The sequence below is a fragment of the Macrotis lagotis genome, chromosome 4 (genome assembly GCF_037893015.1).
Source record: "Macrotis lagotis isolate mMagLag1 chromosome 4, bilby.v1.9.chrom.fasta, whole genome shotgun sequence".
Classification (NCBI taxonomy): domain Eukaryota; kingdom Metazoa; phylum Chordata; class Mammalia; order Peramelemorphia; family Peramelidae; genus Macrotis; species Macrotis lagotis.
The window spans coordinates 173,795,539-174,743,243 of NC_133661.1; the positions used below are offsets into that span (position 1 = coordinate 173,795,539).

Genomic DNA, 947,705 nt, shown 5'->3' on the forward strand with positions numbered 1-947,705 from the left:
AAGCAATATCTGTTTCTTCTCCTCTCATTCTCTTAATATTTTGCAGTTTGGATTCCTATCCCAGCACTCAACTGAAACTATTCTTTATTAGCAGTGATCATGTTGCAAAATGAATGGTCTTTTCTCAGAATTCATTCCACTTGACCTTTTACATTGCTGATCACTCTGTTCTTCTAGACACTTCCTCCTCTAGGTTTTTATGGCATTGCTCTCTCTCTGGGTTCGCCCACTACCTAACTTGATTCTTCATTTTTTGCTAGATCTTTATCTAGGTCACAACCAGTAACTATGGATGTCTCCTAAGGGTCTGTCCTAGGTCCCTTCTCTTCTCCCGCTACATTTGATGATTTCATCAGTTCCTATGGGTTCAATTTTCATCTCTATGCAGGTGATTCCTAGACCTAAAAAGGGTTTGTCTTATTGAAGTTTAAATTACATATCTAAATTAGTAAGAATTTATCAAATTAAACATTTATGATATTAAAGCTTAAAGCTGCACTAAGGCTTTTGGGACACCTAGCACATCCAGTTCTTTGTCCTGACCATTAGTTTGACATCACCATTTGTTGCTCATGGATATCCCTAACAGAATGCTCCATAGACATATCAAACTCAATATCAAGGTGAACTCATTATATTTATACTTTGTTTAAAAATTCAATTTTATTTTTATTTCTGAATTCTTTTTTCTCTCCTCCCTTTCCCTCATCTACTGAATTAAGAAAATCAAAACCCATTATAAATACAGTCATGCAAAACAAATTTATGTGTTAACCATGTCAAAAAAAAAAGACTTTGGTCTACATTCTGGGTCCACCAGTTCTCTCTCTGGAAAAGAAGACCATGTTTCATCTGGAGTACCCTGAAATTGCTGTGGAGTTGTTGTGGGGTTGTTGTGGGTGATCAGGGTAACTAATTCCTTTACAGCTGATTTATCTTTACAATATTACCCTTTGTATTTGTTCATACAAGTCTTCCCAGATTTTCTGAAACCATTCCCTTCATTACAGTACAATTATATTGCAAAAAATTTACATTTTATAACGTTTAGCCACTCAATAGATAGGTTATTCCCTTTAGTGTACAATCCTTTGCCACCCCCCCAAATTTTTTTTGTATATATACTTTTTCTGTTGCGTCTCTGTGGGGCATTAACCTAGTAATGATATTTCTGGGTAAAAGGGTATGTACTTTCCAAATTGCTTTCCAGAATGGTTGAACAAATTCATACCTCCACCAATAGTACATTAATGTACCTGTTTTTCTTGTAGTCATTCATCATTGCCTTTCCTCCAAAACATTCCACTCTTCCTGACTTGCCTATCATTGTCAAAGGGCACTACCATTTTCCTAGTCACCCAACTTTGCAACCTTAGCATCCCATTCATCTCACATATCCAATGTATCGTCAAGTGCTGTTTTTTCCTACCTTTACAACATCCATTATACACATCCCCTTCTCTCTACTCACACATTCACTGGGATGATGCAGGATCTCATATCACATCTGGACTAATGCAGTTCAACATACTCTGATGCAAAGCACTAGACTTTTATCTAATACTCATACATGAGATGCCATCTCCAGACTCCATGTCTTTTTACCTGTCTGGAATGTCTCCACACCTCTCCTTAACCTCTTAATTTCTTTGGGATATTCAGCTTAAATCCTGCCTTCTCCAAGAGACTCTTCCTGTTCTCACCTTCCAGTCTTGTCCTCTCAGCTCAACCCTGTATAAAAGTCATCTTCTTCTGAGATTACTTCTCATCTGTGCTGGAGCATATCCTGTATGTTCAAAGCTGTTTGCGTATTTGTCTCATTAAGAGAATGCAAGTTTCTTGTAAGCAGGGATGATACAATATATCCTAAAGATTTTAATGCAGTTATAAACTAATAAGGCTAAAAACTACACTAAGATTGGGGGAGGGGGTTTGCAAGGCAATGGGGTTAAGTGACTTGCCCAAGATCACACAGCTAGGTAATTCTTAAGTGTCTGAGGTCAAATTTGAATTCAGGTACTCCTGACTCCAGGGCTGGTGCTCTATCCACTGCCCCGGATTAAGATTTTTGAGATGCCTTGTATCATGCTTTTATTTCTAGAGCTTAGTGCAGAGCCTGGCTTTTAATAGGTACTTAATAAATGATTCGTGACTGAATGATATTCACTGACTTTATTTCCAGAGAAAATAATTCCCCTGATGAATAAGTCACTCTATCCATAATGATCCTCTGATCACATTTATAAATCATGCTTTAAGATTAGCAGGGCATTTTACATATATATTATTTTCCTTGATTCTTTAAAATAAACCAGGTGAGATGTTGTTGTTATTATTATTATTATTACCATTTTTGTGGATCATTCCAGGAAAGTGAGTCTGAGAGAAATGAAGTGATTTGTCCAGAGTCACTTGGCTATTAAGGTTTTGAGGTAGGATTTCAACTTTGGTCCAGTGCACTAAGCTGCATATGAAGCTGCCTCACTTGTAAAACTTGATTACAATGTACTTTATGATGCAATGCTCATCCTTTAGTTTTTTTCACATTTCACTTCTGAAACATTCTAGAAAAAGGTCTTAATTCTAAGTTAATATACTTGACTTTGTCTACTGACTTAGAGACAAATAACTGTTTTATTCATTGCTTTTTTCAGTTAAGACCGGCTATTACAGTGTCAAACTCAAAAGGTACATAAGGATCCCTGCAGGTGGCATGGTGATTTTAGTTTTAAAATGTACTATCTATGTGCTATTGTATTTTCATTTATTTTGTTAAATATTTCCCAATTACATTTAGCTCTGGTTCAGGCTGTACTCAGGAGTTGTGGGGTGCATATTTGACACCTCTGGTTTAAACAACCTATTAGTTGAGTGAAGGCAGTAGGATAAAACATAAATTGAAGTTGGCGTTTATGGTTCTTCTGTGTTACATCAGACAACAGAAAACTTCAATCAAGACAGAACACTTAACAGCATTTTGGGATTTAAAATAATTTCCTCATTGGGATTTTAATGCAGGTGTACATGAAATTTATATATTAAAAAATTAAAGAAAAGTTTCATTTCTTTTTTAGAATAAAGTTTAAGTGCACAAATACATCCCAAAGCCAACATAAAAATAGCTTTGCTTTGTTGTGTTTCTAAAAAGCATTTTAGTTATTTAGAACAGGCAAAGAAAAAGCAATCCTCTGAGTTCTAGGCTTCACGAAAGGATTTTTTTTTAAATTATATACATAGGTCTGATGTGCAAGTATGCAATAAATATATACACATACATTCCTACCTGCTTTACATCATTCTAGAGTATTCACAGTAGAATCAAGCTGAGGGTTAGAAATGTGAAAAGGCCATAACAGTGAAAAGAAAAATAAAGTATACAATGAGGTTTAGGCCAGGATAAGAATGCTTAAATGAACTGCAAATAATGAGTTATAATTTAATTTGGGAGTAGACTAAAAAAGTTGTTTTTGAAATAAGTAGAATCTATAAAGGATGCTTACTGTAATATTTATTAGATGTTGTCAGCTTCCTGATAAAGTAGTAGCACTGACCTGAAATATTTAGTTTCAGTAACACAGCTCTCACTCTTATGTCTCTTAAATTGTTGTGTATAACTACTCTGCTTCTTACTATGCATTTCTAGAGTTGTGCTGCAGTGCCTTAAAAAAGAGCTAGCTTTCTACATACTCTTCTTATGTGGCTACGTCTGTTACTCGTTGTTCCAATGATGTGTAAAAGAGGATGTATGCTGCTGAGGATCTCACAGAGGACACTGAGATATCCGATACTTCATGATCATCAAATTTAAACCATCGTTGTCTTGCAGCATTTTTACAGTAGGCAGTGTAGTGTCCTCCATCCAGTCCGCCATAATGATTCTATAATCAAATAGACATGAAACCAGTTAGGAAAATTCAGTTAAAAGTCTTAAAAGAGTTTTCTCACAGAGGTAAGAATGAATGCTTCTGGCCACCACCATTAAAAACAAAGTTTTTTGGTTTTGTTTTATATCAAAGGTCTAAATTTAAACTTAATGAGGTACTTACTGAAACTGAAAACAGATTGTATCTCTTCAAATTATTCTTTGGACCAATAACATATTGTGATAAATCAAGATTTTCTAATGGAAAATCTACAGATGTTTGTAGCTTTTGCTTCCATCTTCCATCATAGGAAAAACTGTGGAACATAATGTTAATATAATTAAACAGAGTACCTAAAGTTCATAGAAACACTGCTTTAAGTCTTTCTATAAACTTTCCATATCATAATTATCTATACATGCATCTTATTATGGTCTTTGTCATAGCCTAATTAACTCTTTTTCCTAATATTCAGTACCCTGCATGCAACAAGCACTTAATATCTATCTAAACTGAATTCTATTACAAGCCGGACTTAGTCATATTGCAAAGATCTATAGATCATTTTGAAAATTACATTTCCTATATTTTCAGCCACTGCAAGAACAGAAAGGGACAATATTATGAAACTCTGATCTCTTGGAACTGAAGGGCTGCCTACTGCCTATTATTGAAGCTTCCTTCTGCAGGATAACAGTGTTCAAAACTATCGGCAGAAGAAGTAAGGCCAGATAACTTTAAATAAGTCTTCCTCTTGTTCACTTTACTCAATGACTCCTCCTCAGGCAAACTGTCTTGCAAAGCATACTATAAATGCTGGGAACTCAAGAGAGCAAGCCATTCAGGCAAGTTCAAATACTGTAAATTTTTCAGATAAACAAAAAATAGTAGACGTTCCCCAAAATTCTTTTCTTATAATAAGGGCTGTTTATTCAGCATCTATAAAGTATTCTTTTTTTTTTTTGCAAGACAATGGGGTTAAGTGGCTTGCCCAAGGCCACACAGCTAGGTAATTATTAAGTGTCTGAGACCAGATTTGAACCCAGGTACTCCTGACTTCAGGGCCGGTGCTTTATCCACTGTGCCACCTAGCTGCCCCCTAAAGTATTCTTTATGGAACAAAACACTATGGTGTGGGAGTCAGAGGCCAAACAATAATTCTGATAGGATTTCATTTTGTGAAAACATTGTTCACACATGTACATTTGTGCCAACACTGAACATCTGACCAAATAAAACAAGACTGAGTGAATTTCACCACCTTTTGTTCTCTGTCAAGTGATGGCTGAATTTTATGCCATACACAAGTGGTTCATTACTCTCTTCTATAGGTGTTTTTAATTCTGTAGTTTCTAGGAATATATATGATTTCAAGGAAACGTAAAAAGCGGTAGCTCTTTAAAAACACATGTCAATTCTTACAGATACTGCAGGGATTACTGGTGTGAGGAAGTCAAGTGTTTTAAGGTTTATTCAAGGCCACAATGAAATGGTACTGGTCACATCAAAGGATAAAGGTAAAAACAAAAAAACAATGTCAAAGACTGACTATTGATGTTAATGATTAGTCTACAGTTCAGCAGAGGCTTCCTGAACTTGGAAAAACAGACTGGTTAAGGGGAGAGGGGAAATTTGCTAAACATGCTAAGAAGTGGTTTTCTTTCTTTTCTCTTAGGTCTAATTCCTCAAACACAAAATGACTAACATGAAAATATGTTAAACACAAAAGTACTCATACAACCTTTACCAGATTCTTCACTGCTAAGGGAAGAGGGGTTAGAAGGGGAGGTGGTAGAAAAAATGTGTAATTTATAAATTAGCAAGTAGATGAATGTTGAAAAAATTCCATAAAGTGAAAAAGTAAATATCGATAAAAGAAAGCAACTCCTCCCCAATACTGTGAAGGAAAAAGTTTGTCATAAGATAATCCAAAGCTTGGAATGCTGAAGATTGGAAAAGTAATTTTTACTTATGAAACTCATTTTTAAAAATAAGACTGGTTCTATTTCTCAGAGGCTGAAAGTGTAAGGAATTATTCACAATTCTTAATCTACGACTGGCACAGGAGGTTTTGTTTCCAAACTGGGTCAATTCATCCCTTCTTAGATAGTCCACTGGGCTCTGTTCTTGGGACTACTTACCATTTAAATATCAAACTTGGTGCATATACTCAACTGATATAGCCCCCTGAACTCAGGAGGACTGTTAGCTTCAGACATCTAAGATGAATGCCACCCCAATCAGGTGGAAACTTTTTGTTTCCATTAAGACTTCATTTATCGACAAAGTCTGAGTTTCTAAAATCTGGGATTCTTAATTAAATTGTAACCCCACCCCAGGGATTTTTTAACGTTCAGTGTCCCCCATTAAGAGTAGTGATGAATTAATAAACATAGACAGATAATAGATTTAGATGATAGATGGATACAGATAACAAGAAGCAAAAATAATAATCTCCCAACAGAAATGGAATACTTTATTATGAAGCTGTACCAGGCTCCATGTCATAAAAAAATAAAAAAAAATAGATTCATGGTAAATAAACATGAAGTGGACAAAATCAGGAGAATATTGTACACAGTAATAGTAGTATTGCACAATGATCAATTATAAATAATTTGGCTATTTCAGAAATAGAATGATCTAAGATAATTTCCAAGAATTCACAATGAAAAATATTTGTCTTCATAGAAAAAATTGGTGGAAGTCTGAATGCACAATGAAGATTACTTTTTAAACTTTCTTTTCCTGTCTTTTCTTTTTACAACATAACTGTTAGGCAATTTTTTTTTTTGCTTAACTACATTTGTAACCTATATCAAATTGTTTGCCTTCTCATTGAGGTGAGGAGGGAAGGAAAGTAGGGAGAGAATTTGAAACTAAAAATTTTTTAAAAAGCAAATATTAAAAATTTTTACATGTAACTGGAATTTTTTTTTTAATTTACATTCTATGTTCATACTTCTTTGATCCAGCAATACCACTATGGGGTCCATACCCAGAAGAGATCATGAAAAAGGATAAAAACATCACTTGTACAAAAATATACATAGATCTTTTTGTGGGGGTAAAGAACTGGAAATTGAGTAAATGTCCATCAACTGGGGAATGGCCAAACAAATTGTAATATATGTACATCATGGAACACTATTGTTCTATTAGAAACCAGGAGGGATGGGAATTCAGGGAAGAAGGATTTGCATGAGCTAATGTTGAGCGAGATGAAGAGAACCAGAAGAACATTGATCACCATAACAGCAACATTGGGGGTGATGATCAATCAATGGACTTGCTCATCTTACATAAGGGACTATTTTGAGGTATCTGAGATGGAGAATACCATCTGTATCCAGAGAAAGAATTGGGGAGTTTGAATAAAGACCAAAGACTATTACCTTTAATTAAAAAAAAAAATCTTATTATGTAATTTTGCTATCATATTTTAGTTTATTTTTCCTTAAGGATGTGATTTCTCAACACATTCAGTTTATAGCATGGAAACAATGTAAAGACTAACAGACTATTTCTGTGTGAGGGGTGGGGGGAGGGAAGCAAGATTAGGGGAAACAATGTAAAATTAAAAATAAACTTTTTTTTAAGGTTTTTGCAAGGTAAATGGGTTTAAGTGGTTTGCCCAAGGCCACACAGCTAGGTAATTATTAAGTATCTGAGACCAGATTTGAACCCAGGTACTCTTGACTCCAGGGCCGGTGCTTTATCTACTGCACCACCTAGCCGGCCCCAATAAATAAACTTTTAAAAAAAGAATAAAGTAGATGCTATATACCTAAAAAAATTTATATTCTAGATTCAAGGTTAGACTTGGAAAAATGGTCTGATCATTTAAGAAGAAAATATATCATAGATGTATTATTTTTATGATGAAAATTTAAAATATGTTAAAATCTTGAAAACTCATTGCCAAACCATGTAAAACAAGTGATTGTAGAAAAAGGACATATGTACTGCACATAAGCTTTTTGAAGATAGAAAAAAGTTGTAAAGTTTATTAGATAAGTAAACAACTATTTTATATTGCCCCATTAATTTGCACAACTGTGAACACAGAGAATATTTCAAGTAAAAATAATACTAATAAACATTTACACAGAACTTTTTTGTCAGGTACCTGCTAAACATTTTACAAATATTTCATTTGATCCTCTCAACCACCCTTTTTGGTAGGTACTACAATCATCCTCATTTTGCAATTCAAACAACTAAAGCAAACATAGGTTAAATGACTTGCCCAAGATTATAGACCTAGTAAATGTTCTAAAGTTGGATCTGAACACAGGTCTTCCTAACCACAGGCCTGGTGCTCTAACCACTTTACCATCTGGCTGCCTCAAGTCATCACAGGAGAAGCATTTTTACTCTTCTGGTCACACTATCTTCCCAATAAAACAAAAACTTATCAATGTTCAATCTGTATCTCTGGCTGATTTCAAGGATAAACTTGCTCTCGTTTTCTTACCGTTTCAGATGTACTAGAAGAACAGGTGGCAACTTCCAGATTTCTATTTTTTTCATTGAGTCCCTTCTAGTTTTGCAATGACTACAGTAAAATCTGTTGTTATCTGTGAGTTTTTCCTCTTTGGAAAATAATCTAAGGCAATCCTAGAAGAAAAAAAGTCACCTCAAAGACTTAAGATAATAAACATCATTAAAAAATTCCCTCCATTTTGGCTAACTAGGTCACAAATCAGATATCAGAGTGTGCTACTTCTGCCTCAAAATTACTGAATGTAAAATCACTGTGGATTTTACAATCAAAATTGTATGTATAGATGGTATATGTGTGTGTGTGTGTGTGAACACATACACACATATTCATAAAAAACCATAACATTTTGGCAGATTTAAGCAGTTTTTTCAGAAATTAATGAGACAAATATATAAAAGAAGCATTTTAGATAATAAAACATCTTTTAATCTGAAGCTTACCTGTAATGTACATTTACTTGTAGATGCTAGTGGTAATGACAAATACATAAAAGCCTCAAATGTCCTAGATTTTTTGTGACAGGTGAGGCACTGTACTGTGGATTTGAACTGGCCCTGAAAAAGTGCAACGATAATTGACTCATTGAGTTGTTTGTGCTTCTGCCAGGCATGTTCAGCTGCTTTGAAATCATCAAGATGATCATTATTTTCTTCTTTATATCTCTTTCGGTTATCAGCCTAGAAATGAAATGAATGCTCATTAACCTAAGAATACCTATTACCTAAATACATAGACTTAATATTTATAAATCCTACTGAACACATTGACCAGGAGTTCTCAAAGATTCTTGCTAATATTTCTCAAGTGACAGAAGAGGCTGACACTGGATGATTAGCTATGGAAAACTTAGTGAGAAGCTAATCCTTCAGTGTTTGAAATGAGGGGACTGGACAAGTTCTCTAAGGATCCCTTCAATTTTATAATCCTATGGCCTGTTTATATTATTTAAAAAGTATATTTAGGGGGTGGCTAGGTGGCGCAGTGGATAAAGCACCGGCCCTGGAGTCAGGAGGACCTGGGTTCAAATCCAGTCTCAGACACTTAATAATTGCCTAGCTGTGTAGCCTTGGGCAAGCCACTTAACTCCATTGCAAAAAAACCTAAAAAAAAAAAGTATATTTAAGTAATAGCTTTAGCAAAGATTTTTCCTGTTGAATCTAAAATGTCTGGTGAAAAGAGTTCTTTTATCAAGCAACTGGATTTATCTGTTGCAGAAATTAGTGAAAGTTGTTTTTTTTTAAAAAGATACTGATGATGGTAATAGTGAAGGAGATCCTCTTTGTGTGGAACCGACAAGCTTCATGCTAAAGTCACAACATACAAATTTATATTGCCTTCTGTTGGGGTATGGAGTAGGGAGGGGAAAAGGGAGGGAGGGTAAGAGAAAAAAACTAAAACTCAAAACCCTGCAAAGAAGATGATTGGTAGAAACCACCACTGTATGTAACTGGAAAACAAAATATATAATGGGGGAAAAAAATCTATATATAGTATAAAGGACATAAATATTGTAACACAATACAAGGTTATATAAAGTCAGAAAAACAAAACTGAACTCAAGTAATTTTGCAGGCAAAGAGTATAATTGCTTTTAGGAAAAAAATAAAGGAGGTAGGAGATAAAAATATTCAATTTAAAGTCAATTATGGGGGCAGCTAGGTGGTGCAGTGGATAGAGCACTGGCTCTGGAGTCAGGAGTACCTGAGTTCAAATCCGACCTTAGACACTTAATAATTACCTAGCGCTGTGGCCTTGGGCAAGCCACTTAACCCCATTGCCTTGCAAAAAAAAAAAAAAAAAAAAAAAACACAAAAAAACCCCTAAAGTCAATTATGATCAAGATTTTGGGGTAAAAATTTCTGCATTTGGATTTTAAAATATTCCTCTACACAAATTGATTTTTCCTCTAACTTGCAATATCATTGGTATAGGGAATTCCTTAAAAAGTCCTACCAATGCATTTTCAGTTCACTGTTCTGGAACTTACAGTCTTAGGGATTTAATAGGGCAATGAGAGATTAAGGGACCTCCAGGGTTTCAGAAGTAAGTCTTGAACACAGGTCTTTTAGACTCTGTAGACAGTCTTCTAACCATTCCACATGAATGCCTACAGATACAGTGCTACATGGATAGACAACTCTCCTACCAGATAAAAAGTAAACCCAACACTATGACAACTGAAATAGCAAATTTAACATACAAAGATTACTACTAAGTGATCCAAATGAGCACCTTGAAATATTCAAAAATAAAATTCCTTACTTTATTCAAGTCTTCATGGAGTCCATCCATTAGGAACAGAAGCAACTCTTGTGAGTCTTGCTGGCTGTATCCTGAGAACTGGTCATTGATCTTCCCAATTGTAATTTTAAAATCCTTTGGACTGATATACCTATACTGTCCTGTCCACAGAGCCTTCATGATTATCCCAAACTCCTCAGCCACTTCCCCTTTATGCCCCAATAAATTCGACCTTTGCAAATAAAATAAAAATTATTATAAGCAACAAAATAATATGCAAAGATAAAACATGTTACTTTAAATATCAAAATTATTAACATACTTTTAAATATTCCAGATAAATTTAGTTAACATTTTTAAAGCATTTACTATGTAAGGATAAATAATTAAAATAAAAAATTTATATGTATAAATAGCATATTTACTATGTACCAGTCACCATACTAGGCATCTTACAAATTTTTTCTCATTTGATCCTCACCAAAAGCCCTGGGAAGTAGGTACTATTAGAACAATTTACAGATAAGGAAATTGAGACAACAGAGGTTAAGTGACTTGCCAAAGTCACACCAATAAGTATCTAAGGACACATTTGTACTCAGGTCTTCTTGACTCCAGAAGTGGCTCTCTATCCATGGATCCTCTAGCTCAAGGCTGTCCAACCTTTTTTTTTTTAATTTAAGGCAATGGGGTTAAGTGACTTGCCCAAGGTCATACAGCTAGGAAATAGTGTCTGAGACATGATTTGAACTCAGGTCTTCCAGGTCAATGCACCACCTAGATGACCCACAACCTTACTTTTTAAAGTATTTAAAAAGTTACTGAAACAATAGACAATATTTTTTGATTTGCCATTTTAGAGCTCTGTGGTAGCTTGGCTTCATTTACCAAAGCATTTAGAAAACCTAAAGGGGGCCACATTTTGGACAGCCCTGCTCTAGCTGACTACTAGGTGCTGGGTGAGATGGAATTTTCAACCTAATATTCTAATAGCTTGAGATTAAGGTCAGAGAGGTTGTTTAGCTCCAGATAGTGGAGGACTTTGAATGATATGTAAACTAATTCGAATTATACTCAGTAGGTATTAGAGACCTTTACACATTGCCATGTACTGTCTGATCCAGTAACACCTGCTGACATGACCAAGACACTCCCATCTCTTGGCTCTGGCATTTTCTCTTACCATCCCATTTCTGAAATATTATTCTTCCTCATCTTCACCTATTGCCTTTCTTGGCTTTACATCACAACTAAAATTCTATCTTCTATAGGAAACTTTTCCCAACCCTTCTTGATGTTGGTGCTTGGCCTCTCATTTCCTTTTCTCTTGTATATAGGTTGCTTGTACATATTTGTTTCCTTGTCTCCCCCATCAGACTGGGAGGTCCTTAAGGGCAGGAGCTTTTGCTTCTTTTTTGTATCTCCAGAGTTTAGCAGTGTCTGGCACATGGTGACCAAAGGCCCCTGTGGGATAATGGAGGGGGCAGGTATTGAAGTCAGGGGACCTGGGTTCAAATCCCATTCCCTGCTGACAGCCTCTGGGTGGCTACTTCTGGGGGCTTTGGTTTTCTCACTTTTAAAATGAGATGACCAAACTTTTCAATTCTTGCAGTCCCTTTCAACTCTAAATTCTAATTCTGCCTTAATCTCCATGTGAGGAAGATAGATAGGGTGGTACTGAAACATCTAAGCAAGTGGTCAACATCAGTATGGATGAATTTTAGAACAAAAAAAATTTAAAGGGAAAAATTCCTAATATATTTTTTCCATGCTGATCTTTAACAAAAGTTTTATTTTAACCCCAATCTGACACAGATTTAGTGTGTCAAATGTTATAATTAACTCTAACTTAGGCCCCAAGTCTCCTCCCTTCTTCCTGAGGAATAAGAGACAGGCTCACTATCTGTGTAGGTCAAACTCTTCCTCTCTTCTGTATTCCTCTATATTTATCTTCCACATTTCAAAAGGGAAAAAATGAAGTTCACAATATATCATTAAACCTGTCAAAAGTCTGAGATTATTTCTACTTTTTTTCTCTTTAAGAAGAATGTTCTCTAATGTGACTTATCCAGATCTGTATGAAATTCAGTTTCATTGATAAAAAGTGGTAGTATGCCTTACCAACAGAATAGCAAACAAATTGTACAACAAACACAATAATTTCATTCCAGACCAAAGACAGTAAAAGAAGCTGTTTTAGTATTACCTATTAATGTCATCCTGATAAAAGTTTCTATTGAAATAATCAGCCAAATGAGGAGCATTACATAGGCACTGTAATATTGAATTCATGTAGCAAGTGTTTCCTAAATTACGAAGTCCAGTAAGAGCTGGTCCTGATCCTCCAAACACAGGATTGAGATTACGAATCTGAGAAGCAGAGAGTCTTGAGATTTCAGCTTTGGGGTAGCATACTGGCCTAGGAAGGAAAAATAAAGTCACTGAAATTTTGTAAAGCTATATATAAATCAGTGGTGATGCTAAATCTTATGTAAATTCACTGTTAATGAGTCAAGTGGCAGTATCTTTGGCAACTGAGCAGTGAGTTAAACATTTACAAGGCAAGAGTCCCCCATGGCAGGACTTTTCTATTATCTAGTTGCATCCTGGGCACTACCCCCTACCCACCCCACAACAGAAAAAACTAAACTACAACCTGGGACTACTAATGTCAAAGAATCTCTGAGGACTTTTAGGAAAGGCAATATATACTCAAAGAAGAGAGAGAGAGAGAGAGAGAGAGAGAGAGAGAGAGAGAGAGAGAGAGAGAGAGAGAGAGAATGTTTAACATTAGAAGTTTGCCTTCAAAATCCCTTAGTCCTAAAAAGAAGGTTGAATTTTAAAAACATCCACTGCCCAATAGTTGAATTCAGTGAAAAACTTGGAAATATCTCTTGGGCAGTTATAAAAAAAAAGAAAGAAATGACACATATATCTATGTGGTTAGGGCAACAAAGACAAGTCTTGGAAGAGAATCTTCACTATTATGGTCTAGTTACTGAACTTTTTCTTTCACATTTTTTTATATGTAATTGGGGTGACCTTCACAAATGACACAATCTTTTGCCACTATCAATTTAACAGAGTCAAGTCAGAATATGTAACACAAAAGGACCAATTTATAATTTTCATAAATTCATTTGCCAAGTGAGAATTTCAAACTATTTAACTGGGCTTTGTCACCAAAAAATCCCCAACAGAAACCAAAAAAAAGTCACTTAGTTAAATAAATATTTCTTAAGTATAGATTTTTTTATTTGGGTGAAAAATACTAACCACAAAGCTCTCCTCATATGTGCCTGAAAAGAGTCACTGAAGAAAAACTAGTTCTTTTCTTTTTTTCAGGTGTTTTTTTTTTTTTGCAAGGCAAATGGGGTTAAGTGGCTTGCCCAAGGCCACACAGCTAGGTAATTACTAAGTGTCTGAGGCCGGATTTGAACTCAGGTACTCCTGACTCCAGGGCCAGTGCTCTATCCACTGTGCCACCTAGCTGACCTGCTATTACTTTTTATACAGTACTGATTAATTTTAAATGTAAATTAAAGCATTCCTTTTATGACTTTTTTTTGCAACATTGCTAGTATGGAAATATATTTTTCATTTCTTCATATAAATAATATCAAACTGCTTGTCTTAAGGGGAGGCAGGAGGGAGAAAATGAATATTAAAATATAATAAAATAAATAAAACAATAAATTTCTATATATGATTGGGAAATAATGCAATAAATAAAAAATAAATTGCAATTTTTTAAAAGCACTGTTTTCTGAGAAAGTGATCCTCAAAGTAGAAAAAAAATGATAAAAATTTTGTAAGATAGTGATTCTCAAAAAGTGATCTGGGAGCCAGAGTTTGCCTGTAAAGACCACGAGTCTGAAGGCTAATATATTCTTGTATTAATATTGAGAATAGTGATAATGATAATAATAACAGTTTTATTTCTGGTATGAAAAATTTTTATCACAGTGCTCAATAATATTAAGATCAACATTCTTTTGACTCTAACATACTTTTCATTGTAAATGAGACATTTAACAAAAACTTTTGATTCCCATTAGGCTTGGGAATCACCGCCATAAAATCTAATGATGATCCTAGCTTTTGTTATTTGATAGACTTACTTGTTTTCCCGATTGACTGCTGGAGTTACTGTTGGTTTCTTTTTTTCCTCTTCCTGAATGGCTTGAGTTATATCTGGGGAGGAGTAGGAGCGCTTCAGTTTGGAAGGTTCCCTATCCCGCTCAATAGGAATCTGTGGCTTGGCTTTATGAGTTGGAGGGGTAGAAGTAGGAGCAGATGAAGGAGTCATTTCCGGTGGATACATATGAACACTGTTGGTGGGTGAATGGTAATAACGAAAGGTTCCAGTGATTGGGTCAAGGAACTTAGATGGAAAGAAAAAAAAAGGTCAAACAAGCCAAACTACCATTATATAAAGCTATTCCATTATTAAAGACATTTTTTGGCTTTGAATAATCTAAGTATGGTAACTGCAGAACTTCAGTAACTAGCTAAATAAAACTTACTTAGCACAGGCCATTCAGATTTCTAGATCATAAATTTTTTGTAATGACAAATGACAAAATTGTCTATGCATCCCCATGAATCTTTCATGTCACATTATTAGAAGTCCAATTAACATTAGGGAAAAGAGTTGTGAAATTTTATATATAGTGAAATTATATATATATATATATATATATATATATATATATATATATATATATATGAAAATAATTGAATTAGGGAAAAAAGGATTAACTATCTGAATATTTCTAAGTTTGGAAACAGTAACACATTAATTTATAAAGAATACAAAAAATAAAATAATATTTGAGTAACCCTCTTGTTTTCCTTTGTAGTAATTTTGACTTTTACCTTGGCCCAGCCTGAAGGCAATCCTGGTACTATCCTTCCCATTTCTTCACTTCGAGCTCTTGTCAGAGGCTCTCGCTGAGACTAATGAAGAAAAAGAAACTTAATGCTTATATATGAAGATATGAATTAAGACATATGCAATAGAGTACAAGAATATTCTCTTTGCCTTCTGTCTTTAAAACTTTCTGAGAACTAAATTCCTAAGTTTTCTGATAGGCTATTTTTCTTTATTTAAGGCATTACAATTTTTATCTAGTTGGAAGTTTCTGACAGTGAAAACTATGATGTGAATATGGGTGGTAAAGTAGCAGGAACTAGTGGGAGAATAACCAGAAACACTTCAATTTCAATAAGCAGACTGCATATGAACTGTGGGAGACCTCTGCTACTAAGTCTTCTTTTTAAGTAATCTTCCTTTTCTCCTATCCCTATTCTTAGCATACTTCAGAAATATCCCCTCTTCTATAACTGTTTATAGTCTCTTCATAAAGTATCCTTCTTGGGACAGAGAAGCTTTGTCATTAGTACTCTTTATAATAACCAATTTCCTTAAACAATGAATACTCAAGTATCCAAATCGAGTTCATTACAAATATAGTCAACAAAAGTTGCATGCTAGTAAATGATCTTTTAAAATGAAAAGCTTGGGGATAAATTACAAAAGACAAAAGGGCTAAAAGTTGATTAAAAAAATAATCTACTTATAAATTATTTATTTACACTTTAATATTTTAATAAATAAAAAATTATTACTTAAGTTAACAATTGGAAATTGAGGGAAAGTTCATCAATTGGGGAATGGCTGGACAAGCTATAGTATGTGTTTGTGAAAGAAAGAAATTACACAAAATACTTTTAGTAGAAGGTTGAAAAGACACTTTGCAATGTATTAGTCATATATTGATGCTGTAGATGGAATAATACTGCTCTCTCTCCTAGAAAGGAAAACTTAAAAATCAATAGAAATGATTTAAGACAATCAATGTTGGGTGCTACAGATTTGTAGTCCTTTTCACTTCTTTCCAAAGACTTTACTTACTTTAGGTCTTTCATTATCTTCAGTACTTTCACTAAAAGTTCCTGCCTTTGGAGCTCCAATTTCTGGTTGTCCTTTAACATTAACAGGCTGGAAAATAGTTAAAATTTTATAAGTGAAAAAAATATTTATTTTCTTTCAACATAAAAATGTATTTGACTGAAAGGTAACATTCTACATTCACATGAAGAAGATACATATGGCACTGGGATTTAGCTGCCAGAACTATGAAAGACTATCAACCCAAAGGCACTTATATCAGTTTGAGATTTTATAGGGCTCTAAATATGAGAACAAAAATAAAAATGAATTGTTAAACATTCGATCATGGTAGGGTGACTGTGTCATATTATATAGGTACCAAAACTTGCTATACCTGAATGCTTCTTTTGGCAAAGTCTCTTGCGAGTTTTCAAGTTCTTAAGGACAGTCACTATGAGAAAATGAGTTTCAGTGGGATACTGGATCATGGCAGTCACATTTTTCACTTGGAATTACTTAAAATATTTTAGTGAAACTGTTATATCCTTTTACTGGTGGAAGTCAAAAGACTTAGCATAATGCTAAGGTGAGTATGCTGCAACCCTATATTTCAAGTACTTTAAAAACTAGTAGGATTAAATATCATACATTTTAATGTCACAGGTTTCTATCAAAATCTACTTTTTCTATCTCACTTAAAAATTTCTACAATAATGCTTCATTTCTCTGGCAAGATTAAGAAATAAAATGCTCCACAGAAGTAAATTTTCCAGGTATCTGAAGCTTCTTTAAGGGTCAAATGAAAAAAAGTTTAACCATTTTTGATGGAATTCATTGAAAAATATTAATATAATTACTTACATTTTTAAATGGTCAAGGTATATGACAATTTATTCTTGATGAGTCAAGGTTAGAAGGTCAAATGGTCCAAAGTTACCCCTTATACTAAATGATGGTTAACCAGGTCTTTTTATTTTATCTCTTCTAAAACTATGGTTTTCAAGTAGCAATCCTTATTGCTATCAGAAATGGTTTCTATCTAACTTGTTATAAGGGTAATCATATATAAGCAATGTCTACAAGATTCTTACATACTATTACTCCCCCTCCATTATATCCAATCCCTCTCTTAGTATTTTAGTATTCTATCCAATGGATGGGAATGGATAAAGTTAGTTTAGGTGATCACTACACACACACACACACACACACACACACACACACTCTAATGGAAGGCAAGAATTCCAAAGAAAAATGGAGTAACTTTTCACACCAATAAAGTCAGATCTATATACAACTGGAAAAGGATTTAAATGCTCATGGGTAGGCGGCTGAGCCAATATAATAAAAATGACAATTCCATAATCAGTGCCATTGGCAAACTACCAAAGAATTATAGAGGTAAAAAAAATAATAAAATTTATCTGAGGGGTGGCTAGGTGGCATAGTGGATAAAGCACCAGTCTTGCAGTCAGGAGTACCTTGGTTCAAATCTGGTCTCAGACACTTAATAATTACCTAGCTGTGTGGCCTTGGGCAAGCCACTTAACCCCATTTGCCTTGCAAAAACCTAAAAAAAAAAATTTATCTGAACAAAAGGTAAAGAAAACCAAAGGGAAATCAATGAGGAAAAAAGTGAAGGAAGGTGGCCTAGCCATACCAGATCTAAACTGTATTATAAAGTGGTAATCCATTAAAATAGTCTGGTATTAGCTAAGAAATGGGTGGATCAGTGGAATAAATCAAGCACACACTATCAAGCACTAAATGACAATAATTTAGTATTTGATAAACCCAAAGATCCAAGCTTTCTGGACAAGAAATCACTATTTGACAAAACCTGCTAGGAAAATCAGAAAACAGTAGGGTAGAAACTAGGTTTATTTAGACTGATGAGACCTATATAGATCAATACCAAGACAAGGTCAAAGTGGGTATATAATTTAGACATAAAAGGTAATACCATAAGCAAATTTGGGGATAGTTTACCTATCATATCTGTGGATAAGGGGAAGAATTTAGAACCAAAGAAGAAACAAAGAGCATTACAAAATGGATAATTCTGATTATATTAAAAAAGGTTTTGTACTAACAAATTAATGCAGTCAAGATTAGAAGGAAATCAGAAAGCTGGGAAAAAATTTTATAGCAGGCATCTTGGATAAAGGCTTATTTCTCAAACATAGAAAACTGAGTCAAATTTATAAGAATACAAGTCTTTCCCCAAGTGATAAATGGCCAAAGGAGATGAACATTTTTTCAGAGAAAGAAATCAAAGCAATCTACAGTAAGATTAAAAAATACTCTAAATCACAAATGATTAGAGAAATATAAACTAAAACAACTCTGAGGGACCACATACCTATCAGACTGGCCAACATGACAAAAGTTGAAGGGGATGAGGGAAAATTGAGATATTAATTTACTGGAGTTGAGAACTGATTCAACCATTCTGAAGAACAATTTGGAACTATGCCCAAAGAGTTTACCATTTGATCCAGTAATACCACTACCATTAGAGCAAAAGGGTGGGGGGTGGGGGTGGAGAAAGAGACCTATTTGTACAGAAATATTGATAGCAGCTATTTTTTGTGGTAGCAAAGAACTGGAAATTAAGGGAAAGCTTATCAACAGGGGAATAGGTGAACAAGTTGTGATATCTATTTGTATTGAAATACTTTTGTGCTATAAGAAATGATGAATGGAATGATTTCAGAAAAACCTGGAATGGCTTAATTGAACTGTTGCAGAATGAGGTAAGCAGAACCAGAACACATCACTTAGTAACAGTAATATTGAATGATAAAACTGTGAATGACTTATTCTTAGCAATAAAATGATCCAAGAAAATTCCAATGAAATAATGAAATAATGAAAAATGATTTGCCTCCAGAGAAAGAAACTGATGGAGTCTGAATGCAGACTGAACCATACTATTTTTCACTTTTTTTGGTTGTGTTTTCTTCTACAATATGACTAATAGAGAAATATGTTTTACATGCTTGTACATGCATAACATATCAGACAGCTTACTTCTTCGAAGAGGAGAAAAGGGAGGAAAAGAGGGAGAGAATTTGGAATTCAAAATTTAAAAAAGTAAATGCTGAAAATCTTTTACATATAAAAAGAGAAGCATATTATTTTAAAAAGAAGAAGAAAAAGAAGTAATGGAGTAGCCCTCATAGTCAATAAAAAGTCAGAAAAGTTGTATTGGGGTACAATTTCAAAAATGATATATCTGTTTGAATTAAGGCAAACTATTCAGCATCACAATAGTACAAGTCTATGCTCCAACCACTGATGATGAAGAGGCCAAAACCAATCAGTTTGATGAAGACCTACAATATCTTTCCAGAAATAGCCCCCCAAAAAGACGTCTTTCATCAAAGGAGACTGAAATGCTAAAGTAGGCAATCAAAAGATAATTGGAATAACTGGCAAATTTGGCCTGGGAGTATAAAATGAAGGAGAGCAAAGACTAGTAGAATTTTGTCAAAATGACTCTTTGCTCATAGAAAATAATCTTCAATGACTCAAGAGATGGCTCTACATGTGGTCATCACCAGATGGACAAGAATGAAAACAGAAATATATATTTTACAGTCAAAGTCAATTAAAACAAGTTGGAGTTGACTGTGGTTCTGATCATGAGCTTCTTAATGCAACCTCAGACTTAAATTAAAGAAAGTAGGGAAAATCATAAGATCAAGTAGGTGTGATCTAAATAACATCCCTTATGAATATGAAGTAGAAATGATGAATTGTTTTAAGGAATTAAATCTGATAAAGATTTTGTACAGGAAGCAGCAAAAAAAAAATTCCAAAGAAAAAGAATATCAAGATAGAAAAATAAGATGACTGATGAGGCTTTGCAAACAGCTGTAGAAAGTGAAAGGTATAGGAGAAATAGAAAGATATAGCCAACTGGTGGCATAATTCCAGAGACTATCAAAAAAAGATAAATGTTTTCTTAAATGAGCAATGCAAAGAAATAGAGAAAACAATAGAATGGGAATGATAAGATCTCTTCAAGGAAACTTTAATGCAAAAATGGGCATGATAAAAGACAAAAATGATAGGGACTTAAGCAGAAAATATTAAGACATGACAAGAATACATAAAAAAACTAACTTCACAAGATCTTAATATCATGATGGTAATTACTAATCTAGCTGATTATTTCAAATGGTTAAATTTATTGCCAATAAGGTACTCACTAAAACTAATTTTCAAAGGCCTATTCCCAAAAAGTGGTTTTACAAAGGACTAGACAACAGAGAATAGAACTATCAACATATCTATCTCCAGGAGCACCACCTCTTCTGGAAAATACATTATCAGTATCAACAGCATTTCTATAGCACCATCTCATTTGATCTTTACAATGACCCTTAGAAGATGATGGAAAATTGGATGACTGAAATAAAGTGGCCTGCCCAGGGTCACATAGCAAGATTCTGGGCCTAATGCTCTCTGACTGATGGTCTGTTCTGAGCTTTTCTGAGTTACTTACCTTGCTGGGTCCTGGCTCAGCCAGCCCAGATGCATGGAAGACATCTGCTACTGGTTTCTTCTGAATTTCTGGTGTTTGACATCCTTTCTCTCGGTCTTCTAGGGGCTTTGTAGGCTCTACTGTTTCACGCTCCATTTTAGTTGGCATTTTTGTTCCTCCCACATCCTTAGCCTCCTTCTTGTCACTTCCCTCATCCTCTTGTGGTGGCATGGCTCCCTCCTTTCTCTCCTCAGTTTCCACATTCTCTCTGGCTTTATGTTCCTGCTCTTCCCTCTTTAGTTTCTCTTTCTGTTCTTCTTGCCGCCTTTCCCGAAGTTCTTTCTCTCGTTTGCTCTTCTCAATCAGAAGTGTAGTTTCTGCATGAATACGGACCTTTTCCTCCTCTGTTAAAGCATCTACCACTGGGGCATATAGTGGCTTTGTGGAACGATCAGGAACAATTTTCCCATTCTGTGGAGACTGATGATCAAGGTCTGTTGCTTCAGATTTTAGTGTATGATCATCAGGCAATTTGGTTGGTGGCTTTTTACTGCGATCAATCTGGAATAATAAAAACAAAGTATAATATACATAGTCCTGCTATCAAAATTTCAGGATATTTAATTTTAATTCTATGAAACTATGTCTTCATAAAATAAAGGTAGCTCCACAAAGAGATAATTATCTATAGGTGTCACTGGGACACCCTGTAAAAGTTTAGAAAGTTTAGAAAGAAAAAAACTTAAAACCTCAAATAAGGATGTAATCCATTAATTTAATATAATGTATGGATAAGAATTGCTGTCTTCTGACCAAAATAAAAGCATGGAAAGTATGTAGTCATTAAATATAAAAAAAATTTATTCTTTTTTTAATGTTATTTTACTTTTTCAATTACATGCAGATATAGTTTTCAACATTCATCTTTTTTTTTTTAGATTTTTTTTTTTGCAAGGCAAATGGAGTTAAGCAGCTTGCGCAAGGCCACACAGCTACGTAATTATTAAGTGTCTGAGGCTGGATTTGAACTCAGCTACTCCTGACTCCAGGGCCGGTGCTCTATCTACTGTGCCACCTAGCCGCCCCAACATTCATCTTTTTGTAAACTTTTGAGTTCCATATTTTTCTACCTCCCACCCCTTCCCATGACAATAATCTGAAATAAATTATACATGTACAATAATTTTAACATATTTCCACATTAGTCATACAATCTCCTTTTTTTTTCTTTTGATTTTTGCAAGATAATGCGGTTAAGTGACTTGCCCAAAGTCACACAAAAAATAATAAGTATCTGAGGCTGCATTTGAACTCAGGTCCTCCTGACTCCAGGGCTGATGCTCTATCGACTGTGCCACCTAGCTGCCCCCAACTTTGTTTTTTTTTAATGAATTGAGCTATTTAACAGAGAATTCAAGTCAAATAATTACTACAAGTAAATGGTCTAAATTCCTTATTCATGTTTCTTATCAATTTTTAATTAGAACAAAAGATATAAATTATAGGGAATAGAGGAAACAACTCCCTTCATCAAACAGCCCTATTCACCCTTAGCTGCATTTTGTTTCCAGGTTTCTCCTGCCTTTATACATTCCTCAGTCCAAACAAGTTGGTACACTAAAGGGTCAGAGTTAAAATAATTTTGTTTTTGGAACTAAAAAATTGCTAATTTCCAATCCATATAACTGAATAACAAATCTAGAGTTTAATATTCATTTCTGAAAAATAATAAATTACCATCATGCCTATTTTGCCTGACTTATTAAAGGAAAAAAGATCTTACACAATAAAGAACCTTCAATTTTTATCAAAATGAAACTGCCACAGTTGGAGATATAGTCTTGGAGTCAGGAAAAACCTAAGTTAACATTCTGCCTCAAGACACTCCTTAGCCATGTGACTATAGGCAAGTCACTTCTATCTCTCAGACTGAATTTGCTCATCTATAAAATGAGGAATATAGCTCACAGCATGTTTTAAGATTCAAATGAAATAATATATATGAAGAGCTTTATTAAAATGAAATACTATATAAAAGTCAGCTATTATTAAACCAAATGTTTTTTAATCAAAACCTTAACTATAAGTCATCAATACTTGAGAAAAGAAATATGAAATGTTACTGTTGAAAAATGAAACTTCAATTGGGTGAGAAGTCCAAAATGGAACCAATTTTAACTTTCATCTTAAAAACAAAGGTCTAATGAATAGAGGAAAATGTTGGGATCTTTTACTCTTTTTTTTTTTTTTTTTTTTTTTTAGGTTTTTGCAAGGCAATGGGGTTAAGTAGCTTGCCCAAGACCACAAGGCTAGGTAATTATTAAGTGTCTGAGACCGGATTTGAACCCAGGTACTCCTGACTCCAGGGCTGGTGCTTTATCTACTGCGCCACCTAGCCACCCTGGATCTTTTACTTTTTAGGTATTTTTTGTAAAGGACTTTAAATTAAAATTTCCAAAATATACTTGCTGTTTGCATGTGGAAATTTTTTTTTGGGAAATTTATCAGTTGTAAATCATAATCAAATACCAACAACAGAAAGCCTATATCTATTCTATGAAATCATTAAGAAACTGGACCTGTCATTTCCTTGATGTAAGGATTCCCTTTACCAATGGAGGGTAGCAACTTCTTTGAAATATCAGCTTAGAGAAGGAATATCTACTGTACTGGTCACAAAGCTAGGATGTGTCAGAATCAGGAGTAAAATCCATTTCTCCTCACCTTCAAAACTAGCTCTCTAGTCTTGGATATATGCTCTCTCTATTATAGTATACCTCTGTTGTAAACAGTATTCAGGAAAATACCAGAAAGATAATTATTATGAGAATGAATTCCAAGGGATTGTTAAATTGTTTATAATTTTTTTTGTTTTATTGCATAATATATTTGATTGAGTTCTAAAACTGAAATTGCAAAGATTTAAGTTCAAATTTCATCTTTGACCCTAGCCATGGTTTCCTTATCACAGGACCCTGGATTTAGAGATGGAAGTGACTTTAAATGTCATCAAATTAATTTCCTGATTTTATAGTTAAAGAAACTGAGGAACAAAGAATATTAGTGTCTTGTCCAAGACCATACAAAGTTGTAAGTAGCAACATCAGGATTTGAGAGCAAGTTATATAACATTAAATCCAATACTTTATTCCACAACATCACAATGGGTATTGCTGTAAAGATCAAATGATCTTGAAGTGTAATTCTGAAGGTGTCAGGCACGGACTGTCACTATTGTTGTTGCTGTTATTATTAAGCAAACCTTTAAATGAAGTTTAGTCTAACAGCTTTGATAGACTTTTATAGTCTTTTGTAGACTTTCATAGCATTTGTAGTAAATGGATTTGAATTATAAGAATTTCATCTAAATTTAACTACAAAGTCAAAGATATCTAAATTACTATACATATATTGTTTTAGCAGTTTTATTTTGTATAGGAAAAGATATCTATTAATCACTGGAAGAAGACAGTTACAGGCTTAAATGGATTATTAAAAGCATACCTGAGGAACATTTTTCACAATACATGTTGGATTAGGTACAGATGAACCATCACATTTAGAAGCAGTAGCAACTGGTCCAGCTGGAACTAATATACTAAGTGATCCCATCCTCTCTTGAGTATTTCCCAATTCTGCATTTTCATTAACAACTACAGAAGAAGGTTGTATCTGGGCTGCAGGGTGAGTGATAATTGGCTCTTCTAGTGAAGGATATGTAAAATCCACTAGAAAACACAAAAATAGTGTCTGAATTTAATTAAAAAAAGAAACTTTTTTCATAAACCAAACACAACATAAATAACAGCAAGTACATTACTCATGTAAATACTATACTCAATCTAAAATCAAGAGCCAACATTGTGTGTAATTAAGCTAAACCAGAAGTCATTCCAGTAAGATCATGGAAAACACGAGGATTGTTCACTGTCACCTTTAACTGTACTAGATATTTTCTTAGCAAAAGGCAAGGAAAAAAGTTGAGAGAATAAGCATAGAAGAAACAAATGATTACTTTTTTGCAAATGAAACAGAATATCCTAGAGATTACTTAAAATTAAATGAAATAATAACTTCATCAAAGTTGCATTTATAAACTAAAATCCATGTAAATCATCATCATCCTAATAAATTCCAGCAAAAGGGAGAGATTCAATTTTAAAACTATAAAATGTATAAAATATTCAGACTACCCACCAAGATATATACAGAAACTATATAAATATAACAAAACACACAACTTATCAAAATATTAACTGCTCAGGCACAGACTGATTCAATATAATTAAGATGACAATGCTAGCTAAATTAGTTTGTTAATTTAAAGTCATTCTAATCAAACTACCAAAAGATTATGTAACTAAAAAAACCCAAAACAATATAAAACTCATTTGGAGGTCATAAAATTCAAAGAAATTAATTGGGGGGAGTAGGGAGAAAGGAGTCCCACAGTACCAGATCTGACTAGATTAGTATCGAAAATACCCTTCAAAACTATTTGATATTGGTTAAAAAAAATAAAGATCCAGAAATAGTATAGATTAGGTAAACAACATATTACAGTAAACAAACTTAATAGTTTTGTGGTCTAAAAAACCCCAAAAACTTGTTACTGAAATAAGGACTCATTATTAGACAAAAACTACTGGGAAAATTGGACAATAAGCCAAAGCAATAATCCAAAGTTAGGTTAAAAAACATTGTATGCCAAATACCAAGATCAGTTCCAAACATCATGATTTACCATAAAAAGTCACATGATAAATTAAAGAAATACTGAATTTCCTTTCAGATCTGTGGACAGGGGAAGACTTCCTGATTAAAAGAGCAACAAAGAGTATCACAGAAAATAAAATGGACAATCCTGATCATATAATAATAATAAGAAATTTTGCACAAACATACTGAATACAGGTAAGATTAGAAGGGAAACAGTTAACTGGGGGAAAAACCTTTGAGGCAAATCTTATTCCTATGCTATATAAGGAACTGATTTAAATTTATAAGAGCAATTCCCCAATTAGTAAAATGTCAAAGAATACAAACAGCAGTTCAGAAGGGATATGAAAATTAAGCAACCCTAAGGTTCCACCTTGTATTGATCAAACTGACAAAACTGAAAGAAAAGGAAGGATATGGCAGGGATAAGAGAAAAATGACACTTTGGTGCACTGTTAGTGGAGTTGTGAATTGGTCTAGCCATTTTGCAAACCAATCAAAAGGTTACTAAACTGTGTATATCCTTTGATTCAGCCAGAGATGACAAAGAAGAAAAGATTTTCTACATCAGAAACATTTATAACAATTCTTTTTGTGATGTTACAAATCAGAAACTAAGAAGGTGCCTATCAAATGGAAGAACAGCTAAATAAATTATGGTATATGAATATAATGGAATCCTACTGCACATCTAGTCAGGTACTAATGAAAGAATCTATTTTGCTTACAAATGAAAATATAATCAAGAATACAATCTTGCACTATTCAAAGGTAAAAAAAACTAATTTTAAAACATTTTAAAATATGCAGTTTTTAAAAATGTACGTACATGAGATAGACACTTCTTCAGTCTTGCTACGGGCAGGTGGAGTTACCTTAGCATTTGTTGTAAACTGGGGATAGCAAAGGAGCCAGTTTTCATAACCTCCTTCTAAAACTAAAGGTTCATTCTTTAAGATAGTTTTACTTTCCCACTACAAAACAAAATAAACATTTATTTTTTTTAAAATAGAAGCAATTTCATGGAATGTTAAAATATTCTAAAAGCTAAATTTTTAAACCATCTTTATTTGAAACTCGTCAAGAGTAATTTCTACATTTACTAATCTACAAAAAGCAGCTCTTTCCCATTAGCACTCAACTAAACCAGAACGCATATAAATGCATCCAGTATCTGCAAAGGATTCAGCAAAATAATAAGTATTGAAGCCACAATGCTTAGATAAAAATGCCATGTCCCACAACAGAATATATTGGATAATTTCTGTTGCTCCATCTTATAGTTGACTAAGATGTATTGAACTATGTAAAGAAATTAAAGAGTGTTTTGTATTTGTTAGGAAAAGACATTATTAGAATATGAGTTCATTCTTTAATCACCCTATACAGTTTAAAATGTAAGTGAAACTATATGTGGGAAATCTTCCAGAAGTCTACATACAAGACTCATTTTTGAGGATTCATCATATGTCCTGCCAGTCCATAAGTAACTCAACTGTCTTCTGTTGAAACCTCTGCTCTGGATGCCTAGAAAAACCCTAAGGCACAAGTTCTTGGTATAAAAGAGAACTTAGCAGACCCCCCCTTTTTTTTTAGGTTTTTGCAAGGCAAATGGGGTTAAGTGGCTTGCCCAAGGCCACAAAGCTAGGTAAACATTAAGTGTCTGAGGTCAGATTTGAACCCAGGTACTCCTGACTCCAGGGCGGGTGTTTTATCCACTGTGCCACCTAACCACCCCTAGCAGACTTTTTAGTTGGAGAAAAGTAGAAGCTTGGATTTTTTTCCCTGAAAAAAAAAAATGGGTTGTTAACCACAAAAAAAGAAAATGAAGGATGAACCAAAAAATGGGTTGTTAGTAGACAACTCAAGAACAAGAAAGTAATGAAGAGAAAAGCTATGGTAAATATTTTTCTTTAAATTGAAATTTTAAAAAATATGGCTATTTTGTATATTTTTGATGTATGCTTCTAGAAGCATTTTCTTTTAAAAAGATTACTCTGTCTACTATAAAAAGAATTCAAAGAACTTTGAAAAGTATGAAAGCTAGACAACTATTTAAAACATTCCATGATAGGAACAAATAGCACTGCTGCAAATTACTTCTTTTAAAATGGAAAAGGTTTGGGCAGTTAGGTGGCACAGTATATAGAGAACCGGCCCTGAAGTCAGAACCTGAGTTCAAATCTAATTTCAGACACTTAATAATCACCTAGCTGTGTGAACTTGGGCAAGTCACAACCCACTGCCCTGCAAAAAACAAACAAAAAGAATGAAAAACATATCTTACAACAAGGTATTCATAAAACTTGAATTTAATCATAAAGCTATTAAAATTAAATTTATTAATGTAATAAATTTATGATTAAATTTACTATTTGTTTATTTTAATAAATTCAAATTATTAAAATTAAACTTATTAAAAATAAAGGTACTGATGAACATTTTGACTGTTGTTCAGTTTGTCACTCATGTCTGACATGTTTGACCTCATTTGGTTTTCTTGGCAAAGAAATCAGGTTTGTGGAATGGTTTGCCATTTCTGTCTCCAGCTTATTGTAAAATGAGGAAACTGAGGAAAATAGGGTTATGTGAAATTTTCAGGGTCACACAGCTAGTGTTTTAAGACCAGATTTGAACTCAGGAAAATCAGACTTCTTGACTCCAGATCTAATGCTCTATTATACTGTGCCACCTATCTGCCCCAATGAAGATTTTATTTACTAAGAAATTTGATGCAGATGATCTTGTGCTTAAGCTCTCTGGCATAAGGAATGGAATCAAAACAGAATGGCATGTGGGGTGGCTAGGTGGCGCAGTGGATAAAGCACCAGCCCTGGAGTCAGAAGTACCTGGGTTCAATCCGGTCTAAGACACTTAATAATTACCTAGCTGTGTGGCCTTGGGCAAGCCACTTAACTCCATTGCCTTGCAAAAACCTAAAAACAAAAACAAAAAAAAACCTGAATGGCATAAAATTAAAATGACCTAACTTGGACTCAGGAAAAAAATACAAAAAGATATCTCTTCCTATACCTAGCTTCCTTGCAGGAATAAGTAACCACTTGTGAGATATACCATATTATATCATACTTTTGAAATGATGATGCATTTTCCCCTTTATTCCCCTTTATTTCTCTAAGAGTGGTTATCTTAGTGGTGTGTGATCCGACTGACAAGACCTCCACCATAGGAGTGAATTACCTTTGGTGAACACACCTCTCTGTGTCTTGCCTGATAGTAAACAGAGGGCCACTGAACTTTCTCACTCATTAAAGCAGCACTTTTATCCTGAAAAGATTGTGTTTATGATTTTAAAAACATCTCTTAAGTAGTATATGACCAACAGTCACTGGATATTATCATATATGATTTAAGTTTGACGATCCTGTTAAGTACTGTCACAAGATAGCCAGCAAACTTCAAAATGATACAAAATAATTACATGGTCATTATTTCATTTGAATTAACTGTGAAGATTTTTACAATTTAAATTTTGTTATTATAATAAAGTTAACGACATCAGTGACAAAAAAAAATGGTTATCTTAGAAGGAATAAGAGTGAGATACAGTGGGAAATATAGAAAAACCAGAAATCAATAAAATGTTTTTGATTGAAAAAAAATATTTTTTAAAAGGAGAAGTTGAACTAAGATAATCTTCTATGGTACCTTTTTTAAATTTATTTTTTAATTTTTTCATATGTACTTAAAGATTTTATTTATTTTGAGTTTTCCAATTTCCCCCCTAATCTTGCTTTCCTCACCCCACCTGCCATAGAAGGCAGTCTGTTAGTCTTTACATTGTTTCCATGGTATACATTGATCCAAACTGAATGTTATGAGAGAGAAATCATATCCCTAAGGAAGAAACAAAGTATAAGAGATAGGAAGATCAGACAATAAGATATCAGTTTTTTTTTCTAAATTAAAAGTACTAGTCCTTGGTCTTTGTTCAAACTCCACAGTTCTTTCTTTGGATTCAGATGGTATTCTCCATCACAGACAGCCCCAAATTGTCCCTGATTGTTGCACAGATGGAATGAGTGAGTCTATCAAGGTTGATCATCACCCCCATGTTGTTGTTAGGGTGTACAGTGTTTTTCTGGTTCTGCTCATCTCACTCAGCATCAGTTCATGCAAATCCCTCCAGGTGTCCCTGAATTCCCATCCTTCCTGGTGTCTAATAGAACAATAGTGTTTTCTATGGCACCTTTCACTTCTAAATCTACTATGATTCTTTAACTGAATGAATTTTCAAAGGAAAATATCTCCTATCTAGGATCTGTTGAAAGCCTCTACATTGCTCTCAAAAAGCACCCTTGAAGGCTCTATTCAAAACTAGCAAAGCCTACTATTACTAACGATAACAAAAAATTATTGCAAAATACTTAAGAATATGGAAGATTCCATTTCGAAGTAGGAGAAGTTTAACACCAAATATCACACAACTTTCTAGCCACATTCACTCCTGTTCTCATGCTATCTCCCCACAGTTGAGGAAAGAGCTAGGGATTTGGGGAAGGGAAGAAGATAAAAGAAGGAATAATATTAAGAAAGCTGGGTTATACTTTAGAAGTATACATCTAAACATCTATCAGGGAATATAAAACAAAGCCTGGAAGAGGATGGCATGGGACTGGAGCAAGCTCTAATAAAATCTAGGGTCCTGAGTATACAGAGGAAAGTAGGAGGAAGAGATAGATCATAAAGGAAAGTGATAGGACACAAAGAAAAGAAAGAAGTCATTTAATAGGTATTGAGGACACTAGTTTATCAGCAATTACAATGTCTATTATCAATCAAATAGTCCTTGATTTATTGCTATTTGCTGGTAGAATCCCTGAAATTTTATGCTACAATGATGTTCAGAGCTTTAAATCACAATTTCTAAGGTTAAGTTTTTCTACGTACTTAAAAAAATGACATATTATTAATAAAACCATTGGTAAAAGACCCAATTCTTTGAAATAGAAAAATGTCAAAATATTTTCCTCCAACAATTTAAACTTCTGAGATACTGATTTATTTGGATTTGTTTTGAACAAAGTACATTGCTTTGCTGGGACTAAATAAATCAATAATAAATGTTTAAATTTGTAGGAAGTGAAGAAAAGAAACTAAACCCCTAAAAGCACCTCACTGTCTTGTTCTTCAAGATATTAGTGAAAAATTTTCCTTTTTAACTTTATAGGGTGGAAATAAAAAGGAATCTTGCTAACCTTAAAAAGTGCATCTTTCAGACTCTGCAGAGTTGTTCCAAGCTGTAAATCTTTGGCAGAACTAAACCAGTCAAGAAGAACAACATAGTCAACGCACCCCCGCTTCTTCCATGCATCTTTAGAATTATCTGGAAGTTTTGCTTCAATTGAATTAGCAGTGACTCTGAAATGTAGCAACATAGGCATTGAGACAAAAGGACATCAGACGTTCTAATACATTGTATTGGTATAGATCTTAATGCAAACTTTATAATGAAAGCTTGTATCTAACTCCTTTACTAGAGTATAAAATTAGAATACAATTTCAGGGATAATTAGAAAAGGAAATTAACTACAAATAACTATCTTTATCCCTTTTAGAAATTATTCACAGGGAAAGAATCGTACCATTCCGTAGCTTAGTTAAAACATATGCCAACTTTATGAACTATTTTGTTAATTATGCTTCTTTACATTACTATCATAATAAAGACAATTTAATCATTAGATCTATAGTTCAATATTATATATATATTTTCAGACTCAAATGATGTACAAGTTTGTTTGGATGAACTGCTTGCTTTCCTTCTGCTATATTTATACTCTATGTAAGGAGTGGCTCTCCCTGATAAGATGAAAGGGAAAGAGCCTTCTGGTCAAGATGGTTACCTGAACAGAGACAGTCTAGTTCTCAAACCCTTAGTTCAAGAAATCAAATATAAATCAATAAAAAAATCAGTCCAAGGAATTAAGTACAGTAAATGATTTCTTTCACTCTAGAATGACATAGAAAGTAAGTCAAAGTCCATGGGAATTAGGAAAACGGGTCTTCCAGAAAAGTAAATACCTGGGCTCAGATGACTACGCTGGTAGCATTCCACTACCACCAGAGACAGTCTGGAAAAACCTTCAACTTGAAGGTTCTATATCAGACAAAAAAAACAAACAAACAAAAAAAAAAAAAACAAGACAAGTTCTGAGAGAGCAAGAGGACTCTACCAAGAAAGTCCTAGAATGGACCTTGGGAGCAACTGAGAGAAGCAGCTACCAATAAGGTGCCTACAGGAGTGGCAGAACTTATTCCTAGACACCACAGGCCCTTAAATTCTGAGGTCATACTGTGTCCTGAAACTCCATTATAGGACCTGAAGATTTAGAACTCTTTAAAACTGTACAATCCAGGAGTGGATCTCAAAGTGAAGTCAGTTCAGGAACTATATGAACCAAGTGAGATCAAGTAATGCTACTACTTGTGCAAAAGCACAGCAGAAAGCAGGCTCACACAAAGTTTCAGGTAAGGCACTTAGGTTGGAGAGATAATTAAACATAAGAATAACTAAACCATGATAAAGAATTATAATTGATATAAAGAAACTCCAATTTCCAACCTAAAAGGATAAAGTAAATTTCTAAAAGCAAGCACAGGCTAAAAGAGAAAATAATGCATTTTCCACAAAGACTACTCAATACCTAGAGAAGAATGAAGTGATTTGAAAAATGAAATAAAAGTTCTAAAAAACAAATGGAAAAATCAAAGTTTAAAACAAAACTGGCAAGTATTATCCAAGTAAAGAACTCCTTGAAAACTAGAATAGGCCATATAGAAACCAATGACTCAATTAAAGAACATAGATACCTCAGACACTTAATAATTGCTTAGCTGTGTGACCTTGGGCAAGTCTCTTAACCCCATTGCCTGGCAAAAACCAAAAAAAAAAAAAAGAACATAGGTTATTAAAATAAAACCACAAGACTGAAAAAAAATAGAAGAAAATATATAATCTGCTATAAGAAACCACATGCCCAGAAAATATTTAAAAATCAGGTCTCCCTTAAAAAACATGACTTCTTTAAAAGTCTGGAAATTTTATTTCCAAAAATAAACAAAAAATTGTTCAAGCCTATTAGAACCAAAGAATAAAGTGAAAGTAAAAAGGATCTGTCATTCACTGCCTGAAGAAAATCTCAAAAGAAAATACAAATGTCATAGCTAAATGACACAGCAAATGCAACAACTAAAAAATCAGAGTTTCTATATCAAAGGAAAAATACTGCAATGGTTAAAAAAGAATTCAAAGACTAATGAATCCCAATCAGGATCACAAAAGACATGGCAAAAAACCAAATCAATGTTCAACTATCTCTCCAGAATGTCTATGACAAAGCATGTTACCCCATTTCCTGACAGAGATGAACTCAAGTTGTGAGTGAAAACACATTTTTGGATATGGTTTTAGAATTAGTTTATTTTGCTTGACTATACTGGTTTGTTACAAAATTTTTTTCTTTTTAATTGGGGATGATGGGGCAGGGAGAAAGTAACATTTAAAAAAGTATATAGAAGAAAAAAGAAGGTTCAGAGTGAAGCAAGACAACTTTGAAAAGAAATGTGTAGAATTTATTATATATTTTTAAACCATCAAGAGATATGGAAAAGAGATTCATTATTTCAATATAACCCTCTTTTTGTGTTCCACTTTGCACCTGTAAATGCTTTTTTATGTTAAATTCAGAAAAAAAAAACTAAAAAAGAAAATGGAAGTGATATAAAAACAAGGGATATCAAGGAAAAAAAATTTAGCATAGCTCTAATATTATAAAATGGTCCACAGGGATAGTTGAAGAGCAATGGAATTTTTCTGGCAAAGTAAGTACTTTCCAAACACTAAATTTGATGTTGCTTCCAAGAGTCAGGTAAGGACGGCTGATGAAAATGGACACTTGTGAAGACTAAATATGGGTCACCTAGAACTTTGGTTACTGATGAGATATTTTAGTAATTTTCTGTTAAATCTTTTTTTAATGACACTGTGAACTTGAGCGGAGTTGGTGAATTTTTTCATGTAAATAAAATTTTTAGCATACTTAACAGGTTAAAGGACATGACCTAAGATTATAGAAAAATAGTTCTTTTACATAAAGTCCAAATAATCTCTAGATACTCAGGTTAAAAATAATCAGTTAATTCAACTACAGAGTGAGAAGGAAATTAAAATAATGGGTTGGATCATAAGGGGAATGTTGCTGAGCTAGGCTAACAAAATAAGAATAATGGAAGGGACTTTAAGAGATTACCTAGTCCCAAAGCCTTAATTTACAAGTGAGGACTCAGACCCAGGGAAACTGAAGGCCCTGTTCTAGGTCACACAGCTAATTAGTGATAGTATAGAGATTAAACTTGCCTGCTACCTATGTGTATGGCAACGTATCACTTGTAGCATCTGGCAAGAAACATCAAATCATGAGGAAAAAATAATGAAAAAAACTAAAAGAGGATTAAACTTAGAAATTATTGAATAGCAACATTCACTATTTTCAATCTGCCATATACTGAATATAACAGCCTACCCTGGATTGATGGCCTCTTCAGGAACACTTAGAGAATTAATAATACAGGAATCTTGATAATCTTGTATACTTCGAGCATCCATTATAATCAAACTGATGTTTTTATCTGTCATCATTGTGAACAATTCCTCAGCGGTGATTGCACCTTGGGATAGAAAGATGATAAATAGAAGAAACAAAAAAGTTGTTTTTTACATATCACCAAATAGAAGAAACATGAATTTTTCCTGTAATAGTTCTATATTCTTATAAATTTTGAGGTTAAGGAAAATATAATGCTGAAAATTTGTTCTATGTGTTTTATGCTATATTTCATGTTCTGGCTTTTGGTGAAACACATTTGAGTTTATTCAAAAACCTTGTTAAATTTTTATTCAAAATACTCTTCATGGGATAAAGTTTTTGAAGACTCCTTTTAATGAGGAAGTTTATAAATATTGGGGTTTCCTAAGTATTATCAGTGATACTGAGTTGAGAGCCGATTACCTAATTAATGAATCACCATGTGAAATAACTAAGATTGCTCTCAGTCTCAGAGAGGGGAAGGTTTTTTGACTCTAACCTGAAACACTTAGAAAGCTTCATGTGACTGAAAGGAAACCAGGAGGAAGAAACAGGAGTAAGAAAATGTTAGAGAAGGTAATCTGCTCTCAAGTATGTTTTATAAATGTATTTTTTCTTCCTGCTTCTAGAAGACAAAGAGGTTTAAAAATTGATGAATCAATTTGGCAGCAGGATAAGAAAGGTTTGTCACAAAAGTAATTAATTATCTAAAATACCCCTTAACTGTTCCTTGAGAATTTAAAGGTTGAACTGAAAATTTTTTTAACCTTGATTTAAAGAAGCCAAGTAAACTGCCAAAGAATATAAGGAGCAACATATAAAATTTTATTTAGAATAAATTGATAACAGTGAAAGTTGTTCTAGAGTAATCCTCAAAGAAACAGCTTTATTTACTAAGCTCAGTTATTTTATCAGAAATTTTTTGCTTTGTTTTTTTTTTTAATTTTTAAAAGGAGGTATTGTACTTCAGGAAAAAAATACATACAGTAGGACAATATTTAAAGTATTACTGTGGGGTGGCTAGGTGGCGTAGTAGATATGCACTGGCCCTGGAGTCAGGAGTACCTGGGTTCAAATCCAGTCTCAGACGCTTAATAATTATCTAGCTGTGTGGCCTTGGGCAAGCCACTTAACCCCACTGCCTAGCAAAAAAAAACCTAATAAAATAAAATAAAATAAAATATTACCGTGTCAGCACTCTCAAACTGTATATTCAAAATTTCTGTTTAATGAATACAAATTTTTAAAAAGGCTGAACCCACAAGCCTCAAGTTGGAAAGTGACTTCAAGCATCAGAATGGGTTTCAATTCTTTATATTTTTTTTTGGTTTTTGCAAGGCAAGGGGGGGTGTGTGTGGTTTAAGTGACTTGCCCAAGATCACACAGCTAGGTAAGTATTAAGCGTCTGAGGCTGAATTTGAACTCAGGTCTCCTGACTCTAGGGCCAGTGCTCTATCCACTGCGCAACCTAACTGTCCTGGTTTCAATTCTTTAAAGAAAATTAACTATTATGCATTATCATTTCAGATAATTTATAAGTATGTATTGATTGAGGAATACAATTATTTTATGTGAGTTTCTTCAGACTAAAAAAAAAAGCAATAGTTGATATATTTCAAAAAGTATTCTCACCTTTACATAATGCCTTAAGGTTTATTAGGCACTTTACACAGGTTATCTCATTTTATTCTCTTAACAACTCTGTGAGGTAGATACTAATATTATTTTAATTTATAGATAAGGAAACTGAGACTAAAAGGAATTAAGTGACTTGTCCATGGTTACAGATAATTAGTATCTGAACAAGAATTTAAACTACGGTCTTTCTAATTTTAAGTCCAACACTAACTGCGCCACCTAGCTGTTAAATTTTCAAAATATCTGGGGAAAAAGATGAATGTTTAAAAAATAAAGAAATAAAAGAAATAAAATAAGAGTATTCAAAACCTAATGGGTAGTGTATTGGTTTTTTAAATAGAAAAATCTCAATAATAACTTGGTAAAGCAGACAATTAGCAAAGAATAGTGATTTCTGAGACAAACAAGTCAAGCTAAATATTGCTGCAAACACTTACCTTTCTTACCTTTCTCATTCTTATCCTTCTTTTCACCATTAATCTATTTTATAAAAACAAAATGATTTTATTTATGAAATTCAAGTTTCAGACCAATAAAATTTAAAGGTATAAAAGTCTACATGAATATTAAAAAATAAGAACAAAAAAATTAAAAAATAATAAGAACTATTCAGAGGATTAGGTATTGAAGAATGAAAGAGATCTTAGAAATCATCTAATCCCAACCGCTTCTTTTTACAGATATGGAAACTAATCCCAATGAAATTAAAATTTGTCCAATATCCATATATACTTGGTATAATAAAACAACAAGCAAAATTGTCATTAAGCTCAATATCTATAGATGTTTGGTTTAATTACAAGAAAAATAATCAATATCAAAATACCTTAAATAAAATTTGAATGAATTAATGAATAAAAGGCACTTACTAAATATTTTTTTTTTGTATAAAGCACAGACAGCTCAGCACTGAAGAGAGAAGAACAAAGTGAAACAAACCCTGACCTCCAGGAACTTATGTTTTAATACAGGAAACATGGAGGAAGTGGTGAGTGTTTAGGAAAGGGAGTTATAAAAAATTAAAAGGATAGTGAGTTGATCCATAGTGTGGAGGAAAAAGGAAAGTTACCTTGTTATATTCCCTCTCCGGGTAAAATTGACTCCATCTATACACCAGCCTCTCTATTTTAGCAGAAAATGTGTAAAATTTCACCTAGTTTTCATTTTCTAGAGAGCACAGTGTTATACTCACAGGATACTATGATAAAAATACTAAGTCTAATTTACATTACTTTTTTACTACTGGTCTGTACATCATATGAAAACTGAATGAAATTAAGAAATTAAAATATGAATAACCATCCAACTAATCTGACCCTATATATTAGGATCATAGATTCAGATCTCACAAGACATTTAGCTCAGTTCTCCCACTTCATAGATGAAGAAGCTGAAGTTCAGTTAAATTCTTTGCCTAAGGTTAGTTATAATTGTAATATGTAACAGAGTCAATATGTGAACCCAAGTCTTCTACACAAAAGTCAGCAACTTTACAGTCTACTACAACACTTATTATTCACTTCATTTTGAGTGTCAACTCATAAACAAAGCTAATAAAAAATTTTGAAAGACAAAGCACTCAGTTCTAATTAAGTATAATTTAATGTGATTAAAAATAATTACATGAATAAATTTTCTTGGTTTTGGTTTTTCAAACTATTGAATAATTATTGCTGAACAAAAATTAATTTTCCTCTTTAGAAAAAAATGAAATTCATGTCATTTTCAGGCCACTGTAATTCCTTGCTGCTATGTTTGTACCAAATCTTTTCTCCTTATTTTCAACTCAAGCTCTAAGAATATTAATAATATCCACTTTATCATTTCTGGTAAAAGTATGTCAATGGCCCTATGATGCTAATCATTATTCATTCTGACTTCCTGTCAGAAATACTCCTCATCTTGGCTTCTCCTACTGAAATGTTAGCTCCTTGAGATCAGGATCTGTCTTGTATTCCTTTTTTTTTTTTTTAGTAAGGCAATGGAGTTAAGTGACTTGCCCAAGGTCACACAACTAGGTAATTATTAAAGCATCTGAGGCTGGATTTTAACTCAGGTCCTCTTGACTCCAGTGCTGATGCTCTATCCACTGCGCCACCTAGCTGCCCATTATTTCTTGTATTCCAAGCATTTATATAAGCACATAATGAATGATTTTCCTTTCTTTTATTCCTTTATGGCTACTCACTTGACTTTATTAACCCCCAATTAAAGCATGGACAAATCCATATGTGGTCATTGTATTTCAACTGTTTCAATACCATCCAACTCTTTGTGACCCCATTTGGGGTTTTCTTGGCAAAGACAGTGGAGTGGTTTGTCATTTCCTTTACCAGCTCATTTTACATGAGGAAATAGAGAAAAACAAGTTTAAGTAATTTGACATACATAATGTCCAAGACCAGATTTGAAATCGGATTCAGCACCCTATCCATTGAGTCATCTAGCTAACCTCCCAAATGGGGATGGTACTATTCAACTTGGATGGGAGGCATCCAAGAAAGATAATAAGTCTATTATTTCCCTTTATAAAGGTACTTGGCACACTATCACACAAAGTTCAAATATTCTTTTCTGGTGAGTGGTGGAAATGAGAGCAACAAAAACTTAGCATATACAAAAATGCTTAGCACTATACTAAGTATATGAAACCCCAGAAGGAGAAAATCTAACCCAGGGTCCTGGTATTAGAAAAAAAGCAGACAGAAGTTAAAGTGGATATCTCTAGAAAAATTAATCAATGAGGTACTTTAAAAAAGATACTGATAAGAAAAGAGACAAAGAAGAGAGTCTTGAAATTTGAGACAAGAGAAAAAACGAATAGCTGGGTTAAAAGTAAACCCAAAAAAGTGGAAGATGCTGAAAAGACAAATGGATAAAAGGCACTTACTAAATATTTTTTTTTGTATAAAGCACAGACAGCTCAGCACTGAAGAGAGAAGAACAAAGTGAAACAAACCCTGACCTCCAGGAACTTATGTTTTAATACAGGAAACATGGAGGAAGTGGTGAGTGTTTAGGAAAGGGAGTTATAAAAAATTAAAAGGATAGTGAGTTGATCCATAGTGTGGAGGAAAAAGGAAAGTTACCTTGTTATATTCCCTCTCCGGGTAAAACTGACTCCATCTATACACCAGCCTCTCTATTTTAGCAGAAAATGTGTAAAATTTCACCTAGTTTTCATTTTCTAGAGAGCACAGTGTTATACTCACAGGATACTATGATAAAAATACTAAGTCTAATTTACATTACTTTTTTACTACTGGTCTGTACATCATATGAAAACTGAATGAAATTAAGAAATTAAAATATGAATAACCATCCAACTAATCTGACCCTATATATTAGGATCATAGATTCAGATCTCACAAGACATTTAGCTCAGTTCTCCCACTTCATAGATGAAGAAGCTGAAGTTCAGTTAAATTCTTTGCCTAAGGTTAGTTATAATTGTAATACGTAATATGTAACAGAGTACCATCCCCATTTAGGAGGTTAGCTAGATGACTCAATGGATAGGGCGCTGAATCCGATTTCAAATCTGGTCTTGGACATTATGTGTGTCAAATTACTTAAACTTGTTTTTCTCTATTTCCTCATGTAAAATGAGCTGGTAAAGGAAATGACAAACCACTCCACTATCTTTGCCTTTGACAGTATAAGAGACTTATAAGAGCAACCTTTTCCCTGAGTAATTTGCTAGAGTATAGTAAGTTAGACTTAAAATATTCTGAGGTAGCTAGTAATGTGAAACATAGAGCCCTTAAAAGTAAAGTAGACCACTGAGTGTTTGGAGGTAACAGTAGCTGGATTCAGAGGCAGATATGTCTTAATATAGCCTTAAGGAACTAGTCAAGTTTCTCAAAGCTATAATGGCAAGGCTAGAACTACAATTCTGGGCCAGTGATCTTTCCACTATACCAACTTAAGAAATAAATAACAGCACATCCTATTTTCTGTCTATTAGTATTAAAAAACATAGGAGCTCCTTCATATCTAATTGAAACTAGAGTATGTCTAGATTTGGAGGGGACCTCAGAAATCATGGATTCCAACTTTCCCCTTCATACCTTTTTGGTTTTGTCTTTAGAGTCTACCACATTTTCTAAAGAGCTCTTAGCTGAGACTCTTCCATCCTCTTGTCCCACTTCCTTCTTCTGCTGCAGCTGCTGTTCCTCTCTTCTGTCCTTTTCTTCAAGTTTTTTCCGAACTTCAGCTTCCTCATATCTAAATGAAAAGCAAAATTAAATAATCTATTGCACAGCACAATCATAGTATTAAAAATATATGGGGGGGGGGGCGGCTAGGTGGCGCAGTGGATAAAACCAGCCCCGGAGTCAGGACTACCTGGGTTCAAATCTGACCTCAGACACTTAATAATTACCTAGCTGTGTGGCCTTGGGCAAGCCACTTAACCCCATTTGCCTTGCAAAAAAACCTAAAAAAAATCAATCAATCTATCTATCTGTCTGTCTGTCTATCTATCTATCTATCTATCTATCTATCTATCTATCTATCTATCCATCTATCTATCCATCCATCCATCCATCCATCCATCCATCCATCCATCCATCCATCCATCCATCCATCCATCTATATAGTGGGGTGGCTAGGTGGTGCAGTGAATGGAACGCTGGCCTTGGAGTCAGGAGTACCTGGGTTCAGGTCCGACCTCAGTGATTGCCTAGCCATGTGGCCTTGGGCAGGCCACTTAACCCCATTGCCTTGAAAAAAATCTAAAATATATATATATATATATATATATATATATGTATATAGTGTTCTTGAAAAAAGATGTGAAGCTACAAACCTCAGAAGATATGAGGTCTGTATCCCAAAAGAGATTGAAAACAAAAAGGAAAAGGACCTACATGTATAAAAATATTTATGGAAACTTTTTTCTGGTGGCAAAGAAATGGAAATGGAGGGGATGCCCATCAAGTGGGGAATGGTTAAAGAAGTTGTAGTATATGAATGTACTAGAATACCTTGGTGCTATAAGAAATGATGAGGAGGATTCTCACAGAAAAACCTGGACTTTCCATGAGCTGATGCAAAGTGAAATATAGAGGCTGCAAAATAACAGCAATATTTTAACATGATCAGCTAGCTGTGAATGACTTAGTTAATCTCAGCAATACAATGATTCAAGCCAACTCTGAAGGACTTAAAATGAAAAATGCTATAAATCCCCAAAGAACTAATGATGGCATCTGAAAACAGCCCAAAGTATACTTACTTTTTTTTACTTTATTTTAATTGAGGCTTTTTTGTCTTTCAAAACATGACTTATGGAAATGTTTTGCTTGATTATACATGTATAATCACTTACCTTCTCAATGGGGAAGGAGTGAATTTGAAACTCAAAGTTTAAAAATGAATGTTAAAAATTGTTTTTCATGTAACTGGGGAAAAATAAAACACTAAATTAAAAAAGAAAAAAAAAGACATGGGGGGCAGCTAGGAGATATAGTGGATGAAGCACCAGCCCTGGAGTCCAGAAGATTTGAGTTCAAATCCAACACCAGACACTTGACACATACTAGCTGACTCTGGGCACTCACTTAAAACTGAGTGCCTTGCAAAAAAAAGAAAAAAGAAAAGAAAAAAAGAAGTGGCCTGAATCCACCTTTCCCCTGTTTAAATCACATGTACTTTCTGACAATACTGTTCAAACTTTTCTTGAAGGGAAAGGAGACAGAGGCTTAATTACAATTTCCCAACTACCTTGAGGGGAAATCAGAGCTTTCCCATCTACTATTTAAGGTTCTTCTAGCTCTTTTCCTGAATAATTTCCACATTGAAGTGTGTGGTTCTTTGAAGTTTGATTCTATTTCTATTCTCTGAAAAAGGATGATAAAGGACTATCCATTTTGGGGATTATTCCTCAGTCACTGAAAATTAAATGATATGCAATAATAATTATAACAATTCATATTTATATAATATTGGTTATTGTAAGGCATAACAGCATTCTGTCTTTCTATATCCAAGAATTTGAATCCATTCTTAACTTAAACTTGTTAACTATTTGCTTATTGCAATCAAATGAAATTGTTATCAGAGGGTTTCCATCCCATCATTTTAGTTCTAAGTGCTAGCTGGCAAGTCAAACCATGCTTATGATAAAACATGGACAACGGTATAAGAAGATTTATTAAAGGAAAAAGGAAAAAGGAAAGAAAAAAAAGGAATTTATTTGAGAGGTGTTAATATCATCAACAACCTGTCAACTATGCCACAGATTAGCTACCCAAATGTGAAGCAATCACAAGCAAATGAAGCAAAACCCTACAGCAAAGCTTTAGTGATTACTGAAAAGTGATTAAGTAGAGAAATGATAACTTTCCAGAGATTGGTCATACATACAATTTTAAAACAACTATGAGGAGCACCTAAGTGGCACAGTGGATAGAGCATGGGCCCTGGAGTCAGGAGTACCTGAGTTCAAATCTGGCCTCAGACACTTAATAATTACCGCGCTGTGTGGCCTTGGGCAAGCCACTTAACCCCATTGCCTTGCAAAACAACAACAACAACTACATGGTTCTTTATCTATTTATGGTATGGTTTTTAGTATTCAGGTTACATATCCATTTTGAATATACTATGGTCTATGAAATAAGAACTGACCAAAATCTAATATCTATCCACAGACAGATCCACAGAACCTGCTTTCCAGGTTCCTCATGAAGTCTTGTCAAACATTAAGTTCTTTCTCAGGTAATTTAAACTTTTAGACTTAATGAATCCTGGGATTCCTGAATAACATTTTTTATGATTCTTCCTTGTCTTTCTCTTCCATTGTTTTACTTTCTATTTTGTAATCAGGACTAAATATATTTTGATAATTACAATTAATATTATTTGCTTAGCATATTTCCTAATACATATAGTAATAGTTTTACCTACCTATCTATCTGAGATATGGAGTGCTAGTCCTGTTTCATTCCTACTTCTTTCCATTTTTCCCTTTTTTCTAGACCTTTTGTTCCGCCAAATAAAATTTGTTATTATTTGTCTAGTTCTGTACACATGTCTTTGGGAGTTTGAGAGGTATAAAACAAAATCTTCAAATTAATTTCAGTAGGTTTGCCATTTTTCTCGTATTAGCACAACTCAAGCATGAATACTTTTTTACCCCTCCAGGTACTTATACCATTCTTTACTTCTTTGAGGAATATGTTCTAATTATATTTATTACAGATTTTGAATGGGCTTTGGTGAACTGATTACCAAATACATGATGTTGCAGTTATTTGAATGAGAGTTCCCTTTCTATAATTTACTCTCAGATTCTGTTATGGCTCTGTTGAAATACTGTTGATTTTTTGTGTATATTTTATATGCTGCTGCAATGTGAGTTATAATATAATACATTTTAAGCAATTTTGAGTTTGTCTTTATATTTTTATGTTTTTCCCATGTTTATTTTTCTCCACATCTAAAAAAATCCTATGTAAAAATCTTTAGCATATCAATGATGATTACTCCTCCCTTTCTACTGCTTGGATCTCATCAATCTTTTCTACTCTTGAAGGACACACAAACAATTTCTCTTGAGGCATCTGAATGTTGCATGAATAGAGCACTGGGCCTGGAGTCAAAAAGATCTGAGTTCAAATCCTACTTCAGACAGTTAATAGCTATGTGACCTCAGACAAATCACTTGATTTCTAGCTGCCTCAATTTAATCAATTGTAAAATGGGGGTATAGCACCTACCTCCCATGGCTGTTGTGAGGACAAAATGAGACAGATTAATATTTGTAAAGCACTTAGCAAACTCTCTGACCTACAGTGGGTAGAATGCTAAGTGTTTTACAAATAGGACATTCACTTTCATGTTTAATACAACAGCACAATCATAACCCAGAGATTCCTGAAATGGAATCCAGCCTTTCACTATTAATGTTTTAATGAGCATAGAACTCTTTATGTCAAAGAGAAAGTCTAGAAGAAGCAATCTCCTTAGAGAACTTGCAAAATACTATACTTAATTCTATTTAGAAGACTAACAGGTGGAAGTAAAAGTTGAAGTGTTTAAAGGAGAAGGGGCAACTACAAAGGAGACTAAAGCTACAGATAACAAACTCTGGGCTATTCTCAAATTGCAATTAGTTCAACCACTAAACAAGTTTGTGGAGGATTGGGGAAAAAAAACCAAAACAAACCCAGTCACAGACTAATTAAGAAGCCTAAATTTCTTAATAACAAGTCATTAAATTAGAATTGTATTTTACAAATTTGCCTTTGTATTTGACTCTTTATTAAATTATGTCAAAGGATGTTTATGAGAAGGGTAGTATATAAAATAACATAAAATATAAGATAAATAATAATAATAATAATAACAAATAACATTAAAAAAACATAAAATTTTATCAATAATTTAGGTCTCTAGCATGGTAGAATGGAGAGAGAGCTGGCTTTGGAGTTTGGAGATCTCATTTAACCTAACTAAGCTTCAGTTTTCTCATCTATACAATGAAGGAGTTAAGATTAAATGAAGTTCCTTCAAGCTCTATGATCTCTGTACTCCAATGCTATTTCTTCCAGTTCAGAGTCTGAATTAATTTATCTGGAAAGCATATGTATCATCTCTACTACCTAATGAGGCAAAAGAAAACAAAATGATTGAATTATCTCCCTCTTTCCCAAAGAGAAAAAATTTAGTCCCCATTTCCACCTCCTCCCAAACACATAGTAAAAAGGTGGATAAAAAGGACAAAACTTTAAGACTCTGCAGTCAAAGAAAGAGTACACAATGCCTAAAGGTACAATATCATTATGGACCTTAAGTCAACATTAAAAAAAAAAGTAACAGAGCTTTCCCCAAACTGTTAACATTTAAGAAGGGTATCTAATTATATCTCATGAGAAAAAACTTGGCCCTCAGCCAAGTTGCAAAACAGAAATTGTGGAGAGAGATTTAAGCTAAGGCAGTAATAATAGATTGCCTCCTTTCTAATGAAACAACATTCTCTAAGCTGAAACATGAAATAAGGAAGAAAAACTCTTTACTTCTCCATTTCTTTCACAGAAAAGCAGGGTGAAACTATAAATTCCAGGAAATTTTCAAAGCTTCTTTTCTTCATCCTCCCAGAGAAAGCTAGGATTCCCTCAGAATGTTCCTGGATAAAAAGACTCAAAAGCTCTGAAAGACAAATAACCTAGTGAAGAGACCCTGATACAATGAACATGAATGAAGCCCTGCCACAAGCACCCAGAGAGAGAAAGGAAAGGAATCAGAAATAAAGCTCTGGAACAAGGCTTGGGGGCCTCTCACTTTCTATTGAATATTTTGATAACTGTGATTCAATGATTAATTTCTTTTAAAATCCTCTCCTTTCTCTTCCTCCCAGTATTTTCCTTCATCACCCATTGACTCCATCTTTTTACTGTATTATACCATTATATTCAGCTCTTTCCTGTGCCTTGTCTATATATGCTCCTTCTAACAGCTTTCATAAATGAGAAAGTTCATATGCAAATAAAATATTTTGCAAAAGATGAACAGGAAGGGTCCATGACACACACACACAAAAGTAAAAAATCCTTCAGAATACAGCAGAAGAGGAGGATGAAAAGAGTGAAGGTCTTAAGAGCAAAACTGTTATCTAACTGTTCCCAACAGAATTAGGCAACAAATTCATATGTAAAGATCCTAACATGCTTTGGGCATATTTTATTTCTCTTGTATCAAATTGCTATGTAGGTAGAAGGTCACTTAAACTTTCAAGTATTAGCCAGGAAGAATTCCCAATTAATGGGCTTTACTATGCCACACTGCACTATGTGTGTACTTATAAGGCTACAAATAAATCCAGTTGTACATTGTGCTAAGATGACAATATATTTCTTGCTTTGTTAAAGAATTAAACACTTTTACTAAACAATGATCCTAAGTGGATGAACGTTAAAAAATTTTCATAATATGTAATTGAAAAAGTAAAGTAAAATATCAATCTGGAAAAAAAGTAAAGTTAGGAAAGCTTTCACTGACAAATAATAAGGTTTATTAAAAATATCTGACGGGGGGTGACTAGGTGGCACAATGGATAGAGCACTGGCCCTGGAGTCAGGAGTACCTGAGTTCAAATCCGGCCTCAGACACTTAATAATTACCTAGCTGTGTGGCCTTGGGCAAGCCACTTAACCCCATTTGCCTCGCAAAAAAAAAAAAAAAATGACAGGACAGCTAGGTGGCACAGTGGATATAGCACTGGCCCTGGAGTCAGGAAGATCTGAGTTCAAATCCTATCTCAGACATTTAATATTTAACTTAGATGGATGATCTTGAGCAAGTCACTTAACTCCATTGCTTGCAAAAAATTAAAAAAAAATTTAAAAGTCAGATAATCCTTGAAGAAAATATTAGATTCTCAAGTGGGTTCATTTTTTCTGAAATCTCACATATTTGGAATTAGATATCAATGGTAAAATGGCTATCCAACTATTTTCTTTAGAGAAAACTTGAAAAACTTAAAAGTATAAATCTGAGTTCAATCTGTATTGTGAAAGAAAATTAAGCACTCAATTTTTTATCTGAAAAATAACATTATTTTGTTTTAATAAACTGATCTTTATTCACATATTAAAACTTTGTTTTATAAAAGTTAGTATTCCTAAATTTTGAAAAAAATGAATAAAGTCATAATATATTTTCATATTAATTTAATCCAAACAAGTAAATAAATTATTAAGTATAAAAACACTAATGTGAAAACAAAAAAGCTATCGCTTCTACATCACAACTTTCTCCAAGGTTGGCATAAGAAATTAAATGGGAACTTTTGGGAAGTTTCGCAGAAGCTGCAGAAAGCACTTCAAGTACATACAGCACATGACATAGAAAAAAATTTAGAAATTCAGAAATACACAAAACATATATAGAATTATATAATATCAATACTTTTAATGCCATAAATATAGCCTGTGATGAAATACTTAACCCAAATTTTAAATAAGGTAATACCCACAAAAGAAAAAGAAAAAATTCAGACTTCTCTGGTACAAAGGATAGTCAAAAAATTTTATGTGGATTTTCTAGACTGCAGGGAGGAGGGGAGCAATAATAACTAAAAAATGCTCCCTGCTCTTAGAAGCTTATATTCTACAGAAGGATACAACAGATATATAAATAGTAAATACATGAGGAAGAAAGAGCTCAAGGTCACTGGCATTAGGAAAGGTCTATGACTGAAGGTAGCACTTGAGTTAAGATCTCAAACTAAAAATTCTAAATGCTAGAGATTAGAAGTGAGTACATTCCTGGCTTGAATGACCACTTGTTTTGTTTTTTAAATTTGATTTTTTTGGTTTGTTTATTTTATATTACAATAATCTTCTTGTGAGAGTAAACGTAGACTCCCCCACAAAAAAAAGATGAGAAACCTCAAGAATAGTGAGAGAGAAAAAAAGCTGACTTCAGTCTATGTTCAGATTCCAACCCCTCTGTCTCTGTGATGAGTTGCCTTCTTTATCGTAAATCCACAAGAGAAGTTCTTCAATATTTTTCCCAAAGTTGCTATTACTAGCTGTATTTCCCTCCACTCTACTCCTCCCCACTCTCCTTTATTCCATTCTCTCTCTCTCTCTCCTTTCATCCTGGCCCTGTTCAGAAATGTGTTGTATCAGAGTACCCTTTCCCTCGATCTTCCCTCTTCTATCATCTATTTCACCCTTCCCTCCCCCCCATTCCTTTCCTCTCATTTTTCTCTAGGGTAAAAGAGATTTCTAAACCCTATTAAGTGTATATGTCATTTTGTCTCTGAGTCATTTCTGATGAAAATGAAGGCTCACTCATTCCCCTTGCCTTCCCCCCCAGTTCCACGCCATTGTAAAAGCTTTTTCTTGACTCTTATGTGAAATATCTCAGCCTCTTCTTCCTCTCCTTTCTCTTCCTCCCAGTACTTTCCTGTATCACCCATTGACTCCATCTTTTTACTATATTATACCATTATATTCAGCTCTTTCCTGTGCTTTGTCTATATATGCTCCTTCTAACAGCTTTTATAAAATGAGAAAGTTCATGTGAGTTATCAATATCTTCTTCCCATGCAGGAATACAAATAGTTCAATATCATTAAGTTCTTCATAATGAGTCCTTCTTGTTCACCCCCTCTATGGTTCACCAGAGTCCTGTACTTGAAGATCAAACTTTCTGTTCAGCTCTAGTTGTTTCAATAGGGAAGTTTGAAAGTCCCCTGTTTCATTGAAAGTCCATCTTTTCTCCTGAAAGAGGATATTCAGTTTTGCTGGGTAGCTGATTCCCAGTTGTAAATCAAAATCTTTTGCCTTCCGGACTATCATATTCCAAGCCCTAAGAGCCCTTAATGTTGATGCTACAAGATCCTGCATAATCCTGAGAGTTTCACAGTAGTCAAATTGCTTGTTTCTGGCAGCTTTTAGTATTTTCTCTTTGACTTGGGAGTTTTGGAATTTGGCTATAATATTCCAGGAAGTTTTTCTTTTGGGAGGTGATCAGTGAATTCTCACAATTTCTATTTTACCTTCTGCTTCTAGGATCTCAGGGCAATTTTGCTGTAGTATTTCTTGAAAAATGAAGTCTAGGCTCTTTTCCTACCTTTCAGGTATACCAATAATTTTAAAATGATCTCTCCTGGATCTATTTTCAAGGTCAGTTGTTTTTCCAATAAGATATTTCACATTTTCTTCTAATTTTTCTTTTTGGTACAGTTTTCTTTCTAAGTTCTTGCAAAGTCATAGACTTCCATTCTTCATTTGAAGGAGTTATTTTCTTCAGAGAGCTTTTTTATCTCCTTTTCCAGCTGGCCAATTCTGCTTTTTAAAGCATTCTTCCCCTCATTTGCCTTTTGGATTGCTTCTTTCATTTGGCCTAAACTGGTTTTTCACATATTATTTTCTTCAATATTTTTTGTATTTCTTTCACCAAGCTGCTGACTTGGTTTTCATGATTTATTTGAGGTTAAGTGACTTGCCTAAGGTGAGAAAGTATCTGAATTCCAGTCCTTCCTAACTTCAGCTTCTACATTCTCCATCCACTACACCATCCTGCCTCTCTCTCTCTCTCTCTCTCTCTCTCTCTCTCTCTCTCTCTAAGATTAGAGCCAGATTAGGGAGAGCCTTGAACACCACACTAAAGGGGATTGCTGAAGGTTTCTGAGCAGGGCAGTAACTAATGAGAAGTTTTTATACCCAGGGTGAGTGACACAGGTGGGGAAGCAGAGTGAGAGTGAGGAGGAATTTAGGTAGTTTCCTATTTTTCATTAGTTATTCTTGCTAAGGAGGGTGCTAAGTCATCTAAATTCAGCAGAACAATACAGTAAATACAACCAACAATAATTTGAAGTGATCTCACAATTTACCATTTTCCTTTTTTTAAAATTTTATTTATTTAAAGCAATGGGGTTAAGTGACTTGCCCAAGGTCACAGAGCTAGGTAATTCTTAAGTGTCTCAGGTCAAATTTGAAATCAGGTCCTCCTGACTCCTGGGTCAGTTCTCTATCCACTGCTGCCCCCCTAATCCACCATTTTTCAATTACAACATGGTTTTAATTTCAGTAAAGAACACAAAATGATAGTATAGAATGTAATAGAACATAATAGAATAAATGTGACCAGAATTTCTGTATTTCATAAATTATTTCTTTCTGCTAGAGATAGTCAAGATCCATTCATTCTAAATATTATTTTCATCTATTTTAGTTGCATTATTTTATAGATTTCATAATATATGTACCTGAGTTTAAGGCTTTCAGAGAGTCTTTCAGCTTCTTCAATAGCTTTTTTGATGTTCGCAGGTCCAAGCATTGAATGAAAGTAGTCCTAAAATTGTAGGAAAACCACCCCATAATGTTAGTTCTGGTCAATAATACCCAGAAGAGAATGGGTCTACAAGCAGTATAATAATGAAAAAAACAATTGCATTTTATGATCATGGACCTTAAGACTAAATCATTTAATCTAGAGTATGTTTCAAAGATAACTCCTTCATCTCTTCCTATCGTTAAAAAAAAAATTCCTTTGAATATTGAATGCTAAATCTTTTCTATATGTAATGCTCCTTTTAGAACTTTGTTTGAATTATCTGTGAGTATTCTAATTTATCTCCTTTTAGCATTTTGTTTATATCATGCATGAGAAATTTTTGTGAATTATTTTATGTTATGTTTTCTGTAACAGAAATCTGACACATTTTGTAGCTGCTCTTCCATCCCATCTCTAATTCCTAGGACTAGAAAACTAGTTTATGTCTAGTTACAAAGCATATTTTGTTTAAAAAAATGACAAAATTTCTACCTATAATCAATTTTACATCTATTTCCTAAAAGAAGGAAAAAAACTTAGCTAAAGGAAAAAAATCTTAGTTTTAGAAATAAGCTTTGCATATGTGAATTTTTTAATCACAAAATAATTATTATATTCACCTAAAAGAATGAAAAGCTATTGACTCCTATTTTCTAGTTAATAAGCACAAAGACACTTAAAAAAGTAACTATCAGAATAGGAAATTGATTAGAACCTAAATGTTAAAGATAACTTTATATAAGTACTGAAGAGCTGGATGCAATCAAAATGTATTCATCTGTTAGAGTTTCTCAACAAAACTGTAAAGAGCACAGTGCTTTGTAAATAATAGGTACATAATATATACATAATAGGTACAGAGTGGCAAAAAAGTAGTAACTTTAATAAATGTTTATCAAATATTTAAGTAATTTAATCAAATACCTAGAATTCTATAAATATCAATCTCAACTGCTCATCAAGCAATCTTCCTAAGTTAAAAAGCTTCATCCTGAGGCCACTGTTCAGTTGTTTGACATTTAAGAGATTTTCATGGATCTATAATAAGAATAAATATTGTTGCTAGAAAAATAAATAAATTTATTAAAAAAAAAGAAAATTAATGATTGATCACTGTTTTATCAACGGTCATATGGCTAATGGGATCCTGAACTAATAAAACTAGGGGAAAAAATTTTGTTCATTGATACAAAGTTCAATGTTTCATAAAGGAAAATTATAAAAACTTTTCAGTTTATGATTTCCATAGCAAAATATGATTGTGAGAACTACTGATTTACTTGATTAAAAGTGATTCAAGAAAAATGAATCTGTTGATATGTTATATAGCTCATATTTAGAAAATTACGTGTATGCAAAAGAGAAAACCTGTCTGTGAAAACAGTCAGTTTAGGCTTTCTGGGAAAATTCTTCTCTATCTACTTGGGCATGCTAGTTGCAAATTAATAATATTGAGGATAACTACAATTTTAAGCTAGTTTTCAAATATTTAATAAGGAATTTGCTTATTTTGGTAAAGATTTTGAAATATTTTCAAGTTTTTAAAAAACTTACAAAAAGAGAGGTACTAGAATTAATATATCTTACCAATATTCTCAATTCCTACCCAGACTAAAAGTATGCACAACTCTACTAATAATCTTTTCACTCCAAATAGATAAGTTTCTCTGGTCCCTCCTCCCAAAATTTTAAAGATATGAGCATGCCCATTTCATTCTGTAATAATGAAAATGCTATGAGATTTCTACTTCATACACATACACACACACACACACAAACACCACACACACACACATATATTTCCCCCCACAAAATATAAGAAAAATGCCAGTAAATTAATTAAAAATGTAGACAGCACATTCTTTATAAATTTGTAAAAAACCATGTTATATTCTGTTTCTCTCTGGTAGCCAAAATTAACACATTAGTCAAACTTTATTTTCCACAAAGACAGTTACATAGTTTATGGATGTTACTGGACAAATCTAATCATACTCTCATTCCATATTTTATTTAAAGGGGGAAAATACCCACAAAGTAAGAGAAGCATAATCACACAAGACAGTTAACAGAACAAGTACTCAAAACCAAATTTCTGATTCTAATCTAGCAATCTTACACCATATTACTTTTTCTAGTTCTAGTCTTCTAGGATAGGCAAAACTGTCTGGAAAAATTATAAATATCTCAAATCTTCTTTTAAAAAAAATGAAGGGGGAAATAAGAATGATGGATGAATGGGATAGATTAGGTGCAAAAGAGACAGCAGTAAACGACTAGAGTTATTTACTGTTTGATAAACCAAATGATTCCCTCTTCTAGGATAAGAATGTACTCTTTAATTAAAAATGAGAAAACTGGAATATAGTATGGCAGAAACTAGGAATAGAACAACATCTCCTACTCTATAACAAGATAAGGTCAAAATGGATGCAGGATTTAGTCAGAAAAAATAATATTATAAGTGAATTAGGAAAATAAGGAATAGTTTACCTGTCAGTTCTATGGAAAGAGAAGCCATTTATGACCAAAGAAGAAATGGAGAACATTATAAAAAACAAATTGGATAATTCTGATTTCATTAAAGATTTTGCACAAACAAAATCACTGCAACCAAGATTAAAAGGAATATGGTAAATTGCAAAACAATTTTTACAATTAGCTTTTCTGACAAAGGCCTCATTTCTAAAATATATAGAGAACTGAATCAATTTTTTTAAGAAACAAGTCATTCCACAATTGATAAACGGTCAAAGGGTATATATATAGAAAGGCAATTCACAGACAAAGAAATCAAAGTTACCTATAGTCATATTAAAAACTGCTCTAAATCATTATTGATTAGAGAAATGCAAATTAAAATATCTCTGAGGTACATACCTCATACCTCTCAGATTGGTTAATATGACTACAAAGGATAATGATCAATGTTGGAGAGGATGTGGGAAATCTGGGACACTAATGTATTGTTCGAGGAGTTCTCAACTAATCTAACCTTTCTGAAGAGCAATTTGGAATTATGCCCAAAGGGCAATAAAAATGTGAATACCCTTTGATTCAGCAATATCACTACTGGGTCTGTATCCTTAAGAGATCATGAAAAAGGGCAAACATCCCACACGTATAAAAATATTCATAGCAGCTCTGTCTGTGGTGGCAAAGAACTGGAAATTGAAGGGGTGACCATCAATTAGGGAATGGCTGAACAAACTGTAGTAAATATATATGATGGAACATTATTATTCTATAATAAATCATGGGACAGAATTTCAGAAAAGCCTGGAAAGACTTGCATGAATTGAAACTGAGTGAGATGAGCAGAATCAGGAGAACATTATACACATTAACAACAACATGGGGTGATGATCAACCATGATGAACTTGTTCATTTCAGTAGCATAAAAATCAAAGACAATTCTAAAAGATTTGTGATGGAAAACAGCATCCATATCCAGAGAAGGAACTATGGAGTTTAAATGAAGACCAAAGTTTATTATCTTCAATTTTTAAAAGCTGCCTTATGTATTATGTAATTTTGTTATCTCTAATATTTTCTTTCTTCCTTTTGGATCTGATTCTTCTCTCACAACACATTCAATTTCAATTTATGCTTAGCATTGTTGCAAATGTAAAGCCTATATTTATTTGCTTTCGGTTGGGGGGAGGGGGGAAGAAAAGGAGGGAAGGAGAAAAACTGTAAAACTCAAAACCTTGCCAGAAAAATGACTGGTAAAAACTAACATCGCATGTAGTTGGAAAAACAAATAAAATATTTATAAAATAAGAAAATAAATAAATAAACAAGCAAGCAAGCAAATAAATAAATAAGTGGATAGATAAGATAAAGATACTGGGATGAACCTAAAAAAAATGAAGGGAAGAGGGAAGAAAATGATAATGGAATCAAATCTTTTCTTGTTAAGCCAATTTCATAGTAATATATATCTCAAAACCATTAACATAGAGACTACAAAAACTAGTTTGAATTTGGGCAATCTCTTCTATACCTTTAACAAATATGCAATGAGGTATCTTGAACCATTTGTAGATTGACATGCATTAAATGAAAATGAGTTCCACTAGAAAATTGGAGTATTTAGTCTATCTTAGTATGAATTTTAGATAACTTTAATCATAAAGAAAAATCTATAAAAAAGATTCACAGTCAAGAAGGAAACATTCAAAAATAGTGATCTTAATGATTAATTACACTATTTTAATATTCTATGCAGACAAGGATAGAGGAAGAAAAAATTGATGTTATTTCTCAAAGTCTTTTAAACTAAATCAACTAGATGTTATACAGAGAGAATATTATCATCTCAATGTACCCCTTAAACAACCTTCCTTTCAGTTGGTGTAATAATCTCTATTATCTTAAGATTTCCCCAACATGCTTCCTATTTCCTTAATTTATTATCTATTGTTTTCTTCTTATTTTCAACTAACCAATCCAATTTCAGCATCACTTTAGTCTGCTTTTCTTCTTATTCATCTACATTCCCAAAATGAAGAAACCCCACTGAATAAATCAATCAGCACCCTTTTGTTAAGAACCTGTGTGCCAGATACTGCATTAGGTTCAAGAAAATATAAAAACAATCTTTAGAACGGTTTACAACATAATGTGAACAATGAGAAACAACTAATTCCTCTGATTAAATTTGGATTTCATGATAGTAATGACACATACATTTTTATTATAGTATTACTTACTTGATAAGAAAAAAATTCAACTCCACCCATAAAAATCTAATATGATTTCATTAAAACAGTAACAAAAGAGAAAGTCTGTATCTTGTTGTTAACTCGGATTAAACCAAAGCAAAACTTTTGCAAATAATGAAATTAAACTGACACGTAAATTGTCTTCTCCTATCCTACATATTCATTGAATTAATGCTGAGTTCTGAAATTTATTATTATACATGTGCTCAAAAATTAATAACTAGTTAAAGGTATTTGATAACCCCTATTAATAAAAATTGATAGTCAAAGTAAATAGGGAAAAAAATACCAAAACTACATACCTGCTGTTGTTTGAAATCAGGTCTTTTTTTGATAAGATTATAAACAGCTACATATTTCATATACAGTACATAGGCTTTTTCCTCATCACGGTCCAATCTGCTTTCTTCTGCTGTCCTGAAGATCTTCAAGGCACTCTGCACATAACTGGAATTGGAGCATAAATAATTAAGCTGACATTGCCTGTGGCATTAAAAGAACTGGCAAGTGAAATTCAGAAATATCTAAATACAGAAAAACCTCATTATTTGGGGTTCTACTAGTTTAGAACTAAATGAATACTAGATAATACTTTTTAAGATACTCCTATCATAAAATGCATGGGAAGTTCAAGTTCCTTTCCAAAAAGGTATTATTGGGAATATACATGTATTATCAATTAACATAACAAAATAGAAAATGAAATCTTAAAAAGTAGAGCTCTAAGTATAAGTTAGCAAATAGACTACTCCCCTCCAAATCTGACTGTGGGATAGATCCTTATTCTATATTTTCCAATCTCTACCTTCAATAAATTTTTTGACAATGTTTTCTGATAAATAATAAATATACTTCTGGATATGTATATCTAACCTTTATTATATAATCCTTCATTTCTAAGTCAAAGTTAGTACATATATTAGAGGTAGTAAATTATTACTACTAATAATGACAATTCTATGACTAATAGAATGCAATCTATGCATTTATATTTATTGATATTAACCCCTGACATAAATGTGACAAATCTTTTATAATATTTTTAATATATAAGATAGTAAGATTCTATAAGACACTTTAGATTCTATAATCTAATACCATCATTTTAAAGAGGAAACTGAGACCTAAAGGTCCTGGCCTGATCAAGTCAGAAAGGTAGCAGAGCTGGAATTTGAATCCTGTGTTAATGATTCTAAACCATGGTTTTTCCTACCATGTGAGATTGTTTCTCATGTAAATGTTAAATAAATAGGTTGGTTCCAGATAAAACTATAACTTTGTGGTTGGTGTGCAGAGCTCCTCTTAAAATTTCTCTCTACCTCATTTCAACAGTTTAGTGCCCTTATGAGCTTCCTCTCTCTCCCCACATTAAAACCTCTATTTGGTTGGATAAACAGAGAACTTTCCTTCTTTATCTCTCTTTCCAACTCTCTTCAAAGTTAGTCTGAGTAGAGGATAAGCCAGCCAGCAGGAACATAACACTGCACCAGTGAGTTCTTCTTGTGGGAAATTCCCAGTATGGAAACTTTTTATTGATTTAGATTGTCAATTGCAGTTTCTTGTGATTGTGAGATATTAGAGACTTGCCCCTAGTCAATAACTCATGGAGCTTGTCAGAAGAAGCTCTTGTACCCATACAATAAACAGATTAAACATGTCATTTCTACAATAATTGGTTTATACTGATTTATGGTGTTACTTCTTCACATATGTGCATTCTAATAGAGATCAAAACCTTAAATTAAAGGAAGTTCTAAAGTTGGAATTTCAGGCACAACTCAAAATGTAGGAGATATGATTTTGATATATTTAACAAGTTCCATTTTGTCTAATGTTTCTGTTTGTCTAATCTACAACTTACTATCCTTGGTCCAATAGTATTAATTAATTTTACTGAAAATTTCTGACTTCCTTAGAGGGCTGATCATCAAAATGGTGTTTGTTGAGTCTGACAAAGTGATAAACTATGCTTTAGTTTCTCTTATAAACTACTCTTAGTGGTGAGGCAGAGTGGATAAGATCAAGATTGCATGGGTTCAAGAGCTTCTTTTGACAAGTTTCATAATACTGACTTAGGGGCAAGTCTCTAATATCTCACAATCACAAGAAAGTGCAATTGACAATCTAAATCAAAAGAGAATTTCCATACTGGGAATTTTCCACAAGAACTCACTGGTACAATGTTATGTTCCTGCTGGCTGGCTTATCCTCTACTCAGACTAACTTTGAAGAGGCAGAGACAAACATGGAAAGAGAGACAATCCCCATGCATTCTCTAATTACAAGTCAAACAATGCCAGTGCTTGCAGACAGCAGGTGTTAAAAGTTTATTTCAGTCCCTTACAAATCCCCCTTTTTTGTTTTTGAGGCAAATTTACTGTAAGCCATCCGCAAGAGAGCAGATTATTTTCAGAGTCAGCATGATCAGGAGGAAGATCTTGTATTGAAGCATTATCAATTTCACTTGCTATTTTTCCCAAAATCAATTAAATTAAAAAACCCAAATCAAAAAGTGTAAAATATAACATAACTATTTGACAATTATATCAATTTAACATCAAAACAAGTCAGATAGTACAAATATCGCTTTCCCAAAAGACATCATTAAATGATTCAATATTCCCAAACTCCTAGAAATACAATTTATCCTAATATAATTTCCTTCTGAATCATACACACACACACACACACACACACACACACACACACAACAGAAACAACTCTCTTGAAACATTTACCAAGCTGAGATTGATACCCTGGACAGTACCAGATCTCAGAATATAGAAACATTTCCCACCTTTCCAGGCCAGTAGAGAGATGTGAAAATGTCCTATTGATGATTAAATACACATATACACACATAATGTATCAATTAAGACCAGTAAAGAAAAGTAACTTATTCCATTACAGAAATATAAGCCACAGGTACAGGTTTCATTTGCAAGATAAAAAACCTAAATTCCCCAATCCCAGAAAAAAAGTCTTCACCTTTTTTCTTGACTAATTGACCATGAAGCTTCCCAATCAACAGCCTAAGAAAGACGTGGTCATTGCCCAACCCCCACCCCCAACCAGGAAGAAGGCATAGGGGTCCCTTGATTTCTAAAATAAGTTTTTTGGGGGAGGTCTTGCCCTTCTTGCAGCAAAGCATGCATACCTTTTGAGACATAGGCTTGAATTTCAAAGTTCTAAAAGGGAAGATTTCCCTGCTCCCTCCCTCTGCAGAAGGTGGGGGAGGCAGAGAATGAGAGAGAGCATTTGAAATTACTTGAGTTGTTAACAGTACAATTTGAAGTTGTTGCATTTTCTGAACAGAAGCCAGCACCATTACAAACTGTCCAATAGCATGTGACATTTTTGCTCTCAACAGAGGAAATGCAGTTAGTGTGTGTACTTTACGGCTTTCTGGTGCCAGAGCAATGGTCATGGTGTGCTTGGTTGTGGGCTGGAGAGTGGAATTCATTGTGGCTTCAGGAACAGAATTTGTCATGGACACAAGAGTGGACATCAGGGTCAGTGGCACCAACGAGGAGTCTCTGAAGTTGACATAGGTTTGTGTTGTGCTTAGCATGCATAGCACAGACAGGCAGACAGCATTGGCCAAAAGGAGCAACCAGAAGATCCCCTGCATCCCGTTCATGGTGCTGGTGCTCAGGCGATGGACTGCCACTGAGGAAGAAGCTCCGTCTACCTGCAGCGCCACCTAGGAGACTTCACTTCCCAACAGCAGCTTGTTTAGGCCAAGCTTATGGCCAGTTCTGTATGGGGAACACAGTTCAATCTGCCCGAGTGTCAATCAAGCCTAGGAAAGCAATTCCTTCCACTTGAATAACACAAAGAGGTTTTTCTGAAGAAATCATAGTTGTAAACATAATTTCATTGTAGTTTCTAAGTTTTGGCTCCTTTTTCAACTCACTTTCCTTTCTATTTATACCAGATCTTGAGAAAACACGAAACTGAGCTATGCATTGGTTCTCATTTATGTAGCTATCATCATTAGCATTCACTACTGTAATAGAGAAAATTTCCCCACTCACATGCTTTACTAAAGGTATAATGTGAATTTCGTCTAGATTTGGTAGAGCCAAAATGATTGCAAATTCCTTATCTGTTAATTGTAAAGGGTGAATAGGTACTTCAGTAGAAGCATGAGAAGGCATCCTAAATTTCCCAGAACTTTTGACAATCAATAGTTTGACATGGGTCGGTCTGCTGCCAAAGCTGCATACTGGTTTTTCCATTCCATTCTCCTGCTAATCCTGAACTGTCATACACCATGATTGTTTTTGAGGGACCCCCTGGGAGAGGGCCCCTTTCTCTGTTTAAATTTCCTTGTTTACATTCTGATGTCCAGTGTCCTGTCTTTTTTTATACTTTGGGCACAGTTTTAGGATGGTGTGCCCTGACCTTTCTGGGTTTAGCTGAGCACTCCACCAATCTTTCTTTAAATGTTCAGGTTTTCCACAAACAAAGCAAGTCTGTTTCTCTTTATTTTCCATGTGCATATTAGCAAGTGCCTTTGCCATTAATTCTGTGTGATACACCTGAGACCCTACTCTGTAACATCTTTGAATCATTTCCTCAATGGTGGCATACTTTTTTTAAGCCAATCATTGCTTTCTGACAATCAGCATTTGCATTAGCCTATGCTAATTGTTTTATTAATACATCTACTAAAGTTCTTCCTAGTGCCTCCTGTAATTGGGCAAAAAAAACCTCTAAAAGCCTCATCTTTTCTATGTCTCATAAGTGCAAATGGTTCTCTGTCTTTTCATATTGGAATACGTCCCCAAGCATTCTTTACACAGGTAGCAATTCTTTCATGTTTCCAATCTATAATTTAGTTTGGGTCTGCATTGTTGAGAAATTGACCTGTGCCACTTAATTGTTCATAATATGCGGTGGCACTGGGACCTTGTGCATGCCTCAAAGCCAACTGTCTACATTGTTCTATAAACTACATCATCCAAAAGACAGATTGTCCAGGTGATAAACATGCTCTATCTGCTTCCAATTTTTAGGCGCTAATGCGGAGTATGAAAAAGCATCCAATTGTAGCTGGACAAAAGGTGATCTTGGCCCATATTCCCCCACTGACTTCTTTAAATCTCTGACTGCTTTTATATCTACTGACTTATGTCTTCTCCTAAGATTTCCTGAATTAAAAGGATCTGGCCTTTCAATAACAGGGTAAGACTGAAATTCAGCTTCTAAATCCACCAAACTTTCTCCCTGATCTCTTGCCCTTTCAAAAGTCTTCTGTAATGTTGAAGTTTCTTCACTAGGTGCTGTATGGTTGATCCTAGGCTTTTCTTGATAATACTTATTTATTTCTTCTGCCTCAGGCCATGGATGTGAATACACTTTCCCTTTATCTTCCCTTTCTTCCACACCTCCTTGTTCCAACTTCCTTAAATACCTGACCCATATCCAGGACTGCGTCCAGATAGCCCCCAAAATCAATTTTTTTTCCATGCCTTCCTGTCCCTGTTTGGGCACTATTTGTTATGTTCCTGCCAGCTAGCTTATCCTTTACTCAGACACTGAAGAGGGAGAGACAAAGATGGAAAGTTCTCCATTTATTCAACCAAATCAAGTGCTTAAATACCCTTTTTCCACTCCTAATCCTGAGGCATTCTCTAATTACAAGTCAAACAATTCCAGGTGCTCCAGGACAGCTGGTGTTAAAAGTTTACTTAGTACTCCCTTACAATCCAGAAGAAAAAAAATTACTGCTTGAATAGTTTTATATTAAGTTTTCAGGAAGCTCTTAATAGGGGGGAAAAAAGGCACAGAATCATAAAATTGGAAGACTTTAAAGGGCATGGTAAAATGCCCTTAAATTCCCTCCCCAATCGAGGTGGCTAGGTGGCACAGTGGATAAAGCACCTGCCCTGGAATCAAGAGTACCTGGGTTCAAATCCAGTCTCAGACACTTAATAATTACCTAGCTGTGTGGCCTTGGGCAAGCCACTTTTAACCCCATTTGCCTTGCAAAAACCTCAAAAAAAAAATTCCCTCCCCAAAAAGCAATTCTCTAAAACAATAACTGAAAAAGAGTGCAAATTTCCATTTGAATATCTGAAACCATAGGAAGTTATTTTTCAAGGAAGTCCATTCCATTTTTGGACAACTCTAATTGCAGGGAAATTCTTTGTAATGTGCTAAAAATCTAACTCCTTAATCACGCTTCCTCTTCTAGATGGAAAGTATTTCTGTTACTTGGAGGCAGCCATCATGTGGAGAGCAGTAAGTCAAATGTTAAATCACAAACATTCTAATTATATGATGTCTGATTCAAATTAATTTTAGGTGAAATTTATCCTTAATATGGAAATGGTGAACTCATTTAAAATGAATTAATATTACATAAAAAATTTTTTAATGTACATACCTTTTAGTACTTATTTTCTCTGCTTTAACTTCTGTCTTCTTGTTAAGTTCTTTCAATGAGGAACCAAGGTAGAGATCTTTAGGTACCGAAGCCACAGCAGGCATGGTGAACAGTATTAATTTTCACCCTTTCACAATGGGTAGAATGTCTTAAAAAGCAGCTCTTTTCTGAAAGAAACAAAAAGTTTCAGAATATCAGCTATTTTCACTACTAAAATAATTCAAGAGTACCTAAAGATAGTGAAGTGAACAAAACCAGGAGAATATTGTACACAGTAACAGCAATATTGTCTAAAGAACTGTGACTTGGTTATTCTCAACATTACAATGATCTAAGATAGTAACAAAGGATTAATGATGAAATTATCCACCTCCAAAAAAAAAGAATTAATATTCTTTGAATACAAACTGAAGCATGCTACTTTTCACTTTCATTCTGTGTTATTTGAGAATTATTGTAAAAAATGACCAATATGGGGGCAGGGGGGTGGCTCAATGGATAGAGCCCCAGTCCTCAAGACAGGAGGACCTGAGTTCAAATATGATCTCAGATAATTAATGAATTACCTAGCTGTGTGACCTTGGGCAAGTCACTTAACCTCATTGCCATGCCAAAAAAAACCAAACCAACGACAACAAAATGATTAGTAGGGCAATATTTTACATGATTGCAATGTATAATGTATATCTCATTACTTACTGTCTCAGGGAGGGTGAAGGGAAATTTGGAACTCAACATTTTTTAAAATGTTAAAAATTTATCTTAATGGGGAAAAAATTAAAATATTTTAAATAAGAAAAAAAGTTCCCTGAAAGCAGAGATTTTTCACTTTTCTATGTTTCACTATACTTTGTCTATTTTTGCTTGCTTTTTCATTCAGATGTAAAATTAATCTGTCCCACTGAATTATTTTTTTTTATTGTAGCAACTTACAGTCTTTACAAATGACTCTTACAATACATTTTAAATTTTAGCAGGATATCTGAAATACTCTTTTTTCCATTTGAGGGAGATGTTTTCACATTTCCCTCAACAATCTTGCCCATTTGTTTTTCTATGGCCAATTGGTTCTAAGCTACCCTAATGATCATGAGGTTATGGCACTAACTCATTATATTTTAATTTGAATGCATTAGCATTCTAACTATATTTTTATCAATTATGCAATTGGTTAGATTGTCCTTGATTTCTTCAAGAAAGGCAGTTTGGGGGTAGGTGGTGCAGTGGATAGAGCACCGGCCAGGAGTACCTGAGTTCAAATCCCACCTCAGACATTTAATAATTACCTAGCTGTGTGACCTTGGGCAAGCCACTGAACCCCATTTGCCTTGCAAAAACGAAAGAAAGGAAGGAAGGAAAAGAGTGTGTGAGAGAGAGAGAGAGAGAGAGAGAGAGAGAAGAGCAGAAGGAAGGGAGAAGGAAGGGCAGAAGGAAGGAAGGAAGGAAGGAAGGAAGGAAGGAAGGAAGGAAGGAAGGAAGGAAGGAAGTTTGCCACAGCAGTTCTTCAAGATGGAGAACAGAGGAAATTTGGAATTGCTTACATAGAATATGCTATGCTTTTATTCTCTAACTACCAACTTGTGCTTCTTGTGCACAAAGAGCAAACTGTTCTCCCTTGTAGAAAAGAGGAAAGGGATTCAAGGAAGGCTTCTCTTCTCCACAGGATAGTAGAGAAAATTAAGTATTATTTATAAAAATGGGAGGGATTATGTACAAACATTAAAACATTATGTCCAGTAGTAGGAAGATAGAAGAATATGACACAAAGAAGCGAAGAGAAAACAAACAACACTTGGCACAAAAAGACAAATTTGAAGGGCTTCCTGATAATGGGGTATTGGATTCTTTGAAGGAAAAAGCAGTTGCTTATCTAAGAAAGATGAAATCAACAGAGGTGCTGTCAGTCTAGGGTTCATTTAGTAAACTTCAGAGAAAGAAAATACAATTTGGTGGTTGGTACCTCTCTGCTAAGATTGCTATTTGTTAAGCTGATAACAATGACAGATAAGTGCTGTCTTTAAAGGACAGTACACAAGATGTGAGAGGACTGCCCACCTCCCACTTTTAGTGATTCACTTGGGTACAAATGATATTATATTACCAGGAGGATGGAAAACATTCCCAAAGTTTTAAATAAGACATTAGAGCCATTGGGAGCACACTGAGACTCATCAAAGGAAAATGTTTCAGCAAAGAATCTGAGAAATAATATGATAGTTGAGAAGCAAAATGAAAGTGGTATTGGGATTTTAGGATCATAATTGAAAATATAAAAGACAGACTCCTTGAACAACATATAGTACAATTCTAACATTTTCTTAATCTCTTCTGCTGTTTTATCTGAGTTTTAATTCTGCTAATTTATTTTTCTCTTAGCTTTTTGTGCTATGTTAACTTTACTGAACATTAAATAAAAATCTCTTGGCTTATTTAAATTGTTCTTGTAAGCTTACATTTTCTTAATTTCTGCTGTCATCTTAAAATTAGATTTCCTTCAATTTACCAATTTGTTCTTTTTTTTTTACTGATGTCTCTTTTGTTTTTATACAATATTCAGGTACAAATATAATTTGTTCCTTTTCTAATTATTCAAACATAGTCTAATTTTTCTTTTACTCTAATTTGATTACAGGTATTCAGTGGCATTTATTTCCCTAAGAATTACTTTAGCTACATCCCACACCTTCTACTATAGTGTATTTGTGTTCTCTTTGCCACTTAAATATGCTAGTTATGGCTATGATTTCTTCCAAAAAGGGAATGGATTGCCTTGCTAGGAAATGGTTCTCCTTTGGAGGGACACAAGAAAAAGCAGAATGAATGTTCAGATACATTCAGAGGGGAATACTTCTTCCTTTATACATTAGACTAAATGTCACTGAAGTCCCTTCCAACTCTTTATCTTCAATATATTTTCTGAAGCTGTCATGTAACATGTACATTTTAACCATAATTTTAAAATTGATTTCTAGTTTGCAGCTACACACCTGTGGTTTTGAACGAAATATATATGTGTATGTATATGTATATGTATATGTATATGTATATGTATATGTATATGTATATGTATATATATTTTTTTTAATCATTTAAATGCTTTTGTTTTTCCAACAATGGATGGCAGGTTTTAGCCATCATTTTTTGAAAGGTTTTTGAGTTTTTTCTTTTTCTTCCTCTCTTCCTTCTCTCCTTGAGAGAAAGCAATCTAATATATACCCTACATGTATAATTATGCTAAACTTAGATTGGTAACAATCATGTTGTAAAAGAAGAATCAAATCTAAACAAAAAAAATTTAGAGAAATAAACCAACCTAATACATAAGACAACTTTTAAAAATATATAATTTTTTGCAAATTCTCTGTTGAATACTTGAAGAGAAAGTGTATTTATTGCTTTTTCCCATTTTTTTTTCCCTCTATAAAATTGTCTATACAGTAATTATACTAAGACTTTTAGGTCATTTTCTATATTTAGTTGCTCATTAATCTACTCAGATCTAATTTATTATATTTTTGATTCATTTTTCATATTAATGGGACTTTAAAAAGCTTATTAATTTAAGGCCTATTTCTTTTAATAGAACTTAGTTTTTCATTTTGGAATTTATAATTACTTATTACAGAATTATTAAAAACTGATTTTAATGTTTTTTACTATTGTGTAACGTAACTTTTCTTAATATATTCTAATCATAATTTAACTATCAGATTATTGTTAGGTTTTGGGTTTTTTTTTGCAAGGCAAACGGGGTTAAGTGGCTTGCCCAAGGCCACACAGCTAGGTAATTATTAAGTGTCTGAGACCGGATTTGAAGCCAGGTACTCCTGACTCCAGGGCCGGTGCTTTGTCCACTACGCCACCTAGCCGCCCCTAACTATCAGATTATTATGACTAATTTTCCTTGAGTTAGCTCTTGTAGAGATACAATTTAGGAATGTCTTTTAAACTGGATCAAAGTTTAAAAAATCTTTGAGATTATCAGTATAGTTCTCTCAACATTAAAAATGAAGGATGAGTCCAGAAAGTTTAAATGACTTACTGTTTCAAAGATTTATTAAAAACAGTTAAAATTTAAACCCAAGTCCTCTGATTTCAAATTCAGTAGTCCATTAAATTTTGATTATATAAATATTTACATTTATTTCCTAAAGACAAATATTGTTTATCTTTTAAAATATACTCTATGAAATAATCAGATTATTCACTTGAGGAGGGGGAGGCAGAGAGGAAAATAGAAAATATGGAACTCAAAAGCTCAAAGGATGAATGCTGAAAAACTATCTTTCCCATAATTGAGAAGTGCTGTAACTGATGTTGCTATTGTTAGAATGGAATTAATAGCTTTTTTCCTCTGCTATTCTGTTAATTATATTGTTGCTTTGATGTTTTTTAGACATTTTTCAGTCAAGTCCAACTCTTCATGACCCATTTAGGTCTGGCAAAGTTGCTGGGCATTTCTTTCTCCAACTCATTTTACAGATGAGAAAATGAGGTAAATAGGATGTGTCGGGGCGCTAGGTGGCATAGTGGACAAAGCACCAGCCCTGGAGTCAGGAGTACCTGGGTACAAATCCGGTCTCAGACACTTAATAATTACCTAGCTGTGTGGCCTTGAGCAAGCCACTTAACCCCATTTGCCTTGCAAAAACCTAAAAAAAAAAAAAAGAAAAAAAGATTGAATATGATAAGTGTCTTGCCCAGGGTCATACATCAATAAGTGTCAAGATCACATTTAAACTCAGAAGATGAGTCTTCCTGACTCCAAGCCTGGCACTCTATCCACTGGACTAGATTGTTCCTAGGAGTATTACTGGGTGGGAATATAAATGTCTCATTTCATGATAACTACTACTATAACTTAACTAACAAAATTCCTTTTTTAATATGGTGTCTATTAATTTCCTTAAAAACAATTTCTACTTTGATAAAGATGAATTTTTCTTAGTAATCACCAATTCTCCCTTTCTCCAACTTCTCTTACTACCTCTACATCTTTCCTTGCTAAACTGAAATTCTTTATCATTGTGTACATGTTTTTAAATTTTTTTAATGATGCTTATAAGTTTTTTGTCTTTTTCAAATAAAACATTAAATATTTTTCCATTATAGCATTCTTTTTGCTTGTGAGGGTAGCAATCAGCTGAGAATTAGTTGAACAAATGAAAGCATAAAAATTTTATGGAATACTATTATACTATAAAAAATAATAAAATAGTTGTTGTTGGGGAAATCATGAAGATATGTATGAACTGATGCAGAATGAAGTGAGCAGATCTAAGAAAACAATTTATTTTCTAGCAATAATGTAAAAATGACCAAATTTGAAAAACTGAAAAACTCAATACAATGATCAAGCATGATTCCAGAGGACCAGTGAAGGATCTACTTCCTCACAGAGAAGTGAATGGCCTAAATCTGTAGAATGAGACACCTCTTGAATTGATCAATGTAAAAATTAATACATATTTATTACAAAGATTTTTTACTTATTTTCTGTGGGAGAGAAAATAAATGCTTGTTAAAAAAGTTTAATTTAAAAAAACCCATCCAGTTTTAAGTCTCCATTTTTCTTTTCTTTTTTAAGTTTTTGCAAGGCAATGGGGTTAAGTGGCTTGCTCAAGGCCACACAGCTAGGTAATTAAATGTCTGAGGCCATATTTGAACTCAGGTACTCCTGACTCCAGGGCCAGTGCTCTGTCCACTACACCACCTAGCTGCCCCTAAGTCTCCATTTTTCTGTATAAAGGTCAACTATTTATCTCTGGGGGTACATTTCAGCTTGAATTGAAACGAACTTTGCAAGTATGAAATTTCCTCATTAATTCTAAAATATACTAGGTTTTAAAAAGTCTTTTTTACTTGGTAACTGATTCTGGAATGGAAGTTCAAATTTTTAAAACTGCATTCTAAATCTTTCAATATCTCTTTTATAGAAGAAAAAACTACCATTGTTGAAGAATTTCTTCTAAAATGGCAAAAAACCTAGGCATAATTAAGTCAAATGTTTGAAGTGAATATAAAAAAAGCATAGGAAGATTTGCAAGATTATCGCTAAAAGTGACAAACCACATCATAACAATTGCCAAATATTCAAAAGTGAAAGAAACTCGAATTTTGGGACCCCTACTTCTAAGGAACTCTGTGAGCTTAGAGTTACTATCTATTACATCAACTCTTATTCCCTAAATCTTATTATTTTTCAGTCATTTTTCAAGTTTGCCCAGCTCTTCATGACTCCATTTGGGATTTTGATGGCAAAGATATTGGAGTAGTTTACTATTTCCTTCTCCAGATCATTTTACATACGAGGAAATGCAGGCAAACAGAGTTAAGTGATTTGCCCAAGGATAACACAGATAATAAGTATCTAATTCCTAATTTGTTCATATTTCACTTTTAGTGACTATCATAATAGTGGTAGGCTGACTGAAAATGCCATGTGAGAATAAAGGGAGGCTTTGCTCACTCACTGAGCAAATAATTTGTGAAATGTTATGCTTAGATGGATAATCCACTCTGATTTTACAGTCATTTCATTGAGGAAATCACAGAACTGGTCTGACTTCATTCAGGAAATCACAGACCTGGAACAAAAACTTATTGACCACATTTTGCTAACTACCTATGGAATTTTCTTCATTCAACTAGCCATCCCAACCCGCACTTTTCATTCATCAATCAATAATCTTCTCATACTACTTTTTTCCTTTTTAAGAAAAACTCATCATTTTCCCATTATTTATGTACATCTAATAATCATGTTTAGTTAAACAGCATTTGGCAATATATTAAAGACAACTTCTGACTTACATATTTAATAACTAAAACAGGGATCTAATTTTAATATCTGCCCTGACAAGTACAATTAGAAGATGGGGTAGCAACAGCAGTGATTTCTGATCTAACTACTTCCAGCTAGCTATCATAACAATTCACTGTACCACAGCAAGACAAAGACCATAGTTCCAAGAAGAGAAATCCCTAAACAGTTTCAATGTTTCACAGTTGCAAAATGATAGCACTAAGGAAAGCCCCAGATTTCTGAGACTCTTTGGCACTACTCCAACCACACTGCCCATTTTTTACCAAATTTTTGTTTCACATGGGCCACAGAGAAGACTAATCTAAGCTACTGGACATATGCCTGAATTGAAATAATTATGGGCAAACTGACCTTGATTTCTAAGGGGGGGGAAAAAAGATGTATAACTTCATGACAAGTAAGTTTCTTGGATGAAGAAAGGTAACAATTTGAAATTTACTCTCTAATTTCATTAGAAAATAGTTAACACTATAAGATTATTCTTGCATAGTCTACTTTTTGTTGACTCATGACTGTACTGAAGACTTTGATTAGGAAAATACCAAAGACTTAGGATGCTTAGGTCACTTAACTTAATGAATTAAGCATCAATTTGTATTAAATTCCAAATTTAAATAAGTTTATATATTCTGTTCTTTGTTAATGGCTAAGAGCAGTCTCAAATGAACAACACCTTCCTCAGACTACTTCCGTCCCTGAAAAGACAATGTTCTCTTCTATTTCTATGGTCGTATAGCATGATTATATTTTTAAAGCTGAGTTGACAAGCAATGTTACTTGGTGCTAAAATGTATTTTAAGCATTGCAGAAAGTGAAGTTGCAATTAAAATAAATGCATTAATTTCTACTAAAGTCAAAGCACAAGGTAAAAGGTGTTTGATAAAAAGAGAAAGTCAAAAAGGGGTGTAAGCAGATCTTTAATTGCTAGTGAAATTTAACAGCATTTCCAAATATCTAACCATATATATGAATAGGAATCTCTCCAAAATCTCCTATGTTCATCAAGCTTGGAGATCACCACTGAATTCTAAGGAAATATCTAGTACTTCATCTAAATGATCTTAAATTCATTTATGGATAGCCTTGGAATCCAATTAATACACTTATGGTAATTTGTTCTGTTATATTTAGATATGATTTAAATATTAAAATATCTTGATTAAAAATGAATTAATGACAGGAAAAACTGACTGAACCCTCAATTTCACTGTTATAATTACTGTAAGAAAAATACCCCAAACCAACAATAATTGTCGAAGAAAATGTTACGGGAGAAGAAATCTCTAATAATTTCAACACATATTATGTGTCTAGCAGGCACAGAACTTATATTCCACTATAACAATATTGTATTAAAGACTTATGAACACTATGGGTACAATAATCCATCACAATTTCAGAGGGATAATGATGAAACAAATTCACCAGTTCCTGGTTAGAGGTAATGGACTCAGAATAGTATTGGAGACTTTTTTCTGGACAAGGTCAATGTCGGAATTTGCTTTACTTGATTGTAAATGTTTTGAATAGGTTTTGTTTTCCTTATTTTCTCAGTGGGGATGGAGGTTAGTAGGTGATAAATGTAAATGTGAAAATGAAATAGGGGCGTCTAGGTGGGCAGTGGATAAAGCACCGGCCCTGAAGTCAGGAGTACCTAAGTTCAAATCTGGTCTCAAGACACTTAATAATTACCTAGCTGTGTGGCCTTGGGCAAGCCACTGAACCTCATTTGCCTTATAAAAACCTAAAACAAAAAAACAAAAAAAAAAAGAGAAAATGAAATAAAACTGAATTTTTAAAAAATGCTCCAAATCACTAAAAGCAAGAAAAACACAAATTAAAACCACTGAGGTTTTGCTTCATACCATATAAATTATCAAAGATGAAAAAAAGATGTGAAGACCCCTTGGAGAGGGGTTATGTGAAAACAGGTACTCGTACATCCTTCTGATACAATTGTTAAGCGGACCAACCATTTTAGGTTTAAATTCGGAATTATTCAAGAAAAGCAATCATACTTTTGGACCCAATGAACTTATATACCAACTTAGTCAAAGAGAGACATAAAGGCTAATACTCAGCAACTTTCAAATAAGAGTAGAAACAAACTGGGTGCTCATCAACTGGGGAATGGCTGAAAACCTAAGATATATATAAATGTAATTCCTGGGAAAAGAATAAAAGTCCTTCCTAATATAGTTGATAACTATACCTTGTATCATTACAACCGGGAAACTCTAAGAATCTCTAAAGAAAATATTAAACTACAGAATGATAATAGCTGGCAAAGACATAATACTTTAAGGCTTACAACGGGCTTTATATATTTATTTGATCCTTTTAACACCCATTTAGGAGAAAATTGCTCAGTATGATTATGTGCATAATTATGGAAACCAGTTGCAACAGATTAAGTGAATTTCCAATGGTCAAATATCCAGTAAGCACCAGAGGCAGGTCTCAAACCCAGTATTCTCCTTCAAAAAATTTATTTTATACATAAAATTGGATCTTCCTAATTATCCCAGACTAGAGGAACAGTAGCCATTCAAGGGCTAGATTTCTCTACTGACTGGATAGGGGTTTTGACCTATTTTATTTCTTTCCTGGGCCAATTTACTCCTCCTTGGACAATGTGGTGGTTCCCAACTCCAAGAGCTCAACATATAGGCATAAACTACCACACCCCTCTCCTGAATGAGTCTAATATCCTTTCCATTAAAACATACTGCCTATCAGGGACAACTAGGTGGCACAGTGGATAGAGCACTGGTCACGGAGTCAGGAGGAGCTGAGTTCAAATCCAACCTCAGACACTTAATAATTACCTACCTGTGTGACTTTGGGCAAGTCACTCAACCCCATTGCCTTACAAAAAGAAAAAAAACATACTGCCTATCAATACTGAATCCATAGTAAAGAAAAGGTAGGGAACTGATTATCTTCATTTATTTCTTTTTCTTCCAATGCAGAAGAGCTGAGAATTGGACCAGAAGATGCAGCATTCACCTGTCAAAGCTGGACTGGAATTTTTTTTTTAAACAATGACATTGGTATTTTTTTGTACTTTATGATTATTCTCTTATGTGGTTCTCACAACAGTCTTGTGAAGGTGGTGCTGTTATTTCCTCCCTTTTATATATGAGGAAACTAAAGCAAACAGGAGGAGAAGTGACTTGCCCAGGGTCAAATTGCTAAGCAGGGGCTAAGGCCAGATTTGAAATCAGGTGTTTCTCCAGGCCTTGCATTAGTTGCCTAACTCTATGAACCTTTAATTCTGGTATACATTACTGTCCAAGTCCTAGTCACAACTACAAAGCAGGCAACGCTCTTTCTTAACCTCCCAGAGAGCCACTCTTGCTACACTTCAGCTGTTCAAAGTTCTGGGTTTCCTTCCCTACCCCAACAAACTTTTCATTCCAAGTCTTGTTAAATGATAATCTAATAATCCCCATAGTCTATAAATTTCTACATTATGTTTATCTTTGCATAATCAATCTCTGGGATAATACTTTACCCTAAAGCATGCAAGTCACTTAAATGTTTTCTGCTTGCTCTCCTCAGGAACGTCAACGTGTAAAACTTTCTTGAATACAGGCTAGGTGCCAGTTCCTCTGGCAGATAAAGATATATAAAATGGTCCTCTGGGAACTTGAAATCTATTTAAAACCAAACTAATATATAGTGAGAATAAAGACATGTTTCTCTATATAGTTCCTAATCTAAGCAGGAACTAAATTCAGAAAAAATAGAGATCATTGTGGCCTGGAATATTAAGAGAAAGCCTCTTTCCCTAACCACCTGCAGCCACATATCTCAGCCATCTTCCCCCCACCCCCAATCCATTTTACCTTTTTCTTTGACAATTCTATTCTTCTCTTCAAGGATAATTTCAAAGCCAATCTTCTCTATATTACTTTCCTGATAGCAGTAGCTCTTAAGAGTTTATTCCCTTATTTGAAATCCTTAAATACTTATTTCCTATACCATTCACTTGATCTATTTGCCTTCTTTATACTGCCTTCCCTAAACTGTAAGCCAATTGGTGGCAGGAACCATATTTTCCATCTTTAACTCCTCAAGTACCAGACATATTAGTAGATATTTAAATGTTTAGTGACAACAAAGAGGGATTTGAAAATAGTCTTAAAATATTCACAGAATTTAAGCAGAGAGGGGAGGCTAAGTGGCACGGTGGGTAGAGTACCAGCCCTGGAGTCAGGAGTACTTGAGTTCAAATATGACCTCAGACACTTAATAATTACCTAATTGTGTGACCTTGGGCAAGTCATTTAATCCCATTGCCTAGCCAAAAAAAACCCCCACTTCAAAACAAATAATTAAAATAGGAAGCTACAAGATCATTGAAGCAAATCCTCTATCTATAAATCACTATAGTAATTCCCTCTCCTAATTAATGCCTAATCAACTCTGTCTACAAAGTTGACCTGAGGGTGCTTTTCAAGCTTCTTCCCCACCCCCAGAATGGGAGAGGTGAACAGAGGATGGTAGACAGGGGAAGGGAAGGGAAGGAAAGAAAGATTTTCAGGGGGAAGGGAAAAGTGAAAAGACAGACAACTAGAACAAAGAACAGAAAGAGGACAGATCTTGGGAGCAAACTCCAGTCAGGTGGAAGGAAAAAGGAGCAGTAAGTACAGGTCACACAGGTCACCAAATAATCTGAAAAGCAGGAGGAAAACCAGAAAAGTATAGTTACAGAAATGAAGGGAAGAGAAAGTTCCAAAGAGGGGGGTAGTACCACAGTGAGGTCAAAGAGTAGAAGGGCTGAGAAAAGTACACTGTATTCCTTAAGGAGGTCATTGGTATCAATTTTGCTACAGTACAATGGAAAGAACCTAAACTAGATTAAAAAGGGAATGGGTTAATAGGAAATAGAACTACCTAGTTAGTATAACCCTATTTGCTTTTAACAATTTTCTAACTTTGGTGAACTTTTAGAAAATTATGTAATGGTCTTACACATAAAAAATGTAAACTGTTCAGTCTGGTATATGTGGCATCAAAACACAAACTGGTCAGCACCTCATGTCTATAATGAGGAACTATGGCTAGAAATAAAAAAGAACTATTGGTTTCAAATACAGGAGTCTGCTCACATGACTTCTGTTCAGAAGTGCTGGGTAGTTCATTTACTCAGTTGACAGAGTTCAACTATTAGCAATCTGACTCATTTTTGTGAAGTACTTTATAAAAAAAGGTGCTAAACAAATACATCTAGTAAGAAGCAAATGAATAATATGAAGATGGCAAAGAATTTTAATGTGCATTCAAATTGATAGCTTGATTAACTTGTAAATAAGATACTTAAGCACAATGGGGGTGGGGAAGAGGACAGAATCTGTAATTTAATTCCTTTATGTAACATCTAGTGAGCAAACTGCACATCAGTACAAGCTAGACCTCTAATATTTAGAGAGCTACCTGGGGCACTGAGAGATTAAAGACTTACCCAAAGACACAAAGTCAGGTCTTGAACCCAGGTCTCTTCCTGACTCGTTTTCTATCCTCTACTTACTTCAAGGCCACCTTAAACTTATCAAATGTATTAACTGAATTATAATTCATTTTCAACCAAAAATTATTTTAATGTCAGGAAACACCTTTCTAAAAACCCACCATATATGAAGATTTAAAATAATACACTAAGTTTTGGTTCATAACACTTTTTGAAAAGGATTAATTTGTCATTAAAATTTTAACTTTCTTTGTAAGGGATCTTAATCATGTAAAATTATGACTCATTCCACAAAATTAGAAAGCGATGGCCCATTACTATTAGAAAGGTTTAGGAAGCTTATCTTTTTCAAGTGATAATAATTTGGAAATCAAAAGTAGAATATGCTGCCTATAATGACAACAGTGATAGATAAATGCTTGAAGTTAAATTGAGAGACAACCAATTACCTTGTGATTGTATCTTTTCATATTAGTGAACAATGAATCACATAAAATTAGATATGGTATTTTGTAAACATATTGTACAGAATGTGCATGCAGTTGGAAAGTAGGCTATATAAGCCAATACCATCATTAGAATGTTCTTTTTTTATGAAAATAATCTTAGACATAAAACTATTCAGTAACTCTACTTAACTTCTGTTGTGACTAAATTACCTTAAAATCCATAATTGAAATGAGATATTCTACAGCTAATATAGATGCTAACATCTCTGGAAAAGAAAAAAACTAAAGCTGTATTGGCTCTCCTTTGTGTTAAGAAAATAAAAGTTAAAAAACTTAAGAAGTTTAAATAGTCCTATTTCCTCACATCACCAAATTTTCATTAATAGTTGTTACAGTAGTAAAAAATAGCTTACATTATCATTAACTGAAATTACACTAAAATTATAGTTAAGACATTAGAGTAAGAAATTTTGTTCTGCAACTAAAACACACACAAAAATCCTGAATCATATAAAATGCTCCTCAGACAAACTCAGATCATGAAAGATGTTTCCTTAATTGTATTTATAGTTTTAATAGTAATGCCTCTTCATGTTTCAATGAATGGTTTGTTTGCTCCTGCAATAGTTTTGTCTAGCACATTTAGTGAAAAAAAGTGATGAATATAAAACTTATTTGAAGTGATCTAAGCTTTATCTTCCAATGTCAAGTATATACCTATCATTTATTTGGATGCTAAAGATGATCCTTTTTAGCAGGGAGACACAATATTATCCCTTTCTTTAGTCTTATGATTCCTTAAGGATCTGTTAATATAAAAATATCTTAAAACATTTTTCCATAGCAAGAAGTCCTTATTAAATTTGAAAGATATATAATTTGTAATATTTATTCAAGTATATCCTAACGAATTGACATTTCCAGAAACTAATACCAGTAAACCCTGGCATCACATTCTCTTCCAGTTTATTGGAATACATTGGAATATTCCAAAATATTTCCAATCATCAATCTGTGAGGAGCTATCTAAAACAAGGAATCTTAGGTAGGTTTCACAGAAAAAGAAAATCTTGTTATTTTGGGGGGAAAAATCACTAGTAAGCTTTGCATATTAACATTTATTTAACAACTACCACTTGACATTTTTAAATGGCTGCAGCATGACAGTCATAAAGCTAAGAGTGCATGCAGATTCAGAAAGGGGCATCTTTGACTTATGTAGTGGCTTTTATCCAAGAATTTCAGAGCTCTTTACAAACATTTAAGTACCTCCATCTTTTCAATAATTATTGGAGGCAGATAAATGTCTTATTAGTGGTGAAGTGACTTGTTCAAGGTCAGAGAATGAACTGGAGATGAGAAATAAAACTCAGATGTCTGTCCGGCCTCTTGTACTGCATCTTTACTCAAAAAAAAAAACCCCAAATAACCATACGACCACAACACAGGGTTCTGGAGAGCATCCAAGTAAGAGCATCCACTAAAAAGCTGACTGTGGCCAATAACTGTGTCCGGAATGCTCGTTTTAATGCTGGGTGGGGGTCCACGGTGGCAGCCACGGTTACCTGATCTACATCTCGGAGCGGAGCTAAACTAAGGTAGGTCGCCGGCTTCCCCGCCCCTTCCGAGCTGTCTTTGGGAGAAGCCCAGAGAGGAGGAGGCTGAGGTCGGCTGTCCAGGCCGGGGAGGCCGGCGCGACCGGGCCGGCTTCTCCGCACCGGCCCGAGGGCTGAATGCTCCGCGGCCGGCGGGCCAGGCTCCGAGCTAACGCCGCCCATGCCGGTCCCGGCTCCAAGGTGTCCCCGCCCCGCCCGCCCGCCCCGCAGGACGCCCCCGGAGGGGGCTCGTCTTCAGGCGACGACGGGCGCAGCGGACGCCCATCACGGCGGCTCTCCCGAGACAAGAGGCCGAGGCCGGCGCTTACCGTGGGGGAGGGAGGCCCCGCTTCACCAGCGCCTTTTCGCTCGCCAGAGGCCCTTCTCCCGGGAACCCGCGGAATCAGCCATCGCCGTCCAGGCGGAAGCCAGCCCGGCTCCTCCCCCTTTTCCCAAAATGCACCGCGCCGCGTCGCGTCGCGAAACGTCATCCTGAGGGGCGGGGCTTCCGCTGAGCCTGGGCCCGGCCCCGGGGCTGGGAGAGGATCCCGCTGGCCGGCTGGGAGCGCCGAGCCGGAGACGCCCCTCCCCCACCCGCCCCCTCGCATGCGCGTGCGCGTGATCCCAGCCCCGCGCGCCGCGGCCACCCGCAGCATCGCTTTCCTTCTGCCCCTTCCCACGGGCCCCGCGGCCCATCACGGCCACGCAGCCGACCTTTCCCCCTTCTCCCGATTTTTTTTTTCTTTTTGGCTGGAAAGGACGTCAACTCAGCTTATTTCAATTTAATAAAGATGTATCAGGAAATTTAAAAAAAACAAACCAAAAAACCCCCCAAAATACCAATAACCCTGTCCTTAGGGTGCTTTTGTTCTGCTCCGCAGATAACCTACCTCTTAATCTGCAAACCTAGTCAGGGAGGAAATTCATTCCTGAAGGTGTAAGCGCCTTCTAGGCTAAAGTTACCAGTATTGATTCACTAGGTGGAATTTAATTCATTTCCCTCTTAAAAGCATTAAATTGGGGAACTGTTGTGAACAATGAAATTCTACTTTGATATACTGAGATGCTCTGGTGTCTTGCGGCTTCATCAGCTTAGAGGTTGCCCCCTTTGACTTCTCCTGGACGCTTAGCCCATGCCAGGTGCTTCTTGCCGGCATGCGGGCATCCCAAATCCCTTCGTTATCGCTGACGCACCTTTGCCACATGACTTATCTGTTCATACAAAAGGAATGTAACCAATGTAAGCTTCTGAAGCTCCTAATTGCAACTCCTACTCTCACAGATGAGTTGGGTTCCCAGAGCTTGACTACATATATACTCAGGTTTCTAGGGGGTAAACCATGAGGAATGAGGGGAAAGGGGGGGGGGGGAGGAAAGGTGAATCTCTAAAGCCCCTCTAAGACCCCAACTGGCGTGCATCCCTTTCTCCAAGAGGATAGTTGGGGTGGCTAAGTGGCACAGTGGATAAAGCGCTGGCCCTGGCGTCAGGAGTACCTGGGTTCAAATCTGGTCTCAAACACTTAATAATTACCTGTGTGGCTTTGAGCAAGTCACTTAACCCCATTTGCCTTGCAAAAAAACTAAACAAAAAACTTAAAAAAAAGAGGATAGTTTAAGAATCTAGACAGCCAGCTTTAAGTAGCTTTTAAAATATTTAACATCCCCCCAAAAGTCTGACACACTCTCTCATAAGCGCATGTAGAATCTAGAGGAAAGAGGGACTCAGGCTTAGAAAGCTTTTTCTCAGTCCTCGTTTTTTTTTTACCTCTCTGTGGCATCTGATACTACTCACCCACTTCAATCCATACCTCTCTTCTGCACCCCTTTATTTCTGCTGAGAGCCTCACCTCTCAAACTCTTACTCCCCATATCCTACTCACTCAAGACAGACTCAAGTCCTAATCATTCCAGCTCAGAAACTCATCATTCAACAGGGAGAATCAAAGAGACAGAAAGAAGGTCCAGAGAAAGCAACATGTTGTCATCACCAGAAGATGTCACCTGTTCTGGGAGATTTGAGTTGTCCCTGTGTCTGCCTTGACCATAGTTGTTCCTCATTTGATCCCTATGTGTTCCACTCTTTCCATTAATGTTAAGTATATATTGAGGGGAGAGTAGGTCCCAGATTTATAAGAGAAATTGCTTAGACCAGAAGCTGGATGCATTCCTTACATTTCATCACCCCATTCTGACTATCAGTCCAGGCACAAAGATCCCCCCCATGCAAAGAACCCTGAGGATATAATCTATTCAACATTGAACTGAGTCCTGAGGCTTACCTAATGTGGTTGTGGGTAAGTAGCTTAGAATTATTCAATCACAAAGTGATAATTTTAGAGGTGTAAGAAAATTTAGATGTCAAGATGTAGTCCAACACTTTCATTTTATAGATGAGGAAACTGAGGTCTGAGATGTGAAGTGACTGATCCAAAATCGTATGTGTCATAAGTGGCAGAACTAGGATCTAAACCCAGGTCTTCTGAATATAAATACTATGTCCTTTCCACTTTATATCCTATAATCATTCTGACTCAAGGATTCCACTAACTCATATTTTGCCTGTTAACCAGGATCAGGGACAAAACTCTAATCCCTTTTCCTTTTGTTTCACGAGGATTGACAATCAATATTACCTTTGCTTGTATGAAGTGCAAGACAGACTACTGTTCTAAAGCTCACCTAGGAATTAATTTTTCTTGTTTACCAAGCTCTATCATAACTATCCATATCAGATTGTCTCCTTCCTATTCTTCCCTACCTCCCATTGTTCCCTCTGAAACTCGGGTTCTATTGTTAAATTTCCCTTTGTATTATACTAGTTATATTTATTTATCTATGCTGTTTTTCCCCAATAGAATGTAATGTTTGTCCTTTATTCGTGAAGAAGAATGACATCAGGGATAGATGCCATGACAAGCACATGAATTGGATTTGAGTTGAGGGGGCGCTATACTGTCACCAGCCTTATTTCCTCTTCCAGAGTCATCTAAGATCCAGCGGCCAGATATGAATCAGAATGACTAGAGAGGCCCTGGATGGGAGACAATCAGGGTTAAGTGACTTGCCTGAGGTCACATAGCTAATTTGTGTCAAGCATTTGAGGTCACATTAAAACTCCCATCCTTCAGATTCCAAAGTCAGTGCTCTTTCCATTGAGTCACCTAGCTGCCCTCAATAGAATGTAAGCTTCTTGTGGGAGGAGACTATTTTATCTTTGTACCAATCTCTAGCACAAGTTTGTGGACAGATTCATGGCCACTTGGTAATGGATTCCCTTCTACAAGTCAAGCAGAGTATACTCAGTTTAAAGTAAAGGCATTTAACCTCATTCAATTGATACAAATACAAAAGTGGAATGTCCCCTGACTTAAAGATTTATTTTTATTAGAAGAATGTAACATATTTACTGTTAAGTATTTTATATGTATTCTTACATACACACACAAATACAGAATGATAGGAAGGGCACAAACAACTGCAAAAATCAGGAAAGAACTCCTGACAGACATAATATTTGAGGAAAGCTTGAAGAAGGTACTTGTTCCAAAAAGCAAGAGACAAGAAGAGTTAGTATTCCAGGTGGGAGGGTATCATAGGATACCAAGAGGAAGGGTACAGTTGGATGGGCATCTAGAAAAGATAGAAATAACATGAATGAGTATGAGGAAGTAAGAAGTTGGTCAGGGAAGGGAGCTTCGGTCTAACTGTTCTGTATTTCAGAATCATAGAGATTCTAGGTAGAACATAGACTAAAAGAGAATGGGGGGGGGGGCAGCTAGGTGGCACAGTGGATAGAGCACCAGCCCTGGAGTCAGGAGGACCTGAGTTCAAATATGACCTCAGACATTTAATAATAGCCTAGCTGTATGGCCTTGAGCAAGTCACTCTTAACCCCATTGCCTTAAATAAAATTAAAAAATTTTTTCTTCCTGATTTCTTGCAAAGTCATCAGTTTCCTTTAGTTCCATTCTGCATTTGAAAGTTATTTTCTTCAGAGAGCTTTTTTTAATCTCCTTCTCCAGCTGACCAATTCTGCTTTTTAAGGCATTCTTCTCCTCATTTGCCTTTTTTTTTTTTTTGCTTTTTCCATTAGGCCTAAACTGGTTTTTAGCATATTATTTTCTTCAGTATTTTTTTTGTATTTCTTTCACCAAGCTGTTGATTTGGTTTTCATGATTTTTCTGCATTGCTCTCATTTCTCCTCCCAATTTTTCCCCCATCTCCCTTAATTGCTTTTCAAAATCTTTTTTTTGAGCTCATCCACTTCCCTCTGCCCTGGGCTATAAGCAGAGATCCTGCTATCTTAGTATGGAAGCCCAAACTGAGTGTAGACAAACAGCAGAGTCCTACCCCAGGGAGAGCAGAGAAATCTCTGCAGACTTCCCTTACTGTCTCTGGGAGTGCAGGCTGCTTTCTCTAGTGCTCCTCACTCCACACTCATTCTGGTATAGTAGAGTTCTCTCCCCACCCCTTCAAGCTGTTGCTGGTGATCTTTGGGCTCCCCAGGTCCTGGTGAAACAAGCCTTTCCCGCATAACTTCTAAATTATCTTGGACTGGGAAAATATATCATTCAGTCTTTTTGTGGGTTCTGCCCCTCTAAATTTTGGCTAGAGTCATAATTTTGGCTTTTGGAGTTTGGGGGGAAGGAGTTCCCAGGAAATGCTGCCTTCATGCCACCATCTTGGCTCCGCCCCCCAAAACTTAAAATGTATTTATTTTTTTTTGCAAGGCAGTGGAGTTAAGTGGCTTGCCCAAGGCCACACAGCTAGGTAATTATTAAGTGTCTGAGGCTGGTTTGGAACTCAGGTACTCTTGACTCCAGGGCCGGTGCTGTACCCACTGTACCACCTAGCCGTCCCCTTAAAAATTTTAAAAAATTAAAAAAAGAAAATTAGATTGTCTTGACTTTTCTAGTAGCAAAAGGAATGTTGACTTGATTATTATTCTCTGCCAAAATGCTAGAAAGGGAGGAAAAGAGTAAACAAATATATCATCAGGGTAGTAGGCAAGATATTCAAGCTCACTGGACCATGATGCCTGTTGGGATAAGTTGCATGACTTAATGTTTAGGCTGGGGCAGACCATATATGAATGGCTCAGGTGAAATGTCATTTACTTCTCTATAAATCACAAGTGTAGCCTTTTCCCAAGTGAGTAACAAAGTTGAGTGGATTAACCCCCTCCCTTGAGTTATCAGATAGCATTTCTGGAAGACTGGATGGTTACTGATGAGGAACAGAGGTTGGCAGGAAAGTTGGAAAGGTGATCCAGTTGATCAGATGCCCCATAGTATATTAGATGGAATGAAGATGAGGATGGTTAGGAAAAAAACTGATGTACCATAGTTTTGAGTGAATGTGGACAAGGACATCTTCAAACTTAGGCAGTTTTTCTGAGTGATCCATATAAGAGGAGTATGCTTTAGATGCTACATTGACACTCCAAGTTACAATTCTCTTTTTTATAACCTTGTTAATAAATGTTGTTCTGGTCCTGTACTTCAGGAGGACAATAAAGGGATTGGGTTAAATAGATTTCTATGGATTGGCCTCAGTCAACACTTATCCTTATCCTATTGTTTCCAAGGGGAAAGTGTTTTTTAAATGACCTGTTAGAACACAACTATTTAATGAATTTCACATTGTCTTTATTCAGATCATCATAGCTAACTAGAAGATACCTGCCAGGGATAATAAGTCTGAATGTAAACATAACTGCAATTTGGCTGTTCAATTATCACCCCACCAGTAAAGCAGTGACCAATTCATAACTCTTAAAACTCTGATGAACCATCAAGAAAAGTAAATAACAAGAAATATTATCTAAGAAGTGATTCACTGCAAATATTTTTTATGATTGGAATTTAGGCTCAATAAATCATCAATAGCAATTCTTCATTCCTGAATTATAAAAGGAAGTGAGAGATATGCTGCATCTACCACACTTTGCAAACTGGAAAGGACTATGTAGATATCAATTATTATCAGTAGTACTGTAACAGATGGACAGTCTTTATGCTATATTGATATCAGGAATGTGCCAACTGGAGTCAGATTGAACTGGCTCAAGAGAGCTGATTATTAGATTTTTGTGTGTGTGTGTGAGCATTTACACCTTGGAAATTGACAATTTACACTTGTCTGATATCTATAAAATGTTAAAAGACCTAGGTAAGATCCCAAGCATATTGGGGTACATAGCAGAAAATGGATTAGAATTACACAGGATAAAAGGGCAATAAAATTGTGCATATCCTTTGATCCAGCAATTCCATCCCTAGGTCTCTATTCCAAAGAAATCATAAAAAAAGGAAAAGTCTAACATGTTCAAAAATATTTATAGAAGCTCTTTTTGTAATAGCAAAGAATTAGAAATTAAGGGGATGCCTATCAATTGGGGAATGACTGAGCAAGTTATGGTATATGAATGTCATGGATTACTGTTGTTCTATGAGAAACTATGAATGGTCAGATTTTAGAGAAGCATGTAAAGGATTATATGAGTTGATGCTGAAGGAAGTGTGCAGCACCAAGAGAACATTTTGCACATTCACAAACAACTTTGTGAGCTGATCAACTATGTTGGATTACAGCTCCTCTCAACAGTTATTTGCTACCTATGACCATGGGAAAGAGATCTAAGATTCAAAAAGTTTTCTTTATTATAATACCAGTAGTACCAGAAATACTATCAGTGGTGGAACAATAGCACCAGAGATTCAGAAAGGTTCCTTCTCTGTTAAATAGAAGTAATACCAGTAGTATCTAGGTTGTCAAAAAGATCAGATGAGTTAAAATGCTTTTCAAACCTGGAAGTACTATATGAATGAACTTCTTATAATAGGAAATATAATAATAATTATTATTATAATAATTTATTTAATATAAACAAATTATAAGTCATTTACACAAGGCACTTTAATTATTATTATAATAATTTATTTAATAAAACAAATTATAAGTCATTTACACAAGGTACTTTATTTTTTTTGTAATTTTACTTCTCAATTATAGCAAAAGTAATAGCATTTTCAAATTAGCCATAAAATATTCTCCTTCCCTTCTAATCTGGGATCTCAATGTTCTTTATTGGAAATTCTATGAATAATAGGGAAGTAAGGGTTATTTTAAGTTAGAATCTTTAAGGGAACAATGTGATTGCAATAAACATACGTAGCACTTTAATATATAAATGTACTATCATCTCTAATAGCACTTTATGTAGATTTTTATGGTACTCTTATACTTCCAAAATATTTTACATGTATTTGATCTCATTTGGTTGTCAGGACACTCTATAAGTCAGTTAGTTAACATTTATTAAGCACCTACTATGTGCTAAATACTGTTCTAAGCTTAAGATAGATTCTATAGGAATTATTTTGCCTATTTTATAGATAAGGAAACTTAAGTCTTAGAGATATTAAATGGCTTGCGTAGCTTGTAAATCTCTCTCCTAAGTCCAAATCAAACCTTTTTTTTCCTGTAACATCAGTGTCTAACACATAGCAAACATTTAATTAATGTTGGCTAATTAATTCATGTTTATGATTAATTGATACCACCATTATTACCACCATCACCCATAACACCTTATCACCAATATGCCTATAGGACTATTCTTCCCAGGGTACTCATCCCCTCTCAAATACAGCATGTCTAAAACAAAATTCATTTCCACCTTCCAAAATCCAACCTTCTAATAAATTTCTCTGGTTTTTTTTTTCACACACACACCACATATTTTCAGTCTTCCAGGTTTGTAATGTTGATATTATCCACAATTCCTCACACTTCTTCACTCTGTAGCCCATACATTTGCCTAATCTTGCTATTTATACACCCACAGTATCTCTCCCATCCCGCTCCTTCTCTCAACTTACACATCTACCACCTTTGTTCAGGTCTTCAATATCTCTTAGCTGGACTACTGTATGGACCTCCTAATTGATCTGTTTGTCTGGTCTTTCCTCACTTTAATTCATGCTACACATAATGGTCAAAATGATTTTCTTTTATGGCACATTTGACAGTGTGATTCCTCTACTCAATATAAACTCCAGTGGTATCCTGTTGCCTCTAGTATAAAATGAACTCCTCTCTTTAGCTTTTAAAACCCTTGATGACATTGCCCCAACCTATCTTTCTAGCCTCATTATTCATCATCTCAGATTTTTAAGGTGCAGCCCAATCTGGCTTTCTTTTGAGAGACTGTGCCTTTGCCCCAGTAGTTCATCCTTGGAATGCACTCTTCTCTCACTTCTGCTTCATAGAATCCCTCACTGTTTTGAAATGTAACTTTAAGATCTGCTAACATACAAAGACCTCCCTGATCCCTTCAGGGTTTTTAAAAATATAACACCTTGTATCATTCTATATATAATTATAAATGTACATATCTCTCTGAATAAAATAAAATCTCTGTTACTTCATTTTTTGTTTTAGTATCCCCCCAGTGCCTACTGGAATGTTAGTATTTAATAATGATAGGTGCTTAATAAATACTTGTTGATTGTTAGATGAGCTTTTAAGAATATCACAACCAGGGGTGGCTAGGTGGTGCAGTGGATAAAGTACCGGCCCTGGAGTCAGGAGTACCTGGGTTCAAATCCGAACTCAGACACTTAATGATTACCTAGCTGTGTGGCCTCGGGCAAGCCACTTAACCCCACTGCCTTGCAAAAAAAAAAACCTAAAAAAAAAGAATATCACAACCAAAAAATTCATCATTCTGTGGTAAATCTGTGTTGAGTCTCTCTAAACTCAAGGAAGCTGGTCCTTGGATAATGGATATACAATCCATTCCTAGTCCCATATTCTTTTCGGTTTAGTAGGATCTGCCAGAGTTCATAGTCTGCTGGCATTAGCTTTTAAGATCCAAGGTACACTTACCACCTCATAATGAGTCAATGAAATCGTCATTTTCTGGAAATCTTTGTTAAGACTGAGAAATGATGTGGTTATAGAGAGAGATGGTCTTGGAACCAAGAAGAATTGGGTTCAAGTCCTGTCTCTGACATATACTGACTGTGTCAGCCTGGACAAGTTACTTATTAAATGAGATAACACATGTACAGTGCCTTGTAAACTTATGTGATGAATGAAAAAACTCCTCTGGAATTTCTGGATAATTAATAATCAAGTTATTAAGATGGCTAATAATCTATAAATCGATGATGAGTTTTCTCTCAGAAAACCAAAGACAAAACCATGGAGAAGTTGAAAGCATGAATTTTTCTTTTGAGAAAGGGGATGCCTTTGACAAATGAACATCAACCCTGATTGGTGGACATCTAATGAGGAGGTGGGCTAGAAGTCTTCAGCTCCTCCTACTGAGAATGTGACTTGATCTTTAAATTCAACTGCTTCCAGCAATCCAGAAAGGAAAATCCATATCCATTTAGACTATTCTGACTGTTTTTTTCCTTCATGAACTGGGTCACCCTAAATTCCAATGGAGGGATACAAGGCCAGGGGTTGTTTTCCTTGGGGCAAGAATTCTCCCAGTCTGGATTCTGTTTATACTCTAAACAGAAGTGGGGAGCAACACAAGATAAGTATGTTCCCTGAGGTCTAGGGCAAAATCATCAATCAGCCATGTCCTTCTGAGATTTATTTTTTTATAGGGGCTGGGTTTTAATTGAGGAAATAAAAGGAGAAAAGCCTGGATCCTAATTTAATAATTGGTTATTAATATAATAGCAAAAATAAATTATGTCACTTTAAAATGCCATATAAATGGGTTTTGGTTTTTTTTTTTAGATTTTGCAAGGCAATGGGGTTAAGTGGCTTGCCGGAGGCCACACAGCTAGGTAATCATTAAGTGTCTGAGGTTGGATTTGAACTCAGGTACTCCTGACTCCAAGGCCAGTGTTCTACCCACTGCACCACCTAGCCACCCCCTATAAATGTTATTGTTAATTATTATTACTTATAGTGCTCTAGGCACTTTTTAGGATTATAAATTGCAGAAATATACATATAACAGTAGTTTCCCCAACTGGGAGTCCCTGTATCAAAGAAATAATAGGTCTAATTAATAAAAGACAATTCTAAAGGACCTGTGATGGAAAACACCATCCACATCCAGAGCAAAAACTATAGAGTCTGAATGCATACCAAAGGATAATACCCTCCATTTTAAAATTTATTTTGTTGTTTTTTTACCCTCTCATGGTTTTTATTCTTTTTTGTTCTGATTTTTCATGATGTGACCAATGAGGAAATATGTTTAACATAGTTATGCATATATATCCTATATCAGATTACTTGCAGTTAAGGGGAGAGGGGAGGAAAAGGAGGAAGAAAATGTGGAACTAAAATCTTACTAAAAATGAATGTTGAAAACTACCTTTACATGTAGTCTGAAATTTATTCCTAAATTTATTTGTAAAACATTTATTAAACACCTACTATGTGAAGAGAACACTGTGCTAACCTTGAAAAAAGATGCACAGAGCAGAAGAGACATAGGCCTTGCTTTCATGCCACTTACAGGCTAGAAGGCAATTAGACATATACATGTAAATTTGAAATAATGCAAGGTAAGAGCCAGAGAGATATAAAGCTCTATATAAAATTCAAAGATGAGAAGGCTTCATGAAAGAGGTAAAATTTTGGTGATTTTAAAGGACTGGTAGGATTGCATTAAGTACATGGTAGGAGGGCATTAAATGAATAAAAAAAAACAGTTTGAGTAAAGAGAGGATAGAAAACATTCCCAGTGTGTTGGAGGAATATATGGTAGTTTCAGATTAAAAGTGCAAAGTTAGGAGGGAGAAGTAATTTGAGATAAGACTAGAAAGATAGTGTTGGTACTAGATTGTGGAGGGTCTTGAATGTCACTAAAAGTGTCTGAAATTTATTTGGCAGGCAAATGGAAGCTATTGAAAAGGTTTGGGTGTAAGAAAGATGTTGTTCAACTGTGTCCAGTTCTTTCTGATTCCATTTAGAGTTTTCTTGGTAAAGATACTACAGTGGGGGGGGGGGGCTTGGCCAGGGCCCGGGGAGGTCCCCAACTGGGCCTCCGTGGGGGAAGTCTCGCGGACCTGCTGCTGGGGCCTCCGGGCCCTTCCCCTTCCCCGCCCCTTCCCCCTCTCCGGGGCCGCGCCAACCCCCTGCTCCGGCTTGCCACCCCCGGGACCGGCCATGGGGGCCGCGGTGTTTTTCGGATGCGCTTTTGTGGCCTTCGGCCCGGCCTTCTCACTCTTTCTGGTCACGGTGGCCGGGGACCCCCTGCGGGTCATCATCCTGGTGGCCGGGGCCTTCTTTTGGCTGGTCTCTCTACTTTTGGCCTCTGTGGTCTGGTTCATCCTGGTCCATGTGACTGATCAGTCGGACAGCCGGCTCCAATATGGCCTCCTCATCTTCGGCGCTGCCATTTCTGTCCTGCTTCAGGAGGTTTTCAGATTTGCCTACTACAAGCTACTTAAGAAGGCAGATGAGGGGTTAGCATCGCTGAGTGAGGACGGAAGATCTCCCATCTCCATCCGACAAATGGCCTATGTTTCTGGTCTATCTTTCGGCATCATCAGCGGAGTCTTTTCTGTTATCAACATCCTGGCTGATGCACTTGGTCCAGGTGTGGTTGGTATTCATGGAGATTCACCCTATTACTTCTTAACCTCAGCATTTTTGACAGCAGCCATCATCTTACTTCATACCTTTTGGGGGATTGTGTTTTTTGATGCCTGTGAGAGGAGACTATACTGGGCCTTGGGCTTGGTTGTTGGTAGTCACCTACTGACATCGGGACTGACATTTCTGAATCCTTGGTATGAAGCCAGCCTGTTGCCCATCTATGCAGTTACTCTTTCCATGGGGATCTGGGCATTCATCACAGCTGGAGGCTCCCTCCAAAGTATCCAGCGCAGCCTCTCGTGTAAGGACTGACCACTTGGACTGATCGCCTGCCTGACTACCACCTGCCTGCCCACTAGCCAAGACTGAGCCCTGCCCTGCCCCACCCCCCACCTTAGCGTCCCTGCTACTCTTCTCTGTATAATCCATCTACGTCCCCTTCCCTATCCTTAGGGGCTTCACTCTCCACTCTTGACCTTTGCTCTCTAGGCCACAGTGGTCGGTGCCAGGGGACAGCCAATCAGTGGTTAGAGGGTTTGAAACTCCATCTGTCCCTGCCCTGTGAGGACCCCCCTGTTGCCCTGGGTCCTTCCACTTTCCCATCCTGTCCAAGACTCACATCCCTTCCCCTCTGCAGGCCCACGGCAGGAGGACAGTCGGGTGATGGTGTATTCTGCCCTGCCCATCCCACCCGAGGACTGAGGGGACCTGGGGGAAACCCTGAGGGCCAGGGGCACCCTCTTTGTCTCCTGTATTTCTCTCCATCTCCAACTATGGACAGCTGCTAAGGGAGGTGGCATAGTTAGTCATTGCACAGGAGATAAAACTGGGGTACAGAGGTTACTGAAGTTTGCAGGGATCTGAGCAGTTCCCTGTCATCTATCCCCTCTGCCCACTTCCCTCTCTCCCTCTCGCCCCACCCCCAATTGGATATCTCTTTTTCTCAGGTCTGAGGGAAATCATTTTCAATTTGACAAAGACTTCAAACTGCCTTTTGGAGGGGAGGGAAGTTTGGAGCTGCTTCCTCCAAAATTTGTTTTCCCAGCTCTTCTCCTTCTGTCTACCATTTTTTCCCTTTTCTCCCATTGGCCAGAGATCCTAAGGAATAGACTGAGGAGTATGTTAGGGAGATAGTAATCTCTGCTCCTCATTTCAGCTCCCCTCCCCTCTCTCTTTTTCTCTGTTCCCAGCAACTGGGATGACTGGAACTTAAAAATTTTTATTCTACGGTGAGAGAGCTGAGGGGACTGAGGAACACTATGGGGTCATAGTGCCACTTAGGGTTATGGCCTGTAAGGATTTGGGGAGGGCAGCAGGAATTTTTTTCTACTTTTTAATGGGGAGGGAAGGGTAATGGGGGAGGGAGAAAAGAGGGAATGATTTTTCTATAAAATGTATTATTTTCTGCTGAGGATGGAATATCCCATCCTTTTAATCAAAGTAAGTGTGATTTTTGACTAATAAAAGGATTTTATAACTATGAAAAAAAAAGATACTAGAGTGGGGCGGCTAGGTGGCACAGTGGATAGAGCACTGGCCTTGGAGTCAGGAGTACCTGAGTTCAAATTTGGCCTCAGACACTTATTACCTAGCTGTGTGGCCTTGGGCAAGCCACTTAACCCCATTGCCTAGCAAAAACTAAAACTAAAAAATAAAAAATAAATATACTAGAGTGGTATGCCATTTCCTTCTCCAGGTCATTTTACAGATGGGGAAACTGAGACAAACAGTGTTAACAGACTTGCCAAGGCTCACACAGCTACTGTCTGAGATCAACTTGAATTCATATTTTCCTGACTCCAGGTCCAACAGGCTACTTACTACAATACCTAGCTTTCCCTAGGAAGATTAATACAGTAATAGGTAAAAGAGAGAATAAGAATGGAGACAGAAAGACTTGTTAGTAGGTCATTTGGATTAGTCTAAGAACAGTAATGAGGGCTAGGGGAGTTGAATTAAAGAGGACAGATGTGGAAAGATATTGTGGAGGTAATATTAGAATAGGGTTGAACAAGCCACAAGGACTCAGGCAAGTCAATCTGTCCTTCAGTTGCTTCATCTGCAAAATGATAATAGCAATACTTTTTTTTTTGGTCTTTTTTTTAGGTGTTTTTTTTTTTGCAAGGCAAATGGGGTTAAGTGGCTTGTCCAAGGCCACACAGCTAGGTAATTATTAAGTGTCTGAGACTGGATTTGAACCCAGGTACTCCTGACTCCAGGGCCGGTGCTTTATCCACTACGCCACCTAGCCCCCCCAATAATAGCAATACTTTGACTGCTTTAACTCAGGTAAATTAAATCACTTCCAGCTCTAGGATTTTTAAGACAGAATGTTGGGGAATAGAGGGAATATCATGTTCATAGTGGTTGAATGATTATGGGGGTTACTTTCCAAAGAGAGAAAGCCTGGCAGGCCAAAAATGGACTTGGTTTTGTTATCCTTGATCCTTGGATAGGGAGCCATACCTTCTTTAAGAAGCTGGAATGGATACAGCAGCTCTGCTTTATTTTGTGGCAACTCCACTAGGTAGTGACCCATCTTTCCAGTTCCTGATTTTCATCACTGGATCTTGGCCTAGGCCTCCTTTGGTTCTCTACTCCCCTTCACACTGGGCTTAGTAAAAACAGGTATCACACTGCAGTTTGATGCAACTTGGTATTTCTGATATGGATGTGCTTATGTTTGGTTTTAGGATTTAACACCTTAATTACTGCTATCTCCTAGGAATCTGCTCTGTGCTTAGCCAGATCTCTCAGTGATGACACCTACTGCAAATGTAGCTACTCCACAAAGCAACCGATTTGCCTTAATTGCTCCTGCCCTCCCAGTCAGTGAATGCCAAATAGCCATAGCTCAGCTGCCCTCTGCTGTTCTTTAATTTGGTTGCTAGGCAGCTTTAACCCCCTGTTTCCTGTTGCTGTCATATTAGGCTCAACTTTGAGCTTCAGTTTCTTCATCCATAAAATAGGTACTCATATTTCCTCACAAATTACTGTGAGAGTCAAATAAGATAATACCAGTAAGCACTAACTGGTAAAGGATCATATAAATATTAGCTATTATTACTGAAAATCCCTCTGACAATGAAATCACAGGTCCAATACCTATCATTATCTCTGACCAGGGTTGAGTGAATGTGGGAAAATAACTCAAGTTAAAACTCTGTGGTCTGGATCCCAAAACCCAATTTGAGTCTTTAACTGTCACATGATAGATATCTTCTTATGTTTGAAAGGCTCTTATTTGGAAAAGGGATTAGAGTTATGAGTTCAATCACAATTACTCCAAACTTCCCAGTTAAGAACATTCCAATATTTAGGAAGAGGTTAGGATCTCTGCCTAACTTATACAAGTGTGTGTTTGTGTGTGTGTATATAAAAAAATAGAGAAATATATATATATATATATATATATATATATATATATATATATAAACTTCTTGCTTCTTTGGAGTTGAAGCAAAATTTAGTTTATTGGAAATATTTGGGTTACTGAAGCATAAATATTTTGTTATCCAAAAGATTTTATTATTATAATATCTGTGGTTAGATAGGCATTGAGGAGAAATTGGGGAAAAAGTCAAATCTTAAGATTTCTTTCAACCCAGGGATTATATTTGTAGTAATTCTTCACTTAGACAGTTATAAAATGACGCATGCTTATGCACAATTCTTAATAAAAATCAGCTTGGGGCTGAACACTCAGACTGGCACTAGAAAAGATTCCTTTCTCTTGTGTGGCTTCCATTGAAATTTCATACCACAAAAAAGGAATACCAAACAACAATAAAGGCAAAGTTGACCACAGGTAGTTATAAGTAACAATTTTACCTGGAAAAACTATACAAACTGATGCAAAGTGAAATTAGCAGAAACAAGAGAACATTCTACACAGTAATAGATACTCTATGATGATCAACTGTGAATGTCTTAGCTATTCTCCTCAGCAATACAGTGATCCTAGAAAATTCCAAAGGGCTCATGATGAACGATGCTATCTATTTTCAGAGATAGAAACTGAATTCAGATTGAAGCATACTATTTTTCACTTTGTTTTTTTTTCCTTTGGGTCTGTGTTTTCTTACACAACATGGCTAACATGATAATATGTTTTGTATGATTGAGCATGTATAACTTATACCAAAGTGCTTGCTGTCTCAGGGAGGGGGAAGTTGAGTGAGGGAAGGAGAAAATTTGAAACTCAAAACTTTTTTAAAAATAAAAATTAAAAATTGTCTTTACATGTAAGTGGGAAAAATGAAATATTGTTAAAGAAATAAAAAAATAAAATTTTTTTCAATAGAAAACCTGCATAGTGTAAGGTAGAGCCTTTCTCTTCCTCTCAGTTAGCTTGTTCCCCTCAGGTGAGCAGCTAAGATGAGACACACACAATCACACATACCTCCTAACCCGTCCATTTATAAAGAGGTAATTTCTTATGGTCTTAAAGGAGCAATGCTCAGATGAGGCAAACATAGGTCTGCTCCCTGTTCTCTCCAGGTTGTTTCCAAGTCAGTTTCTCCTTTCTTCCCAAACTGGGAAGAAAAATCTCTTCCAATCTCTTACAAGGGGTTGTGACATTCATATTATTACAATAACATAGGTTACATGAAGAGGGCTAGTAAATAGATATAACACACAGACTCAACTATCATTCAACAATAGTTAAAGAATGGTGCATTTGAGGCAAATGTACCAAGGAAGTTATGAGCTAGCAAGATGAAATTGCAAGAAACAGACTTTGTGGCTAAAATCATATATCAACACAATCTTCAGTTATATTAAGGGTATGAAAAGATTGATTGTTTTAGGGTCTTATAGGAACACTGTAATAGCAACATCTTCTAATATGAAAAACCATGATAAAATAAATTCCTGAGGCTACTGAATCATAGAATGATAGAAATGGAAGGGAGTTTGTAGATCATCTACTCAAGAGACTTCATTTGACAGACGAGAAAAACTGAGTCAAAATTTACTAGTAAATGGTAGAGGCAAAAATTGAATCTTCTGATACCTAGAACATGGCTTTTTCCATGATACTATGCTTCTTCCTTGAAATTATTGTGTCTGAGAATATGAAAATTCAGAATATATTACTTTCATAAATTATTAAAATATTAAGTAATTTAGAGAATCTTTATTGCTTAATTTAAATATTGGTGATTTGAACACTTTACCTGAATCTGCCCTAAATTTGTGCCTCTAAGTATGAGAATTAAAAATTATAAAATGTTCTTTTTCCATAGTTTTAAATTTTATACCATGTATTATATCCACAGTAATAGCAAATTGTAAGATGATCAGCTATGAATGTCTTAGCTATTCTCAGCAATACAGTGACCCAAGACAACTTTGAAGGTCATATGATGAAAAATGCTATCCATTTGCAGAAAAAGAACTAATGGTGTTTGAATACAGATTGAGGCATATTTTTATTTTTTTTGAGGGGTTCTATGTTGGGGTTTTTTTTAGGTTTTTGCAAGGCAAATGGGGTTCAGTGGCTTGGCCAAGGCCACACAGCTAGGAAATTATTAAGTGTCTGAGGCTGGATTTGAACTCAGGTACTCCTGACTCCAGGGCCGGTGCTCTATCCACTGTGCCACCTAGCTGTCCTGGGTCTATGTTTTCTTTCACAAAATGACTATTACAGAAATATTTTGCATGACTAGACTACACGTGGATAACCTATATCAAACTAATTGCCTTCTCAGTGGGGTAGGAGAAGAGAGAAGAAGAGAGAGAATTTGGAACTCAAAAGTTTTAAAAATAAACATTAAAAATTGTTTTTACATGTAAGTGTGGGAAAATAAAATACTAAATAAATAAATGAAAATTTCATCCAAGTTTTATCTATCATGCAGGTGGGATAGAGATCTTTTCTGTATAATTAGCAAAAGCTAAGGTAAGAATTGAATTCTGAATTGGGGAAGAGAAGAGGATGTCAGTGTATCAGATTTCTAGTGGCATCATTGGAAGTGATTTGTGTAAAAAGAAACAAGAATATACAAATAAAGATTTAGAGCTGGAAAAAACTTTAGAAATAATCTAGTTGGGGTGGCTAGGTGGCACAGTGGATACAGCACCGGCCCTGGAGTCAGGAGTACCTGAGTTCAAATCCAGCCTCAGACATTTAATAATTACTTAGCTGTGTGGCCTTAGGCAAGTCACTGAACCCCATTTACTTTGCAAAAACTTAAGAAAAAGAAATAATTTACCCCACCCCCCTCATTTTATGGATGAGGAAACTGAGGTACAGGGAAGTTAAGGGGACTTGTCCAAGGGCATACAAGTACTAAATAACAGAGCTGTGTTTCAAACCCAAATTCCCACTCCAAAGCCTTTAACTATACTTCACTGCTTTTCTACTGAAAAGAAGGGAAGAAAAGGAGGGAAGAAGTATTTGTATGTGACAGGCATTAAATACTTTGCAAGTATTATTCTGTAACAACCCTAAGAAGAAAGTATTATCATCCCCATCTTATAGTTGAGAAAACTGAGACAAACAGAAGTGAAATGACATGCCTACAGTCATACAATTAGTTTTGATTTGAGGCTAGATTTGAATTCAGGTCTTTCTGATGGTTTCTACTCTCTGGGTCAATTTATATTCACATTCTAAAATTTATATTTTGTGAAATTTATATTCACATTCTTCTTTCTTGTGTAGAGTTGACCAGGAGTGAAGGGAGAACAAAGTTGGCATTTTTTTTCAAGCCTTGCCCAAACATGTGGTTGACTTATTGAAAAATAACATTTTCAACAAACATCTGGTATCCTGCTTGAGGTCTTTCATTCAAATAAGATATCACATCTGTTTCTTTTCTCAACACATTCAATTTTGATCTGTGCATATCATGGAAGCAAATTAAACACTATATCAGATTGGCTTCTATTGGGGAAGGGGGGAAGGGAAGGGAGGGAAGGAGAAAAATTGTAAGATTCAAAACCTTACCAAAAATGATTGGTAGAACTACCTTTGCATATAATTGGAAAACAAATAAAATATTTATATAATCTTTAAAAATACAAATAAAGAAATTTAAAAATAAGACATCACAGCACCTACCCCAGGGCTTTATATATAATAAAAATTAAAATAACATCTCCTGGATGTCTTCCCACATAAGTAGGGACAGTTTTATACTTCCAAATTTCCTGGAGAAGTTAAATATATCAAGATTATCTGATATCATCAGTAAGGGGACCTCCTGATATTAGAATTTATTCCTTCAGTACAGATCTAATTCCCTCTTTGTTAAGTCATTTCAGGCTTGTACAACTCTTTGTGACCCCATTTAGGATTTTCTTGGCAAAGATGCTGGGATAGTTTGCCCTTTCCTTGTCCAGATCCTTTTACAGATGAGCAAACAGGGTTAAATGACTTTCCGAGATCACACAGATAGTGTTTGAGGTCAAATTTGAACTTGGATCTTCCTGACTCCAGTTCTACTGCTCTATCCACTGTGCCACTGAGCTACTGAGCTGCCAATTCCCTCTCTGACCTGAATGAAGTTCTTCCTGACTCCAAGCCTTTGCTAAAAAAATAATTACCTAATTTACTCTATATCTCTCACTCACCACATTATCTACTCCAAACTTCTTATCCATCCTGAAGTCTCCCACAATACCCCCCCTCCCTCCTATTTTCAAACTGAGGATCTCATTTCCTTCTGCACAAAAAAAGGTGACTATTTGATGAGGGATCTCTCTTCTCCCTTCCTTCTTTTCTTAATATCACTCACATAACTTTCTCACTACCTCCTCCTTCCTTCTGTCTCCAATCAAGAAAAAGCTTTTCTCCTTGCTAAGACAAATCCTTCTATAGCTACTCTTAATTCCATCCCTTCCTATTTCCTCCAGCAGCTTTTCCCAATTGCCATCTTTACATCCTTAGTCTCTCCCTATCTCCTGACTTCCTCCTTCCTACTAACAAATATACTCATGTCTCTAGCGATTCATCCTATATCACTATTCCTCTTTTTAGCTAACTGATTAAGGAAGCTGTTCACACTAACTACCTTTATTTCTTCTTCTCTCAATTCTAAATTCTTTATAATCTGGCTTCCAATTACATTATTTAAATGAAACTGTCCTCTACAAAGATAGCATTGATTTCTTAATTGCTAAAACTATTGATCTTTGCTCAGTCTTCATCCTTCTTCTCTCCAAAGCATTTGGAACTGTCCATCACTTTCTTCTCTTTGATATTCTCTTCTCTCCAGGTTTTTGTGACAATATTTTCTTTTTGTCTATTCAGTCTCAGAATCCTTTGAAGCATCTTTGTCCAGGTGACCCTGAGGGTTTGTCCTGGGCTCCCTATTCTTCTCTCATTCTGACATCTTTTCACCTCACAGGTTTTCTACTATCATCTTCATGTATGTCAATCCCAGATATATATATATATATATATATATATATATATATATGTACACACACACACACACACACACACACACACACACAGAGTCCTAATCTCTCTCTCCAGAGCTCCAGCCCTGGAATTACCAAGTGCCTTTTAGACATCTCAAACTGATGTCCTATAGACATCCAAAACTCAATACAGGAAAAAACTGATCTTATTTTCCTCCCAAATATTGCCCTCTTCCTAACTTTTCTCTTTTTTTCATTGACACTGCCATCTTTCCAGTCACCCAACTTCAGTGGCATCTTTGACTCCTCACTACCAGTCATCTTAGCATGTCTAATCTGTGGTCAAATCTTGTCCTTTTTACCTTCACATCATCTCTCTTGTAATTCCCTTTTCCCCATTCATATAGCAACAACCTTATTACAAGCTCATATTGCCATCTTTCCTAGATCACTACTCTGTTCTTCTATCTAGTCTTTCTGTCTCAAGTCTCTCTCTATTCCAATCCACCTTCCACTCAGCTGCCAAAGTGATTTTTCTTTGTTTTCTTTTTTTGAGAGAAAATGATACATTTTATTCATGAACATTGAAAGATACACCTTACAAGGTACAGTTACCTCACACCTAGGCATGAAGCAAGAATTAGTCTTGGAAGTTAGGTAATTTATGGTCTTCAGAAACTCTTTCCCCTCCCTCTTGGATGTTCATAGGCTCTCAGAGTTTGAGTTACAATCTAAGAGGTCCACCCATTCCATGACATGTCCCTAATATGATCCCCCCCACATCATATGACACATGATATGCTGATGAACCCCAATCATCACGGGGGGTGTGTGGGTTAATATTCAATTACCTAATTGTGCAAACTCAATAGCTTTAGGTCAAGATCATTGAGCATCTTTACAAGAGATCCAGGTACCATCATTAATCTCACATGAGTCTGAGGCCACCTATCTCTAAGTTGTACAGTCCTGAATATATGCACCCTGCTTCTGGACATGTCCAGACATTTGCTATTGCCCAGGCAAATATCCTGGCCAGTCACTTAAACAATAGTCACCCTGAACTGACTCAGTCACATGCTACTGGTATCTCCTCTGGATCAGAATCCTGTGCCACTGTGCACCTCTGACCAAGGACTGAGACTCTAGGCCAGACCCAGGGGTACCCAAGGTCAATTCTCAAGCAGCTGTGAACTATGGCAAGTCCAACAGCCACACCAAAAGACTGGGCATTGACTTCTGCCAGCTAGACTCTCCTTCCACCTTTACTAACACCCTGTTGTCTAAATCAAAGATAGGACTCATTCCCTGTTGGGAGCCAGGGTCTCTAAGCTGTTTGACACAGTCTCAGCAAGAAGACTCAAGGCAGTCACACTGCCTGATGGAACAACATTTCCTTCTTCAATATATATAGGGATTCCATGTATACCCATATTTATAGGTCTATTATTGATTGCAAAACTTACTCATCCTAATAGTAGAATGACTATAAAGGAAGGATTTCAGAGAAATTCCTTGAATAAAACAGATTGTGAACTCTGTCCAAATTTAACAGGACTGCCTCTCCCTGAGACATACAAAAGGCTTCAACATTATAAAATCTTTGGAAAATAGCACTGGGAGTTCCAGGGAGACTTCAGAATATATATACAGGGAAACCAGATACAAGATGGGTCAGATAGAATTCCAGGGAAATTAACAGTTTTGCCCCCCTTATCATACACAGGAATATATGATAAAGATGGTGAGAGAATAGTTAGTATAGGTAACCAATATGTGAACTCTAACAGCCTTAGTTTATTGAGAACGAATAAAAAGTCATAGAAACCATAGTGTCTACCAACAAGGGCTGAAAGGAAAATTGGTTATTGAAGGAGTCAACAGATGGGTGGACAAGCATAATTACCCTCACCATAGGTTGTCAAGGGGACATATCGAAAAACATTACATATGTGGCACAAAAACATAAAAGCATTCCATTAAACAAATTATACCAAAGACTATTATAAGGAAAATTCTGTTTAATTAATAACTTTACTATGCAGCAACAAACTAGTCAGCAGGCAGGTTGAGGTCATCATGGTCTGAGCAGGGACAAGAAAATTAACTACATGATTGATAATCCCACTTGTAACCACTACATGATCAAACTTGTAACCATATGAACTATATGATTAATGAGGAAAATTGTACACTTTTGTAACCAAGGAAATGATTTTAGTTTGCTTGTTTGATATGATTCTGAGACTATAAAAATAAATCTAAGCAGCTGAGTTAGTCAACCTGCTCCTGCCTTTACCCACTTGACTCAACTCATTTCGCAGACTCTATCCCTCCTGTCAGGTTCCAAGGACCCCGCGGAGGCTGGACCCCCACAATTCCCTATACAGACTCACATAGCTATAATAATGCCACCTAATAATCTCCTTTCTCTCTCAATGGAGAACATTTTCACCCTGCTTCCCCTCCAAAGTGATTTTTCTAAAGTGCAGTTCCCCTTTCTCCTAACTCAGTAAATTGTATTGACTCCCTATTATATCCAGGTTCAAATGTAAAATCCTTTGGGTTTTAAAATCTTTCACAACCTAGCTCTTTCCTACTTTTCCAGTATTCTTAAACTTAATTCTCTTCATGAACTCCATAAGGAGGGAAGAATATTCCAGGCATTGAAGATAAACATTGGAAAAGGCATGAAGTCCAGGATGGACAGTAATGTTCAAGAAATAGCAAATAAGACAATGTAGGTAGATGAAGTTTGTGGAGGCGACTGAAGGGCCTCAAATTTACTCTATTCCCTGTAGCCATATTGGGAAATGTTCTCCCTCTTTAACTTCTACCCCTAGTTTTCCTAGCTTCCTTTCAAAACTCAATTCAAATCTCACCTTCTGCAGGAGACCCTTTTCTGTCTCTTCTCCCCACCCACCCCAGTTCTTTCTCTATGAGATTACATTTGATTTACATTATAGATTTGGATGATTTTTTCCCCTAATAAAATGTGTGCACTTTCAGAGCTCATATCTGCTATTGAAGAATCATTTTTTGAGCTTTTAAAAAGTGTTCCTACCTTTTGTTTTTGCTAGTCATTTCCTGACAAGTATCTCCTTCCCCCAACCCCCATTGAGCTCTCCCCTTAAAACAAAAGGAAACAATTAAGCAAAACCCTACAGACCCAGTTAGAAGTCTTTTTGGAAAGGATTATATTGGCAATTAAGCAATTCGATGAGCTCACTCTGCTGCTTTAATTCATATTTAGAAACTGGCTGATTATTCATCTTCATGATCTAGCAAAAAAGCTGTGCACAAGGTCTTAAGACTTGATTTTAAGGGGTAATTATACGGACTGGGTGGTCTACTGGTTAGAAAGTGGGGAGGTCTCAAAATCAGGAAGATGTGAGTTCAAGTTCTGTACTGGATACATACTTTAAAAAAATTTTATTTAAGTCAACGGGGTTTTTAAGTGACTTGCCAAAGGTCACACAGCTAGGCAATTAAGTATCCAAAATCAATTTTGAACTCAGGTCCTCCTGACTCCAACTGTGCCACCTAGCTGCCCCATACATACTCATGTCTTAACTAGTTCTAATCACTTTCTTACCTATCATTGAATAGGCAAATGCCTCAGCAAACAACTTAAAAAGGTCAAGGTCTCCTATTGCATCTGGGACCATCTCCATGCATCCTAGTCTATATCTTGTCACTGGACCCAGATAGCTCAGGGGGAGAGAGAATGAGCCTGATAACTTTGCCCCACCCTCCTTCATTTAAATGCATTTTTTTAAAAATTTATTTTCATCCATTTGTACATGTATATTTCCAAGTTACAAAGTTTCCCTCTACCCTCCCTTCCCACCCCCCTCCACTCAGTTGGGAATGATCTGGTTAGCATTTTACATGCATATTTTGTTAAACATATTTACAAATTAGTTTTTGGAATGAGGAATTAGGGTTAAGGGAAAGAGATACACAAGAGATAATTTTTATAAAGTGTTCATCAGATTTAGTAGGGTGTTTTTTTTTTCCCTGTGTGCTTTGTTTTGTTTTTCTTCCTCTGGTTGGGGATACTATAGTTCATAATCTGTCAAATATGGTTGTCCTAGTTCTCTGGACTGCTGAGAGGTCCCTCTCTGAAATCCAATTCACTTGCAAATCATGGCATCACCTTCCTGATGTCATAGCCCTCTTTGGGAATGAAGGACGAACAAAAAGAATTTATAAGACCTTGGATGATCTAATACTATGCTGTTGAGCAGCTATTTGAGTAGAGGAAATTTCATCATTTGGGGCTCTCTATACTAATGAAATCACAGATCCACTATACTTCCTGCTTTCACCTCAATCCATCCCCCCCCCCCCAAAAAAAAGAAAACTACAGGACTGTGGATAGTAATTCTTCCTCTGCTATTGCTTTACTCTTTCCTTGGAAAGTTCTAATCACAACACAATAGGTGGTGGGGAATGGATGCTGGATAGCCGATCTAGGCTTAATTCAGGCTGCTTCAGTAACCAAGCTGCGTGACTGGTTACAGCACTGTCCTTCTTTGGACCTCATTCAGAAGTAGAATGAATGCTACCTACCTCTGGTTGAGACAGAACTGGAAAGAAATCTCTTTAAGAATCAGATTGAGGGCAGCTAGGTGGTGCACTGGATAGAGCACCGGCCCTGGAGTCAGGAGAACCTGAGTTCAAATCCTGCCTCAAACAATAATTGTGTACTGGTGTGACAAAAAGTAGATTGAGCTCAGTTGTGGCCATAGGAATTAGAGTTGTCTTTGGGGCATCCCATTTTCTTTTTTTAAAAGGCCCTATAGGTATATGTTAAAAAGTTGACAAAGTAATGACCCAAGTGTTCCATTTCTTTGGATTTTGACACATGCCTTGGGACATTTAAATGTTGTACTTTTCTAATAGTTTACTCTTGCTGCTTAATAGAAGGACCCCTGCACCTTTGTGATCTTTGATGCTCTTGTTAATTCCACAGTTTTTTGCATTCTTTTGTAATGCAGATACAGAGAAATAAATAAGGAGAATTATCTTACCTTTGTTTACAATAAACATGAACTATGGAATCCCTTAACTATCTGAATAAAATGCTTCTTGATGGAGGGAATAGGAATAACTAAAATAAAAGCTGTGTAATCCCCCCCCCCTTTTTTTGACACAGTTGACTTGCTTTAATTACAAGCCTTTTGTCAAATCTGTTCTTCCCAACCTGCTTCACGGGCAGGCTTTTAGTTACATTTAACTTTGTTTTGAGAGGCCATGGCTAAAACTAAAACATTGGAGATTGTTTCAATTGCCAAATACAGCTAAATTTTGCAGAAGCTGCTATTTTCAAAAATGGAATTAAAATATTTCTGACCTATTTTTCTGATCAAAAGCTGTTCTATCAGCCTCTAATTGAGATCTGTAAGTTTGGAATGTTCACCTTCTGTCTCTCTCAAGGTTAGTTATAAATCTGAAAGGAGGTTCTTTCTGTGTGAAATAGCCTAATGCCCCTCTAATTGCATCTGCAAGTTTTACTGCAGAAGCTGTGTAAACAATCAGTTAAAGACCATCCTGAGAAGGCAGGAATCTGCTTTGGTTATCCAAATAACTTGAACAAATTCTTATACTTATGATATTTTGGAAAGGAAGAAACTCCAACTTTATAATGTCTATATTATATTTAATAATCTGTAAAACAGTGTCAGAAGAAGAGACTGTTGTCCTGGTCTAATTGTATCCTCGTCATTTCTGACATGGGAGAGACCTCATGGACAGGTTAGAGAATCATAAAGTAATCAATAACACCTTTATGTACAAATATGTAATCTGATTGGTTGATTGCCAAAATTTTATGTTCCTTTGTCCAAATTCTATAAAAAATGGATTATTCAGCTGGTTGATGGCATTTATAAGGTTGCCAAACACCCATGGGTTTTTGGTAATATCCTAGAGAATTAAACTTCTTTTATAAAACTAACTTTGTTGTTTTGCTTTAGCCAAAGGGAAATAATGGTTAACAGTTTACAAGGTCCTAGAGGATGAGGGAAAGCAATGATTTTGTTGATAGGGTATCAGTATTGAGTACTTATTGAAATTTTGAGAATGAGATATGAATACCATACAATGTGGTTAGGCACAGGATTTATCTGTCTTTCTGCTGGCAACTGAAAATAGGGTCACCACTGCCTTCAAGAACTCCTTCACTTCATCACCATTTCTCCAAAATACATATATATGTATATAAGTGTGTGTGTGTGTGTTTATACATGTGTGTATATGTATATATATGGAAAGAGAGGCCTTTTAAAAAATTATTTTTCCAACTACTTGAAAAAGTTTTCAACAATTATTTTTGTAGGGTTTTGAGTTTTGTATTTTTCTCCCTCCCTCCCCTTCCCTCCCCTCCCCCTGACAAGCTAATATAGATTATACATGTACAACTATGTTAAACATTTTTAAACATATTGTGCAAGAACAGAATAAAAAAGTAAAAAACTCATGAAAAGAAAAAAAAATAATCTTTCAAATTCTATAGTTCCTTCTCTGGATGTCTGGATGGTATTTTCCATCACAAGTCCTTTTTTTTTTTAGGTTTTTTGCAAGGCAGTGGTGTTAAGTGGCTTGCCCAAGGTCACACAGGTTGGTAATTATGAAGTGATTGAGGCTGGATTTGAACTCAGGTACTCCTAACTCCAGGGCTTGTGTTCTACCCATTGCTCCACCTAGGCACTCCCTTACAAGTCCTTTTGAATTGTATTTGATTATTATACTGCTGTAATGAGCAAGTCCATCAGAGTTAATCATCACACAATGTTGCTGTTGATGTATACAATGTTCTTCTGGTTCTGCTCACTTCACAATCAATTTAGATGAGACTTTTTAGGCTTTTCTGAAGTCCCCTCCCTCATGATTTGTTACAAAACAGTAGTACTATATCACATTCATATACTGCAACTTATTCCGTCATTTCCCAAATGATGGACATCCTCTCAATTTCCAGTTCTTTGACACTACAAAAAAATCTTCTATAAATATTTTTCTATGGGGCAGCTAGGTGGTGCAGTGATAGAGCACTAGCTCTGGAGTCAGGAGAACCTGAGTTCAAATGTGACCTCAGACACTTATCTAGCTGTGTGACCTTGGGCAAGTCACTTAATCCCATTGCCTTGCCAAAATCTAACAAAAAATATTTTTGTATATGTGTACTTTTTACCTTTTCTTGTAATCTTTCAGGGATGGAGACCTAGTAGTGGTATTGCTGAATCAAAGGGTATGCACAGTTTTATTGTCCTTTGGCATAGTTCCAAATGGCTCCTTAGAAAGTTTGGATCAGTTCACAACTCCACACTGTATTAAATGTTCCAATTTTCCACATCCCCTCCAACACTAATCATTTTCCATTTCTGTCATATTGACCAATTTGATAGGTGTGAGATAGTACTTCTGAGTTGTTTAAATGTACATTTCTCTAATCAATGTTTTAGAGCATTTTTTCATATGACTACAGATAACTTAATTTCTTCCAGAATTTCCTGTTCATATCCTTTGACCATTTATCATAGGGTAATAACTTGTATTCTTATAAATTTGACAATTCTCTGTAAATTTTAGAAATGAGTACTTTATCAGAAATATTAGTTATAAAAAATTTCTCAACTTACATTCCTTTTAATTTTGGTTGCACTAGTTTTGTGCAAAAACAATGTAATCAAAATTATCCATTTTACATTTTGTAATGCTATCTCATTTGATCATAAACTCCCATTTCCATAAATCCGACAGATAAACTATTCTTTGTTCTGGTCTTGGGTTTCTTCTATGTATGATCAGATCTTCATTCAAGGAAAAATGTCAAGTTATGTGAGGTGAGCAGAACAAGACACAGTAACAACAACACTATAGGATGATCAGCTGTGAATGACAGCTATTCTCAGCAATATAAAGATCTAAGATAATTCTGAAGGATTTAGGATGAAAAAATGCTACATAGAAGAACTGATGGAGTATGAATACAGATCAAAATCTACTTTTTTTGTTTTCATAGCTAATATGGAAATATGTTTTGCATTACTGTACATGTGTGGTCTATTACAAACTGCTTGCCTTCTCAAGGGAAGAGGTGGGACAGGAGGAAGAGAATTTAAAACTCAAAATTTAAAAAAGGAATAAAAAAGTTATTCTTATAATTGGAAAAAAATTAAAAATAAAAATTTTCACTTGAAAAGCCAAGTCAATTACCATTTATTAAATGTTGTCGCTGTTCCAGGTACTATGTCATACATGCATTGGGGATACAGACAGAAGGTAAAATGAAGTCAATTTTTTTCATCAAGGAAAATGTTTAGAAGAGACATCACATAAAAGCTTGCTGAAAAAGGTGGGAGTAGCTGTGTCTGGAGAGTTAAGAGGAGGGTCTAGAGAGGAATAGATTATTATTAGTCTAGGGGCTCTTTCTTCAATTGAATATTCTGGGGGAAAAAATGACCAATCCCTTTGATTCCCTTGAATCTTCCAGTGAAGGAAAGCTTCAGGGAAGGATCTTCCAGGTTGAGAAGAGAGAAATGTGGAGTGTCAGGTCTAGAGAACAATGAAGGAGTGAACATAACTGGACTTCCTTTAAAATGGTCATATCCATTCCCATTGCTCTTCTTCCTTCAAAACTAAGGTTTTCTCCTTTATATTGTGGTTGTGTTCCTTGCAGCTCATTGGCTCTTGACTCTTCCTTGCTTGGTTCAAGAGCACTTAGTTCTGAAACATTCTCCAAGACTCCTCTTGATCAAGGCATTCTCACCATTCTGCTGATATTTTTGACTACTGTTACATCAATATATCTTTCAGAAATTGATTCCCTAGATGCAGGTTCTGAGAGTGAGGTCCTCTGTAGATATCCACCTGCCCCATTATAGCAACATACAGAATAGATACAAGTCAATTTGGGATGGAAGAAATTACAATGATGGTAGAAGATGGTCCTTGAGCAGCTTCTTGAATAGACATTCTATGAGCAAAGGTGAGGAAGGAGAACATTTCAGGCAGGAGAGAATAGACAGTGTAAAGGTAGAGAATAAGGAATCAGTTTTATGTGTGATGTAAACAGAACCAGATTAAATGGACCATAAGAGTTTGGTCAAGGGAATAATGTGTCAGAGGCTGGTCTAGCAACTTTCTGTTGGACAGCTTCATCAAAATGTTCCATAGGTATTCCAAATTACATTAAAAAAGGAACTTATTATATATCCCCATGCCCTAAGTCTGCCACTGTAACAAACTCCACTATTTCTATTAATATCACCCTCCTTCTGGTGGGCATCCTTGATTTTTTATCTTTCTTAACTCTACCTATCTAATTACTTGCTTGGGCTTTTGTCAGTTTTACTATCACATCTATATTATTCTCCTCCGTTCCCTAGCATTTAGGCAGTCACCATTATCACCTCTCCTCTCCCCTTCTTGTGGACTATTATAATAGCTTCCCAATTGGTCTACCTGCCTCTAGTCTCTCCTATCTCCAATCTGATCTCCATCTAGCTGACAGGCCTTAAAATGTTATCCCCCTGCTCAAAAAGTTTCAATGACTTTCTGATTTTTCTAGAATAAAAGACTATTAAAGCCTTTTATAGTGGTTCAATTATAGCTATATCCTCTTACCAGACTGCTTTCATATTACTACATTCCCCCAGCCACATTTTCCAGGTAAGTTGGTTGTACTGTACACTATAGGCAGTTTTTCATCATTTCTAGAATGTTCATCTTCTGAACAGCTAAATTTTTATAGGTTCAGCTTAATCATCACTTACTGCACCAAGTCTTCTAGGAACTCCCCAATCATTAGTGCTCTCTACCCCTCCACCAGGTAATTTTGTATTTACTTTGTATCTATTTTGTATCTACTTATCTCTGTACATGTTTCCACAGTGGAAAGTAACCTTCTTGAGAATAAACACTGTTTTTATTTTTGTATTTGTATACCCAGCCCATAATACAGTGCTCGGCACATGGTATTCAATAACTCTTATTGAATTTAGCCTATGAAAATTACTAAGGTAAAATTGAGTAGGTTGAATTGGAAAAGGGAAAGAATAGAAGCAAAGGAACTATATTAGGCTACAGAAAAACCCTAAGTATGAGGTAATGAGGGTCAGAATTAAGAGGCAATTTAATAGAAAGTCCAAACAGAACATTTAAACAATAATAGCTATACTGGTTTAAGAATGACTAATTCATTTAGCCTCTTATATACAAATTAAAAATAAATGGGGTGGCTAGGTGGCGCAGTGGATAGAGCACTGGCCCTGGATTTAGGAGTACCCAAGTTCAAATCCGGCCTCATACACTTAATAATTACCTAGCTCTGTGGCCTTAGGCACGTAACCCCATTTTTCTTGCAAAAAAAAAACCTAAAAAAAATAAATGGTAGGTGGGTATAGTGGTTAGAACACTGGCTCTGGAGTCAGAAGGACCTGAGTTCAAATCCAGTTCAGACACCAGATACTAGCTTTGTGACCTTGGGCAAGTCACTTAACCCCACTGCCTTAAATTTAAAAAAAGAAAAGAATAAATAAGATTACTAAAGGAGAGTGAAAAGGAAGGAAAAGGTTACTCAGAAAGAAACTTATAGAATATCCATCTTAATTGTCAAAAAATATATACAGATTTAGAACTGGAAAAGGCCTTAAATGTCATCTAGTCCAATCCCCTTATTGTATTGTTGAGGAACTAAAATCTAGTAAGGTTAGATATTTGTCCAGAGCCTAGCAGATTACTAAGATCAGAACTCAGTTCTTCTAACTCCTATTATTCTTTGCTGACTTTAGGGTGATGAGATACTTTACCATTATATGAAATGTTAAAATATTAAACATAGAAAAAATTTAAATGCTATTTCCTTTAGTCATTAGGTACAATGATAATCTTAGTTCCTTAGGAATATCTCTAGGGCTGGACAAAAATTTAAATGATAATATAGTAGTCATCAACATACCTCATACTGACACATTCTAATTCCTCTTCTCTCCCTTATTTTAAGATACTTTAAAATTTCATGTATTTGTATTTATATTTTTATATCATCTTTGGCAAAGCCAACCCATTAATGAAAATATTTAATTTCCCCTCTCCCAAGACATAGATAACAAATTCACATTTTTTTTGCAAGGCAAATGGGGTTAAGTGGCTTGCCCAAAGCCACACAGCTAGGTAATTATTAAGTGTCTGAGACAGGATTTGAACCCAGGCACTCCTGACTCCAGGGCCGGTACTTTATCCACTGTACCACCTAGCCGCCTCACAAATTCACATTACAAAAGATTTCTTTTACGGAAATATTCACAATAGAATTTCCAACTAGTTTCTTGATATATTTAAAATAATTCATTTTAGACAGGACTTTTCAGGAATACATCAATTTATATATACTCATATGATCTAACATTTTCTCAACCTCGGTCTTCTTCTTTAGCCTTTGTATTCTATTATTTTTATTTCATCTTTTTCCACTTTTCCCCACCACTTGCCTCTCCCAAGGGGAGATGCCAAGGAGCAACTCAGTGGCACAAAAGATAGAGTGTGTTGGGGCTTAAATCAAAAAGATTCATTTTCCCCAGTTCAAATCTGGCCTTAGATACTTCCTAGCTGTGTGATTCTGAGCAAATCACTTAAACCTGTTTGCCTCATTCCTTATCTGAAAAATGAACTGTAGTAAGAAATGGCAAACTTATCCAGAATCTTTGCCAAGAAAACCCCAAATGGGGTCAGGCAGAGTCTGACACATCTAAAAGAGACCAGTCCTTTAGTCAATTCTTTAAAAAAAAAAAGGCAATCTAGAGTACATGTACCTGGGATAAAGTTAAGAGACTTGAGGGGTGGCTAGGTGGCTCAGTGGATAAAGCAGCGGCCCTGGAGTCAGGAGTACCTGGGTTCAAATCTGGACTCAGACACTTAGTAATTACCTAGCTGTGTGGCCTTGGGCAAGCCACTTAACTTAACCCCATTTGCCTTGCAAAATCCTAAAAAAAAAATAATGAGACTTGAACCCTATTTCCAGGTTAGTTGTAGAGGTAATTCTTTCCCAGGGTCATACAGCTAGTCATTGTCTTGAGGCTGAGTTTGAACTCAGGTCTTCTTAATTTCTGGACTTCATCTGTATTGTACCTCCCTTGATTAATGAGAGGTTTTTTTTGATGGAATCAAGCAATTAAAAGATTGGAGTCATTTGAAAGCCATCTATGATTTCTATCAGCCCTTTTGGCTCCTTATCTTCCAACTCAGTTCTGTTGGTGTGAGAAACTGTGCAGTAAGGGGGAAGAGATCATATTATAGGGGAAAGGACCCTGAGGCTTCTTCTCACCCCCCAACCCCCCAGACCATTTGGTCCACAAGAAGCAGGCCTTAGTCCTTAACCTGTTTGTTTTCCCTTATAAATAGAAAATGGAGTTTCCAATCTTAGAAGTTTTGAAAGCTAGAGAGAGAGAGAGAGAGAGAGAGAGAGAGAGAGAGAGAGAGAGAGAGAGAAAACCATGGGATTCTGGGAGTTGGAATCAAGGGCAGACTTGTGACTAGCACAGCAATGAAGCCCCAAGGAACAAGGTTCAGTCTTTTATCTCCTAAAGGACGTTTGAGATCTGCAGGATGTTGGAGGTAGCCAAAGGACAGGACAGTAGCAAGAACTTGGCTGTAGCAGCATAAGAAAAAGTAGTAGTTGCTGCAGACAACTGAGCATCAAAGTTAAAAGAATCAGGGTTTGTAGGAAGTTGCTCTGAAGCCTATGGATTCTTCATTCCAGTTCTCTCTTTCAATTTTAGCTTTGAGTTTCAATGATACAAACAGTATTCCCTCATCACATGGTGGTTCCTCTTTAGACTATTACTTCTAACCTTTTCTCTCCTAAGATAAAAAACAACTAGTTGAAGTCACAAAAGAATTGGAGGGACAGAACAATAGGAAACCGGCAACCATGAACTACTGCTCCTGTTAATTGTGGTCTGAAACCCATAATTAGGAATCACCACTATATCAAGTGAGATGAACCTCTCAGTTACCATCTTGAAGTGGAAACATTAATTCCTGGTTACATTATTTGGTTTTCTCTCAATTCAAAGAGGTAGTGTGGCACGGTGAATAGAGAACTGGGTTGGGTGACAGGAAGAACTGATTTCAAATCCTGTTTCTGGCACAGAGCAAGACAGTTATCCTCTTTGTGTGCTAAGTATCTCTATGAAGACTTCTGAGAGTTGACCTGTATTGACTTCTTCATTTGGGAGGAATCATTTGGTTTAGTACTTGTCACTTCACAAGGTTATCAAAAAAAACTAGGCAATCCCTTAAAAATACTTTCCAGGGGTCAATTTCTTTGATAATTTTGTTCAATGTTTTTGGTTTTTTGAGAGAAGGCCTCTGCTCAAGACCTGTCAGGTGATGTTAGGTTCCAGAAGAGTTATCTGCCTAATGCTATTATCATCTCTAAGCTTTCTGCATAAGATGTTAATTCTTGCTAACTAGAAAACTACAGCAGCTCAAGTGTGTGCCTGTTGTTTTTCCAATAACATTGTTAGAGCTCCATTTTTCACTCAAACTATTAACAGGAACTAATCTATCCATAGGTGCAATAATTGCTTGCCTTTCCTCTCTGATCTTCTAAGGAAAAGGTATTCTTTAGAAAGAGGGAGCTTTCAGGAGAAATTTCTGAGTTTATTTTTTCTAAAATTTTAACTTTAACTATTGAATCACCTGAGTTTTATATGTGTTCAGAGTTCATTGCTCTTAAATCCTATATTAGAGGCATGTAAATGTGTAAGGTTATTAGCAGGTAATGGTAATAGCATTTTTATAAAACTTTGAAAAATTAAGGCTTTTTTGTTATTTTTCTGTTTCTTACATCACTAGTTATCCTAAGTATCTCTTTCCTTTCCTCTTCCAGAGCTCTCATATGACAAAAAAGTAATAATAATCAACATAACTGATCAACACATTGAAAAAGTCTGAAAACATGTACAATGGATAATACCTGTGGACCTCCTCTGTCCACGAAGTCCATGAAAGAGTAAGCTGGGAGTGATGTCTCACATCTTTTCAATTGATTCTTGCTTGATCATGTTAATTTCGTTACATTTACATTTTTTTTGGTGTTATTTTTTCCATTTCCATTGTTATAGTTAATGTGTACATTGCTTTCTTGACCCACTTATTTCATTCTGCAGTGGTTCCTATGGATCTTTCTGTGATTCTGTATTTCTCACAAAAATTATTTCTAACAGCATAATATTCCATTACATTCATGTGCCAAAATTAATTTAGCAATTTTTTTTTTACAAGGCAATAGGGTTAAATAACTTGCCCAAGGACACATAGCTAAGTAAATATTAAGTGTCTGAATTCTAGAGCCGATGTTCTACCTACTGCGCCACCTAGTGGCCCAGTTTATCAATTTCTTTAGAGATGAATATTTACTTTGTTTTCAATTCTTTGCTATTCCAAAAAGTTCTTCTGGGTATAAACCCATTAATGTGGTCTTTGGCTCAGAGGGATGGACATTTTAGTTATATTTGAGTTATTGGTTTTAAGATTTTAAAAATAGTTTATCCAGGGTATCTCAAGTCTTTAGTAGCTTAAAATTACATTAAGACTATTGGGACATGCTGTATTTATTCACTCTTACTTGCACCTCACACCTGTGGACAGTGGGACTAATTTAAGGTAAGGGTTTGGCAAGGCCAGGGTCTTTGGATTATTACCATTAGATCATAAACTCCTTGAGGACAGGATCTGGCTTTTGCTTATTTTTGTATTTCCAGCTAGGTGGTGGTAGGAAATTGAACATGTTAGCCCTGGAGTCAGGAGGACATGAGTTCAAATTTGACTGTAGACATTTGAAATTTATTGCTGCCCCTATTCTATAAATTAAAAAATGAAAACAAAAATCTCAAATGGAGAGAAACATCTAAGATAGAAAAAGAGGTTAACACCTTCATATTACTAGATGAAATGCAGCTCTTTGTTCCTTGGTACCAAATTCTTGAGTAAGTCACTTAACTCTGGTTGCCTCACATCCAAGGTTATCAGTCATCCTGATCTGGTCAGTGAACCCAGATGGCTCCAGAGGAGAAAGTGAGGCTGATAACTTGGTGCAGAACCCCCCCCCCCCATCCAATTTACTTGCTTGTCATAGAATCACTTTCCTGACATCATGGTCTTCTTTGAGAATGAAGGACAGAACATCCTCTTCCTCCTCCTCATTCCCAGAACTCAGTAAGTTGCCTAGAAGATTAGCAGGTAATGAATAAATGTTTGTTGATTTGGATCAATGGATCCAAGTATTGATGGAAGGTGGAGATTGGTTAGAGAGCAGATCAAGATCAGTGCAAGAGTTATAGCCTGGAAAAGACTTGAGGGGTAGAAGGATTAAAGGGGATTAAAGGTCATGGGCAGACAAAGAATAGTGTTATAGGTTGTGTGGTATAAGGATAGAATGATAAAGATTATGATCATGTAAATGAATTTCAGAGTTCAAGAAGATAGAGGTAGGACACTTATAGGTGATAGCAAGATCAAGGGTATAATCATCTTCATAGCTGAAGTGGGGTGATAATAGGAAATGAGTAAATTGAAGAAATTAGTTAGGTTTGTTTAAGGTAGCATTTTTGTTTAAACACTCTAGTATGAGGGTAGGAGATTAAGAACTCACTGAGAAAGGAAGAATAAGGATGTCTTGGGGTTACTAGGTAAGAATAATCAAAATATTGACTGGATCATAAATAAAGATTGAATGAATCTCACAGGAGCTGTTGGGGGATGGTGGTGGAGCAATCTATAAATGATAACAGAGGCAGGGGATGGGGGAAGTCTTACAATTACCCCAGCACAACCTGTTCAGGGATATTGGATGAAGTACAACCAATACTGGAGAGGGAGAACCAGAAGTCCATGAATGGCAGTCTAATACTGGGGCTAAAGCAATAGTCAAGAAAGTTCCTGTTTGCAAGAGAAGGTGGCTAAAGTTCTGAACTTCAACCCAGGGAGACCTAGGACTCATTTATTTACTATGGTTCATCTACAGGATGTTTTGTAGGAACTCTTTTGTTTGAATTTATCCTTGCTAGGAAGAAGTACTAGAGAGACATATCCCATCCTATCCAATCTCCAAAGTTAGGGGGGGAAATGTTTGTGTTTCTGCCAGTACTTCAAATTATAATATAGAGCATAGTATTTTGTATATTATAATATAGAATAATTCTATGTTTTGTGAATTTATATCTTGTAAATACTTTCTTAGCAAATATCCCTAAATGATGGCTAAATGATACCAGGACACTAATCATTAGTGACTGTTATCAGAAGAGAATACATTAGAATGGAAGTTTGTATTGGAGAAAGAAACTCAGCAACTCCTCATGCTGCTTCCTAGAAATAACCCTGAAAGGGAGAAGAGTCTTTTTTTTTCTAAAATACAACCCTGCTAATATTAGTCTGGAGAATATGTTTAGAACCAAGCTACATGCACCAAATTATATAAACTCTTTGGGAGGTGGACTTTTGACTGTGTTTCCAGTGCCCAACACAGTTCCTGGAAGGGTAGAGGTTAGCCATGTTGACTGAAGAAGTATACTTAGAAGTCATTTGGGCAAGGAGAAGCCAAGTTGTGCATAAATAAATAGCCAGTCCTGGAGTCAATAAGACGAGTTCAAATTTAACCTTAGATATGTCTTAGCTAGTATAATCCTGGGCAAATCATAGCAGATAGATCACTGGGAAGTCAGACACTCCATTGCCTATTGAATAATATATACTTAATTCTAGTTTTCAAAGTCAGCCAACACTTATCGAGCACTTTTATCCCAGTGCAGGGGATAGACTGGTTGCTGTTCTTTGTTCCTCAAGAAGATTCCTGGGGATACAGTAATAGTCAAGAAAGTTCCTGTTTGCAAGAAGCCAATATGCAAGAGTCAACATGCAAATATATAAATCAAGTTATGGATAGGATAATTAGGAAATAATTAAGAGGGAAAACTCTGGAATGAAGGTGGGATTTTAGATGAGATTTAAAAGAAAACCAAGGTGGTCACCAGAAAAGGAGAAGGAAAGTATTCCAGGTATGATTAGAGAGGAAGATTATTTCTAGGAATCACAATTTAAGAAATCATTGCTGTATTGAGTATCCCGCAGGAGCTGAAAAACCTGGGGATGTTTAGCAGGGAGAGAAGACTTGGGAAAATATTTTAGCTATGTGAAAAGGAGATTCAACTTGTTCTATATTTCCAAAAGGCATTATCAGAAGCAATGGACAGAAGTTGCAAAAAGGAAGATTTAGGCTTAGTGAAGAAACTGAGTTCCAAGAAGGTTAGGAAACTTGCCCTAAATCACCCAGAAAATAAGTTAGAAGCAGGACTCGATTCCTCTTCCTCTAATTCCAGAGCCTTGTCACTTTTCACAGTACCACAAAGATCAAGAGACTTTGATTATACAAAGCAAAGATGTCATTTTTGAAGTAGTCAGGCAAACAAACTAAATTGAAACAGAACTACTAGGAGGCAGAAAGTTTCATTAAGTCAAAGAGAAACTCAAAAGGACAGAAAAAAAGGGAAAAAATTTACATGATAGTTTTTGTTGTATATTTGAAAGGAACAGCAAGTTGTGCATAGCAGATTGGCAGTTTCATGTATAGTCATCTTTTTAAAACAATTGTACTGTTATGGAAATGCTTGTTTTATTCATAACATTTTTTTGGGGGCAAGGCAATGGGGTTAAGTGACTTGCCCAAAGTCACACAGCTAGGGGATTATTTAGTGTCTGATTTGAACTCAGGTCCTCCTGACTTCTGGGTGGTCCTTTATCCATTGTGCCACCTAGCTGCCCCATTCCATAAATTGAAAAATGAAAACAAAAACCTCAAATGCACAGAAATATTTAAGACAGAAAAAAAAGACTAAAATACTGACTTACATCTTCATATTACTAGATGAAATGCAGCTCTTTGTTACTTGGTACCAAATTCACCTGTTTTTTTTTTCTTTTGGGTTTAGATTTGAAGTTTACAAGGTTTAATGAGATACTGTGGAAAGTAGATTTCAGTCTATCAATAAACATTAAGTATCTACTATGAGCTTGGAGCTCACAATTTAATGGGGAAAGACAACCCACAAAAGGAAGTTAAAAAGGAATTGGTGGGAGGCAATGTATCTGTCAAGAGAACCATGGAGACCAGTGAGAAATGAAAGGATGACTGGCTGAGGACTTTCCTTCAATGGAAGTTTGGGACTCTATCCTTCTTTCAGAAGGGCTGCTGGGCAAGTATTAATGAGGTAAGTATAGTACAATTAGAACAAATATTAAGAGTCCACTCTGTCCTAGAGGATATAAAGGAAACTCACTACTACAAAGTTTACAATGTAACAGGGGAGATAACAAATACACATCTAAGTACTACAAAGGTCTCAAGTTTCCTCATCTCTTTATATAATAAATACAAAGTAAATTAATTACAAGTCTTTTAGGAGTTGGTGGGGGGGGGAGGGAGGTAAGGAAATCAGGAAAGGTTATTAAATAATTGAAATCCTTGAATTTCATCTTGGAGGGATTCTCTAAGGTAGAAGGATGGCCAGGACAAAGAAACACTGATATCAATAGAGCAGTTAATAATAGCAATTCACTTCTCACCTCTGAGTCTTTCCCATTGGCCATCCCCCTTCTTAAGACTTCCCTCTCTCCCCACTTCTGGCTCTGAGTCTCCAGTGCCCTTCTACACAAGGCCTTGACCTCCATAGGTGCTTGGGTCCTTCCTCCCAAATCACCTAATCACCGTTTTTTATCTCTCTCTCTCTCTCTCTCTCTCTCTCTCTCTATATATATATATACACACACATCTCCCTCAATACAATGTAATGTAGAGGTAGACTCTTTAGCAGGCATATAAAAGCACAGAGGCATTATTGGGAGGAGCCCTTGCATTGGAGCTGAGTTCAAATCCTGTCTGTCACTAAATACTTTTGTGACCTTGGGTCTTGAGAGAGCATTAAGACTTGGAATCAGACCTGCCTCTAGACACAAGATGTATAAATCTTCAGCAAGTTACTCAGTCTCTCCATACTGACAGTTGGACTAGATGGTCTGAGGTCCCTTCCAGTTTTAAGTCTAGGATCCTTGAGGATAGGAATTGTTTCACTTGTCTTTGCTTAACATTTATCAAAGTGCTTCGCACAAGGTAGGTACCTAATAAATGCTTATTTTCTCTATCTTTAATAGAAGTAAAAGTAGGTGCTAACATTTTTTTCACACTACCTGATGATGTATTCTGACACCTACTTGTCATAGAACTTCACCCTCTCTCCAATCCTATAGACCACTTAGTTCCTGATTAGCACCCAACCAGTTACTGTTAGCAGTTTACTTTCACATTATATGCTCAACTAAGCCTGAAATCACAAACACATAAAATGTGATCTTATCATTTCATTTGGTCAATTTCTGAATTTTTAGCATTTGATGTTTTAGTTCAGAAAAATCTTTCATGGATTTTAAAAAATGTTTCCAGGAAGGCAGCCACACCCAAGTTGCAAAATTGTGGTTACTCACTACTCCATTTTCTTTAAAACTTTTTCATTCAATTGTCAATTAAATTTTTTTTTCACTGTTTCCTATGAACACTGAATTTTCTTTACACAAATATTATTCTCAGTTCTGGTACTAACTTTTGTTCCTGTCTTCTTGCCCCTTCAGATTTTTAAATGAAAAAAGTCTGTTAGCACTTTCTCATAAACCAAGTAACAAAAAAATGAATGTTAATGAGTGAACCTGCCAAGTCTCTCATTAGCTGTAAAATCTCAAATGGTGGAGGTAAAAATAGAACTCAACATTCATAATTTAAATTACAATTTCTTTTTGGGTATGTTAATTCAAAAAAAAATTAAACAAGAACTTTATAGGTCTACATTACACAAATTTTGTAAAAGGAGAAATAAGCAGATTTTGGAGTAGAAAGTAAACTACTTAAGGGCAGTGGTGACTGGGGGTTTATTTTTTTGGTCTATGCTTGAATGATTAATTAGCATATAAAGCTTTCCAGTCTTAGATTTTTCTCCTCTGCATAAACACTGTGAACCAGTTACATTGGCCTACAAGCAGTTCTTCAAGTAGGACATCCTGCCTTAGTGCATATATGCAAGGATTGCCCATGCCAAAATTCAGTTCAAACTTCAACTTTTGCAGGTAGCCTTTCTTGGTCCTTCAGTTTGTTAGGGTTTTCATTTTCTGAGTAATCCTCCATGTAGTCTGGATATAATATTATATGTATCTAATTATTTGCAAGTAGTCTCATCACTCAGAAGGTATGATATGAGGTTAGAGACTTTTTTTGTCTATGTAGTCCATGTGGATGCTTGTCCTGTGCTTAGCACAGCAAAAGCCTAAGCATTTAATAAATGCTCACTTACTGACAAAGTTGCCTGGGGTCATAAATATTCAGGTGGATGAAGAGGAACACAAATTTTGTAAACATGTATATTTTAATGTCAGTTAGCTAGGTGGCATAGTGGATAGAGTGCTGTGATTGGCATCAGGGAAATGAATCTTCCCGAGTTCAAATCTAGTCTCTGGATCTTGGACAAGTTCCTTAAATCTACTTTCCCCAGTTCATCATGGGTAAAATGACTTGGAAAAGAAGATAGCAAACCACTTTAATATCTTTTCCAAGAAAACCCCAAATGGGATCAAGAATGAACAACAAATTTTAATGCCAGAAAATTCAGGCCTTGATGAGGAGTATTTAAATTATCTATGATGTATTACCTTTGATCAAAAAGGTCAAAGTTTTTGGTCCAAAGGACAGAGGCAGTCGATTTTCAAATGTTGTACTCCTGTATCATTGCTCAAATTTTCCCTAGAGCGTTGAAACAATTTAGGGGATTTGAAAGCCAAAAAACAAAATACTCGAGAATCCAATTTCTCAGAATAGCAGGCTGAAAATACAAAACGACTAGAAAACTGAAGGCTGGTGAGAAAATTCCCCAACCAATTTTGATTGGCAATCGATCGTTGATTTAGGAGTCTGGAGGCATCTTAAGGTATTAAGTGAATAGTCCAGGGTTTCACACATACAGTCAGTCTGTTATAAATTCGTATTGAGTTGCTGAACACCCAAGAGGCCAAATGACTCGACCAGGGTCACACAGCCAGTTTGAACTAGGTCACCTTGACCTTAAGGGTACATTTGCGAACAATTAAGTGAAGCCGTAAAAGTCAAACCCCCTTTCCATTGGGTTTAGGCAAAAAAAAAAAAAAAATCTCGATAAAGGCTTCAAAGCCACGTTAAACTAAAAAAACAAAAGCTGCCTCTTCCATCCCAGAGGCCGAGGTGACGGCTTAGGAGCCCAGGCTGGGAGCCGCGCAGCCCATACCTTTCTCTATCTCGTCCTCCAGCCAGTGAGAACTGTGGCGGCTTTAAGTAAAGCCCCCTAAGGTAGTTCGCAGTAACACGACACCCCTCCTCCCTGCCCCCCAAGCCTCCCAGAATTCTACTAGGCACAGTTGGCCAGCTTTATGAAGCCGATGTGCACGTTTCCCTCCCAACCCCGCAGGACGTGGGGGCATAAGCGGATCGCGGCTTCCATCAAAGGCAAATAAAGGTCAGAGAAGCTCCGCTATAAGTCGTTCGCTTTTTTTTTTTTTCAATAGAAAAATAAAAACAGGCGGGAAGGCGGCAGGAACTGCCTGCGCTCGGGACCAGCGTCCACATGGACACAGAGCCGCCTCCCCCTCAAGGCGCGCAGGCGCAGTGTCAGCCGGGACTCGCACGCATCACGAGCAGATCATTCCGCGGTTTCTTTGTGTCGCCGGAAAAAAAAAACCTCCAAATGGCATAATTTCCTTTCCTCGGTTCCATCTGAGAGCCGCCGTCCCCCTCTCTCTCCCGCGGGGCCAGGGGCTGGGGGCTCTGGGAAGGTAGCTCTCGTGGAAAGGAAAAAAAAAAACCCCAAAGGGGAGGGGGAAGCGAGGCCGGGCTCGGCGAGGGCAGGGAGGAGGGAGGGATGCTGGGAGCTCGACTCACTCGCGCACCATGTGTCCCTCCGCGAGGAGCACGGGGGACTTTTCGGTGGGGCTTTTGGGCGCCGACCAGACGCGGCATTTTCGGAAAATAGCGCCCCGTGGCTCCGAAGCGCTCGGTCGATAGCGGGGCCGCGTCAGCCGGGCCGGGTAGCAGGCGCCTCGGGGCCCCGCGACATCTCCCGCCGCTCCCCCGCCGCCGCTCCCGAAGCTTTTCCAGGTCAGTGCGGGTCTGTGCAGGGCCCTGTTACCACCGGATGTGGAAGTTGATCTCTTCGCTGGTAAAAAATAATTCCACTTCCCCCGGAACCCAGATCATCCCCGCGATTTCCTGTTTATTGCATTAAGGCGCCGGGTTTCCGGGGCTCCCGGCCCCGCTTATTCCGCGGGGGTCGGTGGGGGGCGGGGGGCGGTCGGGGCCCCGCGCCGCCGCGCTTTGTCCGCCCGCCCGGCACCCTGCTTCTGGGGAGGGGCGGGCAGACATGGTGGCGGCCGCCGCCCCCCTCCCCAGCCCGCTCTCTCCTTCCTCGGCCTCCCCTTCCCGCCCCGTCCGGCGGGGGCGCCGCGGGGCGCGGCCTCGGCTCGGCTCGGCGCTCCGGGGCCTCTTTGTTTGCACCCCTCCCCCTCCCGACGGCTCCCCGACACCCCCGATCCCTCGGCGGGGAGGGGGTGGGGGACGGACGGGGGTCGGCGGGCCGCGGGGGAGAAGGGTCCTGTGATTACAAATGAGGACGTGGGGAGAGAATGCAGAAAAAAAGCGGCCCAGCCGGAGGGCTCCGGGAGGACCCCCTCCCCATTCCCCCCGAAAACTTGCTCCGGCCCCGCTCGGCCTGAGTGGGCAGGGGGCGCGGAGGCCGGGATGCCCGCTCCTCTCCGAGGATTTGCCGTCTCGTAACTCGACGTGACTTAATTTTTCCCCCCCTCTCCCGGAAAATGGCGCAGTAACTGTCAGTAATTTCTGTAAAAAAAAGGACTTTGGGATCCAAGAATAGAAGATGCCAGACTGGAGACTCTTCAGATAAACTTGAAGGGGATTCTTCCGAACGCCGCAGTTGAATTATTATTAATTATTGTTTTATTCCTGCAGTTCTAAAGTTTTTCTTTCCCCCTTTAGAGACATTTTGCAGGAGACTCGAGTGTTTTAAAACGATTTTAGTTGTTGCCGTTCTGTCTGTGTATGACCGTTTGTTTGTCTGCGACCCACCTGGGCGCTTCTATTTTTAGTCCTTTCATTTAAATGAAAGGGAAAGTTATTCGTCTCCGCTATCTTTCTGCTTGTGTTTCCCGTCCTCTGATCTGGTTTTGCAAATGTCAGTTGACCTTCACTATTTACCTTGTTCCTTCCCTGGCGCCAGACCCATTTCAAAAAGATGAATAAGAAAAACATTCAAATACTTTTCTTGAACTTCAGGAGTTGTCTTATTAAAGTTTTCAGGCGAAATGCATAACTTTACATTGTGTAAGTAATATCGTTTAGCATGATTTATACTAAACCAAGACAGGGTTTTTCAGATGAATTGACTTAATAATTAGCTGGAAGACTACCTTTAATTAACTTGTGCAAGATTTCCATTGTAGATTCGTAATAAAAACGTGGTAAATGGAATTTTTGTAAATTAAATGCTTGTCTGTATACTACAGAAGTTTTAAGCAAGACTATTCCTATCCTGCTCATGTACTGTATTTCATCAAATTCCATGGCCAGTTCTGTTATGATTTATCTGAATTGTGAATTGTCTTTTTTTCAAGAATATAGAAGGTATTTTGTGTTGGGTCAGCGGGTTAGCCAATCTCAAGTTGTTTGATCGTGACATTGAAATACTTTGTGAGAGAATACTGTCAAAAGGTTTTATTTGCATCTCTAAATTTTTTTATCTTTTGAAACTGCAGTAATTTATCTAAATCTCCCTTATACCTGTGTTATATGTCTTAAATTTGTTTATGTTATGTTGATATAGAACACAATAATGTGCATAGATGGGGACTTGATAGACTAATCTATGCTACTTCTGTTTCAGTGGTGATTAGTTCAAGCAAAATCAATAGTTGGTATTTTAATGTCTCTTTCAGTAAGAGGGACTATATTGGAAATTGACTGAGGATCTCAGAGGGTATCAAAGGCAACTTCCAACTGTTCTATCATCCTTCCCCACACTTCTGTTCTGTGGTGAATACTTTAATCTTAATGAGGTGAACAGTTGCTTTCTGGAAAGGAGAATGATCTCAATTGCAAGCAGGGGGAGGGAAAATAGAATTATTTTGTGGCCCACAATAGATTTTGGAGTAGCTCTACTCTTTGAAACTGGGTTCTTATTAACTTATGGTTTTCTTTAGAGTTAAGTAGAAAAAACAATGAACTATTGTATAAAATTTATGATACTAGACTTTAAGAATTTTTATCTTCTTTGAGAAGGTTACTAAATGAGTTCTCTGTTCTATGAGTTCTAACACGAAAAAATTCTGTACTAGTCTATTCAATTTAGCAAGCTTATATTAAGCATCTTGGAGATAATAAGATAGGGATAGTGTCTTAGGAAACAAAACCAAAAAAGGTCCCACTCTTGAGTCTTCTACTTTTGTGTCAATAGGAATCATTTGACTTCTTTTAAATTACGTAAAATAATGCCAGGAAATTACTTTTTAAAATATTTTATTTTTTCTCAAGCATAAATTTTTTTTTTTTAACATTTGCCCTCTATCCCCCCCCCCAGAAGGCAAACCATTTGATATGTTATATGGGTATAGTCATGCAGCATATTAGCCATGTTATTAAAGAAAACAGATTTTAAAAAAACTCCACAAAAAATAAAGTTAGAAAAGTATGCTTCAATCTGCATTCTGGTGCCAGTTATTTCTTCAGATACATAGCATTTTTCATCATAAGTCCTTTGAAATTGTCTTGGATCATTGTATTGCTATAAATAGTTAAGCTATTCACACTTGGTCATCTTGCAATATTGCCATTGTTGTATACAATGTTCTCTTGATTCTTCTCTTTTCACTTTTTATAAGTTCATATAAACCTTCCCAGCTTTTTCTGAAATCTGCCTACTCATCATTTCTTTTAGCACAATAGTATTCTATTACATTCGTATGCCACAACTTGTTCAGGCATTCCCCAATTGATGAGTATCTTCTCAGTTTCCAATTCTTTGCCACATAAAAGGAGATGCTTTAAATATTTTTATACACATAAGTCCTTTTTCTTTTCTTTTGATCTAGTGGTGATATTGCTGGGTCAAAGGGAATGCACAATTTTATAGGGTCATACAAATTCTTAATGTTCGAAGTATAAATTTAGATTTCAAAATTTCATTTTGATTGACCTGAACTTATTTTAAAGCCTGTTTAGTTCTATGTGGAATCTCATTAATATCCATTTGAATTACCTTGAAGTCTACAGAAAGAATGGTTTTGCTTTTGAATAAAAGTGGTTTAATCACAGTCTAGTCTAAATAAGAACAGTGTTTGCCACTTATTTGTTTGTTTGTTTGTTTGTTTTGCAAGGCAAATGGGGTTAAGTGGCTTGCCCAAGGCCACACAGCTAGGTAATTATTAAGTGTCTGAGACAGGATTTGAACCCAGGTACTCCTGACTCCAGGGCCAGTGCTTTATCCACTGCGCCGCCTAGCTGCCCCCAGTGTTTGTTTTTTAAAGGTAAATTTAAAAATCTAAAAGTAATTCAATGTGCAGGAAGTTGTTTCTAGCCATGATTTAGAGCATGAAGTGCCATGAGAACCGTGAAAGAGGTGTGGTATGATCATAAAGCAATACTGTAGTTATCCCTACTCTATGAACAGTCTTAAGTATTTATTTGATATCCCTATAATATTAAAAAAAAAAAGACCTAGGGAAGACTTGTATCTATTGGACAAGATGGCTAAAAATTGCATTGTGTTGAGAATGTATGGATAGATGGGTTATGGAGGAAATTACATATGTGATGAAAGATCCATTGAAGTACTATGAGTGCTTAGCTCAAAACCCTTTTGGTCAGTTTCACCATTTTAGCTCAGTACTCTCTGTTTAGCTCATAACACACTTAAAAAAAAATTCACTTGCAAAGTTTTAAGTTCATTACCCTTAATTCCACAGAACTTTTTAAGGCTTTATGCAGATACCTTGTACTTAGGGGACTCTGAAAAAAGGAGAAGACTTGGAAAAGGAGTAAGGAAGCCAGAAATGTGATAATGACTTGTGGGTGAAACCTATGCTTTTTCAAAGGGGAAAATTTCTTCCAATGTTGTTACACCCCTGAGTGTATATGGCATTGTACATAATTAACATTGTATTTCATGTTTTTTAGAAGTTATTGATTTCTTCACATCATACCCTTTAGATTTTAAGTTCTTTAAAATGAAACATTTATGGTGCTGAAACATTGAAACAGTGGGTATCTAATAAATATTACTGATAAAACTTAAGATTCACGTCCTAGTTCGGTGATTGATGGGCCAGGGTGTACATTTTCTTAGGCTCACTGATTTTTGCTTTGAGAAAGTTTCTTTTCCTAAAATTATAGAGTTTGAAGATCTTAGCACTAGAAGTAAGTTAGAGAAATTTAATTCAACCACTTAAATAAAAAGAAATTGATGCATAGAGAGTTGGACTCAGTTCAACAAGAATTTATTAAACCATCACTTTGTGTAAGATACTGTAATACAACATCGGGGACCCCAATGTCCTCAAGTACCCTTCATTCTTCTGTCTGCCTTATTTCACATAGCATTAATATATGCTAGAAGACTAGAATTTAGACCTTCTGATTACTAGCTTAATGGATAGCCGTAGGTAATTTTAAAAATATAAAATCTAAGCTTATTCCAGTTTTACTTAGAGTACAAATATCAAGAGGACTAATAACTTTATCTTTTTGCCTATATCACTACATTTGTTTTTTTATACCTAATGGGATGAATAATCTAATAAACTCGGGATTGATAAATACTTTTATATGTTAGGATAATATGCTTAATTGGTGGATTTTAGTTATATTCCTTTTATTTTGAAATTTTACTGCATTAGGTCAGCATAATTTTTCCTTAGCACATTTCTTTGAGATAGGCATTGAACCCAATATAGTCATTATAGTAAAACCTTAATTAATCAGCAGATTCTCAGAAAAAAATATTGAATTTTCATTTTAGTTGAGGACTAACTAGAGAGCCCTTTTAAAAGTTTGATCATGTGTTGGAAATCTTTCCAAAATACATTCCTTTATTTTCATACATATGAATCTTTGATTCTGACTTCTTTATTATATTGGGGAAATCTTTTGGAATATAATGATTATTGTATAATAAATAGGAAGTGGAGTTTGTTGTCTCCTTAAAGTTGGGTTTGTTGTTTTGCTTGTTTTTTTTGGCTTTAAGATCTTGGAGTGAACTTATTTTCTGTTGAATTGATACTTTTCCTTAAAAATAATTTTCAACCAAGATTATAGTTAACTGATGTTTGATTATGCTGTGATGTTTTGTTTATAATTATTGTAATTTTCTAGTAATTTTAAATTTCATGGATCTATAGATTAGGCAGGGAAAAAACTTTTAACATTTTGGAAAGAGGGCAAAATTTTAGTCAGAAGAACTGGATTCAAATCTTATTCCCCCCCCCCCCCCCTTCTCTCATATGATATTGTACAAGTAGCCTAGGCTCTTCTTGGTCTCATTTGTGAAATGAGAGGATCAGATTACTTGGTTGTCAGAAGCTTGTCCATCCCTTAGATGCCTATTTTGAGAGCATTTTATCATCAATCCTACTTTGAGGTGATAGTTGTAACTTTTATCTAATTTGTGGACCAAAAGATTGTGGTCAGCAAAGGCTTTTTTCTAATCTACTCTTCTACTTTCTATAATTTCCCTTTAGAAAAGAAGAAAATTAAGAATTTTGTTGATGTCATATTTTGTATGGGAATTTAGCAAGACAGCAATGTGACCTGTTATTTTAAAGACACGGAAAATTGGAATGCCGTTAACCTCATCCATTTTACAAAGATCCTGACCCTCTTAACATGCTTGAATTTTTACTATAATCATGCTTTTTGTTTATTTGTTCTTTTTTTTTTGCAAGGTAGTGGGGTTAAGTGGCTTGCCCAAAGCTACACAGTATAATCATCCTTTTAAAAAAATTTATTGTACTTTGTTTCCTGTATTAGTTTGTAAATATCTTAAAGACAGGGACTTGATTATTTTTAAAATATTTCAGTTCAATTAAAAAAACACTAAGTTGGAACTAGCATAAAATAACTCTCCCAGGGTTTAGCCCAGATATTTGGTTTGCTAATGGTAAGTCTTGTTCTCTCACATAATGCTACATCTCTTAAGGTATTTAATATCTTCTTTTTGACTCTAATGTTCTATAACCCCAAATAAAATTTTTTGATTTTGTTGGTAACTAAAAATCAATTACAAAAAATAAAGACTATGATATATGCTTTTTTCTCCTTAGAATTCACTTAATACATTATATTCCATTGTATAATTTGAAAGATAAGACAAAGGATATAAAAGTACAGCTTATATTCCATTATATTGTACAGTGAATTTAAGGAGGGTATTCTTATAATCTGAATCTGAAGACTTGTATTAAATTATTCCATCATCAACTCAATCTTCCCTTTAGTGTAGGTTTCATTTATATCATTGTAGTCAATGTGTATATTGTTTTTATTCTGCTTTCATCATGGTACATAAATTCATATGAATTTTCCTATTCTCTCAATTCTTCATATTTGTCTTTTTTTTTACAGTACAATAGTTTTGTGTTATATTCATAAACCACAATTTTTTTCAACCTTTTTCAGTTAATATAAATCCTACTTTCTTAGGTTATTTTTTCAACCATGAACTACTAATCAATTTTGAGATAGCTGAGATTCTTCTTTCAGTCTTTGACTTTCATGGGACTTATGAATAGTAGGGGACTTCGAATCTTTTTTTTTTTTTGTTACTGTTTTTGAGGGGCAATGGGGTTAAATGACCTGCCCAAGGTCCCACATCTCGTATCAAATGTCTGAGGACACATTTAGACTCAGGTCCTCCTAACTTCATGGTTGGTGCTTTATCCACTGCCACCTAGCTACTCCAGGCTTTGAATCCTTGAATAAATTTTCTCACTTAACCAGAAATATATCATTTATGACTGGATCTTGAACTGACCCTTTAAAAATGGGTGAAAATATCTTGAGAAGACACTGAAGAGTTGCAATCATCATTTCAACATCAAATTAGTTGTTGATGTCTCAAAGTAGAAAAAGGGGAGCTGCCAAAGCCATTGTCCTTCATTGTCATTATTGCCTATTGGCTAGGTGGCGCAGTGGATAGAGCACTGGCCCTGGAGTCAGGAGTACCTGAGTTCAAATCTGACCTCAGACACTTAATAATTACCTAGCTGTGTGGCCTTGGACAAGCCACTTAACCCCATTTGCCTTGCAAAAATCTGAAAAAAAAACTTAACAGATTTAAAACCATCATTAATAGGAGGTGTCTAAAGAATTCAGAATACCCTGATTGCAAGCAATACTTGATTTCTTCAGTTATAGAGTGATGGTAAGCTGCAAGGATAACATTGCTTTAGAATTGACTCATTTGTAAAACACTGGAGGAAGATGGTGAATTATTACAATAAGCATTATTTTATGAAGCAGTGGAAAGCAATGAAAGTGAAAACATATCTAAAGTGAACTTAGAATGAGACTCAAAATGAACTGTCATTCTAAGAGCATTTAGAGATGAATCATAGAATTTCAGTATTATAAAAGGTCTTCAAGGGACATAGATCAAATCTTATTCCAAAAACGAATCCCTTCTACAAGAGTAAGTGATAACCTAGTGTAAATGTTAATTTTTCTTGGTGTATGGGTCCCTTTTGCAGTCTGATGAATCCAGTAGATTCCTTCTTAAAAGATGTTTTAAAATGCATAAAATAAAATACATAAATGTACTTCAACCTTGGCTTCCTTTTGTAATATTGTCAATAAAAATTTTTTAAAAAACAAATTAATGGACTGCAGGTTAAGAACTTCTGCTACAGGGTTTGCTTAAAATTCTCCAATAAGGGAGAATATACAGGGAGGTAACTAGTGCAACCCCTTGAGTTTTTGGAAACTTTTCCAAGTTGGACTCTTCAACTTCTGCCCATTGCCCTTTTTTTCACTCTGGGACTAAGGCAAATAAGTCTCATCATTCAGAATGATTTCCCTTCATGTTCTTTTTATTTCCTTTATTACTTGGCATTCTCTTTATCACCTTTTTTGAGGCTATGAATATTTTATCTTTACAGTAAGTTTTTCTTTGTTCACATTTCACTTCTGCCAAGAACCTTTCCCTGTAACAAAGAAGAAACAACAATCAGTTAAACAAAAATAGCTGACATCAAGTCTGACCTCTGACAGAATATATAACACTCCACAGAGCAAAAGGGACAAACCACCAAAAAAAAGTGAAAATAATATATTTAGATCTATTTTCACACTCCTTAAGTTTTCTTTCTCTGGATATGGGATAGCATTTTTTTGTGATGAGTCTTTTGGAGCTGTCTTATTTCTTCTCAGTGACCCAAGTCAGTCATATTAATCATCTCAGTGGTACTGTGTACAATGTTCTCTTAGTTTTGCTCATTTTATTCGGCATCAATTCATGTAAGTCCCAAGATTTTCTGAAATCTACCTGCTCATCATTTCTTGTAGCACAGTAGTACTTTATACATTCATAGATCACAATTTGTTCAGCAAATTTCCAATTGATGGACATTCCTTCATTTCCGATTCTTTTTTTTTTTTTTTAAGTTTTTGCTAGGCAATGGGGTTAAGTGGCTTGCCCAAGGCCACATAGCTAGGTAATTATGAAGTGTCTGAATCTGGATTTGAGCTCATGTACTCCTGACTCTAGGGCCAGTGCTCTATCCACTGCGCCCACCTAGCCGTCCCCCATTTCTAATTCTTTATCATATGTTGTATATGCTAGTCTTACCCCCCCTCCACCTTTTTTTGGATAGCTTTGGAATACAGACCTAGTAATGGTATTGCTGGATCAAAGGATTTTATAACTTAAGTTTCAAATTGCTCTCCTGAACACAATTCCCATTCTACCAATAATGCGTGAGCATCCTTAGTTTTCCCACATCTCCAACATTTACTATTTTCCTTTAGCCAATCTGATAGTATGAAGTGGTACCACAGAGTTGTTTTAATTTGTATTTCTCTGATCAATAGTTTATATATAATTTAGTTTTTTCAAGGAAAGTAGCTTGCCCAAGGCCACACAGCTAGGTAATTATTAAGTGTCTGAGGTCGGATTTGAACTCAGGTACTCCTGACTCCAGGGCCAATGCTCTATCCACTGCACCACCTAGCTGCCCTCTGCTTTCCTTCTAATCTTCATTGTGTTCATTTTGTTTGTGCAAAACCTTTTTATTATAATGTAATCAAAAATTATCATTTTGCATTTCATAATATTCTCTATCCCTTGTTTGGACATAAATTCTCCCCTTTTCTATAGAACTGAACCTTAAGCTATTCCTTGCTCTCCTAACTTGCTTATGGTATCACTCTTTATGACTAAATCATGTCCCCATTTTGACTTGTTAGTTATATGGTCTGAGATATTGATCCATAATCTAGTTTCTGCCATACTTTTTTCTAGTTTTCCCAGCAGTTTTTGACAAAATGATCTTATCCCAGATGTGGAGCATTTGAGTTTATCAAACAGTAAATTTACTATTGTGTTTTGTGTACTTAAATCTGTTCCACTGTACCAAAAAGTTTTGATGATTAATGCTTTAAGATGTAGTTTTAGATCTGTTATGACTAGGCCAGGGAGGTAATTCTTTTTTTTTTTTTTTTTGCTCAATTGATATTTTGTTTTAGTTTTCTCATGCATGTTATAAAAGTTTTTCAACATTCATCCACGTGCATATTTATAGCTTACATAATTTCCTTTCACCCTCCCTTCCCACCTCCCTCCCTTAAGTGGCCAACAGTCCAATGAATATTGGGCATTTACATTTGTGTTTAACATGTTTACAAATTAGTCATTTTCTTTATGAGGAATTAAGACTAAGGGAAAAGAAAGAAAACCATGAGATAGGAAGGAAAAAAACATAAGAGTTTTAAATAAGTAAATGTAGTATTCAGATTCTGTAGGTTTTTTTAAATTTGATTTTATTTTTCTTCTTGTGGATATGGATAGCATTGTCTATAATAGATCTCCCAGGGTTGTCCAAGCTCTCTGAACTGCTGAGAGGAGTTGCGTCCATCAAGGTTGGTCAACTCACAATGTTAGTGTTAATGTGTACAGTGTTCTCTTGGTTCTACTCCCTTCACTCAGCATCCGTTCCTGTAATTCATTCCATGCTTCTTTAGAATCTGATCATTCATAGTTTCTGACAGAACAGTAGTACTTCATAACATTAATTCATTCAGCTTCTCCCCTAAGAACCTGGACACCATACCACTAGGTGCTACTCCATAATATTAATTCATTCAGCTTCTTCCCCTAAGAATCTGGACATCATACCACTAGGTGCATACATGTGTAATAATGATATTGTCTTTTAAGAAGATAGTTTCCTTCCTTATCCCTTTTAATGAGATTTATTTTTTCTTTTGCTTTGCTTCCCCTGATTTTTTTTAAACTTTCACTGAAGCATAATACATTTTGCTCCAGTCTTTTACCTTTATCCTATGTATATCTCTCTACCTCAGATGTGTTTCTTGTAAACAATATATTATAGGATTCTGGTTTTTATTTCATTCTGCTACCTGCTTCCATTTTATGGAAGAGTTCATCTCATTCACATTTACAGTTAAGATTACTAATTATTTCCCTCCATGTTATCTTTCCCCTTTTGTACTTTTTCCTTTCCTCTTATTCCTCCTCACCAATGTTTTGCTCTTACCCTTTTAACTTATCTTTTAAATTTTCACTTTCAGTTCACTTTCACTTATACCTTTACCTCCCCTTTTATCAGTTCCTTCTTCCCGTTTCTTTCCCAGAACCTCCTTTTCCCCCACTACCCTGTAGGGTAAGATAGATTTTTTTTTTGCAAGTCAGTGGGGTTAAGTGACTTGCCCAAGGTTACACAGCTAAGTAATTATTAAGTATCTGAGGCTGGATTTGAATTCATGTCCTCCTGATTCCAAGGCCAGTGCTCTATCTACTATGCCACCTATCTGCTCTGGTAAGATAGATTTTTAAATCCATTTGGGAATGTATGTTGTTCCCTCTCTTTGGTCAAATCTATTGAATAGGATTTACTCAGTGTTCACAACCTTTCTCTCTACTATTTTTGGTCTTTGTGCTTCTTTGTCTGGTGTTATTTATCCATTAATGAATGGTCAGACTCTGAATAAGCATGGAATGAATTCCAGGAACTGATGCTGAACCAAGGGAGTAGAACCAAGAAGACATTGTATACATTAACAACAACATTGTGAATTGATCAATATTGATGGATGTAGCTTCACTCAGCAGTTCAGAGTACTAGGACAACCCTGGGAAAACTTTGTTTTTATGCTTTTATTGTTTTAATCCTTTCTTATACTTACATCTGTTTTGTCAAATTATATTCATTTTACCTGACCTGACTGTACTGTTATCAAAGTACTATCAATCAAAGCACAATCAAAGGTTGATTGACTGATTGCTTGGATAAACAGCATTACCTCATAGTCACTAAGTACTTTCCCCTGGGAGGTACAATTCTTTTTTTTCTTAAATTTAAAAAAAAATTTAAGGCAGTGGGGTTAAGTGACTTGCCCAAGGTCATACAGCTAGACAGTTATTAAGTGTCTGGGGCCAGGTCCTCCTGACTCCAGGGCTAGTGCTTTATCCACTGCGCCACCTAGTTGCCCTGGGAGGTACAATTCTTTTAAAAAAATTTTTTTAGTTTTTTTTTTTTTGCAATGCAAATGGAGTTAAATGGCTTGCCCAAGGCCACACAGCTAGGTAATTATCAAGTGTCTGAGACCGGATTTGAACCCAGGTACTCCTGACTCCAGGGCCGGTGCTTTATCCACTGTGCCACCTAGCTGCCCCTGGAGGTATAATTCTTAATCTCTTCTGCTTGTTATGATTACATAGCATTCTGTTTCATTTTTTTCTCTCATGTTGTAATCATTCTACAGTATATACATTGCTCTTTTGGCTCTGCTTTTCCTTCATATACTTGAGTCAGTATCTTCCCTACACCTTCCTTCCCACCTGGTTTTCTTTTTTTTTTCACCCTCTCAAACAATCTCCATTTTCTTCAGTTGTTCCTCATGTAGCATAGACTCAAGATTTTTTTTTTTACCATCTTTGTTACCCTTTCTCTGCATATTCTCCTATTTATCAATATCCTTCCTAGTGTGATTTCGAGATATGAACATTGTATTCCATATAGGTATAGTAGGACTGTCACTTCTTATTATTGTAAACAGTTCCTTTCAGTGAGAGGATGTATGTGATATTAGTTTTTTTGACTGTCATCTCACCCTATTGACATATTGACCTTGTAGTCCATTAAGGTCTCACCCTATCTTCCATGCTAGAACAACAGACATAACATAGAAGCAAATTTGTCACTTTATAGTACTACCACATTTAACACCTCAAGCACCAAAATGCCAAAGGAAGAAGTAGAATTGATGCTTAAGAAGGCAGATTAAGAAAAGGTGGTTTGGGGATGGCTAGGTGGCATAGGGGATAAAGCACCGGCCCTGGAGTCAGGAGTACCTGGGTTCAAATCCGGTCTCAGACACTTGATAATTACCTAGCTGTGTGGCCTTGGGCAAGCCACTTAACTCCATTTGCCTTGCAAAAATCTAAAAAAAAAAAGTGGTTCAATAAGACCAGCTACATAGAGGAAATCTGTACTAGAGGCGACAGTCTGGAAAGTACTGAAGTATTGCTTTGCAAGATATCTCAGAGAAGATAGGATGATAAAATATTGGTGAAAAATTATGGATAAAATAATTAGTTTCCCCCATATACATACCTAAATGTTCATGCTCCCCCCAAAGGATCAAGTGAATATCAATTAACATCTTACATGCCTATTTTTTCATTTGTATGAAATCTTGACAAGGTAATTTTTTGTGTGTGTGTGTATATATCTAAGATATTCTCAATGGAAACATGAGAAGTGTGTTTTGCTAAAGAAACCACACTTTTGCAGTTAAACAGTTTACTGTAAGGTCTAGAGTATACAAGATCCTGCTTTGCTTATTGTTTGAATATTTTTAAAAAAATATTTAAGGCTCAGTAGAGCAAAGTAAGTCTTTTAAGTCAAGGAGTCTTTGAGACCTGGACCTGTTGAGAACATACAAGATTCTTTGTAGAATACAACCACAGAGATAATTAACCATTCAATGACTTAGTATTTTCAAGTGAGGAACAAAGCAGCTGGGTGTTCATAGTTTTTCCTTATGAGTTTTGTCCAGCTACTAGTTTCTTAGTCTTCCCAAATACTATTTCTACCTTTTCATTTAGGTGTTTGCTAATGTACCAGAAAATGACATGATCATGGTCCAAATGGAAAAGAAATTCATTATAGACTATTCTTTTACATAATCCCTTTTGGTGAATGATATTATGTTGCCACATAATCTCTTTTTTTGCAGATGATATTCTACTGATTATGAATTCTGAAGATTGACTTCTTTCCAATGTGATACATGATTGATACTCAATAATAATAAGGAAAATAATCAGTAAAGAATATTTAATAAGAAGAACTAAATAGACAAAAAATCTAATGACTTGAAGTTGAATTTTCTAATAGGCTACATACAGATATATAAGACAAAGTGAAGTAAGAAGCATTTATTAAGTAAACATTTAGTATGAATCAGGCACTGGGGATACAAATACAAGGAAAAAGAATGCCAGTTCCTGCCCTTAAGGAGCTTATAGTCTAACGGGGGAAACAAGATATAAAAAGAAGCTGAACAGTGGGGAGGGGTGAGGAAAAAAGGTACTCAGAACAGGGGACATTTTATTAGGAGAATCATAAACTCTTTGTGGAGGAGATTGAAACTCTGACTCCTCCCCAAAATGGATGCCCTCTAAAGGAACTTATTAATTGGGAAAAGGAGGCTGATTTTCAAAGGGATATTCCAGAGCGATAAATCAATTGAGTTATTGTGAAATCCAGAGAGAATCAGAATAGCCAGGAAGGGAATAAGATATGGCCAGCCTGGGCTCATCTTGAAGATATACATGAATTAGATTAAAAATCTCTCAACACCACAAATTCTAAAGACTCAGTTGTAGATGTTTTTAAAGGAAAATGTAAAAAGACACGGTGGACTCTAGTCTACCCTATACATTTATATGCCAAACTAATCTTCCTAAATTCAGGTCTTAACTTGGCAACCCTTTCCCAATAAAATCCTTTGCCTCCCAAATTACCTCTAGGATTAAATATTCAGTCCTCTGTCTTTTAAAGCCTCTCAAAATCTTGTACTTTTTTACCTTCACAGTCTTCATATGCATTACCTCCTATACTCTTCCAATCCAGGAACACTTGTATTCTTGTTCCTTGCATGAGCCAAATCCTGAAAGAAAAACACAGCTTGGGAACAGATTCAGTTGGAATTCTTGAAGAAAATGGAGTAAGAGTTGGTGGTTTTTTTTTTTAGTTTAACAAGTTTTTCTTTATTCAAATTAAACAATTAGTATTTTATTATTAATTTTTTTTGTGGGGCAGTGGGATTAAGTGACTTGCCCAAGGCCACACAGCAGTAAGCATCAAACAAGTGTCTGAGGTTGGATTTGAACTCAGGTGCTCCTGACTATCCAGTACCACCCAGCTGTCTCTTGATTTTATTTTTTTAATGATATTTTTCTTAATTTTTTTCCAATTACATGTAAAGAGAGTTTTCACAATTCATTTTTTTGGGTAACATTTTGAGTTCCATATTTTTCTCCCTCCTTTCCTTCCTCCCTCCCTTTGATAGTAATCTGAAAAAAAATTACACACGTACAACTATTAACATGTTTTTAGAAATGAAGTGTTTTAGAGGATAATGAAAAAGAAATGGATTATGACAGAAAGAAATGGAAATAAAATCAACAGCTTGACATGAGGTACAAAGCCTTGCTCTTTGCAGCAAAATCCCTCAAAATTAAAATGAATAGCCCAATGTCTCCATGAAACAAACAAATTATTAAAATGAAGTCAAAGCCGGGGGGGGGGGGATAGAAGAAAATGTTAAGTATATGCTATGAAGTCATAAAAACAACAGACCTGGAAAACAGATCAAGGAGAAAAAAATAATTGCTTGACTACCTGAATGCTATGGCTAAAAAATGAGCCTAGACATTTTAATAAATTGTAACATTGTCCAGATCTCTTAGAATCAGAGGGAAAAATAGAAATAGAAAGAATCTTATCAGTCATCACGTGAAAGAAATTCCAGATTGAACCTTACCCCCTCCCCCCAAAAAATTATAGCTGAATTTCAGAGCTTTCAAGTCAAAGGAAAAATAAAGTACATCAAGTGGAAAGGAAAGTATTCAAATACTAAGGAACTACAATCAGGATCCCTCGTGATTTAGCACCATTATTAAAGAGCAGAGAGCTTGAATATTATATTCTAGAAGCCAAAAGATTATATTACCCTGGAAATTTGTATATAAAGGAGGAAGAGAAAAAATGGTTCTTTAATGAAATGGAAGAGATACAAGTATTTCTGATGAAAAGATCAGAGCTTGGAAGAAATTTTGAAGTTCAAATATTAAGAGAAATATAAAAAGTAAATTCTTGGGTTTTTAAATTTTTTTTTAGGGGTTTTTTTTTTTGCAAGTCAAATGGGGTTAAAGTGGCTTGCCCAAGGCCACACAACTAGGTAATTATTGTCTGAGGCCGAATTTGCCCTCAGGTACTCCTGACTCCAGAGCCAGTGCTCTATCCATTGCACCACCTAACCTCCCCTAAAAAGTAAATCTGACTGAACAATCATAGGGAAATAAAGATAACTTGCTTACCTTTTTTCCCCCCCAAAATATTTTATTTTATACATAAGTGCAAAGGTAGTTTTCAGCATTCATCCTTTTGCAAACTTTCTGAGTTCTGACACTCACCCTCCCTTACCTTCCCCCTTCCCATGACAAAGATTATACGTGTTTAACATATTTCTGTATTAGTCATGTTATGAAAGGGGGAAAAAGACATGAGAAAGAAAAAATATGGAGTTTTAAAAAGTGAACATAGTATCTCTGTTGTGCACTCAGAATCCATGGTTTCTTCTCTTGATGTGGATGACTAAATTGCTTATATTCTAATGGGAAAAGATGATAAAAGTATCAGAGGAAATCTAATTAGAAGACCCTTGTATCTTAATGATCTTAAGAGAAGAGGAATACATTGGGGATGGGTAAGGGGAAGGGAAATTAGGGAAGATTAACTCACATAATCAGGATGTACAAGTAGATATCTGTACAAAAAAGGAGCAGAGGGTGGAAGGGAGTATTCCTGATACTTAAATCTCACTCTCATCCTAACTGGTATATGCAAACACACACACACACACACACACACACTGTTCTACAGGAAAATTTTTTTGAGGTGGTAAAGAATGGAATCCAAGGGGGGAATTAGGGAATAGTTGAACAAGTTCTGACATATAAATATAATGAAACACTATTATGCTGTAAGACACATAAAAGGGATGGTTTCAGGGATTCCTGGGAAGACTTATGAGTCAATAAAACCAGGAAAATAGTATATAGTATATTAAGACAACAATATGATAAAAACAAGCAACATTGAAAGAAAGGAACTCCTGATTACTGTAATGATCCGAACATGATACTAGATGACTAATCTTGAAACAAACCACCTACTTCCTGATAGAGAGGTAAAGGACGCAGAACCAAGACATGTTTTTTTAGATGTAGTCAGTGTGGAAATTTGTTTTGCTTGTCTGTGCATGTTTGCAATGGCAATTTTTTTTCTTCCATTTTCTTGTGTATGTCTGTGTGTTCTCATGACTCCTCTGTTTTGTTGTACCCAGCAAACTATGTTTTATGGCATATGATTTATCTCCCCAGGGCTATAAGTGGAGCAAATGTAATATTTTGGGTTTAACTCAGGAACTTGTAGCTATCCCAGATTTATTGTGGGATGTTTTGAATAATCTTAATTATGTACAGTCCTACTATAACTTGACATGTTTATTCACAAGAAGCATAGCACTAGGCAAAATGTTGGAATAAAAAAACTCAGAGCTTATGGGAAATAAGGTTGGGATCACAAAAGCTTTAGTTAGTTACTTAAAACAAGATAGTAATAAAATTAGTAATCAGTTTTATATGTATTAGATGGTTAAAAATGCATAAATAATACATTAAATAATAGTCCTTGGAGTATTGCTTGCCTGTGCCCCAATTCCTTCAGGGCTAGGCTGGCAAAGTCTTTTATAAGTTGAGCAAACTACAACTGTTGGCAGAAAATGTATATGTATGTAGGGTAGATCAGCCCTTTTCTTCCCACAGTTCCTACTATACCAGAATATTATATAATAAATGTGGCACTTTACCTTGTTGAAGATCTGAAGTTTACTTATGGAATTTGACATTGGAAGAGTTGCAGCTTGTGAGTTTTTGTGAAGTGATTCAGTTTTTTTGTATTCTTCTAGTTTCTTTTTTTTTTTCTTTTTAGTTTTTTGCAAGGCAATGGGGTTAAGTGGCTTGCCCAAGGCCACACAGCTAGGTAATTATTAAGTGTCTGAAGCCGGATTTGAACTCAGGGACTACTGACTCCAGGGCCGGTGTGCTATTCACTGAGCCACCTAGCTGCCCCTATTCCTCTAGTTTCTTGAGGAAGAAATTGCATTGAAACAAAATTGAAATTCCCTCTATGCTTAAAATATTCCCTTATATGTCAGTCACATTGGAACAAATTCATGTTTTTGAAACAAATATTATAGCAAAACTGACTAAAGCTTAAGTTATCATTCAGGGTATTCTCTTCCAATAGACCAGGAAGGAAGTAGAGATTAATTGCAAAACACTTAATTGGTATAGGACAGCAAAGTAAATCACAGGGGATGATGGCAGGCTATCAGATTATCCTCAGTCCCCTAAAATGCGTTTAGGGGTAGAATCTCCTACATATTCCTCTGCCAGAAGGGAAGGGAACACTTCAGTCCTCACAGGAGAGTTGTGTAATGACTAGAACCTTGCTTCTGTCGCCATCTCCAGACAACTGTTTGTGCTTCCCAGATTCTTCTCCTAGAAATTCTTTGCTATCCTCTTTCCTTACTCTTTAGCCATCATATACTGAGACGTTCCCTTCTGCCATTGCTCTTTCTCTCTCTGGAGCTGTTGTCTGCTGCTTCAGTCTGGCAATGTCCTCTGCTTGTTGCAGCTTTTACCTTAGTCAGTGTTATTACTTCTTTTTAACAGTTCCCCACCCCTTAATCCCTCCTGGTGATTAAGCAGACATCCCAACAGGATTTCTTGTCTCCTCTTCTAGATTGCTGTATATTGTATTACGTTTGCAGTACTACTGGTTATCCGTGAAGAAGGAGGAGAAAGGAGAGAGGAACAGATTTAGGTTTTTGCAAGGCTATGGGGTTAAGTGGCTTGCCCAAGGCCACACAGCTCGGTAATTATTAAGTGTCTGAGGCCCGCATTTGAACTCAGGAACTCCTGACTCCATGGCTTGTGCTCTATCCATTGCACCACCTAGCCGCCCCCGATCTTTTTTTTAAAGTAATTTTTATTAGAGAACCCTATATCACACTCAGTTAATATACAAAAGGAGAATCTAGATTTTTTTTAAAAACCTTTTCTTAAAAAAAATCCATTCTAGTGTAAAAATGGTTAGCTCTACGCATATTCTATAGTCTCCACTAAGTCTTTTTGAGGTTAAGGATAAACAGAGGCACTGCTTTTCACTTCTTATTCTCCTGACTAGAGAGTGATCTTTACTCTGCAGTCCTGTCATCAAGTCAGATATTTCCTCTTCCATCTTTCTTGCTTTCTTGCCGCTTGCTGAAACTTTTTCTTGTTATTATAGTACTAGATTTTTAACTATATTTAGTCTTGGATTCTCCTCAGTTAGAATCCTGTATATTCTTTCTATTTGCTTATTATCACTTTTCTTTGTTAATTCTGTAGAGTTTCTTGGAACGATTTCTTTTTATTAATTTTTATTAAAGATATTATTTGAGTTTTACAATTTTACCCCCCAATCTTACTCCCTCCCCACAGAAAGCAATCTTTCAGTCTTTATTTAATTTCCATGTTGTACCTTGATCCAAATTGGGTGTTATGAGAGAGAGAAATCATATCCTTAGAGAAGAGACAAGAATATTCTAAGAGGTGACAAGATCAGACAATAAGATATCTTGTTTTTTTCTAAATTAAAGGGAATAGTCCTTGAACTTTGTTCAAACTCCACAGCTCCTTAACTGGATACAGATGGCACTCTCCTTTACAGACAGCCCAAAATTGTTTCCGATTGTTGCACTGATGGAATGAGCAAGTCCTTCAAGGTTGACCATCACTCCCATGTTGCTGTTAGGGTATACAATGTTTTTCTGGTTCTGCTCATCTCACTCAGCATCAGTTCATGCAGGGATTCCTCCAGGCTTCCCTGAGTTCCCATCCCTCCTGCTTTCTAATAGAACAGTAGTATTCCATGACATACATATACCACAGTTTGCTAAGCCATTACCCAATTGAAGGACATTTACTTGATTTCCAATTCTTTGCCACCACAAACAGGGCTGCTATGAATATTTTTGTACAAGTGATGTTTTTACCCTTTTCATCTCTTCAGGATATAGACCCAGTAGTGGTATTGCTGGGTCAAAGGGTATGCACATTTTTATTGCCCTTTGGGTGTAGTTCCAAATAGCTCTCCAGAAGGCTTGGATGAGTTCACAGCTCCACCAACAGTGTAATAGTGTCCTCTTGGAACAATTTCTTAAAGATAATGTTCAGATTTTTTTTACTTAATTTTTTTATCTTTAGGTTATTGCATTTTTGGGGGTAAAAATTCATGTTTTTTCATTTGAATTTGTGTTGCCAAAATCTTTCTTAACAATTCATTTATTTTCAGAACTTGTTTTTCTGGTTTTTCATTGTAGGCAGTTTTGTTTCCTACTTCAGTAAGTATGGTTGTATTTTATAATACTGTTTTTTTTTTACTTTTACATTTTCCATAGTGGTCATTCATTTTCCCCTTTTTAATCATTTTTACTGTCTTTAAATTTGTTTTTTTTTTGCTACTTAAAAAAATTCTCTACAAGATCTTTTTTATTTGCACTTGTGATTTTTTTCTTACCCATTTTAATTCTTCCTCAGTTAATCTATTTGAGAAAAATCTCTTAGGAAATATTGTGTTGCTTTTTTCCCCATCTGTCTGTTTCAGTGGCCTCATCTTTTTAAAAATAATATTTATTGTACTTCATCTTGCTTATTTTATATTTTTGTTTCTTTTTCATATTATCTTTGGTTTTTAGCATTTTCTTCCCTTCAATGTTATGGTTTTTTTTTTGTTTGTTTTTCTTCAATGTTAATGTTTGATGTTTTTTTTTTGGAGGGATTTTTGAAGTGCCTGACTAATCTTGAACCTCTGACTTCACTGTCTTGATTGAAAGCCCCCTAAACCACTTTAAATTAAGGGAGGTTTATATTACCTGTCACTATGCTTTTTGGTACTGAAGAAATATCTGAGCTGGATGGTCTCATAAGAATATTATTTAAGCAATCTTGATTAATAAATATTTTATGTCTACAGGATACATAGACACTAAAGGTATATTAGGTATTAAAGAGTTAACAAAATATTTTTGATTGGATGGGATCATAATCTTAAATTGATGAATAAACTGATTTGTTTACTCAGACTTTAAATAGAAACTGTAAAACGCATATATATCAAGTTCACTAGTAGTGTGTATGATTAGGGTGAAATATTTTGTGAAATAGGAACTTTTAGCCAATATATTTGCACAGTTTTAGTTTACAACATTTGGCATCAGATTTTCAAAGAAACCAAAGTTAAGGATGGAAAAGAAAATAACTTTTCAATATCAAACAGAGAACATGGAAGTTACAATCAGAATTAATACATTACTTTAGACTAAGAATTGTTTTGGCATTATTTCTGAAAATATAGTAGTGGGTAAACCTAAATTTTTCTAGTAGTTTCATATTAACATCAGGGCGAACTGATTTAGGAGAAATCCCAATGTGTTAGTTTTTTTGTTATATCGACTGCTACCTATAGTGAGTTGTTATTTCCTCAGACTTAAAATACAAGCTAATTCTATGATGTTTATAGTTTTGGTTTTTTGGTTGTTCTTGAATTTCTTTGTAAAATTGGAATTTTTGTTCTTTGTTAATCCAGCCACATTGTTGTCATAGGGTTTCTAGCCTGTGAAAAAACTCAAGGAACTTATTATAATATGTAGAAAGATTGACTTGTGCTTGCATGTTAGAATTTATAAATGAATTTATTTTTTTTAGTGTTTTTTTTGCAAGGCAATGGGGTTAAGTGGCTTGCCCAAGGCCATACAGCTAGGTAATTATTAAGTGTCTGAGGCTGAATTTGAACTCAGGTACTCCTGACTCCAGGGCCAGTGCTCTATCCACTGCGCCACCTAGCCACCCCATTATAAATGAATTTAACCATTCATTTTCTGAAGTTAGATAAATAGGAATTGAGTGTTAAGGCACCACATATGGAGCCAGAGAACTGAGTTCATTTTCTAACTCTGCCAGTCTGGCTGACCTTGAAAAAAAATCCTAATTAGATCTCAGTTTCTTCTACTATTAAGTGAGGGTGGATTGTTTTGCCTGACTTCTGAAAACACTTTTTGCTTTAAATACATTATCTCTTTAGGTATACTTTTATGCAAAATGTTAAAGTTTGAAGTATTCATTTGTCATTTCATTTATTGTCTTTTGCTTGGCTCAGTCAGTCAGGAAACATTTATTATTAAACATTTATTAAACATTTGATATATGTCAAAGACTTTGGTAAGTGCTAGGGATGTAAAATATATTTAAAAAGATTGTCTTTGCCCTCAAGGAGTTAACAGTCTAAATTGGGAAGAGAGCACACAAAAAAAAGCCAAAAAGAGAAGACCAGAGAGAAAGGAAGATAGAAGGGGGACCAATTTGAGTGTATAGCGGAGAAGTCAGAAGTCCCAGACATGAAATAAGGATTTATTTTTGTGTCTTGAAAGACTGCTGATTAGACTTTGCTATCCATCTTTTACCCATGTGGTGAATATATAATCATAGTATACAAAAAAATTATAAAACAACCCTAACAAATATTTATAATGCATATCCAACAGTTTGCCTTGATTCAGACAAGGCATTTTGAATGTATGAAAAAAGTAAATGAATGTAAAATTTTTAAAATTCAATTTTGTTTTATTTTTAGTTTTGAATTCACTGTCTTCTAACTTCTCTTCCCTACCTACTGAGAAGACAAGAAAAATCAAATTCATTAAAGATACATGTACTCAAGCAAAAACCAATTCCTGCTTTAAGAAGGAGGAGAGGACGGGGTGACTAGGTGGTGCAGTAGATGGAGCTCCGGCTCTGGAGTCAGGAGTACCTGAGTTCAAATCCAAGCCCTCAGACATTTAATAATTACCTAAGTCACTTAATCCCATTTGCCTTGCTAAAACCTTAAAAAAAAAAGGAGGAGGAGGAGGAGGAGGAAAGAAAGAATACAATACTCTCTGAGGATCTTATGTTTTATGATGAGTCCTTTGAAATTGTGGTTTGTCTTTGTATTGATTATAGTTTAAGGAATAGAAATTTAAAGGGAGAGATTATTGTGGGGTAGAAATGATGTAGGGTAGGCTTTCTGTTTAAAACAAGGATCTTGAAATGGATTTTGAATTAAAGAAAGGATTTGGGCTCATGGAGGGTGTAAGGACTTAATTAGGAGATTTTCCTTACTGGAAAGAAGTCAGAGTAGATGTTGAATAGGCAAAGAGGGTTCTATTTACAGAAGCCTTTGGTTGCCTTTGTATTTAGTTTACATGAAGGAAGGAATATCAGTGCAGTCCTAAGCAGTATAGTAATGTGAAAAATCTTTAAGAATTATTTTGGAAGTCATGATCAAGATGGAATTGAGGGAATCCAGATGGGTTTCACAGAGGCCGTATTGACTTCAAATGTTGAAATTTTCCAGACATTAAATCAGTGTCTTTAACTAGCCATGCTAGACTATATATATCTAATTAAAGGATGACAATAGTCAAGCATTTCTTTAAATTTTTACTATGTGCCAAGTCATGGTAATTTTATTGTGCTGAGTAAGCTTATATTTTAGATAATCCTAGAATTTCAGAATTGGGATAGATTTGAGAATTCATCCAGCGGAGTGATTTTAAAACTTAAAACATGCATGTTAGTCTTTAACTAAAATAAATGAATAGTTTTGCCTTTATATTGACTTCTCACTCAAGGCAAAGCTTAAACTGCTTGCTTTGGAGGTGGCTTAAAATTAAAGTTTGGATTAGTTCTGATGCTACCTCAATGCAATTTTCTTTCCCACAATACAATTTCTGGGCCATTCACTGAAGAGCCTTAGCTAAGTGGCTGCTTTTAGGTTTCCTTTTAATTATTCCCATTTAACAATTCTCTTCCCTCTACTTTTCCACATGGCTTATTTCTGCCATGTTCTCTGGGCAGTTAGGTGGTACAGTGGATAGTGGTGGGCTTGTAGTCAGGAAGAGCTGAATTCAAATTGAGCCTTAGAAGCTTACTAGCTGTTTTACCCTGAACAAGTAAACATCAGTTTCTTCATCTGTAAAAGGGGATTAATATGAGCACCTGCTTTTTAGGGTTGTAGGATCAAATGAGAACTTTGTAAAGTACTTGGCACAGGGCCTGTTACATATTAGGCACTTTAAAATTGCATTTCTTCTCTCCTCCATTTGTCCCAGCTCTCTCCTATTCCCTTTCTTCCTACTTTTGTTTTCTTTTATCCCATACTTCTTATTTTTATGTCTTGGTTTTCCAAACTGATATTTTACAATGCCTTTTCAAGTTATTAGAGCATATTGTAGATTATAAGTTTTAGGATAGAAGTTATTAACTTCTTTACCACCCTGAGTCTGGGGCATCCCAACCATATTTCTTGTCTCCTGTTCTAGGTTGCCCTATATTGTATTACACTTGTAGTACTACTGGTTATCCATGAAGGAGGAAGAGAGAGGAGCAGATCTTTTTTTTTTTTAGACAAAAATATTGTGACTATTGGGTCTGTAGTATTCTTGGGTGGGTTCCATGTATGTGCCCTTGTTTGTATTCTCTTATGTCATGTTATCCTTGGAGAAGACTTGTTTGCTGGATTGTGCAAATTCTAAAGAGTTTGATAATGATGGATTGTTCCACAAGGTCATTGTCAGCTCTATTATTGAAAATACCCTCTGATTAATTTTTTTCAAGCATTCCTGTGAGAGTTCACAGGACTTGATCCAAGGGGTTTTTGGAAACTAAGTATTTGGTTTTTTTTTCTGCTTTAGTGTATTAACTTTTATCGACATTATATTTGGTGAGGCTATTAGAGGGAAACTGACAGCCTTTTACAAATGCTATTACACAGTAGTACACATCTTTACCAAAATGTATTTTACTGAAAGATGTAGACATTATAAGATCCCATTGTGCTTACTTGTTTGTTGGCTCTAAAAAAGGTTTATTTTATTTGATACAGTAAAGCCTTTTCTTCTTCTCCTCAAGGCTTTTCTTTAAGAAATGTTTCAAGATTCTTTGAAAGATATAACAGAAATAGTCTTATGGAAATCTTTGATTATTAATATCAAACAAGACATAAAATAGGGGAAATAATATATGGCCACTAGATAAACACTAAAGGTGTTTACTACCCCTCCTTCATGACAGTAGTAAAGAGGAATTCTTAACTTTGATGGGATCCTAACATTATAGGCCTGCCTATTTGAGATCTACAATGGTTTATCCAAATAAACAGTCTTCCCTGAAAAACCAAGGATTTGAAGAATTCTTATCCAAATAATGATTTATAGTTGAGTGGATAATAAGTAGAGCCTCCCATCAATGTATGTGTTTCAGACATATGCTGACCATTGACAGTGTGTTGGACTCACAGATGCACTAGAAGAGAGTAGTTTGGTTTGCCTCAGGCAGGTTATTAACTTCTTTTAATGCCCCTCAAGCTTTTTCCTGTCACAAATATTTGTAACAACAATATTTTTCCAGTGATGATGTATATATGGCTGCAAATTATGTAACTATAGTTTTTGAAGAACTGAAACTGAGAATCACTCAGAAGATAATAGAAAATTGTATGGTGGACAGGAGCAGGATTCAGCACATTATGAAAAGGAATCTATATGATTATATAAAGGGAGAAGACAACAGAGAGAATGAGGGATGGCAGCTTAAGAATTCTTGGTATCCTTTTGACAAGAGAGGGAAACCCTAATAGAATGAGGGATAGCAACTTAAAAGTTCTTGGTATCCTTTTGACAAGAGAACTTGAGGAAAACCCTAATAAAAATGTATAAACCTAGCATAGTTAAAGTTACAAAATCTTTTCTGGTTTCAGTTTTTTTTTCTTTTTTGCAAGGCAATGGGGTTTAAGTTGCTTGCCCAAGGCCACACAGCTAGGTAATTATTAAGTGTCTGAGACTGGTTTTGAACTCAGGTCCTCCTGACTCCAGGTCTGGTGCTCTATCCACTGAGCCACCTGGTCAATTCTTTTTTTTTGGGAGGGGGGGATTTTGCAAGGCAAATGGGGTTAAGTGGCTTGCCCAAGGCCACACAGCTAGGTAATTATTAAGTGTCTGAGACCGGATTTGAACTCAGGTACTCCTGACTCCAAGGCCAGTGCTCTATCCACTGCGCCATCCAGCCGCCCCCCTGGTTTCAGTTTAAAAAAATTTACACAACTCTTATCTCCTGATCTTCAAAAAACTATATTGTAAAACTATGCAGAAATGCCTCTTTTTTTCATAAAAATTCCTCTCATATGGTTCAACACCTTTAAAATTCAGATTATTATTTTTTTTTTGTTTAAGTCATTCCCATCAATGGTATCCTTGAATATACCATATTCCAAGGCCCTGGTTTGAGTTCTGTTTTGGCAATCAACTTGCAATCATTTATTAAGTGCCTACTATGGGCCAGACACTGTAGATTAAGCACGAGGAATACAAAGACAGGCAAAAACAGTCCCTGCTCTTCAGAAGCTCAAAAATCTAATGAAGGAGACAACATGAAGACAACCAAATACAAGTAATATGCAGATTTAATTATAAAAAATCACAGAAAGAAGTTATTACATCATTAATGGTGGCTGGGAAAGGCTTCATATGGAAGAGGAGATTTTAGCTAAAACTTCAGGGAAACCAGGAAGTAGAAATGAGGAGGAAGGAAATGCCAAGCATGTGGAACAGTCAGTGGAAATACTAAGTCTGGAGATGGAGTTTCATGTGGAAAGAACTACAAAATTAGTATCACTGGATAGTAGAGTATGTGGTGGTGAGGATTGAATCCATGGAACCTGATGAGAGCTGTAATTGAAATACAAAGAGAGTCCATCACAGAGCCCTGGGGGACATCCATGGACAGTGGATATGACCTGCATGGATATCCAGCAAAGGAGACTGAAAAGGAGCAACCGGATAGGTAGGAAAACTAGGAGAGAGAGTAGGGTTAAGAAAACCAAAAGAGAAAGTTTCAAAAAGAGGATGATTGACAAAGGCTACAAAAGAGCCTTTGAGAATTGAGAAATTCTCAGATGAGAATTTGAATGAGAATTGAGAAAAGGCTTTTCAATTTGGTAATGAAGAGATCATTGGTAACTTTAGGGAGAACAGTTTTAGTTGAATAACAAGCCTAGTTTGTAGAGAATTTAGAACATAGTGAGAAGGCATAAAGTGCAGGTACCTATTGAAGGTAGTCTTCTCAAGGAGTTCAGCACAAAAGAGAGGATAGGTAGAAGATAATATCAATCAGGGATGCTTAGATTAAGTAAGGAGTTTTATTTGAGAAAAAAATTAAAGCATAGGTGTGCTTGTAGTCAGCAAAGAAGGAGCCAGTAGATAGTAAGAACCTGAAGATGAGAGAATAGGAATGATAGAAAGTCAGTCTGTTAGAGAAGGTAACAGATGTGATTAAGTGTGCAAGTAGAAGGATTTCCTTTTGCAAGGAGCAGTTTGACCTTGTCAAGGGTAAATGGTGTAGTTGGTGGAGGAAGACGTGAATGGGGTAAAAATAGAAGAGGGCCAAAAAGGTTTAATTTTTTTTATCTGTGAAATATCTAGCAAGGTTGTCATCTTGCTTACAGGGTAGAGGTTTGAAGAGGGATAAAAAAATTTGAAACAGTTGCTCTGATGAATGACATAGTGAGTCAGAGAAATGTAAAAGGATTGCCTTGCTACAGTGAAGGCCCAGCTAAGATTGAGTAGCAAATTTGTAATAAATCTAGTCAGCACGGTTTTATGATTTTTCTCCACCTTCACTGAACAGGACATGAGTAGAGCAAAGGATCTAGATAGTGGGAACAATGTAACACTAAAGGTTGACAGATCAAGATCATTGATAGACTAAAGGAGCAAGGAATTCAAGACAAGAAGATAGTGTAGAATTTAATTGGTTCCTTGAGGGTTCAGGATTGGAAAGGGAAGAAAATATAATCACTGTAGGAGTGATGGATGAAAAGATGGAGTAGAAGCACTGGGGGCTGTGCTCATGATGAAAAATAAGATTAGAGAAAGCAAGGCAGAGGAGAATTGACCACAGATAGTTAATAGATAATGGAATTTCAGAATTCTTGAATTTAGAAGTGGAACATTTGTAGAGGATGGCAAGATCAAATATGTGACCTGTGTGTAACTGAAGTTGGAGGGAGAATTAGATCTTAGGAAATGACTTAAATTGCAGAAATATGAGATTAAGTTATTTGAGAGGTTTATTAGTGTGTATATTGATTGGAATGCTATAATATGAAGGCAGGAGTTGGAGAGGAGACTGGGAGCCAGGTACTAAACTTGTTGAAGAAAGAAGAGAATCCTGAAGTTTAATCCATTGAAGTTATCCAGGGCTTGATTGGGTCATAAATGTAGAGTGAACCTCAAAGAAAGAGATGCTGCTGATTGATGGTGATAGAGGGAGAGTTTGGAAGTAGTTATGGGGAGTAAGGAGTATTCAAACTCACCTTGACCTGTGAGTCATGGTATAAATGAAAATGCAATCAAGGCTAAAAAAATGGTAGCCAGGACTATGTCATTAGAAGGAAATCAGGTCTGTTTGAGTATAAAATATGGAAAGAGTGAAAAACAGAAAAAAAAGATTCAGAATGAAAACAAATTTGTTACTCATAGAATAGACATCCTAAGGGCACAGTGCCAAGTAGTGCTTAGCTTTAGAACGGTCAGTTGTTACAGTTGATTGAGGCAGATAGGAATGAGGGAGCCCTCAGTGGGGGAAGGAGAAAGCCCAGATTTCTGAATCACTGGGATAGGGAGGGGATGGCAAGTTCACAAGCAGTTTTTATAATCCTGGACCATACTGGACTTCCTTGTCCTACAGAATTGTGCATTGTTCATAATTTTCTCCTTGGTTAGAGGAAACCCCAGAATTGACAAGAAATTTTCTTGGTCCATTGAAACTGATGATGAGAGTAGATAACCTCAGATATTTCTGATCTGATACAAACTGGAAATCATTGATCAGTGAATTTAGAACCAGAACAGATCTTAGAAGCATTCAGCCTCATTCCTTCATTTTAGAGATGAAGAAACTGAGGAGACACACAGAATGTGAGAAGTTGTATATGAAAATAAAGTTTTCAAAGATAGTAATGTAATGGAGCATAAAATCATAGAGTTGAATTTAATTCAGTTTTTGCTTTTTTGAATATTGTTACAGAGTGATAAGTTATTTACAAATATTAATTTCCTAAAATAGATTATCAAAGCTTTCTGACATGTTCTGAAAAATCAAGAAATCACATTTTAAAAATTCATTAGTTAACATAATAGCACATGTATTGTGATTGCTTAAAAGAAACTTGTTGATTGATCATTAAAATCCTAAAGCATTAACAACTTGACTAGGATTTACTATCAGCTTAAAAGTATTTTCTAAAAAGAAATTATGCTGAGAATGATAGAGTTTTGGAGTAACTTGGGGTTCATATTTCCAATTATCAGAATGAAAAAGATCACAGCAGATATTGAATCATATTCCTGATTCTCATCCATATAGTGTTCAGTCCTTTCAACAGTGTTATGTTTGATGAAAACATGAGAGGGAAACAGAATTTTACATAATTTCTATAGTCAATCTTCATAGTCATAGTTCATAATTGACTGAGATATACAGAACATAAGATGGTATGGTATTGAAAAACAATATTAGATTTGTTACAACAAAGTCAAGCCTTCAGGACTCACTTCTAACAAGATGGCTCCCATGTCTGTGTTAAGACCTTAAAGGAGACTGTGACAGAAATAAATTCATCAAACTAAATTACAGACTCAAATATTAGATTGAATTGAAAGGAGGCAAGTGTGGGTTGGTGGAAAGAGTCCTCACCTTGGAAGTAGGACCATTAGATTAGAACCTTGAGGCCATGGAATTTATTTTGTAACTAAATAATCTTTCTGAAGTTATTTGTAATATGGGATAAGGCAGATGGTCTAAAAATGACAAAAAAAAGGAAATGATTAATGTTGAAGAGGATATGGAAAAATTGGGATATTTGATCCTACAGTGCCACTCTATTAGATATCTATCCCAAAGAATTGAACAAAAATATTTATAGCAGCTCTTTTTATAGTGGCAGAGAATTGGAAATTGAGGGGATGCCCATCAGTTGGAGAATGGTGAAGAAATTGTAGTATATGAATGTGCTGAAAAAGCATTGTTGGAAAGATTTGCATGAACTGATGTTAAGTGAATTGAGCAGAACCCATAGAACATTATATGCAATAACAGTAGCATTGTGAGATGATCAACTATGATAGATATGACCCCTCTCAGCAGTTTAGTGATCATGGACAGTTCTTTTTTTTAATTTTATTTATTTAAGGCATTGGGGTTAAGTGACTTGCCCAAGGTCACACAACTAGGCGATTATTAAGTATCTGAGGTTGGATTTGAACTCAGATCCTCCTGACTTCAGGACTGGTGCTCTGTACCACCTAGCTGCCCCCAATCAAGGGCAATTCTTTTTTTTAAATTAATTTTTATTAAAGATATTATTTGAGTTTTACAATTTCTCCCCCAATCTTTCTTCCTGAAAGCAATCTGTCAGTCTTTACTTTGTTTCCATGTTGTACCTTGATCCAAAATGGGTGTTATGAGAGAGAGAAATCATATCCTTAGAGGAGAGACAATAATTCTAAGAGGTAACAAGATCAGACAATAAGATGTCTATTTTTTTTCTAAATTAAAGGGAATAGTCCTTGAACTTTGTTCAAACTCCACAGCTCCTTAACTGGATACAGATGGCACTCTCCTTTACAGACAGCCCAAAATTGTTTCTGATTGTTGCACTGATAGAAAGAGCAAGTCCTTCAAGGTTGACCATCACTCCCATGTTGCTGTTAGGGTATACAATGTTTTTCTGGTTCTGTTCATCTCACTCAGCATCAGTTCATGCAAATCCCTCCAGGCTTCCCTGAAATCCTGTCCCTTCTGGTTTCTAATAGAACAATAGTATTCCATGACATACATATACCACAGTTTGCTAAACCATTCCTCAACTGAAGGACATTTACTTGATTTCCAATTCTTTGCCACCACAAACAGGGCTGCTATAAATATTTTTGTGCATGTAATGGTTTTACCCTTTTTCTTCATCTCTTCAGGATATAGACTCAGTAGTTGTATTGCTGGGTCAAAGGGTATGCATATTTTTGTTGCCCTTTGGGTGTAGTTCCAAATAGCTCTCCAGAAAGGTTGGATGAGTTCACAGCTCCACCAACAGTGTAATAGTGTCCCAGATTTCCTACATCCCTTCCAACAATGATCATTATCCTTTCTGGTCATATTGGCCAATCTGAGAGGTGTGAGGTGGTACCTCAGAGAAGCTTTAATTTGCGTTTCTCTAATAATTAATGATTTAGAGCATTTTTTCATATGGCTATGAATTGCTTTGATCTCCTCATTTGTAAATTGCCTTTGCATATCCATTGACCATTTGTCAATTGGGGAATGGCTTTTTGTTTTAAAAATATGACTCAGTTCTCTGTATATTTTAGAAATGAGTCCTATGTCAGAATCATTAGTTGTAAAGATTGTTTCCCAATTTACTACATTTCTTTTGATCTTGGGTACAGTGGTTTTATCTGTGCAAAAGCTTTTTAATTTAATGTAATTGAAATCATCTGATTGGTTTTTGGTGATGTTCTCCAACTCATCCTTAGTCATAAACTGCTCCCCTTTCCATAGATCTGACAGGTAAACTAGTCCTTGATCTTCTAATTTGCTTATAGTATTGTTTTTTATGTCTAAGTCCTGTAACCATTTGGATTTTATCTTGGTAAAGGGTGTTAGGTATTGGTCTAATCTAAGTTTAATCAAGGGCAATTCTAAAAGGCTTGTGATGGAAAATGCCATTCATATTCAGAGAAAAACCTGGGGAGTCTGTATACAGATCAAAATAAACTAACTAAAAATTTAAAAACTTATTCTATGTTATTTCCTTCTTAAGGGTTTTTCCCCCCTTTATTTCTGGTTCTTCTTTCACAACATGACTATATGAAAATATGTTAAACATAATTGTACATGTATAACCTATATCAGATTATTCGCTATCATGGGAATTAATGTTGAAAACTATCTCTGCATATAATTGAAAAAATAAAATAAAATGTATTCCAAAAATTTGGGAATAATAATACCTGTACTACTTAACTCAGTGGATAGTTTTGAAAAAAAAAAAGAATTTTACAAATTTTTTTAATTTATTTTTATTTTTTATTGAAATTTTATTTTGTTTTTAAAATTACATACAAAAGTAGTTTTTTTTTTTTAGGTTTTTTCAAGGCAAATGGGGTTAAGTGGCTTGCCCAAGGCCACACAGCTAGGTAATTTTAAGTGTCTGAGACCGGATTTGAACCCTGGTACTCCTGACCCCAAGGCCAGTGCTTTATCCATTACGCCACCTAGCCGCCCCTAAAAGTAGTTTTTAACATTTATCCATTTGCAAGTTTGAGTTTCACATTTTTCTGCCACTTTTTTCCTCCTACCTTTTCCCCGTGGTGATGAACAGTCTGGTAAAAGTTGTAAATGTACAATCATGCTTAACATATTTTTGTGTTAGTCATATTGTAAAAGAGGAATTAGAACTAAGGGAAAAGAAAAAACCATGCAAGTGAAAGGAAAAAGATAAATGAAGTTTTTAAAAATGACCATAATTGACTTTGCTCTTCATTTAGACTCCATAATTTTTTTCTCTGGATGTGGATAACTTTATTAATGCTAGGTCTCAGGATTGTCCTTGACCTCTGAACTGTTGAGAGGAACAATATTCATCAGTTGATCATCTCACAATATTGTAGTTAATGGTCACAATGGTTCTTTTTGTTCTGCTCACTTCACTCACCATCAGCTCATGCAAGTCTTTCTAACCTTCTATAAAAGTCTGGCTGCTTTTCTTTAGAACAATGATTCATTTGCCATAATTTGTTCAGTTATTCCCCTTAATTTCAATTCTTTGCCAATATAAAAAGAGCTGCTATAAATATTTTTGGACATGTGAGACTTTTCCTGGTTTTTTTTTTTTTAAATGATCTCTTTGGGATATAGATCTAGTAGTGGTTTTGCTGGATCAAAGTGGTATTGCTGGATCAATGCACAGTTTATTTCCCTGTGGGCATAGTTCCAAATTTTTCTCAATATTGGATGGATCAGTTCACAACTACATCAGCAAACTGACATTGTGTCTCAGTTTTCCTATATTCTCTCCAACATTGATGACTTCCTTTTTTTTTTTCTTCTTAGCCAATCTGATTGATGATATGGGGTGGTGCCTTAGAGTTGTTTATATTTTTATTTTATCAAATGTGACTTGAAGCATTTTTTTATATGACTATGAACAGCTTTAATTTCTTCATCTGAAAATTGCCTGTTCATTTCCTTTTATCACTTGGGGAATGACTTGTAATCTTGTAAATTTGCTCCAATTCTCTATATACTTTAGAAATGAGTCCTTTATCAGAAATACTATCTGTGAAAATTGTTTTCTAGTTTTCTTCATTTCTTTTAATCTTGACTGCATTGGTTTTATTCATGCAAAAATTTTTTTATTTTTATATAGTCAAAATCCATTTTACAATTTACAATTTCTATTTTTTGTTTGGTCATAAAATTTCCCCCCTCTCCCATAGATCCAATAGAGTATTTCTTGATCTCTTAATTGGTCTATGCTATCATCCTTTATGTCTAAATCCTTTACCCATTTTGATCTTATTTTGATCTAGGGCGTTAGATATGGGTCTATTTTTGCCTAGTTTTTGCCATATTATTTTCCAACATTTATCCCAGCAGAAGTTGAATAATGAGTTCTTATCCCAGAAGCTGTGTTTATCAAACAGTAAATTGCTGTAATCACTTATTACTGTTTCTTTTGCATTTATTCTAATCCATTGGTTCTTAACCAATACCAGGATAATTTGATGACTGCCATTTTATAATATAGTTTTTTTTTAAGGTTTTGGCAAGGCAAATGGGGTTAAGTGGCTTGCCCAAGGCCACACAGCTAGGTAATTATTAAATGTCTGAGACCCGATTTGAACCCAGGTACTCCTGACTCCAAGGCCGGTACTTTATCCACTACGCCACCTAGCCGCCCCTATAATATAGTTTTAGATCTGGTACAGCTAGGCTACCTTCTGAAATGAATATTTTTAAATCAATTCCCTTGATATTCTTGACCTTATGTTGCTCCAGATGAATTTTGTTACTATTTTTTTCTGTCTCTCTAAAATAGTTTTTTTAGCAGTTTGATATGGCACTGAGTAAGGGATTTAATTTGAGCAGAATTGTCATTATATTATTAGCTCAGCCTAACCATGAGCAATGGACATTTTTCCAGGTGTTTAGATCTGACTTTGTGAGGTACAAGTATTAGTTGTAATATTACAAGTAATTACCAGCATTACAGGTACAAGTACTATTGTAGTATTACAGCACAATAAAAATATTAAAGTATCATGTAAATATGAGTTTTTATTTTATTTTGAAGACCCTGGGGAACTACTAGAAGGTTTTTGAATGAGGGATTATATTTGTGAATCATAAGATTACCAGTCAAGTGATGAATTGACTAGAGAAGAGAGACTCATGAGAAACTATTGGGGTAGTCTAGGTGAGAAGTAATGAGATGGACTAGCATAGTGGTGATGTGAGTAGAAAGAAGAGACTTAGGATGAGAGATACTTTGGAGGGGTAAATCAAGAGATGTGGCCTGTGTCTGGGCTAAAAGAGAGGGGATGACTAAGATTTCCAGTCAAGGAGAATGGGAAAATAGTGAGGTTGAGTTATGCAAGAAAGTTGTTTAGGTTTTTTCCACTTATGTTTGATACTTTGTGATCCCAATAACTATTTTCTTAGTACAGATACTGGAGTGGTTTGCCCTTTCCTTCTCCAACTCATTTTACCAATGAGGAAGCTGAGGGAATTGATTAAATGACTTACCCAGGATCATACAACTACTAAGTGTGTGAGGCTAGATTTGAACTTGGGAAGAAGAATCAAAGAAATAGGAGTAATTAGAGAAATAAAATAATATATGGTATTCTCGGGGAGGGGAGAATATTAAGGAGAGAGTTTTTATGTTAAGTGCTATAGAAATAGAAAATTAGCATGGACAGGGGAATAAAAATCTTTTGCATTTGATCAGGAAGAGGTGATTAGTAATTCTTAGTTGCTGAATTTCAATAATATATATAAAAATCCAAATTGTAATTGGTTAAGGAATAAAGTGTACGATAAAGAAGTAGTCAGCAAATGCAAACTACTTTTGCTAGAAGTTTGCCAGTGAAGGGAAGGCAAAAGAATAATAGTTGGAGTATGTAGGAGGAAGAAGTGAAAGAATTTTACTTTTTCCCCCCAAAACTATTAGTACAACCTGAGCAAAATTGTTGAGTATGAGGAGCCAGTCATTGGATGGGGAGAAAATGACTACAGCATGGTCGCAGAAGGAGTAGGATCCAAGGACAAAGTAAAAGGGTTCACCTTGGCATGGTAATCCTTTTATGCCAGAGGGAAAGAAAAGACGATGAATGAAGATGAGTTTTGAAGGGAGCTTAAACTTATTCATGTGCTTTGACCTTGTTATTTTTCCCATTTAATAATTTTTATATTTTTATTATTTTTTTTGCAAGGCAATGGGGGTTAAGTGATTTTCCCAAGGTCACACAACTAAGTTAAGTGTTAAAAGTATCTGAGGTCAAATTTCAACTTAGGCTGTTCCAATTCCAGGACTGGTGCTCTATCCACTGTGCTAACTACCTAGCTGTCCCTACTCTGCTGTATCCATATAATTTCCCCATATTTCTCTAGATTCCTTATAATTTTGTTTTGTCTTGCTCCTGCTAATAACATTGCTATTATTATAATTAGCCACTATATTTTTGTTTGAATATCTTTCTTCTTGTTTTACATTTCCTTGCAGGTAGATGCCCTGAAGTTTGATGGCTGAGTCAAAAAGTACAAAGTTCAGGAACTTTGCAAAATTCTAAATTGTTTTTCAGTCTAGTTGGATGAACTCATAGCAACCCCAGTAATTTATTGGTGTGCCTGTTTCCTCATAGTTTCTCCAATATTTACTCTTTCCATCTTTTTTTTTTAAATATGTACCATTAAGATGGGCATGAGAGAAATCTCAGAATTGCTTGAATTTTCATTCTCTTATTATTAGTGATAAATATTTTTTTTAATAGATTTTTCGAGGCAATAGGGCTAAGTGGCTTGCCCAAGGCCACAAGGCTAGGTAATTATTAAGTGTCTGAGGTCGGATTTGAACCCAGGTACTCCTGACTACAAGGCCAGTGCTCTATTCATTGCGCCACCTAGCCGCCCCCAGTGATAAATCTTTTATATAGTTTTTGATAGTTTGCATTTCTTTTTATTATTTTATTTTATTTTCAAATTACATACAAAGGTAGTTTTCTCCATTTATTCATTTGCTGATTTATGAGTTCCACATTTTTCTACCACCCTCCTTTCTCTCCCCCCCCTCCTCATGGCAGGAAGCATTCTAATAAAAGTTGAACATGTTCAGTTGTGTTTAACATATTTCCACATTTGTCATGTTGTGAAAGAGGAATTAGAACTCAGGGGGAAAATATAAGAAAGAACAAAACATAAAAGGAAATTTTATAAATGACATGATAGACTTTGCCCTGAATTCATATTCATAATGTTGTTTTCCTTTTTTTCTGGATGAGAATGTCATTTTCCTTAACAGATCTCTCAGGATGGTCTTTGATCCCTGAACTGCTGAGAGGAGCTGCTCATAGTTGATTCATCTCACAATGATGCCGTTAAATGTGCACAATTTTTCCTGGTTGTGCTGACTTCATTCAGCAAGTCTTTTCGTGCTTTTTTAAAGTTTGTTCCCTCATGATTTTGTTCAGAACCATAGTACTTTAACATTCATATACCATAACTTCTTCAGCCATTTCCCCAGTTGATGGGTATCTTCTCAATTTCCAATTCTTGTCAATACAAAAAGGACTGCTATAAATATTTTTGTATATGTGAGGCATTTCTTCTTTTGAAACTGTTCATGTCTTCTGGCAGAAACAAACTTATCTTGGATAATTGGCCTTAAACTTTTCAGGAAACTAGGAAGCAAGGTCATCCGATGCATGTGACAGGTTAGAGATGAGGATAGAGTTGAAGCCACCAGACAACAAGCTTTTATTAAGTAATTGTTCAATGACAGACTCTATAGTAAGTGCTGGGAATATTAATGCAAGTTAAGAGAAAAACCATCCTTGCCCTCAAGGAACTTAATGGTAGAAGACAACACTTTATTCATTCATTTATTTATTTTTTAGATTTTTCAAGGCAATAGGGTTCAGTGGCTTGCCCAAGGCCACACAGCTAGGTAATTATTAAGTGTCTGAGGTCGGATTTGAACCCAGGTACTCCTGACTCCAAGGCTGGTGCTCTATTCACTGCACCACCTAGCTGCCCCCTGAAGACAACACTTTAAAAGGAAATTGACTTAGGGAGGGGGAAGGGAAGGGAGAGAGGTAGAAAAATGTGGAGCTTGAATGCTTACAAAAAAATGAATGTTGAAAGCTATCCTTGCATACATTTGAAAAAATAAAATTAAATAACATTAAAAAGGGGGGGGGGACTGAAAAGGTTGTGATGGTGGGGAGTGATAGAAGGTAACTTTTCTGCCTGGTTATGGTAGTAAAGTCTGGGGAATCAGAGGTTCAACCTAAAAAGGGAAATGGAGCATTGCTGACCTGGGCCTGTCCCCTAAAAGTTGATGACTTGAGGAAAATGGAGAAGGGATAGATTTACTATGATAATTATGTCAGAGTCTAGAAGAGATGAATAGAATTCCATGTGACAGAGAAGACCTGATTGGGGTTACCTAGCATAAATTTCTATTGGGCCTAGGTTCAAAGAAAGTTAAATTTGGCTGAACATATACTGTATGTAGGAAAGAGTAGTGTGCCCAGTTATGGATGACCTTGAATGTCAGTTCAGAGTAGGAAATGAGTAGCTCTTAAGGTTTTTTGAGTAAAAACAATATGATAGGGGAAGCTAGGGGGCACAGTGGGTACAGCACCGGTCCTGGAGTCAGGAGGACTGAGTTCAAATTAGCCTGACACTTAATAATTACCTAGCTTTGTGACCCCAGGCAATTCACTTAATCCCATTGCCTTAAATATATAAAATAAAAAAAAGACAACATGACAGTAGTACATTAGGTAGACTCTTCTAATTATGCTGTTTAGGATGTATTAAAAAGGATAGATTAGAGCATGGGTTCTTCACTATTTTGTGTCAGTTTGTTGAAGTCTAAAGACCCCTTCTCAGTACTGTATTAATAAATACATAAAATAAAATACAAAGGAAGTCAATGATGTTGAAATGTAGTTGTCAAAATGTTTTTAAAATAAGAAAGGGAAACATAAAAGTTGGAATTATTCTCTATTAAGATCATACCAAGGGCAAAATCATAAAGGGAGGCACTGAGAAAGATAAAAAGTTTAATTAAGATATCATCCATGCCCCCAAAGTACACCTAAAGGAGTGAGACCATGGCATAGATTACTGTAATATAAAGTATTACTGGACAAATAAATTAGAGAATTAAAGATAAAGTGTTAAGTGAGGCTTGGGAAGTGATAAAATTACTGATAATGGGGGTAGTAAAAAATTATTGCTCAGAGTAGTGGTTGTGGATGAGATAGCATTGAGTTGACCTTTTAAGGTCTGAACTTAATGAGGTTGTAATTTAGAGAACTAGAAGTTTTTTGAGGGTAGAAAAGACATGATGAAAGTTGCATTTAAGGAAGATAAATGCTGGTATTTTTCCTATTCTCTTAACTCCAGTGCTATTTATTCCAGGTAAGTTATTTTATACCATCTATTGCTCTGTTAAGTCATTTGCTCCAGGTCATGGACCCTGACTAGCTAAGTTCCAGAACTGTCCCTACCCTAGCAGGATATGATTTTATGTGAAACAATACCAGAGCTTATACCTTCATATGACTGTTGCCTCCTTACAGAAGTTATTTAGAGGAACTATATAGAAATTTACCCTCAGAATCTTCCCAGTATTATTTGCCGACTACTTTCTTATTCAGAATGCAAGGGAGTGACTAACCTAGAGAGAAAGAAACTCTATTCCTGTGTATTATAAGATATCTTATAAGAATATGTTGTTGTTGATGATGATGATGATGTCCTTTGTTCTCTAAGTAGACCATGATATCAGGGAGGTGCTGTTATGACATAGACATGAATTGGATTTGAGTGAGGAGGTGCAAAGTGACTAGTCTTACTTTCTTTTTGGGAGCTACCTGGATCCAGTGACTAGATATGAATCATGACGACTGGGGATGGCCCCTAAGTTCCTGGTGCCTAGGAATATCTCTGCACTGTACTCTTAAGTATCAGAGCTATTGCTGTAGAATCCAAGGGTTTCCATTTCCCTGTATATGTGTGGGTAGAATATTTCTGGCATCTTGAATTGGAATTTATAATACAGTTTCTTAAAAATATCTAAATTTAAAAAATTTTACAAAAGAAAAACAAACTGTATTATGAATTCAAATTTGAGGGAAGTTACCTTAGATACAGGTCAGCTAGGTGGTACAGTGAATAGAGTACCAGGCATAAGGAAGGTCTAGAGTACCAGGAATAAGGAAGGTCTTAGTTCAACTCCGGCCTCAGACATTACAAGTGGGTGACACTTAGTCTATATTTGCCTCAGTGCCTCATCTGTAAAATGGGGATTCACTGGAGAAGGAAATGGCAAACCATTCCAGTATCTTTGCTAAGGACAAAGTCACGGGATCACATAGAACCATGCCTCAACAGTAACCAGCACCACGACCTCAGGTACATCTTGTTTTGACATGTCAGATGCTTCACAAACAATAATCAAATAAAACTTACAAAGTTTAGTTCCTGAAAAAACAACTGATTGTTTACGGAAAGGTGTAATGAGCTTTTATAATGGCACTAACAGTTGTTTTTACTAGAGTTTGTCCTCTTTATTTTGGCATTGTTTTCCTTTTTTTTTTTTTTAACGTTTTTGCTAGGCAATTGGGGTTAAGTGGCTTGCCCAAGGCCACACAGCTAGGTAATTATTAAGTGTCTGAGACCGGATTTGAACCCAGGTACTCCTGACTCCAAGGCCAGTGCTTTATCCACTGCACCACCTAGCAGCCCCTTTTGTCTGCTTTCTTCCCTGTATTACTTTATACCAATCTTCCCATGTTTCTTTGGAGTTCTTTGTAGTTTGGTGATTGTCTGTTACATTCATATTGCTATAATTTATTCAGTCATTACCCAACTATTTGACACACGTTTTGTTCCCAGATGTTTATTCTTATCAATCACACTACTATGAACATTTCTTTTTTGTACTTGTGGACCTTTGCTTGTTGTTAGTACTACCTTTGATCTAGAAGTTAGGTGGCCCCTGTTAAAAGCAATTTAATAATTTCTCTGTAATACACTTTCTTTTAGAAATTACATTTTAACAAGTAGGTAGATTTGAAAGGGCACTGTTAGAGAGCTACACTGTTAAGTAAATAGACTTTTTAGTTGACTTAGGAACTTATGGACTTGGGAATTCATTTTTGTGTCTGTTGATTTAGGGCAACATAGAAAGCTAAATTTGAAGAGGTTTAACTTCAGGTTTGCAACAGTGTAATAAATGTTTTGACCACAGTAACTCTTGAAGAGCTTTTAACAAAATCTCAAGGTTATTTGCTTGCTTGGTAGCATTTCTCATGCCAAGTTTTAAGCCCTTATTAAAATTCCATTTCTACTATAAACCTTTCCCAAACCTTTAGACTTCTAGTGTCTTCCACCTTTTTATTATTTCCCATTTAACCTACATTTAGCTTGTTTGTTATGTATTTGTTGGCCTGTTCTTTCCCCCATCAGTTTGTGAGCTCTCTTAATGTCAGGGACTGTCTTTTGCCTCATTTTACATCCCCAGCCTTAGCATGGTGTCTGGTACATGATAAACACTTAATAAATGTTTATTGATTAGACTGGCTTTGTGCTGCCTTTTCTCAGCATATAGTACCTGATGCAGAATAGGTGCTTAATAAATGTTTGGAAGACCTGACTGCTTGACATCCCTTCTCAGCCCCTCACAGAACTTTGCATAAAATGGTAACTCTCAGTAGATATTGTTTGAATGACATTGTAAAAATAACCTGTTTTCATATGGATATGCATATAAATTCAGGTATTTTATTCTGTTTTATCATCTATGAGAAGCTACATTTTACACTTAAGATTTAGTTGACAGTTATTTCAGTTTCCACCAGATGGCCCTCTTAGTATGTATGGAGCTACTAAGCAAAATTAGATTGTTATATTGACAGGTCATTTGAACAATTGTTGAATAATATCAGAATTCAGCCCATAACTCAAAAGGTAATTGAATTCTAAAAAATTAAAATATTTTTAAAAATTCATTTATGACAAGATTCAGTAGAATTCATGCAGTACTAAGTAACAATGATTTTTTTTACTTGAAGCTAGTAATATTAATATTTATGCACAGGTGAGATTTGACATTGAACAATTATGATTGTAGTAGAAATCTACTTTTGGAGTAAACTTGGGTCCCTGGTCACATTTAATAATTGACTTTTTTTAAACAATAGAAATTATAGCTGATTAGGGTTACCTAATAGATTATGAATGGTTAGGATAATGAATTCTACTATTGTCAAATGAGTTTGCTTTTTCAAAGAGGCAGAAAACTAGATTGACCCTATACAGATACCCTTTTTATAGTTATTTTTCTGATTATGAGATAATCTGAATTTGTTTCAAAATTATAACTTCCATTTTTCTATCTGCAGCAACATTAACTTAATTTACATGTCATGGCATTTTTAAAGACAAAGCTGAAAGAATTGATTTAAATGCTCAATATGTGGACTTTCTGACTTTATAGGCTGCTCGGAGACTGGTAAGAATGCTAAATTTGCTCAGATAGCTCCATGTAGATATAAGAGGACACATTTATATGAAGCATGTATTTGTTAATAATGTGGCCTAACATCTCAAGATTCCTTTACTCCTTCCCTTTATCTTTTCAGACAAGAGCATATGTAAGCCATTACTAGTATGGTTCACCTAATTGAGAGTCACATGATATAAATCAACTCCCAAATATGTTGTTGCTGTTGTTGAGTCATTTCCTGACTCTTTTTTTTTTTAAGGTTTTTGGAAGGCAAATGGGGTTAAGTGGCTTGCCCAAGGCCACACAACTAGGTAATTATTAAGTGTCTAAGGTCGGATTTGAACCCAGGTACTCCTGACTCCAAGGCTGGTGCTTTATCCACCTAGCCACCCCCATTTCCTGACTCTTGGTTGACTCATTTGAAGTTTTTCTTGGCAGAGATATTGGAGTGGTTTAGCAATTTCCTTCTGCCCATTTTTGTAGGTCAGGAACTGAGCCAAACAAGGTTAAGTGACTTAACCAGGGTCACATAGCTAATAAGTGATTGAGGCTGGATTTGAACTCAGGAAGAGTGTTCCTGACTCTAGACCTGGCATTCTATTCCCTGCACTACCTAGCTGCCCATCTCAAGTATGTATAGATTACTAATTTTTTGTGGTTTATTGGTTAGAAGTTTTAAATTTCAAAGTGGTTACTCCTCACTACTCAGTCCTTTTCCTCTTCCATTTGTCTGTGATTAGGAAATACAAACCAATTTTGTATTATCTAGTCCAAAAAATAATTAGGAGATAGTAAATATCAAATTCCCAGCTCACATTCCTGTTTATTGATGACTATCTATTTGGGACTAATTTTCCCTTGTCCAGTTACTCCTCTAGAAATATGTTTCTAGGCCAAATTCAAGTCTATAGTTACTTTTTTTCTTCTACAAATAATAAAGTTCCTTTGGTCTCTCTTCCCTTAATGATTTTTCAGGTTTAACCATAACTGAGAGAAACTTCCTTGAATCTTCTCTACTTTTCTCTCACTTAAGAAAGGCATGTCTTAAACTTGGAAACTATTTTGAATAATATCTCATTTCTATTTTCTCCTACCTATGGACTATATGTAACTTTATTTAAAAATTCTTATGGTATCCTCTTTCATTTGTGGATAATCATCACTTAATTACACACATATACATTCATGTATGTGTACCGTATAGGGTCTGGGACTTTAATCTCTTTCCCATCACTTTTCTTGATACTTGTATTCCAAGATAGTCTTTTTTTTTTTTTTTTTGCCCTGGAGTAATGTCTTCAAACAGGTTACATGTTTTTGTTAGAATATCATCTGCAAATTACAAAGGAATTGGTTACTTTATAGAAGTAGACAAAAAATTACAAAATAGATTTTTTGGGGGGGTTGATTCTATAAAATTAGTTTTCTCAGGAATAAAACAAAAGTAATTAGAGTAAGAAGAAAAGTTTTCAAGGGAAGTCTTCAAATCATTTATTTCTGAGAGAATTTTGATATCCATGATTTTTAGGGAATTGACACTAATACATAAATCTAAGAGCCAATAGACAAAGACTACAAATAGTTTAAACATGCCCCAATTCACTAACAATAAAGGCAAATTAAATAATTTTTTAAAATTAATTTTTATGTAAGATATTTGATTTTTACAATTTTCCCCCATCTTGCTCCCCCCCCCCCCCCAGAAAGCACTCTGTCAGTCTTTACTTTGTTTCCATGTTGTACCTTGAATCAAATTGGGTGTGATGAGAGAGAAATCATATCCTTAAAGAAGAGAAGAGAAATTAAATAATTTTAAAGGTTTCATTTCTTTACCCATTAAATTGACGAAGTTGAAGGACAAAAGTCAATATGGGAGGAACTGTTGAGGATAAATGGTCTCACTAATACCTTGTGGGTGGAGCTGTGAGTTGGATAACAGTTTAATCATTAAAAGAATCAAACCCTTTAGCTCCACCATCCTACTAGAAATTGTAAATTTTATTGGATTTGTAAGAGGGTCCAGGGCATGACTGTATTGCATGTAATCTTGTCTTATCTTTCATTATTTGTTGATTTTTTTGAAATATCTATTATGCAATTAGTGAATTTTAGAGAAAATAATTATAATAAGAATTCTGTCAGTTATCAGCCAATTAGACTATGATTTAGTACAGAATTACTAATTATATTAAGAATTATATATTTGAATATAGTTCTTAAAAATCTATATATGTATTTCATGATGAATGCATGCACAGTTCTAAATAATAGTTTACAAACCTGTACCAGAAATTAAGCATTTCTGAGTATTTGTGATTATATAAACATTCACTTCTGCAGTTTGATAGTCTGAAAGTAAAGTTACAACTTTTTAAAATCAGTTGCTTGAAAAAAAAGTAGCTTTTTTACAAAATAAAGTTGCATTTTAGTGTGCAGTTTTATATAATAAACTGTACCCAGGAGTATTTACAGTTGTCCTGATCTTTATCTTACCAATGGACTCAGATAACTCTGGAGGAGAACGTGAGAATAGTGACTTTGCCTTCCATCTCTTAAATCCAATTCACTTGCATGTCACAGCATCCTCCTTCATGTCATGGTAGTCTTTGAGAACAAAGGAAAAAAGCAGCAATAAGAAAGTATATATTTTAACTTTTTAGTTATGCTTTAATTATAAGAGACTAAATGACATATGTATTTTACCAAATTTTTAAAAAAAATTACTTTTATATTTTGTTTCTAGATAGCTGGGGGCAAAAGTGGGATAGAATACCAAACTGGGAGTCAGGAAGACCTTGTGTTCTAATGAACTCAGACACATTCTAGCTGTGTGATCTATGCATGTCAATTAACTACTATCTATCTCAGTTTTACATCTATAAAATGGAAATAAATAGCACCTACCTCCTGGGGTTATTATGAAGATAACATGAAATAATCATTGTATAGCTATTGGCACAGGGTCCATAATAAGTACTATATAATTATTAGTTGCTGATTGTTATTGTTAATAATAATAATTTTATTTTTCAAATAAACAAAATTTCATGTAAAATTATAAAAAATTAAACTGTCAAAAAACAAAAGGCTGATTTTAGTGAGCACTTAATTTTAAATATATATACCAGTGTTGCAGTTTGCAATGAATTTCAGTTTGTGAGTTTGCAGTTTGCTAATATTTATAGCAGTGTGACATGATTTTGATTTATTTTTTATGTTCTTTAATTTTTAATGTATTCAGAATAAATGTCATGTTTCATGTATATACCTGACAGGGTATTATTTTTCTTACATCAATACAGTTAGTCAATTAGTCCTATTTATTGAATATAAGAGAACTAGGAATACAAGTGCAAAGATTGAAACAATTCCAGCTCATAAGGAACTTGCATTCTAATGGAGACAATTAGTACATACATATGCAAATGTGTGTGTGTGTGTGTGTGTATATGTTTATATACAAATGTATAGAAAGTAGGTAAATATAAAATACTTGGATGGTACTAATAATTGGGAAAATGAAGAAAAACTTCATTCAGAAGATGGAGGGGTGGCTAAAGGCAGCATATCAAAGCAGGAGTGGGGAATCTTTTTGCTGCCAAGGTCCATTTGGATATTTAGAACATCATTTGCCTGCTATATTTAGTTAAACAATTAATTTGCCCCTAAAAAGCTCTTAGATTTATTGAATTTTGAGTGCCTCCTGTGGTTACAGTGACAGCACAAGACCAAATGACCCACATGCTGGACATTCCCTGCCCCTATCTGAAGGGAAGGAGAGAGATTATGAGGGTGTGGATGGAATTAAGGAAGAAATGCTTTCAAGGATGGGAGGTGGGGTGTCCAGTGGAATAAACGGAGAGCAGGCCAATTTGACTGAATCATAGAGTATGGGAAGGTGGACCAGGGCTAGATTTTGCTTGGCTTTAAAACCTAAACAGAGCAGTTAATATTTTATCCTAGAGGTACTTGGAAAGCCATTAGAATTTGAGCAGAGGAGTAACATGATCAGACCTAGACTTAACTAAAATGACCTAAAATTGACTGGAAAGGGGATAGACTTGAGAGACAGTAATTTAGATGAGATGTAATGAGGGACTGAACAAATGTGAGAGGTGTTTGAAGGTTGGGATAACCAGATTTGACAGCTGATTGGGTATGTGGGGAGAGGAAAAATGAGCAGTCTAGGATGATTGCCTAGGTTACAAACATAGGAGGCTGAAAGAGGGTGATATCTTTCACAGAAATAGAGAAGTTTGAAAGAAGAGGAAGGTTGGGGAAAAAGACAATGGATTTAGTTTTGGACACATTCTGTTACTGAGCTCAATGTCTAGCACAAAGTCAAACACTTAATAAATGTTTTTTGATTGACAGAGAGAGAGGAAAGAGAAGGGGAAGAGAGGGGAGAGTGGAGAAATAGAAGGGAGAGAGAGGGGGGGGGAGGCTTATAGAAGGAATGAAAGTTTTAGAATAGTTTCTGGAGAGAATTGGAAAACTGAAAGGACTCTTGCTCAAGTGAGGGCATGTAGGACTTCTTCAGTTTTGTCTCATGGAGGAGCTGGATCTAGGGGAAAGGAATGAATGAATGAATGAATGAATGAATTTTTGGTTTTTGCAAGGCAATGGGATTAAGTGACTTGCCCAAGGTCACCCAACTAGGTGATTATTAAGTGTCTGAGGCCAGACTTGAACTCATATCATCCTGACTCCAGGGCTGGTGCTTTATGCACTGTACCTAGCTGCCTTTAAGAGGAAGGGAACTTATTTATTTTTCTTTTTTTTAAAATAAATTTTATTTTTGAATTTTACTATTTTTCCCCCTAATCTCGCTTCCCTCACCCCATTCCCCACAGAAGGCAGTTTGATAGTTTTAACATGGTTTCCATGCTATATATACACATTGATCTAAATTGAATGGGTTGAGAGAGAAATCGTATTCTTAAGGAAAAAAATATAAGAGATAGCAAGATCATATAATAATATAATATATATATATATTTATATTTTAAATTAAAGGTCTTTGGTCTTTGTTCAAACTCCACAATGATTTCTCTGCATACAGATGGTATTCTCTATCACAGATACCCCAAATTGTCCCTGATTGTTGCAGTGTTGGAATGAGCAAGTCCATTAAGATTGATCATCACCCCCATGTTGCTCTTGTGGTGTACAATGTTCTTCTGGTTCTGCTTATCTCACTCAGCATCAGTTCATGCAAATCCTTCCAGGCTTCCCTGAATTTCCATCCCTCCTAGTTTCTAACAGAACAGTAGTGTTCCGTAACGTACATATACCACAATTTGTTCAGTCATTCCCGAATTGATGGACATTCACTCAATTTCCAATTCCTTGCTACTACAGACAGGGCTGCTATGAATATTTTTGTACAAGTGATGTTTTTACCCTTTTTCATGATCTCTTTAGGGTACAGACCTAGTAATGGTATTGCTGGATCAGAGGGTATGCACATTTTTATTGCTCTTCAAGCATAAAGGAAAAGAATTTAAAAGCAGAGGGTAGAGATGTCAGATCAGGGGTAATGGTCTCGGAAAGTACTGATGGTTTAAAGTAAGTTTCAGTGAGTAGGAAAAAAAAGGATTTAGGAGGAATGAGACATAGGGAGAAGTCAAATGAGAAGAAGATGTGCATGAATTACAACTAATTTTAATATCCTAAACTTTGGCATAATTAGGAGGATGAATATGTCCTCATCTGAATATATTTTAGAGCTAAATATTAATCGATTTTTTTCTTTAATTCACTTCTCATCAACTATTATATAATCATAGAAGAAGAAAGCAAAAAAAATGCTGATGTTCATGAATTTTAAATTTAAAGTTAAAATTTAGCATTGAACTATTTTTTTCCCCTTTGATTTTTGTTTAGATGTCCCTGGTAGATTTGGGAAAGAAGCTTTTAGAAGCAGCACGAGCAGGTCAGGATGATGAAGTTCGGATTTTGATGGCAAATGGAGCTCCTTTTACAACAGATTGGGTAAATAAAAAGTCTTGTGTGGATTTTCCTCTCACTTATTTTTAAATAGAAATTTAATCAATTTGATTAATTGATTTAACTTATGAACTTACTCATATATTATTTATACCATCAAAAATGTGTGATAGAAAAAGATTGAGCAGGTTATGAATATGGCATAAACAAGTGATAACAGTATGTTTGCATGCTTCATTAATTATTCTGACAATTTTGAGAGTTATTGAGGAGAGAAGAACCTAGCCTATTAATGTGTCCTTGGTCCCTGCCTTCCCCATCACCTCCAAACTTGTAGGATGACAGGATGGATTATGATTTCTTTTGTTGGACAGAAATTCCACATGAGATCACAAATTTATTTGAGTATTCATAAGATAAAAAGTTAATCATTTTTTTGGTTGAATAAGTTTTATAAGTTAAATATGATAAATTTCAGTTTTATGAATGTCTGCTTGAATTTGAGCCTGTGGGAGTCATGAGCATTATGTTATTGGAATGACCTATTTATCTAAAGATTTTTCTTTTAAATTTCCAAGCTTTTTCTCAACTTTTTTTTTTGCTGTTTTGTGAATCAGTACTGCTTGTGATCTTGTGTCCTTCTTCATGCTGCTTTCTACATGAACATCTATCTACCCTAAATTGATCTTGACAAATTCCCTTAAAGTATCACTTCCAGTTTGTACCCTTTAAATTTTGCCTGTGTTAATAAAACTGTTTACTAGGTTAAAACTTCATACTGTATTTTGTGAAGTAACTAGAGGTTTAGTGAGTAGATCAAATGGAATAGAAGTCAAGATTATTTCTGCCTCTCACTGACTGAAATCATAATTAGCCTTAGTTTTTTCTTTTGTAAAATGAGAATATCGATTATTGAATTTTCTTACAGGATTAATAAGACGTCTGTTAAGAAAGATAAAATTAAATGCAAAATAGGTATAAAATATATACTAGAAAATCAGAGTTTAAATATTGCATTTATTTTAAATTTTAGTTGGGTACATCTCCACTTCATCTAGCAGCACAATATGGGCACTATTCTACTACAGAAGTATTACTCCGAGCTGGAGTAAGTCGAGATGCCAGAACTAAAGTGGACCGGACTCCATTACACATGGCAGCATCTGAAGGCCATGCAAGCATAGTAGAAGTTTTACTTAAGGTTTGTCTTTTATTTCCAAATTTTAAAAGTAAACCTAAACTTGAAATAACAATATTTTTTGTAAAGAAAAACTGCCTGTTAGAGTTAACCTTTTCTGGAACAATTTTCTCTACTGGGTCCTTAGATTCTTGAACTTCCCTCCTAATGAAATCTCTGGAAAGTAGTGTTTTATGTGAAAGTAGTATTTTCAATGTTTTCTTACTTAAAAAAAGATCAATAAAAACATTTTTAAAAATCACATTAGTTTATCACAGTTTTTCTCCTTTTCCCCTCCCAAAGAGCCATACCACAGCATAACTAATCAGTATTTCAAAAAAAGTCTCAAAATATTTGCAGCATTTATGAACCTCCCATCTTTACAGAGGGATGGGCTGGAAGTATCTTCTCATATCTTTTGATCCATGCTTGTCCTTTATAATTTTGCAATATTCACTTTTGATTTTTTGTGTATATGACTTTTCTTTCTGTTATATTGGTGCAGTTACTGTATATGTTATTTTCTTGGGTATGCTTACTTTACTCTGCATCAGTTCATAAAAATCTTTCTATACTTTTTTTTTTTAGATTTTTTAAGGCAGTAGGGTTAAGTGGCTTGCCCAAGGTCACACGGCTAGGTATTTATTAAGTGTCTGAGGTCGGATTTGAACCCAGGTACTCCTGACTCAAAGGCTGGTGCTTTATTTACTGCACCACCTAGCTGCCCCTTCTATACTTCTTTATTGCATTCCTCATTTCTTATGGCATAGTAGTATTCCATTATACTCATGCACCATAATGTTTTGAGCCATTCCCCAATCTATGAACATCCTTTTTGATTCCAATTCTTGGCTTTCATAAAAAGTGCTTCTATAAATATTTAAAAATATATGGGGACTTTATAATTATAGGCCAAGTAATGGAATTTCTGAGTCAAAGGGTATGAAGATTTTGATCACCTTATTTGCATAATTGAAAGTTGCTTTCCAAAATGATTACTGATTCTCAATACTACTGGCAGTATACCAGTGTCTTCTTCTTCCCAAGATTGTCAATCCCCAATATTGATAGCTCTCATCTTTTGTCATGATTGCTAATTTTCTGGTTATGAAGAGACATCCCAGACTTGTTTTGATTTGCAGTACTTTTATTATTTGTTATTTGGAGTATTTTTCATGTGATTGTTAGTAATTTACAATACTTATTTCGAGAACTGTTTTTATCTATAAATATATATGTGTGTATGTATATGTATTTAACATTCTTTTAAGACTGGTAATTGAAAGGGTAGCTAGGTGGCACAGTTTACAGAACCCCAGCCCTGGAGTCAGGAGGACCTGAGTTCAATTCTGGCCTCAGACACTTAATAATTCCTAGCTGTGTGACCTTGGGCAAATCACTTAACCCTCCATTACCTTGAACAAAACAAAACAAAACAAAAGACTGGTAATTGAAAATAGCATTAGCATGGGTGAGATTATTGTTTTTTAATTTAAAGAATGAAATAATTTGCAAAGGAATTGTTCTTTCTGAGTATCTAGGAGCTCCTTGGAGAGATTTAGAGAACTGAGAAAGAACTTTCTAAACAGTTCAGTAAAATTGAAAGTGATGGATTAAAAAAATGATGTTCCTTTGTCTTTGATATTTTCTTCTAAATGACCCACACTAAATGATTTCTCTATTAAGTGTGTAAATGTAAAAATAAAAACCATAGTTCTTAGACCTATTAGGAACATTAAAAGAGATTTGTAGGAGTACTTGAAGAATTTTACTCCCTTTCCTTGCACTTTTTCCCTTTCCCAAACTTTCATGCCCATACTGATAGATAATGCAGAAACAAAAACTACAAAGTGCAACAGAATAATTTGAGTTCTTTGAGGTATCAGAAGAAAAGCAGTCAGAAAAAAAAGCAGTCAGCCTATCACAAGAATAACTGACTGGTAGGACATTTGGATGATTTGAACATTTTAAAATGAAGATTGATTATATATCTCTTTTATAGATTCTTGATTACAGATATGTACAGTGATTATAATTTCATTTTATTTAAAAATAGCATTTATATTTTAAATAATCTTTGGATTTGGAATATTTTTGTAGCATGGAGCTGATGTCAATGCAAAAGACATGTTAAAGATGACAGCATTACACTGGGCTACAGAACATAATCATCAAGAGGTGGTAGAACTTTTAATTAAATATGGTGCTGATGTCCACACACAAAGTAAATTTTGTAAAACTGCTTTGGATATTTCAATAGACAACGGAAATGAAGATTTGGCAGAAATATTACAGGTAATTTTTTTACTTTTTAGTTTTAAAACTTATGAAAGAATACCTATTTTTTTCATGATATGTGAATTATTAGCTAGTTAGTTAACTTTGAGATGTTTTGGATGAGGCTTTTTTCTTTCTCTTGTTTTCCTCTTATTTTTTTCTCAATTAGATTCCCCCTTTTCATTTTTTTTATATCTCAGGGATTCTCAAATCTTTTAATATCTAAATAAGGACAAATAAATCATTAATTTATTTGATATTAAATTATTTCTGAACTCTTTTTAGTCTTTGGATTCCCTTGGGCATTTCTTTTAATTGCTTTTACAATTCGGGTACTCTTGTGGTTTATTCTCCAGATTGCAATGCAGAACCAAATAAATACAAACCCAGAGAGCCCTGACACTGTGACGATCCATGCGGCAACACCACAGTTTATCATTGGACCTGGAGGGGTGGTGAACCTAACAGGTCTGGTATCCTCAGAAAATTCATCCAAGGCAACAGGTATTGAGATGCATGTAGGGTAGCTGTTGGGATTTTGTGCTTTAGTAGGTATTCACCATTTTAAGGAAGGACTATTGGCGAATAAGGGTAAGATCCTAGTAGTTGCATTTTCCTTTTTTGGTATATTTAACATGACAAATGTTTGGGCAGATAAAATAATTCAAAGAAAGATGATTTTGGACAAAGCATTAGCATTTTAGTTTTTGATAAAATTGTTTATACCAGTTGATCCAAAAGGAGGGAGTAGGTCAAAGCTGTAAATTTAATTAAAGTTTTTTTAAGAACTAATCTACCCTATTTTTTATCCTCTTTAATAGATGAAACAGGAGTATCTGCTGTTCAGTTTGGAAACTCATCTACATCAGTATTAGCTACATTAGCTGCTTTAGCGGAAGCTTCTGCTCCATTGTCCAATTCTTCAGAAACCCCAGGTTAGAAAAATAATTTATGGATTTTAAATAAAGGAGATATAATTTGTGTCAGTTGTTAACTATATAGAACTTTTAACACTTGAAGAGCTAGGGAATTGCACCAAAATTATGAAAGATGAGAGCAGCTCTCTAGCAGTTGATGTTATTATTCTTGTGAATGGAGAGTACACAGTTCAGACCTATGATATCATCAGTGTAAGAACTCTCATTGAGGAAACACCTTTTCCCAATGCAAATCAGTAACTATTCTTCAATTTTGAGAGTTTTCTGAACACTTGAGAATTTAATTGTCTAGGATCATATTTTCGATTTGTGTCATAGCATTGAACTCCTGATATCTCTTTGACTTTGAGGCCAGTTATTTTTTTACATCAAACTACTCTGTATCTTCTACTTAAAGATAGAAAATAGTAGCTTATTCTACTTGATATAATAACTGTTAGAATACTCACTGAAGTTCTGCTCTAATGCTTCATCATGATGTGGTTATTATTGCTAGTTAAAGGCTTTACTAGGAGAATATAAGCAATTTGTATTCTATATATCTTTCTGCTGAGGATTAATGCTAGCTAAATATGGGAGTGGGAGGCTTGTCATCAAAAGATTGGCCAATAGCTGATGAATTATTTTCAGACTCAATAACACATGAAGACTATCTTCTTTCTACTAAGGAGTAGTGGGGTTTGCTACTACCTACATTACTAGGGTTCATTATTTAGGTGCTATGGTGAATACATAAGCCGATGAAATAATGAGCCTGTGATTTTCCTTTTTTTTTAGATGATATCTTTTCATTCTATTTTATTTCACTTTTTGCTTTTGATCCTCCTATCCTTTACTATTTCTCACCTTGTTTTTTTCCCTCCTTGATTAGCCCATATTTCCCAAGGTGGAAAAAGAGTAAAAAGATCTCTTTGAAATTTCATCCTGAGAGTTTACTGCTACATTACTTGAACTAAGGTCAATGACTTATCTTTTTTTTTGATTTGTATTTTGTTTTTCTAATTACATATTATAAAAGTTTTTCAGCATTCATTCATTTGCATATTTATAAGTTGCACATTTTTCTACCAATCTCCCTTCCACCCCCTCCCCTCAGTGACAAATAGTCTGGTAAAAGTTATCAATGTATATTTTTGTTTAAAATAGTAACATATTAGTCATTTTGTATATGACAAATTAGGACTGAGGAAAAAGAAAGAAAACCATGGGATAGGAAGGAAAACCTAAAAAGAAATTTTTAATAAGTGAACATGGTATCTCTTCAGATTCTGTGGATTTTTGTTTTTTTTTGCTTTCCTCTGGAAGTGGATGGTGTTGCCCATAACAGGTCTCCCAGGGTTTTCCTGGCTTTCTGTATTGCTGAGAGGAGCTGCTTCCATCAAGGTTGATCATCTCACAATGTTGTTAATGTGAACAGTGTTCTCTTGGTTCTTCCGCCTTTGCTCAGCATCATTTCATATAATTTTTTACATGTTTCTCTAAAGTTCAACCATTCATGGTTTCTTAACAAAGCAATGGTACTCCATGACAATTATATACACCATAACTTTGTTCAGTCATTTTCCAATTCTTTGCCACTAAATAAAGATCTGCTATAACTATTTTTGAACATGTGGGACTTTTCCCATTTTTTATGATTTCTTTTGACTATAGGCCTAGTACCAATGTATTGCTGGATCAAAGGATATGATCAGTTTTATTGCTTTTTTGGGCATAGTTCCATATTGCTCTCCGGAATGGTTAGATTAATTCACAACTCCACCAGTAGTACATGAATGTCCCAGTCTTCTCACAATCTCTCTGGCATTGACCATTACCCTTTTTATCATCTTAGCCAATCTGATAGGTGTGTGAAGTGATACTGCAGAGTTGTTTTAATTTGCATTTCTCCAATCAATAATTATTTAAAACATTTTTTCATATGATTTTATATATATAGACACACACACACACACACACACACCCCCCTTTAATTTCTTCATTTGAAACTGCCTGTTCATATCCTTTGACTGTTTATCAATTGGGGAATGACTTATAACTTTATAATTTTGAGTCAATTTTCTATATATTTTAGAAATGAGGGGAAAGTTAGGTGGTGCAGTAGATAGAGCACTGGCCCTGGAGTCAGGAGGACCTGAGTTCAATCTGGTCTCAGACACTTAAATGTAACTGTGTGACTGCAATGGGCAAGTCACATTAACCCCCCATTGCCTTACAAATATTCCAAAAAAAAAAAATGAGACCTTTATCAGAACTCCTATCTATGAAAATTGTTTCCAGCTTTCTGTTTTTCTTCTAATTTTTGTAGCACAGGTGTTATTTGTGCAAAAAAATTTAATTTTATATAGTCAAAAACATCCATGTTTGCAGTTTAAAATATACTCTATTTCTTGTTTTGGTCTTATTTCCATAGATCCAACAGAGTATTTCTTGATCTGTTAATTGGTCTGTGCTATAACCCTTTATGTCTAAATCCTGAACCCATTTTGACCCTATTTTAGTATAGAATGTGAGATGTTAGTTTATGCCTAGTTTTTGCCATAGTATTTTCCAGTTTTCTCGGCAGTTTTGGTCAAATAGTGAGTTCTTATCCCAGAAACTAATGTCTTTGGGTTTGTCAAACAATAGATTGATATAGTCATTTATTACTGTTTCTTTTATGCCTATTGTAATTCACTTTTACTTTACTCATTTCTTAACCAATATCAGGCACTTTTGCTGATTGCTAGTTTATGGTATAATCTTAGATCTGTTACAACTAGACCACCTTCCTTCGCATTTTTTTTTATCAATTCCCTTTGATAATATTGATCCTTTGTTGCTCCACATGAATTTTGTTACTATTTTTCTGCCTCTGTAAAATAGTTTTTGGGTAGTTTGTTTGCTATGGCATTGAACAAGTAATTTAATTTGGATAGATTAACATTTTTTATTATATTGGCTCAGCCTAACCATGAACAATTGAATTTTTTCCAGTTGTTTAGATCTGACTTTATTTGTGTGAAAAGTATTTGTAATTGTGTTCATTCAGTTTCTGGGTTTGTCTTGGGAGCTAGATTCCCAAGTATTTTACATCAATTTTTTTTTTTTTAGATTTTTTTTCAAGGCAAATGGGGTTAAGTGGCTTGCCCAAGGCCACACAGTTAGGTAATTATTAAGTGTCTGAGACCGGATTTGAACCCAGGTACTCCTGACTCCAGGGCTGGTGCTTTATCCACTGTGCCACCTAGCCGCCCCAATTCCCAAGTATTTTATATTTTCTATAGTTATTTCAATGAAATTTCTCTTGCCCTTGGGCTTTGTTGTTCATAAATAAGAAATGCTGATGATTTTTGTGGGTGTATTTTATATCCTGCTACTTTGCTGAAGTTGTTGTTTCAAGCAGATTTTTAGTTGATTTCCTAGGGTTCTCTAAGAATACCAACTTACCATTTGCACAGAATAAAAATTTTGTTACCTTTTTGCCAATTTCATTTCTTTTTCTTCCTTATTGCTAAAGCCAATTATTTCTAATACTATATTGAATAATAGTGGTGATATTGAAAAGTAGAGGGCATCCTTTGTTTCACCCCCTGATCTTAATGGAAATGCTCTTAGTTTATCTCCATTACATATAATGTTTGTTGATGATTTTAGATAGGTAACTGCATATTATTATCATCCCCCCCCCTTTTTTTTTTAGGTTTTGCAAGGCAAATGGGGTTTTAAGTGGCTTGCCCAAGGCCACACGGCTAGGTAATTATTAAGTGTCTGAGACCGGATTTAAACCCAGGTACTCCTGACTCCAGGGCCGGTGCTTTATCCGCTGTGCCACCTAGCCGCCCACTGCATATTATTTTAAGGAAAACTCCATTTATTCCTATATTCTCTAGAGTTTTTGATATGAATGAATGAATGTTTGTCAAAGGCTTTTTCAGAATCTGTTGATAATGATATGATTTCTGTTGCTTTTTGTTATTGTTATGTTCTATTATGTTGAGTATTTTCCTAATAATGAACCATCCCTGCCTACCTGGTATAAATCCCTTCTGATCAGTTTGTATTATCCCTAGTAATAGCTTGTAATTAGTCTGTGCTGAAATTTCATTTAAGTTTTTTGTATTATGTTCATTTGGGAGATTGGTCTATAATTTTCTTTGTTTTGACTCTGGATTGGTGTCATAAAAGGAATTTGGGAGAACTCCTATTTTTAAAAATAGTTTATGTAGGATTGGAATTAATTGTTGCTTAAATGTTTGGTAAAATTCACTTGTAAATCCATCTGGACCTGGAGACTTTCTCTTAGGGAGTTTATTGATGATTTCTTCAGTTTCCTTTTCTGAAATAGGACTATTTTAACTATTTTATTTCTTCTTCTGTTTATCTGGGTAGTTTATATTTTTGTAAATATTCATCAATTTCATTTAGGTTGTTGAATTTCTTGGCATACTGTTGGCCAAATTAGCTTTGAATTATCTCTTTATTTTCTTCTTCATTGGTGATGAGTTCACCATTTTTGATACTAGTAATTTGTTATTCTTAATTAAAATCAGGTTAACCAAAGGTTTATGTTTTATTTTTTCATAAAACCAACTCTTTTTTTGATGATGACCTTTTATTTTTTTTGTTTTTGTTTTTAGAAAGATTTTATTTATTTTGAGTTTTGCAATTTTCCCCACATTCTTGCTTCCCTCCCCCCACCCCCCACAGAAGGCATTCTGTTAGTCTTACATTGTTTTCATGGTATACATTGAACTCATTTGAATGTGATGAGAGAGAAATCATATTCTTAAGGAAAAAATAAAGTGTAAGAGATAGCAAGATTACATAAGATTTTTTTTTTCTGAATTAAAGGTAATAGTCATTGGACCTTGTTCAAACCCCACAATTCTTTCTCTGGATACAGATGGTATTCTCTATCATAGCCCCAAATTGTCCCTGATTGTTTCACTGACGGAATGAGTAAGTCCATCAAGGTTGATCATCACCCCCATGTTCCTGTTAAGGTGTACAATGTTTTTCTGGTTCTGCTCATCTCACTCAGCATCAGTTCATGCAAATCCTTCCAGGCTTCCCTGAATTCCCATCCTTCCTGGTTTTCAATAGAACAATAGTGTTTCATGACATATACATATACATACACACACACACACACACACACACACACACACACATATACCTCACAGTTTGTTAAGCCATTCCCCAATTGAAGGACGTTCACTTAATTTCCAATTCTCTGCCACCTCAAACGGGGCTGCTATGAATATTTTTGTACAAGTGATGTTTTTACCCTTTTTCATCATCTCTTCAGGGTATAGGCCCAGTAGTGGTATTGCTGGATCAAAGGGTACGCAAATTTTTGTTGCCCTTTGGGTGCAATTCCAAATTGTTCTCCAGAAAGGTTAGATGAGTTTACAGCTCAACCAACAATGTATTAGTGTCCCAGATGTCCCACATCCCTTCCAACATTGATTATTGTCCTTTCTGGTCATATTGGCCAGTCTGAGAGGTGTGCTTTAATTTGCATTTCTCTAATAAGTAATGATTTGGAGTGGTTTTTCATATGACTATGGATCACTTTGATTTCCTCAGCTGTAAATTGCCTTTGCATATCCTTTGACCATTTGTCAATTGGGAAATGGCTTGTTATTTTGAAAATTTGACTCAGTTCTCTGTATATTTTAGAAATGAGTCCTTTGTCAGAAATACTAATTGAAAAAATTGTTTTCCTGTTTACTACATTTCTTTTGATCTTGGTTACAGTGATTTTGTCTGTGCAAAAGCTTTTTAATGTAATCAAAATTATCTAGTTTGTTTTTTAATGATGTTCTCCATCTATTCCTTGATCATAAACTGTTTCCCTTTCCATAGATTTGACAGGTAAACTACTTCCTGATCTTGTAGTTTGCTTATAATATTGTTTTTTATGTCTCAATCCTGTATCCATTTGGATCTTATCTTGGTATAGGGTGTGAGGTGTTGGTCTCATCTAAGTTTCTTCCATACTAACTTCCAATTTTCCTAACAGTTTTTATCGAAGAGAGAGTATTTATCCCAATAGCTGGACTCTTTGGGTTTATCAAAGAACAGATTACTATAATCATTTCCTGTTATTGTACCTAGTCTATCCACTGATCCACCACTCTATTTCTAAGGCAATACCAGACAGTTTTGATGACTGATGCTTTATAATATAATTTTAGATCTGGTAAGTCTGAGTCTCCTTCTTTTGCACTCTATTTCATTGAATCCCAGGAAATTCTTGACTTTTTATTTCTCCATATAAATTTACTTACAACTTTTTCTAACTCATTAAAGTAATATTTTGGAATTTTGATTGGTAGGGCACTAAACCACTAGTTTAGTTTTGCTAGAATTGTTATTTTTATTATATTAGTTTGACCTATCCATGGACAGTTGATGTTTGCCTAGTTATTTAAATCTGATTTTATTTGTGCGAGATGTGTTTTGTAATTGATTTCAAAAAGATTATGGGTCTGCCTTGGCAGGTAGACTGTAGACTCCCAGGTATTTTATATTGTCTGAGGTTACTTTGAATGGGATTTCTCTTTCTAGCTCTTTCTGCTGTATCTTGCTAGTCATATATAGAAATATTGAGGATTTATGAGAGTTTATTTTATATCTTGCTATTTTGCTAAAGTTGCTAATTATTTCTAGTAGGTTTTTTTTGGATGAATTCTTGGGATTCTCTAGGTATACCATCATGTCATCTTCAAAGAGTGAGAATTTTGTCTCTTCCTTCCCAATTCTAATTCCTTCAATTTCTTTTTCTTCTCTAAAATTGCTGAAGCTAACATTTCTAATATGATATTGAATAGTAGTGGTGATAATGAGCATCCTTGTTTCACCCTTGTTCTTATTGGGAATGCCTCAAGCCTATCCCCATTGCATAAAATTCTTGTTGATGATTTCAGATAGATATTGTTTATTATTCTAAGCAACAAACCACTTATTCCTACACTCTCTAGTGTTTTTAGTAGGAATGGGTTCTGTATTTTGTCAAAAGCTTTTTCAGCATCTAGTGATATGATCATATGATTTCTGATAGGTATGTTATTGAAACAATTAATTATCCTAACAGTTTTCCCAATATTGAACCAACCCTGCATTCCTAGGATAAATCCTGCTTGATCATAATGTATTATCCTAGTGATAACTTGTTGTAATCATTTTGCTAAGATTTTATTTAAGATTTTCGCATTTATATTCATCAGGGAGATAGGTCTATAATTTTCTTTCTCTGTTTTAACTCTTCCTGGTTTAGGTATCAGCACCATATTGGTATCATAGAAAGAGTTAGGCAGAGTTCTGCCTTCCCCTATTTTTCCAAAGAGTTTATATAGAATTGGAACCAATTATTCCTTAAATGTATGATAGAATTCACTTGTGAAATCCATCTGGCCCTGGAGATTTTTTTCTTAGGGAGTTCAGTAATGGCTTGCTGAATTTCTTTTTCTGAGATAGGGTTATTTAGGTTTTTTAATTTCCTCTTCATATAATCTGTGTAACTTATATTTTTGTAAATATTCATTCATTTCTCTTAGATTGTCAAATTTATTGGCATAGTATTGGGCAAAATAATTTTGAATTATTACTTTAATTTCCTCTTCATTGGTGGTGAGTACACCTTTTTCATTTATGATACTGGCAATTTAGTTTTCTTCTTTCCTTTTTTAAATTAAATTGACCAGAGGTTTATCAATTTTATATTTATTTTATTTTTTCTGAAAACCAGTGGTTTCTGAAAACCTTGGTTTTATTTATTATTTCAATAGTTTTCTTGCTTTTGATTTTACTAATTTCTCCTTTAATTTTTAGAATTTCTAATTTGTAAAAATGAAGTCTTAGTGTTATATATTAGATCAATGATTTTCTTGCTTTCAGTTTTATTAATCTCCTTTGATTTTCAAAATTTCTAATTTGTTATTTAATTGGGCATCTTTAATTTGTTCTTTTTTTTTAGGTTTTTTTTTTTTTCAAGGCAATGGGGTTAAGTGGCTTGCCCAATACCACACAGGTAATTATTAACTGTCTGAGGTTAGATTTGAACTCAGGTACTCTTGACCCCAGGGCCGTGCTCTGTCCACCTAGCCACCCCTTTTCTACGTTTTTTAATTGCATACCCATTTCATTGATCTCCTCTTTCTCTAATTTATTCCTTTAAGCATTTAGAGATATAAAATTTCCTCTAAAAATTACTTTGGCTGTATCCCTGAAATTTTAGTATGATATCTCATTGTTGTCATTTTCTCTGATGAAATGTTTGATTATTTCTGTGAATTATTGTTTGATCCACTCATTCTTTAAAATTAACTCCATTCAGTTTTCTCCACAGTCCTATTGTAAAAACAAAACAAACTTTATTTAGTATAGAAAATAGAGTGCTGAATGACTGAAAAGGAACAGTTTATTAACAACTTTTTTGTATGTGAAAACCTGTGTAGGTGGTAATAATGGTAATATTCCATGAGGAGACAGGACAAAATAGAGCACTCATAATTTGTGGTTGAATTTGAATGAGAAATCACATCAAAAAGTAATCATAAACTGAAAGACTCATAAGAAAGAATACATTCATTTAGAAATCCTATAAACCAAGAAAGTTTACAAGTGTTCCCTTCCCCATGTATATCAAGGAAAACTCAGTTGAACAGTATAAAATTTAAACACTGAAGTTATAATAAAAGAATACTAAAAAAAAGTTTAAAATTTTGTGCACTAAGGTTGTTTTTACAATTAGGATTTTTATTAATGTCTTCTTTTAGGTTTTTGTAAGGCAAATGGGGTTAAGTGGCTTGCCCAAGGCCACACAGCTAGGTAATTATTAAGTGTCTGACACCGGATTTGAACCCAGGTACTCCTAACTCCAAGGCCGGTGCTTTATCAACTGCGCCACCTAGCTGCCCCAATTTCTTCTTTTTTCTTAAGTCAACTTAGTTATCTCAAGTATCCCTCCCCCTCCCTCTCACAGAGAGATATCCTATTTAAAGAATAGTACTTTTTGAAGGGGACAATAAAATTAGCACACTGTTCAGTTTATCAATACTTCTCACTCCACAAAGGGGCAGACTGAGTTTATCCTTTTACATTTTGTCATTGGGAGTTCTGCTTGGTCTTTATAATTTTATTGCATTCACTTTTGTACTTTTGATGTGTTATTCTTTCCATTTTCACTGTTGTAATTATATTTTGTGTATTATTTTCTTAGTTGTGCTTACTTTACTTTGCAAGTTCATGTTGTTCTTTCCATGTTTTTATTTATTCATAAGCATCATTTCTTTCAATACTGTAATATTCCATTATATTCATATGCCAAATTTGTTTATCCATTCCTCAATTGATGGACATGTACTTTTATTTCAATTCATGGCTGTCACAAATAGTGCTGCTATAAACATTTTGATATATTAAAGAATTCCTCAATGGCAAGATACATTTATTCTGAGAACAAAAAAAGTCTAGTTCAGTTTGGAAAGACTGCGTAAATGCCCTGAACCTGGACAGAGCTCTGTCTGTTTAGTTTTGAGCAGTTTCTTTTTGTGGCTTATTTTTTCTCCTACATTAACTCTACTCTGTGTGTGTGTAAATTGTAATCGTTTTAGGTAGAAAATGCTCTTCTGGGTTCAGTTGTGTGAAATTATATGGCCTTCCACATAGTTTAATATGAGCTTTCTTCACCCACTTCTATTTTTATTTTTACATTTCTTTCTTTGGAGTATAATTTTTTTGATGTTTAAAATTATTTATGTGATGGGGCGGCTAGGTGGCCTAGTGGATAAAGCACCGGCCTTGGAGTTAGGAGTACCTGGGTTCAAATCCGGTGTCAGACACTTAATAATTACCTAGCTGTGTGGCCTTGGGCAAGCCACTTAACCCCATTTGCCTTGCAAAAACCTAAAAAAAAAAAACAAAACCAAAATTAATTATGTGAAAATCTGACCTGCATTTTTAATACTATTCAGAACATACATAATATATCCCCCCCATATTTGTGATTTAAATAGTTAAGTATTGATGGAAGAGTGGACCTATAGGTAAGTAGTTATTGATGTTCTTTCAGGCACATTTTTCAGTATTAATAAGGTCCTGGATTCCCCCCTTCCCCCCACAATATCTTCCTCTTCTTTTTTTATATTCTTTTTTCATTTTCATTTTTTTTAATTTAATATTTATTCTCATTTTGTACAAATAATGTTTTTTATACCTTAATAAAATATTCTTGTTTAAGAGTAAACAAAATACCCCCTCCCTCAAAAACATATAGACTCGCTTGAATGATAAAGTAAAAGGGAGAGGGGAAAAAAATTAAAATTAAAATAAAAAAAATAATAGTAATTATTTTAGGTATGGCAGGTGGCTCAGTGGACGGAGCACCAGCCCTGAAGCCAGGAGTACCTAAGCCCATATCCGGCCCGGTACACCAATCACCCAGCTGTGTGACATGCAAGCCATCCCAACCCCACTGCCCTGCAAAAAACAAAAAAAGAACAAAAAAAGACCCAAAATATAATAAAATAGTAGGGGCAGCTGGGTGGAAGAGAGAGCACTGGCCCTTGAGCCAGGGGCACCTAGGTTCAAATCCGGCCTCAGACACCCAACGATCACCCTGCTATGCGGCCCCGGGCAGGCCACCCAGCCCCATTTGCCCTGCCCCCCAATAATAATAATAAGAATAAGAATAAGAATAAGAATAAGAATAAATGTGTTTCAGTCTGTGTATCAACACCACCACCAGCTCTGTCACGGGTGGATCACATTCTTTATGATAAGTCCATTACAAAAGTTACTTCCATATTTTGCCAATGTTGCCATTGCTGATCACAACTCCCTCCTTTCGTATTTCTCCACTACCACGTACTATATTTTCTCTCTCCTTTCACTGACTCTGCTGTAGGGTAGCTGAGTGGCACAGCAGACAGATCCCTGGCCCTGGGGCCAAGAGGCCCTGAGCCCCCATACCACCCCTTAGGCCCAGCATCCACCTGGCCCTATGGTCCCAGACAGGCCATCCAATCCCAGCCCCTTGCAAGAAGTAAAAAAGAAAATGTGTTATATCTGACCACTCTACCCCCAAGGTCCATCCTCTCCTTTATTCACATCCCCACCCCTTCCCCTGTCCCCCCTTCTTACTCCAGATGCCTATACCCCATTGAGTATATATGTTGTTTCCTCTCCTAGTCACCTCTGATGAGAGCAAAGATACCCTCATTCCCCCTTGCCTCCCCCCCCCCTTCCATGTCATTGCAATAGCTCATTGTAATAAAGAAAAATCTTATATGAAATATCTTGGCCTATTCCCCCTCTCCATTTTCTTTCTCCTATTACATTTCCCTTTTTCTATTGACTCCATTTTTACACCATATTTTTTCTTCAAATTCAGCTTTCTCCTGTGCTTCATCTATAAAATCTTCTACCTGCTCTGTTAATTGAGAAGATTCATATGAGTATTATCAGTGTCATTTTTCTATGCAGGAATACATGCAGTTCATCATTATTAAGTCCCTCATATTTTCCCCTTCTCCAATCTCCATGCTTCACCTGAGTCCTGTATCTGAAGATCAAACCTTCTGTTTAGCTCTGGCCATTCCAACAGGAACATTTGAAATTCCCCTGGTTCATTGAAAGTCCATTTTTTTCCCTGGAAGAGGACATTCAGTTTTGCTGGGTGGTTGATTCTCGGTTGCATTCTAAGCTCTTTTGCCTTCCAGAACATTATGTTTCAAGTCCTACAAGCTTTTAATGTAGTTGCTGCTAAGTCCTGTGAGATCCTGACTGCAGCTCCATGGTATTTGAATTGTGTCCTTCTGGCTGTTTGTAATATTTTCTCTTTGACTTGGGAATTCTGGAACTTGGCTATAACATTTCTAGGGGTTGGTTTTTTGGGATCTCTTTCTCGGGGGGATTGGTGGATTCTCTCCATTTCTATTTTGCCCTCTAATTCTAGGATATCAGGGCAATTTTCCGGTAGTAATGCTTTGAAAATGATGTCAAGGCTCTTTTCCTGATTGACTTTCAGGTATTCCAGTAATTTTTAAATTATCTTTCCCAAATTTGTTTTCCATATCAATTGTTTTTCCAGTGAGATGTTTCACATTTTCTTCTAATTTTTCATTCTTTTGGTTTTGAAGTATTGAGTCCTGATTTCTAGTAAATTCATCATTCTCCCTGAGTTCTATTCTTTGTCTGAAGGATTTGTTTTCCTCAGAGAGCTTTCTTAACTCTTTTTCCATCTGGCCAATTCTGCTTTTTAAAGCATTCTTCTCCATACCTTTTTGAATTGTTTTATCCATTTGACTTAAGCTGGTTTTTAGCATGCTATTTTCTTCAGCATTTTTTTGGATTTCCTTGACTAGGCTGCTGACTTCATTTTCATGTTTTTCCTGCATCTCTCTTCTTTTCCCAGTTTTTCTTCTAACTCCCTAATTTGATTTTCAAAGTTTTTTTTGAGCTCTGTCATAGCCTGAGCCCAATTTCTGTTTTTCTTGGAGTCTTTATATGCAGGAGCTTGTGCTTCCTCATCTTCAGATTGAATGTTTTGATCCTCCTTGGGCTCACAGGCAAAATATTTCTCAATGGCATTCCTCTTGTTTCTCTGCTTGCTCATTTTCCCAGCCTTAGCCTATTTTTGGAGTGCTTCCTGAGCTTTTGGGACACTCCCACAAGGTCTCAGTGTGTGAGTCTCTGTCCTCCCTCCTGGTCTGTGAATGACCGTAAGTGCCCCCCTCTGCCTCGGGACTGAGGTGGGGGGGGCTGCTGTTCTATGGGGGGGCCTAGATTGTGATCAGGATCTGAATGTGGTCAGAACCCCAGAGTCCTGTTCCAGGGGCAGAGGACAGCGCTCAGCAGTCTCTCTTCACTCCCCTCCCTAGGTTCAATGGGCTTATGCCCTGGGGGCTCCTGCTTATCAGCTCCACCTGCTTCTGTTTCCTGGATCTGGACTGCCTTGGCCACACTGCTAGCTGTGTGCCCTGAGGTCTGGACTTCATGTGCTCACTCTGGCAGAGGTGTTCCCCTCACCCAGCTGTTCCCTCAGTTTGTGCCGGGTGCTCCCCCGGGTGTAGGTCAGGAAACTCCCCTGTGGCTGTGAGCTGCGGGGCTGCCTCCAGGAGGCTGAAGTTCTTTTGCTCTGGCGGGCCACCCCTCCGGCGGGCCACCCCTCCAACCCTGGGGAGCAGAGCCTTTCTGCTATTTTCCAGGTTACCTTGAGTAGGAGAACTGCCTCACTGGGTCCCTGTGTGGGTTCTGTCTCGAAAATTTAGTTAGAGTACTTATAAGTTTTGTGAGAGAGCTCCTAAGAGAGGATCCTTTCTTGTCACCATCTTGGCTCCACCCTCCATCTTGGCTCTGCCCTCTCCTCTTCTTTAAATACATTCATTACATACCTTGCATATGACAATCACAGCCTCATATTTCTCAAAGCCCTCTCAATTGGATCATATATCTCTCTCATACATACATACATGCATGCATACATGTATATGTGTGTATATATATTATATATATAATATAATATATATATACATGTATATACATGTGTACTTACACTTTGTCTGATATGGTTGTTTTTCATATCTTTGTTCTTTTTAGTGACATTTCTACTGCTTTTATGAGCACATTCTAGGATTGTGATATTAGGTCCAGGTTTAGTGGTTCCATCATCTTTGCTATAGAAAACATTTTGTTAAAATTCTGTTTTGCAAATCTTTTCCTTTCCCCTTCTATTTGTACTCATTTTCATCCTTGAATGCTCTTGAGAAGACTTTGCATAGTTGGATACCTTTCTGAGTTTTTTTAAACTTGCTTTACCCTCTACTCCTTTCCTCTGCTTTATTAAAGATGCTATTCATATACTTCTGTCATCCTTCAAAAGATTTTATAAACAAGTTTATATTCTAACCCATTATTGCTTCAACTGGCAAGTAGATCAAATGTCTCCTGAATTTTAAGATCCTTTTAAACCTTTTTTTTTTGTCTCCTTGCAGTTCCAGTTATGGTTTACATTAAAGTTGTAAATGAAATTATTATAGTAAGTCTCAGTGTCACTTCTCCTTTTCTGATTTTTTTTAATTACTTGTTTAAATAATTCAGGGTTAAGTAATTCAGTTGTATGCCATTGGTTTTTTTTTTTTATTATTTTTATCATTTTCTACTAATTCCACCACCCATAATTCCAACTTAGTGTTCTGGATATACATAAATAGTTGGATTCAGGAATAACTCCCACATCAATGACAAATCTTTTCCCTTCTATTAGTTAGTTTCTGGAGTTTCACTATGTCTAGTACCTATCGGTTTTTTTTACTTTTTATAAGAAAGTGTTCATGGTGTATGTAACTGTAATCTACAGATATTTGTATCTCTCATTCTTTTTCTTTCTTTTTTTTTTTTGCAAGGCAAATGGGGTTACGAGGCTTGCCCAAGGCCACACAGCTAGGTAATTATTAAGTGTCTGAGACAGCATTTGAACCCAGGTACTCCTGACTCCAGGGCCGGTGCTTTACCCACTGTGCCACCTAACCGCCCCCCCCCCCCATTCTTCTTGAGCCGTGTTTTCCAATATAATTCACTCCATCTCTACCTTTTCTCACGTTTTCATTGAAATCATTTAGTACCAGAATATATGTCGTTTTAATTTCAAAGGGTTTTATTAAGTTCTTTTTAGGATTTCTCTTCCAATTCATTCTTACTGAATTTTGATAGATAAAAACCAACAATTACTTTCATAGTTGTCTTTTTTGCAAATGTTTTCCATTAAATACTTTGATATGTGATGACAAGATATCCCACAAAATAATAGTTCTTCTTTCTTGTTGTACAGTAAAACCCATCTAGCCAGTTCCTTTCTTTGTTTCTCCAAGAAGTGAGCTCTTGTTCCACTTAGCTTTTGATTTACTTCATAGTAAAAATATAAAGCTTGTATGATCTCCAGCACTGAGTCCATTCAATATTTATTGGATCTCACATTTAGAATATCACTTCAAATATGTAGCACAATATGTAGAAAGTAGAGTGCCAGGCCTGGAATCAGGAAGACTCATCTTCATGTATTTCAAGTCTGATCTCAGACACTTGCTAGCTATGACACTGGGTAAGTCAGTTAACCCTTCAATTTCCTCATCTGCAGATATATAGATGGATGGATGGATGGATGGATGCATAATTAGATGAATGAGGAGGAAATGAACAAATCATTCCACTGTTTTTGCCACGAAAACAGCAAATGGGATCACAAAGAGTCAGATGGCTTGAAACAACTGAACAATGACAACCAAAGTCAAATTGAAGTTTGATGTTTTTTTAGGTTTTGTTTTTTTTGTTTTCATTGTTTCTATGACCAAAAATGTTTGTTACCAGTTGGTCGACTTACTCTCTTCATAGTTAAATGCTTTGGTCTTGGGAAAATAGATTCTTTCTGGAGCCCTTCTTGAAAATTTTTCATTATGGTAGAACTTGTCAAAGCTAAGGTATATCCTTGGAGAGTTCAGTTTCATTTACACCACAAAATGAAGTATCAGAGTAGAACTTTGAGAGATTTAGCTGTTTATGAATTCAGGACAAACTTGAAGGCGTTAGAGAGGAACAATAGATTCTTCAAGCATTATTTGAGAATGGATCACATCCCTACCAATTTACAGTTAAATTTAAGATATAGAGAACATAAGATCTGGTTGTATTTATTGTTTGTTGATTATAAAAATGCTACTCTACAGACCCCTTTATAATAGGATTCTTCCCACATATACATCAATATTATTTGAGATTCTTTGAAAATATAATATTGAACCCTATTCAGTGATCCTTAGATAATGAATATTAGGTGAGGCATAAACAGGATGAGGTATACTTATCAAAAATATTTATTAGTGTGATGGGGGAGACTTAGGACAGAATTCAGGTCAAAGATTATTGATGGTGACTTTCATCAAATGGCCTTGTTTGTGAATGACAACATGCTGATTACATTAAGTCCCAGAACACTGCAGAGACACCTGGAAGAAACTAGTGGTCACTTATAGGACTGGCCTTGTGTGTTCACACTGGAAATAACTTAATAAAGAATATCTATTGCTGGGGCAGCTAGGTGGCGCAGTGGATAGTGCACCGGCCCTGGAGTCAGGAGTACCTGAGTTCAAATTTGACCTCAGACACTTAATAATTACCTAGCTGTGTGGCTTTGGGCAAGCCACTTAACCCCATTGCCTTACAAAAACCTAAAAGAATATCTCTTGCTAAGATTTAATAAATAATTTATGTGTACATATATACATATATAAGTAATGTCTATTGCTTAGATTTCAGTGTACACACACACACACACACACACACACACACACACACACACATACACATGTCTCTGGTTGACCATGAAAGCAAAGACCAGTTTTTTCAGTACTTATATTTTGCTGTGTTACTTTATAGCGCAGAATTCCATGGTTTCCATAGAGCTAAAAGTAACCATCAAAGAGAGACATGGAAGGATCCAGATCTGATCCTTTACTATGTTGACGATGTATTCATAAGCATTTCAGAATACTCTTGAGAACAGTTAATCAGCATTAGATTTTTCTGCTTCACTTTCATAATTTTCCAGTTTCGTATCTCAGTTTTTTAAGGTCTGTTTAGTTTGAACTTTCAATTGCTTGACAAATGCTTCTTTGTTTTCTTGGAATTCACTTTATTTTCTTTATTTGGATTTTCCTAAGGCTATTTTTATAATTGTATTCATAATGTCTATTCCTATAGTTTTTAGTTAATACCAAGTAAATATAATCATTCCATTTGGCCTGCAAAATTAAGAAGATTCTGCTGCTTTTCTTTTTCTAGCTATCCCATACACCTTAAATTGCTTTCCCTTTTTCAGTAGAGTGAGTTTTACACAAATGAACAGCTTCAGCATTTCAATGGAACTTTCATGTTGTTCCTCATATACAATATTCCACCTGTCTGCACACCTTTGCATGAGCTCCCTCCTCAATTTAAACTCTTAGAATTCCTAGTTTTGTTGACATTTTGTCAGTTCAAATGGCTCTTAGACATTTGTGAAGATTTTCTTGATTTCCTCCAATTGCTAGTGCTTCCTTCTCCCCCCACTTCAAATTGTCTTTTATGTTTTTTATACTTATACATGTGTATGCTATCTCTTCTAATAGAAGAAAAGCTCTAGGAGACCACAGGCTATTTCATTTTTATTTTTGTATACTGAGTGCTTGGCGCAGAATAGATGTTTAATGAAAGTTTTTTGTTTGCTTGATCCATGGCCTCATCAATGTGGGTTTTCTTTTGTAGCTTGCAATCCATTCAATTCTCACATCCTTTGAGTTTCTTAATGTCTTTCTGTAAATTTTCCATGGAGAATCTGCCTTATGTTCTTGAAATGTTCCTTTGAGTCTTTTAATATTTTGCCACAGACACCAGCTTATGAAATTTGATTTTCTGTTGTCCATTGCTCTCATTCCATTACTAGCCCATTTCCTTTTCTATCCATGCCTCTCCTTATTGATTTTTTTTATACTACTTCTCAAATACAGGTCATTGTTTCGTATTGTAACTTGCTTGTTCTTGGTTTGTTCTTTTATAAAGATGACAAAATCACACACACACACACACACATATCAGTAGTTGCTGGTGGCTTTTTAATTATTTTTTTGGGGAGAGGGTAATAAATGCTAGCTACTATTAATACCATCCATAACTTTTTATTTCTTTAAAATCTTTTCCGTCTCTGAATGCTCTTGAAGAGTAATGTCTGAGTACCTTTAAAATTTTATTATCTCCATCATGAATTTCTTTTTGCATATATTTGGTTTTGTGTAGCTATTTTTAATAAATCACAGGATCATAGGTACATAGAGTATCTAAGAGATAGTCTAGTCCAACCCCTTTGCTTTACAAATGAGAAAATCGAATCCCAGAGTGGTGAAGTAACTTTCTGTAGTCACACATATAGTAAGTAGTAAACAGACTATCTTCATCTTCTCAAATGCCATTGGTACTTGATGGTGGAGTACAATTGCAGTGGTTCCATTTTCATTGTTGATGAGACTAGATCGCCATAGAAATGCCAGCAGATCTGTTCCATTTCATCTCTATTTGTTGTCCTTCTTCCAGTGTCATCTACACATGTTCTCCGGATGATCTGGCTTAGCTGGGTCTTATGCCAAGCTCCCTACAGGCCCGTTTCCTCCTCAACTGTCTTTCGCTGTTTTGTGAGGCAACACTGGTCGTCATCTTCCGTCATTTTGCAAATGAGCTTGTACTCTAACCTGGTATTGCCCTTGGCTTCCATGTCTCTGCTCTTGGCAAGGAGATCAAGTGTTTCCTGGGTAAGGTGGTTTCTGGGCTCTTTTGACCTCCTCATTGTGGCAGTTGTTTTGCATCAGTTAAGCTTCTTAAGGAAATGATGTTGCAGTCATTGTCTTTACTTTTTTTCCATTTCCCATTTTTTAGAAGGCTACAATTTATTGAAAATAGGTCATGTTGGGGCTTCTGTAGTTGTTTAACATGTCTTCATTTTTATCTTTTCTTTAATTTTGACCTTTGTTATTTCATACACTTTTTCCTGCATGATCCCTCCATTCCAGTTTATTAGATGTTCCTTGAACTCAGTACTTGATCTCTTATTTTTGTGCATTCTTATAAGCCATTGTCCATGCCTGAATTGCCCTCCAACTACATCTCCACCCATTAGAATCTTTGTCTTGCTTTAAGGTTCAGCTTAGGTGAATCTACCTCTTCCATGGAATCTTTTTGTTCTCCCAGGTGCCTTAATTTTCCTTGTACTATACTTATTTGTGTGCATATTATAACCCCTTGATAGGAATCTCATTGTGGGGAGGGGCTTTTTCATTTTTGTGACTTTGTGTTATCAAATACCTTGCACATTTTAGGTACTTAAAAACAATTCATTTCAGAGATCTTATTCTTATATAACTCCTATATTGATAACCAGTTATTTACATTTATCAAGACTTAGTCAGATTGGGTTTGTTTTTTGACTTTTTCTTTTGGTGATATTGAATGTTTACTAAACCCAATGCCTTTTGGTTCACTTTTTGAAGAAATTATCCCATCATTCAGATAAACAGACATGAAGATTCTTAACTAGCCTACAAACCTTTGGCCTCTTTTATTTATTATAAATAGGACCCACCTACTGTATGTCCACCTTTGCATTTTAATCCTCCAGTGTCAAAGTTAACATTGACTTCATTTGAAGGATCTTAAGTTCTGAAAAGAATTTCTCAACTTCTTCATCTCTTGTTGTTGTAGATTTTGGCATGTGAGCTATGAATACCTTCATGGTAGAATTTTATCTATACACATTGTGAGCACTGCAAGGTGAGATGGTCAAGTATCTGTTCTTTTTTGGGTGTATGATGTGATTTGCTCCTTTATCTGCTTCTTGAAAGAGATCCTTTTTGCTATTCTTTCATTTAGCTATAAGAGCTTTGTTTTTCTAGCTTCATTTACAGTAAGAAAGCCTTTATGGTTGGTGGACAAACAGCAGATTTAGTATAGAATTTATTAAATTGGTATTCTTAATCAGTTGACAAAATTGAATTATCTTTACCCTATCCCATCTCACTACTTTGCTCTTCATCACTGTGGAATAGAAGGTAGGGATTAGAATTGAAGTAATTACACTTCAGGGTTTCCTCCAGAATAAGATTATTGTGAAATATAAACACAGCTGGTCTCCAAGAGAGGAGCATATATTACACTTGTCATAACCATCATGGTTTGATTTTCTTTTTATTCCATCCTATTCTTTTAGGCTCTAGGAATATATGCTTTTCAACTCTAGAAAGGTACTGAAATTTCAAAACTAAAATTTAAATTTAAATTCTGTTTTGTGCCATTTGGTTGGTATGGTACAATGTTTGGTGTCATTGAATAGCACTTAATCTACTTGCCAGTACTCATTTGTCACTTTCTCACTTAGTTTGGGGCTCAAAACCAGTGTATGCTCCTGCTATGCTGTGGTCTTCTCTCAACATCACTCTTCCATTGACATTCCTGTTTGTCATTAGGATTGTAGTATTTCCTTCTTATTGGTTTTATACAATTGAAGAAACTCAGTCCTGACCTATTCAAACAAGTTATTGAAAATAAAAAAATGGATAATGGACAGTGACATGGATATTAACAATGATTAAAACAATTATTTTTCTTTTTTAAATTTATTTTGTTTTATTTAAGGTAATGGGCTTTAGTAGCTTGCCCAAAGTCACACAGCTGGACAATTATTAAGTGTCTGGGGCTGAATTTGAACTCGGGTCCTCCTGATGCCCAGGGCTGGTGGTCTTTCCACTGTACCACCTAACTGCCCCAATAATAGCAATTTTTTTATGGAATTTTAACTGGTAAAAGTAAATTGCAGTATGCAGGAGAATGAAAGAGCCTAAAAGGCATTTTAGTCAGAAGACATTTGAGTTGCCAAATGGAGAGAAATGATATCCAGAGGAAATTCTTTTTTAGAATATAAACTCCTTTCTAAAAACCTTGTAAAGAAGGATGATGGAAGATTATGAATGGTTTTGTTGTATAATACCAGGAAGCAATGGAAAATAAAACCAAGTTTAGAAAAACTTGGTTAGAAAAATCATTTAAGCTAAGTATATCCAAGGACATTTAAGGATGAAAATGAAGAATACTGAACAGAGGAAAAAGGGAAAAGTAATAGAGCTTCTGCACCTGGACTGTAAAATCATAGTTCCAAATGTAGTATTGAAAAGGTAAAAACTGGATTAGGAGAATAAATATAGGAAAAGCAGCTTGTTTAGATCCATAGTACAGAGTAGAGGTCTGTGTTAAAGGTAATATAATGTGTCTGAAGAAAGTGAAGCTATCAAAAGAGTGAACATTTTTAATAATACTGAAAAAAAAGTTGCCTAATTGAACATTGATACTGACTTGTGTACTTTTGTATAAAATTTTTGTGTATGTTTTCTACACCTCTTTTGAGAGCACAGTATTCTTAGTTGAGGATATTAATAAAAAAATTGGATATTTTTTTACAAGCAGTATTCTTATTAATTTTTTTAATTTACTTAAGCTAATGGGGTTAAGTGACTTGAGTTAGGCAGTTATTAAGTGTCTGAGGCTGGATTTGAACTCAGGTCTTCCTCACTCCAGGGTCTGTGTTCTATCCACTGCCCAAACTAGCTGTCTCCAAACAATATTCTTTAGTGAATCATATCTTTGCTATCACATAGTTGAGACTGAAAGATATTTTAAGATACAAAATCCTGCTATGCTAATTATTTGTTGATTGTTAAAAAAAATTTCAATAGAGTAAAGCATAAGTATAAAGACTTTTTCCAACAGAATTTCTCCTATCTATCAAAATTATTATCTCTTTCTAGCAATGTATAAAAAACTTGTTCAGTGCCTTTCTGATCATAAACATCATGCCAGGCATTAAATGTATGCCCACTAAAAGGCTTTGCCTTTATGATAGAGAAGATCCAGAGTAGAGTCCAGGTTGGAAAGGAATTCCCTAGAGATGGTCACAAGATCATAGATTTAGAGGTAGAAGATAGCAAAAAAGTTCATTGCGTTCAATTCTGTTACTTTATAGATAAGGAAGATGAGGTACAGATGAAAAAAAAATTGGCACAAAATTAAACAGGGAAAGAGCAGGATAAATTGCCTTCAGGAAATGTCAGAACTCTTTAATGACTTCAGACTCCCCCAGGAAGAGAAACCCATCTTTTTATTATCAATAGACTGTCTATTCATTTATAAGGAAACATGGAACATATGGATGAAATATGGAACACAGTAGTCTCCCATAAAGTCAAAATGAGTTTTATATAGAGGAAAATCATAGAGAAACAGGTGTGAATGTGAGGAAGCTGCAACTTATGCTAAATCCGAAAAAGAAGTACTGAAGAAAAGGAAATGTATGCTTGATTGAAAAAGAAGTCCGACTGATCATTTGATAAGAGTCTTAAGTATGGCACTGTCATCCTCTTTATTTTAGGAGAAAGTGAGGAAGGCCACCAATATATTAAATAATTCCCCTGTTGTATACTTGTAGGAGGATATGGGTAAGAGTTGTCTAATATAGATAACAGAGGAGTCTAAGATGGTTATAATAGTATCCATTATTGAAGGGATCATCCAAATAAATGAGCTCAGGGGCGGCTAGGTGGTGCAGTGGATTGAACACTGCCCTTGGAGTCAGGTGTACCTGAGTTCAAATCCCACCTCAGACACCTAGCTGTGTGGCCTTGGGCAAGCCACTTAAACCTATTGCCTTAACCCCTAAAAAATCCCCCAAAAAACAAAAAACAAAAACAAACAAACAAATAAATGAGCTCATAGATCATTTGAGTTATTTGCATTCTTGTTTTTTAATACTCATGAGTAATTCTAAGAATGAAGTTGGAGATATTAGAGAAAATACCATAGGATGGTACATTTCAGTTACAGCTATACCACAAACCCAAAAGATTAATTATAGAGTGATTCGTAGGTCAGGTTGGTTGTTCTATTATAAACTTGTGGTGGTCTTTTAACAGTCAAAATATACTTGCATCTCCAAGGATAGGATTAGAGTTAAAGTGTTTCCTTTGTGAATAATGGTCCTTGTCTGCTTTACCTAGATCATATTATCTAGGCTTTTGGGAAGTAAAATAGTATTACAGAGCTCATATTGGGGTAGCTAGTAGATGTCAGGCAAGATTGGATAGGAAAGGAGATACTAACTAGTTGAGTCAATATGAGGTATTGCTGAAATTTGGAGTGATGTGCCTATTAGCTGGCATTGATTTTAAGATCTATATATTTTTTTCAGATAGTCAGGAAGCATTTAGGTGTCTTCTATGAACTAGGCATAGTGAGAGTCTCTGGAGGTATCAAAGACCAAAGGAAAACTGTTAATTTCAAGGAATTTATAATCTAGCCCAAGAACATACATGTACATAGTTATATACTAAATAGATAAAAGGTATTTTTTGAGGAAATCAAGAATAGCTTCAGGGGGTGGCTAGGTGGCCCAGTGAATAAAGTGCCGGCCCTGGAATCAGGAGTACCTGGGTTCAAATCCAGTCTCAGACACTTAATAATTACCTAGCTGTGTGGCCTTGGGCAAGCCACTTAACTCCATTTGCCTTGCAAAAACCTAAAAAAAAGCAACAACAACAGCAAAAAAAAAATAGCTTCATGGAGAAGGTGGTTCTTGAGCTTAACTTTGAAGGAAACTAGAAATTCTAAGAGGTAGAACTAATGAAGCGTATATTTTGTTATGTAGAATAACTAATGCAAAGTCACAGAGACAGAAGATGGAGTGTAATGTGTGGGAAAAATTAGATCAGAGTTTACTAGATGGAAGAGTATGTGTAAGGGACTAAAACGGAGAAGAGTGGAAAGGTAGGAAGGAGCCGATTTATAAAGGGCTTTTGTAAAAAGCCAAACAGAGGATTTTAGATTTGTTCCTTGAAGTAATAGAGAACCACTAGAGTTTATTGAATAGTGATATGGTCAGCTCTACACTATTAGAAAAATTGCTGGTACTGAGTAGTAGATTAGGCAGTAGAGAGATTTGATACTGGAATATCAGTAAGAAGCATAGATAGCTGAGAGGTGTTAATATCTGAACTAGAAGATTAGCTGTGTAAATGGAGAAAAGGATGGATGTGAAAGATATTTTGAAGTTGGAAACAACAAAATTTGACAATTGATTAAATATTTGGGATGAGAATGACACCCAAGTATGTGAACAAAGGTGACTGGAAATTATGGTACCTACCCATGGCAGAAATAAGGAAGTTTGGAGAGAGATGGTTTTGATGGAAAGAAGTTGAATTCTATTTTGGATTGAGGATATCTAGTTACAAATATCAAAAAGGAAGTTGGTGATATGCCTCCAAAGAGAGACTAGAATTGGATGGATAGGTTTGAGAGTCATCAAGATAAAGTGTAATGATTAATTGATGGCATAAAATAAAAATTTCTTCTATTTGTAGTTTTGGGCTGAAAGATAACTGATAACACTCTTAATTAGAAATTTTCTCTCATAATTTTTCTTAAAAAAAGATAGATTATGAAGTTGTTAAAATATGCCTTGATCCAGTGGCATCTCAGCAACTCTAATCTTGTCAGTTATCAGAATGATTAGTTAAAGAAGAGTGATTACTGGCCAAGTTAACTGTAATGGAAACCTCATATGTCTTACTGATTCTGAGAAGTACTACTTAGAAAGACTTATAAGATTTTAAGACTGTATTTGTGAAAGAGGAAGGCGATTTTTGAATGACTAAAAGGTGAAGGATAAGGATTTTCTAGTTATGCCTTTGGTGGATCCCTCTCTCAACCCATAACAGGATTAAATGTACACTGGGAGCTTTAAAGCCATCTATCTTAATCTAGGATTTGAAGATGTATGAGGGAAACAGAGAGAAAAGTTAGAGGTATTTGGGGAGAGTGAGGAGTTTGTTGCCTCTCGTAGTGTCAGTGGTGAGCAGCTAGCAACTCTTGTCTGGGATGAAACTTGTCATACTGATGGGAAAACCTCATTTAGCAACAAGTTACTTGTTCAAACCAAGGGAAATGTGTGTGAGTATGTGCATGGTGCCTGCGTGTGTGAGCATGTATCTGTGTGTGTATGTGTATATATGCAAGAAAAATGTTTTTATTCACTTCTCAAAACATAGGAAAAGTACAAAGTATGTTCCAGAGACAATGACTAGATTAATTTGACTGAGGAGAGGGTTCAGGAAGATAAGTGGAAAGTAGCAATTCTGTTTCTGTTAGAGTTGAAATGAATAAAGAATGGAACACAAATAATTTTTTAAGTTTAGCAAAAATTTTAATACTATGAAATCAGTTCTCAATTGGACACTCTAAATTATGTTTATCTCCTAACAAACCTTGCTTTCTCTAATGATTGATATTGTTATCTACTGCATTTATTTTAAACTGTTTGATACAACTGGCATCTTTGTTATAATTTGAAAAAGAGGACCTTTTAAAATGATGAATACTTTTATTATCATCACACCCTAGAAGCCTTATGACATTTAATATTAATATGCTTTGTTAAAGTGTGAGAGGTAATGCTCTCTATTTCTAATTGGAATAAAAAGTTTTGAACATGAATAGGAGCAATGTAGAGAAAGCTAGAAAGTCTTTCAGTTCTAGACTTGTATTTGTGTGGTTTTATCTAATTTGAAGTGTCTTAAATTTTCATTTTATTAAGTAATTAGTATTAAATTTCAATTCCCAAATGCATTCCAAAGACAGTGTACATAAATTTTTGAATTGCCAAGCCATTTTTTTTTTTTTTGGTTTTGTTTTTAGGTTTTGCAAGGCAATGGGGTTAAGTGGCTTGCCCAAGGCCACGCGGCTAGGTAATTATTAAGTGTCTGAGGCCCGATTTGAACTCAGGTACTCCTGACTCCAGGGCCAGTGCTCTTATCCACTGGGCCACCTAGCCGCCCCATGCCAAACCATTTTGTTTCAAATTCTCTTTTATTGAGAGTTGACTTTTATCAGTTATTTCAAAAGTGACTACAGACAGTTCTTACTCTTCCCTGCCTTTTAAGTTCAGAGAATTAACTTGGAACTTTTATTAGAAAATATTACTTAATGTTGAATTTTTCTTGATAGATTCCTTAATATACTTTCAAATGTATTTTTTATTTTTTAATTTATTTTTATTAAAGATATTATTTGAGTTTTACAATTCCCCCCAATCTTATCCCCCCCCCCCCAGAAAGCAATCTGTCAGTCTACTTTGTTTCCATGTTGTGAAATTTATTTTTTTCTTAACAATCATGTCGCTAATACTTTATTGTGGAAAGGTAGTTTTGTGGTATTTTTCATCTTTGGTAGTATTTTAAAGACAGAGTTTTCCTTTTTTTCTTGGTAATGATTATTTTAGTTTTATGGCTTTTATTTCAAATCCTTTATCAGGTAGATAATCAATTAATCAGGAAGCATTTATCAATGACCTGCTAGTGCTGAAGATATGGTACAAGGAATAAAGCAATCTTCTCTCGTGGAACTTAAATTCTAATAAGTGATACCAGACTTCATATATATAGATCTTGATCAGTCTGCTTAGTTTTTGAAGCTTAGTTCTGGGCTTATTTTCAGCTTTATATACTCATATTTTTTGTTACTGAATCAGACTAATGAATATTTTTGTTCTTACACTTTTTATTTTGAAACTCAAAAAAACCCAAAACAAAACAACAAACCAATAGCCACAAAAGGGCTCTCTAATCTATCCATTTATTTTTTTCTTATTTTATTTCTTGATTACATGTAAAGATATTTATTTTTTTAAAAGAAAGATTTTATGTATTTTGAGTTGTACAGTTTTTCCCCTATTCTTGCTTCCCTCCCCTCCACCCCCCACAGAAGGCAGTCTGTTAGTCTTTACATTGTTTCCATGGTATACATTGATATAAGTTGAATGTGATGAGAGAGAAATCATATCCTAAAAGAAGAAAAGTAAAGTATAAGAGATAACAAAATTACATAATGAGATAACAGGGTTTTTTTTTTCTAAATTGAAGGTTATAGTCTTTGGTCTTTGATCAAACTCCACAATTCTTTCTCTGGATACAGATGGTATTCGCATATAGCCCAAAATTGTCCCTGATTGTTGCACTGATGGAATGAGCAAGTCCATCAAGGTTGATCATTCATGTTGCTGTTGAATGTTTTTCTGGTTCTGCTCATCTTGCTCAGCATCAGTTCATGCAAATCCTTCCAGGCTTCCCTGAATTCCCATCCCTCCTGGTTTCTAATAGAACAATAGTGTTCCATGACATCATGTAAAGATATAATATTAATTTTTAAAAATTTTGATTTTCAATCTCTGTCCTTGAGAAGGCAAGCAATTTGATATTGATTATACAATGCAGTTGTGTAAAATACATTTCCATATTGCAATTTAAATATTCCCTCCCCCAAAAAAGAAAACCCAAAGAAAATTGAAGTAAATAAAAGATATTCTATGATGTGCATTCAAATTCTATCAGTTGTTTTCCTGAAAGTAGATTTTTCATCATAAGTTCTTTAGAGTTGTCTTGGATCATTACATTACTCAGTATAGCTAAATCATTTACAGTTGATCATCTTTTAATATTACTGTTACTGTATACAATGTTCTGTTGCTTCTACTCACTTTATTTTGCATCAGTTCATTTAAGTCTTTCCGGGTTTCTCTCAAAGCATCATGCTTGACATTTCTTATTGCACAATAATATTCACATTCATATACAACACTTGTTCAACTATTTCCCTGTGAGTCTCCCCTCAATTTTCAATTCTAATTTATTTATCGACTTTTAAAAAATATTTTTCCTAGTTTTGTTTTATTATTCTTCGTTTTTTTTCCCCAATCTCTTTTAGTGAAATTTGCAAAGGAACAAAGATCTTTAGATGAAAGGCAATAATTGTATCCATTTTAATGACAATCATTAAAAATAGTGGTATAGCTAATTCAAAGATGAAAGCTTATGACTTCTTCCTTGTGTGTTTTCTGATCTCAGAAATGTCTTATGTAAGACTATATTCTAAAATATTTCCTTCCTATAACCAGTTGAAGTGGACATTCCTTTTTCATATACATGTAAAAGAAATCAAACCATGAATAAATGCATTTGAAAACACAGTTAGTAGCTTTATGACTGGCCACTCATACCTTGTATTTCATTAATTTATTTTTAAAAGATTTTCCTCCTGAAATTTCTTAAGTGCTTTGTGATATAGCTTAATTATAGTCTAAAGGACAAATAAGAATAATTAGAGAAATCAAAAAGACTCTCAATATTTTGAGTTTTATCTTTTGGGGGTTAAATCTTTATAATCGTCAAATTCTACAGTAGCAGGTTTGAGGCTAAGCCTGTTGCCATAGATATGCCTTTGAACACCAAGATTGAAATGTACCTTGCTTTTTTCTTTTTTTGAAATGCATATAAGGTAACTCCTTCTGAAGCAAGTTCTTTAGCCAGTATTACCCAAGCTATAAACAATAGCTACATGGAGTTTATATTGCAGAACAGTTTTGTATCACAGGATTTTGTCTCATAGTTGGAAAAGATACTAGGAAAATAAAGAGCTGATATAAGAAATGAGGAAAATAAGGAATTAAAAGAAATGAGAATACATAACACTAAGTAATGCAGAGTAAGTAAAGCAGAACTAAGAGCTTATACAATGAATATAATAATGTAAATGAGAGGACTAGGGCTCGGTTCAGAGATTTCAATGTTATATAGGGGGCATCCAGTAGATAATAGCTGCCTACCAATACAGGTCAGTACCTTTTGGGTAATTTATTATCTTACAAAGTTGTCTATAACACTGAGAAATTAAATGAATTGCCCAGGATCAGAGCTAGTATTTAGACCCAACTCTTGTAGACTCTTTGCTGTATCCTACATTGTCACTCTGTAAATAACAACACTAGAAAGTGGTTGAACTATGATAAATTATAATGAATTATTCTCATTCCTACAGGACTGAAAGTGAAGCATAAAAGCCTCTGAGCAGAGGCAAAGAATACAGATGTGGAATAGGGTACACACTATCAAGGATGGTTACTGTTGGTTTTGGTTAACAGTTGTGTTATTATTTTTGAAGGAAGGAAGGAAAAAGGGAAGGAGGAAAATAAGGAAGAAAAAGGGAAAGAGGGAAAGAAGAAAGGAAGGAAGGAAGGAAGCAAACAAGCAAGCAAAATGAGCCAAACCAGGAGAATATTGTATACAGTAATAGCAATATTGTTTTAAGAACAACCCTGAGTGACTAAGTCATTTTAACTATTATAAATACACAAATTTAACTACAAAGCACCTATGAAAGAAGACCCTATCTACATCCAGAGAAAGAACTGATAAATAGAAGTATGTATAGATGATTTTATATATATGCATGTCTGTTTGTCTCTAATGACAGCCATCTCTAGGATAAGGACTGGGGAGGGAAGAAAAATGAACAAGAAAGCAACCTAAGAATTTTATTATTTATTTTTTTAATTTTTTAAAAATTTTATAATATTTTAAAAGAAATATCAAGTTGCATATAATAGACTTTCAGTTTCATGTGCAATCATCATTTTTGTCCTATTTCTACTACATTATGGAAATGTTTATTTTATTTCTCATGTAAGTTCAGAATAAAATAAAGAAGTGACGAGTATATGCTGGGAGGAGCATCTTAGTTTGTGGGTTTGAAACCAAGCCAAGCAGCAGATGCAAATGGATTCCATCTTCTCCTATCATACATTTGCCTAATGATACCTTTCACTCTTTTTTGTTCAGAATTCACATTGCTTATTTGTTGCAACTTGTCCATTGTGTGCCAATCAGTGATTCAACATTCATTTATTAAATATGTGCTATATTTCAGGAGTTATATTAAAAATATTTTGTCTCATAAAATCTTATCCCATGACACTTAAAACGAAAATCCACTTGGAAACAGGTTTATTTATTGATTCTTTTAAGTAAAACTGGTAGCAACTGGTTTTTGTTGTTGTTGTTATTTGTTGGTTTTTACATTTATAGCATTCTTTTGGAAGTAAATGACCAAATTGATCATGAGGTTCTAAGTTTTTGGAAATTGTTTATATTAATAATACAGTTGCTTTATTTCTACTATTTTTCATTTACCTAAAATAAAAATTCCTATTTGTGTTTCTGAAATGATATCATCAAAAACTAAAGAATGTTAAACTCCATATATTAGAGAACAGTTTGGCATGGTGGGTAGACAATTGACCTCAAAGCCAGGAAGACCTGGGTTCAAGCCTTGCATCTACCTCATGCCTTAGCTCTTTGATTGACTTCAGTACTCTTAAGTTCCATTGTTCCATTCATCTGGATATTCCTTCCACTGATGAAATTCATAATTCTTTCCTGAGTTTTTGATAGTCTAGTAATAAGCCTCTGTACTTAGCAAGGCTGCTTCTCAGATGACAAACAGTCTGCCATGGACTTTTGTATACTTTATTTGAATCTGCATCTCCCACAGTGGTGGGAGGCACAGCCTTTATCTGCTGGAGATCATATTGTTAATGAGCAAGAAAATAGTTTAGTGCTAGTGATAAGGAAGGCTCTAGGGTAAAAAGTATTGAGCCTTTGTCAGAGAGATTAGGGGAAGCTTTTTAACTTTATTTTATTCTTTAAATTGCAGTGATGGTGTTTTCTGAAAAAGCATAATCTGATTTCAGCTATAACACTTAAAAAATAGGATTTATTTGTATCTTTTGACTTTGGGAACAAATATTTGTTAATGATGTGCAACATATAAATTTAAAGAAAAAGAAGAACACAGAATTTGAAAAAAGTTTATTTTTTTTTAAACTTAAATTTTTTGTTGTTTAGATGTTTATTGACATACTTTTGAATTCTTTTTCCAGTAGTGGCTACTGAGGAGGTGGTGACGGCAGAATCGGTAGATGGTGCAATCCAGCAAGTTGTTAGCTCTGGGGGTCAGCAAGTCATAACAATAGTTACAGATGGAATTCAACTTGGTAACTTGCACTCCATTCCAACCAGTGGAATAGGGCAGCCCATCATTGTAACTATGCCAGATGGACAACAAGGTAAGTTAATTTTCTGTTGTCTTTATTAATTAAGAGGGAAATTGTGGTACAGCTCTAAAAATCAAATCTTGCATTCTATTTTTTTGAACATTGGATTTAATAATTGTTAATATTTATATATAGCTTTTTAAGGTTTTCAAGGTGCTTCACAAATATTATCTCATTTAATCCTAACAACCCTAGGAAGTAGGCACTAATATTATCATCCTCATTTTACAGAAGAAGAAACCAAGGCAGATAGAGGATAAATGACCTGCCCAGGATCACTCAGCTAGTGAAAAGTATCTTGAGGCCAGATTAGGTCTTCTTGAATCTAAGTCCAGGACTCTATCTGCTACTTTAACTTTTCTAATTACATCTTCTGTATGTAATATTAAAATTTCCCTGCTTTCATTGAATATGTGGGGGAAAAGTCAATCCAGAAGTGTTCCATTCATTAGTTTAGAGTACCCATACCAGGTGTTCACATGGACTATTTGTGCCCAACCTGTAGTGGAGCATTGCAAGCTTATTGGACAGAGCTGGATACAGAGTTAGATACAGAGTTAGATACAGAGGACACACATTTGTCTCAAATGTGATGACATTTTGTTCTTATTTGATAACGAAGGACATGAACCAACCACCCAACCAGTTAACTGAGAATTAGCTGTAGCTGAATTTTATGAAATAGTCTCCAACAGAATTAACTGATTCTAGATATAGAAGATTGATTTATTTAGGCCAGACTTGTGATTTCATTGGCATAATATTGGCAATTGTGACTTTTTTCCTTTAACTTAAAGTTTTTGAGAATTGTCAGACACACTGAGGTTAAGTGACTTGCCCTGGATCTAGTCTGATGAAAGTAGGGACTGTCTTTTGTTTTGTGTCCCCAACATGTATTATATGCTTAATAAATATTTATTCACTGACAAGTGGGACATGGACCCACATTTTCCTGACTCTGGGACTAATTCTCCTCCTTCCTCTTTCAACAAAAAAAAAACCTTGTATTTTTAGTAAGTACAATGTAGTAAATTAAAACAAGAAAGTTTATCAAGTAAAAGACTGAAGTCAGTAATCCAGGTTTTGAAACACATTTCAGTATAGGCTGGAATATGTGAATAAATATTTGTTACTTACATGTGTCAGTAATTTTAAGGGAAATTTTATTTTTATTAATATTTACTATTAATAAACATGCCCTAAAATAACAAATATGTACTATCGTTTCAGTATTAACAGTACCAGCAACAGATATAGCTGAAGAAACTGTTATAAGTGAAGAGCCACCAGTCAAGAGACAATGTATTGAAATTATAGAAAATCGGGTGGAATCTGCAGAAATAGAAGTAAGGAGTCTTTTACCCGGTGTGTTTTTACTAGGGTGTTACAAGTAAACTCAGTCTTTTTTTCTTAACATTTTATTTTATCATTGGATGTTTTCTATTGCTATGGAGTGAATAGGGATGTCATTCTGTCTGTACTGTACTTTTAGCCTTTGCTTTTTGCAACAGAATTTGTTTATGATAGTTAATTAGGATCTTTTGTTTGGTCTTTGGTTTCTGCGGTTCCTCCCTTTGTTAATTCCCTAATAATCTCAAATATATTCATCATTACAGGTATGAACAAGAGATGATGTCTCTCCCTATCACAAAGAGGATATTTTCCTGTCTTCTTTTAACAGTCCCATGCTGGGTCATCACATTGTTTTGGAGAAATTCTGAAGAGAACAGCCAAAGTAGTTTGAGTTTTGTCAGATCAGTCCATTTATTTTGAAAGCAACTGGTTATTCACTAGTCATTTAATTTACCCAAATATTTAATTGAATTGAATCAGTTCCTCTTGAATAGAAGTTTATTCAATAGAACTCATCCATAGAATATTGAATTTAGAGCAGGAAGAGACCTTAGAGGTCATCTGGTCCAATCTCCTCAGTTTGCAGATGAGGAAACAGGCCTAGAGAAGGTAATTGAACTGCCACAAATAGGAGACTATTTTATTTCTTCAAAATAGAAATTGTTAGTCAAGGTGTAGGCATGGAAGGGTCCTGGTTATTAAAATAATTATTTTCTTCACTTTTACTGTATAGTATGTATCAGAATATTTTTGCTTTTGTAACTAGCGCATATCAATTATCTTTATAAAATAGTGACTTCATAAGGAGTTTTCATAGGTACAATTATAAAAATTGCCAATTTATATGACCTACCTTTATCTTTAATAAAAAAACAACTTTTTTTTAAACTGATTGAATCTCTTATTTAACACAATTCCATTCACTTCAACAAGCTACCTTTCCTGGAGGAATTTTAGAATCAAATGTAATATTTTATAGATTTTCTTTTCTAGATGAATATAATCAATCTGATCAGAATTTTATAAAATTCCCTTTGAATTCAGAAAGGAGGCATTGTAGCTTAGTGTATATAAAATATTGAATAGAACATTGGTAATGAAGCATTGTCTTTGTCACTAAATTAATGACTTTGGGAAATTATTTGCTTTCTTCATGTTTCAAATTCCTCCATTTTGAAGTTAATATCTTTGCCCTAAATAGTATTTAGAAATGATATGAAGTAACATGAGGTCTATGAGTAAACTTTTACAAGCTTTTAAAAAATTGATTTCTATTAAAGAAAATTTTCATGCCAGCAGAATTAAATCAAGGTGATATGAGTACCATGGAATAAGTTTTAAGATTTTGGTCTGGTTGGTATTACTTTCACATTTAGTTTTAATTCTTTATACACACACACACACACACACACACACACACACACAGTCATACATACCCACACACAATTTTATTCATGGAATTCAAGAGTTGGAAGAGTCCTTTATGACCATTTAGCTGAAACCCATACCCAAAAGGAATCCTTCAGTGTAACATCTTCCAGATGGTTCTCCACCCTCTGTTTGAAGGCCTCTAATGAGTCGGGGGGAAATTCATCACTTGTCTCAGCACCCACTCCAATTTTGATCTGTTTCTAATCATTAGGAACCTTTTTCTGACATTAAGCCTAAATTTGTACTCTGTCAGCTTCTGCCCATAACTCCTGGTTCTGCCCTCTGGTGCCAAATAGAACAAATTTACTTCCCTTTCTGTATCACAGACCTTAGTACTCGAACACACTTCTATGTCCCAGATGATACTTTGCCACGTAAAACAAGTCTAGTTCTTCAACTACTGGAACATGAACTCAAGACCTTTCATCATCCTGATTGCCTTATTCTGAATGCTCTTCAGTTTATTAATGACCTTTTAATATTGTGGCATTCAGAACTGACCATAGTCCTGTAGATGTGCTCTGAATAGACCAGGGTTCAACATGGACAGTCTCTTCCTTGTTTCTAGAAGCCATGACTTTTCAAGGTGTCATTAACTTCTTTGGCTACTAAATCACACTGTGATTCACAGCAAGTTTGCAACTTACTGAAATCCCCAAGTCTTTTAGGCAAATTGCCTTTTAAGCATGCCTCCCCTATCTTGTACTTTTGAAGTCAATTATTAATACAAGCTTCTTGACTTTATGTTAATCCCTATTAAATTTCATGGGATTTGAATCGGCTCAGTGTTCTTACGTGTCAGATTTCTTTTTGGATCCTGACCCTGTCATCCAATGTGTCAGCTTATCCTTCCTAGCTTTGTACCTTCTGAAAACTTGATGAGCATGCCATCTATGCCTATATCCAAGGCACTGGTGTGTCAGATAGAACAGGAACAAACACAAATCCCTGAAACATTCCATTGAAGTCTTCCTGTCAAATGGACTTTGAACTATTAACCACTATTCTTTGAATCAAACCATTCAACCAATTCTGAATCCATCTAATTTATTATACTGTATTCTACAGTTTTCCATCTTTTCCATGAAAATAGTATGAGTTAATATATTCAGATGTTTTCCTAGTATGTGAGTGAATTATATTTATAATATACCCTTCACCTACAAGTTTAGTGGCTTTATCAGAAAATGAAATTAATTGATCTTGAGCTTGTATTGGTTCTTTGTAATTATTGGTTCCTTATTTAGATATTCATTAATCATTTCCTTAATGATCTATACAAGAGTTTTCTTCTAAATAAAAGTCCAGTTCACTGACAAAAGTTCTCTTCCTTTTTTTGAAAACTGGCACATTTGAAAATTGCCATGTTCTCTAGTATTAGTAGTGCCTCTCCCATTTTCTAAGATCTTCCAATAATACTGCCATTGGCTTAGCAATCACATCTGTCATTTCTTTTATTACCCAAGGATGTAGTTCATCTTGACCAGGAGACTTAAATTTATCAAGGACAGGTAGCTGCTGTCTTACCATCTACTTATCTTTGGATATTAACTTTCAACCATTTCTAATTGAATTAAAAATTTGTTATGCATTTATTTTATATTAGGCAATGTGCTAAATGCTTTGGAACACCAAATAATCAAAGTAATACCTGTCCTTTGATTCCAAATTCTGAGCTTTTTTTTCCCCCTCCACTACACCACTTAAACTTATAGTACTGAAAAATTAAGCTCTCAAGAAATTGGTAGAGCTGTGTGTGTGTGTTTTTATACATGCTTGAATCATCATAAAGAAATACTCATTTTAAAAAGTCACAGAGTAATTGGAAAGAACAATTGAGATAATATACCTACAAAGTGCTTTTTGCTACCTTAAAGAGTGATACAAATGACAACTGTTAACTTTTTTCCTTCTGTGAATTCCCTTATCTGACTTTAATACCTATCAAAATTGCACTCATTCTATGTAGAGTAGACCTAGTGCAGATCCTCCAACTCCATGAAGCCACACCAGTTAGCTTTTTGTATACTACCCTTCTCAATTGTTTCATCTATGATAGTTTTGTCTCCCTAACTAAAGTCTAAGCACTTTGTGTGCAGGGAGAATGTCTGATATTATTTTGTGTCTTCTGCAAGGTCTGGAACAATATGGAATCTACAGTAAGTGCTCAGTAAATATTTGTTGATTGAGATGGAAAAGACAAGTATTCCAGGATTTACGTTTGTTTATGGGTCAGATAAGTTTACCCCCCCACCCCCACCCCCATCCTTTTGTGTGAAGGTATACTTGGTACTGTATTCACTCATGATTAAGTAGTTTAGATTTATTTATTTCTGGTACTTTGGATCTTTTGCATTTTCAAGTTAAACATTTGCACAAAGATTGATGAACCCTTTTTTTTTTTAAGGAGCGAGAAGCACTTCAGAAACAACTGGATGAAGCAAATCGAGAAGCACAAAAATATCGGCAGCAACTTCTAAAGAAAGAACAGGAAGCAGAAGCCTATAGGCAGAAATTAGAGGCCATGACCCGTCTCCAGACTAACAAAGAAGCAGTGTAATTGAAATGGACAATATAGTTTGATTTTACCTTGAGTCAAGAAAAGAATTACAATCTTGAACTGTATACCCCATATAAATACAGTCATGGGAATCCAGCATAGAGAAAAGAGACTTACAGGTTGATAATTGGACTTAAGCCATGAGCTCTGAATTTTCTTGTAACATAAACTATGAATTTAGAAGTTGTGTGAAAAGTATTTAAAACTGAATTCTGTAAATAGTTGGTTTGTTTTTTTTTACAGTTCAAAAATGAGTTGATAAAAGATGGTTGAAGAAATCCAGAAACATAATCCACTGTTTTTGTGAATTCCTTTTGATTTTAGTATGAATCTTAATTTCTCAGAAGCAGAACAGTTTTAAGGGTGATCCTTGTTGATTAGACCAAATATTTGCATAATAATTATGTGGTGGAACTGATTCTGGAATTATTTCTCTAGGTATCAACCAGGCCTCTACCTAAAGAGTAGATTTCTCTAAGGAAATCTTTGTATAGCTTTAAGTAGTTGTCTCAGATTATCTGAAAACATTTTTTAGAAAGTGAAACTTTTATATTTGTTTAACTTCAGCTATATCTGAGTAGATTTACCTGTATATGAAGCAAATATTTTTAAAATTTTCAGTTTGTACATATTCTGCATGTTTTTATAATTTCAAAGTGCATCACTTGCATAGGTTTTTTTTTTTTTGCAAAGATGATGAAAGTTATTCAGAAGAAAAACTTTTAGTCCATAGGTCTTTGAAATTAAGTAAGCTAGCAGCTGGTTCTATTGGAATGACAGTGTTCTTGGAAGTAGCAGTTTGCAATGTAATTTAAACTTGCAAACCCTGTGCTCTTTTAAAATTTCACATAGGGAGCTTGAAAACTTTGTACTCAGTGCCTTCTATCATGACTTCCACATGAAAACATTTCCAGGCACTGGATTGTAGGATAATGTTTTTGGAAAACTCAACACAAGTGGGTTTCTGAAATGTTCTCAAGGATCCCCCCCCCCCCCCCCCCCCCCGCCCCCAGGAGACTAGAAGACCCAGATGTTGTCTTGGCCATTCTTATGAAAAACATATTCTCTTGGATGTAGGACAAGAACTTTTCATACTTCATTGATGCCACTGTTGTCTAGCATTATTGCTTTTCACTATAAAAGCAGACTTGTATGTGCTGTGACTTGCTCTATCATAAAATTGTTAAATTCTATGTTAGGCAAATGATTAGATCTTGACTTTTTTGTTCACTTTTGGGTTTTTTCCCCCCAGTAAACCATAAGTTCAGGCCTTTTTCCCCCCTTGCTTTGCTTTTTTGTTTCACTGCTTTATGAAATGTTTATCTAAACCTGAAAATCTTCTAGATAACCTATACTGTATAAGAAAGAAATTACCCTTAAAACTGTACTCTGGTCTACTTTTCTATTTTACAATTAAATATCTTTTTCCACATATGTTCAGTGTAGACTTAATTCTCTTTGAGCTAACTTCATACATTAATAGCTGTTTGTTATTGTATATTTGAACCATAATCCATTCAATTAAAACATTGTATAATTTTCACATCGTGTCTTAAAAGAATTTCCAGCCTAAAAAATGCCAGGTATGTAACTTTTAGGGGTTTGTCCATTCCTCAGGAGTTGTGGTTCCTTTTATGGAATTACAGTATATTTATTAATATAATAAAAATTTGTGAGATGAATAAAAAAGAAGCATTTTTAAAAGGTCTTAGATTGGAGTGAATTTTAGAGGCCTTCAAATCTTATGAATGAGACTTTGCAGTTTTTGTCCTGTCTGATTTACAATATCTAAAATCTTCTATAGTATTTCCTCAAGTATTGGCTCAAGATGTGGGGCAGTCAGGGTTAAGTGACATTCCAAGGTCATACAATTAATAAATGTCAAGTGTCTCTGAGATGGATTTGAATTCCAGTCCTCTTGACTCCATGGCCAGTACTCCATCTACTGTGTCACCTAGGTGCCCTAGTGTGCCAGACCTGGACTCAGGAAGACCTGAATTCAAATTTTACCTCAGAAACATTTTAGCTGTGTGACCATGGGCAAATCACTTAACCCCATTTGTCTCAGTTGCTCATCTGTAAAATGAGCTGGAGAAGAAAATGGCAAATCACTCCAGTATCTTTGCTAAGTAAATCACAAATGGAGTCATGAAGAGTTGGACACAACTGAAATGACTGAACTATTTTCAGTAGCGTCAAGTCTACCTGAATAGTGAAAAGTCAATTGCGAACATTTTTAGTTATTATTATTTAGTTATTATTCAGTTATTTGTCATGGTAAAATAAAGCCATGGCATAACAAAGTGTTTTAGAATATGTACTTATAAGACAAACTTTGTGAGAGCACCTATATCAAAGATTGAAACCTTGGTATTCTATTATAATGATACCCATTTATCTTTCATATAGTAACTTACAGTTTACTAGGGTCAGCTAAGTAGCACAGAGGGTGGAGTCTGGGTCTGAAGTCAGGAAGACATCTTCCTGAGTTCAAATCTGCCCTCGGATACTTACTAAATGTGTGACCCTGGGAAAAAAAGTTAGTCCTGTTTGCATCAGTTTCCTCATCTATAAAATGAGCTGGAGAAGAAAGTGGCAAACTGTTCCACGATCTTTGCCAAGAAAATCCCAGATGGAGTCATGAAAAGCTGGACATAACTGAACAAAAATGGACAGTTTATTAAGCATCTTCACAACTCTGTAAGGTGTAGGTAATGCCAATATTCTTTTAGACATGAAGAAAGTAGGACTCAGAAATTTCAAGTGATTTAGTGTTCATAGTCAGTTGGTGGGTAGCAAAGTCTACCCAAGTCATTCCAATTACATCATCTAGTTATTCCTGCTTATTTAGTTTTAGCATTTATGAAGGAATTTGAGGGATGGAGAAATAAATTCAGGCTTATAAATTTACTTTTTTTCCTTAAGTCTTTTTCACACTCCCTATATCATAGTAGTCATTAGGAAGAGAATGGCAGTCAACAGTGACGTAGTCACTTTTCCTAAACACCTCTGAAGAATTCTAGTTTTCTATTTAGAGTCTGATTGTATGAGTGTGTTTTTTTCATAGAGAATTCCATGTGTGGCTTGTTTGTATTTTTTTTTTCATAGCTATCATTGCTATAGGCTTGATAAAATCAAATTCTAAAACAAAACTTTGGGTGGTAGCATCTGGGAAAGGTTTTTAACACTTGGAACTCAATGCCAAGAAGTTCTACTTAAATTCCTTCACATGTTGCCATAGGCTGGCCTCTAAAAGCCTTACCTGATAACCAGGACTCAAGACGACTATATCTCTGACTTTTGTCAGAACTATCCACAAAAGAGAACAAATGCTAATGGTGTATGAAATTCCCATACTTCCAATTTTTTCCCTCTGGTACCTGATAGGGTTTATGACTTGTTGGTTGAGCCATCTTCTCCCAATTGAGAGGTCAACAGTAAGTAGCAATCACCTTCAGGTAAGAAAGCACTTTTTGGATTCTGATTTTAATGATTTCTGAATTTACTTCTTAAGAATTGAGTTCAGATTCTTAACATTTCCTGATATTGGGCAGGCATTGGGATTGTGGCATCATTGTTTAGTCTTTTCTAGCTGACCAAGATTTCAGATATTCATTCTTTTTCTAAATAATAATAGATTGTTTTCTGTGTATGTAGTTTGAGAAACATTTATGGGATCACAATGTACACAGGTATGCAGACATTATGCCTTCTTAGTAAATAATAGTCCTAAGTAAACAATTTATGACAGGAGTTCATATATATATGCACTTCTTGGGCTTGAATAACAGAAGAATAGTATCATGTTTCCTTCCAGAACTTTTCCATTGCTATTAAGCTGTTAATTTTTTTTTTTTTAGTTTTTTTGCAAGGCAAATGGGGTTAAGTGGCTTGCCCAAGGCCACACAGCTAGGTCATTATTAGGTGTCTGAGACCGGATTTGAACCCAGGTACTCCTGACTCCAAGGCCGGTGCTTTATCCACTGCGCCACCTAGCCGCCCCTATAATCATCTTTTAATCTAGCTCCCTTTCTGCTACGTATAGGAAGAAATTGATATAAATAAATAAATAAACAGGGGCGGCTAGGTGGCATAGTGGATAAAGCACCGGCCTTGGAGTCAGGAGTACCTGGGTTCAAATCCGGCCTCAGACACCTAATAATGACCTAGCTGTGTGGCCTTGGGCAAGCCACTTAACCCCATTGCCTTGCAAAAAAAAAAAATCTAAAAACTAAAAAAGATGATTATAGAATTTCTGAGTTGGAAGAGATCTCAGAGGTCATTTAGTCTAACTTGTACTTGAAAACAAATTCTTTCTACAATGTCTCTGCAATTGATCATCTAAACTCTGCTGGAATACCTCCACTGATGGTGAACTTACACCACCTGAGATAAGTATTCTGTTTCTGATTATTGAGAATTGTTTTTCTTTATATTGGTCTGCTTTCCCATCCCTAAGACCATGGTGGGGAGCTAAGAGGAACAACTCTAAATGATGTTCCACCAAACAACCCTTTAAATACTTAAAAAAGATATATCCTCCCATCCTCATTACTCTTTTTCAACCAAACATTCCAATTCTTTTAACTGATCAAAAAGATACAATAACAAGGAAATTAACCAAAACTATAAACAGATTTAAATATCCAGTAATAATCACTTATTGCATTGATACAACTTTTAAAATCTTTCCAAAGAACTTGTATGCATGTTCTTTTCAGTCTTGCTATAAATTTGAGGATAAGTCATTTCTTTTTTTCCAGAGAGGTAAACCAATGATGAGAGATATTCAGTGAATTTTCCAAGGTCATATAGCAAGGGAAAGGAACAACCAGGACTCAAATCCTATTTCTACACTCTGCTTCCTACTGAACTGTACAAGACTTGCTCTCCTCCACCTCAGAGAGCAAAACTTAGATGCAATGGATACATGTAACACAGAGGCAAATTCAAGGCAGAAGCCAACTATGGGAAAGCCAACAAGTACCAAAACCATCTGAAAGTATAATGGGTTGTTTGGGACGTCATGGGTTTCCTACTGTTGGAAGTCTTCAAGTATGGAGATAAGGAACCCATCACCTCCCAAGCAACTTACTACATTTTCAGAGAGTTTGGGGTAATTGTTGTGAGACTTTTTCATATGTTGATTCTGCCTTGAATATGTCCCACTTATCAGTTATGCTATGGAAAGAGTTTCTTTTCAGGATGGCTTGGACAAGGTGGTTTCTAAAGGCTTTTCTGATTGAGATATAATAAGGTGGAAATGGATAGAGCTATAATATAGAGTTATAAAATAAGAATATAATGGCATTTAACATACAGAGTTGTTATGAAAATTAAATGATTTGATAAATGTAAAGCACATTCTAAAACTTAAGATCCTATATAAATAATGGTTGTTATTATTATTATTAATCATTATTGTTGTCATAGGAAAATAAACTAGTTCTGAAAAGCTAGAAAATCCATATAATGATCTCTGTGGATATTTAGTTATGATGAATTTTTAGTGGGAAGTTTTTGATAGTTGGTATACACTTACCAGCTGTGTGACCCTGGGCAAGTCACTTAATCCAAATTGCCTCAGGTTCCTCATCTGTAAAATGAGGTTAATAATGGAATATTTCCCAGAATGCTTATGAATATCAAGTGAGGTAATACTATAAAACATAGCATGGTGCCTAGAATATAGTGCTACATAAATGTTAGCCATTATTATCATTATTATTATAATATTTCTGTCTCAAAATGAGCACCTGTCTCTTAGCTATTGAAAATCAAAAGTGGCCCCTGCTCAGGTGGAAAGGAGATGCACTGATAGAAGTATCTTTTATTGTAATAGCTAAAGTTTCCTGGATGAATGTCCTAAAGCTCCTGAAAAATAGTGCCATGAACATCCCTGACCCTGCATGAAGCCATACACAAAGATAGACTTTTTTCCATTACAACCTTAAATGTGCTTTGGAAACCTTTGATTTCCATATGGATAGTTTCCCAAGGCAGTAGGCCTTAGGCTCATATAGCAAACAATAGCAAAAAAAATTTTCTGTTCATACAATTTCCAGTGAGTAAATATTCCTTCCATCAGGACAGATGAATTAAGGAATGACCTAACCTGATAGATTTGTTATTTTGGTAAGTAATGTTTGTTCTTTGTGAATTTCATTATAGATAGTTAATACCTGTTGTCTCTGAAGGAGAGTCATATTTACTCTTGCCACATTCGATAGGAGAACACCTTGCTACTCATGTATTCAATTTACATCAGGTATATAAATTAATCAAGTTGATAATTTTCTATAGTGAAGTTAGAAAAGACTTTGACCTCACTTGTAGCACAAAACCAGAATTCTAGCTCCTGTGTGGAGAAGACTTCTCTTGTTTATTTTTCCCAGTTCGTGTTGAGTCCATAATGTATCTTGAAAAGGTCATATAAAATTAACAGTGTTAATAGTCTTGAGAGGCATAGTATATTGAGGAGAGTCAAGGCAACTGTATTTGATTATAAGTTAAAAATTAGTTGCTGGTATGCCTTGGTGAAAGTAATTCCTAAGTTATGCCAATCAATTCACAGGTTTGGATCATTTCTTCCTTTATTATTCAACCACTTCCCCAAGAAAGAATCTTAATATTTGATGTGTGGCTCTTCCTTTAAAATTATTTAATGTAGTAAAAGACAGATAATTTCACTGAATGTGGCTTGGGTTCAAATTTTAACCCATTTTGAATTATTCTTGGTAAGACTATATATGAGTTAAAGTAAAGGGAAGACAAGTGTATTTTTCCTAGTAATTTAAACCCCAAAAACATTAAAAGAAAAGGTGAAAAATAACAGGTGGTTTGATGATCTACATTAATCTAATTTCCTGGATATTTGCTCATTTCTTCACTTTCTTTTGTTTGTATAAATGTTTATTTTTTACTAAAAAATTCTTTTGTATGAATTCTAGAAAAAATTTTTACCTAATCATTAAGAATCTGCCTTACTGAGGTCAATTTCTTGTTTAAATAGTTTTGATCTACTCTGTATATTAGGTGCCTATGAAAAGTGCTACATAATAAAATAATAAAACTTAACTCATTTAGAGTAGAGTCAAGGAAATGTCTGAATTACCATTTCAACTTGCCTCTTGACCTTTTAAAAGAAAAATAATTTACTTTATAAGTTTCATGTTTGTATGCCAATTTTAAGACAATTAGGGAAGTTATTTTATGTATCCGTTTTCTCTCATCTCATGTCTAAAATTATGCTCATGTCATATCATCTCTGTATCTGAGTATTACTGTTCCAAATTTGAAACTGCTTTTACTTATCAAAATTGCAATCACGAAATGGCAATTATCTTATGAAAGCCACATGCCTAAAATGTAAGATTTTTTTTAGCCTTGCAGAAAGATCTCTTCTGTAAGAACTGACTCTATTTCCTTCTGATAAAAGAAAGTTCTGGCCACTGTCATTTAACTCTCAGTAGGGTAAATGACTTTGAGCTCAACTAAATACCAAAGCTTTTCTGTATTCAGTGTTTATTGCCCCACTAGCTTAAAAAAAAAATCAACCAATATTTGAGTGCCTAGCACAATATGACTTCGATGATTTTTCTCTTTTTGCTTGCAAAATGCTTTACATATATTGTCTTGTTGAAACCTCAATGCAGACCTAATTACAGATATTACACCAATTTTACAGTTGTGGAAACTGAGGCTCCGAGAGCCTAGGGAAACAGATATTTTAAGTATCTGAAATAGGATTTGAATCCCAAGTGTAACTGAACTTATGGTCCTATACCTAAGGCTATAGAAAATGTACTCCTTTTATTTTCTTTGGTTGAAAAATGCATTCTTGCTTCCTTTTCTTTCTCCTTCCTGTCCCATGTCGGAGGAAAGGAGGAATGTCAGATAAATAATAGGAATTCTGTTTAGGTTGAATGAAAAGATAATAATGACAGAGAAGATGGGACTACACAGAGAAGATGGGACTACACAATTCTTAGTTTGCTGCTTCTCTATGAATAAGAATGATCTTCAAATTGAGGATAGAACAAAAATGGTTAATTAGGATCTTAAACCTAAGATAAGTCAGGCTAGACTACCTAGCTATTCGCTTTAGCCTAGGGTGCTAAAAGAACTTGAAATTGTGTTTGTTATTAACTTTTTTTCAAAAAATTATTTTCCTTTAACAAAAATCATCCTTCTTTTACTCCCATACCAAGGTGGGAATGGATGGACTACCTTGTAATAAATATGCATATTTAATCAAAAAGTAGCTTCACTTTGTCCATGTTCCAAAACATGTCTTACTGTGATTATCTAATCCATTATTTCTCTATGATGTGTTGAGTAGTATTTTTAAATCCTCAGTTTTCTAGAATTATGGTTGACATTACATTGATCAGAATTCTCAAATCTTTCAAGAAATAAGTGACACAGTACATAAGAGCACTAGGCCTAGAGTCAGGAAAACGTAATTTAAAATCTGTCCTGAGACTAGCTAGCAGTGTTATCTTGAGCAAGTAGACAATTAGCCTTCATATATCTCAGTTTCCTCAACAATAAAATGGATATCATAATAGCATCTACTACTTCCTAGGGTTGTTGAGAGGATCAAATGAGACGATATGTGAAACACATTGCACAGTAGAGGAGAGAGAATTTGCCGTCCTTTACCATCTCCTCAGTAGAGGATTTAATTAATGCTTGTTTCCTTACATTCCCTCCTTTCAAATTGTTCTTTTTTTTTTATGATATTGTTGCTTTAGTATAAATTGTTCTCTTGGTTCTGCTCATTTCATTCTCTATCATCTCAAACTCCTACTCCTTCATTTGCATGAACTTCTATTTGTACTAGTGATCATGTGCAAACTGTTAACCCCCCCTCATTCCGTTATTTTCTTTTTCTTCCCTAGTTTATCATTTTCACTCTTTTTCAAGATCATAACATTAAAAAAAAATCAGTCCCAGACCTTTTATCTATTTGACTCATTCTTTGATCTCTGCTGATACTATGTTTCTCAGGTATGTTTGTACAATCTTTTTGGATTGCTCACTTGTATTTACATCTATATGTTCCTCACTAATGAAGTCTGCATTTCAGTATTTCTTAGTATTTCTACTCAATCTTTTCACCAGGAATATTTGGAGATGCTTTATTTAATTAGAGGTCCACTTTTCTCACTGTAGGATTATGTTTAATTTTGCTGAGAAATTTATTTTTGATTTTTAAACCTATGTCTTCTGCCTTTTAGAATGTCATATTCCCCAGCTCTCTTGTCATTTGTGATAGAAGCTGCTAAATCTTGTATCATCCTCAATTGTGGTTCTTTGATATTTGAACTCTGTTTTTCTGACTTGTTGCAGCATAGTTTCTTTGACTTGGAAGCTCTGGGTTTGACTATGACAATCCTGGGCTTTCATTGATGAGGTGATTACTGGATTCTTTCTAGTTTCACTTTATTCTCTGAATCTGAGATACCTGGCAAATTTTCTTTTATGATTTTTGAAATTTCATCTAGAATCTTTTATGTCCTGGTTTTCAGGTAGTTCAATTTTCTTTTATTATCTCCCCTTGATCTTTTTTCCAAATCATTTGTTTTTGCTCTGAGGTACCTTACATTTTCTTCTTTTTTTTTCTTTGATATTATTCACTTTATTGTTTCCCATTTCATGGAGTCATTATCTCTCCCCACTCCATACTCCAGTTATCAAAGTGATTCTACTGAAGCAATGGTCTGTGTCACCCTCCCTTTTCACTCAACAAATTCCAGTGACTCCTTCCATCCTCCAGGATAAAATACAAAAATTCCTGTTTGGCATTACTTAGCCCACTTTTACCTTATCTGTCTTCTTGTTACTCTACAGAACGTTCTGGCATTATGGTTGACATTACATTGATCAGAATTCTCAAATCTTTCAAGAAATATGTGACACAGTGCATAGAGCACTAGGCCTAGAGTCAGGAAAACGTAATTTAAAATCCATCCTGAGACACTAGCAGAGTTAGCTTGAGCAAGTAGATCAATTAGCTTTCATCTGTCTCAGTTTCCTCAACAATAAAATGGACACACCAATGGTTTTCATTGGCAGTGACACTACCTCTGTGTTCTTCCTTAAATAAGACATTCCCATCTCTCAGTTGTAGGAATTTCATGCCTGTAATGTTTTCTTTATGTCTTCATTCATGTAGACCCTCCTGACTTCCTTCAAATCCCTTCTGGAAACCTTTTCCAATCCTTAATTCTAGGGACTTCTCTGTGAATTATTATTTCTCTTTTATATAATTTGTTTGCTAGTAGTCTCCTCCATTAGCTTGTGAGTTCCTTGAGGGCAGGGGCAGTCTTTTGTCTTTTTTTTTTTTGTATTCCTAGCTGACAGCACAGTGTCTGTCAGATAGTGGTGGTTGTACTGCATTCTCAGAGGACCAAAGCAGCATCACTATGAGTCTTATAGTGTGTGATTGTGACTGATCAGACCAATAAGCTGCAAATGTTCTACCATAGTCCAATGTGATCACATGGGGCAGTTATGTTAAAGTTGCACATCTCGCATTTCCACTGAGCTACTTCCATTCTGACTTGCTTATAGAGTACAGCCCCCTTTTTGATGAGCACACACTGTGTTGGGTGGTCCTGTGCCAATATCTCCCATGCTGCATAGTCAGTTGTAGAGTTCTTAAGTAAGACCTTGAGAATGTCCTTGTATTGCTTTTTTCTGATCCCCAGTGTGAGCACATGTCCTATGTGAATTCTCCATTGGCATTAGGTCAATATGACCAGCCCTTTGGAGTTATGCTCTCTTTAATAGTTTGAATGTTCATCATTTTAGATCTAGAAAGGATCTCAGTGTCTGCTATTTTGTTCTGTCAGGTGATCTTCAGAGTCTTCTAAGACAATTTAAATGTAAACAATTCAATTTTCTGGCAGGGCAGTGGTATACTGTGCAGATTTCACAGGTATACATGATGATGTTTGTCCTTCATTTTCGAAGACTACAACACCAGGGAGATGATGCCATGACAAGCACTTGAATTGAATTTGAGTAAGGGGGGGGTGATGTTGCTATGTCCCCAGACTTAGTGAGCCATCTGAATCCAGCAGACAGATTTGGATTGAGACAACTGGAGATAGCCCTAGATGGGAGGCAATCAGAGTTCAGTGACCTGCCCAAGGTCACACCTCAGGTAAGTGTCTGAAGAAATCCAAACTTCAGGGCCAGTTCTTTACCCATTGCTCTATCTTGCTGACCTGTGACTCTTTTAAGGTAGCCAAATGTCTCATCGGCTAATTAGTGGCTCACATGAGCCACTGTCCCCCCTTACTAGCCAAATCACAGGCAAGGGATGGTCGTGGTAGAAACATTGAGGGAAGAAGATCCTGTTGAACTTGACACAGGCATGCAACAATGAAGTTGGCACAATGATTCTGTAGACCTTTGGTCTGGGAGTCAGTCCAATACCTTTTCTTTCCTTTAGAGTCTTCTCAAACACTGAGCTAGCTCTAGCAATGTGTGTGCAAGCCTTATTATTTATGTATTCATCTTTAGAAATTATATTCCCAAGGTATTATATTATCCTCAGCATTCACTACTTCTGCATTAGCTGTAACTGATGGTTCCACATATGGATGGTGTGGTGCTGGCTGATGGAGCACCTGTGTTACCTTGGTGTTAATTTGTGGGCCAAAATTAGCACGAACAGCAGACAATCGATCCCTATTTTGTTGCATCTCAGCTTCAGAGGCTGCATTGATGGCACAGTCATCTGCAAACAGAAGACCATGCACTCATACTCCCTCCACTTTGGTCTTGTCCTTTTCAAGTAGAAGAATTTACTCTGTTGTTGACCTTGATGGAGTGCTTGTCCTCATGGAAGATTTTTGTTAGTCTGGTTGAAGACACCTTGCTAAAAAGCATGGGAGCAAGCCCACAGCCTTGTTCCACTCTTTTGGTGACCAGGAAATCACGAGAGCATCATCCACTCTCCAGAAATCAGGCAAGCATGTGTCATTGAACTGACATAGGAGCCTGAGGAACTCCTCTGGGCAACCAAATTTTGACATAATTTTCCATAAGTCCTCATGACTGACAGTATCAAAGTCTTTGGTGAGATCTACAAATGTGGGGTACAGATCTCTGTTTTGCTTCTGGTATTTCTGGAGTTGCTGGGCTGCAAACACCATATAGACTGTTCCCTGGTCCTTTCTGAAGCCACATGGCTCTCAGGGGAAGGATCATCTTCCAGGTGAAGGATCAGCCTGTTAAGGAGGACTCTAGCCAAAGCTTGCCAGCAATGACTAGAGAGAATCACTCCTGTGATTGCCACAGGACAATGTATTCCCTCTTCCTTTATAGAAATGGACAATGGAGACATCATTGAACCCCTGAGGAATTACCTCATGTAAATAACAGAAAAATTTCAGTCAGCTTTTGTATGATCAATTGACCCCCCCCCCCCATCTTATAAATCTCACCTGGAATAGAATCAACACCAATTGCTTTATCATATAAAAGGAGCCTAATGGCATTCAACACCTCTTCTCAGTTGGAACATTAGTGAAAAAGGGATTGGTTTCAATCTGAAGTGAATGGTAGGCACTTAATAAATGCTTATTGAGTTGAATTGAATTACAAACTGTCTGACTATTTGATCTAATTTGCTCTAGTTTTCAGGGAATCTATTACTTGAACCTCTTTTACCCCCCCCCCTTTACACTCTCCCTTGATGACCTAATATCAACTCCTATGAGTATATATCTTTATCTATCTATCTGTCTATCTATCTATCTATCTATCTATCTATCTATCTATCTATCTATCTTTTATGTACTTCAACCTGAGGTAAATGGTAGGCACTTAATAGATTTACCTAATATATTTACACAATGCATGTATATATTCCTAATGCAGGTAGGTGCCATAGCTGATAGAGAGTCAGGGCAGGACTGAAGTCAGAAAGATCATCCTTGGTTCCAATCTGACCTTAAGCCCTTATTAGCTGTGAGACCTTGTGCAAGTCACTTAACCTTGTTTCTCTCAGTTTCCTCATATGTAAAACATGCTAGAACAATTCCAGTATTTTTGCCAGGAAAATCTCCAAGGGGGTCACAAAGAGTCTGACAAGACTAAAATGACTGAAGTTTTTATATTATGTATGTGTGTGTCTTTACATATTGGTATGAATTCATACATATATGTATATAATATATATATATATATATATATATATATATATATATATCCCTATGTCTCTTCTAGCCTCTTCTAAAATCACCAAAGAACTCATTTTTCCTCAGTTCACTATTTCACCATTATCCTTAATCACTCAGATTCCCAACCTCAGCCATCCTAAATTCTTGTCCTTCCTTTACCTCATATATGCATTCGGTTATTAAAGTTTTTGACTTGACCTTATAATATATCTCTTGCATCTATTACCTTTCTCAAGTCGTCCAGTAACAATAGTTCAGAGCCTTATTATCACTTATCTGCATTATTGGAATAGCTTCTTAATTGGTCTCCCTGCCTCATCTTCCTCTTTATCCAGTGTGCTCTCTACTCAACTACCAGTGACATTCCTAAAATATGAGGTTTGACCTTGTCTCTCCTCAATAAACTGCAGGAATTCTATACTACACCTAGAATAAAATACACACTCCTTGCCCAAACCCTCCTTTGGATTTCAAGCTTTTCAAAACAAATCTCTTATCTCCTTGCAAGTCTTATACATTTGCCCCTTTTGCACACTGCTTATTTCAGTCAAACTGCCCTTCTCACGGTTTCTCATACATAGAATTCTCTCTTATCTCCAGGTCTTTGCATAAACTTTTCTCTGCCTGGAATGCATTTCTCCCTTACCTTTGAATCTTAGAACCACTCGTTTATTTATTTTTCAATTGATATTTTACTTTATTTTTCAGTTACATGAAAGTTTTTCAATATTTATCCATATCCATATGCATATGCATATTTTTATGTTATATAATTTCCTTTCATTCTCCCTTCCCATCCCTCTCTCCTCAGGAGCAAACAGTCATGTGAATATTGAACAAACACATTTATGTTCAACATGTATACAAATCAGTCATTTTTGGTATGAGGAATTAGGGTTAAGAGAAAAGGGGAAAGAAACATGAGATAAGAAAGAAATACATAAGTGAAATGTTTAAAAAAATGAATGTTCACTAGTTCATTTCAAAGCTCAGTTCAAACATCACCTCCTAATAAAGACTTCCTTCCTTTCCCAGCCCCAGTCCCAGCATGGGAGATGCCTTCCCTCTAATGTATCTTGAATTTGTGTATATATCATATATCTATATAATACATGATGTCTGCCCTTATAAAATGTAAGCTGCTTAAAGACAGGGATTGTTTCATTTTTATCTTTGTATCAGAGTTCCGAGCATATAGATAGTGGGTGCTTTTTTTCTAATATTCTTTTCTTAAAAAAAATAGTTTCAAGAGCAGAACTGTATGTAGATGTAGGTAGAGAGCAGTGAGTTACCTGTCATGAAAATTCTTAAAGCAAAGCCTGTAGTCACTTGTCAGGAATGTTTTAGAGATGATTCATTATTATTATTTCCATGAAGGTTGGAATAGAAGCTCTCTGAATTTTACCCATTCCACAAGTCCTGCAGTTCTATAATTTTGGAATTTCCCATCTAGCTTCTCTGTACACGTCTTTCTGCCTTTTTCTTGGAAGCAGCCATATAGTTCATTCCTTTCCTGGAATAAACTGACACAGAGTAGGCACCTAATATGTACATATTGTTGATTGATTTCTTTTATGTCACTTCTGTATTCTTTGGGAAAGTTTGCTCAATGTTCTTTTGACAGGAAGCTTCTTAGTGATGTGCCTAGGAACAGATCTTCATTTCTATTAAGATGACTTCCTTTTCCCCCCTTTCACCTCCTATTTATATCTCTTAAATTCAATTTTTAGCAAAAATTGTCATTCTTCTCATACTCTATTGTTTCTTTTTTAAGGTTTTTGCAAGGCAAATGGGGTTAAGTGACTTGCCCAAGGCCACACAGCTAGGTAATTATTAAGTGTCTGAGGCCAGATTTGAACTCGGGTACTCCTGACTCCAGGGCTGGTGCTATATCTACTGTGCCATCTAGCTACCCCATAATCTATTGTTTCAAGAGATTTCTTATCCTCAGAACTTTCCAGATTCTTGGAACCTATCAATTGTGTCTACTTAATCACAGATTCCTACTCAGAAAAACTACATCTGTCCTTTCTCCTTTGTCTATCATGATTTCAGACAGGATTTGATTCTATCCTATTTTTGATCCAATTCTTCAAATATTAAGTACAAAATTAAAATTGAATCAGTCTTTGTCTTCTGAAAATTTGCTGGTTGTTTACTCAGGTAAATAAATATAATTTCTGAAGTGAAAGGACCCTGATAACTAAATGATCAGGAAAGACTTCATATAAGAGATGACTTACGAGATGGGTTGTGCAGGAAGCTAGGATTCTAAGAGGTAAAAATGAAAGGTGAGTATTCTAGGCAAGGGGGTAGCCTGTGTGAAGACATGGAGATGACATGTCAAGTTTGGAGACTTCTGAACTTTCCAATTTGACTTCTTTCTAGTCATTCCATCTAATCTGTCTCCCTCTCTGAGCCCTGATGATGTTAGTGTCCTAAAGATATACAGGTATTATCTTTCCATGTTAGATGATAAGCAATTTATCCTTTTTTACCCCTTTATAATTGCTTTCCCCTAATTGCTTTCTCTTGTTTATCTTGACTCATGTTTATATTTCTAAATGTCCATTCAGTTCTGATCTTTTAATCAGGAATGCTTGAAAGTCTTCTAATTCATTGAAATTAATTTTCTTCTCTGTTGGATTATATTCAGTATTACTAGATAAGATATTCTTGATTGTAAGCTTACATATTTTGTCTTTTGGAATAATATATTTTTAGCTATTCACTCCCTTACGACTTCTAAAACTTGTATGATCCTGATTGTGGCTCCTTACTTCTTTTTCTTTTTTTAGTTTTTCTTTTTGCAAGGCAAATGGGGTTAAGAGGCTTGCCCAAGGCCACACAGCTAGGTAATTATTAAGTGTCTGAGACTGGATTTGAATCCAGGTACTCCTGACTCCAGGGCCGGTGCTTTATCCACTGCACCATCTAGCCGCCCCACTCCTTACTTCTTAAATTGTTTCTTTTACTTTAATATTTTTTCCTTTGACCTGGATACTCTGGATTTTGTTTGTTAATGTTCTCAGAAACTTTAATTTTAAGGTCTCAGGATGCAATCAGGAATTTTCTTCTTTTTTTTGTCTGGTCCTAAGTGATCTGGATGATTTTCTTTTATGATTTCTTGAAATATGATGTCCAGTTTTTTTCTTTGGTCATGGCTTTCAGGTAGTCCATTGACTGTTAAATTTTCTATCCTCAATTTTTTCCATTTCAATTGGTTTTGTTATGAGGTACCTTAATTTTTCTTCTTTTCAATCTTTTGATTTAAATATATTTCTTGCTGTCTCATGGAGACATTGAATTCAATGAGGTCCATTCTGATTTTCAGGGAATTTGTTTTTTGAGTAATATTTTGTATCCCTTGTCCATACTGTTAGTTCTCCTTCCCATTCTTATTTTCATAGTTCTCATTTCTTCTCCAGTTCTCTCCTCTAGTGCTCTCATTTTGTTTATAAAACATTTTTTTTAGTTTTTTTTGCAAGGCAAATGGGGTTAAGTGGCTTGCCTAAGGCCACACAGCTAGGTAATTATTTAGTATCTGAGACCAGATTTGAACCCAGGTACTCCTGACTCCAGGGCTGGTGCTTTATCCACTGCGCCATCTAGCCGCTCCTATAAAATATTTTATAAACATTTTTCAAAAACCAACTATTGCTTTGTTTCTCTTAGAATTTTTAGTATAACTTGTGCCTGAGTTGTATTTTTCTTTGAGGCTTTAACTGTACATGTTTTGAAGTCATTCTCTTCTTCTGTGTTTGTGTTTTGAGCATCCCTATCGCTATAATAGTTTTTAATAGTGGGATTCTTTTTTGTTTGCTCATTTTCCCATTATAATTTGTGATTTGGGTCTCCATGTTAGGTTTACATTATATCTATTCTGTCCAGTTTAGTCCTCCTGTTACTCCTTTCTTGAAGCTATTGAGTGCTGTGTTATTCCAGGAACTCAAGATAACTCTGACTGGGAAATTACAAGCTTTCAGTTTACCTAAGTGGTCTGATCCAGGACAAGATTCTATTACTGTCCTCCTGGTCTAAGTTCTAGAAGTTACTGAGTTGGATTTGGGTCTGAGCAAATACACCTGTGAACTTATTATTGGGGAAAGCCATTACACTGTTTTTGGACACAGCCACTTTCAGCAAACTGGAAAACTGTATTGGTTCAGAGTTATAGAACTGGAGGCTCTTCTTTGGTCTTGATATCATATCCCATCTATTCTTCCAACTTCAGACTGGACTGGAGACTGGAACTAAGACCCTCTTTCAGTTTTGAGGGTCAGAGCTACACAACTCCTGCTTATTTCTAAAGTTACTTCTTGTTCTATATGTAATCTAGGACCTTCATGTTCCTCACCCTGAAATGTTATCTCTTGGTTCAGTTCCCCTCTTCAAAATCTGTTCTGGATCTGTAACTTAGTGCTTGGTGGTAAACAACAGAGGAACTTCTTATATCTTACAGAAGGTCAGACCTTTTTGTGTACTCCTGAGAACAGTCTTGACCCTTTTCAGTCCCAGTACTGAATTATTCCCACCTAGATCCTGTCCCCAGTGTTGAAAGTCTTCTGTGCATCAATCTATGTCTTTTAATTCTGGAAAAAATGACTCACTCTGACTCAATCTGGTATGGTTTTGGTTTGTTTTATTTTTGAACTTTGCAAAGAGTTTACAGGAGAGAGTTTATTTGTGCTTCTTGATACTCTACCATGTTGGCTCCTCTCTCATCACTGATCTCTTAATTGAAAAATTTAATGACCTTTCTCAATCTTCATACTTTTGAGCCCTCTCCATTCTTTTACACTATTACTATCTGGATAGTCTCTTTTGTTTAGGTTTTTTTGTGACACTATTCTCTACTGTTTTGCCTCCTCCCTTTCTAATTGTACCTTCTCAGTATCCTATGATGGAGCTTCATCCACTACATCAAGTATACTAACCATGTGTAGCCCACAAAAAATTGTCCTGGCTCCTTTTCTCTTCTTCCTTTTTACTATCTAACTTGGTGACCTCATTAGCTACCTGTGTTCAACTATTAATTTATTCAGATGAATGAATAGAATAGCATTTCAGTATTTATTATGGAGATACAAGTAGAAAAAGCAAGATGGCAAGACCCAGAGGTCCTAAGAATATAGCAGTAACTAGAATGACTTTGTTCACAGGTCCTTAGGTTACATCAATAAATCATAGACAAGTACTATAGCATTTAAAGGTAGGACATACAGTAACTCCTGTAGGAATTTATGAGGAAGTGGCAAGACAGATGATAAAACTGACTGGTTCTCCATTGCTTTGGATGATATATAGAGAGAGACCGAGAGAGTTCTTTACTGTTTTCTTTCCCAGTGGATTGTTAACTCCGTGAGGGTAGGGAAAGCATTTTCTTTTTTCTTTGTTTTTTCCAGTGCTTAACACAATTCTTGGTACATGGTGCTTAATAAATACTTGTTGACTGATTATTTGTGAAAAGAACTAGAACATTCTTTAATCCCTGCTGACATGTTTCGCAGGTATGTTTGTATCATTACACCCCACACCCACATTGGAAGCCAAACACTTTATCCTTATGCAATCTTTTCCGATTACTCACTTGTATTTATATTTATATATTTCTCTTTAATGATGTTTGTATTTCAGTATTTCTCAGTATTTCTACTTGGTCTTTTCATCAGGATCCTTTATTTAATTAGAGGTCCATTTTTCTCCCATAGGATTATGCTTAGTTTTTCTGAGTAATTTATTCTTGATTTTTAAACTTATGTCTTCTGCCTTCTAGAATGCCATATTCCCCAGTTCTCTTGTCTTTTGTGATAGTTGCTGCTAAATCTTATGTCATCCTCAACTGCGGTATTTGAACTCTTCTTTTCTGACTTGTTGCAGCAAAGTTTCTTTGACCTGGAAGCTCTGGATTTTGGTTATGACAATCCTGGGGTTTCACTGATGAGTTGATTGCTGGATTCTTTCTCTTTTCACTTTATTTTCTGACTCTGAGATATTTGGGCAATTTTCTTTCATGACTTTTGAAATTTGTCTAGAATCTTTTAGTGTTCTGTTTTTGTAGGTAGTACAATTATCATTTATTATCTCCCTTTGATCTCTTTTCCAGATCAATTGTTCTTTTTTCTCTGAGATACTTTACATTTTCTTTTTTTCTTTGATATTTTCATTTTAATATTTCTCATTTCATGGAGTCATTATCTCTCCCCTTTCCATCTTCCATTCAATCATCAAAGTGATTCTACTGAAGCAATGGTCTAACCATGTCACCTTCCTTCCTCACTCAACAAAATCCAGTGACTCCTTACAATTTCCAGAATCAAATGCAAAAATCTTTTCTTTGGCATGTAAAGACCTCCATAACCTAGTCCACTTCTTCCATGTTACTCCACAGTACATTCTTTTTGGTGGAGTGACATTGACCTCTGTGTTCTTCCTTAAATAACACATTCCTGTCTCTCAGCTGTAGGAATTTCATCCCTGTAATGTTTTCTTTACTCATGTAGACCCTCCTGACTTCCTTCAAATCCCTTCTGGAAACTTCTTCCAATCCTTAATTCTACTGCCTTCCTCTGTGAATTATTATTTATCTTTTATATAACTTTGTACATAGTTGTTTGCTAGTTGTCTCTTGTATTAGATTGTGAACTCCTTGAAAGCAGAGATAGTCTTTTGCCTTTTTTAGTATTCCTGGTCCACAGCACAGTGTCTGGCAGATAGTGGTTGTTGTTCTTCATTAGAGTCTTACAGTGTGTGATTGTGATTGATAAGAGTAGTAACAACTGGGAATGTTCTACCATAGGACGGGCACAAATAGTCCATATGAACACTTGAGGTGGTTACTCTAAACTTGCACATCTCACATTTGCATTGAGCTACTTCCATTCTGACTTGCTTATTGAGTACAGCACCCTTTCTGATGAGGACATGCCATGTTGGGTGGTCTTGTGCCAGTGTCTCCCATGCTGCACAGTCGATTGCAGAGTTCTTTTCATCTTTTTAACATTTAAAAAAATTATTTAATACAATGGGGGTGAAGTGACTTGCCCAAGGTCACACAGGTAATTATCAAGTGCCTGGGGTCAGATTTGAACTCAGGTCCTCCTGACTTCAGGGCTGGTGCTCTATCAACTGTGCCACCTAGCTGCCCTCGATTGCAGAGTTCTTAGGTGAGATCTAGAGAGTATCCTTGTATGGCTTTTTCTGACCCCACTGTGAGCACATGTCCTGTGTGAGTTCTTTATTGTTAAGCTTACATTTGGCATTCAGTCAATATGACCAGCCCTTTGGAGTTGTGCTCTCTTTAATAGAGTTTGAATGTTCATCAATTTAGATCTAGAAAGGATCTCAGTATCTGCTATTTTATTCTGTCAGGTGATCTTCAGAGTCTTATAAGACAATTTAAATGGAAGTAATTCAATTTTCTGGCAGGGCAGTGGTATACTGTGCAGATTTCACAGGTATACATGATGATATTTGTCCTTCATTTTTGAAGAAGAGTACAATATTAGGGAAATGATGCCATGACAAGCACTTGAATTGAATTTGAGTAAGGGGGGGGGTGATGTTGCTATGTCCCCAGACTTAGTGAGCCATCTGAATCCAGCAGACAGATTTGGATTGAGACAACTGGAGATAGCCCTAGATGGGAGGCAATCAGGGTTCAGTGACCTGCCCAAGGTCACACCTCAGGTAAGTGTCTGAAGAAATCCAAACTTCAGGGCCAGTTCTTTACCCATTGCTCTATCTTGCTGACCTGTGACTCTTTTAAGGTAGCCAAATGTCTCATCGGCTAATTAGTGGCTCACATGAGCCACTGTCCCCCCTTACTAGCCAAATCACAGGCAAGGGATGGTCGTGGTAGAAACATTGAGGGAAGAAGATCCTGTTGAACTTGACACAGGCATGCAACAATGAAGTTGGCACAATGATTCTGTAGACCTTTGGTCTGGGAGTCAGTCTAATACCTTTTCTTTCCTTTAGAGCCTTCTCAAACACTGAGCTAGCTCTAGCAATGTGTGTGCAAGCCTTATTATTTATGTATTCATCTTTAGAAATTATATTCCCAAGGTATTATATTATCCTCAGCATTCACTACTTCTGCATTAGCTGTAACTGATGGTTCCACATATGGATGGTGTGGTGCTGGCTGATGGAGCACCTGTGTTACCTTGGTGTTAATTTGTGGGCCAAAATTAGCACGAACAGCAGACAATCGATCCCTATTTTGTTGCATCTCAGCTTCAGAGGCTGCATTGATGGCACAGTCATCTGCAAACAGAAGACCATGCACTCATACTCCCTCCACTTTGGTCTTGTCTTTTTCAAGTAGAAGAATTTACTCTGTTGTTGACTTTGATGGAGTGCTTGTCCTCATGGAAGATTTTTGCTAGTCTGGTTGAAGACACCTTGCTAAAAAGCATGGGAGCAAGCCCACAGCCTTGTTCCACTCTTTTGGTGACCAGGAAATCACGAGAGCATCATCCACTCTCCAGAAATCAGGCAAGCATGTGTCATTGAACTGACATAGGAGCCTGAGGAACTCCTCTGGGCAACCAAATTTTGACATAATTTTCCATAAGTCCTCATGACTGACAGTATCAAAGTCCTTGGTGAGATCTACAAATGTGGGGTACAGATCTCTGTTCTGCTTCTGGCATTTCTGGAGTTGCTGGGCTGCAAACACCATATAGACTGTTCCCTGGTCCTTTCTGAAGCCACATGGCTCTCAGGGGAAGGATCATCTTCCAGGTGAAGGTTCAGCCTATTAAGGAGAACTCTTAGCCAAAAGCTTGCCAGCAATGACTAGAGAGAATCACTCCTGTGATTGCCACAGGATAATGTATTCCCTCTGCCTTTATAGAAATGAATGATGTGGGGGGCAGTCAAATGTGGCCTCAGACACTTAATTGCCTAGCTGTGTGACCTTCGGTAAATCACTTTCTTTTTTTTTAGTTTTTGCAAGGCAATAGGGTTAAGTGGCTTGCCCAAGGCCACACAGCTAGGTAATTATTAAGCGTCAGAGGCCAGATTTGAACTCAGGTACTCCTGACTCCAGGGCCAGTGCTTTATCCACTGCACCACCTAGCCACCCCGGGTAAGTCACTCTTAACCCCATTGTCTTAAAAAAAATAAAAAATAAAAAGAAAAAGAAATGGACAATAGAGATATCCTTGAACCCCTGACAGATAACCTTGTGTCAAATAACACAGAAAAATTTCAGTCAGCTTTTGTATGGTCAATGGACCCCCCACCTTATAAATCTTAGCTGGAATAGAATCAGCACCAGGTGCTTTGTCATATAGGGAGTGAATTCAACCTGAGGTGAATAGTAGGCACTTAATAGATGCTTATTGAGTTGAATCAAATTATAGATTGTCTTCCTTTTTTTTTGTCTAATTTACTCTAGTTTTCAGGGAGTCTGTTATTTAGCCCTTTTTTTTCCTTTACAATGTTATTTGTTGACCATATCAATACCATGTGTTTAATTATGTCTTTGCAGGTGGTAAGCATATAATTATCCATGCATGTATATGTGTGTGTAAGAATATATACATCTACATATAGATGTACATATAAGTATATATGAATATCTATATACCATATAAACACACTTAAATATTTATACAGTATATGTATATGTTCATGTGTTTATGTTTATTCCTAAGGCAACTAGGTGGAATAGTAGATAAGGGTGTCAGAGCAGGGCTTTAGTCAGGAAAACTCATCATTCTGAGTTCAAATGTTACCTCAGACACATGCTTGTATAACCTTGGGGAAGTCACTTAACCCTATTTGCCACAGTTTCCTCATCTGTAAAATGAGCTGGAAAAGCAATTGGTAGACCATCTCAGTATCTTTGCCAAGAAAACCCCCATTATGGAGTCACAAAGAGTCTGAAATGTTCAAAATGACTGAACAATCTCTCTCTCTCTCTGTCTCCCTCCCTCTATATATATGTATGTGTGTGTGTATATTTGTTTATATTCACGGACATAGGCACATATATTCCTATGTCTTTGGCTCTTGTTCCAAATCACCAATTGTCTATTGGACTTTTCCAATTGTATAGTTATATAGTTTATAGTCTAAAATTGGAACTCATTTCCCCCATTTCTCTATTTCTGCAGTAAAGCACCATTATCTTCATCCTCAATTCTTTTTATTAAAATTTTACTTATTTAAGGAAATGGGGTTAAGAGTGACTCCCTAAGGTCCCATAGATATTATTAAGTGTCTGAGAGCAAATTTGAACTCAGGTCCTCCTGATTCCAGGGACAACGCTCCATTCACTGTGCCACCTAACTGCCCCCTCATCCTCAATTCTTGACCTTCCTTTACCTCACATTACATTCAGTTATCAGTTTTTGACTTTACCTTACAATATCTCTTGCATCTTTTACCTTTTCTCAACTCACCCAGTCACCACACTTGTTCAGATGTCATTACACTTAACTGCATTATTGGAATAGTTTTTTAATTAGTCTCCCTACCTCATTTTCCTCCTTTCCTATGTGCTCTCTATTCAACCAATTACATTCTTAAGCACCAGATCGGATCATGTTTCTCCTCTGCTTAATAAACTCCAATAGTTCTATACTACATCTAGAATAAAGTACACACTAATCGCTCAAACCCTCCTTTGGATTTCAAGCTCTTCAAAACATAGTTCTAATCTCCTTGCAAGTCTTAGCTGTACATTAGCCCCTTTTACACACTGGTTATTTCAGTCAAACTGCCCTTCTCACTGTTTCTCATACATAGAATTCTACCTCTTATCTCTAGGTCTTCGCATAAACAGTTCTTCTATGTCTGGAGTGCATTTCTCCCTTACCTTTGAATCTCAGAACCATTAGTCTATCTATCTATCTATCTATCTATCTATCTATCTATCTATCTATCTATCTATCATATATCTATCTATCTTTCTATCTATTTATTTTTCAATTGATATTTTACTTTATTTTCCCAGTTACATGTTATGAAAGTTTTTCGATATTCATCCATATGCATAATGCATATTTTTATATTATATAATTTCCTTCCATTCTCCCTTCCCACCCTTCTCCCCTTAGGAGCAAACAGTCATGTGAATATTGAACAAACGCATTTGTGCTAAACATATTTACAGTTCAGTCATTTTTGGTATGAGGAATTAGGATTAAGGGAAAAGGAAAAAAATGAGACAGGAAATATATAAGTGAAATTAAAAAAAAATTAATGTTCACTAGTTTATTTCAAAGCTCAGGTCAAGCACCATCTCCTAATGAAGAATTTCATCTTCCTTCCCCAGTCCCAGTTTGAGCATCAGCAGATGCTTCCCCTCTAAATTATTTGTACACATCTCATGTCCACCCAATACATGTTATCTGCTCTACTTAAAGATAGGGATTGTTTCATTTTTATTTTTGTAGCACAGTACCAAGCATAATACATAGTAGGTGTTTTTTTCTAATATTCTTTTCTTAAAAATATATAAAATAAAGAGTTACTAGAGTAGAACTACAGAATACTCTAGATGTAGGTACCCCAGGGAGAAGTAAGTTCCCTGTCATGGAAATTCTTAAAGCAAAGCTTGGATGATCACTTGTCAGAAATGTTTTTTAAAGATGATTAATTATCATTATTTCTATGAAGGTTGGAATAGAAGCTCTCTGAAATTGCCTCCATCCACCACGATTTCTGCAGTTCTATGATTTTGGAATTCCCTTTTTTCTTGGAAGCAGCCATGGTTCATTCATTTCCTGGAATGAACTGATACAGAGTAGGCATCTAATATGTGCATGTTTTTCACTTGTTTCTTTTATGTTACTTCTGTATTCTTTAGGAAAGGTTGCTCAATATTTTTAGACAGGAAGCTTCTTAGTGATGTTGGAGTGCTAGGCAAGAGAACAGTTCTTCATTTCTATTAATTAAGATGATTTCATTTTTATCCTTTCACCTCCTAGTTATGCCTCTTAATTGTTGCAAAGTTGCCATTCTTTTCATACGCTATTGTTTCAAGAGAGCTCCTAGAAAAGAGATTTCTCATCCTCAGAGCTTACCAGGTTCTTGGAACCTATCTATTGAGTCTACTTAATCCCAGATCCCTAGTTATACAGATTACACCTATCTTTTATCCTTTGTGCATTATGATTTCAGGCTGGTTCTGATTCTATCCTGTTTTTGATTCAGTTCTGCTAAGTGTTACAAAGTTAATGCATCCTCAGGAAATTTGCTGACTGATGAACTCAAAGTTTACACAAGTAAATATATATATTTCTGAAGAGAAAGGCCCCCTGACAATAAGTGATCAGAAAAGGTTTCATATAGGAGATGGTTTATGAGATGAGTTGTGGAGGAAACTAGAAATTTTTAGAGTTAGAAGTGAAGAGTGAGTATTCTAGGCTTGGGGGAAACCTGTGTAACATGGAGATTGGATATGGCATGTCCAGGTTGGAAACTTCTAAACTTTGCAATTTGACTTCTTTCTAGTCCTTACATCTAATCTGTCTCCCTCTGTGAGCCCTGATGATGTTAGCGCTCCAATGGGATACATGTATCATCTTCCATATTAGATAATAAACAGTTTGTCCTTATTTATCCCTTATAATTGCTTTCTCCTGTTCATCTTTATATATTTTTCTTGACTCATTTTTATATTTCTAAGTGTCTATTCAGTTCTGGTCTTTTAGTTAGGAGTGCTTGGAAGTCTTCTATTTCATTAAATCAATTTTCTTCCATGTTGGATTATACTCAATATTGCTAGATAAGATATTCTTGATTGTAAGCTCTTATATTTTATCTTTTGTAATATTAAATTCTGAGTTATTCACTCCTCTATTGCTTCTAATTCTTGTGTGATCTTTTTTTTTCTTGGCAAAGCAATGGGGTTAAGTGGCTTGCCCAAGGCCACACAGCTAGGTAATTATTAAGTATCTGATGCTGGATTTGAACTCAGGTACTCCTGACTCCAGGACCAGTGCTTTATCCACTGCACCACCTAGCTGCCCCTCTTGTATGATCTTGACTGTGGCTTCGTACTATTTGAATTGTTTGACTGTGATTTTTTTTTGGCAAGGCAATGGGGTTACGTGAGTTGCCCAAGGTCACATAGCTAGGTATTAAGTGTCTGAAGAAGGATTTGAACTCTGGTCCTCCTGATTTCAGGCTGATGCTCTATCCGCTGTGCCACCTACCAACTCCTGTTTGTGATTTTTTTCTTTAATATGGATGCTCTGGATTTTGTCTTTAATGCTCTCAGAAATTTTTATTTTGGGGTCCCCAGGAGACAATCAGTGGACTTTTTCTATTTCCACTTTACCTTCTGGTTCTAAGAGATCTGGATTGTTTTTCTTTTATGATTTCTTGAAATATGTCCAGTTTTTTCCTTTGGTCATGGCTTTCAGGTAGTCCATTGATTTTTTCCATTTCAGTTGTTTTTGCTATGAAGTACCTTATTTTTCTTCTGTCTTTTCAATCTTTTGACTTAAATTTATTTCCTGTTGTCTCATGGAGACATTGAATTCAATATGGTCTATTCTGATTTTCAGGGAATTTGTTTTTTGAGTAATATTTTGTTACCTTTGTCAATACTGATAATTCTACTACCCATTTTACTTTGATAGTTCTCATTTATTTTCCAATTCTCTCCTTTAGTGATCTCATTTTTTTATAAAATCATTTTAGAAGCATTTAAGAAACCCCAATTATTGCTTTATTTCTCTAAGGATTTTTAGAATAACTTGTGACTGAGTTGTATTTTTCTTTGAGGTTTTAACTGTACATGTTTTGAAGTCATTCTCTTCTGTGTTTGTGTTTTGAGTATCTCTATCACTATAATAGTTTTTTATAGTGGGATTCTTTTTTGTTTGCTCCTTTTCCCATTATAATTTGTGATTTGGGTCCTCATATTAGGTTTGGGTTATATCTATTCTGTCTAGTTTAGTCCTCCTGTTGCTCCTTTCTTGAGGCTATTGAGGATCTCAAGGTAACTCTGACAGGGAAGTTGCAAGCTTTCAGTTCTCCCTAAGTGGTCTGATCCAGGACAAGATTCTATTACTGTCCTCCTGATTTAAGTTCCAGAAGTTACTGAGTTGGACTTGGGTCTGAGCAAATACACCTGTGGATTTACCATTGGGGAGAGCCATTACACTGTTTTTGGACACAGCCACTTTTCAACAAACTGGAAAACTATGTTGGTTCAGAGTGAAAGACCTGGAGGCTCTTCTTTGGTCTTGATTTTTATTCCGGTTTTTACAAGGCAAATGGGGTTAAGTGGCTTGCCCAAGGCCACACAGCTAGGTAATTATTAAGTGTCTGAGACCGGATTTGAACCCAGGTACTCCTGACTCCAGGGCCGGTGCTTTATTCACTGCGCCACCTAGCCACCCTCCTGCTTATTTCTAAAGTTACTTCTTGTTCTATTTGTAACTTAGGACCTTCATGTTCCTCATCCTGGAATGCTACCTCTTGATTCAGTTCTCCTCTTTCAAAATCTGGATTTGTGTCCCAGAACTAAGTAGTAAACAACAGGAATTAGATGAAATTTAAGTCACAAAAAATTGTCCTGGCTCTTTTGCTCTTCTTCCTTTTTACTATCTAACTTGGTGACCTCATTAGCTACCTGTGTTCAACTATTTATTTATTCAGATGAATAAATAGAATAGCATTTCAGTGTTTATTATGTGCTTGTAATGGAGATACAAGAAGAAAAAACAAGGTGGCAAATGCAGAGGTCTAGGAATATATCAGAAACAAGAATGACAGTTTTGGGGGGTCCTTAGGTTACATCAGTAGAACATAGGCCAATTCTGGGGGACTACAGGACAGAAACATTAAAGGGAGTACATATAATAAAGCTTGCAGGACTTTAGAAGAAGTTGGAAAGACATGATAGTGTTATCTGGTTCTCTATCACTTTGGAAGGCATAGAGTTGTTGACTTATATTTCATCTAATTCCTGTGGCATTAGGTAGCCAGCGAAGATTTCTGAGCAAAGGTCTGATATGGTTCAATAATCTCCTTGGAAATCTAGGAAACTATGTTTTTGACTTTTGGAGTTTTTCTATTACTATTAAAAATGAGAATTGGACTATATGATCTTTAAAGGGCTTTCTTACATATAAATCTTACACTCCTAATAACTTAGGAGTTCAGTGATTATTTGACTTAATATGAATGAATTGTTTTGAAGTAAAAATTCAAAAGGTGACTGAGAATGAATCTTTATTAGCCTGGAGAAATATATATATATATCCCTTACTACCAGCACTCATTATAGGTCATATAGGTCACTTACTTGGACTATTATAGTAGTTTCCTAATGAGTTTTCCTGCTTCTGCTTTCTCCCTTCTCTAATCTTGTTTTTAATAGCCCTGCCAGATACTGACATCTGTACATATTATTTCTTTGCTCAGAATTCTTCAATGGCTCTTTTTTTTCTATAGCTATTCAAATTAAAATTCAGATTTCTTTCTCTGGTGTTCAAAGTTCTGTACAATCTGATGTCAGTCTGCCTTTCCACTCTTTTTTCTTTTTACTTTTATACAACCCAACACATTTTATTTTCTAGCTCAATGGTGTCTACTCATCTCCCTATGGTTCATTTTCCTCAACCCCAACCTAGTTAATTTCCATAAATTTTTTAGAATCCAACTCAGTTGACAATCCCCTTAGGAAGTCTCCTATTATTTTTTCTTTCATTTCTATCTTGAAGTTCATTTAATGTTTTGTTCATAGTTCTCTTATTCACTTAATTCAGTTAAAAGTTTTTTAATGCATATCATGTCCACTGTATTAAACACTAGAGATAAAAAGGCAACAAAAACTAGAACAAGTTCACATTCTGCTAGTTATTTGTGCAAAGTTTGCATGAGGATGGGGAGAGAGCATGGATGGTTTGGATGATTTGTACCATTAAAGAGAACACTGGGGGGAGCTAAGAGGTGCAATGGATAGAGTGTCAAGTCATCAGGATGACTTGAATTCAAATCGGGATGCTGACACTTGACTTATTAGCTGTGTGACCCTGGGCGAGTCACCTTACACCAGTTGCCTTGTAAAGAGAAAGCGAGAGAAAGGAAGATTTAGAGAGAAACTATATCAAAGTAGCAAACTATTAAACTTCTCTACTTGACTATAAACTACATAAACTTAAGGATATTAAGGACTGTGAGCTCCTAGAGAGCAAAGATGGGGAAGGGGAGGGGAGGGGAGGGGAGGGGAGGAAAGGGAATTTTGGTTCTTTTTCAGTGTGAAGTATATGCCACAATTGCTTCAAAATAAATCTTGAAAAGATGGAAAAAACAACAACCACAAAGTAGAAAAACAGTGGTATTGGGGGGGTACAATGTATTTCACTCAAGGATCAAAACATGGTAAAACAAAAAAGAATGAAAAAAGACTGGATAGAAATGGGTGCAAAATTAAAAAAAAGGACTTTGGGGTATTTTGAGAAAGAGTATCTTCCGATTGCCAAAATTTGAGCATGAGAAAGCAATACAGACATGATTGAAATAACAATAACAAGAAGCATAATATGAACTCCCCCAATGAGATACTGCATTAAAAAGGGAAGAACATATATGAAACAAATCCTTCTCTGCTCCTTTTTAATCAGATCATGAGGGTGGGAAATCGGATGTGGGGACAGTAAGCAGACTATTTTAGTTGGGTTAGAGGATGTGATAAAGAATTAACAGAAACAGCTTGTAGGGATGTGGTAGTGATGGTAGTGGTGGGCTGGGAGCGACCAGTTGAAAGAGATTCTTAAACATCAGAGTGATGTGTGTATGCTGATTTGACATAATAGTACAGCTCTACATGCTCTTACAGTAAAAACTATTTTGTAGGATGGATGAAAAATGGGAAGATAGGCAACTATTGAAGACATTCAGGGAAAAGATTGATTAGAAAGGGATTAATGAAGAGACATGAAAAAGGAAGAATCAGGAGGATTTGGGTAATTGGATTTAAGGGGTAAAGTACTAGAGAATCAAAAAGTAACTGGAAGGTTGTGAGACTACTGTGTTACTAGAATGGTGATAGGATTACTAACTCCTTGATTGTAAACTGGTAGGGTTTGTATCCTGCTATTTTCTCTAGGGCCTAACAGTTCCTTGCTCATTCTTGGCACAACATAAATATTTATTGAATGACAATAGGAAAGTTGAGGCAAATGCAAGTTTTTTGGGAAAGACCTCAGCTATCACCCCAATATCAAATGGAGATGAGGACTCAATAGTTCCAACTTGCTTATTTTTCCTGAACTTTTTTTTGAAACTTGTGTTTAAGCTATTATAATATCTATAGCACTCTCAAACATACAACATATATAAATATATATATATATATTTTGTATGCATATACAATGGTTTCTAAATTAATCCTAGATAACATACTTCAAAAATCAGTTTGAGTTTTGAGCAAAATTGAGAAATGATTGTTCCTTTATTATCACAATTTTGCTAGCAGAAATATATGATGCTAAACTGTTTTCATGTCACAAATAGGAGGGTATAGAATGAATGAAATCAACATGTTCTGGTACAATTTATGATAAAATTAATGATCAGATGACTGTTTATCAGGTTGTATGATGTTTTGTCAGCTGAAGACTTCATTGATCATAAGAATCATGTTCAAGAATGATCTGGAAGGCTGTCCACCCACATTGACCAGGAAACAGTTCCCATATTTCTTCTTTAATCATATTATTTAATTCAGAAACTCCTTTTTATTTTACCAAGCCAGGATCCTGATCATTACTCACAAAAAGAGAGTGGAAGTGGGAAGTGGAGTGGAGTGGGGCAAGAACTTATTTAGTGTCAGAGGAAAAGATTGCTGAAAAGGGAAAAAATCTGTACCCAGAAGCATCAAAGGTCTAGAAGTAGACACAAATAGAAACTGAATGGGGATAAAGGGGTGGGGTTTGATACAGAGCAGAAATGTTGCTTCCTTGTGACGTGAGTTCTTTAGATAAAGGAGGAATAAAAGCTGCCTGGAAAATGAGGAACCTGGAGAGTCCCTTGAGGAAGCTGTGCTACTCTACCTGCTCAAAGCCTCCTGTAAGGGATCCTGTTAATCATCAGGTCAAAACCAACTTCTCTGTAAAAGGAGCAGGAGATTCAGGGACACATCATGGACCTGAGGGAATACCGAGAGAGAGGTAAATGATTTTATATATTGCTGTATATGGCTTTTCCCCCAGAATCATCTGCTGGACAAAACAAATTCCTGGTGGTCAGCAATGAAGTTTGGGAGTAAAATTAAACTGTACAATTTTTTTGACTAATTAATGTGGGATTGGATTGACTCTCTCTCTCTCTCTCTCTCTCTCTCTCTCTCTCTCTCTCTCTCTCTCTCTCCTTTCATTATATTCCTCATGGAGGTAAATAAATATGATGGACTCTCCAGCTTCTAAAGAGAATTGAAGATATAGATTCTAAATCAACTAAATACAAATTTATTTGTTCAGTATTCTAAAAAGTGTAATGTTCCTGACCCCAAGGATTTTATATTTTTTCGGGGAGACAGCATATACACAAATCAATACAAGGTAGTTTTGGGAGGGAAGGTGTAAAGCAACTAGGGGGCTGGTGGTGGTGGTGGTGGTGGTTATAGTGATCAGGAAAAAACTTCTTGTAAAATAGTTCTTTCTTAAAGAAAAACCAGGATTTTCCAGTGGTGGAGGTGAGGGAGGAGTGAATTCTAGGCATGGAAACCAGCTAGTATAAAGATGTAGAGATTTGGGGTATATTATGATTGTAACAATATATATCTAGATCATAGACTTCCAGAGAAGTATAATGTGTACAAAAGTCTAGAAAGGGAGAAATGAACTAGTTGTGAATAGCTTTGAATACTAATCATTGAGTTTATATTTTATCACAGAGGCTCTAAAAATGGAAGAAGTTTATACACATATATCTACATATCTTTAAACACACACATATATATATATACATATCTCATGTAAAATATTTTTTCTTCCTTCTAGTCTACATATAAGCACATTATCAGGACCAATCTTACTGTCTCCTCTCCTCAAAGCATAGTCTTGTCTCAAGTTTAGTTCTTCACCCTTCTTGTGTCAGTGATCCCTTTGGCAGTCTGGTGAAGCCTATGGACTCTGCAGAACAATGTTTTAAAATTAATAACATTACAAAGCAATCTAATTACATTGCAATATAGTTATATGTGTATTTATATGTGCTATATATGTATATACATGTGCATATACATAGGTATATGTGCAATATAATGTGGATGTGTGTATATATTCACACACATCTATCTATTTATTTAATGGACCCTAGGTTAAGAATCCCTACATAGGGGAATGATATAAAACTTCTTGTTTTGCATAATTTCTGAGTCTCTAAAAAGCCTTTCTTAGTACCCACAACATGTTTCCTCTCCTGATCTGCCTTATTGTCTGATTTTCTACTTTTAGAATCTACTTTGGATCAAAGGAATCTTTTCTTAACTAACTCATAGGATTAGAAATATATTAATTTGGTCTAAACTTATTTTAACAGGTTTCTTCCAGGAAAAAAAGACAATTCCCCCATAGCATTCTTCTCTGTGAGCCTTTGTTCTGGAAAAAAAAAGAATACATAGGAGATTTTGGGAGACTAAAGGGATCAGTCCAGATGTCAAAAGAGTATAGAAGTGATGTTGAACTGGAGGGAACTCTCAGGAGACTGGAGCAACCATCAAAAGTGCCTATAAGAAGAAACTGAGGGAAAGTGGAGGTGGTGAAGATACCTAGACCAAATTTTGTCTGTTTCACAGTTTTGCCTGTTTCACAGAATTTTGCTTGGACATTATATCAATGAGAACTTATTTGCAAGTAAAAAAGTTAGGGATAGACCTGAGAAATAAAGTGGGAGTAAAGAGGAAAAACTCAACTTTGGGGAATTCCTTCCCTGTCTCACCAGAATGCTAAATAAATAAATATACCCTATTCCCCTCCTAGTTAATAGAGATTTAAAATCTTCTGTCTTCTGGGGGCTCAGAGAAATAGCTATAATTGCTTTGTTTTTTCCTTTTAATTTTTTAATTTTGTCTTAAAACTAACAATAATTTATTTTCTTACCTTTTTGTCCCACTCTCCCAATTTCAAAGAAAAAAAGAAAAGAAAAACAAATGTTGTGTCAAGAAAAACAAATTCCCAAATTGATCACATACAAAAATGTATGTCTCAATCTGCATTTTGAATCCATTTCTGTCAAGAGATGGGCAATATGTTCCATCATCAGTCCTTCTGGATTCATGGTTAGGCATCGCATCCATCAGAGTTCTCAAGTCTTTCAAAATTGATTTTCTTTACCATATTGTTATTGTATAAATTGTTCTTCTGGTTCTTATTTTTATTGCATAAATTGTTTTTATTTTATTGTGCCATCAGATTCTTTTTCCCTTAGGAGCAATAAATGGTTCCAAATTAATGAGAAGCTTTGTGACCTGACACACAGTAAATATTTCCTCAAGGGAGAAAGGCATGTGGACTGAACCTGTCAAAAAAAATTATACACATTGCCACCTGAATGTAAAGATTAAGACATACATTTTCGAACAAAGTCAATGAAGAAGTTTGTTTTGATTCACTGTGCATATTTGTTATGAAATTTGTTTTTCTACTTTTTAAATTTCCCCTTGGTGGAGGGTAGGAAGACAATGAGGAATAAGAATAAAGTTTTTTAAAAAAGAAGGAAGAATAGACAGTCATCTTTTTTTTTTAAATTCAGAGAAAATAGGAAGCAGGCCAAAAAGAATCACAGAAAAAGAATCATAGTAGGATAACATTGAAAATTACAGGTTAACCTTACTATATATATTTAAAAAGGAAAGAAAGCATATACAGTAGAGATCTGAAGTTTCATGTACCAATGTTCTTTCTGTTCTATTGAGTATATGAAAGTGCCCATTTTATCTGGTACTCCTAAAATGTGTTAAAAAATAGGGAAAAAATTGTCAGATGAAAATAGATCTCTTCTGTCCCACTGGAATTTTTTTTATTTTTTTTTCCCACTGGAATTTGAAGAGTTGTTCCATCTTTTTTTTTTTTTTTTTTCTGTCTGCTTCTCTAACATGTCCCTTAGCATAATTCTTAAGAGTGTAATAAAGCATGATGAGGTCTGGATGATGATTTAAAAATACTGTTTAGATCACAAGGGGGTAACATCTCCTGTTCTCTTTTCAGGAAAAGAGATGGTGGATTACATTTTCCAGTATCTGAGCACTGTGAGGGAGAGACGGGTTACACCTGATGTGCAGCCAGGTTACCTGAGGAGCCAGCTGCCTGACAATGCCCCTGTGGAACCAGAAAGCTGGGACACTATCTTTGGAGATATTGAGAAGATCATTATGCCTGGGGTAAGGAATGGGCAAAATATCAAAGGGAAAAGGGCAGACAATTTTATTGTATCGATTTAAGGATAGGAGCAGATGGTGGTGTGAAATGATGCCTAACTTGGATTTTCTAGAGATTCAAGATGTACAATATATATATACATAATTTCCGTACTTCAGATGTGGTGACAGTGACTTCAATGCTTCATTTGCCTTGTTGAGTTGGGTGATTCTGAGTCCTGGATTTCAGGAATGAACTGGACCTATTGTTAACAGTTCAATAATCTTTGTCATCTTTAATCATAGATTTGGAGCTGGAAGGAGCCTTAAGGCTCATCTAGTCCAAACTCCTGATTTTGTAGAGGAGGGAAATGAAGCCTTGAAAAGTTAAACAGCTTTCCTAAGGTCACACAGCCAGTAAGTAGCAGAGTTGGGATTTGAACCCCCATCGAGTATTCTTTCTAATTACTATATTGATTTGTTTCTCTCTTTTCCTCAAATGTCAAGTGTCAGCTATGCCCTTTGTTGTAAAACTCCTCTCAGTCTGCCTGCCCACCACCAATATGTAGAGTATATACACTCAGTTACTTTAAAATTTTAGGGGATTACTTTCATAGAAACAAAAAATATTGAGGCAAGAAGAAACTTTACAACATATTAAAACAGAATGTTGGAATTTGGAGGGATTTTGGAGTTAATTTTGTCCAACTCCATCATTTTACAGGTGGAAACAAGTCAAAGAGATAAAGTAATTTGTCCTGAGTTGGATTGCCAGCTGAAGTAATTTATTGTATATTCTCTTACTTGTTTCCCTTGGGTCCAAGAGTTCATATTAAATTTTTTTAAAAATACACATTTTTATGATAGAACCTGGGTTAGGTGATAGAACCCTCAAACTTGTTTATGGGTGATAGACCCACAGATTTTTCACTTCATTCAAGCAGTAATCTCCAAACGTTTTTGACTTTATATCACTATCAATAAAACAAATTTTGAGCAACCCCCCAATATGTACATATTTACTTATATATAAATTATATACATGTACTTCTATACTAATAATTATAAAACAAATACAAAAAAGGAATGTCAAAATAATATTTGATCATAGAATCAGACTTTATTCAATAGGGTGATATAATCAAACCTATGCTTTAGAAAAATTTGACATCTGAGTGGAAGATGGATTGGAAAGCAGAAAGACTAGAAGCAGGGAGATCAATTAATAGGTTACTGCAATAGTCCAAGTAAGAGGTGATAAGGCTGACTGAGTAGAGAGGAGACAAGTGGTGAGGTAAAACCAATAAGATTGTTAACTAATTAAATAAGAAAGACATGGTCAAGGGAAAATTAGAAATTGAAGATGATACCTAGGTGAACTTGGATAGTGGGTAGGATGGTGATATTCTTCACAATAAGAGGAAAGTATGGAAGAGGTAGGTTTAGAGAGAATGATAATGTAATGATAGATACAATCCATCCATGCCTACTTAACCTGCATGACCTACACTGTACCATCCAAAATAATAAGGGAAGAGGTAGGAATCTAATTCACTGGTCACCATCTCTAAAGCAGGGCCAAGTAGGAAGTGAGCTGACAATAGTGGGTAGTAGTATATACAATTTTCCCAAAGGCATCTGAAAAGTTGTTGTGGGTAACTTATAGGAGAGGCAGAGAGAAATAGGGGATTGTTGAGCAAAAAGAATAGGTGTGATTGTTTGGAGGCAAGTTTCAAGGACTATCATAGTGAAGGTAGAATGAGATCTCTCTTCCCACCCTCCAATTGGTTAATAACACACTTTTGAGGTCAGTTCTACAGCTTCTCAAGGGAGCCTAGCCCCAACTTTGGAAACCATTTTGATCTCAGCAATCACAAGGGGGTATGGAATTGGGATTAGGAGCCAAGAACAAAGGAGAAGAGTATTGTGCCAGTGAGCAAGTACTACAGTGAACTATTTCTTTTTTCTTTTTTGAGAGAGGCACTGTGGGATGGTGAATGTAGTGCTACACCTGGAGTTATTAAGATATTGATTTAAATTCTGCCTCAGACACTTACTTGCTATAAAAATCACTTGGGCTTTCTTTTCCTCAGTTTCATCATCTGTAAAATGGGAATTACTTTATAGCATCTACCTCAAAGGAGGTATTGTGAGAGATAAATGAAAAATAATATATGATAAATTGCTTTGCCAACCTTAAAAATACAAGCTATTTAGTATTCTTTCCTGTTATTATTATTGTTATTACTATTATTTCCTGCTAAAATGCTTCAGGAACTAATACTTTCAACATATGACAACTGTAGAAATGGAGACATAATTGTGGTAAGTCATTCATAAGTGAGTGATTTTTCTGAACCCAGGCTACAGGCATGCACTCTTACTCCATCTTCTAGAATTTAGCTAAAATGCAGAATTTTTTTTTTTTTTTGGACTAAAGGATCTTAGCCTTAGAAAGCAACTTAGTGGTCACATAATTCAACTCTTATCATTGAATGTGACTTTCAATACATTATTCACAATTACTGTTATTTATTGTGAGATCATTTCCTAAACTGCATGGTCTACCTCTTGTAGTGGGAAGTGTGTTAGATTAGGAGTCAGCAGCAGTTAAGTCACTGAGTGATCTTGGCCTTATTATTTCACTTCCCTCTGGATTTCAGTTTCCTCATCTGTGAAACAAAGTTTCTTCTGGTGTTAATATTCTGTGATTCTATGACTTTATCAACATGAAATGCTTGAATCCAAGTATCCGATGTGGTTCAGGAAAACTATTCAATGTCATAAACATTTATTAAAATTCTATTATATTCAAGGTATTGAAGATAGAAAAAATGCCTACTATGTATAAGAACTAGAAATAGAGAACCCCCAAAATCTCTTCTTTATGTAAATCATTGAAAGTGGATTAAAAAATGTACTTGTTGGGGCAGCCAGGTGGTGCAGTAGGTAGAGTACCATCCCTGGAGTCAGGAAGACCTGAGTTCAAATGTGATCTCATTAACTTAATAATTACCTAGTTGTGTGACCTTGGGCAAGTCACTTAATCCCATTGCCTTAAATAAATACACTTTTTTAGTTTTTTTTGTAAGGCAATGGGGTTCAGTGGCTTGCCCAAGGCCACACAGCTAGGTAATTATTAAGTGTCTGAGGCCAGATTTAAACTCAGGTACTCCTGACCCCAGGGCTGGTGCTCTATCCACTGTGCTACCTAGCCACCCCCTAAATAAAATTTTTTAAAAATGTAGCTGTCCTCAGAGTAGGATGGGGAAGGAGAATGTCTATTCAGATAATAGAATATACAAAGTATATAGAAAGTAATTACAAGTACTAATAACTGGAGTCAGTGGTGGAGTGGAGATTAGTAAAAACCACATAAGGGGTGACAATTGAGCTGTCCTGTGAAGGGAGTTCAGTTGGAGGTAATTCAAGTTCAATTGGAGCTAGACTACCTTCCAGATTTGGGGAACTTCCTGTATAAAAGTAGGGTGATAGCATGTTTACTGGGAACAGAAGGTGGCCCACTATGACTAGAAGGGAGGGTGAATCATAACAAAATAAAACTGAGTCATGGCAATGAAATAAGGGAAGATGCTTCTAATAATCCTAGTGCTTTTTAATGATTCAACAAATTTCAAAATACCATTAAAAACACAAGTGAAACTTTATCAAAAGGAGCTGTTACCTCAATGAGATGATCAGTGATTCCATTCTGTGGGATGACCCCTTCTTAACTTTAATCTGGCAGCTGCCATCTCTTGCCTCCTTGCCTAAAAGGAAGCAAGCAAAGTAACGGTCAAAAAGTGATGGGGAAACAGCTGATTCACTTGAAGCAATGAAATCCAGTGGTTGTTGCCAAGTGGAGCAAAGGATGCTTATCTTAGGAAATAGGTATCTGTTTGCTTTTGATAAAGTCTCATCAGGATTAGATACCTTATCTGGTGAGAGCAGGTGATTAACTCTTGATATAGCCACTAAATGGTAGCAGTTAGAGGGGGCAGTCATTGACAGTTAACTGTTGAAGATTGATAATAGAGCATAATCTTGAATCCCTAAGATTGAACCAACCTCCTGAAGTCTAACTAGAGCAATGGTTCCTTGATTTCTTGGCTATCCTAGAGACATATCTTTGGTTAGCATCATCATCCATCCATCCATCCATCCATCCAACAGAAATATATTAAATGCCAGCTAAGTTGCTGTACTGTTATGGACACCTGTAAAGAATAGAAATGAGCAAGATACATTCCTTCTCCACAATGAGTTTATGGATTAGTAGAGGAGACAAGATCTGTGTGAAGTACAGGGAAACAAATTATGCCAATGGAGTCAAAGGAACCAGTGTCAAATCCCCTCTGGTACATAGTACCTCTGTGACCCTGAGCACATTTCTGAGGCAAGTTTCAAACTGAGGTTTTCCTGATTGCAATGTACAAAGCACTATACTATTTGCTGGGTTTTAGAAGCCTCTATAAATGTTAGTTATTACTGTTATTCTTATTTTAAAACCTATAAAGAAAAGTAACTATACATACTGAGGGTTAATTTATCAAAATTAAGAGATTCAATTCAATAAATGTTTATTAATTCCATAATTTTTCATCAAGCACCTAATATTTGCTATGCACTGGGAATAAAAAGGTAAAAGTAAGAAGAGCTCTAGGAGATAATATTCTATTGCATAAATACAAGGTGTATATAGATAAATTAAAAATTACATAAAAAATAATTTGAAGAGGGAGAGAGTGCTAACTGTTGGGGGCAACAGCAAAGGAAGTGTGTGGGAAATGGCCCTTAAGCTGTCCTTTTTAGAAAGTTAGTGTAGTTTTAAGCTCTTAGAACTCACAAATTGAGACTATCTCCAGCAAAGATATAGGAGCAGAAAGAGAGGGTCAGGCTTGCTGACAAGATCAAACTGGACTGGAGCAAAAGACTTGGGGAGGGGACAGCGTAGAGGAGTAGTAGAAGAGAAGAAAGGAGAGAAAGAATGAAGGAGCAAAAAAAAAACATGGTAGAAAACTGCTTTCTCTTTGGTCTTGTCCAACTCCTTTCTTGGTAAACTTGGAATGAGAAGATTTCATTTTAGTCATTGGCTCTTCTACATGCTAGTTGTGAATTTAGGTGAGTTGCTTAACTTCTCTGAAAAATGGGAATAATTATATTTGTACAACCTAAGACACCGAGCAACTAAAGCACAAAGATATACAAAGATAATGCCACTCTGCCTGTGTGTCAAAGGAGGCCCCTTTCACAGGAATTGCATTGCATACAGGAATCCCCAAAGCCTCCATGAGCCCACTTAAATGTCCATTCTTGGGAATTGGGTGATAGTTAAGCATTTTTTTCACATCCCCATGTTGCTGCTATAATCAATCAATCAATCAAAGAATATTTAATAAATGCCTACTATGTGTCAGGCATGTGCTGAGTTCTTGGGCTATAGAGGAAGGTGTAATGGTTCCCATACCCAAGGAATTTACATTTTTATCAGGGGATTCAACATATACACAAATAAATGTAAGGTAGTTTTGGAAGGGAGCATGCCAGCAGTGGAGTAGTCAGGGAAAACTTGTAAAAGGTAATCTTGAAGCAATCTAGATGTGGAGGAGAGGGATGGGTACCAGATTGTGCAAAGATGTGGAGACATGGGAAATATCATGGTTGGAACAGTATATGTTTAGATTATAGAATGTATGGACAAGTGTAATGTGGACAAAAGACTGGAAAGGGAAAAATGGGCCAGTGAATAGCTTTGAATGCTATTCAGAAGATTTTTATTTTATCCCAGAGGCTTTAAAATATTCCATAATGAGTTGTGAAGACAAATAATAGGTCACAGTTCAAAAGATATATATCTTACAAATGAAAAACATCAGGATTGTAAATAGACTGGTTATATATATACACAACTAATAATTTCTTTGGTGTGGAAACTCCACATCTATGAACTTTAACCTGTCTATAACTTAGTTTCCTAAAGTTCAGAGAGGTTAATTGATTTGTCTGTGATCACCCAGCTTGTGTCAACTTCCCAGGTCTCAAGTTTGCCAAACTGCCTCTCACGTATACACATGTATATTTGTCTCTTTCTGAATTAGATAGCATGGGATTATTTTATCATAGACTTTCCTGGGACATGAAGAGTTTCAGCTGATTTTGGAATTGATGGAGGGAAAATGTTCTTTGGATTTTGCTTAGAGTACATGACCCCTGCTCAGGTCCTTTCACTGTACTGTAGAAGGAACCTGGACCTCAGTGCTCCTCTGATATCCTCTGCATGTTCTCTCCCAGGTGGTCCACTGGCAGAGTCCTCACATGCATGCCTACTTTCCAGCTCTGACCTCCTGGCCATCTCTATTAGGAGATATGTTAGCAGACGCTATTAACTGCTTAGGATTCACCTGGGTAAGTAGCAGGAGCAGGGAAACAATCTGGTATTGGGATAGGCAATAAGAACAAGAATCAAGACATCTTCCTTCAATGGTCTGTTTTCCTGTTTCCTTTCTGACAACAAAGAATGTTTTGTGAGTGAACAATAGTTATCCTTCTTGATATAGAGATAAAGATCACATTTGATATGGAGATGCATGCACCACCTCCAACTTCCCTCCTGTCATCATCCCAAAATGTATCCTAATACCCCTTGAACCTATTTATAGTTTTAGTCTAGATTAACTCTATTGCAAGGGTTCTTAACCCTGAGGTTCACAGTCTGTGGACAAATTTCAAGGAGTCCATGAAGAACAAAATGACATCTTTATTTTTAATATAATTGATTTGCCTTGTAGTCCTATGTATTTTATTTCATGTCTTTTAAAAATTATTCTAAGAAGGGATTCACAACAAAAAGTGTTAATTATTAATTAATATCTTCTCTAAAGTAATAATATCATATTTTTCTACCTTCTACATAAATTAATACTTTATTTCATATCCTAAAATTTTAAGCTTTAAGCTATATTAATCCCCCCCCCCACTTCTTGCTGGGAAAATTCATATTGTTTTAAATCTTTCCCAAGGTGTTGTCTATGTAATAAGAACAGATGAAATTCGTGACCCCTGGTCAGCATTGTTAAAGAATTAGCTGATTTCCAACAGTTGCCAGGAAGCTCCCTACCTTGTTTCTCTTAGCATGTCTGTGAGCAGCAGGGTAAGGGGTGGGAGAAAGCCAAGGTTCTTGCCTGTCATTCACTGATCTCTTACCCAGGAAGATCTTTGCTTCCCACTGGCAAGAGACAGTGGTTTGATCAGGGGTCATGCAGAGAAGCAGTTTATTCAAGGGTTAGAGATGGGTGGGTGGGAATATTCCTTACATTTTGGATAGTGGTCCTGACTTTTCCTGTCTCTATTCCAGGCCTCCAGTCCAGCATGCACTGAGCTCGAGATGAATGTTATGGATTGGTTGGCAAAAATGTTGGGCCTCCCAGAGCACTTCCTACACCATCACCCAAGCAGCCAGGGAGGAGGCGTCTTACAGGTACTATAGAGGATGCCATGTTTTTGCATTTAGGACTGAAAAAAGTGCTGGTTTAGGAAGTGAATGATAAATCTGCCTTCCTAGCTGTATAGAACTCCTGTTTACAAGTTTCCCTTTTTTTGTTTCACTCACACTATAATAAGTCATTTTCATTTTCTTTTCCTTAACTACTTTCTCCTTTCTTTTTCTTCAGAGATCTCCTTTTTTCCTTTGTCCTTTTCTGTACATTCTCTTTCCCCTTGATCCATCTTTTTTCTCTTTCATTTTTTCCTATTCTTCCCTTTTTTCTTTCATCCTTCCCTCTTCCCTTTATTATTTCCACTTTCTGCCTTTCCCCTCTTCTTGATTAACTTCCCTCTCTCTTTTATCCCTGTTGGCTTTTCTTTTTCCTATCTTCTTTCCTTAAAAGAAAATCAATAAATCATTATATTGCTATGATAATTCCAATCTTGACATTTTTCATTTATGAACCTGACTTCCCCTATTTCCCTCCCCCATTTCCCTCAAACCACATATAGATACAACCCCCTTCCTGCCCATATGGTGAAACTGGATAAGGGGGGATGGTAGATTACAAGATTTAGGAAATATAATGCATAGCTTCTAGAAAACTGAAGAGAAAGGAGAAATGAGCAAGAAAAGTTTGTGGTCTTTATATTCTTTTTCTATGTTTCTATCTCCTAAGATTCACAGAATTCCTTAAATGGTTTAGTTTGTTCTATAATCTGAAAATAATGGAGCCAGAGTCTGGGTGTTAAATTGCTGACTGTTGGAAGTATCTGGAGATAGGATAACCTTTCAAGATATCAGGGTAGGGGTAGCTAGGTGGTGCAATAGGAAAAGCACCATCCCTGGAGTCAGGAGGACCTGGGTTCAGAACTGGTCTCACACTTAATACTTAGTGCAAGTCAGTTAACCCCATTGCCCTGCCAAAAAAAAAAGACATCAGACTACAAGTTAGTGTTTTGATACAGTTCAGTGGAAAAGTATCAGGATCTAGCCATGTTGTCCTCCACAAGTCTGAAGGTCTATATGTGTTGTGGGACATGAAACAACTAGTGTTCACTTGAGGATTTTAATAAATAGCTCTGAAAACAAGAATTAAATGAGGAAATATATGAAAATTCCAAAATGAAACATATGGGACATCATTTATTTCCATAGTTAAGTCCTTCCTTTTTAATTTCTATTAAGTTAACACATGCTTTGACCTAGGAAGGAGAGAAGAAATACATTTTACAGATAGAGAGATTGAACCCCTGAGAGGGGAGGATGAATCATGAGACAGAACATTAGCTGAGCTGGGAACCTCTGTCTCTCTCTTTTTTTAAAGTTTTTACTGTTTCCTTGCATCATCATGTATCTCTTGTTCCTCTCCTATACGCTTTCCCCTTACCCTCTAATATTGGAAACTTTATCATTACTTAACAGACACTGATCATTCTCTTCTCATTTTCTGTGCCTTCTAGGATGATCCTTTTGGCATTGTTTTTTTTTTTTTTTTTTTTGCTTTTTGCATTTAGCAAATTTGTGAGAGAGATATCCAAGTTCAGAACATGTCTTGGTACACTGTGGACATGGACAAATAGAAAAAAGATGACAGTGGGCAATAATAAAGTGAAGGAACTGTATTCTTTCTTGGGGATGGTTGTAGAAAACTAAACCAAAACCAAATTTTGAAATATTTGGAAGGGGGGGGGATAAAGGGGCTGTCACTTATGACTTCTCTCCCTTCACAGAGTACAGTCAGTGAATCCACCTTGGTAGCTTTGCTAGCAGCAAGAAAAAACAAAATCCTGGACCTGAAAGTGTCAGAGCCAGATGTGGATGAATCTTCCCTGAACTCTCGGCTCATTGCTTATGCCTCAGATCAGGTAAGATCTCCTATACTGAGAGAAGTAACTAATATAAAGTGAAAAGTACTTTGAAAAGTAACTTTTCCTTTTGAATATTATGAATGTGACAGATATCAATAAGCATAATTATTTTCATACAAAAAAGAATACCAAGGAATAAGGATTGTGCATAAAACTTTGCATTTATATTAGGTTGTTTTATATTTGAAACTATATTAAGTTATTTAAAAATTTATATTAAATATACCTGATAGCAAATTATTGAATTACTTGTCTATATCCTCTTAGAAATTTTCTTTTGTTTTCTTCTGTGTATTTTGAAAAGTTTCATTATGCTTTTTAATAATCACTATCGCTACCCTCCCTCTTCCCCCCATAACTTTCTTCCTCTGTCCTCCCCCCCCCCCCAAAAAAAAAACCCTTTCTTGAAATAAATGAATACCATCAAGCAAAAAGAAAATGCACATGCTGGTCATGGTTGAAGATGAATGTTTAATTCAGCACCTTTAGTCTAATTTAAAATCAGTCTTTCAGAGTCTTGGTTATTAAGCTGATCACAACTTATAAGCTTTACAAAATCATTTCCTTTACAGTGTTGTAGTCACTGTTTAAATTATTCTGCTTCTGTTCATTTTATTCTCCATAATTCATGTACATCTTCCTTGGTTTCTTTGAATCATGAATGACATTATCATTTGTCTCGTTTTATTATTTGTAACATTTTATCATATGGCACAATAGTATTCCATTACATTCAGGTTCTATAATTTGTTCAGCTATTCCCCAGTTAATGGGTACACTCTTAGTTTCTGGTTCTTTCTACAACAGAAAGAGTTCCTATAAATATTTTTGTTCATTTGAATTATTTCCTTCTTTTTCTGACATCATTGTGTTATATAGGCCATGAGACAAGTATTGTTGGGGTTTTGCACTTGGTTGCCAACATCTAGAGGAGAGGATGAATTCTTCCTTCTCACCGTGACTATCATCTTTTTACTTTATTCCATGGTCTTTTCTGGACCTGGACTGATAACTTCTAGGGCCAAGGGTCAGCAAACTACAACCTGAGGACTATATCTGGTCAGCTGCCTGTTTTTGTTGTTATCTAAAGATGGTTTTTACATTTTAAAATATGTATTAAAACAGGTAGTGGGCAAGATTTAGATTGGGCCATAGTTTGTTGACCTTTGCTCTAAGGTGCATCTCTACTTTATTATTATTATTATTATTATTATTTTAATCAAAAGCCTCCATGGAGATGAAAGCTGGACTTTCAGAGGGTTGGACTCTCTCATCTCCTGGTTTGTTTATATATATGATTTGCCAATTCCTCCTCTCTACCTCTATTTGCCTCCCCAACCCCCACATCCTTTATTCAACTGAATTGCCATGTTATTATCACTCTGTATTCACAAGATGAATTCTCAAGCCAATTTTGACATTTCACTGAGTTATAAAGTAGCCTTTAATCCTCTGAATCCTGTCTCAGATTTTCCTTAGTATGACTCGACAAAAGTCATTTGCCCTGCACAGGCAGGTCTCAGTTTCCTCATCTGTAAAACAGGGATGATAATAATACCATTATCATTATTATTGCAATTCTGCTATGACTTGGTCCTAAGAAAGGACCTAATTTAAATTTGGTTCAAATTCTGCTGTAGACATTTAAACTCAAATTTTCTTGCTCCATTTCTCTATCTATTAAGTGGGTACAATAATAGTTAAAAACAGTTACCTCAGAATGTGTGGCTCAAATGAGATAAAATATATAAAGTGCTTTGCAGGAAAATGTAAAGTTTTCCACTGGAACTACTTCATGTATAAATAAATAAATATACTATATATATAACTCTATACAAGTAATATATGAAATAAACAAAGTGATTTTGTGGAACCATTTTACATATAAATAAATATATAAAATATATAAAGTAATTCAGTATGTAAAATATATTAAAGTAATGGCTATGAAGTTAGAAGATCTGGGTTCTGCACCTGCTACTTTAGCTGTGTGATCTCAGAAAGATCTCTCCTTCATTTTGGCCTTTATTTCTTCAATTATAAAATGGTTGGGAGGGGAGAAGGGATTTGGACAAAATGATTCCCTATAATTCTAAATCTATGATTTTATATAAATATCAAATATCATGAGTTGGTGATAAATTCTCTTGTTTGTTTAGGCCCATTCCTCAGTTGAAAAAGCTGGTCTGATTTCACTTGTGAAGATGAAATTCCTGCCTGTAGATAAAAATTTCTCCCTTCGAGGTGAAACCCTTCAGAAAGCAATTGAAGAGGACAGGAAACAGGGCCTTGTGCCTATTTTTGTAAGTTGGAATGAATGAATGCACTTCATGAGAATTGAAGGGAAATAAGTTTATGGGATTTTGAATGATGGGAAAGGGATGTGGGGAAGAGGATTTGGTTGAGAGAAGATGGAATGGAATGGAAATAATACTTTAATGTTGTGGGTGATGATAGAGTAGCTGGTAGATTAATGACTGTGGTTGGAGCTTTATTTTTAAGAAAATCAGATCCGTAAGTTGAGCCCACTTACTGTGGTAACTTAAGTTTTTTTTTTTTCAGGTGTGTGCTACCTTAGGAACCACTGGTGTCTGTGCATTTGACTGCTTGGCAGAACTGGGGCCTATTTGTAAGCACATGCTCGTCTTGTCTGATTAAGATGACTTATCCGATGATTTTTCTACATATATTAACCAGTTGTTAGGGTAATAGGGTCTTCAGTAATCAAGGTTCCAGTTGAGATCAATGGGAGAAGCGGGTAAGAAGAGAAAATGGAAAGGAACAAAATGATAGAAATTCTAAACATAACTGTTTGGACTTAAAAGTCAAATAATCTGAGAGAAGAATAACATTTTTCCTGTAACTTAAGCAAGGGTCTGTTAGATTTATGGACAATCCTCTCATTAAAATGAAAGAACAGATAATTTCAATAACAAAAATTATATTGAAAATGCTTTGAGTTGGATAGGAAGGTCCTTACCGAGGTTAGGAGTCTCTTGTGGGTTTATCTTCCAAATGAGAGAAGATAGCAAATGACATAGTTTATGGATTTTTTCAAATGAAAAAAAAATAGGGATGTAAGCTCTTATTCCTGGGATTCAAGAGAGGTTGATTTTAGGTTCTTGAAAGAAGAATAAGGATATAATCATGTCTCATCATCTTATTTCCATCCATTATCCTTTTTTTTTGTTTCGTTTCATTTTGTTTTTTGTTTCAGACCCAAATTTAAGATGCCTTGATCCACACATATGTAGGACTCCATTTTCCACTTTGGACCATGATCAAATTTCAGCCAAGTCCAAACTTCAGAGGAAAAAATCCTTGAACTCCTCTACGAATCTAAGACTCTAATGACTTTCAAGATCTCAACTCTAATCTGTGATTCTATCACCCTCTGCCCTAGTGAATTAGAGAAACTAGACACTCAGGTTTCTATCTAGTATTAAGCTGCTATTCCTAAATCAGGGCAAAATACTGCCATTTTCTTTACCTCTCACCATAGGTGATTTCATTACTGTCTTGCCCTGAGTCCTGACCTATATGTTCCTTTTAAATTCAGACGGTTGAACTGAAGCTATAAATAGATATGAACAGACTCAGATAGCATTGACTTTCATTACCCATGGTAACTTATTTCAAGAATTCTTGGTATCATGTAAGTTTTTGCTTCAACAGGTGCTCGTGAGGACCTGTGGCTCCATGTTGATGCTGCATATGCAGGAACTGCTTTCCTCTGCCCTGAATTCCGAGTGTTTTTGAAGGGTATTGAGTATGCTGATTCATTTACTTTCAATCCTTCCAAGTGGATGATGGTTCACTTTGACTGTACAGCTTTCTGGTGAGTGCAGCTGCCAAGCCCCACATGCAACATCATCAGCTACCTCTGAAGAGGCCTCAACCAACAATGTCTATTTTACTACCTATAGGGTCAAAGACAAGTTCAAGTTGCAGCAGACCTTCAGTGTGAACCCTGTCTACCTCAGACATGCCAACTCTGGAGCAGCCACAGACTTTATGGTAAGAATTTCGGAACTCTCACTTTTTTTTTTTGCAAGGGTTAAGTAACTTACTCAGGGTTACACAGCTAGGTACTTACTACTATCTGAGGTCGGATTTGAACTTAGATCCTCCTGACTCCAGGGTTGGTGAACTCTCACTTTTCACATGAGGGAATTTAGACCCTATATTTGTTATATGCTTCAAGACATTTATTCATTCATTTACATATGCTTGTCTACATTGAATTTTTTAATTATCATTTATACAGGCTGCTAATATCTCCATGTAGTTTATTTCCAAAGACTTGAACTACTATAATCAGAAAATTGGGGATTTTTTTCAATGTGCTCCTTTCACATCATTTATGTATATATTTAAAAATATTAGGTAATACTTGCCCCAGGACTAGACCTGATTTTTTTTAATTGCTTACACATCTTCGTCTAGAAAGCTATTGATTTTTCCCTACTCTTTGTTTCATATCTTAATTTCCTATTTATTAAAAAATATTCCCTTCAATCCCACAGTGACTCAATTTGAAAAAGTTTGCTGAAAATGAATTTATTAAAGTCTTTAATAAATAGATTAGGTCAACTCTTCTTTATCTAAACATAGTCTGTGTCCATAGGGCCAGTATGCTGCCCCTGTGTTGAGGCAGTTAGCTGAACCTAAAGTCAATAAGTCAATGAACATTTACTAAGAGCCAGACACTGTGCTAACTTCTGGGGATACAATAAGAAAAAGAAAGATAATCCCTGCCCTTGAGGAGTTTATAATTGAATGAGAAAAGACAATATACAAAAGGAGGCTGAAAAGGAGAGAAGGGGATGTTATTGGTGGGGTTGAAACAAGCAGAGCTGAGATGAGAAATTAAGTTAACTGGAAAATTCTGAATCTTCCATTAAGGGAAACTCTGGGAGGAGATTATTGCTTTGCCCTGCAGCCTTTCAATAAGAGTGGAGAATAAAGTGAGGGTTCTGAGGAAGCTTTGAGAATCATAGCTGAATATGTATGTAGGGTCAGAAAGACCTGAAATTAATTTTTGCCTCAGGCACTTTAGTTGTTAGATCCTGGACAAGTAATCTAACCTCTGTGGGCCCATTTCCTACTCGTTGAAACCAGGGATTTGGACTCTGATGTCTTCCAAGATCCCAAGTTTCTATCCTCTACCCTAGTGAATTGAAGAATTTGGACCCTCAGCTTCTTTCTAGGATGATACTCCTATTTTCAGATCAGGGCAAAATATTGTTTTCTTGACTACTGTAGGGATTTTCATCATGACCTGACCTGAACTCTGAGTGATGTTTTTTAAATTCCAAGGGTTGTACTAAAGTTAAAAATAGATTGATAAGGACAGGCTCAGAGCAGCATCTTATATCAGTACTCTGATGAGCTTGCTTCTTTGGGACCACAAAGAGTATCTTATCTCCCTAAGATTGATGCTGATCATCCTGCCATTAATAAAACCTTGCAACTCACCATGGAACCATGGAACAGGGCAGTAGTGAATTGGAGACACCATCATTGAGCCCTTGAGGGATGGTTTGTACCTAAAAGAACTGTCATAGGTCAATGACCTTTGGTATAAGAGTGTTTGAGGTTCTCAAGGGATCTAGAAAATCTTGTAACAATTCAAACCAAAGAAGAGTTAGACTTCAGATAGATAGCCTTGATAAAACCAAACCCTCCATGCTCCAGGTTCCAAGATTCCATCCTGTTGAATCAGAATGGGCTAATTTTCGATAAAAAACCAACAAATTCATCATGTTGGGCAAAATTCTAATTAGAAATATTTGTTCCAAGGGTAGGCAGCTTGAAATGACATTTAGGTCAAACAGTCCTATGCATACCCTCTGATCAGCTTTGTACTTCATGATGTCAGAATAACAAAAAATAATTGAAGCAAATTCAACTGAGGAGAGAAAGTTCAGGGTCGGACTCTGGGGATGGAACCGGGTCAGTGTCCCTTGTTCTTTGTTGGGAGATACCCCAGATAGAAAAGATTTTTTTTTAAACAAGACGCAAAAAACATAATATGGGTTAGGGAACTCCCTTAATCCATAGATGAGAATACTCAGTAACATAGATCATTAGTTACTCAAAATTTCAACTTGAGTTCCTTGTCTCCAAGTTAATTATCTATCTATTCCCTTGCATCATGCTCTAGGCCACTCCACAGAAGAGGGAGTGGGGGGAGCTCCTTCCTCTATATCAGAGGCTGTGATAAAGTCCCTTGCTATCCTGTTTTAGTTATGGATCTGACTCTGTAATAAGGTTGGTCTTAGGGAAATTTCCATCTGTGGAAGGGCAGTGTAGGGCCAGGTCAGGTGGGATCTTGCCTGGTATGTATGTATCCACTTAGGAAAGCAAACCACTATCCAGTAGATTCCTAGTTTAAGTAATTTTTCTTGTTATCTAGGTTCTAGTTTAGAGAGACAACATATTGCATTGGATACAGACTCTGCTTTGGATTCAGGAGGATCTAGGCTCAAACATATATTGGCTATGTGACCCTAAGCAGACCAGACAATTCTCTGAGTCTATAATGCAGAGTACGTGCCAATGTGCATTGAAAGAGGGAGTTTCTTCATTGGAAATTCCCTGTGCCAGCTAAACTCCCAATGATGTCCTTTCAAACTATGTACTAACCTTATTAGTTTTCATGTTACTGAAAGATTGAAGGTTATATCTAAATATACACTTGACACAGTTGCAAAATGCAGAATCTTTAAAAATTAATTTTTATTTTAGTATCCTAGGAAAAGCTTCTCAACTTGCCCTCGTTATAGCTCTAATAGTTCTTGGAGCAGAACATATTGGGAAGAAAGCAAACTCAACATCTTTTATATCTATGTACCTATGAAAATGAAAGCAACACAGTAAACTATAACCATTTGGAACTTATGTTCCTATCATCCCTGCACAAACTTGAGGAATCAACTTGTTAGAAAAGGCTAGTCTTTAGTTTAGTTTTATTCTCTGTCTCCCTCTGCTGGCCTGCTGGCCCTAGAAAGAGAATGGTTCCTGAAGTTTATTTAGAAACCCAATATTGACTGTCTCTTGATAAGCACATTCTAAAACAAAGTAGAGATGTCATAATCATATGCCTGTTAGGAAACTAGGAAACAGGCCCAGAGGGTGAGGAAGCTGGGTTAGGATTGAATAGTTTTATTTGCAGACTTCCAGTGTTATTTGACAGGACAAATATTTATTGGAAGTAATAGGGTTTGTTCAAGCTAGGGACGGTAGATTGGATAATTGTTTGGAAGGGGCTTCCTGGATTTATGAATAGACACTTTGTTACTTATCAAAGGATCTAAAAATGTTTTTCAAAGTCTTCAGAATTCTTAGGGAATTAGCTTGCAATATCTTCTTTGTTAAAGCCCTCTTAGCTTAGAAGTACTAACCTTGAACTTTTAGCCATGTTGATTTTAGTCATTGCAAGGACAATGTACTGTGTTAATTGTAAACTCTAAAACAAAATACTAAATCACAGAGGAATAAAGTCCTAATGATCTGAAAGCCTTTAGAAAAGTTAATTTGAGGTCAAAAGGCAAATTGTAATGGGGCAATAAGTTGAGCAATCAATCAGAATTCCTTGTTCAGTCACATTAGAGTTTCTGTGGTTTTCATGTCAAAGCTACTAGAGTGGTTTGCCATTAGTGTGTTGCCATTTTAAAGATGAGGAAATGAGATAAATAGGAGGTTACCTGACTTGCCCAGTGTCACACAACTAGTAAGGGTCTAAGGCTGGATCTGAACTTAGATTTTTCTTACTCGAGGTCAGTGTTCTATTCATTGTGCCACCTAGGTGCCCAATCAACATTTATTTCTCCACTATTTTATGTTCATCACTGTGCTAGGGGCTGAGGATACAAAGAAATTATACTATTTCTGTTCTTGAGGAGCACGGTTCTCAGATGACAACCCCAGAAACAGAATTTTAAATATTGTTATTTGATCTTGGAGGCAGTGTAGAGTGAATGGCTTCAGAGACAGAAGAGCTAGGTTCAAGCATCACTTCCATCACATGCTAGTTAGGTGCCCCGGGCAAGTTATTTAATCTTTAGGGCTCCAGATAACTAAGATGCCATTCTGTACCCAGGATAGTTCTCATCTGGAAGTTCCCTATATCACTTAAATGATGGATCCAATATAATGTTTGTTGTTTTGTTGTGTTCAATCATTTTTTCAGTCATGTTTGATTATTTGTGACTCCATTTGAGATTTTCTTGGCTAAGATACTGGGTAATTTGCCATTTCCTTCTCCAGCACATTTTACAGATAAGTCAGAGTAAAATGACTTGCCCTTAAAATGACACATAGCTTGTGTATGAGATCATATTTGAACTCAAGAAGATGAGTCTTCCTGATTCCAGGTCTGGCTCTCTAGCCACTGAACTGCTAGTTGCTCTATTTAATGTAACCTTATTTAGTCTTGTATTTAAATAGCATTTTCAACATGTTTTCTCCCCACATATATTTTCTTACATAATAAAATGTTAGACTATGACTTTTGAGCTTCATTCCTTGATATTCACTTGTTTAGGGACTTTTAAGCAAAAGCCCCACCACTCCAGAGGCTCTAAGAAAATTATGGGACCAGGTCTTCTTATTTAAAATAAGATGACATTCAGAGAAGAAGTCTTAATGACCACCTATCTCCACCTGACTCCTAGGCCTGACTTCCTAGGCCTTGAGGGATTCAGTCTCACAGTCCTCTGAGAGAAGTTGTTTGGTCTCACTTTGTGGATGAATATGCCTCTTCTCCTCCCTGGAGGCAGCAGCCTCTGGTGTCATGGTGACGGTGAAGGTCCCAGGAGGACAGGGAACCAGCTGATGCCAGGCTGTGCCCACCTTTGTTTCTGACCTATGGACTTGTTCTTTTGTTCTTAGCACTGGCAGATTCCTCTGAGTCGGCGGTTTCGTTCTATCAAGCTCTGGTTTGTGATTCGTTCCTTTGGGGTGAAGAATCTCCAAGCCCACGTCAGACATGTATGTTGACCATAAATACTGTTTATTGCATGATTTTCTAAAATGGAAGTAAATCAGGGTTGACCACAGGTCAATGTGATCAGTAAAACTATAGTAGTTATTCTGTCACTCAGACCTCTGGTAGATGTTTTTGATAAACTGATAAACAAGAACCAAGGGAATGTTGGAAGACCCTTGTGATGTGTTTATTCAATGTAGTTCTCTCTTTCTCTTCTCTTTCTCTTTCCCCCCTTCTCCTCTCTCCGTCTTTCCTTCTTTCCTTTCTCTTGACTTTTTTCTTTTCCTCCTCCTCCTTCTCCTTCTTCCTTCTTCTCATTCTTCTTTCTTCTTCTTCTCTCCTTGTTTCTTCTTTTACTTCTTCTTCTTCCTCCTTTCCTTCCTTCTCCCCTTCTTCTTCCACTCCTCCCCCTCCTCTTCCTCTTCTTCTTCCTCCTCTTCTTCTTCCTCCCCCTCCTCCCCTCCCTCTTCTCTTCTTCCCCTCTTTCTTTTCTTCCCCTCCCTCTTCTCTTCTTTCCCTCCCCCTCCCCCTCTTTCTCCTCCTCCCTTTTAACTTGGAAACCCAGTAGTTAAACAAACCATACCCCCAACAATTTTATCATTAAGTTTTTCAAATTAAATAAACAGTAACAAAATTAAAATGTAGATTGTAGGCTACTTTCTATAGTTTAAGAATTCCAGCATTATGGTATAGACAGAGAAATTTCTACATTATCTTTAATGTCAATATCTGTGATTTCATGAGATCTTCTAGTGTGGGAGTATCACAGTCAAGCAATAAGCATTTATTAGGCTCTCACCATAAGCCAGAAACTGTTCTAAGTACTAGAGATACAAATAAAAATAAAAATAATGTCCCTGCCTTCCACTGGTGCAGGGCCACTCCCTATGCTTTAGAAAGTCCCAGGAAGTTAATTGAATCCCAGAGAGGTTGGTCCTGGGTCTTGCAGTAATGTATCAGAGGGAGGATTCCTGATTTCAAATCTAGGCTTTCTCCAGAATACTACATTCCCACTTCTGTTTCCAACTTCTTGTTTGTTCTTCAGTACATTAAAAAAGTTAACATTTCATCCATGCCAGTGGTCCTGCCATGGATACAGTGCCTCAGCAAACAATTTTTATCAATTGTTATAGCCTACATTCTGACAATGAGCCTCTTTAATCTTAGCTAGATTGGTTCTTGGAAAACAAACATTTAGAAGTATTCAAAGATTTTCCAGTCTGAAAGAACCCTTCCAACCCTGTCTGGGTTGGGGTAATTTGTTATGCTTGTTATAAAGCTCTCCCAGATAAACTTGCCTTCCAGTTCTAGATTTATGGTCCTATGATCCTATGACCTACCAAGTTTGAAATAATATTTGCACCCAGCAATATTGCACAAGACTCTATTGAAAGAATACCTAATGATGAATGCAGCAAGTTTAGACCTTATCAAGCTAAAATGAAGTATACTTTTCATTTCCTTCTCATTGTTTTCTCTTGCACCACTTCCCCCACCTCTAAAACAAATCAAGACAATATATCACAAACCCTTCAAATGGTAATAGCTATTAGTTTTACAGAGTAGTGATTTAGAATGGAAAATTATATTACTAAGGGAACACTTTCATTGACCTATAGGTAAATATTCTGAATAATTTTTGGAAGACAAGGGAGAAATAATAAGAGGAGGAGGAGAAAGTTAATGGTTCAAGAGTTAGGAAAATGATAGCTACCTAATATGTAGTGTTTGGTGGGGGCCAGGGAGATGGTAAGTTTCTGAGCCTGGAAATCAAATGAGCTAAATAGGGTTTGAGAAAGATGATTTTAATGTAAAAGAGGGACATCAGACTGATTAGTGTCTACCAGAACAGTTATTACTGTTGAAAGTTGATGAAGAGTATAATGTGTCCCTGAAATATTTATCTTGTAATTTGTCTTCTCTGTTTGTTATTCCAGGGTACTGAGATGGCCAAATACTTTGAGTCTTTGGTCAGAAATGACCCTCTCTTTGAAATTCCTGCCAAAAGGAACCTTGGTTTAGTGGTGTTTCGCTTAAAGGTAAAATTATCTTTAGGATTCCCACTGAGAGGTTCAGCTTTCTAGAAATACAATTTTATTTCACTGGGTATACTTAGAATCATAGATATGAACCTGGAAGCAACTTCAAAGGTCATTTGATTCAACCTCCACATTTTATAGAGTCAATCACTCATCCAAAATATTCACATAATATGGTTCAGACTAAGCTCAGAAAGATACAAAAAAAGGCAAAAGGCAACCCCTGCCCTCAAGGAATTTATAATTTAATGGAGGAGACAATGGGCAAACAAACACATCAAAGCAAGATATATACAGGATAACAAAGCAATGGAATTAAAAGAAATTAGGAAAGGCTTCCTATAAAAGGTGAAATTTTATTTGAGACTTAAAGAAAGCCAAGGCAGGTAGGTGGTGTAGCAAATAAAATGCTGGCACTGGAGTCAAGAAAACTCATCTTAAGACATTAAAACTATCAATAGTCTTAAGAAAAAAATGCTCTGAATCATTATTGATCAGAGAAAAGCAAATTAAAATGCCTCTGAGATACCATCTCACACCTATAAGAATGACTAAAATGACAAAAAGGAAAATGATTAAGTTTGGAGAAGATGTAGGAAAACTGGGATGCTAATGCACTGTTGGTGGAGTTGTGAACTGATTTAATCATTCTAGAGACAATTTGGAACTATGCCCAAAGGGCTATAAAACTGAGAGGAAAAATAAAGAAGATTCATTTTCCTAGGTTCAAATGTAGCCTTAAATTTGTACTAGCTGTGTGATTATGGGCAAATTACTTAGCCCTGTTTGCTTCAGTTTCCTCATCTGTAAAATGAGCTGAAGAAGGAAATGTCAAACCACTTTAGTATCTTTGCCCAAAAAACTCCAAATAGGGCCATGAAAAGTTGGACACCACTGAAAAATGACTGAATAAAAGAAGCCAGGGAGGTCAGTAGTTGGAATGGAGGAGAGAGAACAGGAGGATAGCAGGAAAAAAATGCCTGGAACAGAGAGATAGAGTGTCTTTGAATATATTAGGATGTAGGAAAGTTAAATGACTTACCTCAGGTCACACAGGTAGTAATCAAGACAGGATTTGACCCCAGCTCTTAGTTCAGACTTTGTACTCTTTTTATTTCACCCCATTGCCTTACAGGGGTTACAGAAATGCCTCTTGGAATGTCAATCCATTGATATTGATTTTATTTTTCTTTATCCATCTAACAGGGTCCTAATTGTCTAACGGAAAAGTTGTTAAAAGAACTTGTCAAATCTGGATGCCTTTTCCTCATCCCATCTGTCATCCAGGACAAGTTTATTATCCGCTTCACTGTGACCTCTCAGTTTACCACCCAGGAGGACATCCTGCGAGATTGGAATCTCATCCGAGATGCTGCCACCCACATTCTGAGCCAACATTGCACATCTCAGCCTACCCCTCAGGATGGAAACACCATCCCAGGTGCCAGTGGCCTTAGGGTTGTGACCAATGGCATGTTCCTTCAAGCCCAGGGGAATGGGGGGGAAGATCCATCAGGGCCCAGAAAGATTGTGGTACAGCCTCAGTATATGGGAGTGAGGTCCATGAGAAAAGAAGTTAGCCAGCCTCTTGACAATCAGATGGATCCCCTTGATGACTGCTTTTTGGAGGAGAGTCCTGAGATTCCCAAGCATAAGTTATCCTCCTTCTTGTTCAACTATTTATCTGTTCAAAATAAGAAGAAGACCGTCCGTTCTCTCAGCTGCAACAGTGTGCCACTAGGTCAGAAGCAAGGGCAGGCTGAAGCCCCTGGGAAGAGTGGGGGCTCTGCCCGGGTTAGGCTCCTTTCAAGGTTTCCTGAAGAGATGATGATGCTGAAGAAAAGTGCTTTCAAAAGGCTGATCAAGTTTTACAGTGTCCCCAGCTTTCCAGAATGCAACATCCAGTGTGGGATCCAACTGCCATGCTGCCCCTTGCAAGCCATTGTTTAAAGCCAGTTCAGTGGGCAGTCTCTTCCAGTCAGCATGGCAGAGGGAGGAGGGCCAAGGGGAGTTTTTTTAAGGCAGTCTTCCCCAGCTTCTGTGATTCAGCTTGTGATAGGAGATCTAATTTAGAAATAAACTGTGCTTGTCCCTGAAGTAGAGCAGTTTCATTTATGACTTTATTGATGATCTAAGTCCATGGAAACACTTGTTTCCAGGCTCTTTTGGGTTATATTTCCCTTTCAGAAAATGTATAAGTGGCACACTTACTCCAGCATGGCCTTTCCAGATTTCTTTCTAGATCTAGATGTGAATTGGATATCTTAATAGACATCTTAAACTCAACATGTACAAAAAAAACTAATTTTCTTTTATTAATAGTATTTTTCTAATTACATAAAGACCAATTTATTTTTATTTTTTGGCAAGTCAATTGGGGCTAAGTGACTAACTAGCTCACGGTATTGCAGCCAGTAAATGTCAAATGTCTGAGGGTCATATTTGAAGTCTGATCCTTTTGACTTCAGAACTAGTGCTCTATCCACTGGACTATCTACTTGCCCCATGTTCATTTTTAAAATTTTTTTATTTATTTAAGACTTGCTCAAAGTCACACAGCTAGGCAATTATTAAGTGTCTGAGGCCAGATTTGAACTCAGATACTCCTGACTGCAGGCCCAGTGCTCTATCCACTGCGCCACCTAGCTGCCCCTTTATGTTCATTTTTAAAATAAAATTTTGAGTTCCAAATTTTCTCTCTTCTTCCTCCCTAAGACAGCAAACAATTTGATATAGGTTATATATGTGCAATCATTTAACATTCTTTTTTCAAAATATTGAGTTCCAAATTTTCTTCTTCCCTCCCTCCTCTCCCAGTTCCTTAAAAAGCTGAGAATTTTAAATAGGATATATATATATATATATATATATATATATATATATATATATATATATACAATCATGTAAAACAATTTCCATATCAGTCATGTCGTGAAAGAAGAAACAGAGCAAAAAAAAGTACAAAAAAGGATTAAGGAAAAGAATATGTTTTGATCTGCATTCAGACTCCATCAGTAGAACTAATTTTCTTCTTTCCACCCCTCAAACCCTCTCCTCTTCTGAGAATTCCTTATTATTGTTAAAAGTGCCATTCCCAAGACTCAAAATCTAGGAGTAATCCTTGCCATCTTACTCTCTTTCACCCTCCTATATATATATATATATATATATATATATATATATATATATATATATCCAGTTTATTGCCAAATCCCATGTTTCTCCCTTTGCAACATCCTATATATTCTCTTCTTCCTCTGTTGCGGCTGCCATCTTGGAATGGTCCCTCATCATTTTATGCATAAATTATTGCACTATTGCTTGTTGGATGGCCTCCCTGACTCAAGTCTCTGCCCATCCCAGTTATCCTCCATTCAGCTGCCAAAGTGATCTTAAAGTGCAGATTTGACCTTTTTCACTTTCTTGCTCAATAAATTCCAATGGTTTCCTATTATCTCCAGGATCAAATTAAAATTATCTAAATGTAAAATTTGGCTTTCAAAGCCCTTCCTACCTGCTGAATCTTCTACATTTTACTCCTTTCCATGTAGTTCTAGGATCTAGCAACTCTGACTTTCTTGCCTTTTCTCAGTTGTGAAACTCCATCTTCCAAGTCTCCATCTTTCCCTTCATATCTAGAAAGTGCTCCCTTGTGGCCTCTTGGCTTCCTTTAATCTTCCTTAAATCTCACATTCTTCAGGAGGCCTTTCCTGGTTTCCTCCCAGTGCCTTTCCTCTGACCTCCAATTTTCCCTGTATGTATCTTGTATGCACAAAATGGTTTGCATGTTGTCTTTCCTGTTGGCATATCAGCTCCTTGAGAGTAAGAACTATTTTTACCTTTCTTTGTATCCCTGATGATTAGTAACATGACTGATACAAAGTGTTTAATAAATGATTGTTGACTGATGTATTATCTGTATGATCCTGGTTAAGTCACTTAACATTTATATTATACTTGTTTCCTCATTTATAAAGGGGCTAGATTTAATAGCCCCTAGGTTTCCCTCTAAAATCTGTAATTTTACTCTTAGGGTTATCTTGCTAACAAGCTCTCCCAGTGGGAGGGTTTTTTCCCCCTATAGGAGAGGTATGCAGGTGTAGTACTGAGTCAGAGTGGGAGGGGACTGGGAGAGCAAAATGGTAGGAAGCCAGATGGCTGAGGAGGAAGAACTGGAGGGAGGGGAACTGTTTGGAAGAGTACAATACTATATAGCAATTAAAATAAACACAATACTAAGTATTTGCCAAACAACCTCCAGTAAACAGCACTAAAAATATATAGCATTCAGGTATGACATAGTCTTTATCCTCCAGGAGTTTATGGTGGAGAAGTGACACTTGGCAAGGACTAAAGTCTGGGGAGTCCCTCATGGTTTCCTGGCTTCTTCAACACTCAGTTTAAATCTCACATTGTTCAGGAGGTCTGAAGAGGAGACCTCTACAAAAGAGGAAGAGAGAGGAGCCAGAGCATAGCCAGGGTTCAAAATCCCTCAGCGTATGAGTCCTGAAGCACTCTCCTAAGTTGGACCTTTTGGTGTCTCAACTAAAAGGTCCCCATTGTGATGACTGGGCTGCTATATGACCATGTGGTATAAACCATTCCTGCTTAAGACTCCATTCAATTTGACTCGATTCCCAGTGATGCAGTTGCATATAATGATATGCTCAATAAACTAAGAGCCAGGTTATTTCTTTGGTTTGAGTTTAGCTCCTCCTTGAGATACCAACAGACCACAGGCAAAACTTGCAAAATTGTTAAATGCTAATCTAGTGGTGGGCAGAGGGGCAGTCAAGGGATCTGGTTCTAATTCTACCTCTGATGCTTACTTCCAGTATGACCTTGGCCAAGCCACTGTCCTTAAGCCTCACTTTCCTTATCTGTAAAACAAAATGATGAATGATAGAGCCCTTTCCAGCCCTAGATGAGAGGGGTTGAGTTTCAAGGGATGCCAAAGACACCCAGGCTTTCTTGCACTTTCTCCCATAGTGTCTTGCAATATCAGTTATTACAAAATTGCTACTGCTAACATTGAGCTGAAGCTTTCCAGTATTCACAAGGAGTAGAGTTGAAAGTAGGATCCAAGGATCCATTGAATCATAAAACTAGAGCTGGAAAGAACCTCATAGGTGGTCTGGTCCATCATTTTAGAGATGAGGAAACTGGGGCTCTTGAGAAGTGAAATGACATACCCAAGGTCAAACAGGTAGCAAGTGACAGAAGTATAATTTGATAGAAATTTTCCTTGTCTAAATCCAGTGCTCTTTGCTCTCTATACCACACTCCCTCTGATCATTCTTAGGACCATGCTTAGTATTCAAGTACAGACTGGTATGGAGTTAATTGTTCCTCTGGCAACATCTCCTTGATAACCTCCGGTCATTTTCCCTTGCCTGATCAATGCCTCATGTGAATGAGGTAGGAAACAAGGCAACTTCTCAGTACTCTGGAAAAGGGACATCCCACTCAGACTCTACAAAGCATGACATTAATGGTGATGACCCTTTCCAAGCCAAGATAGCAATGAAGCTCCAGAACATGAGAGGATGCAAAGAAATTGCTTTGTAATGTTGGGTGTGGCTACCATAAATTATTTTTGGAACCAAGAATCTTTCTCAGACAGGGGAATTGAGTAGGATAGGGTTTCTTTTTGTTTGTTTTTTGTTTTTGAGAGTTGGTAGTCCAACATTTCCCAGCACATCCTTGGCTCAAAGAGACCTTGAAGCCAGTCTTCCTCCTCAACTAAAATTTCATGGTAGAACTCAGGTCCAACTCTTTCATTTTACAAGGGAAGAAACTGAGAGCAAGATCATCATTCAGTTTGAGGCAGTGAATAATGTTGGAATTATTACCATCTGAGTTCCAATCCTGCATCAGAGGATTACTAGTAGTTTTCCCTTAAATTGTTTACACTCAGTTTCCTCATCTGTATAATGAGAATAATAATAGCATCTACTTCCCAGAATTAAATGAGGTGACACTTTGTAAGCGTTAAAATGCTATATAAATACAATAAATATAGAAATTGTATTCTTAGCTTTATTATTAAATTGAGGCTGAACTGTCAGAGTTAAAAGGTAACCAGACCTCCTTAGAATCAGAGTAACAGAGATGGAAAGGTCCTTGGAAACTAACTTATTCACCCCTTTTATTTTAGACACAGAAACAGAGAACCAGAGTTTGTGTTAGGATCCCAATATTACTCCATCATTGAGGTGGTTAAATTTGATCTTTCATTGGAGAACTGAGACATTGGCCCTCCTAGAACAGTGTTTTTGATTTAGCAGAGTCAAAGTTGGAAAGATGGTAGTGGTAGTGAAGAGCTTCAGTCTTCTCAAGAGTACCATGGACTGAAACTCCTCCACCCTGAGTTCTTTGCTAGAGAAATTTTGAACAGCTTCAAAGGAAAAGTTTCAAGTCCCCATAATGATTGCAGAATTGTCCCAAGAAAGGCAAGGTCCCAGGGCCAGTTAGGCTGCATAGTGGATAGAGCACTGGCCCTAGAATCAGGAGAATCTGAGTTCAAATTCAACCTCAGACACTTAATACTTATTTAGCTGTGTCACTTAACCCCATTGCTTTGCAAAAACCAAAAAAAAAAAAAAAGGCAAGCTCCTACAAGGGTTGAAGTACTTCCCTGGTCTTACCTTTCCTGAAGGATAACCTTTCCCAGAGTTTAATTATGAATAGCATCTGAAAGGCAGGATACTCTGCTTTCTTGTGTGCTGATGGTTTCCAGGTAGTCCACCATGCTATTTTTTGGATGGTATGATAAGTGTAAGACAGCCCCTGAAGATACATTGTTGGTAGTGAGAGATTGGGCCGAGGTCTTCCTCCTCACCCAAAAGCTAAGTCAGGGCTTAGGTCCTGCCTGGTTCCCAAAGGTAGGGAGCATAGGGGCTATAAAATTCTGGAGTCAAGAAGACATAAGTTTGAGTACTGTTTTAGCTATTTACTAGCTATGTGATCATGGACAAGTCACGTTATCTTATTTTGACCTCAATTTGCTCACCTATAAGATATAGGTGATAATAATAATACCTATCTTACAGGGTTGTTGGGGGAGACCAAATGCTTTCCAAATCTCAAATCCCCATATAAATTTTTGTAGTTGTTCAGTTATTTTTTTAGGCAAGTCCAAATTCTTCATTACCCAGTTTGGGGTTTTATTGGCAAAGTTGTGGTTTGCAATTCCCTTTTCCAACTAATTTTGCAGAAGAGGAAACTGAGGCAAATTAGGTTTGACTTGCCCAAGGTCACACAGTTAGTGAGTATCTGAGGTCAGAGCTGAACTCAGGAAATTGCATCTCCCTGACTCCAAACCCAGCACTTTATCCATTGTGCCTACCTAGGTGCTACTAATAAATAATTAATTAATTATCTCCCTGGCCCAAAGATTTTTGAGTTGCTTTTTCCTATGTGGAAGACAACATTTCAGAGTAAATGGAGCACTGGACTTTGAGCTAGGAGACCAGATTTCAAATTCCAGTTCTGTCCACTTATTATCTGAGAATGGGCAGGTTTCTCTCTGAGGTTCAGTTTCTTCGTCTGTGAAAAGGTGACAAGACAGCAAATATTTATTAAGGACCTATTTTGTATGTGCCAGGCACTTTGTTAGTCCCTAAGCTCTAATGGGGTAGGCACCATGTTTATCATATACACATACACATAATACTATGTTGCATGTATAAATTATTATATTACTATATCTATGTAAAGTATATTTAAACATAATGTATGTATATATGTGTATAAACTAACTACAAAATACATGCAAAACAGATATCATGTGTAACTTTGGGAATGGTGAAAAAGATAGCTGAAAGGTACTAGAAAAGATCTCACATAGAAGATATTGTTTGAACTGAGTCTTATAGGAAATCAGAGGTTCTAAGAGATAGAAGTGAGGATGGAGTACATTTCAGAAATGAGAGGAGGGGCAGAGGGAGTAGAAGAGATAGGGCAGTCATTATAAATGCAGGTGCCATGTTTTAAATGAAGTCCAATATAAAATTGACTCTCATTCAGAATTAAGGAAATTGGCAACTGGCAAGTGTTATAGCATCCCCATGCTTCTCCCTGGAGCTTTGTGGAGATTTCTTTTAAAAAAATTCTTTTTTCTTATTATTGTGAACTTGGCAAATAGCAACAAATATTATTTTCATATATAAAGAGGAAGCTATGAATCTATCACATGAAATTTTTAATATATACTTTTATATAAATATATAAACATCTATATATGCAATGTATATAAATGTATAAATATTTATGTATAGATTTTTTATATTTATACATAGATATTTATGCTATAATAATGCTGTAGTTCCCAGACTCCCTTTGTCAATTTTTCTAAACTCTTTTCTGATCTTCTCTGCATTTAAAAATATTTCATTGACACTTTTTTTTAACATCACTACTCTCTCTCACAGCTAGAATTTTCTTCCTGTGCTCCCCTGCAAAGTCTTTCCTTATAACAAATTAATATAGTCAAACAAAACAAATTTGTACTGTATTGGCAGTATCTGAAAAATGTATACTTTGTTCTGCTCCTTTAGTCCATCAATTAGATTAGATAGATAGTTTTTGAGCTCCTTTCTAATTCTATGACCCCATGATCCTATTATTTACAGAGAGAGATGGGAAGTATGAGTCATTCATGGGCTTCTGGAATCATTGCATTGATCATATTTATTAAATTTTCTTTTATAATATTGTAGACTTTATATTTCTCTTACTACTAGTTATTTGGAGCAATTTAAAAACCATGATGATTAATGGGCTCTTCTATGACTCTACCAATAGTCTTGATGTTGTCTTGGCTTTCCTTGGATATCATATGATTGGGGATTCATGATTACCTCTCAGCAGTACAGGTCACCTCCACTTGTTCATAAAAATATCCTAACTTCTTCTTGTGCTATTCCCAATATATCTACTAATCCTTAATGCAAAAATCAATCCTGTCTGCAGGCTTTTAAAAGTTCATACTGTTGAGGCGGCAAAAACCTTAAAAAAAAGTTCATACTATTGACCAAGGGTGTTTTTGAACCCTTGTATAAGGATTATTTGTGAAAGAAAAAGGGAAAACAGGATCCCACCCTGATAAAATGGAAATTTCTTTTTAAATGCCCTCATGTTTTTAATCAATAAGAAGAGAAGGGAAGAAAAGTAACCAGCCACACAGCTAGGTAATTATTAAGTGTCTGAGGTCACATTTGAACTCAGGTACTCCTGACTCCAGGGCTGGTACTCTCTCCACTGCACCACCTAGCCACCCCTGTGTTAAACACTTTACAAATATTAAGGTAGAAAGCATGACCCTTCCCATTAATACTGCTGTTTCTTAGTGACTGTCTCAGCTGCTGATAACTATTCATCTTAGTTTCTCTTTTCTTTTCTTCCTTTGCATGAAAGCAGTAGGTATCCTTGATGCAGTTGAATCTCCCTTGATGCAGTCAGATACTGGTATAGTTGCCCTCAGGTCCTGAAAGATTTCTCACTGTTCTTGTGACTGCTGAAACTTTGTCTCTTCCCTTAGGAGGCAGTGTGGTATAGTAGAAAGAATGTTGTATACCTATGTTCTTCCACAAATTTAATTTGACCTAAGTTTAATCATTTCACCTTTGGATCTAAGTTTACTTATCTACAAAATGGGAGGGTGATTCTGATCAGATTTTCTCTAATATCACTTTCAACTGTAAACCTCTGATGCTACTGGGTTAGAAACTGCCAGGACTGAATAAGCCAGGTGAAACTACCTGAAGGAGCTTGGATAGGGAGGATTGGATTTCACTTTCATTGTTATAGGAAGCACATGTCTTTAAGTTGAAATCTTTTTTTTTTTTTTAGGTTTTTTTTGCAAGGCAAACAGGGTTAAGCAGCTTGCCCAAGGCCACACAGCTAGGTAATTATTAAGTGTCTGAGACCGGATTTGAACCCAGGTACTCCTGACTCCAAGGCCGGTGTTTTATCCACTAAGCCACCTAGCTGCCAAAGCTGCAATCTTGTTGTTATTGTTGGTTGTCCTTTCTTGAGGAAGACCCATGACATCAGGAAGGTGATACCTTAACTTTCAAGTAAATTGAACTTAAGTGAGGTAGGGCTGTGCAAAGGTACCAACCTCACTCTCTCTCCTCTAGAGCTGTCTGGGTCCAGGTACAAAATATATAGATTAGGATGACTGGAGATGGCTCAACTTTTAATTTGTCTGAGGTAGCACCCATGCAATGATTAAGACTAGGTAAGAAATGAGGTAAAAGATACCTTTTACCTTAGTCCAAAAGAATAAAAATCAGGCTGGGAGGGGAAGACCATTAGGATTTTTGTCCAGACAGAACCAATTGCTATATACACTCATTCTAAGCCATCAAAACCCAATGATCAGCAGATGTCTAGGGTACTGAGAAGTGACTTGCCTAGGGTTACTGGTCAAGCTTGAACCTAGGTCTTCTTGATTTGGAGACCTTGGCATGCTACAAACATTGCTAGCTCTTTTCCAGGGGAGACTACTTTGTTTCATCTGGCTTCCCTCTAACTGGAGTCTATACAATTTTGTACTCTCTGACTCTAAAATAACTCCCAAGGATGTAACTTGGGGATCATTAAGAGCATTTCTCTTGAAAAAATTTTTAGTATTCTAGTGGCAACTCAGTCTTTACCCATAAATATTGTGACAGCTCTGGTATCCCTAACAAATTGTCCTTAGCCTCTGTATGAATTGCTCTCTTCAGTCACAGAAACTCTTTAATAAGGCAGTTCATTCCATGGTCCCATAAAGGAATCTGAAGTCAGGTGGGAACAGGATCACCATGTTGGCAGCTAAACATAAGGGAAAAGAACTGCCCAAAGGCACTAATCTCTAGGTTGACTTTGGAGAAGTTCCAAATCTACTCAGTGAAAATACCAAGGGGTTTTATTACCAGTCAATGGAACTTTGCCAGCTAACATCGCTGGAGCAAGGTTGCCAGGAAAGATCCTGGCCAATATGAGACATTATGGGAACAGGTGAAATGGCACAATTAAGGGATGAAGAATATATACTATCTACTGCCTTACTGTGCATGAACTGCAACTTTCCAAAGACTGAATCAGAACTGCAAATGACAATAGGACATGGAAATGATACTGGGAAATGTTCATTGTTAGGCCCTGGATACCTGTGACTGATCCATTTGCACAATACCCCAGTTACTGTAGATGTGTGAAGCTTAATTTTACCAATGAGGAAGAACTTCCTGGGACATCCAGGACAGCAATTTTCCCAGGTTTTTGGCTTGGAGATCAAATCATTCCAAAGATAAGCCCTTGAATATTAACCTGAGTCCTTAGTGTTAAACACCTGACACGAGGGTTACATTTGTAATAAACCTCATCAAGAACCTAAAATAAATAGCATCATCATACACTTTAATGTTGATCTGTTTTATTATGATTTTTTAAAAAAAGAAACACAGCCCCTCCCCTCAATAAATCCAGTTTGCAAATACAAACAGTAGGTGTAAATTTAAAAACAAATTAACTCTATATCTTTGCATTTGCAAAAATTCAGATAAATTAAAAAAAAACACAAGACAACAACAAAAACCCCTCTTCCCTTATGGTATGCATCAGTTCATAGAAAATTATATTTTACAATCTTCAATCAAATTAAAATTAGATTATAACAAATGCTGAAACGAGTATATTCATATTTCGTGTTCTAGTTGCTTCCTGGAAACATTCAGAGTTTCAGACTTTTGTTACTTATGGAGTTATAAATGTCCTCAGTCATAGGAATGTACATTTTTTCCATGTCATCCAAGAAATACAAGGTGTCTTTGATAACAGCAGGATTGAATCCCTCTTCCACAAGGGTTACTTTACGGTGTTTAAAAGTTCCAGTGATTTCAATGGTATCCTGAAAAACACCCAGCAATTTCTTTATTCATTTAATAAATATTTATTAAATCCCTATTACATGCCTGAAACTTGTATTATATATATATATATGGAGTAGAGACTCTTTAAATCATAATTTCCTGGAGCATTGAGGTTAATAGACTTGCCAAGATCATATAGATAGCCTATATAAGAGACAGGAAAAACAATCCATCTCTCTAACTCTGAGGATGGCTTTTTAGGCTTTGTATCTACTACTTTCTAGTGTCTTCTTTTTTCTTCCTTCCTGCAATCAGATTAAATGATTTGCCCAGGGTCACACGGTTAGTAAATGTCTGAGGCTGAATTTGAACTCAAGTCCTCCTGACTCCAATGTCTATCCTTTATCCACTATGCCCCTCCATCAGTGCCTTCCATCAATCAATAGAAAAAATCAATTATAGGACTTCAGACTCAAGGAGCTATAATTTTCTGAGAGTTGGTACTACATTCACCAGTACAGATACAAACTCTCTAAAACTTAGTAAATGGCCTTTAAGAGCTGCTGATTGGACCTCTCTGAATATTTTTAGCTTGGTCCTCAGTAAAAAGAATAGAATCTGCCAACCTGACCATATTCTTCCAGCTTGGGAAGAGTTGCCAAGGTTTGCTTTCCATACCAGTGGATATTCAAGGCTTACCTCTGGCTTAAGGTAAGATAAAGGAGAAGCAGTTAAGTGATGGTCCTCTTCTTTGGACAAAGAAACATATGGTACTTTGCGGGTTTAAAATGTTCCTTTTTCCTCCCTCAGGTCTCCATGGCAAATGAGTCAGGAAAACTCAAATTTTGTCTATGATATAAACTAACAGTGTGATGTTGAAGAAAATGACCTCCCCTTCTTAGAGGTCATATATCTTGTTAGGATCATCAGATCCTAGATTCAGAGATGGAAAAAAAACCCTGAGAAACCTCTAACAACTCCTTTCTCTTACAGATAAGGAAACTGAGACATGGAGAATTTAAGTAACTTGCCTATAGTCCTATCTACCTACACTATTGAATAGTTTTCATTTTGAAATCATAGATCTTCAATTCTTCTGTATATAGAATTTTTTGAATAAGTAATTTTGGAACTTTAGACAAAACAATCTCTCAATCTCCTCATCTATAGAGTGAGAGAGTTAGAATAGATAAGTTTTGAGGTTGCTTCCATCTCTAAATGTAAAAACCTAGGTACAAATGATTCCAGGACATTAACTTGTCTTTTTCTTACTTTTTTTTCTTTAATGGCCTTAACTAATCCAGCTAATCCAGAATCAACCTTCGTTCCCATTATTGATGTTAAGTCTGGAATGGTTCCAAATGATTGAATTTGTACAATTAAATTTCCAATTGTATGAAATCAAAAGATCTAGTCAGATGTTTCATTCCTTTGTGCTTGAAGCAAAAACTACTAAACTTCCAGTGAACTGTTTAAGTCAGGTGTTCTCAAGCTGGAGGTCTATAAACTTATTTTAAAAAATTTTTGATTTCAGGGTGGCTAGGTAGCACAGTGGATAAAGCACTTGGGTTCAAATCTGGTCTCGGATACTTAATAATTACCTAGCTTTGTGGCCTTGGGCAAGCCACTTAACCCCATTGCCTTGCAAAAACCTGAAAAAAATTTTTTTTGATTTCTTTGTTAATTTATGCATTTAATGTATTTAAAGTCATTCTGAGAAGAGATACATAAGTTTTATCAGACCGTCCAATAGTCCAAAAAAAAGGTTATGAACTCTAGCTTAATAAATACCTATTAAATTGAATTGATCTAGCACGGTAAGCCTTTGGGTAAGCCTTTCTCTAACATAGATTTCCAAATGAATGAGCTATTGTCTGATATTTAGTGTCATTAGCTTGGGGAGACAGTCTCTGGAATCTATGTTTCAGAAATACTTATTTAGAGACACACATAATCTATTGTTTCACTTTCCTTGCAAAGCCAATGCATTTTCTGATTCAATGGGAAGGAATAATCCATTCCTCTGATCTTATTCAGGACATGTAGGCACTTTGAAAAGATGGGTCAGTGTCTTACTGTGAGTTTTCTTAGGAAAAGTAATGGTTCGCTGTCCTCTTAGGCATGGTATTCATTCATACATACCTGAAGTCGGATGAATCTAGGCCTTGCATAGCTAGGCAGGTAGTCAACAACGTGTCTATAGAGCTTCTTCCCATCAAATTCATGGTTCTCCTTCATCCGGATGGATGCCATTCCTATTCGACCCTCATGACCTGGAGAAAAAGTGATCAGGAATAGAACAATGCTTGTTGACATTTGATGGGAAAGCATTTGAATGACCAAAAGAATGGTCCTTTAAACCAGCATTCATTGAACACTTTACTAACTTTCATGGATCTTTCCTTTGCCACATGCAATTTGGGGGCCTAGTTCCAGAGGGGGTGCTACATTTTTTTTTTTAGCATACTAAGTAACTCAGCAACCTGATTATCTGCCCAGTTGTGGGGTTGGCTGGGACTTTAGCATCTGTTCTCTCTTTCAGTTTTTTTTTTGTCTGATCTCATTAGGTTTTCTGCTATCATTGGCCAGAGGAAAGAAACAAGTACAAACCAGACAAATTGGCTCTTTATTAGCAACTCTTTTTTTTTTTAGGTTTTTGCAAGGCAAATGGGGTTAAGTGGCTTGCCCAAGGCCACACAGCTAGGTAATTATTAAGTGTCTGAGACTGGATTTGAACCCAGGTACTCCTGACTCCAAGGCCAGTGCCTTATCCACTACACCACCTAGCCACCCCTATTAGCAACTCTTATGGAAGATTTGGTAAGGGAAAATATTCCAATCATTGAATAAAATGAAGCATTGGGATTACTTGGGAATTAGTTATTATTACTGACATACTCCAATTGTTATGGATAACTGATAGGTTGCTATATTTGAAATTTTATTGTCAATACTAATGTAAGACATTCTGAGACTGTGCTGTTGAAAAAAAATAAGCTAAAATATTGTGGAAAATGTGCAAACTTACTTTTTGCCTACATTATTGTTATTTTATTTATTTTTTTGGCAAGGCAATGGGGTTAAGTGGCTTGCCCAAGGCCACACAGCTAGGTAATTATTAAGTGTCTGAGGCCGGATTTGAACTCAGGTACTCCTGACTCCACGACTGGTGCTCTATCTACTGCCCCACTTAGCTGCCCCACTTTTTGCCTACATTAAAAGGAAATTGATTTAAAGTTATTTGACTATTACTCATTAAAAATTATTAATATATAGCATAAAGGAAGCTTTGAATTAGTCTAATAGTTCTAGAAATGAGCCTTGGATTATGTAAGAATTATGTAGGGGCATCTAGGTGGTGTAGTGTAAAGAATGCTAGTCTGAAGTCAGGAGGTCTGAGTTTAAATCTTAGATTTAAGGCCTTAGGCTTTAGATACTAACTGTGTGATCCTGAGAAAGTCCCTCGATTTGCCTCAGTTTCCTCATCTGTAACATGAGCTAGAGAAGAAAATGGCATACCATTTTAGTATCCTTGCCAAGAAAACCAAGAACACCAACCATAGATATGGAGATTTTAATTAGAACCTGAAGGAGGCAGGAAAGACAGTAGGCAGAAATAATAAGGGAAAACTTTCCAGGCCTGGGAGACAGAGAAAATCCCTGGAGCCAAGAGATGGAGTGTTGTTCAAGGAAATGGCAAAAAAAGACTGGTGCCACTGGATTGTAGAGAGCTTGGTGGGGAGTAAGATAAAAGAAGACTATGAAAAGTAGGGAAGGGGATGAGGAAAAAAAAGTTATAAAGTAGGATAGCAAGGGTTTCGCATGTCAGAGGGTTTTGTATTTGCTTTTGGAGGCAATGGGGACTTACTAAAGTGTATTGAATCCAATAAGCATTTATTAACACCTATGATGTTCCAGGGACATAAAAAAGGCAAATTATTTGAACTCAGGAAGATGAGTCTTCCTGACTCTTGGATAGGCAGGCACTCTGTGCTCTTTGGTGTTACCTAGCCAGCCCCCTTGCCCCACCAAATTTCATTTCTACAAGAAATCCTTCCTAATTCTCTTATTTTTATTACCTTCTCTCTTTTAATTCTTTCCTATTTGTACCTTCCCTCCTGTTAATTCTTTCTTGTTTGTCTCGATTGTACATATTTGTTTGCTTATTATTTTTCCCATTAGATTGTGAGCTCCTTGAGGGCAGATATTGTCTTTTTGCTTCTTTTTGAATCCCCAGTACAGGGTAGGCATTTAATAAATATTAAGCATGTGTTTCAAAGAAGTTAAAGACAGATGGACAGATCCTCTAAGTATCTTATATACAGCATTTCCATGGATACCTTCAAATATTATTGTTCTGAAATCTATGATGAATATGAAGAATTCAGAGAACTCTGGGAATACTTTATGTGAATTGCTAAGTGAAGGAATAAGAATCAAAACTGGTATAAAAATAACCATATTAAAATAAGGGGAAAAACAACACTAAAAGGAGTCTAAATTCAGATTAATGGGAATAATCTTGACTTTACTCCAGAGGGTCAATAGTAATTGTCCTACAGCAAGGTGCCATCTAAAGGATAATGAACCTGGAGTCCAGGACTCCAGATTTGAAACCTAGCTCTGTTACTCACTACCTCGGTGACATGGGTCATAGGAACACAGATCACAGGGTAATCATTTATGAGCTAGAAAGGATTTCTTAACCCCCCTCATTTTACAGATGAGGAAACTCAGAACCAGAGAAATTAAGGGATTTATTCAAGCTCACACAGATGGAGAGTGACACAGTTGAGATCTGAACCTAGGTAGGTCCTCTGACTCCAAAATCAACACTTTTCCCACTGTAGTTTCTAAGAGGAGAGGGTCTGAGTTATATTCTCTCAAGCTCTAGATCTGTGACCCTATGAAGAACATGTGGACAAGGGATGCATCTGCCATCAGATAGGATCAATGTATTAGGTTGCTTCACCTACTTTTCTGTCCTATGCTGTCAAGGGAAGCAGCTAGGTGGTGTCACAGTGCCCAGAGAATTAGGCCTGCAGTCAGGGAGACCTGAGTTCAAATTTGGCTTCAGATACTTGCTAGTTGTGTGATCCTGGATAAGTTATTTATCTGACTGCTTTAGCTTTAAATTGAGGTTGTTTTGAAGATTTAATGAGGCAACATTTGTAAACAGTGTCTGGCATGTAGTAGGGAGGCTATATAAATGCTTATTTTCTTCCTTTGCCTTCATCTGCAAGAGAAGGTTATATGGGGGTAGGGCTAGAAGGGATGAGGGAAGGGTGGCTAACCAACACAAAATCGTGATTCAAAAAAACAAAAGTCACCAATAGAACATTTTTTAAAATTGAGGTTAAGTCTGAGACCACCTTCAGAAGAGAATGACAAAAATTTGTATTTACTCAAGTCATATCAGTAGTGGTTTCCAGCATTTGAGAATAACTAGTGGAGAGTGGGGGCAGCTAGGTGACCCAGGAGATGGAGTGTTGGGCCTGAAGTCAGGAAAATGAGTTGAAATTTGGCTTTGGACACATACTAGTTGTGTGACTCTGGGAAAGTTATTTAACCTTGCTTGCCTCAGTTTCCTCATCTGTAAAATGAAATGAAGAAGGAAATAGCAAACAACTCCAGTATTTTTGCCAAGAAAATACCAAATAGGGTCACGATGAGCCAGACACCACTGAACAGCTGCAACAAAAGTGAGAGGGGGATGATGATGATGATGATGATAATATTTGCCCTTTGTTCTCTAAGAAGACCTTCACATCAGGTAGGTGATGCCATGACAAGCATGTAAATTAGATTTGAATGACTGTGCTAAGTCACCAGAACCACCTGGGTCCAGTGGCCAGATATGAATCAGGATGATTGGAGAGGGCCCTGGATATGAGGCAGTCAGGTTTGTGACTTGCCCAGTGAATAAAGATAAAGTAGAAGGTGATTATTTTATGCCTTTACAATAAACAAGTTATACAATAAGGTGAACATTCCCTTGGAGAAAACCAGTCCTAAGAGCAAAGATTTATCTTTATCAAGTCAGGCAGGATATGGAAAAGTATTTGGGACAATTACCATAACTGATCCTAATAGCATTTATTTCCTTTTGACCAGGTAAGGCAGTAAAAGGGAGAAGTGTTTTTAGAACAATTATCATTGTTTTTTGTTTTTGTTTTTGTGATACCCAGTAATTGGGCAATAATATCACTTCTACTCAGTCTTACAGTTCCAGGGGGAGGCTGGCTTTACTTCCCTGAACTACTTATATGTAATCAGAGAGAAGGGGAAGCAAGCTTATTTTGGTCACGAGGGCCCCTAGCTTTTGAAACCTCTCCCAAGGCAATTATGTGTTTATCTTTCTCTCTAATGAAGGTAGAAAACAAAAGGGAAACACCAGAAATGAGGAAAGCTACGCTTAACACACTCTTTCCCCATCTCTTTTTTGTTTCTACCTGTAGTTAGTTGCCTTAACTTTTTTTTAGTTGCCTTAACTCTAACAACCTCCCAAATATCCCAGTTTATTAATTGAAAAAGAAAAGAAAGAAAAAATGAAGGACATTAAATGTAGAGAGAGTATATCAGTATAGTTCCCTTTGCTCCTCTAGCATGGTAATAGTAGAAAGTGTTGGACAGAGTCAAGAAGACCTGTGTCCAAATGTCACCTGACCCCATGTAATTTTGGGTAAATCACTTAACCTCTCTGAGTTAATCAATCAATCAATCAATCAAAACAACATGCAATCAAATATATACAAATTATCAACAGGATAAATAGGAAACAATTAATCGAGGGAATGTGCTGAAATTAAGAAAGGTTGTTGCTGTTCTTCATCCTTCGTTTTCAAAGAGGGGGAAGACAAGTTTAGTAGAGGCTTAAAAGAACTAAGAAGGTCGGTAGGTAGAGAAGGGGAGGGAGGGTACTATAGATATGGGGACAGTCAGAGATAATGCTGAAAGATGGAATGTCTTGTTTGTGGAACAGTGAGAAATTCAACATCACTGAATCAGTGAGTATGTATTGAGGAATAAGCTATAAAAAGAGTGGAAAGGGAACTAGGTTATGAAGGATTTTGAATTTGGAGTATTCTGTATTTGATTCAGGAGAAAACAGGGAGCCATTAGAGTTTATTGAATGTGTATGAGTGTGTGTGTGTGTGTGTGTGTGTGTGTGATGATTGCCCCTTTACTTTAGGAAAATCATTTTAGTGGCTGAATAGAAGAGGGATTAGAGTGGGAAGAGGCTTGAGTCAGGCACACTTCCCTATCTATAAAAAGAGTAATACTTCATAGGATTATTGAGTTCTGAAAACCTTCAAGTACCCTATAAATGTAAATTATTATTCTCTAATAAAAAGGGATATATTTATTAATAACTCCCCAGGAGACAATCTTATTCTGGTTCAGGCCAAATGATCTTTCACCGTCCAGAGAGATGATTTCATTGGTAATAGCTCTGACATCACTCCTAATTCAAATCTGTTCTAGGGATAGAATCAAAGAAGTTCTGATAAGTTTACTCTAATGCAGGTAAGAAGTGGGCTTTTGACTTAATGAGGTTTCTTAATCATGACTTGAGATGGGGTGAAATGCCATGGTCCAGACCTCTACTGGATCGAATTCTAGGAAATTGGAGATCATGTCCTGATATTTGGAAGATTAAAATTAGAAGAGGCTTTCTAAATCATTCAGTCTCACCTCCCTTTTCCAAAGAAGAAATCCCTACCTTTAAATTCCTAATGGATGGTTAATCTGCTTCTACTAAAATACTTCCAGTGATGGAGATCACTCCTCAATAAGGCAGATGACTCATGCTAAAGAAATACTCTTAGTTGTTTTAAAGTTATTATGTAATTTTATTTTTGAGGTAAAATAACCTTTTGATTTGCTGCCATTTGTTCTAGATCTGTTCTTCTAAACAAGACAACTGCTTCATCCATGTGGGCCCTTCAAATAATGAAGATAAAAATGTCTCCCCAAAATTATCTCCTCCAGGCTAAACAAACTTAGAAAGTTGAATCTCACATGGTATAGTTTCTGAGAACTTCACTATTCTCATCATATTCTTCTGGACATATTCTAAGTTCGCAACTTTCCTAATACTTTAAGAGAGCAGTTGTTTCATTGATGTGGATGCTTTCTCCCTCATAAAAGGATACTACAACCCCTCTGTATAGAGTTCTTATGGCCAAAGAAGTCTTTCCTGGTGGGCTAACCATCTTGGAATAGGCCTTGAATTCTGAATAAATAGGCTTGACCTCACATGATAGTCTTTATCAAAAGGCTTGCATTTGAAGTTTTTCAAGGAACTGCTAGAACTTGTAATTTATTGGAATGATCTACAAAAATCTAGAGTCACCTCAAGATACTGTGACCCAGCCTAGAGCATGGTAGTCTAGAAAGGTATAGTATAAATAATATTGGGTTTGGAAGAAGAAGAGATAATATGCCAATTTGCTATCTATGGGGACATGGGAAAAGCACTGAGCCTCAGTTTCATCTGTTAAGTGAAGGGGTTGGACTAGTTTATCTTCAGGGCTCTTTCCATCCCTAAATCTATGACCAAGAGCTGACAATGAGGCCGACCCCCCCACTTTTCCCAGATGAGAAATTGAGGCCCAGAGAAATTTAGTGCTCAAGGTCACACAGGTACTAAATAGTAGATCTCTCATCTCCATCTCAACAATCAATCCCTTTTTCTATGCCACCTATGAGAATAAAATGGGATTATTAATTTCCATGGGCCTTAAGGTGGCACAATGGATAAAGGGCTAGGCTTGTAGTCAAGAAGATTAATTTTCTTGAGTTCAAATCTAGCCATAGACACTTACCTACTGGGTGCCTCACTGTAAAATGAGCTGGAAAAGAAAATGACAAACCACTCCAATATATTTGCCAAGAAAATCTCAAATTGAATCACAGAGTCGAACATGACTGAAAACAACTGAGCACTATATTTCAATTAACACCTATATGGGCTAAGATTTAATTAGCTCCCTAAGTACTTCTATGTTAAGATTCTTTTTTTTCCTAGTTACTTGAAATACAGTTATAATTCCTACCATGAAACAAGGATTTGGTAGATAATGGCAACTCTAGGACATCTTTTCTTTCTTTCTTTCTTTCTTTCTTTCTTTCTTTCTTTCTTTCTTTCTTTCTTTCTTTCTTTCTTTCTTTCTTTCTTTCTTTCTTTCTTTCTTTCTTTCTTTCTTTCTTTCTTTCTTTCTTTCTTTCTTTCTTTCTTTCTTTCTTTCTGTCTTTCCTTCCTTCCTTCCTTCCTTCCTTCCTTCCTTCCTTCCTTCCTTCCTTCCTTCCTTCCTTCCTTCCTTCCTCCTTCTTTCTTTTCTTCCTTCCTTCCTTCCTTCCTTCCTTCCTTCCTTCCTTCCTTCCTTCCTTCCTTCCTCTTCTTTTCTTCTTTGTTTGTTTGTTTATTTATTTATTTATTTTTGAGAAGCAAAAAAGCAGACTCTCCTATTAGATTTGGAGACAGAAGAGAGACCTCTTTGGGAACCCTGCTTCAGATGTATGGGATCTTAGGTCAGTCATTTAATCTTTTAAGACTTCAGGTTCCCCCAGGTAAAATGGTTGTAGTAATAGTTAATAACATTTGCACCTCTCACCTCTCTGATCTTGAGGAACCTTAAATCTTACATTAAGTGTTAACCATTGGCATATCAATCTTATTCCAACTCTAGGAGAAAAGAGAACTTTGGATTTTTGCTTACAAAATAAGTAAGAATTGTAAGACTGCTCTGAGGGAGGTCCTAGTGTAATAGCTTGGGGGTGGTGAATCATGTGATTGAGGGATCCGCTGGAAAGGAGATGGGGCTTTTTTTTACATTTTTTCCTTAGGAACCTTACTTGTTTAGATCCAAAGTTAAAGGAAATATTCCTTGATTTTTTTTTCCTTCCAGATTTCTCTACTGTTTTAGAGTCATGGAGTTAGAGCTGCCAGGGACCTTGGAGGTAATCTATGTCAACTCTGCTCCAACGGAGAGAGGTTAAGTGACTTGCTCAAGGTCACATAGTAATTTAGTGACAGAATTAGGATTTAAACTCCTCACATCACTAATTCCAAGTTCAGCATTATTGTCACTAAATCATGGTATTCATTAGTGAAGCTGAAAAATGTTGATGTACAATCCAACCCATCTTGTCTAGAGATTTGCCACACAATGATCAAGAAAGTTTACCTCTGAGAGAGCTACTTGTTCCCTTGATCATTAAAGGCAGAGATGTGGATGAACTTTAGTAGTACTTAATTTAAAAAAATTGATCTTGTGTTCATAGAAACATAATTTTTAACATAACTCTTTCTGGATGATAGTGATAATAATGATAAATATTTTGTTGTTGTTCTATAATTTTTCAGTCATATCTGAATCTTTGTGACCCCATTTGGGGCTTTCTTTGGTGAAAGGGTTTGCCATTTACCTCTCTAGCTCATTTTACAGATGAGGAAACTGAGGCAAATATGGTTAAGTGTCTTGCCCAGGGTCATACAGCTATTACTTCAATAGTGTCTAAAATTTTGTAGAATACTTTATGGATATTATCCTATTTGAATCTAAGAGAAACTCAACCCCATGAAGTATTTTTTAGATGGAGGCTCAGAAAAGTTAAGACATACTAAATGCAAGCCTTTCTGACCCTAAATCTAGCACTATACAATGTTCAAAGGAAAGAACTTCTCTTCATTGGATAAATTTTAGGGAATGGATGGCAAATTTTGTCAGTGTTAAAACTATGCTCCACTAGTCTAGAAATTTAATTTAAGTCTTTGTTTTTGTATGTACCTGGTACAGGCACGCCATAAACATTAACTTCTTGGACAAAGTCAACCAGCCCCACGATATCTGCAACTTCCGTTGTTGCCACATTTTCCCCTTTCCACCTGGATTTGGGAAAGAAAGAGGGTGGGTTAATTTCTGCTAAATTTTGTAGTAATACATTTGTTACACATCTCCATTATATAGTCTGGTTGGCTTGATCTTATTTCAGTAATGGTTGTTGGAAACTTATGGACCCTATCATGTCCTGATTCTATGATGGTCAAACAGACCTTCCTGAAGTGTCCCACGGGATACTTTATCTCCCTTCTATGTGTCTTTGTCTCCCATGCCTGAAAAGCACATCAGCCTCCTCCCCCTCAATCTTTTTGAACTCCAAGGTCCTTTAAAGCTCAACTTCAGTTCAGCTTACCTTCTTTGTAAGGAACCTCTCCCAATCCCTCCAGGTGCTAGTGCTTTCCCTTCAAAAAAAATCACCATCAACTGATTTTTGCCCATAATTTATATAGACAACTGTACTAATGGATTTTCTCTCCAAATAGAATGTCAATTTCTTGACCTTTACTTCTGCCTTTGTACTCAATACTCTAGTACTCATAATAACAAATGTTTGTTGACTATGTTGTTTGTTAACAGATGAGCAGTAGCAACTAAAATTTCTGTCATTGTAGAACAATATTTACTCATTGCTGAAAATTTGGCAAAGGCACAAACTTGGGGTGAAAGTTGATGCTGTGGGGCAGGTAGATGGCATGGTGAATGAAGCACCAGTCCTGGAGTCAGGAGGACCTGAGTTCAAATGAGGTCTCAGACACTTGACACTTACTAACTGTGAGACCCTGGACAAATTGCTTAACTCCAAATGCCTTGCAGAAAAAAGGAAAGAAAAAAAAGTTGTTGAATAATTTTCTCTTTTTTTTCTGTTTGAATCTTGTCAGATTCTTGTGATTCCATTTGGGGTGTTCTTTGCAGAGATACTGGAGTGACTTGTCATTTTCTTTTCCAGCTCATTTTACAGATGAGAAAACTGAGGAAAATAGAATTAAGGAACTTGTCCAGGGTCACACAGCTAGTAAGTGTCTGAGGCTAAATTTGAACTCATCTAGATGAGTCTTCCTAACTCCAGGGCCAGCACACTATCCCCTATACTACCAAGCTGCTAGGTGAAAGCTATCTGACAGAACTATAGCATGGAGTAATGGTAGTTCCATTTCTAAAATACAATCTTAATCTAAGAGAGAGAGGCCTAGGATCATAAATTTTCTCCCTTCACTTACCAATACTTCTCACTTCACTCACCAACACAATTTTAATTAAAATTAATTAAATTATTATTTTAACAATATTTTAATATTTATTAATTATAGTAATATTATATTTTAATTTAGATTAAAATCATTCCTTTAAAATTTAATTTTATGTGCATACCATTTGATCCAGCAATACCACTACTGGGTCTATACCCTGAAGTGATGATAAAGAAGGGTAAAAACATCACTTGTACAAAAATATTCATAGCAGCCCTGTTTGTTGTGGCAAAGAATTGGAAATCAAGTAAATGTCCTTCAATTGGGTAATGGTTTAGCAAACTGTGGTATATGTATGTCATGGAACACTATTGTTCTATTAGAAACCAGGAGGAATGGGAATTCAGGGAAGCCTGGAGGGATTTGCATGAACTGATGCCGAGCAGAACCAGAAAACCATTGTACACTCTAATAGCAACATGGGGGCGATGATCAGCCTTGATGGACTTGCTCATTCCATCAGTGCAACAATCAGAGACAATTTGGGGCTCTCTGCCATGGAGAATACCATCTGTATCCAGAGAAAGAATTGTGGAGTTTGAACAAAGACCAAGGACTGTTACCTTTAATTTAGAAACAAAACTGATATCTTATTGTCTGATCTTGCTATCTCTTATACTTTGTTTCTTCCTTAAGGATGTAATTTCTCTCTCATCACATTCAATTTGGATCAATGTATACCATGGACACAATGTAAAGACTGGCAAATTGCCTTTGGGGGGGGAGGGAAGTAAGATTAGGGGAAAAATTGCAAAACTCAAAATAAATAAAATCTTTAAAACATTAATTTTAATGGAATTTTAGTTTTTATTTCATTCAACTAGTAAATTTCAGAATTATATTTAAATTTATATTTTTTTAGGGTAGCTTTAGTTTCCACATCTGTAAAAATGAGCTAGAGAAGGAAATGGCAAACTCCAATATCTTTGCTAAGAAAACCCCAAATAGGGGTCACACAAAGTCAGATATGACTGAAAAAAAGACAGCTATAACAACAGCACTATACATATTTTGTTTTGTGCCTACAGACATAGCTTTGGTGTCAGTTCTTAAATTCCCCTCTTAACTTTAGGTCAGTGTTCTTTCTACTATACTATGCTGCCTCTGTTTCTTGACTCTGATCCTCTCTCTAGAGACATGATCAGACACATTAAATTTGTAGAAGTAACTTTTCCAATGTGTGTTACCAAAATAAAAAAGCAGCACAACAAAGCTGGTCTCTAAGTCAGGAAAACTTGGGTTCAAGACTGACCTCTGACACATACAGGGTTTATGACCCTGGCATGTCATTGTCTGTAAGGTATCTTCTCTATGGCAATTCTCAAATACTAGAAAAGTTGCAGAGCTAACCTGCATTGGTGAATGGAACCCCCCCCCCCCCACTAAGAGTTCCATACACCAATGAAACAATGAATCATATTTCCAAACTTTTTCCCTTGCATCCAAATACCAATTTTGGTTAAAGTTTATAATTCCAATTTCACAGTGTTTTTTGTTTGTTTTTTTTTTTTTGCAAGGCAATGGGGTTGAGTGGCTTGCCCAAGGCCACACAACTAGGTAATTATTAAATGTCTGAGTCTAGATTTGAACTCAGGTACTCTTGACTCCACGACTGGTGCTCTATCAGCTGAGCCACCTAGCTGCCCCCGTAGTTTTTTCTTAATTTTTTTTGTCCAATAACAAACAGAAACAAACCTGAAAGTATCTCCAATTCGGTCATGGAAGTAGATGAAGTTTTCATGATCAATTAATAAGAGGTCACCGCTGTTAAAATAGAGATCTCCTTTCTTAAAGACATCTCTTAACTTTTTCTTCTCTGTTTGAGCCTTTCCTCCAGCATAGCCACTGAATGGTGTAAGTTGTGTGATTTTGCAAACTAACAAGCCAACTTCCCCTAAGACAGAAGAAGGAGAAAAATAGATTTTATTTTTCAGATTTTTTTTTAATGTCACCAGGTTTCACTATCAACTGGCCCTTTGGCTAACTAAGGTCAAATGAAGAGTGTGGCACCAGGCTTGACTCTATAAACAATGAACACAACAATGGCTGACATTTCTATTGTGTTTTAAGCTTTACAAAGCACCTTACTGCCATTACAGCAGGTGATCCTCCTGACAATTCTGAGAAGTCAGTGTTATTATAGTAAAGTCTTATTTAGTGAAAATAATGAATCTCCTGAAGAGGGCACGAATATATTTGGATGCATACCATTTGAATTTGTAATTATATAAGGTATGATAGCTGGTTCCAACCCAATGTAAATGCTACAGGACAAATTCAAATCCTGTTACCATTTAAGGGAATTCACAATTTGTCCTAATGGGGACTCTCACAGATAAGGTAAAAGTTTGAAGCAGGTGAGATATGAATCTGTGTGGAGGGAAAGGTATAGCTAGAATAGTAGACATCTCTCTTATTATAAAAATATCAGTTTATATACATTATTAATAATATAAGATAGCTTGAGATTAAAAGTTAAAATCACCAATAAGCTCACCATATTTTCTCAGTTTGGATATATATGTTTATACACATTCATACATATGGGGTAAATAAATAAGGGGTAAAAGAATAACTTAATATACCTGGTAGTTTTTGGCATTTCATTAATGGTTCCTTAAAAGTTATATGAAACCCTTATTTCCAAAGTGATATTGCTACATTTATTCTAGCTTGATGCTCCTTAAAAACATCTGACAAAAAAGAGAACTACAGATTATTTAATTTAATAAAAGTCAGTGGTACCTTTTGGAACTTTTATGCAGAATCCATTTCCATCTCGAACTGGTTCATCTTTTTCTACATCATATTTAATCAGCTCATATGAAATAGCTTTCTAGCAAAAGTAAAATTAATCATCATTTTGAGCAAGATATCTATCACAGGTAGAATTTTTTGAATCTTGAACAGAACTGTGTTGACATTCTGACATCCAGAGTTTGGCATTGTCAGGAATGAGTCCCCCTCCCTTAAAGTGAGCATCACTTAATTCCCCACCATTCCCTTCATGCATTCAATATTCCCATTAAGCGTACTCACTGTCCCATCCCACACCCCACACCCCCATGCCATAATTTTTGTTCCTATGCTCATATCAGAACCTCTCCTTAGCATATCCTTCTTCCCAATCTTGTATTGACAAAGTTCTACTTATCTTTTGATGCCCAAGAACATAAAGAGAGCTCTAGGGAGATAGATGGGAAAGATGGTGTGGTAGAATACAAGCAATGGCACTGGAGTAAAAAAAATCTGGAATCAAATCCTGCCTTTGACACTTAGAACCTGTGTTACTTGGGACTCTGTTTCTTCATTTGAAAAGTAAGGAGGTTGTACTGCATGACCTCATATCTCTTCTAACTCTAGATCTATGATCCTAGTACAAAATAATTTTAGGGGAAGAAAGTTCTGATATTAGAGACTAGGTAGGCAAAAACCAACACTTTTCAGTCTAAGGAGATGATGACTTAAAGGGGAGGGAGATACAATTACAGACTATAGATTTAATGATGGAGTACACACTTGTTCACCAAATCCCTGGACACCAAAACTAGAGATAAAGTCACCTTGAAGCTGGAAGGAGGTATACTTAGCATCAGTAAGAATTACTTAGTAGAGAAAGTAATGAACCTATTTTTTTTACCTTAAGAAATGGGTTTTTTGTTTGTTTGTTTTTGGTCTGACCCTGTAATTTATTGATATGGGAAACTTCTGGCAGGGAAAAAATCCATCCACCATTGTAGAGTGGCAAGTCTTCTCCAATTTATCTTAGAAAGCTACTTTGGGCCACTAAGAAGATGAATTGGTCCTGGTTATATAGATTGAATATGTTAAAGGAAGGACTTCAATCTTAACCTTTATGACTATATCTACCACACTATACCACCTCTCAAGAGGTATTAAGGAATCTTATAGTATGGAAATGCAAATAGTAATTTAGTAATGTTTTAGATCAATTTATGGATGATACATCCATTGTTTTATTTTATTTTAATTTTATTTATTTAAGGCAATAGGGTTGCTCAAGGTCACACAGCTAGGCATTTATTAAGTGTCTGAAGCTGGATTTGAACTAAGGCACTCCTGACTCCAGGGCCAGTGCTCTATCCATTGTGTCACCTTGCTGCTTTTATACATCTATTATTAATTATGAATGGATATTAAGATAGGGCACACAATGGGAAAGAAGCATATCCTTAACTTTTCAAGCTTGATATGATGATGGAAAACATCTAGGATCTTTTACTCAGAGACAGGCTACTGCCTGGGTCTGATTCAGTATGGCAACTTTCATCTTCTGAGGATAAAGTGATTCTGAAATTGTTCCTAAGAAATATCTGAAAGTTAGCTTTTAACCACAGAGGCTTGAAATAATTTTTCCACCTTATGTAAGGTTTGAAAAAAAGTATTATGGTACAAGATCTTTTTTACAAACTTTTCTCTTCCAGATACCCCTGAATATGCTTTATCTTCCTCCCTCTTTCCTTTTCTTCCTTCCTTCTCACCCTTCTTCCCTTGTTTTCCCTTCCTTTCTTCCCCTTCCTTCTTTCTTCCTTCCCTAATTGTCTCCTCCCTTCCTTCTCTCCTCCCTCCCTGCCTCTCTCCCACCTTCCTTCCCTCCCTCCCTCCTCCCTCCCTCCCTCCCTCCTCCTTCCTTCCTTCCTTCTTCCTTCCTTCCTTCCTTCCTTCCTTCCTTCCTTCCTTCCTTTTCTTCCCTTCCTAAATTTTTAGACTAGAAGTACAGCTGTCACTCACAGACCTGAATTTCACTATTGATAAGAAACAGAACCTCTGCTATGCTCCACTTGGGTGACCTGTAGCCCCTTGCTGCTGGAGGTTCACCATATGGGTACCACTGTGCTGTAGACAATGGAGCTCAGATCATTAGTGCTCAGGTGATCCATTAGCCTCAGCCTTCTCAGGAGAAGAGACCATACCTGACCTCTACTTGTCTTTCAATAAATATTGCATTATGATAGTCTAGTTCTATTAATAAGCCCCTTGATATTTTTGTTGGAATTGCAAGAAATATAAATTAAATTGAGGGATCATTGTCATTTTTACTACATTAAATCTAGGTTCTATAGCTTGATAGTAAAAGGGATTTTTTTTTTTGTGTATGTGTTTTCTTGATCTTTATTACTGGAAAATAAGAAAACATGTTATTTTAGGATTCAGTCAGACCCTGGGTTAAAATTTAAAAAGTGACATAGTCTTTGCCCTTAAGGAAAGAATATTTTAGGCATGAGGGGTGACCTGTGCAAATCAGACTCAGGAGATGAAATGTCACATAAAGAAAATAATTGGAGGTAAAGTATGACATGTGTGAGGGGAACTAATGTATAATAAGCCTAGGAAGATAGACTTGGAGGCAGATGGTATCTTCTGAGGATAAAGTGATTCTGAAATTGTTCCTAAGAAATATCTGAAAGTTAGCTTTTAACCACAGAGGCTTGAAATAATTTTTCCACCTTATGTAAGGTTTGAAAAAAAGTATTATGGTACAAGATCTTTTTTACAAACTTTTCTCTTCCAGATACCCCTGAATATGCTTTATCTTCCTCCCTCTTTCCTTTTCTTCCTTCCTTCTCACCCTTCTTCCCTTGTTTTCCCTTCCTTTCTTCCCCTTCCTTCTTTCTTCCTTCCCTAATTGTCTCCTCCCTTCCTTCTCTCCTCCCTCCCTGCCTCTCTCCCACCTTCCTTCCCTCCCTCCCTCCCTCCCTCCCTCCCTTCCCTTCCTTCCTTCCTTCCTTCCTTCCTTCCTTCCTTCCTTCCTTCCTTCCTTCCTTCCTTCCTTTTCTTCCAGATTGGATCTTCCTAAATTTTATAGACTAGAAGTACAGCTGTCACTCACAGACCTGAATTTCACTATTGATAAGAAACAGAACCTCTGCTATGCTCCACTTGGGTGACCTGTAGCCCCTTGCTTCTGGAGGTTCACCATATGGGTACCACTGTGCTGTAGACAATGGAGCTCAGATCATTAGTGCTCAGGTGATCCATTAGCCTCAGCCTTCTCAGGAGAAGAGACCATACCTGACCTCTACTTGTCTTTCAATAAATATTGCATTATGATAGTTTAGTTCTATTAATAAGCCCCTTGATATTTTTGTTGGAATTGCAAGAAATATAAATTAAATTGAGGGATCATTGTCATTTTTACTACATTAAATCAATCCATCCATGAACTTTAATTATTTGTCCAATTATTCCGGTCTTCCTTTATTTTGAACATTATGAATGGATTAAGTTTTATACTTGTCTTTAAAGAAGTCATGTATTTCTAGATAAGTTAATGATAAAATATTTAATAGGTTCTATAGCTTGATAGTAAAAGGGATTTTTTTTTTTGTGTATGTGTTTTCTTGATCTTTATTACTGGAAAATAAGAAAACATGTTATTTTGGGGCTCAATCTTACAACCTACAATTTTACTGAATTTATTGATCATTTCCTTTATTTTTTCTTCTTACCTTCTGCAAAAAGTTTTGTCTCCCCACAGCACCTATTTTTCTTGGGTAGTTAAAAAACCCTATATTTCCTTCAGTAGCAGCATAGAACTCATAAATATGAATATCTCCAAATCGTCGGATGAATTCCCTCCAAACATCTCCTCGCAAGCCATTACCAATTGCCATTCTTACTCTGTGATCACGATCATTGGGTTTCTGTGGGGAAAAAGAGGTAGAGGTCATGGAATGATGATATTTCTGGGATCAGAGACAAAAATCAGATCAATTTTTATGTGGTATGTTTGTGATGACTTGAATCTGCCATTCAATCCTTTAATTTGCAGTTAGAGTGGCCTGAAATGATAAGGGACTTCAAATCCAGACCACAAGGGAAGTCACCTGAATGCCTGTTATAAAGGCTGTGTCTGATAAAGAAAAAACCTACTGTTAGTTGAGGTGGAAATGCAAAGTAAGAACCACAGAGCTCTGTTTCCTCTGCAAATGTTTTACATCTCAGTCAAAAAGGACTAGTTGTTCTCTGAGCTCCTCTTTACTTTTTTTTCCCCCTCCAAACAACCAACAAATTATTAAATATTTGCTCATTTCCCAGGATTCAGTCAGACCCTGGGTTAAAATTTAAAAAGTGACATAGTCTTTGCCCTTAAGGATTAATTATACATTCTTTCTACTGAGGAGATATAGCATGTTCAAAGATAAGTAATAAAAGGATATAAACAAAACCATATAGTGATGGGGGGGCACAGTAACAACTGAAGAATTCAGGAAAGATCTCCTGAAAGAAGTGTCCATGGGCTGATTGAACCCCACAGGAGCTTGGTATTCCAAGAGACAGAGGTGAAGAGGAAGAATATTTTAGGCATGAGGGGTGACCTGTGCAAATCAGACTCAGGAGATGAAATGTCACATAAAGAAAATAAATGGAGGTAAAGTATGACATGTGTGAGGGGAACTAATGTATAATAAGCCTAGGAAGATAGACTTGGAGGCAGATGGTGAAGGGCTTTAAAGGTTCAACATGGATGCTTCTAGTTTATCTTAAAAGCAATGAGATGGCATGAAACTTCTTGAGCATGAAATGACATGGTCAAATGTGTATTTAGGTATAACGATTTGACAACTAGGTAGATTAAATGTATAGTAGATGTTAAATTTTTAGTGTGAATATTTACTCTGAAAGGAACCAGCCTCACAAATCAGGGCTTGATTGGTTGCCTTTTTAATTATTTAGACTTAAGAAGGTGATGGAAAAAGATGTTAATAGTGCAGCTTAAATTTAAAAGTGTGTTGTATTCACTTTTCTAGAGAGTGGGTCAAAAATGTGTGCCAGTACATTCCTGCATATTACAGATGTTGAGAAGGAGGCCTTGATAGGAGTTAGTACTTGATGGATAGTGAATAAAAGTAAAGAGTTGAGGATAAACCTTGGTCACTGAAAAAATGGTCAAACTAGACAGAAACAGGAAAATAAGAGAGGAGATAGCACAATGAATAGAGTGCCAGGTCTGTAGTCAGGCCTCCCCTCCCTGAATTCAAATCTAGCCTCAAACACTTACTAGCTGTGTGACCTTGGGCAAGTCACTCAACCCTGTTTGTTTCAGTTTCCTCATCTGTAAAATGAGCTGGAGAAGGTAATGGCCAATCACTCCAGTATGTTTGCCAAGAAAACCAAAAATGGGGTCACAAGGTTGGACACAAATGAAACAAACTCAACAACAAGGAGAAAGGATGGGAAAAGGGAAAAAGATAAGTAGCTTTGGACATGTTGAGTTTGAAGTACTTAAAGAATATTCAGGTGGAAATATTAAATAGACAAATTACTGGGGTGGGAGTAGATGGCAGGAGGGAGATAAAGACTGATCATGTAAATGTGGGAATTACCTGCCTGATGCAAGGTAGCTTATGGGATCACCAAAAGAAAGTGTTGACTGAGAAGAGAAGACAGCTCAGAAAAGAATGTTGGGGTATATCTACCTATAGGGGATAAGTGTGACAAATAATCCATGTAAAAGGTAGACTAAGGGGTAGGAATCACAATATGGCAGCATCACAAAAAACCAAGGAGGAGATAGTATTCAGATGGTGGAAGTGGTCAACAGCATCAAATGCTGGAGAGAGAGAGAGAGAGAGAGAGAGAGAGAGAGAGAGAGAGAGAGAGAGAGAGAGAGAGAGAGATATTAAGAAAGAAGACTAAAAAATAGAAAATTTTGGCTATTTTAATTGCTATTGGATTTAGCAATTAAGAAATCAATGGTAACTTTGAAGAGAGTAGTTTTGATTGAATGGTGGGTATGGAAACCAGATTACAAATGAGAAGTGAGTAAAAGGTGAAAAAGTAGAGGTGATGATATAGAAAACTTCTTCTAGAAGTTTGACTTGTGTAAAAATGGATATATATATATATATATATATATTTATATGTTTATAGCATGAGAAGATGGGGAAATTAAATGAAGGTTTTTCCCCATCTTTGTGGATTTTCACATGCTGTTCCCTATTCCCAGAACATTTCTTCTTTGTTTCTATCTGTTGAAATCTTTCAGGCAGGGTCCAACTCAGATGTCACCTCTTCATAGGTCAAAGTGACCTCTTCAAATTTTCTCAGATCATTTTATCTGGATCTATAATACATATGTTACTATGTATTATATCTATTTGTATAGGTCACATGCCCTAATTGTAATGTAAATGTAAAGTGTTAAGCAAGTAGCTAGACCACACAATTCCTAAGTGCATCTGAAACTAGAATATAATGTCATTGGGAAATATTTAACAAAATAAGTAAAAATACAATAGAATATAATGTGAATGTATAGTTTTTCTATGTCAATAGGCAACCCACAGGAATCCTTATGTAAGGTTTTTATTTGAGATTTATAACACTGGTGTAAACCATGGGAATACATGGAGAAGAGCTGTAAGACAATATGGGCAATCATGGATAAGTAGGGAGGTCACAGAGCCACAGGAGTACATATATATGCAGCTTATTTCACATGTATAATTGATATCATATTGCTTGCCTTCTCAATAGGTAAGGGGGCACCTGGAGAGAGGAAGAGAATTTGAAACTCAAAATTAAAAAGAAAACTAAAATGAAAAAATAAACTGAATTTTTTTTTAAAATATACATGCAGCTTTTGGAAGCAAGCAGCTCTTTGAGGGCATAGTCTGGGTTACACTTTCAATATCATATTCTTAATACCTGGCAAAGGATCAAACACAAAGTAGGTACTCAATAAATATTTGTGGAATTAAAGTGAAGGGCAATAAAATATGGAAACCCTTCTGTGAAATCTTTTTCTAAAGGGCAGAATCCTACCCTACCATACTTTTAAGTTGCAGAACAATGACTAGTAAGTCTGTACAGCTAATTCCTCTTAGCTTTAAAACCAAAGTAGCTACTTTGGCAATGGGCAGTCAATCAATCAATACATATTATTTAAACATTTAAATATGTTTCAGACACTCTGTTAAACAGTGGGGATACAAACAGAGTTTACAATCTCATGGAGGTGAATGCGCTCAGGAAGTTCATAATCTTGTAGGGTGACAAACATGCAAACAAAATATATGCAAACAAGCTATATACTGGATATATGCTGTTCAGTTGTGTCCAACTCTTCACAAGTCTATTTGGAATTTTCTTGGCAAAACTACGGGAATGGTTTACCATTTCCTTTTCCAGCTCATTTTGCCATTTCCTTCTCCAGTTCATTTGACAGATGAGAAGACTGAGGCAAACAGGGTTATGTTGGCTTGTCCAGCGTCACAACTAGTGAGTATCTGAGGATAGGTCCTCTTAATTTCAGGGCAGGTGCTTTATCCTCTGTGTCACCTAGCAGCCCATTTGGGATAAATGGAAATTGATTAATAGAGGGAAGGGATTGGATTTAAGAGGCGTTGGAAAAGTTTTTCTTTAAAAGTCAATAAAACAAAACAAAGTAAAAAGTCCATAAAATATTTAATAAATAGCAACTGTATGTCAAAGACTCTGCTAAGATCTGGAGACCATAGCCCTAAGGGAGAGATATTCAACTAGTGTAGAGTTAACTAAAAATAGAATCAAAGACTATTAAAACTTCAAAGGACCTGAGAGATCAGCAAGCTCAACCCTTTCACTTTACCAAGAGGTTAAGTGACTTGAACCAAGGTCACCCAGCTCATTAGAAGCAAAACCAGGACTTTAATACTGCCCCAATGGAACAGGATGGGAAGAATGAGAGGAAGCCATCTCCCAGTTGTCTCAGATGTCCTAGGAGGAATATGCTTTGCTATAAATAAGCTCTAGGAAAAGACTCTTTTAAACATTACAGGCTGAAAGGAATATTTATTTAACAAGTGTTTGTATATGGCGTGGCAAGTTGTAAAGTTGAAAAGTTTGCTTTCATTCTTTCTCTTGAATCAGTCAGTCAGCAACATCGATCAAACATTGACTATGGGCCACCAGGCACAGTGGAAAGCACAGGGCATATCAAACCAAGAACAGTAAAAACACACAGTCCGTATCCTCAAGGAGCTCATATTTTAATGAGGGAGACAATATGCAAATAACTATATACTACATAGTTTCATATGCATCACCTTTTGAAATTATACTATATGAGAGAAATGCACGTTTTAGCCCAAAAATTAAAAATAAAATAAATTTTAAAAATAAATATTTATGTTATATATATATATATATATATATATATATATATATATATATATGGAGAGAGAGAGAGAGAGAGAGAGTATATGGAAAGTTAATTTTATAGGGGAATGATTAGCAGAATGTCCCCTTATTCATTCATTCAATTAATTGACTGCATTGTATTAGATTATTAGATTTTTGGAGCTATAGAGCACAAAACAAAATAGCCCTGTCTTCAGAGTACTTGTATTCTATTGAGGGAAAACAAGTACATATATTAGAAATACTTTTTCTTTGCATCATAGGAACTGCCATATTTCAGTATATATTTAAGTCATGGTTACTTCTATTATATATTTTTATTCTTTTTCTTTAATTGTGACATGAGAAGCATGATGATTTTTGTCCTTTGTTCTCAAAGTAAATGATGACATTTGGGGCAGCTAGGTGGTGCAGTGGATAGAGCAACGGCCTTTCAGTCAGGAGGACCTGAGTTCAAATCCAACTCAGACACTTAATGCTTAGCTGTATGACCTTGGGCAAGTCACTTAACCCCATTGCCTTGCGAAAGTCAAATAAATAACTAACCAACTAAGAAACCAATAGTAATGATGCCATGATATAAACATGAATTGGATTTGAGTGAGGAGATGCTGTGCTAAGTTACCAGTTTCACTTTCTCTTCCAGAGCCATCTGGGTCCAGTGGCCAGATACAGATTAGAATGATTGGAGATGGTCCTGAATTTTGTGCAATCAGGGTTAAGTGACTTGTCCAAGGTCACACAGTTACTAACTATCAAGTATCTGAGTCTGAATTTGAACTCAGGTCCTCCTGACTCCAGGCACTCTATCCACTGTACCACCAGGCATAATCTTTGATCTGAGGTGAAAGACAGTGATGGGTAGGAGGTCATTTTGGGCAGGAAGGCCATGACAGTCTGAACAACAGTCCTACTGAGAGGAAGGAGAGACTGTCACTATAGGTTTAGAGAAAAAGAGCATGGAAACTAAATCAATTCCTTAATGAAGAACAATCAATCAATTAATAGATAGTGGAGTGGCATGAGGAGTGAAAAAAGTCTGATGATGGCAAGTGTAAGCTTAGGTGGGAACCAGGCAAGGGAGAAGGGCACAGGTTCCCCAGAAGTAGACATCTGTACATATTTTCCACTTAGATTCCTAATCCTCTATAAGCATGTAAAACGATCCCTGTGTTACAGGATGAAAACTGAGCCTGTACTATTGTGATTCTAAGCTCTTGCTCACTCCCAACCACAAATAAGCTCTGCACCTGTGAGGCACTGCCTGCTTCCCACGCACCCAGAACACCTGCTCTGTACATTGCAACTTCTCACTTCTCTTAGTGGAACTGCAGATTTCTTAACTGAGGCAATGACATTGCTAGGTCAGAGAGGATGGTGCCTAGGTTTCTTTTTGCTTACTTGTAGGATTATTTTTTGTGGGAGGGGAAGAGGTGTTAAGCATGTCTTCTGAATTTATTAGTATGCATTTTTTCAGTGTATTTATTTTAGAGGGAAATTGGCTTTATTTAGGCAATCTTGGAAAAGCAGCAAGGAATGGTAGATAGAAAGTCAAGGAAGATTGAGAAATTGAAAGATGGGAAGAGGGGTGGCTAGGTGGCACAGGAGTACCTGATTTCAAATCCAGCCTCAGACACTTAATAATTACCTAGCTGTGTGGCCTTGGGCAAGTCACTTAACCCCATTGCCTTGCAAAAACCTGAAAAAAAAGATGGGAAGAGAAACAGAGAAAAGGTAACAGGAAGAAAAGAGAATGAGATGGAAATGGAGAAGGGATATAGAAAGAAAAAATAAAGAAAAAGGCTAAAAATTGGGATAAGAAAAAGGGAGTCAGTTTCAGAGAGAAGAACTTGGGTTCTGACATATATTGGTGATATGACCCAATAAGAAACTCTCTAAGGCTGTAAGTTGCAGAGTAGTTGTGTTCCACTGGTAGGCGCAATTTCCTTACCAGAAGTTTCCTGTATCAATAAAATGAGAAGTCTGGTATAACTTCCTTTTCCCCATTAAACAAACAAAAAAACCTGACTAACTAGAAACCTTTCAACCAATAACATTGGTATTGGTATGTACTAAGAGTTCTTGGTAGTTCTAATGAAAGTATTTGGTAACATAAACATGAGTTAGTTCCAAATGGGAACACATCAGATTAACTGTTACCAGATTACCCACTTTTTCTAAGCTACTTCTTAGAGACTGTTAAGAATCCAGAAAATTCAACTGCAGAAGGGTTTTCAGGGAAGATGGCAGGGAAGGTGAGAAATTTCCAGGTTCTCTCAATTTTTTCCACAGTCAGAACACAACTGAAAAATGAACATAGAACAGAAACAATGAAGTAGTAAAACAGTGTCTTCCGAGAGGACCTCAGGAAAGACAGGACATCCAGGACTGAGGTTTGACTTGAGTGAAGTGAAAACAGTGACTGTGATGAGATACATAGTGAGCATGTGAGAAGTTATCCAAGCCTTCAGTTCTTTTGGACTGTGTCCATTTTATATCTCTATCTCTATCTCTATCTCTATCTCTCCCTTCCTCACCAAACTTATGACCAAAGATCATTCTAGTAGAAATCTCAGGTTCACACAGACTCAGAGGTAGAAGGGACCTTATAGGTCATTTGGTCTAATTCCCCTTATTTTACAGATGAGACAATTACCTAGGGTCACAAAGGTAGTAATTAAGTTTTGATTTGAACCTAGGTCCTCTAGTTCCAAATCAACATCATATGTTCTACTTAAGCATAATAATAGATGGAGTTCTTTATGTTTTAGTATGAGTTCTTTAAGATTTTCAAATCACTTTACCATTTGCTGATGAATCAATTGCTCATTTAATCACTCCACAAGATGAGTGCTGTAGACATTATTTTCTAAGGCTCAAATGGATGAAATAATTTGCCTAAGATCACATGACAATTGAGATTTGAACTTAAAATTTAGACTTCATTACACTAAATAGAAAATAGTGACACAGCACATGAAAGGGAGAGGCAGGTTTCAAAAAGTGTTTTTTTCTGACTTCTAATTTTTTGGCAAAATGAAGCTGTGTTGACAAAATTTGTCAACATTTTTGACATTTTCCTGTTTCTGAAGTTTGTTAAAATGTAAGAAAGTTCCTTGAAGCAAGAGATTCATTCATCCTTTTTATTTGTATCTCTAGCACCTTGCAAGGAACTTGGCCCATAATGGTGCTTAGTAATAGGTTTTTGATTAGATAACAGCCTGGTTATGAAGTCAACCTGATGTTGAGGTTGTTTTATTTCCACATCTGCAACATTTTCTCATTTTCATTTATAGCAGCTACCTAATTTTCTTCTTGGAATAAGTTCTTCAAAAGCAAAACCTTTATTTCTAAACTAATTTGTATTGTAGCAAATCTGGGGGGGGGACCTTTGGGGAAAACAGATTGCTAAAAGATGAAAGAAATGTTTGGAAGGTATTAGGTCATTTGCTTGTCATCTGCCACTACAGTGTTTTCCTTATTCTCCCTCACCCCACATATGCAATCAGCTGTTAAATCTCCACAAAGTCTTTTACATTTGACATCACATAGCTAACACCCTAATTCAGACCCTCATCTCTTGCTTAAATTTTTGCAATGGTCTATAGTGCAATGGATAGAGTGCTGGCCCTGAAGTCAGGAAGACTTGAATTCTAATCTAATTTCAGACACTTAAGAGCTGTGTCATCCTGGGCAAGTCACTTTACCTCTATTTGTCTCAGTTTCCTCATCTGTAAAATTCGAATAATAATATCTACTATCCTCCAGGGCTGTTGTGAGGACCAAACAAGATAATAATTGTAAAGTACCTGTATATAGTAAGCACTATATTAATGTTAGATAGCATCATCATCATCATCATAATCTTCATCTTCATCCTCCTCCTCCTCATCCATTAGCCTGGCTTTAATCTTTCATCACTCCAGTCCAACTGGGAAAGTGATGCCATGACATGCACGATTGTATTTGAGGGAGGGAGTACTGTGCTAAGTCACCAGCCTCACTTTCTCCTCTAGAGCCATCTGGCCCAGTGACCAGATATGAATCAGGACAACTGGAGTTGACTGGTCGTGAGGAAATTAGGGTTAAGAAAGAAGATTGAATCAAGAGTGGGAGCCTCCTACAATTGTGATTCATAAACTTATTGACATCATTTTGGGAGAAGAGGAAAGGGGTAAAGGGGCAACCTCTTGGATGAGAGGAGGGGATGAAATCAGGTTAAGTGCCTGAGGCCATATCTGAACACAGATCCTCCTGACTTCAGGGCTGGCACTCTAGCCACTAGCTATATGACTCTGGGCAAGTCACTTAATCCCAATTGCTTCCAAAAAATAAAAACAAAGACATTTGCTCCCTGCCTCAATCTATCTCTCCAGGCTTATAGGATATGACTCTTCCTCTAGTATTTGGAAATCCAGTCAAACTGGTCCTCTCTCACATATTCCAGTGTTCTTCACATGGGACATTCTGTCTTTGTGTTTCCCACACGTCTCTGCCTCACAGAATTCCTTTCTTCCTTTTTAGATGTAGCTAGAGCAACATCTTCTCCATGAAACCTTTCTTGATCTTCCCATCTGTTAGAGCCCTCTCTCCTAAACTATTCTGTATCTGGTTATGTTGTATTTATTTCTTAATACTGAATATATACACTGAATACATACATGTATACATACATATACATACATGTATTTATCTTTTTCCTTATTAGAATGTAATCTCTTTGGGCAAAGGGATTTTTTCATTTTTTGCTTGTGGGCCAGCAGCTAGCATTATGTCTTGTATATAGTAGAGCACCTAATAAGTTATTTGTATCTATAGGTGTCATCCCTTGGAACAGAGGTATTAAATTTGCTTTCCAAATTAGATTAAAATATAACTGAGAAATGTTTAACAAAATAAAAATACAATACAATGTAGCCATGTCACTATGAAGCCAACAGGGGTTCCTTTCTATTTGAATTTGATGAATAGATATTTTTGGCTTACTATGTAGCATTCTGGAACTGGCTTCTGTGTCAGAATATTTAAAGGGTTCATAATTTGAAGCAATGAAAAGTCCTCTAATTGGTTACTGAACCAGAAGAGCAGATGACTCAGTGGGCCATTTAAAAGCGGAGACAACTTCTGTTTGAACTCTCTTGGCTATGCCTCCTCAGCTGACATCATATGAAGGGTGAGGAAGGATAGAGCCTTCTCTACTTCGGTATTATTTTTGGTAACCTCACTGCTGTTGTCAGTGTAAAATGTGGAATGTGGATTTCATTAGGCAAATTTGCACTGAGGGGTTCTGTCCAACTCTACCCTTTATGTATTTTTTCTCCTAATTTTAGACAAACAAGCATCCCAGTGTATCCAAGACTGATGGTCACTTGTAACTTTTGAGTTTCAAAAAGGCCTTTGAGCCTCCAATATCCCTGAAATGGCATTACCTAATGGCAAGAGAGGCTTTAACACTGGAAAAATCCATAAGAATGAAGACTGAATCAAGAGTGGGAGCCTCCTACAATTGTGATTCATAAACTTATTGACTTATCATTTTGGGAGAAGAGGAAAGGGGTAAAGGGGCAACCTCTTGGATGAGAGGAGGGAATGAAAGGTGTAAGTAGAGAGAGGTTAACCTTGGCAAAGAGAAGGGTCACCAATTTGTCTAAAGGCACAAAGAGTGGGGGATTATGTAATAGATTCTGCAGGTGTAGAATAGAGAAGGAGGAGGAAGAGGAAGAAGAAGAGGAAAGGAAAGCTAGGTGGTTTAGTAGATGTAGTGCTGGGCTTAGAGTCAGGAAGACTTTTCTTCCTGAGCTCAAATGTGGTCTGAGACACTTCTAAGGTATGTGACCCTGCACAAGTCATTTAACCCCATTTACTTCAGCTTCCTCATTTGCAAAATGAGCAGGAGAAAGGAAATGGCAGTCCATTCCAGTGTCTTTGTTAAGAAAATCCCAAAGAGGGTGCTTGGAACAACTCAACAACATTAGGGAAAGCTACCAAATATTAGAGATTTTGGAACAGTAATTCAAACATGGGTGGGAGGTTTGACTAAACCCAAGGTCTCAAACTCAAATAGACATTTGTTTGAATTAAACCAATCACTTCCATCTATACATTTTTTCTTTTCACAAAGATTTGTTAATATGATTATATATAACATATATATGTATATTTATCTATCTATATCTATATCTATATCTATATCTATATCTATATCTATATCTATATCTATATCTATATCTATATCTATATGTATCGTTCTGAGCAAAGGGATAAAGGATTGCATGTTATTATTTGGAGGGGAAGGAGTGGTACTAACCAGAGGTCTGAGCTGGACATCTTTAAACCAGATAAAGATTCTGAGACCAAAGTTTCTTATTTGGATGAGAATTATGACCCAGTTCTGTTCAAGTTTTAAAAGTGTTTTCCTGGGATTGTGAGAAGCTAAAGGCTTCTCATACAGAAACCAGTAAAAGACAAGGAAAATCTCTTCTCAGACTGGTATGCTCTCTTTTCATCTAGGTGGATAAATGGATTGATAGAGAGATTAGATAGAACATTTATGAAGGCTTTTTATGTACAAGCACTGGAGCAAGTAAGATGATTCATTCCTTAAGAAGTTAACATTCTACAGCAGGAAGACAACCTAGGTCTATTCTGGGACAGTCTATTCTGGGGCAGTGGATAGCAGAAGGTTTGACCACTAAATAGAATTGTTCTAGAGACATAAACTATCAATCATTTTGTCCTAATTTTTCAGCAGGTTTGAGATGCCGCACACTAACGTTTGCATAAAACCTGGAGATAACCAAGCATAAACAAGTTTATTATGCTGAAGTACAGAGAGACTCCCATTAGACCTAATAAGAACAACATAGACACTCCCCTAAGACTGGTAGCTGACAGACTGGTGCATTACGGGTAGAAAAGAAATGATCAACAGATGGAGACCATATGGCTTACTATATTTTAATCAAGAAAAATATGACCTTGTAGGCCAAGTGGGATACTAATGTGAAAGAAAATCAATCATGAAATAAGCAGACACTGAGAGGTTGGAGTCTTTTTCGCCAAGGATGCTGTCCTAGGGCAATTACTGAAATGATGCTTGGCAAACCTGCTGAACAATCAGGACGAAAACAACTGGTATTTTACACTTTTACGACATTCATTGATTTGGTGCCTCAACTTCAAGGACATTAGTTCTCTTTTTAAAGGACCTAGTTTTACCACTTACTTCTTATTCATAGGATCACAGGATCAAAGGATCACTGGGAGGTAGAATAGTGGAGAGAATGACTGGATTGGAGTCAGAAGAATTGAGTTCAAATCCAGCTTCAGATAGACCTTTAGTCATGTGACCCTGGGCAGCTAGGTGACTCAGTGGATAGAATACCCAACTTGGAGTGAGGAAGAGTTGAGTTCAAATCCAGCCTCAGATAGATATTTACTAGCTGTGTGACCCTGGGTTTAGTAGATAGAGTGTAAGCTCAGAGTCAGGAAGACCTGAGTTTAAATATGGCCTCAGACACATACTAGACCCTGGGTAAATAATACAACCTGTATACTTCAGTTTCCTCAGCTGTAAAAGAGAGAGTATAATAGCACCTACCTCACCAGGGCTGTTGTGAGCATTAAATGAGAAAAAAGTCTTACAGTACTTACTCAGTGCTTGATGTATAGTATTAGGCAAATGTTAGATTATTATTATTAATATTATTATTATTATTATTATTACCTAATCTAACCCCCTCATTTTATTGGTGAGGAAACAAGTTTACACAGGGGCATGACTTATCTAAGGAAAGAATATGGATTATGGATACCAGGACCTGGGCTTGAATCCTGGTCCTATCACAACTCTTTATTACATTGAGTAAATCATTTTTATCTTCCTGGTCCACAGTTTCCTAATTTATACAGTTTAAGAGTTTCCTTAGGAATTTCTAAGGTCCATCTCAGAAACCTATAAGTTTATAGTCTGTTGCTTAGAGACAAAATAAATACATTAAGTCTTGAACTGATCACAAATCATAACCAGAGAACAAATGGTTATATTCATGAACCCAAGAAGGGTTTCCAGGGACTAGAAACCTTGAAAAACAAAATTTTAATCTGGATCAAGCAGTTCATCTGCAACCAAGAGGGCACAATAATGTTTTTGGGAAGAGTTGTGCTGTTTCCCTCTCATACTCTTGTTTCTTCTTCCCTTCCCATAGCAAACAATCAAAATTTATTAAGCATCTATATCATCTTGATGTAGCCTTGTTTCATTCTTTGCCTGTTAAAAGTGGCCATCATGAGCTTAATAAGTCTACACAAAGTGCAGTTTTAACATTAGATACAACCTTTATGGAAAAAATAATTCTTTCAATCCGTATACTGGTGAATTAGTAGCCAATACTGTGACAAAGGTTCTTATTTTTTTTCCTATTATAGACCCCCTGGTGAAGCCTAGAGATCCCTTCTTGGAATGAGTTAGTAAAAAACAAAGATGTATACTTTCTCTCCTTGCTAGTTCACAGACCCTTTGAAATATATCCAAGTTAAGAATTCCTTGCTTATGAAGACCTTAAGTCCCAGTTGGATAGAAGATGCCAGTAGCTTTCTTGGAATCAAACTTTCATTTTGATAGGAATTCCAAAGATAATGCCAATATAGAATAAAGAGATATATGCATGTGTACAGAGAGAGAGAGAGAGAGAGAGAGAGAGAGAGAGAGAGAGAGATTATGCATTGTTAAATTATTTCCTTGGAGAGTCATATTTTACCTAATATCATTAGATGAATTTATGATAGATGAAATAATAATAATAATAATAACAATAATGGCAGTTAATACCAAAAAGCAATGTTATAGATGTGAAGTGTATTCCTAAGTTACTAAAATTTAACTAGAAGAGCTAAACAAAATGAAACAAAGGTGATTCTGCCCAGTTGAAGAAAGGGAAAGAAAGGAACAGAAATTGTACTAGGGTGAGGTAAGCAAAATTTATTTTTGGCTTCTTGATTTGATCTCTCAGTCATATGGCAGATAGATGATCTATTCTTCAGATTTTCACCAAGTATCCATTGCTGTGCTATGCCTGAGTATGTTATGCTATAAGCAAACAAGACAGTCCCTGCCATCAAGAAGCTAACATTATGACTCATTGCTTTTTTTCTCCACAAATCAAAAGTTCCTTGGGTGATGGGGAGGATTGACAACAATCTTGGAATCAAATTACAGTTTGGGCTGAGTTTTCACACACAGTTTGGGTTACAATATGTTTACAAGGTAACTGCAAAACAATCTTAGTTGGAGCAACATGATGTGAAGTATCTCTGCATTTAAAAATACAATCTATTCTTCTCATTTGCTGTACTAAAAAGTCCTTGTGAACACTGAATTAGTAAATACTGAAGCATTGCTCCCAGGGGAAATACAGGGTTAGGTTCCTATAAGCCTTGGTTCCCAACATTTACTCCAATACTTTCTGGAGCAGTCTCACATACAAGACTGGTTATTTTCCTCTTCCTTTTTCTTAATGTAACATATTGTTGGTTCATTAATATCACTCTAACTCATACCTTAGTGAAGCTTCTCTAATACATATTTTCTCTATAAGGTACATCCCAGCCTTCCAGACAGAATTTCATCATTCTGCTTGGAAACCATTTTAAACAACAGAAATCATCAACACACAAAAAACATAAAATGCAATGGAAACAAGAAGGCAGAGAATTGCTTTGTTTGACCTCAGCTGGGAACATGAGGGTTATGGACTTAAATTTTTTCTTTGAAAGTGAGCATTAATTTCGGGATTACAAATAAATTTTCAGTAGTGGATAAGTTCACAGATATGGAATCCATTAATAATGATTGATTTCTACATTAACATTTATATAGAGCTTTAAGGTTTGCCTAGTACTTTATATGTTAACTCATAATGTATGCTAATTGAGGAAACTGAGGCATATAGAGGTTAAATAACTTGCCTAGTATCTCACAGCTAGTATTTGAAGCAGGATTTAAACTAAATCTTCCTGTACCCTACTCTAGCCACAGTACCACATAGCTGTCTCTTATTTGGTAAACATATTTTTTGATCATCTGATAGACCTGGACCAAACTACATTCTGTTTCCCCCTTATATCCCCAAAGATTTAATTTTTAAGGATTTTTCCCCCAGTTACTCCACCTAAGAACCTTCAATTACTTCCTTATGGTTCTAGATAGAGTTCTAGCCCTGGACCTGGCATGAGATAGCCACCAAGATCTGATCCAGTCTACATTTCTAATTTTATTTCTTTACTCCCTAAACAAATCCTTTTGTAAAAAATTGTATTTTACTCATGATATTGTTTATCCCTGTGGCTTTGAATTTTTTTTTCTTTTACTCATCCTACATGGACCTGCTTAAGTCCCAGATCCTCTAAAGCTCTGGAACTAAGCCAGATTATATTGACCTTTGCCTAAAAGATCTTAAGATCATAGGTCTGAAGCTAGAATAAAGGTCACTGAATCGAATACCCTAATACTGAAACCCAGAGAGGGTGTTTTGCCAGGGGTCACCCAGCAAAGTGTCTGAGCTGGGATTCACAATTATATTTTCCTGTCTTCAAATCCAGTGCTCAATCAGCTATACTCAATCAATTATATCTTCTAAACTCCTATAACATTAAGAAGTCAGGAACAAGAAACTACAGACCATAAGGATATAGAGGTGGTGTTTTCATCACTTTTGCTGGTCAAAAGCAAGGACTACAGAAGAGAAAGGTAGACATGGACAGCTAAGAAATAGACAGCTAAGAAATTGCTTCCTAAGAACTGGATTTGGATTTTTGAGTCATAATTTATAAGGTAGGAATGATGGAAACTTAGCAAATCTAATAAGGTAAAATTTAATAAGAATAAATATAAAATCTTATGGACAGCTAGGTAGTACATTGAATAGAGCATGGGGCCTTGAGTCAGGAAGAATTATCTTTGTGAATTCAAAGCTGATTTCATATACTTATTAGTTGCGTGACCCTGGGCAAGTTATGTAACTGTTTGCCTCAATTTCCTCATCTGTAAAAGGAGCTGGAGAAGGAAATAGCAAACCACTCAAGTATCTTTCCCAAGTAAATCTCAACTGGGGTCATGAAAAGTTTGACATTACTGAAACAATGGAACAACAACAACAATAATCACTGATCATATACTACCTTGTATTGCTACTATTCCAAATTTATATTTCACATCTCCATTAGACAATAAATCTATAAAGGGAAGGTATTATGTATTATATGTCCCTATATTATTCCACAGCACTTAGTACAGGAGACAATAAATTTGATTGTTTTATTTTTCTCCTTTAAAATATGTATGTGGGGGCGGCTAGGTGGCGCAGTGGATAAAGCACTGGCCCTGGAGTCAGGAGTACCTGGGTTCAAATCCAGTCTCAGACACTTAATAATTACCTAGCTGTGTGGCCTTGGGCAAGCCACTTAACCCCATTTGCCTTACAAAAACCTAAAAAAAAAAGATAAAATATGTATGTGAATAACTACTTTACAAAGTGGTTCTTCTTCAGTCTTGAAAAGGACCAATAGAATTCTGAAGATTATATCCTGAACTGGATTTAAATGAGGCAGAGTTGGGCAAAGATCAGCATCCCTCTCTCCTCCAGAGACAAAGATCAAGCCACTGGCAATGGCTCAGGATGCAGTGGGTAGCCTTGGTCTTTAAGATTTTTCTCAGGTTTTACTTAGGCTGAGACCATTCCCATTCAGTTACTAAGACCACTTAGGTGAAGAACTGAGACAAAAGATGCTCCTATGGTATTATAATAAATGATAGTGGTACAAAGTGTTAGCAGAAACTCACAGGAGGGAGTTTCTGGCTTAAGTGATTATAAGAAGCTTCATGAAAGAAATAAGTTGAATTCAAAGAATGGGTGGCATTTTATAGGTAGTGATGGCATTTTCAGGTGAAAAGAATGACATGAACAAAGACCCAGATGGTGGGAAAGGGAAAAAGATTCATTTGGAGAGCATTGAAAGACTAATAACTGAAGGGGAAAGCATCATGAGAAAGTCATTAAAGGGTTCCTGAATATAACCTACTCTGAAATGCCCACCTGAGAATTCAGGTCTTAGAGTGAGTAACTTGAATACATTTCTTTTTGCCCTGGTCCAAATGTGGCTCCCAACCTTATATCTCCCTAGCTGATTGAACATATCAATAAACTGGAAGTTCTGTTGGTTCAGCCATAAAAAAGAAGATCTTATTATCAATGCTAATTTTAGCTCAAATTGCCAACATGTACAACAATCTTCTGACATTGAGCAAAATACAATGTGATGAACTTTCAAGCCATATCAGGATTTGCCGACATTTTAAGCCAAATCAGGGTATGGGTTTACCTCAGGCACATTGCACAAATACCGCAGCAGCTCACCGATGTACTGTATGACTGTCACTTTGTATTTTCTGCAGTCTTCCCAAAATTGGCTGGCTGAAAATTTGGTGCGCAAAGCTAAGGTAGCACCTACAAACCACAGAAAAGATGAAGAGTTGTCACATAAGTGAACAGTAAAGAAATTCAAAGGTTTTCCTTTTTTTTAAATTTTAAATTTTTTATTATTTTATTTGATAAGTGAAAACTGAAATATTAGCCTCTTTCTATGACTATGTATCATGGTAAAACTGGAATCTTAGCAAAAAAGAAAGATGATGCCAAGAAAAGCATTTCTATTTATTGTTTGATTTTTAATCCTTTATGATAAAATAAAATTCCAAGGCTTAAAGAGAATCTTCACAGAAAAGCCTCACTAAAATTCTACTATAAATCTTGTTATGGTATGGAGGTGATCTTCGGCATTCAAAGGCTTTGCCAGTTCCTCCATTAAGCTGGAAAGGCTCTATCTAAGTCTGGCTCAACCATGGCCTGTTCGTCATTTAAGATTTAACTAATTTCTAGGAGGCTCACTGCTAGCTAGAAGTTTTCACTTGGTAATGAATGTTTGGCTAATGTTTGACAATTCAGGGAATCTGTCTACCAAGTTGTCCATAAGTTGAATTTGTACTGGTGGAAGGATGAAGTTTTTAAAGGGAATACATTAAATTCAGAAACAAAACAAAACTGCGCTATTATTTCTTGCAAAGTAGCCTGTATGTAGTAAGAAGAGGCCTTGCTGGGGCAGTAGATTGGTGCAAGGGATGGAACACTGGCCCTGGAGTCAGGAAGACCTGAGATCAAATTTGCCTTCAGACACTTAACACTTACTTAGCTGTGAGACCTTGGACAAGTCACTTAATCCCATTGCCTTACCAAAAAAAAAAACCCAATCCAAACAAAAAAAGAGGCTCTGGACAGGAATTTCAATTTGTTTTCTTAGCTTATATATTAACTAGGTTATTTAAATTTAGCAAAGAACCTTGGGCATATCACTTAACTACTCTAGATTTGTTTTTTTCATCTTTCAAATTTCAGAGTTGAAATTGGAGATCTTGAAAGTTCCTTCTCTGGGTAGCGCAATAGATAGAGCACCAGCCCTGGAGTCAGGAGTACTTGAGTTTCAAATCTGGCCTCAGACACTTAATAATTACCTAGCTGTGTGGCCTTGGGCAAGCCACTTAACCCCACTGCCTTGAAAAAATCTAAAAAAAAAATAGTTCCTTTTGGATCTGGAATACTATTCTGTGCTACTTTGACACAACTAGGTCTGGCTGTTATATAAACAAGAAGGAAATTTTAGTCCTGTGTTTATAGGAGGCTTAGACGAACACATGAATTCTAACCCTTATCAGAAACTGCATATATATTTTGAGGGTTGAGAGTTGGCACAACTGCCAAGGTATATAATTTGCAACTGTTCTCTATATGCTCATATCTGAATTCTAGTTTTATGACTTATTTAAGCAAAAGATTGGAAAGTGAAGCTTTGTGTGAATCTAGAAATCTTTAAAAGAATGACAAGCAATTTTAACTGTATCTACATACAGGAAATAGAATTTCTGTTTCAGGCTGGGAAAACACTATTTATGTGAATGGCTTAAAAAGCAGAAACATATATTTCTACTTATTGTTTGATCTTTAACCTCCCTGACATATAAAATTCCAAGGTCTGAGGATAGGATCTTTGCAAAAAGATCTCCACTAAAGTTCCACTATGGAGCTTCATCATGGTATAGACTTAGAGGATGGGCTTGGCTTAACTTCTCAGGAAAGAGTGGGAATGCTCTACCTTGGCAAATGTTTTTATCCCTTTGACAGATAGAAAATAAGATTATAAACCTTTACTCAATTTAGTGTAACCATTTGAAAATGACTTGTGACTAAAGTGAGATAATAGGTGTAATGTGCTTTACAACTCATTAAGTGCTCTATAAATGTTTGCCATAATAACTGACTGAATAGCCTTTTAAGGTTGCTATGTCATCTCATTAGAGGCTCACAATAATCCAGTGAGGAAAATATGATAGATACTGTTATCTCCATTTTACAAATAAGAAATGTGAAGAGGGGGTTGATGATTTGTCCATAGTTACTTAACTGGTAAGCCTAAGAGGTGGAAATTGGAGAGGTCTGATTCTAAATCCCAGCATTCTGCCCAAATATACTTCTAAAACAAGATGACTGACCACCTTTGATGAGATGACCACCTAGCATACAGGAATAAGAAATCTGTTCTCCAAGGTCATCTTGGATCATAACTTTCTTGATGGTGAAACCTTGAAACCATGGAATACTATGAGTAAGGTCAACCATGATTAATTAGGAAAATGTGCATGAGATCAGACTGTAAACTCAATGAGGGCAGGGACTATCTTTTTGCCTCTTTTTGTATCACAAGTGCTTAACACAGGGACTAGAACATAGAACATGTTTAATTGATATAAATGATTATTGGTAGTCAAAGTTGCAACTTTAATAATGTCTGAACTAAGGTAAAAGAAACTATTGCTGTTTATTTATTTATTTTTGTAGGGGAAGGTGGGGGAAGGTCTATCATGCCCCAGGAATCTTATTATTGGGATAACCTTGTCATCCTGCAAGATCTCATCACTTTAAACTCTCTGATTGGAGGGCGGGGGTCATAAACTACAAGCTCAGCCACTCTCATTTCTCACCTGGCAACAGTATTTTGGGGTCTTCCTTTGACTTCACCACACCCTCCAGATACATCCTCCTTCCTTTTCCACACCCTTTTCCCACTTATTTTACAGCTTTTTTTGTTTTGTTCTCTTTCATTAGATTATAAGCTCCTTGAGGGACTTTTACTTAGAACAGGTGCTTAATAAATTGCTATTGACAGGGCAGCTAGTGGATATAGTGACAGGAATGAAGTCAAGGAGACTCATCTTCCTGGGTTCAGATCTGGCCTCAGATACTTACTAGCTGTTTTGTGGCCCTGTTTGCCTCAGTTTCTTCATCTGTAAAATTAGTTGGAGAAGGAAATGACAAATCACCCCAGGATCTTTGCCAAGAATGTGACTGAAAATGACTGAACAGCAACAACAAAAGCAGCCAGGTGGTACACCCAACTTGGAGTCAGGAAGCTCTAAGTTCAAATCTAGCCTCAGACTCCTACTAGTTGAGTCAACCTGGGCAAGTCACTTAACTCCTATTTGCCTCATTTCCTTTACTGCAAAATGGGAACACAATGGAGTAGTAAATGGCAAACCACTCCAGCATCTTTGCCAAGGAAACCCCAAAGGGGTTACATAGAGACACATGACTGAACAATAACCACAAAGCAATCCAAAGCTACTTCTTTAGAAGACTAACAAAAGATATGAGAACCAATGCTGTATGCTTCACATCTTAGAATATTTTACCTTACTCAAATAATTATCTATATAAAGTATATCACATCTGAAAAGAACTTAAGCTCCCTTTTCTAATCAATCAATCAATCAATCAAACACTAAACAAGCATTTATTAAAATCCTCTTTATGTGCAAGGCTCTGTATTAGTTACCAGGGATACAAAGACTTAAGGAAACAGTTCCTGCCCTCAAGAAGCTTCCTATCTATGGAAGAAGAGTCAAGGAAGGCTCCCTGGACAGAATGGATATTTTGGACTAAACTTGAATGTATGAAGGAAAGTAATTTGACAAAATTTTTGTTTTCATATTAAAGTAAAAGCCTAGTGCCAACTTCCTTGATTTACACTGTGCTTCTTTATCTAGGTGAGAGGTGAGAGAGTAAGGGACAAAAGGCTGGCCTTAAAGTCAACCTGATCTCTGAGACATCCTGGCCATTTGACTCTGGGCAGGGTACTTAATTACTCTGTGCTTTCAGAAAACTCTCTTAAGAGTATAAAACTACATTCAGATCATGCCGATTACTACTTTGCATTGGCAGAAGGAGTTTCCTCATTGGGAGTTTTCTCTTCCAATAAAACAATAGCAAATTGCCAGGGGTACATGCTTCATTCTTCAGTAGACTGTCAGCCACTTGAGGACAGTCCTCACTTTTCACTGTAACCCCAGAATAAATAAATACCATGAGACTGGAAGTACTTTAAAAGAAGCAACCACCTTCTGTATTTCTTGGTATCTCAAGAGTTTTGTACATGGACTGTGCTTAAGAAACATCTATTGAATGACTGAATGACCTCGTATGCATTCAGTACAAGCTTGCTGAATTGTATTGCCCTGAAATGGAAAGAAGCCTTGGAAAAGGAAACAGTAACAAGGGTGAGAAGGGCACCCTCACTACACTTGGGATTTCTTTAGAAAAATTGTAGTAGGCATTCTGTTGTTACAAAGTAGAATGGAATATGATGAGGGAAAAATCTGATTCTGATGTGAAATGGGGAAAAGTAAGATCTCCTGGAAGTGGGCATATATGGAGTTTATAAATTTTTAAACGTAGAAAAGACCCTAAAGCTTTTCAGAGTTCTACCTTAAAACATAATGCAACTCTCTTAAAATGTTTTAAGGAGCTATACACTAAAACCAGTGCATTTAGGTAGCATGGTGGATAGAGTGCTGGCCCTGGAGTCATGTGGATCTGAGTTATGGCCTCAGATACCTACTAGCTGTGTGACCTTAGGCAAGTTGTTTAACCTTGTTTGCCTCAGTTTTCTCATCTGTAAAATGAACTGGAAAAGGAAATGGTAAACCATTCCAGTATCTTTGCCAAGAAAACCCCAATTGGAGTCACAGAGAGGTAGAAATGACTGAACAGAAACAATATTAAAAATAGAAGATTAGGAAAAATTGAGAACCTTTTGTTTTTGTTTCAGAAGAGTACAAAAGACTTGATTAGCCAATTTCTCCTATCAGAGACAATAGGGGACAATGCCAATAGCAGGAGTACAAGATTTGTGAAGAACCTTACAATTTACAAAGCTCTTTCTCCTTAATGACCCTATAAAGTAGGTAACATGTGTACTATTGTTCCCAATTTATAGTTTTGTAAATGGAGCCTTAGGAAGGTAAAGAGACTTGTCCCAAGGTCATGTATCTAATAAGCAACAGAACTAGGCTCAAACCAAGAACACTGAACTGGAAGTCAGCTATTTAACAACATTGGTCAAATCTTTTCCTTCCTGCTTCTTGGTTTCTGTCTTTGTAAAATGGAAAGGTGGGACTATATGATTACTCTCATTCTTTCCAATTCTTGATCTTTATGATGGTGGTTTTCAAATTTCCTTTTGCTCATAGTCCAATATTTCTTGCCATGAGGAGCTCTCACACAATGGATCTTTAAGTTGGTACAAAGATGGGTATCTAGGTAGTTGGGACTCCAGACCCCTTCTTGACCAGACCTTGGGATTTCTCCACCTTTTCTTTCCTGTCTTCCATTTTGTCAACTTCTTTATTTCTCTAGAACCTGGATAGTGAACATAACTTTGAGTCTTCAAGGTTAGAGTCATTATTATGACCACCTCAACACCAATCCAAGGGGGAAGATGACTGACAAACTATGGTTGGGGGGTGGAGACTAGGAAATGTTGAAAATCTTAGGGTTTAGGGTAATTTTCCCCAGGTACATTAAAATGAAACTGATAGCACACACTTTGAGAATAATTTTTTTTTATTTCTGATTTCTGATCTGACATGTGACTCTAATCTTTCCATTAAACTACAAAGCCTTTTATTTTAGTTCTTTTGAGGAGCAAGTATTGACTGAACCTAAGATTTTTTGAAAAGAGCAAGCTTACCTTTTACAATGCATCCATGTAATCCAATCATGAGAGCAGCACTGTGATACAAAGGAAGAGAAGTATAGATCACATCCTCTGAAGTGACATTGGCTGTCTGGATGATGCCAGTGCCATACCATAAGCGCCGATGATTGATCACTGCAGCTTTAGGGAGACCTTTGCAAAGACACAATAGAAATAAATACTGAATAAATACTGTTATTGTTGTCATTTTCCAGTCATGTCTACTTCTTTGTGACCCCATTTGACTTTTTTTTTTGACAAAGATACTGGAGTGGTTTGTCATTTCCCTCACTAGTTCATTTTGTAGAGATGAGGAAACTGAAGCACACAGGGTGAAATGACTTGCCCTGGGTCACACAATTATTAAGTGTCTGAGACTAGATTTGAACTCAGAAAGATATTTCTTCCTGACTTCAGAACCTGAATTCTACCAACTGCACCACTTAGTTGTTCTGGTTCTCAAGCTATCTGCAGCATTTGATACTGATACTGATGAATGGATGATACTGATGACCTATAGTTTTCTCATGGATATTCCCCTTCTCTTGATTTTTGTGATGGTTCTTTTCCAACTTGTCTGACTGCTTCTTCCCAGTTATTTTCTGATTCATAATCCAAATCATGTCTGCTAGCTACATAAAGTTCTGACCCTCTACTTTTCTCTACAGTCTTTCTCTTGGTGACCTCACTTATTCCTATGTGTTTAATTATCATCTCTAAGACCATGATTTCCAGGCCTAGTGCCTCCTTTGAGATACAATACTCCATCATTAGTTTTCTATTGAATATGTCATACCAGATGAACCAGAAACACCTCAAACTCAATATGTCCCTATTCAATAAACCCAAGTGTATTCCTATTGCCTTCAGAATCAAATATAAATTCTACTACTTAGTTTTTCTTTCCAGCCTCAGTGAGCATTACTCTCCTCCCACACTAGGCAATCCAGCCAGACCAGCTTCTTGGATCCTCACACACAAAGAACACCACAACTCTGTGCTTCAAAACTGGCTCTCTCCCATTCCTGGAAATGCTCTCCCTTCCCACCTCTATAAAGTCTCTTTTTCTTAAGACATGCTCAAGTACCACCTTCCACAGGAAGTTCTAACAATCAAGGAATTATCCCAAGATAAGTGGGGCACGATAGGAATGAATGAGTCCCACCCAACCCCACCTTCTTGGAGGTCTTTTAGAAGGAGTTAAATGAGCACTTGTTAAGCAGTGTGTGTGTGTGTGTGTGTGTGTGTGTGTGTGTAGAGGAGGGGAAATTCCTGTTTAAGTATTGGTTGGATTATATGGTCTGTGAGATTCTATTTTGCAGTGAAGTTCAGTCTTTTGTGCACCTTACCTGCAGTTTTCCATACAATGTCCAAGTAATGAAAAGATAGGATAGAGAGGATTTATCATCAAGGGAAAAAACACAACAGTACTAATTCTAGGAGCCAGAAAAGAAAAGGAAGGGGAAAATGATGAGACTGAGGAGCCTGTCTAGAAGCAGGAAAATGCTTTGTGGGTTGATATAGTCCATAGGTTCTACTGAATCACACTAATGGCTTAGTGATAGAGAGAGTGGTTGAGGAGACAGTTCCAAACCAGAACTCTAATGATTAAAAATGTATTTTCAAATAGAAATTTGCTCACACAGGGAGGTTTGGTTCCATAGTACAATACTACATTTCAGATACATTATCACTTAAACAGACTGTTTTAGGCTGACTTAGAAACCTAACCGGTTTTATGTTTTTATGGGAAAACAACTTACATAAAAACTTTTGCTGAGTAAAGGTTGAATGAGCATTCATTAGGTGTGTTTGTGGAAAGGAAAGGAATTCCTATTTAGGTATGGGTTTGTAGGTTGAGAACAAAATGTACTTCAAAAACAACTCAAAGTTCAAATCCTTCCTGACAGAGTCAATTGTCTCATCTTAGTGCATCTCACTTGTCAACTGGGTCCCTGGCATGATTGATAGATTTTTTTTTTAAAGTAGTAATGGTGGCAAGGAGGAAAAAGGGAAACATTTCATAAGATTTTTCTGGTGCTTGTCTCCACTCATGGAAAACACCGAAACTTCAGTCAGCATCTGGGCTTGTTTTCCTCTCTCCGAAAGAGTTTTCCTTGTAAGCACTAGTCTAGGCTAGCAAGACATCAAATATAGTATTGGTTTTATTTAACCTAGCCAAAAAAGACAGAATAGGCTTGTACTGAAACCCCTTGTAAATTAGAAAAACTCTTTCTTCCTTTTTTAACAGGGACTTATCTAATTCTTTTCTACTTTTGGTACTAAGTTGGCTAGCTTGGGATCACAAAATGGGTTCATCTTTCTACTTATACTTGAATAGTTGACATTAAGAGGTAAATTCAAATTGTTCCATAAAGGTGTTCTAAAATTCTTGATGAAATTTAATCTATTTAAGTTTTAAAGGGTGTGTGTGTGTGTGTCTGTATGTGTCTGTATACTTACTTAACCTATGCTAGAACCTTCTAAGTTTGTATTGTCTGATTAGCCACAGTTAGATACACTGTACCTTGACCTCAACACAATGTCATTTTGGTCCTCCTCCAATACTTATTATCTCTATCGATATATGTTTGTGTGTGTGTGTGTGTGTGTGTGCGTGTGTGTGTGTGTGTGTGTGTGAATTTCTGTCTGACTGCCTGGCTGCCTATCTATCTGTGTATCTTTCTATCTTATCTATCATCCATCTATCTAGCCACCCATACATACATACATACATACATACATATTTGGTAAACTGGTAGAGAGCAAGTAGTAGGATCAGTAAACAAACAAAGGGACTGAGAAGCAAGTGAGTGGTGAGGAAAAAGGCAGGTAGAGGGTGACAATTATTTTAAGATTTTTGATAGTAAAAAAAGAATGAGGAGATCTAGGACAAAGGATTGAGAGGATGAAAGGCTTCAGAGGTTTTTTTTATTGTTATTATTATTATTACAAGGCAATGGGATAAAATGATTTGCCCAAAGTCACACAGCTAAGTATTATATCTGATTCTGGATTTGAACTCAGGTCCTTCTGACTCCAGGGCCAGTACTCTAATATCCACTATCTACAATCAGCTAGGTGGTAACCTAGATGCCTCTCAGAGGCTTTATTTTTTTTTAAAGATGAAGCAGAACTTAGGATGGTTGTAGACAGCAGAGGACACATCAGTCAATAGAAAGGGTTTGAAGATGTGGCTGAAGAGGCAACATTAATCTTTCTCCTGGGTTCTAATCTTGTATCACTTCTATTGGACATTTCAAAGTGGATGTCTCAAAGAGGGCTCAAACTCACCATGTCTAAAACACAACTTGTTATCTTCCCTACATTTTCTCTTCTTCCAAACTTCCCTATTACTACTGAGGGCATTACCCCATTCCTAGTCAACTCAGGTTCAACTCAGGTTCTTATTGTGATTCTCCCTCAGAATGTCTATTGAGACAAATCTTTTTTTGGGGGGGGTGGCCAATGCAGAAATTTGTTTTGTTTGGCTATAAATTTTTGTAATGGGGATTTTGTTTTGTTTTGTTTTTCTCAAGGGTATGGTGGTGATGAGAGGAATGTGAGGTCATTTTGACCTTCACACTATCTTTTCACTTTTGATTCCTTCTCTCTAGGCCACTTCCTTAATTCAGTCTCTTTTAATGTCTTGCTAAGACTATGGCACTAGCCTTCCTAAGGGTCTCCCCACCTCAAATCGCTCCTCAGTTACTTTGTACACAATACTGTCCTTTGGAATAGGGACCTGAATGCCCTCTCTCCTACCTTCCATCTCTTTTATTCTCTTGCTTCATTTTAAGATCAACTCAAACGACCTTCTGCAGGAGTCTTTTACTAATTTAATCTTTCCCTTTCCTTTAGCTGCTTTAGCTCTCATCTCTGAGATTATATTCCATTTAATCTGTATGTCTGGAATGCATCTAGTTATTTGTGTGTTATTTCCCTCATTAGAAAGTAAGCTCCTTTCAAGAAAGAAATTATCTCTTAGATCTGTGAATAGCAAAAGTGTTTATGACCAAGCCATATAAGGTAAAATGGACAATTTTGATTACACACAATGTTAAAAGATTTATACAAACAAAAACAATGCAACTAAAATTAGGAGAAAAGCAAATAAATGTGGAAAAAACTTATGTGGCAAGTTTCTCTGATAAATGTCTCACTTTTAAGATATATAGGGAACTGATTCAAACTTATAAGAGCAAAACTTATGAGTTGCTAAGCACTCAAGGGATTATGACTAGGTATTTTTCTGTGGGGGAAATCCATCCTTGCTTTTCAGTCCCTTTGTTTGTCTACTGACCCTATTATTTGCTCTCTCCAAGTGCACCAAATATGTGTGTTTCTACATAGATAGGCAGATAGATAGATAGATACATAGGTTGATGGATAAACAGTCAGACTTTAATCATGCTCTGAAAAATGCTCTGAATCACTAATATTTAGAAAAATGAAAGTTAAATCAATCCTGAGGCTTTTTTCTCACACTAAACAGATTGTTAAATTGACATAAGAGGAAAAGTTGAAATAGTGGATAGACTGTGAGAAAAGAGAAATATATTAATGCATGGTTGTGGGAATTTGTGAACTGGTTTAGCCATTCTGGAAAGGCATTTGGAACTATGCATAAGAGTTATTAAATTGTGATTTTTTTGTCCCAGTGATCAGATTCTAGATTTATAAACCCAAAGGAAACAAAGGGAAAGGACTCATATGTACAAAAATGTTACTATAACACCTTTATTGTGGCAGCAAAGAATTAGAAACTGAGGGAGCAGTTTTAGAGAAAGCTTTGAAGTCTCACATGAACTAATATGAGTAGAACTAAGATAACAATTCAAACAGTAACTTTGTCATGAAATCAAACAATTTTGAAAGACTTATTAGGTACTCTGCATGATTCCATGAGGATCCATGATGAAACATGCTATTTACCTCCTGACAAAGGGATGATAGATTCAGAATGCATATTAAGATATATCTTTTTGGAGGATATGACAAATACAGAAGTTTGTATTGTTTGGTTAGAAATTTTTGTAATGGAGGTTTTATTTTTCTTTCTTATGGGTATGGTAGTGATAAAAGAAGGAGAGAAGGCAGATTCTTGTTGACTATCAAAAATAAAATTTAATTAAAGATAAAGTCATAAGTTCTTTGGGATCAAGGACTGTTTTGCTTTTCTTTGTGTCTCCCAGAACTTAGCATAGTGTTTAGCATATAGTAAATGCATAATAAATGCTTATTAACTAACTGGTGAATTTAGGCAACAGGAAGGGAGAGGCTTAAGGGTATTAGTAAAGGAATTGACTTTGGCAACAAAGGGTCTCCTTTTCTTTAGATATAAGAATAAGTGAGAAGAAGATTCATAAAGCTATGGAGTTGGGGAGTTTTGAGAGTTAGCTCTCAAAAGGTATAGTAAGCAGACAAATAAGCCATAACTCCATTTAATTTTTGTCATATTCCCTCTTATTGATATAAAAGTAGGAAGAGATCTGCTTCCAGAAGTGAGGGGACACAATGTCTCTTGAGGAGGATAGAGTTTCCAAGATACATGTAGACAAGTATACTTTGCAAATATCCACTATTCCCACAGAGCACCAAAGAATTAGAACCAGAAGAAGATGCTTAAAATGGTGACAGAATTCTAATGGGGAGGGCCAGATATGAAGATATTTGTGTAGCAGAGAAAAGCTATGACCCCAGACCTAGGGCAACTCTGTCCAGATGTTAGATACCAGATTGTATAATAAACTGCTTAGGATTTCAGATACCAAGTGTATTGTATGGTCTATTCTTGTTCTGTTCTTGTTCTTCTGGGTGTATTTTGTCACTTGCTTTTCTGGGATGTAATTACTGAGTTGGTACCATTTGTTAATTCAGTCCAGTCCCTGGGAAAACTATTGACTTTAACTACCTGCCTGAGTACAGTGGTTAATAACAGTACATGGCTAATAAATATTTGATGTTGTTTGTCCTTCATAGATAATAGATATTGTTTATCCTTCATTCTTGAAGATGACCATGACATCAGGGAGGTCATACCATGACAAACACATGAATTAGATTTTAATGAAGTCACCAACTTCACTTTCTCCTACAGAGCCATCTGGGTCCAATGGCCATATATGAATCAGGATGACCAGAGATGGCCCTGGATGCTAGGCAATCAGGGTTAAATGACTTGTTCAAGGTCTAACAGCTAGTAAGCATCTGAGGTCAAATTTAGAGGTCCTCCTGACTTCAGGGTCAGCACTCTATCCACTATACTATCTAGCTACCCTTCCTTCAACATTGGAGGACAAACAACAACTGTATCCACAGTGCTTAGAATAGGACCTGGTACAAATCAAGAGTTTAATAAATGCTCTATTGATCTATCGATTGAACAATCTGCCATTCGATCTACTGACTACTTCATTTCATACTCTTGTCCTCATCCTGCTCAATCTTTCTACAATCTTTTCTTCTTTCTTCTAATGTTTCCTGAAGAACTGGTGTGTGATAGTTAACAAACTTCCCTTCACCCTCAAAATTTTCTTTTATATATATCTTTCAACAACCTTCCAGTATTCACAAAAGCCAGGAAATACTATCACTTTGGCTATTCTCACTCTGCAATGCTGATTATTTTTTTCTCTCATGCCCCTTGATCTTCTGTACCAGGAAGAGGTGCCATACTTCTTGTTGCCTGCTGTCATTTCCAGACCTTCCCTCTGTTGCCATAATTTAGCAACTTCTTTTCCTATAAGAGTTCAATCCATCAATCTATATCTGTGATTTCCTGGCTTCAAGATAACTTTTTTCTCTTTTCTTTCTTTCTTTCTTTCTTTCTTTCTTTCTTTCTTTCTTTCTTTCTTTCTTTCGGCAATTAGGGTCAACTAATTTGGCCAGGGTCCTACAGCTAACTTCCTTTTCCCTCCTTTCTGGAAGGGTTTAATAACTGGCTCACAATCTTTCTGTCTAACTGATCCCTTTCTATACATTAGAGGACTTCAATATAAATACTGGTGTCCTTCAAACACACTAGTATTCCAGTGTTTTAGTCTTCTGGGGGGGAGGAGAGAAAGAAAAGAAACAAAAATTTAATTAATCACCAGGCACCACTCTGAGAGCTTTGCAAATCTGATCTCACTGCATTTTCACAAATAACCCTGGGAGGAAAGTGTTATTATCATCTTTATTTTGAAGAAACTGAAGCAAACAGAAGCTAAGTGACTTTCCTAGGACCTCACAGCCGAAAATATCTAATGTTAAATCTGAACTCGTGGCTTCTGGTCTCCAGGTCCAATGCGCAATAATGTGCCATCACTGTATCACCCAGCAGCCTAGGACTTTTACCTGAGACTCCATCTCAGCCATTCACAGAGTTGGTCATGTTGTAGGTATATCATCACAAGAAACTTTATTACTTTCATGATTTTTGGAACACTGAATTGACCATTCTGATCATAATTTCCTGGTATTTTCATTTCTCTGTCTCATAACATAGAAACCTATTCTTTCTTACCAACAGAGGCTGCCTCCATCTCTCACTGTACTCCTGGTTAATGACCCTTGCTCTGACCTTAATTTCTTGTTTTTGTCAGTTTTCACCCTATAAGTTAACCAGAGTACAACACACTGTGCTGTCCTGTAGACCTTTTGATCTCAAATCATTCAAATTTTGCCACTCTTCATTTAGTTTTTATATTTGTCAAGGGCTTTTCAATTCAATTCAGTTCAAAAATATTTTGAGGCACAAGTCAAGACATGACTCAAACCCCAACATCATGGTGCCATTGATCCTCTTTGAAAAATGAAGGAGGAACAATACTAATTATCAGGTGTTTATTATGCCAGGCATTACCCTATGCACAGGCCACATAAAGACAGAAAAGGAGCAGTTCTTACTCTGGGACCCATAAACCTTTTAAGAGTCCATGAACTTGGATAAAATTGTGTCTTCTTTTTCACTAACCTTTCTTAGAGAAACTCTGTTTTAGAGAGTTTTAAAACAAAACATTTTGAAAAAACGACATTACACTCCTTTTAAATATGTGGAAATAAATACATACAGAAATGATACATATGGGAAAACACACACACACACACTATATTATATACTGTATAGGTGACCACTTCGATGAAAATAAGGTTGAATTTTGTTTGATTAATATCAATATAAAAATTAGTGAATAACCAAAAACCACATTGGAGTCTTGTATTCTCTGCATGTTTTAGTTGGTTGTGTGTCTGGTGCTCATGATATTTCATGTTGTGAATCACAGGATACTACAATCTCTGGGAAGAAAAGGCTTGCAACAGATGTTTACCTGTGCACAAGAAATGGGATGATTTATTTTCTAGGAAACAGATTTGACAAATCATGTTTTCAGACCTGAATGCTAAACTTGTATCTATACAGTGTTGGAAGATCTAAAGAAAGGTTGCCACAGTGCATTGGTAAAGAATATATAGACAGGGCTCTAACAGGATACAAAGATGTAGGTGGAAATGGTTTGCAATATGCACTTTTGAGCACAGTGCCTATATTCATGAAGTCATGGTTCCATTATTGAAATGTTAAAGTACTTAGTATAGACTGTCTTATCCCTGTAATTAACACCCCTCTCACCTTTATCTCTTATAATTTCTAGTTTTCTTCAGAATTTAGCTCAACACTAACTCCTACAGGAGATCTTTCTTGATTCCTTCCTCTTCTAATTTCTAGAGCTTCCCCACTGAAATTACCTTGAACTTATTTTAGGTACTTGAATATACACGATACTTCTCCCTACAGAATGCACAGAAAGCTCCTTGGGGGCAGACTGTAACTCCTGAGAGAATGTTTAGTACACATTGCCTGGCAGATAAGTGCTTGTTAATTGTTCATAGATAAATTATAGAGAGTTACTGGAGGCATATATGGAAATCAATAAACATTTATTAAGTGGCTACTATATGCCATCTTAAGAAACTTGCCCAGGATCACACAACTGGTAAACAAGGGTGGCATCTGAATATAGGTCTTCATAACTGGAAGTCTAGCAAAATATTCATTATGTTAGACTCCTTCTACAAATATGGAATCAAATATGTATGGAAATAGTATATATGGAAAACACATAAACTAAACTACATACATAATACAAATCCATATGATCATTTAAAAAATTCAGAAGCAAACAATATATTTGATCAACATTTGAAGGGTGAAGGTTAAAGTGAGAGCTTCCCTATTAGCTGTCATGGTCTAAGAAAAAAGGAACTTTGTGAGCCTACTGAACCAAACCATGTTGATCAAAGTATCTTCTAGGGCAAAGAGTGCTGGGAAATATTTCTTGTAAACATATTTTGGGGTTCACACTAGGGACTTAGCCCTTCCCTGGGTGTTTATCTAAAGACATCTGGAGAATGTAAGTACTGTACTCAGAATCTGAAGGTGTTTTGGTTGAAACTTGTGGATCATTGAGTTCAGTCCTGTAAACTCTTGGACCTGTGCCACTTTTGTGAAAGCACTATCTTACTTGGGAAAGGGGCTTTTGGAATTCTCCCCCCCTCCAGAGAGGATACTCTGCTGAAGGAACTTTCCTGAGATCCTTGGGTTATATAAGTATATCTCTTGTGTTAAAAGTATATTAGCATTAAAGTCTCATTTAAAGAGTGAGCATAGGGGTGGCTAGGTGGCAAAGTGAATAGAGCACTGTCCCTGGAGTCAGGAGAACTAGAGTTTAAATCCAGCTTCAGATACTCAATAATTACCTAACTGTGTGACCTTGTATAAATCACTTAATCCCATTGACTTTCCAAAAAAAAAAAAAGAGTGAGCATGTCATTGTGGAGACAGATCCGAACAGATCAGACAAAAAATCTGTACAATCCATAAGCTTTCTGTTACATTTAAAATTATTAAACCTACTAGGTCAAATATTCTGATAATCTAATTTTTTTTGGGGGGGAAGGTAACATGCCAATATTAAGTTCCTACTTTGTGCTAGTCACTATTCTTTATAAATATCATCTCGTTGTATGTTCACAACCATTCTGGGAAGTGGGTACCATTATCATCCTTATTTTAAAGAAACTGATGCAGATAAAGTTATAACAATACAACAAGAAGTACAACCTTAATATGATACTTTGGGGTGGAGGATTGATTTTTTTAAAAATTCAAAATTGAAGGAAATGCTAAATTTCAGTGAAAGATCAGTGAAAATAAAGACAAAATTTTATCCAAACTCATAGATCTCGTTATGGATCCTAGGTTAAAAAGGTCTGTTTTAGAGAAAATTTTACCAGAGTAAAACATTTTGCAAAAATGATAAGTTGCCAACATTCCAATGTGAGTATAAGATGAGTTCAAAGAGAGGGAATAGCTCTGACTAGACATAAAAAGTTAGAATTATAATTCTAAAGGAAGCAGAAAAATTTCTGATGTCCTTTTTTTTTTTAACGAGTGAAAACAGTTTGAACTATTAAAATGCAGCATATTCAGGGAATACTTTTTATTCTGCTGAGCCTTTTTCAGGGCTGCTTTCCACCTTTACTGTCCATTCGTTCACTCAACTTTCACCTGTATTTCCAAGAAACTGTAGCAAACACAGTGGCCATACTCCAGTAATCTGTTTCAGCAGATGTACCAAACAAAATTGAGGGTCTCATGCCCATTGGTGAGTTAAAGGGACATCTACTTCAAGTAAGTAGCAACTTGTCCTAGTGAAATGGGCAAATGAGAATAATTTGTTCTAGTGATGTCCTTACTTTTGTTGCCCTTTAAAGAAAACTTCTTAGGGTCCATGACTGGCACATGTGACCTGAAGGTTGATACTATGAACTCTTTAGGAACAGGAAAAGGGAAGGGATCAAAAGTCTCTAAGACTTTATGAACCAGGGCCATTCTCAGATTTGAGTCTAGATCAGAGCAGACTCAGAAAGCAAGTCACTTTTACTCTAGGCTCTAAGAGGATTCTAAGAAGATGAATGGAATAAACACAATTACATAGTGTTGTTTACCTCAGGTCCTAAATTCCCACAAAGATGGTCCCATTCTCAGAGACTTCCAAAGTGACCTTAGATTCCAAGGCAATTCTAAAGAAGCCAATGGGCAAGAAAAATAGAAATGTTTAGATTTAGAAAGGAAGGCTATTGAACTCTCACAATTTTAGGAGGTAATTTTACAATTTTAAACCAAGAAGCTTTTTTTAATACAATTTTTTAATCTAACCCAAGTTTTTCTAGCTTTACTATTATTTTGTTTGTCTACATTATTATTTGTCTTTTCTGGATGCAGGACTTGTATAGTCACTAAAATAAACTCACAAAACCCTGTCGACTATTAATTTATTCCATAACTTATCTTATTCACCATCATTTAATTAAAAAAATAAATATTTTTATAGTTATCAGCTAACTCTTAATCTGTACTATTCCAGGAAGGGTAATGAAATATGTGGTGTGGGTGAAGCAAACTTTTCTTTTGCAGGAAGCTAAATGGGATCAGGTTATGAAATAAGATCTGTTATAGGAAAAGCATTCATTGTCTCATCAGTGTTTCCAAAGACGGAGAAAAACATTTTAACCCCATATTCAACTCCCACTAGAGAGGGTGTTGCTTTCAAAACTTGTTAGCTATGATTATTATGACCATCAATCTTTATTTACCTGTGGTCCCAGAAGTATAGATGTATAAGGCAGGAGTAGTAAAGTCGACATCTGACCTCCAAGATTCGGGGATAGGTTCATCAGAAGTTTCATCCAGTTTGTCAAGCAGGGAGTCAACACCATCTGTGGTAGAAGTTCTACTCATATAATAGATAGAGACATCATCTTTCTTCACACTTGGCAATACCTCTTCAATGGCTGCTTGTAGATCTTTATTAAGTAAGAGAAAGAAGTAAATTAGTTGATGAAGGTCTTATGAGCATAAAAAGTTATTAGGTAGTTTTGCTCCAGATTTAAATTTTGCTAAATGTAAAAATTAATAATATAATGTATGCAATTTTGACCTTGGGATAAGTAATGTCCTATATTTCCACTTTATCTAAAGAGTCCATTATTTGTGGATTAGTGACTTTGAATGTTAGTGTTGAAAAACACAACAGATGGCCAGGCTGGTTGAAATTTGCATTTTTTCACAGAGAGTAACAAGTAGACCTAGGGATGAGTGCCAAGGGGAAAAAAGTGGTTGGCACATTTTTTTATAACCAATGGGAATTTGAAATGTTCTGAAAAAATGATCTAGTTATTCCTAGGTATTCCACTGCAACAAAGGTGTATTCTGCCCAAATGAAAATAAAATCCTAAAGAAGGAGAAGAGGGGGGAAAAATTCATTATTTGAGATGGCAGAAAAAAAGGAAAAGTTTCTTATCAATAGCTACAACCATACAAATCCATAAAGCAATACTAACATTTATGAAGATGATTTTTTAACCGAACATGTGATAATTCTTTCATTTCTGGAACTTAAGCTCAGCATTATGTCACCTTGTTTGGTGAGTGCTTCTCATGGCCCACTATAAACTGGCTATCTTCTCCTTCTGTCCTGATGTCCAAAGGTAACTACCTCCACCTTATCCCTTTTAAACTCTGAAGCCAATCAAATTAATATTGCAATCTCCTTTATTTTCTTTTCTATCATAGGCAGTATGGTGTAATGAGTAGAGTTAGGCTTTGAAGGCTCAAATCCCTCTTTAGAAACTATCTTTGTGACCCAGGGCAAGTCACTTAACTTCAGACTCAAAGACCTCTAAAGTTTCTTCTAGCTTTAAATCTAATATTATATTTTAATTGTATTTATTGAATTATTCTATCATCTGTCATATCTATAACATTATCAAAGCAATGAATCCATTTACCAACCTGTCTGGCATTTAGTACAGATTATCTCTTCCCTGTTTGGAAAAAACTCCTTCCTTACTTCTGCCTCTAAAAATTCTTAGCTTCCTTTAAATTTCAACTCAAATACCAAATCTCATATGAGGCTTCTCTGGATGCCCTAGACTATTAATTCTTTCCTCACTGAAACCAACCACTGGGAATTTGAAAATGTTCTGAAAAACAATCGAGATATAGGCATGGCAGATGAATGTCTTCCAAATGGAAAGAAAATCCTAAGGAAGATAAAAGGAGAAAAATTTGTTATTTGAGGTGGCAGAAAAAAGTAAAGGTTGCTTTCAGATGACACTACAAGTCCAATAACCCTCAGAAATAGATGCTAACATTTATGAATGGTGTTTTTTTTAGGAAAGAGAAAAGATGGGGGAAGAACAAGACCTATGATAATAATCTACACTCTGGAACTCCTGCCCTGAGGTCAGTTCTACGATATAGTAGTATCATATACACAATGTTCCTCACCACCACCACCACCAATTACTTATTGTCACCAACAAATAGGTAAACCCCCAAACTCTGAGGATAAAAGTTACTTTAGATACTATGTTCCCTGCTTCTAGGCAGGGAGTTTCCCAACTCCACCCAAGACATCTTCTAGGAGGAGCAACACTTGAAATGCAAAAGCAACCTGGAAACTGCGGCTGTAAGGGGTTCCCTTAGTTTCTTATCAGTCACAGCTACTGAAGACCCAGAAAAGAAAGTTCTTACTGTCGAAGTCTTTGGCACCTTTAAATAGTTGAAAGGATGTGGTTTTATCAATGAAAGTGCTAGTAAACAAGATGCTTTACCATCTGTTATAAAACTGCACTCTAAAGACAATGGGGGGCGCTTTCTATCTGATTTACAGCTGTTATCTCCTATTAAAATATGAGCAATTTCAGAGTGGGAATTATGTTCCTTTTTATTTGTAGCTCAATGTTAATCATATTACTTTGCATCCAGTAAATGATTAATAAATGTTTTTTCTTGCCTGACCAGATACCACTCCCCCATAAGGGTTGTCTCCCCATATTAGTTTATAAATTTCCAAAGCAAAGACTTCTCAGGTTTGTATTTGGATTCCTGTACTCAATACATACTATAGTATATGCTTAATAAATATTTTTTAATTCATACTTTCATTTATTGGGATAGGGAATTCTTGGTGAGAAAATTTCTTTGATTAGTGTGAATTAAAACTATAGTGTAAGAAAAAAGTGTTATTGATATTGGGGCACTGAAGGGTTCAATGATTTGTCTACAGTTGCACAGACTTAAAATTAGCTTTGCCTGACTCTGAAGCTAATTTTCTATACATTATGCCACTTTAACTCCCTATTTAGTTTTCTGTAGTCTGACCAAAAACAGTTGATTAATTTAGGAAGTCAATCTGCAAGCTACCACTGTATGTTTGATGTGTGGACTTTTGGCTCTGTTTTTGCAATATAAAGGTTACTTCTATGCTTAGTTATCTTGTGTTGCATTAATGCAAATGAACAAATCTATTCTCAGAGGGAAGATGATTCAATAGCCCAGAGAGATTAGTGCTATTCTTTCTGATTTTTTTCTTTATGTTTTGTTTCTCCAATTTTTCATGCATGGTGAATAAAATTTAATTGGGAAATGTCACCTGTAAAACTAATTTTTATTGTAGTTGAGAAAAACAGGCAATTTATTTCACAAAAAATGAATGTATTGCTTAGAATAAGCTATTTTGTAGAATTGCTTTGGTGCAAAATATAGGTGTGTGTGAAAAAGAAAACAAATGAGAGAAAATGACAAAGCAACAACATGTAATATTTTAATGTAATTTTCATCTCAACTTAGTGGAAGGAGGATGATTCTTAGTTTATATAGGACTGCCATGCTATAAACTCTCTAGGAAAGTTTTGTTGTTGTTATTTTCAGTCATGCCCAACTCTCTGTGACCCCAATTGGGGTTTTCTTGGCAAAAATACTGGAGTGGTTTGCATTTCCTTCTCCAGTTCATTTTATAGATGAGGAAACTGAGCCAAGCAGAGGTAAATGATTTGCCTAGGGTCATACAGTTAGTAAATATGTGTCTGAGGTCAGATTTCAACTCAGGTCTTTCTGATTCTAGGTCTGGCACTCTTATCTACTGTGTCAATCTGTCAAGTAAGTTAGGATCAGAGAAATAAGGAGATGAGGGTAAAATATTATATGTGAGAGGAATAATAAAAGGTAATGCAAATGGTGTAAGTAATAGACTAGGGACATTCCATGAAATCTCTGTAGCTTAGAATTCCACACTTAATAAAAATATGTGATACAAACAAAGCTATACTATAACCATGACATCAGGATAAAGAGACTGAGCTCAGTATATGAAATAAGACTGGGCAATAATAGATAATTAGACCAGGTTATAATAGTGAAGAATTAAAATTATTTATACTTTTCTAATAACTCACATAAAATTATGTTTTAGGAGGGCTCAAATGACTGCTTCCTAATACAGTTTTAGAAGCTAAGTATAAAGGTAACACAATGGATTTGATCTTCTATTAGTAAATAGGAACAAATGTAGAAAGTATCTCTAGATTAGTAAATATTATCAATCACAGAAGAGTAAAGTTCATCATTCTAGCAAGATGGAAAAATGAAGAAATTCAACCAGAGAAAAGAGAGTAATGACAAATGTCGTGAGAAGAAATGGTTAGGAATCAAAAAAATCACAGACAGGAAGAATTTGCATGAACTGATGCTGATCGAGATGAGCAGAACCAGAAGAACATTGTATGCCCTAACAGCTACATGGGGGATGATGGTCAACCTTAATGGACTTGCTCATTTCATCAGTACAACAATCAGGGACAATTTTAGGGTATCTGCCATGGAGAATGCCATCTGTATCCAAAGAAAGAATTGTAGAGCTTAAACAAAGACCAAAAACTATTACCTTTAATTTAAATTTTTTTAAAAGGTATCTTATATAATTTTGCTATTTCATATATATATATATATATATTTTTTTTTCCTTAAGGATATGATGTTTCTCTCAATACATTTAATTTTGATCAATGTATAGCATGGAAGCAATGTAAAGTCTATCAGACTGCCTTCTATGGGGGGGTGGGGGGGAAGGAAGCAAGATTGGGGGAAAATTGTAAAATTCAAAAAAAAATTAAAAAATCTCAAAAAAATAAGACCTTAAAAAACCAGACTCTAAAAATTTAGGGATTATTTGGAAAAACAATAACCAACCCCTTACTGAGAGCTCAGTATAAATCAGTTGTTTATTCTTTGTTCTCAAAGAAGTCCATGATATCAGAGAGGTGATGCCTTAATAGGTCACCAACCTTACTTTTCCCCCAGAGTCCTTTGGGTCCAGTGGCCAGATATGAAACAAAATGACTGGAGATGACCCTGGATGCCAGGTCAGGATTAAATGACTTGTCCAGGGTTGCACAGCTAATAAGTATCAAATGTCTGAGGTTGAATTTGAATTCAGGTCCCACTGACTCCAAGGTTGGTGCTCTATCCACTGTACCATTTAGCTGTTCTGTATAAATCAGTAGATATAATCAGTATATATAAATATAAATTACTTAAGTCTCAATCTGAGGAGATTAAGTGGTACAGTGGTTAGAGTACTAGACTTAGAGTAGGGAGGATCTGAGTTGAAATCTGGCCTCAGGCATTAATTTACTAGCTGTGGGCAAATCATTTAACCCTATTTGCCTCAGTTTCCTCACCTGTAAAATGAGCTGGAGAAGAAAATGACAAGCCATTCCCATCTTTGATAAGAAAATCCTAAACTGGGTCATGATGAGTTGTACATGACTGAAACAACTGAATAACTAGTCCCAAGCACAGTAGACTTTGGATGTTCCCATAAAAATGAATAAACACTCTCCATATCTAAGTAGTAAAATTAAAGAGATAGGTAAAATAGCATTTTTCAAGATAATAATAACATTTAACAATATACAGCATCATGAGGACAACTTAGCCATGTTCTAAAATTTCAAGGGATAGAGGAGATAGAAATAGTTAATGAATTTGCTCTCATCTCAGTTTTTATTAAAGAACATGAATAGAGTTTTATTTCTAAACTCAAGATAGTGAGATGCAATGGGAAGAGCACTTAACTTGAGGATCCAGTGGACTTGGGTAGGAGTTCCAATACTCCCTATCATTTGCTAGTTGTTTGACTCTGAACTACACCAACTGCCTAGAAATTAGAGAAAAAGAAAAAGCCTTAACCTAAACATGTATAAAACCATAATCTATTTTTTCAAACTGCATATGATGTTGGTTGCTGAATATCAGCAAGCACATGGGGCTAGAGAAAACTCAGAAGGGCAAAAGATTGTCTTTTGTCCAAAGGATTATGTTCTCTTAAATGTTCAGTGATATTGCACTACTAATTTGCCCGATGTCAAAGGGGAATGAATGTGCTATTGTATAAGGATAGAATAAAAATGAGGACTCCACTGTTTTTAAGAAAGGCTATGATTGAAGCTTATGCAAAAATTTTAAATGTCACAAAGAAAAAATACACAGGCAATACAATGATCTGTAGACATCAGGAACTTAATGTTTTCTGAGTGAATGAACCAGAAAGGGTTACCACATACTAGAACATCAGACTGAAGATGTACTCCTTGAAACTTGAAAAGTAGAGTGATAATTAACTTATGGAAATAATTTCTCCAAGAGGCAGTTCAGGCATATTAAGAAACTTTGGACAAATTCATGGATGAGACCATTATGATAAATTATGAATGAAAGCTATGATGGGCATTCTCAGGCAAAATTTTCTCCTGTGTAGCAATTCTTGAGATTACTGTTAAATGACAGTGATGCAGTATATAGAGAACCAGCCCTAGACTCATGAAGACCTGAGTTCAAAACTAGCCTTTAGATACTTATGAGATGTGTGACCCTGGACAAATCACTTAGCCCTATTTGCCTCAGTTTCCTAATATGTAAAATGAGTTGGAGAAGGAAATGACAAAATGTTCTAGTACCTTTGCCAAGAAAATTGCAAATGGGATCACAGAGTCACACCTTATGGCAACAACTTCAACAACAAAAATAGCAACTACACACCAATTCTGTAGAAACCAAAGTTACTTTTTTTCAACTGTAAAATCTCTTTTGTACTGAAAGACAACAATTTGTGGAATTGGGTCAAAGAATCTTCCTTTTGCAGACTCTTTAATGCTCACATCAGAGGTTTTTTCAGGCAGTCTGGGAACCAACAAGCATAAGGCCAAGAAGTTAAAATGTCCCATACCATCCACAGGGTTTTCCCCTTTAGGACTGATTTTTTTGGACTATGCAAAAGAAACTATTCTTTGTTTCTTTGCTTTCTTATCTTAATCACAAAGAAACCTGAGTGTCTTACTCTCCCAGTTTAATTTTTTTTTTCATTGAGTAAAAGTGTTCCTTCTTGGCCTATTAAAGATGTTAGTTCAAAAAGGCCAATTTCTCCCACTGCATCCGGACCATCTCCAGTTATCCTGATCCACATCTGGTCCCTGGACTGGATGCCTCCTGAGGGGGAAAGTGAGGTTGGTGGACTTTGCACAGCACCCTCTCATTTAAATTCAATTCACTTGCATGCCATAGCATCACATCTCTGATGTCAATGTCCTCATCCAGAACATAGTACAAACAACAGCAACCTTTGGTCTATGTAAAAACATCTAGACAGTAGCTCAACCAGTTTTATTTAGAGAGGTTAAGTAAGGAAGATTTTTATCGAACTCTTAATATTCACCCTACCTTTAGAGAGTTGACAAATCAATAAAAGATTCAATAGCACTATGATGCTTCAAGAAAATTATTAAATAATAAATAACTTACTATAGTGATTTAATTTTGCAAAGCATCTTACATATTTTATATTCTTTGACCCTCATAATAACCCTGTGAAGTAATTTTTTTTCAATCAGACCTATGATTTATTGGTTGTAAAGAAAACCCATTTATGAAACTCTCTCTATTCATCAAGTTTGGCATCTACTTTTCAATGTATAGGGTTAGACAGTTGCCTGGGTACACTGATTCTCTAGGTAGGTACTATTTCTTATTCACATTTTTGAGGTAAGAAACCAGGGAAGGTTTAGTGATTTGCCCGTGATCCTAAAGCAAGTGAAGAACTGGAATGAGAATCTAGGACCTCAGAAGCCTTCTAACCCAACCTCCATATTTTAAAGATGAGAGAGCTAAGATCAGAACAAAATATTTTGTCTAAGGTCGGGTGTTAGTAAACGACTGAGATGAGATTTGAATGAGAAGCTCTCACTCTTAATATCTGCTGTACTTTAACCACAAAAACCTAACTGTCCCTCAATTTCACTGTATTTTAGATTAATTGTTTAATTCAAACCCATTCTTATCCATGTCTCATTTCTTCCCCACACCTATAGAGTGTTGCTCCACAGCTTTTCAAATTTTGAAAAGAAAATCAAGAAAAATGAATTTGTCCTCTTCCCTCCTACCATGAAGTCAGTTGAGGTTCCTGGGAACCTGAGTCCATTAATTAGTTCCACAACTGTTATTTCTATGAGGCAATACTTTGCTTAAAGTAGATTGTACTTTGGTCTTCATTAGGACTGGACAAAGGTTAGGTTAGATTCTATAGAGGCAGAAGAAGGAGCAGCAGTATGGCGGGGGGAGGAAGAAAGGAGAACAAATTGAACTTTCCCCCATTGGCAGCCTCTCCTCCCTGTCCCTACAAAGTTTTGTCAGATACTGTTGCAGGAGTTGTGGATAGGGCACCAAGAGTTAACTGGTTGGCCGAGTATTGAGAGGCTAAGTAGTGAAGTCCTACATAGGCATGGGAACAAGTTTTTCCTTTCATGAATGCTTCTATTTCTTTACTGCCTATTAGTATTCCACCTCTCCTAAAATATTATCTTTCAATCTTTGAATCTATGTTCCTACCACTCCTCAAACTCCTATTGACTCTGACCTCAAATTTTCCTCATCTTAGTTGGTAACTGGACTCTGATTTCCTAGTAACAGGTCTAGAGATTAGACTTGTTATTTGATTTCTGCGACTTGAGGTAATCTGTGGTGAGTTTACCTCCACTGAAATTGCCTAAAAGGTAAATACATTACTCTCCTAATGATAATTTCTATCTTTTGGGGGGTGCCCAATTTGACCAGAAGAGTTTAGTCACTTGTTTGAGGTGCCTACAAGGGGATACTATGACAACCAGTTGAGGTTGGAGAAACTTTTTGTCATCCTTTCCCATGTCTCCTATTCAAGAAAGAAGAGAAAAGCCTGAATTACAGCCCCCTTTTAAAATTTAAATTTACTGATACTGCATCTTTTGCTTTTATATCACTTTCATTTTGGAATATATCTCCCCTCCCTTATTCAGTGAATCATCCCTTGTAGCTAAAGAAAAAAGCAATTCAGAAAGACTAAACAATAAGACAATATGACAGCATGCATAATATTCTATAATAATTTTCTACCCAAAGAAGAAAGGGAGAAATATTTTCTCAACTATTCTTTTAGAATAAGCTTGGACATTATAATTACACAGTGTTCATTTAGTTGTTTCTTTTTTTTTTTGTTCTTTCCATTTACATTACTGAAATAATTATGTATTTGTTTATCTGATTCCACTTATTTTGGTCCTATGTTAGTTCATACATATTTTCCAGTGCTTCTCTGAATTCTTCATATATATCATTTCTTGTGGAATAGTAATATTCCATTATATCCATGGATCACAATTTGTTTAGCTATTAATTGATGAATATCTACTCTATTTCCAATAGACAAACATCTACTCTATTTCCTTTGTCCTTATTACCATAAAATGTTCTGATATGAATACTTTTTTTAGGTTTTTGCAAGGCGAATGGGGTTAAGTGGCTTGCCCAAGGCCACACAGCTAGGTAATTATTAAATGTTTGAGACTGGATTCGAACCCAGGTACTCCCGACTCCAGGGGCGGTGCTTTATCCACTGCGCCACCTAGCTACCCCGATATGAATATTTTGATGTGTATGAGAACTTTTGGGGTTTGACCGTGGTGGAGTATATGCCTAGCAGTAGGTCTATGGGTCAAAAGGGGACATCTTAGGGACATTTTTGCCTTATTTCAAATAGCTTTCTAGAATGAGTGGACAAATTCACAGCTTCAATAAGTCAAATATCAATTTTCAGTGAACCAATCTGTACTTGTTTTCTAAACTGACCTCTTTCTTTCACTCACATAAAATATGCATAGTTAGGCATTCTCAGTGGAGCTCTCATTGTGATTTCCCTCAGAGGCTTTTTTCTACTAAACTAAGTATGTCAGTGAATCAGAATTTACATGCTTAAATGATCTTCCTCTCCCACTCTCTTTTTTACAAAGAGAAAAAAAAAAGATTTCCCAAAATAGGGTGGGAGAAAATTTTGTGATTATTTCCAAACTATAAAAGATCCACAGTTCCACTAATACAAATACTCCTTCTAATGATGCTGACAGCAAACTCAGTGACCACACCCTGTGTAATTCTTGTCCACGTCCTCCTATAAATCCTTCATGAAAAGAAATAGCCAAATGAGCTAGTTCTTTTGGCATTTTGTAGGTATCTGTGAATAACTTGAACTATCCCTCTGTTATCCCATATGCCCCCAAATGACTGCCCATCTCCTTTTCCAATCTTGCATTTCTGAATGACATACTTTACACCATTTCTTGTAACCAAGTCATGATGCAATGTACTCATATATACCATATCTCTTTCCATTGTCCTTTGCCATACTCATTATTTTGATTCTTTGGGGGCTGATACTGATTCCAAGGTGTGTATGTGTGTGTGTGTGTGTGTGTGTGTGTGTGTGTGTGTGTGTGTGAGAGAGAGAGAGAGAGAGAGAGAGAGAGAGAGATAAGTGTGAGAGACAGAGAGAGTAAGAATAATAGGATAAAGATCATTCTTTTCCCCCATTCAATTCTCAGACATACTGTTCATGTCCAGTGCCTATACAAACAAGATTAATATGCTAATGGACTTTCCATCAAACTGCATGTCAGTTTTAGAAATGGACATTTTCCTGTGTTTGTTATAAAGTTAATCTCTTCTGAATGGTCTTGAACCTCAAAGGGACAGCACTGAAATACTCTGGGCTTGAGCAATAAGGTGTCCATCAATTCTGGCAGCTTCTTGACTTATCCTATATAATCTGTCAGGTACAGATGAATCTGTGTCATCCAAAAACAAGGGTATTTGTTTCTATAGGACTGCTTCCATTTGGACTCTGTAGGTTTCTGTGTTTTATAGCTTTTTTATATTGACAATCATAGAATCATTATCTCTGTGGTTATATTCAACAAGGTATTTTGTATAATCTTGACCCATACTTGAGAGACCGCTAACTAGGAGAAAGCTTTCTAGACTCCAGGTTATCATACCAAGTCAAATGCTTCTTTTAGGACAATCAATAAATGCAGAATGGTCTTGTATTTTCTATATCTGAAGTCAACTATATCTATGAAGATGTAGTCTGCTATAGAAAATTGTCTACAAAAGTTTATTTCCTTCTCATATTTTCATTTAGCTTACCCTTGATATGGATGTAGGTCATTCTCATAAAAATTTTAAAGAGATGAGAAAGAAAGCATATGGTTCAAAGTTGATGTTTTTCTCAGTTGCTTTTTAAAAAGATAACTATAACTTTTTCCAATTTCTTGATATCTTCCCCTAAAAATCTATCCTTCAATATATTATAAGATGACATTACTTCCAAGATAGAATGCTTTTCCCTAGTGTAGACTTGATTTATTTCAACCATACTTCTCAACTTCTTAAGTATCAATTTCATTTCTTCATACAGCACATTGAGCACTGAGGTGTTAGAATCCAAATGTGGTGGTTTCATGATTATTGATGGTGTAATTAGATCGCTACAGAAATTCTGGAAAATTATTTCTATTTTCCATCAAATTCCTATTCTCCCAAATCACAGGCCAGTGTAGCACATTTCATTAGGGTGTGCACCCAGAGAATTTAATTTAAAATCTTTAAAAGGTGAATATTTAGATGTTAAAGACATTATTTTCATTCATCACACTAAAGAAATTAAAGCCTTATTTTAAAAAATTAATAGCTAAACTTAATTTTAAAAATAAAAATTTTGCAAAAGTTTCTTTTTAATCAAGTTCTTCCTATACTAAAATGCAGAAAAATCTTTTCAACCTTATCCTCTTAGCTGAAGTAGCAACTTTCCAACTCTGCTCCCCCAACCCCTCACTTTGCCATGAAGGACTGAGGGTGAAGTTTAATAAGTGGTGACCAGAGGCACAAACATACTTTAAAAATTTAAATTTTTTTTGCCTTACTTGAATATATTAACCAGAGCCCCAGAGTATCTGGACCACAGAAAAGAAAATGGCAAAAGCAATCAAAGGGAGAAAAATGTCTAAAATAAAAATGATTCTTCTCTGTCTAGATGCAGCTGGCTGAAGTCCTTGGGCAAGAGTAAGGGACTCCTACAGGCAGAAAGGAAGAGAGCAGACCACTTATTTGACTACAGAGTCTGGAATAATATCATAGAAGGACTCTAGACTATGAGATAGCCATGTCATTAGAAACTTCTTTGGAGTAAGGGAGAGTAGTGGAAGGGGTATTATAACAGCTAGGGGTCCAGCGGAAGGAATATTATAGCAACTGGGAGAGCTGCCTCAACATTAATGGGCTCTGAGATCCCAGGCAATCCCAGGTTACTATCATAGGCAATTAATTTTAGGAATGTGTCCTTGGACAACCTGGTACACCCCATACATAAATGGCTTGTGCATTTTTCCTAATACCTTGGGGTGATGTGGCTAAGTTTTGTCTCATACAAGGTTTTCTGCAGACTTTTTTATCTATTATTTTATAAAGTGATAATAATACATGGGATCATGTGCCATCCTTTCTAATGATTTATAAATGACTCAGTACTCTGGACTTTTACTGTGCTTGGGATTCTCCACAAAGGTCCTACCCTAAGGCTGCATTGGTTCTTTTTCAATGATATACCAGATTTTAGGCTCTGGAGAGTTCTATTAAACTGCAAGTCATCCAGTACAATGCTGGTAATAGACTCTTAAGATTAAGCTGTCTAGGGAACAGCCTAGCCAAGAAGGTAAAGATTGATTCATCCATAGGTTGATGATGAAAGATTAGTCACTACCTGATGAAATCTTTGACCATAGCAAGCCATAAAATAAAGAAAAGAAAGACCTTTTCTCATTTCCATTTCTTCAGTGATAGAGATAAACTAATAAAAAAGGAAACAGAGGATGTGAAAAACTACAGTTTTTATCCTGTTTATAAAAATTAAGTGTTGCTATTATAAATGCAAGATATTTGTTCAATGACCAGAGCAGAGGTTGCTAATAGTTAGAATTTTTAGACTATCTATATCATCTATCATCTATCATCTATCTATCTATCTATTTATCTATCTATCTATCTATCTATCCATCCCCTCTCTCTCTCTCTCTCTCTCTCTCTCTCTCTCTTTTTCTTAAATACAGGATATCCCCAAAGTCTTAGTAATGTGGCTTAATACAATGTTAAACCTTTTGGAACACCAGTAGAGGCAGAGGCAGCAAGGTATTGCAGTGAATAGAATGTCAGACCTTGAATTAAGAAGACCTAAAGACAAATCTGACCTCAGATAAGTGTTAGTTATATGAACCTGGGTAAGTCACTTAATCACTGTCTGCCTCAGTTTCCTCATCTGTAACCTGGTATAATCACAGCATCTACCTCCCAGGTTGTAAGAATAAAATGAGATAATATTTATAAAGTATCTTAGATATTTATTAAATATATACACATAAATATGTACTTGTAAAACATTAAGATATATTATATATAACAATATATTAATATATATTAAATATAAACATAAAATGTAATAGTATATATGAATACATGTAACATAATATATAACAATAATATAGTAACATAGAAATGCTACTTCTAGGTGTGATCATGAATGTATTATTTTTTCAGTGGCATAGCATATAAGAAATAAGAAGGTAATTTATTGGTTCGTGATTGTCAAACCTGTATATCACAACATGAGATACATGCTAGAAGAATACAATTCACCCCAATGCTCCTTCAAAAGCAAAATATTTTAAAAAAACCGATTCATTACTACACCAAGTTGTACTTTTGATTAGGTTAATAAAAGTTGAATTCCACTTGGATAAGTAAATCTTGAACACAGGGAAAAACATAGGAAAATCTCATAGTGAGGCTTCATATATGTGAACTCTTCATAAAATTACCCTAACCAACTTCTTTCTCGACAATATACATAAACAGTATGAATGCAATGTCACAAACATCTTCTGAAACCCACCTGGTCCAATTCATTTCATGCCCAATGGCTTCACTCTATTTAATTCAGTATCAGTGCTTGGTCACTAATCATTAATACTATTAATCCCATTGTTTCTAAGGAACTGACTGCACCCTAGCCTAATTGAATAGCCATGGGTGGGGATAGACATACCTTTATAAAGAATTGCTATCATTTATATTCATTGCATTACTTGCTTTTAGTTTAAGATCTGGATTATTATTGGACTCTATCCCTTAAGACTAATATTAGTGAGACAAAAATATTTGTCAGTCTCCTTATTTTACAGATGAATAATGGAAGCCCTAACTTAAGGAATGTGCACAGGGTCACCCAGAAAACCAAATATTTTATAAACATATAATCACTGATTCAAGGGATTTGATTTCAGTGTTGAAACTAGGGAAAGGCAAAAAGGACTTTGATTCCAATGCACCAAAATTTATAAGGCAATGACAGTAGTTAGAGTTTTTTTTTAATAGATGAGGTTTACCACTTATTTAGAAAGAATTGGTAAAATAGGAAGCCACCAGGTGATCTCATGCAGACAATCAATCTTCTGACCTGGCTGATCTTGCTTCTTTCTACAGTGGAAGTTTCCCTAGCTGTTGTCTGGGATGTCTCTTCTCCCACAGGGTCTTGTGTTCTGATGTCCAAGGTCCTTCCTCTGTCCAAGTAAATTTGTCTTAAAAATTTGGGGATACATTTCCTATTATGTGAGCATGAGTATTTTTTTGGGGGGGATTTGTTGTGGCCAGGGCATTGTGGCTAACTCTTCATATAGCCAATGAAGGCAACCATCCATATTATAACCATTTAATTGTGTTTCCCGTGGATTTTTTTGTCCAACTTTGTCTTTCTTTGCTTTGAGTCATAGAAAGATATCATTTTCTTTAATGATAATGTGCATGTTCATTCAAAATAAAAACAAATTTGCTAGTCTTAGTAGGATCTACTAAAACTCAAATGTGTAGCTCTTATTGCTTGTACTTTCTTGTTTTTTTCCCCTGGTAAAATAGCTTCTTGGGGGATGATCTCACTACCCTTAATCATCAACAGCATTAATATAAACAAAATTATATAAAATAATAATTATCATTGCTATCTATATAATTATTATCATTAAGAGGATGTTCCTAAATTTAGTTGATTCTTTCAGATAAGACACATATCATAGTATTTTATTAATATCCTTGAGTCTTCATAACAGTTACTATGATGTAGCTCATTCCATCCTGTATATCTCTCCCATTGAACTAGTAGTTCAAGGGGAGAGCTATACAAGAGAAACTTAGCTATCAGGTTTGTCATTTAGAATTCATAGATACAGAGCTGGAAGAATCAAATTTGCTCATTTTTTCCTGGTATTGGAACCATCGAGAAAGACTACACTTGAGATCTTAGGTGGTAGGAAGGACTAGGACTAGATAGGATGATCTAGGAATGTGGTTGGTCCTAGTAAAGGAACTGAGCACTCACTGTCTCAGGGAGTAAATGTCTCAAATAGGATGACAAGAGTTCTCAATGAGGTATACTATAGCCAATCCAGAGGCAGCAGAAGAGAGGAGAGGCCTCTCTGGTCTGATTTTGAATGGGTCTACATAGGATAAAGATCACTCACTAAGAAAGGGGGAGATAATCATTGTTGCCCATCTCTTGGTTTTCTGGGTTAGGGTTATCCCATAGGCTGGAAAAGACATTTGAGGCCATTGAGTTCAACCCCTTCATTTTAAAAATAAAGAAAATGAGGTTCACAAAGGGTGTGGTATCATTAAGGACTGCGATGGTAAGAAGGAAAGTGAAGGTTAATAATTGGAATATTGGCTCTGGGGACCTGAACCCAAGAGCCCAGTTTTGTCTTCCTTTGCTGTGAATCATAGAAAGATATTATTTTTCTTTTAATGTGCATGCTCATTCAAAATAAAACCCCCACCCCTAAACTAAACCCAAACTAACCACTATGATGCTTTATGTTATACCATCAACACCAGTAGGCTATAATTCGTCTTTCTTTGCTATGACTCATACAGATTATTTTTCTTTAATGATAATCTTGTGTAAGCTCATTTAAAACCAATGCAAACCCTCCTATCCCCAAAACAAAACTAAAACCAACCACTACGATGCTCTATGTTATACCATCAACATAAGTAGACTAAGGTCAAGTCATTTGCTTCAACAAGCACAAAGTGAGACATTCATCTCTCCCACTATAATGCCATAGTATTATAATTATAAGGAAGTTCTAGTGTACTAGGATGAGTAACTTTAGTCAGAAAGATCTGGATTCAAATTCTGCCTCTGATACCTACCACCTCCATGACTCCTTAACCTCTCAATACCTCTCCTCAGAGATAAGTGCAGGTTCTGATCTGCATTGGTAGCTGGAGTTTCTTCACTAGAAGTGCCTGTGTCAATGAAATCACAGGTCTAGCTAAAAAAATTGTCCTAGAATTTTCAATAATATATTTCTGTTGAGTTATGGAAATTATTTTGATTTGTCACAATGCTTTAATCTAGGGTAGTATATTTTTAAAAATAGTTTCCTCCTAGTCTGGTCAAAACTTGAGTGGAAGGGACTTCAGTTAATAATTAGTGTGTGGTCATAGTGTACTCGATACGTGAATTTTAATCTTCCTTGTAATATGTTCTCAAAGATATGTTCCAACTTTATCTGTGTCTCTTCAACCACTGGATTCCATTATACCTGAGAAAGGCTCTAAGTTTACCAAGTATTGACCAATTTATCTACTACCTTAGAGTTGTTGCTAAGTGCTTTGAAAGAGCTCTCTACAGAATTGAAAGCTACTTACTATACTTATTTTATCATCATCATCATTTTATGGAGGGGACAATAGTACATCACAGTCCATATGATATGACTGAATGATACTTTATTATCAATCCTAACCTGCAGAGGTTAAATGATAGAGTGGACTTAGTGCTTGACTTGGGTCCAGGGATTGGGGTTGATTTTTGTTTATTTTTTGGGGGGGGAACTTTTTTGTATCTCTAGCCCTAAACCTAGGAAATTAACAATAGTAAATTAACAAATTCTTGGTGTTACTGAAATCCAAGATATGAAAGGAATAACAATTCCACTTAATTGTCAGTTTCTTCAAATTTAATTCAATTTTATAACTATTAAGTACCTACTATGTGCCAGTCCAGTTTACTTTAAAAAAATCACTCTTCTTATTTCTCACAATATAGGCTGAGGGCAGTTCACACTAGTGAAAAGAGTACTAGATTAAGAAGTAGGAAATCTAATCCCAGTCTTATCATTGTACTAATTTGCTTAGGGACTATGGGTAAGTCGATACACCTTTTCAGGCCTCAGTTTTCTCATCTGTAAATTGAGACAATTGGATTCAGAAATAGATTATACAATTGTTTCACTGGTAATGTGCCTACACTCCTTCAGAAGAATCGAAATTAGCTTGGAAATCTTGCTATACAGTTCAAGTTTCAAATAGTATACCATGGCCTGCTTTAAGTGCTCATTTATTATTATTATTATTATTATTATTATTATTATTATTACATTCTGAAACTGCAGGTAATGAAGTATTCTTAATAAAAATCCTCAAATCATGGGAATCTAGTTGAAGGGTATTGGAATATTTAAAGCCCATGAGTGAGCAAGTCTTCTTTGCATTCCCTAACTCAAGTGGAAAACTATCTCACCGATCCAATTGAAAACTTCTTTCCTGATGTCAAGTCATGGCCTTCTTAAGACACTTATCTGTTGATACTGGCTTTCTAAACCTTCTTTGATGAGTCATTTTTGTTTTAACTGATCTTGTTGGGTCACTCCTGGTCAGTGATTAGATCATCTTTGGTCTATTTCTAGTTTAATCTCTCTTTTTTGAGGGCTCTGACAATTAAAGAGGTTAAAAGGAATAAAGAAGACAAAAAGGGAATATTAAATATTTGTAATAATTAAAAAATTATTTTATTCTTAATTTATTTAGGATGCCTGGTCATGTAAATCATGTAAATTTTAATTCTAAGCTATTAAAGCTTATACACATATTATATAAAAGCTTATATACACATGCTAAAAGGGAGAGTAGGTGGTGCAGTAGATAAAGTTCTGGATCTAGAAACAGTCAGGAAGACCTGAGTTCAAAATTCATCCTCACTTACTATAGGGTGGCTAGACTCATCTGACCTCAGACCCTTAACTAGCTATGTAATTCTGAACTGGAGAAGAAAATGGCAAACCACTCCAGTATCTTTGCCAAGAAAACCTGTCACAAAAAGTTGGATATGACTGTAACAACTAAACAACTACATCAATAATTCATGTCATATCATATACATACACATACATACACACATGGAAGCTAGATAGACAATGGATAGAGGGTTGAATTGGGGAGTCTAAAAGACCTGAGTATGAATCCTGCATTAGAAACTTATTAGCTTTGTGATCCTAAGAAATATATCTAACTTCTCTCATCATCAGTTTCCTCATCTGTATAATGGAGATAATAACTGTTCTTGTGAGACTCAATGAGATAACATATGTAAAATGCTTTGCAAATCTTAAAGTGTTTTTATATAAATGCTAGCTATTACTATTATTATGTTTTTATAGAAAAATAAATAATATATATGCATGAGTTTTAATATTTTAATTTTAGAACACACATTCAAATATTGAAACTAATTATAACTAAAATGATAGGCCATTCTGTTTTCTATTTAAAAAAAAGTTTTTCTTCAGTAACACAGGGGCTGCTTTTTCACCCTTAAATGGAATAAACAGTGATGAACTACTACTTGGAATTCTACTGCTTTAGATAATCTCTAAAGTCCTTTCTCTTCTAATATTCTTTTATTTTTCTGAAGTTAAGTAACCTTTACTCTCTCATATCAGTCACTCCTTGGTTACTAATTCTTTTGAGTGAGTAGCAGAACAATTTAAGTTATAGAAAGGTAGTAATGGAAGTGAACTTCAATGTTAATTTCCACAAACATTATTTATTAGACACCTACCATTTGTTCAAGACCTTGGGGTTATTAAGATGAAACTGTCCTGGCTTCCAAGGAGACTAATAGATCATGGAGTCTAAATTGTCCATCTAGAAGCAGGTACTATTATTATTCCCATTTTAGAGATGAGAAAGAAGAGATTAGGAGAGGTTAAGGGACATGTTTAAACTCAGGTCTTTCTGATTCTGACTCTATCATTCCAACTACCATGAACACCTAGCAGGCTCCTTGTGAGGGCAGGAGTTGAAAAAGGAAAAAAGGAGAACCAAATAAAAGTGCTATGAGAAATATTAGAAAAGAGTCAGTGGAGTGTAGTAGTGAGTTCAAATCAGCTCTGAAGAACTGATTGTTAAATTTATGTTGTAAGCTTATCAGGCAAATCATGGATAAATTTGTTGTTTTGTTGATTATATCTAGAGTCTTTGGTTTCAAAGTGATGGAGAAAATAATAATAATGCAGATTAGACAGATATGTCAAGCATGCAAATTTTTTGAGAGCTGATTATTAAACATTTCTCAAAAAAACACTGTATAGAGTTTACTTTCACCTGAGAGAGGTGAGAGACAGTCAATAGAACCTAATAGGATAACTGTACTCCAAATCAAAGCAATTGCTTATTTTCATTCCAACCTAAAGAGCAGAAAAGAATGGGAAAATTTAAGGGGCCATTGCTCTGTCAGTCCAAACCATTCAACCAGAGAAGCTTTTCATCATAAAAGGAGTAAAAGAATCAGCATGAATACATAACTAAAGATGAAAGTATAATTAAATGAATGAATAAAAATGCATGACCTGAGTATGAATTCAATCAAATGAATGTGAGGAGTCACTCAAGACAAAGGGGGAAGAAGTCCATATAACAAAATTTATGCTTTAGCTGACCAACTCCTCTCAAAGATGTCATTAAAATTAGGAAAATAGAACAAAAGGAAAAGCCTGCTATACTAAGGAGTAAGTACTAAAGGAGTTTGCTAGCTTAGCCTAATACAGTTGGCTATCTAGATTCTAACAACCTCCTAGGATTAATGAAAGTGAATGAATGTAGCAACTCTTTTTGTGGTGGCAAAGAATTGGAAACTGGGGTGATGTCAGTCAATTGGGGAATGGCTGAACAAGTTGTTGCATAAGACTATAATGGTATATTATTGCTCTGTAAGAAATGATGAGCAGGCAGATTTCATCAAAACCTGGAAAGACTGACATGAACTGATGCTGAGTGAAATGAGCAAAACCAGAAGAACAATATACACAGTAACAGCAACATTGTACTATGATCAACTATCGTAGACCTAGCTTTTCTCAGCAATACAGCAATCAAAAACAATTCTAAAAGACTTGTGGTGGAAAATTCCATCCACATCCAGAAAAAAGAACAATGGAGTCTGAATGCAGACCTAAACATACTATTTTCACCTTTTTAAATTTGTTTTGTGCTTTTTTTATCCTTGTGATTTTTCCCTTTATCTTCTTTCACAGTGTGACTAATATATGTAACATAATTGTACAAGTATAACAGATTATATCACTTAATATTCCTAGGGTGAGGAGTAGGGAAAGGTGAGAGGGAGAAAACTTTTTTTTTAAATGGTGAAAATTGGGTGGAGCCAAGATGGCAGTGTAAAGGCAAGAATTCTGGGAAACTCATTCCTCCCAAAAGCTCTAAAAGCCGTCAAATTATGACTCTAGCCAAAATTTAGAAGGGCAAAACCCACAGAAAGACTGAGTGATACAACTTCCCAATCCAAGACAACTTAGAAGTTCATCAGAAAATGTCTGTTTCATCGGAACTGGCAATTGGAAAGAGCTGCAGCCTAAGCATAGTTGCAGCTCAGTGCAGTCTGGCTGGGAGCCTGGGTCCCATAGCAGAGGGGGGGTGGTTTCCAGACCTCTTGGCCCAGGGATCACAGGGGACAGATGGAAGGGGAGGTGAGAAAACTCTGTCATACTAGAGTGGAGCACCAGCCTCAGAGAAGCCTTGCAGTGAGAACCTGCAGCAGGAAATCAGCAGAGCCACCCAAGCACTTCCAGAGCTCTCAGCCCACAAATGGTAAGGGGGTCAGAGGAGACTGCAGAGGTCTCTCTCTCTGCTCTCACTGGAGCAGGGCTCTGCTGTTTTCCCACAATTAGATCCAGGTTGCAGTTTGGGCTCTCATACCACCATAGCCAAACAGGGCCTCTCCTCACAGCTCCAGGGCAGAGGGAAGGGCCTGCGGTCATCCACATCCCAAAGCACAGGCAAGAGAGTAGTCAGAGCCTCTCTTAAGACCTTGGAGGAATTAAGGTCCCTGTGGATTGTCTCTGAAACCTCCCAAAGCCTTGGAAATGCAGTAAATCAGTCACAGGCTAAGGAAATAAGAAAAGAAGAATCTGACCATAGAAAATTGCTTTGGTACCATGGACAAAGTTGAGGCTTCTGTATCCAAAACCTCCAAGAGAAATAGAAAATGGGCTCAGGCTATGGATGAACTCAAAAAAGACTTTTAAAAACAATTAATGGAGGTAGGGGAAAAATTGGGAGGAGAAATGAGAGCCATACAGATAAATCATGAAAACCAAGTCAACAGCTTGGTGAAAGAAATACAAAAAGTACTGAAGAAAATAATATTTGAAAAACCAGTTTAGGCCAAATGGAAAAAGCAACCCACAAGGGAAATGAGGAGAAAAAGCAGAATTGGCCAGCTGGAAAAGGAGATAAAAAAGCTCTCTGAAGAAAATAACACCTTCAAATGAAGAATGGAATTAAAGGAAGTTGATGACTTTGTGAGATCTCAGCAAGAAATAAAACTACCAAAAAAAAAAGAAAAATTAGAAGAAAATGTGAAATATCTTATTGGAAAAACAACTGACCTTGAAAATAGATCCAGAAGAGATAATTTAAAAATTATTGGCCTACCTGAAGGTCACAACTAGGAAAAGAGCCTAGCCTTCATTTTTTTCAAGAAATAGTACAGCAAAATTGCCCTGAGATCCTAGAAGCAGAGCGTAAAATAGATATAGAGGGAATTCACTGATCACCTCCTGAAAAAGATTCCATTTGTATCCATTGTCCCCTATGCCTGAAATGTATTTCTTACTCAAACACACTTTTTTGGAATCCCTGATTTCTTTCAAGACTTGACTTGAGAACTACCTCCTATATGAAGCTCTTCCTGACACACCCTTCCAGGCTCAAGCTCCTGGATGCCATGTATTCATTTTATGTATCCATATTTTTGTTGTTGAGTTGTAATCAGTTGACTCTTTGTGACCATATTTAAAGGTTCTCTTGGCAGAGGTACTGGAGTAGTTTGACATTTCCTTCTCCAGCTCATTTTACAAATGAGGAAACTGAGACAAACAGGGTTAAATGACTTGCCCAGGGTCACATAGCAAGTAAATAAGAATCTGAGGCCAGATTTGAACTCATGAAGAGGAGTCTTCCTGAGTCCAAGCCCAGTACTTTATCCACTGTGACACCTAACTGCCCTATATATTCTGTATATGCTTTTATAAACTTAGATATGTACATGTCTCCCCATTAAACTATAAGCTCCTTGAAGGCAGGACTGTATCACTTCTGTCTTTATCTTAACACAATGCCAGGTACATAATGTTTGGGCGGGGGGAGATGTCCTTCATTACTGAAGAAGGCCATGACATCAGGGTGGTGATACCATGACAAGCACATGAATTGGATTTGAGTGAGGGAGTTCTGTGCTGTCACCAGTCTCACTTTCTCCTCCAGAGTCATCTGGATCCAGTGGTCAGATATGAATCAAGAATATTATAGCCGAATTCTCAAACTTCCCGGTCAAAGAGAAAATTTAAAAGCAGCCAGAAACAAATAATTCAACTACCATGGCTCTATGGTCAGGATTATACAGGATTTGTAGTGTCTATATTAAGGGCTCATAGGGCTTGGAATATGATATTCCAGAAGGCAAAAGATCTTGATTTAAAACCGAAAATCAATTAAACAGCAAAATTGAACATCCTTTTTCAGGGGAAAAGATGGACTTTCAATGAAACAGGGGACTTTTAAACTTTCTTATTGAAACCACCAGAGCTGAACAGAAAGTTTGATCTCCAAGTACAGGACTCTGGTGAACCATAGAGGAAGTGGATGAGAAGGACTAATTATGAGGAACTTAATGATGTTGAATTGTTTGTATTCCTGTATGGGAAGAAGATACTGATAACTCATATGAACTTTCTTTCCTCATAAGAGCAGTTAGAAGGAGCATATATAGATAAGGCACAGGAAGGCACTGAATGTAATGGTATACTATAGTAAAAAGATGGAGACAATGGGTGATAAAGGAAAGTACTGGGAGGAAGAGAAAGGAGAGGAAGAAGGGGCTAAGAAAAAGCTTTTACAATGGAGTGGAAAGGGGGGAAGGTGAGGGGGGGAATGAGTGAGCCTTCATTCTTATCAGAAATGGCTTAGAGAGGAAATAACATACTCATTTAATAGGGTATAGAAATCTATCTTACCCCAGAGAAAAATGAGAGGAAAGGGATGGGAGAATGGGGAATGGGGGAAGAAAAGGGTGGCATAGATGACAGAAGAGAGGGAAGATCCCCAAACAGGGGCAGGATGAAAGGAGAGAGAGCATAGAATAAATGAGAGTGGGTAGGAATAGAGTGAAGGGAAATAAACTAGTAATACCAAATGTGGGAAAAATATTGAAGCAACTTCTCTGGATAAAGAAGGCAACTCATCCCAGATATAGAACCATTGGAATCCTAATACAGACTGAAGTAATTTTTTTCTCTCTCACTATTCTTGAGGTTTCTCACCTTTCTGGGGGGGGGGTAGGGACTTTATGTTTGCTCACAGAACAAGATTATTATAATAATATAAAATAAAATAAATTAACAAAAAGAAAAAGTGGGGAAAATTATCTTGGAAAAATAAATAATTTTTAAAAGAGAGCAAAAAAGTGGATGAATGTGGACGTAAAATGAAAACCAGAATCACCCTTGGGACCAGATCTCATGTGGAAGTTGCCACCAGTACATTTCAGTATGCCTCAACTATTTCTGGAACCTCATTAGCACACAATTTCTCTACTCAGTCCTGATTGTAAGATTCAATAAAATCTCTGACTAAACATAAAATTTCAATAGTTCTGCATGTCCAAATGCTTCTTCCACTTCTTTACCTGAAAGTCCATCTGGCACATTGAAACAACTCATCCAAAACAGAATTTGACCCCCAAACTGTTCCTCTTCCTTTCATCTCTCTTATTTCTGTTAGTGGAACAAGAATTCTTTAAGGTTTGCTTCTTTCCTCTCTCCTTTCCCCTACATACAGTTAATTAGTTGCTAAGTTTATCCCCACATCTCTTCTATGGGTCCTCTTCTCTTCCCTAATACCACTTTGACCACCCAGGGAAGATAAACTTTGAAACACTATATAAATATAAGCTATAATTATTATTATTATTAATATAAATATATTTTTCTAACTACATACAATGATAGTTTTCAGCAATCTTTTTTTTTGTTAAGATTTTGAGTTCTACTTTTTTCCCTCTCCTTGATAGCAAGTAATCTGATATAGGTTATATATGGATAACTATGTTAAATATATTTCCATACTAGTCATATTATCATTGTTCTTATTGATTAACTATAAACTCTATTTGCCATTTAAAATCTGCTTCCTTCTTTATCAACTGCTCAACATAATGACCTCCTTATTGATATTCACATTATTCTCCATCTCCTGCACTACGCCTTTGTATCCATTGTCCCCTATGCCTGAAATGTATTTCTTACTCAAACACACTTTTTTTGGAATCCCTGATTTCTTTCAAGACTTGACTTGAGAACTACCTCCTATATGAAGCTCTTCCTGATACACCCTTCCAGCCTCAAGCTCCTGGATGCCATGTATTCATTTTATATATCCATATTTTTTGTTGTTGAGTTGTAATCAGTTGACTCTTTGTGACCATATTTGAAGGTTCTCTTGGCAGAGGTACTGGAGTAGTTTGCCATTTCTTTCTCCAGCTCATTTTACAGATGAGGAAACTGAGACAAATAGGGTTAAATGACTTGCCCAGGGTCACATAGCAAGTAAATAAGAATCTGAGGCCAGATCTGAACTCATGAAGAGGAGTCTTCCTGAGTCCAAGCCCAGTACTTTATCCACTGTGACACCTAACTGCCCTATATATTCTGTATATGCTTTTATAAACTTAGATATGTACATGTCTCCCCATTAAACTATAAGCTCCTTGAAGGCAGGACTGTATCACTTCTGTCTTTATCTTAACACAATGCCAGGTACATAATGTTTGGGCGGGGGGAGATGTCCTTCATTACTGAAGAAGGCCATGACATCAGGGTGGTGATACCATGACAAGCACATGAATTGGATTTGAGTGAGGGAGTTCTGTGCTGTCACCAGTCTCACTTTCTCCTCCAGAGTCATCTGGATCCAGTGGTCAGATATGAATCAAAATGACTGGAAATGACCCTGGATACAAGGCAATCAGGCCCAAGGTCACATAGCTAGTAAATGTCTGAGGCTGGATTTGTACTCTTGTCCATAGCGAGTGTTCTTAGAATCCTAGAGTTTAGAACTAGAAGGGATCTTAGAGGTAATTAAGTCCAACCTTCTAATTTTACAGATGAGAAAACTGAAATCAAAGTTTGGTATGACATAACCATGGTCACACAGCTAGTAAATATTTGAGGTAAGATTTGAACCCAGTTCTTCTTGAATTCAACCATCACACCATAGTACACAGCCTCTTTTGTTTATTGTTGTTTGTAAGTTCATGTCTGCAACTCTACTTGACTAGACTATCATTATCAACTCCTAATTGGTCTCTACTTCTGGGATCTCTGTGCCATCCTTTACACAACTGTCAAAATAATATTTCTATAGTACAAACTCGCTCATGTCAGTCCCCTGTTTAAAAAGAATTTGTAACTTTTTTTTATTAGCAACAGGAAATTTCCCTAGTTATCTGTGCCTTCCCTCCTTCTCCCAATTAGTTTATATTTATTCTACATATATTTTCTATTTCCTTATCAGTTTCCTTCCATTAGAACATAAACTTCATGGGGGCAGCTAGGTGGTACAGTGGATAGAGCACCAGCCCTGGAGTCAGGAGTACCTGAGTTCAAATCCAGCCTCAGATACTTAATGCTTACTTAGCTATGTGATCTTGGACAAATCTTTTAACCCCATTGCCTTGCCCTATCTCCCCCCCCCCATATATGTAAACTAATTGAAAGCAGATGCTATTTTATTTTGTTTTTGTTGGTGTCTAACAGGCAGTGGATGTTTGATAGATTCTTGTTGAATTAAATTAGAATAGTCTGTTATTAAGGCCCACCATAATGTTACTCTAACTTACCTTATTTCATATTGTTCCTTTTTGTGCATTGTAGATTCCTGACAAAACCAAGCAATTTCTGGAATTTGATATGTGCTATTTCCTGCCTCCAGCTTTTTGTATACACTGTGGTCTCTGTGACTACTCTACTCCCTTCTTTCTGCCTAAAAGAATATTTATCTTCCTTCATGATTCCACTCAGGTGCCACCCCTTCTTTGTTGGAGGGTCCCTTAGTTTTCTAAAGTGAAAGTGTTTTCTCCCTCTTTGAATATTTCCATGGTATAGAGTCTCAGTCGCTCTTAGCATATTATTCATAGCTGTCCACAAGCCATATGGTCTCCCCTCCCAGCTAGCTCCATGATACCCAGGATAAGCAATTGTTTTGTCTTTGCTTGCATCCCTAATATCTAGCACAATGCCAACAGGAAGCAAGCGCTCAATATTGCATTGTGGAATTGTCCAAAGGTTCAATTGGATCTGTGATCTTGCTGCTTTGGAAATTTCCCCTGAACAATATGAATTACAACCCTTCTATGCCTTCCCATCCTAGGTTGCCTATTCATGTCCTACCCAAAACGCCTTACCGGGACGGATTGGGAGGGCTTCTTGGATTCCTCCTGCTATATGGAGTACCAGTCAAGTGCTCGGATTTTCATCCACTAGGATAATATAAAAACTCTGCTGTTTGGGTTTTTAAAGTTCTTGACAACCTGAATCTTTCCTCTTTCTAGTTTTCTTGCACTCACTTTCTGTACTTTATAATGCAGGGACACTGGTTTATTTGCCACCTCTTCTTGCACGTAATACACATCTCCAATCTCTGTATTTTTTTTTACTGCTTGTTCCATCCTGGAATGCTATTCCTCCTCACCTTTGCCCCTGAATATCTGTTTTCCTTTAAGACTCAGCTCAAATCCCGACTCGTGCACAAAGGTCTTTTTTCCCCTTGTCGTCCTCTTAGCTTTAGATGCCTGGTCCTCTGTGATTACTTCCCATCTACAACCTTGCTCATGTCATTCCCCTGTTTAAAAAGAATTCGTGACTTTTTTTTTATTAGCAACAGGAAATTTCCCTAGTTATCTGTGCCTTCCCCCTCCCCCTGTACAGTTTTTCTATGGATGGCGTTATTCGAATGTTATCTCCTCAATAGAACCCTGCCAGCAGAAACTTTTTGCCTTTGTGTCTCCAACGCCTAGCAAGAGCACGATGATCATCATCACGACCTGTCTACCTCAGATGAATATGCAGAGGAAAGTGTGTGGCCTGCCACTCTTTCCCCACAGACACTGTCTCATACACAATCCATTATAAAAGTCTGGATCCCAGCCCTAAAGTCTGTAATTCATTCATTCAACGAATATTAATAAGCACTCAGAATTTTGCCAAGCCATTGTGGGAGGCCATGAAAATACAGAGGACAAAAACAGTCTCTGTCTTCAAGGCAGAAAGAAATGATACCAACAAAGATAAGAAACTACAAAATATACACAAGTGATTTAGGGAGGAGGAAGACAGCAGCTAGAGAAATCTGGCTAGCTTTTGTTGTAGGGATGGTACGGAGAATCTAAAAGGCAAATTCTGCCACCCTTTTCGATTCCAAAGGAGACGCTTTTATATACACTTGACCGGGAAACAGGTTCGCGGGAGGAAGAGGGGGTCATGTGGGAAAGACGGGACTCACCGGGAGAGGACAGCAGCACTTTGGCCCCGCTGCACTGGAAGCAATGGACAAGGGACTTGGCTCGGATGTTGTAGTTGAGACAGGCCATGGCGCAGCCCAGCTTGGCCATCCCCAGCCACAGCCAGACATAGGCCGGCTCGTTGCCCATGAAGAGGGCGACGCAGTCTCCCTGCCGGAGCCCGAGGCGATCGTGGAGCAAACGAGCCACCTGGTTGCTCCTCCTATCCACCTGCCGGTAGGAGAGCACTTCATCTCGGAAGAGTAAGAAAGGCTTGTTGGGGGTCTGGCGCGCCCGGTCCAAGAAGGCGCTCAAGATGGTGCGCACCGGCCGGCGCCTGGAGTAGCTGCGGACCCTTCGGGCCACGCCGACCACCTTCAGGAAGTAGCCGGTGTCCTGGAAGAAGTAGGGGCAGCAGAAGTTGAGCAGCAGCGGGAGCAGCAGCAGCCCGGCCGCGGCCGCGTAGAGGACCGGGAGCATGACGCCGGCGATGCCCCCTGTCCCCGAGAGGGCGGCGGGCGAGCTCCGGGCGTGCAGCGCGGCGCTGGGGGCGGGCGGGCTCCGGGAGCTGGGCGGCGGGGGCGCGGGAGGGCGCCGGGAGCAAGCTCCGGGGGAGAGCGGGGAGACCAGCCCCAGGGAGCCGGGGGCTGCAACTCCGGCGGGGAGGCGGAGGACCAGACCTGCGGGCGGAGGAGCGGACGGTGCGGAGCGGAGGCGCCGGCTGCGTTTTAGGCAGACTCGGGGGGGAGGGCGGGGTGGAGCTCCGTGGTCCTCCCCGAGTCTGATGAAAGCCCCGCCCCCTCGGGAGGCCACCTGAGCTCCAGCTCCGCGCTGCAGCGGGCTGCCCAGCACCCTCCGGCCCAGAGCCGGGAGGGGGAGGTCGGCCTCCTCCCCCGAGAGCCCCCGCCTCCTCTCCCGTTGCTACCATGATCTTGTACCAGCGTCTACCCCGCGAGCAAAGTGTTTCAGCTTCTTTGTCTCCGACCTCCCTTTTTATTGGAAGCTCGTTCTTTTTCTCTTCTGGTTCCCCGATTCCTGGTAGCCGGAGTGATGTCTCATAATGCCAGGCAGCTTCAGACAGTAACAGGGTGTGCCAGGCCTCTGTTGCTAAGATGCGAAACGGGCAACTCAAGCAGCAAACGTAGGCAGAGACTGGGCACCGTCCTGATACAGGTACAGCTAAGCCACCCGAAATGCTTACTCTTTATTTCGCATCAATACCAAGCTCCAGGGCTCGGCGTATCGGGTCGCTGGGATGCTGCTAAACCTGCGGGATCTTTGTTCAGAATCTGCAACGACTGTGCTTTGCAAACTGCTCCTCTTCAGTTACTTTTGGGATACTTTTCGCATCCCCCAAGTCTAGAGCCCAGTTTGTTCCCGATGGCTATTCAGGAAATTCTCTTTACTGACTACAGCTACTCAAAAACAATCACGGGGGGGTGTTGTTGGGACTTCAGAAGCCTCAAGGAAGTTATTTCTCTCTTCTTTTGACTTCGCTTTTGTATCTAATAATACCTTACATTCAAAGTTTACCAAACGTTTTACTCCCAGAAACACAGTGAGATTTAGTATTATAATTAATTAACAACGCAATAATGCAATTAAAGTAGATAATAAATGTTTTTCAAATTTTATGGGCCAAAAAGCTAAAACACGAAAAGGGGGGATCTCAGAATCTCAACTATCTAAAAAGCCGAATTGAATTTAATAAAAGATATTTAATAGAAATTAATGAGGCAACTAGGTGGCCCAGTGGATAGAGCACCCACCCTGGAGTCAGGAGTACCTGAATTCAAATCCAGCCTCAGACACTTAATAATTACCTAGCTGGGTAGCCTTGGGCAAGCCACTTAATCCCATTGCCTTGCAAAAAACCTAAAAAAAAAAAAGAAATTAATGGAAAATACTATTGTCGAAAAAAGATGCTTCACACATTTGATGTGTGGGAAACTGGCTAATCATCAGTCTGAAAAAGATTCAGATCGAAACTTAACGAACTTCAAGTTCAATATGAATCAACAGTGTGGAATGGCAGCCCAGAAATCTACCATTAAAATGACAGATCTACTCTGCTCTGGTCAGATAACATCTGGAATATTGTATTGTTTTCTTTTTTTAGGAAGGCCATAGTAACTTGGAGAATTTTCAAGGTGAGGTCAAGGATAACTGACATTTATAACTTAAAGGGGCTATTTTATTGGATCCTCACAACAATTGTGTGTGCAAATATTAGATATTTACTCCCATTTTACAAATGAAGAAATTGAGACTTTGAGATATATACCTCTATGGGGATAAGTGGGGAAAGTAGTCCAGTGTACTTCCCCCATGCCACAGTGTCTCTCTTATTTTATTCTTATCTTCTCTAAGGAAGGAAATAAGCATTTATTAAATCTTTATTTTGTGCCAGACATTTAAAAATTATCTCATTTGACCTCCCCAACAACTCTGAGAGATAGGTACTATTATTATACCCATTTTACAATTGAGGAAACTGAGACAAAAAGAGGTTAAGTGACTTGCTCAGGGTCACTCAAACTAACAAGTATCTGAGAACTGATTTGAAACTTAGATCTATCTGACTCTAGGCCCAGAACTCAATCTAATATACTACTTAGCTGCCTCTAAGGATGATGAAGGGTCTTAAAAGCATGTCAAATGCGAATTAATTGAATGTTTAGCTGGAGAACACTGGGGGGGGGGGGGAGAGAAGGAGGTAAGAAAGGTCCAGTTTAATGATAACTGTCTTGGACTACAAGAAAAGATATCATTGAACAGATATAGAACTGATTCTTCTTGACCACAAACACCAGAACTCATAGCAGCAGGTGGAAATGAGCTAGATATAAATGTCCTAACAGGTTTATCTGAAAGTACAATGGATTTTCTTGGAAGGTATTAGGGTTTTCAAACAAAGGTTGCTTAACTCCTTTTTGGGTATGTTGCTGAAGGGTTTTTTGTTCAGATACAGATTGTACTGGGTGATGTCCCTTCCAAATTGAACTTTCTGTGATATCATGTAAACATTATTTCTATTTAACAGAAAAGGCAATTGGATTAGATGAATGGAATAATTTGCTTCCTGTTAGGTCAGGCCTTCTATCTGAGTCTTCAGACCCTGGGTCCTGTTCTTTGTCCATGATACAATATTGTCTCCATAGAGCATCAACTCAATGCATTGCTCTTGTCAAACTCTTCACACTAATCTTCATTCTTCATAACTCCAAATTTCATTGTCCTATCTTTCTCCATTATTCTGTTACCTTTCACATTCAACTTCTGGTCCTCCTTTCCCAGTGAAAGAGACTTTGTAGAATATCTGAAATTAGGAGTCTGTGACCAAATTCCTTTTTATTTTATTCTGAGAAATATTTAGTGATAACTTTTGTTTTTATATCATCTAAATTTCCTACTTTCTCCTTTCCCCCATCCCCTCCCAGAGAGTCATCCAATATATTAATTTTTTTTAAAAAGAGAGGAAAATATTCAGTAACTACCAAACAAATAAAAAAAGCTTGATGTTATATTCAGTGCTCCATAATCATAGTCTTCCACCTCTACAGAAAAGCATTTCTCATTCTTGGGATTTCTTCTTTCCTTCCTTCCTTCCTTCTTTCCTTCCTTCCTTCCTTCCTTCCTTCCTTCCTTCCTTCCTTCCTTCCTTCCTTCCTTCCTTCCTTCCTTCCTTCCTTCCTTCCTTCCTTCCTGCTTCTTTCTGTCTGCCTTTGTCTCTGTCTCTCTTTGCTCTCTGTCTCTTTGTCTCTCTGTCTCTGTCTCTGTCTCTCTTTGCTATCTATCTCTGTCTCTCTGTCTATGTCTCTGTCTCTTAATCTCTCTCTCTCTCTCTCTCTCTCTCTCTCTCTCTCTCTCTCTCTCTCTCTCTCTCTCTCTCTCTCTCTCTCTCTCCTGTCAGTACCCCCCCTGCCCCTTTCACTTGGGAGTTTGTCAGCTACATTTCATAATTTGGCCCTTATTGGCTCAGAGTGAAAGTAAATAGAAATTGTTTCTGTTTTGACCAGAAACCCTGAGATACTTCCCCTCTCTGATGAATTTTTTTTTAATTAGGTAAAAAAGGTTATTCATTCCCTCTTTTCTTCCTTACCTAGTCTTAAGCATTGAAGAATACTGCCTCAGGCAAAATGAGATCACAACCTGTTAAGCCTTTCCCCAAATGATGGGAATCCTCTCAATTTCTAATTCTTTGCCACCACAAAAAGAGCTATTATAAATATTTTGTCTATCTGGATCCTTTTCCTTTTCCTTTGCTCTCTCTAGGATATAGACATAGTAGTGGTATTCTGGATCAAAGAGAATACAGTTTTGTAGCTTTTTGGGCATAGTTTTAAATTGTTCTTCAAATTGACCAGTGGACCTGTTCACAACTTCATCACAATTTATTATTGTACCTATTTCCCCTTATTCTGTTCATCATTTATCATTTCTGATAGGTGTGAAGTAGTACTTCAAAGTTGTTTTAATTTGCATTTCTCTAAAAAATAGTGATTTAGAGCATTTTTCACATGACTACAGATAGCATTGTTTCTTCTTCTGAAACCTGCCAGTTCATATTCTTTGACCATTTATCATTGGTGCTTATTTTTATACATTTGATTTAGTTTCATTTATATGAGAAATGAGAAGTTCCTTTTATCAGAGAAATTTGCTATAAAATTTTTTGATATTACCTTATGGTCTATGGTACCTTTTGGCAAAGGGTGATTTCACTGACTATATTGTTTTGTTAGGTCTATTTTTATTTTTGCTTTGTCTGAGATTATGATTGCTACCCTTGCCTTTTTTATTTCAGTCAAAGCATAATAGATTCAGCTATAGTCTTTTGTTAACTATGTGTGTCTTATTGTTTGAAATATTTTTGGATCCTGGTTTCTAATTTATTCTTCTATCCACTTCCCTTTTATGAGTAAACTCATCCCATTCACTTTCACAGTTATGATTACTAAATGTGCATTTTCTTCCATACTATTTTCTGTTTTTTCTTTATTTTCTTTTTTATCCTGTCCTTCATCAAAAATTAATTTTGCATCTTACTACTACTTCTCTTAATGTTTCCCCTTTTATCCCCACCCTTCTTTTCTCTTATCCTCTTTCCCTCCTACTTCTCTATTCAGTGACTTGTGGTGGAGTCCATGATTGGGGAGTCATGAACAATATTGGTGTCAGGATTTGAACTTATGAGCCTAATAGTGGCAGCACATGCACATCCCCTTCAATGGGGCAGATACACTGACTGCCTTACCCACTAGTTTTTGGTTGATTAAATTAAAGATCAGCAATATCAAATATCTTATCCATATATGTGAAATGCATCATCTAGATTATGGAAAATAAGCATCTCCAAATATTGCACTGATGATATTTAGAGAAATAGAAACAGGTATGTGCTTATTGTACACACTCAACGCAGTTTGTGAGGATTGTGCGATATGAGGTGAGACAGAGCTCATTGCTGCCTCATCTTGCCTCTTTCTCTTTTTTTGAGGCTAAAATATACTAATTCAACTGTTTTTGACTATGAAAATTACTTAAATCACACCAATTACAAATATGGCATAGATCAGAGAGCTAGTATTTTTTATTTTATTTTGTCATTATTATAAGCCAGAGGAGCCTCTGGCTTCTCTGTCTCCCCTGATTGCATATCCCTGTCACTTTTTTTTAGGTTTTTGCAAGGCAAATGGGGTTAAGTGGCTTGCCCAAGGCCACACAGCTAGGTAATTATTAGATGTTTGAGACCGGATTTGAACCCAGGTACTCCTGACTCCAGGGCTGGTGCTTTATCCACTATGCCACCTAGCCACCCTCCCTGTCACTTTTGATTAAAATAGATTTCTATACCCAACTGAGTGTGTGTGAATGTATACATGTACATTTATATATATAATATATATAAATGTATACAATATGTTCTCTCTTTGAAGGGAATTCTAATGAGAGTGAGGTTCAATCATGTCTGCCACCACATATTTTCCTCTCCAGTATATATAAAAGCTTTCATATGTGAGAAAAATTTCCCTATTCTATCTCTCCCTTCCTCCTTCTCCCAGTCAATCCCTTATTCTTACTCCTTCATTTTTTTTTCTTTTGAGGGGGAAATCATCCCAACATAATTGATTCACACCCATGTCCTCTGTCTACATAGACTCTTTTTAACTGCCCTAACAATGATAAAGTTCTTAGTAGTTTCATGTAACATTTTCCCATATAGGATTATAAACAATATCATTTTATTCAATCCTTTATGACTACTTTTTATGTTACATTTTTATACTTTTATGAGTCTTGTATTTTTATGTCCTATTTTTCCATTCAACTCTGGTCTTTTTTTTATCAGGATATTTGAGAGTCCTTTATTTCACTAAATATTCATTCCTCCCCCCCTCCCTGAAGTATTACTTGCAGTTTTGCTGAGGAGGTTATTCTTGGTTGTGATCCTAGCTCCTTTGCCTTTTGGAAATATATCCATAACTAGGTAAGCTTTCTTGGAATTTAGGACCCCAAATTACTCTGCCTCTCGTTAATTGACCAAAAATGGATCTCAGCCTCAGTCTACTTGGTTATTTTGGGGGCTTGATTGGTTCAGAAATGCTTGTAAATAGCATAGCAATTTTTTTGTTTTGACCAGACACCCTGAGGGTTTTACCCTTTCAGACTGACTATGCAAAAGAGGTTCTTTTTGCTTCTTTTCTTTCTTACTCTTCTTGATCATTAAGAAGCCCCAAGGTTCTTACCCTCCCAGCTTAATTTTTTTGGAAATGATCATTCTTGGCCTCTTTTCCTTATCTCTCTCTTATAACTGCATGAGAGGGATTCAGGCAGTTTGCTCTGAGTTCTGCAGAACTGTTACCTAATTTTGTGATGAGTTTGGCTAACCTATTGTTAAAAATGGCACTTGTAATCAGGGTTCTCTTTGTCTGAGCAATTGCTCAATGTGAAAAACCACACATTTACTATCCTTGCTCTTTTTTTTTAACATTCATTTATGCAACAGCATTTTCGAAGTTCCTGTAGTAATGTTCATTCTGTCCATAGGTGAAAAAAAATTGATGAAACTATGCTTGTAATATTTATTTATACATTTCTTAAAATTCATTATAACTTTGATGAAATATTACATTTTAGTTCCCTCATTTTTGTTCCTTCAGTAAACATGTAACATAAAGAGAAAAAAGTGACAAACAGCCTGGGTTGACAAGCTGTCATTTGTTTCTGCTTTGTGTTAATGCCCCAAATTCCCTTGAGATAATGTGAATATTATTGTTCCCTGAACAGTGAAACCAAAAGGAAGCTGGGACATAATAAACCAATAGAAATATATATATATATATTATATATATATATATATATATATATTTCTATATCTTATTGCCCATTTTGGAAGCTATGGAAGTAGAAGGAAAAAAAAGAGTTAGAATAGGTAGAATGAGTTTTGGTTCTGCATATGTCACGTGGTTACGTGGCTGCTTTTGCTTCATAAGAATACATTTGCTTTATACATTACATGAGTAATATAACATAATCTAGTTTTGTGTGTATTTTTTATTGTTCTTATTTGAGTGTTAAATGCGTGAAATATTAAACTACCTTCAGTACATCTTTTTGTATACGTAAAACAGTCGTTAACTTATTTGAATTCCACCATTGCTCTTACCTAACCTTAATCATTGGATGGGCATTGTCTCAGTCAAGCTGTTACATGGGGAAAAATCTATCTTTAAAGGCCAATGTCTCCCACTCAGGGTCATTTCCAGTCTTCTTAATTCATTTCTGGTCAACATCAGTCAATCAATCATATCCATATGCTCCATTATTGGATAGCTGTTAAATATTGTATAATTTTTTTTGCAAGGCAATGGGGTTAAGTGACTTGCCCAAGGTCACACAGCTAAGTAAGTATGTCTGAGCCTGGAATTGAACTCGGGTCCTCCTGACTCCAGGACTGTGCCATCTAGCTGCCCCCTTGTGTGATTTTTAATGGAATATACCTCAGCCCCAATTTCTTGACTCCCTCTTAGGGCTCCCTTAGAATAGAATAGTAAGCAAATCTTGACTTAATTGATGTTTAGGCCAGCTAATATGAAAGATGTACCAACAGGCTGCTAATCTGAACCCTGGACCATAAACCACAGAAGGGACTTTCTTTAGAACAGTGCCTATGCTCTACTCTACTTTACTGTCCTTTGCTGTCCTACATTGTCATAGCCTCCAAAAATAGTCAAGTTAATTATATTACACATTAATACTATCCACTCCTGCATCCCATCAGTGGGTTTTTATGTATGCATTCTGGGTAATTGCATGTACAATTTCACCAAGGCTTTCGAAACCTATCCTAACCTATCTATTGAAAGCAAAGGCTCATTGACCCTTTAAAAATTCTTGTCTTGCTTCACTAGGGAGCTAACTCCTCTAGCAAAGAGTCTAACAAGCTGAATGCATGATCATTAATAAAAATCATTGCTTGGTTTTAGAGATGGCTTGGGTCATATGATTTTTTAGAGATACCTCAGGAAAATCTCTCAAACTTCATAAATTCCAAACAATATTTGAATTGTTTCTTTCCAGATGCTTTCAAGCTTTCTCCTTGACTCAAGTACTCTGAAATTTGACTATAATATTTCTGGAGGTTTCCATTTTGGGATCTCTTTCATAAAGTGATTAGCAAATTCTTTCAATTTCTCTCTTTCTCTCTCTGGATCTGTGCTCCAATAGGAGCAGTTTTCTTTGATAATTTCTTGCAGTATTATGTCTAAACTCTTTTTGATCATAACTTTTAGGTAGTCCAATAATTCTTAAATTATCTTCCTCAATCTATTTCTTAGGTCAGTTGTTTTCCTGATAAGTTATTTTACATTTTCTTCTTTTCTTTCATTCTTTTGACTCTTTATTCTTAGTTTTCAATATCTTCTTGCCCCTATTATTGGTTTTATACATCATGAGGAAATACTTACCAATATTACCCAGATGGTTGATGATCTGGCTATGGAGACCACTCAGATGCTTCTTGAACTTCAGAAATCACTTAATTCCCTGGTCAATATAGTTCTTGATCATCAAATAGTTTTAGATTATCTTTTGGCTTCTGAGGGAGGAGCCTTTGCTGTCACCAATGCATCCTGTTGTATATACATCTATAAAATCGAACTCTGAACTGTATAAATGTGTGAGAAGGCAGGATGAATGAAAACTAGTATTTATTAAGCAGGTATTATATCACAGATGTTGGTGCATAAGATGCAATTATTTGTTTTGGGCTTTTGTGTAAATATTTAGCAATCAGCTTGTTGCTGTTGTTTGTCCTTGGTTCTCAAAGAGGACCAAAACATCAGGGAAGTGATGTCATGACAGAGATGAATTGGACTTGAGTGAGGAAGAACTGTACAAAGTCACTAGCCTCATTTTCTCTTTCAGAGAGAAACTTTCTGAAAACTAGTGGCAGGTCAAAGATCAGAATGACTGGAGTTGGGCCTGGATGCAATGCAAGACTTTTTTTTAAGCTAAGGTCTATTTTTTTAGGAGAGGAAAACAAAGTCAACACAATTTAATGGATGAATTGAAAAAAAACCTCAAAACGCATATAGTGTGCAATGCCTATGGACATCCCACCTTTATAAAGGGGTGGGATGAGGTGTCACCTCATTTCTTTACTTGAGTTGTGCTTTGATATTTATAATTTGGTTATACTTACTTTTGACAGTTTTGGGGTATGGCTGCTATTTCCATTTCTTTTGTATTATTTTAGTGTATATTATTTTCTTGCATTATGTTATATAGACCTTTCCTTATTTCTCTATATCCATCATAGTCATCATTTCTTTCAGTAAACTAATATTCTATTATATTCATATGCCACAGTTCATTTAATCATTTCCCAGTTGATAAGCATCTTTATGTATCCAATTCTTGGCTATTACAAAAAGTGCTGTAGTAAATATTTTAGTGTATTATGAGAAATTTTTTCTTTTCAATAGCTTCCTTGAAGTATAAGTAAAGAAGTCACTGGTTCAAAGGACTTGGGTGTTTTAGTCACTTTATTTGCATAATTTCAAGTTGTTTTCCAAATTGATACTACCATTTGACAGCTCCACCAACAATGTATTAGTATGTCTATCATTCCACAACTCTTCCAATATTGATTCCTGTCACTTTTTGTCAACTATGTGATTCCTATTATATTCTACTCCCATTCCTATCACTCTGTCACTAGCACTACAGAGGACTGAAGACTATTCTGTACTTTAATTTTTTCCATGAATTGCCATGGACTAAGAATTCAACTTATAGTGGCTAGCCTACTAATGATGAGCCTCTCTGTCCATGGCTTGCCCTTGGAAAGCAGATGTAGTCCTGTTGCCAAGCCTGTTCTTGAAGTCTCTCCAACATGGTAGAATCTGTCAGAGTTTGTTCTACATTGTCATAACCTCCAAAAATCCAGGATCACCTCCATGCCACAATAAAGCTTTAGAGTAGAACTTTGTGGAGATGGCACTACAGTACCATAAAGTACTATATTAACATCACATTATTATTTGCTGCTTCCTATTCTTCCGGTCCACCACCCCATACTGCCACACTAATATCCCTAAAATACAACCCTAATCCTGTCACTCTATTCAAAAAATTTTCAGTGGCTTTTTAACCTGGCATTTGAAGCCCTTCATACTAAGGCCCCCTACTTAACTATTTAGTCTTATTTCATATTTCTACCTTTCCTTTCCTCCTTCCACCTCTGCCCATATACTCTCTGTTCCAATCAAACAGATCTGCCAGATATTTCCCATGCATATTTGTAGACATGGTCCCTTGTATTTACAATGGACTCTTCCTTTGCCTTTTACCTAGGAAGCTTAGTGACACAGTAACAGGAGGTTAGTGACAGCACTGGACTTGGACACAGGAAGTCATGAGTTCAAACTTGGCCTCAGACACTTAATTGAGCAAATTGATTAATTTTGGTTTGTCTCAGTTTCTAAAATAAGGTTAATAATATCACTTACCTCACAGGGTTGTTAATGATCAAATGAGATTATATTTTTAGTGTTTGGCAAGTGTCTGACCTATAATACTACAATAATATATAAATGATAGCCATTATTTTATGATACCTATTTCCTTCAAAACACAGTTCAGGAACCATCTCTGGAGGTGTTTCTTCATTCCATCTCAACACCATTCATTAATACTCTTACCTTCTTTAAGTTACTACTATATCTTTGTATATACTTTTCTGTTTACTTATTTGTATATGTATTATATGCCTCTCCTCTGTAGAAGAGAAAGTGCTTAAAGACAGGAATTGTTTTATTTTTGATTTTGCTTTCTCAGAGCATACCCTGGTGCTTTGACTAATTGTTGTTGAGTCATTTCAGTCATGTCCAATTCATTGTAACCCCATTTGAGGTTTTCTTTTTTTATTTTTCTTTTTAGGTTTTTGCAAGGCAATGGGGTTAGGTGACTTGCCCAAGGCCACACAGTGAGGTAATTATTAAGTGTCTGAGGCTGGATTTGAACTCAGGTACTCCTGACTCCAGGGCCGGTGCTCTATCCACTGCGCCACCTAGCCACCCCTCAAGTTTTCTTGACAAAGATACTGGAGTAGTTTGCTATTTCCTTCTCTAGCTTATTTTACAGATGAGAAAAATATGACAAAGAGGAAGAAACGACTTGTTCAGGGTCACAGATAGGAAGTATTTTAGGTCAGATTTGGAATTAATAAGACCCCAGACCTGATGCTTTATTCCTTGTACCACCTAACTAGCCCACTTTGAGGACTGTAAATATTTGATAGACTGAATTAAATTTTTCCTATATCTTCTCATTCTCTGATTTTCTATGCCTTTTCCTATCTTCCTCTTTCATTTATAATTTTGGTACCTTTTCATTCCACTGTTTTCTCCATTCTCATATATTAGGCTGACTGACAAAATGGGGGGGCTCTCTGAAAATCAAAGAGAATCATATCCTCTTAGAAAAAGAAGAAAACTTAGAAGTAATATAGTACAACTTCCTAACGTCCTCCTTTTGAAGGTAACAGAGAGGCCAAGTACACTTGCCTAAGGTAAAACTTGGTTATGTACAGTACTGGTGACAGGGCTAGAATTATAGCTTAGGTAGGCTGGCTTCCATTCCAATGCTCCTTCTCTATCTCTAGCCAAAGCTAACTTAAGATGGTACTGATCACTGAACCTGTCCTCTCAAATCTTGAACTTATTTTCCACACTTTACCTTTCTTTCTAGGCCCATGGCTACCACTTCAATTTTGGCCTTATCATTTCCAGAAATGACCATAGAAACGTCTTAAGTAATATTCCCCCCTCCAGGAATAGGTGACTTTTGCATCGAGAGAAGCTTCTTGGGCAAGAACTACGTTAAAGAAAGATTCATTTGTCTCCTCATTTTTCCTGCCACAGCTTGCTAAAGATTCTGAGCATTGTATTGAGCCATTTGTTGGGTCACATTTTTGATTTTCATCACAATTACACATGGATAGAAGCAATCATCCAAAGGTATCTGATCTATTGTTTGTTTTTTCAATCTCTTGTCCAAATTCTAATTCATTATAATTAACAACATCCTAAATTTCCTGGTTGTTCCTGTACATGAAATCTTGATCAATATTCTTTTCTCCTTTCTTAATTTAATTTTGCACCTGCCTGCAACTTAATCTTTCAAAAACTGGACTCCTTTTGAGTCATTCCCTTCTTCACAAATCCTAAGCAGTGTCCCAATGCCTTTGAAAGGAGGTCAAGACTCTTAAACTTGGCATTCAAGGTTTTTCACAATCTGTCCCTAATTTGTCCTTCCAGACGTCTCCCCTATTACTCATCAAAACAATTTGGTGCTCCAGTCCATCTGGGTTACTTGTTGTAATATATATATATATAATTACAATGTAGTCTCTTGTGCAATGCATTTAAATTATGCCCCTTCCCCAACATTTGCACATTCTTCAAAGTCCGGCTTGGATTCCAGCTCTCTAACATATAAGAAAGAAATAAACTTTTTTAAAGAATGTATCAAATGCAAACCCTTTACAAATAGGATTTCATTTGATTCTCACAAAACCCTGAGACAATTGAGGAGCCTGAGGCAGACAGATGGAGTGGAGGATGGAGCCCTGAGCTTGGAATCAGAAAGACTCATCTTCATGAGTTCAGATTCAGCCTCAGACACTTATTAGCTGTGTGATCTCAGTCAATTTACTTACCTCTGTTTACCTCAGCTCCTCATTTGTAAAATGAGCTGGAGAAAGAAATGGTAAACCAATCCAGTATCTTTGCCAAGAAAACAGGTTCACAAACATTTTGGGAACAATAGCAACAAGAGGCAGATAGAGGTTAAATAATTTGTCCCGGGTCATACAGTTAATATGTGTCTTGAACTGAGGTCTTATTCACTCCAAACCCATTGCACTAACCACTGCATCACCTAGTTTGCTTATATATGAACTTATTTCTTAAAAATATTTTGATAATTGTATTTTAATAAATTTTTTGCTTTGTAATCATATATTTTTAATTTTATACTTTTAAAATCATTATGTTGAGAAGGGTCTATAGACTTTACCAGCTGCCAAATGGGTCATGACACTAAAAAAGTTAGGGACTCATGTACTGTGCTATGTAGTTTCCATCACTTAGTATTAATTATTTATATGATAAATATTTGTAGTCAACTCATTATTTGACAGGAACCACATCTTAAAGGCAGGAAACACAATTTGCTCAACTTTATACACTGAATATTTCTCAGTACAATTGTTTATTCTTACTAGATGCTCAATGAATATTTCTGAAGTAAATGTTGAATTATAATCACATGTAAGTAGCCATCTTCAATAGCATTTGAAAGAATATAACCTAAATTTAAACAGTTATTATGGTTTCTCCATAGTTAATATTTCAAAAGGATGTATTCTGGGTAGCCATTTATAACATACATACACAGTCTCTTGCTCTCTCTCTAGCTCTGTCTCTCTCTCTCATACACACACAGCAACACATTGACTGTATTGGTGAATATTGGAATTAATAATGAATGGAGTATGGAGGAAATAACCTTAAAACTTTTTTAGAAAAGGTTCTAAGAATTGATACTACAAATATGTAATTGGGAATTACTCTCTATATTACAAAATGTTATTGTGTTTTGACACAATAGCTTAAATGACAGCTATTGATGTAATTTAGACTTGCATGAAAAGCATTTTGACAAAAAAATCTGATTAAAGTTTTTAGAACTGATTTTTAAAATATTTAACCACTGTTCATGTTCACCCTAATTTAGATTTCAATTTACAATCCTGATGCACACGATGCATGCTTGGTTTATTCTCAACAGTTAATATATTTACATGTATATAAAATACATTTTCAACCTAGTAGCTATAAATCTCTATTTTTTCATACCACAGTTTTAACTAATTCATATTAAAACAGAGATGGGTATTGATAATTTGAGCAGGCCTGCATTTGTCCTTTTTTATTTCCTAATGTCTGTTTTTGTGCCTTTGTTGTTTCTTCCCAATGTGGGTGGAGAGAAGATCAAATGAGCAGAGGGAACCTGAGGGAAAGATAGATGCAAGACTCCCAACTCAGAATTATCTCTTTTCAGACAAATGGGATTTTGAATAGATTGGCACTGGGGCATGACTGGGATTTGGTACTTAGATCTGACTGTATAGCAGAGGATAGCATCTGTTGTCATTGAATCACTGTTGAATTTGCAAAGTAGCTCTTCTCTTCCTTTCCTGCCAAAGATTATATTTTTAGTTATTTTATTAAATGTTTCCATCATTAACTTTTTAAAATAATTCTAAACATTTTCCCCAATTACATGCAAAGATAAAAACATTCATCCTTTTGCAAGCTTTTGAGTTCCACATTTTTCTACTATCCTCCCTTCCCACTCTCCTCTTCATGGCAGTAAACAATCTGATATAGATTGTACAAGTACAATCATGTTTGATGTATTTCCAAAAATATTCATGTTGTGAAACTAAGAACTATGGGACTAAAAACAACAACAAAAACCAAAACCATGAAAAAAAAGTGAAAACAGAGAAGTTTTAAAAAGTGAACATAGTTTGCTTTGCTCTGCATTAAGAATCTACAATTTTTTTCTCTGAATGTGGATGGCATTTTCCTTAATAGGTGTCTCAGGATTGTCCTTGATCACTGAACTGCTGAAAGGAGCTGCATCCATCATAGTTGAATATCTCACAATGTTGCTATTAGTGTGTACAGCATTCTCCTGGTTCTGTTCACTTCACTCAGCATCAGTTCATACAAGTCTTTTCATGCCTTTTTGAAGTCAGGCTGCTTATGATTTCTTTTTTTTTAAGGTTTTTGCAAGCCAATGGGGTTAAGTGGCTTCCCCAAGGCCACACAGCTAGGTAATTATTAAGTGTCTGAGGCCGGATTTGAACTCAGGTACTCCTGACTCCAGGGCTGGTGCTCTATCCACTGTGCCGCCTAGCCTCCCCTGCTTATGATTTCTTACAGAACAATAGTACTCCATAATATTCATATACCATAACTTGTTTAGTCATTCCCGAATTGATGGCTATCCCCTCAATTTCCAAATTTTTGCTACTACAAAAAGAGCGGCTTTAAATACCTTTGTTCATATAGGTCTCCCCCCCTCCCCCATTTTTAATGATCTCTTTGGGATGTAGACCTAGAAGTGGTATTGCTGGATCAAAGGATATGCATAGTTTTATTGCCCTTTTGGGCATAGTTCCAATAACTTCCCAGAATGGTTGGAACAGTGCACTAATCCTTTCAATATTGATCATTTTTGTTTTTTGTTATATTAGACAACCTGATAAGTGTGAGATGGTACTTCAGAAAAGTTTTAATGCACATTTTTTCTAATCAATAATGATTTGGAGCATTTTTTCATATGACTATAGATAGTTTTAATTTATTCATCTGAAACCTGCCTGTTCATATCCTTTGACCATCTATCAATTGGAGAACGACTTGTATTTTAATAAATTTGACTGTTTCTCTATATATTTTAGAAGTGAGTCCTTTATCAGAAACTCTAGCTGTGAAAATTGTTTCCCACCTTTCAGCATTTTTTCGAATCTTGGCTGCATTGATTTTATTTATGTAAAACTTTTAAAATTTAATGTGGTCAAAATTATCCATTTTGCAATTTATTATATACTCAATTTCCTGTTTGATCATAAATTCTTATCCTTTCTATAGATTTGACAGGTAAGCAATTCCTTGCTCTTCTAATTAGCTTATGATATCACTCTTTAGGTCTAAATCATTGACCCATTGCAAACTTAACTTTGTATAGGGTGTGAGATATTGGTCTATGCCTACCTATTTCTAGTTTTCCTAGGAGTTTTTATAAAATAGTGAGTTCTTCTCCTAGTTCTTATTTTTTTGATTTATCAAACAGTAGATCACCATAGTTATAGTTATTTAATAGTTGTTGGGTTTTTTGGTACCTAATCTATTCCACTGATCCACTTCTCTGTTTCTTAGCCAGTACCAGTCAGTTTTAATAACTACTGCTTTATAATATAGTTTTAAATCTGGTATGGCTAGGCCATATTCCTTCATAATTTTTCCCATTTATTCTCTTGATATTTTTAACCTTTTGTTTCTTCAGGTGAATTTGGTTACAATTTTTCCTAGTTCTGTAAAAAATTTTTTGGGAGTTTAACTAGTATTTATTTATATAAGTAATTTAATTTAGGTAGAATGTTATTTTATTATATTAGTGCAGTCTAACCATGAGCAATTGAAATTTTTCCAAATTATAGATCTGACTTTATTTGCATGAAAAGTGTTTTGTAATTGTGTTCCTATAGTTTCTGGATTTGTCTTGAAAGGTAGATTCCCAAGTATTTTGTGCTGTCAAATGTTAATTTAGATGGAATTTCATATATATATATATATATATATATATATATATATGATTTATTTATACAGGTTTATTTTATATCCTGCAACTTTTTTTGATAGTTGCTAATTGTTTCAAGTAGTTTTTTAGTTGATTTTCTAGGATTCTCTAAGTAGACTATTATATCATCTTAAAGAGAAAGAGTTTTGTTTCCTCATTGACTATTCTAATTCCTTCAATTCTTTTCCTTTTTTTTAATTGCTAGAGCTAGCATTTCTAATGCAATATTGAATAATAATTGTGATAATGGGCATTCTTGTTTCACCCTGACCTTTTTGGGAATGCCTCTGGTTTATCTCATGATATTTTATGCTTTTTGATAGTTTTAAATAGATACTGTTTATCATTTTAAGCATAAACATTTATTCCTACACTCTCTAGTGTTTTTAATCTGAAAAGGTGCTTTGCCAAAGGCTTTTCAGCATCCATTGATATAATCATATGATTGTTGTTAATTTTGTTGATATGGTAAATTATGCTGATTGTTTTTCTAATACTGAACCATTCCTGCATAACTGGTATAAATCCTACCTGATCATAGTCTATATTATACTGGTGATAACTTGCTATGATCTCTTTTGCTAAAATTTTTATTTTAAAAATTTGCATCAATATTCATAAGGAAGATTGGTCTTTAATTTTCTTTGTCTTTTTTGGCTCTTCTGGGTTTAGATATCAGCACCATCTTGGTATTGTAAAAATAATTTGGCAGGACTCCATCTTTTTTTTTTTTTTCAAATGGTTTATATAGAATTGGAGACAATTTTTCTCTAAATGTTTGGTAGAATTCTCTTGTAAATACAGCTGACCCTGGAGATTTTTTCTTAGAACATTTATTGATGAATTGTTCAATTTCTTTTTTCTGAAATGGCATTATTTAAGGATTTTATTTCCTCTTTTGTTAATCTGGGTAATTTATATTTTTGTAAAAATTCATCTGTTTCACTTAGATTATCAAATTTATTGGCATAGTTAGGTAAAAGAGTTCTGAATTATTATTTGAATTTCCTCCTCATTGGTGGTGAGTTCATCTTTTTTATTTTTGATACTGGTAACATGGCTTTCTTTTTTTTTGTAGTTAGATTAACCAAAGGCTTATATATTTTATTAGTATTGAGTATTATTTTTGTTTCAGGGAGAAACAAAACCTGTAAGGACACAAAACTGTAAAAGAATAGTGGTCAGATTTTTGGTAAGTGTAAATAAGCTTCAGTAAGTCACCATTGAGAATTTCTTCCTAAGAAGTATTGTGGAAGATATTCCAGAAAGGTATGATTGGAAAAGGAAATGAGTTAATAACATAATCACCATGAGGGATGGCATATGGACAGCCTAGTCACTCCATTACTCAAGAATAATATGAGACTTAAAAGAGACCTTCACCAAATTGAATGAAAGCTTGTAGATAAGAGTAGAACAAGATGAGAAGGTTGAGTTTTAATCTATACCTGGAGGACATATTCACCCTGTTGAGATCACAGATCTCCATAGATCCAGCTGCAGAAATAATGTTTTGCTCTTTGGGTAACTAACATTTTATAGATCAAGCTTTCTTTTTTTTTAAGGTTTTTGCAAGGCAAATGGGGTTAAGTGGCTTGTCTAAGGTCACACAGCAAGGTAATTATTAAGTGTCCCAGACTGGATTTGAACCCAGGTACTCCTGACTCCAGGGCCAATGCTTTATCCACTGTGCCACCTAGCCACCCCTAGATCAAGCATTCTTTTTTTGTTAGATTTTTCAAGGCAATGGGGTTAAGTGGCTTGCCCAAGGCCACACAGCTAGGTAATTATTAAGTGTCTGAGGTCAGATTTGAACTCAGGTACTCCTGACTCCAAGGCCGGTGCTCTATTCACTGTGCCACCTAGCCGCCCCTAAGATCAAGCATTCTTAAAAGGGGTCTGTGAACTTTGTTTTTATATAAAAATGACTATATTTCAGTAGAGTTTCCTCTACAGTTTATTTTATGGTTTTAAAAACATTTTCCTGGGGAGTCCATAGGCTTTGCCAGAAAAATTATTTCTCTTAAACTTGATAAAGACTATGATACAGAAATGACTAGACTTGATCTTTTAAAGAGTGCAGAGGTAAAGAGGCACAGTGAGATCACCAAATAGTCAAATCCATCTATCATACTCTAGAGGGTGGGTGTCTTTGAAAACTTCTATGTTGTCAATTGGAAGCAAGAAAATAATATCTGTGTATTGGGGTTAGGGATGGGAATCTTTATTAGGAGAGTATCAGGAGTGCTTGTCTCTTTCTATATTCCACACAATTCATCACAGCTGTGAAGGAATTAACTCAATCCAAAGTGGCAGAGTCAAGATAGTAAAGGAAAAAGCAGGGAATCACCTGAGTTTTCCCCAAAGTCTCCTTAAACACTTCTAAATAATGCCCTAAAATCCTGGAGTGGTAGGACCATCAAAAGGATGGGGTAAAACAATTTTCCAGTCCAAGGCAACTTAGAAGGTTAGCAGGAAAAGTGTCACACTGGGATGAAAGTAGAGTGCAGTCTAGAACAGATCTAGCCCTTGCAAACCAGGTGCAGATCTTGGAAGTTACTGAATTAGGAGTGGCAGCAGCTGCTTCTGGAGCTCTCTGCCCTCAGAAGCTAAGGAGGTGAAACAGCTGTTCAGAAGATTACAGGAGTCTCTTTGTTGGCACTGGAAACAAGACTGTTGTTTTGTCCATACTCTGATTTAGTCACAGTCTTGGGTGGTAGTCCCAGGGTGACGAGGAACAGTGGCATGCCAGAACTTGTAATTATGAGGAACCTTCTTCACAGTTCCAGGGTAGAAAAGAGTCCTTGTGGTCACCCACATGGCATAGGCCAGGAGGGTAGTAAACATATCTCTCCTTAGATCATTTTACCTTCAAAGAACTAAAAACTTACAGGTCCCTGGAAGGATTTTTGAAAATAGCTATACAAAACTCTTGATGCTTGGGAAAGTGAACTTTCCACTTTGGAAGCAGAGTCTTACTTCAGTATAGAGTTAACAAGAAAACAAATATGCTGGAAAAATGAGCAAACAACAGAAAAAATTCTGATTATAGAAAGTTACAATGATGACCAAGAAAACAAAAACACATAATCAGGAGACCATAAAGTCCAAAATCCTACATCCAAAGTTTCAAAGAAAATATGAATTGGTCTCAGGCTATGGAAGAACTCAAAAGAGATTTTTAAAAATCAAATAATCAAATAAGAGAGGTAGAGGAAAAAAATTGGAAAGAAAAATGAGAGTAAGGCAAGAAAATAATAAAAAAATGCTTGGTAAAGGAGACACAAAAAATAATGAAGAAAATAACACCTTTAAAAGCAGACTAGCCAAACAGTAAAAGAGACAAAAAGCCAGTGAGGAGAAGAATAACTTGAAAAGCAGATTTGGCCAAGTGGGAAAAGATATACAAAAATGCACTGAAGGGAAGAACTCCTTAAAAAGCAGAATTAACCAAATGGAAAAATAGGTACAAAAGGTTACTTAAAAAACAATTCTATAAAAATTAAAATTGCACAAGTGAAAGTTAATTACTCTATGAAACATGAAGAAATAATCATTCAAGATCAAAAGAATGAAAAAAAATAGAAGACTATGAAATATTTTATTAGAAAAGCAACTCTGGAAAATAGATCCAGAAGAGATAATTTAAAAATTATTAGACTTCCTGAAAACCATGATCAAAAAAAGAGCCAAGACATTATCTTTCAAGAAATTATCAAGGAAAAATGCCCTGATATTCTAGAATTAGAGGATAAAGTAAAACTGAAAAAATCCAAAGATCAGCTCCTGAAAGATATTTCCAAATGAAAACTCTCAGAAATATTATAGCCAAATTTCAGACCTACCAGGTGAAGGAGAAAATATTGCAAACAGCCTTAAAGAACAATTCAAGTATTGTGGAGTCACAGTCAGACTAACCCAAGATTTAGCAGCTTCTTTGTTAAAGTATCAGAGGGCTTAGATTATGCTATTTCAGAGTGTAAAGGAGCTAGAATTATAACCAAGAATCACCTTCTCACAAAAACTAAGTATAATCCTTCAGGGTAAAAATAGATATTCAATGGAATAGAGGACTTTCAAGCATTCCTGATGAAAAGACTAAAGCTAAATAGAAAATTTGACTTCCAAATGCAAGACTCAAGAGAAACATAAAAAGGAAAGGGAAATCATAAGGGACTTAAAGTTAATTATTTACTTTCCTACATAAGAAAATGATACTGGTAACACAAGAACTTTCACATTATTAGAGCAGTTAGAAGGAGTATATATAGACAGAAGGCATAGCTTTGAGTTGAATATGATGGGGTGATATCTAAAAAATAAAATTAAGAGGTAAGAAAAGAGGAATGCACTGGGAGAAAGGAAAAGGAAAGAGTAGAATGGGATAAATTATTTCACATGAAAGAAGCATGGAAGAACTTTCATAGTGAGGAGGTGGACTATGCTTGAATCTTTCTGCAGAATTGTCTCAAAGATAGTAAAACACAATTGGGTGGAGAAATCTATCTTACTGTACAGGAAAGTAGGATGGAAATGGGATAAGAGAAGGGGTGAGGTGCTCATAGAAAAGAGGGAAGATTTGGGGGAGTGGTAGTCAACCATAAAACATTTTTGAGGAGGGATGGGATAAAAGAAAAGAGAATAGAATAAATGGGGGGATAGGATGGAGGGAAATACAGTTAGCAACCATAACTGTGAAAAAATTTCATAGTGTTTCTCTTATAGAGGACTCATTCCTCCAATACATAGAGAAACAAGCCAAATAAACAATCACAAGAGCCTTTCTCCAACTGATAAAGGATAAAAAATAAAGATCAGTCAGTTTCCAGTTTAAGTAATCAAAACTATATCTATTGAATGTAGAAAAGAAAATTAAAATATCACCTCACACCTGTTAGATTGAGTAATAGGAAAAGGAAAATGACAAATGTTGGAGGGGATATGGGGAAATTGAGACACTAATGCATTGTTGATGGAGTTGTGAACTGATTCAACCAATATGCAGAGCAATTTTGGAACTATGCCCAAAAGCCTATCACTGTTATAACTATACCCCAAAGAGATAAATAACTAAAAAGGGAAAGGACCAATCTGTACAAAATATTTATAGCAGCTCTTTTATGGTGGCAAAGAATTGAAAATTGAGGCATGTCCATCAATTAGGAATGACTGAACAAGTTGTGTCATATATTGTGATGGAATACTAATTGTGCTATAAGAAATGATGAGTCATGGGGTGGTTAGGTGGCGCAGTGGATAAAACACTGGCCCTGGAGTCAGGAGTACCTGGGTTCAAATACGGTCTCAGACACTTAATAATTACCTAGCTGTGTGGCCTTGGGCAAGCCACTTAACCCCATTTGCCTTGCAAAAACCTATAAAAAAAAAGAAATGATGAATCAGATGCTCTCAGGAGAACCTGTTGAGACTTACATGAAATGAATAGAACCAGGAGATATTGTACACAGTAACAGCAATATTGTATGATGATGATCAATTGTGAATGATTTAACTATTCTCAGCAATTCAACAATTCAAAACAACTCTGAAGGACATGATAAAAATGCTATCCATCCCCAGAGACAGAATTAATGAATCATAGTATATTTTTTAAACTTTATTTTTCTTGGGTTTTTATTTTGTTTATTTGTTTCAACTTTTCGTATCTGGAACCTCAAAGCCTTCTTAGTTCTTAGACAGTTTGTCCTTTATACAAATTCCTTAGGGACCACCCTTAGATTTAAATGACAAATAAAGCTTATTTTCTATCCAAGAGGCAATAGAGAGCCACATGAGTTTATTGAGTAGGAAGGTGACAAACACATATTTATGCATATGTATGACATGCATGTATGTATATGAAGTACTATTGGGGCATGAAAAAAAGTTTTTTAAAATAGAAGATTATAAAACTAGCATGGATTAAGCAATTTCATATATACATGAAAAGTTTAGGCTGAAAAGCAGTTTTAGTTCTTTAAATTTTGCTCTATATCATATGTTCATTCAAATTGAAAATAAACTGATTAATTCAATAATAGTTATCATTGCAATAGAGTTGTATTGTTTTTGTTTTTGTTTTTTTAGAGTTGAATTTCTTAAAGTAAAAAACAATTGAAAGTCTTATATACTAATCTATAGACTTAGTCACAGGTCAGTTAAGTAAAGTAGGGATAAAGTGTTAGGCTTGGAGTAAGACCAAAGTTCAAATCTGAACTGACACTTAACAAGTTGTATATGTCACTAAACCTCTGTCTGCTTCATTTTCCTCAGGTGTAAAATAAGGAAAATAACAGCACCTACCTGAAAGGGGTTTAAGAAGATCAAAGAAGATATTTTTAAAATGTTTAGCACAGTGCCTAATCCATAGCAGGCACTCAATAAATATTTATTCCCTATCCCCCCCCCCCCCCCCTTCAACAGGAACTATATAGCAAAAGGAAGAAATTAAGAGGGAGGTCCCTTGGCACTGTTAAAATTGAATACAGATGAACCAAGCATACCAAAATGTATAAGCCATGGAGTTAAGATAGTCTTTGAAGAAAGGTTTTGCACAAGAAACTATACTTACACTACTGCATTTCTGATAGTTGGTAGCTCCAAAGAGGATGGCAGGTGCCACCTGCTGGGAATTGTGAATTGCTGCAGGAAAAATGATGGTAGATGCTACTGACAGAACTATAGAAAAGTCTCAGGTATAATCTATGAGGAACTATGGAGACCTGCAGTTGCGGGGCATACCTGGGAAATCACGGTATGCAATACCTGTTGGAAGGCTCTACTTATATATAACTGTAGTGTTTGGGGCTGTTCATATCTCCAGGTAATAGTTTTTCAAGGCTCATCTTTTCCCTGAGATCTGTTGTAACATCTATTTTTATTGTGATTTTGCAGATTGCTTTCTGTGAGTTTTTTTGAGCTAAGTGCTTGCAAAGGGATCTGGGGAGTATACAGTGGGCTGTGTCAAATTGTCTGAGTTAAAGCAATGAGCCAGAGATATAAGAAACCTCCAAAAAGTATATGTGTCCTTTATAATATGGCAAAACTTCTAATACAAAGATTACATGTACATCATTTATCTAATAAATGAGTTCCATTCCAAATTAAAAAAAAAACCCAAAATGTGTTCCTTATGTAATATGGTCACATAGCACAGTTCAGTAGTGAATTTAATTCACAAAAGACTTCTGCAAATGAAAATAATCTCATTGATTTTTGTGATTTCATTTTGCTCATTTGCTAGCTTGTTGAGTCAATTTTCTGTCCTCTTCCTTTATAATCATGTTTGTTAAGAGTTTATGAATTTTATTGATCTTTTTAAAAATCTTTTCAAAGAATGAGGTTTTAGTTTATTTGTGATTTCTTAAACCTGTTTGATCTCCAGTTTGTCTGTTCCTGTTGTAATTTTCACTATTTTCACACATATATTTTTGAGCTTATTTGTTGCCTTTCTAATTTTTAGTGCATATTAATTTCATTAATGTTTACATTTCTCTTTTGTTAATCTATACTTGAGGTTATAATTTGTTCTAATAATGCTGCTTTAGTCATATTCCAGAAATGTTTTATTTCTTATCATTGTAAGTAATTTTCTTTCATATAATTAGGTTGTTTCTAGCATTAGATTTTCTTTTATGCCTGTGTTTTTGTTTTGTACTGTTTTTCTTTTGTTAAAGTCCTTAAAGGATATGTTTACTATTTTTTTTTTTTTTTGCCTTTTTACTTTGATTTTTTTAAAGGTTTTTTTTTTTTTGCAAGACAATGGGGTTAAGTGGTTTGCCCAAGGCCACACAACTAGGTAATTATTAAGGTCTGAGGCCACATTTGAACTCAGGTACTCCTGACTCCAGGGCAACCCCATCTAGTTGCCCCTTTACTTTGATTTTTAATGTGATCGTGTCTCTATGCTTTAACACATATTCAGTTTTTGCAAAAAAGTTCCATATGGTTCTTAGTCATATATAGATACATAAATATATCTATATACCCCCCCACATATATGTAATCAATCCCATTTAGAAGATGCCACAATTCTTTTTGCTCTAGTTTCATCATCAATATACTCAAATATATATGTTTCTCTTTCTGTTGGAGTTGTCCCAAACTGCGAGGACCTTAAAGTCTCCTATCAATATTATTGTATTATTATTCATTTATTATAATTCAGTGTATTTTCCATTTATAATTAGTGGGAACAACATTGGAGCATATGTTTAATATTGATATTGGTTTCTTATCTTTCAGCATAATGTAGTGGTATTCCTTTGAGTGTAATGAAGTTACTTTGTTTATCTATTTTGTGAAATTTTGTTTTTATCTTAAAGTATGATTTTATTTTCCTTTTGGATTCATATAATGAATAATTTCATTCTAATTCCTCATTTTTATTCTGGGTTTGTCTTTGCTTTTTAGGTGTGTTTCTTGTTTTTCTATTTTAAATTTTTTTCCCCAATTACATGTTAAGATAGCTTTTGCAAGATTTTGAATTTACATTTTTCTTCCTCCCTCCATTCTCTTTCCCTCCCCAAGTCAGCAATAATCTGATATAACATGTACTTTTATACATATAAAAGTTAGAAAAATTTCCTTATTAGATATGTTGTGAAAGAAGAATCAGAATAAAAGGGAAAAGCCTATAAGAAAGAAAAAAAACAAAACCACATTTTATTATATTTTATTTTTTGTACAAATGATGTCTTTTTTATACATTAATAGAATATTCTTGTTTAATATCAAACATAATACCCCTCCCCCACAAAATATGAGCAATAAAGTAAAGGAAAGAGAAAAAAAAAAGAAATGATAATAGGGGCAGCTAGGTGGTCCAGTGGATGGAGCACCAGCCCTGGAGTCAGGAGCACCCGAACTCAAATCCGGCCCCAGACACCCAATAATCACCCAACTGTGTGACCATGGGCAAACCACCCCAACCCCATTGCCCTGCAAAACAAAAAAACCCCCAAAATAATAATAATAATAATAATAATAATAAAAAAATGTGCTTTGGTCTGAGTTCCAACACCACCACCTCTTTAGGATAAATCCATCACAAAAGCTACTTCCATATTTTTCCACTGTTGCCATTGCTGATCACAACTCCCTCCATTTGTTCTTCTCCACTACCATACACTCTATTTTCTCTTTCCTTTCACTCTGTCCCTCTTCTTAAATATTCTGTAGGATAGCTGAGTGGCACAGCAGACTGATCACTGACCCTGGGGCCAAGAGGCCCTGAGCCCACATACCACCCCTAAGGCCCAGCAACCATCCAGCCCTGTGGTCCCAGACAGGCATTCCAATTCCAGCCCCTTGAAAGAAGTAAAAAAAAATGTGCTATATCTGACCACTCTCCCCCACTGTCCACCCTCTCCTCTATCATTCACATCCCCCCTTCCCCCATCCCCCTTCTCTCCTTCTTACTCTAGATGCCTATACCCCATTGAGTATATATGCTGTTTCCTCTCCAAGCCACCTCTGATGAGAGCAAAGGTTTTTGCAAAAAGTTTCATATGGTTCTTAGACATATATAAATATATTGTATATAGATACATAAATGTGTATTTACCACACACTTATATGTAATCAATCCCATTTAGAAGATGCCACAATTCTTTTTGCTCTAGTTTCACCATCAATATACTCAAATATATATGTTTCTCTGTCTGTTGGAGTTGTCCCAAACTGAGAGGACCTTAAAGTCTCCTATCAATATTATTGTATTATTATTCATTTTCATATCATTGCAATAGCTCATTGTAATAAAAAAAACTTATATGAAATATCTTAGCCTATTCCACCTCTCCTTTCTCTTACTCCCATTACATTTCTCTTTTAGCCATTGACTCCATTTTTAACAATATAGTATATCTCCAAATTCAGCTTTCTCCTGTGCTTCATCTATAAAAGCTCCTTTTAAATGCACTATTAAAAGAGAAGTTTCTTATGAGTATTATCAGTATCAGTTTTCTATGCAGGAATACATGTAGTTCATCATCATTAAGTCCCACATATTTTACCCTTCTCCTCCACTCTCTGTGCTTCACCTGAGTCCTGTATTTGGAGATCAAACTTTCTGTTCAGCTCTGGCCATTTTAACAGGAACATTTGAAATTCCCCTGGTTCATTGAAAGTCCATCTTTTCCCCTGGAAGAGGATGTTCTGTTGTGTCATATGTATTCCAGGCTAAGAGCTATGAAGGGTTAACACAGAAATAGTTATGTGCTTTAACAAGCAAGATGTGCTTCAGAGCTTAGACAAGGGAGTAGCTGCATGTCTGAGCTAAGGAGGTGTATTCCCAGGCTCAGATAGATAGCGCATTCTGAGAAAATTACCTTCTGCATTCTGTTTATCAAATCACTGTTTGGTTCTCAAAACAATCTTCTCTCTGTTTATCAGAACACTGTTTGGTTCTCAAAACAATCACCTAAGACATACACAAGGTATGCATGTGAAAAAATGCTTGCTAAAACGCTTATGTAATTGGTTACGTAAATGTAGAGTATAAAAGTATGTATCCTGTGATCAATAAATGAACCAGCTTATGCATCATATTGATGTCGGCCTGGGTTCCCTCCTCTGGACTCGACATATTGCTTAGCCTGGAATACATATGGCACAACAATGTTCAGTTTTTCTGGGTAGTTGATTTTCAGTTGCATTCCAAGCTCTTTTGCCTTCTGGAATATTATATTCCAAGCCCTATGAGCTTTTAATGTAGTTGCTGCTAAGTCCTGTGGAATCCTGACTGCAGTTCCATATTTGAATTGTGTCCTTCTGTCTGCTTATAATATTTTCTCTTCGACTTGGGAGTTCTGGAACTTGGCTATAATATTCCTGGGGGTTGTTTTTTTAGGATCTCTTTCCATGGGAGATGGGTAGATTCTCTCAATTTCTATTTTACCCTCTTCTTCTAGGATATCTGGGCAATTTTCCTGTAGGAATTCTTTAAAAATGATGCCAAGGCTCTCTTTTTTTTTTTCCCAAGGCCACACAGCTAGGTAATTATTAAGTGTTTGAGACCATATTTGAACCCAGGTACCCCTGACTCCAGGGCTGGTGCTTTATCCACTGTGCCACCTAGCCACCCCCAAGGCTCTTTTCCTGATCATGACTTCCAGGTATCCCAATAATTTTTAAATTATCTTTCCTGAATCTGTTTTCCAAATCAGTTGTTTTTTTCAATGAGATGCTTCACATTTTCTTCTAATTTTTCATTCTTTTGGATTTGAAGTATTGTATCTTGACTTCTTGTAAAGTCAGCAGCTTCCTTTAGTTCCATTCTACATCAGAAATATTTTTTTTCCTCAGAGAGCTTTCTTATCTCTTTTTTCCATCTGTCCAATTCTGTTTTTTAAAGCATTCTCCTCAATAACTTTTTGAACTGTTTTATCCATTTGACCTATGCTAGTTTTTAACATGCTATTTTTTTCCAGCATTTTTTTGGATCTCCTTGACTAAGCTGCTGACTTCTTCTTCATGTTTTTCTTGCATCTTTCTCATTTCTTTTCCCAATTTTTCTTCTGTCTCCTTCACTTGATTTTCAAAATCTTTTTTGAGCTCTGTCATAGCCTGAACCCAATTGCTACTTTTTCTTGCAGGAACTTGTACTTCTTCAGATTGAGTATTTTGATCCTTCTTGGGATCCTAGACAATGCATTTCTCAATGGTGTTCCTCTTTTTTTCTGTTTACTCATTTCCCCAGCCTGTGCCTGATTTTGGGGTGCTTCCTGAGCTTTTGAGTATTGTTGGGACACTCCCTCCCCCCACAAGGATCTCTGTGTATGAGACTCTGTCTTCCCTCCTGGTCTGTGAATGACCACAAGGGCTGCCACAGGGCTGAGATAGGGGGGCCCTGCTGTTCTATGGGGGGGCCTAGACTGTGATCAGGATCTGAATGTGGTCAGAGCCCCAGAGTCCTGTTCCAAATACAAAGGACAAATCTTGGAAGTCTCTCTCCACTTCCCTACCCTTGGTAGGCTGAACACTCAAGGCTCGGTTGTCTTGGGGCTCCTGCTTAACAGCTCCGCCTGCTTCCATTCCCTGGATCTGGGCTGCTGCAGCCATGCTACTCACTGAGTGTCCTGAGGGCTGGGTTTCATGTGCTTGCTCTGGCAGAGGTCCCCCTGCTGATCTTCCAAGTTGTGCCTGGTGCTCCCTGGGGTGAAGGTCAGGAAACTGCCCCCGCTGCCATGAGCCGCACCTCCTAGGCACCCTGGGGTTGCCTACTGGAGGCTAAAGTTCCTTCACTGTGGTGGACTTCCCCTCTAAACCTGTGGAGCGGAGCCTTTCCACTGTTTTCTAGGTTACCTTGGACAGGAGAATTGCCTCATTGGATCCCTCTGTGGTTTCTGTCTCTTGAAAATTTAGTTAGAGTCCTTATTTTATAAGTTTTGAAATATTATATAGAGAGAGCACCTAAGAGAGGCTCTTCTCCTGTAGCCATCTTGGCTCTGCCCCCAAAAACACATTTTAAAAATTGTGAAAATAGTGTGCTTTGATCTGCATTTAAACTCCTTAGTAGGTGTGTTTCTTGTAAGGAAAAGATCATTGGGTTATTTGTAATTTTTTTCCATTTTTATGGGACTGTTTAATCCATTTACATTAAAAGTTATGAGTTAGGTTTATAGTTTCCTCTATTTCTAAAATTGCTTCCCCTGCCCCATACTGGGATTCTGTTGCGGTCCACTCTGGGCAGCCGGGTCTCAGTTTATTTCACACAACTCTTCGGGGAGCTCCACTGGACATGTCCCGCATGTTCAATAATGAAAGTCAGCCAGTGAGAGATAAGCAAGGAGTTTATTGCAGGTATATGCTACATCTCTGGCTCACATAGTTGAAATAAGGGTATATATAAGCCTAGTCCCCTTGTATCAGCATCCCTCATCTCCAGGCCTGTGGAAGTGTAACGGGCTTGCCACAAAAGGTCTGTATCCTGGAAAAATGTGGAATCTTTAACAAGATAAAGATGAAAGGTAGAGAGATAAGTACCAGAACTCCTTCCTGGGACAGTTGAACAATATGAGGATGAAAGGCAGAGGGATAAGGACAAAAGGTCCTTCCTGAGAATATTCAACAAGATAAGGATGAAAGGCAGGAGAACAAAGAGAGAGAAGGGCCAGAGCTCCTTCCTGAGTTCAGAGCACTCTGGTATGGACCTTCCTGTTGTCCCAGGTCTCAATGACTCTCAGGATGAACTCCTCATGGCCACATACTCTATTATCCCCTTACAGGATTCCCCCCCCCCCCCTTTAAAGAGAGTACTTTGTTTCTTTATTGCTTTTACTAATATACTTTAATATTACCTTATTTCCACTAACTAATTCCCCTCACTCTTAAGCCTTTCCTCCTATTTGTCATAGGTGTGAGATAGTTTTGGATTTTTATTTAATTTATTAACTCTATTCCTTTTTTTTTTCAGTTTTTGCAAGGTAATGGGGTTAAGTGGCTTGCCCAAGGCCACACAGCTAGGTAATTATTAAGTGTCTGAGGCTGGATTTGAACTCAGGTACTCCTGACTCCAGGCCAGTGCTCTATCCACTGTGCCACCTAGCAGCCCCCTATTTATCAAATTCTTAAACTTTTCCCCCTTTTCAATTGAGTAAAGTAAATATCTCCTTTTTCCATTCAATTTTTTGTTAGTTTTTTTGAATTTTTTTTTAAAAATAATTTCTATCCTCTATTCTGTTACCTTTCTTTCTATTCTGATCTTTTAGTCTTTGAATTCCTTTTCCTTATACTTATTTATTCCTTCTTTAGTTTCTTTGTTCCTGATTGAACTAAAGCTTCTATTTTTAACTTTTTTTCCCTAAAGTTTCTATGTTATTGCCTTGCTAATTTGGTCCTATTCCCTTTTTTCCCCCTGTTGCACTACTCTCTTAGAAGTATTAATTCCTGTAGTAAATAGAGAGATGAGAAGTATTTCTCCATTTTGGGTATCCCTGATTATGATTCAGTATTGAAGCATGGTACAGGGAAATGCCTATGTTGGATTTGAAGATCATGCTCTTTGGGAACAGGAAAGATTAGTGTGCAGAATGTCATCCATGGCCAGTGAATACTGTTTTAGCCACCCCTTGGAGGGCTACTCCTGAGGTATAGGTATTGGAGAATACCTGGAGCCAGGTGCTAAACAACTCCCCAAGTACCACCCTTGTCCAACCCACTATGGAAATGTATTTAAGCAAGGTCTTCCAGAGTGGAACTCTCTCTTTTTCCTCTCTTTTGTGCAGGACTGCCACTTTCTATCTCTAAGCTATAACCATATATCCCCAGCTTTTGGAGAGTTGCTGGAGAAATATAGCTTCAGCTCCTGTGGTCAGGCTCACTGGAGTTTAAGCCCAGTCAGCCTGACTGCTTTCTTTTCTCTCTTTCCATCAGGCATTCTTCTAGTCCTTTGTTATTCAGCCTGTCTTCAAACAGTTTATTGTCTCTCCAAAAAAGGTTTAATCTGTGAACTTTGAAGGCTTGTGAAATAAAAATCCTGAACTTTTCCAGTTCCACAGCTAATCAATGAGTTTTTCACTTTCAAAAGAATTCTTATCTTTATGACAGCACCACCAATTTCCCCATCATCAATATTACCTACTGCTCTCCCTATGATAATTTCTGTGGGAAAGAATCAAGTGTTTTGTTTTCACAAGGATGAGAGAGGGTAATGCTAGAATCTCACAGTTGTCTGTGAGGATAAATACATTGCAAAAGCTAAGATACCTGGTCTTTGTGGAAAACTGAAAAATGCCAGCCTATTTACAGGAAGGGAAGAGTTAGTTAAAAGGAAAGATGATTCAAGAAATTAAAGAAATCACTTTGCAGAAGTTAAATGAGGGTCTGTGCTATTGTCCTTTGTTCATTAGTATTAATGAGCAGGGTGGGGATAAACACATGGAGGTGATTGCATGTTAGACTGTGACCCTGGCCAATGATTGGCATAAAGGGGGAGGAACAAGCCTTTCAGACTACATATAAGACCCAGCCTTGCCTGGAGAGAAAGGTAGCTCTTTTATTAACATGTCTTAATAGAAGCCACTTTAATCACTCTGGATTAAGTATTTATAATTACTAGCCATTTATAACAATTTCCCTCCATTTTTCATGACATCTTCCTGGGTCTATGTCTTCACATCCTTCTATGTGTCAGTTGGCATCAGAAAATCTGAATCTTGTTCAGAGGTAGGATGTTATTTATTCATGGAGGTATAATACTCTCTCAGAGGTAGTGGCTTCTCTGAGTACCAAATCCTATATATTATATCTATTAAAGTATTCTATGTTTTCTCTCTTCAAATGGGACTGTTATTTAGTGTGATCTTCTTCCATCATTGAAATGAGATTTCTCTCTTTTCCCTTTCCATTTCAGTTTTTTCCTTTTCTATCTCACTCATTCTCCTATAGATTGTCTTCTTTCTGAGACACTACAGGTGTTATTTGTTGTTCTTATTTAACCTTTTAGGCATCTTTCCTTTTCTCCTTCCTTCATTTTTTCTGGGTACAATTTATCTATTTATTTACTTATTGATGTCTTGGTTGCTGTATTTGGTCACTTTTCTGTTTCTATTGTCTGGAGTGTTTGTACAGTAAATAATCTGCTCAGATGCATTTCAATTTATGCATTTAAAAACATTATTCCAAGGAGTCCATAGGTTTTTCTAGGTTGCCAAGGACTTCTAACTGAATTTTCTTCCTTTCCCTTTTAGCTTTGTTAGTCTACTATAGCTTCAAGTAGCTGGGAATAGATTATAGATCAGAATTGGGACCAGGGCAACAGGGGAACAAAATAAACCTAACTCCACCTTCTCCATCTCCCCACCCCTCCACTAGTAGCTGATAGTCAATAAATAATAATAATTTAATCTCAGTTTTATAGGTAGAAAATGTGTAATTTTATTAGAACCTGCAGCCAGGAAGTGGCCATAGCCAAGGGTATACTGGTAAATGCTTTTTAAAAAATTTAATATTTATTTATTATCATTTTGTACAAATAATTTTTTTATACATTAATAAAATATTCTTAAGAGTAAACAAAATGCTCCCTCCCCCCAAAAATATAGACTCACTTGAGCAATAAAGTAAAGGGGAGAGAACAAAATTAAAATTAAAATTAAAAAAATAATAGTAACAATTGTAGGTATGAATAGGTGGTGCAGTGGACAGAACACCAGCCCTGGAACCAGGAGCACCAGAGCCCATATCTGGCACCGTATACCCAACAATTACCCAGCTGTGTGACATGCAAGCCACCCTAACCCCATTGCCCTGCAAAAAACCAAAAAGAAAAAAAGAAAAAAGACCCAAAATAAAATAAAACAGTAATAATAGTAGGGGAGGCTGGGTGGAAGACAGAGCACTGGCCCTTGAGCCAGGAGCACCTGGGTCCAAATCTGGCCTCAGACACCCAACGATCACTCTGCTATGTGGCCCCAGGCAGGCCATCCAGTCCCATTTGCCCTGCACCCTCCAATAATAATAATAATAATAATAATAATAATAATAATAATAATAATAATAATAATTGTGCTTTAATCTGTGTTCCAACAACACCAGTTCTGTCATGGGTGGATCACATTCTTTATGATGAGTCTATCACAAAAGTTACTTCCATTTTTTCCACCGTTGCCATTGCTGATCGCAATTCCCTCCTTTGGTATTTCTCCACTACCATGTACTATATTTCTCTCCTTTCACTGACTCTGCTGTAGGGTAGCTGAGCGGTGCAGCAGACAGATCACTGGCCCAGGGGCCAAGAGGCCCCGAGCCCCCCAGCATCCACCTGGCCCTATGGTCCCAGACAGGCCATCCAATCCCAGCCCCTTGCAAGAAGTAAAAAAGAAAATGTGTTATATCTGATCACTCTCCCCCCATAGTCCATTCTCTCCTTCATTCACCTCCCCACCCCTTCCTCCATCTTTTTCCCTGGAAGAGGACATTCAGTTTTGCTGGGTAGTTGATTCTTGGTGGCATTCTAAACTCTTTCGCCTTCCGGTATATTATATTCCAAGCCCTATGAGCTTTTAATGTAGTTGCTGTTAAGTCCTGTGTGATCCTGACTGCAGCTCCATGGTATTTGAATTGTGTCCTTCTTTCTGCTTGTAATATTTTCTCTTTGACTTGGGAGTTCTTGAATTTGGCTATAATATTCCTGGGGGTTGGCTTTTTGGGATCTCTTTCTTGGGGGGATCGGTGGATTCTCTCCATTTCTATTTTGCCCTCTGCTTCTAGGATATCAGGGCAATTTTCCTGTAGTAATTCTTTGAAAACGATGTCAAGGCTCTTTTCCTGATCATGACTTTCAGGTATTCCAATAAATGTTAAATTATCTTTCCTAAATCTGTTTTCCAAATCAGTTGTTTTTTCAATGAGATGTTTCACATTTTCTTCTAATTTTTCATTCTTTTGGTTTTGAAGTATTGGATCTTGACTTCTCATAAAGTCAGCAGCTTCCTTTAGTTCCATTCTACATCAAAAAGATTTTTTTTTTTCCTCAGAGAGCTTTCTTATCTCTTTTTCCATCTGGCCAATTTTGCTTTTTAAAGCATTCTTCTCCTCCATAACTTTTTGAACTATTTTATCCATTTGACCTAAGCTGGTTTTTAGCATGCTATTTTCTTCAGCATTTTTTGGATTTCCTTGACTAAGCTGCTGACTTCATTTTCATGTTTTTCCTGCATTTCTCTCCTTTCTTTTCCCAGTTTTTTTCTAACTCCCTCATTTGTTTTTCAAAGTCTTTTTTGAGCTCTGTCATAGCCTAAGCCCAATTTCTGTTTTTCTTGGAGTCTTTAGATACAGGAGCTTGTGCTTCCTCATTTTCAGACTGAATGTTTTGATCCTTCTTGGGCTCACAGGCAAAATATTTCTCAATGGTGTTCCTCTTGTTTCTCTGCTTGCTCATTTTCCTGGCCTAAGTCTATTTTTGGGGTACTTCCTGAGCTTTTGGGGTACTCCCACAAGGATCTCAGTGTGTGAGGCTCTGTTCTCCCTCCTGGTCTGTGAATGACCATAAGCTCCCCCCTCTGCCACAGGGCTGAGGTGGGGGGGGCCCTGCTGTTCTATGGGGGGCCTAGACTGTGATCGGGATCTGAATGTGGTCAGAACCCCAGTGTCCTGTTCCAGTGGCAGAGCTCAGCAGTCTCTCTCTACTTCCCTCCCTAGGTTCAATGGGCTCATGCCCTGGGGGCTCCTGCTTACATGCTTCGCCTACTTCTGTTTCCTGGCTATGGACTGCCTTGGCCAACTGCTCACTGTGTGCCCTGAGGGCTGGGCTTCACATGCTTGCTCTGGCAGAGCCCCCACCCTGTTCCCCCCAGTTGTGCCTGGAGGTGTAGGTCAGGAAACTCCCCTTCTGCTGTGAGCCATGGCTCCCAGCGCCCTGGGGCTGCCTCCGTGAGGCTGAATTTCTTTCATGCTGGCGGGTCACCCCTCTGGCTGGCAGCCCCTCCAACCCCGGGGAGCAGAGCCTTTCTGCTCTTTTCCAGGTTACTTGGGGTTGAAGAACTGCCTCGCTGGATCCCTCTGTGGGTTCTGTCTCTCAAAAATTTAGAGTCCTTAGTTTGTAAGTTTTATGAGAGAGTGCCTAAGAGATAAGATCCTCTCTTGTCGCCATCTTTGCTCCACCCCTCCTGGTAAATGCTTAACACCCAGTTCCCTGCCCTCTGCCTATGCACTTAGGACACAGTTTAAAGTTTAAACATATTCTACATTACTTTTTCAAGTCTAAATAATTAACAAGAATAAGTTGTAAACTGTAGTTTAAATCCCCTCCCCTTCCCAATTTCTGAGATATAAATGCTTATGAAAATTTAACAATCAGTTTTTGGGTTAGGGCTATCAGCATATTCCCTGCCACAGCAATCAAAATGAGGCACTGAATAATTTAAAAAGACCATCTAGGACAAAGCACAAATTCATCTCTTAGCCAGAACACCAGAGAATGTACCAATAGAGGTCACAGGTTGCAGTATGGATAAATAGCAAACCTCTTTCATTTCAGCAAAGTGGACGAATTAATGTTTCACCCAGGTTGTGTAAGCTTTGGGAAGACAAGATAAGACCAGGTACACAAACAATTCAAAGTTTGCAAAAGAATGATATTCTGTGGGAAACAGTTTAGAAACAGCCTTCTGTGTTCTAGTTGGGTAGGTTCCTCTGGACCAGTGCTTTGGCTGCTGGGGCTTATAGCGAGGGAGTTTATAGCGGTAGTAACGATCTACCAGGTAGGTCTGTGAGATTTATTACTAAATCTTGATACATGAGTTGGGGAGTCTTGGGCTAAACAGGTAGAACTTTAAATGCTCCAGTACATGAATGTGCAAACAGGTAAAGGAGTTCCAATACCCTCGATTTATGATATGAGAACTCCTTTTATCAAAATTGATCAATTATCTGTGTGTGAGTAGCTAACGCCTAGATGAGTTGCCTAAGGTTCATAGAAGTTGACTTGCCCCAGGTTACACAGCTAATTATCAGAGGTAAAATTTGAACCCAATCTGAGTCCAGTTTGCACAGTGGAAAATTTGAACTGACTGGGAAAAAGCCCCTGGGATGTCTTTAGGTATAGGCATCAAGTCATCAATGCCATCTTAATGCCATCTTTAATTTATAGCAGCTCTTTCTTTTCTTTCTGGTGATTTCTAGGATAAAAAGGGATGATTAAAGTGTACTGGAGGAGATATTGATTTTGGCTGAGATTGTGTATAATATATATGTACATAGTTATTTGCATGTTGTACTCCATTACAATAGGAGCTCCTTGAGGGCAGGGAACAAACTTTTGCTTTCCTTGATATCCCTAGCACTTAGTACTATGACTGCCTGGTATGCATTAGGGGCTTCAGAAATGCTTGTTGATTGAATGATTGCTTTTACCATAAATGCCTTAAATAATTAAGTTCCTGCCATAACTAACTTCCATGGATCTGAATACAGAAACAGCTGAGGGGTTGAATTAATGGTGTCAAGACATTAGAATTAAGAGGGGCTTGGGAAAGACTTCTATAGAAGGTGGGATTTTATTTAGGATTTAAAGGAAGCCAAGGGGTTCAGTCATCAGAGCAGAGGAAGGAGAGCATTACAGACATGGAGGACCATTAGATAAAATACCTAGAGCTGGACATGGAACATTTTGTTTTTGGAACAGCAAGAAGATCAGTGACATTGAGTTGAAGAGTATAAGTTGGGCAGTAAGGTGTAAGATTAGAAAGGAGGTGGCTAGGTCATGAAGAGCTTTGAATACCAAACAGAGCATTTTGGATTTGATCCTGGAGTCAATATGGAGCCACTGGAGTTTATTGATTGGATCTATTAGTCACTTTTGAAAAATCATGAACAGACTAATGATATAAACAGAAAATAATAAGTTTGCCTTACAACATATCTGCAAGATAGATGGTGTTTAATTGCCCCAATTTTATAGAGGAATCTCAGAATGGTTAAATAACTTTTCCATGGCCACATTACTATAGCCAGGGCTCAACACAGTGCCTGGAACATGGCAAACACTTCTTATTGACTAAAGTCAAAATTCAAATCCATGTTTCCTGATGTTCTTTTCAGTAGTTTTTTCATGTAATCTGGTGTTCAAGCCTAAGCATTTGCACAAGACTCTTCCCATTGGTGGAGATAATAATTATTTGATGCTCTATGCCTCAGGAGGATTTGTGTATTGGTGGTGTATTCTAATTTGTGTCACTTCTTTTATTTCTGTTTACTGTGGACTTGGATAACTGAATAACTGAATCAATCAAATATTAGAGTGAGAACGCATATCTGGTCTTTTTGCTCTGGAATATCCTTCTACTACTGATGCAGAGAATTTCGTATGTGGAAAATTTATAATAAGAAACAAATTCTGTAATCTTTAATGCTGTTAAATTTTGTCAATTGGGGAAGGCTCTTTGCCCCTGAGAGGTAAACTGACCCCTGTTGTTTGTATCCTGACCTTGTCTATTGATGCTAGTGTGACAAGAAATGACATGTTGAACTTAGAGGAAGGACTATTACTTTCCTTTCCATTGACAAATACCTCTTCCAGGTGCTAAACCACACCCCAAATGTCACCCTTCTCCAACTTACTATAGAAGTATATTTAAGAGAAAGAGCTGCCCCCTTCTTGCTTCTTTTTGACTCTACCTTCCACTTGGCAGGATGTCTGCATCTCTCTTTCCTTCCTAGGCCATGTGCTCCATGCTAGGCCCTGGTGGTTCACCATGGGCCCCCTGCCGCTGTGTAGCTAGAGTGTTTTCTCTCTCTCTCTCTCTCTCTCTCTCTCTCTCTCTCTCTCTCTCTCTCTATCTATCTCTATCTCTATCTCTATCTCTATCTCTCTCTAGGATGCTAGGACTCTGGTTTTGCTGGATTTGTTCCTATATCCCTGACTTCTCCTAAGGTTCTTCACTCATACCATATGCCCAACTCTTCCCCAAGATTCTGTCCTGGGTCTTTTTCTTTTCTCTCTTCATAAAAGCACCAGACCCCATTAGTTTAATAATCATCTTTATGCAGATAATTCATAGATCTGCATACCTAACCCTCCTCTTTCCCTTGGTACAGTGGATAGAGCAATGACCTTGGAATCAAGAGGACAGAAGTTCGAATCCAATCTCTGACACTTGCTAGTTATGTGACCTTGGGCAAGTTACCTAACTCTGATTGCCTTACATCCAGCACGATCTCCAGACATCCTGATTCAGATCTGGCCACTGGACCCAGATGCTCTGGAGGAGAAAATGAGTCTGGTGACTTAGCACAGCACCTCTCACTCAAATACAATTCATGTCTTTGTTGTGGCATCACCTCCCTGATGTCATGGTCTTCTTCAAACATGAAGGACAAACATTATTTCCTTGAACTTCAGTCTCACATCACTGTTTGTGAAGTGTCATTTTCTTCAGCTGTCTCCCATGCCTGAACTCCTCTCCCTTCCCATCTCTGTCTACTGACTTTTTTCTGTCATTTTTCAGTTGTGTCTGATTCTCTGTGATCCCATTTGGGGTTTCCTTGGCAAAGATACTGGAGTGATTTACCATTTCCTTTTTTCAGTTAAAATCCCATTTTTCTACTAGAAGCCTTTCCTAACTTCTCCTAATTCTAAGAGTCTTCCTGCTCCTGATTATTTCCTATTTATCTTGAATATACCTTCTTCCTACAAAAAAAATTTTCACTGTCTCCTCCATTATAAACTCCCTGAGGGCAAAGACTGGGTTTTTTTTGCCTCTTAATGAATTTCCAATGCTTAGCACAAAGCCTAAATTTTAATACTTATTTAATAAATGTTTATTGAGTAACTTTCTTCTGGACTCAGCTCAATCACTACTTCTTTTTAGGTTTTTTGCAAGGCAAATGGGGTTAAGTGTCTTGCCCAAGGCCACACATTTAGGTAATTATTAAGTGTCTGAGGCAGGATTTGAACCCAGGTACTCCTGACCCCAGGGCCGGTGCTTTATCCACTGAGCCACCCAGTTGCCCCCCAATCACTACTTTTTACATTAAGCCTTTCCTAATTCCCTCCAAACTCCCACTACTTGTCTCCTCCCTCTCAATTATCTCATATTTAACTATTTTGTATTTACCTAAGTTTTATTTATTTATTGTTCTAGATACTTAGATATGTATTTGTACATTCCAAATTAGAATCTAAATTCCTTGAAAATAGGCATGGTACCTGGATCATAGAAGCTCAGGTTTAATGAATGCTTATTGATTGATTGATAAATTGATTCACTTTTAGGAGTCTAACTAAACTGTCTTCTTTGCCATCCCCAAACTCAGTATTCCATCTCCCATTTTTGCACAGGCTCTCTGTCCTCTGGGTCTAGATTATGTTCCCTTTTCACCTCTACCTCTTAGAATTCCTAGTTTCCTTTTCTTCATGTTTTCTTTAATGTTCAGTGCATGTCCTATCTTCAACGGAAATTCATTTTTCATATCCCCCCTTTGTGCTCTTTCCCTCCTCAAATTATCATATTTATACTCCAGTAGGGTATAAACTCCTTGAGAGCAGAGGCTGTTTCTCATTTTCTCTTTGTATCTGCAGGACAGAGTCTTTGCATACAAGCAATAACTTGTTGGACCCGGATAGAATGGACAAAAGGTGAAAAACATTAATTCTTTGGGTCATTTCTTAGAGAAATTTAACTGATGCAAAATGGCTACCCCAGTGAAGATGCTGGAGGAAAAAACAGCCTCAGCCAGGAAATGTTTGGTCACTCACCAAGAAAGAGACATGGCAGTCAAGGTGATTCAGAATATAAATACATGTGCAAAAAATTAGAGGAGGATGACAGACGATTAAAAACAGCATTGCCTCACAAAATAATGAAAAGTAGAACTCCACCTGGAGTATGAAAAGGACTACACCTGGAAAGGATCCATTGTTCTTATCAAATCCTACCCTGCTTAAGAAGCTGAGAAAATTGTAGCAAAAAAAGTCCCTGAAGGTGGAGTCCGGAATAGCATGCCATAAATAAACAGAAGCAATTCTTTGAACAGTCTACTAAATGCAAAGGGTTTGAGGCGGGAGGAGAGAGAGAAAAAGAAGGGACACACCAGAAATTCACAAAGTCCAATGGAAAAACAGATTACAAGTTTTGGTTCTCAGACTCTAAGAGTTCGAGGTTAGGCAATAATAGAAAGTTTACTGTATCTCTATCCCTTTTATGGGTCTTGATATATGGTCATGAATATTCTCACAATCCAGTCTAGGAATGAGGTGATTCAAAGATCTGTGGAGAGATGCATGATGGATACAAGTAGACTGGAGTATGATATTTCCAATGTTGTCTTCACAAATAGGATATTATTGAAGAAACATACAATTGGTAAAGGAAATTGTTTGTCCTGTGGTGAGAGTGGAAGATGGCTTAGGACAAGTAGAAAGGACAATGGATAAGAATTCTGAGCCTGAAGTCAGGAAGATCCTAGTTCAAATCCAGTCTTATTTACTAGCTAGGTGACCCTGGACAAGTCATTTAACCCTGTTTCTCTCAGTTTCCTATTCTGGAAAATGATCTGAAGAAGGAAATGGCAAATAAGTCTAGTATCTTTGCCAAGAGAATACCAAGTGAGACATGACTATAACAACCGAATAGTAACAACAAACAACAACCTAAGTGCTTCAGTGATGTCCTCTGGAAAGACCTAAAGGAAGACCAGTATATTGATTGAACTGTTGTGGAGGATTTAAGGAGAAAATCAGAGAAAAATTGGCCAATATAAGAAGACATGGATATATGTCTTTCCAAGAATATTCACATCATTGAGCTCATGATTCCATTGAAGTATTTAGGGATCTCCAAGACCAAAAGTATTCTTCTAGTGATGAGCTTCTATATATTTGTCTAGGATGGTTCTTATATATCAATCATTCTCTTACAAGATACAAAATGGTACAAAAAACTTTCTATTTTGCTAGAATTTGTTGGAGCTTAAAAACTATGCCAGTAGAACACAAGAACCCAAATTCATGATATCATAAATTTAGAGCAAAAAAAACCTTAAAGGTCATTGAATATACTCTCCTCATTTTCTAGATGAAGAAACTGAGGCACAGATAGTTTAAATAACCGGTCCTTGATCAAATATTTTTATCAGAGTCTGAGGTGGAATTTAATGTAAATACAACATTCTATCTATGATATCACTTTACCTACCAACTTCAAGTCATAATAAGACACCAATGTAGGACTTTTACACTTTGTGAAATGCATAAATAAGCAAAAAAGTAGAAGGAGATTGGAAAAATTACTCTATTCCACCTGTCATCTCTATGCCCTTTACACATATTTTTCTCCATGCTTGTAATCCTCCCCTTCTTTATTTCTGTTTCTTAGAACCCTAGTTGTTCTTCAAGCTCAAGTGTTCCTTCAAGGAGGTCTTTCTTGTTTCTCTCAGTTGCTGGTATCCCCCTTCTAATACTATCTATCTATCTATCTATCTATCTATCTATCTATCTATCTATCTATCTATCTGTTTATTTATTTATTTGTTTATTTATTTATTTCTGTGCTCATCATTTTCCCACAGTAGAAAGAAAGCTCCTTGAGAGCAGGGAACTGCCTCATTTTTGTCTTTGATTAATAATTGCTTACTGAATTGAATTGAATTTGAATTCTGCTTTCCAGACCCTTGGCAAGAGTTGGTGTTTGATAAATATTTACTGAATTGCACTGGTTCTGTGATCTAATCTCACTATAACTGGTTTTTAGTGAAGTATTACTATTAAAGTCAAGGATAGAAGTGTGTAGACACATAGCTTGTATCAGGACAATTTGATGTATGCTAAGGGACATTACAGGTGAACAGAGAGATTGGTAAATACAAAGAGCAGAAGTAGAAGTGTCTAGGAATCAGCGACAGAATCAGTGACCAGGTAGTAGGAAATTAGAAAGTTAAATAAGAAAGGTTTTGAAGTTCAAGACAAGTAGCTGGAGACTGAGGGTAGAGAGAATGAAAGTAGAGCAATAGTCAAAATTCACACTAACATCAGTGAAAATCTATCCCTAAAGCAGTTTCATCCTTCTATTTCTGGATTTTAAAATTTCTCCTATGGTTCAGGAGATGATCTGTCTTCTGGGTGTGAATTATTGATGTGGGCCTAATCTGATTCATCTAAAAAGGAGATAGCTGTGTCAGGGCTTGAACAACAGGTTATAGGAAGCAAATTCTGTCACTTTGCAGAAGTAGGGATGGGAATCACTGTTGCAGGATGTTTGTGAGTTTTTTCTGGAATGAAGAGCATGATCCTTAGGGATCATAAATCCAGAGCTTGATAGGATGTTAGCAGTTATCTAGTCTAAGTTTATAAATGAGAAAGCAGAGACCTGGGAGTTTAAGTTATTTATCTGTGTTCACACAAGTGCAGCATTCCTCTATTTCCCCATCCCCATGGCACTATTTTGCTCTTTATCATTAAAGGTTTATTTTTTATAGTCTTATTTGATGAACTAGGTTCTTATTTTGAAAACTGACTTCATATGCTTCAGCTATTATAGGGGAATAACTCTTGGGGAATAACTTTTGTTCTTATATAGTTGTACCAATTCCTTGTATAAATTAGATAATAGATATTTATCAGAAAAATATCCTTAAATTTTTTCTCTCAGTTAACTGTTTCCCATCTAATTTCAGCTGCATTGATTTTGTTTGTGCAAGAATTTTTCATTTCGTAATAAGAAATGTCCATTTTGTCTTTCATGATTATCTTCATCTCCTCAAAAACACCCCTCCCTCCCTCCCGACACACACACACACACACACACACACACACACACACACACACAAGTTATTAAATTTATTTCTTTTGATTCTCCACTGATTTGTTTCATAATTACATCATGTATCCATATGGAACCTGTTGAAGCATATAGTGTGAGATGTTAGTCTAATCTGAATTTGTACCAGACTGCTTTACAACATTAAAGAAAAATCAGATGGTGAGTTTTAACCAAGTAGCTGATATCCATAGATTTATTAGGTTTCCCTATCTTAAGCCTCTTCTCACTATAAGCAACCCTCTAAAATACTGCCAAAGTGATTTTCCTAAAGTGAAAATGTGATTATGTCACTATCCTATTCAATAAACTCCATTAGTTTCCTATTGCCTCTAGGATCAAATATAAATTCAGTTTGGCATTTAAATCTCTTCACACTTGGCCCCATTCTGCCTTTCCAGTCTTCTTATACATCACTTCTCTCCATGAGTCTTTGAACCGGCCATACATTTGCTTTACTGTGTATATTCCCTTTTTGCTGAGTGCCTCGGCACTGGATGAACTCCATGTCTGTAATACATTCCATTCTCATCTCCACTTCAGGTTTTCGTTCAAGATGAAGCTCAAGAGCCACTTTCAACCAAAAAAAAAAACCCAACCTTTCTCCATCTCTTTAGTTTCTAGGGACCCCCTCTTAAAACTACTTTGTATTCATTATATATATATTTTATAGTATATTCATTTATATATACACACATTGTTTCCCTGTTAGAATGGAGTGCCTTGAAGGAGGAAATTATTTCACTTTTTTCTTTGTTCTTCTGACTTTTTCTGATACAAAGGAGGTGGTTACTTATTGACCTATTATCCCCTTCTTACCCTCAAAGAACTTACATTCAACTGGGGAACAAAAGTGTAAATAGGTAGGTATATATGTGCAATGTTATTTAAAGGGGATTAGGAAAGGCTTCCAATAGGAAGCTCAGCATTTGACCTGGAGGGGGAGAAAGACAGAGAGACAGAGAGACAGGGAGAGAGGGGAGAGGGGAGAGGGGAGAGGGGAGAAGGGAGAGGGGAGAGAGAGAGAGAGAGAGAGAGAGAGAGAGAGAGAGAGAGAGAGAGAGAGAGAGAGAGAGGCAGGCCACTTGGTAAGATAGAAACATAGAGATAAACAGAAAAAGAGAAATGAAAAATGAAGAAACATTCAGACAGAGTGAAAGAGACAGAGATAGAAGACAGAAATTGGGGGGGAGGGAAGTGAGGGGAAAAGAGGAGAAAAAGGAGGAGGAGAAGAAGGGAGTGGAGAAGGAGGAAGAGGGGGGAGAGAGACAGAGCCAGAGCCAGAAAAGAGAATGAATTTCAATGTTCCTGTCCAATAGCATCTATTAGTGAATGTTGAATTAATGTCCACTAGATGGCATTTCAATTCCAGTAATGTCTGACTTTTCATGGGGGCCTCCATAAAGTTCTGGGAATAATCTATTTTGGCATTGGAAAAACTAAATCTGATCCCAAATCAACCTCAGTGCCTTTCTATAGCTGGCCTATCTAATCAAAGAAGAAATGGCATACAATGAAGCATTCAAATCATTTTCAGATAACAGTAGTACTGAAAGATTTTGTGTGGAGATTATATTTTACTATGTAGTAAAAGAGAAATTTTCTATTCATCTTTTACTTCCTATTTGACTGACTGTGATCTTCATTTAAAAGAGGAACAAAAAAGATATTTAAATCAAGGGGATATCATTCTTATTGAAATTACTATAGCAATTTTAATAATCTCTTAGTGTTTCCCACAGAACAAAATTATTTTGAGTCTACTGTGAATTGGAGACTAAGATGGAAGAAGAATTAGATGGTTTATTTTGTCTTCCATAGTACGATGGAAAATATCTATATTTGCAAAATAATACAGAAAAAGTTAGGTCTGTAAATGAAGGGCTGGAGGGAGGGAGTGAATTTGGAACTCAGAATAAATAAATAAAATATAATAAACATTTTAAAATTCTTATTATCTAGTCAATTTGTGTTATATTAACTTGTCCTTGTTTCTAGGTAAAAATATCCTTGTAAATTTTGGATTTCATCACTTTGCTCATTCAAAGTGCTCCAATGAACATTTTAATCATATTTCTTGACTACCCCTTTCCCTCATTTAACCATCCTGTGTAATAGTTCCTGTAGAAAGACTGCCCTCTACTGAGTATTAGACAGCGATGCGGGAAAACAATGCTTTGGACATGTCACAGGATGGTATACGGGGTTCACTTTCTATTTTTTCTTATCTTTTACTTATTCATTCAATAATTCATTTGATCTTTCTCTCTCTCTCTCTCTCTCTCTCTCTCTCTCTCTCTCTCTCTCTCTCCCTCCCTCCCTCCCTCCCTCTCTTTCTATTTAGTTACATTTTGAGCTCTGAGCTGTCTTTTGCACTAGAGAAGGTCAGCATTTGACACAGATATATCCATAGACATAATTTACACGGTATGTGTGTATATACAAAAGCATGCATATATATATACATATATATGTACATGAATATGAAACCATCCAACACATGAATTCATATATCAGTTCTTTCTTTGGAGATTAATAGCATCTTTCTTCCTAGATATTTGATAATGAATTTGAATCTTCATATTTCTCAGAATATCTTAGTTATTCACAGTTACTCTTTGAACAATATTGTTGTCACTGTAAAAAATGTTCTCTTGGTTCTCATTTCATGCCTGATTATTTCATGCAAATCTTTCTATGTTTTTCCTAAAATCAACCTACTCCATCTTAGCATACCATAGCATAGTAGTATTCCATCTCATATAACACAACTTATTCAGTCATTTCCAATGGATGGACATTCTCTCATTTCCAGTTTTTTGCTACCACAAAGAGAGCTGCTATAACATTTTAGCACAGATAGATTTTTATGTAACCTACTACTAATTAGACTGTCTTATTTCTATAATTGAGTAGCTCTTCTAGAGTTCTATCCATGTAGAAGAACAAAGTGCCAGCCCAGCCCATCAGCTTGATCACAGAAGGCATTGCACCTGATATCTATTTCATCCTGGAATGATTCTAATTTGGTTGTAGAGCTGCAACGCTATACCCAAGGGGCAAGATTTCCAGCACTGTGTGGCCACATCCAGTATTTGTAGGAGTAAGGAAATTCCAATAACTGCAATGACCTGACAAGATGGAACAAGGATTAATGGATACCTTCCTATTTCTTTCCATTTTTTATTTTCTTTTAGCTTTTCTCACCATTGGGACTTATTTGAGTTTGAACTAGGCCAGTTGACCTTCCCTATGATATGTCAACACTAAAGCTTCACTACAAAAGTTTACTATTTACAGTTGCTCCAAAACACAATTCCAGGAAACCAGGGGTGTCTATATGCCTCCCTAGACAGGCTTCCTTGCAAATATTTTTTGTAATATGTATCTTTTCTGACTCTGAGACAAATTAATGTGAACAATTTATTTGCTTTTCCATAATAGCACACTTTGCACCAAAGAATTGGTTATTGAAAACTCTTTTTCAGATTTTGACATTGTCTATTATGTGAGAAAAGAAACCAGGCTAGGGAAACTTATTGATAATATAATGGTGCCTAAATTAGAGCCTAAGTGATATGACCTTTCTAGAGCTTAACCATTCGATACATCTTGATATTTTTGTGTATTTTATCTTTTTTTGAAGCAGCACTTGCTGATGGTCAAACTTGCTGATAAGATATTGTGTAAAAGCTTTTATCTCATTTTATGAAGTATAATGGAAAGAATATTAAGTTGGGAGAGAGAGCATTTAGATTTTCACCTAGTTATGCTAAAATATGTGATGACTTTGTGTAACTTATCTCTCTATCTCATTTTCCTTATCTGTAAAGTACTAGGAAAGTGGTTGAATATATGATTTAATTGGTTTAGAAAACTAGATGAGCAAACTTAATCCATTGATAGAGTGGCATCTTCTCTGCAACTTTTAATCTTAGAAAGTTATCTAGGGATTAAATGACTTTCCCACAGTCACAGCCACTCTAAGCCAATTAATAGGCACTTACTGCATGCTAGGTATCATTCTAAGTGTTGCCTACCCTCAAAGAACTCACATTATTATGGGGAGACAATATGCAAAACATTATACATTATATATATATATATATATACATACATATACACAATATAAGTAAATGTTATCTCAGAGGAAAGGCATTGGATTGGGGAGGTATAAAGTGAGTGTGGGGTGGGAAGGAGACCTACAGAAGGAGGGATTTAAGTTGGATCTTGAAAGAAACTAGAGAAGCTCAAAGTTGGAGGTGAGGGGGAATATTCCAGGCATAGGGACAGATTACAAAGGCAATGAATTGGGAGATGAAATGTTATATGTGGCAATAATGGCAAGAAAGTCAATGTAGCAGTAGGCATATGTAGGAATAAAGAATAAGAAGACTGACCATGTAGACAGGGACAAGGTTATGAAAGCCTTTAAAAGTCAAATGTGATTTTATATTTGATCCTGAAAGTATTATGAAGCCACTATGGAAATGTATGTTGTGTTACAGAAAAATTGATTGTAATTGTCCTTGTCCTATCTGCTACTAGACTTATATTGAGGATGCTTTCAGTGAACTTAAAGAACATGAGTTTATATTCTAAAACTTTTATTCTACTCAAAAGCTATTGTTTTGTTGTTGTTTATCCTGCATAGACAAATGACATCACAAGGGTGATGCCTAGACATGTAAATGAACTGGAATTAAGTGATACAGAGTTGAACAAAGTCATCAGCCTTACTCTGTCCTCCGGAGTCATTTGAGTACAGTGGCAAGACATAAGTCAAGATAATTGGCAATGGTTGAAGATATAGTGGAAGATCTTGGCCTTTTAAAGTTAAAGTCTTGGGGGGTGGCTAGGTGGTGCAGTGGATAAAGCACTGGCCCTGGAGTCAGGAGTACCTGGGTTCAAATCTGGTCTCAGACACTTAATAATTACCTAGCTGTGTGGCCTTGGGCAAGCCACTTAACCCCATTTGCCTTGCAAAAACCTAAAAAAAAAAGTTAAGTCTTTCCTAGGTTTTAGTATGTCTGAAGTAACACCCATTCTGTGATTAAGTGCTATATTTGTCCTTCATTTTCAAAGAAGACTGTGACATCAAGAGAGGTAATGCCATGACTTCTAAATAAATTGGATATGAGTGAGGGTTATGCTATGTTAAGTTATCAGCCTCACTTTCTCCTCTGGAGTCATCTGGGTCTAGAGGCCAGATATGAATCAGGATGCCTGGAGATAACTATGAATGTGAGGCAATCAAGGTAAAGTGACTTACCAAGATTGCATAGCTAATAAGTGTTTGAGGGTAGATTTGAACTCAGGTCCTCTTGATTTCAGGGCCAGTGCTTTACCCAATGCACCATCTAGCGGCACACAAAATGTTGGATAAGAATTGAGATAAGGATGGCCTAGTTTGTCATCACCAAAGAATCAATATGAGAGGGGAAGATGCTCAGAGTTTCTGGTTAGAGCATAAAACAATTTCTATTTACACTCACCCTGAGCCTTCAAAAACCAAATAATGAATAAGAGAGTCTAGCTATTTTTGGCCAGTCAATGAAAGCCAGTATGGTTTGGGTTTAAAGGCATAATTAAATAGCTCCATCTGAATCACAATTGTATTTTCAAGGCCTGTTTTTTCAGAGCTATATTTCAGGAAATCATAAATAAAAACTATATTAGAAAGAGTTAATTGTTCCAGCTTTTTGGAAAAAAAGATAAAATGAATAGGGGGGGAAAATCTGGCTCCTAAATCCCAAGATACCTTATGAAGTATGTGATAAAAAATTTTATTCCCTTTAACAGAGCACCCATATGTTAAGGATATGACTCTCCATGTGAACAGAGAAAGACACAAAGAGGAGGAAAAGAACGAGAAACTGGAGCATTTCCAAATTTGAACTTACTTTTATTTAGTATATAATAGTCTGCAGAATATTGACTATAAAGGAGTAATAATATCAAGATAATGACTGATTCCAGAGCCATTTCTATCTGTAGCCATTGAAAGGCAACATGGCATAGTGGATAGGGCACTGGATTTAGAGTTAAGAAGACCTGAATTAAAATCCTAATTCAGCCTCTTACTAGTTGTGTAACCCTGAACAAATCGCTTAACCTTTCTGTTCTAGATTTTCTTCAACAATAAAAAGAAGAGGTTGACAGCAATTATGAAAATAATCTGATATTGGCTAAGAAATAGAGAGTTGTACCAGATAAAATAGATTAGGTATATAATACACATTAATAAATGACCTTAGTAGTCTAGAATTGATAAAGATCCAAGCTTTGGATCATTGTTTGATAAAAAAAAAAACCTGCTAGAAAACTGGAAAATAGTAAGGTGGAAACTGGATATAAACCAACATCTCACACTATATACCAAAATGACTTCAAAATGATCACATGATTTAGACATAAAGAGTTAATGTATAAGCACATGTGGGAAGTATGGAATAGTTACCTGTCAGTTCTACAAAGAAAGGAAAAATTTGTGACCAAACAAGAGATAGAAGGATGGGATATAAAAGGTTACTTTTTTATTACATTACAAGGTTGTGTACAAACAAAAATAATGCAACCAAAATCAAAAAGAAAATAGAAGACTGGGGAAAATTTTTTTTATAACAAGTATCTCTAGACCTCATTTCTCAGATATATAAAGAACTAAGTCAAATTTATAAGAACACAAGTCATTCCTCAATTGATAAATGGTCAAAGGATATATTTTTAGAAGATGAAATCAAATCTCTAGTCATACAAAAATGTTCTAAATCACTATTGATTAAATAAATGCAAATTAAAACAACTGAGATATTACTTCACACCTATCAAATTGACTAATACTATAGAAAAGGAAAATGACAAATGTTGGAGGGAATGTGGAAAAAATAGGGACACTAATACATAATGGTGGAGTTGTAAACTGATTGAACCATTCTGGAAAGCAATTTGGATCTCTGCCAGTAATATCACTACTAGGCTTGTATCATAAAAAGTTCACAAGAAAAAAGGAAAGGACCTTTATGTACAAAAGTATTTACAATAGCTCTTTTTTGTGTCAAAGAATTGGAAATTGAGAGGATACCTATCAATTGGTAAATGAACAAGTTGTGATATATAACTATGATGGAATATATTGTGATATAAGAACTGAGGAGTGGGATGTTTTCAGGAAAACCTGGGACTGCATTTGCTGATGATAAGTGAAGTAAACAGGAGAACATTGTACATAGTAATAGTAAATTGCAAATGATTTAGCTATTCTTAGTAATACAAAAAGCTAAGATAATTCTGAAAGTCTCATAATGAAAAATGCTTTCCATTCCCAGAGAAACAACTGATAGGAGTCTGAGTGCAAATCAAAGTGTACTTTTTTTTAACAACATGACAAATATGAAAATAAGTTATACATAACTTCACATAACCTTTATAAATTTGTTTGCCTTCTCAATGAGAGAGGAGGAGCAAAGGAAGAAAATCTGGAACTCAAAAATTTAAAAAGTTAATGTTAAAAATTGTTTTTACTTCTAACTGGGAAAAAAACCCTATTATTTACAAAATAAAAAGAAGGGGTTGACCTCATTAGCCTCTTAAGTTCCTTTAAGTTTTAAATTTATAATTCTATGAAAAGAGAGGAGATATTATAATGATGAAGATGATGATTGTCACAAGACCATCTTTATCTGAACCTCATCAAAAAAGGTGAGAAAATAATATAATGAATAAATGCAAGAAAAAAGCATTTATTTGACACTTACTATGTGTAGAGCACTTTGATAAGTGCTGTGCATACAAAGAGAAATGCAAAACAGTTCCTGCTCTTAAGTATCCCAAATTCTAATAGGGAAAGAAAACATATAGTGGAGGGTTCAGCTATGGGACAACATGGAAAAGTCCAATAAGCAGGTCAGTAAAAAAATATGGAAATGAATTTGCTTTGATGTCATTCTGATGTTGAATTACTTTATAATGTGGTGGTATAAATTTTCTTTTTTGGGTCTTTAGTAGCTAAAGTTGCTGAGGACGTAGGGGTTGGCACCTGCAGAATTATTTGATGGGATGTATCTCCATAAGGGTTATTCCCTTATATGATAAATTGCTAATCTATTAAAGTTTTTCAAAGAACTTTTCTCATAGTAATCTTGTGATGGATATCCCTTCTATTTCTAATTCTTTGCTACCACAAAAAAGAACTGCTGTATTATTTTACATATATGTCCTTTTCTTTTTTTCTTTTTAATCTCCTTGGGATATAGACCTAGTAATAATATTGCTGGTAGAGTTCCAAATTACTTCCAAATGAGAATAATAAGTACAAATATTATTATTCCCATTTTACAGATGAGGAAGCTGAGTTGCAGAAATGTTCAATGACTTTCTTATGATTTCATTGTGAGTAAAATGGGGGGGGGATTGAGACAGAATTACCTTCTGAGTTGATTTTGACTCCATGATCTTTCTATAAAGATTTTGTTATTCCTTTTAAAATGGAACTGCTTTTTGGTAACATAACATTCCATAGAGATATTCATGAATGCCTATTTTTTTCAGAAAGGTGACAAATATGCATGTATATGTCATCTCCATACCATTGGAGAAGGAATATAAAAATAATGATAACAACTATGCACATTTATATAGAACTGAAAGATTTCTGAAGAATTTACCCTATGAGGTAGATTGTGCAAATATTATTTCTACTTTATAGATGAGAAGACTGAAATGCAGAGAGTTTTTGGTCTGCATTTTCTTTCACAACATGACTAATATAGAAATATGTTTTCGACTATACATGTATAACCTATATCAAAACTCTTGCCTTTTTTAATGAGGATGAGAAGGGAGGAAGAATATTTGCTACTCAAAATTCTAAAGAACTAATGTTAAAAATGGTTTTTATATTTAGTTGGAAAAATTATTAAAAAAAACAAAATGAAGAAGTTGGATTCATTGGCCCAAATGACTATGATCAAAAGGCAAAGATTTTGTAGAAGTATTCCCCTCAGATTTTAATCTCATTTATAGTTTAGTAGATAAATCTTAAATCTTGCCTCATTCTTCTTATCAAACACAACATAGAGCATTACTCGGGGGGAAAAAGGCAAGGGCAAATATTGATTTTATATTATTAATCCTGTAGATACAGAGAATGACCCTGAATTTGTAAACCATGCTGAGTTTCCTTCATAGAGTAAATGAATGATCAAAGATTCAAAATGTTCAATTTGAAAGGATTTTAAGAGATCATCTAGTTCAACTCTTCCATTTTATAGGTGAAAACACTGATGCCCACACAGGGGAAATGACTGTTTCAAGGTTACAATTCATTAGAGGCAGAATGCAGGTTTGTGCTTGGTCTCTTAACTCCTTGAATATTATTTCTAATATTTTTCCCAGTAGGTCACAAAATATCTCAGGAACTAATCTTCTCTAGAATTTTCTACATGCCAACTAAATTATCAAAGCAACTGATATGGTTAATTTGGAATGTACTTTACCAACACTCTTCCTCACCCAGTGTTGTTTTCTGTATTTCTTCTTAGTCCATTTAAAGGAGAGCATAAATATCAACATTTTTCAATTCATAGGAAAATGGCATTAATTTTTTAAGTAAGGTGCCTTCATCAATGTCATGGTACTTATTGGTTTGGCACATTTCAAAATGATTTCTTTCTCATGGTGGAATGAAATGCCCAGGTGGCTATCATTGCATGTATCTTAAAACCCTGTTGACTATGCTCCTTCTAAATATGGCTATATAATTACAGCAATTCCTATGAGCTATTGTTCAATGTTTGTCTATTTTCATAGGGACTCAATCAGTACTAGACCCTTTCTCCAGTGAGAATTTGGTGCAGGCAAAATTTCAGGCAGTCTTGGTTATTGTTGAGTCAGGCTATCTACTAATTTTAGATGCTAGTCAGCAAGAAATCCTTTTAAGGGGTGGCTAGGTGATGCAGTGGATAGAACACTGGCCCTGGAGTCAGGAGTACCTGAGTTCAAATCTGGCATCAGACACTTAATGACTACCTAGCTGTGTGGCCTTGTGCAAGCCATTTAACCCCATTGCCTTGCAAAAAAAAAAAGAAAGAAATCCTTTTAGTAGAAGTTAGGATGCTATAGATGAAAATTCTTCAGTAGATACTAAGGTCTGGTCCTAGTAGGATGGAAAGTTCTCAAGAATACCTCTTCCTCACTTTCTTCATTTGTATATTCTCACTTCCTTATCTTAGTCCCATTTTCTTCCTTATCTTCTGAGAAAGAAGGCTGCTAATCTGTCTCACTGTCTCACTGGCTTTTGGGGTAGGATTGTCTAGAAACTTTACCAGGTTGCATAGGGAAAGATGTTAATAGCTCCCTTTTGTGCTTTCTGGTACAACACATTCTTCATTTTTGAATATCAATTCACTAAAAAAAATCCCTCAAACAAATCAAATAATCATTATCTTATACTGCTCTGTATACAGAATGTCCCCTCCATCATCCTCCCTTTATCACTGATTTTCAATTTCTCTCTCTTGGCTTATTGCCTACTGCCTACAAACATGCTCATGTCTCCCCCCATCTTGAAAAAAAAACAGTCACTTGATCTTCTCATCTTCACTATCATCCTTTGGCAACCTTCACTTTCCCTTTTATTTTTTTAAAAAAACCTCTATATTATAACTTCCAATCTTATTATTCCATCAAAACTACTCTCTTCAAAGTTATTAATGATCTCTTAGTTAACAAATCCAAAGACCTTTTCTCAATCCTTATTCTCCTCAACCTCTCTTGATCATCCTCTCCTCTTTGATACTCTCTCTCTCTCTTGGTTCTCCTCCTACCTATCTGACTACTGCTTTTTAGTCTCCTTTGCTGAATCTTCATCCAGATTATGCCCTCTAAATGTATGTGTCCCACAGGGTTTTGTCCTAGATCTTCTCTCTGTATACTACATCACTTGCTGATTTCATCACGTCCCATGGCTTTAATTAAACTCATGATTCTCATATCTACTTATCTAGTCCCATATGCCAGTCTCCAGTCTTGCATCTCCAACTGCCTTTAAGGCGTCTCAAACTGGATGTCCAGGAGACATCCAAAAGTGAAATCAAATTCACTATCTTTCTCCCTTGATACCCTTTTCATCCTCTCTTCCCTATTACAATAGAGGGCAACATTATTTTCCCAGTCTCTCAGTCAGTCAGCCTAGGATTTATTATAGATTTATTATCTCTTTTTGTTTATATTTAATCTATTGGCAAGGCCTGTCGACTCCACTTTTGTAGCATTCCTTGAACACATCTTTTCTCTTCTGATGCTTCCATTACTTTGGTCCCCATCACCCCATATTTGTATTATTGCAATAATGGTTGGGTTTTATGCCCCAAGTCTTTCCTCTCCAATCTATCCTCCATTCAGTCACTAAAATGATTTTCCTAAAGCACTTGTTACACTTCCATGTACCTTAATAAACTTCAGTGATTCCCTAGGATAAAATACAAAATCAAATAAAAATATCAAACATCAAATAGCTTTGATATTCAAAGCCATTCATAACCTGATCCTCTCCTGTCTTTTTACTCTTCTTTAACCTTTCTTCTCATGATTTATACAAGTCACAGGTACACCAGCCCTTCAGTCAGGAAAACCTGAGTTCAAATTTGATCTCAGATATTTGACCCTTACTAGCTATATGACTTTGGACAAGTCACAACCCTGATGGCCTTGCTTTCAGGGCCATCTCCAGTCATCCTGATTCATGTCTGGCCACTGGACCCAGATGGCTCTGCAGGAGAAAGCAAGGCTGATGACTTAGCACAGCATGCCCTCACTCAAATCCAATTTACTTGTTTGTTATGGCATCACCTCCTTGAAGCCCTGGTCTTCTTCAACAATGAAAGACTAACATCAATCATCAATCAATCATATGCACTCTTCAATCTAATGACCCATAAGTGTAATATACAATAATAATAGGACCTACCTCCCAGGGTTGTTGTGAAGATCAAATGAGATAATACTTATTTGCACATCTTAACATGCTATAAAAAAGCTAGCTGTTACATATGCAAAATACTTTGTAGACCTTAAATATTAGCTTAAAATTTTTTCTCCCACACACTTTCATTATAATTCCAACAACTTACCCTTATTTTTGAAAGGTCCTTGAAGCTGGCAGGGGCTTCTAAATTTAAAATTCTTCTCTCAACTTATCAATATTATTATTTTTTTCATTTATATTATTATAGCCACTTTATCTGTGGCTTCCTTGATCCTGTTAACATCACTCTGCATCATTTCAAACAAGTCTTCCCATATTTCTCTAATTCCTCACACTTACCATTTATTTATTTATTTATTTATTTGCTTATTTATTTATTTAGGTTTTTGCAAGGCATTGGGGTTAAGTGGCTTGCCCAAGGCCACACAGCTAGGCAATTATTAAGTGTCTGAGGCTGGATTTGAACTCTGGTACTCTTGACTCCAGGGTCCGTGCTCTATCCACTGTGCCACCTAGCCACCCTACACTTATAATTTCTTATCATTCCTTTACATTCATATAACACAATTTACTTAGCCATTGATTGATTTGTTGATGGACACCCACTTTGTTTTCAGTTTTTGACTGACATAAAAAGTATTGCTATGAATATTTTGGGGTATATGAAATCATCATTTCTTTGGAAGTTCCTTCTGTTGATCCTCCCTATGTGTGACCTCCTAAGTGGGATCAAATGGTTTGAACAGTTTAGTCACTTTCCTTGCATAATTCCCAATTCTTTTCTAGAAGGGTTGGAATAGTTTACAGTTCCACCAAAAAAAAATTGTTTCCTCCTGAAGGTCTCCCCTTAAATAGTTAATGCTTTATAAATCACCTAAATAACCTACTACTTAAACAATTTTATGTACCTATGCAAATATAAGGGAAAGGCACAGTAGATAGGAAAAAATAATAAAACTGTAACAGTTTCTTTCCACAAATAGTTGTTTGTAAATGGAATTGTAGTCATACAAATTACCATTCTTTGCTTTTATATATATGTAGATTCAGATTTTACATGGTTTTTTTCTTAAGATATCCCTCTGTAGAGGTATAAATAGAAGAGAACCTCATTATTAAAACCACACCCCTATCCTTCTATCATCTCCATTTTCACTAACCTCAATATAATGTTTAGTTTACTTATTTACATTTTTAAATGATTTTTTATTTATGATATTTTATTTTTGTTTTACATTATTTACATTTCTAGTGTATTTCTTCCATTCCCTATAACAGGAAAGATAAAATGTTCAACACTAACCAACATATTGAAAATGTCAAATACTATATGTAGGATTCCACATTCATTGTGTTCCTGTCACTCCAAAGAATCATAGTGGTGGGCTAGATAATGCCCACATTAAAGAATAAGCCATTATTTTGTTTTTAAACTTAATAAAGTCATCATAATCAATTCTGTATTAAATAACAGGGGTTATAGCTGAGAGTACTTATTTCATATTCATATTCAACCAAAATTTACTGAGTGCCTATTGTAGGAAAATTAAAAAACAAAAAAACAAAAAACCCAATTAGTTATAGGGCATGACAACTAGGTGAAGAGGAAAAAAAAAACCCTGTTTAATGTGCAGATGTGACCTGAACAATATGATCTGAATAATTGTCATCATGTGGGAAAAACCATCTGGATGATAGATTGGATTTTTCATTTTTCACTTGTCCTTTGTTTGGCATTTCACTTATAGAGCCAAAGGGTACACTTGTAAGGTACATACCTTTATCTTGGTTATGTCCTTGCAACCTAAACAGATAACCAGCAAGTAGGATAATAAGTCTTTGGAGTCTGTGAAAAATTAGAGAATGCATTATACTACAATGCTGTCTGTATAATCACTGGTTTGTGTAATCTCACTCACATATTGCTGAGTGCCAGACACATGGCCTCCATAAATCCTACTGTAAAAGTGGATGAGGGTGGTCCTGTTTACTTAAACTCCATGACTGAGTAGGCATGGTTAGCATCAATCACAGTAATCAAGACAATCAGGAGATTTCTAAGTTGGGCTGCACTGTCTTACTGTGTTCATATAAGTGCCATACCTACCCTCAAATCATAAGGGAAGATGAAGGTCTATGACATGTGAATGATTTATATTCAAAGTGAGATCAAAAAGAACTAAATTATCTATCACTGAAGTTATTTACAGAACATTAAAAACTGTCTTGTGGTCCTATTATTTAATCCTTTGGAACTTTGAGTGAAGGATATGTGGTAGACAGATTGTTTACATTGTAGAACCTTTAAAAGTGGCGCAGTGGATAGAGCACTGGCCCTCAGGAGTACCTGAGTTCAAATCCAGCCTCAGACATTTAATAATTACCTAGCTGGGTAGCCTTGGTATGATGGAAACAGAATTGGATTGTGAAGTCCTGGGACAGTAAAGTTCAAATCCAGTTTTGTCACATGGTATCTATGTGGCCTTGGGCAAGTCATTATATCTCTAGGTTTAAGTTTTCTCATCTGTAAAAATAAGATTAGAGTTGATGATCTCTTACAACTCTTCTAGTTGAAATGGTGCCTTTATTCTTGACCAAAGTGAGTTTATTTATTCTTGACTAAAGTGAGTTTAATAGGGGAAAACAGCCTACTTTACTAACTTTATCATGGGAGGCCTGCTCTACTATCTTGGTGTAAGAAGGAGTAGGTTTGAGTCTCTGCCTTGTCAAAATTTGCTCTCTTACCTTGGAAAACTTAAGTCCTCTGATCTTTAGTTTCTTCACTTTTAAAATGAGAGGGAAGGACTCTAAACCCTTTAAGACCCTTTCCAGGCCTCAATCCAATTTTTCTCTATGTAACATTCCTATTTATGTTGTTTTGCTATGGTGACCAATATTTTACAGCCGTTTTCTTTATAGCAACCACAAATTTCCATTATGATGACATATGACAAGTGAAATCCTAAATCACTTTTCTCCGTGCAGTGAGAGGGTGGGAATGTATTAGTTTGTCAACCTGATAGACTGAAATACATGGTGGGACTGGGCAGTAATTCTGTCAAATTGTTAAAAAGTAACAGTTTAAATACTATTTCAACTTATGTTCAAGTTACCCAAACCTTTAAAATACATCTGAGAGTTATTGCTCATTCAACTTTATATATATATATATATATATATATATATATGATTAGATTAATTTTTCTTAATTTATTTAATTTTAAAGTAGCAAGTAATTTTTTTTAGGTTTTTGCAAGGCAGATGGGGTTAAGTGGATTGTCCAGGGCCACAGAGCTAGGTAATTGTTAAGTGTTTGAGGCCGCATTTGAACTCGGGTACTCCTGACTCCAGGCCGGTGCTCTATCCACTGCCACCTAGCTGCCCCCCCTAACAAGTAATTTTTTTTTTCAAGTCAGAATTTTATTTGGAAACATCACTGTGAGCCCTGGCCTGTGCTACACAGCACCATTGGAAACATGTCTTCAACACTTTCCCGAATCATACAATTCTTACTCATAGCAGGACACTACAGCAATCTTGAATTTCAAATGATCACATCCAAGGAATTTTCAGCACTTGACATTTAACCCCACAGTGTAATAATCTACCTCTATTTAAGATTAATATATAAATATATAAGATTAATATATAAATATTAATATATAAAATATAAATATATTTATATATAATATAAGATTAATATATATATTAATATATGGGAAATTGAAAATTCTTGCTCCATAAACGTTATGAACATGTCAAATCTTTATAAATAAACATCCAGTGAAGAGAAAAATGACAATTCTAATTTATCTTTGTACACAGAGTACTAACAGCAAATGGGTAGGGAGATTGCACAGCTGTCTGGTGGACCCCAGGAGGCCTCGGCCCCAGCCGGTCTGGTTCAGGGATATACAATGCTGTGCGGTGCAACATAGACAGAAGAGTCACTAAGACATTGGGCATTTACGAGACCAACTACCGACTGGACGACTGCACCAAATGTCAGGCAAATTGAGAAGGATTGGAGTGGTTCAAGACAGGTCTTTACATCACACTCTGTGGCTTAGGGGTGAATTGGGGTTGGGTGGGGCACTGGAAAAAAGGAGAAAACAGGGTCTACTTTGTAGAGAGAAGGAGGGCCACAATCAGGCCATACAGTACAAGCACCTCAGCGAAGATCAGAATCAGGGTCATCCCCACGAATAGTCGGGGCTGCTGTGCCGTCCCCCGAACACCAGCATCTCCAACAATGCCAATGGCAAAGCCAGCTGCCAGCCCGCTCAGACCCACACTGAGGCCTGCTCCCAGCTGAAGGAAGCTCTTGAACAGGGTGATATGCTCTGTCAGAGAGTTGGCGATGAGAACGGCCACCACCAGACCATAGATAGCAATGATACCAGCCATGACGACAGGAATGACTGACTTCATGATCAGCTCAGGTCGCATGACTGACATGACTGCAATACCAGTGCCACTTTTTGCTGTGCCATAAGCTGCCCCAAGAGTGCTGAAGACCATGACGGACGAGGCTCCCATGACGGCGAAGAAGGATGCGTACTCAGGAGTCGTGGATATGTCTGCGTGTGGTCGGTAGTTCGGAAGGTGGATGGGGCGAGGGGAGAGAGGCAAGGGCATGGGGCTGGGTAGTGGGTAAAGGACCAGAGGGCAGCCGGCGGGTTCCCACCCGTGAATTCGGGAGACAAGTAATTTTTAAAGTTAATCTATCCCTATCACTGCTACATTCTTCCTTCTTCCTTCACCAAATTGAATAAATTAGAGGAAAAAAATTCCTTCAAAATATAGTCTCTTGCATCATTTTAAGTACATCACCTCTCTTGGGATGTGAGTGGCATATTTTGTCTTCATTTTTTTGACTTGTGATTTATCATTGCGCTGTTCTGAGTTATAAAGTCTCTCAAAGTTATTTTTCTCTATAACGATGTTTTCATTGTATAGATAGTTCTTGTTTTGCTTATTTGATCGGGATGTGAGTGACTACACTTTGGGATGCTATTTTATCCTATTTGCTAATATTTTATTTAAAATTACACAGAATTACACAAAACATCACTTTTATATCAATTATTTCATTTGATTTTTCACAATACAAATCTGTGAGGTTTGTAAGTATAGGTGTACTCCATTGAACATGACTAATTGGATCTTTTTTTTATTAAATATTTTGTTTATTTTGAGTTTTACAATTTTTCCCCCAATCTTACTTCCCTCCCCCCAATTGGATCTTTCTAATGTAGTTATTCTTTCACCTTCCATTTCTCCCCTCCTTCAAATCCCATTCCAAGCAGAACAAAAAGAAAATTCAGCTTTAGGTAAGATAAAGTTGGAAGGAGCAGTTACAGCAACTCCCCTATTAGAGATATCTCCCCTTTTAGACTATAAGTTCTGTGAAGAAAAGAAATGCTCTATTTTTTTCATCTTTTTTTAACCCCAGGGCTTATGCTTAATTGATAGGTTTTGGACCCCTTATTTAGGGGAACTCACAGGTGAAGAAATTCTCTCTACTAATTCAAATTGTCAACTTCTCTGTAACTCAGAGAGTTGACTAGAGCCTGGGGGTTGTCACCTCCAGGTGAGCGTTGTCAGAGGTGAGTGTTAAACCTAAGCCTTATTGGTTTCAAATTCAGCTCTTTATCCATTATTACATGCTAGCTTAAAAATAATTATTGACATATAATTGGAAAAAGAAAAAATAAAATAAAAAACTTTGTCTAAAATGGATGTTGAAATTTTATTTGAATTTCTGCAAGTCAAAACATGGATCACTAAAGCTTAAAATTAGTTTTTAAAGAGATCTGGAATCATCCCATGGAATTCTGGGGAGCTCTGGCATGGGCTGAGATGGACTGAAGTCACTGAGATTTGGAGACAGACATAACAAATCAGCAAGGGGCTGTCAGATCCCCTTCTCTTTGGCAGTTACAGATATCAAGACCTAGAAAATGAAGTTTCCATCACCAAAGTCCTTGGTACTGTGAAATAGTTAAACAGATATGACTTTATTACTAGAAGTGAAATTAAAGAAAGCATCATTGCTGCTTAATACTTTTTTTTCATTCATTTATTTGTGGAAAGGGAAGGGTGGGGTGATTGAGGTTAATTAGTGAATAAGAATCATAGATTACAGGGAAATACTAGAAAGGGAACAGGAAGAGGTACTAATTCTTTTTTTTTTCCTCCAGGAATCCTTTAACCTCTAGTTTCATTTATAGATAGAGATACCAGACCTAGATAAGTTTGGACACTAAAAAAAAAAAAAAAATAAGGATTAGAATGAGATTTGTGATTTTAGGGTGGGGGGGGAGGAAGCAAGAATAGGGGAAAAATTGTAAAACTCAAAATAAATAAAATCTTTCTTAGAAAAAAATAATGAAGGCTGCTATAATCCCTGGTCACTGAAAAGGCAAGCCATTCCTGGTAGAATAAGTCAAATGCACAGGTTAATTAAACTTTAGAAATAGAGTAACAATGAACTTCTTTAAATGTATTTTGTGAATTAAATGTGTACTACTAAACTCTTAAAAAATGATTTGTGATTTTACTATTACAGGAGATTGCCAGGTAAGAAAACCCGCTATCAATGAAGGCAAGCACCTTCTCTACAATTTATAATCTTAAAGAATTCCCTAAGAACTAGGGTCACAAATTCATGATACTATTGAAAAAAATAACTAAAAATCTATTTTCCACTCCTAAGAAAGTATACTTTATCCTCCCTGAGAAACAGGGTAATAGAAAAATAATTAATCCAAGTTCAGTGTGTGGAAGGGAGGAAAAAGTAATTGATTAGATTTGGAGCCAGGGGAATCAGGAGCTGAATACTCTTACTACTCCCTTCTTAAGGAATATGGAGAAATATAACTAATGGCACAGAGTCTTTGAACTTGAAGAAATTTGGTAAAAATTTTAAAATAATCTCATGTCTACCATAATCCCATTAGCCTCTTAGCCCCCATAACTCTTCTTTTACTTTGTGTTTAGAAAATAATAAGGTAGAATAATTTTGGGCTTCTTGTTGTAAATGAGATTGCTTCTAATAAGCTCAACTTGATAATCAGAGAACTATTTGTATATTTTTTAAACTAACAGTCTCCTCTTACATTCTATGGAAGTCAAAAGCCCAACTGGTTGATGCTAACACCAAATACAGTACTAAATTTGGGACTAACTGGTAACATCTTTCAATGATGCCTGAGCACTGGCTTAGTTCAACCTTGAGGTTTTATCTTTCCTCTTTATAGGATTATTAAATACCACAGAGAATTATTAAGCACTTAATGCAAATAGTTCACTGAGTGAGGTTTTATATTCCTTAAAGTTATTAAATATCACAAAGATTGTAAGTTTAAAATATGTATATATATATATGTGTATATATATATATATATATATATATATATGCATTTCAAAGACTGGGAAATGCCTATGCCTATTGTGCTTTCCTGCAGGAATGTGAAAATAAGACAAAAGGGGAGACAAAGGAATTGATCCCAACCAGTCACAGAACTTGAGAGGTCTCCCAACCTCATCAGACTTGAGATTGGCCCAGGTCTGCTCCATCTAGTCCTGAGTTGATCTAGGGTCCTTGACCTCTGCAAGTGTACTTGCTTAATACAGTTCATATATATTATCATATACTCCCCTTGTGCTCATCAGTATAATGACCAGGGCAGGAAAAACATGTTAGAGAGTGGTATGGGGTGAGATATTGATCAGATTGATGATTCAGAGCAAGGGCTGACCCTGAGGGGAGGAGAAAGCCTTTCAAACTGTATATAAGACTGAATTTTTGTCAACATTTGGTATCTTTACCCCTAGGGGAAATGACCATTTTCTGCAGAAAAGTTAATTAATTTAATAAGAACTATTTAATTACTCCAGTCTAAATTTTTATAATTATGAGACATTTATGACAAATCAGTTACCAGTTAGCATCATAGTCGTTTTCTTGGGCAAATTACTTGACTTTTCTGGGTTTCAGTTTCAACTGTAAAATGAAACCTTTGAGGTCCCTTCTAGTTCTTGATCTATGACAAAATGTCATTGGTTGGGAAAATTTTCCATTATTCCCCATTTAATAGATGAAGATTTAAAAAATTAAGTGAATTGCTTAAGGTCATAGATCTAATAAATAGTAGATTTGGGACTTCAAACTAGGTCTTCTGACTTTAAATCTGATATTCTTTCTACTGTGCAATATAAGGAATTTGTTAACACATGGTAATGCAAGGCTGGGAATATAAAGATGAAATTATACTTTCTACCCTCAAGGAAGTTTCATTTTAAAAGGTAAAACAAGTTCATAAATATAACACAAGGTATAATATAATATAATAAGATCATAGGATAGATTAAGACAAAGTATTCTAGAAAAATATGAGGAAAGAGAGACCACTTTCAACTAGGGATGGGGGCTAGGAAATAGAGGAAGGTTTCGTGGAGGAAGTGGAACCTGACTTTGGTTCTTGAAAGATTTCAGTAGGTGAAGAAGATAAGGAAATAGTTCTTTCCAGACACAGAGGGTAGTCTGCTCACATGGGGAAATTGGGATATGGAAAAATTTAAGAAAACAACTACTAGGCCAGTTTGTTTGGAATATAGTGTGAGTGAAAAGTAGTAGTATGAAATAATACTGGAAAAGTAGATCATGAAAGGCCTTCATTACTAGCATAAGGAGATTAAATTTTGTTATATGAAGGCAATAGAGATTCACTGAAATTTTTTGAGCAAGGACAATATGGTCTAATTCCAGGGTCAATAAACTATTGCTGAGGGTCAGATCTAACCCAATGACTACTGGGGGGGCAGTTGGAATTTGTTCCTTGGGACGTGGTTGACCAATTCTTGGTCTATTCATATAATGTCTAAAAGTCTAGTTATGTGGAACCTAAGCTCCCCAAATTGGATAAAGTTATTTAATGATAAAATTGGTAGTATTAAAAACAACATAGTACAGTGAATAGAAGTCCTGAAACCCCACAAATTCCAGTTTTTCACTTAAAACTTATGTGACCTCATATTATCATAGATCTAGAATTGAAAAGGACAGAATAAGTTATAGAAGTCTAATCCCTTCATTTTACAAATAGTAAACTAAAGTCTAGAAAGAAAAAGCAATTTGCTGAAGGTCACACAAGTAGTAACAGACAGGATTTGAACTCAGATCCTGTGAGAACAATTCCATCATGCTTCCTATTGTACATGCTGTTTTGAAATCAGCTCTTCTGGGGTGGCTAGGTGGTGTAGTGGATAAAGCACCGGCCTTGGAGTCAGGAGTACCTGGGTTCAAATCCAGTCTCAGACACTTAATAATTACCTAGCTGTGTGGCCTTGGGCAAGCCACTTAACCCCCATTTGCCTTGCAAAAAAAAAACCTAAAAAAAAAAAAGAAATCAGATCTCCTGACTCCCAAGTTCAGAGAGCTTTCTATTATATGATAAAAGCATATCTTCATATTTTAAATATATTGATATATGCATCCTTTTAAAAATGTCTCATTTATTCCTAGAGTTTATTCTGAATAAGTAGAATTTCAATTTCAAAAACTAGTCAAATGACTAGGAAAATTTGATGAGATTCTTAGAAATCAATAGGATAGATTGATAATTAGATTCCATTAGATAATTAGAGTGTAGCACTTCTGTATCTTTCTACTTGTAGTAGCTTGGGAGCAATATAGAATTCCTGACTAAAGCTAGCTATGCAGATGCCTAGAATAGGGATACCTCAGAAGGAGAGAGGATACATAGTATACTTGAAGAGTGAAGACCAAGATTGATGCAATCTGGAAAAATGCTGAGTTTCCTTAAGATTAAGTTTAAATGCCAACACTGGATTCTATCTTGTCATCTTTGCCTATTTAGTGAATAAAAAGTATTATTTAAACTTGTTAAAAAAAGATTAAGTTCCTGGGGGTGGCTAGGTGTCCTAGTAAATAGAGCACTAGCCCTGGAGTCAGGAGTACCTGAGTTCAAGTCCGGTCTCAGACACTTAATAATTACCTAGCTGTGTGGCCTTGGGCAAGCCACTTAACCCCATTGCCTTGCAAAAAACTTAAAAACAAACAAACAAAAAAGATTAAGTTCCTGATGATGAATTTCTAGGAGGCAAGACAAAGTCCAGTCTGAAGGAATGCAATGAAGTGAGAAATTCAATAGGTTGATATCAGCTAAGAGGTAAGTCTCTAGTAGTGTTCCAGAGATCTGACCTTGGCCCAGTGATGCTCTAAATTTTTATCAGTGACTTGGAAAAAGCACAAAAGGTATACTTGTCACTTTTGCTGATGACCCAAAGCTATGAGGGTAATGTGCTAGATAACAGAATTTGAAGCCAAAAATATCTTGTCAACTTAGGATGATGGACAAAATTGGATGAGAAGAGATTCAACAGGAATAAATATAACTTTCTATATGTTCTATATGATATATATATATATATATATATATATATATACACTTGACTGTTCTATATGTTCTATAGGATATATATATATATATATGTATATATATACATATATATATATCCTTGACTGCATTGAGAGAAGCACAGTATTCAGACAAAGGAAAAAGCAGCTTTGCTGTACTCTGCCCTGGTCCCTGGAGTTCAATTCTAGTCACTACTTTTTAGGAAGCATACTAACTAGTATATTCATAAGAGAATATCAGGGATAGTTAAGAGGACTGGAAACTATGGTTTACCAGAATTTTTTGAAGAAATTTTGGAATTTAGTTTGAAGGAGATAAGACTAAGGTTGGATATCATTATCATCATCATCATCATAACTAGTACTTAAGTGGCATATGAGTATTTGCAAAAACTATAGGAATATTATCATAAGGAGATATTATTATTATTAATTGCACTTGGGCCCAGGGTCACACAACTTATAAACTTGGGTCTTGCTGACTTCAGAGCCAGTATTCTACCTTCTAGATGCTTCTAAAGATATGATGAATGTCTTTAAGTATTTGAAATTATATCACCTGGGAAAGAAATTAGCCCTATTTGATTTATACTCATTGGTCAGAGCTAGGAACAATGGATGAAAGTTGCAGAGGGATCATTTAAAGTGAAGAAAATTAAATTAAAAATTAAAGTCATGGAAGTTAGCTATGGATCAATAGGGAAAGGAATGACCCTTCCTGGAAATCTTCAAAGCAAAACTTATCAATAATGCTATTGAGAGAATACTTGGCCAGTTGTGATTCCTTCTAATTCTTCATTATATGAAATTTCTATTATAAACTTAATGTATATAGGATCATAAATGTTCCTACTTGGTGGAACATACATATATTTCTATATGATTGGAAATCACATGTGGTTACAAGCTTTGTCTTTCTCCTTCCTCTTCTTTCTCATTCACTCTCTCCATATCATCTTTCTATTATTCTGTCTCTATCTCTTTTGCTATCTTAAAAAATTATATGAATAATAATTAAAATCCAACTTAGGTAGTTCTTACCCATAAAGGCATAAACAAAAGGATGACTGATGCTATGGAAGCTTTCACCATTAAAGTCAATCTTCAAAATAGTAAATATATTCCATAAAGGAAATGAAATAATTGTCCAAATAGGAGAATGTTTTTAGTGTCTGCGATTTAGGAAAAACATTGTTAATGGAAAATTAGTCAACCAAATATGAAATAACTGATATTAAGACAAGTAGGAGAACAAAAGCTGCCTTGCTTGCCTTTTTTTTTTTTTGATGACTGGAAGAGAAATGGTTTACAATGGACTAATAATAATGTGGGGAACAAATATAGGGAGAACAGTAATTAAGCTGAAGTAATTCAAGACAAAAGTTGACAGATCTTTTCTACCTAATCTAGTTTTTCTAACTGAAGCTACAGAGTAATCTGTATTTTTCCATTGTTGGCTTAAGGAGAGGAGCATATTGATAAGTAAAAGAGATTGTTACTCTGATCCACATATCAGCTGAGTGGAGAAACTCACTGCTCAGGTGAAAGCAAAACAATTCAAAAGAGGAATCTGAACTGAGAGACACCTCCTCTGCTGGCTGGATGAGGCTGCCAGTATTACTCACAAAAGAGCCAAACTAGCCTTGAACTATGGGCTGCATTCACAAAAAGGATCAATAGCTACTGCAATTTGATAAAGAACCAGAAGATGGCAGTAGTAGCTCATTGTCGGACCAGCTTGTCCCTAGAAGCTTAGATGGAGAAAGCAGCCCAGCAGATGATGTCTACAGGCCAGCAACTGATATCAGCAGTTCTCTGAAGGAGGGGAAAAAAAGTAGCTTTGGAGGCAGAGAAGTAATTCAGCTGGCATGAAGCCCTGGGAACATAAGTTCCTTAGGCAACATGTGCTCCCTCTCTTACTGTGGGCTATATGTATATGACCATGGTCTTGTTGAGGGGTGGTACTATATTCCTAGATATTTGTCCTATTTTCCCATATATTCTATTTAATTTACTGCACATGAAGTAGTGTCTACTTTTGCAAAACTAGTATTTTTAAGCTTTTAAAACTTCTTGCTATTCTTAACTAATAACCCTAGCACTTAACTGTTCTTCAGGTTTTCTGTGAAGTATTGTTTGTTCAACCTACCATTCCAGAAAGAACTTTTTCTTCTGCAATCTATAAAGTGGACGTCTTGTCTAGGTGACATTTTAGATATTCTTTCTACCTCTAAGATTCTATGAATGTCTCTCTACTGCACAAATTTCAGTGGTCTGAGACTCCTCCCACCTTTATATCCTTCTTGATGTAGGCCTTACTACCAAGTCATACTCTAGAGATACAAAAGATGACATGTATCAAATCATCAGTTCATTTAGTTTCAGTTTTTAAACCATCAAGTCTGCAAGGTACTAGAAAAATACCCAAATAGCTTTGGAATTAATTCTCTAGGGTTAATAATTTTCTGCTAAAAAAAAACCCAAACCAAAACCCTTTCTTCCTCCCTGCCACCCCACCACATCAAAGTTATATAAACTAAATCCTATTAGATGCTCAAATGGGAACTGTTTATTTATACCACAATCAAATTCCTTCTTTGATAATAAAATGGTTGGTTGTTTTCACCAAGGAGAACAGATGCTACCAAGGTGAGAGGGTCAAAATCCCCCACTAATAACAGATCCTATCAATTTGAATTGACCTTTTGGCTTTGTCAGGGTTAATATACATTTCCTGTGATTTGAAGGTGGGGAAGCTGGAGAAGTGTCAGTGTGCTGAATTAAATATTACTTAAGAATGCTTTGCTTTCATTCATCTGAAGGCTGTACTCTGTTTTGTTTTTCTTTAAAGTGCCTGGGTAAGCCCATCTATCACTATAGAAACAGGTAGAAATACCCAAGATATGCATTTGCCACTTTCACTTTAGTATTGATGAAAGTTTGGATCAGGAAAATGTGGGAGTGTGTCCCTCCTAAGTAAGTAGACACACTTTCATCTCTCTCTCTGAGGTCTCTTCTTGCACAGAGGAAGCCATCACTGAGAGTTGCAGGCTCTTGGGAATTTCCTTTTGTTCCTACAAGATAAACCAGGTCTTCAATGCAGCAGCAGTAGAAACAGTGGCCTCAAGAAAGAGAGGCACCTTTAGCCTTTGAGCAGATTTCATGGACTGTTTGACCCATCTCTCATCTTGGCTGTGAGGTCTCCCCTGCAACTGCTTTCTCTTTTCCGGTCTGAAGGATGATTGTTTATTTAGCAACTTCCTATACTGGTAAGTGGCCATTTGTCCGATTTCCAGTCCCCAGAAATTGCCCCAAGAGAGTTTGTTTTCCTAACTAATTGTCAGAGTTTAGGGACTAATCGTGGTTTTCTCACGACACATGGTGAGGTGACAGACGGCATGATTACTGAAAGAGTCCCTCAGCACTGCCAGGAAAGCTTGCTTTCTGGTGAGTGAGTGGGTGGGGTAGGGTGGGGTTGGCTTTGACTTTGGCTTTGGATGGGGGTGGGAAGTCACTACCTAGAGACTCAAAGGTAAATTACTTTTCGGCTCTCTAGTTTGGGAGCAGGCTTTGCTCCTGTTTCAGATTTCTCAGTTTCAGTTTTGTGTTTTGCTGGCATTTCCCCCACTCCCTTTTTCTTGTGTGACTTAGCAATGCAGAAAACCCTCAGCATACTTTCTTCTTACTCCAAATGACTTGTTTTTCCTTTCCTTTCCTTCCCCCCCTTTTTTGGTAGGGATTGTGTGGGTATTTTGTTTCCATGGTGTAGTGGATAAAGTTCTCAACCACTGTCAGAAAGTATCTGTGTTCAGATATGATCACTGACATTTAGTGGCTATGTTATACCCTTCAAGATGATTCAGCTCTTTAAGACTCGGTTTTATCATCTATAAAATGGAAATAATATCTATAGTACCTACCTGTAGGATTATCTTGAGGCTCCAGTGACAATGTATAGAAAATGTTTGTGAACTTGAAATAGATTGCATCTTGCCATTATTATTATTTATTATTATTATTATTATTATTATTATGCTGATTACATTTGGTGGCTACATTTCACTCCTGCCCAGTTGGTTTTAATGCCTGTTGGTTTCTATAGTTTATTTCAACTGTTAAATTATGCTGTAAAGGCAAATATCAGTTTGCATCAGTGTGGAAATAAGTTGTTCTTTTTAGTGCTGAAGGTAGTAGTATTTTTGACTGCTAAGAATAATCCAAGCAGGGAAAAAAAATGATGTTTTATTGAAAGATACTGAGCTGTCATAGGTATTCACTTAATGATTAGACTGGAAGAAAAATAAACAAGGTGGGTAATTGCATATCAGAAGGGGACTTGGGGAAAACAAGGCATCTCATCTTTCAGCAGCAACACCTGTGTCCAGGGCAAATCCCATTTGCTCAGGTAATTGCTTTAGTTTATTTCTACAAGCAATAAGTGGCTTCTAGCTGGGTCTTCTAACCAGCAATTATATTTACCATGCTTTTGTGTATTAGGTTTCATCAGGAATGAATCTTTGTGAAAAATCAAAGGATTCACACATGAGCCAGGGTGTGAACATCAATGGCTATCAATGCCCCCACCCCTGCCCTGTCTCATTTCATATAGAAAGATGAAGTTTACATTATCTGGGAAGAGACCTAAATGAACATTCAGAAGTGAATGGAAAATAGTGATTACAGTAAAGGTAGCATTTCTATTGCCATGTTTTTGTTTTTCTAGAACAGAAAAAGTAAGATTAGTTCTTAGACTTCTTTATGAAAAAGGTGCTGGAGAAAGGTAGTGTGGTATAGTGGATAAAAGAGCTGATCTCAAACTCAGGAAGCCCTGGGTTTGAATTCTGCCTCTGAAACAAGTTGGTTGTCTGACCCTGGGCAATTCATCTGATCTCCCAGTGTCCCAGTCACTTGTTTCAGACTAGAATTTGTAGAACAAAGGGAAGTTCTTTACCAAGAATTTTCTAGACTAATAAAATTGCAGGTGTGTATAAAACAAAATAAAATGGTTTCAGGGAAAATGTCTTTGTAAATCCATTTTCCAGACTCTCCCCCGCCCCATTTTATGACACTACTCTTTGTCTGCCTTGAAAAACCAAGTTCAGAGAACTTGGAAAGAGAACCATTTTAACCTTAGTTTGTTAGAGGGCTCTGAAAGATAGAAGTAGACCGGAAATAATTTTTCAGATTTCTCAAAACACCTTGCTTTACACTGCTCATTTTCTCCTTTGTAGCTTTATTATTTTTTGGATGTGTTCTTTACTTCTCTACCTGACTCCCATTCTATTAGATAATCAACTTCATGGAAATAGAATATATGTCATATCTTAGCATTTAGCATATAATAGTTTTATTTGTGTGCATATCTATGATTTTTATCATTTTTTGGAACTCTCAGTGAAGAAATTTCCTTCGCTAGTTCAAACGAATAATCTAACTCATATATCCCCCCCTTTTCTTTTAATTTTCAGAGAGTTGCATGAGCACATTTAGAAGTAAGTGATTTGCCTGGTCACACAATTAGTGCATGTAAGATCTTGAATCCAAATTTTCCTCTTTCCCTGTCTGACAGTCTACACACTATTTGGTTGCCTCAGTTCTATTAAGCACTTGTTGAATTGAATTTTTGTGAGTTAATACACCTGAGTGGAATAGTTTGTCAAATGCAGATCCTTTAGTCTTTTGATCAGAGGAAGGGGCTAGAGAACAAAAGTCTTGAGTCCATGAATGAGATAAAAGAGATTGAAATGTGGAAGGGAATTAAAATTGTGTTGTCCTTCCTCACCTATCTCTATCTACTACAAGACAAGTAGAAGCATATAAAGTGACTCAGAAAATGAGCATTAATTGAATACCTTCTGTGTGTTAAGCACTGAGGTTACAAGTAATGGTAGCAACTTCAGTCTGCTCTCAAGGAATTTACAATCCAATGGGAGAGATAGTGTGCAAATAGCCATATACAAACAAAATAAATGCAAGATAAATTGGAGATCACCCGAAGAGGAGCTAGGTACTAGGATTAAGGGAGGGATGAGGAAAGATCTTTTGAAGAGAGTGTGATTTTAGCACAGATTTAAAGAAAGCAAGGGAAGTCAGGAGGAAGAGATGATGAGGGAGACAATTCTAGGCAGAGGGCTCAACAAGTGAAAATACTTAGAGTTGGGAAATGGATTATCATGTTCCAGGAACAGTAAAGACTCCAGTCATTGGATTGAAGATTGGTAGTGGTGGTACAAAGAGTATGAAAAGGTAGAAAGAGGCCAGGTTATATAAACCCTTAAAGTCAGTCAGAGGATTGGGAGCCACTGGGTTTTAAATAAATGTTTATTGATTGATTGGAATTGACTCAATAGAGAAATTACATGATCAAACTTTCACTTTAGAAAGATCAATTTGACAGCTGGGTTCAACTAGTAGCCTACTGCAAAAGTCCAAGTGATGAAGGACTTGACCAGGGTGGTGGCAGTATCATGGCGAAGGAGGGGGCCAATGAGAGATATTTTGAAGGTAGAAATGACAAGAGTTGAAAATTGTTTGGATATGGGGAGGTAAATAAAAGTCAAGGATAATAACTTAGAAGCCTGGGTGATTGAGAAGATGGTAATACCTTTCATGTAATAGGGAATTTAGGAAGAGGGAAGGGTTTTGGGAGAAAGATTGAGTTCAGTTTCAAATGTTCTGAGTTTAAGTTTGAGATATTCAGTTTGAATGTCTAATAGGTAGATGGAGATTAGAGACTGGAGGTCAAGAGGGAGTTAGGGCTTGACATGCCTTACAATAAGAAATGAGGGGCAGCTAGGTGGTGCAGTGGATAGAGCACTAGCCCTGGAGTCAGGAGGACCTGAGTTCAAACCTGACCTCAGACACTTAATAAATGCCTAGCTGTGTGACCTTGGGCAAGTCAATTAATCCTATTGCCTCAAATAAACATTAAAAAAAAGGAAAAGGAGGGAAAGGGTATATAGATTAATAAGGAGAAAGGGAAAGAGGGAAAAAAAGGAGATGAAATGAAAGAGGAAGAGTGTATTGTTGTGAATAGGGCTCTAGATTTGGAGTTAGAAAGACCTGGGTTCAAATTTCACCTTAGAAACTTACAGTCATCTTTCTGTGCCTCAATCTCCTCATTTGAAAGGTTTCTTTTAGCTCTAAATCTATAAAGAAAAGAAGAAGAAAAGACAAAATCACAAAGGAAAAGAGAAGTAGAAAAAATGGAGAGAAGAGAAAGGCAAGAGCAGGGATGAAAAAACTCAAGTCAGGAAGTCCTGAGGTCAAGTATTGCCTACAATACATTTTAATTATGAAATGTTGACAAATGGTCTAACTTCTCCATGCCCCTCTCCACTGTATATTATTCTGAGAGCAAGTGCCTATTTGTATTGGGAGAGGAAATTATCCATGGGGAAAATCCAGTGCCAGTAAAAGCATGTTGAGACCACTCCTCCCAAATGAAAAAAGTGATCAGAAAAGATTTGAGAAAAAAGAAGAGGAATCAGAGATGAGAGAAAAATAATCGAAAGGAAAGGTAAAAAAGAAAGATGTTCAAATTCTGCTTATATGAGGAGAGAGCTCTGCTGTCATGCAGTCAGGTGGAGTTGTTTCTCCCAGTGAGCTCTCCTTCCTATCCTGCTCTAGGTTTGGAGAAAGTTGATAAAATTTGTTGCACCATTACTACTACTGGAGGGTAAAGACTGTTAGAAACCATGTATTGATGGTCTATCTGGTGCCTTGTTTGCAATAAGGGTGAACAAAGCATCCATAGTCAATTATAAGACACCTGGACCAGCAACTCTCTGAGATCCTATTCACCCAAAGCAGCCTCCCCCTTTCCCCCTCCCTCTCCCTTTCCCTCTTCCTTTACTCCCATCCTTCCCTCTCATAATCATTCCGGGCCTTTCTTTCACTTTCATTAAATTGGAATTTTGGATAGCAGCACCACTCCATCTTTCAAGACGTCATAGTTGGCAATATTAAAGTGATCTGAAATTCCTTTCTCCCTTTCTCTGTCTCTCCCTCTCTATCTTTCTCTGTCTCTTCTCATTTTTCTCTTACACACACACACACACACACACACACACACACACACACACACACACACACACCCCTTTCATATCCAATCAGTTGCCAAGCCCCTGATTTTACCTACATGCAACATATCTTTAATTTTTTTATTATTATGAAATGGATAAACACCAACAAACATGAATGTTTCCTTAATATGAGGAAAAAAGTAAAAGGATTAGGGCGGCTAGGTGGTGCAGTGGATAAAGCACCAGCCCTGGAGTCAGGAGGACCTGGGTTCAAATCTGGTCTCAGACACTTAATAGTTACCTAGCCGTGTGTGTGGCCTTGGGCAAGCCACTTAGCCCCATTTGCCTTGCAAAAACCTAAAAAAAAAATGTAAAAGGATTGTACATGACATTATGAATCTCCAGTCTCCATGAATTTCTTATATGCCTTACTTACTTTAAGTATTTGCTTATCAATGGTGTTAAACCCTTAGAAATAGAGCCATTATTTGCAGTATTATCATCATCTTCTGACCTTGAGACTAACAAGTAGGCTGATATTGACTTAGAAAGCCACAAATTAACAGCATCTGTGTTACATTACATGTTGTTAAACATTTCACAATTACAGTTTAACCTATTCAGGGTATTTTAGATTCAACTTGATAGCTCAACACTGCCTTGTTTGTCTGTTTCCCCTTCTGAACTTCCCTCTGCTCTCATCTGTGTATTTTTTTGAATGTTTCGTTGACTCTTCTTTTCCCTCTTTCCTCCTTCTCTTTTTTTCCCTCTGTATTACTCCTCCATCTAATACCCCATTCTTCCAATAAAAAAGCCTTATCTTTATTTTTTATTTTGGTTTTTGTAAGGCAGTGGGGTTAAATGACTTGCCCAAGTCACACGGCTAGGTAACTATTAAGTGTCTGAGGTCACATTTGAACTCAGGTCCTCCTGACTCCAGGACCAGCACTCTTTCCACTGTACTTCCCCACTGTATCACTGTAGCAGCCCCTAAAAGCCCCATCTTTAAACAAATGAGTTTAGTCCAACAAAACAATTTCACCTTGGTCACTTCTGAAAATATAAATCCCAGTGGCAGCTCTAGGCTGTAGACTCTTTACTGAAGAAAGAGAAACAACAATCATGGTCAGTCTTTTCAAGTAATGATTGCTTATTGCATCATCATTGTTCTTAAACTGGAGGCAGCTAGATGGAGCAGTGGATAGAGTACCTAGCCTGGAATGATGAAGACCTGATTTTAAATCCTGCCTCAGACATTTACTTGCTGTGTGATCATGGGCTAGTCATTTAGTTCTATTTACTGCAGGATTTGCTGAGGATAACAGCACCTACTTCCTTTGATTATGAGAGTCAATATTTGTGTGAAGCAGTACTTGGCATACTTAATACTTTTTTCCCCCTAAGTCTTTCACTGTTGATTCTCTTTAAAATGTTAACTTTTCTCCTGGTTCTTCTAAATTAAAGTCTGCATCAGTTCATATAGTCCATCTACATTTTTTTTTCTGAATTTACCCCACCGATGTTAGCACTATAACTTTCTATTATATTGCTATGCTGTAATTTATTTATAAATTTCCAATTGATAGGCACCCACTTCATTTCAATTTTTTTCTGTGCTACAAGAAGTGGCGTTAAAATATTTTACTTCATTGTGTTGTTTTTATTTGATCTCTTTTGGGTATATGCATACTAGCAGTATTGATGGGCTCTGGCATCAGGGGGACCTGAGTTCAAATCTGATCTCAGGCATTTGACATTTAGCAACTATATGACTCTGGGCAAGTCACTTGTCCCTGATTGGCAAGTCAGTTAAGGCCCAGGAGAAAGTGAGGCTGGTGACTTAGCACATCATCATCTCACTCAAATCCAATTCACATTCAAGTCATGACATTACCTTCTTGGTATTATGTCCCATATGTGGTCAAAGGCTGTTGGCATGCCTCCTCTTTGGTTGGTGGACAGCATGCCACAGAAAACAGATGATTGTCCTTGAAGTCAAACAACATGGCTTATGTCCCATCTTTGACAATTAATAGATCTGTGATGTTGGGCTTGATCTTTCTGAACTCTAGTGTTTTCAATAGGAATCACAATCTGACACTGCATTTTACAAGGTTATCATAAGGAAAGTGCCCTTTAATCCAAAGGTATAAGGACACCTTCCTGAGTACACCTTGCAGGGAACTCAACATTCCTAACCCTAGGAGTTCATCATTTGCCTCATTCCCTTTTTATTTCCCAAATGATTTAGAGAATTAACTTACATCACATCTTAATTTTTCTATCTCTCCTTTCAGTGATTCCAATATATTAGAGAAACAAAAAGAAGAGGCTTGTTTTTACAAAAAAGTTTGAGAACCTCTAGAATAGCTAGAGAAGCATAGATTCCTCTAATATTTTCTTTCTACCTTTCATCCAATTCTGTTTTTGTTATGCAGATAGCCTAAATCTCCTTTTGAAAAAATCAGTCCAAAAGCACATTTTTCCTCTTTTATTGGCTACGTGGTCTGTATGTTATATTCAACAGAACAAAAACTAGTTCATAAAGTAGAAAATTTCAAATTTGGATCTGATAAAGTAAAGCCAAGATTTGAAGGGTGGGGCAGGGAAATTGGATTAGCCCTGGTGTCAAGAAGGCCTGACTTCAATTTCACCTTTTTGGTACATAAGGGCCATGTAGTTCTCTGGGCAAGTCATTTAATCTCTTAAAACCCCAGACTATTCTCTAAGACTGAAAGTTGTGGATAAGCATTAGGGGAAGTAGTTTCATCACCAGAAGACTCTCCCCTCCCCCACTAATTAAAACAATCCAAATTTCTACCTCTTATCTATCTCTTTCCTTCCTCCAAAGGCAATCCTGACTTTTTATGTTCCATTCTACCTACTTTATGGTAGAATGAGGGAAAAAGTGCTAGATGTGATGCCAGATAACCTTAAATTCTATCCTGTTCTCTCCCTTTAAATCTGTGGGACCCTACAAAAGTGTTTAGATCTTTTGTTTTTTGTTGAATCACAGAATGTCAAAATTGGAGAAATCTCAGGGGTCATCTAGTCTTAAGCATACTTAAATGCACTCTGTAAAAAGAAAGGTTATTAAGCATAATTGGCATACCTTTTGGATGCTTCTTTTGAATTAAAGTTCAAACACCTGGAGCTAATATGCTATTAACAGGATATAGTTCAATCAAAGTGGGGCTTTTCTGGCTAGTGAAGAGATTGTTTGGGATAAAAATCCACTTAAAAACATTGAGAGACTCCTCTGAGCAAAAAGGAAAAAAGAAATTATTTACTTTTCTGTAGAGAAGTGCACACTCCAAGTCTCACAGAGATAGTGAAGATCAAGGAGCTGCCCCAACTGACAAGCAAGATTATATGGCCTAGTCCAATCCCCCCTCCCCCTGTCTTCCAACTTTATTGGTGGGGTCTTCAGAGTTATAATCTTTACATGAAAAAACTTACCCAGTAAGAAAGAGAAGAATAAAATGTTTTCATAAAATATTACCTCATCATCCAGATGGTGAGAATAACCTTCAGAGTTAAAACTATCTTAATGAAGTAATGTTTAAGTCTAGTAAAAATAGGTTTATCATAAAGTTATGAATTTGTCTTGGAAAGCAAGGTCTTTTAAGGAACAGTCTACTCTCCTCTCAGTAAAAATATCCTTATCGAGAAAACAGGTGGCATTACAAGTCTTATTTGAAATGCAAGCTCTTTCTTCTAAGAATAACCTAAGAATAATGGTTTTTTAAAAAACTTTTCATAGGGTGGTTAGGTGACTCAGTGGATAGAGCACTTCAGGGCCCTGGAGTCAGGAGTACCTGAGTTCAAATTCAGCCTCAGACACTTAATAATTACCTAGCTTTGTGGCCTTGGGCAAGCCACTTAACCCCATTGCCTTGCAAAAAAGAAATATTTCTTAACCCTGAGAAGATTTCACTAGGAATATTAAGAAGATTTTATTGGGAATATTCCACTCAAGATGGATAAGCCCAACCACTTCACAAAGAGGTTCATTTTTGTATGTAAGTGTGAATCTACTGGCAGTTGGAGGCAGCTAAGTGCAATAGATGGAATTGGAGATTTGGAATCAGGAAGACTGAAGTTCACATCTGGTTTCAAGACTTATTAGCAACTGGCACCTAAAAGGTACTTAATAGATGCTTATGTCAATAAAATGTTAATTAAAAATAGCATCTTCTCAGGATTATTGTGAAAATCAAATGAAATATTGTATGTAAAGTAATTGTATATCTTAAAGCACTATTAAAATTTTAATATTTTATTATTTGCTAACAAGTTTTAATTAGTTAATTTAATTAACAAGTTTATTAATAAGTTAATAAAATCTGATTGGAACTCAAAATTTAGACTTGGAAGTAACTTAGTGAATATCTAGTCCCACCTTCCTCCTTTTATAGATGAAGGTAGGGAAGCCCAAGCTGGGGAAATAACTTATCCAAGGTGTCAGTAGCAGCAGTTGAACACAGGACGCTCGACTCCAAATCTAGTGCTCATTCTGCCTTTTTAGTAACTTTAGTACTCTGTGAAGTCATACTTTCCTCTATAATAGGTGAAAGTAACTCCCAGAAAGTCGTAAAAACCAAAGCAAAATCCACTCCGAGCCCTCCCTGAAGAACAAACCAAAATGGGAAAAAACTGTACTTCATAATTCATGTCCCTCCTCGAGCAACTATGCAGCAGCTGCTTGAAGGAAGCTCACAATCTAGTTGTATTCGTGTTTCCTCATTTGTATCCTTCCGCTTTCACCCTTGATCCTGCGGGGCCGAGAGGGGAAAAAGAAAAATAAAATTGTTCCTGTTTTATTTCTCCCGACTCTGTTTCTCTGTCCCTGTCTCTCTTTGTCCCTGTCTCTCCCCGACCCATCTCCCACTGATGCTCACAGAGAATTCTAGGCTTTAAGGACCTTAATCCATATCCCATCTAAAGGTACAGTGCTTTCCTTTGGGAGTATTCTTTTCACAAAGAGGAAGGCTCTTTATCTTCATCAAGATAAAGGCACAATTAAGTTAACATTAACTCACATTCATGTGGCCCTCTGATCTTTACAGAGAGCCCTTTCCTTGCATGGTCTTTTGAAGGGAAGAAGTGGATATTTACATTGTCCCCATTATGGGAAAAATAGAGGTTCATCTTAGTTTTTTGACTTGTCTGTGGTCACTGAATTAAGTGGCAGAGGAGCTTGAATTTAGGTCTTTTGACATTTACTTTTCTTGCTCTACCTTGAAAGCTGTCTGGGGTAGAAGAGGGTGAATCATTCAGTACTCGTTTCCTCACCCCTTCAAGCTCCCTCTCTGCTTTCCTTCTTCTCACTTACCTTGGGCCCCATCACAACTGGAGTAGGTCTATGATGAACTTCGCATATTACTCTGCATGGTCAAAGATTGGCCAGGGATTGAGTGACCTATTTCTATTCCTTTTGGGAGATACTGGAGCCACAATTTGGAACTTCAACAGGTTCCTTATTGGGGGGTTGGGGCGAGGAGAATACACTTAAAACTAAACTAGAAACATGAAAGGAAAAGAAAAAACCTAATTAAACAGCAACTATTTTGTAAATCACCTATACATCCCTTTTATTTCTTCCTTATTTCTCTGCTTTCTCCTCTCATACAAGTACATTGACCCAAATATTATGAAACTTATGTACTTGTAAGTGATATAAAGGAACCAGACAATAGAAGGACTGTGCTTAGGGCTCTCTCCCTCCAATTTAGAGTGGGGAATCATTTAAATAACTTTGTTTTGCTTTTGTTCCCATTTTTGACTCCCCAGTTTCTGAATTATAAAGGTCTACTTATAGAATTAGGTTTGAATTTTTTTTAATTTAATAACTTGGTTTATACTGGCTGATTTTGCTTTTTCATTTTTCCCAGACTCTCTTTGAACCAGGAGCTAAGTAAAAGATGGTTATGTTTGGTCTGGCAACAGTGAGAGGGAGACAGAAAGACTGCTGTAGAGTTCTGGTAAGTTGAGAAATTTATAACAATGAAAAGACAAAATTTTAATTCTCAAAGAATGCTTAGCATCTATTTTTAGAACTATAGCCAGTCTTTGTTTTAAAGAGGCAGTGGAAAGTCAAGTGGGTTTAAAGTTAGAAAAGACCTGGGTTCACATTTTACCTTTAACACAGGATCAACTTCTAAAGGATTCAAATAACTCTGACTACAAATTGGAGACTGAATTATTAGGGGAGACTTTCTCCTCACTGAGAATTCCCTACCCTATGGAAATCATAGACAGTTATGTACTAAGGGTGGATAGAATGCAGGACCTGGAATCAGGAAATCTCATCTTTTTTGCATTCAAATGTGACCTCAGACACCTATTGCTGTGGGACCCTGGGCAAGTTTCTCAAGTCTGTTTACCTCAGTTTCCTCATCTGTAAAATGAACTGGAGAAGAAAATGGCAAACCATGCCAATATCTTTGCCAATAAAACCCCAGTGGAGTCAGAAGAGTTAGAAAGACTGAACAACCACAATAGAAATCATGGGTATATATATATCAAAAACAAGTCAAAAAATCCAACAATGACAATAACAAGACCAAAACCCCAAACCAACCAAAACCCAACAGCCTAAGAAAACATACTTATGATGTCTGCTTCATAGGATTCTTATTGAATTACTTTGGAAATTATAAAATGCATCTTTCTCCCAAATTTAGGCAACATATTTATCCTGGAATAGCTTTGCCCTTCCTAGCACAGTACCTTGGTGGCTACCCCCAACTAAGTCTTCTTTCTACCTCTTTGGCTTGCTCTTCCTTTCTTTACTGGAATCTCCTACTTTCAACTATCAGCACTTCAATCTTTACTGGATCTTTCAAGAAACCACAAGCCAAAAGAAACTACCCCTTTGCCACCTGATTAGAAGAGATACTTTCTATATACCATGGTAAACTTATGGACTGAGCTGGTGGCACCAGCAGACAATATTATTATTATTATTGTTATTATTATTATTGTTATTATTATTATTATTATTATTTAGAAGATCTGGAAAAATTGAGAGAAATTTAGTGGTGATTGACAGGAAGCTTGGTCTAGTGGACAGGAAAGTGAAGCTGGCCTTGGAACCTTGAACTTGGGATCAAGCTGTGCTCCTAACATATATTGACTTTATTAGACTGAGCAAATTATTCAGTCTCTCAAAGTAGTCCCAGGAAACCCACTGAGTCTATAAGTTGCAAATCAAGTAATGATCTGTCATGATAAAAAAAAATCCTTGTTTGAATCCTCCTATACCTGTGAAATCACAGATTTGCTTTCCCTTCCCCTAAATGGATAATGGGACTCTATGTGAACAGCCAGCGGTGTCTTTCCCTAAAACATCCTTTAATATCACCAACAGAATCCAAACATTGGGCTCCTGGACCAAGGGTATACCTTAGTATGGCAAGGCTTCCTCCCCCTCTCCTTTTTTAGTTCTTTGGATGATTTTTATTTGTTAGCAAAATGATACTCACATTTCTAAAATGCATTAAGGTATTCTGACTTTTGCTACTCTTCTACCTCCTCCCTGGCAGACTTGCCCTCTTTCCTTCTTTATTTTGGGTGTTGTTTTCTTCTCCCTTGAGGGGAGAGAGTCTTTTTTTTGCTTCTTTTGGTATTCTCAGTGCTTAGCAATTGCTTAATTAATGTTTTATCTTCAATCCATTTATCTTTCATCGATCTCTATTATCCATCCCTTTTTCATCATCTTTTGTTTTTTTAGGTTTTTGCAAGGCAAATGGGGTTAAGTGGCTTGCCCAAGGCCACACGGCTAGGTAATTAAGTATTTGAGACCGGATTTGAACCCAGGTACTCCTGGCTGGTGCTATATCCACTGTGCCACCTAGCCACCCCTCATCATCTATTTTTATTTCTTTCTGCCTGTCTTCTTCTGCTGACTCAGCTGTTTATCATTTATCTAATGCTTCCCTCACAACAGTATTATGGTGCAAGTAGTATAAGTATTATTATCCCCACCTGACATAAATATAATAATTATGAGTAGGATTTATAGCTTGTCTTAATGCTTGCAAAGCCCTTTAATATGTGATATTAATATATAATATAATATTTGATTATAATATAGATATGTGCATGTTTAAATATAAAGCTATAATACATATACATATTTACATATACCTATATGTATTTATCTACCTATTACAATTTTGTTTTCCATATGTATAATACTTTAAGGTTTCCAAAGTGCTTTCCTCATCCAAACCCTCTGAGCTAGGCAGGGAAAGTATTTTTATCTGCACTTTACAGATGAGAAAATTATGACTTGTCTGTGGTCACATAGTAGCAAATTCAGGTAATATCTTTCTGTCATCTAATATCTAATACTATTCATCCATCTGTCCATCCATTCATCCATGCATCCATCCATTTATGACTCTCTCTCTCTCTCCCGTCTATCTATCCATATGTCCAACACAACAATCCTATGAAGTAGTGCAAATATTATCCCCATATGTTAGATAAATAAAATAATAATAACACATTTATATCTCACTTTAAGGTTCACAAAACATTTTACACACATATGTAGTATATATTTATATTTGCAATGTATTTGTGATTATACATTTATTTATATTTTTGTTTATATATTTATAGAAATATAAATATATGTATAGGTAATATATCTATTTCCATATCTCTATCTATCTATTGATTTATCCAGGATCAGAAAAGTAAAAAGAACATCCCAGGATCACATAGCTATTGAGTACCAGTGACAGAATTTAGACCTGAGCATTCTGACTTCAAATTCTACACTTTAATACATCATACTGTTAAGAAAATCAAATTATATTATCTGTGAACAAAGTATCTCAGATTCTAATGAAGTTTTAGTTAAAAGTATCTTGGTTTACTTAAGAGATATATTATTGTTATGCGATAGCTATGAAGGAACCATCAAAAGAAAGATCAAATTTTAAAAGTATGGTTTAACTTGTGACTTCTCAGAATGGAAGGATTTAAAGATAATTGGAAAGAGGTAGTTTAAGTCATTTCAAAAATAGGTTGCTTAGAATGAATGGGAATAATAAAAGGATTTTAAAATTTAGAAAATATTTTTTGGAAGAGTATGATCAATTGCAGTGAGAGGCAAAATTCAGCAATAGAATTACTTTCAGAGTTAGGAAGACTTGGGTTCAAATCCTACTTCTCACACTATGTGTGTGGTTAGCAGATCAAGTAATCTCTCATTGCCCCAGGCAACTCTCTGTGACTCAATGCAGAGCTGGTACTTATCTGTATTGGTAGAGGACAGCTCTTCAATACTTCTTTATTCCAATATTCCTATACCAACAAAGTTATTGATTCAGTTAAAAAAGACACAATGCTGTCATTGATGCCTGGTTCATGATACTGGATCTTTTAAATGAACACTGAATTTCAGGAGATATTACATCAAGGTGAGTGGGATAGGCAAGTAACATTTTCCTCATTTATAAAATGGGGGTAACAATACTTGTTCTGCCTCACTCATGGGGTCTGTGTGAGGAAAGTATTTCAGAAGCCTTAAGATATTTTAAAGATAGAAATTATTATTGCCTATAATAGTGATCACTAGCTAACAATTACATAGCATTTTGGGATATGCAAAACATTTTACATGTATTATCTTACTTTAACTTCACAGTAAATCCTGAGGTAGATATTATTAATATCCCTGTTTTACCAGTGAGGAAACTGGTTGATGTTAAATTCCTTGCCTACCTGATGAAGGATTTGAACCCAATTTTTCCTGACTTTGAATCAAGTATTAACTCCATTATGTCACCTAGTGCTTCATAATTTCCTTTATAGTATGGATTATTATTTTATACCAGTTACCTTTTGGTTGGAAAGAGTCCCTTAAGTCACCTTGTTAAGCTTGTCAAACTGACAAGATGAAATAAGAAGAAAGGAACAAGATCCCTCAGAAATTTGAAGTAAATGTTGAACTCAGAACAGGGTTTATCTTTTTTTAAAAAAAACATTCATATTAATCATGTTGTGAAAGAAGAACCGATTCAAAAAAGGGGAAAACATGAGAGGAGAAAAAAATAATTCATAAAACAAATTTTAGAAATTGAAAATAGTAAATTTTGGTCTGCATTCAGACTCTGTAGTTCCTTCTCTGGATGTGGATTTTCCATTGCACATCCTTTAGAATTATCTTTGATTATTGTACTGCTGAGAGTGAGTCCATCATAACTAATCTTCCTGGATCCATGTTATTCCCTTCTATATGTCTCTTTCTTTTTTATTAATACTTTTTTTTTATTAATATTGTATTTGTTTTCCAATTATATATAATATATACAATTATATACAATAATAGTTTCAACTTATCATTCCCTCCCACTCTCGCAGTCTGGTAATCTTTACATTGTTTCCATGCTATACATTGATTGAAATTGAATGTGTTGAGACACATGACAAATCATATCCTTGAGGAGAAAATAAAATATTAGAGGTAGCAAAATTATGTAGTATATAAGATACTTTTAATTTTTTTAACTCAACAAGAAGTTTTTTAATTCTTTGAAATAAAAAAGTTGATATTATTCTGAATCCCATCACCTTTTTCTACTCAACAAGACATGCCTTCTCACAAAACAAAACAAAAAGCAGTTTAGCAAAACTAACACATTGACTGAGTCTGACAGTATATGAAATACTCCATAGTGCATTCTTCTGTTTCTTTAGTGAAAGGAGGCACAGCTTTTCATGTCTTCTTCGAGGTAAGTCTTGGTTATAATTAAACAGTATGTTCAGTTTGGGTTTGTTCTTATCATTCACATTGATGTAGTCATTGTGTATTTGGTTTTCCATGTTTCCTTTCCTTCATTTTGTATCAGATGATAGAAATCTTCCTAGGTTTTTCTGAATTCTTCACATTCATATTTTTTATGCTAGACATGTGATTTCACTGATATAGGGCACTCATACTAAGGAAACTTCCTCTACAGTTCACCACCTGTTCTGCAACTTATATTTGCAGAGACTTTCCTGTGTCATTGAGGGATTAAGTGTCATTTTTTTATTTACTCATTACTAAAATATTCTTAAGAGTAAACATAATACCCCCTCTCCCACAAAAATATAAAACCTCATGAGAAATAAAGTAAAAGAAAGAGAAAAAATGTGTTTCAGTCTGTGTTCTGATACCATCAGCTCTGTCTTGGGTGGATCACATTCTTTATCATAAGTCCATCATAGTAATTACTTCTATATTTTTCCACAGTTGCTGTTGCTGATTGTAATTCCCTCCATTCATTCCTCCCCACTACCATCTATTATATTTTCTATCTCCTTTCACTCTGTCTCTCTTCAAAAATGTGCTGTGGGTCAGCCAAGTGGTGCAGCAGCCAGAGTACTGGCTCTGGGGCCAAGAGGCCCCAAGCCCACATCCCACCTCACAGACCCAGCAACCACCTGGTGCTGTGGTCCTGGACAGGCCACCCAATCCCAGCACCTTGAAAAAAGTAAAAAAGAAAATGTGTGATATCTGACTATTTTCTCCTATGATCTACCCTCTCCTATATCACCCACATCCCCCTCCCCTCCCTCATCCCCTTCTCTCCTTTTTCTTCTAGATGTCTATACTTTGTTGAGTGTGTATGCTGTTTCCTCTCTGAGCCATTTCCAATGAGAATGAGGGATGCCACATCCCCTTCACCTTCCCCCTTCCAAACCATTGCAAAAGCTACATGAAATATCTTTTATATGTAATACCTTAGCCTATTGTACCTCTCCTTTCCCTTACTCCCAGTACATTTCCCTTTCATCTATTGACTCCATTTTTTGCAATATATTATAAATTCAAATTCAGCTCTCTCCTGTGCTTCATCTCTAAAAGCACCTTCTACCTGCTCTATTAAATGAGAAGGTTCATATGAGTATTATCAATATCAACTTTCCATGCAGAAATACATGCAGTTTATCATCACTAAGTCCCTCACAATTTACCCTTCTCCTCCACTCTCTATGCTTCACCTGAGTCCTGTACTTGAAAGTCAAACTTTCTGTTCAGCTCTGGTCATTTCAATAGGAACATTTGAAATTCCTGTTTCATTGAAAGTCCATCTTTTTTTCCTGGAAGAGGATGTTCAGTTTTTCTGGGTAGTTGATTTTTTTGGTTGCATTCTAAGCTATTTGCCTTCCAGAATATTATATTGTTAGCCCTTCAAACTCTTAAAGTATTTGCTGCTAAGTCTTCTATGATCCTGACTGCAACTCCATGATATTTGAATTGTGCCCTTCTGGCTGCTTGTGATATTTTCTCTTTGACTTCGGAGTTCTGGAACTTGGCTATAATATTCCTGGGGGTTGTTTTTTGTATCTCTTTTTGGGGGAGATTAGTGGATTCTCTCAATTTCTATTTTGCCCTCTGCTTCCAGGATATCAGGGCAATTTTCCTGTAGGAACTCTTTAAAAATGAGGTCAAGGCTCTTTTCCTGATCATGACTTTCAGGTATGCCAATAATTTTTAAATTATCTTTCCTGAATCTGTTTTCCAGGTCAGTTGTTTTTTTTCAATGAGATATTTCACATTTTCTTCTAATTTTTCATTCTTTTGGTGTTGAACTATTGTGTCATGATTTCTTACAAAGTCTGATGTAAGCTGATGCTTCCTTTAGCTCCATTCTACATTTGAAGGATTTGTTTTCCTAAGAGAGTTTTCTTATCTCCTTTTCCATCTGGCCAATTCTGCTTTTAAAGCATTCTTCTCCTCAATAACTTTTTGAACTTATCCATTTGACCAAAGCTGGTTTTTAATGTTATTTTCTTTAGCATTTTTTTGGATGTCCTTGACTAAGCTGCTGACTTCTTTTTCATGTTTTTCCTGCATCTCTCTCATTTCTTTTTCCAATTTTTCCTTTTATCTTCCTTACTTGATTTTCAAAATCTTTTTTGAACTCTGTCATAGCCTGAGTCCAACTTCTATATTTCTTGGAATCTTTAGATGCAGAAGTTTGGACTTCTTCATTTTCAAATTGAGTATTTTGGTCCCCCATGGGACCAAAGTAATTGTCTGTGGTCAGGTTCTTTTTTTCCCCTATTTACTCATTTCCCCAGCCTGTACCTGGTTTTGGGGTACTTCTTGAGCTTTTGAGTATTATTGGGGCATCCCCACAAGGACCTCAATGTGTGAGGCTCTGACTGCTCTCCTGGTCTGTGAATGACCAGGAAGCTCACCCCTCTATCATGGGGTTGTGTGTGTGTGGGGTGTATCCCTGCTCTATAGGGGGCCTAGACTGAGAGCAGGGTCTTAATGTGTCCAGAGCTCCAGAGTCCTGTTCCAAGGTTGGCAGTCCCCCTCCACTGCCTTATCTTTGGTGGGCTGAGCAGTCAGGGTGCAGCTGCCTGTAGGCTCCTGCTGGGCAACTACATGGGCTTGCTTCTGTTTCCTGGATCTGGGCTGCTGTGGCCAGGCTGAGTGCAGTGGCCACGCTGAAGGCCTGGGTTTTGCGCTCTCGCTCTGGCAGAGGTCTCCCTGTGGCTCTTCCAAGTTGTGCTTGGTGCTCCCTGGGGTGGAGGTCAGGAAACTGATTCTGTTGCCAGGAGCCAGGGCTCCCAGTGTAAGACCCTGAGTCTCAAAATCTGTGAACTTTAGCCTGAATTCCTGTAAAACCCTGAATGTTGAAACCTATGAACTGTTGCCTAAATTCTGCCTCTAAGTCCCTGCTTGGTCAGCTAGCTGGATTTCTGCAAGATCAGCTCCTGAAGATTCTGCCTGGTCAGCCCTAGGACCATGCAGCAGGGGGGCTTCTCCGAGGACCTGCATCCAATAAGACCACACCACACCATCTCAAGACAATCTGCAGGCAGATGCTTGAAACTCCCCTACCAAACCATATATAAGGTCTCTCCTCACTTTACTCGGGGTTCCAGGATCCTAGCCCTGACCTAGGACGGAACCCTAGTTCGAGCTAGTTTAATAAACCCTTGCTATCGCATCTCCATCGTGTCAAGTGCCTCTGTTCTGCAATTGGAGACATCCCTCTCAGACCTTAACACCAGGCACCCTGGGGCTGTTCCTGGGAGACTGAAGTTCTTTTGCTCTGGCATGGCCACCCCTCCAACCCTGTGGAGCAGAGTTTTTCCCCTATTTTCCAGGTTACCTTGGGCTGGAGTGTTACTTCATAGGATCTTTCTGTGGGTTCCGTCTCTCAAAAATTTAGTTAGAGCCATAATTTTAAGGTTTTTGAAACATTTTGGAGAGAGCATCTAAGAGAGGCTCTTCTCCTGATGCCATCTTAGCTCCATCCCCATAAGATACTTTTTTAAAAAAAAATAAAGGTAATAGACTTTGATCTTTAAACTCAAGAGTTCATTCTCTGGATAGATATGGTATTCTCCATCATAGGTACTTTAAAATTGTCCCTAATTATTGCTTTGATGGAATAAGCAAGTCCATTAAGGTTGATCATCACCCCCATGTTGCTGTTAGTATGTACAATGCTCTTCTGGTTCTGCTCATCTCGCTCAGCATCAGTTCATGCAAGTCTTTTCAGGCTTCTCTGAAATCCCATCCTTCATGGTTTCTAATAGAACAATAGTGTCCCATAACACATATACCACAGTTTGCTCAACCATTCCCCAACTGATGGACATTCACTCAAATTCCAGTTCTTTGCTATCATTTAACAGAGCTGCTATGAATATTTTTGTACAAGTGATGTTTTTTACCCTTTTTCATGATCTATTCAAGGTATAGATCCAGTAGTGGTATTGCTGGATCAAAGGGTATGCACATTTTTATTGCCCTTTGGGGTATAATTCCACATTGCTCTCCAGAAAGGTTGGATGAGTTCACAGTTCCACCAACAATGTATTAGTATCCCAGATTTCCCACATCCCTTCCAACATTGATCATTGTCCTTTCTGGTCATATTGGCCAATCTTATAGGTGTAAGATGATACTCAGAGATACTTTAATTTGCATTTCTCTAATCAGTAATTATTTAGAGAATTTTTTCATATGACTATGGATGGATAGCTTTGATTTCTTCATCTGTAAATTGCCTTTGCATATCCTTTGACCATTTGTCAGTTGGGGAATGTATTCCCAATTTACTACATTTCTTTTGTTCTTGGTTACAGTGGTTTTGTCTATGCAAAAGCTTTTTAATTTAATGTAATTAAAATTATCTAATTTGTTTTTAATTATATTCTCCATCTTTTCCTTGGTCATAAACTGCTTCTCTTTCCATAGATCTGACAGGTAAACTATTTCTTGATCTTCTAGTTTGCTTATAATATTGCCTTTTATGTCTACATCCTGCACCCATTTTTCTCTTACCTTGGTATAGGGTGTGAGATGTTGGCCTAATCCAAGTTTCTGCCATACCACTTTCCAATTTTCCCAACAGTTTTTTGTTGAAGAAAGAGTTCTTATCCCAGAAGCTGGATTCTTTGGGTTTATAAAACAACAGATTGCTATAATTGTTTCCTGCTGTCTCTTTTGTACCTAATCTATTCCATTGCTCTACCACTCTATTTCTTAGCCAGTACCAGACAGTTTTGATGATTGATGCTTTAAAATATAATTTTAGATCTGTTAAGGCTAAGCCATCTTCTTTTGCACTTTTTTTCATTACATCCCTTGATATTATTGATTTTTTATTTCTCCATATGAATTTAGTTACAAATTTTTCTAGCTCATTAAAGTAATTTTTTGGAAGTTTGATTGGTAAGGCACTAAATAAGTAGTTTAATTTAGATAGAATTGTCATTTTTATTATATTAACTCGGCCTTTCCATTAGCAGTTGATATTTTCCCAGTTATTTTAATCTGATTTTATTTATGTGAAAAGTATTTTATAGTTGTTTTCATAGGGTTTCTGAGTCTGCCTTGGCAGGTAGACTCCCAAGTATTTTATATTGTCTAAAGTTACTTTATTTCATTTTATTTTTTAGGTTTTTGCAAGGCAAATGGGGTTAAGTGGCTTGCCCAAGGCCACACAGCTAGGTAATTATTAAGTGTCTGAGACAGGAGTTGAACCCAGGTACTCCTGACTCCAGGAGCAGTGCTTTATCCACTGCACCACCTAGCCACCCCTCTAAAGTTACTTTAAATGGAATTTATCTTTCTAGTTCTTGCTGCTGTATCTTGAGTAATATATAGAAATGCTAAGGATATGTGTGGGTTTATTTTATATCCTGAGACTTTGCTACAGTTGCTAATTATTTCTAGTAGTTTTTAGATGATTTTTTTTTTTTTTAGGATTCTCTAAGTACACCATCATGTCATCTGCAAAGAGTGAGAGAGTTTTGTTTCTTCCTTCCCAGTTCTAATTCTTTCAATTTCTTTTCCTTCTCTTGTTGTTGAAGCTAACATTTCTAATGCAATATTGAATAGTTGTGATAACAGGCATCCTTGTTTCATCCCTGTTCTTATTGGAATGCTTCTACCTTATCTGTGTGTCTTTTTCTTTGTATCCTTTTTTTACTTCTTTATTGCCAGAAATCTGACCCTATGAAAATACAGCATCAGCAGATTCCTTTGAGGTATTTAAACCCCAAAGTCACTTAACCAAATACTTAACCAGGATTTGTAGAAGTCTTAAAGATTTTCAGATTGCTTTTATCACTACAACCCGGTGAAATAGTAATACTATGGTGACTCAGTTTAATGAATGAAAAAACTGAAACTCTGGTCAAAGTCCTTGTGAATATTTGAAGTAAGATTCAAACCCAGATCTCAACTCCAAGTCCAGTTTTCTACCCATTATACCATTTAGTTCTCTTAATTTAAGGATTGTATAATATGGCATTTTAAGAACATGAATCTTGAGTTGGAAGGAATTTCAGCTGAGGTCTAGGGAAAACAAGTGGTTGTCTAGGGACAAACACTGTGAGTGACAGAGGTGGGATTTGAATCTGGATTCATTGATTCCAGAGATTATTTTGTTATTGATCATCTAGATTGTTTTAAGATAGCCAACTACTAAATGTGAAGAAATGTAAAGTGACTGTTGATGCATTTTTACATTTCTGGCCCTTTGGGTCACCATAAAATATTTCATTCTCTGTCAGATTCTTCTTCTTCAAAAAAACATATATTATTTATTTTTAATAATCATTAAAATTGTTTTTGAATTTTAAATTCTCTGACTCTCTCCTGTGTCTCTTCTCTGCTCATTGAGAAAACAATACATATATCAATTATATATGTGAAATCATATAAAACATATTTGTGTTTTAGCTATGTTGCAAAACACAAGAGAAAGAAAGTTAAAAAAATTATGTTTTAATCTACATTCAGACTCTATCAAATGTTTCTTTGGTTGTGGAGAACATTATTCATCTTAAATCTTCTAGAATTAGAATAGCTAAATCATTCAAAATAATCTTCATGCAATACTGCTATTACTGTGTTCCATATTATCCAGGTTCTTTTCACTTCACTTTGCATTAGTTCTTATGTCTTTTCAGGTTTTATTGAAATTATCCTTCTTGTTATTTTTTTTATAGCACTATGGTATTCCATCACAATCATTGTTGAGCATCCTCTCCATTTTTTTTTGCCACTGCAGAAAGAGGTACTATAAATATTTTTGCATATATAAGTCATTTCCCTTTTTCTTTGATCTTTTTGGGGGCATAAACTAGTGTTATGACTTGGTCAAAGAAAATGCAAAGTTTGCTAGCCCTTTAAATTATCTTTCTTCATGATGGTTGGACTAGTTCACAGTTAGCTTATGACAACTCTTCTTAATATAGACCTGTCATGTTTTCATTGATTGTGATCACTGAAAGGTAATTAACAGATTAAGTTTTCTTTTGGAACTGGCAAATGGTCTAGTGGAAAAAGCATTGAATTTGGAATCAGATGTCATCTTAGGTAGTTTGGGCTCTTCACACTAATTTTTGCAGCTGAGGAAAATAAAACCCGTACAAGGGGTGACTTGCCGGTAGATACCTAATCATGTGATGAAGGCAAGATAAATCCAAGTCTTTTGAATCTAATTCTTCACCACTAAAAAAACTGTTATGAATATTTTGGAACTGTAGGACTTTCCCTATTCTTTCCTTTGTGCCATGCTGTCTCAAAGCTTTTGACTTAAAGCTACAGATTTTCTAAAATTTATTTTTTATTTTTTTGTAGTTTTTGTTTGAGATATGTCTGACTCTTTGTGACCTTATTCGGGGTTTTCTTGGCAAAGATACTGGAGTGGTTTGCCATTTCCTTTCCCAACTATTAGTATTTAAAAGCAGAAGCATTTTAGAAGTGTAATCTTTGTTTTTCCTCCAGAGAAATTTAACTTAACAAGTACCTAATTTTTAAAAAAATTTATTTATTTCTCTTCATCCATATGCACATGCATATTTCCAAGTTACAAAATTTCCCTCCACCCTCCCTTCCCACCCCACCCTCTCCTCAGCAGGGAAGAGTCACATTGGCATTTTACATACAAAGTTTGATAAACATGTTTACAAATGAGTAATTTTTGGCATGAGGAATTAGGTTTAAGGGAAAGAGATACATAAGAGTTAATTTTTATAAAGTGTTCAACAGATTCTGAAGGGTTAGTTTTTTTTAAATGTGTGTTTTGTTTTTCTTCTTCTGGATGGGGATAATATAGTCCATAGCTAGTCAAATACAGTTGTCCTAGCTCTGGTCTGCTGAGAGGAACTGCTTCCATTCAGGTTGTTCATCTCATAATGTTGTTGCTGATGTGTACATTGTTCTCTTGGTTCTACTCCCTTCGCTCAGTATCAGATCCCATAAGTCTTCCATGCTTCTCTAGAGTCCAACCATTTATGATTTCTTATGGAACATAGTATTCATGTACCATAATGTGTTTGGCCATTCCCTAATTGATGGACATCCCCTCAGTTTCCAATTCTTTGCCACTAAAAAAAGAGCTGCTATGAATATTTTGGAACTGTAGGACTTTCCCTATTTTTTATAATTTCTTCTGGATATAGACCTAGAATTAGAATTGCTGGGTCAAAGGTGTGAACAGTTTTATTGCCCTTTGGGTTCCATATTGCTCTCCAGAAAGGTTAGATCCGTTCACAACTCTACCAGCAATGCATCAATGTCCCAATCCTCCCACAACCTCTCCAACATTGATATCTTCCCTTTTTCTCATCTTGGCTAATCTAATAGAAGTGAGATGATATCTCATTGTTGTTTTAATTTACATTTCTCTAATGAATAATGATTTGGAGCATTTTTTCATATGAATATATATAGCTTTAATTTCTTCATTTGAAAACTTTATGTTCTTATCCTTTGATCATTTATCATTTGGGGAATGACTTGTGATCTTATAAATTTGATACAATTCTCTATATATTTTAGAAATAAGAAATTTATAAGAACTCCTAGTTGTGAAGATTGTTTCTGAGATTTGCCAGAGAAGTTTGTATTTATTATTTATATTATTATTATTATTTTTGCAAGGCAAATGGGGTTAAGTGGCTTGCCCAAGGCCACACAGCTAGGTAATTGTAAGTGTTTGAGGCTGCATTTGAACTCAGGTACTCCTGACTCCAGGGCTGGTGCTCTATCCACTTAGCCACCTAGCTGCCCCTATTATTTATATTATTCTTGTTTTCTTGGATATAATTATCACTTCTATTGTTTGCTGTTTGATCTATTAATTATTTAAGATAAAGTTATTCAATTCCAATTAGTTCTTGTTTATCTTTCCTGGAACTCTTTATTACATGTAATTTTTATTGCATCAGTCTGAGAAGTGTATTTTTATTATTTCTGCCTTTCTGCTTTCCTTCTAATTTTGGCTGCATTGATTTTAATAGTGCAAAACCCTTTTTTCAAAATCATTCATTTTGTTTATAATGTGCTCTAATTCTTCTTTGATCATAAATTTATCCCCTTTCCATAGATCACATAGAGTATTTTTTTTTGTCTGTTTTGTTTATGGTATTGCTCTTTATGTCTAAATCCTGTACCCATTTTGACCTTGTTTTGGTATAGGGTGTAAGATATGGATCCATGACTAGTTTTTGCCATACTGTTTTCCAGTTTTCCCTACATTTTTTTGTCAAATAATGAGTTCTTATTCCAGAAGCTGATGTCTTTAGGTTTGTCAAATAGTACATTGCTGTAGTCTTTTACTGCAGTTTCTTTTTAATCTATTCTACTGATCCATTACTCTATTTCTTAACCAGTACCAGACAGTTTCGATGACTGATGCTTTATAGTATAATTTTAGATCTGGTAGAGCTAGGCCACCTTTTTTGCATTTTTTTTCAATCAGTTACCTTGCTATTCTTGCCTTTTTGTTGCTCCAACTGAATTTTGTTACCTTTTTTCCAAACTTGATAAAGTAATTATTTGGTAGTTTGATTGGTATGGAACTGAATAAATAATTTAATTTGGGTAAATTGTCAGTTTTATTATATTAGCTCTACCTAACCATGAACATTTGACATTTTCCCCATTATTTAGATCTGACTTTATTTGGATGATTGTGCTCATGCAGTTTCTGGGTTTGTCTTGGTAGGTAAATTCCCAAGTATTTAATGTTGTCTACAATTATTTTAAATGGAATTTCTCTTTCTATCTCTTGCTCTTGGGTTTTGTTTCTCATATATAGAAATGCTGATGATTTATTTGGGTTTATTTTATATCCTGTTACTTTGCTGAATTTGTTGTTTTAAGGAGTTTTTTTAGATGATTTTCTCGGATTCTCTAGGTGTACTATCATATCATTTGCAAAGAGTGAAAATTTTGCTTCCTCATTGCCAATTCTGATTCCTTCAATTTCTTTTTCTTCTCTTCTTGCTACTTGCTAGTATTTCTAATACTATAATGAATAGTAATGGTGATAATGGGCATCCTTGTTTCACCCCTGATTTTATTGGAAATGCTCTGAGTTTATTACTGTTATAGATAATAATATAGATTTTTTAGATAAATACCATTTATTATTTTAAGGAAAACTCCATTTATTGCTAAACTTTATAGTATTTTTAATAGGAATGGGTGTTGTATTTTTATCAAAGACTTTTTCAGCCTCTATTGAGATAATCTATGATTTCTGTTGGTTTTGCTATTGATTTGTTTAATTATGTTGAGTGTTTTACTAATGTTGAACCATCCCTGCCTGCCTGGTATAAATCCAACCTGATTATGGTGTATTAGTCTGGTAATAACTTACTGTAGTCTCATTGCTAAAATTTTATTTAATATTTTTGCACCAATATTCATTAAGGAGATTGTTCTATAATTTTCTTTATTTTGGTTCTTCCTGGTTTAGGTTATCAGCACCATGTTGGTGTCATTAAAGGAGTTTGGCAGAACTCCTTCCTCTCCTATTTTTTAAAATAGTTTTTGTATAATAGGAATTAATAGTTCCTTAAATGTTTGGTAGAATTCACTTGTAAATCTATCTGGATCTGGACACTTTTTCTTAGGGAGTTTATTGATGGTTTCTTCAATTTCTTTTTCTGAAATTATTTTTGTAAATATTCATCCACTTCATTCAAATTATACAATTTATTGGCATATAGTTCAGCAAAGTAGTTCCAAATTATCTCTTTCATTTACTTCTCATTGGTGGTTAGTTTACCTTTTCATTTTTGTTGCTGGTTACTAAGTACTAGTAATTAGATTATCCTCTTTTTTTTAAATCAGATTAAACAAAGCTTTGTTTATTTTATTGGCTTTTTCATAAAACCAACTCTTAGTTTTATTCATGAGATCAATGGTTTTCTTGCTTTCAGTTTTATTATTCTCTCCCTTGATTTTTAGAATATCCAATTTGGTATTTAATTGGGGATGTTTAATTTGTTTTTTTTTCTAGCTTTTTTTTTTAGTTGTGTACCCAATTCATTGATATCTTCTTTCTCTATTTTATTCATATAGGCATTTAGAGATATAAAGTTTCCCCTCAAAACTGCCTTGTCTGCATCCCATAAATTTTTTTTTAGGTTTTTTTTTGCAAGGCAAATGGGGTTAAGTGGCTTGCCCAAGGCCACACAGCCAGGTAATTATTAAGTGTCTGAGACCGGATTTGAACCCAGGTACTCCTGACTCCAAGGCCGGTGCTTTATTCACTACGCCACCTAGCTGCCCCTGCATCCCATAAATTTTGATATGATATCTTGCTATTATTGTTTTCTTGGATTAACTTATCATTTCTGTTGTTTGCTTTTTGATCCACCCATTATTTAAGATGAAGTTATCTAATAATTAGTTATTGGTTTATCTTTCACCTGACCCTTTATTACATGTAATTTTTATTGCATCATGGTCTGAGAAGTGTGTATTTATATTTCTGCATTTCTTTATTTGATTATAAGGTTTTTAACAAGTACCTAATTAAAACACAATTTAAAAAAAATTATCTTCAGAGTAAAAATGTATTATGTGTAAAAGAAACCATCTCCTGCCACCAAATGATAAGACAAAAGACACACACAGTTAACACTCTTCAGGTCAGAAAAAAATTAAGTAAATCATTAAATATTCTAGAGGGGGGAAAAATCCAGAATTTTATTTTCAGTTTTCAGAAACTAAAAGACCTATGGAGAACCCATGAGCTACAATTTGATAAAATAAGGTTCCTAAATCCTTAACATAAAAAGTGTGATAAATTATATCTTTAAATCTTCTACTGGCTATTATATTGTTGCTTAAATTTATATCCTTGATATCAAAGATTGATTTACAAAGATACAACTGTTATATTTGGCAGAGAGTGTATTTATATTATTCATATAAAATATATTAAGTGACTAATGTTAAAATGTCTTTTGCTATTGAGTGGGTGACATATATTTTCCATGACCTGGCTCTGACCTTTTCTTTTTAGGAGTAGATAGTGGGCTGATGAAACCAAAACTTTTCAACATGCTTAAAGAGATTTACCTTTGAAGTCCATCTTCAAATTTATTTTAAATTCAAGAAGAATTTTTGGTCAGCTGGATCATTCAACTGGCCAAACATCTTAAAATTCTAGAAATAGCCCACTTTAGCAATGAATTATCTACTGAATCATTTCTCAGTGAGTATTTTAACACACTGTAGTGGTTGTTTTTAATGACTGAGAACAAACTTTCTTCCTCTCCATTTTTTTTTCTAATCAAAAGCATAAGACTGCTCATTCAAGGGAAACTTAAAGGACATTTCCCCCCACAAAATGAACATGACTCTTTATTAGCTTTTATTATCTGTAAGCAAAATCTTGGCCAAGTAATTTCATCTCTCTAGACCTTAGTGGTCTCATCTGTAGGATGAAGATTATCATCATCATTATCATCATTGCTAACATTTATATAGCACTTTGGTATTTGAGGAGCACATTACATGTTATCTCATTTGATCTTACAAGGACCTGGGAGGTAGGTGATACTATTTTAACAGATGAAGTAACTGAGAAGTTGAATGACTAACAGTCACACAAACTAGCAGATATCTGGCTGTCCTCTATGCCTGGCCTGCTTTCCCTTTTCATTTCTGCCTACTGATTCCTTTAAGTTCCAACTAAAATATCATCTTTTATAGGAAGACTTTCCCAAACTCTCTAATTTCTAATGCTTTCCTAAGGTTAATTTTTTTCCTTCGCATATTTGGATATATATCTATATATCTATATATCTATCTATCTATCTATCTATCTATATATATATATAGATATAGCTTATTTTAAAAATATTTGCTTGCATGTTGTCTTTTTAGATTGTGCACTCTTGGGAGGCAAGAACTTGACTCTTTTTTTGTGCTTAGCACAATTCCTAGAACATTGTAGGTACTTGATTAATATTTATCATTTGATTGAGGTAGTATTTGAACTCAGGTCTTCCTGACTGCCATCCAGCACTGTATCTACTATGGCGCCTAACTTCCCATTATTCCTTTCAGGTTGAGTATTCTAGGATCTATTACAATGCTTTATATTCTGCACTGCTGGCCTAGCTTCCTGTCAATTAGTTATATGAATGGTCCATTGAATCAGTTCTGCATTGCACTTACAAGAAATCATGGATAACATCAGAGAAGGATATGGCAGAGGTGGTTGTTCCAAGGAGTTTATAATCCAGCTGGAGAGGCAAAGTTTTCACCCATGGAACAGTAAAATCAAAAGCTGAGAGGCAATGGAGCACAGTGGAGAATGTACAAAGTTACTGAACCTGGATACTAATGCCATTTCAGTCATTTGTTCCCTATGTGCTCTTAGACAACTCACTTAATCCCTCTGGGTCTCAGTTTTCTTATCTATAAAATAGAGGGAAGGGTTTGGAATAGATGACCTCTAAACTCTCAGCATTAGATCTCTATAGAGAGGCTTAATCTTTTTTTTGTGTGTGTGTCATGGACTCCTCTGGCAGTCTGGAGGCCACTTCTCAGGATATTATTTTTAAATAATTGTAGGAAATGCTAAGTTTTGATTAGAAGTCAGTGAAAATTAAGATGTAAATTTTTTTCCTATCCAAGTTCTCTAAAATATGTCCAATTTTAAGAGTATCTGATTTATTATCCTATGAGAATATAATTTAATGCCAAATTGTGGGATCCAGAAAATCAGTTGCTATGGCAAGTCAGGAAGGGGTAAGAACAGATTAGTTAGGAGAGGTTTCAAGGGAATTAATGAGGACTCTACATAGGATTATCTCTCTGGTTTGGTGTGATATGAGGAGTACCTTGCTTATATCATAAAAATGTCCTACCTTTGGTCATTTTTAGACAATGATAGCATTGCCCTCCAAAGAATACCTTTAATGTATACGATGCTATATGACACTCCAGGATCTCTCTAATCTGTCTTTGCCCTATTTATTCAGTTTAAAATTCTCAAGTCTGGTCAGCTTCTTCATGATTCTCCAATATACCATATTTATTCCTCCTATTCTTATACCAGTCTATAGACCTGCCTTGACCTCTCAGCTCTTAATTGTGGTATGGAGGCACTGAATTAGGGATCAGAAGACCTGAGTTCAAATATGATACCTGATGTCAAATTTATGTATGACTTTTGGGTAAATCTCCAGAACTCTTTGGCATCGCTTCCTCATCTGTGAAATAAGGAATCATGGATATAGAGATGGTAGGAATCCTAGAGGCCATTGAGTCCAACCCTCCCATTTTACAGATGAGGAAACTAAGCCCCAGAAAGGTAAAGTCACTTAGTCAGGATCATACAACTAATAAATATCTGAGGAGGGATTTGAATTTATATTTTCCTGATTCCAAATCTAATACCATGTTCATTGCCTTCTGCTTCTACTCTGGGTGATTGGACTGGATGATTACCAAAGTTCCTTCTTGCTTGATAACTATAATTCTATGTTCCTGTAAACCATCATCCCATCAAACTCTTCCTCTCCTTCCTCCACTAGACTTACTCCTTCCTCAAAGTCTTCCTTGAATTAGAAGAAACTATGGAGAAGAAGAGGCTTGGCGGGGGGGGGGGGGGGGGGGGGGGAGTACCATAAAGACACAGAGCCAGGGAAGGCAAGTGTAAAGTAATTACGTATGTGAGAGGTTTTGGGGGAAATATTCTGAAAGAGGATTAAGGATATACAACAATCCTTCACAAATTTTGCTATGGTGGGCTCCTCATGTGTACTAATTCTATCCTATTCCTGTCCTCATTCTCAAAAAAATGGGAAAAATTGTCCCTATGTGCCTTTCTTGTGACTTTGAGCAGTATGTTGATAAAAAAGACCTATCTATTAGAACGGGAATATATGGTTCATTAATGCAGGATATTTGTTAGACTAGCCCAAGTCAAATATTTTATATTGCTGAAATATACAACTTAGGAGTTTCCAGAATAGGGCATAGCTAGGCAGAAAAGTTGGGGATTGGTAGGCTGCTCCCAGGAGTTTCTCAGGTAGCACTCATCTGTGTGATATGGGAGAAAGAGTGCTGGATTTAGAACCAGAGGAACTGGATTCAAATCCCATCATTTACTAACTATATGACTTGGGCAAGTTTCTTAACGTCTCTGAGACTCAGTTTCTTAATTTGTAATTTGAGAGAGTTGTACTAGATGACCTCTAAGGTCATCATCTTGTTCTGTATTTCTGATCCTAAGTAGCTGTGTGATATAGCACTAGATTTGAATTTGGAAGTCCTAGATACACATTCTAGCTGTGACTTGCCTTTTCTGGGGCTTAGTTTTCTCATTTATAAAAGGATGCGGTTTAGTTAGATGATCTTAAAAATCCCCTTTTTATAATATATATATATATATATATATATATATATACACACACACACACACACACACATATACATGTGCGTGTATATATCTATATCTATATATATATCTCATAATTATAGGAACTAGGGTCACTCCCATTATATGCTACTATCACAACTGATGCCAATGAAATATGTTAAAAGAAAATTTAAGATAGTCAAAGACAATTGGATTTGGGACTTGACTATAACATTAGGTAACAGTTGCAGGGGGAAAGAAGAGGCCCAAAGGAAAGTGGGAAGTATCATAGAAAGACAACATATAACCGATTAGAGCTACTTAGTTCTATCCCATTGCTGAGTACCTGGTGTTTAATCTAATATCCTTTAATAATTTATTAAACATTTCTTGATCTCTATATTTTTTTTTTTTTGTAAGGCAAATGGGGTTAAGTGGCTTGCCCAAGGCCACACAGCTAGGTAATTATTAAGTATCTGAGACCAGATTTGAACCCAGGTACTCCTGACTCCAAGGCCGGTGCTTTATCCACTGCGCCACCTAGCCGCCCATCTCTATAGTTTCAATTAAAAAAAATTGTTCTATCAGCTCTAATTGAGGACTGTAGGTTTCAGGATGTTTGCCTCTGCACTGCCCCCCCCCCCCCCCCACAAGGGTCTGTTCTTTTTGATAAATCTAAGGGAAAAGGCTTTGTTTGTGCAGAACTTTTCAAATGTGCATCTCAAAGAATGGCTTTCAAGTTGTGTGTTAGATGGAGGGTCATTCCAGAAAAGACAGGAAAACTTACTCTGGTCTTCTAGACAAGAGATAAATTCTTATCTTTTTGACATGTTGGTAAGAGGAGATAGCAATCCTGGAGAAAATTGAACCTGATCAGTTTGACATAGGAATAGATCTTATGGCAAGAAAATAAATGACATACAAATGTATAACCTGGTTAGCTGCCAAAAGTTTTATGATTCTGAGTTCATTCTGTATAAATTGTCTCCAAAATTATCTGTTGTTGTGTAATATCTTAAAGAATTGAACTTCATTTACATAACTTTATTGTTTTATTTTAGCCAAAAAGGAAATTATGGTTAACACTGGTAAGCATTTAATAAATGCTTATTGATTGATTGTTACTCTGGAGCAAAGATTTTTAATCATGCATGCCTGTGTATGTGGTGTGTGTGTGTGTGTGTGTGTGTGTGTGTGTGTGTGAGAGAGAGAGAGAGACAAACAGACAGATAGAAAGACACACACACACACACACAGATACCGAGACCCACACCCCATGGCATTTTGCTGAAGAGATCTATGTATCCCTTCCCTTGATGACTTTAAACACATAAAATACAACTTACAAAGGAAACTATGTTGAATTATAGTAATCTATCATCTCTCCCCCCACTTCCTCTCACTTTCTGTCCATCCCTGTCAGGTCCCCATCTCCCCCTCCCTGTAAATCCCTTAGAAGAGTGTAAATATTTAGGGTGGTGCTTCATCTTGAGATGTTACCTTTGTGTTGTTGATTGATCATTTTCACTTATCTCTGATTCTTTGTGACCTCCATTTGCTGTTTTCTTGGCAAAAATACTGGAGTGGTTTACCATTTCTCTTGCCAGGGAAGTAGGATTAAGTGAGTTGGTCAGGGTCACAGAGGTAATAAGTGAGGCCAGATTTGAACTCATGAAGATAAGTCTTCTTGATTCCAGACTTGGTACTCTAGAAAAAGCACTTTCCAGTTGCCCAAGAAGTTACCTACCAAACGCTAAAAGTCTAGAAAGTCCTTGGATGATCCTAGAATTGTAGATATAGAACAGAGAAATCTAGAAGGACCCACAGCTATGTTAGATGCTTCTCCACAAGTTTCCCCCTGCCTTAACTTCTTACTGTTATAGTATTTTTCCTATATAACCACACTAGTTCAGGTGATCATCTCTTCTTGTCTAACTATTCCAATTTCCTTGGTTTGGCCTTGACTCTTTAATTTAAAGGTGAATACAGTGCTGCCTAAACAATCTTCCTAATGCAGTTATGATCTTAAAAATGTTTAGTAACTTCCTTTGCCTACTGAATAAAATACAAATAATCTCATAATATTATGGCTTTGGACTAGTTTTTTGAGACTTAGTTTTTCTATCTTGCCCAGGTGGAAGTACAGTGGCCACTCACAGACTTGAACTAGAAGCTTTGACCTGTTGTGCTTGGTTGGCCAATTCTCCCCTCCTTAGCCTGGTGTCCCTCTCCTCCTGATGAATTCCCATCTTGGTGGGTGATTTCATGTCCTTATCAACCCTATTGTAGCTCAGAATTCCTCAATTCAAACTATCTACCAGTTTCACCAGTCCCTAGTAGCAAGCATTACAGGCATATGCTACCATGACCAAGTCACTTTTCCAGCATTATCTGTTACTACCTTTCATCATGTATTATATGAATATTTATATTAGTCTTAATCTTCAGCTTTATCTTGACCTTCCCTTGCTCTATACCTTTGTTTGTGGAATGACTTCTTTCCCATTTCTGTTTAAATTCCCGTGCTACTTGAAGATCTAATTTAAGTGTTCCATTTTCATGATGCATTCTTCCTTCCTAACAAGGTGAAAATAATTTTTCTTTCTTAAATTTTTTTTTGCAAGGCAGATGGGGTTAAGTGGCTTGCCCAAGGCCACACAGCTAGGCAATTATTAAGTGTCTGAGACCGGATTTGAACCCACGTACTCCTGACTCCAAGGCTGGTGCTTTATCCACTAAGTCACCTAGCTGCCCCTCTTAAAATTTTTGCTAGCACTTTTCTTTCATTTCTTTTTTGTAATTATATATAATGTGACCAAATAATTATTTCTCTGAGTTACAAAAAAGGAACAGAATTCATCTGAAGCAACAAAAGGTCAAGAATAGCAAGAGAACTGATAAAAATAATTTAAAAGAAGGTGGCCTAGCTCTACCAGATGTAAAAGCATACTATAAAGCAGCAGTCATCAAAACTGTCTGGTACTGGTTAAGAAGTAGAGTAATGGATCAGTGGATTAGGATAGGTTCAAAGGAAACAGCAGTAAATGACTACAGTAATCTACTCTTCGACAAACACCAAAACATTAGGTTCTGGGATAAAAAATCACTATTTGACTAAAATTATTGGGAAAACTGGAAAATAGACTGATAAAAACTAGTCATAGAGCACATCTCACACCCTATATCAAAATAAAGTCAAAATGGGTATAGGATTTAGACATAAGGGCTACACCATAGATAAACTAATAGACCTAGAAATACTCCTCTATCTGGTCTATGGAAAGGGGACAAATTTATGACCAAACAAGAAATGGAGTACATTATAAACTTCAAAATTAGAAGGAAAGCAGAAAGATGGGAGACAGTCTTCACAACTAGGAATTCTGATGAAGTTCTCATTTCTAAAATATATAGAGACTGCAACAAATTTATAAAGGTTGCAAATCATCCCCCAATTGATAAATGATCAAAAGGATATGAACAGACAGTTTTCAAATGAAAAAATTAAAGCTATATATAATCATATGAAAAAATGCTCCAAATAATTATTGATTAGAGAAATGCAAATTAAAACAACTCTGAGGCAACACTTCACACCTATCAGATTGACTAAGATGAGAAAAGGGAAAATGATCAGTATTGGAGAGGTTGTGGAAGGATTGGGATATTGATGCATTTCTGGTGGAGTTTTGAACTGATCCAACCATTCTGGAGAGCAATATGGAACTATGCCCAAAGAGCAATGAAATTATTCATAGCCTTTGACCCAGTCTATATTCTAGGCCTATACCCAGAAGAAATCATAAAAAATGGGGAAGTCCCACATGTTACAAAATATTCATAGCAGCTTTTTTTTGTAATGGCAAAGAATTAAAAATTGAGAGGAGGTCTATCAATTGGGGAATGGCTAAACAATTATGGTACATGAATATTATGGAATACTATTGTTTTATTAGAAACCATTAATGGTCAGACTCTAGAGAAGCATGGAAGGAATTACAAGATCTGATGCTGAGTGAAGGGAGCAGAACCATGAGAACAATGTACTCAGTGATGGATGTACAACCCTGATGGATGCAGCTCCTCTCAGCAGTTCAGAGAGCCAGGATAACTTTATTAGACCCGCTATAGACAATGACATCCTCATCCAGAGTAAGAAAAACAAAACAAAATAGAAAAAAATCCTTCAGAATCTGAGGAACACTGTATTCATTTTTTAAAAATATATCTCATATATTTATTTTCCTTAATCCTAATTCCTCATACTGAAAATGGCTAATTTGTTTAACACAATTGTGTGAGTATTATATTAATCTGACTGTTTGCTGCTGAAGGGAGGGGATAAGAAGGGAAGATGGAAGGAAATTTTGTAGCTTAGAAATATGCATAAGCATACTGATGAATGTTAAAGTAATTTTTATAACATGTATTTGGAAAAGTAAAACAGTAATAAAAAAGAGAAAAATAATTATATATAATATGGGAGGCATCTTGGGTATTTTTTAGGTCAGCATCCCTTAAAACCATAGTTTGCAACTATTTACCAATGGACTTAGCTTTAATAGTTATCCATGCAATTGAGCAGTGGAAGGAACATGAGTCTCTCCAGTTCAAATCCTATCTCTGACATTATTTATTAAGAGCAAAAACATTTCATGAAATATAGTAAGAAAGAAAAAGTAAAGCATTCATATGTGGACTGGTAACTTGAATATCATGGAAACTTACAGACATTAAGAGACCTCTAAGTGTTGTAAGAGTTATGGCAAGTGTGATAAGAAGGGTAGGATACAAGAGGTATCAACTGACTCCTGAGAGGTCCAAACGATTGAACAGTGCTTCCCCCCCTTCATATTACCACTGGTCAAATATTAGAGAAACCTTTTCCATTGATTTAGTTTCTTTATCTTTTGCAACACTATTACTAAGGAAGTTAATTGGAAATTGCTATTTGCAGAATTCTTTGACCAACAGGGAAAGATAGACAGTTGCTTTCTCTCCAATTGCTTGTAATGCGAATAAACTGGTCCAGATAAACTACATCCAAAATGCAGAATGAAGCTGCATTCTACACAAATGACCTACACATTCATTAGATATGAATGACTGATTAATTGACTTTGGCCCATCTAAAGTTATTATTCTCAATTGATTTATGAGTTAGTGGGGTTTGGAGATGCATGTTTATCTATGGACCCTTTCCTATTCTTTTGTTTAATATGTTTCCTTGGTTTCTCTTAAGTACACATGGTACTTAACCACAGAATCTTTAGAATGGCATCTCATTTTTTTTTTTCCTACAGACATAATTTTAAAGCTAAATATACACTCCCTTTGGGATGCTGCAGCTGTTGTTCTAGAAGTTGTAATACCACAGTCTTTTTTACGGTAAGAAAGAATGATAAGCAATAGTTCAAAAGTCTATATTGTTTTCATTGAAAGGGCCAAATTTGTAGTATATGTAAGTATTACTGATATCAACGAAACATTTGGTATGAATGTCCGAACCAAGAGTATGGTCTCAAAGGTCACTCAGAAGTAGGAAGGAGTTTCATAATTGCTAAAGCCAAAAGGTTCAATAGCAAATCCTAAGAAATCACATGGTACATTGTCAAATTAATTAATAGTGTATAGTAATAGGATAGAATACAGACCACCTAAATCCACATTTAATGTCCATGTATATGTACATATACATATATGTATACACATACATATACATATACATATACATATACACATATAATCAAGGGTGTTAGTCTTTTCCCATCAAACCTTTTATTCTCTATGCTTTTGTAAGCAAAAAATAAATTCAGTGGAGGTTGAATTTCATTTAAGAGACTAACTGAAAGAGTCAAATCATGTGATAAAGTGAGGAAGAAGAGAAACAGACTTCAGAATTGGAAGGAAACTTAGAGACTATCTGGTGCAAACTCCTCATTTTATAGGCAGGGCACTTGGATTTAGAGAGACTAAGTACCCATAGAAGGAATTATAGAGTCTGAATGCAAACCAAAGCTTATTATTTTCAATTTTTTTTATGTATTATGGTTTCCCCCCTCATGGTTTTTCTTCCCTTTCTGATTCTTCTTTCACAACATGATTAATAGAGAGATATGTTTAACTTAGTTATATATGTATAATCTATTAGTTTACTTTCTGTCAGGGGAAGGGGGGCAAGGGGTGGAGAAAAATGTGGAACTCAAAACCTTTCATAAAATGATGGTTGAAAATTATCTTTGAGGGTGGCTAGGTGGCTAAGTGGATAGAGCACCGGCCCTGAAGTCAGGAGTATCTGAGTTCAAATCTGGCCTTAGACACTTAATAATTACCTAACTGTGTGGCCTTGGGCAAACCACTTAACCCCATTGCCTTGCAAAAACCTAAAAAAAAAAGAAAATTATCTTTGCATGTAATTGGAAAAATAAATAAATAAAATATTAAAGATACCAAAACAAAAATGAATGTAGGTCCAGAGCTCAAAAATGCTTTGGAACTTATCTTGTCCTATCCCCTTCTTTTCTAGATAGGTATCTTTGTAGGTAAAGTGACTTGTCCAAAGTCAAGGAGATACTAAGTGTCAGAGATGGGATTTTTAACCTGAGAGACTCATGTTCCTTTCACTGCCCTGAGGTAGAGTACCATGAAATTACTTATAAGAAGAGCCATGAGAGTCATTCTGGAACCCAGCTGCTGTGGTCTCAGGAAAATACCTTAGCACAGAGTAGAAACTGTATTCTCCTCCTGTCCCTATCAAAGTTTGGTTAAAGGCTAGCTAAGTAGTGATGTGGTCTATGACCTATTTGCTTGCAGCAACTTCCCTATACCCACCATACTTCATTTATTTTGTTCAACACAGTTACTGTTCCTATTTTCCTTTGCATATAGGATAAAATGACTAAATCCTGTTTTCATGTTTCTGAAATAATGGGAAAGATTCAGAAATTATAGATGCATAACATTCTCTTTTGAGATGAATAGAAAGTCAATTATCTCTAATAAAAAACTAGGTAATGTATTCCAAAGCTTTTAAGGAATGCTAAAGAGACTTAATGCCTTCTCTTTGATAAATTGTGTGTAGGTAGCTGAAGAATTTTAGGTGCCAAAATTACTTTAAAATTATAAATATTATAGCTGAGGATTAAGTTATAGACAACTTCTGTTCCTGGGGAAGAATTCAGGACATTTGCTGCTTTGATATGAATGTTAAACTCAGAATTAAAATACGGTTGGTTGAGGTTTAATATGAGAAAGTATCATATTGTAACTAGGTTTTATTTTTTTAAGATATTGATCTAGATTTTTATATTAACATAGATATACAATTTAGAGCAGAATTTGGAAGAAAAAAGAATATTAATATTTTAATTTTAATTAATTCTGATTCTGTTTTCAGACTGAGTAGAGTATCCTAAATCACCTAGAACCTTTGTATATTATCTCTTCTGATAGACTGTGAACTCACTAAGAGGAATGTTTTCTGACTTTCGTTGTACCCTCAGTACTTAGTACAAAGTCTAGAAGATAGTAGGTGGTTAATAAATGCTTACTGATTTACTAAATGATAAAATAAAAATATCATGAAAAATTATAATTTACCAATAATTAAACCAATGAATGAACAAATATTTATTAAATTCTTGCTATTTGACAGTCACTTTGCTAAGTGATGGGAATAAAAAGATTAAAAAAGAAATAGTCCTCATAGAGCTTATATTTTATTGAGGGAGACATAGTTATGTGTAGTTACATAGAAGATTTATACAAATTAAAAACAGCAATTTTTTAGGAGAAAAGAGACAATCATTGTTAAGTGGTAGATCAAGCAAAAACTTTGTATAGAGGGTTGTATTACAGCTGAATTCTGAAAGAAATTAGGGAATCTAAGAGTTGGAGGTGAAGTAAAATGCATTCTGAACTTGGGGACAACTAAGGCAAAGGCATAGAGAAGGGAGATGATGGGTCACATGTGAGGAACTGTAAGAGACTGACTTTTTTATGTCCTCTGACACTTTTTATGATGTGACCTTTGACAAAAACAGTCCAGATTTTTCCTTTCAAAAAAGTTATTATTAAAATATTTTAATTAAAAATAATCTAAACTTAAAACAACCATTTTCATAAGAAAGTGGAATAGAAAAAAAGAGGATAGCATCTGACACTGTAAATCTATTATGTACAACTTGATATTCCTTTTTCAATAGACAGCAAAGTTATCATGTAATTCCCCCCTCCACTTCTTTCCATCTTCCTCAGAGATGACCACTCCCCTCAGTGAGACCTTTGCTCCTTTCTTCTTCCTTCCTATTATGAAAACAAGCAAAATAGATTCCCACATTGGCCATGTCCAAATAGAATATATTTTAATGAACACTTTGAGTCCATCATATCTCCGGAAGTGAGCAGCATGTTTCATAATGAATGACCTGGAATCGTGGTTGGTCCTTGTGTTGATCCGATTTCATAGGTCTTTCAAAATTTTAGTCTTTACAAGATTGTTATTATTGTATAAATTGTTCTTAGCTTCTACTCACTTCAATTTGTATCATTTTTATATAAGAATTCACAATTATCTGAAGCAATCCTCTTCATCATTTCTTATAGTGCAATAGTATTCCATCACATTTATATACCTTATCTTGTTCACTCATTCCCTAGTAGATGAAGGACAGTTTAAAGACATCCTTGCTCCTTTACATTAGTCATTGGTCTCCAAAAGAAATCATTGTAATATTTTAAAGTAGAACTATAAAGCCACTTCTTCATAACTTTTTTGTCAGGCACTTTGGTGCAGTTAGAATGACACTGAATGGGAGTTTGAAGACCAAGGCTTTTGTTGTAACTCTACTTTGAATTTTCACGTCACTAAGTAGGGTCAAATTATCAGTGAAGGCCTTCTACAGTTGGGTTAATTCATCCTAGGTACTCCTGCAATTTAGGCAGCAACTAGTGTGTTAGAATAGTGTTAGGCTCACATTAACAGAATTGTGAGATGATCAACTATGACGGAGGTAACTCCTCTTAGAAGTTTAGTGATTAAGGACCCATCCACATCCAGAGAAAAAATTGTGGAGTCTGAATACAGATCAAAGCATACTATTTTCACTTTTTAAAATGATTTATTTTTTTCTTTCTTATGGTTTTTTCCCTTTTAGTTCTAACTATTCTTTCACAAAATGATTAATATAGAAATATATTAAATGTGACTGTACATTTTCAGCCTATATCAGATTGCTCACTGCTTTTGGGAGGTGGGATGGTAGAAAATGTGGAACTCAAAAGCTTACAGAAGGATAAGTGCTGAAAACTATTTTTGCACATAATTGAGAAAAAATAATTGTGCAGACTTAGTGGTGGGGCATTGCAGACCAAACTGAATGAGGAATGTCCCCTATGTCTATCTGTGTGAACCCCTGAGAACCTTGGGACTGTATTCATATCAGAAAAGACAGAGGCCACCTCCTTTATCTCAGAGGTGAGCAGTGTCCCTGAGAGGGAAGAGAGTTCTTCTGTGGTGGAAATGAAATAAATAGTAAGACCTTCTGATGGGATTAATGCCATGGAAGATCTTGGTCTGATCCCAAGTGTGTTGACCTCACTTCTTGAGAGTTTTCAGGTACTTCCCCCTCTATGACTTCTTTTTTTTGTCATAGACTCCTTTGGTTCTTTGGTAAAGCCTCTAGATCTTTTCTTAATTTTTTAAACACACAGAATAAATACATAGAATTACAAAGGAAATTAATTATTTTGAAAGAGTTATCTATCTATCTATCTATCTATCTATCTATCTATCTATCTATCTATCTATATTTTTAAAAGTTCACAGGCCACAGATTAAGAATCCCTGTACCAGCATCCTTTTTCTTCATATAGTTTATTGAAATGACAGTATTCTTTTGACTCTTCACTTTTGGAATTTTAAACGTTCCTTTTATATTCACTTATATTATTTGTTGAAAGAGAAAAAAAATCTCATTACATCTTGACTTGTGTTTTAGGTGAAACCAGTTGACCTTCACTTTCCAATGAGATGGGGTTACTTATATAGTATCCCTTATTCACTGTTCTTTATATTCAAAAGTTAAATCTCATTGAAAGAATTTACTTAAGTAGGTACCCAAAAGAGTTTTCACAATGGATGTTATGAAATTCTAGCTAATCTATTTTTATTTTTCTCTCTGAACACTTTGAACATGCTCCTTATTCATTTGTTTTTAGTAATGTTTGACTCTTCATGACCCTATCTGGCATTTTCTTGGCAAGATATTGGAGTAGATAACTATTTCCTTCTCAAGCTCATTTATAGAGGTAAACAAAGGTTAAGTGACTTTCCCAGGGTCACATAGCTAGCAAGTGACTGAGGTCAGATTGGAAACTCAGGAATCTTCCTGTTTCCAGAACCAGAACTCTATCCACTGTACCATAACTGTCTCTTGAATATATTTAAACAATACTTTTTATAGTAGTTATAACTTGAATGAGACATTTAATCACTCTATACTTTGCTTTTTTCAAATAATAATTCTTTCAAAAATAAGACTTCTTTAGTGCAGTTTCTTTCTCTTTTTCATGTTTTACAGTTTCTTCTCACCATAGCTCTCAAAAGTTTTTAGATTTTGTATTATCTGTCTGATTTAAGCTTGATTTTACTTTATAGACTAGCATAAAGCCACTTTTTATTTCTTATATTTAAAAAATTATGGTTTGCAGGATTAAAATAACAGGAAATTTGCTGAATAATTGAAAAACATTTAATGAAATAGCATACAATAGAATGATTAACCTGCACTTATTAAAATAATTAAAATGGCATTTTAAAATGTGTTATGCTGTGAATCGAAAATCAGACATCTGAATTCCTTTGTACATAACCTTAGAAAAATTGTTGCAAGAGTAGTTCAACTCTCACTTTATAGATGAATAAATTAAGACTCAGATGGATTTAGTCACAGACATATATATGTAGAACATCTAAGATTTATGCCTACTTCTCTAAATTCAGTGGATATTTCAGTGAACAATGAGCTCTATTCCTGATTTAAGCCCAAATTTTGCCCATTAGACCCATATGAATCTCAATTTTATTTCCTTGTTTTAAAAATATAGATTCAATGTCATTCTCTGTTGAATGTTGGGTAATCATAGGCAAATGACTTATTCCATCAGTGACCCAGAGTTTGCACATGGCTATAGATAGTTTTCATGTCAGAGAATTCTCAACCATGATGGAATCACAGATACAGTTTTTGGTCCAAATCAAAAGGAAAAAGAGCAGAATACTATTTGTCCTTAATATTCTATTTTGCAACATTCAATTTCTTTATATCTTAATTCTAGAATGTCAGGTTTCTCTACAAAACTATTAATAACTAGAAAAGTTTTGAAATGATTAAATATGTATTATCTTGTTCCTTATTGTATCCATGACTTCCTAGACTTTATTTTGACTAAGGAAGAAGAATGAAATTCAAAAGGTTTGTGTTTAATGAATTCTTACAAAATATTAATGATGTGCACTTATATTATTTACACAGGAGGTCTCTTGAGGTTCCCTGGGAACTGATCTGATGTCATAATGTTTTGTGGTGAAAAGAAATTACTTGGTAAGTGATAAGGGATTTGGAGGATATATAATTGAATTCATATAATTAGAATTAATTTTGGTTCAAGATTGTATGAAATTAATTTTTTTCTTGAATGAATATTTTGGTATAATGGCATATAATTAATAAACTATACTATATTGGTTACTTTTTTGACACAATATACTGGCAGGAGGAAAGTCTCTCATTCACTATAGAGAATATTGTTCAATGGAAGCTGGTGACAGAGTATTGGGGCATTTTTTTGTTTGTTGTTTTTTGCAAAGCAATGGGGTTAAGTGACTTGCCCAAGGTTACGCAGCTAGATAATTATTAAGTGTCTGAGGTCGAATTTGAACTCAGGTCCTTCTTACTCCATGGTCCGTTCCCTATCCACTGTGCCACCTGGCTGCCCCCTTGTTAGGGGCATTTTAAAAAATATATTTATTTAAGGCTATGGTGTTAAGAATGAATTGCCCAAGGTCACACAGCTAGACAATTATTAAATGTCTGAGGTCACATTTGAACTCAGGTCCTCCTGACTCCAGGATGGGTGCTCTAGTCACTATACCACCTAGCTGACCACAGGGCATTTATTTTTCAATGAGTCTAGACATCTAAGTTAATATTGCCTTTGGTTTTAATTTGTTTTGAATTTTAGTATTGAAAGTGAATTTAGTACAAATTAAAACAACCCTGGAATACTCTCTCACACCTATCAGATTGACCAATATGACAAAAAAAGGAAAATGATAAATGTTGGAGAGAATGTGGGAAAACTGGAACACTAAAGCACTGTTAGTGGAGTTGTGAACTGATCTAGCCATTCTGGAGAGCAATTTGGATTTGTGCCCTAAGGGCAGTAAAAGTAAGCATACTCTTTGATCCAAGAATACCACTACTAGGTCTGTACCTCAAAGTTATGGTAAAAAAAAGGGAAAAAGGCCCATATATTCAAAAATAGTTATAGTAGTTCTTTTTGTAATGGCAAATAATTTGAAATTGAGGGGAAGCCCATCAATTAGGAAATGGATAAAAAATTATGTTGAATAAATATGATGACATACTATTTTTCTGTAAGAAATCATGAGCAGGTAGATTTCAGAAAAATATGGAAAGAATATATGAACTGATGCTGAGTGAAGAGAAGAATTAGGAGAGCATTGTCTACATTAACTACTACAACAATGTGTCCTGATCAATTATGGTAGACATTCTCAGCAGTACAATGATCAAAGACAATCTAAAAGATTTGTGATAGAAAATGCCATCCACTATCAGAGAAAGATTATGGAGTCTGAATGCAGACCAAAGCATGCTATTTTTACTTATTTAAATTGGGTTTATATTTTGTTCTTTCTTATGTTTTTATTATTTTTGTTCAGATTCTTCTTTCACAATATGACTAATATGGAAACATGTTAAATATAGTTGTACATGTATGGCCTATTTCAGTTTACTTGCTGTCAAGGGGAGGAGGGAATGGAGGGAGGGAGAAAAATGTGGAACTCAATCTTATAGAAATAAATGTTGAAAATTATCTTTAAATGTAATTAGAAAAAAGAAAGTAACTTTAGGTGTCTAAAGTTGTGGGTGTTCCTTTTCCTTTTGTTCTGCAAATGGATAGCATTTTTGTGTGAGGAAGGTAATCAAAAGCAAAGCTATATGCATCCAATGGAACTAGTTATACTTGAGGGATAAGCCCAACCTGTTACTTATGAATTTTTATAATGGCCTTGGGATCAGTAGGCTGGTAGTTCTGAATCATCACCACTTATATCACTGGGGTTTTGAATAACAAATTATTGTTTAGTCATTTTTTTCAATTGTGTCCTGCTCTTCGTGATAACTTTTAGGGTTTTCTTGGCAAATGTACTGGAGTGGTTTGTCATGTCCTTCTCCAGAGAGATTCAGAGATTTGCCTAACACCACACAGCAGGTATCAGATTTGAACTCAGTTTCAATGACTCTAGAACTGATGCTTTTCCCACTAAACCATATTGCCTCCCTGTTATACATTTAGATAGCAGCATACTTTAAATAAAACCTATTTAGAGTCACTTTGACCCATGGATTTGAAAGGATAAGTGTCATATTCTTTTTTTAAAAGATTTTATTTATTTTGAGTTTTACAATTTCCCCCCTAATCTTGCTTCCCTCCCCCTACCCCTCCACAGGAGGCAGTCTGTTAGTTTTTCTTTTTTTCTTTTTGTAAGGCAAATGGGGTTAAGTGGCTTGCCCAAGGCCACACAGATAGGTAATTAATAAGTGTCTGAGACTGGATTTGAACCCAGGTACTCCTGACTACAGGGCTGGTGCTTTATCCACTATACCACCTAGCCGCCCCAAGTCTGTTAGTCTTTACATTGTTTCCATGGTATACATTGATCTAAGTTGAATTGATGAGAGAGAAATCATATCCTTAAGGAAGAAAAATAAAGTATAAGAGATAGCAAAATTACATAATAAGATAATGGTATTTTTTTCTAAATTAAAGGTAATAGTCTTTGGTCTTTGTTTAAACTCCATAATTCTTCCTCTGGATACAGATGGTATTCTCCATCAAAGACATCCCCCAATTATCCCTGATTGTTGCACTGATGGAATGAGCAAGTCCATCAAGATTAATCATCACCCCCACGCCACCATCAGGGTGTTCAGTGTTTTTCTGGTTCTGCTTATCTTGCTCAGCATCAGTTCATGCAAATCCTTCCATGCTTCCCTAAATTCCCATCTCTCCTGGTTTCTAATAGAACAATAGTGTTCCATGACATACATATACCATAGTTTGTTAAGCCATTCCCACTAGTAGAGTTTTGCAGTCTATGTCTTCCTGTAGTTTTTTCAACTTCGCCTCTAAGATTTTGGATGCTATATGATTGGGTGCATACATATTTAGTAATGAAATTACTTTATTGTCTATGGTAGCCTTTAGGATGGTATAGAGTCCTTCCTTATCTCTTTGAACACACTATCTATTTTTGCAGCTGCTTTGTCTGAGATAAAGATTGCAACCCCTGCTTTTTCCACTTCTGCTGAAGGAATATATTTTGCTACAAACTTTTACTTTTGCTCTACATGTATCTCTCTGTTTTAAATGAGTTTCTTGTAAGCAGCATATTGCAGGATTTTGGTTTTTAATGTACTCTGCTATTTGCTTATATTTTAATGGAGAGTTCATCCCATTCATATTCAAAGTTGTAATTGCTAACTCTTTACTGCCCTCCATGCTATCTTCCCTCTTTTTGTATTTTTCCCCTTTTCCCTCTTTATCCATATTCCCCAGTATTTTGTTTCTGAATACTGCCACCTTCAGTGTTCATGCTCTGCTACACCAACCACCTCCCCTTTCTTTCCCCTTTTCCATTTTCCTCTTCCTCCTTCACTTCCTTCTGTAAGTTCCCTCTTTTCTCCCCTTCCTGCCCCCTCCCCTTCCCTTTTCCCCTTTTAATACTTAAAAGGTAAGATAAGTTTCTTAATTAACTGAATGTGTGTAAGTTAACTTTAAGCCAAGTCTGATGAGATGAAAATTCAGGTGGTTCTCACCTCCTCCCTTCTTCCCCTCTATTATAATAGGTCTTTTGTACCTCTTGTTGTAATGAAATTTACCCCATTCAATCTTTCTTCCATCCTCCAATCTCCTCCATCCTCCCATCTCCTTACTGTCCCCCTTTCTAATTTTTTTTAATTTAGATTTTTGCAAGGCAATGGGGTTAAGTGGCTTGCCCAAGGCCACACAGCTAGGTAATTATTTAGTGTCTGAGACTGGATTCGAACCCAGGTACTCCTGACTCCAGGGCTGGTGCTTTATCCACTGTGCCACCTAGCTGCCCCCTCATGTATCTCTTGAGGCTTCTGTTCAATGTCCAAATTTTCTATTTAGCTCTGGTCTTTTTGTCAGGAAATGTTGGAAGTCTCCCAGTTAATCAAATGTACATCTTTTCCCCTGGAAGAAAAAGCTCAGCTTTGCCGGATAGTAGATTCTTGGCTGCATTCCAAGCTCCCTTGCTCTTTGGAATATCTCATTCCACGCCCTTCGATCCCTTAAAGTTGATGCAGCCAAGTCCTGTGTAATCCTTACTATGCCTCCTTGGTATTTAAATTGTTTCTTTCTGACTGCTTGCAGGATTTTCTCTTTTATCTGGTAATTCTGGAATTTGGCTATAACATTTCTTGGTTTTCTCATTTTAGGATCTCTTTCTGGAGGGGATCTATGTATTCTTTCAATAACTATTTTGCCCTCTGGTTCCATGATATCAGAGAAGTTTTCCATCACTAAATCCTGTAATATTAAGGCCAAGCTTTTTTTCTCTTCAATGTTTTCAGGAAGTCCTATAATTCTCAGGTTATTCCTTCTCAATTGGTTCTCAAAGTCAGTGGTTTTGCTGATGAGGTATTTTACATTTTCTTCTATTTTTTGTGATCTTTTGGTTTTGTTTAACAGAATCTTGTCTCATGAAGTCATTAGTTGCCACAGATTCCATTCTTTCTTTTTAGAGAAGATTTTTCTTTACTTACCTTTTGCAACTCTTTCTAATTGGTTAATTCTATTTCTTTTTTATTTTTAGGTTTATTTTTTTACAAGGCAATGGGGTTAAGTGGCTTGCCCAAGTCCACACAGCTAGGTAATTATTAAGTGTCTGAGACCGGATTTGAACCCAGGTACTCCTGACTCCAGGGCCGGTGCTTTATCCACTCTGCCACCTAGCTGCCCCGAACAATTCTATTTCTGAAAGAGTTTTCCATTTGCTCAATTGATGATTTGAGAGAATTATTTTCTTTTTGCATTTGCCCAATTGAGGATTTGAGAGAATCATTTTCTTTTTCTATTTGTCCAGTTGTATTTTCCATTGTTTTGTTTTTTTGTTGCAATGTGTTAATTTTCTCTTGAGTTTCTTTTCCCCACTTTTCCAATTGATATTTAAACTCCTTCCTGATTTCTTCAAGGAAGTCTTTCTGGGCTGGAGACCAAGTCATATTCTTCTCAGAAGTGCTAGATCTCTCTGGGTTAGAATCTGGTTCTTCTAAGTATTTCTCCATGGATCCCCCTTTTAGCTGGTTTTTCCTTCATTTTTCTAGGATCTTATGTTGGGGGTCTTGCTGTCAGTGGTTTGCTCTTGAAGATCCTAGAGGCTTAGTACTTCTAATGGTTGGCCAGTAGGGAGTTCTGGTTGTTTCCTCTGGAGTGATTGAAGCCCTCTCCCAATCCTGGAGGGAGGGAGGGAGGGGTGCAGCAGGGTCTCAGTTGACCTTGGACAATGGGCTGGAAGTCAATCTCCCTTTCAGCTGAGTGAGTTCCTTAGTCCACACCTGTGCTTGAGTGGTTGGAGGGGTAGGGGGCAGCTACTGTTTGTTCCTGGATGAATGCTCCAAAAGTATGGAGTTCAGGTCCCTTACTGAGCTGGATTATTTCCAGGCTGCAGACCTCCCCTCTCCCTGGCCAAAGACTCCGAGACTAAATTTGGTTCTCAATTCACCTCTCACCAAAGTTTCTGAGGTTAATGCCTCTCACCAAGGTCTCTGAGGCTAAAGCCTCTCACCAAGGTTTCTGAGGCTAATGTAGGTCCATGAGCTGATCCTCTGGTCTCCTGTCCCTGTTCACCTATGGTCCCCTGAGACTGACCTTGTTGGTAAGTATTCTCCCAGCTTCTTTTTCTGGGTTTTGTTGATCAAGTTTCTGTTAAGAAGTTTCTTTCATGTTATTTTTGAGGGGACACAGGGAGTACTTAATGCAGTGCCTGTCTTCTCTCCACCATCTTGGCCCGGAAGTTCAAGTATCATATTCTTAGAGACTTTCCTTTGCCCTATTTCCTCTGCTTTTGTGTGCCATGGACCACAGAAATAGCAGAACAAGTTTGAATGTTTCCTTTTGTTTTTGTCAAAGCTTGATGATATATTCTCCTAGATCTGGACATGGTGGCACAACAGTGTTCTTCAAATCAACTTTGTAATTTGTGATGTAGAAATATTGCAATAAGTAATTAAGCCAAATTCAGTTGGGCAGGAAAGGAGAATCCAAGACACCAGCCTTTTGGGTCACCTCTTTAGAAGAAGGATCTCTCATGAGCATAATCTTAGGGAAGCTCTTAGTGCAGGTAAAGTTTAGTGAACAGAACATATTCTGAGGAAACTCACCTAGCATATAGTCATGTGGGAATGGGTAAAGTTTGCCATCTGGTCACATCTTATTTTAGCTTATTATTCTTGCTATCCAAGTGTTAAAATCTTATTGTTTTTATATTGCTGAAAGAATATAAATGCTGTTAAAATATAAATGTAGCAGATTTGCAAGTTGCAAATTTAAATCTTTAAAAATCATTAATTTAATCCTTATACTGTACCATAGTGTTCTGAGATATAACTCTGTTCTCCTTGCTCAGGCATTATTCTGTGTTTGTGCAAAGGGGCAAGAGTGATTTTGGGGTCTATAGGTTATGGCTGATAGCCTAGAAACATATGATGATATTTGGATATAACTTGGATAAAATAATCTCAATATATAATAAAATATTTTTTTCATTCTTTCCATTTATTATATTTATATATCCCTACTTTGCCAACTTGCTAAAATTATCAGTTGCAGAGCAAGTATTGGCCAGCATTGGTAAAGAGACTTTTTTCCACCAGAGAGTTTTGTTCTGAAAACTAAACAAAGTGAAATTTTAAGTCTAGACAAAAACAAAACAATACCAAAAAACCAACCAAAACCCTGGACCATCCAACTTTGCTATACTTTCTGTGATGCTTTACCACTTGGTGAATTTTCCTTCTTTTTGATATTATGATCTCAATCACATAGTATACATTTTTATTGACTGAATTAGAAGGAATATTAGTAATCATCTAGTTCAATATCCAGAGTTAAATGATATGTTCAAGGTCACATATCTAGTTAATTTCAGAATGGAGATTAGAGCCCAAATCTCCTGAAACCCAATAGTGTTTATTCTACTACACCAGCACATATCAATCAATTGATCAGTATTGATCAAGTATGCTCATTATATTGCCAGGCATTTTGCTAGGTACTAGGCATAAAAGACAAAATGTGGGACAAGCTTTTATTTAAGAAGCTTTTATGCTGTCTGAGGAGCATCACCTTCTAGCAGCCACAGAGGAAAGTCAGGAAGACTTGAGTTCACATATGAACTCAGACACGTCCTAGTTGTTTGATCCTGAGCAAGTTATTTGACTCTGTTGCCTTAGTTTCCTCATCTGTTTTTGTTCATCCTTCCTCATCAAAGAAAACATGAGGATGATGTCTTGACATTCATGCATTGGATGATTGAGTGAAGCAGAACTCTGCAAAGCCATCTAAAGTGAGCTTGAGAGAACCCCAGATGGGATCACAAAGAGTTGGAAATGCCTCAGACAACTGAACAACAACAAATTTGAATTCCATTGATGTGATAGTTTGTCTGAAGTCACACATTTAACCTTGGGATTAGAAGCAAGGTTTCCTGAATCCTAGGTTGGTACTCATTTTACCAAATGACAGTGACTAGACCATGATGTAAAGATGGGAAAATCATGAGCAAGATAAATGATTTACCTAAGGTCATACAACTGGTTTGTGGCAGAACTAGTTTTAGAACCCAGATCTATTGATTTCCATTCATTCTTACTCCCCTAACCCTCTTAATATTCCATTAAAATTAAAGAATTTAGCATGTAAAGCACAGCATTTTGAAAAATGGATTAGATGTTAAAAATATTTACCATTGTAATGCCTGGATACAGTGATTCCATGGAAAGTAAACTCTTTAAGGTCAGAGACTGTTGTATTTTTGTCTTTGTATTCTTAATATCTAGAATGGTGCCTGTCACATAGGAGACACTTAATAAGTGTTTGTTGTATATAAAGATAATTATATCTTTATTTAAATAAAAGAATAGATAGGAGTGGACTTGAGAAAATATTACTGGCATAGGATTTTACAAACAAAGTCATTACAAACATATTAGCAAAATGATAATAATATGGACTGATGGCCAGGACATATAACAAAATAGTTTTATAATTTAAAATTGAATGTTCTTATGATGCTCATTAAAAGGAGGTTCTAGGGCAGCTAGGTGGTGCAGTGGATAAAGCACAGGCCCTGGAGTGAGGAGGACCTGGGTTCAAATCCAGCCTCAGACATAATGACCTAGCTGTGTGGCCTTGGGCAAACCACTTAACTCCACTGCCTTGCAAAAACTAAAAAACAAAACAAAACAAACAAAAAAAGGAGGTTCTACCACATTGTTCTAGATTTATATATGAAAGGGAAGGAATATGAATATAGAATTTGAATGAGAATATCCTAATTAATTAGTTTAATTTACTAATTGATGTAGATCAGACTGTATTTGGTCCATGAAATATAGAGAAGCAGTTTGGACTTGGAGTTAGGAAGACTTGGATTCTAACTTTAGACATTTGCTGGTGGCAAGGGCCTGTGCAATTCAATTACTCTCAGCCTTCACTTCCTCATCTATAAAATGGACATTACTTCCCTGGGTTGTGAGAATAAATGAGAATAAATAAACTTTAAAGTGCTTTATAAGAGCAATCATGATAAAGATGAGAGCCTACATTAAAATTTGCTGGGAATATTTTAGGCAGCATTTTTGTTGAGATGCTGTAACCTGGGCCTCTGAGGCCCTGTCCAACTCTGAGATTCTGTTGTTCTGTGATTAAACTTGATGGTTGGGAATGTTTGAGATGACAACCTAGATGCCATACTAAGTGCATTTTAAAAAAAAAATCTTATTTGATTTGATCTTATTTAATCTTCAAGCTGTCTTATTTGATCCTCAAAACAGTACTGTTTTGTAAGATCAGTGCCATTATGGTTTCTATTTTACAGCTGAGGAAACTGAGGCAAGTAGAGATTAAGTGAATTGCTCAGAGTCACACAGTATTAAGTGTCTGAGGCTAGATCTGAACTCAAACCTTCCTGATTCCAGGATCAGTGCTCTATTCACTGCACCACCAGTAGCCTCTGAAATCATGCTTAGTTTTTGATAGACTGAGAACACGACCCCCTTTCTCATACCAACCATGATTTTTGTAACTATCTCTTTATTATTTAAGGTTTCCAAATGGTAATTGTCATTTGCAATTCCAAACCATCTTTTGATGTGTTTATTAATTTTTTTCTCCTCTTTTTGGGTTTTTTCTTTCTTCTTTCCTTTCTCTTCCTTCCTCCCCCCTTTCTTTCTTTCATATGGTTTCACATGCCAATTTCCTTGAAGTCATCCTACATATTCTTTTCCTGAATGGGAAAAAAAGCTTGAGAGGCAGAGTGATGCCATGGAGAGTGCCAGAGTCACATGATTTGAATTTGAATTGCTGTTCTATTAGTTATTGCATTTATATCCTTGGTCAAATCAAGCTCTGCCCCCCCCCCCCCAATTTTCTCACTTGGAAAATGAGGAGGCTTGAATGACCTGTATGATTCTCTCTAATCTCATGTATTCCTTGAGGGAAGAGATTGTTTCATTCTTTGTATTCACATCCCTTGGACCTAAAACAGTGCTTGTTACATGGTATGTACTTGATACAAGCTTGCTGATTGATTGATTGATTGGTTGATTGATCTTATTTGATTCCCAGCTGCAGTTGTTTCAGAAAATGATTTAGAAATCAAAGTTTTCGTTTAGGGTGTACAACCGGGGAATGTTATTTTTGAAAGATAAACATTTACTGAAGACAACTATAAAGTATGTTATTTTTACTCTGAGTAAACTAAAGAAATTAAAAATTAACTAAACAGTTTAAACAGTTAACAACTAAACTTTCCTCAAGTTATAAATTTCAAATAATTTGCATTTATCTAGTGCTTTAAGGTTTGCAAAATGCTTTATATCCATTATCTCATTTGAATCTCACAATATCCCTGTACCCCATCATTCTAAAGAATAATCTGAAAATGGCAACAGAGAGAAAAGTACACCACAATTCCCCTACCCAATCCTCTTCATAGTGATCTGGAAAATGTTATAGATTGAATTTTGATAAGGAAGGTGAAGAAAAAAATTTAACTTATGTTATTTTTCCAGCCCATGGGGATTTAGGAAATTAGACAGACAGGTCTGTGGATAAGGTTTCGTAGGACATGTATCAGAGCCCAGAGACTGAAAGAGAACTGAGACTGGACACCAGAGCCAGAAACACCTTGGCAGGAAGAGATCCCAGGGGATCCCTGAACTAGCACCAGATGTAGGAATGGGTACTACCCAAGTCTTGGTCAATGGAATAGGAGAGAGATGTGATTAGTAGTTGTCCTTGGTTGTGTACTGAACAAGGAACAAGTTTGAAGGCAAGCAATAATTTATTGTCTCTGATCCCAGAAATATGACAGGCCTTACTTTTAGCCTCCAGCATAGAGTGGAAGCAGGAGTCCCGGGCCAAAATGGAGACTAATCTGAATCTACAGAGCCTCCCAATGAGCTAATTGTGGCCGAATCCAGTAGAAGTTTACTGAAACTCTTAAGCATGGACAAACTGATAGACCTAACCCTGGATCAGGAATTTGAAGAACTACATCAGGAGAGAATTGTGCAGATTTTGCCCCTATCATACCACTTTGGAATAACTGAAATCTTTACAACTCAGGTCTCTATCCTGAAAACAGAAAAGAAGATATGAGAATCGAAGTTCAGGCTAGCATTCTCCCACAAAGTGCCTAGACTCTAGCATTAGCATAAAGCCCAAACTTAAGAAATAGGCTGGAAAAATGAGGAGAAAAAAGAATCCAACCATAAAGAGCAATTATTATGACAGGAAAGCCGAAGACAAAAACCCAGAAGAAGAGAATACCTGGAAAATATCTATAAGCAAAGACTCAAAAAGAATTGCTGCTTGGAGACAAGTTCAACCAGAATTCGTATGAAAGTAAAAGCAAAACTTTAAAAAAGGGCTAAACAATGACCATAAAACAAAATGAGAGTGGTAGAGGGAAAAATGGAAATAGAAATGAGAACTATGGAAGAAAGAATTAAAAACTTGGAACAAGAAGTACAAAACCTTCAAGAAAATGACTCCCTTGAAAATTCAAATAGACCAAACAGACTATAATGACTCCATGAGGAATCAAGATTAATAAAAACAAAATCAAAAGAATTAAAAAAATAAAAAATGAGATATCTTATAGCAAAATAACATACCCAGAAAACAGATTGAGATAATTTAAGAAGCTTTGGGGTACTTTAAAACCATGACCAAAAAAAATTCTTAAAAAGGTATTTCAAGAAATTACAAAACTGTCCACATTTCTTAGAACCAGAGGCCAAGGTAGAAATCGAAAGAGTCCAAAAACAGCCAGAAATAATGTAAGTGTTAGGTTCCTGAGGGCTAGCTTATCCTTTAACCAGACTAACTTTGAAGAGTAAGTGCTGAGCCCTAGTATATGTCACAAGAGCTTTAATAACTGCACCAATAGAGGAATAGAGAGTTTGTATTATGATATTTTAGAAGACAAAAGATCTAGACATCAACCAAGAAACTTATCCAACAAAGCAGGGGGATTTTAATTTTAATTTTACAGGGGAAAAATGGACCTTTTGTGTAAGATCATGCTTAAGCAACCATACTACAATAAAAATTATTACATTCAATAAAGGCCCTTATAGAAGACTTTTAAAAACTAAAACTCATCATGCCTCTTTCCTTATGAAGTTATAGTATTACTCTGTTGCTTCTAGAATCAAATACAAACTCCTTTTTGTTTAAAGCTATTTGTAAACTTACTTGTCAACCTTCCAGACATTATATATTACTCACCTTCATTTTTGTCTATCAAACTGGTCTCTGTATTGTCTCTCACACAGGATCTCCCATCTTTTAGCCTTTGAGATTAACTTTGAACAGGCTGTCCCCATACATAGAATATCTTCTATCTTTACTTCAACCTCTTAGAATGTCTAGTTCCCCCCCCCCCATTTTGTTTAGGTATTACATTTTATAGGAGGTCTTTTTTCATCTCACTTAGTTGCTACTGCTTCCCCCACTAAAAATTACTTTGTATTCTTTTAGGTTTTTTTTTCCCAAGGCAAATGGAGTTAAGTGGCTTGCCTAAGGCCATACAACTAGGTAATTATTAAGTGTCTGAGGTTGGATTTGAACTCAGCTACTCCAGACTCCAGTGCCAGTGCTCAATCCACTGCCCCATGTAGCCTATTATAAAATATTTTGTATCTATTTATGTATACACGATGCCTCTCACAATAGAATATGGAGGACAAGGATTATTCCTTCTTCATTTTGTGGCCCCAGAACCTAGCACTTAACATTTAAAATTCTTGCTCATTAATTGATACATGCCCATTCCACTTTACTCCTAGTCTTAATAGACTTTAAGCACAGAGGGAACAATTGAAAGCACTACATCATTTGAGGATGATATGCATAGATACACTAGGAAAGTCATAAACCTGCTATACCCTGTCTTTGCCAGATCACATTTGAAATATTTTATGCAGTTCAGGGTTCTATGTTTTAGGGAGGACATCAATAAGTTGGAGAATATGAGGATTAGTTGGAGACATGTGGAGATATTTAATGTAGAAAAGGCATGAATTAGAAATGACATGATGGCTGTCTTTAAATTTTTGCAGTGCTATTATATGAAATAAAGATTAAATTTCTTGGCTTGAGAGGGTACAACTAAGAGTAGTCAGTACAAGTTATAAAAAGAGACAAATTTACTGGGTATAAGACAATTCTTCAAAACAACCAGTACTCTTTAAAAATAGAATAGACTGCATTGAATGTTAATATATTCCTTGCCAATGGGTATATTATGCAAAATCTGGATATGGTCATGACAGTTTTATCGTATAGAGGATCCATGTTCAAGAAGTCTAGGAAATCAGAAACACAGTTGGTACTAGGTTGAAAGTTTGCAGACCTGGACCTCTTTTCAAAATGAATGTCCCCAGAGGAAATGGCAATAGAACAGACTAGAGGTGTGTTAATAGAGTGAGATGATCCAATACCTTCCAGAGTGAAGTTGAGTGAATTTATCTTAACTCCAAAACCTGGGAAATCCTTAGCCTGCTTCTTAGCATCTCCTTAATTTCTCAGTAGTCACTGCCAATGACAGTTTAGTCTAGTAGATATTTAATAAACATTTTTGAGGGAACAAATCCATGACAATGGTATTTGAACTCTAAAACAATCCCCAAAGTAGGGGAAATGAAATGAAGACAAAGATAGCAAGAACTGTCAAATCATGCCAAGTATAAAGAAGAAACTTGTGTTGGAAGCAACAACATTTTAAAAGTATTTAATGTCAAGATGTCTGAAATACTCTTCCAAAAACAAGTAGAAAAATTCAAGAATGATGGTAATTCCAAAGGGAACCTATTTGATGGGATATCAATGACTCCTTATTTACCCTCTTTTGTTATTTCCTTTAACTATAAACTTTTTTTCTTAATGTTTTCTATACCCATCAAGGACAACCTGAAATAATAGGAGAAGTAAACGACCAGGTTGTCATAAACAAGATCCTGACTCTGTAACAGGACATGCTAGTGATTGCCTTTAACTTTGTATCATTTGCAAATTTGATGACAGCACTAGCTGTCATTTTCTTTTCTGGCTAAAACAATCTGGGATTTTTTTCTCTGTGTACTGATTGAGTTTCTGTTTAACAAGCTTATCAACTCAATTAAGGTAAAATTTTACCTTAATGAATACCAGTATATTTCTTATTAAGTATAACAAAGTTATATTCACGTCCTATGAATAGCTTGGAGTTGGAGTGGGTTGCCACTTTTATGGAGGAGTGCAGAGACCCAACTGGAGAAAGGATTCACTCTTAATAATGAAGCTTTCCGTATGCTTTTTATTAGCAGATAATTATGCTGATTACTCTTTGTAATATTGCAAAATTTCCTGGTGACATTAATAATCACTCCAAAGCTTTTGGCTTAACTATCTGTAAAGGGAAAATAAAGTGGATGAAGAATACCTATTATTCATATGGTAACATTAAGTTAAAGGCAACCCTTGGAGCTGGTCCATCTCTATATATAACTTAGACATTATGGGGAGCAATGAACTGGGTTCAGAACTGAACAAGAGAAGAGTGAATTGTATTACTTTTAGAAATTGTCCAGTGCTTCTAATGATGATGTTTTCCCCTGAAACCAAGCTTATCATTTTAAAATCAATATTCTTCTGTCTATGCCATAGCAATGTGAGTAATGGAACAAATAATATTCTTTAAAGAATTAAAGTTGAGTTTTACCCAAAGAGCAATGGAGAGTCATATGATTATATGAGTAGGCTGCAACATATTTTCCATTAAAAAAGATGCAAAAGAAATTATAGTAAAAGATGTTATCAGAGAAATATATGATCTGTCATGTGATACAAGTGAAGGATTACTTAAGGATTTCCGAATGCTTCATTAATCACTCAGTGTCAAATGATGCAAAAGAAAGGTCCTAGGAAGTTGAGACTTCCTGGTAGAAGATTTATAGGTAGATATGCTGAAGAGTTACATAGGGCATGACTAGTTTGCAATCTACAGGGCTGCAGGGTTTACCCATAATCAGTGAAATTGTCCTACTATAGTTAACAAGAATTTTTTAAAACTATGGCTTAATATCTATTATTGTTGTTTGTTTTTCTTTTTTTAAAAAATTGTTTATTTGGTTTCAACTACATTCATTTTTGGTTAAGATTAAAAATTTATTTATTTATTTATTTAAGGCAATGTGGTTCAGTGACTTGCCCCAGGACACACTAGTCAAGTAAGTGTCTGAGCTTGAATTTGAACTCAGGTCCTCTGACTCCAGCGCTGGTGCTCTATCTACTGTGCCACCTAGCTACCTCTAAGATTTTGAGTTCCTCATTTTTTCTCTCCTTCCATTCCCTCTCCCCTCCCTTTGACAGCAAGTAATCTTATTAGTTAGGTTATACATGTAAGCGATATTAAACCTATTTCCATATTAGTTACGTTGTGAAAGAAGAATCAGATCTAAAGAGAAAAAAAAAACCCATGAGAGGGAAAATCCCTATAAAATATGAAGCAAATTTAAAAAATTGAAAGCAATATGATTTGGTCTCTATTCAGACTCCATAGTTTTTCTCCGGATGTGGATGGTAAAATGTCTGATTATTATAGTCTATCACACTTGATCATGGCTTAACAAGCATTAATTAAGTACTTACTTTATGCTAGATACTGCTAAGCATAGGGGGATACAAAGTAAGAGAAACAGTCCTTGCCTTCAAGGAACTTTATCCTAATTTGATGTACATTTTTTAATGAAATTTTTTTTTTGTATTTCTTTTGGTAAAATAGTGGAACTAAGAGACTTTCTCAAGGTCACATAGCTAAGAACTTTAGCCTAATTTGAGAGACAAAATGGCCAGATACATGCAAGTTATATAAAGAGGGGATGAAAGGTAAACTGAAAAGAAAAAAAAGCCCTTTAGAAGAAGGTGGATTTGAACTGAGTTGAAGCAAGCCAAAGAAACTGAGCAGTAGAAGTTAGGGAGTAGCTTAGAGGGCCAGCCAGTGCACAGCATGAAGTTTGAAGAACTCCCAGTTCACTAGTTGGATAGTAGATTGGGTGAAGGGGAACGAAGTGAAAGAAAACTGGCAAAGTGGGAAGGGTTTTATCTTTTATCTTGAAAGTAACAAGGATCCATTGGGGCTTAATGAATAGTAAGTATGGTGCCTTGATCAAAAGTAAACTTTTAAAAAATAATCTTGGTATCTACATGGATTGAATGAGAATGTGGAGTATAGAATGACATGGGAGGGCAGCTGGGGGGGGCACCTAAATGGAGTAGTGGTTAAGAGCACTGGCCCTGGAGTCAGGAGAACCTAAATTCAAATCTGGCCTCAGTTATTTACTTAATAATTACCTAGCTGTGTGACCTTGGGCAAGTTGCTTAACCCCACTGCCTTGCAAAAAAAAAAAAAAAAACGAAAAACAAAAAGAAAAAGAATGACACTGAGGTTGTGGACCTGGTGTTTGGGAGACTGGAGGTGCACTCAATAGAAATAGGGATGTTCAGAAGGGGAGAAACTTTGGGAGGGAAGAGAATGAATTCTGTTTATTCATGTTCAGTTTGAGATTTCTATGGAATTTTCAATTTGAGATGTTTAAGAAACAGCTGGAGATGCACTACTATAATCTCAACAGAGAGAATTAAGATAGATATATAGATCTGGTACTCCTCTTCATATATATTGCAGATCTGTCTAATCATTAGCTAAAGAAATAATTCCTCCTGAGTTCATATTAAGGGCATTGGAGAGGTAGAGGTCAAATACCGTTTAAACTTTTTGGAAAAGTCATTAGTGACTGGTAGAATTCATTTTGTTCAGTAATGATTGTTTTTCTACAGGGAACATTTACAAATCTTCAAGTCTGGGGGCAGTTAGGTGGCATAGTGGATAGAGCACAGGCCCTGAAATCAGGAGGACCTGAGTTCAACCCCAATCTCAGAGACTTAATAATTACTTAGCTGTGTGACTTTGAGCAAGTCATTTAATCCTATTGCCTTACAATAATCAAAAAGAAAAAAAAGAATCTTCAAGTTTTTCTCCAATGTTTGCAGTATTATGGGGATTAGTATATTATAAATGACCATATAAGTATGTATTCATATATATTTTATGAAAATATGTATACAAAGGTACGTATAAACATCTTATGGAAAAAATTGAATTTGTTAATATTTTTATGGGTATATATTGTTTAGTTATTTTTAAGTAATGTTCAACTCTTCATGACCCTATTTGGGGTTTTCCTGGCAAAGATACTAGAATAGTTTGCCATTTCCTTTTCCAGTTTATTTTATAGATGAGGAAACTTTGGTCTTGGGTGATTGGGAGATTGCTGGTGTCCTCAACAGAAATAGAGATGTTCAGAAGGGAAGAAGCCTTGGGACTTGCCCAGGATCATGCAGCTAGTACCTGAGGTCAGATTTGAACCCAGGAAGATGAGTTTTCCCGACTCCAGGCTCAGCACTTTACTTACTGCACAACCTAGCTATTTCATATATTGGAGTATATATGTGACTACACACACATATACACTCACAAACATATTCATTTTATGGAAATATATATATATGTATATATATGCACACACATGTGTTTATAGAATGGATTTGAGCCCAATTTATTCTTCAAAAGATGAGATTTTATTGGACATATGAAATACTGAGGGAATAAAATATGAATAGAAAGATTGGAACTGGGTGGAGTTCATTAGGAAAGACTTCATGTAGCACTTAGACTTTGGATTAGATTTGGAAACTTCAGTGAAGACATTTGAAAAACATTTTTTTTATTGTTTTTTGAATTTTACAATCCCCCCCAATTTAACTTCCCTCCCCCCCATAGAAGGGCAGTCTGATGGTCTTTACATTGTTTCCATGCTATACATTGATCAAAACTGAATGCGTTGAGAGAAATCATATCCTCAAGGAAAAAAATAAAATATAAGAGATGGCAAAATTACATAATAAGATACCTTTTTTTTAAAAAAATTAAAATTAAAACACTGAGGAGTTTGGATTCAATATGAGGGACTTATTTCCTTTTCCTTTACCTTTGCTGTTTGTGGTGTCTGACTCTTTGTGACCCCATATGCGGTTTTCTTGGCAAAGATACTGGAATGATTTCATATTTCCTTCCCAGGTTATTTTACAGATGAGGAAACTGAGGCAAACAGAGTTAAATTACTCACCCAGGTTTACTTAGCTAGTAAGTGTCTGAGATTAAATTTGAACTCAGGAACATAAGTTCCTGACTCCAAGCCTGGCACTATTCACTGCACCACTTGGCTGCTCTTTCTTTTCCTTTTGGAAAATGGCAAATTCCCTTATGATACTTTTGCATATTTCAGTTCCTGTCAGTCCCAAGCTTTCTGCTAAGCTAGATTTGTAAATTAATTCTTGAATTTAATTTGAGTTTTTTCTCCCTTGTTATCAAGTCAACCTTATAAGTGAGAGGCCAGTAATAAAGGATATTAGGGGTTTCTTAGTATCATATTAGTGAAATTCTGGCCATATAACTTGAGATGGTAAAATTTTTATATATCTGTATAAGGGTGTTGACCTGAGAGGCAGGGAGGATGTAGATCTTCCAACAAGCATTTTCCCAAATATCTGGACTTGATGAGAAAATTGGCTTAGCCAAGAGGACTATGGACCAAAAACTCTTTAATTTACATTGGAATTTTCTAGCTTCTTTTTCTAAGTCTTTGGGGAGAACTTGAGGGGGAGGAGAAACTGGATTTGTTTGTAGGGGATGTTTTAGCCTCTCTTCCCTTCTGTTTGCTACTTAAATGTTGATGAGTCCTAACAGCTGGAAGGTCACCATTAGGTTTCAATAGGAAACCCTGATTTGGTACACATATTTTCCAATTGTATCAAAATGTGCTTTTGGCATCTAGTCAGGAAATCTTGGAAGTTTGAAAATTCTTTTATTTAAAGTTCTTCCTATTTATTGTTTTCTCCTCCTGTCTTTAATGGATTATCCTGGATCCCAACTATACATGGTCTGCTATTATTAGGGGAATTAGAGAAATAACTCTCCCCCCCCTTAAGTTATTGATCTGGTTTAAAGGGATCTTACTGATCTTTCAAAAAAGAAAAGCACTTGACATCTGGGAATTTATGTAGATTTTGGACTGAAATTGACCTCTCACTGGAAATATCAATCTGTACCAAATTAGAACCTTACAGTTGAAGTTAGATGGGGACCCATTATTTCATTGAATACAACTTTTGGGCACTGAAAAAGAGAAGGCCTTCCAGAAATTTATGTATGCCCTTTGAAGCTTATAAATACTATGCTCTTAATCCTGAATGACATACCTAAACATTCTAGTTTTAATTGGAAAATATGGGTCTCATAATCAATGCCAAAGATTTATGTTCATCAAGAGCCTGCTAATAATGATGATGTTGATATAAGTTCCTGGAAGGCAATTATTTTTCTTTTTTATTCCAGACTCTCGAATATTGTCTGGCATGTAGTAGGTGCTTGATGGATTCTTGTAGAATGATCATGTACTTACCATAAAGATATGAAGATAAGGCACTCTTGTTTTCAAAGATTTGCATAATCTAGTAGGGAAGAGGAAGTATGTGCAAAAATAGTCAATAAGCATTTGCTAATTTTCACTGAGAAAACATAAATATTTGGGTAATTTATCAGGGGCAGCTAGGTGATTCAATGGTCAGAGCACTGGGCCTGGAGTCAGAAAGATTTATATTTTTAGTTCAAATTTTGTCTCAGATATTTTCTAGCTGTGTGACCCTGGGTAAGTCACTTAATCCTGTTTGTGTCCATTTCCTCATCTATAAAATGAGCTGGAGAAGGAAATGACAACCTACTCTAGAAAGAAAACTTCAAATGCAGTCATGAAAAATCAGATATCCCTCTATTGGAAGAGCTCTGATCAGTTTGAAGAATTTCCCAATCAACTTGACAAGATCACACAGACCATGGAACCTTTGTTTGGCATCTTTGAAGACTATTTCTCTATGGAGGAGACCATTGAGAGAGAAGTTTGGGTATACTATGTTGTTGCCAATTTGCCACTAAAAAAATCACATACTGGTGCTTTGCTTGGCATTGCTGAAGTGTGGTGCCTTGCTGATAAGGGGGGGACCCACATCCAAAAACGACTCCCACAGCATCCAGGTCATCACCAGAAGTTCTATTTCATATGAAATCATGGGGTGATAACAATTTTGGAAAAGGAAATGAGAAGGATGTCTTTGCACAACATTCCCCTCACTATAACCAACATAATGTGCATGTCATGCTATCATTCACTGGATGTCATGGTCTTCTTTAATTATGAAGGCTTAGAGACTTTGGTCAATTCTTGTAACTGGATTGCCTTATGGTCTCAGTGGGATGAACTAATGTTGGAGTTAATGACATACTTCATAGTCAATATGAATGAGCTATAAGGCGGCTAATTTTCTGTTTAATCTATCTACTTGTCTCTCTGTGTCTTTTCAACTCTGGGAATACAGACCAGGGCACAGCAGACTGGACCTGCCTTCTGACTCTGGATACCCATAAGCACAATGCATTTTCTTCCCTGTCAATCTAGAAGGGAAAATTTTCATTTCTTTAGGCAGCTTGATTCTAGAACCTAGACTTCCATCTAGAAAAGAAAAAAAAAATTTCTGGACAGCACCAGGTTTGGGAGTTGACTCCTAGTTAACCCCCAATTTGAGAGTTCTTATGTTTGAATATTGAGAAGAGGATTTTCTGAGGTAGGTAGTGTGTCCCTTGGTGAAGGAAGATAACAGTCCTCTTAGTTCCTATGTGGAACACTATTCAAATAGCAAAACCAGGTTTTTACTTAATTCAGATCCAAAAACAAGGGGCCTACTAATTCAGAACCCTCAAAGTATGTTTACCTTCCCAGGGGAAAATAAGCTATGACTTAGAACTTGGTAGGAAGGCACATGTAGAATGCTATGAAGAAAAAGGGACTCACCAGAATATAAAGGGTTAAATTCAGTTTTCTGGGTAAAGTTGATGACCATTTTGAATACTTTTTGTGTTTTCTGGATCTGTTAATGTGAATCTTTTGCATCTGTAGGGAATCTTTTGCATTTGTAGGGAAAGGGTAAGGTGCAATAAAGTCTATTCCATATCTGATTTGCATTTTCTACTTAGAGTTCTTGTACAAAATCTAGAAGCATGATATCTATATTTTGGGAAAGTCAGACCTGCACTGAATGTAAGATCTGTGCAGAGATTTTTCCTAGAGTAATGTTAGATGGTAAGAATGAGCCAAACTCATATCATAAACCTTTTATTCTTATTTTTTTATTATTTGTGGGATTGGGGGGGGTTAGCCCCAAACCTACTAGATGTAACTCAGTCTTTACTTGGAGAACCTTAATCTATATCTAAAACAATTTCAGGCATTTTGGGGAAAAGAACAACTTTAGACTATGTTATGGATTAAAGCCAGTTTTGATTTGGGGCTAAAGATTATATAGATCCCTTGTTTCTAGGCCACTTTTTTGCTGCCTCTCTTTTAGCAGTCTCACTAGATTATCAGAGTGGTTAGGGCAGGGAGAGGAGTTATTTATACAAAATTCTGGTGAAAGGGTTTTTGAGAGTTCCTAATTAGTTGGAATTGAAAATTTTCTCTGAATTTCAATTATGTTTACCATATTTGTTGACCATTCTATAGACATTTTGAAGACTGACCATATAGTATACTGTAGTCAGGAATCTGGTTGAAGGTTGCCCATTTGATTGTAACTTTCTTCAGGACAGGGGCTGTCTTTTGCTTCTTTTTGTAACATCACCCCCCGCCCCGCAACTCTTAGTGCAATGCCTAGCAAATAGTAGATGTTTAATAAATGTTTATAGTTTGAAATTAAAAAGAAAAGTATTAAATAAGATGCAGAGTAACATTGTAAGTAAAGATTTCTAATAAATTTGCTGTATTTTTTCTTTTTTATGCTTTTTATAAAAAGATTAAGTTCTAGTAATAGAATCTCTAAGTCAAAGGAGGCACTTAATGGTGGCTTTCATGATATTATCCTATAGCTCTACAAAAAAAAAGTTTATATGAAGTTTAAGGACAAATTCCACCACCATTGTAATGAATTTAATATAATGTCAGTTTTCCTATAATTTTTTGAACATTGGGTTTTTTTTTGTTATTTTAGTGGATACAAAGTGATATTATATAAAGATCCTAATTCACAGTTCTCCAGTTATGAGGACATTTGTGAATCTTTGTAGAGGTTGTCAAGAGTATGAATAGAGGCCTTTCAAAGATGGAAATACATCTTTGCTGACTATTGTTCTACTAGGAGTGGAGCTTGTTGCTCTTATTTGATACGTTTGTATTCCTTACAGATTCTGGAGGTCAGACCTTCATCTGATGAATTTTCAGCAAATATTTCCCCCATTTGGTTTCTTTTAAAAATTGTGTACAAAATCCTTTTATCATTGGTTATTCAAACCCATTAATTTTGTTTTCCATGTTTTTTCCCCATTTGCTTGATGGTAAAAAATGTTCTTTTTCCATTGATAAGAGACATATATTATTGTTTTATCTTCTAGTTTTAATTTCAAAGTATTTAAATCACTAATGAAGTTATCATTTATCCACTATAATAAACTATTCACATAATAAGCCTCAGTGCATTATGTTTCAGAAATATAATGCAAACAGATCCTAGATATTTGATCTCAAATATGTTTTCACATATTTGGTGCTGGGTCTTTTATAAAACATATTTACCCTGCATCTAGCTCCAAGTACTTCAGTTTACTTGAGTTAGGAGTAAGAAGGGAGGGATTTATCATCAGAACTATATGTCTTTAGTATTTTTGTATTGGTTGCTACATTTGTTCCCTCCATAGAAAGAGTATATTGTGGTGGCTAATTTTTTGTGTGTGTTTTATTTTTGTGGGACAATGGGGTTAGGCTAGTAAATAACAAATGACTGAGTCTGGATTTGAACACAGGTCTTCCTAGGGCTGGTGCTCTATCCATGTGCTACCTAGCTGTCCTGATAATTTTTTTATATATGCTTTGTATTTGAAAAAATTTTCTTTAATAATTTTGGATCAGTACTCATTAAATAACATTGGGCTACTTTTATTTCTTGGACTTATCTTTTTTTCTATTTAAAGATCAAAATCATTGTTGCTTCTTGGAAGGAACTAGGTAGCCCGTTATCTTTCTGTACAGTTTGAAATGGTTTATATAGTAGTAGTTGCTGGTTCTTTAGAACTTTGCGAGAATTTGCTTGTGAATCCATCTGGTCTAGTGTGTTTCCTTCAGGATAACGCTTTGATGGTATACTTGCTTTTTCCTTTTGATATTGCTCTACTTAGTTTACCTACTTGTTATTTTAACTTTAGTAATTTGTGCTTTTCTTTGTAAATAATTACTTATTTTTCTAGCTTCTCAATTTCATTAGCAGACAATTGTATATAATATTCTATGATAATTATCTTGATTTCTTTGAATCATGATATTGTTTCTTCCTTCTCATTTCTACTTTTGGAAATTTGATTTTGCTTTTTTTCAAAAAAATTTCAAAAAAAGCTTTTTTCAAAAAAACTTTTATAATTCTTTGCCTATTTTTAAGTTTTTTAAAATCAGTCCTTGAATTTATAATTTTCCTGATTTTCTTAATTCTAGTTGTTTTAATCTGCTTTGCTCTTGGTCATTTTCCTTTTGTGCTTAGTGATTTGCCTTGTATATTTTTAAAGTGCAAATTTAGATAATCAATTTTCTCTCTTTTTAAGCCATGGAGACTGATTTAGTTGCATGTCTTTTTTCTTGATAAATATCAATTTGTAAAGGTTTTCCTTTATGAGTTTTACTGTAGAATTATTAGATTAGTTTTTGTTTAAAGTTGATATGCTTTCACTTTGAATAATTCTTTTGATCAGACGCTTTTTGTTTTTGACACAGTTGAACATATTCTAACAAATATACAAACAACTCCCTTGACTCCACCCCAAATTCCTGAAAATATTTAAGCAAAAGTGCCTATGAGTGGTTACAACTGTCACTTTCTACTGTTATTTATTGTTTGTTAATAATAAACAATAATAATATTGTTTGTTAATAATAATAATTGTTGATTTTCATTATTTGGTGCCAATGTTTTCTATCATATTTGACTTAAATTTGTTGTTATTTAATGTTATCTTTATTGCAATTTTTGTACCATTGTATATGTTCTTTTGGTTCTTCTTTCCTTGCTCTATATTACTTCATATAAATCTTCCCAGCTTTCTTTTTAATTGTTCATATTTGTCATTTCTTATTTATCTTATAAAATATTGTCTTATATGCATGCACATCATGGACAAATATCTTGAAAGCTGGTCCAGGAATATTTGGATTTAAGTCTCTTCTCTGAGACATTTCAGCTATGTAGCCTTAGACATGCACAAGGTAACTTATTAATAGAATATAATTTATTCATCTCTCTAGTTTTTATATTACATAATTTTATTTATTTATTTATTTTCCAACTACATGCAAAGTCTAGTTTATTTTTGCAGAACAGTTTATTTTTGCTATTACAAATAATTCTATTATGTCTATATTTTTTAACATATGGATCTCATCTTCTAGGCAGTAACCTTTTTGGAATATAAAACAGGAATGAGCTCACTGGGCCAATGGGTATGAATGATTTATTAGCTTTTATTATTAGCTTTTCTTGCAAAATTTCCAATTGTTGTCCAAAAATTATTGAACCAATGTACAACTCCATTGTCAGTTAATTATCGTGTCTTCCCACAGCATGTCCAGCATTGAATATTTTTCCATCTTTTATTATTTGCTAGGTGGCACAGTAGATAGTGTGCTGGACCTGGAGTCAGGAAGACTGTTCAAATCTGGCCTCAGATGTTTAGTAGTTGTAAGATTTTGGGCAAGTACTTCACTTATCCCCTATTTGCCTTATTTTCCTATATGTAAAAGGGAGATAATAGCTCCTAACTCCCAGGGTTGTTGTGAGAATAAAATGATAATTGTAAGGCATTTAGCATAGTGTCTTTCATATAGTAAGTATTGCATAAATGTAATTTATTATTGTTCTTCTTATTATGGTTTCAATAGATTTGTGATTGAACAGTTTTATATGTATTTCTCTGATTACTAATGATGTTGAAAAGCTTTTAATGTGCTTTTACTCTAAAGTTTTCATTTTTTTAGCATGTTGTTTGTTCCTAATCTTTGATCATTTTTTTTTGTGGGGGTGAGGAGCAGGGGAAATTTGGGATCATTAGAGTACCTTTGCAATTTCCCAAGGGTAATCCAGCCTCCTCATTTTTAAAAGTTTTACAGGTTTTTCATCTACATATAATAATAATAATAATAATAATAACAATAACAATAACAATAATGATAAATACCTGGTATTTACATAGGGTTTACTATGGGTCAGGCACTGTTTTATGCACATTATACATATTATCTTATTGGATCCTCATAACAATCCTGGGGAGTAGGTGCTGTGATTATCCTCATTTTATGATTGAGTAAAATGAAGTTCAGGTATGTAGTGCAGAAGAGCACTCTGACCTGTAGTCAAGAAAACCTGAGCTGAAAACTGACTTCAGACATATTAACTGTGTGACCTTGGGTAAGTCACTTTAACCCCTATTTGCTTCAGTTCCTCATCTATAAAATGGGCACAAACTAGAGAAGAAAATGGCAAACTGCCCTAGTATTTTTGCCAAGAAAGTCACATAGACAACAAACTGAGGCAGGTAAATTAATTGACTTGTCCAGGGTCGCACAGTTAATAAGTTTCTGAGGTCAAATTTGAGCTGAGATCTTCCTAACTCCTGGTCTGGAACTTGGTCACTGGACCACTTGATTACCTACAAATGGACATTCTTTATCCAACTAGGTTTTTCATTGTGTGAATAAATAGTCAGGCCATTCACACTTTTAAGTCCATATAGATCTCTTTCAGGAGGCTCTACAATGTTCTGTGACTTAATGAAATCAATGTAATATCACCTGCAAACAAGAGAATACAGTGGGCTTCTCTGTTCATAGAGAGTCCTTCATCAACCTGGAATCTGCAATGGAATTCCTTCATAACAGCAGTGAACACATTTGCTGAGGGTACAGTTTTCCGTTTTATGCTTTGGCTGATATTTATGATTAGAAGATTAAATATATACTTGTATCTTTTGGGGAACCTAGAATGATTCTAATGGGCAAAAGGGGAAGTGCCTTTTTTTTTTGGAAAAGAACCTTTAGCATATTATTTTCCTGAATCAAAGGTCAACAACATAATCAACAATGCTTTTTTCATGTAATAAAGAGAATGGAATCTCATTCTTTTTGCTTTTTAGTCAATAATAAAATAATGAAGATTTGGTCTATTATTGAATATTATTTATATGTTTACTTATTCTCTATTATTATTGTCATGGAAGTGGTCCTTATGTATAGATGATTCTTTTTTTTGTAAATTTATTTTTTATTCTCATTTTGTACAAATGTTTTTCTTTACATAAATAAAATATACTTGTTTACAAGTAAACAAAATACCCCACCCCCCATGAATATAGATAGACTTGCTTGGGCAAAAAAGTAAAGGGGGGAGAAAAAAATTAAAATAAAAAAAATAATAGTAATAATTGTAGGTATGGCCAGGTGGTGCAATGGACGAGGCACCAGCCCTGGAGCCACGAGCGCCGGAGTCCATATCCAGCCTCGTAAACTCAATAATCACCCAGCCATGTGACATGCAAGCCACCCGATCCCCACTGTCCTGCAAAAACCAAAAAGAAGAAAAAAAAGACCCAAAATGAAATAAAATAGTAATAATAGTAGGGGTGGCTGGGTGGCAGACAGAGCATTGGCTCTTGACCCAGAAGCACCTGGGTCCGAATCCGGCCCCAGACACCCAATGATCACCCTGCTATGTGGCCCCAGGCAGGCCACCCAGCCCCACTTGCCCTGCACTCTCCCCCCAAATAATAATAACAAAAAATGTGTTTCAGTCTTTGTTCCAACACCATCAACTCTGTTGTGAGCGGATCACATTCTTTATGATAAATCCATCACAAAAGTTACTTCCATATTTTTCCACTGTTGCCATTGCTGATCGCAACTCCCTCCTTTCTTATTTCTTCACTACCATGTACTCTATTTTCTCTCTCCTTTCACTCTGACTCTGCTGTAGGGTCACTGAGTGGTGCAGCAGACAGATCCCTGGTTCTGGGGCCAAGAAGCCCTGAGCCCCCATACCACCCCTTAGGCCCAGAATCCACCTGGCCCCATGGTCCTGGGCAGGCCTTCCAATCCCAGCCCCTTGCAAGAAGTAAGAAAGAAAATGTGTTATATCTGACCACTGTCCCCCCATGGTCCATCCTCTCCTCCTTTATTCACATCCTCACCCTTTCCCCCTACTTCCCCCTCCTTCTTACTCCAGTTGTCTATACCCCATTGAGTATATTTGCTGTTTCCTCTCCTAGCCATCTCTGATGAGAGCAAAGGTTCCCTCATTCCCCCTTGCCTCCCCACTTCCATATCATTGCAATAGCTCATTGTAATAAAAAAAAATCTTATTATGTGAAATAGCTTGGACTATTCCCCCTCTCCTTTTTCTTTCTCCCATTCCATTTCCCTTTTTTTCTTATTGACTCCATTTTTACACCATATTTTATCTTCGAATTCAGCTTTCTCCTGTGCTTCAACTATAAAAGCTCCCTCTACCTGCTCTATTAACTGAGATGGTTCATATGGATATTATCAGTATCATTTTTCTATACATGCAGTTCATCCTCATTAAGTCCCTCCTATTTTCCCCCTCTCCTCCAATCTCCATGCTTCACCTGAGTCCTGTATCTGAAGATCAAACCTTCTGTTCAGCTCTGGCCATTCCAAAAGTAACCTTTAACCTGGTTCATTGAAAGTCCATCTTTTTCCCTGGAAGAGGACATTCAGCCTTGCTGGGTAGTTCATTCTTGGCTGCATTCTAAGCTCTTTTGCCTTCTGGTATATTGTATTCCAAGCCCTACGAGCTTCCAATGTAGTTGCTGCTAAGTCCTGTGTGATCCTGACTGCAGCTCCATGATATTTGAACTGTGTCCTTCTGGCTGCTTGTAATATTTTCTCTTTGACTTGGGAGTTCTGGAACTTGGCTATAATAATCCTGGGGGTTGGTTTTTTGGGATCTCTTTCTCGGGGTGATCAGTGGATTCTCTCCATTTCTATTTTGCCCTCTGCTTCTAGGATATCAGGGCAATTTTCCTGTAGTAATTCTTTGAAAATGATGTCAAGGCTCTTTTCCTGATCATGACTTTCAGGTATTGCAATAATTTTCAAATTATCTTTCCTAAGTCTGTTTTCCATATCAGTTGTGTTTTCAATGAGATATTTCACATTTTCTTCTAATTTTTCATTTTTTTGGTTTTGAAGTATTGATTCCTGATTTCTGGTAAATTCATCAATCTCCCTGAATTCTATTCTTTGTCTGAAGGATTTATTCTCCTCAGAGAGTTTTCTTATCTCTTTTTCCATCTGGCCAATTTTGCTTTTTTAAAGCATTCTTCTCCTCAATAACTTTTTGAACTGTATCCATTTGACCTAAGCTGTTTTTTAGCATGCTATTTTCTTCAGCATTTTTTTTGGATTTCCTTGACTAAGCTGCTGACTTCATTTTCGTGTTTTTTCCTACATCTCTCTCTCCTTTCTTTTCCCAGTTTTTCTTCTAACTCCCTCATTTGATTTTCAAAGTCTTTTTTGTGCTCTGTCATAGCCTGAGCCCAATTTCTGTTTTTCTTGGAGTCTTTAGATGCAGGAGCTTGTGCTTCCTCATCTTCAGACTGAGTATTGTGATCCTTCTTGGGCTCATTTGCAAAATATTTCTCATTGGTCTTCCTCTTGTTTCCTTGTTTGTTCATTTTCCCAGCCTAAGCCTGTTTTTTGGGGGTGCTTCCTGAGCTTTTTCACCTGAGTCCTGTATCTGAAGATCAAACCTTCTGTTCAGCTCTGGCCATTCTCATTGGTCTTCCTCTTGTTTCCTTGTTTGTTCATTTTCCCAGCCTAAGCCTGTTTTTTGGGGGTGCTTCCTGAGCTTTTTCACCTGAGTCCTGTATCTGAAGATCAAACCTTCTGTTCAGCTCTGGCCATTCCAAAAGTAACCTTTGAAATTCCCCTGGTTCATTGAAAGTCCATCTTTTTCCCTTTTTCCCACAAGGGTCTCCGTGTGTGAGGTTCTGTCCTCCCTCCTGGTCTGTGAATGACCATATGTGCCCCACCTCTGCCATGGGGCTGAGGTGGGGGGGGGCCCTGCTGTTCTATGGGGGGCCTAGACTGTGATTAGGATCTGAATGTGGTCAGAGCTCCAGAGTCCTGTTCCAGGGGCAGAGGACAGAGGTCTGCAGTCTCTCTTCACTCCCCTCCCTCAGCTCAATGGGCTCATGCCCTGGCGGCTCCTGCTTACTGGCTCCACCTGCTCCTGTTTCCGGGTCTAGGCTGCTGAAAGACCAGGTTGCTGGCTGTGTGCCCTGAGGGCTGGACTCCACGTGCTTGCTCTGGCAGAGGTCCCCCCACTGTTCCCCCACTTTTTGCCTGGTGCTCCCCGGGGTGTAGCTCAGGAGACTCCCCCGCTGCTGTGAGCTGAGGCTCCCAGAACCCTGGGGCTGCCTCCGGGAGGCTGAAGTTCTTTGGCTCTGGTGGGCCACCCCTCTGGCAGGCCGCCCCTCCAGCCCGGGGAGCAGAGCCTTTCTGCTCTTTTCCAGGTTACCTTGAGTAGGAGAACTGCCTCACTGGGTCCCTCTGTGGGTTCTGTCTCTCTAATGTTTAGTTAGAGTCCTTAGTTTATGATTTTTTATTAGAGAGATCCTAAGACTTGATCCCTTCATGTTGCCATCTTGGCTCTGCCCCCCTAGATGATTCTTTTAAAGACTGATGGATGGGAGATTCAGCATATGTTAGTAGTTACTGTTTTCTTAGTCACCTTATTTTTTGTATTTAAAAGAACTGAGATTTCTACCCACCCCCCCCCCCCCATACCTTTTAGGTCTGCTGCTCCTTTAGAAGCTTTGCATATCAATTCCCTAAACCACCTAAAAATTCTGTAATTTCCATTTTTGAATATACTTCATATATACATTTGATCCAATTCAGATGGCTTCCTCATCTTGGTTCTTAGTGCTTTTTTCTTGTTCTAAGTGATAATAATAGCAGATGCATAGTGCTTACTATGCTAACTATGCTAAGTACTTGAAAATTATTATCTCAGTGCTTTTATCTTACAATTATTATCTCTTACTGTTTTTTGTATCTTTGAGAAGCATTAGGACTAGGATACTGGAATCCAGATGTGGTATTTGATGTTAAAACTATTTTATTATAGGAATATTTGTAGATCTTTTCCATTTCTTTTTTTAACATCATCTTTTTAAAGTTTTCAAACTGAAATACTTGGTGTGAATTTGTTTAGTTAAATCTCTAATAGGATTTCTTTATTGACATGTTTCTTTAAATTGATTTTATCTTCTGCTTCTCTCTTTTTAATGTGATGATGTTCTTTCTACCTGTCCATTATTCTTCATAAGATTTTACAATCAAGTTTATTATTTAAATCTGTGCGGCTACCATTTCCCTCTTTTGGGGCAAGTAAGTTGACCATGTGTTGACATCGATAACTGATTTTTATATTAAATTTCTATATAAAATTATTCATTCAATATTAATGCCTGTTGTCCATTTATTGTTTTCATTGTCAATTATTTATTAAATAGTTTAATAAAATGGATACTTTTGATTATGTAAAATTTTAATTATTTTGAGAATGTAATTAAAATTTTTTAAATTTGATGTAATCAAAATTATCTATTTTGTCCTTTGTAATATATATATATATATATATATATATATATATTTTATGGTATGGTAGGTTACAAATTCTTCATTCTCTATACATAATTGTAAATGATAGAATTCTCTATTCCCCATTATTTTTTGATAGTTTGATTTTTTTTATATATAATAACTCATTCATTCATTTAGATCTTATGGTGGTATGTAGTGTAAAAGTATAGTCTAAACATATTTTTAGAAATTGTTATCCATTTTTCTCAATAGTTCTTTATGTCCAAAGAGGCTTTTACTAGCATTGTCTTGTTTTGTGTTTATCTAACATTAGGCTATTGTTTACATTTAATTCTCTACTTTTTTACTCAATCAGTCAGTTTTGATAAAATTTCTGCTTAGTTGTAAAATTAATGATTCCCAAGTTTTTTTTTTTCAGTTTTTTGCAAGGCAAATGGGGTTAAGTGGCTTGCCTAAGGCCACACAACTAGGTAATTATTATATTAAGTGTCTGAGGTTGGATTTGAACTCAGGTACTCCTGACTCCAGGGCCGGTGCTCTATCCACTGTGACACCTAGCTGTCCCCATTCCCAAGTTTTTTAAAATAAATCATTATAGAATCTAAAAATGGAGCTAATATTGGCCCTTCTTGGTCAATATTGATTGATTCGATTATTTTAAAGAATCTTATTGTTAGCATTTCTAGTATTATGTCAGGAAATTTTGTTAATAATGAATCTGTCTACCTCTGTTGTAATTGGTTTATAGAGTTTTTTATTGATATTTTTGTTGTCTTGATAATTTTTTATCTTATATTTGTTTTCTTGTGTGTAAGTTTTTCATCCCTTTTGTGTTTTACATTTTTCTTTTCTTTTCTTTTCTTTTCTTTTCTTTTCTTTTCTTTTCTTTTCTTTTCTTTTCTTTTCTTTTCTTTTCTTTTCTTTTCTTTAGAAGGATGTGAAGAGTTGATTCTCTTTGGATATCTCACTCTGCAATCCTGATTGAAAAGTCAACTAATTCTGCTTTACTTTTCCCTGTGAAGTGCAATAATCCAAGAAATAGAGAACAAACATGGGAATGTCAGAAAAATGAAAGGACAGAGAACATGAAGCATCCTTCCACTAGTTCAAATTCAGCAGATCAAGGCATAGACAAATATATTGAAGGAAATTGTAGATAAAGCTGTTGAGTTATGCTTGATGAGCCTTGAAAATGTTGGAGGAGTTACTTTTCATTTTTAAAAAGTGTGAGGGAAAAGTGATTTTTAGAATATAGATAGATCTGCTTTTTATTTGGTGTAGGTAGGTAGCTCAGTAGATAGAATGCCAGCCAGACTTGGAGTCAGGAAGACCCATATTCCTGAGTTCAGATCCAGTCTCAGACACTAGTTATGGACCCTAGACAAGTCACTTAACTCTGCTTGCCTCACTTTCCTCATCTGCAAAATGAGCCGGAGAAGGAAATGGCAAACTTCTCTAGTATCTTTGTTCAGAAAATCCCAAATAGGATCATGAAGAGTCAGATATGACTGAACAACAAATTTTAATTTTATTTTTGGCAAAGTTCTGTGGCATTATTAAAGAGATGGTTTGTGAGTTTTTAGAAATACTGGTTCATTAAGAACAAATCATGCTAGACTAACTTTATTTCCTTTTTGTCAAAAAAAGAGCTGCTAACTTGGAATATCTGTGGTATATCTTAGAAAATGTATCCTTGTACTGTAGCTGTATATGTGGCAGAATATATTATCTTCTTGTAGACAAGTTGAAGATAAATTGATAATTATAGTTAAGTAAATTTGAAACTGGTTAAATGACTGGATTCAATGTCTAGTGAATGAAGAAATCAGTGTTGATTCAGAGGAAGATCTTGGGTAGAAGTAGGACCTATCCTTGACCTTATTCAGGTTACCATTTTTTTCCCAGTGGCTTAGATAAAAGGAAATATAGCATACTTATGACATTTTCAGATTATACAAACACATAGTAATAAGAATGGCTAGTATTTATGAAGCATTTTAGGATTTACCAAGCTATAATTCTTGTCTCCTTTTGTCCTCACAAGAATCCTGGAAAAGAGGTGCCAAATTATCTCCATTTTACAGATGAAAATATGGAGGTACATAAAAGTTATCCAGGGTTACACAATTGGTAAAATTTTGAGGTAATAGTTGAATCTATAGTTTCCTGATTTCAAGTTCACCAACTCTATCCACTATCTAATTATCTGTAATGGCTATTAGTAGTTAGCAGGTTAGATTGATAAAATTGGTTTCCAAAGGGGATCTTGACAGACTCACCCAGGCTCCCATTGTGAATCTTCAAATTAGATTTTTAGACTGTAGGTGATAAAAACAGAATTTATTTATTTTTATTTATTTAATGCAATGGGGTTAAGTGACTTGCCCAAGTTCACACAGATAGACAATTGTGTATCTGATGTTGTATTTGAACTCACATCCTCCTGACTCTAGGGCCGGTGCTCTATCCACTGCGCCACCTAGCTATGCTAAAATAGAACTTTCAAATGCTTCTAAGAGAAACAACAAGAAAAACTTGTCTTATACAGATCATTTGTAGGATGATTTGAGTGACCCAACATGGTCTGGATTAACATGATTTAATACTCAGGAGGATGAAGTTATTTTATTTATTTTGCAAATGCACTGTTGTAATATAACGCATGTCAGAGTCAGAGCCAATAACTATTTATTAAGCGACTACCATGTAACAGGCACATACTAAGAACTGGAGATACAAAATAAGGAATAAGATGTACCCATAAGTAGACAATCTCAGGAATCTATAAATATAGTAATCAAAAGTAACCTAGTTAAGAATAGAACCAGGAGGGACCGCTAGGTGGTGCAGTGGATAGAGGACCAGCCTGGAGTCAGGAGTACCTGAGTTCAAATCCGACCTCAGACACTTAATAATTACCTAGCTGTGTGGCCTTGGGCAAGCCACTTAACCCCATTGCCTTGAAAAAACTAAAAAAAAAAAATAGAACCAGGGGATGGGTAGAATTACTGTGATTTTCAGAAACTTCCTTCTTTTCTTTCTGTTTAGAACTCAGATCCTCCTGATTCCAGAGCTAGTGCTCTATTGATTGTATCAACAAATTGCTTCCAGTTATTAGCTATTTCTGACTGTACATTCCCTCTACATTTAGTACTGGCCTCCTTCTCTGTCATTTCCTTCTCCTTCCCTAACTACATGTTCTGCAATATACTGACATGGACGGACCTTCGTGATTTGAAGTCAATGGACTTACGTTTCATCTTGACTCTGTCATTTACTAATTGTGGGATCTTTGGCAAGGTCACATTTCACTTATCATAATATGATGGATGTATTAGCAAACTTTAAAAATTTCATCATACGCTAATTCTTTGATCTTCCTTCTGGAGAAAAATGTCTGGTTTAACTAGAAACTATCATTTTCTTGAAAATAATCATAAAACTATACTTGAATATGTTTTTATTTAAATGCTTTCCTATAAAGTATAAGGATATTTTCTTGTCACATGCTTGCTTATTTTATCTCCACATGTAGATTGTCAAGGTCTTGTAGCTTTCTGTCTTTGTTATTTGGTGGCATTTAGAAAAGAGGCATTTATGTTGTATTTTGATGGTGATGATAAATTTACATTTCTCATTTAGCAGTGTGCTCACAGAGCCAAGAAGATCTGAGTTTAAGTGCTGCCTTTGCTATGTATTAACTCTTTGATGTGGGACAAGTCATATAACCTGTCATTGATCTAGGCAGCTCTCTAAGACCAAAAAATGTGCTGACCTGAATGGATAGAGGGAAATTTTCTTACCCAGGGGTTTCATTATATCAATGAAATCACTAATCTAGTCTTTATTCCCAACTTCCAAATTAAAATCTCAAATTTTTCAGTTGACCATTCAAGAATGGGACTGTATAAATATGTTTTGGCCCATTTTGGCATGGGTCAGATTAACCCTTAAGAAAATATGGAAGAGAGCTACCTAAATGCAAATGAATATCATAGCATCATAAAATCTTAGGCTCAATAGGATCTTGAGATTGATTGATCTTACCTTCTTATTTTATAGACTAAGAGAAATCAATGACTTGTCTAAGTTCACATAGCTACTGAATATAAACTTGAACCCATTGTTGTCTGAATTGAATTAAATCTAGTTCTGCTGAGGACTCTTAACCCAGGACTCTTTTGCCTAAGTAATTCCTTCCATTGTTCATGGTCATCACTTGGAACCTATCATTATGAAAAAAAAATTCCCTGCTTTTTAGAGGATTTAAAAACTTTTGATAAGAAATTTGTCATCAGCACTTCTGATATTTTTAGTTGAAACTCAGCAAGAGAGCTATGACACAACAGAAGGAATTGCTTTCATAGATTGGCTTTTAAACATGTTTCCTGGTGATTAGACAATCATTTCCCCAAAAAGGTATTTGATCATCCAAATTAGGGAAATTGAGTTTACTACAGTACCTATTACTGTTTCTAGCACATAGGAAGTGAATTTAATAGATGCATTTTGATTTATTGAAAAATACCTAAAAAGCCCAGGAAGATGGGTCATATAAGTATGGCCATAGCCTTTAACATTTCTTGTCCATCACTTTTCTGACAACTGACATCCCACTCATCTTTCAAGGTCTGGGTAAAATGCTAACTCCTTTACATAGTTGTTTTCTCCCAGTCCTCCTCCCACTGAACAAAAGGAAGCTATCTCTCTAGTGATCTCTCAAAGTACTTTTTAACATCTTAATCCCTTTTATACTTTGCTTTGAATAAGAATTATTTGAATAAAGTTTAACTATTTCCCCCCATCCTTGGGCTAAGATTATAAACTCTTTGAGAGTAAGGCCTATATCTGACACATTTTGGCATCCTGTACATGGTAGACATTTAATAATAAATGTCTGTTAAGTTGAATTTCTGCTAGAAATCAGATTTAGAATGCATGGATGACTTCAATGAATTGGTTTCATTGCCTTTTAAAAAGTATTTAGTTGTTGTTTAAATAAATATTTTACTTTATTGCAAGGCAATGGGGTCACATGACTTGCCCAAGGTCACACAGTTAGGTAATTATTAAGTGTCTGAAGCCGGATTTGAAATCAGGTCCTCCTGACTCCAGGGTCAGTCCACTGGAGGACAGGGCTCTATCCACTGCACACCTAGTTGCCCCTAAATATTTTATTTATAAATAGTGTGGACTAAGGCAGACTCAATGTCAGTGTGACATCTGCCTGAATTCTTTGCAGTCTGATAGGAAGCGTGTTACCACACTTCAAGAAAATGGGAGATAATGAAAGCCTTGAAATAGGTTATAGGTTATAGGTTATAGGTTATAGTTTTTAAAATTTAGAACTAGAAGAAATCTGCTTCATTTTAACAGATGAAGAAACTGAGGCTGAGAGCCTTTGTGATTGTTCATATAGCTAATAAGTATCAGTCAAGTCTCCCTGACTCTTAAGACCAGTACTGAGTCTACCATACAATGCTGACTCTTAGGTAGAGGAGATCTCAGAAAATCATCCAGATAGAACCATACCAAAATCACCCAGAGACCTTAATATACTCACAAGAAGGGCTATTAGGTGATATTTATTGCTAGTTAGCTTTTAGTCCTTTTTTACTTCGAATTTTTCAATGACTAAAATTTTTTTTGTTAGAATCTAAGTCTAATGTTTACGTCAGAGCATCTATTAATGACTGTTTCATCTTTCTGGACCTCAAAACATTTGAAAATAAATGGTTTAGATGATATCTCCGAGGTCCTTTCTGACTCTGACCTTTTGGTTTTTTGAAAATTACTCTTATATTAATCCTTCATTAGACTCAGGCAACCTCCTATGAACAGAGAGAAAAAAACATTCAAGTTGTCAACTCAGTCTTTAGGATTTATGAGAAGAAGCACATTTTCAAGGAAGATATTGAAGCCATGACTTCAGTTTGTTTATCCAATTCTTTAACTAATACATTTTCCACTTTGGAAAGAATTGAATATTTGCTGCATCAGTGACTGTTGTTTGAATCTCTGCTAGTAAACCCAGTGTTCCTTCTGTGTCTTCCTTGTCCCATCACTCTCCTGTCTAAGTTCTTTTCCTTCTTCTACTGCTAGGTTGGTAAAGCTACTAGTAAAACTTTCATAAAATGGTTTACGATAATTCTTTAAAATAATATGTTGTTTTTGTGAAAAACTTGGACCTGTATAACAAGGTAAAGGTAAGATGTTAAAGGGAAACTGAGGTGAGATTCCAATTTAGTCCACTAGAACAATTAAATATTAACATCTGGTTATTACCTTTCTGACCACCCACCCATACTTTCCCTTATGAACACCTATCTACTTTGCTTCACTAAACTTCTCAATTACCACACCAAGACTGTTTGCGTATAATTTTTCCCCTTTGTTATCTTAAAATGTTTTCTTCTTCCATACGCATTAAACATATGTGCCTGTATTTAAACTTACTTTTGGGTATATATATATATATATATATACATATATATATATATATATATGTACACACACACACATATATAAACACACATGTGGGTATATATATATATATATATTATAAGAGTTTATGAGTGGGTGCTTATGGGCAGATATAAATTATGTTGTGATGGGTATAGTTTTCTTTCTGGAAGACTAGCTAACCTCTAGGACCTGTTGGTAATTCTGCTTTCACATTTTATTTTATGTATAGTTATTGGTGATGCTAAAAATATTAAAAGATTAAGAATTCACTTATAATGTCTACAGTAGGTCTAGATCCATAGACAAAGGAATGACATACATATTCATACAACCAATTCTAATCCATAATTCAGATGTGTCCCACTGGAGGCCAGTAGGCCTTTTTTTTTTTTTTAGGTTTTTGCAAGGCAATGGGGGTTAATTGGCACAGCTAGGTAATTATTAAGTGTCTGAGTGTCTGAGGCTGGATTTGAACTCAGGTACTCCTGACTCCAGGGCCGGTGCTCTATCCACTGTGCCACCTAGCTGGCCCTCCATAGGCCTCTGTGATCCCCAAAACCCTCATTGGTAATATGGGTCATCTTGCAGTCATAAATAAATAAATATTAAATTCTTAATGTAGCCCTTGACAAATATTTTATGGGCTATGCGACCCAGAAGAGCTAAAAGATTGGACATCCTTGCATATGAGTTCCTTGAAGGGAAGGAATGCCTTTCACCTCTTTGTGTTTCCCCAGCACAGTGTCTGGCATATAGTAGACACTTAACAAATATTTATTGACTATTAATTATGTTTCTAAAATTCTGTGGTACTCTAGAGATTGGGTGTGTGATTTTATTGACAGGAAACTCCTGGGTGAAAATATTCTATCCACCAATGGAGGTCATCATTTTTCTTGCAATTTGTAATTTTCAAGAGTTGCCTAGAGCACTCTGAGAGTTTAAGTAATTTGCTGAGAATCACAAAACCAATATGTGTCAAGAGTGTTCCTTGAACCAAGGTCTTTCTGACTTCAAGGGCATCTCTCTAAAGCATTTATGCTCTACTTCCTGTCTGTGGTGTCAAAGCTTATTCATTGCTTTCCCTTATTTTCCAGGTGGTATTCACAATGAATAAAAGTTTTGCACTCTTCTTTGTAGAATTATTTCAGCAGTTTTGTTCACTCCCACTGACTTTTGTTTATCACAATCCCCTTCATTCATATTTCCCATGAAGATGCTATGACTTTGCCAGATAGGCATGACTTCCTGGAATATGATTGCCTTTCAGAGCCACTTTCCTCTTAGGAATACTTTGAGGTTGAAAAGAAGACTCTTTGTGGGAATGGTGGGACTTAGAAACTGGAGGCACATGATGCTTTGTCCAACTGGTTGCAGGGAAAAAAAATGAGCAATATTGCAACTTTTTCCTTTTAAGACTGAAGCAATATTTCTTCTGAAATTTAGACTAAAAAAACAAACATCCTAGTCCCATTTTGAAAGAAATAATTCATTGGAATCTTGAATAAAATCTGAGTCCTTTAAGTGATGTAAGTGTAATGACAGTGTATTTTCTTGCGAGTTGAATTTTGTTTCAATTTGGATTTCTTATTCTCTCTTTAGAAACTGAAAGGAGAGTAAAAGCCAATGACCGTGAATTCAATGAAAAGTTCCAATATGCGGTAAGTTATATTCAGATTATACTGGCATAATACTATTTTTTTTTCTATAAGGATGGTACCATTCTCACCCTTGCCCAGAACTTTGAAAATTTCACTGTTTTTTTTTTTTTTTTTTTTGGTCTTAGTGGACATAAGAATAGGGATAGGGACCAAATCTGTGATTTCATTGGCATAGAGTACTCATAGATGATGAAATCCTTTTTACCAGTACAAGTTATCACCTCTGCAATTTAAAGTTTTAGAGCGCAGCCCAAAGCACAGAAATATTAAGTGACTTACCCAGGTCACACATCCCTGATGTCAGAGATAGTACTTGAATATAGGTTTTCTGACTTTGATGTCAACTCGTAACCATTGTACTATATCTCCTCCTTCCCCTCCTACTCCTACTCCACCTCCTCTCCTTTTCCTCTTCCCCCTTCTCCTCCTCCTTTTCAAAATTTTAATGAAAATATGATCAACTGAGTCAACTGCCAGAGAGGCATCATTAGGATGAGAGAAATCTGAGAAAAATTGGCTGGGTTTGGTTGGCAGGTCATTGATACTATTCACAAGAATATTTTTAAGATAGGTTTTGTTGGTTGGGGAGTCAGGGTTATAGGGTTTACAGAAGGAATGAGGGTTGAGGAAATGGAAGGTGTGATCATTTTAGAGCATTCATTTTAGTTTGCTTAGATTGCTTATTTAAGAATTGTCAGTGAAAAGGAGAGGAATAGGGTGGGAGAAAGAATAGGAGCAGTAGCGTCAAGGAAACTTTGGAATTGTTCATGTATATTTTTTATAGTTTTTCAAATTTAAAAAATCCATGATGATTGACATGAAAGAATTTTTATCTTTTGGACTTTCTGAATGTTAAAATGTGATAATACACACCAGACCTGCTTTAATTCCAGTCTGAAGGGCACTTTAAGACTCTCTTTTTTGTTGTTTTGTTGTTTCTGAGTTGCTGATATCCTGTCAGTCCTCTTTTACAAAGTTGGGGCCATTTGTTCAGTGATGGGACAGTAAAGATGAGGATAAGTTGTATGACAAGTTGGAATTAGTCACAGAAAGTGCCAGGAACCTGCATTTGTTATGGGTCTGGCTGTTAGCTCCTGCATTTTTTTGTCTTGGGACATCTCCATAGTAACCATTTGTCAGAGACTTAGAAAAGACAAAAAAAAATGCCTCTTGTTTTGAGTGTTGTGGATGTTTGGGGAGATTTTTGGGGAGTTCTTTAAGAGTAAATTTATTTTTTTTCTTTTGAAGATCTATAGGAGCATGAATATTTTTCTGGATCTTTTTTTCTTTTTTTCCTTTTCTGGATTTAAGAGTTAAAACAAAAACAAAAACACTAGCGACCACAGTTTATCTTTTCTGTATCTGACTTGCTTAAGTAGTGCTATTTCTTGGCTAAGAGTTTGCCTGGTTCCCAATTCCCTTAATTGGGAATGTCTGTTTTTAGTTTCTATTTTAGTCTTTGAACTACTAATCTTTCTTTTGAACAATTTTATTTTTATTGATATCTTTGATTTTTTTATATCATCTTTATCTTCCAATAGATTCACCTCTTTTTCCAAAGAATTAAAGAAAGGAAAAAGAAAACAGTTCAGGAAAAAAGCATCAACCCGTCAATTAAAGCTGGCATTTTATGCAATATTCCACAGTCATAATTCCCCAACCTCTTTAAAGAAGGGAGGGAAATGTCTTCTCAAGCACAAGACTGAGATCATCTTGGTCATGTACAAATCATTATTTTAAAATATTTAAAAATGATAAATTTTTATGATCAAAGTCCTTAAAATTCTAATTGTTTGCTTCATTTTTTATATGCTTTAAGTCTGGAGAAGATTTTAGCACACTATAAACTAGTTCCTTTTCCCATTTACTTCATGGAGAGAATTTCAGTAAAGCCGCATAAAACTTGACTTCCTCCCTTTTTTATTTCATGGAAATAACTGAAATCAAAGAGTAATCCAACCCTGTATATTTAGAAGTATATATTTAGAAAAAGAAAAAAGATTGTTTAAGGCCCAAGGGGGAAAATGATTTTGAATTTTAAAGTATCACTAGTATATTTCCATTTATAAAGCTTTAAAAAAAGAAGGAAGGAAGGGAAGAAAAAAATGGGGACAGGGTGGCTAGAAATGATGAAACAAAAAAATGTTGGATTTGGAGGTAGAAAGCTTGGACTTGAAGACTGGTTCTGCTATTTTCTGTCTGTGTGACTTGGCAATTTACTTAACCTCTTGAGTGTTAGCTCCTCTTCATTTGATGGGGTGGGACTAGGTCTTGAATGGACCCTTGACCTTTAAATCTATGATCCTTTGAAAGTTGACTTTTTTAGGAGGACAGGGAGACAGAAAATTGAAATGCAGTTTGTAAGTGGTTTGTGAAAGTAATTCATAAATCAAGCAGTTGGGCAAGTTTACTAGCATTTATAGGATTTAACGGAAAAACCACCAACCCCAACTGTTTCAAAGTGGTTTTTCATCTCATTTCACACTTCTTTTTACTGGACCACATAACCTGGCTTGTTGACTCTTATTGCCAAAAGACACAGACAATCAGGTCCCATTTTTTTTTTTACTAAATATTGGCAAAAGTTTTTTTTTAATAAAATAAAAATGGAGATTGAAACTTAATGGAGCTTTTAGTTGATTTGTATATATTTGTCTAAATGTATATGCATACATTTATCATAGGATTCAGAGACCTTCAAGATCACTTCATTCAAAATTCCTCTTTTTTGACATATTTTTAGAGAAGTAAAGTCACAAGGCTATAAATAGTGATTAGATTTGAATTAGATTATCTGTATTACCTTTTAGCATTTTGTAATTCCATACTTCTCTAAAAGTTTCTTACCCTAGGTTTTAGAACTGGAAGTGACCTCACAGATTGTTGGAAGGTGTGTGTGTGTGTGTGTGTGTATATGTGTGGGTACACCTTATTGAAGAAAGAAAGTTCAATAAGGATAATCAGTGGGCTGTGATACCCAAAAGATCCAAATTTTAAGAACATTTTAAAACATGACTAGTTCTGGCTATCTACTTAACTTAATGCCATCATTTACATATTCAGATGTAAAGTGTGAGAGGAGATTATTAGTATTTTTGAAGTTATCAGAATATGGCTTAGACTGTCACTAGAAGGAGACAGAGGAATAGAGTAGATGACCTTTGGAGTTTCCTTCCCATCTTGAGTTTCCATGAGCCTATGATTCCACTTAGTTCCACGCTGCTGTAATTGGAATGCTGTTATAGACCAAATGCCACAAAGCTGCCATTGATGTGAGCAAGACATATTTGAGGTTAGAAACATAAATAGGCAGAACTTCTTTTTAATGTTTTCCAGAGAATAGCATTTTTCTGAATTTTCTAGATGAGATGATGCGTTGAGAGAAAGGTATTTTTATTTTGTTGAAATAAACTTTCACTAGCATTTCTGTTAATGGATTTGAGAAAGGGAATGGACTGTCTGAATAGATCATGCTAAATAATTTGACGAAACTCTAAATTTTAGCGGGTCATTTTGCAGCTGCAGCTTTCCCTTCCATGTTCAGTTCAGTTTAAATTTTGGGATAAATTGTCATTGGCAGATGTCTTGTTTTAGGTTAAACCATCAAAATGATTTTTATAGACTCTAGACTACAGAGAAGATGAATTCATACCTAATTGTGATATGTTGTTTCAAAAGATGAACAATTTTAATTTTGTGTTATTTTCAGTTTAAGAAATATTTATCATTGTTATTTAATAAGTATTTATTGGATTTTTACTATAGGCCCAGAAGTCTTCTAGGCTTTATATAACATGCTATATAAAGAAAAAAGAAAGCATGAGACAATGGTTCCTGTCTGTCTTGAAGGAACTTGCAATCTCACTGAGGAAATGTGACAATACACACAAACCCACTAAGCAACTAAGTAAGAGAAAAAACAACACAGTCAACACCATTGCCACTTCCTTTTATAGAGAGAAAATAATTATTTTCCCTCAGTCTATGTAGAGGAAAGGGTATCTAGGTGGCACAGTAGGGAGATTACCAAGTCTGGAATCAGGATTACTTATCTTCCTGAATTTAAATCTGGTCACCTCTGGGTTACCCTGGGCAAATCACTCAACTCTGTTTGCCTCAGTTTACTCATTGGTAAAATGAGAAGGAAATGGCAAACTACTGTAGTATCTTTGCCAAGAAAACTTCAAATGGGGTCACAGGGAGTTGGACATGACTGAAAAATGACTGTACTGAATACAGATGAAAGAGACCATATTGGTTTTCTCCATTGACTATAAATAATAATTATTAAAAACTACCATAGCAATAATAGAACATATTTAATAGCATTTTATACACACAATGCTTATATATATACATAATATATAGGTATGTAGATATTTGTGTATATACATATAAACTTATACATACGTATATAATATATGTAAAGAATAGAATAGAGTATAAACTCCTTGAAGGGAGTAGAGTAGAAAGAATATTGAAATTGGAGTCACAAGACCTAAATTCGATGTCTTACTCTGTTTGCTACCTGTTCAAACTTGGACAAATTATTTAAATTCTTTCAACCTCAGTTTCTTTATCTGAAAAAGGAAGGGGTTGGAATAAATACATGGCCTTTGAAGTTCCTTCACTCAAAATCTATGGTTCTGAGGTAGGAACTCTTTTCCGTTGTTTCTTTATATTCCCAAGGTCTGGACATAGTGCTTTGTACTCAGTAAGCTCTTAAGATATTGATTGCATCATTTGATGTAATCCTTGCATTATGCCAATGAGTTGTGTACATCATACAAGTATTGTTGCCACCATTTTACAAATGAAGAAACTGAAGGTTCAAGAGGCTGCAGTACTTGTTAAGGAGTAAACCCAGGTCACAGATTAACTGAATTTTACAACTGAAAGGGAATTCAGAGGTCATCTGGTCTAGCCTCCTGAATATGTCTAATAAATTCTCATCTGGTCTTTGGACTGGAGGCTTCTTTGAAGGAGAAGAAATGTTTTCCAAGTAGTCCACTGGGAAAACTCTTAAGTGTTAAGTAGACTAAAATCAAGCAGAAAACTGTCTCTTTGCAATACCTGTACATGGCTTCTATTTCTGTCTACTAGGACTGAGAAATCAAATTCATCTTCCAGGTGACAACATGGTGTCCTTGAGTCATCAGCTTAAATGTCCCAAGTTTTTAACTTGCTTTTGCTATTTCATGAACATGAATCTGAACTATTTCATGGAACATAAGGCCATATACAATTCTTTGGATATTCTCCAGCTTATCAATATTTGGCATAAAATATGATGCCCAGAACTGAACATAATATTGAAGGTAGGATTTGATCAAGCACAGTATAGCCAGACTATCACTTCTCTTGTACTATAAACTGTCCTGTCCTTTCTTAATGTAACCTGACATGGTATTTGATTTTTGTACCAATAATTCATATTAAGCTTTTAATCTACTAAAATTGCCAGATTTTTAAAATAAAATGCTATATAGCCATATCTCCACTCTCTTGTACATATGGAGTTAATTTTTTTAACCCAAGTGTCAGATTAGCAATCCATTATCATTTTGGATCTTGACTTTTTATCTTCTGAGAAGTTTATTATCCCTCTTACATTTGTGTTATTATTACATATGTTTAGCCTGTCAGTTATTTTGATAAAAAAGTTTTGATATAGATTTGTGGGGTACCTCGCTAAAGACCTCCTTCTAAGTTGACATTAATACATTAAGGAATGCTTTTTTTTTGCATTCTAACGTTTAAACAGTTATAGGTCCAGTTGACTTATTTTTTAGGTCACATATTTCCATCTTTTTTTCCCAAGAACAGCATGGGGAAACTTTGTCAAATGTTTGACTAAACAGATTATAGCATTTAAACAAACTAGAGACTTTTATCTAAATATTTCCCAAGTTAAATGCTTGATTGAATAGACCAGAGGATCTAGGTCTTTGGTAGACTTTATGGAATGCTCCTGATATATTAGTCTAGTATCCATGTAATAAAAGGAAATTTGATGGTACATTGAATAGAGCAGTGAACTTGGAGTCAGGAAGACTTGAGTTAAAATTCAACTTTAGAACCCTTGACAGGTAATTTAACCTCTCTGTAATTCAGTTTCCTTTTCTGCCAAATGGTAAAACTTCTATCTCCCAGAATTCTTGTGAGGCTAAAATGAAATAATATCTACAAACTGGAAGGCAGCATGTAAATGCTACTATTATTGCTATCTATCTATCTATCTATCTATTATTATTATTATTATTATGAGATTTGTTCTTGAGGAAACCATGCCTTCTTTCTATGATCACCAATTCCTTGTCTAGATGATTTCAAACTATTTAATAATTTTTTTTTGTTTTTTCAAGGCAATGGGGTTAAGTGGCTTGCCCAAGGCCACACAGCCAGGTAATTATTAAGTGTCTGAGATCGTATTCGAACCCAGGTACTCCTGACTCCAGGACCGGTGCTTTATCCACTGCACCACCTAGCTGCCCCTATTTAATATTTTCTATAATTTTTCCAGGACTAGAAATCAAGCTTACTGAATATTTTATAGCCTTCATCTTCTCATTTTTAAAAATCAGAATAACTTTCCCCCCATTTCTATCATTTCTTAAAACCTTTCATAGATGACTGAAAGTGACTCAACTTATACATATAAAAATATTTATTGATTGATTGACACCTGCCAATATTTTTAGAATCTAGGATATAGTTCATCTTGGCCTAGTCACTCGAACTCATGAAGGGCAGGGAGCTGGTGTATTACTATCTCCTTACTTATATGGGACTAATGATTATCAGCTGTTTTTTGTCTGTTCATTTCTAATCTAAACATTATTCTTATTGGTAGAGAAAAAAAAATTACGAGTTGTTTTCTTTTATCATCTCATTTACCTCAAGTAGATATCTTTTCTTTGATCTTGCTCTTTCCCCCAAGAAAGCTAAATATCAGCTTCTTGTGGTTGTCCTTACCTTTTCTTTCTTTCCTTAACTCATTTTGAAACACAGTACTAATGATATGGCCTATGGTAGTGTGACAGATTTTTGTACTTATTCTCCAGGATCTGCCATGGCTTTCATGTTGTGTAGACATTTCTAAAAAAAAAGATTCTAAGTCCTTTTGTATTTCCATTGACCAGAGTAAGTATATACATGTGTAAAACTCTTTATTTTGATCTATACCTATCATTTCATCTGAGTAGGGAATTGTGTGAGCAAATTCTCTCTTCTAATATGGATCTACATTTGGCCTGCAATTTATAGTCTTAAAGAGTTGCCTGGGGACACTGAGTTACCAGGGACCTACAACCAGTACAGGGTTGTATCTAAATCTAGATCTTTTTCACTTCATGACCAGCTCCCAATCTGCTTTGTCATTTATTATTTAGTATGGAAAAAAGTTGAGTATTTTCCCAAGTTAATGTGAGAAGTAATAGTGATGATATCTTACATTTGAATAATGCAATAATATGGTCTTAATTTGTAGATTATAGTCACATGATCATTTTTCAGTTTGGAAAATAGGTAATAGCTAAGCAGACTGAATAATGTGATGAACCTATTATAAAGTACTGTGCAGGTATACAAGTTTAGTGAACTTTTATGAATTAAAATTTTATGGCAGAGAAAAAAGCAGCAACATTATGGTAATTTAATCTATCCAGTTTTAATTAAAGGTAATGTGAAAATTGGGTGAGAAAAGAAATTGTTTTCAATAGGCTTAATTACCTCTGAACCTTAAAAGGACCCATCTTATTATTTGTAACCCTGAATGACCTGTCTTGTCAGGGGACAATCCACTTATCCCATTAAGGACTCACTTTTCTGTAAAGTAAGGGATTACTCTAGAATCTAGTGTTTCTATGATTTCTAAGGTTCTTTCTGGTTTTAAATCCTATTATCTAGAATCCTGACCTCCTTCATTCTGCCATAAGAGAGTAGGTCATGGGACCTACTGTCCTATCATAGTACTTTTAACAAATGAACAGATTTCTGCATATGGACAAAAAAATGTCCCTTTTAAAGGCCATTTTTTCCCTTTGGAATTACTCCTATGATTCTTTTATTTTCTGGTTTGAAGCTTAACTGGACCTTTCATACTGTCAATGAAACCATCCAGATCTTAAATTGAAATTGTGTGTGAAGGTCTTAAATTCTGTCCTGAGTTTTTGTGTCATCCCCCCCCCCCCAATACCTTCATAATGGTCTGAGGGAAAAAGAGAAAGGGATTGACAAGATTCAACTGAATAATTGAATCCATGTGGGTCCTTTTCTCTATGACTGAATTGAAGTAACTAGAAATTTAGGTTTACCTGATTTCAAGGCAAAAGCAACATAGAGAAAGCAATGTAAAAAAAAGACAACCTGAGGTAAAAATGTTTTAATCTCACTAATAAAATATGCTTGAAGTTGCATGAAAAACCTTCTAATTTGAACTCAAGTTTTGCTCTACCAAACTGATCTCTGTGTTTACTTGTTATCATGAGTATTGGGGAAATTGTATATGTATCTGGGTACTCACTTCAGTCAGTGGATTGATGAGACATTATAGTTTTGACTTTTACAGAAAAAATGTCTTAAATGAGCTCTAAGTGCCCTTTCCTCTCCAGGTAGAAGTGTTCTTTCATTGTGTTATATTTGAAGCCTGGATGCTGGAGATGTTTTTACAAAATACTGAAGTCTACTGATCTGAAAACTTGCTTTGCTTTTTCTCTGAAGAATAGTTATTCTTTTTTGGGGGGTAGAATGGGGAAGGAGGAATTGCTTCTAGTGGTTGTGAATGTCCTGACTAAGGAAACAGGATGAAAATGTTTGGTGTTGCAACAGACAACTGGAATATTTTATTGCCAGCCACAAGGCAATTATGGTGCTTATTCATGAAAAAAAGGTACTATTTTAATTCAAGATCTAGTATGTACATAGGCTTCTCTAGTATGTAAATTGGAAGGGGCCTTGAAAGGCTGGAACTAGGACTAATTAACTATTTGCTGCTCTGGTTCCCTTCAATCCATCAATCAACAAACACTTATTAAGAGTCTGTTAGAAATTGGACACAATGCTAAGTACTGGGGATACATATCCAAGATTGTGGTACTACTAAATGTATCCATGACAGACTTTTAAGTTTTGCATTATTAACATTTTCTTCATCATTTTCTTAAGGCTAGACAATTAAAGAAACAATAAATCAAGTTGTAATTTACAGTTTGTTGTTTTTTTTTATTATTTTTTTTGAATTATAAAGATTTTATTTATTTTGAGGTTTACAATTTTCCCCCTAATCTTACTTCCCTCCCCAACCCCCCACAGAAGGATAGTTTGTTGATTTTTGAAGTGCAAATGGTCTTAATGAAAATTTAACAATCCCCATAGGAGCTGGTTTCAGTATACTTCTGTGAAATGAAACCATCCTGATATACAAGCTAATATTCTAAGGGGAGGGAGATAAGAACATTTTTATGTATACACAGAATAAATATAAAGAGAATAAAGACAGTAGTTCACCACAAAGTAGGGAGGTAGGAGGATTCTAGCAATTAGGGGGATCAGGAAAGACTCCCCATAGAAGGTGGAATTTGAGAGCAGTCTTGAAGGAGGACACAGGGAATGTTCCAGTCATAGGGCAATCCCCTTTATGTCCCCTGACTCTAGGCCTAGTCCTCTGTTTATAGATGCTCTGTTTATACCTTTCTTTGAATTCTAAGTATTTAATACAGTTTGCTGCACATAGTTGGAGCTTAATAAATGCTTGTTCTATTCCATTCCTTTCCAGATGAGTTCCTAGAGGAAAAGGACTGAACAAAGGTATTTGGAGCAAGGTTACTGTCAATTTCAATAAAAAGAATCACCCCTTGGAATGGTCATAGCAGTAGTGACCAGTAGAATCTTTTGTTTGAGAAACCACCCTTCGTGGTTTCATTATGGAAACCTTCTGGTGTGGCACTTGAACTGTTCCATGGAGATGATGCTTGATCTTACTTAACAATGAACAAATCAATGAAAGATCCAATAATGAAAACTCATGACATTCCTTCAGGGACATTGGAGTTCAAGTTTATGTGATATCTGCAAAAATAAATTTGGTTGAGCCTAAAAGTAAATGTGCTTGCAGATAGAATTTGGGAATTAAATTAAAGTTTGTTATTTGATCTCATTGTTGTTCCTGCTCTTATTGTTGGTACAGAATGCAACTCATTTTGTTCATAAGTCCTCCTTTGAGAATCAATCGATTGATCAGCTATAGAACTAGCATTATTTAAGGCTTTACTGTTACCAGGCAGTGCATTCAGTACTGGTGATACAAGGATAGAAATGAAATAGTCTAGTTACAAGTTGTATGGCTCTGGGCAAGTTACTTAATTGTCTGCTTTAGTTCCCTTGATTATAAAAAGGGATTAATAATCATACTTATTGGAAGAGTTGCTTAACTTCTACCTTTGTCAGTTTTCTTCATCTGTTAAATGAAGATAATAATAACAACTACCTTTCAGGGTTACTGTGAGGATCAAATAAAATTATATTAATGAAATGCTTAGCAGAGCATATACTGTTTATTTCCTTCTTCCTTCCCTACCTTCTGGCCCAAAAGACTTACAGCCCACCAGGGAGACAGCATTTACAAATATATGCAATGTAACATTTTTCAGGAAAGAAACCAACATTTTGGGGGTGGAATCAGGTAAGTAGGTAAGTCTTCATGCAGAAAGTAGTGCTTGACTAGAGTTTTAAAGGAAATGAAGGTATCCAAGAAGTTCTCTCTTTTCTATGGCTAGCAGTCCAGCATTTGAACTATTATTGCTATTATTTATCTGTTTTTTTTCTCATTCTCATTGCATGACTTGGTTATTCCTTTTTCAGAGTATTCATGGCATCCTTAAATTATGTCTTTTCTAACATTTCTTACACGGGCTATCATTGTAGATATGCTTCAGCTTACTTGTACATATCATGCATGAGGCTTTTCATTGCCCTTTGGGTCACCTGTGATCTAAATTACAAGCAATTCCCCAGGCCTCAAAAGTGTTTTAGTAGCTAGCTCATCAGGCCCTAATTGGGTCCATAAAGCTGTCCAAGCAAATTTGTATGATGCAAGATATCCACTTGGCAGACTTTCCAGGGACAGCAGACCACTGGTGAGGCCACTGTGCCCTGTCCTTCTGGAAAATTGCAAATGTTTATTTCATGATTTGGGGGAGAGGGGAGGGAGGTGTGTGTGCAGAGGAGGGGAGATGGAAGGAGATTAATCCAGTGTTGGGCCCCATGCTCCATAGCCTAGGCTACACAAAATGGTTTATATTATGGTCAACAAAAAGAGCTACTGGTTCGATTTACAGTAACAGATCCTAGATGAATATGTCAAGGAAACAGTTTGTTCTTAATATTGTGTATGTGTATCTTTGCCCCTTTCTCTGTCCTGTTCTCCCCTTTGTTCAGCTTCTCTTCTGGGGACCACTTCCATTAGGTTCTCATTCTAATGCTGCTCTAAACTACAAAGGCCTTTTGCAGAAGGATAGTATTTGGACTGAATCTTGAAGGGAACCAGGCAAAAATGAGGAGTCAGTGCATTCCAAGGATGGGGGTCAGCCAGTGAAAGCCAGTTGAGTCCTGAAAACTCAATATTTTATTCAAGGAACAGCAGAAAGGATCCAGTCACTGAATTGTAGACTCTTCAGAGGAAGAAGAAAGGGGGCCAGGTTGTAAAAGGTTTAAAGACAAACAGAGTTTTACATGTTATCTTGGAACTACTGGGCCTTAAAGAAATAGGCTTATACTTTGGGAAGATCCTTTTGGCACTTTGGAGTGAGGAGTCCAGGTGTGAGATGGTAAAGATCTGCCTAAGTTGGGAGAAGGTTAGAGATATGAAGGCAGAAATCACAGGATTTGGCAACAGATTAGATATATTGGGTCAGTTTGACTACTGGTTCCCAATGGAGAATTGTACTCTGCCATGTGAAAGATAGAGATAATCAGTTCTAGACTATTGCGTGTATCCAATGCATAAAACTATCATATAGCATCTTGCAATTTTAGAGATAGAACAATGATGATGGGAAGAAAGAATGTTCTACAATTTTTCTCAGAAAAAACCGAGGACTTCATCGCTGACCAACTGCCATTTAGTCCTATGCTTGTTAAAAACAGATGCAGTTTAAGAAGGAGAGTAGCATTCAGCCCACTAACATTAAACTATTTGTAGAGTGTAGTCCTAATTTGCCCCTTAATTCCAACACTAAATTTTTCTTGTAAAAAAAATCCATCCCTGGGTCTCATCCATGGTAGGCACCTGCAGGCCCTTACTACTGGTATCTTGTAGCATTGGTCAATGATCTATGGTCATGCATCCTGTCTGCCTAAAGGCAGTTATTGAGCCTGTCTCTAGAGAGCAGCATATAGACTGGAGGCTGCTGGGAGAAAAGGGAAGGGGAGAGAATAAACAGAAATTCAGAATCAATACCCTGCCATTCCACCCCACCCCCTGGAACATTGCTAACTTAATATATTACCACTGCCTCAGCTCAGTTTGCAGGTTCCCAAAGGCCCTCAGGCTTCCAGTGAGTTCCATCGTTACCCCAGAGCCAGCTGATATTTACTTACAACCTTAGACTAAAATGTTGAGGCTACAAAAGCCTAGGCTCACTTTAGTTAGTAACTGATACATCACCTCCCTGTGGGAAATTCCTTACTCCCAGCCTATTATCTCATTATCCATCCTTTGTGTGTGTGTGTGTGTGTGTGTGTGTGTGTGTGTGTGTGTGTGTGTGTATGACTTCGTTAATATTATCGCCAGTCTTAGAATACAAATTTCTTTCAGTTTTAATATAAGGTTTGCCTAGTTCCCAGTTCAACATGACCAATACTCTTAGAAATATTTTGTTATGGAATATTTGGGAATAATTCTGCATATGAACTCAGTAAGACCTTTCCATTCAGTTTAGGAAACTGGTTTATACAGGAGTAGTCCAGTATTGTGCAGTTCACTAAGGCTGAGGGAATACAGAATGTGCCCACAGGCAAGCACTCAACAATCATTATTAAATAGAACTTCTAACACAAAGGAGTATGAAAGAGATAAAATGTTGGAATAGTCCTGCTGAAAGAAAGTAGTACCTTATCAATCTTTAATTTATTTTTCTTTTCTTTCTTTTGTTTGTTTTACTTCTCACCTCCATGGACACAGAGCACATTGGGATTATGTCTGCCAGGATATTGCATGTGTATGAAAAAAGATTTTATGAAATCACTTATTTAGTATATTTTCTATTCTCTTTATAAAGTCAGGAAAAAAAGCAAATTACCTTTTGTATGATAATGAATTCATAAAACATTTTCCATAAAAAAGATACTCTGTCTAAATTAATCACAGAGGAAAATTTGATTTAAATCCCTTGGTAAATTTCTCAAAATTAGTTTTTTTGTACATAATTTGCCATTTAAAGACTTACTTGACCCAGAATTCTTCCTTGGGTGTTGGGGCCCTGATTAAAGGTCCAAATAACTGGTTAGGTTTGGCTGGTTCTAGAAAATCCTATATCTTATTTATATTCCTATGGTAGGGATAGGAAATTAAGCTCTTAGGATGGGCAAAACCAGGCTCCCCACAGATTTAAAAGATTAGATATGACTCTTGCAGCTGGCTGAATTAGGGGAATGATTTCTTGTGTTATAATAGACAGAAATTAGAAGGACTTTAGAGGTCATCAAACTAGTCCCTCATGTTGTTAAAAAGATTAGATGCAATCACAGCTCTATAGTGATCTTTTGTAGTTTTAATATATTAAAGTAAAATAAGTTCTTAGATTTAGAGATGATGGGAGGCTTTTGAGGCTATCTGTTCTAGTTCCCTTATGCTGCAGATAAGGAAATTAAACTCTTAAGGGAATGAATGTCTTGCCCAAAGTCACACAGGGCGTAACTGACAGATGGGATGTGATTTTAATTTTCCTCTTACCTCTCAAGTTGAGTAGGGCAACTTGATGGCAAAGTGGAAAGAGCACTGGATTTGGAATCATGAACCCTTTATAAGTTCAGATCTGGTTCCAGACCCTTAGTAGCTGTATGTCTTTGGCAAGTCACTTAATTCTGTTTGCTTCACTTTCCCTGTCTATAAAAAGAGCTGGAGAAGGAAATGGTAAATTACTCTGGTTGATGTTTTGGTACTTGTCCTTCATTTTTGAAGAAGATCATGACATCACGGAGATGATGTCATGACAAACACATGAATTGGATTTGAGTGAGGTGGTGTTGAGTCACCAGTCTCACTTTCTCCTCTAGAGCAGTCTGAATCCAGTGGTCAGATATGAATCAGGATGACTGGAGATACTGGGGATGTGGGGCTATTAGGGTAAAGTAACTTACCCAAGGTCACATAGCTAGGAAATGTCAGAGGCTGTATTCGAACTCCTGTCTTCCTGATTCCAAGACCAGTGCTCTATCTTCTGTGCCATCTAGCTGCCCTAGTAAATCATTCTGGTATCTTTGCCAAGAATATGACAAATGAGGTCACAAAGTGTTGAACACAACGGAAATGTCTGAATAACAATTATTCAAGTTGAGTAGAAGGAAGCTCAGCAACTTTACCTGAGCAAATAAATATTACATTAAATAAAACCAACAAGCATTTGTTAAGGGCTTTCTATAAAATGTAAGCAAAAAGGGACTTGTCCAAGCTGAAAAGAAGTAATGGGCAGGGGGTGGGGTGGTGGTAGTGTTCAGCACACTTTCCTTAAAAGGGAGGTTCTGGTAAGGACTAATCAGTCAGTGGAAGGGACCACAAAAGTAAACGTTCTTCCAAGGTGATAGGCTTATTGGATCATGGTGGAGAAAGAAGTTCAGAATCAGCAGTGGAGCCAAGAGTGGAATAAGGGAATGGATTAAGATAATTATTAATCAAGAAATGAAAGATTTCATGTTTTAAACATGTGTTCAGACATAAGCCAGGAGTCTTCTGGCATCTTGTAGAACATGCCTCTGTCAAAAAGCATATGTACTTTGACCGATGGCATTGATTTAGATCTTGGGTTCTTACCCTGGGGTCCAAGGATAGACTTCAGGTTGATCTATGAAGTTGGGAGGGGAAAAATTGCCTCTTTATGCCAACATAATTGGTTTCTTTTATAATTTTGTGCATTTTATTTTCTGAAGATGAAATCATTATTATTCTGGGAAGGGGACCATAGGCTTCACCAGATTGCCACAGGAGTTCATGGTGTAAAAATCATCAAGGACCTTGATCAGAGAATACTTTGTCTATCAAACAATAATGCTTTTACTTTCTCCCCCTTCATATTCCTCCTCTTTATGGCTAACACCCATTCCCTAAAAATGATCTGATGACTGTGTTGCTCTGAGAGGTTGTCACATTCTTTCTTCTTAATTGAATTACTCACCCATTTGATTGCATCTGAAATTATATTAGGCATAGAAAGTTAAGCAATCAAGTTTCTCCAATAATTCGTTTGGAAGGCAAAATAGTCCTGCTATAACATAATACACATTGTGGAGGTCTTGGCCTTGAGGCTAATTGTGTACACACAAGAGCAGATTTTGGATCAAAACCAAAATGGGATGGAATTGCTTATAACCCAGTGATTGGACATAGTGGTTGGTGAATTGTTAAGCTGCCATTGATTTCTGAGTAATTTTCCTATTCCTTGTAAGATGAGGGCCATTCCTCATTCCTCAGTTGTTAGTGTGTTTTCTCCCCACCCCTAAATTACTTTGTAATTATCTGTCTATATATTGCATATTTCTGCTAGAATGTAAACTTCTTGAGATCTGGAGATTTTTTTTTTGTTTTTGCCTTTTGCTTTGTTCTTTCTTTTCCTGTTGCTTAATGGGCAGCTAGGCACAATAACAGATAGAGTATTAGATGTGAATTCAGAAACATGTTCAAATTCTGCCTCAGACAATTAATAATCAAACATCAATTTGCTTATCTGTAAAATGAGAAGAAAAATAACAACACCCACCTCACAGATTTGTTGTGAAGACCAAATAAGATAACATGTAAAATACTTGGCTGGTCTTAAAACAGAATATAATTGTTAGCTTTTTTTTTTATAAATCCTATTAATAGATACTTATTGAATTCAATCTAAAGGATTCTTTTTTTCAATAAAACACTGTGTGTGTGTGTGTGTGTATGTAAATCCGTTCTGATTCCCATCTTCTGCTTAAGAAAAAAATGCTGTCAACTGTGTGGAGCAGTGGTGGTAAATGTAAATAAAAATGGGGGGTTGGGGCGGCTAGGTGGCGCAGTGGATAGAGCACCAGCCCTGGAGTCAGGAGTACCTGAGTTTAAATCCTGCCTAAGACACTTTCTAATTACCTAGCTGCGTGGCTTTGGGCAAGCCACTTAACCCCAATTGCCTTGCAAAAACCTAAAAAAAAAAAATGGGAGGGGTCACCAATCTGAAATAAGGATACCTGCAGCCACACATTAGTTTAACTTTAAAAATGTATAGTTAACTATTTCGTCTATATTTTATTTATTTTGTTAAGTATTTCTCAATTATACTTTAATCAGATTTGGGCTGCACTCAGGAGGGTTGTGGGGGTATAACAAAGTGAGGAGAAACTTGAGGCAAGGGAACCAATTGGGAGACCTCTGTGATATCACAGGTGGGAGTGATATGAACTATTAAATGAAAGTGACTATGTTATAGTGATCTGGGGGTGACTGAGAGATATTGTGGAAGGAGAGATGACAAATGGAAAATGATTGGTTGTGCAGGACTGTGAGAAAGTGAAGAGCTGAGGATAATGTTGAAATAATGAACCTTGGAGATGGAAAGAATGATGGTACCCTTGGGAAAAATGGGGAAATTTGGCAGAGGGGTGGGCTTTTTGAGGAAAGGTAGTGACTCCTGTTTTAGACATGATGAGTTTGAGAAGTATATGGAAGATCCAGTTTGCAATTTCCAATTGCTGTTGTGACCTGGACCTGGGAATCGGGGGAAACGGAAAGTGGATATATAGATCTGGCAAAAGTTCACAATCAGATAACAACTGAATCCTTGGGTGTTTATAAAGTCACCAAGAGTATATAGAGAGGACAGCATGACCTAGAACAGAGCTTTAGGATACACTGAATGTTGAACTAGCAAAGGGAAACTGACAAAGAATGGTCAGACAAAGATGAGAAGAACCAGGAGTGTCACAAAAAGTGGATAATCATCAATTTAAAAAATCATCAATTTTTTTAAAAAAGAGAAATCCAGCTGGAAGAAAAAACTATCAAATCTGGCACTTGAGAGATGGTTAACAATTTTGAGGAGGGCAATTTCAGTTGAATAAAGAGGTCAGAAGTTACATTTAAAAGCGTTGTTGGTAAGGGAATGAGAAGAGAGGAATCATTGAAAGTAAATGTGTTTTAGTAGGACTTGAGAAAGAGGGAAGAGATATAGCACTACAGCTTGAGAGGATGGTAGGATCTAGTGAAGGTTTAAGGAAGCTTGCTGACTTTTCAATGTTGGTAATTCTTGCTATTAGTCATATTTGATAAAAAGTAATGTCTATGTGAATTACTAGGTACCTAGCTGAATTTAACACCATATATGTATACTGATAGGCATTTCATCTAATTTTCTTTTCCTTTATTCCTCTATGTCACAAGTAGAGTTTTTACAACATCCTCCTCTGCTAGTGGTCTGTGGTTTAATTTTTTTTTTGTATATATATATATATATATATATTATGGTTTGTTTTTTTCGAGGAGAGGCTACTTTTCTTATCCTCTTTACCACCCCACCCCCATCTCCTACCATGACTACTTCTTTGTTTTGTAACCAGATCATAAAATAACAATACCATATATGCCTATCCATTATGGAAAAAATCTTAGGATCTTTTCTTTCTTTCTTTTTTTTCAGGCTCATATCAATTGCTTTTTTTAAAAATTGTGGTCATGACACAAAAACATTTAATCAAATGCAAGAAGATGAACTTTTAGTTAAACTATAATAGTTGTTTTAAAACCAGGATGGGTTTGGATAGAAAATGATTCATAGCCAGCCACAGACTGCTTGGGAGTGTGTCCCTGGACAACCACAGATCTGGTTCAGTTTAGCCTCTGATACATGACTCATCTTTTTTTTTTCTTTAAAGGAAACTTTTAAAGATAAAAGTAAACTGCTGTTAAAAAAATTAGCTTGCTTATATAATTAATAATACTGTTTATATTATCACAAGTGCAAGGAATTCTGAACACTGGCTTTATTTTTCAATGCTTACTTCTTTTGTTGAATTAGGGATGGGGAGAGGAAACAATAATATGGTGGACAGGGCATTACATTTGGAGTCAGAGAGCATAGGTTCAAAGAGCACTGGATTTGAAATCAGAGTCTGAGTTCAAACACAGAGCCTCTCGCTAACAGTGAGATAATTCATTGACTTTCTCTGGTTCCAGTTTTCTCATATATAGAATCAGAATAATGATACATGTACGTGTTGTAAGGATCAAATGAGATAATGTTTAATCATTTTATAAACCCTCTGTAAATGTAAACACTAATTGTCTATCATCATCATCCCCATTATTATCATCTCTATCATCTCATGGTTGCTTTCAGTTATTGATTCTCTTGAATATGTACAGATTGCTTTTTAAACTACCAAGCCAATTAAAATATGTAATCTTCGTTCAAGGCTTTTAAATTTCAAGATGCTCTCTTGTTGATCATCTCAAATTTTCTTTGCAATAATATGAGAGGCAAAACAAGTTATGTTGCCACCATTGTGCAGGTGAAGAAATAAAAAGCAAAAATATAAACAATCTATTTATAGATCATAAATGTAGACCTGGAAGCTGCCTCAGAAACCTTCCAGTCTAACCCTCTTATTTTATGGGTGAAAAAAACTGAGGCCCAGGTAGGTTGACTGTTTTGCTTAAGTTCAAACAGATCACAAGCAGCAGAATTCATATTTGTAGTTTTTTATTAGAGATTTGTTAGTCAAATTCTATTTATGGATGTTTATTTTAGTGTCAGAGTTTATAATGTAACATTTGATTATAACTGTGGTGAACAAAGAGGGATGCCTGATAGCTAATACCACTCCTACTCCTAAAGAGATGATGTTTGTCTTCATTCTCAAAGAAGATCACAACATCAGGGAGGTGATGCCATGATAAGCACAAGAATTGGATTTGAGTGATGTAATTTGATTATGCTAAGTCATCACTTCATTTTCTCCTCCACAGTCATCTGGATCCAGTGGCCAGATATGGATCAGGATGACTGAAGATGGCCCTGGAGGTGAGGTTGCCCAAAGTCACACAGCTAGTACAGCTGGATTTGAATTCCCATCCTCCAGATTCCCAGGCCAGTGCTCTATCCACTTGTGCCATAAGAAATCTTTTCAATATACACATTTTCCGCCCTCTAGGGGAAGTCTCCAGATTGGGTCTTCCTTACTGGCTATTAACTTTTTTGTTTCTCCCAAATTTTCTTGGGGCACATCCTTTACTTTCTCTTTCCCTTTTAATGTCTTGCTAGAGTTTGATCTGCAGATATGAGGAACCATGCCCAGTCATAATAATGAGTAGATTCCCTCATTTCTAGAGGTGATAGCCCCAGATTCATAAGTATTCTCTTACTGCTTTTATGGGAACTCATAGAATTATGAATAAAATATTAAATAAACTAAAACAAAACAAAATCCTAAACCCCACATTAGAGATATCTTTTCTTCAACCATTGATACTGGTTGCCCTAAAGTAAGAAGGAAAATTTCTATCCAAATTCCTTTTATGTAGAACTATTTTCTCTCTTGTACCCTCTGACCTCAACCAGAATATACACAAAGAAATACACATATTTGGGTAGACCACAGATGTTTTATGTGAAAAGTGGATTAAAAACAAAACAATTAAGACATAACAAAACAACAATTGAAGGACTGCATAATCTCACATATTTCCAATTTTCATATCTCAGCATAATCAGTCAAGTAACTAACTCCTGTTATGGAACAGGCACTGTGCAAAATTCTGGGGACACAAAGAGAAGCAAAACATCAGTTCCTGAAAAGGGTAAAAACATCACTTTTACAAAAATATTCATAGCAACCCTGTTTGTGGTGGCAAAGAATTGGAAATAAAGTAAATGTCCTTCAATTGGGGAATGGCTTAGCAAACTGTGGTATATGTATGTCATGGAACACTATTGTTCTATTAGAAACCAGGAGTGATGGGAATTCAGGGAAGCCTGGAGGGATTTGCATGAGCTGATGCTGAGTGAGATGAGCAGAACCAGAAAAACATTGTATACCCTAATAGCAACATAGGGGTGATGATCAACCTTGAAGGACTTGCTCATTCCATCAGTGCAACAATCAGGGACAATTTTGGGCTGTCTGCAATGGAGAATACCATCTGTATCCAGATAAAGAGTAGTGAAGTTTGAACAAAATTCAATTCCCTTTAATTTAGGAAAAAAAAAAAACCAGGCATCTTATTGTCTGATCTTGTTATCTCTTATACTTTTTGTTTCTTCCTTAAGGATATTATTTCTCTCTCATCACACTCAATTTGGATCAATGTACAACATGGAAACAAAGTAAAGACTGACAAATTACTTTTTTGTGGGGGTGGTGGGGGGAGGGAAGTAAGATGGGGGAAAATTGTAAAACTCAAAATCTTTAATAAAAAAATAGTTCCTGCTTTCAAGCAGTTTGTAGTCTAAGAAGGAGTAGGAGATTTCAAACAAAAATATACAGGATATATTGGGGGATAAATTTTATAGATTAGAGGGAAGGTATTTAGATTACAGATTACTAGGAAAAGCTTTTTTTGCAGGAAAGAGGATTTTTTTGCTGAGACGTGAAGGGAGTCATGGAGACTAGGAGGCAGAGATGAGGAAGGGGAACTTTCCAGGCATGGGGACCAGACAGCCAAGGAAAACTTTCAAGATTCCTTTAGTGTTGAGTGACTTGCTTGGGGAGTAGTAAAGAGCAGGTATCACATGGAGGGGAGTAAAGTTTAAGAGTAGAAAGGTAGAAAGGTGCTGGCTTGTGAAGAGCCTGAATTCCAAAAAGCAAAAAAGAAAGAAAGACCTGGAACTATATTTCCCAAACTGTACAGGAACAGTTCAAACTACTTGTCCAAATGGCATTAGGGAGAAAATTCATCTAGTATGTTAATATAGAATGAAAAAGATTTAAGAATGGAAGGTTCTTTAGAAGCCATCTGGTCCAAACCCTCATTTTACAGAAATAACAAACCCCCCAAAGTTTATAGAAGTAAAATAAGGACCAAGATCACAGATAAAATATCATGACTGGTATTTGAATACCAAATTTAGCATTCTTTTTCATTGCACCAGAATGTAGTATCCATTAATTGATGAAATTAATGTTTAGTTCTGCATATTTTAATATATAACTATGTAATGTGATTATGCTACTGAAATAAGAATATGCAATTATTCTAACAATATGCATTGTACATCTCTGAGAAATGTTCTAGTCAATAAATAAATCAGAAGCCACTTTAATTTTCACCCTTGCTTTATAATTATTAAGTAGAAAAGGCAAGGTGTTTTCTAGATAGCCAAAGGAAAAAGGGTAATTGTTTGAATACCACTCATGCAGGGGTAGTGGTCATGTGGCCAATTCTGGAGACAGGAATCTAGTAAGTGAAAGGTTTCTGTAGTCCAGGCAAGAAAGAAACAGGTCGTGGATCAAGGTGCTGATACATCGAGGGTAAAATAGATCCTGGAACTATTATATAGTAAGAAGTGGTATGATATGGCAACAAATTAGATATCTAGAATATAGGATAGAGGAGTCAAAATTACTCTGTAGTCTCTTGCTTATTTTAGTGATAACAATAGCTCACTTTATATAGTATTTTAAGATTTGTCAGGTGCTATATAATATAATCTCATCTGAACATCACAAAAGCCAATGAATTTTTATTATCTGAATATTAGAGATAGGGAAGCTAAATCTAAGCAGTTAAGTAATTTGCTCAAGGTTCTAAAAATCACTAAGCATTGAAGTACAATTTCTGCCTACCTTCTGTGCTGTGGAGGCAGAGACATAAGAGGAAATCCGAGCATGGGGAAAAATTATAAAGACATATACAATGATTGCAGCTAAGGACATTTGATTTACTGTTAATCAGTAACAAGTAACTATTTGACTTGATGAATATACTTATGACTTATTCAAAGGATAATGTATATTGTTTACAAGTGAATAAAAGGGTGGTGACATAGCATTTACACTCTGTGTGAAATCATCTTAATGAGTTGTTTTGAGCAGCTATTTGGGCATCTTTTAGAGTTCTCTGCTGCTAACAGCATACATACCTATTACTTCAATGAATTTGTGATCTCATCAATATGGGTACTGCTTTCAGGGGTGTAACTTACAATCTGCCTATGCTTTCTCATCCTGTGTAACTCTGGTCCATGGATGTGTAGCATCAAACTTGGTTCAGAGGTTGAGGTTGTTGAAATTTAGTTACACAGAAATGTATTTGGTGACCTTAGTTGGTATTATTACTCCATTTGCAGTCAAGTCATTGTGGACTGCAAAGGATGACAGTCATATTAGATGGAGAATAGAGTATATGCTTAGGAGAAGTCAGTATTTAAGTATAAAGATAGAAAAAAAGAAGTGATATTAACATTGCATTGAGATAATTATGGGAGGTTCATAATAGTAAAGCAATTTCAAGAGATAAACCGTAAAGCAATTTCAAGAGATAAACCGATAAAATCATTCCTTGCCATTCTACCTTTGGGTTTACATTAAGTCAAATACATCGCCTCACTCAACTAAATATCAATATATTCTAGTTTAAGGTCTTGATAGTTTCCTCAACCTAAGTTAGATAAGGGAAAATGGAAATATTTGTCTTTTAAATGAAAAATCAAAAAGAAATTTCAGAGAACTTTAAGGAAAGGGAGTTGGTACATATCTTTGGGCAAAAATGTCAACAATTCACCTATGAGTGAACTTGCCTGAGTACTTTGTCATTTTGCCTAGGAAGGCAGTCCTTTTTAATAATGTAGGATAGTTAACATCCCAGGTCCATCCTGATCAACAGGCAGTCTGCATTACAGGAAAGGGTGGGGATTTTACTATCCAGGATATTAAAATTAAGAGTCCCTGGGGTAGGGGGAGTAGCCATGAGTTCATTCCCCCCATGAAGGTAATAGGATTCAATTCAGTTTTTCTTTTTTTAAGTTTTTGCAAGGCAAATGGGGTTAAGTGGCTTGCCCAAGGCCACACAGCTAGGTAATCATTAAGTGTCTGAGATCAGATTTGAACCCCAGGTACTTCTGACTCCAAGGCTGGAGCTTTATCCACTACGCCACCTAGCTGCCCCTGATTCAATTCATCTCAACAATTCACTTATTAAGTATCTGCTATGGGCAAATCAATGTGCTTGGTACTCTAAAACCAAAAATAAAACAGATCTTGTCCTCAGTGTGGTTATAGTCTATTTGGGGATGGGGAGACTTAAAACATCCACAGTTTTTTGTTCTGTGAACCCCTGTCAACAATAAAAACAAAAGAGAATTATGGATCCCAGGATAATTCAATATATTGCTTATAATTTATGCAATTATTTATTGCTTAAGGCACCATTAAAAAATTTTAGCAGAAACTCCTTAGACCATCATTAAGAACCCCCTAAGGAAATCATAAACTGTAAATAGGAGTCATATGTACTAATAAACTTCTCTAGATCTTAATTCTTCATCTGTAAAAATGACAGGGGAAGAGTTGAATTAGGTGACCTTCAAGAGCCCTTTTCAATCTATATTTTTAATGTATGATTCTCTGATCTTAATTACTTAATGAAAGCAATTGAGAAGGGAGCAAACATTGACAACTAGAAGTGAGGGATAGAGAGAGGTTTTGAGGAGGAAATGGGCAAAAAGATTCTGAGATGCTGAGTTAAAGCATGGAGGTCCTAGAAGTCATGATAGATGGTTTAAAAGTTGGAGATGGGTTCAGAGAATAGCTAGTATTACCATTTGGCCAGAATTTGGCATTAATTAGGGAACTGTGTTAAATAGTGCCAGAAAGATTAGTAGGTACCAGAATTTGATGGGTTTTAAATGTCAGAGTCTATGGAATTGCTTAAGGGTTTTGAACAAGGAATTAAGATTATGAAAATGGATAGCCAATAAAGAGATGAGCACGTAAGTGTGTGTGTGTGTGTGTGTGTGTGCAGGAGTAGGAATGAGGAACAAAGGGTGGGAGGAACAGGAAGCACAGAGTATCCAGTTTAATGAAATGTTGGAACTTGGAGTTAAAATGGGAGTAGTATTAAATAATTGGGAAAGTGGAGGAGGGCCCAAGATTATGGAGACCTTTTAATAATGAACACTACAGTTGTACAAATCAAGGCTAGATTATGCATAATGAAGATAAGATGGAGGAGCTGGATAAAGAATGGATGATAGGAAAAAAGAAAATAGAAATGGGAAGATGTGTTGGTTAAGAGATATTTGGGCTGTTGTGTCATATTCCTTCCCGTATCCTCCAGTCTTAGTCCTTCCTGGAGTCATTTTTTCTTATTATCTTTTGTTTTTATATTACCTTCATTTCTCTAATATATCTCTTTCCTTCCTTTCCCCAGAGAGTTAGCCCTTGTAACAAACAATTAGAAAGAAAGAGAGATGGTGCAGGGTTGGGCAAAGGAAGCAGTTCAGAAATGTTAACCAGGATACTTACCAAGTCTGTCAGCACACCACACCCCCACCATAGTCTGGTGTAGGGTTTTGGCCTTGTGACTTAACCACTGACTTTCTAAAAGAATGTAAAAGAAAGAAGAAGCGCTGAGATTATGACAAACCAGGTTTTTATTGTGGAAGACTTTTAAAAAAAACAGTAGGGGAGCATGTGGGAACTAAGAAGGATAAAGGAGTACATCTGTATTGTCTCTCCCATTAGTTTGTAAAGTCCTTGAATACAGGGACTGTTTTTCTTTTTATTAAGTGTCTCTCCCCATTACCTAGCACAGTGCTTGGTAAACATTAAGTGCCTTATATATGTTTATATATGAAATAGCCTTATGGATCTCAAAAAAGGCTAGTGCAGATTTTTTTTAACAGTAAATATTAGAGCTGCTGACTTAGGAGTGTAGAAATGAGATTTAAAACTGAAAGGAATTTTTGAGTCTAACTTTCTCATTTTACTGATGAGAAAACTGAGGAGAAGAGAGAGTGTGACTTTCCTAGGGACACATAACTAGTAAAAAGCATCTGAGATATTCAAATGCAGTTCTTCCTGAATTCAAGTCCAGTGCTTTATCCATTGAGGGAGCCAGATGGCACAATGGATAGAATGCAGACTCTGGAGTCAGGAAGACCCGAGTTCAAATGATTAAATTTCAGATATTTACTGTGGAGGGGTGGAGCCAAGAAGGTGGGTAGAGCCAAGATAGCAGCATGGAGGTAGGAATTCCCAGAAACTCTTCTCCCCAGAACTCCAAATATCGTAAAATTATGACTCTAACCAAATTCTACAGTGGCAGAACCCACAGAAAGACTTAGTGAAACAATTTCCCCACCTAAGACAACTTGGTAGATATGCAGAAAAGGTCTATTCCACCGGGATGGGGGTTGGAAAGAGCTGCAGCACAACCTGGTCTGACATAATATCCACCAAGCCAGTTCTAGCCTTCCAGGAGAAGTCTGCCGTCCCTGGATCCCTGGGGTTTACTGGGTCTTTGGCAGCAGGAGTAGCTTCTTGACCTCTTAGCCCAGGGATTGCTGGGGATGGCTTGGGGGGGTTGGTGGGAGAACTCTGAAGCACCAGAGTGAGCACGGAACACAGGCCAGTGCAGGCCTCAGGGAACCTTCAGTGCCACCTAGAAGCAACTTCCAGAGCAGTCAGCTCACATTCGTTAAAAGGATGGGGAGAGAATTCAGAGATTTCTCTGCCATCCCTGGAGCAGGACTCTGCTGCTTTGCCCACACTCAGATACAGTGCCCAGTGTAGGTGACCATACTACCCTGGAGGAGCAGGGATCCTCCTCACTGCTCCAGGGCAGAGGGGTTAGGAGAGCATTCAGATCCTTTCTATAAGACATTAAAGGAATTAAAATCCCTGGAGGGATGTCCCCCCCCCCCAAAAAAAATTTGGAAGTATATTAAAATCAAGTCATAGACTGGGTAAATGAGCAAACAGAAGAAAAAGAATATGACTATAGAAAATTACTTTGGTCCCTTGGAGAATCAAAATATACCCTCAGAGGTACCACTTCACACCTCTCTGACTGGCCAATATGACCAGAAAGGACAGTGATCAATGTTGGTAGGGATGTGGGAAATCTGGGACACTAATACATTGTTGGTAGAGCTGTGAACCCATTTAACCTTTCTGGAGAGCAATTTGGAATTATGCCCAAAAGGCAGCAAAAATGTCTATACCCTTTGATCCAGCAATACTGCTACTGGTTCTATACCCTGAAGAGATCATGAAAAAGGGTAAAAACATCACTTTAAAAATATTCATAGCAGCCCTGTTTGTGGTGGTAAACAATTGGAAATTGAGTGAATGTCCATCAATTGGGGAATGGTTGAACAAATTGTGATAAATGTATGTTATGGAACACTATTTTCTATTAGAAATCAGGAGGGATGGGAATTCAGGGAAGCCTGGAAGGATTTCATGAACTGATGCTGAATGAGGTGAGCAGAACCAGAAGAACATTGTACACCCCAACAGTATAACATGGAGGTGATGATCAACTTTAATGGACTTGCTCATTCCAGCAGGCACAATTTTGGGGTATCTGCAATGGAGATTTCCATCTATATCCAGAGAAAGAATTGTGGAGTTTGAACAAAGACCAAAGAATATTCCCTTTAATTTAAAAAAAAAAGTTATCTTAGTTTGTAATTTTGTTATCTCTTATACTTTATTTTTTCCCCTTGAGGATATGATTTCTCTCTCATCACATTCAATTTAGATCAATGTATATATACCAAGGAAACAATGTAAAGACTTACAGATTGCCTTCTGTGGGAGGTGGGGAGAGGGAATTGAGAGTAGGTGAAATATCATAAAATTCAAATGAAATAAATTTAAAAAATATACCCCCAGAAGATGTCAAAGTCAAAACTTCTCTATCCAAAACCTCCATGAAAGAAAATAGGAACTGGTTTTAGGGTATGGTAAAACTGAAGAAGACTTTGAAAAGCAAGAAAGAGAGGTAGAGGAAATTGGGAAGAGAAATGAGAGCAATGCAGAAAAATCATGAAAACTAAGTCAACAGCTTGATAAAGGAGACACTAAAAATCTCTAGAAGAAATTTAAAAATTTTTGGACAACCTGAATGTCATGACCAGGAAATGCGTAGACTTAATTTTTCAAGAAATAATCCAGCAAAATTGCCCTGATATCCTAGAAGCAGAGGGTAAACTAGAAATTGAGGAAATCCACCAATCACCTCCTGAGACTCCCCCCTCCAAAAAAACCCCTCATAGGAATATTATAGCCAAATTCCAGTACTCCCAGGTCAAAGGGAAAATACTACAAGCAGCCAGAAAGAAACAATTCAATTATCATGGCTCTACCATGGATTTGGCAGTGTCTATGTTAAGAGCTTGTAGAGCTTGGAATATGGTATTCTGAAAGACAATACAATTGAGAATCAATTACCCAGAAAAACTGAACATCCTCTTTCAGGGGGAAGAGATGGATATTCAATGAAACAGGGGAATTTCAAACTTTCCTGTTGAAATAACAGAGCTGAACAGAAAATTAAATCTTCAAGTACAGCACTCAAGTGAAGCATAGAGAAAGGATGGGAAGGGCAGGCTATGAGGGATTTAATGATCTTGAGCTGCTTGTATTCCTGCATGGGAAGAAGGTACTGATAACTCATATGAACTTTTTCATTTATATGATTAGTTAAAAGGAGCATATATAGACAAGACACAGGAGGGAGCTGAATATAATGGTATAATATATTATAAAGATGGAGTCAATGGGTGAAAAAGGAATGTACTGGGAGAAAGGGAAAGGAGAGGTAGAATGGGCTAAGATTTCATGTAAAAGAATCAATTAAAAAGCTTTTGTAATGGAGTGGAAAGGGGGAAGGTGAGGGGGAATGAGTTAATCTTCATTCTCATCAGAAATAACTCAGAGGGAAATAACATATGCACTCTATAGCGTATAGTAATCTACCTTACCCTAGAGGGAAAAGGAAAGGGAAAGGATAAAAGAAAGGAGACAGGGGGAGGGAAGAGAGAAAATCATGGAAGAGGATAGTCAGATACAACACACTTCTTAGGAGGGACAGGATGAAAGGAGTGAAAATAGAATAAATGGGAATGGGGAGGAATAGAATGGAGTGAAATATAGTTAGTAATAGCAACTGTGGGAAAAATATCGAAGCAACTTCTCTGATGGACTTATGATAAAGAATGTAACCCATCCCAGAGATAGAGCTGATGGTATCTGAACACAGACTAAAGTACATTTTTTTTCTCTCACTTTATTTTTCTTGAGGTTTCTTTATCTTTTTGAGGGAAGGGGGGGTTTATGTTTGCTTTCACAAGATTATTGTTGTTATGTGAAAATAAATCAATAAATCACTGAAAAAAGATATTTACTATGTGATACTAGGAAACTCTTTTATCTTTTGCTTGCCTTAGTTTCTTTGTCTCTAAAATGGGTATTATAATATTAGCACCCACTCCTCGGAGTTGTTGCAAGGATCAAATAAGGTTATAGTTGTAAAATGTCAGCACAATGCCTGGTACGTTGTAAACACTATAGATATGTTAGCTATTATTTTTATTATTATGTCCTTCTGAACTCAGCTCTTTCTACCAATCACACCATGGCACCTCTCATATTAAATATGAGCAGGTACTAAGTATTTACAAATGAACCAGATAATTCAAGTCTTAGATTCAAATTCTGACTCTGCTATTACCTGTGTGAACTTGAGCAAGTTTTCTTATTGACATCAGTTCTCTAGGACATCATAGATTCAAAACTGGAAAAGACCTGAAAGATGATCTAGTCCAATCCTCTCATTTTATAAATAAAAGAGATTAAGTGTCTTTTTCAAGGTTTCAGATAGATCCTGGATTTGAAATTCAGACTCCAAATGCAGCTGCTGTCTGCAAAATGAAGAGATCAGATTAAATGGCCTCTAAGGCTTCCTTCTAGATATGAATCTATGGAAGTAGCACTGACCCAGTCATAGTAACCAATCAATCACTCAATGTATTTTTATCAAATTGTTATTATGATTCCAGGAACTATACTATTCTCTGGGAATAAAAACTCAAAAAATGAAAAACAGTCTTTGCTTTCAAAGAGTTTACATTCTGGGAGGAATTGGAAGAGAAAATACAAGTATATACAATATGTGAATAGAAGCTTTAATATCTTAAAACTATTAGAGCTATTAAAATTTTAAGCTATTAAATGTTTAAACTGCACTAAGACTTTTGGAACTCTGTACTTAAATGTACATTTTTGTTGTTCAGTCATTCAATCATGTCTGATTCTTTGTGATCTCCTTAAACCATAACACACCAAGATCTTCTAACTTTTCACTATCTTGCAAAGTCTGTCCAAGTTCATGTTCATTGCTTTGATGAAACTATATATCCATCTTATCTTCTGCTGTCTCCCTCTCCTTTTGCCTTCAATCTTTCCAAACTTAAGTCTTTTTTCAGTGAGTCCTATCTTCTCATTTTGTGGACAAAATATTTAACATTCAGTTTAAGTCTTTGTCCTTCCAATGAATAGTCAGAGTTAATTTCTTTAAGTATTGACAGATTTGATCTCTTTACTGTCCAAGGGATTCTCAAAAGTCTTCTCTAGCACCACAATTTGAAGACATTTATTTTATAACACAGTTTTCCTTATAGTCCAGCTTTCACTGCAGTACATTGCTACAGGAAAAATCTTTACTGTTGACCATATAGACCTTTGTCTATAAGGTGATGTCTGTTTTTTAGTATACTGTCAGTTTTGTCATAGTTTCCCTTCAATTTGGTTTTTGATGGCTAGAATAAGTATAAATAACAATTGTTTCTGTTATAGCCAGAAACTCAGGGTCTTCCTTCCCTGGCAACTTGGTAGCATAGTAGATAGAGTGATGACCTTGGAGTCAGGAGAATGAGTGTTCAAATCCAGTCTCAGACCCTTGACACCTTTGCTGTGTGACCTTGGACAAGTCACTTAACCCCAACTGCCTCACATCCAGGGCCATTTCCAGTTCTCCTGATTCATATCTGGCCACTGGGCTCAGATGGCTCTGGAGGAGAAGGTGAGACTGATGGCTTAGCTCAGTAACCCCCCTCAGTCAAATCCGTGCTTGCCATGGTATTATGGTCTTCTTTGAGAATGAAGGACAAATATCAACTTATTGAAGATAGACTAAGTCATCTTTTACCTTAATTCTTACCTTTAAACTACTGAATGGGTGCTCCCTTGGACAAACAGACTTGGGAAAGACTTGAAGTGAAAAAGAGCACTGCACTCGGGGCCATCACCAAATATTCTTATTTATGTCTTGCTGATGAATTCTGATGTCTCTTGAAGAAAGAGTGAGTTTGCACAGCTCTGCCTTACTTAAATCCATTTAAGTTAACTTTCAAGTCAAGACATTACTTTCCTGATGCTATTGGTTCTCTTCAAGAACAAAGTACAAATAATAAAAACAACAACAACTTTCCTTCAAAGAGGAAAGCATCTTTTAATTTCATGAAAAAAGTTTTTGGATGCAGTGATCTTTGAGCCCAGGAATAAAACCTGACACTGCTTCTACTTTTCTCTCTGTTTGCCAGGAAGTGATGGGACCAGATATGATCTTTGTTATAATAAGCTTCAAGCCACCTTTTATACTTTCCTCTTTTATCCTAATAGAGGCTTCTTAATTTGTCTTCTTATATGCCATTAGACTGATATTAGAAACTGTTGATATTTCTCTTGTCAACCTTACTTCTAGCTTTTGATTCACTTAGTCTTTTATTTTGCATGATGTACTCTGCATATAAATTAAATAAATAAGGCAACAATATTTGACCATGCCATACTCCTTTCCTAATCTTGAACCAATCAGTTGTTCCATATTCAGTTCTGTTGCTTTTTGACTCATAGGTTCTTCAGAAAACACATAAGATGATCTGGTATTCCCCTCCTTCTTTATTCAGCTATTTACAAACCCTTATCAGATAACCATTTTACTTTTTGCTGTAATTTTTCTTTTGAAAGTTTTTTTTTTGTGGTTGCCTCCTATACAATACTGCAGACCTCTGTGTATAGTTTTTCAGGAACTCTAGCTACCAGATATAGTCCCTTAAATCTATTAAGCTTTCCATTTCATATTCATAAGGGTCATGCCTATATAAAATCTTATAGTTTCCCTAATTAATTCAATTAAATCTGAATTATGCAATAAGAAGTTCATGATCTGCTTCACAGCCAGCTCTAGGTCTTGTTCTAACTGACTATATAAAGCAATTCAACTTTTAGTTGGTTGGTTCTTGTCCTTTGTTATCTAAGAAGACCAAAATGACATGTTGTTTGAGACAAATTACAGTGTATCCGACTGTGGCTGAATAGGCCAATACAACAAGCTAGGAAGGCTCTACCACAGATTGGGCATAAATCGTCCATGTGAACACCTGGGGTGCTTACTCTAAACTTATGTATGTTATGTTTTCTTTGAACTGCTTCAATTCTGCCTTCCACATAGAGTACAGCACCCTCACTGATGAAGGCACACCATGCAGGATGTGTGTCAGTGTCTCCATAGTACACTGCACAATCAATTCTAAAATTCTTTTTTTTTTTTTTTAGATTTTTCAAGGCAATGGGGTTAAGCGGCTTGCCCAAGGCCACACAACTAGGTAATTATTAAGTGTCTGAGGCCAGATTTGAACTCAGGTACTCCTGACTCAAGGCCAGTGCTCTATCCACTGTGCAACCTAGTCACCCCAATTCTAAAATTCTTAAGAGAGACCTTCAGGGTTTCCCAATATTGCTTCTTCTGATTCTCTTGTGAACACTTGCCCTTTGTGAGTTCTCCATAAAATAGTCCTTTTGGCAAGCATACTTTTGACATTCTAACAATGTTCCCAGTCCATCATAGTTGCACTCTTGTAGTAATATTGGAATACTAGGCAGTTTAGCTTCTAGAAAGGAACTCAGTGTATGGTATCTTCTCCTGCCAGGTGAGCTTCAGAATCTTCCTATGACAAATTAAATGGAAGTGATTTAATTTCCTGACATGGCATTGGTTGGCTGTCCAGGTTTCACAGGCATGCAGCAATGAGGTCAGCACAATGGCTCTATTGACCTTCGGTTCAGTAGTCAGTCTCCGTCTTCTCTCCCACACATTCTTTTTGTAGCCTCCCAAATACTGAACTAGCTCTGGCAATGCATGTGTCAACTTCATTTGTCAATGTGTACCTCCCTGAAAAGGACACTGTAGAATAAGTGAACTTGTCCACAGTAATCACTACTTCTTATCAATGGTTCCATATGTGGATGGTGTGGTACCGGCTGATGGAGGACCTTTTTTCTTGATGTTAATTGTAAGATCAAAACTAGCAAAAGAGCAGAGAATTGATCCATGCTTTGTTGTATCTCAGCTTCAGAGGCTGCATTGAGGGCCCAATCATTTGCAAGCAGATCATGAATCAACACTCCCTCCACTTTGGTCTTAGCTTGTAGCCTTTTCAAGTTGAGGCCATGTTCATCCTCAGTGAAAACGTTTGATAACATGACTGAAAACATCATACTAAAAAGTACAGGAGCAAGGACACACCCTTGTTTCGCTCCAATGGTGACTGGGAAATCTCTAGAGCATTATCCACTATCTGGAACCTGGGCAAGCAGGCCATCAAGAAATTGGCATATAATACTGATGAACTTCTCTGGGCAACCAAATTTTGACATAATTTTCCATAAAACCTCATGACTGACAGTATCAAAGGACTTGGTCAGATCTACAGATATTGAATAAAGACCTCTATTTTTCTAAAGGATTTTATTTATTTTGAGTTTTGCAATGTTTTGCCTAATCTTACTTCCTTCTCTCCATCCCCCACAGAAGGCAATTTGCCAATCTTTACATTGTTTCCATTGTATACAATGATCCAAATTGAATGTGATGAGAGAGAAATCATATCCTTAAGGAAGAAACATAAAGTAAAAGAGATAGCAAGATCAGACAATAAGATGACAGGTTTTTTCTAAATTAAAGGTAAATTTTTCAAAATTGGTCTTTTGTTCAAACTCTACAATTCTTTCTCTGGATACAGATGTCCATTTCGGATAGCCCCAAATTGTCCCTGATTGTTGCACTGATGGAATTAGCAAGTCCATCAAGGTTGATCATTACCCCCATGTTGCTGTGTTTTTCTGGTTCTGCTCATCTCACTCAGCATCAGGTCATGCAAATCCCTCCAGGTCTCCCTGAATTCCTATCCCTCCTGGTTTCTAATAAAACAATAGTGTTCCTTGACAAACATATAGCACAGTTTGCTAAGCCATTCCCCAAATGAAGGTATTTACTTGATTTCCAATTCTTTGCCACCACAAACAGGGCTGCTATGAATATTTTTATATAAGTGATGTTTTTACCCCCCTTTTTTTTATCATCTCTTCAGGGTATAGGCCCAGTAGTAGTATTGCTGGATCAAAGGGTATGTACATGTTTGTTGCCCAGACTTCTCTCCAGAAAGGTTGGATGAGTTCACAGTTCCACCAACAATGTATGAGTGTCCCAGATTTCCCACAACCCTTCCAATAATGATCATTGTCCTTTCTGAAGACCACTATTCCATTTCTGGCATTTTTACTGAAGTTTTTGTCAGCAAACACCATACCGACTGTTTCTTGACCCTTTCTGAAGCCTTACTGTCTCTTAGAGAGGTACCATCTTCCAGGTGAAGGATCAGCCTATTGAGAAGGACTTTTGCAAGAATCTTACCATCAATAACTAAAAGAGAAATATCCCTATGATTGTCACAGGACAATCTATTCCCTTTACCTTTATAGAGATGGATGATGGAGGCATCTTTGAATTCTTGGGGGATAACCTCTTCATGCCATATAACTTAGAAAATTTCAATTCACTTTTAGTTGAGCAATGGACCTCCTATCATGTAGATGTCAGCTGGAATATAATCAACACCAGGTGATTTGCCACTTGAAAGGAGCCTAATGGCTTTCAAAACTTCTTTTTTCAGTTGGGACTTCAGCTAGGGACTGATTGACTTCAATTTGAGATAAACAATCAACAGCTTCTGCATTGATTGATGATGGTCTATTAAGAACACTATAGAAGTGTTCAGCCCATCTCTCTAGGATCATGTCCCTATCGATAATCAATGTGTATACAACAATACTGAGTAGCTGAGATGCACCATAGGTCTTTGGTCCATAAATAGCCTTCAGGGCATCATAAAAACACTTTGGCTGTTAGTGGAATTAAATGTTGCCTTCTTAGAAAGGGGTGAACTATCCTGCTAATAATCCCTGTGGAGTTCTCGTTTTTCATTTAACAGCTTCTGTATTTTCCCCATCATTTTCATCAAACCAGTCTTGAGGTTTGTGAATATTCTGGCCCAGATGAGAAAATGCAGTGCTAACAGATCTCTGAAAGCTGCCCCTTCTTTTTATGTTCCACTATTGCCAACTGTGTGTTGGCTCAGCTTTCTCTCCAAGTTAACAAATTCTTCCCACTCAAAGAAACACTCTTAATATCTTGACATTAATTCTTCTAGTGTTAATTTTGCCTTAGTTGAGATGAATATTTGGCTTAGAGAGGATGAGTCTGTTATCAATCAGTCCAGCACTCTGTACCACACATTGCCTTTGTTACTCTCCCATCCAGTCTGTCTCTTTTCCATACAATCACATAGTCTATTAGATGCCAATGTTTTCTTTGAGGGTGAATGCAGAAAGTTTTGCTGCATTTAGGTAAGCAGAAAACAGTGTTTGTTATGAGGTCATGAGATATACAAGTCTTCAGTAGTAGGTGATCATTGTTGTTGCTGTTTCAACTCCATTCCTCCCAAGGACTCCTGCTATGCCTGATTTTCTGAACCTACTCTAGCATTAAAGTCACCCAGAATTTTGAGTTTATTCTCTTTTGGTTCACTGATGATAAGGGTTTCCAGGTCTTAATAAAATTTTGGTTGCAAAATATATACATATAGACATATGTGTCTATATGTATGTGTATAATTAATATGATTTTGGTATGTTTGTCTGATGATATTCATATAGAAAGTCATTTTTTTTGAGTTGTTGAAAGATTGTTGTAACCAGAGAGTTATCTCGATAAAACTTTATTAGTTTCTGCTCTACTTCGTGTTATACTTCAAGGTCAAACTTGCTGGTTATTCCAATTATTTTTTGATTACCATTTGATTCATTTTCCTATGAGGAATACTGTGTGTGTGTGTGTGTGTGTGTGTGTGTGTGTGTGTGTGTGTGTGTGTCTGGGAAGATGTAGTAGGTCTTCATAAAAATGATCAGCTTTGGTCTCTTTAGCATCAGTAGTTGGAGCATAGACTTGTATTGCTTTTTTAATGCACAATCATTCATTTCATTTAATTTTAAAATAAATTTACTTAGAATTTTATTTTTTCCTGGTTACATGTGAAAACAATTTTTTTTTAGTTTTTGCAAGACAATGGGGTTAAGTGGCTTGCCCAAGGCCACACAGCTAGGTAATTATTAAGTGTCTGAGGCCAGATTTGAACTCAGGTACTCCTGACTCCAGGGCTGGTGCTCTGTCCACTGTGCCACCTAGCCGTACCTGTGGAAACAATTTCTAACATTCATTTTTAAAGCTTTGCATTCCAGATTTTCTCTCTTCCCACTACCCTGCTTTCCCACTGAAAAAGCAAGCAATTTGACATAGGTTATAAATGTGTAGTCATGCAAATCATTTCCATAATAGTCATGTTATAAAAGAAACATACCCCCCCAAAAAACAAGAAACTTCAAAAAGAATAGAGTATAAAAAAGTATGCTTCAATCTGTATTCAGACATCATCAGCTATTTCTCTGGGGATGCACAAGCATTCTACATCATAAGTCCTTCAGAATTATCTGAAGTCAAAATATTTCTGAGAAAAGCTAAGTCATTCACAGTTGATTATCCAGTATTGCCATCAATTTGTACACAGTACATTTTACTTTGCACCAGCTCATGTAAAAAACTCTTTCCAGAATTTTCTGAGAGCATCCTGCTCATCATTTCTTATAGAAGAATAGCATTCTATCATAATCATATGCCACATTTTGTTCAACCATTCCCCAATAGATGGGTATCCCCTCAATTTTGAATTTCTTGCCAGCAGAATAAGAGTTGCTATAAACATCCTTGTACATATAGGTGTTTTTCTATTTGCTTTTCATCTCTTTTGGAATACCCTGGGATTACTAGGACAAAGGGTGTGCATGGTTTTATAATTCTTTGGGCAAAGCTCCACAATGCTCTCTCAAGTGATTGAATCAGTTCAAAATTCCACCAACAGTGCATTAATGTCTCATGTTCCCTGTATACCCTTCAACATTTGTCATTTTCTTTACTGTCCATTGGTATAAGTCAGTACCACTTCTCCAATTTATAGTGAGACTATTTTTAAAAATTTGACAATAGATATCATTAATAACACATCTTAAAACATATTTTTTATTTTTTTTGTTTGTTTTTTACTTTTGCAAGGAAATGGGGTTACATGACTTGCCCAAACTCACTCAGCTAAGAGTCTGAGACCAGATTTGAACTCAGGTGCTCCTGACTCCAGGACCAGTGCTCTATCTACTGCACTACCTAGGTGCCCCCTTTCATATCTTTTGATAATTTATTAATTGGGGAATGACTCTTATTTTTTATAAATAGGGTTCAATTATCTATGTTGGAAAAATGAGGTCTTTATCAGAGAAACTTGCTTCAAATTTTTTTTTAGTTACAATTCCTAATTATTTCCCTCCATCCTATTCTCCCCACCCCTATTTACCTATTTATTCTCTCTCTCTCTCTCTCTCTCTCTCTCTCTCTCTCTCTCTCTCCCCTTTTACCCTGTCCCTCTTGAAAAGTGTTTTGCTTCTCTTTTCCCAATCTACCTCCCTTGCATTACCTCCCTCTGTCCCTTCCTACTTTCTTGCACAAATATACATTTCTACACTCAATTGAGTTTATATATATATTATTTCCTCTTTGAGCCAATTCTGATGAGAGTAAGTTTTACTCACTCACTCACTCCCCCTAATATCCCCCTCTTCTACTCTAGTGTGAAACTTTTTCAGGTCTCTTTTATGAGAGATAATTTACCCCATTCTACCTCACCCTTTCCCTTTATCCCAGTACATTCCTCTCTTATCCCTTGATTTAATTAATTTTTCCAGTATCACCACTTTAGATAGCATGTCCTCTCTCTCTCTCTCTCTCTCTCTCTCTCTCTCTTTCTCTCTCTCTCTCTCTCTCTATATATATATATATTTATTTATATATATATATATATATATATATACTCCTTCTAATGCCCTGATGAGAAGGTTTGTATGAGTTATCAGTATCATCTTACTATGTAGAAATATAAACAGTTCAACATCATTAAGTCCTTTGTGATTTCCCTTTCCTGTTTTACCTTTTTTATTATCCTCTTGAGTCAGGTATCTGAAGATCAAATTTTCTGTTCAGCCCTAGTCTTCTCATGAAGAAAGTTAAAAAGTCCCCTAATCCATTGCATGTTCATCTTTTCCCCTGAAAGCAGGTGCTCAATTTTGTTTGATAGTTGATTCTTGGTTGTAACTCAAGCAATTTCTATTACTTGTGATGTCAAATAGTTTGCCTTAGATCCAAACAGATAATCATTCTATCATTTTTGAGATTATACCCAGTACTAATTTTTTCAAACTTTTATTGACTATGAGGGCTACTACATTTCATTCAGAGTTACTTGTCCATAGTAGCATATGTAATGTAAAGATAACCTGAATTAAATTCATCCATTCCCATCCATTTAAGGTCAATGACACCCAAGAATGTCCCTGTTAAATCTTTTCAACTCCTATTTGGCCATGCCAAGCTTATCTTGGTTCGTTGATCTTATATTCCAGGTTCCTGTGCAATTATGAACTTTATAGTATTGTAGTCACCATATAGACCTACAGCTGAACTTCCATTGCTTCAGTCCTTCTGGAACTCCTTGTATTTGCCCTACACTCCTTCCCAGTGCTGTATTGGGCACCTCTCAATCTGAGGGGTTCATCTTCATATGTCTTATCTTTTAACATTTTAATACTGTCCATGGGATTTTCTTGAAAAAGATCTTGAAGTCATTTGCCATTTCCTTCTTCTGTGGATCATCTTTTGTTGAATTCTCCACTCTGACTTATCCCTCTTGGGTAAACCTGTATGGCAAAGCTCATTATTTCAATGAACTGTGCAAACCCCTTTGTCATGACAAGACAGTGATCTGGTATAAAACATTACAATATGTTATATATAAAGTTATTAGGGGAGGTATTGTGTATAAGCAGCCAGTGGAATAGTAAGCAGTTTCAACTCTCACCATTTCTATTTTTCCTATGACTCCGAAGGGAGCTAGGTGTCATAGGTGTTCTAGAGTTCTGGTGTCTGGTGTCATAGAGTTCTGGGCCTGAGTTCAAATGTCATCCCCTCTAACACTTGCTTTTTGTATGAACCTAGGCAAGTCATTTAATTTCTTCTGCCTCAGTTTCCTAATCTATATAATGGGGATAATAAAAGTTCCTTCCTTATGTAGGGTTGTTGTGAGAATCAAATGAGTCAAAATTTATAAAGCACTCAGCATAAGAACCATATAAGGGAAGAAACACACACACATATCGTGCTACTTTGTTAGCTATTAGTTATTGCTATTATTATTAAGTTACTTGGAAGATAAAATATAAAAGATCTCTCTCCTTACAGTTCCTTTGAGTCCCCAGAAATAAAATTATTTGAAAGCATAACCTAAGAAAGCAGTAGGAGTCAGGGACCTAATATCAGATCCTGACTTTATAACTTATTATATGTATAATCTTGGTTGCATCCTTTCTGGGCTATGTTTTTCTTATCTTTAAAATTAAGTGTTTTGCTTAGATGACCATGAAGGTCCCTCCCAGCTCTAAATCCTTAACCTCAAGAGGAGCTGGGTTTCTATTAGGCTGCTATCTCACATCTATTGATTCCACTGGTGAATTTATTTTGGTCACTGGGCATGTTTATGCTTACTTCCTGTCAGGAAGTGTTCCCAAACACACCTGTGAACTTACAGAGCTTCCTTTTGATGAGTCTTTATTTCAAACCTGGGACAGATACAGGAATGGTGCATGAGAAATACTGGAATAGGTAATCTCAGGGGTGGAGGAGAGTAGCTTAATTGGCTTTATGTCTCAGGAGTGTTGTTGTGCTTTAACAAAGACTTCATCTGTTATCAAGAAAAAAGCTTTCTCAGGAAAAAGTGCCAGCCTTAAGCAGCACACTGTACAAAATCCTGTAGTTAATTGATCTTTAACTTTAGGGAATTTGCCTGTGGTAATTCAAGCATTGGATTTGAAGCGATGGGATGTGTGTTCAAATACCACTTCAGTCACTCCCTGTGTGACTGTGGGAATGTCATTTCCTGTCTTTAATTCTTAATTTCTGAGTTGTAAACCTATTGAGAAATAGATATGCTGACCTGCAGGATATTAGAACTGGAGGCATTTTTAGGTATTACCTAATTCACTAATCCCAACTCCTTCCATTTGTCAGATTAGGAAACTAAGGTTCAAGAGGAGAAGCAATTTCTCCAGTTTAACAGTTAACAAATGGTAGAGACAGGACCAAGGGTGTGTTGGAATAAGCTTGAATCTTCCAACCAATTGTTAAATTTTCAGTGTTAGCATTTACATATTAGAAATCAACAAACAAAATTTAGGGCTTTATTGTTTTATTGATCGTGCTTAGACTTAATAATGTGATAGAGAAAAAGTTAATGCAGATTAAATTTAAAAGTGTATCATGAGAACTTTTTTGGGGGGGGGAGAAGAGTTAGTTGTTAAACATTTAGTAGCAAGATGGTACTTAAATTTAATATTCTTTTCTCCAGTCCTGGTGCATTATAGTTTGTCTTTGTATTTCCAGTACCTAATACAGTTCCTGATACATAATGGTGCTTAATAAATACCTGTTGATTGATAGCTTGGATACCTTTGCCAATTCTAATGTGTTATGTTTCCTTTTCAGAATAATCGCATCCATACCTCTAAGTACAATGTTCTTACCTTCTTGCCTATTAATTTATTTGAACAATTCCAGCGGGTGGCCAATGCCTATTTCCTTTTCCTACTGATTTTGCAGGTAATACAAAAGTTCCCTTTCTTTACCATTTGGTTTAAATCTAATACATTCTAAACTCCTTGAGGGCAGGGATGGGTTTTCATTTTTGTCCATAGTGTCCAAGAGGGCAGTTAAGAGGCAGAATGGAGAGTGTGCTGGGCTAGGAATCAGAAAGACTAATCTTTATGAGTTCAAAATCAGGCTGCAGAACTTTAGTTGTGTAACCTTGGGCAAGTCACTTAACCCTGTCTGCCTCAGTTTCCTTGTCTATCAACTGAGCTGGAGAAGAACATGGCAAATCATTCAGTATTTTTTGCAAGACAACCTCAAATAAGGTGGTTATGAAGAGTTGGACACCACTAAGAAAAATGACTGAACAGCAATACCTCATGAAGTCATTTTTGTAGTAGGTGCTTAATATATGATGGATTTTTTTGGACTAGATTGGACTTGTTGAATTGATTATTAAAAAATTATTTCATTAACTTTTGGAAGTAAGAACTCCAATTAGTGCAATACCCATGATTGGGTAAATTATCCTTTCAGATAAGATTTTCATGGCTACTATGCTGTTTTTGCCAGCAGCACATTAAAACATCCTATTCATCATTCTAAGTATCAAGGTCACTTTTAAACTCAGCCATGCCCTTTATTTGAACCATACCAGACTCTAGTAATTATTGTTAATAGCCTCCCTCCTTGCTTTCTTACTTCCTCACTTGGCATTGCTATTATTTTCAGATCTGGGGCTAAAGGAGAATAATCAAGCTCTTTTTAATACTTAACATGATAATGTTCATCATTCCATGTCTTTTCCATTAAAGAGACATAGCAGCTTTTACTTGTGGATATAAAATATTCCCTATGTATTTGATAAAAGCCTTTGAGGTGGAGATTTGTTTTATGAATGAGGATAATGATGTTTAATTTCTTTCTTTCCTTTAAAGTGAAGGTCTAACCTAAGTGTAGATGAGCTAATTTTCTGACTTTTATTAATAATAAATGAAATAGAGACAAAGTTTTATGATTTCATTCTTATTACTCATTTTTGACTGAGAGTTAAGAGTAGACTAAGTCAGGAAGATGAGAGCTCAAGTTCTACCGCAAATCTGCTTAAATGGGAGCCTGTGAATCCCAGATTAAGAAACTCTGCTCTAAGACTTTAGTAGGAGAGTTGCCTTGGCAGAGGGAATTTCTGTATCAGTAAAATCATAGGTATGAATTCTTGCCTCCATTAATACCCCCCCAATAAAACCCCAACAACCCCTAAATGGAACTGAAATGTTAAATTTTTTAAAACAACACTTTTGAGATGATTTTTTTCTAAATATATTTTAGTCTTTCAAAAGATTCCATCTTTGATTTCTATGAATAACTCCTCTATCAGTGCAGCTTTTTTTTTTGCACCTAAAAAGATTAACCTAATGATTATCTCTTGGCGGGCAACCTCTCTGAACTTAGTTGACTGTCCCTCAGACAATAGAAGTGGAGTCACAGAAACTATCCTTTGACTTTTTTTCTGAAAGAATTTTCATCATGATGAGACTGCTGGGATTTACCCTCTATTGGCATTTGCCTTTAAGAGCCTAGGTTAAATCTCTGTGTATGTCATGATATGACATTGAAATAGGATTTTAGTTGTATATAGTTATATAAGTATAAATACCCCCTCCTTAAGAAATTATTAAAGACACCAAACTCTCAAAAATAAGATCCCCCCACAGACAACTTTTGGTTTCATTTATTTTAATTATCTGGGTATACCTCTTGACATTCTTTCTTTCTTTTTTTTTTAGGTTTTTTTTTTTGCAAGGCAATGGGGTTAAATGACTTGCCCAAGGCTACACAGCTAGGTAATTATTAAGTGTCTGAGGCTGCATTTGAACTCAGGTACTCCTGACTCAAGGGCCAATGCTCTATCCACTGTGCCACCTAGCTGCCCCTGACACTCTTTCTGTAGCACCTCTGTTTTCTCAGATTCCTAAGGTTTGGATAGAAATTTTAAACCCCAGTGTTTGGTGTGTTCCTACAATGGAATGCTTTCAAAGAATCAAACAATTTTGAAATTGTAAAGAACTTTAGAGATTAATTCTCTCATTTTGTCAATGAAGAAACAAACTGAGAGAAGTTAACAATTATAAGGGCAACTAGTTTTTTAGTTTTAGAAGTGGGAAGAGGATTTAGGTTTCTACTTGTGTGTTTTTTACAATTTCATCCTTAGATCATAGACTGAGAGATGGAAGGGATCTTAGAGGTCTTCTAGTTTAACCCCTCATTTTGAAGATAAGCAAATGTACTGTGACAGTAATGTGGCCACATTACTCTTAGTGAATATTTAGAAAGAACATCAAATATTTGGGGGTGCAGATAAAAAGGAGAGGAAGAATAGGAATGTTATTTAAAGCTTAAAATGTCAAAATGAAAAAAACAACCAAAGTAAACATCTCTAAAGAATATTTTTGTAAAATTAATATTGTTTGTAAAATCATTCAAGAAATTAATTTTCATTGATGTACTCTACTTTATAAAAATGCATTATGAAATTCAGTGCCTTAGGAGATGAATTTTAAAAAAATGTTGAATAATGCAATTTTTGTTTGCTGATGAATGCACTGAAAGCTCCTTGCAATGTCCTCTAATTACCTCCAAGAGTTATGGAATATTTAGGTGACAATATTGTAATTTTATCAAATTATATTCTCAGAGAAAAATGACACATTTTTTACTAATAAACTTGTCTCTTGCAGCTAATTCCAGAAATATCTTCTTTGTCATGGTTTACAACCATTGTGCCTTTAGTCCTGGTATTAACTATTACTGCTGTCAAAGATGCCACTGATGACTATGTGAGTATTTGTCCCTGAGCCTTCCTTATCGCTTCAAATTCTTTCCATTTTAATCCCCCCCATCTAATGCACAGAAGTAAAATGTAAATCCCTTGGACTTCCAGAGACTATTTCATTTTTGTCCTTATAGCTCTAACACTAAGAGCACATGTTGGATACAGATGGTGCTTAATGTTTATTGAATAGAGCTAAATATGATATGACATTTTCTTGCTATGAATGTACACGTATATAGTCTAATATCATGTGAATTGATAGGAGAAACAGTTGATAGAGCATTAGGCTTGGAATCAGGGAATCTTTATGGGTTCAAATCCAGCCTTGGATACTGATTAGCTGTGGGACCCTTTGTAAGTCACTTAACCCTGTTTATCTCAGTTCTTCATCTGGTAGATGGGCTGGAGGAAAATATGGCAAATCACTCCAGTATCTTTTCCAAGAAAACCCCAAAACAGGGTCATAAAGAGTCTGATAAAACTGGAAGAGAGTAAACAACAACAGCTTACCTCTCCAAACCCACTGAACATTTTAAAGTTTATCTTTGAGGAGCTAAATGTGTGCTATGTTCATTTTGAAGCAGGGGAACATGGTCGGAGGAGCAAGGACAATGCTTAAAGAGTGGTTCATGCTTGGCATGTCCTAGGCTTCAAAGCACCAGTCCAGATGATTTCCTATCAAAAATACCTGAGCCAGAAATCAACAGAGACATAGGTGTATATTCCAGAGGTGCCTCTGTTAACAGTTCTTCCTGACTGGCATACTTGCTTTGCTGTGTGACCTTGGGTAAAATGGACAAACCTTTCAGGCATATGGGCCACTCCTGAGCACTAGCACATACCAGAGCAGCTTGGTATCAACAAAGAGATAGAGGTACATACCAAGGGGTGTCTGGTGTCAGACTGACAGCTGCCCTCCTTCCACCAGTGCCCTGCTAAATGACGGTTTGCAAGGCCAATACAAAAAAGGAAAACACTTTAAGAATACAGAAAGAAAAGAGGTATAATGTATGTCTTAATTACAGTATTTGTTCCTAATACAGAAAGGGAAAAGATTATGATATTTCTCTCTGCCCAGCATTCCCCTGATTCAATTTGAATTTCACAAAAAAAAGTACTCACGTTTCTTACTTTTATCAAGGTACAGTTAGAGTAGAAGATGATGGCCCTGAAAAGAGGTGGGGAGTAGAATTCACATGTTGGGAAATATGTTTTTTATAGAAAATTGCTAAATTAGATTCCAAACTTTTAACTAATAAGATAAATTTGTATATTTTGGTTAGTGAACTTCTTCCTTGATTGAAACTATTCAGAGGTAAAAATGTTTGAAAGAGAGAAGCAACTACCAATGGTTCTCTCATCTGGTAACATTAGAGAGACTGAAACAGCTCACTGAAAAAAGGGGAATTGTGAAGAGAAACATGGATGGATTATGAGACCTTCAATCTCAAAGGTTTAAATTTCTTTCTTTATTTCTGAACTAACATACACAGGACATTTTGATTTCATTTAGAATTTTTCCCCTTATTTCTCAAAACTGTCTTCATAATGCCAGACTGATGCCTCTTCAAAATGAAAATGAACCACAACTCCTGAAGGTTTAACCAGTGAGCCATGAGATCTGACAATATTGCTTCTCATCTCTCTGTCTCTCTGTCTCTCTGTCTCTCTCAGCAATGGAGTTAAGTGACTTGCCCAAGGTCACACAGCTAAGTAAGTATTATATATCTGAGACTGGATTTAAACTCAGGTCCTCCTGACTCCAGTGCTGGTGCTTTATCCACTGGCACCACCTAGCTGCCCCACATTCATGGTTTCTTATAATACTCCATAACATTTATATACCATAACTTGTTCAGCCATTCCTCAAGTGATAGACATCCTCTCAATTTTCAGTTCTTTGCCATTACAAAAAGAGCTTTTATAAATTTGATCAACTCTTCTTTAAGAGCTCATGGTTAGCATAAGCAAAAAACCTACACAAACAAAAATTCCATCATGAATATGACTTTGTCTTATATATCCACATCTTTTGCAGAAAATGACGAGGTGCAAAAAAATTTTTGAAGGATCTGACAAAGACATCCTAAGCTGGTCAAGCTATATTATGATATGCTATGATCAGTGGGAAGATAAGCGCTAGAGAAGATGGAAAAATGTACTTTAAAAAATATGGTTCAAGATTAAAAAAACAAAGAGATCAAACACTTGTAGACCTTTTGGAACTTTAAAATCCATATAGCATAAATTCTTTTTTGGAGGAGAAAGTTGGAAGACCCTGCATATTATAGCACCAAATCTTTCAAATAAAATTAACTGGATCTTCTTAGATGCTCAGGTCTCTTCCAAATCTAAATTCATTAAATCTATGATTCTGATACTGTGATTCCAGAATCATTCAGTATCAGCAATCTATGAGTAGTCAGATCATTGATTAGTAAGAACAAAAATCAAAATCAATATCATATCAAAAGGAAGGATAAAGATGAGAATACACTGCATACAGCTTCAACTTGACCTATTTGAATAAGTTAAAAATGGGAAATGAAAAAAGGGAAAATATTGACTTTGATTATCACATTTTTCTAAGAATTTTTTTATTGTTTTTTGAATTTTACAATTCCCCCCATCTTGCTTCCGTTCCCCCACCTCCCACAAAAGGTAATCTGATAGTCTTTACATTGTTTCCATGCTATACATTGATCAAAATTGAATTTGTTGAGAGAGAAATCATATCCTTAAGAAAAAATAAAATATAAGATAGAGCAAAATTACATGATACCTTTTTTAAAATTAAAGGTAATAGTCTTTGTTTTTTGTTCAAACTCCACAATTTCCTCTTTGGATACAGATGATATTCTCCAATGCAGATATTCCAAAATTGTCCCTGATTTGCATTGATGAAATGAGCAAGTCCATCAAGATTGATTATCAATGGTGCTGTTAGGGTGTACAATGTTCTTCTGGTTCTGCTCATCTCACTCAGAGTCAGTCTGAAAATTCCTCCAGGCTTCTCTGAATTCCCATCCCTCCCATCTCTGAATTCCCATCCCTAAAATAGAACAATAGTGTTCCATAACATATATGTGTATATATATATATATATATATATATATATATATATATATATATATATATATATATATATACACACCACAATTTGTTCATTCACTCAATTTCCAATTCTTTGCCACCACAAGGAGTGGTTAATGCTTGGCATGTTGTGATGAATATTTTTGTATAAGTGATGTTTTTACCCTTTTTAATGATCTCTTCAGGGTATAGACTGAGTAGTGGTTTTGCTGGATCAAAGGATATATACATTTTTATTACCCTTTGGGCATAATTCCAGATTACTCTCCAGAAAGGTTGGATGAGCTCACAGCTTCACCAAGATTGCATTAGTGTCCCAGATTTCCCACATCCCTTCTAGCATTGATCTTTATCTTTTCTGGTCATATTGGAGAGTCTGAGAGGTCTGAGGTGGTACTTCAGAGATGCTTTGATTTGCATTTCTCTAATCAGTAATGATTTAGAGCAATTTTTCATATGACTATGGATAGCTTTGATTTCCTCATCTGTCAATTACCTCTATATATCCTTTTACCATTTGTCAATTAGGGAATGGCTCTACAAAAGTTTTTTACAGTTTCCTAGAAAGATTTTTAAAGCAGTCTATATAATGAGGAAGCTACAAAAATCCAGAAATTGCTTTGGCCATGAAGCATTTTAACTCTGTCAGGAAATGCTGTACAACCTCCAAAGAATCAAAATTGTGGGTAGCCCAAAAGGCAATAGAGAAGCACAGGGTGGGTGTAAGCAGAATAAATTTGAAGGTGACCATGCAAGAAGTAGAGTGAGGAAAGTATTATTAGAAAAGGTGATGGACTTCCAGCCAAGATAACTGAGAGAAGACAGGCACTGCATTAAGTACACCCTGTGTCCCTTCAAATATAACATGAAAGAAACCTCTTAGCAGAAACTCACTCAACAAAACACAGAAAAAGAAGCTAGGAGAAGAACACCTACCAACAAGGTCAGTCTCAGGGGACTGTGGGTGAACTGGGAGAGAAGACCAGAGGATCAGCTCATGGACAGCAACCAGGGTGGGGGGGTAGCCAAAGGACCAGGGTTAGCCACAGAGACCTTGGTGAGAGGCTTTAGCCTCAGAGACCTTGGTGAGAGGCATTAACCTCAGAGACTTTGTTGAGAGGTTGATCAAGAACCAACTTTAGCCTTGGAATCTTTGGTCAGGGAGATGGGAGGTCTGCAGCCTGGAAATAAACCAGCTCAGTAAGGGACCTGAACTCCATACTTTTGGTGCATTCATCCAGGAACAAACAGTAGCAGCCCCCCACCCCCTCAAGCACAGGTGTGGACTAAGGAACTCACTGAACTGAAAGGGAGATTGGCTTCCAACCCATTGTTCAAGGTCAACTCAGACCTTGCTTCCCCTCCTCCCTCCCTCCAGGATTGGGAGAGGGCTTCAATCACTCCAGAGAAAGCAACCAGCACTCCTACTGGCTGAACCTTGGAATTACTAAGCCAAGTGAACAAAGCCTCTAGGTTCTTCAAAAGTAAACCTCTGAGAGCCAGCACCCCCTTACACAAGATCCTGGAAAAATGAAGAAAAACCAACAAAAAGGGGGAGCCATGGAGAAATACTTCGAAGAATCAGATTCTAACCCAGAGAGATCTAGCATTTCTGAGGAGGATGTGAATTGGTCTCCAGCCCAGAAAGACTTCCTTGAAATCAGGAAGGAGTTTAAAAATCAATTGGAAAAGTTGGGAAAAGAAACTCAAGAGAAAATTAACACATTGCAACAAGAAAATAAAACATTGAAAAATACAATTGGACAAATACAAAAAGAAAATAATTCTCTCAAATCCTCAATTGGGCAAATGGAAAACTCCTTCAAAAATAGAATTGACCAATTAGAAAAGGAGTTGCAAAAGGTAAATGTAGAAAAATCTTCTCTATAAAGAAAGAATGGGGGTGGCTAGGTGGTGTAGTGGATAAAGCTCCGGGCTTGGAGTCAGGAATACCTGGGTTCAAATCTGGTCTCAGACACTTAATAATTACCTAGCTGTGTGGCCTTGGGCAAGCCACTTAACCCCATTTGCCTTGCAAAAAAAACCTAAAAAAAAGAAAGAATGGAATCTGTGGCAACTAATGACTTCATGAGACAACAAGATTCTGTTAAACAAAACCAAAAGATCACAAAAATGGAAGAAAATGTAAAATACCTCATCAGCAAAACCACTGACCTTGAGAACTGATGGAGAAGGGACAATCTGAGAATTATAGGACTTCCTGAAAACATTGAAGAGAAAAAAAGTCTGGCCTTAATATTACAGCATTTAGTGATGGAAAACTTCCCTGATATCATGGAACCAGAGGGCAAAATAGTTATTGAAAGAATACATTGATCCCCTCCAGAAAGAGATCCTAAAATGAAAAGAAATGTTATGACCAAATTCTAGAACTATCAGATTAAAGAGAAAATCCTGCAAGCAGCCAGAAAGAAAAAATTTAAATACCATGGAGGCACAGTAAGGATTAGGAAGGACCTGACTGCATTAACATTAAAGGATCAAAGGGCCTGGAATGAGATATTCCAAAGAGCAAAGGAGCTTGGCATGCAGCCAAGAATCTACTATCCAGCAAAGCTGAGCCTTCTCTTCCAGGGGAAAAAGATGGACATTTAATTAACTGGGAGATTTGCAACATTTCCTGATGAAAAGCCCTGAGCTAAATAGAAAATTTGGACATCAAACAGGAGGCTCAAGAGACACATGAAAATGTAAAAAAAAAAAGGTAAAAGAAAAAAACGCCTATCCAATAAGATAAAACAAGCTAAATCCCTACCTTAGAGAAAGACTCTAATAACTCTCGAGAATTGTAACTCTATTTGAGAGAATATACTTAGCCAGAAGTGATGGACACTCATAACTTTTCTGTGACTCAGATAGAATGATTTAAAAACATTACCTCCTTAAAAAGAGGGAAATAAGGAGTTGGGAGGATGGTGGAGATTGAATGGGGATAAATCTCATTACATCAAGAGGTACAAAAGACCTATTGTATTAGAGGGGAAGAAGGGGTGGTGAGAACCATCTGAATCTTCATCTCATCAGACTTGGCTTAACGTTAATTTATATACATTCAGTTAAGTTAAGAAACTTATCTTTCAAGTATTAAAAAGGGGAAAAGGGTAGGGGGGATGGGGAGGGGAGAAAAAGGGGAACTAACAGAAGGAAGATGGGGAAAAGGGAAAAGAGGAAAGAAAGGGGAGGGGGCATTGATATGGGAGGACAAACTCACTGAAGGTGGCACTATTCAGAAACAAAATACTGAGGAGTATGGATAAAGGGAAAAAAGGGGGGGAATATCAACAGAGGGAAGATAGCAATGGAGGGCAATAAAGAGTTAGTAATTATAACTTTGAATGTGAATGGAATGAGCTCTCCCTTAAAACTAAGAAAATAGCAGAGTGGATTAAAAACTAGAATCCTACAATATGCTGCTTATAAGAAGCATAGAGATACATATAGAGTAAAAATAAAAGGTTGGAGCAAAATATATATGCTTCAGCAGAAGTGAAAAAAGCAGGGGTTGCAATCCTTATCTCAGATAAAGCAGCTGCAAAAATGGAAATTGTGTTAAAAATATAAGGAAGGACTCTATATCATCCTAAAAGCTACCATAGACAATAAAGTAATTTTAATACTAAATATGTATGCACCCAATGATGTAGTATCCAAAATCTTAGAGGAGAAGTTGAAAGAGCCACAGGAAGACATGGACTGCAAAACTCTACTAGTGGGAATGGCTTAACAAGCTATGGTATATGTATGTCATGGAACGCTATTGTTCTATTAGAAACCAGGAGAGATTGGAATTTAGGGAAGCATGGAAGGATTTGCATGAACTGTTGTTGAGCAAGATGAGCAGAACCAGAGAAACATTGTACACCCTGATGGTGGCATGGGATGATGATCAACCTTGATGGACTTGCTCATTCCATAAGTGAAATAAGAGACAATTTTGGGCTGTCTAAGATGGAGAATACCATCTGTATCCAGAGAAAGAATTTTGGAGTTTAAACAAAGACCAAAAATTATTAGCTTTAATTTGGAAAAAAAAACCCCTGTTATCTTATTATGTAATTTTGCTATCTCTTATTTTTCTTCCTTAAGGATATGATTTCTCTCTCATCACATTCAACTTAGATCAATGTATAGCATGGAAACAATGTAATATCTAGAGTAAGAAGGAGGGGGGGAAAGGGGGAAGGGGGGTGATGTGAGTGATGGAGGAGAGGATGGACCATGGGGGGAGAGTGGTCAGATATAACACATTTTCTCTTTTACTTCTTGCAAGGAGCTGGTATTGGAAGGCCTGTCTGGGACCATAGGGCCAGGTGGATGCTGGGCCTAAGGGGTGGTATGGGGGCTCAGGGCCTCTTGGCTCCAGGGCCAGGGAATCTGTCTGCTGCTTCACTCAACTACCCTACAGTAGAGTCAGAGTGAAAGGAGAGAGAAAATATGGTACATGGTAGTGGAGAAATATGAAAGGAGGGAGTTGTGATCAGCAATGGCAATGGTCGAAAAATATGGAAGTAACTTTTGTGATGGACTTATCATAAATAATGTGATCCACTCACAACAGAGTTGTTGGTGTTGGAACAAAGACTCAAAAAAAAAAAGAAAAGGTGATGGGTAATTGTCACGGTAAGGAAAAGGGATAATATTGTACTGGTACTCATACTATATAAAAAGACTTAAAGGAAGACCTCTAGCAGACTGAGTAGTTTTTCTATAGAGAAGTGATAAGAAAATATTGGCAAACATCACCGATCAAGAGAAAATACAGGTGACTTGAGATCTTTTTTGAATGGAATAGCTGGGTTGATAAAATCCCAGAATCACTGAACTATAAGTAACATTATTTTCTGTGGCCTAGCTTCTCTGGTCCTTTAATTAATGCACATTTCCTGAGTTCTATGGAATAGTGTGAGATTAGAATTCAAATTTCCTGAGAATAATCTGTGTGCCAGGAAAATTGTAGTGTTTACCCTGCTTGATCAGTGTCAGAAGTAATTGATCTGGTTATTGAGCAGAACTCAAATGTAAATCTTTAGAATGAAGGAATGAATTAAAGAAAACCCTTTATTATTATCTATATTAGCCTTCAAACAAAATTTTATGGTGCTATAAATGTATTTTATTTTTTAGTTTTTTCAAGGCATTGGGGTTAAGTGTGCTTTGCCCAGGGCCACACAGCTAGGCAATTATTAAATGTCTGAGACTGGATTTGAACTTAGGTACTCCTGACTCCAGGGCTGGTGCTCTATCCACTGCACCACCTAGCTGCCCTGCTATAATGTATTTTAAAGGGTAGCTAAATACTACCATGGATGGATAGCATGCTGATTCTATAATCAGGAAGACCTGAGTTTAAATATAACTTCAGATACTTACTCAGCTGAGTAACTATGGGCAAGTTATTTAATCGTGTTTGCCTCAATTTCTAAGTGACATGTTAGGAAGATGACTCAAGTTTAACATGATAGGTCTGGAACCAGATTATATATGGTTAACTCACATTAATCAAGAATATAAAACAATTGTACTAGAAATCATAGAGAGGAAGACTATATGAGATTAAACAAATCTCTAGTGTTTCAGACAAGTCCCAGGCTGCTAGTTGCCTTGCTTGAGTGGGCTAAGGGGCTAGGCCCATGTGTTGCTTTGGTGACTGGAAGCTGTGGGGGCTGTATTAGTGCACAGGTTTGTAAGGTAATAGAGTGCCATAAATGATTTTGTAGAGTAAAACATATCTTTATTTGCACAATTACCTAAAAAGTATAGAAAAGACACAATCTTATGGTTTACTGTTTGCATGTTTATTTCTTCAAAGCATATAATTGGTAGAGTAGAATTAAACCTCAGATACTCTCCTTTTTTTCAGCAAGGTGGCTGCCACACATAAGTTCATATTATAAAATATGCTTTGACAGATAGAGATAATTTTGCTCAAAGACTTTATGATGATCAGTATCATAAGGAGCACAGTACAGGTGGATGAATGCTCAGGAAAGATATTCACTGATATCTTAGAGAAAGTCTGAAGCAAGAGAGAATCCCAATACAATAAGAATTCTTGACATTTTTCTGTCATGGATCCCTTTGACAGTCTCATGAAACTTGCGTATTTCTTCTCACAATAATGTTTTTAAATACATAAATATATGGAATTACAATGACAACTAATTTTATTTCTCACAAATAACTTTCTTCTAGTTACATCAAGTCCAAATATTCTAGGAAACATTCATAAACTCTACAAAGAAAAGCATTTTGAGTGATCCCAACTTGCTTCCCCAATTTTTTTTTAAAACAATGATCATCTGGTAATACTATATGGCTATGAAATATGAAACCATAAAATTTTACATAATTGTTATTATTAATATTAATTAAGTGAAATGGTACCTTATAGTTCTTTGTACAATTTAAATAAAGGAAAAAGGAAAGGAAAATATTTTACCTAAGACTGTCTGTGGGCAAGTGGTGAAGATTAAGTGTTATTGGTCTGTGACTACCTTCAGAAAAAAGCAAATGACATAGTCTTTTGCACTCTTGTTCTGATTTTAGGGGTGAATGGGATGAGAATGTCATATTAGAGCATAAAAAAGAGAGAAAAATCAGAACTAAATGGAACCTTAGAAATCCTGGAGGCAACCCTTTCCTTTGTATTCTTATCTCAGAACTAGAGTCTATAAAGGATAGTTTGGGTTTAAAGGTTAATAAGAAAACGTGATGGGTTCTATTCTCTTTCTCCTCTTCTTCCCTCTCCTCCCCCCTCTACTTCTTTTTGTCTTCTTCATCTTCTCCTTTTCCTTCTCTTTCTCTTTCTCTTCCTCTTTTTTTTATAACAAAAGTATATAGAATTGTACAAATCTTGACTTCAGAGGGAGGAATTGTGACTAAGTCATGACTAAAATATGGAAAGGTTCAAGAAGTAGGGGGAAAAGAAAGAGGATTAGATCTTTATTTCTATTTTACCTAAATGGATTGCCAAATGACCTTTGCTTTACTAATCTGAAAAAATATTGTCAAATATTCCCAATTGATCAGAAAGGAAGTACTTAGTTGTGTAAAGCTGTAGCTTGGTAGCCTCTACTGCAACTAAGTACTTCCTTGCTTGCCAGGAAACATTCCTCCATTACATTGTTACTTCCTACCATCTTCCTCCCTCTCCTAAACCCTTTTTCTAGCCTCCATTCATGTATTATCTTCTCTCATAATAATCTAAGCTCCTTAAGGGCAAGAACTGTATTGCTTTTATTTGTGTCCTTGGAGCTCAGAAAGTCAGTATGTATATACATACATGTATATATATATATACACATGTATGTATATATGTAAGTGGCTACATAGCTATCTACAGATGACACCTACCTAGGTTTTGTGGAAAGAAGAGGATAGCTCAATGTGAGTTCATTATTGAATGGACAGAGATAGGGGAGATAAGGGATTATTGGGGAAGATAGTGACTAGTTTTTAAAAAGAAGAGAAGAATTGCCACAGATAAAGGGACAACTTTTCAGTTGTGGGTGCCTAAAGTTTATTAGAAAGATTATTGACAGACAATTCCTTTCAACAGTGTACTCATACTAAACATGTCATGAAATCTTGAAGTATCAAAAAGGTGATCATATAGAGGGTAATTAGAAGAGAGAAACTATAAATCATGTCTTGCACACTAGTTGAAGTAACTGGGGATTTTTTTTTTTAGTATTTGCAAAGAAATGGGGTTAAGTGGCTTTTCCAAGGCTACACAGATAGGTAATTATTAAGTGTATGAGGATGGATTTGAACTCAGGTACTCGTGACTTCAGGACCATGCTCTATCCACTTTGCCACCTAGCCACCCCCATAACTGGGGATCTTTATGGTAAAGCCTTTCAGGCAAGGATATACTGGTAAATGTCTAACAACTGACTCTTTGGAGGAAAATGTGCCCTGGATTCAATTTTGTTTAACCTACATTATTAATATTTTCCTCACTACTTTCTTAAGTCTAGACAGTCAATAGAATGATTAAGCCCCCTTTTGTAGCATTTACCTATTTCTGAAGGACAAATGCATACACTGAAAAATTTGACTCTAGAGCAGGTTTGAATTGACTCTGACAAGCCACCAGTTTCAGGGGACATGAAAGCAGACTTAAAGTGTTTGAAAGACTGTCCTATGGAAGAGGTATTAGTGTTGATCTGCTTAGCACTAAAGCATTGTATTTTTTGTACATGTTGTGGCATGATGGCAAAAACATTGGATTTAAAATCAGTGCTTTGTCATTTCCTATATCTGTAACAATTCACTCAACAACTTTGGACCTCAGCTTTATCATTAGGAACATAAGGGAACTGAACAAAGTGATTTTTTAAGGTCCCTTCCAGATCCAAAAATGTTTGATTCTAAGAACATACTTATCTTTTTCATTTGCATATTCCTAACTGATATTGGAAATGAGTTCTTTTCCAAATTCCCAATTGAATGACTTGGAAGAGTCCTAGGTACTTGTTGACTTCAACAATTCAATAAACATTTATTAAGTGCTTACTGTGTACTTGGGGTTTCACCATGTTATCATTTTAGACCCATATAGAGAAGATGTCAGTTAAGATCTGGATGAAAATAAAATTACTTTTTGATACTTACTGGAAGTATAAAGACATGCAAAAGTTGCTTTGCTCTTTTTGGTGGTAGAGGGAAAAAGGAAAGTTGAAAACAGAGATAGCCTTCCTCTTTCCTGTTTTGTACTCTAGCTGTGGAGGCCTTCAAGGAAATGGAGACCACCTAAAAAGTCTGACTCATTAGGAGCTACAGATAGTGACATTGTTATTCATAATCCTATTCCAGTACATGAGTGAGTCTCAGATGCTTATGAGAGCATTTTACCCCAGAAGTGCTAAGACATCTATGGATAATGTATGAGGCAATTATGTATATTGTTATGACAGTACCCACTCTTAGACCATAAATGATTCATAATTCATATATCACCTAGGCAAGTGGTGTTCAATGTGTTTGCTATGCTATGTGTAATGCTGGTTTTTATGCAAAATTTTATGCTTGTGCATGTGACCTTTGAATATGGGTTACTGTGTGTTTGCCCACTATATGTAAATTAATGCATATTTTACATGTATCTACAAACTGTATCTGTGTACCTGTGTGATAGAATCTAGGAGAGTCAAGTACCTTTGTTTAAATGGGTATCTAGGGAAAAGATTACAAGTCCTTCCTCCTTCAGGGTAGTTAAATCTTTTGTAGATTTATCAAAGCTTCAAGGTAATTTTATAACAGGTGCTAACTGCTAGGGGAATGACAATAGTTTGAGAGATTCCAAACTTGTCATCTGGGGTACATTGGTGGACTTTGGGGCACTTCATAGTCCTGTGTTTAATTCTGTATTTTAGGATATTTAGGAATGCAATAGGAAATAAAATCATTTAGGGTTAAAAAATATAATCCTGGATAGAACATGATAATGTGGGATAACACATAAATTTAGTCACAGCAATAAGAGTTTTTCTTAATCTAAAATTCATGATAAAAATATTCCTTCAACTTCAAAGAAATTCATAAAATGAAATGATGATCAAGTGGTATTCAGTGAATAATGTTTTAATAAAGCAAAGTATTGAGTACACATGTGTAAGAAATGAGAAACTTACATCTTAGCTTGAGGATTAAAAAATAAATGTGTTTCCCTTACAGTGATGCAGAATCAATGGAAAATTGTTCCTAAAAAGTCAACCCCAAACATGTAAATTGGAAGAAAACATACAGTTAATTCTTTTAGTTGCCAACACCCAGAACTGAGTTTTTGTAGGCTATATGTTAGTTTATATGTAGACTTGCTTATAGAGGAGGGTCTGTGGCATTTCTAAACCTTGTGAAGTCCAAGTACCTCCCAAAGATAATATTTTTCTTTGTATTGAAGAAAGTGATTGCAACAATTTTCTCATAAACACTTTACACTTACAGTTCCGTCATAAGAGTGATAACCAGGTGAATAATCGGCTTTCTGAAGTACTCATCCATGGCAGGTAAGAAGCATATTTTCTTATTTTTATACTTTGGTTTGGGGGAGAGGGAATCAATAAGCAGTGTTCTATGACTTTCATTTTTGAGCAACAGGTAAATTTATTTTCCTTTTTTTTAAATAGATTTTTTAAAAAAAACAAAGTGCATTAAATTTTGCTTGTTCTTCTTCAGTGCGTTTGATGTGCTTACTTTTTTTCTTTTCTGTTCCAAGTTTCTTTTTGCCACTGGTGAATAATTTTATTTCTATTCTATTTCAAATTTCTTTGTAATTTCTTAGGATGAACAAAGAGACTATACTATTATCAGCTTTTAGAAATCAATGGCTATTTAGAATTGGTATTGTTATCATTATCACATCATCATCATGCCAATGTTTATATAGTACTTTAAATTTTACAAGGCACTCTACAGTCATTTAAGCCCTATGACAACCCTGGGAGGTGAAGTTGATATTCAGTAGGTATTTTTCATCGAATGAACAAATGAATCCAGAAGATAATTCCTGGGGAAGAACGTTCCAAAGAGGATGTGCAGCACATTAAAACATCAAAATTTCAAAGCAAGAATTTTCTTCCCAATGTATTATTTAGAGTCTCACATAGCATAGAGAATTCTCATGATTTTTTTAATTTCTTCCTAGCATCAAAATATAATTTGTAGACTCTTTCCTATAAAGTAAAATATTTTAAATTTACTTTCTTTAAAACAAAGATAACTCTAAGAGACTCACTTAATATATGTAAATTATAAATATAAAATTATAAATATATAAATATAAAAATTATCTCCAACCTTGCTGTCCTTTCTTATTGACTAGTACATATTTAATCAGCATGATAAAACTAATAATACAGATTTTGGAGGAAATACTATTTAACAAAACATATATATATTAAGCAGACCTCAGTAGCAAGTATAAATGAACTTCCTTTACAGAAATATAAACTGAGGTCTAGACTGGCTAAATGACTTGAAGAAGGTTACATAATTAATATTAAAATACCAATTGAACCCAAGGAGTTGAACCTTTGTCTTGATTTCTGATCTAGTGTTCTTTTCACTTAACAATGCGGCCTCATAGATGAGAAAAAGTGTTAAGTAATTATACAATGTTTTTTATAGTAAACGTTCATGTAATTACTCCTCACCTACATATTGAAGGCAGGACAAATGTGACCTCAGACACTTATTAATCGTTTGACCCTGGCAAGTCATATAACCCTTTTTGCCTCAGTCTGTCATCTGTAAAATGAGCTAGAGAAGGAAATGGCAAACCACTTCAGAACCCTAATTGGGGTCACAAAGAGTCAGACATGACAAAAACAACAGCAGCAGCAACAATAGCAACATTTTGAAAGCTTGACTTGGCAATGACATAATTCGGCATTGATCATCATCATCATCATCATCATCAAAATAATGCACATTTACATAGCATTTTAAAGTTCCACAAATATCATGTAAGGAAGTAGTATAAGGATGATCATCTCATTTTATAAATGTAACCATATTATAAAATTTTAATGATTTTATTTCTTGGCGGGGGAGACTCTTTATGTATTTTCCTTATCTTCACAGGTTTCTAATATCTTAATTTGCCAAAGTGATGTTATCTAAAATCCTTTTGTAATCAAACAGTATAATATCAGATGTCCCCCTGTCTTTGTAATTTTATAACCTTCTCTCAGGCAAGACTTTTCTTTGATTCTATGAAACTTTCTATCAGTTTTGACCATCAGCTTACTGTGGAACACATCCCATGTTACACATTTGCCCAAGTCTTTTATCTTGGATAACCTTTGAAAATATTTTCCTACTTCTTCCTCCATCTTTAGAGCTACTTAATAGTTCTTTCTCACATAAATCCGTCTTGAAATTTTGCACAATTAGAAAGAAATAAAAGCTTATGGGTACAAAATAATATGACAAATCAGATGTACTACTTGCCATGTTGTGGCAAATAATTTGGTAGATCCTCATAAAAAAAGAAAACAAAGAACCCCACAGGATTTGAAAAATGAAACTGAATTTATTTGTTTTCTGTTCTCTTTAAAATGGCCAGAGTGATTTTCTTAAATCTTTTGTTTTTCTTTCTTTGATAAAGAGGTAATTGGGTGGTTTCATCAATGTTGGTACTTCCTCCACTGTTATCCTATTTTGCCACTGAAGTATGATGAAATTTAAAAATCAGAGAGGTCATTGTCCTATTGCATGCTTCTCTGTTCAGATCATGTATGGAGCATTGTATTTAATTTTAGGCATTATGTTTTAGGAAGGACATTGTATTCAGTATTGGGCACTATGTTTTAGAAAGGTCATTGATAAACTGGAGTATCTAGGACATTGGGATGATGTTTTATGTGGAATAGCTGAAGAAATTGGAGTTGTTTGGATTGGAGAAGAGAAGACTTAAGGTATGAGGGAACAACATAGTTGACTTCACAAGTTTGAAGGACTAACACCAAAAAAAGAATTGAATTTGTTCCATATGGTCTCAAAGGATGAAATTAGGAATAGTGAGTGAAAGATGCAAAGAGGTATATTTAGACTTGATTAAGGAAAATTTCTTCACTTTATAGTTAATCAAATATATCCAAGTTTCTGGAGGTATTTTTCTGATTCTTTGAATGTTTCAGGGATACCAAAATAGCAGCTGAACTGTCCATCTGTTCCCCGACTAACCCACTTCTTTTTCTAAAGGTCGTCTAGGTCTCCTCTATTGTCCTTTTGGTCACTTAAAAATTTTGATTTTCTGAGATTGGGGTTTACATCACCAAAAAAGAATTCTTCTGATAAAAAGATGAGCATTTGTAACAAGGGACAACTTGAAAACATTGAAAGTATCACACTATTTCCAAATATTATTTAATTCCTCATTTCTTCCTCTGTATCAAGCCATTTTCTATGCCTATCATAGCTGCATATTTTATGAGTTGCCTGTCCAACTGCAAGTCATAATTTAAATAACATACACATACTAAGTATATGAATCTTTGCCAGTGTGGCCTATTTTTCCCATCTTCCAATGTTCCCCTTCAGAAATTCTTCTGAATCATGGATGGGAACATTTATAAGCTCTGCAAACCAGATCAAAGTGCTTTGATGTTTCCATTGCTTTCTGAAAACATGCCTGGGCTAATTTGCTACCTTGCTTCCTTTTCCCAGGGGGAAAAAAGGGAATAAGACAACCAGGTAGAGGGAGTTAAGGGAATCTCTCAGAATTCCAATAGTCAGCAAAAGATGAAGAATGAACAGGAGACACCCCTTCTGGGAACTGAAGACAGATAGCACATTAGTAGATCTAAATCAACTCAGAGAGAAGTGAAAATTCAGATTCAGAGAAGTGAAAATTCAAAACCTCCACAAAAAGGATCTCACCTCAGGCAGCTGATCCTATTCTCCTGCTACTCTCCCTGTCCCCTGAATCTGAATTTTCATTTCTCTCTGAATTGATTTAAATCTTTTAATGTGCTTCTCCAGATCCCAGAAGGGGTACCTCCTGTTGATTATTCATCTTTTCCTGACTCTTGAAATTATGATACAGTCCTTTAACTCTACCTGATTATAGGGTCACACAGCTAATATGTATCCGAGACCAGATTTGAATTCATCTTTCTGATTCTAGGCCCTATGTTCTATCCACTGTAACACCAGCTGCCTTACAAACTGTTTATGAATTGGAAGGAAGATAAAAATAACCTAAGACTATAGTCATTCTAGCTCTGAATTTGTGAAAGAGATGGATATTTTAAAGCCTGGCCCTAACTATTTCATCTAAAAGAATCATAACCCTCAAGAGCTGGAACCATATACTGGAGAACAAGAAAAGGATTGAGAATGCCTGTGTAAGAAGAGCCAAAAAGTAAGGAAGAGTTGATGATACCCGAAGGACCTGAGGCCATGATGGCAGTCATCTGGATAAAGAGCCATTGTAGTGAATGATTGGGAGTCATTCACAACCAATGAGAGGTATAGAGAGGAGTAATGCTGCATTGTTAGAGACAATGAAGCTTGAAGGAACTTGGAGAGGAAAAACTAAAAAAGAAGTAACTGTGAGGAGCAACAATTATGGAAGGGGGTGGCCAAAGAGCAACAAAATAGAGAGCCCAGTGTGGAGGAACAAACATTGTTTCCTTCCTTCTATATAGTATAAACCATGGGGACTGGGTAGGTACATGAGCAAAAATTGACCTGCAGGAGGGGGGTTGGGTTCTATGAGTCCCTAAGCTTTTTCCAGGGACCTCCATCTAATTGTAAAGCCTTTCTTGGGGAAAGGCTTGTTTGATAGCCTGACCATCAAAAAGGAGAATGGACTTTTTTGATGAGACTGTGTGCAGTCCTTGATTTATGGTATAAATAAAATCTGTTCTCTGACTTGTGAACCTGAGTGTTTGGAAGGGGAACTGTTGGTCACCCTTGTGGGAATACAGTACAGTGAACAGTTCCATCTAGGTAAGAATAAAATGAATTAGATACTAAAATTCAAGGACTTGGATGTCAAAGGTTTGCCAGAGACAAGTGAGACATCATCATACCAAAACTTGCCCTTTATGTAGGAAGGAGCCTCTTGTACATATTAAAAAGTAACAGTTAAATTAATGTTTTGGGGCAGATTAAGTCCTTCTTGATTTTTTGCATCCTTTCTTTACCACCATAAGTGTAAAAATGGAAGGGGGGGCAACAGACTATTTTAGTGAATTTTATCAGTGGCAAAAAAAAGTCATCAACTTGTAACAAAGAGTCTGGTATTGAATAAATTTTTTAAACCTTCAAATAGACAGGTACATAATCATAAAAGAGTGTTGTAACATATAAAGTAAGGACAGCTAGGTGGCACAGGGGATCTGAAGTAGGAAGATCTAAATTCACATGTGGCCTCAGGCATTTATTAATTGTGCAAGTCATTTAAACCTTGTTTGCCTCAGTTTCCTCATCTGTAAATGAGCTGGAGAAGGAAATGGCAAACCTTTCCTGTATCTTTGCTAAGAAAATTCCAAATGGGGTCACAAATAATACAAGACTGAAAAATGACTGAACATCAGTAACATTGAATGATATAATATCTATATCTATATATCTATATCTATATATGTATATATATTGTATAAAACACTTTACAAACCTTAAGGTACTTTGTGAGTGCTAAATATTATTTATTAAACTACTAAGATGGTTGTTTATTTTTTAATATTAATAATTTAACTTTATAATTCAAATTCTAGAGTGATCCTTTTGAACCTTAGCATCCCTGGATATTTAGGATGACAGGATTATAGGATTTAGAATCTCATTAGAATCTCATGTGATCTGACTTCCTCATTTTACATTTGAGTAATCAGGTCAAGGTAGGTTATATCACTTGCTCAAGATCATATACAGTTAGTTAACTGTCAGAGCCAAGATTCAAACCCAATATTCTTTGACTTCAAATCCAACATCTTTTTGAAGTTCTAAAATTATTTTTTGTATCATCTTTTATATTTGAATTATTATATATAATTAAAAAGCTTAAGTTTTTAATTTAAAATTTTTGGCTTTAAAAAATCTGTTGGGCCTAGTCCTTACAAATAATATTTCATCTGCTTGGGTCATATTATAAGGATCCTGCTTTAGTCTTATTTAATCAGGCAAAAAAGACTAAGAAGTGCCAGCAAAATACTAGAAGGTTCCCATTGTAGCTACCACAATTTGACAGACTCTAGTTCATAAAGAGGCCTTATGAAGGTCTGAATGACTTATTGAGAGAAGTATGCAGTGCTCCAAAAAAAAGAAATCACTGAAGACTTGAAAGCATAAATCTGGTATATCAAATTACTGCTTCAGTTGCAAAAAAGTTAAAAAAAGTGACAACTATGGATTTCTAGAAAGCATCTTCATTTTTCAGCTTGTACAAGAGCAACAAGAATCTTGAAAATGAGTTCTGAATCTTTATATTTGTAGGATGAAAAAGACTGGAGAAAATCCAAATTATTCTTTCTGTCCTTTAAAAAGGAATATAGACTTTTAAAAAACTCTACTAGATTTTAAGTTCTTTTAGCTATTTAAAAGAAAGGTGAGGTGTTATTTCAAGACATTATTACAATTATTTTTTCTTATGATCTACCTTTAGCATTATACCCAGACTTCTGGAGACTCAGGAAGATATCCCTGACATGAAAGGAAAATCAGTAGAAATATTAGACCATGTTACTTTTCAAAATTTACATTTACTGCTATAACAGCATTTTATAATATAAAGAAAGTCAACCATTCCTTAGCCGGTCTAGCAGATGGTTTTGAGTCAAATTACACATGAAATAATATATTCAGCTCTTGGGTGCTTTACTTTAACAGGGATATTATGATTAATGTGTTCAGAAGAGGATGATCAGGATGGTGAGGGGATTTGAAACCATATTGAATGATCATACAATAAGTTTTTATGGCCTTTTATGTAGTAGGCACCATACTAAATGTTCAGGGTACAGACAAAAAAAGAAACAATCCATGCTTCCAAAGACTTTATATTCTAATGGTGAAGATAGCATGTATATACAATATATATATATATGTATATGTATATGTATATGTATATATATTATATATATACAAAATGAATGCAAATTTATTGAAGTTTTTGTTTGTCACTTAATCCTGATTTTCTGCAACCAGGACCATCTCCATTTGTTCTGATGCATATCCGACCATGGGAGCCAATGGGCTTCAGAGGAGAAAGTGAGTCTGATGATTTAGCACAGCAGCCCCTCACTCAACTCCAATTCATGTTATCACCTCTTTGATGACATGGTATCACCTCTCTGATGTCATGATCTTCAAGAATGAAAGCACCAAAAAACCCCCTTAATTAATGAAATTTTGATTGGGAAGTCACTAGAAGCTGGGGAATCTGGAAAGGCTTTATGTAGAAGGCATTGCTTGATTTGAATTTAAAAGGAAACAAAGAGTTCTAAGAGGTAGAGATGAAGAGAGGGTGCCTTACATTCTAATGGAAGCGTAAATTCTAATGGGATTTGACACTTTGCATGAGTTGTAGAGTTAAAACTAAGAAACAAAGCAAAATGAAACATCAAGTTGGATTATATTATAGTACTATTCAGAAGGGGTTTTGCTTCTGGATAAGCCCAGTCATGTTACTATTAAGATGAGGTATAGGTAGATTATACCATTCATTTTTAAGAGAACACAAGAAATACTACAGAGGATCAGGTCATTATTTCTCTAAACCAGTATCCTGTTTTCAACAGCAGAATATTTTGCTAGGCTATTTAATTAAATGTATTTTTATTTTAATTAATTTGGCTTCTTTTCGATATGGTAAGAATAACATCATTAGGGGACAGAAATTGCTCTTTGGAGTGGATGCAAACTGAAAATATGTCTGATAGTATGTAATGGTATATGTCTATATGCATATGCATACATATAAGTATATATGTATAGACACATACTTTATAGTATATGATTTGTTATATTATAAAATTGTCTACACATATGTTATATTAAGAATTGTATACACATATATAATAGTATACTATGTAACATATATAGTAAACTATAGTATATATATAAATATAATAGTATAATATAGTTATAATATAATTACTGTATATATAATAGTATATTTTATATATACATATTATATATAAAATATAGTATATAATATACCATGGTATACTATATCATATACATATACTAAACTGTGATATACAGTATACCATCATGCATGTATATATACACATATCCATATATAGAAGTAGACATGGGCACAGTCATATAATGTTAACTACTTTTACCAGGACTGTAACTGTGTATACACAAACACACACACGTACACACACTCACACACACAAACAAAACTTTAAAGTTTGCATTTATATACATTTTCTCTGTTGATTCTCACAGTAATTTTGTAAGGCAAGGGTTATTATCATTTCTATTTTACAGTTGAAGAAACTAAGTCCTAAAGGTTAAATGACTTGCCTAGAGTCACATAGATAGTAAAATGTCTGAGACAGAATTCTAACTTGGGCCTTCTTAGTCCAGTGTTCTGCCTTACAATTCTGCTTTGAACTTGGACTTTCTTTCAGTTTCAGAATCTGTTTTAGATGATCCAGCACTATAGAGACTGATCTCTTCAAAAATTTCTCAAGTGACTTTCACAGACTTGACAAGTCATTTTGCTGTCATAGTTATATTGCTACAGTTATGTTAAATATATAACAACTGAAGTGCTTATTAAGATTGTTAAACTGTTATGATACATTGTGATTGAAAAACCAAGTTTGCTAGCTGCCATGGTTGCTTAGACACTGAAAGATTGGTGTTTTTTCATTGTAATTGGCTTGTACCAAGGACTGCTGGTTGTGAGAGTGAATCTTGGCTGTACTGACCAAGATATTGTACCGGTTACTTAAAATAGTTCCTATTAGGAATAGAAACACCAATAACATTGTAGCACTGGGTTGGGGGGTACAAATTATAACACAGGAACCATTTGTTTTGTTTCTCTTTTAAGTTTGTAAGCCAACTTCAAGAGATTGTTTTCTGCTTTCTTGAATTGTCAATGCCTGCTTGCACCCATCAGTGCGTTTTAATATATACACATTTATGTTAAATTAGATTTTATATTCCATATTTGTTTATAAACATGCTATTTCAAGTCAAACTAGCAAACATTTATTAAGTTCTTACTCTGATCCAGTCCTGTTTTAAGTACTGGAAATACCAGTACAAGCAGAGAGGTACTCCCTGGCCTCTGGGAGTTTACATTCTGATAAGGGAAAATAACACATAAAAGGAAGTTGAAGAAAGGTGTGAGGAGGGATACCTGCATTGTGACATGGCAGAGAATTTCCCCTAGTAGAAGCAAGCTCCTTGAGGCCAGGGATTGTCTCACTTTTTCATTTGCTTCTCTGGTATCTAACATATAATCTGGAAAAAAAGAATCAGAACTTTAATAAATGCATGTTAGCTGATTGAGATGAACAGTACAAAATCTAATTAGAAATGTTTATTGAGTAGTCAATGTTGCATTTAATTATGGTGCAAAGAGGACCAAATGCATGTGTACCTTGGAATTTAGTAAGGTGATACAAATATAATTAAGACAAATAAAAATAAATATTTCTTAAGGTTATATTTTGTCTTTCCATAAATATAATGGTAATGATACTCTAGGGTAAGAGAATGGGGAAGGGAAGAAAATTTTTTTTTGGTAATTTTATTATATATTTAAAAAGAATAGCAAATTAAACTTTAGTTTTTTTTTCAAATATTTTTTTCAAATATTTTTTTTTAGTGTTATTTTTTTAGTAGTTTTTTTTCAGTTTCATGGACAATCATCTTTTTATTTATTCTATATTCTGGAAATGCTTGTTTTAATCCATAAATTAAAATTTAAATAAATAAAAATTTTTTAAAAAGTTTGAGACTCTGGGATAGCACAGTTTCAGAACAGCTCTGTTAGATTAGGCTCTATTACAATTAAGTACATTTAAACTATACTCTTTCCTCTCTTTCCTACACAGTCTTAGTCCATGAACCAAGTATTTAGATGGCATTAGCTCCTGCCCTGGGTGGAGTTAACAATCTCAGAAAGGTTAAATTCCACTGAGCACAAGGGTCTCATGAATGCTTGGCTATTAGATTGCCACCCAAGATTTCCATTTCATCTCTTCTTAAAAATAGCTCAACATGAAACAACAACATAAAATGTTCTGCTTTTAAGAGATGATTAGTGACACATGTAGGTCTCAAAAACAGCAGTGATTTAAAGCAGCTCAATTGCACGTTTTTCTTTTCCAGTTGTGGCCTATATAGAAATCATGTGTATGGAATGTATGGGGCATTTTTTGGTCTGTAAGAATTCCTATAATAAATCTGGGCAATGGTTTAGAAGTTTTGCTAACAGATACTTATAATAGATATTGAGGGAACTATTTGAAAAGAGGTTTGCTAGGCTAAAAGTAAATAGACTGGTAGCCAAGATGCCATTTATGGTAGGATCTTTACAAAAAAGGAATGATTTCTGATTCTAATGTGTGGTACTGCCCTCTGCTGGACTGGTTTGGAAAAAGTCAATCCATTTTTTCCTGATGGTTGTATTTGAGGGGATTGTGGGAATTATTATTAAATTTTTGCCTACTTTATTACCTGCAACAAACAGTACCAAGGATTATTGACCTCAGTGTATTAGAAGCAAAAAAGATGTAAATCCCCCCTTGTGCTTCCTGAAAATAGGACAGTGGACTCCCACAGTGATTCCATTGGAAGGTGGCCACGGATGGTTCTGTCTGATAGCATCTGAGAATTGTTGGATAGCCCTAAATTGAGTTATCTTGTATTCATCAGGGCCCTTGGGCTTACAATTGAAGTGGAGACTTCTGTTATTAAACAATGGAAAGAGGGACAGTTCTCTGTCTTTTTATTTTCAGCCCACCCAGTACATTTCCATGTTACTGATGATATCACCAAGGCTGTGTTGTTAAAGGGTTCATGAGGAGAGACCCACCCACCTGACAACAGCCCACAGGACCTTCCCAAGTGCAGGGAAAGTCTTGATCAAACACAGGGATTCTAAAAACAATAATGCTTGAGAAAACACACACACACACACACACACACACACACACACACACACACACACACATACACACATAGGCACAAATGCGCTTTTATTGAGCTCAAAAACAGTGAGTTCCAAAAGTTAATCAAAACAATTTCACTGGTTTTTGGACTCAATAAAGGTTTTTTTTCAATATTAATTTCATCCTTAACCCATTTTCTGTCTCAATTAAAGTCTAAAAAATAGTTTGCAAACTAAAGACAATGTATTTTTGTTAGTTTTACTTTTTCCTAATAATTTCACTACCTCCACCCTCAAACTGAACTCTCCTTTGATAGGATCCATCTGCTTTAGCAGATGGAAAGGTCTATTTACAAATAGACTGGTTTCTTCACATGGAATCACAAGTTTGCTACAATATGTACCTGTAATGACTCAACACTACCAATTTTCTGTCAACCTGTCCACTTGATTCAGCTCAATTCAACAAATATTTTATTAAATGTCTACAAAGTACAAGATACTATATTGATTCCTTTTGCAATTTTCCCCTTTGGGGAAAACTAGAGAGAATCCTTGCTTATATTGAGGTAGGGGGGGTGATGAATTCTTCCCTTCTTTCACTGGCTGTCTCCCCCCCTCCATTTACCAACTTGGTTTGTATCTCTGGTTTAATGATGTCCAGGTCATGGTGGGCATGGGGACCTGATAGGTCACATTACATGTCCTTTCCTTTCCTGTGTACATTGGAAATATCAGCTGCATTTATTATCCAGGATACACAAAGGAAATAGTGGTCAATACATTAGTTATTGATGAAGGTCCAGGCCTTCATAGTACCTTCTAAGGAATTGTATCTGCTGACTCCCATATGGATTTAATATACTGATCTGATGATTCTGTAGAGTGGTCACATTTATATCAGCATCCAGGCCTTTGTAGGATCTAGTAGGGAAACCTCAATCTTGGTCTCCTTTGGAGAAAACTGTTCAACCGTTAATAGTGTATGTTGGGCAGGAGGGGTGGGACTCTGAGGAACTTGGTCCAGGGCTTTCCAGTACTATAGGTTGATTTTTTTTTTATACTGTGGATCTTTGTGGCTTCAACTTGAGAGTCTCAACAGACTGGAAGATTGGAAAGCTAGGTTCTAGTTCCCAGCTCAGTCACTGTTTTGAAAGGTCACTTAACTTTTCTGTACCTTGGTTTCTCCATATGTAAAAATGAGGTATTGGATTAGATCTCTAAGGAATCTCTCCTATTATTTGCATTTTATCAGTCTATATTTCATGAGAAATTTTAATACTTCTCAAAGTTTCGTCCATGGATATTATAAAGATTAAAATTGCAGAAAAATCTCCAAGAATGGTTTAAAAGATAACTCCCAACATCCCAGAGGAGCATGACAAGTCAAAAACCCAAAAATCATAATGGAAAAATTAATATAGAAAATCATTCAGAATTTCTGAATAAAGAAAGCACTACCTGAAAAATCCACAGACTGGTGAATCGGGACACTATTAAATTTAATAATTTCAATAATAAGTAGCAAATTGTGCAAGTATCTAAATCCAGTGATCTTTCTTCCTCTATATGTAACACTTTCATTTTCTTTTTTTAATTATTGCAGAATTTCCCTTTATTTTTTTATAGTTTTTTTAAAAATTTTATTTAAGGTAATGGGGTTAAGTAACTTGCCCAAAGTCACACAGCTAGGCAATTATTAAGTATATGAGCCTTGGTTTGAACTTAGGTCTTCCTGACTCCAGGACTGGCACACTATCCGCTGCACCACCTAGCTGCCCCCCTTATTGTTTTTAATAGTATTTTATTCATTCAAATTACATGAAAATATTGACATTCACTTAAAAATAACTGAGTTCCAAATTTTCTTCCTTCTTTCTCTTACCTCCCTAAAATGGTAACAATTTGATATAGATTATATAAGTACAGACATGTAAAACATATTTCCATATTAGTCATGTTGTGAGAGAAGGGGCAGACCCAAAGAAAAAAATATGAAAAAAAATAAAGTGAAAATAGTATACTTTGATATATATTCAGACTATATCAGTTCTTTCTCTGTATGTGGATACTATTTTTCATCATGAGACTTCTGGAATTGTCTTGGATCATTGAATTGCTGATAATAACTAAATCATTCACAATTAATCATCATCCAATGTGACTGTTTTGTTTCTGCTCACTTCACTTTGCATTAATTCATGTAAGTCTTTCCAAGTTTTTCTGAAATCATCCTGCTTTTAATTTCTTATAGGACAATAATTTTCCACTGCTTTTATAAACCACAACTTGTTCAACAATTCCTCAATTTGTGGGATCTCCTCAATTGCCGTTTTTTTATCACCATGAAAAGAACTGCTATAAATATTTAGTGCAAATAGGTGCTTTTTCTTTCTTTATTAAAATTGTTTTAGGCTACAGATATTGCTAGATCAAGGTATATGTACAGTCTGATTGCCTTTGAGTATTGTTCCAAATTGCTTTCCAGAATGGTTGAATAAGTTCATAATGCCACCAACAACACACTTTCATTTTCTTGTATGTTTTTGGATGGATATATATTGCCTTTGAGTTTTGAGAGCAAAATGAGATAGCATACATCTTTAACTTTGTTAACCTTAGAGTGTTATATAAAAGTCATATATATATATATATATATATATATATATATATATATATATGTAAAATCAAATATCTGAATGTGATTCAGGTATAGAAAAGTTTACAAAGGCTTGTCTAATTTTCTTGGGAGAATGTTAATGGTATATTGGAATTCCTTTAAACTTCCTACATTCTTAAATCTACATTTGAAAATCTTAAAGTGAATTGGATAAATATCCCTGTAAGGGTCTATTATATGAAAAGTGCTATGCTAAGCAATGGAGATATAAGTATGAGAAACAATCTCTTCTCTTAAAGTGCTTTCAGTCTAATAAAGGGAAACAATTCTTGTACAAGTGTGTATGTATACATATATATATGTATATATGTATATAGAGATATTATATTATAAGGTGGAGTATGTTGTAGCAAACAAAGGGTACAGACAAAGAACTGTTGGAAAGAAACAGATTTTTTAAGCTGGAGGACATCAGGGAAGATTGTAGCACTTGGGTTGGATTTAAGAGAAAGAAAACAATTCAAAAATATTAAAATGGGGAGACAATAATTAGAACAACTCAATCCAGTTTGACTGTCCCTCCTTAAATTTTTTTCTTTATCTTTATATTCTGAATGAAATTAAAACTTGTTTTCAATTTGTCTTCCTGTAACTGGTCTGATGTCAGTGAATCTATAATGATGACCATGGATTTGCTCCTTTTTTTTACACCGAAGTAGATGCTTGAATTAATTAATTAATTAATGAAGCATTTATTAGTAACTTCGTATGTACAAATAACTGTGCTGCATGCTAGACAAAAAATAGATAAGACAATTCTTGCTCTCAAGTAACTCATATTCTAATGGAGGTGGCATACGTGGAAAATATCAATTCTAAGCCAGAGGGAAAGGTTATAGGGTCCTTAGAGTATAGTGACAAAGGCAATATTAATATCTCTTCTTTAATGTCATTTCTGTTTATAAGAATCAGAGCAGTTTCTGATGTTGAACCATTTGACAATGTCCAGGACTTTAGTGGTAAGAAATTACTTTTCTCTGTCTTTAGTTGACATGACTATTTCACCTGTAGAAGCAGTTTGCAAAGCATCATCTTACTGGGGTTCTTTGATGGGATGACTAAGAGTAGAGGATAAAAGCATTGCTATTCCCAAAGCACTGGGTTCAGAGCTGTTCCTGAGCTGTCTCTATCGGGGTCTGAGAAGAGATGGTGGCCATGTTGGTAGTTTGACTTGTCTGCCTCCTCTTGACTTTCTCTCAAGATTCCTTGTTGTTTTAAGTAGGCTGGCTGGCATGCCCTGTAAAATGACATTTCATTCGCACATGGTAGGGATAGTTTACCCTTTCATTACAGAAGTTGCTTGCCTGGATGATGACTGAAGACTGGGACAAGTTGTCTGGAGAAAGGGTGGGATATTTCTGCTATTTATATTAAAAGTGCTATGCTAGATAATGGAGATATAATTATGAGTAACAACATAGTCTGTCTCAAAGTGCTTACAGTCTAATAGAGAGGACATGATACATGTTTTTATCTTCCTGAGTCTTTTTATGCCATTAGTCTCTTTCCTATTCCAGTGTATCCTTCACTCATCTTTGAAAGTTATCCTCCTAAAGTATAGGTCTGATCATGGTTAGTTAGGTTGTGTAGTGGTCAGAGCTGCTGAGCCTAGAGTTAGAAAGATCTGAGTTCAAATGCAGGCTCAGAGACCCAGTAGCTGTGTCACCTTGTGCAAGTCACTCATCCTATGTTATACTTAATTTTCTCAACTGTACAAATAGGTGTTATAATATCACCTACCTCCTAGTACTGTTGTGAGAGTCAAATGAGTTACTATTTAAAAAGCAATTAATACAGTACATGACAAATTGTAAATTCTTAATAAATGGTTATTTTCTTCATTTCCTTATTCAGAATAGTAAATTCCACTGACTCCTTATCAATTCTAAGATCAAATAACTTCTTTGGTATTCCAAGCACTCCTTAACTTAAGAGTAGTGGTTAGAAACATTTCCTGACTTTTCCATTCTCCTATACTTTACCTTATCTCCCTCTCCCCATCCCAAGTATTCTGGGATCCACTCTGTGATCCTTGAACAAGATATTCCATTTTAGGAATTTTCACTGGCTACCCCACCATGCCTATAATGTTCTTCCTCCTTGCTTCAATTTCCAGGATTCCTTCTCAGTTAGATACTACTTTCTACAGAAAGTTTTTCCTCATTGCCCTTACTTTGAGTGCTTTTGTGGATCATTTCCAGTTTATCCTCTATATATCTTATTTGTACATAGTTGTTTGTGTGTTGTCTCTTCCAATAGACTATAAGCTCCTTGAGATCAGGGATGCTTTCTTCTTTTTTACTTTTCTTTGTATCCACATTGGGTTTGGAGCAGAGTAGGTAATACATTTCTTTTTTTAGGTTTTTTTTTTGCAAGGCAAATTGGATGAAGTGGCTTGTCCAAGGCCACACAGCTAGGTAATTATTAAGTGTCTGAGATGGGATTTGAACCCAGGTACTCCTGACTCCAGGGCTGGTGCTTTATTCACTGCACCACCTAGCTGCCCCTTAAATTATTGGTCTAGACTTTTTTTTTTTTTAGGTTTTTGCAAGGCAGTGGGGTTAAGTGGCTTGCCCAAGGCCACACAGCTAAGTAATTATTAAGTGTCTGAGGTCGGATTTGAACTCAGGTACTCCTGACTACAGGGCCGGTGCTCTATCCACTGCGCCACCTAGCCGCCCGGTAATACATTTTTGATGGAATGACTGACTCTCAGTTGGTCAGTGATTCTTGCTGGTAGATGGTTACAATTGCCCTTCTCTGTAATGATTTTTCCCCTGAATGATAAGAGCTGGTTTAGAAACAGGTTTGATGGTTTGGGGAGCACTGCATCTCTCAAGACTTTTGGATTGTCTGAGAGAAGAAATGGTTAAGATAGTGGTAGTGGTGTTTTGTCTGGCACATACTGCCTCCTGAATCTCCTTCAGGATACTTGTTCTTTCAGTCAGACTGGTTCATCTGCTTTGTGACTGAACTAAGCCATCAGTATCACCTGAGAGATAAAGTTTTCTCTTATTCCTACATAGTTACCAAAAGTGTCTCTTGGAGGACAAGGCAATGGGTAGTTTCTTCCTGCACTTCTCTGTCATTTCCCCTCTATTTTGCTTTTAGGCATTTTAGAAACAAATTAACCAATGTCCTTTTTCATTTATGATTCTAACCTATGTTCCTTTGGGAGTCAATTGTCAGTTGTCCAGTTCTGATAGGTAAGATCCTGGGGCAGATAACCTAGATTAGAGTTGCTGCTTCATGTCCCAGGATTGCACCTTAAGGAAACACTCTGGTCCAAGGGGAGGCCTCTGGACATCTGTGGACCTAGGGATCATAAATTTAAAATTGGAACATAGCTGAGAGGCTATCTAGTTGTATTCTCTCATTTCAAAGATGAGCTGATTGAAGCACAAAGAAGGATTAATGACTTGCTACAAGTCACACAGGTGGAAGTGGAAAAGTTGAATTAATAATCCTGCTATCCTCTGACATCAGATCCAGTATTCTTTCCCATTGTCCTCACCTGCAGAGTCCTAGTGGAAGCTCCTCACTTGTGGAGGGGAAGAGAGAGAATGGCAAGTTTCTGATTTTGTCATCTAACATGTTGGGTTTATATTGTATCCAGTATTACTGTTAGATAATTTGGTGCCATGTTTTTCATATTAGCCATAAGATATTGTGCAAGATTAAAAAAATGAATGGAAATTTGGAAGTCGCAGTATAATTGGAAAGACTTATTATCTGATATATCTTGGGCAGGTAATTTGTTCTCCCTGGATTTTAGCTCCTCTACTATGAAATAGTAATTTTGGTTGGACTAGATGGTCTTTAATTTTCTGCCAGCTATAAATCTGTGATTGTGTGAACTTGTGTGATTTTGGGCAAATAATCAAACCTCTTTGGACCTCAATTTTCTTACATAAAAAAATAAGGGGTTTAGATTAAAGATTTTCTAAGTTCTTATCCAACTCTAAATCTGTGATTCTAGGTTACCTAGATATGATTAGATTTAACTTGGAAATAATAGATATGGTAGTGGTTGACATCCATAAAGATTTAAAGAGAAGATGGCACAGAATGAGGAAGAAAATTATTTCTGAATGAGATCATTAAGACTCCTAATGATAATTCTTCAAATATTTCCTTATTTCAGGTCCCTTGAATTCTAGCAGAAAAGTCATTATGACTGTCTTGCTAATCTTCTTGCTTTGGGCACCTGTGCTTTACTAGAAAATGTATTTTGGTATTTTTCTCCTTTGCCATTTCATTATTTGGTCTGAGATAAAATGATAAAAGCAACATTTATATAATGCTTACTTTGCATCAGGTACTGTGCTAAATAGTTTACAAATATTATTTCATTTGATCCTCATAATAAACCTAGGATGTAAGTTCTATTATTAAAACCCTTTATACAGTTGTGGAAACGAAGTCAAGCAGAGGATAAGTTATTTAACCAGATCACACAGCTAGTATCTGAGGCTGTATTTGAACTCATCTTCGTGACTCCAGGGCCAGTACTTTATTCACTGTGTCACCTGTCATTAAGACTTTGCCCTTTTCTATATTTCTTACTTTGTATAATGGGACATGGACCAAAGGAATTATGCTTATTCAGTCTGTTGCATGTGTGCTTTATTCTGTTGCCATAGGACTTATTCATTTGAGAATGGGGTCATTGTTGTCAGGCCACTGTCCAAATCAGTATCATCTTTATATGAATCATCCTGTTATTGGTGTATATCATGTTATCAAAATAGAGTGAATGGTGTTATTGCATCCTTTAACCTTACTTAAAATCTAATCCAATTGTATCAAAATTTGCCTGACATGAAAGGAAAATCCTGTTTTATAACTTCTAAAGTGGCAAGACTTAAAATTGTGTTAGAAGTCATTTTTACTCACTAGAGTCCCCAAATCTGCACCCCCCTTTTCTCCTTTTGTTAGAAATGCTGCAGAGAAAGTTTTGCTAATATCTTGACTAAATAGCTTTTTTCATAAGCAAACATTTGCCCAGCTAAAGAATCATGTTAACTCAACTTGCCCCATCTGGTCACCTTGCCCCCCTTTTTAGGAGGTTATGCTTAGACAACCACATCACCCCATCCCAACTGTCTAAGTTTTAAGACTTAATTTTTGAAATTATTTGATTACTTGGTTGTCTGCCCAAAAACTCATGTGTGGAGAGATGTGAAAATCAGTCAGGGGACATTGCCCCTGCTTCTGGAGAGTGGGGTCTGGAAACCATATGAATTGTAAATACTTTTAAAATGTAAAAACCCAAGCCCTCTGCCAAGAAGGAAGAGATGAGTCTTATGTTTTTCTATCCTCAGTTATTAGGTATCTGTTGAGGATTACTGACTTCTATCACACAATCTGTTTACTGTCTTTATCAGCTAAGACCAGACCAACCCAGATTTAACCCTTTTGAGAGTCAACTCTGCAAACACTTGCTATATTAAAGAAGGATTTTTCTTTTTTAGTATCAACAGATAGAAAAGCATTGTACCCTGCCTTCCAAGAGGTCTAGGATTTCTTGCACTTCCTATATACTTAGTTAACTTGGATAGAAGAGGTACCTTGAAAACTTTTAAACTGCTTAGCTTACATTTACAATAAGTTGTTAAAGTGACATGGTTTACTCCTCTGCTCTTTATCAAATGCCTGCAATATTATAGTGTTCCTTCTAATTTTGAATAATGCTTCCTGAAATGAACTTTGTTGTCAAAGTCAAGATTTTGCAGGTCTCCACCTGCTCTGCTAGTGGGGAAAAGTAATTCAGAAGCCCCCCTTTTACTTTCTGGCAGTTCTTAATACTCCCAAATATTGACATTAGTAGTAGTAAAGACCTGGAAACAAAGCAATAATTGCTTGTATTTTAAGATAGGAAAGCACAAAAACTGAAGAAGAATAGTGAGATAATGAATATTGCTAATAATAGTTACTTGCATATTCCCCTATTTCGGGTTGATTGAATTCTACCAGAAATTTTTTTTAGCAAGTTACATGTATAAGAAATCAAAGAACCTGTTTATGATAGACATCTGTTGTCTTGTGAATTGTTTTCTTGGTTCTGTTTACTTCACTTTGTATCACTTCAAGTACATCTTCCCAAATTTCTCTACAGTTGTTGCATTCATTGTTTTTTAAAGAAGTAATATTTAAGTACTTTACTGAACCAAAATTTATTTAGCCATTTCCCAAATCAAAGGGCTTTGTATGATAAGGACATGATACTGTAAAGACAATAACATAACCCCAGTCTCAAAGTCTATTGATATAAGGTTCTCTGCTCATTGATAGAGATGAATGCCCTGCCTATATTTTTCATTTGATAAATTTTCATTTGATAATTTTGTTATCAAATTTCATTTGATATTTTTCATTTGATAAATTCACATAGGAGAGACCCTCATAAAATAAGAGATTTAATGTTATTTCTACAGGCAATGAGAGTTTTTCCACATTTGTTTATAGAATAGTTTGGAACTTTTCTTACCTCTAGGAAATAACTCTTCCCTCATTTCACTTACCTTAACTTGACCCAGATTTATACAAGTTCAACTAAAGTTTTTTCTTTAATGTAAAAGTGTACAAAAATAAAAAGAAAAGAACATTGTTGTTATTTTCCATCTGCATTGTTGTAGTTATGCTTTGCATTATTTTCCTGGTTCTGCTTATTTCATTTGCATCAGTTCATATAAATATTCTCAAACTTATTTGTATTCTCAATATTCATTATTTCTTGAGTAAGGTAATATTTCATTATTTTATGAATCACAACTTGTTTAGCCATTATCAATCAATATATATTATGTTGATTTCAGATCTTTGCTACTAAAAATAAAAGTCCTGCTTAACTATTTTGTTGCACTTGGGACCTCCACCCTTTTTAAATAAATCACTGACATCTTTGGGGTATATGCCTAATAATGAGATCTCTGAGTGAAAGAACATGGGAATTTTAGTCCCTTCCTTCACATAATTCCAAATTTCTTTTCATAATGGTTTAACTAATTCATAGATTCACCAACACAGTATCTATACACTTAACTTTCTACTATATTTTATCATGATTGCCAATTTGCTCAGAGGAATATAGAATCTTCACCAATCTGCTAAACAAGGAAGTTCTGTTGAATTGCTTGTGTCATAATAAGACCAATAGTAACAGCCTAGAGTCTCTTATCCTCACTGGTGGAGAATATGAATATAAACTACCTTTCAATTTCTCAGGAGTCTACTCGAGTGAAGCTATATCAAGAAATATTTATTAAGCACTTTGTGTCATATATTGTGCTATGCATTGAGAATACAAGTAGAAAGAAAGACACTCTCTGCCCTTCATGCCTTTAAATGTAACACAAAAGGAAACTGTCCAAGTTGGGAGGTTGAAAGGGTGGGAAGTAAAAATGTATGGGGACAAGGTAGAGAAAATTGTTGTGGGAAGTAAGGATTGCAGTCTGAAGAGATGAAGAATTTTTCCTACCCTCTCTTCCCTTTTCCCACAGTAGGTTGGACCCCATAAGTCCACATTCTTCACTCTCTTCAGTGCCTGGTTCCAGTAGACCCAGCTATGAACCCTTTCAAAACCACCAAATTTTGTTGGTTTGGGAGAGAGTGCCCTATTTCCACCATGACCTCTAATGGTTCCAAGTTTGGCAGTCTTCCATTATTCTCCCAGATTGATTTTTGTTTTGTGAGTATTTCCCATCAATAAAACTGACCTACTTTATTGTTTTATTGTGAACTCCATATTTCCTTGAAGAAGATTTTGGTATTCTGAACCTTCCTAAGTCTATTCAAAGGAAGTGGCAAAATCTAAATTGTTTGGATTTGTAGTGTTCTTTTAAATGGTTGTTAATAGTTTGCAATTCTTTTGATAACTTTGTACCATTAAATTATTAGGGAACAACGTTTGGTCTTATATATTTGCTTATATATTTTGGGTAGCAGAGTCTTATCAGAAAAATAAGGATTATTTTTTTAAACCAATCAGATTTTTTTCTTATACTACATGTGCTATTTTTGTTTTTGCAAAAAGTATTTCAATTATTTTATTTTTAGTGATCACTTCTCATCTCGTGTTTGATTAGAAATTCATCCCCTCCTTATAGCTACAACAAGAAGCTATGTTACAATTTAATTTTTTTAATGCTATACCTTTAGTAATCAAATATATATATATATATACATATATATATATATATATATATATATATACATACACACATATTGAGGATGGTAGTTTTGATTAGGATATTAGAAAATATGCAATTTAACCATAGGTATTTATTTTTATTGGCATGGTTCAGCCATGATTGCTGAATATCTCTCCATTCAAAAAATTATATATAATGCTTTATGAATCTGAATCTGTCAAAATTTGGATTGTACTTTACTATAGAACCAGAACTCCTGGGAAATCTCCAAATATAGGTCATGTCTCATTTCCTCATTAAAATGTTTATCTCTATTTCAACTTTGTGTGACTCAAAAAGAAACCAGATGCATGTAATTTAGTTTTATTTACTACATGCAATCAATCAGTATTTATTAAGCAACTACTATGTTCCAGGTGCTGTGCTAGGTGCTGGGGTTGCAATGGCAAAAAGAAATAGTATTTTCCTCCCAAAGAATTTATACTTTATTGGGAGAAACAGCATATACTTGTTAAAGAAAGTATGTAAGATCAATAAATCCATAAATATGAGATCCTTTTGAAGAGAAGGCACTAATAAATCAAGGGTTCAGGAAAGACCTTCATAGAAGGTGGTATTTAAATTTCAGCTTCGAAGAAAACTAGGGAATTCTAATGGTTAGAGGGATTCCAGGATTTGGGGACATTCTATGAAAAGTCATAGAAAGAAGAGATAGAATATTTTGTGTCACAAATAGCATGAAGGCCAATTTAACTGAACTGGAGAAGGTGTGAAAAGGATAAGGGACAGAGTAGAAGCAGTAATACAGCTGAACTCTCCTAATATTTTCCTCCAAAGAATTTTAAAATAATATCTCAAATCAAATTTTGGAAAGGGGAAAAGGACATAACCTATACAAACTGAGTTATAGTAGCTGTTTTTTTTTAGTGGCAAGGAATTCATTGGAAATTGGGGGGATGTTTATCGATTGAGGAATGACTGAATAGGTTATGGTAGATGAATGTTTTGAAATACTATTGTACTATACGAAATGATGACCAGAATGTTTTCAGAAAAACTTAGAATGATTTACTTGAACTGATGCTGAGTGTTACTGTGTAGAACACTATACAGTGACAGCAATATACATATATATATATATATATATATATATATATATATATATATATGTATATACACATTTTTTTTTGCAAGGCAATGGGGTAAAGTGGCTTGCCCAAGGCCACAGAGGTAGGTGATTATTAAGTGTCTGTGGTTGGATTTGAACTCAGGTACTCATGACTCCAAAGCTGATGCTGTATCCACTGTGCCTCCTAGCCACCCAGAAATATTGTGTGATAATCAACAAACTATTCTCAGCAATGCAGTGATCGAAGTCAGTCTCAAAAAACTCATGATAGAAAATGTATCCACATCCAGAAAAAGAACTGATGTAGTCATAATACAGACCAAAGCATACAATTTTTCTCTTTATTTTTTTTAATGTTACTTTTCTTTTGGTTTATTTCTTCTCTAACAACATGATTAATATGAACATTTTTTTACATGGCTGCATATATATAATCTATATCAATTTACTTTCCATTTTAGGGGAGAGGAAGAGAAAAGAGGAGGAAAAATCTGGAATTAAACTTTTTAGAAATGAATGCTAAAAATCATTTTCATGTGTTATTGGAAAAAATAAAATACTACACAATATTTAAAAAATTAAAAATTAAATTTTGAAGCACCAGAGTCAATGAAAGATTGAGGAGAGGCATTTTTCTAGCTCAAAAAAACTTAGGAGGTTAGAAGGAGAGGTCTGAGACACCCCCTGGATAGCATGCATAGGCAGCACCAATAGTGGGTCTTAAAGATGGTTGCAACAGGGACAGTAACAGCAGCAATAGTAGCAGCAACTTTGTGAGCTCTCAGCACAGAGACAGCAGGGAATTGAACAACTGGTCAGAAAGAATTAAGGAGGTTTACCTAGCTGTGTGATCTTGGTCAAATTACTTAATCCCATTGTCTTGCATAAACAAAAACTACAAAAAAAAAAAAAAGAATTAATGAGGGATCTTTTCCTGGCACTGAGCGAAGGATCTCCTTTTATTTGACAACTCTATTACAAATACACAATAGAGGATGCAGCCTTTATGCAGCACTGAGTTCTAGAGTGAAGATGAGCACTTGTGATTGATCACAAGACAGCAGGGACCCTGGTTGTGTTTCCAGAGCCAATAGGAGCACTAGCACTTCTGGCAGCAGAAAAGTAGATGAATTATTTGTAGCTCCAGGGCAGAAAGGAGTACTGGTACTTGTGGCTGCAGGAGTACAGATTGGGGGACCTTCCTGGGTAAAGACTAGAATACAGACCAGGAGAACAGTGATTTGATTCCTCCCCAGACCACAATGACTTGGAAGCACCAAAAACTTGCAAACACCCAGAAATACCTTTGAAAATGGCAGTGTATGTGTGGCCTTGGGCAAGCCACTTAACCCAATTTGCCTTGAAAAAACCTAAAAAAAAAGAAAATGACAGTGTAAAAAATAGCTTGAAATTTGGGACATTGACTTCCCATCCCTAATGGGTAGAGTCTAACCTTAACATAAAGTTCAAAGTCAAGAAATAGGCTAGAAAAATGATCAAACCACAACAAAAAAATTAATCTTAAAAAGCTACTACAGTGACAGAGAAGACTAAGATAAAATCAGAAGACAAAAATGTGAAAACTTCTATAAACAATGTCTAAAGAAAATACTAATTGTAACCAAATCCAACAAGAATTCCTGGAATAATTAAAAAATGAGGATATGAGTGGTAGAGGAAAAATGGGGAAGAAGTGAAAGTTATGTTTAAAAGTTGTGAAAAAGAGGTATACATTGTTAAAAAAAAGGTACAAAATTACTGAAGATAACACCTTAAAAAACAGAATTTACATACTGTCAATTATGTAAAAAACACCAGATACCTTAAGAAAAGAGAATAGATCGAATGATAAAAAAGACACAAAATCTATGAAGAAAAGAATTCCTTGAAAAACAGAATAGACCAAATGGCAAAGGATATACAAAAATTCACTGAAGGAAAAACTTAAAAAGCAGAATTGACTAATTGGTATAAAAAAGAGGTTCAAAAGCTCACTGAGAAAAAAAAGTCTTTAAAAATTATAATTGAAAAAATGGAAGCTAATGATTTCTTGAGACATCAAGGAATAATAAAAGAAAGCCAAAGGGCTGAAAAAATAAAAAAAATATGTGAACTCTCTTATCAGAAAATAAAGACCTGAAATGAAGAGAGATAATTTAAGAATGATTGGACTACCTAAAAGTCATGAATATAAAAAGAGCTTAGGTATCACAGTTCAAGAATTGATAAAGTAAAATTGCCTTGATATCGTATATCCAAAATGTAAAATAGAAATTGAAAGAATCCATGATCACCTCCTGAAAGAGATCATAAAATAAAAATTCCCAGGAATATTATAGTTAAATTCCAGAGCTCCCAGATCAAAGAATTTTTTTCTTTTTCCTTTTTTTGGTATTAATAACATTTTTGTCTTTTTTAATTACATGGAAAGATAGTTTTCAACATTCATTTTTGTAAGATTTTGAATTTCAATTTTCTACCTCCTGTCTTTCCTCCCCTTTCCCCAAGCCAATAAGCAATCTGATATAAATGTACAATCATGTCAAACATATCTCCATATTAGTTGTGTTGTGAAGCAAAAAGAAGAATCAAAACAAAAGGGAAAAAGCACAAGAAAGAAAAAAAAACAAAAAATTAAAAGTGAAAATAGTATGCTTCAATCTGTATTCAGACTCCACAGTTCTTTCTCTGGATGTGGATGGCATTTTCCATCACAGTTCTTTTAGAACTATCTTAGAGAGAAATTATTTTCAAAGGGAAGATATTGCAAGTAGTCAAAGAAATAAATTAAATATAGTGAAGTCAGGATAAGACAAGATTTAGCAGTTTCTACTTAAAGGTTTGGTGGGCTTATGACAAAGGAACTAGGATTACAACAAAAAATAACCTCTCCAGAAAACTTGAGTATAATTTTAAGGGGAAAATTAGATAATGAAATAGAAAAATGTTTCCTTTACTAGAGGACTTCTAAGCAATCCTGATGAAAAGAGCAAAGCTCAAGAGAAAATTTACCATTCAAATAGAAGATTCAAGAGAAGTAAAAAAAAAAAAAAGGTAAACAAGAAAGACAATGCATAAAGTGACTCAATAAAGTTAACTGTTTACATTCCTATAAGGGAAGCTATAACTCTGAAGAACTTTATCATTATTAGGGAAGTTAGAAGGAGTCTACATAATGTGAATCAACTATATTGGGATAACAAAAAAAATTAAGGATTGAGAAAGGAATTTATAGAGAAAGTTAATGGGAAAATTATTTCACATAAAATTGTACACATGGAAGAGCTTTTACAGTAGAGAGGAAAGTGGGAGTGGGGAGAGGTTAACAATGATTAAACTTCATTCTTGTTATAATTTGGTTCAAAGAGGTTATATATATATATATATATATATATATATATACACACACAGAGTTATAGAAATCTATCATAACCAACAGAGAAGTAGGAAGGGAACTTCATGAATAAAGGGACAATAGGTTGAAGGAGGCAAGACAAGAAGAAAGGGAGAGAGAAGTATGAACAGAAAAATATAGGATGAGGGGAAATACACAGTAAGTAATCATAACTGTGAATGTGAATGGGGAGAACTTGCCCATAAAATGAAAGCAGATGGAATAGATTAGCTACCAAAATCCAGAATCCAACAGTATGTTCTTAGCAAGGGACACACAAAAGAGAAAGACACACACACACACACACACACACACGGATATAATAAGGGGCTGAAGCAGAATCTACTAATTTTCATCTGAAATAAAAAAGGGGTAGCAATCATGATCTCGAACAAAACAAAATGAACAATTTTTTGTTTGTTCAGTCATTTCAGATATGTCTGACTTTTTAAGACCCTCATTGGGATTCTCTTAGCAAAGATATTGAAGTGGTTTGCCATTTCCTTCTCCAACTCATTTTATAGATGAAGAACTGAGGAAAACAGGGTTAAGTTTACAGCTATTAAGTTACTGAAACTAGATTTCAACTCAGGAAGATGAGTCTTGCTGACTTTAGGCCTGGCACTCTCCCTACTGCACCACTTAGGTGGTCACAAAAATGAAAATAGATCCAATTAAAAGAGATAATCAGGGAAACAGCATTATGTCTAAGGTATCTGTCTGTCATATTAATTCATTAAACTTGCAAGATCCAGCCATGAACTCTGAAGCTAGCATCAACATTGTATAATGGGTCTCAGGCAGTATCTCTTCTCTCAACTACCAAAACAAACAAACAAACAAACAAACAAACAAACAAACAAACAAACAAACAAAAAAACCATTTCAGGCTCTTCAATTCAAGGGAGAGGAAAAAAAAACACTTCATTTTAATTGACAAAACTGTATATAGTCATATAAAAAAATACTCTAAATCACTATTTAATAAAGGAATGGAAATTAAAGCAACTCTGAGGCTCTATCAAAAATGAAAAATACTGGATGGTTGTTTGAAAACAGGTATACTAATGAACTGTTGTTGAATTTTTGAACTGGAGAACTATTTGGAACTCTGCCCAAAAGGCTATAAAATCCCAGACCCAGCAATGCCATTCTTGATCCAGCAACAATGTATCTGTATCCCAAAAAGATAAAAGAAAAAGAAATAGTACCTATATGTGCAAAAATATTTGTAACAACTCTTTTTGAGGTGGCAGAGAATTGAAAATTAATGGGATATGCATCAATTGGGAAAAGGCTATGTTATATGCTTGTGTTGGAATACTACTGTGCTACTGGATTTAGAAAAACCTGGAAAGACCTATGTGAATTGATGTAGAGTTAAATTAACAGAACCAGAAGCTCATTGTACACAGTTAACAATGATGAAAATGTTATTCAATTCCAGAGAGAACTGATATACTGTGAGGGCATATTAAAGTTTAACTTTTTACTTTGCTTATTTTTCTTGCTTTAGGGTTTTGCAATCTAGCTAATAGAAAAAATGTTTTTCATAATTTAACATGTATAATTGATATATTGTTTGCCTTCTTAGTGAATATGGGAGGGGCCAAAGGAAGAGACAGATTTGAAATTAAAAAAGAATATTAAAATAAATAATATATTAAAAATTAATTGTGAAAGGGAATATTATATAATAAGGTTGGAAAGATAGGGTGTAGCCATATTATTTAGGCTTTTAAATGCCAGGCAGAAGAGCTTGACTCTAAATGTGGCAGGAAATCACTGGAACATACTGAGTAAAGGAGTAACAAGGTCAGGCTAGTGGTTTAGAAAAATCACTTTGGAGAGCTTAAGTGACTGGTCACTAGAACTTGAACTCTTGTCTTTTAATTTGAAATCTAATTTATTTCCCACTACACTATCATATCTCTAAAATTTGGGGAGCTCGGTTTTGAAAAATTTCAGAATAAAAACTTTTTTGGCATGTCTTTTGTCCTTTTTTAGCACCATTTTTATAGATTTGGATACCCAAAGATTATTGGTTCAGGTTTATGGATATTTCATGGTGTCACTATAGTAATGGCATATGCCATCACTCTAGGAGTTTGGATCTACATTCTGATTATATCCACAAGGTTCATAGAATTGCTATTTGATTTGTTTTCTCTCTCTGCCTGAGTCTTCTTCTAGAATAGGGAATTCTTAAAATTCTTAAAATTTGATTTTTATAACTGTTTTCCTTTATAATCTTATGAATTTTTATTTATATGGTTAAAAACTATTCTGAGAGGGAGTTCTTAGTTTACCAGACTATCAAAGGGGTCAGCAAGAAATAAACAGGTTAGGAACCTCTGAACAAGAGTTTCATCCCAATAAACATGTTTTACTCAAATTGGCAATATGGGCACTTGAAATAGTACTGACAATTGATCTATTCCTTCTACAATAACCACACAAGCACCTGATAGTCTATGCAGAACCCTGGTCTTTGATCTCATCAACTGGTTTCAGCTTATGCCCCTTTACTGGGGCCATAATGAATTGGGGGTCTGGTAGAATGGCTATAGATGAAGAACCATCATGGTGCAGTTGAAAGCTGACTGAATTTGGAGTGAGGGGACTCAAGTCCTCTTAATAATACTTTTATGACTTTGGACACATCACTCATACTTTTCTGGTCTTAGTTTCCTCCTCTATAAATTAAAAGCTCAAACTTGATGGTCTCTAAAGCTATTTCTGCTAAAAATCTTTGATACTGTGGTTCTCTGTGGAAACAGCTTGATTTAAGGGTTAATAGGGTCAGATACTATGGTTTCAGATTGACAAGTTACTGAATTAAGCCTGTAGAAAGAATTCCTCTCTTAAAATGAAAACTCTGCTGTGCTTCTAAAAATAAATAGTTCAGAATTAAAGGCACAACTACTTTGTAGAGTTCATTTGTTTAAGCAACAGAATTATTTGTTGTAAATATACTAGTGGCAACATCTGTAAAGCAAACAACCAAGCCACATAGTTAAAATTACAAGTTATCATAATAAATTAAGTAGTATGATTTGAATGACAGGGGAAGTAGGTTATACTTTCTTTTTTTTTTAAACTTATTATCTTCAATTTATTTTTAGGTTTTTTGCAAGGTAAATGGGATTAAGTGGTTTGCCCAAGGCCACACAGCTAGGCAATTACTAAGTGTCTGAGCCTGGATTTGAACTCAGTTACTACTGACTTCAGGGCCAGTGCTCTATCCACTGCGCCACCTAGCCGCCACCTAGCCGCCCCCTAGGTTATACTTTCTATTGGGATAATCCAGACTCTCACAATATCCAGTTTTTGTTGTGATAATAGATAAGGATATATATTAACTGTCTAAGTCTTATTTGGAGTTCAGGATATGGGGGTTTAAATTTTAGAGATCCTCCGGAAAAGACTGGATGAGACTGAAGACAGAGATAGATTGGGGACTTGGGCTGCCACTCAGACAATGAACTATGGGATCCCCCTTTTGCAATGTGAAGAAAGTAATTTTAAGGGAAAAGTGAAAAAAATTATGAGCATTAACAGGGACTGTTAGACATCAGAGTTCTTAAGAGTCTTAGCTCACTCATTAATTTGTTCTGCCACCTCCAACCAGTATTGTAAATAATCTCCTTAACCACTTCTCAGACTCAGTTTCTGTGTATGCTAAAGGAATTCAACTGGATATCTCACTTTTTTGCTCTTGAATCGCCCATTCAGTAACCTCAGTTCTTTTACAAATAAATCTAGGTCCCGCAGGGATCACCCAATAACAGACCCAATAACCATCACTAGCATCCAAACAAGGCAACCATGGTATCTAAATAGCCAGGGAATTTGCTGCTGCAGGCTTCTATCAGGATCTAAAGCTTTACTCTTTTCAGATAGATCAACTTCATTTTGATACTATTCTCCCTTTCATTTATTCTAGTCACCTTTTCTGCAACCCCTAGAGGACTTGGGAGTGATTCCACCTAGGAGATGCAGTGAGGTGACTTTCATAGTTGTATGAATAACATTATTCTGCCTTAAAGGTTATTTAATATTTCACTGCAGGCCTTTCAGGTCCCTTCTTCCACTATAGCAAGATTCAAATATATGGTTTTTCTTCTTCTCTGGTTCGTTTTACTGTTACTACTCAATCAGAAGCCTTTACTTCTTAATGTTTTCTTTGTGGCTTCCTTTTCTCAGCTTGAGTATCCCTACCACACTGCTCTGGGACTGCTAAAACACAATCCCAGTTTCTCTTCCCCTTTGTCGAGATCCACTTATGGTCAATACCCTCTCCAGTCTCCTTTAATAGAGGTCAGGGACTACTCTATACATACTAAGCACTGATTTGCAAGACATCCTCTCTGTCTCTGAATCTGTCTTTGTCTCTGTCTCTCCCCTTTTACTTTATCCAATCAACCATTTCATATTCTGTCATAAACATGCCTGGGTTTGATCTTGTGCTGTCACACCAAACAAAAATCACCAGCCTCCCAGGAATCTGTTGACAATGAAAAGCCAGAGAATTTGTGGACATAATTAAGAGCTCTAGACAAGGTCTCCACCCCTTCCTTGAACAGCAGTTAACTTTTCCATTTTGGCATCCCCAAAGTCAAACATCAGAGGATTATAACAAATCACACAAAAAACTCATATCTTAGTGCTTTTAAGACTTACAGTACACTATTAAATACATGATCTCATTTAGGGCTTACAATTGCCCTGCAAATTTGGGTAGTATATGATTATTATCATTATTTCCAATTTTTCATATGAAAAACACAGGTGACATTGTATAGGAGGAGGTGGTTGCTGACAGCTGTCATAACCTCAAGTCTTAAGATAATATAAAATTGTTAATGAGTGATCCATTATAAAAGTTATAAAAGAACAGATTTACTAAGCTTATAAGGTTACAGATATCAAACAAAAGTATCCATAATTTGTCTGCATGTATTCAAGGTTTTTTTCAGTATGTTAGCCAGTTTGTGTTTTTCTTGCATAACCCTCAAGAAATGGATTTCCTTTTTGTGACACAATGAGGCAATACAATATAATTGTTAAGGACTATATGTAAATATTGACAAGTTCTAGCCAATCAGCATTTTATTTTTTAAGCAAGATTCAAGGAGATATCAAATACAGGGCAAATGATAGTTCTGATTTTGTTTCAGACCTTCCTTTTTCCTTTTTGTTCATGAGACAAAGTTTAAGTGATAAAAAATATGACCAGAATGGAGTAGAGAATCTCCCATGTTGATTAGGCATGAAGCCTCAGTAGATTTTTTGAAAATAGAGTCAGGGGAATATCTATTTTTCTCTTTTTTAAATTAAAATTTAATTTATAAAATATATTTAAAGATAATTTTCATCATTCATATTTGTCAAGTCTTCTCTTCTCTCTCCTTCTTATACCCTAGGATATCAAGTAAACTTAAATAGATTATACACATATAATTGTGTCACACATATTTCCATTTTTATTCACAACATGAAAGAGAAGCAGAATAAAGGGTTGGACAAACTACAAGAAGAAAAAAAAGCAAAAAAAAATTAAAAAGGTGGAAATTATATGCTTTGAAGGCAGATGCCTTCATGTTCTATTGTTCTTTCTCTGGATGGGGATGGCATTTTCCACCACAAGCCTTTTAGAATAGTTTTTGATTGCTGTACTGCTGAGAGGAGCTGAGTCTATCATAATTGATTATTGCAGTGTTGCTCCTAAGATTTACAGTAGTTTCTTAGTTTTGCTCATTTCACTCAGCATCAGTTCATGTCTTTCTGGGTTTTTCTGATATCTGTCTGCTCATCATTTCTTATAAAGTAATAATATTTCATTATATTCATATACCAGAGCCATTCCACAATTGATGGACAGGGGATGTCTTTTCTTACATGGCAGTAATTTTTCATCATGGTCATGTACTATCCTCTGCCACAAAGTGCAGGGTATGAGATGAAACCTGTGGTTAGTTTTATTTTAACTTTCTTATTCATAGTAATTTGGAGTAGTCTTCCATATGTTTTGTAGAAGTGATTCTAAAGCCAGCACCCTCTTTGTTCAGGTTTAATAATGAAATGAAATGAGGTGCTTGCAGTGCCCTGAACATTTCACATCTAAAGATCTTTACTTTTCCCCTAAATGTAGAGTTATAAAGCAAAGATACAGAGGGACTTAGCTTCTCTAGTTGCAACCCCTTGATCTTCAACTGGAAACTGGTCTATTCAGTGAGTTAGTCATCAAAGTAAAACAATTCCAGTGTTCTCAGAGACCCACCAAATCTGAGAGGGTCACCAGGTTGGGACTTTTTGATGGGGCTTCCAGATAAGAAAGCTGTTTCAGGGAAGCTTTTTGGAGGCAAGAAACTGTTAAAGCAGCAAGGAAATTGTATCAAGAAATGAATAGTTTTACTACAATATAATTTTTGATAGTTTGTAATTTTCAGAATTTGTTTGCTCATTTCCTGTGATCATTGGGGATGGATGTATTCATGGATTTGTGTTAATATCTACATATCTTATATAGCATATTTTTTTATCATAGGTATGGCATTTGATACACATATTTTCCCCCATTGAAATTGCTTCTGGGGCGGCTAGGTGGCACAGTAGATAGAGCACTGGCCCTGGAGTCAGGAGTACCTGAGTTCAAATCTGACCTCAGACACTTAATAATGACCTAGCTGTGTGGCCTTGGGCAAGCCACTTAACCCCATTGCCTTGCAAAAACCTAAAAAAAAAAGAAATGAAATTTTGCTTCTTATTCTAATTGCATTGATTTGCATTTCTGTCCATTTTTTTCAGTCTTATGTAATTGAAATCATTCTATTTATCTGTCTATATCTATCTAGATCAATTCTGTTTTAGCTCTTATATCTGTTATTATAATTCTAGCTCTGATAAATTATTTCACATTTATGAACTTCAGTCTCCTAATCTCTAAAATAAATAGGGACAGAGTTGATCTAAATTGCAATTGATCTAAATTGATTTTTTTCCAGTTTTCTCTCAGCTCTAAATTCTGTCTGAAGAGTCAAAGTAAGTGAGTTGCTATTGCCAAAGATTTTTTTAAAATCATCTATTGGTCAACCTATTGGTGATGAGTCTCTCTGTACTTAACAGAGATGGTTCTCAGAAAAGTATCCACAATTTGTCTGCATGTATTCAAGGTTTTTTCAGTATGTTAGCCAGTTTGTGTTTTTCTTGCATAACCCTCAAGAAATGAATTTCCTTTTTTTGTGACACAATGAGGCAATACACTAGAAATTTTAAGGACTAAATGTAAATATTGACAAGTTTTAGCCAATCAGCATTTTATTATTTAAGCAAGATTCAAGGAGATAAAACAATATCTAGGTCTATTTTCATGCCAGATTTAACCTATCTTTTTCTATAATCAATTATTTTTGCTCTAACAATTACTATTCCTAAGCTTGATTAGAACTCACTTACCTTGAATCTTTGAAATCACAAGCTGGAAGGAACCTGAGATTCTCACTTATTTTAGAGATCTAGGAAATTGAAGTCAATATAAGTGAGGTGGTTTGCCCTTGGTAGTAAGCATCAAAGTCAGAGCTCTATGGTGTAATCATCAGAAATAAGATTCCAGGTTTGCCAACTCCAAAACCATTGCTTTCCAATGAATGACAGTTGTCCCTTTTCTCTGAGACAGATACCTTTCAAGACCAGAACAGATTTTGACAAAGTAGATAGAATGCTCAATTCTATATAACCTGGAGTCAGGAAGATCTCAATTCAAATTTGGCCTCAGACGTTTAGTAGCTGTGTGACTCAGGGCAAGTCATTTAATCTCTTTCTACTTTAGTTTCCTCAAATGTAAAATGGGAACTTACCTTCCAGGGTTGTTGTAAGTATAAAAAGAAGTAATACTTTTAAAGCACTTTTTAAATCTTAAATGCTATACATATGACAACTATCAAAAGCCTATGAGTTGCTTTTCCTGGTTGTCATGGTTTTCTTTAGTCAAAACCATAAGCTTTCTGTTTACCTTGACAAATCAATGGGATCATCTTGCTGTTTTTATCTGGATCTTTGGTTTTTGGCCATTCTGATGTCAGTTCTTTACCATGAGAGAAATAGAAAGGGAAAGATTTTCGTCATAAATTTGAGCCTCTTATCATCATCATGAAGCCAAATAACTGTATTTTTTCCCTAATCAGGGAGAGGTAAGGCCTGAATGCCTGAATCTTGCCTTTTCTTTTTGAAGAGCCCACACATTTGTTCTTTCCCTCCTTATCCATCAGGTATTTCTCTTATAAACATAGCAGATCCCCTCAGTTATCAGCTCAGAGTCTTTGAAGTTCAGGAACACAAAGAGATTTTAATATTGAAACACGTATTAGTATCAGAATATTTATTTAAAATACTTATTTCAACAAAATTTCTAAAAATTCTAAACAATTTCTAAAATTTCAAAATTTCTAAAAAAAGTTTAAAAACAAATTTAGAATGCTTTATCAGAGTTAAAAATTATATTTCATTTATTTAAGAGCTTGCCCTTATTCCCTGCTGTATTTGAAGCATTAAAATAATTAAAATCAGTTACTTTGAAGTATCTTTTAAAATCCATATGTAATAATATTTTTCATACAAGAATAGGTAGTTATAAATTTAATAAAACAATACACTATAATTTTCCTTGGATGTAATTATTGCTGATAAGTTCAAAATTAGTTTTCAGACCATATAACAGACCAAACCATACCTTTAAGATATATTTTATTCAGATTATTTTTAGGAGGAAAAACCGGATGAATGGAATGATTTACTACTACTTTCTTCTTCTTCTTCTTCTTCTTCTTCTTCTTCTTCTTCTTCTTCTTCTTCTTCTTCTTCTTCTTCTTCTTCTGCTTCTGCTTCTGCTTCTGCTTCTGCTTCTGCTTCTCTTCCTCCTCTTCTTCCTTCTCTTCCTTCTGTTCTTTCTCTACTTCCTCCTCCCCTTTCTTCTTTTTTCTTGTTTGACAAACATTCAGCTCTCTCTTGACCTGGCCTAGACAGATAATTGGTTAAGAATCTCACTAGGGGGAACTGAATGGCTAAACTAAGGTAAGCCTCCTGTGTATTAGAACCATAGCAGGTCATACTTTTCCCATCCTTAGGGAATTAAACTCTCAGAGTACTGGTGTTTTAAAGTTGAACTTGATTTTTAAACCTTTGCTTTGCATATTCAGTAATGAGAATTCTGTAACTTGATTTCATAAAATAAAATATGATAATGAAAGTAAATCTTTTGATTGAAATGATTTAAAAAATCTTTCAGTTAAGACTCACCAAATAATTATTTCTTTCTCCCTCTCCAGCCCCCAAATCATTTCATTACAAAATTTATGGCGTTTGTTGTGATATTGTATGGAAAAAAATCCTAAGGTTTAACCTAACCTAATATAGGTACTCTTGTTTTCTCATTGACTCCTTTCTCAGCTCTTTTTAAATATTGGAGAAAGTTTCTATAGTTGTGGAGTTTATAAGTCCTGTGAGAACAGGAAAAAAGTGATGGATTAGAGGAGAAAATATGCCTAGGTTTTATATATATTTCCAAATTTAAGAAGAACATAGTCTTCTTTTTTAAATCCTATTTGCATCAATTATGCTCACAAGACCTTTTAATTTGGTGTAATTGAAAAAATATGTTTTGCTTTTGTGATCATATCTATTCTTCGTTTCTTTCAAAACTCTTCTATTTATATTTACAAAATATACTTGATATTATTTTCCATTTTAAAAATGGTATAATTTTTAATATTTATGCCACCTATCCAATTTTAGGAGAGTAGATTTCAAAGTTAGGAAAAAGCATAGGCAGGACTCCAAGCTCTACAATTAGAAAAGTCAGCCCAAGAGGAATCAGTTAGATTCAAGAAAGTTCTGATGACATAAACAGGAAAACTTTTGATGAAGAAGAAAAGGGAGATTTTCCTTCAGGTTCTATGTCTATAAGAGACAGATACAGTTGGTAGTAGAAATCATTGACCAGTCTTAATTTTAGAAGATGAAAATAATGACATATAAATGAAGATTAAGAAAGAAAAGAGTGGTCTGGTCATATAAAAACAATATTAGCTTTTTCAAAGTTCCAAATGAATTGAATTTGAGATGGAATGTTTAGGACAATGAAAAGACTTCCCCTGATCCCAAACCGAAGCTATAAGGGGGAAGAAAAGAATTGCTGCTCAGGTGAAAGGGATAACGATAAAAAATGACACAGAATATAGCATAAAGACATTCTTTGGATTTGTGAGGATAGAACAAAAATGGTTAAAATCAAGATATGTGAGAATATAGTAAAATATATAAGTAAAGATATAAGATATATCTTTAGATAAGATATAAGATAAAGATATAAGATATATAGTAAAAAGGGTACTGAAAAAACTGATGGATATGATTACTAAGGCACTGCTAGTCAACTTTAATAGTTTAGATTTATAGGGCACTTTATAATCTTTGGAAAATTACTAGAGATAGGTAAATATGGTTCCATTTTTAAAAGGAAAATGGTAAATTCTTCAAAGGACAGGCAGGTGGCAAATGATTATAGTGCTTGACCTAGAATCAGGAAGACTCATCTTCCTGAGTTCAAATTAGCTTTGTGACCCTGGGTAAGTCACTTAACCCCATTTGCCTCACTTCCTTATTTATAAAATGAACTGGAGAAAGAAATGGCAAACCATTCTAGTATTTCTGTCAAGAAAACCCTACATAAGTTCATGGAGAGTTGGACATGACTAGAAAATGAGCTTAATTAATGTTTCCTGGAAAAATTTAAAAATTTTGAAGGGATAAGGGAAATGATGATCACTAAGAATCAACATAATTTCATCAAGAACAGGTAATGTTAGATTAACCTCTTTTCTTTTATGGCAAGATAGATAAAAGGGAATGAATGCTATAGAAAGAGGGAACACATTGAATTTTTATCAATTGATTTTATTCTATTGGATAAGATATAGAGACATAATCTAGGTGACAGAACAGTTAGTACTGGGGTTGAAAACTCCAGGGAAAGGCAAAAAGTCATGTGAGCAAAAAGTAGTAGTCCCATGGTGATTTCCAATTGTTAATTATTCTCTGAATTATAAAGGAGGGTCAACATGTTTTCTTTCTACCACTCATTATAGTTTGGAACAACAATATGATATCTGATCCACATGTGTGTTTGTGTTGTGATTTGAAATATAAATAAAGTTTAATCAATTAAAGGTCTTCATTAACTATGTACAGTACTAGGCCTTGGCACCTGAATGATACAAGCACACAAAAATAATCAATTCATATATGTTAGGAGTTTACTTATTGTATAACAGTAGTACATAATGGGGAAATCAAGTTGGGGAAAGAAGATAATTCCATTTAGAAAGAATTCTTCATGTAGGAGTTGACATGTGAGATGGGCCATGAAGGATGGGTAGAATGTACACAGATGAAGATAGAGATGAAGAATGATAATCAGAAAAGACATTACAGGCATGGAGAACAATATTCTGTTGGTCTAGGGCAGGTTGGTTTATCTTCTTCTTCTTCTTCTTTTTTTTTTTTTTTAAGTTTTTTTCAAGACAATGGGGTTAAGTGGCTTGCCCAAGGCCACACAGCTACGTAATTATTAAGTGTTAGAGGCTTAATTTGAACTCTGGTATTCCAGGGCTGATGCTGTATCCATTGCGCCACCTAGCCACCCCTAGTTTATCTTAAGTATGAAAGAATGCTATGCTTTTTTTCCTAAATGTTATGTGATGATAGTTCTAATTTTGTTGTTTGTTGTTGAGTCATTTCAGTTAGTCATATCCAACTCTTAGACCCATTTGGGAGTTTTTTGGCAAAGATGCTGAAGTGATTTGCCATTTCTTCCTCCAGTTCACTTTACAAATGAGGAAACTAAGGCAAACAGGATTAAGTGGTTTGCCCATGGTCACACAGCTCATAAGTGTCAAAATAGATTTGAACTCAGAAAGATAAATAATCCTGACTCCAAGTCCAGTGTATCACCTAACTGCATCCTTTTGGTTCTAAAGATTTCCAAGAAATAGGGTCCTTCTACCAACTCCATGAAATTACTTTATAGAGATTTCATATTTTCTTTTAAAAAAATTTTGTTTTGTTTTTTTAACAACATGCAATGGTAGTCTTCACCAATCTTTTTTTTTGCAAGGTTTTGGGTTTTACATTTTTCTCCCTTCCTCCCTTCCCTCCCTTCCACCCTGTCACAGAAAGCAATCTAATATAGGCTTTAATGTGTAATTATGCTAAACTTTGATCCATGTTAATCAGGTTATGAAAGAGTCAAATCCAAATGGAAGAAAAAATTAGAGAGAAAAAATGTCATAATACATAAAACAACTTTTAAAAACTGAAGATAGTAAACTTTGGTCTGCATTTAAACTCCATATTTCCCTCTCTGGATATGAATAGTATTTTCCATCACAAGTCTTTTAGAGTTATCTTTGACACTGCTGAATTGCAAGTGCTGAAATAATCAAGTCCATCATAGTTGATCATCACTAAATGTTGTTAGTGTGTATAATGTTCTTTTGGTTCTGCTAATTTCACTCAGTATCAATTCATGAAAGTCTTTCCAGGCTTTTCTGAAGTTTATAGAACAATAGTGTTCCATTACATTTGCATTACACAGTTTATTCATCCATTTCCTAATTGATGAATATCCCCTCAATTTCCAATTCTTTGCCATCACAAAAGAGCTGCTATGAATGTTTTTGAACTTATGGGTTTTTTTAATTCTTTTTTTTCATGATCTCTTGGGATACTGACCTATTAATGGTATTGTTGGATCAAAGAATATGCACAGTTTTATTACCCTTCAGGCATAATTCCAAACTGTTCTTCAAAAAGTTTGGATCAGGTCACAACTCCAACAACAATGCATTAATGTCCCAGTTTTCCCATATCCCTTCCTACACTGATCATTTTACTTTTTTAGACCTATTGGCCAATCTGATAGATGTGAGCTCAGAGTTATTTTAATCTCTTTCCCTAATCAATAATTATCATATGACTATTGATAACTTTAATTTTTCATCTGAGAATTACCTTTCCATATCTTTTGACCATTTATCACTTAGGGAATGCCTTGTTTTCTTATAAATTTGACTATTTCTTATTTTTTTTTAGCAAGGCATATCCTATTTTCCCAGTACTTTGTAAACCCATTGAGAGAAGGAACTGTTTATTTTTATGTCTTTGTAGCCCCAAAACCTAATCCAATGTCTGTCACATAGAACATACTTGTTGAAAGAATAAGCCTTAATGATATTAATTCAATAATTAATTTATTGAGCCACATACAAAGTCTTCATTAGCTCTTCTACTTTTCTTTCAAACACTTGATCTGCTTAAAAAAGAAAAGAAAGCAAACATTCTAATTTCTTCAAATTTGACCTTTAAAAATGTATAAAATGAATGGAGTCCAATGATCTAAAGAATTTTATTGAATCTTGATTTTTCCCAGGGTGGTTCAGTAGGGAAAAAACCAACAACAAATTGAACTTGGAGGCGAATGTTATGGATTCAAATCCTCATTTTGCCAGTTACCAATAATGTGACTTTGGGCAAATCTTAAGATATATATGCTCATTTTCCTCAGCTATAAAATAAGGGAGTTTGACTAGATGATTATTAAGATTTCTTCTAGCTCTCAATATATTATCCTATGACTAGGATATGGGGAAATGATGTATTACTGTGTTGGATATTATTAAGGGATAGAAGTAAATGCTATGGTTTCCTATCATATGGCTCTGACATCTATGTGAATGAAAAAAACCAGAAACTGCTGTCATCTCTTAAATATTTGTGTTGGTTTGTCATGACTGCAAGCTTTCCTTAGAATTACTTAGTCTTGAACATATGTCTGCATGTCTGACTACCTTCAGTTCTTTGCAATGTCTTCTGATCTCACATATACAGTGCTTCATTTTAGATACATAAATAGAGGAAGTATTTATTAAGCTCTTCCTATAAATAAAAAGGGGGAAAGAGAGGTTCTTTAAAAGATTCTCTGAGGAATGAGTATACAGAACAAATCAAAGGTTCAGAAATATATTATCATTCATTAAATACTTTGGCTTTAGAGATTCTACAAAAACAAAAGAATGCCCCTCCCTCCCCCCTTTTAAGATCACATTTTATAATGCTAAATGCTCTTCATAGATTGGACATAAGACTAAAGAAAAAATAGTATACTTAAGGAATGTTAAATATCTTGACTCACTTGTATCTTGATTAGTATTCTTAAATATAAGATTGGTGTGATATAATAGATAGTGAATGATCTGAGGATTCATTGATATTATATTGACTGTGTGTCCAGGTAAATCACTTAATCTCTCAGTGTCCCAGACTACTCTCTAAGATGATAAATTATAGAAATATGAGAGTTTTTTCCCTTTTAAAAAATTAAATTGCATTTCATTTTCAGATCCCCATTCTTTCCTTCTTCTCTCTCCCCCATCCCATTGGGCAGTTTTCCATATAAGGAGTTTCCTAAACAAATGAAATTTTATAATATATAATTATATACATGTACTTATACACTAATATAGATATAATTATTATATATGTACATATCACATATGTTTTACACATCTATTTATGCACATATATATGTATATATTTATACACATGTTTAGACATATTGATATTATTTTTCCAATTACTTGATGATCCTTATTCTCTTTCTTAGCTCTAAGATCAAATATAAAGTCCTCTATTTGGTAGACTTTAAATACTTCATGACCCCTTCCTTCTTTTCATGATTTATATATTTATATTTTTCTTCCATCTATGCACTCCAAAGTGTTGACACATTGGCCTAATTGTATTTCCTTGAACTAGACATTAGGTTTTCCTTCTTTGTGCCTTAGCACTGGGCATCTACCATGATAGAATACTTTGTTCTCTTCATTTCTTCCTTTTATTTCTTCTGGCTTCCTTCAAGATAGGTCAAATTCTACTCTCTGATGGAGGAGTCTTTTCCTCGTGTTTCTTACTATGAGGCAGTTCCCATAAGTGCCCCCCCTTACAGATTATTTTCATTTACTTTGCCTAATTTTTCTATATATCTATTTATTTGCTTAACATCTCCCCTATTAGAATCTGAGATTTTTCATGGTAGGGACTGTTTTTGTCTTTCTGTTCATTTCTTAGCAAAATGCCTAATTCATATTAAAGGTCTAATTCATATTAAAGGCTTAATAAATTGTCTTTTGACCAACTTTACCTTTTCAGGAGAATCTCTTTCCTCCAGTGCAAAGAACTGGTGAGGATATAAGAATAGAATGGTAAGGAATTCAAGATGACAGAATAAGACCCCCCCCCCCAATTCTTTCAACTTAGATAATATACTTGGTATCCCTCTCTAAGGTATCCCTATTTCTGCCTCTGTAGTAACTTACCTCTTTGTGGGTGTTTCTTTAATTCCATTTCACTGGGAATGGTATGAAACTTTTGAACATGCTAACTTAATTTTCTTGGACTGATTTAAAAGAAAACCTGTAGCCCTTAATATTTTATGTTTCATGCCCAAGAGGGTTTAAACCAATTTACAAGAAACTAGGTGTGTTTACTATCTATTATTTTCATCACTCAAAAGTTAGATGTCTTCTTGTTCTGAGAGGGCAGCTGAAGTGTCTGTGTGTGTGTGTGTGTGTGTGTGTGTGTGTGTGTGTTTTAAAATAATTCCAGTTGCCATTATCTGGCAGTTAAAAATTCATGTTTACAGCATCTTAAAAGTTTAAATTTTATGGGTTTTGTCCTAGAATTCACTGTTCTTTGCCTAGAGGAAGATTTGCAGGTTTGTCCTTTCAATGGATTAATTTTTATGAAACTTGACCCTTTAAAAGGATGCTACCTTAGGCCTGAAACAATCATCCAATAACCAAACCCATAACAATAATAAACAAAATTGTATCACTAATGTCTAAGAATTTTCTTATGCTATGACGGATGTATTAATTAGCAATTAGAACATTTACATAAAGAACTCCCTTTGTTTTACTCAAACCTATTTTCAGGAAGAGAAGAATATGAGAAAGATAGCAGAGGTAAAAGTGAATGCAGGAGGGTGGTAACTTATAGATCTGCTCAAGTCAGTTGGTCATTGAGTATCACGGTGGTGTGGTTTCATCTTCATAGACTGAGGAAGATTGCTTCAAATATTTGGCCCAAGAACAAATGTATTACATATGGAGCCAAAAAGTTTCTATTTCCCTTGTTTTCATTCTGATGATGAAATCTAATCTTTATGCTTACTAAAATCTTAGAGTTAGTAAAGAAATACTTGTAAGAAGGACTTCAAAGTAATTTATCTCTTATTATTTTTATTTTATTTTTGCCTTCTTAGAACTGCCAGAGGGCACTGCAGATTTATTTGATTTGATTTTTTTAAAGAAAATATTCCAACTAATTTTTATTCTTGACTAGTAAGTTTGAATGTTTTTGGAGCTATATCTCTCAATGTTAGGGTACATGACAAGATATATTTGAAGTGCCATGCAAATAATATAAGGGCAGGATTGGATCTCTGATTTTATTGAGAGATAACTCTTGGATGAAAGAATTTCTATCTCTGCAGGCCTTTTCTGTTACTTAGAGCATGAGTGGTCATGAATTTACCTACCTAGGGTCACATGGCCAGTAGATGGTGGAGATTGAGTTTTAACGAATTTTAATTTTAGTTTTCCTAGCCCATATCCATTATTCTGTGCTGCCTCTCACTGAAAATATAATGATAATTATTTGGTAAGACAATAATGCCCTTTGTATCTATGCACATGAAAACTCTCCCTTTCCTCTTTTTGTCTCAGTCTGTATCTCAAAAATATTTCTAGTTTATGAGTAAATACTACAGACACTTAGGTAGCAAGTGAGTAGAATACTGGACTTGTAGTCGGGAAAATCCTGGGTTCACACCTATTCTCAGAAATTTACTAGGGCAACGTGCCTTAATCTGTATTTGCTTCAGGATTCTTATATGTAAAATGGGGATAATAAAAGCACTATGTGATTATTGTGAGGACAAAAATGAGATAATAGTTTTAAATGCTTTGCTAACTTTAAATGCTATATAAATGCTATTATAATTATTACAGTATGACATTGACCAGTAAGTCATGGAGTTTGTCTTCAGTTCATGTTCTATTATAATGTCAAGATGAGTTTTTGTTCTATTTATTCATAGATACCTTATCTATGTATTGTATTTACTTACTCAATATGTACTATCAGAGGCACTGCACATGGTACATAGAGGTTCTACCTTGGTGTCAGTAAGGGTTAGGGTCCAAATCTGGTGAACATTTTCTAGGTATGTCACTAGGGACAAGTCACTTAACCTTTCAATGCTTCAAGAAACTCTAAAATTATTTGCTAATCTGATTTGATGGAATGAGTTTCTTCATTGGGAACTCAAAACCATTGAAATCCCAGGACTAGAATTTTTACATTTTTAAAAAGCTATTTTTCTATTTTTTCTAGACAATCTTTCCTTCTCTTCCTTTAAATTTCTTTGATTGGTTAAGATTCATGTCCATTTCCACAAGTTATATGTCAGCCTAGAAAGTTTGGTCTTTAATTCAGTGACCAAAAAGATTGTTTTTTGGGTCCTCATTCAAGTCATTGATAAGGAGATTTGAAATGCTTAGCTTATGGTTAATATCCATAGAAGTCCACTTTGTGAAACCTGTCTTCCCCCTTTTACTCTGTAACCAAGTCTCTCTCTGGTCCTTAATCCTGACACTTCATTTCCTGTCATTGAACCTTTCTACCATGCCTGAAATATTCTTTCTCCTCACTTCCACCTTGTAGAGCCCCCTCTTCCTTCAAGAAGCAGCCCAGGTACCATTATACATGAAACCTTTCTTGATCTTCCTACTTGCTAGTGCCCTTCCTCACAAATTACCTTGCATTTAATTACTTTGTATAATGTAGATATATTTCTGCATTAAATGTTTATATTATCTATATATTTATAGTATGAATTTATTTATTAACTTTGAATTCATGCTATGTATAGTTCATTAATTACTTGTAGTCTCCCTCCAGAGCAGTGATTGTTTTCTGTGTTTCCAGTGTCTAGTATAGTGCTCAACATATTGCAGGGTCATATAAATACTGGCCATTATTATTTTTATTTTTGTTTTTATTATTATAATGCTTTGTATCTCCAGTGCTTTTCTTGGTGCATGAAATATTGTATGTGCTTAATAAATACTTGTTGATTAACTTATGATTGATATTGAGTTAGTTATAACTACTGCAACAAAAACTGTCCAGAGTCTTATGTAGACTTAACATTGTATAACAATCTCTGGTGTTTTTTATTAGCCACATTATTGATAGTCAAAAATTCCATTCTGCCATTATATACCTATAGTTGGGAGTTATAAGTCCCAACTTACTAGAGAACAACTAGTTCCAAATTACTAGAGAATTGAAAGAGATATATTGAGTATTCTAAAATCTGCAGAGGGATGTTTCAGAATCCTCCTATTTCTTTGCTTTTCTACATGGTGGTAGTAGCAAGATATACTCTTCTCTGATTTCTTGAGAGAAGGATTAAATTGTTTTAGATAAAATACAAAAAGCTCTCAAATGGAAGCTAATGTTCTATTTAGGTCTCAGTGGTGCTCCTGGGGTCCATGATGCCCAAGAAGTATGAGTTTAGATTTCAAGGAATGTGTAGATTTGGAGAAAAAATGACACCTTTATTTTTATTAAACTCTAATTGAAATTTAGCATTTCCTTAAATTGTGACTTAAAATAAAACAACATTATTCTGAGAAGAGATTCATAGACTTCTCCAGATTGCCAAAGGGGTTCAGGACACAATAAAGATTTGTTCCTGCAATGCTAGGATAATTCAGGAGCTGTACACTTACTTCTAATAAAAAGTTTCTTTTTCTATCATTTCCATAGTTGCTTCATTTTACAGATGTATTTAAGAAATGCTATAAAAGTGACAGCAGAGTAATTCCCTCCGGAAATAACTCAATACTCCCTGATAATACCTGTAGGGATAAATGTAAACTCTTAAGTTCTCCCTTTGCCCTTCAAGTAAGATAAAATACAGCCAAGTATGGCACTGGAATACTCAAATTTTGGCTTCAGATGAAAATGCTACAATTGAAAACTTTCCAGAACAACATGTACTTGGAGCCATATTAAAGAAAAACTCTTTTGGCATTTAAGCCAAATGACCCAGCAGGCTGATAGTGTGGGGCATATTTCACAGTTGTATAAATATTTAAAACAGTTTTCCAGCCTATAAAGCAAGTCAATGAGGTTATTTTTTTTAAAAAGTTCAGCAGTGAAATCAACCTGCCTACCTTAACTTGTTGAGAAGAGTGGACTCTACTCATCTCACGCTATACTCCTTGACTTGGAATTACATTGGCATGGACAGCTTTTCAAATGAGAAAGCAAAGACAGTTTATGTTTCAGAGAATTTCAGGGGTAATTAGAAACAAGATATTTTGCTTCAGGTAGCTTGTCTTTGCATATACCCTCTTGGCTTTGGGGAGTTCTGCCTATATTGTCTAGGGGTCTTCTGCAGATTGGAATTCTTCAGATTTCATCATCAATGCTTTTAAATCTAGCTAGGGGAAAACATAGTTTCATGATAACTACGTACTACAGAACAGAGTAGTCATTTGGTTCCCAATTTTGAGCTGCTTGTCTCTTTTTTATTAATAGTATAAAAAATTCAGCTTTCATCTAATGCTTGTTCAACTTGTGTATAAAGGGATCTCACCCTAAATTGGCAAACTCCATTATTTGAAAAGTGGATGCTCTCCAAATTGAAATTTTGGAAAGAAAGTGACTAAAATGCTCATACCCATGAATCCAAAGATCCCACTGCTAGGAATATGTACCAAACAGGTCAATGACAAAAAGAAAGGCTTCATATACCTTATATTTTTGTGGTAATAAAAACCTGGAAACAAAGTAGATGTTCATCAGCCAAGGAATGTCTAGACTATTGTTCATGAACATAATAGAATATTATATGGTAAGAAACAACGAATCTGATGAAAATAGAGAAGCATGAAAATACTTACATAAACTGATGCAAGGTGAAGTGGAATCATAGAAACAAAATATACAATGTAAATGGAAAAAAACCTTTACCACAAGACCATTGGAAATGGATATTGAGAAATTATAAAGAATAAGTTTGATCTCAAAGAATATGAGAAAGATGCCTTTTTCTATTCCTTTGTAGGAATGTGAAAGGGGAAAGAGATATGTTGGTCCAAAGTGTGGAACTCTGCAAATATTAGGGTTTAAGGATGTATTGAATAATTTTCATGAGATCTTTTCCCTTTTATTTCTTTTGAAAAAAATTCAAGGATCCAGGGGTGATCTAAGTTCAATGATATAAAAACAAAAGATATCAATACAAATCTGCTTTTAATACCTGCATGCTTTCTAAAGTCTTAATAACTAATTTCATATACAGTTTGAATTTGTTTTTATAATTCTTATTTTACAACTTACTTTTGACACACCTATTAATTGATGAGCAAGAGCTACCAGCAGTTTAGTATAATGAAAAAAAGCAAAAGGTCTTGGTCTGAGTTTAAGTTCTACTTTGGCCCCTACATGTGTGATATAGGGCAAAAACACATAGTGTATCTTGACCTTGAAAGGGTTGGACAAATTGATCTCCAAGATCCCTTCCAGCTAGACTTATAACCTTATGATATTCATTGATTCAATGATAATATCTGTTCAGGCAGGCATGGATGGATTTTCATCTGAATTCTGTAGGAGATCACAGATCCACTTAGGTCTTTAAGTAGACAATAACTCATTTTTAAAGTTCTTTCATTTAATGTGCTGAAAGCACTTTTCCACATACCTTATTATCATCGGATCATTGCAAAAACCTCTTGCTTCAGGATATAGTGAGAGTATTAATATCCCTGTTTTACAGCTGAAGAACAGGGGCAGGGCAAATTATGAAGTGATTTTTATCATGGTTACATAGCTAATCAGTGTTTTTGTTTAAGTTCCATGAGAGTAAGGCTGTTTTCTTTTTGTTTTTGAATCCTAAAACCTAACACTGCATACTTAGTACTAAGTAGGTATTTAATAAATGTTTGTTGAATTGAATAGATAAATTTAGTAAATAATAATCAATAAACATCTATTAAGTGCCCACTAGTTGTCAAACCTGTGTTAAACTCTAGGGGATGCAAAAAGAAGCAGTTGTCCTCAAGGGGCTCAAAATCTAAAGAGGGAAACAACAACCAACCCATATATACAACAAATTTTAAGTAGGATAAAAAGGAAATAAGATAAGAAAGGCACTGGAATTAAGAGGGATTGAGAAAGACTTACTATAGAAAATGGGAGCAGCTATGTGATGCAGTGAATAGAGTTCCAGCTCTGGAGTCAGGAAGATTCATCTTTGGGAATTCAAATTTGGCTTGAGACATTAATAGCTGTTTGACTCTGGGCAAGTTATTAAATCCTGCTTGCCTTATTTTCCTCATCTGTAAAATGATTTGGAGAAGGGAATGGCAAAGTCCTCCAGAATCTCTGCCAAGAAATCCCTAAATGGGGTCATGAAGAGTCAAGTGCTACTGAAAAATGACTGAACAACTGCACAACAGAAAATAAGATTTTAGGTGAGACTTGAAGGAAGTCAGGGAAGTCAGAAGGTAGAAATGAGGAAGGAGTGCATCCCAGACATGTGGGATATTCATTAAACCTTTCCAAAGAGTATTTTGTTTAGCCAGGACTCAGTGTAATGGGATCAAAGATTATGGATCAGAGAGTAAGGTATAAGAAGACTAGAAAGTTTGAGGAGACAAGGTGATGAAAAGCTTTAAATACCAAGGAGAACATTTTGTATTTGACCCTAGAGGTTAAAGGGAGTTACCGGGGTTTATTTGAGGAAGGGAGTGAATATGTATTTAGAAGTTGAATATAACTCTTTCAAGTTCATTAAGTGCAGTGTTCTAAAGTCACTCACTGTATCATACTGATTTCCTTTCACAGGGTTACTCATCTGAAAAGAAAATTCACTTGTTTTCCTTTTCTTTTCCTTGATGTTTCTATACTTTTCTAGGTTTTATTTCCTCTGGTTAAGTATCTTCTATAATAATGGAATTGATATCTTTAGATTAGAGGGTCTTGAAAATAATTTTAAAGGATGAAATTTTTTGTTCATTATTTTAGAGTTCTTATCAAGCTTAATAATGCAATATAAATGCTAATCAATGTGTTGTCATAACTTATGTTATGAAGCTGAAAACTGTTTTTTTTTAACTGGGAAACCATCTCTTGGATTTGTTCTTTTGTAACTTGATGCTGTATTATTAGTATATGACATAAGACTACAAGTCTCCTACTGTCCAAGGTTCTTGAAAAAAATAACCATTGATTTTATGTTTATCCATAGATTGCAGAGTGAAAAATGGATGAATGTGAAGCCTGGAGACATCATTAAACTAGAAAATAACCAGTTTGTTGCTGTGAGTAATTAATATCCTTTTATTTCATCATGTTTTTCAGAAAAGTAAAATAGTGTATCTCTCTCTATATAAATATATATACATATTTGTGATATATATTTATGGAATATGAACTGAAGTATGTGATAGAAAAAGAAGGCAGGCTGGTCACATGGCAAGAGAAAGGGAAGATAGACAACCTAAATGTTCTTTTGGCATCCTTGTGTTCAAAGAAAATGAAGAATGTTTTAACACATTCTTTGTATTTCCTGTGGCAAACTTATGGGAGTACATAGAATAAGAGGAGCACAGCCAGCCAGACATAAATGGATGCCATAGGAAGGCTCATAGATTAGAGTTAGAAGGGATCTTTGAATCCATAAAGTCTAATCCTAGTTACATAGCTACTATTTGTCTGAAGTGGAATTTGAATCTTGAGCTCTCGATAACTCCAAGTCAAGTGTCTTAACTCCTTTAAACTGTCCACATCAATGAGATAACAGTCTTAGTAAGTGTCTAAAGTCATATTTGAATTCAGAAAGATGTCTTCCTGACTTCAAAGTATGTCACTCTATTCATGGGGCCACCTTATATCTACCAGTAAATTATCAACTCTATGATAGCTTTTTTGGCTCCTCCAAAACTTTTTTGTTTATTTCCTCCTCAGTTTTGTCCCAAATAACTGAAGTTGACATTACCTGACTTCTTGATAAGTAAAATGCTATTATATATTTCCTTAAGATTTAAATATTTTATTTGTAAAGTTATTAATTTAGAGTCATTAAAGAAATATTAATTTTATTTAAGGAAAAATTTTGAATTATATATACTTAAAAATGAATATTACTGACTTTTAAAACTAACCTATGATTTTATTTGTGTTAGTAACTCTGAGAAACTTTCTCTAACAATGGACAAGCTAGAAATGTAATTTGGAGCCTTAAAGAGTTTTCTAGAACCCTAAGAGATTAAGTGATTTTAGCAGATCACATAGATAGGATCTGTCAAGAGGGTGTATTTGAAACAAGATGATCCTGAATAGACACCAGCTCTCTATCACTGTTTCTCTCATATATAACATAGTAACTCAAACTAGGTCAACAAACCACTGCCTAGTAGAAGTCCTTAGGGGAACCTGTAAGTGAAAAAAGATGGGTACTTCAAATCAATTTATTTTCAAATATTTTAATTACCAACCCCAATATTCTGGTTATAATATTAATCTGCAGTCTTGCCTTGTTTAAGGCAAGCTTCAGCTCAGGCTTTGTTTAATTTAAGGTAATTAATAAGTATTGATTATAATTTATAAATATTAATATTGAAATAATAGCCTCCTATAGATGCACAACATAGGGTACAGAATGCTGGATTTGGAATCAGGAAGCCCTGAGTTCAAATATTACCACCGACATTAGCAGTGTCCTGGGGCAAGTCACTTAACCTGTAGATGCCTTATACAATGAAATGAGAGTTTATTTGCTAACCTATGTTGATTACTGTTGTGAAGAGAGTCTTACCTTGGGAATGCCTCACAGAATCAAATCCTAGATCATTCCCTTATTTGTATAAAGAATGCTAACTAAAAATTAATATATTTGCCACATAGGGCAAGTGAAGGCAGCTAGGTAACACACTGGATAGAGTGTTTGACCTGGAGTTAAAGAGTTACTAGCTATATAACCCTGAGCAAGTCACTTGGACCTGTTTGCCTCAGTTTTCTTCCATCTGTCACATGAGCTAGAGAAGAAAATGACAAATCTCTATAGTTCTCTGCTAAGTAATGGAGTTCAAATGGGGAATTGGACTTGACTGAAAAATGACTAAACAATAAATAACTCTTGAAGCTTAAATGTACAATTTCCTATCAACCTAGAAACTTACTAACATTTATATCAGGAAAACTTGACTCAAGAAAATGGAAATATCCGTTTCCCCAAATCCATTTCCCTGGAGGTCAATTTGAAAACTGAAAAATAAAGAATACAGTTAAGAGATTGAAAATCTAGCATCTCATATTCATTTAACTACATGTAAAATACTCAAATGATTCAAATGCAGCTGGGATCTTATCCACATGGGACATCCAGTCTGTGACCTATATCACAAGCCCATCTGCTCCTGCCAACTTGGGCCATTCTCTTTCATATCATTTGAGACAGGGGAATGATCTTTTTTTCATTATCTCTTAATATCACAAGAAATACCAGGGGATTCTCCACTGATTTCCATCCATTGACTCCCTTGCTCTTATCATGTGATTAGTTTATATTTTTCAAAAATTTCTTTGGTGTCATTCTTTATTTTTTCCTTTATAACATGTTGTAAAAATTTATTTCCTATTGTACTTTCAAAAATGTTTTTCCTACCAAAAAAAAAAAAAAAAAAAGAAACAACACAAAACCCAGGCCTGAGGGATGGTTAAAAAAACACTTAAGAATGATAATATTCATTTTAAGGAAAATCTTACCCTTTTCACTATACAGTTCATGTGTATTTGATTTTTCTATATAATCTCTGAAAGAATTTATTTATAGGATACTTATATATTTTGAAGGAAAAATATAACATTCTACTTATCGAGAAGTCAGATAATGTCGACTTCAGCTACTTGGGACACAACTGAGAAGGAGGAAATAAACAAAAAGGCTTTGGAGGAACCAAATAGTTATCATAGAGTTGATAATTTACTGGGGGGTACTAGATGGGTAGTGATAGTCTTGGATGTCAGGGTAGAGTGACAGTCTTGACTTCAAGAAGACATCATTCTGAATTCAAATCTGGCCTTAGACACATGTAACTGGATAACCCTGGGTGAGTCATTTAAAGTTTGCCTTAGTTTCCTCATCTATTAAATTAACTGGAAAAGGAAATGGCAAACTACTCTAGTATCTTTGCCAAGAAAACCCCCAAAGAGGTCACAAATAATTGAATATAACTGAAACAACTAAACAAATCGAACATTTTACTGCTTTAAGTCTTAAAACTTTCTTTTATAAAAACCTTTGAAATGTAAATCTTGCCATATTTCTATGCTCTCTTCTGGTATTAAATTTACAAAATAAATTTAATCTCCCTTGATAACTAATGATTAGTATTACAACCTTCAATTAGTTTCATAATACAATGATATTCAGGAATAATAAAAACAGGAAGCATTGATTTAATGCTTTTAAGATTTTAAAATCCTTCATGTAAATTATCTTATTTAATCCCCAAACAGCCCTTTGAGTATTATTTCCCACATTTTACAGATGAGGAAACTGAAGCTCCAAAAGACTAGGTGACAGTATGCATGATCATACAACTACAAAGTGTAAGAGGAGAAATTTAAATCTAAACTTTTCCCAACTCCAAATTCAGTGCTTCCAATATATTATAGATCTTCAGAATCTCTAGAAATGCCTGCATAAGACTGTTTGCCCCTAAAACTAAGAGGCTGTAGACTGCAGGTTTTGCTTTGTTTTAAAATTTCACAAGTTTCCTCCTCTCTTACTGTCAGGTTTTCAGCTGTAATTTACTCACCAAGTTTTTTTTACAAGGTTTCTTGAGTTTTACATTTTTCTCCCTCCCTTCCTTCCCTTCCCCCTTCCCTTGATAGAAAGAAATCTGATATAGACTCTACACATGTAATTATGCTAAGCATAGATCCATATTAATCATGTTGTGAAATCCTAACAGAAGAAAAAATAATTAGAGAGAAAAATGGCATTATACATAAGACAACTTTTAAAAATTGAAGTCAGTAAACTTTGTTCTACATTTAAACTCCACATTTTGTTCTTTGGATATATGGATGGTATTTTTCATCATAAGTCTTTTAGAATTGTCTTTGATTATTGTTCTGCTAAAATGAACAAGCCCATCACAGTTGATCATCACCTAATGTTGTTAGTGTGCATAATGTTTTTCTGGTTCTGCTCATTTCACTTAGCATCAGTTTATGTAAGTCTTTCCAGGTTCTTTTGAAGTCCCATCCTTCATGATTTCTTATAGAACAATAGTGTCCCATCACATTCATATACAACAATTTGTTCAGTCATTCCTCAACTGATGGACATTCCCTCAATTTCCAATCCTTTGCCGTCACAAAAAGAGCTGCTATGAATATTTTTACATGTGAGTTTTTACCCCTTTTCATGATCTCTTTTTGTATACACCTACCTAATAGTGGTATTACTGGTCGTAATTCCAAATTGCTCTCCAAAAAAGTTGGATAATTTCACAACTTCACCAAAATTCAGCTATAATTTCTTGCTTCTATCCATGTGCCTATTTGTAGAAATTTCCCCCATCCACACTAATTTGCTGTTTCTAATCTGCTGTATGTGAAAAAGCAAATAACCAGCTATTTTTTAGGATAGTATGCAATAGGCTTTAAAAAAGTGCCTAAAGAACTTAGTAAATTATTTTGTTTTGGACTTCTTTGCATTTTTTTTTTCCTCCCATTCATTTTATGTTGAGGAAAGTGAGGCAAACTGTGTTTAACTGACTTGTCCAAGGTCACACAGCTAGTAAGTTTCTGAGGACAGATTTGAACTCAGGAAGATGAGATTTCCTTACTCCAAGTCTGGCACTCCATCTATTGTGCTGCCCAATTGATTTGTTAATCAACAAGAATTTATTACATGTACTAATTGCTGATGATATAAAGACAAAAATGACTTAAACTGTAGTTATAAAGAAAATTGACTTATCTGGTTAGCCTTATTTTTTATGATAGCTCTGGACAATTGAGGCATTGTTCAATATGCAAATGGATTTATGGATTTTTTACTTTAATGATGCAGGTTATAATATATCTATGCTTGCTTTTTGGCAAATCTTATCTGTATATTCATTTTTTATTGATATTGTATTTTTACAAATACATGTTATGGAAGTTTTTTCAGCATTCAGCCATATGTATGTCTATTTTTAAGTTATAGAATTTTTTTTTAGATTTTTTTTCAAGGCAATGGGGTTAAGTGGCTTGCCCAAGGCCACATGGCTAGGTAATTATTAAGTGTCTGAGGTCGGATTTGAACCCAGCTACTCCTGACTCCAAGGCTGGTGCTCTATCCACTGCTCCATCTAGCTGCCCCCAAGTTACAAAAGTTTCATCCAACCTCTCTTATCAGCCCCCTCCCCTCAGAAGCAAAGTCAGGTTAACATTATATAAACATTTTTGATAAACATATTTACAGATTAGTCATTTTTCAGTAAGAGGAATTAGGATTAGGGGAAAGAGATACATAATTTTTATAAAGCGTTCATCAGCTTCTAAAGTTTTTTTTTTCTTCCTCTGGATTGGGGATAACATTGTCCATAGCCAGTCTAATACAGTTGCCCTAGCTCTCTGAACTGCTGAGAGAAGCTGCTTCCATCAAGGTTGATTATCTCACAATGTTGTAGGTAATGTGTATATTGTTCTTTTGGTTCTGCTCCTTTTGATCAGCATCAGATCTTGTAACTCAATCCATGCTTCTTGAATGCAACCATTTATGGTTTCTTATAGAACAATAGTATTCCATAATATTCATGTATCATAAATTGTTTAGCCATTCTCCAATTGATGGGCATTCCCTCAATTTCCAATTTTCTGCCACTAAAATAGAACTGTTTTATATATTTTGGAACATGTGGGACTTTTCCCATTTTTTTATGATTTCTTCTGGATATAGGCCTAGAATTGGAATTTCTGTGTCAAAGAGAATGAACTAAACTGTTCATTGCTCTTTGGGTATAGTTCCATATGGATTAGATCTATTCACAACTCCACTAACAATGCATCAATGTCCCAATCTTCCCACAACCTCTCCAACATTGATCATTTTCCCTTTTTCTCATCTTAGCCAATCTGATAGGTGTGAGATGATATCTTGTTTTTTTAAATTTTTTATTTAAGGCATTGGGGTTAAGGTCACACAGCTAGGCTATTATTAAGTGTCTGAGGCCAGATTTGAACTCAGGTATTCCTTAGTCTATGATCAGTGCTCTAGCCACTGAGTCACCTAGCTGCCCCCCCCCCTCATTTTTGTTTTAATTTGCATTTCTCTAATCAATAATGATTTGGAGCATTCTTTCATATGATTATATATAATTTTAATTTCTGAATTTGTGAACTAACTGTTCATATCCTTTGATCACTTATCAATTGGGGGTTGACTTGTGACCTTATCAATTTGATTCAGTTCTCTATTTTAGAAATGAGACCTTTATCAGAACTCCTAGTTGTGAAGATTGTTTCCCAGCTTTCTGCTTTCCTTATAATTTTGGCAGCATTGTTTTAATTAGTGTAAAAACTTTTTAATTTGTTATAGTAAAAATCATTCATTTTGCAGTTCTAATTCTTGTTTGGTCATAAATTTATCCCCTTTCCATAGATCAGATAGATATAGTACTTTTTGGTCTATTAATTTATTTATGGTGTCTCTCTTTATATCTAAATCCTGTACCCATTTTGACCTTATTTTGGTATAGGGTATGAGATGTAGATCTATGCCTAGCTTTTGCTATACTATTTTCCAGCTTTCCCAAAAATTGGTGAGTTCTTATCTCAGAGGCTGATGTCTTTGGGTTTTGTCAAACTGTAGATTGCTGTAGTTATTTACTACCTATCCTAATGCACTGATCCGTTACTCTATTTCTTACCAGTACCAGGCAGTTTTGATGACTGTCACTTTAGTACAGTTTTAGATTTGGCAGAACTAGGCCATCTTCCTTTACATTTTTTTCATCAGTTCCCTTGCTATTCTTGCCCTTTTTTTGCTCCAGATGAATTTTGATACTATTTTTTCTAGCTCCGTAAAATAGTTATTTATTGACATGGAACTGAATAAGTAATTTTATTTGGGTAGAATTATCATTTTTATTTTATTAATCCAACCTAACCATGAACATTTGATATTTTTCCAATTATTTAGCTCTGACTTTGGATGGGAAGTGCTTTATAATTGTGCCTGGTTTCTGGCTTTGTCTTAGGAGGTAGATTCCCAAGTATTTAATATTGTCTATAGTTATGCTAAATAGAATTTCTCTTTCTATCTCTTCCTCTTGTCTATGGATTCCTAAAAGTTCACCACCAGAGGATATGTCATAAATTGAGAGCCTTTCAATTTCTCCCTCCCTCCCACCAGGTGACCAGTCCATTCTTTTGTTTGATTTTGTGTGTATGTATGTTTGTATGTGTATGTGTAGGGTAGACATTCTTTATACTGCTTCTTCTTCATAATTTTTTTGTAGATGGCACTGAATCCTGGATTCAGGAGGACCTGAGTTCAAATTTGACTCAAACACATAATAATTGCTTAGCTGTGTGACTTTGGGCAAGTCACTTAACCCCGAAACAAAAGACAAAAAAGATTAAACTTATCCAAGTTCAATATATATATATATATTGAAGTTGGATAAATTTAAGTTACAACTCCATTGCCCTTTATGTGATCTCCCATTTGTATTCTTTAGAATCTAAGGTGTGTTAGAATTCAACCAAATAATATCAGTCAAAAATATTGTTATTTAAAATGGATTGATTCAAGGAGAAGCTTAGGGTTATTGAAAGAACTTAATCATTTCCTAGACTATTCAGTCCACTGAAATTCAGTTCCAGGCTCACCTTATTGTTCATTGCTAGTGATTATCCAAGATGTTCTCTGTTTCTGCATCTTTTTCCTCTCTCTAGTATGAAAATATTTTGTGTATGTTCACACATGATAATGTTTGTCCTTCTTTCTTGAAGAAGACCATGACATCAGAGAGATGATGGCATGACAAGCATGTGAATTGGATTTGAGTGAGGGGATGCTGAGGAAAAAATAGAACATTGGTTTTCTACATTTTTCATTCAGTTGTGCAATGATAGTCTGTTCTGGAATGCCCTTTGCAAAAGCTTGTCTCTTCTATTTTAATACTCTTATTAAGTATTATCACTTTCTCTTCCAGAACTATATGGGTCCAGTGGCCAGATATGAATCAGGATGACTAGAGATGGTCCTGGATGTGAGGCAGTTAGGGTTAAGTGGTTTGCCTAAGATCACACAACTATTAAGTGTTAAAGTTCTGTGGCAGAATTTGAACTCAGGTACTCAAACTATAGCACTTAGTTTTCTGAAATATTAACAAATAATGTTTTCATAAGATTTGATGCTAAAGTCCTTGGTCTCACCTGAATGAAAAATCTTATCTGTACTTAATAAAATTACAAGCAAGTAATGCCCTAGTCCATAAAGTTCTTTGGATTCATTTGAATCAAAGACTTAATCTTGAGCAGTAATCTAGTTCAGACAAGTGATCTTAATTCTCTGAAACTAAGAAATATAATCTTGTTTATGATAACAGAACCCAGAATGGAAATATTTTTTGTTTAATTAAGGGAGTTATCTGTTCAGTTTCCATTAGATTGAGCAAGAAATCCTTAGAGGAAAAGGGTAAGAGTTCTTTATTCAAAAGAATCATCCTCTAATTTATCATTGATTAAATGAAGGGAGGTGACTATTTGTTTAATTTGGAGGGAACTCTTTAAGTTTACAGTAAAACAGACACTTCTTCAAGGGTGTGCCAGTGATATTAATAGTTCTATTTAAGTAAATCAAAAACACTAAAATTCATCCAATACTTGGAAAATTAAGTTGCTAAAACACAGAGACTTTTTTTTAATGCTATGGCATTTATAATCTATATATAATCTAATGTTGGACAAACTAGAAGCTGCCCATCTGTCTGTATAAAAAAAGTCACTCTGGATAATATATATTCTTTATGTACTCCTCCCCCTTTTGTGGTTAGTTAGGCTATTTTCCTTTGAGTAATTATAGAACTCATTTAGGGGTTTCTGCAATGTTCTTGGGTTTGATTCAATCAGCAAAATGCCATCTCCAAATGGGAGCATCTGGATGTCTTTTTCACTTATAGGGAGTCTTTCTTTGATTTGTAATCTGCACTGAATCTCTTCCATGAAAGTAGTAAGCACACATCTCTCTGTTTTGTCCTTTGTTTGATATTAATGATCAGATAGTACTCAAATAAGGTTATCTCTGTTATTATAACTTTTTAAAGAATCTTGTATAATTTTGACACATTCTTGGATGAAACCTTTTTGACAAAGAGTTTTTAAAGTGGATAATTTTATTGTAATTAAGGACAATGGGTCATTTTTATCTACAGAAAACTAGAAAGCAAAACTAATTATAAACCAACATCTCTGTGTGCCAACCTATATTATATATGTGTGTATATATATATATATATCTTTGCTTTGTGGTGCAGTGGATGACTGCTAAGCCTACCTAAGGGAGACCTGAACTCAAATCTGACCTCAGACATTTCCTAACTGGGTGACCCTGGGACAGTTACTTAACTCCTTTTGCTTCAGTTTCTTCAATTATACAATTGGAAGGATGATTGCATTTATCTCATAGGATTATTGTGAGGATCAAACAAAGATAATATTTGTAAAAAAAAGCATATTAGTACCCATTCATAGTAGGCACTACATAAAAAAGAAAAAAAATCTTTCAATTTTATGGTAAAGGGAAGAGTTTATGACCAAACAAAAGATAGCAAGGATCATAGGAAATAAGTCAAGAATATTGATGATATTAGATTTAAAAAGTTTTTTTACAAGCAACATGACTACAACTAAAACTAGAAGGGAAACAGATAGATGGGGGAAAACCTTTGCAGCAAAATTCTCTGATAAGATTTCATTTTCAAGATGGAACTGATTCACATTCATAAGAATAAGAGCCATTCCCTGATTGCTAAATCATTAAAGGAAATGATTAGGCACTTTGCTAAGTAAGAAGTTCAAACTATCAATGGTGATGTGAAAAAATGCTCTAAAACACTAATTATTAGAGAAATATAAATTATTTTTTTGCGATTCTACCTTTCACATACCAGATTTGCAAAACTGACCAATAAGAGAAATTCTAGAAAGACCGTGCAAGGATAAATTAAAACACTCTTTATGGATCTGTGAACTGATCCACTCATTCTGGAAAGTAATTTTTGGATCATGTCCAAAGAGTTAAATAGTGCTTACTCATTGATCCATCAATATCACTATTAGATTTATGTCCTAGTAAGATCAAAGAAAAAGTTAAATGACATATTTAAAAAATTTTTGGAGATTTAGCTGAAAAAATTATAGTATTTAGATGAAGTGCTATTGTGGAAATGATGAAGGAGGTTTTAGAGAACTTTGGGAAGATTTACATGAACTTATGTAGAATGAAATGAGCAGAACCAGTATAACATTTTTTTAAAGGACAGATCATTTTGAAAGGGTTAAGAGCACTTATCAACTCAGTGACCAGATCATAATTCCAAAGGACTTAAAAGGAGAGGTGATACATTCAGAATGCAGATTGAGACATAAATTTTTGGACTTGGCCATTGTGAGAATTAGTTTTGCTTGATTCTGCATATTGGTTAGTGGTAGTTTTGCTTTTTGTTTTGTTTTTCAGTGTGGGGGGAAGGAGAGTGCATAGAGAGAAAATAGATCTATGTTAATTTAAAAAATAAGGAAAAAATAGAACATTGGTTCTCTACATCTTTCATTCAGTTGTACAATGATGGTCTATTCTGGAATGCCCTTTGCAAAAGCTTGTCTCTTCTATTCTAATACTCTTATTAAGGATGCATCAATGAATATATAGGTCATTTTGATAAACATTTTATATAGAGATGTAAAAAACCAAAATATTTATTAGTTATTAATTTTCACATTTTCTCTACTTATCCTTTGAAACAACAGATGTTAGTTTAATATAAACTGCAATTATTTTAATGATAATCCTTTTAAAAATGCTTGCTATGAACACATCAATATGAAGTGACTGAATGTCCCATGAAAGTCTTTCTTGTTGCCTTAAGATGCACAATAAAACTGCTAATTCTTTTATTTGTCTCTATGAGGAAAACCTGCAAGCCATTTCCCCACTTAAGTCTGATTTATTTTTATTCTGGTTTGTCTTATAAGGAGAATGTTAAGATTGATATAACTCAATTCCTCCTTTGTCATTGGATTAGGATTTCAACTTGAATAATATCAACAATTAAGTAAATATTTACAGATAGCTCGAAAACTATGTGATATTTTTTTGTATGTTACTTCCTATCCTTCTTCCCAATCTTTCTTATTATTGTAGAAGTGGAAAGGGACCACATAGGATTTTCTTTGTTTAATGGGTTATCATTACCAAAGAATTTATCATCAAATGGTCAGACTACTGATGATGAAACTCTCTGAATTTTGCTAAGTGTGCTATCTAGTGCTATATATATATATATATTGTGCTATATATATATATATATATATATATATATATATATATATATATGGTGCTATATAGAAGGTTGGAAAGGTTATTTGAAACCTTTCCAACCTTCTATATAGCACCAACAAAAATTCTTTTGAGGTTGATTTTTGTTCACTGAAAGTAGTGACATACTCCAGAGGTATCAGACTTATTGCCCACCAAAATCCCAGTTGTGCCCCCAACTAGATTAAAATGTAATTGGGAAAGATTTAACAAAATACAAAATGATATTAATTTGTGGTTTTCTAGGTCATATGTGACCTTCAGAGATCAATTTCTATTTGAATTTGACACCACCAGTGATGTCCGTAGTTCCACTTCCTTCAGTTCTGATTTGGAGAATGTTATCTGGTAGCTTATTTTTCTTTTTCATGGAAACCTCCTTAAAGGCTACTTTTTAACCACACTAGATGTAAATCTTTGGGAACTGCATAGGTGGTTAATGTATTTGGGCAGAGTTACTTTTGCGGCTTGATATTGGCTATCCAAAATTAGAGGAGTTTTTGAGTTTTGGAGCTTAGGAACATGATTACCATAAATCAGGAAGACAAAATTTGAATGCTCAGACTGCCTCCATCTAAATATAGGACAGTTTATTTGGATGATGACAGCTAGGAAGTCTTAGTGACCAATTAACTCTCTTACTAACCAGTAAGCACAGAGGGAAATTTGCAAGTGAGGAAAATTGATAGACTGTTTCTTTATCTTTGTATTTGCCATAGTATCTCAAGACCATTGAAGCCTCTCAGAAAACACTTGTTGAAAGCGTGATTAGATGAATTTCATAAGATTATAGATTTAGAGCAGAGAGGACCCTTAGAGTTCATCTATCTCAATCTTCCTTCCCAGCCCTTATTTTGATGCTGGAGAAACTGAGACTCAGAGTAAACACTTGTCCAAAATGTGAGATAGTTGGAATTTGAACTCAAGTCCTCTGGCCTTATGTACCACACTACCTTTTCAATTTGACTGAAGTTGAATCTAAATGAATCAATACGCTGACTTGCTACTGGGCTTAGGAGAGGTGTAAGTTACTTGCCCTCTTCCTTTCTCAATTTAAGAGCTAATGGATATCTGATTGATGGAACCTCCAGAGTTCAGTCTCAAGGGAGCGAGGGGTTCAGACTATTTTTTTCTCCTATTCTCTGGGGGAAAATCACTTAAAGTTTAGATTTAGTTCATATGTAGAGTTTTCCAAATTGGAGAGTAGAAAGGTATTCAATATTCAATGAAAATCATATATTTACATTTATTTATTTCATTACTATTTATTAATTACATGACTGTTTCCTGTAAAACAAAGACATATTTAACATAAAAAGATTCATACTCTCACACTGGCAAAGATGTAAACAAGTACCATTAACTAATTTTGAAGCAATTAGAAATTCCTTCCAAAACACCCAACCAGTGTCTGTTCAATTCCACCTACTTTTATTTTTACTTTCAAGACATTTTGAAGCATCTGTGTGGATATAACACTAAACTCAGCAATGTTTTAAAGGCTTTTTAGCTCCAGAAAAAAACCAACAAAAAATCTAAATGTAAATCAAATTGATAATAATGGTCATCATTATAATTATTGATATTTATGTAGTACTTTAGAATGTATAAAGTATTTTATAGATCTCATCTGAATATTATAATAGCTAGGGGCTGGTTATTATTCTCATTTTATTGTCAGAGAAGTTAAATGACTTTCTTATGTCATCAGAGGCAAGTCTTGAACTAAGGATTTAAGTCCTAAAATTATTTAGAGAAAATGCATTCAGAAAGAGGTTGGCTTGTACTGAAAGAACTTGCTAAGTTGTTATTTTAGAAATTTCTTTTTTTAGGTTTATTTTATTTATTTGTAAGGCAATGGTGATAAGTGACTTGCCCAAGGTCACACAGCTAGGTAAATATTAAGTGTCTGAGGCTGGATTTGAACTTAGGTCCTCCTGACTCCAGGGCCGGTGCTCTATCCATTGCACCACCTGGCTGCCACTCTAGGTTTATTTTTGATTTTTGATTTTTATGTCCTCATTTCTGATTTATACATGGTCCTACCAAATTGAACTTCTTTCTGTTCCTTGTATAGTTCATTCCATCTTCCATCTCCCTGCCTTTGCCCAGTGTATCCTACTATGCCTGGAACATATTCCCTCTTCCACTCTATCTTTTAAAACCTCTGTTTTCCTTCACAGTTTGTTTCATTTCCTACAAGAGGCCTTTCCTTTCTGCCATCCCAATCCTTCAAATGCTTGCAAAATAAATATTTTTTGTTGATTCTTCATGTACTTTACATTTCTTTGCTATCTTCAAGATATTTGGGGCAGCGGATTGAGAGCTGGGCCTGGAGACAAGTGTCCCAAAGTTCAAATTCAACCTTAGACACTATCTGTATAAGTCTGGGAAAGGTTATACTTAACCTTTTTTGTATTTTTTTTAAAATTTATTTTTATTAAAGATATTATTTGAGTTTTACAATTTTCCCCCCGATCTTGCTTCCCCCCCAGAAAGCACTCTGTCAGTCTTCACTTTGTTTCCATGTTGTACCTTGATCCAAATTGGGTGTGATAAGAGAGAAATCATATCCTTAAAGAAGAGAAGAGAAGTCTAAGAGGTAACAAGATCAGACAATAAGATATCTGTTTTTTTCTAAATTAAAGGGAATAGTCCTTGCACTTTGTTCAAACTTCATGACTCTTTATCTGGATACAGATGGTGTTCTCCATTGCAGACAGCCCAAAATTGTCCCTGATTGTTGCACTGATGGAATGAGCAAGTCCTTCAAGGTTGAACATCAACCCCATGTTGCTGTTAGGGCATACAGGGTTTTTCTGGTTCTGCTCATCTCACTCAGCATCAGTTCATGCAAATCCCTCCAGGCTTCCCTGAAATCCCATCCCTCCTGGTTTCTAATAGAACAATAGTGTTCCATGACATACATATACCACAGTTTGCTAAGCCATTCCCCAGTTGAAGGACATTTACTTGATTTCCAATTCTTTGCCACCACAAACAGGGCTGCTATAAATATTTTTGTACAAGTAATGTTTTTACCCTTTTTCATCATCTCTTCAGGGTATAGACCCTGTAGTGGTATTGCTGGGTCAAAGGGTATGCATGTTTTTGTTGCCCTTTGGGCATAGTTCCAAATAGCTCTCCAGAAGGGTTGGATGAGTTCACAGCTCCACCAACAGTGTAATAGTGTCCCAGATTTCCTACAACCTTTCCAACAATGATCATTATCCTTCCTGGTCATATTGGCCAATCTGAGAGGTGTGAGGTGGTACCTCAGAGAAGCTTTAATTTGCATTTCTCTAATAATTAATGAATTAATGATTTAGAGCATTTTTTCATATGGCTATGGATTGCTTTGATCTCCTCATCTGTAAATTGCCTTTGCATATCCTTTGACCATTTGTCAATTGGGGAATGGCTTTTTGTTTTAAAAATATGACTCAGTTCTCTGTATATTTTAGAAATGAGTCCTTTGTCAGAATCATTAGTTATAAAGATTGTTTCCCAATTTACTACATTTCTTTTGATCTTGGTTCTATTGGTTTTATCTGTGCAAAAGCTTTTTGATTTAATGTAATAGAAATCATCTAATTGGTTTTTGGTGATGTTCTCCAACTCTTCCTTAGTTGCTAAGGAAGTTTCTAAACTGCTCCCCTTTCCATAGATCTGACAGGTAGACTAGTCCTTGGTCTTCTAATTTGCTTATAGTATTGTTTTTTATGTCTATGTCCTGTAACCATTTGGATCTTATCTTGGTAAAGGGTGTGAGATGTTGGTCTAATCTAAGTTTCTTCCATACTAACTTCCAATTATACAAGAAATTTTTATCAAAGTGGGAGTTTTTATCCCAATGGCCAGACTCTTTGGGTTTATCAAACAGCAGATTACTATAATCATCTCCTGCTTTTACACATAGTCTATTCCACTGGTCCACCACTCTATTTCTTAGCCAACACCAAACAGTTTTGATGACTGATGCTTTATAATATAATTTTAGATCGGGTAGGGCTAAGCCACCTTCTTTTGAACTTTTTTTTCATTAAGCTCCTGGCAATTCTTGACTTTTTATTTCTCCATATGAATTTACTTACATTTTTTTCTAACTCGTTAAAGTAATTTTTTGGAATTTTGATTGGTAGGGCACTAAACAGATAGTTTAGTCTTGGTAGAATTGTTATTTTTATTATATTAGCTCTACCTATCCATGAGCAGTTGATATTTGCCCAGTTATTTAAATCTGATTTAATTTGTGTGAGAAGTGTTTTATAATTGTTTTCAAAAAGATTTTGAGTCTGTCTTGGCAAATAGACTCCCAAATATTTTACACTGTCTGAGGTTACTTTGAATGGGATTTCTCTTTCTAGCTCTTCCTGCTGTTTCTTGCTAGACATATATAGAAAAGTTGAGGATTTATGAGGGTTTATTTTATAACCTGCAACTTTGCTAAAATTGCTAATTGTTTCCAGTAGGTTTTTCGATGATTTCTTGGGATTCTCTAGGTAGACCATCATGTCATCTGCAAAGAATGAGAGTTTTGTCTCTTCCTTCCCAATTCTAATTCCTTCAATTTCTTTTTATTCTCTAATTGATGATGCTAACATTTCTAATACAATAGTGAATGATAGTGGTGATAATGGGCACCCTTGTTTCACCCCTGACCTTATTGGGAATGCCTCTAGCCTCTCCCCATTGAATATAATGCTTGTTAATGGTTTCAAATAGATACTGCTAATTATTTTAAGGAACAGTCCATTTATTCCTACACTCTCTAGTGTTTTGGTTTTTTTTTTAGGGTTTTTTTTTTTGCAAGGCAAATGGGGTTAAGTGGCTTGCCCAAGGCCACACAGATAGGTAATTATTAAGTGTCTGAGACCGGATTTGAACCCAGGTACTCCTGACTCCAAGGCTGGTGCTTTATCCACTACGCCACCTAGCCGCCCCCTCTCTAGTGTTTTTAATAGGAATGGATGCTGTATTTTGTCAAAAGATTTTTCAGCATCTATTGATATGATCATATGGTTTCTGATAGGTTTGTTGTTGATATAATTGAGTATACTAACAGTTTTCCTAATATTGAACCAACCCTGCATTCCTGGTATAAATCCTACTTGATCATAAGGTATTATCCAGTGATGACTTGTTGTAATCATTTTGCTAAGATTTTATTTAGGATTTTTGCATCTATATTCATCAGGGAAATAGTCTATAATTTTCTTTCTCTGTTTTAACTCTTCCTGGTTTAGGTAACATTACCATATTGATTTCATAGAAAGAGTTAGGCAGAGTTCCATCTTTCTCTATTTTTCCAAAGAGTTTATATTTGATTGGAACCAATTGTTCCTTAAATGTTTGGTAGAATTCACTTTTGAATCCATCAGGCCCTGGAGATTTTTTTTTAGGGAGTTCAATAATGGCTTGATGAATTTCTTTTTCTGAGATAGGGTTGTTTAGGTATTTAATCTCTTCTTCATTTAACCTGGGCAACTTATATTTTTGTAAATATTCATCCATTTCACTTAGATTATCAAATTTATTGGCATAGAGTTGGGCAAAATAATTTTGAATTATTACTTTAATTTCCTCCTCATTGGTGGTGAGTTCACCTTTTTCATTTATGATATTAGCAATTTGGTTTTCTTCTTCCTTTTTTTAAAAATCAAATTGACCAGAGGTTTATCAATTTTATTCGTTTTTTCATAATACCAACTTTTGGTTTTATTTATTAATTCAATATTTTTTTTGCTTTCGATTTTATTAATTTCTCCTTTAATTTTTAGAATTTCTACTTTGGTACTTAATTGGGGATTTTTGATTTGTTCTTTCTCTAATTTTTTTAGTTGCATGTTTAGTTCATTGATTTCCTCTTTCTCCAATTTATTCATGTAAGCATTTAGAGCTATAATATATCCCCTGAGAGTCACTTTGAATGAATCCCATAGGTTTTGGTATGTTGTTTCATTATTATCATTATCTAGGATAAAATGGTTTATACTTTCTATAATTTGTTTTTTGGTCCACTCATTTTTTAAAATGAGGTTATTCAGTTTCCAATTTGCTCTGGGTCTATATCTCCTTGGCCCAGTATTGCATATGACTTTTATTGCATTGTGATCTGAGAAAGATGTATTCACTATTTCTGCCTTTCTGCAGTTGATCATTAGGTTTTTATGTCCTAGTACATGGTCAATTATTGTGTAAGTTCCATGTACTGCAGAGAAAAAGGTATATTCCTTTCTATCCCCATTCAATTCCCTCCATAAGTCTACCATATCTAATTTTTCTAACAATCTATTTATCTCCTTAACTTCTTTCTTGTTTATTTTATGATTTGATTTATCTAGATCTGATAGTGGGAGGTTGAGGTCTCCGACTAGTATAGTTTTGCTGTCTATGTTTTCCTGTAGTTCTTTCAGCTTCTCCTCTAAGAATTTGGGTGCTGTCACACTGGGTGCATATATATTCAATATTGAAATGACTTTATTGTCTATGGTACCTTTTAGGAGGATGGAGTTTCCTTCCTTATCTCTTTTGACACTATCTATTTTTTGCTGCTGCTTTGTCTGAGATAAGGATTGTTACCCCTGCTTTTTTTACTTCAGCTGAAGCAAAATATATTTTGCTCCAACCTTTTACCTTTACTCTATATGTATCTCTCGCTTCAAATGAGTTTCTTGTAAGCAGCATATTGTAGGATTATGTTTTTTAATCCACTCTGCCATTTGCTTACGTTTTAAGGGGAGAGTTCATCCTATTCACATTCAAGGTTATGATCACTAATTCTTTATTGCCCTCTGTGCTATCTTCCCTCTGTTTGTATTTCCCCCCTTCCCCCCCTTTTATCCATATTCCCCAGTATTTTGTTTCTGAATACCACCCCCTTCAGTGTGTTTGCCCTCCTATATCAAACTCTCCCCTGTCTTTCCCCTTTCCCTTTTTTCCTTCCCTTCCTTTTGTTATTTCCCCTTTTCCCCCCACTCCCCTTCCCTTTCTCTGTCCCCCCTCCCCTTTTCCCCTTTTAATACTTGAAAGGTTAGATGTTTTATAAGTTAACTGAGTATGTGTAGGTTGACTTTAAGCCAAGTCTGATGAGAAGAAGATTCAGGCGTTTTTCCTCTGCTCCCTTCTTCCCTTCTATTACCATAGGTTTTTTTTTGTACCTCTTAGTGTAATGAGATTTACCCCATTCAATCCCCTCCCTCCTCCCATCTCTTTCCTGTCCCCCTTTTTAAGGAGGTAGTATTTTTTTAGATCATTCAAGTCATAGAATATTCTGAGTGTCGGTCCCTTCTAGTTCAGTATATTCTATCGAATAGAGTCAAGATTCCTGAGAGTTATTAGAGTCTTTCTCCCAAGTGGGGTTAAAGCCAGTTACATCCCATTAGATAGCAGTCTCATGGATAGGTCATGAATGTCCATCATTTCTAGCTAAGTGTATTCTCTCTGTTAGAGTTACAATTCTCAAGATTTATGAGAATCTTCCCCCCACCCCCCATGCTGGGATATAGCCGGTTTCAACTTACTGGATTGCATTTTTTTTTCTTTTACTGCACCCCCCCTTTAACCTTTTCATGTGTGTCTTGAACCTCCTGTTTGATGTCCAAATTTTCAGTTTAGCTCTGGTCTTTTCATCAGAAGTTTTTGCAATTCTTCCAGTTCGTTAAATGTCCATCTTTTTCCCTGGAAGAGAAGGCTCAGCTTTGCAGGAAAGTAGATTCTTGGCTGCATTCCAAGCTCCCTTGCTCTTCAAAATATCTCATTCCAGGCCCTTCGATCCCTTAATGTTGATGCACCCAGGTCCCGAGTGATCCTTACTGTGGCTCCTTGATATTTAAATTGTTTCTTTCTGGCTGCTTGCAGGATTTTCTCTTTTATCTGATAGTTCTGGAGTTTGGCCACAACATTCTTTGGTGTTTTCATTTTAGGATCTTTTTCTAGTGGGGATCTATGTACTCTTTCAATAACTACTTTGCCCTCAGGTTCCATGATATCAGGGCAGTTTTCCAGCACTAGATCCTGTAATATTAAGTCCAGGCTTTTTTTTTTTCTCTTCAATGTTTTCAGGAAGTCCTATAATTTTCAGGTTGCCCCTCCTTGATCTATTCTCAAGGTCAGTGGTTTGTTGATGAGGTATTTTACATTTGCTTCTATTTTTTGATTTTGTTTAATTGATTCTTGCTGTCTCATGGAGTCATTAGTTTCTGTAGACTCCATTCTTGTTTTGGGGGAGGAGTTTTCTTCATTAACCTTTTCCAACTCCTTTTCCAATTAGTCAATTCTACTTTTGAAAGAGCTTTCCATTTGACCAATTGAGGTTTTGAGAGAATTAATTTCTTTTTGCATTTTCCCATTTGAAGATCTGAGAGAATTATTCTCATTTTGTATTTGTCCAATTGTACTTTCTAAGGGTTTGTTTTCTTGTTGCAAGGTATTGTCTCTCCCAAATTTTTAAGCTCCTTCCTTATTTCTTCAAGGAAGTTTTTCTGTGCTGGAGACTATATTGTATTCTCCTCAGAGGTTCCAGGTCTCGCTGAGTTAGGGTCTTTCCCTTCCATGAATTTTTTTATGGATTCACCTTTCCGCTGACCCTTCTTCATTTTGCTAAGACCTTGAGTTGTGGGGGGGTAGGGTTCACCGGGGCTTGGGATCACTAAAGGCTTTACTCCCTGAGTGCAGTTTCCCTGGATGGCCAGTAGGAGGTGTTGGTTGCTTTCTCTGGAGTGTCTGTGACCTTGGCTGAGGCCTTCTCTCTTTGCCTGAAGGGAGGGGTTGGAACTATTGAATTCTTTTGCCTTCAATCAATGGTGGGCTTTACCCTGGCCTGAGGTTATTCCTTAGCTGGGCTGGGTCTTCTGCTCATACACCTGGGCCTGAGGCAGAAGTAGTTTGCATTTGTTTGTTTGGGAGGAGGTCTGAGTTGTAATGGGACCAGAGGAGCCCAGGATAGTGTCCGCAGCTCTCCTGCACCAGAACTCTCCCTCCCAGCCCCATCCCCAAGCTCCAAGGGGACAGCACCAACACCAGTGCCTCTACTCCCCCACGGACCCAAGCCCTTGTTGTCCAGCCCCACTGCTGATCCAGGTCTGGCTCTCGGGCCCTCAGACTCCTGGTTCCAATTCAGCTGTTAATCTGGCTGATCTGGGGCTGATCCTCCCTCTGAGCCCAGACTCCCCCCCCCCCCCGAATTCGGCCAAAGCTGCTGCCGGAGACAAATCCTGAGGTAGATGTTTTTTCTCCTGCCTTTTCTTTCTGGGTTGTGTGGGTCGGATTTCTTTTAAAAGGTTTGTTTCATGTGATAGATGGGGAAGCAATCAGGAGACTTTAGAACTGTGCCTGTCTTCTCTCCGCCATCTTGGCTGGAACTCTATTTTAGAAATTTCTGCTGCATATCATGGTAGATTGAATGTAATGAATAACTGATTTACTGCATACAAGTTGGTAAAAGCAATTTTATTTTGCTTTATAAACAAATTTTATATATAACTTTTTATATTAATATATTTTAAAATTGAATTATCTTCTAGCTTGAAAAAAATTAAAAAGAAGCAATTCTATTATGAATTAATTTATTATCTGTGAGCGTTTGGTTTTTAAAAGAAAGGCATTTTTTTTCTGTGACAGGAATTGAAAGTCTCACTTTTGAGAAAAGCTAGGTCTGGAAAGACCTTATCCATTGAATCTAAACTCTATTCCCAACCAGGAGTGGGTTTTTGCTCTCTCTTACTCCCTCAAGAATTAGCTAACTCTTCTTTAAACACGATTAATGAATCTACCTCCCTAGAGGAAGTATCTGCTGTCTAATTGCTCTTGCTATTAGCAAACTTGTAATTTAACTTTTATGAGCTTCAAGTCAGAGTTCCTTGTTATTTTACCCAATCTCTATAAATAATCCTTTCTCTTTTTTTTTGTATGGAGAAAACTCTGGACTTTTTAGAGCATCTGTGGAAAAAGCTATTTTATTTTTCTCTTTTTAATTATTGTGAAGTAACTGATGATATAAGTAGGGCACACTATCCTTATATACTGTTCATACATACTGTCAAAAATAAAATGCTATTTTAAAAGAAATGCATAGAGGGAGTCTGAGTGTTTTTTGTGGGTAGTGGTAACAGGGATGGTGGAGATAAGAGAAATTCAAGGAGGGAAATTTGAGTGTGATGGGGAATTAAGTTGAAGGGAGAATGAGTAATTCATATAATGAGAATGACTATAGATATCTGTAATCTCAAATTTGCCAAACATCCAGGTGGTGGCAGCAACAGTTAGAGCCTTGTGGCTTTCCATCAGTTAAAATACTTTAGAACATCAGTCTTTATTGTGTATTAGTTGTGTTTCTTGTTTAATAGTCTCACTTTTTATTGATTTTTTATTGATTTATTGATTTTTTTACCTTGTTTCAATGTCAGTCTAATTAGTATACAACTAGACAAACAAAATGACTAAATTTCATTTTGAGGATGAAAAGCAAGGAAATGAATTTGAGTTGCAAATGTAGCCATTAGGTATGCATAATTAATAGCTTCAAAGAATCAAATAATGATTTTTTAAAAAAATTTTTAAGCATTAGAAAAACTTTAGGGATAACTTGGAAACTGGCAATCATTTTTGAGTTTCCAAAGTAAATTTCTAGATACAAGTCATTCCTTCATGAAACATTTTATTTGTTACACAATGATATTTACTAGCTCTAGAGGATTGAAGCACAGAGTGAAATCTCTGCATAGGTTGACAGGGTTATCCTACCCAGAGATGCTACCTGCTAAATTCCTCTCACACAGTAATAGATGTGGACTGCCTTCATGGGGTCTTGTGCATGCAATAGGATCATGTTTTTTTGGTTGTTAGTCAATTAACTTTACTTAAGGGTCTTATTTAGTGCTTATAATGTGCTAGATACTGTGTTGCCTGGAAATACAAATATAAGCAAAAAGAAACACAGTCCCTGCCGAGAGAGAGAGAGAGAGAGAGAGAGAGAGAGAGAGAGAGAGAGAGAGAAGGCCTCTTTTGAGGCCTTCAAGTAGAAGTTAGATAACCACTATAAGAGGAGCAGGCATGAGGGTATTTAATTATGGCATTATCCCACATATATATATATGTGTGTGTGTGTGTGTGTGTGTGTGTGTGTGTGTGTGTGTGTATGTGTATACATGTATACATATATAATATATATTTACTAATTAAATTAAAACTACTATAAAGAAGACTACATTGCTGTTTTTAAAAATCATGACTATTTTCCTTAATATTAGCAAGTAAGGGGGAATTTTTATTTCATCTAACAAGGTAGTTTTTCTATAATTGAATGAAAGAACAGTTATTAAATGGTATTTATGCGTTAAGTATTGTGCTAAAAACTGGGAATAGCAATAGAAAAATGAGACAGCTTTTGCTTTCAAAGAGCTCATACTCTAAAGGGGGAGAAAATATAAAAAAATGGGTACTTTATAATGGGAAAATTTTGTATATAGTTGGACTCCTAAATTTTGTGATTCTAATTATGATGATATGTGCTTATACAGTTTATTTGTTGAATGAGGGCTTTTGTTTCCTCTTCTTAGTTTTTGAAATTTCATAGAAAGCTAAATTAAAAAGGTGTTGTGTCTGTGTCTATATTTGGGTATACGTTCCCACTCCCAATTCCTGATTTTTTCCCCCTAGAAGGTGAATGGATCTTGAAAAAATAGGAGTTGAGAAGGAAGAGCAGACAGTGAAGATCACAGATCAACTTGGTGTATTTTACCTTTTGCCTAAAGATAGCCCTGCTCATGAATGAGATATGTGCTTCACTAGAAAAACAATTAAATTGGTGTGAGAGGACCTGAATTCAAGTCATGGTTTCATCCTTTACTACCTAGGCTATCTTCTGTAAGCCACATGATCTCTTTGTGCCTTAGTTTTCTTATCTATAAAATTTAATCCTATTTTTCCTCAATAATCCTTCAACAACTCGAAATAGTTATTATTTTTCATCTCCAGATTAACTATCTATGGTTCCCTCAAATGATCCTTATTTAATATTAGGATAAGTCCTTTACTTATCTTCTTAACCATCCTCTGAATTGTTCTAGCTTGGTGTTTGAAGAGGACCATTGATATCACAAGAGTGATGTCTTGACTATGGATATTCTGAAGTTTATTAATATTCTCAAAATGTGATGCCCAGATTTATTCAAGATCAATTCTTCAGAAATATCTTATCAGGGAATAAGTCAAGAGGACTATCACTCTTCTAGTACTACAACATCATTCTTCTTTTAATTCAGTGTAAGATTTTACTATATTTTTTGTTTGTTAGTCAATAGGCATTCATTAAGTTTTGTTCCAGATCCTAGAACTTTTGACCCAAATTGAGCATTAAAATTCCCTGATCTTTTTCAGATGACCAACTCTCTATCTATACTTCTCACATCTTGCACTTGTAAGATTATTTTAGGATGTTAGTAAACTCCTTGATGACAGTGACATGCTCTTCTCCCTTCTGACACTGCTGCCATTCTGGTAGAGATCTGCATCAATTCACCTGTAGACTACCACAATAAGCTGCCTGATTGGTCACCTTTTTCTAGTCCCTCTTTCTCTCAGCCATCAAAGTAATATTCCTAAAGTGCTGATTTGACTATGTCACTCCCCTTATTCAAAAAACTTAATATATAAATATATAAAATATAAATTTTATTTTACATATAAATCTACTAGTATTCAAATCCATTCAGTGAAGTTGGCACTGTGATGTTACTAGCACAAGATATGCTATCTTTGACTTTGGGTGTTTTTACTTTCTGTCTCTCATCTTGCAATTTTCTCTCTTCTTATCTCTGTTCCTGGCTTCCTGGGCCTTCCAAGGCCCATCCTATCCCACCTTCCATTAGCTATCTCAGATTTTTCCTCTAGGCTTCTTGTTTGTGGGACAACAAGGCACAATGGATAGTGTACTGATCTTGGAGTCAGGAAGACAGGAGTTTGAATCTTAACTCAGACATTTGACATTAACTATCTGTGTGACCTTGGGCAAGTCACTTAACTCTGATTGTCTCTCATCCAAGACCGTCTTCAGTTGTCCTGATTCATGTCTGGCCACTGGATCCCAATTGACTCTGGAGGAGAAAGTGAGGCTGGTGACTTAGCACAACCCCCCCCCCCACTCAAATACAATTCACATGCTTGTTAGGGTATTACCTCCCTGTTGTCATGGTCTTCTTCAAGAATGAAGGACAAAAATATTATTATTATTATCATTATTTTGCTTGTACACAGTTGTTTTCATATTGTCTTCTTCATTAGAAGGTAAGCTCCTGTCACCTTTCTTTGCATCCAAATACTGAATAGTCATTCAGTCAATAAGCATTTGTTAAACATCCACTCTGTCCCATAGCAGACAATTAATAAATGTTTGAACAAAGAGTTTTCTCTTTGTGTCCCTGGAATCTAGCCTAGCAATCTAGCATGGCATACTTCATAAATACTTGTGGACTACTTGATTTTTATGAACCTACAGGTAAGATATTTATCCTTATTGGGCCCAGCATTCTAGCATGTTTAATCTTTTAAGGTTGTAGTTTAAGTCTTCTGAAGTGTTAATTATTCCTCCAAGCTTTGAGTTCTCTGAAAATCTGATGATTGCCATCTGTACCTCACTAGATAAAAATGTTAACACAGGATCAAGACTTTTCATTCTGTTCCCACCCTCCATCCACCACTTACCTATCCAAAGTTGTTATGAAGTACTTTATAAACTTTAATGGGAACCTAGACTAGGAAAGCTTAGATTACTCTGTTTGAGTAATCATACATGATTCTCCTCTCAAAATTCTTTTTTCCCTCCACTTTTACAGGCTGATTTGCTCCTCTTGTCAAGCAGTGAACCACATGGTCTCTGTTACATTGAAACTGCTGAACTTGATGGGTAAGTTGATATAAAAATGAGAACAGATTTGCCATAAAATTTGTTAAAGTGTAATGATGCTGCAAACACTTATTTTAGATCTTATCCCTTCACTTTTTTTAACCTGATAAATGTTAAATCTGTAAATTTTAACAATTAAATTTGAAAGGAAATCTTCAATATCAATGCCATCTTTTAAAATATTTTGCAAATCTCTTTGCGTTTCTCTAATTCTGTTTCTGTAAGGAACTTTTTGGCATTCCTGCATAGAGCTCCTTATGTTTAAATGCTGCATTGAAATTATTAAATTACTGTCCTTCATTCCAAATGGAGCTTTTCAGAAATGAGAGGAATTCCAGAGAGGAAAGGAAAAGGTTTAAATTAATTTTGATTCTTTCACTTGTTTTGGAAAAAAATTCTTTAGATTAAAGTCACTAAGAATTATAACTATTAGGATCTAGATTTTGCAACAATTATAACCTCCTCTCTCTCTCTCTCTCTCTCTCTCTCTCTTTCTCTCTCTCTCTCTCTCTCCTTAGCCCTTGCCTCCATTTTAAAGTTAAAATATCAGGGATAGAAGAGGATTATGATTCCTATAAAATATACAGTAGTATCTGACACTTCTTTTTCAGTGATATTATTCACACATGTTAATTGCTATAAAATTATTGTTTAACTTAGTTACTTCACATATGGTATATATCTGTCTATCAATCTATATAGACTGCAACAATGTAATACTGGATTTAGGAGGCAGCTTTATAGATTGTAATTTATTTTATCAGACTGTAATTGCATAGTTATTCTGTTTCAGAGAGCATAATTTGTCCTGCAGGATATCCAAATCCAATTAATACTAATGTGTCGTGTTTTTTTTTTAAATAATTCCTTTAATGGTAATAACTCTTGGTAAATAAATATTCAAATATAAAAAACCAAAAAAATATAAATTAAATTGCAAACTTCCCCTACTTACACTGTGTTCATGTCTCAAATATTTTCTAGTTGTGTGGCCCTGGGCAAGATCCCTTAATGTCTGCCTCAATTTCTTCAACTGTAAAATGGACATAATAATAACAGCTAGTTCCCGGGGTTCTTGAGATGATCAAAAGATGTAATTTTTATAAATGACCTGGAAACTTTAAAATATTAGCTATTATTATTTGGTGTTGTTGTTATTAAAACTAAGATAATGATAAAATCATCCTATTTGTTCCCAAGTCCTCTTCTAAACTTTATATTCCCCTTTTCTACATATTTTCCCTTTTATTTTCATTGTTATTTATACAGTTGCATTTAGTGTGCATAATTTTTTGGTTCTTCCTTAATTCTGCATCCCTTCCTATAGGTCTTCCCATGTGTATAGTAATCATAATTATTTCTTTTTATGATGAAATAATATAATATTACATTTATGTAATATTCATTCTTTCACAAATGATGGGATCCATGAGCTATTTCCAATTTTTTTGCTATTAAGAATAATGAATCTAGGAATATTTTTGAATAAAAAGAACTGAGTCTAATGTCAATAATCCAGGATCATTGGGTTTTGAATCAGAAGGAACAGTTTTGCAACTCTTACAGAATCAATATTTTTTTAAAAAATATTTTACTACCCTTATCAGTAACATAACAGTATCTTTATTTTCTACCACTAATACATTTAATTTTTATTTATCTATGTAAACTTAAAAGGTATCATTTTAATAATTTAATTTACCTGATTCTTATTTGAGAATTTGAATTTTCATGTAATATAGATAATTTTTATTTCTTTCAAGTATTGATGATTATATTCTTTGTGATCAAAGATCTATGGTGAATCTATTGTCCCACAAGCAAATGATTTTGTTTGTGGGGAAAATCGATGCCAGTCTTATAAATGTGTCAATTCATTATAGACTCTGAAGGCCAGATTTTTATTTGATAGGTTTATTACAAAGGTCCCCAACTCCATTTTCTTTCCTTTTTAACTATGCAAAAATTGCCTTTTGGAAGTTTAAAAATTTCTTTTATAATGTTCTTGAATTAATTTATTTGTCTCAATTTTAAACAGTTTCTTGAATAACTAAACTTTCATGTATTCCATAATTGCAATAGAGTTAACATTTCTTGATCCATAATTGCAATAGAGTTAACATTTCTTGATTTTGTACTATCTCATAGGGTTTTTGTGAGGATCAGATATTGATATATTTATAAAAAATATTTAGTGTTATTTATGGAATATGTAGCTGTAGTTCAGTTGTTTCTGTAGTGACTCTTTGTGACTTCATTGGAGTTTTCTTGGCAAAGATACTGGAATGGTTTGTCATGTCCTTTTTCAGCTCATTTTATAGATAGGGCAACTGAGGCAAAAGGGGTTAAGTGACTTGCCCAGAATCACACATAGTAAGTCTCTGGAACCAGACTTGAACTCATGAAGATAAGTCTTCCTGATAACTTGGTCTGCTACTCTATTTACTGAACTACCTAGTTTCTCTTCTGTGCCACCTAGCTTCTTTATATGATGAATGTATAAGATGTGTGACCATCACATGCCTGTGATGTATTCATGGGATTATAGCATGATGAGACAGAATTTATATAGCTAAATGTTTGTTGTCCTTCAGAGAAGTTATCTTTGAGGAGTATGAGAAAAAAGTATATATTTATTCTCTCATTGCTGACACACACAAATGGAATTTACTCTCTATTGAATACAATTGCAATCTAATAATCTTTTATAGGTAAAGGACTGGACTAGATAATCTCTAAGGTGACAGTGTAACATAGTGGAAAAAACATTGGATCAGAGTTGGAGAATCTGTTTTTTGATCTCAGCTTAGCTACTTATATATTTTTTAATTGGTTTTGTTAAATATTTCCCAATCACGCTAATTTTTTTAAGCATTAATTTAAAAAAAATGAGGTCCAAATAATGTCTTTCCCTCCTCAGAAATAAATTAAGAGAGCATGGAATAGTTTATTTGTCAAATTTATGGATAAGGGAAGAATTTAGGGTCAAAGAAGATATAAAGAGCATTACAAAATATAAAATAGATCATTGTAGTTATATAAAATTAAAACATTTTGCACAAACAAAAACCAAGGCAATCAAAATTTTGAGGAAAGTAGAAATCTGAGAAAAGCTTTTTTATAGCAAATATCTCTGATAAAGGTCTTATTTCTCAAATATATAGAAAACAGTCATATTTATTCAAATAAAAGTCATTCCCCAATTGTTAAATGATATGAAAAGGATATGAATAGGCAATTTTCAGACAGACATCAAAACTATCAATAGTAATATGAAAAAGTACTCTAAATCATCATTGATCAGAGAAATGCAAATTAAAATAACTCTGAGGTATCATCTTATACCTATCAGATTGGCCAATATGACAAAAAAAGGAAATGTTGGTTGATTGAGAAGGTATGGGAAAATTGGGACACTAATGCACTGTTGGTGGAGTTGTGAACTGATCCAACCATTCTGGAGAACAATTTGGAACTTTGCCCAAAGGGCTATAAAATTGGGCATACCCTTTGCTCCAGCAATACCACTACTAAGTATATACTGTAAAGACATGCAACAGAAGGAAAAAGGAACTTTTTTGTAGAAAGGCATCTAGAGCAGCTTTTAGTGATAGCTGAGAATTGAAAATCAAAGGAATGCCTGTCAATTGGCGATTGACCAAGCAAACTATGATATGTGAATGTAATGGAATATTATTGTGTTGTAAGAAATAAAAAGTATGATGATTCCGGAAAAAAACTAGACTTACATGAACTGATGCATAGTGATGTGAATGGAACCAGGAGAACATTGTACACAGCAACAGCAATATTGTTTGATGAACTATGAATGAATTAGCTATTCTCAGCAACGCAATGATCCAAGACAATCCCAAAGGATTAATGATGAAGTATACTATTCACCTCCAAAGAAAGAATTTATATTGATTGAATATAGATACTATTTTTCACTTTCATTTTTCCTTTTGATTTGCGTCATCTTTTACAGAATGACTGAGTTCTTAAATTCCCTTTATCCAGGCAAGATCATACAGATGCTACACAAATGACTTCTTAATCTTATTTGTAAGTTATTCAGGGCCTAGATAAGGACATCAGCTACTGGCCTGCTCCCTGTAAAAATTAGATCATTGATTTTTAGGAGACAAACTTAAATTCACTTTTCATTTTTGAAATTGCCTAAGACAATGAAGACATGGAGAACAATGGATAGACATTCAGTGCTAGGTAGAGTCAGGAAGACCTGCTGTTCTAGTCCTGCCTCTGTTCTATTCTGGTGGTGAGAATTGGGCAAATCACTTAACTCTTCATTGTCCCAAGAAATTCTCTAAGACTATAAATTAAAGAAACAATTTGTTTCTTCTGAAGAGGACATTGCCCACCTGCATTGGGCATTCTACCTGTAAAATCACAACTCCCCACCGCTTCCATGTTGTTAGCCCTGCAGTAGGTGTTCAATAAATGAATTAACATGCCAATGTTTTACTAAACACAAATGTTGATGTTTTAGTAAATAATGTGCTATTAAATACCTCCATTGGAGATATCCAGGAAATAGGCTCACATTAGGGCAGAGGAGATTTCGATTAGACTTAGGAGAGAACTTTCTGATGGCAAGGATCATTAAACATAGTATGCTGGCAAAATCTGTGGAATCTTCATCCCTGAAGATCTCAGAAATGGAATATAAAGCCATCTGTAGAGTTTATGTGTGGTCCTGTTTGAATGTAGGAGAACAATTTAGATGACCTCTTGAAGTCTAGGCAAGCTCTGAGATTCCAGAATTACATGATTCTTGTGTTGCTTCGCCAAGAAAAATAAACCTGTGTTCCTTTTCTCTGTTTAAATTTAAGCTACTGTGAAATTAGCCATGATCATGTTTTGAAAGGAAAACTACTACATAGTTATCTGACTTTTTAGTGTGATGTTGGCCTCATTTGGCTAGCAGCGGCGCTACCATTCCTATTGTATTTTGTAACTCATGCGTGATGTCTGAATAGGTCCGAATGAAACCATATTTATTTTGTCCTCTGTTCTTTCAAAGAGGAAAACAGATTACTGTGTTGTTATACAGATGTGCAGTTTATGGGATGCCAACTTTTAGGAACATTGGAAGCCCCTCCCACTTTTCTGAAACAGGGTGGAAGTGGGAATGACATTCAAAGGGAGTTCCTTGAATTGACGTGTTGGGTATTTCATGGGCTGTACCCATTTGATTAGTTTATGTAAGATGCTGTGGACTGTTCCATATAAAAATTCATGTCATTAATTTTCCAGGGAGACCAACCTAAAAGTCCGCCATGCATTAACAGTTACTTCAGAACTTGGAGCAGATATTAGCAGACTTGCAAAATTTGATGGTAAGCAGTTAAAATAAAATAATGATATGAAACTGAGGTCATAAAAGTCTAAGTTCATTAGAGACTGAATTCTGTTTTCATTATTGAATTACAATGTCCACCTATGGTATTACTGCATCATTGATCAATTTGGGAAAATCAATTCTGCAAATGTTTATCACTTATCTGTGTAAAATATTATTCAAGATACTAAGAGTATAAAGATGAAATAACACATAGTCCCTGCTCTCAAATTGATGGACTATGACACAGTAATGAAGTGGCTATTAAATGTCCTTTTTTCCCCCTTCTTTCAAATCTTTCCCTGGACAAATCTATGTCTTTTAATGTTCTTCAGTCGCCATATCCTAATCTCAGTGGAGTCCTATCAATATTTCTGGAGAAGAGAGGTGTAAACTTAACTCTATTCTATAGTGTCTAGATGGTTGCATTCATTCATCAGAATATCTCCAAAGCTCAATTACTAGATTGTAAGGTCTTTAAAAGCAGGAATCATTTCTCATTGGTCTTATCCCTTATTGTACTTTATACTTAGTAGGCATTTATTAAATATTGTTTGGTTGACTTATCAACCTTTCCATTCTTAGTTTTCTAGGTATAGTGACACTTTTTCTAATCCTTGGCATAACTAGGGCCACCTTAGTAAGTAAATGTTGAACCAGTCCAAGTTTGTTGTCTATGATCCCCTCTTTTAGCATCTCTCAGAACTTGCTCTTCTTTCCATCTCTGAACACCTAATCTGTACCCTATTTTGGCAGACTTTATAGTCAATAATTTGATGAATTAAAGTAGAACTATTTCCTACTAAGATATTAGCTAATTGGTGTGACCTTCTGGGGATATTTACATTTTAACTGGAGACTCTTAAAGGCTAACGATATGGTTTGTTAAGATCTACAATTTTGTGGTATCTTTGTGAAATCTCAGATAGTGAATGTCTAATCATGAAATTATAGACACATAGAGAATAGAGTAGATGTTTTGGGATCTTCCTGTTCCCCTCAATTCAGAGTTAATATATGGTGTTCTGATTGATCTCACAGCCTAGATTTGAAGATTCATAGAAAATAGATTACAATCACAATCATTACAGATAATTTCCTACTCTGTCTGCCATGATGACTGATGCCAGATACTGGTTTTCTTGTGTATCATTTATGGTAGAGGACAATGTCCAGTGTTAACCTAATGATCTAGTAAGACAAAAGGACTTCTTTCCTTAGCAATGGGGAAGACTAAGTCCAACCTATCTTAATCAATATGATCATGGATAGAGCATGCATGGGGCTTGAAGTGAGGAAGCCTCATCTTCATGAATTCAAATTTGACCTCAGAAACTTACTAGTCATGTGACCCTGGACAAGTCCCTTAACTGAGGTAAACCTCAGTTCCTCATCTATAAAATGAGATGGAGAAGGAAATGGCCAACTCCTCTAGTATCTTTACCAAAAAAACCCCATATGGGAGTCCCAAAGAGTTGGAAGCAACTGAAATGACTCAGCACAGCAACACTTGTATACCTTGATTTGGACTTATTTGTAAGTTTAGTTTGTAAGTGTTAGTAATTGACTTGAGGATTTATTTATTTATTTTGGTTTATATTAAATTAAGATTTGGATGAGGGTTCACTGGTGATCTCATGGGTTAAGCATACACTTTCCCCTTTTGGTGTTTCTCAAATGCACAAATGAGTGCTTTATTGTTTATGCTTTGTTATTGCTTTTAAACCTCTGTTACAGAAATTTGTTGTACAACTAATTGTTATTTTACAAAAAATTGGAATCCTTCCATATTCAGAAGGAACTCCATGATTTAAATTAGAGTAATAGTCCAGAAAATTTGAAGGGACCAGGTGATATTTGTGATTAGATGAAAACAAATGATATTTTTTTCTACTGAAGAATACCTTAAAATAAAATGTTGGTAATTAGGAGGCCATTAAACTTGTTACAATTCATGTAAATTAAGTGAATGTTTTAAAAAGACTACTTTATATTTTTATGGAATTCTGATAGAAAGCTTGGTCTATTTCAGCATATAATCTGACAGTGCAAGTTACAGGATTCTAGTCTCATTCTGATAAGAAATTATATATTTTTTAAAATTTATTTTGTTTTTAATTTATGATTATGTAAATTTCTTTTTTCCTTAAAACCCTTCTCTAGCTGCCCCTCTCCCCATTACTGAAAGGCCTCAATAATAAAAACAATAAAACATAATCACTCATTTTAAAACAGGAAAGAATTTGGAAATAATTCTCTTAGTGATAATGCTAATAATAAAATTATCATTAATTATAACAAACTTGAAGTCTCAGCTCCATATTTATGTTTCTATATTGTTACAATAATGATAACAATAGTGTTAATATGTTTTTATAATTCTTTAAGGTTTATCAATTAATTGCTTCATAAATCATCTGTGATAGGTAAAGAAGTAGTACTATATTTAATAGATTAGGAAATTAAAGTTCCAGGAAAGAAAGTTACTTGCCAAAGGTCATAGTGACCACCTTCAGAGAGATAAACTATGCCCTTGTTTCCTGGACATAAGGACCCCTAACAATTCAAGCCTGTCCATGGGTTGTACTGAGAAGTAAAGTCATTTGCTCAGGTCATAGTCAGTATGTGTGTGAGAGGCCAAACTTGAATTCAGACGTTCACTATCCACTCTGACTTACTGAGGCACCATATAAACAAAAGTAATATTTTTATACTTCATAAAAGTGATTGGTTTTGCATGTGAGCCCTTCTGGATTAATAGTGATTACTCATTTCTTAATTTTACTCAAATGCATTTACCATAGTCTGAGTGGTTCCAAGCATCAGTATAAAGCTGTTTTCCCAGCTAAAGGCAGTAGCCTCATTTTTTTATCATTCACTCAAAGTAGGAATGCTTTTGATATGTGTTACATAATGCAAAAATTCACATGATCTTAACATCAACTCAAATTAGGCAAATTCTGTGTAAAAGATACCTAACTAGGAAGACAAAAAACTGAACACTCTTTAACTGTCAAAGATCTTACATTCTCTTAGAGGAGATAAAGTGGATATGATATATATGCATATACATATATATAAAAATAGATAAGTCAATATGGCAATTTGTGGAGGGGGAAACATTAAGTGGGAAAATCAGAGAAGACTTTCTATAGGAGGTGGCACTGAAGATAAACCTTAGAGGAAAATAAATCAACAGGCATTTATTAAATATCTCATATTTGTTAGGCACTGTGCTAAGTTCTGGTGAACTCTGCAATGTAGAAATAAGGAAGGCATGGAAAAGAGAGTGTAGTTTTTTCCCAAAGACAAGAAGGTAGAAGTTGCCATATTAAATTCAAGAAATAACTAGCAATCTAATTTGACTGACATCTAGAGTATGTTAAAGAGTGACCTGAAGTTCAATATAGAGATGGATGCTACACATATAGTTTTGGGATTATATACCTATCTCTACTTGCACTTACCCCTCCTCCCAAATTCAATTCACATAGCATCACCTTCCTGATGTCATGGTCTTCTTCAAGAACAAAGGACAAGGATAGCTAGGTGGTGCAGTAGACAGAGAACCAGCCTTGGAGTCAGGAGTACCTAAGTTCAAATCCCACCTCAGACACTTAATAGTTACCTAGCTGTGTGACCTTGAGCAAGTCACTTAACCACATTGCCTTAAATTAATTTTAAAAATTATTTTAAAAAGAACAAAGGGCAAACATCATCATCTCTATTTAGAGTTGATAATCAAACACATGGGAATTGATAAGCTTACCAAGGAGAGGGCATAGAGAGAAGGGAAAATGCCCTAGAATAGAATGTTGGGGGCTGGGAAATGATTACCAAGACATTAAAAGAGACAGAAATAGAGAGTTTGAAATTTACTGAAAGGAAAAAAAGCAGATAATACTGTCACAGTAGCTGAGGGAGAAGAAAGAATCTAGAAGGAGGGATGGTCAGAGTACTGAAAGCTGAATAGATAGAGCTCGAATGATGAGAAATGATAAAGAGTCATTAAATTACACAGATAAGAGACCAATAGTAACCTTGCAAAAATGCAGAAACCTTTCTGTACAGTGAGGGAATTAGAAACCAGAGTAAAAGCAGTTGAGAAGAGAGTAGAAGGTAAGGAAATAGAGAAAGCAATAACTGAAGTTTGACTGTGAAAGGAAGGACCAGTTTTGGATGAGAAATGTCTTAATCAACTGAGGCTTATTAAGGTTGAAGTAGCATGTTTGTACACTGTAGGGAGAGAATCAATAGAAATTAATCAACAAGTTTTTGTAAGGCTCTTGCTATGGTTCTGACTTTGTACTAGATATTGGGGATCCTGATGCAAAGATGAATGGTTAGAGAGAGGCACGGAGTATTGGGGCAAAGTTCTAGAAGATATGGTAAGAGATGAGATTAAGTGCACATATAGAGGATTTGGCCTTGACCAATCAGTCTATTTCTTCTATAGAGGCTGGAACAAAGGAGAAGATAGGAAAGAAGTAGAGGGGTTTTGTAATATGGTATAAAGGAAATGAGGAAACTAGGATGAATAACATTCATTTCCTCAGCAAAGTAAAAGTCATGAGGTAAGGCTGTAGGATTTGATGAGAAAAGAACTTATTAATATCAGTTGCAGGAGTATGGTAGATGAGCGGTCAGGGAGGAATAAAATTGTTTCTCTGTTATCCCAGTTGAGATAAAATAATATGAATTTCTAAAATAACCTGTATTCTGGACTTTTAGCCTATTCTATGACAGTCATTCTTTTATTCTCAAATTCTAAATTTGCCTGAATTTTGAAATAGGTGTCACTTTGTGTTTCTGAAAAAGTATCTATAAAATGAACAGAAGAATCATGGTTAAACAAATTAGATATATTATAGAAATTAAATTTCTTTTTTATTTAATATTTATTTATTCTCTTTTTGTACAAATAATGTTTTTATACATTAATAAAATATTCTTGTTTAAGAGTAAACAAAATACCCCTTCCCCACAAAAAATATAGACTCACTTGAGCAATAAAGTAAAGGGGAGAGAAAAAATTAAAATTAAAATTAAAAAATAATTGTAGATATGGCCAGGTGGCGCAGTGGACAGAGTACCAGCACTGGAGCCAGGAGCACCCGAGCCCATATCTGGCACTGAACAATTACCCAGCTGTGTGACATGCAAGCTACCCCAACCCCGCAAAAACCAAAAAAAAGAAAAAAGAAAAAAATATCCAAAATAAAATAAAATGGTAATAATAGTAGGGGTGGCTGGGTGGAGGACAGAGCACCGGCCCTTGAGCTAGAAGCACCTGGGTCCATATCTGACCTCAGACACCCAATGATCACCCTGCTATGCAGCCCTAGGCAGGTCACCCAGCCCCATTTGCCCTGCACCCCCCCAAAAATAATAATAATAATAATAAAGAATGTGCTTCAGTCTGTGTTCCAACACCACCAGCTCTGTCATGGGTGGATGACATTCTTTATGATAAATCCATCGCAAAAGTTACTTCCATATGTTTCCACCGTTGCCATTGTTGATCGCAACTCCCTCCTTTCATATTTCTCCACTACCATGTACCATATTTTCTCTCTTCATTCACTCTGACTCTGCTGTAGGGTCACTGAGTGGTGCAGCAGACAGATCCCTGGCCCTGGGGCTAAGAGGCCCCAAGCCCCCATACCACCCCTTAGACCCAGCATCTACCTGACCCTATGGTCCCAGACAGGCCATCCAATCCCAGCCCCTTGCAAGAAGTAAAAAAGAAAATGTGTTATATCTGACCACTCTCCCCCCATGGACCATCCTCTCCTGCATCACTCACATCCCTCCCTTCCCCCGTCCCCCCTCTCTCCTTCTTACTCCAGATGTCTTCCCTCATTCCCCTTTGCCTTCCCCCTTTCCATATCATTGCAATAGCTCACTGTAATAAAGAAAAATCTTATTATATGAAATATCTTGGCCTATTCCCTCTCTCCTTTTTCTTTCTCCCATTACATTTCCCTTTTTCCTATTGACTCCATTTTTACACCATATTTTATTTTGAAATTCAGCTTTCTCCTGTGCTTCATCTATAAAAGCTCCTTCTAGGGGCAGCTAGGTGGCATAGTTGATAAAGCACTGGCCTTGGAGTCAGGAGTACCTGGGTTCAAATCTGGTCTCAGACCCTTAATAATTACCTAGCTGTGTGGCCTTGGGCAAGCCACTTAACCTCATTTGCCTTGCAAAAAACCTAAAAAAAAAAAAACAAACCAAAAAAAAAAGCTCCTTCTACCTGCTCTGTTAATTGAGAAGGTTCATATGAGTATTATAAGTATCATTTTTCTATACAGGAATACATGCAGTTTATCATCATTAAGTCCCTCATATTTTCCCCTTCTGCTCCAATTTCTATGCTTCACCTGAGTCCTATATTTGAAGATCAAACCTTCTCTTCAGCTCTGGCCATTCTAATAGGAACATTTGAAGTTCCCCTGATTCATTGAAAGTCCATCTTTTTTCCCTGGAAGAGGACATTCAGTTTTGCTGGGTAGTTGATTCTCGGTTGCATTCTAAGCTCTTTTGCCTTCCAGTATATTATATTCCAAGCCCTATGAGCTTTTAATGTAGTTGCTGCTAAGTCCTGTGTGATCCTAACTGCAGCTCCACAGTATTTGAATTGTGTCCTTCTGGTTGCTTGTAATATTTTCTCCTTGATTTGGGAGTTCTGGAACTTGGCTATAATATTCCTGGGTGTTGGTTTTTTGGGATCTCTTTCTCTGGGGGATCGGTGGATTCTCTCCATTTCTATTTTGCCCTCTGCTTCTAGGATATCAGGGCAACTTTCCTGTAGTCATTATTTGAAAATGATGTCAAGGCTCTTTTCCTGATCATGACTTTCAGGTATTACAATAATTTTTAAACTATCTTTCCTAAATCTGTTTTCCATATCAATTATTTTTCAGTGAGATGTTTCACATTTTCTTCTAATTTTTCATTCTTAGGTATTGAAGTATTGAGTCCCGATTTCTCATAAATTCAGCAATCTCCCTGAGTTCCATTCTTTGTCCAAAGGATTTGTTCTCCTGAGAGAGTTTTCTTATCTCTTTTTCCATCTGGCCAATTCTGCTTTTTAAAGCATTCTTCTCCTCAATAACTTTTTGAGCTGTTTTATCCATTTGACCTAAGCTGTTTTTTAGCATGCTATTTTCTTCAGCATTTTTTTGGATTTCCTTGACTAAGCTGCTGACTTCATTTTCATGTTTTTCCTGCATCTCTCATTTCTTTTCCCAGTTTTTCTTCTAATTCCCTCATTTGATTTTCAAAGTCTTTTTTGAGCTCTATCATAGCCTGAGCCCAATTTCTGTTTTTCTTAGAGTCTTTAGATGCAGGAGCTTGTGCTTCCTCATCTTCAGACTAAGGGTTTTGATCCTTCTTGGGCTCACAGGCAAGATATTTCTCAATGATGTTCCTCTTTTTTCTCTGCTCACTCATTTTCCCAGCCTAAGCGTGTTTTGGGGGTTCTTCCTGAGCTTTTGGGACATTCCCACAAGGATCTCAGTGTGTGAGACTCTGTCCTCCCTCCTGGTCTGTGAATGACAATAAGCACCCCACCCTGCCACGGGGCTGAGGTGGGGGGTGCTGCTGTTCTATGGGGGGCCTATATTGAGATCAGAATCTGAATATGGTCAGAACCCCAGCACCCTGTTCCAGGGACAGAGGACAGAGCGGGCAGTATCTCTCCACTCCCTCCTTAAGCTCTGTACTCATGGCCTGGGGGCTCTTGCTTACCAGCTTCTGCTTCCTGTTCTTGGATCTGGGCTCCTGTGGCCATGCTGCATGCTATGTGCCCTGAGGGCTGGGCTTCACATGCTCGCTCTGGCAGAGGTACCCCCCACCCCTTGCTGTTTCCCCAAGTTGTGCTCGGTGCTCCCCGGGGCATAGTCAGGAAACTCTCCCTCTGTTGTGAGCTGTGGCTCCCAGCTCCCTCCTCTGGCGGGCAGCCCCTCCGACCCCAGCGAGCAGAGCCTCTCTGCTCTTTTCCAGGTTACTTTGAGTAGGAGAACTGCCCCACTGGGTCCCTCTGTGGGTTCTGTCTCTCGAAAATTTAGTTAGAGTCCTTAGTTTATAAATTTTATGAGAGAGCGCCTAAGAGACTATCCTCTCTTGTCGCCATCTTGGCTCCACCCCAGAAATTAAATTTCCTTTATTAATTTCTGAGTTTACAAACCATGGGAAAATGGGGTTGACATAAAATGTGGTGTGGATTTTTAAAAACACTTGGAATTTTAAACAAACCTTTTATAAGATTCCTCTTTTTAAAAAATTCTAGCTGGCATTTTCTGCCAGAACTGTGAGATAATCTCTTCTTTTAAAATTTTATTCTAGTATAAAATATTAGGATTATTGGAGATATTTATACCATGGAAACATGAAGCTCTTATATGCATTCTCCAAGTCTTGTGACTGGAGGTATCTTAGCTTTGGCAGCTAAGTGGCACAACTAGATGAGACAATTAGGTGGTGCAGTGGATAGAACACTGACCCTGGAGTTAGGAGGCTCTGAGTTCAAATTTGTCCTCAGATGGTTGATACTTAATAACTTTGTGACCTTGGGAAAGTCATTTAATCTTATTGCCTTACATAAAAACAAACAAAAAAAGTGAGGTCTTTGGTACCCTGTGTATCTGGGCAGATTGTATTCAGAAATTCTGAATTTCAAAAGTACTTCCTTAGGAGTAATGATATAAACTTAATTTAGCAAAGAATGAAAAAAAGTATAGCTTTCTTTGGTATTTCAGGGATTCATGATTTCATAAGGGTTGGTACTCCTTCCATGGACAAAATGAAAAGTCTTCTGTTTACTTAACTGGTCTCTATGATTTGTTGCGGAAAAAAGAAATCAGTCACTTGCAGCCAAACTTGTGATGAACCTATCAAGACTTTGCAAGCTAGTAGTCCATAGAAAGCAGATATATAGTCTATCAGCAGATTTTGACAGAAAAACCTCTCAGATTAGTAGGACCATCTGATGGTCATCTAAATGATGGAGTGGATAGAGTGCTAGTCTTGGAGTCAGGAAGACTCATCTTTCTGAGGTCAAATCTGGCCACACACACTTAGTAGGTGTGTGACCCTGGGCAAGTCATTTAACACTGCTTCAGTTTCCTTATCTATAAAAATGAACTGGAAAAGGAAATGGTAAACCACTCAAATATATCTTCTAAGAAAATCCCAAATAGGTTCATAAAGAGTCAGACATGTCTGAAATGAGTGAACAACATCTTCCAAACCTGGCATAACATCTGACATAACATCTAAGTAACAGAAGTCAAAATAGTGTGGTACAATGGAAAGAAGCTAGAATTTGGTGTTATAGGACTTGAGTTTGAATCCTGACTATAATTTATTTCTTGTATTTCCTTGGGCAAGTAATTTTGTTTTTCTGGTTCTCAATTTATTTATCTATGAAAGGAGGAAATTAGCATAGATAACTTCTGAGGTCTTTTCCATAGATTTCATAACCTATATGCCACCATGAAATTTTGAAGGAGGACTTTGAATATAGAATATATTCATATTGAGAACATTCTAGCTTATATACAAATGTGCAAATATAAGTTTTAAATTAATTGTTTTTCAATTAATAAAAACTTTTTTTCCTCTCTCTTCAGCCTCTGCCTATATTGGAAAAATCAAAACAAAACACAACCTTTGGGTAAATCATTATTCATCAAAATGGGAGCTACTTGGAACAGAGAGTTCCTTTTCTAATTCCTTATTCTAATTTAGTATCTTTTGCCAGTGACCCACACATACTAAAGTCAAGCAGAGAATACATGCATAGAAAGGAGAGAAAAAGCACATACACTCACATAGAAAAATACTGGAAGATATATCTGTCAGAATAATGTTGTTCTGGTCTATTTGCTGTTCCTCATATATAAGATACCATCTCCCCCCCCCCCCCCTTTTTTATTGTATTGGCTTAAATACAATTAATAAAAACATTTAACAAATACCTGTTGACAAGATTGATCAAACTAAGGTACTTCTAGGGAGATAGGACAGAGTAAGACAAGATTACTTGTCTAAAGAGAAGCAATGTGATGTAATGGAAAGAATGCTCAATTTAGAGTCAAAAGACCTGGATTCTCATCTTGGCTCTGCCATTCTATTTCTGTGAAATCTCCTAGGGTCTCAGTTTCCTTATCTATATGTAAATGGATATAAGCTGTTCAAGAAAGCCATGGTATTCATTCTACTTTTCTTTCTGGGATGCAGAAGAGTCAGAGAATAATAATAACAAACATAGGAGATAAAAGAAAAAAAGAGCAAAAAAATAATCCCTTCCCTCAAATTTAGTCATGGCAAGCATGAATTAAGTGCCTACTATATTGGTCGATACATATTAATATGTCAGTCAATAAATAATTAAAAGAGCTTCCTACAAGCTAAGTAAGCATTTAGCTCTGGGATACTAAGAAAGTCAAAAGATAGCTCCTGTCTTCAAGGAGCTTACTTTATAAGATTTATTAGAGGTATTCTAAAAATGAGAAAATATTTTAAAAATAAGGGACAATAAACCAAGGATATTAAAAAAAAAGAAGCATGCTTTGCTCTCTTTCTGTCTCAGTTTGTTCTTGCAAGTATTCATTTCTTTTCTATAGAGGTCAGTTATTTAATGGAACAAATAATTGTTTAATAATGAGATATTTTCAAAGACTGGAAGAACTTAATGTGGGAGGGAGAGAGGGACATCCTTTATGGGATAATTGAAAGATTCTGGTGTACACAATTCTGGCTTGGAAATTAGACTAATCTTGCAAAGTTTTGGTGAGCCTTGTTTCTTTGGATTTTGTTTTGATCCTAAGCAGTTTGGCTTGCAAATTGTCAATTCATGAATTGTGTTCTATGACTTACAAAGGTCTGGCATTTGACCAGCTAGCTAGGGCTTCTCTTTTCAAATAACTTCAAAGTACTTCAAAAAAGTACTACTGTCACCTTCTTGAGGCCTTTCCAATTCTTTCCACTACATTAGATGGTTAATTAGAGTAATAAGAATAATAACTAGCATTTATAAATACTTTTAGATTGATAGGGCTGCTAAGTGCTAGGTCTAGAGTCAGGAGGACCTGAGTTTAAGTCTCACCTTAGACACTAGCTAAATCATTTATCCCTGTTTGCCTTAGTTTCCTCATTTGTTAAATGGGTTAGAAATGGCAAACCACTCCAGAATCTTTGCCGAGAAAACCTCCAAAATAAAGTCATGGAGAATTAGACATGACTGAAATGATTGAACAACAACAAAAACAACTTAACTTTGACAAAATATTTTATAAGAATTATTTAAGGAGTGGCTAGGAGTCCCTGAGTTCAAATGTGACCTCAGACACTTAATACTTACCTAGCTGCGTGGCCTTAGGCAAGCCACTTAACTCCATTTGCCTTGCAAAAACCTCAAAAAGAAAAAGAATTATTTAATATTATCCTCCTAAATAGGTGTTGAGCTATAAGTAGGTGTTGTTATTACCTTCATTTTATAGATGAGTCAACTGACTAAGTGAGATTAAGAGACTTGCCTAGGGTCATATAGATAATAAATGAGGCCAGATTTGAATTTAGATTGATTCAAAGTCCAATCCTCTATCAATGAACAATCTAATTGTCTTGGAACTAATAGGAATTATTAAATAATTCATATATGCCACTAAGAATGATAGTTTAGGTTTAAGTATACTTTCACGAACACTTTAATAAACAATGTCATTAGTCTTTATGTTCTTTACAGTATTGTTCCTGATGTCTCATTCTCCTCAGGTCTATGTTTGCACCAACATGTTAAATTTCTACTCGTTTCTCAGCATCTCTACTGCCATTCTTTCAGGTTGCCTTCTCTTTACTCTGTATTATATGTTCTGATTTTTATATGCAATGTCTCTCCATTGGAATGTAAACTCCTTGAGGGGAGGGATTATTTTTACTTTTTTCTCTTATCTCCTGTGTGTAACATAGGTTTGTTGTTATTATTCTCTGACTTTCCTGCTCCTAGGTTCCTTTTCGATTCTTTCTTTTTTTTTTAAAGGTTTTTGCAAGGCAAATGGGGTTAAGTGGCTTGCCCAAGACCACACAGTTAGGTAATTATTAAGTGTCTAAGTCTGGATTTGAACTCAGGTACTCCTGATTCCAGGGTCAGTACTCTATCCACTGCGCCACCTAGCCTCCCCTTTTCTTTCTTTTTTTTTGAAGGCAATGGGGTTAAGTGATTTGTCCAATATCACACAACTAGGTAACTATTAAGTATATGAGAACTAGTTTGAACTCAGGTCCTCCTGACTCCAGGGCCAGTGCTTTATCCACTGTGCCACCTAGCTGCCCCCCCAACCTAGGTTCTTTTCCTTCCCTTTCCTTTCTTTTTCATTTTTGTTGATCATCTCTCTCTGTCTCCTGTTTTCCTCTTCATTTCTTCACTGACACATGATATCACTTTTTTCTGATGTCATGGTCCTCTTTGAAAGGAGGACGTGGAGGGGGCAGCTAGGTAGGTAGAGTATGGGTCCTGGAGTCAGGAGGACCTGAGTTCAAATCCGACCTCAGACACTTAATAATTGCCTAGGTGTGTGGCCTTGGGCAAGCCACTTAACCCCATTTGCAAACCACAATAAAAAGAAACAAGGACAACCTTCTCTACAATGTCTAGTCTTTGAGAGCTGCCTAGAGCAATGGAGTTAAATCAAAATACAGGGACTTATAAATAATAGGTGAGGATCCCTGTCGGGTCACATCTTGACTTAGAAAACCACACATATATTTCTTCTTAAAATTAATGTATCAGTAAGTTAAAATTAGGTAAGAGCTACATTTTAATCTGGTTTGAGCTGTACTTGGCAGTGTTATGAGAGGCCCACAGGCCAGGTGTTTGACATCTCTGGTCTGGAGCACTAGGAAGTTAAGTAACTTGCCCAATAAGGATTTGAGGTCAAGCTTTTCTAGTTTTGAGGTCAGCTCTTTCCAATGCCATTGTGGCTCATTTCATGAGGAAAGAACCACTAAAAATACCTCTTATTTGATAATCATATGCCATTCTTCATTCTTAAAGGCAGGGTAACATATCATTTGTCTACTTGTGTCTAGTGTTGTTTTTAAAAAATATTTGTCTTTTTCTTGACAAACTGAGATCTGTTTTTTGCAACATGTGACAAGTTTACATATTTTATATGACTGTTAGTATTGTATTTGGTACCAGCAAAAGGTTGTGTGCTCATACTACATTTTGTGATTTTTTTTCTAAAGAATAAAATATGTCCAATTGAAATAGAGATCTAAAATATGTTTCAGAAAAAGAAGAAAAATCTTGTAGTGGCATCTTGGGATTTTTCTTTACTTACCAATAATATTCTTTCCTTTCCTCCAAAATTATCACCTAATCTAAGTAATCTTTTTTTCTCTTTTTTTCTTCTTTCCTGCTTTCCATCTTTCCTTCCTACCTTCCTCTTTCTCTTCTTCTTCTTCTTCCTCCTCCTCCTCCTCTTCTTCTTCTTCTTTTACTTCTTCTTTCTTCCTCCTCCTCCTCCTCCTCTTCTTTTTCTTCTTGTCTTTGTTCTTCTTGTTCTTCCTTTCTTTAATGAAGTAACTTTCATGAAGTGTACTAGGCTTGGAGTTAGGAAGACCAAAATTCAAATTCAGCCTCAAATACTTATTAACTATGTGATTCTGGGCAAATCACTTAACTTTTCTCAGCCTTTATTTCTTCACCTGTAAAAATGCAGGGAATGGATTGGATGTTCTCTAAGATCCCTTCCAACACTAAATCTTTAATGCTATAATACAGCTCTATTAGGCACAAGAATTTCAGGACATGGGAAATCTATGTTACTCTTAATTCCACTACTAGTTCTGATCCTGTCAGGGGAAAGGAGAGGGGAGAACCAAAGGGGTGAGAATAGGTAGGAGGAAGGAAAGAAAGAAAGAAGCTTTGGAATTTGGGCTCAACAAGCATTTATTTGACTCCTTCTATATTCCAGCTATTATACTAATTGCTGGGGATGTAATGACAAAAATGAAATAGTCCCTGTTCTCAAGGAGCTTACATTCTATTGGCCGACCTTATACATACATGCAGGTAAAATGTGTGTGTGTATATATATATATATATATATATATATATATATATATATATATGTTCATGTGTATGTATACATATATACACATAGATATAAAGATGTATAAGATAAAAGGAAGTTAATTTTTTGAACAGCTAGGAGGAGGGAATCAAGAAAAAAACAAATATAAGAGGTAGCATTCCACTTAGGCTTCAAAGGAGATGGGAATAAAGAAGTATAGTAACTTGGAGAGTCGAGAGGTCATGGAGAATGATAAAATGTAGTAATATAGTTTGAATCCCCAGAAGCCATTTCAGAATCTTAAACATAGAAAGAATTTAATAAAGTTTGTTGAATTGAATTGATGGATAAAAGATATAGCTGATGTAGAATAAACAAGATTGGGCTCTGACTTAATGCAACATTGGGCAAGTCATTTAACTGCCTTTATCCTAAGTTTCCTTATCTTTAAAATGAGAGTACTGGACTAGGTGGCTTCTGAGATCCCTTCCAGATAAATCTGCACATCTATGATCCCCAGATGTTAGGAATCTGAGTGAGTGAGTGGATGGTTTCACAGTTTTCTCTAGTTGGTTTATCTGGATAAAATTATGGACCGAGGAGGAGTCTTTTGGTGGAGTTATTTAGAATTCAGAATTAGCAGGGAGGGAACAATAGATCAATAGAACATGGGTTCCATCTTCCATTGCTGATAGTAAGTTTTTTCTCTGGTGGAGAAGGGTTACATTTTGCTTTGAGACTAGAAGGATAAGTGAGAAAATTGCCAGACTAGGTGAAGAGTGTTTTTTGTTTGATTTTTGTAACTTTACTTTTTTAAAGTATTAATTTTCTGTCCTAATATTTTACCATGTAAATATATGCAGTCAAAGGAAAACAAATTCTTTAATAGCCTTGTCTAAAAATATGTCTTTTTCTGTATCTTGAGTATTTTCATTGTTCACCTTTCTGTCAAGAAGTTTGTAGCCATCAACCTTCTGAAATCATGTTTGGTTATTGCAATGATGAGATAACGTCTTTCAAAACTGATCCTTTTTGCAATTCTTATTGTGTAAATTGTTCTGGTTTTTCTACACTTCATTTATCAGTTAATGCAAGGGTTCTCAGGTTTCTTTGAAATTGTTTATATTGATGTTTATATTGAACGATTGTAATCTTCCCTATAGAGTAGAATACAAATTAACTTACTACTGTTGGGAGCTTGGGAAAAAAGAAAAAAAATTTCCTCCCTTTATTCTCTAGTTCTCTGCCTCATTTTTAAAATTTGTCTTTTAACAGTCCTCAGAGAGCTCTTGCCTTCTTTCTCCCTTCTTCTCTACTCTTCCTCTCTCTCTCTCCCATTTTCCTTTCTTTCTTCCTTTCTTGTTGTGACATGGGGGAGTAGGACAAGATCGATAAACTGGTGTCTAGTAATGACAGAATTAGCATGCATTAGGTCCAATCATGCTTTTTCAGTGTTGAGAAAGATTTTAGAATTTGGTCATAGACTTTATGAAGTGCCTCTTTCTATATACTTGTCCTCATTAAGTGGCATTTTATTTTGACCTGACCCTATAGAAACCTCTGGAATCCCACTGATTTTTCCAAAGAGAGATGACTTGGCCTCTAAACACTTCTCTGAACTAAAGCATTCTTCCTTGGCCTTCCCTGAAGTTTTGTCCTTGTCTAGAACCACACCCTTGGGGAAGGGCCAGAAGTGGATTGGCCTCCAGGGCCTGGAGGAGCAAGGGGACGTGTTCACTGCTGTATTCTCTTCCATGTCAGAGTTTGCTTGCGACAATAAAAATGATCAAATAAGCCTGTTTTTTATATTCCTGTTGGCAGAGACTCTGTATCATGTTGTTTTTGCCCAAAGCACATTTTTATGACCAAACTTGAAGCCTGAGAAATTGGGGCTTGGGTCAAAGGAGCAAATAAGCTTTAAGGGGAGCTGTTACCATACAGCTAATTCATAGATTTTGTTAGTGACACCCATTTTTTATCATTTTAAGGTAAAAAAGTGAGTTGTAACAAAGTTAGGAAAGAGAATTAATAGGTTTTTTTTTTTTTTGGAGGGGGGTGTGGAAACAAACCCCAGAATCTTGAAATTTGGATAGACCCAGCATAATTGTCTACACAATGGTCCAATATAAGTCTGCCCTGAAATTTCTTGTTTTGTTGTCCTTAGGAAGCTACAGACATGTGATTAAAACTATTAGGGCAAGGAAGTTTTCATTTATACTTCCTTTGCACCAGGTTTTCATCTTATCTTCCTAAATCATTTAGCAAAAGCCATCTTGAAAATTTTCAGTGAGCTACCCAAGATGTGAGTCTGTGAGCGTTCCTCAGTAGTAATGGCCCTGGATAGGTAGGTTTTTGTCTCTCATTGCCTCTCTGAATGCTGCCCTCAGTGAACCTGAGTTCTTGCCCAGAGGCAAAACACAAGAGGCATTTGAACCAACAAACTGATTTAATAGCTTGCAATGGGAAATATCACTTCCCTTTAGGTAAATCTGCTTGAGAGACCAAATTAAGATCAGGAGCCTGCTTAGTTTGAGGCCCAGCTATCTTGTTGGCTAATCCAGACTCTATTTCCCCATAACTGAAGATTCACTGTCCACCTTTCTCAATCCCTTACTCCTAATCCCTTCTCCCCTCAAGAGTTTAAACTACTCTTTCCATCAATCCTTATACCAGAAAGTTCCTGGGTTGTCTGGGGAAGAGGTTCTCTAGAAATCCTTTTTAAAAATGCTTTTGATCTTGAACTTTGAGTGTTTCAACCAAAAAAGATATACTTTCACTCATCACAACATAACTTCGTGTCTGTTTTCTGTTTCCCCAAGTCTCCAGTCCTGCCTGTTTTTCTTTCACCTGACTGCAATTGTTTGCCACACAAATTTGCGCTACTCTAAGTGGTGGTCCTTACTTTAGAAAAGAGCCCACGCAGGTAGATTTTTCTCTGACTCCAGATATCTAAAAATCCTCTTTATTTTGGTTTTGATGTGCTGTTGTTTAATGGAATAATGGAATAAATATGATGCCTTTATATTCAGGTGGGCCTGAGATTTAAAAAATGTTAAGTTTGATGTAGACTGCATGGCATCTTTGAGAAAATAAATGTTCTTTATCAGAGCTATGAATCTAATTAAGATATGAAAAAACAACCCCATATCTGACAAGGATCTCCAGACATTCTTATCCATATGTTCCAAATAAACCTTAAGTTTACCCAGCTTAGAAATTTGGTAGTGTATAGAAGTGCCAATTTTATGCTTTCAGTCTGATATCCTGAAGCAATTTTGTGCAGTGATAATACTGATTTGGATAGTTTCAACATGGGATCCCCAAAATGTTAACTAATATGAAATTGGCAGTATTAGAGGATAAAAGTCTGAAAAATCAGAGAATAGTCCTTTTCTTTTGTCACATAGAATTTTAGATTAAAAAGTCATTCTTGGAGTTTGAAAGACAAGTTCAAATCTAACCTCTGAGACATTTCTGGCTTTGTGACCCTGAGCAAGTGACTAATTTGCTTTGTGTAAGGGAATTCTTCATTATACATTCTCCACTCTAGTGAAATCATAGGTCTGAATCATATTTTGAGTGGAGTAGTTAAACCATGCCATTATGAAGAAGCAGTAAATTTTGGCAAGAAAGTTAAGTGGTTCAGTGAATAGGGCACCAGCCCTGGAGTCAGGAGGACCTGAGTGCAAATGCGACCTCAAACATTTACTAGCTGTGTGACCCTGGACAAGTCACTTAACCTCCTTTGCCTCACAGAGAGGGAGAGAGAATACAATTATGTAAATGTATGGTTCTGCCTATCTGTGTGACTTCTAACAAGACATTTGATGTTTCTAAACCTCAATTTCCTTATCTGATAAAAGGGAGTTGGACTACATGACCTCAAAAGTCTCTTCCAACTTTACATGGTCCTGTGGTCATATTCCCAAGGTAAAGACATCCTTTAAACTACAAAGAGATTTAAAAAAGACTTAAAGGGTATTTACTATTTTTTTTTTCTTTTTGATACTCAATTTTTGTCTCTTGATAGGCAAGGGATATGATGTTAAAAACATGTATCTCTAACTTTGATATCTCTACTCTGGATAGTGCTAAAAATTTCTTTCAAAAGACTCATTAGTTGAACATAGTTAGACTAAACTGTAAGAACTCTGAGGGATTTTCTTTTACAGATCAGGACACTGAGGACCAGGAAGGTTCAGTGACTGACAACAAGTGGCTGTACTGGGATTTGAACCCAGGTTCTCTTGAACCCAAAACAGTATTGGTTCCTCTTAGTACAATTCTACAAATGTAATGCTTGGTTGATTTAGAGAGAAGGAAAATAGTATTATATATTAGAGGTAGAGAGTTAATACAGAACTGCACTGGTAAAGAACAATTGAAGTGAGTCATAAAAGGTTTACTTTGTGTTTTACAGGGGTTGTCGCCTGTGAGCCTCCTAACAACAAATTGGATAAATTCACAGGAGATCTCTCTTGGAAAGATAACAAATACCCACTCAACAATGAGAAGATAATTCTGAGAGGCTGTGTATTGAGAAACACCAGCTGGTGCTTTGGGATGGTTATTTTTGCAGGTACATCTATCTTTCTCTAGTTTTCTATATTTGTACTCTTCCTGAGATACACATCAGCACATTCTAGTTATCATTTTGTTAACAAGCACAAGTTTGTTTGGATGAGTGCAAGGTTTCCCCACCTCTTACCTTCTCTTCTCTTCCCTTGCTCCTCTCTCCCCCCACCCCTCCCACCACTGCTGTGTAAGAGGATTCATACTATAAAATTCAGTGAACAAGATTCAGTTATTCTACTGGTTGTCTAGCCCTGTTGACCCAAATGCGTGCATGCTTAAAAATGTACTTTCTAGAATGTTTAAGCCTCATTAAACTATGGGATAAATACACACAGACACACAGAAACAGAGACACACACAGACACACAGACACCAGAGTTCTGTTTTTCGTACTTTATATGCTTATTGAAGGATGGACTGCTATTTTTAGACATAATCTTAGAATCTGAGATTTTCATGACAAAACAGGCTAGGTCCATATTGAGTGATCTCATTTCTCCTGGCTCCAAGTCTCCAATAATGGAACTGGAGAAAATGCATGCATACATGCTACCTGCAACAGGGATTGAGACTGCTTCTTGTATAAATTGCAAATAGTTTACATCATTATAAAGAAAACTTTATTAAAAGAAGGAAAACAAAATAAAGACCCAAAACAGAGATGTGCATGAACATCTCCAATCACTTACAATCTGGAATATGAGGGCTTCTCTAACACCTTACCCTCCTCCCCAAGTCTTCTTAGTTTTCATTGTTTGCCCTCTGTTGTACTTCCCCCCCCCATAGAATCAATCATTAATCAATAAACATTTATTAAGCACCAACTATTACCAGACACTGTGCCAAACCTTGGGACTACAAAAAAAAAAGGCAAAATATAATCCCTGCCTTCAAGAAGCTTGGCAATCTAACGGAGCAGATACCATGCAAGCAAATAAATATATACAAAGCGTGCTACACACACATATACACGCACACAGACACACAAACACACATAATTGCAATTACTTCATTCTTTGCATTTTTTCTCCAGCCCCTATCACATAGTAGGAACTTAATAAATGTTTATTGATTATTAATGGAAGTTTGGGGGAGGGAATGGAAAACTGTTTTTTCCTCTCTAGTTTTTTTACTATTGTACTTGGTGGTTTCCAACTCCATAATCTAGAAAGTTTTCTCACAAGCTGGAAGGGACTGTAGAGGTCATCAGGTTCAGTCTTCTTATTTTACAGATGAGGAATAGGAGATTCAGAAAGGTTAGACAACTTGCTCATGATCACACAGTTAGTAAATGCCTGTCAGAAGAGGGATTCTAACCCAGTGCTTCCTAAGTCCAGGTATGGTACTCTATCCATTATACCATACTGTTTCTTCATGGATTGCTCCCAAGATAACAATTGGTAAAGCTGAAAGATTGGAACTAGAGTCTATTTTGTTCAGCTCTCTCATTTTGTAATTGAGAAAATTATGGATAGTGTTAAGTAATTTACCCTAATACAGACTAGGGTATGAATTTAGGGGTAAATTACTTAATACTGGCCATAATTTTGAACTTATTCAGACTCTTTGAACTCTTTCCACTACATCATAGTGTCTCTTGAGAGCTCTTCAGTCTTTTGCTGCCCTCTCCCCTGTGCAAGATTACGGCAAAACCTCTGGAGTCTTATTTTTTCCTCTCTATGCGACATCATTCCTCTCTCCTCAACTTAATTGTCTTCTTTTGTTTTTGTGTTTCAATATCCACTAGTTATTGGTTTCATTCATCATCATGGGTGCCTTTAGGTAGTCATCATTTTTCACTTTTTATCACTTAACTTCTCACCACATATACACCCTGCAAACCAAGCAATCCTTCCTTTCAAAATAGAGTTTTAGGAGCAGTGTAGAGTGGGAAGGGAATAGTGAAAAGGGAGTATTCCCCTTTTCACCATTTAAAGTCTAGTGAACAAAAGGTCAGATGGTCTCTTTCTGAAATGTTTTATTGAGGACTCAAAATTTACTCTTCTGTCTGGACCCTGCAGTTTATCTTAACATTTGGGGAGGTCATAAATTTGATAGCAAGTATTAGAAAAAGAAAGGACAAGCTATTCTTTTGTCCATTTTATTCTTCTCCACACTGTCTCTATGATCAGAGCTATGCTTTGTTATTAAGAAAGAATATAATGGGACCATTTTATGAAGGCTCATGAACACATTCATAGTTTCATTGGTGGCACAACATTTTGAGCCAGCTGTTTATCCAGATACCAAATTAAGATGCTTTTAAAATTCATGACTAGATGTGCAATTAAAAATATGAATGTTTTAGTTAAATCTCTACTATTATCAAAAACAAAAAAAATCATTAAAGATTCTGAAGTATTCCAAACCTAAAAAATTCCCAATTTTTACTAAACAGTCTCAGCTGTGTCTGTTAGTAAAAATCTTGCTATTTGGTGCATTTCCTTTTTAAGGTCATGGGAAATCCCTAGAAGTATGGCAGTATATGTGTGGTTTCTGGGGACTCCATCTCCCTCCGTAATTCTCCAGCTCACATGTCTTTATTCTTTGGTCAAGGAAAGTTAGCCCATGATCAGATATTTCCTTTTGTGTCTTTTTTTTCCTATCATGAGTTCAGTGACTGTTTATCAACTTCCAATCTGCTCATGTGAACTCTTTAAAAAGTGTTTTTATGTGTGTATAAAATCTTTTATTTTATATCATCTAAACTTTCAATATATTTCTTTCCCCTTCCTGACCCCTGAGAGTCATACTGAAAAGACAAAGTGGAAAAAAAGGGGAGAAAAATGTAGCTTAGAAAAAATTAATAACACATCAGTGAAGTCTGATATTATATCCAGAATTCTCCATATATAGTTCCTCACTAATGAAAAGAAGGTAGGGAGAAGACTCAAGAGTACTATCCAAGGTTGTTAGTAGGGAGTCGAGAATGACGGCCAGTGTATGCAACAGTGATGAGATGGCTGGAAAGAGTCATCTGATGTAAAGAGTTAGATTTACAAGATACCTGACTTTCTAGATTAGAGTGAAATTCCATAGTTTGAAGCTTTCCTGATCTCAAGCATGGGATAGGAGAGGGGTTGAGTTTGTCCAACCTCCTCTTTTCTTCTGTTTTATAGACAAGGGACCTGAGACCAGGTCTGACCATGCTGCTACCCTGCTTATAGATCTTCAGTGACTCCCTTCTAATAGTACCTCAAGTCTCAATAAAAACTCCTTAGTTTGGTATGTATAGCTATCTATGGTCTGGTTCCAAATTCCTTTCTAATACATTTTATATTTCTCTACATCATACATACATATAGTCAAATTGAATCACCTAACTTTTCATACAATTTATTTTTTCCTCTGTCTTTTCATTGACCAATCCCTCATTCCTAGAAAAAACATTGCTTAGGCTTCCCCTAATTCTTATCCTCTGTAAGGTGATATTAGATAAGTTACACATTATCTAAATGGGATACATTATTTTGGTTTTGTTTTTGACTGCCCCCCACACAGTGCCTACCATAATGTAGCACATAGAAGAAATAGTAATATTTTTTCTCCTTGCTTTGCTTGAAAAATTTTAATGATAAGGAGCTTACTTCCTCCTGAGGTAGTTCACTTTGGTTTTTTTTCCCCACTCAGCTGCCAAAAAGTTTTCCTTTAAATCAAGATAAAACATGTGTCTCAACAACTTCTGTGTATTGCTTCTAGTTTTGTCCTATAGTGCCTAGCAAAACAAATCTATTCTCCTTCATATGACAGCCCTTCAAACAGCTCATGATCCCCCTCATTCTACTCTTCTCCAGCATAAACATTTTGAGGTTCCTTCAGATGATCTTTGGTTGTCATTATAATTAGCCTTTTAGAAAAGGAAAGGATTTGGTTTTAATGAACCTATGCTACTTCTAGTAGATATCACTCCCCTTTCTAAGCTCTTATAAGAGCTCCCTTTTGTCAGGAATTGAGTAAAGTTCACTAACCTATGTATTGGAGAATTCACCTTCTCCTTTTGCCCATCTCTAGCCCTCTTATACCTCTGTCATTCTTTACAGTTTTTCAAATATCACCAATACTGACTGAACAATCATGTCTGAAAATTCTTTCACTACCTTAAAATATAATCTAGCTCTTCTTGATAATTGAAATTCTTTGAGGTATGCTTCTATTTCATTTATCTTGGGTTTTAACTCTGTGTCATTTTAATTCCATACTTCCAAATCTGAAATGGAAAGAAAGTTGGAGCTCTATAATTTTGCTTTCTTTCTTATCCATTGGCATCATTTAGCTCAAATTCATTCCTTGCAAGTTTCAGCTTAATTGGGGACTTTAACATTTTTGACATTCTTATGGGACCTTTGAAAGTTCAAGTCCCTTTCATCCATTTGGTTTTCTTTCTCCCAGATAATTGCTTGATATTTTCATTTGTTTGTTTTTCTCCATATGTTTATAAAAATCACAGGCTCAACTCTTGTTGCTATGGTTAAGTTCTATTAAAAAAACCCCATTGAAAATGCACTAAATATATAAATTAATTTAGGCAGTATCGTTATTTGTCATATTGATTAGACCTATCCATGGACCATGAATTTTTCTTTTGTCATTTAGATTTTTATTTCTATCAATGTAATTTTATAATTATCATTATATAGTTCACATGTATGTCTGAGTAACTTAATTGTCATTCATTTAATTTTTATCACTATTTTAAATGGAGTTTATTTAAAAAAATTTTTTGGTCTTTGTTGAGCATGGATCAGAATGCAAATTATTATTATTATTATTATTATTATTATTTTTAGGTTTTTGCAAGGCAGTGGGGTTAAGTGGCTAGCCCAAGGCCACACAGCTAGGTAATTATGAAGTGTCTGAAGCTGGACTTGAACTCAGGTACTCCTGACTACAGGGCCAGTGCTTTATATTCACTGCACCACCTAACTGCCCCAGAATGCAAATTATTTTTACAGATTTATCTCGTGTTTGGCAACTTTGCTGACATCATTTATTGTTCCAGTTTTTGTTGAGAATAATGTTTCCAGGGAAACATTCAGATCATCTGCAAATAATAATGTATTTGCTCTCTTTGTTTGTTATGTCAATCCCATTAATTTTTTCTGTCACTATAATTGTAGTATTTCTTATACTATGCCCAATAGACGTGATGAGAGTTTCTATCCTTGTTTCATACCCTTTTTCTTTTAGTAGGAATGTTTCTAATAATTCTTCAGTTGATGTCAGATTTCATGAAGATGTCTTTTAATTGGGAAAGAGAAAAAAAATCCCTCAGACCTTTTGTATTTAGTATTGTTTTCATGAATAAATGCTATATTTTATTGAAAGTTTTCCTGTAATTTGTTGATCTATGAAATGATTTAAAAAATTATTGAAGACAATGGGGTTGTGACCTGCCCAAGGTCATACAGCTAGGCAATTATTACGTGTCTGAATCAAGATTTGAACTCAAGTCCTCCTGACTCCAGGACTGGTGCTCTATTTGCTGCATCACCTAGCTGCCCCTCATATAATGTGATTTTTTTTATAGTTTCTATTTCATGTGATATAAATATTATTTTTCTAATAAAGAAACATTCTTTTATTCCTGGTATAAATACTACTTCATTTTTACTGAGTTATGGTTTTAATGTGTTATTTATTTATTTGATAATTTTTTTAGTCATTTTTAATCTCTACATCCATTTGTGATTAGCTTTCTGTTTTCTTCCCTCCTTTCCTCCCTCCTTCCCTCCCTCCTTCCCTCTTCCCTTCTTCCTTCCTTCCTTCCTTCCATCCATCCTTCAGTCCTTCCTTGCTTCCTCCCTGCTTCCCTCCCCCACTCCCTTCTTTCCTCCCTCCTTCCTCCTTATGTCATTAGGTTTTAGAATTGGGGCCTTATTTACCTGATAAAAATAATTGGATAACATTTCATATTTCTCTCTAATTAGAAGGAGTCTGTATTGTATAAGCATCAAATGAAATATTATATAAAAACTCTTTGCAAACCTCAAACTCTAAGTAAATATTAACTATTATTACTTTAGGAATTATTTTTACTTTGAAATATTCAAAAATTTGAATATATATATATATATATATAAATGCATCTTATCCTTTATGTTTTTTTTAAAATGAATTTGCTGAATTCTCTCTATGGTCACTTCAATCTTTTTTATAATTTTTTTTAAGCTTTCACCATAATTTATGTTTATATAATCAAAATTTCACTCTTCATCTTTCTTGATTCATTCTCTTTTTTTGAACTTCTAAATCTGTTTCCACAGAATCTTAGCGTGTCCTATCAGGCAGCATCTAACATTGCCCTCTTTTACTATCATGACCTCTAAGAAGGCATGAGAACCATAAGAGGAAGTGATCATAGTCTCCTAGAGTTCCTGTTTTTGATATTTTAGCAACTAACTGAACTGAGTCAAACTGAACTGAGTCATATATAGGATAGCATTTACCTATGCTGCATTCTCAACTTTTTTGAAGAATGAAAGAATCATTCAGGAAAAGCATCTGTTTTTTAAGCTTTATAGACATCTGACCAAAGTCTAATGAATTGAAATCTCCCATCAGATAGTATTTTATAATGGAAAGAGTGGTGGAATTGAACTCAAAGGATCATAGGCTTTTAGTTGTAAGTACTTCAGAGGACATCTAATTGGAGCCCATTTTGTTATAGATAAGGGAACCTATGAGAGAAGGAAAAAAGTCCATTGTCTAGGGTGATACAGCTAGCTAGTCATTGTCAGAGGGAGGATTTGAATCCAAGATTATCCTACCGCCTATTCTAGTACTCTATGCATTGTACCTTTCTATTTCTCCCAAATTGGGAAGTCAATTCAAATTCCAACTTTGTCACTTGCAAATTGTGTGAATTTAGCAAAATCATTTTTTTTTTCTGAGCCTTAGCTTCCTCATTCATTAAATGAAATGGTTGGACTGGATGTCTCTAAAGTTCTTTTAGATTAGAGTCTAGGAATCTGCTACTATAATAGTTTTTATAATTTATCATCTAATTTCACCTTGTATTTGTACAATATTCTCCTTATACTATATTCTCCTTGTACAACATTCTTCTTATAATGGTGCCTTTCTTTCTAAATTATATATATATATATATATATATATATATATATATATATATATATATATATATATCTCCCCCTTGTTTCTTTTGTATCTCAGGAAGATATTCAAGTACAACTTTATTGCTTCTTTCCACCCATTTCTTCCTTTTGAATAAGATATATCCTTCCATTTCTGTATTTCAAGTCAAATCAGCAAGCATTTATTAATTCAGGTGGCAAAGTGGATAGAGTAGTCCTGTAATCAAGGAAGAGTCTTTCAAGGAAGTGCCTTCTTCCTGAGTTCAAATCTCCAAATCTCCAAAAAAATCTCCAAAATTTACTAGTTGGGTGACCTTGAGCAAGTCACTTAACACTGTTTGCCTTGATGAACTGAAGAAGGAAATGGCAAGCTACTATCATATCTCTGCCAAGAAAATCTCAAATGGGATGATGAAGAATTGAACATGCCTGAAAATGACTGAACAATGAACAGCAACAATAATGTGCCAGTCTGTACAAAGGCCATAGATACAAAGAAAAGTATAAATAAAAGCCTCAAGGAGCTTACTTCTATTGAGGGAAGACAACACAACACATAAAGGGAAACTGAAAAAAGGGTAGGGAGAAGAAGGAATTCTACAGGCTATATCAGGGAATCAGAAATGGAGCCTGGAAAGGAAGGAAAACATCAATTCTCTGGTAGATTTCCTTAAAATGGCAGTTCTGGGATGAACCAGTCAATCAGAGGAAAGCACCTCAGGGGAAGAATGTATTTACAATGTGACAAGTTCAGTATTATATACCACTATTTTGGTCAGGTGTTACATGCTACCAAGTTTCAATTCCATCTGAGATAATTTACCTTCTAAATTAAGGTCTCTATTTCTGTGTGTGTGTGTGTGTGTGTGTGTGTGTGTGTGTGTGTACAGACAGAGATAGCTGTATCCATATATATTATTGCTATCCTTCCTGATGGTGTCTCCTGTGAATTACTGAAGCTCTCCCCTCCTATGTCATCCTTGTTCCTTTCCACAGTATCTGACTTAAATCTTTATATATATATATATTTTCTTGGTAATTTTTAGTTTAAAGTTCCCTTGAAGGAATCTTTAATCCTCCAGGAAAATATAATTTTATAGCCCTAAATGGGAATAATGTTAGAATTGGAGTCAGGGGGAACTGAATGGGAATCCTGCTTCAGATGCCTATTAGATGTATTAGCTGTGTCACCCTAGGCAAGTGACATAATATGTGTTAGCCTCAATTTCCTCAACTGTAAAATGAGTATAATAACTTCACCTACTTCAGAGGCTTGGTGTGAGGGCCAAATGAAATATCATGTATAAAGCATTTTGTAAACTTTTAAGTATTATATAAGTGTTAACCATTATTATTACTATTATTATTTTTAGTAGTAGTAGTAGTAGTATAGTAGTAGTAGTATAATAGTAGTAGTAGTAGCTGTAGTAGTAGTATAATTGTAGTGTAATTAGTAGTAGTAGTAGTAGTAGTAGTAGAATAGTAGCAGCAGTAGTAAACCTGTCCTTGCTGAGTCTTTGTCTTAAGCCCTGTCCTAGAAATCTAGATCATATTCTGCTCATGTCATCCTTGCTGCATTATTTCAATTTTCATATATGTGCTACTGAAGTAAGCACTGAAAATAGCTTCTTAATCAAATGCCTTTCTAGGTCCTCCTTTGTCTTCTAAAAATCCCTATAACAAATGACTCAAGGCAGCAATGGAAATGGAAACTTGTGTCCTGAAGTCTGGTTCAGTCTCTTGCTCAGGATTTAGTAATTTCTTGGGTTATTTTCTGTCTTTTTTTTCCTTCCTGATAGTGTATTTTCTCTTATGAATTACTAGGTGTGCCTATTATTTGTGACTTGAGAAGTCCTGGCTTGTTCTCTGACACATGTCAAACACCCTTCTAAACAACATAGCATAATTCTCAGTTGCCCACAGCAAGCCAACATAAAGCTCACTCCATATTCCTCATTCCCCCCCTCTTTGTCCAGCACTAAATGTTCTTTCCTAATGATGCTCATGGGTTGTAATGATTTCTGAAGAAATTAATTCTTAAACATTTTCTCCTCTTTTCCTATGCCCTGTTTATAGTTATATGGTTATTTTTCTGAGTCTATCTTTTGGGTTTCTCTTAACTGAAAAAAAAGTTTCTTGTATTTGATATTTTCCCCCAGTTTCCTTATATTTTCTAGTTTATTGTAGTATTTGGTTTGGGATTTGGTTCTTGGACAATCCTTTGCAGCACTTTTATGAGGGTACACATTGTACACACATATACAAACACATGTATATATAAAATTAGTCAGCGATTCCTTAATTGGAATTTCTCTTCTATGCACTTAACAGACCCCACTAAGATGTTAGAGAACATATAGGTGTCAGGCCTTCTATAGTATTGGTGCCCAGTTCTTGGGGTTTCCTATCTAGGACCTCTATAGAATTCCAAATAGTCCCTAGTTAGATTTTTCGGAAATGTGTGAACCTGGATGGGATTCCTAGCTCTGACATTTCTATCTGTGTGACCCAGGGCAATTCATTTTTACCTCTCAGAAATAATTGAATTGTTGTTAAGCAATTTATTTGTGATAATCTGAATAATGATTCTGAATTTATGACTTCACCAACAATAAAGATGATTCATCAAAATATTTTATTATATTCTTGTAATCAACTGAGCAAGATATAAACTCTCCACCAATGTTTTCCTAAAATTAGTCTGCTTTCTTCTCTTGTACTTTATTGCTATTGTCTTTTTATGTTTCATATTTTTTAATCTAAGTCAATTTCTTCATTATCCTAAGTCCTTCAATTTTAATGTCTTCATTAAACTCATTTTTTTTGCACTCCAAGAGAACAAACAAATCATTAAAACCAATATTTTAATTCTGTTCATGGAAACTGAAAAAGCATTTCTTAAGGCATTTACTATAACTTAAGTGAAAAAAACTTATCTGTGACATCTGAGTCAAATGACAGAATACAGTTTGTCATTTGACTTATTCTGAAAATACTGTTCTTTACTGATATTGAAACTCAGAAATTAATTTATATAGACTCAATTTTAAAGTTATACTCATTCCATAAAAATATTTTGAATAAATATATTACTATAAATTAGTGATAATAATTTTTATTAATCAGTTTAAAGTTATTATTTAATTTTTCAGGTCCTGACACTAAATTAATGCAGAACAGTGGTAAGACTAAATTTAAAAGGACAAGTATTGACCGACTGATGAATACTCTAGTATTGTGGGTAAGTCACCACAACAAAGTTAAGCAATATTTCTAAGTTTTAAAATTTAACATATTCTATTAATTTTGAAGAAATCCTGTGAAATATAGAGATTTTCCTGAAGGATATGGGTTTAGAATTTGGGGAACATCATGTCTTTGTATATTATAACAAATTAAGAAAAAAGATTATGGAATTTGTCACAATGAAGAGCAATAGAAACTTGGTTGGGAATAGCTTTAATTGTTTTTTTAACCTCTTTTTATGCCAGCATGCTTTTAGAAAATCAAACCACAAATATAAAGGCTCTTTGTTTCCTTTCCTGTCCTGTGTTTTAAGCATGCCATTCTCTTGGCTTGGAATTCTCTATTCCCTCTTTCATTTCAAATCCTTCCTCTTTAAAGATCTAGATACTCTTTAAAGATCTAGATAAAGAAAATCTCTTTTAGTCTATTAAGTCTTCCCAGAACATTGTAATCAACATAGTTATCTCTTCAATACATTAGAGTATAAACTCCTTGGAAGTTTACCTTTCTTTTAATTTGTACCCCCAGCAGTTAGCAGGATGCCTCGAACATAATTATTGAATCGATTTGAATTATATTGAATCATCCTTTGAACTGAAAGCAATTTATTATTTATGTCCCTCATTTGGTAAGCAAAAGCTTGCCTTAGTCAGCATTGTTAATAGTTCTATGAAAATACAACTTTCTGAGAAATAACACAACAGAATATTCTATAGAAATAAAGAAGGGAGAATAGTCTCAGCATAGAGGCCAGGAACATTCTAATAGAGTTTGTTATATGGTGTTATTATATGGTTATGTGTTATTGCAAATAGATATAATGCAGGATATGTCTATCTGCCATATATATTCTTCTGTTAGCTCTTGCATTGTTGACTTTTTTGTTAATTAATATTTCATATGGTTTCATTGACTTGTATTACAAGCTAGACGATAATTTTCTTGAGGATCTTTGCCCTATGTTCTGTATCATTCCCAACACCTAGCATAATACCTTACACAGAGGAGATGCTTGAGGCACTCAGTATCTGTTAATTGGTAAGTAATATGGAATCAGAACAGAGAATTCAAAGCAAAGTAGTGAAGGCAAATACATAGATTACTTTTGCTCCTTTTACCTTCTTCAATCCATTTAATCAAATCAGTATTTACTGTTATTGTTAATAACTCATATTTCTACAAGACATTACAATTTAAAAATAATTTTAAAAATTAAAAAATAAAATTTAAACATTTAACTTCAGAAAGGCTGTTCCTGATAGCTTGGGAGATTCTTTAGTAGTATTGTTTTTTTTATAATTACAAAGTGCTTTCTGGTTGTTTTCAATCGATGGGGTATCAGTCTTTTACTACAAAAGAATGAAGGTCATTCGTTAGGTTATAGTCCCTTCTGATTTTTGACTATATTTTAATAGATTGATACATTTGACTATGTAGGGGAAGGAAATGATAACTAATTTTAAGTGCTTTAAGTTTATAAAATTACAAGAAGACATGAATGGGATTTACACACATAGATGAATTGTGATATGCACCATTAGGGTGCACTTCCAAATCAGTGAGTCCACAATTCATTTTCATTATTTTGAATATTTAAAGATGTTTCATCATATAAACCTCACACCAAACTTTTGATATTATTATTATTATTATATTTAGTTTATAGATGAAGAATCTTGGATTCAAAGTTTAAATCACTTTGTGACACTGGATTCACTTTGATTCCAGATCTTTCTGGTTTCATATCCAGTAACTTATTCTCTTAAAAAGAATCTTATACCATGCAGTGAGCAATTGGAATCTTTTAAGAATGATCAAAACAGAAAATATTGTTCTCGGAATTTTGATAATGAATTCTAACTATAGCAACACATTAATAAGACTTGAAATATATTCATTTCTATTTTAAAGTAACACCCACAATTTCTTTGTTTATTTAAATCAAATTCCTTTACTTCTAACCCATACTTACATAGTCTTTCATTTGTGGAATGGGAAAAAGGACATTTAATTATGTGTTTTTTCCCATAAAAGAAAGATAAGATTCTAGATTCGTCATGCCAAACTCTCAAGAATATTCTCCAAGGTGTTGGAACTGATTATATTAGACATAAACTCAGAAACACAATTGATACTAGCATCTTTTAAAGGGCATGGCAACCCTGTTAAACTGAATAGACCATGACCTTAGGATTTTCAACAAAATTGTAGAGGAAGCTGATAATTTAGTTTATAGTCATGATGGAAGTCAGTCTTTGCTAGGTTAGGACATTGGGTCAAATCTGTTAAGATGGAATTTGTTGGAATAAACGTAAAGTTTTATATACAGATTCAAAACTCTTCCATATAAATACAAGATGGGAGAAGTATAGTTAGAAGGTAGCTCAATTGACAAAGACCTGAAGGTTGTATTGGACTTCAAGCTCAATATAGGTCCACAGTGAGATATGGTGGTCAAAGTCGATGTGTTCTTTGGCTGCATTAAGAGAGTCACAGTGTCCAGGATAAAGGAAGTAAGAGTTTTACTGTTCTCTGCCTTATTTCATATTGGATTATTATGTATTTAGATCTGGATGTCATATTTTAGGAGGGACATTGATAAGCTACAGATCATCTGGAAGTGAGGGTAGGGATCATTAAGATTGTCAAGACACTCAAACTCTTGCCATGTTAGGATCAATTGAAATCTGGCATGGTTAGTTTATAGAAGAAAAGACTTGGGAGTGGATGGGTTTATGATAGCTTCAATTATTTGAAAGACTATCACGTGGAAGGGTCAGTAGACTTATCTTGCTACTTCATAGAGGGCAATATTAGTAATAATATTGAATATTACAGAGAGTCAGATTTAGATTCAATAAAAGAAAAAAACACACTCCTTAGTTTTTGGAACAATCCTTAAAGAGGAATTTACTGCCTTAGGTGGTAAAATATTTCCCTGTAGTGGAGATATTCCATCAAAAACTGAGTGAGCACTTCATATCCATGTCACAGAATAAATTTTTGTTCAGGTACAGGTCAGACTAGATGATATCAGGTCCCTTTTATCTCTGTGATTTCAGTTGTTTTCTTCATTTTATAGCTATTGCTTGGGGATGACAAAGAGTAGAAAAGTTCTTTCTTTAAATATCATGTATCCTAGAAACTACAAGATTTCTAATATAGTTATAGATGTCTTAGACACCACAGACTGTTAACAAACTTTCACATTATCTGACACTGAATTTCCTCTACTAGATACATGACATGTTTCATATTTGGAAACATGCCAATTTTCAGATAGGCATGTCTCTCTGAAAATGATGAAGAAAGTTTTGCCAAATACTGAGTACTATTAGGGGCCATTAAATTTATTAGCTTTGACTGAAGATAAGCAGAATAAATCATCTGTTGCCCAAATGGGAAGTAATTTTTCTTATTTTTTTTCCTGCCTTTGAAAGTCATCAGAGCCAGGTTTCCAAAAAAAGCAAAAGTCTCACAAGTACCTTTGAGGAAGTTATTATTTTGTTTTGCTTATTCTGCTTAGTACAAATACATATGTTAATTGACATTTATTCTGAAGGATGAAAATTTAAGAAAGCCTCCAGGGACCAAGTTGTGCCAATTTACACAGCACATTTTTTTTTCTATCCACAAAGTAGATGATGATATAGTAGGATGACATTTTTTACATTAATTGATACACTTGACCCATTAAATGTACATTGACTGAATTGACGCATTGACTGAATTAACAGTGGCTTTCATTAATGTCAAATGATAGGCAGAGTTAATTTGTTCAGTTATGCTTACATGTTGCTTAGTGAAGAATCTGTTGCCTTGGGACTCAGAAGGGCTTGGGTTCTTCAAGCCCTGCCCCTGAAACTTTTTAGCTGTGTCCCATGAGCAAATTATTGAATCTTTCTGAGTCCCAGGGAACTTTCCAAGACTATAGATCACAGGTTCTTGATTTATTGCTGTATGCAAATGAGTACTGTGCTTCAATGTCTAGATCTTTACATTTTTGTCTGTTTATAACCAATACTTGTTATTGGAAGAGGGGAACTTAGAGATCCTTTAGTCCAATTGTCCCCACTTATTTTCTTAATCAGATAAGGAAATTGGTTCCTAGAGATAATGAAACTTGCTCATGCTCACACAGTTAGTAAATTTCAGGATTGGGATAAGGACACATGTTTTTGGCTCCATTTCCTATATCTCATTGAGGCAAGGGTCTTAGGTTTTTGACGGCTGTGCCAACTTTATAATTTATATAGGTATATGGAGCATCTGCAATGATGAGGTCACCAGTTAAAGTATTTATATAAGAAATTATTTTAAAAATTATTTAGAAGAGATTAACTACTGCAAGATCTGATTTGACTTCTCAAAAATTCTTTTTTCTCCTTTGCTTAGAATGTGAAACTCAATGACCTTGTTTTCTTCCCCATTAGTATATAAGTTGTTTTTCAAAGAGCTATTATTTCATTCAATGTATTTGTGTACCTAGCCCTTAGTGTAGTGTTTGGCTCATAATGCCTAATAAATGTTTGGGAAGTGATTTGCTTGATTCATAGATGTAAAATTCAGGTTTGGGTAGTGTTATTTTAGTTGTTCATTCATTCCTCTAGGTCTCAGAACAAAAGAAAATATGCTTCCTTTTTTAGTATTCTTTTTGTAATTCTTACATTTTTGCCTTTTATTAGGAAGATTATGTATGGGCTTTTAGCCACAATGCTTCCTATAACATTCTGTCACTCATATCACACATGCATATATATATATATATATATATATATATATATATATATATACACACATATATACACAAACTTTCACATTATCTGACCCTGAATTTCCTCTACTAGATACATGACATGTTTCATATTTGGAAACATGCCAATTTTCAGATAGGCATGTCTCTCTGAAAATGATGAAGAAAGTTTTGCCAAATACTGAGTACTATCTATCTATCTATCTATCTATCTATCTATCTATCTATATATATATATCTTCATTCTTTTGCCCAAAACATTTGTCCACACTTACCTGGTCTTTGAGACAACTCATATGTGTGTCATTCCCACTGGCATCAGTGTTAAACTTAAACATATGGTAAAGAGAGAATATCATTGGTTATTAACTAAATCATTATTGTTGTTAAGTGAATCAGCAAGAATTATTTTTCACCAGATTAGTTTTCAAATGGCAAATTTAAGTTAGTATTTTTTTGAGGGGGGAAAGGGAGAATATCAAATAAGCATGTCTTTTTTGTTTAGCCTTTATAATCTTGAAAATGACTAGGAATTTAAGTTCAAGTAACCATAACCAGTCTGCTATTCTAATTTCAGATCTTTGGGTTTCTGGTATGTATGGGAATCATTCTTGCAATAGGAAATTCAATCTGGGAGAATCAAGTTGGAATCCATTTCCGAGCATTCCTTTTCCGAGATGAAGTAGTTAAGGATCCCATTTTCTCGGGATTTCTAACATTTTGGTCATACATTATTATTCTGAATACTGTCGTGCCCATTTCGTTATATGTAAGGTAAGTTGTGTTGACCCTTTTGTAATATGAAAAAAGTGATATCTGTATGTTTTATTTAAGTATTTTGTTTATTTTTTAAAATTATGATATTTGCCTTGCTCTCACCAAACTTGATTTGCCACATATGTTACAAACAAGGCAGCTAAACTTTTGAATCTGCTTAATAGTTACATTTTAAAACTGCAGCCCACATTTGTTCTTTGACTTGATTCTATATTTTAGAATTAATTTTCATTTAAACACATGAACATGAATATATATTTGAATATCTAAGTCAATCAGGAATAGGTGCAACCTATGCTAGAAATTTTAGGTCTCCTGGATTGATCTCTTGAGATTGGTCTCCTTCCCAACAAGTAATGATAATGGTGATTATTAAGAATAATAGCTCATATTTGTATAAACTAGGTCTCAGGCAAAGCTTGGAGCATTCTGCAAGGTGTGTATTAGTGAAGTCCAGTTGGTATGAAAAATGCTTAATATAATCCAATTTGTAGAGGGTGAAATTTGTACAAAAGCTTTAAATAAGAAAGGCAGTTTTTTTCTCCTTCAAAAAGAAAAGATTTGGGTGATTCTAGACATTCTCTTTGGGATCAACTCCAGATGTGGAGAGAAAAAAAAAAAGACTTTGAAAGTTGTAGATATGTAAGGGATGCTGCCTTCTCAACATGTCCCTAATTTCCGACTTGAATTTCTAGAGATTTTGGGGAATTTCTCCTTAGGTAAAATAGAGACTCTTCTCCCACCCACCCCCTCTGTTTCTCTGTCTCTATCTCTCCTTCTCCTTTTCTCCCAAAAGTTGTCATGCTAACTCCACATGTCATATCTTGCTTAGCTTTCACTCCATCAATATGAAGTCTCTTATATGAAGCACACAAAATATTTCAGGGATGGCTTGAAATATGACTTACATTTGTATATTGCTTTTATATAATCTTTTGATTTTGCTAAAAGGTTGGTAGGATAAATATTATTGCTTATCTTTGATAAGAAAATGGAGCTCAGAAGTAGTAGTTAAATGACTTCCCTGAGTTCCTGTAGCTATTTCTGTGAAGCCAGAACATAAACCCAAGGCTTCTGACTTAAAATCAGAGCTCTTTTCCCTCTACCATACTGAATGTTAGGTTAACTTGGAACAAGGAGAAATGCTATGCAAAACTCTTAATTTCATGGTTGATCTTATAGGTTTGGACTGGCAAACTTAGACTTGAAATGGGTCATATTATTGTAGCCTAAGAAACAAGCAATAATATATATGTATATTATATATTATATCTATATCTATATATAATATGACATATTATACTATAATATAATAGGTCTAGAAATCAGGTTGGCATGAAGTGAAAGCTTGGTTCTGTTTTCAGTTGTTCAGTTTTTGTAATTGGTATTTGATGATCCAAGTTCAAATCCTACTTCTACTATTTATACTTATATAACTCTGGGCAAACCAATACAACCTCTTTGAGACTCAATGTCTTCATCTGTCAATTAATAATGGCAATCAGTAGCACTTATATAATACCTATTATGTTACAGATACTGTGCTAAGCATTTTACAAATATTTCTTCATTTGATCCTCACAATAATCCTGGGGGAGGTAGATACTAATATTATTCCCATTTTACAGTTGAGGAAATTGAGACAGGCAGAGTCAAGTAGCTGGTAAATGTCTGAAACCAGATTTGAACTCAATTCTTCCTGGCTCTAGGTCTAGTACTCATTCCTCTGTGTTGTCTAATTGCTCCTTGAATGAAGGGATTGGCCTCTTGGGTTTCTTGCAGTTCCGAATTTATAATTCTATGATCGAAATTCTAGTCCTCACTTTGTCACTGGTTAATTAGTTGGGTGTCTTTGAGTAAACGTTGTACTTCTCTTGGCCTTGCTTTCCTCATCTGTAAAATGAATCTAGATTGCTTTTGAGATCATTTCCATCTTTAAAATTCTGTAGTTTAAATGCAATCTTATATAGTGCCTTAGAAATCTTCCTTAGTGCTTTTCTGTGACCTCAATCAAAGAGGGAGCATTGTTGTTGTTCAGTTGTGTCTGTCTCTTTGTGACCCCATTTGGAGTTTTCTTGGTAAATATAATGGAATAGTTTGCTATTTCCTTCTCCAGCTTATTTTACAAGAGGAAACTGAGGCAAACAGGTTAAGTGACTTGCCCAGGGTCACCCAACTAATAAGAATCTGAGGTCACATTTGAACTCAGGTCTTCCTTACTGTAAACCTAATACTTTAGCTACTGAATTACCTAGCTGCATTTTTAAAATAAATAACAAAACTATCATTTTAAAATAATGGAGAAGCAACATAGTATAGGCGTAAATATTGAAGACCTGTTTGATGATTGACACTTTACTTCTTGGTACCACAATTCATTATCTGTAAATTGGGATTATATTAGTGGCTCTAGTGACCACATGGGTTTTTTGTAATGATCAAGTCAAATATTTGAAGTGCTTTGTAAATTATAAAGCACTATAGAGAGGGAAGCTATGATGATGATGATGATGCCATTAAGATATCAAGAATAATAAATGAAATTTCAGAAATTGTGTGAATTCTCCACCTTACCCAAGTCTCCGTACTCTGACTAAAGTAAATTGAGTGTTTTATCTCCAACAACAAAAAAAAACATTTCTCTCAACTTAATTGTGCAAATTTTGTCTTAATTGTATATAAAAATGTTTTTCAAAAATTTTTTTATTAAGGCAATGGGGTTAAGTGATTTGCCCAAGGTCACACAGCTAGGCAATTATTAAGTGTGTGAGGCCGGATTTGAACTCAGGTCCTCCTTACTCCAGGGCCAGTGCTCTATCCACTGTATCACCTAGCTGCCCCAAATCACCTAGCTGTCCCCTAAAAATGTTTTACCAAAGTTATCAAGCTCCATTTGAAAAGAGGGTACTTTCTCAAAATTTTCATGAGTCCACTTTCACTATCAATTTGAGGTTTTATTTTTTCCCATTTCAAACATCTCTTGCTTTTGGACTTACTGATGCAAAGCCATTTGAAACATGAAACAGTGAGAATACCGAGTTCAAATTCTATTCTAACACTTACTATATGACTTTGAATAAATGATTGAATCTCTCTGGACCTCATTTTCTTCATAAGTAAAATGAGGGGTTTGTGTTAAAAGATACCTGAACTCTCTTTTAGTTATATAGCTATGATCCTATAAACTTGGAGCCAGGGAAACCTGAGGTCATGTGTCTCTATGACTTACTTGTTGTGTGATCTTGTTACCATTCTCCATTTCTTCTTCTATAAAAGGTATGGTAATCCCTGTATGACCCACCTAACAGGGCTGTGATAGCCCTCAAGTGAGGTGATGACTGTTAAATTCCTTTGTAACTATAAATGAGAATCCTGTGATTATTACCACCACTGTCCTTCCTATATTCCCCCTCTATTGTTTTTGACTTGTTTATTCCCTTCTCCTTTTCTTCAAACTTTACTATGATAGAGAGATTTTAAAATATAAAATCCTCTTATTTGGAAATGTGAAGTTTACAGAATTGCAGTAGTGGCATGTAGAGATTTCACCACAGATTACTTTGGACCCTTTGGAGCTGTGGTCAGACTGGGCTTTGCTTAAGCTGTATACTACTGGCTCATCTTTGATTCTGAAGACTTTTCATGCTTGTATTCAATTATGGCATCTGTAGTAAATCCTGCTCCTTGCCAGAATAACCATGGTCAGCTTTTATGACTTTTCCTTTTATGTCTCAAATGAATAGTAAATGTGCCTAGTGGCTTTCCATCTGAACATGTGCAAACACATATGTGCGTGTTGTCATCGGGAAGCAAGTATATTATGCACACACAACTCTTTGAAGTGATTTGGCATTTTTCATTCATTGCATTTGAAATATTTTTTTTAAATGAGGAAGTGATTTATTGCTCAAAGAAGGTGTTGGAAGGAGAGCAGCAGAGGGCAGGGTTCTCAATTGACTGGAAAGACATAGAAGATAAGAAAGGCTATTTCTTTCATCAACTTAAGCCTGGTATTCTAACCTGAGCTTAAGGAAAACAATATTCTTTGCATTTTTGAAGTTATTCAGTTGTGATTTTACTATAATTCTATTCAGAAGCTCATCTTCTACTCTTAATCAGAATTTTTTGTTTTTTTAAACAGATACTAGGAATTAGAGGAAAAAACTCCTTGAAGCCAGGAAAACAGAATTAGACACAAATTGTGTATGTGATCTCAGCCAGTCACTTGATTTTTCAGTGGTCTTGTTAACACTCGATGACTATCTAAGTTGAAGAGAATTTGACAGATGAGAAAGATGAGGACTTGTCTAAGGTTCCACAGAATCACAGAAAAAGAATTTCAGAATCGAAAGGGAGCTCAGGGGCCTTCTCATTCAATCTAGACTAGAATAAGAATTGGCTCTATAATACACCTGACTAGTGACAAGCTTTGTTTGGAGGTCTCGAATGAAGAGAAACATACTGCGTTTTAAAGCAGGTCATTCCACTTTTGGACAGTTCTAATTGTTTTCTTGATATTAAATCTAATTTTTCCTCTTAGCAACATTTACTCATATTCCTAGCAGTGACCTTTTTAACCAAGTAGGAAAAAAGTCCTTTTCTTCTTCCAAATAACAGTTCTCCAAATAAATAAGGTAGTTATAATGTTTCCCAAAAGTTTTCTCTTCAAACATCCCCAGTTCCTTCAGTTAATCTTCATTTAGCATGATCTTAAAGATCTTTACCATACCGTTCATCCTCTGCAGAGATTCTTCAACTTCTCAATATCCTTCTTTAAATTTTCCAGAACTGGACACAACACTCAAGCTGTGGTCTTACCAGGGCAGAATATACTAGAACTAATCTCTCCTTATTTCTAAACTCTGTTTCTTAATGCAGCCAAAGATGGAATTTCCTGTTTTTTGCAATGTGGCATGGCATATTATAGACACATTTTGAGCTAAATTCCCTTGAATTTTTGTCAAACTTCCCTCTAGTAATGCCTCTCCCATTTTGTACTTTTTTGAACTAAAGATAATATTGTATATGTATTCTTATTAGATTGTCTCTATTGTCTCTCATTTTCTAGGTTGCCAAGATGAATTTGTATATTACTCTCTCATCCATTGCATTAGCTATTGCTCCCAGTTTTTTGATAAGCATATCATTGATCAAGCAGTAAACATTTTATTAATGTAGGTCCCATGTTAAAGATACTGAAAGAGGGAAAAGATAATCCTTGTCCTCAAGGAGCTTACATTCTAATGGGGAGGGTCACCATGTAAACAAATATATAAAAAAGAAAATTAAATGTGACATGTTTAAGAAATAATTAATAGAGGAAAGGCACTAGAATCAAGAGGGATTGAGAAAAGTTTCCTGTAGAAGGTGAGATTTTTAGTTGGCTTGTGAAGGAAACCAGGGAGATCTCTGATCAAAGTGGAGGAGAGATGATCAGAGTAATGATAAATTTGGAAGCCGGATTACAAGAATTTAAGAAGAGAGTGAGAGGAGAGAAAATGAAGACATCCATTGTAGATGACCTTTTTGAGATTAGCTGCAAAGGACAATAGTGGGGATGGAAGGATCAAGTGAGAAATTTTTCAGATTAGGGGAGACTTGGCCATGTTTGTAGGCAGTATAGGCAGTAGAAATTAAGCCAGAAGATAGGAGGAGGAGGAGAATGAATGTAAGTGAAAGAGTGTAGATGAAAGAGAGGGCAATCTGTTGGAGGAGATGGGATGGAATGGAATCACTTGAACAAATTAGCTCTGGTAATGAGTAAGACCATTTCCTCATGTGAGATAGGAGTAAAGGAAGTGCTAGTTGCAAGAAACCTGAGTGATAAGGTATGAGGAAGAGTGAAGAAGGAGGAACTTACAGTAAATGGCCTCAATTTTATTTGTAAAATGTGAAGCAAGGTTTTTAGTTGAGAGATGGGGGGATTAGGAATCATGGGATGTTTGAGGAGGAATGAAAGGTTTGGATGGAGTGCCGTGGAGAGTGTGACAATGAGTTGATAAGGGAAGTATGGTAGTGGTATTGCTGATCAGCAGTTAAGGACTTGTGAGGATATGTAAAACATAAATTTCTAGTGGACCTATTTATGGTAACATAAATTTGCAGTGGCTTATTCAACTTCATATATGTGGAAGTGGGAGTGATGCAAGACTGGCATAATTGGTGATATGATAAGGTTAGGGATTTAAGAGAGAAAGTTGGTGTAGAGTTGAATTGGTTCACTAAGGAGTCAAGATGGGGAGAAAAGGGATCAAGGGATTGAAGGTCATTATTAGAAAGAAGAGTTGTGTAAGGGAAGGCAGAGGAAAAGGTAAAAAGTCAATAGATTATGGTTAGATAAGGGGATTTCATAATTATTGAATGAGGGGGTGATAGAAAGATCAAGGGTATAACTTCTTTTTGTGTGGATGAGGTAGGGTGGAGAAGTAGTTCTTGGGAGGTGAATAGAGAAAGGAACTGTTCCAGTATAAGGCCTAGAACAGATCCTTGGGACACACCGATGAAGACCTCTTTTATGTGAACATTAAGTCATTTAGGGATTATTAACTGGTTCAGATACATGTAGACAACAGTATATTCTAGTGCACACCTCTCCTTTTACACAAGAAGATCATATAAGACAAACATTATATATTCCCAGCAGGGCATTGTAAAATTCGTCCTATCCTCTATATTTTCTGGAAGTAAGAAACTAATAATAATTAAAATGATTAGCAATAACAAATAATAATAAAAATAACATTTATATAGTAGTTTAAGATTTATAAAATATTGATGACTTAACAGCAAAGCACTTTACATAGGTTAACTCATTTTATCCTTACAACAACCCTATTGATAAAGATATTATCCTTGACCCCTTTTTTACAGATGAAGAAACCAAGGTACAAAGAAGTTAAATGACTTGATCAAAGTCACACAGTTATGAAGTATCTGAATCAGGATTCCTAATCCAACCCATTTACTCTATCCTTTGTACAATTTAGCTTTCTCCTAGCTGATCAAAAACCCGAGTAGCACTTTCTCACCTTACAAGCACCTTGAGAGCCAAACTGAATTTCTTTTTCCTCATCTTATTTAGCTCCTCATACTACCATTTGAGTCCTTCTCCATTTTCTTTCTTTTCATCCTTTCGCTCCTTTCTTCATAATTTGCAAATCTTTCTCTAGCTCCTCAACTCTAGTCTTTTTTTTCCCAGTTGTTCTTCAAATGGACTTTAGCATGGACCCCTCATGCTGTTGGAAGCCTGTGATACGCCACCCATTTTCATTATGCAAGGCTTTCAATGATCAAAATCTTCCAGTTCTCCATCTAGTGCATTCTCTAAATAGAACAGGCAAAACCCTAAATAGCAAAGAATTTGATTCTAACAGAGCAAAGTAAATAGTTAAAATAGTAGAATGATTTTCATTATTCCCCTTTTACCTCTCCCTCTCAGCCTCTACCCTCTTCCCTAGTCATGAAGAATTATACTCTCCTATTGACTTGTGCCTGTAGTGAACAGAACATTTCTTGGGCCATTTATGCTCAGATGTGCAGACTTGAACATGTCTCCTAACTTCTTTCTCCTGACAAGTGGCAATGCCTTGCCCTCTGCCTCCTTCCTATTCCTTTGGCATGATTATGGAGCCCCATTTTGTGTTAATATCTAGGTAGATCAGGATGAGAAATTTGTTTTCACCTTATCCCCACTCTAAACTATAGGCTGTATGCAGCTCTACAATATTTGGAGGCTTTCTGGGTCCTAGATAAATAGCCTCGATGATTTTCACTTACCCTTTCAAATCCATCATGCCCTTGGCAGAGTGAACCCTAGCCTTGAAAATTGCCTTGAAGCTAAGGAGGCACTTTGTAATACTAGAGAAATAGAGCTGGTTAGAACTACATTTTTGCCATCTAGGCAAAAAAAAGGTTCATTTTTTCCCCTCTATTATATATGTTTTCTTTCAGTTCTTTCCATTCCTTTTTCTCCTCAAGTTTTTCCAAATGCGACTGTCCTCAAGTTAAATCTTTGGCATTTTTTACAATATAAAAACTCTCCAAATCCCTTTCTTAACAGTTCCTTCTCCATTAGTTTGAGCCCCTCCCTTGGTTTCATTCAATTTCTCCCCCCCGCCCAACAATGAGTTAGAAGAAGCATTACACAGAAGGAATTGCAGGCTCTGCAATCTAGAACTTCTGTATTCTGATTTGGTGATTTTACCTCTCTGTCCCACTAACAACTATTGTGATTTTTACACAATTCAGATTTTTATGCCTGAAAGTTGAATTTAGTATATTATTAGACAACCTCTGAGAATATTTTCTTTTGTAATAATTTGTTTTATATCACTATTTCCCCTCCTCCTCATTCCCCAGTTGTTGGTATCATAAGACTGGACATTCATAAAATGCCATTCTAAGAAGTATAGTGTGTGTGTGTGTGTGTGTGTGTGTGTGTGTGTGTATATATATATATATATATATATATATATGTATGTATGTATATATTGTGTCTTTCAGTCTACCTATCACTTCCTAGGAAGGACAATCCAAATAGTACAAACTCTTGGGGAACATACATAGCTATGGGGAAACTGAGGTCTGGAAAGTTGCAGTCCTGGTCCAAGGCAGCACTTAATACTTATTAATTTATTGAACTTCATTTTACAAAGGCTCAGAGAATTGCTATTTTGAATTTATATTTTTCAAATGGATTTAAGAATGTATTATTTGCTAGTGTGCTAATATGAAACACCCATGTTTCAGTCCATTTGTTCTGTTCTAGATATTCAGAAAACTTCAATGTAGTGAGATAATTGAATCCTGCATTCAGTAAACAATCAACAAAGAACTAGACTCCTTATCAAAGTCTGTCTCTTCCCTACCTTTGCCAATTGTCATCTTAAGTTTCCTGTACCCTGGATATAGCATTGTTTTCAAGGGGACTTTATTCTCAGAGCCTTGAAGTTGGAATGATTCTTACATACCAACTCCATCTCTCTGTTTCAGAAACAAGGAAACTAAGGCCCAGGAGGCTTTCAGAAGGACATTTAGCTAGCAGCAGAGGTGGATTAGTTTCCAGCTCTTTAATCTTCTAACCCAAGGCTCTTTCCATTATACCACACGGCCTCGTGAATCGTTTTTCTACTTAAGATTTCCCTGGCCACAATGTGCTGGTACAGAAACACCATCATTATCCAACCACAGATGTGAGCTATGGAATGTTATAAACAATCATCAAAACGTGAAATAGCAGTCCCTTCCATGTGAATGATGGTATTCCCTATGGACAGAGCAGTCCAATTAACAAACTTCATTTCCTTTCAGAAATTCTAATTCATTTTGCTCTTCATTTAGCTATTGTCTCAAAACTCATTTAGCAAATTAGAAGGTTGATGACCTGTTGTGTAGGAGAAGGTCTTAAGTGGCATCTCCTTTGAGTCACCTAGTGGATTGAACCTAGAAATTTGTTTAAAAGTTGGATTCCTTCAAAGGACAGTCAGCCAAGAGTGTACGTATGCCAATACGCTTATACAAGAAATAATTCCTCTGGGCCTGATAAAAGTGATTTGAGAACAATGATAATTTTGCTCGAGTTTTATGTTACCCTTTCCCATTCTTTTTAATAAAATTGTGGGAAACTGCTATGAAGATTATGTAAGATTTTGAAAAAAAGTATATTGCAATTTGGGGGGAGGGTAAAGTTCATTAGGAGTTTGGGAAATAGAATTTTGACTCATTCATATAATCTGCATATGGATTTTCCTCTAAGGAATTTCATGAACATATTATAAATAAGTTTGACATTCTCTCATTTTTTTTTAACTTCAATTTTTTTTGTCCTTGCTCTATAACACTTCCAAGTGTGGAAGTTATCCGGCTAGGTCATAGCCATTTTATCAACTGGGATCGGAAGATGTACTATTCAAAAAAAGAGACGCTTGCTGAGGCTCGGACCACCACACTTAATGAAGAATTGGGCCAAATTGAATATGTTTTCTCAGATAAAACAGGCACCCTCACTCAAAACATAATGACTTTTAATAAATGCTCCATTAATGGAAAGACCTATGGTAAGTTATTTTCCCCATTTAAAAATTTACTTCCTTCCTTTGACATTTTCTTACAAGTTCATTTCCTTACATCCATTGTCTTATTGAGGAAAGTCTTTTGTGAACTGATAAATAAACTATTTAGTTTGGTAGTAGTGGTTTGCAAACTGATGGGTTTTAATATCCTATGTGAGGTGTGAATCATGTCAAGGATTAGAAAGCAACCTTGGTGGATTTATAAAGATATAAAACCCATTGCACAACTATCTGGTAAATGATAGGATTCCCTTCCAGTTCTCAAATGTTATGGTTCTGCTCTGAGGTTCTAAGTATTGTTGGAGAGCATAAATTATTGTCATTTTCTTTGATGAGCAGAAAAGAAATTTTGAAACAATTGTAGCCATATTTCAAGTCTTATATTCATTTTAGTTTGTAGAGTATCTGGATATATGGACTATTCATCATCATCATCAACATAATCATTATGTATATAGTATGTAGTTAAATAGACACATATGTGTTTGAGACTTGGTTGTCTAATTTTTACAGAGAATGTTCACATATGACTAGCAGGGAATGATGATTTTTCATATTTTATATTTTATAAGATTTAGTTTAAAGAAATTATCTAATTGGTTTCTCAAAACAACCTTGCAAGGTAGGTGCTATTACTTTCTCCATTTGACAATCAAAGATTTAGAGCTAGAAGGGACATTAGAGACCATATTTGTTTTGTCTGGTACTCTGATTATAATTGCTGAATAAAATTAAAATAAGAATTGGGCTCAACTCTGCCAGGAATTATAATCATGATTTGGTCATATTTTCAAAGAACTCTCCTTATGATCATGTGGTTAAACTACTTTATGTTTCCCAAACATCACCAATTATATAAGAAAAGCAGAATTGGTCAGCATTTGCCCAGCTTTTATGCATTCAGAACATAAACCATATTTTCCTTTTTTTTATTAATATACTCATAACATTCTTAGTCTAGTCTTATTCTAGTTAGTTTATATAGCTATTTGTGGGATTAGGAAGAGACTCAAAAACACTTCTATACATTTATTGGGAATATGCATGAATACCTGTTGAAAGTGGGGTTTTTTTGGTTTGTTTTATTTATGATAGAATTTGAATTATGAATGCCAGATCTAGTAACTAAAAGCATTTAAAATCTTCTGTAAAGAAATGTACTTTTTATAGACAGGAACCTGAATATGTTTTCAATATAAATTTGTTTTTAATCCTTGGAATTTAATTCTGCAGGTGAAATATATGATGATCTGGGTCGGAAGACAGAAATAAATGAGGTATAGAGATGACCAAGTATTTTTATTCATTGTATTTTTGGTTTCATGGGGAACAAACTCCCACTTTTAGACTATAAGATTTTAAAGAGCTCATATAACATTCAAATTTTCATGAAGTACACAGAATATTACCAAGATGTATGCTTAATAATTAATTTTGTCATCCCAGAATTACTCTTCATTATATTTGCCCTTCTGTATATATGAAAACATTAGAGTATGATAAAGAAATGGAAGAAGGGACAATTTAGTGAATTGGCTCTTGTCATACCCAGGTCTATTCTTTGAAAAGAAAACCTCATATTATATTGTGGGTTGATTATGATCAATGTACCTTGTAATTTTTGCATAGTTAAATTTCACTCAGTGAAAAGCACACATTACATAAATGGCGCTTCTTACTGTTACCTATTTATCTATTTCTTTGGCCTTTTTTGCAATGAGTAATTATGTTCTATCTCTTCCTTTCTATATTCCAAATTTTGACTTGAGAGTGAAGATTCAATAATATATGTAGAGATGATAGTAATTTACAAAGCACTTCTATTAATTTGAGATATACAATTTTTATTAGATTGCTTTCTACCATGGAGGTAGTTGGTGAAGTACCTATTTTACAATTTAACTGCATCTGATTGCTTGGTTCAGTGAGAGGCTAGGTGATATGCCCAGGGTCACAGTCTGTGTAAGTTAGAATTTGAATCCTGAACTTCTGAAATTGAAGGTCAACTCTCCAATCACTAAGCAAATAACACTTTAGATTCTTAGGACTTGTATCTTTTTGTTGTTAAAGAGTGCATATTGAATTTTTTTTCCATCAAAAAGATATCTAAATTTATACTCTAACTTAAAATAATTGCACATGACCTTATAGACTAAGGAAGAAGAAGAAATATCAATTATTCTGTAGCATAAATTGGCTCAGGTCCGAGGTAGGAAAATTTCCAACAGAGATTCTCAGAAATTAAAGTCATGTAACATTGAGTGATGTACTAACATTCTAAGACAGTTGTTTTACTAACTAGTTCTGTGACGTTAGGAATGTCCCTGAAAGGTCTAATTTTTTTTCTGAACATGCAAAACAACTATTGCTTTGTTTCCTCTCTTGCAAGATGGAGCTAACAATGGCCACTCTAGTCATAAGGACATTTTAAGGATAAAATGCAATAATTGATGAAAACTTGTTTTTTTTAAAAAAAAGCAAATCAGTTAATAGGCAGGTGCTGTGCTAAATACTGGAAATAGGATAAAATGCAAAAGGGAGTCCCTGACTTCTAGAGCTCACAATCAGCAACAACTTTATTTACTATTGTTATTAATTACAATAACAATCATAACACCCTGGAGCTGGATTTTGGAATCTAAGGATTTTAAACCATGGTTCTGTTACCCTCCAAGCCTTCTCCCAAAATAGAAAGAGCAGCCTTCTGTTGGGGGGGAGTGGCCCTTAAAGAAGACCTTGCATTGTTTTGACCCATGGTTCTGAAATGAATCAGTAAATATTAAAAACCATTTCACTTGTTTGACAGCATAGAGTCTTGTAAAACAATTGGAAAAGTTTCACAAGAGAAAGTAATTTCAGATTCATTGACTGTGAGGATGTGGAAATAATTGCTTCTCTCTCTCTCTCTCTCTCTCTCTCTCTCTCTCTCTCTCTCTCTCATAGAAAACAAAGCCTGTTGATTTCTCTTTCAATCCTCAAGCAGATAATAAATTTCAGTTCTATGATCATAGCTTAATTGAATCCATTAAACTTGGAGACTCCAAAGTACATGAATTCTTTAGACTACTTGCACTCTGTCACACAGTGATGCCTGAAGAGAATAATGAAGGTGAGTGATCCAAATGTAGCTCCTGGGAAGACTTTTCCCTTAGAAGTGATTATTTTTTTTCTTCAGGGAATGGAAACTTGGCAATTTTACTAGTTAAAAGAATACTTATATAGAAATGGATTACCAGTGATATTCCTTACATATCTGTTCTTAGGTACAGGTATAGTAACTGTATCATGTATACAATGTGTCCCTAAACTCTTTCTTTATAATTAACTTATAATGACAATCAGAATTAATTATTTAAAATTTTAAAAAGTATGTTTCTTATTAAAAATTCATTCTAACCACAACCTTGTTCTATATAGCTAGTTTGTTTCTGGCCTCTGAGCTTCCATCATGGAGGTAGACAAAGCAGGATTTGAGAACTGATTGGTTATGTAAGGTAAGATTAAACTTCAGAGTTAGGATTTGAATCTAGGGCCCCTGGCTCTAGGATCAGCATATTTTCCACTGTATAACACTTCCTTATGTGTATACTGGAGTCAAGTGGAGACAATGGAGTAATCTACACTGGCATTCATAAGTAAAACAGATCTGAATCATACTAGGATACCATAATGACTGAGGCTTAGCGATGGTGATGAAGATAGATGGAACTGAAGAGGTAAAGGCAACTGAACTTTCAGCATTCTTGCCTTTTCAAAGTTAGTAATATATTATGGAAAGAGTGCTATATTAAAGTATTGACAATGACTCTTAATATTTGAATTACCATGAGTGAGTTATTTTATCTATCTGAGTCTATTTGTCAAAATAAGACTCCCTCAGTTCATGTATAATGTAACACTTAAGAAGTGTTTTGATTTTCTTCTTGGATCTTAGTTATTTCATAGACTCTTCCTGAGGTAAATCATTTTTAGTTACCCTTGATAAATCCAATTGATTATTGGTTATTACAACTTTGCCATTGCTCATTAGAATGATATCTACTTGTGCAAAAAGTATTTTTGCTCATTATGTCCTATATGAATGTCTATCAGCACTCACCTTTGATGGTAAAAAATGTTAATTTTTCTAAGTTATGGGCCCTATTTTTCATTAATATTGTACAGACTTCTGTTAGAATATTTGTCAGATCTATTATGGTCCGCTTCATAATTCCAAAAGTGTATATTTAGACTGATATTACAGAAGAGTTAATTTTTTAGACCATTCAGTGGTGATGTCAGGATATCATTAAGTCTCTTTGTAAGATTCCTCCTTAGAATTTTTATATTCGATGTGCTTTACTTAGACTAGACCAAGGTATTTATTTGTATATTTACCTTCATCTTCATCCTAATTTGATATCTGCATTTAGAATTGAAGTCTTATATTTCCTTGTCAAATGTTAATAATTTCACATTCATTAAATATAAATAGCATTGTTATATCATTTGAAAAAGATTTCATGAAATAAAGGAATTGTTTGGTGTGTTTTCCATTTCTCTTCCAGGGCAAAGACTACTTCATTTTTGTCTTTGAACTCTTGTATATTGCCTTGAACACTTTTGGGGAGGGAAGTAAAGTTCTGAACCTTCAATTTCATTGGAACATCTTCTTTCATTACTGATTATATTCTGTAACATTAATATGATGGAAAGAACTGCAGGTGAGGGAAGTATCTCTACCAATGAGAGGCTGGTATAGAGAATTGCCTGGGGCCAGTAAGAAACCAAATGTTAAGAAGGCAGGGCTTGAACCCAAGGATTTCCTGACTCAGAGATGAACTTTTTTTTCAGCTCTCACTTTAAACTTCTCACACTCACACTTCTCAACTTAAACATGTTTGATAAGTGGAATTGAACTCAAAGAGGATAGGAAAACAAAAGCAGCAAAGTAGCATCAACCATTTTAAAAAGTGGAGGTAACAAAAATCTTTGATTTTGGGGACCACAATTATTCTATATTTTTGTCCTGATTATACTGATCACACAAACTGCTCAGATCAATTTGAAATCAAATCTGCTTTGTATTCATTCACATCTCATAAGCACTCTGCCTCTTTGATTGGACCCTCTTAGTGGAGAGCATTGCCATTCAAGAGGGGGGGCTCAGAACAGTTTTTCTTCCCATTCCCCACAAAATACATTACTTTTGGACTTCATTATACTCATAGACTGAGTACTACTGATCCTCCCCTCCCCTACTTCTCCTTTTTTATGTATTGCATTTTTTCCATTAGATCATAAACTCCTCAAGGATGAAACTGTCTTTTTAAAATATATTTATATCCTTGGTGCCTAATTTGTATTTGGTACATAGCAGGAACTTCATAAATGTTTAAGACTTCAGAATATGCCATTGATTTATGGTATGTCTAAGCTTTTGTGAGGACAACTAGATGCCACAGTGGATAGAACAACAGACCTGGAGTTAGGAAGACTCATCTTTTTGATTCAAATCTGAACTCAGATACTTACTGACTGTGTGACCCTGGGCAGGCATCTATGGGACATTCAGGAAAAACTAGCATTTCTGGTATGAGCATTTGTTCAGGGTTGCTTATCCACCTTTGGTGTCTGCCTTTCACCCAGCTCTCATCTGTAGTTCCATGAAACTGTATCATAATAAAACCATTTCAGCAGATGGGATGAATCAGGTTGAGCACAAGCTACAGGGCTCAAACCGATCAGTGAGATAGGGTCTACCCCCAAACATGTGCAGACTTACCCTAATAGAAAGGGCAAATGGGAATGTTTTATTCCAATGACCTGGAAGAGGGGCGGCTAGGTGGTGTAGTGGATAAAGCACTGGTCCTGGAGTCAGGAGTACCTGGGTTCAAATCCGGTCTCAGACACTTAATAATTACCTAGCTGTGTGGCCTTGGGCAAGCCGCTTAACCCCATTTGCCTTACAAAAAAAAAAAAACCTAAAAAAAAAAAAAAAAACAACCAATGACCTGGAAGGTAGCTGAAGCAGGCACTGACCTAGGACTTGGTCAGATATCAAAGATCCAAGGTATACCAAGCCATCACCAGTCATCCTGACTTTGGTCTTGTCACTGAACTTCAGTGACTCTGGAAGAGAGAGGGAGCTGATGACTGTGCAATTCTGCCTCATAAATCCAATTCACACACAATTCAAGAACTGGAGAAGGAAATAAGAAACCACTAGTATCTTTGCCAAGAAACCCCAAAATAGACTAAAAAAAAGTCAGACATGACTGAAACAACTGAATTACAGAGCTTTGTAATAACTCTACAGTATATAGTATGTTTTTAATGTACTAATTTCAAAAGCCTTAAAAGTAGATTTTTATCTTCATTTCTTCACTTATCAAATCAGAAAGGATTAAGGTAATAAATTAAATATCTGAGGTTCATATCATTGCATTCTTAAGCCTTTATAATATGTTTATACCATGTGATGTTTTTTAATGCAGTAATATCAAAATGTATTAAAATAGATTTTTATTACTGCCTTTAATTTAGCAAATCCTAAGGGACTATGTGCCTGGGATTAGATTACCTGTTGCCAAGCTTTTATTATTGGTTCTAATTGAAAAAAATAGAGCAAAATTCTGGCCTATACATATTATTTGGATATCTTGGAGGAGTATTGATATCATTGCAATGGGTATGTCCTTCATTAACACAGATCATAATTCCTCCATATCCTCTCATGCTCTATCCTTCTTGTTCATGTTTGCCAGTAAATTGTCCGTTGGCAATCTGCTCAGCATATTAGAAGTCTTTGTCTTGTTCAGAGACAATATAGCAGTTATCTGTAGCTACCTCCTCAATATACATAATACTGGTGGGGAATACTCTTACTCAAATGGGAAAGGGAGTTGCCAAAGGGCATATATATCAACATTTGTCACACATGTATATTGACACATGTACTTGATAAAAAAATATGGAGACATCCTATGAATCATACAAACTTGATCTTTGCTTTTAATTTAAAAAAAGAGATAGTTATATTGAGGGAATGAACTAAAAAAAAGATGCCTGTTCAGTCTTGCCATGATGTTGAATGTATAACTTAAAACTCTTTGACTGCATTGTATTTTCTCAGTTTAAAATAGAAATAATAATACCTTTAAGTGAAGATGGCTCTAAATAGGACTAAAATGGAAATATAGCTGCTCCTCTTTTAGATCATAAATAGCAATACCTATGTGATGTAATTTTGTTCTCTTTGGAAGAAAAGCACCACGTGGACACAGAGCTTTTAACAGAGTATATACACATGTGAATTTTCAAGTGATATAAAGGTGGGAGAAATAGCTGACATAAGGTGTGAGGTAACTTGGATAATGGATAGAGCATTGGCTGGAGAATCAGGAAGACATGAACTTGAATTCTGCCTTGGACAATTAACCATATGACCTTAGGCAAGTCAGCTACATTCTATCTATCTCAGTTTCCTGCATTGTAAAATGAGAATAATAAAAACATCTGTCTTTCAGAGTTTTCGGGAGGATCAAATGAGGTAACACGTAGAGAGGTTTACATATCTTGAACTACCACATAAATACTGGCTCTTATTATACTGAGTAATAGAGTCTGAATCTAAAAAAGATGTCAAAATATTAGAGTAAAAAGCAATCTATATAACTTAATGAAATCTAATAAGGATAATTGTGAAGTTCTATAGTTGACTTAATTATGACTATCTTCATAAATATAAGATAAGAGAAATGAATAGCTAAATGGTTCTTCCTAAGAAAAATATCAGGAATTTAATGTGCTTCAAATTTGCTATAAGGCAATAATGCCCTGTGTTAACCAAATAAAGTAACTTTTTTTTTGATCTTCCACAAAGTTCTAATCTAATGACTTATTACTTTGGGTTCTTGAAATCTCTGCCTGCAGAGTTCAAGCTCTGGAAGTTTCTACCAGGCTGAAAAGGCTTTGACTGTGGCTGTGGCAATAGACTGGGTCTGTTTTCTGAGGACTGAGCTCACCATTTACAGTCATATTGCAGTACGCTGGCCACCTGGTGACTTTCTGATTCTGGCAATCCATGAAAATGAGAAAAATTGAAATGGCTTTAGTTTTTCATGAATCCTTTCTGTTTTTGCAGTGCTAAGTGACAGTATGGGTCTGGGGGGGAGGCAGAGGATGCTGTTACAATTTTTAGACCATTACTAAACCTTTAATTTGACTATTGCTTTTCTAAATGTGAGATCCTTGCCTAAGGAGTAGACATATTTATGGAGAAGTTGAATTATACTAATCTTGGCATTCTTGGCATAAACAGAATCAGAAGAAAGAAGGAAGTTGCAGCTAAATAGAGGGATGTTTACAGGAACTTCTTGGAAAAGCAAAGAAGGGAATTAGTGGCATGAGATTTGTCATACATTCAAAGACAACAAGAAAGATTATTTCATAGGGTTTTTGATCATCACATATTTCAATAAGTGGTGAGTGTTTACGAGAAAGAACATCATGACAGTAATTGCAGCTTATGTGCCAGCATTGGTTGCTGAGGAAAAAGTGATAGAAGAATTTTTTAAAGAATTTGATAAGACCCTCCAAGTTAAATGAGCATTCATTTTGATAATTGATGGTTCAACACAAAGTGTGGAAGAAGGCAAAGGTGGAGAAAAATATAGAGAAAAACCTGGATTAGGAAGAAAAAAAGAGAAAGGCCAAAGAATTCAAAGTTACAGTGAAATGTTGCACCTCTATCCTATGAATATGTCTTATGGGAAAATAATGGGTAAATGTTATACATAGTTAAAACCAAAACAATCATAAAGAATGAAATATGAAAATGAAACAGAAAGAAAAAGATTTGTTTTTAATTGTTATCCTTGAATCATCTATCTATAAGCAAAGATCAATTCAACAGAGTTAAGATTAGAATTATTAAAAATCAAGGAGAGAATAAAGTGAAAAATATATGACCTATAATTGAATCAATTTGGCCCTGGACTGTTTAAAAAAATTGAGGATAAAAAATATAAAATGGATAACAGAAATGATGTCAACTCCAACTAGAATAATTTTGCCTTAAATTTTAGCCCATGTAAATTAAGTGCTTCAACAAAGAGACCAAGAAAAGTCCAGAAAGAGCCTTAGTCCACATCTTACTTATTAATTAAAGAGAGAGATCATTGCCAAAGACAACACTTAGAATACAAAATCACTATAAAATCTTGGGCTGAAGGATGATGGACTCTTATCAATGGTATCATGTCACAAATTAGAGAGAATTAGTGAAGAGTAAAGCAAGGCTGTATTTAGTTTAGGAATATGACCAGTAAACAATATCATTCTAAAATCATTCAGATTTGAAAATGGAAGGGAGAAAAAAACAAAAGAAAAATGGATCTCAAATTTCATCAGAATTATTTCCTTCACCAAAGATAATATAACTACCAATTAGACTATAACACAGTCCCAAGGTGCTTATAGAAGAAGTAAAACTGTCAATGAAGAGAACATTGATGGAAAATGCAGCCATGTCAGAGAACCAAGTCAACCAATAAGCATTAAGCAACTACTATGTGTGAGGCATCATGTTGTGTATTATGAATAGAAAGAAAGGCAAAGGATAGTTACTGTCTTCAGAGAGTTCACAATCCAATGGAGGAGACAATATGCAAACAAATGATATATATATATATATATATAATGTAAATGTATATATGTGTATATATACATATATATATATACACACAAATATAAAACAAGCTATATGCAGGAAAAATAGGAAATAATCAACAGAATGAATGAATAAGGAAAGACTTTTTTTGATAGAAGGTGGAATTTTAGCTGGAATTTAAAGGAAGTCAGAGAAACTAAAAGACAGAAATGATGAGGGAGAGAATTCCAGGCTTGAGAAACAGCTAGAGAAAATTTCCAGAGCCCAGAGATGGAGTATTTTGCTTATGGAACAGACAGATTAATGTCACTGGATCAAAGTGCATGTGTGTGTGGGATGGGGTGGTATAAGGTATAAGAAGACTGGAAAGGTAAGGAGAGGTCAGATTTTGAAAAGTTTTGAACATCAAACAGATGATTTTTGTATTTGAACCTGGAGATGATAGGGAGTCACTGGATTTTATTGAGTAGTGGTTGACATGGTTAGACTGGAACTTTAGGAAAATCACTGTGGCAATTGAATGAAGGATGAATGCAATGGGAAGAGACTTGAGATAGGCAGACCCATCAACCAGGTATTGTCCAGGTATGAGGTAAAGAGGGTCTGCATTAGATTGGTGACAGTGTCAGAGGAAAGAAGCAAAATATTTACAAGATGAAGCAATGGATTGTCTGGGGAGATTGGAATGGTGACTGACTAAGGAGCTGAGAATGATACCTAGGTTATGAACTTGGATAACTGAAAAAATAGTCATTCCCTCAACAATAATAAGGACATTTAAAGACAGGAAGTTGGGGGAATAGAATGAGTCCAGTACAGAGAGATATCCATGCTAGGGGTAACAATCATGAAGCACTGAAGAATCAATATGCAAGGTAATTGAAGGAGTATGGGAAGAAGCATGGGGAAAAATATCTTTCACTTTATTAATACTAAAATAAGTGAACAAGACAACCTCTATAACTACTAATTTGTATGTTCACATTCCTCTTTATGTAAAATCTTTAGGAAAGTCAACTATATATATATTGAGGGCAACCTTGATGAGAACATAAATAGGTAATAAGCAAGTTTCCACAAATGATATTCAGCAATAGATTATATTTTTTACCATTTTGTAATTAATTGAATTATTCTAGATAATAGAAGATCTCCCTGGGCCTATTGTGCATCAGTTGCAATAAAGCATTTGATCTGACAGAATAGAATGCTGCTTCACAACCTCTCTTATAACAAGATTGTTTCTGAACCATACATCAAAATCATTTGCATCCTTTGAAATAACATTATTCAATAACTTTCTGATCATAAACATCAGGCAAAGCATAAAACAAAGAGATATGCTTCCAAAGGTGTTTGCCAGCAAAGAGTCCAAGTCAAAGTGGAATTCCCTGTTGATGGTGAGGACCTCCAGATCCTTCTAATTGAAAATAACACGATGGTGATTTCATCAAGCTCCAGGGCATTGCTGAGTAGTCTGGAGAAGATTTGTAATCACTCAAAAGATTTTGGCACAAAATAAAGATCAAGTGGATGAAGAATGTCTTTCACCCAGATTATGACATACACTTGGCTGGTAACTCTAAAGATCTTGTTCATCAGTTTGTGTGTATGGGTTAGGCAGTACAGATGGACCATGAAATCTGGGCCCAGAGTTGAACAGTAAAAGAAGAACAGGTCTCCTGGAAATTGTAAATCTCCTTGACTAACTAACTAACTTTACCCAAGATAACCATTAAGGTAAAGGTTCAGTTTTTTTTTTGCAATGCAATGAGATTAAGTGACTTGCCCAATGTCACACCACTAGGTAATTATTAAGTGTCTGAAGTCAGATTTGAACTCAAGTCTTCCTGACACTAGGGCCAATACTCTAGCCATTGTGCCACCTAGCTGCACCAAAGACTTAGTTTTCTTAAAGCCCATCATTCTACTGGTATTACTATATCTTCACTCCTACCTGACACTTATTAGAGAACTTAGTCCATAATCAATACTTAATAAATGATCTTTCAACCACTGATTCAATCCAATTAGAAAAGGTAACCTGTCTGCTTTATTTAAAGAATTATTCTTTGAAATGGAGATATGTAAGAGTCAAACAATCCAGTTTTGCCATCAAATTGTTCACATTATACTTATCTGACCACTTATAAATTTCTGTCCAGGTCAGGCATCATGTTTTAGAAAGTGCCTTCAGAGGAAGGCCTCTTGCATAAGGACTGTTTCACAGAGCATATATCATAAGAGGATCGATTGAAGGAACTGGGGATATGTATCCTGGGAAGAGAAAGTTGGAGGAGGAGGAAGATGACAGTGGTGTTCAAGTATCTGATGGACTATCATGTTGGGAAGAGACTAGATTTGTTGTTTTGACTCCAAAGAGGCAGTGGGTATTAGTTGCAGAGAAATGTACTATAAAAAAACAACCCAGTAAAATAAAAAAAAACCAAGCAATTTCGTGACAAGTTGAATTCTTTAAGTGTAATGAGCTATTTTAGAATGTAGTAAACTACTCCCTCAGTAAGGGTCTTCAAGGAGAGGTTGGTGATTATTTGTTGGCATGGAGAGATTCAAGTCTTGGCAATATAGGATATAGAGACCTCTGTGTTTATGTAGGTCTAATTCCTTCATTGAAGACTGAGGTCCAGGGAAGCTGTGATTTTTTCTATGGTCCTATAAGTACTGAGGAAAAGAGACAGGAACCAAGGTCCTCTGAGTCCAGAAGTCAATGCTTTCTTTCTTCTGCTGCAAATTTCTTCTGAGGTCTCTTCCAATTGAATTCTGTGATTATTTATTCAATAGTTTTATGTTTTGATATTCTTTGTGTTATTCACAGTCTAGTGCTTTGTTGGGACTTAATATTTTTTGGATAAATGCTGAAGAATCATTAAATTCTCTAGAAACCTTGTCCTTTTAGGAAAGTAATAAGAACTCTATGATTTCATTTGTGAAGAAATTTCTTTCTATCAATGTAGACTATCTCCTTCTCTTCAATTTATAATTTTAGATATTTTTCTAGGGCCCTGAGAGATTAAGAGATCCCTCAAGTTGTCACACAGAATATGTCCAAGAGGGGATTCAAACTCAGAATTTATTGAGTTCAAGATCAACTCGCCATTTACTATACCAGACTACCTCTTATCTGACTCTCTAAATGGTTTTCACTTTCTTTTGAAAGAGCACCAGTAAAGAATGTATTCTTTCTACTTCCTTCTTATTGGTCATTATCTTCTATCAACAGAGATATACTTGAAAAGCATGTAAATGTAAATCTGACACACTGCTTGAATGTCATTGAGGCAATTCATCTAACAATGAAGGCCATTAAAATTTACTTTCATTTTCACTTTCCTTTCTACACATTGGGAAGCAAGAGTCATTAAATAAGGACAATTATGTTCTGACCCAACCATAGGCTATTTTTTTTAGTTTATTTTTTATTTTTTAAATTTATTTTTTATTCTCATTTTGTACAAATGGTTTTTTTACATTAATAAAATATTCTTGTTTACAAGTAAACAAAATACCCCTCCTCCCCCATGAATATAGATAGTCTTGTTTGGGCAAAAAAAGTAAAGAGGAGAGAAAAAAATTAAAATTAAAAAAAATAATAGTAATAATTGTAGGTATGGCCAGGTGGTGCAATGGACGAAGCACCAGCCCTGGAGCCATGAACACCCAAGCCCATATCCAGCCTCGTAAACCCAACAATCACCCAGCTGTGTGACATACAAGCCACCTGATCCCCACTGCCCTGCAAAAACCAAAAAAAAAAAAAAAAAAGAAAAAGACCCAAAATAAAATAAAATAGTAATAATAGAAGGGGTGGCTGGGTGGCAGACAGAGCATTGGCCCTTGAGCCAGGAGCACCTGGGGCCAAATCTGGCCCCAGACACACAAAGATCACCCTGCTATGTGGCCCCAGGCAGGCCATCCAGCCCCACTTGCCCTGCACCCTCTCCCAAATAATAACAAAAAATGTGCTTCAGCTTTGTTCCAACACCAACAACTCTGTCATGGGTGGATCTCATTCTTTATGATAAGTCCATCACAAAAGTTACTTCCATATTTTTCCACTGTTGCCACTGCTGATCACAACTCCCTCCTTTCTTATTTCTCCACTACCATGTACTCTATTTTCTCTCTCCTTTCACTCTGACTCTGCTGTAGGGTTGTTGACTGGCTCAGCAGACAGATCCCTGGTCCTGGGGCCAAGAAGCCCTGAGCCCCCATACCACCCCTTAGGCCCAGAATCCACCTGGCCCCATGGTCCTGGGCAGGCCTTCCAATCCCAGCCCCTTGCAAGAAGTAAGAAAGAAAATGTGTTATATCTGACCACTCTCCCACCATGGTCCATTTTCTCCTTTATTCACATCCCTACCCCTTCCCCCTGCTCCCCCCTCCTTCTTACACCAGATATCTATACCCCATTGAGTATATATGCTGTTTCCTCTCCTAGCCATCTCTGATGAGAGCAAAGGTTCCCTCATTCCTCCTTGCCTGCCCCCTTCCATATCTTTGCAATAGCTCATTGTAATAAAAAAAATCTTATGTGAAATATCTCGGACTATTCCCCCTCTCCTTTTTCTTTCTCCCATTACATTTCCCCTTTTTTTCCTATTGACTCCATTTTTATACCATATTTTATCTTCGAATTCAGCTTTCTCCTGTGCTTCAACTATAAAAGCTCTCTCTACCTGCTCTATTAACTGAGAAGGTTCATATGAGTATTATCAGTGTCATTTTTTTTTATGCAGGAATGCATGCAGTTCATCCTCATTAAGTCCCTCATATTTCCCCCCTCTCCTCCAATTTCCATGCTTCACCTGAGTCCTGGCCATTCCAAGAGGAACATTTGAAATTCCCCTGGTTCATTTAAAGTCCATCTTTTTCCCTGGAAGAGGACATTCAGCCTTTCTGGGTAGTTCATTCTTGGCTGCATTCTAAACTCTTTTGCCTTCCGGTATATTGTATTCCAAGCCCTACGAGCTTCCAATGTAGTTGCTGCTAAGTCCTGTGTGATCCTGACTGCAGCTCCATGATATTTGAACTGTGTCCTTCTGGCTGCTTGTAATATTTTCTCTTTGACTTGGGAGTTCTGGAACTTGGCTATAATATTCCTGGGGGTTGGTTTTTTGGGATTTCTTTCTTGGGGGATCGGTGGATTCTCTCCATTTCTATTTTGCCCTCTGCTTCTAGGATATCAGGGCAATTTTCCTGTAGTAATTCTTTAAAATGATGTCAAGGCTCTTTTCCTGATCATGACTTTCAGGTATTCCAATAATTTTTAAATTGTCTTTCCTAAGTCTGTTTTCCATAGCAGTTGTTTTTTCGATGAGATATTTCACATTTTCTTCTAATTTTTCATTTTTTTGGTTTTGAAGTATTGATTCCTGATTTATGGTAAATTCATCAATCTCCCTGAATTCTATTCTTTGTCTGAAGTATTTGTTCTCCTCAGAGAGTTTTCTTATCTCTTTTTCCATCTGGCCGATTTTGCTTTTTAAATCAGTCTTCTCCTCAATAACTTTTTGAACTGTTTTATCCATTTGACCTAAGCTGGTTTTTAGCATGCTATTTTCTTCAGCATTTTTTTGGATTTCCTTGACTAAGCTGCTGACTTCATTTTCATGATTTTCCTACATCTCTCTCCTTTCTTTTCCCAGTTTTTCTTCCAACTCCCTCATTTGATTTTCAAAGTCTTTTTTGAGCTCTGTCATAGCCTGAGCCTAATTTCTGTTTTTCTTGGAGTCTTTAGATGCAGGAGCTTGTGTTTCCTCATCTTCAGATTGAGTATTTTGATCCTTCTTGGGCTCATTTGCAAAATATTTCTCAATAGTCTTCTTTTTGTTTCTCTGCTTGCTCATTTTCCCAGCCTGGGCCTGGTTTGGGGTGCTTCCTGAACTTTTAGTACACTCCCACAAGGGTCTCACTCAGTGTGTGAGGCTCTGTCCTCCCTCCTGGTCTGTGAATAACCATAAGCACCTCCCTCTGCCATGGGGCTGAGGTGGGGGGGGCTGTTGTTCTATAGGGGGGCCTAGACTGGGATCAGTATCTGAATGTGGTCAGAGCCCCAGAGTCCTGTTCCAGAGGCAGAGGACAGAGGTCGGCAGTCTCTCTCTCTTCACTGCCCTCCCTCAGCTCAATGGGCTCATGCCCTGGAGGCTCCTGCTTACCAGCTCTGCCTGCTTCTGTTGGGTCTGGGCTGCAGAAAGGCCAAGCTGCTCCCTGTGTGCCCTGAGGGCTGGGCTCCACCTGCTAGCTCTGGCAGAAGTCCCCCCGCTGTTCCCCCACTTTGTGCCCTGTGCTCCTCATTGTGCAGCTCTGGAGACTCCCCTGCTGCTGTGAGCTGAGGCTCCCAGTGCCCTGGGGCTGCCTTCCGGAGGCTGAAGTTCTTTGGCTCTGGCAGGCCACCCCTCTGCCCGGCCGCCTCTCCGATCCCGGGGAGCAGAGCCTTTCTGCTCTTTTCCAGGTTACCTTGAGTAGGAGAACTGCCTCACTGGGTCCCTTTGTGGGTTCTGTCTCTCCAAAGTTTAGTTAGAGTCCTTAGCTGATGAGTTTTATCAGAAAGCTCCTAAGACTTAATCCCTTCTTGTCGGCATCTTGGCTTCACCCCAACCATAGGCTATTGATGAAAAATTGATGTTAGAGTACTTCCCTCTCCTGCTTCTAACACAAAATCTTAAAATTAAAAGAGAAATTTGACATGTACGTTAAAAGGTAGCAGAGTATATAGTATTGAATTTGGAGTCAGGAGGGCTTGAATCCTGCCTTACCCTGGCCAGGCACTTTGCATTTTTTGTCTCAGTTGATCTTTACAAAAATCTGGGATGTAGGTGCTATTATTGTCCTCATCTTTCAGATCAGAAAACTGAGGTCCAGAGAGCATGAATGATTTGCCCAGGTTCACTTACAAGGAATGATTAAAGGTTTTTGATAAGTGGGGTGATGTAGATATAAAGCCAGGTATGTATGTGAGAAATAAAAAACTGCCCAGAAGTAGTCAATGAATAGAATTTTGCAATAATGCAGGTTTGGTAGGGTTTTGTTATCAATAATGAATGAATGTCAGGAAGATTGTTGAAGAGTATTGAAATATATATGTACATATATATGTATGTATATATATATATACATACTAAGGTTACTTTTTAGAGTGTTTTGATACATCTTAAATTACATTTGAAAAAATTAGTTTTGCTGTCTGTTGAAGTTGAGTTAGAAAATGGTAAAGCCTTTTAAATTATATCTTAAGGTTAAAATAAATTGTTAAGCTTTTCTTCTTTAAAAACAGAATTATATGAAATAAAGACCAGATTCTATATTTTCATAAGAAGAAATACAATACTATTTTCACTTTTTAAAATTTATTTTTTGCTTTTTACTTTTCATGGTTTTCTCTTTTTGTTCTACTGATTCTTTTTTCACAGCATGACTAATGTATATACTAATGTATATGTAACATGATTGTACATGTATAACAGGTTACTTGCATATTAGAGTGGGAGGGAGAAAATGTTAAAAAATGAAAGTTGAAAACTATCTTTGCATATAATTTGAAAAATAATAAAAGTATTAGAAAAACAGTAAAAAAAAAAGAAAAAATAATTGCTATACTAAATGCTGTTTTTTTAATCACCATTACCACCACCACCACCATGATCACCACCACTGATTTTTTTGAGGAAGAAGCACTAAAACCTTGACTGATATCTATTTAAAATTCATGAAACAGAGAATCCAAGTTTGGATTCCTTCTCTGCTCCCTATAACTTTAGATTACAATTACCAAAGAAATAAAAGAGAAAAAGAAAATTGTCAGTTTGAAGGATCATTAGTAAAATTCTTCAACTCATGGATCTGAGACCAGTTACTAGAAGTTTGTGAAAAGAAGCCCTCCATAGGTTATAGATGATAATGATGAAAAAAAGCTATTGAAAAGTCATAAAACCAGGAATATTCTTTCCTCAACTGATAGAGGAAGTTCAAAAGAGTAAGATACATTTGGAAAATATTTACATTTTGAGTAAAACTTGTGACCTATAAGATATATTTTTGGGAAAAGAGGAGACAAATCATTGACCAGAGATAAAAGAGCCTGGTGGGGAAAACTTCAATTACAAAATAAATTTGTTAGAGGGAAACTTTTTTACCTATTTTTAAATTTTGGTCTTGTTGGTATTAGGATTTTTTAGCTCTTTTTTGTTTTTCTCATTTGAGATTCAAGAAAGTCAGTGAGTAGAATGGAAGTATCATTTACATGCAGCTTTGAAGTTTACAAAATGTTTCCCAAAGTTTATTCTATATGGTCCTTCTAACAATCCTACAATGCAGACTATTATTATTATTATTATTATTATTATTAGTCCCATTTTACAGAAGGGTTAACTAATATTCAGAGAAATTAAGTGAATCCCTTATAATCACACCGCTAGCAAATATCTGAGGTGGAATTTGAAGCTTTCTTCTTGAATACAAGCTCAATGTACTATAAATTCCATTACTTCTTGAAGCAAATGATTTCAAAGTTCCCTTTAAACTCCTTGTACTTGTACCTTCCAATCTTCTAATATGTAACACTTTCTGGAATATTTTTTGAGTCCAGTGCAAAATCTCAACTTCTACTTCCAAGACTATGATATTTATTGTGTTTTCTGTTGTTGTTTTATTTTAGGACAGTTAATTTATCAAGTTCAGTCACCTGATGAAGGCGCTTTAGTAACAGCAGCAAGGAATTTTGGATTTATTTTTAAGTCTAGAACTCCAGAGACCATCACAGTAGAAGAAATGGGAAGAGTTGTTACTTACCAACTGCTTGCCTTTTTGGATTTTAACAATATCAGAAAAAGGATGTCTGTGATAGGTACAATTGATTCCTTTGTGCTTTTTAAAATATCTTTTGCTTTCAGGACATTGATATGTAAAGTTTACTTAATTTATTACTATTAATTTATTTGCAGTGATAGCTGTGCAAGCCTGGCTAAGTCACTTAATTTCTTAACTCCTTGGTTTCTTCTATATGAAGTGGGAATAAAAATAGTATCTGCTTTATGAGGTTGCTGAGAGGATCAAATGAGATAACATATGTGCTTTGTTAATCTCAAAGAGCCATATGTTGGCTATTATTATTATTATTATTGTTATTATTATTACTAATGATGATAAGCCAATTCATTCTTCATTCAAAAGAATTTATTAAGTACCCACTGTATGACAGTCCTGGGCAATTAGATGATTCAGTGCTGGACCTGAAAGCAGAAACACTCATCTTCCACAGTTCAAACCTGGCTTCAGACACTTAGCAGTTATATGACTGGGCAAACCACTTACATAAGTTTCTCAACTCTAAAATGAGCTGGAGAAGGAAATGGCAAATCACTCCAGTATCTTTGACAAGAAATTCCTAAATAGGGTCACAATGGGTCAAAACACAATGGAAACAACTGAACATTAACAAGTGATTAGTGATATGATAAGAGCTTAGAGTTACAAAGATAAAATTAAAACAATCAAAAAATTAAAATCTCAAGGTGCTTATATTTTATCAAAAGGAAAGATAAGATAATTGAAAAATAAGGATACAATTATTTATAGGTGGGATGAAGCATTAGCAGTTGGAGGACCTGCCATTTTTGGCATTTGTATGTGATTCACAAATACAACAAATAAATAAATAAACAAACAAACAAACAAATAAATAAATAAAAAATATAAAAAAATAAAGTACATGTAGTTGTGTCATGGAGTAATGAATCTGATCAGTGGGTACTGGGATCTGGCCCTTGGATATTCTTCTCGGAAGATAAAGGTGGATAAGAAGAGGTCTGAAAATATTCATCTTTTGTGCACAGCATATTGCAGCCTTATTTTTCCATTGCCACAATTGCATGCCAGCATCACAATTGAGCAATTGTTTGTGGTGCCTGCTTACTTTTTTTTTAAATAATCAGTGTGAACTGACTTCTCTTTACAGTATTTCAAGGAAGTGTTATTATCCTGCCTTGGCTTAGTACTGGCTTCTCATTGGTTTGGAGGTGTTGACAACACCTTAGCTTTGCAGAAATACTTTTGACCTTTGCTAAGATAGGTACCTTATGTCACTTGACATATTGCTGTCTGTGGAGAAATTGCAGTCCAACCATGAAAATCTGATGTTCTGTCCTAATCCTTCCCATATGAGGAAATGCAGTGTTCTCCCATACACTAAATGAACAGTTTCTTGAGTATTGCTTTGTGTCAGAAGGAATTTTAAACAGGATCTCTGCCAAGACAAAATGATGGCTCTTTTATAACTTAGGATCATTCTAGAAAAAAAGGGAGACAATTCTAGATTCACAGATTCTATCTATATCTTGGTCTTTCTGAATATTAACTTGATATGAAATGAAAATATAGAAATCACTTGAGTTACCTTGAAAACTACAATAATGATTTAGCTTAAATAATTCTTTAAGGTTATGCTGTATAATATTGGCAGCTAGGTGGTACAAGGATAGAGTGCTGGGCCTGGAGTCAGGAAGACTCATCTTGTGAGTCAAAGCTGGCCTCAGATACTAGCTGTGTTATCCTGGGCAAGTCACTTAACCCTGTTGGCCTCAGATTGCTCACGTATAAAGTGAGCTGGAGAAGGAAATGGCAAACAACTATCTTTTCCAAGAAAACCCACCCACTGGATCATGAAGAATTGAAGTTGACTGAAAAAAAGACTATAATTTTATTGCCAAAAGTAGCTAGGATATTCTATTCTGGAATAAGACTTCCCACCTTCTACCCCTACCCCCATTCTTTATCAGTTGTGGTGAGATTAAATGACTTTTCCAGAGTAACGCAATAGTGGACATCAGAAGCAACCCAGATCTTTCTGACTCTAAGCCCAGCTCTCTATTCAATAAAAGTCAACCCTATGGTTGGAATACTATTTTGGAATACCAAATCAGGGAAATGGTTCCTTACTAGTATCAAATATAATTCCTCCATAAGATCTATAAAATTTATAGTCAGCTTTGGAAAGGTCTGATTGAGTTGACATTACTCTATGATAATCATATAATGTTTTAAACTCTTTTTTTAGTTCGAAACCCAGAAGGACAGATAAAACTTTATTGTAAAGGAGCAGATACCATTCTGTTTGAAAAACTTCATCCTTCCAATGAAGACCTCATGACAGTGACATCAGATCATCTCAGTGTAAGTACCTCATAGCTTTACTCTAGTAAGGACGTTCATTTTCTGCTACTTTATGATGTGAGTCACTTACATCTGTGACTTAGTAGATTTGTCTGAGGGAACTGGCTGAGGGACCATAGGGCTAAATTACTGGACTGGAGATTATTGTCAGAGATAGGATTGAACTAAATATTATAAGCACTAAGCCCAACACTTTGTCTATTGTGTTATGTCATCTATCTATCTATCTATCTATCTATCTATCTATCTATCTATCATCTCTCCATTGCCAGGGCCAAAATTTCATTGCTTAATAGCCAACCTACTTACCTATATATAAAAGAAATGGTTAATATATAATATATGGCATATTTATATATATATATATATATATAAACATACATGTTTACAATTAGAAGTATATGTATCTATCTGTGTATATGTCTCTATATAACTATCTGTATATGTCTCTCTCTCTCTCTCTATATATATATATATATATGTATATATAACTGTGTATATGTCTATATATATATATCTATCTAGATATATCTATCTGTCTAGATATGCCTATACACCCAGTATTGCTGGGTTTGGCGCTAGTAAGATGATTGATTGCTGTCTTTCATTCTTGAAGAGGACCAAAATGCTATTACTATGTAGGAGTAAAGGTACAATGTATTCAACCATGACTGATCAGACCAATACAAGCTCAAAAGACTCTACCATAGGATGGGTTCAATAAGATAGTCAGATCTGGTTCAAGTTCTGTCTCTGACATTTACTAAATCTCTATCATTGTTAGGTGATGATCTGCAGTGGTGGAGAGGATTCTTATGCTGGCATTTTCTATACTGACTAAATATTAGGTCTTTTGTATAGTCACATAAAGATTCATGTAAATTATGTAATGGAATATATGCACATATGAGATCATCTGTGTGCCAGATTGTTGCCTGGAAAATACCTCACAGAACTCCACATTGAGGAGATCTCTTCTGTGAGACACAAGGAAGCTTGCCTTCAATGCATTAACACATTTATACTTCATTATTTCCATAGTTTCACTTACTCATTGCTCTGGACATTCTATCCTTGGATGAAAATCATATAGCCTATTTAATCTTAGTCAAGAATGAATATCATGGGGCGGCTAGGTGATGTAGTGGATAAAGCACCAGCCTTGGAGTCAGGAGTACCTGGGTTCAAATCTGATCTCAGAAACTTAATAATTACCTAGCTGTGTGGCCTTGGGCAAGCCACTTAACCCCATTTGCCTTGCAAAAAAAAGAATGAATATCATTCTGAGCCATGCTCTGCCATAGATCTTCTACAAAGTATCCATCCAGTGGATTGGGAGCATACTGATTTTCATTTTGTATTTTTCTTCTTACTGTCTCATATCGCATTGCCCTGCATGCCATAGGGCTTAATAAATACTTTGCTGAATTGGATTGGATGAGTGTTCCCTTTAGGTCTTGATGAACTTCAGGTATACCAGTGGAATACTCAAATAATATACTTTATTCTCCTTTGCATGGTCTACCTTCTTTTTTGATCACACATTTCCTTAATGATATCTCATATGCCAATTACTGAGTATGACTCTTGTTAGAAATATGGTACACCTTATTTGTGTCTACTATATATTGCACTATTACCTTCTATGTTACTTGCAACTATAATTCTTAGAATATTGTGGTATTCCAAGATTTACAATTTTACACTATTCCTGAGAGTATTTGTATTGAAATAATATGTCTTTGCACTGGGGAACAACTTAGGGGAACAACTGGGGAACACAACTTGATTTCCCAAATGAAATTCAATCCATCTTTCTTCTTCAAATCTACAACAACCCCATTATCTATATGCAATATGTGTTTCAGTTAGTATTTTCATTCTTCTTTCTTTCTCTTTCTTTGAGCAACAAATCCAGTGCAATATTGTATTCTCAACACCTTTAAGACACATGTGGAATTACAAAGATGTGATCTGCACCAGAGAATTGTTTGAGAAAACCTGGCTATTTTCTTCCTACATTATCATGGATATGCATGTAGATCTTTCTCTTTTATAACAATAAAGAAGTATGAATGTTAGCAGTTATTGATATTCTTTTGATCACCTTTATTGGGCAATAATATTGTTCATGATTTTTTCCATTCCTTCCTTAAATTAGCTTGTAATATGATTCCTCAGTGCTTTCCACATTAGATTACCTCTAGCACAGCTTGTGTGTAAGTGGTCTGGTCCAATTGATCTTCCTGATTTCATTTTTAAGTGCTACTTTTCTTTGTTTCATGGTTGATTAAACACTCTGTAGAACTCTTCCATCAATATTTATGTGGGACACACAATTATAAATAGTATTGAGCTGAACCCAGAGTTGAACAGGTGTAGAAAACGGACTGGATTGTCTTTGAGATATTATCATGTATTCTTTTTAACCACAAATTTCTCTCTAGGTGAGTTTGATAGCTCTGTTAAGTATTTCTGATTCATCCTGTATGTAGCTTGTTTTGTAAATGCTTGTTTGCATGTTGTCTCTACCTCATTAGATTTTAAGTTCTTTGAAGCATGTTGGCTTGAATGCCCTGTGGTGAATTGATGGGAGAAAATGACTGAGTCTGTGTAGGCATAGATGGGCAACATTATGCTTTGCTGAAAGGAATACCAAAGCTTATAAGATCATAAGTTCATTGAAATTTTGGGCCAGTCTAAATGCCTTTGAATAGAACTAAATAGAATCAGCTAACTAAATATAGTTATTTTGTCTGTGATGATTATAATGATCATTATAGAAATGTTGATAAGTTTATTCCATTTTATATCTATTTTGTGAGTTCCAGGGAGCTCCATTTCTCCCTCTTCCCACTGGCAGACTGCCTCAGATCTCATCTGCTATCCCTGAAGGGTCCAAATCAAACATGGCATGCAGCCACGGAATATCACTTCTACCTCCCCTGCCTGAGTCCAACTCCAACCTTTCTGTCAATCCATCCTTCTCCTTTTCTCCTTCCTGAACTCTTATACTCATTCTGTGTCTTAAAGAACCAAGGATCCTTGATCCTCTCTGAATCAAGAACCACTATTCCATTGCTAATAGTGGTGAACAGTTCTGGTGGGGCAGATAGCCTCTTGTAACCCAGGAATACCTGGATTTTACATAAGTATTGCCTCCAGAACTTTCCATTTATCTTGCAACTGAACTCTCCCTATGAGTTCCTTAAGAGATGGAAATGTTTTCCTAAATTTGTATAACCAATTTATACTAGTGTATAATATGGTATTTGGCACACAGTGCTTAATATGACACACAGTGTTCAATAAATGTGGTACAATGCACTGAACTTGGTGTTAGGAAGATGAATTCAAATTCTGCCTCAAATACTATGTGACCCTGAATAGGTCATTTAACCTCTCTCTGTCATTTAACCTCTCTCTCTACCTCAATTACTCCATCTCTAAAATGCCATAAAAAGAGCACTGACATTTTAAGTTTGTTTTGAGGATGAAATGAGATACTATTATAAAGCACATTGTAAACTTTAGAGCACTATATAAATGTTAGCCATTATTCATTTATTCATTCATCTATGAATGTTCTTAATGGGTTGATTCATTTGGTTATTATAACTAACCTTTCTTTTGACTTTGTACTTCTACTATTTAATTAGGTGATAACATCCATAATATTCAACCAACCTTTTTACTAGTGCTTTACAAATGAGTTTGTATTGTAAACTCATATATTTTTGGTTGCTGTGGTGTTTTCTTTTTTTTTAAGGAAATACATCACATACTTAGGCAATTTGGAGCCATATTGACCCATTATTGTGAAGATTTTGGTATTGGTTAAACTTTCATAGGTAGTGGTAACAAGATAATTATTTTAGCCTTTTTTCCATTCCCACTTTTTTGGCATGAAAGGCTTATTTGAGTAGCACTGATAGAAATTTTGACAATTATTCTATTTTCAGGTAGATTTTGACCTTTGTAATAGCTAGTTTACAGTTATAGACTATTGATTATACCGATAGCTTACTCTGATATGACTACTACATCAGTAACCAACTTTTTCTTGCCTGGTATGACATGGTAGATTTATTTGCTGTGATGTTACAGTGCTCACCATCTCTAGTATATTTCTCCTCTCTCCTGAAAACATTCATGATACATAGACTTCTAAGCAGTCTTTAAATCTTTGAACCAAGTTAGATGAGTCCTATTTTCCACATTTTTTCATCAATCTTCTTTCTCTCTTATTAATTGACTTGGTTTCTCAAGGTCTTTTGTCCAACTTTCCTAGTCTTCACTATCTGCCTATAAATTGTAAATATAATCCTGGTAATATTTTTTGGGCAGTATAAGGCAAGATAACAAATTATTTCATAAAATGATATTTTTGTAGTCTTTGGATACAGAATGAAATTCTCAAACCCCTTTGACATTTTTTCCCTCTAAGGAAAAATTATAAGGCATCTTTCTATTTAGTTTCCCTTTGTCTTTAAGTTTCATTTATTAGAAACATTTCAGTACTGCGGTGGTTTAGTTCTTCCAAGTGTGGAACAATCTTACAAACTGAGATTCTTCACATCTTCTGTCCCTTTATCACCTTGTCATTCATATAATTTTGAAACCAAAAGTATAACTGAAGATATTTTGTACTTTTCTTCGATTATAGCCAAATGATTCAGAGCCAGAAAACTATCATTGATATTAAGCCCCTACATTCTTAACTAGGTTAGCTTACAAACAAAAAATTGGTATTTTTCTGGGATTATACTAAAAAATTTCCTAGTATGGCAGACCACTCTGCTCACCTAAACTTTGAGAATAATAATGAAAGTAGCTTATATGAGAGGCAGCATGAAATAGTGATAGAGAGCTGGCAATAGAATCAGGAAGGCCTGGATTGAATTCTGCCTCTCATGCATATTGGTTATGTGAAGCTAGGAATGTCACTTAATCTCTCAATGCCCCAGGCAACTCTCTAAAATGGTAAGCTATAGAATAGTTGACCATATGGATTGGTAATGAATTCCTTACATGATATTTCCCTACTCTGAACTAAAAAAAAAAAGTTTACATTTTATAGTAACTTAAGGTTTATGAAACATCATTCCATTTGATTCTTATATTAATCCTGTGAAGCAGATGATGTAATGCAGTAGAAATAGAATTGCTTCTAGAATTAGAAAATCTGAATTCAAATCCTGCTCTGATATTTAGCTGTGTGACCTTGGGCAAGTCACCTAACTTCCCTGAACCTCAATTTCCTCATCCATAAAATGAGAGCATTTCAGTAGATGTCCTGAGAGATCCTCTGTTGTTATAGATTTATTATTATTATTATTATTATTATTATTATTATTATTATTAGTAGTAGTAGTAGTAGTAGTACTATGTTCTTTTATTGTTCTCATTTTAAGGATTATGAGAACTAGTTCAGAATCAGGAAGTTCTAGTTCAGAAAGGTTAAATGACTTGTCCACAGTATCTGAAATGGGATGTGAACCCAAGTTTTCCTAATTCCAGTTTTTGCACTCATCTATTATGTCAAGCTAGAACACTTATATTGAAAAGTCCAAGTTGGACTTTCATAGAAATTAACCTTCATTAGCTGAAAAAATAGTCACAATGTGTACTTTCTCTACTCCAGATTCTGGGATTCTTCTGGTGTCATCTAGAATTATCTTGAGATATAAGTTCTTTCTTATCATCTGCTTTTACATGTTTGAGGGTAGACTTATCCAAAGAGGAACAAAGAGCTTTCCTCTTATGTCTCCCAACCCTCAATAATTGAGTGTTTACAAGAGATTTCTACCAATATATGTCTGAAATGAAATGAAATGAAGTGATAATTGTTAGGTTGTCCTCCCACCTCACAAAAATAACTTTGCTGTGTTGTTGAAAATTTCTGAAAGTAGCTTCTAGAATCAGCTTCCTTCTGAGTTCTACTATGAACTGAATAGTAACTATCTGTTCAGTCTCAACCATAGCTATAGTAATTTAGTATTAATGTATTGCATATAGAACTTAGCAGGAGATTGAGTTAGCATAGCATATGAGAAGATGTTAGTGTATTTTTAAAAATTCCTACATGAAAGAGAAAGAGACTATAAATGGAATTGAAAAGTATGCACTTTAAAAGCTTGGAATTGAAGTGTATTTATCCTATTTCTTTTGAGTTGTTTTTAACCCAATATGAACTTTAAGGGGAAAAATGAATAAAACTCTAATTTCCTTAGTGATTTTTTGGGGGGGTGAGCGGGTAGGGAGGTTGCTATTTTGTGTGTGTTTTTGAGTATTCATGTTTTTTGTCAGGCCCTATATTTAATACAAAACATTCTCTGAATCTTTCAAAAACAAACAAATAAAAAACTGCCCGACTTTGAGTATAAAGAATGATGGCTTAGTAATATTGGTTACAAACATAGCTATTGTTTTTGTCTTTGCAATGGAGCTGTCTTGATTTTCTTTTAATCTTTTCCAGAAGGCCTACATTTTTTTATTAAAGAAAGTGGCACTGGAATCACAAGCATCAGATCTTTGCAATAGCTAAAATGTTGCTACCCTGAGTTTTCATACATTTATATGTTAAAGTAAAAGAAGATTATCTTTATGCTTCTCACATCTTAAAATTGAAAATGACTTATTTTCCAAGGAGGAACATTAATTAGTTCTTTGTTCATTCTTGATCAGTTTTTGTGGTAGTTCATGGGTATGTATTGTTTTTTAATTAATTTATGCAACAGACCTTGATAAATATTCATTTAAATTAAACATTAGTAGTTAATGAAATTACCTAATTAGTTTCGTTGTAATGCCCTCACAGTTTGTTCAATGCTTTTGAGGACATAAGAATGTTGTTGTTATTGCCCAGTGGAAATCTAAGTCATAAGCAAAGATGTGTTTTTGCCAGTTAACTGGGCAAAGGTTCTAGTAACTGGACAGGAACGAACTAGGTTTCTAGCCCACTAGGGATTCCAGACTGTGAAAAACTTGAGAGGAGGGCCTGGACTTTTCATTTGCTGTTGTTGTGGGGGTTTTTTGCCTTTCTTTGTATCTCTGGTGCTTAACCCCAGCGTCTGGTAAATAGTAGGCACTTAATAAATGCTTGTTCATTTGACTTGCCTTTTTTTTGGTGGTTTCGTTGTTGGCCTTGTTAAATATGACTATCATGACCAGAATAATATCCAAAGTCTAAACATTTTTGAGTCACCTGAGCTAAAAGCTTCATTGGAACAACTAGACTTTTTAATATACCATAATAGATTGATATTTAACCTGCCTGCATGTGCAATAATAATAATGAGCCACATTTTCAAAACCCTTATATAATTTTCAAAGTGCTATTCCTTAAAAAACTCCTTAGAAGTAAATTAATATAGATATTATTACCTACCCAATTTTATAGAAGAATACTGAGATTCAAAAACATTGTGGTTCTATTTTGTTATTCAGTTCAGTTATGTCCAACTGTATATGACCCATAGGACTTTGTCCATGGAATTTTCTTGTCATTTTCTTCTCTAGTGTGTCCCTATTAATTTTTTTTCACAAGGTCATTGGGGTTAAGTGCCCTGTAACAAGGTTCCACAGCTAGCAAGTGTCATGTGTCTAAGGCCAGATTTCAACTCAGGTCCTCCTGACTCCAGGACTGAAACTCTATCCATTGTACCACCTAATTGCTCCTTATCATATCCCCATTTTACAGATGAGAAGTTGAGGCAAATAAGGGTTAAATGACATGCTCAGGATCATATAACTAAGTAAATGTCCAGCTGAATTTGAACTCAGATCTTCCTGATTCCAGGCTTGGTGTTCTATTTCACTAGCTGCCCTTGTAGTTTTGAACCTCAGAATAAATGAAATGTAACATTGAAAGACCTCTAGATTATGTGTTCAACATACATACTATTGTTGAAATGGGTAGTAGGTTGGTTTTGAGAATCTTTTGGCGAATTTCTATTTAGTGAACCAGAAATTAAACTTTGTATACACACATATTGTGCACACAATGTCATGGAAGGTCTACAATTTCTTGTACCTGTCTCATGTCTTGCTACATTATTTTTTGTTTTTACATTTCATTTTATTTTCCCCCAGTTATATAAAAAAACACATTTTGACATTCATTTTTTAAATTTTGGGCTCCAAGTTCTCTCCCTCCTACCCTACTTCCCTCAATGAGAAAGCAAGTTATTTGATATGGGTTAAAAATGTGTAGTCACACAAAACATTACCATAATAGTTATGTTGTGAAAGTAAACATACTGCCCCCTTCCCCAAAGGAGAAACCTCAGGAAAAATAAAGTAAAAAAGTATGCTTCAATCCATATTCAGACACCATCCTCTCTCTCTTTGGGTATAGATAGTATTCTTTTTCATAAGTCCTTCAGAGTTCTCTTGGGTCACAGAATTGTTGTGAAAAGTGAAGTTAGTCACCATTGATCATCCAATAATATTGTTGTTACTTTGTATATACTACATTTCCCACTCTTGCTGCTTCGTTTTCCCTGTCTGTCCTTTTGTGACCAATGTTACATCAATGCGCAGTTCCAGGGTGGTGACCCTGGATGAGGGTAAATGAGACAGTACAGGAAGGAATGGCTTCTACTAAGAGCTTGATTCTTTTATGTACAACTTTCTTTTATTCTAAAAGTAACAGGATCCCTTTCATTCAGGAGCAAGCTGAGGGTGGCAAGGCATAGGACTCTGTCTTCTCTTCTTGGATAAGAAGAGGCCTAGCTAAATGTTTTTCTATGAATCAAGGAAATGTAGAGTGTATATGCTTTGTTATATGATATAAGATGGGAAATTACTTTGATTACATTCAAGATTGAATTGGTGAGCAATAATTCACAGTATTTTTCTTGGAATCCTTAGCTCTCTTGACAGTCCCTTGAAAATAAAAAAAAAATTAAAAAAAACCTTTCTCATTTCCAAAAAGAACCTTACTTATATTTCAGGATTTATCAAACAGTGTCTTTTTAAAATATAAAATAAACTATTTAATGAAAATACCCTAACTGCTGGTTTCCTTTGCCTGTCTGCTTTGGTAGGAATTTGGAGGTGAAGGACTTCGAACCTTGGCCATTGCATATAGAGACCTAAATGAAGAATACTTTCAAGAATGGTTTAAATTGTTGGAAGAGGCAAACAGGGCCCTTGATAAAAGAGATGAACGTATTGCTGTAGCATATGAAGAGATTGAAAGAGATATGATGGTAAGTGCTCAGAAATGTGTTGGTATGAATTTTAAAATATGACATATGGATGAGCTGTTGATTAAACAGCTCTATAAAGAGCAGCTGTTGTTTTCAAACACTGAATCACAATTTATACATTTTATATTCTGGCTCTGAGTTTATTCTATATACAAATTGAGGAATAATTCTACTAAAGCTGGCATAGACTTCTACTTATGCAATTAGAATTCCATAAAAAGTAGGATATGTAACAAATTCTTAATTATTAGCATGCCTTGGAAGCCTGTTTCCTTTCATAGGTCTAAGAAATTTGTCATAAATATGTATAGTTATCATACAGTACGATACTGAACAACCTAGTGGTTCAGTCAGATATCTTAAAGTGAGGAGTGTCTCATCTGGCTATACTAGGTTCTTTTGAAGTTCCACTTTGGACTTTCTGATACTCTCTGGAAAGTCATTGGGTTTTGGGCTTGTTTAAAACACAGCTTTGACAATTATTAATTATGTAACCACAGACAAATAATATGGAGCCTCCTTCTTAACTTCAATTTCCTCATCTTTAAAATGGAATAGTTTTATTACCTTCCTCATAGTGTTGCTATGAGGAAAATAATTTGTAAACCTTAAAGCAGTTATATATCTGAGATATTCTTATTTTCAATTTTAGGAGTCTGTGAATTTCAACTTTTGTGTCTTGGTATAGGTGCCAAACTACTCTCTATAATTGAGGCAAAGTTGACAGTGTCCAGGCAACTCAAATGACAGGAAAAGACCTCCAGAGAAGAAGAAAGGTGACCCCTAAGCCTTATTGGCATCCCAGGATATGAAATATATACTTCCAGCTTATTTTGAGAGACCTCGGGATTATATCAATAACTGCATTCATTCTGAGAGTATACAAAAGATCTCTTAAAAGTTTCTGTAGCTTACACAACTGCAAATCACTTGTTACCCCACTTAGGTGACCTATATCTAGGACTACCCCCCCCAGAACTTTTCCTGTGTCTCCCCTAATATCAATCAATTCATATATAGTGCCTTAAAGTTTAATAAGTACCTTATCTACATTATTATTTTTAATGTTCACAGCAACTCATAATACTAGTGCTACATATACTATTGATGCCTTTTTACAGATGATGAAACTGAGGCCAGCAGTAGTTGGCACAGTGCCTAACATATATACAAAGAATTTAAATGGTTGTTGACAGATTGATTAACTGACTGAAGTGAGTTGCTTTGGTGCTGTACAGCTAAATATCATCCTGACTCCAAAACTAGTACTAAATCTATCATGCCATGTTGCTTTTCATGGAATGTGATAGAAGTCGGATGAATTATCTTTATCAATGTCTTTCTCCATTAGTGTATATAATTGACTAATAGACTTTATACTACATCTTGCAAAAGTTATAATTCATTCTTAGATTGAATCCAGACTTGGAATCATAGACATTTAGAGCCAGCAGGAAAGGTATACCTTTAGGGTATACTTGAGTGTCATTAGTTGGCATCGACAAAGAATGCTAACTGTATGACCATGGGAATATCATTTAATTTCTCAGGACTCTACCCAGGAAATTAGGTAAAATGACATGAAGAAAGTAAGTCTTCAGAGTTTTCCAAATTGTATGAAGAAAGAAGGCAATTAGACCAACAAAGATTATGTAGACACATGCCAAGAGACTGGGAGCAGTGAGTAGGTATTATAGCTGACTCCTTGGAGTAGAATTGTCAAGAATCTTTTGTCAAGAGAGATGGTGATTGATATCTGAAGTTCAAAGCCAAGATTATATTGAGCAGGAAGGAAGAGGGGTAAAATTCAATTCAGCACATAATATATCAATTACAAAAGCTAGATATAGATTTTGATAAATTCATGCTGACCTCATACATTAGATCTCTTAAAAGGTTCTGCGCCTTTTGCTAGTGCTAATCAGTACCCCCATTTAGTTGACATTTCTAGTAATATCTCCTACAATTTTTTTTCTATCCCTGTATCCTTTAGCATCAATCAATAAATTAATCCACAATTATTAAGTACCTATTTTATTCCAGGTACTATGCCAGAGACCTTGCCCCCCCCCCCCCGGAGGTTACAATCTGATTGGAAAGACAACCATGAAAACAAATATATGTGATGCAAACTACTTACAAGATAAATAGTTAATTAACAGAAGGAAGGCACTGTAATTAAAAGGGGTTGGGGGAAACTTTCTATAGAAGGAGATTTTTAATTAGAATTTAAAGGAAGCTAGGGAGGTTAGTAGTTAAGAGTGGAGGAAGAAGAGTGTTTCAGGTATGGATGACAGTCAGAGAAATTGAAGGGAACCTTGAGATGGAGAGTCTTACTCTTGAAAAAGCCAGGGGACCAGTGTCACTGAATTGAAGATAAAGTTATGAAGGACTTTGAATATCAAATACCAAATAGAGCATTTTGGATTTGATCCTGGAAGCAGGATGTCTTTCACCTGAGCAGCAGGATTTATGGGGGTGGTGGCTACAACACTTCATTAGTATGGTTCACTGAGCCTTTGTTTGCCTTCCAAACTCTACTGTTGAAAATGCCTATGCACTTCTGTTAATGTTGAGAATTTTCTTTTTTTTAATAGTTACTTGGTGCCACTGCAATTGAAGACAAATTACAAGACGGTGTCATTGAAACTATTGTTAGTTTATCACTTGCAAACATTAAGATCTGGGTCTTAACAGGAGACAAACAAGGTAATATAAAAAGGTGTCATATTCATATTTTTTTGTTCAGTGAATAAAATTGTTAAATCAAAATTTCTAGGGGCGGCTAGGTGGCGCAGTGGATTAAGCATTGGCCCTGGAGTCAGGAGTACCTGAGTTCAAATCCGATCTCAGACACTAGACACTTAATAATTACCTAGCTGTGTGGCCTAGGGCAAGCCACTTAACCCCATTGCCTTGCCAAAAAAAAAAAAAAACCCTAAAAAAACCCCAAACTTCTACTTGAGGAAAATTAATTAATGATACTTAATTCAAAAGATATTTTTCAGTACTCTAATAGGGAAAAGTCTGAAGAGGAAAAAAAAGCTCATATCTAAGACAATAAGAAACCATGAAAACTTCCACAGTTTAGATTCAGCAGAATCTCCTAGCCTTTCTAAATCTATATCCACACTGCTCTTTATTGTTGCTTTTCAGGCATTTCAGTTGTATTCTACTCTTTGTGACCCCCTTTGGGGTTTTCTTGGCATGGATATTGAAGTACTTTGCCATTTCCTTCTCTCTCACTTTCCACATGAGGAAACTGGGGGCAATAGGGTTCAGCCAGGGTCAAAAAGCTAGTAAGTGTCTGAGTTCAGATTTGAACTCAGGTATTCCTGACTCTAGGTTCAGAAGATTTTCCATTATGCTACTTAGCTGCCTTCACATTATAAATAAGAATTAAGGTTCAGAAAGAAGACTCTTGAACATTGTCACAACCTCAGTTATTCATGGAATGATAAAGACAGCTTTTAGATAATACTTTAAGATTGTAAACTCTTCATATATGTTCTCATATTTGGTACTCACAGCAATTTTGGGAATTAAGTGCTAATATTATATAGCTTAACTTGTATTATTAGACAACTTTACTCTCAGGAAACCAGAAAATTAAATTAGTCAGAACCACCATTCCATGAACTCTGCTGGATTAAGGTTTTCCTTACAATTAAATAAAGTACCTTGTTTTATTTTCTTATTTAAAAGATTGTTTAATCATGTATAGATTATTGAATTAGAAGTTAGGAGGCTTGAGTTGTAGTTTTTGATGGAATAGCTAAAGACTCTTATTTCTGTATCTCTGTTTCTATAAAATGAAGTTGACTTAAATTAAGGTTCCTTCTAGTTCTGTCAGCTAGGTGGTGCAGTGGTTAGGGTTCTGGCCCCGAATTTAGGAGAGTCATCTAAATAAACAAGTTCAAATCTCACTTCCTATTAGCTATGAGATCCTGAGAAAGTCACTTAATTCTGTTTGTCTCAGTTTCCTCATCTAAGCTAGAGAAGACAATTGAAACCACTCCATTATCTTTGAACAACAGCAAATTAGCTCTATCATGCTATAATTTTAAATCAGGGATCTTATCAGGTGGATTTAGAAGGGGTAGGGGAGTGATAAACAGTGTGACATAAAGGGTAATCTTAGAATTAGGAAAAAAGTGAGTTAAATCTACTTTTGACAATATACCAGCTGAATAACCCTGGAAGAATCATTTATTTTCTCAGTACTTTAAACAATTCTGAAAGACTATGAATGGCAAATGGTTCATCTTTTTCAGTTGAGATTTTACCCACTGGCAGTACATTAAACTGATAAAATCATAACCCTAGACAACCCCCTCCCCCCGAAAAATAACAGTGTGAGAGAGAGACAGAAAAGGAGTCAAGTTTTAACTTTCTAATCATCCTCATTCACAAATAGAAGCATTCATGTAAAATACAAGGAAAAATCAGTCAACAGTAAATAAAGATTGATTAAATACTTGCTATGCCTAACATTGTCTAAGAATTATGTATATCTATTAGGTAGTGTATATATTTAGAGGAGGAGATTATCAATGGAATGAGCACTGGATTTGGACTCAGGAAGACCTGAATTCAAATTCAACCTCAGACATTTATTAGCTGTGAGACCCTGGGAAAGTCACTTAATCTTTGTTAGTCTTATAGACAATTAGTTTGGTTCAATGAATAGAGAGAGTCCCAGACCTGGAGTCAAATATGGTCTCAGATACTTACTAGATGTATGACCCTTTGCAAGTCCCCCAATTTCTGTTTGCTTTAATCTTGTTGTTGTTTGTCCTACATTCTGGAAGAATACTATAACAACTGATGATACTGTGACATATAAGAGAATTGGATTTAAGTGAGGGAGAGCTATGCAAAGTCACCAGTCTTTCTTTCTTCTCTGGAGCCATCTGAATGGAAAAGGAAATGCAAACCACTCAAGTATCTTTGCCAAGAAAGCCCCATGGACAATATTGGTGTGCTATGGCCTATGGGGTCATGATGAGTTGAACACAATTGATTGATTGAACATCTATATTTAGGTTTGGTTTGAATCATTCAATGTGTCAGTGACTCTAGGACCTTGGAGAACCTTGCACAAAGTACTTAATTAAATTGAATAATTCTAAATACTAGCAAAATCAAACATTTTAACTTCCCTAAACCTTAGACTTAAGAAACACACATTATATATTATATATCATAATATTATATACTATTATATAGTACGTATATAATTTTACAGTGTTTTATGAGAAGCATTTGGTGTTAGCAATGAGCCAGTTTTTTCAGGCTCAAGTTCAGAGACTAAGAGATTCATGGAGGTTAGGAGGATTCTTCTCAGTCTTAGTAGGTGGTTGAGTGAGCTGCAAAATTCAAGTTTGAATGTTCCATATTAAAGAAGCTCTTGCTCACTGTCAGTCCCTAGAGTGTACCAAGTTCCACCATGAAGCTGGCTCTCAGCATTCTCACTTCAAAGCTGTCAGTGGAACAGTTATGTATGTTGTTAAACATGAATATTAATTAATAAACACAATACACATTATAATTATAATATGGGTATAAATATATTGATGATAATTATATATAATCCAATGTATGTTTAATAATACTAGTATCTGTTCCACTGGCAGATTTTAATAAAAAAAACATAATTTCTTTATATAGCCACTACATAATGAAATTATTTAACATATTATAAGCTAATATAATATATAAAATTTATGCATGTATGTCCATGTATACACTTGTGAAACTGTAGAACTGCTATTGGAACAGATACATGTTATTTAGTATATATATATATATATATAATATACATATATGTATATATTTCACATATATCTTACATATTTATAAATATATCATTTTTATAAGCATAGATATATACAAATGCACACATATATATGTTATTTTTGTACAATTGTATCCAACTCTTTGTGACCCTGTGGATTATAGCATGCCATTACTGCCCATGGGGTTCTCCTAGCCAAAGATACTGAAGTGGTTTACCATTTCCTTCTCTCAGTGGATTAAAGTGAACAAAGGTTAGGTGACTTGCCCAGGCTCACACAACTGGTATCTGAGATCAAATCGGAACTCAGGAAGATGACTCTTTCTTGCTTCAGGCCCAGTGCTTTATCCATCGAATCACCTAGGTACACCTACCACACAATTTTCTTTCTCTTTCCTCTCTCCCCTCTTTCTTCTTTCTCCTATCTTCTGCTTTCTCCCTCTTCCCTACTTTTTCTTCCTCCCTTTTCTCTCCTTTCTACTTAATAACACAAGTATTGATTCTACTGACAGCTTTTAACTTTATAATATATATGTGTGCATAAATATATGTATGTAAATATATGACTGTATATGTATAATCACATCTGGATATCCATATCTGTGTCTATACACATGCATATATAGATATATAATGCTTTATAGATGTATGTTTATAATTACCAATTGAGCTAGCTTTCTTGTCTCATCAGAAACTGCCATGAACATTGGTTACTCTTGTAACATGCTGACAGATGACATGAATGAGGTATTCATCATATCAGGATACACTGCCACAGAGGTCTGGGAAGAACTCAAGTAAGTGTATCATAAAAATAAAAAAACTCAGACATCTTTAAAAATATGGGAAAAGAGTCCTGCAGTTTCCATACAATATAAGACTTGTTCATATTTCATGTTTAAAAATCATTTTAGTAAACAAGATCCACAATGATTGACATTATTCTGATACCAGTAATGGATCACTGAAGTAGAGATTTCCATTTCCCCTATTGCTCTCATATCAAACCATGATGTAATGGAAATACTGTGGATGCAAAATTAGAAGACCACGCTCCACCAATTTAATTCCATAAATTCTACTGAGTGTATTCTTCATGCTATAGTATCAAGTATTATAATATAAAGATTAAGACAAACAAGAATAAGTTCTCAATTTAAGGGGGTTTTATTCTTCTAGAGGCTGCAACATTAGATAAATAAGTACAAAATTACTTGCAGAAGGAAAGGGTTCAAACCACTGAGCACTGGGAAAGATTCTTTATAGGAGAAAGCATATCAAATGAGCCTTGAAGGTTGCTAGGAAGTTTAAGAGATGGAATTGAGGAAGGTTTGGATTATAGGGCTAGAGTTACTGTTATTGTTGTTTGTCCTTCTTTCTCAAATACTATGATATCAAGAGGGGTGATGCCATGCATGTGAAATGGATTTGAGGGTAGGGTATGCTGTGCTAAGGCACCAATCTAACTTTCTCCCTCAGAATAATCTGGGGCCAGTGGCCAGATATGTATCAGGAAAACTAAAGATGGCCCTGGCAATCAGGCAATCAGGGTTAAGTGATTTGCCCAAGGTCATACATTTAGTAAGTGTCAAATCACTGAAGTCTCACTTGAATTCAGGCCCTCCAAACACCCATTGCACTACCTAGGATATGATCTATACATAAGGCATGAAAACAGAATATTAAAAACAAGTAAAATAAAGCTAGAAAAGCAATCTGCAAGTAGATTGTAGAGCACTTTAAATGACAGGCTGACAAATTTGTATTTTACCCTAGATATATAAAGAACTATTAAAGATTTTGAGTCAATGCATAAAACGATCAAATATATTCATCACAAGGTTATTTTTGGCATCTGGGGAATGAGGAAATACCAAGATTAAAGACTAGAATAAGGGAGATTAATTAGGAGGTAATTGAAATGATTAGAATAATATAAGGAAGATTTGATAAAAATAATGAAGAACTTAATGATGTTGAAGTGAATATATTCCTTCATGGGAAGATGATAATAATAACTCATATGAGCTTTCTCATTTATTAGGAGAGTTAGAAGAAGTAGGTGGGAATTGAAGTTGAAGAGATAATATATTAAAAAATAGAGTAAATGGGTGAGAGAAGAATGTACTTGGAGGAAAGGAAAAGGGGGAGGTATAATGGGATAAGTTATTTCATATAAAAGAGATCAGAAGAGGGGAGAGGTGAGGGGGGTTGAGCCTTACTCCCATTGGAATTGCCACAGAAAGGGAATAATATATGTACTCAATTGAGTATAGAAATTGGGTGGTAGGTGATAGAAGGCAAATTAGTAGGTTATTATAGTAGTACAGGTAAGATTTTATATGTCTTAATTAGAGTGGTAGACATGAGCAGAGAGAAGGGGATGAATGAAAAGTTGTGAAAGTAGGATCAAAAGATTTGGCAATTTATTTGATACAGAAATGAGAAAGAAGGAAATAATAAAGAACAATGCCAAGGCTGGGAATCTAGGTGACTGGAAGTGTGGTAGTTGTTGTTCAGTCATTTTTTCAGTTGTGTCTGACTCTTCATAATCCCATTTGGAAAACTGAGAAGAGAAATGAGAGTGATGAGGAAAAATCATGTAAAAAAAAATGACTTGACAAATGGCAAAAAAGATCCAAAAAAAAATCATTGAGCAGAAGAATGCCTTACAAAGCAGAATTGGGCAAGTGGAAGATGTAATACAAAGGTTCACTGAAGAAAATAATTCCTTAAAATATAGAATGAAGCAAAGGGAAGCTGATGACTTTGTGAAAAATCAAGAAACAATAAAACAAAATTAAAAGAATGAAAAACCAGAAGAAAATGTGATATATCTCAATGAAAAAAAAGAACTGACCTAAAAAACAAATCCAGGAGAGATAATTTAAAAATAATTGGAGTATGTGAAAGCCATGACATCATTTTCAAGAAATTATCAAGGAAAAACTGCCCTGATATTCTAGAAACAGAGGATAAAATAGAAATTGAAAGTCTCCACCAATCACCTCCTGAAAGAGGTTCCAAAATAAAATTGCCAGAAATATTATAGCCAAATTTCAGAGCTCCCAAGTCAAGGAGAAAATATTGAAAGTAGTTAGAAAGAAACAATCCAGAAATCTTGGAACCACAGTCAGTATAACACAAGATTTAGTTGCTTCTACATCATAGAGACTTGGAATATATACATATATATGTATATATTCCAAAAGGCAAAAGAGCTTGGTTTAAAACCAAGAACCAAGCAAAATCGAACATGCTCTTAGGGGGGAAAAGATGGATATTCAATGGAATAGAGGATTTTCAAACTCTCCTGATGAAGTTACCAGAGCTGAACAGAAAATTTGATTTTCAAATAAAAAGGCAAATAATAAAGGACTTAATGTTGTTGACGTGCATATATTCCTGCATAGGAAGATGATAATAACTCATATGAACTTTCTCATTTATTAGGGCAGTTAGAAGAAGTGGGTGGGAATTGAATATGAAGATATAATATATTAAAAAGATAGAGTTAATGAGTGAGAGAAGAATGTACTGGAAGAAAGGAAAAGGGGGAGGTAGAATGAGGTAAGTTATTTCATATAAAAGAGGCAAGAAGAGGATAGAGTTGAGGGGGAGTGAGAAAGTCTTTCATTGAAATTGGCTCAGAAAAGGAATAATATATGTACTCAATTGAGTATGAAAATCCATTTTAATTGGGTGGTAAGTGATAGAAGGGAGGAAAGATTATGGGAGGGGAAGTCAATTACAAAACATTTTAAGGAAGGATAGGGTTAAAGGAGAGAGAAAAATAGAATAAATGTAAGTGGAGGGAATAGGATGGGGGGAAATACAGTTAACAATAGTAACTGTGGGAAAAAAATATTGAAACAAATTTCTCTTATAGAGACCTCATTTCTAAAACATAGAGAACTGAGTCCAATTTGTAAAAAAGTAAGAGCCATTCCCCAATTGATAAATGACCAAAAGATATGAACAATTTTCAGATTATATTATCAATGCTATGTATTGAAATCATTTTTTAAACATGTCCTAACTCACTATTGAAAGGAGAAATATGGGTTGGAACAATTCTAAGGTACTACCTTATACCTATTGGATTGACTAATAGGACAGAAAGAGAAAATGACAAATGTTGGAAGGGATGTAAGGAAAATGAGTTATTAATGTACTGTTGGAGGAGTTGTGAAATTATTCAAGCTTTCTGTGGACAAATTTGAAACTGATGAAAAGGCTATAAATTCATGCCTACCCTTTGACTACTACCAGGTCTATATTCCAGAAGAGATGGAAAACAGAAAATCCTCTATTATAAGAATATTTATAGTGGTTCTTTTCTGGTGGCTTATCAGTCGGGGAATGACTTGAATAAATTATGATATGTGATTAAGATGAAATAAAGGATGAACAGGATGCTCTCATACTTGCAGGAGCAGATGCAATTGGAAATGTCTTATATGCAAAGTAACAGCAATATGGCAGAATGATCAGCTTGAATGACTTATCTTTTCTTAGCAATACTGCAATCCACAAGAACTCAGATGGATTTATGATAAAGAATACTATCTATCCCAAAGATAGAGCTGATGATGACAAATTGAAGCATATTTTTTGGACTTTATTTTTCTAAAGATTTCCCTTTTTTGGGGAGAAGGTTATGTTTACTTTTACAACATGACTACTATGGTAATTTTTTTTCATGACTAAACATTTTTAACCTGTATCAAATGACTTGCTTTCTCAATGAAAGGGGAGTATAGTGGGAGGAAGTGAGAGAATTTGGAATTCAAGTTTTCAAAAGTGAATGTTGAAACTTGGTTTTGCATGTAACTGGAGGAAAATAAAATAACATATCTTGGCCTCTATGTGGGACTTTTTGGCAAGAATATTGGAGTGGTTTTCTATTTCTTTCTCTAATTCATTTTACAGATGAGAAACTTTTGCAAACAGGGTTAAATGACTTGTTCAGGGTCTCACAGTTAGTGCCTTAGGTTGGATTTGAACTCAGGAAGATGAGTCTTCCTTATGTAAGCCCCAGCACTCAGTCCACTGTTCCACCTATTGGTGACTAGTGGTACCTGCAACAGAAATAGGGAAGTTTAAAGAATGGGGAGATTTGGGGGCAGCTTAGGTAGTGCAGTGGATGGAGTACTAGCCCTAGAATCAGGAGGACTTGAGTTCAAGTTTGGTCTTAGACAGTTTAAACTTGCTTAACTGTGTGTCCTTGGGCAAGAGTTATATTTTGGATATTGAATTTGAGATTTGGAATTTCCAAGTGGAGATACCATCAGAAATTGATCTTGCAACATGGAAGATCAGGAAGGAGATTACAGTTTTATAAATATGTTTATACACACACACACAAACAAACATATATATATATACACACATATATAGATATCTTCATATATATACTCAAACATACATATTTATATTTGTGTGAATATGTTTGTGTGTGTGTATTCATCTTCATAGGAATTTTGAGTGAATCCAAGAGAATTGATGAGATAAGAAGAGTGATGGTATATATAGGGAGGAGAAGGATTAAATAATAGTCTTCAGGGACATTTTTATTTAGGAAATGAGACATAGATACTGATCAATCAAAGGAGATTTAGGAGCAGCCAGAAGGATAGGAGGAGATTCAAGGGAGAACAGTGTTACAGATGTGAAGGGAAAGAAAATATACAGGAAAAAGGTGCAGTAAATGTATCACATGCTTTAGAGAAGGTGAAAAAGGATGAGTCCTGAGAAAAGCACTCTAGGTTAATGATTGAGAGATCTAGTGAGACAGTACTTTTAGCGGAGTGTTGGGTTAAAAAACCAGTCAAATCACACTGTCTCATTAGGTTAATTTATTCTATCTTTAGTATATTTAGTTTGCTTTGCCTATTTCCTATGTTTTATGTATTTATATTTAAGCAGCTGAAGCTACAGTTTTATTCTTCTATTCTTGGATATTTCTCTCAGGTATATTCTTGGACTTCTATTGAACTATTTGGGAAATCACAAAAATGCAAACTTTTTTTGGATCTCAGTGGGCATTTAGCAAGCTTGAAAGAAAAATTTAATAAATGAAATTATCCCAAAGTGCAATGAATTATTTCAGCACATTAGTGAATTTCCTTTCATTGCAGGTTTTCAAGTAAATGCTAGGGTACCAACTTGTGTATGAAGTTCAGAGTGAAACTGCTACACATGGTTAGAATAGACATGCTAATGGAGAATAACAAAGAGCATGCCCTCTCCCCATTATGTCCAGCTCCATGGGTAGGCTATTGGTACAGCAAAAATCTGTGTACTTCAGTCCAAGTTTGCAAGCTACTCAAGTGCTCATACTTATGGAGTTACAGATAAAGAGATGTCTTGGCACTAAGAGGACACTTGGGTAGTCTGAATCATCAAGATAATTATATTTTCTGAATTGGCCTAATATTGAATAAGGAATGATGGTTAGAAATCCAGGAAATTTAATTCTATGACAGAAAGAAAATAAGTGGGGGAGGCAAGCAAAAATACAGTCTCTAGGTGAATTGAACTTTAGACATACACATATAACCAGGTGACTGAGGCTATGTCAGTTCATCAAAACAGCAAATATAAGAACCGGTCTTCAAACCTAGATATTCTGTGACTATAGTATTATAGTTCACAAATATTGAGTTGCATGGGATCATGGAACCTTAGAAATAAAGTTAAAAATATCTAGTTTTGGGAGGAATTAGGTGGCTTAGTGGATAGATTACTGGGCCTGCAGTAGAGTTCAAATTTGACCTTAGATATTTACTAGCTATGTGATCCCTGGACAAGTCACTTAACACTAATTGACTTAATTTCCTCATCTGTAAAATGCATTGTAGAAGCAAGTGTCAGATCTTTCCAGTATCTTTGCCAACATATCTGACAATTTTACACATTTGTATAGAGTTCACATTGAGAGGAAGAAGGATCATTTTAAGGATGAAATATTACATTTGTAATTTGTACTCATATTTTACATGTATGCCTTTTGGAGGTCAATGAGAGTTCATGTGGAAAACATGTATAGTAAAAATGACATTGAAGTAATAGTAGTTGTTACAAGGGAAGTGACCTAAATGCTTCTATTTAAGCTTGTCAGATATGTTTAGAACATTTCATAAACATGGTTGTATAATTTTCATGCTTATCATTCATATTGTTTGTCTCAGATTTAGTGTATTAAAAGAATTCTAGACACATGGAACCCCAAGTTAATTTGATTACCATAGGCTCTTTGATATTAAGGTCAAAGAGATATAATTGGGTCCTGTTTGGGTTTCTTAGAAGATTATTTTCCTGATTGCATTTCATAAACACATATGCCTTCTACACAAAAGCAGATTGAGAATGTATTTGGGGATTTTCTGGCAGATTAACTGACTACATATTTCATCTGAAATAGCATTGATTATGTGCTCCATTGCTAGAAAAATTCACATTCTTTGAACAACCCATGAGCTGACCATACTTCCTTTAAAAAGACTTTAAAAATAACCTTTTAGGGACAGTGGATAGAGCACTGATCCTGGATTCAGGAGAACCTGAGTTCAAATGTGACCTCATACATTTAATACTTATTTAGCTGTGTGATCGTGGGTAAGTCACTTAACTCCATTGCCTTGCAAAAATAAAAAAAAAATTAAAAAGAACCTAAACTTGTATTTGTCATTTAATACCTTTATCAAATGTATGCTAATATAAAATAGTATTTACTATTCATTTATTTATTCATCACATATTTATTGAATGCCTTCTCTGTACTAATACAAAGTTCTGAAGTATGGTACTTCATTTCATACAATTTGGATAGAGTAGAAAAATAGTATTTGGTTTTTAGTTCCTTTATGTTATTAGCTTTGAGCCAAGTTGTAAATATGATATGTATGAAAAGTACCTCTCCATGTTTATGAATATTTTAAATATCTATGATGATTTAGAAATTAGTTTTAGATCATAAATAGAATGTAAATATAGTAATATTTATATATTTAATTTACATTTAATATTAACATCAATATATGTTGAATTTAGTTCATAGATTGAATAGATATGGTCATATATCTAGATTGATTGAATATGTTGAAAATTTAGACTGAATTGAATTTAGATCATAGATTGAATATATTGTATATTTAGATCATATATGGAATATATGTGTGTATGTGTCAAACCTGGAAAGAACATTATATATCATCTCCAACTCCTTCAATTTGCAGATGAGAAAACTGAGCATAACTTAAGAGGTTAACAGTGATTTATCCAAGTGGTTTAACCAAGGTCACATAATGCATAATTATCACAATCCGGATTAGGATTGGTAATTCCAGATTCAGACATCTCCCTTCTGTAGTTATTGGTCCTTTCTCCTTTAATAAACATTCCTGGGAAATATGCCAAATTGAATGCATTTGCCTTCAATATCATCCATCCCTTCTTTTAGTATTTCATACTGCTATTTGGCTATTCAAGGAGGCTTTCCCTCCTGAAGCAGTGCAAAGATACTGACTCCAGACCTCTCTTTTACTCTCTTTCCCTTCTAACCTTGTCAAAGTCAGTAACGCAGAAAGTGGAGTGTCTTATTCACAAGTGGAGTGCTTTTAATTGTCAGGTGAGAATTATCTGAACTCATTTACCTTAAGGTATTAGTAGGGTTAAATGGTTCTTTCCTCCAAGGGTGTTGATATCTTTAAGAAAGTACTCCTGAAAAGGGGTGAAATGTATTTTTTTAGTTTTTTTTGCAAGGCAAATGGGGTCAAGTGGCTTGCCCAAGGCCACACAGCTATGTAATTGTTAAGTGTCTGAGACTGGATTTGAACCCAGGTACTCCTGACTCCAAGGCTGGTGCTTTATCCACTACGCCACCTAGCTGCCCCCGAAATGTATTTTCAATGGTGAAATTTATATAGGAGTGACAAGTGGATTGAGACAGTTTTGGATAGAGTGACATCTTGCTGGTATTTCCTTAGTCAAGGAGTTCTAACCTGTTGTTTTTAATATAGACCCTTTTGGCAATCTAGTAAAACTCTTAGACCTCTTCTCAGAATAATGTTTTTAAATGCATAGACTAAAGAACATAATATTACATAGATAAAAATAAAACATATCTTTCCCTAAGTTCATGATTCCTATGAAATTGAAACACAATCCTGGGACCCAAGTTCAATAACATCTGCTATAGTTGTATTATATGAGTGTTCAATATCTCTAAAATATTTCAATTAGCCTCAAGTTTCATTAAAAAAGTTAGATGATAATTTGCCAATAATAGGCACTTAATATGATGACTCAATCAAACAAACATTTATTACTTATGCTGGGTGATACATAGATGAAAAATGACATTTTGTTGGCTCTCAAGGAATTTATTATCTGAGGGAGATAAGATATATACACAAATAAATGATACAGAATAAAATGGTTTGTCAGTCAGTCAATAAACATTTATTAAGACTTTATGTTCTAGGCACTGTAATAAGTGAGAGGATGCAAAGAAAGGGATAATATTTTCTTGATTTTACAGATTTGTTTTGAGGTTAACAATATGAGATTTATATATATATATGTGTATACAAGTGTTTATATACATATTGTACATACACATGTAAAATATGCAACATGGGTGTTTAATGTATACATACTATACATGCATATATAAATGTGTAATTACACATGTATGTGTAGCATGTATAACTGAGATATATGTGTACATACTTACATGATATACACTAGTATATATATATAAATGATATTGCATTATATTATAATAAGGGCATTATAGTATCTAATATGTGTTATATGTATATAATATAAAACATTGAAAAATTCCAAGGATTATATAGATATAAACCATATAAGCATACATAACTAGCTCTAAATATTTAGTATATGCCAAATCTATTAATGAACATGTCATTTGTGAGAGCAATACCCTCCACCCCCAAACTGAAATAGTTTTAGAAAGCATTTTATAAGATTATATGGTAAAGGAGAACCAGAAAGAAGATTGACTTCCTCTCCTCTAGGCTCAGGGAGATTTATGAGGGTAACCCTACACAAACCACATGTACATAGTTAAATAATTTAACTGAGAGGGCTACTTGAAAGTAAGGTCGATTGAGATGGGCTTCAGTAATTGTAAATGTTCAATAAAATTTGGGTAAAGCCAAAACACAAGGGAACGAAAAAATACAAGGTTTGGGTGAACCCAAACAAGATCTGGGGGAGTAGACCAAGCTACAAATATTTAAGTGGATTCATGATCTGGGGAAATCTAAAATTCCCTATATCCACCTGATATTCCTAGACAAGGATTGTCTCAAATCCAGGGTCATCTCCAGTCGTCCGAATTCATATCTGGCTTCTGGGCCCCGATGACTCTGGACCAGAAAGTGAGACTAGTGACTTAACACAGCACCCCCTCACTCAGAGCCAATCCATGTGCTTGTCATGTTCTTCGTTGAGAACAAAGGACAAACATCATCAACATCATCATCGTCATCATCAATATCATCATCATCATTATCATTCTTGGACAGTTACTAAGGTCAGAGCAACATTCTAGTAACATAAAGTTTCATTTAAAGAACATAATAAATTTTCATAATAGTGTAATAAAGCATTTTTAGAAACATTTATCAAATATCTATCATAAACAGACATTGTGCTAGGCACAAGGGTTATAAAGACCAAAATTAGACATGCTCTTTTCTCAAGAAGTCTACATTCCATCAAAGTACTTCCCACAGATATGAAGGTGACTGAAGCAGGCACTTTGGAGTGCTTAGAGCTTGGTCAGACATTGAAGATACCAGTCATCCAATACATCTGGGGATCATCATTAGCTGTCCTGAGTTTTGTCTTGCCATTGAACTATAATGACTGTGGAAGAGAGAGTGAGGCTGATGGTTTTGCACAACTCTGCTTCACTTAAATCCAATTCATACACAAGACAAGTCTTTGGTCCTCTTTGAAAATGAAGGACAAAATTCAGAATAAAACAAAAAGGTAAATATGAAATTAGTAAATAAATATGAGAAAACAGATATGGGCTAAATTGAGATGCAAGTCACCCAATATGAGAATAATGTGAGAGGACAGAGAAGGAGTAGAAGTCTTATTTCTAGTGAAACTGGAAAAGGCTTCATGGAAGATATGTCACTTGAGGCTGGTCTTCAAAGAAGAGAAGAATTTTCACAGGTGGAGATGCAAAAACAACATCTATTTCAGAATGTATAGTGTAATTGAAAGGATAATAGAATTGGAATTGGACAATTTGGGTTTGAACCTTAGCTCTTACACTTACTCACTATAAGACCACAGGCTAATTGTTCAATCTATCAGAACCCCATCTATAAATGGGAATAATGGTACCACATACCGCACAATATTTTTTTTTTTTTGGTAAAGAATACACTTCATAAATCTTGAAATCCTCTGTGAATGGTAGTTGTTATTTTTTGGGAATTTAACCTGTGCACTAGCCCAAAAGCAGGTAAGAGCAGGGTAAGCTTTGATTGAATGAATAATTGCTTGTAAATTTATTGTTGTTTCTACATGTTATAGGCATATGAGCCTTGTTTATATTAGCATCCATGTTCTACAATGATGTTGTTCAGAGGACTCTGAAAAAATTCCACCAGTTTTAAATAATTCATATGTAAGATACTTTCTTTTTTAAAGTTTCAATTTTGCCATTAAAAAGTCAACCAATCTGGTTTTCTGATATTCTTTATTGATTAACTGACTATGGAAACATGATTTGGTCTTAGTCCATGTCTTCTCCAGGCTTCTTAAATGACACAACAATAAGTAAGCAGTAATGAACAAGGAAATTAGTTTATTGCTTTCATTTAAAGTGATGTGGTAGTGAATGGAGCCTCTGTACATTTTTTGATTCAGTTGGTAATATTATAAATAGGATGGGTTATCTGATCCAAAACTGGGGTCTGTTATGTCAAACTTTCTAATACAGAAAGATCGAGCAATCAATATGCTCCATGTCTATTCAAGCTTAAAACCATCAGTTATTTTAAAAAATGATGTAAAACAAATGCCACCAGGAATCCTGAGAGTTTCTGTCTATTTTTTAAATTTGGATTTATGGTTTCAATAATTTAATGTATTTATACAGTTGTCCAAGGCACTGGGAGGATGATTACATGACTTGACTATGGTGGTATTTTCTTCAAATTATGAGTCAATTGAGAATATTTTTATTCTGGACAGTATTTGATAGAATCAGAGTCAATTCAAGAGTCAGGATTTCCTGACTCTAAGATTTACTCTATATCCATTACATCATGACACTTCTTATCTTCTCATATTTTTTCCATATCCATTATACCAAAACCTTCAGGAAAAAGGAGGAAAAAATAAAAACTTAAGAGATCATTTTAAGGTTATTCATTGTGTTAGGTAATCTTTCTATAAATTTCAGTGAAAATGTTTAATATCTCATTAATGAATACCCCATGAATTATTTTTTCAAGAAAAAAAGAAGATATTTTTATTTATTTTCCAGATTATTTTAGTAAGGAGGGCCATGTAATGTTCTTTTTTTCCACTCAAGACAAGCTAACACTGCTTATCTAATCACTCATTAATGTGTTCAAGATAGTTCAGGGATTTGAATACTTTGGGTTACTATAATAAGCATTTCTACATGCTTATATACTAATAAACCACCCTTCATTAGGAAACTTGGAGGGAAAAAAATCAAACCATATGCTCTTTTGCTTCAGCATTTGTTATTTGTATACTATGGTTAAGTATTGTGTCTTATTCCAGCAAAATATATGGTCTAAATATATAGAAACAGAATTGTGAGCTCCACCCCCCCATCGCCGTGAATTGTTTATGTGGAAACCAGCTGGTGTTTGAAGAAGTAATCTCCAAAAAGAAATTTAGGGTGAATATCAACCATAGATCAGTGGGCAAAGGTTTTAATATATGAGAACTCACTAATATTCATTAGGGAATTAGGGAAATAGGGAATTATTGATTTATTTCTTTTTGTGTCCTTTTTTTGCCTTTTTCATCTGGAAAAGTGATTATGCAATAGGTTTAAATGATATCTTAAGGAAACTTAACCCTAGTAACTAGATGTCAGTTTTTGATTGAATTTCACCTTTCTTTAGAAGTTTTCATTCATGAGGGTGAAAACCGAGGCTATCATTTATATAGCTTGAAGGAGAATATCATTAAATAAGAAAACCTTATAAGATGTTCTCATTTTGGTACTTTTTCAAAATCTAGTTTATGAATTCTGCTTGACGGTTTCAAAGAAATGTAGAAATTTCATTTTAATGGAACTTGTATGTGTGTATATGTGTGCTTTGTATTGATTGATGGGACTGTAATTTTTAATTTATGTAATAAAGATTCCCTAAAGTGATTATGGGATTCAGAGTCTCTTTTACCTATATCATTTGACCTTTCTATCCTGTCTTTGACCTTTGACTCCAAATTCTATCCTCCCCAATTTATCACTATTGACATTATAGTCTCCCTTTCCTTCATTTTGTAGTGTAGATTTAAAAATGTATGGCATTATGATTAGGGCTGTAGCAATAGATTCTTATTTCATAAATACAGGCTGTGATTCCATTACTGATCCAGTAGAAGGAGATGTTGAAGCAGAAGATAAAATTAAAACACACATAAACACCCCTTAAATAATTAGTATTATATTTTTCCAATAATTAGAAAGTCGAAGGCTAAATTCATTGCTTCTACAATGAACAGTTTCTTCTTTCAAAGGGACCTCAATATAAAAATATTTCCATAAATGTTTTCTTTATTAGAATGAGTGTTTTGGGAACCATTTCATTTTACTTCTGGGCATAACTTTCATTTAGAGCCCATTCTTTTTTCCCCATTTACACTTTGATTCTTAACTTTGTAGAAGCAGAGTGGGAGGTGACTCAAAGTTTTAGTTGATTCAATTCACTGTAGCTCATCTACAAGGCACTATGTGGGGAAGGAACTTGGAAGGTCCAAGTCCTATCCCTTGTGAGGCCTCTCTCTGGTCACACTGGAATCTGTTGTGGTCATGTGGCTCTCCCCTAAGTTAACTTCAAAGCATGCAATTTACTCATCCTTGAGTAGAAGACTCTGAAAGAGGAAATGTTCTTTCCTTTGGGGTTTCTTTTTGTTGTTCCCCAAGCAGAACTATGATACTTTAGAAGGTGTTCTGTTACTCAACACACAAACCCAATTGATGCAAACTGGAGGTAGTTAGGTAGGCTAAGTGAAAAATTGTTCTGTAGTCACTACTAATTTAAAAAACCCAGACATTCAGAGGATTTTTCCACCTGGTAAGCTACAAATCTATTTTGGTGTCTGTAGTTTCTGTTGTTTGAGCTGATGATTAAAACTTTCTCTTAAAATGTCCTGTGATATTTATATAATGACCCAGTCAACTCAGTAAACAAATTGCCGTATTTCAAAGAATGCATTTCTTTGTGGGTTAAGATTTTAGGTAGAGATCATATTTCATTGTTTTCCAATTTGGTGTGTATTATTTTTGACATTGATGCGCCAGAATTCCTAGAAAATTTTCCTTATTTTCTTTAAATTTCCCCCATCCCACCTCCTGTCTAGTATTTAGTGGAAGTATTTATATGCCAATCCAATCGTTCTTAAGTCCTTGAAGCTTAAACAAGCCCATAGAGGAAATCTGTCAAACTCCCAGTTCAAACTCAGATCAGCAGGGTGACTTAACTTTCAAGTCATTTAAAACATTCAAGATGATTTTGTTTTCATTATGGTTACCCTCCCCCTTCTCCCTTTTACCTCCTAGAATGAGGAAATTTGCTATGGTATCCTTATTACTTCAAAGACATGCTGCTTGCTGGCTGAAATTGGATCTTAGGCTATAATCACTCTGAGTAGTGACGAAATGAATTTAGCTCTAGGTCAGTGTCTTGTTAAAGTTAATAGGTATGCTCTGTATGGGTCATTGTGATTTACTTTTTTTTTTAACCTCTTTAAAGGAAAGCAAAAGAAACATTGTTTGGAAGAAGCACAGGTTTAACGAATGGCTATGCATTTTGTGAAAAACTACAAGAACTAAAGCTGGGTTCCACTGTAGAGGAAACAGTAACTGGGGATTATGCCTTAATCATAAGTGGGCATAGTTTGGTGAGTAACTTTAGAGCTTTTGTCCTTCCTTATTCTTCACCCCAATATTAGTCTCTTTTGTATTGTCACAAGGAGGTCCTCTTTTATATTTCCCAAACTTCTGACATGTGGAGAAACACAGCTAGTACAAATTATGGTTTCACTTCTGCAAAGGAAATTTCTAATATTAATTTCATATTTATTGTCCTTTGAACTACATGCAATGAGATGGTGGGTCCATAAAACTATCACATTCATGGAATCTTATTCTTTTCCTACTGAGCATGGGCCATTTAATACTATTATTTAAGAGTTTGTGTAAGGGGAATATTACAAATCCTGCCAATTAATTAGCAGAATGCAACAGGATGGATGGAATACAATTGTTTTTCTTGCTAATGTTTGTGATTTGAGGAGCACACCCTGACCTTCAAATAATTACTACACCAAATTATTGCCATTAAGATACCTCTGGTGATTTTCCAAAATAGCAGCATTTAATAGTGATGCCAAACAATTTGCTTTGATTAGGAAATCTGGTTCTTGTCATAATAGAATAAACTTGCATTGTGCTTTTAATGTAGTTCAGGTTCTAAATCTTGAACAAGTATCAAAGTGTCCTTTGGAGCTTCTAATTTAGAAGACAAAAGCTCCTATTGCACCGCACTGGAATTATCATTTCTAAGCACAAAAGACCTAATCTCACATCTTTCTGGGCTTTGATGTGCATTTTTCACTTTGGGAGTTTGAAGAAGAAATATATCTTCCTGTAGACAGTTTCTTAGAGGACAAAAGCAGTTGGATGTGAGTATAATGTATTTTTCCCCCTGTGATCAGCTGTCTGTTAGCTCTTAGTGTTTAAAGCATTATCCAGCTGGATTCCAGACATAATGATGTGTTGCCTTCCACACCATGGAAAGTTACAGAGCTCAGCTGCAGGCCAAACTCAGTTGAAAGGTTGTAGAGGCGGGACTACCCTCCTCTCTTGCCTAGATTAGCATCAGCCCAAGGTTGTAATATGGCAGCTGGTCATTGAATCATTGGCCTCTCTTGCAACTGGGAAGGGGACTATCCTGAAAGCATTGCTACAAGACAGTGGTTTGATTCCCCTTTTGTAGACCTAAGGTGACTATGAGGTAGTGGGAAAAGAGCAATTTTGAATTGAACAATTTTAAATGTTTACTTCTATACATTTAACTAAATCCATATATCTTTTAAAGAATTATTCCTATTTCAAGTGGTGTGAGTTTAGGTTTTCTTTTGACCTTTATTTTGCCTAAATCTAAACCTCAGACTTTATAGGGTTAGATGAGCCTACTCTGTCATACAGATTGCTAACACCCCTCCTTCAGCCTTTGATTACATGCTGGGATGGCCAATAGTTGTAGACTAAACTGAAAGGTATCAGTTATTCCTAGAAAGGTTTTTTTTTTTTTTTTTTGAAAGGCAAATGGGGTTAAGTGGTTTGCCCAAGGCCACACAGCTAGGTAATTATTAAGTGTCTGAGACCAGATTTGAACCCAGGTACTCCTGACTCCAAGGCTGGTGCTTTATCTACTGTGCCACCTAGCTGCCCCCTAGAAAGGTTTTTAAGGCCTTGCATCTCGTAATGCATATCAAGTTAGTAGACCTTTTCATATCCTGCACAATCCAATACTTCTTATTAATGACTCAAAGTAATACAACCAAATCTTTACTTCTTAATATCCTTATTTCCTTAAGGAGGAGCATGCTATATTAGAAAGAGTCATGGATTAAGAGGCTGCTATACTTAGCTGTGGGTTTTTTTTTTAGCAAACCATATGATCATACGATCATGTTTAGGTTGAGAAAGAACATTAGAGATCATCTTTTTTTTTCAGATGAGGAACTGAGACCTGAAGAAGTGATATGATCTGCCAAAAGTCAAACAACTGTTAACAGATAGTAGAGCTAGGATTCACATCCAGGTCCTCTGAGCCCAAGTCTAATACCACATACCTTAGTGCTATCTATCTCAGTTCCCTTTTTTTAAAATGGTGTGGATATCTCTCTTGAATACCTCATAGGGCTATTTGAAAGGAGCAAGTGAATTAACATTCTTGAAAGTTACTTTTTATCTAAAGTACTAAAATTTTGTATTTATATAGGAATATAAGGTGTCTTCTAACAAGAAAATAGAATAATTGATAAAAATGTTTTTATATTTTCTTTTTATATATAAACTTTTTGTTGTTGTTCATTTTGTATGACTGTAATCTTGAATTTAAATTATTCCATGATATATACTTTATCCCATATAATCCATATTTAATGTATATTATATATATACATATATATATATATATATTAAAGGGGTTTTTTACCTTCAAATTCACAGACTTTGTAGTAAGGGTAGGGCTTTGACTCAGGTCACTGTCTTGATGATGTCTTCTAAAACAAAATATATCCCACAGAAATACTGTATTTGGGATTTAAGGTTGTTCTTGTCCTGTTTTGTAAAGAATAGGTTGGGATTTGAGGGATCTGCTTGCTCACAATTTTTAGCATCTATGAAGCATCATATTGACTAATAATATAACAGCATCCTTGGATTGTCTGTAAAAACTAAAATAAGATGCCGTGTATAGTTTCAAACATGGAGACAGATAGTACTGGTGCCATTGACATCAACAAAAGACTCTGCCTTGGTATGGGTATTTGTATATGCTTCTATGAGAGTTTTTACTGGGAAAGGAGTTCTAGAAAGAGAGTGGAGAGACAGGATTAGATTATGAAAAAGGAGCTGTATCCTAAATAAATCTTAGGTGAAAGAGGCAGGAAAGTACTTTTATTTACTTTTTTCTTTTTCTGATTCCTCAGACTTTTCTGTGTCTTTCTTCCTTGGATTCATGATCTTATTAAAATAAGCCACCAATACAAAGGTGTTAATCAGACCTATATATACAACAATATGTATTCTTATATATATACAACATTCGGGTATATTCTGCCATAAATCCTTCCTCTATGTCTTTTCATATGTAATGACAAGGCTAGGCTGTTCGTGTTATTCCTCAGTCTTGCTATATGACCGGACTACCTCCTTTTTCTATCATGCAGAAACTGGATGATATATTTTATGCTTCTTATACACTTGTTGTTTATATACTATAGTTACATTCACAATATGTCACTATATTGCCCTTTGGGTGATCAGTAATTTTTATATTTTAAAGACTGACAAAATCTATGATTTGTAACAATATGGCATTGCTAGAGAATATAGGTGTTAAAAAAAGATGACTTTTTTTTCAGCCAGCAGCTTCAGATCATTGAAAAGGCTTTATAATTTTCCAAATATAATCTTCCCTCCTGTTTGCCTCCTTTTTGAGTTTAGTTACAATTTTTGCCCTTCTAAAGTGTTTATTAAAGACATTGATGTACCACCTTTCCATTTAACCATATATCAAAAATTAGACAGTAAACATTATTCCCCATTGTGGTTTTTTCCTGTGGATGCTGTTAGGGCAAAAGCTTTTAAATGAGCCTATTCCAAAGTTTGGTGCAATTAATAACATGTAATCTATAGTTTTATGCTTTGTCTCAGATTGCTAACCAGAGGATTTTTAAATAATACTTGCTCTGTTATTACCTTTATCACAGAATTTTGTCTGATCTTAACATATTCATAAGCAGTTTACAAAATAACATTTTAAAACAAATTCTTTTAAAATAATTAACAAAGAATATTCACAGGGGAAGCTAGGTAGCACAGTAGATAGAACACCGACCCTGGAGTCAGGAGGACCTTAGTTCAAATCTGGGCTCAGACATTTAATAATTACCTAGCTGTGTGATCTTGGATAAATCACTTAATTCCATTGTCTTAAATAAATAAATAAAATAAAAAATATTCATAGAGAGATCTTGATTCCCTACAACTTTTAGTTAATTATATAATTGAGAAATCTGATATGAAGAATTTATCTTTGACCAGAGCCCATCTCTTCTCTCTTTATAGTTTTATAAATGATGCCCTCAATTCATGTATAGATCATTCTTATAAAGATTTTTATAGTAATGAGAAGGTAGGTTTATGGATCTTCACTTACTGTTAGCCAATTGTCTTTTTGGGGGGAAGATGGAGGGGAAATATTTTTTTTCTATTGTTGGTTATCTTCTCTTCTTTTAGGTGCCTTTAGAATTAATTATTCAAAAAATGATAACATTTTAAACATCTATTTCTTTTTATGCATAGATAGACTAGTTGAGATATTTTTCTTTACTTTGTTTTCTTTTGTACTCTTTTCCCCTTCCTTATTTGTTTCATTGGATACTTGGATATTAGAGCACTAGAGTTGGTTCCCATTATTAATGGGAAAAAATTTGATATAAAATGATGACAGATATGCTCCATTTTCATCTGTTTCATTTTTTATGTTTAAGGGTTGTCATTTATTCTGTCAGTTCCTTTTCTCTTAAATGAGGGCATTGTATTTCTTCTTCTTCAGGAGCTATGACCCTGTGATTCCATCATCTGGATTAACCAGACCAAAAAACAACCTTCCTGCAAACTCATCCCCCCCCCCCCCAACAAGCCTTTGCTGTTTTATGAGACAGTACTTTTTGTAACATTCCATCATCCTCCTAAGGTGCTGCCTGGACCTGACCTATTTAACTTTACATTGGCTTAGAAGTCAAATATTTTCTTGCTAATATTTGGTGATTCCTCAGGGTTTTTGTTGTTTGGGGGGATTTTTTCCTTCTTTCTATGGTAACTTTATAAATTAATTAAAATTTTTTGTAGGTTTAGCCCACCACTGTCATGGGGACACCACTCAGTATCAGTTAGTCAATGCCATGCTAGAAGAGGGATGGCTAGGAAGAGTTGTGGGGTTTTTATTTATATTTTGGAAAATTCTAAGAAAAATATGTCAGATAGATAGGAATCTAGGTCATAATAATATTGATGATAATAGCTCACATTTATTTAGCACTTACTATGAGTTAGATATGTTACAATTACTGCTTCATTTGATCATCACAGCAACTTTAGGAGAATTAACCCCAGTTTATGGATATCCCCATTTTATGAATGTGGAAACCAAGGCAAAAGGAGATTAAGTGACTGTCCGGAGTCACACAGCTAGGAAAAGTCTGAGTCTGGATTTGGACTCAGGCCTTCTTGTCTTTGTCTTCTTCCCTCAGGGATGACTGAAGGTCTAATAAATAATGCATTTGAGTATAGGCTGAGGGAGACTGTGACCAGTGGGTATGATACTGATAGCACCAGGTTTAGTTAGATACTTCAAACTCCCCTTTAAAGACAATACACCTCTCCCAGAATTGGAGAAAGAAGCAAAAGCCTTGACCTTGTTTCTGGGCAAGGAAGGAATTAGAGTGATTGTCATGTTTTGTTACTGTTGGCATTATCCTATATATTCCCTTTCCCTCTGTTCTTCCATTATTTCCCTTGTTGTTATATAGGAAATTAGTAGCTGCTAATTTCTATGATAAGGTCAGTGTTTATGGAAATGTCAAATGGGAGAAAAGTGGAAGAAACATTCATCACCTCCTGTGAAACATATAACTTAAGGCAGGATTTTTAATATCTCCTAAAATGAGAGAAGATAAGCTTCCATGGAATAAATGTGACTCACTCTAGGATGGAGGGAGAAACACATTTCATTGCCACCCTATGCCTACTTCCCTTTAACAGTAGCAAATTACCAGCTGGTGAGAATTTTTAGAGGAACACTACCCAGCCTCTTTACTCATTCAAAGTCATCATTAGTATTTGCATGTGGAAGCTACTCAGTGAATTTTGCTATTCACAACAGTGTAGTTGTACACTCCATTACTTGTGTCTTTAAAGGGCATTTGAGAACATCTCATTAAATCTAGTCCAATCTTTCCTGCCCCATTGGTTAGTCCTTCTCAACACGTAGTGTTAATTGCATTATTAACTTGAGCTTCTGCCATCTTTCAGAATCTTTGTAGGGAAGTTCAGAGAAGCATAATTTTTTTTAACTTTCTGCAAGTCTTCTGTATGTCAGTAACTAGTTCTGTTTATAAAAATATTATCAATTTCTGTTTTGTGTGTGATTTTTGAATCTAGGCATTTCTAGCTCTTTCTTAAAGTATTCACAGTATTCTAAATGTGCAGTAGATTGCAGAGAGAATATGATCTTCTTACTTATAGAAAATATGGTTCTTTTTTTTTTAGTTTTTGCAAGGCAAACGGGGTTAAGTGGCTTGCCCAAGGCCACACAGATAGGTAATTATTAAGTGTCTGAGACCAGATTTGAACCCAGGTACTCCTGACTCCAGGGCCAGTGCTTTATTCACTGTGCCACCTAGCTTCCCCAAAACTATGCTTCTTTTAATGTAGACCAAGGACATTATCTCTTCTAGCTGTCATAGCACACTGCTGACTCATATTGAATCTGCAGTCTATTAAAATCCTCATGCTTTTTCAATAATATTGCTGAGAAACTATGTCTCCAAATACTGTACTTAAGAAACTGATTCTTTGGATGCAAGTATGAATACTTTACATTTATAGAGCACAATGTTCTAGGAGGTCAAGATCCAATTAATTCTAAATGTGATTTTCCTTCCTCTCTGCCTTGAGCTATGCGAATTTAATGAGTTTGAAATCTATACCTTTATCCAAGATGCTGATAAAAATATCAAATAGCATTTACTTTGATTGTAGTCTTCAATGATATTTTTCTGGAAACTTCTTATTGACAGGGTTATGCCCTTGAAGCCAATCTACAGAATGAATTTCTAGAAATTGCCTGTACATGCAAGACTGTAATTTGCTGCAGAGTTACTCCTCTTCAGAAAGCCCAAGTGGTAGAATTGGTTAAGAAGCATAGAAAGGCTGTGACTTTGGCCATAGGAGATGGAGCCAATGATATCAGCATGATAAAAAGTAAGAGATCATAAAATAAAGAGCATGTATTGTTTATCTATTAAATAGTCCAATTGCTATAAGAAGATTGTCTGACCAAGCTGGTCATGTATTGCTTATTCACTGACTAACCTTAAAGAATTAAATTATTGAGCTATTTTTCATTCTTGGGTTTCATTTATATATTCTTCACTTTACAGGTGCACACATAGGAGTTGGCATCAGTGGTCAGGAAGGAATGCAAGCAGTTTTAGCCAGTGACTACTCCTTTGCTCAATTCAGATACCTCCAACGACTCCTTCTGGTTCATGGAAGATGGTCCTATTTCCGCATGTGCAAGTTCTTGTGCTACTTCTTCTACAAGAATTTTGCCTTCACCCTTGTACACTTCTGGTTTGGATTCTTTTGTGGTTTCTCAGCACAGGTTGGTAATGAGCGTTTCTCTTTCTTTGACCAGATCCCTAAACTGAAAAAAAAATCCTACTCTGAGGCTTATTTCTAATTTCTATGACCTGTTTTTAAACTTAAGAAAAGTTGCAGATCTAACTATCACTAAGAATTATCTTAGGTGCTGAGTGAAAATTATGGTAAATTTTCTGAAAGATAATGAATAATTGACAGAGTTTGAACATAAGAGAAATGTGCATTGAACTTGTTCTTTATATTGCCAAAGATAGAATCATGGGATCTTCACACTTAGAGGGAATGTGGAGATCATGTAGTACAACCACATTTAACAGAGAAAGAAACTGAGGTCCATAAAGATAAAGGAATATACTAGTAACACATAGTGAATTATAGGCACCTAAGGTAAATGGTAACCATAGTATACCTTTTCTTTCTTAACTATCAATGATAACTTATTTGCCTACTTTGCCTGATGAGAGAAAAAATTTGAGATTTTGAACTATAGTCCAAATACCACTGACATAGAAACAATATAATTGTGGGCTTTTTTCAGCAGAGCAATATCTAAGAGCAATTGTATGGTTGAGGAAGACCTGAAAATAAAGAGCATTTGGAACTATGGATCAAGTCATTAAAACCCTGTCATCAATTATTCCTGATATATTTTCTGATCATTTCCACAGCAGGCTTTCTCCACTCAGGCTATCATTTCTACCTCCTCTCTGTCTCCCTCACCTTCATGTTTCTCTTTTCCCAATAGGTCTTTGGACTTTGCCCTGAAAACTACCTAGTTGCTACCTAGCTTTTGCCTTATCTTGCTCAAATCCAGTCAGTCATGTAGTCTTTATTAAGCTGCTATTTTGTGTGGCAGATATTAAACTATGTTCTTGGAATGCAAAGAAAGGCAAAAAACAGCCCTACTTTCAAGGTACCCAAGTCTAAAGGAGAAAACAACATAGAAGCAACTATGTTCATGTGTGTGTGTGTGTGTGTGTGTGTGTGTGTGTGTGTGCGTGTGTGTGTGTATGTATAGCTAGGTGTGTGAATGTTCACATATACACAATACATTTGCATGCATGTATACCTATATACATATTTGGAGTGGGGTCTGGGAAAGATTTCCTGAAGGAGAGACTTGAGTTGAGAATTAAGAGAAATCAGTCCTCAACCTTACTTCCCAGTGATTTTCATATCATGACTTCAAGCCAATACCTGTTCTCCCTATTCCTTTCCAGGTACCTTTTATGCATTCTCTTTCCCCATTAAAATGTAAGCTCCTTGAGATAATCATTCTCACTTGTATTTCTTTCTCCAGTGTTTAGAATAGTGTCTTGTTCATAGTAAACTTTTAATGAAATCTCCATCCAACTATCTGTCTATCTGTCTTCTGTCTGTCTGTCTATCTATCTATCTATCTATTGTCCATCTTAGGTTGATGACTTTGTACAGCTCTGACTGACTTAAATCCAATTCACCCACAAGTGACATCACCTTCCTGATGTGATTGTCCCTCTTTGAGAACAAAGGACAAACAAGCAGCAATCAATTTATCTATCTATACTATAATAGCAATCATATTCACATTACTTTTAAAATTGAACAGTAACCGCTGTCTACTTCAAGAAAGAACAATTAGAAAATTCATGAACCAATGTTCCTTGTAAGGTATAAAAACTTGTTAGCTTAAGTAAGAGATACTATATTAGAGTACAGGTATCAGTTTAGGAGAAATTTGACTCTGGAATTCTTGCTATGAAATATAAAACCTGAAATTCAAACATCAATGAAATTAGGAAAAACACACAATAAAACATTTGATTTTCCCATGATAAACAAAACCAGAAGACAAAAGTAAGTTGCAAATAGATGGGAAAGTGACTCATTACTTTTCCCTAGAGAAGCAAACATGGGAGCTGGGAGAGTTAGTTCAGTCATATACCCAAAGTCAATGAGAAATGTTATTTTTTTTTTTTAGTTTTTGCAAGGCAATGGAGTTAAGGGTCTTGCCCAAGGCCACACAGCTAAGTAAATTATTAAGTGTCTGAGGCCGGATTTGAACTCAAGTACTCCTGACTCCAAGGCCAGTGCTCTATCCATTGTGCCACCTATCTGCCCTGAGAAATATCATTTTCATAGGACACTCAGTCATCAAGTCTTTTTATGCTTGTAAAGAGAATAAACAAAATGACCATCATGAAGATAATAGCAATTTTTATGTACCAACAACTGTTGTGAAGATGGAAAGGTAGAGATAGTTGCTAAAATCATCCAATCCCAGTCAATACCTAGTTTGATATTTGGTGATTTTAGTGTAAAGGTAGTTACAGAGCAAGTTGGTGAAAAATACATTGGCAAATGTGATTCTGATTTAAGGAACAAGAGAGCAAAGATATATAAAATATCAAAAACTTAATGCTTATGTGTGATATCCTTATTACTTTCTTCCAGAAGAGAGTTGGAAAGCACTAGATATGGTGAGAACTGAATCCAATTATATATAATGAAGCTTTCTTTATCAGCAGACATGAAAAAAAACAATTGTTACTGATGAGGGTTATATATTAGAATCAATGTTTTTGTGCAATTAGACCATTGATGACTTAAATCAAAGATCAACATCAGTATGGCATTGAAAGAAACAAAAAGTGCAAAATAATATCATCTCATTCTGGCCCATTCATGTGAGATATGGATAATAAAAAATGAGAATTTAGAAAGTCAAAGATGATCACCATCTTGTGCAAAAACTTTAACCTATGGAAAAAGAGTTGTCAAGGTCCTTCTTAGTCAACAAATCCTTAATCTTTTTGTCAAAGACAGAGACATAGCAGCCAAGGGCATCACCAATGTAGAAGACAAACTTTTTTTTTCTTTAAAAGAAGATGTATTTTGTGAAAAGCAGTGGAAATGAAAATCAGACTATAGAAAGCTTGGCATGACACATATTAAAGCCACATTATCCTAAGAAAATAGAAAGAATAGAAATTCTACATACTGGTGACAGGAAGACAATAAATAAATGGAAAAATAAAAAAAAATGTTTTAGATCATCTTTGGAAATGTGATAGGCCTCAAAGTATAGTGAGAAAGCTGCTGGTCTTTGAGCCAGGAAAACCTGAATTCAAGATGAACCTTTGCAATATACTAGATGTATGAATCTTGAGTAACTTAAGCTACGATTGCTAAGCAACTCTCTAAGCTATATTGTGGAGAAGGTGCTAATCTACATTGGGAGAGGAATTTCCTCAACTCTTTCCTTCCTCCACTATTTCCTTCCTCCATCTCCAAAATAGGAATAATAATAATCACTAATATTTACATACTCTTAAAGGTTTTTCAAAATTACTTACTACTTTATCTTATTGGTCCTTGTCCCAAACCTATGAGATGGATCCTAGATGGGACCTTGAAGATCATATAATCCAAATAATCCTACAGTTGTAGGAACTGAGTCCCAGGTAGTTATTGAGGAAGATCACACAAATAGAAAGTATCAGATGCTGATTTTGAATCCAAGTTCTCTGACTCCAGAGTCAGCAGCTTTCCATTGCATTTTGTTATTATTATTCCCATTTTACAATGGAATGAAAAAAGTGAGGCTCAGAGAGGTTAAATTCTAGAACCAAGATCATATAGCTAGGGAGTTTCTGAAGTGGAATTAAAGCCCTGGTCTTCACTAATCTATCATATTTCTCCTCAGGTACATTGAAGATATCTCTGTTGAGCACAATTAGTCTCTTTGGGACAAATTAGTTTCTCTGGGGTTTTCTTGGCAAAGATACTAGAGTGGTTTGCCATTTCCTTCTTCAACTCATTTTATAGTTGAGAAAACTGAGTCATATAGGGTTAAGTGACATGCTATTGAATATCTGAAGTCAGATTTGAACTTATGAAGTTGGTTCTTCCAGATTGTGCCACCAATTGGCCTGGTCTGTAACATTTTGCAAAAGATGACCTACATTCAAGAACTTATGACCTGATATGAAAGTAGAGAGTCATGTGGTGAGAGGGAGGAGTAAAAGATAGGGAGACTTGGCTTTCCACTAAATCTAAGATATACATTATAATCTAGAGAAAGACTTCTGGCATGGTATATCCATAGGAGAATAATGGCAAGCACTACAAAGGAAGAAAAGCAAGGAGATCTTGCCCTATACTTCTATTAAAGATGCTCACTCATGAGATCAAAGATCTCATTGGGACTCAGACATTATGGAAACTCATCTGATCATCTCAATGAAATGACAGCATAATACTTTAAAGCAACAATTAGCATTGATAAAAAGTATAAATAATACATATTAAGTCTTTTTCTGATTGGTCTTCTCTACTGTGGGCTTTTGTTTGAGTTATATTTACTTGCAATGATACACATTATATATATTTGAGTTATATTTACTTGCAATGATACACATTTTTCTCTTAGACCTAGAAGGAACTTTAGGGATCATCTAGGTCAACTTCTGCATTTTACATAAAAAAGAAATTGATTTAGATCACATAGGAAGTAAACTAGCAAGCAGACTTTAAAACCATGCCTTCCAACTCTCAATTCAATAATCTTTCCAATGGACCAATAGACTTCTCTGATCCAGGAATGTGCATGTAAATAACCCTTTAGGTCATCTGTTTTATAAATTCTGGATGTCTTTGTATGTTGAGTGTTCTTAAAATGAAGCAGACCTGCATTTCCTTGACTTTTCCCCTTTAAAATCAAAGTAATCTAGAGAAAATGAAGTTACAAGCTATGTCTATATTACTCCCCTCTAGATTATTGACAATACTTGGATAGAGTCCCAAGTCTGGAATCAGGAAGAGGAGTCTTCCAGAGTTCAAATCTGTTCTCAGATACTTATTATCCCTGTTTGCCTCAGTTTCCTCATTTATAAAATGAACAGGAGAAGGAAATAGCAAACTGCTCTAGTGTCTTTGCCAAGAAAACATTTTCAAAAGGGATCTAAAAGAATTGGGTATGATTAAAAATGACTAAAATAAATGTTACTGACAGTAGAAGTCTTGGTAGGCAGGAGAAAGATAAGGCTTGTGTTCATATTCTGGATGACACAAGAATTAATCCTGTTGATATTTTTAGCAAGTGCACAATCTGAGTCTCCTTTTTAAGAGTATGGGAAAGGAAAGAAGTCGATTATCTGCTTGCTTATGAGTTTAAGTTCTACTTCTGTCTTTTAACAAGGGCAAGTATCAGTATTTGGCCCATTCAATTCATAACCATCCAAGTGCTGTTTATTTAGGGGTTTCTCTTAGAGACTAAGTTCCATCACATGCTGATTTGGGGCACATGAGGTTTTTATGTTGCATAGGGTGGAGTGCTAAATGAACCTGGAAAATCACTGTTAACTGGCAGAGGTGCAGGCCGACCCCTCCTAGTGCTTGCCCCACCCCCATTTGGCATTCTATGTAGGCACAGCTTTCTGATGGGCTGTTAGTGATTTTACACATGGTGTGATGTGACTTAGAAGACCAAGCTTACCAGGACCATCTCTAAATAAAATTGTGAATGAGAAGAAGAATTGTCAGTCTTAGAGCAGGCAGGAAATGTGAGATCCTCTACTCTAAAGCTCTTGTTTAACAGATATAGCAACTGAGGCTCAATAATGTTAATGACTACAGTGTCACACAATAGTAGAGCTTCAGATCTGGAGTTTGTCCACTACCTCAAGCTATTTTTCATTCGGTTGGTATTAAAAGACTTCCCATCTCTGCATTTTGTACCAATATATCAGCCCCGCCCCTTTCAAAGATCTGATGAAATAATTTATACTAAAGTGTTAGTGATTCTCAGAAGTATTTGTGTTTTTTTAAAATCTCATTTATCTTGATATATTTTGTTTTACACAATTTTCTTTTTAGAATACATCCCTCCTCTACCCTTTCAAGTAAACTATTAATAAAGTTTTTTTAAAGAGAAAAAAAAGCAATTCAGCAAAGTGACCTACATCTAGTAGTATATACAATATGACACTTTCATAATCCCTGGGCTCTGCAAATAAGAGAATGAGAACTTTTTTCTCAACTCTACTGGAGTCACAATTCTTCATTGTCATTGTAATTATATAGAGTTATTTTCTTTGTTATGGTTATTGTTGTTTTCATTTTTACATTGTTATCATGTCTATTATTTTACTAGTTCTTTTTTTTTGAGGTGATTTTTTTTTATTAAAGATATTATTTGAGTTTTACAATTTTCTCCCAATCTTGCTTCCCTCTCCCACCCCCAACCCACAGATAGCACTCTGTCAGTCTTTACTTTGTTTCCATGTTGTACCTTGCTCCAAATTGTGTGTGATGAGAGAGAAATTATATCCTTAAAGAAAACAGAATTCTCAGAGGTAACCAGATCAGACAATAAGATATCTGTTTTTTTTTTCCAAATTAAAGGGAATAGTCCTTGTACTTTGTTCAAACTCCACAGCTCCTTATCTGGATACAGATGGTACTCTCCTTTTGCAGACAGTCCAATATTGTTCCCAATTGTTGCACTGATGGAATGGGCAAGTCCTTCATGGTTGAACATCACTTCCATGTTGCTGTTAGGGTGTACAGTGTTTTTCTGGTTCTGCTCATCTCACTCAGCATCAGTTCATGCAAATCCCTCCAGGTTTCCCTGAAATCCCGTTCCTCCTGGTTTCTAATAGAACAATAGTATTCCATGACATACATATACCACAGTTTGCTAAGCCATTCCCCAATTGAAGGACATTTACTGGATTTCCAATTCTTTGCCACCACTAACAGGGCTGCTATAAATATTTTTGTACAAGTAATGTTTTTACCCTTTTTCCTCATCTCTTCAAGGGTATAGATCCAGTAGTGGTATTGCTGGGTCAAAGGGTATGCACATTTTTGTTTCCCTTTGGGCATAGTTCCAAATAGCTCTCCAGAAGGGTTGGATGAGTTCACAGCTCCACCAACAGTGCAATAGTGTCCCAGATTTCCCACATCCCTTCCAACAATGATCATTATCCTTCCTAGTCATACTGGCCAATCTGAGAGGTGTGAGGTGGTACCTCAGAGAAGCTTTAATTTGCATTTCTCTAATAATTAACGATTTGGAACATTTTTTCATATGGCTATGGATTGCTTTGATCTCCCCGTCTGCAAATTGCCTTTGCATATCCTTTGACCATTTGTCAATTGGGGAATGGCTTTTTGTTTTAAAAATATGACTCAGTTCTCTGAATATTTTAGAAATGAGTCCTTTGTCAGAATCATTAATTGTAAAGATTGTTTCCCAATTTACTACTTTTGTTTTTATCTTGATTACATTGGTTTTATCTGTGCAAAAGCTTTGTAATTTAATGTAATCGAAATCATCTAATTGGTTTTTAGTGATGTTCTCCAACTCTTCCTTAGTCATAAACTGTTCCCCTTTCCATAGATCTGACAGGTAGACTAGTCCTTGATCTTCTAATTTGCTTATAGTATTGTTTTTTATGTCTATGTCCTGTAACCATTTGGATCTTATCTTGGTAAAGGGTGTGAGGTGTTGGTCTAATCTAAGTTTCTTCCATACTAACTTCCAATTATCCCAGCAGTTTTTATCAAAGAGGGAGTTTTTATCCCAGTGGCCGGACTCTTTGGGTTTATCAAACAGCAGATTACTATACTCCTCTCCTGCTTTTACACCTAGTCTGTTCCACTGGTCCACCACTCTATTTCTTAGCCAATACCAAACAGTTTTGATGACTGATGCTTTATAATATAATTTTAGATCAGGTAGTGCTAAGCCACCTTCATTTGCATTTTTTTTCATTAAGCTCCTGGCAATTCTTGACTTTTTATTTCTCCATATGAATTTACTTACAGTTTTTTTCTAACTCATTAAAGTAATTTTTTGGAATTTTGATTGGTAGGGCACTAAACAGATAGTTTAGTTTTGGTAGAATTGTCATTTTTATTATATTAGCTCTCCCTATCCATGAGCAGTTTATATTTGCCCAGTTATTTAAATCTGATTTAATTTGTCTGGGAAGTGTTTTATAATTGTTTTCAAAAAGATTCAGAGTCTGTCTTGGCAAATAGACTCCCAAATATTTTACACTGTCTGAGGTTACTTTGAATGGGATTTCTCTTTCTAGCTCTTCCTGCTGTTTCTTGCTAGACATATATGGAAAAGTTGAGGATTTATGGGGGTTTATTTTATAACCTGCAACTTTGCTAAAATTGCTAATTGTTTCCAGTAGTTTTTTAGATTATTTCTTGGGATTCTCTAGGTAGACCATCATGTCATCTGCGAAGAGTGAGAATTTTGTCTCTTCCTTCCCAGTTCTAATTCCTTCAATTTCTTTTTCTTCTCTAATTGCTGATGTTAACATTTCTAATACAATATTGAATAGTAGTGGTGATAATGGGCACCCTTGTTTGACCCCTGATCTTATTGGGAATGCCTCTAGCCTCTCCCCATTGAATATAATGCTTGTTGATGGTTTCAGATAGATACTGCTAATTATTTTAAGGAACAGTCCATTTATTCCTATACTCTCTAGTGTTTTTAATAGGAATGTATCCATTTCACTTGGATTATCAAATTTATTGGCATAGAATTGGGCAAAATAATTTTCAATTATTACTTTAATTTCCTCCTCATTGGTGGTGAGTTCACCTTTTTCATTTACAATACTAGCAATTTGGTTTTCTTCTTCCTTTTTTTAATCAAATTGACCAGAGGTTTATCAATTTTATTGGTTTTTTCATAATACCAACTTTTGGTTTTATTTATTAATTCAATAGTGTTTTTTCTTTCAATTTTATTAATTTCTCCTTTAATTTTTAAAATTTCTAATTTGGTATTTGATTGGGGATTTTTGATTTGTTCTTTCTCTAATTTTTTTAGTTGCATGTTTAGTTCATTGATTTCCTCTTTCTCCAATTTATTCATATAAGCATTTAGAGCTATAATATATCCCCTGAGAGTTGCTTTGAATGAATCCCATAGGTTTTGGTATGTTGTTTCATTATTATCATTATTTAAGATAAAATGGTTAATTCTTTCTATAATTTGTTTAATGGCCCACTCATTTTTTAAAATGAGGTTATTCAGTTTCCAATTTGCTCTGGGTCTATATCTCCTTGGCCCAGTATTGCATATGACTTTTATTGCATTGTGATCTGAGAAAGATGTATTCACTATTTCTGCCTTTCTGCAGTTGATCATTAGGTTTTTATGTCCTAGTACATGGTCAATTTTTGTATAAGTTCCATGTACTACAGAGAAAAAAAGTATATTCCTTTCTATCCTCATTCAGTTTCCTCCATAAGTCTAACATATCTATTTTTTCTAACAATCTATTTATCTCCCTAATTTCTTTGTTTTATGATTTGATTTATCTAGATCTGATAGCAGGAGGTTGAGGTCTCCTACTAGTAGAGTTTTGCTGTCTATGTCTTCCTGGAATTCTTTCAGCTTCTCCTCTAATAATTTGGGTGCTGTCCCACTGGGTACATATACATTCAATATTGAAATGACTTTATTGTCTATGGTACCTTTTAGGAGGATAAAGTTTCCTTCCTTATCTCTTTTAACGCTATCTATTTTTGCTGCTGCTTTGTCTGAGATAAAGATTGCTACACCAGCTTTTTTTTACTTCAGCTGAAGCAAAATATATTTTGTTCCAACCTTTTACCTTTACTCTATATGTATCTCTCTGCTTCAAATGAGTTTCTTGTAAGAAGCATATTGTAGGATTATGTTTTTTAATCCACTCTGCTATTTGCTTACATTGTAAGGGAGAGTTCATCCCATTCACATTCAAGGTTATGATTACTAATTATTTATTGCCCTCTGTGCTATCTTCCCTCTGTTTGTATTTTCCCCCTTTCCCCCCCCTTTTATCCATAATCCCCAGTATTTTGTTTTTGAATACCACCCCCTTCAGTATGTTTGCCCTCCTATATCACACACTTCCCTTTCTTTCTCCTTTCCCTTTTCCCCTTATCCCTTCCCTTCCTTTTGTTATTTCCCCCACTCCCCTTCCCTTTCTCCGCCCCCCCTTTTCCCCTTTTAATACTTGAAAGGTTAGATGTTTTATAAGTTAACTGAGTATGTGTAGGTTGACTTTAAGCCAAGTCTGATGAGAAGATTCAGGTGTTTCTCCTCTGCTCCCTTCTTCCCCTCTATTACCATAGGTTTTTTTGTACCTCTTAGTGTAATGAGATTTGTCCCATTCAATCCCCTCCCTCCTCCCATCTATTTCCTGTCCCCCTTTTTAGGGAGGTAGTGGATTTTTTTAGATCATTCTATCTAGGTCATAGAAAATTCTCAGTGTCCATCCCTTCTTGTTCAGTATATTCTATTGGATAGAGTCTTTCTCCCAAGTGGGGTTAAAGCCAGTTACATCCCATTAGATAGCAGTCTCGTGGATAGGTCATGGATGTCCATCATTTCTGGCTAGGTGTATTCTCTCTGTTAGAGTTACATTTCTCAGGATTTATGAGAATCTCTCCCCGCCTCCCCATGCTGGAATGTAGCCAGTTTCAACTTACTGGATTGCATTTTTTTTCCTTTTATCACCCCCCCTTTTTTTTTTTACCTTTTCGTGTGTCTCTTGACCCTCCTGTTTGATATCCAAATTTTCTTTTTAGCTCTGGTCTTTTCATCAGAAATTTTTGGAACTCTTCTATTTCGTTAAATGTCCATCTTTTTCCCTGGAAGAGAAGGCTCAGCTTTGCAGGAAAGTAGATTCTTGGCTGCATTCCAAGCTCCCGTGCTCTTCGAAATATCTCGTTCCAGGCCCTTCTATCCCTTAAAGTTGATGCAGCCAGGTCCTGTGTGATCCTTACTGTGGCTCCTTGATATATAAATTGCTTCTTTCTGGCTGCTTGCAGGATCTTCTCTTTTATCTGATAGTTCTGCAGTTTGGCCACAATTCCTTGGTGTTTTCATTTTAGCATCTTTTTCTGGTGGGGATCGATGTACTCTTTGAATAACTAGTTTGCCTTCCAATTCCATGATGTCAGGGCAGTTTTCCATCACTGGATCCTGTAATATTAAGTCCAGGCTTTTTTTCTCTTCAGTGTTTTCAGGAAGTCCTATAATTTTCAGGTTGCCCCTCCTCGATCTATTCTCGAGGTCAGTAGTTTTATTGATGAGGTATTTTACATTTGCTTCTATTTTTTCTATTTTTTTATTTTGTTTAACTGACTCTTGCTGTCTCATGGAGTCATTAGTTTCTGTAGACTCTGTTCTTTTTTGGGGGGAGGAGTTTTCTTCATTAATCTTTTGCAACTCCTTTTCCAATTAGTCAATTCTACTTTTGAAAGAGCTTTCCATTTGACCAATTGAGGCTTTGAGAGAATTAATTTCTTTTTTTGCATTTGCTCATTTGAGGATCTGAGAGATTTATTCTCCTTTTGTGTTTGTCCAATTGTACTTTCTAAGGTTTTTTTCTTGTTGCAAGGTATTAATTGTCTCTCCCTAATTTTTAAGCTCCTTCCTTATTTCTTCAAGGAAGTCTTTCTGTGCTGGAGACCAGATTGTATTTTCCTCAGAGGTTCCAGGTCTCTCTGAGTTGGGGTCCTTCCCTTCCAGGAATTTTTCTATGGATCCACCTTTCCGCTGACTCTTCTTCATTATGCTAAGACCTTGAGTTGAGGTGGGGGCTGGTTCACCTGGGCTTGGGATCTCTAAAGGCTTTACTGATTGCAGTTTCTCTGGCTGGCCAGTAGGAGGTGCTGGTTGCCCTCTCTGGAGTGTCTGTGACCTTGGTTGGGAGGCCTTCTCCCTTTGCCCAAAGGGAGGAGTTGGAACTATTGAATTCTTTTGCCTTCAATCAATGGTGGACTTTACCCTGGCCTGAGGTCATTCCTCAGCTGGGCTGGTTCTGCTCACACACCTGGGCCTGAGGCAGAATTAGTTTGCATTTGTTTGGGAGGAGGCCTCTGTGCAATGGAGGCTTGGACTCAGGGTTTCTCAGACCTGAGGAGCCCAGGGATGGTGTCCACAGCTCTCCTGCACAGACCTCTCCCTGTAGCCCCTTCCCCAAGCTCCAGGGGGACAGCACCAACACCAGCGCCTCTGCTTCCCTGCGGACCTAAGCCCCTTTCGTCCAGCCCCACTGCTGATCCAGCAGGTCCGGCTCTCAGGCCCTCAGACTCCTGGTTCCAATTCAGCTGTTAATCTGGCTGATCCCGGGCTGATCTTCACTCGGAGCCCAGACTCACCTGCTGGTACTCAGCCAAGGCTGCTGCGGGAGACAAATCCTGAGCTAGATTTTCTTCTCCTGGCTTTTCTTTCTGGGTTTCCTGGTTCAGAATTCTTTTAAGAGGTTTGTTTCATGTGGTAGATGGGGAAGTGATCAGGAGACTTTAGAACTGTGCTTGTCTTCTCTCCGCCATCTTGGCTGGAACTCTATTTTACTAGTTCTTTCTCCACTTTTTTGCATTTTATAAGAAAACTCCTCAAGAGAATAATGCATACATGAGAGAAATTAATCTGTAAAGGTGAGAATCCCTCAGTGAGGGGATTCTAATTTCACCTCTCTGGATGATGTAGAGGTTTTATTATTGAGACATGGCTATAGGAAGATAGACATAGTGCATAGAAGATTATTCTTTAAATTCTCTATTTTCTTCCAACTCCGATTCTCCAGGTTTTTTCTCAGAGGTTTGAGCACAAAGAATGTTCTTATGAAACTAATAGTTTTTAATCCTTAGATGCACCATTTGCCCTGAATTCTTGTTTACTTTTCTATCGTTGTGAAGAGAATTGGGTAATCTAGAGTGAAACAGCAGGGTCACTTTTACTTCTTTCCCATGAGCCTAGGGCCAGCACTAAAAAGAATTCTTTAGTTCTATTGGACCCCATTTCGGCCCTTTTATTGTTCAATAATTTCTGATTTTTTTGTGACCCCATTTGGGATTTTCTTGGCAAAGATACTGGAATGATTTGCCACTTTCTTCTCTAGCTTATTTTACAGAGGAGGAAACTAAAACAAATGGGTTTAAATGACTTGCTCAGGGTTGGTAAGTGCCTGAGACTGGATTTGAACTCCCAAAGATGAGTCTTTCTGATTCCAGGTCTAGCAGTCTGTGCATTGTGGCATGTGACTGGACTCTTTTGCCATGCTAAAACAAAACTGTCTCCCGAGTTTAAAAGCATTTCCAAACCTGAAGATTTTATAATCTCTCCCATCCTCCTGGTGTGTGATAGATGTACCAAACAGAAGGAAAAAGATGTCTTTGTCCCAGGGTCAGGTATCTGTCAAATTCTTTCTGATCTTTCCAGGCTCTTTCACCATAGTTCAGTCTGATTGTATTTCATTTGTAGCTCTCTACCTGTCTTCTTTTGACTGTCTTCTGTAATACTAAGGACCAAAGTAGATTAAAATGATTGACTGGAGTGGGATATGGGACTCATACCTGAGTAGCAGAGGTGGTATGGGTAGTGACTCTGGGAATTACACACTAAATAATTGATATCACCTTTTTCTTAATGGTTTGTATAATTAATCCAGAAGGCAACCCCCCCCCCATAGTTCTGGGAAGTGAGTGGATACTTTTAAAATTGCAAAAAATAAAAGAAGCCCTTATTTCAAAAACTTCAAAATTTAGTCATTTAAATAGTCACACTTTGATAGGTTACTGGTGTCACTAGTACCCATGTATTGAGTGTTGGGATGTTTGCTTAAAAATATTTTGAACATAAATCAACTAATAATCTAAAAGAGCAGAAAACTCATGGAGTTCACATTTGAAAACTCATGGAATTCTTAATACAAGTTTGTACTAATTAATAGTATGGAATATGTTAAAATTGGATTTTTGCTTTAAAAAATAAAATCTAGCATTTCTTTTTAATTCAGCAATTATTTATCAGGAGGCAACATAGTATTGATTGATGATGTTTGCCTTCCATTCTCAAAGAAGACTATGACATCAGGGAGATAATGCCATGATAAGCATATCAAATTGATTTGAGTGAGGGAATGCTGTGCTAAGTCACCAGCCTCACTTTCTCCTCCAAAGTCATCTGGATCCAATTGCCAAATATGAATCAGGTTATTGGAGATGGCTCTGCATATGAGGCAATCAGGATAGAGTGAATTGCCCAAGGTCACACAGTTAGTAAATGTCAAGTATCTTGAAATGGATTTGAATTCCCATGCTCCTGACTCCAAGGTCAGTGCTCTATCCCCTGTGCCACCTAGTTGCCTTTATAATGAATAGAGGAGAGCCTCAAAGCCAGGAAGAATTTCACTTAGGGTTTTGTTTTTAGGTTTTTGCAAGGCAATGGGGTTAACTGACTTGCCCATGGCCACTTGGCTAGGCAATTAGTAAGTGTCTGTGGTCAAATTTGAACTCGGGACCTCCTGATTCCCTTTACCCCTCACCCCAGAAAGATTTTACTTTTGTATTATATCTATTTATATTTAAAAATTAAATCGCATTAGATGTGAAAATAATTTTGGTCTTGAGAACTGGAGGTTAGGGATATAGACCCCTCTCTTTTCCCAGCCAGTTTCACTCCCTTTGTTATGCACAGAACCTCAAGGAGTGTGTGATCTAGTTTTTAGTTTAAAGAAACATTCCTTAATATTCTTGTTATAGTTATAGTCATATAGAATTTAGCTAATTACAAAACCTTTTTTCTCCAATTGAGTTAGATACATAATATAGCTATTTCTAGAGAAGTGACTTGCCTGTAGTTCCCACAGTCAGATCTGGGACGGAATGCCAAGCTCTCTGATACTCTAACCAACCATCTTTTCTTTTGGCTTTGTGAAGGGCATAAGAAAGGGGAATAAAAGGATATTTCCTTGATTAGAATGGTGATCAGGGAAACAAAGCAGTCTTCTCAGAAATTTTTGATACTTTTAAAATTGCAAAAATGAAAGAAATACTTCAAAAAGTAGTTTGGTGATCTTTAACTTTTATCATTCAAATAATCACACTAATATGTTCATGGTGTCACAAGTATGCATGTATTGTGTGTTGGGCCATTTGCATAAAAATATTTTGAACATAAGTCAGCTATAACCTAAAAGAGCAAAAAAAAATTAATCTGAATTAGGAAAACTTTAATTTAGAGCACTGTTTCCTGTTTTCTAGAGAAACAATGAGGATATCATGGCCTGTATCTTTAGAATGGATATATACCTCTTTTATTGGTCCTAAAAGAATAGTGGGCAGTAACTTTGCTCTATGAACTGAATAGGAGGGGGAAGCAAGGCAACAATATTTCAATGTCCCTTGTATTGTATTGTATAAAAACATGGTCATGGAATGATAAAGATCAAAGATTTAGGGAAATCTCAGGGTCACCTAAGTAACCTATGAGATGTTGCTAAGTGTTACCCTGATTGGGATAATAGTTGCTCTCTTCTCTGCTACCCTATGATGTGTTCTTTACATCCAGTATTCCATCTCTCATTTCCGTACTTTTGCATTACTAGCTATTCACCTGGGATTCCTTACCTACTTAATTCCACAACATAGATTCTCATTCTACTCAGAAATAGGATGTTAATCATCTTTTATATGAAGCCTTCCTTTATGTCTCCAAATGTTAGTGTACTCCTTTCCAAACTTTCATGTATTGAGCTACTTTGTAGGTATTTGCATTGTATATAGGTACTGCTTGTCTCACCACTTAGAATGTAAACTCCTTGCAAGTAGGGATTCTCCTGCCTGGTCATGTTCAGAATTTTCCTACGACAATTTCAATGGAAGCAATTCAGTTTTCTGACATGGCATTGGTAGACTCCAGTTTTCATAAGTGTATGACAATGAGGTTAGCATAATGGGTCTGTAGACCTTCAATTTGGTTTAATACCTCTTCTCTCCCACACCTTTCTTTTGGATCTTCCCAAATACTGAGCTAGATTTGGCAATGCATGGGTCAACTTTATTGTCAATGTGTACCTCTCTGGAAAGGACACTGCCAAGGTAAGTGAACAGTGTTCAAAACTTATTCATTTGCTATAATCGATGATACCACATATAGATGGTGTGGTGCTGGCTGATGGAGCACCTGTGTTTTCTTGGTGTTAATTGTTAGGCCAAAGTAAGCAAAGTAAGCACCAGTGACCAAGACTCAAGTCATACTTTGTTGTATCTACTTCAGAGTCTGCACTGAGTGCACAATCAACTGCAAACTCCCTCCACTTTGGTCATGGCTTGTAGTCTTTTCAAGTTGAAGAATTTACCATCAGGTGCTAGCTGATCTTGAAGCCATGATAATCCTCAGTGAAGGCATTGATAACTTGACCGAAAACATCATCCTTAACAAGCATAGGAACAAAGGACACAGTCTTATTTCACTGCATTGGTGATTGGGAAATCTCAAGAGCATTGTCCACTATCCAGAACCCGGACAAGCAAGTACAATACTGATGAACTTTTCTCAGCAACCAAATTTTTACATAATTTTCCTTACCCTCATGACATGACAATATCAAAGGCCTTGGTCAGATCTACAAATATTGTATAAAGACCTCTGTTCTGCTCCTGACATTTTTCCTGGGGTTGTTGGGCAGCACACATCATATTGACTATTTCTCTACCCTTTCTGAAGCTACAGGGAGGTAACCATCTTCTGGGTGAAGGATTAGCCTATTGAGAAGAACAAGGTATAACCATCAATGACTACAAGAGAAGCACCCCTGTGATTGTCACAGGACAATCTATTCCCTTTACCTTTATAGAAATGAATGATAAAGTCATCCTTGAATTCTTGGGGATTAACTAATTCAATCCATATAACCTGGAAAATGAACCCCACACACACCTGGTAGATCTCAGCTGGAAGAGAATCAGCATCAACTGCTTTGCCACATGAAAGGAGCCTGATGGCATTTGAAAGCTTTTCTTCAGTTGGAACTTCAGTTAGGGATTGATTGACTTCAATTTGAGGTAAACAGTCATGACTGCTGCATTGATTGATGATGGTCTGTTAAGAATACTATGGAAGTGTTCAGTCAATCTCTCTAGGATCCTGTCCCTATCACTAATCAATTACTCAGTACTGAGTAATTGAGATGCACCCATATGCCTTTAACACATAAATAGCCTTCAGGGAATCATAAAAGCACTCTGGAGTGCTACTATCTGGATAAAACTGAATTTCTCCTGCCTTCTTTCTGAGTCAAGAGTCCTGCATCTCTCTAAACGTTGTTTGTACTTTACTTTTTTTAGGTTTTTGCAAGGCAAACAGGGTTAAGTGGCTTACCCAAGGCCACACAGCTAGGTAATTATTAAGTGTCTGAGGCCAGATTTGAACCCAGGTACTTCTGACTCCAGGGTCAGTGCTTTATCCACTACACCACCTAGCTGCCCCTGTACTTTACTTTTGATGGAATCAAATGTTGCCTTCTTAGAAATGGATGAACTATCCTGCTGATAAACCCATGGAGTTCTCATGTAGCAGCTTCTGTATTTCCCCACCATTTTAATCAAACCAGCCTTGATGTTTGTGAGTGTTCTGTCCTAGATGAGCAAATGGAATACTGTACACCAAATCTCTGAAAACTTCACTCTTTTTCTACTCCTCTGGTGCCAACTGTATGTTGGTTCCTTCCAAGTTAGCAACAAACTGTTCCCACTCAGGCACTCTAATCTCTTGACATGAATTCTTTTGGTAGTCATTTTGCCTTGGGGGTCTCCTCTTCGGTAGAATATGAATACTTAGTTTGGAAAGGATGAGTCTGTGATCAGTCCAGCATTCTGTACCATCATTGCCTTCAACACTTTCATATCCTGTCTCACAATCACATAGTATATTAGATGGCAATGTTTGCTTTGAGGCTGTATCCAGGAAGTTTTATTGCATTTAGGTAATTACAAGACAGTGTTTGTGATGAGAAGGTCATGAGATGAGTTCCATTCTTCCCAAGGATTCCCTACCATTCTGGTAGTCTGAGACTATTCTAGCATTAATGTCATCTAGAATTGTCAGTTTGAATTCATAAAATTTTTCTCTGTCATGGTGAGAGCACAGGTACTGAAGGTAACAATCATTTTCCTGTGTCAATCTCATTGTAATGAACCTGTTGTTCACTTCTTTTGGTGGTATATAAGCTTAGTTTTGTTTGTAAAACCTACATCAACTTCACAGCATTCCCCTTCACTGTGATCATTCCAGAAAATCATGTATCCATCTCTGATTCCAGTAAGCTGGTTTTCACTTGCCAGCCTTGTTTCACTCAGAACTACTATTTGCATATGATACATGCTGAATTCTCTTGCAACAAATGCCATTTATCTTTCAGGTCTCTTGGATCTTGTATTTAGATTCTTTAGAGATTATAGTGTTCTAGCATGTTTGATCAAAAAGCATCATTATGAGTACATTTTAGAACCAACTCATCTATTAATCTCTCTTGACTCCCATTTACAAAAAAATTTCTACTGACCAAACTGTGAAGTGAGCTTCACAGGGGAGCTTACCAGGGAGCTCCAAATGATATACAGGACATCTTTTACTACCCATTATTCCTTGACACTGATATTTGAAGAACTGAATCCTTTGGCTAAACTTCTCTTTTAAGATGAAATAAAGGTCCTAATTGTATTTCAGAATGTTATGAAATAAATATTAATAGTGGGGGATTGATTGTGAAGTGAAAAATGAGGTAGAGAAATTCAGAATTGATTATAATATGATTTGCACAGATAACCTACCACAGAGTCTCATTGTGATATATTTTCAATGGCTATTCCAGTGAAGTATAAGTTCTAAGAAGTGCTACCAAGCTGAAAATCTTCTCTCAATGGGACCAGCCTAGCTAAGTTTAGAGATATTAACCACCACAAGTTTAGCTCCAGGCTGAAAAATGTTTTTATCTATTCTAACTCAGAGCCATCCACTAAAGATGAAGAGGCATTGCTTTTTGTTTGTTGGATAAAATTATCTAAATCAATGAAATCATAAATCTTTAAAAATTGAATTCTCCATTGGATTGTGAGTTCCTTGAGAGGAAGGAATGGCTTTCTTTATATCACCAACACTTAGCCTAGCACCTGGTAAGGTGCTAGATAAATTTTTGTTGACTTTACTTGACTACAAATATAATAACTTAGATGACCTGAAATTTTTAGCCTTATTGCTTCAAAAGGATTGTCATGTCTATGTGAGACTATTTGGTTAACTATTCCTCTTCATAAGTGTGTCTTTTCCACTAGAGATTGACATCTCTCCAAACTGTAGCATGTGTGTGCAGTCAGAATATCTAATTATTTCACTTCTTCAAAATTCTTCCAACACTTTGGATCTGCATAAGACAAATATTTACAGATGTCTGAGCCCAAGTGTTTTATTGCTGCTGTATTGTTTCTCTACATGGAGATGGTGAAGGTGCCAAAGATAAAGCAGTTTAGGAATGTGACTCACTAATAGTCAATTAGGAGGTTTTTGTCCAGAAATGTCTCCTTAAGAGAGCTGAAGCATACATTTGTAAGGGAAAGTGGAAAGGAAAAAGGGAAAACTTGTTGGACATTGAGACACTGCTCTTCATGTCTGTAGGCACTTGTTTACCCTTTTTTAAATGCTGTTTTATTATTCTTTATGCACAGTCTGTTTAGGGCCTTTAACTCTGGAACTTGGTATGTAAATGCCATGAAAATTGAAGGATATTTTCCAGTGGTCTGTCAAACTTTTAGATGGCCATTTGCTGAAAGATGTCAGAACATTGGTGTGGTGTTAGAGAGGGGATTTAGTCATTCCTGAATGATTATGACTGATTTGGAATTGCTGGAATGTAAAATTTTGGAAAATATTTTAAAATTCTCAGTTGTTACAATTATGGAATGTTAGAACTGGAAGGAGCCTTGCTCCTCTCATTTTGTGAGGTCTGTTTCAATCCTAAAGGGTTATTATCTTATGACTGGCTCAAGGTCACATATATCAGAACTAAAAATAGAAACTGGGTAACAACTTCTTTTCAATTCAAGGCTTCATCTATAATAGCTCAGTAAAGAGTAGGCTTTGGGGGTGGGAAGCAAACATGGTATAAGACAAAGCTCACTGACTCTGTAAACCAAGAATCTGGATTCACATAATGACTCTTGACACTTACCTTTATAACCATTGACAAGTCATTTAACTTCCCTGGGCCTTGGTTTCCTCAAGTACAAAATGAGAGACTGGACTGTATAGTTTCCCTGTCATCCCCTCTTCTTTAAATCTATATTGCTATCATCTCATGCTGCCCTCATACTTTAAAGACATATGTCATTGATTGTAACTTTTGTTAAATAGATTATTCGGACAAGAGTAATAGTCTTGGAATTCAGATATTTTGATCACATGAATATTAGTTCTTTGCTTTTATTTTCTATACTTCTAGAAGGTATGTCACTATATTAGCAGGACCAATGTAGAGAATGTGTTGTGCATTTAGGAAAATATGTTCAGGGATTAGCTGTCAGTGAAGAGTCCACACCCAACTACCCCCAGTTAAATGAAAATAATTTCCTTTGGGGTCATTTGAATCACTTACCTCACCTTTCCCCATCATATAAGTAGAATATGATGGTTGTGGCATTTGCCACAAAGATTATTACCAAGGAACAACATCTTTTGGGATTTGTTCATGCAAAGAAGAAGCAGTTGAACTGTTGGCAGAAGTTCCATGGTCCCTTCTCTGCTCACCAGATGGTGGGAAGAAGTAAAAGTAGAAGGACGGAAAAACAAAGCTCTAGGTGTGAGCAAAGGCTCAGCAATGATTGCTTTCTCCCTCCTTTACCTCCTATTTTTCATCACCAAATCCTGGTTTGCAACAAGGTGGACTGGAAAATATTTTGGCTTCCTTTCTTTATTGTTATCTCTAACTTTGAAAAATAGAGGGGAAGGAAGAGAAGGGGATGAATGGAGAAAGATACTTAGATTGAAGAGGGAAGTGGGTTTATTTTAGGTTTTTGCAAGGCAATGGGGTTAAGTGGCTTGTCCAAGGCCACACAGCTAGGTAATCATTAATTATCTGGGGTTACATTTGAACTCAGGTTTTCCTGACTCCAAGGCCAGTGCTCTATCCACTGCACCATCTAGCCATCCCTGGAAAGTGGTTTTTAATGGAGGATATTTTTAAAGTAATATTTTTCTTTTTTTTCACATTTTCTTCCTAAAAAAATTCATTGTATTAGTTTTGGAGAATCTGGTGATATGCTTGGTAACTAGGCTTTTGAGATCTCTTGAGCCCACTGGAACACCATTTTCCTTCTTTTCCAGTTAATTAATGTCAGCAATCTATATCATTATCCTTTTTACAAATTTTCAGCAAAATCCCCCTTTTTTCTACCTTCTGCCATCCCTCTACCAAGTTTCTTTAGTGGAGTTGAAAGTCCCATAACAAAATGGAGCTAGTAGTAAGTAAAACTGCAAGCTCCAGCAGATTGGGTAATAATAAGCATCTGTTTAGAGGCCCTCCTTGGGTAGTCACAGTTCCAATTTCCAGTCACTTTTGCTGTCTTATCCTGAGAGGAGCAAGTCTTACACATGCAATCTGAGAACTGAGCATACTGGAGTTGGAACCCCATGACCGTAGCCTCGGAATGTCAAGGGATATTGAACAATGCTCTGATTACCCCTTTCTCTTGTTTCCCAACAATAGTTTCCTTTTCTCAAGTGAACTTATTATTAGAATAGCCATTTGGCAGGGTCTATTATAGAACAATAGACCAAACCTACCAAAACCCACCATGATTCATAAACACCTACAGTAAATATTTCTTTCATGTGCATCTCAACAAATTGCTTTGAGGTAATCCACATTGCTGCTGAAAAACACTGGAATAAATGTAAACAGAACGAGCTTAAAAAAAATAGACACAATGTTGACTTTAAAAAGAGCAGTTTAATTACTTAACGAAGTGGCATGTGGTATTTCTTTCCTACCTTGGACTGCCTCTTTAATCCTGCAGAATTTGATCACTGGCCATTGTTCTTTGATGCTGGGCTCCAGAACATCCCAGCCAAGAGCCTGGCCTTGTAGGTGGGCTGCTGCAGATGTGAATTCTTGAAATGTACTTGGATGATTGTGGCATGCAAGCCTCTGAGATGGTCATTGGAGTGGGGCTTGCTGTCTGTTTCCTGGAGGCAAGGAAACTAGAAGAACTCAGAGGGATGGTCATATGTTATGGACCTTGAGCATTTAGTTTCCAGTAATCAACTTGTGGGACATCATTTACTTTTAGAAGTGAGAAGGGGGAAAGAAGAAGAATCAGCAGAAGGCTGTTGAATATTAAGTAGAGGTAGAGAGGATCTATTATGCATGACCACCAAGTGCAACTGAGTTAGAATCATAAAATCATTTCATGTTAAAGCTAGATGGAATCTTTGAAGTAATGTAGTCTGTTTTTTCTCTTCCCCCATCTCCCACCCCCTATCGCCCATTTTATGAAGTGTGGAAACTGCTTAACCTAGAGGCAGTATTGGATACTGGATAGAGCACTAGACTTTAGGGCAAGAAGACATAGGTTTAGATAGATCCTTCTTATGTGACCCTGGGCAAATCATTTACCCTTTGTCCTCAGTTTTTTCCTCTATAAAATGAATGGGTTGAATAAATGATCCCTATTATCTCTGATTCTATGATCCTTTATATGCATCTAAAGAAAGTATCATCTATGCTGCAAGGTCACAGAGCCTATTACTGGTTGAGGTTGAGATAAGAACCTGAGACTCCTAACTCCTACTATAATGTTCTTTCCATGCTAAATTGCCACAAATCTTGATTAAGCTGAAAAATGGAAAAAATAATGTCAACATGTTTTTGACTTCCCCACCCCTCTAGATGTTTTTTTTTTAAAACACAGAATCAAAAATAGCAATGTCTGGGGAAAGCTATTATGATATGTCTGTAGAAAGGGAAGGAAATGTCCTACAAAGGATTGATGCCCTTGGGGTCTGTCTCCCCCATAGTTTGGGCATTAAGAAAAGCTCAGGCTTGGCTCTGCGCACATAACCTTGTAGTATCTGGAAACTTGGGGCCAATTTCTGCCCTCAAACACTCCAACCACACTCCCATTGATGAGACAAAGTAAAATATAATCTGACCTCATGAGATTTCCAGCCAGATTTCCAGACCAGAGGGGTTTGGATAAATGTCAGATAAGTCTCTACACTGAACCATGGATCCTTTTAAGGTGCACGCCTCATCCTGATGGATTGTTGCAGCCTCCCATGATTTTGACAAAGTCCACCGTGGACTCTTGTTCACTATTTATGGCTTTGATTTATTTTAAAAGCACCCTGTGCCCTCAAGCTTCTTAATAAATATGAGCTGTCCCCCCAAGGCTTGTGCCAAGAAATTGGTTGAGTCCTTATTTAGGAAATTTATGTATAAAACTATGTAACTACTGGCACTGTGTACTTTTGAAATGAGATTATCTGATGAAAATTTATCATTGTCAATAAGATACAGGGCTCTGTGTGTGTTTGTGTGTGTGTGTGTGTGTGTGTGTATGTGTGTGTATGTGTGTGTGTTTTATCTTGCTCTGATATGGAAACAATTATCTTGTCAAGTCATAAAAACTTTGGTCATGTCAAACAATATAAGAAAAATCACAATGAAAAGTTTGGAAAGTGACATGAAATAGTGAGACTAACCTCAAGGCTTTGATGACTTCATTGATTTGGGTTACCTGTAATCTAGTCCCACCCTGGGCTCATTGATCTCCAGATCTCTTTACAGATGTGGTTTGTAGAAAATCCAGGAAGAAGAGAACTCTGTGTTAAGCTCTAGATCATTCCTCCTGGATTTTGCTAGTGTATTACTGCTAATTGCACAAATAAATAACAGATGTGCTGAAGCTGAGCACCTCATCTTTATTCCACAACGTGTTTTCCTAAATGACACATGTTTTCTAAGGGGGGGAAAAGTTGTTGTAATATAGCTTTCTTCTATATCATAGAGCAAAGCGAAGGATGCAGTGGACATCACCTGGCCTACAAATTCATCCAGTCAATTGGCACCAAGGGCCTCTGGGGAGAATTCAAACTACTTTGTAACTGTTTAGAAATCACAGCAAATTCAATTTAAATGTATTTTTTAAAATCATTCGGTCTTTTTCAGTCTTTATCAGACTTTTTATGTCCTCATTTGAAATTTTCAGGGCAAAGATTGCCCAGAAAAGAAATTGCCATTTCCTTCTTCAGCTTGTTTTACAAATGAGGAAACTGAGGCAAATTAGGTTAAGTGACTTACCTGGAGTCACACAGCTAGTAAGAGATTGAACCAGGATTTGAACAATAACTTTTCAAAGTTAAATTTGGGTAAATATAGTTCTGAGATAGAGTGCTGGCATAAGGTCAGTAAGTCTGGATTTTAGCTCCTGCCTCTGATGCTTATTAGCCATGTGAAGTTAGGTAAGCCACTTGCCTCAGTTAATTCATCTGTAAAATGGTCATATTAAGATATCTCAAAGAGGTTATGTAAAGGGCAAATGAAATAGCAGATGTTTGTTTTGCAAATCTTGAAATGCTACATAATAAAAGTTTTTGGGTTGTGGTTTAGTCATTTCCTTCCTGTTTTCTCTAGTTCATTTTACAGATCAGGAACTGATACAAACAGGATTAAGTGACTTGCCCAGGATCAAACAGCTAATAAATATCTGAGACCAGATTTGGATTCAGAAAGCTGACTCTAAACACTATACTCTCTCCACTATGCCACTCTAATGAAAATTAACTATTATTATTATTATTTGGAAAGGACACTGGCAGAATAGGTTAATTTCTTACTTGCTACTTAATAAAGAAGTTCAGTTATTTGCAAGAGAAGTACCAGAATAGGAAAGAAGGAAACCTTTTCAAATAGAAAATAAGTGCAGCTAGGCACATCTTTCAACAAGAAAAAAAAGAAAAACCACAGCTTTTACACTGATCAGCTACATCAGTTTGCTGCCTTGTTCTACTCACTTGGGTTTGTTTTTAGACCTGAGAAGGAGCAAAGGTTAAGAACATGTATTTTCTGGAAATGCAAATGAAAGAAAATACTATAGGAAGAGATCTCTTTGCATAAGAAAAACTGCAGAGATTTTTGACACCTGATTGAACATTAAACCTCAAAAAGTACTCTTGTATATACATTCTGGAAAAAATTTTGACTCAAAATTAAACAATTAAGTATGAATTAGTTCCACTTAAACCTAGGGCACAAGTGGAAGTGGGGAGATCAGTTTAGTTTAAGCATGAATGATGATACATAAAGATTAGTGGTAAGAGTACCTAATTGCATTGGTTTAGTCATTTTCCTTTTAATCTTATTCTGATGGTTCTTAAATACTTAGATGAATTCATGATCTCATCAGTAGACTATTCCCTTTCACTGCTACTGACTGAAATTTGTCCAGGTTTTCTCATCCTATGTAATTCTCAACCATATGTTTCTATAAATTCTCCATAGAAGATTCAAAATATTGAAGAATTCCTTCTGCTTCTTTTAATATCTCATGGGTTTATAATAGTATTATAAATATACTATTATATGTTCTATGCCATTATAAATATCCAAATCAAGTATAAAAGACATTTGAAGACACTCTCTGCACTTTCTGATAAATAGAAGTATGTAAAGAATTTTGCATTATACATATAAAGATATAGATATATATATAATATGCATATTACATGTAATATACATATATTTGCCTATTCTAATTGTGGCTATATCTTGGGTATGGAGGGGGGTAAAAAAGAAAAACAAAGAAAATGAATTACATGATAATTTTGTTGCCTATTTAAAGGAATGATAAATGAAATGGTAGATTTGCAATTTCATGTGCAATCATTTTTATTATACCATGTGATAGAAAAAAATGCTTGTTTCATTCCATGAATTAAAAAAAGCTAAATTAAAAAAAATATCTCATGGGTCCTGTTATTTTACCTTGACACTGTTTATGGCCTCATTCTCACTACATGACTTGCCCACAGTAGCTCCTATGGAAATAATGATGTGGATGTAGTTCAGATAGTGTTTAAGGTTAGGAGATAGTTCTATAAGAAACATGTAATACTTAACTTACTCTATTTCTCCCCCCCTTTTATTTTCACCATCTTGTAACTGCTGTTTCTATAATACAGGATATTTTCTCAGAGACATTTCATAGACTGTATTTGTTATCTGGAATTCTCTACCACCTCATCTTCACTTCCTGGTTTTTCTGGCATCTGTCAAGTCCTAGCTAAAATCCCACTTACTGCAGGAAGCCTTTCCTGATCCCATATAATGCAATAGCTTCCTTCTGTTGATTATCTCCAGTTTATCATGTATATGGAGTATTAGTGCATAGTTATTTGCACGTAGTCTTTCTCATTGAACTGTGAGCTCCTGTGGGATTGCCTTTATATCTCTAGCATTTCATACTATGCCAGAAACAGAGCAGGAAATGTTTACTGACTGACAAAGGACTGGGAATCAGTTTGTATTTTTGACTGAGGGGCCTTACATTTTTCAAATATAATAGATATTTTAATAAAGAATCTCTGCTTAGCCAATTAACTGAGTTTTATTTTCACAAAAGATAACTAGATTTTACCCTTTTTTTCTCAGTTAACTACACTGTAATTCTAGTTATTTGGACCACATAGTCATCACTGAAGATGCTATTCATTAAGGCAGCATATCCTAATCATAGGCCAAATAACAAGAAAATAACTTCTTGTGTCTGGCCTTCGAGACCCAAATAAAGGAAATAAGATGTATCTGAGGCCCTTTCACTAAGAGCAGTCGCTGTTTGTTATTTCTATAGTAGAGATTTCAAAAATTTCAACCACCAGGACTCCCATCCTGCCCTAAGGCAAGTTGGATCCAGTGAAGGAAAATGCCCTGTTACTTGGTCTAGAGAAATGGCCTTAAGTGTAAGCAGGGTAGATGTTTATTAATTGCTATGATTGCAGTGGTTCCTGTAAGATTTTACCAGCTGAAAATATCTCTGCTTTCTTCCTTTGATATTAGTTCTTTTAAATAAGAATAACATTTATTCTATTTGTTTTTAAATGCACATATCCTTGAAAACATTAACTCATTATAAAGTTCTGCCAATCATTCACATTTCACCTGGCAGAGATAACATGTTTGAGGGAAAAGGAATTTTGAGAATGAGTACTGGAAGAGAAAAAAATTGAGATATTGTCTCGAAGAAAAGATCAAGATAGGATTCTTCAGTGGAGGAAACACTAGGAGGTAGACTCTGTAAGATGATGGTATTAGAGTCCAAGCAGATTGTAGAGGGAGATGCACAAAGAATGTCTTCCAATAGACTATAAATTCCTTGAGTACAGGTAATAAATTTGTCTTTGTATACCTATTGCTTGGTATGGAATATTCATAATGAATTAAAAAATTGATTGAGTTTAAAGAAACATATTAGGGAATTTAGAGATTTGATTATGGCTTATTTATAGAACTATAGCCTAGAGGTTTAAAGTTGGTGGGACTTCAGAATTCATCCCATTTTGTTTTCTAGTTATGGAAACTGAGGGCCCAGAGAGCTACTTATCTTTGACCTGGATCCTACAACTAGTAGGTATCTGAGGCAAGAATTCAAACTCAGGTCTTCCTGACTCCAGGTTTAGGGCTAGTCACTGAACCATATCACCTAGCTGCCTCAACTGATAAATCTCTTCGGCTGGTGGAACCGTAGCTGGAGCACTGGACCTATTGTCAGTGAGTCCTGAATTCAAGTGATTTCAGATACTTACTGGCTATGTGACCCTGTGCAAGTCACTGAACATCTGTTTTCCTCAGAGCCCTCAACTGTAGACTGAGGCTACTAGCATCTACCTCATTTGCTAGGTTCAATACCCAGTTATCCATGGCACTCGGAAAGTCACTTTCCCTCTAAGATGTCTGTTTCTTCATCCATAAATAGCCTCTAAGGTCCTGTCCTTATTTAAAACCCTATGGTCCTAAATGACATTTAAAAGTTGACAAAGGGGGCAGCTAGATGGCGCAGTGGATAAGAGCACTGGCCTTGGAGTCAGGAGTACCTGAGTTCAAATCTGACCTCAGACACTTAATAATTACCTAGCTGTGTGGCCTTGGGCAAGCCACTTAACCCCATTGCCTTGCAAAAAAAAAAAACAAAAAAAACTAAAAAAAAAAGTTGACAGAGTATTTTCCTGATTACTACTTTCTGAGAGCTTGGTAGCCTATTATTCACATCATCTAGGTGAATTTTCCTACTTGGAAAAATAGAACTAAGAATACTTGCCTTCTTTTACCTCATAAATTCTCATACATATCATTTCAAGCACTTTGAAAAATGTTCTACAAGTGAACTTGTGATACTAGGCTAGTCCTTTACATTTTTTTGTGCCTGAGTTTCATCATCTGTAAAATGGGGATAGTAATACTTATGCCACCTTCCATTCATGCAAAGGTGTGAGGAAAATAATTAATAATCCTTAAAATGCTATTAATATGTTTTGTTGTTATTATTGTCATTATTAAGTATTTGTTCATTTCAAGTCCAGTTCGTATTTTCAGCTATGACTCAGGTAGCTCCTCTAAGGAATTATAGGGTAGGGGAAAATAGTTGACACTTTCAAAAACAAAAAGGAGTAATATCTGAAGATTTATATAAACCCATTCCCTAACAATGAGTCAGAGAATCAGGTTCATGGTTGAGTCACTAATTTGGGATACCACATGAGGAAGGCAATTTCAGTTGTAATTTTATAAAGGATACCATGTTTCTTCAGCACACAAGGCAAAAAGTATGTATCTTAGCTGTTATTGAGCTGGCTAGTTGCATACTGAATATTTCCTTTTCTTTTTAGACGGTTTATGATCAGTGGTTCATCACCCTTTTCAACATTGTCTATACATCACTGCCTATATTAGCCATGGGAATTTTTGACCAGGTATGTACTTTTCTGTATTTACATGTTTCTAATGACCCAATAAATTCTTTTTTTAAAATTCATACTACTCTAGGCACCCTGGCTATTATGGTTGAAGCACAAATATAATCCTAAGATGATAGGAAGCAGATATACTTCTCTAAGTAGAAGATACTTTAAGATTCTCAAAGGGTCCCTAGATGAATATTTGCTTTTAGACTCAACTTTCCTGAACACCACAAGATGATGGAAAAATCCTAGAACTGGGTTGGAATAGAACAGACAAACATTCAAAATCAAACTTTCCTGATCAGCCAGCTAAGTTAGTTCCTTGCCAAAAGAGGAGTATTTGGTATTATTCTCAATAGAGTTCTGGGATCATGATTAGCCATGCTAGGGGAACAGTCATAGGAGAACGAATTTAGAGCTGGAAAGGACTTCAGAAATCACCTAATCCAACTCTCTCATTTTACAAATGAAGAAATGGAAATCCAAACAGTGATATTAAGTGAGAGGATAAGGATTTGAACCCAAGTCTTTTGACTCCAAAATTCAGTACTCTATTATGTTTACTTGAAAGAGGAAATAAAGGAACCAAGGCCAAAATGGTAGATTCTTGGCACTCTTAGGGATTTGGAGGATATCTCCTGGAGGGAGGAAAAAATAATACAAAAGTCTGCCCGTCTTTGGGGAAATGGAAGGTCAGCCAGAAGATGTTCATAATGTACAATTAGTATGCATTTATTAAAAATGTTTTTAAAGCATTTTCAAGGGGACCAGATTTTTTTCCAGACTGTCATTAGACCTGATTGCTGAGTCCCATATTCTGGCCAGGAGCTAAATATTGCAAAATACAAATCTTCATATTATGAGCTCATTTCTTTCTTGGCCTTCTAGTGATTTGTGAACCATTTTCCAAATATATTTAAAAAGTTTATGGACTATGTTTTTTGGGGAGATTTCTGCAGATCAGTAAAGTGATGAAGAAAAGTTATGTGAATGAGTTAGTATGGTCATTTCCATACTCCTTTCCTCTTCTTGGCATTTGAGAACAGTAGAGAGTTGAAGAATAACAGAGATCTGCTTCTCGGAAAGATGGCTGTTGCTCAATTTGGGAAAATACCCCATTGTGTCAAATACCTTTTTTACTGACATCTTTGGTCTTTATCAGAATTCTATCCAGGAAATGAGTAAGTTAGCAACTCTTGTCTAGATCATCAGCTGTGTTAGGGGTTGTTTTAACAACTCTTTCAAATCATAATATCATAATAGAGACCTTAAAGAGTGCTCAAATGAGCCATACCTCTTCATTTTAAAAATGAGGAAACTGAGATGCTAAGAGATTGTGACTTTCTTAGTAACACACAGAAAGTACCCGAGTTGTATTTGAACTCAAGTCTTCCTGATTCCCCAATCCAGACAAGTCTCTAAAGAACAAAAGAGAATTTAAGAATAATAATTTCTTAGAATCATAGTTCAGAAAGGGTCCTGAAAGATTATCAAGCTCATGCTGAAGCCTGGTTCTCTCTGTAATTTCACTAAAAGTGGTTTTCCAGCCTGGGATTAATATCACCTATTCTAGGGATCTTCTACTGAATAGAAAACAAGGACTACCCGATAGTTTACAGGGTTACATTTTAGTAGTATTTCACTTTTCTCTAAAGAAGTGGCTGATTCACTGGACTGGGTCTAGCTCAGGTAATTGTAAAAGAAGAGTTGGGTCCTTGAAGAGCCACTCACTACTCTGGGAGAGACTGAGTGACATACTGTGCCCTTTACATTTCATTAATTCAATGTCTAATAAAGTAATTTCTTGTTCAATTAATTCCTTACAGGATGTGAGTGAGCAGAACAGCATGGACTACCCCAACCTCTATGGACCTGGACAATTAAATCTACTTTTCAACAAGCGTAAATTTTTCATCTGCATTGCACATGGAGTATACACTTCCTTCGCTCTTTTCTTCATCCCGTATGGTGTATTTTATAATGTAACTGGTGAAGATGGGAAGCATATTGCTGATTACCAGTCCTTTGCTGTCACCATTGCTACATCTTTAGTTATTGTTGTTAGTGTACAGGTAATTCAATGCTTGTTTGAAGGGGGTGAGACAAAGATACCTTAAATTTATTTATTTAAAACTTTTCAAATATTCCATGGCAGTCTTGTAATATTTACTCTTCTATCTGAGAAAAACAAATTATTTTAAGAAACACTTTACTTTGTTTTATAGCTATAATTTTGAATATTTGGAGAAAAAATTATCTTAAGAAATACCCTAGTGATTTTTTAGCTATAATTTTGAAAATGAGAAACATTAAAAAAAAAACTTGAACAAACTAACACAGGAGAGCAGAAATCAGTATTAGGCAAGCATGTTGGAGGGAACCTGTACAGAACTTTTTTTGGAATTGGAATATACAGTTAAGGGAAAAAATGACTCTGAATTTATAATTCTAGGCAGAAAACTTGTGTTTGAATCCTGCTTCTACAAGTATGTGACTTTGAAAAAAATCATATAATTTCTCTTTACAGGTAAAGCAATTGCAGCCTTCTCATCTGTAAAATGACCAGGTTGTATTAGCTTATATCTTGGATTCCTTCTAGCTTTAAATAGTTAATTGTTGAAGATTCCAGGTCTTTATTATCCATCATGATTTGGGGTTTAATGTGGATTTAGAGTGAGAATATAGTCTTTGACTGTATATTACTAGTTTATAGCAGTAGCAATAATATATGTACATATATATGTATGTTTATATGTATATATTTATATACATGCATGTATATGTATATTTATATCCATATCTGCCTATCTATCTTGAGATGATGAGGAATTCTTCTAGGTCATTTTAGTATCTTAGGAGAAAAGCTGTATCATACTGATAGAACATTTATCTTCAGATTGATAAGGTAAAATGTGCAGGTTTCTTACCAAAGACCCATTAATTTCCTAGCAAATGAAAGTGCAAGGAGAGGAATGGTTAATATTACTGTATCCACTTTGACACTCATGTATTTGTGATCTCATTGGTGTGATTACTCTCTCTAACAATACAGACCTCAATCCTTCCATGCCTTCTCATCTTATTCAGTTCTTCTCAATGTGTTCCTACCTAGTTAGGTACCTATCTAACCATTGCCTAGGGACCTTTTTCTAGCCCTCTTGACATTTAGGCATGAATTGACACATATCCTTATCCTTATTCCAAAACCAGTCTACTTAGCTTTCTAGTGTTCTAGATTTTTGTCTATATCTTTCATACCACCATTATGACACCCCTTTCTACACTGATAATATGTCATGTTACATTTATTGCCCAATAAGTATTCCTTCTTGCCCTTTGGGAAATCTACAACATTAATTCTATGATAGTTCAAATATTATTATATTATTATAATTATATTATTATAACATGTGTAAAATGATTAGCATTGTGCTTAATGCATAGCAGGTGATATTTAAATTCTAGGTCATTATGATTTTTAACTTTCTAATTCATATAAGTAGCTTTCAGGAAGTACATTACTATTAAAAAGATAAGCCTTTATTTCAGGGAGAAACTTGAGATCAATAAAAATCCTTTGAGATTTCTGAAATGAAACCTATTCTACTTTTCTTCTTATCCCATTCTATTCCCATTTGTCTGTTCATCTGTAGTTTCTGCTCAGATATACATACCAATCAACCAGCTAAATTAGCAGGTTCATGAACTTGAATGGGAAAAATACATTTTCATTTTTTTTTGCAAGGTAGTTAAGTGGGGTTAAGTGACTTGCCCAAAGTCACACAAGTTAAGTATTAAGTGTCTGAGGTCAAATTTAAACTCAGGTCCTCCTGACTCCAGTGCTATTGCTCTATCCACTGTGCTACTTAGCTGCCCCCAAAATTAATCTATTTCAATATGATTGGGGTTTTTTTGGGGGGGATAATCTTATATATTTTACTTTGTGTTTTAAAAACAATATTTTGGGGCAGCTAGGTGGCACAGTGGATAGAGCATGGAGTCAGTAGGACCTGAGTTCAAATCTGACCTCAGACACTTAATAATTATCTAGCTGTGTGGCCTTGGGCAAGCTGCTTAACCCCATTTGCCTTGCAAAAAAAAAAACACTTAAAAAACCCCAATATTTTAATAAGGGATTCCCATGTTTCAATAAACTTCGCAAAGGAATACTGTAAAAATTCTGGGTAAAAGACCTGATCTAAACAATTGATGTTTTTCACCCACTTGGTTTTTCCTTTCTGGACAGTTAAGCCAAACTCTTTTGAGTGAATATAGTTTTCATTTAGGAGACTGTGAAATGTCCTAGGGCTTACTGCAGAAAGCCCAACATTATCTGCAAACAAGCATTCTTAGGGGTGGTTAGGTGGCGCAGTGGATAAAGCACCGGCCCTGGAGTCAGGAGTACCTGGATTCAAATCTAGTCTCAGACATTTAGTAATTACCTAGCTGTGTGGCCTTGGGCAAGCCACTTAACCCCATTTGCCTTGCAAAAAAAAAAAAACTAAACAAACAAACAAAAAAAAGAACAAGCATTCTTAATTGTGTGTTTGTGCGTGTTTCTATGTGTGTGTGTGTTATGGATGCTTTTGGTATTAATGATTTGAACAGATACACATTCTGTGTAATAAAAAGATATTATGTGCCTATATGCATAATTGAAGGAAATGTTTAAATTTTTTTTTACTTTTTTAAAAATTTCGGCCAGTGGGGTTAAGTGACTTTCCCAGGGTCACACAGCTAGGCAATTATTACGTGTCTGAGGTCGGATTTGAACTCAGGTCCTCCTGACTTCAGGGCTGGTACTCTGTCCACTATAACCTAGCTGCTGTGGAAATGCATAATTTCAATGAAAATAAAGATGTAATTCATTTTCCATTAAAATTCATGGAAGCTCTGAAAGGTTAAGAGTCCCTTATTTGGAGGAGCTTACTGTCCAGAAATAGAAATCTAGGTGACAGAGTAAAATAGAGATCAGGTCTCAAGTCAGGAAGACTCATCTTCTTGAGTTCAAATTTGACCTCAGCCACTTACTAAATTATGTGACTCTGGGCAAGTCACTTAATCCTGTTTGCCTCAGTTTTGTCATTGATAAAATGAACTGGAAAAGAAAATGGCAAACCACCTATCTTTGCTGAGAAAACTCCATATAGGGTCAGTATAAATGATTTTTAATTCACCTGATGAAACTCATCACATCACACCCCTTGAGAACTATTGGTAGGTATAAAATTTTTATGATATGTACAGATTATGGACTGCTCTTGCTTCTGAAACCTGATGTTTTTCCATCATTTTGATTATTTTTCATTAATATCTAACTTTGCATTGAAGCAATTCAATATTAAAGGATAGATTGGAAGATTTTATTTGGCATAATATTCTACCTCCTATTGTCTGAAAAAGATTGTTGGTAACAAACTATGGTTATCTTCTTGAAGTTCCTTTTGCAAATCATGAATCCTATAAGGCAAACATTCTACAGAATAATTTCTTGGTTTCTTTAGATATCTCAGAAAGCCAACTCTAGATACATATTCACAGGCAGTCTACGAACCACTCTTCTATTTTCAGGAGTTCTTAACCTGGGATCTAAGGAAATTTTAAAATTATAATATGATAACTATTTCAATATAATTTGTTTTTTAATACAATGCATTTTTCTTTGTTTTTAAAACCATTCTTCTGAGAAGAGGTCCATAGACTTCACAAGATTGCCAAAGGGATTTCTTCTACAAAAAGCTTAATTTCCAGTCTGCTTCTCATGAGAATCTGCACATCTGGTTAATTTATCCTTAAAAAGCAGATAATTTGACTCCAGGAACATACATCATCCCTTTCCAACATGGTACACCTTGCCAGAACTTTATGGCCTGCTATCATAGCCCTTGAGAATCTAATATCACATCTCTGCCACAATAAGATATTAGAATAGAATTTTTGTAGCCATATTAAATTTCATGAGCTAAGTGAGAAAACAGTTATATGGAGAAAAATTCTTCTTGAGGATTGCTTCTTGATTACTCCATACTTTGGAAATGATAAAATGGAATTACCTGGATAATTAGCTTTAGCGTCAATATCTTTGAGAAGCATTTAAAGTAAAATCCACTTTCATTTCACTATCTAGTTACCACATCATGATTTTACGTTCATCTTTAGTGTTATGTTAATCAATATTACCATAGTTGAAAAAAATTCACTCTTATACAAGAAAAAATATGCTTACAAATTGATTAGAATATTTTTGTTTAACAATGTAATGTTTTCTTTCTGTTTTTAATCTGCACATGGTATTTATTAATATTAAACTTATCATTTCTAAGTGTATCAGGTGAATGAAGTCATGCCATACCATCCACAGGGATAGATTTCAATAAAGAGTTAAAAACTTTGCAGTTTTTAAAAGACTATAGTCACATTTTAAAAGGCACAGTGTTAAATAAATAAATTCCTGTGAGAAATTCAGGATCCTGGTCTTTTATATTATATGAAAAGATATTGTAGCTATCTTGATCATTGATTATTGGTCAAGTTTCCCTAAATGTTATATCCATTTTTTCTATTATCTCAACCAGACTTTAAACTTAAATGGTAAGCAATTCATTCTATCCATGCTGTGGTCTATGAACTTTTTATTTTTTAGGTTTTTGCAAGGCAAATGGGGTTAAGTGGCTTGCCCAGGGCCACACAGCTAGGTAATTATTAAGTGGCTGAGGCTGGATTTGAACTCAGGTAGGGCTGATCCTTTATCCACTGTGCCACCTAGCTGCCCCTGGTCTATGAACTTTTAAAAATATTTTGATAAGTATATTTATTATAAATCATTTCATTTGTCATCCTACATATTTTTGGTATTTTTACAAATAATTTTCTGAAAAGGGATCCATAGATTTTACCAGACTGTAAAAGAAGTCCGGGGCATGAAATAGGATAAGAACTTCAATTCAGCCTTTTCCCTTTGCAGATGAGGAGACAAAATGATAGAGGTTAAGTTATTTGTCCAAGGTCACATAGTATCTGAGCCAGGATTTAAATTCAAATCTCCTTATCCCAAATCCAATGCTCCATCCACTGCAACATAAAACCTTTAAGCCTCTGGTCTTTAAGTTTAACTAATATTTCTCCATCAGCTGAACTAGATAGTCCTGATATAAGCTATGCTTTTCTGAAGAGGTCAAGTCCTCATACTCAGTGGAGTAGTTGACAGGGGAAGAGAAAGTGCTGTTATACAATCAATCAGCAATCATTAATTAAGATAAGAATTGAATAAAAAGATCATTGCAGTAGATTCTTTATTAACGTATTGATGGAATGTAAACCTGCATGCATTGAGTTTACTTTTCTTATCAAAAAACTTGTAATAATGGTAATCTGGAAAATATTAGGACATTGTGATTAGTTTATATACTAATTAGGAAAAGTTGGTACTGAGAAACATGTATATTCTTTTACAATCTCACTTAGAAGATACTATAGCAATTGTTCAGTTTCATATTTTCCCTTTTGTTTATTTTCGTTAGACTTATTCCAAATAAGAGAGAGATTGAAATCTCCCTTTGCTGTTATATTACTGTTGATGTTTTCTTGAAACTCAGATATTTCCTTTATGAATTTAGTTGCTAAGACATTTGGAACATATAAATGTATTACTTATATTGGTTTGTTGTCTAAAGTGTCTTTCCACATGATGTAGTTTCCTTATTTATTTCTTTATTTTTAATGTTTTTGTTTTATATAGCATGATTTCAACTTTTTAAAAATTCATTCAATGGGTAGTAGTTTTTTTCCATTCCTTGTTTCATTTTTTATGTCTTTTTATAAAAAAACAAGCAGCAGATTATAAGATTTTGTTTTCTTAGCCAATTTGTTACTTTTTCATTTTATTAGATTGTTTAACCTACTCACATTTAAATTTTCCTCCAACTGTTTCTAAAATAATTTTTAAAATTATGATTTTTTTTCTTCTTCTGTTATAAACACAGTGCTTTGTTTCTTTGCTCATGTTACCTTCATTATTTTAAAGGTGACTCAACTCCCATGGACTGTTTTTCCCCTTATCTTTGATCCCTTCTTATTTGTTACCCCTTTAAGGTTTTGCTTTTCTCTCCTGCTTTTTTTCTGATTATACAGTTCTTCCTCTTCTTTTTTTCCTTCTCAGCTAGTCAGACAGATTATTTCCTTATCTTCTCCTTTTCATCTAATTCTAGTCATTAGTTTTTAAAATTTCATTTTCTGGGCCCTTTTCCAAAAAGGATTTCTTTTACTCTCTCTGCCTTCTCTAGACCTTCTTTTTCTGATTTATGGCTACAATAATTATCTTGTCTCTATTCTCAATATTCTTCATTTAATCAATAATTCTAAGATTTCCATTCTAGGCTCTCTGAAATTTTTTATTTGATATTTCATTTCCCATGTCTAGAAGTTCAGAACAGCTGTCATCTATTATTTCCTGTATTATGGAATTGAGGTGTTTGTCCTGTACTGTTTTTCTTGGAGACCTATGATCCTTAGGTTGTCTCTACATATCCTGTCTTTGAGATCTGTATGTTTTGCTCTCATGGTGAGCATATTTGCTTTCAATTTTATCAAATTTTGTTTTACTTATACTATGATGTCTTTCTTTTCTCTGTATTTCATATTCCCCTCCTCTCTCTCATCTCCAGTTTTTGTTTAGCCCCATTATTTTTTGCTATTCAGGACGTTAATTCTGTTCTTATATTCTCATTTTCTCTTTTGAACAACTCAGGAGCAGTGTTGTGGTTCCATGTTCTCTTCACATTCCACAAGGCCTCCTGTCTCAACAAATATTGTTTAGATTTCCTTTGTTTTTTCAGTATTTATTCATAGATGTCTGAATTCATTTACTAGATCTGGATGCCATATTTCCTTCTGTTGTTTATGTCTCCCTGTTGATTTATCTGCTTATATTCAAGCTCTTTGAATTTTCTACTTCTTGGGATCTTTGGTAATTTCAGTCTTTTTCAGATTCTTTGACTCTCTCCCTTCTTTAGGTTTTTTTTCCCAAGGCAGATGGGGTTAAGTGGCTTGCCCAAGGCCACAGGGCTAGGTAATTATTAAGTGTCTAAGACCCGATTTCAACCCAGGTGCTCCTGACCCCAGGGTCAGTGCTTTATCCACTGCACCACCTAGACTTCCCCACTTTCTCCCTTCTGATAAAAGGTGATTTCCTTGGGGGCTGAATTTCAATGTTTCAACCTCCCACGCTAACCAATTTATGATTTACAAACCCAGATCTTTGCCAAATTGCCTTTGAGTTGAAAGAACTAGTCTCAATTGGATTCTGAGCTCTTTCCCTCGGGTTTAGTGGAGTGCCAAACAGCCCCCTCCCTAAGTCCTCTGGTCCAGCACGAGCATTTTAGAACTTTACAGCCCTAGGGGCGGCTAGGTGGTGCAGTGGGTAGAGCACTGGTCTTAGAGTCAGGAGTACCTGGGTTCAAATCTGACCTCAGACACTTAATAATCACCTAGCCGTGTGGCCTTGGGCAAGCCACTTAACCCCATTGCCTCGACAAATCTAAAAAAGAAAAGAACTTTACGGCCCTAATCTACAGGGTTATCTGTCCTTCTGTCTGTCCATGTTGACTGTCCTGCACTGTCTAAGCAGACTGGAACCAGGGTCTCCACAGCATTGGAATAAAAGAGTGGGGACTAGAATGTAAGAATGGGTTTTATTGTAAGCCTATGTTACACCCTTGTGTCTGCTAGTACATCCTCACTGCTAGTAGTGTAGGAAGAGAGTAAAGGCTACTAAGTGAACTCAGGGTCATTGACCTTCAGTTCAGGTTTTTAAAAAAAATTCATCTGGGTTTATTTGGGAGCTTAGACTATGGAGACAGATGAAGGTACTTTATCTTTGAAACATAATTTATTTTGAAGAAGTTTGAGAGGTCATGAGGATCAATGAAAATGTCTAGTCTTCTATTTTGTTGCTCACACATGTCTAGAAGTCTCTATAAGCCTACATTCTGATGGGGAAGACAACACATAAAAGAAAATTGAAGAAGGGAGAGATGGGAGTGAAAGTCAACAGAGCCAGGACATTGTTTAGAAAGACAGAGGAAAGCAAGAGAATAGGGCTCAGAGGAGAATGAAGACATAGCAGCCTTAGCCCTCCTCAAAAAAATAGAAAAGATTACCAATGAGAGAAGGGGGACAGACCTTGTGGAGGGATCTTCCATGGTGAGTGGCTGTAGGAATTTTGCACTGTGAAAAGGTGTGAAAAGGTCCTAGGCTCCTGGAAGAACTAGCAGTAGAAAGACCATGGTTTTGAAGTCCAGAATTCAGAAACTAGACCAGGAGGAAAATGGTGAGGAAATAGTATCAGATAAGTTTGAGAATCACACAGAGTGAGAACAAGGAAATCTGATTCCAGGTCCATTTTACTTTCTGCTACACTGGCCTGCCCCTTGTAAAAAACAAACAAAAAACTTTTCCTGACTTCAGTATTTTGCCCTGGCCTATCTTCATGTATGAGCATTAGGTAGAAGATGGTTCTGCCTGTCTAAACAAGATACCATCTCCTGATATACTCTTTCACTGGGAAGATGAGACTGTATATCTCAATGGCATCATTCTCTTTTCTGATGTCATTCATTTATTTTAAGTTTGCATTAATATTTTTAATTACTTGTGAACTCAGCTACTTGGCTGAACTTTCACATTCCTTCCTTAGGAAGACTAAGAAGACTTTATGAATGAATTTCTCTATAGAACCAATCTTCTCTGACATCTAAGTTGTCCTGAAAATAGTTCATTTTGCATTCTATAGAATATACTAGACTGTCTGTCATGTGCATTTGCAACATTTTTTGGCTTCAATCAAGTACTGCTGTATTTAGTACATAGAATAAGAATTCTCAGAAATTCTGTGAATATGTTTCATTTAATAGCAACTTTAATGACTTTTCCTCACTGTCTAAACCTGACTTGTTATGATTGGTAACAACTCATGTTGTTCAGAGGTCTGTATAATTACAGTTATAAATCTGCCTGTCTATAGTGCTAATACCACAAACCAAACTCTGGTTGTCTTTAATTTTAGTTAAATATATTTTTAAAAATTTCCAAATCTTTCCAAAATTTTCCATGAGCAGTTAAGGCTGTATAACTGAGAGGTGGTGTATTTTGTTGACATGGGCTTTGTTTTTCCAAATAGACAAAGATCTTAAAGATAGTTATCTTCAAAATTATTCATATAAATAATAACCAAGTGTTTGTAAGGGAGGCATGGTGGTATGGCAGAAAGAGGGCTGATCTTTTCCACTGAACTTGAAGTCCTAGGCTCTGAGTTCAAATTACAACTTTGCCACTTACTATATTAGACAAATCACTTGCCCTCTCAGAGCCTCAGTATTCTCAACTATAAACTGATTGGATTGGATTAGAAGATGTTGATGCTTCCTTGCAGACCTAGGTCTCTGATCCTAAAAGCCTAATATGTCTTTAGATTAAATGAATTAACACAAAGTCTCTATTCAAAGAGATGTCTCACAGTGAGTTTGGAGGGGGAGCAGATTGGGGTATCATCTTTCAGCTGAGAACCATTTTCCTTTCTGATTATTTTTGAGTTTGCATTAATATTTTAATTTGTTTCACTCCAAGACAGATTTGGTAAAAACCTAGGAAATATGACCGTTGGAAACATCTACTTTGTATATATTGAATGTCACATATGTACCCTTCCTCAACAAATATATTAGACTGGATTATGGCAAAGTCTTTCTTAAACTTGTTCTAGTGCATTGCAAGAAAAAATGTTACTTTGTAAGATGGTGATCTCTAAAATTTAAAACCTCTCTTTTGTATTTGATTTTATTTCCAGATAGCCCTGGATACAAGTTACTGGACAGTCATTAATCATGTTTTCATCTGGGGCAGCATTGCTGTATACTTCTCCATTCTCTTTACAATGCACAGTGATGGTATCTTTGATATATTTCCAAATCAGTTCCCATTTGTAGGTAAGTCAACCGCTCAACCTTCTTTTCTAGTGATGCATATGCAGTATCTGATGTAATGGTGTAATCACTTAATTAAATGATTTGATGGGTGTGATGGGACTGGGTAGAGCCTTTGATGGTTCTTGGTTATGATTATTAAAGTTCAATATTTTATTTAATTAAAAAAAGCAGAAGTCCCATGACTTCTCCCCACTCTTCAAGTACACCATCTTTTAAAACAGAGAGGTATAGTTAAACAAAATAAATGACCCTATCTGAAAATGCTGCATTCCACACACCTCTTATCTAATACCTTCCTGCAAAGAGACAAGAGGTCTATTTAACATATATATATATATATATATATATATATATATATATATATATATATATATATATATATATATATTTTTAGGGCTTTTTTGCAAGGCAATGGGATTAAGTGACTTGCCGAAGGTCACACAGCTAGATAATTATTAAGTGTCTGAGGTCAGTTTTGAATTTAGGTCTTCCTGACTCCAGGGCTGGTGATCTATCCACTGTACCACCTAGCTGCCCTGAGGTCTATTTAATATTAATCTTCTGAGGTCACTTTGATCACTGCATTAATTATATTTGAAATTTTTTTTCAAAAATATGAACTTAAGAAACAGAAACATTTTAATATATGAAAATCAGAAAGGAGAATTATATATGAAACTACAACTGTTATTCACAATCTCTTTTTTCAAGTATATATTCATTTTAATAGAATAGTAATGAAATTGCCCTGCTTATCTGTGCCCCCTTCAGAATTTTCTTCTGCTCCTTTCAGTGAATTTAAAAATATTTCTTAGCTACTTTTTAAAAACTATTTCTACTCCTTTCTTCACTCCCTTCTCCCCCTCCTCCCCTTTCCTTTCCTCCCCTTTCTTTTACTCCCCCACCCCTCCCCCTCGTTCCCCTGACACTATATATCCCCAGCATAGTAAACACAATAAATACTTGATGGCATGACTATTCAATTCTCAGGCAAGTCACTTCTCAGAGCCTCAGGTTCCTTATATATAAAAGGAAAATCATATTTTAATTCCTATTCAACATTCACAGGTTTGTGAGGAAAGTGCCTTATAAACTTATAAGGCCTATATAGAGAACGTGTTCTTAATATTATTAATGCACTCTTATGGCATCAATCTTGCATGCATATAATAATGAGGGAAAAATCAGAAATAGAGGTTCACTATATGCCTAAACAGTCATAACAACCTAGCTTATGACTGAAAAGAAGCTGGGGTGGGGGGAGGGAAATGGATGCTCATTCATCAATGAGGAAACAGTGGGGAAATAACCTTGTTATAGGAATATAATTAAATATTATTATGCAGTAGGAAATGACAAATATGACAAATTCAGGAAAATGTGGGAAGATTTAGATGAGCTGATAAATAGCAAAGTAAGTTGAACAAAGAAAACAATACATACAATGACTACTGCAATATAAATCAAAAGATCACCAAAATGAAGCTGAACTCTGAGTAATGGAAAAACCTCTCCCTGGAGAGAAGATAAAGAAACACCCCTTCTCCACAAAATATTATATTCATTATATACACTAAGACAGAATATTATATACATTATGAAACACAATAACTGCATTAGAAATTTTTGCTTAATTGTTTTCTTTGTTACAAAGGAAGATTTATTCTACATGGGTGTAGAAGATGACTGTGATATAAAGACAGAAAGCATCAACAAAACAACTATTTGTCTTAAAAGTTAATTTAATTATCAAACATAAGAAATAGTCATTTAACTACACGGATGAATTGAATGCATTGTTTAGTCATTCTTCAGCTGTGTATTGTTATTTGCCTCACTCTGTATGTTTGTGAATGTGTCTGTGTGCGTATGGAAATCTTTAAATTATACCACTGATATTTTTATGTAATGTTAATACTTTTATTGTTTACCAAAGCATTCCAGCTGTGGAGAGACATGTTGGTTATAAACAAGAATAAGCATAGTAGGAAAGTAAAACAAAAACTATTTTTCTAAAAAGTTGTTGGGGTTTTTTTTGTTGTTGTTGTTGCCAGTTATGAAAGTTCAGTGAGTTGGCCAGAAGCCCCAGAGCCCTAAGAGAGCATGATAACGTGCATAATGGGACTGGAACGATTGGATGTGAGAACGTAGTTTGTGTTGAGGCCTCCTTTTCCAGCTACAGAGCACATGCCATTCCAGGAATTAATTACTGAGCCCCAATGAGACTTTTCAAAAGTTAGATCAACATTGAATTTAAAAAAAAAAAAATTCTTCTTAGTAGCCAAATGCAAGCAGGAGTGTGGTTTTCAAGTGAATCTTGTTTTTTCCAGGCATGCCTGAGGGCACTAAGCATCAAGGATCTCAGAGAATCATTAATTTCTTGAGTCAAGTTTGTTTATGCCCACATCTGAAAACAGCTGGAGCCAGCTGCAATTTGGTCGACTGAGTCTTCCTCCCAGAGTCTGCAGAATCAGACATACCTGTCATTTAGTCAAGCCTCCATAGCCAATGTCCATTTAAATGGTGCTACCACCTTGGGAATTCAAAGAGACTTAGCTAATGCCTAGCATCATCCTAAATCACTAGAAAACCAATAAAGTGTGCTTGTTTGTATGACCTAAGCATAAGGGGTACCTGCTCCTAAAACCTGATAACATCTAAAAGTCAAAATCAATCTTATTACTTAATGGGGATAACTTAAAAAAGTGTGTGTATGTGTGTGTGTGTGTGTGTGTGTGTGTGTGCAACTGATTGCAGGAATACTATCTTCCCAAACTAGTTAGCATTCTCAGAAGAGAATGGCCTCTAATTCCATGATGCTCTTTATTTTAAAATATAACAAACAAACATGAAAAGGGTAAGAATCTTCTTGAGCCAAGTCTTCAAGATTGGTTAGTAGGGAATGGAAGACATCAACCCCACGGTATATGAGAACAAACTTTTCTATGAGTTCAGCAAAATATCAAGACCATTATTTGAGATTACGTCTGCATCTGCCATGTACTTTCTAAATTTTGGATGGGAGAGTTTTGATTATGAGGTTTGTTTCATGTTGAATTAATTATAGTTTTTTATAATAATAAATGTACATTGATGGAAAATAGTTTGCAAATGGTAGAATTTTTCAGGCAAGCCTAACTTAAAGGTAAGGCTAGGCTATCCCTGGTCTCAAACACGCCCAACTTAGCTTTGAATAACTATTTCAGCTTTTGCTGCACAAATTCTCATGATGTCACACACTTGCCAGTTACCAGGAGTAGTCTGCCCATGGCAAAAAACAAAAAAGACAAAACCCCCCCAAAACCCAACATATACCTTACTCCACAGGTCACAGAGCAAAATCTAATTGACCTCTTATATAGTTCTTTATTAAGGTGGCCAGAGAAGGAAGTGACTTATAATTGCAGATAGAATTTATTCATCTGGTTACATTCTTATGTTTCTTAACTAATCAATATTTAATTTTCTTTCTTGATAGGAAACGCGCGCCATTCCTTAAACCAGAAAAACATTTGGTTGGTCATTCTTTTGACAACAGTGGTTTCTGTTATGCCTGTGATAACATTCAGATTTTTGAAGTTGGACTTATATCCAACTCTGAGTGATCAGGTAGGTTTGGTTGTGGTTATATATTTAATAAATGCAAATAGTGAATAGAGTGGTGAACATGGTGTCAGGAAGACCTGAGTTCGAATGGACCTCAGACTCTTATTAGCTGTATGACATGTAATGACATGTATGACATGGGCATGGCATGCAAACAGTTTCATCTGGAAAATAAGCTGAAGAGGTAAATGGCAAACTATTTCAGTATCTTTATCAAGAAAATCCCAGAGGAGGACAGGAAGAATTGGGCACAAAGAAACAACAACATATATTTAGTAAGTTGGTTCTTGGTTTGTTTTCCATCCTTTCCTTGACTTTAAGATCAAGTTCAGGTATAATTTCTTCCATGAAGCCTTAGAGGATCCCTTCCACTTGAATCCTCCCCATTACCCTTAATTCCCATCTCTTAGTCATCTTTACTTTCTCAAATGTTTCTTACCTATTTGGCTTTCTTCTTCACCTTTTATCACTAATCTTAATTATTTTCATATTTATATTTTCTGAAGCAGCATGATATAATGAATAGAGGGCTGACATTAGAATCAAGAAGGCTTGGGTTTGAGTTTTACCTCTGACTCATCCTGACTCTGTGACATAGGGCAAGTCACGTAATTTTTCAGTATTCCAGGCAACGCTAAAGCTTTCAAGTTGCAAAGAAGGTGCCAACCTGTGTTGATGGACGAAATTCCTCAAAGAAAAAAAACAAATCTACTCCTTTAAGTCCTATCCTGTTTTCATTCTTGGCCCTGGATCCTACTAGATTGTAAAGTCCTCAAAGGCAGGGTTAATTTTATTTTTGAATGTCTAATTTTGAAACATGTCTAATATCATTTTTGGATCTCCAGTATCTACCACACTGTATTTCACATTGTTTTATTGTTGTCCAATTGTTTCACACTGACTCCATGTCTGACTCCATGTTTCTGTATACTGAATATTGGAGTGACTTGCCAGTTCCTTCTCTAGATCATTATATAGATGATGAAACTGAAGCAAACAGGGTTAAGTGACTTGCCCAGGGCTACACAGTTAATAATTATCTGAGTCTATATTTGAACTCAGAAAGATGAGTTTTTAGACCCAGATTCTGTCCACTGTGCCACCTAGCTGCCCCACTTTTCGTATAGTAGATGGTAAATAAATATATGCTGAATTGAGGACTAGTAGTATTGTAGATGATCTGAATATAAAGTTGAAAGAAAGAAAAAAATACCCAGGTGTCAAAAATGGCAATGTAGCAGTAAATAAGATAGACACTATCTGGAGAATATAGAGATGTCTTAGAGAAAATAGACCTGATTACATGAAAACAGAAAATTAATTGAAAGCCAAGAGATAAAAAGAAATGGAGTTAATAAGGGAACTTTTATTTAATTTATTTTTAAAGAAAGATTTTATTTATTTTGAGTTTTACAATTTTTCCCTCATTCTTGCTTCCCTCCCCCACCCCCCACAAAAGGCATTCTGTTAGTGTTTACATTGGTTCCATGTTATACATTGATCTAATGAGGAAACTTAAAATTGAAGACAACCTGACTGGTAGTATGAAGGGGGATAATTCAGAGAATCTTGAAGATTTAAAGCTTATCTAGTCCATTACACTACTTAAAGCAAAAATTGCCTCTTCACAATTCTGAAACTTCAATACCCATCCTGTTTGACCACCTCCAATGATGGGAGTTTATTACCTAATGAAACAATATATTTTTATCACAATATCACAATAATATCATTGCCATTGGGTTTTCCATATGCCCCACATTTTCAAAAGGACTCCTTGAGCTTCATTGTCATTTCTTTTTGACACCCTAGGCTGACTCTTATTATATAAGGTAGAATGATGAATGACCTGAAGAAATGAAAGATGAAGTATATGTCTTCTCAAATTTTCAGTCAGGTCATGATTTGCTGTTTGAACACTTTCCCCTGACGTGAAAATCAGACTCCAAAAGATCAGCTGAATCAGAGGAAAATGGGCACAGAACTCAAGCCTCTGATCTTTGCCTTCATGGTTTTACAGTGAAATGAGGGGGATGTTAAACATCTACCTGTAAATGATGCCAAAATTCTCCATAGTTTATAAAACAGAATGAGAGAAAAGTTACAAAAACTGGAATATTGTTAACCTCCATTATTGTTCTAAGTCTGGGTACCAATTACACAGAAAAACTCAAATGTGTAGGTTACTGAGACCCTCAAGAAAGGAGGGAAAAGAAAAATATTGTACTCAGGGCATGGGACCTGAATTTAGGGTGTATGTGTGTGTGTGTGTGTGTGTGTGTGTGTGTGTATGCATGCATGCATATGTATATCTATACAGACAAATATATCTATTTGAAATTATGTAGATAGTGTATAGTGGGCTAGTAATAGTTTTTTGTTCTCAAAGAAGCTCATGATAGTAGGAAGGTCATGCCATGACAAGTTCATGAATTAGATTTGAGTGAGGAAAGGGTATATGTGCTAAGTCACCAGCCTCACTTTCTCCTCTAGAGTCATCTGGGTTCAATGGCCAGATATGAATCAGGAAGACTGGAGATAGCCCTGGATGTGAACTAATAAAGGTTAAGTGACTTGGCCAAAGTCACACAACTAGTGTCTGAGGCCACATTTGAGCTCAGGTCCTCCTGACTTTGGGATCAGTGTTCTAACCATTGAGCAATCTAGCTGCACATTAGACCCGGAGTTCTTGACAAAAATGTGTTCCTATTTATTTAAGGTGGCTACAGAGGGGATGGGACAAACCAACATTAATTCTGTTTTTCTAGAGACCTTTGGCCATGCTGATCAAAATTGATCAGTGGAGTATTTCTATTAGGCTGTCATTCATCAGAACAATTAATTACTTTTGTGATTAAGGTGGGAAGTCAGGTAAACTTTTGCTCTACAAAGGGAAAACACATATAACACCTTTCTTTGAGAGTCATAGTTTGAGCATATCTGACTCATCTTGGGTCCTTTACCTTCTTAGGTGCGTCAGTTGCAGAGGGCACAAGACAAGGCAAGACCCCTAAAGAGTCACAAACGTCAACCCCGGAGAACTAGTTCACGAAGATCTGGCTATGCATTTGCTCACCAAGAGGGCTACGGAGAACTTATCACATCTGGAAAAAATATGCGAGTGAAAAATCTACACCCGACATCAGGGTTGGGAAAGACTATGTATAATAGCACTAGCTGGATTGAAAATTTATGTAAGAAAACCACAGACACAGTGAACAGCTTTAGCCTGGATAGAACAGTGAAACTCTGAGTCAAGATGAATTTGAACTAAATAGTTTATCTTTTAAAACTTCAGCCTGGGCTGAAAGTTGACTGGCCTCCAGGGGTTGGAATTGGGGAATGGTGGTGGGGCAGATTGCCTCATTTCATTTTGGTCAGATGTCTGCTTTAGTACCAGAGCCAGAAGGGGCATGTTTCATTGGAAAACATGGGCCAGATGGGGACAGTATGCTTCAACTTGTTCAGTGGAAGAAACACTAGCAATGTAAACACATGCATATACATTATATTATTCCAGATAACAGTTGTTATTTTATTTTAGGTTCTTATTTTGGAAGAAAGATGATAAATTGATTTTGTATGCAGATTAAGTAGTCTTTCAGAAAGATGGAAACACTCTGGGTTTATATGCACATTCATGTAAGATTAATCACTTCTAGTATACAGCTCTTATTGTCCAAATTTGTCCAAACTTTAACTCAGATATGATGTTACTATGTCATTCATTGTTTTACCTATTAATTCAGGACTATTAACCATTCACATCAGAACACCACCAACAAAAAAGAATACTAATCACATTCACTCTACTAACTGTGCTACCAATGAGAAGGCAAACTGATAAAAAAAATCTGTAAAGGTGAGTCAATTGTCCATAAGATTTTCAAACAACCATTTTGTTGTATCCAAGAAATATTGGAGGCTCCCTAAATGTATATTCCTGGGGCAATTTGGTAGCACAGTGGTTAGAGTGTTAAGTTTGGAATATGGAAGACTCAGCTTCATGAATTCAAATCTGACCTCAGAAACTTATTAGTTGTGTGACTGTGGGCAAGTCACTTAACTCCTCATTTGCCTCAGTTTCCTCTTCCACAAAATGATCTGGAAAAGGAAATGGTAAGTCACTCCAGTATTTTTGCCAAGAAAACCCCATTTAGGGTCATAAAGAGTCAGACATGATTAAAAAAATGACTAAATATTGAACAAATATATATATATATATATATATATATATATATATTCTATGTTCCTTTTAATAGCATTTTGCAATAGTTGTGACTTTATTAAATCATCAAAAAGCATTCTAAGTAATTCCTCCCTCATGTTATATAGTTTTTCAAATAGTGCATCTCCAAATATTTTCAGCAATTTTAGTTCTAAAGATATGAAACTTTTATTTTACCATGTGATTTCTGAAGTATTCCTTTAAAAACTCATATTTTGATCATTTAAGGGAATTCTGAGAGTTTTTTAAAAATGTTTTCACCACTTTGCTAAGTCCATTCTTTAATACTATGATTTCATCATATACTTCTCACTACTCCTAATCATCATGCCTTCACACTCATAGCTTGTAGCCCAAGAACTGGAAGGGATCTCTGAGACAATTGTCTAAAAGAAAAACTGAGGCACAGGGGGCCCAAATGACTTGACTAAATTAATATGGATAGTAAGTGTAAGAGGTAATACTTGAATCCAGATCCTCTGACGTCAGAGTCACTGTTCTTTCCACTGCAATTTTTGCTGCTGTTCCTCAAAGTTGTGACAACCAAGTGTATATATATCTTCTTTGGGGGATAGAGGTTCTTTAGTTGTCTCTTCAACTGAAAAGTGTACATCTGTAATGTAAGCAAGAGTGCACAGATCTTCCAGAAGTGGACTAGTGAACAATATCTTCTGTCCCTAGCTTTACCATGCCAGTGTTAAGTTGGAACTATTTCTTTTCTTTTGTAATATTTTTTAAAGACTTAAAATCATTGAGTAAAATTTTGGCATATTTGATCTTTGGTCTCTTCTTTATTGGGAAGGGAACCAGGGACACTTGCTTTGGTAAAGGTTTTGAAATTATTTTTGTTGGGGTTTTTATTTTTGGTAAATTTTTTCTCTTAAGTACCTTGGGATATACACATAATTCTCAGGGTTGGATTCAAAACTGAACTGTTTGGATGCGTGTTTGTGTGTGTGTGTGTGTGTGTGTGTGTGTGTGTGTGTGTGTGTGTGTGTAGAAGGTCAGGAAAAGTCCAACCTTGTTAAGTTAGAGTGAAGGTAAGACTGTTTGTAAACTAATATTCTGAGTGAGTGTGAGAGAGAAATATGATCAGTTTACAACAGCCTCAGTGTTCCAAAGGGTTGATACAAGCAAGTTCACTTTCACTTAAGAAAATGTTTCATTCTCAAATCTGATACAGAGAAGGTTATAATGGATTTTTACCCCATGACATTCTATTTTTATCCAAACTTTACTAGACTTTGCAAAAAGAGACCTTTACCTAAACCAGAGCTTAAACAGGAAACCATTAGAATTTGAAGCCACTAACAATGCTCTGAATCACCATGTACAACTACCAGTTGAATTTCCCTAAATTACACATATTATTCCTTCTTTTCTTGCCTACTCAGAGTATCGAATTTTTTTTTAATGAACTGTGTTACCAAAGATATAAACTGTAAAGGGAGAGAGAAGAGATTAATTTGTACTCAGCCACATATATTTGGAAATTGATGCAAATTCAGAAAGATTTTGTACTTAAATAAGGCTTGTTGGGCTATTTTTAATAGGTGTGTACCTACTTAGAAACTGGCACTTTTGGGGAACATGTGCTAAAAGATATATATATATATATATATATATATATATATATATATATATATATATATATATATATATATATACATAGATATATATGCATACTGTCTTCATTAAGTCCTTGTATATCTAAAAACTAATTATTGAGGTTGACAAAAAGACAGAAGTAAAAGCAAACATCATTTTAAAATGTAACCATTGAAGTTTAGGACTATGATATGCAACTATATTCAATGTGTCCTTAGTTCTGCTCTATGACATATGAAAACAGAGAAAGTAAATAGTGTCCTAGCCAGGTATCAGTTGGGATAATGATCCAACTTTGATTACCAGTAAGAAAGACCTCAGGAGAAATTAAATTCCTCCTACACATGAAATTCAAACTAGTAAAAATCCCAAACTGAAAATTAAAAAAAAAAAACTGTATAAAGATTTTTGAAAACTACACACACACACACACACACACACACACACACACACACACACACACACACACATCCATACCTAGGTGATGCAATAAATAGAGTGCTTGGTCTTGAGGTAGGAAGAATCATATTCATGAGTTCAAATCTGACCTCAGGCACTTATAGCAACTGTGTGACCCTCCGCAAGTCGCTTAATCTATTTTTCTCAGTTTCTCCATCTGTAAAATGAGATGGAGAAGGAAATGGCAAATCATCATAGTCTCTTTGCCAAGAAGATACCAAAAGGGATCACCAATAATTCGACACAATTGAAATGACTGAACAAAAATTCGTAGAAACATACATAAAATTTCTTTATGATATATTCTATAATAATTATTTTATAGTTAAAACAACAATAGAGTTTAAGGGAATACTTCATTAGGCATCTAAGAATACAGTTAAAGATGGAATTGCCTTTAATCATATTAAAAATTGTTGGAGATCTGTATTTTCATTGGCATATGACATATGACAAGCATTTTTGCCAATGCAAATTAGCAACTGTAATAGTTTTAAAGAGTTGTCTGAGTTATTAAGTGGTTAAGTTAGCTGCTCAGAGTTGCTTATATATCAGTATATATCAGTCCTATGGATTTTAAGGCTAGTCTACTCTACATTCTTATCATGCTGACTCCTGTTCTATTTACTAGCAAAGAATATTCTGTAATGAGACTTTGTTTATTGATTTAATCATAAAAAGTACTTCAGAAAAGGGAATTCAGTACTGGATAGTTGAATTCCTTCAAGGATTCAGCATGAAAGCAAAGCAAGTTACTGTAAAGAAGACTGTACTACTTAGTCATGAGACTTGGATCTCAGTCCAAAATCTGCCATTAACTAACTGTTCAACCTTGGTAAGTCAGTTTACACTCTTGACTTTTTCACCTGTAGATTTTATTCATTTTTGTAAAAAAGCTGGACTGAAGATTGAATGCTCCTTTGTAGTTGACTGCAAGGTCTTCTATTGGTTCTACATTGTCTATATAGTGCCTAGGACAGGGTTGAATGAATGAGGAAGCAAGTCTACATAACAGAAAACTGCTACACTACTCCTTATATTGTTAAACTATGGCATTCTGTCAAAATACTTTTGAGAGTGAGATAGTAGAGGGGTAGATAATTTAGAGCATATTGCATTAAAAACTAGTCTTTTCCACAAAGGTAGCATTCAGAAGAGGACATTACAAATTTAGATGATGTACAGGTGTTAGGGAGAGTGCCTAATGCAAAATAAATAATAAAAATAATAATAGTTAATATTTAAATAGTGCATATTATGTGCCAGGCACTAAGACACTTCACAATTACTATCTCATTTACTCCTCACAACAACCCTGGAGACAGGTGCTATTATTACCTCCATTTTACAGATGAAGAAAATAAGGTTGAGTGACTTGTTTAAGGTTACATAGATAACAAATGAACTCAGGTCTTCTTGATTCCAGGCCTGGAAATCTAGTGATCCACTCTGCTACTACTTGCCTTAATCAGGAAGGCCTTCTGTTTCCATTGTCATCTTCTACCTCCATCCATTTAACTGCCTTCTTTACAATCATTCTGTCTTCAGGTATTAAATGGTATTTGGGAAGAGCCAGTAATGACAATCATGTGTAGATAGCAGTACTATTTCCCATGCTTTAGTCACGGATCTGTAACTATTCAGATCAGATCTTTCTTTATGTTTTGAAAAGATCAATTGGGCATCAAATATCTCAAGATTAAAGTTGAAACTTCAATGCTTGGAGGTGTAAAAATCCCCCCCCCCCGCCACATACATACTTCCTCCCATTTCCCAAATCCATGGAACAATATTTCCATTGCATTTTGAAGACATTCATTTGGCTTCCCCAATTCATCTCAACTTCAAAGGACAAGTCTCAAAGCAAAAAGGTTCCAAATGCCCCTGTTCCTTCTGAACAATAGGAAAATCCACAAACAAAAAGACTCATTCATTTTACACATAGAATTCTGAGAAATTGTATTCATGGAGACTATACAAGGTTAAAAATGAATCTCTAAATATTTATCCGAAATAATCTGTCCTTAGGGGTTTTGTGGAAGTAACTATTTTTTTATCCATTAGCATGTGTAGTTTTTTTAAAATAAAACTTCTGTTTATGAAAGTGATCTGATTTTATTTTTGCCTTTGTTGCCCAATGCCCAGCCTTCCCCATAGTAGATGATTAATAAATGTTTATTGACTATCCTTTCCATCCTCCTTCCCTCCCTCCCTTCCTCCTCCATTCCTCCCTTCCATCCTCCCACCCTCCCTCCCTTCTTCCACCCTCCCTCCCTCCCTCCCTCCCTCCCTCCCTTCCTTCCTTCCTTCCTTCCTTCCTTCCTTCCTTCCTTCCTTCCTTCCTTCCTTCTTCAAAAATATAGTTTAGCTGCTGAACAAAACTACCAGAATTATCTTTTGGCTGAAAAAGTTTTATGTTTTGGTCTATAGAATGGAGTTGAAGTGGTTAACATCAACTATAACTATATAGGACCATGATTTTTCCAATTTTTACATTAACATCTGGTACTAAACATCTGCAGTTTACTCTTCCTGCGTCATATCTCATTCCAAAGTGAGAAATCATGAACTTTTGCAATTTTCAGGCCTAAGCATTTCACTTAACTGCCTGGAAGGCTGAGCAAAGCAACCCATATGGTTCGACACTTATTGCAAAAGATTATATGGGTCTAATTGTACTTATTTGCAGGTCTGTGGCTGTTCCTTAAAATAGAGAAGTGGCCTCTTCATCCTAGTATTTCAAAATTTCCAGTAAGACCAATGCTTTTTTCCCTTTTTAAAAAAAATATTCCTGTAACTAGCAGAGAATAGAAATCAGTTTAAAACAATTTGCTTTAATGTTCAGTTTTTATCCTAAAAAAAAAAACAGAATAAATTTAATTGGCTCACAGACCAGGATTTTCTGGTTAGGATAAATCAAATTCCTATTGGATTAATTGTGAAAATTTGAAATTTTTAAGAAATGTGGGCTTTGGTCTTGTAGAGGTGGGGGACTTGGGGGAATTTTAAATGTTAACTGAACTTTTGACAAAACACTGCTTTCGTTGTATCCTTTATTGGGAATGTTTCTAAATCGTCACCTTTACATTCAAGTGCTACATTAAGTGCTACAGATCTGTTTTGTGTAAAACCTAAGAGAATTCTATAATTGCTATTTTTTACTAAGAATTCCATTTTTCCTGTTGAAGAACTCTCATCTTATACATTGGCCTATATTTGGACCAATGTTGATGTATAAAAAGAGTGGACTAGACATAGTTTTTCCCTTCATCTATTGGCCTGATTGCTGGAGGTACATTGAATCCCTAAAATCAGCTACTTTTCCTTTTTTTAAATTTATTTAAGGCAATGGGGATAAGTGACTTGCCCAAGGTCACACAGCCAGGCATTATTAAGTGTCTGTGGCTGCATTTGAACTCAGGTCCACCTGACTCCAGGGCTGGTACTCTATCCACTGTGCCACCTAACTGACCCTCAGCTACTTTTCTTAAGATATGCCTCTTCTAAAAGTAGAGTATAGATTCCAAAATTCTAATTGAGTATTCTAGAGATTCTTATTGTGGTTAAAAGAAATTTTATGTTTCGAAACTATAATATGAAATTGAAGTTAAAAATTGTAGCTACTATATTTTCCTTTTTCTCCAAGGTGAATAAGCTTCACATTGTCATTTGACAAAAATACTCCTACTGAAATTTTATTCATTTACTTCTATGAAAATCAAGATTTGGTTATACTAATTATTGAATTATCTAGTTCATGATATATTCCAAATAATAGTGTTGATTTCTATTTGAATACTATCTTTCCAAAATCCTTTTTTGTATAAAAATGATTATATACCTGTTATTGTATAATTATCAATTCAGTATTTTTTATAAATAAAACATTTGCAAATATTAGTGGCTTTGATAATTTGGTGGGGGTTAATGAAACTTGAGACTGTAGAAAAGATCACCCACATGTACTATGACCAATAAGAGTCACCATTACTTAGATTCTCGTAAACTAATGGTTTTTAGAACAGACACATAGAAAAATCTTTCCATTATCACAAGTATTTGTTCAAAAGCACATTCCTGCTAAATTGTCACAGTATAAAAGTCCAATAATGACATTATAAGAGCAAATGACTTTGTTAAGATGTAAATATGAAAATTAGACCATCTATAATTTGTCATCTTGTACCTACATAAGTACATAGAAATCATAAAAGGAAATTAAATAATAATAAAACTTACAAAATCACTTTGAGTTCCAGTACTGCTTCATTAGGCCTAATCCTTCTCCCTCAACTCTTCCATCTCAAAATTAGCTCTATCAAAGTGTAATAAAAAATAATCGTTTCCAAAGAGTTGGTTTTTTGAGTTAAAAAAATGCTATTACAAAAAGATCAAGATTCTAGGCTCAGTTCTGTCCCTATATTGTATGTATGTATATATGTATGTGTATGTGACCCTAGGCAAGTCCTAAAAATCATAAAATTCTGAAACTACTAGTGGCCATCTAGATTAATCCATGCATGAAAGAAATTCCTACTATGCTATACTGGACAAATAATTGTCCAGCCTCTGCTTCAAGACATCCACGGAGGGGAAACTCACCATCACCTGGAATCACTTAGTTACACTTCTAAGCAGCTAAATTTATTCAGAAGTTTTTCATGATATCAAGCCTAAATTGTTTTCTTTGCAAATTTTACTTCTGCTCCCACTTCTGCCCTCTGAGGTCAAACAGAACCACTTTAATCATTCCTCCACATGATAATTGTCCAAATATCTACCTGAAGATAGCTATCATTAGGGAAAGTCTCCCCTGTATCTTTTCTTCATAAGAACCCATATCTGCAGTTTCTTCGACTGATCCTCATAGTGTACTGGTTCATTTTGTTTCTTAATTATGAATTATGAGTTTTCCAATATTTTCCATTATCCTCCCTATGCCCATCTTTGTAGTGAAATCATCAAGTAGTAAGGTATGTATTAACTTATTTGGAGAATGCTGTTGAGTTGTTCATAGAAACTCAATTCATTGGAACAAACTGGTGCACAAAGATGCAATACCTTTGGTGTTCATTTTGCTTATATACATTAGGAGCATGAGCAAATTAGTCAACTAATACTTATTAAGCACCAATTATATGCTAGATGCTCCACTGAAGAGTCCTTCATGCATCTGCCAGAGTAATTTTCCTGAAGAAATTTGGTCAGGACTACCATACTCAATAAACTCCAGTGGCTCCCTATTGCCTCCCCAAATAAAATACAAATACCGCAACTTGACTTTTAAAGTCCTTTATATGTTAGACCGCAACTTGACTTTTAAAGTCCTTTATATGTTAGCCCCAACCTACCTTTTCAGTCATATATATTATTCTATTTCTTGCCCTCTTCAGTCCAGCCAAACTGGTCTTTTAAGACATTCCTTACACATGACTTTCCACTGGCTGTGCCCCATCCTTACAATGTTCTTCTCCATCTCAACCAGAATACCTTGTTTCCTTCAAGACTTGTAAGGGAGAACTTGTGAAGTACCCTTCCATTTAGCTAAATATCCTATTATATTTTAGTTTCATTGATAATGGCAATGTCAGTATTAACATGGTTCAGGTAGTATGTGGTCCCAGTTTCTTGTGGTCCCAGTTTATGATAAACAAGGATCTCACATTTAGCTTAACAGGAGGTAAGTTCATATTTGTGGATGGTCTAAATCTCAGTGGTTCTTAATACCCTCTAGGCCTTTTCTAACACTCTGATCCATCTACAGAGGCATCTTTGTTTAATGGGTTGCTAGAGTTAAATAATTAATCACCTAATAACCAGCCTAGTATGGAATGTAGTCTATATTTATATAACCCTTGTACTTCTATACATACTAACTTTGTATCCATGAGCAAGTGACTTAGTGTCTCTGGACTTCAGTTTATTCATCTTTATAGATGATGAGCTTATACACTTATTAGCTCACTTGTTCCGTGGACAAAAGATATATAGCCTTTCATTTGACACATATCTGAATACTTTTCAACTTGCTGAGATCTCATAGATGTCGTGCCCTACTATAATAACCTTTGACAGCCAAAGTTGCATCTTTATTACAGTGAAGAATTTGAGAGGAAAACTTTAGGGGAGTTAGATTAATCCAAGGTAAAAACAAAAAACTAAACCAAAAAAATCAAGTATTAAAGGATTAGGAAGTGCCTATGATGTTTCAGGTATTGCTCTAAGCAGTGGTGATAAAAGTACAAAAATGAAAGTATCTCTATAAGCAATGAGTTTATTGGTGCTTACCCTGTTTCTTAGATCCAAGATTTGCTGGAAATCATGGTAATTTCCAACCTGAATTGGCATCATATTGTAGGCTGATGAAACTAACTCCTAAAGCCAAACTAAAATTACATTTATGATCCTGCAGGATTTGTAAGAGTTTACCATGTTCCTTTGTCCTGAGAAATAGCCTGGTCTCTCTTCTCAATGATTTTTTAGTACTGTGTTGAGCAGGAGGATGAATTTGCTGTATCTGTTGGTGTTTTTTGTCCTTCACTGCCTTTTGTGCTCAATAGGGTATTGTCTCTGAAATTCAGTGTAGCAAGTCAACTTGACTTTGAGTGATTTGTGTTGATTTTGAAATTTCTAACCTGTTTTGCTATAGAGGATTGGCATTCCCATAGGGCTTGTGCATTAAGCTATGGCTGAATTTAACCTTTTTTACTTTTGTAATTCTAATTCACACCACAAAAATAACTTATGTTACATAAAAACTTTAAATCAAAAACACCAAATGATATTTACTTTAAGTGATTCTAAAAAGGAAAACCAGATTCTAACATACATATTTGTATCTTTTAGAAAGTTTCTAAAAAAGTATAAATTTCAAATTCTTCAGATTGAGTCCTTCCCCTTTTATTCCTTCTCTAATCACTATAATACTGCCACATCTTTGAGGGGTTTTCTCTAAGCAGATATGAAATCAATTTAATTTCTAGACATAATAACTAGCATTTATATAACACTATAAAATGTGAAAAGCATTTTATATGTGCTATCTAATGTGCCAGTTAATTTACAGTACAGTTATGTCCAACTCTTCATGACTCTAGCTGGGATTTCCTTGGCATAGATACTGGAGTGATTTGCCATTTTCTTTTCCAGTTCATTTTGTATATGAGAAACTGAGACAAACAGGGTTTAAGTGACTTGCCCAGGATCACACAACTGGTAAGTGTCTGAGGCAGGATTTGAGCTTAGTCTTCCTTACTCCAGACCCAGTGCTCCCTCCACAATACTACCTAGCTTCCATCTATATAGCATCTAGCATCTAGCTACTTTCATCTAGTTGTCATACTCTATTTTTCACTGCCTTTCCTGTTTCTTCCTGCCATTAACTCAGAAATTTCATAAAGCAATAGCGAAATTTGTGAGTAGTGTGATGAGTTGTTATATTTCATTTTTGTTCTTGTCCATATGGACTCTTTGTTGTGTATTTGATGACACAGACTCCGAGCAGTTTAGCTATTGGAATTAAATAGGGAATTGTATGGAATTTCTCACTCTAATTAAAAGTGAGTCTGCAGAAAAACAGGTGGGGCTTCAATAACCAGGAAAGAAAGGCTTAAAATTAATTTAAGATTGAAAGCACAAGCTAGGATAGCCCTGATTCTGTGTTCCAAAGGACTTTAAACCTGAAGGAAGAAATCTCCTGGTGAGGAAACATCCATTCTAACATTCAGATTATGTTAATGTACAAAAAAATAACTGTAAGTTTTCTACAAGAATTGTATCAAAATGCCTGTGGATTTGAAGGTAAATGGGGCAATGATTGCACCTGACAATTCTGAATCAAGAGCTGGCACCTCAATTAAAGACTATAGGTGTACTGAAACGATTCTATAAGAGAGATGCTCTACAACCTTGTGACTAATGTACCTGCATGTGGCAAAAATGATGGATCTAAAAGTTCAAATACAAGCAATACTGACAGGAGACCAGAAAAGAGCAATGCCTGACTGCATTTACACTTTTCCCAACAGAGACTACTTACCTTGTCTGATATGAGTTGTCCCTTGGCCATTTTCTTTCCATGAGTGCCCCCGACACATATAACCCAGCTAAGTCATACATGTTAACTTTTTTATATACATTTTTCCCCACTGAGGTTGTATTTGTGGGATTAAGTTCTAGGTTTATGGGGAAAATACTTTATTGCTACTTTTCTTACAATATTCTTTTTTCAGCTAGGAGGCACAGAGAATAGAGCTCTGACTTTGGAGTCAGGAAGACAGGAGTTTGAGTCCAGACTCAGACACTGCTACTTATTAGCTGTGTGACCTTGGGCTAGTCACTTAACCCTGATTGGCTCACATCCAGTGTCATCTTCAGCTGTCCTGATTCATATCTGACCACTCGACCCAGATGGCACTGGAGGAAAAAGTAAGGCTGATGACTTAGCAGCGTACCCTTCACTCAAATCCAATTCATATTCTTGTCATGGCATCACCTTTTCTGATGTCATGCTCTTCTTCAAAAAGGGAGGATAAACCATAAATGCCTTTGCTTTGGGCTAATTGCATCCTCTGGCTAGTTGGGGTGGGACTTATAAGTTGTGATTCTGGTGGTATGTAGTCCCCAAAAAATACCTTGAGCCCTTATATACGTAATCCACTAGGCAAGGTGGGAGGAGGGTGTCACACTTATGTTTTACATACACATTTAAAAACTCTATATAGGTTGTGATTCAAAAGTGTCAAAGCCTTATCAATGTTCAGTGGCCAATAAGGGGTAGATGGTGAGCAGCTTTTGGAGACTATCATATGGTCTCTTTTAAATGGAAGTTGAAGAGTAAGTAGGGAGAACAAAAGTAAACTGGGAATGCCAAATTTGAGGAAGCCCCAGCAATTAAGTAGACAAAATGGTTCTATTTGAGATTAATCCACAAAGTTAGGCAGTACAAGCAAGTAGGACATAAAAGTTAGGAGTTCCAAATCACAAAGAACTAGGAATGACTGAATCCAAGTCTCACGGTGGAAGCAAACTGTGAAATGATTAAGGCTTTCAGTCTTGAGCTTCTTTTAATGGGGAAGGGAGAACAGTGACATGGAAACCACATCAGTATTTTTTTTCTCATAAAGGAGCTACCACATATAAAAGCCTGAATCCTGATTTGTTTTTAATTTAATTTAATTTCATTTCATTTATCAATCATTTGGAACTTAGCAATTTTCCCTGTGAAAAAGTGATATAAAGGGTTTTAGTTTCCTAGTTTCCCTAGTCCGCAAAAGCCTGTTAAAATCATAATGTAACAGAAGTGTTACACCTGTGGAACCATGAGTGGGAGAAAATAATAGTGGCGCAATACAGAAAAACAATGAAATGTAATAAGAAACTAACTTTTAAACATTTCTCCTCAATATTGGTACTTAAGGAACATAAAAATTTTGTTGGAGGTGGGAAATTAATGAAGAGATATTGAAAGACATCAGAATTCTGATAACTGAAGTGACCAATTAGAAGAATGATAGAGTAGAACATAAACTCTCTGGGGACACAAACCATTTGGCATTTTTATTTATATCTCTGATATCTTTCACACTACTTGGTATGTAATATTTGCTTTTATAAAAGTTTACTGATTGATTGGGTTGATGGTGAAGCAAAGAATGGTATATGTTAACATTTTCAGATATAGTCAGTATATTTATTTGTTTGATCATGGCTATTTGTTTTTGTTTACAGGAGAGGGTTTTATTGGTTAGGTTGACAGTCATTGGGAGGTGACAGATTTTCGAAAAAGAACTTCAGTAAAATTAATATACAAATGTTTTATACAATTACACATATATAAACTATATAAAGTTGCATACTGTCTCAGAGGAGGGAGGGGGGGAGGCAGGAGGAATAGAATTTGAAACTCAAAACTTTTTTTAAAATGTAAAAATTGTTTCAACATAATTGGGGAAAAATAAAATATTTATATATGTCTATACATGAAATTTTAGAGGAACTGTTCTTCAAATTTCTCATTTCACTTCAGAACTGATGCATGTCTTCTTCTTGATACACACATATATATTCCTAGAATGACTCTCATATTAAGTCAGGTGCTCATGAGTAAAAACAAAAGAGAATTTCTTACAGTGAACCTTAAAGTCTTTAATATTAAATCAATTCCCAATCCCTAACCATTGATACTTCTAATCTTGCCTGTCCAGCTCTTCCTCTATTCTTCCTAACATAAACATATTGCCTGAATATTATTTACCTCTATTTTGTTTGTACTTAATTGTTTATATGTTATCTTTGAATTAGACCAGGAACTTTTTGTGAGCAAGGTCTATTTTTGACTTTTTCTATATCTCCAGATCTTACTTGGCAGCATTTGACATATAATGCAGTAGATGTCTAATAAAAGCATAGACCATTGACTAACTCTAAATACAGGTCCTAATTATCACCTGCTTGGGCTATTTTCCAACAAGACTTCCTTCTTTCTCCAAAAGTGGAATTTGCAAATAGGTCAGTTAAGTCTTAATAGCAGAAAAACTTTCTAATTCTTTTAAAAGATAAAAATGAAGTTAAAAATATATTTGGTTAATCTACATGTAATTCTTGCATGTAGAATTTTAAAAATGATTCCCATTTGTTTTAAAGAGTTTCCTTCCATGACACTTGTTTAAAATGTATTTAAATAAAAATGCGTTTTTTCTTTTGGTAGAAATAATTTCCTTATTTCTAACTTCTTTCCTCTCCCACCTTTGGCAAGGCAGTGGGGTTAAGTGAGTTGCCCAGGATTACATAGCAAGCAAATGTCAGGTTCCTGAGGCTGGATCTACTGAGACATTTACCTGCCCCTTATTTCTAATATCTTTACCAAGCTCTTTAAAAGGAGAATGGGCTGCCTAGAGAGGTTGTTGGAACCTATTTGTAGAAGTCTTTAAGCAGAGGTTGGATGATAATTTATTAGGCATCTTCCTTCTCTATGTGGCTACTGAGACCCTCCTAGCTCTCAAATTCACTTATTCTCCCCTGTCTAATTTATCCTTTAATTATGTCCTTATTAGAGTAATATTTCTTATGTACCAATACTGTCTTTTTTTAAACTGTTTTTTTTTGGCCAGGCAATGGGATTAAGTGACTTGCCCAAGGTCACAGAACTAGGTAATTATTAAGTGCCTATGGTCAGATTTGAACTCAGGTCCTCCTGACTCCAGGGCCAGTGCTCTATCCACTGTGCCACCTAACTGCCTCTCCCCCATCTTGTGTTGTCAAATATTTTTGCTCCAAACTTTTCAATGGTTCCTTATTGTTTATCAAGTAATATTAAAATTCTCTCCCTGGCATTCAAGGCCTCTATAGTCTGGTTCTACTCTAACTTTTGAATTTTATGTCATATTAATGCCTTTCACCCATTCTTTCTTTGTTTTAAAAACAATATTTTATTTTTCCCACCTACATATAAAGACAATTTTGACGTTCTTTTTAAAAATTTGAATTACAAATTTTCTCTCTTTCTACTTTACCTCCCCATTTCCTGAGATAGAAAACAATTTGATAGCTTATGCATGTATAATCATGAAACATATTTCTATATTAGTCATGCTGTGAAAGGAAATACAGACGAACATTTTAAAAAGCCATGAAAAAAAGCAAAAAAAAATAGATTCTTTGATCTGCATTCAATCTCCATCTGTTCTTTATCTAGATGTTGATAGAATTTTTCATTATAAGCCCTTTGAAATTGTCTGGAATCATCGAATTGCTGAAGATAACTAAGACATTCATGGAAAATCATATGTATTGCTATTACTGTGTACAGTGTTCTCTTGGTCCTGCTTACTTCCCTTTGTATCAGTTTCACACATTGTTTTTTAATTATTTTTTCAATTAATAAGTGTTTCTTTCTATTAGTGCCAGGAAGAATAGAAAAACAAAGTTCTTGGGGCGGCTAGGTGGCGTAGTGGATAAAGCACCGGCCTTGGATTCAGGAGTACCTGGGTTCAAATCTGGTCTCAGACACTTAATTACCTAGCTGTGTGGCCTTGGGCAAGCCACTTAACCCCATTTGCCTTGCAAAAACCTAAAAAGAAAAAAAAAGAAAGGAAAAAAGAAAAACAAAGTTCTTGTAACAAATATGAGTAATCAAGCAAAATGAAATTCTTTACTGGTCATAAAAAATGTGTATTTCTTGCCTGCAGAGTGAAGTGAACAGAACCAGGAGAGCAATTTATATAATATCAATTGTACTGTAAAGACAAAGATCTTTAAAAGAGTAAATAACTCTGGTCAAGGTAATTACAACCAAGATTCTGGAGGTCTAAGGATAAAGAATGCTAACTTACTTCTGAGAAAGAGTTGACAGACTCTCCCACACATTCTTTATAACAGACACATTCTCTGTCTTCTGAATATACTCTGTGCTCTCCTGTTTCCAAGTCTTTGCTGTGTGCCTAGAATGTCTTCCTTTTCCTCATCTGTTCAGGTCTACCTATCCTTTAAAGTCAAATACAAATCTACCATCTTTCATGAAATCTTCCCTCAAAAAATTGTCAGTAACTGGTACATAGGAAGCATTTAAACAAACAAACAAGCAAACAAACAAACAAATAAATAAATAAATATTTAGTGGTTGAAATAAAGTTATCTTAATTAAAGGAATCTTATATAATTTTTGTCCTAGGCAAAAGGGACTTAAGATTGGAGGAGCATCTTTAAGGTGATATTTTGTTCTACCAGCTCAATCTAATAGATAGATGTATACAGTTTAGTGGCTCCTGTTTCTATTTGAGTTTGCCATTACTGATGTAGAGAAATTTTAATGGAAGTCCTATTTAAGAAAATTTGATATATATCTCTTTAACTTCAAATATATTTGGAAAATTTCAAGCTTTAATATCTTTTACTTTCCTTAATTTGTCCTTATATACTTTTAGATTATATAGGAACTCAGGATTCAATGCTCCTAGTGGATTACATCTCATCTATAAGTTTACATTTATCCACTGGGGCTTCACAGTTTGAATTTCTGAACCAGTTAAGATCCCCTTTTTCTTTGGTGATCTTATTTTCACATTGTAGTCTAGAAATATATTTGCCAAAATGAAGCAAACAAAAATGTAAAACCATAGGCGTGGGCTTGTCCACTGCTCCTGCAAGGTTAATGTTGGGAATGGAACCCCAAGACATTTTGCGTCAGGCTATAAATCCAATGTGTATGCAAAAGGAAATAATGGGAATGACTCAGGCTCACAACTGACATGAAAACCGCACTGCACGTAAAGCATTGACGATGACTCTTTGGTAACATTAGACTTTGACGAAGGAGTCTCCTTCTTTGCCAGGGATGAATGAATAATATGCAATAACCACATCCTGCACTTGAACTCTAGAGTTCACTGTTTCTTACTTCTGCACCAATATCCTGTATCAGACAAAACGGATAAAATTTAATAAGACATAGACTTTTAAAAATTCCTCTTGAGTGCTGGTGCTTGAAGAATATAAAATTTTGTTTTGTGGAAGATTGATGACAAACTTTTCAATAATACAGACATCATAAATCTGATAAATAGTGAACAATCAAGGTTTTGGAAGATTGATATTGTAGAATTGTCTTTTGTTGATTGATCCAAAAATATTAATGGAAATATGAGAAATTGTCACAGGCATTAGACAAAATTTACTCTCTCACTCATATGTAGCATAGACAAGGTACCTGAATGAACATTTTGGAGCTAGAAATAGTCATCTGGTCATTTTTCTTGATGCATTCTGTGACTCTGAGGAAGTTTCTAAATTCACCTTACTTCTGTGTGCACCCCTCCAACAGAGAACAGTCATTTGGGAATTTCAAATAAAGTGAGTTTAGGTTACTCATGGAACATTGATTTGAGAAGAGTACTAGGAATAATTTTGCAGAGTCATGCCTCCTTGGCTTTTGTTTTTCTGAGCCTTAAATAAGAATATCTGGCAATTTACTCCTCAGGGTAGGAAGTCCAGGATGCCAGTAAGTGTGATGTAGTGGAAAGAGATCTGGACGTGGTGTTGGAAGATATGGGTTTGAGTCCCAGCCTCCACCATTTGTTACTAGCTACATGCCACTAGGAAAACCATTTAATCCTTCTGGGTCTCAGTTTCCTCATCTGTAAACTGAGGGGACTGGGTTAAATGACATCTAAAGTCTTTTGTATATTTACGTTCTATGATCATCCCTCTCTATCACAGTTTCTTTCTCTGCAAAATGAGGGTTCTAACATCATTTCACAGAAATGTGAAAATTACATGAGCCAAGATGGGTGTGTGTGTGTATGTGTGGGTGTATAAACAAAGATTATCCAAAGAGATTGTGAATGCTTCTTTTTAAAGTCAAATATATATGTATGTATGTATGTATGTATATACACATATATGGAACAAATAGTATATTTTAACAATATGACAAATCACTAATAGCTAAGAACTAAGGCTTGTAAAGAATATTATATATACTATCTCATTTGGGTTAACACAAAAATCTTGTCAGATAGGGGTTTTTATTATTGTCATTTTCCAGAAAAGAAAACAGACTGAAAGATAATAGTGACTTGTCCAGGGTCACATACTTAGTAAGTATCTGAAGCAGAATTTGAATTCAGGCCTTCCTAACCTCAGATCTACTGGTCTCTCCATTATGCCAATTCAACCATCTATAAGAATGACATATTGTGAAATATCAATTTCTCTGACTTACCCATGCTTTAGCTCAAGTAAATTGTCCTTTTTCATAGATCAAGGAAAAAAAAATTCAATGCAAATAGGGGCTCAGTATATGGATTCAGCTATGATCCATTACAGCTATATATAAACCAGTATATTCTTGAATACTAATTTGTTTGGTCTGAAAATATAGGAAAAGCATAGAAGACAAAGAAATGGTTGAGGACTGAAAAGGGGGGGGTGGTATCATGGAGGGGAATGATCAACTCTGAGAAGGGCAGATAAGACTTGTGTAGGTGGGCTTGAAAAGTAGAATTCTTATTTTTTCTCTGTTAACCAAGGATCCCTAGGCTCAAATCTGAGACATCTCTGTCAGGCCTTCATTTTCATCCTAATAAAGCAGCTGAAAAAGTGACATTTCACTGTTGCCGGCCCAAAGAACCACATGCTGTGATGTTAGAACCATCTGGGTGCTTCCTTTTGCTTCCCCTTGTAAATTGTCTACTCCTCCCCCACCTCCACCCCACCCATGCACACAATCACTGTGGCTCATTGAGTACATTTGAGAACGGTTTTCATATTTTCCGAGAAAATTCCATGACATATTCAATCTGTGTTGTTTTATGCCTAATGAGGGAAATGTGCCTTTTTATTGGAAACACCTTGCATAAAGAGAATATGGCTTATCCCTGGAGTTTGGCAGCTAAGACAAGAACAGCCAGCCATACCCCACCTGTCCCTCAAAGCTGAGACAGATACTGCTTCCAATGCTTTCCATACGAGAGTCTTTGTGAAGTTTCACGTGTACCAGAATAGACTGGGACTCCGATTGTAATTTCTGGCCAGGGTAACTTAAACCACATGCCCAGAAAAGGATTGAGAATAATGTAGATCCTATGCTATAAAAGCAAGTCAAGTCTTCTCGGGTTATCCCTTCTCAGAACTGGTGATGGTCTTTGTGAAGAGCCCAAATCCTTTCAAGTGATATCAAATACATAGTCCTGAAATAAAATACATAGTCCTGAAATGTACCTTGGATTTGGGTAAGGCCATATGAAGTTTGTTAAAGTATGACCCTTTTTTTCCTACTCTTATTTATTTATTTGTTTTATTTTTGAGATAATTGGGATTAAGCGACCTGCCTAGGAACAAGTTGCTAGTAAGTATCTGAGTTGGGATTTGAACTTGGATCCTCCTGACTCCAGGGGCCAGTGAACAATAACTTGACTTCAGATAAAACTTAATAAATATTTGTGTTTGTCTTATTTGAGAAAAATTGTAATAAAGTGATTGACTTCCTGACTCCAATGGCAATCTGCCCTTGCACAAGACTCCAAGGAGTCAGGAAGAACTGAGTCCAAAGCTTGCCTCAGATGCTTAATAGTTGTGTAGCCCTGGGCAAGTCACTAAACCTTACTCAGGCTCAGTGTTAATTCTAAAATGGGGATAAAAATAATATCAACTTCAGAGGGTTGTTTTGAGGACAACAGGAGATAATCAATTTAATACACCGCTGCAAATTTTGAAACTATAAAATCTCAACCATTTTTCCTTCACAACTCTAAGTCATTAAATTATAGAAAATATTCTTAATCTGAATCAATGGAAAGGATTCACACACTGGGACCTCCTTACACAGGCAGATTGTTAACTACACTATAACTTTTAGTCATAGAAAGTAGCCTGGAGCACTATATCGCTTTGCCAATTCCAAGTCCTATGACCATGGGCAGGTTGTTTAATTTAATTAAGTATGGGCAGGTTGCTTTAACTTAATTGAAGCAATCTGCCCATGGTCATAGGACTTGAAATTGGCACAGTGATATAGAAATGTCAGCTATTATTATTAGAAACATCTACCTAATAAACTAAAAGAAACTGTATAAGTAGTATACTCTAATAATACTGTTAAAATAATGAATTGGATGCTACTTAACCAAGTCCAGGTTGAGAGGTTAGCGTCTCAATGATATAAATATGGTCTCTGAATTGAATTGTTGTGGGCTGGAAATAGCAAGTACTAGACAAGTCATTGAATTTACATCTGCCACTTTTGTCTATGTTGTTGCAACAGAGAGAGTTTATCTGGGAACTCAACAATTAAAAGTCATTCTCATCAAAGGATAAAGGAGATAGATTGTAGCTATAATTCTACTGGTATTGAAAACCTCTGAGTGAGGAAATTCCTTCTACTGATGTTGGTTGGCAACTTTTCTGCAATTTATAGTCATAGAGAGTTTCCTAAAGCTGAGAAATTAGTTTTTCTTAGCACCTCAAAGCTGGTATAGCTGTCAAGCTGGGACTTTGAGACTGTGTTCTTTGTCCACTATACCAAGCTGTCTTTTTAACCACACCATGCTTTTCAAATGAAGGGTACTTAGAACTTGGAGATTTTTTTCCTCATTGTGCCATGTTAGCTGTTAGTCAGGAATAAGTCAGTCAACAAGTACTGGACCTGGAGCCAGGACAACATGAACTCAAATCTCGTCTCAGATACTTATTAGCTATGGGACTCTGGAAAGTCACTTAAATTCCATATGCTTTAATCCATGGGAGAAGAATGGCATAATGCTCTAGTATCTTTGCCAAGAAAACCCATGAACAGTGGTCCTTAGGGTTGCAGACTGTCAGACTTGTCTGAATGTCAGAACAACAAGCAAGCTAATCATTGTGCTAAGCCTTGGGGATACAATGAAAGGCAAAAATCGTTCCCTGCTCTCAGGGAGTTCAAGCCTGAAGGGGGAGAAAACAGATGAACAACAATGTGCAAACAAATCATAGAAATTGGGGATTGTCTTAGAGTGAAGGCGCTAAAATTATGAAAAACTTGAAAAAATGTGAGACTAACTGAAATCTGAAGGAATCCAGGGAGTCTAGGGGGCAGAAATGATGAGGAAGATGGTTTAGTAAAGACAAGAGAATGTGGAAAGTTTGGAGATTTTTTGTTGTTCTTTTTTAAGAGGAGGGAGGTGATTCGGAGCAAATAGAAATTTTTTTTCATCTCTGCTCCTTTCTTTCTCCCCCCTAGAGTAATTCAGTCATGATTCCTCTAGAATGGCAATCTGCCTTTGCACAAGACTGAACAAAGGACAGGGGCCAGGGAGTTCAGTAGCAAGGCCAAGCAGAGTGACCTTGAAGCACCAAGAGGAAAGTCTGAGGCAAGACCTGACCTTCCTCCAGGGAGATGAGAAAGCATGAGAAGATTCACTTTCCACAGGATGACTCTGTCTCAGCCATGTTGCTTCAGATCTGACGTTGCATGTCTGATTTGTTTATGTAGGAGCCCAGAGAGGATACAGCTGGAGGAATGCTCTGAAAGACCAACCTAGCAGGATTAGGCTCCACCATGGCTCCATGGGTAATCAATCAGAAAGTCACCCTGGCATCACTGCAAGCAGTCTGAACACTTGAGTAAAAGTAAAATGTCATTTCTTTTAAAACAGCAATAACCACGTGCTTAGTCCTGATGGGAAAAAAAACACAGTATATAATGAAATAGAAACAATGCAGAAACTTAGTTAATGAGATCCTAGACTTAGAGTGAGAGAACCTTGTGGGTTCTCTACTATCTCTGTAGCCTTTGGAGGGACAATGGGTACAATGGAACAAGCACTGAATTTAGAGTTTCAAGACCCAGTTTTGGTCTTATTTGAGAATAATAACAAACATCATCATTGATCACTTACTTCATGATTGATTGGCATAAACTTTAATAAAGGTTTGTTGACTGCCTAGCTGATTCTACCCTTAAGTCTCAGTTGTCTTATCTATCAGTGTAGATTTACTACCTGTGAATTTGTTATCTATCCTGTGATTCTCTAATACACAGAGAACCTGTTTTGTTTTGCAGATGAGAAACTGAGGCCAAGAAAGGTTAATTGACTGATGATGATCAATGAGTGAGATAAGAATAGCAGAGTCTGGAATTAAATTCACATGCTCTGACTTCAAAACTAGCACTTTCTCTGCCGTTTCATGTTCTAGATCCAATTTTGCCACTATCTGTGGTCTTGAATAAGCTCCTTCTATCCTCTGAGACTCAGTTTCCTCGATAATAAAATAGAGTTGGGTTAGATGACATGTCTAAGGTCCTTCCAGTTCTGTTTTGTAATTCATTACCAATCCTGATTTCCCCAAACTATGACTTCTGTTGTTTTCAGGGGGTGGTGGTAAAGAGAGTGAGTCATTGGTCATTTAATTTCTCTATTGACTTCATCCCTAAAAATTAAACCTAAGACCTGCTTTAAGTAGGGTAGCCATCAGCAGATGGGAAGGCAGAGCCACACCTGATGACCAAAAGTATTGCCATACTTCTTATAGAAGATGATTCAAATCAACAAGTATTTATTAAGTACTTATATGCCAGCAATGACCATTTATTAACGACTTACTGTATAAAGTACACAATGAGATTTGCACATTGTGCCTTTGTCAGTGCCAAAGTTCCTGCTCTTATCATTGCTGAGCTTAAACTCTAATAGGGGGATGAGACACCCACACACATGGCTTTATTACCCAACATTACATGACAAGAAGTATGAAATAAAATGCCAAATGAAGTCCAGTGGGAAAAATCATTACCAACTAGGGTGACTGACTAATCAGAGTACATTCTCTGGCTGATGGTAGATGATCTTTTTATGTGTTCGGGGATCTTTTGTTTATCTCACAATTAAGAGGCCTTGAAATCCCCATGAGCAGTTATAGGAATGTGGTATGTTTGGTATTTGTGGTTGGATTTTTGTTATTCACAGAGCAGAAAAATTTGAACCTGAAATTTGGTTTCTTGGGAGCTGGTGTATCTCCTGATGCTCTGAGGGTTTGGAAGACAAGGGGGAAGAGAGGTCCATGCAGAACTGATGGCCAAAGGCAGTCATGAATTGGGGGAATCTGCAGAACAGGCTTTTCATCAGTGAATTTGATGGATGGACTGTTGAATGGGATCATGCAGCCAAAGAGTTGCTTTTAAACTCTGACTCTGTATCATTCCAGATGGACCTGGGAGGTAGTCCACATGTTTGCATCTTTGCAAGGTTAGTTAAAGGAGAAGGAAAAGACTCAGACTCTCCTGGCATTGAGACAACCATTCACTCAAACTCATCTTTGTTTGAAAAATGTTCAATGGGATTGTCTATCAATTTCAAGGACAGTTGGAGAGAGCAGAACTAGTGGCAGGAGGAGCACTGTTACCAATGGTCCTTATTCTTTACATACAAATCCCTCCTTTTGGATCTTATGTGGAGAGGGGAGGATTTTCCAGATAAACTTGATGAATTTACTCTGATATGAGCTAGGGGTTGGTATAAGGGACCTCATTCAGAGGACTAAAGAGAATTCTTGATTTCATATTGGTGTTGAGGAGTGACCCCAAGATCTCATGAGGTGAGTTTGAAGCTAGATCTTGGAGATCCTGTAGGCAAGTTCTGGACATGGAGTCATCTTACTTTTGCTATTTACTAGTTGTATAACCCCAGGGAAGGCATAATCACTCTCAGCCTCCATTTCCTCATGTATTAAATGGGTGATTGTTGTTGTTCATCCTTTATTCTGAAAGAGAACCTAAAAGGGGAATAATAATAGTACTATCTCCCAGGGTTGTTGTAAAGACCAAATGAGATAATAGATGTAAAGTGTTTACAAGCTTTAAAGTGAGATATAAATATATAATATATAAATAAATGTATAAATACAATTACTATGATGTTGTACAAATCCCCCCATTTTCCAAATGAGGAATCTGAGGCCCAGAGTGTTATTTGTCAGTGTTCATACAGGAAGAAAAGGACAATACTGGGATTAGAACCCAGATTTTCTAATTTCAAAACCAGAATTCTTTCTACATGATTGCTGGGGCCCTTGCCCTCTGTTGTGCCTTCTGAAGGATACGTTTCACTGATGGAGTCCAACTCCTTTGTGATTTAGAGTTAGCCCTCAAGATTAAGTCAATTGTTGATGTCAGATTGGTTAAAACTAGAATGTGGAACATTGGTTGGCTAGAAAACAGCAGCATTGTTACCCATTATTCATCATTTACATATCCCTTCTTTTTTATTGTATACAAGCAACAACCAAACGTTGATTTATTTATATAAACAATATAACATTGCTTATGTTATGTATGACACAAAAATATCTGTAATTGAGGACTAAACTGAACCATAGCAATTGTATCTAACACTTATGTTTTGCTTTTAAGTTTGCACTTTACATGTTTTATATTATTTGATCTTTACAACAACCCTAGGAAGGAGGTAAGTAGGTACCGTTATTATCCCCCATTTTCCACATGAAGAAACTGAGTATGAGAATGCTCAAATGACTTCTCTAGAGTTACACAGGTACTAGGTAGAATATGAACTTTGGATTTCTCAGACTTCAAGTCCTGAACTTATCTACATGACCTTTAAGGTCCAGTTTCAAATCCTATCTCATAAAATCTTATATGTATATATATATATATATATATATATATATATATATATATATATATTACACACATACATTTATGTGCAAAGATATGTAAATTAGGGAGCATGTAACTAGTATATATATAATATATTATATATATATATATATCAACTAAGGTACATGTCTATGTAAATTAGGTCACATATAAATGAAAGTTCATCAGAGATGAGTGATTGACCAAGAGGCTTTATTGGAAGAGATCTGCTCAGTAAAAAGCTTTTGACTCAAGCACTGGAGGGAGAGTAAGAGAGTGAATGAGAAAAGGAGGATCATCCAGTGGAAAGAGTACTATCTCTGTAGCCTTTGTTGGGACAATGGGTACAATGGAACAAGCATTGAATTTAGAGTTTCAAGAGTCAGAGTTTTGGTCTTATTTGAGAATGGAGAACAAACATCATCGTCGATCACTTACTTCATGATTGATTGGCACAAACTTTAATAAAGGTTTGTTGACTGCCTAGCTGATTCTACTTCTAAGTTTCATTTGTCTTATCTATCAGTGGAGAAGATTCACCACCTGTGAATTTGTTGTCCTATGATTCTCTAATAATCAGGTAGAGAAAGAGTCTGGGAAAGCAATTATTTCCATAAGTGTTGAGTTTAAGATGGTCTAGACCACAAATACCTCTTTGCTATAGACTGGGGGTCTCTTGGGATTTGTAAATATACTTGAAAAATATTTTCTTTATGATCTTATTGTGATTTATTTTGTGCATTTAAATATTTTATTCTGCAAAGAGGTCCTGTCAAAGTGTCTTGTCCTAGCCTGTCAAAGTGTCCCCCCACCAAAAGATTAAAAATTCCTCCTTTAGACCAAATGACCAGAAGCAAAGTGACTAGAAAAGGTGTTTCATCTATATTCAGCAAAGTGGTCACCAATCGAGCAGTACAGGATGGGATCCATGTGTGTTTGGACTGAAGGATTACAGTTGAAGAGAATTGGGGAATTGTTGATAAAAGTCCAGGAGTAACCAAGAAGTAGCAACTCAGTTTATTAGGATGATCAAAACAGATGTTATAGTTGGAGAGTCATAGCCACTATCTCCCTTGAGCAAGTCATACAACTTCTTTGTGTCCCTTCATTACCTCCTTTATCACCTGACCTTGAAAAAATAGATATGAAAACATTTTGTTTAAGAAAATTATAAAGGAAATGTGCCCCAATGTCTCATTTTTGTTCAGAATTTCATAATCAGAGCCCAATTTTCAATCATTTAGTGTAAAAATGATTAAATATTAATTAAAGATCATATCATCTATAGCAGAAAACAAAGGGACAGGCAAGAAGGGACAGCTGTACATCAAGAGGGAGAGAGAGAATTTGGAACTCAACATTTTAAAAAATGAAAGTTAAAAATTGTTTTTTACATGTAATTGAGGAAAATAGAATATTAAATTTCAAAAAAGAATAATAGCTAACATTCATATAGCATCTACTCTGTGCTATCTTGTAGTTCAATTGTACAATGTATACAACACCAGGCCTTGAGTAAGGAAGACTTGAGTTCAGTTCTGACACAAGCTTTGTGACTCTGGACAAGTCACTTAGTCCTGTTTTCCTTATCTGTAAAATGAACTGTAAAATAAATGAGAAACCTCTCTATTATCTTTGCTGAGAAAACCCACAAAGAATTAGACACAACCAAAAATGATTGAACAACAGCTAGTCTGTTGGAGCTGGATATAGCTTACACCTGAATCTTCCTGACTAGAGTTTTCTCTGTACAGGAATGGAAGAATACACTTCTTGGAGACTTTGAGGAGAATATAAATAAAACTAATATTTCTAAAGAACCCAGATGCCTTATAGACCAATTAGATCAGTCTTCAGCAAGGTCTGCCAGTCCATTCTGAGGCCTAGAATGAGGGATCAATGCTGAAGTGTTAAATAAATAAATAAAAATCAGCAAACCAAATTCCTTTAGGCCCTAAATGAGGGGCATGCACCAAGGGATTGTTTACTTCCCTTTGATCCTGTCTCTAGTCAGTGATATGAGAAATGAACCATAAATTCAGTCTTACTTCACTTCTTCCCACAACCTGCAGGCCACCCATTTCCCCCTGAAGCTAGAATGGGGCTACAGAACCCCAAAGCTCATCTTTCTTCCACTGAATTTCATCAATGTCCTTTGGATATGGTCAGTGTATCGGTTGGCAGACCAGCATCAGGGAACACGATTTTCTAATAAGCAGTTAGGAATTCTTCCTTTGATGTCTATTTGGCACTTGCTCTTTTATAGGCTTCCACTGAATCCAAGCTCCTATCAGAATCAGATCCATGCCTGATAACCTTTGAAAGCAAGGACACTGTTACAGGAGAAAAGATTTACTGGATATTCTTCTCTTCCACGGTTGGGATAAAGTAGCGTGGGAAGGACCATAAAAAACAATCAGCCTTTCCTTTTGTTAGCTGTGGTACTGTCTGGTTTGTCTTAATGGAATTCTTTATTTTTTATGCCTAAAAATGACTACATTGTGTTCCTAAGTTAGTACACACTCAGGGATGGTAGTACTTTAATAAACCTGGTCTCAGGATGACGCTTTAATCCATGAAATTTTATGGGATGATTTCATAGCAAGGAAGCCCAGAAACCAGCAAGTCCTTTGCCCTCACTTTTACTTTTGAGAAACTGAGACCTAGAGGTTGGTTTCTTTTTTTTTCTTTTTGCTTTTTTTTTGTTTGTTTGCTTGTTTTTGCATGGCAGTGGGGGTTAAGTGACTTACTCAGTAATTATTAAGTGTCTGAGACCATATTTGAACTCGGGTCTTCCTGACTCTAGGACCAGTGCTCTATCTACTGAGCTCTGAGATCTAGAGTTTTTAAGGCAATTAAGGTAGTGCAGGACATAGGCCTGGATGTATCTTCCTGAATTTAAATCCAGCCTCACTCAGACACTTAGGGTCTGAGTGACCCTGGGCAAGTCACTTAATCAGTTTCCTCATCTGTAAAATGAGCTGGAAAAGGAAATGACAAACTATTTCAGTCTTTGCCAAGAAAACCCCAAATGGGATCACAAAGAGTTGGACATGACTAAAAAAGTAAACAAGCAATAATAAAAGAATTGTTAAGCAACTTGTCCAAGTTTACACAGATGGGTAATAGAAAATCTGAGATTCAGATCAAGGTCTTCTGATTCCAAACCCTATACTTTTTCCCCTGCAGAATTTTTAGACATCTAGATGGTCACTGATGGTCATTGTGGAGTTCTCTTCTACATCTTAAAGCTACTTCTAGGTTAATAAGGCTTTCATTCTCCTCATTTTCATCTGCCTGCTGCCAACTCATGCTGACATATGACTCCCCCTCCCCCTCCCACTCTTACCCCCAGTGCCACTCTCAGAGACATAAGGGTCACTTTTCCCCCCAACTCCTCTTGGGGATGAGGGAAAATTTCTTGTGCTTACCTTACCCTGTAAAGCCCAAATAAATTTGCTTATGTACAGAAATTCCTAGTTACATCTCTGCTTAAGAACACCTACTAATTAAGTACTATGAAAGAATGTAAAAGATATACAACATATAATTTAAATCCTCCCTGGGACAATGTCCTAAAGCAAATTGGGAACAGGTTGATAAAAGGATCTTTTATGACTTAAATGGAAATGAGTATCAGTGAATATTGAATGGGATGCAAGGAAGGAAGGAAGGAAGGAAGGAAGGAAGGAAGGAAGGAAGGAAGGAAGGAAGGAAGGAAGGAAGGAAGGAAGGAACAAGCATGCAAGTTGTAATGGAAAAGCTCTAGAGCTGGAAGACAGATGGTTTAATTCTCACCTTGGTTAAATCACTTCATCTCTTAATTTCAACTTCCTTTTTCATTCAATGAAGGGAATGGACTAAGTAATCTTTAAGATCATCTCTAACACTAAGTTTACAATCTTAGGATGATGTTAATAATACCTAATATAGACAAATAAGACAAGTACAATCCTTCTAGACTTTTTATTTGGACAATGTTTCTTCTATTCCAACAGATAATGTTTATTCTCCTTGACTAGGCTTCTCCTAGACTTCTCCTAGACCAGTTGCTATTGCTGATGTCCTTTTGGTCCTTATAAGATACATAGGAGAAGGAGAGCATATATCCTGCAGATTTTATCAATATGAGAAAGTCTGGCATTATTGGCAGCCTTTATCACTATCATTGTTCAGGTTTAGGGACTAGAGATTTAGTCCTTTTTCTTCTGCATAGAAAGGCGTCAGCCACATAGCACTATCTGTCATTCAGAGTGTAAAAATATCAGGCTACCTATACAAAGGCAGGCACATTGAAGGTAGCAATACCTCAAGACTTTTATACAAAATCATTTTCATTTAAATGAATAAACCTCTTCATAAATCACTGTAAGTAAAACTGTCTGTTTCTAGAACTTTGAAACAGAAATATCTCAGGTCACAGTTTCTGTCTGTCTAAACTAAAGTTGTTTTTCAGTTTCTTTGTCTTTTTAATGTAACTTGGAACCCCTCTATCCATCTCCCTTGAAAGCTATACCTAAGTTCATGACCTTTTGTTAGGATCTATCATCTGTTGAAATTCATAGCTCTGAGCTCCCAATTCCAAAAACTTTGACCTAGACTAAATGATATGAGTCCAAAGAAAAGATAGTTAATTAATTGAATTAATTCCTTAAATTTTAATAGAAAAATAATGGGGGAAATGTCACTATTGGTTTTTTTAAAAGACAGTATCTTCCACACATTCCTATACTGACAAATAAGGAAGTAACTTACCCAGATAACTCATTCCTCTAGGGTTCTATCTCACCTGTAATACCTCCCATGACTCTAACTCTGATGCTCACCAATCCACTGTATATCACGTGTATACATTCCATCTCCTTATTTTTGCTTCCCATCTCTGAAACGTTCTGTTTCCTCAACAGACTTGCTGTTGTAATCTACCACTGAGTATTTCTAAGAAATTGCTATGGCCATATGTTGTAGTTAACTTAATAAGTGAATGTTGAATAAATGAAGAGACCTGAGTTCAAATCTTGTCTATGATGATCACTACCTGTGTAGCTTTGGGCAAGTAAACTTCTAGTACTCTTTGATGTCCATTTCAGTTCTAGAATAATGATCCTGTGATCTTATGAACTAAATTTCAGAGAGGCTATATAAAACTCACAATCACACAGCATTTTAGAACTAGAAGAGACTTGAGAGATCATATAATCATCATATAATCTCATGTATAGATAAGGAAGCTAAAATCAAGAAAGTAAAAGTGACTTGCCTGAAGTAACATGTGAAAAGAAAGATTTGAACCAAGTTCTTCCTGGTTCTGAGACCAACATCTCCCTGATGTATTTTTTGAAGGGAGAAAGAACTACTGAGACAGAATTTCACCAGTGCCTTAATTTAAATAAGGAAAATATAAATCTCCATAACTATGGTTTTTAAAATTTATCCTTTCACCTCTTATCTTAGATGATTCTGGATGTTTAAGGAGGTTGTTGTGTTGGAGTGGTGAAATTTATTTCCAAGATTTAAACTAGGATTTAAACTGGCTATGTTAGTCTTACAAAGCATAGTCCACCAATTACGCCACAGGTGGAAGCCCTCATGATTTCTGTTGTGTCCTCCCCCGCCAAAGTCCCTATCTTCTGCAAAAAAAAAAAAAAAAGAAACAAAAAATATACATTTTTATAATTGTCTTATAAAAGCAAAAACTAAATAAATATTCTGGTTTTTAAAGCTCTTTGGAACTTAACCTCTTTTTTTCTTTATAGTCTTACTTATACTTTGTTCCCTTCCACATACTCAACAATTCAGTGACTATGACTTCCTTGTTATTCCTCACACATTAAATTCCATCTCCCTACTCTGTGATTTTGTGTTACCATTCCCATGCCTGGTACTCTCTCCCTTATCATCTCTACCTTTTAGATTCCTTCAAGTTTCAGCTAAAATATTATATTCTACAAGAAAATTTTCTAGGTCTCCCTTGAAGATAGTGCCTTTCCTCTTAAATCCAATGTAGTACATGTATCCATACATATATATATATATATATATGTATATATATATAGATAGATATAGATATAGATATAGATATGGATATATATAATGTGGACTTATCTTGTACATAGTTTTGCATAACCTCATATTATTTTCCTGTTAGATGATGAGCTTCTTAAGGGAAAGGACTCTTTTGTTGTTATTGTTGTTGTTTTGCCTTTTGTTATATCTCTAGCCTAACACAGAGCAGGGACTTAATAACTACTTATTGACTTGACTTCAGACTATAGAGAAACAAAATTATTAATGTAGCCATGTTACCCTACCTATTAAGGCATTGATGTGGAAACTTGGCAAACAAGGTATTTAACAGGGAGTTGACCTAGGCTGCAGCATTTTCCTTGGGTACCTGTGGTTTCACTCTTGACCTTGAATAAAATTCTGGAAAGGAAACCAGAGAAGAAAATCAGAGGACAGCCATAAATAGCTGATTACGTGTGAGGTCAGAGCATCTGCAGTACCCCTTTCTGGATAAGGTTTATCACTATGTAAAGATATTAACTATTCCATTATTTTATTTTGTTTCATTTTTTTAGGTACTCTTCTGGTCCTTGTGGTTAAATCATTCTTTTCTCTGGGTATCCACTTGGATTTTTTTTTCTTTTCTTCTGAGTTTATCTCTTGGACTTCTTTCAGTTTAAGGTATTTCTTCACTGGATTTGTCTCTTATTTTCTTGTTTGCCTAAATTGTCAACCTCAGGTTGTAGATGGATGCTTTCTGCTCCTGTCAGGCTCTATTCCTATACTCCTGTATGGTGTGAATTATGACCTATTTGGTTCTGATCTCAGTGACTAAAATCAGATCTCACCTTCTGCCAGAATTGTCTGGTCTTGTCTCTTGCCATGGCTCAGACTCAGGCTTTATATTTGCTGTGTCAGGCAGCAAGATTCTTGGATGACATTTTAGTCCTACCTCCTGCTATGAAACTGGGCTGCTTTGTACATGACTTTCCATCCACTCCCTGCTTCTGTGGGACTCTGGCAGCCTTTTGGTATTTGATAGTCCTCTATTGGCTCAAGAAATTTATAGCTAGTTCTCTTTATGAGTATTATCATTGTTTCTAATGCATTTTTAGAGCTTTATTTAAGTGTTGGTGGGGAACTGGGCTCATCTCATTCTAATACACTGTCATCTTCCCACTATTCTTTCCAGATTCCATTCTAATGAGATCACAGGAAATTGGGGAAATCTTGGTTGTCTGCCCTAGACTCAGGATCTTACCTGGCTCACTGACTATCCAAGGAAATGACTCTGTAGATGAGACAAGTCCACCAAAGTATCAGAGGAATGGAAAAGTTAAGGTATTCAGAGTTAGGAACTGGTTTAAAATGATAAGCTAGGGTCTGGTTACTGAGGAAAGAATTCACAGAAAGGATTCCAGTCCCAGTTCTCTAAGACTAGTTTAATTTATATATCCCTTTAAGGTTTGCAGATCATTTTCCATATACCATAACATTTGGTCTTTACAACAATTCTGTATAATAGGCATTATTTTTAACTCCATTTTATATATGAGACTCTGAGAGGTGAGGTGACTTTTCAAAGGTTACACAGTAAGTATTGGAGGCAGGATTCAAACTCAGATCTTCTTGTCTATCTCTCTCTTTACCTTTCCATGTTGCTGTTAAGAAAGTCTTCCTTGGGAACTTCTGACCAAGATGGCAGAGAGAAGACAGACACAGTGCTAAAGTCTTCTGATCTTTCCTCATATATAATAAGAAATGAATCTCTTAACAGAAATCTGATCTATAAAACCCAGAAAGAGAAGCTGGGAGAACATCTACTTCAAGGTTTGTCTTCAAGGATCTTGGGTGAGCCTGGGTGCAGAGGGCAGAATCTTCCAGGAGCAAAGGACAGGGCAAGAGTGTGAGAGCCTGAGAGTGGGACTAGCCTGATTGGCCATGGGGGCATGGGCCAACTAGGAAGCCGAGGCATTGGTTATGGCACTGACAGTCTGGAGTTTGCTGGCAGGGCTGGAGGGTGAGTTCCAGTGCAGAAGAGTTGGGCTCCTCTGGTCTAGAGGAACTCAGAGTCCATACCTTCATTTCAGCTTATGCCTCTTCCCAGAATAAACACAATTACAGCCCACCTCCACATCAGGCTCAGGTGTGAGCAGCAGAGCTCCCTCAGCTGTGAATAGGGAGAGTAATTACCTTGCCCCAGGGTATCATAGCCCACCATTGTTCAAAGATAAAAGTATTCAGAAGCTTCAACCACCCCCTCCAGGCCAAAGGAGAAGTCCTCAAATCAAGATTACAGACACTCCAAAGAAAGCAAACAGCACCCCCTACTGGCTAGTCCATGTAGAGTTACTAAACCCAGTGAGTAAAGCCTCTAGGGATCTCAACACCAAACTTCTGTGAACCAGTCCCTCCCCCAACACAAGATCCTAGGAAAATGAAGAAAGTCCAGTGAAAAGGAGGGTCCATAGAAAAATTCCTAGAAGGAAAAGACCCTAATGCAGAGAGGCCTAGAATATCTGAGGAGAAAATGGTCAGTTGCCTGCACAGAAAGACTTCCTTGAAGAAATCAGGAAGGAATTTAAAAATCAATTGGAAAATTTGGGAGAGAAAATTAACACCTTGCAACAAGAAAAAAATCCTTGGAAAATACAATTGTACAAATGCAAAAAGAAAATAATTCTCTCAAAACATCAATTGGTCAAACAAAAAAACTCTTTGAAAAATAGAATTGGCCAACTGGTAAAGGAATTGTGAAAGGTAAATGAAGGAAATTCTTTTCTAAAAAAGAGGAAACTAATGAAACTGTGGAAACTAATGATTTCATGAGACAATAAGCCTGTTAAACAAAACCAAAAATAAAAAAATAAAAAAATAGGATAAAATGTAAAATACCTCATCAGCCAAACCACTGACCTTGAGAATAAATTAAAAAGGGACAACCTGAGAATTATAGGTCCTTCTGAAAACATTGAAGAGAAAAAAAAGCCTGTACTTAATATTACAGGATTTAATGATGGAAAACTGCCATGATATCATGGAACAAGAGGGCAAAATAGTTATTGAAAGAATACATCAATGGGCGGCTAGGTGGTGCAGTGGATAAAGCACCGGCCTTAGAGTCAGGAATATCTGGGTTCACATCTGGTCTCAGACACTTAATAATTATCTAGCTGTGTGGCCTTGGGCAAGCCACTTAACCCCATTTGCCTTTCAGAAACCTAAAAAAAAATACATCAATCCCCTGTGGAAAGAGATCCTAAAATGAAAACACCAAGGAACGTTGTGGCCAAATTCCAGAACTATCAGATGAAAGAGAAAATCCTGCAAGCAGTCAGAAAGAAACAATTTAGATATCAAGGAACCACAGTACAGATTAGTCAGGACTTGGCTGCATCAACATTAAGGGATTGAAGGACCTGGAATGAGATATTCTAAAGAGCAGGGGAGCTTGAAATGCAGCCAAGAATTTGCTACCCAGCAAAGTGGAGCTTTCTCTTCCAGGGGAAAAGATGGACATTTAAGAAAATGGGAGACTTCCAACATTTCCTGATGAAAAGACCAGAACTAAATAGAAAATTTGGACATCAAACAGGAGGTTCAAGAAATACAAGAAAAGGTAAAGAAAAAAACTGCTATCCAATAAGATGAAACTGGCTAAATCCCCACCTGGGAGATTCTCATAACTCTTGAGAACTTTTACTCTATTAGAGAGAATGTACTTAGCCAGAAGTGATGGACACTCATGACTTTTCTGTGATTCAAATAGAATGATTTAAAAACAATTCTTCCTTAAAAAGGGGGGACAGTAAGGAGACAGGAGGATGTAGGAGATTGAATGGGTTAAATCTCATTACATTGAGAGGTATAAAAGACCATTGTAATAGAGGGGAAGAAGGGAGGAGCTGAGAACCACCTGAACCTTCCTCTCATCAGACTTGGATTAAAGTTAACTTATACGTACAGTCAGTTAAGTTAAAAAACTTATCTTAGCTTTCAAGTATTAAAAGGGGGAAAAGGGAGGGGTGGGGATGGGGAGAAAAGGGGAACTAACAGAAGGAAGGCAAGGAAGAAGGGGAAAAGAGAAAGGGGAAAGAAAGGGGAAGGGGATGATATAGAAAGGCAAACTGAAGGTAGTGGTATTCAGAAACAAAAAATTGGGGAATATGCATAAAGTGAAAAAAGGGGAAAACTACAAACAGAGAGAAGATAGCATGGAGGACAATAAAGAGTTAATAATTATAACTTTGAATGTGAATGGGATGAACTCTCCCTTAAAATGTAAGCGAATAGCAGTGTGGATAAAAAAACCAGAATCCTACAATATGCTACTTACAAGAAAGCTGGAACAAAATATATTTTGCTTCAGCTGAAGTGAAAAAAGCAGGGGTAGCAATCCTTATCTCAGACAAAGCAAATGCAAAAATAGATAGTGTTAAAAGAGAAAAAGAAGGAAACTATATCCTCCTACAAGGTACCATAGACAATAAACAATTTCAATACTAAATATGTATATAACCAATGGTGTAGCATTCAAATTCTTAGAGGAGAATTTGAAAGAGCTACAGGAAGACAGACAACAAAACTCTACTAGTGGGAGACCTCAACCTCCTACTCTCAGATTTAGATAAATCTAATCATAAAATAAGCAAGAAGGAAGTTAAGGAGGTAAATAGATCATAAGAAAACCTAGATATGATAGACTTATGGAGGCAATTGAATGGGGATAGAAAAGAATATACTTTTTTTTCTGCAGTACATGGCACTTACAAAAAAAAATTGACCATGTACTAGGGTATAAAAACCTAATGATCAATTATAGAAAGGCATAAATGGTGAATACATCGTTCCCAGATCTTAATGTACTATTGGGCCAGGGAGATGTAGACCTAAAACTAATTGGAACTAAATAACCTTATTTTTAAAAATGAGTGGATCAAACAACAAATTATAGAAAGAATTATTTCATCCTAGATAATGACAATAATGAACTAGTATACCAAAACCTATAGGATTCTATTAAGGCAGCTATCAGGGCATATATTATATCTTTAAATGCTTATATGAATAAATTAGAGAAAGAGGAAATGCAATTAAAAATTAGAGAAAGAACAAATTAAAAACCCAATTAAATACCAAATTAGAAATTCTAAAAATTAAAGGAGAAATTCATAAAATTGAAAGCAAGAAAATTATTGAACTAATAAATAAAACCAAAAGTTGGTTTTATGAAAAAACCAGCAAAATTGATAAACCTCTGGTCAATTTGATTAAAATAAAGAAAGAAAAAACCAAATTGCTAGTATCATAAATGAAAAAGGTGAACTCACCACCAATGAAGAGAAAATTAAAGTAATATTTCAGAATTATTTTTGCCCAATTCTATGACAATAAATTTGACAATCTAAGTGAAATGGATGAACATTTATAAAAATATAAGTTGCACAGTTTAAATGAAAAGGAAATTAAATACCTAAATAACCCTATCTCAGAAAAAAGAAATTCAACAAACCATTATTGAACTCCCTAAGAAAAAAAGTCTCCAGGGCCAGATGGATTCACAAGTGAATTCTATCAAACATTTAAGGAACAATTGGTCCCAATTCTAGATAAACTGTTTGGAAAAATAGGTGAAGACAGAACACTGCCTAACTCTTTCTATGACACCAATAAATATGGTGCTAATACCTAAACCAGGAAGAGTTAAAACAGAGAAAGAAAGTTATAGACCTATCTCCCTGATGAATATAGATGCAAAAATCTCAAATAAAATTTTATCAAAATGATTACAACAAGTTATTGCTGGAATGATACACTATGACCAAGTAGGATTTATTCCAGGAATGCAAAGTTGGCTCAATATTAGGAAAACTGTTGGTATAATTAATTATATCAATAACAAACCTATCAGCAATCATATGATTATATCAATAGATGCTGAAAAAACTTTTGACAAAATACCATACCTATTCCTACTAAAAACACTAGAGAATATAGGAATAAATGGATTGTTCCTTAGAATAATAAGCAGTATCTATCTGAAATCATGAACAATCATTATATTGAATGGGGAGAGGCTAGAGGCATTTCCAATAAGATCAGGGGTGAAACAAGGATGCCCATTATCACCACTACTATTCAATATTGAATTAGAAATATTAGCTTCAGCAATAAGAGAAGAAAAAGAAATTGAAGGAATTAGAATTGGGAGTGAAGAAACAAAAACTCTCACTCTTTGCAGATGGCATGATGGTATTCCTAGAGAATCCCAAAAAGTCATCTAAAAAACTACTAGAAATAATAAACAAATTTAGCAAAGTAGCAGGATATAAAATAAACCCTCATAAATCCTCAACATTTCTATATATGACTAGCAAGATACAGCAGAAAGAGCTAGAAAGAGAAATCGTACTACAGGTTACCCCAGACAATATAAAATATCTGGGAGTCTATCTGGCAAGGCAGACTGAAAAACTTTTTGAAAAAATTATGCTTTTTTTTAGGTTTTTTCCAACGCAAATGGGGATAAGTGGCCTGCCCAAGGCCACACAGCTAGGTCATTATTAAGAGTATGAGACCAGATTTGAACCCAGGTACTCCTGACTCCAGGGCTGGTGCTTTATCCACTGCGCCACCTAGCCGCCCCTTGAAAAAATTATAAAACACTTCTCACAAAAATAAAATCAGATTTAAATAACTGGGCAAACATCAACTGCTCATGGATAGGTAGAACTAATATAATAAAAATGACAAGTCTACCAAAACTAAACTACCTGTTTAGTGCCCTACCAATCAAAATTCCAAAAAAAAAAATACTTTAATGACTTAGAAAAAGTTGTAAGTAAATTCATATAGAGAAATAAAAAGTCAAGAATGTCCAGGGATTCAATGAAAAAAATGTGAAAAAAAGGTGGCTTAACCTTACCAGATCTAGATTTATATTATAAAGCATTAGTCATCAAAACTATCTGGTATTGGCTAAGAAATAGAGTGGACCAGTGGAATAGACTAGGTGCAATAGCAGGAAATGATTATAGTAATTTGCTGTTTGATAAACCTAAAGAGTCCAGCTATTGGGATAAAAACTCTCTCTTCAATAAAAACTGCTGGGAAAATTGGAAGTCAGTATTGAAGAAACTTAGATTAGACCAACACCTTACATCCTATACCAAGATAAGATTAAAATGGATACAGGATTTAGACATAAAAAAACAATATTATAAACAAACTAGAACATTAAGGAGTAGTTTATCTGTCAGTTCTATGGAAAGGGAAGCAGTTTATGATCAAGGGAGAGGGAGAACATCATTAAAAACAAATGATAATTTTGATTACATTAAATTAAAAAGCTTTTGCACAAAACCACTGTAACCAAGATCAAAAGAAATGTAGTAAATTGGGAAACAATTTTTACAATTAGTATTTCTGACAAAGGACTCATTTCTAAAATATACAGAGAACTGAGTCATATTTTTAATACAAAAAGCCATTCCCCAATTGACAAATGGTCAAAGGATATGCAAAGGCATTTTACAGATGAGGAGATCAAAGCAATCCATAGTCATATGAGAAATTGCTTTAAATCTTTATTTATTAGAGAAATGCAAATTAAAGCTTCTCTGAAGTATCACCTCATACCTCTCAGACTGGCCAATATGACCAGAAAGGGTAATGATCATTGTTGGAAGGGTTGTGGGAAATCGGGGACACTATTACACTCTTGGTGGAGCTGTGAACTCATCCAAATTTTCTGGAGAGAAATTTGGAACTATGCCCAAAGGGCAACAAAAATGTGCATACCATTTGATCCAACAATACCACTACTGGGTCTATACCCTGAAGAGTTGATGAAAAAAAGGCAAAACCATCCCTTGTGCAAAAATATTCATAGCAGCCCTGTTTGTGGAGGCAAAGAATTGGAAATCAAGTAAATGTCCTTCAACTGGGGAATGGCTTAGCAAACTTTGGTATATATATGTCATGGAACAGTATTGTTCTATTAGAAGCCAGGAGGGATGGGAATTAAGGGAAGCCTGGAGGGATTTGCATGCACTGATTCTGAGTGAGATGAGCAGAACCAGAAAAACACTGTACACCTTAACTGCAACATGTGGGCAATGATCAACCTTGATGGACTCACTCATTCCATCAGTGCAACAATCAGGGACAATTTGGGGTTGTATACAATGGAGAATACCATCTGTATCCAGATAAACAACTGTGGAGTTTGAACAAGGACCAAGGAGTTTTACCTTAAATTTAGAAAAAAAAACTATCTTATTATCTGATCCTGCTATCCCTTATACTTTGCGTTTTTTCCTTAAGGATATGATTTTTCTCTCTCATCACACTCAATTTGAATCAATGTATACCATGGAAACAATGTAAAGACTGACAAATTGCCTTCTTGGGGGCTGGGGGAGGAAAGTAAGATTAAGGGAAACATTGTAAAACTCAAAATAAATAAATCTTTAAAAAAATAATAATAAACAGTATCTAAAACCATTAACAAACATTACATGTAATAGGGATAAATTAAAGATGCCCATTATGATCACTACTATTCAATATAGCACTAGAAATGTTAGCTTTATCAATAAGAGAAGAAAAGGAAATCAAAGGAATTAAAATTGGTAATAAGGAAACACAACTTTCACTCTTTTCAGATGATGTGATGGTAAACTTAGAGGACCCTAGAAAATCAACTAAAAAAACTACTTGAAACAATTAACAACTTTAGCAAAGAAGAAGAAAATAAAATAAACCCATATAAATCATCAGCATTTCTATAAGTGAAGAGCAAAGCCCAAGGGCAAGAGATAGAAAGAGAAATTCCTTTTAAATGTACTGTAGTGTATAACATAAAATACTTGGGAATCTACCTCCTAAGACAACCCCTCAAATGAACAGAATTACATAATATTTTTCTCACAAATAAAGTTAGATCTAAACAATTGGAAAAATGTCAGTTGCTCATGGTTAGGCAGAGCTATAATAATAAAAATTGACAATTCTACCCAAATTAAATTATTTATTCAGTTCTATACCAATCATATAACCAAAAATCTATTTTATAGAACTAGGAAAAATAATAAAATTAAAGGTCGAGTATATCAACGTAGCTGATGAAAAAATGCAAAAGAGGGTGGTATATCTATACCAGGTTTAAAACTATATTCATCAAAACTTCCTGGTACTGGTTAAGAAATAGAGTAATGAACTAGTGAATGAGTGGGTACAAAAGAAATAGTAGGAAATGACTATAGTAATCTACAACAAACTCAAAGACATTAGTTTTGGGGATAAGAATTCATTAGTGGACAAAAACTTTTGGGAAAACTGAAGAATACTTTCACAAAAACTAGGCATGGACCCACATCTCACATCTTATACCAAAATAAAATCAAAAAGTACAGGATTTAGACATATAGGTAATACGACAGAAATACTCTTATCTGTCAGATTTATGGAAAGGGGGGGGGATTTATGCCCAAATTAGAAATGTTCCCTACATTATAAATTACAAAATGGTTTATTTTGATTATATTAAATTAAAAAGGTTTTGCACTAATAAAACCAATGCAGACAAGATAAGAAGGAAAACTGATAGCTGGGAAACAATTTTCACAGCTAATATTTCTGATAAAGAACTCATTTTTTTTTTTTTGCAAGGCAATGGGGTTAAGTGACTTGCCCAAGGCCACACAGCTAGGTAATTATTAAGTGCCTGAGGCCGGATTTGAACTCAGGTAATCCTGACTCCAGGGTCGGTTCTCTATTCACTGGACCATCTAGCCACCCCAAGAACTCTTTTTTAAAAAATATATAGAGAACTGATTGAAAGTTACAAGATTAAAAGTCATTCATTCCCCAATTGATAAATGATCAAATGATATGAACCGATACTTTTCTTTTTTTAAAGAAAGATTTTATTTTGAGTTTTACAATTTTTCCCCCATTCTTGCTTCCCTCTCCCCACCCCCACCCGCACAGAAGGTTTTCTGTTAGTGTTTACATTGGTTCCATGTTATACATTGATCTCAGTTGAATGTGATGACAGAGAAATCATATCCTTAAGGAAGAAAAATAAAGTATGAGATAGTAAAATTGCATAATATAACACTTTTATTCTAATTTGACAGTAATTTTCTTTGGTCTTTGTTCAAAGTCCATAATTTTTTTTTTCTTTGGATACATATGGTACTCTCTGTTGCAGATAGCCCAAAATTGTCCCTCATTGTTGCACTGAAGGGATGAACAAGTCTATCAGGGTTGATCATCACCCCATGTTGCTGTTAGGGTGTACAATGTTTTCCTGGTTCTGCTCATCTCGCTCAGCATCAGTTCATGCAAATCTTTCCACGCTTCCCTGAATTCCCATCCCTCCTGGTTTCTAATAGAACAATACTTGAACAGATAGGTTTTAAACAAAAAAAATTAAAGATGTATGTATATATATATCCATATGAGAAAACACTCTAAATCATATTGATTAGAGAAATGCAAGTTAAAGCAGCTAAAACCAACTTAAGCACATAATACCTATCAGATTGGCAAAGATGATAAAAAGGGAAATGATCAATGTTGAAGAGAATGTAGGAAAATTAGGACATTAATGCATTGTTAGTGTAGTTGTGAAGTGATCCAACCACTCTGGAGAGCAATTTGGAACTAGGTCTAAAGAGCAATAAAAATAATATTACCCTTTGACTCAACAAATCCAATACTAGTTATCCAAAAGAAAGCATTAAAAATGGGAAAAGTCTCGCATGTTCAAAAATATTTACAGCAGCTCTTTTTGTAGTGGGAAAGAATTGGAAACTGAGGGGATACCTATCTATTGGGGAATGGCTGAACAAGTAATGGTATGTTATGAATGTTATGAATGCTACTATTGTTCTATAAGAAATCATGAATGGTTGGACTTTAGAGAAGCATATAAATATTTACATGGACTGATAATGAATGAAGAGAACAGAACCTAAAAAAATACTGTACACATCCAAAGGAAAAAAATCATTGAATCTGAATGCATCTTCTGATCACTTTTTGTTTTGTTTTCAGGTTTTTTCAAGGCAAACGGGGTTAAGTAGCTTGCCCAAGGCCACACAGCTAGGTAATTATTAAGTTTCTGAGTTCGGATTTGAACCCAGGTACTCCTGACTCCAAGGCCGGTGCTTTATCCACTATGCCACCTAGCCGCCCCTTCTGATCACTTTTTAAAAATTTCTCTTTTGTTTTTCCTCCCTGTGGTTTTCTTTGTTTCCCCTTTGTTCTAATTCCTCTTATGCAAAATGACTAATAAGTAAAAATAAATGTACATGTACAGCTTTTCCAAGACTATTTGTCACCATGGTGAGAAGGGAGGGAAGGGAGAGTGGTAGAAAAATGTGGAACTCATTAATTTGCAAATGGATGAATGTTGAAAAACTACTATTTGGAAAAATAAAATAAAATGTCAATAAAAAAAGACAATATTCTTTCCTGTGCCTCAATTTTCCCATTTGTAAAATGAACGGTTCATATTGGGTGTGGTGCATTATACAGAAGACTGATCTGAGAATCAAAAAAAATCTGGATTCTAGGACCAACTTGATCATTAAGTAGTTGTATGACTACTTATGCCACTGAATTTCCCTATACCTACCTTTCCTCATCTGAAAAACGATAGGGCAGAAATAAATGATCCTTAAGGATTCTTGCTATTTTACCATTCTTAAATTCTAATAAATGCTTGCTGACTGATTGATTCTTGGTGAAAAAAATGATCTTATGTGATTAGAGAAGATACATAGCCCAGATACATAGCAATTTGCTTGACTGAAGTGCAGGATATGAAGGTGACTGATTACCTTTTGATTTCTATCCCTTCCTCACTCCCCAACTGTTGTCCTTGACTCTTACAGATGTCACCTCCCCTTTATTCCTTCCTCCAAATGGATAAGCATCTCCCAAGAGAACTCTGCTCAGATGACTTTTTCCTCTCAGGACCAATGCCTCTCTCATCAACATACCTCCATGGGAGGGAAGAATCTTTAGCTAAAAAGAAGATTCCCAGGTTTCCATGTCCAGTAAATGATTTATTTCTGCAGAGGACTTCCAGTGAAGGAAGGCTGGCAGTAGCCCTGCAGGAGACAGATGGAAAAAACTGGAGCCCAGTGGAATGTCAGTGATGTTCAGCTGACACATTTATGTTGCTTTTCACACTTTTCTGGTATCCTTAGCTATTAGCCAGAGACAATGAACTTGGTTCTGCTGCGTACCACATGTTGTGGAGAATCACTTTGTCCAAACTCCTTCAGACCCTTGAGACTGGTTCTCTTTTCTTGCTTGTTTGGTTTTTATTACCCATTTCTAATTGATTGTGCTCAAAATGCCACCCTATCCTTCCAGGTTTCAAACAATCAATGAAAACAAAGGCATGAGCTGAGATAATGTGGAAATGGGGGAGGGGTGGAGAGGGAAGTATTTTAATCTTTTACAGAGTCATTGAGGTTAGTCTGTGAGTCATTCATTAAGTGCTTATTTAGTGCCTATAATATTAAGGCACTGTGCTAAACTCTTGGGGGGGAAGAGATTCAAAAAGAGGCAAAAGACAGTCCCTGCCCTCAGTGCATAATCTAATGGAGGAAACAACAAGCAAACCAACATATACAAACAAAACAATAAACAAGATAAAACTCTATACAGAAAATAACTGCAGTAACAATAATAGATATTCATATAGAGCTTCATATAGGCAATCTCATTTGAACTTTACAAACAACCCTAAGAAATGAGATCCACAGGTATATTATCATCCCCATTTTACAGCTGAACAAATAGAGGCTGAGAGAGATTAGCTGGTCTATTATTTTAACATAAATGGTGTCAGTGTTGGAATTTGGATCCAGGTTCTCCTGATTCCTGAGTCACTCAGTCTTCCTTGATTTTCAAGTTGGGAAACTAAGGCATCAAACATATTGAGAGGCAGAGGTAGGGAGTCTTATTTATGGCCATGGTCTATTTAGAATCCTAGCAACTGATTCATTTATTAAGTGTTCTCTTAGTTCATTGTGCTGCCTTAATGGAAGAGGGTATATGTAAATGATTAAATTATTTCCCTGCACTTAGGAAACTTGCATTCAAATAGTCTATGAAGTTTATTTGAATAGCATTTCATAAATTAATAGTAATAGCTTGCATTGTGATACAAAAACTATAAGGGGGCAGGTTTCAGAAATTCCTGGAAAGGCTTATATGAACTTATGCAAAGTGAAGTGTGCAGAACTAGAAAAACATTAGACAAAAAACAGTAAGATTGTAAGATGATCAACTGTAAAAGACTTAGTTACTCTGATAATACAATGATATGAGATTATTTCAAAGGATAAAATGATAAAAATGCTAGCTACCTCCACAGAGAGCTCTGATGAGCAGATTGAAGCATACTTTTTTCATATTTTTTGCTTCTTGCTTTTTATTTTTTATTTCTTTTTCCAACATGGAAAAATGACTTCACATGTATAATTATCATCATATTGCTTGTATTCTTTTTTTTTTAGTTTTTGCAAGGCAATGGGGTTAAGTGACTTGCCCAAGGCCATACAGCTAGGTAATCATTAAGTGTTTGAGGCTGGATTTGAACTCAGGTACTCCTGACTCCAGAGAAGGTGCTCTATCCACTGTGCCACCTAGCCGCCCCCGCTTGTATTCTTAATGGGTGAAGTGGGGTCGGAGGGACAAAATTTGGAATTCATTTTTTTAAATAAATGAATGAATAAGAATAAAGAAAAAAGAAAACAAAATAGCTAGCAATTATAAAGAGCCTTAAGATTTGAAAAGCACTTTGCCGATGTTAAAACATTTGATTCTCCAAATAATGCTGAGAAATGGAGGCTGGTGTGTAATCGCCATTTTACACACAGGAGGAAATTGAGGCAGTCAGCAGTCAAATGACTTTGCCAGAGTCACATGGCTGGTAAATGTCTAAGGCAAGTTTTGAACTCGGGTTTTCCCAAGTTTCTAATTTTAGTACTCTATCCACTGGGCTACCTAGACTCCTTATCTTTGTTGAATAAATGTGAATCACATAGTACACATTAAAAACTATGTAGAATGGTTATAATCAAAAAGTACCTAAAGACCTGTGCTTTAGTTCTGACTCTATTACTTAGTCTATTAGTCTAATAGACCTAAAAGAACTAATACTTAACTATGTGACCATGGGAAAGTAATTTAATCTGTTTCCCCCTTTAAAAACTGAGATTCTAGCAAACAAATAGTTACATGGGGAAGCTAGATGGTACAGTGGATAGAGAACTGATCCTGGTGTTAGGAGGCCCTGAATTCAAACATTGCCTCAGACAGTTACTGACTGTGTGACCCTAGAAGTCACTAACCCCACTTGCCTCAAAAAAAAAAACCCAAACTAACCTGAGATAATACATTTGCATTACATGCCCATTGGTTTGTTGTGAAAACCAAATGCTGATACAATGCAGAAAGTATTTCACAAATTAAAGTTTCCCCTTTTTCTCTCCCCTGGGTATGTGGCATGGATATTATGAACTGGAACAAGATTTTTATGCTCAATTACAGACAGCTAAGAACTACATGGAATCATTCAGTATTTCTCAAATTTAAATTACTAGTTGTTTTCAAACAATACATTTTTAATTAAACTGCCCTTCAGGTTTGTATTAGTCAACTCACAATATCATGTTTGGCAATCATTCCTGAAATATAGCAAAATAAATCTCCACTACTGTTCTTAAGAGGGTTAAACTAAACATTTAATATGCTGTTGTTTAGTAACTGTCAAAAATTAGGTAATCTCAACAAGTGAGCTGAGAAAGCAGGAAAAACCACTCCCCAAAATGGGAAACATCAATCTAGTAGTCCCAATGGGAAGCCATGGACTTCCATATTTGTTTTATGAACTGGTAAAAAGAATTCTCTAAGTACAATGTGTGAAGTATCAAGAGAACTCCAGAGGGAAAACATCGTAAGAGCTATTTATTGAATAAGTTACTGCACATAAATAAAATTTCCAAAAAAGAAAGCTTTCATTAAGCACCTACCATGTGCAAGTACTTTATGAGGTACTAGGGATTCAAAGACAAAAATTAAACAAACCCTTCCTGCAAAAGCTTACATTGCTTATATTCTACTGGAAGTTTAGCATTAGGGTGGGTAAGGGAGTGATATAATATATGAATACATAAATAAACACAAAATAAATTTTGTTAAAGGTAGGAAGAAAGAAGAATAACATGCCAACAGGGATCAGGAAAAGTCTCATGTAAGAAATGACTAAGCAGATAATTGAAGAGAGCAAGGATTTCAAGGAGTAAAAGTATACAAAGAAGATATTAGAGATGGGGGAATGGAATATTGTACATATGCAGCAAGGCCTCCACACTCAAAGTTTAATTGCTATTTAAATCTTACTTTTCCTACAATAGATAAAGGGTCACACTATAAAATATAAAGGGCAACAAAGTTGCCACAGTTATAGTCTTTGCTCTGAACTCTTTGCGTCTGAAACCTCTGGACTTACACAACCACAGATGGGCTAACCTAAGAGTTAACCCCACCTGGTATTTCTGGAAAATTTCCAAAGTAAACTCAGGTAAAGATCATATCTAATTTTTGTTATATATGCATAATATGGTCCCCAGTTCCTAGATGAACACTCAAGATAACAATATGAATTGGGTATAGACAGTCTTTTCTTCACCCCACAGAAAAATCAGAAGATAACAGAAGACTCGTAAAAATATATAACATATTGAAACAGCTTGTAAGCTCTCCTCAAAAGGGAACTTGGAAGTGTTCCCAATGTAATCTTTTGATGATCCATTGAATCTCTCTTTTCTACAAGGCCCTTCACAATCCTTCCCCCACGATTTGTGGCAACATCCAATGCTCCCTCTAGAAGTCAAACTATAAACTAAAAATATAGTTTGTAGGTTGCTGAACAAGCATTCCCTTTCCTTGTTGAATGAACAGTAGAGGTTTGTACCAAATTGCCCAGACCTCTTCATTCATTCTCCTTTATGATCAACTGCAATGAATTTGTTATTTGACTTGAAAAATAGGTTTCAATAATCACTACTAACCAGAGGTTACAAAAATTTTTAGATTCTCTGGTTTTGTCAGGAATCATATTTATGATTTTTACCCACTTATTATATTATAATTACTATATATATATTTTATATATATGCATATAATGTATTTGAGTTAATTGGCTCACATATTTAGGTCTTTATTCACTGCATTTGGTTCCTAAATCCATCTTCTTAAAACATGAGTATGACATATTCAAAAGATGCAGTATGGTCCAGTGAATAGAACTCTGAAATTAGAGTCACAGGTGGTAAGTTTAAATTGTGACCCTGCATTATATACCTTTCCTCCCAGAATTCTAGTAAGGATCAAATGAGAACAAAATTTAATGCACTTAGCAGAGTGCCTGAAACAGTACTATATAAATGTTTGTTAGTATTATTATTATTTTTATCAACTTATTATTATATTTCTCCCAGAGAAGTTGATTCACATTCTTTTTGCCTCCATCTTGGATCATGAATATATTAATATTCACTCATAACACATTTATTCCTCTTTTTCTCTGTCTGTCTTCACCATTCCCAGAAACAGAGATTTCCCACCAAGCCAAGGACAGAGCTGAATGAATAGACCTGATGAATATCTTTGCAATCTTCCACACTCACTTGCAAATTGGCATGTAGTTTGAATATTCAGTTATCAAGAAGCTGTTGAGATAGCTAGCTTTCTTCTTTAAGTTAGTTGAGCAGTCTTCTCTTAATCCAAACTGAAGATGGAAAGTTCAATAAAATCCCTTCCACAACAAGGCAAGGGGATATGGGAATCAGAGGTTTTAGTTGAGAAAACAACTTTAAACTATTCAAACAAGGGACAGCTAGGTGGCATAGTGTATAGAGCACTGGCCCTGGAATCAGGAGGACCTGAGTTCAAATCCTACCTCAGACACTTAATAATTACCTAACTGTATGACCTTGGGCAAGTTACTTAACCCCATTGCCTTAAATAATTAAAAAAAAATAAACTATTCAAATAAGAAGACCCAGCCATGCTGCTTTGTGGTTTTAAATAGTCTTATATGCCCCACAAATATAGCCTAATGACTCTATTTGGGTAGACCAAAACTTTGCCAGTAGGGAATCATTTGGTCAAACTAAGGATGAAGGGAGCAAATGGTAAGAAATTTTGTTGCCTGTTTCTGTTTTCTATAGAGAGGATTTATTTTCTACTGAATGCCCATTTTTCCTTCTCTCTCTATGTGGCCTCCTCTACCTCTTTGTTATTCCAAAATCACAGTTCCAAGTCTGCACTGGGCTCAGGGTATACTTAGTATGATCCATGACCAACCAGTCTAGGAACTTCATCTGGGGTATGGATTGAGAGTCCTACAACCCTTTATTCTTACTCTGTCTTCTATTAATGATCAACAGGGTTAAACAGGTAGAGTTCATATTACTACAAACCACTACTGGGACATCCACAAAGGAACTCAATGTCAGGCAAAAAGAATGATTGGAACTATGCCTTCTTTACATGCCAAAAATTTGACACTTTTTAAATCAAATAATTGAGTTTAAGACCATAGTTGGATGTGTGGAGAAATCTTACCCAGATCTCATAAAAAAAATGTGTTATGACTTTTAAAAATCCTATATATCTCATAAATGTTCCCTAGTTACTTCTTCTTTTCAAGAGAAAGGAAACAATATGGTGATTCCAAGGCATTTGGAAGGAATCTTGTAAAGTGATACAAATCTTAGATGTCTTCTCCCACCTCTATAAGTAGGTTTTAGTTCCAAAAGTGAATGAAAATGGAAAATTCCCCCTATGCATTAACTAAAATAATGTATACCTTAAGAACATCTTTTCATAAGTCAGTCAATAAACAATTATTAAACACCTTCTAAGTACCAGACACTGTGCTAGGTATAGGGGATACAATAAAGGCAAAAACCAATCTCTTATCTGAAGGAGTTCATAGTTTAATGAAGGAAACCACATGCAATATGAAAACAGAATTTTCATACAAATAAACAAATTACAAATAAGATAAATTGATCATAGATAAGCAGTAGAATTTTAGTCACTTAACCCTATTGTAAAAACAAAAAGAATAGAGAAATGGGAAGAAATCAAAACTTAAGGAAGAAATAATACATTTTCTTTTACTGAAAAGAGACAGATTTACTTCTCAGACAAATATATATATGTACATATACACATATGTTTGTGTATATATGCATCTTTTATCTATGTATACATATATATGTACACCCACTCATACAAACACACAGAGAGAAAGAGAATGAAAAAAGATTCAGAAATAAGAGGAAGGAAAGAGACATTCAGATGAACAAAGGATTAGAAGAGAGAATATAGAGAGGAACAGAGCTGTGGCTGAATACTTAGTGAATTGAGACATTCAAATTCTGGGGAAGACAAGGAAGGATATATACTTCCTTATATGCTGCCCAGATATGCTCCAGTGAATTTTAGGATGGTACAGTATCCACAGATATGCAAATAAGCACACAGTCCTTGTACAGTTTCATTGAGAGAATAAGGATCAATAATTTTAGTTGAAGTTACTTTATCTGTTTGTTTATACATATCTTAATCATAGACAACAGAAACAGGCAACAACATTCTTTACCAATTTTTCCTCCTCCTCCCTAGTTAGACCAAATAATTGTCCTGGCAAATCTTTGGTCTATCCAAACAGAGTCATCAGGGAGTATTTATGGGGTATATAGGACTTTAAAAAATGTTTCTAATCACAATAGATTTGGGCAAAAAGCCTTCCCCCCCTAAAAATTAAGGATGTAAACTGAAATGACAATGTCCCTTTAAACTCTGGGGCCATATGAAGAAAAGGCTAGTGATGCTGCTAACTATATCCAGACTGACTGAGGCTGTGGAGAATTTGAATTTTACGGAGAGAAAGTTCATTTGGATGGACCAGTTACTAGTCTAAAAGGATCTGAAACCCAGTGAGCAGCTGACAGCTAAAATTTAAATTGGCAAAGAAGGATTCTCAGAAATAGTTATCATGAAGATAGAACTAAGGAACAGATTCTGTGTGGAAGAAAAATGAGGAACAGAGATACCTTTAGAATAAGGATTAATAGGCTTACCGGAGAGCTCACTAAAAAGAAAGAAATGTCTAAGCTTTAAAATATTTTAGCAGAAAATGAGCAACAAAATACATTGTAGATCAAATGCAGATGGAAGAAAGAGGAGATTTCAACAACAGCAGATTGGCAAGGGAGGTTCAGAGACATCAAACTAGGTCCTCCCTGCCCTAATAGAAATGTCAAGAGAGGGCAAGAAGCTAAAAGTTTTAGAAGATGGGCAATAGGGTTCTTAGGATAATAACCAGTATAAGGAATGTTAAAAACTGAAGTTTTGGTTTTTATGAGCTTGTCAAATGCATCTTGGGCCAAGATCTCTTTGCCCTGCCATGCCTTGTCTATCCTTAAACAGTGATGTGGAAGCAGGATCATGCTCCCTCAAGACCATAGACCTGGCCATGTGAACACATGCATATGTTCATACATACACATGCAGAGGAGATTCTGAGTCCTGGGAGTTCAGAGAGAGCAAATAGTTTTCTCACCCAGGAACCCTCCAATGAAGCACTCTGTCCTAGGTACACTGCCTAAGACCTGAGGACAGTGAAAAACCAACTCATTTGAGAGGAATTCAGAGTTTCCCTCTTTTTCAGTTCTACAGAATTTTGGAAGCATTCGCTTTGTATTCATAAATTAAATTGGTGAGAAGGTAGGTAATTAACTTGACTTGTTTCAAGGAACTCATCCAGGGACACAATGTAGGGTCACCATTTTATAGTTCTTGTTAAATCATTTTTTCAGTCATGCTTGAGACTGTGAGCCCATCTGGGATTTTCTTTGCAGAGATACTGAAGGGGTTTTTGTCATTTCCTTCTCTAGTTCATTTTATAGTTGAGAAAACTTAGGCAAACAAGGTTAAGCGACTTTCCCAGAGTCACTCAACTAGGAAATGTTTGAGGTCAGATTTGAATTCAAGAAGATGAGTCTTCCTGGCTCCAAGTCTGGTGTTCTATCCACAGTGCCCTTACCATTTTATAGAGCACATGGCTAATCTGACTCTCTCCAATCACTTGAACATTGTTAGAGGGTTGGGGGGGGGGGGGTGCTGGAGGAGGGATATATGTCCTTAACCTCTAAATACACTGTTCATTTCACATCCAACAACCATGTAATGAGAAACTCTTGGGAAAGGAACAGAGCAGGACAGGATGCAGAGAAATTTAACAACCTGCTGATTGGGATACAACAAAGCATGATACATGGACTCTGGCTATCACTGAGTAATCTAGGAGATAAAATACATATGCATCTAAATACTAACTCATTATTAAGGATAGTATCTTGCTAAATATAGTACTTTGTGAAAGTAGCTAGGGTTTTGTTTTAAAACATAAGGAAAGGGGCACCTAGGTGGTGCACTGGCCCTGGAGTCAGGAGGACCTGAGTTCAAAGCCAATCTCAGACACCTAATAACTGCCTAGGTGTGTGACCTTGGACAAGTCACTTAATCCCATTGCCTTGCAAAAAAACAAAACTTAAGGAAAAGACCTTATTGAAAGGAAGAGAGAAAGAAGCTAGACCTGAAGAAGAGGTCTAAGTTAGGGAGGGTAGGAGCAAAAATCAAAGGATTAGTCTGGGAAAGGATTAGGAATGCCTTTTTTTCTTGTTGGGAGGAACATGAAAGAGATAATATCCATGAATTGAGGGGATCCAGAGAATAGCTTCTGATCTATATAATGCACTGATCTATAGTGCACACTCACTTAGGCAACCTTCTCTCATATTGTAATTTAAAGAGACTGGTTTTTTTGCTCTTTGTATCACCTGTGCTTAGCATAGTGATGGGCACATATAAGATGCTTAATAAATACAAATTGACTATATTCCAAGTTAAATAACAGAAGTCCACTGAAGGTTGATGAGTTATGATGAAAGCATTTTATTTTAAAAATAGTTGTGTTCTATAGTTTAAGAATACTTCTGAATTATTGTTTTGTTGGTATTAGGTACCCCCAGATGATGAAACTTCCTCTTCCGATGTAAATTATAATCTTTAAAAGGTGCCTGAAACATTAAAAAGTTAGTGTTCAAGGTGACAAGACCAGTATATATCAGAAGCTAGACTTGAACTCAGATCTCCCTGGTTCTAAGATTAGTACTCTATCATGACATACTGCCTCTTTCCTATTCATTCCCTTTGAGTTTGGTCACATGTAGGCATAAAAATGTGGATCTTTCTCTGCTTCCTTAGGCTTTTCCTAAAATGAATTCCTCTTTTTCTAAAATGAATTTCCTCATATTTAAAATACTTTTAAAAGGTGTGTATATAGACAACTAGGTGATACAAAGATAGAGTGCTAAACCTAGAAAGAAGTCCTGAGTACAAATCTGACCTCAGATATTAATGTTTTCAGAGATGTGCACATTAAATCAGCAACTCAATAAGGTTTTGCCTCCTGAGACACAGGATCCGAGTTGGTACAATGGAATCCACATGCATTAGATGCAGCTAGTTGCTTTACTTCTGTCCTGTTTGAGTTTCCCCATCCATAAAATGGGGATAAGAATTGCACCTTCCTATTACAGTTTTTTTTCTAAGTCACTTCAGCTGAGTTTATTAATTTTATGATCTATATAATTTACAAATCATAGTCATGTTTATTAAAGATCATGGAGAAGCCCAGTGCATCAGGACAAAAAGATGACTGTTCCATTATATACAATTCAGAGTGAACAGAATTTGAAAGATTTAAGTAATTTACAAATTACAACTAAGTTTAATGATCCTGGAGAATGGGAGTGATAGGACAAGCAAGATGACGGTCCCTGTATGTACAAAAATGGAGTGAAAGTCACTACAGCAGGATTTGTTAATCTTATGATTTATATAATTTACAAATCACAGCCGAGTTTATTCACAATCCTGGAGAAGCCCAGTGCATCAGGACAAAAAGATGACTGTTCCTGTATACAGAGTGAAAGTCACTATAGCAGGATTTATTATTACATTTATGATTTATATAATTTACAAATCACAGCCGAGTTTATTAAAGATCCTGGAGAAGCCCTGTGCATCAGGACAAAAAAGATGACTGTCCCGGTATATAGGGTGAAAGTCACTATAGCAGGAGTTGTCACATTTATGATTTATGTAATTTAGAAATCACAGCTGAGTTATTAAGGATCAAGGAGAAGCCCAAGGGCGTCAGGACAAGCAAGATGACTGTCCTGGTCTACACAAAGATGGAGTGAAAGTCCCCACAGCAGAATTTGTTGACCTTATGATTTTATATAATTTAGAAATCACAACCAAGTTTATTAACTATCACGGAGAAGCGTGTCAGGACAAGCAAGACGACTGTCCCTAATGACAAGCGTGCGGGTGTCCGGCGGGGATCACTGCTGCTGAGCCGTCCGGTCTTGCTCCTGTCTGGCTTTCAGCCCCAGCAGCTCGGTTCGAAGGTCGCCCCGTTTTGGGGGGGCTTCAGGGATGGTCAGGTCGGTCCTGTAGTAGCGGTGCACCGCTTCGGCCCCGGCCAGCGTGGCCGCCACGCTGGCCTTCATCATCTTCAGGTAGGAGGGCCAGGACAGCCGGCGGGCACGCAGAGGGCAGCGCCACCATCGGGGGCTCGGGGAAGGCCTAGTTGCTAAGCAACGGATGCGGGCGCCCAAGGCCCGCGGGTCCGCGGGCGAGGGCGGGGCGGAGTCTCGCCCCTATTAGAGTTTTAATGAGATAACAGGAAATAACATTTGTAAAGCACTTTGCAAACCTTAAAGTGATCTCTATATAAATGCCAGCTATTATTGTTATTTTTCCCACCAGTTTAAGAAGAAGAGAATTGCAAAGATAATCTTGCCCTTCCAACACTTGGTAGGAAAGGAAATGCCAAATATTTTGGACAAATAAGGACCTGTAATTTTAGGGAAAATATAATATACTTCATGATCATAAACTGCTTTCTATTATAAAAATCCAATATCTTTAATTCTAATATTCTCTGATTAATAAAATGACTACACATTTAGAGAATTGAAATTACTGATAATCTGAGGGGCAATAATTATACTAACTGTTGCTAACACTGTTACTGACAGTGATATGAGAGCAAGACTTGGTGTAATGAAAGTTGTAGAAATTATCTAGGATGGAGGGGTGGCTAGGTGGTTTAGTGGATAAAGCACTAGCCTTGGAGTCAGGAGTACCTGGGTTCAAATCTGGTCTCAGACACTTAATAATTACCTAGCTGTGTGGCCTTGGGCAAGCCACTTAACCCCTTTTGCCTTGCAAAAACCTAAAAAAAAATTATCTAGGATGGAAAAAGGAGGTGGGGCAGGTATGTAAGGAGGAAAAACAACAGATTCATAGCTCAAGTGGTACATTGATACCCCAGAGATGCCAAAAGAACAGAAAATCTTCCAATTTGTTGCATGGATCCTCCTCTGGAAGATTTATGATAAGATATGGATGAGAATTGTAGCAGTGGAAAACGCATGGAGAGATTAGGCATTGCAGATCTTGCAAAATATCAATGTCAATTTAGTCATAGCTGTTAACATATTGGTCATTTCTATAAACATGTAGCAGAACTGAATATAAGTCATTCTATGAATAATAGGACCTAGAAATCAAGGGTGACTCTCAGCCTTATGACCTATTATAAAGGGATATATGTGTATGATTTTCCAAACTGAGTAGGATCTCTAGCTTAAAAAAGTGGAATTAAAGTTACCTGGATTACCCTGTTACCCTGCTACAATAAGTGTTTCTTGCAATAGAGTTTCCAGTTTTGCAAGGAGAAATTATTAAGTTGGGATGACTTTGTGAATTAGGTAGAAAAAACAAAGTAGACCTTGGAAACCAGACAGACAAGATCAGTGCAGGCAATTCATTGAGGGTAAATAGCATGAGCTAAGATTTAGAGTCACAAATAAAAAAAAAATTGACTATTTCTGCTCTTAGTACTGCTGGAAGTGGAGTTGGAAGATGAGTTCAAATCTTTACTCAGACATGTATTAAATGTATGATGCAGTGCAGGTCACTTAACTTTAGGCCCAGTTTCCTTTACTTAAAAAAAAGGGTGAGGGTAGGACTTAATGGTTTTTAATACCGGGAATAGGGTCATGTTACCCTGATCAAAATGTCGAAGTAAGCTAACATTTGAAAAATGTAGATATCTAATGTGTAATATTCCTTTGCACTAGTTCAGTCCCTCTATCTCAGAAGACAAACTTTTGCTAATTTAATATGCAGGACTCTGTCAGCTCTCTAAGTGTATGTAGGAGAATTTGCATGGATTTGTATTTTAAAGGCTTGCATCTAACTTCCCTGAGTTACTCATGGTCCACACCCATTGCACAGGACCTAAGTTTTCCTATAATAGCTCCTGTTTGCAATGCATGCTGGAAAGTAAAGGTCTCTCTCTCTGATGCAGTCTCATCCTGGAATCTTCCTTTGAGTCCAAGACCTTTTTAACCTGTAACATCCATCAACCATAGCAGTAAACTTTTCCATTAGTAAATTCCACTTTAGGAGGAATCTTCCTATTTTGAAGATTCTTCCATTTTGAAGATGGGGTGGGGTAGATCAGCCTTAATTCCCTTCCTAACTTAAATTTTGACATTTCAGACTTCAAGACCATGTTCCACTGTGGATACCTTCATTCCAATCCCAGACTCCCTTTCATATGTTGTCTTCCCCCCCTCCCCCAAGAATGTATTCTCCTCAATGGCAGTGACTGTCTTTCTTTTTGTTTATAGTTTTAATTCCACAGTGCTTAATACAGTGCCTGGCAAATAGGTGCCGCATATTAAATGCTTGTTGAATTTTCATCTCTCCTAGCTTAGTCTGATCCAGAGAGAAATGGGGCCAAATTCAAAAGCTGATCTTATTCATAATCTTTGCTTTATTCATGTGAAAGGGAAATGATTTGGATCACTGGGGTTTCCTTTGGGAGGCACTCCATTGAGAAGTGAAGAAACATTTGAACATTGGTGTAGCCAATCAGAGGGCTGCAAGGACCATTTAAGAACCACTGGCCTTTTCTTTCTGCTAAGGTTTTCAAAGCTAGTTTGGGCTCTTGTTACTAGGTCTAGGTTCTACACATCTGGTCTCAGAAATGGTCAACAACAACAAAAAATATCTCTTTAAATGGCTTGTTTTGAACTTCATTGTGCTGCCTAAGAAGGAACAAGGCGGTTATCAGTTTGTAAAAATAAGGAAACAAGAACCGTGATTAATGGAAGAGAGGATTGCCAGTGATTGGTGCCAGGGATTAACCTTTCAAAATGTAGTTGGGAATGGGGGTGGGGTGGGGTAGGAATTGGGGGTGGGTGGTGACTCATGCTTTGGAGACAACTTTAGCTAAAGGTCTGATCAACAAACAGTCTTTAGACTCTTAAGAAACCAAAATTCATACTCCAGACAGGGAAGAAAATACTTTCTAATTGGGAATTTCAATCTACAGTTTTGCATTTAATACAGGTTTTGTTGTTAATCACTTCTTGAAGGTTCTGAAAGTGGGATTGATGTACTAGTTGATGTTGGTACAGATGAACTTGTTTTAGGGACTTAGATTGCTTATTACTTCATTCTTTGCTTCTGCACTACCTCTGTTTGAGAAGCAGAGTGATAGTTTTGGAGTCAGAGAACCTGGTCTTCTACTCCCTCCTTACACAGATATTGGGCAAATCATTTAACTTGTCTCAGTCTTATTGTCTATAAAATGAATGAATTGGACTAGGGCCTAAGGTCTCTTTTAGCTCTATGATCCTATGATTCTCTTCCTCTGTTTGGCTGGCCATATTGGAAGCAAACTATGTTTTCAGCTTTCTGGGCTGCTCCAGGTTTGGCAATGAGCACAGAGTATCATGGGAAATTCCTGGGAAAATTGAAAAATATTCAGTTTAGGATATGAAAACATTAATTTAAAGACAAGTGGGTATGGTGAACTTCCCTAGGTATCAGAAGCTTTTTTATTTTGTTTTTTTTTTGTAAGGTAATGGGATTAAGTGACTTGCCAAAGGTCATACAGTTAGGTATTTATTAAGTGTCTGAGGTCGGATTTGAACTCAGATCCTCTTGACTCCAGGACCAGTGTTCTATCCATTGCTCCACCTAGCTGCCCCAGAAGCTTTAATTATTGATGAGGACAATACCCAAGTGAGTTCCTCCACCAACCTCACTCCCCAAAGCCCCAAAACAAAACATTCCCCCCAAAAAGTGAAATCAAGTAAATCTGTTTTCAAGGCTTTATTCCTTTAACCCTAAGGCAAGGTGTTGCATCAAGATGTATCAGTCCTCTACCCTGGCAAGTGAAGGATAAGACAGAAAGAAGAATCTTGTATTTTCTGAGAAGTGAAGCCACTAGACTGAGTTTTGGATAAAGTTTAAAAAAAAATCTAGAAACATTATAAATTGGACAGTGGTAACTTTGAGATTCCTTTCTTGTAGTTTCCTGAACCCAAAGAGCAACAATTGCCAGGCTGAATAGGAACATACAAAAGGAAAATAAAGCATTCTATCTTCCTTTGCTCAAAATGCTGGCTAAAAAAGAACTTCAGAAGTTGTCCAAGAGTTCTGTAAACCCTTCTCATCATTCTCACCCCTTGCAAAAATGGGCATGGATTGAAGGAAGAGAGTGAATCTGAAAAGCCCTGGTTATTTGACTTGGGCAGCTCTCCCAAGGGGCTGCCTGAGGTTTCTTTGCCATATCTTTTCAAGGACTAATGGTGGCATTATACCTGCATTGAAACGGTGTCATTGGTAATAGCTCTAAAATGGGAAAACAAAAGAATGAACAAAAAAAATAGTCAAGGAAGAAAAGAAACCAACAACATAACATGAGCCAACTCCCACATTACCTAAAGAGGTAACCAAACCATTATGGTTGCCTCCATATTTCTGTAGCATCTATACTATTCCTTTGTTGCACAGATTCTTAATCATTGTCATTCTGTTGAAACCTATGAACCCCATCTTAGAAAATGTTGTTAAACGCATAAAATAAAATATCTAAGATTACAGAGGAGATCAATTATATTGAAATACAGTCCTATAGATATATGCTACATGAAATATATATATTTATATACAACTTTATAAATGTATATCTATATATGCATAACCTTATTTAAGCATAATGTTCATGGAACTGGATGTTTGGCAGACCTCAACTGAATACTCAATTCTTGGACAAAAGTGGTAATTCTGCAGAGATATGACTTTGGGCTCTTCTTGAAGAACTGTCTTGTAATGGAAAGGGGTATGAAATTTTTGAAAGCTAATTGAGCCTCCCACTCAGGTTCTTTTGTTTGAGTGGGATATTTTATGGTCATTCCCTCATTCTTTTGTCCTTGGCATTACTGCTGCTTCCTGAACATCTTTTTTAAGCCAAATACATAGTCAGTGTTTTCATAACTTTCTCCATCTGTCTTCATGAACAAGATACATACTTGGTATCCAGTGGGCTTAGTTTATTTCAGAGGCACATTATTCTTTTATTTATCCAGTGGGTCCACACCCAAGGTCAGTGTACCAATTTGACAGTTTACTTTTTTTCTTCTATTTTTTAAAATGTTAGGTTATGTTAAGGAAGAATGTTTGCCATTCCCTTTTCCAGCTCATTTTACAAATGAGAAACTAAGGCAAACAGAGTTAAGTGACTTGCCCAGGATTGCACAATCAACAATTGACTGAGTTCAGATTTGAACTCACAAAGATGAGTCTTCATAATTCTAGACCCAGAACTCTATTCATTATGCCACCCAGTTGCCCTGAAGGTGAACTCTTAAAGAGAATTCCATTTTGAGCAGCACAACAATGGTTGCATTGATTTTGCAGCCTGTATGTTGCTGTAAGAGTTAAGGAGAAGGAAATCTTCCTTCATGTTGACAAGACAAACTGAACCAAAAATGATGATGGAAAAAATATCCAGTCAAACATTTTTTCAGTGAGACAGTTGGAGAAACTTCAGAAAAAGGTCTGTTGCATAATATTTTTTAGTTAGTTTTTTTTTGCAAGGTGATGGGGTTAAGTGGTTTGCCCAAGGCCACACAGTTAGATAATTATTGAGTGTCTGAAGCTGGATTTGAACTCAAGTACTCCTGACTCCAGGGCCAGTGCTCTATCCACTACACCACCTAGCTGCCCCTGTTGCATAATTAAAAGGGGAGTATAGCACAGTATAAGTGGCAGAGCTGGGAAGCCAGTGAGAGATTTTTGGCTTCAACCCAACTAAAGTCCTGATCAAGCTCTACCAGCAGTAAGGGCCCCAACTCTATCCCAGAGAGTAAAGTTTCAAACTCTTGAGGTGTTGGGCTACCTATACCACAAGAACAGAGCTCAACTGACATAAATGACCAGAAAAACAAAGAAAGTGCTATTTACAGCTACTATTCTGTTAGTAAATATCATCTCAGAACACAAATGCATTGACAAAATGCCTACATATAAAACTTCTAAGAAACTGATGAACTGGTCTCAATTCTAAATATTGGAAGAGGTCAAAAAAGATTTTAAAAACCAAAGAAGAGAGGAAGAAAAAAAATGGAGAAAAGATGAGTCATTCAGGGGAATAATGAAAAATAAATTGAAGAAAAAATAATTTTAAAAGTAAAATTGACCAGCTGGAAAATAAAATTGACCAATTGGAAAAAGAAACAAAAATGCTAATTGAATAAAAATTAGAAATGGACAAGTGGAAATGAATGACTCTGTGAGACACCAAATTCCAGCAAACAAAACCAAAAGGTTGAAAAAAATTAGAAAACGTAAAATGCCTATGAGGGAAAATGACCAACCTAGAAAATAGATTCAGAAGAGATCATTTACAAATTATTGGTTTACCTGAAATTACGACCAGAAAAGGAATCTGAACAATATCCTGCAGAAAATTATCATGGAAAACTGTGCTAATATCCTTGAACAAGAAGGTAAAATAGTCCTTGAAAGAATCCATCTGTCACACCCAAAAAGAGATCTCAAAATAAAATTCCAAGGAATAGTGTAGTCAAATTTCAGAATTCTCAGATAAAGGAAAAATTACTGCAAAAGCAGTCAAAAACAAGTAATTTAAATACGAAGGAACTACAATTAGGATTATGCAAGACTTATCAACTTCAACATTAAAGGATCAAATGGCCTGGTATATGATATTCCAGAGGACAAAGGAGCTTGGATTAAAACCACGATTCAACTACTTTGCAAAATTTAGCATATTCTTTCAGGAGAAAAGAAGGGTTTTTTTTTAGGAGAGATTATAATTCAGACACAGAAGAGAAGCATTGTAAATTATTGAATAAAAAGACCAGAACTGGACAGAAAATTTGATTTTCAAATATAAGATGCAAGAGATGCATAAAAATGTAAATGTAAGGGAGAGGAAATGTTAGTTAACTCTTGAGAAGTGTTTTTATTTTCAGATAATTGAAAGTAACATATTTAGACAAATGATGTGGGGTATAAATTAATTGTGATGTAATAAAACTTTTAGCTTTTGAGTGATTTTGCTTTACATGATACTTTTAACTCATGAAGATTGTATTTCAATGGAATGTACTTGAAAAGTGTGATATAAATTGATTACAATATAATTGATTACTATATTACCATTATATAATTGATTTCTATAAAAATTTATTTCTAATGGAGCAGTTGAGAGGAATATCCTTGAACAGAGGCTGAGGTTATAAAGTGACTATGAGGTAATGTTGCTTAACAGTCCATCAATCAATTAATCAATCAACACTTGAGAACTGCACTTCTATTAAGACAGATAATAGGATCATGTCTTTTTTTTCTTTTTTTAATTAAAGATTTTATTTGAGTTTTTGAGTTTTACAATTTTTCCCCAAATCATACTCCCCCCCACCCCGGAAAGCAATCTGTCAGTCTTTACTTTGTTACCATGTTGTACATTGATCCAAATTGAATGTGATTAGAGAGAGATCATATAATAGGAGCATATCTTGCTAAAGGCTGTGGATGCAAGATACTTTTAAAACAATCAGAATATGAAAAGAAGGATTATACTAGGAGAAGACAAGGCCTTGGGGGATAAATAACATGACATGAAGAGGCACAAGACCTATAAAAGTAGATGGAAAGAAGAGAGGATGTGAGCATTGAGTAAATCTTACTCTCACCAGATTTGGCCCAGAGTGGGAATAACTTAAATTCCCAATTTGGTTTAAAAATGTATCCAATCTTATGGGAAAATAGTTGGGTTGGGGGATCAGATAAGGGGAAAGAACAAGGAAGAAGGGACTGTTAAAAAAAGTAAAAGTAAAAGTAAAGTTTAAGTAAAAGTTAGAAAAGCAAAAGGGGAAAAAGGAGAAGGAAAGGGAAAAGGGCTGATAGAAAGAAGGGCTAATGGAAAGGCATCAGTCGGGGGTGAAAAATTGTTGGATTCATAAACTCGCAAATTAATGAATGCTGAAAACTACCTTTACATGTAATAGAAAAATTTAAGTTAATTTTATTTTAGGTTTTTACAAGGCAAATGGGCTTAAGTGGCTTGCCCAAGGCCACACAGCTAGGTAATTATTAAGTGTCTGAGACCAGATTTGAACCCAGGTACTCCTGACTCCATGGCCAGTGCTTTATCCACTATGCCACCTAGCTGTCCCTAAATTAATTTTTTTAACAAAAGAGTGAATATGGCATAATCCATTTCAGGGTAGTAATGGAACAGAGTTCAATTTGATGGAATAGGCAAAAGACAGAGACTTCATCTATATGCATACCTGGTTTGACTTTTGGTATATAGTTGGCCTCAAAATTTAGGGTGCATAAATGGGTGAATTGGATAGGATCCTGAGCCTGAAGTCAGGAAGCCTTATCTTCCTGAGTTCGAATCTGGCCTCAGACACTTACTAACTTTGTGACCCTTGTCAAGTCACTTAATCCTGCTTACCTCTGTTTCTTCACTTGTAAGATAACATGATATATCATTTGCATGAAATGGTAGACCATTCCAGTATCTTTGTCAAGAAAACCCCTAAGTGAGGTCATGGAAAGTCAAACACAACTGAAATAACAGCCACAAAATTTAATGCAATAATGCACCTCATATATCAAAGATCTACTATGAGTCAACCCATAGAGAGACAAAGATAAATATGAAGTGGTCCCTTTGCTCTCAAGAAGCTTATATTCATGAACAGATAAAAGTTTAGTGCAAAATTTAGTGCAAAATTTAAAAAGGATGGTTGAAGGGGCCAACAGATTAGAGAAGACATCCCAGAGTTAGTGCTTAAGCCTGAAACAAGTTAAAGATTTTGAGTGATGGAATTGAGGAGAGAATAATTCAGACAGAGCAGAGAACTATTGTAATCTAGCTGTTACTAACTGCTAATTTGATTGAACCTTTTAGGCAAAAGGCAATCAAATCATTTTTTTTAAACATGACATTTTGTCCAAGAGCATTACATCCTGCTTATACATGTTCATCTGCTCAGCCAGGAATGGCAGAAATGAAGGAAAAAGCCAGAAAGTTTTTTTGGTCATATTTACCTTGGCTGTACTCATTAGTGGATACTAAGAATTTCTAAAACAACCTATTTGGCAGATGAACTATCTCTCGGGTGTTTATAGTATTCGTGCTATTTCTCCAACACATGGGTCAGAGGTTGACTTGACCAGCGTAACAATTTAACAAGTTTTGCATGAGTATTCAGCCTGAACCAATTTGGTTGATTAACCACTCCTCCCATCACCCCCGAAATTCACCTCCCTTCTCCTGTGCACACAAAGATACTCATGTATGGTTTAGTTCTGTGGGTTAATTTTTCGGAGAGTTAATATACAGTGTGATATAGTGGAAAGAGAGTAGGGTATTATGTCAACTCCACTTCAAACACTTTCTAGTTGCTTGAAGTTGCTCAAGTCACTTAACCCTTAACTTGCCTCAATTTCCTCATCTGTAAAATGGGGGCGACAAAGTCTAGATAGTGTAGTGGATAGAGTCCTGTGCCTGGAGTCAGGAAGATTTATCTTTGTTAGTTCAAATCCAGGTGTATGATCCCAAGCAAGTCCTTATGGGTGTATATGTAACTATATGTCTCTCCCTTTTTCATCTGTACACAGCCAAATATATTCAAATACATATATATTTAAGGGATCTTTCTACCACTAAATATATGTCTCTGATTTTAAGCCTCTATATAGTTCATTTTCATATATAAATATGTATATATACATACATATATATATATATATATATATATATAATATGTGTGGAAAGAGACAGAGAGAAACAGAAAACATAGAGAACAAGGAGAAGGAAGAAATAGAAGAAAGAAAAAAGAGAGATAGAGAAAGAGAAGAGGTAGTTGGGGCAATATGATGATCATGATGTTTGCCCTTCATTCTTGAAGAAGACCATGACATCAGGGAAGTGATGCCATGACAAGCACATGGATTGGATTTTAGTGAGGGGGTGCTGTGCTGAGTCACCAATCTCACTTTCTCCTTCAGAGTCATTGAGTTCAGTGACCAGATGGCCCTGAATCTGAGGCGATCAGTGTTAAATAATTTACCCAAGGTTACACACAGCTAGTAAGAGACTGAGACAGATTTGAACTCAGATCCTCCTGATTTCAGGGCTAGTACTCTATCCATTGTGCCATCTAATTTACCACCACATGATGTAATTGTGGATAGAGTAACACCTCAAAAGCAGGAAGACCTGTATTCATCCCTTAGTACTAACTGCTAATTTGATTGAACCTTTTAGGCAAAAGGCAATCAAATCATTTTTTTTAAACATGACATTTTGTCCAAGAGCATTACATCCTGCTTATACATGTTCATCTGCTCAGCCAGGAATGGCAAAAATGAAAGAAAAAGACAGAAAGTCTTTTTGGTCATATTTACCTTGGCTGTACTCATTAGTGGATACTAAGAATTTCTAAAACAACCTATTTAGCAGATGAACTATCTCTCAGGTGTTTATAGTATTTGTGCTATTTCTCCAGCACATGGGTCATTCTTTCTCTAGGACCCTCAGCAAGTGATCAAACTTTCAGTGCTCTAGGAAATTCTCTAAGATTATAATTTGCACAAAAGGTTCTGATCTTCAATAGCAGAGACAGTTTCCCTCCTTAGAAGCCAGCGAAATCTTCTAGTTCCTCTCTTGATTTACCTATTTTACCTTTTGTATTCTCCAGCACACCAGAAGCTCATTAAAGGTTAGAACTGTATCTAGATTTTTGCTTTTGAATCTTCAGTGCCTAGAATAGTGCTTTGCATTTTAGATGATTAATAGTAGATTTGCATAGTAAATGATTATAACTGTTCTTTTAATTATTGAATTGGGATCTGCTTTTAGGAAATCTGATCTTCCATTTCTAGTCTGAATCTTTTAGGGTTCAGTGCTTATGTCAGCTGCTGGTCCCAAAGAAGTGGAGGGGATACAAAGGATATCCCCATCTCCTTTCATTCCCTTCCTAAATAAGGAATTTGTCTGTTCCCTGGGAAAATAAGGGCAAGGGTAGTAGTGGTAAAGAAAACTGGAGGAAAAAATTATTTTCTTTATTTTGTGTCACTTTTTCTTTTTTTCTACTTTTCCTGACCACAAACGAAATACTATTCTAAGACAATTTAAAGGAAAATATCCTGCAGAGGAGAGGGCTAAATATAAATTTTCCTACTTAGGTGATCCTAAAGGTCAAAGAATAAATATGCATTTTTAAAAATAGATTTTATGATGCCTTTTGAGATGACAGTTATTTCTGAAAAAAAATTCTATCTTTCCCCATACATTTAAAATTTAATTCCTCCTTTAAAACAAATGGAAGGGGCGGCTAGGTGGCACAGTGGATAGAGCACTAGCCTTGGAGTCAGGAGTACCTGGGTTCAAATCTGACCTCAGATACTTAATAATTACCTAGCCATGTGGCCTTGGGCAAGCCACTTAGCCCCATTGCCTTGTAAAAAAAACTTAAAAAAAAAACAAATGGGAAAGGTTAAATATAAATACCCATCATGATGACCACATCTGAAAGAATGTATGTAACCCATTGCCCTTGAAGTCTTCTATTTCTCCTAGAGAAGGAATCATAGATTCATAGATTTAAGAGTTAGAAAGAACTTCATAGGTCTTTGAGTTCAACTTCTCCCCATTTTACAGATAAGAAAATTGAGGCTCAGAAAGTTGAAGAGCCTTGGCCAAGGTCATTTAATTAGTGCCATAGCTTGGATACAAACCTAGGAACTAGATAAACAATTCAAAATTATTTCCACTGAATCTGGCTGTATGTTTCATTAGCTAGTTCTCATTAGCTTGTTATTGGTTTAACATTTACTCAAAGTTTGGCTTCCTTGTAACAATTGCTGATATCTAGCCTTTCATTCTACTTATTTTTCTCTATATCAGTTCATACAAATTTTCACATGTTTCTCTAGAAAAAAATAAAAAAAAACAAATATTTCTCATTCTCAAGGAAAATGATGAGAACTAACCAGGGACTTGTGATAATAGGCTTATATCTTTTAAGGGAGAAAGACCCTAAAAGATCCTTGAGTCAAATCTCATTCTATAGCTAAAGAAACAGAGGTTCCAAGAGATTAAAAAAATTGTGTAAGTCATGCAGTTCGCAAGTAATAAGATCAGTATTTGAACTCATGTTATGTAGTTTTAAATCCAAGGTTCTTTTCATGACCTCTTGTTGACCCGGTGATATTCTGCTGGGGTCTGGGTCTGCCCCTAAGTAAATATATCAAATCCAAAGTCCTCCATTGTGTTTTTCCAGGTTTTTTTTATATTAATTTTCCTTTTGCTTTCTTCTGCTTCCCATCACCCTATAACAACTTTTATTTTCCTTTTTAAATACTTTCTCTAGTCAATTGACCCACCCTAGTGTTTACTAAAAGTTCTAGCCAAGGAATGGGAACACTATGGTTTATGGACTAATGAATTTGGACTGCAGAGTGATAGAATTCTTCCATGATACAGAATATGGAGTGCCTAGTCTCTTCATAGTAACACAGTCAGCTACATTCTGTGCTCCATGCCTTAAAATAATTCTGAGAGATAGAAACAAGGAAAATAGAGTGAAGGCACAGGAAGGACAGGTACAAAATAACAGGATAAGAGAAAAGAAAATAAAGCAAAGAGAAAAGGAGAAAGACAACATATAAATAAAAGAAAAGGAGAAAGGCATTGGAAAGAAACTCTTGGAATCATAAAGTTCACTGGGTACAATCCTCATATCCTTCTTTAATTAGGAAAGGGAATGATACCTAAAACTTTGTTGTGATCAGATGTTTTTCAATCATGTCTCACTCTTCACTTAGGATTCTCTTGTCAAAGATATTGAAGTTCTTTTTGCCATTTCCTTCTCCAGCTCATTTTACATATGAGGAAAAAGGAGGGTCACACAATTAGTAAGTGTTTGAGGCCAGATTTGAGTTCAGGTCCTCCTGACTCCATAGCACTCTATTCACTGTGTCCACTAGCTACCCCACCTATAACTTAGGCAGTAATAATTAAATAAAATAAATAATTCAACAAATTTAAATAAAATTTGAGACCAAACCATTGGCTGTAAATCTAAAAGGATAGCAATTCCTAAATGACTCACTCCTTGCCAATTGCCACTGTTAGAGAGAAATCCTCTTTACCTCTCTAATGAACTATGTATTACTTTACATTATTGGTGTCTTTGTCTAATCTCCACCCTAGATTGTAAAGTCCATGAAGGCAGACAGTGTTGTCTTCTAGTAGAATAGCTAGCATGATGTAATGAAAGGAATAGAGAACTTGGAATCATGGGACCTGAGTTAAAATTCAAGACTTTGGACAAGTCATTCCCCTTCTCAGGAAACCTAGTTCCTCATCTGTAAAATCAAATTGTACTTGGTAATCACAGGTCCCTCTGACTCTAAAACTATGTCTGCAGCTTGGCTGGATTTAAACTCAATTCACTTGAGTTCAAGGTCAGTGCTCCTTCTATTGTATTATGCTGTCTTTAGGTTTATAAAAATCCTTGGTTACCCTCCAGATCCTCTTCTCTGCTGCCTGTATCTCCTTATATCTTTTGTTTCTTCCCTACTGCATGTTCCTTTCCTCTTATTCTCTTCTCTTCTACTACACAAAGGGTCCAACAGGCAACAGAGGGAATGGTGACAATAAGGCTATGGAACTCAAAATTGTGAGAACTATGACATATTTTCTTTATGTAGGCCAATTTTTAGTCTGATTTTGTCCCTGGCTAAAGGCTATTAATTAGGTAATATAATGTGTTTTTAGAACAAGCTGGGGCGCAGGTAGAGTACTTGACTGAACTTTGTTGAAATGCCAGTACAACCACCAAGGGTTTGAAGCACCTTGGATGAGATCTTATTTGAAATGAAAATTTAACAGTTAAATGAATTGAAATATGTGTTTTTGAAACATGGTACAAATGTACTAAAACCTTGGCCATGGCATGCATGGTATTTGTTTTCTGAACCCTGTCCTACCTTTGTATTGATGCTTTAGTTAAACCAGATATTATAAACATATCTCTTCTCTACTTGGCAAAAGTATATTCACCATGAAGTAGAACAGAAACTTCTATCTTCCTAGCTTAGTCTTCCTTTCTTGTGGATTACCATCTGGAAGACAAAGGAATTTCCATGGTTCTTGACTTTTTATGTTGACTGATAGAAGATGCTGTTATCTCCTTCTGCCCCATGAAGCAGCACATCGCATATATATAGTAGGAACTCTAAATGCAGATTAGAGTCTCTCAGTAGAATACAAATCATGAGAGAAAAACCTATTTACTTTTGCATTTGTCTCTTCAGTGGCTAGTTTGGTGCTTAGCATATATCAGGGGTTTAAAAAATGAAGTTGAAGTGAAGCAAAATGGAGAAGAACCTTACAGATGCTGCAACAATCAATTATCTATTTTCATGCAGCTCAGTTCTATGCTTGACACTCCTGGATATGTAGAAAATCATAGGACTTGATTACTAGCTCTCAAAGAACTTATAATCTCCATTGGAACATCAGACCTGTTCTCATGAGAATATGGAATCCACATGAAGCAATGACTTTGCAGAAATATTGATGCTTTGATGAGTCCATGATCTCATCAAACCCCATTGCAGAATACAACCCATCCTAAATAGCTTCCCATTCTGTGTGTGATTCTTGCCCATATTGGTACATTAAAAAAATGAAATTAAGGATTTACTCACCATATTGGAAAATTATCACTTGTCCTTTCAATTGTCATGGATACAAATACACCTGGTCTGTCTCTCAATTAAGCTTTGCAGAAGTCATTAGCTCCTTCCTTTCTTAGTCAGGCACATTCTTTTTTTTAATTTTACTTTTTAATTTTTGGAATAAAACAAGCACTTGCATTTTTATAACATAGAACAGCATAAAAGATGATTGCAGATGAAATGGTAAAATTAACCATCAATTTGCTATTCCTTTTATGTATACATCAAAATTATCTTGTACATTTCTATTCTTTCTGCCCCCTCCCTACCCTAGAGACAGCTATCATTAAGTACAATAGCCACATATGTTTATGCATGTATATGCCTATGTGTATATACCTATATATATGTGCCTATATGTGTATATACATATATATGGTTATATAGATATGTATATATGTGTATGTGTAAAATTATTCTATGCATGCTTAAATTTATTAGTTATTTCTCTGGATGCAGACAGTATCTTTCTTCATATATCCTTTATAATCAGTTTGGGTATTTATTTAAGTCAACTTATTCACTCAAAGTTGTTCTCAGGCACATTCTTGAGAAATCAGGTCTTACACTGATATATTCATTGGTAATATTTTTTTGTCCCCTTTTTTGCACCTACCATGCTTCTTCTCATTGACTTTTGTATCCCTGTAGTATTAGATGATTTGGAGATTAGGGTATACTCTGACTCACAGTTATAAAACACCATCAGAAGACTATTGGCATTGATAAGCTGGATTTCTTTTCTTTAAGTGACTACTTGTGCTTGTTGAATGAATGCATTGTGAAATTTGCCAAATGCAATTCAGTCTCTTCCTCTTCTACTCAATTCTGGGTTCAGGTGGCTGAATAATGGAATAATTTAATGGACTGTCCATCCAACTCTCTGTCATCATCTGGTCAGTATACATTCTTCATCCTTATCTTTGCATTATTAACCTATCAATTTTGGGTGCTTATGCCTTACAGGAACAAGATCCTGAAGTATTCTTGGGTTTAATGTATTCTGCATGATGTTATTTGTGAACAGTGACACCTAGCTAGAGGGAAAAAAGAAGCTATATCTTAATGGACAGCCGGTTATTCACATGGGAGTTACTTCAGAATCAACTGTCTTTGTACTGTCAGATCTTTAACCAGTTATAGCAGAGATAAAAATCAGTAAATTATTAGAAGAAAGGTTAAACATAAGAAGTCATTGCAAGTAATTATGGCACTTCTAAGCATATCTATTCAAATAAGCTGTCAATTATGAAAAATGGGAAATGGATAAAAGGAAAGACTGGTTTCTGATTATTGTAATTCCTTTGAGAAGTTTAACTTACATAAAACTGTTTTTGTGAAGAGACCAAAAAAGCTCAGAAACTATCCCAACTAGTAAATATTTATTCTCTCTGCCAAGTAAAGAATAGCCAAGGATCACATCAATTTAGAATATAAACTCACTTGAAAACATCTTGGAGGAGGTAGGAAAGTTATGTACAGCATCACCTGACAAAACTATGACTAGTAGTACAAATGAAAACAAATCTGCTGGGGGCAGAGCCATTATTGTCCAAGTAAAGGCAGTTACTTGCTGAGCTTTCCTTCAAATACCTTTAAATAATGTCTCTAGACAAGTTCTAGAGTAGCTGAACTCACAAAAAGAATGAGACACTTTTTCAGCCCAAGAAAACTTAGAACGTCTGCAGGAAAGGTCTACTGAACCAAAGTAAGAAAGGAATGCAATTCAGTGATTATAGTAATGCAGATGGAACCACAGCAAACCAGGAGCAGGGCTTGAGAACCCCTGAATCAGCAATGACAGCAGCTGTCAGAGTTCTCAGTCCATAGAAGATAAGGGAGTTGAACACCTAGTCAGGAGGAGATTATAGGGGTTTCTCAGCTAGCATTGAAGCAGGACTCTTGCATTGTCTTTATTCAAATTTGGAGCAGTCCAGCAGGTGGAACCATCATATTTTGACTTTAGCATCTTGGCATTTGATCTTTATATAAAGAAGTAAAAACAGCACAATATAATGCAGTTGACAACAGAAACCATCTCTGACTAAATACTGATAAATGCAGGCAACTAGGTGGCTCAGTGAATAGAGTGTCATAGTTGGAGCCTGAAAACCTAGAGTTCAAATCCTACCTCAGACACTTACCCACTGTATGAATCTGACAAATAATTTATCTTTTGTCTAATTTGTAAAATGAAGATAACAATAGCACAACTCCCAGGACTGTTGGGAGAAAATGAGTTAACATGTAAAGCACTTTACAAACTATATTGAATTGTATTACCTTGCCTATTATTATGACACAGATAAAATTTGTACTGGGAATGATAAACCTTTACAGGAATTCAAAGATCAATTACCAATAATTAAAAAAAATTCAAGGAATGGAAAAGGGTGTTGATGAAATCACAAAGATACCTGAGAAGATATTAGATATTAATAATACCTGATAGAAGTAGAGTGTGAGGATAATTTGAATCTGCATAGACTTCTGAGATTGGAGTTTTTTGCTCTTCTTTAACAGAGAAATACTGTATCATTTAGGATTAGGACAGGATTAAAGGAGAGTCCAGTAAAGAGAAGAGAACCCATTTGAGAGATGAAGCTTTACCCAACATATAGAATAATATAGAACACAACTTCCAGGATTGTTAAGAGAAAATGAGTTGACATGTAAAACATTTTACCAACTTAAATTACTATATAAGTGTTGGATTGTATTACCTCATCTATTATTATTACAGACAGATGGAATTTGGTGGCATTTTTGGCTTCTCCTGCCCCACATTCACATCCCTGGGGATTCTATCCAGGTGAAGGGATAGCAAAGTTTAAGATGTGTTCTGTATCTTTGGCGTGATACATTGTGGCAGGAACACTGTGGTGGGGGAAGGGAGAAGAAGAGACTTAGCAGTCTTCTTCCCCTTCTTCTGCCTTACTTCAGTTGGATGAGATTGGCACTGTTTCCTAATTTTGTTTTTTCATTCAGTTAAAGACTAAACATGACTGATCTAATCTTATTGCACATAAATACCTGTGGTTTGCCCTTTCCTTTGCATTTCCTGTGTCCCTTTGTTCACAACATGAGAAACAGGGACTTTGGACAGCTCTCAGAGCCAGGAGACAGCCAAATAGTCAGGAGAAAGATTTTTCCTAATATAGGGATGGGATTGTAATGCTCAGACTTTAGAAAGTTTCTAACTCGAAGAGTAGTCATAAGTCCTTTACATGTTTCTTAACTATACTTCCAAGGGAAGACATTACCAAGTTGGGTCTTTAAATCTTCCTAGGTGACACAGTGGAAAAAATATTGGGTTTTGAATCAGGGAGATTCATCATCATCGTCATGAGTTCAAATCTGGTCTTAAACTATCTGTGTAACCCTGGAGTTTTCTCATCTTTATACTAAGAAGGAAATGGCAAACTACTTCAGTATCTTTGCCAAGAAAGCCTCAAAACATCCTGAAAAGTTAGATGCAACTAAAATAAGTCAACAAAATCATTAGACCATGACCCTAACATAGCAACCCTTAATGTTACATCAGTAACTACCAACCTGTGTGCTTATTCATCTCTATCAAATATAACAAGTCTAGGCAAGAACTGAGAGAAACCTTGATGACAATATAAGATGAAAAATCTGCAGGGTTTTGAAGTTAATTACAAAGAAAAATGAATGTCATTTGGTTGGTAGAGCATAATAGAACCTGAAGTCTTTTTCCCAAAAAGATATCACCTGAACTTATGTCAAGATTGCACGTGGTTGTTGAATAGATGTAAGAATCAAGATAATTTTGCCTAATGATGCTTTGATTATAGATCTCTTTTGAGGCATAAATCAAGAGGACACATGCTTGCCAAAGGTATGACTAATGTACTTTGCAAAGTTTAAGGGTAGAATAGATTCCTTAAATGTGTGAAGATTTTCCAGATACTTTTTATTAGGATTAAATAGAAAACAATACAAGACAGTTTATAATTAATGCTAAGTTATATGTGATAGATCATAAAAGCTGTTGAAGAAGAGGAGCTGAAGGTTAGTATTGGTTAGAGTAGGGAGGGAAGGCCTTATGGATGAAATAGGATTCACATTTATTCTTGAAAGATAAGAATTTTAAGGGGAATTTTGGGCACCAAGGGGAAAGTTGGGAGAATTCCATTTTATAGAAGCAACATGAATGAAATCTTCAACTTGCCCAACAGAGGGTCTAATGTTCATAACCTAACTTGGAACTAGGCAATGGCCAAACCATTTTCTTGTCATTTTTATCCTTTACACATTATCTCTATGATCATTTAAAAATGGTTTTTGAGGGAGAAAACCTTAGAGATATCACTTTCAACATTGTTAGAGTTTAATAAATTCCTTAATCCTCAGTGGTTTTTACTGGAGGTAGTGTTGTATATGTCATGATCCTTGTGCTTTATCCTTTCCTAGAACCTAAGTAAAAGAGGTAAAATAAATGGGCTTAATTTCATACATTCTATTATTATTCTGCTTATAACATTCAAGCATTCTGTTGGGGCATATCACACAATCATTTCTCTAACTCACCCTTCCTTGATTGACCAAGGACCATAAAAAACAGTTTATTCAGTCAGTTTGTCCATTATCTCAGTAATGTTATTTCACAAAAATGTCATGAACAATGACAGAAATGGGTAAAGTATATTGTAACATCTGAAAAGATCAAGTATTGTCATGGCCTCCAGAGACAAGAACTCAGCTCCACAATAGTAGGCAAAGAAACCATTCAGAAAGAGAGCACTGGTCTATACGGTACCTGTCTTGAAATCTGACTGATGCCAAGCTTTCTGTACCTCCAGGCAGACCAGCCTAGGGGGTCTGTACAGGAACCCAGCAGAGGAATTTTTAAGGGACCATGAGTCTAGGGTTGAAAGTGCCACCTAACATTCAATGAAATGAATTTTTTTTTATTTTTATATTGCTATAGCCCATACTTCTTATGTTGATAATATATTTGGAATTGATAACATAATCCCCTAATCAGTTTGATGAGTTCCCACCTAATCAACTAGAGTATTAGACAAGAAAGAAGCTGACTGTACAACTCTGGTGAAATCATTTAATTAATCGCTCTCAATCTCAGTTTCTTTATCGGTAAAATGAGGTGGTTGGACTCAACAGGACCATTCTTATCTCGATCTGTTTTTATTATCCTTTAAACTGTTCCAAACCAATGAACTTCGTTCTCATTTTGTGCATATATTCCTAAATATCTATATGTGAAGAACATGTTTTCATATAGGATTATATTTTCTTATCGACATTCATTAACATTTTGGAGCAATGTTCTCATGGAGGAAAAAAATCAAGTGCTGACATATATTGTGCCCAGAATGCTGTTCTTCTTCATCTCTGTAGTAATCTTTTCTTTCCTTGACTCAAGTCAAATACTAACTTCATAAATCCATTCTATGTCATCTCTAGTAGAATATAATCTCCTTGAGTACAAAAATTGTTGATTTTTGTTTTGTTTCTGTTTTTATAACAGTCACTGTGCTTGCATATAAAAGGTATTCCAAAAATACTTAGAAGAATCATATGTTTAGAAATGGAAGAGGTTTTAGAGGCCATCTGTTTTATCTCTCATTTTTCTAAGCAACTATTCTAGAGTTACATAGGTAGTAAGAAGCAGATGTCATATTTGAATCCAAGTTTTCTGATTCCAAAATCTCACTCTTTTTACTGCACCTTAGTTTAGCTTTAGACAGAGATGCTTCAGATTCAGTTCTACTTCTCTGAAGATTTGTTTTGGTTCTAGCTACTAGGAAGGCCTAAGAGATCTGCACCTGGAAAAAAAAATTGCATGTCATTGATAAATGTAAGCCAAATACCACCTTAAATTTGTTAAATATGTACAAACAAGATACCACCAAAGGATTATATGTTAACCAAATTTGAATGGTAATAAAGATTTCCCATTTTTTTCCTTTTTGTTCTGTTGTCCAAAGGGGTTCCAGAATTCTTATGGATGTTAATTAAGCCATTTTATTCAGATATTGAAATTGAAGCACAGACAACCTATGGCTTACCTCCTTTCCCTGGATTCCACAATACAGAATGGAACAGATGAGGCAAATATCCCCTCTGTGTTTTCTCCAAATTTCTCACACAAGTACAACTTGAGATTTGCTACAATTCATTCCATTGGTCATGATTCAAGTTTTAGTCTTCCTTGAATTGAATAAATAAACTTGGTGTGGTGGGTGGCAGTCAGAAAAGCGACTTTTGAAAAAAAAAGATCAATTCATTTTATTCCCTTTGGTTCAAATTTGTTGAGGAATTTTAGACAAATTAAATAAATGTCAAATCTCTCTCTCAGGATTCTAGGGAGGAAAAAAGGATATTAAAAACCCAGGTACTACCACAAGCATAGAACTTGTTTAATTAGGATGCTACCAATTGCAACATGGAAACAGAATGAACAAAATTCATTTCTAAATAAATTAGTATAACTGAAAAGCTATATTATTTTGTCTATATCATTGTCATAGTTATAGCCTTATACCTGAGAAAGCAAGGACTTAACATTATGCGAGCTCTCCTTAGGATATGAGATTGGAGTTAACCTCCCCCCTCCACCCCGGAGTGAAAAAAGCATACCAAAAATGTCTTTCCCTCACCTAGGTTGGGGAGATTGAGGGACTTTCCACAAGGATAAGATCATAGTTCTAAACCACCTCCCCTGTGCCCATATCATGAATTCATGAAGTATATTCAAGTTATTGGGGCAGCTAGATGGTATATGGTTAGAGTGCTGGGACTGGAGTAAAAAAGATTCATCTTCCTGAGTTCAAATCTGACCACAGTCACTACCAACTATGAATGATCCTGGGCAAGTCATTTAGTCCTGCTTGCCTCAGTTTCCTCATCTGTAAAATGGTGAACTATTCCAGTATTTTTGCCAAGAAAACACCAAATAGAGTCATGAAGAGTTGAGAATGACTGAAAAAATGACAGAAAAATATCAATCCAACACTTGTGTAGGGGCATATTCCCAATGGAGATTGCCTTTAGTTCAATATTTTGCAGTTTTTAGTCATATCTGAAGTTGAAATGAACTCTACTTGATAGGAGTACCCTATAATAAATTCAATAACTAATCACTTTTGACCTCTACCTACCAACTTTCTTAATTGTTCCAAATTCTCTGATTACCCTCAGTCAGAATAATACCAAGCTGAGCGTAGAACCATGGAGAAGCTCCACTTTCAAATACCATGGAGTTGGCCAAAAGTGGCATTTTAGGATCAGCTTAGATTTGGATTAAGAAAGGACCTCAGAGTCCATCTAGTTTAATTCAAGCATTTTCCAGAGGAGGATACAGAGGTCAAAAAGTTTTAAGTGATTGATGCAAGGTCACATATGTAGCAAATATCAGAAATAAGATCTGAACCTAGATATTCAGTATTCTTTCTACCATAGCTTTAACAGAATTTGTATCTTTTGCTTTGGAGAATAAACTGATTTTTCTAATTTTGCCATTCTCCCACAATCTCCTTTTTGACAAAGTCAAAATCTCATTATGGTTCACTTGAAGTAATGAATGGTCCTCATCATGAGAACTGTAGTCTCACCAATCTGGAATGGAAAATGATCCATTGGAAACAACAAACAAAGGAGAAATAAAGTGCCAAGGATTATTTGAAGACAAATAAATCCAACCCTGTATGCCTAGAATTCCAAATCTTCTCAAAGGCATCACTAGTCTTCACTAGATATTATGCCTAGAGACTGTTCCTATTGTCCATAAGTTAGAGAAGGTGTCTCTCCATAGGCATAATTAGATCTTTCAGGCTTCAATTTCAATTCATGGAGTAACATGTAGCAAGGAAGCCCAGAAAAGTCTTTTTCCATGATCTTCACTCAACGAAGATACAGTCTAAGTCTGAGCCTGAGCCTGAGAAAAGAGAACTCCAGTGGTAAACTAACCTCTCTTTCTCTCTGAGAAATTCACCTCCCTTCTCCTTGGGTCTCATGAGTAGCAGCAATAAGGTGATCTAGTTCTCCAAGAAAATGAATTATCTCTCTGTGTGATTTTTAGCCTTTTCCAAGAGAGGTGAAAGGATATCATTGCTGGTCTTGAACTCAGCCCTCCCACATAGTACCACATGGCTCCACCAGGCAGAACAGCCAGCCCATCATCATTCAGAAATAGTCACAGTTTGAATCAATTCAGGTTTGGAAATGATTTCAGAGTCATTTGGATTGGGGTAAGGAACTCATTAAATGAAAATCCAAACTGGTTTAAATGTTGGACCAATTATGGACTGATACAGTCTACATGTTGAAGTGGTTTCAGATTTGAATCCTTGCAGACCCTGCACAGCTTCAACTCAGTGAAAATATGATACAGCATTGAAGTGTTTTGGGAAAAACAAGAGGCCTTTTCCTCATTTCTTTCTCTTCCTGTTCTCTTCCATCCCTGCATCAGTATGGGTGTGTTGTCCCAAAGATACTCTGGCTTGGCTCATCCCTGGGATGCCATCCACACCCTTTCAAGCACAAGGAACTCTTTTGCTCAATGAATGTCCCTAGTGCTCCCCAGAAGAGACATAGTATTGTATTTTCTATCTACTGGTCACTTGTTTGTGTATTTTCAGAAAAATGACAGAATCCAAAGGCTGTGAGAAGGTCAGAGAAAGGCCATGTCTCCCCACTTTGAGGAAGGTTGTAGCAAAGCTCTAACTACAAATAGTACCCCCTTTGTAGGCAGGATTCCCAGGAAAACACATTTGACTAATCAGTTCTATAGTTTCTAAATCCTACTCATCAAATCACTGTATCCCCTGAGACAACAAAAATCCTATTCCTATTATTCAGTCTTCAGTTTAGATCTAGATTTATTCAAATCAGGCTCTTTAATGAGAACTGTGTGCAAGGAAAAGCTCCTCTGAGGACTCTGGACAAATGGTGACATAGGGGAAATTTATCTTTGGAAACTAAGTCAGTTCTCCTTTTTGTTCCCCCTCTACCCAGTCACCCATTGGTCTCTGGTTATCCAGATACTGCATCTAAAGTATCATTCATTGAGACTTTCCCTTTAAAAAATTGTGCACCCTACTCTGGAATTATATCTTCCCACAATCCCTGCTTCCCCCAAAATGTCTTCTTCTTTTCTCAGCAAATCCTCCTTTCCTCAGTTGTTTGGAGTAAAGAAATTTGATATATTAATTTTTAGATATAACATGTTCAAAGATTTTAGAGTTGAAGAAAATAATTTGTTTCCTAATCTGAAAACAAAGGAGATGTGTTAGATAATATTTAAGTAGTTGCGAAAGTTCAGAGTTAGTAAGTAAAAGAGTTTGTATGTGAACCTTGGATTTCACTTCAAATTTAATGCCTTTCTATACTATAATGTGTGCTATAGTGTGAACAACTGACTTTAGGTGAATGTAATATACTCAGACTCTCTAATATAGAAGGCACTAATTAATTCATAAGAAATAAAGTTAAAATTCTTTTTTTAGGGTTTTTTTCCAAGGCAATGGGGTTAAGTGGCTTGCCTAAGGCCACACAGCTAGGTAATTATTAAGTGTCTGAGGTTGGATTTGAACTCAGGTACTCCTGACTCCAGGGCCAGTGCTATATCCACTGCACCACCTAGCCTCCCCTTAAAGTTAAAATTCTAAGCAAACTGATGGTCCATTGGGAAGGAACACATTTGATCATGGTGAACTTATTGACTGTTGCTTCTCTTCCACAAACCTCATGATCCTTGTGATTGACAATTCACCCCTCTGTAGAAACTGCCCTCCACAGGTGTGTATAGTGTGTGGGCTGTGTATGCCAGCATATCCAACCTACACTTCATGCAAACCTGTGCCATTCTCACTCTTCTAAGTGGACAAGGTAGACACTGATACACTCCCAACTCATTCATGAAGTAAGAGCTGGTTCTCTCTATGGCAACATGACAAGTATAGAGACAGCTGCTCTCTGGATCTTAATTAGCTCCAGATGGACTCAGGGAAAGAGCCATCTGCTAAAGCTGCTTAGGGGTGGCTTGGCCAGGGACTATAATTTGTCCATTTGTGACATTCTATTTCAAGGATGCTGAAGGGGGTCATTGCTCCTAGTTTGTTGTAAAGTAGCTTCTGAATGAGTATGTTTTCATATCATAGCACCCTTGCCCACTGAAGTTCAAAGTAATTGCCATACTGGTACAGAAGGGCTGTGCAGGGTTGGAACCAAATACTCCACTCTTCTCTGTTGTTTAGTTGTCTTGAACAGGAGTCTGTGGGGGAAAACCTTACTTAAAGGGGGGGGAAAGGGGGTGAGGGCTTTCAGTGGGACCCTGAGCACAGTTCTGTGCTCCATTTAATAGTCACTTTTAAAAATATCTTTTATTTTTGGAATTAATAAAAATACTTTCTTTTCCAAATAAAATACATTGCTTGTGAAAACTGTCAAACAGTAGCAGAAGCCTAGAGCTATGATTCTGATATTTTAAGGAGAGTGTTCTTCACAATAAAGCACAATGATGCTCATGACTATTTCCCTTCTTTATTTGACCTTCCTCTCACCTTCCAAAGCAGTTAGTTTCAGTTGGGACACTAGACTCCCAGGAACTGGCTAGAGTTTCACCATGACTTCAGGAAATTCATCTGATGCTAATGAATTGTTGTGCCTGCCAACCTGGCTGGATCTAAGCCAGTGACTTAGAAGCTAAAAGGTCCCTCCATCATTCTCCTGAGTCATCCCCTGCTCCGCCTTGCCTCTAGGCAAATTGGTTTCACTTAATGTTTGTACTGCTCTTTTCCCAGACAGCCTATAGAGCTTTGAAGAAATCAGCTCTTGGATTCACCAAACCTTCTTCATGATGAGCCCAGAGGCAGAACTGGAATGAAGACAAAGTTAAACTTACTCCCACTCCACCACTCCTTTCTATGTTACTTGGACCCTATTGGCATTTCCCTGCATTGGTCATTATAGAACATCAGTCCTCAGGTGCCCTCATCTTAATGGGTTTGCATTCTCTGGCATAACCCTTCCATGCACCATTCCCTGACCATTCAGATCTTGTAATTATCATGTTCCATTCCTTCCTTGGAACTGGAGTAGAAATCAGGAGACCTGGATTCTAGAACCAACTCTGTCCCTTAACCATTATGACCTCTGGTAAATCACATACTCACTTTTTGTTTTGGTTGGTCACTTGTGAAAATGAGAAGTAGTATGTAAATGATCCCTAAGGGTCTCTAGGACAGGTAGGTGGTATAGTGTTTAGAGCTCTGGACCTGGAGTTAGGAAGACCTGAGTTCATATCTGACCTCAAAAATTAGCTCTATGACCCTGTACAAGCCTTTTGCCTCAATTTTCCCATCTGTTAAATGAGTTGGTGAAGAAAATGGCAAATCACTCCAGTATCTTTACCAAGAAAACTCCAAATGGAAATATAAAGATTTAGACATGACTGAAACAACTGAACAATAACAAGGGTTTCTAGCTCTAACAAGCTATAATACTATGGTTTAACAATCTGCCACAGTCCTCTATAGCTATAGATAGATATGAATATGAATATAGGTGCATATAACAGATTGATATAGATCTATAGTGATTAACTAGAGAGAAGGAGAGAGAGAAGGAAAGGGAGGGAAGGGGGAAGGAGAGAGTAAAAGAGAAAGAAGGAAAGAGGAGAGTAAAGAGAAAATAAAGGTGGACGAAGACAGTATGTCTGTAACTTTGGAGGTGCATTTGTTCTATAATGAAACTGTAATTTTAATAGTGAACATTTCATATGAAATAAGAATAGAAGCTGAAACAAGTGGAGAAATTATTGAGGACCTTGTAACAGTCTTCATATCACACTGGGTAAGCAGTTGCCTCCTTAATCATTATATGGGGGTCAGCTAAACATCTAGTCTCTTGCAGTGTGTTAGTTTGATTTGGTTAATTCTTAAGTTTTGTAACCCTTGACACCAAATTCTCTAAATAGGTCCTAGTACTTATTTTTCTATCTAGAAAAAGGAATTGAATGGGGGGGGGGGTCCTAGAGACCAAAGAACAAGAAAAATATTTAGACCAGACTATAATGGCCTATGTTTTATTTTTTTATATTATATCTAGGAACTTCAAACATGATATCAGAATTCTAAGGAAAAAAAATGACCTGTATCAGAAATGCATCCTAGGCTGTCTGAATGATTTAATCAGCAAGGACTAGGGTCTTACTGAGCCCCTAACCTGCCATTGGAATGATTACTAAGTATTATAATGCCACAGCACACAAAATATCCAAGGAGGTTACATGTAGACTCAATATCCTGTCTCTGTCACTGTTTATCTGTCTGTCTCTGTTTCTTTTCTCCCTGGACGTTCCCCAGGAAAAGACAAACATACGCAGTCAAGGGAATTTTCTGGGAAATTCAGAAGATGTAGTTTCACCTTTCCAAAATCCCAAAATCTTACTTAGGTTAGTTCTGATTCTGTAAATAGTCATCCTGAGGCAACACAATCGTGACTACTGTGTGTACACAATGGCATCTTTCCAAAGCCCTTTTCTTCCTTAACTCTATTACCCAAAGACCTGTCTTCTACAAATGGTCAGAGATTCTCTAGCTAATGCTGCTTTGTGAATGGGGATGAAATCCTTGTTTGACAAATTACCATCATGCATACCATAAAAGGCTACAAGATAGAGCAATTCTTATTGGAATATATGGGAATAATCTATTAATTGGTGGAACTTTCATATTCTAGAACCAAACTCCCCTCAACCTTGTTCAGGTCACCATTGTTCCTGGACTGTTGCCCACCTGCCTACCTCAATTTCACCCACTAACCCTAAGAATTTAAGAAAAATAACTTAACAAATTAACAAAAGCCTTCAAACCTGCTGACCCAAAATCCTATTGTTAGGCTTGCATCCTAAGGAGGTCAAAGATTGAAATAAAGGTCTTATTTATACCACAATAATTAAAGCAACATTCTTTCTAGTAGTAAAGAACTGAAAAGTAAATGTCTAGTGATTGTGATTCATGAATGGGAAAAAAATTGCTTCATAAAGAATGATGCATATCAGTATTTCAGAGAAGCATGAGAAGACATATCAACTGGTACAAAATGAAGTAAACAGAACCAGAAAAACAATAAACAATAACCACAGCAGTGCAAATGGAAAGAACAGAAAAACCAAACTGAATGCTCTATGATTATAACAGCCAATCTTGGCGTTATGAAAGAAGAGGCACTTAGTACAGTAAATGGTGAGCTAGATTTAGAGTCAGGAAATCTCAGGTACACATTACTTGGTCACTCTTGACAAATCACTTAATCTCTCTCATCTGCAGTACAATCATCTGTAAAATGGGAACAATACTCACACTTACTTCATGGGGTTTTTGTGAAGGTAAAATGAAATAATTTATACAAATGTGGTTTGCAAATATTAAGTACTATGTAGGTGCTAACTATTATGAGAAAATGGATCTCCCTCCCTTCTTTGCAGAGGTGGGAAACTATGGGTATATGTTGTTACCTATCCTTTCAGACTCACTGATTTTTGCTTTGCTGAACTGCTTTTTTTTCTTTCATCTTTCTTTGTTGTTGTTATTGTTATTATTGGTCAATAGTCTCCAAAAGGATCAATGACATCTCTCTTTTTTTACTCTTTAGGATGATTTTCTGGGTAGCAGCTTGGGGGAGGGGTTTTTTTGGAAATAAAAATCATATAAAAATAATGGATCTCAATAATTTTTAGAAGAAAACTGATAGCTAAGTTTGAGATATTCTGCATACATGTATACGTAGATAAAATATATATATAATATACAAATGTATGTAAATATATCATATTATCCTATTTTTGATATCTCCAAATTATAGCTGGATGATCATCTGGTAGTATGTTGTAGAAAGAATTACTGTTTAGACTAATTGCATTCTGCCTTCCCTTTCAATTTTGAGATTTTATGAGTTTATGGCTCTTGCTATCTCCTTACCTGCCTGTTAACTCTGTCTCCTCATTGCACAGTATGGCTTGTTGAAAAGAATACAAGTTTCCCTGCTTTGTTTATTGACTGGATTTTTCATTTTCTATTGTATTTCTATAATTACACCCTTCTCAAGTTAAATGACTCCACATGAGCTATATTTCTCCTTTTGCTGTCCTATGGACATGTGGTTATATGAATCACTCTCATATATTCAACTACAATACAAGTAAAGAGGAAAAAATTACCAATCATAGTAATGCCAGACCCATTGATATGGTTAGTCTTTTAAAACCATAAACAAATCAGAATGAAAACTTTTTTTAAAAATTTTGCTGACAGTACTAGTCTATTCCAGGAATCAGGGTGAACCACCATATTTTGCTACTACCTACATGTATCTTTTGTTCTTGGTCTGAAATATTATTCAAATCAGAAAAGTGTAATTCAGACTCTTGGATATTGGAACAGAGGGCCCCACCAAGGCAAGTTTCTTAGATATTTCCTTCCTCAGTCTCTTTTGTTCCCCTGCCCCCTGTTTGAAAACTTAGCAGTTCCTCTCTTTTCTAGGTGACTAGATTCAGAGTCAGAGAATTAGAATTAGAATCCTCTCTCTGATACTTCCTATGTTTCATTTGTTGTTCAGTCATTTCCAACTCTCTGTGACCTCATCTGAGCTTTCTTGGCAAAGATACTGGAATGGTTTTCTATTTCCTTCTCCAGTTCATTTTACAAATAGGGTAAATGAAATAGAGTAAAGTGACTTGCCCAGGGTCATATAGCCAAGAGGTGTCCGAGGCCAGATTTGAACTCAGGATGATTAATTCTACAATCCAGTTCTTTATGCCACCTCTAATTCTACCTTCAATCCTCTGATTCTAACCTTAACCAATATTAAATTTACTTCCAACTCTAACAATCCTACTCTTAACCTTTGACTCAACCTGCTTCCACCTTTAACCCTAAATTTGCACCTCCAATTCAACATCCAACTCCAACATGGACTCTAACCCTAAGTTTCAGACCTTTAGCAAATCATTTAATCTCTTTGGGTACTTATTCCTCATTTATAAAAAAAAGTGGGATATAAAGTAAATGAATTTCAAAGTACCCTCCTGTCTCTAAATCTATGGTCTTATCTCACAATGCAGTATGATTTGATAGTTCTGGTCTGAAGGAGTCCCCAAACTTTTATTATGGAGGTAACCTACTAAATGGGACCTTTTGAGGACTAGAAACAAAAGTAGGACTCAGTCAATATAGACAAAATGATAAGGATTATAACATGGTGACTCCAAATGATTTTTGTTATCTTTGCTCTGTGATCATTATGTAATAGACTCTATCATCAATATTTACCAGTAAACAAGTTCAAATTAACATAATATCCTAGTTTAACTGGCATGGAACACATAGTACAAAGACACCTAAAATCAAATCACTTTTCCAGCCAATATATGTTGTATAAGTGGTTTGACTCCACTGAGCCAAGCCAACTCCCTTATTTTACAGATGAAGAAACTATGCTAATTTGTATTTCTTTTAAAAAAGCAAAGTGTGATACAACCAATAACCATAATATCCATCTACCATGATTTCTTTTCCATTTCCCATAACCCAACATAGGTTAGACTGAGTTTTTTGTATAGGACAAGGTCAAAACTTGATTGGTTCTAAAAGTTCAAACTTTACCTTCTTGCCAGTAACTTCCTTATAGCCTCTGGCAATATTGACATGATTTTTGTGCTCACCTAAGGGCATAAAAAGACCCACCCACTGGAGTCAGATCCCTTGAGATGTAATGGATGTCCCTAGATGGTGGGAGTCATCACACCCTACACTGAGGACATAGATGGCTTCAATATAGAGATGAGAAGGGATGTGTTTTCCCAAGCTAGGACCTAATGTGTACTTGTTGAATATTCTTTCTATGTTAGAACTAAACAAACTCTTTTTTCCCCTTGTTTGTCATGACTTTAAAATATCTTATTTCATTCCAACATTGAGGAGATAAAACACATGCCAACATTTGAGCTAGATGGCTAATTCAAATCAGGCTTAGTTGCTTCATCTGAAAAATAATGAAGTTGGATTGGATCAGTGGTTTCAAAGACAAAAACCTAGGACTGCTTAATTATAGATAAGGATCCCTGTGGACTGCTTGTGTGTGTGTGTGTGTGTGTGTGTGTGTGTGTGTGTGTGTGTGTATTCTGCTTTATTTTATATTTATTTTGTTAAAAATTTCCCAATTACATTTTAATCTGGTTGAGGGTGCTGTGGATCTTCAAAACATATTTGACAGCTCTGGACTGGATGACCACTAAAGTTCCTTCAAGCCTTTTGTCCTTGTTTATTTGTTTCCATATAATTCAATGTCTGTGTCTACACAAAGATCCTAACTCTGATACTTATTACATGCATGGTCATAGGTAGATCATTGTATCACCTTTGTCTCATTTCCCTTATCTCTTAAACGAGAGGTTTAGAATGATATCTATTTTTCATTCCTGCTCTAAACTCAATGATTTGGGATTGACTGGTCAGTTGGTCAAAAACTGAGATATTTGGGGTGGCTAGATGGCGTAGTGGATAAAGCGCTGGCCCTGGAGTCAGGAGTACCTGGGTTCAAATCCTGTCTCAGACACTTAATAATTACCTAGCTGTGTGGCCTAGGGCAAGCCACTTAACCCCGTTTGCCTTGCAAAAACCTAAAAAAAAACTGAGTTATTTGTTGTTTTTTCCCCCCATCACTTAACTGAACAGTCGTTTGATTAAGAATGAATGGTCTAAAATTTAGGGCTGATGGATTTCTGTTCATAGATGACAAATGAGAGGAGGGAAGGAGAAGAAAGAAAAGGAGAACAGAGGAGAAGAGAAAGAGAGAGGGAGAGAGAACTTATTAAGAATTCACTGTGTATACAGATGTAAGTGAGACAATCTCTGCCTCTCAAGGGTCTTACATTCTAATGTGGGAACACATCACATAATGGGTTACTAAAAAGGGGAGAGAGAGAGAGACTGGGGAGATGACCTCAGCCTCAAGAGAAAAATATCTAGGAAGTACCTTGACAATCAGGCAAGACAAGACAAAAAAACCTATCAAGTCCAATACCTCAAAGATTGATTTGAGAAAGATGGCCAGAAAATAAGTAGAATGATGTGGAGATGATCATAATCCTGATGATTGTTAAGCATATATTTGTCCAATGTCTAATCAAAAGGGTTTTAAATTAAGGACTGCTCAGAGAAAAACTGTCTATATGTCCCAAGTTAGAAACTAGAAAGAATAGCTAGAAAGAAGGAAGAAGAGCAACTGAGATACCCAAAAGTTCACAGAATATGAAATCCAAGAAAGGAGCCAGAAGCAAAATCCCAAACCTCAAATATAAATCAATCCACATTTATTAAGCACCTGCTTTATACCAAGCTCATTAGGGTGGTAATGGTACCAAAATAAACTACAGGATTATTGTGAGGACAACATGAGATAATATTTATAAAGCTTTTTTCAACTTTTAAAGTAATGGGCAGCTAGGTGGCCCAGTGGTTCCCGGGAATCAAGAGAACCTGAGTTCAAATCTGACCTGTCACTTGATACATACTGACTGTGTGACCCTGGTAAGTCACTTAACCCCATTGCTCCACAAAAACAAAAACCAAAAATTCTTGAAGTACTATTTAAAGGCTATGTAGTATTAAGTGTCTGTTATGTAATGTCATTGGTCCTTTTTTAAAAATGAAGGATGAGCAACATGTTCAATAGCGACAGAGACTACAATATGACTGATATGGTCTCTGTTCTCCTGGAGCCTACTATGCAATAGGATTAATAAAGTGCAAATGAGAGAGAGAGAGAGAGAGAGAGAGAGAGAGAGAGAGAGAGAGAGAGAGAGAAAACTTAAGGGGAGATCTCTAAGAACTAGCAGAATGGAGATATGAGAGAAGAGGAGGCATTGGGTGAAATGGGTGAAAGATCTAGAGAAAGGGAATTTTTTAAGCACGAAGAAGTCTGAACAAGTGGGAAGAAAGTTTGGAGTAGGAATTTTGTATTAGAAAGAAGTAAATGAGATGGGAAGAGGTACAATAGAATCTAATTTTGGAGGGCCTTACATTTCAGACTATAAATTTTGGACATGTTGCTATAGGCAATTGGGAGCCACAGGAAGTCTTTGAGAAGGGGAGTAATGTGATGCAAGCATAAGAAAAGAAGTGAGTTTTCCCAAGTTAATTTGGTACAAAATTGATTCAGAGCCAAGCTCTGACTGGAACCATGACCATGTGGAAAAACATACACAACCTCCATGTGTTTTTAGTACAATGAAGACACCGCACCCAAGGGGATGCCTGCTGACATTTTGGCAGACATACTCATACACATTCACTGGTTCTGCCCACATTTTGTCATTGGAGGAAGTATAAGTCACCAAAGGGGCAGAGTTCCATGGCTTCCGGAAGTAACATCTTTTCTTTCCTTGTTTCTAATACAAAATTTCCCTTAACTTTAGACTTCCATGAGAAAAGTATGGAAACATGTTGCCCTGATAGATCACAAAACCCACATTTCATGGAAAGAGATAATTTTTACCTCTCAGATAGTAGAAAGTTAGACTTTATCACTGATGTCCCATTCAATGAGGTCTGGTTACCTAACTTTGAAGTCAGAGACAGAATTAGAGTGAATGTTTCTTGGGTTCTCAACAGTTCTCTAAACAGAGAACAATAAATTTAAGTGCTTTTTTCAGTAATAACTCATTAGAAAGGCTAAATTATGAAGGAATGTTTGAAATAGACAAAAGAAACCCACAACCATGGATTCAACTCAAGTATTTTCCAACATGTTTCTTTTTGAAAGCAAATGAAATGTTTGTCTGTTTTCCCATCACATTTATTTGTGACATGTTGGGTAATTAAGTGAGGGCAGGGGGAGGGGAAAAGATGACAAAGAGGGAATCCCTATGGTGTAAATTCCAAGAATAACTGGAGACTCATTCAAAGGCCATTTGCAAATCTGAACAATCCCAAATCCATGAAAAGTTCTTATCCTCAATCCAACTGGGGACAAAATCACAATAGGGATTAGTTCACTCCTTTACGACATATTTATAAAATTATAATTCCATTTTCTCAATCAAGCAAAAGCTCAGAAGAGTATTTTTTTAGCCATTAGTCAAAAAAAAAATGAGAATATGCAAAGTACATTCATCTTGAGTCTTCCAAACGCTGGAAGTTTTCTCATGGCATTGTTGTCCTAAATTGTATATCTAGTCAGTGTTGGCCTAAATTAAAATGGTGAAGTAGGCCAAGTTTGTCTAAGACACTCCCTTTTGGGTTCCCTTTCTCCTTGAGCACTGTCCTAATTATAATCACCCTTCTTAAGGCACTCATACCAGGCAGACCATAGCCTACTCCTCCCATCTTAATTCTTTTCCCAACTCTATCCCAACCAAACTTCTCTTTCTACTTTGCCAACATTAAACACCCCTCCTCAATATTTAATATTGCAAGAAAAGCAGCATTTGAGGGGAAAATTTGAAGTCAAAAGACTCCCTGTATGACCTTGGGCAAATCATTTAACTTCTCTGGATCTCAGTTTCTTCATCTATAAAATGGAGTAAGACAGGAAGACCTCTTAGTTCCCATGCATCTCAGATATGCTATAAAGAGAAATGGATCAAGAATCAAGAATCTTGACTTCTATTAACAGTTCTAGTACTAACAAATTAACTGTATCATATCTATTATTTAACTTTTATGGGCTTCATCTATATTAGGAGGGTTTGAGCTCAAATCTTTATTAAGTACCTACTATGTGCAAAGTACTATGTTGGGTCCTGAGAATACAAAGACAGAAATGAAACAGTACAATAGAAAGAGTATCTGATTTGGAGTCAGAGCACCTGAGTCTAAACTCTGATTCTGATGTTTATAAATAGTAAGGTCACATAAACTCACCATTTCACTTCTTCACTTGTAAAATTGAAGGTTGAATTAACTGACCTCTAAGGTCTTTCCCAGGGTGGGGAAAAGAAAAAAGAAAAAAAAAGAAATTTATGTGATAACTCAGTTACATATTTGAAAGTAATAGCAAGTTGGTCATAATAGATTTATAGTTTCATGTACCATCATCTTTTTATTATGCTGTTATGCAAATGCTAGTTTTTCCCATATATTAAGAATAAATAAAAATTTAAAAAGAAGAGAAGCCCATCTCAACAACTATAAAAATATTAAAATAAATCTAGGATCACATTTGATAATGTATTTCATATTTAAACCTTAATGAGTTAAATCAATAGTATTATCATTTAACATTTTGTAACTTGTGATCTCTAATGCCCCTTCCAGTTCTGAGTCTTAGATACTAAGGAAGGTCTTACGCTACTTGAATAAAGGTTCAGGTTCATCCTCCTCTGAGATAAAAGCTTCTATCAAAGTCATTTGGTTCTCCTTTGCTCATTTCTGGTATTGGCCATGAACGAATCATAAAATGTAAGAAAATTAACAGCAGCAACCTGAATAAATTTCAGGAAAATACCATAATGGAAACAGCTAGGCTTAGAATCAGAGGATCTGTTCAAATCCCAATTCTGTCATTTGTTACCTATGTAACATTTGTCTTCAAACCAGTCACACATCCCACCCAAACTTGGTATAGAAAGTGGGAAATGCAAATCAGAGCAAATGGGTCTGTACTCTTACACTATCTTTGCAGAGAGCAATAGGGTGGCAAAAAGGGGACATATGTCCATGGTAGACCATGAATTTTTTGATATGTGCTATCCTCTGTATTTTTGGCCACAAAGGAGGAAATTGAACTCCATTTCTTACTAAATTTTGTTTATTACAACTAAACATTTCATGAAAATGTTCAATGGGATTTTCTAATCTTATCTCATTGAGGTGCTGTGGTTTGATGGGATAATGAACTGGCTTCTGAGTTGGGAAGAAGTGAGTCCAAAACCTGCTTCTGACAAATATTGACTTTGTTATTCCGAGCAAGTTCAATGATGTCCTAGAGCCCCAGGGAACTTTCTAAACCCATAAGCTGCAGAACAGGTGATAATCTACAATTGCAAGAGTCCCCTTTAACAGAAATACTAATGAAATCCTAGGTTGGGCTGCTTTTGCCTCTTCTCAAAATACAAACACACACAGACAAACATATCAAAACATAAAGAACTGAAGAAAAACTCTGAGCCTCTTAAGTCCTTTCCAGGTCTAGACCATGATTTTATAGTCCAATAGAAGCAATCCTATGTCCTCTTCAGAGTTGATACACACAGACAGGTATGGCATAGCTTTGTATTCTTCCCTGAGGGTTATTTACTTTGGCTTAGTTGCACTGGCTTTCACTGTTGGCTTTCTATGTGAATGCTGCATTTTAAAACTCTTTTCAACATTGGACTTTCTAATGTTTCCAATTGGCATATTTGGATTCTTGGCAAAGAGAAAGAGCTTCATGAAAGTGGATTAAGAGACCAGGAATTCTTATACTGGTATAGCAGCTAGCTAGTTGTTCTTGTCCATATAATCTAATTTTTCTGTGCCTCAGTTTCCTTTTTCCTCAGGTGAGGAGTGTGGAATAAGTATTAACTTTGAAACCACAAATTGGGTTCAAATTCTACCTCTGATTCTAACCTCTGTGACCTCACACAAGTACCTGAATCTTGCATATATGGGCCTGTTTTGTAATTTGTAAAAGAGAGGGGTTGAACTAAATGGCCCTGAGGTTCCCTTTCAGCTTTAAAATCTATGGTCCTAGGACAACGAAATGATTTTGAATGTGCCTTCCAACTTTATATTTTCCTGTCTATGTCTGTCATCCAGTTACAGTTCTAAACATTAGGGAGAGCTTAAAAGGATCCAATGCAATTCAATTCAGCATTTATTAAGCAACTATTATATTCAAGACCCCAGGGAAACAAAAGCAAAAAACCAAATCAGTCCCTTTCCTCAATAATCCTAAAGACATAAATTTTCCTCTCTTTTGGACTCTGTGGGTGAACATTTAAACCCAAGATTCATCCAGTTACCATTGGATGGGACACCCTCAAGGAGAAATATGTTTTGACTACTGAGCATAGACTTTACTGTTATAAAACTTATTGATGGGGACTGGACCTTACTTTCATTGCCTCCTAGCCATGCAGATCAGCACTTTGTCTGCAAATTATTATTTTGAAAGTTACCTATATTAAGAGAACTGACTCAATAGTATCAGATTGCTTCTGTAATAAAAACTAGTTAGTTGGGGAAAGCATCTTGGAAGGATTGTATTGTTAATATGCAAGTGATATAGGAAATTCTGATATTCTTCCAAAATAACTGTTTGTTGTTGTTCAGCCATGTTTTAGTCATGTTTGACTCTGTGAGCCCATTTGGGTTTTCTTGGCTAAGATCTTAGAGAGGTTTGACATTTCTTCTTCCAGCTCATTTTACAGATGAAGAAACTGAGATAAACAGAGTTAAGTGACTTGCAAAGGGCCACACAGTTAGGAGGCTAGATTTGAAATCAGGAAGCTGTCATCCTGATCCCAAGTCTGGCATTCTATGCTCTACACCATTTAGATGCCCAAAAAAGTAGCCACTAGGGAGTATGACAATCTGGTATTTGATTTACTGACTGACCAATTGGATCTAGAGACCACAGTCAAGATTAGAATGTAGCTACCTGTCTTTGTCCCCTCTAGATTCCCAAAGTTGGTTCCAAGGGCATCTCAGACTCTGGAACCACCATCAGTTTCAGGGTGTGGACCATTGGGCAAGCTTTTGGGGTGGTGACTGAAAAGGCAGGGTGGGAAGGGAGAGGTTGGAATTCCCTGGAGAGGTACAGCATGCTGCTGCTATTGCCCACATTAAGACATTGTTGCCCACAACTCTATACCTACTGGTTTATCCTTTGCCAAAGCATGGAGACACAGTCTTACTGTTAATGGCTTGCCTTGGGCAGACAGGAGGTCCTGTCATTGTGTTCTCTGGATTCCCTTCCCTGTCTATAAAAGAAGTGACTGCATAATGGTGCCCACGGGACTAGTCTTGTTACTACTGCTGTCATCCCCACCCTTGCTGCTATAAGCTGATGACATTTCTACTTACCCTGATTTAGAAAGTGATTGGATGCCAGGGTGAGAAGAGATGGCAAGATGACATCAAGGATTGTGTCTGCCAGTCTCAAATAAAGACCTGGTAATATAGGCAATTTGATCAACTATCATTATCATAAAAAAAATCCTTGGGATTGTCTAGAATTTTATGTATTTCTAAGGGCATTTATAATCATTATCATATTTGATCCTCACAACCACTGTGTGAGGTTAATAGGGCATATAATTGTCTTCATTTTACCATAAGGAAACTGAGTTTCCAGAGCACTGATGTGACTTGTCCCATGGTCATATGACTAATGTCAGAGTGAGGGAAAGAACCATTTCTAGCTCATTGGAGCTCCCTACAATCCAAGTCCCCTTCAGAGATAAAGTCCCCAGTTTTTCCTCTGTGTATATTCTTCTTACTGCCTGAAAGCATATTAACGTCTTATATTTTTAAATGTGCCACACGACCAATAGGCTAAGTTCAACCATTGCAAATTAATAAATAAACAACACTATAGCCCAAAATTAACTAAGCAATGAATATTAAGAACTATTTGTTGAAGAAAAATGGGATAGGATTGGGTGGGTACATAAGATGATGATATCTGATGATAGAAAACAGAACTATTTACCTCATCTTTTACTTTTGTTTTCATTACCAAGAAAAAGGAATGATCTGGTAACATAATGAGGAGAGCATTACATTGGGAGTGAGGAAATAGAGATTCTATTCCTAGATCTGTCATTAATTAACAATGTGAACTTGGGCAAGCCATCTCTTATTTTGAAAGTTCAGTTTCTTTATCTGAAAAATAAACAGTTTGGATTAGATCTCTGACATTCTTTTTGACTCAATCACTTAATGATTCTATGAACCTCAGAATGAGAACTTTAAGCTGAAAAGGATTAAAAGAGAATTGAGAAAAAAACAAAAAAAAGAGAGAATTGAAACCAAAACCAAAATAAGTGAGGGGACAAAGACACACACACACACACACACACACACACACACACACACAAACACACAAAGAGACATTCAAAGATATACTGCTGTTCTCAATGAGTTCAAGTTTTTATAATCCAGACAAATACCAGGACAAAGTTTTAAAAGAATTTATAGAGATGTTGGTGAACATTGTCAGTTATCATCAATCAATCAACATTTATTAATTATCTACTTTGTGCTATTATGTACATTAAGCTCTGATCTTTCTAAAATTTGGGAAAAAGGGAGACAGTTTACAGATTTGAAGATAAGGAAAACAACTATATACTGATATTAGAAAAAACTAAAAAAGTAGATTCTTCAGATTTTAGAGTAAGCTTGACTTTGATTCCTGACAAAACCCTAAGTTGAAATATTTAAAGTGTGGTTTTTGAATTCTTGAAAAAGAAGTGATAATCACTATGAACCAACAGTAGACCACCAAATACAAGCCATTCCATACTAACCTAATTTCCTTTTCTGAGATGATTACAAAATGGAATTTAGATAGGGGAAATGACATCAACATTGTATGCTTAATTATTTTAAAATTTCTTTTAAAAAATTTTTTCTTAGAAACTTAAAAACTAAAGGAATATGTGCATGCATTAAACAACAGATCTCTATCTTGAATAGCTAATTTTTCTTTTAAAATATATTAATAAATTCAACCTGTAGCTATAAAAACTGTCCTGCTTATTTTTGATTCTTCCTCACTTCTTTCTGTTCTCTTCTCCACATTTAAAAAAAAAAAAGATGTCTCGATACTCTTTTGTTTCTTTTCTAACCATATCTCTTCTTTCTCTCCACTTGAAATCCCTAATGGCAAAAAAAAAATGAAAAATGCCTCCTTTGTAACAGATATGTATTGTCAAATTACAAATTTGTCCATTGGTGATGACCAAAAATATGGCTTATTCTGCACTTTGAGGCAGTCACATCTCTATTAAGAGATGGGCAGCATGTTACATTATTGACTCTGGAAGAATGACTAGTCATTGAATTAATCAAAGTTAAATCTTCCAAAGTTGTTTTTTGTTGTAGTATTCTATAAATTATTTTCCAGGTTCTGCTAAATCACTTTATATCAGTTCATACAAGTCTTCCCAAGTTTCAGTGAAATTATCCCCTTTGTCATTTGTTATACTGTAATGTGCATTGTGGTTTGTTTAGTGGTTTTCCAGAAAATTAGTTTCCCCATTAGTTTCCAAATCTTTGCCATTGCAAATAGTTTTAGTAATTTTTGTACATATGGGCCCCTTTCCTCTTTCTTTTGTCTTTTTTGAGATTTAGGGTAATAATGCTATTATTGGAATAAAGGATAGACAGATGTTTTACAGGCATTATTCCAATTAATTTGCAGGATGGATTGACTAACTCATAATTGTACCACCAGTATATTAATGTGTGTGCCTTATATTTTAGCAAGACTCTTTTTTTTAGTCTTTGCAAGGCAAATGGGTTTAAGTGGCTTGCCCAAGGCCACACAGCTAGGTAATTATTAAGTGTCTGAGGCTGGATTTGAACTCAGGTACTCCTGACTCCAGGGCTGGTGCTCTATCCACTGTATCACCTAGCTGTCTCGTTAGAAAGACTCTTGACAAAGTATCTTACAATATTCTTATGGATAAAATGAAGACACATGGACTTCATTAGAGTATGATTAGAGGGGTGTTTGTAATTATTTGAATGAGTTAACAAATGAATATATCAAATTGGAAGAGGATGGTAACTTTACCAAAGCACCACACAGTTCTGTACTTGAATTTATTTTAATTCTGCATTTTTTTTATCAAGGACTTGGAAGAAAATCTGTTATTTATGTTAAATTATATGGATAACTAAAAATTAGATTGATAATTCAAAAAGGCTCAGGATTCAGAAAGATCTTGACAAGCCAGAACCATAAATTTTAAAAACATTTTCTCTAAAGTCAAAAGATTTATGCTCAAATACCAAACTATATTTTTCATAGCTTGTGGATAATGCAAAAATAGGCAGTGAGCCAGATTTGACTAATAGGCCAATCCATGATCTAGAGAATTATGATCAGGATAGTTAGAGGGCCTTCCTCCTAACTTTTTTCCAATGAGATTCAGAAAGTTATGGTCAAATATTCCTGTAGATTTGATATCTTCTGGGTTCTACAAGAGGATAAAATGAATTTGTAATTTAATAAAATAATTATTTCTATATTCTATTATAATTTTGAAGTGATTATTATTGTTATTATTATTTATTAAATTAATTATTATTAATTAATTCCTTTTTCTTGGGAGAATTTCTGATAAAAATATCCTAAGAAACGTCTCTATCTTGCTCAGTATTTTATTTTCTATAGACCTCAACTCAGGTTGATAGAATAACTGGTTTTTGGTTGTTTGTTTTATTTTATTTTTGAAGTCATACATGACACTTATTTCTTAAAATGTATTAATTTATTTTCAACCATATGTACATGTATATTTTAAAGCTACAAAATTTCCTTTCACCCTCCCTTGCCACCACCCCCCCAGCAGCAAACAGTCAGGTTAATAATGCGCATACATATTTTTGATAAACATGTTTACAGATCAGTTATTTGTGGTATGAGGAATTAGGATTAAGAGAAAAAGATTCATAAGTGATCATTTTTGTAAAAGGTTTATCAGATCCTGAATGGGTTGTTTTTTGCTTTGTTTTGTTTTTCTTCCTTTGGATGAGAATAACATTGTCCATAGCTGGTCTAATACAGTTGACCTAACTCTCTGGGCTGCTGAGAGGTACTGCTTCCATCAAGGTTGTTCATCTCACAATGTTGTTGTTGATGTGTACATTGTTCTCTTGGTTCTACTCCCTTCTCTTGGTATCAGATTCCATAAGTCATTCCATGCTTCTCTAGAGTCAGACCATTTATGGTTTCTTTTAGAACAATAGTATTACATAGTATTCATGTACTATAACTTGTTTAGCCATCCGATATTTGATGGGCATCCCCTCAATTTCCAGTTCTTTGCCATTACAAAAAGAGTTGATGTGAATATTATGGAACATGTAGTACTTTTCCCTTTTTTAATAATTTCTTCTGGATATAGACCTCAAATCTTCTGGATATAGACCTCAAATTGGAATTGCTGAGTTATGAAGTTTTATTACTCTTTGAACATAGTTTCATATTACTTTCCAGAAAGGTTGGATCCATTCACAACTCCACCAGCAATGCATCAATATCCCAGTCCACTCACAACTCTCCAACATAGATCATTTTCCCTTTTTCTCATCTTGGCCAATCTGATAGGTTTGAGGTGAAACCTCATTGTTGTTTTAATTTACATTTCTCTAATCAATAATGATTTGGAGCATTTTTTCATATGAATATATATAACTTTAATTTCTTCATTTGAGAACTAACTTCATATCCTTTGATCATTTATCAATTGGGAAATGATTTGTGACCTTATAAATTTGATACAATTCTCTATTTAAGAAATGAGACCTTTATCAGAACTCCTAGTTGTGAAGATTGTTTCCCAGATTTCTGCTTTCCTTCTAATTTTGGCAGCATTGATTTTATTAGTGTAAAAATGTTTTAATTTAATATAGTCAAAATACTTCATTTTGCAGTTTATATTGTACTCTAATTTTTGTTTAGTCGTACATTTATCCCCTTTCCTTAGATCTGATAGAGTATTTCTTGGTCTATTAATTTACCTATGGTGTTGCTCTTTTTGTCTAAATCCTGTACCCATTTTGACCTTATTTTGATATAGGATGTGAGATGTGGATCTATGCCTAGCTTTTGCTATACTGTTTTCCAGTTTTCCCAATAATTCTGGTCAAATAGTGAGTTTTTATCCCAGAAGCTGATGTCTTTGGGTTTGTGAAATAGTAGATTGCAATAGTCATTTATTACAATTTCCTTTGAACTGATCCTAATTCACTGATCCATTACTCTTATTTCTTAACCAGTACCAGGAAGTTCTGTTGACTGCTGCTTTATAGTATAGTTTTAGATCTGGTAGAGCTAGGCTACCTTTCTTTACTTTTTTTTTTTTTTATCAGATCCCTTGCTACTCTTGACCTTTTGTTGTTCCAGATGAATTTTGTTACTATTTTCTTTAGCTTAGTAAAGTAGTGATTGGTAGTTTGAGTGGTATGGCACTGAATAAGTAATTTTATTTGAATAGAATTGACATTTTTATTATATTAGCTTGACCTGACCATTAGCATTTGACCTTTTCCCAATTATTTAGATCTGACTTTATTTGGGTGAGAAGCACTTTATAATTTTTTTATACAGTTTCTGGGTTTGTCTTGGAAAATAGATTCCCAAGTATTTAATATTATCTATAGTTATTTTAAATGGAATTTCTCTTTCTATCTTTTGCTCATGGGCTTTGTTGTTTATATATAGAAATGCTGATGATTTATGTAGATTTATTTTATATTCTGCTACTTTGTTTCCAGGAGTTTTTTAGATGGTTTAGAAAATTTTCTCATGTTCTCTAAGATGCCATTATATCCTCTACATAGATTATTCCTTCAGTTTCTTTTTCTTCTCATTACTACAGCTAGCATTTCTAATACCATATTGAATAGTAATGGTCATTGGGCATCCTTGTTCACCCCAATTTTATTGGAAATGCTCTGAGTTTCTTCCTATTACATTTAATATTTGTTGGTAGTTTTAGAAAGCTTCTATTTATTATTTTAAGGAAAACTCCATTTATTCCTAAACTTTCTATCAAAGGCTTTGATAAGTTTAATTATGTTGAGTGTTTTCCAAATATTGAACCAACCCTGCCTACCTAGTATAAATCCTACCAGATCATGGAGTATTATACTGGTAATAACTTGCTGAAGATTCATTGCTAAAATTTTATTTAAGATTTTTGCAACAATATTCATTAAGGAGATTGGTCTATAATTTTCTTTGTCTGTTTTGCTTCTTCCTGGTTTAGGTATCAGCACCATGTTGGTGTCATAAAAGACATTTGGCAGAATTCCTTCCTCTCCTATTTTTAAAAATAATTTATGTGGGATAGGAATTAATTGTTTCTTAAATATTTGGTAGAGGGGCAGCTAGGTGGACTTAGGGGCGGATAGGTGGACTTAATAATTACCTAGCTGTGTGGCCGTGGGCAAGCCACTTAACCCCATTTGCATTGCAAAAATAACACTAAATGTTTGGTATCCCTAGTAATAACAACAGAAGTGATTTGTATCTTATCCTGTTATGACATGATTTTGAATTTTCTAATAGGTCTCTATGTTTTAAAATCTTTTAAATTTCACATAGCTTAGAAATTATGAACATTTGATATGGAAGCATATATTAAAGCATTCTTAAATGTTTATGAATTGATGTTACATTTGGGAAATTCTGGATAATGGTTTTGTTTGTGATGATAGCCGAAATAATATTACTTTTTTGTTGAATTTATTATTTATTGAATTCTGAAATATAATTTGAGTTCTCTATTTGTAGTATGAAAGACAGTTCTGATATAATTCTAGCTGTCAAGTTTTAGATTTTTGGTTGGTGATAAATTTTTATATCACCTATTAATATGTTACACAGTTTCTACAATTTCCTTTTCTAACAAGTATCAATAAGCTGAATTTCCTTAAGGAAAACTCAATGAGGATAAACTTTACCAGAAGCTCTCTTCCAAAATATTTCAAAAGCCTTAAAATTATGACTCTAACTCAATTTTTGAGAGACAGATTCCACAAAAAGATCCAGTGAGACAGTTTTCCAGCCCAAGGTAACCTGGAAGATCATGGGCAGGCTCTGTTCCACAGGGTTGAAGGTAGTGACAGTGCAGCCAGGATCACTGGGCAGGAGGCGAGGAGCTCCAGCTGTCTGGAAACAGCCTACGGGGCACCTGAGTCCCTTGGAGTGCTAGCTCCTGGCAGCAGAAGGAGTTTTCTGCCCTGCCAACCTATGAAACAATAAGCTCAAATTGGAAGACCAATGGGGAAATCTCTGCCAGAATGAGTAGGGAGCCAGTGTGTCCCTCAATACAGTCCAGATCCCAGGTAACAGAAGCAAGGCCCACAGAGCCATCCAGCAGCTGCTTGCAGAGCATTCAGCCCACGGATGGTAAGAGGACAAGGGGAGACTGTCAAGGTGTCTCCTCTGTCCCCGGGACAGAATTCTGGTGTTTTCTCCATATTCAGACCCTGGTCACAGTCTGAGCCCCCACACTACCATAGCAGAGCAGGGACCGTCCTCATAACTCCAGGGCAGAGGGGAGTGCAGTATGGTTAGACATAGACCAGAACATAGGCCAGGAGAGCAGTCAGAGCCTCCCATGAGACCTTGAAGGAACTGAGGTCCTTGTGAGGGTGTCCCAATAACACTCAAAACCAGGGCATAGGCTGGGGAAATGAGGAAACAAAAATACATGGACAATTACTTTGTTCCCAAGGAGGATGAAAACACACAGTCAGAAAATGACAAAGTCCAAGTTTCTATATCTAAAGCCTCCAAGAAAAACAGAAATTGGTTTCAGGCTATGGCAGGCCTTTGAAAATCAAGTAAGGGAGGTAAAGGAAACACTGGAAGAGAAATGAGAACAATGCAGGAAAAATATGAAAACCAAGTCAGCAGCTTAGTCAAGGAGATACCAAAAACTGCCAAAGAAAACATGTTAAAAACCAGTTTAAATCAAATGGAAAAAGCAATCCAAAAAGTTAATGAGAAGAAGAATGCCTTACAAAGCAGAATTGGCCAGATGGAAAAGGAGATAAGAAAGCTCTCTGACTATAACTTTTCCTTCAAATGTAGAATAGAGCTAAGGGAAGCTGATGACTTTGCAAGGAATCAAGAAACAATAAAACAATACTAAGGAACAAAAAACTAAAAGAAAATTTGAAATCTCTCTTTGAAAAAACAATTGACTGGAAAACAGACCCAGAAAAGACAATTTAACAATTATTGGTCTACCTGAAGTCCATGATCAGGAAAAGAATGTTAACTTCATTTTTAAAGAATTTCTAGGGGAGTGGAGCCAAGATGGCCACAAGAAGGGATCGAGTCTTAGGCGCTCTCTGATAAAACTCATAAGCTAAGGACTCTAACTAAACTTTCATGAGACAGAACCCACAAAGGGACACAGAGAGGCAGTTCTCCTACTCAAGGTAACCTGGAAAAGAGCAGAAAGGCTCTGCTCCCCTGGGTCAGAGGGGCGGCCTGCCAGAGGGGTGGACCGCCAGAGAGAAAGAACTTCAGCCTCCCGGAGGCAGCCCTAGGGCGCTAGGAGCCGGGGCTCACAGCAGCGGGGGAGTATCCTGAGCTGCACCCCAAGGAGCACTGGGAAAAAAGTGGGGGAACAGCAGGGGACCTCTGCCAGAGCGAACATGTGGAGCCCAGCCCCCAGGGCACACAGCAAGCAGCTTGGTCTTTCTGAGGCCCAGATCCGGAAACAGAAGCAGGCAGAGCCTGTAAGCAGGAGCCTCCAGGGCATGAGCCCATTGAAACTGGGGAGGGGGAGTGAAGAGAGAGACTGCAGAGCTCTGTCCTCTGCCTCTAGAACAGGACTCTAGGGCTCTGACCACATTCAGATCCTGATAGCAGTCTAGGCCCCCCAGTAGAAGAGCAGGCCCCCCCACCTCAGCCCCGTGGCAGAGGGGGGCAATTATGGTCATTCATAGACCTAGAGGGAGGACAGAGCCTCACACACTGAGACCCTTGTGGGAGTGTCCCAAAAGCTCAGGAAACACCCCAAAACCAGGGCCAGGCTGGAAAAATGAGCAAGCAGAGAAATAAGAGGAAGACCATTGAGAAATATTTGGCATAGACCAAGAAGGATCAAAATACTCAGTCTGAAGATGAGGAAGCACAAGCTCCTGCATCTAAAGACTCCAAGAAAAACAGAAATTGGGCTCAGGCTATGACAGAGCTCAAAAAAAAGACTTTGAAAATCAAATGAGGGAGTTGGAAGAAAAACTGGGAAAAGAAAGGAGAGAGATGCAGGAAAAACATGAAAATGAAGTCAGCAGCTTAGTCAAGCAAATCCAAAAAAAAATGCTGAAGAAAATAGCATGCTAAAAACCAGCTTAGGTCAAATGGATAAAACAGTTCAAAAAGTTATTGAGGAGAAGAATGCTTTAAAAATCAAAATTGGCCAGATGGAAAAAGAGATAAGAAAACTCTCTGAGGAGAACAAATCCTTCAGACAAAGAATAGAATTCAGGGAGATTGATGAATTTACCAGAAATCAGGAATCAATACTTCAAAACCAAAAAAAATGAAAAATTAGGAGAAAATGTGAAATATCTCATTGAAAAAACAACTGATATGGAAAACAGACTTAGGAAAGATAATTTAAAAATTATTGGAATGCCTGAAAGTCATGATCAGGAAAAGAGCCTTGACATCATTTTCAAAGAATTACTACAGGAAAATTGCCCTGATATTCTAGAAGCAGAGAGCAAAATAGAAATGGAGAGAATCCACCAATCTCCCCTAGGAAGAGAGCCCAAAAAACCAACCCCTGGGAATATAATAGCCAAGTTCCAGAACTCCCAAGTCAAAGAGAAAATATTACAAGCAGCCAGAAGGACACAGTTCAAATATCATGGAGCTGCAGTCAGGATCACACAGGACTTAGCAGCAACTACTTTGGAAGCTCGTAGGGCTCGGAATATAATATACTGGAAGGCAAAAGAGCTTAGAATGCAGCCACGAATGAACTACCCAGCAAGGCTGAATGTCCTCTTCCAGGGAAAAAGATGGACTTTCAATGAACCAGGGGAATTTCAAATGTTTCTGTTGGAATGGCCAGAGCTGAACAGAAGGTTTGATCTTCAGATACAGGACTCAGGTGAAGCATGGAGATTGGAGGAGAGGGGGAAAATATGAGGGACTTAATGATGACAAACTGCACATATTCCTGCATAGAAAAATGACACTGATAATACTCATATGAACCTTCTCAGTTAATAGAGCAGGTAGAGGGAGCTTTTATAGTTGAAGCACAGGAGAAAGCTGAATTTGAAGATAAAATATGGTGTAAAAATGGAGTCAATAGAAAAAAAGGGGAATGTAATGGGAGAAAGAAAAAGGAGAGGGGGAATAGGCCAAGATATTTCATATAATAAGATTTTTTTTATTACAATGAGCTATTGCAATGATATGGAAGGGGGGAGGCAAGGGGGAATGACGGAACCTTTGCTCTCATCAGAGGTGGCTAGGAGAGGCAACAGTATATATACTCAATGGGGTATAGGCATCTGGAGTAAGAAGGAGGGGGGAGCAGGGGGAAGGGGTGGGGATGTGAACAAAGGAGGAGAGGATGGACCGTGGGGGGGAGAGTGGTCAGATATAACACATTTTCTTTTTTACTTCTTGCAAGGGGCTGAGATTGGAAAGCCTGTCCAGGACCATAGGGCCAGGTAGATTCTGGGCCTAAGGGGTGGTATGGGGGCTCAGGGCTTCTTGGCCCCAGGACCAGGGATCTTTCTGCTGCGCCATTCAGCTACCCTACAGTAGAATCAGAGTGAAAGTAGAGAGAAAATATAGTACATGGTAGTGGAGAAATAAGAAAGGAGGGAGTTGCGATCAGCAATGGCAATGTTAGAAAAATATGGAAGTAACTTTTGTGATGGACTTATCATAAAGAATGCGATCCACCCATGACAGAGTTGTTGGTGTTGGAACGAAGACTGAAGCATATTTTTTGTTATTATTATTTGGTGGAGGGTGCAGGGCAAATGGGGCTGGATGGCCTGCCTGGGTCCACATAGCAGGGTGATCTTTGGGTGTCTGAGGCCGGATTTGGACCCGAGTGCTCCTGGCTCAAGGGCCAATGCTCTGTCTGCCACCCAGCCACCCCTACTATTATTACTATGTTATTTTATTTTGGTTCTTTTTTTTTTCTTCTTTTTGGTTTTTTTGCAGGGCAGTGGGGATTGGGTGGCCTGCATGTCACATGGCTGGGTGATTGTTGGGTTTACGAGGCTGGATGTGGGCTCAAGTGCTCGTGGCTCCAGGGCTAGTGCTTAGTCCATTGTGCCACCTGACCATACCTACAATTACTACTATTATTTTTTTAATTTTAATTTTTTTCCTCTCCCCTTTACTTTTTCGCCCAAGCAAGTCTATATTCATGGGGGGAGGGGTATTTTGTTTACTCTTAAACAAGATTATCTTGGATCATGGTATCCTTGAAAAGAGCTAAATTTTTCATGGTTTTTCATTAAACAATATTGCTAATACCATGTAAAAAAAAAAAGAAAGTTGTCAATGATAGCTCATTTGCCAGAAAGTTGTCAATGGTATCTCATTTGCCAGACCTATTGCTGTTTTTTTATTTCTCATAGTTCTTGACCTTCCTGCAGCCTTTTGACATCATGAATGATCTTTTTCCTCCTGATACCCCTTCCTTTTCAGGTTTCTGTATCTTGGTTTTCCCTCTGCCAATATAAATTCTCCCTTCACAGTCTTCTTTTCTGCATCTTTTTCCAAGTCATGCCTGCTAGCCATTACTGTCTCAGAAGGTCTATCCCAAGTCTTCCTCTCTTCTGCCTCTATAATGCTTCATCAGTTTTCATGGATTCAATTATTGTCTCGTGATGATGAGTCTTCTCTCCTTGCCACCCAAATTTCATCTCCAACTGCTTTTCTCACATCAAAAACCAGAATGTTCCTTATACCTCCTAAATTCAGTCTATAATTGAATTCATTATCTGTCCCTACAAAAGTCTCAAACTCTTCCAAACTACCCTATTATTAGTTGGGATAGCACTACTATCCTACCAGGAACCCAAATTCACAACTTAAGTGTCCTTGAACTCATTTTTTCTCATCTCCATTAACCAATCTATTGTTAAGGTCTGTTGATTTTATATTGTAGCATCCTTTTTATATGTCTCCTTCTCTCCTCTGACACTACTGCTATCCAGGAGGAGAACTTTATAAACCCAAACCTGGACTATTATTGGTCTTCCTGCCTTAAATCTCTCCTCACTCTATGCTCTTCTCCAAACAGCTGTCTAAGTCATCTTCTGAAAGCTTGGTTCAGACTATGTCACACTTCCTCCATCCCCCCTCATTCAGTAAACTCCAGTGGATTCCTATCACTTCCAGGATCAAGTATTAAATCTTGTCTTTGTCATTAGTAGCCCTTCAAAACCTGGTCCACTTCTACTTTTGAGGTCTTCTTACACCTTCTTCTACCCCCAATGAAGGTACCCTGATTCATTGATATTAGCATCCTTGCTGTTTCTCAAATAGGATACTTCATCTCCATGCAGTTTCTTTGTCCCCTTATGCCTAGAATCTCTCTCTCCTCATCTCTGCCTCCTGGCTTCCCTGGTTTCCTTTCAGACTCAGCAAAAATCCTACTTTGTATAAGAAGACATTTCTGATTCCCCTTCATTCTAGTTCCTTCCCTTTCTTTATTAACTCTATTATGAATATATATTATATATAATAGATATAATAGATATACATATATGCACATATACATCAATAATAGAATAAGTGTTGTATAGACACATAAAATATATATGTACATATATGAGATATGTATTAATATAATATAATATAATATAATATAATATAATATAATATAATATAATATAATATAATATAATACAATACAATACAATACAATACAATACAATACAATACAATACAATATAATATAATATAATATAATATAATATAATATAATATAATATAATATAATATAATATAATTAATATAATTAATACAATATAATTAATGTAATTAATATAATATAATATAATTTAATATAATATACTGTGCATATGTGTTACAAGAGGATCCCCCCCCATGTCATCTTCTCCCATTAAACTGTGAGCTTCCTGAAAGGTTTTTTACCATTCTTTGTATCTCAAGTACCTGCGATAGAGTAGAATCTAAGTAAATGCCTACTGACTGAAATGGACTCTTGTCCCCAGTATAAACTTCTCTGTTTGACATTTAAGTTTATAACAATCTGACTCTCACCTACCTTTCTATTCTTGTTTCGTATTTCTCCTTTTTCCAGAAGCTCTTCTGTTCCAGTCAAACTGCCCTGCTAGCAGATTTCCATACTTGAAAGTCCTCTCTCTCTGCAGTGAGCACAGTTCTGCTCCCTCTTACATTGTTGGAATCTTCCCTCCTAACCTCTCCCTCATAGAATTTTTGGCTCCCTTTAAAATACAGGTAGTATTTTATCACATACTCACATTCATTTTACCCTCATCAAAATCTATGATTCTCTTCTCTCAGTTTCTAATTGTCCACTGCTCTAAACCCTGTGAAGCAAAAGAAAATGCTGTAACATTTTCCTTAAAACATTTTTTCAATAGCAAAATAAAAAAATTAGTTCAAAAAATGCAATAAAATAAAATAAAATACAGCTAGTGTGCCAATTCCTTCATGAGGATCACCACTCTTCCCATTTTTAGTGTGACTTTCCTCTTGAAATCGTTCTTTATTATTTCATATAATCTTTCTAGTTACTTGTCTGTGTATTATGTACTCATCCCCAATAAAATGTGAACTCATTGTCAAAAAAAAAAAGAATTTCTACAGGAAAATTACCCTGATATCCTAGAATCAGAGGGCAAAATAGAAACTGAGAGAATTCACCTATCTCCTCCTGAAAGAGATCCAAAAAAGTCCCCCAGGAATATTATAGCCAAGTTCCAGAACTCTCAAGTCAAAGAGAAAATATTACAAGCAGCCAGAATGAAACAATTCAGATATCATGGAACTATAGTCAGTATTACACAGGACTTAGCAGTATCCACATTAAGGGCTCGAAGGGCTTGGAATATAATATTCCAAAAAGCAAAGGACCTTGGAATGCAACCAGGAATCAACTACCTAGCAAAAATGAACATCCTCTTCCAGGGGAAAAGATGGACATTCAATGAAACGGGTATTTCAAATGTTCCTGTTGAAATGACCAGAGCTGAACAGAAAGTTTGATCTTCAAGTACAAGACTCAGGTGAAACATAGAGAGGGTGGACAAGAAGGGTAAATCATGAGGGGTTTAATGATAATGATAATGAATTGTATGCATTCCAGCATGGGAAGATGATACTGATAATACTCATGTGAACTTTCTCATTTAATAGAGCAGTTAGAAGGAGCATATATAGACAAGACACAGAAGGGAATTGAATATAAAGGTATAATATATTGTAAAATTGGAGTCAAGGGGTGAAAAGGGAAAGGAGAGGTAGAATAGGCTAAGATACTCATATAAAAGAGTCAAGAAAAAGCTTTTGCAATGGTATGGCAGGGAAGAAGGTGAGGGAGAATGAGAGGGTCTTCATTCTCACCAGATGGGTCTCAGAGAGGAAACAACATACATACTTAATAGGGTATAGAAATCTAGAGGAAAAAGTAGAGGAAGGGGACAGAGGGACGGGAGGGGGGATATAGGTGAAAAAGGAGAGAGTAGATCATGGGAGAGGATAGTCAGATAGAACACAATTATTTTTTACTTTTTGTAAGGTGGTAGGATAGGGTAGCCTGTCCAGGACCATGGGATTTGATGGTTGTTGGGTCTCTGGGGTGGAATGCAGGCTTGGGGCCTCCTGGCCCCAAGGATGGTTCTCTGTCTGCTGTACCATTCAGTTGACCCATGGTTGCCGTACAGCTCACTTTTGAAGAGGGACAGAGTGAAAGGAGAGAGAAAATATAATAAATGGTAGTGGGGAGGAATGGAGAGAGGGAATTACAATCAGCAACAGCAACTGTAAAAAAAATATGCAAGTAACTTCTCTGATAGACTTATGATAAAGGATGTGATACACCCGAGAGACAGAGAGCTGATGTTATCTGAATGCATACTTGTGCATATTTTTCTCCTCTTTCTTTAGCTTTATTTCTCATGAGGTTTTTTTTTCATTTTTGTGAGGGAAGGGGGATTATGTTTACTCTTACAACAAGACTATTTTAGTGATGTGTAAATTAAAATAAAAAATTTAAAAATGGGAAAACTGGAGAAAAAAACATGTATTCAAGAGTCATGAATACTGTAAGAATAAGGATTCAAATCCTCATTGTTACAATTACTTGCTTTGTAGCCCTTGACAAGTGTCTTAACCTCTCTCAGACTTAATTTCCTTCATTATAAAATAAAGATAATAGCACCTTCAAAGAAAAAAAAGGATAACTCATTCAGTAGTTTCTGATGGCTATGACTGAGTCCTGAATTCCCATGAACAGTTTCCCTGTTTATGTAAAGAAATTTGCATAAATAAATAATTTCCCCTAATTTGGTTGATGCTTCTTTGTTGATATATTTTGGTTGAATTCAGAAGGATATGACCAATTGAGAGTTTTTGATTCTACTTGTAAATCTTTGTCATTTCATAGGCTTTATCTAAAGATAAATTACTTAGTTACATTTGACAAATCCAATTAATTAATAAGTAAAAAGCTACTTATTACATTTTTACTATGTCCCAGAGACTGTGCCAAATACAAGCAAGTAAGATTAGATTCTGTCTTCAAGGAAATAAATAAAGGGAGTTAGAAAACAGGAAGAAGGAAAGACTACAAAGTTTGGAAATGGCCAGGAAGCATTATAGGGGCTTGGTTTGGTGCAAGATTTTACTGTTGCTTGGTGATGTCAGCTTGTTCAATAGTTTTCATGCAAATTCTAAACTATTTTTCATATATTCTGAAAACATCAATCCTTTTCTTCTTTTTCATGAAGAAGTCTTGATTTGTTTTTATAACTTTCTTAGGAAGAAGGATGCAGTGTTTCCTTGAAATTGAATGGGTTTACAAATTTATGATGGTCCATTTTACAGTTCTAAAAGTGTATGTTAATATTGGAATTTTTTGATGTTATGGTTTTTGTGGTTTCATATGACAATGATGTCATTCAAAAACATAAAAAGATTAATAAGATATTTAGAGCTACTCTTTTTAAATTAGAAGTCATATTCAAATAGGTTTAAGGCTTGGAAGATCCATAAGAGATTTAAACTGTTTTCTTGAAAGAGACCAAGTTTTATATAAATTGCTCTTGACCTTATTTTATAGTGGTATATTTTAAAGTGAGAACAATTTTCAATTTGAACAATAAATACTATAGGATTCTCACTATATCTGGGTCTGGTTTATGAGACAAAGGTATGATGATAATAAAGGGCACTTTCAATCTTTAAGTATGTTTTTACACTCCTTGACTTCTCAATCAATATATTTTTTTCTTAGTGCTCTGTATAAAGTATCATGTGTTTGGCCTACATTTTGAGGGGGTCAGTTCATCTTTTGGTTAAGATATGTGAGGTCTTATTTGAAGAAAAGTAAGATCAGACTCATCTGATGGGAGGCTGAAAAAGTATTTTGCTAGTAATTTGTGTGTCACTCTGAAGCATTTGAGCCAATAATTATGAATTTTATCCCACCTCATAACCTTTCAGGTTTGTAGACTTTCTAGAATTGAATGACCTCCCTTGAAGTAACTCACTTGAAGTAATATATAAAAATTGTGCAAACTTTCTTTGTTATTCTTATTCCAATGTGTATTTTTGTTGTTTTGGAACTTTTGCTATTTTATTGTAATAGTTATCTTATTTATAGACACTTTGAAATTTCCCACCTCATTCTTCTTTGGGGTTTCTTTCTCTTTTCTGATTTCATAGCTTTTCAAGCTTATTTGGTATGGTAAAGTTTTGATTGTTGCTGGTTTTTTTGTTTCTTTCTTTTTTTTTTGTCCATACTTCCTTGACTTCTGGTATCATATCACTTTAGTTTTTTATTTTTAATTTTTAATTCAATTGCTCTAGAAAACAATATAGAATTTCTATTCTACTTTTGTTTTCTGGATTGTTTCTTATGTTTTGTTCTTCCTTTAATTGGACAATATGTCATCCAAGCTTTCTGCTATTTGCACCAACCAATTATTGATTTAATTTTCCAATGACTTCGTATATCAGTCAATCAATTAATCAACTTTTATTAATACCGGGTATTGTTTTATGAGCTATAGATTAAGTAGGCAAAAGACAAGTGCTTACACTCATGTCAATGTCCATTACATAAACTATTACATTCCTGAAATGTGAGGAACATGATTATTCATGCAAATTTAGCAAATGCAAGTTTTTAAAAATCATTGTTTTTTCTAATTAGATTAATAGCTGCTATTGTAATTCATGCCATCATACTCACAAAGGTCTTTTCAAAAATCCAATCTAAGCAAGCCCATCTCCTTTCAAAATTGATTAAGACATACATATTCATTATTAGGTATGATTTCTGGAGTTTAATTAAAGATTTTTCAAAGACTGCTCTTCCCTACCCTCACTCCCTTAGTCACATCGTTAGTTTTTCCTCTTCAGATTTTAATAGTTCCTCAGATTTGGTAGCTTTTATTTCATTCATTTTATTTCTTTTGAAATAAGCTTATTTGTTATGATTATCCTGTAGGGTATTGTACAATTTGAGTTGAGGACATCATTGACCAAAAAACAAAGTAAAAGAAATGTTATAGAGTCCTTGCCTATAACAGTTAGCTGTTTCTATTTTTACTATCTTATAGTCCTGAAAGTATTCATATTCATTTCATTTGTTCTCATATTCTGATTTGTTATAAGTCAGAACCATTTTCTCTGAGAATCTCCTTTCCATATCCTTTGCTTATTTATCAATTGGTGAATGACTTGTATTCTTATAAATCTGATTCGGTTCTCTATATATTTTATAAATGAGTCCTTTGTCAGAAACACTAGTTGCAAAAATTGCTTCCCAACTTTCTGCATTACTTTTCATCTTGGTTTCAGTTATTCAAAATCTTTTCATATATACATATATATATATATATATATATATGTACATATATATCTTGTATGTTATTTTTATTTGCATATTATCTCCCCAATTGGAATATATGCAACTGGAGGGCAGGAACTTTTTTTTGCTTATATGTGCTCCATATTAGAACACTTAGAATATCCACTTAGAGCAATGTTTGATACCTATTAAGCACCCTATAGTGGTTAACAGGTTAACTAAGTGAAAGCAGGTTCAATACAATTCTAATAGCAGATGGAAAAAAATAGGGATATTGCATACCTCATCCTCTTTATATGTGATTTTGATCTTTTCTACCAGGATACCTATATTTTGAAAGTTTTTCATCTACAAAACTTGGAAATTATGAATATTTGGTAGGATTAAATCAATTGAAATATTTTTCTTTATGTTTTTATGGACTAATACTGTAATCGTATGACTGTCAGTAAATGGTTCTATTAAAATTTATTGGTTCATTTTGAATTTTGAGGTTTGTATTTATAGTGGGGAACTGATTGATTATATGTCAATCTATGGAAGAATGTGAGGTTCTGATGTGTAATTCTCACTATTTTATCATATCATATTAAAACATCTGTCAATGTTTGCAGGCCGCAATGTTCTTACTCTTCCCTTGGATAATTTGCAATGATTACAAAGCACAGGCTCTTTTAAACTATCCCTTTTATAATTTCTGATGTCAGTGACTTTACCCTGAATTGTCATCATAAATACCTCCACATCTATAAATAAATCTGCATGATTAAGTCACTTTATACTACTTTATTCACCATTTTATTAATCAAATTAATGAGGATTTACCCAGAAGTTTTTTTATTCTATTCTTGAATCTTAATTACTTCATAGGTTCCATCCAGAAGTGAATCACTCATTTACATCTGACAAATTCAGCATGTATCCATTAATAATTTTTACTATTACTCGTTGAAGGAAGAAATAAGCATTTATTAAGCACTTATTATATGCCAGCTACTAAGCTAAGTACTGTACAAATTTCATCTCATTTGATTCTCACAACAACCCTGGGAAGTAATTGCTATGATTACCCCCATTTTATAGCTAAGGAAACTGAAGTAAGCAGAGTTAAAGTGATTAGTCTAGGGTCACACAGAGAAGAATTATCGGAAATGATAGTAGAACTCAAGTCAGATTCTAGACTCACACTTATTTTCTTCAGATACCTTTCTTATTCCTAAAGCATTTTTGTTCTTTTTATTTTTTGGTCTACTTGTTATATGCTATTATAAAGTTTATTCATCTTCTTTCTATTTTTTGATGAGGAAATGTTAATCTTTCTGTCAAAACTTTAGGGTAATATTGTTGATACTCTATAGGCACAGTTGATTCTGAGTTGGTGTACTTTCCACATCTGTTTAGAGAAATTTGACAATTCTAAAAGTGTGAATTGACTGACTATTCATAAATATTTTTACATATGTTCTTCCTATTCAGTTTTGATTTTAGAATGTGCCTAAATCTCTTACTGAATTTAATTACAGCCTTGATATCATTAAACTTGGTATAAATTGCCTGAAACACCCATCAAGATATTTGTAGGTGGGGGCGGCTAGGTGGCATAGTGGATAAAGCACCAGCCCTGGAGTCAGGAGTACCTGGGTTCAAATCCAGTCTCAGACACTTAAAGATTACCTAGCTGTGTGGCCTTGGGCAAGCCACTTAACCCCATTTGCCTTGCAAAAAAAAAAGATATTTGTAGGTGTTGCTTCTATCCTTTTGGTTCAATGTCACTGCCATATTCAAGACTGAAACCTTTTTATCTCTTTTCCTTGGTTATGATAAGAATTTTACATTATTAAACCACAAAAATATTTTTATAGCATTGTAGAAAGATTTCAGGAGAAAAGGAAGATGCTTAATTTATTTTTCAGGGGAGTCATAACATTCATGCTTGAGTGTGTGTGTGTGTGTGTGTAATATTTTATGTAGAAATAAATTTGGTTCGATCCTTTAATTTGAAAGTCATACTTAGTTCTATTTAGGGGAGATGATAATGAGTTCAAGATGAGGTAGAGCTAAAATGGGTTTGAACTGTTTTTTTTTTTTAAATGCCATATTTTATATGAATTTGTTTTTGAAATGATTGTGTAGGTGATATGTTCTAAATAGGTAACATTGTCCTCAAAATATTTGAGTCTTCTAGTGTTCACATCATATTTGGATGTGTTTTACATATATATATATATATATATATATATATATATGCCCCTTGGCATAACTATTTTGTCATTTCATATTTTAATGGTTCACAACTTTTCTATTTCTTGTAGTGTGTTAAAGGAAAGCATCCCTTATCTCCCCCGGAGAGAGGCATAAAGCTCTATATATGTTAGATTGGCAGGAAGGGAAGGGGGTCTAGAAGACAAGTTCATTCCTTTTAAGGTCTACTTAGTGAGTAGTTTTGTTTGGCTTTTTTTTTAATCATGTTGAACTTCTTGAGTCCATATATTCTACCAGAAATTTCACATATCTTCTTTCTTTTGATAGAAAGTCTATAGACTTCATAGACTAACAAAAATGTTCCATGTCTTCCTTAAGCTTCTGATTTCTTTTCTCTTTTAAGCACCCCCTTTTAAAAATATTTTTGAAGTAATAAAGTTTTTTTAATTGGTAAGGGATTATTTGTTTTGGTTTTATATCTCCTTAACTTCTTAAATTTTTCATTAAATTTTTGCTAATTAAGGAAACTGAAATTTTCTGACATGTCTTTCCAACTTCTCTTATATTTCCTATATTTTTATTTTTAATGGATCAATTTGTCTTTCAAGTTTTCTGCTATGTGTGTAAAATAGATGTAATCTAATGCATTTCCACAGATAACAATAACATACAACAATAGCAACTTGACATTTATATAATACTTATAATGTCCCATATTATATGTTCATAGCTCCAGGTACTGTGCTAATCACCTTACAATTATATTTTCATTTGCTCCACATGAGGAAACTGCAGCATACTAAGGTTAAGTGACTTTCCCAGAATCATATAGCTAGTAAGTGTTTGAAGTAGGATATGAACTTAGTTCTTTTTGTCTCCAGATTCAGTGCTACATTCACTGTGGCACAACAATTTTCTCAAGTTGTCTTCACCATGGTGGAGTTTGATGCATATTTCTATGGATATTTCTTCTTACTTAGCCTTTTTCTCTTTAGGTTTTTAATGTGGGAGAAGTGGCCATACATATTACTTTATTAAGATACTGAACTTTTTTCACATTTTCTGTATAAAATAAAATTGCTCTGGTATGAAAATTCCTCTTGTTGAGAGCTACTCGAGTGAGTTTGGGTCAGAAGTCAGTTATGACTAAAAGACCTAAGCCTTGGTGACCCTTGAGTCTGAAGGTTTTCCATGGAACTCTGATTTGATAACACAACTGTATCACTTGTTGATAGCCCTGTTCCAGAACTTCTTAACCTGAGTTATATCCTGCTAACCTAGCCTGCCCAAAATAGAGTTACATAATTGTTTTTATCCTGTATGCTAATTTTGTGAAGAGCTGTTTGATACTTTCAATAAACTGGCTCTGCTAGATGTCCTGCTAGCACCCCCACCTGAGTGTATGCATGTTTCTTTTTTCTCTCCTGAGCTGAATGGATCCCCTGGTGGATAGGAGAACCCAACACCTCTAATATGAATATCCATTTAATTTACTTTCTTCTACTTCCCATGAGTTGGATGATGGGTTTGGCTTTGAGAAAATTATTACCAATATTTTTGGTAGTACTATCATCAGTATTAAAATCAGCATCATTATGACTATTTATTGCAATAACATAATCATCTAGTTTCTGGAAGATGTACTTACCTTCATTATTATTTCTTGTATCCAATGGAATAACCTTTTGTTTATGATATCTAAGACAGTTACCAAGCCAGTGATTAAATTATCTTTAGGTTACATGGTTTCACATGGAATGGAAATAGTAGCAGTTCCCAAGAGAAGACTCTGCAAGGTAGTCTAAAATATGTACCTCTGAAGCAAATCAGAGTGAGTCCATCATCCTAAATTATTAACAGCCAACACATGCAGACCATGTGTCTATTATTGGCCTGGATAGTTCAATCCAGACATGTGTGGCTGCCATGGCTACTGATCTGAAATAAACAGAGTGTTGGGCATGTGCCACCCTTTTCCTTATAAGCCATTACAAGAAGACTCTGGTAGTACACAAGTCAAGAGATTCATATATCTATCTATATATCTATATCTATATCTATATCTATATCTATATCTATATCTATATCTATATCTATCTATCTATATATATTTGGGGTGTGAAGGCAAAGTCCCAGGAGTCAAATCTATTCAGATGTGGACTTCTGGAGAGGCACGTGGGGCCAGACTACCCACAGGGTTGCCCTGTTAAATGATAGGCAGTGTGTGTCTGATTTGTCCTTGCCCTTTAACTAGCATATGCAAAACTCAGAAGCACACTTTCCAGCCTTGGTGTGAGCTACAGATTACGCAGACACGTGTGTTGGCCGCCTGTGGTTTTTGTGGGAAGAATTCTACAGCCTTTGGTAGCTAGATGAATCATGGTTTGCTATTTCAAAGCAAAATTGATGTCTTTTATTTCAGTCTGACTGGGGACAATGTACTCCATGACCCACATTCTCTTCTTTGAAAGTAACATTCCCTGTGTCGGCTTCCTGAGGTCATCCCATGCCTCCAACTCGTCCACTGGTCACTTGGAGGTGATAGCCTTATGGAAGTGGTTATTTGGATTTTGGAGGGGGGGTGTGCATATGGAGAGACAAGCATTTGCCATGGTTAAGAAGCACAGCTCACTACCATATCAATTTCTCTAACACATCCATTAAGTAATTTGATTTAGGAAGCATTGAAATGCTTATATAGATATCCCTTACTCCCTGATGTACCTACCACAATTTCTGGAATTTAAATATTTCTTTTTTGTGTAAAGTCTTGAAAGTCTTTTAATGAAAATCAATTATCCCAATTAAGTCCTTAAGTTTCATTAGCTTTAGCATAGATGATTAGTTCATCCTACTACTGAACCTGTCACTTTGTCAAGGGGTCCTGAAGGAAATCCACAAAGAGGTCAGTTCTAAGAAGGAAGAGAGAGGTTTGGGCAATGCAATAGTATAACAGGAAGACAAGTTCAAGTGAGACAACAAAATGAATAGTCTAGCCTTAAGTCAAGAGAAAGTAACAAGAGGGAACTGGGCTCCTATAGGGAAATAATAGGAAAGAGTAGTTAAAAGACTGTGGTCCAGAAACAACCTTCAACTACTTCACATTTTTAACTCAGGCCAACCCAGTTCTTTCCCCTAACCTGGTCTGGTTATCATAGAATTAAGTGCTCTAGGCAACACCCTAAGACCATGTTTACAAAGAGGTATCAAGTTGGAAAGGTACAGAGAATGTCTTCATCTACAAGTTCCCTATACCAAAGAAATTCAGACCCTACTCCTATCCCCAGAGTCCACACCTGGAGGAATAAGAAGGGATTAAAATTCTTCCTGTGTGCATGAGCTATGACTCCTATTAAAATAACCTTTGTTATTAACTGGTATATAATTCAAACATTTATCCCTTCCACATTACAACTTTCTCCATTTCAGTTTCTTTATATCATGAGTCAGCATAAGAAATTAAATGGGAACTTTTGGGGAGTTTTGCAGAAGCTGCAAAAAAACAGGCAAAGGCCAGGAGATGATACAGCAAAAGTTTAGAAATTCAGAGATACATGAAACAAATGTATAGTATTGCATTATATCAACCCAGATTTTACAATAAGGTACTGTGAACCCCCCCAAAAAAAGAAAAAGAAAATTGACTTCTCTGGAATGAAAGGAGGGCCAAAATTTTGATGCAGATTTTCCAGATCACAAGATCTGTGTGATGTGAAAGGGATAACTGGATTTACTTGTGAGCACGTCATTTATGTAATGTAATTTCTTTGTGAATAGGGATTGTTTCCCTTTGTTTTTGTACTTCTAGTTCCTAACAGAGCATCTTGTAGGAAGCTTCTTAATAAATGACCATTGATTTGAATTGAACTGAAACTCTGTGGGAACTATTGTTCTCAATGGTACAGAGCAAGCAAGATGTTCATTATCAATTCTGGCACTATGCCCAGTCTCCACTCTGGGCATGTGGAAACATTTCTTACACTTTTCAATTTATGCAATTAAATTTCATTGATCAGAACATTCAAACAATGCCCTCTAAAAATAGACCATGTAGTAGAGAGTTTTTTTCTTATGACATTAGATGGGGTTCAAGTCTTCAAATCACCTTCAATTAGTCAGCACTGCCTTGAAACCACATGGATTTGCTCAGTCTCAAGTGCAGAACCACAGAAACCTGTCCTACTTAGGAATGGACTGATTGATGACTCCACATTTAAACATGAGTTTAAATACTTTTTAAAATACTTTTCTCTACAATTGTTATCAATAATTTGATTGAAAACTTATATTATTTATAAAGCTGTGCTATCTTTTATTGGTGGGGTATCTTATCAGAAGGTCTATATATGTTTATGAATTGTTTTTTTAAGAATAAATACATTCTGTGTATATATCTTATTGGTGGAAAGCAACTTATAGAAAAACAACTCACTCAGGATAACCCAATTCCAAAAATAGAGACCTAAAACTAAATAGAATCAATTATGCTAGGTTGACAAATTGCCTTTTTTAAGATAATAGAACATATTCTTACTGTTTAATCAATTGTATTAAATTAAGAAGCTTATATTACTGTGATATTAAAAACTTATTCTTACAACAAAAACTACTTATATTCTGGTCATATACTTTTCTCTTCTTTTTACACCTTTCTCTTTCCTTTAAACCCATTCTTCTGAAACATTCTTCATTAGTACTATATTATAGATTACTCACACCCATTCTCTCTTTTTAGGTAACCTGTATGTTTAATCACTTGGAGTATAACTCACAGCTATATAATACCACTAACAATGCAATAAGAAATCATATAAACCTTATAATAACAATAATGACAAACATGGAATCTTGGATGTGAGGTAACCTGAACCAATGCCTCTATTTTATAGATGAGTCAAATGAGATCCCAGAAAAATTAACTGCTTTTTTCCCAGGGTCACAGAAATAGGAAGCAGTAAAGGTAGAATCTGAATGAAGGACTAAATCTAACAAGGAGTGGTGGGCAGTAGATAGAACACTGACTTTGGAAGGCCCAAGTTCAAATCTGGCCTCAAAAATCTTTTAATTTATATATCCCTGAGCAAGTCTATCCATTTTTTCTACCTCAGTTTCCCCCAGCTACAAAATGAGAATAACAATAGCACTTCCCTTAGTAAAGGTCAAATGAGATAATATTTTTAAATATATAAGGCATGTAGTGAATACTCTATAATCCTTATTCCCTTTCCTTTCCATTTTAATGTACTACCACCTACATTAACTCCTATATTTTAAAGGAATTGTCAATTTTGTTATTATGAGTTTTAGGATTACAAAATGCTTTGAATACATGATCTGATTTAATCCTCACAACTCTGTTAGGTTAGTAAACCAATTATTAAAGATTTTGAAGATCAGTAACCAAGGATCGGGTTGCTCGTGCGTAAATGTAAAGACTTTTTTTTTAAAGATTGTTCCTCATCAGGTCATCCTCTCTGAAGTGTCTGTGAGAACAAAATATAATTAGATCTTACAATTAACATATTCCTGACTGTGAGAGTGATTGGTGCCTTATCTCATTTTCACATGGTTGGCCATTGTCCACCACTAAACTGCTACATCATGCACTCTTGGAGGGAGTCCTGGACAGCTGTCAGATTCCAGTTAGCCAAGTTCTCTCTCTGCACCACTGAGGAGAGAGCAAGGTTGTGGGAAACCAACAGGAAAAGCTCTTGAGTCATTTGAGGGTTTGGAAGAGGATAGTTCTCTAGGATCTTTAAGGGCAGTGTGCTACTGAAATATATGTACCATATTCCCTGAGTTAACAATTACAAATTCATTTAGGTCTGTGGTGGGGGCAGGAAAGGGGTACAATTCATGGTGTTATTTCCAGGGTGTGTTTTTCCCAGAACACACCAGCAATCCATCTTTATTCCACCCTTAATCTACCTTCATTCTCTTATGGCACAGGGTAATGCATTAGGGACAGTTTCTAGTTCTGAGAAAAATTAAGAAGCAGAAACTTTATCTTCAAAGCTTTTTTTAAAATCAAATTTTATAAATCCTACTTCCTATCTCTCCCTCCTTTGACAATATATATTCCTTTCTCACCTTCATCCTGATCAGAGTACTCTTTTGCAGCCACCATGTTGCTGTGTACAATGAGGTTCCATCTAGAAGTATAGATATATTCAATGTATCTGGACCAGTGGATTCTCAAATTTTTTTGGTCTTAGGATTCAATTATATGCTTAAAAATTATCGAGGACCCCAAAGAGCTTTTGTTTATGTCTATGATCTTTGATATTGATAGTTATAATATTAAAATTAAAACTGAACATTTAAAAATATTTATTAATTCTTTTAAAATAATCATAATAAATGCATTATACATAAGCATAAATAACTAATGAAAAGTAAATGATTTTGCAAAAAATTAGTGAGGAATGGCATTGTTTTGTATATTGATACAATTTTCAGAAACATCTAGCTTAATAGAAGACAGCTGAATTCTCATATCTGCTTCTGCATTCAATGTGTTGTGATATTGTTTAAAACAGTTTAAGGAATTCCAACATCACACAGATATGTGGTGGGAAAAGGGAGTATTTCAATAGACAAGATTTTAATATTATTATGAAAATAATTTTGACCTACCAGACTCTCTGAAAGGGATTTGCCCCCCCCCCCATATCTATGGATCACTTAGAGAACCACTGATTTAGACTATTCTAATGTGGATCACTGCCCTCCCTATGTAGTCTCTTTCAAAATACAAATAATCTAGAGTCACAGTACATAGAAGGAGCTTTGGAAATCATCCCAGTGATTCTTCAACTTGAGTCTATACATTTGTTTGTTCTTTTGTTATTTTTAACATTCTTTTCTTTTTTTAATTTTGAGTCCAAAATGCTCTCCCTCCCCATCCACTGAAAAGACAAGCAATAAGATGTTTTTTATACATGTATATATTTGTTTTTAAAATATTTTGATAACTCAACATAATTGCTTTCTTTTTTAATGATATGTATTTTATATTAGTCATTTGAAATTATTTTGAAGAGGGTCCATAAGCTTTACCACACTGTTAAAAGGTCTTTAGCAACTATAAAAGATTAAGAATCCCAGAGTTAGTCAAATCTCCTCATTTTACATATGAAGAAGCTGGAATCTAAAGTTTAAGTGACTTGTCCAAAGTCACTTAGGCAGTGAATAACAAATTACATCACAATTTAATGATTTAAATCACATCCCCCCTCCTACCCCCCATGTGGGGACATAACTTGACTACTTAAGAAAGACTGAGGGTCAGTTGCAGGCAAGAAAATGGGGGAAAGTATTGAAAGGTAGAGTTGGAGGAAAATAAAGGCAAATTTGGCTTATTTAACAATCTAGCTAACACCAACATTGCCTTTTGTAAGGGAGCCAGGAGATTATTTTGTACACAGGCAATTTGGTCCTTTTCCAGACCTTCTTCTGGAAACTAAATGTTAGTCCCTAAGGAGTCATCAAGATTATCACTACCACCACTTTCATATTCATAATCACAATCATCCTCTTCTTCTTCACTATGGCTACATTTACATGACAGCTTAATGATGTAGATTCCTGGCTTGGAACAGTTTTTCCACTAGCACTGGAGCATAGGCTTAGTTCTGTGATAAAACATAGGGGAAAATGAGGAAAAGGAAAATTAATTTTGTTGTTAGACCTGTTTTAAGCCAAGGAAATAGTGATATCGTTCATCAATATAAACTGAGTCCATAAGCATTTATTAAGTACCTATTATATACACTGTCCCAAGCCAGGAAGGTCAGTTAGTAGAAATGAGGAGGGAGAGAGAGAGAGAGAGAGAGAGAGAGAGAGAGAGAGAGAGAGAGAGAGAGAGAGAGAGAGAGAGAGAGAGAGAGAGAGAGAGAGAGAGAGAGAGTTCTGGTCATGAGACATAGCCTATGAAAATTCGGTTATTAGAAGATGGAATATCTTGTTTAAGGAACAGCAAGGAGGCCAGGTCACTGGATTGAAGAGTATGTTGCAAGGGGCGGCTAGGTGGTGCAGTGGATAGAGCACCAGCCCTGAAGTCAGGAGTACTTGAGTTCAAATCCGAGCTCAGACAATTAATAATTACCTAACTGTGTGGCCTTGGGCAAGCCACTTAACCCCATTTGCCTTGCAAAATACCTAAAAAAAAGAGTATATTGGGGAAGACATCCCTAACATGTCAGAAGAGAAGAAAGGAAGCCACTGGAGTTTAAGGAGCAGGAGGAGGAAAGGTTTAGGCCTGTGCTAATTTATGAAAATCAATTTGGCATCTAAGTGGAGGATTAACTGGAATGCACAGAGATTAGTGGCAGGAAGACCAATAAGAAGACTATTCTTTTAGTTCAGGCAAGAATTGATAAGGGTCTGCACTTCAGGTCAGATCCTTGTTGCTATCTTCCACAGGCTTTTAGATCACTCTCCTTCCTCCCCAACAAGTTCAGTACTTGTCTTGAAATTTTCTCCACTCCAACTTTTACCCCTTTTGAAAAGTATGGCCTGTCAATTCCTCAAACTCCTCAATTCCTTTGACCTCTGTCTTCAGGCTGCTTCAATTCTGTACAACATCAAATCATACCTTAGAAATGTCACTTCCTCCCCCATTCAAGAGAATTTGTCTCAGTTGTCAGAATTCCTAGTTTTTATTCTGTACTATCTTACCATTGATTCATTGTCAGTATCCTTTCTTGGCACATCATTCATTTCTCATTCCCTAACCATAAGTGTTCTTTTCAATTTCCTCTCTCTCTCTCTCTCTCTCTCTCTCTCTCTCTCTCTCTCTCTCTCTCTCTTTCTCTCAATTCATATACATTATATACATATGTTTGTCAGTCTGTCTCTATCTCTCTGTCTCCTATCTTCCATGCATTTAATTCTCACGTCTACTCAGTTGAAAACTAAAAATCTACAGTTAGTCATAAGTCCTCTCCCTTGATAGCCATCTGGATGTCCCACCTCAAACTCAGCAGTTCCAAAATGGAACACATTATTCTACCATCTGCCCCTTCTCAAAAATTCCCTATTTCTGTTGAGGATACTATCATCCTCCTAGTCAAACAGTTTCATAACTTGGGAGTCTTCCCTCACATTCTTTCTCATATTTCCTCTTTCCCTTTCTTCACTTCCTTTCTCACATTTTCCCGCCCATCCAATCAGATGCCAACTCTAATCAGTTCTACCTCTCTAACACCTCTTTTTCTATGTATGCTTCTCTACTCTTCACTTTTATGATCATGCCTCTAGGTCAGACATTTCTCTTCTTACTCTCAGACTGAAAAAGCTCAGAGGCTCTTTGGAGTAAGAAAGATTCATCTTCCTGAGTTCAAATCTGGCTTCATTTACTAGCTAAGCGAACCTAGACAAATCACTTAACCCTGTTTGCCTCAATTTTCTCATCTGTAAAATGAGCTAAAGCAGGGAAAGGTAAATCACTTCAGTATCTTTGCTAATAAAACTCCCCCAATAATATGATTTCTCTATCATCACACTCAATTTGGATCAATGTACAACATGGAAACAACGTAAAGACTGACAAATTGATTCCTGTGGGGGGTGAAGGGAAGTAAGATTAGGGGGAAAATTGTAAAACTCAAAATAAATAAAATCTTTAATAAAAAAAGAGTAAACATAATACCCCCCACAAAAATATAAAACCTCATGAGAAATAAAATAAAAGAAAGAGAAAAAGAAAAAGAAAAGAAAAGAAAAGAAAAAAATCCCAATAGAGTCACAAAGAGTCAGACATAACCGAAAAACACCAGATCAACAACTTTCAGTCTTTTCTCATCATCTACCCATCATCCATAAGTTCCAAAATAACATTTCTTTTTTGGGGGGCTTTTTCAAGGCATGGAGTTAAGTGGCTTGCCCAAGGCCACACAACTAGGTAATCATTAAGTGTCTGAGGCCGTATTTTAACTCAGGGACTCCTGACTCCAGGGCCAGTGCTTTATCCACTACGCCACCTAGCCACCCCTAAAATAATATTTTTTAAATAAAGGAGTGACCTTGTCACTTTCCTGCTTAAAAACTATTCAATGAATCTTATTGCCTCAAGGATAAAGTTTAAACTACTCAGGATAGCATTTTAAACTATTCATAATTTGACTTTGACTTACCTTTCCCTATCTATTTCTCCCCTTCACTTATTCCACATTCTAACTAAATATGTTCAACAAGAAACGTGAAGGACCTTGAGTGCCTACTACCTGTAGATCAATTGAAGGAACTGGGATATTTGGTGAAAGCTGAAAAGACTTAGGGAGGACATTATAATTATTTTCAAGTATAGGAAGAGTTGTCATAGAGATATCACGTAGATTCTAGTCACCCAGGAGGCAGAACCAGTAGGAATATTCAAAGTGAAAAGAGATAAGTTTAAGCTAAAAATCAGAAAAAAAAGTTCCTAACATTTGAAGCTGTCCTAAAATAGAATGGTTAATATTGAAAAGATAATAAATTCTCCCTCCTTGGAGGTCTAGCAGAGGCTAGATGATCACTTGCCAGATTTATCATAGTGAGGATTGCTTTGGTGTGTAAGTTATATTACATGGCCATTGAGATCTCTTCCAATTCTCAAATTCTGTGATTGTTTTGGAGGGAACTACATATATGACCATATTTAAGCAATTTATATATTTCACTATTTGGTTTTTAAAATATGCAGTGCTTATTTTCCATTGCTCTCAGGATGAAAACAGAGAGAGAGTTGTTTCTATTATTCTGGTTCTGGGATTTATAATATAAATTGGTACGCTTTGCAAGATGTTGGTATATACATGCCATAAGAAGTAAGGCACCAGGACTAATTCCACAGAGGCTACAGGAAAACAGTGAAAGATGGCTTCATAATTATGGACCTGGTATCAGATGCTAACAGGATTCTAATATATTTTTTGTTTATGCAATCAAATCTGACATTTAATAGAAGCAGTTAAGCAGAGAAAGTCTAAACAGCAATGTCATTGTTTGAACAAAGAGGAAAAATAATAAACATAAAGAATTAGCAATAGTTTCATAGAACTGTCTCATGTCTAGTTTACATTATCTAAAAAAGGTGGCAGTCTAAAACAGGCAAAATAATCTACTTCAGTGGAATATAATTTGTTCCTTTCTTAGAGATGCCATCCATTTTTAAACTTTCTTTGTGGAACTCCATGTTGGAAAATTTTATAGTTCACTATTATGATATGGGTTCCCATTTTTCTTTCAAGTTTTCTTATCAGTAAACATTTCTTCCCCTTAAGCCCTCCCTGTAACAAAGTAAGGCAATTAATTAAAATCAACTGACACAATGACCCTTTTTACTGTATATATATATATATATAACATTCTCAAACCTAGTTCTTCACCTCTCAACCAGGAGTGATATATATTTCTTTCTTTGTTCTCACTGATAATTTTTCTTATGTGTTAATTTTGTTCATATAAAAGCCTTGCATCTTTAAGTAATTTTAATATTTTCTATTTTATCTCTTAGGATCACCTTAGCTGCCTTCAAGTCATAGCCAACTGATCATTCCTTTAAGAAAACTTTCCTGAGTTGTTTGCATTTTCTCTTTCTCTTGAAGTTGCTTTGCACTTCTTTGTGCAAACCATGTGAGTACTAATCTGCAGATATGTCATATCTTTTATATTATCTGTATATATGAAATAGTGCTGCAGCCAGGAAGACCTTGATTCCAGTCACACTCATGACATAACTAAGTATGTCACTCTCAACAAATCATTTAAGTTATCAGGGTTAGACAACTCTAAGGCTGCAGAGAAAGTGGCATCCTGCATTGGCATAAATTTACTCAACAAATTGTTCCCTAGACCCATGAAATCATCAATCCAGTCCCCATCCATTTTGTCCCCATGGTTTGCACAAGAATTTCTCTTCTAGCCTTGGGTTAGTGGTTATCTGTTTCCATTCTCCTGTTTTTTTTTTAATAATGTGAAATTTTACACTGTGATTATGCAGCTAGTTGAAGTTCATTGTGGGTGAAAGAACATGAGATAAACCTATTTTCTACTGTTTTCTAGTTTTTAAAAAAAATAATGGGAACTTTTCCTATACTGAGATATTTGTTCCATGGTTTCTTTGTTCTACAATGGATTATCATCCTGTGAAATTCCTTAAATCCTAAAGGTCTGAGTACTTTAAGTGCAGATACTATGTCTTGTCCATCTTTTTATGTTCATAAAGGTAACCAATATAGTTCTTTGCAGGTAGTTGGTGTTTAATATATATTGGAAGAATAAAGTAGTACCCAAGTAGTGAAGATATTATATAGTATTAAGTCTATCCAAGATCCAAAAAATAATAAAAGGAAAGGAAAGTAGACTTCTCAGTGTATTTCCCTGTTGATATTTGAAAGCTGGTGATGGATTGTTTTCTAATACTTTCCCTCCTTTTATATTTGAATGGAAAATGACATTCTCCAGAGAAAGTATGTTGTAATATAGATCAAACTTGCTTCTAAAAGGGAAGGAAGTCTCCTGTGTCCTATAAAGTAGTGAAATTTAACTCCTTGCTAGAATTTTATTTTAGGTGTTAAAAGCATTAGTTTAAAAACTAAATAATGTATAGTATTGGGTCTTGGTTCTCTCAGCTCAATTTTCAACCATCAAAACACAAAACTCACATTGACCCTAGTTTTCTTTATTTTCACTTTCTCCAAAGATAAAATAAAGTAGGGGGAAAATACCTCTAAAGATATCTCAGATAATGAAGATTATTTTCATCTCACAAGGTCCAGAGGCAGAAAGGGAAACATCAGTTGGGAAGAGTATTCAAGATATAGTGGAAGTTTTAACTCTCCACTTAACCTGAAATAGGATAGTGTCATCCTTAAGGAAGTGTAGATCCTGAGACTGGTATCTAGCCCAACATGCTCATTTTATAGATGAAGAAGTTGAGACTCAGAGAAGTGGTTTATGTAAGACCAACCAAGCAGTAACTAATAGATCTAAGATTTGAAGTTCAAATCCAGTTCTCTTTACAGTATATCACATTTATTTCATTGTATTTCATACAATATTTACCTGATACATAGAAGATAAACAAAACACTAATTATCCTCCATAAATTTATATACAATTATACATATTAAATAAATGATGTTATTCAGTTATGTCAAACTCTTCCTGACACTGTATAGGATTATCTTGGCAAAGATATAGAGTGGTTTGCCATTTTCTTTTCAGAAGTCTCACAGAGTCACAGTTAGTAAATATCTAAGGCTGAATTTTTAACTCAGGTCTTCCTGACTCCAGGCTCAGTACTCTATCCATTGAGCCATATAGCCATTTCTTGATAAGTAAATATAAGGTAATTCAATGAGAGAGAGAACATTTACAACCTGGGGGATCAAGGTATAGACCAAGAGCTATCCAAGGTTTTAGGTAAAGAATAATTTTTAATTTATTGGGCTCAAAGAGGGCTGATTTGATGAAGCAGTAATTAGGGTGAGCCTTGAGGATAACACCTCTGAAAGGCATCAAAACAGAGGGAATGAACTTGAGCCAGGATGTACAAAGGAAGTGAGGTAAGAAATAGAATGTTAAGTTTTAAAGAAAATACTAGGCGCAGTTAGGTGGTGTAGTTGATAGAGTACCAACCCTGGAGTCAGGGGGATCTGAGTTCAAATTCAGACTCAGACACTTAATAATTGCCTAGCTGTGTGACCTTGGACAAATCACTTAGCCCCACTGCCCCTTAAATAAATTTGAAAAACAAGAAAACTAAATTCTTGGGTACATGCTCTAGGACTGAATGGTCCTTCTCTCAAGCTCCTCTCCACTCACCCCTGATACCCAGGGCCAAGAAGAAGAAAGGCATATTATTGCGCCTAACTATTCCTTACAGTTCAATTTTTTTGTTGCTATTATTTGTAGTATGAATGGAGAGAAGAGGGAGACTTGAATATAATATGTGATTTAATGTCTGGAAAGATAGAATGGAATTATATTTTGGAGGGTGCTACATTGCAGACTGGGAAATTTGAATTTTATGGGGGCAATAAGAAACCAGGAAACCAGTGAAAGTTTTTGAGCACTTGTGAGAATGACGTAAGATCTGTGTCTCAGCAATATTATTTTAGCAGTTGCTTGGTAGACCATTTGGAAAAGTGAGACTACATTCAGGGAGACTAAGATTGGATCTCTATTAAGATCAATGTATAGACAAAGAGCTATCCATGGTCTTAGGGAAAAAAAATAATTTTCACCTGAAGGACTCAAAGAAGTTTCTTGGATGAGAAAGAACCTGAGATACTAGATCAAGGACTTATTTGTATAAATATAGTCACTAAATGCATGGGAGTTAATGAGACCACCAAAGAAGAGAATATGAAGGAATAAAAGGACTTTAAAGGGATGGCAGAGGATGTGATAGACATATGACTTCAGCCTGTGAATAAGGAGAAACTAAAAAATGAAAGAAAACAAGGAAAGGTTTTATAAGGCGAGCCCAAAGTAGGGATGGTGTGTTATGAGATCAAGGGTACAAATAGAGGACAGCCTTGACAAGAAGAAAAGGATGAGTCTCTCTCAAAAACCATTTTCCCTATTTCTTTCAAAAGTACCACAGTTCTCTTCACTCAAATTTTCTGCCTTGGCTTCATCATTATTTTTTTCACTTTCCCTCACCCTACTCATTCAATTGTTAAGTCTTCCTGATTCTGATGTCTTGATATTTGAACATCCTCCCTCTTCTCTCCATTCATACTACAAATAATAGCAACAAAAATTGAACTGGAAGGAATGGTTAGAAGCAAGAATATGCCTTTCTTCTTCCTGTATCCTGTATCCTGTATCGGGGTGAGTGGAGAGGAGTTTGAGAGGATCATATATCCAGGAATTTAGTGTTTTCTTTGAGTATTAGAAGATGGAAAAATTATGAGATGAAAAGATAGAGAATGAGCAAAAGTCTATTAACAATATCTTAAGACTCCATGAGGGTCACAATGGAAAACAAGTTTAGAAGAGGAGAGTAAGTTCTGTCAGCTTCTTCAACTTGGTCATCTAAATACCAGGAAGTGTTAGAGATACATCTTGGTCAGAAAATACCTGAGGATTAGTCTTATCTCAGTCAAAGACAAAAAAGTTACTCAAAGTTTGCTTCAAAGTTTCATTCAAAGATAGTAGATAATGAAACACATCTGGAAGATACAAAATCTAACATAGAAGCTAGCTCCCCATGCCTCAGAATTGTTCTTGAGCACTCCACAAAGAAGAGGAAACGGACTTCTACTGGTCATAAGACACTCCTTTGACACACAATCTATTTAAGCCTTATTTCTCCCTGCATTCTGTAGATACGAGTAGGAGAATAGAGACTTGGGGGGGGGGGCATATTTATACTAGTTCTCTTAACTGTACCACAATAGTAAATGCCTCTTCTTCAAAAACTAATTGAGTCTCATTATTTCTATAAAACTAAAATCTTAATCCTGGCAGGAAGCAGAGGTTTGAATCCATAGTTTGAAATACCTTGCCTCCCCCCCTCCACCCCCCCCAAATTCCTCAAGAACACCTTGATAGTCCTTAAGGGGGAATATTATCTTAGTTCTGGAGATGTGACTCATCAGGCCAATGGAAGCTGAGATAGTTGCCTTAGTGCAAGTATTTTATCTTATTTAATCATTTTATCTTGCATAGCACTTAACATGGAGCTGTGTCTAAGTAAATTCTTTTTTTTTAAGAGAGTTTATTGAATGAATAAATTTCCTATAACCCTCATTATTTTTAATGAGATAGAAGTAGACAAAGACAGGAGAGGAAAGGAAGCTAACATATTCATTGAATTTGAAGACCAATTATTTACTTTGTATTTATTTTATCAGGCAGTGTGAGGTGATGCAGTGAATATAGCAGTGTGGAAGACATAAAACTTGAATTCAAGTCTTGTCTCATGCACTTACTAGCTATGTGACCCTGTTTAACTTAGTTTCCTCATCTATAAAATGAGCTGGAGAAGGAAATGGCAAACCATTATGGAATTTCTGCCCAGAAAAGTCAAAAGTGGGTCATAAAGATTCAAGCATAAATGAACAATAATTCACATGTATGTGTGTGGTGTGTGTGTGTGTGTGTTTGTTCAATATATACTCATATTTGTGTTTTCTCCAATGGAATGAGAGTAGAGGCTGTTTTATTTTTGCCTTTGTACCCCAAAATTATTTGACTGTTTGATAATTAAACATTTTAATACTAATTTTAGCATTGCTCCCCAACAATTTTCCCCTCTGTCATTAACTGGCTTTGGCTTCCTAGTTCCTGAAATAGTCCTGGGTCTAAAATGACTGATCTAATGCAATGACAACTCTGCTTCATTTGGATATCCTTCTCTCTGTCTCTCTGTCTGTGTCTGTCTCTTTCTCTGTTTCTCTCTTTATCTCTCTCTCTCTGTCTCTGTCTCTCTCCCCTGAATGTGTTTTTATATCTGTATCCTATTTTATAATCTCTATCTCCATGTCTCCTGTTTTTATTTGTGTTTTTCTGTCTTTCTGCCTCTGTCTCTCTGTGTCTCTTTCTCTGCTCCTTTTTTCTGTGTCTCTGTCATAATTTGGCATTTTATTTCATTTAACTTGAGAAAAGCTTATTGGTCTAGTGAATCTCAAAGATGGTTCTTAAGAACAGTGCTAGGAAGGAGATAATTTGATAATTCTCTCTCAATCTCTCTCTCTCTCTCTCTCTCTCCTCACTCTGAACTATCTACCTTTGATAAAATGGTTTCAACTGAAAGTCTTAAATTGTAAACCCCACAAAGACAACTGATGAGCCAGTTAGCAGTCCTGTGGGCAGCAGTGGATTGCCTCCAAGATGGTTGCTTGCCTAAAGCTGCATAGCCAAGTTCTGGCATTATACAAGCAAAATTCTGGCAGAAAGTTCTTAGAAAATTTGCACCCAGACTGCAATTTTAAGGCCTCAGGAAACCACAGAAATAGATTCTCTCTACAATCAAAAAGAAAATGGAGGGCATTTTTAAGGAATAGGGAAATTTCTTAAGTAACTTCTTTGCTTAAGGAGAGTCACCAGGATCAACCATAGGGAATATTGTGAAGCTGCCCTTAACCATAAACCTCCCACTCTTTTCCCCTATATCCTCATTCGAAGGTCTAGTGAGTGCACATTATACCCTTTCTTTCTTCTTCTCTTCCCACACCTCAAAAAAGAATCTGCCTTCAAGACAAAAGATGGTATCCATCATTTACACCTTTGTATGAATGAAATTACTGTTGTCTTCAAGGATTTGCATTTTAGATCATAGCTCAAAATGTAAACTAGAAGGTTTTGTTCCCTTTTAAGGGAATTTCTGATATTCTCCAGCAGGTGGGGAACTGTTTTGAAGGGCAGAAGAGTCTTACCAGAGTTCTTTAAATCGTGGTTAAGCCATCTACTTGACAAGCTAACCTTACTCTTAGCTGGGAATGATGCTTACTGTGTGTTAGATCCTGCACTAATCTTGGAAATATATGACAAGGCAAATATAGGATCTGCCTTCAAGGAGTGCACATTCGAAGAATGGAGAAAACACAAAACCAAATATGCACAACCAAGATATATACAGAGTGGATGAAAGATGATCTCAGAGAGTAGGCACTAGGAATGGGAAAGTTGGGCACTGGAAAAGGCCTCTTGTAGAAGGGGCAATTGGACCTAATTCTTAAAGAGAAGCCAGGAAAGGCAGAAGTTGGGAGAGGAGGAAGAATTCTAAGCAACAGGATAACCAATGAATATAGAGTCAGGAATTGGACTTCAGGATTCCTGGAGTCAAGAATTTTGTGTACAAGGAGGCCAGTATGGTTAAGGCATAGAGTATCCTAATCCTTTGTCCCTTACCCCTCTGGAAGTTGGTGAAATATGTAAACATTCTTCACTTTCTCTTTTCCTTTACCTCTCTACCTATTGCTTTCCATCAAGAGAAGTGGTAGGGGGCAGCTAGGTGGTGCAGTGGATAAAGCACCAGCCCTGGAGTCAGGAGTACCTAGGTTCAAATCCAGTCTCAGACAGTTAATAATTACCTAGCTGTGTGGTCTTTGGCAAGCCACTTAACCCTGTTTGCCTTGCAAAAAACCTAAAAAAAAAAAAGTGCAGTGGTAGGACCAGGCTTAGGTTACAAACAAGCTGCCAAGAACTGGGCCTTTGGAAAAGCTTTTTGATTTAGAGAATCTCAAAGGTGTTCCTTAGAACAGTATTAAGAAGATGATAATTCCAGATGTGAAGAGCCACAAAGGAGAGTAAAAATTTTCAGTATCAAGTTAAATCTCCAATTCACAGCCCAACTAAAAAAGTCAAATTTTAAGTCTCTAAACTTAACAGCTGTTATAAACAGGGATCCAAAATAATGGAGTATTACTTTAGGATAGACTATCCTCCCTATAGGGTCAGCTAGGTGGCACTTTTTTGTGGGTAGAGTATTGGTGCTGGAGTCAGGAAGACTCATCTTTCTGAGTTCCAATCTAATCTCATTTCCTAACTGTTGTGACCCTAGTCAAGTCACTTAACCCTGATTACCTCAGTCTCCTTATCTGTAAAATGAGTTGAAAAAGGAAGTGGACTGTTTCGTTATCAAGAGAACTTTGAATGGGATCATGAAGAGTCAGACACAACTGAAACAACTAAACAATAACAAAAATCCTTCCTATCAAATGTCCTTGGATTTGGCATCTATTCATAGCAGCTGTGTACAGTTCTTTCATGCACAGTGTAAAGCCAAAAGACATGATCTGAGGTATTGCAGCAAAAGGACTAAAATTGGAAGGGAACCAAAGGGAGCAAAAAACGAATTTATTAGTGACAGCCTGACCTTGTTTATGCTGCCCCAATTAAGCAGTAAGGGTCACTCAACTATACAAACAGCAGGAATTCTCCAGTCTTTTTTTATCCTCTATTAACAAAGATGGAGGACAGCCTATTTTTAAGGGTCCTCAACTCGAGATCTGTGACTTGTTTGTTTTCCAACTATTTTGATAGCTGTCTTTCAGTATAATTGATTTTGTTAGTAGTCATACATTTAAAAACATTATTCTGAGAAGGGATTCTTAGCCCTTACCAATCTGCCAATCCGATCCTTAACATACAAAGTTGAGAGTCCCTGAATAAACAAATACTACTGATCAAGATCTATGTAAACAAGGAAATAAGGAGAAATAGTTAAAATCATATTAATAGTTAGCATTTATATAACATTTTACAGTTTACATAGCATTTTGGAAATATTATCTTATCCTCCCAATAATCCCAGGAGGAAAGTGTTTATTATTACCCCAATTTATAGAAGAGAAAACTGAGGCAATCAGAGGTTAAGTGACTTGCCCAGGGTCACAGAGTTGGAAGTATATGATACCACATTTGAACTCAGGTCTTTCTGATTCCCAAGTTCAATGCTTTATTCTTGGTCCCCCTAAAAATGATGGAGCTTACATAGGATCATAGAATTTAGACTTAGAGGTCACATAGACTAGAAGTGACAACTCAAGCCTGTGAGGCTCTGAAGTACAGCCAGTTGAGATTAAAATTTAATTATTAAATATTTAACAAAATTAAAATACAACAAAGCATTGGATAGGTGTAATGTGCAATTTTCTAAGTCAACATGCATTTGAATTTGACAGAATTTGATAAGATCATTTACCTCACTTCACAGATGAGAAAGATACAGACTAAAAAAATTCAAGGATTTGCAAGTATTAAGAAGACCCCAAGATTCACACCCAGATCATCTGATTCCAAATCAAACACTCTTTCTACTAATTCGAAGCAAGCACATTCCAGAAAATTAGTCATCTTCCTTTGTGTAAATAACTTCAGTGAGAGGGAACCCACTAACTACTACCTCCTGAAGCATTATACTTTTTGGCCAGATATAATTGTTAAGAAGTTTTCCTTGCTTCAAGACTAAATTTGCTTCTTTTGCCCCTTTCATCCATTGTTCTTTGTTCTGCCTTTTTGAGTATAATAGAATAAAAATCCCTTTGCTACAAAAAGATTTTTCCAGTACTTGAAAGGAAATCTATATACCAAAGACCCATCTTACAAAGTAATTTATAACAGCACTTCTTGATGTAGCAAAGATCTAGAAATCAAATAGCTGCTCTTCCTTTGGGGAATAACTGAGAATATTATGGTATACAGCTTAGCATAGCAAATATGCTGTTAGATTTGGGGTTAGGATTGAACTAAGTTTAAATCCTACCTAAGACATTAATTATGAGACCTCTGGGAATTCTCCTTACCTCTTTGTACTCCCCTGCAGTCAGCCAAAAATTGAAGGAGACAGATTCAATAATTCTAAGGTTTCTTCAAACTTTAAATCTGTAATCTCATGATTATTTATGATTATTGCTTTAGGAAAAGGAAAGGATGCACAGAAACATAGGAAGACTTGTAAATAAGAGCAGTAAGCAGTAAATAAGACCAATAAGGAGAAAACAATAAAACATAATGAAAAGGAAAATAACCTTAAAACTCTGATCAATGCAATGATGCTGATCAGTCGTGACTCTGAAAGACTGATGATGAAGCATGTTTCCCACCTCTTTGCAAAGAAATGATGGACTAGAAATGTAGTAAGAGACATGCATTTTCAGATATATTTGATTGTGCCCTTTTTTGTTTTACTATACTTTTTTTCTTAGAAAAGAAAGTGAGAAAATAGAGAAGCATCCAGGAGGTAACTGATAGATGCAAAAAATGAGAAGAAAAAAAAGAATGTCAATAAACCAAAAATTTCATAGAAGAGAGCAAAAGGAAGTTCAGAAGAGAACACAAATGAGTAGAGTGGCTTTGGTATTATCTTGTTAAATTTAATGCACATTTAAAAACAAGTACATAATAGTGACATGGTTTCTGATCCTTCTTTTGGTTCATGTTGGTTGATGTTTAAATTCACAATATAAAAAAGGAAAAAAAAATTTTAAAAAGGAGAGATCTATTTTGCTCACCTTATTTCTGTTTTATAGTGGGGGTAAATATCATCAGTTTCTACACTAGATCCTCATTAGACATATTCTATGTATGGGTCTCTTCTTACTAAGCCTCAATTATATGGATAGATTTGCCTTCTTGGACATTCCAAGGGATTTCCAGTTCATCTTGCTTGTTAGGCATTCTTGTGGTGCTAGTACAACTAAAAATCATAGGAAAAGATCCCTTTCCTAGATTTTGCCTCTATTTTATCTTAACTGCTCTTCTTTCTAAATTATAGTTTGGGACAATCTTCTGCGTTCCTTTTCTAATTAATTACATTAGTAGATTGTTAAGTTATCACACTCATACATTCTAATCAGTCTTTGACATGTGAACTAATTCTTTGACCAGAAGTAAGTAATGAGATAGCAAGAGATCATCTGAATACTTTTGATGAGTTTGACATCCAGTTCAGATAAATTACATTCTCAGGTGCTGAAAGGATTTACAGGATTGCTAAGCCTCTGACAGTATTCTTTGAAAGATGATGGAAATTAGATAGTAAGGAAAAATAATTATTGGTCCCTTATTTTTAAAGGAGGGAATGTAGAATCTACAACTTATAGGTAAATGAGCTAAAGCTTGGTTTTTCACAAAATTCTAGAGAATATAGTTAAAGGAATGGTTGGTGAACATACAATAAAAGAATCAGCATAGATACAGCAAGCAAAGGCTGGGATAAACTGATATTTCCTTTTTCTCAGAGTTACTAAAGTAATATGGACAGCAAGCAGTACAGTGGATAGAGGATCAGACCTAAAGTCAGTAAGACTTCTTTTTCACAATTCAAATCTGGTCTCAGACACTAACTAACTTTGTGATCCTGTTTGCCTCAGTTTTTTTTTTTTCATTTATAAAATGAGTTGAAGAAGGAAACAGTAAACCATTCTAGTATCTCTGCCAAGAAAACTCCAAATGAAGTCATGAAGAGTCGAACACAATTGAAACAACTGACCAACAACAACTAAAGTAATAGTTAAGGTTTTGTGATATATGCATATTTGAATACACATATATTCGTATGTATATATATGTCCATATAGAGAGACATACATACATGTATATATGATATACAGAAACACATCTATCTCAAATCCCCACATTGTTTATTTCTATGTGTGTATACATATATGAACATATGTATATATACACATACTATTTACATCAATTCTAATATATACAATAATATTTATATATGCATAGCTTTTTAATTTTAAAGTTTTAGTTATGCCTTTTGTTTTCACATTGCATTCATTTCTGAATATACCCTTGTCTCCAACTCAGAGATTCTCCCTTTGTAACAAAGATGGGGGGGACTTATTCAGCAAGTAAGTCACCACATTGGCCATAGTTATCAGATATATATAGCACATGGATCATTGCAGACTAATACTCCCCCACTTCCCAAAAGGAAAGGATGACTTGAATTTTCTTATTTTTTTCATTAGGAACAATTTAATCATTATAATTATTCAGCATGCCAGTACATTTGATTGTTGTTGTTTTTTTTATTTTCTAATTTTTTTGTTCTCATTTCATACAAATGTTTTTTTTACATTAATAAAATATACTTGTTTAAAAGTAAACAAAATACCCCTCCCCCCATGAATATAGATAGACTTGCTTGGGCAAAAAAGTAAAGGGGAGAGAAAAAAATTAAAATTAAAAAAAATAATAGTAATAATTGTAGGTATGGCCAGGTGGCACAATGGACTAAGCACCAGCCCTGGAGCCACGAGCACCCGAGTCCATATCCAGCCTCGTAAACCCAATAATCACCCAGCCATGTGACATGAAAGCCACCCGATCCCCACTGCCCTGCAAAAACCAAAAAGAAGAAAGAAAAAAATAAGACCCGAAATAAAATAAAATAGTAATAATAATAGGGGTGGCTGGGTAGCAGACAGAGTGTTGGCCCTTGAGTCAGGAGCACCTGGGTCCGAATCCGGCCTCAGACACCCAAAGATCATTGTGCTATGTGGCTCCAGGCAGGCCACCCAGCCCCACTTGCCCTGCACCCTCCCCCAAATAATAATAACAAAAAATGTGCTTCAGTCTTTGTTCCAACACCATCAACTCTGTCGTGAGTGGATCACATTCTTTATGATAAGTCCATCACAAAAGTTACTTCCATATTTTTCCAACATTGCCATTGCTGATCGCAACTCCCTCCTTTCTTATTTCTCCACTACCATGTACTAAATTTTCTCTCTCCTTTCACTCTGACTCTGCTGTAGGGTCACTGAGTGGCGCAGCAGACAGATCCCTGGTCCTGGGGCCAAGAAGCCCTGAGCCCCCATACCACCCCTTAGGCCCAGAATCCACCTGGCCCTATGGTCCTGGGCAGGCCTTCCAATCCCAGCCCCTTGCAAGAAGTAAAAAAAAGTGTGTTATATCTGACCACTGTCCCCCCATGGTCCATCCTCTCCTCCTTTATTCACATCCCCACCCCTTCCCCCTGCTTCCCCCTCCTTCTTACTCCAGATGTCTATACCCCATTGAGTATATTTGCTGTTTCCTCTCCTAGCCATCTCTGAGGAGAGCAAAGGTTCTGTCATTCCCTCTTGCCTCCCCCCTTCCATATCATTGCAATAGCTCATTGTAATAAAAAAAAATCTTATTATGTGAAATATCTTGGACTATTCCCCCTCTCCTTTTCCTTTCTCCCTTTCCATTTCCCTTTTTTTCCTGTTGACTCCATTTTTACACCATATTTTATCTTCAAATTGAGCTTTCTCCTGTGCTTCAACTATAAAAGCTCCCTCTACCTGCTCTATTAACTGAGATGGTTCATATGAATATTATCAGTATCATTTTTCTATACATGCAGTTCGTCCTCATTAAGTCCCTCATATTTCCCTTGTCTCCTCCAATCTCCATGCTTCACCTGAGTCCTGTATCTGAAGATCAAACCTTCTGTTCAGCTCTGGCCATTCCAAAAGGAACCTTTGAAATTCCCCTGGTTCATTGAAAGTCCATCTTTTTCCCTGGAAGAGGACAGTCAACCTTGCTGGGTAGTTCATTCTTGGCTGCATTCTAAGCTCTTTTGCCTTCTGGTATATTGTATTCCAAGCCCTACGAGCTTCCAATGTAGATGCTGCTAAGTCCTGAGTGATCCTGACTGCAGCTCCACGATATTTGAACTGTGTCCTTCTGGCTGCTTGTAATTTTCTCTTTGACTTTGGAGTTCTGGAACTTGGCTATAATATTCCTAGGGGTTGGTTTTTGGGGATCTCTTTCTCGGGGGGGGGGGGGATTGGTGGATTCTCTCCATTTCTATTTTGCCCTCTGCTTCTAGAATATCAGGGCAATTTTCCTGTAGTAATTCTTTGAAAATGATGTCAAGGCTCTTTTCCTGATCATGACTTTCAGGTATTCCAATAATTTTCAAATTATCTTTCCTAAGTCTGTTTTCCATATCAGTTGTTTTTTCAATGAGATATTTCACATTTTCTTCTAATTTTTTCATTTTTTTTGGTTTTGAAGTATTGATTCCTGATTTCTGGGAAATTCATCAATCTCCCTGAATTCTATTCTTTGTCTGAAGGATTTATTCTCCTCAGAGAGTTTTCTTATCTCTTTTTCCATCTGGCCAATTTTGCTTTTTAAAGCATTCTTCTCCTCAATAACTTTTTGAACTGTTTTATCCATTTGACCTAAGCTGTTTTTTAGCATGCTATTTTCTTCAGCATTTTTTGGATTTCCTTGACTAAGCTGCTGACTTCATTTTCATGTTTTTCCTGCATCTCTCTCCTTTCTTTTCCCAGTTTTTCTTCTAACTCCCTCATTTGATTTTCAAAGTCCTTTTTGAGCTCTGTCATAGCCTGAGCCCAATTTCTGTTTTTCTTGGAGTCTTTAGATGCAGGAGCTTGTGCTTCCTCATCTTCAGACTGAGTATTTTGATCCTTCTTGGGCTCATTTGTAAAATATTTCTCAATAGTCTTCCTCTTATTTCTTTGCTTGTTCATTTTCCCAGCCTAAGCCTGTTTTTTTGGGGTGCTTCCTGAGCTTCTGGGACACTCCCACAAGGGTCTCAGTGTGTGTGAGGCTCTGTCCTCCCTCCTGGTCTGTGAATGAACATAAGCGCCCCCCTCTGCCACGGGGCTGAGGTGGGGGGGCTCTGTTGTTCTATGGGGGGGGGGCCTAGACTGGGATCAGGATCTGAATGTGGTCAGAGCCCCAGAGTCCTGTTCCAGAGGCAGAGGACAGAGCTGTGCAGTCTCTCTTTTCACTCCTCTCCCTCAGCTCAATGGGCTCATGACCTAGGGGCTTCTGCTTAGGGGCTCTGCCTGCTTCTGTTTCCTGGATTTGAGCTGCTGAAAGACCAAGCTGCTGACTGTGTGCACTGAGGGCTGGGCTCCAGGTGCTTGCTCTGGCAGAGGTCCCCTGCTGTTCCCCCACTTTGTGCCCGGTGCTCCCCGGGGTGCAACTCAGGAGACTCCCCCGCTGCTGTGAGCCGCAGCTCCCAGCACCCTGGGGCTGCCTCCAGGAGGCTGAAGTTCTTTGGTTCTGGTGGGCCACCCCTCTGACCCTGGGGAGCAGAGCCTTTCTGCTCTTTTCCAGGTTACCTTGAGTAGGAGAACTGCCTCACTGGGTCCCTTTGTGGGTTATGTCTCTCAAAAGTTTAGTTAGAGTCCTTAGTTTATGAGTTTTTATCAGAGAGCTCCTAAGACTAGATCCCTTCATGTCGCCATCTTGGCTCCGCCCCCGAGATCTCATTGTTGTTTATAGTCTTTCCTGTCTGTTTATATGATTTCTCTAAATTCTTTCTAGTCATTGTTTCTTATGTATCAGCAATATTCCATTACATTTATGTGCAATGTCTTTTTTTATTTTTCCCCATCTTTGCTATCACAAAAAAATGCTGCTGTGAATATTTTGTCACATATTAAGGATACAGGAAATTTACAGAAGACAGTGTTTTGCAAGAAGTGTTGGTATGATAAAAGAAGCCTAGGAATCAGAGAACATAGATTCACATCCAAGTTCTGCCATTTATTAAGTGGACAAGTCACTTAATCTCTATTGGCTTGTGTTTTCTTATCTCTAAAAAGAGAGAGGTAGGATTCGATGGCTGCAAAGGCTCCTACCAGCTCCAAATAGATGATCCTATAGGTCTATGAAAGGCAAGTTAATAAAGGAGTTCTCACACAGACACGGTGAAGTCTGCCTAAACCAGAAAGTGGAATTGACATATATATATACCCATGGCTTGAACCCCTGAACAAATCAAATTGTGTATGATTCAGTAACTGAATCCATGCCTAAACAAAAGTATTTGCATTGAGCAATATGGGTAAGCTTCTACCTGGATCAAATTTATGACATCAGTTTGCCATACATACAGCCCTTTTGCAAGAAGATCTTTTTTAAAGCTTCCATCTTCATTGCAGAGCATATTTCCCATGTTTATCTTTTATTATTATAAAGTTATTTTGATACTTTATTGTAGTTCTTGCTATCATGATGTTCTCATTATCCCCCAAACTAGATATGACATAGTCAACAATATTAGACCTTTATTTTTGTCTTTGGTCTTCTTGGGACATGTGCCTCACAGAGAGAGCTCAGGGTCAAAGGACAGTTAGATAACTTTTTAGCATAATTCCAAATTGTTTTCCAGAACATTTAGACTAATTCATATTGTCATCAACAATGTTTTAATGTGCCTGCCTTTCTCTAATCCCTTCAACATTGACTATCCTCATCTTTTGGCATCTTCACCAATTTGCTGGGAGTATGAGCAAGGAAAAAGGCTGGAATTTGATATACTGAAAAAGCAAAGGAAGTCAGCCTTTGCTGGAAAATTGCATATTCATGAGAAAAGATGTCTCTTTAATAAGTCCAAAGATTTTCACAGCTTCTGGAAAAGAAAAGAAAACAAAACATCTGGGCAGGACTTTTGACATGCACACCAACCACAAGGCATCATGTGTCAGAAAACTTTCTAACAAATAGAATGGGCTCCCTCAGGAGGTAGTGAGTTCTCCATCACCAGAGTCTTCAAGTCTAAGCTCAAAACTTATTTGTTGAAGATATTTTAACTGAGATTCTTCAGGTAGATAAGAGTTGGATTAAATGAACCTGAGATCCCTTCCAGCTCTACAAATCCATAAATAAAGTAGTGCTTTAAAAAAAAACATAAGGTAAAGATTCTGTTGTCCTTTGTCAAGATCTAAGATAAAAGCAAATATTTTTTCTTGTAAAGGCATTATTATCCAGACTTTTTTGCATTTCAATTATCCATTTCTTTATGTACTAAGTTTTAAAGATATTGATATTGTCTTAAGCCCAAAGGGCAACAAAAATGTGAATACCCTTTGATCCAGCAATATCACTACTGGATCTATACCCTGAAGAGAAGATGAAAAAGAGTAAAAACATCACTTGTACAAAAATATTCATAGCAGCCCTTTTTTTGGTGGCAAAGAATTCAAAATCAAGTAAATGTCCTTCAATTGGAGAATGGCTTAACAAACTATGATATATGTATGTCATGGAACACTATTGTTCTATTAGAAACCAGGAGGGATGGGAATTCAGGGAAGCATGGAGGGATTTGCATGAACTGATGCTGAGTGAGATGAGCAGAACCAGAAAAACACTGTACATCCTAACAGCAACATGGAGGTGATGATCAACCTTGATGGACTTGTTCATTCCATCAGTGCAACAGTCAGGGACAATTTGGGACTATCTACGAAGGAGAATACCATTTTACCCAGAGAAAGAATTGTGGAGTTTGAACAAAGACCAAGGACTATTACCTTTAATTTAGGGGAAAAAAACTGATATCTTATTATTTAATCTTGCTATCTCTTATAGTTTATTTTTCTTCCTTAAGGATATGATTTCTCTCTCATCACATTCAGTTTGGATCAATATGTATACCATGGAAACAATGTAAAGACTGGAAAATTGGCCTTCTGTGGGGGGTGAGGGGGTGGGAGAAGGGAAACAAGATTAGGGAAAAAATTGTAAAACTCAAAATGAATAAATCTTTAAAAGAAAAAAATTAATTTTTTTTAAAAAAGGTATTGATATTGTAATATATAGAAATCCACTCTAGCTTCCTTGGAAGTCATTTTGGGCAATGCTTCTCTCCCAATTTTACAGAAAAAGCTAAGGCTAGAGCAATGGAAGAGTAAGTGAATAATATAAGTTCACATGAGTAGGAAGTGACCAAAGTCTATACTCTTTCAATTTTACATAATATATGTATTATTTCTGGGCTATAATATTAAATATTGACAATTTTTTAATAATTCATGATGCTTTTAAGGACAATTTAGTTTCCTGATTTGTCTCTCAAATATATACTTTTCATTTTTTCCTTATCAAAGATCACAGATACAGTTCCTTTTGGGGTGATGTTTTTTTTGGAATCAATTGAAACATAATAAATTTTATTTGGTTCTCATTTTGAATCTTTATGTGTCCCTAGGTTTTATGTGTTTCCTGAAAGCAGAATACTTTTTGGTTGTATTTTTTAAAATCCATTTAGTACTTATTTTTTCAACACTTTAAGACATAAAAAAACTCATAAATAAACATAGGAAGACAGAAATCCTAGCCACATTCTTTACAGATTGTAGCATTATAAAATAATCAATAAAAAGAAATACAAACAAAAGATAAAAACTTAAATGAAGATTAACAACACAAAATTCTAAATAAAGAATAAGCTCAAAAACCAAAACAAAAAAGCAATAGAAAATGAGATGAAAGAAATGCCAGTGATATGACATGTAGAAAAAATTATGGAAAGCAGCTGAAGCAGTCTATAAAGACAATTTTATTTTGCTTAAAACTTATATTGACAAAAGAAAAAAATGGGACTAATGAAGTGAACAAGTGCTTTAAAAAACTAGAAAACCAACAAATTTATTGTCTAAAGTAAGTATAAAAAGGACATTTCACATATTAAAAGTAAAATAAATAGAATTTTAAATGAATATAATCAATAACTTTGTTTTAATAGAGAAATAAAATTGATGATGATAATAAAATTCAATTTTCTTAAAAGAGGGAAATCAAATTACAAAACTAAAAAAATGATAAGATGAAGTCACAAACAATAAAGGGAAATAAAGAAAAATATAATCATGAAAATTTTGAAAATATAAATAATAAGGATGAACATCCAGGAAATATAAAATGTCCCCAATAAAAAAAATCATAGATTAGTTAACCTAATCTCAAGAAGAGATATTAAAGAATTCTGAAAAGAACTACTGAGAGTTCATTGGGGTGGGTGGAGGAAGTACCTCTAGGACAACTGAAAAACATTTTAAGAACAAATAATCCCCATGCCTCAAAAACACTTTTACATAACAAAGAAAGAATACTTTATCAAAGGTTTTCTGAAAATCAAAGATGACATCAATAGTGAAAAAGGAAAAAGAAAATATTGAACCAATGTCACAAATGAATTTTAAAGCAAAAATATTCCATAAAATGCAGAAAAGGGAATTTCATCACCAACAATTAGTTCTTATGATCAAGATTGCTATATGCCAAAAATACAAGATTGACTCAGCATCAGGAAAACATTAGAGGGGCTAGGTGGTGCAGTGGGTAGAACACTGGCCCTGGAGTCAGGAGTACCTGAGTTCAAATCCAGCCTCAGACATTTAATAATTACCTAGCTGTGTGGCCTTGGGCAAGTCACTTAACCCCCATTTGCCTTGCAAAAATCCTAAAAAAACAAAAACATTAGAATTCTAAATTGTATAAATAATATACAAATGTGTAGTTTATTATAGATTTTATATATACTATATGTACAAATAAAATATAATTCTATAATTTACTAATAGATACAGATAATACTTTGATAAAAATAGCACATATTGATATTAAATAACCTAATCAAGAATTAAAATAATTTTACTTAATGGATTTTAAAAACAAATATAAAAACAAAAATTAGTATTATTTTCATGAAGAAACACTGGAATTATTCCCCATGGGACCAAAGGTAAATCAAGAGTTCCCAGTGTCACTATTATTATTTGACACGGTGCTAAATATGTTAGCTATAGCAAGAAAAATAAATTAGGAGATTAATCATTGGTAAAAAGCAACTACAATTATTTCTATTTACAGATGATAAAATGTTGATTTACTTGGAAAACTCTGGAGATTTGTATACATACACATGGGAACACAGATAATAGCTTTCATTATACCAAATAAATCCATAAAATCATCATCATTTCTTTATATCTCCAACTTTGATATTTTTATGGCTCTATATTCTCATTAATGTGGGTTCTCCCTATAATGGTACAGTTCAAAATACATTCATACATTCTTACACTATTTACATTGTGGAAGTTCACAAAATAAAGGACTACATCCTCTTTATGGAATCTTCATTGAATATGCTTCATGGCAATGAGAACTATAAAACATTTATCTTTTTTTTAAGTAGAAGCAGAGCAGTTTATTCAAGATCAACAATATCATAAAAATAAACAACTCTGAAGGATTTAAGATATTTCACCAATATAAGATCAACCACAATTCTAGAGAAGCAAGAAAAAAACATGCTACCCACTTCCAAATGGAAGTGATAGATTCAGGATACAGAATGAACAATTTTCTTTCTTTGTTTTAGCAACTTTTTAAATTTAATATTTATTCTCATTTTGTACAAATAATGTTTTTATACATTAATAAAATATTCTTGTTTAAGAGCAAATGAAATACCCCCTCCACCCATAAATATAGACTCTCTTGAGCAATAAAGTAAAGGGGAGAGTAAAAAATTAATATTTTAAAAAATAGTAGTAATAATTGTAGGTATGGCCAGGTGGTGCAATGGATGGAGCGCCAGCCCTGGAGCCATGAGCACCTGAGCTCACATCTGGCCTTGTACACCCAACAATCACTGAACCTTGTGACATACAAGCCACCCAAACCCCACTGCCCTGCAAAAACCAAAATAAGAAGAAAAAAAGACCCAAAATAAAATAAAATAGTAATAATACTAGGGGTGGTTGGGTGGCAGACAGAGCATTGGCCCTTGAGCCAGGAACACCCAGGTCGAAATCTAGCCTCAGACACCCAATGGATCACCCTGCTATGTACCCCCAGGCAGGCCACCCACCCCATTTGCCCTGCACCCCCTAATAATAATAATAATAATAATAATAATAATAATAATAATAATAATAATAAATGTGCTTGAGTCTTTGTTCCAACACCAATGCTGTCGCAGGTGGATCACATTCTTTATGATAAGTCCATCACAAAAGTTACTTCCATATTTTTCTACCATTGCCATTGCTGATCGCAACTCCCTCCTTTCTTATTTCTCCACTACCATGTACTAAATTTTCTCTCTCCTTTCACTCTGACTCTGCTGTAGGGTCACTGAGTGGCGCAGCAGACAGATCCCTGGTCCTGGGACCAAGAAGCCCTGAGCCCCCATACCACCCCTTAGGCCCAGAATCCACCTGGCCCTATAGTCCTGGGCAGGCCTTCCAATCCCAGCCCCTTGCAAGAAGTAAAAAAAAGTGTGTTATATCTGACCACTGTCCCCCCATGGTCCATCCTCTCCTCCATCACTTACATCACCCCCCTCCCCCCTGTCCCCCCCTCTCCTTCTTACTCCAGATGCCTATACCCCATTGAGTATATATTCTGTTTCCTCTCCTAACCACTTCTGATGAGAGCGAAGATTCCCTCATTCCCCCTTGCCTTCCCCCTTTCCATATCAGTGCAATAGCTCATTGTAATAAATAAAATACTTATTATATGAAATATCTTGGCCTATTCCCCCTCTCCTTTTTCTTTCTCCCATTATATTCCCCTTTTTTCTATTGACTCCATTATTATACCATATTTTATCTTCAAATTCAGCTTTCTCCTGTGCTTCAACTATAAAAGCTCCCTCTACCTGCTCTATTAACTGAGAAGGGTTATATGAGTATTATCAATGTCATTTTTCTATGCAGGAATACATGCAGTTCTTCATCAAGTCCCTCATATTTTTCCCTTCTCCTCCAATCTCCATGCTTCACCTGAGTCCTGTATTTGAAGATCAAACCTTCTGTTCAGCTCTGGCCATTCCAACAGAAACATTTGAAATTCCCCTGGTTCATTGAAAGTCCACCTTTTTCCCTGGAAGAGGACATTTAGTTTTGCTGGGTAGTTGATTCTTGGTTGCATTCTAAGCTCTTTTGTCTTCCAGTATATTATATTCCAAGCCCTACAAGTTTTTAATGTAGTTGCTGACTACAGCTGTGTCCTTCTGGCTGCTTGTAATATTTTCTCTTTGAATTGTGAGTTCTGGAATTTGGCTATAATATTCCTAGGGTTTGGTTTTTTGGGATCTCTTTCTGGGGGGATCGGTGGATTCTTTCCATTTCTATTTTGCCCTCTGCTTCTAGAATATCAGGGCAATTTTCTTGTAATTCTTTGAAAATGATGTCAAGGCTCTTTTCCTGATCATGACTTTCAGGTATTCCAATAATTTTTAAATTATCTTTCCTAAATCTGTTTTCCATATCAGTTGTTTTTTCAATGCGATGTTTCACATTTTCTTCTAATTTTTCATTTTTTTGGTTTTGAAATATTGAATCCTGATTTCTCGTAAATTCATCAATCTCCCTGAATTCTATTCTTTGTCTGCAGGATTTGTTCTCTTCAGAGAGTTTTCTTATCTCTTTTTTCCATATGGCCAATTTTGCTTTTTAAACATTCTTCTACTCAATAACTTTTTGAACCATTTGACCTAAGCTGGTTTTTAGCATGCTATTTTCTTCAGCATTTTTTTGGATTTCCTTGACTGGGCTGCTGACTTCATTTTCATGTTTTTCCTACATCTCTCTCATTTCTTTTCCCAGTTTTTCTTCTAACTCCCTCATTTGATTTTCAAAGTCCTTTTTGAGCTCTGTCATAGCCTGAGCCCAATTTCTGTTTTTCTTGGAGTCTTTAGATGCAGGAGCTTGTGCTTCCTCATCTTCAGACTGAGTATTTTGATCCTTCTTGGGCTCATATGCAAAATATTTCTCAATGGTGTTACTCTTGTTTCTCTGCTTATTTTCCCAGCCTAAGCCAGTTTTTTTGGGGGGGGGGTGTTTCCTGAGCTTTTGGGACACTCTCACAAGGTTCTCAGTTTGTGAGGCTCTGTCCTCCCTCCTGGTCTGTGAATGACAATAAGCACCCCCCTCTGCCACGGGGCTGAGGTAGAGGGGCCCTGCTGTTCTATGGTGGGGCCTAGACTGCAATCAGGACCTGAATGTGGATGTGGTCAGAGCCCCAGAGTCCTGTTCCAGGGGCAGAGGACAGAGCTCTGCAGTCTCTCTCTCTTCACTCCCCTCCCTAGGTTCAATGGGCTCATGCCCTGGGGGCTCCTGCTTACTGGCTCCACCTTCTTCTGTTTCCTGAATCTGGAATGCAGTGGCCACACTACTGGCTGTGTGCCCTGAGGGCTGGGCTTCACATGCTTGCTCTGACAGATGTCCCCCCTGCTGTTCCCCCAATTTGTGCCCGGTGTTCCCCCATGGGATGGAACCCCCTGCTGCTGTGAGCTGCGGCTCCCAGTGCCCTGGGGCTGCCTCTGGGAGGCTGAAATTCTTTCACTCTGGTGGGCCAGCTCTCTGGCAGGCCACCCCTCCAACCCCGGGGAGCAGAGCCTTTCTGTTCTTTTCCAGGTTACTTTGAGTAGGAGAACTGCCTCATTGGGTCCTTCTGTGGGTTCTGTCTCTAGAAAATTTAGTTAGAGTCCTTATGAGAGAGTGCCTAATATAAGTTCTGTTCTTGTCACCATCTTGGCTCCATCCTAACATTCATCTTCTTATGATGTGCCTCACATGATATTTATAATCAGAGGGTCACCAAGAATGACTATTTCTTTTGTTTCATCTTTCAAGGAAGTTTGTAGGATTTATACGTATTATTGATAACAGGGATCTATATATCTTGATTATTATGCCCAAAGAGTGACAAAAATTCTCATATCCTTGATCCAGAGATTCCAGTGCTAAGAATATTCCCAAAGTGGTAAAATTGAAAAGAAAGGTGCTATACACATCAAAATAATTATAGCAACATTTTATATCATAGAAAATAACTAGAAACAAAATAATTGTCCATCATTTGGGAATATAATAAGCAAATTGTGACATATAAAATAATGAACTATTATTACACTTTAAGATAATAAATATCTAGAAATAAGAATAGGAAGGATAAAACCATTGCACAGTGAAGTAAGAAAAATGAGGGTAGCTATCTATAATGATTACCCCATGTAAATGGAAAGAACAAAAATTGAAACTCAGTGTTGTATAATTCTAATCAGCAAACTTGGCTTAAGAGAAGAGCTGATAAATTCCACTTTCCTCTTTCCTTTTCAGAAGTGAGGGACTATGGACATGGAATATTGAATACCACTCAGTAGATACCTAGGTTCATTTTGTTGAACTGATTTTTTTCTTTTTCTGTTTTATTCTTTGTTTTAAGGAATAGTTTATAAAGTAGAGGAGGAATATATTTGGAAATAAAGATGACATAAAAAGAAAAGACAACAATAAATGTTTTCAAATAAATGAAGAAACCCATAAAAATTACCCTGAATATGTATAGACTATTCTTAATAGGATTTTATGGAAATGAGAAAGTAAAAATTTGGGTTGATTGTAACTTAGGTTTTCTAGATTGCGTTTTTAAGGGGGGGAAAAAAAAGAGGTGTATTTTCCCCCAAAATCATTGACATCATCTTCTATTTTAAGTATTTTGAACTCTGATACTCACAAGCTAATTCTACTCTACTCTTCATATATTGTTGTGATAGCAATTCTAGTCTGGGAAAACAAGTGATATTCATTACACTAAGTAGTGATATTCTCTCTCTAAGTGCCTAAAAATCGTCCATCATCTTTAATTTAAATTTTTCCTTCATCTATCCATTCTAAGAATCCTTGTGACAAATTTATTCTTTTTTTCTGCATTTTTTCTTGTAATTACTGAAGACTTTTATGGAGTTTTATCTTGGGATTCTTTTATGCCATAGTATTTCTTCATTGTATTACAAAGTACCTTTTCCCCTTACTCACACCTCCATTTAGTCATATTTTCAACCTCAGAACCTCCTTTGAAATTTTATACTAAGATTAGATTCCTTCTAACTTCTTAGGTGAAATGTTTAGTTCCAGATCCTTATATATATTTAAAATGCATTAGTAGGAATTCACTATATCCAGAACAGATCCTTCCAAGGTTGCAGTTCAGATGCAACTGCTCTGTCACTGACACTGATGAGATGGTTGGGCTCTACCTCCTATACTGTTAGTTCGTGGTTGGGAAGCTGTCTTGCGCCATGTAAATACTGTCTCCTTCCTCACCCCTGGCCTGAGATATAGAGCTATACCCAAAGCTGAGACAGGCCCTGCCCCACTGAAGCAATCCATATCAGTCTTACCACCATTAGCTCTCACTATCCTTAGTCTGACTCCTAAAGGGAAATGAAGGTTTCGGGTTTATTAAGTCTTAGTAGAACTTTCTTGATTGGATAATGAAAAAGCTCTATGACTGTGACTCATCATCCGCAGACCACTAGACAAGACCATACTTCATCATCTCAACCAGCAGTTCATCTAACCTTCTTGCCATTTGACCTTTTGGTACACCATTTCTCCCCAAATGGCACAGCATCTCTAAGCTGGACAACAGAAATAGGTCCTCATTTGACAGGAGAATTGATACTCCCACTCAGAGCCAAGATGTTGATTGGTAAGTCAAAGTCACCAAGACTCAAGCAGAGTCTTCACTGGTGAGTGAACAAGTTCCAACTCAAATAATGAACTTTATCTGACCAATCCTGGACAAGCAAACCAGACCAAGCTTCCCATACCAACCAATTGTCCCCTTGACCATTTTTCTACCTATTGTGCTGCCATATGTATCCCTCCACCCTTGCTCTGAATTCAATAATTAAATTAATACTACCATTGTTCTTAGAAAGATTCATTTTCTACCTTACAGATCAAATCAACATTCCTATTCACTCAAACAATTCTTTGCCTGTCTTCTACTACCATATATGCCTTTCCCTATTAAAATATAAACTCCTTGAAGAATAATCTAACTCTTGTTTTTATACATTCAGTTTACTGGTAAGTTTGAGCTCAGGTTGAACTGTCTTAAGGTTTTCTTCTGATGGCTTCATAAACCCCAGAAAATTGGCTTCATATCACTCCTGGAACACCCAACCTCAAACCTCCAAACATGAGGCCACTAGATCTTTTCCTTGCATCCTTAACTCCTAGGTAGGCAGGTTTCTGTCAAATTCTTGACTCTAGGTGACACAGGATTCAGGTATGTCTTATAGCAACTCCTGACTTCCAGATATATTGGTCTCAACCCTAGCATCCTACAACTCAGGCCCTGCAACTTTACACATTGACCTCAGGGGAATTCAGAGCTTCATATCTTTCCCCCCAACTAGTATTCCACAGGTTCAATGTAGAAGTTCAGTGGTATGGTACTTTTCTTCATCTCTGTTTTGCTGTGATCTTCCTCTTCATTATTCCTGAGGTATTTCACAGGAAAGTTGGGCTCCACTAAAGCCTTTCACCTTGTTGTCCAGGAGCCCAGTGAATAAGAATTCAAGGAAACAGAGGAAGACACATACAAAGTGACACAAAGTAATGGAAGGAAATTCAGAGAAACATAGACACTGATGACAACCATGTAATTGCAAACCACATTAAATAGTAATACAGTTCAGATATAAGAAGTAACATTAATTAGTCAAAGAAGAACTGGACCTGAACCTCATAAGTTCAAATACTTAATCTCTGATTATTAATCTCTGAATATTAGGGTTTCCCCACCTGAGTTTTATTATCTGTAAAATGGAAATAATTATTCTTATAAGAATATATAGGAACTCTCATTGTATTGTTGTGAGGCTCAAATGAGATGAGATATTTAAAGCATTTTGTAATCCTTACATTATTTTAAATTTCTGAGGGCAGGTTGTGGATGGAGGTAAAATTAGAAGGAAATTACAATTTTATTATTATTATTATTAAGTATTATCATAGAGGACTACATTACAATAATAGACATATAACACTTTGAAGGTTGCAGGATTCTTTATATATATATATATATATATATATACATATATATATTACATGAAACTATATTTTCTGTCCTTTAACAAATTATGAAAGTACAGTTGTATAAACTATTCCTGGCAAGCATTCTTTTCGGTCGTTTTGGTTAACTTTTAAGGGAGCATATTTTCTTAGTGGTTTATATGTTTTATGTTTTTCTGCTTTGTTAAAACAATTTTTATCAATAAAAATAATTTTCTGTACTCCCCAGCCTATACACTTCTAACCTTGCTTTAGCTGCTTCAAGACCTGCCAGAATCAGTTATTTTTTCTTAAAGCCCCTAAAGTGGTTTTTAATCGATATGCTGTTTATAATCCTCTGGACCATGCTCTAAAATTCACAAAATATTTTCCTTGCAATGATGCTGGTAAGAAATGTTGTACATCTGCCATTTTCGCAATTTGGGAATTCCTGGTGTTGAAATTGCTTTCACCAATATAGTTCTCTAACTTTTACATAGTAGTGAGTTGCCCTGAGCAGTATGATTCCCAAAAGATCACAAAAAAAGGTTTAAAAAGCATAGTCAGTTTGAGTCTGAGGTAGGAATAGACCTCAAGTCTTCTAGTCTCTAGAGCTGGCCTTGTAGCCATAATAGATGCAATGAAAATATTATCTCCCACTTTGCAAATGAAGACACTGAGACCCAGAGAAGATTAGTGTCTTTTTTGTGGTCACGAAGCTAAGAGGTATGAAACTGTGATTAAAACTCCAATGTTCTTTACAAATATGTTTGCTTTAGGTCAGGACAACACTATCCTTCTAGTTACCTGATTTGCAGCTTGAGACATTTTAGGCTCTTCCTTTTCCTCTTCCCTCTTCCAATATTTAATCAGTTATTATTTCTTGTTAATTTTACCTCCACAATCTGCCTGAGCAACCAAGGCCCATTCTAGTTCATGGGAGAAGTATTCATTTACATAATCATGGCAGGTTATTGTTACCAAATGAAAAGATGAAAAGTTATAACCTGCTAAATTACATGGTTCATGGAATTTGAAACTGTAAGAAATCTTAAAGGTACTCTAGTCCTCTCATTTTCTCTGCAAAAGTAAACTGAAGCTCAGAAATTATAACATAGAAAGAATTCTTAGATAAAGACACACTATGCAGGGAACAAGTAGCCAAATCAGAACTGGAACTCAGACCATCTGATTCCCAATTATGTACACTTTCCACTACACCAAACTGCCTCTGAGGAAGAAATGTGAGGATCTGATCCATTAAGATGACCTCATAAAAATTAGTTCAGTCTGGTATGACCCTGTGGCTGATTGTAATAAAAGTTTCAGTTGGTTTTTAAGTTAAGTTAAAGTCTGGCCAGTAGTTTCTTTTTCTCTTCAAAAAAATAAAAACCCAACAGTGTCTATAACTGGGAGGCTGCATAGGAGAAACAGCTGTCAGAGAACATAATATGTAAGAATTTTCATGGGTTTGTTTTCAAGAGCAACATTTCATTCCCCTGATTCTTCTTCATGAGCAAAGGCTGTGGAGGCTGGGGAACCTTGAAGAGAAGTGTAGTGCTGTATGTATGTATGGTAACTTCGGGAAACCTCTCACAGTTCTCAAAAATCTAGTGAGTAGAGGCTACTGGTGGAGCTCATATTCTTTATTTTTTTTTTGCTCATATTCTTTAAAACCAAGCAAGTAGTCAGTTGTTTGGTATTTTTAAATTTAAGCATAACTGATCTTATCCTAAACCAATTTTTGATTACCTTTTTCTCTTGATAGCCTTGATTATTGGCTACTCAGCGGTTGAATTGATGGCTCCTTAACTGAGAAAGCTGATACTAATATTTTTCATAGGGAAAGCAAGCATCTATAAGAAAAAGTCCAAGAATTTTGAGCAAATTTCCAGACTCCAAATGCTTTCAGCATTTAGGAACATTCAATTAAATTTTTTTTTCAAGGTCCACAAATGTCAACTTTACCACAATATTGAAAGTCATATTTTTCATTCAAACCTTTTTGAAATATATAATCTTAAAAGTCACTAATTATTAAATCATCTTACTTAGATATTAGACAAAAATATAAAGAATGGGGGCGGCTAGGTGGCACAGTGGATAGAGCACCAGCCCTGGAGTCAGGAGTACCTGAGTTCAAATCTGGCCTCAGACACTTAATGAAGCCACTTAACCCCATTGCCTTGCAAAAAAAAAAAAAAAAAAAACCTTAATAAAATATAAAGAATGAGAGATTCAATGCTATATATATATATATATATATATATATATATATATATATATATATATATATATATATGGTATTGGGCAACAAGAGATGTTTGCAAAACTGCAAATAAGCACCATATGGTTCTACAACTTATTCCCTGACAGGCCTCTGAGATTGTTCTGTTGTTGGCTTGCTGACAGCAAGTTATTGTTGTTGTTGTTTTAATAAACTTTACATTCAGCCATTAGTTTTCAAATTAAGTTCAAATCTATTAAATAAAGCACTTAGGAAATATGTCTATATGCCCTGTGATTTCAACTTGCTCTGGATTTGTAATACCTTCTATTTCTGTCACTGCCATGTAGAAAAGACTATGAAGCTAATTTAGCAAGATGATACAGAATGTTGAATGTCCCCATCTCTCTCTTTCTCATTGGGTGTGGTGCACATTGGTTAGACAGATTTGCCAAATAAAATGGCTACTCAGGCCAGTAGCATTTCTTCCAGCTACATCTTGAAATGATTAAATGCTCTTTCTCCTGATGAAGACTATTTTTATCTGGAGCCAAAGGATGACTTTGATTATAGAACTTGATTGGATCATTAGTGAAGCCATGACATGAAAGGTGAGGATTAGAAAACATTCATACAAATGTATCTTACGCATTTGCAGTGTGATATGAGGAAATGACTGGTCAAATTCACTGAATCAGATAGGCGCCTTCCTGTCCAGAGAGGGTGATACTCTTTAAAGTAATTAAAATTTAAAAGCCAAAGACTTAGGGGGGAAAGTTGAGAGTTATACTTTATAAACCATGTGCAATTCAAACAAATCACAAGCTGCACTCTTCATTTCAGATGAATGGATATTCTAAGACTGAGAATGGAATCCTTAATGAGACTAATAAAGACAACTGGTAATACTTTCTGCAAATTGTGAGGAAGGTATGTTAGAGTAACAGATAGTGGTCTTATTTCTGTGCTTTACTACACAAAAGAGAGAACAGATATCAAAGAGGTATCAACTTCAGCCCAAAGTTGATTGGGAAAAGTGGGTACAAATTCTGAAGCTTGAAACAAAACTATCTCCAATTGCCTTAGATGGGCATTTGTTTTGGGGATTTTGCTTTTTTTGAGATAAGTATCTTATTGTAGGAAGAATTAAATTCTTACTTGCTCAGGAAAAAAATAATCAAACAAAAGAACAAATAAATAAACAAATTAATTCATTCATTAATTAATAAATTCTGATCAGGACAAAATATTCTGACAAGTACCAAGGTGAACAAATACAGGTACTTCTTTGGTTGTGAAGTAAAAAATTAAAAGATTATGAGTCTATTTATATATTTCCTCAAAGAAAGAAGATGAGGTAGATTGTAATCTCTCATGAATTTGTCAGTTCTGAGGAGAACATTATTTTCTGGAAAGGCCACTTTGCTTCATAGGATTTTATAAGATTGAGATATTATAAAAAAAACATTATTAGACTTATTAGACTACTATTCATTAGATAGAATGAATACAGAGTTGTACTGATCATAATTGATTTATTTCTAAGTGTTACAATGAAAAGTTCAGTTTTTAGTTTAAACAGTGCTTAGCTTGATGTAATCACATAAGATTCTAGATTTTAGTTTGGAAATGTCCTGAAAGCCTTGAGAACATTTTACAATGAGGAATCAGAGGCTCAAAGAGATTAAGTGAATTGCCTAGCATCCTAAAGCTAATAATTGTCTTAGGTAGTATATAAATTAGAAATCAGTCTCCCTCATCCCAAATCCACTGACCTAACCATAACCCAATTATGTCTCTCATATTTAGAATATGTAAATATATGTGGCGTATGGTTATATATGTATTAAAATACACGTGTAGATCTTTCCATGAAATTACAAATGGAAAGGAGGAAAGATGAGCAAGTTATTTTTACATATCAATCGCTGTTTTCTTTTGGCTCAGGGTAAGTTGGCATGTTCTAAGAAAGAATTTCTTTACTCTGAGGAAAGAAAGGTTTAGTTTAAAAAAAATACTGATCAATCTTAAAGCATTAGGCTTGAGGTTTGAGTCCCATTTCTACCACTTACTAATTCTGATTATAAGCAACTTATTTAAACTTTGTAAATGTCCATTTATTTACTTATTTGAAAAATTGGAATGATGATATTTTTCCTACCTAACTTTCTTAGCTATATTGGTTACCAGGTTAATGTTTATATGATTCTGTGTGCAAGTTTGTGTCTGTATGTGTGTGCTTGTATGTATGTGTGTGTGTGTGTGTGTGTGTAGGGGAGAAGGGGGAGAGGGAGGGGAAAGGAGAGGGAAGGAGAGAAGGAGGTAACTAGGTTAGTCTTGGAGTTAGGAAGATTTGCATTTTCATGTGTAATCAGCTTTTTTTTATCTTGTTATGGAAATGCTTGTTTTAATCCATGAAATAAAAAGACAAGGGAAAAAAGACTCAAATCCATCCTCAGATACTTTATATCCTTTGAAACTACAGATTCAATTTTATTCAATTTAAAAGACATTTATTAAATGCTCACACTTAAAGATACACACACAAAAACAAAAAGTCCCAGACTTCAGAGAACTTACATTGTACTGGGCAGATATAAGACATGCTCAAGTAAGAAAACATAGCATATACTAAGTAGTTGTACAAGGAGCAAAATGCTAATAATTGAGGGAATTATTAGGAATTAGCATCTGAGCTGTGCTTTAAAGGAAGTTAAGGATTGTACAAGATGGAATTTGGGAGGGACTACATTCCAGAGAATACTTGTGCAAAAGAAGCAGTGGATAGACTATTGTGCAAGAAAATCAATTTGACAGAACATAAGAGTATATGAAAGTGACTGATAAAAGAGAAGACTGAAAACATAGGTGGAATTCAGATTGCAGAGGTCTTTAAATGTCAGGTTGAGGGTTTTGCATTTTAACCTAAAGACAAAATGAAACACTGTAGGTTTTTTAATTGTTTGAAATAATCAAATTTGAGTTTTATTAATTTCAGTTTGATAGCTATGTGGAAGATTATATTGGCAAGAGGGAGAAGATGTAGGCAGGGAGATTAGTTAGGAGGCAATAGGAATAGTAGAGGTCAGAGATGATGAATGAGAGCCATAAAGAAGAGGATAGATTTGTTCCAAAAGGACAGATATTGTAGAGATGGAATCAATAAAAACTTAATAGTGGATTGATGATGAGAATTTCAAGAGAAAGAAAAGTCTGGATGATTCCAATGTTACAGACTTGGATCATTTGAAGGAAATGATAGATAAAGCACTATTAAATATATTACATGAGCAGAAAGATGCTGAACCTGGAGTCCTACAGACTCATTTTCCTTGGTTCAAATCTAGCCTCAGACACAGATCTGTGACTTTAGTCAAGTGACTTAACCCTGTTTGCTGGAGAAGAAAATAGCAAAGCACTACAGTATCTTTGCCAAGAATGGGGTTGCAAAGAGACATATATGAATGAAAAACAACTAAACTACACCAAAATTAATATTATAGTATTTTTATCCTATTAATGTTCTAGTTATGTTATAGTTATATTACTTTATAGTACTTTATAGGAACACTAATCTTTAAATTATATTTCTAAAGCTCTATTTTCCCATAAGAAATTCATAAAACTGTTCAGCAGAAAAACTTTTATTTTCACCAATGCTGATTTAATGTATTAATGTTGAAAATCCTCTTCCCTCTTCATTAGATTGAACCAAAGAAGCCAAATCTAAAATAACCTATCTTGTATACCTTAGACAAAGTATACATACATATCTACACACACACACACACACACACACACACACACACATATGTGTGTATGTATGGTATTTCCAGGTGAAGTGCATTTGAGTATTTCCTTGACTTCAAAAGAATCAATAATGAAACTGAGAAACTGAGAATGCATGTGGAAAAGAGTCTCACCTTTATTTCCAAGATTCCAAGTGGAATCTGATCAATTAGGGAATATCTAAACTATAGTAATTGTTTTCGAGAGACACTAGATGCAATAAGCTCCAAAGCTATTGAATACTACTTGGAGTATTAAAGCTAATCTAACTGCAAGTCTTTCCCAATAATATTTCCAAATAAAGACACACCTTGTATATTAAACTGCTGCATCATTTATCTGTATGGTGACATTATGAAAGGCATTCTCCTTTCCTTTCCCTTTGCATACCTGAAATGAATTTCCCACCCCAGAGACAGCTATGTCTAATCTCCAAACACAATTCAGTCATTAAATCTCATTAAAAATGTCCATTAATCAAATGTAAGATCGAATTTTCATTGATTTTTAAATGAAAAAATGAAATAATATCCATCCAGTGGTACTATTCTTACTCAGGAAGAATTCTTCTTTAACTCTCGGATTCACCTCCTATTGTTGTCCGTTAGATTTTTTCCAGTAATATCTCAATTGAGAATTTGGACCTATTATAAGGCATAGTCTTCCAACCTCCTACACTTGAGTAAAATTGTGCATAACATAAAACAATTTTTTTTTAATTTAAAAAAATTTTTTCAGATAATTGTTAAATTTTATTTGGTAAGATTGTTAATAAGAAAAAGGAAAATAAAATGTTTTCTCGTTAAGAGGGTAAAGCATGAATCCTGGTTCTGTCATGCAATAGCACTTTTTATAGCTGATTAATATTATGCTTGTAGATGATAGAAAAATATGTCCATTTGATATTATGTTTGGGTAAACTTCTGAAAATACCTGAATTCATTTTGTGATTCTTCATTCTTTAGGGTCCTTACAAAGATCTTTTGCTAAAAATATATGATGTAAAGACTCATTCAATAGTTTCCCCCTTATTCAAGAATGCGGTGAGACCTCCTTTAATTTCTCCCAGAAGTTCACATTTCAGGAAGTCAGAAAACTACGGCATACAAACGCTCCTAAGTTTTTGGCTGACTATGTACATAACATTAAGAACCCCTCCCTCTGAGTACACTCTGTACCAATAACAGAATGATAGGCATGTTGAACAGCTCCAAAATGCACTTCCAATACCAACACATGTGTGGGTATAAAAATATTTCATTATTATCCTTGGACTAAATGAAGTAAAGTTTTTTTCCTTTGAATCCTGTTTGTGGAAATAAAAAATAGTATGAGGTAATAGAATTGTAAAGAAAAAAAGGTACTAGTTAGTAAGTGGCTTCTGTAGCAAACTATTGATAATTTTCCTCCACATCTCATCATGGAATGGAAATCATTTCTAGAATTGATGCTTGGAACATTCTCAGATCATGCCTGGTTAACTGCATAAAATTAAACTAGTGACTGGGTTTCCTGATGGCTCTTTGGGATGTGGAAGAATTGGTATTTGAAGGTCATACTTCTCACAGAACTGGAGTGATAACAAGTACTAAATTAGAGTGAAGAAATCTTCCACCTGCACACATTGTTCTTCTGATGTACATGAACTGCTTAAATTGGAGCTGTCCAATACAAGCATCACTTGGCAAGTGAAGTGACTTTCATGGTAAACTGATTCCATTGTTTTGGGTTTAGGACAATATCATTGAATAAATGTATTATAATGTTGTGATTCTCCATTGATTGAAGAAAAGGTCTCTGTCCTTGTCCTACTTATTTTTAATCTTTAAACTGTTTATCTTGTTGAGCTCATCAGCTCTCAAAGTTTAACATAGGTTGATTTATCATCTTTATGTATCATCATACTCTCTTTTTTCCTTTTTGGTTTTTGCAAGGCAATGGGGTTAAGTGACTTACCTAAGGTCATATAGCTAGCAAGCATCAAGAGATTGGATTTGAATTCAAGTACTCCTGACTCCAGGGTTGGTGTTCTCTCCACTGTGCATCTCAAACTCAATAGCTCAAAGCCAAACCCAGCTTTTCTTTCAATTTTCTCCTCTTTCAAATATCCTTATTACCATTGAGGACCCCACCATTTACCTAGACATAAAGGTTCACAATATCAGTTGCACTCTCAAGTCTTTTCTCTTACTTCCCCAATTTATAGAATCCATTGGCAAATCTGGTCATGTCTACCTTCACAGCATATCTCCTATTTATCCCCTTTTCTCCTCTCACACAGCTACAATCTCTCATCACCTCTCACCCAAATACCTGCCATAGCCTTTCATTCATTCATGTTAGTTATGTGGTTTGAGTTTATATGTACACATATTTATGTATTATGCTCACTTGAGAGATCTCTTGAAATAAAGCAAAACAGTAAAGTAAAACTAAGAATACAGAAACCATATCTGAAAGTGTAAGTAAAACTTCACATCTGTAACACCTTACCACACATTAATTTTATTTATTTTATTTTTTTAGGCTTTTGCAAGGCAAATGGGGTTAAGTGGCTTGCCCAAGGCCAACTAGCTAGATAATTATTAAGTGTCTGAGGTTGGATTTGAACTCAGGTACTCTTGACTTCAGGGCCAGTGCTCTATCCACTGCACCACCTAGCTGCCCCTAATTTTATTTTTAAATAAGGGAAATGTCTTCTCTCTTTTTCATGCACTACCATTGAGGAAAAGAAAAAAACAAAAATAGTGTACCAAATATGTATATTAAAGCAAACAAATTATCTCAGTGACTGGATACACACATATTCATAGATATGCATTGTCTCCTTTTGTACCCTAAACCAATCATACTTTTGCAATGAATAACATCATGAGTAACATATGGTCATTGTGTTCATCATAGATTTTGTAGCTTTCAGGGTAGTCTTTCAGTATTTTTGTTACTGTATAAATTGCTCTTTTGAATTCTGACTAATCAAATTCATCTATTTATAAAAGTCTTTAATATTGTTCATTTTTGTAATATTGAAAATAATGTTTGCCATTCTGGTTCTCCTTACCTCACTGCTTCAGTCTATGTAAGTCTTTCCATGTCTTTTAAAAATCATCTCTTTCCTCAATTCTTATAGCATAGCTGTATTCTTTCACAATCATATATCAATGACTTATTTGAGCATTCTTCAATCCTTGAATATCCTCTTAGTTTCCAGGGGTTTTGTCACCACAAATGGACTTGCTCCAAATATTTTTATGTATGTGTGTGTGTGTATATACATATATATATATATATATATATATATATATATATATATATATATATATATATATATATATATATCCTGGTTCTCTTGGGTATAGGAATGGCAGTGGCATGGTTGTATCAAGGGCATATACCATTGAATGAGTTTTTATGTGAATAATTCCAAATTTTTTTCCAAAGTGGTTGTACCAACTTCTAAAGCAGGGCCAAGATGGCAGCACAAAGCTAGAATGCTCCCAGAATTTTTCCTTCACAATGTTAAATGAAGTCTCTACTCAGACATTAAATCTACAGAACCTACGAAAAAAAAGATTGAAATAAGTTTTCACCTGTAGACATCAAGGAGGATCTTCAATGAAGGTCTGTCTCTTCAGGGGAAGGGGTGGGGGAGTAAAACCCAGCTATACTGGAGAACAGGAAAGCCACAGTATAGCCCAGGTCCTAGCAGTTGAACAACAGCCAAGGTTCCGACAGCTAGATAGCAGGCCAACATGGAGGATCCCAACCCTAGACAAAGTCTGAACCCTGGGAACCCTGGGGCAATAGACAGAACTGGGTTGGAAACAAACTACTTAATACAAAGAAGGAAACAAACCTCTACATAGGTAACACCTAGGAAACATTTTATCAAGCAATAATACAGGGATCAGACCCCAACCCCAGCACAAAAAACTTGAGACCATGCTCCCTATACCACAGGGACAGAGATCAACAATCAAAATGAGCAAAAAATCCAAAAAGAGTGCTAACTATAGAAAGCTACTATTCAGATAAAGATGTTAAAATTGCCATTTCTGGAGAAAAAAGCAGTGTCAAAATACCTACATGGAAAGTCTCAGAGTTTATGAATTGAACTCAAATCCAAAATCTCATAAAAGAGCTTTAAAAACCAAAGAAGATAGGAAGAAGAAAAATGAAGCAAAGAAATGAGACATGCAGGAAAATTATGAAAAATTAACCAAGAAATCAACTCTTTTAAAAGTAAAAATAACCAACTGGAAAAAGAATATAACATCAAAAAATAAAAATTGACCAACTGTAAAAGGAATACAACTCATCTAAAAGTCAAATTCTCCAACTGGAAGGAGGATGCAATTCAGCAAAATGTAAAATGAACCAACTGGAAAAGGAAACACAAAAGCTAACTGAAGAAAATAAAAACCTCAAAATTAGAAATGGATGAATAGAAACTAATGAAACTATATAAAACACCAAAATTCCATCAAACAAAATCAAATGGTTCCAAAAACTGAAGAATGTACCTTATAAGAAAAACAAATGATCAGGAAAATAGATTGAGGAGAGATCATTTATGAATTATTGTTTTACTAGAAAGCCTAGATCAAAGAAAGAGCCTGGAAAATATCTTTCAGGAAATCATTCTGGAAAACTGTCCAAATATACTAGATCAAGAAGACAAAATAGTCCTTGAAAGAATGCACAGAACATCTTCAGAAAAAGAAAAAACATCTTCAGGTAAAAAGCTTCAAGGATTATATCAGACAAATAGCAGAATTCTCAAATAAAGGAGAAAATTCTGCAAGCAATCAAATTGAACAGAAAATTCAGTCTTCAAACACAAAATTAATGAGATGCATGAAAAGATAAATGGAAAGGGAGGAAAAAATCAAATACTAGTCAAGAACATTAGATTGTATATACTCCTACAAGGGAAGATTGTGACTCTTGAGAATTGTATTTCTCTTGGAATAGTTAAATTGTTGAATATAATTGAAGGAATTGTATTTAGAGGATATGGGTATGGTTGGTTCTTGAACTTCATTGTCAAAGAAGACCGAACTGATATCACTATGTCTGAGACAAATTACAGTGTGTCTGAAAGTGAGCGATCAGGTCAATATAAGCTCAGAATGTTCTACCACAAATTGGGCACAAATAGTCCTATTGAACACCTGGAGTATTTACTGTAAATTTATGGGTCTCGTATTTCCTTTGAGGTATTTTAACTCTGCCTCACTCATAGAGCTAAGCACTTCTTCTGATGAAGGCACCCTCTATCAGTGTCTCCTATGACCTTCAGGGTATCCCAGCACTTAGAGTACTTAGAGGCTCTGTACATAATTAAATCAGAAGTAACCATACTTTGCTTGATACCTTAGTTAAGGAGGATTGTAGTACAATAGGTGTAGAGAGTGAGAGTCTACTTAAAAGGGTTGGACATAAAGAGATTAGTAAATAATCTTGCCTTAATCCAAACAAAGGTTTTAGTACCATAGTTGGGTGCTAAAGGGACACACACACACACACAGAGAGAGAGAGAGAGAGAGAGAGAGAGAGAGAGAGAGAGAGAGATTGTGTGTGTGTACCTGATACTTTGGTTGCAGAGTATTGTAGGGCTATAATTAGAGTACTATAGAGAAGGAGGAAGAAAGTGTGCTAGAGGAACTAGACATGAAAACATTTTGATTTAATTGACACTTTGGTTACAATTGGAGGGAGTAGACTGGGGGGGGATATATAAATAACTCATTAAATAATTTGGCTTAACATGATGCTTTGGCTTATGAGAATTGTGTCCATAGAGGTTACTTGAAAAAGGGGTAAAGTATAAAATGATTATTAATTAATAATTAATTAATGGATGTGATTTGTTACTTTTGAGAAGTGTATTTCTAATGATACAGAAGAAAGTAAGATACTTACTTAATATGAGGTAATACTGTTTATCAATCAAGCAAAGAATCACTCAAA

The 947,705-nt window shown here is 35.7% G+C and overlaps 5 protein-coding genes and 2 pseudogenes across 19 annotated transcripts; 4 read left to right on the forward strand and 3 right to left on the reverse strand.

Annotated features, from left to right (window-relative positions):
• Nucleotides 1–2,157: 2,157 nt before the first annotated feature.
• USP8 (ubiquitin specific peptidase 8) lies at nt 2,158–75,690 on the reverse strand. 2 transcript variants are annotated; one of them, XM_074234689.1, is made up of 20 exons: nt 75,557–75,690; nt 60,882–61,048; nt 54,790–54,934; nt 49,692–49,777; nt 40,036–40,192; nt 36,412–36,445; nt 34,265–34,409; nt 30,938–31,100; nt 26,548–26,692; nt 24,504–24,727; nt 21,021–21,560; nt 16,529–16,615; nt 15,490–15,570; nt 14,733–14,995; nt 12,818–13,030; nt 10,633–10,843; nt 8,811–9,047; nt 8,341–8,483; nt 4,047–4,179; nt 2,158–3,878 (listed from the first exon to the last, which is right to left on the reverse strand). In XM_074234689.1, exons 2-20 carry the CDS (start codon nt 60,983–60,985, stop codon nt 3,693–3,695), a joined length of 3,297 nt encoding a protein of 1,098 aa, XP_074090790.1. In that variant the 5' UTR covers nt 60,986–61,048; nt 75,557–75,690; the 3' UTR covers nt 2,158–3,692. The 2 variants fall into 2 exon arrangements, with proteins under 2 accessions (XP_074090790.1, XP_074090789.1); XM_074234688.1 differs by having other exon boundaries at nt 36,403–36,445.
• A 10,656-nt stretch (nt 75,691–86,346) lies between these two features.
• On the forward strand, nt 86,347–88,132 carry LOC141521794 (gamma-secretase subunit APH-1A pseudogene; annotated as a pseudogene).
• A 28,557-nt stretch (nt 88,133–116,689) lies between these two features.
• On the forward strand, nt 116,690–209,011 carry GABPB1 (GA binding protein transcription factor subunit beta 1). Of its 4 annotated transcripts, none has more exons than XM_074234698.1 (9): nt 116,690–116,776; nt 164,733–164,840; nt 165,829–165,996; nt 168,073–168,267; nt 168,606–168,753; nt 169,071–169,184; nt 199,567–199,752; nt 200,971–201,086; nt 204,932–209,011. In XM_074234698.1, exons 2-9 carry the CDS (start codon nt 164,733–164,735, stop codon nt 205,082–205,084), a joined length of 1,188 nt encoding a protein of 395 aa, XP_074090799.1. In that variant the 5' UTR covers nt 116,690–116,776; the 3' UTR covers nt 205,085–209,011. The 4 variants fall into 4 exon arrangements, with proteins under 4 accessions (XP_074090799.1, XP_074090798.1, XP_074090801.1 ...); XM_074234697.1 differs by lacking the exon at nt 116,690–116,776 and adding an exon at nt 117,197–117,414 and having other exon boundaries at nt 204,932–209,010; XM_074234700.1 differs by lacking the exon at nt 116,690–116,776 and adding an exon at nt 117,197–117,414 and having other exon boundaries at nt 168,606–168,717; nt 204,932–209,010.
• Nucleotides 209,012–236,292: 27,281 nt separating this feature from the next.
• Nucleotides 236,293–262,176, forward strand: HDC (histidine decarboxylase). Its single transcript, XM_074231941.1, has 12 exons — nt 236,293–236,429; nt 239,469–239,641; nt 245,909–246,022; nt 246,972–247,094; nt 248,834–248,968; nt 251,131–251,274; nt 251,534–251,600; nt 252,647–252,809; nt 252,898–252,988; nt 257,867–257,965; nt 259,901–260,002; nt 261,209–262,176. The coding sequence occupies exons 1-12, from the start codon at nt 236,402–236,404 to the stop codon at nt 261,950–261,952; spliced, it is 1,983 nt and encodes a 660-aa protein (XP_074088042.1). The 5' UTR covers nt 236,293–236,401; the 3' UTR covers nt 261,953–262,176.
• A 9,229-nt stretch (nt 262,177–271,405) lies between these two features.
• On the reverse strand, nt 271,406–352,929 carry SLC27A2 (solute carrier family 27 member 2). The gene is made up of 10 exons (XM_074234701.1): nt 352,452–352,929; nt 324,881–325,090; nt 313,235–313,393; nt 307,481–307,605; nt 290,428–290,622; nt 286,703–286,793; nt 285,653–285,851; nt 282,657–282,754; nt 274,006–274,136; nt 271,406–271,901 (listed from the first exon to the last, which is right to left on the reverse strand). The coding sequence occupies exons 1-10, from the start codon at nt 352,927–352,929 to the stop codon at nt 271,725–271,727; spliced, it is 1,863 nt and encodes a 620-aa protein (XP_074090802.1). The 3' UTR covers nt 271,406–271,724.
• Nucleotides 352,930–353,366: 437 nt separating this feature from the next.
• On the forward strand, nt 353,367–790,696 carry ATP8B4 (ATPase phospholipid transporting 8B4 (putative)). 11 transcript variants are annotated; one of them, XM_074234704.1, is made up of 30 exons: nt 388,456–388,595; nt 431,997–432,086; nt 457,565–457,649; nt 463,796–463,864; nt 502,262–502,320; nt 542,537–542,650; nt 545,377–545,475; nt 558,534–558,595; nt 606,979–607,051; nt 632,166–632,236; nt 637,514–637,596; nt 656,103–656,261; nt 666,504–666,592; nt 671,928–672,124; nt 681,974–682,182; nt 683,431–683,474; nt 685,141–685,306; nt 700,524–700,712; nt 702,921–703,036; nt 712,087–712,251; nt 714,849–714,960; nt 718,740–718,845; nt 733,066–733,213; nt 739,910–740,093; nt 740,273–740,496; nt 769,219–769,302; nt 771,117–771,362; nt 781,133–781,271; nt 784,750–784,880; nt 787,849–790,696. In XM_074234704.1, exons 4-30 carry the CDS (start codon nt 463,837–463,839, stop codon nt 788,128–788,130), a joined length of 3,579 nt encoding a protein of 1,192 aa, XP_074090805.1. In that variant the 5' UTR covers nt 388,456–388,595; nt 431,997–432,086; nt 457,565–457,649; nt 463,796–463,836; the 3' UTR covers nt 788,131–790,696. The 11 variants fall into 11 exon arrangements, with proteins under 11 accessions (XP_074090808.1, XP_074090805.1, XP_074090803.1 ...); XM_074234707.1 differs by lacking the exons at nt 388,456–388,595; nt 457,565–457,649 and adding an exon at nt 353,367–353,622; XM_074234702.1 differs by lacking the exon at nt 457,565–457,649.
• On the reverse strand, nt 411,687–412,272 carry LOC141522767 (V-type proton ATPase 16 kDa proteolipid subunit c-like; annotated as a pseudogene).
• Nucleotides 790,697–947,705: the final 157,009 nt, after the last annotated feature.

What these genes read in the sequence shown, in the direction of transcription:
- USP8 (XM_074234688.1), bottom strand. Translation starts at nt 60,985, where the DNA reads ATGCCTGCTGTGGCTTCGGTACCTAAAGATCTCTACCTTGGTTCCTCA. An exon ending in GAGAAAATAAGTACTAAAAG is followed by an intron (nt 54,935 to 60,881) that starts GTATGTACATTA and finishes CTCCAATTCCAG; the next exon opens with TTATGTGCAGAGTGCCTTGA. An exon ending in TCCATGAAGACTTGAATAAA is followed by an intron (nt 9,048 to 10,632) that starts GTAAGGAATTTT and finishes TTTCATTTCTAG; the next exon opens with GCTGATAACCGAAAGAGATA.
- GABPB1 (XM_074234698.1), top strand. Translation starts at nt 164,733, where the DNA reads ATGTCCCTGGTAGATTTGGGAAAGAAGCTTTTAGAAGCAGCACGAGCA. An exon ending in AAATTCATCCAAGGCAACAG is followed by an intron (nt 168,754 to 169,070) that starts GTATTGAGATGC and finishes CCTCTTTAATAG; the next exon opens with ATGAAACAGGAGTATCTGCT. An exon ending in TATGCCAGATGGACAACAAG is followed by an intron (nt 199,753 to 200,970) that starts GTAAGTTAATTT and finishes CTATCGTTTCAG; the next exon opens with TATTAACAGTACCAGCAACA.
- ATP8B4 (XM_074234707.1), top strand. Translation starts at nt 463,837, where the DNA reads ATGTTTTGTGGTGAAAAGAAATTACTTG. An exon ending in TGAATACTCTAGTATTGTGG is followed by an intron (nt 666,593 to 671,927) that starts GTAAGTCACCAC and finishes TTCTAATTTCAG; the next exon opens with ATCTTTGGGTTTCTGGTATG. An exon ending in TGATATCAGCATGATAAAAA is followed by an intron (nt 740,094 to 740,272) that starts GTAAGAGATCAT and finishes TTCACTTTACAG; the next exon opens with GTGCACACATAGGAGTTGGC.
- HDC (XM_074231941.1), top strand. Translation starts at nt 236,402, where the DNA reads ATGGACCTGAGGGAATACCGAGAGAGAG. An exon ending in ACTGCTTAGGATTCACCTGG is followed by an intron (nt 246,023 to 246,971) that starts GTAAGTAGCAGG and finishes TCTCTATTCCAG; the next exon opens with GCCTCCAGTCCAGCATGCAC. An exon ending in TCCAAGCCCACGTCAGACAT is followed by an intron (nt 257,966 to 259,900) that starts GTATGTTGACCA and finishes TTGTTATTCCAG; the next exon opens with GGTACTGAGATGGCCAAATA.
- SLC27A2 (XM_074234701.1), bottom strand. Translation starts at nt 352,929, where the DNA reads ATGCTCCCGGTCCTCTACGCGGCCGCGGCCGGGCTGCTGCTGCTCCCG. An exon ending in CTATACTTCTGGGACCACAG is followed by an intron (nt 313,394 to 324,880) that starts GTAAATAAAGAT and finishes GTCTTTGCAAAG; the next exon opens with GTCTCCCTAAAGCTGCAGTG. An exon ending in ATTTGTGCAATGTGCCTGAG is followed by an intron (nt 290,623 to 307,480) that starts GTAAACCCATAC and finishes TTTTCCCCACAG; the next exon opens with AAACCCAATGATCGTGATCA.